Genomic DNA, 1,097,218 nt, shown 5'->3' with positions numbered 1-1,097,218 from the left:
CACACACACACACTCATCACAAACACACGCACAATCTAATCTCATACACATACACTCTAATCATGCACACACACTCTAATCACACATACACTCTAATCTCACACACACAAGTACTGTGATCACACATACACACTCAACACATTCTCTCATCTCACACACTCTCTAATCACACACACTCTCTAATCACACAACACTCTATTCACTCTCTCTCACACACACACACTCTAGGCACACACAGACACTCTAATCACATGCATACTAATCCCTTACACAGATACATACACTCTAATCACACACACACTCTAATCACACACACACACTCTAATCACACGCGCACACACACACATATTCTAATCACACAGACATATTCTAATCACACACACAGACACTTTAATCACTTACACACACACATATATACTAATCACATACACACACAGACACTCTAATCACACACCCGTATGCACTAACCACCCACACACTCTAATTTCACACACACTGTAAATTCACACACTCTCTAATTTCTCACACACCAATCACACACAGGCGCACACTAATCATGGACACACTTTAATCACACACACACTCTCTTATTACACACATTCTAATCCCACACGCTCTAATCACACACACATACTACATAGAACATAGAACATTACAGCGCAGTACAGGCCCTTCGGCCCTCGATGTTGCACCGACCAGTGGAACCAATCTAATGACCCCCTAACCTAAACTATTCCAATATTATCCATATGCCTATCCACTGACCATTTGAACGCCCTTAAAGTTGGCAAGTCTACTATTGCTGCAGGCAGGGCATTCCACACCCTTACTACCCTCTGAGTAAAGAACCTACCTCTGACATCCGTCCTATATTTATCACCCCTCAATTTAAAGCTATGTTCCCTCAGTTAGCCATCACCATCCGGGGTAAAAGGCTCTCACTGTCCATCCTATCTAACACTCTGATCATTTTGTATCCCTCAATTAAGTCACCTCTTAACCTTCTTCTTTCTAACGAAAACAACTAGAAGCCCCTCAGCCTTTCCTCATGAGACTTTCCCACCATACCAGGCAACATCCTGGTAAACCTCCTCTGCACCCTTTCCAATGCCTCCACATCTTTCTTATAATGCGGCGACCAGAACTGTACACAATACTCCAAGTGCGGCTGCACCAGAGTTTTGTACGGTTGCAACATGACCTCATGGCTCCGAAATTCAATCCCTCTACAATAAAAACTAACACACCGTACGCCTTCTTAACAACCTTATCAACCTGGGTGCCAACTTTCAGGGATGTATGCACATGTGCCCCGAGATCTCTCTGCTCATCCACACTACCAAGAGTCTTCCCATTAGCCCCATACTCTGTAATCCTATTACTCCTTCCAAAGTGAATCACCTCACACTTTTCCACATTAAACCCCATTTGCCACCTCTCAGCCCAGTTCTGCAGCTTATCTATGTCCCTCTGCAAACTGTAACATCCATCCTCACTGTCTACAACTCCTCCGACTTCGGTGTCGTCAGCAAATTTACGAACCCATCCTTCTACATCCTCATCTAGGTCATTTATAAAAATGACAAACAGCAGTGGCCCCAAACAGATCCCTGCGGTACACCACTTGTAACTGAACTCCAGGTTGAATATTTCCCATCAACCACCACCCTTTGTCTTGTATCAGCTAGCCAATTCCTGATCCAAACTACTAAATCACCCTCAATCCCATGCATCCATATTTTCTGCTGTAGCTTACCATGGGGAACCTTATCAAACGCTTTACTGAAATCCATATACACCACGTCAACTGCTTTACCCTTATCCACCTCTTTGGTCACCTTCTCAAAGAACTCAATAAGGTTTGTGAGGCACGACCTATCCTTCACAAAACTAATCGCACACATACATGCATACTCTAATCTCATACGCAGACACACTCATCACACAGACATTCCAATCACACATACTCTAATCACACACACACTCTAATCATACACATTCTAATCTCACACACTCTCTAATCTCACACAAACACACTAATAACGCACATTCTCTAATCACACACTCTCTAATCACACGCACAGACACTCTCATCACACAGACATTCCAATCACACACACACTCTAGTCACACACACAATCTAGGCACATGCACACAATCTAATCACGTATACACCCACACACACTAATCTCACACCACTCTAGGTACACACACACACACACACATTCTAATCACACACGCCCTCTAATCACGCACACTAATCACACACAAACTTTATTCACACACACACTAATCACACACACTCTCTAGCCACACAAACACACACACTAATCACACACACACACTCTATTCACACACATACTGACACTCTATCACACATACATACACACCCACACACTCTAATCACACACGCACATACACACTCACACACTAATCACACACACTCTCAGCACATTCTAATCTCACACTCTCTAATCTCACACACACACTCTAATCACACAAACTCTAATCACACACACACACTCTAATCACACACACACACTCTAATCACGCACACTAATCACGCACACACTCTAATCACGCACACTAATCATGCACACTAATCACTCACACACTCTAATCACGCAGACTCTCAAATCACACACACACACTCTCTAATCACACACACACACTCTAATCACACACATTCTCTCGTCACACACACACTCTAATCACACACATTCTCTAACCACACACATGCCCTAATCACACACACTCTCGAATCACACACACACTCTAATCACACACACTCAAATCACACACACACTCGCTAATGACACACACACATGCTCTAATCACACACACTCTTGAATCACACACGCACTCTAATCACACACACTCAAATCATACACACACTCTCTAATCACACACACACACTCTAATCTCACACACTCTCGAATCACACACACACACACATTCTCTAATCACACACACTCTAATCTCACACACTCTCTAATCAAGTACACTAATCACACACAAACTTTAGTCACAAGCACACTAATCACACACACTCTCTGGGCACACAATCACACACTTGAATCACACAGTCTCTCTAATCACACACTCTGATCACACACACAAATTCTCTAACCTCACACACTGTAATCACACAATCTCTCTAATCACACACTCTGATCTCACACACTCTGTAATCTCACACACATACACTCTAATCACACAGATACACTAGTCACACACACTAATCACACACGCTCAAATCACTCACACATATTTTCTAATCACACACACACACAATACAGAGTAATCACACATATGCACACACTGTAATCACACACACACTAGTTACATACACACACTAATCACACACACTCTCTAGCCACACAAACACACATTCTAATCACACACACACACACATTCTATTCACACACATACTGACACTATATCACACACACATACACACACACACACACTAATCACACACATGCAAACACTCTAATCATGCAGACTGTCTAATCACACACACAGTCTCTAAGCACACACACACACTCTCTAATCACACACATTCTCTAATCACACACACTCTCTAATCACGCGCACACTCTAATCACACACACTCTAATCACGCATACACTCTAATCACACACTCTCTAATCATACACTCTCTAATCATACACACTCTAATCACGCGCACACTCTAATCACACACACTCTAACCACACGCACACTCTAACCACGTGCACACTTTAACCACGTGCACACTTTAACCACGTGCACACTCTAATCATGCGCACGCTCTAATCACGCGCACACTGTAATCACACACGCTCTCTAATCACACACACTCTAATCACGCGCACACTCTAATCACACATACACTCTAATCATGCACACTCTCAAATCACACGCACACTCTCAAATCACACACACATACACTCTCAAATCACACACACACACTCTCTAATCACACACACACACTCTCTAATCACGCACACACACACACACACACACACACACTAATCTCACACACTCTAATCACACACACACATACACACACACACTCTAATCTCACACACTCTAATCTCACACACTCTGTAATCTCACACACTCTAATCTCACACACTCTAATCTCACACATACACTCTAATCACACAGATACACTAGTCACACACACACTCCCTAATCTCACATACCCTCGAATCTCACACACACATACACTCTAATCACACAGATACACTAGTCACACACACACACTCTAATCACACACACACTGTAATCACACACACACTCTAATCACACACACACTCTAATCACACACACTCTAATCACACACACACTGTAATCACACACACACTCTAATCACACACACACTCTAATCACACGCACTCTAATCACACACACACTGTAATCACACACACACTCTAATCACACACACACTCTAATCACACGCACTCTAATCACACACACACTGTAATCACACACACTCTCTAATCACACACACTCTAATCACGTGCACAATCAAACCATGCACACACTCTAATCACGCATACACTCTAATCATGCACACTCTCAAATCACACACACACTCTCTAATCACGCACACACACACACACTAATCTCACACACTCTAATCACACACACACATATACTCTGTAATCTCACACATGCACTCTAATCACACAGATACACTAGTCACACACACACTCTCTAATCACACACACACTCTCTAATCTCACACGCTCTTGAATCACACACACACATACACTCAAATCTCACACATTCTGTAATCACACACACGCTCTATTCACACTGATACACTAGTTGCACACACACACACTAATCGCACACACACTCTAATCTCACATACTCTCTAATCACACACACTCTCTGATCTCACACACTCTCTAATCACACACACTCTAGTCTCACACACTCTCTAATCACACACACTGTCATCACACACACACACACTCTAATCACACACACACTCTAATCACACACACACTCCAATCTCACACACTCAAATCACACACACACTCTAATCTCACACACTCTCTAATCACACACAATCTAATCTCACACACTGCCTAATCACACACACACTCAAATCACACACACACTCTAATCTCACACACTCTTTAATCACACACACACTAATCGCACACATGCACACACTCTAATCACACACGCACACTAATTACACACACTCTCTAGCCACACAAACACACACTCTAATCACACACACATACACTTACACACTCTATTCACACACACAGATACTCTATCACACACACACATACACACACTCAAACACTCTAATCACACACACACACACACACACACACTGTAATCACACACATGCACACACTCCAATCACACACACGCTAGTCACACACATACACTAATCACACAGACTCTCTAGCCACACAAACACACACTCTAATCACACACACACTCTAATCACACACACACTCTAATCACACACACACTCTAATCACGCACACACTCTAATCACACACTTTCTAATCACGCGCACACTGTAATAACGTGCACACTCTAACCATGCACACACTCTAATCATGCACACTCTCAAATCACACACACACACACACACTCAAATCACACACACTCTCTAATCACACACACACATACACACACCCACACACTCTAATCTCACACACTCTGTAATCTCACACACTCTGTAATCTCACACACTCTGTAATCTCACACATGCACTCTAATCACAGTCACACACACATACTCAAATGACACGCACACTCTAATCACACACACTCTAATCACACACTCTCTAATCACACACACACACACACGCTCTAATCTCAAACACTCTGTAATCTCACACACGCACTCTAATCACTCAGATACACTAGTCACACACACACACATACTCTAATCTCACACACACACACACACAAACACACTAATCACCCGCACTCTCTAGGCACACAATCACACAGTTTAATCACACAGTTTCTCTAATCACACACTCTGATTTCACACTCTTTAATCACACACACAAATTCTCTAATCTCACACACTCTCAAATCACACACACACACACACACACACACACTCACATACACTATTCACATACACTCTCTTGGCACACAAACACATTCTAATTTCTCGTACCTTCTAATCACACACCCAGACACCCTAATCACATACATTCAAATCACACACACTCTCTCTAATCACACACACATTCTCTAATCACACGCCATCTAATCAAACACACTCTAATCAAACACACTCTAATCACACACACTCTAATCACACACACTCTAATCTCTTACACAGGCACTCTAATCACACACAACTCAAACCACACACACTAATCACACATGCACTCTAATCACAAACACACTATAATCACACGCACACACTCTCTAATCTCACACACACTAACATTCTAATCAATCATACACACACAAACACACACTCTGATCTCTGTCACACACACATATACATATACACACACACTTTAATCATACAGCCTCTCTAATCACACTTTAATCTCACACACTCTCTAATCTCACACACACACACACACAATCTAATCACACAAGCACACACACACACTCTAATCACACACGCGCACACACACATGCACAAATCACACACATGCGCTCTAATCGTGCATGTGCTCTAATCACGCATACACTCTAACCTCACACACATTAATTACACAAGAGATGGGAACTGGGGCACAGAGGAGATGGAGACGCCAGCAGTTCAGTGCATGCACCCCTTAAAGAGCTGTAGATGCTGTGTGTTACCTCAGGCTCTGGCTCAGCAAGGAAAGGATGTGGCACCTGTGCCAGGTACTCACAGAACTGGCACCTCTGACTAGGAGACGTGGGGTCTGTTAGCTCCAACTCCAACCCCAGGAACCCATCTCCTCTCCTGCCCCGGTCCCACTGGTGGTGAAGGTCACGGCAGACCTCAACCTTTATGGCACTGGGTTGTTCCGGGCTGCCAGCAGAGACCTAGGTGGGATTGGCCAGTCCTTGGGTGTGCCCCCGAGGTGACAGGTGTCCTGTTCCCCCAAACAGACCAGCCCATTCATTTTGACCTGGCCCAGGCTGAGCAGGAAGCCCTGGCTGCTGGATTTGCCATCATTGCTAGCATGCAGGGGGCAGTCGGTTGTATACATATTGACGCTGTGGTTCCCAAACCGGCAGGCTCAACGCTTCATAAACAGGAAGAGGTTCCACTTCCTGAACATTCAGGTGGCCTGTGATCACAAGATGCACATCATGCACGTGTGTTCACGCCATCCAGGAAGTGTGTACAATAGCTACACCCTGAGGAGCTCAGACATCCCTGGGCTCTTCGTGAACCAGCCCAGGTTGCCGGGATGGTTCCTGGGGTCAAGGGCTACCCCACGAAAGGCTTGGCTGATGATTCCGTTGTGGAGGCCTGAAATCGATATGGAGTGCTGATACAATAAGGCCCACACTGCCACCCGACCTATCACTGAACTGTGCACAGGGTTCCTGATGATGCAGTTCCACTGCCTGTACTGCTCTGGTACAGCGTCTGAGGGTCTTCTGCATTGTCGTAGCCTGCTGTGCAATCTGGCAGCTGGGAGACATCCTCAAGGAGGAGGAGGGTGCCGCTGAAGAGAAGTCGGCTCAGAAGGATATGGAGGAAGGGGCCAAGGAGGATGGAGAAGAGCCGGCGGCAAGGATTTGGCGGGGCAGGATAGCGAGGGAGACCCTCATTGCCCGCAAGGTTCTCTGACTAGGAGGTGTGGGGTGCACTAGCTCCAACTCCAACCCCAGGAACCCATCTCCTCTCCTGTCCTTGTCCACTACCGCTAGCCATGGATTGCTTGACATTACACCAGGGCGGTAGGCTTGTGTTGGCCGTGTTAGTGAGTTACTGGTCCAAACGGGCGATGACGACTTGCTGTGCGATGCACAGTGATGCTGCCCTGGTGCAAAACTAATCTGTCTCTTACCCATTCGTTACATGCACAGTGGTGCCTGGGCGCACATTTGGGTGGGACTTGGGGAACCACTGTCCCTTGAAATTCCTGGAAGATTCGGGGGCCGTCCCAGGACCTGTTGGTGCTGGGAATGATGTAGAGACGCTGGCATTGGACTGGGGTAAACACAGTAAGAAGTCTGACAACACCAGGTTAAAGTCCAACCGGTTTATTTGATAGTAATCCCACAAGCTTTCGGAAATGCTGTTCCTTCGTCAGGTGCGTGGAAGGTTCTGATCAGAGAAGGGCATATAAAGGCACACACAGTTTACAGAATACTGATTAGAATGTGAGTCTTTACAGCTAACCTGCTATTCAAGTCTTAAGGATGCAGACAATGTGAGTGGAGATAACACTAGCATAGGTTAAAGAGATGTGTATTGTCTCCAGACAGGACAGCAAGTGAGATTTTACAAGCCCAGGCAAGTCATGGGGGTTACAGATAGTGCGACATGAACGCAGGTCCATTTAACCTGCACACCTGGAGGAAACCAGAAGAAACCCCAAGCAGATATGCGGAGAATGTGCAAATTCCACATAAACAATCTCCCAAGGCAGGATGGATAGATGAGAGTGGAGAGAGAAAGGGTGATGACCGTGGGGAGGCAGGGAGAGCAACAGAGAGAGAGAGAGATAGGTATGATCACGGTGGGGGCGGAATCATGTTGCTCCTTTGAGGAAACGGGTCAGTGATTCTGCAGTAGGATGATCTGCCCTGAGAGGGCAGTTATCAATTATAAGGTGGAGTGACTAAGCTGGCAATAAATATCTGTGTTCCCTGATGCCTGTCTGTGAAGTGAGTTCTTGAGGATATTTCTCATTGGTAAGGAATTTAAGTTGGAGTGTTGACGGCTTGTAAGCATCAGAACCTTCAACATGGACCATCTGTGGATTGGCATTGCAGAGCGCAAAGGAACTCTTCCGAGGATGGGTCTGACCACTAGGGAAGAGGGCTTCGTGGGACACAGTGAGTTGGACAGACTCGAGTGATGTCAATGGTTGCAAATCTGTCTCCACGTCGCTGGCATCAGTTATTGCAGGCGATCGGAGGAAGACTTGGTCATCAGGTGGTTACAATACTGAGTGCTCAAGGAGAAGCGAGGTAGTGCGGAAGACAGGCTTTGGGCCTAGTTCAGGAGCAGAAAACCTCTGCCATCAGCAAACAGAAATGGTAGGAAATCTTGGTACGATAGGAACGTTCAATGAAGAGGCCAAGTCATGGGTGGCCTAGATCAATATTTTTGTAACAACGAACTGGGTGGCAGACAATTTCATTGTGCCGGTCTTAACACAGTTGTAAACAAAAATTCTGAGTCTTCCAGGATTTTATAGACTCTGAAACAGTCCCTGCAGATTGGAGTGTAGCGAATGTTACTTCAATATTCAAAAACGAAGATAGAGAGAAAACAGGGGGGAATTATAGATCAGCAAGCTTCACATCGGTAGTGGGGAGAATTCTTGAATCCATTATCAAAGATTTTATAGCAGAGCATTTAGAAAGCAGTGGCAGGACCAGATAGTGTCAACATGGATTTATGAAGTGGAAATCATGCTTGACAAATCTGTTGGAATTCTTTGAAGATGTAACTAGTAGAGTTGACAAGGGGAGCCAGTAGGCATGGTATATTTGGACTTTCAGAGCATTTGTCAAAGTCCCGCACAAGAGATTACTGTGCAAGATTAAAGTGGAATTGGGGGAAGTGTATTGCGATGGATAGAAAACTGGTTGGCAGAGTAGGAATTACTTGGTGCTTTTAAGTTGGCAGGCAGTAACTAGCGGGGTGCCATGGGGATCGGTGCTGGGACCGCAGCTATTCACAATCTATATTAGTGATTTGGATGAGGGAGCAGAATGTAACATCTCAAAGTTTGCAGATGATACCAAGTTGGTTGGGAGGGTGAGCTGTGACGAGGATGCAGAGATCCTTCAGAATGATCTGGACAGGTTGGGTGCATGGCTAATCAGTGGCAGATGCAGTTTAATTTTGATAAATGTGAGGTTATTCACACTAAGATGGCCATAATACCTATGTTCCCTTATGTCTGTCTGTGAAGTGAGTTCTTGAGGGCATTTCTCATTACTAAAGAATTTAAGTTGGAGTGTTGACGGCTTGTAAGAAGAAGGATTAGAACCTTCCACACAGCATTGCAGAGCGCAGCGGAACCCTTCCAAGGATCAGTCGGACCATTGGGGAAGAGGGCTTCATGGGAAAGAAGGCAGATTACCACCTGAAAGGCGGTAAATTTGGAAGAGGGGAATGTGCAGCAGGACCTGGGTGTCCTTGTGCACTAATCACTGAAGATAAGCATTCAGATGTAGCAGGTGGTAAAGTAGGCAAATAGCAAGTTGGCTTTCATTGCAAGAGGTTTCGAGTACAGGAGCAGGAATGTGTTGTTACAATTATACAGGACCTTGGTGAGGCCACACCTAAAGTATTGTGAGCAGTTTTGGTCTCCTTTTCTGAGGAAAGATGCTCTTGCTCTTGAGGGAGTGCAGTGAAGTTTACCAGGCTGATTCCGTGGATGGTGGGACTGATGGATGAGGAGAGATTGACAAGATTAGGATTGTTTTCGCTGAGTTCAGACGAATGAGAGGGGATCTCATAGAGGCTTCTAAAATTCTAACAGGATTAGACAGGGTAAATGCAGGGAGGATATTCCCGATGGTGGGGGAGTTCAGAACTAGGGGTCGCAGTCTGAGGATTCAGGGTAGACCATTTAGACGGAGGTGAGGAGACATTTCTTCACCCAAAGAGTGGTGAACAGGAAATATTTGATGCTAAATCATTGAATTTATTCAAGAAGTGGTTGGATATAGCACTTGGGATGAATGGGATCAAAGATTATGAGATAAAAGCAGGATTAGCCTGTTGAATTGGATGATCAGCCATGATCGTAATGAATGGCGGAGCAGGTTCAAAGGGCCAAATGGCCTGCTCCTGCTCCTATCTTCTATGATTCTATGAGTCCTGAGGAGCTTACTGCAGCCAGAGAAACTGGCCGAGAAGCTCTTGCAGGAGCTGTGTACAGTATAGGAGGGGCATTTCACACCAAAGCCACTGATAATCGTGGAGTGTTTCCATTTTTACAAGTGAGACTAGTTGGAGGGTGAGGCCATCACCAACTTTATGATTACCCCCAAAAGCCTCACAGAGCACTGTGAGTTCAAGGTTTTCTTGCAGGATGCGATACCAGGACCGGTTTGTGTGTGGCCTCCAACAGGAAGCAGTTCAGTGGAGACTACTGGCCGATCTGCAGCCGGAGTTTAAGAAGGCATTGGAGATTGCAGTCTCCATAGAGCGGGCTGCCAAGGAGGAAGCACACTGAGGCGCTAGTGTGAGGGTGCACAAAGTGGCAGAGACGCTGAAGAGTCAATCACGGCCCGAGGAATGCTGCCAGTGTGGTCAAGAGGATCTCACGGAGTCCAGTTGCTGAACGCAGTGAGTTCAGTACTGGAACTGTCGGAAGATGGGCCACATTGCCCGGAACTGCAGAACACCACTGCCCCAGGAGAGTGAGAAGCTAAAATAGCCAGTTTCCAAATCCAGGAAGAAGTGGCAAGTGGCAGTATAGATGAGGACAAGGAGTCCATAGGGTCTACAGATGGAACAGAGCAGGCCAAGAAGAGACTGTTTAAATTAAACATTCTGTTGATGTGCGGTGAAGCAGACCAGTTCTGGACAATGCCCAAAGTCGAAGGGAAACTAACGAAGGTGGTAATAGATAGAGAGGTGACAGTGTTGTTGATCCCAGAGTCAATATATAAGGAAAAGTTGGAACATCTTCCCCTGAAGCCTATGAACATCAATCTGAGGACATACATGGAATCTCTTAAGGGCTACGACTTGGCCAAGATACAGCTGAGGAACCGGCGTGCATTTGTACGTCAAAAAGGGTGACTATCCCACATTGTTCAGAAAATCTTGGCTGAAACAATTGAAATTGAACTGGGAAATAGTGAACAGATTAATGGAGTCTTGTTCGAGTCAGAATGATATTTTAGAGTCCAAGGGAGTATTGAATGGAACCCTTTGTGAGATGAAAGGAGTGAAATTATTAAGAAATCCCAAGGTGATTTTTGAAGTTTGCCTAGACACTAAGTTCTACATTTGGTTTGACATTAGGGTGAGCATAGGGTGTTTCATTCCAATTATGATTCAAATGACTCACGAGGAAGCTTTTTATCAAACACAGTTTATTTAAGAACACAGTTAAATATAACAAAAATGCAACACTTTTACCAATTACAAGATTTAAACATAACACGGTATAAACCTTAACAGCTAGCTATCATAGTCATAGAATAGAAAGCCAACAGTACAGAAGGAGGCTATTCTGCCCATTGAGTCTGTACCAACCACAATCCCACCTAGGACCTAGTCCCATAACCCTGTTACTACCGTTGCAAACCCTGCCACCTAGTGGAATATTCTCTGTAAATATATTTCTTCTCGAATATTCCCTGCTAATCCCCCGGATGCAAAGGACAATTTAGCCTGGCCAATCAACCTAATCTGCACATCTTTGGACTGTGGGAAAAAACTGGAGCACCCAGATGAAACTCACACAGACATGGGGAGAATGTGCAAACTTGCCACAAACACCACTTTGCCATTTACTGGTAATATTTTGCTTAGTGACTATTAGTTTAACTCCCTTAATCAGTTTGCATGAAGGCCCCATCAGGGGATCCAAGTTATTGACTCTAAGCTAAGCATAGTATCCCGACAGAGATAACTTTGCTGGTAAATAGCAATGTATTCAAAATGGAAATTGATACAAGGGTGGCGGTTACAGTAATAGAGGAACTGGCATTTTCAAAAGGGATTCCAATATTGTCTACATATACCAGGGAGACATTGTAGACTTTAGATGCAGCAACATTAATAGAGGTGAATCAGAACTTAACAGCGAAGCTGTTCTCAGTAATCAAGGGTCTCAGACCTTGTGTAACAGGCTGTGATTGATTAAAGCAAATACGTCTAAACTGGCTAGAAATATAAACCTGAAGGATGGAGATTTTCAGGAGCTCCTAAATAAATATTCTGAGGTCTTTCAAGATAAGTAGGATATATATGGGGAGCTAAACATGAAAGCTATCTGGATCAGGAAGCAATGCCCTATTTTAATAGAGGGATACAGATGGTCTAATTAGGAACATATGATCAACGCAGGCTTGGAGGGCCAAAGGGCCTGTTCCTGTGCTTTATTGTTCTTTGTTCTTATAAGGCACTTGCCTGATGTCTTATGTCCTTCATCAGAAGGTGGAAATATAGCTCAAGAGGCTGGAAGATTTGGCATTATAAAGCCCATCCAACTCCGAATGGTCTGCACACATTGTCCCCATTCTGAAACCAGATCAGACTGTAAGAATTTGCGAGGATTACAAATGAACTATCAATAGAGGAGCACAGATAGACAAATTTGAATCCAGAGGTTTGAAATATACTAAATTAGACCTCAGCTATGCCTGTCAGCAGCTGGAGTTGGATGAGTTGCAACAGCTGGTGACAACATTCACAAAGATCTGCACCAGTATGCAAGGTTGCTTTTTGGAGTCTCATCAGCCTGAGCCATTTTCCATGTACAATGGAGAGTCTCTTGCAAACCATCCTCAACACATTGGTTTACCTGGACAACATACTGATCACTGGTATGTCACCTGAGGAACACAGATCCAATTTAGAAGAAGTATTGAGACAGTTAGGAAAAGTGTACTTTTCAAATGAAGAAGTTCCCTATTTAGGATTCAGGGTTGATTTAGTCTTTTGGAAGAAAAGGTAAAAGCCTTAAGAAGATTCTACAGCCAAAAGACGAATCTGAGCTGAAATCATTTCTGGGGATGGTAAACTATTATGGCAGATTTTTAAAAAATGTTTCAACCATTTTAGCCTTACTTCACCGACTGTTAAAAAAAAGATGGAAATGGGGAGAACAACAAAAGGAAGCTTTCACAAAAGTTAAACAGGTTCTGTAGTCATCCACCTTGCTGGTGCATTTAGAGCCAAATAAACCCTTAATAGTGACCTGCGATGTTTCACCGTACGGAGTAGGAGCATTTTTGTCCAGTCGGATGCCTGATGGAGCAGAAAGGCCCATTGCCTTCGCTTCAAAAACATCGTCTAACAGGGAGAGGAAATACTCCAAAGAGATAAGGAAAACTTGGCTGTCATCTACAGTTTAAAAATGTTCTGTCAGTATGTTTATTGCCGACATTTTACAATAGTCTCAGACCACAAGCCATTGTTAGGTCTATTCAGAGAAAATAAGTTTGTGCTGCCAATTTTTTCCACCAGGGTGCAGAGATGGGTTCTTTGGTTAATAGTATACAGTTGTGTGTTTCAGTATTATCCTGGAACATCGATATCACATGCAGACGTTCTTAACCAGTTGCCTTTGCCACAAACGGTAGCATTACCATTGGCTCTTCAAGAGATTATATTGGCATTATATCTGGTAGAGACCTTGCCAGTCTTGGCTAAACACATAAAATTATGAACGTTAAAAAGATGGTTATGCAAGGGTGGCGATATGAGAAGCCAGAATTGTTAAAACTCGACCAAAATATAAGGTCAAAAATAAACTGTGAAGATTGATGTTACTGTGGGTGGCCTAGACTTCTAGTCCCACCCCAGGAGAGACACCCCTGGTACAAGAATTGCATGGCTCTCATCCAGGTCACCCTAGAATGAAGGCCTGAAGCCAGGAGGTATGTGTGGTGGCCAGGCATTGACAAGGAAATAGAAAAGATGTTTAGTCAATGCACTAGTTGCACTAGTTGACTTTACTATCACTGGTGAATTTACATCCATGGGAGTGGCCTGGGTGAGGCTACGCATAGATTTTGCTGGGTCATTTATGGGTCATATGTTACTTACGCTAATAGGCACACACTTTAAGTGATTATATGTACAGTTGATGAAGTCTATAACAGCCACAGTTAAGGGAGATTTCTGCAAACGTGGAATTCCAGAAGTAATGGTGTCAGACAATATCAGATCATTCATGGCGGAAGAATTTCAAATATTTCTCAACTCCGTTCGCATTCACCATGTGAGGTCAGCACCTTACCGTCTGGTATCAAATGGAATGGCAAAACGGGTGGTAGAAACATAGAATAGAATAGAATCCCTACAGCACAGAAAGAGGCCATTCAGCCCATCGAGTCTGCATTGACCACAATCCCAACCAGGCCCTGTCCCCTATACCCCTACATATTTATCCACTAATCCCGCTAACCTACACATCTCAGTACACTAAGAGCAATTTTAGCATGGCCAATCAATCTAACCGGCACATCTTTGGACTGTGGGAGGAAACCAGAGCACCCGGAGGAAACCCACGCAGACACGAGGAGAATGTGCAATATCCACACAGACAGTGACCCAAGCTGGGAATTGAACCCAGGTCCCTGGAGCTGTGAAGCAGCAGTGCTAACCACTGTGTTACCATGCCACCCTTTTAAATGTTGGCCCGTGCTGACATTTAAGTTGTCAATGAGAAAACAGATGAACAGAGAGATAGCTGACAACTGCAAGAAACACAAAGTTGTGATAGTAGGGGGTCCCACATACAGATTGGGACTCGCATACTGTTAAAGGTTTAGATGGGGTAGAATTTGTAAAATGTGTACAGGAGAATTTTCTACATCAGTATATAGAGGTGCCAGCTGAAGAAGATGCAATGTTGGATCTTCCATTGGGAAATGAGTTAGGGCAGGTAACGGATGTGAGTGTGAGGGAACACTTTGGATCCAGTGATCATAATGCCATTAGTTTCAACCTGATCATAGACAAGGGTAGATCTGGTCCTCAGGTTGAAGTTCTGAACTGGAAAAAGGCCGAATTTGATGAAATGAGAAGGGATCTGGGAAGTGTGGATTGGCACAGGCTGTTCTCTGGTAAGGATGTAAATGGAAAGTGAGAGGCCTTCAAAGGAGAAATTTTGAGAGTGCAGAGTTTGTATGTTCCCATCAGGATTAAAGGCAAAGTAAATAGGAATAAGGAACCTTGGTTCTCAAGGGAGATTGTAACACTGATTAAGAGGAAGAGAGAGTTGTATGAAATGTACAGGCAGCAAGGAACAGATCAGGTGCTCGAGGAGTATAAAAAGTGCAAGAAGCTACTTAAGAGGGAAATCAGGAGAGCTAAAAGAAGACATGAGGTTGCTTTTGCAGACGGAGTGAAAGAAAATCCAAAGAACTTCTGTAGGTATGTAAGGAGCAAAAGGATAGTGAGGGATAAAATTGGTCCTTTTGAAGACCAGAGTGGTAGACTGTGTATGGAACCAAAAGAGATGGGGGAGATACTAAATGGGTTTTTTGTATCCATGTTCACTGAGGAAATGGACATGGAGCCTACAGAGATAGGGCAAATAGGTAGGGAGGTCATGGAACCTTTACAGATCACAGCGGAGGAGGTGCTGGCTTGAAGCAAATCAGAATGGATAAATCCCCAGGACCGGACATGGTATTCCCATGGACCTTGAGGGAGGCTAGTGTTGAACTTGTAGGGGCCCTGGCAGACATATTTAAAATGTCAGTATTCACGGGGGAGGTGCTGGATGATTGGAGGGTGGCTCATGTTTAAAAAAGGTTCAAAATAAATCCAGGAAATTATAGTTTGACGTCGGTGGTTGACAAGTTATTGGAAGGTGTGATAAGGGATAGGATCTACAAATATTTGGATAGACAGGGACTTATTAGGGAGAGTCAACATGGCTTTGTGCATGGTAGGTCATGATTGACCAATCTATTAGAGTTTTTCGAGGAGGTTACCAGGAAAGTGGATTTCAGCAAGGCCTTTGATAAGGTCCCTCATGGGAGGTTAGTTAGGAAGGTTCAGTCGCGAGGTATTCATGGAGAAGTAAATTTGATTAGACACTGGCTCAATGGAAGAAGCCAGAGAGTGGTTGTGGAGGATTGCTTCTCTGAGTGGAGGCCTGTGACGAGTGGTGTGCCGCAGGGATCGGTGTTGAGTCCATTGTTGTTTGTCATCTATATCAATGATTTGGATGATAATATGGTAAACTGGATCAGCAAATTTGCTGATGATACAAAGATTGGAGGTGTAGTGGACAGTGGGGAAGTTTTCCAAAACTTGCAGAGGGATTTGGACCAACTAGAAAAATGGGCTGAAAAATGACAAATGGAATTTAACACAGACAAGTGTGAGGTATTGCACTTTGGAAGGACAAACCAAAGTAAAACATACAGGGTAAATGGTAAGACTCTTAAGAGTGCAGTTGAACAGAGGGATCTGGAAATACAGGTACAGAATTCCCTAAAAGTGGCGTCACAGGTGGATAGGGTCATGGGGAGTGCTTTTGGTACATGGGCCTTTATAAATCAGAGTATTGAGTATAAAAGTTAGAGTATTATGGTAAGTTTGTATAAGGCATTGGTGAGGCCGAATTTAGAGTATTGTGTACAGTTTTGGTCACCTAGTTACAGGAAGGATGTAAATAAGGTTGAAAGAGTGCAGAGAAGGTTCACAAGGATGTTGCCGGGACTTGAGAAGCTGAGTTACAGAGAGAGATTGAATAGGTTAGGACTTTATTCCCTGGAGCGTAGAAGAATGAGGGGAGATTTGATAGAGGTGTATAAAATTTTGATGGGTATAGATAGAGTGAATGCAAGCAGGCTTTTTCCACTGAGGGCTAGGGGAGAAAAAAAACAGAGGGTATGGGTTAAGGGTGAAAGGAGAAAAGTTTAAAGGGAATATTAGGGGGATATTCTTCAAGCAGAGAGTGGTGGGACTGTTGAATGAGCTGCCAGCTAAAGTGGTAAGACCCTTGTCAGACCCCACTTGGAGTACTGTGTGCAGTTCTGGTTGCCTCACTACAGGAAGGACGTGGAAGCTATTGAGAGGGTGCAGAGGAGATTTACAAGGATGTTGCCTGGATTGGGAGCCATGCCTTATGAAGATAGCTTGAAGGAGCTAGGTCTCTTCTCCCCGGAGAGACGAAGGTTGAGAGGCAATGTGATAGAGGTTTATAAAATGTTGAGAGGAATAGATAGGGTGGATTCTCGGAGGCTATTTCCCAGGGTTGAAATGGTCGCTATGAGAGGACACAGGTTAAGGTGCTGGGAAGCAAGTACAGAGGAGATGTTAGGGGTAAGTTTTTCACTCAGAGGGTGGTGAGTGAATGGAATCGGCTGCCGTCGGTGGTGGTAGAGGCGAACTCGCTGGGGTCTTTTAAAAGATTTCTGAATGAGTATATGGGATTTAATGGGATTGGGAGTTACAGATAGTTCTATGGCTTTGTGGGTATGGGTGTGATTGGCACAACTTGTGGGCCGAAGGGCCTGTTTGTGCTGTAGTGCTGTAGTCTCTTTTAACATTTCAGAAAAGCTTGGACGGTTCATGTATGAGAGGGATGTGGAGGGATATGGTCCAAGTACAGGTCAGTGGGACGAGGCAAAAAATGGTTCAGCACAGTCAAGAAGGGCCAAAAGGCCTGTTTCTGAGCTGTAATTTTCTATGGTTTCTATGGTTTTAACAAGCCCCTTTACACAAAGCCAGATTTCCATTATCATATAACACCACCCCAAACGTGACCCCAGCTGAATTACTGATGGGACGCCATTTAAGAACACAATTGGACATGATACTCTCAAATTTGGCAGGCAAGCCTCTCAGAAGGGAAATCATAATTCAGAAAGAAAAAATAGTGTGTTTAAAGTGGAGGATGCAATCATGATCAGAAACTTTACAGCAGGCTTAACATGGAGGCTGGTAAATAGTGGAACAAACAGTTCCTCGTCATGGAGGTACAAGGCTGTCGGTTCAGGAAATATCTGCAGAGGAGAGCAATAATGGACATGGGATTCACAGGCGATCCCTCCAGATGGTTTGAAGATGCTAAGTCTGGTTACTGGGATTTCAGTGGAGAATGGGGGACTGGAACAACTGATGGCTGTGGACAGTGAGAAACCAGAAGCTGCCAAAGAGCCACTAGATTCTGGATTAATGAGTCTGCCTTTCTTGTCTGTCCATTCTGGCCCTTTAAATGGAGAAGAGCTTGCCACCAAACTTGAGGTGCTATACCAGAACACGGAGGTTTCCGGAGTTTTCCAATGGTTCTTTCTGGTACCCTTTTTATCCAGAGCCTGTTGTGTGCCTTACTGATCCTGTTCTCCGTTCCTCCATAAGTTTACTTTGGATTTTAGGGGGAAGGAGTGTAGTTGTGTTGCCCTTGAAGAGAGAGTGTTTCCCAAGGGCCACATGATTGGTCTGGAACCTATGGATCATCTGGGATGCCAACTGAAAGCTGAACCAATCGGCAGGAGAGTGTGGACCATGGGCTGAGGCGGGACTCACAGTTGGAGCCAGGGACTCGAGTGGAGCAGTCACATTGTGGTGTGATCAGCAAGTTTGCGGATGACACCAAGATGGCAGGATTGGCGGATAGCGAGGAGGACTGTCAGGTGACACAGCAGGATATAGATAGGCTGGAATATTGGGCAGATAGATGGCAGATGGACTTTAATCCTGACAAATGCGAGGTGACGTATTTTGGAAGGAATAATGCAGGGAGGAGTTACATGATAAAAGGTAGACTAATTAAGAGTATAGAAATGCAGAGGGACCTGGGAGTGCAAGTGCACAAGTCTCTGAAGGTGGCAACCCAGGTGGATAATGTTGCGAAGAAAGGTTATGGAATGCTAGCCTTTATAGGAAGGGGCATAGAGTACAAGGGCTGGCGTCTAATGCTTCAGTTGTACAGAACGTTGGTTAGACCGCATTTGGAGTACTGTGCCCAGTTCTGGTCACCTTACTACCGGAAGGACATGGAGACCCTGGAGAGAGTGCAGAGGAGGTTTACCAGGATGCTGCCTGGTATGGAAGGACTGGGTTATGAGGAAAGATTGGGTGAACTGGGGCTTTTCTCCTTAGAAAGACAGAGATTAGGGGGAGACCTGGTAGAGGTGTATAAAATAATGAAGGGTATAGACAGAGTCAACAGTGGCAGGCTTTTTCCTAGATTGGAGACAAATATCACAAGGGGTCACGAGCTAAGGGTGAGGGGGGAGAAGTATAATTTGGATACTAGAGGGAGGTTTTTCACACAGAGGGTCGTGGGGGTATGGAATGCACTACCAAGTAAAGTGGTGGAGGCAGGCACGCTGGACTTGTTTAAGGTTTACTTAGATAGGCACATGAACGAAACAGGGATGGCGGGTTATAGGAGACGGTTTTAAAAAGGGTCAGAGCCTTGGGACGATACTGGAAATCTAGTGCTACATGTTAATGTCTTGTCTCTTTTAATCCGCAGATGTGTCGATCCACCTTGTTGTCTAACGAGGGGCATGCACACGGTGGGTCGTGCGTGGGCTGCTCTTGGAGGTTTCGAGAATGGCCTAGTACTTCGCGTCGTTGTGTGTGCTTAAAACTGGACTAGCAGATGGGCACCACAACAGCTCAGTGACTATCACTGCTAGCTGTGCAGATACATGGATTTGGGCCGGTGTCTGTGGGAGTTTGCGCATTCTCCCTGTGGTTGCATGGGTTTTCTCCGGGTGCTCCGGTTTCCTCCCACACCCCAAAGATGTGCTCTTAGGCTGATTGGTGTTACAAATTGTCCCTAAACTATTCTCCCTTGAATCTGGTTACAATAGAGGTACCATACGCATACACACGGGCCAAGGTAGGTATAGGAAAATGCTTTGTTAAGATGGCGGCGCGGGCTCGTTGGGCCGAAGGGCCTGTTTCACGTGCTGGGTTGTTCTTTGTCCTTTGTTCTTTGTATTGTAGGTTAGTCTGACCTTGTCATATATGTATCATGAAGTCTTTGTTGATTCAAGCCATTCTGAGTCAAACTCAATATATTACACCCACCTACTCCAAGAGTTTAATGTTCCACTGAGGTGATTCCTTGTGTTCCATTAGAAGGAATTTAATAGGACTGAGAGTTATAGATAGGCCTAGTAGGTAGGGATATGATCAGTGCAACTTGTGGGCCAAAGGGCCTGTTTGTGCTTCAGTTTTCTATATTCTATGTTCTAAGCAAGTATTTCACAATGGAAACCAAACTGACCTCACTCATCTGCTTCCCACTATCTGCACTGCTTCTTTCCACTACATCTTACTGTCTTATTTCCAGAATGTGCTGTAGGCAGCATAGAAACATGCCTCAATGCCCCTGCCTCTCACTCGCTAACACCTGGTGTGAATGTAGGAACTTAAAACTGAAACAAGCTCCCATAATAGAAAAGGCAGATTGAGAATAGTTCACCCTGCATGGTTCAGCTAATCCAGCAATCAGTTAGAACACCGATATTTGGGAGGGTTGTGCAGAGCCCCTGTGGGTAACAGGTGCTGCTCAATAATGTCTCCAGAGATTTTACACAGTATCAACACAAGAGTTAAGATCTCAACTCCACCCAGAAAACAGACGAATGCTACTGGGACATTCAAACTTCTAAACTATCTTCCTGATGCAGAAAATAATATGTCCTCTGCAAGCAGATAAGAGCAATCCCTCAAGACTGTCCATTAGTGAGATCATGGTTCATCTAGACCTCATCTGTCCCTCCTCCAATAATGTTAGCATGACTTTTAAGATCATGCCCCTTCATTCCAGATGAGGTTGAACTAGAAGCTGTAGCAAAATAGAATCGTAGAAACATAGAATCCCTACAGAGGCCATCCAGCTCATTGAGACCGCACCAACTCTCCGAAATAACCCTCGCTTCCACCCTATCCCTATAATACACACATTTACCATGACTAATCCACCTAACCTGTGCATCTATGGACACTAAGGGTCATTTTAGCATGGCCAATCCACTTAACTTGCACGCCTTTCAGGTTGTGGGAGGAAACCAGAGCACCTGGAGGAAACCCACACAGACTTGGGGAGAACGTGCAAACTCCACACAGACAGGAACCCAAAGCTGGAATCAAGCCCGGGTCCCTGATGCTGTGAGGCAACAATGCTAATCATTGTGCAACTATGCTACCCGTTCATCTTCCAGCACTGGAGCTAAAGGCCATTCTATTTGCTCTTTCTTGTGATATGCTCTGCTGGGATTTAGTGTTGCAATTGAGCGAAGTGACTATTCTGTACTAACTCATCTAAGTGTGGAGTGACCCTGTCTCTAACTGCAGTTTTAACAGTGTGGGGGTGGAGGTGTCTGTGGGGATATGGGTGAGACGGGTGGGGAGGTGAGTGGATTTGGCAAAAGGGGTGGCATGGAAGTGGTGGGTGCGGGGGGGGGTGTGGTGGTGTGTGTGCGTGTGTGTGTGTGTGTGTGTGTGTGTGTGTCTGTGTGTCTGTGTGTGTGTGTGTGGTGGAGGGTATTGGTGAAGCTAGTGTAAAGATTGTGACATGTGCGAAATATCTGGTTTGAGCAGAGAAGCCTCATTTTCCTATTTCAGTCTCTTTCCCATTGGGCAGTGGGTCTCAGGGACATGTGGGCAGAGTGGACCCAATTTGACCCTAACTGCTTAAAGATGAATTTGTGCAGAGGGAAATGAGAGTTAACTTTCCAGAATATGACTACAACAGTCCAGCTCACCAATCCAATTATTAACTCTCTCGCTCTCTCCACACATCCTGAGCTGCTGGGCTTTCCCAACTGTTTCTGTTTTCAGCCCAGCTCTGTGTTGCTTTGGCATTTGAGGCAGACATGGAAGAGGAGGTTGGGACTGTGTGGAGGACGAGAACACCCCTAGATGGACTGAGGTCCAAGGCTATGCCCAGGTTTAATGATGTCAATAGCCAGCTGGGTACAGTGTTTAAGAGGATATAGAACATGCCGCCAGTTGCTGCAAAAGAGGCATTCTCGGAAAGGGTACATCAACTCGCAGCTGAAGAATCAAAATGAGGGCTTAGATCCAGGCAGGAAATGGTTTAATGATCTAACCAGGTCAGAGAAAATCAGCAAAGCTGCAGATTCACCTACATCCTGCAGAATGCTGCCCTGCCCCCACTGTCTCAGTCTCATGCTCTTCACACCCACTTCACTTTCAACAGCAACTTCCTCTCTCTGTGCACCACTGATACTCACTCACTCAATCTGATTCCCCCTCAGTTAACTCAGCCTATTCTCAATGTATTTTCTCAAATTGCGCTGTCACCAGAGTGCGATGGCTGCTGGGACAGCGAGTAAATTTATGGAGGAGTTCGACAGGTTTTTAATTGGTAATGGATTGAATGGATACGGGAGAGGGCAGGGAAATGGGGACGAGTATACCAACCATAATTGAATGGCGGAGCAGACTCGATGGGCCAAATGGCCTAATTCTCCTGCTATATCTTATGAACTTATGAACCATTTTCTTCAAATGCTACTGAGACTCTTTTTTATTCTTTTATGGCATGTGGGAGTCACCGGGACATGATTTGTTCCCTGTCCTTAATTGCCTTTGACTGAGTGTCTCACTTAGCCATTTTAGAGGACAGTTAAGAGTTAAACCCACTGCAGTGAATCTAGAGTCACACGTAGGCCAGACCAAGTGCTGTGTACAGGAACATAGAATGCCAGAAACGATCTGCCACAGATAGTGAAACTCATTATAGTGGAAGAACAGGTATTGGGATGAGTAACACCAGTGCCTCGCCCAGAAGTGATAGAGAGATTGGCACCATGAATTACCTCTGACACAGATCTCACACAAAACTAAACATGCTGAATCAAATATGATTACTGCAATCACACTGAATCTCAACATCTATACATTAGCATCATTCAATAACCTCGGTCTCCAATCCTCTAGGATTAACAGTAGCCCTTGTTGACCGCTGATGAAAATGTCTTTCTGATGGTGCCCCCTTGAATGACACATTCCTCTCAAGCCCAATACAAGATTTTAGTAGATCATGTTAGACTCTCAGTTCACCAAGTAAGACCCTGGTTGCAGGGAGAGAAATAAGAGCATAAGAAGATAAGACCTAGGGGCCATCTGCCATTCAATAAGATCATGGCTGATCTTTTTGTGAACTCAACTCCACTTAACCACCCACTCACCATAACCCTTAATTCTGTTACTGTTCAAAAATGTATCTACCCTTGCCTTCTCAGTTCCTCCTCAACTCAGTCCTAAATCTGCTTCATCTTATTTTGAGGCCATGCCCCCTAGTTCTAGTTTCACTTGCCAGTGGAAACATGATGTGTTTCCACATGAAGTGGAGAATTTGTGTCAGAGGTCATTGGATTACTCCAAGCTCTGCTCAGCTGGCCATATATACTGAACTGTAATGACTGGAGAATGCTCAGAGCTCAGTGAAAATGGTACAAGGTGTTGACAATCATGCCAGGCACAATCACTGCAGTGGTACAGTGGATTGAGCAGTACAGCTCCGATATTTGTGAGTGATCATGAGAAAATGTTGTAATCAGGGCCGACCCAGTCACTACAGCCCAGGCCATGGCCTCACAAACTCCGAGAGGTAACATGTCTACAAAGGCTGGGGGGAGGTTAGATATGGATATCTAAAAGTATCTCCCATTGAAATTCTGCAATGATGTGATATCAGTCAAAAAGAGGTGAAAGGGAATATTACAGTTCTTGTTGGGAAACAGTAAACCAAATTAACCAAATCTACCAAACAAACTCAAAACGAAGAAATAACCAACAAAATTTCACTTCTTGTAACTTGTACTTTAACACAAATCAGAATCAAAAGGAAATCAAGCGTGTGGGATACATGGTTACTATTGTAACCATGAGAGACTGGAGTAGAGTGTTTGTGGATGGGGTACCAATCAATCAGGCTGCTTTATCCTGGATGGTGTCAAGCTTCTTGAGTGTTGTTGGATCAGCACTCATCCAGGCAAGTGGAGAGTGTTCCACCACACTATGACTTGTGCTTGTAATCAGGCTTTAGGGAGTCAGGAGGTGAGTAACTCACAGCAGAGTTCCACTTTGCTCCAGTATCTATCTTTATTTTTAGTTTAAAGAACATAAGAAGTAGAGCACTAGGCGCAGCATCTCAAGTCTGCCCCACCATTCAGTAAGATCATGGCTGATCAAGTTTTGGCCTTACCTGCGCCTTCCTGCCCATTCCCCACAACGCCTGAACACATTATTAATTAAAAACCAATCTAGCTTCTCTTTAATTTTTTTGTCCCGGCATTCACTACCCTCTGGGGTAGAGAATTCCACAGATTCACCACCCTTTGAGCGAAGTAATTGCGCCTAATTTATGTTTTATATTTGCCATCCCTTAGCCTCTCATTCTAGAGTGTCCAACAAAGGAAAACATCCACCTTACATCAATCCTGTCAATCCCCTTCCGCATCTTATATACCTCAATTAGATCCCCTTTCATTCTTCTAAACTCCAGTGAGTACAGATCTAAGCTATCTCTTCATAAGACAAACTACTCATCTCTGGAGTTAGTCTTGTGAACTTTGTCTGAACTGCCTCTAATGCACTTACAATCTTCCTCAAGTTGTGGGAGAAAACCTATGTGCAGTATTCCAGATGCGATCTCACCAATGCCCTATAAAGTTGCAACAGCACTTCCCTGCTTTTGTACTCTATTCTATGAGCAATAAATGCCAGAATTCCATTTGCCTTCCTTAATACCTGCTGCAGTTGCATACTAACTTTCTGAGATCCAGGCACAAGGACACCCAGGTCCCTCTGCACTGCAGCACTTTGAAGTTTCTCTCCATTTAATAATAAGTTGCCTTTTTATTCCTTTCAATCAAAATGGATAACCTCACACTTCTCCACATTAAGTTCCATCTGCCCACTCACCTAACCTATCTATATCCATTTCTAAATTTCTTATTTCCTCATTGCAACTTGCTTTCCAGCCTATTTGAGTGTCATCTGCAAATTTGGCTATAGTACCTACCATCCTGGGTGAATAATATATTGCCCAAGTCAATAATATAGATTGTAAGTAGTTGGGGCCGAAGGACAGAACCCTGTGGCACTCAGTTGCATAGAACATAAAACATAGAACATAGAACATTACAGCGCAGAACAGGCCCTTCGGCCCTCGATGTTGCGCCGACCAGGAGAATAAATCTAATGACCCTCTAACCTAAACTATTCCAATATTATCCATATGCCTATCCAATGACCATTTGAACGCCCTTAAAGTTGGCGAATCCACAACTGCTGCAGGCAGGGCATTCCACGCCCTTGCTACCCTCTGAGTAAAGAACTTACCTTTGACATCCGTCCTATAATTATCACCCCTCAATTTAAAGCTATGTCCCCTCGTGTTAGCCATCCGAGGGAAAAAGCTCTCACTGTCCACCCTATCTAACCCTCTGATCATCTTGTACGCCTCAATTAAGTCACCTCTTAACCTTCTTCTCTCTAACGAAAACAACCTCAAGTCCCTCAGCCTTTCCTCATAAGACCTTCCCACCATACCAGGCAACGTCCTGGTAAATTTCCTCCGCACCCTTTCCAATGCTTCCACATCTTTCTTATAATGCAGCGACCAGAACTGTACGCAATACTCCAAGTGCGGCCGCACCAGAGTTTTGTACAGTTGCAACATGACCTCACGGCTCCAAAATTCAATCCCTCTACCCATAAAAGCTAACACACCGTGCACTTTCTTAACAACCTTATCAACCTGGGTGTCAACTTTCAGGGATCTATGCACATGTACACCAAGATCTCTCTGCTCGTCGACACTACCAAGAGTCCTTCCATTAGCCCTATATTCTGTACTCCTGTTACTCTTACCAAAGTGAATCACCTCACACTTCTCCGCCCAGCTCTGCCCAGCTCTGCAGCTTATCTATGTCCCTCTGCAAACTGTAACATCCATCTTCACTGTCTACAACTCCTCCAACTTTGGTGTCGTCCGTAAATTTACTAATCCATCCTTCTACACCCTCATTTAAGTCATTTATAAAAATGACAAACAGCAGTGGCCCCAAAACAGATCCCTGCAGTATACCACTTGTAACTGAACTCCAGGTTGAATATTTCCCATCAACCACCACCCTCTGTCTTCTATCAGCTAGCCAATTCCTGATCCAAACTGCTAAATCACCCTTAATCCCATACCTCCGTATTTTCTGCAGTAGCTTACCATGGGGAACCTTATCAAATGCTTTGCTAAAATCCATATACACCACGTCAACTGCCTTACCCTTATCAATCTCTTTGGTCACCTTCTTAAAGAACTCAGTAAGGTTTGTGAGGCACGACCTACCCTTCACAAAACTGTGTTGACTATCCCTAATCAATTTATTTCTCTCTAGATGATTATAAATCCTATCTCTTATAATCCTTTCCAAAACTTTGCCCACAACAGAAATAAGGCTCACCGGTCTATAATTCCCAGGATGGTCTCTACTCTCCTTCTTAAACAAGGGGACAACATTTGCTATCCTCCAGTCTTCCAGCACTACACCTGTAGCCAATGACGACATAAAGATCAAAGCCAAAGGCTCTGCAATCTCCTCCCTAGCCTCCCAGAGAAGCCTAAGATAAATCCAATCCGGCCCAGGGGACTTATCTATTTTCATACTCTCAAGAATTGCTAACACCTCCTCCTTAAGTACCTCAATCCTGTCTAGTCTAAAAGTCTGTATCTCAGTATTCTCGACTACATTGACTTTTTCCTGCGTGAATACTGACGAAAAATATTCATTTAGTGCCTCTCCTATCTCTTCAGGCTCTATGCATAACTTCCCACTGCTGTCCCTGACTGGCCCTAATCTTGCCCTAACCAATCTTTTATTCTTGACATACCTATAGAAAGCTTTAGGGTTTTCCTTGATCCTACCCGCCAAAGTCTTCTCATGTCCTCTTCTAGCTCTTCTTAAATCTCTCTTTAGTTCCTTCCTAGCTAATTTATAACTCTCCAGTGCCCTAACTGAGCCTTCATGTCTCATCTTTACATAAGCCTCCTTCTTCCTCTTCACCAAGGATTCAACTTCCTTAGTACACCATGGCTCCCTCGCTCGACCACTTCCTCCCTGCCTGACAGGTACATATTTATCAAGGACTTGCAGTAGTTGCTCCATGAACAAGCTCCACATTTCAGTTGTTCCCAGCCCCTGTCGTTTCCTACCCCAACCTATGCATCCTAAATCTCACCTAATCATCTCATAATTTCCTTTCCCCCAGCTATAACTTCTGCCCTTCTGTATATACCTATCCCTTTCCATCACTAAGGTAAACGTAACCGAATTGTTGTCACTATTACCAAAGTGCTCACCTACCTCCAAGTCTAACACCTGGTCTGGTTCATAACCCAGTACCAAATCCAATGTGGCCTCACTTCTTGTTGACCTATCTACATACTGTGTCAGGAAACCTTCCTGCACACATTGGACAAAAACTGACCCCTCTAACGTGCTCGAACTATAGCTTTTCCAATCGATATTTGTAAAGTTAAAGTCCCCCATAACAACTACCCTGTTACTTTCGCTCCTATCCAGCTTCATCTCTGCAATCCTTTCCTCTACATCTCTGGAACTTTTTGGAGGCCTATAAAAAACTCCCAACAGTGTGATCTCTCCTTTCCTGTTTCTAATCTCAGCCCATACTACCTCAATAGACAAGTCCACATCAAACGTCCTTTCTGTCACCGTAATACTGTCATTGACTAACAATGCCACACCTCCCCCTCTTCTACCACCTCTCTGCTCTGACTGAAACATCTGAACCCCGGAACCTGCAACAACCATTCCTGTCCCTGCTCTATCCATGTCTCTGAAATGGCCACAACATCGAAGTCTCAGGCACCAATCCAGGCTGCAAGTTCATCTACCTTATTGCGTATGCTCCTCACATTAAAGTATACACGCTTCAACCCACCCTCCCGCCTGCCAATACTCTGCTGCGACCTAGAAACCTTATCCATGACCTCCCTATTCTCAACCTCCTGTACATTGGAGCTACAATTCTGGTTCCCATCCTCCTTCTGAATCAGTTTAAACCTCCCTGAATAGCATTGGCAAATTTTCCCCTCAGGATATTAGTATCCCTCTGATTCAGGTGTAGACCATCCCTTTTGTAGAGGTCCCACCTATCCCAGAATGAGCCCCAATTGTCCAGGTATCTGAAACCCTCCCTCCTGCACCATCCCTTTAGCCACGAGTTCAAATGTTCTCTCTCTCTATTCTTTTCCTCGTTATCCCATGGAATGGGTAACAAACCAGAGATAACAACTCTGTTTGTTTTAGCCCTAAGCTTCGACCCTAACTCCCTGAATTTCTGTCTTACATCCCCATCCCTTTTTCTACCTATGTCATGGGTGCCTACGTGAACCACGACTTGGGGCTTGTTCCTCTCCCCCTTAAGGATCTCGAACACTCGATCAGAGACATCATGGACCCTGGCACCTGGGAGGCAACATACCAATTGCGAGTCTCGCTCATTCCCATAGAATTTCCTATCTGTCCCCTTAACTATGGAGTCCTCAGTAACTATAACTTCTTCCCCCTTCCCACCTGAACATCAAGGACAGGCTCTACTCCTGAGACCTGTACCCCATGGCTTACCCCCGTTGAGCCGTCCTCCCCAAAAGCATCCAAAACAGAGTACTTGTTTTGTAGAGGAACAGCCATGCAGGTTCGCTGCACTGACTGCTTCTTACTCTTTCTAACAGTCACCCACGTATCACTTTTAGGAGTAACTATCTCCCTGTAGCTTTTAACAGTAGCTGCCTCTGCTTCCTGAATGATCCTGAGTCCCTCCAGTTCCAGCTCCAGGTCCCTAACACGGTCCTCAAGGAGCTGGAATTGGATGCACTTCCTTCTTCCGAGTTACATCTTGCCACCAGAAAAAGATCCATTTCTCCTCACTCTCTGCCTCCTGTCAGTTATGATGCGGAGATGCCAGCTTTGGACTGGGGCAAACACAGTAAGAAGTCTCACAACACCAGGTTAAAGTCCAACAGGTTTATCTGGCGTTTGCTTTAAGAGCCTAGTATGTCGGCATTAGGCCCTAGGAACTTGTCTGCCTTTAATCCAAATAGTTTGCTCAGTACTTTTTCCCAAGTAATTGTGAGTGTTTTATGTTCCTTCTTTTCAACAACCTCTGTATTTCCTGTTACTATTGGGATGGTACAAGTGTCCTGTCCTGCGAAAACTGAGCCAAGGTATTGCTAGTTCAGTGTTTCCCACTATTAACTCCCTGATCTAACTCCAAGCGACAAACATTTATATACTTTTATATACTTAAACAGCTTTTGCTCTCCTTTTTTATACTTTGTGCTAACTTTATTTCATAATTTATCTTTGTTCTTTTCATAGTAATGCCCTTCCTTCCTTATTTCTTTAGTAATCCTTTGTTGATCTTTAAAAGTTTCCCAATTGTCCAGCCTGCCAGATGGAATGCCTTAGTTTTTGTCTATATGCTGTCTTTAGCTTCCGTGCTTAGCTATGGATAATTTTTCCCCCTCTTACAATCTTTCTTCCTTTCTGGAATAGCGAGAGGGATTGAATATAAAAGTAGGGAGGTCTTGCTGCAGCTGTAGAGGGCATTGGTGAGGCCGCAGCTGGAGTACTGTGTGCAGTTTTGGGCGCCGCACCTGCGCAAGGATATTTTGGCCCTGGAGGGAGTGCAGAGGAGGTTTACTAGGCTGATACCGGAGTTGAGGGGATTGAGCTATGAGGAGAGGCTGAATAAACTAGGCTTGTACTCGTTAGAGTTTAGAAGAATGAGGGGAGATCTCATTGAGACGTATAAGGTGATGAATGGGATGGATAGGATAGAGGTGGAGAGACTCTTCCCGCTCAAAAAAGACAGTAGGACTAGGGGGCACAGCCTCAAGATAAAGGGGAGGCGGTTTAGAACGGAGTTGAGGAGGAACTTCTTCACTCAAAGGGTGGTGAATCTCTGGAATTCTCTGCCCGTTGAAGTGGTGGAGGCTGCCTCGCTAAATATTTTTAAGAAGCGGGTTGATGGGTTCTTGATAAGAGAGGGGATTAAGGGTTATGGGGAGAGGGCGGGAAAGTGGAACTGAGCCACAACAGATCAGCCATGATCTTATTGAATGGCGGGGCAGGCTCGAAGGGCTAGATGGCCTACTCCTGCTCCTATTTCTTATGTTCTTATGTTCTTATGGAATATATTTTATTTGGGAGGAATTCAATATCTCCTTAAGTGTCTGCCACTGCTCATCAACTGTCCTACCACTTAGTCTTTCTGCCTAGTCCACGAGGACCAAGTCTGCCATCATGCCTACCTTATTATTTTGATTTAAAACCAGAATACTAGTGTGGGACTCAAGTTTATTGCCCTCAAACTGAATTTTTAATTAAAGCATGCAATAACCAATCTTCCCCAGAGGATCCTTAACTATAAGGTCATTAATTAACCTCTGCACATTACTCAGTACAAAATCCAGATCAGTCTGCTTTCTGGTTGGCTCAATAACACATTGCTCCAAGAAACAGTCTTTAAAACACTCTGTGAACCCTCCCGTGATGGTGCACTTGCCAATTTAATTATGTGAGTATCTGTGTATATTAAAATAACCCACGATTATTGCAGTACCTTTCTTATAAGGTCCCAGTAGTTCCTGGTTAAAACTGTGCTCCACTGCGGATCTACTGATGAGGATCAATAGATTATTCCCACCAGGGACTGCTTTCCTTTTACTTATTTCTACCCAAACTGATTCCACATCTTGATCTCCAGTGCTTATATTATTTTGCACAACAGCACTGATCCCTTCCTTCACTAGCAAAAGCTACAGCACCTCAATTTCCTCTTTGTTTATCCCTCTGAAATGTTAAGTACCATTGGATATTCAATTCCCAGACTTGGTCTCCTTGTAACCATGTCTGAGTAATCACCACCAAATCGTGCCCCTTTGTCTCTATTTGCACTGTTAATAGAACATAAAATATAGAACATAACAGCACAGTACAGGCCCTTCGGCCCTCAATGTTGTGCCGAGTTCTGCCCAATCCCAAGATCAAGCTATCCCACTCCCTATAACTCATTAATTTTATTCTGAAAGCTGCACACATTCATATACAAAACCTTTAAGTTTGTCCTATTATTAATTTTCCTCACTCTTGTATGATTCCCTGGTATAAAATGATGTTCACATGCTCTGTCCCTTCCTTTTGTTTCCTGGTGGCAACCTGCCTAATCACTAACCTGCACTCCTACTTTCTCCTTTAACTTTCAATTTTTAATTTTCCATGCAACTGAACCCCCCCACTTAGTTTAAAGCCCAATCTACAGCCCTAGTTGTTTGATTCATCAGGTCTCTAATCTCAGTATCATTCAGGTGGAAGTATAGACAGAATCAATGGATGGGAGGCTGGTTTGCATGATTTCAATTGGAACAGCTCTCTCCTTCACCAGTACTGGTTCCAATGTCCCATGAATTAGAACCCATTTCTCCCACACCAACATTTGAGTCGTACATTTACCTCTTTAAATCTTATTGACCCTGTTCTAATCAGCTCGTGACTCAGGTAGTAATCCATGGATTATTACCTTTGTGGTTCTGCTTTTTAATTTAGCCTGGCTTTGTGTTACTGCAAATCATGTTCATGATGGTGAAGATGCTACTCATCTCTGTGACAATGTCAACACTCTGGCAGAAGAATGTTATTGGAGGTTCTGTAGTTTGGTTGCTCTGACTGAGCTCTAGTTTGTTTAGCGGGGGGGGGTGGGGCGGGGTGCTAGCAGAGTGGTGTTAGTAATCCAGAGACCCAAGGTAATCCTCTGAGAATCCAAGTTTGAATCCCACCTTGGCAGATGGTGATATTTAAACACAATAGGACATAAGAACATAAGAAATAGGAGCAGGAATAGGCCAACTAGCCCTTCGAGCCTGCCCCGCCATTCAATAAGATCGTGGCTGATCTGTCGCTGCTCAGTTCCACTTTCCCGCCCTCTCCCCATAACCCTTAATCCCCTCTCTTATCAAAAACCCATCAATCCGCGTCTTAAAAATATTTAGCGAGGCAGCCTCCACCACTTCAACGGGCAGAGAATTCCAGAGATTCACCACCCTTTGAGTGAAGAAGTTCCTCCTCAACTCCATTCTAAACCGCCCCCCCTTTATCTTGAGGCTGTGCCCCCTAGTCCTACTATCCTTTCTGAGCGGGAAGAGTCTCTCCACCTCTATCCTATCCATCCCATTCATCATCTTATACGTCTCAATGAGATCCCCCCTCATTCTTCTAAACTCTAACGAGTACAAGCCTAATTTATTAAGCCTCTCCTCATAGCTCAACCCCCTCAACTCTGGCATCAGCCTAGTAAACCTCCTCTGCACTCCCTCCAAGGCCAAAATATCCTTGCGTAAGTGCGGCGCCCAAAACTGCACACAGTACTCCAGCTGCGGCCTCACCAATGCCCTATACAGCTGCAGCAAGGCCTCCTTACTTTTCTATTCAATCCCCCTCGCTATGAAGGCCAGCATCCCATTCGCCTTCCTGACCACCTGCTGCACCTGCACGCTGGTTTTTTGCGACTCATGCACAAGGACCCCGAGGTCCCTCTGCACCGTCGCCTGCTGCAGTTTTTCGCCACGTAAGTAATAATCCTTCCTACCATTATTCCTACCAAAGTGGACCACCTCGCACTTGCCAACATTAAATTCCATTTGCCATTTCCTGGCCCATTTGCCCAGCCTATCTAGATCCTTCTGCAGACTCTCCACACCCTCCGCACAATTTGCCGTTCCACCAATCTTGGTGTCATCAGCAAATTTCGACACCATACACTCGGTTCCCTCCTCCAGATCATCTATATAAATGGTAAATAGCTGAGGCCCCAGCACCGACCGCTGGGGCACTCCACTAGTCACCATCCGCCAATCCGAATAGCAACCACTGACCCCCACTCTCTGCCTCCTATTTGACAACCAATCCTCTATCCACGCTAACACCCTACCACCAACACCATGCCCCCTGACCTTCTGCAATAACCTCTTGTGAGGTACCTTGTCAAACGCCTTCTGAAAATCAAGAAAGACCACATCCACCTGCTCTCCTCTATCCACCGCCCTAGACACATCCTCATAGAACTCCAGTAAATTTGTCAGACACGACTTCCCTTTAACGAAACCGTGCTGCATTTGCTCTATCAAGCAGTTCCCCTCAAGATGCCTCGCTATTTCCTCCTTGATGACGGATTCATCTGGAATTAAAAGTCTAATGATGAATGAAGCTATTCCTCTGTGACTGGATCCTGTAACTCACAGACCACAGTCAGTACAGATAGGCAACAACACCTCCTCCACGATCATCCTCAACACTGGTGCCCCAAAAGGGGCCTGTTCTGCGCTGTAATGTTCTATGTTCTATTATACACCTATGACTGTATGGCCAAATTCGCCTCCAATTCGATTTTCAAGTTTGCTGATGACACCACCGTCGTGGGTCAGATCTCAAACAATGATGAGACAGAGTATAGGAATGAAATAGAGAATCTGATGAACTGGTGCGGCAACAATAATCTCTCCCTCAATGTCAACAAAATGAAGGAGATTGTCATCAACTCCAGGAAGCATACAGAAGAACATGCCCCTGTCTACATCAGTGGGGATAAAGTAGAAAGGGTCGCGAGCTTCAAGCTTTTAGGTGTCCACGTCACAACGACCTCTTCTGGTCACCCCATGCCGACACTATAGCTAAGAAAGTCCACCAATGCCTTTACTTTTTCAGAAGGCTAAGGAAATTTGGCATGTCAGCTATGACTCTCAGCAACTTCTACAGATGCACCATAGAAAGCATTCTTTTTGGTTGTATCACAGTTGGTATGGCTCCTGCTCTGCCCAAGACCTCAAAGGAACTACAAAAGTTCATGAATGTAGCCCAATCCATCATGCAAACTAATCTCCCATCTATTGACTCTATCTACACTTCCCACTGCCTTGGCAAAGCAGCCAGCATAATTAGGGACACCCGGCACTCTGGACATTCTCTCTTCTTCCTTCAGGAAAAAGATACAAAGGCCTGAGGTCACATATCAACCGGCTCGAGAGCAGCTTCTTCCCTGCTGCTGTCAGACTTTTGAAGGCACTAACCTTGCGTTAAGTTGATCTTTCTCTACACACTAGCTATGACTATAACACTACATTCTGTACTCTCTCGTTTCCTTCTCTATGAACGGAATGTTTTGCCTGTATAGCATGCAAGAAACAATACTTTCAATTGTATGTTAATACATGTGACAATAATAAATCAAATCAAATCAAAACCTAACATTTATTGTTGTAAAAACAAATCCGGCTCACTTATATCCTTTAGGGAAACAAATCTGCTGTCCTCACCTGGCCTGGCCTACATGTGACTCTAGACCCACAGCAATGTGGTTGACTCTTATCTATCCTCTGAAATGGCTGAGCAAGTTGTATATTCAACCACTGTGAAGAAAACACCTTGTAAACCTTGGCAGAATGATTAAGAGCAATGTGGTTGGTGGCATAGGAAGCTGCTGTAGATTTTTGCAAAATGGTTCAATTTGCCATATTTATTGCAATATTTACCAAATGCCAAATGTAATATGATATTCTGAGGGTGATGGTCGCTTCAGTCATGGCACAAAAACTCCTGTTTCGTGCCTAAAAGCATTTTTGCTTTTTTCAGACTGTTAGTTTAACACTGATGGCAATGTTATCAAATATTATCCAAATTTTTTAATAGTATCTCAGGATCTCCTTCTCCACCTCCATTTGGAAAACAAAAGATTCAAATTTCTCTACAGCCTAGGGGCCCAATAAGTTATGTAAAATTTCTTCCTGGACCTTCTTGGATTTGTCTGATAGACCAGCGCCACGGTGGATGTGCCACTCTTTTACAAACTTTGCCCAGTTCTCCACAATGTTTTCGTTGAACACAAGGGGGTCGATGCAGTGGAATCCTGCGCCACATTGTCAACTCCTGATGCCATGTAGAATTGTTGGGCCCCAGTGACTGACAAAATCGGAATTAGAATAACGATACTCTATGAAGTGTCCTGAGCAGCTCTTACATGCTGTAATTCTACCTGCATTTGCAACATATGACCTTTTACGTGGCCGGATCATCACCACTCTATATCAATGTTGCAGGATAGCCCTCCACTGTACCCACAATCTACCAGGCACCATTCTTTTCAATCTCAGCATTGAAAATCTGTTTCAGTTCCTCTTCAGGTTTCCGGCTCCCCACCCCTCCCCACATGTTCTGGAAGGAGTAGTGGACTGTGACGCCCTCTGGGGAGACTATTTTTAAAAATGCCACACCCTGAGTAAGTGACATTACAGTGCCCTTTTGTCTGAACTGCCATAACATTGGGATTTAACAGGTTTTAAAAGGCAGCAAATGCGCTGGGGGTGGGGTTGGGAGGGTTTCTAAATACAAGGCAGGTTAAATGGACAATGATACAAGACAAAAATTGATGGTAGAGAACACATGCAGATATATAAGATGTGTCTCAAGCTCATTTAATGGGAAAAAAACAGAAATATTACCAAAATCCACTGTGGAAACCAGAGGAACAGAGGTTCAGCTCTGAAACCTTTGAACTCAGTGCTGAGTCTAGAATGCCATACAGTATCTCATCAAAAGAACAAATGTTGCTCCCCAAGCTCACACTGAGGTTCAGTGTAACAATGTCAGAAACCGAGGTTGAAAGGTCTGAGTGAGTGTGGGCTGAGAATTAGTGCCAAGTAAGTGGTTGCTCATTCTGAGTAAGAGGTCAAGGGAAATCTCTCACTGTTCTGGGAGGAAGAGCAAAGGGAAAAGTGGGATGGGCAAGGTGGGGGACCTTGTCAATGATGATGGATGGAAATCTTTGACAGGATGAAAAGGAAGACATATCGGCAGTGCTGGCCTGGAAAATGGCAGTGGAGATGGAGAAACTGGGAATTGGAATGGAATTCCTACAGAATTTGATTTGATTTGATTTATTATTGTCACATGAATTTACAGTGAAAAGTATTGTTTCTTGCACGCTGTACAGACAAAACTTACAGTTCGTAGAGAAGGAAATGAGAGAGTGCAGAATGTCGTGTTACAGTCATAGCTAGGGTGTAGAGAAGGATCAATCTAATGCAAGGTAAGTCCATTCAACAGTCTGACAGCAGCAGAGAAGAAGCTGTTCTTGAGTCGGTTGGTATGTGATCTCAGGCTTTTGTATCTTTTTCCAGAAGGAAGAAGGTGGAAGGGAGAATGTCCGGGGTGCACTGGGGTCCTTAATTATGCTGGCTGCTTTGTTGAGGCAGCAGGAAGTGTAGACAGAGTCAATGGATGGGAGACTAGTTTGCGTGATGGATTGGGCTACATTCACAACCTTTTTTAGTTCCTTGCAGTCTTGGGCAGAGCAGGAGCCATACCAAGCTGTGTTATAACCAGAAAGAATGCTTTCTATGGTCCATCTGTAGAAGTTGCTGAGAGTCATAACTAACATGTCAAATCTCCTTACTCTTCTGAGAAAGTAGAGGCATTGGTGGGCTTTCTTAACTATACTTTTGGCATGGGAGTGACCAGAACAGATTGTTAGTGATCTGGACACCAAAAAACTTGAAGCCCTCGACCCTTTTTACTTCATCCCCATTGATGCCGACAGGAGTAGGTTCTCTTTTATGCTTCCTAAAGTTGATGACAATCTTCTTCATTTTGTTGACATTGTGGGAGAGATTATTGTTGCCGCACCAGTTCACAAGACTCTCTATCTCATTCCTGTACTCTGTCTTGTCATTGTTTGAAATCTGAACCACTACGATGGTTGTCAGCAAACTTGAAAATCGAATTAAAGGGGAATTTGGCCATACAGCCATAGGTGTACAAGGAGTATAGCAGGGGGCTGAGAACATAGGTTTGTGGGGCACTGGTGTTGAGGATGATCGTGGAGGAGGCATTGTTGCCCATTCTTACTGATTGTGGTCTGTGAGTTAGGAAGTTCAGGATCCAGTCGCAGAGGGAGGCCCAAGGACCAGGCCACGGAGATTGGAGATGAGTTTTGTGGGAATAATGGTGTTAAAGCTGAGCTGTAGTCAATAAATAGGAGTCTGACATTGGTGTCCTTGTTATCTAAGTATTCCAGGATTGAGTGCTGGGCCAGGGAAATGGCATGTGATGCGGACCTGTTGCGGCAGTAGGCAAACTGTAGTGGATCCAGGTAGTCCAGGGGACTGGAATTGATTTGTACCATGGCTAACCTTTCAAAGCACTTCACAATGATGGATGTCAGAGCCCCAGCCAACAGTCATTAAGGCACATTGCTTGGTTTTTCTTAGGTACTGGGATGATGGTCATCTTCTTGAAGCAGATAGGGACCTCAGATTGTTGTAAAGAGAAACTGAAGATGTCTGTGAATACCTCCACCAGCTGATTGGCACAGGATCTGAGTGCACATCCAGGTACCCCATCCGGGGCAGTTGCTTTCTGTAGGTTGACCTTCAAGAAAGCTGCTCTGACATCTGGAATGGTGACCCCAGATACAGGTTCATTCAGGCCTTCCAGGAAGCAAGGTCCGAACAAGTCGAGGTAACTGTGGGGAGCCAATGTGTTTTAATGGATATCAGTAGCCTGTACAGCCCCAGAAATGGAGAGAGATGTCAAGGAAGTCTCAGAGATGGACCAGGTGAAAGTGGGATGGTATAGAAATCAGAAATAAAATGTTTCAGTTTACGGTGACGTCAGGAAATGACACAGTTATCATCAGTCATCGAGATGATATAAAAAGAAATGAGGTAGGGGCCCAGGTAGGACTAGAATAAAGAATGTCCCACATATCCAGTGCTCTAACAGGCAGCATGTGGCTAGTTCTGTCCCGCAACAATCTGCGTTTGCATTTCAACTCATGTAATAAATCAAGGGCAGCTGGATTTGTCTCAAAGTAAAAAAGGAGTTATTGCCAATGATAAATAGTTATTTACAATGAAAGGTTTGACAGAATAAACTATACCACTGTATAACACTCCTCCCTGGCTCCAACTGAGGATCCTTCCCGAACCAGGATACACCTTATTGTACCTATTTGGCTCAGCTTTCTGCCTCAATTCTCCATAGGTTCTGGCCCAATCACATCACCCTCAGGGAAAACCCCCTTAAAAGGGCCATGCTACCACATCCCATGTATTAATAACAAGTTAATGGGACAGAAAACCACGTGTCCAAATTTGCAGATGACACAAAGATTGTCAGCAAAATTTTTTGCTTTTTTAGCCAAGTGTCAGCTCCAGCGGGAAAAAGGTGCGTTGCCCAATGACTCCACTGCTGGCTTATCCGGCCATATTTGTTGGAGCCAGGTCCCACATTGGTAGGGTGGATTCTGAATGATCCCGTCCCACAAACAACCTCAGTCTTCAAGGGGCGCCCTTCTGATCTAACAAAAATAGAAAGAAGGATCTCCCACAGACACAGGGACCCACCCAGGACCCGCCCACTCACAGATCTCCCCAGCAGAAGAAACCCTCTGACATTGCCCCCTGGCAACGCCCCTGTCATGGTGGGAACCCCATTGTGTCAATGACAGGAAGGACAGGGAAAATCGAGCGAGGAAATCCCTTACGTGAAAGCTGTTTTGGGACTCCTTCTCAATGTTCCGCCCTCACTATTCCCGCACGCTGAAAATGGGGGTGAAAACTCCCCCCACCATACCCATACTGTTTTGTAAACATTGTAAATGGAAGCAGAATATGACAGGAAAAGACTGATTTCCGACAACCATGCCAAATGGATTTCTGTGTCGAATGGAAGAAGATAATGAAAGCAGAAATAGCCATTCAGCCTCTTGATCAGCTCTTCTATTCAATCAGATTGTTTCTGACCTGACTATGCGCGGACTCTGCTTTCCAACCGTACCACTGTAGGCAAATATGAGGTCATCCTCTTTGGAGCTAAAAAAACAGAACAGAGTACTTTCAAAATGGTAAAAAGTTACAAACGGTGGAGACTCAAAGAGATTTAGGTGCGTGTATGTCCAGGAAGATAGATTATTAACATACCACAAGCAACTTAACCCGCACATCTTTGGACTGATCAGTGAGACTTCGGACTGATAAATGATAAGGAGAGATTCGGCAAACTGGGGTTGAATCCGTAGGAATTGAACAGGTTAAATTTAGCTGAACAGTTTAACGAGCTCTATCAACTGGACAGTAGATTGGTTTGTGGAGAACTTAAGCGGTGCTGTGATCCCCATATTTCTACATCCCCTAATGTAACTGTGAGGAGGAGTGTAGACAACTCCTACCAGCAGTCATCACTGTAACCAGGACAAGCTATTACTGGTTAATCCTTTTCTGTACCTTGCGAGTATCTATATTAATCTTCATCATTCTGACCTTTGCTCTCATCCCCTCAAAAAGTCATTAGTTTTCCTGCCCTCTCCTTCTCTCCTGCCTATTTTTGGATTCAGAAATTTCTACAGTTCTACTTATCTTTCCAGCAGGACCCTGCTCCCAGCTTGGTCCAGCTCGAGCCTGTCCCAATATTACAATTCCTTACTGCCCTGGAGCTAGTGTTCCATGAAATGGAATCCCTTAATCCACATCACACCCTCAGCCACATGTTCACCTCCTGAATCTATTATATCGCTGTGCCAGTTAGCATGTGGAACAGCTGTGATCGGCTCCCATGAGCCCTTTCTTTAACTCGAGTCCTAGCACCTTTTTTTATTATTTTACAGAATGCATGTGTCACTGACTAGACCAGCATTTATTGCTTATCCCTAATCACACTTGAGAAGGCAGTGGTGAGGTGCCATCTTGACCGCTGCAGTCCATGAGGTGTAGGTACACCCACAGTGCTGTTAGGGAGTGAGTTCAATATTTTGACTTGGCAATAATGAAGAAACAGCGTTTTGTTTCCAAGTCAGGATGGTGAGTAACAATGCTGGATGCGTTGAGCTTTCTCGAGCATTGTAGGAGCTGCACCCATCCTGTCCGATATTCCATCATTCGGACCTTTACTATATTCACTTCTATTTGATTGGTCTCAAGATGGATCACACTAACTGGATTTAATATGTATGCTCCTATGGACTAAGGGTGCATAAAAAAATCACGGAGTAGGTTTAATAACTTGATCACTGGGAGCTCTTTACTTCAGGTGCGCACTGATTCACGGTCAGGTGTAAGATTATCCAACAGGACAGGATCTAATAGCCAAAGTCACCTGATCAACACTTTAAAGTGCAGTTTGCATCCCAAACCTCAACATGCAATTTATACACATATCTCCTTTCCCAAACTCCTTTCTAACACAATGAAATCTTCCTTATTTTGGGATCTGGTAAATTGCACACCCTTCAGTATTCTCACTGGTGACTACAGAGGATAGCATCTGTCCCCCCAATTTGAGGACTACCTATAGTGCTGTCCCCCTCTTACCTTAGAGAGTGACTCAGGTGTCTGAACACTTGTGAACTTGTATTGATGTCAGGTAGCCAGCTCCAGACCTGTGAGGTGTGGCACCTGATTTGATTGATGAAAATGAGCACAGTTGGAGTTTCTGGCTCACAGCCCATCGCAATGAGTCACAAAGGGACTCTGTGAGTAACAGGGGATTTCCTGTACTTACCCAGAGGGAGAGAGAGAGATCACTCATAGGAAACTTCATGAAAACTACAAAGGTGACAAGAACAGCTGCTGGAAGATATGAGGCGTTCTGAAAGATAAATGCGAAACCATTGCAAATTGAATCAGAGAAATGTTTAATATCATTACAGTCAGTTATTAGGATATGGAATATTCAGACAGAAATGGTGAAATATGGATTTTCAAAATAACTTTAAGGAAAATGTGAATTAATATCTAAAGATTAAATAGTGAAATACAGGAGAATGAAACAACTAGCATCTGAAAAGTCTGTAACATCCCAAAGTGTTTGACAGGAACTTAAATCAGACAATGTTTGACACTGAGACACATCAGGAAGTTAGGCCAGGTGTGAAAAGCGAACAGCATAGGGGGTGGGTTCCAGAGACATCTGAAAGATTAAAAGCGAGGGTGTGAATTCCAGAACTACAGACTCAGCAGCTGAAGCAGAAATGGCAGATGATGAAAATCTGGCAGCTGAAGATGCCAGAGTTGTCTCAGAGTGGAGTTGTGTCTCGAAGCGTGCGTAGGGGTTTGAGTGGGAGACTGATTGTGAGAGAGACAAAGGGATTTGTATTGGCTTGTGGCCTGAGGGTGTGGGAGAATTCTCTCTTTTCAAACAGGCTGCAGAATGAGGGAGGGGTTTGGGAATAGAATCGCCCTGTCATTAATTTCTGTGCCTTTCAATATTTGTAGAATTTGTTCAGTGCTTTTCTCGGATCTGAAACGTTGCCGTGGTTTGCCAAAACAAATAATCTGTATGAGTGGTTAAACAAGTCTGGGCTCTCTCAATGATGTCTGCAAACTCTCCAATCACAGCTCATTCAGAGAAATAGCAAGAAATTCTCTCAAACAGAATATTTTTCTACAGCTAACTGGTGCAAGGAAGAGACCAGATGCAACATAGCCAGAGAGGAGACATATAGAAAGAGGGAGAGTGAGGACAGAGAGAAAGAGAAGTGGATAGAGAGATGGACAAAGAACAGAGGAAAGTCCATGTTAGATGCTTAATGAAATTAGCTATCAGTAAGTCTAAGTTCTTTCATTTATCTATGGTCACTCTGCTGTTCCTCTCTCATTTCTCTCTTTCACACAATCAAAGAATCAGACAGTGCAGAAGAGGCCCTTCTGCCCATCAGGTATGCCCTGACATACAAAAAACACCTGAACTCCCACCTAACCCCATTTATCAGCACTTGTTCCATTACTTGAATGTTATGATGTGCCAGGTGCTTATCCAGGTACATTTTAAAGGATGTGAGGCAACTCGCCTCTACCACCCTCCCAGGCAGTACATTCCAGACCGTTACCACCCTCAGCATAAAAAGGTTTTTCTTCATATCCCCATAAACCTTCTGCCTCTCACTTTGAACCACTAGTGACTGACTCATCAACTAAGGGAATAGTTACTCCTTATCCACTCTGTCCATGTCTCTCATGATCTTGTACATCTCGATGAGGTCACCCCTCAGTTTTCTCTGCTTCAACAAAAACAACCCAAGCCTGCCCAACTTCTTCCTATAATGTGGCAACCAGAACTGCACACAGTACTCAAGCTGTGGCCTCAACAAAGTCCGGCCATTCATTTTGTCAATTACTCCTTCCAAAGTGTATCACCTCACACTTTTCAGGGTTAAATTCTGTCTGCCACTTAACTGCCCATTTGACTGTTCCATCTGTATCTTCTTGCAGTCCATGATACTCAGCCTCACGGTTAATCACCCATCCAATCTTGTGTCATCCGCAAACTTGCTAATCCTAGTGCTCATATAGTCACCTATGATGAATAAAAGGGGACCCAACACAGCTCCCTGTGTACTCCACTGGACACTGGCTTCCAATCACTAAAGCGGCCTGCTGTCAATAACTTCTAACCCCTACAATTGAGCCAATTTTGAATCCACCTTATCAAATTACCCTGTATCCCATGTGCATTTACCTTCTTGACAAATCTTCCATGTGGGACCTTGTCAAAGGCTTTGCTGAAGTCCATGTAAACTACATTAACTGCACTACCCTCATCTGCACACCTGGTCACCTCAAAAGATTTAATTAAATTTATTAGGCATGACCTCCCTCTGACGAAGCCATGCTGACTATCCCTGATTAAGCCTTGCTCCTCCAAGTGAAGATAGAGACGCTCTCCTTCAGAAGTTTCTCCAATAGTTTCCCTACCACTGACATGAGACTCACTGGTCTGTAGTTCCCTGGTTTATCTCTACAACCCTTTTTAAATAGCAGAACCACATAGCTGTTCTCCAGTCACTTGGATCCTCCCCTGTGAGAAGTCTCACAACACCAGGTTAAAGTCCAACAAGTTTATTTGGTAGCACCTTCTTCAGGTGAGTGAGGAGTTGTGTTCACAAACAAGGCATATATAATCACAAACTCAATTTACAAGATAATGGTTGGAATTCGAGTCTTTACAGGTAATCAAGTCTTAAAGGTACAGACAATGTGAGAGAGGGTTAAGCACAGGTTAAAGAGGTGTGTATTGTCTCCAGACAGGACAGTTAATGAGATTTTGCAAACCCAGGCAAGTTGTGAGGGTTCTGGATAGTGTGATATGAATCCAAGATCCCGGTTGAGATATGTACAGAACTTGGCTATCAGTCTCTGCTCAATGACTCTGGGTTGTCAAGTCACCTGGATCCTCCACCATTCTATGCAACTCCAACAGTCCAAAGTATGTGGATTGACTCTGCTCAATTGTCCCTTAGAATTAGGGGGACCAGTTAGTGTAAATGCATGGGGTATGGGGATAGGGCTGGGTGGGATTGTGGTCAGTGCAGACTTGATGGGCCGAATGGCCTCCTTCTGCACTGTAGGATTCTATGATTCTATGGAGATAGGATTTGGGTGGGATTGTGGTTGGAGCAGACTCAATAGGCTGAATGGCCTCATTCTGCATTGTAGGATTCTATGACTTCCCTGCTTTTGTAATCTTTGCCTCAATTGATAAAGTCCCATTTGCAGTACGTAACTAGCCCGACTAGGGAGGGGGCTGTACTGGATTTAGTATTGGGTAATGAGCCGGGGCAGGTGGTTGAGTATGCGGTAGGTGAACATGTGGCTAACAGTGACCACAAGTCTGTCTACTTTAGGATAAAAATGGAAAGGGATGAGTGCCGGCCGAAGGGGAGGGTGCTGAACTGGGGGAAGGCGAGCTATAGCCGGAATAGGAAGGAGCTGAAGGACACTGATTGAGAGAGGTTGTTAGCGGGCAAGTCCACATTTGGCAAGTGGGAGGCTTTCAAGGGCAAACTGAAAATGTTGCAGGAAAGACATGTGCCGGTAAAGAGGAAGGATGGGAAAGGCAGGATTAGAGAGCCGTGGATTACAAGATATATTGAGGACTTGGTCAGGAAGAAGAGAGAGGCATATGTTAGGTCTAAACAACTGGGAACGGAGAGAGCGCTGGAGGAATATACAGAGAGCAGGAGGGAGCTCAAAAGGGGAGTTAGAAGGGCAAAAAGGGGGCATGAAATGGCTTTGGCTGATAGGATTAAGGAAAATCCAAAGGCATTTTACTCTTATATTAGGAACAAGAGGGTGGTTAGAGGGAAAATAGGCCCTCTTAGAGACAAAGGAGGGGAACTATGCATTGAGTCTGAGGGAATGGGGGAGATCCTGAATGAATACTTTGCGTCGGTATTCACGAAGGAGAGGGGCTTGGTGTCTTGTAATGTCTTGGATGGAGCTGTAGACCAGTTGAAGGAAATATCCCTTACAAGGGAGGAAGTGTTAGGGTTTTTAGGCAGCTTAAAAACTGATAAAGCTCTGGGGCTGCTTAGGGAGGTGAAAGATGAAATTGCTGGGCCTCTGATGCAAATCTTTGTCTCTTCTTTGGACGCAGGTGATCCCAGAGGACTGGAGGATAGCGAATGTGGTACCGCTGTTTAAAAAGGGCAGTAGGGATAACCCTGGTAATTATAGACCAGTGAGTTTGACGTCGGTGGTAGGAAAATTGTTGGTAAAAATTCTTAGGGATAGGATGTATAAGCATTTGGAGCATTGCGATCTGATTAAGGATACGCAACATGGCTTTGTTCAGGGGAGGTCTTGCCTTACGAATCTGGTAGAATTTTTTGAGGAGGTGACAAAAACGGTTGATGATGGACGAGCCGTTGATGTCATCTATATGGATTTCAGTAAGGCGTTTGACAAAGTCCCTCACGGTAGGCTGGTAGAAAAGGTTAAGGCTCATGGGATACAGGGACAGGTAGCTAGATGGATTGAAAACTGGCTGGGCAACAGGAGACAGAGAGTAGTAGTGGAAGGGTCCTTTTCTAGCTGGAGGTCTGTCACCAGTGGTGTGCCGCAGGGCTCAGTACTGGGACCTCTTCTCTTCGTAATATATATAAACGACTTGGAAGAGGGCGTACGTGGTGTGATCAGCAAGTTTGCAGACGACACCAAGATGGCAGGATTGGCGAATAGCGAGGAGGATTGTCAGGTGACACAGCAGGATATAGATAGGCTGGAATATTGGGCAGATAGATGGCAGATGGAATTTAATCCTGACAAATGCGAGGTGATGCATTTTGGAAGGAATAACGCAGGGAGGAGTTACATGATAAAAGGTAGACTAATTAAGAGTATAGAAATGCAGAGGGACCTGGGAGTGCAAGTGCACAAGTCTCTGAAGGTGGCAACCCCAGTGGAGAAGGTTGCGAAGAAAGGTTATGGAATGCTAGCCTTTATAGGAAGGGGTATAGAGTATAAGAGCTGGTGTCTAATGCTTCAGTTGTACAGAACGTTGGTGAGATCGCATTTGGAGTACTGTGCCCAGTTCTGGTCACCTTACTACCGGAAGGACATGGAGACCCTGGAGAGAGTGCAGAGGAGGTTTACCAGGATGCTGCCTGGTATGGAAAGACTGCATTATGAGGAAAGATCGGGATTAGAAAGACGGAGATTAAGGGGGGATCTAATAGAGGTATATAAAATAATGAAAGGTATAGATAGAGTCAACAGTGGCAGGCTTTTCCCTAGATTGGAAACAAATATCATGAGGGGTCACGAGCTAAGGGTGAGGGGGGAGAAGTATAATTTGGATACTAGAGGGAGGTTTTTCACACAGAGGGTCGTGGGGGTATGGAATGCGCTACCAAGTAAGGTGGTGGAGGCAGGCACGCTGGACTTGTTTAAGGTTTACTTAGATAGGCACATGAGTGACACAGGGATGGCGGGTTATAGGAGACGGTTTTAAAAAGGGTCAGAGCCTTGGGACGATACTGGAAATGTAATGCTACATGTTAATGTCTTGTCTCTATTAATCCGCAGGTGTGTCGATCCACCTTGTTGTCTAACGAGGGGCATGCACACGGTGGGTTGTGCGTGGGCTGCTCTTGGATGTTTCGAGAGTGGCCTAGTACTTCGTGTTGATGTGTGTGCTTAAACCCGGACCAGCAGACGGGCACCACAACAGCTCAGTGACTATCACTGCTAGCTGTGCAGATACATGGATTTGGGCCTGTGTCTGTGGGAGTTTGTGCATTCTCCCTGTGGTTGCGTGGGTTTCCTCCGGGTGCTCCGGTCTCCTCCCACAACCCAAAGATGTGCTCTTGGGCTGATTGGTGTACCAAATTGTCCCTAAACTATTCTCCCCTGAACCTGGTTACAATAGAACATAGAACATAGAACATAGAACATAGAACATTACAGCGCAGAACAGGCCCTTCGGCCCACGATGTTGCGCCGACCAGTTACAAAACAATGACCCACTAACCTAAACCAATCCCTTCTCGTCCATAAACCTATCCACGGATTTCTTAAACGCCCCCAAACTAGGCGCATTTACAACTGCAGCAGGCAGGGCATTCCAATCCCTCACCACCCTCTGGGTAAAGAAACTACCCCTGACATCCGTCCTATAACTACCACCCCTTAATTTAAAGCCATGCCCCCTCGTGCTAGATTTCTCCATCAGAGGAAAAAGGCTATTACTATCCACCCTATCTAAACCTCTAATCATCTTATATGTTTCAATAAGATCCCCTCTTAGCCGCCTTCTTTCCAGCGAAAACAACCCCAAATCCCTCAGCCTCTCCTCATAGGACCTCCCCTCCATACCAGGCAACATCCTGGTAAACCTCCTCTGCACCCTCTCCAAAGCCTCCACATCCTTCCTATAATGTGGGGACCAGAACTGCACACAGTACTCCAAGTGCGGCCGCACCAGAGTTGTGTACAGTTGCAACATGACGCTGCGACTCCTAAATTCAATCCCCCTACCAATAAACGCCAAGACACCGTATGCCTTCTTAACAACCTTATCTACTTGACTCCCAGGGGTACCATACGCATACACACGGGTCAAGGTAGGTGTAGGAAAATGCTTTGTTAAGATGGCAGCGCGGGCTCGTTGGGCCAAAGGGCCTGTTTCCCGTGCTGGGTTGTTCTTTGTTCTTTTCTCACCACCCCACTAACATACCCTTCTGCCTTCAGAAAGCAACAGACAAACACATCAAGGTCCCCTTGTTCTACAAAACTCCCAAGTGCCATGCCATCCATTAAATACTTTCTTGTCAATCACTCCTTCCCAAGTGTATCACCTCACACTTTCCAGGATTAAATTTCATCTGCCAGTTATCTGTCCGTTTGACCATTCCATCCATCTCTTCTTGAAGTCCAAGGCACTCAGCCTCACTGTTAACCACCCATCCATTCTTTGTGTCATCTGCAAATCTACCCTCCACATAGTCATCAATGTCATTTATATAAGTTATGAATAATGGGGGGCCCAACACAGATCCTTGTGGTACGCCACTGGACACTGGCTTCCAGTCACTAAAGCAGCCTTCTGTCATCATGCTCTGTCTTGAACAACTGAGCCAATTTTCATAGAAATCATGTATCAACAGTGCAGAAGAAGCTGTTCAGCCCATCAAGCCTGCACCGACAACAATCCCAGCTAGGCCCTACCCCATAACCCCACCCTATTAAATCTCCTGACACTAAGGTCAATTTAGCATGGCCAATCAACATAATCTGTATATCTTTAGAATGTATAGGGAGTAAACTGAAGCACCCAGAGGAAACCCATGCAGACATGAGGAGAGGATTTTTTCAGTAACTTCATTGTAGTGTTAATGTAAGCCTACTTGTGACTAATAAATAATTTTTATTAAAATTCCACACAGACAGTGACCCGAGGCCAGAATTGAACCTGGGTTCCGGGAGCTGTGAGGCAGCAGTGCTAACCACTGTGCCACCATGCCACCCTCTGATCCAACAAGCCTGTACCAGCACCATGATGCCTTTTCCCTGCCTATTCTTGTATCTGTCACGATGCCTCTTAAACATTGCTATTGTACCTGCTTCTACAACCTCGTCTGACAGTGCATTCCAAGCCCTTATCGTTCTCTGTGTAAAAAAAACTTCCCTCCCACATCACCATTTAACTTCTCTAGATTCTCTGCTATTCCTTGCCAGACTCTTTTTTCTTTGTTCTGGTTATCCTTCCCTTTCTCTGCCGGAAATTTCTACCTGGCTCTCCCCATCTCTTCCTCCTTCTCCCTGATATCCATCCCTCTTTCTCCTTCTAGGCTTGCTCTCTCTCACCCTCTACTGTCTTTCTCCCCTTCTGTTCACTCCCTCTCTTCTCTCTCTCTCTCTCACTCTTTGCTATCTTTCCTCTCTGTACCCTCTACGTTTCTGATTTCAAACTATTTCTTCTCTGTGTCCTTCTCTCTCTCTCTCCCTCTCTCTCCTTCTCCCTCTTTCCATCTTTGCTGTCTCTTCCTCTTCATTGCTTCTGTCTCTGCTGTTTCTGGCTGGTTGTCTCTTTCTCTTGGTCACTTTCTCCTCCTTCCTGTTTTATCTTTGAGGTCTTTCCAGCTTTGCTCCTCCCTTTCTGTGCATCCTCCTCCTCCCTGAGCTCACACCTCCACTGTAAAGAGGCTGTGAAAGAGGGGGATTGTTCCAATTGCTTGGCTGATTGGTCGCATATTGAACATGCCTGTGCTACTCAATCAGAACCTTAGACTTGCACACAGACCCTGCCAAGATCCAAATTCCATAACAGTGCGGTCAGCACTGTTCTGCTTTCTGTTAAGCATAATGAATGTCTCTTGAGATTGCATTATGAGCTAAGTTCAGATCGCATGGAATCTAAAGTTAGCACAGGACAGCTAAATATAGCTCTGATAGCCAGAAATTACAACCAAATGAGATTTGCTTTCTCACTGCCCCGAGGAAGAAGACAATTTTGTTTTGCTGAGAACAGGCCTCAGTTCGGTGTGTAATTGGTGAAATAAACAGGAAGTTTTAGTCAGTATGTGAGCCTTGACGTCAGTTGTTAAAGCATCAAACTTATTGACCACAGGCTGCTTGAGCAGGAGCGCGCAGTGAGATCCGACACACACACACAGCAAGAAGCGGAGAGACAGGGAGAGCTGTCAACTTCCCTCCCACAGCTACTACTCAATGACACCACCTATGTGGTCCTAGCTAACCGGCTGAGTAGTGAGAGGGCTGAGCAAACAGCAAGCTTTGAAAAGTATCGTCAGGCTGTCTCCAAAGCTGAACGAGTGAGGTGAGTCGCTGTTAAGCAGCAAAAAGTTTGTGCTGAGTATTACAACATGTTGAGACTGTGGCCTGCTCAGGTGGGTGCAGCCTGTTCAGTAAGGGTGTGGTGACAGAATAGTGATCAGGATCACTTTCTCTGGAAGTTAACTCAATACCTGACACATTTATCATAAAGGCATACACACCTTTAGGCGGCACGGGAGCACAGTGGTTAGCACTGCTGTTTCACAGCTCCAGGGACCTGGGTTCGATTCCCGGCTTGGGTCACTGTCTGTCTGGAATTTGCACGATCTTCCTGTGTCTGCATGGGTTTCCTCCGGGTGCTCTGGTTTCCTCTCACCATCCAAAGATGTGCGGGTTAGGTTGATTGGCCTAAATTTGCTAAAATTGCCCCTTAGTATTCTGAGTAGGTTAGAGAGATTAGTGCGTAAATATGTAGAGATATGAGGGTAGGGCCTGAGTGGGATTGTGGTCGGTACAGACTTGATGGGCTGAATAGCCTCTTTCTGCACTGTAGGGTTTCTATGATTCTATTTCTTTGATTTCTAACCTATGTGTTTCACATTTCACCACTTATTTCTCACCCTGCGTATTGGATGAAATGATGCAACCCACATCTACTATACAATCCCTGGATACGCTCAGCGTCAACCCATGTACCGATACTGAACACAGTGGATAAAAGGGAATAATTCACACTCATCTGGTACTCAGTGTGTCTCAGAGTTTGTGAGAAGGTGAGGTTGAGGAATAAGAATATTAGGAACATATTAGGAACGGTGTCTTGGCGTTTATTGGTAGGGGGATTGAATTTAGGAGCTGCAGCGTCATGTTGCAACTGTACAAAACTCTGGTGCGGCCGCACTTGGAGTACTGTGTGCAGTTCTGGTCCCCACATTATAGGAAGGATGTGGAGGCATTGGAGAGGGTGCAGAGGAGGTTTACCAGGATGTTGCCTGGTATGGAGGGGAGGTCCTATGAGGAGAGACTGAGGGATTTGACGTTGTTTTCGTTAGAAGGTGGCTAAGAGGGGACCTTATTGAAACATATAAGATGATTAGAGGTTTAGATAGGGTGGACAGTGATAGCCTTTTTCCTCGGATGGAGAAAGCTAGCACGAGGGGGCATGGCTTTAAATTAAGGGGTGGTAGTTATAGGATGGATGTCAGGGGTAGGTTCTTTACCCAGAGGGTGGTGAGGGATTGGAATGCCCTGCCTGCTGCAGTTGTAAATGTGCCTAGTTTGGGGGCGTTTAAGAGGTCCGTGGATAGGTTTATGGATGGAAAGGGATTGGTTTAGGTTAGAGGGTCATTGCTTTTTAATTGGTCGGCGCAACATCGTGGGCCGAAGGGCCTGTTCTGCGCTGTAATGTTCTATGTTCTATGTTCATAAGGAGGCCTTAAGCCCTTTGAACCTGTTCTGCCATTCAATGACTGACTTGCATCTTAACTCCAACCGGCCGCCATATTTCCATTTACAATCTGTCGGCGTACAATTATTGATTGATAGCATTTACTGCTTTTTATGGGAGATGTTTCACATTTCTGCTACCCTTCTTTGTGTTTTCTAGTTTCCCTCCTCAATGACTTACATCTGATTTTCAATTTGTCCTCTCCTATCAGCTCTAAAGTTCTCTATCAAGTTTTTGCAAAATCCTTAAAAGCTCTATCAAATCATCTAAATAATCCTGAGAACAAAAGCCTGGTTTATGTAAACTTCATTCATAAACTAATTCTCTGAGTCCAGGTACAATGCAGTGATCTACAGGTTGTACATTATATTTCTCATTCTGAAGGTTTAGTGTACAGAACTTCTCGCAGTAATCCAGAAGTGCTCTGATTCGGGTTTATTACAGATCCTCGCGCAGTAATCCAGATGTGCTCTGTTTAAGGTTTATTACAGACCTCTCGCAGTAATCCAGATGTGGTCCGAGGGGGGGGGTTTGTATAGACCCTCTCACAGTATTCCAGATGTGGTCTGAATGGAGTTTTTGTACAGAACCTCTTGAGATACTCCAGATTTGATTTGATTTATTATTGTCATATGTAATATTACAGTGAAAAGTAGTTTCTTGCATGCTATACAAAGCATACCCTACATAGAGAAGGAAAGGAGAAGGTGCAGAATGTAGTGTTTCAGTCATAGCTAGGATATAGAGAAATAATATAGGCTAGATCCATTCAAAAGTCTGATGACAGCAGAAAAGAAGTTGTTCTTATGTTGGTTGGGACATGACCTCAGACTTCTGTATCTTTTTCCTCACAGAAGAAGGTGGAAGAGAGTATGTCAGGGGGTGTGTGAAGTCCTTGACTATGCTGGCTGCTTTTGCGAGGCAATGGGAAGTGTAGACAGAATCAATGGATGGAAGCCTGATCTGCATGATGGATTGGGCTTCTTTGTAGCCTTTTGCAGTCTTAGGCAGAGTAGGAGCCATATCAACCTGTGGCACAACCAGAAAAAATGCTTTCTATATGCATCTGGAGAAGTTGGTGAGAGTCAGAATGGACATGTTAAATTTCCTCAGCCTCCTGATAAAGTAGAGGCATTGGTGGGCTTTCTTAACTGTAGCATTGGCATGCAGGGATCAGGATAGGTAGTTGGTATTCTGGACATCTAAAAACTTGAAGCTCTTGACCATTTCTATTTTATCCCCATAGATGTAGACAGGGGCATGTCCTCCGTTATGCTTCCTGAAGTCAATGACTATCTCCTTTGTTTGGTTGACATTAAGGGAGAGATTATTGTCATCACACCAGCTCACCAGATTCTCTATCTCTTTTGTACTCCATCTCATCATTATTTGAGCTCTGATCCACTATGGTGGCATCATCAGCAAACCTGAAAATTGAATTGGAAGGGAATTTGGCCACACAGTCATAGGCGCTTAAGGAGTGTATTAAGGAGCTGAGGACAAGCTTTGTGGGGCACCAGTGTTGAGGATATAATCATAGAATCCCTACAATGCAAAAGGAACCATTTGGCCCATTGAGTCTGCACTGACAACAATCCCACCCAGGCCCTTTCCCTGTAACTCACTATATTTACCCCGCTAATTCCTCCACCTTCGCATCTCCAGACACTAAGAATCAATTCAGCACGGCCAATCAACCTAACCTGCACATTTTTGGACTGTGGGAGGAAATCAGAACACCTGGAGGAAACCCATGCAGATACGGGGAGAATTTGCAAACTCCACACAAGCAGTGATGCAAGCTGGGAATTGAACCCCGATTCCTGGAGCTGTGAGGCAGCAGTGCTAACCAATATGCCACCACGGAGGAGGTGTTGTTGCCAATCCTTACTGATTGCGGTCTATGGGTTAGGAAGTCTGGGACCCAGCTGCAGAGGGAAGAGCCAAGCCTAGACCACGGAGTATGGAGATGAGTTTCGTAGGCGTAATGGTGTTGCTCTGACCACAGTTTTGTATAGAACTCCAGATGTGCTCTGACTAGACTTTGTATATTTTGTTTTAGTAAGGCGTTTGGTAAGGTCCCCCATGATAAGCTCATGAAGAAAATATGGAGGTGTGGGATAAAAGGAAATTTGGCCAATTGGATAAGTAACTGGCTGTCTCATAGAATAAGAAGTCTCACAACACCAGGTTTAAGTCCAACCAGTTTATTTGATAGTAATCTCACAAGCTTTCGGAAACGGTGTTCCTTCATCAGGTGTGTGGAAGGTTCTGATCAGAGAAAGGAATATAAAGACACACACATAGATAGTGCAACATAGATAGTCGCACTATCTGTAACCCCCATGACTTGCCTGAGCTTGTAAAATCTCACTCACTGTCCTGTCTGGAGACAATACACGTCTCTTTAGCCTATGCTAATGCTATCTCCACTCACATTGTCTGCATCTTTAAGACTTGAATAGCGGGTTAGCTGTAAAGACTTGCATTCTAATCAGTATTCTGTAAACTGTGTGTGACTTTATATGCCCTTCTCTGATCAGAACCTTCCACACACCTGACGAAGGAACACCATTTCTGAAAGCTTGTGAGATTACTATCAAATAAACTGGTTGGACTCTAACCTGGTGTTGCGAGACTTCTTACTGTGTTTACCCCAGTCCAATGCCAACATCTCTACATCATGTCTCATAGAAGACAGAGGGTGGTGGTGGAGGGAAAATTTTCAGAGTGGAGGCCAGTTACCAGTGGTGTGCCACAGGGATCAGTGCTGGGTCCTCTGCAATTTGTGATTTTTATCAATGACTTGGAAGAGGGGGCTGAAGGGTGGGTTAGTAAATTTGCTGATGACACCAAGACCAGTGGAGTAGTGGATGAAGTGGAGGGCTCTTATAGGCTGCAAAGAGACATTGATAGGATGCAGAGCTGGGCAAAATGTGGCAGGTGGAGTTTAATGCTGATAAGTGTGAGGTGATTCATTTTGGTAGGACAATCTTGAATGCGGATTACAGGGTCAACGGCAGGGTTCTGAGGAATGTGGAGAAACAGAGAGATCTTGGGGTTCATGTTCCACAGATCTCTGAGGGTTCCCACTCAAGTGGATAGAGCCGTGAAGAAGGCTTATAGTGTGTTAGCGTTTATTAACAGGGGGCTTTGAGGTTAAGAGTTATGCAGGGAGTTATGCTGCAACTATACAGGATGTTGGTGAGACCACATTTGGAATATTGTGCGCTGTTCTGGTCACCTCACTATAAGAAGGATGTGGAAGCATTGGAGAGAGTGCAGAGGACATTTACCAGGATGCTGCCTGACTTGGAGGGTAGGTCTTATGAGGAAAGGTCGAGGGAGCTGGGACTTTTCTTTTTAGAGCAGAGGAGGACGAGAGGCGACTTAATAGAGGTTTATAAGATGATGAGGAGAATAGATAGAGTGGACATGCAGAGACTATTTCCTCGGGTGGATGTAGCTGTTACTACAGGGCATTACTATAAGGTTCATGGTGAGAGATATAGGAGGGATGTCCAAGGTAGATTCTTTACTGAGAGAGTGGTTGGAATGTGGAGTGCACTGCCTGCTGTGATAGTGGAGTCGGACATTATAGGAACTTTCAAGCAGTTATTGGATAGGCACATGGAACACTAGAATGATAGGGAGTGGGATAGCTTGATCTTGGGTTCGGACATAGCTCGGCACAACATTGAGGGTCGAAGCTGTACTGTGCTGTACTGTTCTACGTTCTATGTATAGAAACCCTTGCAGTACTCTAGATGAGGTCTGAATGGAACTTTTATACAGAACCCCTCACAGTACTCCGGATGTGCTCTGACTAGAGTTTGAATAGAAACTGTTGTAGTACTCCAGCTGTGGTTTGAATGGGGTTTGTACAGAACCTGTCGCAGTACCCCTGATGTGTTCTGAATGGGGTTTTGTACAAAACCTCTTGCAGTACTCCAGATGTGGTCAGAGTGGGGTTTCTGTATAGCTGAAGCAAATACTCTCTTTTATGTTTGAACCCAGCAATTCCAAAGGGAAAACTCACATTTGATTAATTCTTTTTCTCAACAATTAAATTTTAATTGTTATTGTATATGAATCACTAACTCTCTTGGGCTTGCATGGTTGCCCATTCATGATTTCAGAATCAGAGAATTACTGAATTGTTATGGCACAGAAGGAGACCATTTGGCCCATTGTGTCTGTACTGGATCTCCAAAACAGCAACATGACTTGGTGCCTTTTCCCCGTACATTGCTTCTATTCAAATAATCATCTAATGCCTTCTTGAATAGCACAATTGAAGCTCCTTCCACCTCACTTCCAGGCAGTGCCATTCCAACCAGCCGTTGTGTGAAAAAATTCTTTATAACATCACATTTGCTTCTTTTACAAATCACTTTAAATCTGTGCCCTCTTGTTTTTGATCGTTTTACGAGCAGGAACAGTTTCTCCTATCTGAGAAAATAGATAGGGACCCCCATCATGATTTTGAACATTTCTATCAAATCTCCTCTTAGCCTTCTTCTCTCCAAGGAGAACAGTCCCAACCTCTCTAATCTATCCTCAAAACTGCAGTTTCTCATCCCTGGAACCATTCTTGTAACACACTCTCTCCAATTTGTTCACATTTTTCCTATAGTGCGGCCTCAGAATGACATACATTTACTCCAGCTGAGATCTAACTAGTCTTTTGTATACATTCAGCATAACCTCCTTGTTCTTATACCCTATTCCCCTATTGAAAAGCCTGTATACTTGTTAATTGCTGTCTCCAACAAGGGTGACACCATGATTAGCACAGCTGCCTCACAGTGTCAGGGACCTGGGTTCGATTCCGAGCTTGGGTCACTGTTTCCTTTGGGTTTCCTTTGGGTTTCCTTTGGGTTTCCTCCGGATGCTCCAGTTTACTCCCACAATCCAAAAAAAGACGTGCTGGTTGGGTGCATTGGCCATGCTAAATTCTCCACCAGTGAACCCGAACAGGTGCCAGAGTGTGGCAACTAGGGGATTTTCACAATGACTTCATTGCAGTGTTAATAAATTTTAATAAATAAATAAATTTTAACCTGTCCTGTCACCTTCAATGATTTATGTACAGATACACCCAGATCCTTCACACCCACCATAGAAATTTACTGCTTATTTTATGTTGTCTCTCCACGCTCTTCCAACCAAAATGCATCACTTCAATTTCACCACATTGAACTTCATCGGTCCCCAATCTGCCCACTCCACCAATTTGTCAATGACATTTTGAAATTCTACACTGTTGTCCTCACTGTTTACAATATTTCCAAGTTTTATATCAGTTTTGTACCATTCACAATGTCCCCTACACACCAAGGTCTAGATCTTTAACATATATCAGGAAATAAAGTCTCAATATCCATCCCTGGGGAACCTGAGCACAACCCTAACTCCAGCCTGAAAAATATCCATTCACTATTACTCTTTGTTTCTATTACTCAGCCTATTTTGTATCCATGTTGTTACTGTTTATTTTATTCCATGAGATATAACTTTTCTCGCAAGACTGTTGTGTGGCTCTGTATCAAATGTCTTCTGAAAGTCCATGTATACTACATCAACAGTATTACCATCATTGACCCTTCTGTTACTTCATCAAAAAATTCCAGCAAGTTAGTTAAACATAACTTCCCCTTTAGAAATCCATGGTGGCTCTTCTTAATTAAGCCAGTTTTTCCACATGACTACTAATTCTATCCTGAATTCTATCCTGAATAATTATTTCCAGAAGCTTCCTCATCACTGAAGTTAAACTGACAGTAACTGTTCAGTAATTGTTGGGGCTATCCTTACAACTTTTTCGAACAAGGGTGCGACATTTCCAATCTCCAGTCCCCTGGCGCCTTCTCTGAGTCTAGATAAGACTAAAGGATTATTTATAGAACATAGAACATAGAAAAACTACAGCACAAACAGGTCCTTGGGCCCACAAGTTGCGCCGAACATATCCCTACCTTCTAGGCTAACCTATAACCCTCTATCTTACTAAGTCGCATGTACTCATCCAAAAGTCTCTTAAAAGACCCTATTGAATCCGCCTCCACCACCATCACAGGCAGCCGATTCCACGCACCCACCACCCTCTCAGTGAAAAACTTATCCCTGACATCTCCTCTGTACCTACCATGGGCGGCACGGTAGCACAGTCGTCAGCACTGCTGCTTTACAGCTCCAGGGTCTTGGGTTTGGTTCCCGGCTCGGGTCACTGTCTGTGTGGAGTTTGCACATTCTCCTCGTGTCTGCATGGGCTTCCTTCGGGTGCTCTGGTTTCCTCCCACAGTCCAAAGATGTGGGGGTTATGTTGATTGGCCATGCTAAGAAATTGCCCCTTCGTGTCTAGGGATGCGTAGGTTAGAGGGATTAGTGGGTATGTATGTCAGGATACGGGGATAGGTCCTGGGTGGGATTGTGTTTGGTGCAGACTTGATGGGCCAGAGGGCCTCTTTCTGCACTGTGGGGTTCTATGATTTCTTTTTACTCCCCAGCACCCTAAACCTGTGTCCTCTTGTGGCAGCTATTTCAGCCCTGGGAAAAAGCCTCTGAGAATCCACTCAATCAATACCTCTCAACATCTTATACACCTCAATCAGGTCTCCTTTCATCCTTCGTCTCTCGAAGGAGAAAAGACTGAGCTCTCTCAATCTATCCTCATAAGGATGCCACCCAATCCTTGTAAATCGCCTCTGCACCCTTTCAATGGCTTCCACATCCTTCCTGTAATGAGGCGACCAGAACTGGGCACAGTACTCCAGGTGGGATCTGACCAGGGCCTTATACAGCATGATCTCCCAACTCCTAAACTCAATTCCTCGGTTGATGAAGGCCAGTACACCATATGCCTTCTTAACCACATCCTCTACCTGCAAAGCCAATTTGAGAGTCCTATGAGCCTGGACCCCAAGATCCTTCTGATCTTCCACACTGCTAAGAGTCTTACCTTTAATGCTATATTCCGTCATCCCATTTGACCAGCCAAAATGAACCACCACACACCTATCTGGGTTGAAGTCCATCTGCCACTTCTCTGCCTAGTCTAGCATCCTATCTATGTCTTGTTGCAATTTCTGACATCCCTCCAAACTATCCGCAGCACCTCCAACCTTTGTGTCATCGGCAAACTTACCAACTCCTCCCTTCACTTCCTCATCCAGGTCATTTATAAAAATCACAAAGAGCAAGGGTCCCAGAACAGATCCCTGGGGCACTCCACTGGTGACCAACCTCCTTGCAGAAAAAGACCCATCTACAACCACTCTTTGCCTTCTGTGGGCAAGCCAGTTCTGGATCCACAAAGCAATGTCCCCTTGGATCCCACTTTCTCAATAAGTCGTGCATGGGGGACCTTATCGAACACCTTGTTGAAGTCTATATAAACCACATCTACTGCTCTTCCTTCGTCAATGTGTTCAGTCACATCTTCAAAAAACTCAACCAGTCTCATAAGGCACGATCTGCCTTTGACAAAGACTTGCTGACTATTTTTGATCATACTATACCTCTCCAAATGTTCATAAATCCTACCTCTCAGGATCTTCTCCATCAACTTACCAACTACTGAGGTTAGGCTCACCGGTCAATAATTTTCTGGGCTATCTCTACTCCCTTTCTTGAATAGAGGAACCACATCCAAATCCTCCAATCTTCTGGAACCTCTTCCATCTCCATTGATAATGCAAAGATTATTGCCAGAGGCTCTGCAAACTCTTCCCTTGCCCCCTACAGTAACCTGGGGTACATCCCATCCAGTCCTGGCGACTTATCTAACTTGATTCTTTTCAAAAGCTCCAACAATGAACAAAGAACATCCCAGCACGGGAAACAGGCCCTTTGGCCCAACGAGCCAGCGCCGCCATCTTAACAAAGCATTTTCCTACATCTAACCTGCCCCGTGTGTATGCGAATGGTACCCCTATTGTAACCAGATTCAGGGGAGAATAGTGTAGGGTCAATTTGGTACACCAATCAGCCTAAGAGCACATCTTTGGGGTGTGGGAGGAAACCGGAGCACCCAGAGGAAACCCACGCAACCACTGGGAGAATGCGCAAACTCCCACAGACACTGGCCCAAATCCATGTACCTGCACAGCTAGCAGTGATAGTCACTGAGCTGTTGTGGTGCCCATCTGCTGGTCCAGTTTTAAGCACACACAACGACGCGAAGTACTAGGCCACTCTCAAAACATCCAAGAGCAGCCCACACACGACCCACCATGTGCATGCCCCTCGTTAGACAACGAGGTGGACCGACACACCTGCGGATTAAAAGAGACAAAACATTAACATGTACTATTACATTTCCAGTTTTGTCCCGAGGGTCTGACCCTTTTTAAAACCGTCTCCTATAACCCTCCATCCCTGTGTCACTCATGTGCCTATCTAAGTAAACCTTAAACAAGTCCAGCATGCCTGCTTCCACCACCTTACTTGGTAGCGCATTCCATACCCCCACGACCCTTTGTGTGAAAAACCTCCCTCTAGTATCCAAATTATACTTTTCCCCCCTCACCCTTAGCTCGTGACCCCTCGTGATATTTGTCTCCAATCTAGGAAAAAGCCTGCCACTGTTGACTCTATCTATACCCTTCATCATTTTATACACCTCTATCAGATCCCCCCTTAATCTCTGTCTTTCTGAGGAGAAGAGCCCCAGTTTACCCAATCTTTCCTCATAACCCAGTCCTTCCATACCAGGCAGCATCCTGGTAAACCTCCTCTGCACTGTCTCCAGGGTCTCCACGTCCTTCCGATAGTAAGGTGACCAGAACTGGATGCAGTACTCCAACACATCCTCTTTCTTAATGTCAACATACTCAACCTCAACATACTCAATGTACTACAACCACAAGGATCCTTTTCCACTGTGAAAACTGAAGTAAAGTATTCATTGAGTACCTCTGCTATTTCTACCACTTCTATACAAACTTTCCCACCATCACAATTGATAGGTCCTATTCCTTCACATCTCATCCTTTTGCTCTTCACATATTTGTAGAATGCTTTGGGGTTTTCCTTAATCTTACCTGCCAAGGCCTTTTCATGATCCCTTCTGGCTCTCCAAATTTCCTTCTTAAGTTCCTTCCTACAAGTCGTATACTCCTCTAGATCCCTACCATCACCTAGTTCCCTGAACCTTTTGTATGCTTTTCTTTTTTACTAGATTCATTGCAACTTTCATGCACCACGGTTCCTGTAACCGACCAAAACTTCCCAGTCTTATTGGAACGTTGTCGTGCAGAACTCCAGAAAAATATTTCTTGAAAATCTGCCACATTACTTCTGTACATTTCCCCGAGAAAACCTCCTTCCAATTTACATCTCTAACTTCCTGCCTGATGGCTTCATATTTCCCCTTACTCCAGATAAACACTTTCCTAGCTTGTCAGATCCTTTCTCTCTCCAAAGCTGGTGTAAAGGAGATAGAGTTATATCACTATCCCCAAAATGCTCTCCTGCTGAGAGATCTGACACCTGTCCAGCTTCATTATCCAGTACCCAATCAAGTACAGCCTCTCCTCTCGTAGGCTTATCCACATACTGTGTCAAGAAACCCTCCTGAATACATCTAACAAACTCCTCCCCATCTAAACACCTTATCCTAGGGAGATTCCAATCGATACTTGGGAAATTAAAGTCTCCCATCACAACAACTCTGTTATTATTACACCTTTCCAGGATCTGTTTCCCTATCTGCTCCTCAACATCCCTGTTACTATTGGGCGGCCTATAGAAAACACCCAGCAAAGTTATTGACCCCTTCCTGTTCCGAACTTCCACCCACAGAGACTCCGTAGACAATCCCTCCATGACGTGCATCTTTTCTACAGCTGTGACACTATCGCTGATCAACAGTGCCACTCCCCCACCTCTTTTGCCTCCCTCCCTGTCCCTCCTGAAACATCTGAAACCCGGCACTTGAAGTATCCAGTCCTGTCCCTGAGTCATCCAAGTGTCTATAATGGCCATCACATCACATTTCCAAGCAGTGATCCACGATCTAAGCTCATCCACTTTGTTCACAATACTCCTAGCGTTAAAATAGACACTTCTCAAACCTTTGGGCTGAGCGCTCCCCTTCTCCATCACCTGCCTATCCTCCCTCTCACACTGTCGACAATCTTTCTCTATTTGTGAGCTAACCTCCTCTCTCCCAGTCATTTCATTTTGATTCCCTCTCCCCAACCATTCTAGTTTAAAGTCTCCCCAGTAACCTTAGCAAACCTTCCTGTCAGGATATTGGTCCCCCTGGGATTCATGTGCAACCTATTCTTTTTGTACAGGTCACACCTACCCCTAAAGAGGTCCCAGTGATCCAGGAACCTGAATCCCTGCCCCGTGCTCTAATCCCTCAGCCACGCATTATGTCCAATGTCTCTGCAATTTCCATTCTCACTTCCTTCAGTATCATTGGATGTATTTAATCCAGTCCTATTGCCGTGTCAACTTTCAGCACTGACAGTCTATTCAATACTTCTCCTAAACAATTTGATGATTGAATATGTTTTATTTACAGCCCTCTACACTTACCAATAGTCATTAATATGTGTAGTGTAATATTGAGCTCCAAGCACAAATCCTCGTAGGACAACATTTCCTTCTAGATTGAGTAGAATCCCATTATCCCTGTTCTCGCCTCACAGCCACCTAACGAAGCTCCGAACCCAACATTAATTTGCAATTCTATTATCTCTCATTTTCGTGAACAGTCTTCTATATGGAACCTTACTAAATGCCATTTGAAAGTACATATAATCTACATCCGTACATTATTTTGTCTTCTGTCATCAATAGCCTGCACCACAATCCAATCAGTTCCTTCCCCCCACCCAGCCTATCTCCATATCTCTAAGCTTATTTCCCTCTAGATCGATCCAATTTCCTTTTGAAATCATTCATCGTCTCCACTTCCACCCCTTCATGGGCAGCAAGTTACAGCTCATCACCACTCACTGTGTAAAAATATTCTTCCTCACATTACCCCTAACCTTTCCCGAAACCTTCAATCTGTGTCCCCCAGTCAGTCCACCAGTCAATGGGAAAAGTTTTTCCTTGTTGACCTGTCATCATTTCCTACTTATCTATCACATCTTCCTTCAATCTCCTTTACTCCAAGTAGAACAAACCCAGCTTCTCCAACCCTAATCTCAGAGCTAAAATCTCTCTACCCTGGACCCATTCTAGTAAAACTCCACATCCTCTCAAGGACCCTCACATCCTTCCAAACTGTGGCAACCAGAAAACTGGACACAATCCTCTCCACTTAGGGTCTAAACAAAGTTTAACCTCCCTGTTTTTGTACTCATTATCTCTGTTTATGAAACCCAAGATATCATATACTTTGCTTTTGTCTCTCTGTCCTGTCAGCTCCAAAAACAACTACTTTTGTTGCTTTACTGATTTGAGGTCAGTACAATGAATCCTTCCAGCTGAAACTTCTTAAGTTCAGTTATTATGGGTGGAATTTTCTGTTTTATTTCCAAGTGCTGGCTCAGCTGTGGAAAACTGTGTGCACAAAGAACATAGCAACAGGCCCTTCAGCCCTTCAAGCCTGCACCAACCCTACTGCCTGTGTGAACTAAAACCCACCACCCTTCCGGGGACCATAACCCTGTACTCTCATCCTATTCATGTATTTGTCCAGACACCCCTTAAAAGTCACTATCGTATCTGCTTCCACCACCTCCCCCGGCAACAAGTTCCAGGCACCCACTACCCTCTGTAAAAAAAACTTGCCTCGTACATCTCCTTTAAATCTTGCCCTTCGCACCTTAAACTTATGCTGCCTAGTAATTGATTTTCCCACCTTGGGAAAAAGCTTCTGACTATCCCCTCTGTCCATTCCCCACATAATCTTGTGGACCTCTATCAGGTTACCCCTCAACTTCCGTCATTGTAGTGAGAACAAACCAATTTTCTCCAACCTCTCTTCATAGTTCTTGCCCTCCATACCAGGCAACACCCTCGTAAATCTTTTCTGTACCCTCTCCAAAGCCTCCACATCTTTTGGTAGTGTGGTGACCAGAACTGAACACTATATTCCAATACAGCCTAACTAAGGTTCTATAAAGCTGCAACATGATTTGCCAATTTCTAAACTCAATGCCCCGGCCAATGAAGGCAAGCATATCATTATGCCTCTTTGACTACCTTCTCCACCTGTGTTGCCAATTTCAATGACCTGTGTACCTGTACTCCCAGATCCCTCTGCCTATCAATACTCTTAAGGGTTCTGCCATTTACTGTATATTTCCAAAATGCATTACCTTACATTTGTCTGGATTAAACTCCATCTGCCATTTCTCCGTCCAAGTCTCCAACCGATCCATATCCTGCTGTATCCTTTGACGGTCCTCATCCTGTCCGTAATTCCATCAACCTTTGTGTCGTCCACAAACTTGCTAATTAAACCAGTTACATTTTCCTCCAAATCACTTACAGCTGACTTTCTCATCACGCTGGTGAAGCAAACTCTGACATCATTAGATTTCCAGAAAAATACCCTCCCAATCTCCAGCACTAATAATTAAAACACAGAACGCCCATTCCCTCCCCTCGCCACAGACATGGGAAATTCTCCCATGGATACAGGGAAACCCCCCCCTCCCCACAGACACAGGAAACCGCTTCCTAATGGACACAAGAAACCCCTTCCCCCAGTGACATAGGGACCCCTTCCCCCATGGACATAGGGACCCCCTCTCCCCTTGAATTGTACAGAGGAAGCCAGGTGCACTGCCAGAGCACTGTCAAATTACAGTCCTCTCCCTCTGGGAGCTGTACATATCTGTGCATCCCCAGCATGTCCTCTTTACAGGTTCACATTACTCCAGAGCTGTTGTAAATATGTGGTGGCACAGTGGTTAGCATTACTACCTCATAGCGCCAGGGACCTGGGTTCAATTCCTGGCTTGGGTCACTGTCTGTGCAGAGTCCTCTCCGTACCTGTGTGGGTTTCCTTTGGGTGCTCTGGTTTCCTCCCACAATCCGAAAGACGTGCTGGTTAGGTGCATTGGCTGTGCTAAATTCTCCCTCGGTGTACCTGAGCAGGCCAGGCACGTGTCAACTAGGGGATTTTCACAGTAACTTCATTGTTAATGCAAGCCTACCTGTGGCACTAATAAATAAACTTTAAACCTTGCCGACAAAATGCCATTTTTGTGGGGAGGGGGGTATCCGAAGGTGAGTGTGAGGAGTTGAGGGGTTGATATAGCATAGAAGCCCATTAATAAGACTTAAATGTATTTAAATGAACTTCCTAAGGGGGGATCTCATTACGTCAATGGCAGTGAGATTTTTGTTTGTGGCCTCTGGCAGGAGTTTGCACTGTCAAAACTCCCGGTCTATCGATCTAATTACAGATTCTAACAACCTCCCCACAGCAGATTTTCAACTATTCACTGGAGTTGCACTAGGAATTTTCCAATAAAAAGGGACAATTCCTGAATCAGGAATGCTTTGAAAGGTTACAGCTAAGCTATCTGTAGTTTTTTCATTTATTTCCTTAAAAAGCCTGGGATAGAATCATTCAGCTCCGGGGGATTTTCCAGTTCTTTGGAGCTGGTATGTTTCTAATACACTTTTCTTGTATGAATTTATTTAGAATGCCAGGCACATTATCCTCTTCCTTCACTGTGCACAATTAACACAATGTCTATTCCACAAATCTGCCATTCCTTTCTATTAATTTCTAGTGATACCAAGCTGCTTTACAATTGTCCACATTATCCTTACCAGCCCCTGGTAGGTTTGTAAAACTATTTTGTGTTAATCAAAACATTATTCAAGTATCTATTGGAATTTTCCTTTCACAGCTCTGACTAACTTAGTTTATTGCTATTTTCAATGTCACTCGTGCACCTCTGGATCTACAAGATTCTTCAAATTTGATTTGCTCTTTAGGTAACTTTACATTATACCTCACTGTTTGCCAACAATCATTATTTTATTTATTTACACAAAGAGCAAGGAACAGCACAGTAGCAGGCCCTTTAACCTACCAAGCCTGCACCAATCACTTTGTCCTATCTAGACTTTGGTAGAAATAATAGTAGGATGGAATATTATTTAAAGGGTGAAAAGCTGCAGCATGCTACCGTGCAGAGGGACTGGGGGTCCTTGTGCACGAATCACAAAAACCCAGTCTGCAGGTGCAGCCGGTAATCAAGAAGGCGAATGGAATATTGGCCTTTATAGCGAGGGGGATAGAATATAAAAGCAGGGAGGTCTTGCTGCTACTGTACAGAGCACTGGTGAGGCCGCAACTGGAGTACTGTGTGCAGTTTTGGTCCCCTTGTTTGCGAAAGGATTTATTGGCCTTGGAGGGAGTACAGAGAAGGTTCACCAGCGTGATACTGGAGATGAGGGGGTTAGCTTATGAGGAGAGATTGAGTAGATTGGGCCTGTACTCGTTGGAATAAGGCTGAGGGAGGATCTTATAGAGACTTACAAGATAATGAAGGGGCTAGATAAGATAGAGGTAGAGAGATTCTTTCCACTTAGAAAGGAAACCAGAACTAGAGGGCATAGCCTCAAAGTAAAGAGGGGGGGGGGCAGTTTAGAACAGAGTTAAGGAGGAACTTCTTCTCTCAGAGGGTGGTGAATCTCTGGAATTCTCTGCCCATTGAAGTGGTGGAAGCTACCCCATTGAATATATTTAAGTCATGGGTAGATAGATTTCTGATTGACAAGGGAATTAAGGGTTATGGGGAGCAGGTGGGTAAGTGGAACTGATCCACTTCAGATCAGCCAGGATCTTATTGAAAGGCGAGGCAGGCTCGAAGGGCTAGATGGCCTACTCCTGCTCCTATATCTTATGTTCTTATGTTATAGACCAACCGCTTATATCTCTTTATTCCCCATGTCTCTATCCAGATAAATCTTAAATGTGGCTAACATATCTGCCTCAATTACCTCATTTGGCATTCTAGGCCCCCACTATCCTCTGTATAAAAAAACTTCCCCTGCACATCTCTACTGAACCCTATCCCCCTTACTTGAACTTGTGCCACTTTGTAATTGTCATTTCTGCCTTGGACAGCTTCCAACTGTTCACCTTATCTATGCCTCTCATAATTTTATAAACCTCTATTCGGTCAACCCTCTGTCTTTCCAGGGAGAACAATCTCAGTTTATTCAATCTCTTCTCATAGCTAATACCCTCCATAGCAGCCAACATGCTGGTAAACCTTTTCTGTACTCCCTCCAAAGCCACCACATCGTTTTGGTAGTGTGGCAACCAGAATTGGACCCAGTATTCCAAATGTGGCCCAACCAATGTTTTATATAACTGTAATATAGGGTGCAATTCTCCTATCCTGACCCACAACTTTTCCGGTGGGTGGGGGTAGGAGATGTGCGTCACCAGTTTTGTCCCGGGATTTGCACGTGCGCATCTCCCAGAACCGGCAAACAGTCGCTGGTCAGACCATGCTGGAAACTGACGGGAAGGCAGGTAAGTAATTTGAATTTGTTTTTACTGTATTTTAAATATCTTTTAAATGTAATTATTGGGAACTTACTGGTTCTGATTGAATCTCCCACCCCGCCGGGAGTACTTCATTCCAGTGGGGCAATCGGAGGGGGTGGGGCGCCCTGTTGCCACTCTGCATGGGGATCAGTCTTGGATGGAAGGAGAACAGCAAATGGGTGGTCTGCTGGTGGGTGTCTGACCCTGGGGAGGGAGGGGGGAGGGTCAGCGGAGTGGGGGGTCTTCCTGGGTGAGGAGGGGTGGGGGGGGTCACCACTGCTGGGCATGTGGGGGGAGTGGGCTGGACATCAGGGTTGTGCGGGGGGAGTCAGGGCTGGCCCGGGTATTGTGGTAGGGCTGCGAGGGGGGTGGGATCTGACAGATCGGGACCACTGCGCCTGTCAGATTCTGTTGTGAATAAACCTTGCGCCTGCTGGGTTTTTAATGAGATTCATGATTGGGACCTCTGCAGTGCGTAGAGTGGGGTGATTCGCGTGAGAAGATGAACTGACAAAACAGTCAGGATCTAGAACAGTTTTCTTGCCAATCCAGTGCTTTGGGGAGTATCGTGGCCATAATTTGCCAACTTTTATACTTCACGCCCTGGTTGATGAAGGCAAGTATGTTATATGCTTTCTTCACCAGCTTTGCGACCTGTGCTTAAGGATATAGTCTTGTATCAGGCTAGGAGGAGAGGTAGGATTGAGATATATATGAAATACTGTGTGTGTGGGATTGAGGGATATGGGAGATGGTGTATTGAGGATTGGGAATATGGGAGATGGTGTGTTGGGGATTGGGGATATGGGAGATGGTGTGTGTGGAATTGAGGGATATATGAGATGGTGTGTGGGATTGAGGGACATGGGAGATGGTGTGTTGGGGATTGGGGATATGGGAGATGGTGTGTGTGGGATTGAAGGATATGGGAGATGGTGTGTGCATGGAATTGAGGGAGATGGGAGATGGTATGTGTGGGATTGAGAGATATGGGCGATGGTGTGTGCGAGGGATTGAGTGTTCTGGGAGGATGCTAGGATTGTCTGCAGTGAGTTAGGATTGTTCTGGAGTGACCACACCCTTTCACACTGTGGCCAGTTCAGTATGGCCTCCAACGATTTTCTGCTTTCTTCCTGCAGAAGCCACATTGGACAAGTTTCAAGGTGACTCAGGGACATTTTACTCTTCCAGTTAAGGCTCCTGAAGATCTCTCTGCAGCCTTGGGATCAATCAGATAACTCACTGTTTGCACCTTGTGAGCTGAACGTGGGTGCTGCCTGAGTGAGAGTCTGAGCACTCTCTCCGCCTATATCCTATCTGAGTGTCCAAGCATTCTCTTCGCCTGCATCCTATCTGTGTGGGAGTGTGAGCATTCTCTCTGCTTATTCTATGTACCTGTATATGTGAGTGTATGATCATTCTCTTTGCCTGTACTGTTGCAAGAGCAAGTACTGTGTAACAATGCTTGAATATGTGAGATCATTCATTACAGCAACATGGGACTTGATTGTACTGAAGCATAATGAGGGGGTGTATAACTCTGTCTGCCTGGCTGTTCTCTTGATTCTGCCCCTGTTGCTCCTGATTCTTGCTGTGTACCTCTGCTGTCATGGGTGTTGCTGTGGTCGGGGCTCTTGCTGCAAGTGCTGTCATAAGCAACAGGAGACAAGCAAGAATAAAAAATTAGATGACCTTTGGATTCCAAGCCAGCCACAGCCTATCATGATGGAGACTCTCTCAGTGCCGGTGTAAACCTACGTGCAGGATCTGGGTGTTACCTAGCAGTTCATGCATGGCCCCTTCCTTCCCCATTGGAAAACCAGACTTCAGACCAACATGGAGTTTGACAACACTGTGACTACTGGAGAGACCACCCCATAGCTTGGTTGCTGACCCCTTGGAGACATTTATAAGTTTCCCACTTCTGTTTTACTGACTGTTGTGCGATTTATTCACTGGGTTTCAGATGTTGCTACGTCACTCCTCATTATTCAGTCACAGCAGCAGCCAAGTGAGACACTTTCCAAAAGAATCCACATTCTGCACTATACTCACAACTGCTCTGGATCCCACATCAATCACATTGGTAAACTTTCTGCTGTCCTTGTCTGAACATGGCCCCTCATGTCAAATATTGCCGCTGTGACTCAGTCTTCCCTCCTTTATGACTTAAAATGTAAGGTTTTGCATCAATGTAAACTGTTTACAGCTGCACTGGGATGTCAGTTAGACTGTGACTGTTGTTTCTGCATCTATATATGTATATACATTGTTTTGTATACAATGTGACTAGTACTTCTTGAGTGTATGACAAGTGCACAGCACGACTGTAATGTACACTGTGACAGCAGTCTACACTGTGACTAGAGTGCTGTAGGACTGGTTTACTTTGTAACAAGTGCGTACAAAGCATCTGTATTATACAATATGACTTGTCTGCGGCGTGATCAGTGTCACTAGCATGTACAATGTTCCATATCGTACAGTGTGACTCATGTACAGCGTGACCAGTGTACAATGTGGCTAGTATGTACAATGAAACTGTACATATACAATGTGACTGTATTGTACAATGTAACCAGTATGATGGAATTGTTTTGAAGTATGGAATTTGAAATTATGTAGTATTTCATGGTGCCAGTGCTGAAGGTAGTGAAGGGCCATTCAAACTTATCACAATTTCCCTGATGTTTTTAGACAAAGTATCTTAGGTCATTTGCTAACTCCTAGAAACAATCAATGTTCTTCCAGAATTTGCCAGCTCCTTAATTCAATTCTTGGCTGAGTTTGTAAATGTTCATCTGGATATTGCACTGAATTAGAGCAAAGTGACTGACAAGCTAACAACAAAGAACCAGCACTTTGACCACAGGATTGGAGGTTTTAGAGCTTTACCCCGATAATATATCTTTTTCTTCAAAGGTTCTCTATTTGAATAGAACATAGAACATAGAACATAGAACATTACAGCGCAGAACAGGCCCTTCGGCCCACGATGTTGCGCCGACCAGTTACAAAAACAATGACCCACTAGCCTATACCAATCCCTTTTCGTCCATAAACCTATCCAGAGATCTCTTAAACGCCCCCAAATGTTTAGATTCATGGAAGGATTAATGGTTCTACTTGAAGCTGATCATCGAATACCTACATTAAAGTTTACGGGGAGATGGTGGTGTAATCCCAAAACTGAACTGGACTAGCCATATAAATATTGTGCTACCAGAGCTACCAGTCAATGTCTGGGAATCCTGTGATGAGTAAGTCACCTCCTGGGCCCCAAAGCCCAGGACAATCTACAAGGCATAAGTCAGGAGTGTGATGGAATACTGTCCACTTGCCTGGATGGGTGCAGCTTCAACAACACTCAAGAAGCTTGGTACCATCCAGGACAAAGCAGCCCCGTTTGATAAGCGACCCATCCACAAACATTAAATCCTTCCACCATTGTCACACAATGGCGTGTGTGCCATTACAAGATGCACTGCAGAAACTCACCAAGGTTCCTTAGGCAGCACTCCCAAACACACAACCAATGCCAGCTAGAAGGACAAGGGCAGCAGACATATGGAGACACCACCACCTGGAAGTTTCCCTCCAAGCCACTCACCATTCTGACTTGGAAATACATCAGCGTTCTTTCACTGTCACTGGGTCAAAGTCATGGAATTTCTTCCCTTGCAGAAGTGTGGGTGTACCTACACCTCAAGGACTGCAGCGGTTCAAGAAAGCAGCTCACCACCACCACCTCAAGGGGTAATTAGGGATGGGCAATAAATGCTGGCCTAGTTCAGGCTGCCCGCATCCAGTAAAATTAATAATAAAAAAAAGTGGGAATGTCACTTCACTTATAATCCAGCAGCCCAGGCTCATGCTTAGGGGACAAGGATTCAAATTCCTCTATGACAGTGGAATTTAAATTCCTTCAATAATCTGGAATATAGAGCTATACGGTGACCATGAAACTATCATTGACTGTTGTAAAGATCCATCTGGTTCACCATTCCCTTTTGAGGAGGAAATCTGCCCTCCTTATCTGGTCTGACCTATATGTGATTCCAGACCCACAGCAATGTGGTGACTCTAACTGCCCCCTCAAGTGTAACAAATGCCAGCCTTGCCAGCAATATCTACACCTCAGAATAAATGAGTAGACCATTTGACATAGTCCTGATACCGGAAAGGTTGATGCAGCCACTGCACAATATCCATCAGGCACAAAGCTTTCATTAGCAGTCAGACTGTACCAGATTGCCCACCTCTTGTCTTTAACATACAGTCAGTGCTAACACAGTGCAGGCCAGTGTGAGTGAGAATAAACTATCAAAAACTTCCTGAGAGATGAATTTTAAGCTCAATCATAAATCAGTCCTTCATCTACATAAGCTCCATATGTCTGCAGCTAACATTAGCAGCTATTGCAAACAGGTATTGGCAGTTTTCTCTGCATTTAGATTTTATATAGAGTATCTTCTATTTTCTTGAGATCAATACTGATATAAATAAATATATTGAAGAAAAATATTAAAAGTTGCGTCTATTAAGTTGTAGTTGAGCTTGTGAAAGACCATTTCTATGAAATATACATTGAATAAATTACAAATGGACCAGTCTTGTATCCAATGATGGATCTGTCACATCTCAGTCTGTCACACATCAAAATGAAGAATGGAATACAACAAGCTGTCTTAAATTGCAGTGGAGATATGTTTAATACATTGTGGATTATAAAGAATTACATATAGCTACAGGATAAATTACATCAGCAAGGTTCTGAATATTCAGCATCCAAAGTCCTGGGCAAACAAGTTTCTGGGCACACAGAATCTCTCTCTATTCAGGGTCTGAGTTCTTTCTGTCTCGATTCAGAATCCGGGCTCTCTCTCTCTCACTCTATCCAGGGTCCAGGGTCTCTCTCTATTCAAAGTCAGGGGTCTTTCTCTCTCTATTCGGATCTCTGTCTCTTGATTCCGGTTTATTTATCTATTTTGTCTCTCCCTCTCATAAAAACTAGGAGCAGGAGTAGGCCAGCTGGCCCCTTGAGCCTGGTCCGCCATTCAATAAGGTCATGGTTGATTATTTTTTTAAAACCCCACAGTGCAGAAGTAGGCTATTCAGCCCATCGAGTCTTCACCGAGCACAATCCCACCCCAGGCCCTAATCTCCCATCCTTACACATTTAGAACATAGAACATAGAACATAGAACATTACAGCGCAGAACAGGCCCTTCGGCCCACGATGTTGCGCCGACCAGTTACAAAAACAATGACCCACTAGCCTATACCAATCCCTTTTCGTCCATAAACCTATCCAGAGATCTCTTAAACGCCCCCAAACTAGACGCATTTACAACTGCAGCAGGCAGGGCATTCCAATCCCTCACCACCCGCTGGGTAAAGAACCTACCCCTGACATCCGTCCTGTAGCTACCCCCCCTTAATTTAAAGCCATGCCCCCTCGTGCTAGCTTTCTCCATCCGAGGAAAAAGGCTATCACTATCCACCCTATCTAAACCTCTAATCATCTTATATGTTTCAATAAGATCCCCTCTTAGCCGCCTTCTTTCCAACGAAAACAACCCTAGATCCCTCAGTCTCTCCTCATAGGACCTCCCCACCATACCAGGCAACATCCTAGTAAACCTCCTCTGCACCCTCTCCAACGCCTCCACATCCTTCTTGTAATGCGGGGACCAGAACTGCACACAGTACTCCAAGTGCGGCCGCACTAGAGTAGTGTACAGTTGCAACATTACACTGCGACTCCTAAATTCAATCCCCCTACCAATAAACGCCAATACACCGTACGCCTTCTTGACAACCTTATCTACTTGATTCCCAACTTTCAGGGATCTATGTACACACACACCTAGATCCCTCTGTTCATCCACACTATTCAAAGTCCTCCCGTTAGCCCTATACTCGACACATCTGTTGCTCCTACCAAAGTGAATTACCTCACACTTCTCCGCATTAAATTCCATCCGCCACCTCTCAGCCCAGCTCTGCAACCTATCTAAGTCTCCCTGCAGACTATGACACCCTTCCTCACAATCTACCACACCTCCAACTTTGGTGTCATCAGCAAATTTACTAATCCACCCAACTATACCCTCATCCAGATCATTAATAAAAATTACAAACAACAGTGGCCCCAAAACAGATCCCTGAGGCACACCACTCGTAACTGCACTCCATGATGAATATTTACCATCCACCACCACCCTCTGTCTCCTATCTGATAGCCAATTCCTGATCCAACTTCCTAGATTACCCACAATCCCATACATCTGCATTTTCTGCAGAAGCCTACCATGGTGAACCTTATCGAACGCCTTACTAAAATCCATGTATACCACGTCAACTGCCTTACCCCCATCCACCTCTTTGGTCACCTTCTCAAAAAACTCAATAAGGTTAGTAAGGCACGACCTACCTGCTACAAAACCATGCTGACTATTTCTAATCAATTCATTACACTCCAAATAACTATAAATCCTATCCCTAATAATTTTTTCTAAAACCTTGCCCACAACAGAAGTAAGACTCACCGGTCTATAATTCCCGGCAAAGTCTCTGTTCCCCTTCTTAAACAATGGGACAACATTCGCTATCCTCCAATCCTCCGGGACTACACCAGAGACCAATGACGACCTGAAGATCTGAGCCAGAGGCTCTGCAATCACCTCTCTAGCCTCCCAGAGAATCCTAGGGTAGATCCCATCCGGACCAGGGGACTTATCTATTTTCAGCCCCTCAAGAATTTCCAGCACATCCTCTTTATCAACCGTAATACTGTCTATTTTACACCCCTGCAACCCAATGTCCTCCTCAGCTATATTCATGTCCCCCTGCGTGAACACCGAAGAGAAATATTGGTTCAATACTTCTCCAATCTCCTCCGGTTCCACACACAACTTCCCCCTGCTGTCTGTAACTGGCCCTAATCTTGCCCTGACCAACCCTCTACTCCCTCTAACCTATACCCCTCAGGACACTAAGGGGCAATTTAGCATGACCAATCAAATTAACCTGCACGTCTTTGGACTGTGGGAGGAAACCGGAGCACCCAGAGGAAACACACGCAGGCACGAGGAAAATAGAATATAGAAAAACTACAGCACAAACAGGTCCTTCAGCCCACAAGATGTACCGATCACATCGCTACCTACTAGACTTACCTATAACCCTCAATCCTATTAAGTCCCATGTACTCATCCAGAAATCTCTTAAAAGACCCTATCGAACTTGCCTCCACCACCTCCGATGGCAGCCGATTCCACTTACCCACCACACTCTGAGTGAAAAACTTACCCCTGACATCTCCTTTGTACCTACTCCCCAGCACCTTAAACCTGTGTCCTCTCGTAGCAACCATTTCAGCCCTGGGAAAAAGCCTCTGGGAATCCACCCAATCTATACCTCTCAGCATCTTATACACCTCTATCAGGTCACCTCTCATCCTTCGTCTCTCCAAGGAGAAAAGACCTGGCTCCCTCAACCTATCTTCACAAGGCATGCCACCCAATCCAGACAACATCCTTGTAAATCTCCTCTGCACCCTTTCAATAGCTTCCACATCCCTCTTGTAATGAGGTGACTGAGTTGAGGAGGAACTTCTTCACCCATAGGGTTGTGAATCTGTGGAATTCCCTGCCCAGTTGAGGCTACCTCATTGAATGTTTTTAAGACAAGGATAGATACATTTTTGAACAGTAAAGGAGTTAAGGGTTATGGTGAACAGGCGGTAAGTGGAGCTGAGTCCACAAAAAGATCATGGACTCAGATGGGTGGCACAGTAGCACAGTGGTTAGCACTGCTGCTTCACATCTCCAGGGACCTGGGTTCGATTCCTAGCTCGGGCCACTGTCTGTGTGGAGTTTGCACATTTGTAATTTATCCACAGAAGGCAGAGAGTGGGGTCCGACTAGGGTCTTATAAAGCTGCAACTCCTGAACTCCCAACTCCTGAACTCAATCCCTTGATTGATGAAGGCCAGTACATCACACGCCTTCTTGACCACACCCTCTACCTGTGAAGCCGATGTAAGAGTCCTGTGGACCCCAAGGTCCTTCTGATCCTCTACACTACTAAGAGTCTTACCCTTGATATTATACTCCTTCATCCCATTTGACCTGCCAAAATGGACCACTACACATTTATCTGGGTTGAAGTCCATCCGCCACTTCTCCACCCAGTCTTGCATCCTATCTATGTCCCGCTGCAACTTCTGACATCCCTCCATGCTATCCACAACACCACCAACCTTCGTGACGTTGGCAAACTTACCAACCCATCCCTCCACTTCCTCGTCAAGGTCATTTATGAAAATTACAAACAGCAAGGGTCCCAGAACAGATCCCTGGGGCACTCCACTGGTGGCCAACCTCCATGCAGGAAAAGACCCATCCACAATAACTCTCTGCCTTCTGTGGATAAATTACAAATGTGCAAACTCCACACAGACAGTGGCCCGAGTTAGGAATTGAACCCAGGTCCCTGGAGGTGTGAAGCAGCAGTGCTAACCACTGCACTACTTTGCCGCCCATCTGAGTCCATGATCTTTTTGTGGACTCAGCTCCACTTACCGCCTGTTCACCATAACCCTTTACTCCTTTACTGTTCAAAAATGTATCTATCCTTGTCTTAAAAACATTCAAGAGGTAGCCTCAACTGGGCAGGGAATTCCACAGATTCACAACCCTCTGGGTGAAGAAGTTCCTCCTCAACTCTGTCCTAAATCTGCTCCCCTTTATTTTGAGGTATGCCCCCTAATTCTGGTTTCATCCACCACTGGAGACACCTTTCTGCTTCTGTCTTATCTATTCCTTTGATAATCTTATATGTTTCTATAAGATTCCCCCCTTCCCCGCAATCATCAAAAATCCAATGAGTATAGTTCCGGTCTACTCAGGATCTGGCGTCTCTCCCTCCTTTTTTAGGGTCTGGGGTCTCAATCTCTCTCTTATATACACAGGATATGGGATCTCTCTGTCCTATTTAGGTTCCAGGATCTCTCTCTCTCTATACACATATATTCAGGGTACGGTGCCTCTCTTATCACACTCTCTCTCTCTCTCTCTCTCTATATATATTCAGGTTCTGGAGTCTCTCTCTATATTCAAGGTCCAGGGTTTCAATCTGTCTTGCCCAATCCATCACACAAACCAGCCTCCCATCTATTGACTCTGTCTACACTTTCCACTGCCTTGGCAAAGCAGCCAACATAATTAAGGACCCCACCCACCCCAGGCATTCTCTCTTCCACCTTCTTCCTTTGGGAAAAAAAGATACAAAAGTCTGAGATCAGGGGCTGACGGAGAGGGAGGCTGTGGAGGCCGGGGTGACCAGGATCGGGGACATGCTGGATGGCGGAGGAGCGGGCTGGATGAACCCTCGCGTGCTGGCTGAGTGCGCCGGGGTGTCCGTCTGGCGCGCAGCCAAAGCCATCCGAGACCTTAGGACGGTCGTGCTTGGCCCCGAGTGCACACGCCAGCTCGAGGTGGCTCGGGCGTGCGGTGGGATCCCGTCCGAGCGTTCCCCTGTTCGGACGGAATTTCACATTGGCCCGAAGCCGAGACCCCCCTCCCCGAGTCAGGTGCCCCACAGCGCGAGCCGCCTCGCGGGAATGTCCTCCGTGCCTTTTTCCAGAGTGCGGAGGCGTTTCCTGTGCGGGCTGCTGCTGCACACCTTCCACTACCGCGTCCTTGCCCATCGCCCGGACACGCCTTGGCGGGCCTTGTTGCTGCCGGGCGGCGGAGATCCCTGATGGAGGTCAGAATTAAAAAGTAGAACCGACAAGGTGGTTATCTCTGGGCTACTGCCTGAACCGAGTGCAGACGGGCGTAGGGTTGATAGGATTAAGGAAATGAATGGGTGGCTCAGGGATTGGTGTGGGAGGAATGGGTTTGAATTTATGGGGCATTGGCATCAGTATTGGGGTAGGTGGGACCTGTTCAGGCGGGATGGGGTTGGCCTGAACCGTGCTGGGACCAGAGTGCTGGCGAATCGAGTAAAGAGGACTGTAGACAGGGCTTTAAACTAATTAGTGGGGGGGAGGGTGAGAGGGTAGGTGACATTACGAGGCCTAAAGTTAAGGAGAGGGTACAGGTAAGGGAAGAGGCCGAGGATGTCCCAATAATAAAGGGAGTAGGGGGCGTGAGTATGGTTGGTGGCGTTCCGGCAAATAGGGTCCAGGTGAAGGCTGGGATGAAGGCACTGTATCTGAATGCACAAAGCATTCGGAATAAAGTGGATGAGCTGGCGGCGCAGATCAGCACAAATGGATATGATCTGGTGGCCATTACAGAGACGTGGCTGCAAGGTGACAGGGACTGGGAGCTGAATGTCCAGGGATATCAAGTGTTTAGGAAGGATAGGCGGGAGGAAAAAGTGGGGGGCATAGCTCTGCTGATTAAGGATAGCATCAGGGTGGTAGCAAGGGATGATATTGGAGCCAAGGAGCAGAAAGTGGAATCGTTGTGGGTAGAGATTAGGAACAGCAAAGGGAGGAAGACGCTGGTGGGTGTCGTCTATAGGCCCCCGAATAATGATCTGGAGGTGGGGCGGGCTGTTAATGCGCAAAAAAGTGGGGCGTGCAGGAATGGGACAGCTGTTATTACGGGGGATTTCAATCTGCATATTGATTGGTCGACCCATGTTGGACACGGTGGGCTCGAGGAGGAGATCTTGGAATGCTGCCGGGATAGTTTCCTTGAACAGTGTGTGTTGGAGCCGACGAGGGAGCGAGCTATCTTGGATCTGGTGTTATGTAATGAGGCGGGTAGAACTAGGGACATGGCGGTGAAGGATCCTCTTGGGGAGAGTGATCATTGTATGGTGGAGTTTCTGGTGCAGATGGAGGAGGACAAAGTGGGTTCCCGGACATGCGTCCTTTGTTTGAACAGAGGGGAGTACGGAAGGATGAGAGAAGAATTGGCGAATGTTGACTGGGGGAGCGCGCTGGAAGGTAGGTCTGCTGAGGAGCAGTGGAGGATCTTTAAGGAGATCTTTCTTGGTGCTCAGCAGAAATTTATTCCGATGGTCAAAAAGGACAGTAGGAGGAGAGGTAATAAGCCGTGGATAACGAAGGAGGTGAAGGAAAGTGTTAAATTAAAAGCGGAGGCGTTTAGAGTAGCTAAGAGTAGTGGGCGAGAAGAGGATTGGGAGAGGTTTAAATGTCAACAAAGATTGACAAAGAAGTTGATAAAGAAGGGTAGGAGAAACTATGAAGCTGGGCTAGCGCTTAATATAAAAAAGGATAGCAAGAGTTTTTATAAATATATAAAAAGGAAGAGGCTGGCTAGGGCGAACATTGGACCCTTAGAGGATGAGAAGGGGGACTTAGTGGTAGGGGATGGGGAAATGGCTGAGGTCTTGAATAACGTTTTTGTTTCGGTCTTCACGGAGGAGGCCGTGAATAACTTGCCGGGTGTTAGAGATGGAAAGGTGGTAGGACTGGAGGGTCTCAATGACATTATTGTTACTAGAGAGGCGGTGCTCGACAGACTGGAGGGGCTGATTGTGGACAAGTCCCCAGGACCGGATGGAATGCATCCGAGGGTTCTGAAAGAAATGGCAGAGGTGATAGTGGATGCCTTGGTGGTTATTTTCCAGACGTCGCTGGATTCCGGGGAAGTGCCGGAAGATTGGAAAGCGGCTAATGTTACGCCGTTGTTTAAGAAGGGTGCCAGGCAAAAGGCAGGGAATTATAGGCCGGTTAGTTTAACGTCTGTTGTAGGTAAAGTGTTAGAATCCGTCATCAAGGAGGAAATAGCGAGGCATCTTGTGGGGAATTGCTTGATAGAGCAGACGCAGCACGGTTTCGTTAAGGGGAAGTCGTGTCTGACAAATTTACTGGAGTTCTAAGAGGATGTGTTTAGGGCGGTGGATAGAGGAGAGCCGGTGGATGTGGTCTTTCTTGATTTTCAGAAGGTGCTTGACAAGGTACCTCACAAGAGGTTATTGCAGAAGGTTAGGGGACATGGAGTTGGGGGTAGGGTGTTAGCGCGGATAGAGGATTGGTTGTCAAATAGGAGGCAGAGAGTGGGGGTCAATGGGTGCTATTCGGATTGGCGGTTGGTGACTAGTGGAGTGCCCCAGGGATCAGTGCTGGGGCCTCAGCTATTTACCATTTATATAGATGATCTGGAGGAGGGAACCGAGTGTATGGTGTCGAAATTTGCTGATGACACCAAGATTGGTGGAACGGCAAATTGCGCGGAGGGTGTGGAGAGTCTGCAGAAGGATCTAGATAGGCTGGGCGAATGGGCCAGGAACTGGCAAATGGAATTTAATGTTGGCAAGTGCGAGGTGGTCCACTTTGATAGGAATAATAGTAGGAAGGATTATTACTTACTTGGCGAAAAATTGCAGCAGGCGACGGTGCAGAGGGACCTCGGGGTCCTTGTGCATGAGTCACAAAAACCCAGCTTGCAGGTGCGGCAGGTAGTCAGGAAGGCGAATGGGATGCTGGCCTTCATAGCGAGGGGGATTGAATATAAAAGTAGGGAGGTCTTGCTGCGGCTATATAGGGCATTGGTGAGGCCGCAGCTGGAGTACTGTGTGCAGTTTTGGGCGTCGTACTTACGCAAGGATATTTTGGCCTTGGAGGGAGTGCAGAGGAGGTTTACTAGGCTGATGCTGGAGTTGAGGGGGTTGAGCTATGAGGAGAGGCTGAATAAACTAGGCTTGTACTCGTTACAGTTTAGAAGAATGAGGGGAGATCTCATTGAGACATATAAGATGATGAATGGGCTGGATAGGATAGAGGTGGAGAGACTCTTCCCGCTCAAAAAGGACAGTAGGACTAGGGGGCACAGCCTCAAGATAAAGGGGGGGTGGTTTAGAACGGAGTTGAGGAAGAACTTCTTCACTCAAAGGGTGGTGAATCTCTGGAATTCTCTGCCCGTTGAAGTGGTGGAGGCTGCCTCGCTAAATATTTTTAAGACGCGGGTTGATGGGTTTTTGATAAGAGAGGGGATTAAGGGTTATGGGGAGAGGGCAGGAATGTGGAACTGAGCCACGACAGATCAGCCATGATCTTATTGAATGGCGGGGCAGGCTCGAAGGGCTAGATGACCTACTCCTGCTCCTATTTCTTATGTTCTTATGTAGGTCCATCTATGGAGGGATCTCCCCCAGCTACCTCGGGGACCTGGGGTGGAGGGTGCTGCACGCGGCAGTTCCGCACAACAGTAGGATTCACTGGTTCGCGGGCTCCCGAGACTGCTCTTTCTGTGGCCTTGTGGAATCCGTGGGCCACGTCTACATTTTGTGTTATAGATTGCACTCCCTTTTTGATTTTCTGAAGAACCTTTTATTGATGTTCTGTTTGCATTTCAGTCCCACGCTCCTGATTTACGGACACCCGGTGCGGAGAGGGGAAGGTAAAAAACTGGAGAGGGAGCACGCAGTGTCCGCGGGCACTGTCGAGGCCTTCCGTGCCCGTTGGGCACCGCAGGGGCTGAGGTGCCCTATCGACCCCGATAATCACATTTTGATTTGACGTGTCTTAAGTTTCCTTTGTACTTTTTGTTTCTGTTCAGGCCGTTCCCCCTCCTTTTGGGGAGCTGCCCCCTTTTTCTTTGTCCGAACGTAATTTAAGTTTGTTTACTTGTTTGGCCCACCCAAAAGACCGACCCAAAAGACTGACCTGCAAGATCAAAAATATAAAAAAAAAGAAAAAAAAAGAAAAAAAGAAGAAAAAAGAAAACAAAAGGGGGTGTGGCTGTGTAATTGGTTCAATTGCTGATCTGGAAGAATTGCTGTCAGCTGACTGTGGTCTGTGTGTATAAAAGGTGTTACTTGGTGCCTGAAGGGATGGTTCAGTTGTTTGCTATCATGGGGGATTTTGGAGTGAGGGGTTTCTTCCCAGTGCTGGTGTTAGTTGGAGCTGTTTGTTGCTCTGATATGTGGCAACAGTTTCCATGGGGAATAGTGAAAGTCACCCCTAGGCCTCAGACACTCCCTCCTCCTGGGCCTCCCTTTGATTCCCATTTGTGTGTGTCTGAGGGTCAAAGTGTGTCTCCAGTGCAGGGTGTGAGGGTGCAGTGTGGAGAGGACAAGCTGCTGGTCAGGGTCCAGCTGGACTTATTTGGAACCAGGTGCCTGGTTAAAGCTGCTGATCTGACCCTGGGGACAGCAAGTTGTTGGCCAACCAGGATCTACTCTCAGAACCACACTGTCCTCTTTGACTATGGGCTCCATGAGTGTGGCAGCAGATTGCCGGTAATGTGAATCCTCAAACTCCCCCTCTGTGCTGGGGCTGGAGGTTGTTCCCCACTCTTCAGTCCAACACTTGGTCAGATGTCATTGATATTGAGGAGACAGCTGTCTCCTGTTTTATAAAGCCCAAACTAGCTTTCTATTCAGGATTTTACTTTCACTGGTCTGAGTCTCTCTCTAACCCCATTGTTCTAGAAGCTTCTCTTTGCTTCCTCCCAGCTTTTCCTATTTTGAGGACTTTTCAGTTTGATTTTCCCCCTCATTCAGATCAACTCAACTGAGGGTTGAGTTTCAGTCCAGTTTAACATAAATAGGTTGAATCTGAATGAAATGGGAGTTGAGATGGATTGGACTAAAGAGGAACTCCACACTTCCCACTTTCCCAGTCATTGGAATAAAAGGGTCCCTGATTACAAACTGTGCTATTTCCCTGCTCCAAATTCCTGATAACTTGTAGCTCCTTCCTGTTAACTGAAGCTTTTATTGAATCACTTCCCTGTTAATTCTGGTCTTGTGCTAATGATCTCTCCTTGCAGCAAGGGCTGAGGTTGCATAGCAACACTAACCAGATGAGGCCCTTCAGCCTGTTCCCCAGTCATTATGATCAGGACCGGGCTTCCCACAGCCACCATGTTCCTGTCTTTACAACATGATTCACTCAATGGCCAGAAAGAAATGCCTCTGTCCTGAATATCCTCAGTGAGTGACCATTCCCAGCTCTCTGGGGCTGGAGAGAATTCCAAAGATCCATCAGCTGCTGAATGAAGAATTTGTCATCACATTAATCCTAAATGACTGACCCCTGACCGGAGATGAACCCTGCCCCCCCAAACAGCTTCTCCAGCTTGGGAAGCAGCTTTTCACACTGACCCTGTCAATTCCCCTGAAGAATTGTTTTAATGGGATGAGCTCATTGTTAATGCTGGTGTAGAACATGATCATTTCAGATCAGTTCCTCATTCCTTAAGCTGCTGTCTTTCAGATGACTGGAGATTTCCTGATCTACAGCACCCACCTGAGCCACAGTATCATGGATCTGTTATTGTGAGAACCAATGGGGCTTTCATTCCCATTGAGTGTCATTACTTCAGAAAAGGCAATGTGAGCAGTAACCCCATCAAGCCCACTTGGATCCCATTCAGCTCCACCAGGTCTGGGGAAGGGCATCTGTCATTCTCACTGCGCCTAATGAATGGTGACTGGCTTACAGAGCGCACTGTGACTGTCTACTACCTGGGTGAGCTCATTCACATTGAGTCCTCTGTTTCAATGAGCAACCACATGGCCCTGAAGCTCTACATTGACAGCTGTGTAGCTACATTGAGGCCAGGCCAGGACTCCAGCCCAAGATACAGCATCATTGACTCCAATGGTTGCCTCCTAGACAGCAAAGCTGAGGACTCCTTTTCAACCTTTGTGTTGCCAGGAAACGAGCGGGAGCCGGACAAGCTCCGCTTTGACCTGGATGCCTTCCGTTTCTTTGGAGATGAGCATTCCTTGATTTTTTTCATCACCTGTCACCTGAAAGTAGTTCCAGAGGATCAGAGAGATTCCAGGAACAAGGCTTGTACTTGGCAGAAGATGCAGAATGTCTGGACCCCATTGGAGGAATCGCACTTTGATATTTGTGCCTGTTGCCATGTGGGGAACTGTGGGGCCACAAGGGATTTGGGAATTGGATCCAGAGGAAGGAGAGATCTTGCAGCTGAAGCTGGATTGAAGTGGGAGGCTGAGGCCTCACTTGGACCCCTGCTCATTCTGGATACTGATGCGACCACCCTGGCAGCAATCTCCCTGAATGAGGCTGAGGGAAGGATACAGGAGAGGTCTCCAGGGGGTGTGGAGTCTGAGGTGGTTCTGATTGTGACCCTGACTGTGTCAGCTGTCTCTCTGATCGCTAATTCATTGAGCACCTTGTTCCTGTGCAGGAAACGCAAACAAACTGTTTAACCAGTCATCAAATGATCAATAAAGCACTGACCCCTTAAAAAAAAGATACAAAAGTCTGAGATCAGGTAGCAACTGACTCAAGAACAGGTTCTTTCCTGCTGCTGTCAGATTTTTGAATGGACTGACCTTGCAATAAGTTGATCTTTCCCTACCCCCCAGCTGTGACTGTAACACTACACTCTGCATTGTCTCGATTCCTTCTCTATGAACGGTGTGTTTTGTCTGCAAAATGTGCAAGAAACAAAACTTTTCACTGTGTTATACATGTGACAATAATAAATCAAATTTCCCTCCCTCTATTCAGGGTCTGGGGTCTCGGTCTTTCTCTTATCACACATATATATTTATTCACATTGCGGGATCTCTCTCTCTCTCTATTCGGGTCCAGGGTCTCCGTCTCGCTCTCTTTACATATGAAGAGTCCGAGATCTCTCTTCACACACACATATATATATTCAGATTGCGGGGTCTTGATTTCTCCCACTCTCTATCTATTCAGGGTCCAGGGTCTCTCTCTCTTTATCTACACGTGTGTGTACACTCCGCGTATTCAGGGTTTGGGGTTTCTCTCTCACACACACACAGAGCAGGTCTTGGCCTCTATTTATTTATTCAGGTTCCGGGGTCTCTCCCTATATATATTCAGATTGCGGGGCCGCGGTGTCTCGCTAATGGCGGCTGGAGATCGTTTCTGTGACGGTGTTTTCGAGGCCCCGGCGGCCGGGCAGGAGTTGGCCTCTCCCCGGGGGGATGAGGCCCCGGTGGCCGGGCAGGAGTCGGCCTCTCCCCGGGGGGATGAGGCCCCGGTGGCCGGGCAGGAGTCGGCCTCTCCCCGGGGGGATGAGGCCCCGGCGGCCGGGCAGGAGTCGGCCTCTCCCCGGGGGGATGAGGCCCCGGTGGCCGGGCAGGACTCGGCCTCTCCTAAAGCCCGGGTCCCCGTCCCCGGGATTCTGTATCTCGGTTTCGTTCCCCCGGCGCTGAGTCCCAGCCAACTCCGGAGTATGTTGAGTGTTTACGGGGAGGTGGGCAGAGTTTACATCCAGGAGATTAACCAGCAGCACGGTGAGAGAGGGAGCAACAGATCGGCCGTGCGGCCCTTCAGGACCCTGCTAGCCCCCATCGAGTCTCCCATTTGTAGCATTGACACTCATCTCCCTCCCACTAGTCTCTCTGTCTAGACATCTGTCCCTCCCCCCTCCCCGCTCCCTTCTCTGTTTTCCCCCCTCCCCGCTCCCTTCTCTGTTTTCCCCCCTCCCCGCTCCCTTCTCTGTTTTCCCCCCTCCCCGCTCCCTTCTCTGTTTTCCCCCCTCCCCGCTCCCTTCTCTGTTTTCCCCCCTCCCCGCTCCCTTCTCTGTTTTCCCCCCTCCCCGCTCCCTTCTCTGTTTTCCCCCCTCCCCGCTCCCTTCTCTGTTTTCCCCCCTCCCCGCTCCCTTCTCTGTTTTCCCCCCTCCCCGCTCCCTTCTCTGTTTTCCCCCCTCCCCGCTCCCTTCTCTGTTTTCCCCCCTCCCCGCTCCCTTCTCTGTTTTCCCCCCTCCCCGCTCCCTTCTCTGTTTTCCCCCCTCCCCGCTCCCTTCTCTGTTTTCCCCCCTCCCCGCTCCCTTCTCTGTTTTCCCCCCTCCCCGCTCCCTTCTCTGTTTTCCCCCCTCCCCGCTCCCTTCTCTGTTTTCCCCCCTCCCCGCTCCCTTCTCTGTTTTCCCCCCTCCCCGCTCCCTTCTCTGTTTTCCCCCCTCCCCGCTCCCTTCTCTGTTTTCCCCCCTCCCCGCTCCCTTCTCTGTTTTCCCCCCTCCCCGCTCCCTTCTCTGTTTTCCCCCCTCCCCGCTCCCTTCTCTGTTTTCCCCCCTCCCCGCTCCCTTCTCTGTTTTCCCCCCTCCCCGCTCCCTTCTCTGTTTTCCCCCCTCCCCGCTCCCTTCTCTGTTTTCCCCCCTCCCCGCTCCCTTCTCTGTTTTCCCCCCCCAAAAAAACCACTGTTTATCAAGGGGATGGGCACAAGCTGAATACCCGGGACAGGGCTTTGTATGGGTGCAGTTTGCAGTGACAGGATCGTTACCTTGTCTTTTTCAGGTAAACGGAGATCCCAGCTCAAAAAGAACAAGCGATGGAGGACAAAGAAGTCCTGCGAGGGTTGGGTAGAGTTCCAGGACAAAGCCATAGCCAAAAGGGTGGCCGTAAGTCTCCACAATACTCGAATGGGAACACGCAAGCGTAGCCGCTTCCGCGACGACTTGTGGAACATGAAGGTGAGCAAGAGTACACTCGAAGTGGCAGTAAGATAAAGAGTAGTTACTTTACTGGATTTTAATGCAGGTGTGCAGCAAAATGACTGTGGAATTTACATACAATTAATTAAACAAATCAATCATAAGATAGTCTCAGTTATGGTGACCCACCAAAAGGCTGAATTGTTGTAAAATCCCTTCTTGGCTCACTAATAACTTTGAGTGACAAGAAACTTCGTATCCTTACCTGGCCTGGCCTCCATGCAATTCCAGCCACACACCAATTCAGAGGTTTACAGCATGGAAACAAAGAACAAAATCAGCCCGGGAAACAGGCCCTTCGGCCCAACGAGCCTGCGCCACTGTCTCAACACCACCAGTCCCCCTCTCCCCCCACGACCCCTGTCTAATGTTTTATGGCCATCCAGATTGAGGGAAACTGATTTAGGGACAATTTATTCCTGCCAATCAGCCTAACAGCACATCTTTGGGGTGTGGGAGGAAACCGGAGCACCCGGAGAAAACCCACGCAAGCACGGAGAGAATGTGCAAACTCCCTCAGACACCGGCCCAAATCCATGTGTCTGCACAGCAATCGGCGATAGTCACTGAGCTGTCGTCTTGCCCAGTATCTTGTCCAGTTTAGGCACACACTAACGACATGAAGCACTAGGCCAATCCTGAACAACCAAGAGCAGTTTCAGTACGACCCATCGCGTGTATGCCCCTCGTTGGACACGGGTGGACCAACTTAAAACCTGTGAATGAAAAGAGAAAAACATTATTATCATACCATACCCATTTACATTACCAGGGATGCCCCAATGCTAATGACCCTTATTTAAAACAATCTCCTATATCCACCCATCTCCAACCCAGTCATGTGCCTGTCTAAGTTACTCTTAAACAGTCCATGCCACTCTTTTTTTTAACCCCAAAGCTAGTTCCAATTGTCTGCAATTTGGCCCATATCCCTCTATACCATCTTACCCACATAATCGTCTAAATAGATAATAGATAAGTCCCCTGGTCCGGATGGGATTTACCCCAGGATTCTCTGGGAGGCAAGAGAAGTGATTGCAGAGCCTCTGGCTCTGATCTTCAGGTCGTCGTTGGCCTCTGGTATAGTACCGGAAGATTGGAGGTCAGCGAATGTTGTCCCGTTGTTTAAGAAGGGGAACAGAGACTTCCCCGGGAATTATAGACCGGTGAGTCTCACTTCTGCTGTGGGCAAGGTTTTAGAAAAAATTATTCGGGATAGGATTTATAGTTATTTGGAGAGTAAAGAATTGATTGGAGGTAGTCAGCATGGTTTTGTGGCGGGTAGGTCGTGCCTTACTAACCTTATTGAATTTTTTGAGAAAGTGACCAAAGAGGTGGATGGGGGTAAGGCAGTGGACGTGGTGTATATGGATTTTAGTAAGGCGTTTGATAAGGTTCACCATGGTAGGCTTCTGCAGAAAATGCACATGTATGGGATTGGGGGTGATCTAGGGAATTGGATCAGGACTTGGCTAGCGGATAGGAGACAGAGGGTGGTGGTTGATGGTAAATATTCATCATGGAGTTCGGTTTCGAGTGGTGTGCCTCAGGGATCTGTTTTGGGGCCACTGCTGTTTGTAATTTTTATTAATGATCTGGATGAGGGTATAGTTGGGTGGATTAGTAAGTTTGCTGATGACACCAAAGTCGGAGGTGTGGTAGATAGTGATGAAGGGTGTCATAGTTTGCAGGAAGACTTAGACAGGTTGCAGAGCTGGGCCAAGAGGTGGCGGATGGAGTTTAATGCGGAGAAGTGTGAGGTAATTCACTTTGGTAGGAATAACAGATGTGTCGAGTATAGGGCTAACGGGAGGACTTTGAATAGTGTGGATGAACAGAGGGATCTAGGTGTATGTGTACATAGATCCCTGAAAGTTGGGAGTCAAGTAGATAAGGTAGTTAGGAAGGCATACGGTGTCTTGGCGTTTATTGGTAGGGGGATTGAATTTAGGAGTCGCAGCGTCATGTTGCAACTGTACACAACTCTGGTGCGGCCGCACTTGGAGTACTGTGTGCAGTTCTGGTCCCCACATTACAGGAAGGATGTGGAGGCATTGGAGAGGGTGCAGAGGAGGTTTACCAGGATGTTGCCTGGTATGGAGGGGAGGTCCTATGAGGAGAGGCTGAGGGATTTGGGGTTGTTTTCGCTGGAAAGAAGGCGGCTAAGAGGGGATCTTATTGAAACATATAAGATGATTAGAGGTTTAGATAGGGTGGATAGTAATAGCCTTTTTCCTCTGATGGAGAAATCTAGCACGAGGGGGCATGGCTTTAAATTAAGGGGGGGTAGTTATAGGACGGATGTCAGGGGTAGGTTCTTTACCCAGAGGGTGGTGAGGGATTGGAATGCCCTGCCTGCTGCAGTTGTAAATGCGCCTAGTTTGGGGGCGTTTAAGAGATCTGTGGATAGGTTTATGGACGAGAAGGGATTGGCTTAGGTTAGTGGGTCATTGTTTTGTAACTGGTCGGCGCAACATCGTGGGCCGAAGGGCCTGTTCTGTGCTGTAATGTTCTATGTTCTATGTTCTAAATGCTTTTTAAAATACAAAATTATACACAGCTCGACTACTATCTGTGGCAGCTTGTTCCAGACACTCATTGTGCAAAAATTGCCCCCTGGACACTTTGTACGTCTCCCCTCTCACCTTAAACCTATGCCCGCTAGGTTTAGACTCCCCCACTTTTGGGAAAAGGTATTGACTATCTAGCTATCTATGCCCCTCATTATTTTATAGACCTCTATAATATCACCCTTGAGCTTCTATGCTCCAGAGAAAAATGTCCCAGTCTATCCAGCCTCTCCTTATAATTCAATCCATCAAGTCCCAGTATCATCCTAGTAAATCTCTTCTGCTCTTTATAGTTTAATAATATCCTTTCTATAATAAGGGACCAGAATTGTACATGGTATTCCAAGTGTGGCCTTATCATTGTCTTGTACAACTTCAACAAAACATCCCAACTACTGTATTCAATGTTCTGACCAATGAAACCAAGCATGCTGAATGTCTTCTTCACCACTCTGTCCACCTGTGACTTCACTTTCAAGGAGCTATGAACATGTACTCCTAGGTTTCTTTATTCTGTAACTCTCCCCAGCATCCTGCCATTAACTGAGTAAATCCTGCCCTGGTTCAGTCTACCAATATGCATCACCTCGCATTTATCTTAAATTAAATTCCATCCGCTATTCGTCAGCCCACTGGCTCAATTGTTCAAGATCCCATTGCAATCTGAGATAGCTCTCTTCACTGTTGTCCACTATGCCACCAATCTTGATGTCATTTGCAAACTTAATAACCATGCTCCCCGTATTCTCATCCAAATCGTTAATATGAATGACAAATAAAAGTAGACCAAGCACTGATCCCACAGGCATACTGCTGGTCACAGGCCTCCAATTTGAAGAACAACCCTCTACAACCTCTGGTTTCTGCCATCAAGCCAATTTGTATCCATTTAGCTGCTTCACCCTGGCATCCTATGAGATTTAACCTTATGCAACAACCATGGATTAGGAGAGGTTTAAATGTCAACAAAGATTGACAAAGAGGTTGATAAAGAAGGGTAGGAGAAATTACGAAGCTGGGCTAGCGCTTAATATAAAAAAGGATAGCAAGAGTTTTTATAAATATATAAAAAGGAAGAGGCTGGCTAGGGTGAACGTTGGACCCTTAGAGGATGAGAGAGGGGACTTAGTGGTAGGGGATGGGGAAATGGCTGAGGCCTTGAATAACTTTTTTGTTTTGGTCTTCATGGAGGAGGACGTGAATAATTTGCCAGGTGTTAGCGATGGAAAGGTGGTAGGACTGGAGGGTCTTTGAGATGAATCACATGGAGTGAGAAGACAACAGACTATTCTAACCTCTGGATTTGTTCTGGATGATAATTCCCTAAACTGCAAAACGAATATTAAAATTACCGGAGAAGGGAGGAATGGATATGAAGATGAAGGGAAATATTGTGTTATAATGACTGAAGTCAGGATGATGGTAAGGATGACAATGTTCTATCACACAAATATTGTTTTGTATAACCCCAAGGGAGAAAACATAATGATAGAAGAAAACATTCTTGTTAGAGATGGAAATGTGGTAGGACTGGAGGGTCTTAATGACATTACTGTTACTAGAGAGGCGGTGCTCGACAGACTGGAGGGGCTGATTGTGGACAAGTCGCCAGGACCAGATGGAATGCATCCGAGGGTTCTGAAAGAAATGGCGGAGGTGATAGTGGATGCCTTGGTGGTTATTTTCCAGACGTTGCTGGATTCCGGGGAAGTGCCGGAAGATTGGAAAACGGCTAATGTTACGCCGTTGTTTAAGAAGGGTGCCAGGCAAAAGGCAGGGAATTATAGGCCGGTTAGTTTAACGTCTGTTGTAGGTAAAATGTTAGAATCCTTCATCAAGGAGGAAATAGCAAGGCATCTTGAGAGGAATTGCTTGATAGAGCAGACGCAGCACAGTTTCGTTAAAGGGAAGTCGTGTCTGACAAATTTACTGGAGTTCTATGAGGATGTGTCTAGGGCGGTGGATAGAGGAGAGCCGGTGGATGTGGTCTGTCTTGATTTTCAGAAGGCGTTTGACAAGGTACCTCACGAGGTTATTGCAGAAGGTCAGGGGACATGGAGTTGGGGATAGGGTGTTAGCGTGGATAGAAGATTGGTTGTCAAATAGGAGGCAGAGAGTGGGGGTCAATGGGTGCTATTCGGATTGGCGGTTGGTGACTAGTGGAGTGCCCCAGGGGTCGGTGCTGGGGCCTCAGCTATTTACCATTTATATAGATGATCTGGAGGAGGGAACCGAGTGTAGGGTGTCGAAATTTGCTGATGACACCAAGATTGGTGGAATGGCAAATTGTGCGGAGGGTGTGGAGAGTCTGCAGAAGGATCTAGATAGGCTGGGCGAATGGGCCAGGAAATGGCAAATGGAATTTAATGTTGGCAAGTGTGAGGTGGTCCACTTTGGTAGGAATAATGGTAGGAAGGGTTATTACTTACGTGGCGAAAAACTGCAGCAGGTGACGGTGCAGAGGGACCTCGGGGTCCTTGTGCATGAGTCGCAAAAACCCAGCTTGCAGGTGCAGCAGGTGTTCAGGAAGGCAAATGGGATGCTGGCCTTCATAGCGAGGGGGATTGAATATAAAAGTAGGGAGGTCTTGCTGCGGCTATATAGGGCATTGGTGAGGCCGCAGCTGGAGTACTGTGTGCAGTTTTGGGCGCCGTACTTACGCAAGGATATTTTGGCCTTGGAGGGAGTGCAGAGGAGGTTTACTAGGCTAATGCTGTAGTTGAGGGGGTTGAGCTATGAGGAGAGGCTGAATAAATTAGGCTTGTACTTGTTAGAGTTTAGAAGAATGAGGGGAGATCTCATTGAGACGTATAAGATGATGAATGGGATGGATAGGATAGAGGTGGAGAGACTCTTCCTGCTCAGAAAGGACAGTAGGATTAGGGGGCACAGCCTCAAGATAAAGGGGGGGGGGGGTGCGGTTTAGAACGGAGTTGAGGAGGAACTTCTTCACTCAAAGGGTGGTGAATCTCTGGAATTCTCTGCCCGTTGAAGTGGTGGAGGCTACCTCGCTAAATATTTTTAAGACGTGGGTTGATGGGTTTTTGATAAGAGAGGGGATTAAGGGTTATGGGGAGAGGGCGGGAATGTGGAACTGAGCCACGACAGATCAGCCATGATCTTATTGAATGGCGGGGCAGGCTCGAAGGGCTAGATGGCCTACTCCTGCTCCTATTTCTTATGTTCTTATGTGTCATACACCACCATAATTTAACCAAGGTGCTGGTAAAATTAATATTGGAGGATGAAGCCATGAGGGCAATACCTCATTGTGAATACCCATTACAAACAATCCCTATTGTTTAGCTTGAAATCAATAAATCACAGTACTCAGACATCATTGATGTATATTATATAGCTGCTCCAGGAAATTAAAAGGGTGGAGGGATGCATTTAAACTGTAAGAAATCGTGAATTTTGGAAGGTGGCTGCCAATGTAGAATTATATCCAAGGATTAGACTCTTTCAGATGGAATTAGTGATATCACAAATTATAGTACTTGTAATTCTGAACATTATGCTATATCCTGTGAAGGAATCAAAAACAGGTATAGAAAATATAAGAAATGAAAGAGATAGCAATGGCATTGACAGAAAGTTAGCATTCTTTTTTAAAGAGAGGTATAAAATACTCTAAAGGTAAGTGATCAACAAAAAAATGAAACTTAATAAATAAATCATGACAGCTATTCTAATGTAGTAACAATTAATGAGAGAGAGTGTAACAGACCAGTCTTGCAAAAGGTAAACGTGTTTTGTTTTAAGATTCAGCTTTGAAGACAGGACTTGAAGACTTGCCAATGAACTCGTCAAAACAATGAGATAACAAGGGCACTTAGATTCTTCTGACAATGTTCAAAGGCCATTTTGTACATAAATTGCAAAGTAATTGACTCTTCCTTTTGAAATGGTCCAGCGAGTCAGAGGTCCAAGGCAGCTCACTGAACTAACTCCCACAAGACTGGTGTCCCTTCACCAAATCCAGATTTATTTACAATAGTTAGTAATACTTGACAGCTACTTCCCAGTACAGAGTATACGTAGAGTGCCTGTAACCCGGACACTCATGATGCAGTTACATCTACAATGTCCATTTGAGACTCTGAGATTTCAATGACCGGAGGCAGAAAGCAGGAGCCATCAGGTTGTGGAATTTCTTCTGAGACTTTTGATGTGTTGTGTATAGATCATTCCAGCTTTTAAGTGGTCAATGTGTTTTTGTAGAATGGTATCTCCTGTGCAGACTTCGTACAAAACTGATCCTGCCCTTGAGTTGACTGTGCTTTGTAATCACTCAGTGCCATTCTAATTAAATTATCTCTTGCCTTTAGGTGTCTCTATTGGCTGGTGGTGGTGTGGTGTGGGGGATGGTAGGATCCTTTGGGTAGAAAATAGGCGCAAAGTTTCTCAACTATCGTTCTTGTGTTTGATTGAATTCACCCTGTGTATGTCCATCCAGTTTGAATGGGCATCTACCATTGAACACATGGATAGTCCGCATAGTCGATATGTAGGTCAGGTTCGTATATGTAGGTCGATATATTCGTCAGGTGAGTGGAAAGTTCTCACCTGATGAAGAAACAGCATTCTGAAAGCTTGTGGGTTTACTATCAAATAAACTTGTTGGACTTTAACCTGGTGTTGTGAAGCTTCTTACTGTGTTTACCCCAGTCCAACGCTGGCATCTCCACATCATGAATAGCCAAGCATGCAGGGGAACTGCTGGTGATGCTTCTGCCCTTACTGACACTGATCCATGAATGCGGCTATGTCCATGTCCATGCTTGGCCACCATTTTTGTCATTCCTGGGTGGCCATGATGGGATGGTGGCCCTGACTCGGGATAACAACTCAGGAGCCCCATGGGAGTATGCCATCTTCCACAATCAGCTGCTCTCACCGGCTCCAGTATGGAGGGAGTATGGGCTGTAATAGCCTTTTTGTTTCCTCAGTCTGTACTAGCTGTTTCAATTTCACAAGTCTTTTAAAGTTCACAGCCAACTATTATTTGCTGCCATTAGTAGAGTTACCAAAACATTCATTGTCATCATTGCCTCCCCCATTGGGGGTACCACCAGTGAGTTGTCTGCTAACAGTAGCCGACTTGAGGCATCTGCGTTGCCTGCTTGGCTCCTGGATGGTGTTCTAATCATTAATTGTAAGTTGCCAGTAATAAAGCCTGCTGCTGGATTTGGGCCATAGCTTTGGTTGGCACTGTCTTGTCCTCCCTAAGCAGTCCCAGTAGTGGCTTGTGGTCTGTGATAAATGAATTTTTACCTATGTGAGTACTAATGGAATTTTTGAATTCCAAATATTACCACCACCCTTTTTTAATGTGGGAGTATTTGCGTTCCACAAATGGCAAGGTTCTGGAAGCATACTCAATTGGGCATTCCTCTTAGTTGGGCCACCTATATGCCAATATCAGGTGCCATATGGGGAGATGCTGCAGATCAGTATAATTCTTTCCTGAGATCATAACATGTCAGAATGTTAGACAGGATAAGTTGTTTTACTTTACTGAAAACCAAGGATTGCCTGGAAGCCCACTCCCAAAGCTGAACCTTTTTTAGTAGTTGGTGTAATGAGACCAGGATGGAGGCAAGGTTGTGTATAAATTTCCCATAACAAGGTACTAACTCCAGAAATGATTTTAGCTCTTGGATAGACATGGGTGCCTTTGATCACTTGCATTTTGCTTTTGGAAGGTTTAGATCAGACTTGTCTACTCTGTAGCTGAGGGTATCTCTGGGGGACCTGAAATACACATTTTTTCAAATCGTAAAATCACTATAGCACAGAAGAAGGCCATCCAGCCCATTAAGTCTATACTGACCACAATCCCACTCGGGCCCTATTCCTGTAACCCCACACACTTACCCTGCTAATTTCCTGACATCAGGGTCAATTTACCATGGCCAATTAACTTAACCTGCACATCTTTGGACTGTAGGAGGAAACTGGAGCACCTGGAGAAAAACCATGCAAACATGGGAAGAATGTGTGGCGTTTGCACAGACAGTGACCTAAATTGGGAATTGAACCCAGGTCCCTGGAGTTGTGAAGCAGCAGTGCTAACCGCTACCACCATGCTGCCCACAGGTGCATGCATGCCTTGGAAAAATCAGTTTAGACCTTCAAGGTTCCCCACATTCCTATTCATTTTTCTTGCTACGAGGACACCATCCAGATAAATAGCTACTTGAGGTAAACCTTGTAAGATGTTCTCCATCATTTGTTAGAAAATTGCACAGGATAATGATATCCCAAATGGCAATCTAGTGTTTTGATAAAGGCCTTTGAGTGAATTGTTGAATACCTCTAATTGTACGTACATGAGACTTGTACCAAGTTTTGAAAACAAAAGTGCTGCTGCCAACTTTGCATAGAAAGTTAAAATTTATTTATTCGTGTCATGTGTAGGCTTATATTGACACTGCAATGAAGTTACTGTGAAAATCCCCTAATTGCCACATTTGTTCGGGTACACTGAGAGAAAATTTAGCATGCATACACCTAACCTGCATGTCTTTCAGACTGAAAGGAAACTCGAGCTCCCAGAGGACACCCATGCAGATATGGGGAAAATGTGCAGACTCTGCACAGACAGCGACTTAAATCAGGAAATGAACCTGGCTCCCTGGTGCTGTGAGGCAGCAGTGCTCAGCACTCTGCCACGAAGCCGCTCACAAGCTCTTGATCCAAGGGATTGGTTTTTAAACAGCTGCGAAGGAACAGTTTGCGTTTGTTTAAAATCCCCGGACTGATCCATCCAACTTCAAAACTGGTACGACCTGTGCAGCCCATTCCGCAGATTGGACTGGTTTGATGATCCCTTCGTGTTCCAAACTCTAGATTTCAGTTTCAACTTTTTCCCATAAGGGCCTTGCAAAAACGTGGAATTGCTTCCTATTCAACATGTCAGGTCGCCTTGGCTCCTTTGATAGACCTTCCTAGAAAACCTCCAGGATATTTTAGCAGGACTTAACTAAAATGGCCAATTGCTAGCTAAAAGATTTAGAGCCAATCTAGGTGGATCTCTTGCAACCAGTTTTGCCCTATTAGGCTTGGCCCTGAGCCCTCCACTACAATCACTGGTAACTGAACCAGTTGCATTTCATAGGAGACAGTGACAGGTTGTACCCACAATTTGCAAAGGTTTCCCTGCATTGGACCTCCATCTTGCTGAGGTCTTGATTGAAGTTGAGGGTTGGAATCCAGAATGAATTTCTGGAACACTGATTCTCTGACCAATCAATACAGCCGCCACACCAGTATTGACCTCAATTAATACCAAATGCTATTTAACCACAAATTTATCTTGATTGCATTTCGATGTCCAAATCGGAAGCAATTTAATTGTCCTAAGTCAAATGTAAGTGGACCTTCCAGGGTGTGAATTCTCCTGGAGACCGTCCTATGGTTTTTCTGAACGTAGGTCTTGTAGGGCTCCTTTGCTGTTTTGACTCTGCATACTGGCAACAATTACAATGCACTACCAAATGGAATTCTGAAGGGACTTGGACTGCAGTTTGGCTTTGCTTTGGGACTGTGCTTTGGGCAAAACGTGTAGTTACATGTATCTGGATGCTTCGTGAATGTGACTGTAAATGCCCGCACTCGAGCGGTGGTCCCTGAACTCAGTCGAACAGGTGTGGGTGTTCACTTCCATTGGAATGGCTTGCAACTCACATGCTCCCCTTTAGCATTATCCGATGATAAGGTCAGCCGTAGCGCCGGTTTGAAATCCATTTGAGTTTCGGCTAATAGGTGTTTTTGAATAGTTACACTATTAATCCCACATACCAGATGGTCTCTAAACATCTTGTTAAGAGTTAAGCTAAATTCACATGCTTCAAATAGTCATCTTAACATAGTTAAGAAACCTATAACCAATTGCTCTGGCTCTTGGGATGCCAGTAACACAGATATTATCTCAGAATCAGGTGACTTGGGGTCATGGTATTAACTTGTTTAGTCAATTCTTGAAAGATTTTAGTATCTGGTGCCTCAGGGAAAGTTTAACTCTGATAGCAAATGTTGAAGCCCTGCAGGCAGTTAGAAGAACTGCTTGTTGTTTTTCATCTGCCATAATATTGTTTGCCTGAAAAAAAACACAACTCATGCATTCCACTTGTTGGGCCCAGTCTTTGATGATGAGGATGTGCCAGCGTTGGACTGGGGTAAACAGTAAAAAGTCTGACAACACCAGGTTTTAGTCCGACCGATTTATTTGATAGTAAACTCAGAAGCTTTCGAGGGGACTCCCTCTTCGTCAGGTGAATGGAGAGTTCTGGCCTCGGACAGAGCATATAAAGCACAGACAGTTTAGAGATTACTGATTAGAACGTGAATCTTTACACCTAACCTGTTCAAGTCCTAAAGTGGCCGACAATGTGTGTGGAAGGAGCACTGATCACAGGTTAAAGAGATGTGTATTATCTCCAGACAGCACAGGTGAGTGAGGTTTTGCAAACCCAGACAAGTCACGGGGGTTACAGATAGTGTGACGTGAACCCAAGATCCCTGTTGAGACCGTCCTCATGTGTGTGGAACTTGGCTATCAGTCTCTGCTCAGCGACTCTGCGCTGAGCAGAGACTGATAGCCAAGTTCCACACACATGAGGACGGTCTCAACAGGGATCTTGGGTTCACGTCACACTATCTGTAACCCCCGTGACTTGCCTGGGTTTGCAAAACCTCACTCACCTGTGCTGTCTGGAGACAATACACATCTCTTTAACCTGTGATCAGTGCTCCTTCCACACACATTGTCGGCCACTTTAGGACTTGAACAGCAGGTTAGGTGTAAAGATTCGCATTCTAATCAGTAATCTCTAAACTGTCTGTGCTTTATATGCTCTGTCCGAGGCCAGATCTCTCCATTCACCTGACGAAGAGGGAGTCCCCTCGAAAGCTTCTGAGTTTACTATCAAATAAATCGGTTGGACTAAAACCTGGTGTTGTCAGACTTTTTACCCAGTCTTTGGCAGGGTTGAAACGGGTCTTGTCTTCCAAATAAAGGCACGATGCATAGGAATGGCTTACCCCTACTTACACCACCTGTTGCAAATGAGTTTCTTCAAGAATCATGCTTTACCTCGCCCCCACAAGCCGATGTCCCTTCACCAAATCCAGATTTATTTACAAGTTACTAATACTCAGAGTAGAATGGGATGGCATGGTTAGCACTGCTGCTTCAGGGACCCAGGTTCAATTCCAGCCTCAGATCACTGCCTGTGCGAAGTTTGCACTTTCTCCCCACGTCTGCGTGAGTTTCCTCTGGGTGCTCCGGTTCTCTCTCCTCTGTCTCTGTCTCTGTCTCTCTCTCTCTCTTTCCCCCCCCCCCCCCGTCCAAAGATGTGCAGGTTAAGTTGATTGGCCATGTTAAATTGACTCTAGTGTCAGGGGATTACCAGGGTAAATGAGGGTTATGGGAATAGGACCTGGTTGGGATTGTGGTCAGTATGGACTCAATGGCCTCCTTCTGTACTGCAGGGTTTCTATGATACTTCTGAGTGCAGAGTTCACACCCTGAACGAATAACAAAAAACTATGGTTTAGAACATAGAACATTACAGCGCAGAACAGGCCCTTCGGCCCACGATGTTGCGCCGACCAGTTAAAAAACAATGACCCACTAATCTAAACCAATCCCTTTTCGTCCATAAACCTATCCACGGATCTCTTAAATGCCCCCAAACTAGGCGCATTTACAACTGCAGCAGGCAGGGCATTCCAATCCCTCACCACCCTCTGGGTAAAGAACCTACCCCTGACATCTGTCCTATAACTACCCCCCCTTAATTTAAAGCCATGCCCCCTTGTGCTAGCTTTCTCCATCTGAGGAAAAAGGCTATCACTATCCACCCTATCTAAACCTCTAATCATCTTATATGTTTCAATAAGATCCCCTCTTAGCTGCCTTCTTTCTAGCGAAAACAACCCCAAATCCCTCAGTCTCTCCTCATAGGACCTCCCCTCCATACCAGGCAACATCCTGGTAAACCTCCTCTGTACCCTCTCCAAAGCCTCCACATCCTTCCTGTAATGTGGGGACCAGAACTGCACACAGTACTCCAAGTGCGGCCGCACCAGAGTTGTGTACAGTTGCAACATGACGCTGCGACTCCTAAATTCAGTACCCCTACCAATAAGCGCCAAGACACCGTATGCCGCCTTAACAACCTTATCTACTTGATTCCCAACTTTCAGGGATCTATGTACACGTACACCTAGATCCCTCTGTTCATCCACACTATTCAGAGTCCTCCCGTTAGCCCTATACTCGACACATCTGTTATTCCTACCAAAGTGAATTACCTCACACTTCTCCGCATTAAACTCTATCCGCCACCTCTCGGCCCAGCTCTGCAACCTGTCTAAGTCTCCCTGCAAACTATGACACCCTTCCTCACAATCTACCACACCTCCGACTTTGGTGTCATCAGCAAATTTACTAATCCACCCTCATCCAGATCATTAATAAAAATTACAAACAGCAGTGGCCCCAAAACAGATCCCTGAGGCACACCACTCGTAACCGAACTCCATGACGAATATTTACCATCAACCACCACCCTCTGTCTCCTATCTGCTAGCCAATTCCTGATCCAATTTCCTAGACTACCCTCAATCCCATACATCTGCATTTTCTGCAGAAGCCTACCATGGTGAACCTTATCAAACGCCTTACTAAAATCCATATATACCACGTCAACTGCCTTACCCCTATCCACCTCTTTGGTCACTTTCTCAAAAAAGTCAATAAGGTTCGTAAGGCACGACCTACCCGCTACAAAACCATGCTGACTGTCTCCAATCAATTCATTACTCTCCAAATAACTATAAATCCTATCCCTAATAATTTTTTCTAAAACCTTGCCCACAACAGAAGTGAGACTCACCGGTCTATAATTCCTGGGGAAGTCTCTGTTCCCCTTCTTAAACAATGGGACAACATTCGCTATCCTCCAATCCTCCGGTTTTGAGAATGATTTTGGGATCCAAGCAGAGAGAACATTATAACCAGCGAGCAAGTACAAAAACTAATTTAAAAGACCTAATGGACGGTTTTATCTAAGTATGGAAATTATGTTACCACTGTAGAGAGTATTGGACAGATCCATCTCAGCCCTTAGAATGGCCTTGGAGGTGTGCAGTGCAAGTTCGTAATAGGTCTAAAGTGAAATTATGAGAGCAAGCTGCTTAGAGTAGGCTTATTTTTCATTACGTATAGAAGATTAAGATCTGACTGAGGAAATTTATGAAATGAGTTGGTAGATCGTTAGAGAGAAATGATTTCATTTGTGGACAAATCCAGATCAAAATTAGGGCTAAGCCAATGAAGGATGATGTCAAGAAATGCATCTTCACGCAGCACAGTAAAAATTTGGAAACAAAGTGCTGGAACACAAAATTTTAAATCAAAATTGAAAACAAGATGGGGAAATGGTGGCATAATTGTATTGTCACTAGTACAAAATTGAGGGACATGGGGTAGGTAGGAAGGACATAATGGCACTGCCACTGGACTAGTACAAAATTATGATGGACATAGGGTTGGAGAAGAAGGGGTTAATAACCAGGAAGCACTGATTTTAAGGTAAGGAATAAGAGATTTAGAGGGGGTTTTTCACACAGAGGATGGTGGGAATCTGGAACTCAGCACGTGAAAGGGTGGCAAAGGTGGGAATCCTGGAATTTTAAGAAACATTTAGATGAGTACTTGAAACACTGCAGCATATAAGGCTATGGAAAGTGGAATTAAAGTAGATCGGCTTGATGGTTAGCACAAGTGCAGGGCCTCTTTCTGTGCTGTAAACCTGACTTTATTTCTAATCAGAGGCCCAAATTAATGCTGTGGGGACAAAGCCCATCACAGCAGCTGATGGAATTTAAATTCATTTAAATGAGTCTAGAACAAAAAGCTCTTCTCAATAATGATGACCATGAAACGGTCATCAATTGTTGAAAAAATCCACCTGGTTCCCCTATGTCCTTTAGGGAAGGAAATCTGCTATCCTTATCTGATCTGACCTCCGCGTGACTCCAGACCCACAGCAGTGTGGTTGACTCTCAACTGCCTCTGAAGTGGCCACTCAGTTCAGGGCAATTAGGGATGGCAACAAATATTAGCCTTGCTAGCAACGCCCAAATCCCATGAAAGAATAAAGAAAACTGAATAGATTTTTGTTCAGGTAAGAATCGAAATGGAGCTAAGATCCAGACTATCTAATTGAGAGGCGAACAAAAAGCTGAAAGAAGCACTTTTTGGGATATTTTACTAAGTTAAAGGTATAATATAAATATTTTAAAATGTTCACCTTGTCCAGGTGAAAGAGGAAAAAAGCACTAATGGTTACACAACAAGCAGGCTTGAAGGGCTGAATGGCCTCCTCCTTCTATCTTCTATGTTTCTATTGCAGCCTTAGTTGGTGTTTTGAGGTGAAAATAATTTTGAAACTGTATTATACTTTGAAAGGTAAGAACATGCAGTGAATCAGTGATCCTAATGTGAAGCAAACATGTTTGAATCATAGAATCCTGCAGTGCAGAAAGAGGCCCTTCGGCCCATTGAGTCTGCACTGATCACAATCCCACCCAGGCCCTACCCCCATATCCCTAATATTTACCCACTAATCCCTCTAAACTAAGTATCCTAGTACACTAAAGGACAATTTAGCATGGCCAGTCTACCTAACCAGCACATCTTTGGACTGTGGGAGGAAACCGGAGCACCTGGAGGAAACCCATTCAGACACGAGGAGAATGTGCAAACTCCACGCAGTCAGTGACCCAAGCTGGCAATCGAATCCAGGTGCCTAGAGCTGTGAAGCAGCAGTGCTAACTACTGTGCCATGTTTGTGATAAGTACACAGAATTCTTCAAATGCCTGACAGTTCTTCAAGAAACTGCACTTTAAACCCAATATAAAAACCAAACCCAAGACAGAATTTGATGTTTGTGCTCAGGCATTTTGAAAGAGTTCCGAGAGATATAGCAGGGGCATTGCTCCACATAGAACCATAGAATCCTTGCATTACCAAAGAGGACCATTTGGTCCTTTAGGTCTGCGCTGACTCTTTTAAAAAAGCATCTTATCCAGACCCGTGCTCCCAAGCATTTACCATGGCTAATCCGCCTAACCTACACATTTTATATAATCAAAGGATAATTTAGTATGGCCAATCCACCTAACCTGCACTATTTGGACTGTGGGAGGAAACTGGAGCACCTAGAGGAAACCCACGCAGACATGGGGAGAAAGTGCAACCTCCACATAGTCACCCAAGGCTTGAATCCCTAGTGCTATGGAGCAGGAGTGTTAGCCACACCACCACCCCACAATTTGCTCAAGAAAGGACTCATCCCAGAAAGAATACTGGTAATCTAATGTACATTTATATTACATCTGTGTAATTCTGATATTTTAGAGGGACAGAACTTGTCTGGGGAATTATAAACCAGTCTGGTTAACGTTAGTGGTGGGAAATATAATGGCATCCTTACTGATGCAGAGAATAAATCATTTAGAAATGGCATATAATAATGAGCAGTCAGCATGGATATCAAAAGGGAAAATCTTACTTGGTCAATATTATTGAATATTTTGAGGAGCTAACCCTGGTAATGTAGTAGATGTAACATGTCTGGATTTTCAAAAGGCCTTTGATAAAAGTGCCTAGAACAGACTGATGAGTAACGGGAGAGAATGTGGAGTCAGGGGACAAGTGACAGAATGGATTGCCAGCTGACTTCATGACAGGAAGCTGAGTGGGAGTAAAGGGTGATTGTTCGGAGTGGCAGAAAGTGAGAAATGGTGTACCACAAGAATTAGTGCTAGGATCACTGCTGTCCACAATTTACATTTCACCTTTTGGACTTTGGAATCATAAACACAATTTCTTTATTGACTATTCTCCAATTTGACAACATCCGCAAATTGTGAGGAGGACCGCAACACATTACAGAAGGACATTGGATGTGATGATGAATTTCATTATTTATGTCTGCCTTTGCCCAAACAAGATCTGGTAAATAGAAACAGAAAAACTACACAAACAGGCCCTTCGGCCCACAAGTTGCACCGATCATATCGCTACCTACTAGACTTACCTATAACCCTCAATCGTATTAAGTCTCATGTACTCATCCAGAAGTCTCTTAAAAGACCCTATTGAATTTGCCTCCTCCACCACCGACAGCAGCCGATTCCACTCGCCCACCACCCTCTGAGTGAATGGTCCACATTTTCCAGGATCTCGGCTTTGATCTTAATGGAGGGTGAGGTGTTTTGCTCTTCTCGTTGGAAGAGGACCTTGGTTTTCCAGGTGAATGATGAAAAGTCCGAGCGTCTCACTTGGCCATTTCAGAGAGTAGTTAAGATTCATAGAACATAGAACAGTACAGCAGAGGAATAGGCTTTTCAACCACAGTGCTGTGGGTCTGGAGTCACGTTGTAGGCCGGACCAAGTAATGACAGCAGATTTCCTTCCCAGCTGGGTTTTTACAAAGGTCAGCTACAGTTTCTTGGTGATCATTACTGAGATTAGCTTTATATTGAAAATATTATTAATTGAATTTGTATTCTGCCCAACTACATGCATTATCCTAGGCCTTTGGAATATTAGTCTGCTATGCTACTGCCTCCCCATTGATGTGTCATAAATCCTGCACAATCTTCATTTCACACACATTTGTTACCTCTGGGATTTGACTATTCCAGTCTTTCCTGACCATCCTCCCACCTGGCACCCACCATCAACTTGAATGCATCCAAAATTCTTCTGCCAAATCCAAAGTTCTGTTCACTCATCAGCCTATACATTCCGACTTACCTTTTGCTGGTTTGGAAGTGTCTCCATAAAATGATTACTATGCAGATTACTATGCAAATGATTACTATGGGGTAGAGCGATTCTTCCCGCTCAGAAAGGACAGCAGGACTAGAGGGCACAGCCTCAAGATGGGGGGTGGGGGGGGGGGGTGCAGTTTAGAATGGAGTTGAGGAGGAACTTCTTCACTCAAAGGGTGGTGAATCTCTGGAATTCTCTGCCCGTTGATGTGGTGGAGGCTACCTCACTAAACATATTTAAGACATGGGTAGATAGGTTTTTGGTAGGCAAGGGAATTAAGGGTTATGGGGAGAAAGCGAGAAAGTGGAACTGAGCCACTTCAGATCAGCCATGATCTTATTGAATGGCGGGTCAGGCTTGAAGGGCTAGATGGCCTACTCCTGCTCCTACTTCTTATGTTCTTATGTAGAAGGAAGCCATTCAGCCAGCATATCTGCACCAGCTCTCCGATTTGAGCAATTTTCTTTGCACCACCTATTACCCTCCCAACTGTGCGTCTAACAGTGTAATTCCCAATTCCTTGATTTTAAAATCTGTCCCTTTGTATTCAGCTGCTTCCTTGACCTCCCTGTTACATAAGAACATAAGAAATAGGAGCAGGAGTAGGCCATCTGGCCCTTCGAGCCTGCCCCGCCATTCAATAAGATCATGGCTGATCTGTCGTGGCTCAGTTCCACATTCCCGCCCTCTCCCCATAACCCTTAATCCCCTCTCTTATCAAAAACTCATCAACCCGCGTCTTAAAAATATTTAGCGAGGTAGCCTCCACCACTTCAACGGGCAGAGAATTCCAGAGATTCACCACCCTTTGAGTGAAGAAGTTCTTCCTCAACTCCGTTCTAAACCGCCCCCCGCTTTATCTTGAGGCTGTGCCCCCTAGTCCTACTGTCCTTTCTGAGCAGGAAGAGTCTCTCCACCTCTATCCTATCCATCCCATTCATCATCTTATACGTCTCAATGAGATCTCCCCTCATTCTTCTAAACTGTAACGAGTACAAGCCTAGTTTATTCAGCCTCTCCTCATAGCTCAACCCCCTCAACTCCATTATCAGCCTAGTAAACCTCCTCTGCACTCCCTCCAAGGCCAAAATATCCTTGAGTAAGTATGACGCCCAAAACTGCACACAGTACTCTAGCTGTGGCCTCACCAATGCCCTATACAGCCGCAGCAAGACCTCCCTACTTTTATATTCAATCCCCCTCGCTATGAAGGCCAGCATCCCATTTGCCTTCCTGACCACCTGCTGCACCTGCAAGCTGGGTTTTTGTGACTCATGCACAAGGACCCCGAGGTCCCTCTGCACCGTCGCCTGCTACAGTTTTTCTCCACGTAAGTAATAGTCCTTCCTACCATTATTCCTACCAAAGTGGACCACCTCGCACTTGCCAACATTAAATTCCATTTGCCAGTTCATGGCCCATTCGCCCAGCCTATCTAGATCCTATCTAGATCCTGTTGCCTGTCTGTAATCTTTCTAATTGCCACATGGACAAATTCTCAATGCCTCTTCATCACATTTCAAATCCAACTCTTTGACAAAGATTTTGGTCAGTTGATGTGGCTCAGTGTCAGTTCTTTTAGGATGAGCTAAAGATGATGTGTACCGAGGATTTGTTCTGTGGAGTGGTGAGCTGGCCAACTCCTGATCTGAGGACAAGACCCTCTATGTAAAGCAAACACCAGAGTGGCATGAATCAACCAGCATATTCTGGAGATTTGTAGCTCCCAGTATATCGCTCCTTCCCCTGAACTCACTGATCTGCACCGTAGTAAAAGCCTGTTTCTATTAATGCTGTTATCTATCTAACTAAATTCATCTAATGTTTGTAATCTTCGTAACAGTTCCAATAGGGAGAGTTTCTCTGTGCTCTTGAGCTTGTTTTTGGGTTTGAATGTCACAGTTTAGCTTCCACTATTGCTGAATATGTGTGTGTCTCTGTTCCTGACAGTACCTGCACCGCTTCAGGTGGACTCACCTGAATGAGCGCCTGGCTTATGAGAGTCTGGTTCGTCGACAGAAGTTACGGGTAGAAGTTTCCCAGGCTAAGCGTGAGACCAACTTCTTCCTTCAGAATGTGGAGAAGGGTAAAGGCCTGGAGAAGCTGCAAGAATTGAAGAGGAAGAAGGGGCAAGAGTGGCAAGAAAAGAACTGGCATTTCCATCAGCGGGCAACTGAGGCGGAGATCCAAGCCAGCAAAGCACTGGAACCTGAGAAGGCAGTTGAACGCCACAGGAAATCCCAGTCCAATGTTTCACTTCTTGGCAAGATCTTCAACTCTACAATGGCACAGAAGTAGGCCCTTTCTAGGGGTAATGGACTCCAGCTCAAGGTGGAGGCAAACCCTGCTCTCTCTCTAGGCAGCGTTCATTGCCAATAAGGCATCCACTTCACATCCACACTGCAGATCCTCCTCTACAGTCCATTGTATGTGATACCAAACATTTGCCCACAAACACTGTGAGCCAAACTGGGCACGATGGCAGGTCTGAGGGCATTGGGGTCTTGAGGAACTGTCACGTTCGGGCATCTGGAACTAGGTTCCGTGATGTGTGTGTGAAAATACACAGCACTCCAGTCATGGATTGATGTCTGCAAAGCATTGATATATTTAAGTTTGAATAAACCCATGCCTGTTGTGAACACAGTAATCTGTTCTGATTCTGTTACAGACATAGCCCAAAGGTTGTCACAAAATGATAGTGATTCAGTAGGTTTTCCAAGACCTTTAGACCATGAAATAACTTCCTTTGTTAACTGACTGTGTCCACTAACCTCCAACGGTGCTTGTTACCATTACATCTGTAGCCTCAAGTTTCACAGTCAGTTAACAAAGAAAGTTATTCCTCCAGAGCCGATGTTGGCCGCATCCACCGGCTGCTGTATGAACAAAGAATATTTTTACAGCACAGAAATAGACCCCTCGGCCCTCCAAGGCTGCACTGACTGTGCTGCCCAACTGAACTAAAACCCCCTACCCATTATGAACTGTATTTCCTTTTATTCCCATCTTATGCATTTGTCAAGACACCCCTTTAAAAGTCACTATCGTAACTGCTTCCACCATCTCCCCGGCAGTGGGTTCCAGGTACCTACCACCCTCTGTGTAAGAAATGGCCTCGCACATCCCCTTTAAACCTTGCCCCTCGCACTTTTCAAACTTATCATAGAATCCTACAGTGCTGAAAGAGACCATTTGGCCCATCGAGTCTGCACCAACCACAATCCCACCCAGGCCCTATCCCCATATCCTACACAATTACCCACTAATCCCTCTAACCTATGCATCCCAGGACACTAAGGGGCAATTTAGAATGGCTAAACAACCTAGCCCACACATCTTTGGACTTTGGGAGGAAACCAAAACACCTGGAGGAAACCCATGCAGACACAGGGAGAATGTGTAGACTCCACAGTGACCTGAGCCTGGATTTGAACCCAGGTCTTGAGCTGTGAAGCAGCAGTGCTAACCATTGTGCTACCGTGCCGCCCCATAGTATGTCCCCTAGTAATTGACTCTTCCGCTCTGTCCTTGCCCCTCATCCTGTAGACTTCTATCAGGTTGACCCTCAACCTATGTCGTTCCAGTGAGAACAAACCAACTTTTTCCAACTTCTTGCTCGTGCCCTCCATACCAGGCAACATCCTGGTAAATCTTTTCTGTACCTTCTCCAAAGCCTCCACATGCTTCTGGTAGTATGGTGGCCAGAATTGAACACTATATTCAAAGTACGACTTAACTATGGTTCTATATTTCCTAGGGCTGAAAAGGTGCTGGGGAGCAGGTACAGAGGAGATGTCAGGTTTAAGTATTCCACTCACAGGGTGGTGAGTGAAATTGGCTGCCGTCGGTGGTGGTAGAGGCGAACTCACTGGGGTCTTTTTTAAAAGACTTCTGGATGAGTACATGGGATTTAATGGGATAGTTCCATGGCCTGGTAGGTATGGATATGATCGGTGCAACTTGTGGGCCGAAGGGCCTGTTTGTGCTGTAGTGTTCTATGTTCTATAAAGCTGCAACATGACTTGCCAATTTTTAAACTCGATGTCCCGACCGATGAAGGCAAGTATGTTGTTATGCCTCTTTGACTACCTTCTCCACTTGCATTGCCACTTTAAATGACTTGTATATGCAGATCCCTCTGCCTATCGCTACACCTAAGGGTTCTGCCATTTACTGTATATTTCCAATCTTTTATAGACTTTCCAAAATGCATTACAAGAACCATTATGCCAAGTGGGTGGGCACTGGTCTACTAGGCTGCCATGCTGGAGACTAGGCGAGATGCTCAAACTGGTAGGCAACATGGCCCTGGACAAGACTCCCATTATCCCCTGCCACCTGCAGCTCACCATTCACAATGATCTACTGGAAAGAGTCACCATCACCCAGGGTGGCGTCATGCTCAACATCCAGGCAATGCTGCTGTCCAAGGACACCAGCCACCCCAGCAAGGTTTATGCCTGAAATGAAAGAAATTCAGTTATTTAAAAGGTCTTGTTTGTTGGTACCTCGGTCCCACACTGCTGATCTACAGGAGGACAGGGAAGTGGGATTAGTTTGGGATTGATGCAGGGCTAAGTGGAGACAGCGGAGCAGTGAGATTAGTTTGGGCTTGATACGCGGCTATGGGAAGAGAACAGGAAAGTGGGATTAATTGGGATTGTTTCAATGCTGATCTAGCTTTGTGCTGAACAGGTATATACAGTGGGATGAATACTAGAGGAAAGTCTGACAACGATCACTGTGCTAATGGAACGCTGGCTGCAAATAGCAATGGGCAGCACTGTTGGATCAAGTTTATTACTGAAAACAATCAATATACAAAATAAAACTTTTGTAAAATAAGTCAGTTGAATAAAACCCTTCCTGCAGTGAACACAGTGGTTTTACTGCGACCCAACATCACATCTGGAATACTCTGCAGTTTTGGTCTCCGTATTTAAAAAATGATATACATCCAGTGGAGGCAGTACAGCCAAGGTTCATTAGATCAGTCTGTGTGATGAAGGCATTATCCTTTGCTGAGTAAATTGAGTTTATATTCTCTGGATAAAAGCAAAATACTGCTGGAATCTGAAACAAAAACAGAAAATGCTGGAAAATCTCAGTAGGTCTGAAAGCATCTGTGGGGAGAGAATACCACCAACATTTCAAGTCTAGAGTAGTGAATGTCTGGAACATGCTGCCTGGGGAGGTGGCAGGAGCCCGTACAATAATAGCATCTACACAAATACATGAAGAGGATGGGAATGGATGGATACAGACTCCATAAGTGCATATGGTTTTAGGCAGGCATCATGATTGGCACAGGTTTGGAGAGCCTAACGGCTGTTCCTGTGCTGGATTGTTCTTTGTTCTAGATGGCCTGAGTTCTAATGAAGGGTCAGCTAGATTTGAAATGTTGGCCCCTTTTACTCTCTGGAGTTTAGAAGAATGAGAGGCAATCTCATTGAAACTAACAAAATTCTGAAAGGGTTCAATAGAGTGGATTAGTTTATTATTAGTGTCACAAGTAGGCTTACATTATCATCGCAATGAAGTTACTGTGAAAATCCCTAAGTCGTCACACTGTGGCACGTGTTTGGATACACTGAGGGAAAATTTAACATGGCTCATGTCCTCAACCAGCTAGTCTTTTGGACTGTGGGAGGAAACTAGAGCACACAGAGTAAACCCATGCAGATACTGGGGGAGAACATAGAACATTACAGTGCAGAACAGGCCCTTTGGCCCACGATGTTGCGCTGACCAATTAAAAAAGCAATGACCCTCTAAAACCAATCCCTTTCTATCCATAAACCTATCCACGGATCTCTTAAACGCCCCCAAACTAGGTGCATCTACAACTGCAACAGGCAGGGCATTCCAATCCCTCACCACCCTCTGGGTAAAGAACCTACCTCTGACATTCGTCCTATATCTACCACCCCTTAATTTAAAGCTATGCCCCCTCATGCTAGCTTTCTCCATCAGAGGAAAAAGGCTATCACTGTCCACCCTATCTAAACCTCTAATCATCTTATATGTTTCGATAAGGTCCCCTCTTAGCTGCCTTCTTTCTAACGAAAACAACCCCAAATCCCTCAGTCTCTCCTCATAGGACCTTCCCTCCATACCAGGCAACATCCTGGTAAACCTCCTCTGCACCCTCTCCAAAGCCTCCACATCCTTCCTATAATGTGGGGACCAGAATTGCACACAATACTCCAAGTGCGGCCGCACCAGAGTTTTGTACAGTTGCAACATGACGTTGTGGCTCCTAAATTCAATCCCCCTACCAATAAACGCCAAGACACCGTATGCCTTCCTAACTACCTTATCTACTTGATTCCCAACTTTCAGGGATCTATGTACACATACACCTAGATCCCTCTGTTCATCAACACTATTCAGAGTCCTACCGTTAGCCCTATACTCTACACATCTGTTATTCCTGCCGAAGTGAATTACCTCACACTTTTCCGCATTAAACTCCATCTGCCACCTCTCGGCCCAGCTCTGCAACTTGTCCAAGTCTCTCTGTAAACTATGACACCCCTCTTCACTATCTACCACTCCTCCGACTTTGGTGTCATCAGCAAATTTACTGATCCACCCAACTATACCCTCATCCAGGTCATTTATAAAAATTACAAACAGCAGTGGCCCCAAAACAGATCCCTGAGGCACACCACTTGTAACCGAACTCCATGACGAATACTTTCCATCAACCACCACCCTCTGTCTCCTATCTGCTAGCCAATTCCTGATCCAATTAACTAAATCACCCCCCAATCCCATACGTCTGCATTTTCTGCAGAAGCCTTCCATGGTGAACCTTATCAAACGCCTTACTAAAATCCATATATACCACGTCAACTGCCTTACCCCCATCCACCTCTTTGGTCACTTTCTCAAAAAACTCAATAAGGTTAGTAAGGCACGACCTACTCTTCACAAAACCGTGCTGACTATCTCCAATCAATACATTACTCTCTAAATGACTATAAATCCTATCCCTAATAATTTTTTCTAAAACTTTACCCACAACAGAAGTAAGACTCACCAGTCTATAATTCCCGGGGAAGTCTCTGTTCCCCTTCTTAAACAATGAGAACGTGCAGGTTCTGCACAGATAGTGACCCAAGCTGGGAATCAAACCCAGGTCCCTGGCATTGTGAGGCAGCAATGCCACTTATCGAGAGATTATTTCCGCTGGTCATGGAATCTTAAACATGGGGGCACAGTCCCAGAATTAGGGGCTGATCATTTAGGTCAAAGATGAGAAATTTCTTCATTCAGAGGGTTCTGAATCTTTGGAATTTTCTATCATAGAGGGTCTTTTTTATTCATTCGTGGGGTGTGGGCCTTGCCAGCTGGCCAGCATTTATTGCTGATTCCTGGATGCCCTTGAGAAGGTGGTGGTGAGCTGCCTTCTTGAATTATTGCAGTCCACGTGCTGTGGGTTGACCAACAATTCCACGAGGGAGAGAATTCCAGTATTTTGACCAAGTGACTGCAAAGGAATGGTGATATATTTCCAAGTCAGGATGGTAAATGGCTTGGAGGGGAACTTGTGGAGGCAGTGGCCTAGTGGTATTATCACAAGACTATTAATCCAGAAGCTCCGCTAATGTCCTGAGTACTCTGCTACGGCAGATGGTGGAACTTAAATTTAATTTATAAGAATCTGTAATTAAGAATCTACTTATAACTATGAAACCATTGTCGAATGTCAGAAAACCCCATCTGGTTCACTAATGTCCTTTAGGAAGGAAACCTGCCATCTTTACCTGGTCTAATCTACATGTGACTCCAGAGCCACAGCAATGTGGTTGACTCTCAACTGCCCTCTGAAATGTGGGGCTGTCAGCGACAGCATGGTTATTTTGCAGTCCAGACGTGAGCACCGGTCATTCCTACGCTTACTTTGAGGCAATTTCTTGGGAGCACGAGTTTCAGGTGCAAGGGGCAAGGTGTAAAGGAGATGTAGGGGCGTGTCTATTTGTATTAGAGGGGATAGTGGGTGCCTGGAACTCACTGCCAGAGGAGGTCGTGGATGCAGCAACGATAGGGACGTTTAAGGGGCATCTTTACAGCTATCTGAACGGGATGGGAACAGAGGCATATGGCCCCTGGAAGGATAAGGGCAAAGAAATCAGATGGACAGCCTGATCGCTACAGAGTTGGAGGGATGAAGGGCCTGTTCCTGTGATGTAATTGTCTGGGTTCAGTGTTCTATGTTTAAGGGAGCCATGTGATTCATGTGTTTGGCATCCCGGATTCCTCTCCCTTCCTTGCACTTACCCTTGTGTCCTGTGTTTCGGACAGACCCTGATACCCTTGGGCCTTCTGGACTGCAGTCCCCGGTTACAGCTCTCACCCATCCTGGGAACGATAGCTCAGACAAGTCCCCGGAGGATATGGGTGAATGGACCGCGAGGTTGGCATCATTTACCTGTCAGTTTGTACCTCACAACTCACCATCGCAGGAACTAACATGAGGGTGGGTCCAGTTAGTGTTGAGGCTTCTGGGTCACAATCTGGTGAGCACGACACATCTGCTGATGTGCATCAGATGGAGGAGGGAACGTCTGAGGCCTCTGACATGCGGGGTCCTGCTGGAGGTGAGGACTCAGCTGGCTCCAGGCTACGTGCTGGGCCTCTGAGATCACTTCTCCCTCAGTTGCTGGAGATGCAGCAGCAGAGCCAGGAAATGCAGGAGGGGCTGACAGCCATATTGGACCAACTGCAAGGCTGCTGGGAGGAGTCCCAAAGCATTCAGGCGGACCAGCTATTGCCTGTCTTGTGTGCTTCCCAGGTCAACACTGCAAGGGTGGTGTCTGCAGTGGAAAGCCTGGGGCAGGGGATACTCACCATGGGTGGCAGGCTCCAAGCAATGGCCGAGTCACAGCAGACCACGGGAGGGACTGAGCAGGCTTCTTGAGATTCTACAGCCTATGGCTGAGAGGCTCGAGAGATTGCAGGAGACCCAGAGGGACAGCACTGAGACACAGCAGGCACTGGCAGCAACTCTTGAGAAGGTGGCCCAGTCTCAGAGAGCCACAGCTGAGGGCTTGCAGAATGTAGGCCTCTACCAAAGGGCACTTGCTGCAGCCATCGAGAGATGGCCCACAACTCAAGTGACCATAGCGGAGGGGTTGACCACCATGTGTAGGATGCATGTGGTCCTCCAGGACTGGCAGTGCCAGGTGACACCGGAGCTTCTGGACCTCATTGCAGAAGCACCAGTGTCCTATGAAGTGACCCAGAGGCCAAAAAAGAGACCCCAAGGGAGGAGGAAGGGCATGAACTCAGGCTGGGGCCTTCCAGCCAAGAGACTGTGGCTATGACAACACTGAAATGCCCCAGTGTCAGGAAAGGGGGCAGTTAGAACACCTTCTAACTCCCCCCCTTTCCTGATACTGGGGCATTTCAGGGGTAGTGGGACGAAGAGGGTGTCATGGAAACATCCCAGACACCTGGAAGCAGGCCAGGGCCCTCAAGGTCCAGGGTCTCCAGAGGACGCCCGCCATGTGCATCACAGACCACAGGGTGAGATAGGCAGCTAGTCCATTCTACCTCCAATGTACTTCCTGGGGAGTCACTGAGGCATAGTGCGAGGCAGCGTAAGGTCAGGAGGTTGTAGTTGCGCTGAGATGGCATGGGTGACGGGTTGCAGCAGTTAGAAAGAAATGTAAGCACCTTAACGTTTTCTTTTCACACGTTTTTATGTTTCACCAGCTTATCTGAATGCCTTTGTTGTAAATAAATGTTTTTTCCCAACAGCCACCTGTGACCAGCTTGTCTCGAATAGGGTTCCTGCCCCATTGACGACCGCCCGATGGATGCCTCATGGTGATATTAGTTGGGGTGGCCCCTCGATGTGGTGTCACTGAGAAAAGGAAGTCAGTGGTCTCTCATACTCCATGAGAGATTACCTCCCGTTCCCCCAATCCATCCGCTCCAGGGCCCTGTATGGGGGTTTCGGATCCTTTATCCATTAGACAGGCGTGGGCCCAGGTGCCAGCGTGCATGTGGATCTTAGGCAGGAATCAGACTATTTTGCACCAGAGCATCATCAGAATGGTGCTTAGCGAGTCATCATCATCATCATCATCCTGCCTGGGAAAAAACCACTATGATGTCACAATGTGTATGATAAATGGAAGAATTTTGTGGGGGGGGGGACGGAACCCACAATTGCCATCCCCCAGTGACTGAACTGCCTGGTTATCAGAGCCTCCCTTGCATGTCTCAGCTGAGATGTCAGCCCTCCACTGCCTGGCTGGAGTTCCAAGGTCATCTCCTCCTCTTCCTCGTCCTCCTCCTCCTGCTGGTCATCCTCCCCAGTGACGGCCGGCTGGTCATCCTGCACATCCTTTTCCTCCTCCAAGAGGTCACCTCACTGCAGAGTTGATTGTGCAAGCCCCAGCACACCACCACTATGTGGGAGGAGATCAGGGGGCTATACTGGAGGGCCCTCCCAGATCGATCCAGACACCTGAATCGCATTTGAGGAGCCCAATGCACCTCTCCACTGTTGCGCAGATGGCTGCATGGGCCTCATTACAGCGGGTTTCCGCCTGAGTCACAGGCCTCTGCACAGGCATTATCAGCCATGTCCGAAGCGGGTAATCCATATCACCCAGGAGCCACCCCTGCAGCCTGGACTCCTCCTCAAATGCTTCCAGGGTGTCCAAACTCCTGAGAATGAAGCTGTCAGGAATGCTGCCTGGATGTCTGGCACGGACGTGCATGATGGTCATGTTGTGGTCACACACGATTTGTACATTCAGGGTGTGGAGCTTCTTCCTATTAACAAATTGTTGTGGATTCTGTAGGGAGGTCCTGAGGGTGACGTGGGTACAGTTGATCATCCCCTGCACATTCGGCATCCCTGAAATTGCAGCGAACCCGCAGCCCGGGCTTCCTGATGGGCCTGGTCCAGGTTAAATTTGATGTTCTGCCCAGCCCGGGCATACAGGGCTTCAGTGACCTGCTTGACACAGGTGTGGACTATACACTGGGAGATGCCACAGACATCTCCGCTTGGGCTCTGGAAGGAGCCAGTCACATAGAAGACCAGAATGGCCATCAATCTGACAGCCACCGAGTGTGGGTGCCCCCCCCTGCGCCTAGGTGCCAGGTCCTGCAACAGGTCGCACAGATGTTGCACGGTATCCTTTTGGAGTTGGAGACATCGGCAGCATATGGTGTCCGACATTTCTTTGAAAGAAATTCGTGCACGGAACTGCCAGGTTCTTTGCTCCCTCCTTTTCCTACGTCCCCGCTCTGGATGAATGGCAGCCACCTCCTACGTCTGGTGGTCGTCTCCCTCCAGCCCTGCAAGTGGTGAGGCCCGGGCCTCCTGGGCCTGCAATTCTTTCTCCAGTGCTTCCTCTTCAGCTCCAGCAGCAACCAGAAGAACAACAAGATTGATTGGTTGCATTGCAAAAGCCCATCTCACCACTCTGAAAGAGGGGGGGGAGGAGGTGCAGATGAACAAATGTGTAAGTCACACAACGCTGTTTGCCCCTAGCACATCAACAATCACTGCCTCCCCAAGCCCCCCCAATACCCCCAGCCACATGCTCCCCACAATCACAAGCCCCCCCATGCCCACCAATCCCTCCAACCACATGCCCCCCCCAATCACAGCCCCCCACCATGACCCCCAATTCCCCCAGCCACATGCTCCCCACAGTCATAGCTCCTGGTAAAGTTGAGAGGCTGCAGTAGTGCTATCTGCAAGCCTGAAGTGAGCTGAGTGTGCTAGGAGCCAGCATCACTGCAAGACCTGAGATCAGTGCTGAGACCCTGGTCCGTGCTGCAAGACAAACACCGGACACCATGCAGAGCCACAGCCCCCCACCCGCCACACACTCACGGAGCCACCACCGACCCGAGACAGAATATGGCCGCAACAACAGGACACCCGTGAGTAGCAGAGAGCCGTTGGATGCCATGCACTTACCTTCTCGCCAACTCTCACTGATGCAGACTTTTATTTAGCATGCCCATTTTGGCTCGATTCTGGATTGGCGAATCTGGTGGTGAAGGGGGAAATGCTGATAAAGTTGGGCGGGCAGTTCATTAATTCAATTGAAATGCAAATGCATTTAAATTGCCGTTGCACCCGTTTCGGGCACAAAGTGGATCACAACCATTCCCGGGCCTCAGTAAAGTGGCCACCTGCTCAGATGTGTGCGCGGATCGTGTTAATGGCCTCACACCCAACTTTACCACTTTTTTGCGCCTGAAAATAGGTGCGATACAATGGTAAAATTGGGCCCTATGTATTAAACTGGCTTTCATGAGAGGAGACCCCTTCTTAATTATGGTTCAGTTAACACAAAGACTCATGGAGACAAGCACTCTGGTAAAAGACATTTCTTTACTTCCCAAGCTTGGTCAACATTCGAGGGAGAGAGATTTGGGGTAGTTCCAAATCTACTCTGCAATTATGTCACTGTCAGTATTACAATTATATAATTTTCAAAAGTAATTTGATCACTCCTTGCTTACCCCAGCTGGGTATGAATCAATCATTATTAGTATATATTACTTACCTTGGCCGACAATTTTTACCCTCTGATAGCATGGGACTACGTGAAGTGTTTGTGGACTTTGAAAGTCTTTCTTACAGTCACCTGATACTCTCCAGGCCTCCTTATCTGATGCAGTATATATCCTATTCAGTAAAACTGTCTGGGACCTTAGTATGTCCTTGGTTAATGAATATCCAATTCATGAGAACTATCTAGAGACACCTTCGTTCAGTGGCTGCATTGTTCCAAGAAATGTGGTTCCTTTTACTTAACTACATTCCGTCATGCCTTAGGGCATTGTGTCATTAACCAAGGTATATGCTTTTATTACAGATTATGTTTTCACAAATATATGTCTAAATTCTGTAACAGTGGTTATAGGTGCCCCTATGCAAACGGTATTTTTCGGTCACTTTGTAACTTCTCTATACTCTATTCATTCTGATCTAATCTAGCCTGATCTATTTGTCTTTTAATCCCAAGTTATTCTAAATTCCCCCTTATAGGCAGGAAAATGGAGTTGAAGCCCAAAATCAGCCATGATTGTATTGAATGGCACAGCAGGCTTGACGGGCTGAGTGGTCTCCTGTTTCTATTTCTTGGGCTAAGAGACTGGTTTAATGTCAAACTGTTACCAGGGAGATGGATGGAGTCGCTCATTAAAGAACAGAATTTGGAGTGCAGACTGAAAACAATGGTTTTTGTCTTCCCAAAATTTAATGGGAGGAAATTTCTGCTCACGGAATACTGGATGTGGGATTAGTAGTGGGGTAAATTAACAGTGGAGAAGTTGGGGTGAGGTTCAGCTGGGGGTCTTTAGTGTGGATGATGTTAGCAAGGGGTAGTGTATGGATGAGAAATAGGAGGGTACGATGATTGGTGCTGGTGGGGGAGGTAACTGCAGAGGAGTAGAAGATCCAGTATCTAATTTGAAAATGTGCATGTACAAATGTCACACTGGAACATGTAACCTATGACAAAACTGCACTTTGATTTTGGCATGCTGCATTGTTAGGTGTGGTAAACCATGGTTCCCTATGAAACCAGGTCTCTGTGAAGGTGGAATTGCTGTCCGGTTTTCTGTCTGTTCTCCTTTTCTGTGCCAAGTTGTTTGTCCAAAAACATTGTCAGTCGTTTTTCTCTCTATAGAGTATAAAAAAGGTAACAACACTTCCAAAACTTTTTGGCACTTTTGGAAGTTCTCAGAAAGCAATAGATGCCAAAGAAATGCACATTGCTTCTAAACTATGATGGACCTGGCTAATTTGCAGAAATATTAATCCATTCTGTGGTTCTTCATAGTCATCATGAGCCTTGGGAGAGTGAAACATGTTTCTTCTGAACCTGCTATTTACACTGTCCTGCAAATCAATAGCTGTATTTGGAGATGATAGCTTGGCTGTTGTATTTAATTGCGTAGATAGCTGAGTGGATAATTGAATGCTTATGTCGTTTGATAATTCAACAATTAATTCTGTGGACAATTTGGTGATTATGCTTTGTTTATTTCAATATTTAATTGGCTAGATAGTTAAGTGGAAAATTGAGTTAGGAATACAATGCATAATCCAACATTTAATTTAGTGGATATTGCAGCAAATCATTATTTTGATAATTTTGTTCATAGCCTTTGCATCTTTGAATATCTAACTTGGTTGTTGCTTGAGTGTATCTTTTTCAGGATAATTCTTTGGATATTTCAACTTCTGTCATTAATTTTGTCAATTTAAAGGTTTATTGTTATTTCTTGCTCACATTTGGATAATGGAAATGTGAAATGAAAACAGAAAGTATTTTTCCTCTGTATTAAGTATCCTGCACTACTGCCTCTCCCACCCTACCCCCACCCTGTTACCTATTCCAATCTCCACAATCACCTAATGCCGGAATTGAACCAGGGTCTCTGGTGCTGTGAGACAGCAGTGCTAACAACTGTGTCACTGTGCCGTCCATCAGTTCAAAAGATAAGGCTGAGTCATTTGTAACTATCCTCATCCAGAAGTGCCAAACAGATAACTCCTTCTGAGGTGCCCAACATCATAAATAATAGTGCTCAGCCAATTCGAGTCACTCCACTCACTTATCAAAAAACAGCTAAAGGTACTGGTTACTGAAAGAACTATGGGCCCTGACAATATTCCGAAAATAATACTTGTGCTCCAGAACTTGGAGCGGCACGGTAGCACAGTGGTTAGCACTGCTGCTTCATAGCTCCTGGGTTCGATTCCCGGCTTGGGTGACTGTCTGTATGGAGTTTGCACATTCTCCTCGTGTCTGCATGGGCTTCCTTCGAGTAGTCCAGTTTCCTCCCACAGTCCAAAGATGTGTGGGTTAGGTTGATTGGCCATGCTAAGAAATTGCCCCTTTGTGTCCAGGGATGTGTAGGCTAGAGGGATTAGTGGGTGTAATATGTAGGGATATGAGGGAAGAGGCTGGGTGGGATTGTGTTCAGTGCAGGCTCGATGGGCCGATTGGCCTCTTTCTGCACTGTAGGGATCTATAATGATTTCTATGATTTACTTGGCACACCCCTAGCTAAGGCGTTCCATAACAACTACAACATGAGGAAATATGCAAACTCCAAATGCACAGACACCCAAAGCCAGAATTGAACCTGGGTCCCTAGAGCTGTGAGGTAGCAGTGTTAACTACTGTGCCATCATGCCACCAAGTGTTTATTGGTCAGTGCTCCAGAGAAAAATAAAACTAAAGAACAAGTGACAAATGACATTGGGACAAAAAATGTTTGGGATAATATGGGGTCAAGATGGAAGAGAAAGGTCACAATCTCAACAAAGAACAAAGACCAACCCAGCACGGGAAACAGGCCCTTCAGTCCAACGAGCCCGCACCGCCATCTCAACAAAGCATTTTCCTACACCTCCCTTGCCCCGTGTGTATGCGAATGGTACCCCTATTGTAACCAGATTCAGGGGAGAATAGTGTAGGGTCAATTTGGTACACCAATCAGCCTAAGAGCACATCTTTGGGGTGTGGGAGGAAACCGGAGCACCCGGAGGAAACCCACGCAACCACAGGGAGAATGCGCAAACTCCCACAGACACCGGCCCAAATCCATGTATCTGCACAGCTAGCAGTGATAGTCACTGAGTCTACCAAGTTGTTGAGCTCAGTGTTGAGTCCTGAGGGTTGTAATGTACCTAATTCGATGAGATGCTGCTCCTCCACCTTTCATCGGGCTTCAATGGAGCATTGCAGCATGCTGAGGACAGAAATGTGAGCATGAGAGCAAAGCGCTGAGTTAAAATGGCTGCAACAGGAAGGTTGGGGTCACGCTTGTGGGCAGAGTGAAGGTGTTCAACAAAGCAGTCATCTAGTCTGCCTTTAATCTCTCCAATGTAGAGGAAATTGGGAGCAGTGAATGCAATAGCCCAAATTGAAGGTAATGCATGTGAAGTTCTCCTTCATGTGAAAGCAGTATTTGGAGCCTAGAACCGTGAGAAGGGAGGAGGTAAAGTGGCGAGTGTTACACCTTCTGTAATTGCATGGGAAGGTGCCTTGGGAAGGGGATGTGGAATTGGGCATGATAGAAGAGTGGACTAGGGTGTTACTGAGGGAATGGTCCCTGTGGACTTGGGGGGTGGGGGTGGGGGTGAGGGGGTAGGGCCCTGGGATGTGATAATATTGTGCTGGAGTTGGCAGAAATGTGCAGGGTTAGGTTGCTTGGCTATGCTAAATTATCCTTTAGTCTCAGGGGATTAGTAGGGTAAATACATGGGATTGAAGGGATAGGGCCTGGGTCGGATTGTTGTAGGTGCAGGTTCAATGGGTTGAATGGCCTCCTTCTGCACTCTATGGATTTTATGATTCTATGATTACATTACAGGAAGGATGTGGAGGCTTTGGAGAGGGTGCAGAGGAGGTTTACCAGGATGTTGCCTGGTATGGAGGGGAGGTCCTATGAGGAGAGACTGAGGGATTTGGGGTTGTTTTCGCTGGAAAGAAGGCGGCTAAGAGGGGATCTTATTGAAACATATAAGATGATTAGAGGTTTAGATGGGGTGGATAGTGATAGCCTTTTTCCTCGGATGGAGAAAGCTAGCACGAGGGGGCATGGCTTTAAATTAAGGGGGGTAGTTATAGGACGGATGTCAGGGGTTGGATCTTTACCCAGAGGGTGGTGAGGGACTGGAATGCCCTGCCTGCTGCAGTTGTAAATGCGCCTAGTTTGGGGGCGTTTAAGAGATCCGTGGATAGGTTTATGGATGGAAAGGGATTGGTTTAGGTTAGTGGGTCATTGTTTTTTTTGTTCTGCGCTGTAATGTTCTATGTTCTATGTTCTATGATCCTTTGCATGTGGAGGCTGGTCAGATGACAAGTGAGGACAAAAGAGACTGTTGTGATTGTGGTGGAGAGAGCTAGGGGCACAGGTATAGAAGATGGGTTGGACCTGGTTGTGCCTGTTAACCACAGGGTGGGGGAAACTTCGGTTAAGGAAAAAGTAAACATGTCAAAAGCTCCATTTCTGAAGGTGACATCATCAGAACAGATGCAGCAAAGATGGATAAACTGGGAAAATGGATGGAGCCCTTCCAGGGAGTGGGGTATCAGAAGCTGTAGTTGAGGTAATTGTGCAAATTGGTGGGTTTATAATAAATATTGTTGGTCAGTCTGTCATCTTAAATGGAGACACTGAGGTCAAGTTCGAGAAGTGAAGTGTCAGAGATGAACCTTGTGAAGCTGAGAGAGGGGTGGAAATCGGAAGCAAAATCAACAAATCTTTCCAGAGCATGAAGCTATCAGGCAGGACAATGGCCAACTTCTGCACTGTAGGGATACTAAACTGCACTGATACAGTCATTGATGCAATGGAAAAAGAGTTGTGGGAGAAGGCCTGAGTAGGACTGGAACAAGCAATGTTCCACATAATCCACAAAAACGCTGGGGAAACTGGGATCCAAGGGGGAAAGCACAGTAAGGAGCCTCACAACACCAGGTTAAAGTCCAACAGCTTTATTTGGTAGCACAAGCTTTTGGAATATTGCTCCTTCTTCAGGTGAGTGAAGAGTTGTGCTCACAAACAGAGCATACATAGACCCAGACTCAATTTACAAGATAATAGTTGGAATGCAAGTCTTTACAGGTAATCAAGTCTTAAAGTTACAGACAATGTGAGTGAGAAAAGGTTAAGCACAGGTTAAAGAGGTGAGAATTGTCTCCAGCCAGGACAGTTAGTGAGATTTTGCAAGCCCAGGCATATGTGGGGGTTACAGATAGTGTGACATGAACCCAAGACCCTGGTTGAGACTGTGTGGAACTTGGCCATCAGTTTTTGCTCACAATTCTGCATTGTCACGTGGCTGCTTTAAAGAACGCTTACACGAAGATCAGAGGCAGAATGCCCATGATTGCTGTAGTGTTCCCCGACAGGAAGGGAACACTTCTGCCTGGTGATTGTCGAGCGATGTTCATTCATCTGTTGTTGTAGCATCTGCATGATCTCCCCAATGTACCATGCCTCAGGACATCCTTTCCTGCAGTGTATCAGGTAGACAACATTGGCCAAGTTACAAGAGTATATACCATGTACCTGGTGGATGGTGTTCTCATGTGAGATGATGGCATCTGAATAGATGGGTACCTATAGGGGTACCCATAGCAGCACCATTTATTTGCAGGACGTGAGACAAGCTAATGGAGAAATTATTTGGTGAAAGAACAAGTTCAACCAGGCAGGGAAGAGTGGCAGTGGATTGGGATTCTTCAGGCTCTATATTAATGAATGTGTTCTGAAACCAAAAATGGTGAATGGATGACACTGGATCAGCTTCACTTGGCCAAGGAAAAGAAAGTAACAGCCGTAATCCCCAAGGATCATCCAGTAAATCTAAATCCTGCCATTCAGATTTCCTGTCTCTCTCTTTCAACACAGTGGGATGTCTGTGTTGAAAGGAAAGACAATCTGAATGAATGATTGAGGTTGTCAGATTTACATTCAGACTTATGCTTTCAATACTGATTGCCAACCTTTATGTAGATGATAGGTGTTTACATCTATAATTTATGCTGAAATCAAAACTATAATAAGACCATTAGATAGATATAGGAGCAGAATTAGGCCATTTGGTCCATCGAGTCTGCTCTGCCATTGAATCATGGCTAATAAGTTTCTGAACCCCATTTTTTCCCTTTTCATAGAAACATAGAAGACAGGAGCAGGAGGAGGCCTGCTCCACTATTCATTACAATCATGGCTGATTGTCCAACTCAATAGTCTAATCCTGCTTTTTCCCCATAACCTCTGATCTCACTCATTTCAATTAGAAATTTATCTTTGTTTCAATACCATTTCATGCCAATCTCCTGCTGCTATGATTAAAATGAATATTATCTAGATAGTTCATTTTGTTAAATGTACAGTTCTTGCTGCCTGTGTTGTCAAATGGGGTTAGTTCAGTTGGCTGGATAGCTAGTTAAGATGCAGAGCTGACACAACAGCAGGGGTTCAATTCCTGTACCGGCTGAGGTTATTAATAAAGGCCTGCTTTGTCAACCTTGCCTCACGTTTGATGACCATCAGGTTATATCACCACCAGTCAGTAGCTCCCTTTATGGGGGAGAGCAGCTTATGGTCATCTGGGATTATGGCAATTTTAAATTTTATCAACTAAAGTTTGGTGGAGTATACGAGACTGTGCATTGGCATCTCATTTAATCTGACTAAATTAATTATTGCTTTAAGGTCAATCTCACTTCAACAATTCATTGCTTATTGAGATATCTAAGTTAATTTACGTTTCCCTAATTAACAGGCAGAAGCTAAAGGTTACTTTCTCGACAATATGAAGAGAAATCTCTCATGATCTAATATTCACCGACTGCATTAGGATTTCCCTCTCATTAGAAACAGTTTTGAGAAAACTTTGGGAACCTGTGATCAGAGAAGTCACAGTAAAATCTTCTCCAGATTGTCTGGCTGAGACATAAGAACATAAGAACATAAGAACATAAGAAATAGGAGCAGGAGTAGGCCATCTAGCCCTTCGAGCCTGCCCCGCCATTCAATAAGATCATGGCTGATCTGTCGTGGCTCAGTTCCACTTTCCCGCCCTCTCCCCATAACCCTTAATCCCCTCTCTTATCAAGAACCCATCAACCCGCTTTTTAAAAATATTTAGCGAGGCAGCCTCCACCACTTCAACGGGCAGAGAATTCCAGAGATTCACCACCCTTTGAGTGAAGAAGTTCCTCCTCAACTCCGTTCTAAACCGCCTCCCCTTTATCTTGAGGCTGTGCCCTTGCTGTAAAGGTTCAAAACCCGCCATGATAGCACAGTGAATTTGCCAACAGTTTTAAATGCTTCTCCTGGGAGCCTAAATCCTTGTAAAGCTTCATATGAAATTGACTAACATATTTCACTGTAATCTTACAACATGATGTCAGATATGGGAACCATCCAAATTGTGTTGACCCATTGAAAAAATATATTTCACAATCCAACAAAGAAAATCATTCACACAGAGAGATGGTGACATTGTGGTAATGTCACTGGATCAGTAATCTAATCGAATCTGGGGGCACAGGTTGAAATCCCACTGTGGCAATTAGCCTCAGTTATGGTGACTATGACAAGTATAATTGCAGTTCATCAGGTTCACTAATGTCCTTTTGCTGTCTGAACAACATTTCAAAACGACAGTGTAGTTAGCTTCTCAAGGAAATGTTCCTATTAGTATTTGTTTAGTATCTTTAATGCTCTGAATCTTGCAGAAGGGGGCCATTCAGCCCATTGAGTCTGTGCAAACTCCAACAAAACATCTTACTCAGGACTGCATCCTGCTTCCGTAACCCCGTATACTAAACCATGGCTAATCCACGTAACCTGCGCATCTGTGGACTGTGGGAAGAAACCAGGGCACCCGGAAGAAACCCACACAGACATGAGGAGAAAATGCAGACTCCTCACAGTCACTCAAATTGAACCCTGCCAACCACTGTGCCATGATGCCACCCTGCTTGACCTCTGCCTTTTCATGAACCTGTCATACCAAGATGTCCCGACAAACCAGTAATGCTACTCACTCACTCTCTTGCTTCCCATTCAATCATTCTGGTGGATGTAACTGCTTTAGAAGCAGCTTAGAGGAGATGTCACTCAAACTCACTCTTGGGCTGAACGGCTTAATAGAACATAGAACATAGAACATTACAGCGCAGAACAGGCCCTTCGGCCCACGATGTTGCGCCGACCAGTTAAAAAGCAATGACCCTCTAACCTAAACCAAACCCTTTCCATCCATAAACCTATCCACGGATCTCTTAAACGCCCCCAAACTGGGCGCATTTACAACTGCAGCAGGCAGGGCATTCCAATCCCTCACCACCCTCTGGGTAAAGAACCTACCCCTGACATCCGTCCTATAACTACCACCCCTTAATTTAAAGTTATGCCCCCTCGTGCTAGCTTTCTCCATCCGAGGAAAAAGGCTATCACTGTCCACCCTATCTAAACCTCTAATCATCTTATATGTTTCAATAAGGTCCCCTCGTAGCCGCCTTCTTTCTAACGAAAACAACCTCAAATCTCTCAGTCTCACCTCATAGGACCTCCCCTCCATACCAGGCAACATCCTGGTAAACCTCCTCTGCACCTTCTCCAAAGCCTCCACATCCTTCCTATAATGTGGGGACCAGAACTGCACACAATACTCCAAGTGCGGCCGCACCAGAGCTTCTCCTATGATAACCATTGAAGCTTAGTAGAATGAGAATCTGATTGAAACATATCAGATGCTGAGACAACTTGACAGTGTGAATACCTGGAGGATGTTTCCCCCACAATAGAAACAAATGACAAAGTTTAATAAAGTTGTCTATATTTTAAGGCAGATGGGAAGAATTATTTTCTCTCAGAGGGTTGGCAGCCTATAGAATTCTCTTCCTCAGGAAACAATGGGGGCTGGCTCTTTAAGTTTATTGAAGGCCAAGTTGGATAGATTATTGATAAACAAGGGTACACAGGTTATAAGGGGTCAGACAGGAAAGACTGGATGAGGAACCCAGCTGTATTTCTTTTTTCAACAGTCCTTGGCAGCCTGGAACACTTCCAGTTTGAAACCAATGTGATGAAGAAGTCATTTTGCCTTGTAGCCATTGGATTTGCAGCAACAACCAGTACATGAGCCTAATTCCGAAACACATGCAACGAGGTGATGTTCAGATTAAAAGATGCACAGTGGCTTCAGGCAAATTTTCTAGAATGAAAGTCTGTCCCGTGGTCCATGGAGTAGGATAAAGAACAAGGTGGAACCTGGGACAGGTGGAAGAATAGATAACAAACTGTCTGCAAGACAGAAAGCAGAGACTGTCTTATCACAGAATCATAATGGTGCACAAGGAGGTCATTCGGCCCATCAAGTCTACATTGACAACAATTTCACCCAGACCATATCCCCGTAATCCCACATATTAGAACAAAGAATAAAGAACAAAGAACAATACAGCGTAGGAAACAGGCCCTTCGACCCTCCAAGCCTGCGCTGCTCATTGGTCCAACCAGACCATTCATTTGAATCCTTCCATTCCCAGTTTGTTCATGTGGCTATCCAGATAAGTCTTAAACGATCCCAGCATGTCCGCCTCCACCACTCTGCTTGGCAGTGCATTCCAGGCCCCCATCACCCTCTGTGTGAAATAAGTCCCTCTGACATCTGAGTGAAACCTTGCCCCCCTCACCTTGAGCCTGTGGCCCCTCGTGTTCGTCACCTCTGACCTGGGAAAAAGCTTCCCACTGTTCACCCTACCTATGCCCTTCATAATTTTATACACCTCTATTAGGTCTCCCCTCATTCTCTGTCTTTCCAGGGAGAACAACCCCAGTTTACCCAATCTCTCCTCATAGCTAAGACCCTCCATACCAGGAAACTGCCTGATAAACTTTTCTGTACTCTCTCCAAAGCATCCACGTCCTTCTGGTAGCGTGGCGACCAGAACTAGATGCAGTACTCCAAATGTGGCCTAACCAACGTTCTATACAGCTGTAACATCAGACACCAATTTTTATACTCTATGCCCCGTCCAATAAAGGCAAGTATGCCTTATGCCTTCTTCACCACCTTCTCTACCTGTGATGCCACCTTCAACGATCTGTGGACCTACACACCCAGGTCCCTCTGTGTGTCTATACTCCTGAAGGTTCTGCCATTTATTGTATAGCTCCCCTCTACATTAGTTCTACCAAAATGCATCACTTTGCATTTATCTGGTTTAAATTCCATCTGCCATTTCTCTGCCCAATTTTCCAGCCTATCTATATCCTGCTGTATTCTCTGACAATGTAATCACTATCAGCAAGTCCAGCCATCTTTGTGTCGTCCGCAAACTTACTGATCACACCTGTTACACCTTCTTCTAAATCATTTATATATATATCGCAAACAGCAGAGGTCCCAGTACAGAGCCCAGCAGAACACCACTAGTCACAGACCTCCAACCGGAAAAAGACCCTTCCACTGCTACCCTCTGTCTTCTGTGGCCAAGCCAGTTCTCCACCCATCTAGCCACCTTTCCTTTTATCCCATGACATTTAACCTTTTGCACCAACCTGCCATGAGGGACTTTGTCAAATGCTTTACTAAAATCCATAAAGACAACATTCACGGCCCTTCCCTCGTCAACCGTTTTTGTCACCTCCTCAAAAAAGTCCACCAAATTTGAGAGGCATGACCTCCCTCTTACAAAACCATGCTGTCTATCACTAATGAGATTATTCTGTTTAAATGTGCATACATCCTATCTCTAAGAATCTTCTCCAACAATTTCCCTACCACGGACGTCATGCTCACCGGCCTATAATTACCCAGGTTATCCTTGCTACCTTTCTTAAATAATGGTACCGCATTCGCTATCCTCCAATCCTCTGGGACCTCACCTGTGTCCAATGAAGAGACGAAGATTTCCATCAGAGGCCCAGCAGCAATTTCATCTCTTGTCTCTCTGAGCAGTCTAGGATAGATGCCATCAGGTCCTGGGGATTTGTCAGTCTTAATGTTCCTTAAAAAACCTAACACTTGCCTGGCAATGCAACAGGACATAGACAGGCTGGTAGATTGGGCAGATAGATGGCAAATGGAATTTAATCCGGAGAAATGCGAGGTGATGCACTTTGGCCGGAATAATGTGGAGGGGAGTTATACGATAAAAGGTAGAACTATCCGGAGTATAGATACGCAGAGAGACCTGGGGGTGCAAGTGCACAAGTCCCTGAAGGTGTCGGTGCAGGTGCAGAATGTGATGAGGAAAGCGTATGGTATGTTAGCCTTCATAGGAAGGGGTATAGAATATAAGAGTAGGAGTCTGATGTTGCAGTTGTATAGAACGTTGGTTAGGCCTCACTTGGAGTACTGCGTCCAGTTCTGGTCGCCGTACTACCGGAAGGATGTAGAGATCCTGGAGAGAGTGCAGAGGAGATTTACCAGGATGCTGCCTGGTATGGAAGGGCTGTCTTACGAGGAAAGATTGAACGAACTTGGGCTGTTTTCCCTTGAGAGACGTCGGCTGAGGGGGGATCTAATAGAGGTTTATAAGATTATGAAGGGGATAGATAGAGTAAATGGTGGTAAGCTTTTTCCGCTATTAGAAATGGATAGAACGAGGGGTCACGGGCTTAGGGTGAGGGGGGCTAGGTATAAGACAAATATTAGAGGGCAGTTTTTCACGCAAAGGGTAGTGGGGGTGTGGAATGCACTGCTGAGTAAGGTGGTGGAAGCAGGCACGCTAGGGTTGTTTAAGAGTCACTTAGACAGCCACATGAGCGGGCTACATATAGGGGGATATAGCAGGCCTTACTAAACATTGTAGGCTTGGGATTATGTTTTTGCCTCAGGGATGTTACAGTCTTTGCCTGTTTAATAATGAATTTTTTTGTCTCCACAGGCATTTAAGTCCAGCAAGGGGCATGCATGTGGCAGGTTGTAGTGGGCTGCTCTTGGACGTTGCTTCGGGAGTTGCCTATTGCTTCATGTCGTTAGTGTGCTTAAACTGGACCATCTCGAGGGCAACATGACAGCTCAGAGACTATCTCTGTTGCTGTGCGGACACATGGATTTGGGCCTGTGTCTGTGGGAGTTTGCGCGTTCTCCCCGTGGTTGCGTGGGTTTCCTCCGGGTACTCCGGTTTCCTCCCACATCCCAAAGATGTGCTTTTAGGCTGATTGATTGGGTACTAAATTGTCCCTATATTGAACCTCCCTGATCCTCGCACATTAGGCGTAGACTAAAATCATGAATAGGTCACTGAGACAGTGGGACGGCGGCGTGGGCTCGTTGGGCCGAAGGGCCTGTTTCCCGTGCTGTGTTGTTCTTTGTTCTTTGTTCTTTGTACTTCCTCCCTTGTAATCCATGGTTCTCGAATCCTACCTTTCCTATCCTTCCTTTTTACAGGCACATGCCTGTCCTGCAGTCCCATCAACTGCTCCTAAAAAGATTCCTACATGCCAGATGTGGATTTACCCTCGAACAGCCTCTCCCAATCAATGGCCACCAAGTCCTGCCTAATCCAGCTATAGTTAGCCTTCCCCCAATTCAGCACCCTACCCGTAGGACAGCACTCACCCTTTTCCATTACTACCCTAAAGTTTACAGAATTGTGGTCACTATTTGCCACATGTTCCCCTACTGCAACTTTGATGACCTGACCGGGCTCATTCCCCAGTACTAGGTCCAGTATAGCCCCCTCTCTAGTTGGGCTATCTACATATTGTTCCAAAGAACCTTCCCGTATGTATTTTACAAATTCCTCCCTATCCAGACCCCCAGCCCTAAGCACTTTCCAGTCTGTACAAGGGAAATAACTCTATAAGAGTGATGGTCTACACCTGAATCAGAGGGGAACAAATATCCTGGGGGGTAAATTTGTAAAGGCTATGCAGGGAGGTTTAAACTGATTCGGAGGGGGGGTGGGATCCTGAGTAGAGGGGGTGAAAGTGAGGGGGGCATAGATGGGGACTGCAATGCACGGCATCGTGGGGGTGGGGCGGAGCAGGGTTTGAAATGCGTATACTTTAATGCGATTTAATCTGCAGTTGTAAATGCGCCTAGTTTGGGGGCGTTTAAGAGATCCGTGGATAGGTTTATGGACGAAAAGGGATTGGTTTAGATTAGTGGGTCATTGTTTTTTAACTGGTCGGCGCAACATCGTGGGCCGAAGGGCCTGTTCTGCGCTGTAATGTTCTATGTTCTATGAAATTAAGGTCTCCCACAGCAACAACCCTATTTTTATGCACCTATCCAGAATCTCCTTACATATCCATTCCTCCACTTCCCGGGGCTGTTGGGAGGCCTGTAGTATACCCCACTAATCCCCCTGACACTAGGATCAATTTAGCTTGGCCAATCAACTTAACCCGCACATCTTTGGACTGTGGGAGAAACCAAAGCACTCAGAGGAAACCCACACAGACACGGGGAGAATGTGCAAACTCCATACGTACAGTGACCTGAGGCTGGAATTGAACCAGGGTCCCTGACACTGTGAGGCAGCACTGCTAACCACTGTGCCACCATGCTGTCTCAAAATGGAGGGTGGAAATTGGGTTCCACAAGGCTTAACTGCTGTTCACAATTCATATTAATGATTTAGACTTTAGAATATAAATTACAACTTCTAAATTTATGCAAATAGCAGTGTGTGTGGTTGGGGTAGGAAGAAGTGTGGATGTAATACAACCTGTCATCAATGCTCAGGAGAACTCCAATAAATGACAATCTTTCTCCCCACAAGAGCTATACAAAATAAACCATCAGTAAGGGAAAAACAACTTATACTGCATGAGATTGGTTTGGAATTGAATTCTGACTGGTGGAGGCATTGCCATGGAAAATGCAATAGAAAATAGTTAACTGCCAAACTCAAATCCAAACCGAGCAGGTCAACTCCTGATTGGTGAAGGCACCGCTGTGGAAAATGAACCGGGGAATGGTTGTCTCCCTGGGCTTTTGTTTAGTTGGAAAAGGTGCCATTTGCTTTAGAGTAACTGCACCTTTAAAAGGGAATGCTGCGTGGAGCATGTAGCTTTCTCCACAACATTACTTGGTACCCTACACTTTGCAGACAGTATAGGCAGCACAATGGAGACAGGACCATCCGTAACAAAGAACAAAGAAAATTATAGCACAGGAACAGGCCCTTCCGCCCTCCAAGCATGCACCGACCATGTTGCCTGGCTTAATTAAAACCCCCTACACTTCCGGGGACCATATCCCTCTATTCCCATCTCATTCATGTACTTGTCAAGACGCCCCTTAAAAGTCACTACCAGATCTGCTTCCATTACCTCCCCCATCAACGAGTTCCAGGCACCCACCACTCTGTGTGTGAAAAATCTGCCTCGTACATCTCTTTTAAAGGTGCCCCTTGCACCTTGAATCTATACCCCCTTTTAATTGACTCTTCCACCCTGGGAAAAAGCTTCTGACTATCCACTCGATCCATGCCTCTCATAATCTTGTAGACTTCTATCAGGTCTCCCTGCAACCTCCACCGCTCTAGTGAGAACAAACCAAGTAGACAGATTTCTGATTGATAAGGAAATTAAGGGTTATGGGGAGCAAGCAAGTAAGTGGAACTGATCCACTTCAGATCAGCCATGATCTTATTGAATGGTGGGGTAGGCTCGAGGGTCTAGATGGCTTACTCCTGCTCCTATTTCTTATGTTCTTCAATCTCTCCTCATAGCTAATGCCCTCCATACCAGGCAACATTCTGGTAAATCTTTTCTGTACCCTCTCCAAATCCTCCACATCCTTCTGGTAGTGTGGCGACCAGAATTGAATACTATATTCCAAGTGCAGCCTTACTAAAGTTCTATAAAGCGTCAACATGACTTGCCAATTTTTAAACTTAATACCCTGGCTGATGAAGGCAAGCATGCCGTACGCCTTCTTGACTACCTTCTCCACCTGCATTGCCACTTTCAGTGACCTGCGTACCCAGATCCCTTTGCCTATCAATAGTCCTCAGGTTTCTGCCATTTACTGTATATTTCCGTTCTGTATTAGGCCTTCCAAAATAGTAATAGAGATGTGGAGGAGGAAATGGCAAAGCAGATTATGGATAAGTGTGGAGATCACAAGGTAATTATCATGGGTGACTTTAACTTTCCAAATATTGATTGGAACCTTTATTGGCCGAATAGTTCGGATGGGGCACTCTTTGTACAGTGTGTGCAGGAGGGTTTCCTGACACAATATGTGGATAAGCCGACAAGAGGTGGGGCCACATTGGACTTGGTACCGGGTAATAGAACTTCTAGCTGGCTGTGTGAATCTGCAGCAAAACCTTTCCGAATTTTTTTACAGAATTGTGCTAGCTCTGTCTTTGAGAGAAAAGAGACCCCAACTGTTCCCCTTTACCAATAGGTATAACATCATAGATCTGCTCTCACCCTTGATTATCTTTTCTGTACTCTCTCCAGTGACTTAATATCCCTTTTATAGTTGCAATGCCGATTCAAGCTATTGTCTTGCAGATTCAGGCTGTTGCCACACAGATTCAGGCTGTTGCCATGCAGATTTAGGATAGCAACAGCTTGAATATGCATGGCAACACCCTGAAATTGCATGGCAACATCCTGAATGTGCAAGGCATGAGTCTGAATTTGCATGGCAACACCCTGAATCTTCATGGCAACACCTAAACTGCATGGCATCAGCCTGAACCTGCATGGCAACTGTCTGAATCTGCATGCCAATGCCATGAATCTGCATGGCAACATCTTAAATCTGCATGACAACATCCTGAATCTCCATGGCAACAGCCTGAATCTACATGGCGGCACCCTGATACTGCATGGCAACACCCTGAATCTGCGAGCCAACAAGCTGAATCCGCATGGCAACCACCTGAACCTGCATGGCAACAATGTGAATGTTCATGTCAACTGCCTGAATCTGCATGGCAACCACCTGAACCTGCATGGCAACAATGTGAATGTTCATGTCAACTGCCTGAATCTGCATGGCAACCACCTGTATCTACATGGCAGCACCCTGAATCTGCATGACAACCACCTGTATCTACATGGCAGCACCCTGAATCTGCATGGCAACAAGCTGAATCTGCATGAGAACACGTTGAATCCGTGTGCCTACACTGTGTATCTGCATGGCAACATCTTGGATCTGAAAGGCACCATCCTGAATCTGCATGGCAACTGCCAGAATTTGCATGGCAATATCTTGAATCTGGAAGGCAACAACTGAATCTGCCTGGCAACACCCTGAATCTGGATGGCAACAGCCTGAATCTGCGTGGCAATACCCTGAATCTGCATGGCAGCACGCTGAGCCTGCATAGCAATAGCTGGAATCTGCATCACAGCAGCCTGAATCTGCATGGCAACATTCTGAATGTGCATGCCAAAAACTGAATCTGTGTGGCAACACATTGAATCTGCATAGCCAATGCCCTGAATCTACGTGGCAACACCCTGAATCTATATGGCAACACCCGGAATTTGCATGGCAGCACCCTGAGTCGGCATGGCAACAGCCTGAATCTGCATGGCAGCACCCTGAATCGGCATGGCAACAGTCTGAATCTGCGTGGCAACAGCCTGAATCCGCATGGCAATCAACTGAATCTGCATGGCATCAGCCAGAATCGCTATGGCATCAGGGTGTTGCCATGCAGATTCAGGGTGTGGCCATGCCAATTTTGGCTGATGCCATGCATATTCAATTGGTCGCTGTGCAGATTCAGGGTGTCACCATGCAGATTCAGGTTGTTGCTATTAGGTTGCAGGCCATTCTCATGCAGAATCAGGGTGTGCCCATGCATTTTAAGTGTGCTATCATGGCAACCTCCTGAATCTGCATGGTAATACCCTGAATTTGAATGGCAACACCCTGTATCTACATGGCATGGTGTCAGCCAGAATTGGAATGGCATCAACCTAAATCAGAATGGCAGCAAGCTGAATCTAACAGCCTAAATCTGCATGGCAACAGCCTGAATCTGCATGGCAACAGCCTGAATCTGCATGGCAACACCCTGACACCATGGTGATTCTGGCTGATGCCATGCAGATTCAGGTGGTTGCCATGCAGATTCAGGGTGTCACCATATGGAATCTGGCTGTTGTCATTAGGTTGCAGGCTGTTTTGAAGAATCAGGGTGTGGCCATGCAGATTCAGCATGTTATCATGGCAACCTCGTGAATGTACACGGCAACAGTCAGAATCTGCATTGCAATATCTTGACTCTACGTGGCACCAGCCTGAATCTGTTTAGCATCAGCCAGGATCAGCATGGCAACAGCCTGAATTTGAATGGTAACACCTAGAATCTGAATGGCAACACGCTGAATCTCCATGGCAATCAACTGAATCTGCATGGCATCAGCCAAAATCGGCATGGCTTCATCCTGAATCTGCATGGCATCATCCTGAATCTGCGTGGAAACTGCCTGAATCTGCATGGCAACAGCCTGTTTCTGCATGGCAACAGCCTGAATTTACATGGCAACAGCCTGACACCATGGCGATTCTGGATGATGCCATGCAGAATCAGTTGGTTGCCATGTAGAGTCAGGATGTCACCATGCGGAATCAGGCTGTCGCCATTAGGTTGCTGGCTGTTATTATGCAGAATCAGGGTGTGGCCATGCAGATTCAGCGTGCTACCATGGCAACCTCGTGAAGGTACATGGCAACAGTCTGAATCTGCATACAAAACTTCCTGAAATGGCAGGGCAACACCCCAAATCTGCATGGCAACAGCCTGAATCTGCATAGCAACATCCTGAATCTACATGGCAACAACCTGAATCTGCATGGCAGCACCCTGAACCTGCATGGCACCAGCCTGAATCGGCATAGCAACAGCCTGTATCTGCATGACAACACCCTCAATCTGCATGGCTGCAGCCTGAATCTGCATGGCCACACCCTGAATCTGCATGGCAACCAGCTGACTCTGCATGGCAACAGCCTGAATCAGCATAGCAATAAACCGAATCTGCATAGCAACCACCTGTATCTGCATGGCATCATTCAGAATCTGCATGGCAACACCCTGATTCTGCATGGCAACAGCCTGAATCCGTATGGCAAGATCCTGATTCTGCACGGTAGCAGACTGAAACGGCATGGCAATACCAAGAACCTGCAAGGGAATACCCTAGTACCGTGGCAATTTTGGCTGATGCCATGCAGATTCAGTTGGTTGCAATGCAGAGTCAGGGTGTCACCACGTAGAATCTGGCTGCTGTCATTAGGTTTGAGGCTGTTATCATGCAGAATCAGATGTGGCCATGCAGATTCAGCATGTTATCATGGCAACCCTATGAATATACATGGCATCAACCTGAATCTGCATGGCAACAGCCTGAATCTGCATGGCAATAGCCTGAATCTGCTTGGCAACAAGCTGAATCTGCATGGCAACAGCCTGAATCTGCATGGCAATAGCCTGAATCTGCATGGCATCAGCTTGATCCTGCATGGCATCACCCTGAAACTGCATGGCATATCCTGAAACAATGGCGATTCTGGCTGATGCTGTGCAGATTCAGCTGGTTGCTGTGCAGAGTTAGGTTGTCACCATGCAGATTCAGGATGTCACCATGCGGAATCAGGCTGTTGCCATTAGGCTGCAGGTTATTATCATGCAGAATCAAGGTGTGGCCATGCAGATTCAGTATGTTATCATAGCAACCTCATGAAGGTACATGGCAACAGTCTGAATCTGCATGAAAACTTCCTGAATCGGCAGGGCAACGCCCTAAATCCGCATGGCAACACCCTGAACCTGTATAGCCTCAGCCAGAATCAGCATGGCACCAGCCTGAATCGGCATGGCAACCACCTGAATTTGAATGGCAACACCCAGAATCTGAATAGCAACACCCTGAATCTCCATGGCAACCAACTGAATCTGCATGGCATCAGCCAGAATCGGCATGGCATCAGCCTGAATCTGCATGGCAACCCCCTGAATATGCAAGGCACCAGCCTGAATCTGTGTGGCAACAACCTCAATCTGCATGGCAACAACCTGAATCTGTGTTGCAACAAGCTGAATCTGCATGGCAACAAGCTGAACCTGCATGTCAACAGTCTGAATCTGCATAGCAACACCCTAATACTGCATGGCATCACTCTGAATCTGCATGGCAACAAGCTGAATGTGCATTGCAACCACCTGTATCCGCATGGCAACACCCTGAATCTGCATGGCAACAAGCTGAATCTGCATGGCAATCACCCATTTCTGCATAGCATCCTCCTAATCTGTGTGGCAACCACCTGTATCTGCATGGCAACATCCTAAATCTGCATGGGATCAATCTGAATCGGCAAGGCAACAGCCTGAATCTGCATGGCAACAGCCTGAATCTGCATGGCAACACCCTGAATCTGCATGGCAGCCACCCTGAATCTACGTGGCAACACTCTGAATCTACATGGCAACAGCCTGAATCTGCATGGCAACAAGCTGAATTTGCATGGCAACAGACTGAATCTGCATGGCAATATCTTGAACCTGCATGGCGACACCATGAAACTGCATGGCAACACCCTGCTGCCATGGCGATTCTGGCTGATGCCATGCAGATTCAGGGTGTCACAATGCAGAATCAGGCTGTTGCCATTAGGTTGCAGGCTGTTATCATGCAGAATCAGTGTGTGGCCATGCAGATTCAGCGTGTTATCATGGCAACCCCATGAATGTGCATGGCAACAGTCTGAATCTGCATGACAATAGCCTGAATCTGCACGGAAACTTCCTGAATTGGCAGGGCAACACCCTGAATCTGCATAGCAACAGCCTAAATTTGCATGGCAAGATCCTGAATCTGCATGGCAACAAATTGAATCCACATGGCAATACCATGAACCTGCATTGCAACAGCCTGAATCTGCATGGCAACAGCCTGAATCTGCATGGTGACAGCCTGAATCTGCATGGCAACACCCTGATACCGTGGCAATTCTGGCTGACGCTGTGCAGATTCAGTTGGTTGCCATGCAGAGGCAAGATTCAGGGTGTTACCATGCAGAATCAGACTGTTGTCATTTGGTTGCAGGCTGTTACCACACAGAATCAGGCATCTCCACATCATATTTGATGGGGACAATGTAGAGGAAGCTTTACTCTCTATCTTAACCCTGTGTTGTACCTGTCCTGGGAGTGTTTGATGAGGACAGTGTACTGGAAGCTTCACACTGTATCTAACCCCATGCTGTTCCTGTTCTGGGAGTGTTTGATGGGGACAGCGTAGAGGGAGATTTACTCTGTATCTAACTCTGTGCTCTACCTGTCCTGAGTGTGGTTGATTGGGACAGTGTAGAGGGATCTTTACTCTGTATCTAACTCTGTGCTCTACCTATCCTGAGAGTGTTTGATGGGGACACTGTAGAGGGATCTTTACTTTGTATCTAACCCCGTGCTGTACCTGTCCTGAGAGTGTTTGATGAGAACACGTGAGAACACCATCCACCTGCTACACGGTACATACTCTTGCAATTCAGCCAATATCGTGTATCTGATACGTTGCAGGAAAGGATGTCCCGAGGCATGGTACACTGGGAAGACCATGCAGATGGTACGACAATGGATGAATAAATACCGCTCGGCAAATCGCCAGGCAAAACTGTTCTCTTCCTGTTGGGGAACACTTTAGCGGTCATGGACATTTGGCCTCTGATCTTCAGGCAAGTGTCTGGAACAAGCTGCCAGAGGCAGTAGTAGAGGCAGGTACAATTTTGTCTTTTAAAAAGCATTTAGACAGTTACATGGGTAAGATGGGTATAGAGGGACATGGGCCAAATGCAGGCAATTGGGGCTAGCTCAATAGTAAAAACTGGGCAGCATGGACAAAGTGGGCCGAAGAGCCTGGTTCCATTTTGTAAACCTCTATGGCTTTATGACCTTGAGAATTACCACTAAAGTTGCCCTAATCCCATTTTCCACTTGTCCCATATCCTTGAATGTTACAATGCTTCAAGCGCTTACCTAAATACTTTTTGGAAAATATAAGGTTTCCAACCTCCACTATCTTCCAGGCAGTGGATTCCAGATTCTAACCATGCTGGGTAAAAATGTTTTTTTCTCAGATCCTGTCTGAATCTCTTGCCCCTTACCCGAAGGCTATATGCTCCCTTGTGATTGGCTCCTCAACCAAGAGGAACAGCTGCTACTCACTCTGTCCATACCCCTCTCAATCTTAAAGACCTCAATCATGTCCCCCCTCAGCTTTCTCTGCTTTAAAGAAAACAATCCAAATCTATTTTGTTTGTCTATATAGCACAAATATTCCATTCCAGACAGCACCCTAATGGACCTCCTCTGTACCCCCTATAGTACATCACACCCTTCCTATAGTGAGGTGATCACACCCATACAAAGTACTCCAGCTGTGGCCTAACTGTTGCAAAGTTGAGTTTCTAAAAATGTAAAGAATGTAAAGAAGATGCTAGAAGGAACAAAACATTGCGTGGTCCCTTTAAAAGCTTGCCAGCTTTTGTTTTAATACCTGGAGGTTTAAAATGCAAAATATATCCAAAGTCCCAGACTGAAACATTTTTATCCAAGGCCAGACAACAGGCTTGACTTGGTAACAGGCTTCAGGTATTTGAATGTTTGAATTTTGCCCGATCAATTTAAAGGAGGCTCTCAGCTACCAAGAACATATAAGATTTGAATTTGATGTTGTTGACAATAGCAGACCAATCCTATTGTAGGAAAATGGATGGGTCATCACAAGTACAAAAGAGAGAAAATGGGAAAAACTGGGAGATAGCAACTACCATCTTTCAAGTTGAGAGGGAGGGAGCAGCTCCATCTCTTAAGAGAATACATCATCTAACTAGCGAAAGGTACCAAATCAATAAGAACTCACTGATAGAAGGGATTCACAGAAGAACTCCAAATGTTTCCAAAAGCCACAAAACCTAATTGTATTTTTTGAGAGTGATGGAATTCTATTAGAGTATAAGAGCTGTCGTCTATTGCTTCAGTTGTACAGAACGTTGGTTAGACTGCATTTGGAGTACTGCGACCAGTTCTGGTCACCTTACTACCGGAAGGACGTGGAAACCCTGGAGAGAGTACAGAGGAGGTTTACCAGGATGCTGCCTGGTATGGAAGGACTGGGTTATGAGGAAAGATTGGGAAAACTGGGGCTCTTCTCCTTAGAAAGACGGAGATTAAGGGGGGATCTGATGGAGGGGTATAAAATAATGAAAGGTATAGATAGAGTCAACAGGCTTTTCCCTAGATTGGGGACAACTATCACAAGAGGTCATGATCTAAGGGTGAGGGGGGAGAAGTATAATTTGGATACTAGAGGAAGGTTTTTCACACAGAGGGTCGTGGGAGTATGGAATGAGCTACCAAGTAAGGTGGTGGAGGCAGGCACGCTGGACTTGTTTAAGGTTTACTTAGATAGGCACATGAATGAAACAGGGATGGAGGGTTATAGAAGACACGTTGGGACGATACTGGAAATGTAATAGTACATGTTAATGTTTTGTCTCTTTTAATCCACAGGTGTCGGTCCACCTTGTTGTCAAATGAGGGGCATGCACACGGTGGGTCATGCGTGGGCTGAACTTGGATGTTTCGAGAGTGGCCTAGTACTTCGTGTCGTTGTGTGTGCTTAAACCTGGACCAGCAGACAGGCACCACAACAGCTCAGGGACTATCACTGCTAGCTGTGCAGATACATGGATTTGGGCCAGTGTCTGTGGGAGTTTGCGCATTCTCCCTGTGGTTGCGTGGGTTTCCTCTGGGTGCTCCGGTTTCCTCCCACACCTCAAAGATGTGATGTTAGGCTGATTGGTGTAACAAATTGTCCCTACACTATTCTCCCCTGAATCTGGCTACATTAGGGGTACCATTCGCATACACACGGGGCAGGTTAGGTGTAGGAAAATGCTTTGTTAAGATGGCGGCGCGGGCTCGTTGGACCGAAGGGCCTGTTTCCCGTGCTGGGTTGTTCTTTGTTCTATTTTATTTATGGTTATGAATGTATATTGTATTTATTTGAACAGTGTTCCATTAAAATCTTATATTTGTTAAGTTACTTGTTTAGTTAAAGTTCCCTGTTACATAAATAAATTGTTAAGTGTTCATTTTAGAATGAGTGTCAGGTATTTTTGTCAGTTATCCACTAAACGTTACTAAAGGACAGTTCACCTTCCCTCTTTGGCGGATTCGGCGTTATGCCTTAAAGGAGAATAACCTCCGCGTCGTAACATAACCAATGCTCTGTACAGCTCAACATTATCTCCTTGCTCTTATACTCTTATATCACAACTGATAAAAGCATACGCCCTCTTAGCTACCCTATTCACATTCTCTACTGACTCCAGGGATCTGTGAACAACTACACCAAAATCCATCTGTTCCTCTGAGCTTCTCATTGTCCTGCCGTTCATTAAATGTTCCCTTGTCTTGCTTCTTCTTCCAAAGTATATCACCTCGCACTTATCAGAGTTAAACACCATCAGCCACTGCTCTGCCCATCTGACCAACCCATCTACATCTTCCTATAAACTACAACGATCTTCTTTACTATTAACCACCGTAACAATCTTGGTGCCATCTGCAAACACGCTTATCGTTGCCCCCACATTATCATCTATATCATTTATGTTTATAAAAATAATAAGGCTTCCCCTGCTGAATCTTGTTGTCCCAGAACTGCTTTGAAAACATCTACGGAGAGAAGGTAGATAGAATCCCTACAGACAGAAGGAGGCCATTTGGCCCATCGAGTACTGACAACAATCTCCCCTCCCCCTCCCCCTGGCCCTATCCCTGTAACCCCACGCATCACCCTGCTAATCCCTCTGAGTTAAGGGTTAATTTATCATGGCCAATCAACCGAACCCACACTTGTTTGTAAGTGTGCAAGGAGAGTGGGTCAGGGGTAGGGCGGCAGATGGGTGAAATTGATAGTGTGAGTATAGGGTTTAGGAGCAGGAGTCGGCATTTCAGCTCTTCAAGCTTGTTCCATCATTTGATCCTGGCTGATCTCAACTTCTCTTTCTTATCTGACTCCATAGCTCTCGACTCCCTTCTCTATCAAAGAAAGCTAAGAAAAAAACTATAAAGAAAACTAAGTTGGATTTTGGGAGTAAATTAGCTCAGAATGTAAAAACAGATAACAAAAGTTTCTATAAATGTATAAAACGGTAAAGAGTGGCTAAAGTAAACATTGATCCTTTAGAGGGTGAGAAGGGGAACGTAACAACTGGAAATGAGAAAATGGCTGAGGCATTGAACAGGTATTTTGTGTCGGTCTTCACAGTGGAAAACACAAATAACATGCCAAAAATTGATGACAGGAAGACAATGGCAGGTGAGAACCTAGAAACAATCATTGTCACGAAAGAGATAGTGTTGGGCAAGTTAATGGGGCTAAAGGTGGATAAGTCTCTTGGTCCTACTGGAATGCATCCAGGGAACTAAAAGAGGTGGCAGGAGATAATGCACTTGTGATAATTTACTAAAATTCGCTGGGCTCTCGGGTGGTTCCTGAAAATTGGAAAACAGCAAATGTGATGCTACTGTTTAAAAAAGGAGGTAGACAAAAGGCAGGTAACTATAGGTCGGTTAGCTTAACTTCTGTAGTAGGGAAAATGCTTGAATCTATCATCAAGGAAGAGGTAGTGAGACATTGGAACATAAATTGTCCCATTGATAAGATGCAGCATGGGTTCATGAAGAGGAGTTCATGTTTGACTAATTTGGTGGAATTCTTCAACAACATTTTATATGCAGTGGACAATGGGGAACCTGTGGATGTGGTGTATCTGGATTTGCAGAAGACATTTGACAAAGTGATGCGCCAAAGACTGTTGCATAAGATAAAAGTGCACGGTGTTACGGGTAATGTATTAGCATGGATATAGGATTGGTTAACTAACAGAAAGCAAAGAATGGTGGTAAATGGGTGTTTTTCTGGTTGGCGATCAGTGACTAGTGGTGTGCCTCAGGAATCAGTGTTGGGACTGCAATTGTTTACAATTTACATAGATGATTTGGAGTTGGGGACCAAGTGTACTGTTGTCAAAATTCACAGATGACATTAAGGTGGATAGCAGAGCAAAATGTGCAGAGGATGCTAAAAGTCTGCAAAGGGATATAGATAGTCTAAGTGAGTGGGCAAGGGTCTGGCAGATGGAGTACAATGTTGGCAAATGTAAGGTCATCCATTTTGGTAGGAATAACAGCAAAATGGACTATTAATTAAGTGGTAGGAAATTACAGCAGACTGCTGTACAGAGAGACCTGGGTGTCCTTGTGCAGGAATCTCAAGCAGTTGGTTTGCAGGTATAGCAGGTAATTAAGAAGGCAAATGGAATTTTGTCCTTCATTGCTAGTGGGCTTAAAAACCACCCTGTGGTTTAAAAACAGTGAGGTTATGTTGCAGCTGTATAGGGTGCTAATGAGGCCACATCTGGAGTACTGTGTAGTTTTGGTCTCCTTAATTGAGAAAAGATATACTGGCCCTGGAGGGGGTGCAGAGGAGATTCACTAGGTTGATTCCCGAGTTGAGAAGGTTAGCTTATGAGGAGAGACTGAGTAGATTGGGGCTATACTCATTGGAATTCAGAAGAATGAGGAGAGATCTTATAGAAACATAAAAGATTATGAAGGGAATAGATAAGATAAAAGCAGGGGAGTTGTTTCCACTCGTGGGTGAAACTAGAACTAGGGGGCATAGCCTCAAAGTAAGGGGAATTTAGGACTGAATTGAGGAGGAACTTCTTCACACAAAGGATTGTGAACCTGTGGAATTCCCTGCCCAGTGAAGCAGTTGAGGTTACCTCATTGAATGTTTTTAAGGCGAGGATAGATAAATTTTTGAACAGTGAAAGAATTAAGGGTTATGGTGAGTGGGTGGTTAAGTGGAGCTGAGTCCACAAAAAGATCAGCCATGATCTTATTGAATGGCAGAACAGGCTCAAGGGGCCAGATGGCCTACTCCTGCTCCTAGTTCTTACGTTCTTATCTGTCTATCTCTCCCTTGAATAAATTCTATGACACAGCTCTCTGTGGAAGAGAATTCCACAGACTAACAACCCCTTGAGAGAAAACAATTCCTCCTCAATCCTGTCTTGAACTATATCTCCTTGTTCCAGCCTCTCCCACAAGTGGACACCACAAACCCCACCTCCCCAACTCGAGTAGTATCTACTCAGGACTTTATATGTTTCAATAAGATCACCCCTCATTCTTCCAAACTCAAGTGGGTACAGGTCCAACCTGTTGAACCTTTCATTATAGGCTAAGCCCCTCATCCCAGCTGGTGAGCGAATAGCGGGGGGTTAGGGCGGGAATCAGGGGGTCAGGAACAAATATATATTTCAGTTAAAATGAATCCAGGGTTCAGTTGGAGGAGGTCAGACAGGTGGCCAAGAGGGTAGTTGGGGGAGTCATGGGGTATTCGGGTCTTTGTGAATGATAGGCAGGTAGGAGGTAAATTGTTTGATAACCCAGGTATTCGACCAAATTTGTTGAAGGTTTCCTGGGTAACTACCCAGGTAAGTAAGTTGGAATTGTCCAAAGACTCCAACAGTGACTCAGAATTGGGGATCAGTTGGAGGGTTCTGGAGAGAAGAGGGATTGTGCACTGAAAGTTCAGACTTCCTAGGCAATTCTCAGAATGTCCATTTAACCATGTGCTGCTTTTCATTACAGAGTCCTTGTGTTGGGACTGTTTTTTTTATTCATTTGTGGGACACGGGCGTCAATGGCTGGACCACCTAGCTGTCCAAGGACAGTTCAGAGTCAACCACATTGCTGTGGTTCTGGAGTCAGTGTAGGTCAGACCAGATAAGAATGGCAGGTTTCCTCCCCTAAAGGACATTAGTCAACAATTGACAATGGTTCCATAGTTATCAGTAGAGTCTTAATTTGTTATTTTTTATTGAATTCAAATTTCACCATCTGATTCGAACTGGGGTCCCCAGAATATTAGCTGAATTTCTGGATTAATAGTCTAGCAATAATACCACTAGGCTAGTGCCTCCTCTAAAAACAGGATATAATTAATCAATCTATGATTTAGTTAGTAATGACAAATTAATTGGTTAGGCACATCACTGGCTGAATATAATAGCCTCTGGTCCGACTGTCTGACCTTCTTCCCAGGCTATTGTCACAGCCAGGTGTCCTTGGAGAGAGAGAGAGAGAGCAAGCAGTGTGTCAGCACGCTTTGACCATTGGGTAGCATGGAGGCTGGGGTATGTCATCACATCTAGAATCACATTTTACTTTGACTTGATAAGTCTCCTTTCAAATCTTTGTTCAGTAACAATGACTGTTCCCTATATTGAATTTGTATTAATTTGGTTAGGATTTGTTTTTTTCTGAATACTCAAAACATAAACAGGGGAGAAAATGCAAACTCCATGGGCAGCCACCTAAGACAAGAATTGAAACAAGGTCCCTGGAGCCATGAGGCAGCAGTGTTAACCATGGTGCCACCATGAAGGTAAGAAGTTAAGAAGGCGTACGGTGTCTTGGCGTTTATTGGTAGGGGGATTGAATTTAGGAGTCGCAGTGTAATGTTGCAACTGTACACTACTCTAGTGCGGCCGCACTTGGAGTACTGTGTGCAGTTCTGGTCCCCGCATTACAAGAAGGATGTGGAGGCGTTGGAGAGGGTGCAGAGGAGGTTTACTAGGATGGTGCCTGGTATGGTGGGGAGGTCCTATGAGGAGAGACTGAGGGATTTAGGGTTGTTTTCGTTGGAAAGAAGGCGGCTAAGAGGGGATCTTATTGAAACATATAAGATGATTAGAGGTTTAGATAGGGTGGATAGTGATAGCCTTTTTCCTCGGATGGAGAAAGCTAGCACGAGGGGGCATGGCTTTAAATTAAGGGGGGGTAGCTACAGGATGGATGTCAGGGGTAGGTTCTTTACCCAGCGGGTGGTGAAGGATTGGAATGCCCTGCCTGCTGCAGTTGTAAATGCGTCTAGTTTGGGGGCGTTTAAGAGATCTCTGGATAGGTTTATGGACGAAAAGGGATTGGTATAGGCTAGTGGGTCATTGTTTTTGTAACTGGTCGGCGCAACATCGTGGGCCGAAGGGCCTGTTCTGCGCTGTAATGTTCTATGTTCTATGTTCTATGTTCTATATGCTACGTTTCAGATTCCAGCATCCATAGTAGCTTGCATTTACAAAATTGTATCGAATGGTCCCCTGGACAGAAAGTTTGTTTGAATGTTCGAATTTCCCACCCCTCGTCTCGCTGGTGGAACATTGGGAACTCCTGATCTTGATTATTAGTATTAAGATGCCTATTGTCTCCTTGATCACATCAGACTGGTGGGTGTCATTGTCTCCCCAGCCAATTTGGAGCCGGTGATTAGGTGATCACAGTCCACTGGGTGGGGTTGGTTTTGGTTTAACTTTTGAAAAGTTTTGTCCTGTCTGGTCTTGGGATCAGCAGCCTGTGTTTTAAACAGGGTCCCTTTTCCCCAAACTGGGATAGTTCCTGATGAGAAACTTAGATTAAAAGTGATGACCCTTCAGCGACAGTATTGCAGTATTCACAAAGCACTGTCTGGAATGGAAAAATGGTTTCATTCAATTTTTGGGTGTGGGAGGTATGATTTACTCTCTCTCCCTGCCCATTCCTGTTGAGTCAAACCTGGTACAGCCTCCTCATTGGTATTTATGTGGTATTCAACTGTGCATGACTCATGCTAGATCCTGTTGGCTGGCTCAATGTTCAGCAGGAGCGGAGGGGGTGGTGGGGGGAGGAGAGATTTGAACAGCTTGTGTGACTAACACATGTTCCAGTTCACCTCTCAAAGACAGTCTGCACCATGAGAAGGAAGATGCTGCTGATTGCAGCTAGGAGCTGTACAAACAGAGACAGCCCCTGGGAACATGGGTGCAGCTTTAAAGGTCTTAGTGATGGGGTCAACAAGAATAAAGAAGCCACAATTCTGCAGGAGATCATGAGATCCTCAAAGTATGCCCTCAACAGGATGCAGGGGCAACTCTCAGATCCCTCACACTCACCTCTTGCTGCCTTCAGATACCACTGGCTATTCAGCTATGGCAGACATGGTGCAATATTCTGCCCACAGCCAAACAGAACAAGGTCACCCATACCTGAAGGGAGCAGAGCAGAACTAGTGGGGGTCAGGCACATCTGCAGAGGATCTGCATGGGCCATTTGTGACAGTGTGTAGCTTCCTTTATGGCAAAAAACGCTGAGGATGAAGGACATTCCTGCCTTATATCACCACTCAACTCCTATCTTACTCTTTAATATGGCATGGCATGCAAATTGGAGATACTGCGCTCATGAACCTCTTTCTTTACACCCTATTTCCCTCTACCCTCATCCCTCTCTGCCTGATTTTCTAAATTGCTGTCATTGGTCCAGGAGAGAGAGAAAGATGAAGAATGTCTGTACTAATCAATCACAGCTTAACAGGCTCTGATGAAGAAGCACCATCACTTAAACTGATACTTGCAGTCATCAACTCAAATACCAGCAGCACCAGGCATAGGTCAGGAGCGTGATGGAATTCTCTCCGCTTGCCCGGATGAATGCAGCTCTAACAACACTCAAGAAACTCAACGCCATCAGTAGGTGGTGTGATCAGCAAATTTGCTGATGACACCAAGATGGCTGGATTGGCAGGCAGTGTCTGGCAATACAACGGGATATTGATAGGCTAGTTGATTGGGCAGATACATGGCAAATGGAGTTTAACCCGGATAAATGTGAGGTGATGCATTTTGGCCGGAATAATGTAGGGGGGAGTTATATGGTAAAGGGTAAGCCCATAAGGAGTATAGAATCGCAGCGAGACCTGGGGGTGCAAGTGCACAAGTCTTTGAAGGTGGCAGTGCAAGTGAAGAGCGTGGTGAAGAAAGCCTATGGTATGTTAGTCTTTATAGGAAGGGGTATAGAATATAAGAGCTGGAGTCTAATGTTGCAGTTGTACAGAACATTGGTTAGGCCGCATTTGGAGTACTGCATCCAGTTCTGGTCGCCTTACTACCGGAAGGACGTGGAGACTCTGGAGAGAGTGCAGAGGAGGTTTACCAGGATGTTGCCTGGTATGGAAGGACTGGGGTATGAGGAAAGATTGAAGAAATTGGGGCTCTTTTCCCTTGAAGGACGGCGACTGAGGGGGGGATCTAATAGAGGTATATAAGATTATGAACAGAGGTAAGCTATTTCCTATGATAGAGACACATAGGACAAGGGGCCACGGACTTAAGGTGAGGGGGGAGAGGTATAACACAGATATTAGAGGGAGGTTTTTCACACAGAGGGTAGTGGGGGTATGGAATGCTCTGCCAAGTAAGGTGGTGGAGGCAAACACGCTAGAGTCATTTAAGAGTAACTTAGACAGGCACATGAGTGGGTTGGAGATGGGTGGATATAGGAGATTGTTTTAAATAAGGGTCATTAGCATTGGGGCGTCCCTGGTAAGGTAAATGGATATGGTACAATAATAATGTTTTTTTTTCCTCTTTTTCATTCACAGGTTTTAAGTCGGTCCGCTTTGTGTCCAACGAGGGGCATACACGCGATGGGTCGTACTTGGGCTGCTCTTGGTTGTTCGAGATTGGCCTAGTGCTTCATGTCGTTAGTGTGTGCCTAAACAGGACCAGATACTGGGCAAGACGACAGCTCAGTGACTATCGCTGATTGCTGTGCAGACACATGGATTTGGGCCGGTGTCTGTGGGAGTTTGCACATTCTCCCCGTGCTTGCGTGGGTTTTCTCTGGGTGCTCCGGTTTCCTCCCACACCCCAAAGATGTGCTGTTAGGCTGATTGGCAGTAATAAATTGCCTCTAAATCAGTTTCCCTCAATCTGGATGGCCATAAAACATTAGACGAGGGTCATGGGTGGAGGGGGGGACTGGTGGTGTTGAGATGGCGGCGCGGGCTCGTTGGGCCGAAGGGCCTGTTTCCGGGCGTTTTTGTTCTTTTGTTCTTAGAACAAAGCAGCCCGCTTGATTGGCAGCCCATTCACAAACATTAACACCCTCCATCACCAACTCAGTACACACGGCTGCCACTATCTACAAGATGCACCAAGGTTCCTTAGGCGCCAAATCTACAACCACTACCTTCTAGAAGGAGAGGAGCAGCAAATACCTGGAATGCCACCGCCTGGAGATTCCCCTAAGTTACTCACCATCCTGACTTGGAAATATGTTGGCTGTTCCTTCACAGTGGCTGTGTCAAAATCCTTAAGCCCCATCCCTATCAGCACTGTGGATGTACCTACACTCCAAGGACTGCAATAGTTCATGAAGGCAGTTCACCACCATCTCCTTAAAGATCTAACCAGCAATGCTTACATCCCAAGTGTGAATAAAATTAATTGCAAATTAGTATAGAGTCAGGATGAGAATGTGGTGAGTCATTGGACAGGAGTGGGCTGCAGTCAGGTAGTGTGGGGAGGGAGAAGGTTAATTTACTTGCAGCAGAGAGTGAGATCACTGAGGGGTTTTGCTGCAGGGTACGCAGATGAAGCCCTTGTGGGGCCACCAACAGGAGAACACTGTTTGCACTGTATGCACAGTAAGATGTACTGAGAGACCTTTTAGTGTGTCTTTGACTAGAACTGGACATTACCCTCATCGGTACCAGCTCCTTGTTCTGTTCAGTCACTCCCTCCTTGTTGGTTCTGAATAGTCTCAGTCTTTGCTTCTCCAGCTGATGATAGGAGATTGTTTTTAAATAAGGTTCATTAGCATTGGGGCGTCCCTGGTAAGGTAAATGGATATGGCATGATAATAATGTTTTTTCTCTTTTTCATTCACAGGTTTTAAGTCGGTCTGCCTCGAGTCCAACGAGGGGCATACACATGATGGGTCGTACTTGGGCTGCTCTTGGTTGTTCGAGATTGGCCTAGTGCTTCATGTCGTTAGTGTGTGCCTAAACTGGACCAGATACTGGGCAAGACGACAGCTCAGTGACTATCACTGTTTGCTGTGCAGACACATGGATTTGGGCCGGTGTCTGTGGGAGTTTGTGCATTCTCCCCGTGCTTGCGTGGGTTTTCTCCAGGTGCTCCAGTTTCCTCCCACACCCGAAAGATGTGCTATTAGGCTGATTGGCGGGAATAAATTGTCCCTAAATTAGTTTCCCTCAATGTGGGTGGCCATAAAACAATAGATAAGGATCATAGGTGGAGGGGGGGCACTGGTGGTGTTAAAATGGTGGCGCGGGCTCGTTGGGCCGAAGGGCCTGTTTCCTGGGCTGTTTTGTTCTTTGTATTCCCTGAACACCCATGACAGGCTGGGTCTTGTTCAGAGGGTCCTTATCTTCTCCCCTTTGAGTATAGCTTCCCCTCTCCTACAATTGTTGATCATATGTGGACCCAGAAGCCCTGAACCCAAAGCCCCGAGCCCATTCTCACACCTATTCTCGTCCAAATCCTCCTCCCTTCTTGTGAAGATGTGGCAGTGCTCCCTCTGAACTCAAAGTGACCCTCCCAAAACACTCCACTATATTTGCACAAACTCTTCAACTAATAAACTAAGTTAAAAGCAGCTCAGCCTCCAGTTTGTCGTGTTTGTGTGGAAGGTTTGGGAGGATTCAGGGTTTCTTGTGCCCCTGATGGCCTGTTAAGCTGTGATTGATTAGTACAGATATTCAGTGCCTGCACTGAAACCTGAGGTCCGTATCTGCTTCAATAAGACGATCATTTCCCGGTACCAAAGAAAAATGGAGTCGGACACTTTAGGAACTTTCAAGCGGCTATTGGATCGGCGCATGGAGCACACCTGAATGATAGGCAGTGGGACAGCTTGATCTTGGTTTCAGACAAAGCTTGACATAACCTCGAAGACTGAAGGGCCTGTACTGTGCTGTACTGTTCTATGTTCTATGTTTGATCTCAGTAAGAGGCGTCACACACCAGGTTAAAGTCCAACAGATTCATTTGGTAGCACAATCCAGCCGGCATCTCCACATCCTGTTTGATCTCAGCAAACTGACGTTCCAATGTGTACAGAATCACCCTCCTCAGTGCACGCCGCAGTTAAGTGACCAGAAGCAAGCTCAGATTTTCTGTAGAAGCAGTGTTATCTCTGAATATGCACACTTCCTCCTCAACTGTAACTTCTGTTGTACCCTGAAGTAAAGGCTTGTGAAACAAACTCACTGTGCTGGCATTTTGCAACAATACTGAGATCGGTGACATAACTGCCAAGAACACAGAGTCATAGAATCCCTACAGAACAGAAGGAGGCATTTGGCCCATTGAGTCTGAACCGACCACATCCTATCCAGGCTCTGTTCCTGTAACCCCACACATTTACCTTGCTAATTCCCCTGATACTAGGATCAATTTAGCATGGCCAATCAACTTAACCTGCATATCTTTGGACTGTGGGAGGAAACCAGAGCACCCAGAGGAAACCACGCAGACACAAGGAGAACGTACAAACTCCACATAGTATAGTCCAATCATTCACTGTATTCCCTATTAGAATATGTTACAGTGAGCGTGGTGGAAAATCTGAAGTAACAAGTAAAATAATTTTCTTGCTATTCAATGAATTCTCAGAATCATAGAACCCTACAGTGCAGAAAGAGGCCCTTCGGCCCGTCGAGTCTGCACCGAACACCATCCCACCCAGGCCCTACCCCCATATCCCTACATATTATATCCACTAATCCCTCTAACCTCTGCTATCCTGGACACTAAGGGGCAATTTCTTAGCATGGCCAATCAACCTAACCCGCACATCTTTGGACTGTGGGAGGAAACCAGAGTACCCGAAGGAAACCCACGCAGATACGAGGAGAACGTGCAAACTCCACACAAACAGTGACCCGAGCCGAGAATCGAACCCAGGACCCTGGAACTGTGAAGTGCTAACCACTGTGCTACCGTGCCACCCACTGTGTTTAATCTTTTTGGAGCCAGGGATTTTCAGCTAGAATACTATTGAGAGACCAGTGAGTCTCACATCATGGTAGGGAAACTATTAGAGAAACTTCTGAAGGAGAGCATCTGTCTCCACTCGGAGACGCAAAGCTTGATCAAGGGTAGTCAGCATGGCTTTGTTAGAGGGAGGTCATGCCAAACAAATTTGATTGAATTTTGTGAGGAGGTGATGAGGTGTGCAGATGAGGGTAAAGCAGTCAATGTAGACATTTGACAAGGCGCCATATGGAGACTTGTAAAGAAGGTAAATGCACATGGGATACAGGGTAATTTAATAAAGTGGATTTAAAGTTGGCTCAGTTGTAGGAGAGAGGATGATGACAGAAGGCTACTTTAGTGACTGGAAGCAAATGTCCAGTGGTGTACCACAGGGATCTGTGTTGGGCCACCTATTATTTGTCATTTATATAAATGACATTGATGACTATGTGGGGATTTGGATTAGCAAGATGGCAGGTGTCACAAAAACTGCACCGGTGGTTAACAGTGAGATGGGATGTCTTGGGCTACGAGAAAATATAGACAGAATGGACAAATGGGCAGATAAAATGGCAGGTGGAATTTAACCCTGAAAAGTGTGAGGTGATACACTTTGGAAAGAATAATTTGACAACAAAGTATTCAATGAATGGCATGACACTAGGAAGATCTGTGGAACTGTGTTTGTCCACAGATCTCTGAAAGCAGAAGGACATATTAGGTAGAGTGGTGAAAAAGGCACACGGTACACTTTATCAATCGAGGCACAGATTACAAAAGCTGGGAAATCCTGTTGGAATTGTATAGAATTTTGGTGAGGCCACAGCTAGAGTACTGTGTGCAGTTCTGGTCGCCACATTATCGGTAAGATATGATTATACTGAAGAGGATGCAGAGAAGTTTCACCAGATTTCTGCCTGGGATGGAACATTTAATTTATGGAAAGAGGTTGGTTGGGCTTGGGTTGTTTTTGTTAGAACAGAGAAGTCTCAGGGGTGACCTGATTGAGGTGTACAAGGGACATGGAATAAGGAGCAGCTATTCTCCTCAGTTGAAGGGTCAGTCACGAGGGGACATAGGTTCAAGGTGAGGGACAGGAGGTTTGAGGGGGGCATATGAGGAAAACGTTTTTTATCAAGAATTTGGTGACAGCCTGGAATGTGCTTCCTGGGAGGGTGGTGGAGGTGGGTTGCCTCACAGTTTTTATAAAGCATCTGGATGAGCACTTGGCACATCATAACATTCAGGGCTATGGGCCAAGTGCTGGCAGATGGGATTAGGTGTGAATTCAGGTGTTTCTAATGTGTTGGTGCAGACTCAATGGGCCAAAGGACCTCTTCTGCACTGTACAATTCTATGATGATATGATCTTTCAGATCATCTTCACCATCATAATTAATGGTCACAAGTAGTTCAAAACATGCTGGGTCTATGGATTAATTCCATGCTTTTACAATGTTTAGCAGAATGAAACAGGTTTATTCAGACAAAAAGATCTTTGCAGCTGATATTTCACTATTCTTCACTTCTCTGCCCACAATGCCATAACGACAGATAAGGCAAGCAGTCAGTTCGCAAACTCAGTCCAACCAGAATGGGGATCAAACCAAGTCTTGTTGGTGCCAATCTGATCCACATCAGCCAACCCCCAAGAAGTCCAGACTGCTGTGGCAACATACACCTTTACACTGTTGTAGCCTGGAGTTAAGGATGGTGATGATAATGGCTCCATTTTCTTTTCATCACGTAGCTGTGTATTGGGAAGATTTGTAAGTTGTTTCCCAACCTGTTCTGGCCACACCTAACTTGGCCATCAAGTCCTGGAGTGAGACTTGAACACTGAGCCCTTAGCTCAGAGGTAGGACACTATCCACTGTTCCCCAAGACTATCAGGTAAACAATAAAATACTCTAAGCCTTAGATCTAAGAATGCAGACTCAGTGACTAAAGAATCCTTAAATTCAGGACTTTGGGATTGTTCAAGCAGTTTTTGCATCAATGTCAGTCTGGTTTCTTTGTGAGATTGTTTTGGCTGCCAGATCCAAAGATGCGCAGGCTAGGTTGATTGGCCATTCTAAATTGCCCCTTAGTGTCCCGGGATGCATAGGTTAGAGGGATTAGTGGGTAAATATGGAGGGATATGGGGATAGGGCTTGGGTGGGATTGTGGTCGGTGCAGACCCGATGGCCGAATGGCTTCTTTCTGCACTAAAAAAAATCAATCAAATTGCACTCTTCAATAAGTGTTTCAAATAAACCTGGCATTTTCAAGCTGGAAAAAATGCCTTTAAAAATGAATCATTAGCAAAATATTTTTCTTGACTCAACAACGATGCAAACTATCTTTGATTTGCTTTTGTCTTTAATTTAGTCTCATTTCCTTTAAACTGGATTTCATTTAGTGGAATCACACAATCTATTTAAAGTCAGACAAATCAGCCACTCTGAGGGTAATAGCATTCTACAATGATGGCTTCACCATGTGCTAAACTGTAATGCGTCATTCCAATATGCCAGGAATTTTAGCCTCAAAACACTGGTTTATTGTGTGCTGACCTCAAGAGGCTAGAAGAAAGCACTGCATCAGAGTTCACAGACCACCTTCAACTGATAGAAACTCTGACTGAGAAACTCTGGCGTCTGAGAAAATCAGCAGATTTGGTGCAAAACATGAGCCTCCAGACTGGTTGCACGTGTTTCACACACTTGTCACTCACGATTACTGTTGAAGCCATTTCAGTATTACAGACATCCATCTGATTATTATCATTCTTCCCCCATTATCATAGCTGGAAGATTCTCTACCACCCATTGCTCTGACAGGACAAGGGCCAGTTATACATTTTAAGTCTAACTGTTGTAATTTTGTGGCTTCACAGATAACAAGACCACACAAACAGCTATTGGTTTTCATAAAATATACTAATTCTCAGGACATGGACATGGATATCAGTGAACATCCCTAAAACATTGTTAATTTTTTAGAGCACCCAGCAATAGAGCACAGAACAAGGCTATTCAGACCATCATTACCATACAGAATGAGACTACTTGGCCCATCATTATAGCACACAATGAGGCTAATTCAGGCCATCATTACAACACAAAATGCGATTATTCAGCCCATCATTACAACACAGCCTAAGACTAATCAGCCCACGTATAGATGCACACAAACTCATATATGCAGAAACAGACACAAATATACACTTACATGTGCACACATACAAATGCACACAAACACACACACACATGCACACACACCACAAACACACACACATACGCAGCAACACACACACATATATGCGCACACACAAATGCACAGACACACAACTGTGCAAATGCACTTCGTGCACACACAACAATCCTATGCATGCGCATACAGGAAAAACACATGCACACACACCATACACTGGCTGCTTACTGTGGGGCTACACATACACACACACACACACACACATACCCTCTTCTTGGGCCAGTAGAGTACAAAACTCCAGACTGAGAGACAATCTGCTTTCATCCTTCATTTTTGTATGAATTTCACTGAAGCCAGCTCAGATCTTGCAGCTCCTGTGGCAAACCTGTGGTCGGGGTTAGTTAACCCCAACTCCTGTGCTCGACTCTAATCTCCCTTCTTTTCCCTGGTGACCAGGAATTGAGGCCTAGTCTTTCTCCCTATAGCTCTGCTTCTTAAGTGAAAAGTCCAAAAGATTTTCTTAGTTAACTCTGCTGCTCAGTATTTTCTAATGATCATTTTTGTTAATGACTCACTTTTAAAATGTTCACTTTTTTGTTTTGATACTGATGTCATTTATGTTTTATTCATACCTCAAGTATTTGTATGAAATTCATGTTTCATGTTATGCCAAATTAGATCTAAGGCAGCTGTTGCAGTTTCTTGCTGACGGGAATGTGAGGCTGTCTGGAATCTGATTGCTTTTTGGATAAGCTGGCAAAAGGGGTTATTTTTGCTCCACTTGAAAATGAAAGTGTTGGAAATGCTCAGCATGTCTGGCATTATCTGTGCAGAAGGAAACCAAATTCACTGACCTTTTATCATGGGGATTTTTAGTGTTTCACATCTATTTCACTCGAACTATATAACACAGTATACAGTGAAAAGTATTGTTTCTTGCATGCTATATTGCATACCGTTCATAGGGAAGGAAAGGAGAGAGTGCAGAATGTACTCTTACAGTCATTGCTAGGGTGTAGAGAAAGATCAACTTAGTGCAAGGTAGGTCCATTCAAAAGTCTGATGGCAGCTTGGAAGAAGCTGTCCTTGAGTTGGCTTTTATGGGACCATAGACTTTTGTATCTTTTCCCTGAAGGAACAAGGTGAGAGTATGTCCGAGGCGTGCGGCATCCTTAATTATGCAGGCTGCTTTTCTGAAGCAGCAGCAAGTGTTGATAGAGTCAATGGATGGGAGGCTGGTTTATGTGATGGATTGAGCTATATTCAAGACCTTCTGTAGTTTCTTGCCGTCTTGGGTAGAGCAGGAGCCATTACCAAGCTGTGATATAACCAGAAGGTGCACCTATAAAAGTTGGTGAGAGTCGTAGCTGACATGCCAAATGTTCTTTGTCTTCTGAGAAAGTAAGGGCGTTGGTGGGCTTTTTTAGTTATAATGTCAGCATGGGGGAACCAGGACAGATTGTTGGTAATCTGGACACCTAAAAACTTAAAGCTCTCAACCATGTCTACTTCATCCCCATTGATGTAGACAGGTGCATGTTCTCCTTTATGCTTCCTGAAGTCGATGACAGTCTTTTTCATCTTGTTGACGTTGAGGGAGAGATTATTGTCATCGCACCAGTTCACCAGACTCTCTATGTCATTCCTGTACTCTGTCTCGTCATTGTTTGAAATCCAACCCACTGCAGAGCTGTCATCAGCAAACTTAAAAATGGCCACACAGTCGTAGGTATATAAAAACTATAGTTTAAGAAGAGCACAGCCTTGTGGGCACTGGTGTTGAGGATGATCATGGGGGAGGTGTTGTTGTCTATTCTTACTGATTGTCGTCTGTGGATTAGGAAGTTCAGGATCCAGCCGCAGAGGGAGCAGCCAGGACACTGCACATATACCAATCAAGGTATAGGAGTTATCTCCATCTACTCACAACTATTTGTTAGGGTTACATCATACATAAGATACAAATATTGAAACCAATCACAACTGTTGCGTGCCTGCTTAATTATATTATCCAACCTGCATGAAGCTTTCATCTTGTTAACTCATCTAATTCATTATTGTTACAAGTTGTTCTTAACATCCTAGCTTGAGCCTGGATTTGTGGATATTAAACACCTCTCCCATGTCCAGGTGTCTGATTTAATGAAGTCTTTCAGACTAGGTCCTTTGTTAGATAAACTGACTTATATTTCGGGATTCCGTCCCTTATAACTAGGCCCTGATGCTGATCTGGGTCAGATTTAACAATGTGGTTTCTCTCATAGTAGCTTATATGATTGTAAACTTGTGTGATTATTAATCCTTTCACCCTGTGAACTTGCACAGATCCTGGACCTGAAGTGTTGACTCTCTCTCCACAGATGCTGCTGGGCCTGCTTAGTAGTCCCAGAAATTTCTCTTTATATTTCAGATTTCCAGCATCTGCAATATTTTGCTCCATGCTGAGCAGTTGTAAATGTCATTAATAAAAATTTTTATCACTGAATGCAAACTGTATTTTTTCTGTTAACAAAGCCCACTTGTGTAGACAGAATTAGTGTATTATTATAGTGTATTATTAGTATATTAGTAGGTCAATTAGTTGGTGCTAGTTTTCCTGGAAGGGTTTGTCATTTTTAAATGTGGATTCAGGAGTCATGCACCAATAGAGTGTGAGACTGTTAGTTCAAAATATTCTCATTTATATACAGGAGCTTTCTTTGCAGTGCTTGTAAGGTTCAAACCTACTGTGTGTTGCTGTCTGGATATGACATAAGGTCAGGTTTAAAGATACAGAGATGCTTGCATAATATGAATGAGCATGTTATGTGTAACTGACAAAACTGTTCTATCATACTGAAACCTGAGGTTTTAAGAGTCTTTATAAATAGGATACCTTATAAATGGGTGCAAACATCAAGGAATTTTACTAATCCTACATGAAACAGTTCAACACATTCTGACTATGGTTCCCAATTCTGGGCACTTGAATGATGTGAAGGAAATTATATCTGGCTCAGAAACAGGAGAAGCCCCAAGGCCCATAATTTCTCTCCTTGTTCTTGGGTGGGTGAGTGGGAGGTGGGTGAGTGAGAATATGGGTGAGTGGGTAGCTAGGTGAGGTGTTTAGGTGGATGAGAGTGCACTATGAGTGAGTGGGTGGGGAGGGTGATTATTATCATTCTCGTCCTTGGATTTTCCTTTGCTGCTTTGAAGTTAAGGCACAAGTTTTCTGTTTTCACAGTCTATGACGCATCTCAAGACCTTAACGGGAGAAAACATTCTACTATAAAGCAATCCAAACTGAGACCACACTCACTTTATTGATTTTAATAAGAGAGAAATCCAACTGAATGCTACCAACTTAATATTAAACCAGAGGCAAGTGAACCGTGTTCTGCACCAAACAAAATCAAATTAGGTTTTATTTTATTTCAACGGATATCAAAAATTTTCAGCACATTCCTATGGAGAAAAGAGATAATACCAGGCACTCTATCCTTTCCCTCTCTTTTAATAATAACAATTGGTTTTAGTACGAGACTGAGAAAGCCATTGCTTTTACAGAAGTCATTTCTAACAAAAAGCCAAGTTTCATTTAACTCTTGAAGTTCCAAATCGTTTTGAGTATTCTCAGAATCCCATACTCTTGCAGTCTGCATCTGGGACTGACTCCAATTCCTCATTCAACCTGATTTCTTATTGTTTTGCAGACAGCCACAAAGTATTAGCTCACTGATTAATTACACCGATTACCGAAAAGATAATCGCAGCTTATTTTAGAGAGGACTACAGATTACCATTTAATCAATGAAAAATTGGTGGACATAAACCATTCTCCAGCTCCTCAGTTACCCAGTCACATCTTATGGTTAATTCTTGGTATATTTCTCCCTAATCTTCGAATGTTCCAATTCACATTCTGCATTCCTTAACTTTTGTTCCTCTGACAGGTACAAGTTTGTTCAGCCTTCTCCAAATTGTTGCAAAAATGTTTAATTTCACAAATGGAGGAAGTTTTATTTAGTTTGAGGATTGAAAATTTGTGAAGTAAGTTCATGGAGGCACCTGAGTCTGAGAGACTGTGAAACACCCTCCAAAATAATTACCATTCACACAATGGCTTACTTTAGGATTTAGGGTGTGTAAACATAAATTATCAGTGGCCATCCCTTAGAGTTTTGTCCAGCTGACCTGCCTTGCCATTCTCACGCGTCAAGCACTGATTTCACAATAGCCTTCAACTATGACACCTCTTAAGGGCTGTTAGTTCTTCCAACATCAGGCACAATCCACTGGGCTAATCTTGTTGAAGCCAATTGCCGAGATTCTCCCAGCTATGTGCCACCTCCCAGCTATGTGCTTCCTGCTGGCGGGAGGCAGCACATTGTTTGTTGGCGGCGGGATTCTCTGGTCCTGCTCCTGTCAATGGGAATTCCTATCCCCACCACACCACACCGGCAGGATATCTGCTGCTGGTGGGACCAGAGAATCACACCAGTGTGAACAGCCGGAGAGTTCTGGCTAATATCTAAAGAGGTGAATCCCACTTTTATTCCAATTACTTCTTGTTCCTGGTATCTTTCTGTCATTCACTGCCTCCCCCAGTTATCATCCAGCACCCCCCACCCCTGCCGATTGCAACAAGCATACTCCCCCTCACCCCCGCCCCCCTCTCAGCATGGTCCGTCCGATCCACGCACCCCAGCATAAGCTGATCCCACACGTGATCCTTGCTGGTGAGCCTGGACAATAGTGTCCCATGTTCACTTGTAATATTTAAATTCTAATTTGAAAAGAATTTAAAAATTCAATCAGTCTTGCGCCAGTTATCCAGTGCTGGTAAGATTGTGAGAGGTGAGAAATCGGATGCGAATCTGATTTCTCAGCTTTCTCACAATTTTACCACCTCTCTCATCGGCCAGAGCGGTGAAGTGGTAAGATCTCGATCATTGTATGTTTTCAAGAAGGAGTTAGATATAGCTCTTCGGGCTAAAGGGATCAAAGGATATGGGGGATGGTGGGATTATCAGCCATGATCATACTGAATGGTGGAGCAGGCTCGAAGGGCCGAATGGTCTATCTCTGCTCCTAGTTGCTATGTTGATCCACTCATGGTGAGTTCATTGAAGTTCTTGTGGTAACAGAGTCTTGTAGTGGAGAATTTCTTGTTTCCCGAGCTGTGATAGTAAAACTTGACAAAGTTTGCTTTTTTTTAAAAAATCAACTAGTTTTTATTATCACAAGATTGCAAGCAGTATATGGCCAAATCCTGGACACAGACAGCAGTCCGCAATAATTGCTGATTCTATCCCAAGGCTGCCCCCACTACAAGGATCAATTCAATAATTATACATTTTTCTTATCAGCTTACATGACTTTAGTAGTACATGCAGTGGTACATCGAACAAAACAAATTCTATGACCTTGGTTCTGTGACTCCTTCATGCCTTGTTTTCTGTAATAAACAACTCTGTGACTGGTGCAAGTGCACAAGTCCTTGAAGGTGGCAGTGCAGGTGGAGAAGGTGGCGAAGAAGGCTTATGGTATGCTTGTCTTTATAGGAAGGGGTATAGAGTATAAAAGCTGGCGCCTGATGTTGCAGTTGTATAGAACGTTGGTTCGCCCGCATTTGGAATATTGCGTCCAGTTCTGGTCACCTTACTACCGGAAGGACGTGGAGACCCTGGAGACAGCGCAGAGGAGGTTTACCAGGATGCTGCCTGGTATGGAAGGACGGAGCTACGAGGAGAGAATGGGCAAATTGGGGCTGTTCTCCTTAGAAACACGGAGAATGAGGGGAGATCTAATAGAGGTGTATAAGATTATGAAGGATATAGATAGAGTGAACAGTGGTAAGCTTTTTCCCAGGTTGGATACAAAAATTACGAGGGGCCATGGGCTTAGGGTGAGAGGGGCGAGGTATAATTCAGATGTTAGAGGGAGGTTTTTCATGCAGAGGGTTGTGGGGGCCTGGAATGCACTGCCAAGTAGGGTAGTGGAGGCAGGCACACTAGGGTTGTTTAAGGCTTACTGAGATAGGCACATGAGTGGACTAGAGATGGAGGGATACAGGAGACTGTTCTAAATAAAGATCAAGAGCCTTAGGACATTTCTGGGAATCAATTGATTCCTATGGACCATTCAACATATTTTATAGCTCCCTTGTCTTACTTCTGAGCTTCTGGGGATTCCATGAATGTCTGTATAAGTTTTGCATGTTTATTGGTGTCTTTTCTTTTACTTCACAGGTAATTCGGTCTGCCTCGTTGACCAACAAGGGGCATACACGTGGTGGGTCGTGCGAAGGCTGCTCTTGGATGTTGCTTCGAGAGTTGCCTAGTACTTTGCGTTGTTAGTGTACGCTTAAACTGGACCAACTGACGGGCAACATGACAGCTCAGTGACTATCACTGTTTAATGTCCAGATACATGGATTTGGGCCAGTGTCTGTGGGAGTTTGCACATTCTCCCCGTGATTGCGTGGGTTTTCTCCGGGTGCTCCGGTTTCCTCCCACACCCCAAAAACGTGCTCTTAGGCTGATTGGTGTTAACAAATTGTCCCTAAATTAGGCGTTCCTCATTCTGGTTATAATTCCTTTATTGTGGAGTCCAAAAGATGTAGACAAAGGTCATAGGTAGAAGAGGGCACTCACAATGTTAAAATGGCGGTGTGGGCTTGTTGGGCCGAAGGGCCTGTATCCTGTGCTGTTCTGTTCTTTGTTCTTTGTGACTCCTTCATCCCTGACCTTATCTAATGTCTCGTATGTTATCTCATGGTGAATGGAGCCAACCTTGTTAAGACAGGCTTTCCTGGTGTTAATCATGTCTCACTCAGGCTGTGCGAAGTCAACCTTATCAAGACGGACTGAGGCCAAGCATTTGGCCTTCTCTGGTTGTAGTCATTTCTTTGTTCAGAGTCAGTTTTACAGGAGTCTGGCATTTTGAAATGGCTTGTTCTGCTTTCCTTATTTCATACTAAATACTTGACCATTTTTCCCATCATGCCACTGCTTCATTCGTACACTATCACAAGAGAACCTCTCTCTCTCTTCTCCAGTTCCCAAAGCAGGGTGTATCGGAGAACCAGACTGCACACTCTTTACCCTGATCCAGCACTCTTCATGTTCAGTCAAATCCAGTTCCTGCTCCAGCCAGGATATACCTCCTGTCTCCACTCTGCATGCACACCTATCATGGGAATGAACTGGCAGCATGACCACTATGATGCCTATCTCTTTTTTCAGGGGGCTATTGAAATTTGCCCCTTTGGTCAGCTGGTGTCAATAGAATCATAGAACCCTACAGTGCAGAAAGAGGCCCTGCGGCCCATTGAGTCTGCATTGACCACAAACCCACCCAGGCCCTACCCGATATCCCTATATATTTTACCCACTAATCCCTCTAACCTACACATCTCAGGACACTAAGGGGCAATTTTTAGCATGGCCAGTCAACCTAACCCGCCCATCTTTGGACTGTGGGAGGAAACCGGAGCACCCGGAGGAAACCCACGCAGAAAATGTGCAAACTCCACATAGACAGTGACCCGAGCCGGGAATCGAACCCAGGTCCCTGGAGCTGTGAAGCAGCAGTGCCAACCTCTGTGCTACTGTGCCGCCCGCCCACTGCTATTTGAGAATGATTGTGAATCACTCCAGGAGATTCAGATTCGTAAATACAACCTTGTGTTCAATTTGTTTGGAATTAACTTTGGGAAAATAGTTCCAGCAAATTGTGGCCTGGCTGATGCAATGAAATAATTCACTCCTGTCTCATTGAAACTTACAACATTCTTACAGAACATGACACCATAAGAACAAAAAGAATAAAGAACAGTACAGCACAGAAAGAGGCCCTTCGGCCCTCCAAGCCTTGCCGATCATGATGCTTGCCCAAACTAAACCCATATGTACTTATGGAGTTTGTAAAATTCCATTCTCATTTTATTCCTGTGTTCCTCTAGATGCCATCGCAGGGTGGGATCCAATTATAACACTGCTGCCCTGGCTTGCCCGCATGTTAACATGAGTTTACTCATGCAGGCAAAGGAGGGATGATCAGGATAGTTGATGATCAGCAGTTGTGGTTCACACCAGGACTTTCCATCTTGGCAGGAAAAGTTGCTGCTTGATGCCTATTCTGTCATTTCTATAACCCTGGAAAGAACACAGAACATAGAACACTACAGCACAAACAGGCCCTTCGGCCCACAAGTTGTGCCGATCATATCCATACCTACCAGGCCATAGAACTATCTGTAACTCCCAATCCCATTAAATCCCATATACTCATCCAGAAGTCTTTTAAAAGACCCCAGTGAGTTTGCCTCTACCACCACTGATGGCAGCCGATTCCACTCACTCACCACCCTCTGAGTGAAAAACTTACCCCTGACATCTCCTCTGTACTTGCCTCCCCGCACCTTAAATCTGTGTCCTCTCGTAGCGACCATTTCAGCCCTGGGAAATAGCCTCCGAGAATCACCCTATCTATACCTCTCAACATTTTATAAACCTCTATCAGGTCGCCTCTCAACCTTCATCTCTCCAGGGAGAAGAGTCCCAGCTCCCTCAACCTATCTTCATAAGGCATGCCTCCCAATCCAGGCAACATCCTTGTAAATTGAAAGGTGGCACCAGTGGCTGCAGCAGCAGGCCTATAAATTTGAGGCCTTTTTGTGCAGCTACAAATGGACTTTATACACATGCCCAAATGTATGGGGTATAGCTTTGTACTTGTTATTGTATGTTTATTTTCACAATGGTTAGAAGCATATCCAACTAGAAAGAATGATGCTGTTTCTGTAGCTAAGTTGCTATTACATGAATATGATCCTTGATTTGGATTCCCGAGATGCTATCTAGTGACACTTTATAGGGGAAGTGTTACAGGAACTATTAAAAGCATTACAATGCAGACACCGCCTTTCCTGCACCTACCATCCTCAATCTGCAGGTGCAGTTGAGAGGCAAAATGGTAAAGAAGAAGCTGGCCAAATTGTGTGAGGAAACAGGCTTGAAACCCTACCCCTGGTCCTCGTGGTCATGCGTTCCCATCCCAATTGTACTACCTCTTTTTCACTTTAGAGATTGTAAAGGGACGTCCCATGCACTTACCTATCTCCCCCCCCACCTTACTATTAAACAGATGAATATCCATTCCATGGACGAAGGAATGATGGGCTATTGTATAGCTCTACTCAACTCTCTTAAAAATTTGCATTCCAGGTCATCAAAGCTCAGAAGCAAGTCACCACTGAGGCTGCCGTACGTACCAACCAGGAGACTTAGCCTTTGTAAGACCTTCCAAAGAAAACATTGCCTGGAACCTCGGTGGGAGAGACCTTACTGCATCTTGCTGACAATTCACACAGCCATGAAGGCAGAAGTGGATACACGCAACCCATGTCAAGTGGGCTTCCTCAGAAGAAGAAACGTGAGGCGTGGATTAGCAATTCCGTGATGAGGCACGGATTAACAGTTCCTGCGATTCGAAGAATGCAGGCTGGCACTTCACAGGGCAACCAGACCCAATGTTGGATCTGTACTCACCTCCCTGCCACCCTCTCCTCATCAGATATGCATTTTTGCTCTCCCTTCAAACCTTGAGTGGTCTGCGGAAGTCACGATGATCTTCATCCAATGGGCAGCTACCTGGAGGCAACAGCCTCTCCCTGTGGCCATTAAGGCACCAGTGTGCCTGTGTGTTAGGAGGAATTTAAAAATTGGCAAGTCATGTTGAAGTTTTATAGAATCTTAGTGAGGCCGCACTTGGAATAGAGTGTTCAATACTGGTCGCCACACTACCAGAAGGATGTGGAGGCTTTGGAGAGGGTACAGAAAAGATTTACCAGTTTGGAGGGAATTAATTATGAGGAAAGGTTTAAGAAACTTGGCTTGTTCTCACGAGAACGACGAAGGTCAAGGGGTGACCTGATTGGAGTCTACAAGATTGTGAGAGGCATGGACAGAGTGGATAGTCAGGAGCTTTTTCCCAGGGTAGAAGAATCAATTACTAGGGGCTTAAGGTACGAGGGGCAAGATTTAAAGGAAATGCACAAGGCAAGTTTTTTTACACAGACTGTGGTGGGTGCCTGGAATTCGCTGCCGGGGGAGATTGTGGAAGCAGATATGATAGTGAGTTTTAGGGGGTGTCTGGACGAATAGGATGGGAATAGAGGATTATGGACCCCGAAAGAGTTGTGGGTTTTAGTTCAGTTGGGCAGCATGGTCAGTGCAGGCTCGGAGGGCCAAAGGGCCTGTTCCTGTGCTGTAATTTTCTTTGTTATTTGTTGATTGGGCCAGCACCTGCCCCATAGATCGCATGGTCCCTGAGCTCTTGGGGTCAAGCCCCTATTCATCCATTCCCTTCACAACCATCGAGAGATTTGTGAAGTGTCAGGAACGATCAGTTCCAAACCTACTAGTCGTTCGTAACACTGGCTTTCACCAGTTTGTCTGGGCCTTCCTTCCAGGTCTTGGGATCTCAGAATATTTTCGCTCCTATGGAAATAATTGAAAGCAGCACTGTAAGTGCCATTCAGGACCTACACCCGGAAGTTCAGTCCCTTTCTAAGGTAGTGCTACAGAACCACATGGCCTTAAACCTCCTGTCAGCAGTGCAGGGGGGAGTGCTGTTTTTATATTAATGAGGATCGTATGATTGAGACAGATGTACATGCCAATCAGGAGCAGATAAGTCTTTTATACTCAATTGCTCAGGACAAACCTTTTGACTGGTGGGGCTGGCACCCTAACCTTGGCAGGTGGGTTGGGGACTTTTTTAAGGCCCTTCTCAAAGATCTTATTATAGGCTGGTCTTGATTATCGTTTTATACATAGTTATTCAGCTTATCTTTTGCTGTCTCTGTTCTATTTGCTGTCCTCATTCTTTTGTTCACAACCCAGTCCACCATCTCCTTCCAGTCTGGGAAATTAGGGACTGACTGAGGAAGAATTTAGAAAGCTGATGCACATAGATGTTGAAGTCACGGAGGACCCATACGGTTGTCCTTAGAGGACAAAAAGAGGGTGGGGGAACTGTGGAAGATAAAGTCTCTTTTTTGATTTTATTCCAATTCATTCAAATCAAGTCCAATTCAGAGTCCCAACAAGTTGAGACATTCTTGATCCAAGCTGACAAGACAGGGCTCTCACCTCCTGTCTTGGGCTTGATCTACATAGAACATAGAACATAGAACACTACAGCACAAACAGGCCCTTCGGCCCACAAGTTGCGCTGATCACATCACCTACCAACCTACAGACCTATCTATAACCCTCAATCTCATTAAACCCCATATACTCATCCAGAAGTCTTTTAAAAGACCCCAGCGAGTTCGCCTCCACCACCACTGACGGCAGCCGATTCCATTCACTCACCACCCTCTGAGTGAAAAACTTACCCCTAACATCACTTCTGAACCTCCCTCCCCGCACCTTAAATCTGTGTCCTCTCGTAGCGACCATTTCAAACCGGGGAAATAGCCTCTGAGAGTCCACCCTATCTATTCCTCTCAACATTTTGTAAACTTCTATCAGGTCGCCTCTCAACCTTCGTCTCTCCAGGGAAAAGAGTCCCAGCTCCCTCAACCTAACTTCATAAGGCATGCCTCCCAGTCCAGGCAACATCCTTGTAAATCTCCTCTGCACCCTTTCAATAGCTTCTACATCTTTCCTATAGTGAGGCGACCAGAACTGCGCACAATACTCCAAATGAGGCCTGACAAGGGTCTTATAAAGTTCCAGCATTACCTCCCGACTCCTAAACTCAATCCCTCGATTTGAAGGCCAGTACACCATACGCCTTCTTGACCACCTCCTCCACCTGCGAGGCCGATTTAAGAGTCCTGTGGACCCGGACCCCAAGATCCTTCTGCTCCTCAACACTACTCAGACTTCTGCCCTTGATAGTGTACTCGTTCATCCCGTTGGTTCATGATCCAAGCTGATTGGAGTAGGCATAGCTCCTCCTCCAAGGCTTGATCTCATTTGCATCCTAGCCGAAAAGCCGAGATGCCGCTTTTAAAAATTGCTTCAAATGAAGTTAAAATGTAGCTGAATGACTTCAACCAAGTACAGCATGTCAATACTACACTTGATCTTACCCAAAAGGCCGAGCAGTGATAGCTAAAATGGTCAGATTTTTTAAAAAACCATGCCTTCTCTGTAACAGCTTGTGAGAATGTTATTGGAATCGGATCTTCAAGGGAGCCTGTCAGCTTCAGACTAGGCCCATAACATTCTGCTTTTTGACCTTCACTAAAACATAGACCATTACAGTGCAGTACAGGCCCTCGATGTTGTGCCGACTGAGAGAGAGAGAGATGGAAAGAATGGGCCAGAGAGGAGAGAGAGACAAGATATGTCTCTCTGGTATGTTTTTTCCAGAACAAATACCAAAGGTGAGATATGGGAATATGCTATGCAAATGAAGGATTACCAGAAGTCAGTTTTTCATTGAATGAAAAAGGGCAAAAAGCAGGATTTAATTGGTAAATATGTCAATGAAGGATGTGTTTCTGATTTGCTGTAATGGACTATACCTGCTGAGTTGCTTCTCCGTAACGTCAGAACTACTCCAGCCATTTCAATGGTGGGACGGGAGTTATCTTCGACGGAGGGAGGGGAGTTCTCCTTGGGCACAAGTAATTAGCGACCTTGCATTGTATTAAAAGTTGACTCAGTGTGCCTAAGGTTGCTGGTACCCAAGGATCTCTGACATTCCCACTACCTCCCCGGACAGCATATTCCAGACATTCACCACCCTCTGTGTAAAAAAGTTGCTTCGCACATCTCCTCTCAAGTTCCCCCCATGCACCCAAACCTATGTCCCCTAGTACTTGATTTTTCTGGAAAGAGCATCTGACTATCCACTCTATCCATGCCACTCATAATCTTGTAAACCTCTATCAGGTTGCCCCTCAACCTCTGTCACTCTGGTGAGAACAAGCCGAGTTTATCCAACCTCTCCTCACAGATAATACCCCCCAGACCAGGCAACATCCTGGTAGAATGTGGTAGGTGTGTTTAACTTGGCTGGGAGAGTTTTGAACATGGGGACACAGTCTCAGGGTAAGGGACAGGCCAGTCAAGACTGATATGAGGATGAATTTCTTCACTCAGAGGCTGGTGAATCTTTGACTCAGAAGAAGTTCAGATATCAAGACTGTTCAACACAGGAACCGATAGATATCTGGATGTGAATGACATCAAGGGTATAGGGAAGGTGAGAAAAATGGAGGGAGAGTTAGGTGATCAGGTACAAATGTAAAAGCAAATGACGGTGGATGCTGGAATCTGAAGCAAAAACAGAAAGTGCTAGAAAATCCCAGCAGGTCTGATAGCATCCGTGGAGAGAGAATAGAGCCAATGTTTCCAGTCTGGATGACTTTTCGTCAGAGCTGCTAGGCATGATCAGTTTGAATGGGAGAGCAAACTCAATGGGCCAAATGGCCTGCCATTTCCTATCCCCCTACATCCATCATTACCTGAGATTTTCTCATCTGTCGAAGTTGTACTTCATTTCAGCTATTGAAAGGGTACAGAGGAGATTTACAAGGATGTTGCCTGGACTGGGAGGCATGCCTTATGAAGTTAGGTTGAGGGAGCTGGGTCTCTTTTCCCTGGAGAGACGAAGGTTGAGAGGCGACCTGATAGAGGTTTATAAAATGTTGAGAGGAATAGATAGGGTGGATTCTCAGAGGCTATTTCCCTGGGTTGAAATGGTCGCTACGAGAGGACACAGATTTAAGGTGCGGGGAGGAAAGTACAGAAGTGATGTTAGGGGTAAGTTTTTCACTCAGAGGGCGGTGAGTGAATGGAATCGGCTGCCATCAGTGGTGGTGGAGGCGAACTCGCTGGGGTCTTTTAAAAGACTTCTGGATGAGTATATGGGGTTTTATGGGATTGGGGGTTATAGATAGGTCTATAGATTGGTAGGTGTTGATGTGATCGGCGCAACTCGTGGGCCGAAGGGCCTGTTTGTGCTGTAGTGTTCTATGTTCTATGTTCTAATTAGCTCTGACATCTTTCAAATCTTGGATTTAAAATGAAAAGCTTTCCCAATAATTTCCAGAGATGGAAATTGGGTTGTGCATTATCAAGGGAAATTCTCTCTAGAATTAGCAATTTATTCATTACAAAATGAGAGCTTGTTGCTGCTGTCTTGCTCTCTGAGACTAGGAGCATTGCAGTAAGCTCTGCAATAATGAGTGATAGTTTTCAACAACCTCTCAACACTTAGTGCTGTGTAGACAGGCACAAAGTATCTTTAAAAAAGTCTCCTCATCACAACAAGCTGAGAACCTACAAACTGCGACAAGAAAACTGTCTCCAAACCTCACTGTAGATTTGGTGAATGGACAATTTACAAATTGGCTAATTGAATGAAAAAACCATGATGTGGAGATGCCGGTGTTGGACTGGGGTGGGCAACGCCAGGTTAAAGTTCAACAGGTTTATTTGGAATCATGAGCTTTCAAAGAACTGCGCTCACTCACCTGATGATGGAGTAGCGCTCCAAAAGCTCTTGATGCTAAATAAACTTGTTGGACTTTAATCTGGTATGGCAAGACTTCCTACTGAATGAAAAATGAACTGCTTTATGACACTGAGGGGAAGAGACACTGCTGCCTCATTGCCAGTAGAGGGAGGTGTTGGTTCTCAAATCACCAAAACTTCATTTACCAGGAAAAACATGTCAACAGATGAGAAATGTCACATCATGAGACCTTAATAGGGAGTGTTGCACTGTCAAGAGGGCCAGTATTGAGGGAGTGATGCACTGTCTGATGTTCAATACTGAGGGAGCACTGCACTTTCAGAAGGTCAGCACAGAGGGAGTGCTGTACTCTCGAAGGATCAGTGCTGAGGAAGTGCTGCACTGCATGGGAGTTAGTCCTAATAGAGTGCTGCATTGTCAGAGGGTCAGTACTGAGGGAGTGCAACACAGTCAGAGGGCCACTAATGAGGGAGTGCTGCCCTGTCAGAGGGTCAGTACTGATGGCTTGCTGCACTATCAGAAGGTCAGTTCTGAGAGAACATTGCACCATCATAGGATCAGTACTGAGGGTGTATTGCACTGTCAGAGGGTCAGTATTGAAGGAGTGCTACATATCAGAAGGTCAGTACTGAGTGAGTATTGTCACATCCAGGAGCCAATAATGAGGGAGTGCTGCACTATCAGGGGGCCAGTAATGAGGGAGTGCTGTGCTCTCAGAGAGGTCCATGCAGAGGGAGTGCTGTACTGACAGATGGTCAGTACTGAGAGAACACTGCACTGTCAGAGAGTCAGCAGTGAGGGAATGCAGAATTGTTAGCGGGTCAGCACTGAGTGAGTGTTTCACTGCCAGCAGGCCAGTACTAAGGGAATGCTGCACTATCAGGGTGTCAGTACAGAGGGAGGCCTGCACTGACAGAGGGTCAGTAGTGAGGGAGAGTAGAGCTGTTAGAGGGTCAGTACTGAGGGAGTGTTTCACGGCTAGGCGATCAGTAGTGAGGGAGTGCTACATTGTCATAGGGTCAATACAGAGGGAGTGCTGCACTGTCAGAGGGTCAGTACTGAGGGAGTGCTGCACTGTCAGAGGGTCAGTACTGAGGGAGTGCTGCACTGTCAGAGGGTCAGTACTGAGGGAGTGCTGCACTGTCAGGGGGTCGGTACTGAGGGAGTGCTGCACTGTCAGAGGGTCAGTATTGAGGGAGTGCTGCACTGTCAGAGGGTCAGTGCTGAGGGAGTGCTGCTCTGTCAGAGAGAGGATTCTTTATCCTTTAAACCATTTTGTTTGCTACTTTTGGCATCTTGCTTTGTTCATGTGAACAGCATTGTTTTCTGACATTGAATATCACCCCATTAAGGGTCAAATACTTTGTAATTGTTTGGCCCTTAGTAACATATGGACAGGAGTAGGCCATTCAGCCTATTGAGCCGACTGCGCTTTCAATACAATCATGGCTGATTAGACATTTCAATGCCTTTTACACCCACTGTCCCATAACCATTTATGTTATTGTTAATCAGAAATCAATCAATCCCTACTTTAAACATACTCAATGACTGAACTTCCAGCTCTCTGGAGTAAGAGTTCCAAAGATTCACTGTGTAAAGAAAATTCCTTCATCTTGGTCATAGACTCATAGAGTCGTAGAGGTTTACAGCATGGAAACAGGCCCTTCGGCCCAACTTGTCCATGCAGCTGTTATTTTTTTTAAAACCCCCTAAGCTAATCCGAATTGTCTGCATTTGGCCCATATCCCTCTATACCATCATATCCATGTAACTATCTAAATGCTTTTTAAAAGACAAAATTGTACCCGCCTCTACCACTACCTCTGGCAGCTTTTTCCAGACACCGACCACCTTCTGGACACTTTTGTATTTCTCCCCTCTCACCTTAAACCTATGCCCTCTAGTTTTATGCTCCCCTACCTTTGGGAAAAGATATTGGCTATCTACCTTGTCTATGCCCCTCATTATTTTATAGACCTCTATAAGGTCACCTCTCAGCCTCCTACACTCCAGAGGAGGAAGTCCCAGTCTGTTCAGCCTTTCCTTATAACTCAATCCATCAAGTCCCGGTAGTATCCTAGTAAATCTTTTCTGCATTCTTTCTAGTTTAATAATATCATTTCATAGGATAATATCATAGGATGGCCAGAATTGCACACAGTATTCCAAGTGTGGCCTTACCAATGTCTTGTACAACTTCAACAAGACTTCCCAACTCCTGTATTCAATGTTCTAACTGATGAAACCAAGCATGCTGAATGCCGTCTTCACCACTCTGTCCACCTGTGACTCCACTTTCAAGGAGCTATGAACATGTACCCCAAGATCTCTTTGTTCTGTAGCTCTCCCCAATGTCCTAACATGAACTCGTCCGAAGTCCTTATTTTGAATTTGTGCCCCCTTTTCTCAACTCCCCAACCAGAGGAAACTTCTTACCTGTATCTACCCTGTCTACTCCTTTAAGTATTTTGGAGGTTTCATTGACATCACCTTTCAGTCTTCGAAACCAGTTTGCCTAATCTGTCTTCATAAGACAGTCCTACCATCTCCGGAACAAGTCTGGTGAACCTTCATTGCGTTTCTTCTATAGCAATGATATCCTTTCTGAGATTATGGTCCCATCACAACTCACAATACTCCAGGTGTGGTCTAACCAAAATCCTATACAATTGTAACAAGACTCTTGTACTCAAATCCACTTGTGATAAAAGCTAACATTCCATTTGTCTTCCTAATAGTTTGCTGCAGCAGCATGCTGGTCTTCAGTGATTTGTAGACAAGGACACCCAGGTCCCTTTATATACCTATACTTTCTAATCTCTTACCATTTAAGAACTACTCTGCACATCCAATCCAAGTGGATAACCTCACATTTTTCACATTATATTCCATCAGTCATGTTCTTGTCTGTTCAAATCCTATTGAAGCATCTTTGCACCCTCCTCAGAACACACTGTCACAATGATGGAGGAAAGATAACACAGAATTAAGCGCAAAATATATAATTTCAAATAAAACCTGAGTTTTGTTTGACTCAAATCTACTGGAGCCTTGAATCGTAATGGCTGCAACACTTAATCTAGTCAAGAAGTGTTCCATGTACCTTTCTTTGTATGCACTTACTTTGGACTCAATTTTTACTTCTACTCTATGCATGTCTCTTATCATTTTTCTTTGTCTTATAGTAGTTAATAAACTCACTTTAGTTTTGCCTCAAGAAAGCCTGGTTAAATTGCTCCATTTAAAACATAACAGTCGGGTCTGGGAAAAAATACCCAAGAATAGGGAATCTTCATAGATTAAATCTTGTTGTGACCAGCAGAGGGGGTGGGGGAAGGGCTTGAATAAAAACAGTTCATCCCTCTTCACCCGGGTTTGTAACAACTTGGGGGTACTCCAGCTGCACAGTGATAAATCAAGAAGTTTCACCCAGACCAAGCAATTTGGAGAACCTTACCTGGCAGTGGTGATAACAGCACAGTCCCACCTGGCTTTGTGTGCCACCTGTTAACTTGGAAATATTATGTTTACTCCCCATTTTCAAATCATTGATATATATTGTGAACAGCCAAGGCTCAAGTACTGATCCTTGCAGTATCCCACTAGTCACAGCCTGCCAATGCAAGAATGACTCATTTATTTCAACTCTGTTTTCTGCTTGTTAACCAATGAATTACCCATGCCAGTAAAGTCCCAGATGCTCATAGGCTGCTCTTCCTTTGGTGATTTAAACCAAGGGATCACTACGCCTCAGGCAAGAGGCAAGAGGCAAGGTTGAGAAGGCCGGAACTTCACAAATAAACTCAGCCATTATGGGAATTGTAACCATGCTGTTGGTATTGCTCTGAAACACTAACCAGGCAACTAAGCTACATAAATCCCCAAAACCTGCTATCCCATGTGCTTTAATTTTGCTAATCAACCTCCTGTATCAATTTTATCAAAAACCTTCTGAAAATCCAAGTGTACAACATCCATTAACTTCCATTTATCCATTCTCTTCATGAGATTTTCAGAAATCTCCAACAGGTTCGTTCAACATGACTTCCCATTCATTATTCCATGTTGACTATACCCAATCAGATGATGGTTGTCTAAGTGTCCATTTATCACATCTTATAGATCATAGAACCCTACAGTGCAGAAATAGGCCCTTCGGCCCATCGAGTCTACACGGACCACAATCCCACCCAGGCCCTACCCTCATATCCCTACATATGTTACCCACTAATCCCTCTAATCTAAGGACACTAAGGATCAATTTTTAGCATGGTCAATCAACCTAACCCGCACATCTTTGGACTGTGGGAGGAAACCGGAGCATCCAGAGGAAACCCACTCAGACATGAGGAGAATGTGCAAACTCCACACAGAGAGTGACCCAAGCCGGGAATCGAACCCAGGTCCCTGAAGCCTGTGAAGCAGCAGTGCTAACCACTGTGTTACCGTGCTGCCCTAATTCTTTAGAATAATTCTAAATATTCTAAAATTCTTTTAGGATAGTTTCTAACATTTTCCCTACCATTGATATAGGACTAACTACATTAACAGGTTTAATGGTACAATGGCAATGGACAGTCTTCAAAGAATCATTACATGGTTCAAAGCACAAAATCCCCAAAATAGTCAATCTTACACAATTCCTTTGTTAGCCATGGTCGGCCAACTAGGTTTTGGTTTGAAGGAATGTCTAGTTGCTGTACACCATGTAAAAGTTCTTTGAAAACTATTCATTGTCAATGCACAGTCATTCCTTTTAATGTATTTTCCCAATCCACTTCAGACAATTTGTCTCTCATGCCTTCATCACTTCCTTTATTCAACTTTAATATCCTGGCTTCAGATTGAACTGCCTCAGTTTCAAGCACAATATCATATTATGGTCACTCATACAAAGAACAAAGAAAATTACGGCACAGTAACAGTCCCTTCGGCCCTCCAAGCTTGTACCGACCATGCTGCCAAACTGAACTAAAACGCTATACCCCTGCATGGACCATATCCCTCCATTCCTATCCTGTTCATGTATTTGTCAAGATGTCCCTTAAAAGTTACTATCATATCTGCTTCCACTATCTTCCCCGGCAGTGAGTTTTGGGTACCCACCGCCCTGTGTACAAAAACTTGCCTTGTATATTGCCGTTAAACCTTGCCCCTTGTACCTTAAACCTATGCCCCCTAGTATTTGACTCTCTCACCCTGGGAAAAAGCTTCTGATTATTAATTCTGTCCATGCCCCTCATGATCTTGTAGACTTCTATCAGCACACCCCTCGACCTCCATCGCTCCAGTGAGAACAAATCAAGTTTCTCCAACTTCTCCTCATAGCTAATGCCTTCAATAACAGGCAACACCTTAAGATTCTTTTACAATAAGATTATCAATTAGCCCTTTTTCATTACATTGTACTAGATCTAGAATAACCTGTCCTTTAGTTAGCTCTTCAACATACTGCTCCAGAAACTCTGTCCTAACATAACTCCTCTCCCTCAGCATGAGTGCTCACTTAGTTCAACCAGTCTATGTGCAGATTGAAGTCATCCATGATCACAATATTGTCCTTGTTACTTGCTTTTCTCATCTGATTACTAACATACGCCACATTACCATTATTATTAAGCGGCCTATAAACAATTACTAATGTCCGCTGCCCCTTGCTGTTTCTTAGCTCCAACCAAACCAATCAATAATAAGTCAAAGCAAATAAAATTTCTGAACCTTGATTATTCTCAACACTACAGTTCCCAGACTTAGTCACCACGCAGGCATGTTTCCATAATGACATTTAGAACTTACCCATTTACTTCGATTTGTACTTTTAAATTATCTAGCTTGCTGTGACTACACTGTGCACTCACGCAGCGTGCCCTAACTTTGTCTTTTTGACATCATTTCTCATTCAAAGCTGTTTACCTGTGTCCATTTTACCCGCTTTCTAATTTCACTTGCCAGTTTCCCACTTTCCTTCCTGTTTGAGCTACCCCTCCGTTCCCACCCTGACAAGCTACTTTTCAACTCTCCCTTAACAAATCTTCCTGCTGAAAGAACTGACAAAATTACATAAGGCCTCTGAAATGATCGGAGTGTACTTTGAGAAGTTAACAGCAGGTTGTACTGCGTCTGTGTTGTGTTGCAGCTTGTGTGAGCTTGCCCCTGTTGCTGAGCAGACTGGACTGCCTGTATCTGTGCTGGTTAAATAGTTGCTGCTCATTCCTGAATCCTTTGGAAATGTTGCTAAACACTTTGAGAAGGTGCCTGGCAGCCAGCTGTAAGCTCATAAGTGAAATCATGTTTGCATTTCGCACAGGCCTTTATCACATCCACACACCTCACACTATTGCAGCTGGTAAGAGCACAACCCCATTGCCATGGAAACAGTGTGTTCTGGCTGTTTCTCACTATATTGGCCCAGATTTTTCTGAAGTGAAGAATCTCCTGGCTCTGTCAGTCAGCGTGATTAAAGCTGGATTAAAGTTCAGGAATGGCTGGCAGTGTGACCTGTTAAAGTTACAGTGATGGTAATGTGGGATCCAGGAGCTCAGGGCTCACTGGAACCACCTATCTAATCCAGTAAACTGGGAATAAAACACAAATGCACAGCAGACAGGGAAGGAGTGGGAAAGGGAAGCATGCAGTTTTTGGAGAGGGAGGGTTTGAGGTTGGGAGGAAAAGGATCGCACACCCTGTTCACTCACTGGGCACAACACTGTTCCCGGAACAGGACTGGATCCCAGCCAGGATACGGCTGGATCCTGCGTAGAATGTGACTGGATCCTGACTGGAACACGACTGGATTAGGACTCGATACCATTTGGAAGCTGAGGTGATCCTGGTCAGGTCACAGTTCAATCCGGGTCGGAATAAAGATCAGAATATGGTTAGATCCCAGTCAGGGCTTGACTCGTTGCTAGCCGGAACGCAGCTCATTCCCATTCAGAGCAGGACTTTCTCTTATGTTGTGTGTCACTGGCTCGACCTAGTTGCCCCTTGGTGGTGGTGAGCTGCCTTCTTAAGCCATTGAAGTCCCTGAAGGTGTAAGTACATCCACAATGCTGTTGGGGACGGAGCTCCAGTATTTTAATACAGCGATAGTGAAGGAACATTGATACATTTCCAAGTCAGGATGATGAGTGACTTAAGGGAACTTCCAGATGGTGGTGTTCTGGGTATCCACTGCCCTTAGCCTTCTAAATGGTAGAAGTTGTGGATTTGAAAAGTGCTGCCTAAGGAACCTTGGTGAGTTGCTGCAATGCATCTTACATACATGCATATATACTTACATACATACATACATACACCTGCTACTGTTTGGTGGTAGTGGAGGGAGTGAATATTTGTGCAAGGGGCAACAATCAAGTGGGCTGCTTTGACCTGGATGGTGAGGGCTTCTTGAGTGTTGCTGGAGCTGTACATATCCAAACAAGTGGAGAGTATTCCATCACACTCCTGACTCGTGTCTTGTAGATGGTGGATAGGCTTTGGTGGATCAGGAGGTGAGTTACTCACCGCAAAACTCCCAGCATCTGACCTGTTGTGGTAACCATCATATTAATATGGCTAATCCAATTCAGTTTCTGACCATTTGATACTAGTTGGATCATGACTAGAACCTGGTTCGAACTTGATCCTCAAAACATAACTAGATCCCAGTTGGAGAGTGTCCCAGTTCCAGGCATTAGAGAAGTCGATCCTAGTTGAATCATTGGCTAGGGTAGGACTGTATGTGTGTGAGTGATGTTGGAGGTGAAGGAGTGAGGGTGCAACTTGAGTTGGGGCAGAGACTGGAGTTGGGGCAGAGACTGGAGTTGGGGCAGAGACTGGGGTAGGGACTGTAGGGTCAGGGGTTGTGGGACTGGTTGGGAATGGGTGAGGGGGATAGAGTTCATTGGGGGGGTAGAGTTCATGGGGGGGTAGAGTTCATTACGGGGGGTAGAGTTCATTGGGGGAGTAGAGTTCATTGGGGGGGTAGAGTTCATTGGGGGGTAGAGTTCATGGGGGGGGAGAGTTCATTGGGGGGGTAGAGTTCATTATGGGAGGTAGAGTTCATTATGGGAGGTAGAGTTCATTGGAGGGGTAGAGTTCATTGGGGGGGTAGGGTTCATTGGGGGGTAGAGTTCATTGGGGGGGTAGAGTTCATTGGGGGGGTAGAGTTCATTATGGGAGGTAGAGTTCATTATGGGAGGTAGAGTTCATTATGGGAGGTAGAGTTCATTGGAGGGGTAGAGTTCATTGGGGGGTAGAGTTCATGGGGGGGTAGAGTTCATTGGGGGGGTAGAGTTCATTGGGGAGGTAGAGTTCATTGGGGGGTAGAGTTCATTTGGGGGGTAGAGTTCACTGGGGAGGTAGAGTTCATTAGGGGGAGTAGAGTTCATTACGGGGGGTAGAGTTCATTATGGGAGGTTGAGTTCATTGGAGGGGTAGAGTTCATTGGGGGGGTAGAGTTCATTGGGGGGGGTAGAGTTCATTATGGGAGGTAGAGTTCATTATGGGAGGTAGAGTTCATTGGGGGGGTAGGGTTCATTGGGGGGGTAGAGTTCATTGGGGGGGTAGAGTTCATTATGGGAGGTAGAGTTCATTATGGGAGGTAGAGTTCATTGGAGGGGTAGAGTTCATTGGGGGGGTAGAGTTCATTGGGGGGGTAGAGTTCATTGGGGGGTAGAGTTCATTGGGGAGGTAGAGTTCATTGGGGGAGTAGAGTTCATTGGGGGGGTAGAGTTTATTGGGGGGGTAGAGTTCACTGGGGAGGTAGAGTTCATTGGGGGGGTAGAGTTTATTGGGGGGGTAGAGTTCATTGGGGAGGTAGAGTTCATTGGGGGAGTAGAGTTCATTGGGGGGGTAGAGTTCATTGGGGGGGTAGAGTTCACTGGGGAGGTAGAGTTCATTGGGGGAGTAGAGTTCATTGGAGGGGTAGAGTTCATTGGGGGGGTAGAGTTCATTAGGGGGGTAGAGTTCATGGGGGGGTAGAGTTCATTGGGGAGGTAGAGTTCATTGGAGGGGTAGAGTTCATTAGGGGGGTAGAGTTCATGGGGGGGGTAGAGTTCATTGTGGGGAATGTTGAGTTCATTGGGGGAGGTGCTCCAGTAAACCTGAGGAAGAATTGCCATGACAACAGTAACCAGCAATCCCTGGATAATCTAATTTCTCAGTTGAGTTTGATGATGTATTTGCTGAGCTTTTTACTATCACCACTGTCTAGACTGGAGATTTCACATCGAGGTTCCACCTGATAGTGGCGATATTAAAGATGTTGGGATTTTAAGTTTCGATGAATTAAAACTATTGCTGCTAAATAACCAAATGCCTGTGACTCTGGTCAAAATGTTCCTTTTGTCATCCACAAGCTGGCTGGGAATTCAGCTGAAACATTAAATCTGCGTGTGGGACAGGGGAATCATCTCTGTTAACTCAAAGGCTCCAGCAAACAAGACAGCAACACTACACAAATCTATTGTTAATGACGTCAGCATTGGTCAGTTGAACTCTGACATGTGTCCACTCCTGTGGTACAATGAATTGTAAAGATAGACAGTCTCTACCCTCCCCGCCGTTGCTCACAGGTCTTGTTGCACTATCGCCAGATCAAATTGTTACTGATGGCAAAGTTGGTCCAGGAGAATTCAATCAACCAGTTGAAGAATGTTTCTTTCCCAGCAAACCTGATCCTCTGTCTAACACTGCCAAAGATCCTGAGGTTGAGTATCATCTGATTGAGAGGGGATTTTACAATTCATTTGATGCTAATGGCTTTAAACATGAGGGTACTTCACCTCGACAGGGTTAACAGTGTTTTCTATTATATACATGTTGGTCCAGGCCTTCCCATCAGCACAGTGCTGATCATGTTCAAAACTGAACCTGAACATTTTTAATTTTTACTCCACTCTTAAAATTATGAAGCCAATACATAGAGTGGACTTGGTAAACCTGAATCCATCTTCTTGTTTCCTCCAAAATTTCAAACTCAGTCCAATTCATGATCCCCCCAAGAAAGACAAAGATAATCCAAGCTGACAAGAAAGGGCATTGCACCTCGGCTTTTTAGCTCAGTTCAAATGTCAGATCAAGCACAAGATCAATGACCTGATTACACAGCACCATTGGTCCTTTTCCTCTGTGAAGTGGGTCAGCAGAGAACACCAGCAACACAGAGAGAAAACACATTGTCTCAAAATAATCCTCACTTCACTCAGCATCACCATAATAAACATTTCAAAAAATGTTCCACCCAGGATCCTGCATCTCACTTCTGACAATACAGTCGCCAGAAGTGCTTACCCCTCCTCCCCCCATATTGCTCTATACTGCTAACACTGCTCACCCAGACCACGCAATACTGCTTACCTTCCCCCCATGATACTGATCAGCCCCCCACAACACTGCTCAGCCCCACCCCAATCACCCTCCTCACCCCCCCCGCGCCACTGCTCACCCCCCTGTGCCACTGCTCACCCCCCATGTCACCGCTCACTCCCCCCCAAACCACCGCTCACCCCCCCCGTGCCACCGTTCACCCCCCCGTGCCACCGCTCACCCCCACCCCCACACCCACCCCACTGCTCAGCCCCCCGTGACACTACTCACCTCCAGCCCCCTGCTCAGCCCCCACTCCACCCCCCCTCCGCCCCCCCGCACCCCCCCTCCATCTCCCCGCTCAACCCCCCAACCCCCCTGCTCACCCCCCCACCACCCTGCTCACCCCCTATCCCCCTGCTCAGCCCCCCAGCCCCCCGCTCATCCTCCCACCCTGCCCTGCTCACCTTCCCACCCCCCTGCTCACCCCCCCCACTGTGACACTGTTCACCCCCCCCCGCTCACCCCCCATCCCCCCTCATCCCCCACCCCCCTGCTCACCCCCCTACCCTCTCAACTCCCGCTCACCACCCCACCACCCCCGCTCATCCCCGCTGCGACACTGCTCACCCTCCCCCCCCCCCCGCGACACTGCTTACCCCCACTGCAACACTGCTCATCCCCCCACGACACTGCTCACCTCCTGCGACAGTGCTCACCCACCCCGGCGACACTGCTCATCCCGCCCCCTGTGACACCGCTCCCCACCAGCCCCACCACTCAGCTCACCCCTCCAACCCTTATGTTGAGAAAAGCATGGATGTGACGGAACTTGGGGAAATAAATAGTGATGTCCTGAGGAGTGAACATATATCAAAGAAGGAGGTGTTGGAAATCTTAAAGCACATCAAGGTATCTAAGTCCCTGGGACTTGATGAAGTGTAACCTAGGATACTGTGGGAGGCTAGGGAGGAAATTGCAGGTCCCCTAGCAGAGATATTTGAATCATCGATCATCACGGTTGAGATGCCTGAAGATTGGGGAGTGGCAAATGTTGTGCCTTTGTTTAAGAAGGGCAGCAGGGAAAAGCCTGGGAACTACAGGCCAGTGAGCCTCACATCTGTGGTGGGTAAATTATTGGAAGGTATTTTGAGAGACAGGGTCTACAGGCGTTTAGAGATACAAGGACTGATTAGGGATAGTCAGCATGGCTTTGTGAGTGGAAAATCATGTCTTATTAATTTAACTGAGTTTCTTGAAGGGATAACCAAGAAGGTAAATGAGGGTGGTGCAGTTGATGTTATCCACATGGATAATATCAGCTGCACCATCAAGGCCTTTGACAAGGTGCCTCATGGTAGGTCATTGCATACGGATAAATCTCACAGGATCCAGGATGAGGAAACTAAATGGATACAAAATTGGCTTGATGACAGAAGACAGAGGGTGGTTCTAGAGGGTTGTTTTTCAAACTGGAGGCCTGTGACCAGTGGTGTGCCTCAGGGATTGATGCTGGGTCCACTGTTATTTGTCGTTTATATTAATGATTTGGATGAGAATAACAGAGGCAAGGTTCGTAAGTTGCTGATTCACATAGTGGACAGTGAAGAAGGTTATCTTGGATTGCAAAGGGATCTTGATCAATTGGGCCAGTGGGCTGATGAATGGCAGATGGAGTTTAATATATATAAATGTGACATGATGTATTTTGGTAGCTTGAACCAGGGCAGGACTTACCCAATGGTAGGGCATTGGGGAGCGTTACAGAACAAAGAGATGTAGGGGTACAGGTTGATAGCTCCTTGACAGTGGAGTCACAGGTGGACAGAGTGGTGAAGAAGACATTCGGCATGCTTGGTTTCATTGTTCAGAACATTGAATACAGGAGCTGGGAGGTCTTGTTGAAGTTGTACAAGACATTGCTAAGACCATGTTTGGTATACTGTGTAAGTTCTGGTCACCCTATTATAGAAAAGACATTATTAAAATAGAAAGGGTGCAGAAAAAATTAACCTCAATGCTACCATGACTTGATATTTGAGTTATAAGGAGAGGCTGGATAGATTGGGACTTTTTTCTCTGGAGCGTAGGAGGCTGAGGGGCGATCTTATAGAGGCCTATAAAATAATGAGGGGCATAGATCAGCTAGATAGTCAATATGTTTTCCCAAAGGTAGTGGAGTCTAAAACTACGGGGCATAGTTTTAAGGTGAGAGGGGAGAGATATAAAAGGGTCCAGGAGGGGCAATTTTTTCACATAGAGGGTGATGAGTGTCTGGAACAAGCTGCCAGAGGTAGTAGCAGAGGTGAGTACAATTTTGTCTTTTAAAAAGCATTTAGATAGTTACATGGATAAGATGGGTATAGAGGGATATAGACCTAATGTGGGCAATTGGGACTAGTTTAGGGGCTTAAAAAAAGTGTGGCATAGACAAGTTGTGCCGAAGGGCCTGTTTCCATACTGTAAACCTCTATGACTCTACTCACCCTTCTCCTCCCCTTTTGGCCAATTGGAATTCCACTATAAATCCTGTCCCTGGAATTGCTAATTTCAGTCTGATCCTCATTAACTAGCAGCATTTTGTATATCACCCCAGTGACAATGTGAATAATGGCTTCTTCATTCTCTGATCGTCCATGGTTTATTTTTTCTCTTTGAGATAGTGCCTGTTTCTCTCTCATATCATTTGTCAGTCCCAACGTTTTATGAATTAAGAGATTTACTCTGGACTTTATCTGTCTCATTGCATTGATGTCGGCCTAAGCTCCAATCTACAATTATAATAACTTTGATGTTTTTCCTTTATAAGATTACTCATTCCATTCTGATTACTGTAAGTTAGATATTCACACAATGTTAAACTGTTGACTAATTCTGCCTCATAATGCATTGTTAAACCTAATGTCGTTTGTCATTGATGGTTTTAAGAAATTTTCCTATAAAACTGCTCTACGTGCATCAAATTCAATTTCTAAATATATATGTCTATTCCGATCTAAATGAAGAGTAAAATTCTCCATTAAACCCACACTGCCTTTACTACATGCTTGTCAAATCTCTACATTTATACAGTCTACCACTTCACAGCAGCAACCAGGGGCCCTGTACTCAACTCCCACTACTGACTGAAATCCTTTTCTATTAATTTTATCCAGAAAATCCCCACGGCCTGCTTACCTCATTATATCCTCACTTATCATTGAGGTGATTTCATCCTTAATCTCTAAGGCCGTTACTCTTACTCAGCCATTTCCCAATCTTTCCTGGAGATTTTATAAATGTTGGGGATTTATTTCCCAGTCCTGACCGTTGTCAGGAATGGTGAACACATGTGATTCAGATTGAGTTCTGCAGTCATAGATCCCCAAGATTGGGATTCAAAGTCATGTTTGAAAGTAGTTAATTTATATTAGATGTATGGGATTGTGGGTAATCTAGGAAGGTGGATCAGGAATTGGCTATCAGATAGGAGACAGAGGGTGGTGGTGGATGGTAAATATTCATCATGGAGTACAGTTACGAGTGGTGTGCCTCAGGGATCTGTTTTGGGGCCACTGTTGTTTGTAATTTTTATTAATGATCTGGATGAGGGTATAGTTGGGTGGATTAGTAAATTTGCTGATGACACCAAAATTGGAGGTGTGGTAGATTGTGAGGAAGGGTGTCATAGTCTGCAGGGAGACTTAGATAGGTTGCAGAGATGGGCCGAGAGGTGGCGGATGGAATTTAATGCGGAGAAGTGTGAGGTAATTCACTTTGGTAGGAGCAACAGATGTGTCGAGTATAGGGCTAACGGGAGGACTTTGAATAGTGTGGATGAACAGAAGGATCTAGGTGTATGTGTACATAGATCCCTGAAAGTTGGGAATCAAGTAGATAAGGTTGTTAAGAAGGCGTACGGTGTCTTGGCGTTTATTGGTAGGGGGATTGAATTTAGGAGTCGCAGTGTAATGTTGCAACTGTACACTACTCTAGTGCGGCCGCACTTGGAGTACTGTGTGCAGTTCTGGTCCCCGCATTATAAGAAGGATGTGGAGGCGTTGGAGAGGGTGCAGAGGAGGTTTACTAGGATGTTGCCTGGTATGGTGGGGAGGTCCTATGAGGAGAGACTGAGGGATTTAGGGTTGTTTTCGTTGGAAAGAAGGCGGCTAAGAGGGGATCTTATTGAAACATATAAGATGATTAGAGGTTTAGATAGGGTGGATAGTGATAGCCTTTTTCCTCGGATGGAGAAAGCTAGCACGAGGGGGCATGGCTTTAAATTAAGGGGGGGTAGCTACAGGACGGATGTCAGGGGTAGGTTCTTTACCCAGCGGGTGGTGAGGGATTGGAATGCCCTGCCTGCTGCGGTTGTAAATGCGTCTAGTTTGGGGGCGTTTAAGAGATCTCTGGATAGGTTTATGGACGAAAAGGGATTGGTATAGGCTAGTGGGTCATTGTTTTTGTAACTGGTCGGCGCAACATCGTGGGCTGAAGGGCCTGTTCTGCGCTGTAATGTTCTATGTTCTATGTTCTATATTGAGAAAGTACAGTACAATACAAAGTACAGCTCCCACCAAAAGTGAGGAAACAAGCAAACACCCCCATGCAAAAAAAACTAAATTAACAGTCAAAAGTAATTAACTGATTAAAGAACACGGCAGAAGCCTGTAATCCATGATACAATTTCTCAGTAGATCGTTTAAACTTTATTTATTAGTGTTACAAGTAGGCTTATGTTAACATTGCAATGAAAACACAGTGAAAATCCCCTAGTCGCCACACTCCGGTGCCTGTCAGGTACATTGAGGAAGAATTTAGCACAGCCAATGCACCTAACCAACACGTCTTTCGGACTGGGAGGAAACCAGAACACCCGGACGAAACCCACGCAGACACATGGAGAACATGCAGACTCCACACAGACAGTGATCCAAACCAGGAATCAACGCAGGTCCCTGGAGCTATGAGGTAGCAGTGCTAACCATTGTGCCACTATGCCACCCCGAATGGTAAATTTAAGTTTATCCAAAAGAAGGAAGTAGGTGGGATTTTACCAGCTGGCAAACCAGTGCACGATGCCAAAAATCCATATGGCATCCAGCATAAACAGTTTGCAATGTTCCCAGTCCATTTCCAATGGCGCAAATCACTTCAAGCCCAGAAAGGGCATGAAGCTGTTTAGCTTCTTTTCAAGTAGCAATTAAATATTAATGGCCCATTCAGAACCCAGAGCATGGAGTCCTCCGGTCTTTGGGTGTGGCACCACAACGGTGAGAATCAATACATGTCTCCAGTAGCACAGATCTGGCGGGATGGTCAAACTGGGGCTTACTGAGAAACAAGAAGGAGCAGACCATTCAGCCCTTTGAGCCTGCTCTGCCATTCAGCTTGATCATGGCTGATCATCAAATTCAATATCCTGATCCCTCCTTCCTCCCATATCCCTTGATCTCTTTGGCCCCAAAACTATATCTAATTTCTTCTTCAAATTAGATAATGTTTTGGCCTCAACTACATTCGGTGGCAGTGAATTCCACATTCACCGCTCTCTGGGTGAAGAAATTTCTCCTCACCTCAGTTTTAAAAAGCTTACCCCTAATCCTCAAAAAATGACCCATAGTCCTGGAGTCCCCCACCATTGGGAACATTCTTTGTGATTCTACCTGTTAGAATTTTATAAGTTTCTATGAGATCCCCTCTCATGTTTCTAAACTCCAGTGACTATAATCCTAACCTGACTTAATCTCTCCTCATATGGCTGACCTGCCATCCCAGGAATCAGCCTGGTAAACCTTCACTGTACTCTCTCTCTCTCTCTAGCAAGGAGATCCTTCCCCACATAAGGACACCAAAACTGCACAAAATACTCCAGATGTGGCCTCACCAGTGCACCCATAATTACAGCAAAACATACCTATCCCTATACCCAAATTCTCTTGCTCTGAAGGCCAATATGTCCTTTGCCTTCTTTACTGCCTTGGAGGCCATTGAAGCCCTTGGTGGTCAGGGGTGTGACTGTGCAGTGCCCATCTGGCGGTGTCCAATGGACTCCTTGGCTATGCCCACCATGCACCACTGCAGTGACTACCAGGCACCTAGAAGTGGCCATCAGGTGTCCCAGTGGCACCAGTTGGGCAATGTGCCATTTGGATGCTGCCATTTTGTCAGGAGCAGTGGTGGGGGAGGCGGGGGGGTGGTGGGGGGCTGTTGGTGAGACCTGGGCCAAGAAGGGGGGGTGCTATGACAGTCTCTGCATGAAACCATCACCTATAATAAAAACCCATCTGGCTCACTAATATGCTTTAGGGAAGGAAATCTGCCATCTTTACCCCGTCTGTCCCACGTGATTCCAGATCCATAACAATGTGGTGACTCTTAACTGTCCTCTGAAATGGCTGAGTGAGACACTCAGTTCAAGGGCAATAACTGCTGGCCTTGCCAGCGATACCCACATCCCGTGGACGAATAAAAAAAACAAATCCTTGGTTGTTATCTTTGTTTTCCCCTCATCCCCTGACAGCTCGGGACTGTTCGTTTTTTTCAGCAAGAATAGGAAACCAGCCTCCTGCCAGATGGCCTCATTTGAGAAGAACTCTCAAATATTCCAAGAACGCCCAGGATTGATCTCTTTGGTGAGGTGTTTGTGACCAGCGACAAGGCAGTGTTACTGAGAGCAAGGAAGAAATGGAGAATTCCATGGATAACGTAACCACAATGCTGGAGGAGGCTGTGAAAGTCAGTCCAAAAACAACAGCTGATCATTGTAATTCATTGTTTGTTCCTTTACTTTGTCTGCTTGTATAATGAACATTTGTTTGGGCCCCACTCCCTAACCTTTCCTTCTTTTACCCACTTAATTCTTATTTCTCACAACCTGGTTTAACCTCTTCACCAGTTCTGGTTTATCCTTTGTATTTTTGGAAATACAATTTCTGATTGCTCTTCTACTCTCCATCCTTCTGAGCCTTTCCATATTACTAATGGTCCTAACTTTTCCGTTGGACAGCTTCCCCTGTTGACTAGTTTAAAGTCAGTAAGTGGCCTATTTAATCCTTTTTGTTGGGACCTACCCACTTCAGCCTGCTCCAGGTGAAACCCCAATAGTCTGGTTTACATAGAAGCAAGAAGCAGGAGTAGGCCATTCGGTGCTTTGAGCCTGCTCCGCCATTCATTTTGATTATGGCTGACCATTGAATTCAATACTCTGACCATCCTTCTCCCTATACTCTTTGATCCCTTTTGCCCTGAGAACTATATGTAATTTCATCTTGAAATCAGATGATGTTTTGGTTCAGCTACTTTCTCTAGTAGTGAATTCTACAGATTTACCACCCTCTAGGTAAAAGGTTAAAAGGTTTATCCCTTATCCTCAAACTAAGACCTTTAATTCCGGACTTCCCCACCATTGGGAACATTCTTTCTGAATCTACCCTGTCTAACCCTGTTAGAACTTTATAAGTTTCTATGAGAACCCCCTCACTCTTCTAAACTCTATTGAATATAATCCTAAACGACTTAGTCTGTCCTCATTTTGACAGACCTGCCATCCCAAGAATCAACCTGGTAAATCTTTGCTGCACTCCCTCTATAGAAAGGACTTCCTTCCTGGGATAAGGACACCAAAACTGAACACAATACTCCAGGTATGGCCTCACCAATGCCCTTAGAATTGCAGCAAAATTTCTCAGTCCCAATGTTAGTGCTGGTGCATTACAGGATAGGGAGCCTATTTTCCAGACTGCTTCAGTCATATTTTCACCGCCTGAATCTGTTTATCTCTTTTCCAATTTGCATGTGGCTCAGATGATAATTGTGAGGGTATCAGATCAGATTCCCCAAGGTAGATTATGAAGCGAAATTAGACTCCAACAATTTGCTACTTTGACATCAGTGTGAGGATAAGATGGTTCAAATCGAGCATGATCCTGGAGAGCTTTTAGCAAAACAATTTTTATTTAACAATAGTTTAATTATAGCAAATGAATTAGTTTGAGTTCTAACAATTGAATAGTACATAAACACAGCAAGGTACAATTCTTAGCTGCTAATCTATTGCTATGAGTTCCAATTCAAGAAACATTCCTCTTACAGACTTAAACCCCCTCCTTAGAATTAGTTAGCAAAACAGGCATAATTGCAGTGATTTAGGTTACCAGACTTGGAGCTTGCAGAAAGCCTTTGGAGAAAGAAACAGATACACCTGTTTCTTCTGGCAGCTCAGCCAGCAACTGCTTGTACTTGAAAACGAAATAAACACTGGGGGCGATTCTCCCATCCCGACGCACACGTTTTTTGGCGGGTCAGGAGGGGAGAATCACGTGTTGACCATTTTGCGGGAATGCATGTGCGTCTCCCATAGCGGGAGAACAGGCGCATTCGGGACCACGCTGGAAAGCAACAGGAAGATAGGCAAGTCATTTAAATCTTTTAAAAATGTATTTAAAATATATTTAAAATGTGATTATCCGGCCCAGCATGGAATTCTCTGGGCTCAATAGCATCTCCCACCCTTGGAGTGTGTCACTCTGGTGGGGTTTAGAGTAGGCTCCCACTTGCGGGGGAGCCAGTGGGACACCCCGCCAGAGTGAAGGGAGGGCAATTGGGGTCCCCTCAGAGGGTTGGACAGCATGGGGGGTAGTGCCCCCTAGGCATGAGCACTCTGGCAGTGCCAGTCTGTGCCCCTGGCACTGCCCAAGGGGCAACATGCCCATGCCCAGGGGGCACCTTGGCACTGCCCATCAGGCATCAGGCAGTGCCAAGAGGGTGGGGGTCCAGCTGCCACTCGGCATTGGGATTGGTCAAGGTTTGATCAGGACAGGCTGGAGGTATGATCTGCCAGGTGATCTGCCTCCAGGAGGGAGAATGGGGGGTAGGGGATGAGCAAGGCAGAGGGGTCTGCCAGGCTGGGGGGAAAATCAGCACTGCTGGGGGGCAAGGGGGCTGGAGGTGGAGTGCTCTGTGTCGGGGCTTGGGGGGTTGGTGGTGTTGGGGCTGGCCCGTGAATGCTTGTGGGGACTGTGATTGGCCCGTGTGGTGGGGGCTGCTGAAGGGGCAGCACTGTGGGAGACCAGTAAACAGGCGGACTGACGGATCGGGGCCACTGCGCATGCACAAAGTTCGCGAACAATCAGACTCTGGTGTGTTTAGGCCCTGCCCCCTGGCTCTTTACTGAGATTCATGATTGTGGCCCCTGCATTGCTGAACTGAAAAAAAGTCATGAGTTAGGCCAGTTTTCAAGCCAATTCAGCACTTTTGGGAGAATCGCCCCCATTAATTCTTCCCTGCAAGCTTCACCCCTTGTATTAAGCACAGGTCTCTGTCAACCAAGTCTGAAGTCCCAGAAGAACCTAAATGAATAAAAGATCCATTAACTCTAGAAAGTAACAAATTCCGAGCTAAAGTCAATTATCCTGCATTCTTAGCATCTACTGCATGTTTACCAGACAAATTGTCTTGTAACAAAATACCAGCGGCCCCACCTTACAATAAAATATATCAAAATATCACAGTGTCATCACTTAATTCAAAGTTATAATCCTTATGGTGTGTTTGGTAATTTATATACCTCCCAATTCCTGGCAGTCTGTCAATACAACCTCTGGTCTACTCATCCCACTGCTGTTAGCCCCACGTACATCACAATAACTAAATCTCTCTTATATCTTCTTAAATCAGCGGAAGATGCCTCTCGCCCTGGCTCATGTGCAGCCCATAGCATAGCATGTGGGACTCTAGATCCTGATTCTAATGGATGCCATCTACTCCCTAATGATTAAATCCAATGCAACTACCAGATTACATTTCCGCTTCATCTCCTACTGCAAATTTGCAGATGAAACAAAGTTGGGTGGGAGAATGAGCTATGAATAAGTTGCAAAGTTTAGATGGATTGGCCATTCTAAATTGTCCCTTTGCACCCCAAGATTAGCAGGTTAGATGGATTAGCAATGGTAAAAGTATAGGGGATGTGTTGGGGGCCAGAGTGAGATGCTCTGTGAGAGATAGGGCATGAGGGTTATTAGCATAAATTTGACTGGATTTTCATCATCTTTAGGGAGTTTTGCATGTACGTTTCCCCCCTCCTGGATGCTTCCATCCTTTCTGGCAAAACGTCATTCTGGTGTGAATCACTGCTGGCTTGCATTCAAGCTGGTCACACCGGGGAGCTCAGAGTCCATCAAAACCTTTGGGTGGTCAGGGGCATGGCAGACATTTCTCATTGGGCACTGCCCACCAGACAACCCAGCAGCAGACATCAGGCACTGCTGGTCTGCCAGGGGCAGTGCCAGGGGCAATGGGGCCTGGGTGGGGAGAACTATAAGAGGGGCTATGCAGAGGGATTATTCAGGAGAGTCATGCATGGTTGGATCGTGAAGGGAGTCATGATGGGAGGGGACATATCAGGGGTCATGACAGGGCAAGCAAGTCAGGAGGCAGTCAGAGGGCCCATCATGAGCACCCTGATGCCCCAAAGTGGGCGGGCTGTGTCGGGTGGGGGAGAATGTACTGCCGGTGGGTGGGATGATGTCCAAGTGGGATAAGGGCAAGTTTCTCAGTGCACCGTGAAGTTGGGGCTCCCTTGTGCTGTGGCGGACATCTCCCCACCCACAACGCGGACTGAAGTTTCTTCTGTGTGCTCCGGTTTCCTCCCATAGTCCAAAGATATGCAGGTTAGGCCATGCTAAATTGCCCCTTAGTGTCAAAGATGTTTTGATTGGAGGGATTAGAAGGGTTAATATATGGGATTATGGGGATGGGGTCTGCTCTACTGGAGACTTGATGGGCCAAATGACCTCCTTCTACAGTGTAGCTGTTTTAAAATGTTCAATCTGTGTCCTCCAGTCATTGTACCATTAGCGAATGGAAAAGGTTTGTTCTTGTCAACCTTATCTAAATCTATCATCACCTCTACACCTTTATTAAATCTGTATCCATTGAAGGTGGATTCCTGTGGAATTCCAAATTCTCCTGAAATCATTGTCATTAATCCTGTTGGAACATTTCACAGTGAGATCTGAACTCACAACTCTATTCCAGGATCATTGCCATACAATCAATGCTCCTGTGAAGCTAAAGTTTATTTATTATTAGCCACAAGCAGACCTACACTAACAACGCAATGAAGCCACTGTGAAAACCCTCAGCTGCCACAGCCACTTCATGGAAGACTAGAAATCATAGAATCCCTACAGTACAGAAGGAGGCCATCAGCCCATTGAGTCTCTATTGACAACAATCCCAATCAGGCCCTATTCCATCACCCCACACATTTAACCTGCTAAATCCCTGACACTAGGGTCAATTTAGCATGGCCAATCTACCTAACCGACATATCTTTGGACTGTGGGAAGAAATTGGAGCACCCGGAGGAAACCCATGCCGATACAGGGAGAAAGTGCAAAATCCTCACAGACAGTGGACCGGAATTGACAGGGTCCCTAGCGCTGTGGGGCAGCAGTGCTAGCCACTGAAGTCTGTTATCCCTAAAAGTACACACTCTACACTCTGTGTTGGTGTTTGAAACTAGTGCCAAAAATCATGCTGGTTATTATTTCCAATGAAGTGTTACAGGTAGCAAGAGATGGGAAGCATTGATGTGTATTGTTGTTTTACCAAGGGGTGTCAGTAGCTCAATCAGTAAGACAGATTTTCTGAGGTAAATGTTGCAGTTACATCCTGGAAAAGTCTTTCAATGAAACAGCATTCAGTCAATCCCATTTTCCCATTAGATTAATATAGAAACTGGAGTTTGATTCTGTGGAAGCTATCCTGTCAGCAAGAAACATTTAAACATTACACACTGTAAATTAAATCCTGCACATTGCTGTGCAAACCTATTACTGTCTTTGTAAATCAAATCACTTTGCAAATAAAATCAATTTACAAATAAAAATAGATGCTAAACTCTTTCTATCACCTCCTCCTCCCCTCCAGACTATCTTCCTTCCCCTCCCTGTCCCTTTCCCATTTCATCTCTCCCCATTCTCGACCGTCCCCTGCCTAGACACTCTGTCTCCAACTGCCATTCAGTCTGTTGTCAGTCTGCTGCCGGCCATTCTGATGCCGGTCAGTCAGTTGTCTGTCAGTCAATCGATTGTTGGTCAGTCTTTTGTCGATTACTCGATTGTCAGTCACTTTGTTGTTGTCAGTCTGTTTGAAAACAAATAGTGTTGAAATAATAGGGTTGATGAGGGTAGCCTGGTTGATGTTGCATAATGATTTTGAAATGGTTTTTGATGAAGTGTCACGTCATCAATATTGTAGCAAAAGGAGACATTAACTAATAAATGGGGAGAGGGTAAAACTACAAGTAGTATGGTGGTTAGTGGGAACCAAAGTATCAGCTCATAATGTGCGAGAAGGTCAAGGTTAATAAGGTGAACAGGCAGAGCCAGTCTAATGACTATGGAAGGGAAAGGAAGCGTAAACAAGAAAAATGTAAGGTGACTGTGGGAATGACAATGACGATGAGGCTGAGTGTTATCAGAGATTAATAAAGAAGGTTAAAATATGTGTTAAATGCAGTGCACAAGAAAATCCTGCAAATCAGTAGGATATGTTTAAAAAGCCTGTATCTAAATGCATTCAGAATAAGGTCAATGAGCTGAATTACGGAAACATGGTTACAAGGGGACCAGGATTGGAAGTTGAATGTCCAAGGGTACTCAGTATTCTGAAAGGATAGACAAGATCCCACAACAATGACTACACTTAAAAAAAAACAGTATTTTAGTGGCTGATAAGTACCCTGGGACATTCTAACAGATGCTGCAGAAATGTGTGGTGTTCCTTTAACAGCAGCGAGCACAGCCCAATAGTGGGGGAACTGAGACTGTCCCTGAGGGAACCCGGCCGTATAACTTTCCACAGGTACCCCAGATTCCACTGTAGTCCTAAGGAAGAGCCGGGAGATCTTTCTTCCTGTCATCTGAAACATGGATAATCTGACTACAGTCCTGATGGTAACTTAAATGCTGGACTTAAGGAAAGCCAGGATCATGAGGTGGAATTGCTTTAATGGTTAAAGATGACTTCAAGTCTATATTAAGAAATGATATTGGCACTAAGGACCAAAACATTGAATCAATTTGGGTGGACGTAAAATAACAAAGGGAAAAGCTCCTTGGAAGGAATAATTTACAGGCCCCCAAGCAATACTTCTGAAGTGGGGCATAATGAGAAATAATGAGGGCTTTTGACAAGGGCACAATGGTAATCATAGGTGATTTTAACAGGAATATTGACTGGATTAATCAAATTGGCCAGTGTGGCCTCAAGGGAGTTTTACAGAGTGTATGAGGGATTGTTTCTGAAAAATAGGTTATGGAACCAACCAAGGGGCAGACTATTTTAGCTTTAGTATTATGTAATGAAGAAGGGTTGATGCACAGTCTTGTTGTCAAAGGTGAAAGAGTGATCACAGCATGCCAGAATTTCAGATTCAGGTTGAGCGAGAGAAGACAGAATGTTGGGCAGGGGTAATTAAAACAGGCCTGAGGAAAGAGTTGGCCCAAGTAAACTTGGCACAATTATTTGAGGACAGGACAGTTAAGGAACAATGGCAGATGCTCAGGGAGATATTGAATATCTCTCAATTAAAGTATATCCCTAAGAAGAAGAGGAATTGTGAAAGGAAGAAAAACATTCCATGGCTAAACAAGGAAGTCAAAAGGGACATAAAGGCAAAAACTAGGGCATACCAAATTGCAAATCTAATGCAAAGCTGGAAGGTTGGGAGAACTTTAAGGTTCAGCAAAAGGCTACTAAAAATAAAATCAGAAGAGCTATAATTTTCTGCTTGTTTTGAAACACTGAAAGCTTCTACAAGTATATAAAGAGGAAGAGAATAGCTAAAGTAAATGTTGGCCCTTTAGAGGACAATATTGGTGAGGTAGTAATGGAGAAGACAGAGATGGAAGAGGTAGTCAACAGACATTTTGACTCTGTCTTCATGGTAGCGATTAATGAAAATTTCCCAAAAACCGCCATTAATGCGGGAGAACTTGGTGCAATAACCATCACGAGGGAGAAGGTATTGAATAAACTAATGGGATGAAAGGCAGCTAAGTCTCTGGGACCTGATGGCCTGCACCCTAGAATATTAAAAGAAGGTGACAGCAGAGATAGTGGATGCATTGGTTGTGATATTTCAAAGTCATTGGATTCAGGAAAGATCCCGGTGGATTGGAAACACGCTAATCTAATGCCCCTATTCAAGAAGGGAGAGAGACAAAAAACAGGAAACCATAGGTCAGTTAGTTTGACTTCAGTGGTGGGGAAGTTGCTGGAATCAAGCGAAGAAGAGATGATTGAGCATTTGGAAAAACAAAACTCCATCTACCATTGTCAGCATGGTTTTATGAAGGGAAGGTCATGCTTGACAAACTTGCTTTAGTTCTTTGAGGATGTAACCAGCAAGGTAGATAGCGAGGAGTCTATGGATATGGTATATCTAGACTTCCAGAAGGTGTTTGACAAGGCGCCTGCATAAAAGACTGATCCAGAAGGTGAGACTGCAGAGGATTGTGATTCGTATACTAAATTGGATTGAAGATTGGCCGACTGATAGAAAGCAGAGAGTCTGGGTAAATGGGTCCTTCTTTGGCTGGTGAACTGTAACTAGTTGGATGCCATTGGGGTCAGTCCTTGGACCTCAATCTATATAAATGATCTGCAAGCAGGGACAGTGTAACATAGCAAAAATTGCAGATGATATTAAAATTGATGGGAAAGCAGGCAGTGAAGAAGAGATGAAGATTTTACAGACGGATATAGATAGGCTGAGGAGAATGGGCCAAACTTTGGCAGGTGGAGTTTAACGTGGATAAGTGTGAGGTTATCCATTTTGGCAGGAAAATTAGAAAGACAAATTATCTAAATGGAAAGCAGATTCAAAATGCATCAGGGCATGTTCATGAAATTGCAGAAAATCGGTTTGCAAGTGCAGCACATAATAAAAAAGGCAAATGGAATGTTAGTATTCATCGCAAAAGGACTGGAGTATAAAGAACAAAGAACAAAAACAGCCCGGGAAACAGGCCCTTCGGCCCAACGAGCCCGTGCCGCCATTTTAACATTACGAGTCCCCCCTCCACCCATGACCCTTATCTATTTTTTATAGCATTCCACACTGAGGGAAAACTAATTTAGGGACAATTTATTACCTCCAATCAGCGTAAATAGCACATCTTTGGGGTGTGGGAGGAATCCGGAGCACCCGGAGAAAACCCACGCAAGCACGGGGAGAATGCGCAAACTCCCACAGACACTGGCCCAAATCCATGTATCTGCACAGCAAACAGTCACTGAGCTGTTGTGTTGCCCAGCATCTGGTCCAGTTTAAGCACACACTAACGACTTGAAGCACGAGGCTACTCTTGAACATCCAAGAGAAGCCCCAGTACGACCCATCGCGTGTATGCCCCTGGTTGGACAACAAGGCGGACTGACTTAAAACCTGTGAATTAAAAGAGAAAAACATTAGTATCATACCACATCCTTTTACGTTACCAGGGACGTCCCAATGCTAATGAGCCTTAATTAACACAATCTCCTATATCGTAGGGCTAGATGGTCTACTCCTGCTCCTATTTCTTATGTTCTTATGTTCTTATGTCCCATCTCCAACCCACTCATGTGCCTGTCTAAGTTACTCTTAAACAACTCCAGTGAGCCTGCCTCCACCACCTTACTTGGCAGAGCATTCCATACCCCCACTACCCTCTGTGTGAAAAATCTCCCTTTAATATCCGTGTTATACCTCTCCCCCTCACCCTAAGGCCATGGGCCCTCGTACTGTGTGTCTCTAATATAGGAAATAGCTTACCTCTGTTTACTCTATCTATACCCCTCATAATCTTACATACCTCTATTAGATCTCCCCTCAGTTGCTGTCTTTCAAGGGAAAACAGCCCCAATTTGCTCAATCTTTCCTTCTAACCCAGTCCTTCCATACCAGGCAACATCCTGGTAAACCTCCTCTGCACTCTCTCCAGAGTCTCCACGTCCTTCCGGTAGTAAGGCGACCAGAACTGGACGCAATACTCCAAATGCAGCCTAACCAACGTTCTATACAACTGCAACATTAGACTCCAACTCTTATACTCTATACCCCTTCCTATAAAGGCTAACAGTTTAAGAGATCTCTGGATAGGTTTATGGACGAAAAGGGATTGGTATAGGCTAGTGGGTCATTGTTTTTGTAACTGGTCGGCGCAACATCGTGGGCCGAAGGGCCTGTTCTGCGCTGTAATGTTCTATGTTCTATGTTCTATGTTCTAACATACCATAGGCTTTCTTCACAACCTTCTCCACTTGTACTGCCACCTTCAAAGACTTGTGCACTTGCACCCCCAGGTCCCGCTGCATTTCTATACTCTATATAGGCTTACCCTTTATCATATAACTCCCCCCTACATTGTTCCAGCCAAAATGCATCACCTCACATTTATCCGGATTAAACTACATTTGCCATATATCTGCCTATCAATGTCCCGTTGTATTGCTAGACACTGCTCCTCACTGCCCGCCAATCCAGCCGTCTTAGTGTCATCTGCAAATTTGCTGATCACACCACTTACTCCCTCTTCCAAGTCATTTATATATACTACAACGAGAAGAGGTCCTAGTACTGAGCCCTGCAGCACACCACTAGTGACAGACCTCCAGCGAGAAAAGGACCCTTCCACTACTACTCTGTCTCCTCTTACCAAGCCAGTTCTCTACCCATCTAGATACCTGGCCACGTATCCCATGAGCCTTAATCTTTTCTACCAACCTACCATGAGGGACGTTGTCAAACACCTTACTGAAATCCATATAGACGACATCAACGGCTTCTCCTTCGTTAACCGTTTTTGTCACCTCCTCAAAAAATCCTACCAGATTCGTAAGGCAAGACTTCCCCTTTACAAAGCCAAGCTGCGTATCCCTAAACAGATTGCAACGCTCTAAGTGCTCATACATCCTATCCCTAAGAATCCTCTCCATCAACTTGCCTACCACTGACATCAAACTCACCGGCCTATAGTTACCCGGGTTATCCCTCCTACCCTTTTTAAACAACGGTACCACGTTCGCTATCCTCCAGTCCTTTGGGACCTCACCTGTGTCCAATGAAGAGACAAAGATTTGCGTCAGAGGCCCAGCAATCTCATCTCTCGTCTCCCTAAGCAGCCTAGGATAAACGCCATCAGGCCCCGGAGATTTACCAGTTTTAATGCTACCTAAAAGCCCTAACACTTCTTCCCTCATAATCGATAGTTCCTTCAATTGGTCTACAGCTCCCTCGAAGACTGTACCAGACATCAAGCCCCTCTCCTTCGTGAATACCGACGCAAAGTATTCATTCAGGATCTCCCCCATTCCCTTGGACTCCAAGCACAATTCCCCTCCTCTGTCCCTGAGGGGACTGATTTTTCCCCTAGCCACCCTTTTGTTCCTAACATAGGAGTAAAACGCCTTTGGATTTTCCTTAATCCTACCTGCCAAAGCCATTTCATGCCCCCTTTTTGCCCTCCTAACCCCCCTTTTGAGATCCCTCCTAGTCTCTCTGTATTCCTCCAACTCTCTCTGTTCCCAGTTGCTTAGACCTAATATACACCTCTCGTTTCTTCCTGACCAGGTCCTCAATATCTCTAGTAATCCACGGCTCTCTAATCCTACTTTTCCCATCCTTCCTTCTAACCGGCATATGCCTTTCCTGCACCCATTTCAGTTTTCCCTTGAAAGACTCAAGTAAAGCAGCAAAGTGTTGTTGCAATTGTATAGGGTGTTGGTGAAACCACATGGAGTATCATGTCCAGTTTTGGTCTCCTCATTTGAAGACAGATAGAACATAGAACATTACAGCGCAGAACAGGCCCTTCGGCCCACGATGTTGCGCCGACCAGTTACAAAAACAATGACCCACTAGCCTATACCAATCCCTTTTCGTCCATAAACCTATCCAGAGATCTCTTAAACGCCCCCAAACTAGACGCATTTACAACTGCAGCAGGCAGGGCATTCCAATCCCTCACCACCCGCTGGGTAAAGAACCTACCCCTGACATCCGTCCTGTAGCTACCCCCCCTTAATTTAAAGTCATGCCCCCTCGTGCTAGCTTTCTCCATCCGAGGAAAAAGGCTATCACTATCCACCCTATCTAAACCTCTAATCATCTTATATGTTTCAATAAGATCCCCTCTTAGCCGCCTTCTTTCCAACGAAAACAACCCTAAATCCCTCAGTCTCTCCTCATAGGACCTCCCCACCATACCAGGCAACATCCTAGTAAACCTCCTCTGCACCCTCTCCAACGCCTCCACATCCTTCTTGTAATGCGGGGACCAGAACTGCACACAGTACTCCAAGTGCGGCCGCACTAGAGTAGTGTACAGTTGCAACATGACGCTGCGACTCCTAAATTCAATCCCCCTACCAATAAACGCCAAGACACCGTACGCCTTCTTAACAACCTTATCTACTTGATTCCCAACTTTCAGGGATCTATGTACACATACACCTAGATCCCTCTGTTCATCCACACTATTCAAAGTCCTCCCGTTAGCCCTATACTCGACACATCTGTGTCGAGTATAGAGATGTGGTGGCATTGAAGGTATTTCAGAGGATGTTTACTGGCTTAATTCTGGGGATGAAGAGGTTGATGTATGAGGAGAGGTTAAACAGTTTGGGCTTATATTTGCTGGAATTTAGAAGGATGAAATGGGATCAATGAAGTAAATGTAGACCAAATGTTTCTCCTTGAGAGTCAATCTAACACAAGAGGTCATAGGTATCAATTGCGAGGTGGTAGATTTAAAACTGAGATGAGGAGGAACTACAGAAGATCTTGAATTTGTGGAACTTGCTATCCTATAGCACGATGGAGTCCGTATTATTCAATGATTTCAAGAAAGAGGTAGATATATTTCTGATAAAAAGAATTGGTTAAAGGGATATGGAGAACAGGTAGGGAGGTGAATTTGAGACGAGGAAGAGATCAGCCATGATCTGATTGAATGGCAGTGCAGGCTCAAAGGGTTGAATTAACTGATTCTGCTCCTAATTCCTGTGTTTCTATGTTCAGGCTTCAAGTAACAATGAAAAACACTAATACAATATTGGCTGAGGATCAGGAAACAGAGAATGTTATGAAATAGTGCAGTTTGCTGCCACTCTATGTTATATTATAGGTTTTTAAAAAATCTTTCTTTGACATAAACCCTTTATTGTAAATTTTAACTATTCACAGCTCCAAGGTATGTCACATCGTGCTGTCTCCATGCAGCAAGGCTACTAGCTTAGAATGTTCTCTCTGGCTTGTTTACCCAGAGCCTCTTACCAATGTGACTACATGCACCATACAAGGGTAGTAGTATTCTCCAGTCCCATTATAACTCCTACTCTGCTGGGCATCCTTACATTAAATGGCATGCTGGCACATATCACAGCATCCCACTTTATTCTCTAAAAAAAAGTTCCTCCCTTCTAACAGAGTATTACTGTACACTTGTTTATATGTTTAAATGGTTACATGATTGCTTTAAGAGCTGGTCACATGATTTGATGGTGACATCATTGGGGTGTTTCACAGGCTCCTGTTTGGTTTCATTTTTGTACTCTGTACAAACAACAGCTCCTCAATAAACATTGTTGCTGTTATTTTGAATCGACAAGTGCAAAGCATATCTTTTTCTTTTATGTTCAGATCCTACAACCCCTAACATAGTTAGGACATTACAAAAAGAACATTGGCGATGAGTCAGGATTATGTTTCATTGAGAACATCAAGAAAAGATTCTACGTTTAAATAAAAATTGTCCTCATACTTCAAATATTAGAAGGCTAAGGAAAATCAGCAACAGGATTAAAGATTGAAGTGCCAGTTAAGGAAAAAAGTAAGAACAAAATGCAAAATATTGTGTTTCTTACTAGGAAAAAAAAGTCGATTAGCCTCCTTTAATCTGCTGGGTCCTTGCATGTGTTCTGGTGTGTAACAGCGACTGGGGGATTTATTACACTGTTGAAAAAGGGTGGAAGCCCTCTGTGTGGTTTTAAAAGAGGGGGTGTTTCCAATCAGTGAGGGCTGAAATTCCAGGAAATATTTGCTTATAAAAGGAGGGATACCCTGCTGTATAGATAGGGACATTTGAAAAAAAAAACACAAAGTCAATGGTCTACAAGATAAAATGGGAATACTGGGAAGACAATAAAATTTTTAAAAGTACTGAACAGTCTTGAGTTGCTCGTACTTGTAAGAAAAATTAGTATCCATGGGGCCTTTCAATAAAGAAAATGAATCATAGAGTTCCTGTGCTGATCATTTTTAGTACTTTGTACAAGTGAATAAAATTGCAAACGTGTTGCTCGTACCAGTTTTTCTCAGTACAATAGGAAGTAAAACCTTCAGTTTGTTCTGGTGCTTGGTTTATCCAGCAAAGTAAGAAGTCTCAGAACACCAGGTTAAAGTCCAACCAGTTTATTTGATAGTAATCTCACAAGCTTTCAGAAACGCCGTTCCTTTGTCAGGTGTGTGGAAGGTTCTGATCAGAGAAGGGCATATAAAGACACACACAGTTTAGAATACTGATTAGAATGCAAGTCTTTACAGCTAACCTGCTATTCAAGTCTTAAAGATGCAGACAATGTGAGTGGAGATAGCATTAGCATGGGTTAAAGAGATGTGTGTTATCTCCAGACAGGACAGCAAGTGAGATTTTGCAAGCCCAGGCAAGTCTTGGGGGTTACAGATAGTGCAACGTGATCCCAAGATCCCGGTTGAGGCCATCCTCACGTGTGCGGAACTTGGCTATCGGTCTCTGCTCAGCGACTCTGCACTGTCGTGTGTCGTGAAGGCTGCCTTGGAGAATGCTTACCCAACGATCAGAGGCCGAATGCCCGTGATCGCTGAAGTGTTCGCCTACAGGAAGAGAACAGTCTTGCTTGGTGATTGTCGAGCGGTGTTCATTTATCGGTTGTCATAGCGTCTGCACGGTCTCCCCAGTGTACCATTCTTTGGGACATCCTTCCCTGCAGCGTATTAGGTAGACAATGTTGGCCAAGTTGCAAGAGTATGTACCGTGTACCTGGTGGATGGTGTTCTCTCATCAGAATCCTCAGAAAGCTCCTCTGATTGTGACGCAAACGCCTCACTAGTTCCACCTACTAATTTTGTTTGAACCAATAAAACTCGCATGGTCAGCAGCCATTTCAATTGTTTAACTACTTTTTCAAATGAAATGGAAAAGGCTTCTACATCCTTCTTGTCAAACCTTGGCCGTGCTTGAATATATCCCCACTGGGGAAACATATCACCACAAGCCCTTTGACTAAGATGGGTTATGTCTTCCTCCCAACTTTCCTTAATTTCTGACTTTGCCCCACAATTATAAGTTGATATTCTCTTCATAGTTCAAGTTTCCGAAGTTTAAAGTTTCTCTGTTTTCTTTCCTTTTGCTTTCATTCTTTTTTCACTCTCTCTCCCTCTTTTGCTTCTAATTCAAGCTGTCTCATTTCTTCAGGCTGTTGCAGCCATTTTCATTTTTGATTGAATTCTAGCCAACTACTTCAAACTGCGTCTCTAGCAAACTTAAACGTGAGTTGTCACTGAAATTATCACTGCCTTCCCTTCCCCTTCAGCTACAGTCAATTACTGCTTGGTTGCCACCTCCAAAACCTTTGTTGTAGCCACCCTTTGTAAACCAGTCTACGTGAAAACTTTAGCTATTGAAAGAGCCATTTTTACAAATCACTCACTATTTAAACAAACCAAATTCAACACCTGAAAGAAAGCACCACTTACTCAACACTCGCTGTCTTTGAAATCAATAATCATAAGCCAAACAAGGAATTATACTTTTTAATCTTGGCAAGAATCCCCAGTTTTTGTTATGGTCTTGGACCAGAACCCCAAGATATGTTATGAGGCCAGACCAGACCCCAACCATCTTCCTATTTTGAAATAGGACAATAGAGAAATGAATGTTTTGCTCCAGAAGAGACTCCACTGACAAATTAGGGACCTTTTATCAAAATAAACTTTATTCATAACACAATGCAAGTATAACAAAATGAAGCAACTTAACCCTTGACAATTCAACAATCCTTAAAAGGAAAAAAACTCTAATTTCTAACTTATTGCAATTTCAGTTCGAAATAAGCAACATTCTTCTTAGAGACTTAAAAATCACTTTAAATCTAGTTAGCAGTCACAAATATTCTTGTTGTATTAAGTGTAAGCAGCACTGGAGCTTTTGGAGACATATAGAACTTTCAAAAGCCTTCACAATTGTCCTAACCTCAATCAGCACAACTGAACTCTAACTCCTTTCTGAAAAAGCCCATTTCTTTTTTTCTTACAGATCTAGGACTGCACATAAACCACAAAATCACATGACCCTGTCAAGCACTGTAGTCAGAAATTAGAGTGCATGACCACAAAATAAGGGAGAACAGATTTAGGACTGAGTTGAGGAGGAACTTCTTCACACAAAGGGTTGTGAATGTGTGGAATTCCCTGCCCAGTGAAGTAGTTGAGGCTACCTCATTGAATGTTTTTAAGACAAGGATAGATAAATTTTTGAACAATAAAGGAACTAAGGGTTATGGTGAGTGGGCAGGTAAGTATAACTGAGTCCACGAAGAGATCAGCCATGATCTGATTGAATGGCAGAGTGGGCCCGAGGGGCCAGATGGCCTACTCCTGCTCCTAGTTCTTAGGTTCCCCTGTGATTTAAGAACATAAGTAATCAAAAGTACATTAATCCTACTTAAGATAACCACTTGCAAGGTTGAAATGTTTAATTATTCTGCTCTCCCAGCATCTGAGTTGTACTGCTATAAAAAAAAACTGAACTCTGAAACATTGTACTGAAACATAAAAAATTCGCAAGACATACATAGAACATTACAGTGCAGAACAGGCCCTTCGGCCCATGAAGTTGCGCCGACATGTCAGGTGTGATTCCACATCCCCCCCCTCAAAAAAAACTAAGTGCCCAATGAGTGCGAATATGAGGAGTTTTTCCCACTTCTTTTGGGTGAGCTTAGTGGAATGAATTTATGGCACTTTGTGCATCACTGAGGCCATCACATGATTTATGCCAGTGGTGGGGGAGTAGGGGGGTGGTGGGAGCGGGGGGAGTGGAGCCAAACCTGTCCAAGAGGCTGGCATCAGACTACAGAGGGGGCTAGTGCACATGCACCGATCTACCTGTAATACTAGGTGATTGGTTGAAAAGCGCTTCCCTCCCCCCCGCCCCACCCCCACCATTGCCGGCCTCCCAAATGCTAGTCCTGACGCCCCACCCCCACAATGGGCAGCCTCCTGATGGCCAGACCCGGCCTCCCGATTGCTGTCGCCAACCTCTATTGGCTTCCAAATAACTGGCATCCGATCCACAACCCCACCCCATCCTGATCCCCGATGGCTAGCCTAAAATCCACCTCTGCATCCCCAATGGCCAGCCTCCGAGCGCCAGCCCCATCAACAACCCCCCCATACCCCCCACCATGTCCCCTTTATAGAGGGCCTCCCATTCCCTCCCTTCCCCCAACCCAGGCCTGGCTACGCCCCTGTCTGGCCCCATGCCTCAGGCTCCATCCATTTTTTTTCCATTCTTAGTACTTCTGCTGTGTCTTGTCTTATTTTCTGACTGATAACAGCTTTATTATTTATTTGTACTGCCCGTTACGCAACTGGCACCTCCCTGTCCCTGACCTCCCAGGGTGCCTCAACGGCTTCTGGTCCCACCAGCAAGGCCACATGCTGGTCCCCATTGGTGGGGGCTATGTGATGCCCACTGGTGTGGACCTCCACTAGCAAAGGCGGAAACTTTACCAGACAATTGAGTCCCACACTTACTAAATAGCTGCTAATAAGCATTAGCATAGTGTAATCAGCCTCCTGCTGTTCTGCGATGCAAGCTGATTACATCCAAAAAAATAGATGTGACAAGACACTGGCTGCGAATCCCATTTTCCCTCCTTCCCCGCTTAAATTTCCCAGCTTGTTGCACCACCCGAGCAGCGCAGTGGACCAGAAAAATCACACCCATCATTTGCCTGCTTTCATCACAGCAGTAAAAGTTTTCTAATATGGGGGTACTGAAATACCCAGGTGGACGACAAAAGATCCGAAGAGGGCACCAAGACACACCAGGAAAGCAATGAAAGACCTCAGGAGGGTAATAATGAGCCCAAAAGATGCCTGAAGGAAACAAAATACCCCAAATGCCTAAATGAAGAGCTGAAAGCAAGGGAGACCCAATTGCATACCACGTACCATTGTGTATTATAATGAGAAGGTCCGTGAATGTTTTACCAAAAAGTAATCAGTCAGAAAATAATGAAGAAAATTACAGCACAGGAAAAGGCCCTTTGGCCCTCCATGTTGCTCAACTGAACTAAAACCCTTGACCCTTCCAGAGATCATATCCCTCCATTCCTACCTTATTCATGTATTTGTCAAAATGCCCCTTAAAAGTCACTATCCTATCTGCTTCCACTCCCTATCCCAGCAGCGCGTTCCAGGCACCCACCACTTTCTGTGTAAAAAAACTTGCCTTGTACATCTCCTTTAAACCTTGTCCATTGCACAATAAACTTATGCCTCCCAGTAATTGACTCTTCTGCCCTGGGAAAAAGTTTCTGACTATCCACTCTGTCCACACCCCTCACAATCTTGTAGACATTTATCAGGTTGCTCCTCAAGCTCCGTTATTCCAGTGAGAACAAACCAAGGTTTCTCCAGCCTTTCCTCATAGCTAATGCACTTCATGCCAGGCAACATCCTGGTAAATCTTTTCTGTACTCTCTCCAATTCCTCCATATCCTTCTGGTAGTGTGGTGACCAGAATTGAACAGTATATTCCGAGTGCAGCCTAACTAAGGTTCTATAAAGCTGCAACATGACTTGCCAATTTTTAAATTCATTGCCCCAGCCAATGAAGACAAGCATGCCAAATGCCTTCTTGACTACCTTCTCCACCTGTGTTGCCACTTTCAGTGACCAGTGTACCTGTACTCCCAGTTCCCTCTGCCTATCAATACTCTTAAGGGTTCTGCCATTTACTGTATATTTCCTAACTTTATTAGGCCTTCTAAAATACATTACCTCACATTTGTCCGGATTAAACTCCATCCGCCGCCTCTCCACCCAAGTCTCCAACTGATCTATATCCTGCCGTATTATCCTGTTCTGATGGTGCTTGTCGCTGTCCGCAAATCCACCACATACTTAATAATCAATCCAGTTACATTTTCTTCCAATTTGTTTATATAGATTACAAACAGCAAAGGTCCCAGCACTGATCCCTGAGGAACACCACTTGTCACAGCCCTCCATTCAGAAATACACCCTTCCACTGCTATCCGCTGTCTTCTATGACCAGTTCTGTATCCACCTTGCTAGCTCACATCTGATCACGTGTGACTTCACCTTCTGCATCAGTCTGCCATGTGGGACCTTGTCAAAGGCTTTACTGAAGTCCATGTATACAACATCGACTGTCCTACCCTCAGTAATCTTTGTTACTTCCTCGAAAAACTCGATCAGGTTACTGAGACACGACCTCCCCTTCACGAAACCATATTGCCTCTCGCTAATACTTATTTCCAAGTAGGAGTAAATCCTGTCTTGAAGAATCCTCTCTAATAATTTCTCTACCACTGACGTAAGGCTCACCTGCCTGTCTTATCTGGATAAAACAAGGCACAGCAGAAGAACTAAGAGTGAAGAGAGCTGGATGAAACTTCACCAAGAACTATAGCAATAGAAAATGAGGTGAATGTTTGTGACCCACAATCTAAATGAGAAGCAGCTCAGTGATATCAAAGGTAAGAAAAAAAATCAAACATGAAAAAAATGTAGAAATAGCTAGCTGGCCCGTGAGAAGTAGTATAACATTCACTGGGACATGATGAAGATTGTGGTAGATTGATGGTGGATTGTGAGGAAGGGTGTCATAGTTTGGAGGGTGACTTAGAAAGGTTGCAGAGCTGGGCCGCGAGGTGGCGGATGGAGTTTAATGCGGAGAAGTGTGAGGTAATTCATTTCGGTAGGAGTAACAGATGTGTTGAGTATAGGGCTAACGGGAGGACTTTGAATAGTGTGGAGGAGCAGAGGGATCTAGGTGTATGTGTACATAGGTCCCTGAAAGTTGGGAATCAAGTAGATAAGGTTGTTAAGAAGGCATACAGTGTCTTGGCGTTTATTGGTAGGGGGATTGAATTTAGGAGTCGCAGCGTCATGTTGCAACTGTACACAACTCTGGTGCGGCTGCACTTGGAGTACTGTGTGCAGTTCTGGTCCCCACATTACAGGAAGGACGTGGAGGCTTTGGAGAGGGTGCAGAGGAGGTTTACCAGGATGTTGCCTGGTATGGAGGGGAGGTCCTATGAGGAGAGACTGAGGGATTTGGGGTTGTTTTCGCTGGAAAGAAGGCGGCTAAGAGGGGATCTTATTGAAACATATAAGATGATTAGAGGTTTAGATAGGGTGGATAGTGATAGCCTTTTTCCTCGGATGGAGAATGCTAGCACGAGGGGGCATGGCTTTAAGTTAAGGGGTGGTAGTTATAGGATGGATGTCAGGGGTAGGTTCTTTACCCAGAGGGTGGTGAGGGATTGGAATGCCCTGCCTGCTGCGGTTGTAAATGCGCCTAGTTTGGGGGCGTTTAAGAGATATGTGGATAGGTTTATGGACGAAAAGGGATTGGTTTAGATTAGTGGGTCAGTGCTTTTTTTTTAAAAAAAAACTGGTCAGCGCAACATCGTGGGCCGAAGGGCCTGTTCTGCGCTGTAATGTTCTATGTTCTATGATGAAGGAATTGGAATTGAAGCATGAAGATGTGAAAAAGATAAAAAAGCATTGAGAGATAAAGCACAAGTGGGGCTCAGCAACAGGGCCCATAGATTCATGTACTGACTCTCTGACACAGGATCTTATACAGGCCCTCTCCCCAGCACTGTTCTCATAACCCCACACATTCCCCATGGCTAACCCACCTAATTTACACATCTTTGGAGTGTGGGAGGAAACTGGAACATCCGGAGACCCACACAGACACAGGGAGAATGTGCAAACTCCACACAGTAACCCAAAGCCGGAATTGAACTCAGGTCCCTGAGCTGTGAGGCAGCAGTGCTAATCACTGTGCCACCGTGCCACCCTTTTTAAAATTTCAGCTTTAACTCCACTTTCCCACCTTCTTTTCATTCCTGTGATTCACAGAATCCCTAAAGTGCAGAAGAGATCATTGCATGGAATTTGAGAAGTGCCAAAAAAATCCCATATAGCGATGGGTGAGAAAACAGAGGGATCTAGGTGTATGTGTATCAAGTAGATAAGGTTGTTAAGAAGGCATACGGTGTCTTGGCGTTTATTGGTAGGGGGATTGAATTTAGGAGTCGCAGCGTCATATTGCAACTGTACACAACTCTGGTGCGGCCGCACTTGGAGTATTGTGTGCAGTTCTGGTCCCCACATTATAGGAAGGATGTGGAGGCTTTGGAGAGGGTGCAGAGGAGGTTCACCAGGATGTTGCCTGGTATGGAGGGGAGGTCCTATGAGGAGAGACTGAGGGATTTGGGGTTGTTTTCGCTAGAAAGAAGGCGGCTAAGAGGGGATCTTATTGAAACATATAAGATGATTAGAGGTTTAGATAGGGTGGACAGTGATAGCCTTTTTCCTCGGATGGAGAAAGCTAGCACGAGGGGGCATGGCTTTAAATTAAGGGGGGGTAGTTATAGGACGGATGTCAGGGATAGGTTCTTTACCCAGAGGGTGGTGAGGGATTGGAATGCCCTGCCTGCTGCAGTTGTAAACGTGCCTAGTTTGGGGGCGTTTAAGAGATCCATGGATAGGTTTATGGATGGAAAGGGATTGGTTTAGGTTAGAGGGTCATTGTTTTTTAACTGGTTGGCGCAACATCGTGGGCTGAAGGGCCTGTTCTGCGCTGTAATGTTCTATGTTCTATGTTCTAAAACTGCTCAAAGTGAAGCACCTCAAGGATTTGATCCATGGCGCTCATGTAGGACATCCTGTATCATCTACTGCAATGTACTGTTGAAGCAAAAGTTAATATAGGGCTATCACTCATCAGCACCATATTGGGAATCCTTTAGATATCCAGTTGAATGATCAAACTACTAGCAGTGTGGAAAACACAAATAAACTGGAAAAATTGGCAACTGCGGAGAGACAGAAATTGTTTGTGTTCAAGGATGGTGAAGAGCCTAGCAATGGATAAACACAAAGAGAGAACATGACTGTTGAACAAGTAAGCAGTTCAGGAGAATTATCTAACAAATATCACAAGAAGAAATGCTTGTGTAGAAGTAGAGCTTGTTGCAATTACAACAAAAGAAATGTCGCAGTTCTCTAAAAACAAGCAAGAGAAGGGAGAGATTGTTGCCAAATGTTGTTTGAAGAGAATGATGGAATCACGTTGTAAGAAACTCAAAAATTGATAAACTGAATGGATTGCAAAAACAGATGCATTCATAGAATCCTTACAGTGCAGAGGGAGGCTATCCAGCCTATCAAGTCTGCACCGACCACAATCCCACCCAGGGCCAATCCCCAGAACACCTTGCATTTGCCCTAGCTAGTCCCCCCAACAATAAAGGGGAATTTAGCATGGCCAATCCACCTAACACAGTCTTTGGACTGTGGAAGGAAACCGGAGCACCCGGAGGAAACCCGCGCAAACATGGCGAGAACGTGCAAATTCCACATAGAGTGACCCAAGCCGAGAATCGAACCCCGGGCCTCTGGCACTGTGAGGGGGGAACGCTAACCACTGTGCCGCCTCCTGAAATATAGAATGACTCAGGACCAGACAGAAGATTGGTTGATACAGAAGACAAAAGGAAGAGAATTGAAAATGAAGCCATCCAGTTGTAGAAGTTGTGCCAGAAAGAACTAGGCAAAGCAGCAATTCGGGCAGAGGAGGAACTCGAAATTATATACCAGATCAAGATTGCTGAAATGGTCTCACTAATAGAAATGCACAAGAACCAACAAGATAACACAGTCAATGAATAGAAAGGCTAGGAAGAGAAGAAACTTTATCACATGACCTGAGTACCAGAAAGAGAGAACCATGGCCATTTCCTTCACAAGTGACAAACCAAAATTGTGTATGAGCTATCAAGATATGAAGGCTGTGTTGTATTCCATTGATGGTACCTACATGCATCATTTAGGTACCATCTACATGACGGCGGTGGATGATAGTGTACCATCTACACCATCATGTAGATGGTACCAACATGATGCATGTAGGTACCATCAATGGAATACAACACAGTCCTCGATCATGTTCTCACTGTACATATCTGCTTGGCAAATGGAAACTTTATTTCTACTTGTTTCACAGTCTGTCAAATGTCGGTTTACTGTTTAATTTTCAATTCTTTTTGCCAGCTGATGAATCTTACCATTCAGTTCAATGATTCTTGGCATGTTTGAGACACCCAGTGCTTTTCCTTCTACCATTGAGCTTCAGTCTCAGATTCATATTTTCCCATCTTATTTCTGTCTGTTGTTTCTCTGTCTGCATCAGAATTTTCTCCTTGTCCTTAATTTTAGATCTGTTGTTGATCAGGTCTGTTAATAGCAAAGTTTGCACTTGTTTCAATTTTCTATTCGCCATTTCATTATCCATAGAATCCCTACAGTGAGAGAGTAACAAGAGATCCCAGACAGAAGGTAATAACACCAAGGGCAACAAGAGAATATACAGTTGAAAGAACAGTTGATTGTCCTCAAGATTGAATACAAAAAGAATGTGTGACCATTCAGTTACATGAAGATGGTCTTAAACAGCAGAATGGAAACACAACCCAGGACACTCAAGGTGACTCGACCGAATTACAGGAAAGCTCAAGATGAAGTGAATGAGATTCTCAAAGGAGAAGGAGGCCATTCAGCCCATCAAACCTACACTGATGAAAATCCCGTCAAGGCCCGGCAGCTATAACCTCATGTATTTATCCTGCTAATTCCTCTGACACTAAGGGTCAATTTAGCAGGACCAATCAACCTAACCCGCACATTTTTGGAGCGTGGGAGGAAACCAGAGCACCTGGTGGAAACCCATGCAGACAAGGGGAGAACGTGCAAACTCCACAATCACCCAAGGTCAGAATTGAACCTGGGTCCCGGAGGTGTGAGGCAGCAGTGCTAGCCATTGTGTCGACATGCCATCCACTCACAGCTTGGAGAGTTCTATAACTTTTCCTGTAACTGCCTCATCTTTTAACTGTTTTTCAGCTCTTCAATCTGTCTCTTGTAGACTGGAATATGGAATATTATTGAAACATCTTTGTCAACTGGTTCTTCAGTTGGTTCAGACTGACCTTAAGTTGATTTAGCTTCTCTTTCTAATCTTCCAGAGTAATAAATTATTTCATGAGGGATTCTTGTAACATGCGGAGGTCTTTCAACAGATTTTTCTTTCCTTTGAGAATCTCATTCACTTCATCTTGAGCTTTCCTGTAATTCGGTCGAGTCATCTTGAGTGTCTTGGGTTGTGTTTCCATTCTGCTGTTTAAGACCAGCTTCATGTAACTGAATGGTCACACATGCTTTTTGCATTCGATCTTGAGGACAATCAACTGTTCTTTCAACTGTATATTCTGTTGTTGCCCTCGGTGTAATTACCTCCTGTTTGGGATCTCTTGTTACTCTCTCACTCTCTGGGGTGTCTCCTTCTTGCCCTTGGTGTTTTATTGGGAATGTTCCAGACTTCCCTCTCGAATCCTGTGTTTTCACAGAATGTGAGTTTAAAATATCTGGTCAAAGCCTCTTAGTTTTCAACCATGCGGTCAAATATTGATCTGTATGTTGTCTGGAATACATCACCACAAAATGAAATAAACATGGATAGAAACCTATTAGCTTGTCCTTTTTCTGATTCTTTATTAATCCTGTACATCTACTGTACAGAATTGTTTTGTTTAAGTCTTACGACAGCACAACTGGATCTGCCTCCCCTAATTTCTGTGCATGGCTGTTTTTTTTTCTTGGATTTACCACTTTAAAATGTGTTGCTTTAAGACAGTAGCTGTTTTTATTTTCCACTGTCAGTTGTGTCTCTTTCCTTGCGTTTTTAGGTCTCCTGGGAACATGGCTGCCCCATTCCCCAAAATTCTTAAAACTTTCAAGATAAGGACACTGGGTTTCAGGGGGATTCTTCCTTTCTTAATCTGCAATGTATTTTGAATTTCCTGAGCTTTGGGAGTTTCAGCAGTTGTAGCACTGCCCATTAAAGCTATGAGCAAGTGGTTTCTTTTGTCTTTGATTTATCCAGCCTTTTTTTTGGGTTTTGTCAGGCTCTTTTTCTTCAAGCTTCTAAACTTTTAAAACGTTCCCCTTTCAAAAGGAAAGCCAGCGCAGTGATCTCTTCTTTCAAACTCTGCAGATTTTCTTGTTTTTCAGCTTTGCTGTTTTTATTCTTTTTTTCACTTTGAACTCTAGGGGTGTATTTTCCCATCCTGCCCACTGTGGGAATTGTAGCAGATCGGGGGTAGACCATGCAAAGATCCATTAATCTTGAGCGGGATTTTTCGGTTTTGAGGTGAACCGGAAAATCTTGCTCTATGGCCGGAACTCTCCCACCTCGCCTGCCACGGAATTGGAATGGACAAGGCCTTTGACAAGGTGGGTTGTTGCATAAGGTTAAATCTCATGGGATCCAGGGTGAGGTATCTAAATGGAAAGAAAATTGGCTTCTTGATAGAAACCAAAGGATGGTTGTAGAGAATTGTTTTTCAATCTGGAGGCCTGTGACCAGTGGTGTGTCTCAGGGATCAGTGCTGGGTCCACTATTATTTGTCATTTATACTAATGATTTGGACGAGAATATAGGTTAGTATGTTTGCAGATGACACTAAGATTGGTGGCATAGTGAACAGTGAAGAAAGTTATCTCCAATTTCAACGGGATCTTGATCAATTGGTCCAGTTGGCTGATGAATGGCAGATGGAGATTAATTCAGACAAATGCGAGATGATGCATTTTGGTCGATTCAACCCAGGGGCAGGACTTACTCAGTTAATGATAGGGCACTAGAGAGAGTTACAGAACAATGAGGTCTAGGGGTACATATTCATAGCTCCTTGAAAGTGGACTCACAGATGGACAGAGTGGAGAAGAAGGCATTCAGCATGCTTGGTTTCATTAGTCAGAACATTGAATACAGGAGATGGAATGTCTTGAAGTTATACAAGACATTGGTAAGGCCACACTTGGAACACTGCGTGCAATTCTGGTCACCCTATTGTAGAAAGGATATTATTAAATTAGATAGAATGCAGAAAAGATTTACTAGGATGCTACTGGGACTTGATGGATTGAGTTATAAAGGAGGGGCTGGATAGACTGGGACATTTTTCCTCTGGAGCGTAAGAGGGTGATCTTGTAGAGGTCTACAAAATAATGAGGGGCACAGATCAGTTGGATAGTCAATATCTTTTCCCAAAGGTAGGGGAGTCTAAAAGTAGAGAGCATAGGTTTAAGGCGACAGGGGAGAGGTACAAAAGTGTCCAGAGGGCAAATTTTGTTCACACAGAGGGTGATAAGTGTCTGGAACAAGCTGCCAGAGGGAGTAGTAGAGGCGGGTACAATTTTGTCTTTTAACAAGCATTTAAATAGTTACATGGGTATAGGCGGAGATTAGCTTAGGGATTTTTAATAAAATGGATAAAGGCATGGACAAGTTGGGCCAAAGGGCCTGTTTCCATGCTGTAAACCTCTATGAACCTCTAAGAGTCCAACAATGGAAATTTTGTAGATATCGGACAGGAATTTCTGGTCTCACTTAAGCGAGGCCATAACATCCCGCCCTATCTATTTGTATTGAACTCTGCCAGCCTTTTTTACCTGCAAGTTTTTTTTTAAACCTATGTTCTTATTTGCAACTCTCTTTCAGCTTTCCCCTGGAAGCTGAGATTTTGTACTGCCACCTATTGTAAAATGTAAGCACTGTATAGTTTTTCTTACCTGTCTTGCGGTCTCTCACTCAGAGGTCATGCACTCACTCTGGTGCATTCTTCATAGAGTCCCTATAGTGCAGAAGGAGGCCATTCAGCCCATTGAGTCTGCACTAACCACAATCTCACCCAGCCCCTACCCCAATGGCTTCACGTATTTAACCTGCTAGTCCCCCTGACGTCAAGTGGCAATTCAGCATGGCCAATCCACCTGACCCACACATCTTTGGAACTGTGGGAAGAAACCGGAGCACCCAGAGGAAATCCACGCAGACACGGAGAGAATGTGCAAACTCCATGGGACAGTGACCCAAACTGGGAATCAAACCCAGTCCCTGGTGCCGTGAGGCAGCAGTGGCGAGCATTGTGTCACCCCTCAACTTCAAAGCTGCTTCAACTTTCTTCTTCATTTTAAATGCACATCTCCTAGTTAGGCTTCAGCTCCTTATTTTTCATATTTTGTTCATTGTTTAAGATGCTACCTCTCATGGGAAGGGGAAGACCACCTCCAGTGATAAACAGGAGTTATAGCATTCAGTGGAAGTGGCTGAGGAACTTCCCTGGTGCATTGTGGGAGAAGGCAGACCAGCAATATCTATCAAAAAAGTGAGAAGCAGAAGATCAGGTGTCAAGGAGCAGTAATGAGGTCCTGCAGCAGCACTTTAGGGAGTTAAGGAGAAAGTTAAAAAGCAAGACCTCTAGAGTTGTAATCTCAGGATTACTCCCTGTGTCACGTGCAAGTGAGGCTAGGAATAGGAGGATAGTACAGCTTAAGACGTGGCTAAACAGCTGGTGTCGAGGGAGGGTTTCATATCTGGGCCATTGAGGTATCTTCCAAGGCAGGTGAGACCTGTACAAGGACGGGTTGCATCTGAACTGGAAGGGCACAAATATCCCGACCGGGAAGTTTGCTGGTGTCACACGGGAGGATTTAAACTTATTTGACAGGGGGCTGGGAAATAAAGCAAAGGTGAATTGGCTGAAAGGGAACCAGAGAGTAGGGCCAGTAAGACTTAGAGAAACAGCAGGCAGGGTGGGATTGCTAATCAAAGAGGGTCTGGTGGACTGAAGGCCCTTTGTTTCAATGTGAGAAGAGTAACACATAAGGCAGGTGAACTTAGAGCTTGGATTAATACTATGATGTTACTGCCATTGCAGAGACTTAGTTAAGGGAAGGACAGGATTGGCAGTTTAACATTCCAGGATACAGATGTTTCAGGCAGGATGGAGGGGGATATTAAAGGGGTGGGGGAGTTGCACTACTGGTTAAGGAGAATATCACAGCTGTTCTCTGGGAGGACACCTCGAAGGGCTCATACAGCGAGGTAATATGGGTAGAGCTCAGGAATAGGAAGGGTGTAGTCACAATGTTGGGGTTTACTTTAGGCCATCCAACTGCCGGAGGGAGACAGAGGAACAAATACATGGGCAGATTTTGGGAAAGTGTAAAAGTTACAGGGTTGTTATGGGTGATTTTAACCTCCCCTATATTGACTGCTACTCACTTAGTGCGGGGGGGTGTGGAAGGGGCAGAGTTTGTACGGAGCATCCAGGAGGGCTTCTTGAAACAGTATGCAGATAACCCAACTAGGGAAGGGGCCACACTGGACTTGGTATTGAGGAATGAGCCCAGCCAGGTGATCGATGTTTCAGTAGGGGAGCAGTTCGGGCACAGTGACAAGTCAGTAAGATTTAAGGTACTGATGGATAAAGAAAAGTGTTGTCAAGTTAAGGTGCTAAATTGGGGGAAGACTAATTACAACAATATCATACAGGGCCTGAATAATGTAGATTGGGGGCAGATGATCGAGGGCAAATCAACATCTGGGCATCTGGGAGGCTTTCAAGTGTCCAGGACTGGCACATTCCTCTAAGGATGAAGGGTAAGCATGGCAAGTTTTGGGAACCTTGGACTACGAGAGATATTGTGAGCCTAGTCAAAGAGAAAAAGGAAGCATTTGTCAAAGCTAGGAGACTGAGAACATACAAAGCAAGTGTGGAATACAAGGAAAGTAGAAAGAAACTTAAGCAAGGAATAAGGAAGGCTAAAAGGGGTCACGACAAAGCATTGGCCAGCAGGACTAAGGAAAACCCCGGGGCTTTTTATACATACATAAAGAGCAAAAGGGTCACCAGGGAGAGGTTGGCCCACTCAAGGACAAGGAAGGGAATCTGTGGAGCCAGAGGAAATGGGTGAGGTATTAAATGAATACTGTGTGCCAGTATTCACCAAAGGGAAGGACTTGACAGATGATGAGTCTGAGAAAAAGTGTGTAGATAATTTGAGTCATGTTGCGATCAAAAAGGAGGAATTGGGGTTCTTGAGAAACTTTAAGGTAGTCAAGTCCCCAGGGCCTGATGGGGTATACCCCAGAGTACTGAGAGTGGCAAGAGAGGAAATTGCTGGGGCCTTGAGAGAAATCTTTGTATCCTCACTGGCTACAGGGGAGGTCCCAGAGGATTGGAGAATAGCCAATGTTGTTCCTTTATTTAAGAAGGGTAGCAAGAATAATCCAGGTAATTACAGGCCAGTGGGCCTTACATCAGTGGTAGGGAAATTATTGGACAGGATTCTTCGAGGCAGGATTTATTCCCACATGGAAATGAGTAGACTTATTAGTGAGAGGCAACATGGTTTTGTGAAGGGAAGGTTGTGTCTCATGAACAAGGTTCCTCATGGCAGATTGGTACTGATAAAGTCGCATGGCATCAGAGGTGAGCTGGCAGGGTGGATACAAAACTGGCTCAGTCGAAGAAGACAGAGGGTGGCAGTTTCTGAATGGACAGCAGTGACAACTGATGTTCCTCATGGGTAAGTGCTGGGATCTTCACTGTTTGTAATATATACTATAAATAAAAATAAATGATTTGGAGAAAAATGTAACTGGTTTAATTAGTAAGTTTGCAGACAACACAAAGGTTAGTGGATTTGCGGATAGCGATGAGGATACAGATTGGTTGGAGACTTGGATGGAGTTAATCCAGACAAATGTGAAGTAATGCATTTTGGGAGGTCTAATACAAATAAAGGTTCTGCCATTTGCTGTATATTCCCTAAGAATATTGATAGGCAAAGGGATCTGGTGTACAGGTCACTGAAAGTGGCAATGCAGGTGGAGAAAGTAGCCAAGAAGGCATACAGCATGCCAGAAGGACATGGAGGCTTTGGAGAAAGTGCAGAAAAGGTTTACCAGGATGGTCTTAGCTATGAGGGGAGATTGGGTAAACTGGGGTTGTTCTCCCTGGAATGACGCAGGATGAGGGGCTACCTAATAGAGGTGTATAAAATCATGAAGGGCATAGATAGGGTGAACAGTGGGAAGCTTTTTCCTAGGTCGGAGGGGATGAACACAAGGGTCACAGGCTCAAGGTGAGGGGGGCAAGGTTCAACACAGATGTGAGGGGGATGTATTTTACACAGAGGGTGGTGGGGGCCTGGAATGCACTACCAAGCAAGGTGGTTGAGGCAGACATGCTGGGATTGTTTAAGACTTATCTAGATAGCCACATGAACAGACTGGGAATAGAGGGATACAAATAAATGGTCTAGTTGGGCACATGAGTGGCGCAGGCTTAGAGGGCCGAAGAGCCTGTTCCTGCGCTGTATTGTTCATGTTCTTTTGTTCTTTCTTTTATGCTTGCCTTCATCGGCCGGGGCACCGAGTTTAAAAATTGGCAAGTCATGCTGATGCTTTATAGAACCTTAGTTAGGCCGCACTTGGAATATAGTGTTCAATTCTGGTTGCCACACTACCAGAAGGACGTGGAGGCTTTGGAGAGGGTACAGAAAAGACTTAGCAGGATGTTGTCTGGAATGGAGGTCATTAACTATCGGTGAAGTTGGAGAAACTTGGTTTGTTCTCATTGGAACAATGGAGGTTGAAGGGCAACCTGATCCAAGTCGCGAAGTCTACAAACTTAAGAGGGGCACGGACAGAATGGATAGTCAGAAGCTTTTTCCAAGGTGGGGGGAAAGAGTCAATTACTAGGGGGTATAGGTTTAAAGGAGATGTACGAAGCAGATTTTTTTTTTTTTACACAGAGAGTGGTGGGTGCTTGGAATTCGTTGATGGAGGAGGTAATGGAAGCAGATATGGCAGTAACTTTTAAGGGTCGTCTTGACAAATACATGAATAAGATTGGAATGGGGGATACAGTCCCTAGAAGGGTAGGGAGTTTTAGTTCAGTTGGGCAGTATGGTCAGTGCAGGCTTGGAGGGCCGAAGATCCTGTTCCTGTGCTATAGTTTTCTTTGTTCTTTTTCTTTGTTCTCTTTTACTGTCAGCCCCTTGTTATGATACGGATCTGTTTGCATTCAATGTAAATTGTATTGTGGGTTCCTAAAATATGCACAGTAAGAAGACTCACAACACCATGTTAAAGTCCAACAGGTTCATTTGGCAGCACAAGCTTTTGGAATCTCACTCCTTCTTCAGGTGAGGAGTTCACAAACAGGGCATATACAGACACAAACTCAATTTACAAAATAATGGTTGGAATGTGAGTCTTTACAGGTAATCAAGTCTTAAAAGGTACAGACAATGTGAGTGGAGAGAGGGTTAAGCACAGGTTAAAGAGATGTGTATTGTCTCCAGCCAGGACAATAAGTGAGATTTTTCAAGCCCCGGCAAATCGTGGGGGTTAGAGACAGTGTGACATGAACCCAAGGTCCCGATTGAGGCCGTCCTCACGTGCGGAACTTGGCCATCAGTTTCTGCTCGGTGATTCTGCGTTGTGTGTCGCAAAGACCGCCTTGGAGAGAACACTTACCCGAAGATCAGGGGCTGAATGTCTATGACTGCTGACTGAAAGGGAACACTCCTTCTTGGTGATTGTCGAGTGGTGGTCATTCATCCATTGTCGTAGCGTCCGCATGGTCCCCCCAGTGTACCATGCCTCGGGACATCCTTTCCTGCAGCGTATCAGGTAGACAACATTGGCCGAGTTGCAAGAGTATGTACCGTGTACTTGGTGGATGGTATTCTCACATGAGATGATGGCATCCGTGTTGATGAGCTGGCATGTCTTGCAGAGATTGCTGTGGCAGGGTTGTGTGGTGTCGTGGTAACTATTCTCCTGAAGGCTGGGTAGTTTGCTGCAGACAATGGTCTGTTTGAGGTTGTGCGGTTGTTTGAAGGCAGAAAGTGGGGGTGTGGGAATGGCCTTGGCGAGATGTTCATCTGCATCAATGATACGTTGAAGGCTCTGGAGATGATGTTGTCGCTTCTCCGCTCCAAGGAAGTACTGGACGATGAAGGATACTCTATCCACCATGCCCCGTCTTTGTCTTCTGAAGAGGTCTGTGCGGTTTTTTGCAGTGGCACATCAGAACTGCCGATCGATGAGTCGAGTGCCATATCTTGTTCTTTCAGATGCTCTTTCAGCATCTGTTGCGATCCTCATCTGAGCAGATCCTGTGTAAATGGAGGGCTTGTCCGTAGGGGAAGTCCGTAGTGTCGTGACAGAAGCTGGGGGTTGTTTGTACAATGGGTTTCCGCTTGCCTTCAACATAGTCAGAGAGGTTCTCACACAGGGTCCCATTGCCTGATACGATAAGACAGCCAGGTGTGCTAGCCTTGTGCATCTTTGGGAGACAGAAGAGCTCTCCAATGCAGGGAGTACGTAGGATGAGAGCACGGAGGGTGCTCTGAAGGTCTGGATCAAAGGTCTTAATCAGTCTGTTGAGTTGACCGGCGTGTTCTTTGGTAGGATCTGCGGGTAAGTGTCTGTAGCGTTGTTCAGTTCCCAGTACACTTCTTTGCAGTAATCCATTCTGTTCAGTATGACAGTGGCTCCTATTTTGTCTGCTGGAATGATCACATTGTTGTGGTTGGAAGACAATCATGGGACACAGTGGACAGAGTACCCTTCATCGTCCAGTACTTCCTTGGAGTGGGAAAATACAACATCTTCTTCAGAGCCTTCAATGTGTCATTGATGAAGACAAACATCTTGCCAAGGCCACCCCCACACCCCCACTTCTTGCCTTCAAACAGAACATTGTCCACAGCAAACCACCCAGCCTTCAGGAGAATAGTGACCACGATACCACACAATCCTGCCACAGCAACCTCTCAAGGCTTGCCGCATCATCGACATAGATGCCATCATCTCATATGGATCACAGAATAGAATCATAGAATCCCTACAGTACAGAAAGAGGCCATTCGGCCCATCATGTCTGCACTGACTACAATCCCACCCAGGCCCTACCTCCATATCCTTACATATTTACTCATTAATCCCTCTAACCTATGCATCTCAGGACACTAAGGGGCAATTTTAGCATGGCCAATCAACCTAACCCACACATCTTTGGACTGTAGGAGGAAACCGGAGCACCTGGAGGACACCCACGCAGACATGAGGAGTATATGCAAACTCCACACAGACAGTGACCCAAACCGGGAATTGAACCCACGTCCCTGGAGTTGTGCTAACCATTACGCTACCGCGCCACCCATGAGAACATCATGCACCAGGTACACAGTACATACTATTGCAACTTGGCCAACATTGTCTACCTGATACGCTGCAGGAAAGGATGTCCCAAGGCAGGGTACATTGGGGAGACCATGCAGACATTACAACACTAGATGAAGGAACACCACTTGACAATCACCAGGCAGGAGTTTTCCCTTCCAGTCAGGGAACACTTCAGTAGTCACGAGCATTCAGCTTCTGATCTTTGCATAAGCGTTCTCCGAGACGGTCTTCATGACACACAACAATGCAGAGTCACTGAGCAGAAACTGATAGCCAAGTTCTGCACATGAGGATGGCTTCAAGTCACACTATCTGTAACCCCCACGACTTGCCTGGGCTTGCAAAATCTCACTAACTGTCCTGTCTGGAGATAATACACATCTCTGTAACCTGTGCTTGTCCCTCTCTCCACTCACGTTCTTTACTCAGAGGGTAGTAAGGTCGTGGAATGCCCTGCCTGCAGCAGTTGTGGACTCGTCAACTTTAAGGGCGTTCAAATGGTCAGTGGATAGGCATATGGATAATATTGGAATAGTTCAGGTTAGAGGGTCATTAGATTGGTTCCACTGGTCGGCACAACATCGAGGGCCGAAGGGCCTGTACTGCGCAGTAATGTTCTATGTTCTATGTTCTACATTGTCTGTACCTTTAAGATTTGATTACTTGTAAAGACGTGCATTCCAACCATTATCTTGTAAATTGAGTTTGTGGCTGTATATGCCCTGTTTGTGAACTGAAATCCCACTTACCTGAAGAAGGATCGACACTCCGAAAGCTTGTGCTGTCAGATAAAGCTTTTGGACTTTAACCTGGTCTTGAGACTTCTTATTGTGTTTACCCCTAGTCCAACGCTGGCATTGCCACTTCCTGAGATATCACAGTGATGAGACTGACATTTGTATGTTTAAATATCAACCATTTATTGCTGCTCTTTAACTATTCACAGATCCAAGGTATGATCATAAGTGGTGCTGTCTCCACCCAGGCAAGCTACTAACTTTCAGAATGTTGTCTCCAGACTGTAATCTTCCAGAATGTTTTCTTTTTAAAACTCATTCCTGGATGTCACTGGCTGGTCCAGCAATTATTGCCCATCCCTAATTTCCCTTGAACTGAATGCCACACTCAGTCATTTCAGAGAGCAGTTAAGAGTCAGCCACATTGTTGTGGGTTGGAGTTAAATGCAAGCCAGACTAGATAGTTTTTGATGGTAATCAACAATGGTTTCATGGTCATTATTTGACTTTTAATTCCAGATTTTTACTGAGTTCAAATTTAATCATCTGCTGTGGTGGGATTTAACATAGAACATAGAACATAGAACACTACAGCACAAACAGACCCTTCGGCCCACGAGTTGCGCCGATCACATCAACACCTACCAACCTACAGACCTATCTATAACCCTCAATCTCATTAAACCCCATATACTCATCCAGAAGTCTTTTAAAAGACCCCAGCGAGTTCGCCTCCACCACCACTGACGGCAGCCGATTCCATTCACTCACCACCCTCCGAGTGAAAAACTTACCCCTAACATCACTTCTGAACTTCCCTCCCTGCACCTTAAATCTGTGTCCTCTCGTAGCAACCATTTCAACCCGGGGAAATAGCCTCTGAGAGTCCACCCTATCTATTCCTCTCAACATTTTGTAAACTTCTATCAGGTCGCCTCTCAACCTTTGTCTCTCCAGGGAAAAGAGTCCCAGCTCCCTCAACCTAACTTCATAAGGCATGCCTCCCAGTCCAGGCAACATCCTTGTAAATGTCCTCTGTACCCTCTCAATAGCTTCTACGTCTTTCCTATAGTGAGGCGACCAGAACTGCGCACAATACTCTAAATGAGGCCTGACAAGGGTCTTATAAAGTTGCAGCATTACCTCCCGACTCCTAAACTCAATCCCTCGATTAATGAAGGCCAGTACACCATACGCCTTCTTGACCGCCTCCTCCACCTGCAAGGCCGATTTAAGAGTCCTGTGGGCCCGGACCCCAAGATCCTTCTGCTCTTCAACATTACTCAGACTTCTGCCCTTGATAGTGTACTCGTTCATCCCGTTGGTTCTGCCAAAATGGACGACTACACATTTATCCGCGTTGAAGTCCATCTGCCACTTCTCCGCCCAGTCCTGCATCCTATCTATGTCCTGCTGCAACTTTTGCCATCCTTCCAGACCATCCACAACACCACCGACCTTAGTGTCATCAGCGAACTTACTTACCCATCCCTCCACTTCCTCATCCAGGTCATTTATGAAAATGACAAACAGCAAGGGTCCCAGAACAGATCCTTGAGGCACTCCGCTGATGACTGACCTCCATTCAGAAAAAGCCCCATCCACAACCACTCTCTGCCTTCTGCAGGCAAGCCAATTCTGGATCCACAAGGCCAAAGGCCCTTGGATCCCATGCCCTCTCACCTTCTCAAGAAGTCTTGCATGGGGGACCTTATCAAACGCCTTGCTGAAGTCCATGTACACTACGTCCACGGCACTTCCTTCGTCAATGTGTTCAGTCACATTATCGAAGAACTCAACTAGGCTTGTAAGGCACGACCTGCCCTTGACAAATCCATGCTGACTATTCCTGATCATGTCAAACCTCTCCAAATGTTCGTAAATCTTGTCCCTCAGAAGCCTCTCCATCAGCTTACCAACTACTGAGGTCAGACTCACCGGTCGGTAATTTCCCGGGCTATCTCTGTTCCCTTTCTTGAAAATAGGAACTACATCCGCAATCCTCCAATTCTCCGGAACCTCTCCCGTCTCCATTGACGACGCAAAGATCATCGCCAGGGGCTCTGCAATCTCTTCCCTCGCCTCCCACAGTATCCTGGGGTACATCCCATCTGGTCCAGGCGACTGATCTACCTTGATAGAATTCAAAAGTTCCAACACATCCTCCTCCTTAATATTCACGTAGTCAATCTTTTCCATCTGCTGCAAATCCATAACAAAATCTCCCAGATCAGCTTCCACTGTGAATACTGAGGCGAAGTACTTGTTAAGCACCTCTGCCATTTTTTCTGGTTCCACACAAACCTTTCCCCCCTCACCTTTTATAGGTCCTATCCCTTCTCTTCTTATCCTTTTACCTTTCACATATTTATAGACGGCCTTGGGATTCTCCTTAATCTTACCCGCCAAGGTCTTCTCATGACCCCTTCTGGCTCTCCTAATTTCCCTTTTAAGTTCCTTCCTACAGTCCTTATAGTCCTCAAGATCTTTAACCTCTAATTCCCTGAACCTCTTATACACCTTCCCTTTCCTCCTGACTAGGTTCAACACAGCCTTTGTGCACCACGGTCTCTGGATTACTAGTCCAGTAACCATACCACAACACCACTACCTCCCTATGGCTATGCTATTGCCTCACCATGTGACTCTTAGGTGGTATGATTCTCCAGTTCCACTTTAATCCTTGCTGTGCTGAGCACCTTGACATTACAGCAGAATTCTGGCACTTAACACAGAGAGCAGTGGTAAATAATTGTTTTTCAGACAGGAGAAAGTGGAGGCTGGTGTTCCCCACAGGTCAACGTTTAGGACCATTACTTTATTGATCAATAGTAATGACCCTATCTTCGGTACACAAGATATTACTTCAAAAATTTGCTGATGACAAATTAATGGGGAAGATCTCATGGAGATCTATAAAATAATGAGGGGCCTAGATAAAGTCAACATCTTTTCCCAACGATAGGGTATAGGTTTAAGGTGAGATGGGAGAAATACAAAAGGTCCGGAGGGACAATTTTTTCACACAGAGGGTAGTGAGTGTCTGGAACAAGTTGCCAGAGGTAATAGTAGAGGCGGGTACAATTTTGTCTTTTAAAAAGCATTTAAGCAGTTACATGGGCACGATGGGTATAGAGGGATATTGGACAAATGTGGGCAATTGGCACTAGCTTAAATGGTAAGAATTGGACAGTATAGACAAGTTGGGCTAAAGGGCCTGCTTCCTGCTGTAAACTTCTATGACTCTAAGACAGCCATTGTTTCAGGAGACAGGAGACAATGAAATTGGATGGACACATGACAACTAAAATTCAATGCAGAGAAGTGTGAAGTGAGATAAACAAGGAGAGGCAACATGTAATGAATAGTACAGTTTTAAAGAGAATGCAGGGACAGAGAGACCTGAAGTTATGTATAAAACTGTAAATGTGGTAGGACAAGCTGAGAAAGCTGTTAAAAAACAGATGGGATCCTTAGTTTTTTTAATTCAACATAAAGTCCAAAAGCAAGAAAGTTATGATAATGTCTATAAAAGTCTGGTGAGGCCTAGCAGGATATTGTGTTCAGTGTTGGGATTCAGACTGTCATGGCCGCAGAGAGGGTGGCGAAGAGGCTTATCAGCATGATTCCGGGGATGAGGCGCTTCTATGAGATGGATAGATGGGAACAGCTCCTTCACAAAGGAACCTTATTCTCAATCATGTAAACTTTGATCGAGTAAATAAGTAAAGAAACTTAATGTTTCCGCTACTAGAATCAATTAGCAAAGGACAGGTTTCCAGTGAAGGATGGACATCTTAGAGCATGGGGAGAAAGTTTTTACACTGTCAGTATGATCTGGAATGTGTTGTATGAAAGGGAAGGTTCAATATAAACTCACAAAATGGAATTGGGTAGAAACTAAACACCAGTGTAGGACCATGGGAGGAGAGAGCAGGGGGAGTTTAATTAATAGGATAACCCCACTAAAGAGCTAGCACAGGCGTCACAAGCTGAATGGCCTCCTTCTGTGCTGAATGATTCTCATTCTCTGACTTGTGCTGCAGCTCCATTGACAAGCAATGGAGGATTGATGGGTGAAACCGAATCAGCTCAACAAACAGGCTGATAATATCAGTGCAGTTTGCTCAGTGACCTTGTTTATCACTGTGATATATATTTTGGACTGTGTGCTGAAAATCACAATCGCTAAGTTAACACAGAGGTGGCTGTATGATGAACTATGCATGGCCCTGGTTCACGTCTGCAATGGCAATCTTGGCCTCACTAGCATTTTAATAAAAGTCACCATCTGAGTCGCATATAGACCAGTGTGGGTGTCTAACTGCACAACTCCTATAACTTTCATCAAAAATGGATTCTCTCCATTTATTCTAGTGATCCAGGACCACCCCCACATTATTCAATCAGCTGCTTCAGCCTGGTATAAAGCGATTCTCAAAGTAAGGGTGAAATCTCAATGATCTGAAAGATAATTAAGAGATTTTTCACAGTAACTTCGTTGCAGTGTTAATGTAACCTACTTGTGACACTAGTAAATAAACTTATTCTTAAGCAAATTAATCGGGGTCTGCGGTCCATTCTGTCCAATGTACAATACCGGTGCGAATGCAGCACTTAAGCAACCTCTTCAACTCACTCTATCAGCACCTCTCGAGTTAGAGAGATCTGCATCAAATATGGTTCTTATTGAAGGGAAGCTGTAACTCACTGCAGCTAATTAATGCCCAGATATTTGTCTCAAAGATACCAATCACACCAATCCCTCTCCTGCCAAACACCCAGATTCCCTCCATTGCTTCCCAGAGGGACATTGTCTTCCCAGTGCAGTCCAGGATTCCATGTACAGTGCAATGGGATGATGCATCAGGCCACCTCTGTGCCCACATAAGCCCTCCTACATTACAATCGATGGGGTGGGGCAGAATGGCACAGCAGGACAGGTGGCATTCATTCACTGCAAACAGACACAAGTGAGCAGCTCGAATATAATGAGGGCATGTGAAATGCCACTGTCAGGCAACTGATTTGTCATTATCATAGATCATAGAATCATAGAACTCTACAGTGCAGAAAAAGCCATTCGGCCCATCGGGTCTTCACTGACCATGATCCCACCCAGGCCCTACCCCCATATTCCTACATATTTTACCCACTAACCCCTCTAACCTATGCATCTCAGGACACTAAAGGGCAATTTTAGCATGGCCAACCAATCCAACCCGCATATCTTTGACTGGTGCAGCTGGTGTTGGTGGCATGTCTCATCTGTGGTGTCTCCTTTCCCAATGATAATGTCATGTTCCCAGTCCAACTGTGAGTCTGCATTACTCTCAAAGGAATCCATGGGTACACTGCGCTTGCTCATGATTCAGTCAATGACCCTGACCTGCTGGCACATCTCCATGAACTGGTCCTACTCACTGGGTTGTTGGAAGTTTTATTTATTAGTGTCACAAGTAGGCTTACATTAACACTGCAATGAAATTACTGTGAAAGTCCCCTAGTTATCACCCGGGCGCTGTTCTGCATGGCCAATGCACCTAACCAGCATATGGGAGGAAACTGGAGCACGCAGAAGAAACCTATGGAGCCACAGGGAGAACATGTAAACTCCACACAGTGATCCAAGCCAGGAATCAAACCTGTGTTCCTGGAATTGAGAGGCAGCAGTGCTAACTACTTGGTGCCATGCCAGGCGCAGTTAGGATTTTGCCCCTTTAAAACCCATCTGGCTCACATACAAATCATCTCTTTTCTTTTTTGACATTATAGAACTACAAGGAAGGTTATGTGTTCTTGAACATAAATTAAAACTTCAAAATAACAAGGCAATTGCTCATAGAGTCATAGAATAATACAGCACAAAAACAGGCCCTTCAGCCCAACAAGTCCAGGCCAACCATTAGTTTTGACGAGAGGTTGGAGAAACTTGGTTTGTTTTCACTGGAACAACAGGAGTTGAGGGGGTGACCTGATAGAAGTCTACAAGATTACGAGGGTCATGGACAGAGTGGATAATCAGAAGTTTTTCCCAGGATAGAAGAGTCAATTAGAACATAGAACATAGAACACTACAACACAAACAGGCCCTTCGGCCCACAAGTTGTGCCGATCACATCTATGCCTACCAAGCCATAGAACTATCTGAAACTCCCAATGCTATTAGATCCCATATACTCATCCAGAAGTCTTTTAAAAGACCCCAGCGAGTTTGCCTCTACCACCACCGACGATTCCACTCACTCACCACCCTCTGAGTGAAAAACTTTCCCCTAACATCTCCTCTGTACTTGCTTCCCAGCACCTTAAACCTGTGTCCTCTCGTAATGACCATTTTAGCCCTGGGAAATAGCCTCCAAGAATCCACCCTATCTATTCCTCTCAACATCTTATAAACCTCTATCAGGTCGCCTCTCAACCTTCGTCTCTCCAGGGAGAAGAGAACTAGTTCCCTCAACCTATCTTCATAAGGCATGCCTCCCAATCCAGGCAACATCCTTGTAAATCTCCTCTGTACCCTCTCAATAGCTTCCACATCCTTCCTGTAGTGAGGCGACCAGAACTGCGCACAGTACTCCAAGTGGGGTCTGACAAGGGTCTTATAAAGTTGCAGCATTACCTCCTGACTCCTAAACTCAATCCCTCGATTAATGAAGGCCAGTACACCATACGCCTTCTTGACCACATCCTCCACCTGCGAGGCCGATTTAAGAGTCCTATGGACCCGGACCCCAAGATCCTTCTGCTCTTCAACACTGCTAAGACTCCTACCCATGATATTGTACTCCTGTATCCCATTGGTCCTGCCAAAATGGACCACTACACATTTATCTGCGTTGAAGTCCATCTGCCACTTCTCCGCCCAGTCTTGCATCCTATCTATGTCCCGCTGCAACTTCTGACATCCCTCCAGACCATCCACAAAACCACCAACTTCGTATTGTCGGCAAACTTACTAACCCACCCCTCCACTTCCTCATTCAGATCATTTATGAAAATGACAAACAGCAAGGGTCCTAGAACAGATCCCTGGGGCACTCCACTGGTGACCAACCTCCATGCAGAAAAAGACCCATCCACAACCACGCTCTGCCTTCTGCAGGCAAGCCAGTTCTGGATCCACAAGGCCAAAGCCCCTTGGATCCCATGCCCTCTCACCTTCTCAAGAAGTCTTGCATGGGGGACCTTATCAAACGCCTTGCTGAAGTCCATGTAAACCACGTCCACTGCTCTTCCTTCGTCAATGTGTTCAGTCACATTCTCAAAGAACTTGACTAGGCTCGTAAGGCGTGACCTGTCCTTGACAAAGCCATGCTGACTATTCCTGATCATTCTAAACTTCTCTAAATGCTCATAAATCTTGTCCCTCAGAATCCTCTCCAACAACTTACCAACCACTGAGGTCAGACCCACCGGTCGGTAATTTCCCGGACTATCCCTGTTCCCTTTCTTGAAAATAGGAACCACATCCGCAATCCTCCAATCCCCCGGAACCTCTCCTGTCTCCATCGACGATGGAAAGATCATCGCCAGGGGCTCTGCAATCACTTCCCTCACCTCCCACAGAAACCTGGGGTACATCCCATCCGGTCCCGGCGACTTATCTATCTTGATAGAATTTAAAAGTTCCAACACATCCTCTTTCTTAATATCCACATACTTAATTTTTTCAGTCTGCCGCAAACCTGTGCTACAACCTCCCAGATCACTTTCCACCGTGAATACCGAGGCAAAGTACTCATTAAGCACCTCTTCCATTTCTTCCGGTTCCACACAGACTTTCCCCCCTTTACCTTTTATAGGCCCTATCCTTTCTTTTCTCATCCTTTTACTTTTCACATATTTGTAGAATGCCTTGGGACACTCCTTAATTTTACCCACCAAGGCCTTCTCATGACCCCTTCTGGCTCTCCTAATTTCCTTTTTAAGCTCCTTTCTACAAGCCTTATACTCCTGTAGATCCTCAACATCTCTTAGCTCTCTGAACCTTTTATATGCCTTTCTTTTCTTCCTGCCCAGGTTCACCACAACCTTCGTGCACCATGGCTCCCGCGACCTACCAAAACCTCATTGTCTCATCGGAACGTTGTCGTGCAGAGCTCCAGTCAAACATTCCTTGAAAATCCGCCACCTTCCTTCAGTACTTTCCCTCCAGAACGCCTCCTTCCAGTTTACTCATCCAATTGTCTGCCTGATGTCATCATATTTCCCCTCACTCCAGACAAACACCTTCCTAGCCTGCCTGATCCTATCTCTTTCCAATGCTATCATGAAGGAGATAGAATTATGATCTCCATCCCCGAGATGCTCTCCCACCGAGACATCCGTCACCTGTCCTGGTTCATTAGCCAGCACCAGGTCAAGTACAGCCTCTCCTCTCGTAGGCTAATTACTAGGAGACATAAGTTTAAGATGCAAGGGACAAGGTTTAAAGAAAATGTACAAGGCAAGTTTTTTTTTTAAAGAGAGTGATGGGTGCCTGGAACTCACTACCAGGAGAGGTAGTGGAAGCAGATACGATAGTGACTTTTAAGGGCCATCTTAACAAATAGATGAATAGGATGGGAATAGAGGGCCATGGTCCCTGATAGATAGAGGGTTTTAGTTCAGTCTGGCAGCATGGTCAGTGCAGGCTTGGAGGGCTGAAGGGCCTGTTCCTGTGCTGTGATTTTCTTTGTTCTTTGAGCATGCTGCCCTCCCAGCCAGTCCCAATTTCCCACATTTGGCCCACATCCCTCTAATCCTTTCCCATCTATCTATCCAAATACTTTTTAAATGTTGCTATCATACCTGCTGCAAACCTCCATGCTGAACCTATAGCTACGAAAACTCACCAATGCCTCTACTTTCTCAGAACACTAAGGAAATTTGGCATGTCTGTTATGACTCAAACCAACTTTTACGTATGCACCACAGAAAACATTTTTGCTTGTTGTTTCACATCTTGGTATGACCCCTGTTCTGTCCAAGACCACAAGAAACTACAAAGGGTCACGAATGAAGCCCAGTTCATCAAACTAACCTCCCACCCATTGACATTGTCTACATGTAAGAGTCATAGAGGTTTACATCATTGAAACAGGCCCCTAACCCCAGCTTGCCCATGCCATCTAGCTTTTAACCGCTAAGCTAGTCCCAATTGCCCACATTTGGACCATATCCCTCTATACCCACCTTACCCATGCAACTGTCTAAACGCTTTTTAAAAGACAAAATTGAACCCGTCTCTAAGACTGCCTCTGGCAGCTCGTTCCAGATACTCACTAACCTCTGAGTGAATAAAAAACACCCCTCTGGTCCTTTTTGGTCCTTTCTGGTCCCTTCTCAGCTTAAACCTATGCCCTCTAGTTTTAGACTCCCCTACAATTGGGAAAAGATGTTAACTGTCTATCTTATCTATGACCTTCACCATTTCATAGACCTCTTATAAGATCACCCCTAAGCCTCTTGCACTCCAGGGAAAAAAGTCCTAGTCTATCCAGCCTCTCCTTCCTGCTGCCTTGGAAAAGCAGCCAGCATAATCAAGGACCCCATGCACCCAGGACATACTGTCTTTAACCTTCTTCTATCAGGAAAAAGATACAAAAGTCTGAGGATAAGTACCAACCAACTCAAGAACAGCTTCTTCCCTTCTGCCATCAGACTTTTAGAACATAGAAGAAAAACTACAGCACAAACAGGCTCTTCGGCCCACAAGTTGCACTGATCATATCCCCACCTACTAGGCCTACCTATAGATCTCAATCCCATTAAATCCCATGTACTCATCCAGAAGTCTCTTAAAAGACCCCAACGAGTTTGCCTCCACCACCATCGTCGGCAGCCGATTCCACTCACTCACCACCCTCTGAGTGAAAAACTTAACCCTGACATCTCCTCTGTACCTACTCCCCAGCACCTTAAACCTGTGTCCTCTCGTAACGACCATTTCAGCCCTAGGAAATAGCCTCTGAGAATCCATCGTATCTATACCTCTCAACATCTTATAAACCTCTATCAGATCGCCTCTCACCCTTCGTCTCTCCAGGGAGAAAAGACCGATCTCCCTCAACCTATCTTCATAAGGCATGCCTCCCAATCCAGGCAACATCCTTCTAAATCTCCTCTGCACCCTTTCAATAGCTTCCACATCCTCCCTGTAATGAGGCAACCAGAACTGCGCACAGTACTCCAAGTGGGGTCTGACTAGGGTCTTATAAAGCTGCAGCATATCTCTTGACTCCTAAACCCAATCCCTCGATTGATGAGGGCTAGTACACCATACGCCTTCTTGACCACATCCTCCACCTGAGAGGCCGATTTAAGCGTCTTATGGACCCGGACCCCAAGGTCCTTCTGATCCTCTACACTGCTAAGAGTCTTACCCTTGATATTATACTCCTTCATCCCATTGGACCTGCCAAAGTGGACCACTACACATTTATCCGGGTTGAAGTCCATCTATCACTTCTCCGCTCAGTCTTGCATCCTATCTATGTCACACTGCAACTTCTGACATCCCTCCAGACTATCCACAACACCACCAACCTTCGTGTTGTCAGCAAACTTACCACCCCAACCTTCATCCAGATCATTTATGAAAATGACAAGCAGCACAACCACTGTCTGCCTTCTGCAGGCAAGCCAGTTCTGGATCCACAAGGCAACAGCCCCTTGGATCCCTTACCCTCTCAATTTCTCAAGAAGTCTTGCACAGGAGACCTTATCGAATGCCTTGCTGAAGTCCATACAAATCACATCCACTGCTCTTCATCAATGCGTTTAGTAACATTTTCAAAGAACTCAACCAAGCTCGTAAGCACGACTTTCCCTTGACAAAGCCGTGCTGACTAGTTTTGATCATACTAAACTTCTGTAAATGTTTATAAATCCTGTCCCTCAGGATCCTCTCCATCAACTTACCAACCACTGAGGTTAGACTCACCGGTCGGTCATTCCCTGGGCTATCCTTGTTTCCTTTCTTGAATATAGGAACCACATGTGCAATCCTCCAATCCTCCGAAACCTCTCCCATCTCCATTGACGATGCAAAGAATGGGCTTAGCTCGCATTAAGTTGATCTTTCTCTGCACTCTAGCTATGACTGTAACACTACATTTTGCATTCTCTTCTTTCCTCCTTTATGTATGGCATGCTTTGTCTGCATAGTGCACAAGAAACAATAGTTTTCAGTGTATACTAATACATGTGACAATATCAAAATATACACACCATTTATTTAAATAATTTGTCCAAATATATTACAAACCAAATACATTATAATTTCACAATGATATATTATTAAAGCAACAGTCAACAGCAAATATACTTCCCTTAATATAACAGCAAACAACCTTCCGATGAAAATGGAATCAAATGTAAGTTATCTATCACCTTCACAGGTTTCATCTAGCAGGGTTACACCTTCCAGAATTTCGCTATCCAGGATTTCAGCTTCTAGGGCACAGCTGGAACAGCAGTTCTCATACAGGTCTCATCTGGGACAAAGCCTCTCAATGCCTCTCAGTCACAGCTGCAGATCTGGTTAAGGAGCGTGTCAGCTGAGGAGAGTTATCTGAACGATCACATCAGCAAGTGTCAGCTGAATCTGTGTTCTGTCGGTCAGTTACGTGACATAGAGGATTTGCTTGTTGAATCAATCACTCAAGGCCCATGAAGGAAGTGCTGACGGCAGGCAGGAAATGCTGCTGGTTGGTAAGATCGGGACCATGATGACCGGGGTCTTTGGAGCAGCCTTCATTGGTTATTGTATGTACAGAGGAAGAAGCGCTCCCCCCTGCATTCAGACAAAGTTGCGTGAAAGAAGAAGGAAGCAGAAGAAACAAGATAAAGAAAATGATAATATTTGCAAGTTGCCTAATCTGAAAAAATGTTGAAGCTGCACAGGAATGTTTTCTCCAAGAAGTCCAGTTGGGAGAGGACTTGCTGAATATGGGAAAGGAGTTTATCATTTCAGCAATACTTGTACCAGTGTGTGGTCAGTCCCAGCAACTGTTACAGGTTCTCCAGCAAACATTATCATACCCAGTGTTCCAATTGCTTATCCAAGGATTGCCTGTTGTTAGACAGAGTAGGTGCACAGTAGCACAGTGGTTAGCATTGCTGCTTCACACTGCCAGGAACCCAGGTTCGAATCCTGGCTTGGGTCACTGTTTGTGTGGAGTTTGCGTGTTCTCCCCATGTCTGCATGGGTTTCCTCCAGGTGCTCCGGTTTCTTCTCACATTCTGAAAGACATGCTGGTTAGTTGCATTGACCTGAACAGGCACCAGACTGTGCGACTTTGGGGAATTTCACAGTAACTTCACTGCAGAGTTAATGTAAGACTTACTTGTGACTAATAAATAAACTTTATTTTAGACTTTCTTTTCAGGTATGAATGCACAGAATTTGATAGAAGATGACATTGATTAAAAGGTTTACAGCATCTTCAGCTCCAATAAAGTTTATGCCATCATCATTGGGAACTTTAACCTCAGTGATTAATTCACTTTCAAAATAAACCTGAAGCATTGGCCCATCAGACATGATGAAAAAAAAGGATCTGACTCCTCTGTCTCAGCCTCACAGCTGCTCAATGCAGCCCATTGACAGGGCAGTGGTTAAGATTTCTAAGCCCAAAGAACCCTGCCACCCCCTTCCCCCAGATCTGAGGTGCTGCATAACAACTTGTTATACAGCAGTGTCTTCAAATCCTCAGTGCACAAGTTTGTGACACAGCTCATTCATGTCCCAGGATCCCTCTATGAGGCATACTCCACTGCACTCCCCAGGAAACACAGACGCGCCATCAGTAGGTCCAGGCAGCAGGTGATCGGGGCGGGGGGGGGGGGCGTCCGTCCTGACTGTCCGCCCTTCTACCGCGTCTATGTTCGCGGCCAGGTGTCCCTGGGGAGGGAGCATACGGTGTCCGCGGGCACAGTCGAGGCCTTCTGTGCCTGTTGGGCACTGCAGGGGCTGAGGTGCGTTATAGACCCTGACAATCACATTTTGATTTGACGTGTCTTAAGTTTGCTTTGTACTTTTGTTTTTGTTCGGGCCGTTCCCCTTCCTTTTGGGGAGCTGCCCCTTTTATTTTGTCCTAATGTAATTTGAGTTTGCCTACTTGGTTTGACCCGAAAGGACCGCCCCCCCCCCCCCTCCAGGAAACACAGGAGGATTTCAACAGAGTTCATTGCTGTTGTGGACACAGGTTCTCCATGTGGATGGGAGTATGACTGATGTCTGAGACTTTGAGCACCAAGGAGAGGCTGCCATGTCACCCGGTGGGGAGTGGGTTGTCAGGTGAGATGGAGCGCTGGAATGGCCTGCGTTTCTTGGGGAAGACAGGTGCATATCAGCCAGTCATGAGTGGAAAAGTTGCCTGTTCCTTGTGTGGACACATCGCAGTTTTGGAGTTTGATGACGGCCAGTGATGTGAAGGATCACCAGAACCAGAGGCCATGGGGCGGGTCTGAGTGAACAGGTGCCAGTGTCTGTGACCCTGCCATCGCATTCTTGGAGGAAGCAACTCATATAAGCTACTTTGGTCAGCTGCAATGGCGAGGGTGAGTCACTCTCCAAAGGCTACATGACTCAGGGATAAGGGAGGACAACCGGGTGTTTGACAATGCTGAGTGTGTCTTTCTTTCTCTCTCTCTCTATCTGTCTCTCCCCCCTCTTCTTCCCCTTCTTCATCCTCTCCATAGCGAGATGAAGAATTTTGGTTTGCCGCCAGGCTAGCTAGCCTTAATGATCTTGTCAGCTGCCAAGGCAGATAGGAGTTGGTGGCAGCGCCAGGGCCATCCCATGCCTGATCCAGCTCCACAAAAACCAGACCTCAAACATCCGGCAGCCACCACAGAGACTCAGGTGCCGGCCAACCATCAGGCCAAGAAGTGGGAATAAAGATATCCCTTCTGTTGGCCAAGGCTGTACATTCAATAAACTATTGGACAACATGTGCTGAAAACTGAACATTAGAAAAGAATCATAGAATCTCTACAGTACAGAGGGAGGCCAATTGGCCCATCAAGTCTGTATCAACTACAATTCTACCCCAGGCCCAATTTCCCTAACCCTTATTTACCCTGCTAATCCCCTGACACTAGGGTCAATTTAGTGGCCAATCAACCTAACCTGCACACCTTTGGACTGTGGGAGGAAGCTGGAGCACCCGGACGAAACCCACACAGACACAGGAAGAAAGTGCAAACACCACAGGGAGTGACCCAAGCAGGAAACCGAACCTGAGTCCTTTCTGCTGTGAGGCAGCAGTGCTAACCACTTTGCCAACATGCCATCCTGAAACCCTGAGCTCCTCTGGGATTTGAATCCGGGGCCTCTCGCATGCTAATTGCCGCCCTAAGTGAGAATCATACCCCTAGAGGTGCAAGGCAATCTCCCTGTACGCTAAATGGAACCCTGCTAAGGTCATGGCTGATGACGCCTGTGCAGAGGCCCCAGACTGAGGAGGAGACCTGTTACAACCACTCTGCCATCAGGAGCATCGTCAAGGTAGAGGCCTCCTCAAGATGCACTTCCGTTGCTTGGATCGCTCTGGCAGGGTGCTGCGATATAGCACTCAGGGGTTGGAACATAGTCGCTTGCAGCACGCTGCACAACTTCACACATCAGTGGGCTGACATGGTTGAGGAGGATGCTGAGGGTACTGAGCACTCAGTGGGCCAGGGTCTGACAGGTAGGTCCTCATTACCTCCAGATCCTCTGGCAGATCAGACCCCGCTCTTCCCACCGATCCTCATAACCAGCTTTGGCTGAGCCCTTGATTCCCCTTTCCCTCATCCTGAGCTCCTTCCCACTCTACCTCCCCCAGACCCTTGACTCCATCTCCCCCCTCCCCTACATAGAGTCATAGATGTTTATAACATGGAAACAGGCCCTTCAGCCCAACTTGTCCATGCATTTTTTTTAAACCCCAAAGCTAATCCTAATTGTCTGCATTTGGCCCATATCCCTCTGTACCCATCTTATCCATGTAACTGTCTAAATGCTTTTTAAAAGACAAAATTGTACCCACCTCTACTACTACCTCTGGCAGCTTGTTCCAGACACTTGAGAGGGTGGGGGAGAGGGTGGGAGAGAGGGAGGGAGAGAGGGAGGGGGAGGGAAAGAGAGGGAAGGGTTGGGAAGGGGAGGGAAGAGGAGGGAGGGGGTGGGAGGGGCAGGGAGGGGGAGGGAGGGGGAGGGTGGGGGAGGGAAGGAGACGGGGGAGAGAAGGGGTTGGAGGGGGAGGGAAAGAAGTGAAGAAACTGAGACAGCAGGTGAGAGGCAGAGTGAGGGAGAGACGGGGTGAGACCAGGGACAAGGGAGAGCTGGTGAGAGGTGGAGAGACGGAGAGAGTGGGTGAGAGAAGGAAAGAGTAGGTGTGTGTGAGAGAGAGAGAGTGGGTGAGAGAGAGTGTATGAGAGGTGGAGAGAGGGAGAGAGAGAGATGGAGAGCACGGGTGAGAGGTGGAGAAAGGGAGGGAGCGGGAAAGAAGTGAAGAGAGGAGAGTGTGAGTAAGAGGTGGAGAGAGGGAGAGCATCGTTAAGAGGTGGAGAGGGAGAGATAGCAGGTGAGAAGCAGAGAGAGGGAGAGTAAGGGTGAGAGGAAGTGCGCAGGTGAAAGGTAGGGAGCAGGAAAGAAGTGAAGAGAGGTAGAGAGCAGGTGAGAGATAGAGAGGGATGAGAATGGGTGAGAGGTGAAAAGAGGAAGAGAGTGGGTGAGAGGTGGAGAGAAAGAGAGAGCAAATGAGAGGCAGAGAGAGGGAGAGGGCAGATTAGAGAGGGAGAGAGTGGGTGAGAGATGTGAGAATGAGAGAGTAGGCGAGAGGTGGAAAGAGAGAGAGGTGGAGAGAGAGAGAGAGAGAGAGTGGGTACGAGGTGGAGAGACAGAGAGAGCAAGTGTGAGGTGGAGAGAAAGGATATGAGGTGGAGAGACATAACAGGAATGAGGTGGAGAGAGGGGGAGAGCAGGTGAGAGGTAGTGAGAGAGAGGGTGAAAGGTGAAGAGAGGGAGAGCAGGGGTGGGAGGCAGAGAAGGAAGCGAGCAGGTGAGATGTCAAGAGAGGGAGAGTGCGGGGGAGAGGTGGAGAGAGGGAGAGCCCGAGAGAGGGAGAGCCCAGGTGAGAGGCAGGGAGAGAATGAGAATTGAAGAGAGAGGGGAGAGCAGTTGAGAGGTGAAGAGTGGGAGACTGTGGGTGAGAGGCAGGCAGGGAGAGAACACGGGTAAGAGGCAGGGAGATGGAGAGTGCGGGTGAAAGGTGAAGAGAGGGAGAGTGCGGGTAACAGGTGGTGAAGGGGAAGGGGACAGAATAGGTGAGAGGTGGAGAGAAAGTGGGTGAGACATGGCAAGAGGGAGCGAATGGGTAACAGGCAGAGTGAGGGGGAGAGACGGAGAGAAGGGTGCGAGTTGGAAAGAGATGGGGAGGGTGAGAGAAAGAGTGAGAGGTTGACAGGCATAACAGGAGGGAGGTGGAGAGAGGGAATTAAGAACCCTACAGGGCAGAAAGAGGCCCTTCGGCCCATCGAGTCTGCACCGAACACGATCCCACCCAGGCCCTACCCCCACATCCCTACATATTATACCCACTAATCCCTCTAACCTACACATCCCTGGACACTAAGGGGCAATTTCTTAGCATGGCCAATCAACCTAACCCACACATCTTTGGACTGTGGGAGGAAACCAGAGCATCTGGAGGAAACCCACGCAGACATGAGGAGAACGTGCAAACTCCACACAGACAGTGATCCAAGCTGGGAATTGAACCCAGGACCCTGTGCTACCGTCCTGCCGTGGTGAGAGGTGAAGAGAGGGAGAGAGTGGGTGGGAAGTGAAAAGGGGGAGAGGAGGTGAGAGATGGCGAGAGGGAGATCGTGCTTGAAAGATGTAGAGAGGAAGTGAGTCGGTCAGAAGTGGAGAGTGGGTGAGACGTGGGAGAGGGCGAGTTTGGGTGAACGGTGAAGAGAGGGAGAGCAAGAGTGAGAGGCGGAGAGAGGGAGCAAGTGGGTGAGAGGCAGAGACAGTGGGTGAACGGTAGAGAGAGGTAGAGAGTGGGTGAGAAGCAGAAAGAGGGAGAGAGTGGCTGCGAGGTGGAGAGAGAGTGAGTGAGCCATGGGAAGAAGGGTTGAGAGGTGGAGAGAAAAGTTAAGAGGTGGAGAGACATTATAGGAGAGAGAGCGAGAGGGAGCGAGTGGGTGAGAGGTGAGGAGAAGGAGACCATGGGTGGGGAGCAGGGAGAGAGAGAGAGTGGGTGAGAGGCAGACAGAGGGAGAGAGTGGGTGAGAGGTGAAGAGAGGGAGAGCGTGGGTGAGGAGCAGGGAGAGGGAGAGTGGGTGAGAGGTGAAGAGAGGGAAAGTGCGGGTGACCAGTTGGGAGGGGGAGAGACGGGTGGGAGGTGAAGAGAGGGAGAGAGTTTGTGAGAGATGGAGAAAAAGTGGGTGAGACATGGAAAGAGAGGGAGAATGGGTTTCAGGCGGAGTGCGGGAGAGAGACAGAGAGAATTGGTGAGAGGTGGAGGGAGAGTGGGTGAGATGTGGGAAGAGAGAGAGTGAGTGAGAGGTGGAGAGAAACAGTAAGAGACGGAAAGATATAAAAGGAGGGAGGTGGAGAGAGGGAAAGAGCGGGTGAGAGGCAAGGAGAGGGAGACAGTGGGAGAGAGGCAGAGATAGAGAGAGAGAGAGTGGCTGAGAAGCGGAGAGAGAGGGGGTGGGTGTGGGGAGGGTGAGAGGTGAAGGGAAAGGGTAAGAGAACACAGGTGACAGGCGGAGTGAGAGAGAGTGACGGTGAGAGGCGGAGAGAGAAAGGATGAGATGTGAGAAGAGAGGGAGAGGGTGAGAGAGGTGGAGAGAAAGCGTAAGAGGTGGAGAGACATAACGGGAGAGTGGTGGAGGGAGGGAGAGAGAGGGTGAAAGTTGAAGAGAGATGGAGTAGGTGAGAGGCAGAGAGAGAGAGACAGCAGGGGTGAAAGGTAGAGAGAGGAAGAGAGCGGGTGAGACGCAGAGAGAGGGAGAATGCGGATGAGAAGTGAAGAGAGAGGGAGAACGCAGGTGAGAGCTGGTAAAAGGGAGGGCACAGGTGAGAGGGCAGAGAACAGGAGAGCAGGAGTGCATGGTGGAGAGAGGGAGAGTGGGTGAGAGGCTGAGAGAGGTGCCAGATGGAGAGAGGGAGAATGAGTGAGAGGCACAGAGGGAGACAGTGGGTGAGAGGCGGAGACAGGGAAAGGGTGGGTGAGAGATTGAGACAGGGAGAGAACGGGTGAGAGGTGGAGAGGAGCAGCGAATGGGTGTGAGATAGTGAGTGGGAGAGCACGGGTGAGAGGTGGAGACAGAGGGTGTGAGGTGTGGGAAGGAGAGGGGTTAGAGGTGGAGAGTAAGAGTGGATAAGAGATGTAAGGAAAGGATGAGAGGTGCAGAGACATACCAGGAATAAGGTGAAGGAAGGGAGATAGCAGGTCAGAGGTGCAGAGAGCGGGTGAGAGACAGAGAGAGAGTGGGTAAGACATGAGACAAGGGAGGGAGGGGATGAGAGCTGCAGAGAGAGAACGTCTGGGTGAGAAGCAGAGAGAGGGAGAGCGGGAGGTGAGGTGGCGAGAGAGAGAGTGGATGAGAGGCTGAGGGAGGGAGAGCGCGGGTGAGAGGTGGAGAGAGGGAGGGAGTGGGTGAGAATGGAGAGAGGGAGTGGGTCAGAGGCAGAGGGGGGGTAAGTGTGGGTGAGATACGGAGAAAGGGAGACAACAGGTGAGAGGCTGCGAGAGGGGCGGAGGAAGGGAGAGGATGGGTGCCAGGTAAGGAGAGAAAGTGGCTGAGAGTCAGAGAGAGGGTGAGATATGGAAAGAGAGTGGGGGAGAGAACTGATGAAAGGGAGAGAGTGGGCCAGAGCTGGAGAGATTGAGTTCCAGAGCTCAGGGCCTAGGCTGCTGAATACTACCACGAGTAGTAAAATTTATAATTTCAGGAATAAGAAGGGGATCTGAATTAAAGAATATAGATATACCACATGAGATTTCAGATTTGAAATGAAGAAAGAGAATTTTAAAATGAAGACATTTCTTGAACAGGAACCAGTGAGCACAGGAGGTGACAGGCAAACAGGATGTGGTGTGAGTTCAGACTGAGACAACTGTAGTCTTGAGTGTGTTGAGGTTAGAGTATGGGAATATTTGAGTGTCAAGGTAAGGAGTGGAAGGTTTGAGCAGATAGTGTGTGGGATGAATGGCAATCGGCCTGCTGACTCAGTGTACCCACGCAGAATCCCACCTTTAACCAATGGGAGGTCAGCACTCGGGCCAGTTTCTAATGAGCTGCAAAGCATTGCACTGTCACTCACAGACTGGCAGCTGGTTGCTTGGATTCTGCAGCTTTGAAAAGAAGATTAGCGTGGGATAAATTATGTATTTCACACTCTCATCTTGCGCACAGAGAGCCCATTCCTTTGTTGATATGGATTCCAGTCTCCAACAGGAACAGCTGCAGGTCACTCAGTCTCTGTAATGAGCTTGTATTTGACTTTGCTGCTGTTGTTACACTCTGACTGACTGTTATTCCACACACACACTGAGCACTCACTCTGTGTGGGCTAGAAGATGCTGGGGCAAAATTTCACATTGTGCAGAGGTGGCTCTCTTGCCCAGTCCCGCCTGAGATCAATTAAAAATTGCAAAGGGGGCTGTGGAGGCAGCACCAAAGAACATAAGAACATAAGAAATAGGAGCAGGAGTAGGCCATCCAGCCCCTCGAGCCTGCCCCGCCATTCAATAAGATCGTGGCTGATCTGTCGTGTCTCAGTTCCACATTCCCGCCCTCTCCCCATAACTCTTAATCCCCTCGCCTATCAAAAACCTATCAACCCGCATCTTATAGAACATAGAACATTACAGACTTATCTATTTTCAAACCCTCAAGAATATCTAGCACATCCTCCTTATCAACTGCAATACTATCCAGTTTACAACCCTGTAACCCAGTGTTCTCCACAGCTACATTTATGTCTCCCTGCGTGAATACCGAAGAGAAATATTGGTTCAATGCCTTTCCAATCTCTTCTAGTTCCACACATAACTTCCCACTGCTGTCTCTAACTGGCCCTAATCTTGCCCTAACCAATCTTCTGTTCTTAACATATCTATAGAACGCCTTAGGATTCTCCTTAATCCTATCAGCCAAAGTCTTCTCATGTCCTCTTTTAGCTCTTCTTAACTCACTCTTTAACTCCCTCCTAGCCAATCTAAAGCTTTCTAGTGCACTACCTGAGCCCTCAAGTCTCATCCTGACATAAGCCTCCTTCTTCCTTTTAACCAGCGAATCAACTTTTTTAGTGCACCACGGTTCCCTTGCTCGACCATTTCCTCCTTGTCTGACAGGGACATACATATCAAGGACTCGCAGTAGCTGCTCCTTGAATAAACTCCACATTTCGGACGTTCCCAGCCCCTGTAGTCTCCTAGTTCAACCTATGCTTCCTAATTCTCTCCTAATAGCCTCATAATTACCCTTGCCCCAGCTAAAACTACTGTCCCGAGGTTCATGCCTATCCCTTTCCATCACTAAGGTGAACGTAACCGAATTGTGGTCACTATCACCAAAATACACACCAACTTCCAAGTCTAACACCTGGTCTGGCTCATTTCTTAAAAATATTTAGCGAGGCAGCCTCCACCACTTCAACGGGCAGAGAATTCCAGAGATTCACGACCCTTTGAGTGAAGAAGTTCCTCCTCAACTCCGTTCTAAACCGCCCCCCCTTTATCTTGAGGCTGTGCCCCCTAGTCCTACTGTCCTTTCTGAGCAGGAAGAGCCTCTCCACCTCTATCCTATCCATCCCATTCATCATCTTATATATCTCAATGAGATCTCCCCTCATTCTTCTAATCTCTAACGAGTACAAGCCTAGTTTATTCAGCCTCTCCTCATAGCTCAACCCCCTCAACTCCGGCATCAGCCTAGTAAACCTCCTCTGCACTCCCTCCAAGGCCAAAATATCCTTGCATAAGTGCGGCGACCAAAACTGCACACAGTACTCCAGCTGCGGCCTCACCAATGCCCTATACAGCTGCAGCAAGACCTCCCTACTTTTATATTCAATCCCCCTCGCCATGAAGGCCAGCATCCCATTAGCCTTCCTGACTACCTGCTGCACCTGCAGGCTGGGTTTTTGCGACTCATGCACAAGGACCCTGAGGTCCCTCTGCACCGTCGCCTGCTGCAGTTTTTCGCCACGTAAGTAATAGTCCTTCCTACCATTATTCCTACCAAAGTGGACCACCTCACATTTGCCAACATTAAATTCCATTTGCCAGTTCCTGGCCCATTCGTCCAGCCTATCTAGATCCTTCTGCAGACTCTCCACACCCTCCGCGCAATTTGCCATTCCACCAATCCTGGTGTCATCAGCAAATTTCGACACCATACACTCGGTTCCCTCCTCCAGATCATCTATATAAATGGTAAATAGCTGAGGCCCCAGCACCGACCCCTGGGACACTCCACTAGTCACCAACCGCCAATCTGAATAGCACCCATTGACCCCCACTCTCTGCCTCCTATTTGACAGCCAATCCTCTATCCATGCTAACACCCTACCCCCAACTCCATGCCCCCTAACCTTCTGCAATAACCTCTTGTGAGGCACCTTGTCAAACACCTTCTGAAAATCAAGAAAGACCACATCCACCGGCTCTCCTCTATCCACCGCCCTAGACACATCCTCATAGAACTCCAATAAATTTGTCAGACACGACTTCCCTTTAACGAAACCGTGCTGCGTCTGCTCTATCAAGCAATTCCCCTCAAGATGCCTTGCTATTTCCTTCTTGATGACGGATTCTAACATTTTACCTACAACAGACGTTAAACTAACCGGCCTTTTGCCTGCTACCCTTCTTAAACAACGGCGTAACATTACCTGTTTTCCAATCTTCCGGCACTTCCCCAGAATCCAGCGACGTTTGGAAAATAATCACCAAGGCATCCGCTATCACCTCCGCCATTTCTTTCAGAACCTGACGTGAAGTTTAAGGATGGCAGGCACCCAGAGATGACCAGAAACTGTGGAGGAGGCAGAGGGAGGTAATGGTAATTGCAGGAAGACACCCCAGGCAGGAGGCACTTCAGGTGGGCAGTAGGTCCCCAGATTCTCGGATGACTGCTTCCCTGCTCTTGAGGAGACAGTGACAGCCAGGAGGAACATCCTCATGTCACGGGCTGGCACGAGGAGGACAATCCCACCTCACCAAGAAGGCTTGGGCAGGGGAGGCAGTCAAGATCAGTCGGCACAACCTGTTCCAGCGCATGTAGATCCAGTGCTGAAAAAGTTTCAATGATCTTCTGCGTGGGCAAGGGAGAATTCTAAGTTGGCATGGTCCAGTGTAGGTGACTGAGAGAAGGTGCCTGTCTTTAGTTGTACTCCTGGGTGTACGAATCTCAGAACACACTTCTGCTTGTGTGTGTTAAAGTGGAGAGAAGATCTGGGTTCATCAAAGGGTCAGGTGTGCACATGCGTGTGGTGCCTCACGGGGTGAAGTGGGGATTACATTGGTTTAGTTCTGGAGCTGGAGGGTTGAGTGTTCACTGGAGATCTACACTGACTTACGCAGTCACAATAACACTGAGAGATCTGCCACCAGCTACTGAATGTGAGTGCAGATGGAGGTCCTCAGGTCACGAAGAGACTGGTGTCTCTGAGGAACACAAGAGCGAGTGGGCAGGAGCGAAACAGGTGGAAAGTGAAAAGTGTCTGGCTTTCTCAGCCTTCATAAGAACTTCTGACAAAGTGATTCAGCAATATCATTGATATCACTCACACCAAGCCCCATAACCATGTATTATCAGTCAGTCCAATCTGACGGAGGCAGTGGGAACATGATGACCCTCCATTGATAGTGGAGCAGATGAAACCATGTCACACTCTGTCTCTGTGTACCAAACACCAGCACAGTTATTGACAACCCGGTGGGCAATAGCACATTGGCTCAGTTGGTAGCGCACAGCAGTGAGGGCACTTGAGCAGTTGGTGGAGGCAAGGAATGCCCAGGCTACTGGCAATCAGAGGACTGCTGGAGACCAGACCCATGCTGACTCCCAGGCAGATAATGAGTCTCTGGAGTTGTCAATCAGGCGGCAATCAGGGAGAGCTGGTGGAGAGCCCTGAGGGTCTGTGTGCCATGGTCTCTGTGCTGGAGGAGGCCATGTGGAGCATGAGCACAGTGTTGATCCTTATCCCAAAGCACACAACCTCATCAACTGACAGAGTGGCGACTCTCAGGGAGCGGCAGAATGAGACATACCTGAGTTTACACTCAGATCTGTAAAACCATACCCCCCACCCCACACACACACACCCACATGCATGCATGCATGCGCACACACACACACACCGCTCCCCACTCCCACACACCCACCCCCCCACATGCACAAACACACACACCCATCCCCTACACACGTACAGAGACACTTATCTCCCTATACACACAGACACACACATACATACATACATACATACATACACAGACACAAACACAGACACACACCCACCACCACCCCACACACACACAGACACCCCCCACACACATAGACACAGTTCTCCGGTCATCAATGCCAGTGTGGGAGAAGGATGCAGCACCCAGTTTAGGTTAGGTGCCCATTCATCAATGGTGAGCAGGAAGGTACAAACACAATCGTGCCCAGCTGGCTAGCTAGCACCTTGATGACCACGTGGGTACAATCAATGACACCCTGGATTCAGGGGAACCCTGCAATTGCCACAATGTGGCCGCTCAGCCTGGCCAACTTGATCCGTCCTGATTTTGGGCGAATGTCCTCATCTGTCTGAACAGAGCATCGCTCACCAGTGTGGCATGGCTGAGTGCAGCTGATTGGGAGGCTCCTCAAAAATCAACCACTGAGCCCTGGAAAGATCTGGATAAATGTTAAGTGCCACAGTGACCTTGACAGCCCCAGGCATTGGGTGCTCACCCACACAATGGGAGACTACCTCCGGCTTATTCACCTAGCAAATGTTCGTTTCAGACACATTATTGATTGTGACAGATAATACTTATTGTGATAGACACATTACTGATTGTGAGACACATTACTGAAACTAGAAGCAGGAGTAAGCTGTTTGGCTTTTCGAGTCTGCTCTGCCATTCATTTTGATCATGGCTGATTATCGAATTCCACAATAATCAGTGCTGGGGCTGGTGCTGTCCACAATTTAAATTAATCATTTGGAACCAAAAACACAATTTCTTATTTTGCGGAGAACATTAATTTGAGTAACAGTAAATAGCGAGGAGGACTGCAATACACTACAGGAGGACATTATTGCAGAATAGACAAATAATTGTCAAATGAAGCTGAATGAAGGTAAATGTGGGGCACTGTAATACAATTTGGAAGGTGAAAGTCTCTGTGAGGCAGAGGAACAAAGGAATCTTAGAATACAAATAAAACAATCATTAAAAGTTGCGGTCATAGATTGACAAGATCGTACAGAAACTAAACCAAAGGGTGAAGGTTTATTTTTATAGAAATAGCATTGAATAATAGGGAGGATATGCTAATCATGTACTGAACCTTGGTGAGATCACACTTAAGTATGGCTCACCCTTTGCTGAAATTTTCTGGTTCCAGTGCTGTGACTGGAGATTTGGCCGAGTGCCAAATTCTCCATTCTTGCTGGCAGCAGAGGCAAGGTGAACAAGATCAGAGAATTATGGCCATTGTCTGCAGTCCTGGTCACCATGTTATAAGAATGAAAAGAGATACTGGGGAAGGTGCAGTGAGATTTATAAGGGTGATAGCAGAAATGTGAGGGGATGGCTGAGGAGTGATGTAATCGAGTACCTTAAAATTCTGAAATATTTTGATAGAATGGACACAGAGAAAATGTTTCCTCTTGAGGGGAAGGTCATAACTACAGGTCATCAATAAGATAATCCCCATAATATTCAATAAGGAAAATCTCTTTTACCCAGAGAATGTGGAATTCACTCACGTTGAGTGATTGAGGTGACTGGTATAGATACATATAAGAGGAAACTAGGCAAGTGTATGAGGGAGAAGGGAATAGAAGGTTATGATGACAGATTTAGATGAGGAAAAGATTTAATCTCGTTAGTCATATATTGAGGAAAGGATGAATTTAAGACTGGACTGTATTAAGTTTTAAGGTTTATCTCAAAGACTAAAGAGTAATGGCCTAGATTCTTCATGTTAGGCTAAAGGTCCCCTCCAACTTGATTTTTAAATTTGCTGATGCCACCACTGTAATGGGTCAGATCTCAAACAATGGTGAGACAGAGTACAGGAAAGAGATAGAGAATCTGGTGAACTAGTGTGATGACAACAATCTCTCCCTCAGTGTCAACAAAATGAAGGAGATAGTCATCGATTTCAGGAAGTGTAGTGGAGGGCATGCCCCTTCTACATCAATGGGACAAAGTGAAAATGGTTGCGAGCTTCAAGTTTCTAGGTGTCCGGATCACCAACAACTTGTCCTGGTCCCTCTATGCAGACACTGTAATTAAGAAAGTCCACCAATGCCTCTACATTCTCAGGAGACTAAGGGAATTTGGCATGTCCACTATGGCTATAGTGGGAGATTTTAATCTCCCTGGGGTGGATTAGAAGGTGCCTAGAGCTGGGGGTTCGGACGGGGAGGAATTCGTAAGATGTGTACTGGAAGGGTCCTTGGAGCAGTATGTAGATAGCCCAACTAGAGAGGAGGCTATACTGGATTTAGTTCTGGATAATGAGCCGGGTCAGGTGGTTGAGGTTGCAGTAGGTGAACATGTGGCTAACAGTGACCACAACTCCGTCTACTTTAGGATATTAATGGAGAAGGATGAGTGCTGTCCTAAGGAGAGGGTGCTGAATTGGGGGAAGGCTAGCTACAGCCGGATTAGGCAGGAACTTAGGGATACAGACTGGGAAAGGCTGTTTGAGGGCAAGTCCACGTTCAGCATGTGGGAGTCTTTCAAGGGAAAACTGAAATGGTTGCAGGAAAGACATGCGCCGGTTAAGAAGAAGGATGGGAAAGGTAGGATTAGAGAGCCGTGGATTACTAGGGATATTGAGGACTTGGTCAGGAAGAAACGAGAGGCGTATGTCAGGTCGAAGCAATTGGGAACGGAGAGAGCATTGGAGGAATACAGAGAGAGTAGGAGAGAGCTCAAATGGGGAGTTAGAAGGGCAAAAAGGGGGCATGAAATGGCTTTGGCTGATAGGATTAAGGAAAATCCAAAGGCGTTTTACTCCTATGTAGGAACAAAAGGGTCGTTAGAGGAAAAATCGGTCCTCTCAGGGACAGAGGAGGGGAACTGTGCTTAGAGTCCGAGGGAATGGGGGAGATCCTGAATGAATACTTTGCGTCGGTATTCACGAAGGATAGGGGCTTGATGTCTGGTACTGTCTTGGAGGGAGCTGTAGATCAGTTGAAGGAACTATCCATTACGAGGGGAGAAGTGTTAGGGCTTTTAGGTAGCATTAAAACTGATAAATCTCCAGGGCCTGATGGCATTTATCCTAGGCTGCTTAGGGAGACGAGAGATGAAATTGCTGGGCCTCTGACGCAAATCTTTGTCTCTTCTTTGGACACAGGTGAGGTCCCAGAGGGCTGGAGGATAGCGAACGTGGTACCGTTGTTTAAAAAGGGCAGTAGGGATAACCCTGGTAACTATAGGCTGGTGAGTTTGACATCAGTGGTAGGCAAGTTGATGGAGAGGATTCTTAGGGATAGGATGTATGCGCATTTAGAGTGTTGTGATCTAATTAGGGATACGCAGCATGGCTTTGTTAAGGGGAAGTCTTGCCTTACGAATCCGGTAGAATTTTTTCAGGAGATGACAAAAACAGTCGACGAAGGGCGAGCCGTTGATGTCGTCTATATGGATTTCAGTAAGGCGTTTGACAAAGTCCCTCATAGTAGGCTGGTAGAGAAGATTAAGGCTCATGGAATACAAGGCCAGGTATCTAGATGGATTGATAACTGGCTTGGTAAGAGGAGACAGAGAGTAGTAGTGGAAGGGTCCTTTTCTAGCTGGAGGTCTGTCACTAGTGGTGTCCCTCAGGGCTTGGTACTGGGACCTCTTCTTTTTGTAATATACATAAATGACTTGGAAGAGGGCGTACGTGGTGTGATCAGCAAATTTACAGATTACACCAAGATGGTTGGATTGGCGGGCAGTGAGGAGCAGTGTCAGGCAATACAACGGGATATAGATAGGCTGCTATATTGGGCAGGTACATGGCAAATGGAGTTTAATCCTGATAAATGTGAGGTGATGCATTTTGGGAGAAATAATGTAGGGGAGAGTTATATGATAAAGGGTAGACCTATTATGAGTATAGAAACGCAGAAGGACCTGGGGGTGCAAGTGCACAAGTCTTCAAAGGTAGCAGTAAAGTGGAGAAGGTTGTGAAGAAAGCTTATGGTATGTTAGCCTTTATAGGAAGGGGTATAGAGTACAAGAGCTGGAGTCTAATGTTGCAGTTGTATAGAACGTTGGTTAGGCAGAATTTGGAGTACTGTGTCTAGTTCTAGTCGCCTTACTACCGGAAAGATGTGGACACCCTGGAGAGAGTGCAGAGGAGGTTTACTAGGATGCTGCCTGGTATGGGTTATGAGGAAAGATTGGGCAAATTGGGGCTGTTTTCCCTTGAAAAACAGTGACTGAGGGGAGATGTAATAGAGGTATATACGATTATGAAGGGTATAGATAGAGTAAACAGTGGTAAGCTTTTTCCTATGTTGGAAACGTACATTACAAGGGGCCTCGGGCTTAGGGTGAGGGGGGGCGAGGTATAATTCAGATGTTAGAGGGAGGTTTTTCACACAGTGGGTAGCGGGGGTATGGAATGCTCTGCCAAGTAAGGTGATGGAGGCAGGCACACTGGAGTTGTTTAAGAGTTACTTAGATAGGCACATGAGCGGGATGGAGATGGAAGGATATAGGATACTGTTTTAAATAAGGTTCAGGAGCTTTGGGACGTCCCTGGGAATCAATTGATCCCTACGGACTTTCCAATATATTTTCTGGCTCACTTGTTTCACTTGGGGATTCCCTTGAATGTGAGTATAAGGATGTGGATGATACTGATGTTTTTCTCTTTTAATCCACAGGTGCTTCGGTCTGCCTTGTTGTCCAACAAGGGGCGTCCACGCGATGGGTCGTTTGAGGGCTGCTCTTGGTTGTTTCGAGAATAGCCTAGTACTTCACGTCGTTAGTGTGCGCTTAAACTGGATCAGATGCTGGGCAACATGACAGCTCAGTGACTATCACTGTTTGCTGTGCAGACACATGGATTTGGGCCAGTGTCTGTGGGAGTTTGCGCATTCTCCCCGTGCTTGCGTGGGTTTTCTCCGGGTGCTCCGGTTTCCTCCCACACCCCAAAGATGTGCTCTTAGGCTGATTGGTGTAACAAATTGTCCCTAAGTTAGTCTTCCCTCAATGTGGAATGCCATAAGAATAGACAAGGGTCATGGGTGGACAGGGGAAAATGGCGGCGTGGGCTTGTTGGGCCGTAGGGTCTGTTTCCCGTGCTGTGTTGTTCTTTGTTCTTTATTCTTTGACTGTCACCAACTTTTACACATGATCCATAGAAATAATTCTTTCTGGTTGTATCACAGCTTGGTTTGACTATGCTCTATCCAAGACAGTAAAAAAACCACAAAGGGTCATGAACGAAGCCCAATCCATCATGCAAACCAGCCTCCCTTCCATTGACTCTGTCTACACTTCCTGCCATCTCAGAAAAGTATTAAGCATAATCAGGAACCCCGTGCATCCTGTACATACTCTGTTCCACTTTTTTCCATCGGGAAAATGATACAAAAGTCTGAGGACATGTAACAACAGACTCAAGAACAGCTTCTTTCCTGCTGCCATCAGACTACTGAATGGACTGGCCTGCATTACACTGATCTTTCTCTACACGCTAGCTATGTGTGTAACACCACATTCTGCACTCTCTCCTTTCCTTCTCTAAGTATGGTATGCTTTGTCTATATAGCACGTAAGAAACAATACTTCTCACTTTATACCAATACACATGACAATAATAAGTCAAATCAAAGGTACTCCACACGTGGGTTGAAATTTTCCCACAAAAGTTTCTAAGGGCGAAATCTTACAGCCTTGTCCCGCCCATCATTTGCCGAGGCAAGGTGGTGTTGGCATGCAAAGTGATATTTCAGAAATTCGGCCATTTTCATGCCGATTCCCATCTTTGCAGGTACTTTCTCCAGGAGTGAACAGCTTTGTGCCCAAAATGGGTCAGATGCACATCAGCGTGCATTTGAATGCATTTCAATATAATTAGCAAGTATGGCACGCAGTCGTTCCCCCTCACTTATGTTAACCATCTCATTGGTGAGAAGTCATGCCGGTGAGAATTGCAGCTGCTCCATCTGAGTGAGGTTCAGGCGCAGCAGTGAGGAAAGTTAGTAAGGAGGTGAGTACCACTGAGCACCAATCCCTGGGGTGTAGTGGGGAGGGAGGTCTCAATCTCAGTGTGGGGCAGGATGGGGGGTCTTTCATGGGTGCAGGTGTTGGGGGGGGCGGAATTCATGCCGGCGTGGGGGTCCTGCGGTTGGGGATCACCATTGGCTTGGGGCTCATGTGTTGCAAAATCCCCCTGCTCACTGAATGATCCCCCACCCCCCTGCCCCCCACCCCAAGAGGTTGCTTAAGAGATCAACTCCAACCCCACTGACATCGCCACCCTGCCTCTAGTGGACAGGCTCTGTGGTTTATTGCTGACATCCCATCCCAGGCCCCACTAACAGAAATACGCTGCAGTTCTGGCAGCTGACACTCTCTAATGCTAATGACACTCAAACCCATTCCTGGAAGCCACTGCACCAGACATCCAGGTGGGTGCACCCATGTCTGTGCTCCAAGGGTTTCCAATGCCGATCTTCTCACAGCCACCCATATGCTCTCCATCCCACCCATGGCGAGGCTTTAATGACTGTCACCAACCCATCAAGGTGGCACCAAAGATTGTGTTTGATTGCCACCATTCACACTCATGGGACAAAAGTTGCTGGGAGGGTGGTGCGGATCATGGGATGGATAACATTATGATCTCATGGACTCTCCTTCTCCCGCCACCCCCCTTCCCCACCCCCTCCCTCCCCCATGCCCAAACAGAGTAAAGATGGATGCTTGTGGAGAAGGAAGAGGGAGATGTTCACCTACTGCAAGGCCAACCCAGGTACAGGCTGCAGCAGGAGGGTGCTGGGTGGGCCACCGGTCATGGGCAGGAGGCTGGCGTCCATCAGCCTGGGGTGGGGGTGGGTGCAGAGCACAGAGACGGAAACCCAGCACTTCAGAACATGCAAGTCCTTCAATTTGCTTTCAGATGTCGGGTGCCACTGCAGGCTCCAGCTCAGCAAAGACAAGGTCCGGCAGCTGTGTCAGGCCCTTGCAGACCTGGCACTTTGAAGGACAGGAGACACCCGCTCCTGGTGATAGTGAAGGAACCGTCAACCCTAAACCTTTACGTCACTGGGTCTTTCCAGGCCCCCCGGCAGGAACCTTTGTGGATATCTAAGTCCTCCGACCTGGCTGTTGCTTACAGTTCCATCCTCCTCCATTCTGGTGAGAATTGCATCGAGGTTCTATTGTTGCACTAAGTGCCGTAAGATTGCAATTCTCAGCTCGACGGAGAAACCAGCGCCATTCACTTCCATTTTCTCGCTCGTCCGGCACTTAGAATCTTTATTGTAAGATCGTGCCCATAATGTCGTAATGGTGAGGAAAAAGGGTTAGTCCATGTTGGTCTCTCAGGCGTGCTCCGGTTCACAATCTATTGACAATCAGTCACTTTTTTGATGGGTGATGAGTTGGGTGCCAACTCTGAGGAGGGGCAGGGTCTACACACACCAGTGAACCGGCTGCATAGAGCTCAGCACCCTTTTACAAGGGTGCCCCAATCTCACAGATATCAGAACCCTCTCCCTACCCCACAGGTGACATGTCCCCCCCCCACTTAACATGTTACCCGTACCGGATGCCCCATCATGAGTCCCTCCATGATCCACTCCTGCACAACCTCCTCACATAGCCCCCTGCCATGATCCTCACCCAGGACCCACTCCCCAGCACTGCTCCTGGCACACAAGGTGCCACTGGGGCCCCTTGTGGCCACTGATGAGGCGCCTGATGGACACTGCGGGAGTGCATAGTGGGCACCACCAGGCTGTCTGTTGGGTACTACCAGGGTACTGCACAGACATGCTCCCAACCACCTGGGGGGCTTCAATGGCCTCCAAGCCCCCCAGCTGGACCATTCCATCAGATGTGTACGAGTGGAGACCTGTACTGATTCTCACCGTTAGGGTGCCGCACTCAAAGACCAGAAGATTCCGTGTGCTGAGTGTCAAATGGGCCATTCATATTTAATTACTACTTTAAATATGCTAAACGGCTTCATATCCTTTCTGAGCATGAAGCAACCTGCACCATTAGACAGAGGCTGGGAATATGGCAAACTGCTTTCGCTAGGAGCCAATTGGACTTTTTGCATCGCCTCCTAGTTTCCTGGCTCGCCACGCTCTTCGCCAAGTGCGGCAAGGTGGTAAAATGGCACTTGTGATTCTTGTCCATTCCCACTCCCCTCAGTCCACCATTGGCAGCTGTGTCTTCAGTAACTCTGGAATTCCCTCCCTAAATATCTCCATCTCTCCTGAAAACCCATCTCTAAGACCAAGTTTTGGTCATTTGTCCTAATATGTATGAAATTCTCTGTCAGTCCAAGAGCAGGACATTTTGAGACTCTAAGAATGCTGCAGAAATACAGATTATTAATGTAAGTAGAGTAAAAATGAAAAGCACTGAGAAAGGAAATTGCTCATACAGTGCTGTGGGAGTAGCTTCTGACTGTTAGTCCGTCAGGTTCAGGGACACCTTCAGGAAGAGTTATTTTAATTCAGACAGTCTGTTATTGTGTTTATTACCAGGAGAAGCAAATATGCACATCCCGCTGCTTCTGTCGTTCATCCTGTTAGACGAGCAGAGACAATAAATATATCAGCTGCTGAGCATCGTGTTCACTGAATCCTCCAGAACTGTGTGTGCTGCAATATCATGAAGAAGGTGAAGGGAAGTTTCAGCAGAACGGAGGGTTTCCAAACCCATTCGAGAAAGACCGAACAGCTGTGTCTCTATTCTCTTGTGAAGGTGATGAGTGTCTGGACAGGAGATTACAAATAATGAAAAGGTCTTAAAGTGGCCTCCACAGGGATCAGTTCTTTTGTTGTTCGTAGTATATATAAATGATTTGGAGGAAAACGTAGTTGGTCTGACTAGTAAGTTCGCAGATGACACAAAAATTGGTGGGTAGTGAAGAGGATTGTCAGGGGATACAGCAAGATATAGACTGGTTGTAGACTTAGGCAAAAAAATGGCAGATGAAGTTTAATCCGGACATAATGTATTTTGGAAGGTCCAACGCATGTAGGAATTACACAGTAAATGGTAGAACCCTTATGAGTATTGACAGGCAGAGGGATCTGGGCGTACATGTCCACTGATCACAAAGTGCCAAGCAGGTAGATAAGGTGGTCAAGAAAGCATACAGCATGCTCGCCTTCATCGGTCAGGGCGTTGAGTATAAAAATTGGCAGGTCATGCTGCAGCTGGACAGAATCTTAGTTAGGCCTCATTTCGAATATTGTGCACAATTCTGTTGTCAGAAGGATGTGGATGCTTTGGAGACAGTACAGAAGAGGTTTAACAGGATGTTGCCTGGTCTGGAGGCTATCAGCAATGAGGAGAGGTTGGACAAACTCGGTTTGTTCTCACTGGAACAATAGAGGTTAAGGGGTGCTGATAGAGGTCTATAAGATTATGAGTGGCATGGACAGAGTGGATAATCAGTTGCTCTTTCCTAGGGTAGAAAAGTCAAGTACCAAGGTTTATAAGGTGTGTGAGGAAACGTTTAGACGAAACGTGCGAGGCAGGTTTTTACACAAAGGGTGGTGGGAGCAGGTATGATTGGGGCATTTAAGGGGCAACTAGACAAATACACGAATAGGATGGGAATGGAAGGATATGGACTCTGTAAGTGTACACAGTATAAGTTTGGTTAGGGCATCATGATTGGTGCAGGCTTGGAGGGCCAAAGGGCCTGTTCCTGTGCTGTACTTATCTTTGTTCTTTTGAAAGGCAGAGAATGTTTCCAAGTGCTGGTCAAACAAGAGCTAGGGACATTAAAGGAAAGATGCTAATAATAAATCCAATGATGAATTCAGGAAAAACTTTTTTTTTAACCAGTGAGAGTTTAGAATGTAGATCTGGTGACCACAAGGAGTGATTGATGTGAGTAACAGGGATTCATTCAAGAGGACATCAAGATAATAAATGTCAGAGAGGGGAAAAGTGAAGGACGTGTTAATAGGGTAAGAGGAGAAGAATCATAGAATCCTTATAATGTAGAAGGAGGTACCTTTCAAGCCTGCACTGACAACAATCCCACCCAGCAATCCTATCCCCGTAACACCGTTCATTTACCCTGCTAATCCCCCTGACCTACACATCTTGGGACACTAAGGGGCAAATTAGCAGGGCCAATCCAACTAATCCGCACATCTTTGGACAGTGGGAGGAAATCAGAGCACTCGGAGGAAACCCGCACAGACATAGGAGAATGTGCAAACTGAGACAGTCACCCGAGGCTGGAATTGAACCCAGGTCCCTGGAGCTGTGAGGCAGCAGTGCTAACCACTGTGCCACCGTGCCACCCAGGCAGAAAACGTGATTTTACTGAAATTGATTAGTTGGGCCAGACAGGGCAAAATCTTACCAAAAAATGGTAGAGCGTTTGTTCCAGCATGAAAAATGGAGCATTTCCCTCAACAGCCCCGGTGTGTTTTCGGGTTGAATCTTATGCCTCATTCATGATCATTTTTATGTCCACAAAGTGCAGCATGTTTCCCTCTGATTTGCCCACCCAGCAAGAATGTGAAGAGATGTAGCAGGGAGCTGAAGTGCGAGGAGCATTGAAAGGTTTGGAGGTATGAGGGGTGTGGGAAAGGGTCCAGTGGGAGACTGGGGGTGGTTCACTTACCCTGGCTGAGCGAAGAAGATCATTCATTTTCTTCCTACAATGTATCCCCTTCCTCTTCTGGAGTGCAGTGGATTTTGCTACCAAATAAACCTGTTGGACTTTAACATGGTGTTGTGAGACTTCTTACTGTGTTTGCTCCAGTCAACATCGGCATCTCCACATCATTCTCCAATGGAGGCAGTGGCCTACCCCGTTCCTATTTCTCATGTTCTTATGTTCTTATGTAGAGGGGGCTTTACTCTGTATCCAACCTTGTGCTGCACCTGTCCTGGGAGTGTTTGATGGAGACATTGTCGAGGAGGCTTTAATTGGTATGTAACTTTGTACTGTACTTTTCCTGGGAGTATCTCATGTGGTCAGTACAGAAGGAGCTTTACTCTGTATCTAACCCCATGCTGTAGCTATCCTGGGGGTATTTGATGGAGGCAGCGTAGAGGAATCTAACCTGTACGGCCTCAACCGGGATCTTGGGTTCATCTCACACTATCTGTAACCCCCACGACTTGCCTGGGCTTGCAAAATCTCACTAACTATCCTGTCTGGAGACAATACATGTCTTTAACCTATACTTAACACTCCCTCCACTCACATTATCTGTACCTTTAAGACATGATCTCCTATGAAGATTCACATTCACATTCCAACCATTATTTTGTAATTTGAGTCTGTGACTTTATATGCCCTGTTTGTGAAGAGAACGCTCACTTACCTGATGAAGGGTCTCTGAAAGCTAGTGGCTTTTGCTATCAAATAAACCTGTTGAATTTTAACCTGGTGTTGTGAGACTTCTTACTGTATTTACCCCATTAGAGACTCCCAGAAAAAGTGCAGCACAAGGTTAGATACAGAGTAAAGCTCCCTTTACGCTGTCCTCATTGAACACTCTCAGGACAGGTACAACATGGAGTTAGATAAAGGGTAAAGCCTTCTCGACATTATCCCCACCAAACACTTCCAGGACAATTACAGCACGGGGTTAGACACAGAGTAAAGCTCCGTCTACACTGCCCCGATCAAATACCCCCAGGGCAGGTACAGTGCAGGGTTAGATACAGAGTAAAGCCTCCTCGATACTGTCCCTGTTAAACGCATCCAAGATAGGTACAGCACTGGGTTAGAAACAGAATAAAGCTCAATGCATATTTCTACAGAGTTTGCAATGAGCTATGTAACGTATCAGGAGGAACCCCCCCACCCCACCCCCGCCAATGTGCCTCAGTGTCACTGTATTCGGGTGATCAGGGCTTTGTGGATTGAGTTAAATGGAGGGTTGAAGCTGTCACTGCAACATAATATATGCCATGAAGAACACAAAGACAGCGGGAGCCTGAGCAATCCGGGCACGTGCAGAAGAATGACATTTAGTTGCCGGGGAAACATGATGCTGTCACAGCTGTATTGCGAAAGGCACACACAGCGTGCAAGGAAACCTAGTATTATCACGGTGAACTTTCACCTTCTGTATTTGTGCTGCTGTTTGCTGGAAAACTTCACTGATTGAATCAAAGACAGGACAGCAAAAGCATGGAATGAAAGCAGGTAGGAAAATCCACTCAGCTTGCAGAGATTGCCCGTGGTGGTTACCAAGGATACTGTTGCCAGGCACGGAAATGGAGAATGATTGAAAACGTAAAGCGTCACAGATTCCATATGACACCATGGCATATAAAAAACAAAATGGCATTTGTCAAAGCAGCACTGAGGGTGTACTGCACTATCAGAGGGTCAGTACTGTTTAAAGTTTAAACTTCAAACTTTTAGTACACTGACAAACAGTACTGAGGGAGTATACACTGTCAGAGGGTCAGTACTGAGGGAGTATACACTGTCAGAGGGTCAGTACTGAGGGAGTGCTGCACTGTCAGAGGGTCAGTACTGAGGGAGTGCTGCACTGTCAGAGGGTCAGTACTGAAGGAGTGCTGCACTGTCAGAGGGTCAGTACTGAGGGAGTATACACTGTCAGAGGGTCAGTACTGAGGGAGTGCTGCACTGTCAGAGGGTCAGTACTGAAGGAGTGCTGCACTGTCAGAGGGTCAGTACTGAAGGAGTGCTGCACTGTCAGAGGGTCAGTACTGAGGGAGTATACACTGTCAGAGGGTCAGTACTGAGGGAGTGCTGCACTGTCAGAGGGTCAGTACTGAAGGAGTGCTGCACTGTCAGACGGTCAGTACTGAGGGAATCTACACTGTCAGAGGGTCAGTATTGAGGGAGTGCTGCACTGTCAGAGGGTCAGTACTGAGGGAGTGCTGCACTGTCAGAGGGTCAGTACTGAGGGAGTGCTGCACTGTCAGAGGGTCAGTACTGAGGGAGTGCTGCACTGTCAGAGGGTCAGTACTGAGGGAGTGCTGCACTGTCAGAGGGTCAGTACTGAGGGAGTGCTGCACTGTCAGAGGGTCAGTACTGAGGGAGTGCTGCACTGTCAGAGGGTCAGTACTGAAGGAGTGCTGCACTGTCAGAGGGTCAGTACTGAGGGAGTGCTGCACTGTCAGAGGGTCAGTACTGAAGGAGTGCTGCACAGTCAGAGGGTCAGTACTGAGTGAGGGCTGCACAGTCAGAAGGTCAGTACTGAGGGAGTGCTGCACTGTCAGAGGGTCAGTACTGAAAGAGTGCTGCACTGTCAGAGGCTCAGTACTGAAGGAGTGCTGCACTGTCAGAGGGTCAGTACTGAGGGAGTGCTGCACTGTCAGAGGGTCAGTACTGAGTGAGGGCTGCACAGTCAGAGGGTCAGTACTGAGGGAGTGCTGCACTGTCAGAGGGTCAGTGCTGAGGGAGTGCTGCACTGTCAGAGGGTCAGTACTGAGGGAGTGCTGCACTGTCAGAGGGTCAGTACTGAGGGAGTGCTGCACTGTCAGAGGGTCAGTACTGAGGGAGTGCTGCACTGTCAGAGGGTCAGTACTGAGGGAGTGCTGCACAGTTAGAGGGTCAGTACTGAGGGAGTGCTGCACTGTCAGAGGGTCAGTACTGAGGGAGTGCTGCACTGTCAGAGGGTCAGTACTGAGGGTGTGCTGCACTGTCAGAGGGTCAGTGCTGAGGGAGTGCTGCACTGTCAGAGGGTCAGTACTGAGGGAGTGCTGCACTGTCAGAGGGTCAGTACTGAGGGAGTGCTGCACTGTCAGAGGGTCAGTACTGAGGGAGTGCTGCACTGTCAGAGGGTCAGTACTGAGGGAGTGCTGCACTGTCAGAGGGTCAGTACTGAGGGAGTGCTGTACTCTCAGAGGGTCACTACTGAGGGAGTGCTGCACTGTCAGAGGGTCAGTACTGAGTGAGTGCTGCACAGTCAGAGGGTCAGTACGGAGGGAGTGCTGCACTGTCAGAGGGTCAGTACTGAGGGAGTGCTGCACTGTCAGAGGGTCAGTACTGAGGGAGTGCTGCACTGTCAGAGGGTCAGTACTGAAGGGGTGCTGCACTGTCAGAGGGTCAGTACTGAGGGAGTGCTGCACTGTCAGAGGGTCAGTACTGAGTGAGTGCTGCACAGTCAGAGGGTCAGTATGGAGGGAGTGCTGCACTGTCAGAGGGTCAGTACTGAAGGGGTGCTGCACTGTCAGAGGGTCAGTACTGAGGGAGTGCTGTTATGTCAGAGGGTCAGTACTGAGGGAGTGCTGCACTGTCAGAGGGTCAGTACTGAGGGAGTGCTGCACTGTCAGAGGGTCAGTACTGAGTGAGGGCTGCACTGTCAGAATCTGCGTGAAGAAATTTCGCTTCACCTCAGTACTAAAATAGATAAGTCCCCTGGTCCGGATGGGATCTACCCTAGGATTCTCTGGGAGGCTAGAGAGGTGATTGCAGAGCCTCTGGCTCAGATCTTCAGGTCGTCATTGGTCTCTGGTGTAGTCCCGGAGGATTGGAGGATAGCGAATGTTGTCCCATTGTTTAAGAAGGGGAACAGAGACTTTGCCGGGAATTATAGACCGGTGAGTCTTACTTCTGTTGTGGGCAAGGTTTTAGAAAAAATTATTAGGGATAGGATTTATAGTTATTTGGAGTGTAACGAATTGATTAGAAATAGTCAGCATGGTTTTGTAGCGGGTAGGTCGAAAAGGGATTGGTATAGGCTAGTGGGTCATTGTTTTTGTAACTGGTCGGCGCAACATCGTGGGCCGAAGGGCCTGTTCTGCGCTGTAATGTTCTATGTTCTATGTTCTATGTTCTAAAAGGTTTATCTCTTATCCCCAAATTATAACCCTCGTTAGGACTCCCTCACCATTGGGAACATTGTTTCTGAATCTACCCTGTCTAATCCTATTAGAATTTTATAAGTTTCTATGAGATCCCCTCTCACTCTTCTAAATTCCAGTAAATAGAATCCTAACCAATTTAGTGTCTCCCCCTATGACAGACCTGCCATCCCTAGAATCGGCCTGGTAAACCTTCACTCTATTCCCTCTAGAGCAAGGACATCAAAACTGCATACGATACTCCAGGTGTGGTCTCACCAACACCCTATACAATTACAGTAAAATGTCCCTTTCCCTATACTTAAACCTTCCTGCTACAAAGGCCAACATACCATTTCCCTTCTTTACCGCCTGCTTTAACTGCACACTTACTTTCAGCAACTAATGCATGAGGAAACCAAGGTCTTGTCGAGTATCCACCTCTCTCAATTTACACCCATTCAAGTAATCTGATTCAATAATCTGTCTTCCTATTATTGTTACCAAAGTGGATAACCTCACATTCATCCATATTAAACTGCCATGCATATATCCACACACTCAGCCTGTCCAAATCATGCTGAAGCATCTCTGCATCCTCCTCACAGCTTATCCTCTCACCCAACTTTGTATCATCTGCAAATTTGGAGATGATACATTTAATTTCCTCTTCCAGATCATTAATATATAATGTGAACAGTTGAGGTCGAAGCACAGATCTCTGCAGAACCCCACTAGTCACTGACTGCCAATCAGAAAAAGGCCCACTTCTGCCAACTCTTTGTTTCCTGTCTGCTAGAGTAGTGGAGTCATAGAGGTGATGTATTTTGTTAGATCGAAACAGAACAGGACTGACTCAGTTAATGGTGGGGCACTGGGGAGAGTTATAGAACAAAGAGATCTAAAGGTAGAGGTTCAGAAATCCTTGAAAGTGGAGCCACAGGTGGCCAAAGTGGTTTCATTGGTCAGACCATTGAATACAGGAATTGGGGCATCTTGTTGAAGTTGTACAAGACATTGGTAAGGCCATACTTGGAATACTGTGTACAGTTCTGATCACCCTATTATACAAAGGATATTATTAAACTAGAAAGAGTGCAGAATAGATTTACTAAAATGCTATCGGCCCAATATGTCCATGCTGCCCCTTTTTTTAACCCCTAAGCTAGTCCCAATTGCCTGCATTTTGTCCATATCCTTCTATACTCATTTTACCCACGTAACTGTCTAAACACTTTTTAAAAGACAAAATTGTACCCATCTCAACGACAACCTCTGGCAGCTTGTTTCAGTTGCTCACCACCCTTTGGGTGAAAAATTGCCCCTCTGGACCCTTTTGTATCTTTCCCCTCTTACCTTAAACCTATGTTCTCTAGATTTAGATTCCCCTACCTTTGGGAAAAGATATTCACTCTCTAGCTGATCTATGCCCTTCATTATTTTATAGATCACTATAAGATCACGCCAAAGTCTCCTATGCTCCAGAGAAAAAAAATCCCAGTCTATCCAGCCTCTCCTTATAACTCAAACCATCAAGTCCTGGTAGCATCCTAGTAAATCTTTTCTGCACTCTTTCTAGTTTAATAATATCCTTTCTATAATAGGTGATCAGAACTGTACACAGTATTCCAAGTGTGGCCTTACCAACGTCTTATACAACTTCAACAAGACATCCCAACTGTTCAATGTCCTGATCAATGAAACCACTCTGTCCACCTGTGACGACACTTTCAAGGAGCTAGATCTCTGTGTTCTATAACCATCCCCAATGCCCTACCATTAACTGAGTAAGTCCTGCCCTGTTTCGATCTACCAAAATGCATCATCTCGCATTTATCTAAATTAAACTCCATCTGCCATTCGTCAGCCCACTGGCCCAATTGACCAAGATCATATTGCAATCCTAGATAACCTTCTTCACTGTCCACTATGCCACCAATCTTGGTGTCATCTGCAAACTTTCTAGCATGTCTACTAAATTCTTATCCGAATCATTTATATAAATGGCAAACAACAGTGGATCCAGCACCGATCCCTGAGGCACACCATTGGTCACAGGCCTCCAGTTTGAAAAACAACCCTCTGTCATCAAGCCAGTTTGTACCCATTTGACTACCTCACCCTGGATCCTGTGAGATTTAACCTTATGCAACAACCTACTATGTGGTACCTTGTCAAAGGCCATGCTAAAGTCCACATAGGCATCATAAACTGCACTGCCCTCATCTATGTTCTTCGTTGCCCCTTCAAAAACTCAATTAAATTTGTAACATGATCTTCCACTCACGAAGCCATGCTGACTGTCCCTAATCAGTCCTTGCATCTCTAAATGCCTGTCAATCCTGTCTCTCAAAGTACCTTCCAACAACTCACCCACTAGAGGTACAAAGAACAAAGAACAACACAGCACGGGAAACAGGCCCTACAGCCCAACGAGCCCGCCCTGCCATTTCAACATTGTGAGTCCCCTCTTCCACCCATGACCCTTGTCAACGCTTATGGCATTCCACATTGGAAATCAGATTGAGGGGAGACTAATTTAGGGACAATTTGTTACACCAATCAGCCTAACAGCACATCTTTGGGATGTGGGAGGAAACCGGAGCACCCGGAGAAAACCCACGCAAGCACGGGGAGGATGAACAAACTCCCACAGACACCGGCCCAAATCCATGTATCTGCACAGCAAACAGTGATAGTCACTGAGGTGTCGTGTTGCCCATCAGCTGGTCCAGTTTAAGTTACACTAATGACGTGAAGCACTAGGCTACTCTCGAAACGTCCAAGAGCAGCCCTCGCACGACCCATCGCGTGTATGCCCCTTGTTGGACAACAAGATGGACTGAAGCACCTCTGGATTAAAAGAGAAAAACATCAATAACATGTACATCCTTACACAAACATTCAAGGGAATCCCCAGAAACTCAAAAGTAAAACAAGTGAGCCAGAAAATATGTTGGAAGGTCCATAGGAATCAATTGATTCCCAGGGAAATCCCAAGGCTCTTGATCCTTACTTAAAACAGTCTCCTATATCCCTCCATCTCCATCCCACTCATGTGCCTGTCTAAGTATCTCTTAAACAACTCCAGTGTGCCTGCCTCCACCACCTTACTTGGTAGAGCATTCCATACCCCCACAACCCTCTGTGTGAAAAACCTCCCTCTAACATCCGAATCATACCTTGCCCCCCTCACCCTAAGCCCGTGGCCCCTCGTAATATTTGTTTCCACTCTCGGAAAAAGCTTACCACTGTTTATTCTATCTATACACTTCATAATCTTATACACCTCTATTATATTTCCCCTCATTCACCGTCTTTCTAAGGAAAACAGCCCCAATTTGCCCAATCTTTCCTCATACTCCAGTCCTTCCATGCCAGGCAGCATCCTGGTAAACCTCCTCTGCAATCTCTCCAGGGTCTTCACGTCTTTCCGGTAGTAAGGCGACCAGAACTAGACACAGTACTCCAAATGTGGCCTAACCAACGTCTATACAACTGCAACATTAGACTCCAGCTCTTGTACTCTACACCCCTTCCTATAAAGGCTAACATAAGAACATAAGAACATAAGAAATAGGAGCAGGAGTAGGCCATCCAGCCCTTCGAGCCTGCCCCGCCATTCAATAAGATCATGGCTGATCTGTCGCTGCTCAGTTCCACTTTCCCGCCCTCTCCCCGTAACCCTTAATCCCCTCTCCTATCAAAAACCCATCAACCCGCGTCTTAAAAATATTTAGCGAGGCAGCCTCCACCACTTCAACGGGCAGAGAATTCCAGAGATTCACCACCCTTTGAGTGAAGAAGTTCCTCCTCAACTCCGTTCTAAACCGCCCCCCTTTTATCTTGAGGCTGTGCCCCCTAGTCCTATTGTCTTTTTTGAGCGGGAAGAGTCTTTCCACCTCTATCCTATCCATCCCATTCATCATCTTATACGTCTCAATGAGATCTCCTCTCATTCTTCTAAACTCTAACGAGTACAAGCCCAGTTTATTCAGCCTCTCCTCATAGCTCAACCCCCTCAACTCCGGTATCAACATACCATAAGCTTTCTTTACAACCTTCTCCGCCTGTACTGCCACCTTCAAAGACTTGTGCACTTGCACCCCCAGGTCCTTCTGTGTTTCTATACTCTTAATAGGTCTACCCTTTATCATATAACTCCCCCCTACATTATGTCTTCCAATATGTGAGGCTCACCAGCTTGCAATTCCCAGGCTTATCCCTGCAGCCCTTCTTAAAGACACAACATTTGTCACTCTCCAATCTTCAGGCACCTCACCTGTGACTATCAATGATTCAAATATCTCTGCTAGGGGATGTGCAATTTCCTCCCTAGCCTCCCACAATGTCTTGGGATACATTTCATCAGGTCCTGGGGACTTATCTACCTCAATGTGCTTTAAGGCTTCCAGGACCTCCTTCTCAGTTATATGTACAGTCCTCAAGGCATTACTATTTATTTCCCCAAGTTCCCTAACATTCATGCTTTTCTCAACAGTAAATATAATGAGAAATAATCATTTAGGATCTTTCCCACCTCCTGTGGATCTGCATACAGATGACCTTGTTGATGCTTACTCTCCCCCAGCTACTCTTTTACTTTTATGTATTTAGAACATAGAACATAGAACACTACAGCACAAACAGGCCCTTCGGTCCACGAGTTGCGCCAATCACATCAACACCTACCAATCTATAGACCTATCTATAACCCCCAATCCCATTAAATCCCATATACTCATCCAGAAGTCTTTTAAAAGACCCCAGCGAGTTCGCCTCCACCACCACTGACGGCAGCCGATTCCATTCACTCACCACCCTCTGAGTGAAAAACTTACCCCTAACATCACTTCTGTACTTGCCTCCCCGCACCTTCAATCTGTGTCCTCTCGTAGCGACCATTTCAACCCGGGGAAATAGCCTCTGAGAATCCACCCTATCTATTCCTCTCAACATTTTATAAACTTCTATCAGGTCGCCTCTCAACCTTCGTCTCTCCAGGGAAAAGAGTCCCAGCTCCCTCAACCTAACTTCATAAGGCATGCCTCCCAGTCCAGGCAACATCCTTGTAAATCTCCTCTGTACCCTTTCAATAGCTTCTACGTCCTTCCTATAGTGAGGCGACCAGAACTGCACACAGTACTCCAAATGAGGCCTGACAAGGGTCTTATAAAGTTGCAGCATTACCTCCCGATTCCTAAACTCAATCCCTCGATTAATGAAGGCCAGTACACCTTCTTGACCACATCCTCCACCTGCGAGGCCGATTTAAGAGTCCTGTGGACCCAGACCCCAAGATCCTTCTGCTCTTCAACACTACTAAGGCTCCTGCCCTTGATAGTGTACTCGTTCATCCCATTGGTTCTGCCAAAATGGACGACTACACATTTATCCGCGTTGAAGTCCACCTGCCACTTCTCCGCCCAGTCCTGCATCCTATCTATGTCCTGCTGCAACTTTTGACATCCTTCCAGACCATCCACAACACCACCGACCTTCGTGTCATCAGCGAACTTACTTACCCATCCCTCCACTTCCTCATCTAGGTCATTTATGAAAATGACAAACAGCAAGGGTCCTAGAACAGATCCCTGGGGCACTCCACTGGTGACTGACCTCCATGCCGAAAAAGACCCATCCACAACCACTCTCTGCCTTCTGCAGGCAAGCCAGTTCTGGATCCACAAGGCCAAAGGCCCTTGGATCCCATGCCCTCTCACCTTCTCAAGAAGTCTTGCATGGGGGATCTTATCAAACGCCTTGCTGGAGTATTTGTAGAAGACTTTTGGATTCTCCTTTGCTATATCTACCAAAATAATTTTGTGTCCCCTTTTTGCCCTCCTAATTTATTTCTTAATTCTACTCCTACATCCTCTATACTCTTCAAGGGATCCACTTGATCCCAACTGCCTATGCATGTCACGTGCCTTTTTCTTCTTCTTGACCAGGGCCTCAATATTCCGAGTCATTCCGAGTTCCCTACTTCGACCAGCCTTACCCTTCACTCTAAGCGGAATGTGCTTGCCCTGAACCCTGGTAAACACACAGATATCCCTTTGCCTCCCCACTGACTCCCCCAAATAACTGTTGAAAGTTCCTGCCTGATATCATCCAAATTGGTCGTGCTCCAACTTAGAATTTTAACTTTTGGGCCAGACCTATCATGCTTATAATCTCGTGACATTACCCAAAATTCAATGTGCTTTAACATTCCATAGTAGTCTGTAATGTTAGATCTTGTCGAAAGCATTCTGAATAAACTACTGGTTCTCCTCGGCCAGCTCCAGTGGTTATATCCTCAAAGAATTCTAATAGATTTGTCAAGCATGATTTCACCTCTGTAAATTTATGCTGACTTTGTCTGATTATATCACTGTCTTCCAAATGCCAAGTTATGAAATCTTTGGTAATGGATTTACCAGTACCGACTTTAGGCTCATTGGTCTATAGTTCCTTGTTTTCTCTCTACCTCTCTTTTTAAAGGGACTTATATTAACTACCAATCTGTAGGAACTAGTACAGAGTCCAAAGAATTTCAGAAAATAACCACCAATGGATCTATTATTTCCAGGACCACTTCTGCGATGAAGATTACTAAATTTATCCACCTTTAATCTCATCAATTTCCCTAAAACCATTTCTCTACTAATGTTGGTTTCATTCAGATCTTCACTGAAACTTGTTTCTCTCAGAACCATAGGCTTGTGGTTATTGTTTAATTTAATTTTGAGCAATAAAAGCACAGTTCCTTCACTGCCAACTTCTGGAGTTATTATAGATCAGTGTTGAGACAATGCTGCTCTGTCAGAGGGTCAGTACTGAGGGAGTGCTGCTCTGTCAGAGGGTCAGTACTGAGGGAGTGTTGCTCTGTCAGAGGGTCAGTACTGAGGGAGTGCTGCACTGTCAGAGGGTCAGTACTTAGGGAGTGTTCCACTGTCAGATGGTCAGTACTGAGGGGGTGCTGCACTGTCAGAGGGTCAATACAGAGGGAGTGCTGCACTGTCAGATGGTCAGTACTGAGGGAGTGCTGCAGTGTCAGAGGGTCAGTACTGAGGGAGCGCTGCACTGTCAGAGGGTCAGTACTGAGGGAGTGCTGCACTGTCAGATGGTCAGTACTGAGGGGGTGCTGCACTGTCAGAGGGTCAATACAGAGGGAGTGCTGCACTGTCAGATGGTCAGTACTGAGGGAGTGCTGCAGTGTCAGAGGGTCAGTACTGAGGGAGCGCTGCACTGTCAGAGGGTCAGTACTGAGGGAGTGCTGCACTGTCAGAGGGTCAATACAGAGGGAGTGCTGCACTGTCAGAGGGTCAGTACTGAGGGAGTGCTGCTCTGTCAGAGGGTCAATACAGAGGGAGTGCTGCACTGTCAGAGGGTCAGTACTGAGGGAGTGCTGCACTGTCAGGGGGTCAGTACTGAGGGAGTGCTGCACTGTCAGGGGTTCAGTACTGAGGGATTGCCACACTGTCAGAGGATCAGTACTAAAGGAGTGCCACTCTGTCAGAGAGTCAGTACTGAGGGAATGCCACTCTGTCAGAGGGTCAGTACTGAGGGAGTGCCGCAGTGTCAAAGGGTCAGTATGTTGGAATTTATCTACTGCTTCACTTTTTTTTCACCACATTTGCTTTCTGTCTGGATGATCTTTTTGATCCTAGTCTGTCTAATTCTGTTGATCTATTTCCTTGCTGTCCTCTATTATCTCCAATATTTCATCTGTCATCCACTTTTCTTTCTTCTTTTCTTTAATTGGAATGTTGCTTTCCAATCTTTCAAACAGTGTAGCTTCAAACATTCTTCACGTTGAATGGTTTCATTGATCATTCAGCTGTTCAGATTTTGAATTCTCGGCTGAAATGTTTTTAATCATAGAATCACTACTGTGCAGAAGGAGGCCATTCGGTCCATCAAGTCTACACTGACCGCAATCCTATCTGCAGGACCCTACTTATTTACCTTACTAATCCCCCTGACACTAATGGGCAATTTAGCATGGCCAATCAACCTAACCCGCACACCTTTGAACAGTGGGAGGAAACAAGAACACCCGGAGGAAATCTACGCAGATACGGGGAGAATGTGCAAACTCCACGCAAGCCAGGAATTGAACCCAGGTCCCTGGCGCTGTGAGGCACCAGTACTAATCACTGTGCCACCATGCAGCCTCTTTCTCTAATTGAGTTGTCTGTATAGAGTAGTTCACAACCCAGTCTCTAATGTCACAGCATTTATCTTTCACTTGCTCAGCTTGATTTTCAAGGTGCAAACTGCAGCTCATGTTCACTTTTGCAGTCAGTGCAAAAACTCTCCAAAACAACAGCAGTCCCACTGCTTCTGATTTATCCATGTAACCCCGGCATTTAGCCAAGTTCAAGCACCTCTAACCTGTATGTCTTTGGACACCGTGGGGTAAGTTAGCATGGCCAATCCACCTAATCTGTACATCTTTGTATTGTAGGAGGAAACTGGAACACTTGGACGAAACCCATGCGGATATAGAGAGAATGTGCAACTTTACACAGTCATCCAAGGCTGGATTTGAACTCGGGTTCCTGGCATAACGTGTGCCACCTTGCCGTACTGTCAGATGTTGGTGTGTCAGAAGATGGTGAGATTGAATAGTTGGGCTTGGATTTCTATTTCTGAAATAGACTAACCCAGCACACATTCTGAAATGTTTTCATCTCGTGGATTCCTCATGTTTTTGACCTCCTGAGAAGATGAGCTGATGCCATCTGGTGCAAAATTACCCATGCTTTTCAAGCATTTTTCTCTCAAAGTAAAACCATTGACTTTCAAATGCCTCACGCGTGACAGTCATTAATTTTTCAGCTGGGATTTTCACATTCCGTGTTTGGATGCTGGGATGTAATGAAGAGGTAGAATCGAGTTGTGCGGACTTAGGAGACTGAGGGAGTGTTGCATTGTTGGAGGTCTGTCAGCGCTTTCCTCAGCCTTCTTCATCTTCATTTATACTTCCTTGGTCCTAGTACAGCTCCCCATCCCTCCCCCGCCAACCTTACATTATAAATTTTTCGGATTTTCTTTGCACTTAGCTCTGACGAAGGGTCATCCAGACTCAAAACTTTGGCTCTATTCTCTCTCCACAGATGCTGTCAGACCTGCTGAGATTTTCCAGCATTTTCTGTTTTTGTTTCAGATTCCAGCATCCACAGTATTTTGCTTTTATCTGCACATCTTTGGACTGTGGGAGGAAACTTGAGCACCCGGAGGAAACTCATGCGGACATGGGGAGAATGTGCAAACGCCATACAGGCAGTCACCCAGACCCAGAATCGAACCGAGGTCCAAGCACTGTGAGGCAGCGCTGCTAATCACTATGCCATCTGCTGGTTGCAGCGCTCAACTAACACTAGATTGAATCTTCTGTTCGTACACCAGAACCAGCATTCCACCAGTCAAGAGAATCCACCACCCTTTTTCCCCAGTGGCTTCACCCTAATTCTGGCACAGGACCCATCACAGACTATCAGCTGAACTTAGAGCTCACAAAAAGGACAGGATTGACCCAACCCTGGAGGAACTCCAGAGATCCCTGCTATCCTGCTTTCTCCTGTATCCTTTCTTTAAACTCTGGCCAGAGCATCAGCAACTATATGGCCATCTTTGAGATAAAAACAAATTCAAACTCCAGCAAAGCAGGCCATAGAAATGTCAGCCCATCTTGTTCATGCCAGCCCAAGAACACCCAGGTGCCCTTTCTAAACCCACCTTCCTGCTCCCAGCCCACAACCCTGAAGCTTACAACACTTAAGGTGCAGATCCAGGTAATTTTTTTAAGAAGAGTTCAGGGTCTTTCCCTCCACCACCAACATGGGCAACAAATTCCAGACACCCACTATCCTCTGCATAAAAAAGTTCTTTATCATTTCTCCTCTACATCTACTGCCATTTATCTTGAATCTATGTCCCCTGGTTCTGGAATTCTCCACCAAGAGAAAGAATTTTATCCTCTCATAATTTTGTACATCTTTATCAAGTGGGCACGGTAGCACAGTGGTTAGCGCTGCTGCTTCACAGCTCCAGGGTCCTGGGTTTGAGTCGCGGTTCGGGTCACTGTCTGTGTGGAGTTTACACATTCTCCTCGTGCCTGTGTGGGTTTCCTCCAGGTACTCCGGTTTCCTCCCACAGTCCAAAGATGTGCGGGTTAGGTTATTGGCCATGCTAAGAAAGTGCCCCTTAGTGTCCAGGGATGTGTAGGTTAGAGGGATGAGTGGGTATAATATGTAGGGATATGGGGGGGTAGGGCCTGGGTGGGATTGTGCTCAGTGCAGACTCGATGGGCTGAAGGGCCTCTTTCTGCACTCTATGATTACTTCTCAGCCTTCTTTGTCCAAGGAGAATCACTCCAACCTATCCAGCCTCTCCTCATAGCTACACTTTTCTGGCCCTGGCGACATTCTTGTAAACCTCCTCTGCACTCTCTCCTCAGCAATTGTATCCTTCCTGTAATATGGTGACCAGAACTGCACACAATACACCAGTTGTAGCCTCATTTGAGAGTTATAAAATTCCAACATTAGTCATGATTTAATAGAATCCCTACTGTGCAGAAAAGGGCTATTTGGCTCATTGAATCTGGACCAACACTCTGGCAGAACCTCTTACCACCCTGCTCTACGCTATATTTACCCTGCTAATTCCCCTAACCTGCACATCTTTGGACATTAAGGGACAATTTACCATGGCCAATTCACCTAACCTGCACATCTTTCAATTATGGGAGGAAATCAGAGCACCCGGAGGAAACCCACGTAGATACAGGAAGAATGTGCAAACTCCACACAGCCAGTCACCTAAGGCTGGAGTTGCACTTGGGTCCCTATCACTGTGAGGCAGCAGAGTAAACCACTGTGCTAGCTGTGACACTCCCTACGTGTGTTCTATATATCTTTAGACTACCTTCTGTCTAAGAGAGGAGTTCACAACCTGGGTTGGGTAATTACCCACTCTCAGTCCCAATTGAGCCCTCAAACCAGGTGACTCTCTTTTGTTGTGTTGCCTTTAAAGGGACAACCACAAACACCCAAGACAAGATTTAACATTTCAAAGAACAAAGGACAGTACAGCACAGACACAGGCCCACCAAGTCTGTGCTGACACAAATGCCCCTCTAATATTTCTTGCCTCTATGTGGCCCATATCCCTCTATTCCCTTCCTATTCATGTATTGATCCAGATACCTTGTGGAAGTTGTTATAGAATCTGTTTGTACCACCTCCTCCGGCAGTGTGTTCCAGGCATTCACAACCCTCTGTGTGCCCTTACAAACTTGCTCCCTCTCACTTTCAACCTATGCCCTCAAGTAATTGACCCTTCCACCCTGGGAAAAAGACTCTGACTATCCACTCACCCAGGGCTGTCATAATCTTGTAAGCCTCTATCAGGTCCCCCCTCATCCTCTGATGTTCCAATGAAAACAATCCAAGTTTGCTCAACCTTTCTTCATAGTCCACATCCTCCAATCCACGCAACATACTGGTAAATCTCTGCTGCACCTTTTCTAATGCATCAACCTCCTTCTGATAGTGTGGCAGCCAGATTTGTACACCATACTCCAAATGGGACCTAACCAAAGTCTTATACAGCTGCAATGTGATTTTCCAATTCCTTTATTCAACACCTTGACTGATGAAGGCCACATGCCATACGCCTTTTTCACTACCTTGTCCACCTGAGTTGCCACCTTCAGGGAACTCTATCCCTTTAACTATGGATCTGCATGCCTAAATCCCTCTGTAGGCTAATATTTCTAAGGGTTCAACCATTTACTGTATACTTTGCTTCTGCAGTCAACCTCCCAAGTTGCATCACTTCATATTTGTCTGAGTTAAATTTCATCTGCCATCTTCCGGCCCAGGTTACCAGCTGATTTATATTCTGCTATGTCCTTTAACAATCCTCCTCACTATCTGCTACTCCCTTAATTTCTGTATCATCTGCAAATTTACTCATGTACCACCTACATTTTCCTCCAAATCATTTACATATATGACAAACAACATACTCCAGCACTCATCCTTGTGGAACACTTCCTGTCACAGACTTCTAGTTAGAAAAATACCCTTCCACTGCTACTGTCTGCTTTCAATGCCCAAGCCAGTTTTATATCCATCTTATCAGCTCACCTTGGATCCCATATGACTTCACTTTCTGTATCAGCCTGCCATGAGGAACCTTATCGAAGGCTTTAAGTCTATATATATAACATCCACCGTTCTTCCCTGGTCAATTTTTTTGTCACTTCCTCAAAGAAGTTTGTGAGACACAATCTCTACTTCACAAAACCATGCTGCCTATCGCTAATAAGCCTATTCTCTTCCAAATGTGAGTACATCCTTTCCCTAAGAATCTTCTCCAATAATTTCCCCACTGCTGATGTAAGGCTTATAGGCCTGTAATTTCCCAGATTGTCTCTTCTGCCCTTCTTAAACAGAGGAAAAGTCTTAGCTACTCTCCAATCCTCTGGTGCTTTGCCCGTGGCTAAAGAGGATACAATGATTTTAGCTAAGGCCTCTGCAATTTCTTCCCTTGCCTCTCTCAGTATTCTGGGATAGACCCTATCTGGCCCTGGGGACATGCCCACCTTAATGTTTTTCAAAACCTCCAATACCTCCTCATTTTTATCTCAACACGTCCTAGAATGTCAGCAGCCTCTTTTCTACACCCATCCAGCACATCCTTCTCCCTTGCGAACATGATGCAAAGTACTCATTAAGGACCTCATTTGGCCCCACGCACAAATTCCTTTGATTGTTCTTGATTTTCAATTGTGGATTATTTTCATTGATATGTATTCAGTTTTCCTGAGGAATAGCTGACAGAGTGCTCTACAACCAGTATAACTATTTTGAATTCTTTGTTGAAACTCGGACAAGAAAGCACTGGTTAAATTCTTAAGACGGCCTTTAAGCTATCAGAGATGACTTTTGCTCAGTTAACTTTCATATTCTTCTTCAATAATGGAAAGATGACCGCACTGAAATCCGGGACAGTAGAAGCCACTCTGAAGAATGGCAGTATATCCTATTTTGTTTTAGAAACAGCAGGGTCTGTCACTGTTTGAACTTTACCTTCTCTGGCCAGCACTTTGCTCCATGACATGTCTCAAATTAATGACTTTGGTCTTGGCAAATACACTTATTCCAGAGTTATCACAAAACCCACTTTTTGTAGTTTATACATTAAATATTGCATTTACATGTCTCACAATTTTCCTAAGTGTTGTTCATAGATCATCAATATACATAATTCAGCTATGTATTCCAGCATTTACTTGGTTTGTCAATCTTTGAAAGACATTCTTCACTCCAAGTGGCATAACCTTACAGATCGTCTGGGGTTATGGAAGTAGAGACGTCTTTGCAAACTGATATTGCTAACAAAATCTGAATTTCCAACTCCAGTAATGCAATCCTCAAGTCGGGAAATTGGATAAGGATCGATTTTTGTGACAGCACTAACTTTGTTACAATCAGTGCAGAACCTCAGTGATCCAGTGGAGAAGTGCAGTTACTTTAATTTGGTCCAATCTGACCACTGTCCAGCATAAATTTCATTTCCACTGAGCCAATTTCCCAGGATTGTCTCAGTAGTGCTTTGTTTGATGCATGAAGCATTTCCCACCTCAACATCATGCATAGCTAAAGAAGTTCACCCTGGTATATCTATACACAGTGACTCATTTGTTAAGCAGCTTGCCTCTGCAACCCTGAAACTTTGCTGGAAGGGAGTGTCATAGTCTATCCAAATGTTTTTGTACATCTCTGGTGGCTAAGTTTTTTTAATGGGTGTTCGATCTGAGAACTTTCAATCTCTGACTCATTCTTTGAGCCCTCAAGCGTTCAAAGTCACCATTTTCCTTCTTTACTACCTGGAATACATGCACTGGTTGATTAGATGCCCTGTCACAATATCATTTCAGCATATTTATATGACACATTTGTCGAGGTTTCCTGTTGTCTTTGCTACTTAATGATATAGTTTACCTCATTGACTCTCTTTTTAATATACATAGACTCATTAATCCTAACATGTAGTGAGTGATTCCGCCAGAAAGACAATGGAATCCACAGATTTAAAAGTTTGAATTTCAGCTGTCTTATTCACTTGCTTTTTCATTGCTTGTTAGGAAACATTAGGAAATTCTTGGGCTTTCTCAAAACTTGGTCATAAAGTTTTAGAGAATAATTCCTTCTTTCTGAGCCATAAATTTACATGGTCCCCTTACTTCACATTCATAGATTAACTCAAAGGCATTGAAGCCAGTTGACTCAATAGGTGCATTTCCTATGGCAAATAATAAAACTCCCTTATCCCTGTCCTCAAGGTATTCAAGGCAATAAGGTTTGATCATCATTTTTAGATGCGATGGCTTTTTTCCAATTCCCCCTGAGACAGTGGGCGGTACACAGATGCTTTATTGCGAAGCTACACAATGCCTCATCGAACACTCATCAGATGAAATGTGACCCCTGATTTGGCTGAATCTCTCTGGGTAACCCAGTCCTGGTGAAAAACTGAAGTACCACCTTTTCAGTAATTCTTTTTAAGGTGCAAGATGGTTAAAAGGTATTGAATTCCCATTTTGGTTTAGGGTGGAGGTCTCACAGAATCCATAGAACCACAGAATCCCTACAGTGCAGAAGGAGGCCATTTGGCCCATTGAGTCTGCAATGATTCTCCGAAAGAGCATCTTACCCAGGTAACCCCACCCCCTGGACCTATCCCTGTAACCCCACTTATTTACCCCACCAATCCACCTAACCTACACATCTTTGGACACTAAGGGGTAACTTAAGAATGGCATGGGAGCACAGTGGTTAACACTGCTGCCTCACAGCATCAGGGACTTAGTTTCGATTCCCAGCTTGGGTCACTGTCTGTGTGGAGTCTGCACATTCTCCCTGTGTCTCCCTGTGCATTGGACATGCTAGGTTCTCCCTCAGTGAACCCAAACAGGCACCAGAGTGTGGCAAGTAGGGGATTTTCACAGTAACTTCATTGCAGTGCTAATGTAAGCCTACTTGTGACACTAATAAATAAACTTTAAAACTTTAAAATAATCCACCTAATCCACACATCTTTGCACACTGAGGGGCAATTTAGCAGGGTCATTTCACCTAACCTGCACATCTTTGTACTATGGAGGAAACCAGAGCACCCAGAGGAAACTCACACAGTTGCCCAAGGCTGGGATTGAATCTGGGTCCCTGGGGCTGTGAGGCAGCAGTGCTAATCACTGCGCCACTGAGTTGCCCAACTAGTCAGGTTTTCAGCTGTGATTAAATATATTAATTACCTGATTTTCTCCCACACTCCAGCCATTAGTCAGTTAAATATCTGTCCTTGCATCTTTCTACACCATTTGGAATGCAATTGGATGATGCAGGACTGTCAGCCAATTAGTCTGTTATCCCATTTTCAATTTTTTTTATTATCTGGCAAAGGTATCTGTTCAAAGGAAATGATAAAGGAACATTTTTCTTAATGTTCTGATGATTTTTCTCCAGCGTTGTCCTGGAGATTGATCTTCAATTCCTGGAGATTCCAGGCTGATCCTAGGGGGTTGGCAACCTTATCAAATGGTTCATTAAAAGTGGGTATTAGGAACAATGCAGATAGTATAATCAATGGCTGCGGCTTTCATAGAATCGCTACAGTGCAGAAGGAGTCCATTTGATCCATCAAGTCTGCACTGACTCTCCAAATGAGCATCTTACCCAGGCTCACAGCACCCCACTCATCCTCCACAAGCCCGTTTACCATGGCTAATCCACGTAACCTACACAATTTGGGACATTAAGGGGCAATAAAGCATGGCCAATCCACCTTAACTGTTCATCTTTGGACTGTGAGAGGACACCACACACACACACACACACACACACACACACACACACACACACACCCCTCAAAAGATTAAAAGTCAATGGTTCAGAGGGAAAGGGATAGATGGTGGTATCCATGAAATGGTTTCCATGTTATTCATGGAAATGCATGTTTCTCAGCACTGGTCAAAGAAACAATCATAGAATCTTTTGCACGGAGACAGGCCCTTTGACCCAAACAAGTCCATGCTGATCAAAATGCCCATCGAAGCTAACCCTATTTGCCTGCATTTGGCCCATATCCCTCCATGTATCTCTCCAAATGCCGTTTAAATGTTTTCAATATCCCTACTTCAATCACTTCCTCCAGCAGCTCATTCCACATATGTATCATGCACTGTGTAAAAAAGTAGCTCCTCAGGTTCCCATTAATTCTTTCCCCTCTTAACTTAAACCTATGCCCCCTCGTTCTCAATTCCCCAATGCTGGGAGAAAGATTGAGTGCATTCACCCTATTCATGCCTTCCATGATCTTATACACCTCTATAAGATCATCCCGCAGTCTTCTAAGCTCTGAAGAAAGAAGTCCTAGCCTATCCAATCTCTCCTTATAACTAAGTCCCTTGAGTCCTGACAACATCCTCGTAAATCTCTCCTGCATTCTTTCCAGGTTTTCCTATAGCAAGGCAACCAAAACTGAATACAATATTCCAGGTGTGACCTCACCAACGTCCTGTACAACTGCAACATAACTTCCCAACTTCTACATTTAATCGATGTCCCTTTCACTATTTTTCAGTAGGAATTTGAGGAAAATTTGGAGTCTGTCAATTTCTGAGCATAGAGCAAATCCAGACCAACTTCCATTCACTCTCTGCTTTGGGACTGGCTCTGGAATGTCAGGAGCTGGGGTTCTTTATCCAGGTGGTTGATTTTTCTTTTTCCTCGTCCTCAGCTTTTAAACGCAGGTTTTCCAATTATGGTTACCTTTTTTCCCAAATCATAAACCACCGTGCGACCCTTTTGTAAACAGTCGGCCAGTGATTCAGGGGCTTCCATCTTCTTTAAAACCGTTTAATTACCTTTTCATGTAAAATGCTGTCTTCCAGCAAGCTCAGTTTCCATATTAACTCTTTGAAGGACAATGTCTTTAAAATCCAATTCTTCCAGAATGTTCTTAATCTTTGAAGATGAACAATTTTCTGTGATCAAAGTATTTATGACACCTCAAGAGAGTTTGAATAAATTCATCCAACACAATTCCCTTTCTTAAAACATGTTGATTCTGCTTGACTGAATTTCAAAAACATCCTGCAACTACCTAATAATACATTCCGCATTTCCCATTACAGACGGTAGGCTAATTGGCTTATAGTTAGGAGATTACAGAGAGATTTCAGAATTATAGAATAGTTTTAATGAGGTCTTTAATTATCCAAATATTGACTGAACAATCTGTGGTGTAAAGGGTAAGAGCCAAGGGTTCCTAATGTGTGCTCAGGAGAATTATCTATAGCCGTATGTTTCCAATCTAATGAGAAGGGAGACACTGCTGGACATGATTCTGGGAAATGAGATGGGCCAATTGGAACTGCATCAGTAGGAGAACATTTAGGGAAGAGTGATCATTGCATCATAAGGGTTAGGCTGGTTATGGAAAAGGACAAAGAACAATCCAAAACAAGATTAATTAACTTGAGGAAAGCTAACCTCAGTGGGGTAAGAACAGATATAGGCTAAATAAAATGGAGTCAAAGGTTAGCAGAAAAGGCAGTAGCCGAATTAGGATTAGGGTTAGGTGACCATTAAGGAAGAGAGAGTTCGGGCAAGATTAAGGGAAATTCCTTCTAAAAGATAGAGCAAATAAATCCAGTGCTCTTGGGATAACAAAACAGATAGAAATTAAAATAAATACGTAAAATTGACTTCATGAAAGACGTCAAGTCAAAAGTGCAATTGAGAACTAGGCTGAATGTAGACAGTGCAGTGGGGAAGTCTATCATCCTTCAGTTTCAAATAAAAGTAAATATTTACATCTACAGAATCCCTCCTGTGCAGAAGGAGGCCATTTGGCCTATCAAGTCTGCACCAACTCTCTGACAGAGTATCTTACCCAGGCTCACACCCCCTGCCCTATCCCCATAACCCAGAGCATTTACCATTGCTAATTCACCTAACCTACACAACTTTGGACTATGGGAGGAAACCAGAGCACCTGGAGGAAACCCACACAGACATGTGAAAACTCCACACAGTCACTCAAGGCTGGAATTGAACCCAGGTCCCTGGCACTACTAGGCAGCAGTGCTAACCATTGTGCCACCCCCAACTTGTCAAATATTTCTGGAAATCCAGATAGACGACAACTACCATATTCCCTTCATTAACCCTCTCTGTTACCTCATCAAATTATTTCCTGTCTTCACTGGTTTCTCATTCCTTTCAGCAGGAGGTGGAGAATCCTGACAAAATCCCACACAAGTGATTAGAGTGTTAAATTAAAGCACCCGTGATTTGGGATAGTATATTGAGATGGATAGAAAACTGATGGGCAGACAGGACACAAAAAGTAGAAATAAACAAATGGCAGGCAGTGACTAGTGGGTTACTGCAAGGATCAGTGCCCAACTATTCACTATATATATATATTAATGATTTAAGTGAGGGAACTAAATGTAATATCTCCAAATTTGAAGATGACACAAAGCTGGGTGGGAGGGTAAGGTGTGAGGAGGATACAGGAATCTTTCAAAAGGGTCACATGGTGGTTTATGATTTGGGAAAAAAAAAACAGGAGAATACAAGAATTCCCTATCCAAATAAATCCTGTTTGATTTGGACAAACTAAGTGAGTAAGCAAATGAATAGCAGATGCAATATAAGCAGCGAGAACCTGGATGTCTTTGTGCATCATTCACTGAAGGGCAGCAGGCAGTGGAAAAGACAAGTGGTATGTTGGCCTTCATAGTGACAGAATTTGAGTGCGGGAGCAGGGAAGACTTGCTGTAATTATACAAGGTCTTCATGAGACCACATCTGGAGTATTGTGCGCAGTTTGATCTCCTTATTTGAGGAAGGACATCCTTGTTATAAAGGGCATGTAGAGAAAGTTTACACGGCTGATTCCTGAGATGACCGGACAGATGTATCTCCTTTGCACCCCCTCCAGTGCAATCACATTCTCCCTATAATGTGACGACAAGAGCTGCACACAGTGCTTCAGTTGTGGCCTCATCAAAGTTCTATTCAACTCCAAGATGACTTTCCTGTTTTTGTAATCTATGCCTCAATTGATAATGTAAGTGCCCCATTTGCCAGTTTCACATCGCAACCGACATGCCCTTCCATCTTCAGAGATCAATGGACAAACACGTCAAGGTCCCTTTGTCCCACAGAACTTTCTAGTATCCTGTAGTTCATTGAATTACTCCTTCCAAAGTGTATCACCCCACAGTTTTCAGGGTTAAATTCCATCTGCCACTTATCTGCCCATTTGACCATCTGTCTATATCTCCCTGCAGTGCAAGACAATCTCATTTTTAACTACCTGGCCAATATTTGTTACATTTGCAAACTTACGAATCCTAACCTCCATGTAGTTATCTATATTGTTTATATAAATGATGTGGAGTTGCCAGCGTTGGACTGGGGTAGGCACAAAAAGTAGTCTCACAACACCCGGTTAAAGTCCAACAGGTTTATTTGGTAGCACGAGCTTTCGGAGCGTTGCTCCTTCATCAAGTGAGTGAAGAATTTGGTTCACAAATGAGGCATATATGGACACAAACTCAATTACAAGATATAGATAGGCTGGAAAATTGGGCAGAGAAATGACAGATGGAATTTAATCCAGATAAATGTGAAGTGATGTATTTTGGGAGATCTAATGTAGGGAGGAGCTATACGCTAAATGGAAGAACCATCAGGAGTATAGACACACAGAGGGATCTGGGTGTGCAAGTCCACAGATCCTTAAAGGTAGCAACACAGGTGGAAAAGGTGGTGAAGAAGGCATATGGCATGCTTGCCTTTATTGGGTGGGGCATAGAGTATAAAAGTTGGTATGTGATGTTGCAGCTATATAGAACGTTGGTTAGGCCACATCTGGAATACTGCGTAAAGTTCTGGTTGCCACATTACCAGAAGGATGTGAGGCTTTGGAGAGAGTGCAGAAAAGGTTTACTAGGGTGTTGCCTGGTATGAAGCTATGAGGTGAGATTCAGTAAACTAGATTGTTCTCCCTGGAAAGACGGAGATTGAGGGGCGACCTAATAGAAGTTTATAAAATTATAAAGGGCATAGATAGGGTGAGCTGTTGGAAGCTTTTTCCCAGGTCAGAGGTGACAAACACAAGGGGTCACAAGTTCAAGTTAAGGGGGGCAATGTTCAATACTGATATGCGGGGATTTATATTACGCAGAGGATACAGGGGCCTGGAATGCACTATCAATTAAGGTACTTGAGGCAGACATGCTAGGATAATTTAAGACTTATTTAGACAGCCACATGAAGAGACTGGGAATAGAGGGACGATCTATTGGCCGCATGTCATATGCCTTTTTGACTACCTTGTCCACCTGAGTTGCCATCTTGAGGGAACTCTATCCCTGAAGTAATGACTTGATGACATTTATATAGGCACAATAAGTAGTCTCACAACACCAGGTTAAAGTCCAACAGGTTTATTTGGTAGCACGAGCTTTGAGAGTGCAGTCCCTTCATCAGGTTCACAAACAGGGCTTATATAATAGACACAAACTCAATTACAAGATAATGGTTGGAATGTGAGTTTTAACAGGTGCAGACAATGTGAGCAGAGAAAGGGTTAAGCATAGGTTAAAGAAGTGTGAATTATCTCCAGCCTGGACAGTTAGTAGGATTTTGTAAGACCAAGCAAGTCATGGGGGTTACAGATAGTGTGACATGAACCCAAGATCCCGGTTGAGGTCTTCCTCATGTGTGCGGAACTTGGCTATCAGTCTCTGCTCAGTGCTCAGTGACCCTGCAATGTTGTGTGTCATTAAGGCCGCCTTGGAGAACGCTTACCCAAAGATCAGAGGCCGAATGCCTGTGACTGCTGAAGTGTTCCCAACAGGAAGAACATAAGAACATAAGAAATACGAGCAGGAGTAGGCCATCTAGCCCTTTGAGCCTGCCCCACCATTCAATAAGATCATGGCTGATCTGAAGTGGATCAGTTCCACTTTCCTGCCTTCTCCCCATAACCCTTAATTCCCTTGTCTATCAGAAACCTATCTACCCGTGACTTAAATACATTCAGCGAGGTAGCCTCCACCACTTCAATGGGCAGAGAATTCCAGAGACTCACCACTCTTTGAGTGAAGAAGTTCCTCCTCAACTCCGATCTAAACTGCCCCCCCCCCTTATTTTGAGGCTGTGCCCTCTTGTTCTGCTATCCTTCCTAAGCGGGAAGAATCTCTCTGCCTCTACTCTGTCTATTCCTTTCATTATCTTATACGTCTCTATAAGATCCCCCCTCAGCCTTCTAAACTCCAACGAGTACAGACCCAGTCTATTCCACCTTTCCTCATAGGCTAACCCCCTCATCTCCAGTATCAGCCTAGTGAATCTCTCCAAGGCGGCCTTCATTACATATGACAGTGCAGAGTTGCTGAGCAGAGACTGATAGCCAAGTTCTGCACACATGAGGACGGCCTCAATCGAGATCTTGGGTTCATGTCACACTAGCTGTACCCCCAGGACTTGCTTGAACTTGCAAAATCTCACTAACTGTCCTATCTAGAGACAATACACATCTCTTTAACCTGTGCTTAATGCTCTGTCTACTCATATTGTCTGTACTTTTAAGACTTGATTAGCTGTAAAGACTTGCACTTCAATCATTATTTTGTAAATTGAGTTTGTTTCTTTATATGCCCTATTTGTGAAGAGATCTCCCACTCACCTGATGAAGGGGCAGCGCTCCAAAAGCTAGAGGCACTTGCTATCAAATAAACCTGTTGGACTTTAACCTGGTGTTATGAGACTTCTTACATGTGTACCTCCCCTATGGCCAGAGAAGAATTAAAAATTTGGTTCAATGCCCTTACAATCTTTTCTCTTGTCTCCCAGAGCAGCCTGGGACACAATTCACCTCGACCTGGAAATTTGGCCGCTTTTAAGCCAACAATACCTTGTCCTTCCTGATTTCAATTTGCTCAAGAACCTCGCAGTCTCTCTTCCTGAATTCCATACCTTCTTCCTCATTCCCTTGAGTGAAGACAGATGTGAAGTATTCATTCAACACTCTGCCAATGTCCTCTGCCTCCAACCATATATTGCCCCCTTGTTCCTACTCTTTCCCTGATTATCCTCTTCTCATTGATATACATAGAATATCTCGAGATTTTATCAGTCAGAGCTTTCTCATATCCCCTCTTTGCTCTTTTAATTGTTTTCTTAAGCTCCACTCTGCACTTTCTGTACCTCACTAATGCCTCTGTTGATATGTTCCCCTTGTACCTGCTAAAACCTTTCTTTTCCTTCTCATTTATCCTGAATGTAACTGATCACCTCACTCCATGCTCTGTCAATGAACTCTGATAAACATTGACTTCAGGGAGTGTAGTGGAAGATATGACCTGTCTACATCAAAGATGTGGGTATGCCGGCGTTGGACTGGTGTAAACACAGTAAAAAGTCTGACAACACCAGGTTTTAGTCCAACCTATTTATTTGATAATATACTCGCAAGCTTTCGGGTTAGCCCCTTCGTCAGGTGAATGGAGAGTTCTGGCCTCAGACAGAGCATATAAAGCACCTATGCTCTATTTATTATCAAATAAATAGGTTGGACTAAAACCTGGTGTTGTCAGACTTTTTACTGTGTTTACATCAAAGATGACATGACATGATCGAGAGCTTCAAGGTTCTATGTGTTCAGGTCATTGACAATCTCTCCTAGTCCCTCCATTGCCAATGCCAGAGTTAAGAAAGCTCACAAGCACTTGTACTTTTTCAGGAGGCTAAGAAAATTCAACATGTCCACTACAACTCTCACCAGTTTTTACAGATGCCTCACAGAAAGCATTGTTTCCGTATGCATCACAGCTTGGTATGGCTCATGCTGTGACCACAACCACAAGAAACTACGAAGAGTTGTGAATGAAGCCCAATCCATTACGCAAACCAGCCTTCCATCCATTGACTCTGTCTACACTTCCTGCTGCCTTGGAAAAGCAGCCAGCCTAATCAAGGACCCCACGTATCCCAGACATCTCTTCCACCTTCTTCCGTCAGGAAAAAGACACACAAGTCTGAGAACATGTACCAGCCAACTCAAGAACAGCTTCTTTCCTACTAACATGAGACGAGTGAATGGACCTACCATATATGAAGCTAATCTTTCTCTACACCCTAGCTATGACAATAACACTATATTCTGCACCTTCTCATTTCCTTCTCCCATATGTACTCTATGAACAGTATGTTTTGCCTGTACAGTGAATAAGAAACAATGCCTTTCACTATATACCAATATAATAATAAATTAATCAATCAAAAAGGAGACTCTGTCAATAAATCCTGATGGCTAACCCCATACTAGCTAGCATCATGGAGATTCCCTTGGTCAGCGCAATTCAGCACAACGAGCAACATTCTCCCCAATAATCAGTCTGGACACAATCTGCAGTTTGGTTTTTGATCTTCTCGATAGAATAAAAGGGAGAGAATGGCTAAAGAGAAAAGGTAGAAGAGAGTTTGAAGACAGCGAGAGGGATAATGTGGGACAGGAAAAGAGATATGAAAATGAGGATAAGAGTGTTAGTAGAGACAGACTACAGTGAGAAGAGAGTGGAGGAAAGGGGTGAGCAGAGAGAGAAAACAATACAAAGAAGGAAAATTAGGTGAGAGAGTAAAGGGGAGGTGGAGGAAAAGGCAAGAGAGCAGAGAGGGAGAGAGACATGCCTGAGTAGAGACAGGGGGAGGGGGTGAGGAATGAACATGAGGAGAGGTGCGAATGAGATTGAAAGAGTGTGAGATAGGGAGGGGCATGAGGGGAGTGGGTGGGTGGCATAGAGAGGACAGATAGTGATGGGAGGGGAGCATTTGAGGGAGAGGGGAAGGTGAGCAGATAGCAAGGTGTGGGAGAGACAGAGAAGGCAAGAGGGTGAGAAGAGAAGAGAGACAGATTAAGAGGCTGAGACAAGATAAATTAGGAGAGAGAAGAGCGAGGAGATAGTAAGGAGTCGGGGGCGTGAGATGAAAGAGAGAGAGTGGAGAGGTGTGATTAGAGAGAGAGGGGGAACAGAGAGAGGAGAGAGAGTGAAGACTGGAGAGAGAGAGAAGATGAAGAGTGAGGAGGAGAGAGGGAGAGAGAGCAGAGTGTGTCAGTCACTGAACTTCTGGAAGGTTCTATTGTCAGGAGCTTTGTGTTGTTCATCAGTAATTGCAGGGCTATTTATTTCAAACCATTGCATCTTTTTTTAAATTCAACTTTTATTATAAATAGGGTCAGCTTGAGTTTACCTCACACCATTTACATATCTTTTGTTTCTGGAGGGAGTTGGCAGCAGCTAAAAAGCATTGATCTCCATTTGTATTGCAAATGATTCAGTGTGCAATCAGCCCAGATCTGACTTCTCTATGTACATAGGTACTTAGAGTAAGGACATCAATTAATAACCTTTAGCAATCAGAAAGTGCACAGAATAGGGCATACGATGAATCATCACAGTGTCTTTCATGTGAAGGTATCTAACAAACTGAGAACAGACTGGAATCTAATCAAGGAGTTTCAGCGTTTACCTATATACATACATTTATACACACATTTATACATACATATATACAGGATAACAGATACCATTTGAGCTATAAGGAGAGACTGGATAGGCTTGGATTGTTTTCTTTTGAGCAGAGAAGGCTGAGGGGGTGGACTTGATTGAGGTGTACAAGATTATGTGGGGTATGGACAGAGTGAACAAGGAGCAGCTGTTCCCCTTGGCTGACAGGTCAGTCATGAGGGGACATCATTTTAGGGTAAGAGGCAGAAGATTCAGAGAGGATTCGAGAAAGAAAATTCACTCAGAGAGTGGTGGGAATCTGGAGTACGCTGTCTGGGAAGGTAGTGGAGGCTGGAAACTGACAATCAGTGGTAGTTATTGTTGGTGCAGACTTGATGGACTGAGTCTGTGCTGTACAACTTTGTGACTATGATTCTATGACCCCGGAGTGAGTCACAGACTGGAATCTAATTGATGATTTTGGGCTGTTTATATATTGAATCTGGGATCTGGGAGTGAGTTACAGATTGGAATTTAATCAAGGAGTTTGGGGTGGTTTTATATAGAATAACAGGTGTAAGTTACTGAATGGAATCTAATTGAGGAGTTCTGGGTGATTAATATCTAGAATAACTGATACCCGGGAGTGTCATAAGTAGGCTTACATTAATGCTGCAATGAAGTTACTGTGAAAATCCCCTAGTGCCCACACTCAGATGCATGTTCAGGTACACTGAGGGAGAATTTCACATGGCCAATGCATCTAACCAGCACGTCTTTTGGACTGTGGGAGAAAACCGGAGCACCCAGATGAAACCCATGCAGACAAGGGGAGAACATACAAACTCCGCACAGACAGTTATTAGAATGTAACCAGTGACAACTTTGTATTGGATGTAATGTGACCAATGGGAACAAAATGTAAGGGTCAGCTGACCTAGTAAACCATGGAACCAATTACAGAGTGATGTCATAGTCAGCTGACCAGCTGATTCACTATAAATAAGGAACTATGTGGAAGTGTGGGGAGCTTAGAGTGGCCCAGGGCAAGGCCTCAAGTTTGGAGTAATGATGTTTCTTTATTTAAACTCTTTCTTTGATTTATAAGTTGGATTAAGTTTTGTTATATTTTCATTAGCTGCATTTTGAAGAGTTCCTTCTGAAGAAGCAACAGCGATCCTAGGCGGGAATTGAAGTTGGGTCCCTGGCACTATTCCACCTATTATTATAATAAGCAAAATAGTCACTTATCATCTTCTTTGTTCTGAAAAAGATTCATATTGGACTCAAAGTGTTAACTGTTTCTCTCTTCTGTTACAACCAGAATGTGTGGATTATCCAGTTCACAGGTCATTTCATTAATTTGAAAATTCAATTTACTCACCAAAATGACCAACTATTTACCTCATCTACTGGTATCCAGGATTAAAAAGAATTTAATTTCAGTAAACTCAGAATGATTGTCAATTAGAAAATAAAACTTTTTTGTAATAAGTTGTAAGGACTGATTAACATACAATTATATTCTGTATCTATAACCAATTATCTCTTCTTAAAATTTCCCCAGGTTATATATATATAAACAAACAAAAGACAAGCTGATAGGATCCTTTAGCAGAGATGGACTTTAGATAAGGTGTTATAAAATTAAGGATAAAGTGTGCAGGGTGTCAATGCTGTCGATGTGGATTTCTTCTGGGTGAAGATGAGCCAATAGTTCCAATGGAAGTCTGGTGTCTTCACCAATGGAATTTGGAGCAGAAGAGAATATAGAGTTGGATCAAATCCTCTTTGGTAGGAATAATGGTAGGAAGGATTATTACTTACGTGGCGAAAAACTGCAGCAGGCGACGGTGCAGAGGGACCTCGGTGTCCTTGTGCATGAGTTGCAAAAACCCAGCTTGCAGGTGCAGCAGGTAGTCAGGAAGGCGAATGGGATGCTGGCCTTCATAGCGAGGGGGATTGAATATAAAAGTAGGGAGGTCTTGCTGCGGCTGTATAGGGCATTGGTGAGGCCGCAGCTGGAGTACTGTGTGCAGTTTTGGGCGCCGTACTTACGCAAGGATATTTTGGCCTTGGAGGGAGTGCAGAGGAGGTTTACTAGGCTGATGCCGGAGTTGAGGGGGTTGAGCTATGAGGAGAGGCTGAATAAACTAGGCTTGTACTCGTTAGAGTTTAGAAGAATGAGGGGAGATCTCATTGAGACGTATAAGATGATGAATGGGATGGATAGGATAGAGGTGGAGAGACTCCTCCCGCTCAGAAAGGATAGTAGGACTAGGGGGCACAGCCTCAAGATAAAGGGGGGGTGGTTTAGAACGGAGTTGAGGAGGAACTTCTTCACTCAAAGGGTGGTGAATCTGTGGAATTCTCTGCCCGTTGAAGTGGTGGAGGCTGCCTCGCTAAATATTTTTAAGACGTGGGTTGATGGGTTTTTGATAAGCAAGGGGATTAAGGGTTATGGGGAGAGGGCGGGAATGTGGAACTGAGCCAAGACAGATCAGCCATGATCTTATTGAATGGCGGGGCAGGCTCGAAGGGCTAGATGGCCTACTCCTGCTCCTATTTCTTATGTTCTTATGTTCTCCTGTCTAAGCTTTGCAGATCCAAAAGGCAGATAGCTTGCACTCCCATGAGAATTCTCAGGCAGCAGGTTGAGAACCACACACCATTTCAGGCAAGGCAGAAAGAGAGAGAGACACTGGTAGGGAAGCTTTCTTTTCTCAATTTATTCCCAACAAGGCTAACTTCAAATCTAGTAGGTTTAAAAGTTAGAGCCTGTGTCTGCCTATGATTACCAGTAAGTCACTAGCCTTTAACTTTCAAGACTTTTTCCCCAACAACTAAAGTGACAGCAGTTCAAAACAGACATGCATCTTCCTCAGGTACCATGCTTATCAGGTGATTTCTTGGAAGAAGTCAGGCTTGCTCCGAGGCCAAGGTGAACTTATGAGCTGTCTTTAAAAAAACTTCAGTTCACCATCCCAGAGCCCAGACAACCACCTATCCCTCTACATCTAAAAAATTGTTTGAAAAGATGATTTTTCCACCACTCCACAGATGCTGCCAGACTGACTGAGTATTTCCAGCACATTCTGTCTTTATTTCAGATTTCCAGCTTCTGTAGTATTTTATTATTTATTTACAGCTCTCTGTATGTCCTGAAAATGCTCAATGTTGGACTTCTCCTCCCTCCAGATCCCTATTACTTGGCCATGTGTCATTACATCACCATCATGTGCTTCTGATGTTAACTCTGATGTTAACTACGTCTCCCCTGAGTCTTTATCCTAACTATATACATCCCCCCTACATCTCTCCTTAAAGTCTCAAACTTCAAAAGATCCTTTGACCAATCGCCCTGACCTTGATCTGACCTCTTTGGAGGTTGAGGATATTCAGTACTAAGAACAAAGAACAAAACAGCACAGGAACCTTTGACCCACCAAGTCTGTGCCGACACAGATGCCTCTCTAATATTTTCTTGCCTCTACGTGGTTCATATCCCTCTATTCCCTGCCTATTCATGTATCCATCCAGATGCCTCTTAATCCTCCTCACTGTCTGTTACTCTTCTTTGTTTGATATGAATGTCCTTCTCCTGGGAAGCTGTAGATCTTTGTCTTGCTCCTCTCTGTCAAGATGTGAGAAGATATTATTGGCCTTCTGTCGGAGGATATTTCTCCTTCTAATTCCCTGGTCCATCTCACTCTTGAAAAATCTTGGTTCTGGAGCTCTTTCTACCTTATTTCAATTGGTCTACTATCCAGCCTTTCTCCCCAGAATGCAGCACTCTGTGCCTGAAGTGATGAGCCTGTTTGTGTCTCTGTTTGTCCTCACACTTCTGAACTGTGTTGTGGTCATTTGAGGCAATATTTGGTTCTGGTTTCTGTTACAGAGCTGAAAATTTGTTGTCATCCATCTTCCCATTAGCAACTCCGATGATGAGAATTTTTTGTAACAGTAGGGTCGATAACAATGATGGGCAGCACGGTAGCACAGTGATTAGCACTGCTGCTTCATAGCTCCAGGGTCCTGGGTTTGATTCCTGGCTCGGGTCACTGTCTGTGTGGAATTTGCATGTTCTCCTCGTGTCTGCGTGGGTTTCCTTTGGGTGCTCCGGTTTCCTCCCACAGTCCAAAGATGTGCAGGTTAGGTTGATTGGCCATACTAAGAAATTTCCCTTTAGTATCCAGGGATGCGTAGGTCAGAGGGATTAGTGGGTATAATATGTTGGGATATGGGGGTTGGGCCTGGGTGGGATTGTGTTCAGTGCAGACTCGATGGGCCGAAGGGCCTCTTTCTGCACTGTAGTGTTCTATGATTCTATGATGGGCTAAATTGGGATTTAGTTTTCTTCATCATCAAGTCTTTGATGTTTGAACATGCCTCTCAGCATTTCCATTCACTTGAGAATACTGAGGTGTGCAAGTCATGTGATGTCACAGGATTACTACCAGTGCCATGTGCTAGTCAGAGTGGAAACAGCAGGATGTATAGGATGAAATTGTTTATTCCTATTTGGCACAAGAGTGGTCAGGGAACTGTGGATAGAGCATAGCTTGGGGAGTGAGAGTGGAAGGAGGATGGGGTAGGGAGGGGGAGGGGAGAGTGGGGAGGGGAGGAACGGGAAGGCGGAGGGGAGAGAGGGGGGAGGAGGGAGGGAGGCAGAAGGGAGAAGGAGGGGGTGCTGGGAGGGGGACGTGGGGGAGGGAGGGAGCGGGGAAGGAGTGGGGAAGGGGAGGTGGAGAAGGGAGGAGGAGGGGCAAGCAGGAGGGGAAGTGGGGAGGGGGAAGGGACGGGAGGGGGAGGGGGAGGGAAGGGATGGGGAGGGAGGAGGGTAGGGGAGGGGAGAGGGGAGATGGAGGGTAGGGGGAGGGGAGAGGGGAGATGGAGGGTAGGGAGAGGGGGAGGGGAGAGGGAGGGGAGAGGGAGGAGAGGAAGAGGAGGGAGGGGGAGGGGAAGGGGAGAGGAGGACAGTGAGGGGAAGGGGAGGGGGAGGGGCGGTAGGATGGGGACAGCGAGGGGAAGGGGGGAGGGAGGAGGAGTGGGGAGGGAGTGGGAGGAGATTGAGGGAGGGGAAGGGAGTGTAAGGAGGGGGGAGGTAAGGGGAGGGGGAGGGGAGGGAGGGGGAGTGGGAATGACGGGATTGACATATGATGAGAGATTAAAGAGTTTGAGCTTATACTCATTGGAGTTTAGAAGGATGAAATGGGGTCTTGTTGAGGTATATAAAATTTTAAAAGAGATTGGTAAAGTAAATGCAGACCAAATGTGTCCTCTAATGAACATCCTCGGGGACCTGCAGCCTAGCCTGCAGGGAGCAGTCGGAGGGCAGAGCTCAGCCTAACTGTGAGTCTGAAACTAACTTACCAGCGAAGCTGATTGGCAGTTGCAAGTCCCGTTTGCATTAGCGTAGACACTGTGACCAGAAGGTGGCTTGTGGAGGAGCTGCTGTGAAGGGACAGGCATTTATTTCAATGCAAGAGGCCTGACGGGCAAGGCAGATGAACTCAGGGCATGGATGAGTGCGTGGGATTGAGATTTTATAGCAATTACTGAAACATGGCTAAGGGAGAGACAGGACTGGCAGCTTAATGTTCCAGGGAACAGATGCTATTGGAAAGATTGAACATGAGGTAAGAGAGGAGGGAGAGCTACACTTTTGATTAGGGAAAGCATCACCACAGTACTGAGAGGGGATATATCTGAGGGTTTGGCCACTGAGTCTATATGGATGGAACTGAGAAATACGAAGGGGGAAGTCACTTTGACAGGGTTGTACTATAGGCCCCCAAATAGTCAGCTGGAGATTGAGGAGCAAATATGTAAGGAGATTACAGATAGCTCCAAGAAAAATAGGGTGGTAATAGTCAGCGATTTTAACTTTCCCAACATTGACTGGAACAGCATAGTATTAGAGGGTTGGATGGAGAGAAATTTGTTGAGTGTATTCAGGAGGAATTTCTCATTCAGTATGTGGATAGCCCCACATAGAAAGGGGGCAAAACTTGACCTCCTGATGGGAAATAAGGAAGGGTACGTGATAGAAATGTTAGTGAGGGGTCACTTTGGGACCAGTGCCATAATTCTATTAGTTTTAAGATAGCTGTGGAGCATGATAGATCTGTCCCAAAAGTTAATATTCTAAATTGGGGCAAGACCAATTTTGATGGTATCAGGCAGGAACTTTCAAAAGTTAATTGACGAAGTCTGTGGAGAGGAAAAGAGACATCTGGTAAGTGGGAGGCTTTCAAAAGTGTGTTAATCAGGGTTCAGGGTAAACACATTCCTCTTACAGTGAAGGGCAAAGCTGGCAGAAGTCAGGAACCCTGGATGACTCGGGATATTGAGGCCCTGGTCAAGAAGAAGAAAGAGGAACATAATGTGCATATGCAGCTGAGATCAAGTGAATCTCTTGAAGGGTATAGGGGGTGTAGGGGTAGAGTTAAGAGAGAAATCAGGAGGGCAAAAAGGGGACACGAAATTGTTTTGGCAGATAAGGCAAAGGAGAGTCCAAAAAGCTTCTACAAATACATGAAAGGCAAAAGAGTAACAAGGGAGAGAGTCGGGCCTCTTAAGGATCAACAAGGTCATCTATGTATGGATCCACAAAAGATGGGTGAGATCCTAAATAAATATTTCTCATCAGTATTTACTGTTGAGGAAAGCATGGATGTTTGGGAGCTTGGGGAATTAAATATTGATGCCTTGAGGAGTGTAAATATTACAGAGGAGGAGATGCTGGAAGTCTTAAATCGCATCAAGGAAGATAAATCTGCTGGACCTGATGAGGTGTATCCCAGGACGTTATGGGATGCTAGGAAGAAAATTGTGAGTCCCCTAGCTGAGATATTTGAATCATCAATAGTCACGGTGAGGTGTCTGAAGATTGGAGGGTGGCAAATGTTGTGCCTTTGTTTAAGAAGGGCTGCAGGGAAAAGCCTGGGAACTACAGGCCAGTGAGCCTCACACCCGTGGTGGGTAAATTGTTGGAAGGTATTTTGAGAAACAGAATCTACAGGCATTTAGAGACACAAGGGCTGATTAGGGACAGTCAGTATGGCTTTGTGAGTGGAAAATCATGTCTCACAAATTTAATTGAGTTTTTTGAAGGGGTAACCAAGAAGTTGATGAAGGCAGTGCACTTGATGTTGTCTACATGGACTTTAGCAAGGCCTTTGACAAGGTACCGCATGGTAGGTTATTGCATAAAGTTAAATCTCACAGGATCCAGGGTGAGGTGTCTAAATGGATACAAAATTGGCTTCTTGACAGAAGTTAGAGGGTGTTTGTAGAGAGTTGATTTTCAAAGTGGAGGCCTGTGACCAGCGGTGTGCCTCAGGGATCAGTGCTGAGTCCACTGTTATTTGTCATTTATATTAATGATTGGGATGAGATTATAGGGGGTATGGTTAGTAAGTTTGCAGATGACACCAAGATTGGTGGCGTGGTAGACAGTGAGGAAGGTTATCTCCAATTGCAACGGGATCTTGATCAATTGGGCCAGTGGGCTGACGAATGGCAGATGGAGTTTAATTTAGACAAATGTGAGGTGATGCATTTTGGTAGATTGAACCAGGGCAGGATTTACTCAGTTAATGATAGGGCGTTGGGGAGAGTTACAAAGAAATCTAGGGGTATAGGTTCATAGCTCCTTGAAAGTGGAGTCACAGGTGGACAGGGTGATGGAGAAGGCATTCGGCATGCTTGGTTTCATCAGTCAGAACACTGAATACAGGAGTTGGGACATCTTGTTAAAGTCGTACAAGACATTGTGTGCAATTCTGGTTACCCCATTATAGAAAGGATATTATGAAAGTAGAATGAGTGCAGAAAAGATTTACTAGGATGCTTCTGGGACTTGATGGATTGACTTATAAAGAGAGGTTGAATAGACTGGGACATTTTTCTCTAGAGTGTAGGAAGTTAAGTGGTGATCTTATAGAGGTCTATAAAGAAATGAGGGACATAGACAAGGTAGATAGTCAACATCATTTCCCAAAGGTAGGGGAGTCTAAAACTAGAGGGCATAGGTTTAAGGTGAGAGGGGAGAGATACAGAAGTGTTCAGAGCAGCAGCATTTTTTTCACAGAGGGTGGTGAGTGTCTGGAACAAGCTGCCAGAGGTAGTAGTAGAAGCAGATACAATTTTATCTTTTAAAAAACATTTAGACAGTAACATGGGTACAATGGGTATACTGGGATATGGGCCAAATGCGGGCAACTGGGATTAGCTTAGGGATTTTAAAAAAAGGGCGGCATGGACAAGTTGGGCCAAAGGGCCTGTTTCCACAGTGTAAACCTCTATGACGCTATAAGAGGTGACAGGTTTAGAGAAGTGCTAGTTTAAAATTGAGATGAGGAGGGACTACTTCTCGCAGAGGGTGGAAAATTTGTGGAACTGGAGTTTAAATCGTTGAATGATTTCAAGAAGGAAATAGATTTATTTCCAATAAAAATTGGGATAAAGAGATATGGAGAATAGGTAGGGAGGTGGATTTGAGACTAGCCATGGTCTGATTGAATGGCTGACCAGTCTCAAAGGGCTGAATTAGCCTACTTCTACTGCTAATTCCTATGAGGTGGGGTGGGGGGGGGAGCTGCTGAGGGGGTGATGGAATGGATGCAACGTGTCAGCCACTTTCTTATTTTTCTCGGTAACATTATTTGTTTTCCAGGGCCAGGTTACTGCAGGACCTTATATTCCCTTCAGGACTCGAATGTCACTTCAGGTGTTGGCAACAGCAATCAATGCTGACGCTGTATGAGGGAATGCTGCACTCCTGCTGTTCAACCGACTTACTGTTTGCTTTCACAAGTGAAGGTGTATTATCCCACAGTACTAGAAATATATAGAAACCCTACAATGCAGAAAGAGGCCATTCGGCCCTTCGAGTCTGCACCAACAACAATGCCACCCAAGCCTTATCCCCATACCCCTACATATTTACCCGCTAATCCTTCTAACCTACACATCCCGGGATACTAAGACGCAATTTAGCTTGGCCTCTCAACCTTACCTGCACATCTTTGGACTGTGGGAGGAAATCTGAGCACCCAGAGGAAATGATGTAGAGATGCCAGCGCTAGACTGGGGTAAACACAGCAAGAAGTCTCACAACACCAGGTTTAAGTCCAACCAGTTTATTTGATAGTAATCTCACAAGCTTTCGGAAACAATGTTCCTTCGTCAGGTGTGTGGAAGGTTCCGGAGGAAACCCACACAGACACGGGGAGAATGTGCAAACTTCGCACAGACAGTGTCCCGAGACGGGAATCGAGCCCAGGTCCCTGGAGCTATGAAGCAGCAGTGTTAACCACTGTGCTACCGTGCCGCTCATGGTGTCAGGGGGACTAGATACTGAAATGATCTGGGACATTATCACATTGCTATTCTGAAGGAGAGCACGGAAGCACCCTACATTGTCCTGTCAACATTCATTCCTCAATTATACCAAAACAGATGATCATAGAATCACACATCGCAGACTCGATGGGCCAAATGGCCCATCAAGTCTGCACTGACCACAATCCCACCCAGACCCTATCCCCATAACCCTATGTATTACCGTATCTAGTCCTCCTGACACTAAGGGCCAATTTAGAATGGCCAATCAACCTGACTCACACATTTTTGGAGAGTGGGAGGAAACTGGAGCACCTGGAGGAAACTCATATGGATAACGCACAAACTTCACACAGACAGTGATCCAAGCTGGTAATCGAACCTGGGTCCCTGGCACTATCAGGCAGCAATGCTAACCACTGTGCCACCCTCAAATGATCTGGGACATTATCACACTGCTGCTTGTGGGGTTAATTTGATTGATTTATTATTGTCACATGTATTAGTTTACAGTGAAAAGTATTGTTTCCTGTGTGCTATACAGACAAAGCATATTGTACATAGGGAAGGAAAGGAGAATGTAGTGTTACAATCATAGCTAGGGGGTGGAGAAAGATCAACTTAATGCGAGGTAAATCCTTTCAAAAGCCTGATGGCAGTAGGGAAGAAGTTGTTTTTGAGTCAGTTGGTACATGTCCTCAGACTTTTGTATCTTTTTTGCGATGGAAGAAAGTAGGTGAGAGCATGTTAGGGGTGTGTGAGGTCCTTGACTATGCTGGCTGCTTTCTCAAGGTAGCGAGAAGTGTAGACAGAGTCAATGGATGGGAGACTGGTTTGAGTGGCGGACTGGGCTCCAGTCACGATCTTGTGGTCTTGGACAGAGGAGGAGCCATACCAAGCTGTGATACAACCAGAAAGAATGCTTTCTATGATGTATCTGTATTGGAGTTGGTGAGAATTGTAACGGACATGCCAAATTTTCTGAGTCTCCTGAGAAAGTAACGCATTGGTGGACTTTCTTAACAATGGCATGGCATGGACACCCGCCTCCCCCCGCACCCCCCCCCCCTCCCCCCACCAAATCAAACCCACGTTACCTTTACCACATGCTTTGGAGAGGGTGCAGAGGAGGTTTACCAGGATGTTGCCTGGTATGGAGGGGAGGTCCTATGAGGAGAGACTGAGGGATTTGGGGTTGTTTTCGCTGGAAAGAAGGCGGCTAAGAGGGGATCTTATTGAAACATATAAGATGATTAGAGGTTTAGATAGGGTGGACAGTGATAGCCTTTTTCCTCTGATGGAGAAAGCTAGCACGAGGGGGCATGGCTTTAAATTAAGGGGGGGTAGTTATAGGACGGATGTCAGGGGTAGGTTCTTTACCCAGAGGTTGGTGAGGGATTGGAATGCCCTGCCTGCTGCGGTTGTAAATGCGCCTAGTTTGGGGGCGTTTAAGAGATCCGTGGATAGGTTTATGGACGAAAAGGGATTGGTTTAGGTTAGTGGGTCATTGTTTTTTAACTGGTCGGCGCAACATCGTGGGCCGAAGGGCCTGTTCTGCGCTGTAGTGTTCTATGTTCTATGTTCTATGCTTGTCAAATCTCTGCATTTATACAATCTACCACTTCACAGCTGCTACCAGGGGCCCTGTACACAGCTCCCACTACTGACTGAAATCCTTTTCTATTCCTTAAATTTATCCAAAAAGTTCCCATTGTCTGCTTACCTCATTATACCCTCACTTATTACTGAAGTGAATTCATCCTTAATCTCTAAGGCCATTCCTTTCACTTAGCCATATCCCAATCTTCCTTGGAGATATCATAAATGTTGGGATTCCGTTCCCAGTGCTAACCATTTCTCAGGAAAGGCTAACATATCATACCTTCCAAATTAAATTTTAATTTATTTCTTATACACTGTAGTAATATCAGAAATGATGCTTTGGGATACATACATTAATTTTTCCACTCAGTGTAATGTTCATGTTTAATGACTTTATGGGTGGAATTTTCCCAAAAGATCATAACAGTGTGAAAACAGGAATCTTCTGCACTGGTCTTTTCAGTGCGCTACACACTGCGGTCTTTTGACACTGAGTACAATGACAGAGCCTCCATGTGAATCTTGCCAATATGGAGGCTCTGGGTGCCTGACTCCCCAGAGTGGCTGCAGCTGTGCGCTGCTAACAAGGGACAGCTGTATTTAAATACTAACCATGTACACGTGGTCAGTCACTCCAGGAAGCTGGCAGCTCCAAGGTTTATAGAGGGAGAGCTGGACCATCTGCTGGAAGCTGTCGAGGAGAGGAGGTCCTGGAATGGCCAACAAGCCAGGGGTCAGGCCGGCAATGCAGCTTGGGAAATGGTGACAACAGCAGTGTCAATGGCAGTGCCTATGTAAAGGCACAAAGGACCAGTGGCAAAAGAAACTGAACGACCTCCTTCATCAGGAAGGGTGAGTGTCCATCCCGTCCTGGCATCAGTCCCATCCATCGTGCCTGGAATATCCATGTCGATTCACTCCCTGACAAAGAAGAACAACACAGCACGGGAAACAGGCCCTTTGGCCCAACGAGCCCGCGCCACCATCTTAACAATGAGTTTTTCCTCCTCCACCCTTGACCCATGTCTGTGTGGTCTTCCAGCACCTAGTCCCAGCACCTGCTTCCAACCCCTCTTGCACCCTCCCTTGTCAAATCCCTGCCTGCCGAGGCTTGGCCCCAACATATGTCCCCACTTGGCCCCATCCCTGACACCTCGGTCGTTTCCCCGCACCGCTTCCCCTCCCACCCCCGCTGCGGCCCTGGAAGACAGCTCAGAGAAAATCTCCGAGGAAAGCACAGTGCAGTCGACAAAGGCACCACATGCATCATCCACCAGCGCAGATATAGTCACCTAGGTTAGTGGTGAGTAAGGCCTCTAAGAACATAAGAACATAAGAAATAGGAGCAGGAGTAGGCCATATAGCCCTTCGAGCCTGCCCCGCCATTCAATAAGATCATGGCTGATCTGAAGTGGCTCAGTTCAAACTTTCCCGCCTTCTCCCCATAACCCTTAATCCCCTTGCCTATCAAAAACCTATCAACCCGCGTCTTAAATATATTTAGTGAGGCAGCCTTCACCACTTCAACGGGCAGAGAATTCCAGAGATTCACCACCCTTTGAGTGAAGAAGTTCCTCCACAACTCCGTTCTAAACCGCCCACCCTTTATCTTGAGGCTGTGCCCCCCTAGTCCTACTGTCCTTTCTGAGCGGGAAAAGCCTCTCCACCTCTATCCTATCCATCCCATTCATCATCTTATATGTCTCAATGAGATCTCCCCTCGTTCTTCTAAACTCTAACGAGTACAAGCCTAGTTTATTCAGCCTCTCCTCATAGCTCAACCCCCTCAACTCCGGTATCAGCCTAGTGAACCTCCTCTGCACTCCCTCCAAGGCCAAAATATCCCTGCGTAAGTGCGGCGACCAAAACTGCACACAGTACTCCAGCTGCGGCCTCACCAGTGCCTCTAGGTCACATTCTGATGATCACAACACTGTCGCAGAGGTACATTATATGGAAGCAGGAATGTCCGAGGGCTGAGAGCATGTGGGCTGGTCCTCAAAGACCCTGGGGATGGCTGAGCCAAGCAGAATGTAGCTATCATGCGCGCTCCACATGTGCACAATATCCATCCTGTGGTCACACACAGTCTCAATGTGGGACCCTTTCTTGGTAATGATCGTATGGAGACGGCAGGGTGACTTGCAAAACATTTAGAACCCTCTGCACATGGGACAATAGTGGTGATGCCTGCAACCCAAGTTTTCTGTTCGGTCAGGCCTACGCCAAATTGGATGTAATTGCCTGCCAGGGCAGCTGTCATCTCATGGATGCACTTGTGCGCGGAGGACTGCGAGATGCACATTTTCTTGGTATGATGAATTATATTACCAAGTTCATCCTGTGTTAGTGAGGTCACTGGACCTCACCATCAGCTCCTCATCAGAACATTGAATGTTGCTGGCAAGAGTACCACACAGCGGTCTTCAACAGACTCAAAGGGGTGCTCACAGCCCCACTGGTTTGAGCGCCCGTACTGATTTCAGGATCCCCGTTGGCACTGAGACTTATAAAACACAGATCGCAAAGAAATTCCTCATTCTAGTCTTTACCAGTCAGAAATTTCATGGCTGCATAGATGGTCATCCTCCAACTGTTGTGTCACAGTCAAAATGTAAAAGGTAAAAAATATTCATCAGCTAGAACCACAGAATCCCTACAGCGCAGAAAGAGGCCATTCGGCCCACTGCAGCAGCAACAATCCACCTAGGTCCTATCCCGATAACCTCATGTATTTACACCATTAGCCTCCTTGACACTAAGGAGCAATTTAGTATACTCAATCAACCTAACCCCCACATCTTTGGACTGTGGGAGGAAACCAGAGCACCCTCATAGACATGGAGAGAATGCGCAAACTCCACACAGACAGTGACCCAAGGCTGGAACTGAACTTGGGTCCCTAGCGCTGTGAGGCAACAGTGCTAACCACTGTGCCACTGTGTCGCCCTGCTAACTGGACAATAGCTGGAGTATTCAAAGTCTTTCTTTTTGTGCTGTTAAAAATGTAAAATTGCTAAGCTAACAATATGTCTCCAGCTGGTCACTCGATGATTTACAGTAGTTCCAAATTAACAATGGCCAAAGGGACACTGAGTCTGCTCCAGCTAACTGCAAACAAAGGAAAGCCTTCACAGGTTGTAATCTCCCAAAATAGAATTGCTAACACATGGATTTTGACAATGTGACCACCAATTAGTTAACCTGAAACCAGCCTCTTCTAAAACACAAGGAATCCTGACTCCATTAAACCTCAAAATTCCAGCCATCCTGCGCCTAATATTGAGAAGGCACGTCACATGACCTTACCCAAGCTGCAATTGATATTGTCTGTTGGAACTGAATTCCAACAGTTACGGTTTTTGACCTCCAATGTGATCAGGACTCCAGGCAACTGCTTGTGCTGTCTATCATCAAACTCAAGGCAACACAAGGACCCCGAATCTTAGCAAACCTGCCCATCTGCTGGAACCTTGAAACTCATGCCTCCAGACTAACACACTCCCTATGCCTCCTCATGACATTGCAATCTCACGCTGAAGGAACGTTCCAGTTAACATCTGATTCTGGACACGTGTAAAATCCATACTTGTATTTTTATTGTGGTTATGCGCTAAAATACCTTCCTTTTTCCTTATCCCCCATTTATTGTTTGAGTGTAAAAATAGATGCTAAACCTCTTACTCACATAAATGTGTGTGTGTGTGTGTGTATGTGTATTTGTATGTGTATGTAAAATTAAACCAACCCTTTTATCTAAATTTTACTTCAAGCTTGCTTTGTGAGAGATTAATAAAGGATTGGAACATTTCCAAATTTTAGTGTTGGAGGAAACTTATCACCATTGATAAAGGGGGAATCAAAATTTTGAAAAACACTTTTCTGTTTATGGATGGGTAGAAAGTAGGGAAATCAGGGCAGTTTAAATTAATCCCCCCCCCTTCCCAATCTGTGACAGAAATTGGGAGCTCATTTCTGGGATTAAACGAATTTGAATTTGACCAGAGTCCAAATTAAGTGAAGAGCCAAACTAAAGAGATAAGAATCAATTGAACCAAATAGAGGGAGAATCAGTGGCTGGAACTGATTTTAAGAAAAGGAAAATACTGAAGCTAATTCTTTGAGAGCAACGTGATAAATTATGTTGCAAAGATGGGTGTGAAAGCACTAACCAGTGAATGGCTAGCCTCCCTAAATCAGTGAAAATTAAGTCAGGGTACAGAGAAGGACTTATAATGAAATACACTGTGCTGGGGCAAGTGTGTTTCACTTGCAACACTGAGAAACAGATGTGAAGGTGTGGATGTTGCAACCTCCCAGTACGATTTCGGATGGGCAATTCCAGCAACCCAGATGGCAAAAAGGTGCGAACCATCCATTGCCAATGTTGCCCTTTTTTGCCATGCCCCTGTCCGGATGGCTCTAGATGGACATCCCCGAGATGGGATGTCTGTGAATGTCCGACTTCAGCCAAGCCCCAACTTCCATCCAGCTTGGCTGAGTGAGATGACAAGAGCCTGAATGGTTTTTTTCACCAAAAGAGACAAGAAGAGTATCAGAACCCCCAACAGGAGCAGGTCAGGGAAGATGAAAAGTAGAAGGAGTTTGACTTGTGCAAAAGGAAGTTGACCTGGATCGTTCATCAAACAGGGAGTCGGGGCTGGGCTGAAGCCAGACACTCATGGACATTCTGACTCGGGGAGACAGGGTGGTGCAGCAGAGACCAGACATGGCCAGAGCTGCCCAGAAAGTAATTACAATGGCTTAGGAATCCATGCTTATACTGATGAAAGATAGGAAGAAGATGATGAGATGAATTAAAAAAGATCCGCTGAAGTCTGTGGAGAATATCTTGTATAGCAAAGGAGACAACACAGTTGGGTCCTGGAATAAAACTCCAGCACCAGCACTTATCATTGTGGTTGTAGAGACCCCAGAATAAAAGTCAATCGCCATTTATCCTGCAGCCTGATTGAGGAATGTGAGAAGAACATAATGACAAGGGTCTCTGAGAAATGCAGAGGAACACAATCATAAGGAGCACCAGATATTTGCAGTGATGCATAGTTTCCAGCCCTACGAGCTTCTGCAACACATGTAGAAGCCAGAAAAGATAAAGAAATGGAAATGATCTTTGAGATGGTGAAATACAAAAACAGCCTGAGAGCGTGGTTCTAAAGTCAGTCAGTTCTGCTAAAACTTGGCAACTGGTTTGTTCTTGGGGAGCAGTAAATGTTGGTGCCTATTTTACAGACCGGTATTCTGTATTCCATCCCAGATAACTAATCTACATGGAACCCATCTGTCTTCACCCCACAGTGTCAGGAAGATTTTGATCTGGTGTAGACTTCTGCGGACAAATGAGGGACCTGCACGACATCATGGGAATTTAGAGCTTGAAGCACAATGACTGATGTCATATATTATGGACTGGAACTGATAAAGGGTTTGAATGAAATATCAGTCATTCATGGAGTGACAGTTTTTTGGATAAAGATTAAAAATGCAGCCATTAAGTGGTCGATATGTTTTTGGTCCTACTTCCTATTTGAACATAGAGCCTTTCTGTTTAGACAGGTAGAGAGGTGAAATCAGGGCAGTTTAAATTGACAGCCGTCGCTACCCACCCCTACCCCCCCATTTGCTCACCCCATCACAGTTCAAACAGATCATTAACAACTCATAAAAGTCTCTTCACACTGCATCTGCACGACCGCAACACGTGATATTAAAGCTGCAATGTTACATTGCCAGCATCATCTACAAACGTGTTAAGGAGTTATACCTGGCTGATACCCTTTCCAGAGCCTTCTTGCCCACTATAGACAAAGTAACCATGGGGAAGACATAGGCATCATAACAATAGAGGTTTCAACTTCACAATATTTTCATGAGTGGCTGGCCAAAGTCCTCAAGACAGCTTCCCCATGAGCTCCACACATTCTTCATCAGAAATAAACTAACTGTACAGGATGGACTGACACTGAGTGGCCAGCAATTTGTCACCCCTACTGCCTCCAAAGACTTCATCAGGGCATCCTGGGTTGGAGGCAACTAGTCATAGGGTCAATTAATCACTGTCTTGGCTCTCCATGCACATGGAGATGGAAGTCTCCAGATGTGCACCAAGCAATGCAGTCAAGTCACATCAAGCAAATGAACTGCTGCATTAACATGAGGTCTTGGGCCTCCCAAGGTCATTCACATCTTCAAATACAAAGAACATAAGAACATACGAAATAGGAGCAGGAGTAGGCCATCTAGCCCTTCAAGCCTGCCCCGCCATTCAATAAGATCATGGCTGATCTGAACAGATCAGTTCCACTTTCCCGCTTTTTCCCCATAACCCTTAATTCCCCTGTCTGTCAGAAACCTATCTACCCGTGACTTAAATATATTCAGTGAGGCAGCCTCCACCACTTTGAGTTTTTTGAAAAGGTGACCAAAGAGGTGGATAAGGGTAAGGCAGTTGACGTGGTGTATATGGATTTTAGCAAAGAGTTTGATAAGGTTGCCAATGGTAGGCTATTGCAGAAAATGCAGATGCATGGGATTGAGGGTGATTTAGCGGTTTGGATCAGGAATTGGCTAGCTGATAGAAGACAGAGGGTGGTGGTTGATGGGAAATATTCAACCTGGAGTTCAGTTACAAGCGATGTACCTCAAGGATCTGTTTGGGGCCACTGCTGCTTGTCATTTTTATAAATGACCTAGATGAGGGTGTAGAAGGATGGGTTAGTAAATTTGCTGACGACACCAAAGTCGGAGGAGTTGTAGACAGTGAGGATGGATGTTACAATTTGCAGAGGGACATAGATAAGCTGCAGAGCTGGGCTGAGAGGTGGCAGATGGAGTTTAATACGGAAAAGTGTGAGGTGATTCACTTCGGTAAGAGTAACAGGAGTACAGAATATAGGGCTAATGGAAGAACTCTTGGTAGTGTCGACGAGCAGAAAGATCTCGGTATACATGTGCATAGATCCCTGAAAGTTGGTACCCAGGTTGATAAGGTTGTTAAGAAGGCATACAGTGTGTTAGCTTTTATGGGTAAAGGGATTGAATTTCGGAGCCGTGAGGTCATGTTACAACTGTACAAAACTCTGGTGCGGCCGCACTTGGAGTATTGCGTACAGTTCTGGTCGCCGCATTATAAGAAAGACGTGGAGGCATTGGAGAGGGTGCAGAGGAGGTTTACCAGGATGTTGCCTGGTATGGTGGGAAGGTCTTATGAGGAAAGGCTGAGGGACTTGAGGTTATTTTTATTAGAGAGAAGAAGGTTACAAGGTGACCTGATTGAGGCATACAAGATGATCAAAGGATTGGATAGGGTGGACAGTGAGAGCCTTTTACCTCGGATGGTGATGGCTAACACAAGGGGACATAGCTTTAAATTAAGGGGTGGTAGTTATAGGACGGATGTCAGAGGTAGGTTCTTTACTCAGAGGGTAGTAAGGTCATGGAATGCCCTGCCTGCAGCAGTTGTGGACTCGCCAACTTTAAGGGCGTTCAAATGGTCAGTGGATAGGCATATGGATAACATTGGAATTGTTTAGGTTGGAAGGTCATTAGATTGGTTTCACTGGTCGGCGCAACATCGAGGGCCGAAGGGCCTGTACTGTGCTGTAATGTTCTATGTTCTACTTCAATGGGCAGAGAATTCCAGGGACTCACCACCCTTTGAGTGAAGAAGTTCCTCCTCAACTCCGATCTAAACTGTCTCCCCCTTATTTTGAGGCTGTGCCCTCTAGTCCTGCTATCCTTTCTAAGCGGGAAGAGTCTCTCTACATCTACCCTATCTATCCCCTTCATTATCTCATACGTCTCTATAAAATCCCCCTCAGCCTTCTAAACTCCAACGAGTACAGACCCAGTCTATTCAATCTCTCCTCATAGGCTAACCCCCTCATCTCCGGTATCAGCCTAGTGAACCTTCTCTGCACTCCCTCCAAGGCCAATATAAGATAAATACAAGATAAACAACATTTAGTCTTAGTCAATTTGTATTCCAATTGTTTGAATTTGACTACTTGCCAAACATGATGTGTAACACATTCATCATCAAGCTCAAGAGACACTTGCCGCACATGACATTCCTCAGAGATTTGACACAGCCAACGCTCGCCAATTCACCTCCACAGAACTTCAGAACTTTGCACACACATGGGACTTTGATCATATCATAGAACATAGAACATATCATGGGCAGCACCTGATTGGCACAGTCCGATGGACTGGAGGAACAGGCAGTTCACTCAGCCAAGGATCCTCTAGGGAAATGTGCATGGAATCACACATGTTTCTCTGCTCTCCTCCTCAGCCTGAGTAATCTACCACGACAGGGCCTGTCCTCGTCATCACAATGACTCTTTTCAAGATGCAACAGGACCACAATTATTACTGCCAAGGCTCTGCTGCAGCCAAACTTGAAACCAATGTAAATGATGGCCTCATGGAACACTGATTAAAAAACGACAAGCACTGTGATCAAAATGCCCACAAACCTGGCTCTCTAACACCTGGTCAGGTGGTCAGGATCCAGACCACATGGCCATGATCTTTTGTAGGTGATTCACAGCCATGCCGTGTAGCCAAACAGTTACCCGGTAACCTCAGGCGGTGCCCAATATGTACAAAACCGCCACCAACCACTACAGATGTTGAAACCAGACCAACAGATAATACAGTACATCCAGCATCTGGCCTAGGGTACAGCCCCCTACACCAGTGGACATGCAAACTCCTCCAGAGGCCAACTTACAGAACACACTGATGAAATATTCCGGGTTGCTCAACTTAAGTTTTAGTAAGGCGTTCGATAAGGTTCACCATGGTAGGCTTCTGCAGAAAATGCAGATGTAAGGCGTTCGATAAGGTTCACCATGGTAGGCTTCTGCAGAAAATGCAGATGTATGGGATTGTGGGTAATCTAGGAAGTTGGATCAGGAATTGGCTATCAGATAGGAGACAGAGGGTGGTGGTGGATGGTAAATATTCATCATGGAGTGCAGTTACGAGTGGTGTGCCTCAGGGATCTGTTTTGGGGCCACTGTTGTTTGTAATTTTTATTAATGATCTGGATGAGGGTATAGTTGGGTGGATTAGTAAATTTGCTGATGACACCAAAGTTGGAGGTGTGGTAGATTGTGAGGAAGGGTGTCATAGTCTGCAGGGAGACTTAGATAGGTTGCAGAGCTGGGCCGAGAGGTGGCGGATGGAATTTAATGCGGAGAAGTGTGAGGTAATTCACTTTGGTAGGAGCAACAGATGTGTCGAGTATAGGGCTAACGGGAGGACTTTGAATAGTGTGGATGAACAGAGGGATCTAGGTGTGTGTGTACATAGATCCCTGAAAGTTGGGAATCAAGTAGATAAGGTTGTCAAGAAGGCGTACGGTGTCTTGGCGTTTATTGGTAGGGGGATTGAATTTAGGAGTCGCAGTGTAATGTTGCAACTGTACACTACTCTAGTGCGGCCGCACTTGGAGTACTGTGTGCAGTTCTGGTCCCCGCATTACAAGAAGGATGTGGAGGCGTTGGAGAGGGTGCAGAGGAGGTTTACTAGGATGTTGCCTGGTATGGTGGGGAGGACCTATGAGGAGAGACTGAGGGATCTAGGGTTGTTTTCGTTGGGAAGAAGGCGGCTAAGAGGGGATCTTATTGAAACATATAAGATGATTAGGGGTTTAGATAGGGTGGATAGTGATAGCCTTTTTCCTCGGATGGAGAAAGCTAGCACGAGGGGGCATGACTTTAAATTAAGGGGGGGTAGCTACAGGACGGATGTCAGGGGTAGGTTCTTTACCCAGCGGGTGGTGAGGGATTGGAATGCCCTGCCTGCTGCAGTTGTAGATGCGTCTAGTTTGGGGGCGTTTAAGAGATCTCTGGATAGGTTTATGGACGAAAAGGGATTGGTATAGGCTAGTGGGTCATTGTTTTTGTAACTGGTCGGCGCAACATCGTGGGCCGAAGGGCCTGTTCTGCGCTGTAATGTTCTATGTTCTATGTTTAACGACACCAGTCAGAGAAAGACTACAACACCAACAACCAGTGTAACCACATGCGCAGGGCTCCCAAGCAAATCAAACATGAGGTTCCAGGGCTTTATTATCACTTAGCCTAGAACTAGTTGTCGAATCTTATCTTTCTCCAACAAAAAAGGTGGGTGGGTTGTGGGGATTTGGGGTTGGTGGGGTGAGGGGGAGACATGATGGGCTATGCACCAGTTGCAACAGCTCAATCTGTGCCTCACTGTATATGTAATAGTTCTGCATTGTTAGCTCATTTATCTTATATGTAACACAATGGCCTGTATATTTCCCATTGCACACACTGTCACATCTCATGCCACCAGGTTTTCCAACTAAATGGGAATTATATGGACTGAATGGTCAGAAAATGTGAAAATGTGATGGCACACTTACAGAAGAGGTCACATGGCAGGAGTGCCAGAACTATCCCCATGTGTGCATGCAGAGCACACGTATTGCAACAATTGCTAATCTAGTGAATAAACTACTCTCTGTTAGAAGTCTTCACTGTCAGTGATTCAGGAACCACAATATCTATCTTAAATAACCATGCCTTAAAAGAGATATCTAACCTAATCTCGCTTACACGTTCTTGGGGTCTATGACAATTATAAGTGCATGTTTTAGTCTTTTTCAAATGTTATGAGGGCCTTAGCCTCAACCAATCTTTCAGGCACTAAGTTTCAGGTCCCCACCATCTTCTGGGTGAAAAAATGTACGCCTCAAATCCCTTTGAATTCTTCTACTAATTATTTTAAATCTATGATCCTGGTTACTATCCCTCTGCTTAGAATCCTTCCTACCCACTCTATTCTGTTCCTCATAATTTTATACATCCCAATTAAATCTCCCCTCAGCCTCCTCTGTTCCATAGGTAAACAACCCCAGCTTATTCAATCATTCATCATATTAAAAATTCTCCATTCCTGGAAATAAATCTCTTCTGTACCCGCTCGACTGATCAAAGACCCCCAGTTATATGGTGAGCAGAACTGTTTGCAGAGATCTAGCTGTGGTTTGGCTAGTGTGTTACAGAGGGCAGGTTCAGGAGTGATCAAAAACTCTTGTATCCTTCCCCTTATCATCCACACAAGCAGTGTGGTTTTTGGAGAGGAAGATGTGTGTGTTTATATTTTTTGTGGGTTTCAATAAAGAGGATTATTAATTCATGCATTCACCCCAAAAGTCTAAACACTATGTCAATCATGAAGGCCACACTGTCATGAAATGATAAGATGCAATCAGAATGAATGTTTTGTTTTTGCACAAGTAAAATCAAACTGCCATATATTTTGTAAACTATATTTTGGCAGCCACTAAGGAAAAGGAAAGAATAGGGAACAGGGTGTTCTTTGCAATCAATACAATTAGTAGTCAGAGCGCTGTGAGCCAGGAAGCAGGTTAAACGCAGATGAGGTGTGGAAGAAACAGCAGCAAGAGAGAGAGAGAGGAGCTACCAATGTCAGGAACCAGTTCAACTGGGGCTGGAAGCAGCAGAAGAGGAGGAGAGAGAGGTAGCCATCCCCAGGAAACAGCTCAGCTAGAGATGAAATTCAGAAGGCAAAAGCCAGTTTGTGCAAAAGATCATTTGCTTCTCTGAACCAAAGACCATTCCCAAGTCTTGGTCATTTAAGCTTTATGGTGTGGTAATCAATGGCTAGATTTGATCAGTAGGTTTATGACTGTTGTTTGGGAAACAGGGTATCTGCAGAGTTGAGATACATGTGTCACAGATACTTTTCTGCTTTCAGTCTTTGATGGACTTTGTGTTAATTTTCTAAGAAAATATTTTTTGTTGTATTTTATTATTATCCTTCTGCTTTAATTTGCTGTGCAATGAAAGAGTTCTCAGTTCTCACTGTTTCCGCAGATGTTTCTCATTAATATATGAAAGAACAACTTACCAATGTTTCAGGTTGGAAGACTCTTGTATGTAACATCAGCGGGCATTTATAACACACATATACTTCAGAAAAATACAGTTTGAGAGAAAAGCGTACTCTTACAAGTTGTAAACGAGAGAATAGTTCATGTTTCTGGCTCACTGTAATTGGATAGCCTTTGTAGGATCAATAAAGAAAGGAGTTTCTCCAATCCTATAGCCAATCTTTCTACAAGCTGCTATTTCCAATGTTTTGACTGATCTCTGATATTAACAAAAACACTGTTTATGATAAACTTTGATGAAACTTGATTCATTTTTCTTTGTAACTTATTCATTGCTCTTGTCTGTCTGTCTCTCTGGATCTCTCTGATTGTCTGACTCTCTCTCTTTGTCTGTCCGCCTCTGTCTGCCTCTGTCTCTCGCCAACTAACTCTCTCTCTCTGTCCCTTCCTCTATCTCTCTGTCTCTCTCTCTCTGTCTCATTCCCACTGTCTCTCTTTCTCTCTCTCTGTCCTTCTGCCTGCCTGATTGTTTGTCTCTTCCTCCCACTTACTCTCCGTCTCCCTCTCTCTTTTGTCTGTCCCCAACTGTGTGTCTCTCTCTCTCAATCTCTCTCTGTCACTCTCACTGTCTCTCTGTCTCTCTCCCTGTCTCTCTTCCTCTCTCTGTCTCTCTCCCTATTGCTGTCTCTCTGACTCTCTCCCTCCCTCTGTTTATTTCCCTCTCCCTCTCCACCTCCTAAGAGTTTTTGGCAGTGCCCATTTTAACAACACTGAAATGTTTGATGGTTTGAACAGTGGGCTGTGAATATCTGGTTGTGATGATCGACCCCTGTGATTGTGCCTGCTTACATCATCCCTGGCAGCTTTAATAACATGGTCTTCAATGGTTGCCCTGTGGAACCCACCCACTGTGGAGCTGAATGACATTGTGATTAGCTCCAAGTTCATGGAGATTACACTTAGCAGTGCAGAAGCATTGCTGAGAACCCAGGCTGCCTTGAACACTCAATTTTGTTCTGAACACAGGGGCAGGATAATGAGGGCCTTGTTAAAAATGACTCCTTTCACCCCGCTTATGGTCACCTGATTACACTCCAGGGAAAATGTCTTGAGTTTTTTTTCCCAAATTTAGGGTGCTATATTGATTCAAATTGACACTATTGCTACAAGAATTTTGAGCCCCTCACATCATCTTTCCACATGCCAATTAATTTAGATACAGTGAGGAATCAAATAATCCCAGAAATAGCTACAGAGAATGCTGGAGATACTCAGCAGGTCAGGTCAGGTGAGTTAATAGGGATGGTTGATGAACTCAGGTCAGAGCTGGAGAAGATGAATAATTTTTAATGGAATACTAAGTCTGGAGAAAGGGGTATTAGGAATAGAAATGTATTTATCAAAGATGAGGAAATTACTTGTTGTTTGACCTAAGCAAAAAGGAAGCGACACTTTGTGAAACTCTGTCTGATTGACTTCATAGAAATCATAGAACCTTACAGTGCAGAAAGAGGCCCTTCGGCCCATTGAGTCTGCACCAACCACAATCCCACCCAGGCCCTACCCCTACATCCCTACATATTTTGCCTGCTAATCCCACTAACCTAAGCAGCCTAGTACACTAAGGGGCAATTTTAGCATGGCCAATCAACCTATACTTGCACATCTTTGGACTGTGGGAGGAAACCGGAGTACCCGGAGGAAACCCACGCAGACACGAGGAGAATGTGCAAACTCCACACAGGCAGTGACCTGAGCCAGGAATCGAACTCAGGTCCCTGGAGCTGTGAAGAAACAGTGTTAACCACTGTGCTGCCGTGCCGCCGGTGCCAAGTTAGGAGGTGTATGCTTGTAATATTCACTCTGTCAGTGAATGTAACAATGAGTAAAGATTGGGTTCAGTGTCATCCTTCACCAAATGATTGTAATCCTACTCCTCTCCTCTCCTGAAGGTGCTGACTCTTACTGGGGTACAGTTCCATGGAACCCACTCCCCTCCTCTGTTAAAGGTGCTGCCTCTCACTGGGGTACAGTCTCACTAGCAGCTTCCAACTGGCCAGGTCATGTGTGAGCTGAGAGTGAGCATCAGTGTGGGAAAGAGTAAAAAAACCCTTGCCTGTTTTACTTTATAGCATGCACATTGTGGCTGGATCAGGAATAAACTCTTGATCTAAATCATTCACACAAAGACTTTGATGATTCAACATTCGTCCGGAAGCTGATCCAGGCCCTGGAGCAAAACTGAGTCCAACAGTTGTTGCAATGCATTTCAGGCATCCCTCTTGAAGCAGGAATTAAGATCGCCTGGTCATTTTTAGCACATTCCTCTTTACTTAAAGAAGGATATCCTTCAAGTCAAAGAGAGAGAGAGGTCCAAAGCTCAAAAGAGGCCCTGTACCTCAGTGGGTAAAATAAAGGTCTGCTACATTAATTCCTGAGAAGGTTGATTGAGTGGAACGGGAATGGGCACATATTCTGTGGTAGTTTAGAAGAAGGAGATGCGACTCCATTGAAATGTGTACAATGTTTAAAATTGGTTTGACATGGCAATGCTGGGAGATAATTTCCCCCTTGACCAGGATATGTAGAACCAGGGGACACAGTCAACCATTTTGGACTGTGATGAGGAGGATTGTTTTCACTCAGGTGATTGACCACAGAGTGGAATATATTGAAGGTTGAGCTTGATAGACACTTGGACATTAAAGGAAAAAGGGAGAGTTCAGGGGAGTGAAGTTAATGTCAGAGATCAGTTATGATTTTATTGAAGAGGGATCATGTGACCTACTGCTGCTTCCATTCCATGTATTTTTAACTATCAACTAGTCAATGTTTGCTTATCCATTGGATCAAACAGTGATCCATTCTGTGGAAGACTCCTCAAAGCTGAAGAATACTGCTTCAGTCACCATGAAGTAGGCTTCATAGTGTTAAATATATTAATAGCAAGTCTTTATTCACAAACCCAAACTACAGAATACATACAGGAAAGGGAAGAGCAATCTCCACTCTCCATTTTTACCCACCTCTGGACTGATCCTGACTCTGGGTCATGTACCTGCTTACATCATTGTGTGGGAGGTACTGTGCTCAGTCCCACCTTAACCCTGGAGCTACCAGACTTCACTAACTAATAAAGCAAATTGAATTTACATTATCGGAGAGATCCAATTTGTCTGATGTGGCCTATCTGGGAAAGACATCAGTTCAAACTCACTGTCTGGCTCTCTCACGTAAGCCCTGCCATTTCCTTCCTTGTAAAATATCCGTCCCATTTCCATTTCTTTAGTAATTTTAAACAGAGGAATAGTCAAAAAGTGGGTGGGAGAGGGAGTGAATAGGGAAAGAGTTGGGGAGGAAGGGGAGATGGGGCAAGGGTGGATGGGGAAGGGGATGGGGAGGAATGGGTAGGTAGGTAGGGGGTTGGGGAGGAAGGGGAGATGGGCAGGGGTGGATGGGGAAAGGGATGAGGAGGAATGGGTAGGTGGGTAGGGGGTTGGGGAGGAAGGGGAGATGGGACAGGGGTGGATGGGGAAGGGGATGGGGAGGAACGGGTAGGTGCGTAGGGGAATGGGGAGGAAGGGGACATGGCATTGAGACTTTCTGGCCATTGCCTGACTGTTCATTCTGTTTTCTCAGTGGGATGTCTGAAAGGTTTTTTTTAATGCAGGACTAGTGGCTGTGGTTTTACTTTATTTTTATTCATTCAAGGGATGCGGGGATTTATTGTCCAATCCTAATTGCCCTTGAGGATGTGGCAATGAGCTACGTTCTTGAACTGCTGCAGTCCACGTGGTGTAGGTACACCCACAGTGCTGTTAGGGAGGGAGTTCAGGATTGGATCTAGTGAGAGTGAAGGAATGGTGATATATTCCCCAATCAGGATGGTGAGTGACTTAGAGGGGAACTTCCAGGTGGTGGTGTTCCAGGGTATCTGCTGCCCTTGTCCTTCTAGGTGGCAGTGCTCATGGGTTTGGAAGGTGCTGTTGCTGCAGTGCACCTTGTAAATTGTACACACAGCTGCCACGGTGTTTCGGCGGTGGAGGGAGTGAATGTTTGTGGTATCAATCAAGCAGGCTGCTTTGCCTGGATGGTATTGAGCTAATTGAGTGTTGTTGGAGCTGCACTCATCCAGGTAATTGGAAAGTATTCCACCACACTCCTGATTTGTGCTTGACAGACATGCTTTCGTGAGTCAGCAGATGAATTACTTGCTGCAGACTTCCTAGCCTCTAACCTGCTCCTGTAGCTACAGTATTTATATGGTTGGTCCAGATCGGTTTCTGGTAAATGGTACCCACCAGGATATTGATAATGGAGATCTGCAATTGTAATGCCATTGAATGTCAAGGAGTGATGGTTAGTATAAACAATCAGGTGTCGTCCACATTTTGAGTTTCTTCAATGCAACCTGGAACTTAGAATCATAGAATCCCAACAGTGCAGAAAGAGGCCATTCAGCACCGACCACAATCCCACCCAGGTCCTAGTCCTATAGCCCCAAAAATTTACCCTGAAACTCCCCCTGCACTAAAGGTTCATTTAGCATGGCTAGTCAACTTAACCTGCTCATTTTTGGAACGTGGGAGGAAACTGAAGCACCCAGAGGAAACCCACACAGACACAGGAAGAATGTGCAAACTCCACACAGACAGACTAGAATTGAACCTGAGTCCCTGGCGCTGAGAGGCAGCAGTGCTAACCACTTCGCCACTGCGCCACGCCGATGATTTTCCAGTCTGAATCAGGACTTCCAAGAATGTCTGAAAATTTTCTTTTGTGCTTGATAGTTTCAAATGTGAGCAATGTGTACCCTGACATTCTATCTCACACGTTCAATTTGACCTTCCTTCAGTTTACATAACACTGGGTAGTGTCAGCCATGTGTCATTCTTGTCTCTGAGCCAGAGGTTTACAGGTCCATCTCCCAGTGCAGAGGTCTGGGAGATGTGGTGGCACCTTTATTATTCTCACTAGATGAGGACCCCAGAGTAATGGGTTCGAATCCCACCAAAGCACATAGTGAAATTTGAATTCAATTAAAATCTGGAATTAAAAGTCTAATGATGACTATGGAACCATTATTGACTACTGTAAAAATTCACCTGGTTCACTAATATTCCTTAGGAAAGTAAATCTACTGTCCTTACTTGGTCTAGCCTATATGTGACTGTAAAATGATTGACTCTGAATAGCTACATAGTGTGTGGGCAATCCAGGATGAACAATAAATCCCATTTTAACCAGCGGGACCCACATCCCCTGAAAGAATTTAAAAAATATGCTTCAGATTGAAGACTCTGGTGCAGTACTGAAGGAGTGCTGCACTGTCTTTTTAGTAGCATATTAGCTTTGGTACAAAAGTTCTACACTTTAAAAATAGTTAATTGATTATAAAACTATTTGGAATGGTCTAAGGTTATGACACGAGCTATTTAAATGCAATATTTACTTTTCCTATTTAATCATATTGTGACAGGGCACAGAAGAAGGCTATTCAGCCCATCTTGCCCATGATGGCCCTTTGAGAGAACTATCTGATTAGTCTCATTCCCATAGCCCTGCTGTGATATCTTGGAAAGAGCAGTGATTACCAAGTGAAGTAGCTAAAGAATTATTTATCAACAGAATAACTATATACAGAGAGTGAGAAAGATGCTACCAATTACTTCCCGATTGGCCTGATGGGTCACATGACCCTCCAAACCCTTACTTCTTAAAAAGGTTTGCGACTACATCCCTCCCCCTTTTAGTCCCTTTTAATACACATCAAGGAATGTTAAACTATTTACAATATAACACCATAAATGAATTCTTTATCACAGTCCATTATAAAGTCAGTACATCAGGGGATTTCGTCTCACTCTGGGAGTGGTGCAGCTTAATATGTGATGCCTTAACAGCAGGAGTAGATTTGGTTTGACTTTTGGAAAATGGACTTCCAATTTGTAAAAGTACATCAGAGCAAATCAGTTCTCCAGTTCTTACTGGAATACTGCTCAACCCTTGCTTTGGCTGATTTGTTTCCTTACTGCACGAAGTTGTTATTGGAGGAATTACACAGTTCTCACTCAAGTGTGTCCAAGATGAAAATATTGGCTTTGGAGTCCCATCACGCCTTTATTTACACTCCCCATGTTAGACTTATTTCTGCTTCTATCAATAGTTCTTCTTTATGGCAGTATTTCTCACCCAACACACTAGCCGGTCTCTCAACAGGTCATTAAAGGCAGAATCAAATTCACAATTTTCAGCTGTTTGCCTCAACCTCATCATGAAAGTTGCTATCACCTCCCTGGAGGCTCTTTCTACTGAATTAAACTTATATCTTTGCATAGTCACTGAGGGCTTTGAGTGAAACTGACTGTAACACTCTCTTTTCCTTTTCTATGTACAGTATGCTTTGTCCGTATAGAGGACCAAGAAACAATACCTTTCACTGTATATGTGACAATAATAAATCAAATAATGAGCTTTTACTATTTTTATGAATTCTTGAAAGGTTTTAGGGTCATCCAGAGGACTCAGGCTCCTAATCAACACCACTGACTCTCCTCCCCCCTCCCAGTTTTGTTTGATTTCACAGATGTTTGACATATTGAACCTGATCCTCCAAATTTGGGTTGAATGGCTCAAGCTTTCTGATTCAAGGCATTTGGATAACTCACTGATACTGAATAGATGTTCCTCCAAAACCTTATACATTAGGTCTGCTCCTCCAGTTACTAAACCTCTTCTTAACTTTCTCAGCTCTAGGAGAACAATCCCCACTTCTCCACATAACTGAAGTCTCTCATCCCTTCCTCAGCCTCCAAAACTCTGACATCCTTCTTAAGAGCATAAGAACATAAGAACATAAGAAATAGGAGCAGGAGTAGGCCATCTAGCCCTTCGAGCCTGCCCCGCCATTCAATAAGATCATGGCTGATCTGTCGTGGCTCAGTTCCACATTCCTGCCCTCTCCCCATAACCCTTAATCCCCTCTCTTATCAAAAACCCATCAACCCTCTTCTTAAAAATATTTAGCGAGGTAGCCTCCACCACTTCAACGGGCAGAGAATTCCAGAGATTCACCACCCTTTGAGTGAAGAAGTTCTTCCTCAACTCCGTTCTAAACCGCCCCCCCTTTATCTTGAGGCTGTGTCCCCTAGTCCTACTGTCTTTTCTGAGCGGGAAGAGTCTCTCCAGAGGCAGCACGGTGGTTAGCACTGCTGCCTCACAGTGCCAGGAACCCAACTTTGATTCCCAATTTGGGTCACTGTCTGTGTGAAGTTTATACATTCTCCCCGTGTCTGTGTGGATTTCTTCTGGGTGCTCCAGTTTCCTCCTACAGTCCAAAAGACATGCTGGTTCGGTGCATTGGGCATGCGAAATTCTCCCTCAGTGTACCTGAACAGGTGCCAGAGTGTGGTGACTAGGGGATTTTCACAGTAACTTCATTGTAGTGTTAATGTAAGCCTAGTAGTGACACTAATAAATAAACTTTAAACCCAGAATTGAACACAGTAATATTCCAGATGAAACTTAAAGAGTTATTTCTAAAGGTTTAACGTTAATTCCTTCTTTTGAAATCTCTGAAATTCCCTATGCTTTTTTTTAAATTGTTTGGGATATGGGGAAAAAGCAGGAGAGAGGGACTCAAAGAGTTCCTTTTATTGAGAGCCAGTATGGGCAAATGGGGCTGAATGGCTCCTTTCTATGCTGTAACCATTCTAAGAAAAGCTTTCTCCTGTATCCTTTTCAGATTTGTGCACTCTCCACTCTTTCTGTTCTTCCACCCCTATCAAAACTGCACCTTTTAATCAATGTTGCCTCATTTCATTTTACCATTACTGATTCCAATCCTTCCCGATAGCTGTCAATTGCTCTGTCCTAACTTGTTAATGTGTTTTGTTCTCCACCACAGACTGGCTGTCATGTTTCATTTGATAAGCTCCTGTGAAGCCATTAGGCATGTTCGCTGCATTCATGGTGACACATCAATGCAAATTGTTGTTGTTGCTGTGGTTTGAATCATTCCACTCTGTCTCATCTAAAACAACAACTCTGGGCTTGTTTCATTTCCTCTCTGTCACCTACATGTCACTTTGGTTGAGGGAAAATTAAAATATGCTGATCACTGAAGCCAGCAGCAAGAACAATTATTTTCAATTTAATTATCCTCCGCTGATTAAAGCAAAGTTCATAAAATACCGGGTGTCAAACGCCTGGTGTTTAATATTAAATTACTATTATTCGGATAATCCAAACACACAGCATTTGTTTAAAAGCAAAATCATGCACATATTGGGCATGTGAAATAAAAACAAAATGTTGGGGATGCTCAGTAGGTCTACCTATCTATCTGCCTACTTATTACCTGTCTATCCATGCCCTCCAACTATCTGTCTCTATCAATTGTCAGTCCATTCTCTATCTATTCTCTATCTTCCTATACTCTTTCTCTACATTCTCCATCTCTATCAATTACCTATCTTATGCCGCTCCAGTTATCCCTCTCTGTATCTATCTACTGATACCTCTATCCTCTCATTTTTGGTCTTCTATTTTTCTTCTATATCTAAACTATACCTCACTACACATCCTGTATCTATCCTCCAGCCCTCTATCATCTAACCATCTCTCTATCCTTTATCAATCTATCTCTCTCTCATCTCTCGTGGTTAACTACCTCTCCTTGTTCTTCTTAAGCTGCATGCACCTTTTTAGGATGGCACAGGGATTAGCGCTGCTGCCTTACAGTACTAGGGACAAGAGTCGATTCCAACCTTGGGTAACTGTCTGTGCACATTCTCTCCCCTTCTGCGTAGGTTTCCTCCTGGTGCTCTAGTTTCTTCCCATCGTCCAAAGAGGTGGATTGGCCATATTTAATTGACCCTTAGAGTCCAAAGGTGTGTAAAATAAGGTGGATTAACCATGGTAAATGTGTGGGGTTATGGGATAGGGCAGACGGGTGTGACTGTAGCTGAGGCAGGTAGGGGGATCCAGAGAGCAGGAGTGTCAGCTTCTGCAATCACCCAATAGGTTTGAGTTTCTTTCGCCTTGCTTGGATGAGAGTGTGGACTGCAGGTTAGATGAGCTGACTGGTGATGTCACTGGGAAGCCACTCAAGTGGGGGCAACACAGATGAATGTAATGGCAATTGGGGACAGTACAGTGAGGGGAATTGATATTGTTCTCTGTAGAAAACAGCAAGACTCCACAGAGCCGTGTTGACTGCTGGTGCCAGGGTTCAGGACACCCGCTTTGGGCTGCAGAGGAACTAACAGTGAGATGGGGAAGGTCTCATGGTCATGGTCCTTGTAGGTATCAACAACATAGGCAGTAAGAACATGGAAGGAGGTTCTGCACAGTCAGTATGAGGAGTTAGGCACCTAATTAAGAAGAGGAATCTCAAAGGTCATAATTTCTGGATTATTACCTGAGTTACATGCAAATTATCATAGAACAAATAAGATTAGAAAAATGATTGAAAGGCTGAAGGATTGGTGTGAGAGAAGTTAGTTCCAGTTCATGAGGAGCTGGTACCAGTACTGGGGAAAGTGGGAGCTGTACTGATGGGAAGGTTTACATCTGCACTAGGCTGGGGCCTGTAGTGAGCTGCATAACTGGGGAAGTAGGGAGAGTTTTAAACTGAATAATGGAATCAAAGGATCAAATATGGAAAGATGTTGTATACCAAAGAGTAGGGATAATATGTATGTGACATTTGGGAAGGACAGGAAGTGAGGAAAAGTTGGAGAGGTGGCTCTGTTAATTAATTATGGTATTAGCACATTGGAGAGGGAGTCCTAAATTCAGGAAACCAGGATGAAGAAGCAGTTTGAGTTGAGATGAGGATTGATAAAAGCAAGAAAGTCACTTGTGGGAGTGGTTTATAGGCCCCCTAATTATAACACCATGGTAGGAGAGAATATAAAGAAAGATAATGGGAACTTGTCAGAAATGTACAGCAACAATCATAGGGTTTAATCTACATATAGACTGGAAAATCAGGTGGGCAAAGGTAACGTAAATGAAGAGTTCACGGAATGTTTTTGGGACAGTGTCTTTGGGACAATTCCGGGACTAACCAGGGAGCAGGCCATGCTCAACCCGGTAAGGGTGGAAAGGGTGCAGAAGAGATTTACCAGGATGTTGCCTGGGCTGGAGAGTTTTAGTTCTGAAGAGAGATTGGATAGACAGGGGTTGTTTTCCTTGGAGCAGAGGAGACTGAGCGGGGACATGATTGAGATGAATAAAATTATAAGGGACATAGATGGAGTAGATAGGGAGAAACTTTTCCCCTTGGTGGAGGGATCAATGACCAGGGCACAGAGATCTAAGGGAAGGGCAGAAGGTTTAGAGGAAAGACCTTTTCAGCCAAAGAATGGTGGGAGTCTGGAACTCACTGCCTGAAAAGATGGTGGAGGAAGAAACCCTCATAAGTATTGAGATGTGCACATGCCATACCAAGGCATAAGGGGCTATGTATCAAGTTGTGAAAATGGGATAGAGTGGTTGAATGGTTTGTCTTTTATCAGTGCAGGTGAAATGGCTTGAAGGGCTTTTTCTGTGCGGTAGACCTCTATTACTCAAAAATTTTCCAAAATTCCCCAGATTCAGGGAAGTTCCATTATATAGAAGGGTTGAGGCTCCAGGCATGAAGGAAGGATCTAACAGGGAAGGTCCTTCTCACTAACCACCAAACTACATATTGGCCTTATTTGAAAGTTCAGGCAATGCCAAGTGATTTTGACAGCCTTCAGGGAACCATCTGACAAGGTCCACCATTCTCCTCCAGAAGAGTCACTTCACCATTGGCAGCTATGCTTACAACTGCCAAGCCTTAAACCCTCTCACTTCTCAATCTTTCCCTATCAACATGCTTCTTCACCAAGCTTTAATTTGCCTGACCTAACATCCTCTCCCATGGCTCAGGTCTAATCATTCTCTCTCTCATGTTTAATAACGCTCTGGTGAGCATTGTTTTATTATTTTAAAGTTATCCTTCAATCTATTTAGTGTTGGTTGTCTGTGTGTGCCGTGAAGCACACACACAATCCTTCCAGCACAATGGTTCTGCACGCTCCTAAGTGCTATTTTCAGTTTATTTGGTGTACCTAGATAGATTATCCCAGTCCACAATTTATGAGTAAGCATTTCAGTACATTTATAAGAAGTGGAATGTCAATTGCACTACATCTCCTGATTACCTTAGATCTAATGGCCCAACCGAACAAATGATTCCCGTAGTGAAATCCCTAATTCTCAAATGTAAATGGAACAAGCAAGATCGACACATTTAGTCCTGAAGAAGAGTCAAATGGACTTAAAATGTCAACTCTGTGTCTCAATCCTCAGATGCTGCCAGACCTACTGTCCAGCATTTTCTGATTTTATTTAAGATCTACACGTCATAATTTTTGATTCAAGAGCTACATGTTCAATTATTCCATCCCTGGCTCAGCTCATGCTTGGCAGACCAGTGTGTACCAATTTACCTACTGTTACCCATTCTACTCTCTCAGAAACTAGACAGCAACTGTTAAAATGACAAGGGAAGATGCCCTAGTGCACAATAAAAATACAAATACAAAATTTCCAGATTCCCACAGAACGACCATGGCAACTAGTTGAGATTAGGAGAATTTGTTCAAAATTCCTTACTCTGAGATTACGTCCTCTCATCTCAGACTCTTCTACAGGGTGAAATAACCTCTCAGCATAAGACAAGAACATAAGAACTAGGAGCAAGAGTAGGCCATCTGCCCCGTGGAGCCTGCTCCACCATTCAATAAGATCATGGCTGATCTTTTCTTGGACTCAGCTCCACATACCTGCCCATTCACCATAACCCTTAATTTCTTTCCTGTTCAAAAATTTATGTATCCCTACTTGACCCTATCCCTATTCAATGAGGTAGCCTTAACTGCTTCATTAGGCAAAGAATTTCACAGATTCACAACCCTTTGCATGAAGAATTTCCTCTTCAACCTAGTCCTGAATCTATTTTGAGGCCATGCACCCTAGTTCTAGTTTTACCTGGCAGTGGAAGCAACTTCCCTGCTTCTATCTTATCTATTCCCTTCATAATCTTATATGTTTCTATCAGATCTCTCCTCATTCTTCTGAATTCCAATGAGTATAGCCCAGTCTACTCAGTCGCTCCTCATAAGCCAACCCTCTCAACTCTGGAATCAACTTAGTGAATCTCCTCTGCACCCTCTCCAGTGTCAGTATATTCCTTCCCAAGTAAGGAGACCAAAACTGTACATAGTACGCCAGGTTTGGCTTCACTACCACCTTATACAGCTGCAACATAACCTCACTGTTTTTAAACTCCATCCTTCCAGCAATGAAGGATAAAATTCCATTTGCCTTCTTAATTACCTACTGCACCAGCAAATCAACTTTTATGATTCAAGCACAAGGACACCCAGATCCCTCTGCACAGCAGCATGCTGCAATTTTTTACTATTTAATAATAGTCCATTTTTGCTGTTCATAGAATCATAGAAACCCTACAGTGCAGAAAGAGTCCATCTAGCCCATCAAGTCTGCACTGACCACAGTCCCACCCAGGCCCTACCCCCATATCCCTACACATTTACCCACTAATCCCTCTAATTTATGCACCTCAGGACACTAGGGGGCAATTTTAGCATAGCCAATCAACCTAACCCGCATATCTTTGGATTATGGGTGGAAACCGGAGCACCCAGAGGAAACCCACGCAGACACAAGGAGAATGTGCAAACTCCACACAGACAGTACCCAAGCCTGGAATCGAACCCAGGTCCCTGGAGCTGTGAAGCAGCAGCGTTACCGTGCCGCCCTATTTTCCTACCAAAATTGATGTCCTCACATTTATCAACATTGAACTCACTTAGATTATCTATATCCCTTTGCATACTTTCAGCATCCTCTGCACGCTTTGCTCAGTCACTCTTTTAGTGTCATCTGCAAATTTTGACACACTACACTTGGTTCCCAACTCCAAATCACCTATGTAAATCATAAAACAACACTGATCCTTGAGGCACACCATTAGTCACTGATCACCAACCAGAAGAGCACCCATTTACCCTCACTCTTTGCTTTCTGTTAGTTAACCAATCTTCTATTCATGCTAATACATTACCGTAACACCGTTCGCCTTTATCTTGTGCAGCAACCTTTGTTGCGACACCTTGTCAAATGCTTTCTGGAAATCCAGATACACCAGGTCCACAGTTTCTGCATTGTCCACTGCACATATAATTTTCTCAAAGAATTCCACCAAATTAGCCAAACATAACCTGCCCTCCATGAACCCCTGCTGCATCTTCCCAACGGCACAAGTTATATCCAGATGCCTTGCTATTTCTTCCTTGATGATAGATTCAAGCATTTCCCTACTACAGAAGTTAAGCAAACCAGCCGATAGTTACCCACCTTTTTAAAACATTTTCTGTTTTCCAATCTGCGGGAACCACCCCAGAGGTCAGCGAATTTTGGTAAATTACCAGTAGTGCATTTGCTATTTACCCCGCCATCTCTTTTAGTACCCTGGGATGCATTCCATCAGGACCAGGAGACTTGTCTACCTTTAGCCCCCATTAGCTTGCCCAACACTACCACTTTCGTGATAATGATCATTTCTAGATCCTCACCTGCATTAGGCTTCTTGTCATCAATTTTTGGCATGTTATTTGTGTCTTCCACTGTGAAGACTGACACAAAATACCTGTTCAATGTCTCAACCATTTCCTCATTTCCCCTTCTCATCCTCTAAAGAACCAATATTTACTTTAGCCACTCTTTTTCATTTTATATATTTATAGAACCTTTTGTTATCTATGTTTATATTCTGAGCTAGTTTACTCTCATAACCCATCTTACTTTTCTTTGTAGTTTTTTTTGTGACTCTTTGTTGACCTTTAAAGATTTCCCAGTCCTCTAGTTTCCCACTAATCTTGCCACCTTGTATGCATTTTCTTTCAATTTGATACCCTCCTTTATTTCCTTAGATATCCATGGCTGAATATCTCTTTTTTAACAGTCCTTCCTTATCACTGGTATATTGCTGAGTACTGTGAAAAATCACTTTGAAATCCTCCACTGTGTCTCAATTGTTCCATCATAAAGCTTTTTCTCCCATTCTACCTTAGCCAACTATTCCCTCATCCCACTGTAGTCTCCTTTGTTTAAGCAAATGACACAGGTATTAGATTTTACCTTCTCACACTGAATCTGTATTTTAAATTCAACCCATGCTGTGATCACTTCTTCCGAGAGGATCCCTAACTGTAAGATCATTAATTCAAAGAGTCATCTGGACTCGAAACGTCAGCTCTTTTCTCTCCTTTCAGATGCTGCAAGACCTGCTGAGATTTTCCAGTGTTTTCTCTTTAGGTTTCAGACTCTAGCATCTGCAGTAATTTGCTTTTATTTAGATAATTAATTATTCCTGTTTCATTACACAGGACCAGATCTTTGCACCCTCATAGGTTCCATTACATACTGTGCGAGGAAGCTATCGTGGATATATTCTATGAACTCGTTCTCAAGGCTGACTTGACCAACCTGGTTTGACCAATTGATATGTAGATTTAAATTCACCAATGATAATTGCTGTACCATGCTTCAGTTATTTCTTTGTTTATTTTTCACCCCACCGTGATGTTATTATTTGGTGGCATTTAGACTAAGCCTATCAGTGACTTTTTCTCCTTACTATTTCTAATTTCCACCCAAATGGATTCAACTTTTTTCCGTAGAACCTATATCATCTCTCACTACTGCCCTTAAATATCAGGGCTATACTGCCTCCCTTACCTTCCTATCTGTCCCTCCAAACAGTCTGATGTTTAATTCCCAATCATGACCATGCGGCAGCCATGTCTCTGTAATGGCCACCAAATCATACTCATTCACGATGATTTGTGCTGTCAACTCAATTACCTTGTTTCGAATGCTGCGAGCATTCAGATAAAGTGCCTTTATGCTAATTTTTGTACCTTCTTTTTGAATTTTAACACCTCCATTAATAACTTCCATTAACTCATTCCATTTGCCTTCCCTGTTAGCCGCTGAACTTAATTCCAGCTTTTCATGGTTTATGCATAAGGATTCGTTCTGTGATACAGCTTTTTGCAGTATTTCTTTCAAATCTTTTATTCTTCCTAGTGCATATCTTCACATTTTCCTGCATTAGATTCAGAGAATATAGAACAGTACAGCACAGCAACAAATCTTTCGGCCCATTATGTTGTGCCGACCATGATGTCAAATTAAACTAATCCCTTCTGCCTGTCCCTGGTGCATATCTTTCTAGTCCTTGCATATTCATGTGCTTACCTAAAAGCCCCTTAAGTGCCCCCATCGTATCTGCCTGCATCACCACCCCGGCAGTTGTTTCCAGACATCTCTCTGCATACAAAGCTTGTCCCTCACGTCTGCTTTGAACTTTCCCCCTCTCACCTTAAGTGCATGCCCCCTAGTATTAGGCATTTCAACTCTGAGAGAAAGGTTCTGACGGTCAACCCTATCTATGCCTTTCATCACTTTGTAGAGTTCTACCAGGTCTCCCCTCCATCTGCCAAGTTTTTCCTATTCACTTCATCCAATTATGTGGCTCTGTAGATTCTGTGTCATGCTCAGCATTTGCCTTCCCACCTATTTATGTGTCATCCACAAACTTGGCAATATTATATTCACTTCCCTTGTCTAACTCATTAACATATATTGTAAATAATTTGGGCCCCAGCACTCCACTAATTACAGTTGCCATTTTGAAAATGCCTCTCTTATTCCAACTCTATTCGTTAGCCAATCCTCTATCCATGCTAGTATACTACTGGCAACACCATGGACTCAACTAATTAAGTAGCCTTTTGTGCAGTACCTTATCAAACAACTGTTGGAAATCCAAGTATATTACATCTACTTGCTCTCCTTTATCTATCCTGTTCATTACCATCTCAAAGAATCTAATAAGTTTGTCAGGCATGATTTCTCCTTCATGAAGCCATGCTGACTCTGCTTGATTACATTATGTATTTCTAAATGTGCTGCATAATGGACTCTAACATTTTCCCCAGTGACAGAAGTTAAACTAACTGTCCTATAGTTACCTCTTTTTTGGTCTCCCTCCCTTTTGAATAAGGCAGTTGGCAGTCTTCCAATCTCCTGGGACCTTTCCAGAATTTAAGAATTCTTGTGAGATTATTATCCATGCATCCACTGCCTCTGTAGCTATTTCCTTTAAGAACCTAGGATGCAAACCATCAGGTCCAGGGGACTTATCGGCCTTTTGTCCCATTAGTTTCTCTGGTACTTTTTCTCTCATGATAGTGAATATACATACTTCCTCCTCCCCAAAGTTCTGTCCCTTAATTATTATTTTTGGAATGCTATTGGTATCTTCCACCATGAAGACTGACACAAAATATTTATTTAACTCCCCTGCTATTTGCTGGTTCCCATTATTATTTATCCAGTCTCATTCTCTAAGGAACTTATGTTCACTTTGCCTTCTCTGTTCCTTTTAATATGTCAAAAGAAGTTCTTATTGACTGTTTTATATTACTTGCTAGCTTACCCTCATAGTTTATCTCATCCTTTTGTTGATTTTTAAAAATATTCCCAGTCCTCAGGCTTACCACTAATCTTTGCCACGTTGTGAGCTTTGTCTTTCAGTGGATGAAATGGAGGAGGGAATTCATGGTCTGAAGTTATTGCACTCAGTGTTGAGTCCTGAGGGCTGTACCATCCTAACTAGAAAATGAGCTACTCCTCCTCCAGCTTGCAATGGGCTTCATTGGAGCATTGCAGCAGGTCGAGGACAGAAATGTTAGCATAGGAGCAAGATGGCAAGTTAAAATGGCAAGCAACAGGAAGGTTGGGGGTTATACTTGCAGACTGAATGAAGGTGTTCCACAAAGTGATCACTCAGTCTGCTTTTAGTCTTCTCAATATAGAGGAAACTACATTGGGAGCAGTGAATACAGCAGACCAGATTGAAGGATGTGCAAGTGAAATGTTGATTCACCTAAAATTGTTTGTGGTCTTGGACTGAGAGGAAGGGCAGGTAAAGGGGCAGATATTACACATTCTGTAAATGCAAGGGAAGATGCTATGTGAAGGGGATGCAATGTTGAGGGTAATGGAGGAATGGGCCAAGGTAACCTGAAGGGAAAGGTTCCTTCAAAATTCTGACAGGGGAGATGAGAGATAGATGTGCACAGTGAGTGCTGCCTGACTGTCAGGAGTGCTTTTGGAGTTGGGTGAAAACAGGGAGTTAGGTGAAACAGGCAGCAGAGGCCACGAGGGAGAGTGCTGATTGGTAAGTCCCACAAATCAGCAATCTCTCTTGTGGCCTCTGCTGCCTGTTTCACCTAACTCCCTGTTTTTACCCAACTCCAAAAGCACACCTCACAGTCAGGCAGCACTCACTGTGCAATCAGAGCACTGTGAGGCCTTGTTTTATAGGCACAACTTACAAAGCCCTAGAACTGGTTTGAACTAGTTGTACAAAGTATCTGAACATTGTATTCCAGGAGACAGTCACACCTGTTAGATTAAATACCTTGAATTCCGTCAGTGGACAGGGACAGGAGGGTGAGCCGGGTAGAGGAGTCCAGGAAGTAGAGTTGCAGGAGCCTCAGTCCCTGAATTTGCCCAACAGGTTGAAGATTCTTTCTTGCTTCCTGTGTGAATGGGAGCGGGTACTGCAGGGAGGATGAGCAAACTGACCACGGCACTGTGATACGGGGAGTCGTTTAAGTGGGGGGAGATAAAAGAAATGTTGGGGATAGTATAGCTTGGGTCATTGACACTGTTTTCTGTGACAGGATTGAGAATCCCAAAGATTGTATTGCCTGCTTGGTGCTCAGGTTTGGGATATCTCACCTGGTTGCAGAGAAGCTTGAAGTGGGAGGGTAAAGATTCAGTTGCTACATGTGTACGTGTCATTGGTACATGTAGGTACCAATGACATAGATAGGACGGGGACAAAGGTTCTGCTAAGGGAGTATGAACAGCTAGGAGCTAAATTAGAAAGCAGAACCAAAAAGATAATAATCTCTGGATTACCACCTGAGCCACGAGCTAATTGGCACAGGGTCAATAAGATTAAGGAGGTAAATGCGTGACACAAAGATTGGTGTGGGCAGAATGGGTATGAATTCATGGGACATTGGCACCAGTATTGAGAAAGAAGGGACCTGTTCTGATGGGACAGGCTTCACCTGGATTGTACTGGTACCGGAGTCCTGGTGAATCGTGTAACTAGGGCTGGAGGTAGGGCTTTAAACTAATTTGTTGGGGGATGGGTTCAGTTGCTTGGAGAATTAGAAAATCAAGGTTAAAGAACAGGATAAAGGGCAGGTAAATGGAGCTGAGGGCTCAAGAGAGGTTAGTAAAGTTTTCAGACCACATAATAGAACAGAGAATCTAACCTCAGGCAGGAGCAAAAAAGGTGACAAGTATAAGAAGGTGGTCATTGCAGAACTGAGGGTGTTGTACCAAAATATGCGCAGTATACGGAACAAGGTACATGAGCTTATTGCGCACATTGAAATTGGCTGGTACGATATTGTGGGCATCACAGAGATGTGGCTGCAAGGGGATCAGGGCTGGGATCCAAATGTCCAAGGACATACATCCTATTGGTGGGGCAAGCGGATTGGCAAAGGGGGCGGCGTTACATTGTTAGCAAGGAATTACGTTAAATTGATAGCAAGAAGTGATATAGGATCAGAGGCATAGAATCTCTGTGGGCGGAGTTCAGAAATCGCAAAGGTAAAAACTTCCTGATGGGAGTTATGTACAGGCCCCCTAGCAGTAGTCAGGATGTGGGGCAGAAAATAAATCAGGAGATAGAAAAGGCATATAAAAAAGGCAATATTACAATAGGGAAATCAGGTAGGTAGTGGATCCCAAGACAAGGAATTTGTGGAAAGTCTAAGAGATGATTTTTTGGAGCAGTTTGTGACAAAGCCTGCTAGAAAACAAGCAATTCTGGATTTGGTGATGTGTAACGAGGCAGACTTGATTAGGGAACTTAAGGTGAAGGAACCTTTAGGGAGCAGTGATCACAATATGATAGAATTTACCCTGCAGTTTGAGAGGGAGAAGGTGGAATCAAATATAACGGTATTACAATTAAATAAAGATAACTGTAAAGACATAGGGAGGAGCTGGCCAGAGTTAATTGGAAAGGGAGCATAGCAGGGAAGACAGCAGAACAGCGATGGCCGGGGTTTTTAGGAGTTATTCAGGAGGCACAATAGAAATTCATCTCAAGGAGGAGGAAACATGCTCAGGGGAGGATGAGGCATCCATGGCTGACAAGGGAACTCAAGGACAACATAAAAGAAAAAGTATACAAAGTGGTGAGAATTAATGGGAAGCCTGAGAGGATTGGGAAGCCTTTAAAAGCGAGTAAAGGACAACTAACTAAAGAAACTAAATAAGGGGGAGAAGTTAAATAATAAGTTAAGGGACCATGGTGTTAAGGGTTAGATCCTGGCATGGATAGAGGATTGGCTGACTGGCAGAGGCAGAGAGGGGCGATAAAGGGGTCTTTTTCAGGATGGCAGCCGATGACTACTGGTGTGCCTTGGGGGTCAGTGCTAGGGCCACAACTTTTCACAATATCCATTATCAATTTGAAAAAAGGAACTGAGTCTACAGATGATACAAGATATGTAGAGGGACAGATAGTATTGAGGAAGTGGGGGGCTGCTGAAGGACTTGACAGGCTAGGAAAGTGGGCAAATGGAATACAATGTGGAAAAGTGCGGGGTTATACATTTTGGAAGGAGGAATGGAGGCATAGACTATTTTCTAAATGTGAAAGTGCTTAGGAAATTGAAAACACAAAGGGACTTGGGAGTTCTTGTTCAAGATTCTCTTAAGGTTAACATGTTGGTTCAGTTGGCAATTAGGGAGGCAATGCAATGTTAACATTCATGTCCAGAGGGCTAGAATACAAGAGCAGGGATGTACTTCTGAGGTTGTATAAGGCTGTGGTCAGACCCCATTTGGTGTATTGTGTGCAGTTTTGGGCCCTGTATCTAAGGAAGGATATACTGGCTTTGGAAAGGGTCCAGAGGAGGTTCACAAAAATGATTGCTGGAATGAAGAGCTAGTCATTTGAGGAATGGTTGAGGATTCTGGGTCTGTGCTTGTTGGAGTTTAGAAGGATGAAGGGGGATCTTATTGAAACTTACAGGATATTGCGAGGCCTGGATAGAAACTAGAACCAGAGGGCACAGACTAAAGGAATGATCCTTTAAAACAGAGATGAGGAGGAATTTCTTCAGCCAGTGAGTGGTGAATCTGTGGACCTCTTTGCCGCAGAGGTTCTGGAGGCCAGATCATTGAATGTCTTTAAGACAGAGATAAATTGGTTCTTGATTAATAAGGAGATTAAATAGTCTAACTCGATGGGTTTAATTCGATGGGTCAAGTGGTGTAATTCTGCTCCTATGTCTTACGGTGTAGTGGTGGCATCATGATGGAGTTGATAAAAATGGTATTGTAATGTAACCTTCTTCCGAAAGTGGAAAAGTATGTTTAAAAAGGGGGATGTTGTAATATGCCTTTAAGGGATTGCAGTATGATGTTACTTGAAGGAAAGTGTGTCATTTGATCACAATTTTAGTTTCACTCTGCCTATGAGCAAAACACTGATGAAGGCAAGCTTCCTAACTTTATGTAAATGTTCCTATCTGCCTAGTCTCAATGAATGATCCCACAACATGTTTTCACATTCCATATATAATTATAGCGACATGACAGTAATGCCATTAAATGTCAAGGGGTGATGTTTAAATTCTCTCTTGTAGGAGATGGTTATTGCCTGGCGTTTGTGTGGCGTGAATGTTATTTGCCACTTGTCAGCCCAAGCCTGGATATTGTCAGGTCTTGTTGCATTTGAACACGGACTGTTTCAGTATCTTAGGTATAGCTAACATTTTGCAGTTTTCAGTGAACATCCTCACTTCTGACCTTATAATGGAAGGAGGGTCATTAATGAAGCAGCTGAAGATGGTTGGGTCTAGGACACTACCCTGAGGAACTCCTGCATGATGTCCTGGGGCTAAGATGATTGACCTCCTTGATGTCATCCTTGGTGAAACGCTGCCTTGATGTCAAAGGCCTCATCTCAAGGGTTCAGCTCTTTTATCCATGTTTGAACCAAAGTTGTAATGAGGTCAGAAGCTGAACTACCTTGGCGCAAATGAAACTGTGCATCAGTGTGCAGGTTATTGCTGAGGAAATGTCACTTGATAACCCTGTTGATGACCCCTTCCATTACTTTAGAGTAGATTGATGGGGCGGTAATGGGCCAGAATAGATTTATCCTGTTTTTGTGCACAGAACACAACTGGACAATTTTCCACCTTGTTGGATAGATGTCACTGTTGTAGCTATATAGGAACAGCTTAACTAGGGAAGCAGCAATTTCTGGAGCACAAGTCATCAGGGCTATCAGTTTTATCTGTGTGTGTGTGTGTGTGTGTGTGTGTGCGTATAAGTGTGCATGTGCATGCATACATGTGTAAATACAAGCATGTGTATAAATATTTGCGTGCCCTTGACTGTAAATGTTTGCATGTGTAAATATTTGTGTGTGGAAATGTTTGTGTGTGTAAATGTTGCTGTACTTCTGTGTGTGTGTGTATGTGTGTGTGTGTCTGTGTAAAGATGTGCGCGCGTCTGAAAGGGAAAGAGAGTCAGGGATAACGAGACACTGATCACCATGTGAGATGTGAGTGGATATGTTTAAGTTGTTGTTCACTGCCCCCTCTGGTGCTTCTCTGTTCTGTCAGTGACTGAGCGCAAGTCCCTTACTCTTTCTCTCTCTCTCTCTCTCTAGAAGAAATCTCACTTTAGAGTGCACCCAGAGCTGACACCAGAAGCTCAGGTAAGTGTCAATTGTATCTGATGTGCGACAGTGAGTGTGTGTGTGTTTTTGAACAGTTTGCTGTAGGATTTAAGCTCTGTTGTGTGAGAGCTGGGTCCCTTGAGGACCAAGAGAGAAGGATTTACACAAAGACGATCTGTGTGAGATTGTTAAGCAGCCGACAGCCTGTTTCTGCCTCAGTCTGTTCGTAGCTGACGAACACTTCAGGAGCAACATTCAGTTGGAAAAAAGATGCTTCAATCTGCCGATCATTCTTTGTAAAAGAATGAACAGGTTCAGGTTCTTTGAAAAGATGATTTGACAAAAACGGATAGAAATTTATTGTTTCAAAGTGTCGAACTGCCAGACTAATCTTCTTTAAGTAGAAGTTGCATCGGCTCTGACTTCTGCTTGATTCTGGTTTAAGCTTCAGGTAATAGGCGAGGCCAGAGAACAGACTAAAGAATACCAGCAGCTTAGTTTAAGCCAGCACAGTGTATGTTTCCAGTTCCCATACAGTAGAAGGGGATATGGAGGGTGGGAGCTCAGCAGATTCATTGCTCCTGCTCCAACATTGTCAGCAGCTTGACAGGTGAATAGCACTGTGGCAATAAACTGGTCAGCACAATAGCAAGGAACCATCATCGAAGATTCACATCTACTCACACAAAGTGGCTCCTGGTAAATCTCTAACTGATGCCTTGAAGCAAACTGAAAAGGTATTTCCCCATCTAACTCGCCTATAGGTGACTGTGTAACAGTTGTGTGAAAGAATTCCCCATAAACAGAAACCTGGCACCAAGTACCTTCATTTACAAATATTCTCTCTTTACGCACACTGCCTCTAAATGGAGTATGAGTTCCACACACATTGATTCTCAGTGGGTAGGGATTCCACATATGCTGATGCTCACCGGGGTACGGGTTCCACACACTGACTGTCATTAGGGGACAATTCCACACACACTGACTCTCACAGGAATATAGTAACACACACACTGAGTCTCACTGGGATACAGTAACACTCACTGGGGCACTACTTCCATACACATTGACTCTCACGGGGGGTGTGAGTTCCACACACACTGATACTCACTTGGGTGCGGTTTCCACATACACTGACTCTCACTGGGGTATAGGTTCCAACGCACTGACTCTCATTAGGATAAGGGCTCCATACGTACTGACTCTCACTTGAGTACGGAGTTCCACACACAGTGACTCACTGAAGTACAGGTTCCATATACACTGTTTCTCACTGGGGTATGGATTCCACGCGCACTGACTCTCATTGGGGTACGGGTTCCACATACACTGACTCTCACTGGGATACACACTGACTCTCACTAGGGTACAGGTTCCACACACGCTGACTCTCACTGGGGTACGGGTTCCACATACACTGACTCTCACTGGGATACAGTTCCAAAAACACTGACTCTCACTAGGGTATGAATTCCACACACACACTGACTGTCATTGGGGTACGGGTTCCGCATGCATTGACACTCACTGGGGTACAGTTTCACACACACTGATTCTCATTGGGATATGGGTTCCACACACACAGACTCTCACTGGGGTAAGGGTTTCACACACACTGACTCTCACTGGGGTACAGTTTCACACACACTGGCTTTCACTGGGGTACAGTTACACACACACTGACTCTCACTGGGGTACAGTTTCACACACACTGACACTTACTAGGGTACAGTTTCACACATACTGGCTCTCACTGGGGTAAGGGTTTCAAACACACTGGCTCTCACTGGGGTACAGTTTCACACACACTGACTCTCACTGGGGTACAGTTTCACACACACTGTCTCTCACTGGGGTACAGTTTCACATACACTGGCTCTCACTGGGGTACAGTTTCACACACACTGGCTCACACTGGGGTACAGTTTCACACACACTGGCTCACACTGGGGTACAGTTTCACACACACTGGCTCACACTGGGGTACAGTTTCACACACACTGACTCTCACTGGCGTACAGTTTCACACACACTGGCTCACACTGGGGTACAGTTTCACACACACTGGCTCACACTGGGGTACAGTTTCACACACACTGGCTCACACTGGGGTACAGTTTCACACACACTGGCTCACACTGGGGTACAGTTTCACACACACTGGCTCACACTGGGGTACAGTTTCACACACACTGGCTCACACTGGGGTACAGTTACACACACACTGGCTCACACTGGGGTACAGTTACACACACACTGACTCTCACTGGGGTACAGTTTCACACACACTGACTCTTACTAGGGTACAGTTTCACACATACTGGCTCTCACTGGGGAAAGGGTTTCAAACACACTGGCTCTCACTGGGGTACAGTTTCACACACACTGGCTCACACTGGGGTACAGTTTCACACACACTGGCTCACACTGGGGTACAGTTTCACACACACTGGCTCACACTGGGGTACAGTTTCACACACACTGGCTCACACTGGGGTACAGTTTCACACACACTGGCTCACACTGGGGTACAGTTACACACACACTGACTCTCACTGGGGTACAGTTTCACACACACTGGCTCACACTGGGGTACAGTTTCACACACACTGGCTCACACTGGGGTACAGTTTCACACACACTGGCTCACACTGGGGTACAGTTTCACACACACTGGCTCACACTGGGGTACAGTTACACACACACTGACTCTCACTGGGGTACAGTTTCACACACACTGACTCTTACTAGGGTACAGTTTCACACATACTGGCTCTCACTGGGGAAAGGGTTTCAAACACACTGGCTCTCACTGGCGTACAGTTTCACACACACTGGCTCACACTGGGGTACAGTTTCACACACACTGGCTCACACTGGGGTACAGTTACACACACACTGGCTCACACTGGGGTACAGTTTCACACACACTGGCTCACACTGGGGTACAGTTTCACACACACTGGCTCACACTGGGGTACAGTTACACACACACTGACTCTCACTGGGGTACAGTTTCACACACACTGACTCTTACTAGGGTACAGTTTCACACACACTGGCTCACACTGGGGTACAGTTTCACACACACTGGCTCACACTGGGGTACAGTTTCACACACACTGGCTCACACTGGGGTACAGTTTCACACACAGACTCTCACTGGCGTACAGTTTCACACACACTGGCTCACACTGGGGTACAGTTTCACACACACTGGCTCACACTGGGGTACAGTTTCACACACACTGGCTCACACTGGGGTACAGTTTCACACACACTGGCTCACACTGGGGTACAGTTTCACACACACTGGCTCACACTGGGGTACAGTTTCACACACACTGGCTCACACTGGGGTACAGTTTCACACACACTGGCTCACACTGGGGTACAGTTTCACACACACTGGCTCACACTGGGGTACAGTTTCACACACACTGGCTCACACTGGGGTACAGTTTCACACACACTGGCTCACACTGGGGTACAGTTTCACACACACTGGCTCACACTGGGGTACAGTTTCACACACACTGACTCTCACTGGGGTACAGTTTCACACACGCTGGCTCACACTGGGGTACAGTTTCACACACACTGACTCTCACTGGGGTACAGTTTCACACACGCTGGCTCACACTGGGGTACAGTTTCACACACACTGACTCTCACTGGGGTACAGTTTCACACACACTGGCTCACACTGGGGTACGAGTTCCACTCAGTGGGTGTGACTTTTCCACCCGGTTATGCTGGTCGAGTGGAATAGCGGGGCAGGAACTATAAGCGGGTGACTACAAATTGAATTCCCGCCCAGGGTCTGTCAGGTCCTGATTTTGGGGAATTGCGGGTGGCTGATTTTAACATTCATGCCCAAATTTAAATGTCTTTTAGGTGTCTTCTCCCTGGAGAGATGAAGGTTGAGAGGCGACCTGATAGAAGTGTATAAGATGTTGAGAGGTATAGATCGGGTGGATTCTCAGAGGCTATTTCCCAGGGCTGAAATGGTCACTACGAGAGGACACAGCTTTAAGGTGCTGGGGAGTAGGTACAGAGGAGATGTCAGGGGGAAGTTTTTCACTCAGAGGGTGGTGAGTGAGTGGAATCGGTTGCTGTCGGTGGTGGTAGAGGCGAACTCGCTGGGGTCTTTGAAGAAACTTCTGGATGAGTACATGGGATTTAATGGGATTGAGAGTTATAGATAGGCCTAGTAGTAGGGATATAATCGGCGCAACTTGTGGGCCAAAGGGCCTGTTTGTGCTGTAGTGTTCTATGTTTTGCAAGCCCCGGATACTATTGTCTGGGTTCACTTGGATTTCCGACTTTGCCGGTGAAGGTTCCCACCAGCTGGGATCACAGCTGGTTCCGTACAACAGGGACCAGAAATCTTGGACTTGCCAGTGCAACCAGGAGGCATCGAGGCCCCCCGGGAAGTCGGGGCAAGGGGAGCAGTGCCCCTTGGGCAATGCCAGCCTGACACTGCCAGCCTGATATCCACCAGGCACCCTGGCACTGCCCACTGGGCACACTGACTCTCACCAAGGTACTGGCTCCACAGACACTAACTTTCACTAGGGTACAGGTTCCACGCACTGGCCAGAATTTTCCAGCCATTCATGCAGTCAGGGTTCTCCGGTCCTGCTGGCAGTGCAACCCAGCCTGCGGGTTTCCCAGCGTGTGGGATGATGTCAATGGAAATTTCGAGCGGCGAGGCCAGAGAATCCTGCCAAAATCAAACAATGTGCCAGCTCCCATTGGAAGGGAACATGCAGCAGGGATATCAGAGTATTTCACCCATTGAGTCTCGCTGGGGTATGGGTTCCACATACACTGACTCTTGTTGGGTTACAGGTTCCACAGACACTGACTCTCACTGGCGTACGGGCTCCATACACACTGGTCAAAATTCTCTGTAAAGAAGTTAAATCTTCTTCTATAACAATCAAAACCTCTGTATATATGAGAAAAATCCGGTGTAGTGTTCAAATGTCTCTGTAGAGCAGTCAAAAACTCTTATATATAGGTCAACACTCCTTGTATAAAGGTCAAAACTCCCTGCATAAAAGTCAAACTCCCAGTATAAAGGTCAGAACTCCTGTACGAAGGTCAAAATCGCTTTATAAAGGTCAAAACATGCCTGTACAATGGTTAGATTTCATGTATAATGGTCAGTACAGCTGTATAAATGTCGGAAATTTATACCTAAATGGCAATCTCTCTTGCACAAAGGTCAGGATTCCATGAATAAAGGTCAAATTGCCTGTCTGAAAGTCAATATTTGCGTAAAGGTCAAACTCCCTGTATAAAGGTCATTCTCCCTGCATAAAGGTCATTCTCTCTGCATAGAGGTCGATCTCCCTGCATAAAGGTCATTCTCCCTGTATAAAGGTCAATCTCCCTGTATAAAGGTCATTCTCCCTGCATAACAGGCAGGATCCCCTTGCACATAGGGCAGGATTCATTGCATAACGATCAAAGCTCCTCTACAAAGATCAGTGCCGGAATTCTCCAACCTCGCTCATGGCTGGGATTGTCCGGTCCCGCTGCAGAGAGTGGACAAACAAAGAACAAAGAACAACACAGCACGGGAAACAGGCCCTTCGGCCCAACGAGCCCGCGCCGCCATCCCACTTGGCTGAGTTTTGGCTGAGTGCCAAATTCTCCATTCTAACTGGCGGTGAATTGTGATAAATGAAATTTGGAGAATCCCAATCCAAAACTCCCTGTATATCGATCAACACCCCCACCCCCACGCTAATATGGTGGTCAAAACAACCTGCAGCCAGAGTGTGCCAGTGGCACCATAATCATTGCAGACTGTTAAGGTTAGGTGACCAACCTCACTCATGGTCATGAGTGGCATTTATGTGACATGAATGTTGCCCATCACTGCTCAGGCCTGATCGCGATGGTATTGTTGGACTACTGAAGTTGGTCTGGGCTGTGTTGAGCATGTTTTTGAGGATATAACCAGGTTTGTAGTTGAGAGCAATCTAGAAGACATTGTCTGTGTGGATCCTCAAAAAGTTTTTGACAAAATACCGTAACTACAGGGTGATTTACAAGATAGAACCTGGTATAATGAGTGATATTGGCTATGATGAATTGAAAGATTGAAAACTCTGAATCAGATTGTGGTTCTAGGTGACTGAGCTGACCTGTTCAGGGGCAGGTCACCAGAGTTGTTTCACAGGGTTTGGAGTTGGGACATGTTTTGCTAGATTGCAGATAGTACGAAGATTTGTGCCGATGTCAGGCCTGTACAGAAGGTTGCAAACTTTGATTGGAGCTAGCTTATAGATTCACAGAATCTTCCGGAATCTTCCGCAGAAAGAGGCTACTCGATCCCTTTGTACTCTTACTGGCTTTTTAAGAGAGGGATCCAATTAGTCCCACTCTTCTGCTCTGCAAATGTTTCCTTTGAGGTAATTTATCCAAATGTCTTTCAAAACTTATGATTGACTCTGGTTTTGCCACACTTTCAGTTTATTCATAGCAATTGCTCGGTCCAAGATCTTTCCCTATTACCATAGAACATAGAACATTACAGCACAGTACAGGCCCTTCAGCCCTCGATGTTGCGCTGACCAGTGGAACCAATCTCATGACCCTCTAACCTAAACTATTCCAATGTTATCCATATGCCTATCCACTGACCATTTGAACACCCTTAAAGTTGGCGAGTCCACAACCGCTGCAGGCAGGGCATTCCACGCCCTTACTACCCTCTGAGTAAAGAACCTACCTCTGACATCTGTCCTATAATTACCACCCCTTAATTTAAAGTTATGTCCCCTCATGTTAGCCATCACCATCTGAGGTAAAAGGCTCTCACTGTCCACCCTATCCAATCCTCTGATCATCTTGTATGCCTCAATTAGGTCACCTCGTAACCTTCTTCTCTCTAATGAAAATAACCTCAAGTCCCTCAGCCTTTCCTCATAAGACCTTCCCACCATACCAGGCAACATCCTGGTAAACCTCCTCTGCACCCTTTCCAATGCCTCCACATCCTTCTTATAATGCGGCGACGAGAACTGTACGCAGTACTCCAAGTGCGGCCGCACCAGAGTTTTGTACAGTTGTAACATGACCTCATGGCTCCGAAATTCAATTCCTCTACCAATAAAAGCTAACACACCGTACGCCTTCTGAACAACCTTATCAACCTGGGTGCCAACTTTCAGGGAGCTATGCACATGTACTCTCCTTAATCTCTCCTTAATCTTCTCTGTTCTCAACATGTCCCACTTTCTTCAGTCTTTCCATGTCACTGGAGTCTCTCTCTCTCCAGTGTGTTGTACAGTTTTGATTGCAGTTCACTATGTCTGAAGAAGTCCTCATCGTCACTTGTATATTAACTGAATCTTTTTGAAGGTGATGATTTTGAAAGGTGTCTAAGGAACCTTGGTGAGTTTCTGCAGTGTATCTTGTAGATGGTATGCATAGCTTCTACTGTGTGCGAAGGAAGTGAATGTTTACAGATACTAGCCTGGGCAGAATTGAAACTGGGAGTGTTTCAGATTTGACTTTTAGACCTGTTCTCAGGCAGCCCCGTACATGCTCTTCCTGCAAAAATATCTGCAATTCTGAACCGTGCTGCATAAGCCTTTGGGTGGGGCTTAATGCGCCCAAAACCCTGCAGCTCCAATTGATGCCTCCAACTGCATACGCGTAGGAAAATAAGATAGTCTGCTGCTTCCCTGCCAGATGCCTCCCCCTGATCCCCCACATACATTGTCCCACCCCACAACATTACTGACGTCCTTACCCTGCCACCCAAACCGATCACGGAATCTTCCCCCCACCGATCTCAGGCAGGCTGGCAGCGGCCCCCACCCCTTCCCCCCTAACTGGAATGCCTGAATCAGATTTTTGTAGAGCCTGTCTGTTTCACGCTGACGCTGGATGGGCAAATGCGGTGGTAAAAGGGAAAGTGCCAGCGAGGTCAGACATGAAGCCCGTTAAATCAATTTAAATACATACAAATACATTTAAATGGCTGTCAAGCCCATTTCAGGTGCAGTCCCAACTGTGGCCATTTTCGGACCTTGGTAAAGGTGGAACCAGTGCAGAAGCGGGCACAGATCCTGCTACTCGCCTCACACCTGACTAACACGATAGTTAGCACTGCTGCCTCACAGTGCCAGGGCCTCGGGTGACTGTGGAGTTTGCACGCTCCCCAATCTATATGGCTTTCCTTTGGGTGCTCCAATTTCCTCCCATAGTCCAAAGGTGTGCAGATTAGGTGTATTAGCCGCGCTAAATTATCCCTTAGTGCCTTAGTGTCCCAAGATGTCTAGGTAATTTCATAGGGTTATGGGGATTGGGGAGCGGGGGCCTGGGTGGGTTGCTCTTTTGGAGGGTCAGTGCAGATTCAATGAGCTGACTGGCTTCCTTCTGCACTGTAAGGATTCTATGGTCCCTGTCTGCCAGCCACGAATACTTTGTGCTTCCAACCATTTGAGAACGCCACCAACTGTAAATTCTCCATTTGACTTGGAAATATATCGCTATTCCTTCACGGATACTGGGTCAAAATCCTGGAACTCCCTAACACCACTGTAGATGTACCAGCACTACATGGGCTGCAGTGGTTCAAGAAGGTAACTCACCACCATCTTCTCAAGGGCAACTAGGGTTTGGGAATCGTGGGCAGCCTGTCAGAGATACCCACATCCCCAGAATGAAAGGGGGAAAAGGATTTGATCCCTGGAAAGGGGGGTGATGGGGAAGGACTAAGACCATGACCAAGTCAAGTTGAATGCTTGTGAAAATTCTTTAGAAAACCTCAGAGACGGACCAATGGCCAACCTTGGTTTGAACTTCCTTTCCAAATTAGGAGGGAAAGAGAGCAAAGTGGGAGTCAGAGGAAGGGGAGGAGAGGAGCATCATAAAGTCATAATGACACAGAATGGGGCCACACAGCCCATCCAGCTCCATGCTAGCTCTCTGTAGACCAATCCAGTGTGTCCTATTGCCCTGCTCTATCTCCGTAGCCTGGAAAGTTTATTTCCCCCTCATGGCCATTTCATTTCTTTTTTAAATTGTTGATGGTCTCTGTTCCCACTACCGTGACAGGCAGTGGGTTTGTTCGACTCTGAGCTTCAATGGCTGTAGGCTGAAGTATAGCATTCACTAGTGACTGCTGCTGGTGTTAAACCAGCATGTCACATTGACTGGCACCGTCGTCTGCCTACTCAGCATGCAACAGTGGTCAATCACACGTGTGTGCATAGAAATTGGACAAAAATGTTGTGTGCTCCTGTTGTGTGTTAAGGAGCAATGATCTCTTGAAACCTTTGTCATGTGGGCCTACTTATTCCTATACATGGTATCTTAGATTGGAGGCTGCAAAAGGAGGAGGGGGGAGGGTGAGGCCAAGAGGAGATGGTGGAGGGGAGGCAGGGGGTGGAGGAGGACAGGGGAAGGGAGGAGAAAAGTATGAAAGGAAGGGAGGGAGTGAAGGAGTTGGGGGGGGGCGGCAGTGAGAGGAAGAGAGCGGTGCGTGGGAGAGGGGATGGGGGGGCGTGGGAGAGGGGATGGGGGGCCGTGGGAGAGGGGACGGGGGAAGGGAGGTGTGGGAAGGGGATGGCGAGTGTGGGGGGGAAGTGTGGGTAGGGGGGGCTACAAAGGGTGTGTGGTGGGGATGATGGGGTGGTGGAATGTGGGAGGGGAGCGGTGGAATGTAGAGAGGGGTTGGGGAGAATGGGACGGGACAAGGGTTGGGTGATGCCAGAAATCCCAGTAACTTTCTGTCACATCTCTCACCTGTGAAAGAGAGAAATAATTTGAACATTGAGGACATTGTCAGCAATGGGCCTACACATGGCAGAAGGAAGTTAAACGGAGAGACGTGAAATGCAGCATTCTGGAAGGAAAAAGGAAATACAATGTAAATGAAATTTTAAACTGGTTCCAGAGGGCTTGAGGGTTCCTATGTATAAACCCTCAAGGGTGGCAGTTTAAACTGAGAAGCTTGTTTTTTAAAAAAAATCAGGCTTTTTCAATAGGGGCATCAAAGTAGAGACAGAAAGGAAATGATGTAAACCTTCATAAAAGTGTGGGTGGGATTGTGGTCGGTGCAGACTCGATGGGCCAAATGGCCTCTTTCTGCACTGTAGGGTTTCTATGATTCTATAAAACACTGATTGGGTCTCATCTGGAATATTATGGCCAATTCTGGGAGCTGCACTTTAAGAAGGATGTGATAATATTGGAGATGGTGCAGAGATTACCAAGCTGGTAGGAGGGATGGACGACCTCAGTTACATGGAGAGATGAGAAGTAAGAAGACTGTACAGGTGTTATTGTTGAATAGCCACCCTCACAGATTTAAGGTTATGATTTGTTTTTTATTTAAAATTCTGCAAATAAGATTTAAAGCAAGTGCAAATTGTGAGAGAAAGGCCGTCCTGGTGGCACATTTCTGAGAGGTTTCTGCCTCATTGGAACATTCTGGAAGATTTCTGTGAAAGAAACTGAATGTACTTTGCATTCAAGCCTCTGCCACACTTTTAATTACATCAAATTGTCACAGAATCAAAAGTAACCTTTGGGTTTAGTCAAGCTAACACAATGGAGAACTTTATAAATGGTTCTCACCCACCCAACCTTCATGATTCATTTTTACGTCACTCTGAAGGCTAGAAATAACCATTGCTGCATTGACAACACAAGAATATCCTGACATTCATTCAGTTTTACAATCGACTGCAGCCCAAAAAAACCCCCTTCCCGCCATTGTCCTGCGCTCACCTCCTCACCTATATTTCTATATATTTAGCATCAGATCAGCATTGTACCACACTCCAATCCAAGCATGCAACCCAACTCATTCCTTCTCAGGCCTAGTTCAGGTCTGCCGATCACAGTTACAAGAAAGCAGGGATAAAGAGAATGCACTGAGCTTTGGTGAGATGTAGAAAGGTGAGATGTAGGACTTAACCTCTCAATTTAAACAGATCACGTTTCATCTTTGCCTCAACTCTATTTACCCATTTTTTGTCCACAGCCCTTCATAGAATCCTACAGTACACAAGGAGGCCATTCTCACCCAAGCCCTAACCCCATAGCTCCTAGTTAATCCCCCCTGACACAAGGGACAATCACCTCACCCACACATCTTTGGACTGTGGGAGGAAACCCACACAGATACAGGGAGAATGTGCAAATTCCACACAGACAGTGACCCAAGCCGGGAATCGAACCCAGGTCCTAGCGCTGTGAGGCAGCAATGTTAACTACTGATACCTTTATTCGTGACTAGCAGTGTTTCTCAGGGCAAAAACAGAAAATGCTGGAAAATCTCAGCGGGTCTGACAGCATCTGTGAGGAGAGAACAGAGCTAATGTTTCGAGTCCATTCATCAGAGCTGAGGACCTCTAGGACTTCATCATCCAAAGGATCACACAACATTACAATGGTTTTTTGCTCATAAGCTTCTTTAGGGAAAAAACAACAACCCAGGGTTGAAAGCTCTTCTTGTGGACGGCCCCCACCCGATAGTGCCTTCTGCATCTTCATCGTCCGGCCTAGCTTCAAAATGAACCAAGAGATCCACATTCTCAATCTCTGTCTGAGCTCTAGAGGATGGTATCTCTGTGACAGAGACTTAAGTAACAGTCAATCAGTAAACCTACCACATGATTTTGGAAATTTCTGCATGAAAGACAACCCATTGTCCTGTTGTAGGTCCTCACCTGCTTTTCCCAGAATTCCACTTCATTGACAGACATCTCTGTATATGAAGGGCAGTACGGTGGAACAGTGATTGGTAGGTGCTAAATGAATATTTTTCGTCAGTATTCACACAGGAAAAAGACAATGTTGTCAAAGGGAAGCTGAGATACAGATTATTAGGCTAGAAGGAATTGAGGATCATAAGGAGGAGGTGTTAGCAATTCTGGAAAGTGTGAAAATAGATAAGTCCCCTGGGCTGGATGGGATTTATCCTAGGATTCTCTGGGAAGCTAGGGAGGAGATTGCAGAACCTTTGGCTTTGATCTTTATGTCATCATTGTCCACAGGAATAGTGCCAGAAGACTGGAGAGTAGCAAATGTTGTCCCCTTGTTCAAGAAGAGGAGCAGAGCCCATCCTGGGAATTATAGACCAGTGAGCCTTACTTCTGTTGTGGGCAAAGTTTTGGAAAGAATTATAAGCGATAAGATTTATAATCATCTAGAAAAGAACAGTTTGACTAGGGATAGTCAATACAGTTTTGTGAAGGGTAGGCGTGCCTCACAAACCTTATTGAGTTCTTTGAGAAGGTGACCAAAGAGATGGATGAGGGTAAAGCAGCTGATTTCAGTAAAGCGTTTGATAAGGTTCCCCATGGTAGGCTATTGCAGAAAATACAGAGGCATGGAATTGCGTGTGATTTTGCAGTTTGTATCAGAAATTGGTTAACTGTAAGAAGACAGAGGGTGGTGTTTGATGGGAAATGTTCATCCTGGAGTTCAGTTACTAGTGGTGTACCTCAAGGATCTGTTTTGGGGCCACTGCTGTTTGTCATTTTCATAAATGACCTGGATGAGGGCATAGAAGGATGGATTAGCAAATTTGCAGATGACACAAAAGTCAATGGAGTTGTGGACAGTGTGGAAGGATGTTGCTGGTTACAGAGGGACATAGATAAGCTGCAGAGCTGGGCTGAGAGGTGACAAATGGAGTTTAATGCGGAAAAGTGTGAGGTGATTCAGAAAACAGAGTTCTACGCTAATGGTAAGATACTTGGTAGTGTAGATGAACAGAGAGATCTCGGTGTCCATGTGCATAGATCCCCGAAAGTTGGCATCCAGGTTGATAGGGTTGTTAAGAAGGTGTACAGCATATTAGCTTTTATTGGTAGAGGGATTGAATTTCGGAGACATGATATCATGTTGCAACTGTACACAACTCTGGTGCAGCCACACTTAGAGTATTGTGTACAGTTCTGGTTGCCACATTATAGGAAGGATATGGAAGCATTGGAAAGGGTGCAGAGGAGGTTTACCAGAATGTTGCCTGGTATGGTGGGAGGGTCTTATGAGGAAAGGCTGAGGGACTTGAGGCTGTTTTCGTTAGAGAGAAGAAGGTTAAGAAGTGACTTAATAGACACATACAAGATGATCAGAGGATTCGATAGGGTGGACAGTGTGAATCTTTTCCCTCGGATGGTGATGGCTAGTATGAGGGGCATAGCTTTAAATTGAGCGGTGATAGATATAGGACAGATGTCAGAGGTAGGTTCTTTACTCAGAGAGTAGCAAGGGCGTGGAATGTCCTGCCTGCAATAGTTACGGACTCGTCAACATTAAGGGCATTTAAAGGGTCATTGGATAAGCATGTGGATGATATTGGAATAGTGGGCTTTAGATTGGTTTCACAGGTCAGTGCAACATTGAGGGCCGAAGAGGCTGTACTGCGCTGTAATGTTCTATGTTTTATGTTCTATCAGCCCCTTAAAAATGTTTCAATGAGATCACCTGTCATTCTTCTAAATTCTACTGTGTAGAGTCCCAACCTGTTTAGCCTTTCTTCATGAGACAATCCCTCCATGTGAATCTTCTCTGAACTGTCTATTGTGAAATAATGTCTAACCCTAATTAAACAGATCAAAACTACTCACAGTATTCCAGACCTGGTTTCACCAGTACCTTGTACAGTTGCAGCAAGACTTCCTCTTATACTCCAACCCCTTGAAATAAGGGCCAACATCCCATTAGCCTTCCTGCTGTACCTGTGTGCAAGCTTTCTGTAAGTTCATTATTTCCAGTTTCTTGGACAGAATGCATTTCAATCTTCTCAATTAAAATTGTTGGAGCAGCACACTGGCTAGCACTGTTGCCTCACAGCACCAGGGGCCTGAGTTCAATTCCAGCCTTGAGTCACTGTTTATGTAGAGTTTGCACATTCTTCCCGTGTCTGTGAGAGTTTCTCCGGTTTCCTCCCACAGTCCAAAGATGTGTGGGTTAGGTTGAATGGCCATGCTAAATAGTCCCTAGTATTATTGGATTAGTTGGTTAAATATGAGGGGTTACAGGAATGGGGTCTGGGTGAGATTGTGTACTGCAGGGATTCTACGGCCTACAGAAGTGCTTAAAATGTCCAGTCTTTCCACACTGGAAACACTCTGATGGACAATCTTGGTACCTGTGTCACAAGTAAGCATCTCAAAACGGCTGCTGCAGTGTTTCCTGCTCTTGCACCCATTTTCTTAGGAGTTAGAGTGGGTAGGGCCTCTGCTGTTGGGACTACCCAGCTAACAAAATCCTGAATGTCACAATAGAACTGGTTTCTGTGTGGGGCCTACTTCACGTACTAAACTGTTCAATCCAGAGTAAGGCTATCTTTGTTCGGTAAATAAAGCTGAATTTTTCTTCAGGGTCTCTCTATTAATTCGAGGAGACTTGATGTGGCAAACTACTAACTAAGGATTTATTGATTGAGAAGAATTATTTACCTTTAAAGGGGCTTTGCTACCACAATCCCCAATGATAACGAGGTCACAAATAAGTTCATCTTTCAATGTACCATATCCACAACAACTAACTGGACAATATAGGTCAGTAAAATATAGATGGATTCTACTGATGTTTGGGATCTTTTATTAAATCACACTTCAGTTTTGGTTCAGACTGAAGTACATGTAGAAGACTTTTAAGACAGTTTCAGAGTCTGTAGAGGTCTCTTCTACCTCCTTATTCAGAAAGAGCTCATTGTGCTATCTTACGGCCCTGAAAGACCAGGAAAAAGGGGAATAATTGGAACAGTTAATGGAATACAAAGAAAATTACAGTACAGGAACAGGCCTTTCGGCCCTCCAAACCTACACCGACCATGCCACCCAACTTAATTGAAACCTAGTTCCGGGGACTATATCCCTCTAATCCCACCCTAATCATATAATTGTCAAGATGCCCCTTAAAACTCACTACCACTTCCACTACCTCCCCCAGCAACGAGTTCCAGGCACCCACTACTCTCTGTCTAAAAAATCTGCTTTGTACATCTCCTTTAAACCTTGCCCCTCGCACCTTAAACCTATACCCCCTAGTAATTGACTCTTCCATCTGAATGTTGACTATATTCAGGGATGAAAGTTATGTCAGATTGTACAGAGCTCTGGGCGTCTAGAGAGCATAGCTCAGGATTGAAATACTAGTTTTCAGAAGTAGAGCAGTGCAACGCTAGGGATAAAAGATTTAAATTATAAGGAAAGGTCACACAGACTGGATTCATAGAATCCCCACAGTGCAGAAGGAGTCCATTTGGCTCTTTGAGTCTGCACCGACCACAATCTCACCCAGGCCCTACTCCCATAACCCCACACATTTACCCTGCTAATGCCCTGACACTAGGTTCAATTTAGCATGGCCTGCACTTAACCTGCACATCTTTGCACTGTGGGAGGAAAAACCCATGCAGACATGGGGGAAAACATGCAAACTCCACACAGACAGTGCCCAAGGAATTGAACCTGGGTCTTTGGCACTGTGAGGCAGCAGTGCTAACTACTGTGCACCAAGTATTTGCATTTCCAAGTACAAAAGATTAAGGAGTGATCAGTTGTCAAGTTGAGCGATGAGTTGCTAGAGAGAAACTATTCTGGCACCAGAGGGCGCAACCTTCAAATTAGAGGCAGTGAGAATCTGGAACTCTCTCCCCAAACTAACGGAGCTGCCTAAGGGGCTCAGTTGGGTGTTCTACAATGAAGATGGTGAGATTTTGGTTGGGTGTCTTGAGCAGAGTGGGTGAAAGCTTGAAGGGTTCAGGGGTTGAGCAGCCATCTGCTTAGTGCCCAGTCTCAGCCCTACTGTTGTAGCCATGGCAACGATAAGGCTGGTCCAATTAAGGCTCTGATGATAGGGACTCCGAGATGTTGATGGGTGAGACCTCCTGATGGTGATGTCAGTGATGTTCAAGGTGAGTAAAGGAAAGTTTATAAAGTAAAATTTATTTCTTTATTAGTCACAAGTAGGTTTACATTCATGTAGTAATGACGTAACTATGTTACTGAGGGACCGACTTCACTGTTGGTCATGAGGTGGCATTTATGTGACATGAATGTTGCCCGTCACTGCTCAGGCCTGATTGCGATGGTATCGGTGGGCTACTGCAGTTGGCCTGAGTTACGTGTTGAAAGTGTTTTTGAGGATGTGACCAGGTTTGTATTCAAGAGCATTCGAGTAATTATTGTCCATGTGGATCCTCAAAAAGTTTTGGATAAAATGCTGTAACTACCGGGTGACGTACAAGATAGAATCTGGTATGATGACTGCCACAACAGATGCAGGAGATTGGGGTAGATCAGGGGAGAACAGGGCATTGGCGGGGGAAAGCAGTTTTGTCAGAAATCTTGTTTGAAGACAGTAAGCGAATGAAATAGAAATGTTTGGGCAGAAAATGGACTGCAAATTGCTGCAGCTTCAATCCCGCAGTCTTGTGTGGACTTAACAAGCACTTTGAACCTCTCAGAGCTCAGCTTGGTCTCAGGCCATTCTTTAATAAAAATGCCTGGCCTTTGAGATGTCAATCACTCTGTCGAATGGAGCTGAATTCAGTGAGCTGTTCTGATTCAGAATCATTTAATCAGCGACACATAATGTGCCACACTTCAGGAAGCTGTGGAGACAGAAAACATTCTTGTCTTGTTTCTCATACCTGTGTCAATTGACACTAATCAATTTAATTCAATTGAATTAAATTGAACAAATACACCACAAAGGTGCCCAACATTTGCTCCAAATGCTGGTGTTTATGAACCTCCTCCTACTCCCCTTGACCTCTCATCAGCAAATCCTTCCATTGCCTTCTCCCTTGTCTGATTATCCAGCTTCCCCTTAAAACTATCAACACAATTCATCTCAACAACACCCCGTGGGAGCAAGTCCCACATTCTCCCCACTCCTCATTGGAGCAAGTCCCACATTCTCCCCTCTCCCCGTTGGAGCAAGTCCCACATTCTCCCTGCTCCCCATGGGAGCAAGTCCCACATTCTCCCTGCTCCCCATGGGAGCAAGTCCCACATTCTCCCTGCTCCCCATGGGAGCGACTCCCACATTCTCCCCTCTCCCCGTTGGAGCAAGTCCCACATTCTCCCCTCTCCCCATGGGAGCAAGTCCCACATTCTCCCTGCTCCCCATGGGAGCAAGTCCCACATTCTCCCCGCTCCCCATGGGAGCAAGTCCCACATTCTCCCCGCTCCCCATGGGAGCAAGTCCCACATTCTCCCCGCTCCCCATGGGAGCAAGTCCCACATTCTCCCTGCTCCCAGTGGGAGTGCTTCCCAGGGGGAAGACTAATTACGATAATATCAGGCATGAACTGAAGGATGTAGATTGGGGGTGGGTGTTTGAGAGCTAATCAACATCGAGCGTGTGGGAAGCATTCAAGTGTAAGTTAATAAAAATTCAGGACTGGCACGTTCCTGTAAGAATGAAAGATATGGCAAATTTTGGGAACCTTGGATAACAAGAAATATTGTGAGGCTAGTCAAAAAGAAAAAGCAAGCATTTGTCAAGGCTAGGAGACTGGGAACACATGAAGCAAATGTGGAATATAAGAAATGTACAAAGAAACTTAAGCAAGGAATCGGGAGAGCTAAGAGGGGTCACAAAAAAGTCATTGGTGAGCAGGATTAAGGAAAATTCCAAGGCTTTTTATACATATATAAAGAGCAAGAGGGTGGTCAGGGAGAGGGTTGGCCCACTCAAGGACAGGAGAGGGAATCTAAGCATGGAACCGGAGGAAATGTGTGAGATAATAAATGAGTTCTTTGAGTCAGTATTCACCAAAGAGAAGGATTTGTCATGGGTCATGTTGACATCAAAGAGGAGGAGATATTGGAATCTTGAAAAACGTTAAGGTAGACAAGTCCCCATGGCCTGATGGGATATAGCCCAGAATACTGAAAGGCAAGTGAGGAAATTGCTGAGGCCTTGAGAAAAATCTTTACATCCCCACTGGTTACAGGGGAGGCCCCAGAAGAAAAGCCAGTGTTGTTCCTTTGTTCAAGAAGGGTAGCAAGAAAAATCCAGGTAATTACAGGCCAGTGAGCCTTATGTCAGTGGTAGGGAAATTATTGAAGAGGACTCTTCAAGACAGGATTCACTCCCAATTGGAAATAAGTCAACTATTTGCGAGAGGCAACATGGTTTTGTGAAGGGGTGGTCATGTCTGACTAACTCGGTCGAGTTTTTTGAGGAAGTAACAAAGATGATTGATGAGGGTAGGGCAGTGGATGTCATCTACATGGACTTCAGTAAGGCCTTTGACAAGGTCCCTCATGACAGACTGGTACAGAAGCTGAAGTCGCACAGAATTAGAGGTAGGCTAGCAAGATAGGTACAGAACTGGCTAAAATTTGGAGTGTAGCAGCGAAAGGGTGCATTTCTGAATGGAGGATTGTGACTAGTGGTATTCTTCAGGGATTAGTGCTGAACCTTTGCTGTTTGTAATCTTTACAAATGATTTGGAGGAAAATATAATTGGTTTGATTCGTAAATTTGCGGACAACACAAAGGTATGTGGAATTGTGGGTAACGATGAGAACCGTCAGTGGATACAGCAGGATACAGATCAGTTGGAGACTTGGGTAGAAGGATGGCAGATGGAGATTAATCTCAGCATATAAGAGGTAATGCATTTTGGAATGTCAAATACAGATGGGAATTGGTAGAATCCTTAAGAGTATTGATAGGCAGAGGGATCTGGGTGTACAGGTACACAGGTCACTGAAAGTGGCAATGCAGTGGAGAACATAGAACATAGAACATAGAACATTACAGCGCAGAACAGGCCCTTCGGCCCACGATGTTGCGCCGACCAGTTAAAAAAAAACAACAATGACCCACTAACCTAAACCAATCCCTTTTCGTCCATAAACCTGTCCACAGACCTCTTAAACGCCCCCAAACTAGGCGCATTTACAACTGCAGCAGGCAGGGCATTCCAATCCCTCACCACCCTCTGGGTAAAGAACCTACCCCTGACATCTGTCCTATAACTACCCCCCCTTAGTTTAAAGCCATGCCCCCTCGTGCTAGCTTTCTCCATCCGAGGAAAAAGGCTATCACTGTTCACCCTATCTAAACCTCTAATCATCTTATATGTTTCAATAAGATCCCCTCTTAGCCGCCTTCTTTCCAGCGAAAACAACTCCAAATCCCTCAGCCTCTCCTCATAGGATCTCCCCTCCATACCAGGCAACATCCTAGTAAACCTCCTTTGCACCCTCTCCAAAGCCTCCACATCCTTCCTGTAATGTGGGGACCAGAACTGCACACAATACTCCAAGTGCGGCCGCACCAGAGTTGTGTACAGTTGCAACATAACGCTACGACTCCTAAATTCAATCCCCCTACCAATAAACGCCAAGACACTGTATGCCTTCTTAACAACCTTATCTACTTGATTCCCAACTTTCAGGGATCTATGTACACATACACCTAGATCCCTCTGCTCCTCCACACTATTCAAAGTCTTCCCGTTAGCCCTATACTCAACACATCTGTTATTCCTACCAAAGTGAATTACCTCACATTTCTCTGCATTAAACTCCATCCGCCACCTCTCGGCCCAGCTCTGCAACCTGTCTAAGTCTTCCTGCAAACTATGACACCCTTCCTCACTATCTACCACACCTCCGACTTTGGTGTCATCAGCAAATTTACTGATCCACCCAACTATACCCTCATCCAGATCATTAATAAAAATCACAAACAGCAGTGGCCCCAACACAGATCCCTGAGGCACACCACTTGTAACCGAACTCCATGATGAATATTTACCGTCAACCACTACCCTCTGTCTCCTATCCGCTAGCCAATTCCTAATCCAATTCCCTAGATCACCCCCAATCCCATACATCTGCATTTTGTGCAGAAGCCTACCATGGTGAACCTTATCAAACGCCTTACTAAAATCCATATACACCACGTCCACTGCCTTACCCCCATCCACCTCTTTGGTCACTTTCTCAAAAAACTCAATAAGGTTAGTAAGGCACGACCTACCCGCCACAAAACCATGCTGACTATCTCCAATCAACTCATTACTCTCCAAATAACTATAAATCCTATCCCTAATAATTTTTTCCAAAACCTTGCCCACAACAGAAGTGAGACTCACTGGTCTATAATTCCCGGGGAAGTCTCTGTTCCCCTTCTTAAACAATGGGACAACATTCGCTAACCTCCAATCATCTGGTACTATACCAGAGGCCAACGACGACCTGAAGATCAGAGCCAGAGGCTCTGCAATCACTTCTCTTGCCTCCCAGAGAATCCTGGGGTAAATCCCATCCGGACCAGGGGACTTATCTATTTTCAGACCCTCCAGAATATCCAGCACATCCTCCTTATCAACTGTAACACTGTCAATTCTACTCCCCTGCAACCCAGTGTCCTCCTCAGCTATATCCATGTCCCCCTGCGTGAACACCGAAGAGAAATATTGGTTCAATGCTTCACCAATCTCCTCTGGTTCCACACATAACTTCCCTCTGCCGTCTATAACTGGCCCTAACCTTGCCCTAACCAACCTTCTGTTCTTGACATACCTATAGAACGCCTTAGGATTCTCCTTAACCCTATCAGCCAAAGTCTTCTCATGTCCTCTTTTAGCCCTTCTTAGCTCGCTCTTCAACTCCCTCCTAGCCAATCTAAAGCTCTCCAGTGCACTATCCGAGTGCTCACGTCTCATCCGAACATAAGCCTCCTTTTTCTTTTTAACCAACGAATCAACTTTTTTGGTGCACCACGGTTCCCTAGCCTTACCAATTCCACCTTGCCTGACAGGGACATACCTATCACAGACTCGCAGTAGCTGCTCCTTGAAAAAACTCCACATTTCGGACGTTCCCAATCCCTGTAATCTCCTAGTCCACCCTATGTTTCCTAATTCTCTCCTAATAGCCTCATAATTACCCTTCCCCCAGCTAAAACCACTGGCCCGAGGTTCATGCCTATCCCTTTCCATCACTAAGGTGAACGTAACCGAATTGTGGTCACTATCACCGAAATGCACACCAACTTCCAAATCCAACACCTGATCTGGCTCATTTCCCAGCACCAAATCCAATATAGCCTCACCTCTAGTTGGCCTATCTACATACTGAGTCAAAAAACCTTCCTGCACACTTTGCACAAAAACTGACCCCTCTAACGAGCTAGAGCTATAACAATTCCAATCAATATTAGTAAAGTTAAAATCCCCCATGACAATTACCCTATTACTTTCACTCCTAACCAGGATCGTCTCCGCAATCCTTTCCTCAACCTCTCTAGAACTTTTAGGAGGTCTATAAAAGACTCCCAACAGGGTGACCTCTCCTCTCCTATTTCTAATCTCCGCCCATACTACCTCAACAGACAAGTCCTCATCAAACCTCCTCTCTGACACTGTGATACAATCCCTGACCAATAATGCTACCCCTCCCCCCCTTCTACCTCCTTCTCTACTTCGACTAAAACATTTAAACCCCGGGACCTGCAGCATCCATTCCTGCCCCTGCTCTATCCATGTCTCTGAAATGGCCACAACATCGAAGTCCCAGGTACTGATCCACGCTGCAAGTTCACCCACTTTATTGCGAATACTCCTCGCATTGAAGTATACACATTTCAAACCCTGCTCCACCCCACCCCTGCGATGCCATGCATTGCAGTCCCCATCCATGCACCCCTCACTTTCAACCCCTCTACTCAGGATCCCTCCCCCCCTCCGAATCAGTTTAAACTTCCCTGCATAGCCCTAGCAAACTTACCCCCCAGGATATTGGTCCCCTTCTGATTCAGGTGTAGACCATCCCTCTTATAGAGGTCCCACCTTCCCCAGAACGAGCCCCAATTGCTTAAGTACCTGAACCCCTCCCTCCTGCACCATCCTCTCAGCCACAAGTTCAAACTTTCCCTTTCTCTATTCCTCTCTAAACTATCTCGTGGCACAGGCAAGAGTCCGGAGATAACCACTCTATCAGTCTTGGCCATTAGTTTCCACCCCAACTCCATAAATCTCTGCTTAATATCCCCTTCCCTTAACCTCCCTATGTCATGTGTCCCCACATGAACAATAACTTGGGGTTGATCTCCCTCTCCTCTAAGAGTCCTGAATACCTTTTCAGATACGTCCCGGACCCCAGCCCCTGGTAGGCAACACACCAGCCCTGAGTCCCTACCTTTACTTCCGACCCTCCTATCTGTCCCCTTAACCGTGGAGTCCCCAATCACAAGGCCCAATCGTTTACAGCCCCTAACCACCTGAGCTTTCACACTAGGCTCACCCCCAGTGACCTGGTCCCTTTGACTATCCCCAGTTGTTTCCTCCTCAACTGTAGCCTCCAGGACCGAAAACCTATTTTGGAGGGGAACCGCCCCAGGGGATTGTCCCCCCGATTGCTTCTTTCCCCTCTTCCTGGCAGTGACCCAAGACTCATTTTTAGGAGTGACTATTTCCTTATAACTCCTATCGATTTCCACCTCTGCCTCCCGAATTATGCGGAGTTCCTCTAACTCCACCTCCAGCTCCTTTACACGCTCCTCCAGAAGCTGCAATCTAACACACTTCCTACAAGTAAACTCCCCTGAAACACTACTAGATTCCCTCACCACATACATCCCACAGGAGATGCAGCACACTGCCTGAACTGCCATCCCTGAAACAATTACCAGCAGAAAAATAAATTAAAAAAAACAAACAAACTTCCCCCACGCTTATAATTAGGTTAGAGGAGGTGGGAGGGTGGGATTCTCTACTAGTGTAGAGGATCGGGTGTCCACGGCATGCTTGCCTTCATTGGCCGGGGCATCGAGTTTAAAAATTGGCAAGTCTTGTTGAAGCTTTATAGAACCTTGGTTAGGCCACACTTGGAATAAAGTGTTCAATTCTGGTCACCACACTACCAGAAGGATGTGGAGGCTTTGGAGAGGGTACAGAAAAGATTTACCAGGGTGTTGCATCCCAGGCTGCAGTGGTAGGCGAGGCAGGACATTGCAGGGGCTGTGACAAATTTTTAATTCCTCTCTGGGCACAGGGGAAGTACCAGAGGACTGGAGGATGGCTAATGTGGTTTTACTTTTCAAGAGGAGTGACAGAGATGAACCAGGAAATTACAGACTGGTGAGCTTCATGTCAGTGGGGAAATTATTGCAGAAAATTCAGAAAGCAAGAATTAATCTCCATTTGGAAAGGCATGGGTTAATTAAGGATAGTCAGCATGGCTTTGCAGAAGGAGGTCATGACTAACAAATTTGATAGAATTTTTCAAAAATGTGAATAAATGTGAATAAATGAGGGATGTGCAGTTGAGGTGGTTTATTTGGATTTTAGCAAGGTTCCACATGGGTGACTGATTAAGAAGGTTAAAACACATGGCATTCAGGGACACTTGGACACAAATGGTGGTGGTAGAAGGCTGTTTGAGGGATTGAAGGCCGGTATTCAATGTCATACCACAAGGTTCAGTTCTGGGACTCTCATTGTTTGTTATATACAAAAATTATACAGATGAAAATATGGCAGGAATGTTAAGTAAATTTGCTGATGAAACCAAAATTGGTAGGGCAGTTAACCGTGAAGAAGGGCGGCATAGTGGCAAACACTGCTGCCTCACTGCTCCAAGAACCTGAGTTCAATTCCAGCCTCGGGTGACTGTCTGTCTGGAGTTTGCCCATTCTTCTGTGTCTGCATGGGTTTCCACTGAGTGCTCCAGTTTCCTCCCACATTCCAAAGGTGTGCAGGTTCGGTGGATTGGCCATGATAAATTGCTTCTTAGTGTCCCAAGATATGTAGGTTAGGGAGATTAGCCATGAAAAATGTGTGGGGTTACAGCAAGAGGGTACGGGAGAGGGCTTGTGTAAGGTGCTCTGTTGGAGGGTCAGTGCAGGGTTGGCTTAAGAGGAGAGGCTATACTTATTAGAATTCAGAAGAATGAGGGGAGATCTTATAGAAACATGTAAAATTATGAAAGGAATAGAAGCAGGGAAGTTGTTTTCATTGGCGGGTGTAAGTAGAACTAGGAGGCATGGCCTCAAAATAAGGGGGAACAGATTTAGGACTGAGTTGAGGAGGAACTTCTTACACAAAGGGTTGTGAATCTGTGGAATTCCCTGCCCAGTGAAGCAGTTGAGGCTACCTCATTGAATGTTTTTAAGGCAAGGATAGATACATTTTTGAACAGTGAAGGAACTAAGGGTTATGGTAAGCAGGTGGGTAAGTGGAGCTGAGTCCACGAAAAGATCAGCCATGATCTTATTGAATGGCGGAGCAGGCTCAAGGGGCCAGATGGCCTACTTCTGCTCTTAGTTCTTATTCTCCTTGGCCCAACTTGTTCATGCCACCATTTTTTTTAAGCCACTAAGCTAATCCCAATTACCTGCATTTGGCCCATATCCTTCTATACCCATCTTACACACGTAACTGTCTAAATGCTTTTTAAAAGACAAAATTGTACTTGTTTCTACTATTACCTCTGGTAGTTTGTTCCAGACAGTTGCCACCTTCTGCATTGAAAAAGTGCCTGCCTGGACCTTTTGTATCTCTCCCCTCTCGTCTTAAACCTATGCCCTCTATGACTCTCCTACCCTTGGGAAAAGATATTGACTATCCAGCCGATCTATGTCCCCCATTATTTTATAGAGCTCTATAAGATCTTCCTTAAGTCTCCTACACTCCAGGGAAACATGTCCCAGTCTCTCCTTATAATTCAAACCATCAAGTCCTTGTAGCAATCTCATTAATCTTTTCTGCACACTTTCTAGTTTAAAAATATCTTTCTATAATAAGGTGACCAGAACTGTTTTGTTTGTTTGGCATGACCTCCCTCTGATAAAGCCATGCTGACTATTCCTACTTGACCCATGCCTTTCCAAATGAAGATTAATTCTCCCTTTCTGAATTTTCTGCAGTGGTGTTCCAAATGTGGTCTTACCAATGTCTTATACAACTTCAACAAGGTGTCCCAACTCCTATATTCAATGTTCTGACCAATGAAACCAAGCATGCTGATGTCTTCTTCACCACCCTGTACACTTGTGATTCCACTTTCAAGAAGTTATGAACCTGTACCCCGAGATCTCTTTGTTCTATAACTCTCCCCAACACACAGAAACACAGAACATAGGAGCAGGAGGAGGCCATTTGGTCCTTCAAGCCTGCTCCACCATACATTATGATCATGGCTGATCATCCAACTCAGTAGCCTAATCCTGCTTTCTCCCCATAACCTTTGATCCCATTTGCCCCAAGTGCTACATCTAGCCATCTTTCGAATACATTTAAGTTTTGGCATCAACTACTCTCTGTGGTAATGAATTCCAGAGGTTCACCAATCTTTGGGTAAAGAGGTGTCTCCTCACTTCCATCCTAAATGGTCCACCCCAAATCCTCAGACTGCGACCCCTGGTTCTGGACTCCCCCACCATCGGGAACATCCTTTCTGCATCTACCCTTTCTAGTCCTGTTAGAATTTTATAATTCTCTATGAGATTTTCCCCCCCCCCACCCCTGGCCCCCCCATTCATCTGAAATCCGGTGAAAACAATCCTAACTGTGTCAATCTCTCCTTATACATCAGTCCCACGTACCCGGAATCAGTTTGGTAAACCTTCACTGCACTCCCTTGAGAGCAAGAACATCCTTCCTCAGAAAAGGAGACCAAAACTGCGCACAATACTGTAGATGTGGCCTCACCAAGGCTCGGTATAATTGTGACAACTAATTCCTGCTCCTGAACTCGAAACCTCTTGCAATAAAGGCCAACATACTATTTGCCTTCTTCACTGCCCTGCTGCACTTGCGTGCTTACTTTTAGTGACTGGTGCACAAGGACACCCAGGTCCCACTGCACACTCCCCTCTCCCAATTTATAGCCATTCAGGTGATAATCTGCCTCCTTGTTTTTGCTTCCAAAGAGAATAACCTCACATTTATCCATATTATACTGCATCTGCCAGTGATTTGCCCATTCACCCAACCTGTCCAGATCATTCTGAAAGATCTCTGCATCCTTTTCACAGTTCACCCTCCCACTCAATTTGGTATCACCTGCAAACTTTGAGATGTTATATTTTGTTTCCTCATCTAAACCATTAATATATATTGTGAGTAGCTGGGGTGCCAGCATCAATCCCCACTAGTTACTGCACCCCACTAGTTACTGTCTGCTAATTTGAAAAGCACCCATTAATTCCTACTCTTTGTTTCTTCTCTGTCAACCAGTTTTCTAGATGTGGGAATGCCGGCGTTGGACTGGCGTAAACACAGTAAAAAGTCTGACAACACCAGGTTTTAGTCCAACCGATTTATTTGATAATACTCACAAGCTTTCGAGGGGACTCTATTTAGTTTTCTATCCATCTCAATACACTTCCTCCAATCCCACGCGCTTTAATTTTGCACAATATTCTCTTGTGTGGGACTTTGTCAAATACTTTCTGAAATCCAAATATTCCACATCGACTGGCTCCCCCTTGTACTAGTTACATCTTCAAAGTATTCCAACAGATTTATCAAGCATGATTTCCCCTTCGTAAATCCATGCCGACTCTGTCTAATCCTGCTACTGCTTTCTAAATGCTGTGCTATAAAGTCCTTGATAATGGATTCAAGAATTTTCCCCACTACTGATGTTCAGCTAACTGGTCTAAAATTCCCTATTTTCTCTCTACCTCCCTTTTTGAATATTGGAGTGACATTAGCCACCCTCCAATCCGCAGAGACTGTTCCAGAGTCTATAGGATCCTGGAAGATGACCACCAATGCATTCATTATTTCTACAGCCACTTCCTTAAGTACTCTGGGATGTAGATTTCAGACCCTGGAGATTTATCTGCCTTCAATCTCATCAATTTTCCCAGCATGATTTCTCTGTTAATATTGATCTCACTCAGTTCTTCCCTCTCATTAAATCTTGCATTGTCCAACATTTCTGGCATCTGATTTATGTCCTCTTTTGTGAAGACAGAACCAAAGTATGTATTCAGTTGCTCTGCCATTTCTTTGTCCCCTATTATTCATTCCCCCTTCTCTGTATGTAGAGGACCTACATTTGTCATCACCAACCTCTTTCTCTTCACGTATCTGTAGAACCTCTTAATGTCAGTCTTTACATTCCCTGCAAGCTTACTTTTGTATTGTATTTTCCCCTTCTCAATCAATCCCTTGGTCCTTCTTTACTGAATTCTAAATTGCTTCTAATCCTCAGACCTATGATTTTCCTTGGCCAATCTTTATGCTTCTTCCTTGGATTGGATACTATCTCTAATTTCCTTTGTAAGTCATGGATTGGCCCTCTAATCAGTTTTGTTTTATGCCAGACAGCAATAAACAGTTGCTGCAGTTCCCCCATGCACTCCTTGAATGTTTACCATTTCCTATCTACTGTCATCCCCTTAAGTAACTCTCCCCAGTCTGTCATGGCCAACTCACACCTCATATCTTCATAGTTTCCTTTATTAAGATTCAGCACTCTGGTCTCTGAGTCAGCTACTTCACTCTCCATCTTGATAAAAAAATTCCAACATGTTAAAGTCGCTCATCTCCAAGGAGTCTCGTACAGCTAGATTAGCAATGATTCCTTTCTCGTTACACAATACCCAGTCTACGATGGCCTGCTCTCTAGTTGGTTCCTCCACATATTGGTCAAGAAAACCATCCCATATACACTCCAAGAATTCCTCCTCTATGGCATTGTGGCTAATTTGATTTGCCCAGTGTGCAGATTAAAATCACCTATATTCACCGATATTTCCTTATCACATATATCTCTAATTCTGTGTTTAATGCCATTCCCAACATCACCGTTGCAGTTTGGGGGTCTATATATGACATCCATTCATGGTTTTTGCCCCTTGATATTTCTCAACTCCACCCATACAGACCCATTGTTAGATCTAACCCACCCATTGTTAGATCTAATATCCTTTCTCCTCCTTAACCAGCAATGCCACTCCACCACGTTTTCCTTTATACCTGTCCTTTCTAAATACTGGGACATTCAGTTCCCATCCCTGGTCACTCTGCAGCCATGTCTCCATAATTCCAATTATATCATACCCGTTTACATCTATCTGCGTGATTAGTTCATCCACTTTATTGCAAATGTTCCACGCATTGAAGCACAGCGTCTTTAAGCTTGTCTTTTTAACATTGATTGTCTCACTCCCAATATTTTTCTCTGTTGTCCTGTTTGAATTTTGCCCTTGGTTTCTCTGCCTACTGCTTGTCTTAGTCCCTTTTCTACCTCTTGTTTTTGTCCTTGCTCTCTCCTTCTCTGACTCCTTGCATAAGTTCCCATCCCCCTGGCATATTAGTTTAAACCCTCCCCAACCTTTCTAGCCTCCACCCTCCCATTAACTGAGTAAGTCCTGCCCCCTGGTTCAATGTACAAAAGTGCATCACTTCACATTTATCAAAATTAAACTCCCATCAACATGGGACTCTCGCTTTCACCAGTTGTGGTATAGAGCATAAGAACAAGGAGGTAATGTGGGAGTTGCACAGCTGGAGTACTGTGAGCAGCTCTGCTCACCTCACTGTAGGAAGGACGTGATTGCACTAGGTGGGGAACAGAGCAGATTCACGAGGATGTTGAATGGGATGGAGCATTTGAGTATAAGGAGAGACTGAGATAGGCTTAGAGTAGAGAAGGCTAAAGGGGAACATGATTGAGGTGCATCAGGATATGCAGGGTATGGACAGGGTGAATAGGAAGCAGCTGTTCCCTTTGGTTGAGGGGTCAATCACAAGGGAGTATAGTTTTAGGGAGAGGGGCAGGAGATTCATAGGGGATTTGAGAAAAATATTTTTCACTCTGTGGGTGGTGGGAATCTGGAACACACTGCCTGGGAAGATTGTGGAAGCCGGAAACATTACAACCTTTAAAAAGAATTTGGATGAGCACTTGAAACACCATAGCACTTAAGGATATGGAACAAGTGCAGAAAAATGGGGTTAGTGCGACTTTAGTGGTAGTTATTGTTGGTGCAAACTCAATGGGCCAAAGGGCCTTTTCTGCACTCTATGACAATGATTCTATGCAGTGTAGGAATTGACATACTGGATTACATTAATTTCCTCTTTAACCAGCAATGCCACTCCACCACAGGGTTACATTATGAGGACAGGCCTCAAGGGCTAAGTTTGTATTTCATTGCATCTAGAAGCTAATTGGATGATCTGATTGTAATGTTTAAGATGGGGGAGCTGAACGATCCCAGCAGGGAACCTTGTGCTACGCCACTGGACATCAGCATCTAGTCTTCTACCATCACTGTTTCTCTGTTCACTGTCCGAAACTCTGACAGAGGTGCTACGTTCCAATCAATGGGAACATAGATTAGAAAGAGCAACATTAGTCTGAATGGCCTGAAATGATCCTTCAGCCTATTTACTCTGTGTTAGGGGTCACAAAGAACAAAGAACAACACAGCACTGGAAACAGGCCCTTCAGCCCAATGAGCCCGCGCCGCCATCTTAACAATGTGTTTTTCCTCCTCCACCCTTGACCCATGTCTATGCTTATGGTACCCCCATTGGAAACCAGATTAAGGGGAGAAAAATTTAGGGACAATTTGTCACACCAATCAGCCTAAGAGCACATCTTTGGGGGTGGGAGGAAACCAGAGCACCCGGAGGAAACCCACGCAACCACAGGGAGAATGCGCAAACTCCCACAGACACTGGCCCAAATCCATGTATCTGCACAGCAAACAGTGATAGTCACTGAGCTGTCGTGGTGCCCATCTGCTGGTCCAGTTTAAGCGTACACAAACAACTCGAAGGACTAGGCTACTCTCGAAACGTCCAAGAGCAGCCCTCGCACAACCCACTGTGTGTATGCCCTTCGTTAGACAACAAGGTGGACCAACGCACCTGTGGAGTAGAAGAGAAAAAGATCAACACATGTAACAATTGATTTCCAGGAACGTCCCGAGGTTCTGATCCTTATTTAAAACCGTCTCCTATAACCCTCCATCCCTATTTCGCTCATGTGCCTATCTAAGTAAACCTTAAACAAGTCCAGCGTGCCAGCCTCCACCACCTTACTTGGCAGTGCATTCCATACCCCCACGACCCTCTGTGTGAAAAACCTCCCTCTAGCATCCAAATTATACCTCTCCCCCCTCACCTTAAACTCGTGGCCCCTCGTGATATTGGTCTCCAATCTACGAGAAAGCCTGCCACTGTTTACTCTATCTATACCCTTCATAATCTTATACACCTCTATTAGATGCCCCCTCAATCTCTGTCTTTCTAAGGAAAACAGCCCCAATTTACCCAATCTTTCCTAATAACCCAGTCCTTCATCACATTACAGGGAGTAGGGTGAAGCTACAGCAACATACACTTACAGCATGCTGTAGCCTGGAAAGTGATGGCAGGGTCTCCAATTGCTGTCCAACACATTCCCGACCAGAAATTTCTCATTGCTGTAGTTTAGAAGCATTTGCAGATTGACAATCAAGTTTTGTCAATTTATAATACTACTTTGGCCATCAAATCCTGGAGTATGGAGTCTCTGGGGAGAATTTTCCCTTGCACCTGCCACAGCAATCAGTGCGAGCGGCGGGGGGGAGTGGGATGTGGACCATGCAAAGATCCATTGACGTTGGGTAGGATTTTCTGGTTTTGGAGTGAGAGCAGCCAGAAAATCCCACCCTCTAACAATGAGACAGGCACACTACGCACTCCATCACAAGGTCTCCCTCTCTTTTCCCATACTATTCCTCTTATGTTTTTCCCCCTCAGACACTGTCACAGAGACATCGGATGGGATTTTTTTGGCCGTGCTTGCCCAATGTCCGAAAATCCCACCTGAGATCAATGGATCTTTGCATGGTCCATGTCTTGCCTGCTATGATTCCTGTAGCAGGCAGCATGGGAAAATTCCATCCACAGCTTTACAGCGAAGAAAGAGGCCCTTTGGCCCTTCATATCAGGCATTATGCACCTACATATTCGAATCCCACTTTGTAGCACTTGGCTCATAGCCTTGTAAGCTGTGACATTTCACACGCTCATCTGTTAAAGGTTGTGAGGGTTCCTACCTTTACCACGCTTTCAGGCAGTGAGTTCCAGGTACCTATCACCCTCTGGATGAAATTTTTTTCCCTCAAATCCCTTCTAATTCCCCTCACCTTAAATCTCTGCCCCCCCGGCTCTCTACCCCCTCCCTCCCACCAAGGATCTATGTTAGTAGATAGTTGCTATCTACTAACATAATTCTGTACACATCAGTCAGGTACCCTTCAGCCTTCCATGCTCTAAGGAAAACAGCCCCAGCTTAACCAGCCTTTCTTCATAGCTGAAACACGCCAGCCCAGGCAACATCCTGGTGAATCTCCTCTGCACCCTCTCTAGTGTAATCACATCTTTCTTATAGGGTGGCAACTTGAACTGCACACAGTACTCTAGCTACAGCCTAACAAGCATTTTATACAGCTCCACCATAAACCCCCGTGCTGTTATACTCTGGGCCAAGAAAGGCAAATATCACATATATCATTTATTGTGCATTCTTTGTCTTGTTAGTCCTCCCAAAATGCATCACCTCTCCCTTTTCAGGGTTAAATTCTACTTGCCGTGTTCTGGATATCAGACCAACCCATCTATATCATCCTGTAACTCAGGTTTTCCTCCTCGCCATTTACCACACCATTAATTTTTTTGCGTCCTCTGCAAACTTACTGATCTAATCTCTCATATTCACATTTAAACAATTAATGTACACTACAAACAGCAAGGGATCCAGCACCAATCCTTTTTTGCACACCACTGGATACAAGTTTCTCATCACAAAAACAACCTTGATCATCATCCTCTACCTCCTGCCACTAAGCCAATTTTGGATCCAATTTGCCAAATTGCCCTAGATCCCATGGCCTCTTATCTTCTTGACAAATCTCTGTTGTGAAAATTCTTACTGAAGTCCATTTAGGCTACATCAATTATATTACCCTCATCTACACCTCCTCGAAAAATTCAGTGAAACGTGTTACACATTATCTCCCCCGACTAAGCCATGCTGACTATTCTTGATTAATCCTTGCCAAGTGGAAATTAATTCTGTCCCTCAGAATTGTTTCCAATTATTTTCCTCTCATTGATGTTAGATTCACTGGCCTGCAATTACCTGTTTTTTCTCCGCTTCCCTTCTTGAATAATGATATCACTTTAGCTGTCCCCAAGTCCTCTGGCACCTCTCCTGTGATGAGAGAGGATTTGAAACTTAACATCAAATTTTCCTCAAATGTTGACACATTATCAACTTCATTGAAGCCCAATTTGGCTAAAGCACCAATTTCCCCCACAATTTCAATGAAGATCTTCTGAAGTATATCAGAGGGAGGGGCAGTGTCCAGATGAACAGATGGGTGGGGGGGGTATTAGATGACTAGAATCAAGGGGGCGTGTGGGACATTAACAGGGTCCCGAGGATGACATCAGTTGTTCCAACCTGCTGATGGTCATCCATCCCTCTGGGATTAGCGGTTGTCAAATTTAATTGCAGACATTACTGGAAATTGAAACCAGCTGCACCTCTGCATTAAGATAGTAGAAGATACCAAGTTGCTTCACAGGAAAGTTAGTCAGACAAGCTTTGACTCTGAAGCATATCTTGGAGCTGATGCCCAAAAAAGGTGGCCAAAGGAGTAGTGATTCAGGAGTGTCTTACAGGATCAGTGAGAGACAGTGAGGTGTTAAGGTTTAGGGAAGGAATCGCATCTCAGAAACAAGGGAACTGAAGGCATAGCACGGCCACTAATGGTGAAGAGATTAAACTGGGGATCACCCACAAAAGTGGGGAATTATAAAATACTGGAATGCTGCGTAACAGCACAGAGGGAGGGACCAGATACACAGGCATCGGAAATGTGGATGACAATTTTAAAATGGCATCATTATTTAACTGGAAGCCAACAGAGGATTTGAAACTTAACGTCAAATTTTCCTCAAATGTTGACACATTTATCAACTTCATTGAAGCCCAATTTGCCTGAAGAACTAATTTCCCTCTGAAATTTCTATGAAGATCTTCTGAAGTATATTGGGGGGAGGGGCATTGTCCAGATGAGCTTGGTGGTGGGGGTGGGGGTGGGGGTGGGGTGAGGTGGGGGAGGGGGTGGGGTGAGGTGGGGGGGGGTTTGCGGGTGTGGGGTGGGGGGATGGGGGTGGGGTGACGTAGTGGGCTGGGACGGGGGGAGTCTGGGTGGGATGGGAAGTGTGGGGGGATGAGGTGGGGTGGGGTGGGGAGTGTGGGGGGTGTGGGGTGGGGTGGGGTGGGGTGGGGAGGGGAGTGCTGGGGTGGGGGAGTGGGATGGGGAGTGAGGGTGGGGGAGGTAGGAGGGTGGGGTGGGGAGTGTGGGAGGGGAGGTGAGGTGGGGTGGGGGGAGTGTGGGGGGGGGTGGTGTGGGGGTGGTAGAGTGTGGAGGGGTGGGGATTGTGGGGGGGTGGGGAGTGGGGGGAGTGTGAGGGGGGTGGGGTGGGGAATGTGGGGGCTTGGGCTGGTGAGTGTGGGGGTTTGGGGCGGGGTGGGGAATGTGGGGGGGAGTGTGCAGGGGTTAGATGACTAGAGTCAAGGGGGCGTGTGGTGGGGTGTGGGACATTAATAGGGTCCCACACCTCCAGTGTGAGAGGTCAATGAGCTCAGAGGATGATAGGGACCTGTGAGTTCAGACTGGCAGAGTATCTGGTCAAGGGTGATACCGTATGTACACGCTGAACCAGAGCGAGAGCAAGACCATAGGCTATGTGGGGCTAATAGACTGTGAGAGTGAGTGTTACAGCGCAGAATTTGTCGGGTTAATACACAGTGAGAGTTACAGCAGATAGTGTGTGGAGTTAATAGACAGAGTGTTACAGCACGGAGTGTATGGGGTTAATAGACTGAGTTACAACACGGTGTGTGAGGTTAATAGACTGAGAGTAAAGAGTTTACAGCACGGAGTGCGTGGGGTTAATAGACTGTGAGAGTAAGAATGACAGATGACTTGGTTGCCCTCTGGAAACATCATTATTAAAGTCTGATCTTGGAGTGATTGGGTATGTTTCTCCTTCTTTCTGGTTCTGAATGTTTAGGTATCTTGGCTACAATGTGTCTCCCCTGCTTCTCCCTGGTCTCTATACATAAAGTGACATTCCCAGCATCTTTATATATAGAGGCAGCAGTGTCACACCTCATCCTTCTCCCGATTACTCACTCATCAGATGCTTCCTCCCTCGCTCCTTGCTAATTGTTCAATACAAGTCTCTCACCACGGGTGTTCAGCATGACACCCTCGAACCTCCCGTCCCCCGCACACTTGCCCTAACGATCCAAGATTCATGCCAAGTGTGGGCAGAGTTATTCAACTGCTCTATCCATCACTGTGACATGCGTTTTTCCTGCAGTGAGATCTGGAGCAAAGAAGCCAAGCTGTTCTTTCCTCTATCTCATGTCCAAGGGTGCAGACAGCCCAGAGTTGCTGGGAAAAAACCCAGAGACAGAGTGAGAGTCTGGGCATTCAGAATCATGGAGGAGAAGAGAGTGAGTCAGAGGAAAGGTGAAGAAAGCAGATGAAGGTCGAGGCATAGGGAAAAAAAGGGAAAACAATGTAGAGGACCCGGGGAAAAGGGAAGGAGAGTGGGTATCATAAATTCCAAGACCACTTAAACTTATAAAGGGTTTATTACAAGGTTTTGACAGAACTGATTACATGTCTGCTCTCCACCCCTCCCTGATCCAACTGAGCTTACGATCTGAGCCAGGACACAATACTCCTGCATATACAACGTACCTTATATTGCTGTGTATAACACACCAGTTTGTATAACACACCATATTACTGTATATAATACTGAAGTATATATAACTCACCCTATATTACTGAATATAACTCCAGTATATAACACACCCTATATTACAGTGTATATCACTCTATAGAACATATCCCACGTTAAAGTTTATAACACTCTTGGATAGAGAACACACCCTATATTACTGAGTATAACATTCTAGTTTGTATACAAACACTCTATATTAATTTGTATAATGCTCCAGTACACAAAATATACCCTTTACTAATGTGGGAATCATTCCAGTATATACGACACATATAATGTCACAGCCTATATAACACACCCTATGTAACTGAATATAACACTCCAGTGTATATACCACACCTTATATTAAAGTGTTTCACACCCCATGTATATAAAACACACTCTATGTTACTGTGTTTAGCACTCCAGTATATATAACATACACTATATTATAACGTATAACACTCCAATACATATAACACATCCCATGTTGCAATGCATAACATTGTAGTATATATAACACATCCTATATTAAAGTATATAACTCTCCAGTGAATATAAGCACCCTACGTTACAGTGTGTAACATTCCAGCATTTATAATACATCCTATATTAATATAACTTACTTCTCATCTGGTTCGATGGGTTCTGAGATGGCACATCTAGACTCTCCAGCCCTGTTAAGCTTCCACACACTTCAATTAATTCTCCTCACATCCTTCTGAACTCTAGTGAATACAGGCCCAGTGGAACCAATCTATCCTCATAAATCAGTCCTACCAATCCCAGTATCAACCTACTGAACCTTCCCTGCACTCGCTCTATGGCAAATCCCTAATTGCCCTTGACTTCAGTAGTTTGTTAGGCCATTTAAAAGTCAACCAAATTGCTGTGGGTCTGGGGACACATATAGGCCAGATCAGGTAACAGCAGAAGATTTCCTTCCCTAAAGGATATTAATGAACCAGATGGATTTTTAACATCAATCAACAACTGTTTCATAGCAAACTTTTAATTCCAGATTTTGATTGGAATTTGAATTTCACTATGGTGGGATTCGAACCTGAATCTCTGCATTGTGTGGACAGCGACAATATCACAAGGTCATCACCTCCCCAAGTGCTGGCTTTTTTTACCGTGGATGTTGCCATGACATTCAGCCCATTGTGTCTACATCAACTCTCTGGCAGAGTCACGGTCATGAGATAATAAACTAGTCCTTTTGTAAAGAGGAGGACGTTGTTGGAGTTTGCTTTTCCTAATCACACTCTTCCAGAGATTCATCTTACCACACTCTGGCTTTCAAATCTCCGAACAAGATCAGTTCATTGCCTGCTGGGACCTGGGATCGCTCAAGGTCAGTGGAGTCTGTCCCTGGTCTTGTCTGTTGTCTCATGTATAGGAGCACATACCCTGATGACAGTGGCATGCTGATTGCTGGTTAGCATGACCCGGACTTACCCCCCTGCGGGATATCCCTGGGGCACCAGACAAACTCATTTAGATGTTGAAACCCACCCTGTGGAAGTTTTCTGATCACCTTGCCTCCTTTCGTGTGTCTCAATTGGCACCAGTTGTGGGGGAGCTGGAACCTGCACAGACCAGACAGGCTGCACCTGAACAGAGTCAGTACTGGTGCTGGTCCGACAATTGGGGAGGGTTTAAATAAACTTGGGAGGGGAATGGGAAGCAAGATGCATCATTAGAACAGTGGCAGACTAACAATTTGGGGACCTGTGCTAACCTTCATTTCTGGGACTCAAATGCCCCATCATCCATGATATCACACCCTCCCTCCTCCCTCCCCCCATCACTCCACCTCCACCCCTCCACATCACCCACTCCCCATCACTCCACCTCCACCCGTCCCCCTCCCCCTTCCTCACTCTCCCCCTCCCCCTCCCCCACTCTCCCGTTCCCTCCTCCCTCCCTCCCCTTCCACCCTCCCCTCTGCCCTACCCCCTCCCTTCCCCTCACCCCCTCATGCCCCCCTCCCCTTCCCTCACTCCCCACTCTCCTCCCTCCCCTTCCTCTCCCCACTCCCTCTCCGCCACTCCCCATCCCTCCCTCCTTTTCCCTCCTTCCCCCAGCTTCCCCCTCCTTCCTCCTCCTCTCCCTCCCTCCCTCCCCAACCCTCCCCCTTTCTCCCCACCCCTCTCCCTCCCCATCCCACCCCTCCCTCCCCCTCCCATCCCCTCGCTCCCCCTCCCAACCCCTCCATCCCCCTCCCACCCCTTCCTCTCTCCTGCTCCCACCCCTCCCTCCATCCCTCCCTCCCTCCCCTTTCCCCTCACTCCCTCTCCCTCACTTCCTACCCCTCCCCTCCCTCCCTCCTCCTTCCCTGCTCCCTCCCCTCCCCTCCCTCCCTCCCCAACCCCTCCCTACCCCCCATCCCCCCTCTACCCCTCCACCTCCCACCATCCCCCTCCCCCTTGCACTCAATTCCTCTCCCTCCCTATCCCCCTTAATTTTCCCCCCTCCCATCCCCCCTCCCCCTTCCATCCCCCCTCCCCCTCCCCTCCCCGTCTTCTCCCTCCTTCCCCCTCCCTCCCTGCCCTCCCTCCCCCTCCCTCCCTCCCCCTCTCCCTCCGTGCATCTCCCTCCCTACCCCTCCACCTCCCACTCCCTCCCTCCTTGTCCCCATCCCTCTCTCCCCATCCCCCTCCCTCTCTCCCCCTCCTCCTCCCACCCTCCCCCTCCCACTCCCACTCCTTCTCTCCCCCTCCCACTCCCACACCTTCCCTCCTCCTCTGCATCCCCCTTCCTCATCCTCCACCTCCCTCCCTCTCTCCCTCCCTCTCTCCCCATCCCCCTCCCTCTCTCCCTGTCCCCCTCTCTCCCTCCCCCTCCCCTCCACCTCCCCCTCCCCTCTCTCCCCCTCCCTCCCCCTTCACCTCCCTCCCTTCCCCTCCCTCTCCTCCCCTCCTGCCCCTCCACTCCCTCCCCTCCCCCCTCCCCCCATCCCCCTATGTCCCCCTCCCCCTTCCCCCTCCCCCTCCCTCTCTCCATCCCCTCCCTCTCTCCCTCCCTCCCTCCTCCCCTCCCTCCTTCAATCCCTCCCTCCCCCTTCCTCAATCCCACCCTTCCCCTCCCCTCCCTCCCTGCCTCTCCCCCTTCCTTTCCCCCTCACCCTCCCCCTTCCCCTTCCCTTCCCCCTCCTTCCCCCATTGCAAGAATGTTAAATTGCTTACACAATAGATATTAGTATTGTGGAATAATTTAATAAGATCACCTCTCATTCTTCTAAATTACTATGAGTATAAACCCCAATTTGCTTAACCTTTCCTTATAAGGCAACCCTGTGAAACTTCTCTGAACTGCTTGCAATGTAACGATATCCCTCCCTAAATTAGGCAGCCAAAACTATTCGCAGTACTCCAGGTGCGCTCTCACCAATACAGTTGTGGCAAATCTTCCCTTATTTTAAACGTTATCGCTTATAATAAAAGCCAACATTCTGTTTGCCTTCCTAATCACTTGCTGTACCTGCATGATAAATTCCTGTGATTCATACACAAGGACACCCAGATCCCTTTGTACCGCAGCATTCCGCAGTTTCTCCCTATTTCAATAATATTCTGCTTTACTAATTTTTTTAAAGTTTATTTATTAGTCACAAGTAAAGCTTGCATTCACAATGCAATGAAGTTACTGTGAAATTCTCCTTGTCACCACACTACAGTACCTGTTTCAGTAAATGCATTTAACTAGCACGTTTTCAGACTGTGGGAGGAAACCGAAGCACCCAGAGGAAATCCACACAGACACGGAGAGAACATACAAACTCCACACAGACAGGTACCCAAGCTGAGAATTGAACCCAGGTCCCTGTGAGGCAGCATTGCTAACCACTGTGCTGCCCTGCTAAATCTTCCTGCTAAAGTGAACAACTTTGTATTTTCCCAATTATATTCCATTTGTTAATCATTTAACCTCTATATCTCTTTGTAGACAAAATGTGCCCTCGTCATGACTTGCTTTCTTAAATATGCTTGTGCCATCAGCAGAATATAGATTGTGAATAGTTCAGGTCCCAGCACTGATCTCCGTGGCACTCCACTGGTTTGCCAAACTGAAAATGACCCATTTATCCTGACTCCTGTTAGTGAGCTATCTATCTATGCTAATATATCACCCCAACATCACAAGCTGTTATCTTGTGTAGCAGCCTTTTATATGGCATTCCAGTTGGTGTCGTAGCTGGACAGGAGAATCCCAGAATTGAACACTGGCTCATACAATCATTACAATTATTTTTGTTTTTTTGTTTTTAACAAATATGGAGGAAAAGGAATGACAGGATTGCTAATTATTTTTAACACCAAAAGAAGACATTTATTAAACATTAACAGAATTGGATTCTAAAAGAAATCCTCCACACCCCCTTTAGTTTAATACTTACGTACAGGTTTAAGGTTACTACAGATGACAAAATACATTTGAAGTTACAATATTCTCACCAGCACTGTAGGTCAATATTTGTACATTTTTCCTTAGAATCCCTCCTGATGATTGCCATGTAAACGGGTCTAAACTGGACTCCCAGAAATAGTCTTCAAAACTTTCCCTTAGAAATCCACATTCTAAAGTCTTGTTCAGATTTTCCAAAGAAAATATAGGAAGGACTATAGGAAGGATGTGGAAGCTATTGAGAGGGTGCAGAGGAGATTTACAAGGATGTTACCTGGATTGGGAGGCATGCCTTATGAAGATAGGTTGAGGGAGCTGGGACTCTTCTCCCTGGAGAGACGAAGGTTGAGAGGCGACCTGATAGAGGTTTATAAGATGTTGAGAGAAATAGATAGGGTGGATTCTCAGAGGCTATTTCCCAGGGCTGAAATGGTCACTATGAGAGGACACAGATTTAAGGTGCAGGGAAGCAAGTACAGAGGAGATGTTAGGGGTAAGTTTTTCACTGAGAGGGTGGTAAGTGAATGGAATCGGCTGCCATCGGTGGTGGTGGAGGCAAACTCGCTGGGGTCTTCTAAAAGACTTCTGGATGAGTATATGGGATCTAATGGGATTGGAGGTTATAGATAGGTCTATGGCTTAGTAGGTATAGAAGTGATCGGCGCAACTAGTGGGCCAAAGGGCATGTTTGTGCTGTAGTGTTCTATGTTCTATGTTTTACGTCAGCTCCACTTTTAACAGTGAAACTGTACCAGGATTTTAAACCAGCTCTTTGTCCCTTCTGCACTCTTAACAAGAAACAATCTTTTAGATCTCAGCCATAACTTTACAATTTTTCCATAAATAGTAATAAAACAATTAGTGAAGTTACTTGAAGAAAGTCTTTTCTCATTGTTCTCACCAATCGATCGGTCCCAACTATTCCTGCCTCTCTGAACAGATGTCTGTTCCCAAAAGTCTTTGATCACTTAGTTTCAGATGTTCTACAATCTTCTTATGGAATCTCTACTGTGCAGAAGGAGGCCATTGGGCCCATCAAGTCTGCACTGACAACATTCCCACCCAGGCCCTATCCCCACATATTTACCCGCTAATCCCACTAACCTACGTATCCTGGGACACTAAGGGGCAATTTAGCATGGCCAATGCACCTAACCCGCACATCTTTGGACTATGGGAAAAACCTGGAGCATCCGGAGGAAATCCGCACCAACACAGGAAAAACATGTAAACTCCATGCAAACAGTGACCCAAGCCAGGAATTGAACCCTGCTCCCTGGAGCTGTGAGGCAGCAGTGCTAACCACAATGCCACCATGCTGCCTGTTGTTATTGCTCTCAGGACCTTCCACTAGTTTCTAGCGTTCTGTATCAAACTCACCCTGGCTATCTGAAACTCTTTCTCCATTATAAGGTTCGAATTTCAAGCAGACCTGAGAAATGCATCCTATCTCTCTTCCAGCCTCCAACTCAACAGCAACTGACCTATCGAGCTTTTTGCTACAGATTTTGAGACAAAAGAAACTGTTGGCTCCAGCCACAAGTTGCTAGGCAATTCTCGGGAATCTACATTCTGAAGCTCTAAAACACAGTAGAATCTCAGCAGGATATTGAAATTAAACTCTCTGTTGTTTGGAGCCAGACCTGGCACAAAGGAAGATGGTTGTGGTTATTGCATGTCAAGTTTCAGCCCCAAGATATTATTGCAGGAGTTCCTCAGAGTAGTGTCCTAGGCCTAACCATCTTCAGCTGCTCCATCAATGACCTTCCCTCCATTATAAGGTTGGTGTTGGGGCTGTTCGCTGATGACTGCACAATGTTCAGCACCATTTGTGACTCCTCAGATACTGAAGTAGTCCATGTCCAAATGCAACAAGACCTGGACAAGTAGCAAGTAACATTCACGTCACACAAGTACCAGGCAATGACCATCACCAACAAGACGGATCCTAACTCTTTCACTTGATATCCAACAGCATAACGTTGCTTAATCCCCCATATCATAATCCTGAGGATTACCCTTGACCAGAAACTGAACTGGACTAGCCATATAAATACTGTGGCTACAAGAACAGGTCAGAGGCTAGGAATTCTGAGGTGAGTAACTCACCCCCTGACTCCCCAAAGTCTGTCCACAAGGCACAAGTCAGAGGTGTGGTAGAATACACTCCACTAACTTGGTGAGTGCAGCTGCAACAACACTCAAGAAGCTCAACATCATCCAGGACAAAATCCAGGCCCACTTGTTTCACATCCCATCCACCACTTTCAAGGTCAGCTCACTCCACAGTAATGCACAGTGGCAGCCATGTGTACCATCTACTTGACGCACTGCAGCAATTTACCAAAGTTCTTTAGGCAGCATCTTCCAAACCCATGACCACAACCATCCAGAAGGACAAGGTCAGCAGATCCTTGGGAACACCACCACCTGCATTCCCTCCAAGTTACTCACCATCCTGACTTAGGAATATATTGCTATTCCTACACTGTGGCTGGGTCAGAATCCTGGAACTCCCTCCCTAATAGCACTGTGGGTGTACCTACACCACATGGACTGCAGCAGTTCAAGAAGGAAGCTTACCACCATCTTTTCAAGGGAACTTTGGATGATCAATAAATGCAGGCATAGCTAGTGAGGCAAATATTATTGAATTAATGTAAAAAGATATTCCATTTTAGTAAAATACATTGACACCAGTATAACCTCCAGTATGAAAAATACATCATATATTACTGGACATAACTGTATGAATAACACAATGTATGATATTGTACATTAGACTCCTGTTTCTATAACACAATGGATATGACTGATATAAAAGTGTTCAGTGTTACATTGTGTAACTGCAAAGGTTAAGGGCCCTGGCAACATTCCAGCAATAGTGCTGAAGATTTGTTCCAGAACTTGTCGTGCTCCTAGCCAAGCTGTTCCAGTACAGTGACAACACTGGCATCTACCAGGCAATGTGAAAATTGTCTAGCTATGTCCTGCCTTTTACAGTATATTTCACTCCTGTGTAGAAAACATACTACATAAGATGGGGTCTAACACTCCTGTCTATAAGCTTTCTATAGGTATGTCAGGAATAAAAGAATATCTAGGGTAATATTAGGGCCAGTCAAGGACAGTAGTGGGAAGTTGTGCATAGAATCCAAAGAAATAGGAGAGGCATTAAATGAGTATTTTTTGTCAATACTCACATAGGAAAGAGACAATGTTGTTGAGGGGAATACTGAGATACAGGCTATTAGACGAGATCGGATTGAGGTTCATAAGGAGGAAGTGTTAGCAATTCTGGAAAGTGTGAAAATAGGTAAGTCCCCTGGGCTGGATGGGATTTATCCTAGGATTCTCTGGGAAGCTGAGGAGATTACAGAGCCTTTGGCTTTGATCTTGAGGTCAATATTGTCTACAGAAGGCTGGAGGATAGCAAATGTTGTCCCCTTGTTCAAGTAGAGACAACGCTGGTAATTATAGACCAGAGAATCTTCCTTCTGTTATGGGCAAAGTTTTGGAAAGGATTATAAGAGATCGGATTTATAATCATCTAGAAAGGAATAATTTGGTTAGGGATAGTCAACACGGTTTTGTGAAGGATAGGTCGTGCCTCACAAACCTTATTGGGTTCTTCGAGAAGGTGACCAAAGAGGTGGATGAGGGTAAAGCAGTTGATGTGATGTATATGGATTTCAGATATGGATTGCAGAAGATATGGAGGCATGGGATTGAGGGTAATATTGTGGTTTGGATCAAAAATTGGCTAGCTGAAAAGAAGACAGAGGGTGGTGGTTGATGGGAAATGTTCATCCTGGAGCTCAGTTACTAGTGATGTACCACAAGGATCTGTTTTGTGCATAGATCCCTGAAAGTTGGCATCCAGCTTGATAGGGTTGTTAAGAAGGCGTACAGTGTGTTAGCTTTTACTGGTAGATGGATTGAATTTCAGGGCCACGAGGTCATGTTGCAGCTGTACAAAACCCTGGTGTGGTCGCTGCATTATAGGAAGGATAGAACCATAGAATACTACAGCACAGAAACAGGCCTTATAGCCCTTCTTGGCTGTGCCAAACCATTTTAATGTGGATGTAGAAGCATTGGAAAAGGTGCAGAGGAGGTTTACCAGGATGTTGCCTGGTATGGTGGGAAGGTCTTATGAGGAAAGGCTGAGGGACTTGAGGCTGTTTTTGTTAGAGAGAAAATGGTTAAGAGGTGACTTAATAGAGGCATACAAGATGATCAGAGGATTAGATAGGATGGACAGTGAGAGCCTTTTTCCTCAGATGGTGGTGGCTAGCACAAGGGGACATAGCTTTAAATTGAGGGGTGATAGATATAGAACAGATATCAGAGGTAGGTTCTTTACCCAGAGAGTAGGAAGGGCGTGGAATGCCCTGCCTGCAACAGTAGTTGACTCACCAACATTAAGGGCATTTAAATCGTCATTCTATAAACATATGGATGATATTGGAATAGTGTAGGTTAGATGGGCTTTAGATTGGTTTCACGGGTCGACGCAACATTTGTCAAGAGCAGGTCATGCCTTACGAGCCTGGTTAAGTTCTTTGAAAATGTGACTAAACACATTGACGAAGGGATACCGGTGGAAGTGGTTTATATGGACTTCAGCAAGGTGTTCGATAAGGTCCCCCATGCAAGACTTCTTGAGAAAGTGAGAGGACATGGGATCCAAGGGGCTGTTGCCTTATGGGTCCAGAACTGGCTTGCCTGCAGAAGGCAGACAGTGGTTGTGGGTGGGTCTTTTTCTGCATGGAGGTCGGTCACCTGTGGAGTGCCCAGAGATCTGTTCTGAGACCCTTGCTGTTTGTAATTTGCATAAATGACCTGGATGAGGAAGTGGAGGGTTGGGTTGGTAAGTTTGCTGACGACATGAAGGTTGGTGGTGTTGTGGATAGTCTGGAGGGGATGTCAGAAGTTGCAGCGTGACATAGATAGGGTGCAGACTGGGCGGAGAAGTGACAGATGGACTTCAACCCGGATAAATGTGTAGTGGTCCATTTTGGCAGGTCCAATGAGATGAAGGAGTATAATAGCAGTGTAGAGGATCAGAAGGACCTTGGGGTCCGGGTCCAAAGGACTCTTAAATCGGCCTCGCAGGTGGGGGATGTGGTCAAGAAGGCGTATGGTGTGCTAGCCTTCATTAATCGAGGGATTGAGTTTAGGAGTCGGGAGAAAATGCTGCAGCTTTATAAGACCCTAGTCAGACCCCATTTGGAGGACTGTGCGCAGTTCTGGTCACCTCATTACAAGAAAGATGTGGAAGCTATTGAAAGGGTCCAGAGGAGATTTACAAGGATGTTGCCTGGATTGGGAGGCATGCCTTATGAGGATAGGTTGAGGGAGCTAGGTCTTTTTTCCCTGGAGAGACGAAGGATGAGAGGTGACCTGATAGAGGTTTATAAGATGTTGAGAGGTATAAATCGGGTGGATTCTCGGAGGCTATTTCCCAGGGCTGAAATGGTCGCTACGAGAGGACACAGGTTTAAGGTGCTAGGGAGTAGGTACAGAGAAGATGTCAGGGGTAAGCTTTTCACTCAGAGGGTGGTGAGTGAGTAGAATCAGCTGCTGTCGGTGGTGGCGAAGGCAAACTCTGGATGAGTACATGGGATTTAATGGGATTCAAGGTTATAGATAGGCCTAGTAGGTATGGATATGATCAGCGCAACTTGTGGGCCGAAGGGCCTGTTTGTGCTGTAGTTTTCTATGTTCTATGTAACATTGAGGGCCGAAGGGCCTGTATTGCGCTGTAATGTTCTACGTTCTATATAGACCACCTGAGATTACTGTCTAAAACACTCCTGCATATACAACACATTCCATTTTACTACCTGTAACACTCTTGTATATATAACACGCCTTATATTACCATGTGTAACACTCTTGTATATATAATCCACCCTATATTACTATCATTAATACTCCTGTATATATAACACTCCCTATATAATAGTGCATAACACTCCTGTATATTTAACACACTTCATTTTACTGGCTATAACACTCCTGCATACATAACCCACTTTGTATTACAGTGGATAACACTCCTGTATATATAATACACCCTGTATTACAGTGTAAAACACTCTTGTATAGACAACATACCCTATATTGCTGTGTATACACTGCTCTATATGTAATGGACTTTATATTTCATTGTATACAGTCTTTTTATTTAATCAAAAATAACTGTTCCTACAATTGATAAAAAGATATAAGCAGCAAGAACCTAGCCAGCCTGGCTGCTTCAACACTGATCCATTTTTGAAGAATAGTTACTGATCAGATTGCCTGACTGTTGGGATTGAGGGTTTCTGGGACAGTTGTGTCAGTGTTGGATGCTGCTGCCTTCATCTGGCAGCCAGGGGAAGCTGTGATCCAGGCATTGATCCAGGCTGTTCATGCAGTTGGATATTCGAAGATTCTTACTTCCTCTTTGTCACCTGACTGTGTCATTCTTTTGTTCCACCCTTTGTGTTTAGGAAACTGTTGTGGGATTCCTTTTTGAGCTGGGGCGATCAGACGAGAGATTGTTTCATATCACTCCCCTTATCCATCTTGAAATGATTTCAATCTCCCAAAGTTTTTGCACTGGACCTAATGAAGGCACATCACTCCCAATCTGCTCCGTTCACTTAGCCTGGCGATCTGAGAGCAAAATAGAATCTGGAACATGTCCTTTTGGAATTTGATCATTGGAATATAGATCATCCATTTCTATTTGATTTCCCTGAACAAAACTCAGTGCTGTGCACCATGTACACAGGGCAGCCCATCCTATCACAACAGATTCAACTTCAGATCATAGTTGATTCACTCTTTTCAATAGATCTAGGACATCCAAGCTCTGATATCAGCATTGCCCCCATTTTAATAAGCCCCTGATTTAAAAAAATCATTCCTGTTTTCAAATCCCTCACTCCTCTCTATCTCTGTAATCCCCTCTAGACCTACAACCCTCTGAGGTCTCTTGGCTCTTCCAGTTCTGGCCTCTTGAGTCTCCCTGATCATAATAGTGGCTGTGCCCTCAGCTGCCTGGGCCCCAAGCTCCGGAATTCCCTACCCAAAACTCTCCACCTCTATGTTTCCTTTTCCTACTCAAAAAACACTCCTTAAATTCCACGGGGCTTGTCTTGGTATCAAACTTTGCTTGATATTCATTTTAGCGAAGGTCCTCAGGAGGATTGACAATGTTAAACATAAGTATGAATTTTTGTTTGAATTTGATCGATTAATTTCTCTCTCTCTTTCTAAGGTGTTGAAAATGTTAGGATTTGCATCAGGAAGCACTCATTCTGTCCTGGACCAGACATTCGGAGTCGGAAAGGAGTCCAGCACAAAGGATTTACTTCTTCCTGTCCAAGATGCAGGAAGCCTGGGCCCACAGCACACAAGCCTGGGCGAGAGGAGCCAGGCGGAGATGGAGAGACATTCCTGTGCGCTGCTACCGCCTCAGTCATTGGCAGAGGGCCTGATGTCCAAGACAGTGAGCTATGATACAGTCTATGATGTTCGAGTCCAGGATCTTGATGCACATTTCACCTTTGAAAGCAGCAGTTTCTTTGATATTCCAATGATGGGGCTCAACCCCTTCCCCATTGATGACCCTGACTTTCCCCTCAGCCCCCACGTCATTAAGCGGAGAAGAGGAGGAATTGTGGAACAGCGGGACATCATCAAAGCTCATCAGGCACATAAGATGCAGAGTACCCCTCAAGCCCAGCGTAAAGAATGGGAGTAAGTCTCGCTTGGTGTCGTCTGGAGGTGGCTATTGCTGACCTCTCATTGGCTGTCCTTGGTTCTGGGTGTCGGTGCGATGCGACACGATTTAAATACAAGTGAATCTCAACAGCAGATTGAATGCAAATCTTTCATTTTAAAAGCCTTGAGAACAAGTCAGTGGCTGGAAACCGTGGGAGTGAGAGAGCAGCAGAGGCAAGAACAAGCAGCAAGTAATATCAAACTGAGCTCAAAAACTGGAGGAGGCAGGAGAGAGGGAGGCACAAATGAGGGGAAAGAGAGGGGGAGGGAGGTGCATGTGGGGGAAGTGAGTGAGAGGAGACTGAGGGAGGGGAGAGGGGTGACTGAGAGAGGGTGACTGAGAGAGAGGTGGCTGAGGGAGGTTTGACTGAGGGAGGGGAGAGGCAGGGTTCAGAGATTGAGGAAGGGAAGATTGAGGGAGGGGTGACAGAGAGTGAGCCTAAGGCAGGGGAGATTGAGGGAGGGGTGACTGAGGAAGGAGAAAGGGAGGGAGGAAGGGGTGAGGGTAGGAGTTGAGTGTGAGGGGGAAGGGAGTTATGCACTAGCATGCTATTTGAAAAATCAGTACGAGAGTTCTCTGTTGTGAAGCTGGATCAATATTTATTGTTCAGTTGGACTCAGTAGAAAACCAATAATCTGCTCATCACTCTTTATGGGATCTTGCTATGTACTGTCACATTTCTTTCCTGAGTGTGACTTGGGGCAGTGGTGCAGCCTGAAGCCTGGCTTGGAGTGAAGTGTATGGGTGGGACAGAGGCTGGGTAACAGTAGGGAACAGGAAGGTATCCAGATAAGGCAAGTGGCTGGATTCGGTGTGGTGATGGATTATTGACCCTTTGACATCCAGGGCTCAAATGTTTCTTTCTTTGGGAGTCCAAATTGTACTCAGGATTACTCAGCAGCCCCAGCCCAAGGGGGGATTGTGAGCTCTGGGCTTCCTGAAGAGTCTTAGCCGCTGGGTCAGTACTGAGAGGAAAGTCATGTTGGTGAAAAGACTGTAAGTCGTAACTGCTTTCCCAAAGCCAGTCTCCAACAATATCTGCCCTAAACATTCAACAACATTATCATCACTCAACCATCCTTCACCACTAACATCCTGAGATCAGAACTGACCAGAAACTGAACGGGACCAGCCATGTAAACACTATGACTACAAGAGCAGGTCTCATTTTCAGTTTCATTTTAAGTTTATGTTCTCTGGACTCCCCCCACCAGAATAAATAGTTCCTCTGTATTTGTATTCATTTACAGGACGTGGGTGTCGCTAGTTAGTCCAGCATTGACTGCCCATCCCTAACTGCCCTTGAGGAGTGGTGGTGAGCTTCTGGCTCTGGTGAGACCACATTTGGAGTATTGTGAGCAATTTTGGGCCTTGTATCTGAGAAAGGATATGCTGGCCCTGGAGAAGATCCGAAGGAGGTTCACGAGAGTGATCCCGTGAATGAAAAGCTTGACGTATATGGAGCATCTGAGACTCTGGGTCTGTACTCAGTGGTGTTTAGTAGGATGAGGGGCAATCTCATTGAAACTTACAGAATACTGAAAGGCCTGGGTAGAGTGGATGTGGGGAAGATGTTTCCATTAGTAGGAGAGACTAGGATCTGAGGGCACAACCTTGGAGTAAAGGGGCGAACTGAGGGGAGGAGAAATTTCTTCAGCCAGAGGATGGTGAATCTGTGGAATTCATCACCACAGAAGGCTGTGGAGGCATTGAGTGTATTTAAGACAGGGATAGAGAGGTTCTTGATTGGTAAGGGATTTAAAAGTTAGGGGAAAAAGGAGAATAGGGTTGAAAAGCTTATCAGCTATAATTGACCTGCGGAGCAGACTCGATGGGCTGAATGGCCTAATTCTGCTCCTATATCTTATGGTCTTATGGCGTTCTTGAACCACTGCAGTCCATGTGGTGTAGGTACACCCACAATGCTGGTAGAGAGGAAGATTCAGGATTTTTGATCCAGGGACAGTGAAGGAAGGGTGATATATTTCCAAGTCAGGTTTTAAACACTATGGAGCATAAAGACAGCTAAGTGCCATTGAGCTGAAGAGCCTTTTTCTCTCAGTTGATTAAAAATAGTCTACACTGCAGCCATGGTGGAGGGAGTGGGTTTGGGGGGAGTGCTATCAGACTAATCTTAGTGAGTTACTGCAGTGCTTCCCAAGACAGCACACACAAAGCAGCCACAGGTGATGAATGGATAATTGTTTGAATTGTCTCCAAGCAGCCATGATCAGCTGCACTCTGAAACGTCTGTGGAACAGCAGATGTCCTTCAGTAGTGTAACTATTCACAATGTGTGAAGTGCACAGTATCCTGTCACGTGACACATTCCATGGTGAGATCCAGTTTGCTCCCAGTGTTACATACACAGTCTGTACTGCCTCTGAGTCACACAGCAGCTGACAACATGATTCTTCATTCAACCACTTGACACACTTCCTCAAAACAAGCAATTAAAAGACAGCCTTAATAAATTTTTAATGCAGCTTTTAGCCATTTGCCTTCGGATTGTTTGTTGGGACAAGTAGAGGCAGCATTATTCTGTCTCTAACCCCGTGCTGCACCTATCCTGGGAGTGTTTGATGGGGACAGTGTATAGGGAGCTTTACTCCATTTCTAACCAGTGTTGTAGCTGTCCTGGGAATGATTGATGGGGACAGCACAGAAGGAGATTCACTCCATATTTAACAACATTCTAAACCTGCCCTCTCTCTCTTTGGGACAGGATAGAGTGAACTTTACTTTGTATCTCGCCTCATGCTGTACCTGCCCTGGGACTATTGGATGGAGACAGTAGAGAGTGAGCTTTACACCACATCCACAGGTTCTCCAATGTCCACTGAACATGTAATGTTCTCAAAGAATTCCACCAAATTAGTCAAACATGACCTGCCCTTCATGAACCCATGCTATGTCTTACCAATGGGACAATTTATATCCAGGTGTCTTGCTATTTCTTCCTTGATAATAGATTCAAGCATTTTCCCTACTATAGAAGTTAAGCTAACCAGGATCTAGATAGGCTGGGCGAATGGGCCAGGAAATGGCAAATGGAATTTAATGTTGGCAAGTGCGAGGTGGTCCACTTTGGTAGGAATAATGGTAGGAACGATTATTACTTACGTGGCGAAAAACTGCAGCAGGCGACGGTGCAGAGGGACCTAGGGGTCCTTGTGCATGAGTCGCAAAAACCCAGCTTGCAGGTGCAGCAGGTGGTCAGGAAGGCGAATGGGGTGCTGGCCTTCATAGCGAGGGGGATTGAATATAAAAGTAGGGAGGTCTTGCTGTGGCTGTATAGAGCATTGGTGAGGCCGCAGCTGGAGTACTGTGTGCAGTTTTGGGCGCCGCACCTGCGCAAAGATATTTTGGCCTTGGAGGGAGTGCAGAGGAGGTTTACTAGGCTGATACCGGAGTTGAGGGGGTTGAGCTATGAGGAGAGGCTGAATAAACTAGGCTTGTACTCGTTAGAGTTTAGAAGAATGAGGGGAGATCTCATTGAGATGTATAAGATGATGAATGGGATGGATAGGATAGAGGTGGAGAGACTCTTCCTGCTCAGAAAGGACAGTAGGACTAGGGGGCACAGCCTCAAGATAAAGGGGGGGCAGTTTAGAACGGAGTTGAGGAGGAACTTCTTCACTCAAAGGGTGGTGAATCTCTGGAATTCTCTGCCCGTTGAAGTGGTGGAGGCTGCCTCGCTAAATATTTTTAAGACGCGGGTTGATGGGTTTTTGATAAGAGAGGGGATTAAGGGTTATGGGGAGAGGGCGGGAAAGTGGAACTGAGCCACGACAGATCAGCCATGATCTTATTGAATGGCGGGGCAGGCTCGAAGGGCTAGATGGCCTACTCCTGCTCCTATTTCTTATGTTCTTATGTTCTTATAGTTACCTGTCTTTTATCTACCTTCTTTTTTAAACAGTGGCGTCACATTTGCTGTTTTCCAATCTGCAGGAAGCACCCCAGAGTCCAGCGAATTTTGGTAAATTACCACTATTTCTCCCACCATTTCTTTTAGTACCCTGGGATGCATTCTAGGAGACTTGTCTACCTTTAGCCCCTTTAACTTGCCCAACACTACCTCTTTCGTAATAATGATAGTTTCTAGGTTCACACCTGCCACAGCCTTCCTGTCATCAATTTTTGGCATGTTATTTGTGTCTTCCACTGTGAAGACCGACACAAAATACCTGTTCAATGCCTCAGCCATTTTCTCATTTCCAGTTATTACATCCCCCTTTTCGTCCTCTAAAGGACCAATGTTTACCTTCCCACTCTTTTTTGTTTTATATATTTGTAGAAACTTTTGCTATCTATTTTTATATTCTGAGCTAGTTTGCTCTCATAATCCATCTTACTTTTCTATCCATCATAGAAACCTACAGTGCAGAAAGAGGCCCTTCAGCCCATCGAATCTGCACCAACCACAATCCCATCCAGGCCCTACCCCCACATCCCTACATATTTTACCTGCTAATCTCTCTAACCTAAGCATCCTAGTACAATTTTAGCATGGCCAATCAACCTAACCCGCACATCTTTGGACTGTGGGAGGAAACCAGACTACCCGGAGGAAACCCACGCAAACACAAAGAGAATGTGCAACCTCCACACAGACAGTGATCTGAGCCGGGAATCGAACCCAGGTCCCTGGAGCTGTGAAGCAGCAGTGCTAACCACTGTGCTACCATGCCGCTCTATTTCCCAATCCTCTAGGTTCCCATTAATCTTTGCCACTTTGTATGCATTTTCTTTCAATTTGATACCCTCCTTTATTTATAGATATCCATGGCTGATTACCTCTTTTTCTACAGTCCTTCCTTCTCACTGGTATATACTTTGCTGAGCACTGTGAAAAATCACTTTAAAAATCCTCCACTGTTTCTCAATTGTCCCACCATAAAGTTTTTGCTCTCAGCCTACCTTAGCCAACTCCGCCCTCATCCCTTTATAGTCTCCTTTGTTTAAGCACAAGACGCTGGTGTTGGATTTTACCTTCTCACGCTCCATCTGTATTTTATATTCAACCATACTGTGATTGCTTCTTCCAAGAGGATCCCTAACTGCAAGATCATTAATTATTCCCGTCTTGTTACACAGGATCAGATCTAGGATAGTTTGCTCCCTTGTCGGCTCCATTACATACTGTTCAAGGAAGCTATCGCAGATACATTCTATGAACTCCTTCTCAAGGCTGCCTTGACCAACCTGGCTTGACCAATTGATTTGTAGCTTAAAATCCCCAATGATAATTGCTGTATCATTTTTACATGCAAGTGTTATTTCTTTGTTTATTTCTCGTCCCACCGTGATGTCATTATTTGGTGGCCTATAGACTACGCCTATCAGTGACTTTTTCTCCTTACTATTTCTCATTTCCATCCAAATGGATTCAACCTTTTTTTCCATAGAATCTATATCATCTCTCACTACCGACCTGATATCATCTTTAAATATCAGAGCTACACCACCTCCCTTACCTGCCTTTAACCTGTACCTGTGCTGTAATTATCATGGGAGTGTTTGATTGGGGCAGTATAGAGTGAGCTTTACTCTCCATTTAATCCCATGCTGTATCTGTCCAGAAAACTTTTGATATGGACAGCGTAGAGTGGGCTTTACTCTGTATCTGACCCCATGATGTACCTGTCTTGGGAGTGTTTAATGGGGACATTGTATGGGGAGTTTTACTCTGTATCTAACACAGCGCTGTGCTAGTCTTGGGAGTGTTTGATTGGATCAGTGTATATTATACTTTACTCCATATTTAATCCCATGTTGTATGTATCCTGGGGGTGTATATGGGGGGAGACAGTGTCGAAGGAGCTTTACTCTATTTTCAAGCCTGTGCTGTACTTGTCTGGAAGTGTTTGATGGGGACAGTGTACAGGGAGCTTTACATTTAACCCCATGCGAAAATTTCCTGTGAGTCTTTGATGGGGATAGTGTAGATGGAGTTTTACTCTGTGTCCAACCCTTACTGTACCTTTCTTGAGAGTGCTTGATGGGACAGTGTAGAGGGAGCTTTACTCTGTACTAATTCCATGTTGCACATTTCCTGGGAGTGTTTGATGGGGATGGTGTAGAGTAATCTTCGTCCAACTATTCCCATGCTGATCTTGTCCCGGAACTGTTTGATGGAACATTGTAGTGGGAAATCTATTCTGCGCCTAACCTTTCGCTGATTTTTTTTGTCATGACATTAGTCAACATTTTCTTCACTTTTTCAAATGCTTTTTGACATTCTAATCTATTGCATCAGTGAGCCATTGATAGTGAAGTGAATGTATCAGTTATATCATCGATGAACTTTGGACTTTACACAACAGTCACTGTGAATGTTTTAAGTGCTTCGCCGTGTTCCCTCTGCTGTGTTGGGTGGATATCTACTGTAATGTATATACGTAATGACTTATTATGTATATACAGTACAGTATATACATTATGACTTATGTATATATTTAATGACCTAAAGAACCATGAGGTAGGCTTGGTAACTTGAACCCTGGGAGCTCTTTATTGTAGATATGCAGTGTCCACAGTCAGATCTAAGGCTGCATAACCAGATCCCACACTGGAATGAACTAATCCCCCAGGAGCCACTTGACCCACACTCTTAAAGGGGTACTGCGCACCCAAACCCAACATATATTACATACATATATTACATCTTACCAATTCATTTCATGACCCAGGTATGATGCTTTTAACTTTGGTGCTGTACTCCTGAAGTGTTAAACTTAAATGTGCTCTTTCTCTGCCTTGCTGCTTTTTATTCAAGAAACAGCACTCTCCAATCATCCCATTTAACATCTAACCCATGACACACTGGAATACTTGGGGACCATTAGACAGAACAAATTGTTTCCTTTCTGACGCAAACCTTTGTGTGCCTGAATGGAAAAACAGCTTTCTTCTGGTCATCCAATTCTAATCACAAATATGCATTCGACAGATCTATCTCCTGGAACATCTTCCCACTTGCTATATTAGGAAACAAATCTTCACTAGTAGGTACTAACAAAGAACAAAGAACAACCCAGCACGGGAAACAGGTCCTTCGGCCCAACAAGCCCGCACCGCCGCATCACCCTACACCTATTCTACCCTGCGTATCTACAATTAGAACCGCTGACTTAGCCAGATTCAGGGGAGAATAGTGTCAATTTGGTAAAACCAATCAGCCTAAGAGCACATCTTTGGGGTGTGGGAGGAAACCGGAGCGCCTGGAGGAAACCCACGCAACCACAGGGAGAATGCACAAACTCCCACAGACACAGGCCCAAATCCATGTATCTGCACAGCTAGCAGTGCTAGTCAGCGAGCTGTTGCGGCGCCCGTCTACCGGTCCAGGATCAAGCACACACACCGACACGAAGTACTAGGCCACTCCCGGAACCTCCAGGAGCAGCCCATGCACGACCCACCGTGTGCATGCCCCTCGTTTGACAACGAGGTGGACCTCCGCCTGCGGAGTGAAGAGACAAAAACGTTAATCACAAGCCTGCCTTTCCAGTGTCTCCCGAGGTTCTAACCCTTATTCAATAACCCCTACCATAACCCTCCATCCTCGTTTCACTCATGTGCCTATCTAACTGAACCTTAAACGAGTCCAACGTTCCCGCCTCCACCACTCCACTCGGTAGCACGTTCCATACCCCCACTACTCTCTGCGTAAAGAACCTTCCTCTCATATCCAAATTATACCTCTCCCCCCTCACCCTTAAATCATGTCCTCTTGTATTCGTAACCAATCTAGGGAGCAGTCTCTCACTATTGACCCTGTCTATTCCCTTCAGTATCTTATATACCTCTATCATGTCCCCCCTCAATCTCCGTCATTCCAAAGAGAACAGTCCCAGTTTCTCCAACCTTTCCTCGTAACCCAACCCCTCCTTGCCAGGCAACATCCTGGTAAACCTCCTCTGCACCCTTTCCAGAGCCTCCACGTCCTTTCGGTAGTAAGGTGACCAGAACTGGACGCAGTACTCCAAATGCGGTCTAACCAACGTTCTATACAACTGAAGCATTAGACGGCAGCTTTTAAACTCTATACCTCTTCCTATAAAGGCTAGCATTCCATAAGCCTTCCTGACAACATTCTCCACTTGTGTCACAACCTTCATGGATTTGTGAACCTGCACTCCCAGGTCCCTCTGTGTTTCTATACTCCTAATTTGCCTACCTTTAATCACATAGCTCCTCTCTACATTATTCCTTCCAAAATGCATCACCTCGCATTTGTCAGGATTAAATTCCATCTGCCACCTATCTGCCCAATGCACCAACCTATCTATATCCTGTTGTATCACCTGACAATCCACTTCAGTACCCGCCAACCCTGCCATCTTGGTGTCATCAGCAAACTTGCTGATCACACCACCTACGCTCTCTTCCAAGTCATTTATGTAGACTACAAAGAGGAAAGGTCCCAGTACTGAGCCCTGCGGCACACCACTGGTCACTGGCCTCCAGCTGGACAAAGTCCCCTCCACAACTACCCTCTGTCTCCTATTGCCCAGATGTGGGTATGCCGGCGTTGGACTGGCGTAAACACAGTAAAAAGACTTTTTCCTATTGCCCAGCCAGTTCTCAATCCACCTAGCTACCTGACCCCGTATCCCATGCGCCTTAACCTTTTCTACCAGCCTACCACGAGGGACTTTGTCAAACGCCTTACTGAAATCCATATAGGTACTGGGTAAGTATCATCCTCAACCATCTTATTTACTCTTTATTTGTAATTGCCATGAATCTAAATACGCCTGCCTGCTTTGTGAAGAACCACAATTGTTACCCATTCACTGCTCATCACTTTCTCAATTGCCCCAGTTATACCATAAAACATAGGATGAGAAGTTGGCCATTCAACTCATCAAATTTGCTGTGCCATTCAATGTGATCATGACTGATTTGATATGATAATCCTCAATTCCATAGATCCACTACCATCTGAGAGAAGAACCCCCCCCCACCAACCCCCACCATCTCTGTCTTAAATGGGTGACCTTTACTCTGAGGTAATGTCCTCTGGACCTAGACTCTCCCACAAGGAGAAATAATCTCTCAGCATCAGCCCTGTCAAGCCTCCTGAGAATCCTATTTATCTCATTAAACTGCCTTTCATTTTTTTAAGCTCCAATGAGTACAGTCCCAACTTACTCAACCTCTCATCAGAAGAAAATCCCTCTAAGGGGGATGAACCTAATGAACCTTCTCTGGACTGCCTCCAATGCCAGTATATCTTTCCTTAGATAAGAGGACCAACAGTGTTCACATATTCCAGGTGTAGTCTAACTAGTACATAGAACATAGAACATAGAACATAGAACATTACAGCGCAGAACAGGCCCTTCGGCCCACGATGTTGCGCCGACCAGTTACAAAAACAATGACCCACTAGCCTATACCAATCCCTTTTCGTCCATAAACCTATCCAGAGATCTCTTAAACGCCCCCAAACTAGACGCATTTACAACTGCAGCAGGCAGGGCATTCCAATCCCTCACCACCCGCTGGGTAAAGAACCTACCCCTGACATCCGTCCTGTAGCTACCCCCCCTTAATTTAAAGCCATGCCCCCTCGTGCTAGCTTTCTCCATCCGAGGAAAAAGGCTATCACTCTATCACTATCCACCCTATCTAAACCTCTAATCATCTTATATGTTTCAATAAGATCCCCTCTTAGCCGCCTTCTTTCCAACGAAAACAACCCTAAATCCCTCAGTCTCTCCTCATAGGACCTCCCCACCATACCAGGCAACATCCTGGTAAACCTCCTCTGCACCCTCTCCAACGCCTCCACATCCTTCTTGTAATGCGGGGACCAGAACTGCACACAGTACTCCAAGTGCGGCCGCACTAGAGTAGTGTACAGTTGCAACATTACACTGCGACTCCTAAATTCAATCCCCCTACCAATAAACGCCAAGACACCGTACGCCTTCTTAACAACCTTATCTACTTGATTCCCAACTTTCAGGGATCTATGTACACACACACCTAGATCCCTCTGTTCATCCACACTATTCAAAGTCCTCCCGTTAGCCCTATACTCGACACATCTGTTGCTCCTACCAAAGTGAATTACCTCACACTTCTCCGCATTAAATTCCATCCGCCACCTCTCGGCCCAGCTCTGCAACCTATCTAAGTCTCCCTGCAGACTATGACACCCTTCCTCACAATCTACCACACCTCCAATTTTGGTGTCATCAGCAAATTTACTAATCCACCCAACTATACCCTCATCCAGATCATTAATAAAAATTACAAACAACAGTGGCCCCAAAACAGATCCCTGAGGCACACCACTCGTAACTGTACTCCATGATGAATATTTACCATCCACCACCACCCTCTGTCTCCTATCTGATAGCCAATTCCTGATCCAACTTCCTAGATTACCCACAATCCCATACATCTGCATTTTCTGCAGAAGCCTACCATGGTGAACCTTATCGAACGCCTTACTAAAATCCATGTATACCACGTCAACTGCCTTACCCCCATCCACCTCTTTGGTCACCTTCTCAAAAAACTCAATAAGGTTAGTAAGGCACGACCTACCCGCTACAAAACCATGTTGACTATTTCTAATCAATTCATTACACTCCAAATAACTATAAATCCTATCCCTAATAATTTTTTCTAAAACCTTGCCCACAACAGAAGTAAGACTCACCGGTCTATAATTCCCGGCAAAGTCTCTGTTCCCCTTCTTAAACAATGGGACAACATTCGCTATCCTCCAATCCTCCGGGACTACACCAGAGACCAATGACGACCTGAAGATCTGAGCCAGAGGCTCTGCAATCACCTCTCTAGCCTCCCAGAGAATCCTAGGGTAGATCCCATCCGGACCAGGGGACTTATCTATTTTCAGCCCCTCAAGAATTTCCAGCACATCCCCTTTATCAACCGTAATACTGTCTATTTTACACCCCTGCAACCCAATGTCCTCCTCAGCTATATTCATGTCCCCCTGCGTGAACACCGAAGAGAAATATTGGTTCAATACTTCTCCAATCTCCTCCGGTTCCACACACAACTTCCCCCTGCTGTCTGTAACTGGCCCTAATCTTGCCCTGACCAACCTTCTGTTCTTGACATACCTATAGAACGCCTTAGGATTCTCCTTAATCCTATCAGCCAAAGTCTTCTCATGTCCTCTTTTAGCCCTTCTCAACTCACTCTTCAACTCCCTCCTAGCCAATCTAAAGCTTTCTAGTGCACTATCTGAGCCCTCCAATCTCATCCTAACATAAGCCTCCTTTTTCTTTTTAACCATCGACTCAACTCTTTTAGTGCACCACGGTTCCCTAGATCTACCAAATCCACCATGCCTGACAGGGACATACCTATCAAGGACTCGCAGTAGCTGCTCCTTGAAAAAACTCCACATTTCAAACGTTCCCAGTCCCTGTAATCCCCTAATCCAATCCATGCTTCCTAATTCACTCCTGATAGCCTCATAATCGCCCTTACCCCAGCTAAAATTGCTGACCCGAGGTTCATGCCTATCTCTTCCCATCACTAAGGTGAACGTAACCGAATTGTGGTCACTATCACCAAAATGCAATATAAATGCAATATAAATACCTTATATAGTTTTCCCTATTTTGATACTCCATTGCCTTTGAAATGAAGGCCAACATTTCATATGCTTTCTCTATTACCTGCTGAACTTGAAGGCTAGTTTTTTGTGATTTATGCACAAGGACTCCCAAATCCCTCTGTGCTGCACTTTCTGCAGCCTTTTTCCATTGCAATAATGTTCACTCTTTCTACTAAACTGCATAAACATTTTCCTGCATTATATTCCAAATTCTTGCTCACTCGCTGAATCTATTTCCCTCTTTGTTTCATCCTCACCTCTTGTCTTCCCACCTATTTATGTGTCATCCACAAACTTGGAAATAGTACATTCACTTCCCTTGTCCAAGTCATTTATATATTTTGTAAATAATTGTGGACCTTGCACCGATCCCTGCGGCACACCACTAGTTACAGATTGCCATCCTGAAAGTGTCCTTCTAACTCTCTGTCTTCTATTAGTTAGCCAATCTTCTGTCCATGCCAACACCATAGGCTCTTATCTTATTAAAGAGTCTTTTGTGTAGTACTTCACCAAATGTTTTTTGGAAATCCAAGTATATCCATGTATAAATCCAAGCATTCTGAAGGGAGAGGGTGAACAGCCAGATGTTGTGGTACATATTGGTACTGACGACATAGGTAAGAAGAGTGATGAGGTTCAGCAACAGCAGTTAGGCAGAAAATTAAAAAGCAGGACCTCTAGGGTTGTAATCTCAGGGTTACTCTTTGTACAAGGGAGTATTTAAACTATTTTGGCAGGTGGGTGGGAACCAAAGCAAAGGTGGATTAGCTGAAGGGGAACCAGAGAGTTGGGTCAATAAGACTCACCCGAGGGAAAAGTAGGCAGGGTGAGGTTGCTAATCAAAGAGGGACTGGTGGCCTGAAGTGCATTTGTTTCAATGCTAGAAGTGTAACAGGTAAGGCAGATGAACTTAGAACTTGGATCAGTACTAGGAACTATGATTTTGTTGCTATTACAGAGACTTGGTTAAGGGAAGGACAGGATTGGCAGCTTAATATTCCAGGATACTGATGTTTCAGGTGGGGTAGAGGGGAATGTAAAAGGGATGGGGGAGTTGTACTACTGTTCAATGAGAATGTCACAGCTGTACTGCGGGATGACACCTCAAAGGGCTCATACAGTGAGGCTGTATGGGTAGAGCTCAAGAAGAGGGAGGGTGTAGTCACAGTGTTGGGGGTTTATTGTAGGCGAACCAACTATCAGCAGGAGATAGAGGAACAGATATGTAGGCAGATTTTGGTGAGGTGTAAAAGTAATAAGGTTGTTGTGGTGGGAGATTTTAACTTCCCCTATATTGGCTGGGACTCACTTAGTGCTAGGGGCGTGGATGGGGCAGAGTTTGTAAGGAGCACCCAGGAGGGCTTCTTGAAACAGTATGTAGATAACCCAACTAGGAAAGGGGCCAAACTGGACCTGGTATTGGGGAATGAGCCTGGCCAGGTGGTCGATGTTTTAGTCGGGGAGCAGTTCGGGAACAGTGACCACAATTCAGTAAGCTTTAAGGTGCTGATGGATAAAGAAATGCGTAGTCCTCAAATTAAGGTGATAACTGGGGGAAGGCTAATTACAACAATATTAGGAAGAATGTAAATTTGGGGCAGATGTTTGAGGGAAATCAACATCTGGCATGTGGGAGTTAGAACATAAGAACATAAGAAATAGGAACAGGAGTAGGCCATCTAGCCCTTCGAGCCTGCCCCGCCATTCAATAAGATCATGGCTGATCTGAAGTGGATCAGTTCCACTTTCCCGCTTTCTCCCCTGTCTTAATTCCCCTGAAACCTATCAGAAACCTATATACCTGTGACTTAAATATATTCAGCGAGGTAGCCTCCACCACTTCAATGGGCAGAGAATTCCAGAGATTCACCATCCTTTGAGTGAAGAAGTTCCTCCTCAACTCTGATCTAAACTGCACCCCCCCTTATCATGAGGCTGTGCCCTCGATTCCTGCTATCCTTTCTAAGTGGGAAGAATCTCTCTACCTCTACCCTATCCATCCCCTTCATTATCTCTATAAGATCCCCCCTCATCCTTCTAAACTCCAACGAGTACAGACCCAGTCTATTTAGTCTCTCTTCATAGGCCAACACCCTCATCTCTGGTATCAGCCTAGTGAACCTCCTCTGCACTCCCTCCAAGGCCAATATATCCTTGCGCAAGTGTGGCAACCAAAACTGCACACAGTACTCCAGCTGCGACCTCACCAGTGCCCTGTACAGTTGCAGCAAGACCTCCCTGCTTTTATATTCTATCCCCCTCGCTATAAAGGCAAACATTCCATTCGCCTTCCTGATCACCTGCTGCACCTGCAGACTGGGTTTTTGCAACTCGTGCACAAGGACCCCCAGGTCCCTCTGCACCGTAGCATGCTGCAGCTTTTTGCCTTTTAAATAATAATCCCTCCTACTATTATTTCTGCCAAAGTAGATAACCTCATACTTGCTAACATTATACTCCATCTGCCAGGTCCTCGCCCACTCGCTTAGCCTATCCAGATCTCTTTGCAGACTTTCCACACCCTCCACGCAATTTGCTTTTCCACTCATCTTTGTGTCATCAGCAAATTTCGTCACCCTACCCTCCTCCAGATCATCTATATAAATGGTAAATAGTTGAGGCCCCAGCACCGATCCCTGAGGCACCAACTGCCAACCAGAGTAGCACCTATTGATACCAACTCTCTGCTTCCTATTAGACAGCCAATCCTCTATCCACGCTAACACCTTACCCCCCACTCTGTGCACCCTAACCTTCTGTAGCAACCTTTTATGAGGCACCTTATCAAACGCCTTTTGGAAATCTAAAAACACCACATCCACCGGTTCCCCTCTGTCTACTGCACTAGTCACATCCTCATAGAAATCCAATAAGTTAATCAAACACGACTTCCCCTTAACGAATCCGTGCTGTGTCTGCTCTATCAAACCATTCTTTTCTAGGTGCCTCTCTATTTCCTCTTTGATGACGGATTCTAGCATTTTTCCAACTACAGATGTTAAACCATCCGGCCTATAATTCCCTGCATTTTGTCTGCTTTCAAGTGTAAGTTGATAGGGATTCAGGACCGGCACATTCCAGTAAGAATGAAGGGTAAGTATGGCAAGTTTTGGAAACCTTGGAGAATGAGAGATATCATGAGACTGGTCAAAGAGGAAAAGGAAGCAAGACTAGGAGGTTGGGAACACATGAAGCAAGTGTGGAATACAAGGAGAGTAGAAAAAACTTAAGAAAGGAATAAGGAGGGCTAAAAGGAGTCATGAAAAAGCATTGGCCAGCAGGATTAAGGAAAATCCAAAGACTTTTTATACATATATAAACAGAAAGAGGGTAGCCAGGGGGAGGGTTGGCCCACTCAAGGACAGGGGAGGGAATCTATGCGTGGAGCCAGCGGAAACAAGGGAGGTATTAAATGAATACTTCGCGTCAGTATTCACCAAAGAGAAAGACTTGGTGGATGCTGAGTCTGGGAAAGGATGTATAGATAGTTTGAGACACGTTGAGATCAAAAAGGAGGAGGTATTGGGTTTCTTGAGAAACATCAAGGTAGACAAGTCGCCAGAGCCTGATGGGATATATCCCAGAATACTGAGAGAGGCAAGAGAGGAAATTGCTGGGGCCTTGAGAGAAATCTTTGTATCCTCATTGGCTATTCTCCAATCCTCTGTAGCCAATGTTGTTTCTTTTGTTTAAAAAGGGTAGCAAGAATAATCCAGGTAATGACAGGCCGGCAAGCCTTACGTCAGTGATAGAGAAAATTATTGAAGAAGATTCTTCGAGACAGCATTTACTCCCTAAGTGGAAGTATTAGCAAGAGGCAACATGGTTTTGTGAAGGGGAGATTGTTTCTCACTAACTTTTAGCGGCTGGCATGATAGCACAGTGGTTAGCACTGCTGCTCCACAGCTCTGAGGACCTGGGTTCGATTCCAGACTTGGGTCACTGTCTATGTGCAGTTTGCACATTCTCCTTGTGTCTGTGTGGGTTTCCTCCGGGTGCTCCAGTTTCCTCCCACAGTCCAAAGATGTGCGGGTTAGGTTGATTGGCCTTAGTGTCCTGAGATGTATAGGTTAGAGGGATTAGTGGGTAAAGTTGTAGGGATATGGGGGTAGGGCTTGGGTGGGATTGTGGTCAGTGCAGACTCGATGGGCCAAATGGCCTTTTTCTGCACTGTAGGGTTTCTATGATTTTAACTTGATTGAGTTTTTCGAAGAAGTAATGAAGATGATTGATGAGCGTAGGGCAGTGGATGTTGTCTACATGGACTTCTGTAAGGCCTTTGACACAGTCCCTCATGGCAGACTGGTGCAGAAGGTGAAGTTGCATGGGATCAGAGATGAGCTGGCAAGGTGGATACAGAACTGGCTCAGTCATAGAAAGCAGAGAGTAGCAGTGGAAGGATGCATTTCTGAATTGAGGGCTGAGACAAGTGGCATTCCTCAGGGATCAATGCTAGGACTTTGCTGTTTGTAATATACATAAATGATTTGGTGAAAAATATAACTGGTTTGATTAGTAAGTTTGCGGACGACACAAAGGTTGGTGGATTTGCGGATAGTGATGAGGACCATCAGAGGATACAGCAGGATACAGATTGGTTGGAGGCTTGGGCGGGGAGATGGCAGATGGAGTTTAATCTGGACAATTGTGAGGAAATGCATTTTGGAAGGTTTAATGCAGGTAGAAAATATACAGTAAATGGCAGAACCCTGAAGAGTATTGAAAGGCAGAGGAATCTGGGTGTGCAGGTACACAGGTCACTAAAAATGGCAACGCAGGTGGAGAAGGTAGTCAAGAAGGCATACGGCATGCTTGCCTTCATTGGTTGGGGCAGTCAGTTTAAAAACTGGCAAGTCATGTTGCAGCTTTATTAGAACCTTAGTGAGGCCGCACTTGGAATATAATGTTCAATTCTGGTCACCACACTCCCAGAAGGATATGGAGACTTTGGATGGGTACAGAAATGATTTACCAGACTGTTGCCTGGTATGGAGGGCATTAGCTGTGAGGAGAGCTTGGAGAAACTTGGTTTGTTCTCACTGGAATGACGGAGATTGAGGAGTGACCTGATAGAAGTCTACAAGATTATGAGAGGCATGGACAGACTGGATAGTCAGAAGCTTTACTCCAGAGTGGAAAAGTCAATTACTAGGGGGCATAGGTTTAAGATGCAAGGGGCAAGGTTTAAAGGAGATTACAAGGCAGATTTTGTACACAGAATTCATTGCTGGGGGAGGTAGTGGAAGCTGATACGGTAGTGACTTTTAAAGGGCATCTTGACAAATACATGAATAGGATGGGAATAGAGGGATATGGTCCCCAGAAGGGTAGGGGGTTTTAGTTAAATCGGGCAGCATGGTCGGTGCAGGTTTGGAGGGCCGAAGGGCCTGTTCCTGTGCTGTAATTTTCTTTGCTTTTTGTTCTACTGGGAGCTTGTGGCCAACCCTCCCCTCAGGTGCCAGATTTGCGAGCAACTCACATAGGTGCCAACTGTGTCCTTGGATAGGCGGAGCCAGCGATGGCAATTCACCTTCAACAGCTCCTGGAATGATGTTCTGGTCCAGTACTGCCTTGGCCTCCACATCCTCCTCCTCCTGGCCTCCGTTTGTGAGACTGCTCTCCCACCTCATGGCCATCAGTCACAGCCCTCTGCCCTCATTCCTGAGGGCCTGCCACTGGCTGCTCCTGTGGTGGCCTCTCCACACCCTCTACCTCCTGAGACACATCATCATCGTGGCGTGGAGAGCCTGTCTGCCTTAACTCGAGTTTGTTGTGCAAGTAATTCATAAAGGACTGGGACATTTCAAATGTAGGGGTTAGAGAAAAACTGCCACCATTTATAAAGCAGAAAATCATGATTAAGAAACAACTTTCTGTTTATAGACAGGCGAGGGGAGATCAGGGCAGTTTAAATTGATCTCCCACTCCTGTCGGTGACAGCAGCCAAACTCACTGTCAGCGAATCAGTATTGTTGATGTTGCCATTGCCATGGTAGCCACCAACCATCTAAATGCCCCTGTTTTCCAGTCAATGTGCCATTTCCTGTGGGCCAGTCAGCCATACCCAGGTGGCATACAGGACTAGTGGGAACAGTAATAGAACATAGAACATAGAACATAGAACATTACAGCACAGAACAGGCCCTTCGGCCCACGATGTTGCGCCGACCAGTTAAAAAACAATGACCCTCTAACCTAAACCAATCCCTTTTCGTCCATAAACCTATCCACGGATCTCTTAAACGCCCCCAAACTAGGCGCATTTACAACCGCAGCAGGCAGGGCATTCCAATCCCTCACCACCTTCTTTCTTTCTTTCTTTCTTTCCAGCGAAAACAACCCCAAATCCCTCAGTCTCTCCTCATAGGACCTCCCCTCCATACCAGGCAACATCCTGGTAAACCTCCTCTGCACCCTCTCCAAAGCCTCCACATCCTTCCTGTAATGCGGGGACCAGAACTGCACACAGTACTCCAAGTGCGGCCGTACCAGAGTTGTGTACAGTTGCAACATGACGCTGCGACTCCTAAATTCAATCCCCCTACCAATAAACGCCAAGACACCGTATGCCTTCTTAACAACTCTATCTACTTGATTCCCAACTTTCAGGGATCTATGTACACATACACCTAGATCCCTCTGTTCATCCACACTATTCAAAGTCCTCCCGTTAGCCCTATACTCAACACATCTGTTATTCCTACCAAAGTGAATTACCTCACACTTCTCCACATTAAACTCCATCCGCCACCTCTCGGCCCAGCTCTGCAACCTGTCCAAGTCCTCCTGCAAACTATGACACCCTTCCTCACAATCTACCACACCTCCGGCTTTGGTGTCATCAGCAAATTTACTAATCCACCCAACATACACAAAATGTCACAACATGCACCAGATCGAGGCTGTGGTAGGTCCAAAGCTAGTTCAGGAATCTGGAAAACATGTGTGATAGATATGGTAACAGAAGGCGATGTTATCAAGATGGGTGATTGAGAGTTGCACTCAGTCAGAGAACAAGAAAAGGAACAAATGGAAGATGAGAGTGATAAGGCTCTGGTGCACACAATAGAAATCAAAGATTCACAATTTACTTTCATTGTTATCTTGGAGAGTAAGGAGAATGAAAGGGGATCTCATAGAAACTTAAAATTCCAACAGGGCCAGACAGGAAGGATGTTCCTGATAGTGAGGGAGTCCAGAGCCAGGGATCGTAATCTAATGATACAGGATAAATCTTTTAGAACTCGCATGAGGAGAAATGAGGAGTGGTAATGGATCTTGGTCTCACTAATTTACAGCTGGCCATCATGGTGGCAGCTGACGAGGGCAACTCTGCTATGGCCTGGTCTCACTGAAATCTGGTGGACCTCCATTATCCGCTCAGGAAATGAACTCTCTGGCAGTTTGTAACTATCTCTTTCTGTCATTTCTGTGGCTATGGCTTCATCGCAGCCTCCTTCCACATCAAATTATTGTCTTTGTTCAAATCTTTGACCCTATCTTTATTGTTCTTTATACCTTATGTCTTTAAGGTCAACTTCTAAATTTGCACCAAACCCACAATGACGAGAGAGTTTCTTTAATTCGAGAATGTTATCTGTAACAATATCATTCTGCAACTGTTCCATTTCACAGAATGCAACCCCAGGTACAATCTCATTGGATGTGCCATAATGGGCGTCCAGAATTTCATTAATTTTGGGATAGTCCATAGTACTGCCTGCAGTTCTGCAGTCAATAACGGTTAAACACTACCCCAAGAACATCTGGTCCACCAAGGTGTGGAAAAATATTTACTTTGTCCTCAGCTCCTGTTGTATTCACTGTACTCAAATGCGCAACTTTGTCCATAATTACACTTGTCCTCTGTCCCCATTATCCCCAAATCTGTCATCAGTGTCATTTTATTTCCAATTACGTACTGTGCTGACTCATTGTATAAACTGACCACCATGTGCACACACAAAGACCAATCTTTCAAATTGCTCAACCTTTCTCAAAACCAACTTTAAAAGCTTCAAACTGTGTCACAATGTTCTCCCATCCTCAGTTTCTCAAATGAATTGTAAAAAAGCCTTCCACCCTAGCCTCATTGTTATCTTTCTGCTATGCATTAAACTGAATGAGTTAACATGTACTCAACTAGAGAGAGCCACTACCAAACAACTATACTTACACCTCCAACTCAGGGCAGTGGAACAAAATGCTTGACTATTTCAGTAAATTATATCTCTCTCTGTCTCTCACCATCCCTGTTTCATCCTCCTCTTTCAGTATTCACCTTGCTCATTCCTCTCTATCCTTTCATTGCTTATCTCTCTTTCTTTCTCATTCCTCAGTGTTTATCACTTAGTGTTTATTTCTTTCTTTCTCTAATCTCTCTGTTTATCTTTCTTTCTGTCTCTCTCCCTTCAGTATTTATCTCTCTTTCTCTCTCTTTCCACTTACGTGGTATTTATCCCTTTCTCTCTCTGTTTAACTCTCGCTCACACTCCACTCTCAGAATTTATCTCCCTCACTCACTCTCTGCATGTTTAAGTATCTCCTCTCTCTGCTTTCTCTCTCCCACACTTTGTTGCAGCATTTGCTGTCCCAGATATGTGATAATGAATTGTTAAACTGTTTGGAACGATTTGTACTTTCTCAGCAGTCTGCAGCTGTTTTTAGACCTGACCCTGTGTGAGGGATTGATAGGAGGATTTTAAGTTGTTTTCAGTCCCATTCACATTCTCACCAATTCGGTGTTGGTATGAGATTTTGGACTCAGTTCCTCTCCAGTCTGCGCGGGGTATGAAGAATTAATATTGGCCCAACTACACTGGGACAAACATCTGTCCATGCATTCAAAATAGTGCCACAACAATCCAAAAAATACACGAGAGGGAAGGCAATGCAGTACTGACCCTATTACAGTGCAGCACTCCCTCAGGACTAACCCTCTGCTGATTCAGTACGATTTGCAGTATCTGCAGCTTTGGTATGAGTTGCAGTATCTTCTGCAGTACCTGCTCCTTTGGTGTGAGTTGCTGTATCTGCGCCTTTGCTGAGTGTTGCAGTATCTGATGCCTTGCTGTGTGTAGCGGTGTCTGCTGCATCGGAATGTGTCGATGCTGACTTTGACTTGAACGGCAGATGTGTCAGTATGCCTGCTGACTCAGAATGTGGTTAGGTGCGCTTTGTTTGCTTAGTACACTGTTAAATTGAAGTCTTTCTGCTTCTTTAATGGTTTTCTGCCCTATTCCTCAATCACTGGAATGCGATCTCTGCATGAATAACAGCCCTCTCTATGTTGAATGGGTAATTTATTTTGCCTCTCTCTGCCTCCACACCTTCTGTGAAGCTTCTTTTGCATTTCTGCAACTGTCTTTCCAAATTCTGCAATTTTAGTGCCCAATTTTCAGAACAGGCTTGCAAACTTCTCAGGCTGATTTTGGAGATTTCTGGGTCCTCCACAGCTGCCAACAGGTTTACTGTTGCTTGTGGCTGATGAAGGATTGCTGCGATATATCTGAACCATCATGTCTCTAAAAAGTGAAAGAGATGACAAACTGTTTAATTTAAACCTTGTGTTTTTCTTACTTAAAAGGGGGACTTTGCTGAGCCAAAAGATGGCTGTTACAGGTCACCTGATTTAGAAGTTGGCTAGAGCTCCTGGAAATATCCAACACCATGTACTGGACTAATGATATCCGTGATGCATTGGATTCTGAACTGCAGTTCAGGGTTTAAACACTGCACTGGAGCCTCTGTCCTGGAATCTGGGGATTTAAACACTGCGCTGGGGCTACTGTCGTGGGATCTTGAATTTACAAACTGCACTGTAGCCTCTGTCCTGAGTTCTGAGATTTACACGCTTCACTGGGGCCTCTCAAAATCATAGGATCTGTAGAGGATTTTTTCAGAGGCTAAATATTGAGCTCAGCTTTAGCTAATACAAAGACTCATGACCACAGTATCCTGAGGAAAGACTCTTTATTGACAAATGTACGCTTGGAGAGAAAGGTTTGGATGACTCAACACTTCTCTGAAGTTATATCACACTGGCAATACAATTATATATCTTCCAAAAGACTTTTACCTGCCTTCTGGTTCATCCCAGTCAGAAAGGAATCAATCATCTTGAGTACAAGTCAATTATTGCTAGTAAATGTCATGTACTTTGGCCAATTACAGATATTCTCTGGCAGCACGGGAACAATAAGTTCCAGTACTTTTCTGCCTGACTTTCCCGTGGCCACCTGTTGCCAGTTTCACACTCTCTTATCTGGTTGATATGGAATCATAGAATCCTATAGTGCAGAAGGAGGCCATTTGGCCCAGCGAGTTTGCACCAACTACAATCCCACTCAGGTCCCATCCCCATAAACCCATGCATTTACCCTAGCTGGTCTCCCTGACACTAAGGGGCAATTTAGTGTGGCCAATCCATCTAACCTGCACATCTTTGGACTGCGGGAGGAAACCAGATCACCCAGAGGAAACCCACACAGACATGGGGAGAATGTGCAGTCTCCACACAGTGACCCCAGCTGGAAGTGAACCCAGGTTCCTGGCGCTGAGAGGCAGCAATGCCGCCTTGAAAGCAAATTCTAAAGCACTCCAATTTCCACAGTTATGGAACACTCCAGAGATGCAAGACCAAATTTCGTACTCCTATGACCAGAGTGGGGAACTCATGTTGAGAGGCTATTGAATCAGGGAGCCAATGGTTTTGTGACAATTCCTGCTCTACTTCCTTCAAGCAGAATTCCCTACTAGGAACATGGTATTGCAATATTAACCCTTTGGCGTCTTCAAAACGATTGATGAAAAGACAATTGTGAGAAGCGAAAGGTACCCTGGTACCTTTATCAATTCTTTATCAATGTAAATACAGCAGCTTTACTATCATTTTATGGTTGAAGGCTTTGTCTATTCATTAGGCCATCTGAGTTCCCTAGCTTGGCACTTCACTTATAAATAAGGACATGCTGATAAAAGCTAAACTTCAGAAGTTTTTTTCCCAGGGTGGAAGAGTCAATTACTAGGGGGCACAGGTTTAAGGTTGGACAAGGTTTAGAGGAGATATACGAGGCAGGTTTTTTACACAGAGGGTGGTGGGTGTCTGGAACTCGCTCCTGGGTGAGGTAGTGGAAGTAGATACACTAATGTGTTTGAAGGGACGTCTGGACAAATACATGAATAGGATGGGAATAGAGGGTCCCCAGAAAGGGAGGGGGTTCTATCAGTGTGTTGTTATAAAGAATGTGGTTCAATTTACTGGCCTATTTCCCATCATGTCTCAGAACCCTGTGCCTCTGGCTAAGATATATGCCTGCTCAATAATACACTTTCAAAAATAAACGTTTAAATTTTATAACTGTTGTTATATGTTTCTATGCAGACAGTGCCTGTGTAAAATATACATAAGGCAATCTCTGATTCTTAAGTTAATCCACTCTGTTTCTATAGTCTTTTTTAGTGTTTTAACCCAGAGCATTTCAAATTCCTCTAACAGGACCATACAGAGACAACATGGTTTTGTGAAAGGGAGATCATGTCTCACTAACTTGATTGAGTTTTTCAAGGAAGTGATGAAGATGGATGATGGGATTGGGCAGTGGATGTTGTCTATATGGACTTCAGTGAGGCCTTTGACAAGACCCCTCACGGCAGACTGGTGAAGGTGAAGTCGCATGGGATTAGAGGTGAGTTGGCAAGGTGGATACAGAACTGGCTCAGTCATAGAAGACAGAAGGTATCAGTGGAAGGATGCGTTTCTGAATGGAGGGCTGTGATGAGTGGCATTCCTCAGGGATCAATGCTGGGACTTTTGCTGTTTGTAGTATATATAAATGATTTGGAGGAAAATGTAACTGGATCGATTAATAAGTTTGTGGACGACACAAAGGTGGTGGATAGCGATGAGGACCATCAGAGGATACAGCAGGATATCGATCAGTTGAAGACTTGGGCGGTGGGATGGCAGATGGAGTTTAATCCGGACAAATGTGAGGTAATGCATTTTGGGAGATCTAATACAGATAAGAAATATACAGTAAATGGCAGAATCCTTAAAGAGTATTGGTAGACAGAAGGATCTGAGTGTACAGGTACACAGGTCACTGAAAGTGGCAATGCAGGTGGAGAAGGTAGTCAAGAAGGCATACGGCATGCTTGCCTTCATTGGTGGGGCATTGAGTTTAAAAATTGGCAAGTCATCTTGCAGATTTATAGAACCTTAGTTAGGCCGCACTTGGAATATAATGTTCAATTCTGGTCATCACACTAACAGGAGGATGTGGAGGCTTTGGAGAGGGTACAGAAAAGATCTATTAGGATGTTGCCTGGTATGGAGGGCATTAGTTATGAAGAGAGGTTGGAGAAACTTGATTTGTTCTCACTGGAATGACAAAGGTTGAGGGGCGACCTGATAGAAGTCTACAAGATTATGAGGGGCATGGACAGAGTGGATAGTCAGAAGCTTTTTCCCATGGTGGAAGAATCAATTACTAGGGGGCACGGGTTTAAGGTGCAAGGTGCAAGGTTTAAAGGCGATATATGAGGCAAGTTTTTATACAGAGGGTGGTGGGTGTCTGGAACCCGCTGCTGGGGGACGTGGTGGAAGCAGATACAATAGTGAGTTTTAAGGGGTGTCTGGACAAATCCAAGAATACGATGGGAATAGAGCAATATGGTCCCCGGAAGGATAGGGTGTTTTAGTTAAGTCGGGCAGCATGGTCGGTGTAGGCTTGGAGGGCCGAAGGGCCTGTTCCTGTGCTGTAATTTTCTTTGATCTTTGTTCTACTGTGTAGATGAGGCCCTTGAGCCCATTGAGTCTGCACTGACACATGGGAAATATCTGATCTATCTATTGTCATGAAGCGAGTCCCTTCTGAGAACTAACACCTAACCACTCAAAGAGGAGTATTTCGCCTTATAATCTGTAAAAGTGAGTGGTACAATCTGTTCTTCAGCAACTTTTAGTGGTTAAATCAAAATAACTCCCTGACACTCTCTCTAAAGTCATCAAGGAATAATTTATTTATCTAACTAACAGTGAGTAAATTAATTAAACTATTAACAACCCAAATAAAATATGATTCTAATAGAATGTGATTCAGATAAATACAATTCCCACTTATGAACAAAAAATATATAATTTTAGTCGCTTTCTAAATTACAATCAGGTTTTGTATCTTCCGGAATATTCTGGGCCTTCTCTGTTGATCCTTTCTTGTTTCTTCCTTGCTATCTAGATGAGGCTTTGAGCTAAAAGCTATGAGCTGTGACAGTTGCTCTCCTCCTCTGTCACACTGATCCCTTTCTTTTATACCTGTGATGACATTTCAATATCCCCCACAGCAGGATTGGTTCTAGGTTGCCAAGACCTTCAGATTTAAATTCAATAAGTTCTTGGTATCTAAACGCCTAATTCACACTGAAGGGCTAACTTCAAACAATTCAAACGCCTGAAAGCCTTTTGCCTTGGTAACCCTTGGTAACCCTTGCCTTGGCCTTCCAATACAAATGTTTAACTTTGGGCACTCTATCCATACTTGCATATCTTTAAACTTTCTAAGCACAGAAAAACGCACCACCTTTTTAAAGGGACTATGCAATGCTTTTCCCCGAGCATTTCACAATTTTACGATCACTAATCTGTATTTATTCTACTCAATTTCACAACACTATCTAATCCTATTAATTCCATTTACTAGCATGTGGTCCATTGTCTTGAATGTTATGTTGTGCCAAATGCTCATTCAGGTACTTTTTAAAGGATATGAGACAACTTGCCATTACCACCCTCCCAGGCAGCACATTCTAGAGTGTCACCACCCGGGTAAAATGTTTTTTCCTCACATCCCCACTAAGTCTCCTGCCCCTCACCCTCAACCTGTCCCCATGTGTCTGACTCTTCAACAAAGGGGAACCGTTGCTCCCTATCCACTCTGTCCGTGCCCCTTATAATATTGGACACCCCAATTAGGTCACCCTGCGGTCATCCCTGCTCCAACAAATACAACTCAAGTCCATCCAAACTCTCTTCATAACTTAAATGTTCCATCCCAGGCAGCATCCTGGCGAATCTCCTCTACACAATCAGTGCAATCACATCCTCCCTATAATGTGGCGATCAGAACTGCACACAGTACTCTAGCTGTGGCCCCACCAAAGTTCTGTACAACTCCAACATGACTTCCCTGCTTTTGGGATTGATGTCTTGATTGATGAAGATAAATGTCTCATATGCCTTTTTTTACCACCTTACTGACATGCCTTTCCATCTTCAGAGATCTATGGGAAAACACACCAAGGTCCCTTTATTCCCCAGAATTTCCTAGTATTGAGCCATTCATTGAATACTTCCTTGTCAAAATTACTCCTTCCAAAGTGCATCATCTCAGACTTTTCAGGTTAAATTCCATTTTCCACTTATTTGCCCATTTGGCTATTCCATCCGTGTCTGCCTGTACCCTAAGGCATTCCCCCTCACTGTTAACCACCAGCCGATCTGGGATTTACACACTGCACTAGGGTGTCTGTTCATAGAATCATAGAATTCCTACAATGCAGAAGGTGGCCATTAGGTCCATCGAGCCTGGACAGACTCTCTGACAGGGCATCTTACCCAGGCCCTTTCCCGTTACCCCACATATTTCTCCTGTAAATCCACCTAACATGCACACCTTTGGAACGTGGGAGGAAACCTACGCAGTCAGGGGAAGAATACACAAACTCCACAAAGACAGTGACCCAAGGCTGGAATCGAACCCAGGTCCCTGGTGCTGTGAGGCAGCAGAGCTACCTACTCTGGGATCTGGAATTCATACACTGCACTGGGATCTTGTCCTGAGATCTGGGATTTACAAACTGCACTGGCTTATCGGTCCTGGGATCCAGGATTACACTACATTGGCATCTCTATCTTGGGATCTGGGATTTATAAAGTGCACTGCAGCCTCTGTCCTAGGATCTGAGATTCTCACACTCTCAAGGCCTCTAAAACGAAATCTTGAACTCAATTCTCCGCCAAATGCTGAACTATCTGCATACCCCCAGCCTCTGAGTACATCCTGAGCCACAGTCTGTCAGGTAACTATCCCCTGTTAGTCCCTCGCCCAGCTGTGAGCGTACACTGAACATCTGCCACACTAAATGTAAACAAAGGGAGATGTAAATGTGGGAGTGAGTGAGGCAGAGAACGATGGAAAAAGTCATTGTAACAAAGAAATGGAGGGAGACATTGAGATATGATGGGGAACGGAGGAAGGAACCAATGGTTTGGAATTGTCGAGATGAAGAGGATCAAATGAAAAAGAGAGACAGAGAATCTGACAATGAGAAAGTCTCAGATGGAGCTGGTTTGTGACGGCCAGTTTTGTCCCTGGTTGTAATATTTAGAGCCCTCACTAGATGTCAGTCAGGTGCTGCAGTGCTGAAGTCTGTGCCTCCTGACTGTACAGAGGAGATTATGCGGGAGTGTTGTTTCAGGGAGGGTGTGCAGGGACTGGGATTGCCCGAGTTTGGGGCAGCAATAGTAGAGAGAAGCTGGGAGAGAACCGATAAGGAGGGCCTCTTCCTAGTTGCAGAAGTGTCTGTAACCAGAGCACACAGGTATGAGAGGAATTTTTCACAGCAATAGGATGCTTAGACCTAGAAGGGGCAGTGAAACAGAATCGATAATAAATTTAAAAATGGAAAGAGGCTGAATTAATGAAGTGAAAACATTTACAGAACCAAAGGGAAAAGGAGGGTGTGGTGCCTGTGATTGGACAGCTGTCTCTCAAAGAGGCACCATTAGCCAAATGGCCACCTGCTATGCTTCAGGGAATCTAAAAAGGAGGGATTATTTCACCTGATCTCTCCAACTTTGAATTGAGAGACTTTCCAGAGCAGAAGGAGATCTAGCAGCTCCTCCACAGCAGCAGGAGATAGTGATAGCAAGCAGATATTCCACACAAAGCCCTCACAAACTATTAACAACGGACATTGTCATACAGCATCTATAGCCCATCCCAAAAAAAGGATTAACTGTCTGCAAGAAACAACAACAAGTTACTGAAATCTTCAAACATGTAAGGGAACGTTTCAGACAGGATCCTGGGTGCCTAGAGTATATCAAATAATACTGTTGATGGAGCTGTATGTAATCCTGTGGGAGTGTTTGATGAGGACCGTGTAGAGGGTTAGATACTCTGTATCTAATCCTGTGCTGCACCAGTCCTGGGAATGTTTGCTTGGGACAGCGTAGAGGGAGCTTTACTCTGTATTTAACCATGTGTTGTACCTTTCCTGTGAGTGTCTGATGGGGTCAGTGTAAAGGGAGCTCTACTCTGTATCTAAGAGGTGATGGCCTAGAGGTATTATTACTAGATTATTAATCCAGAAACTCAGCTAATGTTCCGGGGACCCAGATTTGAATCTCGCCACGGCAGCTGGTGGAGTTTCAATTCACTAAAAAATAGCAGTAATTAAGAATCTACTGATGACCATTGTTGAAAAACTCACCTGGTTTACTAGGTCCTTTAAGGAAGGAAATTGGCCGTCCTTACCTAGTCTGGCCTACATGTGATGCCAGAGCCACAGCAATGTGGTTGATTTTCAACTGCCGTTGGGCAACTAAGGATGGGTTGCTGGCCAGCCAGCGACGCTCATGTCCCATGAATGAATTTTTAAAAATCTAACACTTGTACTGTCCCTATCTTGGGAGAGTTTGATGAGGACAATGTCGAGGGAGCTTGTCTCATACAATCATACAATCACTACAGTACAGAAGGAGGCCATTTGGTCCATCGAGTCTGCACTGACCACAATCCCACTCAAGTCCTATTCTCGTTACTCCACATATTGACCCTGCTAATCCCTTGACACTAGGGTCAATTTAGCATGGCCAAGCAACCTAACCCGCACATCTTTGTCTCTGTATCCCTGTGTTGTGCATTTCTTGGAAGTATTTGATGGGGACAGTTTTTTGAGTAGGATTTACAGTGTATCTAACCCCATGCTCTACCTGTCCTGGGAGTGTTTGATGGGACAGTGTAGAGGGAGATTTACCCTGTATGTAACCCCATGCTGTACCTTTATTGAGAGTGTTTGATGGGGGCATTTTAGAAGAAGCTTTACTCTTTATTTAATCCCGTGCTGTACTTGTCCTGGGAGTGTTTGATGGGGGACAGTGTAGAGTGAATTCTACCCCGTCCTGAAAAGCATTTGAAGAGAAATGTATAGAGAGAGCTTTACTCTGCATCTTGTCCTGTTCTGTATGTGACTGATGGGAACACTGTGGTGGGAGCTTTACTCTGAAAACAACCTTATGCTTTTCCTGTCTTGGGGACAGTTCAAAGGGAGCATCCTTGTAACCTTCATGGGATGGATTCCCATCGAGGGCAGCACTCTGAAGTTCCTGCAGTGTTAAAACCCACGATTGGAGCTGCAGCATGCTTCTTAGTGGGGCCTGGGATGGGATGTCAGCAACAAATTACTGAGTGTGGATGAACAGAGGGATCTAGGTGTGTGTGTACATAGATCCCTGAAAGTTGGGAATCAAGTAGATAAGGTTGTTAAGAAGGCGTACGGTGTCTTGGCGTTTATTGGTAGGGGGATTGAATTTAGGAGTCGCAGTGTAATGTTGCAACTGTACACTACTCTAGTGCGGCCGCACTTGGAGTACTGTGTGCAGTTCTGGTCCCCGCATTACAGGAAGGATGTGGAGGCGTTGGAGAGGGTGCAGAGGAGGTTTACTAGGATGTTGCCTGGTATGGTGGGGAGGTCCTATGAGGAGAGACTGAGGGATTTAGGGTTGTTTTCGTTGGAAAGAAGGCGGCTAAGAGGGGATCTTATTGAAACATATAAGATGATTAGAGGTTTAGATAGGGTGGATAGTGATAGCCTTTTTCCTCGGATGGAGAAAGCTAGCACGAGGGGGCATGGCTTTAAATTAAGGGGGGGTAGCTACAGGACGGATGTCAGGGGTAGGTTCTTTACCCAGCGGGTGGTGAGGGATTGGAATGCCCTGCCTGCTGCGGTTGTAAATGCGTCTAGTTTGGGGGCGTTTAAGAGATCTCTGGATAGGTTTATGGACGAAAAGGGATTGGTATAGGCTAGTGGGTCATTGTTTTTGTAACTGGTCGGCGCAACATCGTGGGCCGAAGGGCCTGTTCTGCGCTGTAATGTTCTATGTTCTATGTTCTATGAGTCTGTCCAGTAGACAGTGTGTGGAGATGCTGGTGTTGGACTGGGGTAAACACAGTAAGAAGTCTCTCAACACCAGGTTAAAATCCAACAGGTTTATTTTGTAGCAAAAGCCACTAGCTTTTAGATACAGAGTAGAGCTCCCTTTACACTGACCCCATCAGACACTCACAGGAAAGGTACAGCACACAGTTAAATACAGAGTGAAGCTCCCTCTACGCTGTCCCTATCAAATATTGCCAGGACAGCGCTACAAAAGCTGGTTGTTTTTGCTGCCAAATAAACCTGTTGGACTTTAACCTGGTGTTCTGAGACTTCTTACTGAATAGATAGAGGGCAGGGTAACCACAGCGGTGTCAGTGGGGCTGGGGGTCGACCTCATGTGAAACCTCTCGGGGTCTTTCAGTGAGCAGGAGGAATGCGCAAAGCATAAGACCCAAGCTGGCAGTGATCCCCGAACAAGCCCTCCTGAAACAGCTGCACCCATGCAAGCCCCCCCATCCCACCTCACCCTGCACCGTGGCCAAGAGCCATCTCCCCATCCCCACTCAGTGCTACTCACCACCTCGCTCCGATTCATTACTGCAGAGCCTGAACTAGACCTTTATAGTGATTCGCACCAGCGTGACATCATGCCAGCGAGGTGGGAAACATTTAGGAGTGGAGACGATTGCGTGTTGAACTCACTAACGATATTAAAATCTAATCAAATTCATGCTGATAAGTTGCACACCCATTTTGGACACAAAGCAGTTCTCACAATTAAAGGGGAAGCTAAGAAGAAAGCAAACCACTTCGCACTGGGAGTGATTTGGATTTTTGACCTCACGTGCTATTTTCTTGGCTTGCCACACTGTCAAGGTGGTAAGATTGCACCCATTAGCTCTGTTCTCTCTCCACAGGTACTGTCAGACCTGCTGAGATTTTCCAGCATTTTCTGTTTTTGTTGGCACAGTTACCCGTCTAGGTAATTAAAGGTCATTGATCTTGTTTAATGGGTTGCAACTCGCTCAAATAGATAAAATTAAATTGGTTGGAATAATTAAACCTGCAGGATGAAAGTTTTCTGGAGCTGCTGTGTAAATATTCTGAGGTCTTCCAAAATGAACTAGGACATACAGTGGGAGCTGAAGTTAAAATATATCTGAATCCAGATGAAACGCCTGAATTTTTTTCAGGCTCGCCCAATGCACTTCACCATACTGCGTGGTGGCACTGTGGTCAGCGCTGCTGCCTCACAGCACCAGGGATCTGGGTTCAATTCCAGCATTGAGTAACTGTGTGGAGTCTGCACGTTCTCCCTGTTTCTGCGTGGATTGCTTCCAGATGCTTTGGTTTCCTCCCACAGTCCAAAGTTGTGTAGCTTAGGTGGACTGGCCATGCTAAATTGCCCCTTAGTGTCCAAACAGATGTAGGTTAGGTGGCTTAGCCCTGGAGTTGCAGGGATAGGGTGGGGAGGAGCCCTGGGAAAGATACTCTGTCAGAGTTGGTGCAGACTCATTGGACCTAGCGATGACTGTAACACTACATTCTGCACTCCTTTCCTTCTCTACGCACGGTATATTTGTCTGTGTAGCGCACTAGAAGCAATACTCTTTACTGTATACTAACACATGTAATAAATCAAATCAAATCAAATCAAAAATTACAGGAGCCTCACCTGAAGATCAAATTTGGAGTAAGTTTTGAGACTATTTAAAGAAGTGGATATCAGGTTGAAACAGGAAAAATGCAAATAAAGTTACATATTTGGTGTTTAGAGTCAACACAAAAGATTTATATCTTTTGAAAAATAAAGTTAAAGTTCTTAAAGAGGTTCCACAGCTAAAAAACGTATCAGAGTCATTCCTTGGAGTGGTGAATTATGGTGGATTTTTACAAAATGTGTCTACAACCTTAGCCCCACTCCACTAGTTGTTAAAGAAGCATTAGCATTGGAGGTGGGGAGAAGAACAAAAAGTAGCAATCATAAAGATTAAGCAGGCTCGTCAGTCATCAACAGTGTTGGTGCACTTTGATACAACCAAGCTATTGGCTGACCGAGTGGAGTGGGAACAGCTTTGTCCCACTGGATGTCCGAATGGAGCAGAAACACCCATTGCCTTTGCCTCATGGATTCCGTCAGTTGCAGAAAAAGCGTATTCCCTGATAGATAGAGAAAGCTTGGCGGTCATTTATGCAGGCAAAAAGTTCCACCAATACACAATACACAAAGAGTTGTGAATCTGTGGAATTCCAATGAAGCAGTTGAGGCTACCTCATTGAACGTTTTTAAGGCAAGGATAGATAAATTTTTGAACAGCAAAGGAATTAAGGGTTATGGTGAGCAGGCGGATAAGGGGAGCTAAGTCCACAAGAAGATCAGCCATGATCTTATTAAATGGCAGATCAGGCTCGAAGGGCCAGATGGACTAATCCTGCTCCTAGTTCTTATGTTTTTATGTTCATGTTTGCATTTTGCAATAGTTTTGGACCTAGTTCATTTTGGAAGACTTTGGAATATTTATATAGCAGTGACTGAAAACCTCCATTCCTCAGATTTAATATCTCTAACCAATTCAGTTTAATCCAATCACGTTCTAATAAGCAAGGTAACTATCCCTTGATTACCTAGGCAGGTACGTGTGCTGTTTAATTTTTGGAGGAAATGCCGACTGTTGCTCCCCTAAAGTCTGCAATGTTTCTCCGGATAATTAGATAATATAACTCCTGATTTGTTCAATCTCAATGATTGGAGACCTTTTTGAAATGCCTGCTCCCCTATTTAGCTGCAGTTCCAGTTGAATGGATCTGCCATTTACCATTAAGGCTATCTTCACAGGGATCAGTTCACCTACTTGGACTTGGTTAAGGGTAACCGATTCGGGTCCCTTGTTGGGCTCCTCAGCCAGTTTCCTCACAGGAGCTAAACTAACTATTATGGGTTTTTTTTTTGCATGTTCTGTCCTGACAGCTTCACTCTGCACCACGCTTGTCTATGAAATTTCTACATTGGAAAGCTTCTTGGGATTGTTCTTCCCTGGGCCGATGACAAGCTGCTGCCCTCGATTCTGTCTCCCTTTTATTGGACTCTTCAGTACCTGCATGGCCTTCACAACAGCTGTTTCCCGCTACAAGCAGTTTACCTTGTTTGGCATGGCTTGCAACTTGCTTACACCTTTTGCACGTTCAGTCTCCTCGGGCAACTCCACAGCTTTTTCTAGAAAAGTTTGCTGTCAGCCAAGAATTTCTTTTGTGTCATTAGACTGTAATGCAGTCTGTTAACATTTCTCTTAAAGCTGGGCTGAATTTGCAGTGCTCTCCCTCTCAGCCTGGCCATGAAGTCTGAGACTTCAACATTATCTCAACGTAATGACTGAGTGTAAGAGATTGAAATGATCTTTAACCCGCTCAACGATCTGGTCAAAAAATTTGGTGTGTGGAGCACCAGGCGATGTTAAACTCATGATAAAAGTCTCTGGGCTACAAGGTGTGAGCAGAAGATTTTTTGTCTATTTTTCAGTTAATAGAACATAGAACATAGAACATTACAGCGCAGAACAGGCCCTTCGGCCCACGATGTTGCGCCGACCAGTTACAAAAACAATGACCCACTAGCCTATACCAATCCCTTTTCGTCCATAAACCTATCCAGAGATCTCTTAAACGCCCCCAAACTAGACGCATTTACAACTGCAGCAGGCAGGGCATTCCAATCCCTCACCACCCTCTGGGTAAAGAACCTACTCCTGACATCCGTTATTATCTTATTTGTTATTATTATTATTATTATTATTATTAGTTGTTATCTCATTTGCTGCAAAAGAGTAGCACAGCCTTTCAATATACTACTTCAGGGTTGAACTGTTCTAATTTCCTGATCAAAGGCATTTTAACATGCGCCTGAACCTTGCTTCTTCTTAATTTTGTGGTCCAGTCTCTTCCCGCTCTAGCTGTGCTCTGTGATTCCCAAGGACGTGGAAAGTTTTTCCTCATTGCCAGTATAAGTAAATTGAAGATGGCTCGATGAAGCTAAAGAACAAATGGCTTTCATAGAATCAGAGAACCCTACAGTGCAGAAAGAGGCCCTTCGGCCCATCGAGTCTGCACTGAACACAATCCCACCCAGGCCCTACCCCCATATCCCTACATATTATACCCACTAATCCCTCTAACCTAAGCATCCGTGGACACTAAGGGACAATTTCTTAGCATGGCCAATCAACCTAACCCGCACGTCTTTGGACTGTGGAAGAAAACCAGAACACCCGGACAAATTTGAATCCTGGCTCAGGTCACTGTCTGTGTGGAGTTTGCACATTCTCCTCGTGTCCAAAGATGTGCAGGTTAGATTGATTGGCCATGCTAAAATTGCTCCTTAGTGTCCAAAGGTGCTTAGGTTAGAGGGATTAGCAGGTAATAGAATGTAGGGATGGGGGATAGGGCCTTGGTGGGATTGTAGTTGGTGCATACTTGATGGGCCGAAGGGCCTCTTTCTGCTCTGTAGGGTTCTATGATATGAAACCCACGCAGACACGAGGAAAATGTGCAAACTCCACACAGACAGTGACCTGAGCCAGGAATTGAACCCAGGACCCTGGAGCTGTGAAGCAGCAGTGCTAACCACCGTGCTACCGTGCCGCCCCTCTTTGGACTATAGGAGGAAACCGGAGTACCCGGAGGAAACCCATGTAGACACAAGGAGAATGTGCAAACTCCACACAGACAGTGACCTGAGCCGGGAATCGAACCCAGGACCCTGGAGCTGTGAAGCAGCGGTGCTAACCACTGTACTACCATGCCCCAGTGAACAAATAACTATATTTACAGCAGGGTCAGACAGAATAACTATGTGACTGTACACTAATCCATCTTGGCCAAATGCTGGCCCATCCCCCAGCCTGGAATACACACCGTCATATTCAATCGGCTCAGTTTTCTGTCTCGACGCTCCATAGGATCCGGCCCAAGCTCATGGCCCTCAGGGAACACTCCATTAAAGAGGCCACGCTACCTAATTCTGTCTAACACTTTTATTATAAATACTTATCATTGCAATAAAGCTTTTGTTACTTTGAGCCTCATTAAGTCATCCTTGATTAATTGCAGAGGTTTACTCAGTAACTAACCCCATGCTGAACTTGTCCCGGGAGTGTTTGATGGGGACAATGTAGAGGGGGCTTTACTCTGTATTTAATACCTTGCTGTACCTGACCTGGTAGTGTTTGATGGAGACGGTGTAGAGGGAGCTTTACTCTGTATCTGAATCATGATGTACCCGCCCTGGGAATGTTTGATGGGTCAGTTTTGGGGTAACTTAATTCTATATCTAAACCATGGTGACAGCCCCTGAGAGTGATCCTGTGGGATTATGTTTACCCTGATCAGATCACCTCTTACTGTATATCGTGGTGAAACGTAAATGGATCTAAGATTGCCACTTTCAGCCCTGATAAGTGCCCAATCATCTCAGATTACTTGAACAGTTAAAATATCTCAAACATTTGACCAACAGGTGAAGCCAGCTGTTTTAGAACATAAGAACATAAGAAATAGGAGCAGGAGTAGGCCATCTAGCCCTTCGAGCCTGCCCCGCCATTCAATAAGGTCATGGCTGATCTGTTGTGGCTCAGTTCCACTTTCCCGCCCTCTCCCCATAACCTGCTACACTCTGCTACAATGCAGTAGCAACACAAGTGGTGTTTTCCATTAACAGAATGCTGCCATCAAGCCAAAAAAAATTCTGCCTATCACACAAATCAGTAATGTGGTGTATGTGGCCCATACGTCCCAGTAGTAGGTGGATGGTACCAAACATCATGTCCCTTTGGCTGTTACCAATTAGCAGAGTATTGACTGTACCCAACCAACTCGTGCTTGCAAAACTCAATACAGTGTCTAATAGTAGATCCAATTCCACAATTGGACAACATTTGTTAATAATCCTCAATGTGCTAAAAATTACATTGAACCAGTTTAATATTGTCAGTCAGGCTAGCAGTGTGGTACACCTATATGTATGGAAGCACAGTAAGAAGTCTCACAACACCAGATTAAAGTCCAAATAAACCTGTTGGACTTTAACCTGGTGTTGTGAGACTTCTTACTATGTTTAACCCAGTCCAAAGCCGGCATCTCCACATCATGTACAGGAAGCTATATTCATTCATACACAGGGCCTGGTTCTTTTCAGATAGAAAAGACATATACGTACATTGAGCCTTTTTCAGCTAAATAAAATACATGACAGCTATAGGCTCATTCATTTCTCAGGACAATGCCTTCACCAATCAGAGTCAAGTTGCCTGGTTTAAATTTCAAGCAATGCCTGGTAGTTAACTGTCAATCACCATCAACTGGTTCATTTTCCGTGGCAGCAACTCGACCATTCAGAGTCCACCTGTCAACAAATCTGCACTCTTTTCTGAAGTTGTTTCCCCTGACATTGGTATTCTTGTGATGGTCCTGATGAGTGTAAGATGAAAAGCTTTGACAAGATGTCTTTTTTCAGTGATACTCAATTAGAAACAGTATACAGCCTTGTGATATTCCTGTTCACTAGAAACATATCTGATTCTCCATCTTCTACACTAATGTCTGTAATTTGGTCCCAATATAGGTTCTGGATAAATCTCACATCTTCACTGTCAATGTCACATTTCAGCAACACGCCTTTAGCTTTGGGTGATAAACACAATCAAATTACTTTTCAGTCTAAGAAGCATAGATATTTACAGCTAAGCCTTCAACACCATTATTCCTACAAAACTCATCTCCACATTCCACTGCCTGGGCCTCAGCTCCTTTCTCTGCGAATGAATCCTGAACTTCTAACCCACTGACCACAATCAGTAAGGAGATAGGCAACAACACCTCCTCCACGATCATCCTCAACACCAGTGCCCCTGTGTTCTCAGCCCTCTACTATACTCCTTATATACCTATGACTGTGTGGCCAAATTCCCCTCCAAATCAATTTGACAATGATAATAATCTCTCTCTCAATGTCATGAAGGAGATTGTCATCGACTTCACGAAGAGTAGAACAAAGAATATTACAGCACAGGAACAGGCCCTTCAGCCTTCCGAGCCTGCACTGACCATGCTGCCTGACTTAACTAAGACCCTCTGAGGACCATATCCCTCTATTCCCATCCTATTCATGTATTTGTCAAGACGCCTCTTAAAAGTCATTACCGTATCCGCTTCCACTACCTCCCCTGGCAACGAATTCCAGATACCCACTATCTCTGTGTAAAAAATCTGCCTCGTACATCTCCTTTAAATCTTGCCCCTTGCATCTTGAACCTGTGCCTCCCAGTAATTGACTCTTCCACCCTGGGAAAAAGCTTCTGACTATCCACTCTGTTCATGCCTCTCATAATCTTTTAGACTTCTATCAGATCGCCCCTCAACCTCTGTCATTCCAGTGAGAACAAACCCAATTTCACCAACCTCTCCTGATAGCTAATGCCCTCCAAACCAGGCAACATCCTGGTAAATCTGTACTCTCTCCAAAGCATCCACATCCTTCTGGTAGTGTGGCGACCAGAATTGAACACTATATTCCAAGTGCGGCCTAACTAATGTTCTATAAAGCTGCAACATGACTTGTCAATCTTTAAACTCAGTGCCCCAACTGATAAAGGCCAGCATGCCATATGCCTTCTTGACTACTTTCTCCAACTAGAGGTGAGGCTATATTGGATTTGGTGCTGGGAAATGAGCCAGATCAGGTGTTGGATTTGGAAGTTGGTGTGCATTTTGGTGATAGTGACCACAATTCGGTTACGTTCACCTTAGTGATGGAAAGGGATAGGCATGAACCTCGGGCCAGTGGTTTTAGCTGGGGGAAGGGTAATTATGAGGCTATTAGGAGAGAATTAGGAAACATAGGTTGGACTAGGAGATTACAGGGATTGGGAACGTCCGAAATGTGGAGTTTTTTCAAGGAGCAGCTACTGCGAGTCTGTGATAGGTATGTCCCTGTCAGGCAAGTTGGAATTGGTAACGCTAGGGAACCATGGTGCACCAAAAAAGTTGATTCGTTGGTTAAAAAGAAAAAGGAGGCTTATGTTCGGATGAGACGTGAGCACTCGGATAGTGCACTAGAGAGCTTCAGATTGGCTAGGAGGGAGTTGAAGAGCGAGCCAAGAAGGGCTAAAAGAGGACATGAGAAGACTTTGGCTGATAGGGTTAAGGAGAATCCTAAGGCGTTCTATAGGTATGTCAAGAACAGAAGGTTGGTTAGGGCAAGGTTAGGGCCAGTTATAGACGGCAGAGGGAAGTTATGTGTGGAACCGGAGGAGATTGGAGAGGCATTGAACCAATATTTCTCTTCGGTGTTCACGCAGGGGGACATGGATATAGCTGAGGAGGACACTGGGTTGCAGGGGAGTAGAATTGACAGTGTTACAGTTGATAAGGGGGATGTGCTGGATATTCTGGAGGGTCTGAAAATAGATAAGTCCCCTGGTCCGGATGGGATTTACCCCAGGATTCTCTGGGAGGAAAGAGAAGTGATTGCAGAGCCTCTGGCTCTGATCTTCAGGTCGTCGTTGGCCTCTGGTATAGTACCAGATGATTGGAGGTTAGCGAATGTTGTCCCATTGTTTAAGAAGGGGAACAGAGACTTCCCCAGGAATTATAGACCGGTGAGTCTCACTTCTGTTGTGGGCAAGGTTTTGGAAAAAATTATTAGGGATAGGATTTATAGTTATTTGGAGAGTAATGAGTTGACTGGAGATAGTCAGCATGGTTTTGTGGCGGGTAGGTCGTGCCTTACTAACCTTATTGAGTTTTTTGAGAAAGTGACCAAAGAGGTGGATGGGGGTAAGGCAGTGGACGTGGTGTATATGGATTTTAGTAAGGCGTTTGATAAGGTTCACCATGGTAGGCTTCTGCACAAAATGCAGATGTATGGGATTGGGGGTGATCTAGAGAACTGGATTAGGAATTGGCTAGCGGATAGGAGACAGAGGGTAGTGGTTGACGGTAAATATTCATCATGGAGTTCGGTTACAAGTGGTGTGCCTCAGGGATCTGTGTTGGGGCCACTGCTGTTTGTGATTTTTATTAATGATCTGGATGAGGGTATAGTTGGGTGGATCAGTAAATTTGCTGATGACACCAAAGTCGGAGGTGTGGTAGATAGTGAGGAAGGGTGTCATAGTTTGCAGGAAGACTTAGACAGGTTGCAGAGCTGGGCCGAGAGGTGGCGGATGGAGTTTAATGCAGAGAAATGTGAGGTAATTCACTTTGGTAGGAATAACAGATGTGTTGAGTATAGGGCTAACGGGAAGACTTTGAAATAGTGTGGAGGAGCAGAGGGATCTAGGTGTATGTGTACATAGATCCCTGAAAGTTGGGAATCAAGTAGATAAGGTTGTTAAGAAGGCATACAGTGTCTTGGCGTTTATTGGTAGGGGGATTGAATTTAGGAGTCGTAGCGTTATGTTGCAACTGTACACAACTCTGGTGCGGCCGCACTTGGAGTATTGTGTGCAGTTCTGGTCCCCACATTACAGGAAGGATGTGGAGGCTTTGGAGAGGGTGCAGAGGAGGTTTACCAGGATGTTGCCTGGTATGGAGGGGAGATCCTATGAGGAGAGGCTGAGAGATTTGGGGTTGTTTTTGCTGGAAAGAAGGCGGCTAAGAGTGGATCTTATTGAAACATATAAGATGATTAGAGGTTTAGATAGGGTGGATAGTGATAGCCTTTTTCCTCTGATGGTAAAATCTGGCACGAGGGGGCATGGCTTTAAACTAAGGGGGGGTAGTTATAGGACAGATGTCAGGGGTAGGTTCTTTACCCAGAGGGTGGTGAGGGATTGGAATGCCCTGCCTGCTGCAGTTGTAAATGCGCCTAGTTTGGGGGCGTTTAAGAGGTCTGTGGATAGGTTTATGGACGAAAAGGGATTGGTTTAGGTTAGTGGGTCATTGTTGTTGTTTTTTTTTAACTGGTCGTGGGCCGAAGGGCCTGTTCTGCGCTGTAATGTTCTATGTTCTATGTTCTAACTGTGTTGCCACTTTCAGTGACCTGTGTACCTTTACACCCAGATTTCTTTGCCTACAATACTCTTAAGGGTTCTGCCATTTACTGTATATTTCCTATTTGTATTAGACCTACCAAAATGCATTACCTCACATTTGTCCGGATTAAACTCCATCTGCCATCTCTCCACCAAAGTCTCCAACTGATCGATATCCTGCTGTATCCTCTGATGGTCCTCATCACTATCTGCAAATCCACCAACATCTGTGTCGTCCACAAACTTGCTAATCAAACCAAATACATTTTCCTCCAAATCATTTCTAAATATTACAAACAGCAAATGTCCCAGCACTGATCCTTGAGGAACACCACTTGTCACAGCCCTCCATCCAGCAACACATCCTTCCACACCCTTCCACTGCTACCCTCTGTCTTCTTTGATGAGCCAGTTTTGTATCCACCTTGCCAGCTCACCTCTGATCCCATGTGACTTCACCTTCTGCACCAATCTGCCATGAGGGACCTTGTCAAAGGCCTTTCTGAAGTCCACGTAGACAACATCCACTGCCCTACTCTCATCAAGCATCTTCATCATTTCCTCAAAAATTCGATCAAGTTTGTGAGACACAATTCCCTTTCACAAAACCATGTTCTTCTCACTAATACCTCCACTTATTTCCAAGTGGGAATAAATCCAGTCTCAAAGAATCTTCTCCAATAATTTCCCAATCACCGGCCTGTAATTACCTGGATTATTCTTGCTACCCTTCTTAAACAAAGAAACAACATTGGCTATTCTCCAATCCTCTGGGACCTCCCCTGTAGCCAGTTGAGGATACAAAGATTTCTCTCAAGGCCCCAGCAATTTCCACCCTTGTGTCTCTCAGTATGCTGGTGTATATCCCAGCAGGCTCTGGGGATTTGTCCACCTTAATGTTTCTCAAGAACCCCAATACCACCTCATTTTTGACCTCAACATGACTCAAACTATCTATACATCCTTTCCCAGACTCATCATCCACCAAGTCCTTCTCTTCGGTGAATACTAACACAAAGTACTCATTTAATACCTTGCCCATTTCCTCTGGCTCCATGAGGAAAAGTGTGAGGTGATTCACTTTGGTAAGAGTAACAGGAGTACAGAATAAAGGGCTAATGGAAGGACTCTAAGTAGTGTTGACGAGCAGAGAGATCTCGGTGTACATGTGCATAGATCCCTGGAAGTTGGTACCCAGGTTGATAAGGTTGTTAAGAAGGCGTACGGTGTGTTAGCTTTTATTGGTAGAGGGATTGAATTTCGGAGCCGTGAGGTCATGTTGCAACTGTACAAAACTCTGGTGCGGCCGCACTTGGAGTATTGCGTACAGTTCTGGTCGCCGCATTATAAGAAGGATGTGGAGGCATTGGAAAGGGTGCAGAGGAGGTTTACCAGGATGTTGCCTGGTATGGTGGGAAGGTCTTATGAGGAAAGGCTGAGGGACTTGAGGTTATTTTCGTTAGAAAGAAGAAGGTTAAGTGGTGACCTAATTGAGGCATACAAGATGATCAGAGAATTGGATCGGGTGGACAATGAGAGCCTTTTTCTTCGGATGGTGATGGCTAACATGAGGGGACATAGCTTTAAATTAAGGGGTGGTAGTTATAGGATGGATGTCAGAGGTAGATTCTTTACTCAGAGGGTAGTAAGGGCATGGAATGCCCTGTCTGCAGCAGTTGTGGACTCGCCAACTTTAAGGGTGTTCAAATGGTCAGTGGATGGGCATATGGATAATATTGAAATAGTTTAGGTTAGAGGATCATTAAATTGATTCCACTGGTCAGCGCAACATCGAGGGCCGGAGGGCCTGTACTGCGCTGTAATGTTCTATGTTCTATGCATAGATTCCCTCCCTTGTCCTTGATTAGGCAACTCTCTTCCTGGCTACCCTCTTGCTCTTTATATATGTATAAAAAGCCTTGAGATTTTCCTTAATCCTGCTGGTCAATGCTTTTTCATGACCCTTTCAGCCCTCCTTACTCCTTGCTTATATTCCACATTTGCTTTGTGTGTTCCCAGCCTCCTATTTTTGACAAATGCTTCCTTTTTCTCTTTGACTGGGCTCACAATATCTCTTGTTATCCAAGGTTCCCAAAACTTGCCTTACTTATCCTTCATCCTCACAGGAGTGTACCGGTCCTGAATCCCTATCAATTTACTCATGAAAGCCTCCAACATGCCAGATGTTGATTTGTCCTCAAACATCTGCCCCCAATCTACATTCTTCAGTTCCTGTCTAATATTGTTGTAATTAGCCTTTCCCCAATTTAGCACCTTAACTTGAGGACTGCATTTATCTTTATCCATCAGTATCTTAAAGCTTACTGAATTGAGGTCACTGTTCCTGAACTGCTCCCCTACTGAAACATTGACCACCTGGCCAGGCTCATTCCCCAATACCAGGTCCAGTATGGCCCCTTCCCTAGTTGGACTATCTATATACTGTTTTAAGAAGCTCTCCTGAATGCTTCTTACAAACTCTGCCCCATCCATGCCCCTAGCACTAAGTGAGTCCCAGTCAATATAAGGAAAGTTAAAATCTCCCACCACAATAACCTTGTTACTTTTACAGCTTACCAAAATCTGCCTACATATCTGTTCCTCTATCTCCCACTGGCAGTTGGGTGGCCTATAGTAAACCCCCATCATTGTAACTATACCTTTTCTATTCATGAGCTCCACCTATATTGCCTCGCTGTATGAACTCTCCAAGGTGTCCTCCCGAAATACAGCTGTGATATTCTCCTTAACCAGTAGTGCAACTCCCCCAACACTTTTACATCCTCCTCATCCCACCTGAAACATCTGTATCCTGGAATGTTAAGCTACCAATTCTGTCCTTCCCTTAACCAAGTCTCTGTAATGGCAACAACATCTTAGTTCCTAGTACTAATCCAAGCTCTAAGTTCATCTGCTACACTTCATCTGTTACACTTCTCTCATTGAAACAAATGCACGTCAGTCCACTAGACCCTCTTTGACTGGCAACCTCACCCTGCCTGCTCTTTCTCGGGTGAGTCTTACTGGCCCTACTCCCTGGTTCCCCTTCAGCTAATTCACTTTTGCTTTGGTTCCCACCCACCCTGCCAAACTAGTTTAAATCCTCCGCTGTGACACTAGCAAATCTCCCAGCCAGAATATTTATGCCCTTCCAGTTTAGATGCAACCCGTCCTTCTTGTTCAGTTCCCATCTGCTCTGGAAGAGATCCCAATGGTCCAGATATCTGAAGAGGAGAACATACCCCTGTCTATATCAATGGGGATGAAGTAGGAAGGTTGAGAGCTTCAAGTTTTAGGTGTCCAGATCCCCAACAACCTGTCCTGGTTTCCCCATGCCGACACTATAGTTAAGAAAGCCCACCAACTACTTTCTCAGAAGACTAAGGAAATATGGCATGTCAGCTACGACTCACCAACTTTTACAGATGCACTACAGAAAACATTCTTTCTGGTTGTAACAGAGCTTGGTATGGTCCTGCTCTGTTCAAGACCATAAGAAACTACAAAAGGTCTTGAATGTAGCCCAATCCATCACGCAAACCAGCCTCCCATCCACTGACCCTGTCTACTCCTCCCGCTGCCTCGGCAGAGCAGCCAGCATAATTAAGGACCCCATGCACCCCAGACATTCTCTCTCCCATCTTCTTCCATCAGGAAAAAGATACAAAAGTGTGAGGTCACGTACCAACCAACACAAGAATAGCTTCTGCCATCAGACTTTTGAATGGACCAATCTTGTATTAAGTTGATCTTTCTCTACGTCCTAGCTATGACTGTAACATTACATCTGCACTCTCTCGTTTCCTTCTCTGTGAAAGGTATGCTTTTCTGTATAGCATGCAAGAAACAACCTTTTTCACTATATGCTAATACAAGTGACAATAGTAAATCAAGTCAAATAGTTATCAAAGATTGTTCAAAGGATATCTGGGGAGGCCAGATGTGGAGTTGAGAACCACAATCAGACCAGTCATATGTTATTGAATGGCGAAGCAGACTCAAGGAACTGAGTGGCCTATCTCTGTGTCTAATTTGTATGTTGCTTCTCTTGTCTAAATCCTGTGTTTCACCAATCTCTGCTTCAGATATGTTATTATTTTTTTTCTATTGTGATTTGCAGGATTATTTTAATGAGATGGCTTGTTATGCTTGGTATTCCAAATTGATTGCATTCTGTTTTGCTTTAGGTTTCTTAGGTAACAGAGAATAATGAATGTCTTGAGTCATTTGGAATATATACTTTTGGATCAGAAATTTCTGTTATCATTTCGTCCAAGGACTTTTAAATGTTCTGTTGTCAGTACTTCATCAATGCCTGGAGGTTTTACAATTGCAAAGCATTTTTTTTTACTATGGATATAATAGTGTTTGGTCCATCATTTGCCTCTGTATCTTGAGGATTCTCCCAGTTTAGGTCGTTGAACAATTCATTTCCATATTCTGTCCATCCTTTTTGCTACTGCAACCTTTTCAAACAATATTTTACCATTTCTGGCTTTTATACTCCCACTATCTGTTGTTATTCCTGTGGGTGTGCAGGGCACATTTTCAAAATTTGTGGATGACACAAAAAACTTGGAAGCACTGCGAACATTGAGGAGGAGAGGAGGATAGAGGATCAAAGGGACACGGACAGGTTGGCAGAATGGGCAGTCAGGTGGTAGATAATATTTAATGCAAAAAAGTGTGAAATAATTCATTTTGGTAGGAAAGACATGGAGAGAATATATAAACTAAAGGACACAATTCTACAGGGGTGCAGAGTCAGAGGGAGTCGGGTGAATATTTACATTAGTCATCGAACATGGTGGAACAGGTTGAGAAAGTGATTTATTGCAACCAGTCCCCCAAAGGAGGTGTCTCTCTTGTCTTTCCTTAAACAAGGGGACCAAAACTGTTCCAGATATGATCTCACCAGTACCTTGTACAGTTGCAGCAAGGCTTCCCTACTCTTATACTCCAACCCCCTTGAAATAAGGGCCAACACTCCATTAGTCTTCCTGATTATCTGCTGCACTTGTGTGCTAGCCTTCTGTGTTCCATGCCCAAATACCCCTCAAGTCCCTCTGTGTTGCAGCTTTCTGCAGTTTTTCTCCAGTTGAATAATACTCTGTTCTTTTGTTCTCCTTTCCAAAACAAACAATTTCACATTATACTCTATTGCCAACCTTTTGCCCACATAACCTATCAATATCCTTTTGTAAACTTTTTGTATCCCTTTCACAACTTGCTTTTCCACCTATTTTTGTGTCATCTGAAAATTTGGCCACAGCATATTTGCTTCTTTACTCCAAAAGAGGGTGAATGTAAAGGTAAGTAAAAAATACAATTCTGTCTTTCACTTGTCCTTGAAGGATTCTTGATCTTAATCTAACCCTGTACTGTACCTGCGCTTGGGAGTGTTTGATAAGGACAGTGTAGAGGGAGCTTTCCTCTGTGTCTAACCCCATGCTGTACCTGTTCTGGAAGTGTTTAAAGGAGATAGTGTAGAGGGAGCTTTACTCTGTATCAAAACCCGTTGTAGGAGGTTTTGATGGGGACAGTGAAGAGGGAGCTTTGTTCTGCACCTAACCCTGTGCTGTAACTCTTTCTGGGAGTGTCTGATGGGGACAGTGTCGAGGAAGCTTTACTTTATATCTAATCCTTGTCTGTGAAGGATCCTTGATCTTAACCTAACCCTGTGCTGTACCTGTTCTGGGAGTGTTTGATGGGACAAATGAGTCAGAGCTCCAGTAAAAACAGGTCTGGACATTAATTAATGTTATGCTTTGTTTGAACAGTCCTTATAATGAAGAACTGTGGGAGAATACTCTTTAGTGTCCCGGTCCAAAATTCTAAATCGAACAACATCACAAAGAATGTCATCAAAATGCAGGTCCTTCTTTTTCCCTCATGCCATGAAAATCAGGATTTGTGTCCCCAAATCTTTCCCAATTTAGGACTCTCTTCATCTCATGTCTGGATTAGTTCTGGACTCATTAATAGAAACTTATAGAACAAAGGAAATTACAGCGCAGGAACAGGTTCTTTGGTCCTCCAAGCCTGCACCGATCATGTTGCCCGACTGAACGAAAATCCCCTACCCTTCTGGGGACCATATCCCTCTATTCCCATCCTACTCATGTATTTGTCAAGACGCCCTTTAAAAGTTATTGTGATTCATTAATAAATCCATTTGCCGGAATCTACCCCCAACTCCCTATGTAATTGGAGCGGACAAGTGATGGACAATGGTGATCTACATTGACCTCAGGTGGGATTTTCTGCCTTGGATCGAGTGAGGCCATATATCCTGCCCATTGTCTTTGTATTTTGAGACTGTCAGAATGGATCAAATGCAACTAGACGGTCTTTGGTCATTTTGCACTTACAGTTTCCATGTTCCTGAATTCTACCTTTGGATTCTGTTATCGTCATTAAGATTTACAGCACAGCAACATAGCATTCAACTAATTTGTACTCCCACGTCCTTTCATCTAGCCCCACTGTCTTATCCCTCAAATCTTTTCCTCATTTTGATCACCATCCTGTCCTTAAAATTTATCAATGCATCCACCTCAACCACTCATTGTGATAACAACCATTTTTTGGTTAGACATTTCTCCTGAATTCTCTATTAGATTTATTGGTGACTATCTTATATTGATGGCCTCTCCACAATTGGAATCATCTTCTCAACACCTTCATCAATTTGAAAACCTCTATCAGGTCATCCATCATCAATTATAATACACAATGGAGGCTCCAACCTTTGCTGATATTACTTATGTTATCATCCTTGCAAATATTTGTGTACCTTCTCCAGGACCTCTATATCCTTTTTTTGTCACATACAGGCCATAATTATGCAGAATGGCTGAATGAAAGTTGCATAAAAGTTTAGCATACATTCTTTGCTATTCAATTCAGTGGGACAGAAATTAAAACATGCATCACAGGCTCAAAGTGGACAGCAGGTCACTCATTGCCTGTGAAGGGAAAGACGTGTTAGTACTGGGAGATTGGGAAGGGGGTAAAATCCTTACCAGGTATCTTGGCTGCCCTCTAAATATTAATAGTAATTGTCGTCTCTGTAAATAGTTTTCCTGTATCTAATGGATCAATGCATATCCACTTCAATATGCAATAGGCTTGAGTTAATTAAACTTGAGCTTTTCCTCACATAGAATCATAGAACCCTACAGTGCAGAAAGAGGCCATTCAGCCCATCGAGTCTGTACCGAACACAATCCCACCCAGGCCCTAACCCCATATCCCCACATATTATACCTACTAATCCCTCTAACCTCCACTACCCTGGACACTGAGGGGAAATTTCTTAGCATGGCCAATCAACCTAACCCACACATCTTTGGACTGTGGGAGGAAACCAGAGTACCCGGAGGAAACCCACGCAGACACAAGGAGAATGTGCAAACTCCACACAGACAGTGACCCAAGTTGGGAATCAAACCCAGGACCCTGGAGCTGTGAAGCAGCAGTGCTAAGCACTGTGCCACCGTGCCTCACCTGCTCAGTCTGTTTATCATCAGTTTAAAGATGGACGTACATATTTGTGACCATTTTTTTTAAAACAGTATAATTTCATTTGTTAGTGCGCCCTTGGGGGAACAGCTCTGTAAATCATAGAGAAACTCGTAGAGAGCATTACTGTGACCACTTTTCATAAACAAATGATGGATTGTATTTTCTGTGTCAGATGATCCAAGTTGTAACAGTAATAACTGACCTCAAGTCAGCCTCAGTACCTCTCTGTCTCGGGACATGGAGGGTGGCCAGTTAAGTCAATCAGGGTCCTGATCCTGAGTAATATCCAGTGACACCTGTGTGGATGATGTGTGAGGACAGAATTCAGTACAGCTATGAAGCTTATTGATGGCAGGTTCTAGCCTCAGTTTCTCCTTGACTTTGTTGCTCTAGACTATCCTTCATAAACTGAAAGCTGTCCTATATCCTAACTCATTCCCAGAGCAGCAACAACTCGTTTTAAAATTCTCACCCTGGTTTCCAAATTCCTCCATGGCCTTGTTTCCTTCAATCCTTCAAGATTTGTACTTTTATCAGTCCATCACTGCTGGCAGTGTAGTCAGCTGCCAAAGCCCTAAACTCTGGAAATTCCACACTTAACTTTTCTAACTCTCATCCGCCTCTGCTTCCTCCTACATTGCCCCTAACATCTCCTTCTCAATTGTCCTCATTCCCACTCTCACAATCTCTCTTTCTTTTAGACGTACCTTAAGCAAACAATAAACAAAGAACAAAGAAAAGTACTGCACAGGAACAGGCCCTACAGCCTGTGCCAATCATGATGCCCGCCTAAACTAAAAAAAACCTGCCTTCAGTCAGTCTATATCCCTCTATTTCCTCCCAATTCATGTACCCATCCGGATGTCTCTTAAATGTTGTTAATGTACCTGCTTCCACCACATCCTCTGGCAGCGCATTCCAGGCATCCACCACTTTCTGCATGAAAATCTTCCCCCGCACATCTCCCTTAAACTTTCCTCCTCTCACCTTGAACCTGTGCCCCCTTGTAATTAACATTTCCACTCTTTGAAAAAGGGGTTAGCAGGTTGTATAAGTAGGATTATGGGAATAGGGCTTGGGTGGGATTGTGGTTGGTATAGATTGATGGGCCAAATGGCCTCCTTCTGCACTGTAGGGATTCAATGATCTCTATCTTAAATCAGAGACTTCTTATTTTAAACTGTAACCACTAGTTCCAGATTCCCCCATTTGGAGGATTATCCTTTCAGCATCCACTTTGTCAACGCCCCTCAAAATCTTGTACGTTTCAATAAGATCACCACTCATTCTTCCCAACTCCAATGAAGACAGGCCCAGCCTGTTCAACCCATCCTCATCAGCTATACCTTTCATCTTCAGAATCTGCTGTGTTAACCTTCTCTGAACTGTTTTCTATCTTTGTAAAGAGACCAAAACTGTACAGTTGTCTAATCGTGGTCTCACCAATGCCCTGTACAGTTGTATCAAACTTCTCTGACTCCATTTGTTAGTAATAAAGTACAATATTCCATTTGTCTTTCTAATCACCTGCTCTATCTGCTTGTTAAAATTCTTTCATTCGTACGCTAGGGCACCCGGATCCCTCTGTACTGCAACATTCTGCAATCTCTCTCTATTTTTAATAATATTCTGCATTACTAATCTTCCTGCCAAAGTGGAAACATAATACATTTCCCACATTATATATAATCCATCTGACAATTTTTTGCCCAACTCTCTGAACCTATCTATATCCCTTTGTAGACTCTGTATTCTCGTGGCAACTTGTTTTGTTACCTATTGTTGTGTCATCAGCAAATATGGCTGCAATACACTCTGTCCTTTTGTAAAAGTCACTAATATAGATCGCAAACACTTGAGACCCCTGTGGCACTCCATCCGTTACGGATTGTCAATCTGAAAATGACTATAGCTTGAATAGGTGACTGGCTGATAGAAGATAGAGAGCCGGGGTAAATGTTTTTTTTTCCTGGATGGCAGGAAGTAACTAGTGTTGTGCCACAGGGTTAGGTCCTTGGACCTCAGCTATTTACAATCTATACTAATGACTTGAATACAGGGATTTTTCATATGAAGAGAGATTGAAGAATACTGTCTGGAATTTAGAAGAATGAGGGGAAATCAAATTGAGGTACACAAGATGATAAAAGTATGGATAAGGTAGACATGGAGCCGATGCTTCCTCTTGTGGGGCATTCTAGGATGAGAGGTCATAGTCATAGGATAAGGAGTAGCAAATTTAAAACAGTTGAGGAGAAACTACTTCTCCCAAAGAGTTTTGATTCTGTAGAATTCTCTACACCAAAGTGCAGTGGGTGCTGGTACAGTGAGTATATTTAAGGAAGAGTTAAATAGATTTTTAATTGGTAATGGATTGAAGGGTTATGGGGAGAAGGCAGGTAAATGGGGATGAGGACCATATCAGCCATGATTGAATGGCAGAGCAGACTTGATGGGCCAAATGTCCTAATTCTGCTCCTATGAACTTACAAACTTATGACTCTTTATTTACTATTAATCAACTTTCTGTTCATGTTAATATTAACATTCATCAGTAATCTTTTACATGGCACTTTTTTGAATGGCATTTAGAAATCCAAACATACTACATCTACTGGTAACCCTTTACCCACCTGGCTTGTTACATTCTCAAAAAAACTCTAATTAGTTTGTCAAAAACTATTTTTCTTTCACAAAACTATGTTAACTCTGCTTGATTGTATTATAATGTTCCAAATATCCTGCTATTACTACCTAAATAATAGATTTTAGCATTTTCCCAATGAAAGATGTTAGGCTAATTCCTTGTTTTCTGTTTCCTTTTGTTATATATTTAAATAGTTGCATGATTGCATAATGAGCCAGTCACATGATTTGATAATAATGTCATTGGGATATTTCAAGGGTTCTGTTTTAGTTTTATTTTCTACTCTATACTGGCAAAAGCTTTTCAATAAACTGTTTTTGATATTTTGAATCTACGTGTGCAAACCGCATCCTTTTATTTTTGTTTAAAACCCGCAACTCCTTGCACATTTAGGACATTACAGCTGAAATTCTGTTGCCTGCTGCCTCACAGCATCAGGGCCCCAGGTTCAATTCTCAGCTTGAGTCATCGTATGTGCAGATTCTGCATATTTTCCCTGTGTTTACGTGTTTCCTCAGGCTGCTCCGGTTTCCTCCTATAATCCAAAAGACATGCTGATTAGATGGATTGGACATGCTAAATTCTCCCTCGGTGTACCCAAACAGGCGCCGGAGTGTGGCAACTAGGGGATTTTCATAGTAACTTCATTGCAGTGTTAATGTAAGTCTACTTGTGACTAATAAATAAACTTTACGCAGCTGGGATTTTCCAGTCCCACAGCAATGAATGGAGATTTGACTGAGATTCTGTGTTCTCACTGGCAGTAGTAGCTGGGTGTACAAGACCAGAGAATTCCTGCCTGTATCTTTCTTGAATTGGAGTGTTAGATTTGAAGTTTTCTAATATGCTGGAACCTTTCCAGAATTAGGGGAATTGTAAAGATACATCCATTATCTCTGCAGATACTTTTGATATTGTACTGTATTCCCCTTGCTTTGTTATCCTTTCAAATGCCTTACATTACCTCACGCTTCTCCAGACTGAATTCTATTTGCCACTTTCTGTCCACCTGACCAGTTCATTGATATCTTTCTGAAGTCTACAGCTTTCTTCTTCATTATCAAACACATGGTCAATTTTTGTATCATTTACTAACTTACTAACTGTGCCTAAATTCAAATCCAAATCATTGACGCAAACAACAGATCAGTAAAGTGCGTGGTGTTTTGGAACCCCACTGGAAACAGCCTTCCAATCACAAATACACCCATTGACTATTGTTCCTCTTTGCTTCCTGCCAATGAGCAGATTTTGGATTCAATTTGACATTTTGCCTTGAATCCCATGGGATTTTAATTTACTAACCAGTCTGCCATGCAGGACCTTATCAAAAGCCATATTAAAATCCACATAGACCACACCTAACACACTACCCTGATCGACCATCCTCATTACCTCTTCAAAAAATTCCTTCATGTTAGCCTTCACATGTATCTGCTGACTCTCTGATTAATTCATGTCTTTCTACATGAAGGGTTATCCTGTCCAACAACATCCTGTCTGGTGTGTAATTACTCAGTCTATCACTTTGGACCTTTTTAAACAATTGTACAAGGATGTCAAACCCCTTAATACTTCCTCATTCACTGTGTTAATTTCATTTGATATTTCACAATCTTCCTCCTAATTGAAATGTCTGTATTGTCCATCATTTGTGAAAACAGTTGTAAAGTATCCTCATTAGGAACTATACCAACATCCCCTATCTCCACATATAGATTACGCTTATGGTAGTTTGTCAAAGGCTGATCTTGTGCCTCTGACCAGGTGCTGCATCTCTTTATCAAAATTGGCCTCTTGTTATGAAGGGGGAGGTTGACCTCCTGTCTGAGAATTAACACTCAACCACTCAAAGAGAAGTACCTCCCTTCATAATCTGTTAAAGTGTGTGTGAGAAGGGATCATACCTGCACTAAAGCAACTTTTAGTGGCTAAATCAAAATAACTACCTAAGTTTTTTTCTGTGGAAAAAAAAGTAACACTTTATTTATCTAATTAACAGTGAACAGATTAACTAAATTATTAACAAATGCCAAAGGCATAGTGAAAGAGGAGGTTAAGACACTGGATGGGCTAAAAGCTGATAAAGAGGAGGTGTTAGAAAGGTTGCCTGTACTTAAAGTTGATAAGTAAACAGAGTTGGATGAGATGCAACCAAGGTTACTGAGGGAATTAAAATGGAAATTGCAGAGGCACTGGTCATGATATCTCAATCCTCCTTAGACAAAGAGGTGGTGCCAGAGCACTGAAGAATTGCAAATGTTACACCCTTGTTCAAAAATGGACATAAAGACAAATCCACAAAAAAAACACAACTACAGGCCAGTCAGTTTAACCTCCAAGGTAGGAAAACTTCTGGAACAATAATTTGGGACAAAATAAAGAGTTGGGATGGAATTGTTAAAAGAAAATTAGGTATAATAAATTTAATTGAGATTTTAATTGGGATAACAAAAAGGACTGATCGGCGCAATGTAGTTGAATTATTTTTTATCCTTTTGTGGGACATGGACTTGTCTGTCTGACCAGCATTTATTGCCCACCCCTAGTTGCCCAAAAGCAGTTGAGAGTCAACCACATTGCTGTGGCTCTGGAGTAACATGTAGGCCAGACCAAGTAAGTATGGCAGATTTCCTTCCCTAAAGGAAGGAAGTAGTATACTTCCAAAAGGTATTTAATGCAGTGAAGGCTAAGAGACTTGTCAGCAAAGTTGGAGCACATGTCAGTGGGGAGCATTTTAGCGATAGCGACCACAACGTGGCACAATTCAAATTTGTTTTGGATAAGGAAAAAGGTAGCCTGCAAAAGGTGACTTTTTGATTGGAGGAAGGCAGATTTTATTAAAATAAGGCAGGATCTGGCTAAAGTTGACTGGGAACAGCTCCTTGTGGGTAGGTTTACAGTGGAGCAGTGGGAGGCATTCAGAAAGGAACTGGGGAGAGTACAGGTCCAACATCTTTCCTATAGGAGCAATAAATTCAGGGAACCCCAGATATCTAGAACTACTTAAAACTGGGACTAGAACTTGGATAAGGAACAAGAGAAAGACTTCTAGCAATTCAGCTGTGGTTTTAGTGGAATATAGAAAGTGCAAAAGGGAACTTAAGAAAACAATTAGAAAGCAATTAGAGCAAAGAGGAGTTGCACACAGGGTTAGGGAGAATCCTAAGATATTTTGTAACTATGTAAAGGGGAAGAGGTTAACCAGGAAAAGAATAGGGCCAATTAGAGACCAAGGGGGCAATCTGTGTGTGAAGCTGTAGGATATTGGAAGATGTTAAATGAATACCTCTCTTCAATCCTCACTGAGGAAAAGGAGAACATAGATACGTAACTTAGGAAAAGGGTCTGTGAGGAACTTGCAGTTTGACATAGGAAATGGGGAGGTATTGGAGGCTATGATGGATTTAAAAATGGATAAGTCCTCTGGCCTGGATGAATTGTGTCTCAAGCTGCTGTGGTGGCGAGGCAGGAAATTGCAGGGGCTCTGACACAAATTTTTAATTTTGGCTATGGGGAAGTGCCAGAGGACTAGAGGATGGCTAATATGATTCCACTTTTCAAGAAGGGTGGTAGACATGAACCAGGAAATTACAGAACGGTCAGTCTCACGTAGGTGGTAGGGAAATTATTGGAGAAAATGCTGAAGGAGAGAATTAATACCCACTTGGAAAGGATTGGGTTAATTTGGGATAGTCAGCATGGCTTTGTCAGAGGGAGGCCATGCCTAACAAATTTGTTGGAACTTTTTAAAATGTGATCAAGTGTGTGGATGAGAGAAGTTCAGTTGATGTAGTTTATATGGAGTTCAGCAAAGCTTCTAACAAGGTCCCACATAGGAGACTGATTGAGAAGGTTAAAGCACATGGAATTCAGGGAAACTTGGTGAGATGGATCAGAAACTTGCTTAGTAATAGGGCACAAAGGGTAGTGGTATCAGAGTATAGAGCTATAGAATCCCTACATTATAGGAGGAGGCCACAATATTATCCAGGCCCTATTCTCGTAACCTTCATTTACCCTGCTAATCCCCTGACATTAGGGTCAATTGAGCATGGCCAATCAACCTCACCCGTACATCTTTGGACTGTGGGAGGAAACTGGAGCACCCAGAGGAAACCCACTCAGACACGGGGAGAATGTGCAAACTCCACACAGATAGTGACCCAGGGCTGGAATCAAACCCAGGTCCCTGGCGCTGTGCGGCAGCAGTGTTAACCACTGTGCCGCCCATGGTAGAAGGCTGTTTGACTGATTGGAGGCCAGTGTCCAGCAATGTACCACAAGGATCAGTATTGGGACCCTTACTGTTTCTTATATACATAAATGATGTAGACGAAAATGTGGGGGGAATGTTAAAGCAAGCTTGCAGACAACACCAAGATTGGTAGGGTGATTAATAGTGAAGAAGATGGTTGTAGGGTCCAAGGGGATATAGGTGGGTTGGTCAGATGGACAGAGCGATAAGTGCGAGATGATACACTTTGGAAGAAGAGACAAGATGAGGGAATATTTAATGAAGGGCAGGACAGAGGGAAGCTCAGAGGAAGAAAAGGGTCTTGGGGTAATTATTCACAGATCCCTGAAATTGACAGAGCGCATGAATAGGATAGTTAAGGCATATGGGGCACTTGCTTTCATCATATATAAAGGGAAAATGCTGTGGATGCTAGAATCTGAAATAAAAAATAGATAATGCTGGAAAATCTCGGCAGGTCTGGCAGCCTCTGTGGAGCGAGAATAAAGCTAATGTTTTGAGTCATTGTCAATCCCTATTTGCACTTGATAGGGTGGTGATAAGCTTCTTTCTTGAACCATGCAGTCCAAATGGTGTAAATACATCCAAAGTGCTGTTAAGGAGGGAGTTCCAGGTTTCTGACCCAACGACAGAGAAGAAATTTCCAAGGTGGTGAGTGACTGGGAGGGGAAACTCCAAGGTGGTGGTGTTCCCATGTGCTCTTGTCCTTCTAGATGGTAGAGTCACAGGTTTGAAACGTGCATTCGAAGCAGCCTTGGTGATTTCCCGCAATACATCTTGCAGATTGTACACATGGCTGCCACTGTACATCGATGGTGGAGGGATTGAATGTTGAAGGTGACAAATGGGCTGTCAATTTAGTGGGCTGCTTTGTCCTGAAAGGTGTCAGTCTGAGTCCTGGAGCTGCACTCATCCAAGGAAGTGGAGAGCATTCCACCGCATTCCTGACTTGTGCCGTGGGAACAAGCATTGGGTAGTCAGAAGGTCCGTTACACATTAGCAGAGTTCCCAGCCTGTGACCAGGACATGGAGGCTTTGGAGAGAGTACAGAAAAGATTTACTAGAATGTTGCCTGGTATGGAGAGTATTAGCTATGAGGTGAGATTGAGTAAACTGAGGTTGTCCTCCCTGGAAAGGCAGAGGTTGAGGGGCAACCTAATAAGAGTTTTATAAAATTATGAAGGCAGAGATAGGGTGAACAGTTGGAAGCTTTCTCCCAGGTCAGAAATGACTAACACAAGGGGTCACAAGTTCAGGGTAAGCGAGGGCAAGGTTCAATACCTATATGCGGGGGACGTATTTTACACAGAGGGTGGTGGGGGCCTGGAATGCACTGCCAAGCAAGGTGGTTGAGCAGACATGCTAGGATCATTTAAGACTTATCTAGTTAGCCACATGAACAGACTGGGAATAGAGGGGTACAAATGGATGGTCTAGTTAGGAACGCATGATCAGTGCAGGCTTGGAGGGCCGAAGGGCCTGTTCCTGTGCTGTATTGTTCTTTGTTTCTTTGTTTCTTGTAGCCACAGCATTTATGTGGCTGGTCCAGTTTAATTTTTGGTCCCAGAATGTTGATAATGGGGGACTCAGCAATGGTGATGCCAATGAATGGCTAGATTCTCTCTTGATGTAGATGGTCATTGCCTGGTACTTGTACTATCTTGCCTTTCTGAAATGTCTGACTGTTGCTCTACTCCCTTGTGATCTGTTTGTTTTCACATTATTAGCAAGACCACTTTATCCTCTTTTTCAAATTGAAGAATCTTCTCAGTGATGGTGACCTTGACAACCACCAATGATTTCTCATCTGGTGCCCTTACCTGGTCTAGCCGACATGGGGCTCCAGGCCCACAGTAATATGGTTCACTTAAATGGCTGAGTCTCTCAGGTCAAGGAATGGGTAACAACTTCTATCTGGCCTTGCCACTGATACCCACAAAATATTTTTTAAAAAGCAGAATAGAGGGAGTTAACCTAGAGGATTATGGCTCAGACTCAATAGTCCACTCCTGTTGTCATTTTCCTGTGCAGGGTGACTGCAATAATGAATCCAAATGATAATCTTGATGCTGAAACACTCTGTCTCATCAGAAATGATGGTAAGTTAAATTCAGCTTGTGGTGTGTGGGTGTAGATCATACAAATACACTTCAGTCAATACAGTGCTGATCTATGTGGACAGAAGAGTAGACTAGCTAACAGGAATCATCGTCATCTAGTTGTACACAGCTCTGGTCAAGCTGTACTGAGCAGTGTTCTTGTCACTAAGAAACAAGCAACATGTTCCTGTACTGGAGCCATGGCACCAAACAACAACAGGCCTAATACCTACTAACATATATTAGAGAAACAGGGCTATCTTAATACAGGCAGGAGGGACTGAGAGGGAATCTTATTGAGGCATATTGCAAGGGATTAAGGAGTCCTTATAAAAATATAAAAAGAGAGGCTGAGGTGAGTCCCTATTGAAATATGTAATTGGGACTGAGAAGAGACACACAGGTATATGTGGTGGGATTCATGTAGACTTTACATAGGCTTATAAAGGAGCAATTGTGTGTGTGTATGAGAGTATGTTTAGGGGTTGAAAGTGTTTTGCTGGTGTACGAGGGGGTTTGGGGTGTTGTGTGGTGAGGGTGGGAGAATTTGGGAGTGTAGGGTGTATGTGTGTGTGTATTGAATGAGGTGGGGCATGTGTGGGTATTGGGGTGAGTGTTTGTGTGGGTATTGGGGTGTCTGTGTGTGTGGGTATTGGGGTGGGGTGTATGTGTGTGTGGGTATTGGGGTGGAGGTGTGTTTGGGTTTTGGGATGGGGGGGTGTGTGGGTATTGGGATGGGGTTGTGTGTGGGTTTTTGGGGTGGAGGTGTGTGTGGGTATTGGGGTGGCGGTGTGTGTGTGGGTATTGGTGTGTGTATGTGTGTGTGGGTATTGGGGTGTGTGTGTGGGTATTGGGGTAGGGGTGTGTATGTGGGTATTGGGGTGGGGGATGTGTGTGTATTGGGGTGGGTGAATATGTGGGTATTGGTGTGTGTGTGTGGGTATTGGGTGTGGGGGATGGGTGAGTATTGGGGTGGTGTGTGTGGGTATTGGGGTGTGGGAGATGTGTGGGTATTAGTGTGTGTGTGTGGGTATTGGGGTGGGTTGTGTGGGTATTGGGATGAGTGTGTGAGGAAAATGGGGTGGGGGTGGGGGCTGTGGGTATTGGGGTGTGTGTGACAGTATTGGGGTAGGTCATGGTGTATTAGGGTAGGCATTGGAGTAGGGTGTGTGTGTGGGTATTTGGGTAGGGTGTGGGTATTGGGGTGGGACGTGGATATTGGGATGGGGGTGTTGGAATGGGAGGGGGTGTGTGTCCGATTTGTGTTGTGTGTGGGTATTTTTGTGTTGGTGCGTAGTTAATAAGTGCGGGCCAGGCTGGGTAAACTCACCAGGTCTGACAGCAGTTGTGGAGAGAGAATTGGAGTGAATAGGTGAGATTCTCCGGGCTCCAGTGGTGAAAATTGACATGCTGTTGGCTAGTGTCGAGATTCTCTGATCCCTCACTGTCCATGAGATTTCCCTTTGATGTCACGACATGCGGCAGCGAAATGTGCGGAGTGAAGTAAGCTGCTGGCAGGACCTGGGAATCCCGCTGGCATGGATACACCGGAGAATTCCAGCCAATCTTTCAAGTCCGATATAATCCATCTACTGTAGCGAAAAGTGACGGAAATGTTGAATTATATATTTGGAGACGGCTTGGGAGAGTAGAAAGTCAGTGATAAGAGCTGAGGAGAGATTGAGAAAGATGTCATGGACATGAAGCAAATGGGCTGTTAATGGCACAATTAAGGACTGAAGGGTGTTGGTTAATAGTGGCAAAGATAGGAGAGTAGAATGTGTTAGTGGGAGAGCAGATGTCAGTACTCACTGGAGAAAAGACTGAAGGAGGGACAGTGACCATGTGGGGGAGGGATAGGGTTGTGTTGGGACAAATCAGGAGAACCGAATAACAGAACAAAAAGGGGGAAGTGAAGATCAAGGGGAAAGTTCGTTGTATAAAGCTGTTGAACTCAATGTTGAGTCCAGAAGTCTCTGGGAGTCAGTGGGTTGTTAATGAACATACCCTGAGCTCCACACCCCATGCTCTGTTAGGACTCCATCCCAATCTCCCGGTTTCTCCCATCTCCGCCGCATCTGCTCGAATGATGCCACCTTGCAAAACAGAGCTTTTGACATGCCTGCCTTTTCCTCACTCAACATTTCCTCGGAACTTCTGAGTTTATTGAGCATTTTCTGTTTATATTTCAGATTTTTAGCATCCACACTATTTTGATTTTATTTAGGTTTGTGGGTACAGGGGTGGAGATGGGTCTGTCAGTGTAGGTACTGGAATGGAGTATGTTTTGGGGTTGGATTGTGTGTGGATATTGGGGTGGGGTTTGTGTTGTGGGTGATATGGGATGTTGCAGGGTGATTTGGCTGGTGATTTGGAGGGGTGTTGTGGGGATTTGGTGTGTTGGGGGTTAATTTGAGGTGTTGGGTTAATTCAGCACGTTGGGGATTAATTTGGGGTATTGGGGAGTGATTTGGGGTATTGTGCGGTGTGTTGCGGGGGTGTTTGTGGAGGGGTGGAGGTGATGTGGGGTGTTCTGGAATGTGGGGGGTGATTTGGGTGTTAGGGGGGTGAGTTGGGGGATGATTTGGGGTGGTGTGTTGTAGAGGGTGTTGTCTAGGGGGTGAGGGTGATTTGGGGTGTGGGGGGTGATTTGGGGTGTTAGGGGGTTGTGGAGGGGAGTGAGTTGGGGGATGAGTTGGGGTGGTGTGTTGTAGGGGGTGTTGTCTAGGGGGTGAGGGTGATTTGTGGTGTGGGGGGTGATTTGGGGTGTTAGGGGGTTGTGGAGGGGAGTGAGTTGGGGGATGAGTTGGGGTGGTGTGTTGTAGAGGGTGTTGTCTAGGGGGTGAGGGTGATTTGGGGTGTGGGGGGTGATTTGGGGTGTTAGGGGGTTGTGGAGGGGAGTGAGTTGGGGGATGAGTTGGGGTGGTGTGTTGTAGGGGGTGTTGTCTAGGGGGTGAGGGTGATTTGGGGTGTGGGGGGTTGTGGAGGGGAGTGAGTTGGGGGATGATTTGGGGTGGTGTGTTGTAGGGGGTGTTGTCTAGGGGGTGAGGGTGATTTGGGGTTATTGGAGGTGTAGTGTGGGGATGATTTGGGAGTGGGGGATGTAGTGTAGGGGGGATTTGGGGTGTGATCCGAGAGACTGTTAGCTGCTGCTGAACTCTGCTATCCTGCACCTTGCTCTGATAGAAGCAGTGCGAGTGAATAAACCCTTTCCCCAGGGGAGGCTGCTGACTTTAACCTCATTCAGTGTCACTCCAGCCAGTGTCACTCCACCCTACTCCAGCCGCCCAGCTCCCTCATCTTTCTCCCATTCTTTAGTTCAGGGAAGGGGAGAAGGCGCCGAGGAATATTTTTCAATGGCTGTTTGTGTTTTGTTTTTTTTTGAAGTGGGGGTGAATTGCTTTCCCTGATTGGCTCCGACTTTCTGGCGGAGGAGAGAGCACTTCGGGTGCTAGAGGCGGATGTCAAAGCAGCTCTACCCCCACCCACTCTTCAGCAGCTGGCCGAGGGTCTGGGGGCACTGGGGAGGCTTTTCTACAAAGAGTCCAGTTTCCTTCGGGGGCTCTGCCCTCTCCCTGGTGCCGGCAGCTTGGGAGCATCAGTATTGAGGGCAATAAAATCGGGGCAAATTTCGGGAATAATGAAGAGGCGATGTCTCTGGTTGAGGCGGGGCTGAGGGTGAGAATGGGATTTGATCATTGCTGCTGCCTTCGGTATCTGGGTCAACACATAACTCGAATGTCCTGCCCCACATTGGGACAAGCGGTGACCTGAAACCTGAGCTGGGGTCCAAGTGAGCAGCGGTGAAAATAGGAGCATCCCTCCCTCTGTCTATGCCCCCTCCTGTGTGTATCTTTCCCTCCCTATCCGTGTGTCTCTCATTCTCTGTGTGTGTGTGTGTGTGTGTGTGTGTCTCTCTCTCTCACCCTCTCTTTGTGTCCTTTTAGGCCGGGTTGGGGTAGGCATTATGTTTAAGAATGAATTAAACATCATTAAGCACTTTGCAATGACGAGGATGGTTCCCCAGCAGAAGGAAGGCAGTTTGTGAGGGTTTAATCTCTCTGCTGCTGCCCAGTGGGTTACAGTCGAGTGTGCGTGAGGGAGGGAGGGAGAAAGAGCTGCTGATTTGTAATTGCCCCCTCCCTTGTCTATCTCCTCCCACCCTCTCTGGATTGGGACCTGAGGAATAAGGTGCTCCTTCTGTATCTGGGAGAGACTGTGAGTGAGGCAGACCCTGCCTCTCGCCAGCAGCAGCAGCAGCAGCTTGCTCCTCGCAGTTTGATTCTTTCCCCCCTCCCTTGTCTCATTCCCACCTTCTCTCCCTCCCTGCAGGATGGCTCGGTTCGGGGATGCCATGAGTGGGATGTCGGTGGATGCGGGCTCGGAGCAGGGAAGGAGCCGGCATGAGGTTCCGGGGCCGGGCGGCACGGCGGCAGCGGCGGCGGGAGCGGCAGCGGCGGCGGGAGCGGTGGCAGCGGCTCAGGCTTCGGGAGGATTCAAACAGTCCCGGGCTCAGCGAGCTCGCACCATGGCTCTCTACAACCCCATCCCAGTCCGACACAACTGCCTGACCGCCAACAGATCGCTATTCCTCTTCGGAGAGGACAACATCGTCAGGAAATCTGCCCGCAAAGTCGTCGAGTGGCCATATCCTTCCATTGCAACCCAGCACTCAGTGTGGCTGCACAGCTCTGAGACCCCCACCCCATAACCCCCAAACCCCCCCTCTATACCCCCAAACCCCCCCACCCACTCTATACCCCCAAACCCCCCACTCTATACCCCCAACCCCCCCACTCTATACCCCCAAACCCCCCACTCTATACCCCCAAACCCCCCCCCACTCTATACCCCCAAACCCCCCCTCTATACCCCCAAACCCCCCCTCTATACCCCCAAACCCCCCCACTCTATACCCCCAATCCCCCCCCACTCTATACCCCCAATCCCCCCCCACTCTATACCCCCAATCCCCCCCCACTCTATACCCCCAAACCCCCCCACTCTATACCCCCAAACCCCCCCTCTATACCCCCAACCCCCCCACTCTATACCCCCAAACCCCCCCTCTATACCCCCAAACCCCCCCACTCTATACCCCCAAACCCCCCCACTCTACACCCCCAATCCCCCCCCACTCTATACCTCCAATCCCCCCCACTCTATACCCCCACCCTTAAACCCACTTCCCATCCCCAACCTAACTCTCATTCCCCACCCCATCCCCATCACCCCATCCCCATCACCCCATCCCCATCACCCCATCTCCAAACCCAATCCCCAAACTCAACTCCCATTCTCCCAAAACATACCTCCCTTTCCCCCTCCTCCCCCACCCCCTCCTTCTCCCCCCAACCCCTCCCCCTCTCTTCCACCCTCTCCCCCTCCACAACCCTCCCCTACTCCCCACGCTTCCCCCTCCCACCCTTCCCCCCTCCCCTCCACTCCTCTCCCTTCCACTCCACTCCTCTCCCTTCCACTCCCTCCCTCCTCCCCCACCGCTCCCCACACCCCCCCCTCTGGCACTCCCCCTCCCACAGCCCACACCCCCCCCACCCTCCTCCCACCCACACCCCCACCAGACCCCCTCCCATCTCTCCATGCTCCCTCCCCCTCTCCGCACATTCCCCCGTCCCCACACCCCTTCCCCTCTCCCCACACATGCTCCCTCCATCTCCCCATTCCCTCCTCCTCCATCTATCCATTCGTCTTTTATCATCTGCACCCATTGACATTCCCTCTCCATTCATCTCACATTCAATTAATCCCATTTCTTTCAAATGATGATTGGGATACCTTTTCTGTTTTTTCCTTCTTGATCCTTTGGATATATGATGTCAGGGTCTGGGGAAGAAGAGTGGGGGTTGGTGGTATTGGTCTGCTTGATGGGTAAAATGGACTGCCACTGCTTATTGATGTTTCCTTCTTGGTTGTTGCAGGGAGAGGACGAAAAAGAGGGAATGGATCCAATGGAATTTTAGTGCCCCTTATGAGCATTAACAGCTAACTGAACCCATAAGTCATTGTTAATCATGAGTGGAGTTGTAGAAACACAATCAGCAATGGGAATGATTCTGAGACCATTGTGTATTGCTGAAACAAAATGCTGTCAAAGCTTTTCCTCCTGCACTCTTCAAGACAGAAGAATGTCAAATTTCAAAGGGAACAACAACTTATACTGCATGTGAAAAAGGTGCTGGTTGGTTAACAAATGGGATGGGATTTTCCAGCCACATTCACCCCAAAAATGGAAAATAGTGCCAGAGGTCAATGGACCTTTACATGGTCAGTCCCCTGCCCACAACCATTCCTGTGGTGGGCGGTATGGAAAAATTCTCCATGTGGACTCTGGTTGAATCATTACCATGGTAAATGCATCAGAGAGATATTCTTCCCCTTTTGTTTATTCAACATTTGGTCAGTCCTTTTGCTTGCAGAGGGTAAGTCCCTGCATATATGCAGTTTACAGCAAGTATAAATGAGCTCCATTGTGAACCCAATTAATAACCTTCAGTGGGTAGCTAGTGTAAATTCTTAGCTCATTTGGGATTCCTCACTGTCATGGGTGGTATAGTGCTGCCTCACGGCACCAGGGACCTGGGTTCAATTCCAGCCTTGGGTGACTGCCTGTGTGGAGTCTGTACTTACTCCTTGTGTTCGCTTGGTTTTCCTCCAGGTGCTCCATTTTCCTTCCACAGTCCAACAATGTGGAGGTTAGGTGGATTAGCCATGGTAAATTGCCCTAAATGTCCCAAGATGTGTGGTTAGAAGGATTAACCATAGTAAATACACAGGCATATGGGATAGTGCAGAGGGACTGACCTGGGATGTTCTTTTGGAGAGTTGGTGCAGACTTGATGGCCTGAATGGCCTCCTTCTGCACTGTAGGAGTTCTATGGTTCTGTGATTCTAAAGTCCAATGGGTTGGCTAGATACAATCAGTACTCCACTGATTATGAACAGCCAAAGAGATGAGGTGTTTGATACCTTCCACCAGTCATTGGGATGTACGGACCATATAACTGGTGTCACATTGTCATTGAAATTCACATATCACTTTATTCATTTCTGTGATAGGCAGAATTTTTTTTAGCTTTACGGAAGCATTCTGTTAGTGGAAAACAACAAGTAGTGTGTTACTACTGCATTGTAAGAGAATGAAACAGCTGGCTTTAACTGTTGTTCAAATGTTTGAGATACTTAACCTCAGGATAATCTGAAATGGCTTGGGCACTCATCAGGACTGAAAGTCTTAGACCCATTTATGTGTATGTATGATGCACAGCAAGCAAGGAGCTGATTGGGGTGGTCATTATCCAGCAGAATAGCTTTGAGGCAAAATGTGATGTATGATACCTAACATCAGGTGTCATTCCATGATTGGACAGCACTTGCTGTCCAATCCTGAATGTGCTAAGAGGTACACTATCAACCAATTTAAGATTCTTAGTCGGATTCACACATAGCTCACTTAATACTTGCTGGAATCTATGGAGATTGGTATTCAGGGATCAGTCCTCTGCAGGCAAAAGGAATATGACAAGGCATTGCAGCTTTTCTAAATAAACATGGGATAAGAGCACGCTGGAGCATGCACCATGGCAATGTTTTGACCAATCTGTCTTGCCAACCATTCAGCAGCTTTTCACATGCAGTATATGTTGTTAGAACATAGAACATAGAACATAGAACACTACAGCACAAACAGGCCCTTCGGCCCACAAGTTGCGCCGACCACATCACCTACCAACCTACAGACCTATCTATAACCCTCAATCTCATTAAACCCCATATACTCATCCAGAAGTCTTTTAAAAGACCCCAGCGAGTTCGCCTCCACCACCACTGACGGCAGCCGATTCCATTCACTCACCACCCTCTGAGTGAAAAACTTACCCCTAACATCACTTCTGAACCTCCCTCCCCGCACCTTAAATCTGTGTCCTCTCGTAGCGACCATTTCAAACCGGGGAAATAGCCTCTGAGAGTCCACCCTATCTATTCCTCTCAACATTTTGTAAACTTCTATCAGGTCGTTTACAAAATGTTTCCTTGAAATTTGATACTTTTGCAACTGTCCTGATGGGTGCAAGAGGAAAAGTTTTGATAGCATATCTCTTTTTTTAGCAATGCTATACTATCAAGTGACTGAGATCTTTGTCTTATTAAATGGGGATGGATGAAGAGAAGGTTTGCAAAGAAAGTCTTTGCTGAGAAAGCTCATGCCTTTTTTATAAGAGATTTGGGCAAGATTGAATAGCAGCCTGTACTGAACCACCCCCACCTGAGAATGACTGTGACAAAACCTTGGAATTGACAACTGCGGTGTATTGTTGAACTCTGAATACTCATTGGAACATTGCAACCACTGGGATGAACAATTCAATAGCCAGATCTGTGTTTTCTTAGCAGAATAACCCCTGAACTCTTGATATTTAACAATGGTAATCCTGCCTGTGACAAAGGACAAAGGGTGCATAGGTAGTAATAGAAGATGGCTTGTAACTCAAGTTAGCCCTGATGACAGCTCTCCATCTGCCACATGTCAGCTGTCCAGAAATGACAACTGACTTGACCCAGTCCAAAGATGTGTGGGTTAGGTTGATTGGCCATGCTAAGAAATTGCCCCTTAGTGTCCAGGGATGCGCAGGTTAGAGGGATTAGTGGGTATAATATGTAGGGATATGGGGGTAGGGCCTGGGTGGGATTGTGTTCGGTGTAAACTCGATGGGCTGAAGGGCCTCTTTCTGCACTGTAGTGTTCTATGATCTATGAAGGCACCTGGAGTGACCTTTGGAAAATTTCCTTTGACTCTCATGACTAGAACCCGAGGGGTGAATGCCCTGCCTCAAGGAAGCCTGTGTGTGCCTGGCTTAGAGCAAATGAAGTGTCCTGGCCTCAATAACTTTGATTGTTGCCCCCATCCCCTTTGCTGTTACATAAAGTGTTTAACTTCAAGCTCTGTGTTCTGTATCCTGACCTTCTCCAGAAACCATTCCATTTATATTGTGGATCCAATTAAGTTACTAGTCAATATTGACTCCCCCTCCCCACAGTATGGATGATGGAGTTCACTGTGGGTAATGTTGATAAATGATAAGGGAGAGTGGTTCAATTCTTGTTGGAAGTTATTTAATGGTGTGAATATTATCTCTTTAAAAATGTATTAGTGGCTTAGGCATTGCTGGCATCTATAGCTCAGCCCTACAGATTTTTGGATGTCTGCATGGGGATGATAAAGGGGGCAGAAGAGCTGAGGAAACAGTTCTACAGCTCCAAATGCTCACCCGAAAGTCTGATCCCTACCAGAAGTGTGCTTCAGATCTCAACCTTGCTATTGGGGAAAGAGGGAGTCACTAAATGAGAGATAGTGGGGTTGCCTTGAGATTGGGAGAGGTGAGTAGAGGGGGAGCGAGTGAGCTACTTGTCTCCACTGTGGCTGATATCCATTCAACATAAAAACATAGGAGCTAGGTGCAGCCACAGTCAATTCAGCCTCTCGAACCTGCTCCACCATTCAATATGATCATATCTGATCTCATCTCAGTCTCAACTCTACTTTCCTGCTCACTCCGCATAACCCTTCTGTTAATTAAAAACCTATCTCATCCTTAAGTTTGTTTAGTATTCTGGCAATCACCACACTGTGGGTTGTGTATTCCGCAGATTCACCACCCTTTGAATAAAGTAATTCCTCCTCATTTCTATTTTAAATCTGCTACCCCTTAGCCTAAAATTACAGCCTCATTCTAGAATGTTCACCAAGGGGAAGCATCTGTTCTATGTCAATCCTGTCAATCCCTTTTAGCATCTTATATACCTCAATTAGATTTCCTCCCATTCTTCTAAACTTCAGTTAGTATTGTGCGGAGGGTGTGGAGAGTCTACAGAAGGATCTAGATAGGCCGGGCGAATGGGCCAGGAAATGGCAAATGGAATTGAATGTTGGCAAGTGTGAGGTGGTCCACTTTGGTAGGAATAATGGTAGGAAGGATTATTACTTACGTGGCGAAAGACTGCAGCAGGCGACGGTGCAGAGGGACCTCGGGGTCCTTGTGCATAAGTCGCAAAAACCCAGCCTGCAGGTGCAGCAGGTGATCAGGAAGGCGAATGGGATGCTGGCCTTCATAGCGAGGGGGATTGAATATAAAAGTAGGGAGGTCTTGCTGCGGCTGTATAGGGCATTGGTGAGGCCGCAGCTGGAGTACTGTGTGCAGTTTTGGGCGCCGTACTTACGCAAGGATATTTTGGCCTTGGAGGGAGTGCAGAGGAGGTTTACTAGACTGATGCCGGAGTTGAGGGGGTTGAGCTATGAGGAGAGGCTGAATAAACTAGGCTTGTACTCGTTAGAGTTTAGAAGAATGAGGGGAGATCTCATTGAGACATATAAGATGATGAATGGGATGGATAGGATAGAGGTGGAGAGACTCTTCCCGCTCAGAAAGGATAGTAGGACGAGGGGGCACAGCCTCAAGATAAAGGGGGACAGGTTAAGAACGGAGTTGAGGAGGAACTTCTTCACTCAAAGGGTGGTGAATCTCTGGAATTCTCTGCCCGTTGAAGTGGTGGAGGCTCCCTCGCTAAATATTTTTAAGACGCGGGTTGATGGGTTTTTGATAAGAGAGGGGATTAAGGGTTATGGGGAGAGGGCGGGAATGTGGAACTGAGCCACGACAGATCAGCCATGATCTTATTGAATGGCAGGGCAGGCTCTAAGGGCCAGATGGCCTACTCCTGCTCCTATTTCTTATGTTCTTAAACTGCTTCTCTCTTCATAAGACAAATCCCTCATCTCTGGAACCAATCTAGTGAACCTTCTCTGATGTGTTTATGTCCTTCCTGAAATAAGGGGACCAAAACAGTGTGGAGTATTCCAGATGCAGACTCACTAATGCCCTAACTAAAGGGAGTGGCATTGGGAGAGTCCAGGAGACGCCTGGCAGGGCTGCAATTCAGGCCAGGTCAAGATCCAGTTTACAGTCACTAAATCACCAAGTATATGCACTGTTTTCCTTACAATGCCCCATTCACTAACTTCATTTTGCACATTTGAGATAACCCTTTAACCCTAGAATCCCTATGCTGCAGAAAGAGGCCACTCGGCCCATTGAGTCTGCACCTACTGTCTGAAAGAGCATCCCACCCAGGCCTTCCCCTCTGCCCTATCCCCGTAACCCTGGGTATTTACCATGATTAATCCACCTAACCTACATTTATTTGGGCACTAAGTGGCAATTTAGCACAGCCAATTCAGCTAACCTGCACATCTTTGGACTGTGGGAGGAAACTGGAGCATCTGAAGGAAACCCACGCAGGCAGGGAAGAACATGCAAATTCCACACACTTGTCCAAGGCCGGAGTCAAACCCTGGGTGAGATAGTAGTGCAAACCACTGTGCCCTTCCCCTTCATCTACTGCTCCACCCCCACCTCAATCTGGCTTTGGGTGAGTGACTCAAAAGACACAAGTTGCTTACTCTTTGAGCTGTGTGACTCCAAAGAGGAGACACAGAATACCAGAAAAATAATACTGATGCATACTGGCTCTGTCTCTCAATGTTATCAGAGAACTTATGTTGTCTGTAAATTCTCAGATATTTTTCCACCCTTTATCCGTCAATTTTTTTTTACCTTTGTATCTCACCCTATCTCAGAAGAATCTCTTAATTTCATTTGAATAAAAATTTATACAATTGGAAATTTCTCAAATTGAATTGTTTCTTGCAGCAGTAGGATATGAAGGCAGGGTTCAGTGTTCAAAGGGAATATACAATCAGCCAGAAATACAGCTTCTTTATAAATTCATGAGATGTGGGCGTTGTTGGCAAGTCCAGCATTTGTTGCCCATCCCTAATTACCCTTGAGGAGGTGGTTGTGAGCGGCCTTTTGAACCGCTGCTGTGCTTGTGTGTAGGTACACCTGCTATGTTGTTAGGGAGGATTTTGACCCAGAGACAGTGAAGGAACAGTGATATATTTCCAATTTAGGATGGGGTGTGACTCAGACGGGAACTTGCAGGTGGTGGTGGTGTTCCCAGGTATCTATTGCCCTTGTCCTTCTAGATGGTAGTTGTTGTGGGTTTGGAAGGTGCTGCTGAAGGAACCTTGGTGAGTTGCTGCAGTGCATCTTGTGGATGATGCATGCTGCTGTCACTGTTTGTCATTAGGAGAGGAAGTGAACGTTTAAGATGGTGGGTGGAGTACTGATCAAGTGGACTGTTTTGTCCAGAATGTGATTGAACCTTATATGAGTTGGTCTGTGATTAAAGTCACATATGGGCCTGAATGGTGAGATAGCAAATTTCCTTCAAAATATTAATAACCCAATTGGGATGTTATGACAATCTTAACACCTTCATGGTTATTTTTGTTGATACCATCTTTTTTCGAAGCTTATTTTATACGTTTTTCTGAAATGTCAGTTTGCTGAGTAGCTATGGTGTTATTTGAATTCCCATTCACTGGTAGTCACATTGTCACATTATCCCCATGTCTTACCTAGGATGGAAAATTGTCAGACTGGAGAATGGTGGACAGTGGTGATTCACTGCTTTTTTTCCTTGTATATAAATGATTTGGATATTGGAAAACGGTGATGATAGCAAACTTGGAGGTGTGGCAAAGAGCAAGGATTATGCCAATTAACTGCAATAGGATAGGCTCGTACAATGAATGGGTAGATGGAATTTCACACGCAGAATTGAGGTGATGCATTTTGCCAGAAGGGATAGGGAGAGGCAACATAGACTAACTGGTGAAATTTTAAAGATTGTATGGGAAAAGAGGAACCTAGGATTTCATGTGCATCGATCTTTGATGCTGACAGGCCACACGTTTAAAAAAAAGTTTCTTAGTCACAGAAAGGCTTACATTATTAGCACTGTAATGAAGTTACTGTGACATTCCCCAAGTCGCCATAGTCCGGTGCCTGTTCAGGTCAATGCACTGAACCAGCGTGTCTTTCAGAATGTGCCAGGAAACTGGAGCACCCGGAGGAAACCCACGCAGACACGGGGAGAATGTGCAAACTCCACACAGACAGTGACCCAAGCCGGGAATCGAGCCCAGGTCCCTGGCACTGTGAAACAGCAGTGTTAACTACTGTGCCACCCTCCAATTTAATGTTTAGCCATTTAGCGTTCAGTATAATTACTCCATATGTTCATGAAGAGTTATTACATAAATAGGAATCAGGCAGAAACAGGTGACTGACCAAATAGTGAACCTTAGTTCAGTTTCAATTCAAGAATAAATCATTAATAATCAGCAGTTAATGAGAAGTCACTTTAGGATATTTCTGTATTTCTCCATCAGCTTTTCTTATGAGGACATTAGGGTGGTGTAAGAGCTGGGAAAGAAATGGGACTGATTCTCCTGCAGCCTTGGAGACTCTCTCTATCAGGACACACACACTGTCCGTGACTGTTAAATTTTTCTGAATGAATGGGACATTTCTAAAGACATCAAGATAACAGAAGTAGAGTGACTAGCAAAGTATATGACATGTTGGGCTTCATTAATAGAGGTACTGGGCGGGATTTTACAGACTCATTCATCCCGAAACCATAAAATCGCGCCTGAGGTCAACAGACCTTTCTATCATCTACCCCTCGCCCGCTCCAATTCCCGTTGCAGGTGGGACAGTAAAATTCTGGCCATTGAGTACAAAAGCAGGAAATTATGCTGAACCTTAATAAATCCCTGGTTAGACCACAATTCGAGAGAGAAATGTATCCAGGTCCAGTCACCACACTTCAGGAAGGATGTGAGGGCCCTTGAGAGGATGCGGAGGATAATGGGTCCAAGTGCGAGAGATTTGGTGTCAGAGGGTGGTGGGTGCAGGGAACTGGCTGCCGGCGGTGGTGGTGGAGGTGGATTCGATGGGGTCTAAAAGACTTCTGGATGAGTACATGGGACTTAGTAAGATAGAGGGTTATAGGTAAGCCTAGGACGTAGAGATATGTTGGGCGTAACTTGTGGGCTGAAGAGCCTGTTTGTGCTGTAGTTTTTCTATGTTTTATGTTCTACGTTCTATTTTAGCTCCAAGGTTAGGGTTGGAGAAGCTGGGGCTGTTCTACTTGGAGTAAAGGAGATTGAGGGGAGATTTGATAGATATGTAGGAGATGATAACAGGTTTCGATAAAGTAGTTAAGGAAAAACCTTTCCAATTGGCAGTTGGTACAATGACTGGGGGACACAGATTGAAGGTTTTGGGAAAGAGTTGCGGGGGGTGGGAAGGAAATGTGAGAAAGAATATTTTTGCACAGCGAGTGGTGATGAGGTGGAACTTGCTGCCCACGAGGGGGTGGAAGTGAAGACAATGAATGATTTCAAGAGAAAATTGGATGGGAAGTGGAGGGAAATAAATTTAGAGATATGGAGATAGAGTGGGGAAAATGGGACTGATTGGATTGCTCTACAGGGAACCAGTACAGACTAAATGGGCTGAATGACTTTCTGTGTTGTAATGACTATGATTCAATGATAAAACAGCTGAAAATGGTTGAATTTACTACTTCACCCTGAGGAACTCCTGCAGTGATGTCCCGGAGCTGAGATGATTGGCCTCTAACCATCACAACCATCAGCCTTTGTGCCAGGTATGACTCCATCCAACAGAGGATTTTCTCCCCTCGATTCCCATTGATTTCGGTTTTATATGAGCCACTTGATGCCACACTCGGTCAAATGCTGCCTTAGGTCATAGAATCCCTGCAGTGCAGAAGGGGGCCATTCAGCCTACTGAGTCTGCACTGACTACAATCCCAGCCAGGCCCTATCCCCACAAGCCCATTGTTTACCCTAGCTCGTCCCCTGACAGTATGGGGCAATTTAGCATGGCTAATCCATCTAACCCGCAGATCTTTGGACTGTGGGAGGAAACCGGAGTAACTGGAGGAAGCCCACGCAGACTCGGGGAGAATGTGCGAACTGCACACAGACAGTGACCCGAGGCCAGAATTGAACCCGGGTCCCTGGCATTGTGAGGCAGCAGTGCTAACCACTGTGCCACCGTGCCGCCCCAGTAACTTGATGTCAAGGGCAGTCATTCTTACCTCACCTTTGGATTTTCATTCTTTTTATCTGTGTTTGGACCAAAGTCAGGAGCTGAGTGACTCTGGCAGAACCCAAACTGATCATCAGTGACTGAGTTATTGATAGCATTGTCCATGATCTTTTCCATTATTTTACTGATGAATGAGAACAAATATACACTCCACTATCTCAGTATATTGATTCAGTATACTGATTTTAGCTGGTCAGTAATGAGTACTGGATGCAGACCAGGAATTGCAAAATCCTTAACATGCTGAGTTAGTGCATTTTAGATTATTGACAGTGCTTTTCCATTTCACAGATTCAGAATAGATGTTACAACATGGAAAGATGTGGAGTTGCCAGCGTTGGACTGGGGTAGGCACAGTAAGTAGTCTCACAACACCAATTCAAAGTCTAACAGGTTTATTGGTAGCATGAGCTTTCAGAGTGTTGCTCCTTCATCAGATGAGTGAAGAGTTCAGTTCACAAACAGGGCATATACAGACACAAACTCAATAATGGTTGGAGTGCGAGTCTTAACAGGTAATCAGGTCTTTACAGATGCAGACAGTGTGAGTGGAGAGTGGGTTAAGCACAGGTTAAAGAGGTATGAATTGTCTACAGTTAGTGAGACAGGGAAAGAGGCCATTCAGCCCTTCTTTCTCTACCACTCCAATGCCAAATCATCCCTAGCTAATCCCTTTGCTTCAGTTTCCCTCCCCATTTCTCTGTGTCAGTCAGAATCGGAAACCACTGCCCACTCTCTCTCTCTCTCTCTCCATAGCCCTGTATGAATCCCAAACTAATCCCATTCCCTCATTTTCTCTCCCTAGCCCTGTATCAATCCCAGATGAATACAAATATCTCCTCTTTCCCAAAAATTCTGTGTCAAGGACTTTGGGTGGCTTCTGTATAGATGAACAGATATCTGAGAGCGAATTACAAACTGGAATCTCATCGAAGGGCTTGGGGGTTTTATATATAGGAAAGCAGATACCTGAGAGTGAGTTACAAACTAGAATCTAATCGAGGGGTTTGGTTGGTTTAATAATAGAATAACTGATATCCGGGAGTGAGTTACAGACAGAATCTAATTGAAGGGTTTGGTGTGGTTTATAGATAGAAATACAGATACCTGGGAGTGAAAGCTAGTGGCTTGCTTCGGTGTTTTTTTGTGTGTGGAGGGGGTCTGGTTATTCTCACTCTGCAATATCTGTAAGTGTGATTACTGCACTCATCGTGATGTGTGATTTTCACCAGCTCAAAAGTGTAAATGTAGGACCTGCTTAGAACATTAGGTGATGAGAGAGGCAGATTCAGCAATGGATTATTGCTTTTTCTTAGATCAGTGCAAATCAAATCCAAATCATTGGGTTGGGGGGCACACTCATAACAGTGTGTGGAGCAGACAGTTGGTGCCCAGTATTCAGTGCCTTGAGGGGCTCCACACTCCTTATCCTTATTGTCCAACAACTCAGCGTTTGTCATTTGCATTGTGCAGATAATCAGATGGCACATGAAAAACCCTGCAGGGCACTTGCATTGCCCTTGGGCAGTGGATATTAAAATGCTGATTTATATTCCGTCAGGCACACACACCTCACTGAATGATAAACACAGCTTAATATTTAATGTAGTGACACTGAGGACTGATTCTCCTGCAGCTATTTCTCAACCTTTTTGAATGAAGGCTACAGTGGCTAGCTGCACACATGTGAAAGACAATATCAAACACTCCCAGAACAAGGACAGCATGGGGTTAGATACAGAGTAAAGCCCCCTCTACACTGTCCACATCTGAAACCCGAGGACAAATACAATCCAGAGGTAAATACAATACAAATCAGCTACCCAAGAAACAGGGATGAGAAGGGTAATAAAGAGTGAATATTATAAGCCTTCCATACTGTTCCCCAGATCACTGTTTGCGTGAAGTATTACTGTTTAACATGAAGTTAAACAGTAATACTTTATGAATTTAATTGCTGCAGAATCCAATCCTACCTTGACCCACCCTCTGTCAGGGGAGATTTCAGTGTGATGGGGTGAGAGCAGAATTGCCCCCTCCCTTCCCCACCCACTCGTCCCTCTCCCCCAACCCCTCCCAATCTGCCCCCTCCCCCTTTTCCCTTCCCCTTCCTCTCTCCCCTTCCCCTTTCCCCCCCTTCCCCTTCTCCCTTTTCCCCCTTCCCCTTCTCCCTTTTCCCCCCTCCCCTTCCCCTTCTCTCCCCTTCCCCCCTCCCTTCCCCCTTCTCTCCCCTTCCCCCCTCCCTTCCCCCTTCTCCCTCCTTCCCCCCTCCCTTCCCCCTTCTCCCTCTCCCCCTTCCCCCCTCTCCCCCTCCCCTTTCTCCCCACCCCACCCACTTCTCCCCACCCCCTTCCCCTCCTCCCCCTTCCCTATTCCCCCTCCCCACCTCCCTACCTCCCACTACCCCCTTCCCCTCCCTACCTCCCACTACCCGCTTCCCCACCTCCCCTTCCCCTCCTCCCTCCCTTGCCCCCTCCCACCCCACACATGCCTCTCTCCCCCCACTACTCTCCCCCCCGATTCTTCTTCCCCCTCCCCACCTCCCCCTCCCCCTTCGCACCTCTTCCCCCTCCCCACCTCTCCCCTCTTCCCCCTCCCCACCTCTCCCCTCTTCCCCCTCCCCACCTCTCCCCTCTTCCCCCTCTCCACCTCTCCCCTCTTCCCCCTCTCCACCTCTCCCCTCTTCCTACCTCTCCCCTCTTCCCCCTCTCCACCTCTCCCCTCTTCCTCCTCTCCACCTCTCCCCTCTTCCTACCTCTCCCCTCTTCCCCCTCTCCACCTCTCCCCTCTTCCTACCTCTCCCCTCTTCCCCCTCTCCACCTCTCCCCTCTTCCTCCTCTCCACCTCTCCCCATCTCCTCCCTTCCCCACCTCTCCCTCCCCCTCCCTGCCTCCTTCCCACCTCCCACCTCCTTCCCCCCACCACTCTCCCCCCTCATTCTTCTCCCCCCAGCCCCCCTCCCCTCCACCCCCCCACCCCTCCACCCCCACCAACACTCCCCCTCCACCCCTTACCCCCACCCCACTCTCCCCCACCCCCCTCTCCACCCCTTCACACCAACCCCCAACCCCTTCCCCACCTCTTACCCCACCCCTCCCCTCCCCCCCAACCTCGCCCCCACCCCCACAATCCCCACCCTCCACCCCTCTCCTCATCTCCCCCTCCCCTCCCCCCGACCCCTCTCGCCCCCCCTCCCCTCCCCGACCCCTCTCGCCCCCCTCCCTCCCCCCCCCGACCCCCTCCCTCCTCCCCCCCGACCCCTCTCGCCCCCCGACCCCCTCCCTCCCCCCCCGCCCCCCTCTCTCGCCCCCCTCCCTCCCCCCCCGCCCCCCTCTCTCGCCCCCCGACCCCTCTCGCCCCCCTCCCCTCCCCCCGACCCCTCTCGCCCCTCCCGACCCACCCCAACCCCAACCCCAACCCCATCCGGGACCCCCGGCACTGACTCTCTCCCACATCTTGTGCTCTCAGTCCTGCCCCAGGGTGAGGTTCTGACAGGCAGTAAATCAGCATTACTCCCCAGCTGAGGTGGGAGGAGGCTGTTCAGCTCCTCACGGCTGTTGCATCATCCAATTCGATCACAGCCGACCCGTATCTTAGCTCCATCTCTCCGCGAACCAAGACAAAGCTGTCAGTCTCGATGTGAGATGTTTCTGTTCCATTACCACCCATAGCTTTGCTGCAGGAGACGTGTCCAGACTTTCACTCCACTTAGTGTGAAGAAAGGTTCTAATTTTTCAGATTGTACCCCCTTGTTTTGGACCCCCTCATCCAAACAGGCAATCGTTTCTCTCTATCCACCGTATCAACTTTTTAAAATTCTTGCAAGTTCTACATTCAGGGAACGACAAGTGTATTCATCAGTTCAGTGACTAAACCATTTCTCTCCGTGTTTTGTGTCGCCTTTCACCTGCAGAGAAGGTGAAATTACGAAAGTGTTTTTGTTACAAAAACGAATCCTTTAAACATATGCGGCAATTGAATTACATCACGTGGTGTAATTGCAAGCCAGTTGCGGAGGGTGTGAAGTGTTGTGTTTGCAACAATTTACTACAGATCCAGGAGTCTCTGTGAACCAATTAGTACTGAGCAGCAGTGTCAGTGTCAGCACGCTTTAACTGAGTGACTCACCTCCAGGAGGTTTCAAGTGGCCTGCAGTGGACAGTCAGTCTGCTGTCGTCCTTGCCCCTGAGTCCATTCTCAGCTGGTGTGGGAGAGTCACAGCAGAGGCAAACAGAAAGAAAGATGAAAAAGATAAATGCAGAATAGAAAGGAAGTTGCACTCATCTTTACACATTCAGGGACATCCCAAATCACCTTCTGGTCAATGAAACATATTGAAAAAACAGCCGCTCTTGTGACGTAGGAAATGCAACAGCCAACCTGTGCACAGTAAGATCCCACAAACAGCATGATGAAAATGACGAGATAATCTGCTTTTGAATGGTTTCAGGAGTTAATAATATTGGCTGTGACTCCCCCTGCTGTTCCTTGAAACGGAATCCTTGATGTTCACACCTCTATGTAATGTCTCACTCAAAGGACAGTGCAGCATTCCCTCAGTACTGCCCCAAGTGGGCCAGCCCAGACCATGTGCTCACAGTCCTGGACTGGGACTTCACCTTTCCGTCTCAAAGGTCAGAGTGCCATCTCCTGAACCATGGCAGAATACGCCCAAAAATCCCTTCAGGAGGGCAGAAATAACAGGAACTTCAGATATTACAGCAATAGCTTTAACCTATTCTGCTGGAGAGTGGGTGATGGAGTGACAGTCTGTTACATTTGCTCTCTGTTACTTTATGTTGATGTCACTTGAGAGTAAAGAGACAGCATCCGATCCCAGCTCACCAGCTCCTAGCCAATTAGATTGAAGTTACCAGCAACACTTCAGCATTTCATCAAAGTGGCTATCAACTTGAAGTCTAGGGAATGGCCAGTGTAACAGCTATTTTTCAAAGGCAGACAGAACTAATTTGAATAATTACAGACCATCTAACATCCACAGTAGCAGAAGGTTTTTGAGCCTTTGGTTACCAAGGAAATGACCAACTATCTAGTGGGAGATTGAAATTACATGGAATTGCATCGAGTCAACATCACAACAATAGATCATTCCATGCAAGATCCACACTGCTGTTTGTACTCGCTTCAAGCGTCCTCTAATCTTTTACAGTGAATCAAATCACATCCTATTCCTTTCTCCCTCATGCGTTTATCTCGTTTTCCCTCAAATATGTCTATTCTCTTCACCTCAACAGCTCCCTATGTAAGCGAGTTCCACCTTACCACTCTCTAGATAGAAAAGTTTCCTTTGAGCCTAATAATGTGTGGGTGCATGACCTTTCTTTCTTTCTTTCCTTTGTATGTCTTTCATATACAACTCTGTTCAGTGAGAAACCACATCTAATACCGCCAATTTGGCAAACAACATTGAACCATGATCTCCTGGTCTTCAGTCTAACTGCACCATTCACTTTTTTCAGTGCCAAGTAACAAGCCAGCTAAGTCTGCAAACAAGCCAAGTTCCACATTGAGGGATTTCCCTGGTTTCAAAGTGTGAGTATTACAAAAATATATCGAAGATGCACAACATTGATGTCCTTGTGCTTCAAGTAATTTGCTTGTCCAATAACCAACAGGCCATGGATACAACCTTACAGCTAGTCATGGCCATCTTGAAGGGTCCTCGAGGGCATCAATTTACGGTGATTGACCAAAGAACCACATGCAACATGAGGAAAACCTTTTCCAAGCAGCAAGTGATTAGGATCTGGAGTGTGCTTCTTGAGAGTGTGGTGGAGGCAGATTCAGTCGAGGATTTCAAAAAGGAATTGGACAATTATCTGAAGAGTAATGATTTGCAGAGCAATGAGGGAAAGGTAGGAGAATGGGACAGAATTAGCTTGATGGACTGAACAGCCCTCTTCTGTGAAATATGTTCTGGCCATACATGTGAGGCATGCCATCACGGATTTTGACGTCCTTGAAGAGGAAGCCCACCTTCACCACTATCAACAAATACCATCATCAAAATAAGCAATATCAATCTGAACAAAGCCCCAAATGTGCAACGGTCAATGTCAGAACTCCTTAAGTGCACCAATCCCAATTCTGAATGTTGGTGATGTTAACAGTGATGATACAGTGAAGCTGTAGACGAAAACCTCACGGACTGAATGTCCACAGGAGTTTTGCAACATTTCCTCAATGCAGCTTCCCATTCTGCTGGCAAGCAGTGTGATACAAACCCAAACCTCAAGATCAAAGTGAAAATTGGCTTCTCACAACCTTGTCGCTAAAAAAGGCTCAATTTCCCCATTGGCCAGCATAGGCCCATCTTCACCCAAGTTGTCATATACATACCTGTGACTCTGTCAGAGTGAATCCCACTGAGCAACGTGACCAAAACCAACTGGGACTGTTACAGCAAAGCTGCTGCAGCTGGTGATCTGGATCCGCACGATACCAGTATGTTAGCACCTATTAATTGGCCTCCTTACCACCAACAACACAAAGAGCATCCCCTCCCCCAATCCCCCTTACTGGATACAAGAGACATGGGAACTCCTTTGGCAATATAGCCATTCAGGCAACTCAAAGATTTGTAAAGGCTCTGTTGAAGTCTGGAATCATTGGTTTAAGTGAGATGCCAGCAGTGGATTACATTTTGTGGACTTCGAGCACATGGTCATCAGTACCTGAGACATACTACAACGCTTTGGAGACACTTTTGTACAACTGTTATTGGCTTTCAATTAAAGGATTAAAAGGTTGATGCTGGAACTCGCAAGAATCAGCACTGCTTCAAGGGTAAGTGTATCTTTTTGATTACATTGGTGCATATCACTGCATGAGTCCATAATGCAGGTGTATATATGTCTTTGGAGGGAGTTTTACATTACAGGTGAATGTGTCTGCGGTAGGTGTGATATATCACAAATGTACATGTCTCTGGAGGATGTGATATATTACAAAGGTACATGTTTCTAGATGTCAGTGTATGTATATGTAGAGAAATAGTATATCACAAGTATATATGTATCTGGAGGGAGTGAATATTATAAGGGTACATATCCCTGAAGAGTGGTATATTACAAGGGTATATGTCTGTGGAGGGCTCGGTATGTCACAGTGTGTGTCCCTGGAGTGAGTTGTACATTACAAGGGCACATGTCTCTGGAAGGAGTGTTTCTTTCATGGGCATTTATCTTAGAGAGAGTGGTATATCACAAGTGTAAATGTCTCTGGAGGGTGTAGAGTATAACAAAGATTCATGTCTCTGATTGGCATTGTATGATACAAGTGTATGTGTCTCTGGAGGGACTAGTATATTTCAAGTGTATTTTTCTTTGGAGGAAGTTGTATATTACAAGTGTGTCTAAGAACGTATGATATATTACAAATGTATCTGGCTCTGGAAGGAATGACATATTACTAGTGTATGTGTCTCTGGAGGGGGTGGTATATTACAATGGTATGTGTCTCTGTAGGGAGTGGTATTGTACAATGATACGTATCTCATCGGTGTTGTATGTTACGAGTATATGTGCCTCTGGAGGGAGTGGTACATTACAAATGTATGTGTCACTGGAGGGAGGTCTACAATATAAGGGCACACATCCCTTCAGGGTGTGTATATTGCAAGGACATCTGAAAAGAGAGCTATAAGAAAATACACACATAGGAATCAGGAGCAGGCTATTCAGCCCCTTGAACTTGCTTGGCATTCAGTGTGGTCTTAGTTAAGCTGATGTTCACCTCAACTCCACTTCCCTATCTGGCCCCATAGCCTTTGACTTCCTTATCGATGAAAAATCTGTCTAACTCAGCCTTGGCTATATTAAATATTCCAGCCCCCACTGCTCCAAAGAAAACGGATTTCAAAGACTCACCACCCTTTGAGAGAAAAAAAATTCTTCATTTCCATCTTAAATGGGTAACTCCTTATTCTCCATCTGAGTGCCTTATGTCATAGATGAGGGGAACATTCTCTAGTATCTGACTACAAAACACTCACTTTCTATCTAGATCAGTTAATATAGATGGTAAATAGTTGGGACCCCAGTACAGATTCCGTTATATCACACAGGTTACAGTTGGCCAACCTGAAAATGACCCATTTATCACAACTCTGGCAAACTAACAAAAATCAATGTTCTGTACAGAGTAAGATAATCTCTTGTCTTTTGTATTGGACCACATCATATTTTAAAATGATTATTATTTTATGAGATGTGACATCTGTTAATTCATTGCCCATCCCTAGAGGGAAGTTAAGAATCAACCACATTACTGTGGGCCTGGAGTCACATGTCGGCCAGACCAGGTAAGGACAGCAGATTTCATACTCAAAAGGGACAATAGTGAACCAGATGGGGTTTCACAACAATCAATGATAGTTTCATGGTGACCATTATTGAGCCCAGCTCTACATTCCAGATTTATTTATTGATTTATTAACCAGCTGCTGTAGTGGGATTTGAACCCATGTATCCAGAGCATTAGCTTGGCCCTGTGGATTATTAGTCTAGTGATATTCCCACTACACCATCATCTTGCCATATAGAAATCCAAAAGTACTAAACTTTATCCACCCTAGAATGAGTCTGGTTTAGATTGAAGTATACAAGTTAGAAATTCCATTCGGCTACACTGCATAATAATTTTGTGCCAATTCTGTACAGGACATGACTTATCATTATTCTAAGAGCATAACATATTTTACAGTGCTGCAAATGTTAGGATATTATCTAATCCTTTTCTCATTGGCCTCAATTATCCATTTATCTGGAAGCCCCAAAATCAAAAACACAGGGTTCATTTCCAAGGTCACATCAAATAATTTTCCAGCTCTTGATTTTCATTTTTGACTCAAGACGAGACATAGTGAGTATAGTCCGCTATTACCAATTTACACTTTGGCACAGTGTGGATATTGTCAGGGTCTATCTTCCATTAAATTTGGTGTGATATGCAAATTGTCTGGAATTTTTTTGTTGAGTCTCCTTCATTCCATTACAAACTGAGATTTTATTTAACACCCCAGATCTCTTCATCAATATTAACCACGAGGTCCTTTCCCCAAGTCTGCAGAACCCCTTGTGTGTTTGGTTTGGATCAGGAGCACAACGTGTCATAAAACTTACTAATTAATCACTTTGCTTCTGTGGGCAGAAAGATTGTTTCCACTAGGGAAACACTGGCATTAAGAAGCGGCGATGTTTTATTAAGAATAAAGTCTGAGTTGTAAGCACCTAGAAAAGGAATGTTTGGGGATATCACGTTGTTGACACGGTTGTTTAAAGGATAATAAGGAGATCCTCGAAACAGGTCTCCTAGTCTTGAGTCCCCTATCCCTCCAAACGTCAAAATCATAGTCCAGAAGAACATAGAACATAGAACATTACAGCGCGGAACAGGCCCTTCGGCCCACAATGTTGCGCCGACCAGTCTTATTTTTAAAAAAAAAACATTGACCCACTAATCTAAACCAATCCCTTTTCGACCATAAACCTATCCACCAATCTCTTAAACGCCCCCAAACTAGGTGCATTTACAACTGCAGCAGGCAGGGCATTCCAGTCCCTCACCACCCTCTGGGTAAAGAACCTGCCCCTGACATCCGTCCTATAACTACCCCCCCTTAATTTAAAGCCATGCCCCCTCGTGCTAGCTTTCTCCATCCGAGGAAACAGGCTATCACTATCCACCCTATCTAAACCTCTAATCATCTTATATGTTTCTATAAGATCCCCTCTTAGCCGCCTTCTTTCCAGTGAAAACAACCCCAAATCCCTCAGTCTCTCCTCATAGGACCTCCCCTGCATACCAGGCAACATCCTGGTAAACCTCCTCTGCACCCTCTCCAAAGCCTCCACATCCTTCCTGTAATGTGGGGACCAGAACTGCACACAGTACTCCAAGTGCGGCCGCACCAGAGTTGTGTACAGTTGCAACATGACGCTGCGACTCCTAAATTCAATCCCCCTACCAATAAACGCCAAGACACCGTATGCCTTCTTAACAACCTTATCTACTTGATTCCCAACTTTCAGGGATCTATGTACACATACACCTAGATCCCTCTGCTCCTCCACTCTATTCAAAGTCCTCCCGTTAGCCTTATACTCAACACATCTGTTATTCCTACCGAAATGGATTACCTCACACTTCTCCGCATTAAACTCCATCCGCCACCTCGCGGCCCAGCTCTGCAACCTGTCCAAGTCACCCTGCAAACTATGACACCCTTCATCACTATCTAGAAGACCTGGAGGAAAGTCTGGGTACCCTGTTTGGGAGCAGAAGTCAACATAGATCTTCCCTCCAAATCAGGGACCATATTCCATGCTCTGAGTATTAGTGATTATTGGAATCTCATACTTGTTTGGTACAGTCTTAAAGGCTGGAATGCTCCCAAAAGATTTCTAAGTGTTGAATTCGCATGAAAACTGGAGTTCAGAGAAGAATCTCCCAACTCTGTGGACTGCAGAGGTTGCTGGAGTGTATATTATTATGAATCCGTGGGTGGAGCCTATTCCCGCCGGAGATGCCTGCAGCATTAGTTCTGAGCAGGCCACTGCGCATGTGCCAATCTGTCAGTGCCGAGATTGACGCATGCAGAGTGGGCCCTTGTCTATCAGCCTCCCACTTGCTGGTCAGCTGCATGATCCCGCAACACCAGCTGTGCGACCCCCAACCTTTCCCCCCCCCCAACCAAAGTCCAATTGCTGGCCTCCCAAACACCCTCATCGCAGCCCCCAACCCCCTGATATCCACCACCATCGTCTGATTTCCCCCCTTGGCTGTTACGCACACCACCCCCTCCCTGCTGTCCCAAGCGCCCTCCCCCCACAGTACTGCCTGAACCTCTGGAGGGCCCCGATTGCTCCCCCCCCCCCGCCCCCGTTTATCCAGTGGGGTTCAGCTGCTAGTTTGCTGTTAGTGGGGAGCGACTCCAAACCCTGCTGGAGTGAACCACTGTGGTGGGGGCTGCGGGGGGGAGATGCTAGTGCAGCTGGAGACTTCATCCTGGGACCCACTAATCACATTTAAATTACATTAAAACATGTATTTACACTGTTTGTTTGACGCTATCTCGCCAGTTTCCAGCGTGGAACTGTTGCAGCCGGAAATCGGGCGCTGGGAGGTGCTATCGGGCCGGGAACGCATGCAGGAATGTGGCACATTGGTGCAGCAGGATGGGCAAATCGCCCCCAAATCTCAAAGAAACAGCAGAGTTTGGAAAGAGTATTCAGACTGACCAGCTTCAATATCGAGGCAAATAGAAGTGGGGTCTCCTTTTATCCAATCTTGTATAAATCTAAGATCATAGAAACCATGCAGTGCAGAAAGAGTCCATCTGGCCCATCGATCCTGCCCAGGCCCCCCCCCCCACCCCTACACATTTAATTCCCCGCATCTCAGGACACTAACGGACAATTTTTAACACAGCCAGTTTATTTGCTGGAGCAGACGAGCGAAGGAGCAGAGAGACAGATAAGAAATTACCTGTTGAAAACCTGTTTAAATAAGTTTAAAGCACTTTCGTAGTAAGAACTTACCTTGTAGAACTGTTTAAATCATTTAAAAGCATTTTTGCGGGCTTTTTGTATCTACCGCTTTAAGAATTCTAAGGGAGTGGATCGCAGGGAGTTGTGGGGGAGCAGGCTTTAAAACAGTGCCAGGTTTAAAAGGAGGCCTGGTGTAGACAGCGGGCAGCGTCGGAGCGGGCAGTGGAGTGAGAGGGAAGCAGAGTGAGCTATTAGGGTTTAGGAGCAAAAGGGCTGGGGAGAAAAAGGGCCAGGTGAGTTCGTGTGGAAATTTTCAATATTACTACAGTGAATAATGGAGGGGCATGTGATGTGTGGTTTCTGTATGATGTGGGAGCTGGTGGACCCCAGGGTCCTTCCCAGTGACCATGTCTGCAGTAAGTGCAGGTTGCTGGAGGAGCTCCAGCTCAAGGTAGATGAGCTGGCCTCTGAGCTACAGACACTGAGGCTCATCAGGGGGAGAGAGGGTGCCATTGTCAATGGGGTGCAGGAGACATCCACCCCCCCCTAGACTGGCTAACTCTAAGGGTCAGGAACAAGAGGGGGCTGCTGAGAGGAGGAAGGAGGGTGGGGAGCGGAGGAAGGAGGGTGAGGAGCGGAGGAAGGAGGGTGGGGAGCGGATGCCTCAGCCTCTCAATCTGCATAACAGGTTTGAGGTTCTTGCTTCCAGTGTGGATGAGAACGAGGGAGGTGAGGTCGGTGAGCAAACTGCACACGGTACAGCGATGCAGACGCAGGACATAGGCAAAGAGAAGGTGAAAAGGAATGTAGTAGTGATTGGGGATAGTGTGGTTAAGGGTATTGACACTGTCCTTTGTCACAATGACAAAGTGCACAGAAGGGTGTGTTGTCTGCCTAATGCTCGGGTCCGGGATGTCACATCCGGGCTGCAGAGGAACCTGAAGTGGGAGGGTGAGAATCCGGTCGTTGTGGTACATGTGGGTGCCAACGACATAGGCAAAATGCGAACTGAGGATCTGGGGAGGGAGTATGAAAAGCTGGGAATGGAATTAAAAAGTAGAACCAACAAGGTGGTTATCTCTGGGCTACTGCCTGAACCGAGTGCAGACGGGCGTAGGGTTGATAGGATTAAGGAAGTGAATGGGTGGCTCAGGGATTGGTGTGGGAGGAATGGGTTTGAATTTATGGGGCATTGGCATCAGTGTTGGGGTAGGTGGGACCTGTTCGGGTGGGATGGGGTTGGTCTGAACCGTGCTGGGACCAGAGTGCTGGCGAATCGAGTAAATAGGACTGTAGACAGGGCTTTAAACTAATTGGGGGGGGGGGGGGGGGGGAGGGTGTGAGGGTAGGTGACATTACGGGGTCTAAAGTTAAGGAGAGGGTAAGGGAAGAGGCCGAGGATGTCCCAATAATGAAGGGAGTAGGGGGCATGAGTATGGTTGGTGGCGTTCTGGCAAATAGGGTCCAGGTGAAGGCTGGGATGAAGGCGCTTTATCTGAATGCACGAAGCATTCGGAATAAAGTGGATGAGCTGGTGGCGCAGATCAGCACAAATGGATATGATCTGGTGGCCATTACAGAGACGTGGCTGCAAGGTGACAGGGGCTGGGAGCTGAATGTCCAGGGGTATCAAGTGTTTAGGAAGGATAGGCGGGAGGAAAAAGGGGGGGGCATAGCTCTGCTGATTAAGGATAGCATCAGGGTGGTAGCAAGGGATGATATTGGAGCCAAGGAGCAGAAAGTGGAATCGTTGTGGGTAGAGATTAGGAACAGCAAAGGGAGGAAGACGCTGGTGGGTGTCGTCTATAGGCCCCCGAATAATGATCTGGAGGTGGGGCGGGCTGTTAACGCGCAAATAAGTGCTGCGTGCAGGAAGGGGACGGCCGTAGTTATGGGGGATTTCAATCTACATATTGATTGGTCGACCCATGTTGGACGCGGTGGGCTCGAAGAGGAGTTCTTGGAATGCTGCCGGGATAGTTTCCTGGAACAGTGTGTGTTGGAGCCGACGAGGGAGCGAGCTATCTTGGATCTGGTGTTATGTAATGAGGCAGGTAGAATTAGGGACCTTGTGGTGAAGGATCCTCTTGGGGAGAGTGATCATTGTATGGTGGAGTTTCTGGTACAGATGGAGGAGGAGAAAGTGGGTTCCCGGACGCGCGTCCTTTGTTTGAACAGAGGGGAGTACGGTAGGATGAGAGAAGAATTGGCGAATGTTGACTGGGGGAGCGCGTTGGAAGGTAGGTCTGCTGAGGAGCAGTGGAGGATCTTTAAGGAGATCTTTCTTGGTGCTCAGCAGAAATTTATTCCGACGGTTAAAAAGGACCGTAGGAGGAGAGGTAATAAGCCGTGGATAACGAAGGAGGTGAAGGAAAGCGTTAAATTAAAAGCGGAGGTGTTTAGAGTAGCTAAGAGTAGTGGGCGAGAAGAGGATTGGGAGAGGTTTAAACGTCAACAAAGATTGACAAAGAAGTTGATAAAGAAGGGTAGGAGAAACTATGAAGCTGGGCTAGCGCTTAATATAAAAAAGGATAGCAAGAGTTTTTATAAATATATAAAAAGGAAGAGGCTGGCTAGGGTGAACGTTGGACCCTTAGAGGATGAGACGAGGGACTTAGTGGTAGGGGATGGGGAAATGGCTGAGGTCTTGAATAACTTTTTTGTTTCGGTCTTCACAGAGGAGGACGTGAATAATTTGCCGGGTGTTAGCGATGGAAAGGTGGTAGGACTGGAGGGTCTCAATGACACTATTGTTACTAGAGAGGCGGTGCTCAACAGACTGGAGGGACTGATTGTGGACAAGTCCCCAGGACCGGATGGAATGCATCCGAGGGTTCTGAAAGAAATGGTGGAGGTGATAGTGGATGCCTTGGTGGTTATTTTCCAGACGTCGCTGGATTCCGGGGAAGTGCCAGAAGATTGGAAAACGGCTAATGTTACGTCGTTGTTTAAGAAGGGTGCCTGGCAAAAGGCAGGGAATTATAGTTTAACGTCTGTTGTAGGTAAAATGTTAGAATCCGTCATCAAGGAGGAAATAGCGAGGCATCTTGAGGGGAATTGCTTGATAGAGCAGACGCAGCACGGTGTCGTTAAGGGGAAGTCGTGTCTGACAAATTTACTGGAGTTCTATGAGGATGTGTCTAGGGCAGTGGATAGAAGAGAGCCGGTGGATGTGGTCTTTCTTGATTTTCAGAAGGCGTTTGACAAGGTACCTCACAAAAGGTTATTGCAGAAGGTAAGGGGGCATGGAGTTGGGGTTAGGGTGTTAGCGTGGATAGAGGATTGGTTGTCAAATAGGAGGCAGAGTGTGGGGGTTAATGGGTGCTATTCGGATTGGCGGTTGGTGACTAGTGGAGTGCCCCAGGGGTCGGTGCTGGGGCCTCAGCTATTTACCATTTATATAGATGATCTGGAGGAGGGAACCGAGTGTATGGTGTCGAAATTTGCTGATGACACCAAGATTGGTGGAACGGCAAATTGCGCGGAGGGTGTGGAGAGTCTGCAGAAGGATCTAGATAGGCTGGGCGAATGGGCCAGGAACTGGCAAATGGAATTTAATGTTGGCAAGTGCGAGGTGGTCCACTTTGGTCGGAAGGACTATTACTTACGTGGCGAAAAACTGCAGCAGGCGACGGTGCAGAGGGACCTCGGGGTCCTTGTGCATGAGTCGCAAAAACCCAGCCTGCAGGTGCAGCAGGTGATCACGAAGGCTAATGGGATGCTGGCCTTCATAGCGAGGGGGATTGAATATAAAAGTAGGGAGGTCTTGCTGCAGCTGTATAGGGCACTGGTGAGGCCGCAGCTGGAGTACTGTGTGCAGTTTTGGTCGCCGCACTTACGCAAGGATATTTTGGCCTTGGAGGGAGTGCAGAGGAGGTTTACTGGGCTGATGCCGGAGTTGAGGGGGTTGAGCTATGAGGAGAGGCTGAATAAACTAGGCTTGTACTCGTTAGAGTTTAGAAGAATGAGGGGAGATCTCATTGAGACATATAAGATGATGAATGGGATGGATAGGATCGAGGTAGAGAGACTCTTCCCACTCAGAAAGGACAGTAGGACTAGGGGGCACAGCCTCAAGATAAAGGGGGTGCGGTTTAGAACGGAGTTGAGGAGGAACTTCTTCACTCAAAGGGTGGTGAATCTCTGGAATTCTCTGCCCGTTGAAGTGGTGGAGGCTGCCTCGCTAAATATTTTTAAGACGCGGGTTGATGGGTTTTTGATAAGCGAGGGGATTAAGGGTTATGGGGAGAGGGCGGGAATGTGGAACTGAGCCACGACAGATCAGCCATGATCTTATTGAATGGCGGGGCAGGCTCGAAGGACTAGATGGCCTACTCCTGCTCCTATTTCTTATGTTCTTATGTTCAGTCAACCTAACGCACACGTCTTTGGACTGTGGGATGAAACCGGAGCACCTGGAGGAAGCCCACGCAGACACGAGGAGAATGTGCAAACTCCACACAGACGAGATGCTAATTGATACAATTTTAATATCAGCACACCAAAACCCCTCTATGAACTTGGAGGTTGTAATTTAGCCACTTTTAAGCAAGGTCTGTGTTCCATATGAAGGAGCTAAATCCCCCTACTGATTTCCTTCAGGATCTTGGCAGAAAGTAAAACTGGACACACCTATGGAGGATATAACAAGTTAGGTAATATATTTATCTTGATCACTGCTATCCTGCGCAGCCATGATGGAGGTAAAGAGGTCCAATGATGTAGATCCCACTTTGTAGATGCAAAGAAGGAGATAAAGTTTGCCTTATACCACTGATAGAATGGGGGGGACTAGCAGGATAAATACATGGAGTCACTGGGATAGGATGTTGTCAGTGAAGGCTTGATGGGCCAGATGGCCACCCCTGCACTATTGGGATTCTGTGATTCTTCTACAATGCATGTTAGGCTAACAGCCTCTCGTTAGCCACCTGACTTCTGTCTCCCGTTTGTGGTCTTCTAATCTGATCGGGCCTTTCAAGAGTTTGGGAGATTACAATCAATGCACTCCCTTCTTTTAACACCCTATCATGCAAGCCATCAGATCCAGGGATCAGCCTTCATCTCATTTATTTCTCAGTGCTTCCTCACTTGTGATCGTGCTTGTTTTAAGTGCCTGCATCCATTTTTTCCCTCAATTATCCATTATTAATGAGATGTTTGTTGTGTTCTTGATTGTAAAGACAAATACGAATTATTTATTCAAAATTTGTCATCTTCTTGTTTTCCATTGTCAAATCCTCAGCTGCTTTTTCTCAGGGATCAATATTTATTTTAGCTTGTCTCTTTTTTATATAGTTGTAGAAGCTCTTATTGTCTGGTTTTATGATTCTTGCTATTTAATTCTCATAATTCATTTCTCTCTGGCAATTTTTTTTATGATGGAGGGGATCATCGTATCATAGAACCCCCACAGTGCAGAAAGAGGCCATTTGGCCCATCGAGTCTGCACTGACCACAATCCCACCCAGGCCCTATCCTTGTACCACTACCTGTATACCCACTAATCCCTCTAACCTACGCATCTCAGGCCACTAATGGTCAATTTTAGCATGGCCAATCAACCTAACCCGCCCATTTTTGAACTGTGGGAAGAAACCAAAGCACCCAGAAGAAACCCATGCAGACATTGTGCAAATTCCACACAGACAGTGACCCAAGCCAGGAATCGAACCCTCTTTCCTGGAGCTGTGAAGCAGCAGTGCTAACCACTGTGCTACTGTGCTGCCCAGAAAGAGACGCAGACAGATGCCTTGAAGATGTCTCGTAGGAAGTTCTGAAATATAAAAGTTACTGGACTTTGGAGGGAGTGTAATAACATAAGTGTACATCTCTCTTAATGGCATGATATATTAGACAAGTGAGTAGATTGTTGCTGATTTTGACCCTTGAAGCTGTTTTTTTCAAATGTTCCCAGAGAGTTCTATCAGAACCATTCCCAAGTATGTTGGGTTGGGATCATGCTTTAGTCTCTAGACACCTGTATAGATATGTAATTCTTTTTTGGTATTCACATTGTGGAGCTGGAATACACAGTTTTTTGGAGGGAATTGAAGGTGAAACACCTTATTACACTCTATTGGACGGGCATGATTGCACTGGGGAGGGTGCAGAGGAGATTCATCAGGATGTTGCCTGGAATGGAAAGTTTCAGTTGTGAAGAGAGACTGCATTGGCTGGGTTTGTTTTCTCCTGGAGTAGAGGAGGTTGAGGGTGGGGATCTGATAGAGGTTTACAAAATTATGAACGGCATAGACAGGGTAGATGTAAGAATCTTTTCCCTATGGCACGGGTGTCTAAGACCAGAAGGTTTAAGGTAAGGAGTAAATGGTTTAGAGGGGATCTGAGGAAAATGGTTTCACCCAGGGGTTGGTGGAAATATTGGTGGTGGAACTCACTGCCTGAGAGGGTGGGGGAGGCAGGAATTCTTGCAACTTTTAAGAAGAATCTGAATAAGCCAAGGACCAAGTGCTGGTAAATGGGATTCGTATAGATTGGTATTTGATGGTTGGCATAGACATGGTGGGCCGAAGAGCCTGTTTCTGTTCTGTATGACTCTATGACTCTGGTAGTCTGCAGGTACTGCAGTGGTTACCAGCTTTGTAATGTCTTTGTTAAGGATCCAGTCCAGAGGTCGGAAGACTGGTGCTTGAGTGGCACAACAAAAGTCATCAGCTAGATGGGCTGCGATTGTTAGCAGGTCATTTGTAAATGCATTGAACAGATTGGGCCAACATTGAGTCATGTGCTAGCTCTTTGGACAGTCTTTTCCGTGCACATGTTCCTTGCTCACATTCCTTGTCTGTTGTGAAGAAGTGTTTCAACAATTACCCCTACCAGTTTGGAAGCATTCGGGACAGCAGACTAGTGTGCCATGCTGTATCATAGGTAGCTATGAGGTCCAGTAGCACTGTGTGCCTTCAGGTTCTTTGGAAAAAGTTTTTGATGCTCGCAGTTAGTGCCAGAACTTGATCACATCCCCAGATGAAGCCAGCTTGGTTGACGTTAAGGATGGTCACTACGTGCGCATGCATTTCAGGATAAGATGGTTAATGATCTTAAAGCACACAGAAAATAATGAAATCAGTCCATAGCTGGCCACCAATGTGAGATCCCTTCAGGATGGCAATGTTATATGCCACAATAGAACCACTACAATACTGGGTGTACATTATCGGCCTCCAACTATTATGAAATATATAGAGCAACAAATTTGCAAAAAAATTACAGAGCTACAAAAATTATAGCTTAATTATGATGGGGGAGCATTATCCCAATACACATTGGGATAGTAATAATGTAAAGGGCGGAGAGGGGAAAGAGCTCCTAGATTGTATTCAACATTAGTATGTTTCATTTCCAATGAGAAAGGACTTGGTTGTGAAGAATGAGGTGGATCAAATGTCAGTTGGGAAACATTTAGGCAAGAATAATCATTGTATTGTAAGTTTTAGGATGGCTATGGGAAAGGCGAGGGACAATCTAGGGTAAAATTAATTAATTAGACTTTTGCCAATTTCAGTGGGGAAATCAGATCTGCCTGGGTAAATTGGAATCAAAAGATTGGCAAGCAAAGCTAACAGAACAATTGGTTTCCTTTGAAGAGGAGATGGGCTGGGCGAGGTACATGCCTTCAAGGGGGAAGGTAGGACAGACAAATCCAGAGCTCCTTTGATGACAAAAGAGATAGAAAAGCAATGAAATAAATGAAGCAATACAAAGGTGCAGATGATAGTTATCAGCTTGATAATACCAATGAGACTGCAAAGTCAGAGGCAAAATGAAAGAAGAGGTAAGAGAAGTAAAGAGAGAGTATGAGAAAAGACTAGTAGCTAGTATAAGAGAAAATCCAGAAATTTTGATAAGCTTATGAATATAAAATAGTAGTAAAAGGAGAAGGGCCAGCTACAATGCAATAAAGTTTATGAGAATGATATCAAGATGAGGGACCATAGTTATGAGGGTAGTTTGGGAAAACTGGGGCTGCTTTAGTTAAGGAAGAGGAAATTGAATGGAGTTTTAATAGAGATGTTCAAAATCATGAAGAGCCTAGATAGAGTAGGTGGGGAGAAATTGCTCATGTAGGATGGCACAGTGGTTAGCACTGCTGCCTCACAGCGCCAGGGACCCGGATTCGATTCGGGCCTTGAGTGATAGTCTGTGTGGAGTTTGCATGTTTGCCCTGTGTCTGCGTGGGTTTCCTCTGGGTACTCTGGTTTCCTCCCACAGTCCAAAGATGTGTAGGTTATGTGGTTTGGCCATGGTAAATGTGTGGGATAGGGCGAGGGTGCTCTTTTGGAGAGTTAGTGCAGGTCTGATGGATTGAGCGGCCTCCTTCTGCACTGTAGGTTTCTATGGCTCTATGCTGGGATCATGAACCAGAGGGTTTAATGTAATTGGCAAAAAAAGCAATGGTTGGTGACATGAGGTAAAATTGGAGCGTGGAGCTTGTTATTATTGAAGGGAATGGTATAACACATTAATACTTGTTACTGGAGGGAGTGCTATGTTACAAATGTCCAGGTCTATGCAGCAGTGATAATACAACAGTAAGTATATCTCAAGTGTTACAGTTCAATTATCTGTTCCTATTAGAGTAAGTGAATTATACATTTGTAGATTTCTGCAGGGAATGCTTTAATATAAGCTTTTGTTTCCAGGCAGAGTGAATGCTGTAGTAGAAAATTACTTCCCTCTGGAAGAGGTTCTATATAATGTAAAGGTATCTGCCACTGGAAGCAGTGCTATATCACGGGGTTATGTGTGCCAGTAGTAGTGCTATATTACAACGAAACGTGTTACTGGAGGCAGTGCTATCTTACAAGGTTACCTGTTCCTGGAAGCAGTGGTGCTATATTATAAAAAAATGTGTCCCTGGCAGCAGTGTTGTTTTACAGGGTTACATGTCACAGGAAGCAGTACTCGATTATAAGGTTGTGTCTCTGGTAGCAGTGCTATTTTACAAGGTTAGATGTTTCTGGTGGCAGTGCTATATTACAAGATAGTTGTCTGGAAGCAGTGCTGTATTACAAGGTTGTGTCTCTGGAAGTAGGGCTATATCACAAGGTTATGTGTGTCTAGAAGCAGTGTTTTATTACAAGATTATGTATCTCTGGAAGCAGTGGAAAGGGAGGCTGGATAGACTGGGACTTTTTTCCTTGGAGCATAGGAGGCTTAAGGCTGATCTGCTGGAGTTGTATAAAATAATGAGGGGCATAGATCAGCTAGACAGTCAACATCTTTTCCCAAAGGTAGGGGAGTCTAAAACTAGGGGGCATAGGTTTAAGGTGAGAGATATAAAAGGGTCCAGAGGCGCAATTTTTTCACTCAGAGGGTTGTACTTGTCTGGAACAAGCTGCCAGAGGTATAGTAGAGGCAGATACAATTTTGCCTCTTAAAAACGGGTAAAATGGGTATAGAAGGGAAAAGACCAATTGTGGGCAATTGGGACTAGCTTGGGGATTTAAAAAAAGGTGGCATGGACAAGTTGTGCTGGAGGGCCTGCTTCCCTGCTGTAAACCTCTATGACTCTCTGCTCTATTATAAGGATACATGTCCCTGGAAGCAGTGCTGTATTACAAGGCTACATATCCATGGAAGCAGTGTTCTATTACAAGGTTACATGTGTTTGGAAGCAGTGCTATATTACAGGGTTACGTGTGTCTGGAAGCAGTCCTATATTGCAAGGTTATGTGTCCCTGGAAGCAGTGCTATATTACAAAGTTCGATGTCTCTAGTCTATTCTGTGTAGGACACTTCAGGAAAGCCAAAGCAAAGTTGAATGTGGAATCATTTATGGGGGCCATATTCAGCAAGTAACTAAAAAGGCATAGTATTATTGGGAAGGGATAGTAAGGTAGTGGAACTGACTGAATTTCCTTTGCAGACAACCAGGACAGTTCAACAGGCCAAATGGCCACCTTCGTAAAATTCTAAAAGCAATAAAGTGAACTTGTCTGAAAAATTGGTTTGGTTTGGCTTGACTGGAATATTTGTCCAACTTTGGAAAAGATGTGAGGATGTACTGAAAAGATTTTTGAGATTGACCCCAGGTATGAAGGACTTTAGTTGCGTGGATAACTTGGTGGTTGATTTCCTTCATACAGAATTAGATAAGCAAATGAATTTAAGAGAAGGTATGCAGGGGAGGGGAATTAGCGGAACTGTTGTAGCAGAGAGCCGACCGAGTTTGACAGGCTGCATGGCCTCCTTCTATGCTGTGTCCATTCGATAATTCTGTTATATATTTAAAAGGGTTGCAGGTTGCTTTAGGAGCTAGCCGATCTCATGATATGATGGTGATGTCACTCGGGCGTTTGCGCAGGCTGCTGTTTTACTTTCAGTTTGTATTCTGCAGTGTTAGTTTGAACCTACGTGTGCAAACCACAATCTTTTCCTTTTGTTAAAACCCACAACCCCTAACAGAGTTCGGACGTTGCAGATACTGAGGTACATTTCAGACTCCTTCAAACAGGGAATGCTATGCGGTGATCGAATAGACATTTCCAAGATGCTGAGAAGTTTTGATGAAACAATAATTCCCTCTGATGAGTGGGCCAATAATTCTAGATCATAGATTCAAAATCTGGAGGCGCGGTTATTAAATATTGCTGGATCACGTGCCCGGGGAAGATGAGGAAGGAAAGAAATGTGGCAGTATTGACTAAGGAGAATATTACAGCCCTAAAGAGAGAGTGTACCCTTGAAGAGTCAAGGATGGATTCTATATGGTTCAGGCTAAAAAGCAGTAGAGCCATCATTACACTACTGGCTACATTCTACACACCAACTAGCAGGAAAGATATAGAGCAACAAATCTGCAAGAAAATTACAGAAAGGTACTAGAATAACAGTTGGTTGGGAAGTGGTGTTTGATGAGGTGGCTGGGTGGAACACTCTGGATTCTATGCTTTCTTTCCTCTGTTTATGCTGAGCCTCCGGCTGTTCCTCCTGATGATGCTCGAGGTGATTGCTGCCTTCACAGATGCTTCTTCTCCAATTTGTGTGTTCTAAGTGATTCCCATGTGTCGCTGGAGATTTAGGGAGGTTTTCAGAGTATCCTTGTAGAGTTTCCTCTGCCCTCCTAGAGATCGCCTGCTATCGCAGAGATTGGGGCACTTAGGACAGCACAGTGGCACAGAGACCTGGGTACAATTCCTGGCTTGTGTGGAGTCTGCACGTTCTTCACGTGTCTGCATGGGTTTCCTCCGGGTGCTCCGGTTTCCTCCCACAGTCCAAAGTGCAGGTTAGGTTGATTGGCCATGCTAATTTGCCCCTTAGTGTCCAAGGATGTGTATGCTAGAGGGATTAGCAGGGTAAACATATGGAGTGACGGAGATGGGACCTGGGTGGGATTGCTGTCGGTCCAGCCTTTGAAGGGCTGAATGGCCTCCTTCTGTACTGTAGTGTTTTTACGATTCACTTGTTTCAGGAGTCTTGTGTCGCAGCTGGCCGAGCATGACCAGTATCTCGATACTGGGGATATCAGACTGGGAAAGGACACTCACATTGGTATGCCTATCCTGCCAATGGATTTGCGGGAATATGGTGAACCTATGCTAATATATGTAATAGTGTAAAGGACAAAGAGGCAGAAGAGTTTGTGAAGTGTGCCGAGGAGAATTTTCTAGGTCAGTTTGTTTCTGACCCAGTCAGGTGAGAGGGATTGCAGGATCTGATAGTGAGGAATTAAGTGTGTGAGTGTCCAGAGGGGACACAGTGGAGAACAGTGATCATTGAATTGTAACATTTAGGTTAACAATGGAAAAAGTATAAGAAAAATACTTAATTTGGCAGAGCAAATTTCAATGGGGTGAGAAGTGTTCTCTGGCCCAAGTGAAGTGGAATCAAAGATTGGCAGCTGAAACTATAGTGGATTAATGGACTGTTCTTAAATGTGGATGGTTCATTTACAGTCGATGGATTGTTGGAGACTGACAGGTGGCTGCCCAGTGAGTTCTGGGAGGCGGAGGGCATTGCTGAGGTATTAAGTAAATATTTTGCATCTGACTTTACCTAGAAAGAAGTTGCTGCCAAATTCATAGTGAAAGGTGACATAGTGCTGAACATTTGGCTCTGTTTGCAGAGTTGGGAATTTTCCTGACTCTCTGCTCCCGATGCAGGGGTAAGTGTCTTGACTTTTGTTCCGGGAAGGGCAAAATCAAACTGGGGTCAGTCCCCCACCCCCGCCCAACCCCCCCCCTCCTCCTGCCCCCCCAAAATCTGAAAACAGTTCAGAAGCGGCCTGCCCTGTTCTATGTTCTATACAGACAAAGCATACTGTATATAGAGAAGGAAAGACGTCATAGTTAGGGTGTAGAGAAAGATCAACTTAGGAACATTTGAAAGTCTGATGGCAGCCAGGAAGAAGCTGTTTTTGAGTCAGTTAGTGTCCTCAGACTTTTGTGTCTTTTTCCCGATGGAAGAAGTTGGAAGAGAGTATGTTGGGTGGCACAATGGTTAGCACTGCTGCTTCACAGCTCCAGGGACCTGGGTTCGATTCCCGGCTTGGGTCACTGTCTGTGCGGAGTCTGCACATTCTCCCCATGCCTGCATGGGTTTCCTGTGGGTGCTCTGGTTTCCTCCCACAGTCCAAAGATGTGCGGGTTAGGTTGATTGGCCATGCTAAAATTGCCCCTTAGTGTCCTGACATGCGTAGGTTAGAGGAATTTAGGGATATGAGGTAGGGCCTGGGTGGGAATATGGTCGGTCAGACTCGATGGGCCAAGTGGCTCTTCTCTGCATTGTAGGATTTCTTCTATGAATGTCCAGGGTCCTTGATTATGCTGGCTGCTTTTTCGAGGCAGCAGGCAGTATAGGCAGTATCAGTGGATGGGAGGCTGCTTTGAGTGGTGGACCAGGCTTCGTTCATGACCCTTTGTTGCAGTCTTGGACAGAGCAGGAACTATACTAAGCTATGATAAAACTGGAAAGAATGCTTTCTGTGGTGCATCTGTAAAAGTTGGTGAGAGTTGTAGTAGACATGCCAAATTTCCTCAGTCTCCTGAGAAAGTAGAGGCATTGGTGGACTTTCTTAACTATAGCGAGCACATGGAGGGCCAGGACAGATTGTTGGTGATCTGGGCATCTAAAAACTTGAAGCTCTCGACCATTTCTACTTCGTCCCCATTGATGTATATAGTGGCATGTTCTCCACTACGCTTCCTGAAGTCAATAACTGTCTCCTTTATTTTGTTGACATCGGGGGACAGATGCACCAGTTCATCAGATTCTCTATCTCTTTGTACTCCTGTACTGTGTCTCACCATTGATTGAGATCTGACCATAAAGATGGTATCATCAGCAAATTGATAATCGAGTTGGAGGGGAATTTGGCCACACAGTCAAGGTGTATAAGGAGTATAGTAAGGGGCTGAGGAGCACCTGTGTTGAGGATGATCGTGGAGGAAGTGTTGTTGTCTATCCTAATATAAAAGCAAATTACTGCGGATGCTGGAATCTGAAAGCAAAAGAGAAAACGCTGGAAAATCTCACATGTCTGTCAGCATCTGTACATAGAGAAAAGAGCTCTCGTTTCGAGTCCAGATGACCCTTTGTCCAAGCTAAAAGGCGTAGAAAGTGAGAGATATTTATACTGTAGGGTGAGGGAATGAAAGATGAGTCATAGCTGCAGAAACCAGGCGAAAAGACTGAAATAGCTGTCCACAGAGAGAATAAATGGTGTGAATGGCCAAACAGCAGAGAAGCTATAAGCTGTGACAGATGAAGATGTTGGGGGAGGGAGAGAAGATGGGACAGAAGTAGAATGTAGAGAAGGGGAAGCGGGAGCGAGGGGGGCGCGGTGGAAGGTAAGGGAACAGGGATGAAGGAGAGGGAAAGAGTGGCGGGGGGGGAAGAAAAATAAAGACAATAAAGAAATAAAAGATAGAGAACAAAAAATTAAATAAAATGAATGAAAACAAAGGGGGCCAAGGAGCAAATCATCTGAAGATAACATTGTTGCCTGTCTTTACTGACTGCAGTCTGTGGGTTAGGAAGTCTAGGATCCAGTTGCAGAGGGAGGAGCCGAACCACAGGCTACAAAATTTGGAGATGAGTCTCGTAGGAATAATGTTGTTAAAGGCTGAGCTGTAGTCAATAAGTAAGAGTCTGACATAGGTTTCTTTGTTATCTAGATGTTACCGGGTTGAGTGTCGGGCCAGGGAGATGGCATCTGCTGTGGACCAATTGCAGCGACCGACGAACTGTAGTAGACCCAGGCAGCCTGGAAGGCTGGAATTGATCTGTGCCATGACTAACCTTTCAAATCATTTAATAGTGATGGATGAGAGACCACCGGATAATAGCCATTAAGGCACATTGCCTGGCCTGGTTTTGGCACTGGGATAATGGTTGTCTTCTTGAAGCAGGTAGAGACCTCAGATTGGTGTAAAGAGAGACTGAAGATGTCTGCGAATACCCCCACCCACGCAGGACCTGAGTACTGAGTACCAGACGGTACCCCATCTGGGCCAGTTGCTTTCCATAGATTGACTTTTGAAAAGGCTGCTCTGACGTCTGCAGTAGTGACCTCGGATACATGTTCGTCTGAGGCTCACGGGACGGAGGGCATGCTCTCGCTGACCTCTTGCTCAAAATGGGTGTAGAATGTATTGAGCTCATCAGAGAAGGGTGCATTGGAGTCAGCAATTTTACCTACCTTCATCCTGCAGCCTGTTGTGTCTTGCAGACCTTGCCATAGTCGGCAGGGGTCCATGTGGCCAGCCTGGGATTCTAGCTTGGTCCGTAACTGTCTTTTGGCATCTTTGATGGAGCTCCATAGATCATAACTGGCTTTCTTGTATAGGTCAGGGTCGCCTGACTGAATGCCTCAGACCTGGACTTCAGCAGGCAGTGGATGTCCCTATTCATCCATGGTCTTTGATTGAGAAACACATGGATTTGCTCCTTTGGGCATGGACATATTCCAGGAACCATGGTGGGATGAAATTAAAGAAAGTTTTAATTATCTATTTGCAGACTTCTCTACATGAAAAATAAACTAATTAATAAAAGGCCATTCAATATATTTAAAGGGAAGACGATGGCGATCGCTAGACTATTAATCCAGAAATTCAGCTAATATTCTGGGGGACTTGGGTTCAAATCCCACCTTTGCACATGATAGAATTTGAATTCAATAAAAAAAATCTGGAATTAATAATCTATTGATGACTATGAAACCATTGTTGATTGTTCGAAAAACCGACCTGGTCCTGTAATGTCCCTTAAGGAAGGAAATCTGCTGCCTTACATGATCTGGCCTACATGTGACTCCAGAGCCACAGCAATATGGTTGACTCTCAGCTACCCTCTGAAATGGCCAAGCAAAACACTCAGTTCAAGGGCAACTAGAGATGGGCAATAAATGCTGGCCCAGCCAGCGATGTTGATGCCATAGAGTTGTAGAGGTTTACAGCATGGAAACAGGCCCTTTGGCCCAACTTGTCCATGCCACCCTTTTTATTAAACCCCTAAGCTAATCCCAATTGCCTGCATTTGGCCCATATCCCTCTATACCCATCTCACCCATGTAACTGTCGAAACACTTCTTAAAAGACAAAATTATATCTGCTTCTACTACTATGTCTGGCAGCTGGTTCCAGACACTGTGTGAAAAAATTGCCTCTCTGGACCCTTGTATCTCTCCACTCTCACCTTAAACCTACGTCCTCTAGTTTTAGACTCCCCTACCTTTGGAAAAAGATATTGACTATCTAGCTAATCTATGCCCCTGAGTATTTTATAGACCTCTATGAGGTCACCCCTCAGCGTCCTACACTCCAGGGAAAAAAGCTCCAGTTTATCCAGCTGCTCCTTATAACTGAAACCATCAAATCCTGGTAGCATCCTAGTAAATCTTTTCTACATTTTTTCTAGTTTAATAAATCCTTTCTATAATAGAGTGACCTGAACTTTACACAATACTCCAAGTGTGGCCTTACCAATGTCTTGTACAATGTCCCAAGGATGAATTAAAAATCCCTTCAAGTACTTAATCGCTTATAAAAATTGAAATGTTAAAACATTCAAGGCCAAAGTGTAGGTACTGGAAAGTGGGATTAGTATAGATTTAGTGTAGTTTTGTTAGTGCAGACTCAATGTGCTGAAAGGCTTCTTTTGTACTGTATAACTCCACTATCTGAATTTTACTGGCCTGCTCGCCATGGGAATCGGAGCAGATAATGGGCAGAGCATGGGGTGGTATGTTGACATCAGGAGGGCTTTTACGGCTTCGGAACGAGTGAGTCATAAAATTCCACCCCTCGCCTCTAAAAACACATTTATATTCATAGCCCCATGTCAAAGACAAGTAATGCCTTCATTACTTGTCTTAGCAGTCGATCAAACTGTGTTTTCACAGCCTATCATCAGACAAGTAGTGCTAATCCTATAATAATACTCCTTAGACTTGTGTCAACAACCAACAAGTGGAATTGCAAGTACTGATTTTTTTCAACTGCAGGCTGGCTGTGTTTTTCTTTCAAATTTAATGAAGAAGAGATTTGAATTACTTGACAGCTTGGCAGTTTTACACACCTTACCCTCTTTTTATGCACTTTTAAGCGTACAGCTGCCTCAGTGATCCGCGGGTGTGTGAACACCTCGCACTCTATTCCCCTCTCCTGGCAAAAATGGTGAGTGTTGAGTTAAAGGGTTGGACTTCCAGATTCTGGGCTCTGGCACCATTTTGGCTCAGGTGTGAAGTCATAGAATCCGACAGTGCAGAAGGAGGCCATTCAGCTCATCGACTCTGCACCGATCACAATCCTACTCGGGCTCCATCTCCATAGCTTCACGTATTTACCCTAGCTAGTCCCCCTGACAATAACTGGTAATTTAACATGGCCAATCCATCTGACCCACACATTTTTGGACTGAGAGGAAATCGGAGCACCCGGACGAAACTCACCCAGACACGTGGAGAACACGCAAACTCCGCACAATCACCCAAGCCGGGAATCGAATCTGGGCCCCTGGTGCTGTGAGGCAGCAGTGCTTAACGACTGTGCCACCTTGCTGGAATTGAGAAAGGTTTATAATGGGGTGTCCCAGGGATTGGTTTTCTTGATCTACACTAGTAATGCAGACTTGGGTATACAGAACACGATTTCAACATGAGAGGGAAAATGACACAAAATCTGGAAGTAGCGTGAGTTGCGAGCCAAATAATGTTGGACTTCGAGAGGACACAGGTTAGAGAATGGGCAGATATGTGAAAGATGAGATTTAATGCAGAGGTATGCAAAATGATTCATTTTGTTAGGAAGAAAGCAAGGAGATAATACAAAACAAAAAGTACAATTCTGAAGATGGTGCAGGATCAGAGGCACTATATACATAAAGCATTGAAGGTGGAAGTGCAGGTTGAGGAAGCTTGTAGCATTCTGAGCTTTATAAATGGGGATCTTGTGTACAAGAACAAGGAGGTTATTGTGAACCTGTGAAAAAACACTGTTTGAGTCTCAATTGGAGTATTAATGTGTTCAATTCTGGACACCAGGGATTGGTGGTTTCACATGATTGGTTTCTGAGATGAGGAGCTTTACTTGCGTTGATAGATTGGAGAAGGTTAGACTATTGTCCCTGGAGAAGAAAAGGTTGAGAAGCGATTTGATAGAGATGAGGGGTGTGGACAGAATAGATAGGGAGAAACTTTGACACTGTGGTGTTTGGCCCTTTAAGAGATAATCTTTGGATAAAGTCACATGACCTGGGCTGACTAATCGGGGACCAAGTTGGGATATCATTTCAACTTGTCTGGCTTGTCCCAGCAGTCAGATCGGAGAGTCATGCCTGGAAGCATTGAATCTGCATCACCCTGTAAATAAATGTTTATAGTTTGTTCTTAACTGGTGGAGCCAAGTTATTACAGATACTTCCTCCTTTGAGCTCACCCTGTTCTATCTATCATCTCACTTAAAACCTTCTTCCTCTTTCACCCAGAGACCATGCCAAGTTTCTTACTGAGATATGTTCAGTGTTTTAGTAAAAGCAAAATACTGCAGATGCTGGAAATCAGGAAATAATAAATGCTGGATCAGCTCAGCAGGCCAGGCAGCATTTGCAAAGAGGGAAACACAGATAACATTTTAATTTGATTTGTTATTGTCACATGTATTAATATACAATGAAAAGTATTGTTTCTGGTGCACTATACCGACAAAGCATACCATTCATAGAGAAGGAGAAGGTAACGAGAGTACAGAATATAGTGTTACAGTCACAGCTAGGATGTAGAGAAAGATCAACTTAATGCAAGTTAGGTCCATTCAAAAGTCTGATGGCAGCAGAGAAGAAGCTGTTCTTAAGTCGGTCGGGACACGACCTCAGATTTTTTCCCAATGGAAGAAGGTGGAATAGGATATGTCTGGGGTCCTTAATTATGCTGGCTGCTTTGCTAAGATAGCTGGAAGAGATGGTGTCAAAGGATGAGAGGCTGGTTTGCATGATGGATTGGGCTACATTCATGAGTTTTTGTAGTTTCTTGCAGTCTTGGGGAGAGCAGGAGCCATATCAAGCTGTGATACAACGAGAAAGAATGTTTTCTGTGGTGCATCAGTGAGAATCATAGCTAACATGCCAAATCTCCTTAGTCTTCTGAGAAGTTAGAGGGCTTTCTTAGCTATAGTGTAGGCATGGGGGGACCAGGACAGGTTGTTAGTGATCTGGACATCTAAAAACCTGAAACTTTCGACCATTTCTGTTCCATCCCTTTGAGGTAGACAGGGGCATGTTTTCCACTCGACTTCCTGAAGTCAATGGCAATCTCCTTCATTTTGTTGACACTGAGGGAGAGATTATTGTCGTCGCACTAGTTCACCAGATTCCCTATCTCATTCCTGTACTCTGTCTCATCATTGTTCGAGATCCTACCCACTATGGTGGTGTCATCAACAAACTTGAGAATCGAATTGGAGGAGGAATTTGGCCACACAGTCATAGGTGTATAAGGAATATAGCAGGGGGCTGAGAACACAACATTGTGGGGCACCGGTGTTGAGGATGATCTTGGAGGAGGTGTAGTTGCCTATCATTACTGATTTTGGTCCGTGGGTTAGGAAGTTCAGGATACAATCACAGAGCGAGGAGCCGAGGCCCAGGCCACAAAGATTGGCAATGAGTTTCGTAGGAATAATGGTGTTGAAGGCTGAGCTGTAGTCAAATAAATAGGAGTCTGACTTTGGTGTCTTTGTTATCTACGTGTCCCAGGGTTGAGTGCAGAGATAGGAAGATAGCACCTGCTGTAGACCTGCTGTGGCAGTAGACAACTGTAATGGATCCAAGCAGTCCAGGAGGCTGGAATTGATTCGTGCCATGACTAACTTTTCGAAACACTTCACAATGATGGATGTCAGAGCCCCCAGATGATAATCATTAAGACACGCTGTTTGGCTTTCCTTTGGTACTGGGCTGGTACTTGTCTCCTTGAAGCAGATAGGGGCCTCAGATTGTTGTAAAGAGAGGTTGAAGATGTCTGCGAACACCGCTGCCAGCTGCTTCATGCCAGATCTCAATGCTTGTTCAAGTACCCCATCCAGGCCAATCATTTTCTGTGGGTTTACCTTTGAGAAAGCTGCTCTGACATCTGCAGTGGTGACCTCAGATACAGGCTCTTCTGAGACTTTCAGGATAGAACATAGAACATAGAACATTACAGCGCAGAACAGGCCCTTCGGCCCACGATGTTGCGCCGACCAGTTAAAAAAACAATGACCCTCTAACCTAAACCAATCCCTTTCTATCCATAAACCTATCCACGGATCTCTTAAACGCCCCCAAACTAGGCGCATTTACAACTGCAGCAGGCAGGGCATTCCAATCCCTCACCACTCTCTGGGTAAAGAACCTACCCCTGACATCCGTCCTATAACTACCCCCCCTTAATTTAAAGCCATGCCCCCTCGTGCTAGCTTTCTCCATCCGAGGAAAAAGGCTATCACTGTTCACCCTATCTAAACCTCTAATCATCTTATATGTTTCAATAAGATCCCCTCTTAGCTGCCTTCTTTCTAACGAAAACAACCCCAAATCCCTCAGTCTCTCCTCATAGGACCTCCCCTCCATACCAGGCAACATCCTGGTAAACCTCCTCTGCACCCTCTCCAAAGCCTCCACATCCTTCCTATAATGTGGGGACCAGAACTGCACACAATACTCCAAGTGCAGCCGCACCAGAGTTGTGTACAGTTGCAACATGACGCTGCGACTCCTAAATTCAATCCCCCTACCAATAAACGCCAAGACACCGTATGCCTTCTTAACAACCTTATCTACTTGATTCCCAACTTTCAGGGATCTATGTACACATACACCTAGATCCCTCTGTTCATCCACACTATTCAGAGTCCTCCCGTTAGCCCTATACTCGACACATCTGTTATTCCTACCAAAGTGAATTACCTCACACTTCTCCGCATTAAACTCCATCCGCCACCTGTCGGCCCAGCTCTGCAACCTGTCCAAGTCTCCCTGCAAACTATGACACCCTTCCTCACAATCTACCACACCTCCGACTTTGGTGTCATCAGCAAATTTACTAATCCACCCAACTATACCCTCATCCAGATCATTAATAAAAATTACAAACAGCAGTGGCCCCAAAACAGATCCCTGAGGCACACCACTCGTAACTGAACTCCATGACGAATACTTGCCATCAACCACCACCCTCTGTCTCCTATCTGCTAGCCAATTCCTGATCCAATTACCTAGATTACCCCCAATCCCATATATCTGCATTTTCTGCAGAAGCCTTCCATGGTGAACCTTATCAAACGCCTTACTAAAATCCATATATACCACGTCAACTGCCTTACCCCCATCCACCTCTTTGGTCACTTTCTCAAAAAACTCAATAAGGTTAGTAAGGCACGACCTACCCGCTACAAAACCATGCTGACTATCTCCAATCAATTCATTACTCTCCAAATAACTATAAATCCTATCCCTAATAATTTTTTCTAAAACCTTGCCCACAACAGAAGTAAGACTCACCGGTCTATAATTCCCGGGGAAGTCTCTGTTCCCCTTCTTAAACAATGGGACAACATTCACTATCCTCCAATCTTCCGGCACTATACCTGAGACCAACGACGACCTGAAGATCAGAGCCAGAGGCTCTGCAATCGCCTCTCTTGCCTCCCAGAGAATCCTAGGGTAAATCCCGTCCGGCCCAGGGGACTTATCTATTTTCAAACCCTCAAGAATATCCAGCACATCCCCCTTATCAACTGCAATACTGTCTAGTTTACACCCCTGTAACCCAGTGTTCTCCTCAGCTACATTTATGTCCCCCTGCGTGAACACCGAAGAGAAATATTGGTTCAATGCCTCTCCAATCTCTTCCGGTTCCACACACAACTTCCCTCTGCTGTCTGTAACTGGAGGAGGGCATGCTCTCGCTGACTCTGTTGCTCAAAACGGGCATAGAATGCATGGAGCTCATCAGTGAGGGGTGCATTAGAGCTGGTGATTTTACATCTTGTAGCCTGTTATGCCCTGCAGACCTTGCAGGTGTCCGTGTGACTAGCCTGGGCCTCTAGCTTGGTCCAGTATTGTCTTTTGGTGTCGTTGATGGATCTCCTTTGAAGATATCTGGCTTTCTGTATAGATCAGGGCCATCTGCCTTGAACACCACCTAGACTTCAACATGTAGTGAATATCCCTGTTTATCCATGATTTCCGGTTGGGAAATGCACAGATTGACTTCTTCGGTACACAATCTTCTAACTAACAAAGTCAGTTTCTGTATTGGCATATGAGTTCAGGCTGGTTGCAGAGTATTTAAATACTGACTCTAAGCAGTCCTGTAGGAGATCATCTGATTTCTCAGTCTGTGTGACCCTTACTCGATCTGCAAATCTAACTCCACGTGACTAATTCAGAACTATTTTTATGTTCACTGCTTTCATCCATAACCTTTACACAGAAAAAACTTTTCAATTCTTGGTGTTTTCAGTCTGCATCTCATAAAACTCCTACAGTGCAGAAGGAGCCATTCAGCGCATGAGTCTGTGACAACAACAATCCCACCCTGGCCCTATCCCCTAACCTCACATATTTACTTGGTTAATCCCCCTGACACTAAGAGGCAGTTTTATCATGGCCATCTCCCCCATGAACCCTTTCCCCATCCACAACTACAATCTCTGTATCCATCCCTGAAAAAGTCTCCATCCACAATTTGTTTACAACTGCACTTTCAAAGTCCTAACTTTCTAGCCTCTGGCCCTCTGTTCACTGAATGCAACTACCAATCTGCATAACCGTACCCTTACCTCCACCTTCATAGCCTTGGTGCCCAGTAAGACTCACTCACCTGGATCGTTCTGCCGATAAGGCCTTCATCTCTATTCCTTCAAGTATGCAATCTTGAACATTTATGATGAATGATATCTGCGATGGTATGTACCTCTTAAATTAGGCTCCAGTTCCCCCATGTGAATCTCTTTGCCATCCACTTGTTGATTCATATCGTGCAGCCTCCTTACAACAAGTGCATTGTCCTACTCTCTCTGCAACCTTCTGGCCCAGCACGGAGGTTGAACCATCCCAATCTCATCAAATTCCACTGCTAAGTCCCAACGTTGATCCTGTTTGTGGATCAACTCTCACTGCTCCTCTGTCACATCTCTGTTCCTCTATCATAACTCGCACCGAATCTCATTCACCCATCACCCCATGTTTGTCAGTTTACATTGGCTCCCCATTAAATAGTGTTTTTGTAATAATTCTTGATCACCAGCTCTCCTGAGAAGGTTCTGGAACAGAAGCCTGAGCTGATTAGCATGATTCCCCCAAGCTGCTCCCCGAGCAAGCCTTATCCTGTAGATTGATCCTTAAAGGGACAATCGCCACATCCCTCCTCCTCTCAGTCCTTTGATACACAGTCCAAGTTAATTAAGCGTTTGTACCTGATTTTGTCAATTATAAACGAAGTCTTTCAGAGGGTTTCTGAATCCTTATGAAGCGGTTTCATTCCTCCATCTGGGGTGTTTCGACTGGATTGCTTTCAACCGAAACCACAATGACAGTGCCTCCTCAGGCACAGGCAGTTCAGTTTTGTCCGTTTCCAAAGAGATCTCAGTTGTGCCTGCCACAGGAAAACCAGGTACTCCAGTGCTTGGATAGTCACCAATATTTCCTGGTGGCAGTATCAATCCTGGTGGTCATACTGACTGATGGGGCGACTCTCAAATGGTCTGTGTGTTTTTGGATGATCCTTCCATCTACCTCTATATGATAAAACAGAGATTCAGTTTTACACACAATGATTTCAGGGACCCAACTTAACCCACTTCCAAAATTACTCACACGTATGGCTTCATTCAGTGGCAATGACCATGTTGACTGACATGAATCTTGACTTGTCTTCTGACTGCTTTGAACATAAGAACATAAGAACATAAGAAATAGGAGCAGGAGTAGGCCATCTAGCCCTTCGAGCCTGCCCCGCCATTCAGTAAGATCATGGCTGATCTGTCGTGGCTCAGTTCCACATTCCCGCCCTCTCCCCATAACCCTTAATCCCCTCTCTTATCAAAAACCCATCAACCCGCTTCTTAAAAATATTTAGCGAGGTAGCCTCCACCACTTCAATGGGCAGAGAATTCCAGAGATTCACCACCCTTTGAGTGAAGAAGTTCTTCCTCAACTCCGTTCTAAACTTCCCCCCCTTTATCTTGAGGCTGTGCCCCCTAGTCCTACTGTCCTTTCTGAGCAGGAAGAGTCGCTCCACCTCTATCCTATCCATCCCATTCATCATCTTATATGTCTCAATGAGATCTCCCCTCATTCTTCTAAACTCTAACGAGTACAAGCCTAGTTTATTCAGCCTCTCCTCATAGCTCAACCCCCTCAACTCCGGAATCAGCCTAGTAAACCTCCTCTGCACTCCCTCCAAGGCCAAAATATCCTTGCGTAAGTGCAGTGACCAAAACTGCACACAGTACTCCAGCTGCGGCCTCACCAATGCCCTATACAGCTGCAGCAAGACCTCCCTACTTTTATATTCAATCCCCCTCGCTATGAAGGCCAGCATCCCATTTGCCTTCCTGACCACCTGCTGCACCTGCAAGCTGGGTTTTTGCGACTCATGCACAAGGACCCCTAGGTCCCTCTGCACCGTTGCCTGCTGCAGTTTTTCGCCACGTAAGTAATAATCCTTCCTACCATTATTCCTACCAAAGTGGACCACCTCGCACTTGCCAACATTAAATTCCATTTGCCATTTCCTGGCCCATTCGCCCAGCCTATCTGTAGACTCTCCACACCCTCCGCGCAATTTGCCGTTCCACCAATCTTGGTGTCATCAGCAAATTTCGACACCCTGCACTCGGTTCCCTCCTCCAGATCATCTATATAAATGGTAAATAGCTGAGGCCCCAGCACCGACCCCGGGGCACTCCAGTAGTCACCAACCGCCAATCCGAATAGCACCCATTGACCCCCACTCTCTGCCTCCTATTTGACAACCAATCCTCTATCCACGCTAACACCCTACCCCCAACCCCATGTCCCCTGACCTTCTGCAATAACCTCCTGTGAGGTACCTTGTCAAACGCCTTCTGAAAATCTAGAAAGACCACATCCACCGGCTCTCCTCTATCCACCGCCCTAGACACATCCTCATAGAACTCCAGTAAATTTGTCAGACACGACTTCCCTTTAACGAAACCGTGCTGCGTCTGCTCTATCAAGCAATTCCTCTCAAGATGCCTCGCTATTTCCTTCTTGATGACGGATTCTAACATTTTACCTACAACAGACGTTAAACTAACCGGCCTATAATTCCCTGCCTTTTGCCTGGCACCCTTCTTAAACAACGGCGTAACATTAGCCGTTTTCCAATCTTCCGGCACTTCCCCGGAATTCAGCGACGTCTGGAAAATAACCACCAAGGCATCCACTATCACCTCCGCCATTTCTTTCAGAACCCTCGGATGCATTCCATCCGTCCTGGGGACTTGTCCACAATCAGTCCCTCCAGTCTGTCGAGCACCTCCTCTCTAGTAACAGTAATGTCATTGAGACCCTCCAGTCCTACCACCTTTCCATCTCTAACACCCGGCAAATTATTCACGTCCTCCTCCATGAAGACCGAAACAAAAAGTTATTCAAGACCTCAGCCATATCCCCATCCCCTACAACTAAGTCCCCCTTCTCATCCTCTAAGGGTCCAACATTCACCCTAGCCAGCCTCTTCCTTTTTATATATTTATTAAAAACTCTTGCTATCCTTTTTTATATTAAGCGCTAGCCCAGCTTCATAGTTTCTCCTACCCTTCTTTATCAACTTCTTTGTCAATCTTTGTTGACATTTAAACCTCTCCCAATCCTCTTCTCGCCCACTACTCTTAGCTACTCTAAACGCCTCCGCTTTTAATTTAACACTTTCCTTCACCTCCTTCGTTATCCACGGCTTATTACCTCTCCTCCTACGGTCCTTTTTGACCATCGGAATAAATTTCTGCTGAGCACCAAGAAAGATCTCCTTAAAGATCCTCCACTGCTCCTCAGCAGACCCTCCCTCCAACGCGCTCCCCCAGTCAACATTCGCCAATTCTTCTCTCGTCCTACCGTACTACCCTCTGTTCAAACAAAGGACGTGTGTCCGGGAACCCACTTTCTCCTCCTCCATCTGCACCAGAAACTCCACCATACAATGATCACTCTCCCCAAGAGGATCCTTCACCGCAAGGTCCCTAATTCCACCCGCCTCATTACGGCTGGCCTCCACCCTCCCCACCAAATTTGGAAACACGAGGCTCATTCTTGCTTTGAGACAACAGATTATTAATAACCCTGTTAGTGGGACTCCTGTTGTTGCATGTGGAGTGGTTCGATAAGCCAAGATGGAAATATGAGATTCAGGTGTCCAGGATTTGTCCTGACTTTTTCTTTAGGTCACACATAAAGGTTTGAATGTTTCATTCAGCTCACCTGTTGAATGCTGGGTGTTAAGGCACAGTCTTACCACAGTGCTTGTGGTGAAGTTCTGAAACTTAGCACTCATTATCAGACACTATGAATTCAGATATTCCGGGGATGGTAAAAACATTGGTGTAATTTCTCAACTGTAGTCTGCGATGTCAGAGACTCCACCTCAGACATTACCATCCGCTTTGTACAGCATCAATATTGTACAGTAAGAAGTCTTGCAACACCAGGTTAAAGTTCAACAGATTTATTAGGCTGCCAAATAAACCTGTTGGACTTTAACCTGGTGTTGTAAGACTTCTTCCTGTGCTTACCCCAGTCCAATGCTGGCATCTCCACATCATCGACATTGTACCCATGAATGGACCAACATAATCAATATGGACTCGTACCCGTGGGTGACTCAGCCACTCCCAAGGGTGCAGTGGGGCTGCAGTAGGCAACTTTTGGTGCAATTGAAATTGTTCACATTGCTTGACTAGGCTCTCAATGTCAACATCAATGCCAGACCACCAGACATAACTCATGGCGAACACTTCAGCTTCAACATACCTGGATGGGCACTGTGTTATTCAGCTAGGAGTAACTCTCATCCTGGTACAGGGACAGCTACTCTGGCTCCCCAAAGTATGGTATCATCTATGCAACTTATCTTTTTGGATAAAATATAGTTTCATCGCTTCAAAAACTCTTTTTTTGTTTACTTCATTCCAATCCAATCAAGTCAAATTAAAGCCAATTCAGAGTCCCAACAAGTTGGGACGCTCCCGATCCAAGCCGACAAGAGAGGGCCCGCACCAGCCGTCCTGGGCCCGATCCAAGCCGATCGGAGCAGGCGCAGCCCCCCACCACCAAGGCTTGATCCAATCCGCATCTCAGCCAAAAGGCCGAGATGCCGCCCCAAAAAATTGCTTCACATGAAGCCAAATTGCAACCCAATGACTTCAACCGAGCGCAGCATGTCGACACTACACTTGATCCCAGCCAAAAGGCTGAGTCAAAAACTGGCTTATTAGCCCAATCCGCTAGTACCCTGAGTCCCACTTTAGATAGCAGTGGGACCCAACTGATCCAGTACTTGACCTGTTTTTCTGAGACTGGCAATAAGTCTACAAATTTTGAACAATTTCTGTGGCACGGGGGGAGGTGCAACAGTTTCTTGCAAGGTGACTAAGTGCATCTGTATTCACTAAGTGTGTTCCAGGCTGATGTTTGAAGGTTTATTTATAGGCAGAGAGGATGAACAGCCAATTCTTGTAGACGCATTTGGTGGAAGAGCCATTTCTTCTTTAAAAAGACCGAAGAGCGGTTTGTGGTCAGAAACAATGGTAAAGTGCCTACCGTATAAATACTGATGGAATTTCTTGACATCAAAAGCTATTATAATCCTTTTTTCTCAATTTGTGATCAGTGTTTCTGGCCTCAGAGAGGGTTCTCGAGACATAGTCTATTGGCCTTTCAGATCTGTCATCCACCTCATGGGACAACACAGCACCAGTGCCATATGGAAAGGCACTGCAAGTCAACACCAATTTCTTAGACTGGTTGAAATGCAGTAACAAGTTCAAAGAATTGCTTTCTTTATTAACAGTTTCTTTTAAAACGAACGCAGGTGCTTCTTTAGCAGCATATGCTAAAGCTGGATAAAATGTGCCCATAGTAATTCACCATTCATAAAAATGATGAGCTGAGATGTTTTTTGGGGGCCAGTGCTGCCTTTATGGCTCTTACCTTGTGTTCCATGGGGTGTAATCCTTATGCATTTATGAGACAGCCCAGATAGGCTAACTTGGTGGCTTGAAAAGTACAATTATCCTGCCAGAGACAAATTCCAGCCTTTTGAAATCACTTTCTCTAAGTTATCTAGGTGCTCAGCTTCTGTTGAGCCAATTATAAGAACATCGTTAAGGTACACCACAACTCGTGGCAACCCTTGCAGCAGACTTTCTATTGTTTTCTGGAAAAGCTGATGACACACCAAAGGGCAGGCGCATACACTGGTGTGTTTATTGCAACTTTGGAAAGTGTTGTCTAATTCAAGTTGCTGATATGTCCAGTTTTGTTTAAGATTGACTCCAGCCAGCTTTGCATGCAGATCTTCAATCTTCAGGATTTGATACTTATCCAACTTGGCATCCTGATTAACTGTTAACTTATAGTCTTCATAAATGTGGACAGTTTAGTTTAGCTTCAACATGAAGGATATGGATGCTGCCCATTCAGAGAACTGAACTGGCTGGATAATGCCCAGTTCTACCAATCTCTTTAATTCAGTGCCCATCTTTTCTCATAAGGTATACAGTATTGGTCTTGCCCTAAAAATCGAGGAGTCACCTCTGGATTCACATAGATCTTCACCTGCAAGCTTTTTATTTTTCCAAACTTGTCACTGAAGATGCTGTCATTTTTTCATTAGTTCGAGCAGAGCTCCTTCCTGCACTTGGAAAACTTTCATCCAATTTAACTTGATTTTGTGAAGCCAATTATGATGCAGAAGGCTTTGTCCTTCACCTGACACTATTATTATTGGGAGCTGGGCAGACTGTTGCCCGTAGCTTACAGCTACTGTTGTTATGCCCATTATTTTTGTGATTTCTCCTGTTTAAGTTTTTACCTTTGCTGCAATACACTTTAAATTCAGTGGCTGGGCTCTTTCTCTTAAGTACTGAAATGTATGTTGATCTGTCACAGTATCAGATGCCCTGTGTCTACGTCCATCTTTAAAACCTTTCCATCTACTGGAGCATTACAGTAATAGAACCCTTAGAGTTCTGAAGAAGGCCATTTAGCTCATTGAGCCTGCACTATCCCCATAACCTGACGTATTTACCCTGCCAATCCCCTGACACTAATGGGCAATTTAACATGGCCAATCCACCTAACCTGCGCATCTTTGGAGTGTAGGGGGAGACCGGATCACCCAGAGGAAACCCATGCAGACACGGGGAGAACATGCAAACTCCACACAGGTAGTGACCAAGGCCGGATGTGAACCTGGGAGCTGTGAGGCAGCAATGCTAATCGCTGTGCCACCGTGCCTAGTAATGTGGCTATCTTGCCTGCTTTCATATTATACAGGGAGTGAACATTTAAATAGTTGGTGCTAGCTTCTCCCATGCTATTATACTTGTGACATCTATGTAATCCGGTATTGGGTAGACTTGTCTTGCTTTTGCAGCGATGCCTTAAAAATAATTCAACCTCTTTATAGCTGCAGGATTCAGGGGAGTGGTTACCCCCACAATGGTAACATTCTGCTTCAGTATTTGCTGATTGATTTCTTCTTCTAAACCTCCTCCTTTCATTTGTGGCTGAATTCGCTTCCTGCTTCCTTGCTACAGTTCAACAATCTCACTGAATGACTTGGAATCAGATATGCTTGTGGTTGTGAGCCTGTGAATCATATTGTAAGCCTGGGTCCCACATGCACCCAGGAGGATTGCCATTCTCTTGTTCTCCTCCTCCATTTCACTGGCCCGAAAGCAATAGCCCAAATGCTCTGTGTATTGTATTCTGTCCTCCATGGAGGCTTCAGAAGGGTCTATCATCCAAGTAGGGACATTGTTGTCTCAGGAACTATATAAGAACATAAGAAGATAAGAAATAGGAGCAGGAGTAGGCCATCTAGCCCTTCGAGCCTGACCCGCCATTCAATAAGATCATGGCTGATCTGAAGTGGATCAGTTCCACTTTCCCGCTTTCTCCCCATAACCCTTAACTACCTTGTCTATCAGAAACCTACCTACCCGTGACTTAAATATATTTAGCGAGGTAGCTTTTACCACTTCATCGGGCAGAGAATTCAAGAGATTCACCACCCTTTGAGTGAAGAAGTTCCTCCTCAACTCTGATCTAAACTGACCCCCCCCCTTATCTTGAGGCTGTACCCTCTAGCCCTGTTATCCTTTCTAAGCGGGAAGAATCTCTCTACCTCTACCCTATCCATCCCCTTCATTATCTTATACGTCTCTATAAGATCCCCCCCTCATCCTTCTAAACTCCAACGAGTACAGACCCAGTCTATTTAGTCTCTCTTCATAGTCCAACCCCCTCATCTCCGGTATCAGCCTAATGAACCTCCTCTGCACTCCCTCCAAGGCCAATATATTGTTCCGCAAGTGCGGCGACCAAAACTGCACACAGTACTCCAGCTGCGGCCTCACCAATATCCTGTACAGTTGCAGCAAGACCTCCCTGCTTTTATATTCTATCCCCCTCGGTATAAAGGCTGCCTTCTTGATCACCTGCTGCACCTGCAGACTGGGTTTTTGCGACTCATGCACAAGGACCCCCAGGTCCCTCTGCACTGTAGCATGCTGCAGCTTTTCACCCTTTAAATAATGATCCCTCCTACTATTATTCCTGCCAAAGTGGATAACCTCACACTAGCTAACATTGTACTCCATCTGCCAGGTCCTCGCCCACTCGCTCTGCCTATCCAGATCTCTCTGCAGACTTTCCGCGCCTTCCACGCAATTTGCTTTTCCACTCATCTTCGTGTCATCAGCAAATTTCGTCACCCTACACTCAGCCCCCTCCTCCAGATCATGTACTGTGATATACTCACAGTTTAAGGCTTGCTTTTACCCTTGTTGTGAATGTAATAATTGTTGTTCACCAGTTAAGGGAAAGACAACAACATGTTTATTTACATGTGAAGGCTTTACAGAGACTTGCCGCCTCATAGTTGCAGTTAGATTATGAGAAGATTCTGGAACAGAAACTCAAACTCAACAAAGTGATTCGTCGCCATTGTTCATCAAGAGGATTTGAGTAAAGGGATAGGGATATTTTGCTTCAATTGTACAAGATGTTGGTGAGGCTGCACCTGGAGTATTGTGTATAGTTTTGGTGTCCTTATCTGAGGAAGGATGTGCTTGCTAAAGAGGGAGTACAGTGAAGCTTTACGAGGCTGATTTCTGGGATGGCAGACCTGTCATATGAGAAGAGACTAAGTTGGTCAGGATTGTAATCACTGGAGTTTAGAAGAGTGAGAGGGCATATCATAGAAACTTATAAAATTCTAACAGAGTTAGACAAGTGTTATGACAGAGGTTAATCCCTCTTGCCTCGTATCGGAATCTGCTTAATTATTTGGGAAGGTGTTATCTATTCTTGGTTAATATTTAGAAATTCTTTAACATAAAGGTCTAACACTCGTTTTAATTGAAGAATTAACAAGGTATTTTATTTAAATAGTCAGGAACTTTAACTAAACAAGCAACACATTAACTAAGATATAGTTCAGCTGAAATTCTGTTCAGATAATACAAGGAATATTCATGACTCAAAGCAGAAATAACAGAATTCTAGTAACTCTCAAAGAAATAATACATCAAACTTGATGGAATTCTGAAGCTTTTTGGATTTCTATAGTTGTCCACTGTCTGTAAAGCGTTGCTGGAATTTTTGTCTTTCGCTGGTACAAGGGTGAAATATTTTACGACCTATCTGAAACAGGCAGAGTTAAGAATTAACTCCTGTTAATCTAACTGCACTTTATCTGTCCATCTACAACTCCATTTTCAAGGGGCTATAAACCTGTACCCCTAGATCTCTTTGTTCTATAACTCTCCTCAACGCCCTACCGTTAACTGAGTAAGTCCTGTCCCGGTTCAATCTACCCAAATGCATCACCTCACATTTATCTAAATGAAACTCCATTTGCCATTCGTCAGCCCACTGGACTAATTGATCAAGATCCCATTGCAATCCTATATAACCTTCTTCACTGTCCACTATTCCACCAAGCTTGGTGTCATCTGCAAACTTGCTAACCATGCCCCCTAAATTCTCATTCAAATATTAATATAAATGACAAATAACTATGAACCCAACACCGATCCCTCAGGCACACTGCTGATCAGAGGCCTTCAGTTTGAAAAACAACCCTCTACAATTAGCCTCTGTTTTCTGTCATCAAGCCAATTTTATATCCAATTCTCTACCTCACCCTGGATCCATTGAGATTTAACGTTATGCAACAACCTACCATGCAGTACCTTGTCAAAGGCCTTGCTGAAGTCCATGTAGACAACATCAAATGCACTGCCCTCAACTACCTTCTTGGTTATCCCTTCAAAAACTTAATCATGATTTTCGTCTCACAAAGCCATGCTGACTGCCCCTAGTCAGTCCTTGCATCTCTAAATGTCTGTAGATCCTGTCTCTCAGAATATCTTCTGACAACTTAACCACTACAGATAAGGGGTAAACCTTTTAGGAGTGAGGTGAGGAGAAATTTCTGGTGAATCTGTAGAATTCATTACCACACAAAATAGCTGAGGCCAAAATGTTGTCTGGATTTCAAGACGAATTTAGCTATAGTTTTTGGAGCTAAAAGGATCCAGGGATATGGGGAAAATTGAACTTGATGATCAGCCGTGATCGTAACAAATGGTGGAGCAGGCTCAAAGGGCTGAATGGCCTACTCCTGCTTCTATTTTCTATTTATGTTTCTGTGTATATTTGAGTGTGTCTTTGAAGCAACAACTATTATTTGTTTAGCTGTCATGGAGTGGGTGCTGAATACAAGTTTACATTTCATTACAAAGATACATATCTCCACAGATGTGCAGGTTAAGTTGATTGGTCATGTTAAATTGCGTCTTAGTGTCAGGGGGCCTAGCAAGGCAAATAAGTAAGGGTTACAGGAATAGGGCCTAAGTGGGATTATTGTTGGTGCAGACTCAATGGGCTGAGTGGCCTTCTTCTGCACTGTCGGAATTCTATGATATGTCTGCAAGGATTGCTGTAATACAGTGTGTTTGTGAAGTGAATCCTGTGCCCCTTCTGGGGAGGGCACCATATAAAAATCTATATCTCTTTGTCTGTCGTGAGTGCTATTATATATGTGTGTGTGCCTCCAGGAGGAGTGCCAGTAACCCTTACTGAGACTTGGCTGCATTGTGGCCAAGTTTGAGAACCAAACATTTCAGGGTAATTAACTTTGAGAACCGAGGTGCAAAATGGAGAAGGAGTTGGGGTAGCTGTGATAATGTAAAATGAGATTAAGGCAGCAGGGACAAAAGATCTTAGTCCAGAAAAATCAGGATGGAGAATCATTGCGGCTGATGGAATTAAGCTGGGGCTACTTGTCAGCTGGCACAGATATGATGGTCTGAATAGCCTCCTTCTCTGCTGTAACTTTCTTCGACTCAATGATTCCCTGGAACTAAAAAATAAAGAAATAACAGAAATCATAGTTTTAGGCACAGTATGAATGAGGAAATTAGAGGAGCATCAAACATGGATAATGCTGTAGCTATGGGAACTTCATATTGACTGGGCAAATCAAATCTTTAAATGTAGCTTGAAGAACAGTATATGCTTGAGAAAGTGTTTAATAATGTGTCACAATATGTCAAGGAACCAACTTGAGAGCACACTATTTTAGATTTATATTGTGTGATGAGATAGAATTGATTAGTAATCTTAAAGTAAATGGTAATCTAGAAAAAGTGATCCTAATAATAATACAATTTTCTCTTGAGTTTGAATATGGTGAGTTAATTGTGAAACTAGATTTACCAGAATTTCCAGATGTCCTTTGGCACAGGGAATAAATATCAGGGGATGCATGAATGGGTCAAAAAGGCCACAGGTATTCTCAAAGAAAACGGTTCCACTGTAAACAAAGGAGGTCATTAGTGACTGCAGTAAGCAGTTGGAGAGGTGGTGGAACCCTGAAGTTACCAAGGAAACTGGAGTCGCAATAGAAATCCGGAGACCATTCAGCCCACTGAGTTTGCATCGACTCGCTGAAAGAGCATCTTAGCTAAACACCCCCACCCGCCCCCTCCTTTTCCACCACTACAGGCCATCTTGGGCCAGGCATTTCCAGGTGTCAGTCTGGATATTGCACTTTTTCAAGAAGGTTTTGTCCTTGAAGCTTTTGCTCTGCCCTCTTGAGATTCACTTACCATGTCAAAGCTCCAAGTAGAGAGCTTTTATCGGGAGACTCGCGACAGATATGTGGATGATGTGGCCCACCAAGTGGAGCTGATCAAGCAAACATCTCTGACTCTGCTGAGTGTTTGATGTCTGCGCGCACGTGTGTGTGTGTGTGTGTGTGTGTGTGTGTGTGTGTGTGTGTGTGTGTGTGTGTGTGTGTGTCTGTGTCTGCCAGCCTCTCTCTCTGTGTGATGTAAATGTTGTGACTCTGTACAAGAATAAGGGCAATTGCACCAACAATTGAGGCATCTCCCTGCTGAGCATTATTGGTATTTTCCTATGTTGAGAGAAAGTTGGCGTGTTTTCTTCATTAATGTGTCGGTCTGGAGGGACCAGACAGGTTGTTGGTGATCTGGGCACCTGGAAATCTTAAGCTCTCGGCCATTTCCACTTCATCCCCATTGATGTAGACAGTTGGTTTGTCCAGGTAAGAGTAAGAGAATGTGGAACTGCAACAAACTGACTGACAGTCTACCAAGCCTGTGTCCTTAACTTACTCCTCTACAGTGGTGAGACATGGGCAACATATGCTTGGCAGGAGAAGAGCCTGAGCAGTTACCACCTTTGCTGGCTTGGATGTATCATTGGCACGTTTTTGGACAAGGTCACTGACAGAGGTCTTGGAGCATGCTAATTCCATCAGCATGCACGTCTGCTAAGCCAAGGCCATCTGCTCTGGCTTGGCCATATTTATTGGATGGATGAAGGCCATATATCTCAAGATCTTCTGTATGGTGAAATGATCACTGGGTCATGACCTCTTGCGGGCATCCTTACCTCCACGACAGGCAAGATTATGAAGCTGGCGGATGTTGGCACTGACAGCTGGGCTATAGGCATTGATGGTTGTGATCTCTGGAGGCTGACTATGTGGAAGGGCATTGAAAGAGGTGAGCAGAAATGAAAAACTCAGCTGACTGAGAAGAGGGCCCAGAAAAAAATGGGCCAGCAAATCGTGCACCTTCTCAGGCTACTGTTTTCCTCTGTAGCAAATACTTCAGAGACTGCCAAGATCATGTGTGGCTCCTGAGAGGCACCAGGCAATGCTTAACATGGAGCTGACCAACACACAGCAAATTGTCATCTCACAAAGAAGGTAGACACAATTAAAAAAAAACTCAAAATAAAATACAACTTCAGAGCCATGAGGAGTGAGTTTGTAAAGGTAGATTGGGAAATTAGATTAAAATATCTAATGATAAATGAGCAATAGCAAACATTGAAAGAAATAATTCATAATTCTCAACTCATATATATATTTCCTTGAGGATTACATACTCTGTTGGAAAAGGGGAAATAAATAGTGCTGTCTTGAGGACTGTAAATATTACAGAGGAAGGAAATGATGTTGAAAGTCTTAAAGCGCATCAAGATAGATAAATCCCCCGGAACTGATGAAGTGTATCCCAAGTCATTGTGGGAGGCTAGGGAGGAAATTGCAGGTCCCCTAGCAGAGATATTTGGATCATCGATAGTCACAGGTGAGGTGCCTGAAGATTGGGGAGTGGCAAATGTTGTGCCTTTGTTTAAAAAGGGCTGCAGGGAAAAGCCTGGCAACTGCAGACCAGTGAGCCTCACATCTGTGGTGGGTAAGTTGTTGGAAGGTATTTTGAGAGACAGGATTGACAGGCATTTAGAGCTGTGAGGACTGATTAGGGACAGTCAGTGTGGCTTTGTGAGTGGGGAATCATGGCCGTGACTCTCCCGTCTGCGCCTGCCGCTTTCTAGCAGGTCTGGTCGGGAGCTGCACGTCTGCGGCCTTGAACAGGGATTTACGCATGCGTGGGGGATGCACACGCATCTCCCAGAGCTGGTGAGCAGTTGCCGGACAGACCACACTGGACACCAGCGGGAAGGCAGGTAAGTAATTTAAATCTTTTTAAAATCTAATTTAAATATGTAGATTTGCTAATTATCAGGACATTTCAAGTTCCGATTGAATCTCCCAACCCGCCAGGAGTACTCATTCAGGCAGGATTCAGACTAGATCCCCATGTTCAGGGAGCTAGTGGGACCATGTTGGAATGAAGAGGGGCAATTGGGAACCTCTCCCCTCCCCGGGGTCGGGTGGCGGGGAGATGATGTACCCTGGATATGGGGACCCTGCCAGTGTCAGCCTGCGGGGCACCTTGGCACTGCCCATTGGGGAGTGGTCTGCCAGGCCGGTGGGGGAGATCTGCTTCCGGGGATGTGTTGGGATCGCCACTGCTGGGGGTTGGGGCCTGAGCATTGGGCGCTCCAGGACAAGAGGGGTGGGGGGGTGTCAGGGCTGGCCTGGGAATTGTTGTGGGGGGCCGCGACCGGGCCATGGAGGGGTAGCACTATGGGTGGTCCCGGGCTGGCCAGCGATTGGGCTTAGGGGTTGGGAGATCATGCTTCAGCTTTATAAGACCCTGGTCAGACCCCACTTGGAGTACTGTGCTCAGTCCTGGTCGCCTCATTACAGGAAGGATGTGGAAGCCATTGAAAGGGTGCAGAGGAGATTTACAAGGATGTTGCCTGGATTGGATATCCTTATGAGGATAGGTTGAGAGAGCTCGGTCTTTTCTCCTTGGAGAGACAAAGGATGAGAAGGGGACCTGATAGAGGTGTGTAAGATGTTGAGAGGTATTGATCGAGTGGATTCTCAGAGGCTTTTTCCCAGGGCTGAAATGGCTGCCACGAGAGGACGCAGGTTTAAGGTGCTGGGGAGTAGGTACAGAGGAGATATCAGGAGTAAGTTTTTCACTCAGAGGGTGGTGAGTGAGTGGAATCGGCTGCCATCAATGGTGGTGGAGGCAAAATCGATCGGGTCTTTTAAGAGACTTCTGGATGAGTACATGGGACTTAATAGGATTGACGGTGATAGGTAAGCCTAGTAGGTAGAGATATGATCGGCGCAACTTGTGGGCCGAATGGCCTGTTTGTGCTGTAGTTTTTCTATGTTTCTATGATTCTAAAACCTGATAGAAAACTCAAAGTATATAATGTGCTCCTTGACGTGCACCAGTTGTGTTCAAGGTGCCTTTAACTTACACCCAGCAGATGTTGCACCCGGCAGGGGCACTGGAGGCAGCTGCTGTCATGGTGGCCATAATGACCTTGGCAGTTTCCCTCTGACTCCTGAAGCCTGAGTTGTCTCTCGCTGAGAAGGAACATCTACCTCCATGGAGGACACTCCTCACTCACCATTGGCATAGACAGTTGCAGTGGCCACTGGCAGAGGGGTGAAGGAGCTGCTACTCTTATCCAGAATGCCTTGAGAATAGTCTACAGAGACAACCGATAGCTCGTCCACCAGCATTAGGTGCGCATGCTCACCATTGATGGATGGGCACTTGGCAGAAAGATGCAGTGGCTTGTCCATCTCTCCCACTGGCAGTGACCTACAGAAGTTATGGCTGGTGCCCTGGTTTGTGGGTCTGAGCATGACCTCTGGAAGGTCCCAGAAGCTGCCCCCCCACAAGAATCACCACTTCTTCAGTGGAGGAGGATGTGCGCTCAGTACTCAATGTCAATGTAGTGCTCATTGTTCTGCATGGACCCCTCAATGCCATGGCAAACAGACTTTCAGGAATCTCTGCCTGATCTCCCTGTGCATTCTGCTGAGTGTACAACATTTGCCACCTGACGGACGTCACTAGAGGAGCATCATCCGCCTCTGATTGGGTCTGGCCTCCAGCAGTGCTCCCGCTGCCCTGGGACCTTCCCGTCTCTGCCACCTCCTCATACAAGTGCCATCACTACTGTGCACTACCCAGGGAAAAGATGACTGAATACTTCTTGTGCTGGTGTCCAGTAACAAAAGATGTAACAGGTGCAGGTGTGATGTCCTCTGCCTGGTGTGGCTGGCACATTTGTGGAAGGAAGACAACATCAGTGAATTCAATAGTGAAATCCTAAAAGCTTAATATAGGGAGTTAGGAGGCAAGTTGAAAAGTTGGACCTCAAAGGCAGTGACGTCAGGATTACTACCAGTCCCACATGCTAGTCAGAGCAGAAATACCAGGATATATATGATAAATACATGGCTGGAAAGGTGGTGGAAGGGGAAGGGTTTTAGATTCCTGTGACATTGGGACTGGTATGGGGGAGGTGGGACCAATACAAACTGGATGGGTTACCCTAGGCTGGACCAGGAGAGAGTCAAAGAACAAAAATTACAGCATAGGAACAGGACCTTTGCCCCTCGAAGTCTGCACCCACCATGCTGCCTGACTGAACTAAACCCCTCTCCCCTTCTGGGGACTGTATCCCTCTATTTCCATCCTATTCAAGTATTTGCCTACACACTCCTTAAAAATCTGCTCCTACTACGTCTCCCGCAGCGAGTTCCAGGCTTTGGAATAAAATTAATGATTTAACAGTGCAAATAGTGGCAAAAGGTTATGATTTGGTAGCAGTTGCTGAGACCTAAGACCTGGTCACATGGAGAGCAGATCTAGGAATTGAATATCCAAGTCTATTCAGTATTTCAAGTCTATTCAATAGAAAGAAAAAAGGGGGTGCTGTAGCTTTGGTGAAGGAAGGGATCAGTGCTGTAGTGAGGAATTATATAAGCATTGGAATCTATAGAATCCCTACAGTGCAGAAGGAAGTCATTTGGATATCAGGTCTGCTCTGACTCTTCAAAGAGCATCTTACCCAGGTCCAACCTCCTGCCCTATCTTTTTACCAAGAATAATCCATCTAATGTACGCATCGTTGGATTGTGGGACGAAACCAGAGCACCTGGCAAAAACCCATGCAGACACAAGGTGAACATGCAAATTCCACATAGACAATTACCCAAGTGCAGGATCAAACCTGGGGTCTCTGGCGTTGTGAGGCAGCTGTGCGAACCACTGTACCATCATGCCACCAAGATGTGAATCAGTGGATAGAAGAAAGAAATAGCAAAGGAAGGAATTCCATGGGAGGAGTAATCTATATGTCCCCAAGCAGTATTTCTGCAGTGGGGCACAGTATAAACAGGAAATACTAGGGGCATGTAAGAAAGATATAGCAATAATCATTTTAATATGAATGGACTGGACTATTCAAATTGGCAAGGGTAACCCTGAGGAAGTGTCCAACGTATTAGAGATTTTTTCTTGGAGTAACATGTTGTGCAATCAACCAAGGAGCGAACTATTCTGGATTTGGTATTGTATAATGAGCAGGAATTAATTAATGAGTTCATAGTTAAGGATCCTGTTGGGAAGAGTGATCATAGCATGATGGAGTTCAGAAGTCAATTTAAAGGCAAGAAACTGGAGCACACTCACATTCTGGACTTAATCAATGGTAATTATTTAGGCACAAGGACAGATTTGGCCCTGATAGACTAGGTAGGAAGGCCAAAATGTCAGACAGTTGATGAGCAGTGGCAGTTTTATAAGGAGATATTTAATTCCTCCCAACTAAAATAGATCCCAGAGAGGAGGAAAGATTGTCAGGGGGGAAAAATATCCATGGTGAACATAAAGACAAAAACTAAAGCATACCATCTGATAGATTGGAAGATTGGGAAACTTTTAAATATCAACAAAGGGTTATGAAAGAAAGTAATGAAAAGAGCAAAGGTAAATTATGAAATAGGACTAGCATAAAATATAAAAAAAAAGCAAAAGCTTCCATTAATATATAAAGGGAAGAGATTAGCTAAAGTGAGTGTTGGGCCCTTGGAGGATGAGACTAGGGAGTTAATAGTGTGGAACGCAGGATTGAAAGAGATGGTAAATCAACATTCTGCCTCACTTTTCACAGTGGAGGACCCTAAGCACTATCCCAATAGTAACAGGAAATGTAGAGGTGATAGAACAGGGCGAACTTCGAACAATCAACATCAATAGGGAAATAGTGCTCAACAAACTATTGGGGTTGAAGGTAGAAAAGTCCCCAGGGCCTGATGGCCTTTAAGAGAAGTGAGAACGGAGATAATGGATCAATTGATTATAATATTCCAAAATTCCCTGGATCGGAAAATTGTTAATATAACGCCCTTATTCAAAAAGGGAGGGAGGCAGAAAGTAGAAGACCAAAGAAAATTACAGCATAGGAACTGGCCCTTCGGCCCACCAAGCCTCCACCGAGCATGCTGCCCGATTGAACGAAAACCCCCTATTCTCCAGTGGTCATATCCATCCATTCCTATCCTATTCATGTATTTGTCAAGATGCCCCTTAGAAGTCACTATTGTATCTGCTTACACTACCTCCCCTTGGCAGCGAATTCCAGGCACCCACCACCCTCTGTAAAAAAAAAACTTGTACATCTCCTTTAAACTTTGCCCCTCGCAGCTTAAAGCTATGGCCCTAATTATTGACTCTTCCACCCTGGGAAAAAGCTTCTGACTGTTCACTGTCAATGCCCCTGATAATCTTGTAGACTTCTATCAACTCCATCGTTCCAGTGAGAACAAACCAAGTTTCTCCAACTTCTCCTCATAACTAATGCCCTCCGTACTAGACAACATCCTGGTAAATCTTTTTGTATTCTCTGCAAAGCCTCCTTCTGGTAGTGTGGCGACCAGAATTGAACACTATATTCCAAGTGTGACCTAACTAAGGTTCTATAAAGCTGCAACATGACTTGCCAATTTTTAAACTCAATGTCCTAGTCGATGAAGGCAAGAATGTCATATGCCTTCTTGACTACCCTTTCCACCCCCGTTGCCGCTTTGTGACCTGTGTGCGTGTACACCCAGATCCCTCTGCCTCTCAAGACTCTTAAGGTTTCTGCCATTTACTGTGTATTTCCCATCTGTATTAGTCCTTCCAAAATGTATTACATCACATTTGTCGTGATTAAACTCCATCTGCCATTTCTCTGCCCAAGACTCCAACTGATCTATATCCTCTGATTGTCCTCATCACTATTTGTAATTCCAACAAGCAAACTTATTAATCAAACGAGTTGCATTTTCCTCAATCATTTATATATAATATAAACAGCAAAGGACCGTGAGGAACGCCAATTGTCACAGGCCTCCAATCAGAAAGGTACCCTTCCATTGCTACCCTCAGTCTTCTATAACTGACTCAGTTCTGTATCCATCTTGCCAGCTCACCTCTGATCCCATACGACTTCACCTTCTGTACCAGACTTTGTCAAAGGCCTTACTGAAGTCCATGTAAACAACATCCACTGCCTACACTCAGCAATCATCTTTGTCACTTCCTCAAAAATCTCAATCAAGTTAGTGAGACGCGATCTTTCCTTGACAAAACCATGTTGCCTCTCGCTAATACATCAACTTATTTCCAAGTGGGGCTAAATTCTGTCTTGAAGAATCCTCTCCAATAATTTCCCTACCACTGACATAAGGTCCACCAGTCTGTAATTACCTGGATTATCCTTGCTACCTTTTTAAACAAACGACCAACATTGGCTATTCTCTAATCTGTTGGGACCTCCCCTGCAACTAGGATTTCTCTCAAAGCCCCAATAATTTCCTCCCTTGTCTCTCTCAGTATTCTGGGGTATACCCCATCAGGACCTGAGGACTTGTTTACATAAAACATAGAAAAACTACAGCACAAACAGGCCCTTCGGCCCACAAGTTGCGCCGATCATATCTCTACCTACTAGGCTTATGTATAACCCTCAATCCTATTAAGTCCCATGTACTCATCCAGAAGTCTTTCAAAAGACCCCAACGAATTTGCCTCCACCACTACCGACGGCAGCTGATTCCACTCACCCACCACCCACTGAGTGAAAAACTTACCCCTGATATCTCCTCTGTACCTACTCCCCGTCACCTTAAACCTGTGTCTTCTCATAGCTTACGTTAATGTTTCTCAAGAACTCCAATATCTTCTCCTTTCTGATCTCATCATGACTCAAACTATCTGCACATCCTTTCCCGGATTCATCATCCACCAAGCCCTTCTCTTTGGTGAATACTGATGCAAAGTACTCATTTAATACCTCCCTCATTTCCTCTTGCCCCACGCATAGATTCCCTCCCCTGTCCTTGAGTAGGCCAACTCTCTCCCTGCCTACCTCTTGCTCTTTATATGTATAAAAAGCTTTGGGACTTTCCTTAATCCTGCTGGCCAATGATTTCTTGTGACCCCTTTCAGCCCTCCTTACTCCTTGCTTAAGTTTCTTTTTACCTTCCTTATATTCCACATTTCCTTTGTGTGTTCCCAGTCTCCTAGCCTTGACAAATGCTTCTTTTTCCTCTCTTACTAGGCTCACAATATCTCTCGTTATCCAAGGTTCCCGAAACTTGTCATACTTATCTTCATCCTTACAGGAATGTGCCAGACTTGAATCTCTGTCAACTTATACTTGAAAGCCAGATGTTGATTTGTCCTCAAACATCTGCCACCAACCTACATTCTTCAGTTCCTGCCTAATATTATTGTAATTAGCCTCCCCCCAATTTAGCATCTTGAGGTCTGTACTTATCTTTATCCATTAGTATCTTAATGCTAACTAAATTGTGGTCACTGTTCCTGAATGGCTCCCCTACTACACATGGACCACGTGGCCGGGCTTATTTCCCGATACCAGGTCCAGTGTGGCCTCTTCCCTAGTTGGACTATCTACATACTGTTTCAAGAAGCCTTCTAGAATGCCCCTTACAAACTCTGCCCGATCAAAGCTCCTAGCACTGAGTGCCAATCAACATAGGGAAGTTAAAAATCCTCCACCACCACAACCCTGTTACTTCTACGCCTTGCCAAAATCTGTCTATATACCTGTTCCTCTATCTCTGTCTGGCTGTTGGGAAGCCTATAGTAAATCCCCAACGTTGTGAGTACACCCTTCCTATTCCTGAGCTCGACTCGTATTGCCTCATTGTATGAGACTTCTGAGAGGTCCTCCCACACTACGGCTGTGATATTCTCCTAAACCAGTAGTGCAACCCCCCCCCATCCCTTTTACATCCCCCTCCATCCCACTTGAAACATCTGTATCCTGGAACATTAAGCTGTTAATCCTGTCCTTCCCTTAACCATGTCTCTGAAGGTCAAAGGTCCAAGTACTAATCCAAGCTCTAAGATCATCTGCCTTACCTGTTACACTTTGAAACCAATGCACATCAATCCACCAAACCCTCTTTGATTAGTAACCACACCTTGCCTGCTCTTCCTTGGAGTCTTAGTGGCCCTGGCTATACTCTCCAGTTCCCCTTCAGTTAATTCACCTTTGCTTTGGCTCCCACCCACTTGCCAAATCTTCACGTGTGACACTAGCCAGAACATTTATGCCCCTCCAGTTTAGTTGCAACCCATCCTTTGTGTATAGGTCCCACCTGCCACGGAAGAGACCCCAATGGTCCAGATATCTGAAACCTTCCCTCCTGCACAAGCTGTTGAGCTATACTGTCTTCCTATTTATAGCCTCACTGGCACATGGCAGAGGGAGTAATCCTGAGATTACAACCCTGGAGTCCTGCCTTTTAACTTTCTACCTAACTCCCGAAACTTCCTAAACTGCTGCTGCAGGACCTTGTCACTCTTCTTACCTACATTATTAGTACCAATATGTGCCATGACCTCTGGCTGTTCACCCTTCAGAATGCTTTCTGCCCATTCAGAGACATCCTGGACCCTGGCATCAGGGAGGTAACATACCATCCTGGAATCTCTTTCACGTCCATAGAAATGCCTATCTGTACCCCTAACTAGAGTCACCTACAACTATTGCACAAGTGCTCTTTGTCCCTCCCTGCTTAACAACAGAGCCAGTCATGATGCCAAGCTCTGGCTGCTGTTATCCCCTGATAGGCCATTCCCCCCCGCAACAATATCCAAAACGGTGTACTCGTTAGAGAGGGGGACGACCACAGGGGATTCTTGCACAGACTGCCTGCCCCTTCTCGCGATCACTCATCTATCTACCTTGGGTGTTACCGCATCACTGAAACTCCAGTCTATGATGCTTTCTGCTGCCTTCATGCCCCCAAGTACATCCAGCTGCTGCTCCAACCTATCCATGTGGTCTGGAAGGAGCTGCAATTGGGTGCGCTTCCTGCAAATGTTGTCATCCAAGATGCTGGAAGCATCACTAAATTGATTCCAGGAATAGGGGGTTTGTCTTATGAAGAGAGATTGAAAGGTTCAGGCCTATATTCATAGAATCATAGAACCCTACAGTGCAAAAAGAGTCCCTTCGGCCCAACGAGTCTGCACTGACCACAATCCCACCCAGGCCCTACCCCTACACCCCTACATATTTTACCCACTAATCTAAGCATCCCAGAACACTAAGCAGCAATTTTGACATGGCCAATCAACCTAACCTGCACAACTTTGGACTGTGGGAGGAAACCGGAGCACCTGGAGGAAACTGATGCAGACACATGCAAACTCCACACCAACAGTGACTCAAGCCAGGAATTGAACCTAGGTCTCTGGAGCTGTGAAGCAGCAGTGCTAACCACTGTGCTACTGTGCCGCCAGTATATCCTCTAGAATATTCTCTATAGAACGCAGAACATAGAACACTACAGCACAATATTCGCTAGATTTATATTCTCTAGAATTCAGAAGAATGAGAGGAGGTTTGATTGAGGTATATAAAACGATAAAAGGTATTGACAGGGTAGATGATGTTTCCTCTTTTGGGGTAATCTAGAACAAGAAGTTATTGTTTTAGGATAAAGAGTAGCCGATTTAAGATAGAGGTGAGGAAAAATTACTTCTCTCAAAAAGTCGAGAGTCTGTGGAATTTGCTACCACAGAACTGTATGGTGCGATATTGAGTAAGTACCAGGTGGAGGCAGACATTTTAAATTAATAATGGGTTGAAGGGTTATGAGTAGCAGACAGGAAAATAGAATTGAGGCTCAGACAAAGAGCAAAGAACAAAGTGCAGCACAGGAACAGGCCTTTTAGCCCTCCAAGCTGTGCTGGTCATGTTGCCCTAACAAACAAAAAATTCTGCTCTCACTTGGTCCGTATCCGTCTATTCCCTCCCTATCCACGTACCCATCCAGATGCGTCTTAAATGTTGTTAATGTATCTGCTTCCACCATCACCTCTGGCAGCACATTCCAGGCACCCACCACTCTCCGTGTGAAAAACTTCCCCCACACGTCTCCCTTAAACTTTCCCCCTATCACCTTGAACCTGTGCTCCCTTGTAATTGACACTTCCATCCAAGGTAAAAGTTTCTGATTATCCACTCTGTCTACGCCTGTCTACATTTTGTAGACCTCTATCAGGTCTCCCCTCAGCCTTTGTCTTTCCGGTGAAAGCAATCCTAGTTTATTCAACCTCTCCTCAAAGCCAACACCCTCGAGACCAGGTAACTTCCTGGTGAACCTTCCGTGTCTTTCTCCAAAGCTTCCACGGCCTTCTGATAGTGAGGTGACCAGAACTGCATGCAATACTCCAAACGCTGCCTAAACTTGGTTTTATGTAACTGCAACATAATTTCCCAACTCCTGTACTCAGTGCTTCAGCTGATGAAGGCAAGCATGCCTCATGCTTTCTTAATCACCTTGGTGATCTGTATTACCACTTTTAGGGAACTGTGGACCTGCATGCCCAGATCTCTTGGTACGTTAATGTTCCGAAGGGCTCTGTCATTTACAGTATAATTCGTACATAAATTTGATCCTCCAAAATGCACAAGCTCACATTTATTCGGATTAAACTCCATCTGCCATTTCTGTGCCCAAGTCTCCAATCTATGTCTTGTTGTATCCCCAACACTATCAGCAACTCCACCAATTTTCATTTCATCCATAAAATTAATAATCAGACCACCCACATTTTCCTCCAATTCATTTATATATAGTACAAACAACAGAAGTCCCAGCACTGATCCCAGCAGAACACCACTAGTTACAGATCTCCATTCTGAAAAACACTCTTCCACCGCTACTCTGTGGGTGATTCTCCCATCCCGCTGCACTAATTTTTTGGCGCAGCGGGTCAGCAGAATCGCGCGTGAGGGGAGGGGGGGTGGAGGGAGGGTGCGATTTGCAGGGTTCCCGTGAGCATTCACATCCTGTGCCAGATTTCCAGCACTGTTTACTCCAGACTGGAAATCGGTGGCAAAATGGGGTAGCATTTAAATGATAATTTTAAATCGGAATGAATTCTCCGGGCCCTCTAGCCTCCCCCACCCTGCCAGAGCGTTTCACTCCGGCAGGGTTCGGACTAGCTCTCGACTTTCCTGGAGCTAGTGGCCTGACCCCATTGGAATGGGGTCATGATTGTAAATTAATCTTGATGATGTCCTCAGAGAGCTGGGCGTGACCCAGAGGATAAAACTTTATATTGCATGCAAACTGCCGCAAACCACTTTAGATTGTCTTTTTAATTTCCTGTCTCTGTAACCATGTATCTCCTATTCTCTGTAACCCTGTAACTTCCTTTCTGGCTGATGCCCTTGTATTGGAGTTGCCTGTTTCTCTGTAACTCTGTCACGCTGTTTCCCTGCAATTCTCTAACTCTGTTCCTCTGTAATTGTGTAATTCCATCGCTCTGTCACTCCACAACTGCATTTAGAAACATAGAAACCAGAAGCAGAGTAGGCCAGTTGGCCCTTCATTCCTGCTCTGCCATTCATTTTGATCATATTCAATATCCTAATCCCCCATTCCCCCCATGTCCTTTGATCCCTTTAGCCCGAAGAGCTATATTTAATTTCTTCTTGAAATCAGACAACGTTTTGGCCTCAACTCCATTAGTGAGTTCCACACATTCACCACCTGCTGGGTGAGGACATTTCTCCTCACCTTAGTTCAAAAAGGTTTACCCCTTATCCTCAACTATGACCCCAAGTCTATCCAGATAATGTTCTAGAGATCTGGGTTTTAAATCTCACCACGGAAGTTGAATTCAATTAAAAATATCTGGAATTAAGAGTCTACTGATAATCATGAGACCATTGTTGATGTTTGGAAAAACCCATCTGGTTCACTAATGTCCTTTAGGGAAGGAAATCTGCCATCCTTACCCGGTTTGGCCTACATGTGACTCCAGCAATGTGTTGACTCTCAACTGCCCTCTGAAATGGCCTAGCAAGCCTATTAATCACTACAAATCGTCAAAGAAAAGAAACCAGGCAGACTACCTGGCATTGACCTAGGCACCGGAAAAGACAACGGCAAAACAAGCAGCCCTGTCGACACTGCAAAGTCCTCCTTACTAACATCTGGGGGACTAGTGCCAAAATTGGGAGAGCTGTCTCACAAACTAGCCAAAAAACAGCCTGACAGTCATTCTCACAGAATCAGACCTAATAGACAACACCCCAGACACCATCATTACCATCCCTGGATACATCCTATCCCAAAGTGTGTGTCTTTATATGCCTTTCTCTGATCAGAACCTTGCACACACCTGACGAAGGAACACAGTTTCCAAAAGCTTGTGGGATTACTATCAAATAAACTGGTTAGACTTAAACCTGGTGTTGTGAGACTTCTTACATCCTATCTCACCGGTGGGACAGACCCAGCAGAGGTGGCACAGCACAGTGGTTTATAATTGTTGCCCTGAGAGTCCTTAACATCGACTCCAGACCCCATGAAGTCTCATGGCTTCAGGTTAAACATGGGCAGGGAAACCTCTTACTGCTTACCACATACCTTCCTCCTCCAGCTGATGAATCATGTTGAATAAAACTTGGAGGAAGCACTGAGGGTGGCAAGGGCACAAAATACTCTAGGTGGGGGATTTCAATGTCCACAACTAAGAATGGCTGGGCAGCAATTCTACTGATTGAGCTGGTCAGGTCTGAAGGGATATAACTGCTAGATTGGGTTTGCAGCAGGTGGCGAAAGAACCAGTAAGAGGAAATAACATACTTGACCTCATCCTTATCAATCTGCCGGCTGCAGATGCATCTGTCCGTTATAGTATCAGTAAGAGTGACCACCGCACAGTCCTTATGGAGACAAAGTCCTGCCTTCACATTGAGAATGACCTCCATTGTGTTGTGTGGCACTATCAACCATGCAATGGGATAGACTTTGAACTGATCTCGCAACTCAAGACTGGACATTCATGAGGTGCTGTGGGCCATCAACAGCTGCGGAACTGTACTCCAGCACAATTTGCAATCTCATGGCCTAGCATATCCCCCAAAAACCATTACCATCAAGCCAGGGGATCAGCTCTGGTTCAGTGGAGAGTGCAGGAGGGCATGCCAGGAGTAGCACCAGGTATACCTAAAACTGAGGTGTCAACCTTGTGAAGCTACCAAATAGGACGACTTACATATCGAATGGGAAAAAAACAGCAAGTGATAGACAGTGCTAAGCAATCCCTCGAGCAACGGGTCAGATCTTAGCTCTGCAGTCTTTCCACGTCCAGCTGTGAATGGTGGTGGACAATTAAACAATTTACTGGAGGAGGAGGAAGAGGCTCCACAAATAACTTGATCCTCAATGATGGAGGAGCCCAGCACATCAGTGCAAAGACAAGGCTGAAGCATTTGCAGCAATCTTCAGCCAGAAGTGCCAAGTGGATGATCCCTCTCAGCCTCCTTCAGTGGTCACCAGCATGTCTATAAGACTTCTGGATGAGTATATGGGATTTAACGGGATTGGGAGTTATAGATAGTTCTATGGCCTGGTAGGTATGGATATGATTGGTGCAACTTGTGGGCCGAAGGGCCTGTTTGTGCTGTGGTGTTCTATGTTCTATGTCAGATGCTAGTCTTCAGCCAATTTGACTCACTCCACATGATGTCAAGAACTGATTGGAGGCACTGGATACTGCCAAGGCAATGGACCCTGATAACATCCTAGCTATAGTACTGAAGACTTGTACTCCAGAACTTGCTGCTCCCCTAGCCGAGCTGTTCCAATACAGTTACAACACTGGCATCCACCTAATAATATGGAAAATTGCCCAGGTACGTCCTGCCAAAAAGCAGGACAAATCCAACCCAGCCAATTACTGCCCAGTCCACTCTCAGTCATCAGCAAGATGATGGAAAGGGTCATCATCAGTGGTATCAAGCAGCACCTGCTCAGCAATAACCTGCTCAGTGACACCCAGTTTGGGTTTCTCCAGGGTCACTCAGCTCCTGACCTCGTTACAGCCTTGGCTCAAATATGGATGAAAGAGCCGTACACCAGAGGTGAGGTGAGAGTGACAGCCCTTGACAGCAAGGCTGCATTCAACCGTGTGTGGCATCAAGGGGCCCGAGCAAAACTGGAATCATTCTGTTGGTTGGAGATACATAGATTCATAGATGTTTATAGTATTGAAACAGCCCTTTGACCCAACTTGTCCATGCTGCCCTGTTTTTTAAAACCCAAAGCAAGTTCCAATTGCCCGCATTTGGCCCATTTCACCCTGTACCCATCTTACCCATGTAACTGTCTAGACGCTTTTTAAAAGACTAAATTGTACCCACCTCTACTACTACATCTGGCAGTTTGTTCCAGACACTCACCACCCTCTGCGTGGATCCTTTTGTATCTCTCCCCTCTCACCTTAAACCAATGCTCTTGAGTTTTAGCCTCCCCTACCTTTGGGAAAAGATATTAACTATCTAGCTGATCAATGCCCGTCCTTATTTTGTAGACCTCTAAGATCACCCCTCATCCTTCAACGCACCAGAGAAAAAAGCCCCAGTCTATCCAGCCTCTCCTTAGAACTGAAACCATCAAGTCTCAGTAGCATCCTAGTAAATCTCTTCTATATTCTTTCTAGTTTAATAATATCCTTTCTAGAATAGGGTGACCAGAACTGTACACAGTATTCCAAGTGTGGCCTTACCAATGTCTTGTACAACTTCAGCAAGACGTCCCGGCTCCTGTATTCAATGTTCTGACCAATGAAACCAAGTACGCTGAATGCCTTCTTCACCACTCTGTCCACTGATTCCACTTTCAAGAAGCTACGAACCTGTACCTCTAGATCCCTTTGTGTGTAACTCTCCCCAATGCCCTACCATTAACTGAGTAAGTCCTGCCCTGGTTCAATCTATCAAAATGTATCACCTCTCATTTATCTAAATTAAATTCCATCTGCCATTTGTCAGCCCACTGGCCCAATTAATTAAGATCCCATTGCAATCTAAGATAATCTTTTTCACTGGCCACTATGCTATCAATCTTGGTGTCAACTGCAAACTTACTAACCATGCCCCCTAAATTCTCATCCAAATCATTAATATAAATGACAAATGACAGTGGACTCAGCACTGATCCCTGAGGCTCACTGCTGGTCACAGATCTCCAGTTTGAAAAACAATCCTGTGCAACCACCCTCTGGCTTCTGTCATCAAATAAGAAGCCTCACAATGCCAGGTTAAAGTCCAACAGGTTTATTTGGTAGCAAAAGCCACTAGCTTTTGGAGCGCTGCTCCTTTGTCAGGTAAATGGGAATTCTGTTCACAAACAGGGAAAAAAAACCCGCAAACTCAATTTACAATATAATTGTTGGAATGCAAGTCTTTACAGGTCATCAAGTCTTAAAGGTACAACAGTATGAGTGGAGAGAGGGTTAAGTACAGGTTAAAGAGATGTGTATTGTCTCCAGCCAGGTCAGTTAGTGAGATTTTGCAAGATCTTCACTGCACTATACACTGACGCTATACACTAGATACATCGATGACATTTTCTTCCTTTGGACTCATGGTGAACAATCACTGAAACAATGATATGATGACATCAACAAGTTCCATCCCACCATCAGACTCACCATGGACTATTCTCCAGAATCGGTTGCATTCTTGGACACATGCAACTCCATCAAGGATGGTCACTTTAGCACTTCACTGTACCGCAAGTCCACAGATAACCTCACCATGCTCCATTTCTCCAGCTTCCACCCTAAACACGTTAAAGAAGCATCCCTTATGGACAGGCCCTCCGTATACACAGGATCTGCTCAGATGAGGTGGTTCGCAATAGACACCTCCAGAAGCTGAAAGATGCCCTCATAAGAACAGGATATGGTGCTCGACTCATCGATCAACAGTTCCGACATGCCACAGCGAAAAACTGCACACATCTCCTCAGAAGATAAACCCTTCGTCATCCAACACTTCCCCGGAGCAGAGAAGCTACGACATCTTCTCCAGAGCCTTCAACATGTCATTGAAGACGAACATCTCGCCAAGGCCATCCTCACACCCCCACTTCTTGCCTTCAAACAACCGCATAATCTCAAACAGACTGTTGTCCGCAGCAAACTACCCAGCCTTCAGGAGAACAGTGACCACGACACCACACAATCCTGCCACAGCAACCTCTGCAAGACGTGCCAGATCATTGACTCATTGCCATCATCTCACGGTAAGAACACCATCCACCAGATACACGGTACATACTCTTTCAACTCGGCCAATACACTGCAGGAAAGGATGTCCTGAGGCATGGCATATTGGGGAGACCAACAGACGTGATGACAATGGATGAATGAACGCTGCTCGACAATCACCAGGCAAGAGTGTTCTCTTCCTATTGGGGAACACTTCAGCAGTCACGGGCATTTGGCCTCTGATCTTCAGGTAAGCATTTTCCAAGGCGGTCTTCATGACACACGACAACACAGCCGCTGAGCAGAGACTGATAGCCAAGTTCCGCACACATGAGGACGGCCTCAACCGGGGTCTTGGGTTCATGTCACACTATCTGTAAGCCCCATGACTTGCCTGGGCTTGTAAAAGCTCACTAACTGTCCTGGCTGGAGACAATACACACCTAACCTGTGCTTAACTCTCTCATTGTCTGTACCTTTAAGACTTGATTACCTGTAAGACTCGCATTCCAACTTTTATTTTGTAAATTGAGTCTGTGTCTGGATATGCCCTGTTTGTGAATAGAACTCCATCTTACCTGATGAAGGAGCAGCGCTTCGAAAGTTAATGGCTTTTGCTAGCAAATAAACCTGTTGGACTTTAACCTGGTGTTGTGAGACTTCTTACTGTGTTTACCCCGTCCAACGCCGGCATCTCCACATTCTGTCATCAAGCCAAATGGATACAAAATTAGCTACCTCATCCTGGATCCCATGAGATTTAACCTTATGCAATAACCTACCATGCTCTACCTCGTCAAAGGCCTTGCTGAAGTCCATGTAGACAACATCAACTGCATTGTCCTCATCTACCTTCTTGGTTACCCCTTCAAAAAACTCAATCAAATTTATGAGACATGAGTTTCCATCGCAAAGCCACGCTGACTGTTCCTAATCAGTCCTTGCGTCTCTAAATGCCTGTCAATCCTGTCTCTCAAAATACTTTTCAACAGCTTACCCACCATTAATGTGAGGTTCACTGGCCTGTAGATCCCAGGCTTTTCCTTGCAGCCATTTTTAAACAAGAGCACAATATTTGCCAAATTCCAATCTTCAGGTACCTCACCTGTGACTATCGATGATTCAAATATCTCTGTTAGGGGACCCGCAATTTCCTCCCCAGCCTCCCACAATGTCTTGGGATACATTTCATCAGGTCCTGGGGATTTGTCTACCTTGATGCGCTTTAAGACTTCCAACACTTCCTCCATAATATGTACACTCCACAAGACATCACTGTTTATTTCCCCAAGTTCCCAAACATCCATGCTTTTCTCAACAGTAAATACCAATGTGGAATATTCATTTCGGATCTCACCCAGCTCTTGTGTAAGAAGATGGTTGTGGTTGTGGAAAATCAATCATCCCAATTTGAGGACATCTGTGCAAGAGATCCTCAGGATAGTGTCCTAGGCCCAACAATCTTCAGCTGCTTCATCAATGACCTTCCCTTCGTCATAGGGTCAGAAGTGGGGATGTTCACCGATGATTGCACAATGTTCAACACCATTCACGATTCCTCAGATACTGAAGCAGTCCATATTCAAATGCAACAAGACCTGGACAATATCCAGGCTTGGGCTGACAAGTGGCAGGTAACATTTGCGCCACACAAATGCCAGGCAATGACCATCACCAATAAGAGACACTCTAACCACCACCCCTTGGCATTCAATGGTGTTACCATCACTGAATTCCCCAACGTCCTTGGGGTTACCATTGACCAGAAACTCAACTCAACTCACCACACAAACACACTGGCTACAAGAGCAGGTCAGAGGATAGGGATACTGTGGCGAGTAACTCACCTCCTGACTCCCCAGAACCTATCCACCATCTATAAGGCACAAGTCAGGAGTGTGATGGAATAGTCCCCACTTGCCTGGATGGGTGCAGCTCCAACAACACAAGACGCTTGACACCATCCAGGACAAAGCAGCCCGCTTGATTGGCACCATATCTATGAACATTCAATCTCAGGTTCAGTAGCAGCAGTGTGTACAATACAAGATGCACTGCAGCAATCTAGAAGGACAACGGCAGCAGATACATGGGAATACCACCACCTGCAAGTTCCCCTCCAAGCCACTCATCACCCTGACTTGGAAATATATAGCCATTTCTTCAGTCACTAGGTCAAAATCCTGGAATTCCTCCCTAAATCCTGGAATTCCTCCCTAATGGCATCAACCCACAGAATATGGACTGCAGCAGTTCGAGAAGGCTGCTCACCACCAGCTTCTCAAGGGCAATTAGGGATGGGCAATAAATGCTGGCCAGCCAGCGATGCCCATATCTCACAAATGAAAAAAAAAGCTCTGGATTCCTTCACCATTGGGAATATTCTTTCTGAATGTTTCTGAATGGGATACATGCTAGGACACTTTGGGAGGCAAGGGATGCGATTGTGGAGCCTTTAGCTTTGACCTTTGGGTCCTCACTGTCCACGGGGATAGTGCCAGAGGACTGGAGAGTGGCGAATGTTGTTCCTGTCTTCAAGAAAGGAAATGACCCAGGTAATTATAGGCCAGTTAGTCTTACTTCGGTGGTCAGTAAATTAATGGAAAGGGTCCTGAGAGATGGGATTTATGATCATTTGGAAAGATGCAGCTTAATCCGGGACAGTCAGCACGGTTTCCTGACGGGGAAATCCTGCCTCACAAATTTGATTGCACTCTTTGGGGAGGTAACTAAGTCTGTAGACAAAGGTAGAACAGTTGATGTCGTGTACGTGGATTTTAGTAAGGCGTATGATAAGGTTCCCCGTAGTAGGCTCGTGAAGAAAGTAAGGAGGTGTGGGATAAAAGGAAATTTGGCCGATCAGATAAGTAACTGGCTGTCTCATAGAAGACAGAGGGTGGTGGTGAGAGAGAAAATTTTCAAACTGGAGGCCAGTTACCAGCGGTGTACCACAGGGGTCAGTGCTGAGTCCTCTGCTATTTGTGATTTTTATCAATGACTTGGAAAAGGGGGCTGAAGAGTGGGTTAGTAAATTTGCTGATGACACCAAGATTGGTGGAGTAGTGGATGAGGTGAAGGGCTCTTGTAGGCTGTAAAGAGACATTGATAGGATACAGAGCTCGACCGAAAAGTGGCAGATGGAGTTTAACCCTGACAAGAGTGAAGTGATTCATTTTGGTAGGACAAACTTGAATGTGGATTACAGGGTCAATGGCAGGGTTTTGAGGAACGTGGAGAAACAGAGAGATCTTGGGGTTCATATCCATGGATCTCTGAAAGTTGCCACTCGAGTGGACAGAGCCGTGAAGACGGCTTATAGTGTGTTAGCATTTATTAACAGGGGGTTTGAGTTTAAGAGTCGTGGGGTTATGCTGCAACTATACAGGACCTTGGTGAGACCACATTTGGAATATTGTGTTCAGTTCTGTTCACCTCACTATAAGAAGGATGTGGAAGCATTGGAGAGAGTGCAGAGGAGATTTACCAGGATGCTGCCTGGTTTGGAGGGTAGGTCTTATGAGGGAAGGTTGAGGGAGCTGGAGCTTTTCTCTTTAGAGCGGCGGAGGATGAGAAGCGACTTAATAGAGGTTTATAAGATGATGAGGGGGATAGGTAGAGTAGACATTCAGAGATTATTTTCTCGGGTGGATGTAACTGTTACTAGGGGCATAACTATAAGTTTCATGGCAGCAGATAGGAGGGATGTCCAAGGTAGATTCTTCACTCAGAGAGTGGTTGGGGTGTGGAATACACTGCTTGCTGTGATAATGAAGTCGGACACTTTAGGAACTTTCAAGCGGTTATTGGATCAGCACATGGAGCACACCAGAATTATAAGGAGTGGAGTAGCTTGATCTTGGGTTTGGACATAGCTCAGCACAACATTGAGGGCCGAAGGGCCTGTACTGTGCTGTACTGTTCTATGCCTATGTTCTATGAATCTACCCTATCTAACCCTGTTAGAAATTTGTAAGTTTCTATGAGATCACCTCTGACTCAATCTCCAGTGAATATAGTTCTAACTGATTTAGTCTCTCCTCATATGTCAGACCTGCCATAGCAGGAATCAGCGTGGTAAACCTTTGCTGTATTCCCTTTATAGCAAGGACATCCTGCCTCAGCTAAGGACACCAAAATGGAACACAATACTCCAGATGTGGCCTCACCAACGCCCTATACAATTGCAGCAAAACATCAGTATCCTTATACTCAAATCCTCGCACTCTGAAAGGCCAACACACCATTTACCTTCTTTAATGCCTGTTGTACCTGCGCACTTACTTTCAGCGACTGATGCACAAGGACTCTCATTTACAGGGTAAATGGTAGGACTCTGAAGAGTGCAGATGAACAGAGGAATCTGGGAATACAGGTACAGAATTCCCTAAAAGTGATGTCACAGGTGGATAGGGTCGTAAAGAATGCTTTTGGTACATTGGCCTTTATAAATCAAAGTATCGAGTATAAAAGTTGGAACATTATGGTAAGGTTATATAAGACATTGGTGAGGCCGAATTTAAGCATTGTGTACAGTTTTGGTCACCTAGTTACAGGAAGGATGGAAATAAGATTGAAAGAGTGCAGAGAAGGTTCATGAGGATGTTGCCGGGACTTGAGAAGCTGAGTTACAGAGAGAGATTGAATAGGTTAGGACTTTATTCCCTGGAGCGTAGAAGAATGAGGGGAGATTTGATAGGATTTTTCCACTGAGGCTAGGGGAGAAAAAAACCAGAGGGCATGGGTTAGGGGTGAAAGGGGAGAAGTTTAAAGGAAATATTAGGGGGGCTTCTTCATGCAGAGTGTGGTGGGAATGTGGAATGAGCTGCCGGGTAAAGTGGTAAATACGGGGTCACTTTTAACTTTAAGAAAAGCTTGGACGGGTTCATGGATGAGAGGGGTGTGGAGGGATACGGTCCAAATGCAGGTCAGTGGGACTAGGCAAAAAATGGTTTGGCTCAGACAAGAAGGGCCAAAAGGCCTGTTTCTGAGCTGTAAATTTTCTATGGTTCTATGGACTCCAAGGATCTACCTCTCTCAATTTACATCCCATTTAAGTTCTAATCTGTGTCCCTATTATTGCTGCAAAAGCGGATAACCTCACATTTATCCACATTATACTGCATCTGCCATGCATACGCCCATACACAGAAGCATCTCTGCATCCTCCTCACAGCTCACCCTCCCACCCAACTTTGTATCATCTGGAAATTTGGTGATAATACATTCAGTTCCCTGTTCTAAATCATTAATATATAATGTGAACAGTTGGGGTCTACGCACTGATCGCTGCAGAATCCCACTAGTCACTGATTGCCAATCAGAAAAAGACCTATCTATGCCAACTCTTTGCTTTCTATTTGCTAACCTGCTTCTATCCATCTCAAGACATTACCTGCAATCCTATACACTTTAACTTTACATAGTAGCCTGTTATGTGAGACTTTGTCAAAAGCCTTCCAAAAGTCGAAATAAACCATATCCACTGGTTCTCCTCGGTCAATTCTACTCATTACATTCTAAAACAAAATTCCAATAGATTCTTCAAGCATGATTTCCCTTTTGTAAATCCATGTCTGATAATGCCTTCCAAATGCCAAGTTATGAAATCTTTGACAATAGACTTGAGCAACTTCCCCAGCACTGATATTAGGATCACTGGTTGATAGTTTCCCATCTTCTCTCTGCCTCCTTTTTTGAACAGCAGGCCAGCAATAGCTACTCTCTAATCTGTAAGACTATTCCACAGTCCAAATAATTTTAGAAAATTATCATGAATGGATCTACTATTTCAAGGCCACTTCCTTAAGTACTCTGGGATGAAGATTATCTGGACCTGGAGATTTATCCAACTTCAATTCCCATCAATGTTCCCAAAAGTAATGATCGGTTTAAGGTTAATGATCTACTAATGCTGATTTCCTCCTTTCTCTCAGCACTACACATTATTCATGTCTTCCTTTCTGAAGACTGAAGCTAAGTACAAATTTAGTTCCTCAGCCATTTCTTTATTCACTGCTATGAATTCTCCAATTTCTGACTGTAAAAGGCCTACATTCATTTTTGTCAATTTTTTTTTCTCTACATAGCTACAGAAACTTTTAGTCAGTTTTTAATGTTTCCAGCTAGTTTACTTTCATAGTCTATTTTTCCCTTAATCAATCATTCGGTCCTCTTTTGTTGAATTTTAAACTGTTCTCAATCCTCAGGCTTATTGCTTTCCCTTGTCAATTTGTATGCTTCTTGCTTGAATCTGATACTATCTCTAATTTTCCTTGTAAGCCACAATTTCCTTTCCACTCTTGTGCCAAAACAGGAATAAACAACTTCTGGAGTTCACCTATTCACTCCTTAAATACCTGCCATTGTCTGCCTACTGTCTTTCCTTTCAGTAATGTTTCCCAGCCTGTCATGGCCAATTCATGCTTTATACCATCATAGTTTTCTTTACTGAGATTTAGGACCCTGGTCTCATAATCAACAACATCATTATCTACCTTGACAAAGAGTTCTACCATACTATTTATGGTCACCCATATCCGAGGCTTCTTTCGCAACTAGATTGCCAACTAATCCTTTCTCATTGCACAATACCCAATCCAAGATGGCATGCTGTCTTGTTGGTTACTCAACATATTGCTCCAGAAAACCATCCTGTACGCATTCCAGGAATTCCTCATCTACTGTGGCTATTTTGATTCTCCCAATCCAAATGCAGATTAAAGTCACTCACGGCGGCTAGGTAGCACAGTGGTTAGCACTGCTGCTTCACAGCTCCAGGGACTTGGGTTCGATTCCCGGCTCGGGTCACTGTCTGTGTGGAGTTTGTACATTCTCCTCGTGTCTGTGTGGGTTTCTTCCGGGTGCTCCGGTTTCCTCCCACAGTCCAAAGATGTGCGGGTTAAGTTGATTGGCCATGCTAAAGTTGCCCCTTAGTGTCCTGAGATGCGTAGGTTAGAGGGATTAGCAGGTAAGTATGTAGGGATATGGGGGTAGGCCTGGGTGGGATTGTGTTCGGTGCAGACTCAATGGGCTGAATGGCCTCTTTCTGTACTGTAGGGTTCTATGATTATATGATAATCACAGATTATGTGTTCCTTTAACACATGGATCTTTGATTTCCTATCTAATGCTTTTTCTAACATTACACTACAGTTTGTTCATATGTAGACCACCCCCACCAATGTTTATTGCCCTTTGTTGTTTCCTAACACGATCCATACATATTCCACATCATCCATGTTAATATCTTTCCTCAATGTCGCAAATCAACAATGCAACTCCACCATCTTTTCCTTTTCATCTGTCCTTCCTAAACACTGAATAGCCCTCAATGTGTAGTTCCTATCCTTCCTCAACTTGGAGGCTTCCCCCCTAATGGCAAATATTACATACCCCTTTATGTCTATCTGTGCAACTAATTCACCCATTTCGTTTCAAACGCTCCAGGCATTCAGGTACAAAACCTTAAGGTGATCACTTTTAACATCTCTTTTCCCTTTCCTCCTTTTTTTTAAAACTTGGTCCTTATCTGATTTTGGCCCTTGATTTCTCTGCCTATCACTTTCCTGATTCTTTTTGCTGTCTTTTCCTCTTGTTCTCAGTTCCCCCTGCTCTGTACTCTTGCAAAGGTTCCCATTTCCCTACCATCGTGGGAATGTACATCAGGGGACAAGGAAATGGCCGAGCAACTGAATACATACTTTGGTTCTGTCTTCACACAAGAGGACACAAATCAAGTGCCAGAAACATTGAAGAATGTAAGATTTAGTGAGAGGGAAGAACTAAGGGCAATTGATATTGGTAGAGAAATGATGCTGGGAAAATTAATGGCATTGAAGTTGGATATATTCCCTGGGTTTGATAATCTACATCTTTACTCAGAGGGTAGTCTTTACTCAGAGGGTAGTAAGGGCGTGGAATGCCCGCCTGCAGCAGTTGTGGACTCGCCAACTTTAAGAGCGTTCAAATGGTCAGTGGATAGGCATATGGATAACATTGGAATAGTTTAGGTTAGAGGGTCATTAGATTGGTTCCACTGGTCGGCGCAACATCGAGGGCCGAAAGGCCTGTACTGCGCTGGAATGTTCTATGTTCTGGAGTGCTTAAGGAAGTGGTTGTAGAAACAGTGGATGAATTGGTGATCATCTTTCAGGATTCTGTAGACTCTGGAACAGTCTCTGCAAATTGGAGGGTAGGTGGTGTTACTTCAGTATTCAAAAAGGGACGCAGAGAGGAAACAGGGAATAATAGATCAGTGAGCTTAACATTGGTAGTGGGGAAAATTCTTAAATCGCTTACCAAGGACTTTATGGCAGAGCATTTAGAATGCAGTCGCAGGATTAGACAGAGTCAGCACGGATTTATGAAGGGGAAATCATGCTTGATAAATCTGTTGCAATTCTTTGAAAATGTAACTAGTAGAGTTGACAAGGGGAACCAGTAGATGTGGTAAATTTGGACTTTCAGAAAGCATTTGATAATGTCCCACACAAGTGATGATTATGCAAGATTAAAGCACGTGGGATTTGGGGGAGTGTTTTGAGATGGATAGAAAACTAGTTGGCAGAGAGGAAACAGAGGAAACAAAGAGTAGGAATTAATGGGCGTTTTTCAAATTGGCAGGCAGTAATTAGTGGTGTAACACAGGGATCATGCTGGGACCCCAGCTATTCGCAATTTATATTAATGATTTAGATGAAGGAACAAAACGTAACATCTCAAAGTTTGCAGATGATATCAAGTTGGGTGAAAGAGTGAACAGTGAAGAGTATGTGGAGACCCTTCAGAATGTCTGGATTGTCTGGTTGGGTGAGTGGACAGATGCAGTTTAATTTGGATAAATGTAAGGTATTCACTTTGGAAGCAAAAGCAAGGCGGCAGATTAGTACCTGAACTCTGTAACTGCATTTCTCTGCAACTCAGTAACTGCGTTTCTCTGCAACTCTAACCACGTTTCTCTGCATTCTGTAACCGCGCTTCTCTGTAACTGTGTTTCTCTGCAAAACTGTAACCGCATTTTTCTGCAAACTTGTAACCATGTTACTCTGCAACTCAGTAACTGTGTTTCTCTGTAATGCAGTAACCGTGTTTCTCTGTAACTCTGTAACCATGTTTGTCTGCCACTTGGTAGCTGTGTTTCTCTGAAACTTAATAACCGCGTTTCGCTGCAACTCCGTAACTGCGTTTCTCTGCAACTCCGTAACCACATTTCTCTGCAACTCCGTAACCGCGTTTCTCTGCAACTCCGTAACCGCGTTTCTCTGCAACTCCGTAACTGCGTTTCTCTGCAACTCCGTAACCACATTTCTCTGCAACTCCGTAACCGTGTTTCTCTGCAACTCCGTAACCACATTTCTCTGCAACTCCATAACTGCGTTTCTCTGCAACTCCGTAACCGCGTTTCTCTGCAACTCCGTAACTGCGTTTCTCTGCAACTCCGTAACCACATTTCTCTGCAACTCCGTAACCGTGTTTCTCTGCAACTCCGTAACCACATTTCTCTGCAACTCCATAACTGCGTTTCTCTGCAACTCCGTAACTGCGTTTCTCTGCAACTCTGTAACCGTGTTTCTCTGCAACTCTCTAACCTCGTTTCTCTGCAGCTCTGTAACCTTGTTTCTCTGCAACTCTGTAACCTCGTTTCTCTGCAGCTCCGTAACCTTGTTTCTCTGCAACTCCGTAACCTCGTTTCTCTGCAACTCTGTAACCTTGTTTCTCTGCAATTCTGTAACCGCATTTCTCTGCAACTCTGTAACTGCCTTTCCCTGGAGCTCTGTAACCTCATTGCTTTGCAACTCTGTAACCACGTTTTTCTGCAACTCTAACCATGTTTCTCTGCAACTCTGTAACCACGTTTCTCTGCAACTTGTGTTTTTCTGCAACTCAGTAACTGTGTTTCTCTGCAAATCTGTAACTGTGTTTCTCTGCAATTCTGTAACCATGTTTCTGCAACTCAACAACCGCATTTTTCTGCAACTCAATAACCATGTTTCTCTGCAATTCAGCAACCGTGTTTCTCTGCAATTCAATAACTGCATTTGTCTGCAACTCTGTAACCACGTTTATCTGAAATTCTGTAACCATGTTTCTCTGCAACTCTGTAACTGTGTTTCTCTGCAACTCAATAACCATGTTTCTCTGCAACTCTGTAACTGTGTTTCTCTGCAACTCAATAACCATGTTTCTCTGCAACTCTGTAACTGTGTTTCTCTGCAACTCAATAACCATGTTTCTCTGTAACTCAGCAACCGTGTTTCTCTGCAATTCAATAACTGCATTCGTCTGCAACTCAATAACAGCGTTTATCTGAAATTCTGTAACCGTGTTTCTCTGCAACTCAGTGACTGTGTTTCTCTGCAATTCTGTAACCGCGTTTCTCTGCAATTCTGTAACCGTGTTTCTGCAACTCAACAACCACATTTTTCTGCAACTCTGTAATCTGTTTCTCTGCAACTCAATAACCATGTTTCTCTGTAACTCAGCAGCCGTGTTTCTCTGCAATTCAATAACTGCATTCGTCTGCAACTCTGTAACCACGTTTATCTGAAATTCTGTAACTGTGTTTCTCTGCAACTCTGTAACCGTGTTTCTCTGCAACTCTGTAACCGTGATTCTCTGCAACTCTGTAACCGTGTTTCTATGCAACTCTATAACCGTGTTTCTCTGCAACTCTGTAACTGTGTTTCTCTGCAACTATGTAACTGCGTTTCTCTGCAACTCTGTAACCACGTTTCTCTGCAACTCTGTAACTGCCTTTCCTTGGAGCTCTGTAACCCCATTGCTTTGCAACCCTGTAACTGCGTTTTTCTACAACTCTGTAATTGTGTTTCTCAGCAACTTTGTTACCACGTTTCTCTGCAACTCTGTAACTGTGTTTCTCTGCAACCCTGTAACTGCATTTCTGTGCATCTCTGTAACTGCATTTCTCTGGACCTCTGTAATCTCATTGCTTTGCAACTCTGTAACTGCATTTTTCTGCAACTCTGTAATTGTGTTTCTCCGCAAGTCTGAAACTGTGTTTCTCTGCAAGTCTGAAACTGTGTTTCTCTGCAACTCTGAAACTGCGTTTTGTCTGCAACTCTAACTGAGTTTCTCTGCTACTCTGTAACTGCATTTCTCTGCAACGCAGTAACCATATTTCTCTACACTCTGTAACCGTGCTTCTCTGTAGCCCTGTAACCATGTTTCTGTGCAACTCTAAGTGTGTTTCCCTGCAACTCTTTAACTGTGTTTCTCTGGAACTCAGTAACTGTGTTTCTCTGCAAATCTGTAACCGTGTTTCTCTGCAACTCAACAACCGCATTTTTCTGCAGCTCTGTAATCGTGTTTCTCTGCAACTCTGTAACCATGTTTCTCTGTAACTCAGCAGCCTTGTTTCTCTGCAATTCAATAACTGCATTCGTCTGCAACTCAATAACAGCATTTATCTGAAATTCTGTAACCATGTTTCTCTGCAACTCTGTAACCGCGTTTCTCTGCAACTCTGTAACCGCGTTTCTCTGCAACTCTGTAATCGCGTTTCTCTGCAACTCTGTAATCGCGTTTCTCTGCAACTCTGTAATCGCGTTTCTCTGCAACTCTGTAATCGCGTTTCTCTGCAACTCTGTAACCGCGTTTCTCTGCAACTCTGTAATCGCGTTTCTCTGCAACTCTGTAACCGTGTTTCTCTGCAACTCTGTAACTGTGTTTCTCTTCAACTCAGCAACCGTGGTTCTCGGCACCTCTGTAACTGCCTTTCCCTGGAGCTCTGTAACTTCATTGCTTTGCAACTCTGTAACTGTGTTTCTATGCAACTCTGTAATTGTGTTTCTCTGCAACTCTGTAACCGTGTTTCTATGCAACTCTGTAACTGCATGTATCTGCAACTCTGTAACTGCATTTTTCTGCAACTCGAACTGCGTGTCTCTGCAACTCTGTAACCATGTTTCTCTGCAACTCAGCAAATGTGTTTCTCTGTACTCTGTAACTGCATATCTGTGCAACTCTGCAATTGCATTTCTCTGCAACTCAGTAAATATGTTTCTCTGTAACTCTGTAACTGCATTTCTCTGTAAATCTGCAACCGTGTTTTTCTGCAACTCCGTAACTGTGTTTCTCCACAACTCTAAACACATTTCTCTGCAACTCTGTTACCGTGTTTCTCTGCAACTCTGCAACTGCTTTTCTCTGTAACCGCGTTTCTCTGCAAGTCTGTAGCTGCATTTCTCTGCAACTCTGTTACCGTGTTTCTCTGCAACTCTGTACTGTGTTTCTCTGCAACTCTGTAACCACATTTCTCTGCGACTCTATAACTGCATTCCTCTACAGCTCTGTAACCACGTTTCTCTGCAGCTTTGTAACCACGTTTCTCTGCAACTCTGTAACTGCCTTTCCCTGGATCTCTGTAACTTGATTGCTTTGCAACTCTGTAACCACATTTCTCTGCACTCTGTAACTGCACTTCACTGCAGGTCTCTTTCTGCATTTTTCTGCAACTCTGTAACTACATATCTCTACAACTCTGTAACTGCGTTTCTCTGCAACGATGTAACAACAGGTCCCTGCAACTTTGTAACAGCATTTCTCTGCAAGTTAGTAGACATGTGTCTCTGCAACTCAGTAACCGTGTTTCTTTACATGATGTAGCCGCGTTACCCTGCAGCTCCATAACCACATTTCTCTGCAACTCTGTAACTGTGTTCCTCTGCAACTCTGTAACTGTGTTCCCCTGCAACTCTGTAACTGCCTTTCCCTGGAGCTCTGTAACCTCATTTATCTATAACTCTGTAACCGCATGTTGCTACAGCTCAGTAACTGTATTTCCCTGGAACTCTGTAGCCTCATTGCTTTGCAACTCTGTAACTCTGTTTCTCTGCAACTCGGTAACTGCGTTTCTCTGCAACGCCATAACTGTGTTTCTCTGCAACTTTGTTGCAAAGAAACACAGCACGGTAAAGAAACACAGCACAGCACGGGCAGCACAGTAGCATAGTGGTTAGCACTGCTGCTTCACAGCTCCAGGGACCTGGGTTCAAGTCCCAGCTTGGGTCACTGTCTGTGTGGAGTTTGCACATTCTCCTTGTGTCAGTGTGGATTTCCTCCAGGTGCTCCGGTTTCCTCCCTCAGTCCAAAATGTGCAGGTTAGGTTGATTGACCATGCTAAATTGCTTCTTAGTGTCCTGAGTTTGTAGGTTAGAAGAATTAGTGGGTAACATATGTAGGGATATGGGGGTAGGATAGGATTATGGTCAGTGCAGACTCGATGGGCTGAATGGCCTCTTTCTGTACTGTAGGGTTTCTATGATTTCTATGATTTGTAACCGCGTTTCTCTGCAACTCAATAACTGCATTTCTCTGCAACTCTGTAACCGCGTTTCTCTGCAACTGCATTTTTCTGCAACTCAGTAAGAATGTTTCTCTGCACTCTGTAACTTCACTTCTCTGCAGCTCTCGTCACATTTCTCTGCAACTCTGTAACCATGTCTCTCTGCTACTCAATAACTGCAGTTCTCTGCAACTCAATAGCCACATTTCTCTGCAACTCTGTAACCGTGTTTCTCTGTAACTCTGTAACCGTGTTTCTCTGCAACTCTGTAACCGTGTTTCTTTGCAACTCTGGAACTGCGTTTCTCTGCAACTCTGGAACTGCATTTCTCTGCAACTCCGTGACCGTGTTTCTCTGCAACCCTGGAACTGCGTTTCTCTGCAACTCTGTGACTGCGTTTCTCTGCAACTGCGTTTCTCTGCAACTCTGTGACCGTGTTTCTCTGCAACTCTGGAACTGCATTTCTCTGCAACTCTGGAACTGCATTTCTCTGCAACTCTGGAACTGCATTTCTCTGCAACTCCGTGACCGTGTTTCTCTGCAACCCTGGAACTGCGTTTCTCTGCAACTCTGTGACTGTGTTTCTCTGCAACTGCGTTCCTCTGCAACTCTGTAACCATGTTTCTCTGCATCTCTGGAACTGCGTTTCTCTGCAACTCTGTGACCATGTTTCTCTGCATCTCTGGAACTGCGTTTCTCTGCAACTCTGTGACCATGTTTCTCTGCATCTCTGGAACTGCGTTTCTCTGCAACTCTGTAACCACGTTTCCCTGCAAGTCTGGAACTGCATTTCTCTGCAACTCTGTAACCCTGTTTCTCTGCAACCCTGTAACCGGGTTTCCATGCAACTCTATACTTGCATTTTCCTGCAAGTCTAAACGTGTTTCTCTGCAACTGTGTAGCCACATTTCTCTGCACCTCTGTCACTGCATTTCACTGGACATCTGTAACCTCATTGCTTTGCAACTCTGTAACCGTGTTTCTCCGCAACTCTGTAACCGCATATTTCTGCATCTCTGTAACTGCATTTCTCTGAGTCTAGAGGAGAAAAAAACAGAGGGCATGGGTTAAGGGTGAAAGGAGAAAAGTTTAAAGGGAATGTTCGGGGGGATTCTTCACGCAGAGAGTGGTGGGAGTGTGGAATGAGCTGCTGGATAAAGTGGTAAATACAGGGTCACTTTTAACATTGAAGAAAAACTTGGACGGGTTCATGGATGAGAGGGATTTGGAAGGATATGGTCCATGTACAGATCAGCGAGACTAGGCAAAAAATAGCTCGGCACAAACAAGAAGGGCCAAAAGGCCTGTTTCTGACCTGTAATATTCTATGGTTCTGTAGTTCTAAATCTGTAACTGTGTTTCTCTGCAACTCTGTAACTGCATTTCTCTGCAACTCTGTAGTTGCATTTCTCTGCAACTCAGTACCCATGTTTCTCGGCACTCTGTGACCGCCTTTCTCTGCAACTCTAACCATGTTTCTCGGCATCTCTGTAACTGCGTTTCTCTGCAAATCTGTAACTGTGTTACTCTGCAACTCTGTGTCCGCATTTCTCTTTAACACTGTAACCATGCTTCTCTGTAACTCTGCAATTGCGTTTCTCTTCAACTTCGTTACTGCACTTCTCTGCAGCTCTGTAATGACATGTCTCTGTAACTCTATAACCGTGTTACTCTGCAACTCAGTCAACATGTTTCTCTGCAACTCTGTAACTGTATTTGTCTGCAACTCTGTAACTGTATTTGTCTGCAACTCAGTAACCGTGTTTCTTTGCAACTCAGTAATCACATTTCTCTGCGACTCAGTAACTGTGTTTTTCTGCAACTCAATAACCACATTTTTCTGCAACTCTGTAACCGTGTTTCTCTGCAACTCTGTAACTGTGTTTCTCTGCAACCATGTAACTGTGTTTCACTGCAACTCAGTAACCACATTTCTCTGCAACTCAGTAACCGTGTTTCTCTGTACTCTATTACCGAGCTTCCCTGCAGCTCTTTCACTGTGTTTCTCTGCAACTCTAAAACTGTGTTTCTCTGCAACTCTGTAACCGTGTTTTTCTGCAATTCTGTAACTGCCTTTCTCTGCAACTCTAACCATGTTTCTCTGCATCTCTGTAACCATGTTTCTCTGCATCTCTGTAACCGTGTTTCTCTGCAACTTTGTAACTGTTTCTCTGCAAATCTGTAACTGCATTTCTCTGCAACTCTGTAACCGCATTTCTCTGCAACTCTGTAACTATTTCTCTTCAACTCTCTAATCATGTTTCTCTGCAACTCTGTAACTGTGATTCCATGCAACTGTGGAACTGCATTTTCCCATAACTCTAACTATGTTTCTCTGTAACTCTGTAAACATATTTCTCTGCATTCTGTAACTGCGCTTCCCTGCCGCTCTATTTCTGCATTTTTCTGCAACTCTGTAATCGTGTTTCTCTGCAACTCAGTAACTGTGTTTCTCTGCAACTCTGCAACTATGTTTCTCTGCAACTCTGTAACTGTGTTTCTCTGCAACTCTGTAACTGCGTTCCTCTGCAACTCAGTAACAGTGTTTCTCTGCAACTCTTGTAACTGTGTTCCTCTGCAACTCTGTAACTGTGTTTCTCTGCATCTCTGTAACTGTGTTTCTCTGCAACTCTGTAACAGCGTTTCTCTGCAACTCTGTAGCTGCGTTTCTCTGCAACTCTGTAACTGCGTTTCTCTGCAACTCTGTAACTGCGTTTCTCTGCAACTCTGTAACTGCGTTTCTCTGCAACTCTGTAACTGCGTTTCTCTGCAACTCTGTAACTGCGTTTCTCTGCAACTCTGTAACTGCGTTTCTCTGCAACTCTAACTGCGTTTTTCTGCAACTCTGTAACTGCGTTTTTCTGCAACTCTGTAACTGCGTTTCTCTGCAACTCTGTAACTGCGTTTCTCTGCAAATCTGTAACTATGTTTTTCTGCAACTCTGTAACTGCGTTCCTCTGCAACTCTGTAACTGTGTTTCTCTGCAACTCTGTAACTGTGTTTCTCTGCAACTCTGTAACTGTGTTTCTCTGCAACTCAGTAACTGCGTTTCTCTGCAACTCTGTAACTGTGTTTCTCTGCAACTCTGTAACTGTGTTTCTCTGCAACTCTGTAACTGTGTTTCTCTGCAACTCAATAACCACGTTTCTCTGCAACTCTGTAACTGTGTTTCTCTGCAACTCAGTAACTAAGTTTCTCTGCAACTCTGTAACTGCGTTCCTCTGCAACTCTGTAACTGCTTTCCTCTGCAACTCTGTAACTGTGTTTCTCTGCAACTCAGTAACTACGTTTCTCTGCAACTCTGTAACTGTGTTTCTCTGCAACTCAATAACCATGTTTCTCTGCAACTCTGTAACTGTGTTTCTCTGCAACTCAGTAACTATGTTTCTCTGCAACTCTGTAACTGCGTTCCTCTGCAACTCTGTAATCGTGCTTCTTGTTATGAACCAGTGGTGGACCCCCCCGTCTGAGAACAAACACCTAACCACTCAAAGAGGAGTAACTTGCCCCATAAACTGTAAAAAGTGTGTGTAAACTCGCATGATCTGCTCTTCAGGAATTTTTAGTGATCAAATTGGTCAGACTGTGTCTCCATCTCGCTATAAATCCATTTGCGGTAACTCTGCTTCTCTGTAACTCCGTTTCTCTGTAATTGTGTCTCGCTGTAACCATGTCCCTCTGTAACTGTGTCTCGCTGTAACTGCATGTCACTGTAACCGTGTCTCACTGTGAGCATATCTCGCTGTAACCATGTCTCACTGTAACTGCGTCTCGCTGTAACTGCATATCGCTGTTACCATGTCTCACTGTAACCATATCTCGTTGTAACCATGTCTCACTGTAACCGCGTCTCGCTATAACTGCATATCATTGTCACCATCTCTTATCGTAATTGTGTCTCACTATGAGCATATCTCGCTGTAACCATGTCTCGCTGTAACCGCATCTCGCTATAACTGCATATCGCTGTCACCATGTCTCACTGTGATCGTGTCTCGCTGTAACCGTTTCTCGCTGTAACCATGTCTCACTGTGACTGCGTCTTGCTGTGATCACGTTTCACTGTAACCGGGTCTTGCTGTGACCGCGTCTCACTATAACTGCGTCTCATTGGAACGATGTTGCACTGTAACTGCACCGTGCTGAGAATGCATCTAGCTGTGACTGCATCTCGCTGTAACCATGTCTTGCGATGATGATGTCTTGCTGTAACCGCGTATCGTAACTATGTCTTGTAACCATGTCTCGCTGTAATCGGATGTCACGAGAACCATCGTCTTGCCGTATCTCTGTCTTGCTGTAACTCCATTCCCCTGAAACTCCATATCTCTGTCGCTCTGTAACTTGGATTCTCTGTACCTCCGCCCGACTGCATCGCCGTCTCGCTGTATCTGTGTCTCTGTAACTGCGTCTGGCTGTTACTGCATCTTGCTATAATTTCATCACATTGTAACTCCGTCTCACTGTAGCCCTGTCTCGCTGTAACTCCATCTCACCATTACCGTGTCTCCCTGTTGCTCTGGTCTCTCTGTGTCTTTGTTATCTTTGTTATTCTCTGTATCTTTGTTATCCTCGCTTGCTGTAACTCCATCTCATTGTAATTTTTGCTGTAAATTTGTCACCCCGCCTCACCATCGCCCCCGCCCCATTCACACGCCCCCACACACCCCATTGCCCCGCCTCCCCATAACCCCGCCTCCCTGTCTCCCCCCACGCCTTGTCGCCCTGCCCCGTCACCCTGGTTCTGCATCGTCCCGCCTCCAATTGTCCCACCTCCCTGTCGCTCCGCCCACCCTGTTGCCCCGCTTCCCTGCCCTCCTATCTTTCCGCCATTACCGTCGCCCCACTGTATCTCTCCTCACCCCATCTCTCCATCGCTCACTGTCCCTGTGGCTTGGTTTCTCTGTAGGTCTGATTTTCTGTGAGCTCTGTTTCGCTGGAGCTCGGTTCCCTTGTGGCTTGGTTCCCCGTCACACGGTTTCCCTGTTACTCGGTTTCCCTGTAGCTCTGTTTTTCTGTCACCCTCGTTCTCCATTTTTCTATAGCCCGCTTTCCCTGGAGCTCAGTTTCTCTGTGGCTCAGTCCCTCAGTACGACTGAAACTGGTCTTGCTTTAACTCCATCTCACTGTTACTTTTGTAGCAAATCTGTTCCCTGTCGCTCGGTTTCTCTGTCGCTCTGTTTCCCTGTCGCTCGGTTTCTCTGTCGCTCGGTTTCTGTGTCACTCGGTTTCTCTGTCGCTCGGTTTCTGTGTCGCACGGTTTCTGTGTCGCTCGATTTCTCTGTCGCTCGGTTTCTCTGTCGCTCGGTTTCTGTGTCGCTCGGTTTCTGTGTCGCACGGTTTCTCTGTCGCTAGATTTCTGTGTCGCTCGGTTTCTCTGTCGCTCTGTTTCTGTGTCGCTCGGTTTCTGTGTCGCTCGGTTTCTCTGTCGCTCGGTTTCTCTGTCGCTCTGTTTCTGTGTCACTCGGTTTCTGTGTCGCTCGGTTTATGTGTCGCTCGGTTTCTGCGTCGCTCGGTTTCTGCGTCGCTCGGTTTCTCTGTCGCTCTGTTTCTCTGTCGCTCTGTTTCTGTGTCGCTCGGTTTCTCTGTCGCTCGGTTTCTCTGTCGCTCTGTTTCTGTGTCGCTCGGTTTCTCTGTCGCTCGGTTTCTCTGTCGCTCGGTTTCTGCGTCGCTCGGTTTCTCTGTTGCTCGGTTTCTGCGTCGCTCGGTTTCTCTGTCGCTCTGTTTCTGTGTCGCTCGGTTTCTCTGTCGCTCGGTTTCTGTGTCGCTCGGTTTCTGTGTCGCTCGGTTTATGTTTCGCTCTGTTTCTGTGTCGCTCGGTTTCTCTGTCGCTCGGTTTATGTTTCGCTCGGTTTCTGTGTCGGTCGGTTTATGTTTCGCTCTGTTTCTGTGTCGCTCGGTTTCTGTGTCGCTCGGTTTCTCTGTCGCTCGGTTTCTGTGTCGCTCTGTTTCTGTGTCGCTCAGTTTCTCTGTCACTCTGTTTCTGTGTCGCTCGGTTTCTGTGTCGCTCTGTTTCTGTGTCGCTCGGTTTCTGTGTCGCTCGGTTTCTGTGTCGCTCGGTTTCTCTGTCGCTCGGTTTCTCTGTCGCTCGGTTTCTGTGTCGCTCGGTTTCTCTGTCGCTCGGTTTCTGTGTCGCTCGGTTTCTCTGTCGCTCGGTTTCTCTGTCGCTCGGTTTCTGTGTCGCTCGGTTTCTGCGTCGCTCGGTTTCTCTGTCGCTCTGTTTCTGTGTCGCTCGGTTTCTCTGTTGCTCTGTTTCTGTGCCACTCGGTTTCTCTGTCGCTCTGCTTCTGTGTCGCTCGGTTTCTGTGTCGCTCGGTTTCTGTGTCGCTCGGTTTCTGTGTCGCTCGGTTTCTGTGTCGCTCGGTTTCTCTGTCCCTCTGTTTCTGTGTCGCTCGGTTTCTCTGTCGCTCAGTTTCTGTGTCGCTCGGTTTCTGTGTCGCTCGGTTTCTGTGTCGCTCGGTTTCTGTGTCGCTCGGTTTCTGTGTCGCTCGGTTTCTGTGTCGCTCTGTTTCTGTGTCGCTCTGTTTCTGTGTCGCTCTGTTTCTGTGTCGCTCGGTTTCTCTGTCGCTCGGTTTCTGTGTCGCTCGGTTTCTCTGTCGCTCTGTTTCTGTGTCGCTCGGTTTCTGTGTCGCTCGGTTTCTGTGTCGCTCGGTTTCTCTGTCCCTCTGTTTCTGTGTCGCTCGGTTTCTCTGTCGCTCTGTTTCTGTGTCGCTCAGTTTCTTTGCCGCTCGGTTTCTGTGTCGCTCGGTTTCTGTGTCGCTCGGTTTCTGTTTCGCTCTGTTTCTCTGTCGCTCTGTTTATGTGTCGCTTGGTATCTGTGTCGCTCGGTTTCTGTGTCGCTCGGTCTCTGTGTCGCTCGGTTTCTGTTTCGCTCGGTTTCTCTGTCGCTCTTTCTGTGTCGCTCGGTTTCTGTGTCGCTCTGTTTCTCTGTCGCTCGGTTTCTCTGTCGCTCGCTTTCTGTGTCACTCGGTATCTGTGTCGCTCTGTTTCTGTGTCGCTCGGTTTCTTTGTCGCTCTGTTTCTGTGTCGCTCGGTTTCTGTGTCGCTCTGTTTCTGTGTCGCTCACTTTCTGTGTCGCTCGGTGTCTGTGTCGCTCGGTTTCTGTGTCGCTCGGTTTCTGTGTCGCTCTGTTTCTGTGTCGCTCACTTTCTGTGTCGCTCGGTGTCTGTGTCGCTCGGTTTCTGTGTCGCTCGGTTTCTGTGTCGCTCGGTTTATGTTTCGCTCTGTTTCTGTGTCGCTCGGTTTCTGTGTCGCTCGGTTCCTCTGTCGCTCGGTTTCTGTGTCGCTCGGTTTCTCTGTCGCTCGGTTTCTGTGTCGCTCGGTTTCTGTGTCGCTCGGTTTCTGTGTCGCTCGGTTTCTGTGTCGCTCTGTTTCTCTGTCGCTCTGTTTCTCTGTCGCTCGGTTTCTGTGTCGCTCGGTTTCTGTGTCGCTCTGTTTCTCTGTCGCTCGGTTTCTCTGTCGCTCGCTTTCTCTGTCGCTCGGTTTCTATGTCGCTCGGTTTCTCTGTTTCTCTGTTGCTTTATTTATCTGTGATTCAGTTTCCTTGTAACTCGGTTTCCCTGTAACTCGGTTTCCCTTTAACCCACTTCGTCTCTAATTCAGTTTCTCTGTAGCTCGCTTTCTCAGTAACTCGGTTTCACTGTTGCTCAGTTTATCTGTCACTCGGTTTCTCTGTCGCTCGGTTTCTCGGTCGCTCGGTTTCTCTGTCGCTCGGTTTCTCTGTTTCTCTGTTGCTTTGTTCATCTGTGATTCAGTTACCTTGTAACTCGGTTTCCCTGTAACTCGGTTTCCCTTTAACCCACTTCCTCTGTAATTCAGTTTCTCTGTAGCTCGCTTTCTCGGTAACTCGGTTTCACTGTTGCTCAGTTTATCTGTCACTCGGTTTCTCTGTAGCTCATTTCTCTGAAAGTATTTCTCTGTGACTCAGTTTCTCTGTGACTCAGTTTCTCTGTGACTCGGTTTGGCTGTTACTCGGTTTGGCTGTTACTCGGTTTGGCTGTTACTCGGTTTGGCTGCCACTGGGTTTCGCTGTAACTGGGTTCTCATGTCACTCGCTTTCCCTGTCACTCACTTTCCCTGTCACTCGCTTTCCCTGTCACTCGCTTCCCCTGTCACTCACTTTCCCTGTCACTCGCTTTCCCTGTCACTCACTTTCCCTGTCACTCGCTTTCCCTGTCACTCGCTTTCCCTGTCACTCACTTTCCCTGTCACTCACTTTCCCTGTCACTCGCTTTCCCTGTCACTCGCTTCCCCTGTCACTCACTTTCCCTGTCACTCGCTTTCCCTGTCACTCACTTTCCCTGTCACTCACTTTCCCTGTCACTCGCTTTCCCTGTCACTCGCTTCCCCTGTCACTCACTTTCCCTGTCACTCGCTTTCCCTGTCACTCGCTTCCCCTGTCACTCACTTTCCCTGTCACTCGCTTCCCCTGTCACTCGGTTCCCCTGTCACTCGGTTCCCCTGTCACTCAGTTTATCCCTCACTCGGTTTCACTCTAACTTGGTTTCTCTGTCACTCGGTTTCTCTGTAGCTCGTTTCTCTGTCAGTATTTCTCTGTGACTCGGTTTCGCTGCCACTCGGTTTCACTGTAACTCGGTTCCACTGTACCTCGGTTTCCCTGTCACACATTTTCCCTGTCACTTACTTTTCGTGTCAATCGGTTCCCCTTTTACTCGGTTTCTCCTTTGCTTTGTTTCACTTTGTTTCTCTGTCGCTCATATTCTCTGTCTCTCGGTTTCTCTGTCGCTCGGTTTCTGTGTCGCTCGGTTTCTCTGTCGCTCGGTTTCTCTGTCGCTCGGTTTCTGTGTCGCTCGGTTTCTGTGTCGCTCGGTTTCTCTGTCGCTCGGTTTCTCTGTCGCTCGGTTTCTCTGTTTCTCTGTCACTTTATTTATCTGTGATTCAGTTTCCCTGTAACTCGGTTTCCCTTTAACCCACTTCGTCTCTAATTCAGTTTCTCTGTAGCTCGCTTTCTCAGTAACTCGGTTTCACTGTTGCTCAGTTTATCTGTCACTCGGTTTCTCTGTCGCTCTGTTTCTCTGTCGCTCGGTTTCTCTGTCGCTCGGTTTCTCTGTTTCTCTGTTGCTTTGTTTATCTGTGATTCAGTTACCTTGTAACTCGGTTTCCCTGTAACTCGGTTTCCCTTTAACCCACTTCCTCTGTAATTCAGTTTCTCTGTAGCTCGCTTTCTCGGTAACTCGGTTTCACTGTTGCTCAGTTTATCTGTCACTCGGTTTCTCTGTAGCTCATTTCTCTGAAAGTATTTCTCTGTGACTCAGTTTCTCTGTGACTCAGTTTCGCTGTTACTCGGTTTGGCTGTTACTCGGTTTGGCTGTTACTCGGTTTGGCTGCCACTGGGTTTCGCTGTAACTTGGTTCTCATGTCACTCGCTTTCCCTGTCACTCACTTTCCCTGTCACTCGCTTTCCCTGTCACTCGCTTCCCCTGTCACTCGCTTCCCCTGTCACTCACTTTCCCTGTCACTCGCTTTCCCTGTCACTCGCTTCCCCTGTCACTCGGTTCCCCTGTCACTCGCTTCCCCTGTCACTCGGTTCCCCTGTCACTCGGTTCCCCTGTCACTCAGTTTATCCCTCACTCGGTTTCACTCTAACTTGGTTTCTCTGTCACTCGGTTTCTCTGTAGCTCGTTTCTCTGTCAGTATTTCTCTGTGACTCGGTTTCGCTGCCACTCGGTTTCACTGTAACTCGGTTCCACTGTACCTCGGTTTCCCTGTCACACATTTTCCCTGTCACTTACTTTTCGTGTCAATCGGTTCCCCTTTTACTCGGTTTCTCCTTTGCTTTGTTTCACTTTGTTTCTGTGTCGCTCTGTTTCTCTGTCGCTCATATTCTCTGTCTCTCGGTTTCTCTGTCGCTCGGTTTCTGTGTCGCTCGGTTTCTCTGTCGCTCGGTTTCTCTGTCGCTCGGTTTCTGTGTCGCTCGGTTTCTGTGTCGCTCGGTTTCTGCGTCGCTCGGTTTCTGTGTCGCTTAGTTTCTGTGTCGCTCGGTTTCTCTGTCGCTCGGTTTCTCTGTCGCTCGGTTTCTGTGTCGCTCGGTTTCTCTGTCGCTCTGTTTCTGTGTCGCTCGGTTTCTCTGTCGTTCTGTTTCTCTGTCGTTCTGTTTCTCTGTTGCTTGGTTTCTGTGTCGCTCGGTTTCTCTGTTGCTCGGTTTCTGTGTCACTCGGTTTCTCTTGGTTTCTCCGTCGCTCGGTTTCTCTGTCGCTCGGTTTCTGTGTCGCTCGGTTTCTGTGTCGCTCGGTTTCTCTGTCGCTCGGTTTCTGTGTCGCTCGGTTTCTGTGTCGCTCGGTTTCTGTGTCGCTCGGTTTCTCTGTCGCTCTGTTTCTGTGTCGCTCTGTTTCTGTGTCGCTCGGTTTCTCTGTCGCTCGGTTTCTCTGTCGCTCGGTTTCTGTGTCGCTCGGTTTCTGTGTCGCTCTGTTTCTGTGTCGCTCGGTTTCTGTGTCGCTCTGTTTCTGTGTCGCTCGGTTTCTGTGTCGCTGGGTTTCTGTGTCGCTCGGTTTCTGTGTCGCTCGGTTTCTGTGTCGCTAGGTTTCTGTGTCGCTCGGTTTCTCTGTCGCTAGGTTTCTGTGTCGCTGGGTTTCTGTGTCGCTGGGTTTCTGTGTCGCTCGGTTTCTCTGTCGCTAGGTTTCTGTGTCGCTCGGTTTCTCTGTCGCTCTGTTTCTGTGTCGCTCGGTTTCTCTGTCGCTCTGTTTCTGTGTCGCTAGGTTTCTGTGTCGCTCAGTTTCTGTGTCGCTCGGTTTCTGTGTCGCTCGGTTTCTCTGTCGCTCTGTTTCTGTGTCGCTCGGTTTCTCTGTCGCTCTGTTTCTGTGTCGCTCGGTTTCTCTGTCGCTCGGTTTCTCTGTCGCTCTGTTTCTGTGTCGCTCGGTTTATGTGTCGCTCGGTTTCTGTGTCGCTCTGTTTCTGTGTCGCTCTGTTTCTGTGTCGCTCGGTTTATCTGTCGCTCGGTTTCTCTGTCGCTCTGTTTCTGTGTCGCTCGGTTTCTCTGTCGCTCTGTTTCTGTGTCGCTCGGTTTATCTGTCGCTCGGTTTCTCTGTCGCTCTGTTTCTGTGTCGCTCGGTTTCTCTGTCGCTCTGTTTCTGTGTCGCTCGGTTTCTCTGTCGCTCTGTTTCTGTGTCGCTCGGTTTCTGTGTCGCTCGCTTCCTTTGTCGCTCTGGTTCTGTGTCGCTCGGTTTCTCTGTCGCTCTGTTTCTGTGTCGCTCGGTTTCTGTGTCGCTCGGTTTCTCTGTCGCTCTGTTTCTGTGTCGCTCGGTTTCTGCGTCGCTCGGTTTCTCTGTCGCTCTGTTTCTGTGTCGCTCTGTTTCTGTGTCGCTCTGTTTCTGTGTCGCTCGGTTTCTCTGTCGCTCTGTTTCTGTGTAGCTCGGTTTCTGTGTCGCTCGGTTTCTGTGTCGCTCTGTTTCTGTGTCGCTCGGTTTCTCTGTCGCTCTGTTTCTGTGTCGCTCGGTTTCTGTGTCGCTCGGTTTCTGTGTCGCTCTGTTTCTGTGTCGCTCTGTTTCTGTGTCGCTCGGTTTCTGTGTTGCTCGTTTTCTCTGTCGCTCGGTTTCTCTGACGCTCGGTTTCTGTGTCGCTCGGTTTCTGTGTCGCTCGGTTTCTGTGTCGCTCGGTTTATGCGTCGCTCGGTTTCTGCGTCGCTCGGTTTCTGCGTCGCTCGGTTTCTCTGTCGCTCTGTTTCTGTGTCGCTCGGTTTCTCTGTCGCTCTGTTTCTGTGTCGCTCGGTTTCTGTGTCGCTCGGTTTCTGTGTCGCTCGGTTTCTGTGTCGCTCGGTTTCTGCGTCGCTCGGTTTCTGTGTCGCTCGGTTTCTGTGTCGCTCGGTTTCTCTGTCGCTCTGTTTCTGTGTCGCTCGGTTTCTGCGTCGCTCGGTTTCTCTGTCGCTCGGTTTCTGTGTCGCTCGGTTTCTGCGTCGCTCTGTTTCTGCGTCGCTCTGTTTCTGCGTCGCTCTGTTTCTCTGTCGCTCGGTTTCTGTGTCGCTCTGTTTCTGTGTCGCTCGGTTTCTGTGTCGCTCGGTTTCTCTGTCGCTCTGTTTCTCTGTCGCTCGGTTTCTGTGTCGCTCGGTTTCTCTGTCGCTCTGTTTCTCTGTCACTCTGTTTCTGTGTCGCTCGGTTCCTCTGTCGCTCGGTTTCTCTGTCGCTCGGTTTCTGTGTCGCTCGGTTTCTCTGTCGCTCGGTTTCTGTGTCGCTCGGTTTCTCTGTCGCTCGGTTTATGTGTCGCTCGGTTTCTGCGTCGCTCGGTTTCTGCGTCGCTCTGTTTCTCTGTCGCTCTGTTTCTCTGTCGCTCGGTTTCTCTGTCGCTCGGTTTCTGTGTCGCTCGGTTTCTGTGTCGCTCGGTTTCTCTGTCGCTCTGTTTCTGTGTCGCTCGGTTTCTGCGTCGCTCGGTTTCTGTGTCGCTCAGTTTCTGTGTCGCTCGGTTTCTCTGTCGCTCGGTTTCTCTGTCGCTCGGTTTCTGTGTCGCTCGGTTTCTCTGTCGCTCTGTTTCTGTGTCGCTCGGTTTCTCTGTCGTTCTGTTTCTCTGTCGTTCTGTTTCTCTGTTGCTCGGTTTCTGTGTCGTTCTGTTTCTCTGTTGCTCGGTTTCTGTGTCGCTCGGTTTCTCTGTTGCTCGGTTTCTGTGTCACTCGGTTTCTCTTGGTTTCTCTGTCGCTCGGTTTCTCCGTCGCTCGGTTTCTCTGTCGCTCGGTTTCTGTGTCACTCGGTTTCTGTGTCACTCGGTTTCTTTGTCGCTCGGTTTCTGTGTCGCTCGGTTTCTGTGTCGCTCGGTTTCTCTGTCGCTCTGTTTCTGTGTCGCTCTGTTTCTGTGTCGCTCGGTTTCTCTGTCGCTCGGTTTCTCTGTCGCTCTGTTTCTGTGCCGCTCGGTTTCTGCGTCGCTCGGTTTCTGCGTCGCTCGGTTTCTGCGTCGCTCGGTTTCTGTGTCGCTCGGTTTCTGTGTCGCTCGGTTTCTCTGTCGCTCGGTTTCTGTGTCGCTCTGTTTCTGTGTCGCTCGGTTTCTGTGTCGCTCGGTTTCTGTTTCGCTCTGTTTCTCTGTCGCTCTGTTTCTGTGTCGCTCGGTTTCTCTGTCGCTCTGTTTCTGTGTCGCTCTGTTTCTGTGTCTCTCGGTTTCTCTGTCGCTCTGTTTCTCTGTCGCTCTGTTTCTGTGTCTCTCGGTTTCTCTGTCGCTCTGTTTCTCTGTCGCTCGGTTTCTGTGTCGCTCGGTTTCTCTGTCGCTCTGTTTCTGTGTCGCTCTGTTTCTGTGTCTCTCGGTTTCTCTGTCGCTCTGTTTCTCTGTCGCTCGGTTTCTGTGTCGCTCTGTTTCTGTGTCTCTCGGTTTCTCTGTCGCTGTGTTTCTCTGTCGCTCTGTTTCTGTGTCGCTCGGTTTCTGTGTCGCTCGGTTTCTGTGTCGCTCGGTTTCTGTGTCGCTCGGTTTCTGCGTCGCTCGGTTTCTGTGTCGCTCGGTTTCTGTGTCGCTCGGTTTCTCTGTCGCTCTGTTTCTCTGTCGCTCTGTTTCTGTGTCGCTCGGTTTCTGTGTCGCTCGGTTTCTGTGTCGCTCGGTTTCTCTGTCGCTCGGTTTCTCTGTCGCTCGGTTTCTCTGTCGCTCGGTTTCTCTGTCGCTCGGTTTCTGTGTCGCTCTGTTTCTCTGTCGCTCGGTTTCTGTGTCGCTCGGTTTCTGCGTCGCTCGGTTTCTGCGTCGCTCGGTTTCCCTGTCGCTCTGTTTCTCTGTCGCTCGGTTCCTCTGTCGCTCGGTTCCTCTGTCGCTCGGTTTCTGTGTCGCTCAGTTTCTGTGTCGCTCTGTTTCTCTGTCGCTCGGTTTCTCTGTCGCTCGGTTTCTGTGTCGCTCGGTTTCTCTGTCGCTCTGTTTCTCTGTCGTTCTGTTTCTCTGTTGCTCGGTTTCTGTGTCGCTCGGTTTCTCTGTTGCTCGGTTTCTGTGTCACTCAGTTTCTCTTGGTTTCTCTGTCGCTCGGTTTCTCCGTTGCTCGGTTTCTGTGTCGCTCGGTTTCTGTGTCGCTCGGTTTCTGTGTCGCTCGGTTTCTGTGTCGCTCGGTTTCTCCGTCGCTCGGTTTCTCTGTCGCTCGGTTTCTCTGTCGTTCTGTTTCTCTGTCGTTCTGTTTGTTGCTCGGTTTCTGTGTCGCTCGGTTTCTCTGTTGCTCGGTTTCTGTGTCACTCGGTTTCTCTCGGTTTCTCTGTCGCTCGGTTTCTCCGTCGCTCGGTTTCTCTGTCGCTCGGTTTCTGTGTCACTCAGTTTCTGTGTCGCTCGGTTTCTCCGTCGCTCGGTTTCTCTGTCGCTCGGTTTCTGTGTCGCTCGGTTTCTGTGTCGCTCGGTTTCTGTGTCGCTCGGTTTCTGTGTCGCTCGGTTTCTCTGTCGCTCTGTTTCTGTGTCGCTCTGTTTCTGTGTCGCTCGGTTTCTCTGTCGCTCGGTTTCTCTGTCGCTCTGTTTCTGTGCCGCTCGGTTTCTGCGTCGCTCGGTTTCTGCGTCGCTCGATTTCTCTGTCGCTCTGTTTCTGTGTCGCTCGGTTTCTCTGTCGCTCGGTTTCTCTGTCGCTCTGTTTCTGTGTCGCTCGGTTTCTGCGTCGCTCGGTTTCTCTGTCGCTCGGTTTCTCTGTCGCTCAGTTTCTGTGTCGCTCGGTTTCTCTGTCGCTCGGTTTCTCTGTTTCTCTGTTGCTTTGTTTATCTGTGATTCAGTTACCTTGTAACTCGGTTTCCCTGTAACTCGGTTTCCCTTTAACCCACTTCCTCTGTAATTCAGTTTCTCTGTAGCTCGCTTTCTCAGTAACTCGGTTTCACTGTTGCTCAGTTTATCTGTCACTCGGTTTTTCTGTAGCTCATTTCTCTGTGACTCAGTTTCTCTGTGACTCGGTTTCGCTGTTACTCGGTTTGGCTGTTACTCGTTTTGGCTGTTACTCGGTTTGGCTGCCACTCGGTTTCACTGTAACTTGGTTCTCATGTCACTCGCTTTCCCTGTCACTCGCTTTCCCTGTCACTCGCTTCCCCTGTCACTCGGTTCCCCTGTCACTCGCTTCCCCTGTCACTCGCTTCCCCTGTCACTCGCTTCCCCGTCACTCGGTTCCCCTGTCACTCGGTTCCCCTGTCACTCGGTTCCCCTGTCACTCAGTTTATCCCTCACTCGGTTTCACTCTAACTTGGTTTCTCTGTCACTCGGTTTCTCTGTAGCTCGTTTCTCTGTCAGTATTTCTCTGTGACTCGGTTTCGCTGCCACTCGGTTTCACTGTAACTCGGTTCCACTGTACCTCGGTTTCCCTGTCACACATTTTCCCTGTCACTCACTTTCCGTGTCACTCACTTTTCGTGTCAATCGGTTCCCCTTTTACTCGGTTTCTCCTTTGCTTTGTTTCACTTTGTTTCTCTGTCGCTCATATTCTCTGTCGCTCGGTTTCTCTGTCTCTCGGTTTCTCTGTCTCTCGGTTTCTCTGTCGCTCGGTTTCTCTGTCGCTCGGTTTCTCTGTCGCTCGGTTTCTGTGTCGCTCATATTCTCTGTCTCTCGGTTTCTCTGTCCCTCGGTTTCTCTGTCTCTCGGTTTCTCTGTCTCTCGGTTTCTCTGTCGCTCGGTTTCTCTGTCGCTCGGTTTCTCTGTCGCTCGGTTTCCCTGTCGCTCTGTTTCCCTGTCGCTCGGTTTCTGTGTCGCTCTGTTTCCCTGTCGCTCTGTTTCTGTGTCGCTCGGTTTATGTGTCGCTCTGTTTCTGTGTCGCTCGGTTTATGTGTCGCTCGGTTTCTGTGTCGCTCGGTTTCTGTGTCGCTCTGTTTCTCTGTCGCTCGGTTTCTCTGTCGCTCGGTTTCTGTGTCGCTCGGTTTCTGTGTCGCTCGGTTTCCCTGTCGCTCGGTTTCTGTGTCGCTCGGTTTCCCTGTCGTTCTGTTTCCCTGTCGCTCTGTTTCCCTGTCGCTCTGTTACCCTGTCGCTCTTTTTCCCTGTCGCTCATTTTCCCTGTCGCTCTGTTTCTGTGTCGCTCTGTTTCTGTGTCGCTCTGTTTATGTGTCGCTCTGTTTCTCTGTCGCTCGGTTTCTGTGTCGCTCGGTTTCTGTGTCGCTCGGTTTCTGTGTCGCTCTGTTTCTCTGTCGCTCTGTTTCTCTGTCGCTCTGTTTCTCTGTCGCTCTGTTTCTCTGTCGCTCGGTTTCTCTGTCGCTCGGTTTTTCTGTCGCTCGGTTTCTCTGTTTCTCTGTTGCTTTGTTTATCTGTGATTCAGTTACCTTGTAACTCGGTTTCCCTGTAACTCGGTTTCCCTTTAACCCACTTCCTCTGTAATTCAGTTTCTCTGTAGCTCGCTTTCTCGGTAACTCGGTTTCACTGTTGCTCAGTTTATCTGTCACTCGGTTTCTCTGTAGCTCATTTCTCTGAAAGTATTTCTCTGTGACTCGGTTTGGCTGTTACTCGGTTTGGCTGTTACTCGGTTTGGCTGTTACTCGGTTTGGCTGCCACTCAGTTTCGCTGTAACTTGGTTCTCATGTCACTCGCTTTCCCTGTCACTCGCTTCCCCTGTCACTCGCTTCCCCGTCACTCGGTTCCCCTGTCACTCGCTTCCCCTGTCACTCGGTTCCCCTGTCACTTGGTTTATCCCTCACTCGGCTTCACTGTAACTTGGTTTCTCTGTCACTCGGTTTCTCTGTAGCTCGTTTCTCTGTCAGTATTTCTCTGTGACTCGGTTTCGCTGCCACTCGGTTTCACTGTAACTCGGTTCCACTGTACCTCGGTTTCCCTGTCACACATTTTCCCGTCACTCACTTTCCGTGTCAATCGGTTCCCCTTTTACTCGGTTTCTCCTTTGCTTTGTTTCACTTTGTTTCTCTGTCGCTCGGTTTCTCTGTCGCTCGGTTTCTCTGTCGCTCTGTTTCTGTGTCGCTCGGTTTCTGTGTCACTCGGTTTCTCTTGGTTTCTCTGTCGCTCGGTTTCTCCGTCGCTCGGTTTCTGTGTCGCTCGGTTTCTGTGTCGCTCGGTTTCTGTGTCACTCGGTTTCTCTATCGCTCGGTTTCTCTGTCGCTCGGTTTCTCTGTCGCTCTGTTTCTCTGTCGTTCTGTTTCTCTGTTGCTCGGTTTCTGTGTCGCTCGGTTTCTCTGTCGCTCGGTTTCTGTGTCGCTCGGTTTCTCTGTCGCTCTGTTTCTGTGTCGCTCGGTTTCTCTGTCGTTCTGTTTCTCTGTCGTTCTGTTTCTCTGTTGCTCGGTTTCTGTGTCGCTCGGTTTCTCTGTTGCTCGGTTTCTGTGTCACTCGGTTTCTCTTGGTTTCTCTGTCGCTCGGTTTCTCCGTCGCTCGGTTTCTGTGTCGCTCGGTTTCTGTGTCACTCGGTTTCTGTGTCACTCGGTTTCTCTATCGCTCGGTTTCTCTGTCGCTCGGTTTCTCTGTCGCTCTGTTTCTCTGTTGCTCGGTTTCTGTGTCGCTCGGTTTCTCTGTTGCTCGGTTTCTCTGTTGCTCGGTTTCTCTGTCGCTCGCTTTCTCTGTCGCTCGCTTTCTCTGTCGCTCGCTTTCTCTGTCGCTCGCTTTCTCTGTCGCTCGCTTTCTCTGTCGCTCGGTTTCTCTGTCGCTCGGTTTCTGTGTCGCTCTGTCTCTCTGTCGCTCGGTTTCTCTGTCGCTCGGTTTCTCTGTCGCTCGCTTTCTCTGTCGCTCGCTTTCTCTGTCGCTCGCTTTCTCTGTCGCTCGGTTTCTGTGTCGCTCTGTTTCTCTGTCGCTCTGTTTCTCTGTCGCTCGGTTTCTGTGTCGCTCGGTTTCTGTGTCGCTCTGTTTCTCTGTCGCTCGGTTTCTCTCTCGCTCGGTTTCTGTGTCGCTCTGTTTCTCTGTCGCTCTGTTTCTCTGTCGCTCGGTTTCTGTGTCGCTCGGTTTCTGTGTCGCTCTGTTTCTCTGTCGCTCGGTTTCTCTGTCGCTCGGTTTCTCTGTCGCTCGGTTTCTCTGTCGCTCGGTTTCTCTGTCGCTCGGTTTCTCTGTCGCTCGGTTTCTCTGTTGCTTTATTTATCTGTGATTCAGTTTCCTTGTAACTCGGTTTCCCTGTAACTCGGTTTCCCTTTAACCCACTTCGTCTCTAATTCAGTTTCTCTGTCGCTCGCTTTCTCAGTAACTCAGTTTCACTGTTGCTCAGTTTATCTGTCGCTCGGTTTCTCTGTCGCTCGGTTTCTCTGTCGCTCGGTTTCTCTGTCGCTCTGTTTCTCTGTCGCTCGGTTTCTGTGTCGCTCGGTTTCTCTGTCGCTCTGTTTCTGTGTCGCTCTGTTTCTGTGTCTCTCGGTTTCTCTGTCGCTCTGTTTCTTTGTCGCTCGGTTTCTGTGTCGCTCTGTTTCTGTGTCTCTCGGTTTCTCTGTCGCTCTGTTTCTCTGTCGCTCTGTTTCTGTGTCGCTCGGTTTCTGTGTCGCTCGGTTTCTGTGTCGCTCGGTTTCTGTGTCGCTCGGTTTCTGTGTCGCTCGGTTTCTGCGTCGCTCGGTTTCTGCGTCGCTCGGTTTCTGTGTCGCTCGGTTTCTCTGTCGCTCTGTTTCTCTGTCGCTCTGTTTCTGTGTCGCTCGGTTTCTGTGTCGCTCGGTTTCTGTGTCGCTCGGTTTCTGTGTCGCTCGGTTTCTCTGTCGCTCGGTTTCTCTGTCGCTCGGTTTCTGTGTCGCTCTGTTTCTCTGTCGCTCGGTTTCTGTGTCGCTCGGTTTCTGCGTCGCTCGGTTTCTGCGTCGCTCGGTTTCCCTGTCGCTCTGTTTCTCTGTCGCTCGGTTCCTCTGTCGCTCGGTTCCTCTGTCGCTCGGTTTCTGTGTCGCTCAGTTTCTGTGTCGCTCTGTTTCTCTGTCGCTCGGTTTCTCTGTCGCTCGGTTTCTGTGTCGCTCGGTTTCTCTGTCGCTCTGTTTCTCTGTCGTTCTGTTTCTCTGTTGCTCGGTTTCTGTGTCGCTCGGTTTCTCTGTTGCTCGGTTTCTGTGTCACTCAGTTTCTCTTGGTTTCTCTGTCGCTCGGTTTCTCCGTTGCTCGGTTTCTGTGTCGCTCGGTTTCTGTGTCGCTCGGTTTCTCCGTCGCTCGGTTTCTCTGTCGCTCGGTTTCTCTGTCGTTCTGTTTCTCTGTCGTTCTGTTTGTTGCTCGGTTTCTGTGTCGCTCGGTTTCTCTGTTGCTCGGTTTCTGTGTCACTCGGTTTCTCTTGGTTTCTCTGTCGCTCGGTTTCTCCGTCGCTCGGTTTCTCTGTCGCTCGGTTTCTGTGTCACTCAGTTTCTGTGTCGCTCGGTTTCTCCGTCGCTCGGTTTCTCTGTCGCTCGGTTTCTGTGTCGCTCGGTTTCTGTGTCGCTCGGTTTCTGTGTCGCTCGGTTTCTGTGTCGCTCGGTTTCTCTGTCGCTCTGTTTCTGTGTCGCTCTGTTTCTGTGTCGCTCGGTTTCTCTGTCGCTCGGTTTCTCTGTCGCTCTGTTTCTGTGCCGCTCGGTTTCTGCGTCGCTCGGTTTCTGCGTCGCTCGATTTCTCTGTCGCTCTGTTTCTGTGTCGCTCGGTTTCTCTGTCGCTCGGTTTCTCTGTCGCTCTGTTTCTGTGTCGCTCGGTTTCTGCGTCGCTCGGTTTCTGCGTCGCTCGGTTTCTCTGTCGCTCGGTTTCTCTGTCGCTCGGTTTCTGCGTCGCTCGGTTTCTCTGTCGCTCGGTTTCTCTGTCGCTCAGTTTCTGTGTCGCTCGGTTTCTCTGTCGCTCGGTTTTTCTGTCGCTCGGTTTCTCTGTTTCTCTGTTGCTTTGTTTATCTGTGATTCAGTTACCTTGTAACTCGGTTTCCCTGTAACTCGGTTTCCCTTTAACCCACTTCCTCTGTAATTCAGTTTCTCTGTAGCTCGCTTTCTCAGTAACTCGGTTTCACTGTTGCTCAGTTTATCTGTCACTCGGTTTTTCTGTAGCTCATTTCTCTGTGACTCAGTTTCTCTGTGACTCGGTTTCGCTGTTACTCGGTTTGGCTGTTACTCGTTTTGGCTGTTACTCGGTTGGCTGCCACTCGGTTTCACTGTAACTTGGTTCTCATGTCACTCGCTTTCCCTGTCACTCGCTTTCCCTGTCACTCGCTTCCCCTGTCACTCGGTTCCCCTGTCACTCGCTTCCCCTGTCACTCGCTTCCCCTGTCACTCGCTTCCCCGTCACTCGGTTCCCCTGTCACTCGGTTCCCCTGTCACTCGGTTCCCCTGTCACTCAGTTTATCCCTCACTCGGTTTCACTCTAACTTGGTTTCTCTGTCACTCGGTTTCTCTGTAGCTCGTTTCTCTGTCAGTATTTCTCTGTGACTCGGTTTCGCTGCCACTCGGTTTCACTGTAACTCGGTTCCACTGTACCTCGGTTTCCCTGTCACACATTTTCCCTGTCACTCACTTTCCGTGTCACTCACTTTTCGTGTCAATCGGTTCCCCTTTTACTCGGTTTCTCCTTTGCTTTGTTTCACTTTGTTTCTCTGTCGCTCATATTCTCTGTCGCTCGGTTTCTCTGTCTCTCGGTTTCTCTGTCGCTCGGTTTCTCTGTCGCTCGGTTTCTCTGTCGCTCGGTTTCTGTGTCGCTCATATTCTCTGTCTCTCGGTTTCTCTGTCCCTCGGTTTCTCTGTCTCTCGGTTTCTCTGTCTCTCGGTTTCTCTGTCGCTCGGTTTCTCTGTCGCTCGGTTTCTCTGTCGCTCGGTTTCCCTGTCGCTCTGTTTCCCTGTCGCTCGGTTTCTGTGTCGCTCTGTTTCCCTGTCGCTCTGTTTCTGTGTCGCTCGGTTTATGTGTCGCTCTGTTTCTGTGTCGCTCGGTTTATGTGTCGCTCGGTTTCTGTGTCGCTCGGTTTCTGTGTCGCTCTGTTTCTCTGTCGCTCGGTTTCTCTGTCGCTCGGTTTCTGTGTCGCTCGGTTTCTGTGTCGCTCGGTTTCTGTGTCGCTCGGTTTCCCTGTCGCTCGGTTTCTGTGTCGCTCGGTTTCCCTGTCGTTCTGTTTCCCTGTCGCTCTGTTTCCCTGTCGCTCTGTTACCCTGTCGCTCTTTTTCCCTGTCGCTCATTTTCCCTGTCGCTCTGTTTCTGTGTCGCTCTGTTTCTGTGTCGCTCTGTTTATGTGTCGCTCTGTTTCTCTGTCGCTCGGTTTCTGTGTCGCTCGGTTTCTGTGTCGCTCGGTTTCTGTGTCGCTCTGTTTCTCTGTCGCTCTGTTTCTCTGTCGCTCTGTTTCTCTGTCGCTCTGTTTCTCTGTCGCTCGGTTTCTCTGTCGCTCGGTTTTTCTGTCGCTCGGTTTCTCTGTTTCTCTGTTGCTTTGTTTATCTGTGATTCAGTTACCTTGTAACTCGGTTTCCCTGTAACTCGGTTTCCCTTTAACCCACTTCCTCTGTAATTCAGTTTCTCTGTAGCTCGCTTTCTCGGTAACTCGGTTTCACTGTTGCTCAGTTTATCTGTCACTCGGTTTCTCTGTAGCTCATTTCTCTGAAAGTATTTCTCTGTGACTCGGTTTGGCTGTTACTCGGTTTGGCTGTTACTCGGTTTGGCTGTTACTCGGTTTGGCTGTTACTCGGTTTGGCTGCCACTCAGTTTCGCTGTAACTTGGTTCTCATGTCACTCGCTTTCCCTGTCACTCGCTTCCCCTGTCACTCGCTTCCCCGTCACTCGGTTCCCCTGTCACTCGCTTCCCCTGTCACTCGGTTCCCCTGTCACTTGGTTTATCCCTCACTCGGCTTCACTGTAACTTGGTTTCTCTGTCACTCGGTTTCTCTGTAGCTCGTTTCTCTGTCAGTATTTCTCTGTGACTCGGTTTCGCTGCCACTCGGTTTCACTGTAACTCGGTTCCACTGTACCTCGGTTTCCCTGTCACACATTTTCCCGTCACTCACTTTCCGTGTCAATCGGTTCCCCTTTTACTCGGTTTCTCCTTTGCTTTGTTTCACTTTGTTTCTCTGTCGCTCGGTTTCTCTGTCGCTCGGTTTCTCTGTCGCTCTGTTTCTGTGTCGCTCGGTTTCTGTGTCACTCGGTTTCTCTTGGTTTCTCTGTCGCTCGGTTTCTCCGTCGCTCGGTTTCTGTGTCGCTCGGTTTCTGTGTCACTCGGTTTCTGTGTCACTCGGTTTCTCTATCGCTCGGTTTCTCTGTCGCTCGGTTTCTCTGTCGCTCTGTTTCTCTGTCGTTCTGTTTCTCTGTTGCTCGGTTTCTGTGTCGCTCGGTTTCTCTGTCGCTCGGTTTCTGTGTCGCTCGGTTTCTCTGTCGCTCTGTTTCTGTGTCGCTCGGTTTCTCTGTCGTTCTGTTTCTCTGTCGTTCTGTTTCTCTGTTGCTCGGTTTCTGTGTCGCTCGGTTTCTCTGTTGCTCGGTTTCTGTGTCACTCGGTTTCTCTTGGTTTCTCTGTCGCTCGGTTTCTCCGTCGCTCGGTTTCTGTGTCGCTCGGTTTCTGTGTCACTCGGTTTCTGTGTCACTCGGTTTCTCTATCGCTCGGTTTCTCTGTCGCTCGGTTTCTCTGTCGCTCTGTTTCTCTGTTGCTCGGTTTCTGTGTCGCTCGGTTTCTCTGTTGCTCGGTTTCTCTGTTGCTCGGTTTCTCTGTCGCTCGCTTTCTCTGTCGCTCGCTTTCTCTGTCGCTCGCTTTCTCTGTCGCTCGCTTTCTCTGTCGCTCGCTTTCTCTGTCGCTCGGTTTCTCTGTCGCTCGGTTTCTGTGTCGCTCTGTCTCTCTGTCGCTCGGTTTCTCTGTCGCTCGGTTTCTCTGTCGCTCGCTTTCTCTGTCGCTCGCTTTCTCTGTCGCTCGCTTTCTCTGTCGCTCGGTTTCTGTGTCGCTCTGTTTCTCTGTCGCTCTGTTTCTCTGTCGCTCGGTTTCTGTGTCGCTCGGTTTCTGTGTCGCTCTGTTTCTCTGTCGCTCGGTTTCTCTCTCGCTCGGTTTCTGTGTCGCTCTGTTTCTCTGTCGCTCTGTTTCTCTGTCGCTCGGTTTCTGTGTCGCTCGGTTTCTGTGTCGCTCTGTTTCTCTGTCGCTCGGTTTCTCTGTTGCTCGGTTTCTCTGTCGCTCGGTTTCTCTGTCGCTCGGTTTCTCTGTCGCTCGGTTTCTCTGTTGCTTTATTTATCTGTGATTCAGTTTCCTTGTAACTCGGTTTCCCTGTAACTCGGTTTCCCTTTAACCCACTTCGTCTCTAATTCAGTTTCTCTGTCGCTCGCTTTCTCAGTAACTCAGTTTCACTGTTGCTCAGTTTATCTGTCGCTCGGTTTCTCTGTCGCTCGGTTTCTCTGTCGCTCGGTTTCTCTGTCGCTCGGTTTCTCTGTCGCTCGGTTTCTCTGTCGCTCGGTTTCTCTGTTTCTCTGTTGCTTTGTTTATCTGTGATTCAGTTACCTTGTAACTCGGTTTCCCTGTAACTCGGTTTCCCTTTAACCCACTTCCTCTGTAATTCAGTTTCTCTGTAGCTCGCTTTCTCAGTAACTCGGTTTCACTGTTGCTCAGTTTATCTGTCACTCGGTTTCTCTGTAGCTCATTTCTCTGAAAGTATTTCTCTGTGACTCAGTTTCTCTGTGACTCAGTTTCGCTGTTACTCGGTTTGGCTGTTACTCGGTTTGGCTGCCACTCGGTTTCGCTGTAACTTGGTTCTCATGTCACTCGCTTTCCCTGTCACTCGCTTTCCCTGTCACTCGCTTCCCCTGTCACTCGCTTTCCCTGTCACTCGCTTCCCCTGTCACTCGGTTCCCCTGTCACTCGGTTCCCCTGTCACTCGGTTTCCCTGTCACTCGGTTTATCCCTCACTCGGCTTCACTCTAACTTGGTTTCTCTGTCACTCGGTTTCTCTGTAGCTCGTTTCTCTTTCAGTATTTCTCTGTGACTCGGTTTCGCTGCCACTCGGTTTCACTGTAACTCGGTTCCACTGTACCTCGGTTTCCCTGTCACACATTTTCCCGTCACTCACGTTCCGTGTCAATCGGTTCCCCTTTTACTCGGTTTCTCCTTTGCTTTGTTTCACTTTGTTTCTCTGTCTCTCGGTTTCTCTGTCTCTCGGTTTCTCTGTCACTCTGTTTCTGTGTCGCTCGGTTTCTGTGTCGCTCGGTTTCTGTGTCGCTCGGTTTCTGTGTCGCTCGGTTTGTGTGTCGCTGGGTTTCCCTGTCGCTCTGTTTCCCTGTCGCTCTGTTACCCTGTCGCTCTGTTTCCCTGTCGCTCGGTTTCCCTGTCGCTAGGTTTCCGTGTCGCTCGGTTTCCATGTCACTCGGTTTCTGTGTCGCTCGGTTTCTGTGTCGCTCTGTTTCTCTGTCGCTCGGTTTCTGTGTCGCTCTGTTTCTGTGTCGCTCGGTTTCTCTGTCGCTCGGTTTCTGTGTCGCTCGGTTTCTCTGTCGCTCGGTTTCTGTGTCGCTCGGTTTCTCTGTCGCTCTGTTTCCCTGTCGCTCGGTTTCTGTGTCGCTCGGTTTCTCTGTCGCTCTGTTTCCGTATCGCTCGGTTTCCGTGTCGCTCGGTTTCTGTGTCGCTCGGTTTGTGTGTCGCTGGGTTTCTCTGTCGCTGGGTTTCCCTGTCGCTCGGTTTCTCTGTCGCTCGGTTTCCCTGTCATTCTGTTTCCCTGTCGCTCTGTTTCCCTGTCGCTCTGTTACCCTGTCGCTCTGTTTCCCTGTCGCTCGGTTTCCCTGTCGCTCGGTTTCCGTGTCGCTCTGTTTCTCTGTCGCTCTGTTTCTCTGTCGCTCTGTTTCTGTGTCGCTCGGTTTCTGTGTCGCTCGGTTTCTGTGTCGCTCGGTTTCTGTGTCGCTCTGTTTCTCTGTCGCTCTGTTTCCCTGTCGCTCTGTTACCCTGTCGCTCTGTTTCTCTGTCGCTCTGTTTCTCTGTCGCTCTGTTTCTCTGTCGCTCTGTTTCTCTGTCGCTCTGTTTCTCTGTCGCTCTGTTTCTCTGTCGCTCTGTTTCTGTGTCGCTCGGTTTCTGTGTCGCTCGGTTTCTGTGTCGCTCGGTTTCTGTGTCGCTCTGTTTCTCTGTCGCTCTGTTTCCCTGTCGCTCTGTTACCCTGTCGCTCTGTTTCTCTGTCGCTCTGTTTCTCTGTCGCTCTGTTTCTCTGTCGCTCTGTTTCTCTGTCGCTCTGTTTCTCTGTCGCTCGGTTTCTGTGTCGCTCGGTTTCTCTGTCGCTCTGTTTCCCTGTCGCTCTGTTACCCTGTCGCTCTGTTTCTCTGTCGCTCTGTTTCTCTGTCGCTCTGTTTCTCTGTCGCTCTGTTTCTCTGTCGCTCGGTTTCTGTGTCGCTCGGCTTCTGTGTCGCTCGGTTTCTGTGTCGCTCTGTTTCTGTGTCGCTCGGTTTCTGTGTCGCTCTGTTTCTCTGTCGCTCTGTTTCCCTGTCGCTCTGTTTCACTGTCGCTCGGTTTCTGTGTCGCTCGGTTTCTCTGTCGCTCTGTTTCTCTGTCGCTCGGTTTCTGTGTCGCTCGGTTTCTGTGTCGCTCTGTTTCTCTGTCGCTCTGTTTCCCTGTCGCTCTGTTTCACTGTCGCTCGGTTTCTGTGTCGCTCGGTTTCTCTGTCGCTCTGTTTCCCTGTCGCTCTGTTTCCCTGTCACTCGGTTTCTCTTTCGTTCTGTTTCTCTGTCGCTCGGTTTCTCTGTCGCTCGGTTTCTCTGTCGCTCGGTTTCTCTGTCGCTCGGTTTTTCTGTCGCTCGGTTTCTCTGCTTCTCTGTTGCTTTGTTTATCTGTGATTCAGTTACCTTGTAACTCGGTTTCCCTGTAACTCGGTTTCCCTTTAACCCACTTCCTCTGTAATTCAGTTTCTCTGTAGCTCGCTTTCTCGGTAACTCGGTTTCACTGTTGCTCAGTTTATCTGTCACTCGGTTTCTCTGTAGCTCATTTCTCTGAAAGTATTTCTCTGTGACTCAGTTTCTCTGTGACTCGGTTTCGCTGTTACTCGGTTTGGCTGTTACTCGGTTTGGCTGTTACTCGGTTTGGCTGTTACTCGGTTTGGCTGCCACTCAGTTTCGCTGTAACTGGGTTCTCATGTCACTCGCTTTCCCTGTCACTCGCTTTCCCTGTCACTCGCTTCCCCTGTCACTCGGTTCCCCTGTCACTCGGTTCCCCTGTCACTCGGTTCCCCTGTCACTCGGTTCCCCGTCACTCGGTTCCCCTGTCACTCGGTTTATCCCTCACTCGGCTTCACTCTAACTTGGTTTCTCTGTCACTCGGTTTCTCTGTAGCTCGTTTCTCTGTCAGTATTTCTCTGTGATTCGGTTTCGCTTCCACTCGGTTTCACTGTAACTCGGTTCCACTGTACCTCGGTTTCCCTGTCACACATTTTCCCGTCACTCACTTTCCGTGTCAATCGGTTGCCCTTTTACTCGGTTTCTCCTTTGCTTTGTTTCACTTTGTTTCTCTGTCTCTCGGTTTCTCTGTCTCTCGGTTTCTCTGTCGCTCTGTTTCTGTGTCGCTCTGTTTCTGTGTCGCTCGGTTTCTGTGTCGCTCGGTTTCTGTGTCGCTCGGTTTCTGTGTCGCTCGGTTTGTGTGTCGCTGGGTTTCTCTCGGTTTCTCTGTCGCTCTGTTTCTGTGTCGCTCGGTTTCTCTGTCGCTCTGTTTCTGTGTCGCTCGGTTTCTGTGTCGCTCGGTTTCTGTGTCGCTCGGTTTCTGTGTCGCTCGGTTTCTGTGTCGCTCGGTTTCTCTTTCGCTCTGTTTCTCTGTCGCTCGGTTTCTCTGTCGCTCTGTTTCTCTGTCGCTCGGTTTCTGTGTCGCTCGGTTTCTGTGTCGCTCGGTTTCTGTGTCGCTCTGTTTCTGTGTCGCTCGGTTTCTGTGTCGCTCGGTTTCTCTTTCGCTCTGTTTCTCTGTCGCTCGGTTTCTCTGTCGCTCTGTTTCTCTGTCGCTCGGTTTCTGTGTCGCTCGGTTCCTCTGTGACTCGGTTCCTCTGTGACTCGGTTCCTCTGTGACTCGGTTCCTCTGTCACTCGGTTTCTCTGTGACTCGGTTTCTCTGTCGCTCGGTTCCTTTGTCACTCGGTTCCTCTGTTAGCATTTCTCTCGGGCTCAGTTTCTCTGAATCTAGGTTTTTAACTAACTTGTTTTCTCTGTATCTCCATGATGCCCTCTAGCTCGGTTTCTCTGTATCTCTGATGATCTGTAGCTCTATTTATCTGAAGGTCTGTTTCTCTGTGACTGGGTTTCTCTGTATCAGTTTCTCTGTGACTCAGTTTCTTTGGAACTCGGTTTTTCTGTGACTGGGTTTCTCCATGACTCTCTTTCTCCGTCACTCTGTTTTTCCGTTGCTCTGTTGCTCCATCTCTCTGTTTCTCTTTCGCTTTATTGCTCCGTCGCCCTGTTTCTCCGTCGCTCTGTTTCTCCGTCGCCCTGTTTCTCCGTCGCTCTGTTTCTCCATCGCCCTGTTTCTCCGTCGCCCTGTTTCTCCATCGCCCTGTTTCTCCGTCCCTCTGTTTCTCTGTCTCCCTGACGCTTTGACTCTCTAACGGTCTGTCTCCCTGACACTCTGTCTCCCTGACGCTCTGTCTCCCTGACACTCTGTCTCTCTGACGCTCTGTCTCCCTGACACTCTGTCTCTCTGTCGCTCTGTCTCCTGAAGCTCTGTCTCTCTGTCACTCGGTTTCTGTGTCGCTCGGTTTCTGTGTCGCTCGGTTTCTGTGTCGCTCGGTTTCTCTGTCGCTCGGTTTCTCTGTCGCTCGGTTTCTCTGTCGCTCGGTTTCTGTGTCGCTCGGTTTCTGTGTCGCTCTGTTTCTCTGTCGCTCTGTTTTTCTTTCCGTCTGTTTCTCTGTCGTTCTGTTTCTCTGTCGCTCTCTTTCTCTGATGCTCTGTTTCTCTGTCGCTCGGTTTTTCTTTCCATCCGTTTCTCTGTCGTTCTCTGTTTCTTTGTCGCTCTGTTTCTCTGTCACTCTGTTACTCTGTCGCTCTGTTTCTCTGTCACTCTGTTTCTCTGTCTCTGTTTCTCTGTCGCTCTGTTTCTCTGTCGCTCTGTTTCTCTGTCGCTCTGTTTCCCTGTCGCTCTGTTTCTCTGTCGCTCTGTTTCTCTGACGCTCTGTTTCTCTGTCGCTCTGTTTCTCTGTCGCTCTGTTCTCTGTCGCCCTGTTTCTCTGTCGCTCTGTTTCCCTGTCGCTCTGTTTCTCTGTCGCTCTGTTCTCTGTCGCCCTGTTTCTCTGTCGCCCTGTTTCTCTGTCGCTCTGTTTCCCTGTCGCTCTGTTTCTCTGACGCTCTGTTTCTCTGTCGCTCTGTTTCTCTGTCGCTCTGTTTCTCTGTCGCTCTGTTTCTCTGTCGCTCTGTTTCCCTGTCGCTCTGTTTCTCTGTCGCTCTGTTTCTCTGTCGCTCTGTTTCTCTGTCGCTCTGTTCTCTGTCGCCCTGTTTCTCTGTCGCTCTGTTTCCCTGTCGCTCTGTTTCTCTGACGCTCTGTTTCTCTGTCGCTCTGTTTCTCTGACGCTCTGTTTCTCTGTCTCTGTTTCTCTGCCGCTCTGTTTCTCTGTCGCTCTGTTTCTCTGTCGCTCTGTTTCTCTGTCGCTCTGTTTCCCTGTCGCTCTGTTTCTCTGTCGCTCTGTTTCTCTGTCGCTCTGTTTCTCTGTCGCTCTGTTCTCTGTCGCCCTGTTTCTCTGTCGCTCTGTTTCTCTGTCGCTCTGCTTCTCTGTCGCTCTGTTCTCTGTCGCCCTGTTTCTCTGTCGCTCTGTTTCCCTGTCGCTCTGTTTCTCTGACGCTCTGTTTCTCTGTCGCTCTGTTTCTCTGACGCTCTGTTTCTCTGTCGCTCTGTTTCTCTGTCGCTCTGTTCTCTGTCGCCCTGTTTCTCTGTCGCTCTGTTTCCCTGTCGCTCTGTTTCTCTGACGCTCTGTTTCTCTGTCGCTCTGTTTCTCTGACGCTCTGTTTCTCTGTCGCTCTGTTTCTCTGACGCTCTGTTTCTCTGTCGCCCTGTTTCTCTGTCGCTCTGTTTCCCTGTCGCTCTGTTTCTCTGACGCTCTGTTTCTCTGTCGCTCTGTTTCTCTGACGCTCTGTTTCTCTGTCTCTGTTTCTCTGCCGCTCTGTTTCTCTGTCGCTCTGTTTCTCTGTCGCTCTGTTTCTCTGCCGCTCTGTTTCTCTGTCTCTGTTTCTCTGTCGCTCTGTTTCTCTGTCGTTCTCCTTCTCTGTCGCTCTCTTTCTCTGTGCAACTAAAACTGTGTCTTGCTTTAACTCCATCTCACTGTAACTTTTGTTGCAAATCCTTTTCTTGGTAACTCCGTTAATCAGTTTCTCTCTCTTGCTATAACTCCACTGGATCCGGCGCTGCTACTTTTTAACTTGGTTTCTCTGTCTCTCGATTTCTCCGTAACTCTGTTTCCCCTCAACTCGGTTTCTCAGTACCTGTTTCTCTCTAGCTCTGTTTCTCTCTTGCTCTATTCGCCACTTGCTCTGTCTGTCTGTGCGCTGCTCCATCGCCCTGTAGCTGTTTCCCTGCCTCTTTGTTTCTTTGTAGCCCTGTTTTCCTGTAACTCGGTTTCTCTGGGCGGTATCGTGGCACACTGGTTAGCACTGCTGTCTCACAGCCCCAGGGGCCCAGGCTCAATTGTTGGCTTGGGTCACTGTGTCTGCACATTGTCCCCTTGTCTACGTGGGTTTTCTCTGGGCATTCTCGTTTGCTCCCACAGTCTGAAAGACATGCCGGTTAGGTGCATTGGCCACACTAAATTCCCCCTCCATATACCAGAGTGTGGTGATGAGGGGATTTTCACAGTGACTTCATTGCACTGTTAATGTAAGCTGACTTGTGACTAATAAATAAACTTTATACTTTGCCTCTGCAGTTCCATTTTCCCGTAACTTGGTTTCTCTGTAGCTTTCTTTCCTTTGTGTCTCACTCGGATGCGCCGTCGCTCTGTTTTTCACCGCTCTACTTTTCCATCGTTCTATTTCTCCGTCTGTCTGTAGCTCGTTTCCTCTGTAGCTCAGTAACTTGGTTGCTCTGTACAACTGAAACTGCGTCTTGCTTTAACTCCATCTCGCAGTAACTTTTGTTGCAAATCCTTTTCTCTGTAATTCCGTTAATCTGTTTCTCTCTGCACTCCATCTTTCTGTTTCTCCATCTTACTATAACTCCATTGGATCCCACTCTGCTACTTTTTAACTTGGTTTCTCTGTAACTCGGTGTTGCTGTAACTCAGTCTCTCCGTAACTCTGTTTCCCCACAATTCAGTTTTTCAGTACCTGTTTCTCTCTAGCTCTGTTTGCCTGTTGCTCTGTTTGCCTGTTGGTCTGTTTGCCTGCTGCTCTGTTTGCCCGTGACTCTGCTTGCTCCGTCGCCCCACTGCTCTGTAGAAACAGAGCTACAGAGAAACCGAGTTACGGGATAATTTTTTTCTGTGACTCCGTTTCATTATATCTCCATCTCACTGTTGCTCCGTCTCGATGCTGCTCCGTCTCATTGTAGCTTCACCTCACTATAACTGCCTCACACTGCAAGAGACCTGGGTTCAATTCCAGCCTTGGGTCACTGTCTGTGTGGAGTTTGCACATTCTCCCCCTGTCTGTGTGGGTTTCCTCTGGGTGCTCTGATTTCCTCCCACAATCCAAAGTTGTGCGGGTTAGGTTGATTGTCTAAATTGTCCCTTGGTGTCAAAGGGATTAACAGGGTAAATACATGGGCTAACAGGGACAGGGCCTGGATGAGACTGTTGTCGGTGCAGGCTTGATGGGCCTTTTGCACTGTGGAGATCCTATGACATGTTGCAATCTGCGCTATCACCTTATATCTCTTGCTCAAATGTGTTGTGCATTCAGATAAAGTACATTTTGCTCCGATTTTTTTTCACAGTTGTTTACAACTCTGGAGTTGCTCTGTGTTACATGTTTTTGTTTACACTTCCTGTCCTGCCCTTGATGTGGAGATGCCAGCATTGGGCTGGGGTGGGCACAGTAAGAAGTCTCACAATACTAGGTTAAAGTCCAACAGGTTTATTTGGAATCCAAGCTTTTGGAACACTGTTCCTTTCCATCAGGTGAATGGCCAGTCACCTGATGAGAGACCAGCGCTCTGAAAACTCATAATTCCAAATAAACCTGTTGGACTTTAACCTGGTGTTGTGAGACTTCTTACTGTAGAACATAGAACATTACAGCACAGTACAGGCCCTTCGGCCCTCAATGTTGCGCTGACCAGTGGAACCAATCTAATGACCCTCTAACCTAAACTATTCCAATGTTATCCATATGCCTATCCACTGACCATTTGAACACCCTTAAAGTTGGCGAGTCCACAACTGCTGCAGGCAGGGCATTCCACGCCCTTACTACCCTCTGAGTAAAGAACCTACCTCTGACATCTGTCTTATAATTACCACCCCTTAATTTGAAGCTATGTCCCCTCGTGTTAGCCATCACCATCCGAGGAAAAAGGCTCTCACTGTCCACCCTATCTAATTCTCTGATCATTTTGTATGCCTCAATTAGGTCACCTTGTAACCTTCTTCTCTCTAATGAAAACAATCTCAAGTCCCTCAGCCTTTCCTCATAAGACCTTCCCACCATACCAGGCAACATCCTGGTAAACCTCCTCTGCACCCTTTCCAATGCCTCCACATCTTTCTTATAATGCAGCAACCAGAACTGCACGCAATACTCCAAGTGCGGCCGCACCAGAGTTTTGTACAGTTGCAACAGTCTCACAGGCTTGTTGTTTGCCCAGTGCCATCTGCTCTGAGCTGGAGATGAACTTGCAGTGGGAGGGGGAGGATTGAGTGGTTGTAGTCCATGTCGACACCAATTACATAGAACAAGGAAGGAGGTTCTGTGCAGGCAGTTTGAGGAGTTAGGCATTAAAAAACAGAACCTCCAAGGTTATAATCTCTGGATTATTACCTAAGGCACATACAAATTGTGAAGAGTACGTAAAAATTAGAGAGATGAATCCACAGTTCAAAGACTGGATTCAATTCCAGCCTTGGGTCACTGTCTGTGTGGAGTTTGCACATTCTGAGAACCGAGTGTCCGTTTGTGAGACATTGACATCAGTACTGGGGAAAGTGGGAACTGTACCACTGGGACGGCCTACATCTGAACCATGCTGGGAGCAGTAGTCTTGCGGACTGCGTAACGAGGGAGGTGGAGAGGGATTTAAATTAAAGAATGGGGTGGGAATTCAGTTGCTTGGAAAATTGGGAAATCAAAGTTAAAGGTAGTGCAGGTTAGTGATCGGTCTGAGTGTCAACAGGAAAGTACCGTTAGGGACAGATCATACGAACATTATGTTACACCAAGAACTCATACAAGAGCCCTAAGTACGGGGTGGGGGGGGGGAAATTCCAAGAACGGAAGGTTTAAAAACAATCAGGAGTATATGAGGGAACAGGATAAAGAGGGGAGCTTGACTATCAAGGGCAAAACCACAGTGCCATGGATCAGGAATTGGCTAGCTGATAGAAGACAGAGGGTGGTGGTTGATGGGAAATATTCAACCTGGAGTTCAGTTACAAGTGGTGTACCTCAGGGATCTGTTTTGGGGCCACTGCTGTTTGTCGTTTTTATAAATGACCTGGATGAGTGCGTAGAAGGATGGATTAGTAAATTTGTTGATGAGACCAAAGTCGGAGGAGTTGTAGACAGTGAGGATGGATGTTACAGTTTGCAGAGGGACATAGATAAGCTGCAGAGCTGGGCTGAGAGGTGGCAAATGGAGTTTAATGCGGAAAAGTGTGAGGTGATTCACTTTGGTAAGAGTAACAGGAGTACAGAACGTAGGGCTAATGGAAGGAGTCTTGGTAGTGTGGATGAGCAGAGAGATCTCAGTGTACATGTGCATAGATCCCTGAAAGTTGGCACCCAGGTTGATAAGGTCGTTAAGAAGGCATACGGTGTGTTAACTTTTATTGGTAGAGGGATTGAATTTCGGAGCCGCGAGGTCATGTTGCATCTGTGCAAAACTCTGGTGCGGCCGCACTTGGAGTATTGCGTACAGTTCTGGTCGCCGCATTATAAGAAGGATGTGGAGGCATTGGAAAGGGTGTAGAGGAGGTTTACCAGGATGTTGCCTGGTATGGTGGGAAGGTCTTATGAGGAAAGGCTGAGGGACTTGAGGTTATTTTCATTAGAGAGAAGAAGGTTAAGAGGTGACATAATTGAGGCATACAAGGTGATCAGAGGATTAGATAGGGTAGACAGTGAGAGCCTTTTTCCTCGGATGGTGATGGCTAACACGAGAGGACATAGCTTTAAACTGAGGGGTAGTAATTGTAGGACGGATGTCAGAGGTAGGTTCTTTACTCAGAGGGTAGTAAGGGCGTGGAATGCCCTGCCTGCAGCAGTTGTGGACTCGCCAACTTTAAGGGTGTTCAAATGGTCAGTGGATAGGCATATGGATAACATTGGAATAGTTTAGGTTAGAGGGTCATTAGATTGGTTCCACTGGTTGGCTCAACATCGAGGGCCGAAGGGCCTGTACTGCGCTGTAATGTTCTATGTTCTGTGTTCATCTGTCTCCCCATGTTCTGTGTTGAAGTCTCATCAGCCCCCCCCCATGTTCTATCTAGATGTCTCATCTGTCTCCCCGTGTATTGCCTTGACACCTTGTCTGTCTCCCCATGTTGTGTGTAGGAGTGTTGTCTGTCTCGCCGCTTTATGTATGGATATCTTGTCTCCCTCCCCATGTTGTGTCTAGATGTCTCATCTGTGTCCCGCTTATTATTGAAGTCTAATCTCTCCCTCTGTGCTGTTTACTGAATCCCATCTCTCTCCCCACTGTTTATTAAAGTCTCTCCTCTCCGCACTCTTTATTTAGAAGCATAGAAACATAGAAAAACTGCGGCACGATACAGGCCCTTCAGCCCACAAAGTTGTGCCAAACATGTCCCTACCTTCGAGATTACTAGGCTTACCTATAACCCTCTATCTTACTAAGTTCCATGTCCTTATCTAAAAGTCTATTAAAAAACCCTATCAAATCCACCTCCACCACCGTTGCCGGCAGCCCATTCCACGCGCCAACCACTCTCTGAGTGAAAAACTTACCCCTGACATCTCCTCTGTACCTACTCCCCAGCACCTTAAAGCTGTGTCCTCTTGTGGCAACCATTTCAGCCCTGGAAAAGTCCTCTCACTATCCACTCGATCAATACCTCTCAACATCTTATACACCTCTATCAGGTCACCCCTCATCCTTCGTCTCTCCAAGGAGAAAAGGCCGAGCTCCCTCAACCTATCCTCATAAGGCATGCTTCCCAATCCAGGCAACATCCTTGTAAGTCTACTCTGCACCCTTTCTGTAGCTTCCACATCCTTCCTGTAATGAGTGACCAGAACTGAGGACAGTACTCCAAGTGGGGTCTGACCAGGGTCCTATACAGCTGCAACATCATCTCTCGACTCCTAAACTCAATTCCTCGACTGATGAAGGCCAGTACACCATACGTCTTCTTAACCACAGCTTCAACCTGCGCAGCTGCTTTGAGCGCCCTATGAATTCGGACCCCAAGATCCCTCTGATCTTCCACACTGCCAAGAGACCTACCATTAATATTATATTCTGCCATCCTGTTTGACCTGACAAAGTGAACCACTTCACACTTATCTGGGTTGAACTCCATCTGCCACTTCTCCACCCAGTCTTGCATCCTATCAATGTCTTACTGCAACTTCTGACATCCCTCCACACTATCCATAACACCTCCAAGCTTTGTGTCATCAGTAAACTTACCAACCCATCCCTCCACTTCCTCATCCAGGTCATTTATAAAAATGCTTGAGTCTTTTCTCTCTCCATGCTCTTTATTAAAGTCTCTCATCTTTTCCTGCGCTCTTTATTGAAGTTTCACCTCTCTCTCTGCACTCTTTATTGAAATCCCAGCACTCTTCTGACACCCTTTATTGAAGTCTTGCCCCCTCTGTCCCTAAGTTCTTGATTGAAGACTTGCCTTTCTGCACTCTTCCTTGCCGTCTCACCTCTCACCCTGTGCTCTTTATTGAAGTCTTGTTTCTCCCACTCTGCGCTCTTTACTGAAGTCTTGCCTCTCTCACCCTGTGCTCTTTATTGAAGTCTTCCCTCTCTCACCCTGTGCTCTTTATTGAAGTCTTTCCTCTCTCACCCTGTGCTCTTTATTGAAGTCTTGCCTCTCTCACCCTGTGCTCTTTATTGAAGTCTTCCCTCTCTCACCCTGTGCTCTTTATTGAAGTCTTCCCTCTCTCACCCTGTGCTCTTTATTGAAGTCTTGCCTCTCTCACCCTGTGCTCTTTACTGAAGTCTTTCCTCTCTCACCCTGCACTCTTTACTGAAGTCTTTCCTCTCTCACCCTGTGCTCTTTATTGAAGCCTTGTTTCTCCCACTCTGCATTCTCTTTTGAAGTCTTTCCTCTCTCACCCTGTGCTCTTTATTGAAGCCTTGTTTCTCCCACTCTGCATTCTCTTTTGAAGTCTTTCCTCTCTCACTCTGCGTTCTTTATTGAAGTCTTGCCTCTCTCACCCTGTGCTCTTTATTGAAGCCTTGTTTCTCCCACTCTGCGCTCTTTATTGAAGTCTTGCCTCTCTCACTCTGCGTTCTTCATTGAAGTCTTGCCTCTCTCACCTTGCATCCTTTGTTGAAGTTGCACCTCTCCTTCTGGACTTGATGGAAGTTTCATCTCTCTTTCCCCACGCTCTTTACTGTAACGATACAATGTCTTCGAGGGATTATTTTAATCATGTTTCTCTGCAATATATTTGAGCTGTTGTTGGGATTTTGTCGGTTCTGTGTTGTTTATAGTCAATGTCCTTTATTGTTACTAACGCAGTGTTCTGTTATTTCAGTGTTCCCCTGGGATGGCAGATTAGAGCTTGATTGCGCATGATTGACAAGTCAGGTCATGTTGCTTGGGACAGCAACTTTCATAGAAAATTCTAGTTTTAGTTTTGTTTTTCAGAAGCTGCTTGAAGCTGAGAGAGACAGCAGTGATCTCTGCACTTGGAGATCCAGTTGTCTGGTTGGCTGGTTTTGGAAGCTGCCAGAGACTGTGTTTACCTCTCTGAAGTTTTGCTGCTTTGAGGATATATCTGTCTCTGAAAACTGCTGGCTTGGGTTTCTGTCCATAGGTGCTACAAAGCTAAAGATCCAGCATCATGTGAGTATATTTGTTTTTGCGCAACCTAAGTCTGAGAAGGATGTATATCTGTGGGATGTTGCTTTACCTTGGAACAACAGAGATAGCTAGCTTTTAGGAGATAAACTATGTCATATTTAAATATTGCTAATTCTTTTTGTTATACCCTAACTGTGTTCTTCAATAAGCTTTGTTTGATAAAAGCTTCCTAATGGATCACTTGAATCGTACCTGGAGTGAAACAGTTTATGCTTATCAATGCCAAAATCAAATGTAAAACTTAGTATCTAGACTAACAACTCTTCGCAGGATTAAAATCTTTGTTCTGTGTATGCTTTGGGATTATTGAACCCAAAGAAGTAAGTGGTGAGTATATTTGTGTTTTTACATCAGGATGATATGCCATCAATTTAAATGGGGCGTGCCTCATGGAATAATGGCTCCTTCAGTAGCTGCAAGTTTCCCGGGTGTGGAAGAAGTCTCTCAGGGTGGTTTACAAAAGGGTATTAAAACAAAGCTTTCGGGATTGGTAAAAATGCTGCAGTTGATATTACCTGAAAGGGCGAGGAAGGCAGAGATAATTGCAGCAATAGCATTTAACATTGCCAGAAACACAGTCGGAGTCATTGGAAATGTCTAGAATTCAATTACAAACAAAACAGCTTGAACATGAAAAGGAAATGAAACAGTTTGAATTGTGATTAAAAGCAGAGGAGAGAGAGAAACAGTAGCAAAAGCGAAAGGAGGGGAGACAATTGCAGCAGAAAAAGCAAAAGAATTGAAACTATTTGAATTACAGGCAAGGGAAAAACTAAGGACAAGAATAACCCTGGCAGGTAAAAAAAGAGAAAATGTGAATTTGGAAAACTAGCACTAAAAGTGAACGCAACTTAAAAGGCAGAGGTAAAGGGAAAAGTTGAGAGTGGTGATGAGGGCAGTGAAGAAGAATTAAAGGGGTGGGGGAGTTGCACTACTGGTTAAGGAGAATATCACAGCTGTACTCCGGGAGGACACCTCGGAGGGCTCATACAGCGAGGCAATATGGGTAGAGCTCAGGAATAGGACAGGTATAGTCACAATGTCGGGGGTTTACTATAGGGCACCCAACTGCCAGCGGGAGATTGAGGAACAGATATGTAGGCAGATTTTGGCAAGGTGTAAAAGTAACAGGGTTGCTGTGGTGGGAGATTTTAACTTCCCCTATATTGACTGGGACTCACTTAGTGCTAGGGGCGTGGATGGGGCAGAGTTTGTAAGGAGCATCCAGGAGGGCTTCCTGAAACAGTATGTAGATAGTCCAACTAGGGAAGGGGCCAAACTGGACCTGGTATGGGGGAATGAGCCTGGCCAGGTGGTCGATGTTTCAGTAGGGGAGCAGTTTGTGAACAGTGGCCACAATTCAGTAAGCTTTAAGGTACAGATGGATAAAGGTATGTATCATCCTAAAGTTAAGGTGATAAATTGGGGGAAGGCTAATGACAACAACATTAGACAGGAACTGAAGAATGTAGATTGGGGGCAAATGCTTGAGGGCAAATCAACATCTGGGCATGTGGGAGGCTTTCAAGTGTAAGTTGATAGGGATTCAGGACCGACACATTCCTGTAAGGATGAAGGATAAGTATGGCAAGCTTTGGGAACCTTGGATAACAAGAGATATTGTGAACCTAGTCAAAGAGAAAAAGGAGGCATTTGTCAAAGGTAGGAGCCTGGGAACACACAAAGCAAGTGTGGAATACAAGGAAAATAGAAAGAAACTCAAGCAAGGAGTAAGAAGAGCTAAAAAGAGTCATGAAAAAGCATTGGCCGGCAGGATTAAGGAAAATCCCAAGGCTTTTTACACATATATAAAGAGCAAGAGGGTAGCCAGGAAGACAGTTGGCCCACTCAAGTACAAGGGAGGGAATCTGTCTATGGAGCCAGAGAAAATGGGTGAGGGATTAGATGAGTACTTTGCGTCAGTATTCACCAAAGAGAAGGGCTTGGTGGATGATGAGTCTGGGAAAGGATGTATAGATAGTTTGAGTCATGTTGAGATTAAAAAGGAGGTATTAGGGTTCTTGAAAAATATTATGGTGGACAAGTCCCCAGGGCCTGATGGGATATACACCAGAATACTGAGAGGGGGCAAGAGAGGAAATTGCTGGGGCCTTGAGAGAAATCTTTGCATCCTCACTGGCCACAGGGGAGGTCCCAGAGGACTGGAGAATAGTCAACGTTGTTCCTTTGTTTAAGAATGGTAGCAAGAATAATCCAGGTGATTACAGGCTGGTGAGCCTTACATCAGTGACAGGGAAATTATTGGAGAGGATTCTTTGAGATGGGATTTATTCCCACTTGGAAATAAGTGGACATATTAGTGAGAGGCAACATGGTTTTGTGAAGGGGAGGTCGTGCCTCACCAAAGTGATTGAGTTTTTTGAGGAAGTGACGAAAATGATTGATGAGGATAGGGCATGTTGTCCACATGGACTTCAGTAAGGCCTTTGACAAGGTTCCTCATGGCAGATTGGTGCAGAAGGTGAAGTCACATGGAATCAGAGGTGAGCTGGCAAGGTGGGTACAGAACTGGCTCAGTCGAAGAAGACAGAGGGTAGTAGTAGAAGGGTGTGTTTCTGAAGTGAGGGCTGTGACAAGTGGTGTTCCTCAGGGATCAGTGCTGTTTGTAATATGTATATAAATGATTTGGAGGAAAATGTAACTGGATTGGTTAGTAAATTTGTGGATGACACAAAGATTGGTGGATTTGCGGATAGCGATGAGGACCACCAGAGGATACAGCAGGATATAGGTCAGTTGGAGACTCAGGGTGGCTTGACTTCTGCCCTGTGGCGGAAGCTGTAATGTCATAAGCCGGTCGTTCACGCCCTTGGGTAGACTATCAAGTTCCCAAAGAAGGTGACTCCTGATGGCGAATCCAACTCCAGCATCACGACGTTCATCACTGCTGCAACCGCTCCAGACAAAGCGTATCCACCTCAGTCTCAGTTTCAGTCAATTGACCTACGTTGGCAAGACGAGTTTCACTCAGGGCTGCAATGTCAATGTTCTATCTTGCAAGCTCTCTGGCAACTAAGGCTGTTCTTCTCTCTGGTCTGTCTGCTGTAGGGTTGCCCAAAAGCGTGCGCACATTCCAAGTGCCAATGGTGAGTGGTGTCACCTTGTGTTTTATTTTGTTTGTTCGACCACAAGATGGGATTCCCACTAGCCACAGTAAACTGGCCAGGGTGTAGTGAAGCAGGCAATGTTTAGGGCACCTTTTCTAGCCTTTTCCTCATTCTACGGAGGTGAGCAGTGCGTTCCTGAAGAGGACTGCTCAGTCGCCCAGGTAGATGCCGAGTTCCACTGCTGCTTCGGTCAGTGGAAAACGACCATGAGACCTGAGCTGCCTGTGTGCAGGTCTGTGACTACAGCTCCCAGTGTATCCACACCTGCTGCTTCATTGCTCGCCCATCGCCACAGGACTTCAAGGGTTGAACAGGACACATGATGATGATGACGACGCGTCGAAACTAGCGCTTGATTTGGATTAAAGTGAGGGAGAGTTGTGCGGCGTCAGCCTCACTCTCTCTTCCCAATTCCCATCTAGATCCAGTGGCAAGACAAGAGTCACGGTGGCTGGAGATGGGACTAGGCGCAGTGGATGACCAGGACATCTTCTGTGTCTTGTCCTGCTCTTCACGTTCCACAACGCTTGCAGAGACCAACTTCTTGACCATTGGACCTTCCATTGATCTCGTCTGCTCAATCTGCCGGAGTCTGCCTTCACATACTGGGATAGACACCTCCCTATCTCACCGAGGGTTGAGACCCGTCGGCTACCCTCGCCTGGCCGGCTTGTGAAAGCCGTTGCCCGGGGTGTGGCCGCTGTCACATGCAAACAGCTACGGGGAGCCACAGCTGAGAGTGAGTGCCAGGTGGGGACAAAAGATGGACAAACTGCCCTGAAAGGACACGACATGTTCCCCCACCCAAGGTACTACCCCCTCCCTGACACACCAGACACTCTATCTCATGGTAGATTGGTACAAAAGGTGAAGTCTGAAAGGATCAGAGGAGACCTGGCAAAATGGATACAGAACTGGCTTGGCCATAGAAGACAGAGTGTAGCAGTAGGGGGGTACTTCTCTGAATGGAAGGCTGTGGCTAGCGGTGTTCCACAGGGATCAGTTCTGGGACCTTTGTTGTTCATCGTATATATAAATGATTTGGAGGAAAATGTAGCTGGTCTGATTAATAAATTCGCAGATTACAAAAATTGGTGGAGTTGCAGATAGTGAAGAGGATTGTGAAGAGGGCAGCACGGTAGCACAGTGGTTAGCACTGCTGCTTCACAGCTCCAAGGACCTGGGTTCAATTCCCAGCTTGGGTCACTGTGTGGAGTTTGCACATTCTCCTCATGTCTGCATGGGTTTCCTCCGGGTGCTCCGGTTTCCTCCCACAGTCCAAAGATGTGCAGGTTAGGTTGATTGGCCATGCTAAAAATTGCCCCTTAGAGTTGTGAGATGTGTAGGTTAGAGGGATTAGTGGGTAAATATGTGAGATATGGGGGTAGGGCCTGGGTGGGATTGTGGTTGGTGCAGATTTGATGGGCTGAATGGCCTCCTTCTGCACTATAGGATTTCTATGGATTGTCAGAGAATGCAGCAAGACATAGACCAGTTGGAGACTTGGGTGGAGAAATGGCAGATGAAGTTTAATCCGGACATGTGTGAATTAATACATTTTGGAAGGTCCAATGCATGTAGGAATTGTACAGTAAATGGTAGAACCCTTCGTAGTATTGACAGGCAGAGAGATCTGGGCGTACATGTCCACTGATCACTGGAAGCGGCAATGCAGGTGAATAAGGTAGTCAAGAAAGCATGCTTGCTTTCTTCAGTCAGGGCATTGAGTGTAAAGGTTGGCAGGTCATGCTGCAGCTGTACTGAACCTTAGTTCATCCTTATTTAGAATATTGTGCACAATTCTGGTCGCTACACTACCAGAAGGATGTGAAGGCTTTGGAGAGGGTGTAGAAGAGGTTTACCAGGATGTTGCCTGGTCTGAAGGGTAGAGTGAGGAGAGGTTGGAGTTTGTTCTCACTGGGACGACAAAGGTTGAGGGGTGACCTGATAGAGGTCTATAAGATTATGAGTGGCAGGGACAGAGTGGATAGTCAGGTGCCCTTTCCCAGACAAAAGCCAAGTACTAGGGGACATAGGTTTCAGGTGTGTGGGGAAAAGTTTAGAGAAGATGTGTGAGACAAATTTTTACATAAAAGGTGGCGAATGTCTGGAACCTGCTGTGCAGGGAGGAGGTGGGAGCAGGTAAGATAGCTGCATTTAAGGGGCAACTGGACGGATACACGAATAGGATGGGAACGGAAAGATACGGATTCCGTTAGTGCATACGGTTTTAGTTTAGGCAGGCATCATGATCGGCCCGGACTTGGAGGGCCGAAGGGCCTGTTCCTGTGCTGTACTTTTCTTTGTTCTCTCGTTGTCCTTTGTCCTCGTTGTGGTGAGGGACTGGACTGAGTGCTGGGGTTTTAGGCAGGAAAGGGTGGGAGTGTACCGTGTGTTGTTTGAGGGCAAATCAATTCCAACAGCTGGTGCTCCAAGCAGGGGTGTTCACATTAGCATAGACGCTCGTACTGCAAGTACTCTGCAGTCAATGGGGACCCATTTTGTGTTTACAGTCTGTCCCTGCCCCATGTCCCTGACCTGCAACACATGCCTGGAAGGGAATGGCTCAAGGGGGACACAATGGTCAAGTTGCCTGCCAGCTGTGATGTCGATGAACATGACAAGCAAACTAATCGTCTGGCACCACAGAATGTGTTGTGTTGCCAGCATCCACAAGAGGGAGTAGTAGTCCCAGTGAGGGATAAGGGGAGTCGGCGGGGGGGGATGGGCAATGACACGTGGGCTATCAATCTCCTTTTCTCTAACCCCATGGTGCAGAATGGATCTTGGTCTCAATGATCTAGAGTTGGCCATCATGGTGGCGGCTGAGGAGGAGGAGGAGGCTCAGGAGATGGAGAAAGTGGGGAGGCCACCCCAGGAGCAGCCTAGAAGGAGGGCAGGGGGCTGCCGCTGGTCACCATATGGTGGGAGAGCAATCTGCTGGAAGAGTGACCAGGACAAAGGTGCAGAGGCCTAGGCACTAAAAAACACAGAAAATTACAGCACAGGAACAGGCCCTTCAGTCCTCCAAACCTGCACTGACCATGCTGCCCAACTGAACTAAAACCCCCTACCCTTCCGGGGATCATATCCCTCCATTCCCGTCCTATTCATGTATTTGTCCGGATGCCCCTTAGAAGTCACTCTGATAAGACCATAAGTCATAAATCATTCAGTTGACTTCAGGAGGTGGGATTGGTGGTAACCGTGGCTAAGAGTGAGTTTGGAAAAGCCCACGTCATGTTCTGCAGCTATACAATTGAACGTGGACAAATGGCCCCACGGGATGTGAAAACAAATTATTGGGGAGTTCCCAATAACATCGACAAGAAGGGAGATTTCTGGGCTGGAGTGGTTTTTACAGGAAATTCATGCTGAATTTTAGCAGTGTGCTTGCTCCACTGACTGACCCACTGAAAAACCATAGCAAATTTCAGTGAACGGCGGAGTGTCAGCAGGCATTTGACACCCTGAAGGCTGTGTTAACTACAACTCCTGTGTTGGCCCCATCAGATTACGCAAAACCACTCAAGGTGGCCATTGTTGCGAGTGATGTGAATGTCTATTATGAAAAGATGATGAAAGAATAGAACAGTCTATTGGGTATTTTTCTAAAAAGCAAAGTGGTCATCAGAAGAAATATTCAATCAGTGAGAAAGAGACTCTGAGTTTGGTGCTGGCGTTGGAACATTCCGCATTATCAGTATTTCATCTGAGATGATTGCGTATACTGATCAGAATGTATTGACACTTTTGGAGAAATTTAAGAATAAAAATGCAAGGCTGTTAATGGAATTTGATTTGAAAATTATACATGCGGCAGGAAGAGAAAATGTGTTGACCGATGCTTTATCATGCACTTGATGGAAGAAGAAGGAATGTTTGATGGTGGAAGGCAAGAACTGAAAATTGTTGTGTTTGCATGGTTTGATTTTGTAAAATGTGTGTATATCGTGGAGTACCAGTTGTGTGAAACTAACAGATTTTGAAAAATGAAGTCATCTTTGAATATTGTTGGTCCATTTGTTCTTAAGGGGGTAGGTATGACAATACTGTGCCTTTAAAAAATCTATTTTAATCATGTTTGTCTGCAAGATGTTTTAGCGATCGCTGGGATTTTGTTGGTACACTGTTGTCTGTAGCCAGTGTCCCTTATTGGTACCAATGCAGTGTTCTGTAATTTCAGTCTTCCCTTGGGCTGGCAGATTAGAACTTGGGGGTGACTGACAAGTCAGGTCATGTTGCCCGGGACAGCTATTTTCATAGAGATTTCTAATTTTAGTTTTGTTTTTCAGAAGCTTCTTGAAGCCAAGAGAGATAGCAGTGATTTTACCTATCACTGCAGTTGGAGATCCTTTTGTGTGATTGGCTGCTTTTGGAAGCTGCCAGAGACCTGTCTGTTTAGCTCTCTGAAGTTTTGCTGTTTTGAGGATTATCGTCTCTGAAAACTGCTGGTTTGGATTTCTGTCCTTAGGTGTTACAAAGCTGAAGATCCAGCATCATGTGAGTATACTTGTTTTTGCGCAATTTAAGTCTGAAGAAAGGTGTATGTCTTGGAACAACAGAGATAGTTAGCTGTTAGGATGTATATTGTGTCCTGTTTAAATTTTGCCAGTTCTTTTTGTTATATTCAAACTGTGCTGTTCAATAAACTTGATTTGATAAAAGCTTCCTAGTGGGCCACTTGAATCATACCTGGAGTGAAATGCCTTTTGCTCACCAGTTAAATGTAAAACTTAGCGTCTAGAATAACTTCACAAAAATCCTTAAAGTTTCTGGCCTGGATGTTATCATTACTGAAGTGTCCTGCACTCTTTATTAAAATCTCGCCTTTCTCTGTGCTGTATGTATCGAAGTCACCTGTCTTGCACCATGCTCTTTTTGAAGTCTCACTTCTCTTCAGACACTCTTTATTGAAGCCTCCCCTCTCCCTGTGTGCTCTTTATTGATATCTTGCCATTCTGTGCACACTTCATTGCAGTCTTGCCTCACCTCTCTCTCTGAGCTCTGTATTGACATCTCGCCTCCTCTCTCTGTGTGCTCTTTATTGACGTCTCGCCTCTCTCTGTGCTCTTTATTGAAGTCTTACCTCTCTCTTTCTGTGCTCTTGTTTGCAGTCTCACCTCTCCCTATGCTCTTTATTTAAGTCTAGCCTCTCTGTCTTTCTCCGTGCTCTTCATTGAAGTCTTGCTTCTCTCTCTCTCCGTGCTCTTTATTGCAGTCTCACCTCTCTCTGTGCTCTTTATGGAACGCCCGCCTCTTTCTCTCTGTGCTCTTTATTGAAGTCTCACTTCTATCTCTCCGCTCTTTATGGAAGACTTGCCTCTCCCCGTGCACTTTATTGCAGTCTCACCTCTCTCTCTGCACTCTTTATTGAAGTCTTGCCTCTTTCTCTGTGTTCTTTTTATTGCAGTCTCACTTCTATCTCTGCGCTCTTTGTGAAAGTCTTGGCTCTTTCTGTGCTCTTTATTGAAGTCTCACCTCTTTCTCCGTGCTCTTTATTGATGTATCGCTTCTTTCTCTGCGCTCTTTATTGAAGTCTTGTCTCTCTCTCTTCATGCTCTTTATTAAAGTCTCACCTCTCTCTCTGCGCTCTTTATTGAAGTCTCGCCTCTCTCTCTCTGTGCTCTGTATTGAAGTCTTGTCTCTCTCTCTCTCTCTCTCTCTCCACTCCTTACTGCTATCTCCCTTCTCTCTGTGCTGTTTATTGAAGCCTTGCCTCCCCCCATGCACTTGATTGCAGTCTCGCCTCTGTCTCTCCACGCCCTTTATTGAAATCTGGCCTCTCTTTCTCTCTGCTCTTTATTGCAGCCTCACCTCTCTCCATGATCTTTATTGAAATCTCGCCTCTCTTTTTCTGTGGTCTTTATTGAAGTCTTCCCCCTCTCTATCCCCATGCTCTTTATTGCAGTCTCACCTCTCCCTCTCTGTGCGCATTTATTCTAGTCGCTCCTCTCTTTCTATGCTCATTATTGCCGTCTCTCTCTCTCCACACTCATTTATTGAAGTCGCTCCTTTCTGTCCCCGCTCTTTATAGAAGTCTTGCCTCTCTCCGTATATTTTATTGCACTCTTGCCTCGCTCTCTCTCTGTGCTCTTTATTGAAGTCTCTCCTCTCTCTCTGTGCTCTTTATTGAAGTTTTGCCGCACTCTCTCTGCGCTCTTTATTGAGGTCTCCCCTCTCTCTATGTGTGCTCTTTACTGAAGTGTCGCCTCTCTCTCTGAGCTCTTTATTGTAGCCTCGCCTTTCTCTCTCTGTGCTCTTTATTGTAGTCTAGTCTCTGTGTCTCTGTGCTCTTTGTTGAAGCCTCGCCACTTTCTGTCTGCGCTCATTTATTTAAGTTGCCCCTTTCTCTCTGCGCTCTTTCTAGAAGTCTTGCCTCTCTCCATGCATTTTGTTGCAGTCTCGCCTCTCTGTGTTCTTTATTGAAGACCTGCCTTACTCTCTGTGCTCTTTATTGCAGTCTCATCTCTCTCTCTGAGCTCTTTATTGCAGTCTTACCTCCCTCTTTCTGCTCTCTTGTTTACAGTCTAGCCTCTCCCTACACTCTTTATTGAAGTCTTGCCTCTCTCTCTTTCTGTGCTCTCTATTACAGTCTCGCCTCTCTCTCTCCGCACTCATTTATTGAAGTTGCTCCTCTCTTTCTACACTCTTTATTGAAGCCTCGTCTCTCTCAGTGCTCTTTATTGCAGTCTCGCCTCTCTCTCTGTCTGTGCTGTTTATTGCAGTTTCACCTCTCTCTGTGCTCTGTATTGCAGCCTTGCCTCTTTCTCTGTCTCTCTCTTTGTTCTTTATTGAAGCCTGGCCTTTCTCTTTCTGTGCTCTTTATTGCGGTCTTGCCCTGCTCCATGCTCTTTATTGCAATCTTGTCTCTTTTTCTCTGTGCTATTTATTGAAGTCTCGCCTTTCATTCTCCGAGCTCTTTTTTGCAGTCTCGCCTCTCTCTCTGTGCTCTTTATTGAAGTCTTGCCTCTCTCTCTGAGCCCTTTATTGAAGTCTCACCTCTCCCTCTGCTGTTTCTTGAAGTCTGGCCTCCCTTTCTCTGTGCTCTTTTTTTGCCGTCTTTGTCTCTCTCCCCATGCTGTTTATTGAAATCTCAGCACTCTCTGCATTCTTTATTGAAGTGTCGCCTCTCTCTGTGCTCTTGATTGAAGTCTCCTCTCTCTCTTTCTGTGTTCTTTATCAGTAGAGTGTAACAAACATTGATGGGCGATTGATGGTCAGGCCCAGACATGTTTGTGTTTTTCGACAGTTGGCCTGCCCCGGGTTTGACTGTGCTTGATTTTAATATGCCCAATTTTTAAAGTTTAGGATATCCAATTTTATCAGCCTTAAATCCCAGCCCTGTTTATATTACCACACTCCCTCCTCTTGATCCAGTGAGTGTCAGCGAACCAGATAACACAATTCTTACCAAACCATCTCAACAAGCAAGTACTCCGAATCTGGGGTTGATAGAATCATCCCTAACCCACAATAGTACCAACAAATTTAAATGAAGTAAAATAATTTTAAAAAAAGAAATAATACATTAATCGGGTATGTGCAAAACAAAGCAATAAACAGTACAAAATGACAAGTGACAATACATATTAAATATAGATGGGAGAGTATCCAGGCTCTTGATTGTAGAGCCTCTCCCGATGTTGGATGGCCCTTGCCCAGTCCAAGTTTTACAGAAATTCCTTCTTCCATCAGGTGAATTTAGATGTGAGGATGGTTACGTACACTGCCATATCTAGGATTCCTATTACGGCCAGGTGTGACGGAATGTGGACCCATGGGTAGATTTGGACATTTGAACCCCAATCCCAGAGGTCCTCCCACCATGTAATGACTCTAATTTCTCTAATGTTCTTTTCTATTTCCCTTGTTTGTTGCACCATTTTGACAAAGGTCTTGTGTGCTGCGATCAATTGTGTCCGAATTTGTTAAAGTTTCTCGGGAAGAATTGTTATCCCAGTATCAAATTTTTCAAAATAGTCTCCCAAGCTTTGTCTCAATTTCTCGCGAGCATTTATTAGTGTTTTCTCTCTTCTGTGTATGTCTACCATCTCAATTAATCCTATCCTAGCGGGAATCTGTGGTTTAATGCAAAAGGTAGTGTTGTGGATGTTACAAATGGCTGCCCCATTCTGGTAATTTTCCAGCGAGGTTGTAATAAAATATTCTCTCTCTCCCTGTAAGCCACTCAGGTGACATCCCTTTCCAAATTTCAAATTTCCAGTGTACAATTTAGGTGAGTGGTTGTTCTGAATCCACACAGGGCATGTTCATTTTCATACACTGGATATGGACACACAACCATTTTATCTGTGTGTTCACATTTCTCCAGACTGGTGCCTATGAGCTTCTCTCCTTTCTCAACCACATACGATAGAGTCCCCTGGTATCCCATCCACATCCCTCCTTTAATCATCCCTATATTTTCAGCTTCAAAAAGTCTCAGCCCAACCTTATCTTTTAAAATTTTTCCCAACACCATTCCTAGTGCAGTCCCTGGGGTTCCTCTACAACTATCGTTAGACCAGACCTTGGTCAGTTGCCGTAATTGGCAGTTAGTGACATTGGGGTGTCTTTTTCCCCGGTACAGGTGTTCAATCTGTTCATCATTGATCCAGGACGGAACTTCTCTCCTGCTAACATGGTCGAGATTCGCTCTTAACTGCTTGACTATCCATTGCTCATAGATGCTACATAGAGCTCGGTTCTGTTGCCTGGCATCATCTTCCACCCTCTCTCGGGCGATCTGATTAATAGTTTGGGCATGTTCTTCTAGTACAGTAACCATAAGGATACTAGCCCTGTTCTCAGCTAAGTCTCCCTCAGCATCTTGTCGAGCATTTTCATTTAAGCTGTCCAAGGCCTGTTTAACTTGTCGGGTTAGGACTCTGAGATTATTACCCAAATCAGCCAGATCCAGTGCATTAATGGTGGATAACCCAGCTCCGTACACAGTCACCAGATCATTCAGGATTTCCCTCCACTTGTGTCCCTTTGACCTGGGCATCTCTTCCCCCACGTGTGTCCCAGTCTTTCGGCTTAGCAGCTTCTGGGTCAAGTGGAGGGACAATTTTCTAAAGGACACCAGTCTGGTAATTGTGTTCCAGCTAAATCTACCACTACTGGTACCAATTTGTAATGTGTGTTGTCGAATAATATTTTCCCTGTATGTTTTAGTATCAACCCATTTTGGGGCCCTGGGGTGGATTTGGAACAAGTGGGGATGGTTGTGCTAACAGTTGGTCTTAACCCATTCTTAATTTCGGAGTATATATACTCGTTCTGAATAACCTTACCAGGGCACTTCTTCCCTAATTCCAGCCCTTTTTCTGGGCCATGGGCGAGACAGACTAACTCCACGTACCCATGGTTAGTGTACGCCCACCAATCACTAATGAGGGTCACCCTTAGGGAGCAGTAATCAGAGCTCCCATTATCTTTCCTATTCATCACTCTTCGGTGATTACACCCACAGGTGATATCCTTATTGGCGTGTACCAATAGGAAGCCATCCTCACATTTGCCTGCATCTGGTGGGGTGAACCACATATACCCGGGGTATCGGAGGCTGATATTCTGGTCTTTGGTTGATGCGGTGTCTGTAGTTCGGTCTGAGATGAGGAGTCCCAGACAGCAGAGAAGTATGTAGTTCATTCTGGGGGAGATCAAGGTAGCACCTGTTAATGCTTATTAATACCGATTCTCTTTTTCATTTCATTACAAGAATGTCATATGACTCTCCTCTTTTTAAAAAAACAAAAACAAGGAAATAAGTAAATGAATAATAAAAGCCCAATAGAATCATACGAAGGGTTGGTCGGCAATCATTGTTTAATGGGGTTGAGTGGGGTAAGGAGTTTGCAGAGCGTGAAAATAAAATGTTGGGTATGTGGCAGGTGTTCTTGTTGTTGGAGGACTATGGCACAGAATAACATTAGATTCCTCATCCCACAACCAAACTGTGGTGTGTGGGAGGATTATGACGCAGTGTAATGTGGGCAGATGATAAGCCCTTTTGGATTGGATGATGTGTAGAGTGGATGGATACAGCTATTTACAACCTGGACTGTGATATCCTGATTCTTTCTTAGTGGAGGGAACCTATATGGGTGGGCTTTGGCTGCCAGGTACCCACTGCATTACCACCTCTGGTAGTGAGCACCGGGTCAAACGGTTCTGGGAGTCCCAGTACCAGGGCGCCATAGCGGGTAAGGTTTGTAGGTTTCCCATCCTTTTCGTCGGGGTCCCCTGGGACAGGGTTTTATTCCTGAAACCCTGTAAAGTGGGGCGGGAACCGAGGGTGCGTGTGCTGGTCCTGGGGATACAGGGTGGGGGTTATAGCTGCTTGTCAGGCTGGTCCTTCGAGGGGCATGGGTCAGGGTCCATCATCAGGGAACCGCTGAGATGGTCATCTGGGGTAGTTGGGTGGCGCCCTACAGTTCTGGGCAAAATGGTTGGGTTGCCTACAGGTATAACACTCTGCTTGTGGGCGTGGGCCTCTGGGCTCAGCTCTATATCATTCTCGGTATCGGGGATTGGACCTATGTCCTGTGCGGTCTTGTGGTTCCCTGTGTTGGCGATCAGCAGGGGTGTATGGGCGTGTGAGGTTTGCTGGTCCCCTAAAATTTGGTGGTGCCCTACAGTCCCAGGCAAAATGGTTGGGTTGCCCACAGTTATAACACTGTGCTTGTGAGGATGTATATCTGGGATTGGTTTTATCTTGTTCCCTGTACCTGGGGTTGGGAATATATCGGGGTTCTGTGCGGGGCTGCAATCTTCTGAATCGATGATTGATGGGGGTATACGGGGGTGAGTTTCCCTGTCCTCTGTTTCCACCTCCCCCCTTCGTTACACCAAACCAGGGTCTGTGTGGATCGAGTTCCTCATTCCGTGTTCTGTGGGCTTGGGGGGGTGTCTGTTTGTCTGACTTCCTGTTCCCACACACGATGCATTTTGCGGATGGCCCAGGCTTCTGTGTGTGTATTATCATCAGGGTCAAAATTCTCACAGGCTTTCCGACTCCCCTCAGTGGCGTGTGCTATCAGGGTCCGGATCCATGTGGACCGGTGGTGTGCATTTAATTAGACTCGTTTCATCGGCCGAAAACTGCAACAAATTAGTTCCATGTTTGGCCAGCACAGGCTGTCAGATGTTCCCCTCTCTTTTGTTGGTAACTGTTGAAGCCTTGTACCGGGTCATCCCTATTGTAGCCGATGGCAGCCAGAACGGCTGCCTTCATTTCTGGTAGGGTTCCCCCGGTCACGTTCTGGGGTTTGGGTAGGGCGGAACGGATGGCAGGACTTAAACATAACGGAATAAGGTTAACCTCTTCTGCCTCGTCTAGGCCGTTTAAAACACGATATTGGGTGACCTGGTCAAAGAGAGCATGTGGATCCCCAGAGGGTTCAAATACTCCAATCACTTTGGCTATATCAGGGAACTGGGTCATGGTGTATGGAGTTACATAAGTCACATTGTGGTTCTGTCCATCCTGTTGTCGGGTGGTGAACGGATTCATCGGCACAGGAACCGGATTAGTGACTCGGCTTCTTGGGATGGGAATAGGACGAGGAGCTGAGACTGAGTTTTCCGAGTTGGGGGCTGGATTAGTTGATTTCATTACCAGGAAGGGAGGTGGGGACCCCCCCACTCTATGACTGAGTTATTTCAATCATATAGTGGGAACAAATTGGAAAATTCCGAAGTAATTGGACATGATGTAAATAACATGGGAGCTAAAGGGATGTAAGGATATGGGGGAAAAGGGGAAATCAGGATATTGGATTCAGGAATCAGCCATGATCAACATGAATGGTGGACAGACTCAAAGGCCGTAAGGGCTACTCCTGTTTCTTGTTTCTATGTTTTTATGTAGCAAATGTTGTTCTAATTAAGCAACATCCATGTAGACTAAATCCACTAAAGTTAGCACAGATTAAAAGGGAAATTGGAAACAGGCTTTAGAATTATATCATTTCGGTGAGTTACAATCATTGGAGCTCCACTGTAGTGATTGTCCCAAAACCAGATGGTTCACAACGATTATATGTGCGACGATTATAATCGCTCCCTCAGTGTCAACAAAATGAAGGAGATAGCCAACGCCTTTACTTTCTCAAAAGACTAAGGAAATTTGGCATGTCAGCTTTGACTCTCACTACCCTTTACAGAGGCACCATAGAAAGCATCCTTTTTGGTGTGGTCCCTGTTCTGCCCAAGACTACAAGAAACTACAAAGGGTCATAAATGTAGCCCATCCGTTGACTCTGTCCACACTTCCCACTGCCTCAGAAAAGCATCTAGCATAATTAAGACCTTGACATATTCTCTTCCACATTCTTCCATTGGGAAGAAGATACAAAAGTCTGAGGTCACGTACCAACCGACTCAAGAACAGCTTATTCCCTGCTGCCATTCAGACTTTTGAATGGACTTATCTGGCACCAAATTAATCTTTCTCTACACCTTAGCTACAACTGTAACTCTACTTTCTGCACTCTCTCATTTCTCTCTCTATGAATAGGATGTTTTGTCTGTATAGCATGCAAGAAACGGTATCATTCACTGTAAATACATGTGACAATAGTAAAGCAATCAAGTCAAATCAAATATAGGCTATAGAAAAGACAGTGCAGCTACAAAATCAGATTTTTATCCTATTCCTCAATTGGAAAACTGAATTGAAAAGGTGGAACAAGCAAATTTCATTCCCACATTTGACTTACTTAGGGAACACTGGCAAGTACCCAAGTTTCAGCTTTTGCGATAATGATGTTTAATGTTAAAGTCATTCCATTCGGAATGAAGAATGCACCAGCAATATTCCAAAGAATACTGACAAGATTATTTCTGGACTAAATAATTGTGCAGTGTAGATGAACAGTCCGATGGTTTTCAGTCAAATGTGGAAGGAGCATTTGGAACATTTAAATGTAATGTTTGTTCAACCACAGGAGGTGGGCTTGGTGATAAACCTGGCTAAAAGTCAATTTGTGAAAGCCTGATTCACTTTCTTAAGACTACACAATAGGACATGAACAGATGGCCGCAGGAAATACTATCAACGAGAGAGAAATGATGAGATTCCTGGATATGAATTTCTCCTGGAAATTTGAGCCAAATGTAAGCAATGTGGTTTGTCCATTGACTGAACTGCTGAAAAAACACCGAAAATATCAGGAGGCATTTGACAGTCTGAATACCGTGTTAACTGCTGTACTAGTTTTGGTGACACCTTGCTATACAAAGCAATTCAAGGTGGCCATTGATATGAATGATTTGGGCATTGGTGGTGTATTGTAACAAGAAAATGATGAAAGGATAGTAGGACCTGTTGTTTCTTTTTCCAAAACAACTAAATGTTCATCAAAATAAATACTCAACCATTGAGGAGGAGACATTGTGTGTTTGGTATTGACATTGCAGCATTTCAATATTTATGTTGACAGCAATTCATCAGAGTCAATTATTTACACTGACCAAGGGCGGCACGGTAGCATGGCGGTTAGCGCTGCTGCTTCACAGCTCCAGGGTCCTGGGTTCAATTCCTGGCTTGGGTCACTGTCTGTGTGGAGTTTGCACATTCTCCTCGTGTCTGCATGGATTTCCTCCGGGTGCTCCGGTTTCCTCCCACAGTCCAAAGATGTGCGGGTTAGGTTGATTGGCCATGCTAAGAAATTGCCCCTTAGTGTCCAGGGATGTGTAGGTTAGAGGGATTAGTGGGTATAATATGTAGGGATATGGGGATAGGGCCTGGATGGGATTGTGTTCGGTGCAGACTCAATGGGCCAAAGGGCCTCTTTCTGCACTGTAGGGTTCTATGTTTCTATAATCCATTGAAGTTCCTGGAGAAGTTCAAAGATAAAAGTTCAAGACTGTTTAAAAGGAGCTGATTGTTACAGCCATTTAATTTGAAGCTTATGCACGTAGCAGGAAAAGAAAACATGATTGCAGGTACTTGATCACGATTATGATATGTAAACAGATCAATTTTACTCTTTAAATTTGCATGTTTAGACACAATAACATACATCTCATATAGAGCACTAATAGTGTGAAAAAAGACTAGAAGCTTCAGAAAAATGAACCCATCTTTTCATATTGTTGGTTTATTTTTTGGAGTGAGGTGTGATGACAGTGTAATTGATATATCTTTTTCATTTCTATAGGGAATTGTTAAAATTTAGCTTTATGCAACAGGCAGTTTCTATGCCTGGTGCAAATGCACTCAGATGCTGAGAGAACAGGATTATTACTTATTTTAGTCTTGCAAATGGTTATGTAAAGGAGAGTTAATTGACTTTTGTTCACTCAAGTTCCCCCAGGATTTCTGACCAAAGTGATTGACAAGTGATGTGATGATGTGGTTTATGTGCAGTATTAGGTCTGTGATAGAAAAAAAAGTTTTATAGAAAGCAGGTAATTCACAGCTCAAACCTGGCTGAAGTTAGAGGATTTTGCAGGCTTCCAGGACTCTATGTCTCTCTGGAAGCTTCAAGATTGTCTACACTTATTATAGCATCTTATTGGTTGTTAATTGTAGTAAAAGTCTAGAGATGTGCAGGTTAGGTTAATTGCCCACGCCAAATTGTCCTTTAGCATCGGGGGTAAATGCGTGGGGTTGTGAAGATGTGGTTTGGTGGGATTGTTGTCAGTGCCGGCTCAATGGGCCGAACGGCCTTCTTCTGCACTCCAGGGATTCTGTGTTAAAGTGGCATTTAAGTCTGTAAGAGGATTGTTGCTTATTTGGAATTTAAACAACGAATGAGAAATTGAGGCAGATCCTTTTCATTTTAAATGTTGTTTAACTCTTAATAGTTCAATAGTTTCATTCATCAGAGTTCTATTTACACTTCTTACGTTTGTTTTACATTTACAGGTGCCGACTTTGTCAGTGGAATCATTACGGGTAGGAAGCATCCTTTCTTCATTTTAACATCAAAATAGAAGTAATTATTAGTATTTAGGCTGTCTTTGAAATGTAACTTAGGTGTCCGGGATCCTAAATGCATCCATCTCCTGTAACTTTATTTCTCTGTCACTATGAAAGTCAGTTTTTCTGTAACTCTGTGTATCTTTAGCCCCATTTCTCTGTAAATCCATTTCTCTGAAACTCTTGTTCTTTGTAACTCTGTTACTCTCCACTGTTTATCTGTACTATTTTCCTCTAAATCAGTCTTCAGTTTCCCTGTGGCTCTCTACTTGTAACTCTACCTCCCTGAAGCTGTCTCCCTTAAAAATAGAACATGCTGGAAAATCTCAGCAGGTCTGACAGCACCTGTGGAGAGTGAATAGAGCCAACATTTTGAGTCTGGATGACCATTTATCAGAGCCATGCTGATCCCCTGCCGCTCTGTCCCTCTGTTACACCATCACCCTGTTGCTCCGTCGCTCTTGTTTCTCGGCCGCTCTGTTTCTCGGTCACTCTGTTTCTCCGTCGCCCTGTTGCTCCTTCACCCTGTTGCTCCGTCGCCCTGTTGCTCCTTCGCCCTGTTGCTCCACCTCGCTGTTGATTCGTCACGCCCTGTTGCTCCAAGGCCCTTTTGCTCCATTGCTGTGTTGCTACTTCGCCTTGTTGCTGTGTCTCCCTGTTGCTGTGTCTCCCTGTTGCTGCGTCGCCCTTTTGCTCCATCGCTCTATTGCTACTTTGCCGTGTTTCTCCGTCTCGCTGTTGCTCTATCTCGCTGTTGCTTTGTATAGCTGTTGTTACATCTCGGCATTGCACCATCTTGCTGTTGCAGCTTCTTGCCATCTCTCTCTTCTTGCTGTTGCTCTGTCTCGCTGTTGCTCTGTCTCACTATTGCAGCATCTCGCTGTTCCTCCATCGCCCTGTTCCTTTGTCACCCTGTTCCTCCGTCGCCCTGTTCCTCCATCGCCCTGTTCTCCATTGACCTGTTCCTCCGACGCCCTGTTGTTCTTTTGCCCTGTTGTTCTTTTGCCCTGTTGTTCAGTTGCCCTGTTGCTCTGACGCCCTGTTTTTCCGTTACCCTGTTGCTCCGAAACCCTGTTGCTCCGTCGTCCTGTTGCTCCGTTGCCTCTTCCTCCAACGCCCTGTATTTCTTTTGCCCTGATGCTCCGTCACCCTGTTACTATTAATCGCTGTATTGCTCAGTCGCTGTGTTGCTCTGTCACTCTGTTGCTCCGCAGCTCTGTTGCCCCGTCACCATTTTTCTCCATCGCTCTGTTCCTCCGTTGTTCTGTCTCTTCGTGGCTCTGTTCCTCCGTCGCTCTGTTTCTCCGTCGCTCTGTTTCTCCATCACTTTGTTGCTCTGTCGCTCCAACATTCTGTTTCCCCGTCATTTTATTTCCCCGTCGCTCTGTTGCTCCATCACCCTGTTGCACTGTCACTCTGTTCTCCGTCACTCTGTTCTCCGTCACTCTGTTTCTCCGTCACTCTGTTTCTCCGTCACTCTGTTCTCCGTCACTCTGTTCTCCGTCACTCTGTTTCTCCGTCACTCTGTTCTCCGTCACTCTGTTTCTCCGTCACTCTGTTTCTCCGTCGCTCTGTTCTCCATCACTCTGTTTCCCTGTCGCTCTGTTCTCTGTCACTCTGTTTCTCCGTCACTCTGTTCTCCATCACTCTGTTTCTCCGTCACTCTGTTTCTCCGTCACTCTGTTCTCCGTCACTCTGTTTCTCCGTCGCTCTGTTCTCCGTCACTCTGTTTCTCCGTCGCTCTGTTCTCCGTCACTCTGTTCTCCGTCACTCTGTTTCTCCGTCACTCTGTTTCTCCGTCACTCTGTTCTCCGTCACTCTGTTTCTCCATCACTCTGTTCTCTGTCGCTCTGTGGCTCCGTCGGTCTGTTGCTCCAGCTCTCTGTTGCTCCGTCGCGCTGTTTCTGTGTTGAACTGTTGCTCCGTGTCTCTGTTGCTCCGTGTCTCTGTTGCGCCGTCTTGCTGTTGCTCCGTCTCGCTGTAGCCCCGTCTCGCTGTTGCCCCGTCTCGCTGTTGCCCCGTCTCGCTGTTGCCCCGTCTCGCTGTTGCCCCGTCTCACTGTTGCTCCGTCTCGCTGTTGCTCAGTTTCGCTGTTGCTCCGTCTCGCTGTTGCTCCGCCTCGCTGTTGCTCAGTTTCGCTGTTGCTCCGCCTCGCTGTTGCTCAGTCTCGCTGTTGCTCCACCTCGCTGTTGCTCCGTCTCGCTGTTGCTCCGTCTCGCTGTTGCTCCGTCACGCTGTTGCTCCGTCTCGCTGTTGCTCCGTCACGCTGTTGCTCCACCTCGCTGTTGCTCTGTCTCGCTGTTGCGCCGTCACGCTGTTGCTCCACCTCGCTGTTGCTCCGTCACGCTGTTGCTCCGTCTCGCTGTTGCTCCGTCTCGCTGTTGCGCCGTCTCGCTGTTGCTCCACCTCGCTGTTGCTCCGTCTCGCTGTTGCGCCGTCACGCTGTTGCTCCACCTCGCTGTTGCTCCGTCTCGCTGTTGCGCCGTCACGCTGTTGCTCCGTCACGCTGTTGCTCCGTCTCGCTGTTGCGCCGTCACGCTGTTGCTCCACCTCGCTGTTGCTCCGTCTCGCTGTTGCTCCGTCTCGCTGTTGCGCCGTCACGCTGTTGCTCCACCTCGCTGTTGCTCAGTCTCGCTGTTGCTCCGTCTCGCTGTCGCTCCGTCACGCTGTCGCTCCGCCTCACTGTTGCTCAGCCTCGCTGTTGCTCCGTCTCGCTGTTGCTCCATCTCGCTGTTGCTACGTCTCGCTGTTGCTACGTCTCGCTGTTGCTCCGTCTCTCTGTTGCCCCGTCTCTCTGTTGCTCCGTCGCCCTTTTGCTCCGTCGCCCTGTTGCTCCATCACCCTGTTGCTCTGTTGCCCCGTCGCCCTGTTGCTCCGTCTCTCAGTTGCTCCGCCGTCCCACTCCTCCTCCGTCCCGTTCCTCCCCCGTCCCGTTCCTCCGCTGTCCTGTTCCGCTGCCGTCCTGTTGCTCAGTCACCCTGTTGTACCGTCTCTCTGTTGCTCAGTTGCTTTGATGCTCCTTCGCTCGTTGTTCTCGCTGTTTCTCCGTCTCTCTGTTGCTCCGTCTCTCTGTTGCTCCGTCTCTCTGTTGCTTCTCTCTGTTGCTCCGTCTCGCTGTTGCTCCGTCTCTCTGTTGCTCCGTCGCTCTGTTGCTCCTTCTCTCTGTTTCTCCGTCTCGCTGTTGCTCCGTCTCGCTGTTGCTCCGTCTCTCTGTTGCTCCATCGCTCTGTTGCTCTGTTTCTCCGTCACCCCGTTCCTCCATCGTTCTTGCTCCGTCGCCCTGTTGCCCCGTCTCGCTGTTGCTCTGCTTCACTGTTGCTCCGTCTCGCTGTTGCCCTGTCTCGCTGTTGCTCCTTCTCGCTATTGTTCTGCTTCACTGTTGCCCCATCTCGCTGTTGCCCCGTCTCGCTGTTGCCCCGTCTCGCTGTTGCTCTGCTTCACTGTTGCCCCGTCTCGCTGTTGCTCTGCTTCACTGTTGCTCCGTCTCGCTGTTGCCCTGTCTCGCTGTTGCTCCTTCTCGCTATTGTTCTGCTTCACTGTTGCTCCGTCTCGCTGTTGCTCCGTCTCGCTGTTGCTCCGTCTCGCTGTTGCTCCGTCGCCCTGTTGCTCCGTCTCGCTGTTGCTCCTTCTCGCTATTGTTCTGCTTCACTGTTGCTCCGTCTCGCTGTTGCCCCGTCTCGCTGTTGCCCCGTCTCGCTGTTGCCCCGTCTCGCTGTTGCCCCGTCTCGCTGTTGCTCTGCTTCACTGTTGCTCCGTCTCGCTGTTGTCCTGTCTCGCTGTTGCTCCTTCTCGCTATTGTTCTGCTTCACTGTTGCTCCGTCTCGCTGTTTCTCCGTCTCGCTGTTGCTCCGTCTCGCTGTTGCTCCGTCGCCCTGTTGCTCCGTCTCGCTGTTGCTCCTTCTCGCTATTGTTCTGCTTCACTGTTGCTCCGTCTCGCTGTTGCCCCGTCTCGCTGTTGCCCCGTCTCGCTGTTGCCCCGTCTCGCTGTTGCTCTGCTTCACTGTTGCTCCGTCTCGCTGTTGCTCCGCCTCGCTGTTGCCCTGTCTCGCTGTTGCCCTGTCTCGCTGTTGCCCTGTCTCGCTGTTGCTCCTTCTCGCTATTGTTCTGCTTCACTGTTGCCCCATCTCGCTGTTGCCCCGTCTCGCTGTTGCCCCGTCTCGCTGTTGCTCTGCTTCACTGTTGCCCCGTCTCGCTGTTGCTCTGCTTCACTGTTGCTCCGTCTCGCTGTTGCTCCTTCTCGCTATTGTTCTGCTTCACTGTTGCTCCGTCTCGCTGTTGCTCCGTCTCGCTGTTGCTCCGTCGCCCTGTTGCTCCGTCTTGCTGTTGCTCCTTCTCGCTATTGTTCTGCTTCACTGTTGCTCCGTCTCGCTGTTGCCCCGTCTCGCTGTTGCCCCGTCTCGCTGTTGCCCCGTCTCGCTGTTGCCCCGTCTCGCTGTTGCTCTGCTTCACTGTTGCTCCGTCTCGCTGTTGCCCTGTCTCGCTGTTGCTCCTTCTCGCTATTGTTCTGCTTCACTGTTGCTCCGTCTCGCTGTTGCTCCGTCTCGCTGTTGCTCCGTCTCGCTGTTGCTCCGTCGCCCTGTTGCTCCGTCTCGCTGTTGCCCCGTCTCGCTGTTGCCCCGTCTCGCTGTTGCCCCGTCTCGCTGTTGCCCCGTCTCGCTGTTGCCCCGTCTCGCTGTTGCCCCGTCTCGCTGTTGCTCTGCTTCACTGTTGCCCCGTCTCGCTGTTGCTCTGCTTCACTGTTGCTCCGTCTCGCTGTTGCTCCGCCTCGCTGTTGCCCTGTCTCGCTGTTGCCCTGTCTCGCTGTTGCCCTGTCTCGCTGTTGCTCCTTCTCGCTATTGTTCTGCTTCACTGTTGCCCCATCTCGCTGTTGCCCCGTCTCGCTGTTGCCCCGTCTCGCTGTTGCTCTGCTTCACTGTTGCCCCGTCTCGCTGTTGCTCTGCTTCACTGTTGCTCCGTCTCGCTGTTGCTCCTTCTCGCTATTGTTCTGCTTCACTGTTGCTCCGTCTCGCTGTTGCTCCGTCTCGCTGTTGCTCCGTCTCGCTGTTGCTCCGTCTCGCTGTTGCTCCGTCGCCCTGTTGCTCCGTCTCGCTGTTGCTCCTTCTCGCTATTGTTCTGCTTCACTGTTGCTCCGTCTCGCTGTTGCCCCGTCTCGCTGTTGCCCCGTCTCGCTGTTGCCCCGTCTCGCTGTTGCTCCTTCTTGCTATTGTTCTGCTTCACTGTTGCTCCGTCTCGCTGTTGCTCCGTCTCGCTGTTGCTCCGTCTCGCTGTTGCTCCTTCTCGCTATTGTTCTGCTTCACTGTTGCTCCGTCTCGCTGTTGCCCCGTCTCGCTGTTGCTCCGTCTCGCTGTTGCTCCTTCTCGCTATTGTTCTGCTTCACTGTTGCTCCGTCTCGCTGTTGCCCCGTCTCGCTGTTGCCCCGTCTTGCTGTTGCCCCGTCTCGCTGTTGCTCTGCCTAGCTGTTGCTCCTTCTCGCTATTGTTCTGCTTCTCTGTTGCTCCGTCTCTCTGTTGCTCCGTCGCTCCGTTGCTCCGTCTCTCTGTTGCTCCGTCTCTCTGTTGCTCCGTCTCTCTGTTGCTCCGTCTCGCTGTTGCTCCGTCTCGCTGTTGCTCCGTCGCCCTGTTGCTCCGTCTCGCTGTTGCTCCTTCTCGCTATTGTTCTGCTTCACTGTTGCTCCGTCTCGCTGTTGCCCCGTCTCGCTGTTGCTCTGCTTCACTGTTGCTCTGTCTCGCTGTTGCCCCGTCTCGCTGTTGCCCCGTCTCGCTGTTGCTCTGCTTCACTGTTGCCCCGTCTCGCTGTTGCTCTGCTTCACTGTTGCTCCGCCTCGCTGTTGCCCCGCCTCGCTGTTGCCCTGTCTCGCTGTTGCCCTGTCTCGCTGTTGCCCTGTCTCGCTGTTGCCCTGTCTCGCTGTTGCTCCGTCTCGCTGTTGCTCCTTCTCGCTATTGTTCTGCTTCACTGTTGCTCCGTCTCGCTGTTGCCCCGTCTCGCTGTTGCTCTGCTTCACTGTTGCTCCGTCTCGCTGTTGCTCTGCTTCACTGTTGCCCTGTCTCGCTGTTGCTCCGTCTCGCTGTTGCTCCTTCTCGCTATTATTCTGCTTCACTGTTGCTCCGTCTCGCTGTTGCCCCGTCGCCCTGTTGCTCCATCGCTCTGTTGCTCTGTTTCTCCGTCACCCCGTTCCTCCATCGTTCTTGCTTCGTCGCCCTGTTGCTCCGTCTCGCTGTTGCTCCGTCTCGCTGTTGCTCCGTCTTGCTGTTGCTCCATCTCGCTGTTGCCCCGTCTCGCTGTTGCTCCTTCTCGCTGTTGCCCTGTTTCGCTGTTGCTCCTTCTCGCTGTTGTTCTGCTTCACTGTTGCTCCGTCTCGCTGTTGCCCCGTCTCGCTGTTGCTCTGCTTCACTTTTGCTGCATTTCGCTGTTGCTCTGTCTCGCTGTTGCCCCGTCTCGCTGTTGCCCCGTCTCGCTGTTGCCCCGTCTCGCTGTTGCTCTGCTTCACTGTTGCCCCGTCTCGCTGTTGCTCTGCTTCACTGTTGCTCCGTCTCGCTGTTGCCCCGTCTCGCTGTTGCCCTGTCTCGCTGTTGCTCCGTCTCGCTGTTGCTTCTTCTCGCTATTGTTCTGCTTCACTGTTGCTCCGTCTCGCTGTTGCCCCGTCGCCCTGTTGCTCCATCGCTCTGTTGCTCTGTTTCTCCGTCACCCCGTTCCTCCATCGTTCTTGCTCCGTCTCGCTGTTGCTCCGTCTCGCTGTTGCTCCATCTTGCTGTTGCCCCGTCTCCCTGTTGCTCCGTCTCGCAGTTGCTCTGTCTCTCTGTTTTTCTGCTTCACTGTTGCTCCGTCTCACTGTTGCTCCGTCTCTCTGTTGCTCCGTCTCTCTGTTGCTCCGTCTCGCTGTTGCTCCGTCTCGCTGTTGCTCCGTCTCGCTGTTGCTCCGTCTCGCTGTTGCTCAATCTCGCTGTTGCTCCGTCTCGCTGTTGCTCCGTCTCTCTGTTGCTCCGTCTCGCTGTTGCTCAAACTCGCTGTTGCTCCGCCTCGCTGTTGCCCTGTCTCGCTGTTGCCCTCTCTCGCTGTTGCTCCTTCTCGCTATTGTTCTGCTTCACTGTTGCCCCGTCTCGCTGTTGCCCCGTCTCGCTGTTACACCGTCTCGCTGTTGCCCCGTCTCGCTGTTGCCCCGTCTCGCTGTTGCCCCGTCTCGCTGTTGCCCCGTCTCGCTGTTGCTCTGCTTCACTGTTGCTCCGTCTCGCTGTTGCTCCGTCTCGCTGTTGCTCAATCTCGCTGTTGCTCCGTCTCGCTGTTGCTCCGTCTCGCTGTTACTCCTTCTCGCTATTGTTCTGCTTCACTGTTGCTCCGTCTCGCTGTTGCCCCGTCTCGCTGTTGCCCCGTCTCGCTGTTGCTCTGCTTCACTGTTGCCCCGTCTCGCTGTTGCTCTGCTTCACTGTTGCTCCGTCTCGCTGTTGCCCTGTCTCGCTGTTGCTCCTTCTCGCTATTGTTCTGCTTCACTGTTGCTCCGTCTCGCTGTTGCTCCGTCTCGCTGTTGCTCCGTCTCGCTGTTGCTCTGTCGCCCTGTTGCTCCGTCTCGCTGTTGCTCCTTCTCGCTATTGTTCTGCTTCACTGTTGCTCCGTCTCGCTGTTGCCCCGTCTCGCTGTTGCCCCGTCTCGCTGTTGCCCCGTCTCGCTGTTGCCCTGTCTCGCTGTTGCTCCTTCTCGCTATTGTTCTGCTTCACTGTTGCTCCGTCTCGCTGTTGCTCCGTCTCGCTGTTGCTCCGTCTCGCTGTTGCTCTGTCGCCCTGTTGCTCCGTCTCGCTGTTGCTCCTTCTCGCTATTGTTCTGCTTCACTGTTGCTCCGTCTCGCTGTTGCCCCGTCTCGCTGTTGCCCCGTCTCGCTGTTGCCCCGTCTCGCTGTTGCTCCGCTTCACTGTTGCTCCGTCTCGCTGTTGCCCTGTCTCGCTGTTGCTCCTTCTCGCTATTGTTCTGCTTCACTGTTGCTCCGTCTCGCTTTTGCTCCGTCTCGCTGTTGCTCCGTCTCGCTGTTGCTCCGTCTCGCTGTTGCTCCTTCTCGCTATTGTTCTGCTTCACTGTTGCTCCGTCTCGCTGTTGCTCCGCCTCGCTGTTGCCCTGTCTCGCTGTTGCTCCTTCTCGCTGTTGTTCTGCTTCACTGTTGCTCCGTCTCGCTGTTGCCCCGTCTCGCTGTTGCCCCGTCTCGCTGTTGCTCTGCTTCACTGTTGCCCCGTCTCGCTGTTGCTCTGCTTCACTGTTGCTCCGTCTCGCTGTTGCCCTGTCTCGCTGTTGCCCTGTCTCGCTGTTGCTCCTTCTCGCTATTGTTCTGCTTCACTGTTGCTCCGTCTCGCTGTTGCTCCGTCTCGCTGTTGCTCCGTCTCGCTGTTGCTCCGTCTCGCTGTTGCTCCTTCTCGCTATTGTTCTGCTTCACTGTTGCCCCGTCTCGCTGTTGCCCCGTCTCGCTGTTGCCCCGTCTCGCTGTTGCTCTGCCTAGCTGTTGCTCCTTCTTGCTATTGTTCTGCTTCACTGTTGCTCCGTCTCGCTGTTGCTCCGTCTCGCTGTTGCCCCGTCTCGCTGTTGCCCCGTCTCGCTGTTGCTCTGCCTAGCTGTTGCTCCTTCTCGCTATTGTTCTGCTTCACTGTTGCTCCGTCTCGCTGTTGCCCCGTCTCGCTGTTGCCCCGTCTCGCTGTTGCTCTGCCTAGCTGTTGCTCCTTCTTGCTATTGTTCTGCTTCACTGTTGCTCCGTCTCGCTGTTGCCCCGTCTCGCTGTTGCCCCGTCTCGCTGTTGCCTCGTCTCGCTGTTGCTCCTTCTCTCAGTTGCTCCGTCTCTCTGTTGCTCCGTCTCTCTGTTGCTCCATCTCTCTGTTGCTCCGTCGCTCCGTTGCTCCGTCTCTCTGTTGCTCCGTCTCTCTGTTGCTCCGTCTCGCTGTTGCCCCGTCTCGCTGTTGCTCCTTCTCGCTATCGTTTTGCTTCACTGTTGCTCCGTCTCGCTGTTGCCCCGTCTCGCTGTTGCTCTGTCGCCCTGTTGCTCCGTCTCGCTGTTGCTCCTTCTCGCTATTGTTCTGCTTCACTGTTGCTCCGTCTCGCTGTTGCCCCGTCTCGCTGTTGCCCCGTCTCGCTGTTGCCCCGTCTCGCTGTTGCCCTGTCTCGCTGTTGCTCCTTCTCGCTATTGTTCTGCTTCACTGTTGCTCCGTCTCGCTGTTGCTCCGTCTCGCTGTTGCTCCGTCTCGCTGTTGCTCTGTCGCCCTGTTGCTCCGTCTCGCTGTTGCTCCTTCTCGCTATTGTTCTGCTTCACTGTTGCTCCGTCTCGCTGTTGCCCCGTCTCGCTGTTGCCCCGTCTCGCTGTTGCCCCGTCTCGCTGTTGCCCTGTCTCGCTGTTGCTCCTTCTCGCTATTGTTCTGCTTCACTGTTGCTCCGTCTCGCTGTTGCTCCGTCTCGCTGTTGCTCCGTCTCGCTGTTGCTCTGTCGCCCTGTTGCTCCGTCTCGCTGTTGCTCCTTCTCGCTATTGTTCTGCTTCACTGTTGCTCCGTCTCGCTGTTGCCCCGTCTCGCTGTTGCCCCGTCTCGCTGTTGCCCCGTCTCGCTGTTGCTCCGCTTCACTGTTGCTCCGTCTCGCTGTTGCCCTGTCTCGCTGTTGCTCCTTCTCGCTATTGTTCTGCTTCACTGTTGCTCCGTCTCGCTTTTGCTCCGTCTCGCTGTTGCTCCGTCTCGCTGTTGCTCCGTCTCGCTGTTGCTCCTTCTCGCTATTGTTCTGCTTCACTGTTGCTCCGTCTCGCTGTTGCTCCGCCTCGCTGTTGCCCTGTCTCGCTGTTGCTCCTTCTCGCTGTTGTTCTGCTTCACTGTTGCTCCGTCTCGCTGTTGCCCCGTCTCGCTGTTGCCCCGTCTCGCTGTTGCTCTGCTTCACTGTTGCCCCGTCTCGCTGTTGCTCTGCTTCACTGTTGCTCCGTCTCGCTGTTGCCCTGTCTCGCTGTTGCCCTGTCTCGCTGTTGCTCCTTCTCGCTATTGTTCTGCTTCACTGTTGCTCCGTCTCGCTGTTGCTCCGTCTCGCTGTTGCTCCGTCTCGCTGTTGCTCCGTCTCGCTGTTGCTCCTTCTCGCTATTGTTCTGCTTCACTGTTGCCCCGTCTCGCTGTTGCCCCGTCTCGCTGTTGCCCCGTCTCGCTGTTGCTCTGCCTAGCTGTTGCTCCTTCTTGCTATTGTTCTGCTTCACTGTTGCTCCGTCTCGCTGTTGCTCCGTCTCGCTGTTGCCCCGTCTCGCTGTTGCCCCGTCTCGCTGTTGCTCTGCCTAGCTGTTGCTCCTTCTCGCTATTGTTCTGCTTCACTGTTGCTCCGTCTCGCTGTTGCCCCGTCTCGCTGTTGCCCCGTCTCGCTGTTGCCCCGTCTCGCTGTTGCTCTGCCTAGCTGTTGCTCCTTCTTGCTATTGTTCTGCTTCACTGTTGCTCCGTCTCGCTGTTGCCCCGTCTCGCTGTTGCCCCGTCTCGCTGTTGCCTCGTCTCGCTGTTGCTCCTTCTCTCAGTTGCTCCGTCTCTCTGTTGCTCCGTCTCTCTGTTGCTCCATCTCTCTGTTGCTCCGTCGCTCCGTTGCTCCGTCTCTCTGTTGCTCCGTCTCTCTGTTGCTCCGTCTCGCTGTTGCCCCGTCTCGCTGTTGCTCCTTCTCGCTATCGTTTTGCTTCACTGTTGCTCCGTCTCGCTGTTGCCCCGTCTCGCTGTTGCTCCGTCTCGCTGTTGCCCCGTCTCGCTGTTGCCCCGTCTCGCTGTTGCTCTGCTTCACTGTTGCTCCGTCTTGCTGTTGCTCCGCCTCGCTGTTGCCCCGTCTCGCTGTTGCCCCGTCTCGCTGTTGCTCTGCTTCACTGTTGCTCCGTCTCGCTGTTGCCCCGTCTCGCTGTTGCTCTGCTTCACTGTTGCTCCGTCTCGCTGTTGCTCCGCCTCGCTGTTGCCCCGTCTCGCTGTTGCCCCGTCTCGCTGTTGCCCCGTCTCGCTGTTGCTCTGCTTCACTGTTGCCCCGTCTCGCGGTTGCTCTGCTTCACTGTTGCTCCGTCTCGCTGTTGCCCTGTCTCGCTGTTGCCCTGTCTCGCTGTTGCTCCGTCTCGCTGTTGCTTCTTCTCGCTATTGTTCTGCTTCACTGTTGCTCCGTCTCGCTGTTGCCCCGTCGCCCTGTTGCTCCATCGCTCTGTTGCTCTGTTTCTCCGTCACCCCGTTCCTCCATCGTTCTTGCTCCGTCTCGCTGTTGCTCCGTCTCGCTGTTGCTCCGTCTCGCTGTTGCTCCGTCTCGCTGTTGCTCCATCTTGCTGTTGCCCCGTCTCCCTGTTGCTCCGTCGCCCTGTTGCTCCGTCTCGCTGTTGCTCCTTCTCGCTATTGTTCTGCTTCACTGTTGCTCCGTCTCGCTGTTGCTCCGTCTCGCTGTTGCTCCTTCTCGCTATTGTTCTGCTTCACTGTTGCTCCGTCTCGCTGTTGCCCCGTCTCGCTGTTGCCCCGTCTCGCTGTTGCCCCGTCTCTCTGTTGCTCTGCTTCACTTTTGCTGCATTTCGCTGTTGCTCTGTCTCGCTGTTGCCCCGTCTCGCTGTTGCTCCTTCTCGCTATTGTTCTGCTTCACTGTTGCTCCGTCTCGCTGTTGCCCTGTCTCGCTGTTGCCCCGTCTCGCTGTTGCTCCTTCTCGCTATTGTTCTGCTTCACTGTTGCTCCGTCTCGCTGTTGCTCCGTCTCGCTGTTGCTCCGTCTCACTGTTGCTCCGTCGCCCTGTTGCCCCGTCTCCCTGTTGCTCCGTCGCCCTGTTGCTCCGTCTCGCTGTTGCTCCTTCTCGCTATTGTTCTGCTTCACTGTTGCCCCGTCTCGCTGTTGCCCCGTCTCGCTGTTGCCCCGTCTCGCTGTTGCTCCTTCTCGCTATTGTTCTGCTTCACTGTTGCTCCGTCTCTCTGTTGCTCCGTCTCTCTGTTGCTCCGTCTCTCTGTTCCCCTGTCTTGCTGTTGCTCCTTCTCGCTATTGTTCTGCTTCACTGTTGCTCCGTCTCGCTGTTGCTCCGTCTCGCTGTTGCTCTGCTTCACTGTTGCTCCGTCTCGCTGTTGCTCCGCCTCGCTGTTGCCCCGTCTCCCTGTTGCTCCGTCTCTCTGTTGCTCCGTCGCTCTGTTGCTCCGTCGCTCTGTTGCTCCGTCTCTCTGTTGCTCCGTCTCTCTGTTGCTCCGTCGCTCTGTTGCTCCGTCGCTCTGTTGCTCCGTCGCTCTGTTGCTCCGTCGCTCTGTTGCTCCGTCTCTCTGTTGCTCCGTCGCTCTGTTGCTCCGTCTCTCTGTTGCTCCGTCTCTCTGTTGCTCCGTCTCGTTGTTGCTCCGTCTCGTTGTTGCTCCGTCTCCCTGTTGCTCCGTCTCTCTGGTGCTCCGTCTCTCTGTTGCTCCGTCTCGTTGTTGCTCCGTCTCTCTGTTGCTCCGTTTCTCTGTTGCTCCGTCTCCCTGTTGCTCCGTCTCCCTGTTGCTCCGTCTCTCTGTTGCTCCGTCTCTCTGTTGCTCCGTCTCTCTGTTGCTCCGTCTCTCTGTTGCTCCGTCGCTCTGTTGCTCCGTCTCTCTGTTGCTCCGTCTCTCTGTTGCTCCGTCGCTCTGTTGCTCCGTCTCTCTGTTGCTCCGTCTCTCTGTTGCTCCGTCTCTCTGTTGCTCCGTCTCGTTGTTGCTCCGTCTCTCTGTTGCTCCGTCTCTCTGTTTCTCCGTCTCTCTGTTGCTCCGTCTCTCTGTTGCTCCGTCTCTCTGTTGCTCCGTCTCGTTGTTGCTCCGTTTCTCTGTTGCTCCGTCTCCCTGTTGCTCCGTCTCTCTGTTGCTCCGTCTCTCTGTTGCTCCGTCTCTCTGTTGCTCCGTCTCTCTGTTGCTCCGTCGCTCTGTTGCTCCGTCTCTCTGTTGCTCCGTCTCGTTGTTGCTCCGTCTCTCTGTTGCTCCATCTCTCTGTTTCTCCGTCTCTCTGTTGCTCCGTCTCTCTGTTGCTCCGTCTCTCTGTTGCTCCGTCTCTCTGTTGCTCCGTCTCTCTGTTGCTCCGTCTCTCTGTTGCTCCGTCTCGTTGTTGCTCCGTTTCTCTGTTGCTCCGTCTCCCTGTTGCTCCGTGTCTCTGTTGCTCCGTGTCTCTGTTGCTCCGTCTCTCTGTTGCTCCGTCTCTCTGTTGCTCCGTCTCTCTGTTGCTCTGTCACTGTGTTGCTCCATCGCTCTGTTGTGCCATCGTTGTGTGTCTGCGTCGCTCTGTTGCTCCATCGCTCTCTTGCTCGGTCTCTCAGTTGCTCCGCCGTCTGGTTCCTCCCCCGTCCCGTTCCTCCTCCGTCCTGTTCCGCTGTCGTCCAGTTGCTCAGTCACCCTGTTGTACCGTCTCTCTGTTGCTCAGTTGCTTTGATGTTCCTTCGCTCGCTCTTCTCGTTGTTGTTCCGTCTCGCAGTTGCTCTGTCTCTCTGTTTTTCTGCTTCACTGTTGCTCCGTCTCACTGTTGCTCCGTCTCTCTGTTGCTCCGTCTCTCTGTTGCTCCGTCTCGCTGTTGCTCCGTCTCTCTGTTGCTCCGTCTCTCTGTTGCTCCGTCTCGCTGTTGCTCCGTCTCGCTGTTGCTCCGTCTCGCTGTTGCTCCGACTCGCTGTTGCTCAATCTCGCTGTTGCTCCGTCTCGCTGTTGCTCCGTCTCTCTGTTGCTCCGTCTCGCTGTTGCTCAATCTCGATGTTGCTCCGCCTCGCTGTTGCCCTGTCTCGCTGTTGCCCTCTCTCGCTGTTGCTCCTTCTCGCTATTGTTCTGCTTCACTGTTGCTCCGTCTCGCTGTTGCCCCGTCTCGCTGTTGCCCCGTCTCGCTGTTGCCCCGTCTCGCTGTTGCCCCCTCTCGCTGTTGCCCCGTCTCGCTGTTGCTCTGCTTCACTGTTGCTCCGTCTCGCTGTTGCCCTGTCTCGCTGTTGCTCCTTCTCGCTATTGTTCTGCTTCACTGTTGCTCCGTCTCGCTGTTGCTCCGTCTCGCTGTTGCTCAATCTCGCTGTTGCTCCGTCTCGCTGTTGCTCCGTCTCGCTGTTGCTCCGTCTCGCTGTTGCTCAATCTCGCTGTTGCTCCGCCTCGCTGTTGCCCTGTCTCGCTGTTGCCCTATCTCGCTGTTGCCCTGTCTCGCTGTTACTCCTTCTCGCTATTGTTCTGCTTCACTGTTGCTCCGTCTCGCTGTTGCCCCGTCTCGCTGTTGCTCTGCTTCACTGTTGCCCCGTCTCGCTGTTGCTCTGCTTCACTGTTGCTCCGTCTCGCTGTTGCCCTGTCTCGCTGTTGCTCCTTCTCGCTATTGTTCTGCTTCACTGTTGCTCCGTCTCGCTGTTGCTCCGTCTCGCTGTTGCCCCGTCTCGCTGTTGCCCCGTCTCGCTGTTGCCCCATCTCGCTGTTGCCCCGTCTCGCTGTTGCTCTGCTTCACTGTTGCTCCGTCTCGCTGTTGCCCTGTCTCGCTGTTGCTCCTTCTCGCTATTGTTCTGCTTCACTGTTGCTCCGTCTCGCTTTTGCTCCGTCTCGCTGTTGCTCCGTCTCGCTGTTGCTCCGTCGCCCTGTTGCTCCGTCTCGCTGTTGCTCCTTCTCGCTATTGTTCTGCTTCACTGTTGCTCCGTCTCGCTGTTGCTCCGCCTCGCTGTTGCTCCGTCGCCCTGTTGCTCCGTCTCGCTGTTGCTCCTTCTTGCTATTGTTCTGCTTCACTGTTGCCCCGTCTCGCTGTTGCCCTGTCTCGCTGTTGCTCCTTCTCGCTGTTGTTCTGCTTCACTGTTGCTCCGTCTCGCTGTTGCCCCGTCTCGCTGTTGCTCTGCTTCACTGTTGCCCCGTCTCGCTGTTGCTCTGCTTCACTGTTGCTCCGTCTCGCTGTTGCCCTGTCTCGCTGTTGCCCTGTCTCGCTGTTGCTCCTTCTCGCTATTGTTCTGCTTCACTGTTGCTCCGTCTCGCTGTTGCTCCGTCTCGCTGTTGCTCCGTCTCGCTGTTGCTCCTTCTCGCTATTGTTCTGCTTCACTGTTGCTCCGTCTCGCTGTTGCCCCGTCTCGCTGTTGCCCCGTCTCGCTGTTGCCCCGTCTCGCTGTTGCTCTGCCTAGCTGTTGCTCCTTCTTGCTATTGTTCTGCTTCACTGTTGCTCCGTCTCGCTGTTGCTCCGTCTCGCTGTTGCTCCTTCTCGCTATTGTTCTGCTTCACTGTTGCTCCGTCTCGCTGTTGCCCCGTCTCGCTGTTGCCCCGTCTCGCTGTTGCCCCGTCTCGCTGTTGCTCTGCCTAGCTGTTGCTCCTTCTTGCTATTGTTCTGCTTCACTGTTGCCCCGTCTCGCTGTTGCCCCGTCTCGCTGTTGCCCCGTCTCGCTGTTGCCCCGTCTCGCTGTTGCCCCGTCTCGCTGTTGCCCCGTCTCGCTGTTGCCCCGTCTCGCTGTTGCTCCTTCTCTCTGTTGCTCCGTCTCTCTGTTGCTCCGTCTCTCTGTTGCTCCGTCGCTCCGTTGCTCCGTCTCTCTGTTGCTCCGTCTCTCTGTTGCTCCGTCTCGCTGTTGCTCCGTCGCTCCGTTGCTCCGTCTCTCTGTTGCTCCGTCGCTCCGTTGCTCCGTCTCTCTGTTGCTCCGTCTCTCTGTTGCTCCGTCTCTCTGTTGCTCCGTCTCGCTGTTGCTCCTTCTCGCTATCGTTCTGCTTCACTGTTGCTCCGTCTCGCTGTTGCCCCGTCTCGCTGTTGCTCCTTCTCGCTATCGTTCTGCTTCACTGTTGCTCCGTCTCGCTGTTGCCCCGTCTCGCTGTTGCTCTGCTTCACTGTTGCTCCGTCTCGCTGTTGCTCCGCCTCGCTGTTGCCCCGTCTCGCTGTTGCCCCGTCTCGCTGTTGCCCCGTCTCGCTGTTGCCCCGTCTCGCTGTTGCTCTGCTTCACTGTTGCTCCGTCTTGCTGTTGCTCCGCCTCGCTGTTGCCCCGTCTCGCTGTTGCCCCGTCTCGCTGTTGCTCTGCTTCACTGTTGCTCCGTCTCGCTGTTGCCCCGTCTCGCTGTTGCTCTGCTTCACTGTTGCTCCGTCTCGCTGTTGCTCCGCCTCGCTGTTGCCCCGTCTCGCTGTTGCCCCGTCTCGCTGTTGCCCCGTCTCGCTGTTGCTCTGCTTCACTGTTGCCCCGTCTCGCTGTTGCTCTGCTTCACTGTTGCTCCGTCTCGCTGTTGCCCCGTCTCGCTGTTGCCCTGTCTCGCTGTTGCTCCGTCTCGCTGTTGCTTCTTCTCGCTATTGTTCTGCTTCACTGTTGCTCCGTCTCGCTGTTGCCCCGTCGCCCTGTTGCTCCATCGCTCTGTTGCTCTGTTTCTCCGTCACCCCGTTCCTCCATCGTTCTTGCTCCGTCTCGCTGTTGCTCCGTCTCGCTGTTGCTCCGTCTCGCTGTTGCTCCGTCTTGCTGTTGCTCCATCTTGCTGTTGCCCCGTCTCCCTGTTGCTCCGTCGCCCTGTTGCTCCGTCTCGCTGTTGCTCCTTCTCGCTATTGTTCTGCTTCACTGTTGCTCCGTCTCGCTGTTGCCCCGTCTCGCTGTTGCCCCGTCGCCCTGTTGCTCCGTCTCGCTGTTGCTCCTTCTCGCTGTTGCCCTGTCTCGCTGTTGCTCCGTCTCGCTGTTGCTCTGCTTCACTTTTGCTCCATTTCGCTATTGTTCTGCTTCACTGTTCCCCCGTCTCGCTGTTGCTCTGTCTCGCTGTTGCTCCGTCTCGCTGTTGCTCCTTCTCGCTATTGTTCTGCTTCACTGTTGCTCCGTCTCGCTGTTGCTCCGTCTCGCTATTGTTCTGCTTCACTGTTGCTCCGTCTCGCTGTTGCTCCGTCGCCCTGTTGCTCCGTCTCGCTGTTGCTCTGCTTCACTTTTGCTCCATTTCGCTATTGTTCTGCTTCACTGTTCCCCCGTCTCGCTGTTGCTCTGTCTCGCTGTTGCTCCTTCTCGCTATTGTTCTGCTTCACTGTTGCTCTGTCTCGCTGTTGCCCCGTCTCACTGTTGCTCCGTCGCCCTGTTGCTCCGTCTCGCTGTTGCTCCTTCTCGCTCTTGTTCTGCTTCACTGTTGCCCCGTCTCGCTGTTGCCCCGTCTCGCTGTTGCCCCGTCTCGCTGTTGCTCCGTCTCGCTGTTGCCCTGTTTCGCTGTTGCTCCTTCTCGCTATTGTTCTGCCTCGCTGTTGCCCCGTCTCGCTGTTGCCCCGTCTCGCTGTTGCCCCGTCTCGCTGTTGCTCTGCCTAGGTGTTGCCCCGTCTCGCTGTTGCTCTGCTTCACTGTTGCTCCGCCTCGCTGTTGCTCCGTCTCGCTGTTGCTCCGTCTCGCTGTTGCTCCGTCTCGCTGTTGCTCTGTCGCCCTGTTGCTCCGTCTCGCTGTTGCTCCGTCTCGCTGTTGCTCCTTCTCGCTATTGTTCTGCTTCACTGTTGCTCCGTCTCGCTGTTGCCCCGTCTCGCTGTTGCTCTGCCTAGCTGTTGCCCTGTCTCGCTGTTGCCCTGTCTCGCTATTGTTCTGCTTCACTGTTGCTCCGTCTCGCTGTTGCTCCGTCTTGCTGTTGCTCCGTCTCTCTGTTCCCCCGTCTCGCTGTTGCTCCTTCTCGCTATTGTTCTGCTTCACTGTTGCTCCGTCTCGCTGTTGCCCCGTCTCGCTGTTGCTCCTTCTCGCTATTGTTCTGCTTCACTGTTGCTCCGTCTCGCTGTTGCCCCGTCTCGCTGTTGCTCTGCTTCACTGTTGCCCCGTCTCGCTGTTGCTCTGCTTCACTGTTGCTCCGTCTCGCTGTTGCCCCGTCTCGCTATTGTTCTGCTTCACTGTTGCTCCGTCGCTCTGTTGCTCCATCTCTCTGTTGCTCCGTCTCTCTGTTTCTCCGTCTCTCTGTTTCTCCGTCTCTCTGTTGCTCCGTCTCTCTGTTGCTCCGTCTCTCTGTTGCTCCGTCGCTCTGTTGCTCCGTCTCTCTGTTGCTCCGTCTCTCTGTTGCTCCGTCTCTCTGTTCCCCTGTCTTGCTGTTGCTCCTTCTCGCTATTGTTCTGCTTCACTGTTGCTCCGTCTCGCTGTTGCTCCGTCTCGCTGTTGCTCTGCTTCACTGTTGCTCCGTCTCGCTGTTGCTCCGCCTCGCTGTTGCCCCGTCTCCCTGTTGCTCCGTCTCTCTGTTGCTCCGTCGCTCTGTTGCTCCGTCGCTCTGTTGCTCCGTCTCTCTGTTGCTCCGTCTCTCTGTTGCTCCGTCGCTCTGTTGCTCCGTCGCTCTGTTGCTCCGTCGCTCTGTTGCTCCGTCGCTCTGTTGCTCCGTCTCTCTGTTGCTCCGTCGCTCTGTTGCTCCGTCTCTCTGTTGCTCCGTCTCTCTGTTGCTCCGTCTCGTTGTTGCTCCGTCTCCCTGTTGCTCCGTCTCTCTGGTGCTCCGTCTCTCTGTTGCTCCGTCTCGTTGTTGCTCCGTCTCTCTGTTGCTCCGTCTCTCTGTTGCTCCGTCTCCCTGTTGCTCCGTCTCCCTGTTGCTCCGTCTCTCTGTTGCTCCGTCTCTCTGTTGCTCCGTCTCTCTGTTGCTCCGTCGCTCTGTTGCTCCGTCTCTCTGTTGCTCCGTCTCTCTGTTGCTCCGTCTCTCTGTTGCTCCGTCTCGTTGTTGCTCCGTCTCTCTGTTGCTCCGTCTCGTTGTTGCTCCGTCTCTCTGTTGCTCCGTTTCTCTGTTGCTCCGTCTCTCTGTTGCTCCGTCGCTCTGTTGCTCCGTCTCTCTGTTGCTCCGTCTCTCTGTTGCTCCGTCTCTCTGTTGCTCCGTCGCTCTGTTGCTCCGTCTCTCTGTTGCTCCGTCTCTCTGTTGCTCCGTCTCTCTGTTGCTCCGTCTCGTTGTTGCTCCGTCTCTCTGTTGCTCCGTCTCTCTGTTTCTCCGTCTCTCTGTTGCTCCGTCTCTCTGTTGCTCCGTCTCTCTGTTGCTCCGTCTCTCTGTTGCTCCGTCTCGTTGTTGCTCCGTTTCTCTGTTGCTCCGTCTCCCTGTTGCTCCGTCTCCCTGTTGCTCCGTCTCTCTGTTGCTCCGTCTCTCTGTTGCTCCGTCTCTCTGTTGCTCCGTCTCTCTGTTGCTCCGTCGCTCTGTTTCTCCGTCTCTCTGTTGCTCCGTCTCGTTGTTGCTCCGTCTCTCTGTTGCTCCGTCTCTCTGTTTCTCCGTCTCTCTGTTGCTCCGTCTCTCTGTTGCTCCGTCTCTCTGTTGCTCCGTCTCTCTGTTGCTCCGTCTCTCTGTTGCTCCGTCTCTCTGTTGCTCCGTCTCGTTGTTGCTCCGTTTCTCTGTTGCTCCGTCTCCCTGTTGCTCCGTGTCTCTGTTGCTCCGTGTCTCTGTTGCTCCGTGTCTCTGTTGCTCCGTCTCTCTGTTGCTCCGTCTCTCTGTTGCTCCGTCTCTCTGTTGCTCTGTCACTGTGTTGCTCCATCGCTCTGTTGTGCCATCGTTGTGTGTCTGCGTCGCTCTGTTGCTCCATCGCTCTCTTGCTCGGTCTCTCAGTTGCTCCGCCGTCTGGTTCCTCCCCCGTCCCGTTCCTCCTCCGTCCTGTTCCGCTGTCGTCCAGTTGCTCAGTCACCCTGTTGTACCGTCTCTCTGTTGCTCAGTTGCTTTGATGTTCCTTCGCTCGCTCTTCTCGTTGTTGTTCCGTCTCGCAGTTGCTCTGTCTCTCTGTTTTTCTGCTTCACTGTTGCTCCGTCTCACTGTTGCTCCGTCTCTCTGTTGCTCCGTCTCTCTGTTGCTCCGTCTCGCTGTTGCTCCGTCTCTCTGTTGCTCCGTCGCTCTGTTGCTCCGTCTCGCTGTTGCTCCGTCTCGCTGTTGCTCCGTCTCGCTGTTGCTCCGTCTCGCTGTTGCTCCGACTCGCTGTTGCTCAGTCTCGCTGTTGCTCCGTCTCGCTGTTGCTCCGTCTCTCTGTTGCTCCGTCTCGCTGTTGCTCAATCTCGCTGTTGCTCCGCCTCGCTGTTGCCCTGTCTCGCTGTTGCCCTCTCTCGCTGTTGCTCCTTCTCGCTATTGTTCTGCTTCACTGTTGCTCCGTCTCGCTGTTGCCCCGTCTCGCTGTTGCCCCGTCTCGCTGTTGCCCCGTCTCGCTGTTGCCCCGTCTCGCTGTTGCCCCGTCTCGCTGTTGCTCTGCTTCACTGTTGCTCCGTCTCGCTGTTGCCCTGTCTCGCTGTTGCTCCTTCTCGCTATTGTTCTGCTTCACTGTTGCTCCGTCTCGCTGTTGCTCCGTCTCGCTGTTGCTCAATCTCGCTGTTGCTCCGCCTCGCTGTTGCTCCGTCTCGCTGTTGCTCCGTCTCGCTGTTGCTCAATCTCGCTGTTGCTCCGCCTCGCTGTTGCCCTGTCTCGCTGTTGCCCTGTCTCGCTGTTACTCCTTCTCGCTATTGTTCTGCTTCACTGTTGCTCCGTCTCGCTGTTGCCCCGTCTCGCTGTTGCTCTGCTTCACTGTTGCCCCGTCTCGCTGTTGCTCTGCTTCACTGTTGCTCCGTCTCGCTGTTGCCCTGTCTCGCTGTTGCTCCTTCTCGCTATTGTTCTGCTTCACTGTTGCTCCGTCTCGCTGTTGCTCCGTCTCGCTGTTGCTCCGTCTCGCTGTTGCTCTGTCGCCCTGTTGCTCCGTCTCGCTGTTGCTCCTTCTCGCTATTGTTCTGCTTCACTGTTGCTCCGTCTCGCTGTTGCCCCGTCTCGCTGATGCCCCGTCTCGCTGTTGCCCCATCTCGCTGTTGCCCCGTCTCGCTGTTGCTCTGCTTCACTGTTGCTCCGTCTCGCTGTTGCCCTGTCTCGCTGTTGCTCCTTCTCGCTATTGTTCTGCTTCACTGTTGCTCCGTCTCGCTTTTGCTCCGTCTCGCTGTTGCTCCGTCTCTCTGTTGCTCCGTCGCCCTGTTGCTCCGTCTCGCTGTTGCTCCTTCTCGCTATTGTTCTGCTTCACTGTTGCTCCGTCTCGCTGTTGCTCCGCCTCGCTGTTGCTCCGTCGCCCTGTTGCTCCGTCTCGCTGTTGCTCCTTCTCGCTATTGTTCTGCTTCACTGTTGCCCCGTCTCGCTGTTGCCCTGTCTCGCTGTTGCTCCTTCTCGCTGTTGTTCTGCTTCACTGTTGCTCCGTCTCGCTGTTGCCCCGTCTCGCTGTTGCTCTGCTTCACTGTTGCCCCGTCTCGCTGTTGCTCTGCTTCACTGTTGCTCCGTCTCGCTGTTGCCCTGTCTCGCTGTTGCCCTGTCTCGCTGTTGCTCCTTCTCGCTATTGTTCTGCTTCACTGTTGCTCCGTCTCGCTGTTGCTCCGTCTCGCTGTTGCTCCGTCTCGCTGTTGCTCCTTCTCGCTATTGTTCTGCTTCACTGTTGCTCCGTCTCGCTGTTGCCCCGTCTCGCTGTTGCCCCGTCTCGCTGTTGCCCCGTCTCGCTGTTGCTCTGCCTAGCTGTTGCTCCTTCTTGCTATTGTTCTGCTTCACTGTTGCTCCGTCTCGCTGTTGCTCCGTCTCGCTGTTGCTCCTTCTCGCTATTGTTCTGCTTCACTGTTGCTCCGTCTCGCTGTTGCCCCGTCTCGCTGTTGCCCCGTCTCGCTGTTGCCCCGTCTCGCTGTTGCTCTGCCTAGCTGTTGCTCCTTCTTGCTATTGTTCTGCTTCACTGTTGCCCCGTCTCGCTGTTGCCCCGTCTCGCTGTTGCCCCGTCTCGCTGTTGCCCCGTCTCGCTGTTGCCTCTTCTCTCTGTTGCTCCGTCTCTCTGTTGCTCCGTCTCTCTGTTGCTCCGTCGCTCCGTTGCTCCGTCTCTCTGTTGCTCCGTCTCTCTGTTGCTCCGTCTCGCTGTTGCTCCGTCGCTCCGTTGCTCCGTCTCTCTGTTGCTCCGTCGCTCCGTTGCTCCGTCTCTCTGTTGCTCCGTCTCGCTGTTGCTCCGTCGCCCTGTTGCTCCGTCTCGCTGTTGCTCTGCTTCACTTTTGCTCCATTTCGCTATTGTTCTGCTTCACTGTTCCCCCGTCTCGCTGTTGCTCCGTCTCGCTGTTGCCCCGTCTCGCTGTTGCTCCATCTCGCTGTTGCTCCTTCTCGCTATTGTTCTGCTTCACTGTTGCTCTGTCTCGCTGTTGCCCCGTCTCGCTGTTGCTCCGTCGCCCTGTTGCTCCGTCTCGCTGTTGCTCCTTCTCGCTCTTGTTCTGCTTCACTGTTGCCCCGTCTCGCTGTTGCCCCGTCTCGCTGTTGCCCCGTCTCGCTGTTGCCCCGTCTCGCTGTTGCTCCGTCTCGCTGTTGCCCTGTTTCGCTGTTGCTCCTTCTCGCTATTGTTCTGCCTCGCTGTTGCCCCGTCTCGCTGTTGCCCCGTCTCGCTGTTGCCCCGTCTCGCTGTTGCTCTGCCTAGCTGTTGCCCCGTCTCGCTGTTGCTCTGCTTCACTGTTGCTCCGCCTCGCTGTTGCTCCGTCTCGCTGTTGCTCCGTCTCGCTGTTGCTCCGTCTCGCTGTTGTTCTGCTTCACTGTTGCTCCGTCTCGCTGTTGCCCCGTCTCGCTGTTGCCCCGTCTCGCTGTTGCTCTGCCTAGCTGTTGCCCTGTCTCGCTGTTGCCCTGTCTCGCTATTGTTCTGCTTCACTGTTGCTCCGTCTCGCTGTTGCTCCGTCTTGCTGTTGCTCCGTCTCTCTGTTCCCCCGTCTCGCTGTTGCTCCTTCTCGCTATTGTTCTGCTTCACTGTTGCTCCGTCTCGCTGTTGCCCCGTCTCGCTGTTGCTCCTTCTCGCTATTGTTCTGCTTCACTGTTGCTCCGTCTCGCTGTTGCCCCGTCTCGCTGTTGCCCCGTCTCGCTGTTGCTCCGTCTCGCTGTTGCTCTGCTTCACTGTTGCCCCGTCTCGCTGTTGCCCCGTCTCGCTGTTGCTCTGCTTCACTGTTGCCCCGTCTCGCTGTTGCTCTGCTTCACTGTTGCTCCGTCTCGCTGTTGCCCCGTCTCGCTATTGTTCTGCTTCACTGTTGCTCCGTCGCTCTGTTGCTCCATCTCTCTGTTGCTCCGTCTCTCTGTTTCTCCGTCTCTCTGTTGCTCCGTCTCTCTGTTGCTCCGTCTCTCTGTTGCTCCGTCGCTCTGTTGCTCCGTCTCTCTGTTGCTCCGTCTCTCTGTTTCTCCGTCTCTCTGTTGCTCCGTCTCTCTGTTGCTCCGTCTCTCTGTTGCTCCGTCTCTCTGTTGCTCCGTCTCTCTGTTGCTCCGTCTCTCTGTTCCCCCGTCTCGCTGTTGCTCCTTCTCGCTGTTGCTCTGCTTCACTGTTGCTCCGTCTCGCTGTTGCTCCATCTCTCTGTTGCTCCGTCTCTCTGTTGCTCCGTCGTTCTGTTGCTCCGTCTCTCTGTTGCTCCGTCTCTGTTTTGCTCCGTCGCTCTGTTGCTCCGTCTCTCTGTTGCTCCGTCTCTCTGTTGCTCCGTCTCTCTGTTGCTCCTTGTCTCTGTTGCTCCGTCTCTCTGTTCCTCCTTCTCTCTGTTCCTCCGTCTCTCTGTTGCTCCGTCTCTCTGTTGCTCTGTCTCTCTGTTGCTCCGTCGCTCTGTTGCTCCGTCTCTCTGTTGCTCCGTTTCTCTGTTGCTCCGTCTCTCTGTTCCTCCGTCTCTCTGTTGCTCCGTCGCTCTGTTGCTCCGTCTCTCTGTTGCTCTGCTTCACTGTTGCTCCGTCTCCCTGTTGCTCTGCTTCACTGTTGCTCCGTCTCCCTGTTGCTCCGTCTCTCTGTTCCTCCGTCTCTCTGTTGCTCCGTCTCTCTGTTCCCCCGTCTCGCTGTTGCTCCTTCTCGCTGTTGCTCTGCTTCACTGTTGCTCCGTCTCCCTGTTGCTCTGCTTCGCTGTTGCTCTGTCTCTCTGTTGCTCCGTCTCTCTGTTGCTCCGTCTCTCTGTTGGTCCGTGTCTCTGTTTCTCAGTCGCCCTGTTGCTCCGTCTCTCTGTTGCTCCGTCTCTCTGTTGCTCCGTCTCTCTGTTGCTCCGTCTCTCTGTTGCTCCGTCGCTCTGTTGCTCCGTCTCTCTGTTGCTCCGTCGCTCTGTTGCTCCGTCGCTCTGTTGCTCCGTCTCTCTGTTGCTCCGCCGTCCGGTTCCTCCCCCGTCCCGTTCCTCCTCCGTCCTGTTCCGCTGTCGTCCAGTTGCTCAGTCACCCTGTTGTACCGTCTCTCTGTTGCTCAGTTGCTTTGATGTTCCTTCGCTCGCTCTTCTCGTTGTTGTTCCGTCTCGCAGTTGCTCTGTCTCTCTGTTTTTCTGCTTCACGGTTGCTCCGTCTCTCTGTTGCTCCGTCTCACTGTTGCTCCGTCTCACTGTTGCTCCGTCTCTCTGTTGCTCCGTCTCTCTGTTGCTCCGTCTCGCTGTTGCTCCGTCTCGCTGTTGCTCCGTCTCGCTGTTGCTCCGTCTCGCTGTTGCTCAATCTCGCTGTTGCTCCGTCTCGCTGTTGCTCCGTCTCGCTGTTGCTCCGTCTCGCTGTTGCTCCGTCTCGCTGTTGCTCAATCTCGCTGTTGCTCCGTCTCGCTGTTGCTCAGTCTCGCTGTTGCTCCGTCTCACTGTTGTTCCGTCTCGCTGTTTCTCCGCCTCGCTGTTGCTCCGTCTCACTGTTGTTCCGTCTCGCTGTTTCTCCGTCTCTCTGTTTCTCCGTCTCTCTGTTGCTCCGTCTCTCTGTTGCTCTGTCTCTCTGTTGCTCCATCGCTCTGTTCCTTCATCGCTCTGTTGCTCTGTTTCTCTGTTTCTCCGTCACCCCGTTCCTCTGTCGTTCTTGCTCCGTCTCTCTGTTGCTCCGTCACCCTGTTTCTCCGCCTCGCTGTTGCTCCGTCTTGCTGTTGCTCCGTCTCGCTGTTCTCCACCATTCAGTTGCTCCATTTCTCTGTTGCTCCATCGCCCTGTTGTTCCGTCGCCCTCTTGCTCCGTCGCCCTGTTGTTCCGTCGCCCTGTTGTTCCGTCGCCCTGTTGTTCCGTCGCCCTGTTGTTCCGTCGCCCTGTTGTTCCGTCGTCCCGTTGCTCCGTCGCCCTGTTGTTCCGTCTCTCTGTTGCTCTATCGCTCTCCGTGTCTCAGTTCCTCCCCCGTCCCGTTCCTCCCCCGTCCCGTTCCTCCGCTGTCCTGTTCCGCTGCCGTCCTGTTGCTCAGTCACCCTGTTGTACCATCACTCTGTTGCTCAGTTGCTTTGATGTTCCTTCGCTCGCTGTTCTCGCTGTTGCTCCGTCTCTCTGTTGCTCCGTCTCTCTGTTGCTCCGTCTCTGTTGCTCCGTCGCCCTGTTGCTCCGTCGCCCTGTTGCTCCGTCGCCCTGTTGCTCCGTCGCCCTGTTGCTCCGTCTCTCTGTTGCTCAGCCTCTCTGTCACTCCGTCACTCTTCTCCACCGTTCAGTCGCTCCATCGCCCCGTTGTTCCGTCGTCCTGTTGCTCCGTCTCTCTGTTGCTCCGTCTCCCTGTTGCTCCGACTCTCTGTTGCTCCGTCTCTCTGTTGCTCCGTCTCTCTGTTGCTCCGTTTCTCTGTTGCTCCGTCTCCCTGTTGCTCCGACTCTCTGTTGCTCCGTCTCTCTGTTGCTCCGTCTCTCTGTTGCTCCGTCTCTCTGTTGCTCCGTCTCTCTGTTGCTCCGTCTCTCTGTTGCTCCGTCTCTCTGTTGCTCCGTCTCTCTGTTGCTCCGTCGCTGTGTTGCTCCGTCTCTCTGTTGCTCCGTCTCTCTGTTGCTCCGTCTCCCTGTTGCTCCGACTCTCTGTTGCTCCGTTTCTCTGTTGCTCCGTCTCTCTGTTGCTCCGTCTCTCTGTTGCTCCGTCGCTCTGTTGCTCCGTCTCTCTGTTGCTCCGTCTCTCTGTTGCTCCGTCTCTCTGTTGCTCCGTCTCTCTGTTGCTCCGTCTCTCTGTTGCTCCGTCGCTCTGTTGCTCCGTCTCTCTGTTGCTCCGTCGCTCTGTTGCTCCGTCTCTCTGTTGCTCCGTCTCTCTGTTGCTCCGTCTCTCTGTTGCTCCGTCTCTCTGTTGCTCCGTCTCTCTGTTGCTCCGTCTCTCTGTTGCTCCGTCTCTCTGTTGCTCCGTCGCTCTGTTGCTCCGTCTCTCTGTTGCTCCGTCGCTCTGTTGCTCCGTCTCTCTGTTGCTCCGTCTCTCTGTGGCTCCGTCTCTCTGTTGCTCCGTCTCTCTGTTGCTCCGTCTCTCTGTTGCTCCGTCTCTCTGTTGCTCCGTCTCTCTGTTGCTCCGTCTCTCTGTTGCTCCGTCTCTCTGTTGCTCCGTCTCTCTGTTGCTCCGTCTCTCTGTTGCTCCGTCTCTCTGTTGCTCCGTCGCTCTGTTGCTCCGTCGCCTGTTGCTCCGTCTCTCTGTTGCTCCGTCTCTCTGTGGCTCCGTCTCTCTGTTGCTCCGTCTCTCTGTTGCTCCGTCTCTCTGTTGCTCCGTCTCTCTGTTGCTCCGTCTCTCTGTTGCTCCGTCTCTCTGTTGCTCCATCTCTCTGTTGCTCCGTCGCTCTGTTGCTCCGTCGCTCTGTTGCTCCGTCGCCTGTTGCTCCATCTCTCTGTTGCTCCGTCGCCCTGTTGCTCCGCCTCTCTGTCGCTCCGTCACTCCTCCACCATTCAGTCGCTCCATCGCCCCGTTGTTCCGTCGCTCTGTTGCTCCGTCGCTCTGTTGCTCCGTCGCTCTGTTGCTCCGTCTCCCTGTTGCTCCGTCGCTCTGTTGCTCAGTCTCCCTGTTGCTCCGTCGCTCTGTTGCTCCGTCGCTCTGTTGCTCCGTCGCTCTGTTGCTCAGTCTCCCTGTTGCTCTGTCGCTCCGTCTCTCTGTCGTTCCGTCGCCCTGTCGTTCCGCCGCCCTGTCGTTCCGTCGCCCTGTCATTCCGTCTGTCTGTTGCTCCATCTCTCTGTTGCTCTGTTGCCCCATTCCTCCTTTGCCCTGTTCCTCTGTTGCCCCGTTGCTCAGTTGCCCAATTGCTCTGTCTCTGTTCTACCGTCTGTCTGTTGTACCGTCTGTCTGTTGTACCGTCTGTCTGTTGCTCCATCGCTCTGTTGCTCCGTCACTCTGTTGCTCCGTCACACTGTTGCTCTCCTGCTCCGTTCCTCTGTTGCCCCCCTGCTCCATTCCTCTGTTGCCCCATTCCTCCATTGCCCTGTTCCTCCGTTGCCTTGTTCCTCCGTCGCTCAGTTCCTACGTCGCTCGGTCGCACTGTGGCTCGGTCATGCTGTTCCTCAGTCGCGCTGTTCCTCGGTCGCGCTATTGCTCGGTTGCGCTGTCACTCCATCACTTAGTTGCTCATTTGAGCCGTGCTCCATCAGTCATCTCTGCATCTCTCTGCCTCTACATTTTTCTGTCTGTCTTTATCTTTCTCACCATCGCTGTTAAGCCATTGCTCCATCGCTCTGTTGCTCCATTCCCTGTTACTCTGTCGTCCTGTTGCTCCGTCTTACTGTGGCTCTGCGTCGCTGTTGCTCTGTCTCGCTGTAGCTCTCTCACTGTTGCTCTGTCTCGCTGTAGCTCTGTCTCGCTGTAGCTCTGTCTCACTGTAACTCTCTCGCTGTTGCTCTGTCTCGCTGTTGCTCTGTCTCGCTGTTGCTCTGTCTCGCTGTTGCTCTGTCTCGCTGTTTCTATTTATCGCTGTTGCTCTGTCTCGCTGTTGCTCTGTCTCGCTGTTGCTCTGTCTCGCTGTTTCTATTTATCGCTGTTGCTCTGTCTCGCTGTTGCTCTGTCTCGCTGTTGCTCTGTCTCGCTGTTTCTATTTATCGCTGTTGCTCTGTCTCGCTGTTGCTCTGTCTCGCTGTTGCTCTGTCTTGCTGTTTCTATGTCGCAATGCTTCGGCTTTGTGCTTTTGTTCCATATCGCCGTCGCCCCGTCTCGCTGTTGCACGATCGCCCCATTGCTCCCTCGCCCTGTTGCTCCCTCTCTCTGTTGCTCCGTCTCCCTGTTGCTGCGTCTCTCTGTTTCCCCGTCTCCCTGTTGCTCCGTCTCCCTGTTGCTCCGTCTCCCTGTTGCTCCGTCTCCCTGTTGCTGCGTCTCTCTGTTTCCCCGTCTCCCTGTTGCTGCGTCTCTCTGTTTCCCCGTCTCCCTGTTGCTCCGTCTCCCTGTTGCTCCGTCTCCCTGTTGCTCCGTCTCCCTGTTGTTCCGTTGCCCTGTTTCCTCATCACCCGGTTGCTCCGTTGCCCTGTAGCTCCGTTGGTCTGTTCCTCCATCACCCTGTTGCTTTGTCGCCCTGTTTCTCCGTCACCTGGTTGCTCCGTCACGCTGTTGTTCAGTCACGCTGTTACTCAGTCGCCCTGTCGCTCCGTCACTCTATTGCTGCATCACCCCGTTGCTCTGTTGCCCTGCTCCTCCGTTGTCTTGTCCCTCCGTCACTCTGTTGCACCGTGGCTCTGTTGCTCTGTTGCTCCGACTCTCTGTTGCTCCGACTCTCTGTTTCTCCGTCTCTCTGTTTCTCCGTCGCCCTGTTTCTCCGTCGCCCTGTTTCTCCATCGCTCTGTTGCTGCATCACCCTGTTGCTCTCTTGCCCCATTCCTCCTTTGCCCCATTCCTCCGTTGCCCCGTTGCTCAGTCGCCCAATTGCTCTGTCTCTGTTGTACTGTCTGTCTGTTGCTCCGTCACACTGTTGCTTTCCTGCTCCGTTCCTCTGTCGCCCTATTCCTCCGTTGCCTTGTTCCTCCGTTGCTCAGTTCCTCTGTCGCTCGGTCGCACTGTCGCTCGTCGCGCTGTTCCTCAGTTGCGCTGTTGCTCGGTTGTGCTCTCACTCCATCAGTTTGTTGCTCATTTGAGCTGTGCTCCGTCAGTCATCTCTGCATCTCTCTGCCTCTACATTTTTCTGTCTGTCTTTGTCTTTCTCACCATCTCTGTCAAGCCATTGCTCCGTCGCTCTGTTGCTCCATCCCCCGTTACTCTGTCATCCTGTTGCTCCATCGCGCTGTTGCTCTGTCTCGCCGTTTCTCTGTCTCGCCGTTTCTCTGTCTCGCCGTTTCTCTGTCTCGTCGTTTCTCTGTCCCGCCGTAGCTCTGTCCCGCCGTAGCTCTGTCCCGCCGTAGCTCTGTCCCGCCGTAGCTCTGTCCCGCCGTTGCTCTGTATCGCCGTTTCTCTGTCTCGCCGTTTCTCTGTCCCGCCGTAGCTCTGTCCCGCCGTTGCTCTGTCTCGCCGTTTCTCTGTCTCGCTGTGGCTCTGTCCTGCTGTAGCACTGTCCCGCCGTAGCTCTGTCCTGCTGTAGCTCTGTCCCGCTGTAGCTCTGTCCCGCTGTAGCTCTGTCCCACCGTAGCTCTGTCCTGCTGTAGCTCTGTCCTGTTGTAGCTCTGTCCCGCTGTAGCTCTGTCCCGCTGTAGCTCTGTCCCGCTGTAGCTCTGTCTCGCTGTAGCTCTGTCTCGCTGTTGCTCTGTCCCGCTGTTGCTCTGTCCCGCTGTTGCTCTGTCCCGCTGTTGCTCTGTCTCGCTGTTTCTATGTCTCACTGTTTCTATGTCTCACTGCTGCTCTGTCTTGCTGTTTCTACGTTGCGATGCTTCGCCTTTGAGCTTTTGTTCCATATCGCCGTTGCTCCGTCTCGCTGTTGCACAATCGCCCCATTGCTCCATCTCGCTGTTGCTCCCTCACCCTGCTGCTCCCTCACCCTGTTGCTCCGTCTCCCTGTTGCTCCGTCTCCCTGTTGCTCCGTCTCTCTGTTGCTCCGTCTCTCTGTTGCTCCGTCTCTCTGTTGCTCCGTCTCTCTGTTGCTCCGTCTCTTTGTTGCTCCGTCTCTCTGTTGCTCCGTCTCTTTGTTGCTCCGTCTCTCTGTTGCTCCGTCTCTCTGTTGCTCCGTCGCTCTGTTGCTCCGTCTCTCTGTTGCTCCGTCTCTCTGTTGCTCCGTCGCCCTGTTGCTCCGTCGCCCTGTTGCTCCGTCGCCCTGTTGCTCCGTCACCTTGTTGCTCCGTCTCTCTGTTGCTCCGTCTCCCTGTTGCTCCGTCTCTCTGTTGCTCCGTCTCTCTGTTGCTCCGTCTCTCTGTTGCTCCGTCTCTCTGTTGCTCCGTCGCCCTGTTTCTCCGTCGCCGTTTCTCCGTCGCCCTGTTTCTCCGTCGCCCTGTTTCTCCGTCGCCGTTTCTCCGTCGCCCTGTTTCTCCGTCGCCCTGTTTCTCCGTCGCCGTTTCTCCGTCGCCCTGTTTCTCCGTCGCCCTGTTTCTCCGTCGCCCTGTTTCTCCGTCGCCCTGTTGCTCCGTCTCTCTGTTGCTCCGTCGCTGTGTTGCTCCGTCTCTCTGTTGCTCCGTCGCTCTGTTCCTCCGTCGCTCTGTTGCTCCGTCTCTCTGTTGCTCCGTCGCCCTGTTGCTCCGTCGCTCTGTTGCTCCGTCGCCCTGTTGCTCCGTCTCACTGTTGCTCCGTCGCCCTGTTGCTCCGTCGCCCTGTTGCTCCGTCGCCCTGTTTCTCCGTCGCCTGTTTCTCCGTCGCCCTGTTTCTCCGTCGCCCTGTTGCTCCGTCGCCTATTGCTCCATCTCTCTGTTGCTCCGTCGCTCTGTTGCTCCGTCGCTCTGTTGCTCCGTCTCTCTGTTTCTCCGTCTCTCTGTTGCTCCGTCTCTCTGTTGCTCCGTCTCTCTGTTGCTCCGTCTCTCTGTTGCTCCCTCGCTCTGTTTCTCTGTTGCTCCGTCGCTGTGTTGCTCCGTCTCTCTGTTGCTCCGTCGCTCTGTTGCTCCGTCTCTCTGTTGCTCCGTCGCCCTGTTGCTCCGTCGCCCTGTTGCTCCGTCGCCCTGTTGCTCCGTCTCACTGTTGCTCCGTCGCCCTGTTGCTCCGTCGCCCTGTTGCTCCGTCGCCCTGTTTCTCCGTCGCCCTGTTGCTCCGTCGCCTATTGCTCCGTCTCTCTGTTGCTCCGTCGCTCTGTTGCTCCGTCGCTCTGTTGCTCCGTCGCTCTGTTGCTCCGTCTCTCTGTTGCTCCGTCGCTCTGTTTCTCCGTCTCTCTGTTGCTCCGTCTCTCTGTTGCTCCGTCTCTCTGTTGCTCCGTCTCTCTGTTGCTCCGTCTCTCTGTTGCTCCCTCGCTCTGTTTCTCTGTTGCTCCGTCGCTCTGTTGCTCCGTCTCTCTGTTGCTCCGTCGCTCTGTTGCTCCGTCTCTCTGTTGCTCCGTCTCTCTGTTGCTCCGTCTCTCTGTTGCTCCGTCTCTCTGTTGCTCCGTCTCTCTGTTGCTCCGTCTCTCTGTTGCTCCCTCGCTCTGTTTCTCTGTTGCTCCGTCTCTCTGTTGCTCCATCTCTCTGTTGCTCCGTGTCTCTGTTGCTCCGTTTCTCTGTTGCTCCGTCTCTCTGTTTCTCCGTCTCTCTGTTGCTCCGTCGCTCTGTTGCTCCGTCTCTCTGTTGCTCCGTCTCTCTGTTGCTCCGTCTCTCTGTTGCTCCGTGTCTCTGTTGCTCCGTGTCTCTGTTGCTCCGTCTCTCTGTTGCTCCGTCTCTCTGTTGCTCCGTCTCTCTGTTGCTCCGTCTCTCTGTTGCTCCGTCTCTCTGTTGCTCCGTCTCTCTGTTGCTCCGTGTCTCTGTTGCTCCGTGTCTCTGTTGCTCCGTCTCTCTGTTGCTCCGTCTCTCTGTTGCTCCGTGTCTCTGTTGCTCCGTTTCTCTGTTGCTCCGTCGCTCTGTTGCTCCGTGTCTCTGTTGCTCCGTCTCTCTGTTGCTCCGTCTCTCTGTTGCTCCGTGTCTCTGTTGCTCCGTGTCTCTGTTGCTCCGTCTCTCTGTTGCTCCGTCTCTCTGTTGCTCCGTCTCTCTGTTGCTCCGTCTCTCTGTTGCTCCGTCTCTCTGTTGCTCCGTCTCCCTGTTGCTCCGTCTCTCTGTTGCTCCGTCTCTCTGTTGCTCCGTCTCTCTGTTGCTCCGTCTCTCTGTTTCTCCGTCTCTCTGTTTCTCCGTCTCTCTGTTGCTCCGTCTCTCTGTTGCTCCGTCTCTCTGTGGCTCCGTCTCTCTGTTGCTCCGTCTCTCTGTTGCTCCGTCTCTCTGTTTCTCCGTCTCTCTGTTGCTCCGTCTCTCTGTTGCTCCGTCTCTCTGTTGCTCCGTCTCTCTGTTTCTCCGTCTCTCTGTTGCTCCGTCTCTCTGTTGCTCCGTCTCTCTGTTGCTCCGTCTCTCTGTGGCTCCGTCTCTCTGTTTCTCCGTCTCTCTGTTGCTCCGTCTCTCTGTTGCTCCGTCTCTCTGTTGCTCCGTCTCTCTGTTGCTCCGTCTCTCTGTTGCTCCGTCACCCTGTTGCTCTCTCTCTCTGTTGCTCCGTCACCCTGTTGCTCCGTCTCTCTGTTGCTCCCTCTCTCTGTTTCTCCGTCACCCTGTTGCTCTGTCTCCCTGTTGCGCCGTCTCCCTGTTGCGCCGTCTCCCTGTTGCGCCGTCTCCCTGTTGCGCCGTCTCCCTGTTGCGCCGTCTCCCTGTTGCGCCGTCTCCCTGTTGCGCCGTCTCCCTGTTGCGCCGTCTCCCTGTTGCTCCGTCTCCCTGTTGCGCCGTCTCCCTGTTGTTCCGTTACTCTGTTGCTCTGTTACTCTGTTGCTCCATTTCTTGTTGCTCCGTCTCTCTGTTGCTCCCTCTCTCTGTTGCTCCGTCACCCTGTTGCTCCGTCTCTCTGTTGCTCCGTCTCTCTGTTGCTCCGTCGCCCTGTTGCTCCGTCTCCCTGTTGCTCCGTCTCCCTGTTGCTCCGTCTCCCTGTTGCTCCGTCTCTCTGTTGCTCCGTCTCTCTGTTGCTCCGTCTCTCTGTTGCTCCGTCTCTCTGTTTCTCCGTCTCCCTGTTGCTCCGTCACCCTGTTGCGCCGTCTCCCTGTTGCGCCGTCTCCCTGTTGCTCCGTCACCCTGTTGCTCCGTCACCCTGTTGCTCCGTCACCCTGTTGCTCCGTCTCCCTGTTGCTCCGTCACCCTGTTGCTCCGTCACCCCGTTTCTCCGTCACCCTGTTGCTCCGTCTCCCTGTTGCTCCGTCTCCCTGTTGTTCCGTTACTCTGTTGCTCCATCTCTTGTTGCTCCGTCACGCTGTTGCTCCGTTGCCCTGTTTCTTCATTGCCCGGTTGCTGTGTTGCCCTGTTGCTCTGTTGCCCTGTAGCTCCGTTGGTCTGTTCCTCCATCACCCTGTTTCTCCGTTGCCCTGTTTCTCCATCACCTGGTTGCTCCGACATGCTGTTGTTCAGTCGCTCTGTTGCTGCATCGCTCTGTTGCTCCATCACTCTATTGCTGCATCACCCTGTTGCTCATTTGCCCTGTTCCTCCGTTGTCTTGTCCCTCCGTCACTCCTGCTCCTATTTGTTCTTTTTCTTGTCTCTCTGTTGCTTTGTATCGCTGTTGCTCCATCTTTCTGCTGTTCTGTCACGGTGTTGTTCTGTCACACCGTTGCGCTGTCTCACCGTTGCTCTGTCTCGCTGTTGCTCTGTCTCGCTGTTGCTCCGTCTCGCTATTGCTCCGTCTCGCTGTTGCTCCATCTCTCTGTTGCTCCGTCTCGCTGTTGCTCCGTCTCTCTGTTGCACCGTCTCGCTATTGCTCCGTCTCGCTGTTGCTCCGTCTCTCTGTTGCACCGTCTCGCTATTGCTCCGTCTCGCTGTTGCTCCGTCTCGCTGTTGCTCCGTCTCGCTGTTGCTCGGACTCGCTGTTGCTCGGACTCGCTGTTGCTCGGTCTCTCTGTTGCTCGGTCTCTCTGTTGCTCGGTCTCCTTGTTGCTCGGTCTCGTTGTTGGTCATTCACTCTGTTGCTCCGTCTCGTTGTTGCTCCGTTTCACTGTTGCTCCGTCGCTTTCTCGCTCCGTCGCTCAGTCGTGCTGTCGCTCTATCGCTTTGTTGCTCATTCGAGCCGTTGCTCCGTCAGTCATCTCTCCATCTCTCTGTCTCCATATTTTTCTGCCTCTCTGTCTCTCTCACCATCCCTGTCGAGCCTTTGCTCCATCGCACTGTTACCCCGTCGTCCTGTTGCTCCGTCTCGCTGTTGTTCCTTCTCGCTGTTGCTCCGTCACTCTCTCATTCCGTCGCTCGGTCGCACTGTCGTTCGCGCTCTTGCGCGGTCGCACTGTCGCCCCTTCACTTTGTTGCTCATTCGAGCCGTTGCTCCGTCAGTCATCTCTCCATCTCACTGTCTCTACAATTTTCTGTCTCTTTCTGTCTCTCTCTCACCATCTCTATCAAGCCATTGCTCCATCGCCCTGTTACCCTGTTGTCCCGTTGCTCCGTCTCACTGTTGCTCCATATCGCTGTCGCTCCATCTCACCATTGCACGATCACCCATTCCTCTGTCTCACGGTTGCTCCGTCGCCCCATTGCTCCGTTGCTCTGTCGCTCTGTTGCTCCGTCTCGTGGTTGCTCCATCTCTCTGTTGCTCCGTCGCACCATTTCTCCGTTGCTCCGTCTCTCTGTTGCTCCGTCTCTCTGTTGCTCCGTCGCTCTGTTTCTCTGTCGCTCTGTTTCTCCGTCGCTCTGTTTCTCCGTCGCTCTGTTTCTCCGTCGCTCTGTTTCTCCGTCGCTCTGTTTCTCCGTCGCTCTGTTTCTCCGTCGCTCTGTTTCTCCGTCGCTCTGTTTCTCCGTCGCTCTGTTTCTCTGTCGCTCTGTTTCTCTGTCGCTCTGTTTCTCCGTCGCTCTGTTTCTCCGTCGCTCTGTTTCTCCTTCGCTCTGTTTCTCCGTCGCTCTGTTTCTCCGTCGCTCTGTTTCTCCGTCGCTCTGTTTCTCCGTCGCTCTGTTTCTCCGTCTCTCTGTTGCTCCGTCGCTCTGTTTCTCCGTCGCTCTGTTTCTCCGTCGCTCTGTTGCTCCGTCTCTCTGTTGCTCCGTCGCTCTGTTTCTCCGTCGCTCTGTTTCTCCGTCGCTCTGTTTCTCCGTCGCTCTGTTTCTCCGTCGCTCTGTTTCTCCGTCGCTCTGTTTCTCCGTCGCTCTGTTTCTCCGTCCCTCTGTTGCTCCGTCGCTCTGTTTCTCCGTCGCTCTGTTGCTCCGTCTCTCTGTCGCTCCGTCACCTGTTGCTCCATCGCTCTGTTGCTCCGTCGCCTTGTTGCTCCGCCATGCTGTTGCTCCATTGCTCTGTTGCTCTGTCGCTCTGTTGCTCCGTCGCTCTGTTGCTCCGTTGCTCTGTTGGTCCATCGCCTGTTGCTCTGTTGCTCTGTTTGTCCGTCGCTCTGTTGCTCCGTCGCTCTGTTGCTCCGTCGCTCTGTTGCTCCGTCGCTCTGTTGCTCCGTCGCTCTGTTGCTCCGTCGCTCTGTTGCTCCGTCGCTCTGTTGCTCCGTCGCCTGTTGCCCTGTTGCTCTATTGCTCCATCGCTCTGTTTCTCCGTCGCCCTGTTTCTCCGTCGCCCATTGCTCTGTCGCTCTGTTGCTCCGTCTCGCAGTTTCTCCGTCTCGCAGTTTCTCCGTCTCGCTGTTTCTCCGTCTCGCTGTTTCTCCGTCTCGCTGTTTCTCTGTCTCGCTGTTGCTTTGTTTCGCTGTTACTCTGTCTCACTGTTGCTTCGTCTCGCTGTTGCTCCATCCCGCTGTTGCTCTGTCTTGCTGTTTCTACATCGCAATGCTTCAGCTTTGCACTTTTGCTCCATATCGCTGTCGCTCCATCTCACCGTTGCACGATCGCCCCATTCCTCTGTCTCACGGTTGCTCCATCTCGTGGTTGCTCCATCGCTCTGTGGCTCCGTCGCCCTGTTGCTCCGCCATGCTATTGCTCCGTTGCTTTGTCACTCTGTCGCCCCATTGCTCTGTTGCTCCGTCTCTCTGTTGCTCTATTGCTCTGTTGTTCCGTCGCTCTGTTGCTCTGTCGCTCTGTTGCTCCTTCGCCTGTTGCTCAGTTGCTCTGTTTCTCCGTCTCTCTGTTGCTCCATCGCCCGTTGCTCTGTCGCTCTGTTGCTCCGTCTCGCTGTTGCTCCGACTCGCTGTTTCTCCATCGCTCTGTTTCTCCGTCACCTGTTGCTCTGTCACTCTGTTTCTCCATCGCTCTGTTTCTCTGTTGCTCCATCGCTCTGTTGCTCTGTCACTCTGTTTCTCCATCGCTCTGTTTCTCTGTTTCTCCGTCGCTCTGTTGCTCCGTCGCTCTGTTTCTCTGTTGCTCTGTCGCCTGTTGCTCTGTCATTCTGTTGCTCCGTTGCTCTGTTTCTCCATCACTCTGTTGCTCCGTCGCCTGTTGCTCTGTTGCTCCGTCGCTCTGTTTCTCCGTCGTTCTGTTGCTCCGTCGCCTGTCGCTCTGTTGCTCCATTGCTCTGTTTCTCCATCACTCTGTTGCTCCGTTGCCTGTTGGTCTGTCGCTCTGTTGCCCCGTCACTCTGTTGCTCCGTCGCTCTGTTTCTCCGTCGCTCTGTTGCTCCGTCGCCTGTTGCTCTGTTGCTCCGTCGCTCTGTTGCTCCGTCGCCTGTTGCTCTGTTGCTCTGTTGCCCCGTCGCTCTGTTGCCCCGTCGCTCTGTTGCCCCGTCACTCTGTTGCCCCGTCGCTCTGTTGCCCCGTCGCTCTGTTGCTCTGTCGCTCTGTTGCCCCGTCTCGCTGTTTCTCCGTCACTCTGTTTCTCCGTCACTCTGTTTCTCCGTCGCCTGTTGCTCTGTGGTTCTGTTACTCTGTTGCTCCGTCTCTCTGTTGCTCCGTCTCTCTGTTGCTCCGCCGCCTGTTGCTCTGTTGCTCCATCGCTCTGTTGCTCCGTCACTCCGTCTGCCCATTGCTCCATAATTGATTTGGTTTGATTTATTATTGTAACATGTATGTAAGTGAAAATTGTTGTTCCTTCTCTCTCTACAGACAAAGCATACCATACACGGAGATGGAAGGGAGAGAGTGCAAAATGTAGTGTTACAGTCATAGCTAGAGTGTAGAGAAAGATCAACTTAATGCGAGGTATCTCCATTCAAAAGTCTGATGGCAGCAGATGCTGTTCTTGAGTTGGTTGGTATGTGTCCTCAGAATTTTGTGTCTTATTCCCGATGTAGGAAGCCAGAAAAAAAATGTCTTGGATGCATGGGGTCATCGATTATGCTGGCTGCTACTCCGAGGCAGTAGAAAGTGTAGACAGAATCAGTGGAAGGCTGGTTTGAGTAATGGACTGGGCTGCGTTCACGACCCTCTGTAGTTTCTTGCTGCCTTGGGCAGAGCAGGAGCTATACCAAGCTGTGATATAACCAGGAAGAATTCTTTCTATGGTGCATCTGTAAAAGTTGGTGAGAGCGATTATTATCAAATTTCCTTCATTTCTTGAGAAAAGTTGAGACATTGCTGGGCTTTTGTAACTATCATGGAGGAACCAGGACCTGAAGCTCTCGACCACTTCCTCCCTATTGATGTAAACCAGAGCATTTCCTCCACTCCGCTTCCTGAAGTCGATGACTATCACCTTCATTTTTTTGACATTGTGGGAGAGATTTTTGTCATCGCACCTATTCACCAGATTCTCTATCTCTTTCCAGCACTCCACCTCATCCTTGTTTGAGATCCAACCCACTAGGGTGGTGTCACCCATTGGAAATTGAGTTAGGGGAAAATTTGGCTACACAGTCAAAGGTATATAAGGAATACAGTCGGGGGCTGAGAACGCAGCCTCGTGGGGCACCAGTGTTGGGGATGATTGTGGAGGAAGTGTTGTCTGATTGCGGTCTTTTGGGTTCGGAAGTTCAGGATCCAGTCACAGGGGGAGGAGCAGAGTCGCAGGAGTCTGACCTCAGTGTCTTTGTTATGTAGGCGTTCCAGAGTTAAGTGCAGGGACAGGGAGATGGTATGCGCTGTGGACACATTGAAGCGAAAGGTAAACTTGAGTGGATTCAGGCAATCCAGGAGGCTGGAATTGATTCATGCCAGAGCAACGGACCAACAGAGCAACGGATCTACGGAGCGGCGGAACAACAGAGCGACGGACCAACAGAGCAACGGATCTACGGAGTGGCGGAACAACAGAGCGACGGAACAACAGAGCGACGGAACAACAGAGCAACGGAACAACAGAGCGACGGAACAACAGAGCGACGGAACAACAGAGCGACGGAACAACAGAGCGACGGAACAACAGAGCGACGGATCTACAGAGCGACGGATCTACAGAGTGACAGATCTACAGAGCGACGGATCTACAGAGCGACAGAACAACAGAGCGACGGAACAACAGAGCGACGGAACAACAGAGCGACGGATCTACAGAGTGGCAGAACAACAGAGCGGCGGAACAACAGAGCGACGGAACAACAGAGCGACGGAACAACAGAGCGACGGAACAACAGAGCGACGGAACAACAGAGCGGCGGAACAACAGAGCGACGGAACAACAGAGCGACGGAACAACAGAGCGACGGAACAACAGAGCGACGGAACAACAGAGCGATGGAACAACAGAGCGACGGATCTACAGAGCGACGGAACAACAGAGCGATGGATCTACAGAGCGACGGATCTACAGAGCGACGGATCTACAGAGTGGCGGAACAACAGAGCGACGGAACAACACAGCGACGGAACAACAGAGCGACGGAAGAACAGAGCGACGGATCTACAGAGCGACGGATCTACAGAGCGACGGATCTACAGAGTGGCGGAACAACAGAGCGACGGAACAACAGAGCGATGGAACAACAGAGCGACGGATCTACAGAGCGACGGACCAACAGAGCGACGGAACAACAGAGCGACGGATCTACAGAGCGACGGATCTACAGAGCGACGGAACAACAGAGCGACGGAACAACAGAGCGATGGAACAACAGAGCGACGGAACAACAGAGCGACGGATCTACGGAGCGACGGACCAACAGAGCGACGGAACAACAGAGAGACGGAACAACAGAGCGACGGATCTACGGAGCGACGGACCAACAGAGCGACGGAACAACAGAGAGACGGAACAACAGAGCGACGGAACAACAGAGCGATGGAACAACAGAGCGACGGATCTACAGAGCGACGGACCAACAGAGCGACGGAACAACAGAGCGACGGAACAACAGAGCGATGGAACAACAGAGCGACGGATCTACAGAGCGACGGACCAACAGAGCGACGGAACAACAGAGCGACGGAACAACAGAGCGACGGAACAACAGAGCGACGGAACAACAGAGCGACGGATCTACAGAGTGGCAGAACAACAGAGCGACGGAACAACAGAGCGACGGATCTACAGAGCGACGGACCAACAGAGCGACGGAACAACAGAGCGACGGAACAACAGAGCGACGGATCTACAGAGTGGCAGAACAACAGAGCGACGGAACAACAGAGCGACGGATCTACAGAGCGACGGACCAACAGAGCGACGGAACAACAGAGCGACGGAACAACAGAGCGACGGATCTACAGAGCGACGGACCAACAGAGCGACGGAACAACAGAGCGACGGATCTACAGAGTGGCAGAACAACAGAGCGACGGATCTACAGAGTGGCGGAATAACAGAGCGACGGAACAACAGAGCGACGGAACAACAGAGCGACGGAACAACAGAGCGACGGAACAACAGAGCGACGGAACAACAGAGCGACGGAACAACAGAGCGACGGAATAACAGAGCGATGGAACAACAGAGCGACGGAACAACAGAGCGATGGAACAACAGAGCGACGGAACAACAGAGCGACGGAACAACAGAGCGACGGATCTACAGAGTGACGGAACAACAGAGCGACAGAATAACAGAGCGATGGAACAACAGAGCGACGGAACAACAGAGCGACGGATCTACAGAGCGACAGAACAACAGAGCGACAGAATAACAGAGCGACGGAACAACAGAGCGACGGAACAACAGAGCGACGGAACAACAGAGCGACGGAACAACAGAGTGGCGGAACAACAGAGCGATGGATCTACAGAGCGACGGAACAACAGAGCGACGGATCTACAGAGCGACGGACCAACAGAGCGACGGAACAACAGAGCAACGGATCTACGGAGCGGCGGAACAACAGAGCGACGGAACAACAGAGCGATGGATCTACAGAGCGACGGATCTACAGAGCGACGGATCTACAGAGTGGCGGAACAACAGAGCGACGGAACAACAGAGCGACGGATCTACAGAGTGGCGGAACAACAGAGCGACGGATCTACAGAGCGACGGATCTACAGAGCGACGGAACAACAGAGTGGCGGAACAACAGAGCGACGGAACAACAGAGCGACGGATCTACAGAGTGGCGGAACAACAGAGCGACGGATCTACAGAGCGACGGATCTACAGAGCGACGGAACAACAGAGCGACGGAACAACAGAGCGACGGAACAACAGAGTGGCGGAACAACAGAGCGACGGATCTACAGAGTGGCGGAACAACAGAGCGACGGATCTACAGAGTGGCAGAACAACAGAGCGATGGAACAACAGAGCGACGGATCTACAGAGCGACGGATCTACAGAGTGGCGGAACAACAGAGCGATGGATCTACAGAGCGACGGAACAACAGAGCGACGGAACAACAGAGCGACGGAACAACAGAGCGACGGATCTACAGAGTGGCAGAACAACAGAGCGATGGAACAACAGAGCGACGGAACAACAGAGCGACGGAACAACAGAGCGACGGAACAACAGAGCGACGGATCTACAGAGCGACGGATCTACAGAGTGGCGGAACAACAGAGCGATGGATCTACAGAGTGGCAGAACAACAGAGCGATGGAACAACAGAGCGACGGATCTACAGAGTGGCGGAACAACAGAGCGATGGATCTACAGAGTGGCAGAACAACAGAGCGATGGAACAACAGAGCGACGGATCTACAGAGCGACGGATCTACAGAGTGGCGGAACAACAGAGCGACGGAACAACAGAGCGACGGAACAACAGAGCGACGGATCTACAGAGCGACGGATCTACAGAGTGGCGGAACAACAGAGCGACGGATCTACAGAGTGGCGGAACAACAGAGCGACGGAACAACAGAGCGACGGATCTACAGAGCGACGGAACAACAGAGCGACGGAACAACAGAGCGACAGATCTACAGAGTGGCGGAACAACAGAGCGACGGATCTACAGAGTGACGGAACAACAGAGCGACGGAACAACAGAGCGACAGATCTACAGAGCGACGGATCTACAGAGCGACGGAACAACAGAGCGACGGAACAACAGAGCGACGGAACAACAGAGCGACGGAACAACAGAGCGACGGATCTACAGAGTGGCGGAACAACAGAGCGACGGAACAACAGAGCGACGGAACAACAGAGCGACGGAACAACAGAGCGACGGAACAACAGAGCGACGGAACAACAGAGCGACGGAACAACAGAGCGGCGGAACAACAGAGCGATGGATCTACAGAGCGACGGAACAACAGAGCGACGGAACAACAGAGCGATGGACCTACAGAGCGACGGAACAACAGAGCGACGGATCTACAGAGCGACGGATCTACAGAGCGACGGAACAACAGAGCAACGGATCTACGGAGTGGCGGAACAACAGAGCGACGGAACAACAGAGTGGCGGAACAACAGAGCGACGGAACAACAGAGCGACGGAACAACAGAGCGACGGAACAACAGAGTGGCGGAACAACAGAGCGACGGATCTACAGAGCGACGGAACAACAGAGCGACGGATCTACAGAGTGGCGGAACAACAGAGCGACGGATCTACAGAGCGACGGAACAACAGAGCGACGGAACAACAGAGCGACGGAACAACAGAGCGACGGAACAACAGAGCGACAGATCTACAGAGTGGCGGAACAACAGAGCGACGGATCTACAGAGCGACGGAACAACAGAGCGACGGAACAACAGAGCGACGGAACAACAGAGTGACGGATCTACGGAGCGGCGGAACAACAGAGCGACGGAACAACAGAGCGACGGATCTACAGAGCGACGGAACAACAGAGCGACGGATCTACAGAGCGACGGAACAACAGAGCGACGGAACAACAGAGCGACGGAACAACAGAGCGACGGAACAACAGAGCGACGGAACAACAGAGCGACGGAACAACAGAGCGATGGATCTACAGAGCGACGGATCTACAGAGTGGCGGAACAACAGAGCGACGGATCTACAGAGCGACGGAACAACAGAGCGACGGAACAACAGAGCGACGGAACAACAGAGCGACGGAACAACAGAGCGATGGAACAACAGAGCGACGGAACAACAGAGTGACGGATCTACGGAGCGGCGGAACAACAGAGCGACGGAACAACAGAGCGACGGAACAACAGAGCGGCGGAACAACAGAGCGACGGATCTACAGAGCGACGGAACAACAGAGCGACGGAACAACAGAGCGACAGATCTACAGAGTGGCGGAACAACAGAGCGACGGATCTACAGAGCGACGGAACAACAGAGCGACGGAACAACAGAGCGACGGATCTACAGAGTGGCGGAACAACAGAGCGACGGATCTACAGAGCGACGGAACAACAGAGCGATGGAACAACAGAGCGACGGATCTACAGAGCGACGGAACAACAGAGCGACGGATCTACAGAGCGACGGAACAACAGAGCGACGGAACAACAGAGCGACGGAACAACAGAGCGACGGAACAACAGAGCGACGGAACAACAGAGCGACGGATCTACAGAGCGGCGGAACAACAGAGCGACAGATCTACAGAGCGGCGGAACAACAGAGCGACAGATCTACAGAGTGGCGGAACAACAGAGCGACAGATCTACAGAGCGACGGAACAACAGAGCGACGGATCTACAGAGCGATCGATCTACAGAGCGACGGATCTACAGAGCGATCGATCTACAGAGCGACAGATCTACAGAGCGACGGAACAACAGAGCGACGGATCTACAGAGTGGCGGAACAACAGAGCGACGGAACAACAGAGCGACGGATCTACAGAGCGACGGAACAACAGAGCGACGGAACAACAGAGCGACGGATCTACAGAGCGACGGAACAACAGAGCGACGGATCTACAGAGCGACGGAACAACAGAGCGACAGATCTACAGAGCGACGGAACAACAGAGCGACAGATCTACAGAGTGGCGGAACAACAGAGCGACAGATCTACAGAGCGACGGAACAACAGAGCGACGGATCTACAGAGCGATCGATCTACAGAGCGACGGATCTACAGAGCGATCGATCTACAGAGCGACAGATCTACAGAGCGACGGAACAACAGAGTGACGGATCTACAGAGCGACGGAACAACAGAGCGACGGATCTACAGAGCGATCGATCTACAGAGCGACAGATCTACAGAGCGACGGAACAACAGAGTGACGGATCTACAGAGCGACGGAACAACAGAGCGGCGGAACAACAGAGCGGCGGAACAACAGAGCGACGGAACAACAGAGCGACGGAACAACAGAGCGACGGATCTACAGAGCGACGGATCTACAGAGCGACGGAACAACAGAGCGACGGATCTACAGAGTGATGGATCTACAGAGCGACGGAACAACAGAGCGGCGGATCTACAGAGCGACGGATCTACAGAGCGACGGAACAACAGAGCGACGGATCTACAGAGTGATGGATCTACAGAGCGACGGAACAACAGAGTGACGGATCTACAGAGCGACGGAACAACAGAGCGACGGATCTACAGAGCGACGGAACAACAGAGTGACGGATCTACAGAGCGACGGAACAACAGAGCGACGGATCTACAGAGTGGCGGAACAACAGAGCGACGGAACAACAGAGCGACGGATCTACAGAGCGACGGAACAACAGAGCGATGGACCTACAGAGCGACGGAACAACAGAGCGACGGAACAACAGAGCGACGGAACAACAGAGCGACGGAACAACAGAGCGACGGAACAACAGAGCGACGGAACAACAGAGCGACGGATCTACAGAGCGACGGAACAACAGAGCGACGGAACAACAGAGCGACGGATCTACAGAGCGACGGATCTACAGAGCGACGGAACAACAGAGCGACGGAACAACAGAGCGACGGAACAACAGAGCGACGGATCTACAGAGCGACGGATCTACAGAGTGGCGGAACAACAGAGCGACGGAACAACAGAGCGACGGAACAACAGAGCGACGGATCTACAGAGCGACGGAACAACAGAGTGACGGATCTACAGAGCGACGGAACAACAGAGCGACGGATCTACAGAGCGGCGGATCTACAGAGCGACGGAATAACAGAGCAACGGAACAACAGAGCGACGGAACAACAGAGCGACGGAACAACAGAGCGACAGAATAACAGAGCGACGGAACAACAGAGCGACGGAACAACAGAGCGACGGACCTACAGAGCGACGGAACAACAGAGTGACGGATCTACAGAGTGGCGGAACAACAGAGCGACGGATCTACAGAGTGGCGGAACAACAGAGCGACGGATCTACAGAGCGACGGAACAACAGAGCGACGGAACAACAGAGCGACGGAACAACAGAGCGACGGAACAACAGAGCGACAGAATAACAGAGCGACGGAACAACAGAGCGACGGAACAACAGAGCGATGGATCTACAGAGCGACGGAACAACAGAGTGGCGGAACAACAGAGCGACGGAACAACAGAGCGACGGAACAACAGAGCGACGGAACAACAGAGCGACGGATCTACAGAGCGACGGAACAACAGAGTGGCGGAACAACAGAGCGACGGAACAACAGAGCGACGGAACAACAGAGCGACGGAACAACAGAGCGACGGATCTACAGAGCGACGGAACAACAGAGCGACGGATCTACAGAGCGACGGAACAACAGAGCGACGGAACAACAGAGCGACGGAACAACAGAGCGACGGAACAACAGAGTGACGGATCTACAGAGTGACGGATCTACAGAGCGACGGATCTACAGAGCGACGGAACAACAGAGCGGCGGAACAACAGAGCGACGGAACAACAGAGCGACGGATCTACAGAGCGACGGAACAACAGAGCGACGGAACAACAGAGCGACGGATCTACAGAGTGACGGAACAACAGAGCGACGGAACAACAGAGCGACGGAACAACAGAGCGACGGAACAACAGAGCGACGGAACAACAGAGCGACGGAACAACAGAGCGACGGATCTACAGAGTGACGGATCTACAGAGCGACGGATCTACAGAGTGGCGGAACAACAGAGCGACGGATCTACAGAGCGACGGAACAACAGAGCGACGGAACAACAGAGCGACGGAACAACAGAGCGACGGAACAACAGAGCGACGGATCTACAGAGTGACGGATCTACAGAGCGACGGATCTACAGAGCGATCGATCTACAGAGCGACGGAACAACACAGCGACGGATCTACAGAGTGGCGGAACAACAGAGCGACGGATCTACAGAGCGACGGAACAACAGAGCGACAGATCTACAGAGCGATCGATCTACAGAGCGACGGAACAACAGAGCGACGGAACAACAGAGCGACGGAACAACAGAGCGACGGATCTACAGAGCGACGGAACAACAGAGCGACGGATCTACAGAGTGGCGGAACAACAGAGCGGCGGAACAACAGAGCGACGGATCTACAGAGTGACGGATCTACAGAGCGACGGATCTACAGAGCGATCGATCTACAGAGCGACGGAACAACAGAGCGATGGATCTACAGAGCGGCGGATCTACAGAGCGACGGATCTACAGAGCGACGGAACAACAGAGCGACGGATCTACAGAGCGATCGATCTACAGAGCGACGGAATAACAGAGCGATGGATCTACAGAGCGACGGAACAACAGAGCGACGGAACAACAGAGCGACGGAACAACAGAGCGACGGATCTACAGAGCGATCGATCTACAGAGCGACGGAATAACAGAGCGATGGATCTACAGAGCGACGGAACAACAGAGCGACGGAACAACAGAGCGACGGATCTACAGAGCGATCGATCTACAGAGCGACGGAATAACAGAGCGATGGATCTACAGAGCGACGGAACAACAGAGCGTTGGACCTACAGAGCGACGGAACAACAGAGCGACGGAACAACAGAGCGACGGAACAACAGAGCGACAGAACAACAGAGCGACGGAACAACAGAGCGACGGAACAACAGAGCGACGGAACAACAGAGCGACAGATCTACAGAGCGACGGAACAACAGAGCAACGGAACAACAGAGCGACGGAACAACAGAGCGACGGATCTACAGAGCGACGGAACAACAGAGCGACGGAACAACAGAGCGACGGAACAACAGAGCGACGGATCTACAGAGCGACGGAACAACAGAGCGACGGAACAACAGAGCGACGGAACAACAGAGCGACGGAACAACAGAGCGACGGACCTACAGAGCGACGGAACAACAGAGCGACGGAACAACAGAGCGACGGAACAACAGAGCGACGGAACAACAGAGCGACGGACCTACAGAGCGACGGAACAACAGAGCGATGGACCTACAGAGCGACGGAACAACAGAGCGACGGAACAACAGAGCGACGGAACAACAGAGCGACGGATCTACAGAGCGACGGAACAACAGAGCGACGGATCTACAGTGCAATGGATCTACAGAGCGACTGACCTACAGAGCGACGGAACAACAGAGCGATGGATCTACAGAGTGATGGAACAACAGAGCGACGGAGCTTTGGGAAAGGATATGTAGATAGTCTGAGTCAGGTTGAGATCAAAAAGGAGGAGGTATTGGGGTTCTTGAGAAACATTAAGGTAGACCAGTCTCCAGGGCCTGATGGGATATACCCCAGAATACTGAGAGAGACAAGAGAGGAAATTGCTGGGGCCTTGAGAGAAATATTTGTATCCTCACTGGCTACAGAGAAGGTCATGATGTGGAGATGTCGGCGTTGGACTGGGGTAAAACAGAAAGAAATCCCACAACACCAGCTTAAAGTCCAACAAGTTTATTTGTAGCAAACACCCCACGCTTTCGGAACACGTTGTTCCGTCGTCGAACTCCCAGGCACCTGAGGAAGGAACAACGTGTTCCGAAAGCGTGGGGTGTTTGCTACAAATAAACTTGTTGGACTTTAAGCTGGTGTTGTGGGATTTCTTTCTGTTTTACAGAGAAGGTCCCAGAGGATTGGAGAATATCCAAAGTTGTTCCTTTGTTTAAGAAGGGCAGCAAGAATAATGCAGTATTCCAGGCCAGTGAGCCTTACATCAGTAGTAGGGACATTATTGGAGAGAATTCTTTGAGACAGCATTTATTCCTACTTGGAAATAAGTAGACATATTAGTGAGAGGCAACACGGTTTTGTGAAGGGGCAGTCATATCTCACGAACTTGATCGAGTTTTTTGAGGAAGTGACGAAGATGATTGATGAGGGTAGGGCAGTGGATGTTGTCTACGTGGACTTCAATAAGGCCTTTGACAAGGTCCCTCATGGCAGACTGGTGCAGAAGGTGAAGTCGCATGGCTTCAGAGGTGAGCTGGCAAGGTGGGTACAGAACTGGCTCGTTCAACGACAGAGGGTAGCAATGGAAGGGTGAGTTTCTGAATGGAGTGCTGTGACAAGTGGTGTTCCTCAGTGATCAGTGCTGGGACCTTTGCTGTTTGTAATATATATATAGATATAAATGATTTGGAGGAAAATGTAACTGGATTAATTAGTAAGTTTACAGACGACTCAAAGGTTGGTGGATTTGCGAATAGCGAAGAGGACCATCAGAGGATACAGCAGGATATAGATCAGTTGGATACTTGGGCGGAGAGATGGCAGATGGAGTTTAATCTGGACAAATGCGAGGTAATGCATTTTGGAAGGTTTAACACAAATAGGAAATATACAGTGAGTGGCAGAACCCTTAAAGAGTATTGAAAGGCAGAGGGATCTGGGTGTACAGGTACACAGGTCACTGAAAGTGACAATGCGGGTGGAGAAGGTAGTCAAGAAGGCATAAGGCATACTGGCCTTCATCGGCCTGTGCATTGAGTTTAAAAATTGGCAAGTCATGTTGCAACTTTATAGAACCTTAGTTAGGCTGCACTTGGAATATAGTGTTCAATTCTGGTCACCACACTACCAGAAGGATGTGGAGGCTTTGGAGAGGGTACAGAAGAGATTTACCAGGATGCTGCCTGGCATTAGCTATGAGGAGAGGTTGGAGAAACTTGGTTTGTTCTCATTGGAGTGAGGGAGGTTGAGGGGCGACCTGATAGAAGTCAACATGATTATGAGAGGTGTAGACAGTCAGAAGCTTTTTCCCAGGGTGGAAGAGTCAATTACTTAGGGGGTACAGGTTTAAAGTGCGAGGGACAAAGTTGAAAGGAGATGTACGAGGCAGATCTTTTACACCTAGAATAGTGGGTGCGTGGAACTCTTTGCTGGGGGAGTTAGTGGAAGTGGATACGGTAGTGACTTTTAAGGGGCATCTTGACATACACATGAATAGGATGGGAATAACGGGATATGGTCCCCAGAAGGGTAGGGGGTTTTAGTTCAATGGGGCAGCATAGTTGGTGCAGGCTTGGAGGGCCGAAGGGCCTGTTCCTGTGCTGTAATTTTCTTTGCTCTTTATTCTTTGTATGACTAATCTTTCGAAGCATTTCATAATGTTGGATGTCAGAAACACCAGACAATAGTCATTAAGGCACGCTGCTTGGGTTTTCTTTGGTACCAAATGATGGTCGATGATAATAGTCTTTTTGCAACAGATAGGGACCTCAGATTGGTGTAAAGAGAGGTTGAAGATGTCTGTGACAATCCCTGCCAGCTGGTTGGTGCAGGATCTGAGTGCTTGTCCGGGTACCCCATCTGGACCAGTCGCTTTCCATGGGTTGACCTTTGAGAAAGCTGATCTGACCTGATCTGTGATGGTGATCGCAGATATAGGTTCCTCCGAGGCTTCTGGTCTGGAGGGCATGCTCTCGCTGACCTCTTCCTCAAAATGGGCATCGAATGTATTGAGCTCATTGGGGAGAGATGCATTGATGCCAGCGATTTCACCTGCCTTCGTCTTGTAGCCTGTTATGTTTTGCACATCTTGCCACAGTTGGCAAGATGTGCAAAACGTCTTCATCTTTGATGGATCTCTGTAGATCATATCTGGTTTTCTTGTACAGGTCAAGGTCGACTGATATGAATGCCACAGACCGGGACTTCTGCCAGCAGTGGAGATCCCTGTTCACCCATGCTTTCCAGTTGTAAAACATTTGGATTTACTTCTTTGGCTCATGGTGTTCTACACACTTACAAATGAAGTAACACAGTTACCAAGCATTGCTCTGTAACTACACTTTTCTATGTATCTCTTTCTCTGTTTCACTGCTTCTCTACATTTCTGTTTCTCTGTCACTCAGTTTCTGTCTAACACCTTAGCTCTGTAACTCTGTTTCTCAGTTCCTCTGTCGCTCTGTCGCCCTCTACCTCTGTCGCTCTGTTTCTCCGTCGCTCTGTTTCTCCTTCGCTTTGTTGCTCCGTCGCTCTGTTTCTCCGTCGCTCTGTTTCTCTGTCGCTGTGTCACTTTGTCGCTCCGTTTGGCTGTTTCTCCGTCAGGCTGTTTCTCCATCGCTCCATCACTCCATCTCTCCGTTGCTCCGTCCCTCCCTCACTCCATCCCTCCCTCGCTCTGTCCCTCCCTCACTCTTCGTCTCCCTTACCCAGACTCTCCCTTGCCCAGTCTCTCCCTCATCCAGTCTCTCCTCGCCCCCGTCTCTCCTCGCCCTGCCCTCGCTCCATCCTGCCCTCGCTCCGTCCCTCCCTCGTTCCGTCCTGCCCTCGCTCCGTCCCTCCCTCGTTCCGTCCTGCCCTCGCTCCGACCCGCCCTCGCTCCGTCCCTCCCTCGCTCCGACCCGCCCTCGCTCCGACCCGCCCTCGCTCCGTCCCTCCCTCGCTCCGTCCCTCCCTCGCTCCGTCCCTCCCTCGTTCCGTCCTGCCCTCGCTCCGACCTGCCCTCGCTCCGTCCCTCCCTCACTCCGTCCCTCCCTCGCTCCGTCCCTCCCTTGCTCCGACCCGCCCTCACTCCGTTTCTCAGTCGCTGTGTTTCTCGTTCACCCCATTTCTTGGTCGCCCCGCGGCTTGGTCGCTCTCCGCTCTGTCGCTCCGTTGTTCCTCACTCTGTCATTCCTCACTCTGTCATTCCTCACTCTGTCATTCTTACACTCCATCACTCTGTCATTGCATCACTGTGTCTCTCTGTCATTCGTCACTCCGGTGCTCTTCCGCTCCGTCACTTTGTCACCCTGTTGCTCTATCACTCTCTTGCTCCTTCACTCTGTTTCTCTATTACTCAATTGCTCTGTCGCTCTGCTTCTCCATCAATGTCATTCCATCACTTTGTTGCTCCGTCCCTCCTTCACTGTATCACTCTGTTGTTCCATCCCTCCATTCCTCTCGTCGTTCTGGTTCTCTGTTTCTAGTCACTCCGTTGCTCTCTCTCGCTCTGTCACTCCATCCCATCGATGATTTCTTGCTCCATCGCTCTGTTTCTTCATCAATCTCTAGCTCCGTCGCTCTGTTTCTCTGTCGCTCTCCCACTCATTCACTCTGTTTCACCGTTGCTCCGTCTATCTATTGACCTGTTAGTCTGGCACTCTGTCTCTCTGTCAGTTTGTTTCTTTGTCACTCTGCCTCTCTTCCACTCCGTCACAATGTCTCCCTGTTGCTCCGTTGTTCTATCTGTTGCTCTGTTTCACCATGTCTGTGTTGCTCCATCAACTCTGTTGTTCTGCCACTCCATCGCTGTGATTCTCCCTGACCCTCTCTCCCCCTCAGTCTGTCTCTCCCCCTCGCTCTGTCTCTCCCTCTCGCTCTGTCTCTCCCCTCATTCTGTCTCTCCCCTTATTCTGTCTCACCCTCACTCTGTCTCACCCTCGCTCTGTCTCACCCTCACTCTGTGTCTCCCTCACCTTGTCCCTCCCTCACTCTGGCACTCCCTCACTCTGTCACTGCCTCGCTGTCACTCCCTCGCTCTGTCACTCCCTGGCTCCCATCACTCCCTTGCTCCCACCTCACCCTCGCTCCTATATGGCCCTCGCTCCAGTCTGGCCCTCACTCCCGTCCCTCTCTCACTCCCGTACTTCTCTCGCTCCTGTCTCTCCCTCGCTCCCGCCAACCCTCGCTCCCACCTCACCCTCGATCTCGTCTCACCCTCGCTCCCGCCTCTCCTTCGCTCTGTCCCTCCGTCCCTCTGTCACCCCATCCCTCTGTCGCTCCGTCCCTCTGTTGCAAACCCAGGCATTATTGTTTTCTGAGAGAGAGAGATAGCATTCCAGAATCCTGCAAAATCCTTGAAACTTCAGCCAGGCTTCAGCTGAAACTAAATTTAAAAAACCCAGCTACAGACTGAGTTCCTCCCCTTATCAGATCATCACATGATCCTTTCGTTCAACCCCATCAAAACCGCTCGGAGAAATCTCCATCTTTAAATAAAATTCCATCAGCTCTATCCTAAATAAATGCCGTGTGGCTAGAGTGAGGAATTATCCTGCTTTCCCAACATCGGATCTGCATGCCCACCAGGGATACTGACTGCCTGTAGAATGAAGCTGAATATTTAAACATTCCCCTTCAACATAAAACTATATATCTATTGTATATATCAATTCACTATCATTACCTCTCCCCTCTTTAAATAAAGATGGCTTCATTTTTGTAAACCCTCAAGTTTTTTCACACTGTTAGTACTCTAAAAGGTATATATCTTACATCTAAGCATGTAAATTTAACAGTTGTAGGGTGTAATTCAGTCTCTTTTTTCAATTTTGAACATTTCACATATCATAGTCATGATAAAGCATCTGCAATCACATTCTGTCTTCCTGCCACATGTATAATCTTCAAATTAAACAGCAATAAGCTCCATCTAAACAGTCTAACATTTTTATCTTTAAACTTCTCGTGAAATTTCAATAGATTATGGTCAGTATAAACAATTGTCTCTGATGTAAATGTGGAACTGTTGCCAATGCCAACACTCAATGTCTCCTTCTCGATGGTTGAATATTTCTTTTGATGAACATTTAGCGCTTTGTGGAAAAATAACCAATGGGCCTTTCTATCCTTTTGTTGTTGCCTGTAACAATACAGCACCAATACCACACATCGCTCACATCAACGGCCATCTGCAATTGCTTTGCATAATTCGGTATTGCCGAAACTGGTGTGGTGGGTGACACAGTTTTCAGATTGTCAAGTGCCTCCTGACTTTCAGACACCCACTGACATTTCCTGTGATTTTCCGGCAGTTCAGTCAGTGGTGAAGGCACACTGCTAAAATATGGCATGAATCCCTGAAGAAACTACTGGTGCCCAAGAATCACAGCATGTCTCTTCTCGTTGATGGTATTGGGAACTCCCCAAAAACTTCCATTTTCACATTCTATGGGCCCATCTGTCCATGTCCAATCGTACAGCCTAAGAACATGACTTGGTCTTTTGTAAACTGACTTTTAGCCAGATTTACCACCAAGTCCACTTCTTGCAGTCAAACAAATAATTCATTTAAGTGTTCCAAATGCGCCTTCCACATCTGACTGAAAACCACCAGATTGCCTGTGCAGACTGCACAGTTATTTACTCCAGAAATGACCTTGTTGTTTTGTCTTCGGAATGTTGCTGGCGCATTCTTAGTTGCAAACGCATGCTTTTAAACTGATACAGGTCATTTGGCATCACAAAAGCTGAAACTTCCTTCACCCTTTCTGATAATGGTACCTGCCAGTATCCTTTAATTAAATCAAGTTTGGTAATGAAATTTGCTTGTTCCACCTTTTTCAATACAGTCTTTCAATGGAGGACTGGGAAACAAATCTGACTTCATAACCACATTGACTCCTATAGTCTCCACATAATCACTGTACACCATCTGGTTTTGGTTCCATCACAATAAGTGAGCTCCACTCACTGCAACACACTTCGGTGATATCACTCATCTCCCTTTGAAACTGTGCCAACTTTATTGGATTGAGTCTACATGGATGTTGCTTACTTAGAACAACATTTCATCTATAATGTGATATAGTTTTGTACTTCCTAATTTATTTCCCAGATAGCTCTGTGATTGTAATAACTCTTTCAAGTTATTTTGATTTGTCTCTGGACAGTAACTAGAAAATTTAACCCAATTTCTGATTATTTCATCACTGGACAATTTAATTTGACGAACGTCAAATTCAGAATCATCTGAATTTGTTTCTTTACCCTGAGTTGCAACATCCTACTTTCTACTTTCTCTTTCCCCAGTTTCTATCCTTCACAGATTGAGATTCAGGTCAAAAAATAGGCACTGACTTATGAACTAATTCAAAATCATCTGCCATTTCTGCTTCTAGCCTTGCAGTTGTAACCCTTTACTCTTCCACTTTACTCTTCCACTTGAGTTTTTCACTACTGGGGGAAATGAATTTTTAAATTTCTCCAAAATAACAGCTTGCCTCAGCATCAGACATCTGTTCCATTCTTAATGCTCATATCCACCTATCAAAATTACTTGGTTTGATTCTTTCAAATTCTATATACATCTGACCTGGTTCTTTCCTTAGATTTCTAAATCATTGTCAATGGGCTTCTAGAACTCCTTCATTTGCACTGAAGATGGCTTTTCTCACTTCATCAGAATCCCTAGGTTCAGTGACGGTGACACAAACACCTCACCAGCCCCACCCACCAACTTTGTTCGAACCGACAATACCCACACGGTCAGTGGCCATTTCAATTGTTTAGCTACTTTCTCGAATTACATTAAAAAAAAGGCTTCCACATCCTTCTCATCAAACCATGATAGTGCTTGAATATATTTAAACATATCCCCAGTAGACCTTTGACCATCTTCCCCATAACTTTCCTTATCACTTCTCTCAACTTATCCTTTGTCTACACCAAATTCCATCCGAACTCCATCATTTTAAGTTGATGTTCTCTTTGCAGTTCCAGTTTCTGAAGTTCAAAGTCTCTCCCTTTCTCTTCTGCCATTGCCACTCTCTCTCTTTCCTTTGCTTCTCATTCAAACTGTCTCATTTATTTGCTCTGTTGTAAGTTTTCAATTTGTAATTGGATTTTAGCCAATTCTAATGATTCAGACTCTGCCTCTGGCAAACTTAAATGTTGTGCTGTCACTAAAATGATCTCATCCTTCCTCACCCCTTACAGGTAAAGACAAACAGCTACTTGTTCACCCAAAAGCCTTGTTTGAACCACTATCCCCTTTGTAAACGCCTCCCTCACCCAGGAAACCTGTAGCCACAAAGAATCATTTTCACAAGGCACCCCCATTTAACTAACCGAATGCAAAACCTGAAAGCAGCCGTTCCACAATCTCACTGTCCTAAAGTTCAATAATCTCAAACCAATTTTTGTTAGGGTGCTAGATCCAACCAGGACTCCAAGTTACATTTGGAAGTCAGAATAGACCCCAACAATTTATTGGCATAAATATGAGGATAAATAAAATAAATGAATGCTCAAGTAGTGCAGCAGGCCGCGAAATATAAGCGGGAGACCAAAAACGGGATTTGCGCTGGGAATCCGGCCCTCCGTGCTTTTCCCAGACTATGTTTCCCAGCGGGTTCGGATTCCCGTCCAAAATGGGTGCGGTGTCAATTTAAATCAAAGGATCACAGAATCCCTACAGTGCAAAAGGAGGCATTTGGCCCATCAGGCCTGCACCGACCACAATCCCACCCAGGCCTTTTGCCCCAACTCCACATAGTTACCCTACTAATCCCTCCTGACACTAGGGTCAATTTGGCACGGCCAGTCAACCTAACCTGCACATTTTTGAACTATGGGAGGAAACCGGAGCGCCTGGAGAAACGCATGCAGACACAAGGAGAATGAGCAAACTCACATAGACTGTGACCCGAAGCCAGAATTGAAGTCTCTGGCGCTGTGAGGCAGCAATGCTAATCACTGTGCCACCATGCCACCCCAATCCAAAATGTTTTTGAAACCCTTACCATAGTGAGTTTGCAGTGGCACTTTCTCCCTTCTCTTATGTTTCCCCTCTCCGGCGTGATACCATCATTTACAGCTGCTCCATAACAGGTCAATGATGCACTCAAGGACTCCACAGCTCGGGGACGGGTTGCTGTCCCCAGGTCTAGGTATGTTTCAAGTTTATTTTGAAGTTTATTTTGTTACTCTCACAAGTAGACTTACGTTAACACAGCAGTGAAGTTACTGTGATGTTCCACTGTCCTGAGGTGGCACAGCGATTAATACTGCTGCCTTACACCACCAGGGACTCAGGTTCCATTCCGGCGCTGGGTCACTCGGGTGTGGAGTTTGCATGTTCTCCTCGTGTCTGCGTGGGTTTCCTCCAGGTGCTCCGGTTTCCTCTCATAGTCCAAGGATGTGCGGGTTAGTTGGACTGGCCATGCTAAATTGTGGGGTTACGGGAATAGGGCCTGGGTGAACTGTGATTGATGTGGACTCGATGGGCCAAATGGCCTCCTTGTGCACTGTAGGATTCTATGGCTCTGGGGTCAGATGGGGGAGTCCATTGAGTACTGGGGTTTTGGGAGGGGGTTGGCGGGGGCAACTATCGAGCGCTCAGCAGGTCAGGCAGCTGCTGTCCCAAGTGAGGGAGCTCACCAGCTGTTAACACAACCCCTCACCCTGCATACACTCTGCAAAGCGCTACTTTGAGTGGGAATCCATCTTGTGATAGAGAGGAGGCTGCCCCTGCCCCGAGTGGCTGAACTGCAACACTTACCTGGAATGGCAATGCAGTGGTAGCACCCATGGCAATGGCTCAAGGGTGCACAGTACCACATTGGCACACCCTGCTCTCCCTGCCTGCTATGGCCAGGATGTCAATGGTAGGCAACCCATTCTGGTGATGCATGGCACCTGGGATGTGTCAGGTTGCCAGAGTCTACTTGTGAGGAGTCTTTTGATTTTGATTTGATTTATTATTGCCACCTGCATTAACAGAGTGAAAAGTTTCTTGCGCGCTATACAGACAGAGCATACTGTTCGTAGAGAAGGAAACGAGAGAGTGCAGAATGTAGTGTTATAGTCATAGGACGTAGAGAAAAATCAACCTAATCTGAAGTAGGTCCATTGAAAAGTCTTGACAGTAGCAGGGAAGGAGCTGTTCTTGAGTCAGTTGGTACGTGTCCTCAAATTTTGTATCTTTTTTTCCCAATGGAAGAGAGAATGTCTGGGTGCGTGGGGTCCTTAATTACGCTGGCTGCTTTGCCGAGTCAGAGGGAAGTGTAGACAGAGTCAGTGGATGGGAGGCTGGATTGTGTGATGGATTGGGCTACATTCACAATCTTCTGTAGTTTTTTGTGGTCTTGGGTAGAGTAGGAACCATACCAAGCTGTGATACAACCAGAAAGAATGCTTTCTATGGTGCATCTGTAAAAGTTGGTGAGATGTCAAATTTCCTTAGTCTTCTGAGAAAAGTAGATGCACCGGTGGGCTTTCTTAACTATAGTCTCGGCATAGGGGGACCAGGACAGATTGTTGGTGATCTGGACACCTAAAAACTTAAAACTCTCGACCCTTTCTATTTCATCCCCATTGATGTAGACAGGGGCATGTTCTCCTTTACACTTCCTGAAGTTGATGACAATCTCCTTTGTTTTGTTGATATTGAGAGAGAGATTATTGTTGCTGCACTGGTTCACCAGATTCTCTATCTCATTCCTGTACTCTGTCTCGTCGTTCTTTGATATCGATCCACTACGGTGATGCTGTCAGCAAACTTCAAAATCGAATTGGAGGAGAATTTAGCCACACAGTCACAGGTGTATAAGGCGTTTAGTAGGGGGCTGAGAACACAGCCTTGTGGGGCACCAGTGTTGAGGATGATCATGGAGAGAGGTTGTTGCCCGTCCTTACTGATTGTGGTCTGTGAGTTTGGAAGTTCAGGATCTAGTTGCAAAGGGAGGTGCTGAGGCCCAGGCCACAGAGTTTAGAGATGAGCCTGGTCACAGGGAGACCGCGGGGGTCCCGAATGGAGAAAGGATAGGAATATTGTGTTTCTCTCTTTTTTTCTCTCTCTCTCTAACCCCACTGTGCAGATGGATTCCGGACAGCTCAATGTTGAGAGGGCCATCATTGTGGCAGCTGCTGAGGAGGAGGAGGAAGGAGTTGCCCAGCCACTGCAAGACCAGCCAGCGCCACAGAACGAGGGCAGGAGGCTGCCAGTCAGGCCCAGAGAGTGGCAGCCGAGGGGGAGGAGAAGATGGAGACCCAGGGTCTACAGGACAAAGAGGCCTTTTGAGTGCACGTCGGACACCATGTGTTAGTGTCGGCTCTGGGTAAGCAAGGAGACAATGTATCAGGTCCTCATAGACCTGACACCATTGCTGTTTGTCCATCATCATCGATGAGGACCGTGACACCATTAGTCATTTTGGTTGTGGTGTGTCCGAAGATGATTGATCAGGTCAGTTCGGGCACAGAATGTCCTGGCACATATTGGACAGACATGTATAGACGCTGTAGTTGTTGCACTGGTGGTTCTGGACTTACACAGCTCGTGCTTAAGTTGTGCTTTAGCAATACACCTTGCTTTGTAAGCTTGACAGTCTTTGTGGATGAGGCAGCGCCAGGTAGGGCGGTTTTGTGCCAGCGTTTCCCAGATGGTCGTGCCTATGTCAACCAACTTCAGGGAGGCCTTGAGTGCGTCTTTGAAACGTTTCTTCTGCCCTCCACACGAGCGTCTTCCAGCAGAGAGTTCCCCAAAAAGGGGCTGCTTGTGTATGCACTCATCTGATATACGGATGACATGACCTGCCCATCGGGTCTGCGCTCTCATCAGCAGTGTGTGGACTGATGGTAAACTTGCTCTAGAGAGAACTTCAGTGTCTGGTACTTTGTCTTGCCATCTGATGCATAATATTCTGCAAAGACAAGTCATGTGGAAATGATTGGGCTGTCTCGTATGCCTTCGATACACAGTCCATGTTTCACAGGCATACAAGAGGATAGTGAGTACCACAGCGCTGTAGACCTTCAGTTTTATTGCTGGGCTGATTCCGCGATGTTCCCATACAGTGGAGCGCAGTCTACTGAAAGCAGAACTTGCCTTTGCTATTCTGCAGTTAACTTCTGTATCAATAGTCACTGCTTGGGAGAGGGTGCTGCCAAGATAAGTGAACTGGTCCACTGCCTGTAGTTTTTGCACTTAGACTGTGATTATGGGTTCTGTGTACGGTGCATGAGGAGCAGGCTGGTGCATGACTTCGGTCTTTTTAATGTTGATAGTGAGTCCAAAGTTATCACAAGCCATGGAAAATTTGTCCATACTGACTTGCACCTCTGGCTCTGAGCCAGGATATGGGACGCAGTTATCAGCAAAGAGGAAGTCTCTCAGAACAGTCTCCTTCACTTTGGCAATAGCTTGAAGTCTCCTCAGGTTGAAGAGCTTCCCATCCACTCTGTACTTGAGGCTGATTCCAGCAACACTGTCCTGGAAGGCATCATTCAGCATGGCAGTAAACATCATGCTGAACAGTGTGGGTGTGAGCACACAGCCCTGTTTGATGCCATTGGTGAGTGGGAATGTCTCAGAGGATTCTCTGCCATCCAGTACTCTGGCCATCATGGAACTGGCGTACCATCTGAATGTATTTGGGGGGGGCAGCCGAACTTTAACATGATCCTCCACAGGCCTTGTTGGTTTACAGTGTCAAAGGTTTTTGCGAGGTCAACAGAGGTTGTGTAGAGCTCGCAATTGTGCTCCTGACACTTCTCCTGAAGTTGGCGCACAGCAAAAATCATGTCAATGGTCCCGCGGCCTTTGCAGAAGCCACACTGTGACTCTGAAAGCAGGCCCAGCTCCAGATGAGTGACCAGATATTTTAGCAGAACTCTTGCGAGGGTTTTTCCTGTGTTGGAGAGCAGCGAGATTCCTCAATGGTTGTCGCATGATTGCCGATTACCCTTCCTCTTATAGAGGAAAGATGTGCAAAAGATGTGCGTTCCTCTTGTAGAGGAAAGATGTCCAATCCAAAGATGTGCGGGTTAGGTTGATTGGCCATGCTAAGAAATTGCCCCTTAGTGTCCAGGGGTGCGTAGCTTAGAGGGATTAATGGGTAAAATATGTAGGGATATGGGGGTAGGGCCTGGGTGGGTTTGTGTTTGGTGCAGACTTGATGGGCTGAAGGGCCTCTTTCTGCATTGTAGGGTTTCTATGATTCTAGGTGTACGATGGAAGCATCTTTAGGTTCCTGTGAAATGGATCCTTGCTTCCAAAAGGACTGGAACAACTCAGTGAGCTTCTCGATAAGTACAGGACCAGCAGCTTTGTAAATCTCTTCGGGTATGGCATCTGTCCCTGGGGCTTTGCCACTGGATAGCTGGCTGACAGCTTTCGTGACTTCGGCTACTACCGGTGGGTCATCCATGGCACTGTTGATATCAACCTGGGGAATCCTGTCTATTGCCTCATCATTAATAGATGACGGTCGGTTGAGGGCAGGTTCAAAGTGTTCAGCCCATCTCTGCAGGAACTGAGCCTTCTCTGTAATGAGAGTTGTACCATCTGTACTCAGGAGGGGGGGAACTCCCAAGACATTGAGGTCCATAGAGAGTGTTGAGGGCTTCACTGAACTGATTCAAGTTGTTTCTGTCAGCGTATCCCTGTATTTCATCTGCCTTGGTGCTCAGCCAGGCAACCTGCATTTTACGCAGTTTGTTCTGGATTGTCCTGCAAGCACTGGTAAAAGCATTTTTCTTGGCAGCTGATGATAGGTCATTCTGAAAGGCCCGATGAAGATGGTGCTTCTCAACAAGTAGAGCCTGTATCTCCTCATCATTCTCATCAAAGCGGTCATGCTGCTTGCAGTAGAGAGCCCGATAAATGGGCAGCATCCCTGAAGCATTCCCAGTCATCCTCAGCGCTGCCTGCGAGGTGTAAGTCAGCAAGCTTGACTTCTAAGTCTTCAGCCAGTGCTGAAGCTATGCTGGGGTTCTTTAGCTAGGCCGCATTGATTCTTTTCAATGCTTCCTTGTAGTCACCTCTTGGATCTGATGCGGAGCCTCATTTTGGAGACTATGAGCTTGTGATATGTCCATCAGTCAGCACCACACATGGCCTTGGTCACTCTGATATCCTACCTGTCTTTTCTCCTGACAATGACATAGTCCACAAGATGCCAATGCTTAGAGCGGGGGTACATCCAAGAGGCCTTGTTACGGGTCAGCAGATGGAAGGTTGTGTTGGTGATGAGAAGGTTGTGTGCTGCACAGGTCTTCATTAAGAGTAGGCCATTACTGTTACACTTGCCCACTCCATGCCTCTCAATGACTCCCTGCCAGATTGCAGTCACACTCTACTCTTGCATTGAAATTGCCAAGCAAGATCAGCTTGTCAGTACTGCTCACTGCTGATAGTAGGGCGCCTAGTTCTTTGTAGAACTTGTCTTTCATCTCGTCCGGGTTGTTCATTGTGGGGGCATATGTGCTGATCGGGTTGGCTTGATGCAGCAGAAGCTGTCATGTCATAAGCTGGTCGTTCACGCCCTTGGGTAGACTATCAAGTTTCCAAACAAGGTGACTCCTGACAGTGAATCCAACTCCAGCATCACGACGCTCATCGCTGCTGCGACCTCTCCAGAAAAAAGTGTATCCACCTCCAGTTTCAGTCAACTGACCTACGTTGGCAAGACGAGTTTCACTCAGGGCTGCAATGTCAATGTTGTATCTTGTAAGCTCTCTGGCAACTAAGGCTGTTCTACTCTCTGGTCTGTCTGTTGTAGGATTGTCCAAAAGCGTGTGCATGTTCCAAGTGTCAATGGTGAGCGGTGTCACCTTGTATTTTGTTTTGTTAGTTTGACCGCAAGATGGGATTCCCGCCAGCCGCGGTAAACTGGCGAGGGTGTAGTGAAGCAGGCAATGTTTAGGGCACCTTTTCTAGCCCATTCCTCATTCTACGGAGGTGAGCAGTGCGTTCCTGAAGAGGACTGCTCAGTTGCCCAGGTAGATGCCGAGTTCCACTGCTGCTTCGGTCAGTGGAAAACGACCATGAGACCTGAGCTGCCTGTGTGCAGGTCCGTGACTACAGCTCCCAGTGTATCCACACCTGCTGCTTCATCGCTCGCCCATCGCCACAGGACTTCAAGGGTTGAACAGGACACTGATAATGATGATGATGGTGTCGAAACTAGCACTTGATTTGGATTAAAGTGAGGGAGAGTTACGCAGCGTCAGCTTCACTCTCTCTTCCCAACTCCCATCTAGATCCAGTGGCAAGACAAGAGTCAAGATGGCTGGGGATGGGACTAGGCGCAGTGGATGACCAGGACATCTTCTGTGTCTTGTCCTGCTCTTCACGTTCCACAACGCTTGCAGAGACCAACTTCTTGACCGTTGGACCTTCCATTGATGTCGTCCGCTCAATCCGCCGGCCTCTGTCTTCACATGCTGGGACTCCCTATCTCACCGAGGGTTGAGACCCGTCTGTTGTACTGGAGAATTTCTCGTTTCCTGAGTTGTGATAATCAAATTTAACGAAGTTTACTTTTCTAAAAAACAATGAGTTTTTATTATCACAAGACTGCATGCAGTATTTGGCCAAATCCTAGACACAGAGAGCAGTCCGCACTCACTGCTGATGCTATCCCAAGACCACCCCAACTACAAGGATCAATTCAATAATTATACATTTTTTTATCAGCTTACATGATGTTAGTAATACAAGCAGTGGTACATTGAACAAAACAAATTCTGTGACTCCCTCATCCCCGACCTTGGTTCTATAACTCCTTTATGCCTTATTTTCTGCAATAAACAAATTCTGTGACTCCCTCCTTCCCGACCTTGGTTCTGTAACTCCTTTATGCCTTATTTTCTGCAATAAACAAATTCTGTGACTCCCTCCTTCCCGACCTTATCTAATGTTATCTCACGGTATATGGAGTCAACCTCATCAAAACAGACTGAGGCCAATCATTTGGCCTTCTCTGGTTGTGGTCATTTCTTTGTTCAGAGTCAGTCAGTTTTACAGGGGTCTGGCATTCTGAAATGGCTTGGTCTGCTGTCTTTATACTAAATACTTGACCATTTTTCCCATCAGGCCACTGCTTCATTCGTACACTATCACACAGCGGCTACCCTCACTGGGTTTAGCCGGCTTGTCAAAGCCGTTGCCGGGGGTGTGGCCGCTGTCGTGTGCAAACAGCTACGGGGAGCCCCGGGTGAGAGCTGAGTGCCAGGTGGGGTCAAAGGGTGGACAAACCGCCCTGAAAGGACGCGACATGTTCCCCCACCAGACGCACTTCCCCCCCCTGACACCCCATGCACACCCACCTGGCACCACAGGGGACAGGAGACACTCATCCCCAGTGGAAGTTAAGGTGGCCCTGAACTTCAATCCCATGGGCTACTTCCAGGCACCCAATGAGGACATATGTAACATTTCTCAGGTATCTGTGCGCAAGCGTGTCCATCAGGTCATGGATGCCCTGGTATGCCTGGGCAGACCAGTACATACACTTTGGCATTGCCTCGGCCCAACAGGAAGGCCGGCATGCCCCATGTGCAGGGGATTATGGGTGGGATGCACCCTGCAATCCCCACTGCTTAATTATCAGGAAGGGGTTCTACTCCCTCAATGTTCAGACAGTCTGCGACTACAGGTTCTTCATCATGCAAGTGAGTGCACCGCACCCAGGGACCGTGCATGACACTTACATCTGACAGAGTTTGGACAGTCCTGGGCTCTTTGAGGACCAGCCCAGGCTGTTGGGATGGCTCGTAGGGGACAAGTGCTACCTGCTAAGGTCTGTTACAATGAGGCCCATGCTGCCACCCAGCCCATCGTGGAGCGTTTGCTGAGGATGTAGTTCCAATGCCTGGATCACTCTGGGGTGCCCTCCAATACAGCCCCATGTGTGCTGTATGCTCCAGGGGAGACCAGAGGAAGAGCACCAACCGCAGGATGTGGAGGAGGGAGGCTGATGAGGAGCCAGAGGATGGAGGACAGGTGGCGATGGCAAGGGTCCGGCAGGACAGGGCAGCAAGGGAGGCACTCACCGCAGCCAGGTTTACTTACCGGCTGTTGCACAGTCCACTGCTACCACTACCGGCCCATCACACTCAGGGAAACATTGCTGGCCTACCCCCATGCATCAACCAACACCCTCAAACCACACCCCCCCCCCCCCCCCCCCCATCACCCATCTTCACACCCCACCCCCCACAAATGGATTCGGCTCGCACCACACCAGGGTGAGGTGCCTGGCAGTGAGGCCGCGCTCATGAGTCTTTGATCAAGGCTGAGGGTGATGGCAGCTGGCTGTGTGGCACTGGGATGCTGCCCTGGTGCCATACCAGTCTGAATTCTACTTGTTCTCCGACTGCACACTGGCACCTGGGCCCACATATAAACCATGGACAATGGGCCGGGGGGCAGGGGGGAGTGCAGATGCCAGGGGAGTGGAGCTTGACGCAGGGTCCGGTGGATGCTGGGGAAACCAGGCAGGCAGGCGATCATTTTTGGCCGAGGAATCATTATCATGCAGCACAGTGCTCTGCGTCTCTGCGTGGGAGTTGGGTAATCGGAGAGAATTATAAACAGATTAGTCATAGCTGTGGGATGCAATAAACATTTAATTGTGATTTTAATGTGTACAAGTAACTTAACCTTGACTAGTACTGATCTTCACCCATGCCCTCTTGGTGACCCTACAACTTTCTTGTCTTACAAGACCTTCTGCTATTCCAAGGTGATCCCCCAGGATAGTTGGAGGTGGAGACACCCTCTGTGTCCTGTGATACCCTTGGCATGCATCCCGGGGGGCGGGGGGGGCCAGATCTGGAGGGCCCCAGCTGACTTGCAGGTGACATTGATGTTTCCCTCTTCGTCCCACTGCTGTGAGATTCCCCGGTGTGAGGAAGAGGAGGGGAGGGGACTTTGAAGCTGTGGGGACATCCGGAGTCTCCTGGGTGGAGCATGTGCTCCAGCTCTTTCTCCTCCCTCGGGGTATGCCCAGGGACACTCCATGTGACGTCAGGATAGAGCTGGACTGAGCTCCAGAAGCCCCGGCGTCACCTGGCTCTTCCATGCCAGGAGGCCCAGGTGCATCTGCCCCATTGTGTGTGACCCCTCAGCCCTGGCCCTCAGGGACTATGGACCAATGTGCCTCCACAATAGCGGCAACACCCTGGGCCATGACCCTCTGTGTTTCCGCACTGGCCCACTGTGTTTTCAGATGACCTGCAACCTGTCACCCCTGGGAACTGATTCCATTGCGGACACGACCCTTGCAGTGTTGGCCTGGGTACCACACCATGCCGGCTGTATCTGTCCAGCCATTTGTGTGTTCGTCCGTTTGTGTGACCATCAATTTGCATGTGCATCATTTGCAGGTGCATCCATTTGTCTGTATATCTGGGGTTCTGTGGATCCTTTGCCAATTCTGTTTTTCTGTAAATGTCTTCCTCTGTAACCCTGTTTTTCTGTAGCTCCTTTTTATGATGGTCTCTGTTTCTGTAACTCTGTTGCTCCGTCGCTCTGTTTCCCCGTCGCCCTGTTTCCCCGTCGCCCTGTTCCTCTGTCACTCTATTTCTCCGTCGCTCTGTTTCTCTGTCGCTCCGTCGCTCTGTCTCTCCGTCGCTCTGTCTCTCCGTCGCTCTGTCTCTCCGTCGCTCTGTCCCTCCGTCACTGTCCCTCTGTCGCTCTGTTTCTCCGTCGCCCTGTCTCTCCGTCGCCCTGTCTCTCCGTCGCCCTGTCCCTCCGTCGCCCTGTCTCTCCGTCGCCCTGTCCCTCCGTCGCCCTGTCTCTCCGTCGCCCTGTCTCTCCGTCGCCCTGTTTCTCCGTCGCCCTGTCCCTCCGTCGCCCTGTCTCTCCGTCGCCCTGTCTCTCCGTCGCCCTGTCTCTTCGTCGCCCTGTCCCTCCGTCGCCCTGTTTCTCCGTCGCCCTGTCCCTCCGTCGCCCTGTTTCTCCGTCGCCCTGTCCCTCCGTCGCCCTGTCTCTTCGTCGCCCTGTCCCTCCGTCGCCCTGTCTCTCCGTCGCTCTGTCTCTCCGTCGCTCTGTCGCTCCGTCTCTCCGTCGCTCCGTCCCTCCGTTGCTCCGTCCCTCCGTCGCTCCGTCTCTCCGTCGCTCCGTCTCTCCGTCGCTCTGTCTCTCCGTCGCTCTGTCCCTCCGTCACTGTCCCTCTGTCGCTCTGTCTCTCCGTCGCTCTGTCGCTCCGTCCCTCCGTCGCTCCGTCCCTCCGTTGCTCCGTCCCTCCGTTGCTCCGTCCCTCCGTCGCTCCGTCCCTCCGTCTCTCCGTCGCTCCGTCTCTCCGTCGCTCCGTCTCTCCGTCGCTCTGTCCCTCCGTCACTGTCCCTCTGTCGCTCTGTTTCTCCGTCGCCCTGTCTCTCCGTCGCCCTGTTTCTCCGTCGCCCTGTCTCTTCGTCGCCCTGTCTCTCCGTCGCCCTGTTTCTCCGTCGCCCTGTCCCTCCGTCGCCCTGTCTCTTCGTCGCCCTGTCCCTCCGTCGCCCTGTCTCTCCGTCGCTCTGTCTCTCCGTCGCTCTGTCGCTCCGTCTCTCCGTCGCTCCGTCCCTCCGTTGCTCCGTCCCTCCGTCGCTCCGTCGCTCCGTCTCTCCATCGCTCTGTCTCTCCGTCGCTCTGTCCCTCCGTCACTGTCCCTCTGTCGCTCTGTTTCTCCGTCGCTCCGTCTCTCCGTCGCTCCGTCTCTCCGTCGCTCCGTCTCTCCGTCGCTCAGTCTCTCCGTCGCTCCGTCTCTCCGTCGCTCTGTCTCTCCTTCTCTCCGTTTCTCTGTCTCTCTGTCTCTCTGTCTCTCCGACGCTCTGTCTCCGTCGCTCCGTCGCTCTGTCTCTCCGTCTCTCTGTTGCTCCGTTGCTCTGTTTCTCTGTCACTCTGTTGCTTGGTCACTCTGTTGCTCAGTCGCTCTCGCTCAACAGGCAGTTCTGTTTTATGTGTTGAAGGCCTTGGTTCTAACTTCAAATGTTATTGTCAAACCACTAGCTCCATGTTATTGACATTGTCATTCTCCTGACCTGCAGGGAGATTGAGCCAAGGCCACACAGATAGGGTAATGATATCCTCTGAGGGTAGAGGCAAATTTCTCAACCTCATTTGATTTGATTTGATTTATTATTGTCACATATTTTGGGATACAGTGAAAAGTATTGTTTCTTGCGCACTATACAAATAAAGCATACTATACCTCAAGAAGGAAAGGAGAGAGTGCAGAACGTAGTGTTACAGTCACAGCTAGAGTGTAGAGAATGCTCAACTTTGTGTGAGGTAAGTCCATTCAGAAGTCTGATGGCAGCAGGGAAGAAGCTGTTCTTGAGTCAGTTAGTACATGAGTTCAGACTTTTGTACCTTTTCCACGACGGAAGAAGGAGGAAGAGAGAATGTCCGGGATGTGTGAAGTATTTGATTATGCTGACTGCTTTTCCAAGATGGCAGGAAGTGTAGACAGAGTCAGTGGATGGGAAGCTGGTTTGCGGAATGGATTGGGCTATGTTCCCCTTAGGTGAGAGTCGAATTTCCTTAGTATCCTGAGAAAGTAGAGACGCAGTGTGTGTGTGTGTGTGAAGTACCTCTGAAACACAAAGGAGATGTTTATTGAAATCTGCTGCCTGTGACAGTCAGAACAGCAAGTGACTGTGAAGGTCACTGGCCAGAAATGGCTTGTCTGTGAATCATTCCAGGTTGGAACAGGCAGCGTTTCCCAGTTTGTTATTCCGCTGTTGGAAGGCAGGTGACCAGATTTCTGTCTGCTCAGGAAGAGAAAGCAGTGGGCAGAGTTCGCATGGTGATTTTCCAGGGTAGAGGGCATCTCCATTGGCACGAATTGGCACCAACTCGAGATCACCTTCTTCCCTGCTGCCATTGAACTTTGGAATGTACTTACCTCGCACTAAGTTCAACATTCTCTACATCCTAGCTGTGACTGTAACACTACATTCTGCACTTCTTTCCTTCTCTATGTATGGTATGCTTTGTTTATATAGCACGCAAGAAATAATACTTTTCACTGAGTGTAAATATATATGACAATCGTAAATCAAATCAAAATCAAAATCACTATGAAGACACAGCTCTGGTCATCATATTCACTCACATACTTCCTTTATCCCTCACACTGTCTTCCTCACTCACACACTCTTTCGCTGTCTCTCTCTCTCTCACTCACTCATACCCTCTTTCACACTCACACCCTCTCACACACAATCTCCCTCGCACACACTCTCTCTCTTCCTCTCACTCATACCTTCTCTCTCATTCACATCCTTTCACTCATTCACACACTTATTCACACACTTTCTCTTTCATTCTCTTTTATACACACTCTTTCACACACTCTCTTTCATTCACACTCTCATACACTCTGTTTCATTCAGACTCTTTCTCATTCACACATTCTCTCTCATTCACATACTCTCTCATTTACACACATTCTTTTTCATATACTCTCACTCATACCCTCAGATTCATTCACACCCTCATTCCCTCTCACACTCGCATTCACACAGACTCTCATTCACACACACTCATTCACACTTACTCATTCACACACTCTTTCATTCACATACTCACTCATTCATACACACTCTCATTCACACACATTCTTTCATTCACACACACTCTCATTCACACTCTTTCATTCACACACACTCTTTCATTCAAACTTACTCATTCACACACTCTTTCATTCACATACTCACTCATTCACACACACTCTCATTCACACTCTCATTCACACACACTGTTTCATTCACACACTCTGTTTCATTCACACACACTGTTTCATTCACACACTCTTTCATTCACATATTCATTCACACTCTCTCATTCACACCCTTTTTCATTCACACACTCTCATTCACACACTGTCATTCACAAATTTTCTCATTCACACACTCTTTCATTCACACACTTTCTCATTGACATACTCTTTCATTCACACACTCTCTCTCATTCACACATACTCTTTCATTCACACATTCTCATTCACACATTCTCTCTCATTCACACATTCTCTCTCATTCACACATTCTCATTCACACACACTGATTCACACACTCTCTCATTCACACATTCTCTCATTCACAAATTCTCTCTCATTCACACATTCTCTCTCATTCACACATTCTTTCTCTCTCTCATTCACACACTCTCAAAGAACGAAGGAAATTATAGCACTGGAACAGGACCTTCAGCCCTACAAGCCTGCACCAACCATGCTCTCCAACTGAACTAAAAACCCCTACCAATATCCCTCTATTCCCGTCCTATTCATGTATTTGTCAAGAGGCCCCTTAAAAGTCACTACCGTATCAGCTTCCACTATCTCCCCCAGCAACGAGTTCCAGGCACCCACTACTCTCTGTGTAAAAAGTCTGCCTCGTACATCTCCTTTAAACCTTGCCCTTTGCCCCCTAGGAATGGACTCTTTTACCCTGTGAAAAAGCTTTTGACTATCCACTCTACCCATGTCTCTCATAATCTTGTAGACTTCTATCAGGTCGCCCCTCAACCTTTGTCGTTCCACTGTGGAACAAACCAAGTTTCTCCAATCTCTCCTCATAGCTAATGCCCTCCATACCAGGCAACATCCTGGTAAATCTTTTCTGTACCCTCTCCAAAGCCTCCACATCCTTCTGGTAATGTGGCGATCAGAATTGAACACTATATTCCAAGTGCGACCTTACTAAGGTTCTATAATGAGGTTCTGTCATTCACACACTCTCACTCTTTCACACTCTCCCTCTTTCACACACTCTCCCTCATTCACAAACTCTCTCTTATTCACATACTCTCTCAAACACTCTCATTCAGACATCCTCACTTATTCACGTTTTCTCTCTCTCATTCACACATTTTCTCACTCGCACTCTCTCATTCACACTTTCTTGTTCTTATCTTCATTCTCATTCACACACTCCCTCTTTTTCACACTCTCCCTCTTTCACAAACTCTCTTATTCACATTATCTCTCAAACACTGTCTCATTCAGACACCCTCACTTATTCACACTCTGTCTCTCTTATTCACACACACTCATTCACATCCTCAGTCTCATTCACACCCTCACACTTTCACACACCCTTATTCACATTCTCTCTCATTCACACACACTCTCATTCACACCCTCTCTGATTCACACACTCTCATTCACACTCTCTCATTCACACCCTCTCTCATTCACACCCTCTCTCATTCACACACACTCCCATTCACCCTCTCTCATTCACACACTCTCATTCACACACTCTCATTCACACACTCTCATTCACACTCTCTCATTCACACTCTCTCATTCACCCTCTCTCATTCACACTCTCTCATTCACACTCTCTCATTCACGCCCTCTCTCATTCACGCACTCTCTCATTCACACCCTCTCTCATTCACACCCTCTCTCATTCATGCACTCTCTCATTCATGCACTCTCTCATTCACGCACTCTCTCATTCACACCCTCTCTCATTCACGCCCTCTCTCATTCACACCTTCTCTTATTCACACTCTCTCTGATTACTCACACTCTCTGTCTCTCACTCTTATTTATGCACTCCCTCTCTCTCACTCTCACATTCTCTGTGATAAATCGAAGGTTCAAAGTAACAAAGGAGTTATTGCCAACGATAAATGGTTATTTATGATAAAAGGGTTTGAATAAACTATGCGACTGTACAACGCTTCTCCCTGGTTCCAGAGGATCCTGACCACTGATATGCGGCCTTGTTCCCAATTGGCTCAGCCTCCTGTTTTGACACTCAATAAGGTCCAACAGGATCATGTAGAGAGGTGGACTGGTGATGTTGAGATGGTGGCGCGGGCTCGTTTCCCGGGCTGATTTTGTTCTTTATGTCGCCCTCAGAGAATGCCCCTTAAAAGAGCCACACTAACACACTCTCCCCATCCACACATAGACACACACGTACACACAGACACATCACCCGTCCCCCCACCCCCACCCATCCAATTGCTGAATTTGCTTACGGAGGAAACAGAAAGCAACATTATTGACACAGACAACAATTCACAAAAGACACCTGGACCTACCCCAGAGAAACTTGTCACAATGTTAGTTTGCCTTTTGATCCTACCCTTCATTCCCAGAACAGCCTAGCAAAGAATTGAGACATTCTACTCGGAACCGGAAGTCTCCGGACTGTCTAAAGTTACAACAAGTTTCCCTGGGATATTCCTTTGTCTTTTGCAAAGTTTCTGACTATGACTAAATTCTCAACTTGGAAAATTCTGTCTTTTTTTTACCTTCTTTCTGGGAGGTTTGCCTCTCCTCCACTCTCCCTGCCAAATCTGGGAATATCATAACCAACCATGTCTGTAAGTGACATCCCATTAATAGCTCAACTAGCATGACTCCTGTGGTTGCATTTGGAGTGGTGTTGTAAGACAACAAAAAACTGGCTGTAGCTAGGGGTAGAGGCCTATTCACCTGTTTCTTTATTGATGATTTGAACGTTTGTACAGCTTATTCCACTAACCTATTTGAGGCTGGGTGACCGAACAAATTGAATACCTTTTGATTTGACAAATTCTGAAGCCCCTCCTCTGTGAAGGATATGCCACTGTCTGACACTAACCTCTGGGATACCATGGGTGGCAAAACTTTTCCTCAATTTGCCAGTGGTGGCATTAGTTGTTGTGGACTTCATCAACTGGACTTCCAACCACTTTGAGTGTGTGTCCACTAATACAAGAAACATGTGTCCCATAAGTGGACCTTCAAAGCCAATACTTATTTTTGCCCAGGGTCTACCTGGTCACTCCCAAGGATAATGTTCACTGGCAGAGGCAAGGCCTGTTGAGCTTCACAGCTGGAGTATAGACTGACCATCCTCTCATTTTCTTTATTGACCCGGCCAGCAATCGTAACTTCTCACTAGTGCTGTCATCCTGCTTTGAATGTATATCATACAATTCCTGTAATAGAAGTTGTCTCCCTTGGGGGTGGGACTATACCTACACCCCTACAAAAACACATCATCTTCACAGGTTGTCTCCATCCTTCTGTTTTGGTAGGGTTTAAGCACTTATAATATCGCCCCCCCCCACCCCCCCCCCCCCTTGCATCACCATCTTGTTAACTTTCAATAGCACTGGGTCTTTTTCTGTACTCAGATTTGTGTTCAGCTGAGGCTGGCAAAATCTCTGTCAGATGCAATGCCAAGCACTATCTCTTGTGGGACCGGGTGATGATGCCACTGTCTGTGGCAAGGGAACCAGCTGAACACATCCTAATTTGATGTTCCTGGGCGATGCTGAAAGAAGGTCTCATAACACCAGGTTAAAATCCAACAGGTTTATTTGGTAGACAACCGTAGGCTGCTACCAAGAGAGCTCATCTCTGCACCGTTGGCAATTGGTGCCATTGGCATATCTTCTCTGAATAAGCCCAGCAGCAGCTTTTGGTCAGAAACTATTGTGAAATGCTGTCTATAAATTTATTGATGGACGTTTTTGCCTGCATAAATGACCGCCAAGCCTTCTTTATCTATTGGGTAATTCTCTTTTTCCGCAACAGACAACGTCCATGGCAATGGTGTTTCTGCTCCATCGGGCATCCTGTGGGACAAAGCTACTCCTACTCTACACGGTGATACCTCACAGGATACTACCAAGGGCTTGGTTGGATAAAATTGCACCACAGTGCCGACGATTGCAGAACCTGCTTAATCTTTATGATTGCTCCTTTTTGTTCTTCTTCCCACCTCCAACAGTCATTTTTTTTTAACAACTAGTGGAGTGGGCTAAGGTGATAGATACATTTTTTAAAAATCTACCATGATTCACCACATCCTGAGATATGATCTTAACTCTGATAGTTCTTTGGCTGTGGAATCTCTTTAACAGATGTGAACATATTACACCTATGCTGTACCTGTCCTGGGAGTGTTTGACGGTCATGATGTGGGGATGCCAGCGTTGGACTGGGGTAAACATAGTAAGAAGTCTCATAACACCAGGTTAAAGTGCAGCAGTTTTATTTGGTAGCAAAAGCCACTAGCTTTTGGAACGCTGCCCCTTCATCAGGTGAGTGGGAGTTCTGTTCACAAACAGGGCATATAAAGACACAAACTCAATTTATAAAATAATGGTTGGAATGCGAGTCTTTACAGATAATCAAATCTTAAAGGTACAGACAATGTGAGTGGAGAGAGGGTTAAGCACAGGTTAAAGAGATGTGAATTATCTCCAGCCTGCACAGTTAGTGAGATTTTGCAAGCCCAGGAAAGTCATGGATGTTACAGATAATGTGACATGAACCCAAGATCCCGGTTGAGGCCTTCCTCATGTGTGCGGAACTTGGCCATCAGTCTCTGCTCAGCGATTCTGCGCTGTCGTGTGTCGTGAAGGTCGCCTTGGAGAACGCTTACCCGAAGATCAGAGGCCGAATGCCCGTGACCGCTGAAGTGTTCCCCAATAGGAAGAGAACACTCTTGCCTGGTGATTGTTGAGTGGTGTTCATTCATCCATTGTTGTAGTGTCTGCATGGTCTCCCCAGCATACCATGCCTTGGGACAACAAGCATGGCTTAATCCTCTCCACTCACATTGTCTGTACCTTTAAGACTTGATTACCTGTAAGGACTCACATTCCAATCACTATTTTGTAAATTGAGCTTGTGTCTTTATATGCCCTGTTTATGAACAGCACTCCCACTGACCTGACGAACAGCACTCCGAAAGCTAGTGGCTTTTGCTACCAAATAAATCTGTTGGATTTTAACCTGGTGTTGTGAGACTTCTTACAGTGTTTGATGGGACAGTGTAAAGGGAGCTTTACTCTGTATTTAACCCCGTGCTGTACCTGTCCTGCGAGTGTTTGATGGGACAATGTAGATGAAGTTTTACCCTTTTATCTAACCCAGTGTTGCATCTGTCCTTGTACAGTTTGATAGCAAGTGTCAAGGGAGGTACACTCTGTATCAAAACTCATGCTGTACCTCCGTTTGTGACAGTGTAAAGGGAGGTATATTCTGTACCTAAACCCGTGCTGTGCCTGTCCAGGGAGAGTTTGATGGGGACAGTGTAAATGGGAACTTTATTCTGTGCCTAAAGCCATGCTGTATTTGCCATAGGAATGTTTGAGACAGTGTAGAGGGAGCTTTACTTTGTATCGAACTGCATGCCGTATCTCTTCTGGGAGTGTTTGACAGGACAGTGTAAAGGGTGCTTTTCTCTGTATCTAACCTTGTGCTGTACCTGTCCTGGGTGGGTTTGATAGGCACTATAGAGGGAGCTTTACTCTATGTCTAACCCTATGATGTTCCTGCCCTGGGTGTGCTTGATGTTACAATGGAGGGATCATATCTTTGTACTTAACCCCATGCTGTACTTTCTCTGGAACAGTGATAGGACGTGTTGAGGGAGTTTTACTTTGTATTTAATCCTGTACTGTACCTGCCCAAACAATATTTGCTGTGGATGCTGAAAGAAATTAAAAGAGTGAGAGGTGATCTCTTTGAAACATGTCAGATTCTTAAGAGGCTCGATAGGGTAAATGCTGAGAGGATGTTTCTCCTCGTGGGACAGTTTAGGACCAGAGGTATAGTCTCAGAATAAAGAGGCACCAATTTAAGTCTGAGACGAGGAGAAGTTACTTCTCTCTGAGGGTTGTGAACTTTTGGAACTCCTTGCCACAGAGAGCTGTGGGGGCAGAGTCATTGTGTGTGTGTAAAGCTGAGATGGATTGATTTTTGATCAGTAAGTGAATCAAGAGTTATGGGGAAAGAATAGGAAGTGATACGAGGAATGCCGGATCAGTCCTTATTCTATTGAATGACAGAGTAGGCTCAATGGGCTGAATGCCTTTCTCCAATTCCTATTTCTTGCAGTTTTATTAACAAACCTTTACAGTATCATTAACGAGATATTAACACACTCTCCCAGCAGATATGTCACCTTCTGAATTCAATCACACATTTCCCCAGGCTTTTCAGTATGTTCTCTCCTCCCTGTCGCATCAGGATATCATCCATTGAAAGTCAGTCTTCTGCATATCTCCCAAACCAGCTGCCAGCAAAAAGGAAACCACAGTGAATCCTCTGCAACTCTTTCTTCCTTCAATTGCCACATGTCCTGTCTCTTTGCACAGACAGCCATTTCTCACCAGCATCCTGCTTGGTGAGAAACGCACAATAATCTTTCCATTGATTTTCACAGCTGGAAGTAGCATAGGATTGCGCTTGAGAAATATTTTTCTGTCCCTCTCTCCACCTCTGAGTTTGTCTTCAAGAAAACCTGCTGCTCCTTCCTTGAGTCAAGGTGTGAAAACAAACACTTGATTTTTGATACATTTTGTCCCTTTCTCCATGATGACCAAATCACATAGATCTGACTCCAGGCAAAGTTCAGTATGATCTCACATTCTCCCTGTTTATAGGCTGCCTGTGGCACAGGGTTACAACAAAATAGTATGTTTCTCTGGTGGGAGTAGAAAATTTCAAAGGTTTGTGTATCTGAAGAGAGTAGTATATGAAAAAGGATTTTGTCTCTGATAGGAGAGGTGTATGGTGTTAACCTGGTGTTGTGAGACTTCTTACTGTGTTTAGGGGTGGTGTATCACAGGGGGTGCATGTCGTTGGAAGGATTGATATGTTACAAATGTACGTTTGCAATAGAATGTGTGCTAGAATATGAGATTTCCTGTATCTGGAGATTGTAGTATTTCATGAGGATATGTGATTCTGAAGGAGCTGGGGTAATACCTCTGGATTGAGTAGTGTATTATATGGATTTATGTCTCTCATCAGATTGTTATATTACAAGGATATGCGTCTTTTGGGGAAGGGCTAGAATGCAAGGATACATTTTTCTGATTAGAGTCATATAATATTGACCTCTGGAGGAACTGTTGCAATACCGGGGTACATGCTTCAGGAAGTAGTGGTATTCAAGGGTATGTGTTTGTAGACCGAGTGCCAGAATACTAGCTCACATGCCTCTGAAGAGAGTGGCAAAGTCGTAGTATGTGTGTGTGTGTGTGTGTGTGTGTGTGTCTGTATCTGGGTGGAATTCTATAATACAAGGGGATGCTTCTCTACACTGAGCATATTATAAGAATAACTGTTTCTTGTTTGTTACAAGATTTTTATAGTTAGTGGGGTTATTACTGTTTAAAAATGATATATAATGCTGACAGATTTACGAGTTTGAGACAGAAAGGTAGAGGACAAATGAATTTTAAAAACTGCTTTGTTACTGTTTGCCTGCAATTAGAATAAGTGCTCAATTAAGAAAAGTATGTGTTAGAGCACTGTTAATGAGTTAAAGGAACAATTACACCAGGATGTGACTCAGTTTGGCTGTAGTTAATTGTAGGTGTTCAATAGTCTGTAGTAGGTTGGAAGTCGCATAGGAATGCGCTTGAGGAATATTTTTTGAGAACATCCTTACCAAATTGATAGTAAATAATGCAAATAGATCTGATTTTCTTAAAAATTGTATTAAGTTTGACTATAACAGTCAGCATCTGCCTGAAACAGTTAGCAAAGCTGAAAGGGACATTAACTGATCTGAAACAACCATTACAGCAATTGAGATATAACACCATCAAAACCACCACTGATGGTGGTTTCAACAATATCTGGCATTTGAATGCTCACATATGTTTCCAATAAGTTTCTTCAAAGTGAAATGGCCAGTTCCTGTTGCTTTTTGCCTTCTGAAACTTGGTCAGGTTTCTCCTTCACAGCTGCAATACTGATCTCTGACAACAGCTAGAAGGATGTCCCCCCATTTATATCCCTGAATAGTGAATGGAACTTTGGTTCCCATACTGACAGCCAATTCTTTTTTCATACCTTTATAGTGGATCATAGAATCCCTACAGTGGAGAAGAAAGCTATTCAGCCCATTGAGTCTGCACTGACTCTCCAACAGAGCATTTCACGCAGGCTCGATGCTTATAACCCCATGTATTTACCCCATTAACCCCCTAACTTCCACCTCTTGGGACACTAAGAGACAATTCAGCATGGCCACTGCACTTAACCTTTGCATTTTTGGATTGTGGGAGGAAAACGGAGCACCTGGAAGAAATCGACACAGATACAGAGAGAATGCACAAAATATGACTTTACTTAAGTTTAAAACACTGGTTCCAGACTCATTTCTCACTCTCAAACTGAATGTAAAATTCCCGTATGGTATGATCACTCTTTCCTAGAGGACCCTATATACAGTCTATTCCTTGGTTGGTTCCACAGTGTGTTCCATGGGCTAATCCTCCAGGCCAGCTAATTTGATTTGTTCAGACAGTATGAAGATTAAAATTGCCCCAGCTATTGGAGTAACTTCCATTTCAAGTTTTGTTTTTGTCAAGAAACTAATTCATCATGCACTTCTGCAAGAAAGTTGTTTTACACACAAAAAAATTGCATCTCCATACCCACACTGAAATCCCAATGTCATTTTGCATGTTTCATCCAATACGAACCATACCTATCAAATGATTTTCTGTTTAAAGATCTTTGTTTATTCCCCTTGCATTGTTCTAATGTTTTGGGTAGTCAAGGATACAAACACCTTTAAGAGAAAGCTTTCAATATATTAGTCTCATCTATACTTTGCTGACTTCCATTTAGCACATTTTGAATATCTTGGAATTCTGTACTATATTAATATAAAGTATGAACTCCGACAATGTTTGCTGCCTGTTTCCCCAAATGTCTTTATTTATTCTCTCATGAGCCAGATTGTGCATGGATGACAGAAAGACTGGACGGGTGGTTAGCAGTGAGTTGAGCTGTAAGAAGATACGGATGAAAAGGTCAAATCGGCAGATAAGTCGCAGATGGAATTTAACTCTGAAAAGCGTGATATACTTTGGAAGGAGTAATTTGACAAGAAAGTATTCAATTAATGGTAGGATACTATGAATTTCTGTGGAACAAAGGGACATTGGCATGTTTGTCCCACAGATCTCTGAAGGCAGAAGCGCATATTAGTAGGATGGTGAAAAAGGCATATGGGACACTTACCTTTATCAATTGAGGCATAGATTACAAAAGCAGGGAAATCATGGTGGGTCATGTAGAATTTTGGTGAGGCCACAGCTAGAGTAAGGATGTGATTGCACTGGAGGGGTGCAGAGGAGATTTACCAGGATGCTGCCCAAGATAGAACTTTTGAGTTATGAAGAGAGATTGGATAAGCTTGGGTGGTTTTCATTGGAGCAGAGAAGACTGAGGGGCGACCTGATCGAGGTGTATGACATTATGAGAGACATGGACAAAGTGGATAAGGAGCAACCACTCCCCTTAGTTGAAGGGTCAGTCATGAGGAAACATAGGGGCAGGAGGTTAGGGGGATGTTAGGAAAAACTTTTTTACCCAGAGGGTGGTGACTGTCTGGAATGTGCTGCCTGACAGGGTGGTGGAAGCAGGTTGCCTCACATCCTTTAAAAGGTACCTTAAAGCACATCATTATGAGCACATCATAACATTCAGGGCTATGGGCTTAGTGCTGGCAGATGGAATTAGGTGGGAGTTCAGGCGTTTCTCATGTGTCAATGGAGACTTGATAGGCCGAAGGGACTCATCTGTGCTGTATGATTCTATGACTTAATATTAATGTACCATCTGTCATCAAGGTACAATACAGTCCCAGCCTGAAAGTATCTATTGAACTTTCTGTGGTAGCTGAACTGTGTACCTCATAGGACTGAACTTATCCACAGTGAAACAGAGCCCAACTCAGAATGCTTCACACGGGGATGGAGAGATTTTTGGTGCAGCGAGGGAAGTGAGAAGAGATGTTGTCTGGTTATTTTCATAACAAAGAGTGTAGGAGTGGGAGACAGTGAAGCCTGAGTGCTCAAGTCTGGACACATCAATTAGGTGAACTGTAAGATGTTTATCTGTATTTCAGAGACTCACTGACAGCAAATGGAGACTGAGAGCTGTGATCAAAGAGTTATTGCGGGCAGGGAGAACATCCAGTGAAATCTCTGACAACAAATATAGCATCTACAAAACAACTAAAATGACATTCCAGCCAGGAAAGAAGACAATTGGTGAGCATTATGTATTTTGACTGGCTGGCATCTACAGTTATTAAGAGAGACTTTAGATCTTATTGGAACAAGGAAGGCACGCAGGCTAACCTGGGGCAGAATCCCAGTTCTACATGCTTACTTCATGCTTCCAGAAGGATCTGCTGAGAGAGGACTCCAACCTCTGGTGCCATTGGTTTCCATTGGTCCCTCAAGTCAGGTGACCCTCTATTGCTGTGCTGTCTTAAAGTGACAGACACCACATACACAACAGTGAGTAACTGGTAAAGTGTTCCTTGGTAATAGTTTAGAAAGTGAAGATATGGCAGGGCATCACAGTGCCACGTAACATACACCCTGTGCTATGTTGAAAATCCTGATCTCATGGCCAGAACAACTACATTAAATCACAGAACCCCTACAGAGGGGAAGGAGGCCATTGAGTCTGCACTGGCTCTCTGTCAGAGTATCTTACCCAGGCCTTCTCACCACCATATCCCTATAACCCTATACATTAACCATGGATAATCCATCTAACCAGTACATCTTTGGACTGTGGGGGAATCCGGAGCATCCACAGGAAACCCACACAGACACTGGGAGAATGTGCAAACTCCACACAGACAGTGACCCAAGGCCGGAATTGAACCTGGGACTCTGGTACTGTGAGGCAGCAGTGCTAACCATTATGCCACCGTAGAACACTACAGCACAGAAACAGACTTGTTGGCCCTTCTTGGCTGTGCTGAACCATTTTTGTGCCTAGTCCCACTGACCTGCACCTGGACCATATCCCTCCACACCCCTCTCATCCATGTACTTGTCCAAGGTTTTCTTAAATGATAAAAGTGAGCCCGCATTCACCACTTCATCTGCAGCTCACTCCACACTCCCACCACTCTCTGTGTGAAGAACTCCCCCCTGCCAATATTCCCTTTAAACTTATCCCCCTTCACCCTTAACCCATGTCCTCTAGTTTTTTTCTCCCCTAGCCTCAGTGGAAAAAGCCTGCTTGCATTCACTCTATCTATACCCATCATAATTTTATACACCCCTATCAAATCTCCCCTCATTCTTCTACGCTCCAGGGAATAAAGCCTGAACCTGTTCAACCTTTGTTGGTAACTCAGTTTCTCAAGTACCGTTAACATACTTGTAAACCTTCTCTGCACTCTTTCAACCTTATTAATATCCTTCCTGTAATTAGGTGACTAAAGCTGCACACAATACTCTAAATTCAGCCTTACCAATGTCTTATACAACCTCATCATAACATTCCAACTCTTATACTCAGTACTTTGATTTATAAAGGCCAATGTTCCAAAAGCACTCTTTACAACCCTATCTACCTGTGACACCACTTTTAGGGAATTACGTATCTGTATTCCCAGATCCCTCTATTCTACTGCACTCTTCAGTGTCCTACCATTTACCTTGTATGTTCTACCTTGGTTTGTCCTTCCCAAGTGCAATACCTCACACTTGTCTGCATTAAACTCCAGCTGCCATTTTTCAGCCCATTTTTCTAGCTGGCCCAAATCCCTCTGCAAACTATGAAAACCTTCCTCACTGTCCACTACACCTCCAATCTTTGTATCATCAGCAAATTTGCTGATCCAATTTACCACATTATCATCCAGATCATTGATATAGATGACAAACAACAATGGACCCAGCACTGATCCCTGCCGCCCAAATTTATTCCAGATTTTGGAAAACCATTTATTTTTCAAAACTAATTTGCTCAACTGTCCCTGACACTTGTTTTTGCATTTCAAGATGATGACAAACTCAAATAGTGTTTTCTCTTTCCTTTTCTTTGATATTGAGAAATCATCAAGATTACTATCTTTTCATTCGATTTTCAGAAATGACAATTTGATCAGCTCCATAAACATCAGGTTAGTTTTCCTTTTGAGCGCTGGAAATAGAAACTTTTATCAGTTCCAATCATGAAAGCAATGTTGTCTAGGCTGGCTGGTTTCACATGGTGTTGTAAATTAAAGACAGAAGTTTGAAGAATTTTTTAATTCATTTATGGGACATGGGCGTTGCTGGCTGGCCAGCCTTTATTACCCATCCCTCGTTGCCCAAGAGCAGTTGACAGTCAACCACATCGCTGTGGCTCTGGCGTCACATGTAGGCCAGACCCGGAAGAACAATAGATTTCCTTCCGTAAAGGGCATTAGTGAGCGAGATGGGCTTTTCCAACAATCGGCAATGGTTTCACGGTCATCATTTTGGCCTTTATAGCGAGGGGGATAGAATATAAAAGCAGGGAGGTCTTGCTGCAACTGTACAGGGCACTGGTGAGACCACAACTGGAGTACTGTGTGCAGTTTTGGTCCCCGTATTTGCGAAAGGATATATTGGCCTTGGAGGGAGTGCAGAGAAGGTTCACCAGGCTGATAGCAGAGATGAGGGGGTTAGCTTATGAAGAGAGATTGAGTAGACCGGGCCTGTACTCTTGGAGTTTAGAAGGCTGAGGGGGGATCTTATAGAGACTTACAAGATAATGAAGGGGCTGGATAGGGTACAGGTAGAGAGATTCTTCCCACTTAGTAAAGATAGCAGAACTAGAAGGCACAGCCACAAAATAAGGGCGGGAGGGGGCAGTTTAGAACAGAGTTGAGAAGGAATTTCTTCACTCAAAGGGTGGTGAATCTTTGGAATTCTCTGCCCATTGAAGTGGTGGAGGCTGCCTCGTTGAATATATTTAAGTCATGGGTAGATAGATTTTTGATAGACAAGGGAATTAAGGGTTATGGGGAGAAAGTGGGAAAGTGGAACTGATTCACTTCAGATCAGCCATGATCTTATTGAATGGCGGGGCAGGCTCGAAGGGCTAGATGGCCTACTCCTGCTCCTATTTCTTACGTTCTTATGTTCTATTCTTAATTCTTAATTAATAAAAGCAAATTACTGCGGATGCAGGAATCTGAAACCAAAAGAGAAAATGCTGGAAGATCTCAGCAGGCCTGGCCGCATCTGTAAGGAGAGAAAAGAGCTCATGTTTCGAATCCAGGGGACCCTTTGTCAAAGCTTTGAATTGCCTATCCACCATTATCCCTTTAAGTAACATTTCCCAATCTATGTTTCATATCATCATAGTCTTCTTAATTAAGATTCAGGACCCTAATCTCAGGATTAACTACGTCACACTCCAACTTGATGAAAAATCTGTCATATTATAGTCACTTATCCCCAGGGGTCTCGCGCAACTAGACCACCAATTATTCCTTTCTCATTACACAATACCCAGTCTTGTTGGCTAACCTATCATCAATTGTCTCTCGATCTGTTGCCATTTCTTTTGTGAGACATTTCCAACCCCAAGATGATTTGATAACCAGAATCTATGACGTATCCCAAATTCTAATTCGTGTGATTAAATATTGGAGAAATTATAAAACGTTGAAGTTGTTTGTGAACGTCTTAGGTCCAGATTGTTAAAAATGTATCCTTGCAATGTGAGCTGTTGTAACTCAGGCCAAGTGCCAGTTTCCCACCATCAAGCACCCTTTACTGTGCATCAAAGAGAAGGATATAGAAACATAGAAAATAGGTGCAGGACGAGGCCATTTGGCCCCTCGAGCCTGCTATGCCATTCATTAAGATCATGGCTGATCATCCAACTCAATAGCCTAATCCTGCTTTTTCCCAGTAACCTTTGATCCCATTCACCCCAAGTGCTGTATCCAGTCACCTCTTGAATTCATTCAATGTTTTGGTATCAACTACTTCCTGTGGTAATGAATTTCATAGGCTCACTACTCTTTGGGTGAAGAAATGTCTCCTCACCTCCATCCTAAATGGTCTGCTCTGAATCCTCAGAGTGTGACCCCTGGCTCTGGACTCTCCCACATCAGGAACATCCTCCCTGCATCTGTCCTGTCTAGACCTGTCAGAATTTCATAAGTCTCTATGAGATCCCCCCTCATTCGTGTGAATTCCAGTGAGAACAATCCTAACCTAGTCAATCTCTCCTCGTACATAAGTCCCGCCATCCCCAGAATCAGCCTGGTAAACCTTTGCTGCACTCCCTCAAGGGCAAGGACATCCTTCTTCAAAAAAGGAGACCAAAACTGCACACAGTTCTCTGGGTGTGGCCTCATCAAGACCCTGTATAATTGCAACAACACATCCCTGCTCCTATACTTGAAAATTCTTGCAATGAAAGCCAACATACCATTTGCCTTGTTTACTGCCTGCATGCCTACCTTCAGCTTCTGGTGCACAAGGACACCCAGATCCCACTGTACACTCCCCTCTCCCAATGTACAGCCATTCAAATAGTAATCTGCCTTCTTGTTTTTGCTTTCCAAAGTGAATAGTCTCACACTTCCCCAAATTATACTGCATCTGCCATTAATTAGTCCACTTACCCAACCTGTCCAGAATGGATAACTGTGAGGTTATAAGGACAGTGGCTTGCAGCTAGATAGTCTACATCTTGGGTCCTATAAGATTGATCCAGTAATCCCCTGTGGACATCATAGCCTAATCCTGCTTTTTCCCAATAACCTTTGATCCCATTCACCCCAAGTGCTGTATCCAGTCACCTCTTGAATTCATTCAATGTTTTGGTATCAACTACTTCCTGTGGTAATGAATTTCATAGGCTCACTACTCTTTGGGTGAAAAACATGAGGCAACGTTTGTTTTCCATCTTTTACTGCCCTTGAGAAGGAGGTGGTGGTGAGCCACCTCCTCAAGTTGCTACAGTTCGCAGGTAGGTGCACCCACAGTGCTGTTTGACTTTCTGAGTGGCTTGCTAGATGATTTCAGAGGACAGTTATGAATCCAGCACACCGTGGATCTGGAGTAATACATAGGTCAGATTTCCTTCCCTGAAAGGTTTGAGTGAATTAGATAGATTGTTATAGTAATCCGGTTGTTTCATGATCATTACTGAGACTAGCATTTTATTTCAGATACTTTAATCAACTAAAATTAAATTCCCTGTGCTATCGTGGTGGGATTTGAACTCATCGTCAGATTAATATTCCAGAAGCATCAACGTGATTCTACCAACCCTGAATCAAAAGATTGCCACATCTTCTGTCACACTAACCAAAATTTCATTGTCACCCATGAAATTTGTGCTTTCATAACGTAATGGGTTAGTTATCTTTAATACTTCCCATTTATTTTATGCTAATACTTATTAACCAAAAAACAACATATTAGTCTCTGCTTTGAGAAAAGGTAAGTCATTTTCCCTGCTTTTTCTTCGAGGGCCAAATTATCACAACAAACTCAAGAAAAACATAAAACTACAGTTAAGTTTCATAGCTCAATAAACCCTCCAAATTATAACACACAGGCAGTTGGTGAGGGTGGAGCTTCCCAAAAGTTGAGGAGTCTAAATAATTGAGGCCAGAGTTTCAAAGAGATAGCACTGCAAATTTGGTGGCCTTTTAATAGTGGAAAAAGAAACTGAATCTTTCCCAAATCTCCTTTAATTATCCTTTTTTTAACCTTAAACCAACATTTAATCCCTGATGTTTGCAACTTAACCTCATTTAGAGAAGCAGTGAGACATATCTTTAATTGAAACAGCAACATATACACTAGCTATTTCTGTTTTTAATTTTCTGCTCCAATTAAAACAGTGTTTTGAAAAGTTCAAATTGGATTTCTGACAGGCATCTTCGATGGTTTCATGACTGAAGCTAATGTTTCTCTCAGTTGCAAAACAAAATTTTAGGTTAAAATAAAACCCACGCAAACATCTTTGATTTAAAATTTAATTCCTAATTCTGGGTGCACAATATATAATTAAAATGAACAGACATTCACAGTTTCGTACTTCTAGGCAACTTGGAATATTGATTATTTTATTGAGTTATGAGTTCAAATTGCTAATTAACTGTGTTATATTTCCAGGTCTCGAGCCCAGGAAACACAGTTTCAATCAATGCACAGGTACAGCCTGATTCTATCTAACCCATAAACCTGGATGGAGCTGATTTGTATTCTGAGGCTGGAGGTCCCAGCGGCTGCAGTGGAAGCGAGTGTCGCATGACCAGATCAGTGCAATCATGCAGTAGCCAGCAACCAACTCAAGGGACGGGAGGGTTCTATCCAGTTAAAGAGCAATGGTGGGCAATGAGCTGTCAGCTTACTGAAAGGTAGTTCCAGCTCACATCATACAGAGTTGCCAACCCAAAGTATTGCTTTGTTTAAAACGCTTGCCTGAACAACAATGCTGATGACCCCACTTTCTGATGACAATGAAGATTCCTTCTGTTGACGACAGTGAAGACCCCTCCTGTTGATGACAGTGAAGACCCCTCCTGTTGATGACAGTGAAGACCCCTCCTGTTGATGACAGTGAAGATCCCTCCTGTTGATGACAGTGAAGATCCCTCCTGTTGAAGACAGTGAAGACCCCTCCTGTTGATGACAGTGAAGACCCCTCCTGTTGATGACAGTGAAGATCCCTCTTGTTGATGACAGTGAAGACCCCTCCTGTTGATGACAGTGAAGACCCCTCCTGTTGATGACAGTGAAGATCCCTCCTGTTGAAGACAGTGAAGACCCCTCCTGTTGATGACAGTGAAGACCCCTCCTGTTGATGACAGTGAAGATCCCTCTTGTTGATGACAGTGAAGACCCCTCCTGTTGACGACAGTGAAGACCCCTCCTGTTGAAGACAGTGAAGACCCCTCCTGTTGAAGACAGTGAAGACCCCTCCTGTTGACGACAGTGAAGACCCCTCCTGTTGACGACAGTGAAGACCCCTCCTGTTGACGACCCCTTCTTGCTAATGACAGTGAATGACACCATGGACCATGATCAGTATTGTGCCAGTCCTTGTGGAGAAACTAAGAGTGTTCCTCATTCTGCTGGCTGGAGAATCAGGTTCACAACCTGAAAGGGAAAGCCAAGAGCGGTGCACCCTGACCCCAGTGGAGGAGGCGGCTTTGGATCTGGCTGGGCCTCAAGGCTGCTCATGGATTGCTGATTCTGAAACAGCAATGTCATCACAGGAGAGGGCCGACAAGTGCAGATACACAAGACTGTATGGGAGCTCAGGGTTTACTGTGACCACCACTGGACACATGGAGCTCAACGTGATGCATAGTTAGGGTGAAGAGATGGAAAGCCTCAATTGTTCTCCCATGCAGTACTGAGTAATCCCGTAGCTGGAGAGACTGGGTCCAATCTCTGTGGAACAGGAAGAACAGTCCTCAGGCAACATAATATAATATAATTTCCTCAAACTCTCTATCAGCACACATATTCTCACACTGGCTTTTTGCTCACTATAAGATACAGGTTCACAAGCTAATGACCACTTCACAGACATGCCTGAATGGCCAGGGAACTGGAGGCCACTGACAGTGGAGGATTGTAGGAGGCCAGGTCCAAGCTGAGGCCCAGGCTGAAGATGGGCCTCTGGAGTAGTCAGCAACACAACATCTGCCAGAGGCTATACTCATCCATGTGCAGTAGATGGAGGACACCATAAGTGCTGCCTAATCTCAGCCTATACATGCATGATTTCCTCCATGGAGTGGCTGGCGACCACCCCCGAAAGAGTCGGATCCGCAACCAGTCAGTGGCTGAGGGGATGCATTCAGACCTAGAAATTGTCGCCTTAACCATGAATCTAGTGGAGCCCATGGAGAGGGAAACTAGGTAATTAAAGTCTCCACCAGGCCCTTGTGCTTCTCAGGCCGACCTCTACACCTGGGGGCTGCTCCCAGAGTGCTGCTGTGCCTGATCCCTCTCAGCCCCTCTGTCAGCGATGCCAAGGTGCTATGATGATAGAGGAGGGTGCTGGGGGAGCCACTCTGCATGCTAGATCCTGCCAGCCCTCAGGCAACCAGAAGACAGCTGCTAAGGTCATCCCAGGTCAGCACTTTTCCTCCCACACAGCTTCATGAGCAGGAGTGGGAGGGGCACCTTATAGAAGAACCCGTGTGGAAATTGAGAATGGCACCTTAATCACTTGAGCTTTCCAAATTTATATTTTTAAGGGTTTATTGTGTTGTGCCGTACAATGAATATTAGATTTACCACTGTCAGTAAATACTTGCTGCCTTGTTAGACCCTATGCCAGCGTCACAGACAGTCACCCAAGGCTGGAATTGAACCGGGATCCCTGGCACTGTGAGGCAGCAGTGCTAACTACTGTGCCACCATGCCACCCATATTGTACCATTCCTCTCCTGCACTGTGAGGTTTACTCACAGGTCTGAGCAGTCACAACTTCAATGTCTCTATTTTCAGAGAATCAATCGAGGGGACAGTGGGGGGAGGGGGTGGGGATGATTGGGTGGTGGGGTTGCAGGAAGTGTGCGAGAAGAAAACTTGCACCTTGGGCTGCCTGAGGATGTCGAAATGGAGGCTGTTTTCCCCAGGAGCGGAAATCATGTCTGAGGGAGCTGCTTTCAGTGGTCACGTACCAGTTGGTGGAAGGAATCTCTTTCTATTGATGCAGCTCATTGGGCCATCGGATCGTGATGGCCACAATCCATGGCATCCTGTTTCAGGAGGGATCCAGTGATGGCCTCGAAGCCGAGGAGTCTCTCTGCCTGACTGTCCTGTTCAGGTCAGTCGTGCACATAGTCACCAACCCCCTTGCACACGACATCGGTCAGCCACATGGGCTGCAGCCTGCGAAATCCCACACATGGCCCCAGTGGATCCCTGCAAAAAGTTATATATGTGAAAGTTGAGAACCATGGTGATCTTCAAGGCCACCAGCCTTGTGTAATTACTAACCCTAATGGGCCTCAGCTTGACACCCAGTATGACACAGAGATGAGTGACAACTTTGGAGAACAGCAGTCTTCCCTGACATTGTCATTTGGTCATTTGAAGATAGTTGAGCTGTGAACGATGCACTCTCGCTTGGGGCTAGGCTCCCCTGCACACAGGTGCTGTTGACATCTCCCTCTGTGCCCTTCTCCATTGCGCCCACCTGGAGGCTGGCGCTCATGATGCTCCTCAGCTTCCTGATGCACTCAGGCAGGAATTGTACTTCCCTTCCCCTCTCTGGGAGGGGAACACAAAGACAGGATTGATGAGGCCCATGGCAATGAATTCTTTTCTCGTCCTGTGTGTCCTTTGCAAGACACCTCCTGCCTACACCACTCCCAGACTATCCCTTGGGAGCAAGTGCCACCTCCCTTTTGTGGTCATTGAAAAGTGCCCCACTGCCAATACTGGGCCCTTTAGATGCTCCTTTGTTTGTGCTGCCCTTCACTTGCCCCCTCTGTTAGTACTTCCTCCTTTACTTACTTCCTGTGTTAGTATTGCCCCTTTCACTTGCTCCCTCTGTTAATGCTGCTCTCTTCATTTGCCCCCTCTATTCATTCTGCCTCCTCCTGCTATTGTCTGGCAATGACCTCTGTTCCACTTCACCACAAGTTGGATCTCTGTATTGCTGACTCCAGAGGCAGCACGGAAAATCTCTTCTTCATACTCTTTCCTTGACCGTGTGGAACTCTGAAATTCATTCATAAAGTCTTCAAAGTACTGTTAAGTTTGGATTAATTGCTGTTTCCATGACAATGACTGAAGACCCACCATGTGGCAGTGAGGTCCACCCACCATGGTTGCCACTGAGTGTAACATTAGGAAGTGACATCAAGGATGTCAGACCTGTGGTAAACCACCACTCCAGCCCACCCACCCCCACCCCCCACGCCCGCCACATTCACCACCAATTACTGACCCTGCTCGGAATGACCCAGTAAAAATCTGGTCCAGAAAGAAGTAATGAAGCTTTGTTTCTAACGTGAAAGGGTTAATTATCGGGAAGAGAATAGGCAAACAGACATGAACAAACATTTATGGCAAAGTTTCCACCACTTACGGACACAGGTATTGGCAACAAAATCTACTGTAAATTTCACTTCAAAACAGAACATGGAACCCATTTGTTTATTACAACGGGTTTAAATGTTTCCCTTTCTTTCTGAAGCCAGGATTTTCTTTTATGTCACTTCATGACAATGTTTGAAAGCAATAAGTCCACCTTCTCCTGGACAATCTCTTTCTTTCTTATCATGTTTCACGAGGGCATCAAAATGAACAAATATGTTTCTGGTGAAGTAAAAATGGAAATTAGAAAAGCAAAGAGAGGATATGAAACATATTGGCAGGTAAAATCAGCAAAAACCCAAAGATGTTTTACCAATACGTTAAGAGAAAGAGGTAAGTGTAGGGCTTATCAGAGATGTACATGGTTACTTGTGGGTTGATTCTGAAGATGTGGGCAGGGCTTTCAATGTCTCTGTCTTCACTAAGCAGAGGGCTGAATCAGGCATCCAAGTCAAAGAGGAGGATGTGAAATATCAGGTACAATAAACAAAGTGAGAGAGGAGGTACTGGAGGGACTGGCATCCTTAAAGGTAGATAAATTACCAGGGCCGGATGGATTGTATCCCAGGTAGTTGAAGGAAACAAGGGAGGAAATAGTGGATGCTCTGAGGATCATTTTGCAATCATGACTGGAAACAGGTGAAGTCCCTAAGGACTGGAGGCCTACTAATGTTGTATCATTATTTAAAGAGGGTGCAAGGGATAAGCAAGATCAGTCTGATTTCAGTGATGGGCAAGATATTCTGAGACTCAGGATAAGTTGTGATCAGGGCTGGCATGATTTTGTTAAGGGAATACTATGGGGTATATTTTCGGGTCCTGCCTGCCACAGGAATTGTAACAGGTGGGACAGAAAATTTGGCGGACTTTTTAAAGGTCTGTTGACCTTGGACAGGAATTTCCAGTCTTGGGGCGTAAGTGGCCAGAAAATCTTGCCCCAGGTCTTACTAACTGAATAGAATTTTTACAGGAAGTAACGATCAGGATAGTGCAATGGGTGTTGTCCACATGGGTTCCAAAGTATTTGACAGTGTCCCACATGGCAGACTAGTCAGGAAGTAAGATCTCAGGGATACAGAGGAAGAAAGGAAGCTAGACCTAAAATTGGCTCAGTGATGGGAAACAAAGGCTGATGGATGTTGTTGTAAAAGGTAAGTGGTTTTCAATGGTGCTCCACAGGGATCAGTGTTGGGATCCTTGCTGCCTGTTTGTGTATACTAATGACTTTGACTGAAATTTGGGAGCATGATTGGGAAATTTGCATTTGACAGAAAAATTGTCCAAGTAGTCGATAGTGAAGAGAAAAGCTGTCAACTCCAAAATGATATTGAAGGTTTGGTTGAGTGAGCAGAGAAGTGGCAAATGGAATTCAATCTGGAAAAGTGAAAGGTAATGCATTGGGTGGGGGGGGGGGGGGGGGGGGGGGGGGCAAACAAAATTAGAGAATATTCAATAAATGGGAAGATATCGAGAGAGGATGAGGAAGTGAGAGACCCTGGAATACATGTCCACAGGTCCCTAATGGTGACAGGATGGGCGGACAGCGGTCAAGAAAGCATATGAATTGTTTTTCTTTATTGGCCGAGGTATTCAATACAAAAACAGGGATTTTTTTCACCCAGAGTATGATGGGCATCTGGAATTCATTGACTGAGGTTGAGGCAACTCATATGAAAAGTACATGGATTTGCATCTGAAGAGCCGTAACCTGCAAAGCTATGAGCCAGTTGCTGGAAAATTGGATAAAAATGAACAGCTTAATTTCTTTTCCCTCTTTTTGGCGAGCACAGACATGATAGGCTGAATGGTCTCTTTCTTCACCGTCACCTTTCTATGGTTCTCAGTCATACAGACACTTGAAGTGACCAGCTCCCATTGATCACAATCTCCAATTGGCTCCATTGGGTTTCTATGTCATGATGTCAATGTTGGTCGCTTGTGAATGCAGCAAATGTTTTTGATGTGTTCAACCGTTTGGATCTAGGTTACTGTATTGACAAACCATACTGCCTTATGAAGCTTCTCCTAAGCTCTCCAAACCCAGTTACATTCTGAGCTCTGTGTTTACACTGTAGGGTTTGAAACCGTCCAGAAAATTGATAGAATCCCTACAGTGCAGAAGGAGGCCATTCAGCCCATTGAGTCTGCACTGACAACAATCCCATCCAGGTCCTATCCCCGTAACCCCATGTGGTTAGCCTGTTAATCCCCCTGACACTAAGGGGCAATTTAGCATGCCTAATCCACCTAACCTGCACATCTTTGGACTGCGGGAGGAAATCAGAGCACTCGGAGGAAACCCACACAGAAATGGGGAGAATGTGCAAACTCCACACAGATAATGACCCGAGGCCGGAATTGAACCCAGGTCCATGGCGCTGTGAGGCAACAGTGCTAATCACTGTGCCACCATGCTATCCACAAAGGAAGGAGAAGAAGATGAAATATGAGGGTCAACTACCCAGTAGTATAAAAGAAGATTGCAAGAGAGGGGTGAATATAGCGGCCATTACTAAGAGAAGGTGCTTGGGAAGCTGGAAGGTTTGAGGTGGATAAATCATCTGAACTAGATGGACTACCCAAGAGTCCTGAAGGATATAGCTGAAGAAATAATGGAGGCATTGGTGGCAATCTTTCAGGAATCACTGGACTCAGGGAGGTTCTGGAAAATCACTATTTTAACATCCCTGTTTAAGAAGGGAGAGAGGCAAAACACCAAAAATTACAGACAGGTTAGCCTGACCTCGATTGTTGATAAGATTTTAGAGTCCATTATTAAGGTTGTAATTTCAGAATTCTTGGTGCATGGTAACATAGGGCGAAGTCAGCATGGTTTCATCAAGGGGAGGTAATGCCTGACAACTCTGATAGAATTCTTTGAGGAGGTAATGGGCAGATTAGATGAAGGAGAGCCAGTGGATGTTATCTACTTGGATTTTCAGAAGGCCTTTGACAAGCTGCCGCACAGGAGGCTGCTCAGTCAGATAAGAGCCCGTGGTGTTAGAGGCAAGGTAATAGCATCGATAGAAGATTGGCTGACTGGTAGAACACAATGTGTGGGGATAAAGGAGTCCTTTTCAGGGTGGCAAACTGGTGACTAATGGAGTTTTACAAGGGCCAGTGTTGAGAGCACAACTTTTCACTCCATACATTAGTGATCTAGATGAAGGAACTGAGGGCATTGTGGCTAAGTTTGCAGATTATACAAAGATAAGTGGAGGGACAGGTACAGCGAGGTTGCAAAAAGACTTAAACAGGTTAGGAGAGAGGGCAAAGAACTGGCAGATGGAATACAATGTGGCAAAGTGTGAGGTTATGCACTTGGTAGGAAGAATAGAGGCGTGAACTATTTTCTAAATGAGGAGAACATTCAGAAATTGGAAGTGCAAAGGGTCTTGGGAGTCCTAGTTCAGGATTCTCTTCGGGTTAACTTTCAGGTTGCGTTGTAGTTAGGAAGACAAATACAATTTAGCATTCCTTTTGAGAGGACTAGAATACAAAAGCAGGGATGTAGTGCTGAGGCTTTATAAGTCTCTGATCAGACCACATTTGGAGTATTGTGAGCAATTTTAGGCCCTGTATCTAAGGAAGCTGTGCTGGCCCTGGAGAGGGTCCAGAGGAGGTTCACAAAAATCCCAGGAATGAAAGGCTTGTAGAGTGTTTGAGGACTCTGTGCCTGTGTTTAGAAGGATGAGGGGGGTATCATTGAAACTTACAGAATACTAAAAGGCCTGGATAGAGTGGATGAGGAAAAGATGTTTCCATTAGTAGGCAAGACCAGGATCCAAGGATCCCTTCAGAATCAAGATGAGGAGGAATTTCTTCAGCTCAGCTAGAGAGTGGTGAATCTATGGAATTCATTGCCACAGCAGGCAGTGGACATCAGGTCATTGAGTATATTTAAGACAGAGATAGATAGGGTGATAGATAGGGTCTCGATTGGCAAGGGGATCAAAGGTTACGGGAAAAAAAAGCAGGATAACGAGGTTGAGAATTTTACCAGCCATGATTGAATAGAGAAGCTGGACTGATGGGCCACATGGCCTAATTCTGCACCTGTATCTTATGAAGGGTCCTTCAGGAGATCTGTGGATGGGTCCAAAGTACAAGTCACCTACGTGCAACTTTATGGCAAAGGGTATGTGAGAGAGCGCGACAGAATCCTCATCCACCAGTTGTGTAATATCACATAAATAGTCCAGCGCTCTTGTGTATGGCGCAAGTCATCTTAAACATGAGCAACAACAGTGCAGTTTTACAAGGAAGATTTGTGTTAATGTTTAATTCTTGTGATGACATAGATTAATGATTAGTGTTGATTTAATATTTGTACTATTACCTGAGGAGATTATTGTGATAATTTTAGAACAATGTTTGCAATAACTGTGTTCTCTTGTGGTATTAATATAAACTTATTCTATTTAGTCGTGAAATAGTAACATAATTATATCTTTATCTGTATACTTGCTGTAGTCATTCCTCCCATTCATGATTCTTTTTTCCAGTGACGAGCGAAAGCAATGGTTTATAACTACTGGGCAATCTGTGGGTTCTTTGGCCACTTCTTAAGGGAGGGCAGCACTGCTGGAGGTATGGTCTTTTTGGAGGAAATAATAAAATGTTGCCCCACCTGCCCTCTCAGGCAGACAATACTATCTCCAGCAAGAACAAGGCTGCCCTTTCTGGTGTCCAAACCAATATTTACACCTTGATCAACAACACCAAAACAGATTGTTACCATGTTGGTGTATGTGGGAGCTTGCTGTGCGCAAATTGGCTGCACTGTTTCCTCCACTCCACCAGTAACTACACTTCAGAAGTTCTTCGTTGGCTACAAAGCATTTTGGATTTTCCAGTGAAAGGCACCAATAAAAAGGCAAGTCAATTTTTTTTAACTTTCCTCTGTAGCAGTTGTTATAGTATCTCTCTCAAGGGTTTGGTACATTACAAATGTAAATGTCTGTGAAAGAAATGGTATATTACAAGGATACATGTCTCTAGTGGGAGTGGTATATTACAAGGGTATGTGTCTCTGGTGGGAATGGTATATTTCAATGATGCGTGTCTCTGGTGAGAATGGTATATTACGAGAATACATGTCTGGATGGAGTGTATGTATTGTAACAAGAGAGAGCCTCGAGAGTAGACGTGGAACTGATTTCTGCAATTGTGTTTCATTGGAAGTCTCTGTATGTCTTTGCAATGGCATGTCCAGTTTTCCTTAACCTTTTCACTCCATTCGAATATATGATTTTGGCAACCATTATTGCCAACTGCATCGTACTGGCCCTGGAACAACACCTTCCACAAGGAGACAAGACTCCCATGGCCAAAAATCTGGTGAGTTTGGAGCTGCAGGGGGGTGAGTGAGGAAGTGTGAATGGGTGAGAACCTTAGGAGTGTTTGAAGAACTGGGTGCATAGAATCAGGGGGGTTAGCAGTATTGGGGCAAGATCAGTGAGAGTGAGGAGGGGAATTAGAGTCTGCTTGTGTAGTTGAGGGGAGGCGGTGAGGAGATGGAGGGGGTGGTGAGGGGAAGGAGATGGAGTGAGTGAGATCTGATGTTTTGGTGTCAAAGCTAAGGGGCAAAGGCAGAGCGAGGGTATGAGGGGAGGAGCTGAGGAGGGAGAGGAACTGTGATGGGAATTGGGAATGGGAGGTCTGATTGGGGCAATATTTGTTATTGTTGGATGGGATTCTTTGCGAGAAAAAGACTTTTTCAGATATCATAAATGCTTAAAAAAATGTTTTTCTCTTAAACTCTCGACAAGAGACCGATCCCATTGCCTCCCTTTTCATTTGCCCCACCCTTCTCCTCCTCCAGGAACAAACTGAGCCTTATTTTATTGGAATCTTCTGTTTTGAGGCTGGGATTAAAATTGTGGCTCTGGGATTTGTGTTCCATAAAGGATCATATCTTCGGAACGGCTGGAACGTAATGGATTTCATTGTGGTTCTCAGTGGGTAAGTGACTCCAGACACCTTTCCTACATAAAATGTACAGTACAAGTGGAGCAACTGGTCTAAGCAATGTTTATATTCCACATGAATCGCCTTGCTGTATCCATTCCTCATCTCAACTCTTTGGCATATTCCTTTGTCCCTTAAACGATTTCATATTTGCTTCAACGACTTTCTGTGTCAGCAAGTTCCATATTAGCACCATGCTTTGGGTAAAGAGGTTTCTCCTGAAGTCTTTGTGGAATTTGGTAGTGACTGTGGTGTGGCATGGTGGCACAGTGGTTGTCACAGCTGCCTCACAGTGCCAGGGATCCAGGTTCAATTCCAGTCTTGGGTGACTGTGTGGAGTTTGCATGTGCTTCCTGTGTCTAAGTGGGTTTCCTCTGGGTGCTCCAGTTTCCTCCAACAGTCCAAAGACGTGCAGATTAGGTGCATTGGCCACACTAAATTCTTCTTCAGCCTACCTGGACAGGAGCCGGAGTGTGGCGACTAGGTTATTTTCACAGTAACTTCATTGCAGTTTGAATATAAGCCTACTTGTGACACTAATAAATTAAACTTTATCCGAATGAAACCTCTTTATATTTTCAAGGACCACTTTTAGGTAACCCCAATATGTAGAAAAGTTGCAGGGGATCACTAGATGATGAGACCAGACTATTGCTGAAATAGGAATAATAATGAGAGGCTTTTGGATTATCCAGGTGGGTGACAAAATTAGAATGTTGCCTGAAGAGTCTTAGGCCACACGCCTATAGACATTACAAAGGCTTTCAAAGGTCGCAGGGCAGGAACCATATGGGGACACAGCCTGTTCGCGTCAGGAGTGGGAGTTCTGGGACAGAGATGCAATTTCTAGGCATACCTTATTAAATAGACATACAGTACTGTTTAGTTGTGAAGGATGTCGGTACTGTCTGGAGACAATACACATCTCTTTAACCTGTGATCAGTGCTCCTTCCACTCACATTGTCGGCCACTTTAAGACTTGAATAGCAGGTTAGGTGTAAAGATTTGCATTCTAATCAGTAATCTGTAAACTGTCCGTGCTTCATCTGCTCTGTCTGAGACCAGAACTCTTCATTCACCTGACGAAGAAGGAAACCTCGAAACCTTGTGAGTTTACTATCAAATAAATTGGTTGGACTTAAACCTCCAGTTGTCAGACTTCTTACTGGGTTTACCCCAGTCCAATGCTGGCATCTCCACATCATATTTGTCAGTTCACCAGAGGGAATAATGTCTGTTGAAACCTCTCATCATTTTGAAACCTTCAATTTGATCACCTCTTTACCTTTCCTGTTCCAAAAAGAACAATCAAAACTTTTCCAACCTCGCCTCATAACTGAAACCACTTTGTAAAATGTAGGAACAGAAATAGGCCTTTTGGCCCATTGAGTCTGATATGATAACCCTCAACTTCATTTTCCTGCCTTATCCCCATAACTCTCAGAAAATCCCAGTCTACCTAGACTTGTGTAGAACTTTGTTCAATGTTTCAAAAGTACATTTCAACAATATCTACCACGTCCTCAAGGAGCCAAATGCCCTCCTTCTGTGTTATAATGACTCTAAGGGCTGGTTCACAGCTGAGTTTTCAAAAAGTGAGTGGGTCGGTGAACAATAAGACCCCCCCCCCATTCAGCCCCTGGCCCCCAGTAAATTCACCCCATGACTATCTTGATCAACAAGCCCTGCTTTCTCATCTAAGAATTCAATCAGGCAAGTCAGAGATGATTTGCTTTTGATGAATCAAGGCTTGCTCGCCTTCCTTCATCCTATCTCTTTATTAGCTGATTGTTCCCTGGTTTATTCCAAATGAGTGGGTACAAATTGAGCATCCCTCAGTCCTCCAGCCCTACTCATGAGTAATGAGGATTGAAAGATTGCGACTGCTATCATCACCTTTGCCCCTTTCAGCCTTTGATTCATTCCACCTGGTCCAGGCGGCCTACCAGCACGCAGTAATTCCCATCTTTATTATCCAATCTATATTTCCCCCTCGTCTCATAGTAACAAAGAACAAAGAAAATTACAGCGCAAGAACAAGCCCTTTTGCCCTCCAAACCTGCACCGACCATGTTGCCTGACTAAACTAAAACCCCCTACCTTCCAGGGACCATATCCCTCTATTCCCATCCTATTCATGTATTTAATCTTCACATCATCCACTTCCTTTCACATCTATCTTTACAAAGAAATCAATCAATATTTCAGTCATAGCTTCTGCTCTTTCATAATGATTTGCCTTTGTATTGAAATCATAGAACCTCTACAGTGCAGAAGGATGCCATTCAGCCCATCAAATCTGTACCGGCTCTCTGAAAGAGCATCTTACTCAGGCCCACCCCCCTACTCTATCGTCAAAACCTCATATATTTGCCATGGCTAATCGCCCTAATCTGCACATCTTTGGAGTGTGGGAGGAAATTGGAGTACCCAGAGGAAACTCACACAGACACAGGTAGAATGTGTAAACTCCATATGGACACTCACCCAAGGCCATCATTGAACGTGTGTTCCCAGCACTGTGAGGCAGCAGTCTTAGCCACTGTGCCATCCTCAGCAGCACATAAAAATTGCTAATTTAACACTTAATTTCTCAAAAGGTTGAGGAATGGAGTGTGCTGTAACAGATGTGATAAAAATTGGAGTAAACATGTAAGCACATGAGACCACATTATTATTCAAAAGGAAAGTGCGAGGTGAACCTGGGACATGTCTAACCTGGATTGGGAGCAGCATTTCAAAATATAATATAGCTCACAATCCTCCTTCTGTAGACACTCACGGACTAAAAGAAGAAAAGGACCCTGGGAGGGGTGGAGGCACAGTTAGTGGGAGGAGAGCAGAAAGCAGCATGGACACCAGTGTAATGGAAACAGAGACAAGGAAGGGAAAAGACCTGAGAAGGGCTGGAATAAAGAATATTCCAGATGTTCTGCAGAATGGTAGGTGTAGCTCATGTTCCCAAAGGCCCCCGGCTGGATTTTCCGTGAGAATCTTTTGTGGGAGTTGAAAAAAACGATTGGAGTGTGTTGAGCAAAGAGATGATGGAAGCAAATACTTGGCACAATCCCAGCACTAGGCAGCAGTGGCCCACACTAACACTGGACAAGAGAACTCTGCAGTTAATGCTGCTGCTGTCAAAAGCTTATGACCAGGTCCCTCCATAGGCACTGACATGATGGGTGATTCTCAGAGCTGTGGCAGTTGCCCTTTCGCTCCACCACCTGTGACAGGGCACATCACATCTCATTCCATCTCTCCACAAGAGGCTGTCAGCAATTGTTTCTATCATTGCACAATGCATTGAACATGGTGAAATGGCCCTGGGCCTTTCACAGGAGCTTTGTCATTGAATCACGTAAGAGTTGTGACCAAAGGTTTGGTGAAAGGAGAAATACTGTGTACAGGAAGAGTGCAGAAATTAGATCTAGCTCTTGGGGCTAAACGGATCAATGATGTGGAGATGCCGGCATTGGACTAGGGTAGGCACAGTAAGAAGTCTCATAACACCAGGTTAAAGTCCAACAGGTTTATTTGATAGCACAAGTTTTCGGAGCGCTACTCCTTCATCAAGTGAAGGAAGAGTTGGGTTCACAAACAGGGCATATATAGGCATAGACTCAATTTACAAGATGATGTTTGGAATGCGAATCTTAATAGGTAATCAGGTCTTTACAGGTGCAGACAATGCGAGCGGAGAGAGGGTTAAGTCATGGGAGTTACAGGTAGTGTGACATGACACACTTTCTGTAACCCCCCATAACTTGCCTGGGCTTGCAAAATCTCACTAACTGTCTTGGCTTGGGACAATTTACACCTCTTTAACCAGTGCTTAATCTCTCTCCAGTCGCATTGTCTGTACCTGTAAAGACCTGATTAACTGTTAAGATTCACATTCCAACCATCATCTTGTTAGTAGAGACTGTGCCTATAGATGCCCTGGTTGTGAATCCAGCTCTTCACTCACTGATGAAGGAGCAGCACTCTGAAAGCTCGTGCTACCAAATAAACCTATTGGACTTTAACCTGGTGTTGATGAGATTTTTTACTAAATGGACTAAGGGATATGGGAGAAAGGGTTATTAGGGTATTGAATTTGATGATCAGCCATGATCAAGATGAATGACAGAACAAGCTTAAAAGGCTGAATGGCCTATCCTGCTTCCAGTTTCACTGCCTCTAAAAGATTTACTAGGATGCTACCAGGCCTTGATGCTTTGACTTAGAAGGAGAGCAGGGATCAGTTCTGGAACCTTTGTTGTTTGTAGTATATGTAAATGATTTGGAGGAAATTGTAGCTGGTCTGATTAGTAAGTTTGCAGACAACACAAAAATTGATGGAGTTGTGGATAGTGAAGAGGATTTGTCAGAGGATGCAGCAAGATATAGATCATATCAAGATATAGATCAAGATTGGGGGAAAGGCAAATTGTGCGGAGGGTGTGGAGAGTCTGCAGAAGGATCTAGATAGGCTGGGCGAATGGGCCAGGAAATGGCAAATGGAATTTAATGTTGGCAAGTGTGAGGTGGTCCACTTTGGTAGGAAGAATGGTAGGAAGGACTATTACTTACGTGGCGAAAAACTGCAGCAGGCGACGGTGCAGAGGGACCTCGGGGTCCTTGTGCATGAGTCGCAAAAACCCAGCTTGCAGGTGCAGCAGGTGGTCAGGAAGGCGAATGGGATGCTGGCCTTCATAGCGAGGGGGATTGAATATAAAAGTAGGGAGGTCTTGCTGCAGCTGTATAGGGCATTGGTGAGGCCACAGCTGGAGTACTGTGTGCAGTTTTGGGCGCCGCACCTGCGCAAGGATATTTTGGCCCTGGAGGGAGTGCAGAGGAGGTTTACTAGGCTGATACCGGAGTTGAGGGGATTGAGCTATGAGGAGAGGCTGAATAAACTAGGCTTGTACTCGTTAGAGTTTAGAAGAATGAGGGGAGATCTCATTGAGACGTATAAGATGATGAATGGGATGGATAGGATAGAGGTGGAGAGACTCTTCCCGCTCAAAAAAGACAGTAGGACTAGGGGGCACAGCCTCAAGATAAAGGGGAGGCGGTTTAGAACGGAGTTGAGGAGGAACTTCTTCACTCAAAGGGTGGTGAATCTCTGGAATTCTCTGCCCGTTGAAGTGGTGGAGGCTGCCTCGCTAAATATTTTTAAGAAGCAGGTTGATGGGTTCTTGATAAGAGAGGGGATTAAGGGTTATGGGGAGAGGGCGGGAAAGTGGAACTGAGCCACAACAGATCAGCCATGATCTTATTGAATGGCGGGGCAGGCTCGAAGGGCTAGATGGCCTACTCTTGCTCCTATTTCTTATGTATGTTCTTATGTTCTTATATAGTCTTGGGCAGGGAAATGTCACTTGAAGTTCAATCCAGACAAGTGTGAGGTAATGCATTTTGGAAGGTCCAGTGCATGTCGGAATTGTACAGTAAATGGTAGAGAGCCCTTAGGAATACTGACAGGCAGAGACATGTCCACATGTGGATCAAAGTGTCCACCAATCACTGAAAATGGCGATGCGGGTGGATAAGGTAGTCAAGAAGGCATACAGCATGCTTGCCTTCATCATTGGGGCATTGAGTGTAAAAATTGGCAGGACATGCTGCAGCTGTACAGAACCTCATTCTATTCTGGTTGCCACACTACCAGCAGTATGTGGATGTTTTGGAGAGGGTACAGAAGAGCTTTATTAGGATGTTGCGTGGTCTGGAGGGTACTAGCTATGAGGACAGGTTGGATAAACTTGGTTTGTTCTCACTGGAACGACAGGGGTTGAGGGGTGACCTGATAGAAATTTATAAAATTATGAGTGGCATGGACAGAGTGGATAGTCAGATGCTCTTTCTTGGGTAGAAAAGTCCTAGGTTTAAGGTGCATGGGGAAAAGTTTAGAGGAGATGTACGAGGCAAGTTTTCTACATGCAGGGTGGTGAATGTCTGGAACGCACTGTCCAGTGAGGTGTTGGGAGCAAGTACAATAGCGGCATTTAAGGGGCAACTAGACAAAGACATGAATAGGATGGGAATGCAAAGATATGGACTCTGGGACTGCATACAGTTTAAGTTTAGGCAGACATCATGATCGGTGCAGGCTTGGAGGGCCAAAGGGCCTGTTCCTGTGCTGTACTGTTCTTTGTTTTTTGTTCTTTGAGAGACTTGATAGACTGGGACTTTCTTCCCTGGAGTGTAGGAGACTTAGAGGTGATGTTATAGAGGTCCATAAAATAATAAGGGGCATCGATGAGGTAGAAAGTCAACATCTTTTCTCAAAGGTAGGGGAGTCTAAAACTAGAGAGCATAGGTCTAAGGTGAGAGGGGAGAGATACAAAAGGATCCAGGGGGCATTTTTTCACACAGAGGATGGTGAGTGTCTGGAACAAGCTGCCAGAGGTAGTAGTAGAGGCGGGTACAATTTTGTCTTTTAAAAAGCATTTGGACAGTTACATGGGTAAGATTGGTATCAAAGGATATTGGCCAAATGCAGACAATTGGAACAAGCATAGAGTTATAGAGGTTTACAGTATAGAAACAGGCCCTTCGGCCCAACTTGTCCATGCTGCCTTTTATTAAAACCCCTAAGCTAATCCCAATTGCCTGCATTTGGTCAGTGCAGTCTTGATGAGCCGAATGGTTTCCTTCTGTACTGTAGGGATTCTATGAACCACCCTTTGGCTTCTGTCAAGGAGCCAATTTTGTATCCGTTTAGATACCTCACCCCGGATCCTGTGAGATTTAATCTTATGCAACAACCTATCATGCAGTACCTTGTCAAAGGCCTTGCTAAAGTCCATGTAGACAACATCAACTGCACTGCCCTCATCAATTTCTTAGTTACCCCCTCAAAAATCTCAATCAAATTTGTGAGACATGATTTTCTTCTCACAAAACCATGCTGACTGTCCCTAATCAGTCCTTGTGTCTCTAAATGCCTGTAGATCCCGTCTCTCAAAATACCTTCCAACAACTTACCCACCACAGATGTGAGGCTCACTGGCCTGTAGTTCCCAAGCTTTTCCCTGCTGCCCTTTTTAAAGAAAGGCACAACATTTGCCACTCTCCAATATTCAGGCACCTCACCTGTGACTATCGATGATTCAAATATCTCTGCTAGGGGACCTGCAATTTCCTCCCTAGCCTTCCATAATGTCCTGGGATATATTCCATCAGGTCCCAGGGATTTCTCTACCTTAATGCGCTTTAAGACTTCCTGCACCTCTTTCTCTGTAATATGTACACTCCTCAGGACATCACAGTTTATTTCCCCAAGTTCCCTAACATCCATGCTTTTCTCAACAGTAAATACTATTGAGAAATATTCATTTCAGATTCATTCCATCTCTTGTGGATCCACACATAGATGACCTTGTTGATCCTTAAGAGGCCCTAGTCTCTCCTTGTTACTCTTTTGCCCTTATGTATTTGTAGAAGCTCTTTGGATTCTCCTTTGACTTATCTGCCAAAATAATCTCGTGTTTCCTTTTTGCTCTCCTGATTTCTCTTTTAACTCTACTGCTACGCTCCCTATACTCTTCAAGGGACCCTTTTGATCCCAGCTGTTTATGCATGTCATGTGCCTCCTTCTTCATGCTGACCAGGGCCTCAATATCCTGAGTCATCCATTGTTCCCTACTTCTACCAGCCTTGCCCTTCACTTTAAGAGGCATATGTTTATCCTGAACCCTGGTTAACATACTTCTGAAAGCCTCCCACTTACCAGACGTTCGTTTGCCTTCCCACAGACTTCCCCTATTAACTTTTGAAAGTTCCTGCCTGATACCATCAAAATAGATCTTGCCCCAATTTAGAATTTTAACTTTTGGGCCAGACCTATCATTCTCCATGGTTATCTTAAAACTAATAGAATTATGGTCACTGGCCCCAGAGTGATACCTTACTAACACTTCTGTCACCTGCCCTTCCTTCTTTCCCAAGAGGAAGCCAAGTTTTGCCCCCTCTCTAGTTGGGCCACCCACATACTAAATGAGAAATTCCTCCTGAATACATTCAACGAATTTCTCTCCATCCAATCCTATGCTGTCCCAGTCAATGTTGGGAAAGTTAAAATCCCCGACAATTACCACCTTATTTTTCTTGGAGCTATGTGTAATCTGCTTACATATTTGCCCCTCAATTTCCCACTGTCTATTATAGTACAACCCTATCAGAGTGATTTCCCCCTTATTTCTCAGTTCTATCCATATAGATTCAGTGGCCAAACCCTCTCAGTATCCCTTCTCAGTAAAGTTGTGATGTTTTCCCTAATCAAAAGTGCATTTCCCCATCCTCTCTTCCTGTTCTATCTTTCTTATAGCATCTGTTCCCTGGAACATTGAGCTGCCAGTCCTGTCCCTCCCTTAGCCATGTTTCAGTCATTGCTTTAATATCCCAGCCCCACGCATCCATTCATGCCGTGAGTTCATCTGCCTTGCCCATTGGGCCTCTTGCACTGAAATAAATGCAGTTTGACCTGGACTTCCCTTGCCCTGTCTTGTTTTTGCCTGATCTGTCTGGTACTAGGATTATTAATACTGCCTTTACTACTAAATATGCTCTCTTTAACTTCTGTGTTGTCCTCAACCTTCTCTCTGTCTCCCTACTGCTTTGGATCCCACCCCCTAACAAACTAATTTAAATCCTCCCAAATGACTCCAGCAAATTTCCCCACCAGGATGTTAGTCCTCCTCCAGTTCAGGTGCAAACCGTCCCTCTTGAACAAGTCACCTCTTCCCCAGAAAAGATCCCAATGATCCAAAAATCTAAATCCCTGCCCCCTGCTCTCAAGCCATGCATTCATCTGCCTAATCTTCCTATTCCTACTCTCACTAGCAGGTGACTCCAGTAGTAGTCCAGAACTTAATGGTAAAAACTGGGCAGCATGGACAAGTTGAGCCAAATGGTCTTTTCCATGCTGAAAATCTCATGACTCCAAGAGCGCAGGAGTAACTTGCATAATTTTTAGGCTCTAGGCAGCTTAAGGCATAGCCACCAGTGGAAAAAGAAATGAAGGGGAAAGTGCAAGTACTCAATTGCAGTTTAGAGATGGAGGACAGTTAGGAGGTGCTGATCTACAGGGTACACACACCTGCGCATGCATGCACACTCATACACTCACACTTGTGCACACAAATTCTCACACACGCTCATGTGCACAGATACACAAACTCTCTGACAAACTCTTTCACAATATTTGCATGCATGTGCACACACACAAACGCACATATGCACACATACTCAAACTCTCACACTCGCACACAAATTTTCACACTCTTGCACAGACACACAAACTCTCTCACAACATGCACTGACACACATTCACAAACTGTCTCTCACACACACACACACACACAAACAAACATGTACTCAAACTCACACATTCACACTAATTCTCATACACACTCATGGACACACACACATTCACAAACTCACTCCCACTGAAAAAAACCAAAAGCTTAACACCTTTTGTTCCATTTTAATAATCTTTACCCTCAGACCTTCTCCTTGTTTTGCTTGAGAGTGTTTTTTTCCCCAGCACTTGGTGCCTGAATGGCAATGATTTTCCTGTGAAAGTTGTTTGTTTTACAGTATGTTCGGTTAACGGAAGCAATGAATAAAAGCTGTGTGGTCTCAATAACTGTAAAGGATGACGTATTTTCACAGCCCTTTTCATAACTTCAATCCTAAGGTGCTTCACAGCCACTGAAGTTTTTCTGAAGTGTAGTTGCTGTTGTAATATAGGAAATGTAGCAGCCAATGCAGACACAGCAAGATCCCACTAACAGTTGTGTGGCAATGACCAGAAAATCAGTTTTTGCAGTGTTGATTGAGGTAAATATTAGCCGGGTTACCAAGGGAACTCCCCTGAACTTCTTCCAGTAGTGCCTTGGGATGTAATCACAGAATCCTATACTGCAGAAGAGACCCTTCGGCCTATCGCGTCTGCACTGACACATGAAAGGCCTGAACCTGCCTTCTTAATCCCACTTGCCAGTACTTGGCCCGTAGTCTTGCATGTTATGGCATACCAAGTACTCATCCAGGTACTTTTTAAAAGGTGTGAGGCATTCCGTCTCCACCACCCTCCCAGGCAGTGCATTCCACCCTCTGACTAAAAACATTTTCCCTCAAATCCCCCCTAAATCTTCCATCCCCCACCTTTAACTTGTGCCGTCTCATAACTGACTCTTCAACTAAGGGGAAATAACTGCTCTGTCCACTCTGTCCATGCCCCTCAGAATCTTGAACACCTCAGTCAGGTCATGCCTCAGCCTCTGCTCCAGAGAAAACAACCCAAACCTATCCAACCTGTCTTTGTAACGTTATTGTTCCATCCCGGGCAACATCCTGGTGAATCTCCTCTGCTCCACCTCCAGGGCATTCACATCCTTCCTATAATGTGGCGACCAGAACTGCACACAATACTCCAGCTGTGGCCTCACCAAAGTTCCATACAACTCCATCATGACCTCTCTGCATTTGTAATCTATACCCCGATTGATAAAGGTGAGCGTACCTTAGGCCTTTTTCACCATCCGATTAACCTGCCTTTCCGCCTTCAGAGGTCTATGGACAAACACTCCAAGGTCTCTGTTATTCGGAACTTCCCAATGTTAGGCCTTTCAAGTCAAACCTTCCTTGTCAAATTACACCTTCCAAAGTACATCACCTCACACTTTACAGGGTTAAATTCCATCTAACACTTATCTGCCCATTTGACCTTCTCATCTATGTCTTCTTGTAATCCGAGACACTCGACCTCACTGTTAACCACAGAGGCCAATCTTTGTGTCATCTGCAAACTTACTGATCCCATCCTCCCGTATAGTAATCTATGTCATTTATATAAATGACAAACGATAGGGGGCCCAGCATGGATCCCTGTGGTATGCCACTGGTCACCGGCCTCCAGTCACTAAAGCAGCTGTCTGTTACCACCCTCTGTCTCCTACCACAAAACCAGTTATGAATAAAAGCAAATTACTGTGGGTGTTGGAATCTGAAACCAAAAGAGAAAATGCTGGAAAATCTCAACAGGTCTGGCAGCATCCGTCAGGAGAGAAAAGAGCTGACGTTTCAAGATCCTTTGTCAAAGCTTTGACAAATCCACCTTATCAGATCACCCTGTATCCCATGTGCCTTCTTAATAACTCTCCCCTGTGCAACTTTGTCAAAGGCTTTGCTGAAACCCATGTAAACTACATCAACCGCATTACCCTCATTCACACATATGTTCAAAACATTTTTTCAAGTTTGTTAGGTATGACCGTCCTCTGACAAAATCATGCTGACTATTCCTGATCGAACATTGCCTGTCCAAATGGAGATAGATTCTCTCCTTCAGAATCTTCTCCAATAGTTTCCCAACCACAAACGTGAGACTGACTGGTCTGTAGTTTCCTGGCTTGTCTCTACAGCCTTTCTTGAATTGTGGAACAACATCAGCTGTTCTTCAGTCCCTGGCACCTCCCTGGTGGCCAGGGAGGAATTAAATATTTGCCCCTGCCATTTCCTCCCTTCACTCCCACAACAGCCTGGGACACAATTCATCCACACCTGGAGGTTTGTCCACTTTCAAACCCACCAGTGGCTCTAATACCTTATCGTTCCTTATGATAATTTTCTCTAGAGCCCCACAGTCTCTGTCCCTGAGTTCCATAACTACCTCCTCATTCCCATGGATGAAGACAGATGTGAAATATTTGTTTAATACCCTACCAATGTCCTCTACCTCCCTCCACAGATTTCCCCTGGGTCCCGAATGGGCTCTATTCTTTCTCCCATTCTATAGAATATAGAATAGCGCCATATCCTCACACTAATGTCAACATAGAAAAACTATTCGGGTCTAGTCAGGCTTCGATTATCATAGAATTTTCCTTACTTTTACCAGCCAGAGCTTTCTCATATCCCCTCTTTGCTCTCCTAATTGATTTCTTAAGCTCCATCATGCACTTTCTGTACTCCACTAATGCCTCCGCTTACTCCCCTTATGCTTGTTAAAAGCCTCTCTTTTCCTTCTCATTGTATCCTGAATGTCTTTGGTCATCCATGGTACTCTGGGCTAGTTACATGCTCCTATTATCCTAGAGGGGACATGTTGGGCATGTATCCTCCCCATTTCATCTTTGAACACCCTCCACTGCTCCTCTGCCAATTTCCCCACAAGTAGCTTGTTCCAGTCTATCTAGATCCTGCTTAATTTTGTTAAAATCTACTCTCCCCCAATACAAAACCTTTTTCTGCAACTTGTCAATTTCTTTGTCCATAAAAGAATTGAATTCATAGAACCCTACAGTGCAGAAAGAGGCCCTTCGGCCCATCGAGTCTGCACCGAACACAATCCCACCCAGGCCCTACCCCCATATCCCTACATATTTTACCCACTAATCCCTCTAACCTAAACATCCTAGTATACTAAAGGGCAATTTAAGCATGGCCAATCAACCTAACCCGCACATCTTTGGACTGTGGGAGGGAACCGGAGCATCCGGAGGAAACCCACGCAGACACGAGGAGAATGTGCAAACTCCACACAGACAGTGACCCGAGCCGTGATTGAACCCAGGTCCCTGGAGCTGTGAAGCAGCAGTGCTAACCACTGTGCTACCGTGCCGCCGAATTGAACCATGTTATGGTCACTATCACTATGTTTCTCCACTAATACATCAACCACCTGACCTTTCACATCCACCTGATTTGGCATGTGTTGAACAGTACAGCACTCCCTCAGGTGATGAAGGGCCAGCGCTCTGAAAGCTCGTACTTCCAAATAAACCTGTTGGACTATAACCTGGTGTTGTGAGACTACTTATTGTACCTACCCTAATCCAACACCGGCATCTCCACATCGTGGCTAACAAAGGTCAGAATGAGTCGTAAACGAAAGGGCCAGAAAGTACACAGTGAGCTTCCAGGTCAGGACTCTGAGCTTCGATATAGTCTAGCAGTAGATATGAAGCGTCTTTAACCTCTCCCTAAACTTGCAATACTTGACATGGACAGACTGGGAATAGAGGGATACAAATGAATGGTCTAGTTGGACGCGTGAGTAGTGCAGGCTTGGAGGGCCGAAGGGCCTGTTCCTGTCCTGTACTGTTCTTTGTTTGTTTGTACTTCACAGGAGATTGTCCTTTGATGATCTTAACGGTGAGGGAGGCACCTCTGGTGTTTGCCTCTCCCACTCTTTCCTGAGCTCTGAAAAGAGGCCATGGGTTCCTCAGTGAACCATTGGCTTCTTGGTTTCCCCAGTTCTCCTCAATGTGCGCGCATACATACAAATGCACACGTGTGTACATACACACGCATGTACACACACACACACACACACACACACACACACACACACACACACACACACACACACACACACACACACACACACACACACACACATATATATATACCTGGAGTTAGTATTACAATGGCAGAGTCTCTGAAGAATTTCAAAGCCCCAGTGTCATCAAATTGAGAGGCTGAATAATATTCATGTCCCCATCATGTACAATTATCCTAAATTAGCTTTGAATATAGAACAGAACTACCAGATATCAGCCATCTCATTAGGGCTGAAACAGCTGCTTACAGAATATAGGGAATAAATCTCAGTTACAATTAACATCATGCTACGAGTGGCAGTTACATCAGCTCAAGCAATGAGATCATGGGCTGTTCTGTGCCAGTCGCGTCGGAGGTGAGGAAAGGCCACCCGCTGAGAGATCTTTAGCCTAACATTCAGCTTCTTCCCATTGACGGAAGAGACTCAAACACAAACCAGAATATAACTGTGTCACAAAAAAAATGCGTAATTGTCTCTATCTATCTCTTTATCTATCTACGTCTCTCTGTCTCACTATCTCTCTCTCTGAGTTTTGCTTTGTCTCTGACTCTTACTCTGTCAATCCCTCGTTGCCTCTCACTTTTGCAGTCTCTCTCGATCTTTCTTTATCCCAATTCTTCTCTGTCGATCTCCACTTCTTTGCCTCTCCAATTCTCCCTCTGACTGCATGTCCCTCTCTGCCATGTCTCTGTTCGTTCCTTTCACTTTAGTGACACTGCCATAGCTTCAGAGAGAGGGGATTTCCAGTGGATCAGTCTGGGCCTGATTGAGGCCCAGTTGAGAGGTCTGTTGGCCAGCTTCCCTTCCTCCCCATTGACACTTTCTCACAATGTTGAGGGTCGGAGACACTCAAACAAAACTTGTCCACAATCTTCACACTCTGGAGGATACAGCACGACTTAGTTACAGAGTAAAGCTCCCTCTACACTGTCTTCATCAATACTCCCAGGAGAGGTACATTTGTGAATGGTTTGTGGAGGGATTGGTGAAGCAGATAAAGGAATGGGTAGAAGAATCATATAGTTGCTGAGAGGTTGCAACATGGACATTCTCACCATCACTGTGAGAGGGCTAGAATACAAGAGCAGGGAGGTACTTCTGAGGCTGTATAAGGCTCTGGTCAGACCCCATTTGGAGTATTGTGAGCAGCTTTGGGCCCCATATCTAAGGAAGGATGTGCTGGTCTTGGAAAGGGAGCAGAGGAGGTTCACAAGAATGATCCCTGGAATTAAGAGCTTGTCGTATAAGGAATGAACGCTCTGGCTCGTTGGAATTTAGCAGGATGAGGGGGGGTTCTTAGTGAAACTTACAGAATACTGTGAGGCCTGGATAGAATGGACAGGAAGAGGATGTTTCCACTGGTAGGAAAAACTAGAACCAGAGGGCACAATGTCTGGCTAAAGGGACTATCCTTTAAAACAGAGATGAGGAGGAGTTTCTTCAGCCAGAGAGTGGTGAACCTGTGGAACTCTTCGCCGCAGAAGGCTGTAGAGGCCAGGTCATTGAGTGTCTTTAAGACAGAGATAGATAGGTTCTTGATTAATAAGGGGGTCAGGGGTTATGGGGAAAAGGCAGGAGAATGGGGATGAGAAAAATAATCAGCCATGATTGAATGGTGGAGCAGGCTCGATGGGCTGAGTGGCTTAATTCTGCTCCTACGTCTTATGATCTTATGAGTCCAGTTAACTTTCACATTAATGGTCTAAGAAAGCCAGAAATGGTCGTTGTGCAGCATGACACAATGTTTCCGCAATGTTGTCCAAATTTCAGCAAGTACTTCACATGTAGTGTAACATTATGGTACAATTGCCACTGTATCTAAACAACAGATAAAAGCAGACAATGAAGGTACAGGATGTTCCCAAACTTGATATATTATGACCACTTCAAAAATACAAAATATTTGACATCAAACAAAGCCTCTCAATTGAGTGTTTCATTGAGTGCAGTAAAACAAAATAAGTCAAAAGCAATCAATTTGGGGATTGGAATTCTATTTACCACTGCGAATATCTGAAAACAATTAACACCACACCCACCTCTCAGAGAGACATCATTACCCCCACACCCTTCACTGAGAGGGATATCATTACCCCACACCCTTCACTGTGGGATATCATTACCCCACACCCTTCACTGTGGGATATCATTACCCCACACCCTTCACTGAGAGAAATATCATTACCCCACACCCTTCACTGAGAGAAATATCATTACCCCACACCCTTCACTGTGGGATATCATTACCCCACACCCTTCACTGTGAGATATCATTACCCCACACCCTTCACTGTGAGATATCATTACCCCACACCCTTCACTGTGGGATATCATTACCCCACACCCTTCACTGAGAGGGATATCATTACCCCACACCCTTCACTGTGAGATATCATTACCCCACACCCTTCACTGTGAGATATCATTACCCCACACCCTTCACTGTGGGATATCATTACCCCACACCCTTCACTGAGAGGGATATCATTACCCCACACCCTTCACTGAGAGGGATATCATTACCCCACACCCTTCACTGTGGGATATCATTACCCCACACCCTTCACTGTGAGATATCATTACCCCCACATCCTTCACTGAGAGGGATATCATTACCCCACACCCTTCACTGTGGGATATCATTACCCCACACCCTTCACTGTGAGATATCATTACCCCCACACCCTTCACTGAGAGGGATATCATTACCCCACACCCTTCACTGTGAGATATCATTACCCCACACCCTTCACTGAGAGATATCATTACCCCACACCCTTCACTGAGAGGGATATCATTACCCCCACACCCTTCACTGTGGGATATCATTACCCCACACCCTTCACTGAGAGATATCATTACCCCACACCCTTCACTGTGAGATATCATTACCCCACACCCTTCTCTGAGAGGGATATCATTACCCCACATCCTTCACTGAGAGGGATATCATTACCCCACATCCTTCACTGTGGGGTATCATTACCCCACACCCTTCACTGAGAGATATCATTACCACACACCCTTCACTGTGGGATATCATTACCCCCACATCCTTCATTGTGAGATATCATTACCCCACACCCTTCACTGTGGGATATCATTACCCCACACCCTTCACTGAGAGATATCATTACCCCACATCCTTCACTGAGAGAGATATCATTACCCAACATCCTTCACTGAGAGGGATATCATTACCCCACATCCTTCACTGTGGGGTATCATTACCCCACACCCTTCACTGTGGGATATCATTACCCCACACCCTTCACTGTGAGATATCATTACCCCACACCTTTCACTGAGAGGGATATCATTACCCCACATCCTTCACTGAGAGGGATATCATTACCCCACATCCTTCACTGAGAGGGATATCATTACCCCGCACCCTTCACTGTGAGATATCATTACCCCCACACCCTTCACTGAGAGATATCATTACCCCACACCCTTCACTGAGAGGGACATCATTACCCCCACACCCTTCACTGTGGGATTTCATTACCCCACACCCTTCACTGAGAGATATCATTACCTCCACATCCTTCACTGAGAGGGATGTCATTACCCCCACACCCTTCACTGTGGGATATCATTACCCCCACACCCTTCACTGTGAGATATCATTACCCCACACCCTTCACTGAGAGGGATATCATTACCCCACACCCTTCACTGTGAGATATCATTACCCCACATCATTCACTGAGAGAGATATCATTACCCCACATCATTCACTGTGAGATATTACCCCACATCCTTCACTGTGGGATATCATTACCCCACATCCTTCACTGAGAGATATATCATTACCCCACACCCTTTACTGTGGGATATCATTACCCCACACCCTTCACTGAGAGATATCATTACCCCACATCCTTCACTGTGAGCTATCATTACTCCACACCCTTCACTGTGGGATTTCATTACCCCACACCCTTCACTGTGAGATATCATTACCCCACACCCTTCACTGTGGGATTTCATTACCCCACACCCTTCACTGTGAGATATCATTACCCCACACCCTTCACTATAAGATATCATTACCCCCACATCCTTCACTGTGGGATATCATTATCCCACATCCTTCACTGTAAGATATCGTTACCCCACACCCTTCACTATCTCAAAGATATCATTACCCCCACATCCTTCACTGTGGGATATCATTATCCCACATCCTTCACTGTGAGATATCATTATCCCCACATCCTTCACTGTGAGATATCGTTACCCCACACCCTTCACTGTAAGATATCATTACCCCACATCCTTCACTGAGAGACATCATTAGTGAGAGAGATCATTACCCCCACATCCTTTATTGAAAGAGATAACATTGTCCCCATACTCATCACTGAGAGATATTACGCCCACAACATCACTGAGAGAGATATCATTGCCCCCACACCTTTCATTGAGAGAGATATCACTGCCCCCACACCCATCACTGAGAGAGAAAGCATTACCCCCACACCCATCACTGAGAGATATCATTAGCCCTACACCCTTCACTGAGATATCATTACCCCCACACCCATCACTGAGAGATATCATTACCCCCAACCCATCACTGAGAGAGATATCATTACCCCCACACCCATCACTGAGAGATATCATTACCCCCACACCCATCACTGAGATATCATTACCCCCACACCCATCACTGAGAGATATCATTACCCCCACACCCATCACTGAGAGATATCATTACCCCCACACCCTTCACTGAGAGATATCATTACCCCCACACCCATCACTGAGAGATATCATTACCCCCAACCCATCGCTGAGAGATATCATTACCCCAGGCCCATCACTGAGAGATATCATTACCCCCACACCCATTACTGAGAGACATCATTACCCCCACACCCATCACTGAGAGATATCATTACCCCCACACCCATCACTGAGAGATATCATTACCCCACACCCATCACTGAGAGATATCGTTACCCCCACACCCATCACTGAGAGATATCATTACCCCAGGCCCATCACTGAGAGATATCATTACCCCCACACCCATCACTGAGAGATATCATTACCCCCACACCCATCACTGAGAGATATCATTACCCCCACACCCATCACTGAGAGATATCATTACCCCCACACCCATCACTGAGATATCATTACCCCCACACCCATCACTGAGAGATATCATTACCCCCACACCCATCACTGAGAGATATCATTGCCCCCACACCCATCACTGAGAGATATCATTACCCTCACACCCATCACTGAGAGATATCATAACCCCCACACCCATCACTGAGAGATCTCATTACCCCCACACCCATCACTGAGAGATATCATTACCCTCACACCCATCACTGAGAGATATCATTACTCCCACACCCATCACTGAGAGATATCATTACTCCCACACCCATCACTGAGAGATATCATTACCCTCACACCCATCACTGAGAGATATCATAACCCCCACACCCATCACTGAGAGATCTCATTACCCCCACACCCATCACTGAGAGATATCATTACTCCCACACCCATCACTGAGAGATATCATTACCCCCACACCCATCACTGAGAGATATCATTACCCCCACACCCATCACTGAGAGATATCATTACCCTCACACCCATCACTGAGAGATATCATTACCCCACACCCATCACTGAGAGAGATATCATTACCCCCACACCCATCACTGAGAGATATCATTACCCCCACACCCATCACTGAGAGATATCATTACCCCCAACCCATCGCTGAGAGATATCATTACCCCCACACCCATCACTGAGAGATATCATTACCCCAGGCCCATCACTGAGAGATATCATTACCCCCACACCCATCACTGAGAGATATCATTGCCCCCACACCCATCACTGAGAGATATCATTACCCCCACACCCATCACTGAGAGATATCATTACCCCCACACCCATCACTGAGAGATATCATTGCCCCCACACCCATCACTGAGAGATATCATTACCCCCACACCCATCACTGAGAGATATCATTACCCCCACACCCATCACTGAGAGATATCATTGCCCCCACACCCATCACTGAGAGATATCATTATTCTCACACCCATCACTGAGAGATATCATTACCCCCACACCCATCACTGAGAGATATCATTACTCCCACACCCATCACTGAGAGATATCATTACCCCCACACCCATCACTGAGAGATATCATTACCCCCACACCCATCACTGAGAGATATCATTACCCCCACACCCATCACTGAGAGATATCATTACCCCCACACCCATCACTGAGAGATATCATTACCCCCACACCCATCACTGAGAGATATCATTACCCCCACACCCATCACTGAGAGATATCATTACCCCCACACCCATCACTGAGAGATATCATTACCCTCACACCCATCACTGAGAGATATCATTACCCTCACACCCATCACTGAGAGATATCATTACCCTCACACCCATCACTGAGAGATATCATTACCCTCACACCCATCACTGAGAGATATCATTACCCCCACACCCATCACTGAGAGATATCATTACTCCCACACCCATTACTGAGAGATATCATTACCCCCACACCCATCACTGAGAGATTGGTTATTACCATCAATCTTTCACTGGGAATGATTAATTTATTATGTGTCATGGAGGAGGATACTCTCAACTTAATATATTGGAAGAATCATTTCTCTAACGCAATCAATATCGTGGATGATATTAGTCTCTTAGCCACCCCCACATTGGGAAATTCCATTAACATCAAGTGAGAAGTACCTTTAACATATTACACATCACTCTGGGAGATATAATTAAGCTTATTTGCATCACTCTCCTCCCACACCATTAATTTCACTTTGAGAGCAACATTTAATCTAATAATGTGCACCATTGCTGTTTCGGAGCCATACAACCATTTCAAAGTTACCGCACAGAAAGTTACCCTTCAGCCCATCATGTCTCCACCGGCCACAAGCTAAAATATGAAAAACTAACCATCTATCCTAATGCCACCTTCAAGTACATGGTCATGGGCCTTGCAGGTTACCTTTCAACTGAGCTGAGGGTTTCTGACGCTCTTCCAGACCCGACAGGGAATTCCAGACCCTCACATCCCTCCCGGTGAAGATACTTGGCTCTTGTACCCTCTTGCCCTTCTACCAATCACCTTATATCTCTGATCCCTGCTAATTGACCCCTCAGCAAGGGGAGACAAGTCTTTCTTGTCCACCCTGTCTCGGCCCATCATAGATTTGTACACCTCGACCAGGTCATCCCTTAGCCTCTGAGGAAAACAATTCAAGACTATCCAATCTCTCCTCATAGCTGCAATTTTCCAGCCTTGGCAACATTTTTGTATATCTCTTCTGCACTCTCTCCAGATTAATTATGTCCTTGCAGTATTGTGGTGACAACTGTGTGCAAAACTCCAGCAAAGGCCTATCCAGTGTTTTATACAGTTCCAGCATAACATCCCTGTTTTTGTATGCTCGCCCAATAAAGAAAATCTTTCTTGAACGCTTCATCCATCTCCAAGGACCAATGGCCTTCCCTTTAATTAAGTATTCCCTAACCTTGTTTGAGCTCACGTTTCCAGATTGAATTCTATTTTGTCACTTCTCTGCCCACTCAACCAAACCATTGATATCATTCTGGAGTCGACAGCTTTCCTCTTCACAATCAACTACTTGGACAATTTTTGTGTCAAATGCAAATTTCCCCATCATGGATCCCACATTTCAGTCAAAATCATTAACATGCACAACAGACAGCAAGGATGCTAATACTGATCCCTGTGGAGCACTATTGAAAACCTTCACAACAATATCCATCAACCATTAATTACCATTTACTTCTAGTCACTGATCCAATTTTAGATCCAACTCACCACCTCTATCCCATTATATTTCACTTTTCTGATTAGTCTTCCAGGTGAGACCTTGTCAAATGCCTTACTGAAATCCATGTGAACAATATCCACTGCACTATCCTAATCAAGCCTCCGAGAACCGTAGAATACGATAGCACAGAAACAGGCCCTTTGGCCCTTCTTGGCTGTGCCAAACCATTTTTCTGCCTAGTCCCACTGACCTGCACTTGGATTATATCCCTCCACACCCCTTTCATCCATGAACCCGTCCAAGTTTTTCTTAAATGTTAAGAGTGAACCCGCATTCACCACTTCATCTGGCAGCTCATTCCACACTCCCACAACTCTCTGTGTGAAGAACCCTCCCCTAATATTCCCTTTAAACTTTTCCCCCTTAACCCATGCCCTCTGTTTTTTTCTTCCCTAGCTTCATTGGAAAAAGCCTGCTTGCATTCACTCTATCTATACCCATCAAAATCTTATACACCTCTAACAAATCTCCCCTCATTCTCCTATGCTGCAGTGAATGAGGTCCTAACCTATTCAACCTTTCTCTGTAACTCAGTTTCTCAAGTCCTGGCAACATCTTTGTAAACCTTCTCTGCACTCTTTCAACCTTGTGTGGTTGGGTCAATGATAGAGGGTTTGGGACAAAACTGTACAAAAGACCTGAACTACCCTTGACTACCTCAATCCTAGAACAAAGAAACCAGAAGAGACTGCATTAATGGCCAGAAATTGCATTTTCGGGCCTACAGGTAATAGCAGAAACTAAAAATGTAAAGAAATAAGTAAAGAGAATGTGAGGGAAAAGTACTTTAAAAGAGAAAGACTGTTTTGTGTATGTTGCCCAAACGCATGGAATACAAGGTACAAATTTAGTGAATTACAAATTAAATTTGGGTGGTCTGACTCAGTAACCTTTGCTGAGTCTTTACTGCAAGATTGTCAGGACTGAGAACTAAATACCCCAGGTTATGACTTTGTCAGGAAGGATAGGGAAACAGGTAGAGGGACTTAACAGCCTTAGTAATTAACAATTCTGTCACTTCAGGTTTCCCCAGGGTGTATACTGAGTCATAAGGAGGTTTGGAGACTTTGAGTTGAATAATGAGTCTAGGCCCCTCCCATAGCAGCTTAGCTGAAGTGGCAGAATGTATTAATGCAGAAATTAAACCATCGTATCAGAAAGGAAGATCAGTTTTTAAATATAAGATTTTAGCTGTCATGTCGATTGGAATAAAGGAAGACACAGTAGTTAGCACTGCTACCTCATAGTACCAGGGACCAGAGTTAGATTCTGGCATTGTATGACTGTCTATGTGGAGTTTGCACGTTCTCCCCATGCCTGCATGGGTTTGTTCTGGTTTCCTCCCACAGTCCAAAGATTAGGTTAGGTGGATTGGCCATGTTAAATTGCCCGTACGTTTGTGTGTGTGTGTGTGTGTGTGTGTGTGTGTGTGTGTGTGTGTGTGTGTGTGTGTGTGTGTGTGTGTGTGTGTGTGTGTGTGGTATAAAGCCCTTTAAGCAAGAAACCCTGGTTGGAGTGTGACCTATAGAGGCGACACAGTAGCACAGTGGTTGGCACTGCTGCTTCACAGCTCCAGGGTCTTGGGTTCAATTGCCAGCTCGGGTCACTGTCTGTGTGGAGATCGCACATTCTCCTCGTGTCTGCGTGGGTTTCCTCCGGGTACTCCGGTTTCCTCCCACGTGTGTGCGGGTTAGGTTGATTGGCCATGCTAAGAAATTGCCCCTTAGTGCCCAGGGATGCGTAGGTTCGAGGGGTTAGTGGGTATAATATGTGGGGGTATGGGGGTAGGGCCTGGGTGGGATTGTGTTCGGTGCAGACTCGATGGGCTGAAGGGCCTCTTTCTGCACTGTAGGGTTCTATGATTCTGTAGCTTCAAAACAGAAAAAAGTCTGGCCTATTTGCCATCAGGGTGTAGAAATGTTGAGTGAGAGAGTGGAATGAGAATATTAGCTCATGTCAAAAGGATTGCAGATCCCTTGAGTTTTTTTATTTGTTTACAGGATATAGGCATTGCTGGCTAGGCCAGCATATATTGTTCATCCCTGCTTGGCCTTGAGAGATGGGGGTGAGCTGGCTTTTTGTAGGTGTAGGTAAATTGACAGTGTTGTTCGGGAAGGAATTCCGGGATTTTAACCCAACGACTGTGAAGGAACTGTGGTACATTTCTGAATCAGAATGAAAAGTGACTTGGAGGGGAATCTCCTAGTGGTGTTCCCAGCTTTCTGCTGTTTGTCCTCAGTAATATCTTGTGACAACCTGGTGGCATAGTGGTTAGCACTGCTGCCTCACTGTGCCAGTGATCTGGGTTCAATTCCGATCTCGGGTCACAGTCTATGTAGAGTTTGCATGTTCTTCTCACAATTAAGAGTCGATAGTAATATCTATTTTTGGTGTCAATTTAGCTTTTTGGAAAACTATTGCAGTGACCTTTCCCTGTCCTATTCACCTTGTAACAGGACTGCACCCACCCCCAGCTTATTAGCATCAATTGCTACCACTGCACGCACACACATGCTCACACACGCATACATAGCCAAAGGAATAAAGGTTCAAGGAATAAGGATAGATGGTATCTGAGTTACATGGTTGTTTTCTCAGCACTGCTCTGTGAAACGATCAATGACTATTGGACTGCTTTTCAAGCAAACTTCAGGAACTCTTGCAGATTTTCTGTTTCAGCCTGTCGAACAACCTAAAAGCAGCCTACACTCATTTCTGCCAATGGACTGACTCTGAGCCACACAGAGGCTGCTGCCCTCTTTACACAAACAGTTGGTCCTCCTCTCCTCAAAGAAAAAGCAAACCATTTATTAAATACAGGACAGTGTGTAGGGATGTAGGGAAAAGGCAAGTACGTGGAGCTAAGTCACATGGTCTTATTGAATGACTGAACAAGTCTGAGTGGTTGTGTCCTTATGTCCCTAGCCCTGTGGGGGATTCCATTATTGTTTTTCTGGGAAGTATATCCTACAGTCACCTTCACAGTGAAGCAGTCTGGGAAGCATGTTCTGCAATTGTCATTGCGGTGACGTAGTCAGGAAAGAGTGTCCTACAGTAAGCAGCAGAGTGAAGCAGGCTGGGAACAGTGTTCTGCCGTCAGCATCGCAGTGAAGCAGTCTGGGAACAGTGTCCTGCAGTCAGCATCGCAGTGAAGCAGGCTGGGAACAGTGTCCTGCAGTCAGCATCGCAGTGAAGCAGGCTGGGAACAGTGTCCTGCAGTCAGCATCGCAGTGAAGCAGGCTGGGAACAGTGTCCTGCAGTCAGCATCGCAGTGAAGCAGTCTGGGAACAGTGTCCTGCAGTCAGCATCGCAGTGAAGCAGGCTGGGAACAGTGTTCTGCCGTCAGCATCGCAGTGAAGCAGGCTGGGAACAGTGTTCTGCCGTCAGCATCGCAGTGAAGCAGGCTGGGAACAGTGTTCTGCCGTCAGCATCGCAGTGAAGCAGGCTGGGAACAGTGTTCTGCCGTCAGCATCGCAGTGAAGCAGTCTGGGAACAGTGTTCTGCCGTCAGCATCGCAGTGAAGCAGGCTGGGAACAGTGTCCTGCTGTGTTGCCTGATGGCATTAAGCTCACAACCTAATTGTGGAATTTCTGAAGGAGTCATCTTGTGCTCACCAGGACACTTTGCAAGATTATCGATACAAAAGGAAAATAACAATTTATACTGTATGAGAACAAAGTGTTGAATACACATTAGATATGATTTTCTGATATGCTAAATAATCCTCAGTGTGTTAAGAATTATGCTGACAACCAATTTGAATGTACTGAAAGTTATATACATTAATAGATAGGGCCTTGTATGACCCACCTTAACTCCAAGAAATCACTGCAGGAGTTCCTCAGGATAATGCCCAAGGTCCAACCATCTTTAGTTGCTTCACAAATGACCATCCTTTCATCATAAGGGCAGATATGGTGATGTTCACAGACAATGTTCAGCACCATTTGCAACTCTTTAGATTCTGAAGCAGTCCATATCCTCAACATCATCTAGGACAAAGCAGCCCACTTAAATGGCACCCCCTCCACCACCTTAAAAATGCATTCCCCCCACCAGCAAATAGAAAGAACATGTACACACACTGCTTATTTCAGCTAAACTACAGAAATGATTGCCATTTGCTGACTCATTCCTCAGGTTAATGCCTTGACCAATCAGGGTTAAACTTTCTTGTTTAAATTTCAAACAATGCTTGGCAGTTAACTGTCAGGTACCATCAACTGGTACATTTTCCATAGCAAAATCTCTCCTTGCCACCAATCAACACTCTTTTCTCAGACAGTATAAATTGTTGTTCTCCCTTGTTTTGTATTTTTACACTGTGCAAGACAAAAGAGTCTCTTTGTTTCAGCATTACCTATGGTGTGTACTGCCAAACAATTATAAATAATTTCTATCTAAAATACCATTGAGTTATCAGAACGGATTTTAAAAGGAGACATATGAATTGATTGCAGCGACAGCAACAACCACTGAACACAAGAAACAGAAGCAGGAGCAAGCAACCAGGCCCTTTGATATAATTATGCTGACCTATGCTGGCATCAACTCCTTTCTCTGTGCCATTTCTTTATAGCCCTTTATTCCTCAATCTATCAAATTATTATCTACCTCCAATTTAAATATTTGTAATAATCCAGCCTTGAATACCCTTTGGGTCAGAGAATTTCAGAGATTCGCCACTCTCTGCAAGGAGAATTTTTTATCCAGCTGTTTTAAATGACTGCTTCTTTACCTTGAAATGATGTCCTGTTGTTCGAGATTCTCCCACTAGTGAAAACATCTCAACATTGATCCTGTCAAGCCCCCTTGGGATCTTATATGTGATCTAAACTCCATGGAAAACAGGCCCAGACTAATTAGCCTCTCTTGAAAAATAACCCTTTCATCCCAGGGAATTAGCCTGGTGAATCTCTTTTGGACTGCCTCCAATGTTACTATATCCTTTTTAAGGTAAGGGGGCCAAAACTGTACACAGGATTCCAGGTGGGGGCCTCACCAACACACAATATAATTGCAAAAAACACTCTCTATTTTTAAACTCCAGCCCCTTGCAATAGAGGCCAAAATGTCTTTTTGCCCTTAACTACTTGTTGGACTTGCTTGCTAGCTTTTTGTAATCCATGCACTAGAACACGTAGGTCCACTTCACATCTTACTTTCTGACCTATATTTGTATCATTAGCAAACTTGGCAATCATCCCATCCACCCATCCCTTCATCCAAGTCATTTGTATAAATTGTAAATAATGGAGGTCCCAACACTAATCCCAGTGGCACACCACTTGCCAACTTGAAAAAGACCCACTTATGCCTACTCTCTGCTTCCTGTTAGCCAGCCAATCTTCTATTCATGCCAATATGTTACCCTCTGTAACATGAAGTTTTACTTTCCTCAATATCCTTTGATGTGGTACTTTATCAAATGCCTTCTGGTCATCTAGGTACAGTACATCCACATGTTTCTTTTTATCTACAGTACAGGTTACTTCCTCAAATACCTCCAATAAGTTGATAAACATAATTTCTCTTGGGCGTGCCCTTACCACCAGTTTGCTGCGCTACAGTGAGTTTGGTTAATTTGGTGGCCAGCCAAATCTCGGTTCACTGTGGCATGATGGGAGAATCTCACCATTGTGAACAGTGGTAAGATTCCAGTCATTGACTCTACCTGATTAGTTTGAGCTTATCCAAGTTACCTGTTATAACATAAAGTCATAATCATAGAAGGTTACAGCATGGAAACAGGCCTTTCAGCCCAACTTGTCCATGCCGCTCAGTTTTTAACCAGTATGTTATTCCCAATTGCCCACATTTGACCCATATATCTCTATATCCATCTTACACATGCAGCTGTGTAAATGCTTTTTAAAAGACAAAATTGTACCTGCCTCTACTACTACCTCTAGCAGCTCGTTGTAGACACTCACCAGTCTCTGTGAAAAAATTGCCCCTCTGGACTCTTTTGCATCTCTCCCCCGTCACCTTAAACCTATGCCCTCTAGTTTTAGACGCCGCTACCTTTGAGAAAAGATATTGACTTTCTAGCTGATCTATTCCCCTCATTATTTTATAGATCTCTGTAATATCATCCCTCAGCCTCCTACACTCCAGGGAAAGAAGCGCCAGTCTATCCAGCCTCTCTGTATAAGTCCCGGTAGCAGCTTAGTAGATTTTTTCTGTACTCTTTCCATATCCTTTCCATAATAGGGTGACCAGGACTGTACACAGTATTCCAAGTGTGGTCTTACCAACATCTTGCACAACTTCAACAAGACATCCCAACTCCTATATTCAATGTTGTGACCAATGAAACCAAGCACACCGAATATTTTCTTCACCTATGACTCCACTTTCAAGGACCTATGAACCTGTATCCCTACTTTTCTTTGTTCTAAAACTCTCCCCAGTGCCCCACCATTAACTGAGTAAGTCCTGCCCTGGTTCAGTCTACCAAAATGCATCATCTCGCATTTATTAAATTAAACTCCATCTGCCATTCATCAGCCCACTGGCCCAATTGATCAAGATCCCGTTGCAATCCTAGATCCCCTTTTTTTATTGTCCACTATGCCACCAATTTTGGTGTAATCCACAAACTTATTAACCATGGCTGTGATTCTCCTAAAAGCACTGAATTGGTGAAAAAACTGCTCTACATCCTGACTGTTTTCTCAGTTCAGCTTCTCACCTGAATCTCCACACTCTGTGCACTGCAGAAGTCCCCAGTCGCTGCCCTCCCTCCACCCAAACCAACCCTGTCTGCAGAGAGTGCCAGCAGGACCCCCCACATCCAGCGATCACCCCCTAGGCCCTGGCCACAATAGGCTCTACCTCCTTGGCACTGCCCAATGCCCAATGGGCAGTGCTAAGGTGCCCCCTTGGGCATGGGCACTTTGCCCCTTGAGCCCAAGGAGTTTTATTTTTCTAACTAGTTTTCTCTCGTATTCTAATTTCCCTCTTTATTAGTCTTTTAGTCATTATTTACTATTCCTTCGATTCTATTCAGTCTTCTGACCCACCCCCTGTCTTTGCACAATTATATTCTTTACATATGAACACTTGAACGTGCGAATTAGGAGCAGGGGTAGGTCACTTGGCCCCTCCAATCTGCCCTTCCTTTCAGGAAACTGATCTTGATTTGATTTGATTTTGATTTATTATTGTCACATGCATTAGTATACAGAGAAAAGTATTGCTTCTTGCATGCTATACGGACAAAGCATACTGTACATAGTGAAGGAAAAGAGAGAGTACAGAATGTAGTGTTACAGTCATAGCTAAGGTCTGGAAAAAGATCAACTTAATACAAGGTAGATCCATTCAATAGTCTGATGGCAGCAGGAGAAAAACTGTTATTGAGTTGGTTTATACATGTCCTCAGACTTTTGTATCTTTTTCCTGACAGAACAAGGTGTAAGAGAGTATGTCCAGGGTGTATAGTGTCCTTCATTGTGCTGGCTGCTTTTCCGAGGCAGCGGGAAGTATAGACAGAATCAATCGATGGGAGGATAGTTTGCGTGATGGACTGGGCTTCATTCACAACCCTTTGTAGTTTTTTTGTGGTCTTGGGCAGAGCAGGAGCCATGCCAAGCTGTGATACAACCAGAAAGAATGCTTTCTATGGTGCATTTATAAACGTTGGTGAGAGTCATAGCAGGCATGCCAAATTTCCTTAGCCTTCTGAGAAAGTAGAGGCATCAGTCGGCTTTCTTAATTATAGCATCGGCTGGAGGGATCAGGACAGGTGGTTGGTGATCTGGACACCCAGAAACATGAAGCTCTCAGCTATTTCTACTTCATCCCCGTTGATGTAGACAGGGGCATGTCCTCCTGAAGTTGATAACTATCTGCTTCGTTTTATTGACATTGAAGGAGAATTATTGTCGTCGTACCAGTTCACTAGATTCTCTAACAATTTCCTGTACCCCGTCTCATCATTGTTTGAGATCTGGCCCACTACAGGCATATCATCAGCAAACTTGAAAATTGAGTTGGAGGGGAGGGATCTGATTGTAACCTCAATCCTAAATTCCTGCCTCCTCTTTCACCACGCACCACCTCCGCCCCCTCGCCCCCAACCTTGTTGAACAAGGGTGTCTATCTACAGATTGTGTTTTCACTGCCTTTTGAGGAAAAGAGTTCTCAATACTCATTTCTGAGATAAAAATATTCTCCTCATCTCCATCTTAAATAAGTGACCACTTATTTTTCATCAGTGACCCCTAGTTCTAGATCCTCTGACAAGAGGAAACATCCTCTCCACATTTACCCTGTCAAGAGCTTTCAGAAGGTTTCAGTCAAGTTAACCACAGGTGTCTGTCCCTTGGACTTTTTCTTACTTGTTGAGAAGTATCCTGTGTATCCTGAAATATCCCTTTAAATGTTTGCTACTGTATCTCTCATCTACCCCTTAACCTCATCTGCTAATTAACTTTAGCCAGCTTCGCTTTTATGCCCTTATAATTATTTAAGTTTAAAGACACAGTCTCCTTGCCCCCTCAAACTGAATGTAAAATTCAATCGTAAAAATGAGCACTCCAACCTCAGGCTGCCTTCACTATGAGATCATTAATTACTCCCAACTTGTTGCACAATACCAGGTTTAAACCAACAAGTTTTATTCTTGGACCTCTTGCCTGTACAGAATAGAAATTGAAACAGCAGCTTGTGCAACATTCAAATGACATCATTGTCTAATCATGCGACGGGCTCTTAGAGCAATCGTGCCACTACTTAAATATGTAACAGACGGAGACTGAGAACACAGTCTTTGATCTTCCCAAGATTAGCCAGAAGAAATATTTATTAATTCAGCACTGGATCATACGATGAGCAGTCTAACAGGTTGAAGATAGTGGAATGGGTTGAGAGAGGTGATGGTGAGGGAGCTGGGTGCTGTCAGGTTACATGTGATAACTGACACTGTTTTCGCACTGCAGTGTGAGCTATTGTAAACCTCACGCCCATCACTCTGGGAGATGTCAATAAGCTAATTACAGTTACTGGAACGGTAAATGCTCAACATTAAATGATGTTTGTTGTTTGTCTAACCAAAAGTCGCTGGCAGAAATGTCTCGGGAAGCTGTGAGGAATGCCTTATTTGGGGATCGGGGTCATTACTGAGCACAGATGTATTCTCTGTCACCTGTTCTGGGCTCTTGGCATCCCAGTCGTTCAAATGTCACCTCACCCTGGCAGCCTGCAATTCTTACAGCTGATCGCCATGGAGATTCTGCGGCTGCCAGGTAACCATCCAATTATTTTGTTCACATTTTCTGTGTAAAATCTCTGCTAAAGCTTTATGTCAAAGCAGCGAGGAAGAGAATCATCAAAACCATGCAGCACACAGGGAGGTTGTGCAGCTCATCAGGTCTGTGCCTGCTCTTTAGAAGTGCTGTCCAATTAGCTCCAGTTCCTGCTACTCTCGAACCTGCACATTTCACCTCCCCCCCGCGCCCCCCCCACCTTCCTATATATGTGTACAAGCAAAGAGGCAAATCGGAAAAAGAAAACCTCACAAGGAGCAGGAGAGAAGAAGAGAGAGAAAAAAGAACGAGAGACAGAGAGAGAGAGAGAGGCAACAGGGAAAGGAGAGAGAGTGAGACACATCAGAAAGATTAAAGTAAAGGGAAGAGTTAAAGAGATTGTGAAGGAACTAGCTGTTAAACAGTGATTGGCAATGATTTAGTGGGATTTTTCAAGCTTTGTGTGTTAAATGCTGCGAGTTACAGCTTGTCCCAGATTTCTGACAATTCATGTGTCTCTTTGACAGAATCCTCAGAAACAGCAGAAATAAATTGCCCAAACAAGCCCGAGTGAAATATTCTTTCTAATCATTGAACAAAGAGGAAGCGGGAAGGGTGGAGAGGAAATGAGGTGGGGAGGGGGGAAGCATCACTGTTATTCGTTTCTTACAAAAAAGGTTAATACGCCTGTGAATCCTGATCTGGCTGCTACTGATTGAAGTAAATCACCCTGCCCCCTCCCTTATCCCTACCCCTCCCTCATCTTTCCCTCTCTCTCATCCCTTGCTCTCCCTCACCTTTCCTTCTTCCCCATCCCTCTCTATCTCTCATCTTTCCTTCGCCCTCAGCTTTCCCTCTCTTTCATCCCTTCCTCTCCCTCATCTTTCCCCCTCCCTCATCCCTCCTTCTTCCCCATCTTTCTCTTTCCTCTTTATCCCTCATCTTTCCTTCACCCTCATCCTTTCCTCACCCTCATCACTCCCTCGCCCTCAGCACTCCCCTCATAGATGCAGAGTACTGTCTGTGAGGCCTGATCCTAGGCCATGTCAGTTTGCCTCACTGGACCCAAACATTTTGGCTGCAGCTCCATACTGGAGATGTTAATCCCCGAGTCAGGCTGACACTCGAAGGCTGTCTGTCGCAGGAGACATTAAACACAGGCCCCAGATTTCCTCCTCCTCTTAACTTCCCTTCATCCCATCTACCAAGATTTTGAGTAGAGCTCCCCTTCACCTTAGAAGATGAAAGGAATGGTTGTTTAAAGGAAGTACAGCCTCTTCTCTGCAATAAATATACATTGGGACTGGTGGCCTCGATTTTGGTGTCCAGTTGCTAGCGTGAGCTTTGAACCCACGACTTCCTGACTCAGTGGGAGAAGTTGCTACCACTCATAAAATACATCAAATTAAGAGGTCAGTTCAAGCAGGGACACCGTTTGGTTTGGGCTTACAATAAAGAATCCTGTTTGATAAATTTACGAGCAGAGATGGTGGACATCATCCTCCGGCCTCCCAGCCGTGTGCCTCCCGTTAGTGGGACATTGTTTGCCCACAGCGGGATTCCCTGGTCCTGCAGCTGTCAGTGGGAATTCCTATCCCATGCCGGAGGGAAACCTACAGGCCGGGGTGCGCTGGGGACCAGAGAATCCCGCTGGTGTGAATGGACGGCAAATTCCAGCTGGTGACTCTGTCAAAGAGAAAAATATAAATTCTGACCCTGGTGAACAATTTGTTCGTCTTTAAACTGGATCATAAAGTTCACAGATTGAACAAACAGGAGGGGGAGAGAGAGAGACAGAGGGAGGGAGGGAGGGAGACAGAGGGAGGGAGAGAGATAGAGGGAAGGAGAGGGAGATAGAGGGAGAGAGAGAGAGAGATAGAGGGAGGGAGAGAGAGAGACAGAGGGAGGGAGAGAGAGAGACAGAGGGAGGGAGAGAAAGAGACAGAGGGAGGGAGAGAGATAGAGAGGGAGAGAGAGACAGAGGGAGGGAGAGAGACAGAGGGAAGGAGAGGGAGATAGAGGGAGGGAGAGAGAGAGATAGAGGGAGGGAGAGAGAGAGACAGAGGGAGAGAGATCGAGGGAGGGAGAGAGGGAGACAAAGGGAGAGAGACAGAGGGAGGGAGAGAGACAGAGGGAGAGGAAGAGAGATAGAGGGAGGGAGAGAGAGAGATAGAGGGAGGGAGAGGGAGAGAGATAGAGGGAGGGAGAGGGAGAGAGATAGAGGGAGGGAGAGGGAGAGAGATAGAGGGAGGGAGAGGGAGAGAGATAGAGGGAGGGAGAGAGAGAGAGAGATAGAGGGAGGGAGAGAGAGAGAGACAGAGGGAGGGAGAGAGACAGAAGGAGGGAGGGGGAGAGAGACAGAGGGAGGGAGAGACAGAGGGAGGAAGAGAGACAGAGGGAGGGAGAGGGAGACAGAGGGAGGGAGATGGAGACAGAGGGAGGGAGAGGGAGACAGAGGGAGGGAGAGAGACAGAGGGAGGGAGAGGGAGAGAGATAGAGGGAGGGAGAGGGAGAGAGATAGAGGGAGGGAGAGAGAGAGAGATAGAGGGAGGGAGAGAGAGAGACAGAGGGAGGGAGGGAGAGAGAGAGACAGAGGGAGGGAGAGAGAGAGACAGAGGGAGGGAGGGAGAGAGAGAGACAGAGGGAGGGAGGGAGAGAGAGAGACAGAGGGAGGGAGAGAGAGAGAGAGAGACAGAGGGAGGGAGAGAGAGAGACAGAGGGAGGGAGAGAGAGAGAAAGAGAGAGAGAGACAGAAGGAGGGAGGGGGAGAGAGACAGAGGGAGAGAGATAGAGGGAGGGAGAGGGAGAGAGATAGAGGGAGGGAGAAGGAGAGAGATGGAGGGAGAGAGAGAGGGATAGAGGGAGAGGGAGAGAGATAGAGGGAGAGGGAGAGAGATAGAGGGAGGGAGAGGGAGAGAGATAGAGGGAGGGAGAGGGAGAGAGATAGAGGGAGGGAGAGGGAGAGAGATAGAGGGAGGGAGAGGGAGAGAGATAGAGGGAGGGAGAGGGAGAGAGATAGAGGGAGGGAGAGAGAGAGAGATAGAGGGAGGGAGAGAGAGAGAGATAGAGGGAGGGAGAGAGAGAGAGAGACAGAGGGAGGGAGAGAGAGAGAGACAGAGGGAGGGAGAGAGAGAGAAACAGAGGAAGGGTGAGGGAGAGAGACGGAGGGAGAGGGAGAGAGACAGAAGGAGGGAGAGGGAGAGACAGAGGGAGGGAGAGAGAGAGACAGAGGGAGGGAGATGGAGACAGAGGGAGGGAGAGGGAGACAGAGGGAGGGAGAGAGACAGAGGGAGGGAGAGGGAGAGAGATAGAGGGAGGGAGAGGGAGAGAGATAGAGGGAGGGAGAGAGAGAGAGATAGAGGGAGGGAGAGAGAGAGACAGAGGGAGGGAGGGAGAGAGAGAGACAGAGGGAGGGAGGGAGAGAGAGAGACAGAGGGAGGGAGGGAGAGAGAGAGACAGAGGGAGGGAGGGAGAGAGAGAGACAGAGGGAGGGAGAGAGAGAGAGAGAGACAGAGGGAGGGAGAGAGAGAGACAGGGAGGGAGAGAGAGAGAAAGAGAGAGAGAGACAGAAGGAGGGAGGGGGAGAGAGACAGAGGGAGAGAGATAGAGGGAGGGAGAGGGAGAGAGATAGAGGGAGGGAGAGGGAGAGAGATAGAGGGAGGGAGAAGGAGAGAGATGGAGGGAGAGAGAGAGGGATAGAGGGAGAGGGAGAGAGATAGAGGGAGAGGGAGAGAGATAGAGGGAGGGAGAGGGAGAGAGATAGAGGGAGGGGGAGGGAGAGGGAGAGAGATAGAGGGAGGGAGAGGGAGAGAGATAGAGGGAGGGAGAGGGAGAGAGATAGAGGGAGGGAGAGGGAGAGAGATAGAGGGAGGGAGAGAGAGAGAGATAGAGGGAGGGAGAGAGAGAGAGAGACAGAGGGAGGGAGAGAGAGAGAGACAGAGGGAGGGAGAGAGAGAGAAACAGAGGAAGGGTGAGGGAGAGAGACGGAGGGAGAGGGAGAGAGACAGAAGGAGGGAGAGGGAGAGACAGAGGGAGACAGAGACAGAGGGAGGGAGAGAGAGAGACAGAGGGAGGGAGAGGCAGAAACAGAGGGAGGGAGAGAGAGAGAGGAGGGAGGGAAGGAGAGACAGAGGGAGAGAGAGAGGCAGAGGGAGGGAGAAAGAGAGGGAGACAGAGCAAGTGAGAGAGACAGAGGGAGGGAGAGAGAGAGAGGGAGGGAGAGGGAGGGTGGGAAACAGAGGGAGAGTGGGAGACACAGGGAGGGAGAGACAGAGAGAGGAAGAGGGACAAAGATACAGTCGCCTGGAGCCACACTGTGATGAATGGCAAATATAATCACTGTAAGGAGCATCAAACTGAACAAGCCCAGGGGAAGCTAACGAGTGGCCTTTCAAAAAGCTCATCAATATTTAACATCCAGCAATCAGAGAAGCCTGAGGAGGATGACCAGGTTAGGATATATATATATAAAATAAAATGCTCAAAGAATCCCTCAAACTGACAGATATCCCTCAGGGCAAGAGAAGATAAAATTAAACAACAGAAGATGTTTTTCTGCTTTACTTATGGTGTTTGTGGGAGGCCAAGAGGGAGATAAAATGAAAGGAATTGTCTCTCGCAGGGAAAACAGGATGTTAAATAATGCAGTTAGTGTTTAGTAATAGTCGCTTCCCACGGGAGCAGTTATTTTAGCTACCTTCAGTTTTCCATCCACCGCAAAGTGCCTTCAATATTCTCCAGTCTCAGGAGAACTGCTTCAACTTCCTTTCCATTCACAGTCAGCACCACCACCAATCCATGTCCCCACTCAGATTAGCAAACCCCACCCACACACCAAATCCTCACCCACCCACTCAGTCTGCCAGCCCTCAATCCCCAATGACACACCTTCTCCCCATAGCCATCAATCCCCAATGACACACCTTCTCCCCATAGCCCTCAATCCCCAATGACACACCTTGTCCCCATAGCCCTCAATCCCCAATGACACACCTTCTCCCCATAGCCATCAATCCCCAATGACACACCTTCTCCCCATAGCCCTCAGTCCCCAATGACACACCTTCTCCCCATAGCCCCCAATCCCCAATGACACACCTTCTCCCCATAGCCCCCAATCCCCAATGACACACCTTCTCCCCATAGTCCTCAATCCCCAATGACACACCTTCTCCCCATAGTCCTCAATCCCCAGTGACACACCTTCTCCCCATAGCCCCCAATCCCCAGCTACACACCTTCTCCCCATAGTCCTCAATCCCCAGTGACACACCTTCTCCCCATAGCCTTCAATCCCCAGCCACCCACTATTTCCCAAAGACCCAATCCCCAGATACCCACCATCTCACCATATCCTCAATCATACCTATTAGCCCTTATCCTTCGATCACTATTTCCCCACAGCCCTCAATCTGCAACTACTCACTTTCTCCCTCCAGCTCTCAATCCCCAGCCACACACTTTCTCCCCTTTGCCCTCAATCCCCAGTAACACATCTTCTTCCCTCCAACCCTCAATCATACCTATCCACTATCTCTCCCTCTGTCACTATCTTTGTATTCCTTCAATCATACCTACCCACTGATTTCCCTGAGCCCTAATCCCATTTTCTCCCCATATCCCCAAGTACCCACCTTCTCCACATATCACTTAATCCCACCATCTCCCTTTATCTCTCAATCGTACGTATCCAATATATCCCCATATCCCTCAAAATGACGTTTTCTCCAGATCCCACTTTCTTCTCAGATCCCTCAATCCCACCTTCTCCCTAGATGCCTCAATCTCTCTTTTTCCTCAGATCTCCAATGTCTCCACCTTCCCAAATCCAGCACGGAAACAGACCCTGCCTCATCCATGCTGACCAGACTTCCTAAACTGAACAATTTTCCTGTGTTTGGCCCATATCCCTCTAAGTGTTCCTATCCATGGCTGATTTGTTATGGTCTCAACCCACTTTGCCATCTGCGCTCCCATCACTCTTATCTACAGGTTGCAAAGCATCCATATCCTGTTACCCTTGCAAATAGATTTAATTAATGAGGACACAGTACATAGATCAGGTTTGTATTTCTGTGCATTTGGGGACAATGAATGATTCAATTGTGATGATAAAAATAGTTCATTAATCTGTTAGAGTTGAGACTGAGAAGCTATTTCTTGTCGCAGACTAAATCCGGAATCAGAGGACAAATTTTCAAACTTCGAGTCAGTCTCTTTTGGGGGTGGTGTTCGGAAGCATTTCATAGAATCATAGAATCCGTACAGCACAAAAGGAAGCCATTCGGCCCATGAAGTCTGCACCATCCAAAATCCCACCCAGGCCCCATTCCCACATATTTACCCGACTAATTCCCTGACAGTAGGGTCAATTCAGGATGGCTTATCAACCTAACCCACACATCTTTGGATTTCTTCACACAAGACGCAAGTTAAAGTCTTGGGGAACATGGGTTCAAATCCCGCCGTATCAGTTGGTGGATTTTAAACTCAAATAATAAATCTGGAAATGAAATTTGGACTTAGTAACAGTGACCTTGAAACTATCAGTGATTGTTGTAAAAAGCCATCTGGTTCACTAATGTCATTCAGGGTAGGAAATTTGCCGTCCTCACCTGGTCTAGCCCACATCTGACTCCAGACCCACAGAAATGTGGTTGACTCTGAACTGCCCTCTGTAGTGGCTGAATGAGACACTCAGCCTGAGGACAGGTAGGGGGTGGACAACAAATGCTGACCTTTCCAGTGACACCCACATCCTAAATAAAACATTGGGGGCGATCTTACTGGCTCATCACACCAGTCAGTAATCAGTTTCATGGCTGGTTTCTCACCTCTCGCAATATTACCAGCTTGTATAAGGTCATTTTAACATTATTAGTGAGATTGGGACACAATTGTTTGGCTCACTTGCCTTAACAGCCTCACAGGTGGAGCTCCTCACTGACAATGATCACCTATGGTGCCGCACCAACAGGGACCTAATGTGAGGCTCACTAGTGGGCCCGAAGGCCATTGAGACCCCCCTGGAGGTCAGGGGTAGGGGCAGGAAGTGTTCTTTGCCAGCCCTAGTACTGTCAGCCTGGGACCCTGACAATGCCTGCTGGGCATTCTGGCATTGACAGCCTGGTGCCCTGGCAGTGCCCACCAGGCACCCTGGCACTGACAGTTGGCACTACCTAAAGGAGAGTGCGGGGCCTGATGGGTTGGGGCCTGAAGGGGGAGGGTATGAAGGGACAGAGCATGAAGGGAAGGCAGGGCATGGGGAGCTCCATAGGGCAGCATTCTCTGCATTGGAGATCAACGGGGTAGCAATTGGAGGGTTGGTGGTACAGTACCGGAGGAGGTGTGGAGTGTAACAATCTCCAAATGCTCTGTATACTCTTGTACATTGTACACTGGGAGATCAGGGCACACATGCAATAGCGCCATCTAGCAGTCTGCAACTGGCTTCCTCGCATGTCCACTCTGTCCACTCCCCCTACTGGCAAGAATCTCATTTTTTTCCTAAGTGCCATAAGACAGCATCTGAGAACTTGTCCAAAAAATGGATGTGAGTCTCTTTCATTTTCACACTGATTTGATACTTAGATTTTTTTTTGATAAGATCACCCCCAAATAGAGTAGTGAAAATTTGCAACCCTCTCCCCAAAAGCTGTTAATGCTGAGGGTCAGTCAGAGCTTTCAATACTGAGATTGTTAAGACTTCTGATGGGAAAGGGTATCAAGGGATGTGGAACAAAAGTGGGGAAATTGAGTTAGAATACACATCAGAAATGGCAGAATAAATTGAAGGGGCTAAATGGCCTCCTCCAGTCCCTATGTCCAGGTGTTTGGAGGTTGGAGTCAGGAATAAATTAAGACATGAGTCACTGGGATGAGTCTGGACACTTGTACTGGTGTGGTTGCAGAGATCAGGAGGGGTATGAGGGAAAGGGTGACTCGGAGGGGAGGAGAAGGAATAGACAAACATAAAGACCGCTGACATTGAGTTTGGAGCCAAGCTTACCAGAGAATGTCAGCACAATCGCTTGGAGAGCTGTGTTTGGGGAAGGTGTTGCACTGAGGGGTGCAGGGGCTAATGGTTATCTCACCGCAAGTGATTAACACCCCTCATTTCATGCGCTCTCAAACTCCATCATCACTATTTAAAGGTTGAACTCAGCAGCTTCACTCAGTGCTGGTCTTTTAATAAATCATTTGATGACGATAAAGAACAATTTTAATCAAACCAGCAGCACTGACACGACTGTAGTGAAGGGACTCCCAAGGGATGCTCCTCAGACTGAGCCGAGCTGGCGAGAGGAGTTGGGCAGGATAAGGAGATTATTGAAGCTTGCCACTGAGATGCCATCCTGTAACTCAGTCCCGGATATCAGCTATTTTAGTTTATCTACAAGTCTCTCTATCTCGAGTATAGGAAGGAAACTTTACAGAATGGCCTGCTGATTCACCCAGTTGGTGTTTTAACCCCTGTGGGTCTCACTACAAGACAATGAAACGGGAGAAAGGCCCAGCACTTGGCGGTTTAATTTCCAGTGATGTACATGGCAATTTTATATCATTTAACTATTTACAGAAGCAGAAATGTCTTTACTGTTATCTAAAAGTGGTTGAACTGCCACTGGAGAGCGATGAGTTCTCCATCTCTGGTGGTCGGAGTCATGGTGTCAACCTTCAACTCTTTCCTTTCTGTTACAGGCTCCTGGCGACGGCTGCAACACACTTCAACCTGCGCACCCTGAGGGCAGTCCGTGTGCTGAGACCACTAAAGCTGGTGTCAGGAATTCCCAGTGAGTTCACGTTAGCAGGGTGGCAAAAGTCTGTATATAACTCGCTCATCTCTGGGTAGCGGGATTACCTGACAGGCCTAGGCATTGACACAGACTGAGGATTTTCTACACTGTCCCTATTAAACACCCCCAGGACAGGTACAGCACAGGGTTAGATACAGAGACAATCTCCCTCTAGTAGCCATCAAACACTCCCAGGACAGGTACAGCACAAGGTTAGATACAGAGTAAAGTTCCCTCTACACTGTCCCATCAAACACTCCCAGGACAGGTACAGCACAGGGTTAGATACAGAGACAAACTCCCTCCAGTTCCCATCAAACACTCCCAGGACAGGTACAGCACAAGGTTACATACAGAACAAAGTTCCCTCTACACTGTCCCCATCAAACACTCCCAGGACAAGGTACAGCACAGGGCTAGATACAGAGTAAATGTCCCTCTACACTGTCCTGATCAAACACTCCCAGGACAGGTACAGCATGGGGTTAGATACAGAGTAAAGCTCTCTCTACACTGTCCCCCATCAAACACTCCCAGGACAGGTACAGCACGGGGTTAGATACAGAGTAAAGCTCCCTCTACACAATCACCATCAAACACTCCCAGGACAGGTACAGCACAGGCATACAGGCATCTTGACCAACAGAATATGGCTGCCACTCTTAGTCTTATTCCTGTCCAAATAACAGTGGAAAGAGGATAGCAGACTGCCTCAGAAATTGGGACTTTGATGTATCCTCAGGGATGCCCAGGAAAGCTGAAGCTAATTTCTCATCCAAAAGATGGTAGTTTCATCAGTGCTGCATTCTCTCAGTATGGCAGAGAGGGACAGCCTGCAATACATGCTCACGCCCGTGGAGTGGGACTTGATTCATCGGCGACCCAGATAGCCATGCTAACAACCATTGAAATGGAAGGAGACCATTCAGTCACTCACACCTGTTCCTACATTTTGTCAGAGTAGGTTGATCCATGGCCTAACTCCATACACTCAACCTTGTCTCATACCCCTTAATAACTTTGCATAGCAACAATCTATCAATCGCAGAATTAAAATTACCAGTGGAGTACTATTAATTGCATTCACAGAAAAGAATTCCAAATTTGTACAACCATTCGTGTGTAGAAGTGTTTCCTAATGTAATTCCTCAAAGATCTTGCTCCAAATTTTTGACTAAAGCTCCTAGCCCTCAACTCCGTAGGGGTAGAAATAGTTTCCTTCTACTTACCTAATCTGTCACATACATAAGAACATCAGAGATAGGAACAGGAATAGACCCGTTGAAACCCTCCACCAATCAGTAAGATCATGGCTGAACTGATTGTGATATTAACTCCACTTTCCTGTCTACTCCCAACTCTCCTATCGATCAAAACTATGTTTAATTCAGCCTTGAATAAATTTAATGACTGCTCCCTGAAGAATAGAATTTCAAAAATTAATGACTTTTTGAGTGACGAAATTCCTCCTCCTCTGTTTTAAATTGAATCCCCTTAATTTGAAATTCGCTCCCCCCACCCCCCCGTTCTATTTTCTCTCAGTGTCTACACTGAACACAATCTGATATGTTTCTAAAAAGAATGTCTAATTTTTCTAAATTCTAATGACAGTGGGCCCAATGTTTCCTCATAAGACAAATCCCTTCATCCCAGGGATCAGCCTAGTGAGCCTATTCTGAACCTTTTTGCAAACATATAAGGAGACCAAAATTTTACGCATTACTCAGGGTGCAGACTCACAAATGCCCTGCACAGTTGTAGCAAGACTTCTGTACTTTTATACTCCATTTACCTTGTAATAATTTTATTTAATTACTTACTGTCCCTGTTATTCTGTTATTCATGTACAAGGACACCCATTCCCTCTGTACTTTTGCATTCTGCGGTATTTCTCCATTTAAGTATTATCCTGCTTTTCTATTCTTCCTGCCAAAATGGACAACTCACATTTTTCCCACACACTCCATTTTGCCCATTAACCTATCTGTAACCCTTTGCAGACTCTTGGTCACAACTTGCTTTCCTACCTATTTTTGTCCCATCAACAAATTTGACTGTAACAGATTTATTGGGTGGGGTTTTTCTCTCTCTCTCTGCAGGGTGTCTTGTAGTGACAGGCGGAGTGCCACTTGCTGGCGATGAGATCTTATGGTCCACTGTTGTCAAATGTGTTTCCCATTGAAAGCTCCCCTTGAGGTCAGGAAACCTTGGTGATTGTGCATGAATGGCAGTAAAATTTCAGCAAACAATACAGATTGTAAATAGATGAGGGCTCAGCATGATCCCTGCAGAACTAGATAGAGCTTGTTAACCCGAAAATGATCCTTTTCCTCCAGCTCTCTGTCTCCTGTTAATTAGCCAATCCTCTAACCATGCTAATACATCACCTCCAACACCACAAGCTCTTATTTTATATGGCACATTACCAAATGCCTTTTGGAAATCCAAATACTGGATCCACCCTACTTGTTACAACCTCAAAGAACTTTAATAAACTTGTCAAACACGATTTCCCATTCGCAAACCATGTTTACTTTTCCTGATTGTATGATGATGTTTTAAATTTCCTGCTACTATCCCTTTAATGATGGATTGGAATTTTCCTAATGGCAGATGAAAAGTCAGCATGCCTATAGTTTCCTTCTTTTTGTCTGGAGGCATCTTGAGGGGAATCGCTTGATAGAGCAGACGCAGCACGGTTTCGTTAAGGGGAAGTCGTGTCTGACAAATTTATTGGAGTTCTATGAGGATGTGTCTAGGGCGGTGGATAGAGGAGAGCCGGTAGACGTGGTCTTTCTTGATTTTCAGAAGGCGTTTGACAAGGTGTCTCACAAGAGGCTATTGCAGAAGGTAAGGGGGCATGGAGTTGGGGGTAGGGTGTTAGCGTGGATAGAGGATTGGCTGTCTAATAGGAGGCAGAGAGTGGGGGTCAATGGGTGCTATTCGGATTGGCGGTTGGTGACCAATGGAGTGCCCCAGGGGTCGGTGCTGGGGCCTCAGCTATTTACCATTTATATAGATGATCTGGAGGAGGGAACCAAGTGTATGGTGTCGAAATTTGCTGATGACACCAAGATTGGTGGAACGGCAAATTGCGCGGAGGGTGTGGAGAGTCTGCAGAAGGATCTAGATAGGCTGGGCAAATGGGCCAGGAACTGGCAAATGGAATTTAATGTTGGCAAGTGCGAGGTGGTCCACTTTGGTAGGAATAATGGTAGGAAGAACTATTACTTACGTGGCGAAAAACTGCAGCAGGCGACGGTGCAGAGGGACCTCGGGGTCCTTGTGCATGAGTCGCAAAAACCCAGCCTGCAGGTGCAGCAGGTGGTCAGGAAGGCGAATGGGATGCTGGCCTTCATAGCGAGGGGGATTGAATATAAAAGTAGGGAGGTCTTGCTGCAGCTGTATAGGGCACTGGTGAGGCCGCAGCTGGAGTACTGTGTGCAGTTTTCGTCGCCGCACTTACGCAAGGATATTTTGGCCTTGGAGGGAGTGCAGAGGAGGTTTACTAGGCTGATACCGGAGTTGAGGGGGTTGAGCTATGAGGAGAGGCTGAATAAACTAGGCTTGTACTCGTTAGAGTTTAGAAGAATGCGGGGAGATCTCATTGAGACATATAAGATGTTGAATGGGATGGATAGGATAGAGGTGGAGAGACTCTTCCCGCTCAGAAAGGACAGTAGGACTAGGGGGCATAGCCTCAAGATAAAGGGGGGTGCGGTTTAGAACGGAGTTGAAGAGGAACTTCTTCACTCAAAGGGTGGTGAATCTCTGGAATTCTCTGCCCGTTGAAGTGGTGGAGGCTACCTCGCTAAATATTTTTAAGACGCGGGTTGATGGGTTTTTGATAAGAGAGGGGATTAAGGGTTATGGGGAGAGGGCAGGAATGTGGAACTGAGCCACAACAGATGAGCCATGATCTTATTGAATGGCAGGGCAGGCTCGAAGGGCTAGATGGCCTACATTAGATGGCTCCTATTTCTTATGTTCTTATGTCTTGCTCATCTTTTGAATAGTTGTGTTATGTTTGCAAATTTCCACTTTGCTGAAAACTTTTCAGAATCTAGGGAATTTTGGAAGGTTATTGCTAATGCGTCTGCTATCCTTGCCATCACTTATTTTAATTGCCTAGGATGCAGCCCATCAGGTCCAGGGGATTGGCCAGCCTTTAGTATCATTAGTTTTCCCATTTGCCGATTTCTTTCCCAATCTTCTAACTGACCATTAACCACCTCAGCTTTATACGCATATTATTTCATTTTGATACCATTCTTTAAGTCTTTTGTTAACTAATGTGCACCCTCCCCATAAAGTCTTTCTCAATGGGATACATACTAGAAAAGAGTTATAAATTATCTATTTCAGTGTCTGTCATTGCTTCTCTATTATACTATTTTAGCCAATTTTCCCATTCCACTTTAGCCTTCCTACTGAAGTAATTGTCCTTATTTTAATTTAATACACGAGTTTTAGACCCACATTTCTCACCCTCAAAGAGAATGTGGAATTTCATCATCATATGATCATTCTTGCCTCGATCCTTTACTATAAGGTCATTAATTAACCCTGTCTTGTTACACATTATCACCTATAATATAATCTGCTCCTTGGATGTTTATTGATGTACTATTCTAAGAAATGGTCCCAAATATATTCTATCCTTTTCCAAGTTGATCTATCCAAGCTATAAGATTGCCCATAATTATTGCAGTACCTTTCTTACAAACCTCTTGATTTATATTTCATCTGTAGTGTAGCTACTGTCATGGGGCATATAAGCTACTCCCAGTACTGACTGATTTCCTTTGCTTTCTCTTATCACTGTTCAAATTTAGCCCAAAGGTAGGGGAGTCTAAAACTAGAGTGCATAGGTTTAAGGTGAGAGGGGGAGAGATACAGAAGAGTCCAGAGGGTGTGAGTGTCTGGAACAAGCTGGAACAAGATAGTAAGTAGAGGCAGGTACAATTTTATCTCTTAAAAAGCATTTAGACAGTTACATAGGTAACATAGATATAGAGGGATATGGACCAAATGGGGGCAATTGGGACTTGCTTTATGGTTTAAGAAAAAGGGCAAAATGAACAAGTTGGGCCAAAGGGCCTGTTTCCATGCTGTAAACCTCTATGACACGAAATTGATTTGAATTATTGATCCTCCAAAGCAAAATCATTCTCGGTGTTGTAATGTTTTCATACACTATTAACAGGGTTACCCCACCTCCTTTTCCTTTCTTCCTGTTCTTCTGAAATTTCAAAAGCTCTTGAATGTTCAGGTCCCAGCCTTCATCATTTTGCAACCATGTTTCTGTAGTGACTATCATATCATACTCATTTATTTCTATCTGTGGTATAAGTTTATTCATCTTGTTACAAATGATGTGTGCATTCAGCAAATGGTCTTTAACCCTATCCTTGCACAATTTTCCCTATTCTGATGCCCTCCTGTGTTTATACATTCCATGCTTTTCTGTCATGCTCTAGTTGTCACTATCCCGATCATTAGGATACAATTTCCTGTTTCTCTAATGCTGGTGCCAGTTGTCCATGAATCAAACCCCATTTCTCCCACACCAATCTTTGAACCATACATTCAACATTCTAATCTGATTAACCCTATGGGAATTTGCTTGATGGGTCAGATAATAATCTATGGATTACTATCTTTTTGCTTGATGGGTCAGATAATAATCTATGGATTACTACCTTTGTGGCTCTCTTTTTTTAATTTAGCCCCACCTAATCATATACCCTTCACAGGAATTCTTTCCGAGTTCTTCCACGTTATCCATACCCATGTGGTCCACGACAACTGTATTCTTCCCTCCAATTCAAAATTCCTGTCTAGCCATTCCTGTCTGGCCTTAACTTTGTCCTGAAATATCTTGAAAATGTCAATCCGATCATCCCTTAACCTTCTAAATTCTGGAGAATATAATCATTGCAGTTCAGATACCATTCTGGTAAATCTGCACTGCACTGCCTCAAGGCCAGTAAATCCTTCCGCAGGTGTGGTGCACAGAACTGTTCACAATAACTCCAGCTATAATCCGATCTGGGCTTTGTGTAATTGAAACATAATTTTGACCCCCTTATATTTCAGTTCTCTGGATATAAAGGCCAACTGTGCATTAGTCTATTGGATCGAAATGTCAGTGAACAGGTGAAAGATTTCAATCACTTTATCCTGAATTTATCTGTGTAGACAAAAGGCATTAGTCTAACTGGTCTTCAATTCCCTGAGGAAGGCAAATTATTGTAGATGCTGGACTCTAAAACAAAAACAGAAAATGCTGGAAAACCTCAGCAGCTCTGTTAGCATCTGTGGAGAGAGAATAGAGACAAAGTTTTGTATCTGGATGACACTTAGAGGATTCTCTCTCCACAGGTGCTGTCAGACCTGCTCAGATTTTCCAGCATTTTCTGTTTTTGTTTTAGTTCCTTGACCTCTCTCTTTCACCTTTCTTAAACAATGGAGTGACATAAATAAACACGTCCCAATCTGAGAGAACTCTAGAAGATTATACTTTGGGCATCTACAATGTTCTCACTAACAAGAGCAGCATGGTGGCACGATGGTTATCACTGCTGCCTCACAGCGCCAGGGACCTGAGTTCAATTCCCGGCTTGGGTCACTATCAGTGTGGAGTTTGCACATTCTCCCCATGTCTGCGTGTGTTTCTGCTGGGTGCTCTGGTTTCCTCCTACAGTCCAAAGATGTGTAGGTTAGGTTGATTGGCCATGGTAAATTACCCATATTATCAGAGGGATTAGCAGGGTAAATATATGGGCTTATGGGGATTGGGCCTGGGTTGCTTGTGGGCAGTGCAGACTCGACGGGCTGAATAGCCTTCTTCTGCATTGTAGGGATTCTTTGAACTCTCTCTGAAACTCTGGGTATACAGTTGGTCCTGAGGATTTGTTACTGTTTAGGGTTATTATTTTCTCCATCACTGTCATTTGTGTTCATTTTGTTGAGTTCCTGCCCCTGATTCTACACTAGTTTTCTAGTAATGTTGGGTTTGCTGACCTCTTCCTCTGCTGTAAGTACTGATGCAGAGCAAATAAATATTTAATATATTCACCACTTTATCACTGTGATCAGTTTTAAGTAGCCCACACTGTTCCTGACCACCCTCTTTTCCGAATGTAATCAGGATGCTTTTTAATTCCCTTGCAAGTTTTCTCATACTCTTTTTCTGTAGCTCTTACCATCTGTTTCGTTACCCATTGTTTGTCTTTGTATCTTCCTCATTCACCAGGGTCTGTGCTATTTTTTGTAATTTTGTCTGATGATTCTTTTAGTTTTATGTTGTCTTTTACCTCCTTAGTTTTCCATGGCTGTCTTTATGGGTAAGTAGAGTTCTTGTCCCTTAGGGGTATAAATTGGTTCTGTATCACGTTAAAAAAATTTTTGATCACCTCTCACTGATCTTCTGTCATTTGACATATTATCAGATTTGTTCCATTTGCTGTGGACTGTCTCTGTCTCAATCAATTGAAATCAGCCTTACCTAAATATAGAATCTTAATAGCTGTTCCACATTTCTCCCTTTCAAACATTGTTTTGAATCGATCATATTATGATATAAATATATAAACGTTCATGCATCATTAGGTGATAAGTTAAATTTGGCTCATTACTCATTATTCAATCTAATATGAGCTGCCCTCTGCTGTTTCTAGAACATATCATTGCAGAAAACTACCTCAACACGTTCGAGATTCACTCCGTTTCTGATGTGTGTTAGTCTGCTTTCTCCAATCTGTATAGAAACAATAATCTCCAGAGCTGTACACAACTAAGTGAAATTCTTAATTTTATCCAGAAAGTCTGCGCAGCCTGCTCACCTCTCATTATACCCTCACTGATTATTAAAGTGATTTCATCTTTAATCTCTAAGGCATTCCTCTTATTTAGCCATTTCCCAATCTTTCCTGGAGACATTATAAATCCAGGAGTTTAATTTAGACAAACGCGAGGTGATGCATTTTGGTAGATTGAACCAGGGCAGGACATACTCAGTTCATGGTAGGGCACTGGGGAGAGGTACAGAACAAAGAGATCTAGGGGTAAATGTTCATAGCTCTTTGAAAGTGGAATCACAGGTGGACAGAGTGGTGAAGAAGGCATTCGGCATGCTTGGTTTCATTGGTCAGAACATTGAATACAGGTGTTAGGATGTCCTGTTGAAGTTGTACAAGACATTGGTAAGGTTATAGTTGGAATGCTGTGTACAGTTCTGGTCACCCTATTATAGAAAGGATATTATTAAACTAGAAAAAGTGCTGAAGACACTTAATAAGATGCCACCAGGACTTGATGGTTTGAATTATAAAGAGAGGCCGGATAGACTGGGAATTTTTTCTCTGGAGCGCAGAAAGCTGAAGGGTGATCTTTTTGAGGTCTATAAAATAACGAGGGACATAGATAAGCTAGATAATCAATATCTTTTCCCAGAGGTAGGGGAGTCTAAAACTAAAGGGCAGAGGTTTAAGGTGAGAGGGCAGAGATACAAAAGGGTCCTGAGGGACAATTTTTTCATACAGAGTGTAGAGTGTCTGGAACAAGCTGCTGAGGTAGCAGTAGACCCGGGAACAATTTTGTCTTTTAAAAAGCATTTAGACAGTCATATGGGTAAGATGGATATGGAAGGATATGGGCCAAATGCAGGCAATTGGAACTTGATTAGGGGTTTAAAAAAAAGTATGGCATAGACAAGTTGGGCCAAAGGACCTGTTTCCACGCTGTAAATCTCTATGACTCTCTGATTCTCTCTGCCTCTCATCGACTCTCTCTGACTCTCTGACTCTCTCCACCTCTCTCTGACTCTCCACCTCTCTCTGACGCTCCGCCTCTCTCTGACTCTCTCTGCGCCTCTACACCTCTCTCTGACTCTCTCCGCCTCTCATCGACTCTCTCTGACTCTCTCCGCCTCTCATCGACTCTCTCTGACTCTCCCTGACTCTCTGACTCCCTCTGTCCCTCTCCAAATTTCTCCGACTCTCTCCGCCTCTCTCTGACTCTCCACCTCTCTCTGACTCTCTCTGTCCCTCTCTGTCTCTCTCGCACTCTTCTGACTCTCCGACTCTCTCTGACCCTCTCTGTGCCTCTACACCTCTCTCCGCCTCTCATCAACTCTCTCTGACTCTCCACCTCTCTCTCTGATTCTTTCTGCCTCTCTTCACCTCTCTCCACCTCTCTCTGACTCTCCACCTCTCTGACTCTCCGACTCTCTACCTCTCTCTGAATCTCCGCCTCTCTGCCCCTCTCCACCTCTCTCTGACTTTCCACCGCTCTCTGACTCTGTCTGATTCTCTCTGCCTCTCTAGTCTTCCTGCTGTTTTTATATGTTGCTTTCTACACTGTCCCCCTCAGGTTCAATCTCTCTGACTTGCCATGGTTACTTGTGTGATGAATAGTTGGGGAGAGGTGACCTGAGTGGTTGGCAGAGCATTATTGGATTCTGACATGTGGCTACTCTGAATGAGTCATTCTGATTCCTATTTTATCTTCCTCCCTATAGGTTTGCAGATTGTACTGAAGTCTATTATAAAGGCAATGGTGCCCCTTCTCCAGATTGGCCTCCTCCTCTTCTTTGCTATCCTCATGTTTGCCATCATCGGGCTGGAGTTCTACTATGGCAAGCTGCACCTAACTTGCTACGCCAAGAATACTGGTGAGTGCCCTTAACCAATCACGAACCAGGAGAGCCCTTCACCAGCCACAATCCAGGAGAGCCCTTGACCAATCACAATCCAGGACAGCCCTTGACCAATCACAGTCCAGGAGAACTCTTGACCAGTCACAAACCAGGAGAATCCTTGACCAATCACAAATCAGGAGAGCCCTTGACCAATCACAAATCAGGAGAGCTCTTGACCAATCACAAATCAGGAGAGCTCTTGACCAATCACAAATCAGGAGAGCCTTTGACCAATCACAAATCAGGAGAGCTCTTGACCAGTCACAAACTGGGAAAGCCGTTGTCCAATCACAAACTAGAAAAGATCTTGACCAGTCACAAACAGGGCGAGTACTTGACCAATCGCAAACTAAGAGAACCCTTGATCAATTACTAACCACAAGGGACCATAACCAATCACAGACCATGAGGGCCCACAACCAATCACAGATCAGGAAAGTACTTGACCAATCACGAATCAGAATAGATCTTGATTAAATCCCAGATTAGAAGTGTTGAGTGTGTGATTCGAATGAAGATGTACCATAAGCCATAAGAACAAGGAGTAGGCCACCTGGCCCCTCGAGCGTGCTCCACCATTCAGTAAGATCATGGCTGATCTTTTTGTGGACTCAGCTTTACTTACCTGTCCACTGACCATAACCCTTAGTTCCTTTACTGTTCAAAAATTCATCTATCTTTTAAAAACATTCAATGAGATAGCCTCAGCTGCTTCACTGGGTGGGGAATTCCACAGATTCACAATCCTTTGCGTGAAGAAGTTCCTCCTCAACTCAGTCCTAAATCTGCTTCCCCTTATTTTGAAGCTATGCTCCTAGTTCTGGTTTCACCCACCAGTGGAAACAACTTCCCTGCTTCTATCTTACCTGTTCCCTTCACAATCTTATATGTTTCTATCAGATCTCTCCTCATTCTTCTGAATTCCAATGAGTATAGCTCCAGTCTACTCAGTTTCTCCTCATAAGCCAACCCCCTCAACTCCAGAATCAACCTAATGAATCTCCTCTGCACCCTGCTAGTTGTAAACAGACACAACTGATTCCTGGGAAGTTAACAGTCACATTCTCTTTATTTCTTCTTCGCTCCTGATTTGACATTGAATCCATCCCTTTTAATTACCCACCTTCTCATTCCTGCTGCAATTACTTTCACATTCCTGAAATGTCATTGGTTGAGGGGTTAGCATGTTGGTTGTCCTATTCATCAGGTTCTCAGCTCCCCTGTATTTCCTTGCTGTTGTTTACAGATTGTGAAACGTGCTGTGAGCTGAACTGTGCAGGGAGATGTCTAATTAACTGGGCATCCTGTGAAATGTGTCTCTCCGGCCAATTCCAGCTCTCTCAAAAGAACATAAATAGATTTAAATGGAGCAATTTGTTTGCCTCTTCTCCCATAAACCCATTCACTGGTAGCAGTCTTGCCTCAGAGTCAGTAGACTTTGTGTTCTGGTCATTCCAACATATAATAACATTAAGTCGGTCCACCTCGTGTGCTCCAACGAGGGGCATACACACGATGGGTCGTACTGGGGCTGCTCTTGGTTGTTCGAGATTGGCCTAGTGCTTCATGTCGTTAGTGTGTGCCTAAACTGGACAAGATACTGGGCAAGACGACAACTCAGTGACTATCACTGATTGCTGTGCAGACACATGGATTTGGGCCGGTGTCTGTGGGAGTTTGCGCATTCTCCCCGTGCTTGCGTGGGTTTTCTCCGGGTGCTCCTGTTTCCTCCCACACCCCAAAGATGTGCCGTTAGGCTGATTGGCAGGAATAAATTGTCCCTAAATCAGTTTCCCTCAATCTGGATGGCCATAAAACATTAGACAGGGGTCGTGGGTGGAGAGGTGGACTGGTGATGTTGAGATGGCGGCGCGGGCTTGTTGGGTCGAAGGGCCTGTTTCCCGGGCTGATTTTGTTCTTTGTTCTTTGTATAATGCAAGCTGATTCTCCTAAAGCAGTGCTGAGAGAGTACTGCACTGTCATAGAATCCCTACAGTGCAGAAGGGGACTTCTGTCATGGGTGGCATGGTGACACAGTGGTTAGCACTGCTGCCTCACAATCCAGGGACCCAGGTTCGATTCCTGGCTTGGGTCACTTTCAATGCAGAGTCTGTGTGTTCTCCCCGTGTCTGTGCGGGTTTCCTCTGGGGGCTCCCGTTTCCTCCCACAGTCTGAAAGACGTGCGGATTAGGTGCATTGATTATGCTAAATTCTCCCTCAATGTACCCAAACAGGTGCTGAAGTATGGCGACTGGGGTATTTTCACAGTAACATCATTGCAGTGTTAATGTAAGTCTAATGAAAGCTAGAACTTCTTATCTTTGCGATTCACCCTGACATAATAAATAAACTTTAAACTTCAGCCCATCAGGTCTGCAACAACTTTTCATCAGAGCATCTTACCCAGGACCTTTCACCCCATTCCTGTAAACCCATGCATGATTAATCCTCCCAGCCTTCACATCTTGGGACACTAAGGAGCAATTTATCGTGGCCAATCCATCTAACCTGAACATCTTTGGAGTGTGGGAGGAAACCAGAACACCCAGAGTAAACCCATGCAGGCACGGGGAGAACATGCAGACTCCACACAGACAGTCACCCAAGGCTGGAATTGAACCCAGGTCCCTGGCACTGTGAGGCAGCAGTGCTAACCACTGTGCCACTGTTCCACCTTACCGCCACCTATTGGAGGTGTTGTCTTTAAGTTTAGATGTTCAGTTGAGGTTCTGCCTGCACTCTCAAGTGGATGGAGAGGCTCCCATCTCAATATTGTGCAGAAGGGGAGGACTATTTTCCAGAATGTCCTGGTAGATCTGTGCCCCTCATTTAACATCAGAACAGAGGATTGTGTTGTTATCAGAGATTTGTTTGTGGGATTTGGCTGTGCTCCCATTGGGCTGCCTCCTTTGCATCATTTCAAAGGAATTGTTTGGTTGGCTGTAAAACCCTTTGAGACATCCTAAGATTATGAAAGGTGGGCTAGAAATGTAAGTTGTGAAAAATGTTAATTCTGAACTCTTGCCTGACAGATGCAGAAGACATGGAGTTGCAATTCCCCTGCGGCACTCAGGAACCGGCTCGCCTCTGTCCAAACGGCACCGTGTGTCAGTACTGGATTGGACCCAATGCTGGCATCACCCAGTTTGACAACATCCTGTTTGCTCTTCTCACAGTCTTCCAGTGCATTACCATGGAGGGATGGACCACCATCCTCTACCATGTAAGTTACCGACAAACTAAGGAGAAGGATTAATGAAGCTGTTCGAAACCAACAAAGGTCTGAGAGAATAAATAAGGAGGAGCTCTTTCCAGAGCCAGGAGGGTCAGTAAGCAAAGGGACACAGATTGAAGATATCAGAAGGAAATAGTTGTGATTTGGAATGTACTGGCTGAAGCAGATTTAGTTGTAACTTTCAGAAGAGGCAAATGCAAAGGGGAAAATCAAAACAGGGCTAAGGGGAAAGAGTAGACTTAGCTCTCTCTCTCAGCACTAGTAGAGATACAATTTTCTAATTGACCTCTCCCTATGCTCTGTCTATGGTCTATATCTCACTAACATGACCAATTACTTAAGGTCGTTGACTAACTTTCCCTGCCAACCCTGCCCTTTAAGTCCAGGTGCCATCCTGGTACCTTGGAATATTGGCACCTCATTTTCTCAATTGCTTTGTCGGTTTCACACCAAGCAGCTGTGGGACTTCCAACCTGCTCAGCTTGACAGGCAAGAATCCCTATGAAATACCCTGCACTCCAATTGCATCAAAATTCCTAAACTTCACTCCCTTGCCATGGCTGAGGGGTGCTGCACTGTTAGAGGTGTCACGTTTTCGATCACATCTTAATGTGCTGCCAAGGTGCAAGTTCAAAGAACAGCGAGGCAAGTTCTGCTCAGTGTCCTGGCCAATAATGTTCCCTCAACCAACATCACCTGAACAGATTATCTGATCATTATCACATTATGGAATCTTACTGTGTGCGAGTTAATATTACAACAGTGGCTGCAGATTTTGTGTATTCTGGCTGCGATACTCTTTGGGAAGATGTAAGATTGTGAAAGATAACAAATAAATGCAACTTAAGTCCTTTTTGTGAAGAATATAAGACAGACAGTAAATTATAGAGCAGTAGGTTGTTAGTCATAGAGGTTTACAGCATGGAAACAGGCCTTTCGGCCCAACTTGTCCATTGCTACCTTTTTTTTAAACCCCTAAGCTAATCCCAATTGCCCGCAATTGGTCCATTTCCCTTTATACCCATCTTACCCGTATAACTGTTTAAACGCTTTTTAAAACACAAAATTGTACCTGCTTCTTCTGGTACTTCTGGTAGCTTGTTTCAGACACTCACCACCCTCTGTGTGAAAAAATTGCTCCTCTGGATACTTTTGTATCTCTCCCCTCTCACCTTAAACCTATGCCCTCTAGTTTTAGACTTCCCTACCTTTGGAAAATGGTCAGGGTAATCTGAAATTGGTATGTGGGACCTAATAAAGAACAAAGAACAAAGAACAACCCAGCACGGGAAACAGGCCCTTCGGCCCAACAAGCCCGCGCCGCCGCATCACCCTACACCTATTCTACCCTGCGTATCTACAAATAGAACCCCTGACTTAGCCAGATTCAGGGGAGAATAGTGTCAATTTGGTAAAACCAATCAGCCTAAGAGCACATCTTTGGGGTGTGGGAGGAAATCAGAGCGCCCGGAGGAAACCCACGCAACCACAGGGAGAATGCACAAACTCCCACAGACACAGGCCCAAATCCATGTATCTGCACAGCTAGCAGTGCTAGTCAGCGAGCTGTTGCGGCGCCCGTCTACCGGTCCAGGATCAAGCACACACACCGACACGAAGTACTAGGCCCCTCCCGGAACCTCCAAGAGCAGCCCACGCACGACCCACCGTGTGCATGCCCCTCGTTTGACAACGAGGTGGGCCTCCACCTGCAGAATAAAAAGACAAAAACGTTAATCACAAGCCTGCCTTTCCAGTCTCTCCCGAGGTTCTAACCCTTATTTAATAACCCCTACCATAACCCTCCATCCTCGTTTCACTCATGTGCCTATCTAACTGAACCTTAAACGAGTCCAACGTTCCCGCCTCCACCACCCTACTCGGTAGCACGTTCCATACCCCCACAACTCTCTGCGTAAAGAACCTTCCTCTCATATCCAAATTATACCTCTCCCCCCTCACCCTTAAATCATGTCCTCTTGTATTTGTAACCAATCTAGGGAGCAGTCTCTCACTATTGACTCTGTCTATTCCCTTCAGTATCTTATATACCTCTATCATGTCCCCCCTCAATCTCCATCTTTCCAAGGAGAACAGTCCCAGTTTCTCCAGCCTTTCCTCATAACCCAGCCCCTCCATGCCAGGCAACATCCTGGTAAACCTCCTCTGCACCCTTTCCAGAGCCTCCACGTCCTTCCGGTAGTAAGGTGACCAGAACTGGGCGCAGTACTCCAAATGCGGTCTAACCAATGTTCTATACAACTGAAGCATTAGACGGCAGCTTTTAAACTCTATACCCCTTCCTATAAAGGCTAGCATTCCATAAGCCTTCCTGACAACATTCTCCACTTGTGTCGCAACCTTCATGGATTTGTGAACCTGCACTCCCAGGTCCCTCTGTGTTTCTATACTCCTAATTTGTCTACCTTTAATCACATAGCTCCTCTCTACATTATTCCTTCCAAAATGCATCACCTCGCATTTGTCAGGATTAAATTCCATCTGCCACCTATCTGCCCAATGCACCAACCTATCTATATCCTGTTGTATCACCTCACAATCCACTTCGGTACCCGCCAACCCTGCCATCTTGGTGTCATCAGCAAACTTGCTGATCACACCACCTACGCTCTCTTCCAAGTCATTTATGTAGACTACAAAGAGGAGAGGTCCCAGTACTGAGCCCTGCGGCACACCACTGGTCACTGGCCTCCAGCCCGACAAGGTCCCCTCCACAACTACCCTCTGTCTCCTATTACCCAGCCAGTTCTCAATCCACCTAGCTACCTGACCTCGTATCCCATGCGCCTTAACCTTTTCTACCAGCCTACCATGAGGGACTTTGTCAAACGCCTTACTGAAATCCATATAGATGACATCAACGGCTCTCCCATCGTCAACCGTTCTTGTCACCAATGTTTGACATGTATAGCGCAAATATCTTGCAGAACATTCAAGGTTGTAGCTGCTGTATTAATATAATGATCTTGTTTAATGGGGCACTTCTCATTCTCCAAGTTGTAGCCATTGATTAATGGTTGTTATATGTGATGATTGTTGCACTTGCTATTGGCATTAAGCATTGAAAGAACCAACTATGTGTGATTCCAGTCAGACTAAGTGGGTACCATGATGATAGCCTTCACCAATCTTAAAGTGCAGGGCAGGAGCAATCATTGAAAAACAGTCCAACTATACATAGAAAATCACTGACCCATCTCACTGCTGGCAAAACTGATACAGAATGAGTCACACCTGCTCCAGTGCAGAGTGAAGACCAAATAAACTGCCTAACACCACATCTCATTGATCAGTTACTGACCCCGCTCTCTGAACCCACTTGCTGACATCGGTCTCTGACCCCACTCTCCGACCCCGCTCTGCAAACCCGCTCTCCGATCCCGCTCTCCGATCCTGCTCTCTGACACTGCTTTCTGATCACGCTCTCTGATCCCGCTCTCTGACACTGCTTTCTGATCCCGCTCTCTGATCCCGCTCTCCGACACTGCTTTCTGATCCCGCTCTCTGATCCCGCTCTCCGACACTGCTTTCTGATCCCGCTCTCCGATCCCGCTCTCCGACACTGCTTTCTGATCACGCTCTCTGATCCCGCTCTCCGACACTGCTTTCTGATCACGCTCTCTGATCCCGCTCTCCGACACTGCTTTCTGATCCCGCTCTCCAATCCCGCTCTCCGACGCTGCTTTCTGATCCCGCTCTCCAATCCCGCTCTCCGACGCTGCTTTCTGATCCCGCTCTCTGATCCCGCTCTCCGACGCTGCTTTCTGATCCCGCTCTCCAATCCCGCTCTCCGACGCTGCTTTCTGGTCCCGCTCTCTGATCCCGCTCTCCGACGCTGCTTTCTGATCCTGCTCTCCGATCCCGCTCTCCGACGCTGCTTTCTGACCCCGCTCTCCGATCCTGCTCTCCGATCCCGCTCTCCGACCCCGCTCTCCGATCCCGCTCTCCGACACTGCTCTCCGATCCCGCTCTCCGACACTGCTTTCTGATCCTGCTCTCCGATCCCACTCTCCGACACTGCTTTCTGATCCCGCTCTCCAATCCCGCTCTCCGACGCTGCTTTCTGATCCCGCTCTCCGATCCCGCTCTCCGACGCTGCTTTCTGATCCCGCTCTCCGATCCCGCTCTCCGACACTGCTTTCTGATCCCGCTCTCCGATCCCGCTCTCCGACGCTGCTTTCTGATCCCGCTCTCCGATCCCGCTCTCCGACGCTGCTTTCTGATCCCGCTCTCCGATCCCGCTCTCCGACGCTGCTTTCTGATCCCGCTCTCCGATCCCGCTCTCCGACACTGCTTTCTGATCCCGCTCTCCGATCCCGCTCTCCGACGCTGCTTTCTGATCCCGCTCTCCGATCCCGCTCTCCGACGCTGCTTTCTGATCCCGCTCTCCGATCCCGCTCTCCGATCCCGCTCTCCGATCCCGCTCTCCGACCCCGCTCTCCGACGCTGCTTTCTGATCCCGCTCTCTGATCCCGCTCTCCGACGCTGCTTTCTGATCCCGCTCTCCGATCCCGCTCTCCGACACTGCTTTCTGATCCCACTCTCCGACACTGCTTTCTGATCCCACTCTCCGACACTGCTTTCTGATCCCGCTCTCCGATCCCGCTCTCCGACACTGCTTTCTGATCCCGCTCTCCGATCCTGCTCTCCGATCCCGCTCTCCGACGCTGCTTTCTGATCCCGCTCTCCGATCCCGCTCTCCGACACTGCTTTCTGATCCCGCTCTCCGATCCCGCTCTCCGACACTGCTTTCTGATCCCGCTCTCCGACACTGCTTTCTGATCCCGCTCTCCGATCCCGCTCTCCGACACTGCTTTCTGATCCCGCTCTCCGATCCCGCTCTCCGACACTGCTTTCTGATCCTGCTCTCCGATCCTGCTCTCCGACACTGCTTTCTGATCCCGCTCTCCGATCCCGCTCTCCGACACTGCTTTCTGATCCTGCTCTCCGATCCCGCTCTCCGACACTGCTTTCTGATCCCGCTCTCCGACACTGCTTTCTGATCCCGCTCTCCGATCCCGCTCTCCGACACTGCTTTCTGATCCCGCTCTCCGACACTGCTTTCTGATCCCGCTCTCCGATCCCGCTCTCCGACACTGCTTTCTGATCCTGCTCTCCGATCCCGCTCTCCGACACTGCTTTCTGATCCCGCTCTCCGACACTGCTTTCTGATCCTGCTCTCCGACACTGCTTTCTGATCCCGCTCTCCGACACTGCTTTCTGATCCCGCTCTCCGACCCCGCTCTCCGATCCTGCTCTCCGATCCCGCTCTCCGACACTGCTTTCTGATCCTGCTCTCCGATCCCGCTCTCCGACACTGCTTTCTGATCCCGCTCTCCGACACTGCTTTCTGATCCCGCTGTCCGATCCCGCTCTCCGACACTGCTTTCCGATCCCGCTCTCCGATCCCGCTCTCCGACACTGCTCTCCGATCCCGCTCTCCAACACTGCTTTCCGATCCCGCTCTCCGACACTGCTTTCTGATCCGGCTCGTCTTCCCCAATTGCAGACCCTGATCACTGACCTCTGACCCTCCTTACTATCCTCTGACCTTCCTTACTGACCTCACCGACACTTGACCCCGCTGGCTGACACCTGACCCCTGACCACACTTGCTGATCACACTTGTTGACCCCCTTACTGACCTCCAACCCCACTCACTGACCCCCGGCCGCAATCACAGACCACCCTTGCTGACTCCACTTACTGACCTCTGACCCAGCTCACTGACTCTAACTACACTCGCTGACATCCAATCGCATTCATTGACCCCGACCACACTCGCTGACCACACATGTTGACCCCACCCTCTAATCCCACCTTCTAGCTCCGCTCAGTGACTCCCGACCCCAGTCCTGACCCTGTTTTCTGACCCCATTCTCTGACATGGTTCCTTGTCCCCACTCACTGTCCCCACACGCTGACCCCATCCCTTGACCCCACTCTCTGACACCCCTGACTGAACCTGCTGACTGTCCCCATCCCATAACCCCCCCAATCTCTGAGCCCTCTTGGCGACTCCACTGATCCCACTTCTCGAAATTGACCATTTAGCAAATGTTGCCAGAATGTACAACTGAAACTATCAACTACAGAAATGCGGTTAATTTATCTAATTGGTAACTCTTGTCTTTTTAATTCTGGCTAAATCTTTCATCCAAGTTATATTTACCCATCTGCAGCTAACCCGGGTAGCTGATACTGCCCCCCTGGGGATGGCAATCTGTCGGGTCTTGGAATGTCTGTAAAATCTGCCAGCCTATCAATGGAGCATTTAACACCAGTGTTGTGACTGCTCATCACTTCAACATTTAATCCCTCACGTCAGAATTCGATCCATCTTTCCTCATTCTTTTTCCCTTTTAGCCAATTTAACCTCTGCACTAGATGGGGTACGGAGGAGGTTCACTAGGATATTGCCTGGGGTGGTGTATTTGAGCTATAAGGAGGGACTGTATAGGCTTGGCTTGTTTTCTTTAGAGCAGAGAAGGCTGAGGGGAGACACGATTGAGGTGTATAAAATTATGAGGGGTATGGACAAAGTAGGGAACAGCTGTTCTCCTTGGTTGAGGGGTCAATCATAAAGGGCATAGTTTTAGGGTAAGGGGCAGAGATTCAGAAGGGATTTGAGGAAGAAAATCTTTAAGGGCAATGGCAATCTCGAATGCACAGCCTGGGAAGGTAGTTGAGATTGGAAACTTTACAACCTTTAAAAAATATTTGGATTGAAACATCATAACATTCAAGGATATGGAACAAGTGATGGAAAATGGAATTGGCATGACTTTAGCGGTAGGTATTGTTGGTGCAGACCTGATGGGTCAAAGGACCGTGTGCTGTACAACTCTGTGATTATGACTCTATGAGGTAAAATCTACTTGTACACAAGAAACAAACCACAACATTTTGTCTGCCTCACGATTAGTGTTTGTAATCAGGTTTTTCAGCATTTCATTCCTCTTCGGTTGGCTAACTCCAATTTTCTCATCCCACGGAATATCACTGAACTCCCACAAACAATTAGCTCTCTCTCCTAATGTGTGAGGAGAATGTTTTCAAGTGCCGACTGCTGCTCTCTTAGTAATTCATTCCAAGCAGATTGAATTATGGTCTAAACCTGCATGAAGCACTAAAGGATTTGCTTTTTGTCTCTGAGTGTCTTTAGCAACCTGCAGCCAATGAAACAGGGTAAGAAGTGTTGTCTCTAGATAGTGCAAGGAACCCGCAGCACATGGACTAAGAGGATTGAGAGGCTGTTGCCAGGTAGCCATGGCAACTTGCAGCCAATAAGCCAACAGAGCTGAGAGCTTTGCCTAGGCATCATCTGTTGTGTGGGGTTGACAATATCTCTCCAAATAGTCTTTCACCCAGTGGAACCGTACTCTGGGAGAGATTCCCTACGGCTATTCAATTAGTTTCTGGTTAATCGCTATCTTAACTCCATGATTTCCACTGCTCATGGGAAGAACTGCTTTTTGATATTAATCCTGAACAGCCTAACTCTAATTTTAATATATACCCCCTTGTTCTGGATTGCCCATTGGAAATAATTTCTCTCTATTAACTCTATCTATTCCTTTAATAGTCTTGACCCCCTCAATTTGATCAGCTTTTCATATTGTCTACTGCAAAGTTAGCTGATTCAAGTTATGTCTATATATATATCTGATTGACTAGTAAGACGTTAATAAAGATGTATGGGAGGAATCGAACAACAGTGAATATCTTGTTGAAGTTGTACAAGACATTGGTAAGGCCACACTTGGAATACTCTGTGCAATTCTGGTCACCCTATTATAGAAAGGATATTATTGAACTAGAAAGAGCGCAGAAAAGATTACTAGGATGCTACTGGGACTTGATGGATTGACTTATAAGGATAGGCTGGATAGACTGGGACTTTTTTCTCTAGAGCATAGGAGGCTGAGGGTGATCTTACAGAGGTCTACAAAATAATGAGGGGCACAGATCAGCTAGATATCTTTTCCCAAAAGTAGGGGAGTCTAAAACTAGAGGGCAGAGGTTTAAGGGGAGAGATCTAAAAGTGTCCAGAAGGGCAATTTTTTCACACAGAAGGTGGTGAGTGTCTGGAACAAGTTGCCAGAGGTAGTAATAGAGGCGGATACAATTTTGTCTTTTAAAAAGCATTTAGATAGTTACATGGGTACGATGGGTATGGAAGGATATGGGCCAAATGCAAGCAATTAGGATTACCTTCGGGGTTTTTTAAAAAAGGGCCTTTTTCCATGCTGTAAACCTCTATGACTCTATGACCACTTATAACTGGCAGTCGGAAAGCCACCATTGGTGAAAGTAAAAGGAACGGAGACAAAATGGAATCAGTTTAGATCCTTCTTTCGAAGTTCTTACGCTGCCATTTTAGTTGGGCGACCAGAGAATAGAAACATAGAAACGAGGGTTCGGAGTAAACCATTCCGCCCTTTTAGCCTACTCCATCATTCAATATGGTCTCAATAGGTGGCATGGTGGCATTGTGGTTAGCATTGCTGCCTCACAGCACTAGGGATCGGGTTCAATTTCAGCTTTGAGTAACTGTGTGGAGTTTGCGCATTGTCCCAATGTCTGTGTGGGTTTACTCTGGGTGCTCCAATTTCCTCCCACAGTCCAAAGGTGTGCAGGTTAGGTGGATTGGCCATGCTAATTTATCCATTAGTATCCCAAGATGTGTAGGTTCAGTGAATTAGAAGGGTAAATGCGTGGGGTTACAGGGATAAGATGTAGGGTGCGCCTGGGTGGGACGCTGTGTTGGAGACTCAGTGCGTACTCAATAGGTCAAATGGCCTCCTTCTGTTTTGTAGAGATTTTATGATCCTATGAATCTGTGATCATGGCTGACCCTCTAACTCAACACCATACTCCCGCACTCTCCCCATGTCCCTTGAAATCTTTAGAAATCTGTCTGTTTCGTGGCCTCCACAGCTTTCTGTGGTAGAGCGCCTTCTGAGTGAAGAAATTCCTCCTGAACTCTATTCTGAATGGCCAATCCTGTATCCTTGTACTAGATCACCAGCACCATCCCCTGCCCCCCACCCCACAGTGAATACTGGCCCAGTCAACCCAATCTCTCCTCATATGACAAATCTGTCATCCCAGGAATCAGTCTGGTGAACCTTCAATGTACTCCCTCCATAGAAAGTATATTCTTGCTTTGGTAAGGAGACTAAAGCTCCACACAATATTCTGGATGTAACATCACCAAGGCCCTGTATAGCTGCACTAAAACATCCTTGCTTTTGTACTCAAATCCTCTTGCAATGAAGGCCAAACGTATCATTTGCCTTCCTAACTGCTTGTTGTACCTGCAGAAAAGCAAAATACTGTCAATGCTGGAAATGCTGGATGCATGTCTGATGATAGAGAATAGAGCCAACATTTCAAGTCTGGATGACCTTCATCAGAATTCTGACAAAGGGTCATCTAGACTCGAAACATTGGCTCTGTTCTATCACACAGACAGTATCAGATCTGCTGAGATTTTCCAGCATTTTCTGTTTTGCTTTACTTGCACGCTTGCTTTCAAGTGACTGGTGTATAAAGATACCCAAGTCCTTTTGTACATCAATATTTTCAAAGCCATCACCACTTAAACAATACTCTGCCATTCTGTTTCTCCGTCCAAAGTAGATAATGTCACACTTATCTACACTATATTGCATCCGCCATGTGTTTGTCCACTCACTCAACTTGTCTAAATCATCTTAAAGCCTCTTAACATCCTCCTCAGCACACATATTCCCATAAGTTTCACATTGAGAGTGGTTTAGAAATATAGCACAGGGACTAGACCTTCAGCCTTGTTTGTGTTTATCCTTTGCCAGAGCATATTGGTTCTACTCTCATTTGATTCTTCTTTTGTCTAATCAATCTATTCCCAAATATTGACATGGTTTCTGCTCAATCAGTAACACTGGAGGTGAATTCCACAGTTTCACAGCTCCACTTGGTGTCAAGCGGTTTCTCCTGCACTCTGTCCTAACCTCATATTGAATGTTTAATTCTTGTCTTCTCACTTCAGAAACTCTTCAATTATTGCAAATAGTTTATTACAATTCCATGACTTTTATTTAAAAAGGTTTTGTACCTCAGAGCCCCTAATACTTGCACCATCTCTTCAATATTTGAAACACCTTTTCAAACCATTATGTAATTTACTCTGTTCTACTGAAAGCAGGCCCAATTTTCAGAGTATTTCTTTTTACTTGTATTTCTTTATGGTGCAGCATACCCTCTCCAAAATCTCAATTTATGCACCTGTCAAATGTGAATAATCTATATACTCTCCATTCCTATTGCAGCTATTATAAATTCCTATGCTCATATTTGCAAAAACAACAACTTATATTTAGGTCACACCTATGTAATAAAAGACTCCAAAGGACTTCACAGGAGTGTTATAAAATAAAATCGGACATTGAGACATTTGTTTAAGAAGGGCAGCAGGGATAATCTAGGAAATTATATGCCGGTGAGCTTTATGTCAATGGTAGGGAGATTACTGGAAAAGATTCTTAGGGACAGGATTTAGTCACATTTGGAAACAAATGGGCTTATTAATGGTAAACGGCTTGGTGCCTCACTAACTTGAGTGAGTTTTTCGAGGAAGTGACAAAGTTGACAGAAGAGGAAAAGGCAGTGGATGTTGTATACATGGAGTTCAGTAAAGCCTTTGACAAGGTACCTCATGGTACAAAAGGTGAAGTCACACTGGATCAGAGGAGAGCAGGCAAGATGAATACAGAACAGGCTTGGCCATAGAAGACAGAGGGTAGCAGTGCAGGGGTGCTTTTCGGAATGGAAGGCTGGGACTGGCAAGTTCCACAGTGATCAGTTCAGGGATCTTTGTTGTTCATAATATATAAATGATTTCGAGAAAAATATTGTTCATCTGATTAGTAAGTTTGCAGACCACACAAAAATTGGTGAAGTTGCAGATAGTGAAGAGGAATGTCAGAGGATACAGCAAGATATAGACCGGTTGGAGACTTGGGTGGAGAAATGGCAAATGGAGTTTAATCTGGACAAGTGTGAGATAATGTATTTTGGAAGGTTCAATGCACGTAGGAATTATAAATACATAGTAGAACCCTCAGGAGTATTGACAGGCAGAGAGATCTGGGGGTACATGTCCACTGATCACTGAAAGTGGCAATGCAGTGAACAAGGTAGTCAAGAAAGCATATGGCATGCTTGCCTTCATCGGTCGGGGCATTGGCAGGTCATGCTGCAACTGTACAGAATCTTAGTTAGTCCTCATTTAGAATATTGTGTACAATTCTAGTTGCCACACTACCAGAAGGGTTTGGTGCTTTAGAGAGGGTAAGAAGAGGTTTATCAGGGTGTTGCCTGGTCTGGAGGGTATTAATGGGGTAAGTCCATGGGGTTAGCAGGATAGGGCTTGGGTAAGATGCTCTTTCAGAGAGTTGGTGCAGATTCAATGGACCGAATCGCTTCCTTCTACACTGTGGGAATTCTATGGAGTCTATGAATCTGCAGTGCTGGGAACAGTGGTGAGGAGAAGGAGGAAGTCTGTGCATGGAGAGCTCAGAATAGGATTGAATAATGGAGATGCGAGGGAGAATATGGGTGACATGGTGGTACAGTAGTTAGCACTGGTGCCTCAAAGTGCCAGGGACTCGGATTCGATTCCGGCCGTGGGTGATCGTCTATGTGGAGTTTGCACATTCTCCCTGTGTTTGTGTAGGTTTTCTCCCACAGTCCAAAGATGTGTCAGTTAAGTGGATTCATCATGGTAAGTTGCTCTAATGTCCAAAGGTATAGGTTAAGTGGATTGGCCATGGTAAACGTGCCAGGTTATGGGGATGAAAATGTGGGTGTGGATGGGTTGGTCTTTTGGAGAGTCAGTACAGACACAATGGGCTGGATAGCCTCCTGCACTGTAGAGATTTGAGAGTTGTCTGTTTCCAGGAAGCTGAGCCTGTGAAACTCTGCCCAAAACTGACCTGGTCCCTTTAGGTTTGTGTCACACCTATCCATGAGACATGGGTGTCATGTGACTCAGTCGGGGTCAGATGTAAAGGGAGACTTTCTTCTCTCATTCTGCAGACCAATGATGCCTTAGGAGCAACATGGAACTGGCTGTACTTCATCCCCCTCATTATCATTGGCTCGTTCTTCGTGTTGAACCTGGTGCTAGGAGTCCTGTCTGGGTAAGTGCAAGAAATCTCCACACCTCTGAGGGCAGGTAAGCCACATATCATCCAGTCCAGAGGAACACTGTCCAACTACACAGTACACACTGCCCTCTAGCTGCACATTAATGAGGATGGAGCAGTGAAAAGCTTCTTCATATATTTCGTTGCACAGGTTGAAGGTGATGGAGCTTATGCTAGACTAAACCCAGTTTCTGTCAATGAGGATTCAAAGGACAAAACCCACCCTAAACGGTTCCTTCACTTCTACACCACAGACTGACAGATGGGAAAAAAGTAACAGAAATATGTCATACTTAGTATGTTTCTTTAGTCCATGACTATTTGATGGATAGTGCAGAGGGAACTTTACTCTGTATCTAACCCCGTACTGTACCTGTACTGCAAGTCTTTGATGGACAGTGTAGATAGAAGGAGCCTTACTTGGTACCTAACCCTGTTCTGTACCTGTCCTAGGAGCATTTGATGGGGACAGTGTAGAGGGAGCTTTATTCTGTACCTAACCCCGTTCTGTACCTGGGAATGTTTGATCGAGACAGTGTACAGGGAACCTCACTCTATATCTAACCTGATTTTGAGGTTTGACATCGAGTATCTGAAATATTGCAATCTCAGTAATCTTATTCTTCGCGCTGATGAGTGGTTAAGATGTGCTAAGTTTTCACAGCCTTTTTTAAATTCAGTACACTTTCCTGAGCTGGTCAGTCTGTGTTCACTGTTAAACTGGCCGACATTTTGCGCACCAGTTTGCCACGGACATAAATGGTGAACCAAATTATCATAAAAATCAAGATACGAGATTTTCATCGAGATGTTCCAGCACAATTGTTTCTGCCAGTGGGATAATGGGGTCCTATGGAGCTTTTCAGAGACCTATGTATTATGCCGGATTTCGTGTGAGATATTTCTCTTTATTAATTACAGGTCAGCAAATATAAAGAACTCCCGGAGGCAAAATTTCTGGCTGAAGATATATTTTATTGCCCAGGCTTGGTCTATGCGCATAGGAGAATGATTTGGGGGCAGTCCAAATTGCATTGTTACCAGTGTTACAATTTTCAGAAATCATTTGCCGACCTATTTTGCTTATCATAGCCGGATGTGAGCCAATCATTTTAGTACAAATCATTGACCTTGGCCAATAAACATTCTACTCTCTGGCAGCATGAGAATATATAAGACTGTAGAGTCCGAAAGCCTTTGCCCACTGTCTCCTAACAACCCCAATATGTTAGTCCGCAGGGCTCAGAAGTTGTTTTCCCATTGTCTACATAGCAGCCCCTTATTAGGAAAATTATAATATTGTATTCATTTTACTGTCTAGGAAGCTTATACTTTCTAAAGCCCACACTGATAAGAGAGTTGTTTTTGCTTCACTCAGTAGCTGTATTGTTTTCAAGAAATGTGGTTATTCTTGCTCAACTGTATCCCATCATGCCTTAGAGTGTCATTAGCCAAGGCTTATGCTTTTAGTACAGAATATAAAATGCTTTCAAAAAATACATGCTTAAGTTCTCTAACATTGGCTGTGTGTTTCCATGTGAACTATACATTGTAAGTCCAGGTACTTTGTACTTTTTCTGTATTATATTCACTCTAAATTATCTTGATTCATTAGTGTTTTTAGTCCCAGGTTATCCTAACCCCTCTAACATGGGCTTCTGTGTGATGTTGGGAAACCCTTTCATATACATCAGCATATCATGTGCAGACCTCTTTACAGCAATTGCCACCAACATTCAAAAGTCTGACTCCGGCATAAGTCCGGCATTGGTGCACTTCCCCACAGGTTTTTCCCTGGTGAGCTCACTCCCACGGTCTGCCATAGGCCAGCAATGAGTCCAGGAGGGAGTCAGCCAAGGGGCTTGTGTTGGGAGGTGTACTGGGAGCGGAGATTGTGTCATGTTTTCGGGGGGGGGGGTGCAGGCGTGGGGGAGCAGGGGAGAGCAGGCGGGCAGCTGGGGGTAGGAGGGGTCAGGAGGTCTTGCAAGCCAGTAGCTATTTGGGGCACTGGGGCAGGTTTTTGATTTGTTTTTATTATTGTCACATGTATTAATGTACAGTGAAAAGTATTGTTTCTTGCATGCTATACAGACAAAGTATATCTTTCATAGAGAAGGAAAGAGGGTGTAGAATGTAATATTACAGTCATAGCTAGGCTGTAGAGAAAGGCCAACTTAATGCAAGGTAGGTTCACTTAAAAGTCTGACAGCAGCAGGGAAGAAGTTATCTTGAGTCGGCTGGTACGTGACCTCGGCCTATTGTATCTTTTTACCAATAGGATCACTATAGTGCAGGAGGGGGCCATTCACCCATTGACTCTGCACTGACCATAGAATCATAGAAACCCTACAGTGAAGAAAGAGGTCATCTGGCCCATTGAGTCTGCACTGACCACAATCCCACCCAGGCTCTACCCCCATATTCCTACACATTTACCCGCTAATCCCTCTAACCTACCCATCTCAGCACACTAAGGGGCAATTTTAGCATGGCCGATCAACCTAACCCGCACATCTTTGGACTGTGGGAGGAAACCAGAGCACCCGGAGGAAACACACGCAGACACGAGGAGAATGTGATGTGATCGGCGCAACTTGTGGGCCGAAGGGCCTGTTTGTGCTGTAGTGTTCTATGTTCTAATGTGCAAACTCCACACAGATAGTAACCCAAGCCGGGAATCAAACCCAGGTCCCTGGAGTTGTGAAGCAGCAGTGCTAACCACTGTGCTACCGTGCCGCAATGGAAGAAGGTGGAAGAGAGTCTGCCCAGGGTGCGGGGGTTCCGTGGTTCTGCTAGCTGCTTTTCTGAGGCAGCAGGAAGTGTAGACAGTGTCAGTGGATGAGAGGCTGATTTGAGTGCTGGATTGGGCTACATTCATGACCTTTTGTAGTTTCTTGCAGTCTTGAACAGAGCAGGAGCCGTATTAGGCTGTGATACAACCAGAAAAAATGTTTTCTATGGTGCAACTGTATAAGTTGGTGAGAGTCGAGGTGGACATGCCAAATTTCCTCAGCCTCCTGTGGAGGTAGAGGCGTTGGTGGGCTTTATTAACTTAGGATCGGCATGGGAGAGTCCAGGACAGATTGTTGGTGATCTGAACACATAGAAGCGTGAAGCCCTCGACCATTCCCACTTCATTCTCATTGATGTACAGGGGCATGTCCTTCACTATGCTTCCTGAGGTTAATGACTATGTCCCTCATTTTGCCGTCATTGGGTGAGAGATTATTGTTGTCGTATCAATTCTTTCTTGTACCACGATGGTATCATCAGCAAACTTGACGATCGAGTTGGAGGGGAATTTGACCACAAAGTCATAGGTGTATAAGGAGTATAGTAAGGGGCTAAGGACACAGTCTTGTTGGGCACCAGTGTTGAGGACAATCGTAGAAGAGATACTGTTGTCTATCCTGACTGATTGTGGTCCGTGGGTTAGGAAGTCTCGGGTCCAGTTACAGAAGGAGGAGTCAAGCTCTAGGCCACTGAGCTTGGAGATGAGCTTCATAGGAATAATGGTGTTGAAGACTGAGCTGAAGTCAATAAATAGGAGTCTGACATAGGCATCTTTGTTATCTAGGTGTTCCAGTGTAGAGTGTAGGGCCAGGGAGATGGCGTCTGCTGTGGACCTATTGCGGTGGTAGGTGAACTGTAGCGGATCCAGGCAATCCAGGAGGCTGGAATTGATTTGTGCTGTGACTAACCTTTCAACGCACTTTATAATGATGGATGCCAGAGCCACCAAATGATAGTCATTAAGGCATGCTACCCGGCTTTTCTTTGGTACTGGGATGATGGCCGTCTTCTTGGCCACTCTCAGATACCCAACGTCTTTGAGGGAGCTCAACAGCTACAGAATTGGTCCTCGGGGACAAGGGGGTATCTCCTGAGGGTTGGCTGTAGATGCCCGTGTGGAGGCCACAGAGTGCAGTAGAGACCCGATATAATGAGGCTGGTGCTCATTGATGAAATATGCAACCAAGTTGCTGAAGATGTGGACCAGACAGGTAGAGCCTGGTAATATAGTCACCAGAGGCTGTTACACATTGTGGTTGCATGCTGAGCCCTCCACAAGCCGGTGCTTCAACAGGGTGAGGAGCTGCCCGAGAAAGAGACGGATGAACGACATGTCCCTTCTGATGAAGAGGATGTTGAAGTGGATGAAGGAGATCCTGGAGGACGAGGCAGCAACGGTGATGATTAGAAGGGACAAGCGAGCTTGGGACACTCTCATACCCTCCCATTTCATGGATGATCAGGATTAAGGCCAGTGATAACTTCGCTTCGAGCTGTTGTCCTTTCCTGTCTGACTCTGGTTGCACCAACCCTCACTGATAGGGCTTATATCATGGGGAGGGAGTGGTTGCCCACAGTCCCAGTGTTGCATGAGGAGACAGTGGAGGCAGTACATTGATCTTCAAAGAACGTCTGTAAATGGCTGACTCCTCTCTGGCTCACAAACTGACCAGGGTGATATGAGGGAAATGTTGCAGGGAGAGTGTCTTCTCTTGCGAACTAGATTTTTCCTAAGTTAGGAGTGTCCTTGTCATCTGAGGCAGATTCACTATTTTCATAAGGGTCTAGCCACTGAGGTCTGTGCTGAGGTCAGACATTCACAATGACTAGGTTGAGTGGTGACCCTGACCATTGTGGGATTGGGGGGTCCTCATTACCAGGGAGACACTGGCATGATTTTGTTCAGTCACTGTGCCTTGCAGAGAAGAGATGGGGGAGGCTGTGTGTGAGTATCCAGCCTTTCAGTGGAAGATGGACACTGGTTGTCTCAATAACACTTACCGAAGAAATGAGAACAGGGAACCACAGAGTGGCTTCAATGAGTGAGATTTATTTCATTGATAGAGGTGACTTACATAGGTGCTCTACACCTGCCTAATGCTTGTGCCCATGCTGTGAAACTAGACTTCCTTAACCTTTCTAACACTGTTGTTACATCTTGGTGTATCTCCAGGATCCACAGCAGAGGTGGAGGCAGCGTGCTCTCTGCCACGTCCTGTTGTCCTTGATAGGCATACTCTGGGTGGCTCTGGCCTGCATTCAGTGCCATCCTCAGCCTATGGGTCTGGAGCGGTTTCAGTAACAGGAAGAGGGGAGTTGGATGAGCTGGACTCATCCCTTCCTGACTTTGCCTTTGGGACTGCACCAAGTAAGGCATGACCATATCCAGGGGCACATCATCTGGCCTCCAGCAATCCCTTGGGTGTATCGGTGAAAGCTATGACTCCTCTTCTATTTCAACATTCAGGAATTTATCCTCACTGATGTCTGGGAGGGCTTCTGGCGGGTGGAGACTCTGGGCTGCTCCCCCATGCGTCTACACAAGACTGGAAATGATATTAAAACATAGCAGGGGCATAGGATATAAAGACTAACGTTAGCTTGGTGTGATGGTGTTATGACTCCTCACCTGATGTTTTGGTGCCCATTTCTCCATCGGCACAGGAGTGGCCCTCTTCCTCCCCGGCCAGCCTGAGGGCTTTTTCCTCGAACGCTGAGAGGATTTCTAACTCAGGCATTCCTCCTCCGCCCATGTCTTGCCAATTGTGAGAAAGCTTGTTGTGCAAGAAAACAGATGGGCACAATGAGGCAGGCCAGGGCAGATGGCAAGGAGGCCTGTCGCATGTGGTTGGTGAGTCGGAGCAGGGAGGTGGAGGAGACTAGCTGCAAGGGAGATAAGGGATCATAGAATCCCTACAGTGAGAAGGAGGCAATTCAGCCCGTTGAGCCTACAATGACTTTCTGATAGAGCATCTTAGCCAGGCCCTATCCCATCACCCCACTTATTAATGATACTAATCCCCCAAATTTACACATTTTGGGACACATCTGGGCAATTTAACATCCACCTAACCTGGATTATGGGAGGAAACCCACACAGACATGGGGAGAACGTGCAAATTCCACATAGACACATACCCGAGGCCAAAATTGAACCAGGGTCCTTGCCACTGTGAAGCACCAGTGCTAACCGCTGTGCCACCCCAAAATGTATGAGAAGGCAAGTGGTGACAAACAAGAAGAACATGCCTGACACTAACTCCTTTCTGCTTCCCCAGTGAATTTGCCAAAGAGCGGGAGAGGGTGGAGAACAGGAGGTCATTCCTGAAACTCCGGAGGCAGCAGCAGATTGAGCGGGAACTCAATGGTTACCGAGCCTGGATCGACAAAGCAGGTGAACATCCAAGAGGTGAAGGCCATAAGATGCAGGAGCCAAAGTAGACCATTCAGCCCATCGACTCTGCATTTCCATTCAATGAGATCATGACTGATCTGACACATTCCCGTCTTATCCCCATAACGCTCAATTCTTTTACTGATTAAAAATCTGTCTTTCTTAGCCTTGAACATATTTAATGACCCTGTCTCTACAGGATGTCTGATACATATCTTCCTCACCATGTCCCACTACAGTATGTATACAAACATGTGAATTAAGAACAGGAATAGGCCATTAGGCACCTCCCAGTAACCCTTTGACTCCCTTGTTAGTCAAGATTCTATCTTCAAAATAATCAATGACCCTGCATCTACTGAACTCTGGGGTAAAGAGTTCCACAAACTAATGATTCTTTAAAAAAAATCTCCTCGTACTTTAATAGGAGCTCTCTTATTTTTAAACTGTGCCCTCAAGTTTGCATCTCTTTCGCAACGAGAAACATTGTCTCAGCAACAACTCTGTCCAGCCGCCTCAGGATCTTATGTTTCACCTCTTATCCTAATAATCTTGAATGGACACAGGCCAGATCTGTCCTTTGCTCATTAGGTAATGCCTCCCATCCCAAGACTCAGACAAGAGAACCTTCTCTCAGCCAAGGTAGTAGTACAGGTAGGTACAATTTTATCTTTTAAAAAGCTTTTGGATAGTTACATGGGTACAATGGATTTAGAGGGATATTGGTCAAATGCTGGCAACTGGGATTAGCTTAGGGGTTTAAAAAAAAAGGGCGGCATGGACAAGTTGGGCCGAAGGGCCTGTTTCCATGCTGTAAAATTCTATGACACTGTGAACTGTTTTTAATGCAATTATGTCCTGATTCAAAACTGTGCACAGCATTTCAGATGTGGCCTCACCAACGCCCTGCAGAACTCCAGCAAAACACCCCGACTTTCATATTCCATTCTCAAGATAAACACCAACATTGTATTTGTCTTCCTAATCACATGCTCTGGCTGCAGACTAACTTGTAATTTATGTCCCAGGACAGCCAGATTTCTCTTTGGTACCAAGTTGTGCAATCTCTCTCTCTCCATTCTCATTCTTTCTGCCAAATTTAAAGTTGGAGACAAGTTCCTATTTTCTCAATTTGCATTCCACCTGCCAATTTTTCTGCCCACTCGCTGAACCTATCGATATTCTTTTGCAGACACCTTCTTCACAGCTTTCTCTCCTACCTGTCTAGTAACTGCAAAGTGAGCAGACTGTTCAGTGCACTGAACAAATGTCAGTCGCTCAATCTTTCTTTATATCTCAAATGTTTTATTATTAACTTACTGAACAAGAGCATTCAGAGAATTGTTTTTAAGAACTCTTGACATTTCTCCAGAGGAGATTTGAAATGTTAATAACATCAGGTAGAGTGACTGGTACCTGCTCAGAGGCTTCCATATGGAACCATTTGTTGCTGGCTGTGCAGTAGAGGTTGCAAGGGGAGAGGAGAGGAACTTGTTTATAGACAGACATATTAGACAATATCTAATAAGACTCGTGCACTCCAGAGAGGAAGCTCCAATGCGACTACTCCCCAACTCAAACCCAAACACGAACTCCATTGTCACCCTAATCCTAATGATTCAAACATCACCTGAATGGTAACGACTCATATTCACTCTATCCCTATCCACAACTCCAATGACACAGCAGAAGTCCTAATGATCTCACCCAATCCCAATGACTGAACCCTAATATTAACAATCCAACCTTAACCCAAATGCCTCAATTCTAAACCTGACCCTGAAGATGTCCAGCATAACTAACCCAATCCCAACTTTAATGCTAACATCTGAAAGCTAAAAGGCAAACTCTAACACTCAATTCGTGAGGCCCACTCCATCATATCCTCAAACCCCAACACATCTCACATCCATAAGATTCTGACACTCACTAACCTTAAACAGGAACTGAGTTTTTCAATAACTCAAGGTCACATTATCAATAGTTGTGTTGTAATAAATTACTAACTGATTTTGTGACATGGGATGATGGGATCTGCTGTGCAAGTTTTGAGTAATAGTAACTTCTTTCTGTGTCTTTTTCTCGCGCTCTCTGTCTCTCACTTTCTCCCTCCCTGTATCTCCCTCTCTGCCCGTCTGTCTGTCTCTTTCTCTCTGCCGCTCTCTGTCTCTCCATGTCTCCCTATCTGTCTGCCTCTCTGTCTCTCCAACAGAGGAAGTGATGTTATTGGAAGAAAATAAAAATGCTGGGGAGAAATCCGCACTGGATGGTAAGTCTCTCTCTATCCTCATCCTGCCACTGGACAATCCAGCCCTCCAGGAAGGCTACATTTACATGACAACCCCCTCAAAACTCTGCCAAAGCAGGACCCTTGGCACATGGCAACTATTTATCCAACCAACTGTTCATCCAGCATTAGGGATACTTCAGTTGCTAGTAATAGAAGAACAAACTTCAGACAGTAAATTGAAGAAAAAAGTTGAATAAAGAAACTTCATTACTCCAATACTTGGGGCCACGCCCTGGGCCATACAGGCTCCCCACAATTCTCATCTGCTTTTTAAGTGCTGACCACCACATCATTTTGCCATTGGTTACATTGTCTACCTGGTCAGCTGACCCTCACGGCATGTTATTATTGGTTACGTCATAACAGATCCAATGTTATCATTGGTTACATGATAGCATCAACTGTTCTGATTACACTTTACTCTGGATAGCTTAAGAGAACGATAGAGCTTGCATTTATATGATTGGATGTTATGTTTCCACTTAAGAAGAGTTCACCAGCTCCATTTTTATGGGTTTGAGACATCATATTAGTGCAAAAACTTATTTTTTTGTGTGTAAGTAGGGATTTTGTGCCTTGTGTTGTGCTTCCCTGGAACTAATACTGTTAGAATTATGAATGTTAATAAGACTTATGTTTTCAAGCTATGTCATGTGACCTGTTTTGAAATCTGCCTGACAGCAAGCCTGGGTGGCTAAAAGGCGGCCCACGTTATTTCATTGGGAAGCAGCTGCAAGATTTAACACAAGATGATGCTAGGGAACTTGGGGAAATAAGTAGTGACGTCTTGAGGAGTGTACATATTGCAGGGAAAGAGGTGCTGGAAGTCTTAAAGCGCATCAAGCTAGACAAATCCCTGGGACCTGATGAAGTGTATTCCAGGACATTGTGGGAGGCTTGGGAGGAAATTGCGGGTCCCCTAGCAGAGACATATTTGAATCATCAATAGTCACGGATGAGGTGCCTGAAGATTGGAGGGTAGCAAATATTGTGCCTTTGTTTAAAAAGGGCTGCAGGGAAAAGCCTGGGAACTACAGGCCAGTGAACCTCACATCTGTGGTGGGTAAGTTGTTGGAAGGTATTTTGAGAGACAGGATTGACGTCATTTTGAGACGCAAGGACTGATTAGGGACAGTCAGCATGGCTTTGTGAGTGGAAAGTCATGTCTCATAAGTTTGATTGGTTTTTTTTTGAAGGAGTAACCAAGAAGGTAGATGAGAACACTGCAGTTGATGTTGTCTACATGCTGTTTAACAAGGACTTTGACAAGGTACTACATGGTAGGTTGTTGCATAAAGTTAAATCTCACAGGATCCAGGGTGAAGTATCCAAATGGATGCAAAATTGGCTTCTTGACAGAAGTCAGATGGTGGTTGTAGAGAGTTGTTTTTCAAACTGGAGGCCTGTGACCAGCGGTGTGCCTCAGGGATCAGTGCTGGTTCCGCTGTTATTTGTCATTTATATTCATGATTTGGATGAGAATATAGGGGGCATGGTTAGTAAGTTTGCAGATGACGAACAGCAGATGGAGTTTAATTTAGACAAATGTGAGGTAGATTGAACCAGGGCATGACTTATTCAGTTAATGGTAGGGCATAGGGGAGAGTTACAGAACAAAGAGATCTAGGGGTACATATTCATAGCTCCTTGAAAGTGGAGTCACAGGTGGACAGAGTGGTGAGGAAGGCATTCAGCATGTTTGGTTTCACTGGTCAGAATGAATAGAGGAATTGGGACGTCTTGTTGAAGTTGTCGAAGACATTGCTAATACTGCGTGTAATCCTGGTCACCCTATTTTAGAAAGGATATTATTAAACTGGAAGGAGTACAGAAAAGATTTACTAGGATGCTACCGGGATTTGATGGTTTGAGTTATAAGGAGAGGCTGGATAAACTAGGACTTTTTTCTCTGGAGGGTAGAAGGCTGAGGGATGATCTTATAGCAGTCTATAAAATAATGAGATACATAGAACTAGCTAGATAGTCAATATATTTTCCCAAAGCTAGGGGAGTCTAAAACTAGACTGGGGAGGGCAGCAATTTTACGAGGGTAGAACATTGAATACGGGAGTTGGGTCTTGTTGAAGTTGTACAAGACATTGATAAGGCCACGTTTGGAATACTGTGTACAGTTTTGGTTACCCTATTATGGAAATAATATTATTAAACTAGAAAGAGTGCAGAAAAGATTTACTAGGATGTTACCAGGACTTCAAGTTTGAGTTATAAGGAGAGGCTGGATAGACTGGGATTTGTTCCCTAGAGCATAGGACTTGGGAGTGATTTAGAACATAGAACATAGAACATTACACTGCAGTACAGGCCCTTCGGCCCTCGATGTTGTGCCGACCAGTGGAACCAATCTAATGACCCTCTAACCTAAACTATTCCAATGTTATCCATATGCCTATCCACTGACCATTTGAACGCCCTTAAAGTTGGCGAGTCCACAACTGCTACAGGCAGGGCATTCCACGCCCTTACTACCCTCTGAGTAAAGACCTACCTCTGACATCCGTCCTATAATTACCACCCCTTAATTTAAAGCTATGTCGCCTCATGTTAGCCATCACCATCCGAGGAAAAAGGCTCTCACTGTCCACCCTGTCTAATCCTCTGATCATCTTGTATGCCTCAATTAGGTCACCTCTTAACCTTCTTCTCTCTAACAAAAATAACCTCAAGTCCCTCAGCCTTTCCTCATAAGACCTTCCCACCATACCAGGCAACATCCTGGTAAACCTCCTCTGCACCCTTCCTAATGCCTCCACACCTTTCTTATAATGCGGCGACCAGAACTGTACACAATACTCCAAGTGCAGCCGCACCAGAGTTTTGTACAGTTGTAACATGACTTCACGGCTCCGAAATTCAATCCCTCTACCAATAAAAGCTGACCTTATAGAGGTCTGTAAAATAATGAAAGGCATAGATAAGGTAGATAGTCAACATCTTTTCCCAAAGGTAGGGGAGTCTAAAACTAGATGGCATAGGTTTAAGATGAGAGGGGAGAGATTCAAAGGGATTCAGAGGGGCAATTTCTTCATGCAGAGGGTGGTGTCTGGAACAAGCTGCCAGAGGTAGTAGTAGAGGCGGGTACAATTTTGTCTTTTAAAAAGCATTTAAACAGTTATATGGCTAAGATGGGTATAGAGGGATATGGGCCAAATGTGGGCAATTGAGATTTAGGGGTTTAAAAAAAGGGCAGCATGGACAAGTTGGGCCGAAGGGCCTGTTTCCATGCTGAAAACCTCTATGACTCTAAGCTAATGGCAGAAGTATGTGTGCTAATAGTGGATAGTCTGTGAATATCTAAAGTCTCAATGTGTTGAGAATGTTGGTTTGTAAACAGTTGTGCTTTAAAATATAAAGTAAAAGAGAGCTAGGGTGTCAAAGATAGCCAATTGGCATTTCCACCTGGCTGCAAGGCCCATGTGATTCATGGTGCCACTTAGATAGCGTTTGAAAGGGGGAGGGTCTAAGATATCCCGGAAAACTCACAGACACAACCAGACTGCCAGGATCCAGGACAGGGAGAGCAGAGAAGGAAAGAAACCTTGTGTGACAGGTTCTCATTCTGGAGCTTAATTCAGCCTTGCTGTGTGGGGACAGTGCACACTGACCATCTTTCAGTTCCATTCTCATAATGTTCATCTTGTGTTAATGTGGAGTGCACAACAGCCCCACATGTCAGAGTCAACCATCACCATAACGTAACTGGGATTCCCAAGGAAATGCTTTCTTTTAAATCAATTAACCCTTTTTTTCAGTCCTTAGAAGAGCAACAATCAAAAAAGGGCGAATGGAGATGATCCACACAGAGTCAAGTGATGACCACTACACTGAAATATCTTCTGTGGGTGAGTCTTGGCCTCCTCGGGTGAGACTTACCTCATTTCAATTCACAGAATCACAGAACTTTTACAGCACAAAAGAAGGCCATTTGGCCCATCGTGTCTCTCCAATCGAGCATCATGACTTAGTACCATTCCTCTGCCTTTTCTTCCTACCCCTGCACATTGTTTCTATTCAAATAATCATCTAATGTCCTCCTGAATGCCTCAATTGAAGCTGCCTCCATCACACCTACAGGCAGAACAATCCAGACCCAAATCACCCGCTTGTGTGAAAAATGTTCTTTTCAAACCATATTTCATTCTTTTGGAAATCACTTTAGATCTGCACCCTCTCATTCTTGATCCTTTTACGAGTGGGAACATTTTCTCCCCATCTCTTTTGTGCAACCCGCTCATGATTTTGAACATCTCAGTCAAATCTCCTCTTAGCCTTCCTCTCTCCAAGGAGAACAGTCCCAGCCTCTCCAATCTATCTGGAATTCTCTGCCCGTTGAAGTGGTGGAGGCTACCTCGCTAAATATATTTAAGACTCAGGTGGATAGGTTTTTGGTAGGCAAGGGAATGAAGGGTTATGGGGAGAAAGTGGGAAAGTGGAACTGAGCCACTTCACATCAGCCATGATCTTGTTGAATGGCGGGGCAGGCTCGAAGGGCTAGATGGCCTATTCCTGCTCCTATTTCTTATGTTCTTATGTTCTATCCTCATGACTGAAGTTTCTCATCCCTAGAACCATTTTTGTAAACTTCTTTCTTCTGTACTCTCTCCAGTGCATTCACATCCTTTCTATAGTATGGTACACAGAACTGTTGACAATAATCCAGCTGAGGTCTGATTAATGTCTTGTATAAATTCAACATAATTTCCTTGCTCGTGTACTCTATATATCTATCAATAAAGTCCAGATTATTATATACTTTATTAACTGCTTTCTCCACCTGTCTTGCCACCTGCATTGATTTATGTACAGATACACCCAGGTAGAAATTTAGAAATTGACTGCTTATTTCATGTTGTCTCTTCATGTTCTTCCAATAAAATGCATTATCTCATATTTCACCATATTGAACTTTATCTGCCCCCTATCTGCCCACTCTACCAAGTTGTTAATGTCCTTTTGAAGTTCTACACTGTTGTCCTCGCGGTTTATGATATTTCCAACTTTTGTACCATCTGCAAACTTTGTGGTTGTCCCCTGCACACCGGATTGAACAGTAACATAGATCAAAAAAAGGCAAGGGTCCCTAGCCAACACCTGGGGAACTCCACTACAAATCTACCTGCAACTCATTCATCATTATTCTTTGCTTTTTTTATTCAGCTAATTTTGCATCCATGTTGTTACAGTTTCTTTTATTCCATGAGCTATAACTTTTCTTGCAAGTCTGTTGTGTGGCATTGAAAGTCATTGTACACAACATCAACAGTATTACCCTCATCAAAAAACTCCAAGTTAATTAAATGCAATTTCCCCTTTAGAAATCCATGCTGGCTCTTCCTAATCAACCCAGGTGCCTAGTAATGCTATCCCCAGTATTTGTTTCTGGAAGCTTGCCCACTATCCATGTTAAACTGACTGGTCAGTAATTACTGGGCTTTTTTTCACAACCTTTTTTAAACAAGGGCATAACATTTGATATTCTCCAGACCTCTGGCACCTCCCCTGAGTCTAGAGAAGACTGGAAGCTTATGGCCAACACTCCTGCAATTTCCACTCTCACTTCCCTCAATATCATTTGGATGAATTTCATCCAGTCCCGTTTCCTTGTCAACTTTCAGCACCGACAGTCTATTCAACACTTCCTCCTTAACAATCCTGAACCCTTCTCCAGACAGAGTTTCCTCATCTGTCAGGAATGGTACAGTGGTTAGCGCTACTGCCTCACAGCACCAGGTTCAATTCCAGTTTTGGGTGTCTATCTGTGTGGAGTTTGCAGGTTCTTCCTGTGTTGTGGGTGGGTTTCTTCCAGGTGTTCCTGTTTCCTCCCAGACTCCGATGATGTGCAGGTTAGGTGGATTGGCCATGGTAAATTGTCACTTAGTGTCCCAAGATGTGTACATGAGGAGAAATTAACAGGGTAAATATGTGGGGTTACAGAGATAGGGCCTGGCTAAAACGCTCTGTCAGAGAATCGGTGCAGACTCAATGGGCCAAATGACCTTCTTCTGCACTGCAGGAATGCTATGATTCAACTCCTTGAATTTGTCATCGCCTCTCAAATATATGTCCTGTCTGGAATTCCATGTTTCAATCCCTCCAATCGGGTTTCTGACCCTGTCACGTTTCTAAAACAGCTTTTATCAAATTTACAAATGACATCCTGTGTGACTGTGACAAAGGGAAAGTTTCACATTGTTTCACCCATGCTGGCATAGCCAGTGAAGCCCACATCCTATGAATGAATTAAAATTTTAAAGGTCCACCGGTGCTGTCCTCTTGGTATCACCGATTCCTTCGTGGTAAGCTCTGGAATTACCCCTCCAAACCTTGTTGCCTCTCTGCTTTGCCTCTCTCTCCCTCTCTTTCCTCCTGTACGCCATTCCTTGGAATCTACTTTTGATGAAGCTTTTAGCCAGCACTCCTAACGTCTCCTTCTGTGGGTCTGTGTGAAATTTTGTTTAAGTATGCTCCTTTGATGTGCCCTGGGATACTTTGCTACATTAAAGTTGTTGTTGTTGATGATGACAAGTTTATCACCAGATCTCTCCATTACGCTGAACACCAAGATCACAGCTGTATGTTAGCCCCCACCTCAGTAAACTGGAGTCTAACTTAATAGCCACAATTCCTGGCGATGTTATGCCTGTGGGAAGTGAACAGAAACCCTTGTTACTGTGACAGAAGCAAAGGAATAGGATGAGGCCCTTCAGTCCATCAATCTGACTACCTCCTTTGTTCCATCATAATTTTGTGAAACAAAAATCTATCCATTTCATGTTTTGAATTTTTCAGTAAACATTGAGTCTCAGCAGCTTTTTGGGTGAGAGTTCCAGATTTCCACTGCACTCTGCGTGAAGAAATGCTTCCGAACATCACCTCAGAATTGTCGAGTTTTAATTTTAAAGTTTGTGCCCTGTTGTTCTGGATCCCATATGAGAGGATATAGTTTTTCTGTGTCAACACTGTCTAATCGTAGAATGTTTCCAGCACTGAAGAAGGCCATTCAGCCAACCATTTCTGTGCTGATCCTCTGCAAGTGGAACTCAGCTAGTCCCACACCCTTTCACTTTCCCAATAGCTCCACAAACCCTGGTGATTATCCAATTCCCGTTTAAAAGCCATGATTGAATGCGGCAAGGTAGCACAGTGGTTAGCATTGCTTCCTCACAGCACCAGGGACCCGAGTTCAGTTCTGGCTTCGTGTGACTGTCTGTGTGGAGTTTGCATGTTCTCCCTAGTGTCTGCATGGGTTTCCTCCAGGAACTCTAATTTTCTGCCACAGTCCAAAGATTTACAGGTCAGGTGGATTGGCCATGCTAAATTGCCTCTTAGCGCCTCACGATGTTCAGTTTAGGTGGATTGGTCATAGTAAGTGCATGGGGTTATGGGAGTAGGGCAGAGGAGAAGACCAAGTGGGATTCTCTTTCAGAGGGCTGGTGCAGACTCGATGGGCCAAATGGCCACTTTCTGTACTGTAGGGATTCTGTGGTTTTTGTCTTCTGCGATGAGACCTAAGATGGTCTCCCTCTTGCTCTGTCCAGGTTCCCCACTAGCGAGGGCTAGCATCAAGAGCACCAAGCTGCTGGAGGGTTCATCTTACTTCCGTCGCAAGGAGCGCATGTTGCGTATCTCCATACGTCACATGGTGAAGTCCCATGCCTTCTACTGGATTATTCTGGGCCTAGTGGCCCTCAACACGGTCTGCGTCGCTGTCGTCCACTATGACCAGCCTTTGTGGCTCACCAACTTCCTCTGTGAGTATGAAACATCTGTTCCAGGCCTCAATGCCCCCAGGGGGCCTGGACAACCTCAACACTAATAGCGAAAACGAGTCCTCCGATACCCCGTGACATCTGCTGACTGTCTGCTTCAGACTGACAAATGAATGTGTCAAATTGGTGGGCAGCAAAAGGCCCGCAACATCCTGAATGGCAAATCCCTTAATACCATTCCCGAATAATGCTGGAAATCTGAAATAAAAGCAGAAAATGCTGGAAAAGCTCAGCAGGACTGATAGCATCTGTGAAGAGAGAAAAAAATAGAATTAAAGTTTCCAGTTCACTATGATTCTTCCGAACCCAGTCTTCAGAACTCAGTCTTCACAATTTTAGGACAATCCCTAAAAACTTTACAGGCAATTTAGTGCTTTTGAAATGTGATTGTTAAATTACTGAAGAGGGGACTGAAGTATTGGACTGAGGGAATGTCTGTAGGAGCAATTTATGTGCCAAAAAGCATTTTATAAACTCCCATGCTTCAGTTAAAACTCATGGAATTGAAGACAAATTATTGACCTGACTGGGAAAGTGGCTGAGAGACAGGAGACAGAGAGGAGGAATAGTGGACAGGTACCCTAATTGGTGGAATGTGACCAATGATGTCCCTCAAGAATCCATGTGGGAGATCCTCAACTATTTATATTGTTCATATTTATTAGTGCTCTTGAGGACAATTAGGGATGGGCAATAAATGCTGAGCTAGCCAGCAATTCTGTGAAATTAAAAAAATGCTGAGAAAAAAAAGCCAATATCCCAGTTTTCCCATGACAAACACTAGGCGACATTGTAAACCAAGGCAGATTTAAGCCAATCTGTGGGAAATAGATTTGAGCATAATCAAATGCAAGGTCATTCACTCCCGATGTGGAAAGGATAGAACTGAGTACTTTCCAAATAGTGAAAAGCTAGAAGCGTTAGGAAGTAAAAGAAATTGCTGAGTCTCTGTACAGAGATCGATAAAATGCCCTGTACAGGTGCAGAAAATAATTAAATGGAACAGTGGCCTTTATTGTTGGAGGATTAGAGTACAATGGGGTAAAAGTCATGCTTCAGCTACACAAGGCCCTGGTTAGACTTGGAGATAGTGTGAACAGTTCTGGGCATCACACCTTCAGAAGGATACATTGACCTTGGAGGGAGTGCAATGTAGATTGGTCAGAATGAATGCTAGGCTCCACAAGGAGAGATTAAACAAGCTAGGGTTGTATCCGCTGGAATTGTTCAGGCTGAGGGAGATTTAATTGAAGTTCACGATGCTAGGGAGAATTGATTTGGTAGATAGAGGTAAACTATATTGATTGATTAGGGAATCTATGAACAGGGCATGTGACCTACATATTAGAGTCATACGTTTCAGGAGTGAATTCAGGAACAATTTCCTTAAGTACAGCACTCCCTCAGTGTTGCACTGGAGTATAAATCTGAATATTTAACTTATTTTCCACTCCAGTCTCTTGAGCGCAGTTATCAGGTTGACATTCCTAGTGCAGTTCTGAGGGAGTGCTGTGCTGTCAGTGGCGGAGTCTATTGGATAAGGTATGAAATAGGTCGGCCCTCTCAAAGGGACATTGAAGAGCCTGTGGTAGCATTTTTAAGAAGAGCAGGACAGTCTGCTACTCGGTCCTGACTTAAAACTACATCTCACCCAACATTACTAACAAGCAACTATCTGGTCTCTTCCTCTCTGCTGTTTGTGGGATCTTGTTGTGCACAAATTGGTTGACAGGCTTTTAACATTGCAGTAATTCCACTTCAGAAGTACGTAATTGACTGTAAAGTGACATGTCCTGAGATCTTTATGTACGGACCTAGGAGCTAATAGAACACGACCCAATTCATGTGGCCCAATGTGCATGACCCAGGATCCAGTTCACATGACCCAGGACCCAATACGCATGAACTCGAATACAATTCACATGACCCTGGCCCCAATACCATGCCCAGCACCAAATGTGCATGACCCAGGATACAATTGACATGACCCATGACCCTATGTGCATGACCCATGATCCAATTCACTCAGGTTCTACCTCTTGTGGGCAGCAGGGTGTCACTCTTTCATGGCTTGTCAGCAAACAGCAGCAAGCTGGCCTCAGATGGGAAACTATTATTCCTTTTCTATGATTGTAACCTAATGTTTCCAGAGTCCAGAGGGTGAAAAAGCACAGAAGATAATCCTTTTCCAACCCCACCCCCGCCAACCTCCACACCATCACTCCAACCTGACACAAAGCATTTGGGCACCCAGGGAAGCAGGTGCAGGTGCTGGTGGTGAGGAAATGTTAGCTTTGGTGAGGACTGGGGGAATGAGGTTTTGTGACCTGACACATACTTTGATGATATTAGGATTGGAAATGGCAATGAGGCAGACTTGAGCTCTGAATGGGATCATGCTGCCACTCTCATGAAGTCAATCCTAATAGCCCTTTTTCATTTTCACAGACTATGCTGAGTTCACCTTTCTGGGCCTCTTCCTGTCCGAGATGTTCCTAAAGATGTATGGCTGTGGTCTGCGACTTTATTTTCACTCATCATTCAATTGTTTTGACTGTGGGGTGAGTACAGCATTATGTATCTCGTCAAACAAGCCTTCCTGATAGATTGTGCCTGATACTGGACCCCTGCAATACAGTGTGACTGTCTATGGTTCAGACTCTTGCAGTACAGTGTGACTGTCTATGGTTCAGATTCTTGCAGTGCAGTGTGACTGTCTATGGTTCAGTCTCTTGCAGTGCAGTGTGACTGTCTATGGTTCAGTCTCTTGCAGTACAGCGTGACTGTCTATGGTTCAGACTCATGCAGTACAGTGTGACTGTCTATGGTTCAGTCTCTTGCAGTACAGTGTGACTGTCTATGGTTCAGTCTCTTGCAGTATAGTGTGACTGTCTATGGTTCAGTCTCTTGCAGTACAGTGTGACTGTCTATGGTTCAGTCTCTTGCAGTACAGTGTGACTGTCTATGGTTCAGACTCTTGCAGTACAGTGTGACTGTCTATGGTTCAGTCTCTTGCAGTATAGTGTGACTGTCTATGGTTCAAACTCTTGCAGTACAGTGTGACTGTCTATGGTTCAGTCTCTTGCAGTACAGTGTGACTGTCTATGGTTCAGTCTCTTGCAGTACAGTGTGACTGTCTATGGTTCAGTCTCTTGCAGTATAGTGTGACTGTCTATGGTTCAGACTCGTGCAGTACAGTGTGACTGTCTATGGTTCAGTCTCTTGCAGTACAGTGTGACTGTCTATGGTTCAAACTCTTGCAGTACAGTGTGACTGTCTATGGTTCAGTCTCTTGCAGTACAGTGTGACTGTCTGTGGTTCAGACTCTTGCAGTATAATGTGACTGTCTATGGTTGAGACTCTTGCAGTGCAGTGTGACTGTCTATGGTTCAGTCTCTTGCAGTATAGTGTGACTGTCTATGGTTCAAACTCTTGCAGTACAGTGTGACTGTCTATGGTTCAGTCTCTTGCAGTATAGTGTGACTGTCTATGGTTCAGACTCTTACAGTATAGTGTGACTGTCTATGGTTCAGACTCTTACAGTATAGTGTGACTGTCTATGGTTCAGTCTCTTGCTGTACAGTGTGACTGTCTATGGTTCAGTCTCTTGCAGTACAGTGTGACTGTCTATGGTTCAGACTCTTGCAGTACAGTGTGACTGTCTATGGTTCAGTCTCTTGCAGTATAGTGTGACTGTCTATGGTTCAAACTCTTGCAGTACAGTGTGACTGTCTATGGTTCAGTCTCTTGCAGTACAGTGTGACTGTCTATGGTTCAGTCTCTTGCAGTACAGTGTGACTGTCTATGGTTCAGTCTCTTGCAGTATAGTGTGACTGTCTATGGTTCAGACTCGTGCAGTATAGTGTGACTGTCTATGGTTCAGTCTTTTGCAGTACAGTGTGACTGTCTATGGTTCAGTCTCTTGCAGTATAGTGTGACTGTCTATGGTTCAGACTCTTACAGTATAGTGTGACTGTCTATGGTTCAGACTCTTACAGTATAGTGTGACTGTCTATGGTTCAGTCTCTTGCAGTACAGTGTGACTGTCTATGGTTCAGTCTCTTGCAGTACAGTGTGACTGTCTATGGTTCAGTCTCTTGCAGTATAGTGTGACTGTCTATGGTTCAAACTCTTGCAGTACAGTGTGACTGTCTATGGTTCAGACTCTTGCAGTACAGTGTGATTGTCTATGGTTCAGACTCTTGCAGTGCAGTGTGACTGTCTATGGTTCAGACTCTTGCAGTACAGTGTGACTGTCTATGGTTCAGACTCTTGCAGTGCAGTGTGACTGTCTATGGTTCAGACTCCTGTATTATTTTGTGACTGTATCTGGTATTTGGCTTTGCATTACTCTGTGACTGGTATCAGTCTGTAATGCAGTGTGACTGTCTTGGGTATCAGAGCCTGTAATACAGTGTGACTGTCTCTAGTAACAGAGCCTGTAATGCAGTGTGATTGTCTCTGGTAACAGAGCCTGTAATGCAGGTCTCTAGCATCACTCCCCTGCCACCCAACCCCTGAGAGACCCCAATTGCCCCCCACTTCACTCCAGCGGGGTCTGGCCACTGGTTCCCGAAAGTGGGGCACTAGTCTGTATTGGAGTGGTGGGAGATGCTAGCAGATCCAGTGAATTTAATCCTGCTAAATACATTTAAATTGCATTTAAAATAGAATTTCCATATCAGCCCCACCTCCCAGCCGATTTCCAGTGCCACGTAGACGTTGCCAGAGATCCTGGTATAGGGAGTGCAATAGTGGTGCGAACGCCCGTAGGAATCCCGTGAATTGGCCAACACGCAATTCCCCTGGCTTACCACACTGTGGGAGAATTGCCCCCACTGTCTCTGGTATGACAGCTATAATGCACTGTGTCTGTCTCTGATATCAGAACCTGTAATGCACTGGGACTGTCTCTGATAAGAAGTCTCACAACACCAGGTTAAAGTACAACAGGTATATTTGGTAGCACAAGCCTCTAGCTTTCAGAGCACTGCTCCTTCATCCCACTCACCTGATGAACAAAAAACAATTCAGCATAGGAACAGGCCCTTCGGCCCTCCAAGCCTGCACTGATCATGTGTTCCTAACTGGACCATCCGTTTGTATCCCTCTATTCCCAGTCTGTTCATGTGGCTAACTAGATAAGTTTTAAATAATCCTAGTGTGTCTGCCTCAACCACCTTGCTTGGCAGCACATTCCAGGCCCCCACCACCCTCTGTATAAAATACATTGCCCGCATATCTGTATTGAACCTTGCCCACCTTACCGTGAACTTGTGACCCCTTGTGTTTGTCATTTCTGACCTGGGAAAAAGCTTCCAACTGTTCACACTATCTATACCCTTCATAATTTTATACACTTCTATCAGGTCTCCCCTCAACCTCCGTCTTTCCAGGGAGAACATCCCTAATTTACTTAATCTCACCTCATAGCTCAGATCCTCTATACCAGGCAACATCCTGGTAAACCATTTCTGCGCTCTCTCCAAAGCCTCACGTCCTTCTGATAGTGTGGTGACTTGAACTGGACGCAGTATTCTAAGTGTGCCCTAACTAACGTTCTATATAACTGCAACATCACATGCCAACTTTTATACTCTATGTCCCGTCCAGTAAAGGCAAGCATGCCATACGCATTCTTGACCACCTTTTCCACCTGTGCTGCCACCTTTAAGGATCTGTGGACTTGCACACCCAGATCCCTCTGTGTGTCTGTACTCCTGATGGTTCTGCCATTTATTGTATAGCTCCTCCCTGAATTAGATCCACCAAAATGCTTCACTTCGCATTTATCTGGATTAAATTCCATCTGCCGTTTCTTCACCCAATTTTCCAGCCTATCTATATCCTGCTGTATTCTCTGACAATGTTCATCACTATCGGCAACTCCAGCAATCTTTGTGTCATCCGCAAACTTACTAATCAGACCAGCCACATCTTCTTCCAAATCACTTATATATATCACAAACAGCAGGGGTCCCAGTACAGAGCCCTGCAGAACACCAGTAGTCACAGACCTCCAATCAGAAAAAGACCCCTCCGCTGCCATTCTCCGTCTTCTATGGCCAAACCAGATCTGTCACCATCTTGCTAGTTCACCCTTAATCCCGATGAAGGAGTAGCACTCCAAAGGCTAGTGGCTTATGCTACCAAATAAACCTGTTGGACTTTAACCTGGTGTTATGAGACTTCTTACTGTATTTACCCCAGTCCAATGCAGGCATCTCCACATCATGACTGTCTCTGGTAACAGAGTTTGTAATGCAATGTGCCTGTTTCTAGTATCAGAGCCTGTAATGCACTGTGACTGTGTCTGGGCATCAGAGCCTGTAATGCACTGTGACTGTCTCTGGCATCAGAGCCCGTAATGCAATGTGACTGTTTCTAGTAACAGAACCTGTAATGCACTGTGTCTGTCTCTGGCATCAGAGCCTGTAATACACTATGACTGTCTCTGGCATTAGAGCCTGCAATGCAGTGTGACTGTTTCTAGTATCATAGCCTGTAATACACTGTGACTGTCTCTGGTAACAGAGCCTGTAATGCAATGTGACTGTTTCTAGTATCAGAGCCTGTAATGCACTGTGACTGTCTCTGGCATCAGAGCCTGTAATGCCCTGTGACTGTTTCTAGTAACAGAGCCTGTAATGCACTGTGACTGTCTCTGGCATCAGAGCTTGCAATGCAGTGTAACTGTCTCTAATATGAGAGTCTGTAATGCAGAGTGACTGTCTCCACCCAGACCCACACTTTGTGACTGATATCAGATCCTGGTGTACTGTGAGACCATGTTTTGTATCACGCTGCTGCAGTAATACAGGTCTGGTTGGTATCAGACTGGAGCGTAGGAGACTGAGGGGTGATCTTACAGAGGTCTATAAAATAATGAGGGGCACAGATCAGCTAGATAGTCAATATCTTTTCCCAAAAGTAGGGGAGTCTAAAACTAGAGGGCATAGGTTTAAGATGAGAGGGGAGAGATACAAAAAGGTCCAGAGGAGCTATTTTTTCACACAGAGGGTGGTGAGTGTCTGGAACAAGCTGCCAGAGGCAGTAGTAGAGGTGGGTACAATTTTTTTTAAAGTGTTTGGACAGTTATATGGGTAAGATGGGTATAGAGGGATAGGGGCTAAATGCGGGCAATTGGGACTAGCTTAGAGGTTTAACAAAAAAGGGTGGCATGGACAAGTTGGGCCTAAGGGCCAGTTTCTATGCTGTAAACCTCTATGACTGACAATGGAGCATTAATTGTATCAGACTCCTATATTCCTACGGCAAGTCTATTCTATTATAAGACCTCAATAGCAATTTGTGATCATTCAAGTCTATTGTAATCTGTGTCACGCTCTGTACCCCAGATTCCCATTCTAAATTGCAGTCTTTGTTGCAGTCTATATCTGTCTTTACAGCAACACATATCTTAATCTGTATTCCCAATCAATATCCCCAGTCTATATTCCAGCCCTTATCCCAATCTAAAATCCAATCTATATGGAGTTTAATGTGGGAAAGTGTGAGGTAATTCACTTTGGCAGGAATAACGGATGTGTAGAGTATAGGGCTAACGGTAGGACTCTGAATAGTGTGGATGAACAGAGGGATCTAGGTGTATGTGTACATGGATCCCTGAAGGTTGGGAATCAAGTGGATAAGGTTGTTAAGAAGGCATACGGTGTCTTGGCGTTTATTGGTAGGGGGATTGAATTTAGGAGCCGCAGCGTCATGTTGCAACTGTACAAAACTCTGGTGCGGCCGCACTTGGAGTATTGTGTGCAGTTCTGGTCCCCACATTATAGGAAGGATGTGGAGGCTTTGGAGAGGGTGCAGAGGAGGTTTACCAGGATATTGCCTGGTATGGAGGGGAGGTCCTATGAGGAGAGACTGAGGGATTTGAGGTTGTTTTCGTTAGAAAGAAGGCGGCTACGAGGGGACCTTATTGAAACATATAAGATGATTAGAGGTTTAGATAGGGTGGACAGTGATAGCCTTTTACCTCGGATGGAGAAAGCTAGCACGAGGGGCCATAGCTTTAAATTAAGGGGTGGTAGTTATAGGATGGATGTCAGGGGTAGGTTCTTTACCCAGAGGGTGGTGAGGGATTAGAATGCCCTGCCTGCTGCAGTTGTAAATGTGCCTAGTTTGGGGGCGTTTAAGAGATCCGTGGATAGGTTTATGGATGGAAAGGGTTTGGTTTAGGTTAGAGGGTCATTGTTTTTTAACTGGTCGGCGCAACATCGTGGGCCGAAGGGCCTGTACTGCGCTGTAATGTTCTATGTTCTATATATCACCTGTACCCAGTTAATATCCTAGTCTATCTGTGTCTCAAATCCAGACTTTATCCCAGTCTATAACCCAAATTGTAGCTGAACCTGTCTCCCAGTTTATAGCTCTCTCTCCCTTCCCTTTGCTTGGCAGGTTATCATCGGCAGTATATTCGATGTGGTTTGGACAATGATTCGCCCAGAGACTTCGTTTGGTATCAGCGTGCTTCGAGCACTGCGACTGCTCAGGATCTTTAAAGTCACAAAGTAAGTATGGTTTAGGGTGCTGGCTGGAATCAGACCCACAAGCGTTGGTGTTGATGGCTCCTTGCCTTCCTCTTCATTGGTTCCCAATACACTGGAACCACCTGCTTAGTGTTTCCTCACACAATAGTGCTAACTCCGCCAACACTCACCCACTGGCACCAGGGTACAACATAGATCATAGAACCTAGATCATAGAGCCCTACAGTGCAGAAAGAGGCCCTTCAGCCCATCGAGTCTGCACCGAACACAATCCCACCCAGGCCCTACCCCCATATCCCTACATATTATACCCGCTAATCCCTCTAACCTACGCATCCCTGGACACTAAGGGGCAATTTCTTAGCATAGCCAATCAACCTAACCCGCACATCTTTGGACTGTGGGAGGAAACCGGAGCACCCGGAGGAAACCCATACAGACATGAGGAGAATGTGCAAACTCCACACAGACAGTGACCTGAGCTGGGAATCGAACCCAGGACATGATAGCCAATGTTGAGGCATGGCTGCCAAGTGGCCACCGCAGATTTAAAATTTCTCCAGGAAAGATTGAGAAATGGCTGAGTAAGAGGAATGGCCTCTACTAATCATCCTTGGTAATTAGGGATGAAATCACTTCAGTGATAAGTGAGGGTATTATGAGGTGGACAGGCAGTGGGGACTCTCTGGATAAGATTAATAGAAAAGGATTTCAGTCAATAGTGAGAGCTGTGAATGAGGTAGCCACTGTGAAGTGGTGGATTGTATAAATGCAGAGTTGAGACAAGTGTGTAGTAAAGGCAGTGTGGGTTTAATGGGAGATTTTAACTTCCATAGAGTTTGAAGTAAATAAGAAAGAGAGTGAAAAAACAAGTTTATTCCCCTAAAGGACAGGAGCTGTACTTACCCATAAAGACAGCCATGGAGAACTAAGGACGTAAAAGACAACATAAAACCATCAGACAAAATTACAAAATATAGCACAGACCCGGTGAATGAGAAAGATACAAAGACAAAATAGATTGTAAGAGCTACAAAAAGAGAGGCACCAGCTCCTCACTGACTCTCCACACACACTGGCACTGGCTCCTCACTGACTCTCACAGTTTAGTATGTCTCCTGCTGTGTCCAAGACAACAAAAAATTGCAAAGGATTGTGAACAAAGACCAGTCCATCACTCAAACCAGCCTCCCATCCATTGACTCTGTCTACTTTTCTCATTGGCTCAGAAAAGCAACCAGCATAATCTAAGACCCCATGCACCCAAATGTGTTCTCTTCCACCTTCTTCCGTCGGACAAAAGATACCAAAGCCTGAGGCCACGTACCAACCAACTCAAGAACAGCTTCTTCCCTGCTGCCATCAGACGTAGCACATATTAAGATGATGTTTCTCTATACCCTGTGACTGTAACACTGCATTCTGCAGCCTCTCCTTTCCATCTCCTCTATGTACTCCATAAACGGTATGTTTTGTATAGCGAGCAAGAAACAATACTTTACAATATATGCCAATACGAGTGGCAGTAATGAATCAAATTACATCAGCTCTTCACTGCCCCAATGCCTCACTGGTTCCTGATTTACGCACATACACTGCTACAGGTTTGAATTTTTATACCCATATTGTATTAATGTCTTCACTTATTCTTCCCCAGATACTGGGCCTCTCTACGGAACCTGGTCGTTTCCTTAATGAGCTCAATGAAATCCATCATCAGCCTCCTCTTCCTTCTCTTCCTCTTCATTGTTGTGTTTGCTCTGCTGGGAATGCAGTTGTTTGGTGGTCGGTGAGTATCCCACACCCAGTTTCTTCATTAACACATCTGGCCAGCATCATCCACTCTCTTTGTTATTTTACGTTTATAATGTTGAAATTAAAGATGTGATTGTTTTGTCACAAGGTCCCAGCAGACCATTTCACCTCTTCATTTCCACGGCAGATTTAACTTTCCAAAAGGGACTCCACCAGCCAACTTCGACACCTTTCCCGCTGCGATCATCACAGTCTTTCAGGTATAGCCACGCTAAATCAAGATCATAACCATGTGTCAATCGGTTAGGACGAGGACATGAGAGGGAATTAGAGAAGGAGACAAATTTACAATAGGGCTTACGATGCTCAATAACAAAATGTCTCTCTCTTTGTGAGTAAAACAAGTGGAAGTATGTAACACTCATCAATGAGTGGTGAAGATGTTTAACTAGTCAGTGAGTTGTGAAGATAACTAAATGCTTGTCAGTCAGTGGTGAAGACGATTAACATGAGTCAGTGAGGCTGAAGATGATTAGTACCCTCTAAACCCTCTGTGTCTTTTCCTCAAGGCCCTGGAACAATAGACTTCTGTTCCATTTATTACTTCTATCTTTAATTTCTCCTTGGTTGGAATTTTCTCAGAGTCTGAGTAACATGAAATCTTTTTCCTTTAGATTTTAACCGGTGAGGATTGGAATGAGGTGATGTACAATGGGATAAAATCGCAGGGAGGTGTGAACACGGGAATGTGGTCATCAGTGTATTTTATTGTCCTGACGCTCTTTGGAAACTGTATCCTTTCACTGGGTTAGATGTCCTCCTCTCTCTGGTCTTTATTGGCATGCTTGACTATATCTATATTTCACTCACTTGCTTGGTGCTCTTTTTAAAATATAGACAGGCTCTGTTTGGATATAAGACAGGCTTGTTAGTGTGAGAGAAGTTTCTAGAATTGTCTTCAACTCTTTCACAGTCCTCAGTCGCCAGATTCAGGGATGCTGTTGATAGAGGCAGCACCAAACAGGTAGGCTATGTAGCCATGGTAACCATACCATTGAAGGCACCAGCCCATATACTATTGCCCCAAGATTAGTTAATGGGAGAATGCATGGATCTTAAGATCAGCTAGTGTTTTGTGTCACCAGTTGCCAGAGGGGTGAGCTGATAATGGACAAGGAATATCCGTGACCTCAGTGACTGAGGCGATTAACTGTCTGCCCCCTCGATGAAGGAGATTTTCATATCCAGAACCAAAGGGAGGAACAACAGAGAAAGAAAGGAGATGAATTCGAGCCAAGGCAGGCCAAGAAAGTAAATAGAAAGATCAGATTATCTCGGGTGTCAAGTCACTCAGTAGTGACTAGTGCTGGGAAAAGAAATATGCTGGAGGCAACGTTCCGACCTCGCTGTGCCTGGCACACATCATGGTGATCCTAGAAGATGGGGGTGTGGGCAGGGTGACCCATGTTGGGGAGGATGTGGGGAAACGCGCCGCTGATGAGGGGGGAGTCCTGATGTCTGTGGGGGTCGGGGGATGGGATCTCCCAGTGCACTGAGAACCTTAGGAAATGTTGCCTGAGCACTCTGCAACCGGGCTCACCGGCATGCTAAGGCCCTGCCCCACTGTCAGAGCACTTCTTGCCACTCTCCCAAAAAGTGAGTGGGTGTGGAACAATTGCAGTGCACAGCGCGCCCGACAATCTGGCACAGCTCGCTCCAGTTTTCTCACAGTTGTCACACTTCACTTTTCTGGGGGGGCGTTTCCACTTGCTATCAATGTTTTTTTTCATCTTGCATGCGTCAGGACAGATGCAGGAATACCAAATTTCAAAGTTAAAACTGCTGTGATAAGTTTTAATGAAGTTAAATAATTTAATTGATGAATTTGGCCCATTCCAGTAATCAGTTGGTTTTTGTTTCACCTTTTTCATGCTCTGTATAGGAACACAGTTTGATTTTTCATAGAATCATGGAACCCCACAGTGCAGAAAGAGGCCCTTCGGCCCATCGAGTCTGCACCGAACACAATCCCACCCAGACCCTACCCCCACATCCCTACATATTATACCCACTAACCCCTCTAACCTACGCATCTCTGGACACTAAGGGGCAATTTCTTAGCATGGCCAATCAACCTAACCCACACATCTTTGGACTGTGGGAGGAAACTGGAGCACCCGGAGGAAACCCACGCAGACATGAAGAGAATGTGCAAACTCCACACAGACAGCGACCTGAGCTGAGAATTGAACCCAGGTCCCTGGAGCTGTGAAGCAGCAGTGCTAAGCACTGTGTTACCGTGCCGCATTTATTCATAAGGGGTGGGCATCACTGGCTGGGCCAATTTATTGCCCACAGCTAAGTATCCTTGAACTGAGTGTCTCACTCGGCCGTTTCAGAGTCAACCCCTTCGCTGTGGGTCTGGGGTCACATGCTGGCTGGATCATATGGACAACAGATTTCCATCCCTAAAGTGAACCGGGTGGGTTTTAACAATAATCAACAGTGATTTCATAGTTGTCATTAGATTTTAATTTCAGATTTTTTTACGAATTCAAATTTCACCAACTGCCATGGTGGGATTCAAACCTGGGTCCCCAGAGCATTCTGCTGGATCTCTGGATTACGAGTTCAGTGACAATACTCTATGCCACCGCCCCTGCCTCCCCCAAAGAGTTGAGGACAGGGCCTTTGGAAGCTGACTGGAGAAATCAAGTTCCATTCTTACCGTGTGGGATTCCAGGGTTTTCAGAATCATGAGCAGACAGATCGTTCAGGTGAGTCCTTGAAAGTGAAACAAGTGCTACGTTACCATCGCCTGCAGTAATGAAAAATCTTTCCAGTAAGACCTGACATTGTCTCTTTGTGTGGATAGAGTGTGAAATGAAACAGTTTCTCTTCCTTAACCCTAATGACAAGATACCTTACTGAATGTCTTCTTGGCTATTGCTGTTGATAATCTCGCCAATGCCCAGGAGTTGACAAAGGTAAAGTGAACTATCAGCTTTCTATCAACCAGAACAAACTGGGGAGCAGAGACCCTATTATACAGAATGCATGTGGTACATAACCCATACTGCACAGAATGCATGCGGTACAAAATGCATACTGCACGGAATCCATTCAGTACAGAATCCATACTGCACAGAATCCATACTGCATGGAATACAGTCAGTACAGAATCCATACTGCATGGAATACAGTCAGTACACAATCCATACTGCACGGAATACAGTCAGTACAGAACCCATACTGCACGGAATACAGTCAGTACAGAATCCATACTGCACGGAATACAGTCAGTACAGAATCCATACTGCACGGAATACAGTCAGTACAGAATTCATACTGCACGGAATACAGTCAGTACAGAATCCATACTGCACGGAATACAGTCAGTACAGAATCCATACTGTGCGGAATACAGTCAGTACAGAATCCATACTGCACGGAATACAGTCAGTACAGAATCCATACTGCACAGAATACAGTCAGTACAGAATACGTACTGCACGGAATTCAGTCAGTACAGAATACGTACTGCACGGAATACAGTCAGTACAGAATACATACTGCACGGAATACAGTCAGTACAGAATACATACTGCGCGGAATACAGTCAGTACAGAATCCATACTGCGCGGAATACAGTCAGTACAGAATCCATACTGCACGGAATACAGTCAGTACAGAATACATACTGCACGGAATACAGTCAGTACAGAATACATACTGCGCGGAATACAGTCAGTACAGAATCCATACTGCGCGGAATACAGTCAGTACAGAATCCATACTGCTCAGAATTCAGTCAGTACGGAATCCATACTGCATGGAATACAGTCAGTACAGAATCTATACTGCACGGAATCCATACTACACGGAATCCATACTGCACGGAACCCGTACTGCCCGAAATCCATACTACACGGAAACCATACTGCACAGAACCCATACTGCACGGAACCCATACTACAAGTAATCCATACTGCATGGAATCCATACTACAAGGAATCCATACTACACGGAATCCATACTGCACGGAACCCATACTGCACGGAACCCATACTACAAGGAATCCATACTGCACGAAATCCATACTACAAGGAATCCATACTGCACGAAATCCATACTACAAGGAATCCATACTGCACGGAATCCATACTACACGGAATCCATACTGCACGGAATCCATACTGCACGGAATCCATACTACACGGAATCCATACTACAAGGAATCCATACTGCACGAAATCCATACTACAAGGAATCCATACTGCACGAAATCCATACTACAAGGAATCCATACTGCACGGAATCCATACTGCACGGAATCCATACTGCACGGAATCCATACTGCACGGAATCCATACTACACGGAATCCATACTGCACGGAATCCATACTGCACGAAATCCATACTACAAGGAATCCATACTGCACGAAATCCATACTACAAGGAATCCATACTGCACGGAATCCATACTACACGGAATCCATACTGCACAAAATCCATACTACAAGGAATCCATACTACACGGAATCCACACTGCACAGAATCCATACTACACGGAATCCACACTGCACAGAATCCATACGGCACGGAATTCAGTCAGTACAGAATCCATACTGCACGGAATACAGTCAGTACAGAATCCATACTGCACGGAATTCAGTCAGTACAGAATCCATACTGCACGGAATTCAGTCAGTACAGAATCCATACTGCACGGAATACAGTCAGTACAGAATCCATACTGCACGGAATTCAGTCAGTACAGAATCCATACTGCACGGAATACAGTCAGTACAGAATCCATACTGCGCGGAATACAGTCAGTACAGAATCCATACTGCACGGAATTCAGTCAGTTCAGAATCCATACTGCGCGGAATACAGTCAGTACAGAATCCATACTGCACGGAATACAGTCAGTACAGAATCCATACTGCATGGAATTCAGTCAGTTCAGACTCCATACTGCACGGAATCCATACTACATGGAATTCAGTCAGTACAGAATCCATACTGCACGGAATTCAGTCAGTACAGAATACATACTGCGCGGAATACAGTCAGTACAGAATCCATACTGCATGGAATACAGTCAGTACAGAATCCATACTGCACGGAATACAGTCAGTACAGAATCCATACTGCACGGAATACAGTCAGTACAGAATCCATACTGCGCGGGATTCAGTCAGTACAGAATCCATACTGCGCGGGATTCAGTCAGTACAGAAAACGTACTGCACGGAATACAGTCAGTACAGAAAACGTACTGCACAGAATTCAGTCAGTACAGAATCCATACTGCACGGAATACAGTCAGTACAGAATCCATACTGCACGGAATACAGTCAGTACAGAATCCATACTGCACGGAATACAGTCAGTACAGAATCCATACTGCACGGAATTCAGTCAGTACAGAATCCATACTGCACGGAATACAGTCAGTACAGAATCCATACTGCACGGAATACAGTCAGTACAGAATACGTACTGCACGGAATACAGTCAGTACAGAATCCATACTGCATGGAATACAGTCAGTACAGAGTACATACTGCACGGAATACCGTCAGTACAGAATCCATACTGCACGGAATACAGTCAGTACAGAATCCACACTGCACGGAATACAGTCAGTACAGAATCCATACTGCACGGAATACAGTCAGTACAGAATCCATACTGCGCGGAATACAGTCAGTACAGAATCCATATTGCACGGAATACAGTCAGTACAGAATCCATACTGCACAGAATACAGTCAGTACAGAATACGTACTGCATGGAATACAGTCAGTACAGAATACGTACTGCATGGAATACAGTCAGTACAGAATCCGTACTGCACGGAATTCAGTCAGTACAGAATCCGTACTGCACGGAATTCAGTCAGTACAGAATCCATACTGCACGGAATACAGTCAGTACAGAATCCATACTGCACGGAATACAGTCAGTACAGAATCCATACTGCACGGAATTCAGTCAGTACAGAATCCATACTGCACGGAATTCAGTCAGTACAGAATCCATACTGCACGGAATTCAGTCAGTACAGAATCCATACTGCACGGAATACAGTCAGTACAGAATCCATACTGCACGGAATACAGTCAGTACAGAATCCATACTGCACGGAATACAGTCAGTACAGAATCCATACTGCACGGAATACAGTCAGTACAGAATCCGTACTGCACGGAATTCAGTCAGTACAGAATCCGTACTGCACGGAATACAGTCAGTACAGAATACGTACTGCACGGAATTCAGTCAGTACAGAATCCATACTGCACGGAATACAGTCAGTACAGAATCCATACTGCACGGAATTCAGTCAGTACAGAATCCATACTGCACGGAATTCAGTCAGTACAGAATCCATACTGCACGGAATTCAGTCAGTACAGAATCCATACTGCACGGAATACAGTCAGTACAGAATACGTACTGCACGGAATACAGTCAGTACAGAATACGTACTGCATGGAATACAGTCAGTACAGAATACGTACTGCATGGAATACAGTCAGTACAGAATCCATACTGCATGGAATACAGTCAGTACAGAATCCATACTGCATGGAATACAGTCAGTACAGAGTACATACTGCACGGAATACCGTCAGTACAGAATCCATACTGCACGGAATACAGTCAGTACAGAATCCATACTGCACGGAATACAGTCAGTACAGAATCCATACTGCGCAGAATACAGTCAGTACAGAATCCATACTGCACGGAATACAGTCAGTACAGAATCCATACTGCACGGAATACAGTCAGTACAGAATACGTACTGCATGGAATACAGTCAGTACAGAATCCATACTGCATGGAATACAGTCAGTACAGAATCCATACTGCATGGAATACAGTCAGTACAGAATCCATACTGCATGGAATACAGTCAGTACAGAATCCATACTGCACGGAATACAGTCAGTACAGAATCCATACTGCACGGAATACAGTCAGTACAGAATACGTACTGCATGGAATACAGTCAGTACAGAATCCATACTGCATGGAATACAGTCAGTACAGAATCCATACTGCATGGAATACAGTCAGTACAGAGTACATACTGCACGGAATACCGTCAGTACAGAATCCATACTGCACGGAATACAGTCAGTACAGAATCCATACTGCACGGAATACAGTCAGTACAGAATCCATACTGCGCGGAATACAGTCAGTACAGAATCCATACTGCACGGAATACAGTCAGTACAGAATCCATACTGCACGGAATACAGTCAGTACAGAATCCATACTGCACGGAATTCAGTCAGTACAGAATCCATACTGCACGGAATACAGTCAGTACAGAATACGTACTGCACGGAATTCAGTCAGTACAGAATCCATACTGCACGGAATACAGTCAGTACAGAATCCATACTGCACGGAATTCAGTCAGTACAGAATCCATACTGCACGGAATTCAGTCAGTACAGAATCCATACTGCACGGAATTCAGTCAGTACAGAATCCATACTGCACGGAATACAGTCAGTACAGAATCCATACTGCACGGAATACAGTCAGTACAGATTACGTACTGCACGGAATACAGTCAGTACAGAATACGTACTGCATGGAATACAGTCAGTACAGAATACGTACTGCACGGAATACAGTCAGTACAGAATACGTACTGCATGGAATACAGTCAGTACAGAATCCATACTGCATGGAATACAGTCAGTACAGAATCCATACTGCATGGAATACAGTCAGTACAGAGTACATACAGCACGGAATACCGTCAGTACAGAATCCATACTGCACGGAATACAGTCAGTACAGAATCCATACTGCACGGAATACAGTCAGTACAGAATCCATACTGCGCGGAATACAGTCAGTACAGAATCCATACTGCACAGAATACAGTCAGTACAGAATACGTACTGCATGGAATACAGTCAGTACAGAATCCATACTGCACGGAATACAGTCAGTACAGAGTACATACTGCACGGAATACCGTCAGTACAGAATCCATACTGCACGGAATACAGTCAGTACAGAATCCATACTGCACGGAATACAGTCAGTACAGAATCCATACTGCGCGGAATACAGTCAGTACAGAATCCATACTGCACGGAATACAGTCAGTACAGAATCCATACTGCACAGAATACAGTCAGTACAGAATAAGTACTGCACGGAATTCAGTCAGTACAGAATACGTACTGCACGGAATACAGTCAGTGCAGAATACGTACTGCACGGAATACAGTCAGTACAGAATCCATACTGCACGGAATTCAGTCAGTACAGAGTACATACTGCACGGAATACCGTCAGTACAGAATCCATACTGCACGGAATACAGTCAGTACAGAATCCATACTGCACGGAATACAGTCAGTACAAAATCCATACTGCGCGGAATACAGTCAGTACAGAATCCATACTGCACGGAATACAGTCAGTACAGAATCCATACTGCACAGAATACAGTCAGTACAGAATAAGTACTGCACGGAATTCAGTCAGTACAGAATCCATACTGCACGGAATACAGTCAGTACAGAATACGTACTGCACGGAATTCAGTCAGTACAGAATACGTACTGCACGGAATACAGTCAGTACAGAATACGTACTGCACGGAATACAGTCAGTACAGAATACATACTGCACGGAATACAGTCAGTACAGAATACATACTACGCGGAATACAGTCAGTACAGAATCCATACTGCACGGAATTCAGTCAGTACAGAATCCATACTGCACAGAATACAGTCAGTACAGAATCCATACTGCACGGAATACCGTCAGTACAGAATCCATACTGCACGGAATTCAGTCAGTACAGAATCCATACTGCACGGAATTCAGTCAGTACAGAATCCATACTGCACGGAATACAGTCAGTACAGAATACGTACTGCACGGAATACAGTCAGTACAGAATCCATACTGCACGGAATTCAGTCAGTACAGAATCCATACTGCACGGAATCCATACTGCTCAGAATTCAGTCAGTACAGAATCCATACTGCACGGAATCCATACTACACGGAATCCATACTGCACGGAACCCGTACTGCACGAAATCCATACTACACGGAAACCATACTGCACAGAACCCATACTGCACGGAACCCATACTACAAGGAATCCATACTGCACGGAATCCATACTACAAGGAATCCATACTACACGGAATCCATACTGCACGGAACCCATACTGCACGGAACCCATACTACAAGGAATCCATACTGCACGAAATCCATACTACAAGGAATCCATACTGCACGAAATCCATACTACAAGGAATCCATACTGCACGGAATCCATACTGCACGGAATCCATACTGCACGGAATCCATACTACACGGAATCCATACTGCACGGAATCCATACTACAAGGAATCCATACTGCACGAAATCCATACTACAAGGAATCCATACTACACGGAATCCATACTGCACGGAACCCATACTGCACGGAACCCATACTACAAGGAATCCATACTGCACGAAATCCATACTGCACGGAACCCATACTACAAGGAATCCATACTGCACGAAATCCATACTACAAGGAATCCATACTGCACGGAATCCATACTACAAGGAATCCATACTGCACGAAATCCATACTACAAGGAATCCATACTACACGGAATCCACACTGCACAGAATCCATACTACACGGAATCCACACTGCACAGAATCCATACGGCACGGAATTCAGTCAGTTCAGAAGCCATACTGCATGGAATTCAGTCAGTACAGAATCCATACTGCACGGAATACAGTCAGTACAGAATCCATACTGCACGGAATTCAGTCAGTACAGAATCCATACTGCACGGAATTCAGTCAGTACAGAATCCATACTGCACGGAATACAGTCAGTACAGAATCCATACTGCACGGAATTCAGTCAGTACAGAATCCATACTGCACGGAATACAGTCAGTACAGAATCCATACTGCGCGGAATACAGTCAGTACAGAATCCATACTGCATGGAATTCAGTCAGTTCAGAATCCATACTGCGCGGAATACAGTCAGTACAGAATCCATACTGCGCGGAATACAGTCAGTACAGAATCCATACTGCATGGAATTCAGTCAGTTCAGAATCCATACTGCACGGAATCCATACTACATGGAATTCAGTCAGTACAGAATCCATACTGCACGGAATTCAGTCAGTACAGAATCCATACTGCGCGGAATACAGTCAGTACAGAATACATACTGCGCGGAATACAGTCAGTACAGAATACGTACTGCACGGAATACAGTCAGTACTGAATCCATACTGCACGGAATACAGTCAGTACAGAATCCATACTGCGCGGAATACAGTCAGTACAGAATACATACTGCACGGAATACAGTCAGTACAGAATCCATACTGCACGGAATACAGTCAGTACAGAATCCATACTGCACGGAATACAGTCAGTACAGAATACATACTGCACGGAATTCAGTCAGTACAGAATCCATACTGCACGGAATACAGTCAGTACAGAATCCATACTGCGCGGAATACAGTCAGTACAGAATACATACTGCACGGAATTCAGTCAGTACAGAATCCATACTGCACGGAATTCAGTCAGTACAGAATCCATACTGCACGGAATTCAGTCAGTACAGAATCCATACTGCGCGGAATACAGTCAGTACAGAATACATACTGCACGGAATACAGTCAGTACAGAATCCATACTGCACAGAATACAGTCAGTACAGAATCCATACTGCACGGAATACAGTCAGTACAGAATCCATACTGCACGGAATACAGTCAGTACAGAATCCATACTGCACGGAATTCAGTCAGTACAGAATCCATACTGCACGGAATACAGTCAGTACAGAATCCATACTGCACGGAATTCAGTCAGTACAGAATACATACTGCACGGAATTCAGTCAGTACAGAATCCATACTGCACGGAATTCAGTCAGTACAGAATCCATACTGCACGGAATTCAGTCAGTACAGAATCCATACTGCACGGAATTCAGTCAGTACAGAATCCGTACTGCACGGAATTCAGTCAGTACTGAATACATACTGCACGGAATACAGTCAGTACAGAATCCATACTGCACGGAATACAGTCAGTACAGAATCTATACTGCACGGAATACAGTCAGTACAGAATCCATACTGCACGGAATACAGTCAGTACAGAATCCATACTGCACGGAATTCAGTCAGTACAGAATCCATACTGCACGGAATTCAGTCAGTACAGAATCCATACTGCACGGAATCCACACTGCACGGAATTCAGTCAGTACAGAATCCATACTGCACAGAATCCATACTGCCTCAGCATTGACCCTCTTTCAGTGCAGCACTCCTTCAGTATTGACCTTATGACAGTGCAGCATTCCCTCATATTGCACAGAATCGACTCTGCACAGAATCCATTCAGTAGAGAATCCATACTGCACGGAATCCATACTGCACAGAATCCATGCAATACAGATTACAGTCTGTACAGAATAAACTGCAGAGAATCCATACAGTAAAGATTACATAAATTACAGATTGCATATATTATTATTACAGATTATGAACTGTACACATGACAGACAATACAGATTACAAACTGTACAGATTACCAACTGTAGTTTACAGACTCTTAAAGAATCCATGCTGTACAGAATCCATAGAATTCATAATCCATAGAGTGCAGATTGCATACTGTACAGAACCATACTGTACAGATTGCATACAGTACAGAATCTATACAGTATGGAATCCACGCAGTACAAAATCTATACAGTACAGAATCTATACAGTGCAAATTACAATCTGTACAGAATACAAACTGTATACAAAATCCACACTATAAAGATTACATATAGATTACATACAGTACAGATTACACAATGTACAAATTACAAACTGTACAGATTACGTATAGATTGCATCCAGTACAGACTCCACACAGCAGGCAGAATGTGAGGCACTGTGCAAATTCTAAACCATGCAGTAGTAATGGAATATTGTACAGATCCCATGTAATGTGTAAGCAAAGGGCTCTGTTTCCTGAAAGTGGCCTTTTATTGTGGAGTTTGCTGAGCTATTTTGTTGATTGATGATTTTGAAAGTTTTGTATCCCATTTTGCCAATTGTATTGAACACCCAACAGGTTGCAGTACTAGTGGGAAATAAATGCCTGGTGGGAATGATCGGGACCCTGGTCCATGTGTAGCTTTATGTGTCCGCTGCACATACACTGCACCAGCTTATCCTCCATGGGACTGCTTCCAGGTGCTTCCTGTGGGAATTGCTAAGGTTCCCCTTGTTCACTGTCAGCCAACTCAGCTCAGTGCTCCCCCTAGTAGTCAGGATGCAAGAATGAGGCTGGCAGGAGAAGACTATAACATTCAGCAGCAAATATTTATTTTTTCTCGGATTAGAATCTGTTCTTATTGATACAAATCTGCCTTATTCAAGAATTCATCATTAGTTGCTGCTTCTGAGTGGCGCTCCAGAAACCTTAGGAAGTAACTTGCTAACAAGCTGCAGAATGAAACTGACAGACCGACACTGTGACAGGGTCAGTGCTGAGGGAGTGCTGCACTGTCAGAGGGTCAGTACTGAGGGAGTGCTGCGCTGTCAGAGGGTCAGTGCTGAGGGAGTGCTGCACTGTCAGAGGGTCAGTACTGAGGGAGTGCTGCGCTGTCAGAGGGTCAGTACTGAGGGAGTGCTGCGCTGTCAGAGGGTCAGTACTGAGGGAGTGCTGCACTGTCAGAGGGTCAGTGCTGAGGGAGTGCTGCACTGTGAGAGAGTCAGTACTGAGGGAGTGCTGCACTGTCAGAGGGTCAGTACTGAGGGAGTGCTGCACTGTCAGAGGGTCAGTACTGAGGGAGTGCTGCGCTGTCAGAGGGTCAGTGCTGAGGGATGCTGCACTGTGAGAGAGTCAGTACTGAGGGAGTGCTGCACTGTCAGAGGGTCAGTACTGAGGGAGTGCTGCACTGTCAGAGGGTCAGTGCTGAGGGAGTGCTGCACTGTCAGAGGGTCAGTGCTGAGGGAGTGCTGCACTGTGAGAGAGTCAGTACTGAGGGAGTGCTGCACTGTCAGAGGGTCAGTACTGAGGGAGTGCTGCACTGTCAGAGGGTCAGTACTGAGGGAGTGCTGCACTGTCAGAGGGTCAGTACTGAGGGAGTGCTGCACTGTCAGAGGGTCAGTACTGAGGGAGTGCTGCACTGTCAGAGGGTCAGTGCTGAGGGAGTGCTGCACTGTCAGAGGGTCAGTGCTGAGGGATGCTGTACTGTGAGAGAGTCAGTACTGAGGGAGTGCTGCAGTGTCAGAGGGTCAGTACTGAGGGAGTGCTGCACTGTCAGAGGGTCAGTGCTGAGGGATGCTGTACTGTGAGAGAGTCAGTACTGAGGGAGTGCTGCAGTGTCAGAGGATCAGTACTGAGGCAGTGATGCACTGTCAGACAGTCAGTACTGAGGGAGTGCTGCACTGTCAGAGGGTCAGTACTGAGGGAGTGCTGCACTGTCAGAGGGTCACTACTGAGGGAGTGCTGCACTGTCAGAGGGTCAGTACTGAGGGAGTGCTGCACTGTCAGAGGGTCAGTACTGAGACAGTGATGCACTGTCAGAGGGTCAGTACTGAGGGAGTGCTGCACTGTCAAAGAGTCAGTATCGAGGGAGTGCTGCTTTGTTAGAAATGCCGTCTGTCAGATGAGATATTAAATGGAGGTCCTGCCCACCATTTTCAGGTAGATTAAAATAATCCCATGGCAGTATTGAGAATAAGAAATTCCAAATGTGGAAATATTTCCCCCTGAAGCTGAATATTGATTTTAATTACTAAAACAGATGATTTGGCCATTATCACAATTCTGTTAGTGGGATCTTGCTGTGCCAGACATGGCTGCCACATTTCCTACTGCCCGTTTACTGCAGTAATCTGAAGTAATTACACTTCAGAGACATGTTGTTGGCTGTAAAGTTCATTTGTACCTTCTGAGGATTTAAGAGGAATATCAGTTCTGTCTGAACGAACAAGCATCACTCTCTCGGCCGTGAGCGTTGAGAATCCTGGAGATTGAAGGTGTCTCGAAGTTTTGTACACGTATTGGAATGACTGGGTGTTTTCAATCTCTCCCCAAGGAGGAGCAGGAAGAGGAGGAAGCCATAAACCAGAAGCACGCATTGCAGAAAGCGAAGGAGGTCAGCCCCATGTCAGCCCCAGGCTTCCCCTCCACAGAGTAAGTGGATATAACACTTCTACCATCAAAGCTGGAGTCTAGTTTAATTGGACACGTGGATTCAGAGAGGGTTGGCGAGAGGATTTCTAACATTCCTCTAAACGCTGACCAACGTTCCAGTCTCAAACCTCACCAACTCGCAATTGGTCAAGGCGATGGGACATTGTGAACTGATGGCACACTGGGTTCTCCAAAACCTTCCAATTGGAAGAGGGCAGCCAACTGAGAGAAATCAAGCAATCCCACAGATTGGAGGCAGAGGGAATGAATATATTGTGGAAAAAAACAATTTCATTCATCCCAACTTAATCAAATGTAGGAACAAATTGTAGATTGTCAATGCTTAGAGCCAAGTAAGTGATGGGAGAGAACATAAAAGGAACTGAAGAAAAATATGTGCATGTGTGAGAGAGAGAGAGTGTGCATGTGTGAGAGAGTGTGACTGTGGGCAGGTGTGAAAGAGAGTATTCATGTGTGAGAGAGTGTGCATGTGTGAGAAAGAGAGTGCATGTGTGAGAAAGAGAGGGAATGTGGGCATGTGTGAAAGAGAGAGAGTATTCATGTGTGAGAGAGAGAGTGCATGTGAGAAGAGAGAGTGCACGTGAGAGAGACAAAGTGCATGTAAAAGAGAGAGATTGTGCATGTGTGAGAGAGAAAGTGCATGTCTGAGATGGAGTGAGCATGTGTGAGAGGAAAAGAGTGTATTTGGGTGAGAGTGTGTGTGCATGAGTGAGAGAGAGTGTGTGTGCATGAATGAGAGAGTGTGTGTGCATGAGTGAGAGAGACACAGTTTGCATGTGTGAAAGAGAGTGTGCATGTGAGAGAGAAAGTGTGCATGTGAGAGAGAAAGTGTGCATGTGAGAGAGTGTGCATGTGAGAGCGAGAGAGAGTGCATGTGTGAGAGAGAGTGTCCATGAGAGAGTACGCAAGAGAAAGAGAGTGTGCATGTGAGAGCGAGCGTGTGCATGTGTGAGAGAGCGTGTGCATTGAGAGAGTGTGTGCATGTGAGAGACTGTGTACATGTGAGAGAGTGTGTGCACGTGAGGGAGAGAATGTGCATGTGAGAGAGAGAGAACATGCATGCGATAGAGAAAGCGCACATGCGAGAGAGCACGCATGCAAGGGAGATCAAATGTATGTGTGAGAGTGTGCATGTGTGGGAGAGAGAGTCATGTGAGGAAGACTGTGTGCATGTGTGTGAGAGAGAGAGTGCATGTGAGGGAGAGAGCATGCATGTGAGAGGGAGAGTCTGTATGTGAAAGAGAGTGTGCATGTGAGAGAGAGAATGTGCACGTGAGAGAGAGTGCACATGAGACAGTGTGCACGTGAGAGTGTGCACTTGAGAGACAGAATGTGCATGTGAGAGAGAGAATGAGCACATGAGAGAGAGAATGTGCACGAGAGAATGTGCACGTGAGAGAGAGAGTTTGCACGTGAGAGAGAGACTGTGTATGTGCATGTGAGAGAGAGAGAGAGTGTGCATGTGAGAGAGAGAGTATATGTGAGAGCGAGTGTGCATGTGAGAGAGAGCATGTGCATGTGAGGGAGAGAGCCTGCATGTGAGAGAGTGTGCATCTGAGAGAGAGGCCGTGTATGTGAGAGAGTGTGCATCTGAGAGAGAAGCCGTGCATGTGAGAGCGAGTGTTCATGTGAGAGAGAGAGTGTGCATGTGAGAGAGAGTGTGCATTTGGGAGAGAGTGTGTGTCAGCATGTGAGGAGGAGACAGTGTGTGCATATGAGAGTGAGAGAGAGAAAATGTGCATTTGAGAGAGTGTGCTTGTGAGAGACAGAGCGTGTGTATGTGTGAGAGAAAGAGTGTACATGAGACAGAGAGTGCGTGCAGTGAGAGAGAGAGATATTGCATGAGAGTGTGTGCATGTGAGAGAGAGAGTCTGCATGTGAGAGAGTGAGAGTGTTCATTTGAGAGGGAGTGTGCACGTGAGAGAGTGTGCACATGTGCGAGAGAGACTGTGTATGTGAGAAAGAGACTGTGCATGTGAGAGAGAGAGAGGGAGTGTGCATGTGAGAGAGAGAGTGTGCATGTGAGAGAGAGACTGTGCATGTGAGAGAGGGAGTGTGCATGTGAAACAGAGAGTGTGCATGTGAGAGAGAGTGCTTGTGTGAGAGAGAGAGTGTGCATCTTTGAGAGAGAGTGTGTATCTTTGTGAGAGAGAATGTACATGTGAGAGAGAGAGTGCGCATGTGAGAGACAGTATGCACGTGAGAGAGAGTTTGTGTGCATGTGAGAGAAAGTGAGAATGTGTCATGTGCGAGAGAGAGAAATTGTGTGCATGTGAAAGAGAGTGTGCTTGAGACAGTGTGCATGTGAGAGAGTATGCATCTTTGACAGAATGTTTATCTTTGAGAGAGAGTGTGCTCGTGAGTATATGTGCATGTAAGAGAGAGTGTGTGCACGTGAGAGAGTGTATACATGAGAGAGAGTATATGCATGTGAGGGAGCGAGTGTGTGTGCATATGAAAGAGAAAGTGTGCATGTGACAGAGAGAGGGAACATCTGCATGTCAGAGAGATGTGAGTGCATGTGTGAGAGAGAGTGTGTGTCTGCATGTGTGAGAGAGAGTGTGTGTCTGCATGTGTGTGAGAGAGTGTGTCTGCATGTATGAGGGAGTGTGTCTGCATGTGTGAGAGAGAGTGTGTCTGCATGTGTGAGAGAGAGTGTGTGTCTGCATGTGTGAGAGAGTGTGTCTGCATGTGTGAGCGAGTGTGTGTCTGCATGTGTGAGAGAGTGTGTGTGTCTGCATGTGTGAGAGAGAGTGTGTGTCTGCATGTGTGAGAGAGAGTGTGTGTCTGCATGTGTGAGAGAGTGTGTCTGCATGTGTGAGCGAGTGTGTGTCTGCATGTGTGAGAGAGAGTGTGTGTCTGCATGTGTGAGAGAGAGTGTGTGTCTGCATGTGTGAGAGAGAGTGTGTGTCTGCATGTGTGAGAGAGAGAGTGTGTCTGCATGTGTGAGAGAGAGTGTGTCTGCATGTGTGAGAGAGTGTGTCTGCATGTGTGAGAGAGAGTGTGTGTCTGCATGTGTGAGAGAGAGTGTGTCTGCATGTGTGAGAGAGAGTGTGTCTGCATGTGTGAGAGAGAGTGTGTGTCTGCATGTGTGTGAGAGAGTGTGTCTGCATGTATGAGAGAGTGTGTGTCTGCATGTGTGAGAGAGAGTGTGTGCCTGCATGTGTGAGAGAGAGCATGTGTCTGCATGTGTGAGAGAGAGTGTGTGCCTGCATGTGTGAGAGAGAGCATGTGTCTGCATGTGTGAGAGAGAGTGTGTGTCTGCATGTGTGAGAGAGAGTGTGTCTGCATGTGTGAGAGAGTGTGTGTCTGCATGTGTGAGAGAGAGTGGGTCTGCATGTGTGAGAGAGTGTGTGTGTCTGCATGTGTGAGAGAGAGTGTGTCTGCATGTGTGAGAGAGAGTGTGTCTGCATGTGTGAGAGAGAGTGTGTGTCTGCATGTGTGTGAGAGAGTGTGTCTGCATGTATGAGAGAGTGTGTGTCTGCATGTGTGAGAGAGAGTGTGTGCCTGCATGTGTGAGAGAGAGCATGTGTCTGCATGTGTGAGAGAGAGTGTGTGCCTGCATGTGTGAGAGAGAGCATGTGTCTGCATGTGTGAGAGAGAGTGTGTGTCTGCATGTGTGAGAGAGAGTGTGTCTGCATGTGTGAGAGAGTGTGTGTCTGCATGTGTGAGAGAGAGTGGGTCTGCATGTGTGAGAGAGTGTGTGTCTGCATGTGTGAGAGAGAGTGTGTCTGCATGTGTGAGAGAGTGTGTCTGCATGTGTGAGAGAGTGTGTGTCTGCATGTGTGAGAGAGAGTGTGTCTGCATGTGTGAGAGAGTGTGTTTCTGCATGTGTGAGAGAGAGTGTGTCTGCATGTGTGAGAGAGTGTGTCTGCATGTGTGAGAGAGAGTGTGTGTCTGCATGTGTGAGAGAGTGTGTGTGCATGTGTGAGAGAGTGTGTGTCTGCATGTGTGAGAGAGAGTGTGTGTCTGCATGTGTGAGAGAGAGTGTGTGTGTCTGAGACAGTGTGTGTGCATGTGATAGAATGTGCGCGCTCAAGAGAGTGCGCACACGGGAGAGAGTGCATGTGAAAGAGAATGTGTGCATGTGAGAAAGTGAGAGTGTGCATGTGAGAGAGAGAACGCATGTGTGCATGTAAGAAAAAGAGTGTGTGCATGTGAGAGAGAGATAGCGTGTGCATGTGAGAGAGAGTGTGCATGTGAGAGAGAGTCTGTGAATGTGAGAGTCTGTGAATGTGAGAGAGGGAGTGTGTGCATGTGACAGAGAGCATTCATGCGAGGGAAAGAGTGTGTTTGTGAGAGAGAATGTGCATGTGAGAGAGGGAGTGCATGTGAGAGAGAGTGTATGTGTCTGCATATGAGAGGGAGCAAGAGAAATACTGTGTTGTGAGAGAGACAGAGACTGCAGTGTGTGTCAGAGAGAGAGACTCTGTTGTGAGGGAGACTGCATTGAGAGAGAGAGAGACACTGCATTGTTAGAAAGAGAGTGAGAGACTTTGTTGTGAGAGGGAAGGGAAGACTGTTGTGAGAGAATGAGAGACTGCATTGTGAAAGTGAGAGAGAAAGAGGGACTGCATTCTGTGAGAGAGGAAGTCTGCGTTGTGAGAGAGAGAAGACTGCGTTGTGAGAAAGAGAGGGACTGAGAAACTGCATTGTGAGAGAGAGATTGCGTTGTGAGAAAGAATGATAAAGACTTGTGAGAGTGCAAGAGAGACAGTTGAGAAGGTGAGAGATTGCATTGTGAGAGAGGGAGACTGCATTGTGAAAGAGAGAGCGAAAGAATGTGTTGTGAGAGATAAAGACTGTGTTGAGAGAGAGAAAAGGATTGCGTTGTGAGAGAAAGTCTGCATTGTGAGAGAGACAGAGAGAGACTGCGTTGTGAGAAAGAATGGTAGAGACTTGTGAGAGTTCGAGAGACTGCACTGTGAGGGAGAGAGAGACTGTGTTATGTGAGAGAGAGAGATTAAGAGAGACATACTGCGTTGAGAGAAAGATAATGAAAGAGACTTGAGAGTGAAAGAGAGACTATTGTGAGAGGAGGAGACTGCATTATGTGTGTGAGAGAGAAAGACGGCATTGGGAGACAGAGAGAGAGAATGTGTTGTGAGAAAGAGAATGAGCGAGACTTGTGTGAGTGACAGTGTGAAAGAGGGAGAGACTGCGTTGTGAGAGAGGGAGACTGCATTATGAGAGAGATTGAAAGACTACATTGTGAGAGAGAGAGAGAGAAAGAGAGACTATTGTGAGAGAGGGAGACTACGTTGTGTGAGAGATTGCATTATGAGAGAGACACACTGCACTGAGAGAAACATTGTGAGAGAGACTTGAAAGTGAAAGAGAGACTGTTGTGAGAGAGGAGGAGACTGCATTGCGTGAGGGAAAAAGAGAGACTGCGTTATAGAGTATATGTGCATGTAAGAGAAAGTGTGTGCACTTGAGAGAGTGTATACATGAGAGAGAGTATATGCATGTGAGGGAGCGAGTGTGTGTGCATATGAGAGAGAAAGTGTGCATGTGACAGAGAGAGGGAACATCTGCATGTCAAAGAGATGTGTGTGCATGTGTGAGAGAGAGTGTGTGTGTGTATGTCCCATATCCCTCTAAAACTATCATACCCATGTAACTATCTAAATGCTTTTTAAAAGATAAAATTGTATCCCTCTCTACTACTACCTCTGCCAGCTTGTTCCAGACACTCACCACCCTCTGTGAAACAATTGCCCCTCTGGACCTTTTTGTATCTCTCCCCTCTCATCTTAAACCTATGCCCTCTAGTTTTAGACTCCCCTACCTTTGGGAAAAGATATTGACTATCTACCTGGTCTATGCCCCTCATTATTTTATAGACCTCTATAAGGTTCCCCTTAGCCTCTTACGCTCCAGAGAAAAAAGTCCCATTCTATTTATGGGCGGCACGGTGGCACAGTGGTTAGCACTGCTGCTTCACAGCTCCAGGGTCCTGAGTTCGAGTCCTGGCTCGGGTCACTGCCTGTGTGGAGTTTGCACATTCTCCTCGTGTCTGCATGGGTTTCCTCCGGGTACTCCAGTTTCCTCCCACAGTCCAAAGATGTGCGGGTTAGGTTGATTGGCCATGCTAAGAAATTGCTTCTTAGTATCCAGGGATGTGTAGGTTAGAGGGTAAGTGGGTATAATGTGTAGGGATATGGGGTTAGGGCCTGGGTGGGATTATGTTCGGTGCAGACTCGATGGGCCGAAGGGCCTCTTTCTGCACTGTAGGGTTCTATGATTCTATGATATTCAGTCTCTCCTTATAACTCAATCCATCAAGTCCTGGTAGCATCCTAGAAAATCTTTTCTGTATTCTTTCTAGTTTAATAATATCCTTTTTATAATAGGGTGACCAGAATTGCACACAGTATTCCAAATGTGGCCTTACTAATGTCTTGTACAACTTCAACAAAACGTCCCAACTTCTGTATTCAATGTTCTGACTGATGAAACCAAGCATGCCAAATGCCTTCTTCACCACTCTGTCCACCTTGACTCCATTTTCAAGGAGCTATGAACATGTCCCCTAGATCCCTTTGTTCTGTAACCCTCCCCAGCGCCCTACCATTAACTAAGTAATTCCTGCCCTGGTTCAAGCTACCAAAATACATAACCTTGCATTTTCTAAATTAAACTCCAACTACCATTCATCAGCCCACTGGCCCAATTGATCAAGATTCTGTTGCAATTGGAGATAACTTTCTTCACTGTCTACCATGCCACCAAATTGGTGACATCTGCAAACTTACTAACCATGCCCCCTATATTCCCATCCAAATCATTAATATAAATGACAAATAACAGTGGGCTCAGCACTGATCCCTGAGGCACACCGCTGGTCACAGGCCTCCAGTATGAAAAACAACTCTCTACAACCACCCTCTGGCTTCTGTCACAAAGCCAATTTTGTATCCATTTAGATACTTCACCCTGGATCCCGTGAGATTTAACTTTAGGCAACAACCTACCATGCAGTACCTTGTCAAAGATCTTGCTAAAGTCCATGTAGAGAACATGAGCTGCACTGCCCTCATCTACCTTCTTGGTTACCCCTTCAAAAAACATTGTGGGAGGCTAAGGAGGAAAGTGCGGATCCCCAAGCCAAGATATTTGAATCATTGATAGTCACAGGTGAGGTGCCTGAAGATTGGAGAGTGGCAAATGTTGTGCCTTTGTTTAAAAAGGGCTGCAGGGAAAAGCCTGGGAACTACAGGCCAGTTAGCCTTACATCTGGGGTGGGTAAATTGTTGGAAGGTATTTTGAGAGACAGGATCTACAGGCATTTAGAGATGCAAGGACTGATTAGGGACAGTCAGCATGGCTTTGTGAGTGGGAAATCATGTCAGAGTGTGAGAGAGAGGGACAGTGTTGTTAGAGAGGAAAAGAGAATGTGTTGTGAGAAGGACAGACTGCATTGAGAGAGACTGAGAGAGACTGCATTGCGAGAGAGAGAGAGCGAGACTGCGTTCTGAGAAGGAGACAGCGATTGTGCTGCAAGCGAGAGAGAGAGAAAAAGACTGCATTGAGAGAGAGAGAGACGGAGATTGTGTTGTTAGAAAGAGAGTGAGAGAGACTTTTGTGAGATTGGAAGAGAGACTATGTTGTGAGAGAGGGGAGATTGCACTGTGAAAGAGAAAGGGAGACTGCGTTGTGAAAGAGAGAGACTGCATTGTCTGAGACAGAAAGAGAGACTGTTGTGACAGAGAGAGATAGCAAGAGAGAGAGAAGAGACTTGTGAGAGAGTGAGAGACTGTGTTACGAGAGAGGGAGACTGCGTTGTGAAAGTGACTGCATTATGAGAGAGGGTGACTGCGTTGCAAGAGAGACTGCAATGTGTGACAGAGAGTGAGAATAACTTTGTTGTGAGAGTGAAAGAAACTGTATTGTGAGAGAGGAGGGACTGCGTTGTGAGAGAATAAGATACTGCATTCTGTGAGAGACTGCGTTGTGAGCGAGAGAGAAAGAGAGAGAGACTGCATTGTGAGAAAGAGAGGAGACTGCATTCTGAGAGGATGAGAGACTGTGTTGTGAGAGAGAGAGTGACTGCATTGTGTCAGACAAAGAGATAGAGAGATAGCATTGCGAGGAAGAGAGAGAGAAAGAGACTGCATTGTGAGAGTGAGAGAAACTGCATTGTGAGAGAGAAAGAGCGTGCATTGTGAGAGAGAGAGAGAGGGAGAGAGAGGCTTCATTGTGAGGGAGAGAAACTTTGTTGTGAGAGGGAAAGAGAGACTGTGTTGTGAGAGGGGGACACTGAATTCTGAGAGAGAGAGAGACTGCATTGTGAGAGAGAGCGAAAGATTGTATTGTGAGAGAGAGAAAAGGACTGCATTGGGAGAGAGAAAAGGACTGCGTGTGAGAGAGACTGTGTTGTGAGAAAGAGAGGAGACTGTGTTGTGTCAGAGAACGATAGAGAGATGGCATTGCAGGGAAGAGAGAGAGAAAGAGACTGCATTGTGAGAAAGAGAGAGACTGTATTATTAGAGAAAGACAGCGAGAGAGAGAGAAATTGCATGGTGAGGGAGACTGCGTTGTGAGTGACAGAGCAAGAAAAAGACCGTGTTGAGCAAGAGATTGCGTTGTTAGAAAGAGAGTGAGAGAGACTTCTGTGAGAGTGAAGGAGAGTATATTGTGAGACAGGGGAGACTGCGTTATGAAAGAGACAGGGACACTGCGTTGTGAGACTGAGAGAGATTGAAAGACTGCATTGTGAGAGAGAGGAAGAAACTGCATTGTAAGAGAGAGAGAGAGACTGCATTGTGTGTGAGAGAGAGAGAGAGACTGCGTTGTGAGAGAGAAAGAGCGAGAGAGACTGCGTTGTGAGAGAGAGAGACTGCATTGTGTGTGAGAGAGAGACTGTTGTGAGAGAGAGAGAGACTGCGTTGTGTGAGAGAGAAAGAGAGAGAGACTGCGTTGTGAGAGAGAGAGAGAGAGAGAGAAACAGTGTTGTGAGAAAGATTGGGTTGAGTGAGAGACTACATTGTAAAAGAGAGTGAGTGCCTTGAAAGAGTGTGTGTGTGTCTGGAAGAGTGAAAGTGTGTGTGTGGAAGGATGAGTGTGTGGGTGTGTTTGCTTGAATATTCATATACCTTGCCAAAAACAGGATCTCATGAGAATACCTGAGAAACAGGAGAGTGAGAGAGAGAGAGAGCAGCACATTCCAGATACAGGAGAGTGAGAGAGGGATTAGAGTGTTCCAGATACAGGAGAGTGAGAGAGGGATTAGAGTGTTCCAGATACAGGAGAGTGAGAGAGAGAGAGAGCAGCACATTCCAGATACAGGAGAGTGAGAGGGGGATTAGAGTGTTCCAGATACAGGAGTGTGAGAGAGGGATTAGAGTGTTCCAGATACAGGAGAGTGAGAGAGGGATTAGAGTGTTCCAGATACAGGAGAGTGAGAGAGGGATTAGAGTGTTCCAGATACAGGAGAGTGAGAGAGGGATTAGAGTGTTCCAGATACAGGAGAGTGAGAGAGGAATTAGAGTGTTCCAGGTACAGGGGAGTGAGAGAGGGATTAGAGTGTTCCAGATACAGGAGAGTGAGAGAGGGATTAGAGTGTTCCAGATACAGGAGAGTGAGAGAGGGATTAGAGTGTTCCAGATACAGGAGAGTGAGAGAGGGATTAGAGTGTTCCAGATACAGGAGAGTGAGAGAGGGATTAGAGTGTTCCAGATACAGGAGAGTGAGAGATGGATTAGAGTGTTCCAGATACAGGAGAGTGAGAGAGGGATTAGAGTGTTCCAGATACAGGAGAGTGAGAGAGGGATTACAGTGTACCAAGTACAAGAGTGCAGGAGATGGATTAGAGTGTCCCAGGCACAGGAGAGTGAGAGAAGGATCAGAGTAGTCTTGGTACAGATGAAAGAGAGAGGCAGTAGAGTTTTCCAGGTACGAGGTTGTAAAGAGAGAGACTAAAGTGTTCCAGGCACGGGCGATTGGGAGAATGATCTTTTGCAAAGTGAGATTACTACTGGCGGACTGGTTATATGGCAGGTCAATGTTAGGCACCTGTTCATTTGTTAAATCAGCTCAATGCTGTACGCAGTTCAGAGTCAGGCTGTCTCTGCGCTGGGCTCAGTGAGTATGTGAAGTCTCCCGGCCGTTTTTGTTGGTAAGTGTCCTTTCTAATGATTACAATATTAATACTGTGGAACTCTTACACCCCAGTCTCTGCGCTGTGTAGTCCAATGCAATGTGAAAATGGGATCACAGGAAAACAAAGTGATTCGACGGAGGATTAATAATGATGAACTGAATGGACTGACGCTGGCTTTAGAGAAAAGAGCTGTCGTGAAAGTCATTAGCGAAACAAGAAATGTTTCCTGAGACGTGTTGCTGAATCTCAGATTTGCTCAGTCTCAGATGTAACAGTAATTGTCTCTGACTGCCAGTGATCCTTGTAATCTGTTCCTGTCATGTCACTCTGGTCTGTTATGTTGTGCCTTGTTCTATTTCTGTATTCTTGTGTTCTGGTCTCCATTTGAATCCAGGAGGGAGTTCAGGCGGCACAAACACATGTCAATCTGGGAGGCCAGGACCAGCCAGCTGAGGAGGCGCATGCAGATGAGCAGCCGTGAGGCCTTATTCGCTGAGGCTTTGCAAGGGCTGGAGGGCAGCAGGTATCGGAGGCACCGCTCCCGGATCTTTGAAGGTGAGAGTCTCCGGCGGCTGAGGGAGCAGGCTCAGGAAGCTGGAGAGGGAGAAGGCAGCAAACGAGAAGGGTTCAAGACTCAGTCACTCCGGAACAATTGGCAGCCCACGGTTGAGAACAAGGAAGGCTCCTCGCCCAAAGTCAATGGGGATCAGGACTGCAGGCCCAGCCGGACTTATGGCCGGAATGCCCAGGCTGGGGAAAGTTTGAGGCTGGATGAACCCTTGCGGGTCAAAAGGAGGTACAGGTCTCTCTACAAGGAGGCAAGGTTGGGGCTGGAGGAGCGGGATGAGACCAACCTCAGCCACGGGGCAGGGGAGAGCAAAGAGGTGCTGCCCAAGGAGCAGGTGAAGGGCCTCCCAAGCTCCGAGGAGAAGGACACCCGGGAACAGACAAAGGCACTCTCGTGGAGAAGCAGGCCACACACAAGGTCAGTAGCTCTTGATGTTGCTTGCTTTGCTTGGACCATACTTAAGGAGTCCTTCATGTCCAAATGTTATGCTTCAGCATGGGTCAATAGACAATAAGGGCAGTGAAACTACCCGCATATTGTATTTTAGAAGCCACTCTACCCAGAGTGTGGTCTTGATGGAACCAGTCTATCTGGGTGCATTGAACCCTCAGGTTGTTCCTTTTCCTTCCAGGTTCCCTGGCAGAGTGTCAGGAGGTTAATTCTGGGAGACTCCAGTACAAGCGTGGCAGGGCTGGCAAACATATTTTAAAAGTTTGTATCATAGTGGGCCTTTCCTCATTGAATTTTAACAGCCTCACCTCCCACTAGTGGAGTTTGAACAGCTTCTTATGTGTAAACATCAGACTTGTCAATTCCCCAGAATTGTCTTTGGTGTCACTTTGAATTAATGAAAAATCTCCAGGACTCTGCTGTGTGGGAAAACCAGGAGAAAACTCATAGCGATATTCAAAAGTTGTAGAAATTTGGAGAGGTGCAGCGACACAGTGGTTAGCACTGCTGCTTCACAGTGCCAGGGACCCACGTTTGATTCCTGGCTTGGGTCACTGTCTGTGTGGAGTTTGCATGTTCTCTCCATGTCTGCATGTCACAGTCCAGAGATAGAACATAGAACATAGAACATAGAACACTACAGCACAAACAGGCCCTTCGGCCCACAAGTTGCACCGATCACATCATCACCTACCAACCTACAGACCTATCTATAACCCTCAATCTCATTAAACCCCATATACTCATCCAGAAGTCTTTTAAAAGACCCCAGCGAGTTCGCCTCCACCACCACTGACGGCAGCCGATTCCATTCACTCACCACCCTCTGAGTGAAAAACTTACCCCTAACATCACTTCTGAACCTGCCTCCCCGCACCTTAAATCTGTGTCCTCTCGTAGCGACCATTTCAAACCGGGGAAATAGCCTCTGAGAGTCCACCCTATCTATTCCTCTCAACATTTTGTAAACTTCTATCAGGTCGCCTCTCAACCTTCGTCTCTCCAGGGAAAAGAGTCCCAGCTCCCTCAACCTAACTTCATAAGGCATGCCTCCCAGTCCAGGCAACATCCTTGTAAATCTCCTCTGCACCCTTTCAATAGCTTCTACATCCTTCCTATAGTGAGGCGACCAGAACTGCGCACAATACTCCAAATGAGGCCTGACAAGGGTCTTATAAAGTTCCAGCATTATCTCCCGACTCCTAAACTCAATCCCTCGATTAATGAAGGCCAGTACACCATACGCCTTCTTGACCACCTCCTCCACCTGCGAGGCCGATTTAAGAGTCCTGTGGACCCGGACCCCAAGATCCTTCTGCTCCTCAACACTACTCAGACTTCTGCCCTTGATAGTGTACTCGTTCATCCCGTTGGTTCTGCCAGAATGGACGACTACACATTTATCCGCGTTGAAGTCCATCTGCCACTTCTCTGCCCAGTCCTGCATCCTATCTATGTCCTGCTGCAACTTTTGCCATCCTTCCAGATCATCCACAACACCACCGACCTTCGTGTCATCAGCGAACTTACTTACCCATCCCTCCACTTCCTCATCCAGGTCATTTATGAAAATGACAAACAACAAGGGTCCCAGAACAGATCCTTGAGGCACTCCGCTGGTGACTGACCTCCATTCAGAAAAAGCCCCATCCACAACCACTCTCTGCCTTCTGCAGGCAAGCCAGTTCTGGATCCACAAGGCCAAAGGCCCTTGGATCCCATGCCCTCTCACCTTCTCAAGAAGTCTTGCATGGGGGACCTTATCAAACGCCTTGCTGAAGTCCATGTACACTACGTCCACGGCACTTCCTTCGTCAATGTGTTCAGTCACATTGTCGAAGAACTCAACTAGGCTTGTAAGGCACGACCTACCCTTGACAAATCCATGCTGACTATTCCTGATCATGTCAAACCTCTCCAAATGTTCGTAAATCTTGTCCCTCAGAAGCCTCTCCATCAGCTTACCAACCACTGAGGTCAGACTCACCGGTCGGTAATTTCCCGGGCTATCTCTGTTCCCTTTCTTAAAAATAGGAACTACATCCGCAATCCTCCAATCCTCTGGAACCTCTCCCGTCTCCATTGACGACGCAAAGATCATCGCCAGGGGCTCTGCAATCTCTTCCCTCGCCTCCCACAGTATCCTGGGGTACATCCCATCTGGTCCCGGCGACTTATCTACCTTGATAGAATTCAAAAGTTCCAACACATCCTCCTCCTTAATATTCACGTACTCAATCCTTTCCATCTGCTGCAAATCCATAACAAAATCTCCCAGATCGGCTTCCACCGTGAATACTGAGGCGAAGTACTCGTTAAGCACCTCCGCCATTTCTTCTGGTTCCACACAAACCTTTCCCCCCTCACCTTTTATAGGTCCTATCCCTTCTCTTCTTATCCTTTTACCTTTCACATATTTATAGAAGGCCTTGGGATTCTCCTTAATCTTACCCGCCAAGGTCTTCTCATGACCCCTTCTGGCTCTCCTAATTTCCCTTTTAAGTTCCCTCCTACAGTCCTTATACTCCTCAAGATCTTTAACATCTCCTAATTCCCTGAACCTCTTGTACACCTTCCTTTTCTTCCTGACTAGGTTCAACACATCCTTTGTGCACCACGGTTCCCTCGACCCACCAAAACCCCCTCGTCTCATCGGAACGTTGTCATTCAGAGCTCCAGACACACATTCCTTGAATATCTGCCACCTTCCTTCGGTACTTTTCCCTAAGAACGCCTCCTTCCAGTTTATTTGTCCAAGTAACTTCCTGACTTCTTCGATGTACAGGTTAGGTGGATTGGCTATGCTAAATTGTCCCTTAGTGTCCAAAGATGTGTAGATTGAGCATTAGTGAGATAAATATGTGGTATTATGTGAATAGGGCCTGGGTAAGATGATCTGTCAGTCAGTGTAGACTTGATGGACCAAATGGTCTTCTTCTGCAGTGAAGGGATTCTGTAATTCGATAAAATAAAGTCTGTTTAATAGTCCAGAATTATTCACTTGAGCGAATTAATGGGAGTTGCAGGGTAATGGCAATGAAGGACATGTCAGGCAACTAATGGTGGTAGGGTAGAGGCCAGGTGGCCAGAGGCAGGCCGACAGGTGACAACACCTCCAGGAATATATCCAATCAGAGTTTGCGATCTTTGATAACCTGGCTGGGTAAAACTCCAGAGAAATATTGGCTTGTGACAGCCAAGCCTAGTTTGCAACAGCTCCTACTCCCAGTAACTGTGATGAGGTTGTCTAAAGTCACTCATATCTCAATGCTCCCTGTTCAATTCCTGATGGAGAAGAGACATGGATACCTGTGAACTCTCAGAGATGGATCAAACTGCTACCACTACTCATTCCCAGGGTTCCTTCAATTCTGACTTCTTACATGTCTCTACCATTTCCTCCACCTCCCATTGGTGGCTGTGCCTTCGACAACCAAGGTGCAAAGCTCTAGAGATCACTCTCTGAATCTCTTCGCCTCTTTTCCTTTAAGGCACTTCTTAGAACATAGAAAAACTACAGCAGAAACAGACCTTTCGGCCCACAAGTTGCACTGATCATATCCCTACCTACTAGGCTTACCTATATCCCTCAATCCCATTAAATCCCATGTACTCATCCAGAAGTCTCTTAAAAGACCCCAAAGAGTTCGACTCTACCACCTCCGACGGCAGCCGATTCCACTCACTCACCACCCTCTGAGTGAAAAACTTATCCCTGACGTCTCCTCTGTACCTGCTCCCCAGCACCTTAAACCTGCGTCCTCTCGTAGCGACCATTTCAGCCCTGGGAAATAGCCTCTGAGAATCCACCCGATCTATACCTCTCAACATTTTATAAACCTCTATCAGGTCACCTCTCATCCTTCATCTCTCCAGGGAGAAAAGACCGAGTTCCCTCAATCTATCCTCACAAGGCATGCCACCCAATCCAGGCAACATCCTTGTAAATCTCTCTGCACCCTTTCAATAGCTGCCACATCTTTCTTGTAATGAGGCAACCAGAACTGCGCACAGCACTCCAAATGGGGTCTGACTAGGGTCTTATAAAGCTGCAGCATTACCTCCCGACTCCTAAACTCAATCCCTCGATTAATGAGGGCTAGCACACCATACGCCTTCTTGACCACATCCTCTACCTGCGAGGCTGATTTAGGAGTCCTAAGCACCCGGACCCCAAGGTCCTTCTGATCCTCTACACTGCTAACAGTCTTACCCTTGATATTATATCCTTCATCCCATTATCTGTGCTGAAGTCCATCTGCCGTTTCTCCGCCCAGTCTTGCATCCTATTTATGTCATGCTGCAACTTCTGACATCCCTCCAGACTATCCGCAACACCACCACCATGCTGTCAGCGAACTTGACATTTTGACCATGCTTTTGGTCATCTCACCTAATATCTCCTACTTTGAACTTGGTCTCAGTTTTTCTCTGATAATGCTCCTGTGAACAGCGCTGGGATATTTTACAATGTTAAAGTCTCTGTGTTGTTCCCTCTGTAGCTGGCCAGTTAGGGCTGAGTACTGAGAGAGGGTGCATTTCCCAGCAGAAGGATTGTTCACAATGAACAAGTGGGTGCATGCTCAGCCAGAAGATGTGACCTTTTGGGTTTTCCTGACCTTGACCATCACACCAAGCAGAAAGATTGGGGTGGGGGTGTACAGGCAAATGGATGAATCTGCAATTCACCCTGTTTAACAATTCCCTACAAATCTCAGGGTCAGAGTTGGGTGGAGATTGACCAACCCCCACACTGGGCCACCTGGAGATATGCTAGCAATCATAGAACCCTACAGTGCAGAAAGAGGCCCTTCAGCCCATTGAGTCTGCACTGAACACAATCCCACCCAGGCCCTACCCCCATATCTCTACATATTACACCCACTAATCCCTCAAACCTACGCATCCCTAGACACTAAGGGGTAATTTCTTAGCATGGCCAATCAACCTAACCCGCACATCTTTGGACTGTGGGAGGAAACCAGAGCATCTGGAGGAAACCCACGCAGACACAAGGAGAATGTGCAAACTCCACACAGACAGTGATCTGAGCCGGGAATCGAACCCAGGACACTGGAGCTGTGAAGCAGCAGTGCTAATCACTGTGCTACTGTGCCGCCCCATAGTAAGGGGGAGGGGTGGTGATGTTCCACCTCCTAGTCCTAACATTGCTCGGCACCCAAGGCCAGGCACCCCATGAGAAGGTGGCCATGAGGGCTGAATTGGGATTCAGTCAGTAACCAGAAGATGCCAGCATCTCCAGGCTTCTGAGTAAACTTCTTCTCTGCACGTGCTTGATGCTCCCTTTGACGTCCAGTGTTGTCAGACTGGGAATCAATGTAGGTCAAAGATCAGGGGTGATAGGTGATGGTTTCAGGAGATGGGAGGGGAAGGGGGATAGCGACAAAGAATGGGGGCTGGCAAAACTCAGCTTGGCTTATGCTTCTCAAATGTCTCATACAGCAGCTTGAATCAAAAGGTGGGCACCGACATGACCCTTCCCAACATGCAAGTGGGGACAGAATGCCCCAAGGTTACAGAGAATGAAAATGTGGACGCTGCGAAAAACAGCAAGCTTGACAAGCAACAGATTAATGAGCAAACCAGCCTGTTAAACCTGCAGCTGGATCTAAAAAACACACCAGCTTCACCAGAGCTGGCTGAGCTGGCAAGTTCCAGGAATTCGGAGCAGGACAAGTGTCGGGACCACACTGAGATCGATATGGATTGCGAGAACACCGAGACCCCCATGGATTCTCTTGTCGCACCAGGTAGGAGAAACCTTTCTGTTTTCACAGGTGGGGTTGGAAAGACAACAGCATATTGGACTTGGCACACTCCCCACTCTCTCCCATGAAGCTCACTAGGGCTCAGCAGTCAAAGTGAAAGATTCTTGGTGCAGTGAGAGTGATCTGAGGCCAGCTTTCATCTCACTGGACAAAGAGTGAGAGTTATCAGAGCCTGAATTCTAACTAGTACCTCAAAACACTGGCTCCTCAGTGACTGTTACCCAAATGTAGTAGGGGGCCTTTTAATGTAGATTAGGTTTATATCTCGGCTTGTGGTTGGAAACTTCCTCTACCTGCATCCATACGGAACCTCAGTTGGGACCTTCTCCATTTAGTCAGCAACGGGGGAAGTCCACATCACCAGGTTGCCCATAATTGGTACCAATTGGCAGTGGCACCAGCGTGGCATGGGCAAAGTAGCATTGGTGTGGGTGTTCTGGTTGGCTTCTTAGGGAAAGGGTAGCCTCTGCTGGATATAGAAACACAACTTGTATGTGCATTGCAAAAGAATACTATGACAATTTTGTACCTTGTAGTAACAAAGCCATGAGGGACAATGTAAAGGAGGTCTCAGACTGCACCTGACCCATGTTCTAACTGAAATAAATATAGAAAATGCTGGAAATAATCAATAGTTGCTAGGTTTTGATAAAGGATCACTGTGGTTAACTTGGTTTCTCTCTCCATAGATGCTGCCAGGCATGTGCATTTATTCAGCATTTTCTGTTTTTATTTCAAATTATTTTGCTTTTGTATCTGTGCTATACCTGTCCTGGGAGTGTTTGATGGTAAAAAGTCTGACAAGTCTGTCAGGTGACGAAGGGGCTAACCCCGAAAGCTTGTGAGTCTATTATCAAATAAATCGGTTGGACTAAAACCTGGTGTTGTCAGACTTTTTACTGTGTTTACGCCAGTCCAACGCCGGCATACCCACATCATGAGTGTTTGATGGGACAGTGTAGAGGGAACTTTACTCTGTATCTAACCCTTTGCTATACCTGTCCTGGGAGTGTTTGATGGGACAGTGTAGAGTGAGCTTTACTCTCTATCTAACCTCAGCCTGTACCTGTCCTGGGAGTGTTTGATGGGACAGTGTAGAGGGAACTTTACTCTGTATCTAACCCCGTGCTGAACCTGTCCTGGGAGTGTTTGATGGGACAGTGTAGAGTGAGCTTTACTCTCTATCTAACCTCAGCCTGTACCTGTCCTGGGAGTGTTTGATGGGACAGTGTAGAGTGAGCTTTACTCTCTATCTAACCTCAGCCTGTACCTGTCCTGGGAGTGTTTGATGGGATAGTGTAGTGTGAGCTTTACTCTGTATCTAACTCCATGTGCTATGTGTCCTGGGAATGTTTGATAGTAGCCATGATGTGGAGATGCCGGCATTGGACTGGGGTAAGCAAGTCTCACAACATCAGTTACCTGATGAAGGGGCAGTGCTCCGAAAACTTGTGGCTTGTGCTACCAAATAAACCTGTTGGACTTTAACCTGATATTGTGAGACTTCTTATAATTGTTTGATGGTGACAATGTAGACGAAGCTTTACTCTGTATCTAACCCCGTACTGTACATGTCCTGGGAACTCTCCATTCACCTGACGAAGAGGCAGTCCCCTCGAAAGCTTGTGAGTATATTATCAAATAAATAGGTTGGACTAAAACCTGGTGTTGTCAGACTTTTTACTGTGTTTACGCCAGTCCAACGCCGGCATACCCACATCAATGTTTGATGGAACAGTGTCGAGGGAATTTTACTCTCTATTTAACCTCGTGCTGAGCCTGTTCTGGGAGTGTCTGATGGAAAGAGCATAGAGGGAGCTTTACTCTGTGTCTAACTAGCCCTGTGCTGCTCCTGTCCCGGGAATGTTTGATGGGTGCAGTGTAGAGGGTGTTTTACTCTGTATCTAACCCCATGCTGTACCTGTCCTGGGAATGTTTGATGGGAATAATGTAGAATGGTTAACTTGCATCTTGCATTATTAATGATACAGAACATTTTTGAGTTGAAACCGATTTGCACTGAGCAGACAATTTGGCTGCAGTGATATCATAAGCTCGAAGACGAGTGTTGTTAATGATTTTCGTCATCATAAATGGCATCTATTATTTAATTTTGAAAAATGAGATTGAGAGCAAAATACTGTGGATGCTAGAAATCTGAACTAAAAACAGAAAATGCTGGATGATCTCAGCAGACTTGGCAGTATCTATGGAGAGAGAGAAGCAGAGTTAATGTTTCAGGCTGGTTACTTCTCGTCAGAATGTTTGATCCAATATAATTCTGTGAGGCAGAAGTATCAGGCACTTTAAAAGTACGCTGGGTAATCCCTCTCGTAAATAACAAATTATTTACAACAATTATGGGGCAATTCGGTAGGGATATGATCAGCACAACTTGTGGGCCGAAGGGCCTGTTTGTGCTGTAGTTTTTCTATGTTCTATCCCGAATGCTCCAGCACCCACACCCTGTGCGGTCTGGCACCCCAACCCCAGCCCAACCCCTATCCCCCATCCACTTCAACCCGTCCCTAACTCCCACAATGACCTACTACTGCTGTCCAACTAAGCCACGATAACCACAATGTTTGATTCCCCTGCCAATGTGCATTCCCTTACACAGCCCTGCTGATGTACAACACCAGCCATGCCCAAATCCCATCCACCTACCCTAGACACTCACCTTCTCCTTTGCCTGTTATTTTCAATGGGATCTTTAAACTCACCTGCTTTACAGCAACGAGTGGTGTAAGGTGAGTGCCGTTCTTTGCTCCACTCCATTTGGACAATGACACTGGGATTGAGGGACCCACCGCATTTCCTGGACCCTGTTCAGCCCCTGAGTGAGCAATATTACATGAGACCGGCACCTCAGAAATTTAGCGCAAGTAGGAACGGAGTGACAATCTGGTGAAGATCCCCATTGTGAGGAAGTTATGGCCCTTTAACTTGATTTTTGTCTCAACGGATGGGATGTTTTAATGGTCTCACTGAAGTTTTCAGTGCCTTGCTGCATGATTCTAAGTATCTCACTGTGTGATTTTCAGTGTCTCACTGTGTAATTTTCAGTGTCTCACTGTGTGATTTTCAGCGTCTCACTGCGTAGTTCTCATTCTGTCACTGCATGGTTCTCAGTGTCACACTATGTGGTTCTCAGTATCACACTGCATGGTTCTCAGTGTCTCATTGCGTGGTTCTCAGTGTCTCACTGTGTAGTTCTCAGTGTCTCACTGCGAAGTTATCAGTGTCTACTGTGTAGTTTTCATTCACGCTGAATGGTTCTCATTCTCTCACTGAAGTGTTTCACAGTGTCTCACTGCTTGGTTCTCAGCATTTCACTGTGTGGCTCTCAGTGTCTCACTGCACAGTTCTCACTCACTGCATGGTTCTCAGTGTCTCACTTTCTCAGTGTCTCACTGCATGGTTCTCAGTATCTCTCTGCGTGGTTCTCAGTGTTTAAAGCATGTTTTTGGGTGTCCCACTGTGTGTTTTTCAGTGTCCCACCGCGTGTTTCTCAGTGTTCCACTGCATGTTTCTCAGTATCCCATCGCGTGTTCCTCAGTGTCCCACTGCGTGTTCCTCAGTGTCTCACTGCAAGATTCTCAGTGTCTCACTGTGTGACCCTTAGTGTTTCACTGAAAAGTTCTCAGTTTCTCACTGTGTGGTTTTCAGTATCTTAAACCATAGAAACCATAGAAAATTACAGCACAGAAACAGGCCTTTTGGCCCTTCCTGTCTGTGCTGAACCATTTTTTGACTAGTCCCACTGACCTGCACTTGGACCATATCCCTCCACACCCCTGTCATCCATGCACCTGTCCAAATTTTTCTTAAATGTTAAAAGTGACCCCACATTTACCACTTTATCCGGCAGCTCATTCCACACTCCCACCACTCTCTGCGTGAAGAAGCCCCCCTAATATTCCCTTTAAACTTTTTCTCCTTCACCCTTAATCCATACCCTCTAGTTCTTTCCTCCCCTAGCCTCAGTGGAAAAAGCCTGCTTGCATTCACTCTATCTATACCCATCAAAATCTTATACACTTCTATCAAATCTCCCCTCATTCTTCTACATTCCAGGGAATAAAGTCCTAACCTATTCAATCTCTGTGTGGTCTTGCTGTGTGGTTCTCAGAATCTTACCATATGGTTCTCAGTGTCTGATTGTGCACTTCTCGTTCTCTCGCTGCATGGTTCTCAGTGGCTCACTGCGTGTTTCTCAGTGTCTCACTGTGTGGTTCTGAGTCTCCCTGAGTAGTACTCATTCTCTCTCTGCGAGGTTCTCATTCTCTCACTGCGTGTTTCTCAGTGTCTCACTGTGTGGTTCTGAGTCTCCCTGAGTAGTACTCATTCTCTCTCTGCGAGGTTCTCATTCTCTCACTGTGTGGTTCTCAGTGTCTCACTGTGTGGTTCTCAGGGTCTCACTGCTTGGTTCTCAGTGTCTCACTCCGTGGTTCTCAGTGACTCACTATGTGGTTCTCAGTGTCTAACTCAGTGGTTCTCAGTGACTCACTATATGGTTCTCAATGTCTCACTCCGTGGTTCTCAGTGTCTCACTGCATGGTTCTCATCCCCTCACTGTGTGGCTCTCAATGTCTCACTGCATGGTTCTCAGTGTCTCACTGCGTGGTTCTCAGTGTCTCACTGCGTGGTTCTCAGTGTCTCGCTGAATGGTTCTCAGTGTCTAACTGTGTGGTTCTCAGTGTCTCGCTGCGTGGTTCTCATTTTCTCACTTAGTTCGCAATCTCTTGCTGAATAGTTCTCATTCTCTCACTGATTGGTTCTCAGTGTGTCACTGCACAGTTCTTATTCTCTCTTCGCGTGGTTCTCATCCTCTCACTGTGTGATTCTCAGTGTCTCACTGCATGTTTCTCAGTATCTCACTGTGTGGTTCTCAGTGGCTCCTTGTGTGTTTCTCATTCGCTGCGTTGTTCTCAGTGTCTCACTGCGTAGTGCTCATTCACTGCATAGTTCTGATTCTCTTACTGTGTGGTTTTCAGTGTCTCACTGCGTGGCTCTCTGTGTTTCACTGCATGGTTCTCAGTGTCTCACTCTGTAGTTCTCATTCTCTCTCTGCATGGTTTTCATTCTTCTCTGCGTGGTTCTCATTCTCTCACTGGGAGGTTCTCAGTGTCTCACTGCATGGTTCTCACTGTTTCATTGTGTGGTTCTCAGCGTCTCACTGTGTGGCTCTCAGTGTCTCGCTATGTAGCTCCCAGTGTCTCACTGCGTAGTTCTCATTCTCTCTCTGCCCGGTTCTCAGTATCTTGCTGCCTGTAGTTCTCAGTGTCCTCAGTGTAGGCCTGTGCCTCACTGTGTAGTTTTCTCTCCTGAAGGTGCTGATACTCACTAGGGTACATTTCCATGGACCCTACTCCTGTTCCACAGGGAATCCTGACCATCTTCCCCTCTCGATCCCAAATGAGTTCCATGGAGAGCAGGGATGGGAGCTATTTCCGGAGCCAAGCCCAATTGTTCCTTAATAATTTGTTTCTTTTTTTTCCCAGGAAACAATGTCAGCAAGGGCAGCAGCAACAGCTCAGTAAAGGATGAGGAGAAAAAGTCCAGGGCGATTATACCCTACAGCTCCATGTTCCTTTTCAGTACCACCAATCCGTAAGTCTTGTCAGTTGCTGTTAAGTTGCCCCTGCTCCTGAACGGCCTTTAGCGTCCTACCTTTTTTCAAGGAGCAGCTACTGCGAGTCTGTGATAGGTATGTCCCTGTCAGGCAAGGTGGAATTGGTAGGGCTAGGGAACCGTGGTGCACCAAAAAAGTTGATTCGTTGGTTAAAAAGAAAAAGGAGGCTTATGTTCGGATGAGACGTGAGCACTCGGATAGTGCACTAGAGAGCTTTAGATTGGCTAGGAGGGAGTTGAAGAGCGAGCTAAGAAGGGCTAAAAGAGGACATGAGAAGACTTTGGCTGATAGGGTTAAGGAGAATCCTAAGGCGTTCTATAGGTATGTCAAGAACAGAAGGTTGGTTAGGGCAAGGTTAGGGCCAGTTATAGACGGCAGAGGGAAGTTATGTGTGGAACCGGAGGAGATTGGTGAAGCATTGAACCAATATTTCTCTTCGGTGTTCACGCAGGGGGACATGGATATAGCTGAGGAGGACACTGGATTGCAGGGGAGTAGAATTGACAGTGTTACAGTTGATAAGGAGGATGTGCTGGATATTCTGGAGGGTCTGAAAATAGATAAGTCCCCTGGTCCGGATGGGATTTACCCCAGGATTCTCTGGGAGGCAAGAGAAGTGATTGCAGAGCCTCTGGCTCTGATCTTCAGGTCGTCGTTGGCCTCTGGTATAGTACCAGATGATTGGAGGTTAGCGAATGTTGTCCCATTGTTTAAGAAGGGGAACAGAGACTTCCCCGGGAATTATAGACCGGTGAGTCTCACTTCTGTTGTGGGCAAGGTTTTGGAAAAAATTATTAGGGATAGGATTTATAGTTATTTGGAGAGTAATGAGTTGATTAGAGATAGTCAGCATGGTTTTGTGACGGGTAGGTCGTGCCTTACTAACCTTATTGAGTTTTTTGAGAAAGTGACCAAAGAGGTGGATGGGGGTAAGGCAGTGGACGTGGTGTATATGGATTTTAGTAAGGCGTTTGATAAGGTTCACCATGGTAGGCTTCTGCACAAAATGCAGATGTATGGGATTGGGGGTGATCTAGGGAACTGGATTAGGAATTGGCTAGCGGATAGGAGACAGAGGGTAGTGGTTGACGGAAAATATTCATCATGGAGTTCGGTTACAAGTGGTGTGCCTCAGGGATCTGTGTTGGGGCCACTGCTGTTTGTGATTTTTATTAATGATCTGGATGAGGGTATAGTTGGGTGGATCAGTAAATTTGCTGATGACACCAAAGTCGGAGGTGTGGTAGATAGTGAGGAAGGGTGTCATAGTTTGCAGGAAGACTTAGACAGGTTGCAGAGCTGGGCCGAGAGGTGGCGGATGGAGTTTAATGCAGAGAAATGTGAGGTAATTCACTTTGGTAGGAATAACAGATGTGTTGAGTATAGGGCTAACGGGAAGACTTTGAATAGTGTGGATGAGCAGAGGGATCTAGGTGTATGTGTACATAGATCCCTGAAAGTTGGGAATCAAGTAGATAAGGTTGTTAAGAAGGCATACAGTGTCTTGGCGTTTATTGGTAGGGGGATTGAATTTAGGAGTCGTAGTGTTATGTTGCAACTGTACACAACTCTGGTGCGGCCGCACTTGGAGTATTGTGTGCAGTTCTGGTCCCCACATTACAGGAAGGATGTGGAGGCTTTGGAGAGGGTGCAGAGGAGGTTTACCAGGATGTTGCCTGGTATGGAGGGGAAATCCTATGAGGAGAGGCTGAGGGATCTGGGGTTGTTTTCGCTGGAAAGAAGGCGGCTAAGAGGGGATCTTATTGAAACATATAAGATGATTAGAGGTTTAGATAGGGTGGATAGTGATAGCCTTTTTCCTCTAATGGAAAAATCTAGCATGAGGGGGCATGGCTTTAAACTAAGGGGGGGTAGTTATAGGACAGATGTCGGGGGTAGGTTCTTTACCCAGAGGGTGGTGAGGGATTGGAATGCCCTGCCTGCTGCAGTTGTAAATGCGCCTAGTTTGGGGGCGTTTAAGAGGTCTGTGGACAGGTTTATGGACGAAAAGGGATTGGTTTAGGTTAGTGGGTCGTTGTTGTTGTATTTTTTTAACTGGTCAGCGCAACATCGTGGGCCGAAGGGCCTGTTCTGCGCTGTAATGTTCTATGTTCTATGTTCTATGTACCTTCTATCCCTCTAAATTATTAACATAGATGGCAAATAGGGCACCCTGCAGACAATTTTCAACAAACATGAATCAGGAAGGGGAGGCTGGATCCACCCACTGAATTTAAATCCCAAAGACCAGCCTGGTGGCTTTCAGTTGGGCTTATAATGGGGTGAGCGGACCAGGGCACCAGCTGTGGGACGGAAGCTATTTCAATCTGTGGGATTTCAGCAGTAACTGTTCCTTCCTGTTTGATCTGGCAGGCTGCGCAGGGCATGTCACTTCATCGTCAACCTACGTTACTTTGAGATGTGCATTCTACTGGTGATCGCAGCCAGCAGTGTCGCTCTGGCGGCAGAGGACCCCATCAACAAAGACTCCGAGAGGAATCAGGTGAGGCTGAGCAGCAAGGCAGGCTTAGCAGGCTAAGTATGAGGGGTTATGGGAATAAGGCCTGGGTGGGATTGTGGTCGATGTAGACTCGATGGTCCAAATGGAGGCCTCCAGCACTGTAGGGATTCTATGACTCATAGTGCCATCTCCACTAGCCATCACCTCTGGGACTGTCCAGAATTGGCCTGGAGTCCCTTCAGGAGTTAATGACAAATCTCCAGGATACTGCTTCTATGACTATCTATGCAGCAAACATATACTGTACTGAAGAAAGACTGCTAGCACAGAATGTGTATTAATGCAACTGAATATATTCCTGGGATTGAACATAGAAACCCTACAGTGCAGAAAGAGGCCATTCGGCCCATCGGGTCTGCACAGACCACAATCCCACCCAGACCCTACCACCATATCCCCACACATAACCTACACATCCCAGGACACTAAGGGGCAATTTTAGCGTGGCCAATCAGCCTAACCCACACATCTTTGGACTGTGAGAAAAAACCGGAGCACCTGGAGGAAACCCACGCATCCACGAGGAGAACGTGCAGACTCCACACAGACAGTGACCCGAGCTGGGAATTGAACCCAGGTCCCTGGAGCTGTGAAGCAGCAGTGCTAACAACTGTGCTACCGTGCCACCCAGATTGGGTGCTGGTGTGTCAGCTGCAGAATAATTCAGGCTCAGGTACCTGGCTCCTTTAAGAACCTCCCCCTAAATGACACATGTATCAAGTTTCAATCAAAGTCTGAGAAAAAGAAAATAAATACCAGAATGCCATTCTTTGGATGAATAGACCCATTTGAGATATTGCCAGACCCTGAGCAATGGACAATTACAAAATGAAGGAGTAATGGAAAGAGCACAACAAGATCCCCGGGTCAAAATCCACAAGAATTGGGAGCAAAATAAGAGAAAAGTACCTGTTCTTGTATTGTAGACCGAATGGCATCGAGCAGGGTCAGTGCATTAAAGAAATTGAAAGACAGACATAAAAAACACCTGTAAAAATTGGCCAAGAGACAATTGGTTTAAAAAAGAAATTTACAGAGAACGTGAGCCACAGAGCAAAAGATGTGGCTTCAATTCTTTTAATAAAAGGAATTTGGATAAAAGGCAAAAAAATTGCCACAGTTAAAGAAATTTCAAAAGCTTAAAAAGCAGCTGCCATTATTGGAAAGCAGTGCTGCAGCTTTAAGAGTTAACAAGCAGCTCAAAACGCTCTGTACCCTGCATTGATACAAAACACATCTGCAAAAGGAAGTCGGCTATATCCCAGCAACTGTGTGGCGGGAAAAAAAGTTTACTACAGAGTCTTCAAGTGGCAAGCACAAGAGGACAAATAGTTACAATCAAGGAAATTAGAGAAAGACCTCAGATAGAGGGCAACTCTCAAAAAAGACTTTAAAGAGGAGGCAATAAAAGCTTCAATAGAATGGCAACGTAGAGCTTAGAAAGGGAGTAATCGAAGACCCCAGAAAGAAGGCAAAAGGCCCTCAGATTGGAGACAAAAGAAGACCCCCACAGGAGGGCAATAAAATCCACCAAATGACAGGGAACAAATGACCCACAGGAGAAAAATGCCCAATGACCAAATGAATGGAAATGAGACAACATTTCATCGAAGACAGACCTGACCAACAGTGAAGTTAAGACAAGTGGAAGTGAAGGTTCCATTATGAAATGTATTCATCCAGTAAGAGCATGAAGAATTCCTCTAGGAAGAGATGTAGAAATTAAATAAGAACATAAGAAATAGGAGCAGGAGTAGGCCATCTAGCCTTCGAGCCTGCCCCGCCATTCAATAAGATCATGGCTGATCTGAAGTGGATCAGTTCCACTTTCCCGCCTTCTCCCCATAACCCTTAATTCCCCTGTCTATCAAAAACCTATCTACCCGTGACTTAAATATATTCAGCGAACTTAAATATGTTCAGCGATACTGCAAAAGAATCTAGAAACTACTTAACGTAAAGAGGAATCAGCAAAAAGAATTAAAGTTCTAGAGAAGACATTAAGACAAAAAGATGAAATGAGTGGGAGCAAACTTGGAGAAAAAAATAAGTTGCAGAACTTGGCAAAATGAAGTTAAGAAGTTAATGAGGCAATGGAGAGTAAGCTGAACTGTGTGATAAAGAAACTAGAAAATAAGAACAAGTCAAGTGAAGAATTGAATTAGAGGAATAAGAACTTGAAGGAGAAAGCTTAACAATGAGAAATTAACAAAAGAGGTAGAAGCATTAAAATTGACAGCAGAAGTGTAATTCAGACACTGACAGAAACTGCAATGACATGCCAAAACAAGATTGGTGAAATGGTAAAGCTAATGGAAAAGGACAAGAATCAATATGATAAAATGTCAATGAAAAAGAACTGGAATGCTGGATAGAAAAGAAACTATATATATGATCTAAGTACCAGAAAGAAATCCCACAACACCAGTTTAAAGCCCAAACAGGTCTATTTGTAGCAAAAGCCGCAAGCTTTCGGGACAACCTGTTCCTTCATCAGGTGGCTCAAAGACACAATGTGTAATTATCCAACTCATTTATAAAATGATTAGTTTCGAATTTAGGACTAAATAAATTAGTTATTGAAGATTGTGACAGCGAAGTTGAAGTGCAAATAGGGAAACAGATTCTGGAGAGATGTTTTAATAACAGAGTTGTCGTGATGGGAGACTTCAATTTCCCAAACATCGACTGGAATATCCCTAGGGTAAGGGGTATAGATGGGGAGGAGTTTGTTAGGTGTGTTCAGGAAGGTTTCCTGACGCAGTATGTGGACAAGCCTACGAGGGGAGAGGCTGTACTTGACCTGGTACTGGCAAATGAACCAGGGCAGGTGATGGATCTTTCGGTAGGAGAGCATCTTGGATATGGTGACCATAATTCTATCTCCTTCACAATTGCGTTGGAACGAGATAGGATCAGGCAGGCTAGGAAGGTGTTTGTCTGGGGTAAGGGGAGATACGAAGAAGTCAGGAAGTTACTTGGACAAATAAACTGGAAGGAGGCGTTCTTAGGGAAAAGTACCGAAGGAAGGTGGCAGATATTCAAGGAATGTGTGTCTGGAGCTCTGAATGACAACGTTCCGATGAGACGAGGGGGTTTTGGTGGGTCGAGGGAACCGTGGTGCACAAAGGATGTGTTGAACCTAGTCAGGAAGAAAAGGAAGGTGTACAAGAGGTTCAGGGAATTAGGAGATGTTAAAGATCTTGAGGAGTATAAGGACTGTAGGAGGGAACTTAAAAGGGAAATTAGGAGAGCCAGAAGGGGTCATGAGAAGACCTTGGCGGGTAAGATTAAGGAGAATCCCAAGGCCTTCTATAAATATGTGAAAGGTAAAAGGATAAGAAGAGAAGGGATAGGACCTATAAAAGGTGAGGGGGGAAAGGTTTGTGTGGAACCAGAAGAAATGGCGGAGGTGCTTAACGAGTACTCCGCCTCAGTATTCACGGTGGAAGCCGATCTGGGAGATTTTGTTATGGATTTGCAGCAGATGGAAAGGATTGAGTACGTGAATATTAAGGAGGAGGATGTGTTGGAACTTTTGAATTCTATCAAGGTAGATAAGTCACCGGGACCAGATGGGATGTACCCCAGGATACTGTGGGAGGCGAGGGAAGAGATTGCAGAGCCCCTGGCGATGATCTTTGCGTCGTCAATGGAGACGGGAGAGGTTCCAGAGGATTGGAGGATTGCGGATGTAGTTCCTATTTTCAAGAAAGGGAACAGAGATAGCCCGGGAAATTACCGACCGGTGAGTCTGACCTCAGTGGTTGGTAAGCTGATGGAGAGGCTTCTGAGGGACAAGATTTACAAACATTTGGAGAGGTTTGACATGATCAGGAATAGTCAGCATGGATTTGTCAAGGGCAGGTCGTGCCTTACAAGCCTAGTTGAGTTCTTCAATAATGTGACTGAACACATTGACGAAGGAAGTGCCGTGGACGTAGTGTACATGGACTTCAGCAAGGCGTTTGATAAGGTCCCCCATGCAAGACTTCTTGAGAAGGTGAGAGGGCATGGGATCCAAGGGCCTTTGGCCTTGTGGATCCAGAACTGGCTCGCCTGCAGAAGGCAGAGAGTGGTTGTGGATGGGGCTTTTTCTGAATGGAGGTCAGTCACCAGCGGAGTGCCTCAAGGATCTGTTCTGGGACCCTTGTTGTTTGTCGTTTTCATAAATGACCTGGATGAGGAAGTGGAGGGATGGGTAAGTAAGTTCGCTGATGACACGAAGGTCGGTGGTGTTGTGGATGATCTGGAAGGATGGCAAAAGTTGCAGCAGGACATAGATAGGATGCAGGACTGGGCGGAGAAGTGGCAGATGGACTTCAACGCGGATAAATGTGTAGTCGTCCATTTTGGCAGAACCAACGGGATGAACGAGTACACTATCAAGGGCAGGAGTCTTAGTAGTGTTGAGGAGCAGAAGGATCTTGGGGTCCGGGTCCACAGGACTCTTAAATCGGCCTCGCAGGTGGAGGAGGTGGTCAAGAAGGCGTATGGTGTACTGGCCTTCATTAATCGAGGGATTGAGTTTAGGAGTCGGGAGGTAATGCTGGAACTTTATAAGACCCTTGTCAGGCCTCATTTGGAGTATTGTGCGCAGTTCTGGTCGCCTCACTATAGGAAGGATGTAGAAGCTATTGAAAGGGTGCAGAGGAGATTTACAAGGATGTTGCCTGGACTGGGAGGCATGCCTTATGAAGTTAGGTTGAGGGAGCTGGGACTCTTTTCCCTGGAGAGACGAAGGTTGAGAGGTGACCTGATAGAAGTTTACAAAATGTTGAGAGGAATAGATAGGGTGGACTCTCAGAGGCTATTTCCCCGGTTTGAAATGGTCGCTACGAGAGGACACAGATTTAAGGTGCGGGGAGGCAGGTTCAGAAGTGATGTTAGGGGTAAGTTTTTCACTCAGAGGGTGGTGAGTGAATGGAATCGGCTGCCGTCAGTGGTGGTGGAGGCGAACTCGCTGGGGTCTTTTAAAAGACTTCTGGATGAGTATATGGGGTTTAATGAGATTGAGGGTTATAGATAGGTCTGTAGGTTGGTAGGTGATGATGTGATCGGCGCAACTTGTGGGCCGAAGGGCCTGTTTGTGCTGTAGTGTTCTATGTTCTATGTTCTATTGTATCAAGGAGAAGGAATGTGGTGTTTGTCCCTGTAAGGGCAACAGGGCAGAGTAAGGGTCACTGGGGCTCAGAGAGGAAATCACCCCGGGGGAAGGGTTCTCTTAAACAGGAGGCATTCTAGAACTAGGAACATAGAAACCCTACAGTACAGAAGGATACCATTCAGCCCATTGAGTCTGCACCAACAAAAACCCCATCTATGCCCTATCCCCATAACCTCACATATTTATGCTAACCGACATATCCTGGGACACTAAGGACAATTTAGCATGGCCAATGCACCTAACCCGCACATCTTTGGACTGTGGGAGGAAACCAGAGCACCCGGTGGAAACCTATGCAGACATGGGGAGAATGTGCAAATTCCACACAGACAATGACCCAAGTCGGGAATCGAACCCAGGTCCCTGGAGCTGTGAGGCAGCAGTGCGAACCACTGTGCCACCGTGCCACACATAAAATTCCACCATCTCAAGTGGCGGGATTTGAACCCAAGTCCCTAGAATGTGAGCTGAGTTTCTGGATTAACAGTCTAGTGATAATACCACTAAGGCCATCGCCTCCCTAGCTGCAGACATGATGCTGCTCCTGCAGGTCCTTGTAAATAAATGCTTTGTTGTTCAAGAATGAAGCCTCTGAAAGCACATCATTACAGACACTCAAATATAATAATAAAAATACAAATATAATACTGGAAATCGAGCAACTGATGTCTTGATCGAAGCAGTTGGAGGGAGGATTGACAGTGATCTGATGAAGGTTGTGGTTCGATTGATCTAGTTTAACTTGGTGTCATGTTCAGTGCAGCATTGTGGGCCGAGGGGCCTGTTCCTGTGTTGTACTGTTCTATGTTCAAGACTAAACAAGGGAAGCATTCCTTACATAACAGCTGGAAGAAATCAAAACACAACATTATCTATAACAAGGGTAAGAGAAAACCTCAAATCTCATACACTGAGACTGCAGTGAGAAGCAAGATTTGGTTGTAGACATTAAGGCATTGAAAAAGATATTTCACAAATTGATAGTCAATGGGGAACAGCTTTTCCAACTACTGACTGATTATTATGTTACATTTAATTAAAGACTACCATTTTTAAAAACAGGAGGGGCCCAGTCAGCAAAGTCAATCTGTAGCAAAATGCAGCGAGTGGTGGATCGTCACATATAACAAACCCCAGTCACTTACAGCAGCTGTGTGTGTGTTTGTGTGAGTGGTGCATGTGCCCCCGTTTCAATTATTCTCTGCCTGATGTCCTCCATATTGAGTGGCCTTTTTGAGCTGAATGTTGGGATGATGTGAGCGAGAATCCCCTTGCAGATAGGAGAGGAATTGAGAAGGTACAGGTATCTGCAGGTGTCTGTGGGGTATGGTCCAGAAGCAGCAAGGGTCAGGTTGACCACTTGTTCTCTTGGCCAGCAGTTTGGGAAGCGGAGGAAGAACAGAGAATATAAACAGGGAAAGTGCCTCTGGAAAAAGTAATGTCATTTGAAACGATGAGTCCTGTTCAGTGACTGTTCCCTCTCGTTCTCTCCCAGGTGCTCAGGTACTTTGACTATGTGTTCACTGGAGTCTTCACATTTGAGATGGTGATAAAGGTAAAATATTTCATGATGGAATTCTTATCTTAATTCTCCTTTGTCTAACTGTTTTATCTACCTACCACAAAACTTATGGATCAATGCAGAAATTTAACATACCCAATACTTCTGACACTCATTGCCTTTTCTCTCACCATAGCGTCCAGTTGCTCTATCCTCTCTATTCACCACAGTGTCTAGTCCCCCAATACACTCATCCCCCACCACAGTGTCCAGTCTCTCTATCCTCTCCATCCCTCACCACAGTGTCCAATCTCTCTAAACCCTCTCCCCTCACTGCAGTGTCCAGCCTCTCTATCCACTCCATCCTTCACTGCTGTGCCCAGTCGCTCTGTTCTCTCCATCATTCAGCAGAGTGTCCAATCTCTCTATCCTCTCCATTCCCACAGAACAGTGTCCAATCTCTCTAAACCCTTATCCCTCAGAACAGCCTCCAGTCTCTCTATACCTCCCCATCCTTCCCCAGATTGTCCAGTCTCTCTATACCCTCATCCTACAATATAGTGTCCAGTCTCTCTATTCTCTCCATCCCTCACCACAGTATTCAGTCTCTCTATATCCTCATCCCTCACCAACGTGTCCAGTCCCTCCAGAATCTCATCTCACCACAGAGTCCAGTCTCTCTATTCTCTCCATCCCTCATCACATTATCCAGTCCCTCTATACTTTCTGTCATTCACCAGTGTCCAGTCCCTCTATACCCTCATCCTTCACCACACTGTCCAGTCTTTCTATACCCTCCATTCCTCACCACAGTGTCCAGTCTCTATCCTCTGCATCCTTCACTGCAGTGTCCAGTCTTTCTATCCTTCCCATACCTCACCACAATGTCCAGTCTGTCAAGCCACTCCATCCCTCACCATACTGTCCAGTGCCACAATACCCCCATTCATCACCATATTATCCAGTCTCACTTACCCTCACCGCCCCCCCCCCCCACAGTATTCAGTCTCTCTTTTCACTCATATCTCACCACAGTGTCCAGACCCCTATACCCTCATCCCTCACCATAGCATCCAGTCTCTCTACACCCCCAATCCCTCACCATAGTCTCCAGTATCTCTATAACCTCTTTCCTCGCTACTGTGTCCAATCCCTCTATCCCCTTCATTCCTCACCAGTGTCCACTCTCTGTATATCTTCATCCTTCACCACAATGTCCAGTCTCTCAATACCTTCATCCCTAACCACAGTGTCCAGCCTCTTTATACCCTCAGTTGTTCACCACAGTGTCCACTCTCTCTAGACCTTCAGCCCTCACCACAGTGCCCAGTCTCTCTATACCCATATCCCTCACCACAGTGTCCAATCTGTCTATACCCTCAGCCATCACGACAAAGTCCAATCTCTCGATCCTCTCCATCCCTTACCAGTGTCCAGTCCCTCTGTGCGCTCATCCCTCACCATAGTGTCCAGTCTCTCTATCCTCCCCATCCCTCAATATAGTATCTAGTCTCTCTCCCCTCATTCCTCATCACAGTGTCCAATCTCTCTATATCCTCACCCCTCACCAGAAGGTCCATTCTCTCTATATCTATCCCTCACCACCCTGTCCAGTATTTCTATCCTCTCCATCCCTCATCACAGTGTCCAGTCTCTCTATCCTCTCCATCCCTTATCACAGTGTCCAGCCTCTTTATCCTTTCCATCCCTTTGCAAAGTATCTACACTCTCTATACTTTCATCCCTCACCACAGTGTCCAGTCTCTCTATTCTCTCCATCCCTCACCATGGTGTCCAGTCTCTCTATACCTTCATCCCTCACCACAGTGTCCAGTCTCTCTGTACTCTCCATCCCTCACCACAATGCCTTATCTCTATACTCTTCATCCCTCCGGAGGTCTCTTTGCAACTTTCATTTCTTCCTTGAAAGGCTACCCAACCAATTCCTCCACATGTCCAGCTGGCTCAGAGGCACTGTTGCCTCAGAATGAGAAAGCTATTGGATAATAACCTGGGTTGATATTTCCAGTGTAGCACTGAGGGCATGCTGCACAGTCATGGGTGTCACCTTTCAAATGTTAAAATCTGCTGTTTCTGGAATTGTGAAAGCTTCCATAGCAATGTTCAAAGATCTCTCTGCCCTGGTAAATATTTATCCATCACTAAGTACTGAAATAGATGGTCTGAGCATTATTGTGTTGCATCTTGTTGGATTGTGATTTCCCTGTTTCCTTCAGTGACTTCCTCTTGAAACAAGTTCATTTCCCATGAAGTGTTCTCGGATGTTCTGAATTTGTGATGGATAATGTATGATCTTTCTTTCAGTGTTACCCTCTGCTCAGTGGTATTCTGTGCCAAATATCTGAATGAAATACTTTTTAACATCCATCTGCTTCACAAACACGGTTCAGGAGAAATCTGCCACTTTGAACTGTGGGATCAAGGTGTGATTTGAGACTCTCAGAATGTTCAATCTCCACAGGCACAACATTAAACTTTAGAAACAGTCACTACCATGCCCAACGGAAAAAAAACTACAGGCCACACCAAGTATAGGTTTAATGCTTAATGAAATTGGTCAATTAATTAGTGAAAAGGCAGGTAATAATCGCAAATAAAGGCAGGGCGGTACGGTAGCACAGTGGTTAGCACTGCTGCTTCGCAGCTCCAGGGTCCTGGGTTCGATTCCCGGCTCGGGTCACTGTCTGTGTGGAGTTTGCACATTCTCCTTGTGTCTGCGTGGGTTTCCTCCGGGTACTCCAGTTTTCTCCCACAGTCCAAAGATGTGTGGGTTGGGTTGATTGGCCATGCTAAGAAATTGCCCCTAGTGTCCACAGATGTGTCAGTTAGAGAGATTAGTGGGTATAATACATGGGGGTAGGGCCTGGGTGGGATTGTGTTCGGTGCAGACTCGATGGGCCGAAGGGCCTCTTTCTGCACTGTAGGGTTCTATGGTTCTAATCTGCTGAATGGGAAGCAGGCACCATGGCTTTACACAGGACATGTTCAACCTTATTCATTATTTCAAGGTAACATCACATTTTGACAATGAGGGAGCCGCGTGATACTGAGCACCTTCAGTTCACAAGGCCTTGGAGGCACCTCCCCAAAATGAAGGGCAGCAGTACCTAGGGTAAATGCACACAGACATATATCTGTGTCGCATTCTTCATGTAGCAAAAATATACTTCACAGCAGGAAAAGGGAAATAAGAGACAAGGTGATCAGAAAAGAGATGGCGATAAAGTAAGATCTTAAAGTCAGAAAGTAGGATCAGAAAGAGTTTCATCAATGATACACGTGAGCGGGAGAGGTTGGTAATTATAAAAGTGAAGATGATCACAGTGGATATGAAGGGGTTTAAACCTGAAGATGTGAATTGCAAATTGGTGGTGTTGCTCGCCTGGGAAGCAGTGAAGTTCCATGAGCTCAGTAGGAATGGTTCACGGGCTTCCTGCAGATTAGAAACTTGCCCACTCCTGTTTTCCACTGCTCCATCATTTTCAGCCACAGCTAAAGGTGCTCAGGGTCCAAACGCCTTACTTCTTCCCTTATCCCCTCATCTTCTCTCTGCAAACTATTCCCAAAAATCTGCCTTCTGGCTCAGCTATCCTGATATATCCTGAAATGGCTTGCTATTACATGTTCTGCCATGATACCCCTATAAAGGCTGATCTGTGTGTTTAGCGCTATAAAAGATGTAGTTTCAGTATAAGTTCAGAAAAAATTAAGAAGTGACAGAGCTGAAGTGTGAACTATACCTGATTGCTAATTTTAGTGCGATCCTTTCTCCAGATGATAGATATTGGTTTGATATTCCACGAAGGCTCGTACTTCCGGGACATTTGGAACATTCTGGATTTTATTGTAGTGAGTGGGGCCCTGGTCGCATTTGCGTTCACGTAAGTGACCAATAGTAATCAGAATGCTGGGTCAGGTTACGCTGCATGTTTTGATTTGATTTGATTTATTATTGTCACATGTATTGGTATATAATGAAAAGTACTGTTTCTTGTACACTATATAGACAGACAAAGCACACCGTTCATAGAGAAGGAAATGAGAGAGTACAGAATGTAGTGTTACAGTCATAGCTAGGGTGTAGAGAAAGATCAACTTAATGCAAGGTCCATTCAAAAGTCTGATGCAGCAGGGAAGAAGCTGCTCTTGAGTTGGTTGGTATGTGGCCCCAGACTTTTGTATCTTTTTTCCGATGGAAAAGGTTGTTAAGTACCGAGTACGACCAGACATGTAAAAGTGGGGGAATGGTTAGATACAAAGTAAAGCTCCCTCTACACTGCTCCACCAAACAATCCCGGGACAGGTGCAGCAGAGGGTTAGGTGTAGAGTAAAGCTCCCTCTACACTGTCCCACTCCCAGGGTAGCTACAGCACGGGGTTAGATACAGACTGAAGCTCCCTCTACATTGTCCCCATCAAACACTCCCAGGACAGGTGAAATTTTAGGGAAATGCACCTGAGCGTTCCCATCCTGGGAGTGTTTGATGGGACTGTGTAGAAGGAGTTTTACTCTATATCAAACCCTTTGCTGTGCCTGTTCTGGAAGTGTTCGGTGGTGTGGAGATGCCAGCTTTGGACTGGGATAAACAGTGAGAAGTCTTATAACACCAGGTTAAAGTCCAACAGGTTTATTTAGTAGCAAAAGCCACTAGCTTTTGGAGCACTGCTCCTTTGTCAGGTAAGTGGGAGTTCTGTTCACAAACAGGGCATATACAGACACAACTCAATTTACAAAATAATGATTGGAATGCGACTCTTTACAGGTAATCAAGTCTTAAAGGTACAGACAACATGAGTGGAGAGAGGCTTAAGCACAGGTTAAAGAGATGTGTATTGTCTCCAGACAGGACAGTTAGTGAAATTTTGCAAGCCCACGCAAGTCATGGGGGTTACAGATAGTGTGACATGAACCCAAGATCCCGGTTGAGACCATCCTCATGTGTGCGGAACTTGGCTATCAGTTTCTACTCAGCTACTCTGTTTTGTCGTGTGTCGTGAAGGCTGCCTTGGAGAATCCTTACTTGAAGATCAGACACCGAATGCCCATGACCACTGAAATGTTCGCCAACAGGAAGGGAACAGTCTTGTCTGGTGATTGTGAGTGGAGTCACTCATCCGTTGTCGTAGCGACTACATGGTCTCCCCAGTGCACCATGCCTTGGGATATCCTTAACTGCAGCATATCAGGTAGACAACATTGGCCGAGTTGCAAGACTTTGTACCGTGTACCTGGTGGATGGTGTTCTCACGTGAGATGATGGCATCCGTGCCGATGATCTGGCATGTTTTGCCGAGGTTGCTGTGGCAGGGTTGTGTGGTGTCGTGGTCACTGTTCTCCTGAAGGCTGGGTAGTTTGCTGCAAACAATGGTTTGTTTGAGGTTGTGCGGTTGTTTGAAGGCAGGAAGTGGAGGTGTGGGGATGGCCTTGCCGAGATGTTCGTCTTCATCACTGATATGTTGAAGACTCCGGAGAAGAGGTCATATCTTCTCCGCTCCAGAGAAGTACTGGATGACAAAGGGTACTCTGTCCACCGTGTTCTGTGTTTGTCTTCTGAAGAGGTCGGTGCGGTTTTTCGCTGTGGTGTGTCGGAACTGTCGATGAGTCGAGCACAGCATTCTGTTCTTATGAGGGCATCTTTCAGCACCTGAAGGTGTGTGTTGCGATCCTCCTCATCCGAGCAGATCCAGTGTATACGGAGGGCTTGTCCGTAGGGAGTGGCTTCTTTAACATGTTTCGGGTGAAAGCTGGAGAAGTGGAGCATCGTGAGGTTATCTGTGGGCCTTGCAGTATAGTGAGGTGCTGAGGTGTCCATCCTTGATGGAGATGCATGTGTCCAAGAATGCAACCGATTCTGGGGAATAGTCCATGGTGAGTCTGATGGTGGGATGGAACTTGTTGATGTCATCTTAAAGTTGTTTCAGTGATTGTTCACCATGAGTCCAAAGGAAGAAAATGTCATTGATGTATCTAGTGTATAGCGTTGATTGAAGGTCCTATGCAGTGAAGACGCCTTATTCGAACATGTGCATGAAGATGTTGGTATATTGAGGTGCAAATTTGGTCCCCATGGCTGTTCCGTGTCTCAGGATGAGGAACTGGTTGTTGAAGGTGAAGACATTGTGGTCCAGGATGAAGCAGATGAGTTGAAAAATTGCATTTGGAAACTGGCAGTTGTCGGCGTTGAGTACTGAGGCAGTTTCAGCAATCCATCGTCGTGGGGGATGTTGGTGTAGAGTGCTGAGACATCCATTGTGACAAGGAGTGCTCCTGGTTCAACTGCTCCATGCGTGCTGAATTTCTGTAGGAAGTCCGTAGTGTCGCAACAAAAGCTGGGGGTTCTTTGTACAATGGGTTTCAGGATACCTCCGACATAGCCAGAGAGGTTCTCGCACAGGGTGCCATTGCCTGATACAACTGGACGGCTGGGTGTGTTTGCCTTATGTATCAACGTGGGATGAGAGCACAGAGGGTGCTCTGAAGGTCTTGATCAATCAAAGGTCTGGATCAAAGGTTTTGATTAGTCTGCTGAGTTGACGGGTGTGTTCTGTGATTGGATCTGCGGGTAACTGTCTGCAGTGTTCCTCGTTGTTCAGTTGTCGGTACACTTCTTTGCAGTAATCCGTTCAGTTCAGTAATCCGTTATGACGATGGCCCCTCCTTTGTCTGCTGGTTTGATGACAATGTTGCGGTTGGTCTTGAGAGCGCGGATGGCGTCGCGTTGTGCTTGGGTGATGTTCGGGGCTGTCTTGTGAGTGCAGCTGATGAATCTGGTGTTGACGTACCTCCTGATGGCTTGAGCATACATGTCAAGACGAGGGCAGCAGTCTTCCGGAATAGTCCAATACAACTTTTCCCTCTTCGTTTGCTGCATGCGGATCTTTCTGTCGGCTGTTCTGGTTCATTGGCTATCTCATTGTGTTCGCTGTTGGCCTCTTGGGGTTTGTGGAAGAACTTTCGCAGCCTCATTTGCCTGATGAATTCTTCTGTGTCCGCTGCGAGACTGTTGGGGTCTATTTTGGTGGTGGGGCTGAAATTGAGCCCTTGGCTGAGAACTTCGATTTCATCTGGTTGAAGTGTGTAGTCCGACAAGTTGACAATAAACTTCCCTGCGGTGGTACTGTTTTCTAATGTGGTGCCGGGGGAGGCTTGGTTGCTGCTGGTGGTGATGCTGAGTTTCTCAAGTTTCCTGTTCTTGGTGTACATGTAGATGGTGTAGTTTCTTTGTCTTACCTGCTTGGCAGAGTTTCGCAGCTGGTCTGTGTCCTGAGCGCAAGTTGAGAATATGAATTCTATCTTGGTTTCCAGGATGCGGCATTTGCTATAGAGCTAGTTTATGAGGTGGTTGAAAGTCCTGTGCGGCGAAGAGGTCTTGTTCGAACCTGTGCATGAAGATGTTGGCATATTGAGGTATGAATTTGGTCCCCATGGCTGTTCCTGAGACCATCCCCACACCTCCACTTCTTGCCTTCAAACAACTGCACAACCTCAACCAGACCATTGTCTGCAGCAAACTACCCAGTTTTCAGGAGAGCAGTGACCACAACACCACACAACCCTGCCACAGCAACCTCTTCAAGACATGCCGGATCATGGACATGGATGCCATCATCTCACGTGAGAACACCATCCACCAGGTACACGGTACATACTCTTGCAACTCGGCCAACGTTGTCTACCTGATACGCTGCAGGAAAGGATGTCCCAAGGCATGGTACATCAAGGAGACCATGCAAACGCTATGACAACAGATGAATGAACACCGCTCGACAATCTCCAGACAAGACTCTTCCTGTTGGGGAACACTTCAGCGGTCACAGGCATTCAGCCTCTTATCTCCGGGTAAGTATTCTCCAAGGCAGCCTTCACGACACACGACAATGCAGAGTCGCTGAGCAGAGACTGATAGCCAAGTTCCACACATATGAGGACGACCTCAACTGGGATCTTGGGTTCATGTCGCACTGTCTGTACCCTCCACGACTTGCCTGAGCTTGCAAAATCTCATTAATTGTCCTGTCTGGAGACAATACACATCTCTTTAACCTGTGCTTAAGCCTCTCTCCACTCACATTTTCTGTATCTTTAAGACTTGATTACCTGTAAAGACTCACATTCCAGTCATTATTTTGTAAATTGAGTTTGTATCTTTAAAATGCCCTGTTTGTGAACAGAAGTCCCACTCACCTGATGAAGGATCAGCGCTCCGAAAGCTAGTGGCTTTTGCTACCAAATAAACCTGTTGGACTTTAATCTGGTGTTGTGAGACATCTTACAGAGTTTGATGGGACAGTGTAGAGGGAGCTTTATTCTATATCTAACCCTGTGCTGTACCTGTCCTGGGAGTGTTTGATTGGGACAGTGTAGCAGGAGGTTATGAAGGACAATGCTCCGAAAGCTTGTGGCTTGTGCTACCAAGTAAACTTGTTGGACTTTAACCTGGAGTTGTGAGACTTCTTACTGTGTTTACCCCAGTCCAACACTGGCATCTCCACACCATCAAACACTCCCAGGACAATACAGCACAGAGTTAGATACAGAGTGAAGCTCCCACTACACTGTCCCCATCAAACACTCCCAGGACAGGTACAGCATGGGGTTAGCTACAGAGTAAAGCTCCCACGACACTGTCCCCATTTAGCGTTCCCAGGACAGGTACAGCATGGGGTTAGATACAGAGTAAAGCTCCCTCTACACTGTCCCCCATCATTCACTCCCAGGACAGGTACAGCACAGGATTAGATATAGAGTAAAGCTCCCTCTACACTGTCCCATCAAACACTTCAGGATGGGTATGTTCAGTAATGAGGCAGGTAGAATTAGGGACCTTGTGGTGAAGGATCCTCTTGGGAAGAGTGATCATTGTATGGTGGAGTTTCTGATGCAGATGGAGGAGGAGAAAGTGGGTTCCCGGACCTGTGTCCTTTGTTTGAACAGAGGGGAGTACGATAGGATGTGAGAGGAATTGGTGAATGTTGATTGGGGGAGCACATTGGAAGGTAGGTCTGCTGAGGAACAGTGGAGGATCTTTAAGGAGATCTTTCTTGGTGCTCAGCAGAAATTTATTCCTATGGTTAAAAAGGATCATAGGAGGAGAGATAATCAGCCGTGGATAACGAAGGAGGTAAAGGAGAGTATTAACTTAAAAGGGGATGCGTTTAGAGTAGCTAAGAGTAGTGGGCGAGAAGAGGATTGGGAGAGGTTTAAATATCAACAAAGAATGACGAAGAAGTTGATAAAGAAAGGTAGGATAAACTATGAAGCTGGGCTAGCGCTAAATATAAAAAAGGATAGTAAGAGTTTTTATAAATATATAAAAAGGAAGAGGCTGACTGGGGTGAACGTTGGACCCTTAGAGGATGAGAGGGGGGACTTAGTGGTAGGGGATGGGGAAATGGCTGAGGCCTTGAATAACTTTTTTGCTTCAGTCTTCACGGAGGAGGACATGAATAGTTTGCCGGGTGTTAGCAATGGAAAGATGGTAGGAGTGGAGGGCCTGAATGACATTGTTGTTACTAGAGAGGCAGTGCTTAACAGACTGGAGGGACTGACTGTGGACAAGTCCCCAGGACCGGATGGAATGCATCCAAGGGTTCTGAAAGAAATGGCGGAGGTGATAGTGGATGCCTTGATGATTATTTTCCAAACCTCGCTGGATTCCGGGGAAGTGCCGGAAGATTGGAAAACGGCTAATGTTACGCCGTTGTTTAAGAAGGGTAGCAGGCAAAAGGCAGGGAATTATAGGCCGGTTAGTTTAACGCCTGTTGTAGGTAAAATGCTTGAATCCGTAATCAAGGAGAAAATAGTGAGGCATCTTGAGGAGAATTGTTTGATAGAGCAAGCGCAGCACGGTTTCATTAAGGGGAAGTCGTGTCTGACGAATTTATTAGAGTTCTATGATGATGTGGTTGTGGATGGGTCTTTTTCGGCATGGAGGTCAGTCACCAGTGGAGTGCCCCAGGGATCTGTTCTAGGACCCTTGCTGTTTGTCATTTTCATAAATGACCTGGATGAGGAAGTGGAGGGATGGGTAAGTAAGTTCGCTGATGACACGAAGGTCGGTGGTGTTGTGGATGGTCTGGAAGGATGTCAAAAGTTGCAGCAGGACATAAATAGGATGCAGGACTGGGCGGAGAAGTGGCAGATGGACTTCAACGCGGATAAATGTGTAGTTGTCCATTTTGGCAGAACCAACGGGATGAACAAGTACACTATCAAGGGCAGGAGTCTTAGTAGTGTTGAAGAGCAGAAGGATCTTGGGGTCCGGGTCCACAGGACTCTGAAATCGGCCTCGCAGGTGGAGGATGTGGTCAAGAAGGCGTATGGTGTACTGGCCTTCATTAATCGAGGGATTGAGTTTAGGAATCGGGAGGTAATGCTGCAACTTTATCAGGCCTCATTTGGAGTACTGTGCGCAGTTCTGGTCGCCTCACGATAGGAAAGACGTAGAAGCTATTGAAAGGGTACAGAGGAGATTTACAAGGATGTTGCCTGGACTGGGAGGCATGCCTTATGAAGTTAGGTTGAGGGAGCTGGGACTCTTTTCCCTGGAGAGACGAAGGTTGAGAGGCGACCTGATAGAGGTTTATAAAATGTTGAGAGGAATAGATAGGGTGGATTCTCAGAGGCTATTTCCCCAGGTTGAAATGGTCGCTACGAGAGGACACAGATTTAAGGTGCGGGGAGGAAAGTACAGAAGTGATGTTAGGGGTAAGTTTTTCACTCAGAGGGTGGCGAGTGAATGGAATCGGCTGCCGTCAGTGGTGGTGGAGGCGAACTCGCTGGGGTCTTTTAAAAGACTTCTGGATGAGTATATGGGGTTTAATGGGATTGGGAGTTATAGATAGGTCTATAGATTGGTAGGTGTTGATGTGATCGGCGCAACTCGTGGGCCGAAGGCCCTGTTTGTGCTGTAGTGTTCTATGTTCTATGTGTCTAGGGCGATGGATAGAGGAGAACCGGTGGATGTGGTGTTTCTCGATTTTCAGAAGGCGTTTGATAAGGTGCCGCACAAGAGGTTGTTACAGAAGGTTAGGGAGCATGGAGTTGGGGGTAGGGTGTTAGCGTGGTTAGGGGATTGACTGTCAAATAGGAGGCAGAGAGTGGGGGTCAATGGGTGCTATTCGGATTGGCGGTTGGTGACTAGTGGAGTGCCCCAGGGATTGGTGCTGGGGCCTCAGCTATTTACCATTTATATAGATGATCTGGAGGAGGGAACCGAGTGTATGGTGTCGAAATTTGCTGATGACACCAAGATTGGTGGAACGGCAAATTGTGCGGAGGGTGTGGAAAGTCTGCAGAGGGATCTAGATAGGCTGGGCGAATGGGCCAGGAACTGGCAAATGGAATTTAATGTTGGCAAGTGTGAAGTTGTCCACTTTGGTAGGAATAATGGTAGGAAGGACTACTACTTACAGGGTGAAAAACTGCAGCATGCGACGGTGCAGAGGGACCTCGGGGTCCTTGTGCATGAATCGCAAAAACCCAGCCTGCAGGTGCAGCAGGTGGTCAGGAAGGCGAATGGGATGCTGGCCTTCATAGCGAGGGGGATTGAATATAAAAGTAAGGAGGTCTTGCTGCAGCTGTATAGAACATAGAACATAGAACATAGAACATTACAGCGCAGAACAGGCCCTTCGGCCCACGATGTTGCGCCGACCAGTTACAAAAACAATGACCCACTAGCCTATACCAATCCCTTTTCGTCCATAAACCTATCCAGAGATCTCTTAAACGCCCCCAAACTAGACGCATTTACAACTGCAGCAGGCAGGGCATTCCAATCCCTCACCACCCGCTGGGTAAAGAACCTACCCCTGACATCCGTCCTGTAGCTACCCCCCCTTAATTTAAAGCCATGCCCCCTCGTGCTAGCTTTCTCCATCCGACGAAAAAGGCTATCACTATCCACCCTATCTAAACCTCTAATCATCTTATATGTTTCAATAAGATCCCCTCTTAGCCGCCTTCTTTCCAACGAAAACAACCCTAGATCCCTCAGTCTCTCCTCATAGGACCTCCCCACCATACCAGGCAACATCCTAGTAAACCTCCTCTGCACCCTCTCCAACGCCTCCACATCCTTCTTGTAATGCGGGGACCAGAACTGCACACAGTACTCCAAGTGCGGCCGCACTAGAGTAGTGTACAGTTGCAACATTACACTGCGACTCCTAAATTCAATCCCCCTACCAATAAACGCCAAGACACCGTACGCCTTCTTGACAACCTTATCTACTTGATTCCCAACTTTCAGGGATCTATGTACACACACACTTAGATCCCTCTGTTCATCCACACTATTCAAAGTCCTCCCGTTAGCCCTATACTCGACACATCTGTTGCTCCTACCAAAGTGAATTACCTCACACTTCTCCGCATTAAATTCCATCCGCCACCTCTCGGCCCAGCCCTGCAACCTATCTAAGTCTCCCTGCAGACTATGACACCCTTCCTCACAATCTACCACACCTCCAACTTTATATAGGGCATTGGTGAGGCCACAGCTGGAGTACTGTGTGCAGTTTTGGTCGCTGCACTTACGCAAGGATATTTTGGCCTTGGAGGGAGTGCAGAGGAGGTTTACTAGGCTGATACCGGAATTGAGAGGGTTGAGCTATGAGGAGAGGCTGAATAAACTAGGCTTGTACTCGTTAGAGTTTAGAAGAATGAAGGGAGATCTCACTGAGACATATAAGATGATGAATGGGATGGATAGGATAGAGGTGGAGAGGCTCTTCACGCTCAGAAAGGACAGTAGGACTAGAGGGCACAGCCTCAAGATAAAGGGGGGAGCGGTTTAGAACGGAGTTGAGGAGGAACTTCTTCACTCAAAGGGTGGTGAATCTCTGGAATTCTCTGCCCGTTGAAGTGGTGGAGGCTACCTCGCTAAATATTTTTAAGACACGGGTTGATAGGTTTTTGACAGACAAGGGAATTAAGGGTTATGGGGAGAAAGCGGGAAAGTGGAACTGATCCACGACAGATCAGCCATGATCTTATTGAATGGTGGGGCAGGCTCGAAGGGCTAGATGGCCTACTCCTGCTCCTATTTCTTATGTTCTTATGTTCAGGTGCATGTCAGTAAAATTTCTATTCTTCTATTGATTAATGGTTTAATTATTGAAGGATATAAAATGGCTGCTGGGCTGATGAATCAGGTAATGAGAAGTGTTTTCACTTCTAGGAAGACCGTGTCCACTGAGAATGGATGTGTCGCCCGTCCATTTGGCAGAGGGTGTTGTTGGAGTGGTTGGATGCTGTTGGTCATGTCATGGTGCAGCCAGGAATCTGTCCAGCCGGTGCTGGCAACTGTTCAGAGGGAACTGCATTGGCACTGTTTTTGCTGCTCACACTGCCACTTGTCCCCATAAATGTGCTGTGATCTCTGTGGTAATGCTTACCTGGCTCGAGTTAGAATGGCCTTACTAACTCTGCACTTTCTCTTTCTTCCTTTCTTCAACAACTCCTGCTTCATCTTCTAAAGGAATCTTATCGGGTAATTATAATCCAGATCTGTCTGTGTCTCAGCCTGAGGGGTCCTCAGAGACTGACCATGTTCATTGCTGGATTGGGATCCCATGGTGCGGTGGTTGGCTATTACTGTTGGGTTGGGGTGTCTCATGGCTGTTTGGGGACAATCGCTGGGATTTATGTAGGGCCATGTGTTGAGAAGGAAGCTCCATGAGATTCATCTCTGAAAAAGGCACAAGCCTCATTGGGCTGATCGCCCTTCTCTTCTTAAATGTTCTTTAGAGCTAACATTGTCTGAAGAAAAATGGTCAGATATCTTCACACTAACCAGGCTACGGGGAAATTAACAATAATAGTCTGTTATACATCTCTGAAGTGTTTAATTCCAGTTGGTGGGTATACGTTTCTGTGCATTTCATGTCCCTGTGTTATAAGTCTATGTTTAATGCTTGGATGTTATATTTGTCTGTTTATTATCACTGCCTTATACATGCTGATGCCACTCTGTTAATATCCTTATTATACATATTTGTGTTTAATACCCATATTGTTTATTTTTCTGTTTAATATCTCTATTATACAACTATGTTTAATATGTACGTGTTGTACATCGCTGTGTTTAATACCCCTATGTTTAATAATACCCCTTTCTAATAATATATCTGTTTAATATACCCCTATTTAATAATACTCCTGTGTTTAATAATATCCGTGTTGAGTACACACGTTATACTTCTTTTTATTCAATAATACCCCTGTGTTCAATCATACCAGTGTTTAACACCCATGCTTGTACATCTGTGTTTAATAATATCGCTTTTTTTTACTATCCATGTGATATACATCTGTATTTATTACCCATGTGATACACATCTGTGATTATCACCCACATGATATACATCTGTGTTTATTACCCGTGTGAATATACATGTGTGTTTATTACCCAGGTGATACATATACATGTGTGTCTATTACCTGTAAATATACATCTGTGTTTATTACCCATGTGATACATATACATTTGTATTTATTACCCCTGTGAATATATGTTTATTACCTATGTGATTTACATCTGTGTTTATTACCCATGTGATACACATCTGTGTTTATTACCCATGTGATACACATCTGTGTTTATTACCCATGTGATACACGTCTGTGTTTATTACCCATGTGATACACGTCTGTGTTTATTACCCATGTGATGTACATCTGTGTTTATTACCCATGTGATACACATCTGTTTATTACGCATGCGATACACATCTGTGTTTATTACCCATGTGATACACATCTGTGTTTATTACCCATGTGATACACGTCTGTGTTTATTACCCATGTGATGTACATCTGTGTTTATTACCCATGTGATGTACATCTGTGTTTATTACCCATGTGATACACATCTGTTTATTACGCATGCGATACACATCTGTGTTTATTACCCATGCGATACACATCTGTGTTTATTACCCATGTGATACACATCTGTGTTTATTACCCATGTGATGTACATCTGTGTTTATTACCCATGTGATGTACATCTGTGTTTATTACCCATGTGATGTACATCTGTGTTTATTACCCATGTGATACACATCTGTGTTTATTACCCATGTGATGTACATCTGTGTTTATTACCCATGTGATGTACATCTGTGTTTATTACCCATGTGATACACATCTGTTTATTACGCATGCGATACACATCTGTGTTTATTACCCATGCGATACACATCTGTGTTTATTACCCATGTGATACACATCTGTGTTTATTACCCATGTGATGTACATCTGTGTTTATTACCCATGTGATGTACATCTGTGTTTATTACCCATGTGATGTACATCTGTGTTTATTACCCATGTGATACACATCTGTGTTTATTACCCATGTGATGTACATCTGTGTTTATTACCCATGTGATGTACATCTGTGTTTATTACCCATGTGATACACATTTGTGTTTATTACCCATGTGATACACATCTGTGTTTATTACCCATGTGATACACGTCTGTGTTTATTACCCATGTGATGTACATCTGTGTTTATTACCCATGTGATACACATCTGTTTATTACGCATGCGATACACATCTGTGTTTATTACCCATGTGATACACATCTGTGTTTATTACCCATGTGATGTACATCTGTGTTTATTACCCATGTGATACACGTCTGTGTTTATTACCCATGTGATACACATCTGTGTTTATTACCCATGTGATGTACATCTGTGTTTATTACCCATGTGATGTACATCTGTGTTTATTACCCATGTGATACACATCTGTGTTTATTACCCATGTGATGTACATCTGTGTTTATTACCCATGTGATACACATCTGTGTTTATTACCCATGTGATACACATCTGTGTTTACTACCCATGTGATACACATCTGTGTTTATTACCCATGTGATACACATCCGTGTTTATTACCTATGTGATTCACATCTGTGTTTATTACCCATGTGATGTATATCTGCATTTATTACCCATGTGATACACATCTGTGTTTATTACCCATGTGATACACATCTGTGTTTATTGCCCATGTGGTACACATCTGTGTTTATTACTCAAGTGATATACATCTGTGTTCATGTACCCCGTGTATTATACATTATTGTGCTAAATACCTTTATAGTATACACCATTGTTTAATGGCTCTGTGTTCTATGTTTGTGTTTAAGCCTTCTGTATTATTCAGTGATGTTTAACGTCTGAGTATTATTTGTCAGTGTTTTATGTTGGTATGTTATGCATCTCTGTTTAATGTCTGTGTGTTATCTGGCTGTGTTTAATGCCTATGCATTATGTGTCTGTGTTTAATGCCTCTGTGTTATATACCCATGTTTAACATCCGTGCATTATAATGCATGGACATTAAACACGGTTGTATATGTCTGTGTTTAATGCCTATACATTATACGTCTGTGTTTAATGCCTGTGCATTATGTGCCTGTGTTTAATGCCTGTACATTGTGTGCCTGTGTTTAATGTCTATACATTATTTGCCTGTGTTTAATGCCTCTGCATTATGTGTCTGTGTTTAATGCCTCTGCGTTATATGCCTGTGTTTAATGCCTGTGTGTTATATGCCTGTGTTTAATGCCTGTACATTATGTGCCTGTGTTTAATGCCTGTACATTATATGCCTGTGTTTAACATCTGTGTTATCTTCTCTATAGGGGCTCCAGTGGGAAGGACATAAACACTATTAAATCTCTACGTGTTCTGCGAGTTCTCAGGCCTCTTAAGACTATCAAGCGACTCCCCAAACTGAAGGTATGGACTTTTGCTGCTGAGCATTTTTGACTGTACCATGTCCGGTATCCGCTCCATAATGTGGACGTAGCCAGTGTACTTACCTCTGTCATTCTTGCTGATCTCCAGATCACTGATCCATGCACATCTTCACATTTCCCCCTCATTTAAATTAATTTCAAAATTCTCACACCACTTTCGATGCCAAGAAATATTTATGGTACCTCACTGTCAGGAAAGACCCAGCAGAAGTGGAGGCACAGCGGTACACAGTCGGGAAGTCCTCAACATCGAACCCAGACCCAGTCTCATGGCATCAGGTCAAACACAGACAAGGAGACCTCCTGCTGATTAACACGTACTGACCATGGTGGCACAGTGGTTAGTGCTGCTGCCTTCCTCTTTGGTTCACTGCCTGTGCGAAGTCTGCATGTTCTGTCTGTGTCTGCATGGGTTTCCTTCCACAGTCCGAAAGACATGCTGGTTAGGTGCATTGACCATGCTAAGTTCTCCCTCAGTGTACCCAAACAGGCACCAAAGTGTGGCGATTACCAAAACGTGTGGCGACTAAGGGATTTCCACAGTAACTTCATTGCAGTGATAATGTAAGCCTATTTGTGACACTAATAAATAAATTTTGAACTTAGCTGATGAATCAGTTCTCCTCCATGTTGAACACCACTTGGAGGAAGCACTGAGGGTGGTAAGGACACAGAATGTACTCTGGGTGGGGAATTCAATGTCCATCACCAAGAGTTACTCAGTAGCACCACCACACACCGAGCTGGCTGGGTCCTAAAGGACATCGCTGCTAGACTGGGACTGCGGCAGGTGGGGAGGGAACCAACAAGAGGGAGAAACATACTTGACCTCATCCTCACCAACCTGCCTGTTACAGATGGATCTGTCCATGGCAGTATCAGTGGGAGTGACCACCACACAGTCCTTGTGGAGATAAAATCCCATCTTCACATTGAGGATACTCTGCATCACAGCTACACTGTGCTAAATGGGATAGACTTTGAACAAACGTATTAAGTCAAAACTCGGCATCTATGAGGCGTTGTGAGCCATCAATAGAAGCAGAATTGTACTCAACCACAATCTGTAATCACATAGCCCACATCACCCATTGTACCATTACCATGAAGAATGCAGGAGGGCATGGCAGGAGCAACAGCACACACACCAAAAAATGAGATGTCAATTTGGTGAAGAATACTTGTGTTCCAAACAGCATAAGCAGCAAGTAAAAGACAGATCCGACTGATTCCAAACCAACAGATCAGATCTAAGCTCTGCAGTCATATGAACAAGGAGCAGGAGTAGGCCATTCAGCCCCTCAAGCCTGCTCCACTCTTTAATAAAATCATGGCTGATCTGATAGTGACCTCAAATCTGCCTAGCCCCAATAACCCATCATTCCTTACTTATATCAATCTTCTCACTTTTTGCTCTGTTTCAAAAATATTCAAAGACTGTGCTTCCATTGTCTTTTCAGGAAGAGAATTCCAAAAATTCACATTTCTTGTGAGAGAAAATATTTCACATTTTCTCCATTTTAAGATGAGTGACCCTTAATTTTAAGAAGTTCTAGGATCTCCCACAAAAGAAACATCCTCTCAACATCCGTTCTGTCATGACCCATCAGGATCTTATATGTTTTCATCAAAATCAAGTTGCCTCTGACTCTTCTAAATTCCAGTGAATGCATGTATAGCCTGTCCAACCTTCCCTCATAAAGCCACCCATTCTAGGTATTCCAGGTGTCTAGTAAGCCTTCTCTGAACAGCTTTCAATGCATTTACACCCTCTCTTAAATAAAGTGACCAATAGCGTACACGTACTCCAAATGTGGTCTCACTTGTGTCCTGTGCAACTAAAGTCTCCCTACTTCTGTAATCAATTCCCTCGCAATAAATGATGGCATTCTATTAGATTTCCTAATTACTTGCTGTACCTGCATATTACACTTTTGCAATTCATGCACTAAGACACCCAGGTTAGATGGCTGCTTGACTAGCATGAGACTCTTAGGGTCATGGGTTCCAGCCCTACATTGGACATCATTGTATTAGGTGGCACAGTAACACAATGGTTAGCACTGCTGCCTCAGCACCAGGGACCTGGGTTCAATTCCAGCCTTGGGTGACTGTGTGGAGTTTGCAAGTTCTCCCCATGTCAGCATTGGTTTCCTCCAGGTGCTCCGGCTTCCTCCCACACTCCAAAGATGTGCAAGTTAGATGGATTGACTATGGTAAATTGTCCTTTGAGAGGGTGAAAAGTATGAGTCTCTTCAGTGTTATCAGCCCCTGATGAGTTTTGGACAAAGCTTCATTGGAACTGTTAAAGCGCTAACTTCTGACTATCCTATGTCCCAGGATATGTAGGTTAGGGGGATTTGTGGGATGAATTTGTGGGGTCATGGGGATAGAGCCTGGGTAGGATGCTAGCTTGGAGAGTCGGTGCAAACTTGATGGGCCAAATGACCTCCTTCTGCACTATAGGGATTCTATCATTTTATGATTTCTCTGAACATCAGAGCTCTGCGATCTCTCACCATTTACATAATAAGCTTTTCTTTTATTCTTCCTGTCAAAAGGGACAATTTCACATTTTCCCACATTATTCCATTTGCCAGATCTTTTCCCAGTCACTTAACCTATCAATATCTTTTTGTATCCTCCTTACGTCCTCTTCACAACTTATTTTTCTGCCTATCTGCGTGGGTTTCCTTTGGGTACTCCTGTTTCCTCCCATAGTCCAAAGATGCCCCGGGGATCTGTTCTAGGACCCTTGCTGTTTGTCATTTTCATAAATGACCTGGATGAGGAAGTGGAGGGATGGTAAGTTCGCCGACGACACAAAGGTTGGTGGTGTTGTGGATAGTCTAGAGGGATGTCAGAAGTTGCAGCGAGACATAGATAGGATGCAAGACAAGGCAGAGAAGTGGCAGATGGACTTCAACGCGGATAAATGTGTAGTGGTCCATTTTGGCAGGTCCAATGGGATGAAGGAGTACAATATCAAGGGTAGGACTCCTAGCAGTGTTGAGGAGCAGAAGGACTTTGGGGTCTGGGTCCATAGGACTCTTAAATCGGCCTCGCAGGTGGAGGATGTGGTCAAGAAGGTGAATGGTGTGCTAGCCTTCATTAATCGAGGGATTGAGTTTAGGAGTTGGGAGGTAATGCTGCACCTTTATAAGACCCTTGTCAGACCCCACTTGGAGTACTGTGCGTAGTTCTGGTTGCCTCACTACAGGAAGGATGTGGAAGCTATTGAGAGGGTGCAGAGGAGATTCACAAGGATGTTGCCTGGATTGCGAGGCATGCCTTATGAGGATAGGTTGAGGGAGCTAGTTCTTCTCCCTGGAGAGACGAAGATTGAGGGGCGACTTGATAGAGGTTTATAAAATGTTAAGAGGTATAGATAGGGTGGATTCTCGGAGGCTATTTCCCAGGGCTGAAATGGTTGCTACGAGAGGACACAGGCTTAAGGTGCTGGGGAGCAAGTACAGAGGAGATGTCAGGGGTAAGTTTTTCACTCAGAGGGCGGTGAGTGAGTGGAATCGGCTGCCATCGGTGTGGTAGAGGCGAACTCGCTGGGGTTTTTTAACAGACTTCTGGATGAGTACATGGGATTTAATGGGATTGAGAGTTATAGATAGGCCTAGTAGGTATGGATATGATTGGCACAACTTGCAGGCTGAAGGGCCTGTTTGTGCTGTAGGGTTCTATGTTCTATGTGCAGGTTAGGTGAATTAGCCATGGTAAATTGCCCCTTAGTGTCCCAATATATGTAGGTTAGCTGGATTGGCTGTGGGAAATTGTCCCTTAGTGTCCCAACATGTGTACATTAGGGGGATTAGCCATGGTAAATTGCCCCTTAGAACATGGAGCATTACAGCGCACTACTGGCCCTTCGGCCCTCGATGTTGCGCCGCCCTGTGAAACCGATCTAAAGCCCATCTAACCTAAACTATTCCAATATCATCCAAATGCTTATCCAATGACCCTTTAAATGCCCTTAACGTTGATAAATCCACAACTATTGCAGGCAGGGCATTCCACACCCTTACTACTCTCTGAGTAAAGAACCTACCTCTGACATCTGTCCTATATCTATCACCCCTCAATTTAAAGCTCCGTCCCCTCATACTAGCCATCACCATCTGAGGAAAAAAATCCTCTGATCATCTTGAATGCCTCTATTAAGTCACCTCCTAACCTTCTTCTCTCTAATGACATCAACGTCAAGTCACTCAGCCTTTCCTCATAAGCCCTTCCCACCATGCCAGGCAATATCCTGGTAAATCTCCTCTGCACCCTTTCCAATGCTTCCACATTCTTCTTACAATGCGGCGACCAGAACTGTATGTAATACTCCAAGTGCGGCCGCACCAGAATTTTATACAGCTGCAACATGACATCATGGCTCCGAAACTCAATCCCTCTACCAATAAAAGCTAACACACTGTGCGCCTTCTTAACAATCCTATCAACCTGGGTGCCGACTTTCAGGGATCTATGCACATGGACACCAAGATCTCTCTGCTCATCCACACTACCAAGCAGCTTACCATTAGCCCAGTACTCTGTAATCCTGTTACTCCTTGCAAAGTGAATCACCTCACACTTTTCCGCATTAAACTCCATTTGCCACCTCTCTTAGTGTCCCAACATGTGTAGGTTAGGGGGATTAGCCTTGGTAAATTGCCCCTTAGCTTCCCAACATGTGTAGGTTAGCAGGGGATTGGCTGATGGGAAATTGTTTTTACAGAGCATAAACCTTACCAAAAATGGATTCCCTTGAGTAAAAGCTCTATGGGAAAAGAAGTAAAGATTATTAATAAATTAAAAGAAAAGGCACAATAGTGTTACAACAAAGATTATCCAACCTGCGGATAGGGAGACATTTAAAAATTAGCAAAAGGGGGTCAAGAAATTGTTGGAAGGAGAAATTAGACTGATGGCCACAGAGGTAAAAAAAAACGTCAGATTGCAAGAACTTCTACATTTCAAAAAATAAATTCTTCTAAGTAAATGTGGTTCCCTTGGGAGCTGCCCAGGAGAAATTAAAATGAGAAATAAGTAAATGACAGAGACATTAGACAAATGTTTTAGGTGCGATCCTACAAAAAAATTCAAAGAGCTGAACGAGAGAAAGGAAGGGAGACAATAGCGTTGGTTTTTTCAGTGAGCCGCGAGTTACAATCTTAAGCTTAAGCTGATCACCACCCCACTCCAGTCCCCTTCCCCCTTTTTGAATCGTGAAACAGGTTCAACAGGCTGTCTGGCCTGCTTCTGCTCCTATTTCCTAACTCCTTAAGCCCCGACTCAGCTTCACATCATCCACCACTTCTGGGGAATGGGTGGGGACATGAGTAATGAAAGCAAAAGGTGCCAGTGGGCTTAGGGCTTTGTCCTGATGTTACGATGCCTGTGGTGTTCTGGTTTCAGGCGGTGTTCGACTGCGTGGTGACATCACTGAAGAACGTGTTTAACATCCTGATAGTCTACAAACTCTTCATGTTCATCTTTGCAGTGATCGCCGTACAGCTCTTCAAGGGCAAGTTTTTCTACTGCACAGACAGCAGCAAGCTGACTAAAAAGGAATGCAGGTGATGGAGGTCTCTCGTAACCCCGAGTGTATTGCATGTGGCCACACAGCACACACACAGTGACACACACTTAGCGACACACACACACAGCCACACACACACACTCGGTCTGTCTGTCTAAGTACAACCATGTAGTCTGCTCCATTACAGCAGGCATCACATTCAAAAATAGTTCACTGGCTGTAGAGCACTTTGAAACTTCTAGAATTCATGTGCGTGTATGAGTGACTGTTTACATGTCTATTTATTTAATGTATTTGATGAAGGATGAAGTGACAATAGAGGCAGTTCAGACAAAGTTCACTAGATTGATTCCAGGGATGAAGCATTTGTCTCAAGAAGATAGATTGAGCAGTTTAGGCCTATACTCTAGAGTTTAGAAGAATGAGAGGAGATTTAATTGAGGTATATAAGTTGATAAAAGTGGTAAATACTGCTGCCTCACAGTGCCAAGGACCCGGGTTCAATTCCCGGCTTGGGTCACTGTGTGGAGTTTGCACGTTCTCCTTGAGTCTGCTTGGGTTTCCTCCAGGTACTCCGGTTTTCTCCCATGTGCAGGTTAGGTGGATTGACAATGCTAAATTGTCCCTTAGTGTCTGCAGGGCTAGCTAGGGTAAATACAGGAGGTTATGGGGATAGGGCCTTGGTGGAGTTGTGGTTGGCGCAGACTCAGTGGGCCTCCTTCTGCACTGTAGGATTCTATGAAAAGGTATTGACAAGGTAGATGTAGAGAGGATATTTCCACTTTTGGGGCAACATAGAACAACGGGTTATAGTTTTAGGACAAAGGGTCGCAGATTTGAAACAGAGATGAGGAGAAATTACTTCTCTCAAAAGGTCGAGAATCTGTGGAATTTATTATCCCAAAGTGCAGTGGGTGCCAGGACTTTGAGTAAATTTAAGGAGATAGACATTTTTAATTAAGAATGGGTTAAAGGGTTATGGAGAACGGGCAGGAAAGTGGAGTTGAGACCGTGATGAGATCAGACCTGATTGTATTGAATGGCAGAACAGCCTCGAGAAGTTTAAAATAGGAGGTAGACAAAAGACGGTAACTACAGGTTGGTTAGCTTAACTTCCACATTAGGGAAAATGCTTGAATCTATCAACAAGGAAGAAATACCGAGGCATCTGGATATAAATTGTCTCATTGGTAAGACGCAGCATAGGTTCATGAAGGGCATGTTTGACTAATTTGGTGGAATTCTTTGAGAACATTTCATGTGCAGTGGAGAATGGCGAGCCTGTGGATGTGGTGTACCTGGATTTCCAGAAGGCATTTGACATGGTGCTGCACCAAAGACATAAGATAAAAGTGCACGGTGTTACGGGTAATGTGTTAGCATGGATAGAGGATTGGTTAACCAACAGAAAGCAAAGAGTGGGGATAAATGGGTGTTTTTCTGGTTGGTGATCAGTGACTAGTGGTGTGCCTCAGGAATCAGTGTTGGGACTGCAATTGTTTATGATTTACATAGGTGATTTGGCATTGGGGACCAAGTGTAGTGTGTCAAAATTCACAGATAACACTAAGATGGGTGGAAGACCAAAGTGTGCAGAGGATGCTGAAAGTCTGCAAAGGGATATAGATAATAAGTGAGTGGGTGAGGGTCTGGCAGATGGAGTACAATGTTGGTAAATGTGAGGTCATCCATTTTGGTAGGAATAACAGCAAAATGGACTTTTACTTAAATGGTAAAAAAATTACAGCATGCTGCTGTGCAGAGGGACCTGGGCGTCCTTGTGCAGGAATCTCAAGGAGTTGGTTTGTAGATGCAGCAGATAATTAAGAAGGCAAATGGAATTTTGTCCTTCATTGCTAGAGGGATGGAGTTTAAAAACAGCAAGATTATGTTGTAGCTGTATAAGGTGCTGGTGAGGCCACACCTGGAGTACTGTGTACAGTTTTGGTCTCCTTATTTGAGAAAGGATATACTGGCATTGGAAAGGGGTGCAGAGGAGATTCACTAGATTGATTCCAGAGCTGAGAGGCTTTGCTTATGAGGAGAGATTGAGTAGATTAGGGTTATACTCATTGGAATTCAGAAGAATGAGCGGAGATCTTATAGAAACATGTAAGATTATGAAGGGAATAGATAAGATAGAAGCAGGGAAGTTGTTTCCACTGATGGGTGAAACTAGAACTAGGGGGCATAGCCTCAAAATAAGGGGAAGCGGATTTAGGACTGAGTTGAAGAGGAACTTCTTCACACAAAGGATTGCGAATCTGTAGAATTCCCTGCCCAGTGAAACAGTTGAGGCTACCTCATTGAATGTTTTTAAGGCAAGGATAGATAAATTTTTGAACAGTAAAGGAATTAAGGGTTATGGTGAGCGGGTGGGTAAGTGGAGCTGAATCCACTAAAAGATCAGCCATGATCTTATTGAATGGTAGGGCAGGCTCGAGGGGCCAGATGGCCTACTCCTGCTCCTAGTTCTTATGAATTGCCTACTCCTGCTCCTAGTTCCAATGTTTTTGTTACCTTATGTTGTATTTGTGCTCATGTGTTTCTGTACTCATGTGCATGAACTTTGATACATGGTTCTACGATCATGGAGCCTTCTTTCTTTTGTAATCTGTAATCCTTGACAACCCCTATTCCAGACACCTTTTCAAGTGGAACACACAGTACATCTTTCAGTTCTACAAATCTCAGCCTCTTTCAGCTCCATTTTTTCTGAACCTTTCTTTCCCTTTGTGTTCACTTGGCTGGGGAAAGTCTCCTCCCACTTTATTTTTTAGAGAGAAGCTCCGAAAGGTAGCCTTGCTATGTCAACAGAACCCTCAATTATCCTCCTACAGCATGTGTGGATGTGCATGTATATTGCTGTGTGTCACGTATGTATAGGTATGTGTGCACAAGGGTGTGTGTGAATTTATGGAAGTGACTTTATGGTGTGAGTCCAGGTGTAAGCGTGTGAGGTACGTGCATGTTCCTGCATGGCATGTGTGTATGGGTGTGTGTGTGTATGGGCATGCACATGTGTGAATGTCTGTGCATTTGTGGTGTGTGTGTGTGAGAGAATTTCCTACATGTTAAATGCCTGTGGGTGTGGGTGCATTTGGGAGTGCACATCTGTATGTGTGTGGGTGAGTGTGTTTTCTGTGAATGGGTCTACATGTGTGTGCATATATATATATGTGGATGTGGGTTTGGGTGTATGGTGTGCACATCAAGGTGTGTATGGATTTGTGCATATATTGTGCATGTCTGGGTGTGTGTGACTGTCTGTGGCTGTGTATATGTGAGCGTGTAACTGAGTGTGTGTCCCTTTATTTGTGCACATTTTTATATGTCTGTCACCTTATGGGATTCTTCTTTTCTGACCCATTCAGAGGCCAGTATGTGTATCACGGGACAGAAAAGAAAGTTGTTGATCGTGAGTGGAAACGTTACGACTTTCACTATGACAATGTCATCTGGGCCCTGCTGACATTATTCACTGTCTCCACTGGAGAGGGTTGGCCGCAGTAAGTACCTGTTAACCAGGAGGCAGTATAACTACCATCACTGGAATATCAGAAAGCAATAAAAAGGAATCTTTGTCATCAGCTAATTTGAACCAGGCTCCTTCAGCCATGTGAAAAAGGTCATGTGGTCTGAACAAGGCTTGGCCTTCAGTTCAAATCATCAAGAGTATACAGGATAGGATCGATAGGGACAAATTGTTCCCTCTGCTGGGGAATCTAAAACAAGGGGGGTAACCTTCAAACTGGGATTGGGACACTCAATATGCTGTCTGAAAACAGACTGAAGGCTTGTGGAAACCTGGCACACTCTCCCCCAAAAAGCTGTCCAAGTGACAACTGGAGCTTTGAAGACTGAGACCTTAAGTTGGATAATAGTATCATGAAGGACAGACTCAAGTGTCTGAATGGTCTTTTCCTATTACAAAATTGCTTCCTTATTTCCTGTTCAGAAAGGAAGTGAGAGACACCAGTCAGTGTACAGATATCTCCCTGAGACAGACTGAGAGGCACCAATCAATGTACAGATATCTCCCTGAGAGAGAGGGGAGGGTCTGAGACACCAATCAATGTACAGATATCTATCTGAGAGGGAGGTAACTGAGAGACACCAGTCAGTGTACAGATACCTCCCTGAGAGTAAAGGAATTGAGAGACACCAATTTATTCACACTACAGAGAGACAATAATCTATTTACAATATGTATTAGCGATTTGGATGAGGGAACAAAATATAGTATCTCAAATATTGCAGATGAGACCAAGTTGGGTGGGAGGGTGAACTATGATGTGGATGCAAAGATCCTTCGGAAAGATCTGGACAGGTTGGGTGAGTGGGTAAATCAGTATAGTTTGGATAAATGTGAGGTTATTCACTTTGGAAGCAAAAACATCGTGGTAGATTTCTACCTGAATGGCTGAAAATTGGGAGAGGGGAGTGTGCAGAGGGACTTGGGTGTTCTTCTGCACCAGTCACTGAAGGTAAGCATGCAGGTGCAGCAGGCGGTAAAGAAGGCAAGTGGCATGTTGGCTTTCATTGTGAGAGGTTTCAAGTACAGGAGCTGGGATGTGTTGCAATTATACAGGACCTTGGTGAGGCCACACCTAGAGTATTGTGTGCAGTTTTGGTCTTTTCTAAGGAAGGATGTTCTTGCCCTCGAGGGAGTGCAGTGAAGGTTTACCAGGCTGATTCTGGGAATGGCGGGACTGGTGTGTGAGGAGAGATTGACAAGGTTAGGATTGTTTTCACTGGAGTTCAGACGAATGAGGGGGGAATCTCATAGAGACTTATAAAATTCTAACAGAACTGGACAAGGTAAATGCAGGGAGGATATTCCCGATGGTGGGGGTCACAGTCTGAGGATTCAAGGTAGACCATTTAGGACGGAGGTGAGGAGACATTTCTTCACCCTAAAAGTGGTAAGCCTGTGGAATTCATTACCACAGGAAGTAGTTGATGCCAAAACATTGAATGTATTCAAGAGGTGGCTGGACATACCACTAGGGGTGAATGGAATCAAAGGTTATGGGGAGAAAGCAGGATTAGGCTATTGAATCAGCTGTGGTCATAACAAATTGCAGAGACCAAATGGCCTCCTTGTGCTCCTATCTTCTATGTTTCTATGTTTCAATCAATGTACAGATATCTCCCACAGAGAGAGAGGGGGGGAACTGAGAGACACCAGTCAATGTACAGATATCCTCCTGAGCGAGAGAGAGAAAGGGAACTGAGAGACACCAGTCAGTGTTTAGTATCTCCCTGAGGTTCTGAGACACTAGTCAGTATAAAGATAGCTCCCTGAGAGGGAGAGAGTGGGGCGGGTGGTTACTGAGAGACAGCAGTAGGGTTGGATAGTGCATGCAGTACTCTGTTTTTTGAGTTATTAAAATGTTGAACTCTATGTTTTAATAGGGTGCTGCAGCATTCAGTGGATGTGACAGAGGCAGATCAAGGACCCATTCCGGGGAACAGGATGGAAATGTCCATTTTCTACGTTGTATATTTTGTTGTCTTCCCCTTCTTCTTTGTGAATATCTTCGTGGCGTTGATCATCATCACTTTCCAGGAACAGGGTGACAAGATGCTGGAGGAGAGCAGCCTGGAGAAAAATGAGGTCCTTATTATCTTCATTCTCACTCTTTCTCCTTCACAATGATCCACTCTCCGCTAACTCTCTCCACTTAATCTCTCCCTCTATTACACAAACTCTTCTAGTCCAGCTCGTTCTCCCTCCGCTACACACGCTCTCCTTCCTTGTCAATTCACACACATTTGTCACCCTGATTTTAAAGTATTAAATAAATGAAGCAGAAGATTTCATAGAATCATAGAGTCCCTATTGCATAGAAGGAGGCCATTTGACCCACCGAGTCTGTACCAACCAGGTCCCATCCAGGCCCTATTCCCATTTACCCTACTAATCCTTCTGATACTAGAGTCAATTTAGCATGATCAATCAACCTAACCCGCACATTTTTGGACTGTAGGAGGAAACCGGAGCACCCGGAGGAAACCCACGCAGACACAAGGAGAGTGTGCAAACTCCACACAGAGGCTGGAATTGAACCTGGGCCCCTGGCGCTGTGAGGCAGTAGTGCTAACCACAATGCCAACGTGCCACCAACTCCCAGTTATTTGATTGCATCTGGAGCAGTTTCTTGCTCCCTCCTTGGTTTAGGTGTTTACAGGTGTTTTAGGTGTGACAGAGGAGGGTTGAAGAGAGGTGGAGGGGTGGCACTGTTAGTAAAGGAAAGCATCACAGTAGTGCAGAGGGAGGACAATATAGAAGAGATAGGGATTGAGTCACTGTGGGTGGAGTTGAGGAATAAAAAGGGAGAGATTACGTTGCTAGGGGTGTATTATAGGCCACCCAACAGCCCGAGGTCAGTGGAGGAAGGCATTTGCAGGGGCATTTTGGATAGGTGCAGGAAGAATAGGATGGTTGTAGTGGGTGACTTTAATCTTCCTGGAGTGAATTGGAGGGGGCCTAGAGCTGGGGGTACAGAGGGAGAGGAGTTTGTGAAATGTGTTTTGGAAGGGTCTGTAGAGCAGTATGTAACTAGTCCGACTAGGGGAGGGGCTATACTGGATTCAGTGTTGAGTAATGAGCCGGGGCAGGTGGGAGAGGTAGAGGTAGGCGAACATGTGGCTAACAGTGACCACAAGTCCGTCTACTTTAGGATAAAAATGGAAAGGGACGAGTGCCGGCCGAACGGGAGTGTGCTGAACTGGGGAAAGGCGAGCTATGGCAGGATTAGGAGGGAGCTGCAGGACACTGATTGGGAGGGACTGTTAGCTGGCAAGTCCACGGTTGGCAAGTGGGAGGCTTTTAAGGGCAAAATGAAATGGTTGCAGGGAAGGTATGTTCCGGTGAAGCGGAAGGATGGGAAAGGTAGGATTAGAGAGCCGTGGATTACAGGGGGTATTGAAGACTTGGTCAGGAAGAAGAGGGAGGCGTATGTTAGGTCAAAACGACTGGGTACGGAGAGTGCGCTGGAGGAATATAGAGAGAGTAGGAGGGAGCTTAAAAGGGGAATTAGAAGGGCGAAGAGAGGGCATGAAATGGCTTTGGCTGGTAGGATTAAGGAAAATCCGAAGGCATTTTATTCCTATATTAGGAGCAAGAGAGTAGTTAGAGGGAAAATTGGTCCTCTTAGGGACAAGAGTGGAGAGTTGTGTATTGAGTCGGAGGGAATGGGGGAGCTCCTGAATGAATACTTTGCGTCGGTATTCACGAAGGAGAGGGGTTCGGAATCGTGCGGTCTGTTAGAGGGAGCTGAGGATCAGCCGCAGGAAATGTCTATTACGAGGGAGGAAGTGCTAGGGCTTTTAGGTAGCGTAAGGATGGATAAAGCTCCGGGGCCTGATGGTATTTATCCCAGGCTGCTTAGGGAGGTGAAAGATGAAATTGCTGGGCCTCTGGCGCAAATCTTTGTCTCTTCTTTGGACACAGGTGAGGTCCCAGAAGACTGGAGGGTAGCAAATGTGGTACCGCTGTTCAAAAAAGGTAGTAGGGATAACCCTGGAAATTATAGGCCGGTGAGTTTGACATCGGTGGTAGGGAAATTAATGGAGAAAGTACTTAGGGGTAGGATGTATGAGCATTTGGAGCGTTGCGGTCTGATTGGGGATACGCAACATGGCTTTGTTAGAGGGAGGTCTTGCCTTACGAATCTGGTGGAATTCTTTGAGGAGGTGACAAAAACGGTTGACGATGGGAGAGCCATTGATGTCATCTATATGGATTTCAGTAAGGCGTTTGACAAAGTCCCTCATGGTAGGCTGGTAGAAAAGGTTAAGGCGCATGGGATACGAGGTCAGGTAGCTAGGTGGATTGAGAACTGGCTGGGTAATAGGAAACAGAGGGTAGTTGTGGAGGGGACTTTGTCCGGCTGGAGGCCAGTGACCAGTGGTGTGCCGCAGGGCTCAGTACTGGGACTTCTCCTCTTTGTAGTCTACATAAATGACTTGGAAGAGAGCGTAGGTGGTGTGATCAGCAAGTTTGCTGATGACACCAAGATGGCAGGGTTGGCGGGTACCGAAGTGGATTGTGAGGTGATACAACAGGATATAGATAGGTTGGTGCATTGGGCAGATAGGTGGCAGATGGAATTTAATCCTGCCAAATGCGAGGTGATGCATTTTGGAAGGAATAATGTAGAGAGGAGCTATGTGATTAAAGGTAGACAAATTAGGAGTATAGAAACACAGAGGGACCTGGGAGTGCAGGTTCACAAATCCATGAAGGTTGCGACACAAGTGGAGAATGTTGTCAGGAAGGCTTATGGAATGCTAGCCTTTATAGGAAGGGGTATAGAGTTTAAAAGCTGCCGTCTAATGCTTCAGTTGTATAGAACATTGGTTAGACCGCATTTGGAGTACTGCGCCCAGTTCTGGTCACCTTACTACTGGAAGGACGTGGAGTCCCTGGAAAGGGTGCAGAGGAGGTTTACCAGGATGTTGCCTGGCATGGAGGGGCTGGGTTACGAGGAAAGGTTGGAGAAACTGGGACTGTTCTCCTTGGAAAGACGGAGATTGAGGGGGGACATGATAGAGGTATATAAGATACTGAAGGGAATAGACAGAGTCAATAGTGAGAGACTGCTCCCTAGATTGGTTACAAATACAAGAGGACATGATTTAAGGGTGAGGGGAGAGAGGTATAATTTGGATGTGAGAGGAAGGTTCTTTACGCAGGGAGTTGTGGGGGTATGGAACGCGCTACCGAGTAGGGTGGTGGAGGCGGGAACGTTGGACTCGTTTAAGGTTCAGTTAGATAGGCACATGAGTGAAACGAGGATGGAGGGTTATGGTAGGGGTTATTAAATAAGGGTTAGAACCTCGGGAGACACCGGAAAGGCAGGCTTGTGATTAACGTTTTTTGTCTTTTTATTCCGCAGGTGGAGGTCCACCTCGTTGTCAAACGAGGGGCATGCACACGGTGGGTCGTGCGTGGGCTGCTCTTGGAGGTTCCGGGAGTGGCCTAGTACTTCGTGTCGGTGTGTGTGCTTGATCCTGGACCGGTAGACAGGCGCCGCAACAGCTCGGTGACTAGCACTGCTAGCTGTGCAGATACATGGATTTGGGCCTGTGTCTGTGGGAGTTTGTGCATTCTCCCTGTGGATGCGTGGGTTTCCTCCGGGCGCTCCGGTTTCCTCCCACACCCCAAAGATGTGCTCTTAGGCTGATTGGTTTTACCAAATTGACACTATTCTCCCCTGAATCTGGCTAAGTCAGGGGTTCTATCTGTAGATACGCAGGGTAGAATAGGTGTAGGGTGATGCGGCGGCGCGGGCTCGTTGGGCCGAAGGGCCTGTTTCCCGTGCTCGGTTGCTCTTTGTTCCTATTTCCTTCCATGCTGCAGATTCTCCCTGGAGGATATGTGGGGGCCTCTCAGATTTTTTTTTTCCCATATCCACCCATTGTATCCTGTGTTTACTGCACCCTCTGATCTTTCGCCTTGGTCTGATCTCCAGACTGCATTCCCAATCTGATCTTGGGCTCTCTTTGATGTCCTCATTCCAGCTCAACCTAATCTCTTGTCCCTCTTCTTTGACCACCCCACCTCTGCCACCATTCCCACCTCTGCCACCATTCCCACCTCTCCCTCTTTGTTCCCAGATGACAGCTGTTCCCCAGTTGACAATTTCAACTCAACTCCCTGCCCCCATCTTTCACCTTAGACGTCAGTTCCCCCAGCAGACTTGTTCCCTAATTCTCTGCCTGCCCTGAGATTTTGCACAACCCACACCATCAGTTTTATCATCTGTTTTGGCCACCTCAGTGGCCTGCACCCTCATCAGATTGTATGCCTGACTGTCTGTCAATGAATGAGGCTCACTGCTCTAATGCTTGGAGTGGCTCAGACCCAGTAGCTGACTTTCATCCAGATCTGCATCTAACTGAAGAATTTAGGACAAAGGTGTGAAGAAAATTATGCTGTGGTAGTTACTGTATGTTCTTTCTCCCCAGAGAGCCTGTATAGAGTTTGCCATCAGTGCTAAACCTTTAACAAGGTACATGCCACAGAACAGACAGACATTCCAATACAGAGTCTGGCACTTTGTAGTGTCACCATCCTTCGAATACACCATCCTGACCATGATCGCACTCAACACCGTTGTCCTCATGATGAAGGTAGGTTCCTGAATGTTACAGTCTTGCTCACACCAGCTCCTGTCCCATCATCCCAGGAATACAGAGTGATTCTAGGTAACACGGAATAACATTGGGTTACTGTTTTATAATGTCTCCTTTAACATGAACTAAACCAGAAATTTTTGAAAAGCAAATGGTGAAGTCACATTAAATATGTCCACTGGGAGACAGGCCCATGTGATCTGGTTGCCATTTAGAAGAAACTCAAACAGAAACTTATTGAAATCAAGTGAAATTTTCACAAGTAGTAAATAACTCACAGAAAGGGATGAACTGCTTTTTGAGACACAAGCGGTGGTGGGGGGAGAGCAGATGCTACTACATTGAAAAGCTACTGCTATGGTGAAGCAAAATGCTTGTGAGAGGGGAGGTTGAGGGGAGACCTGATAGAAGTCTACAAGATTATGAGAGTCATGGACAGTAGGGGGCATAGAATTAAGGTGCGAGGGGCAAGTTTTAAAGGAGATGTACAAGACAGATTTTTTACACAGAGGTGGGTGCCTGGAACTTGTACTGGGGGAGGTAGTGGAAGTGGATACGGTACTGACTTTTAAGGGACGTCTTAACAAGTACATGAATGAGATGGGAATAAAGAGATATGGTCCCCGGAAGCGTAGGGGGTTTTAGTTAAGTCAGGCATCATGGTCGGTGCAGGCTTGGAGGGCCGAAGGGCCTGTTCCTGTGCCGTAATTTTCTTTGTTCTTTGCTCTAATACCATCTAACCCTAGATTACACTGCTCTGCTGCTTCACAACGCCAGGGACCCAGGTTCAATTCCCGGCTTGGGTCACTGTTTGTGTGGAGCTTGCATGTTCTCCCTGTGTCTGCATGGGTTTCCTCCGGATGCTCCGGTTTCCTCCCACATTCTGAAAGATGTGCTGGTTAGGTGTATTGACCCGAACAGGCGCCAGACTGTGGCGACTAGAGGAATTTCACAGTAAATTCATTGCAGTGTCAACGTAAGCCATACTTGTGACTAATAAATAAATAAACTTTATAAACACTGTATCACTGGAAAATGCTGAGTGAAGCTGGATTACACTGAGTAGTACTGAATAACACTGAGTTATACTTTGACACTGAGAAAATTGAGTGACACTGGTTACACTGAGATACTGAGTAACATTGAGAAGCACTGTGCAGCACAATTTATATCACATAACAATTTGCAATATTGGCTGTCAGTATGGCTGGAAATTTATTGCCCTGCCCGCCATGGGAATCAGAGCGGGCAAGGGGCAGACAGTGGAAAGGTCTGTTTACCACTGGTGGATTTGAATCATATGGTGCAGAAGGAGGCCATTCGGCCCACCGAGATTGCACCAACCATACTCTCACCCAGGCCCTATTCCCACAACCCCAGCTTGTCCTGACACTAAGGGGCAATTTAGCATGACTAATCCACCTATTCTGCAAATTTTTGGACTGTGGGAGGAAGCCGGAGCACCTCGAGGAAATCCACGCAGACATGGACAGAATGTGCAAACTCCACACAGTCAGTGACCCAAGCCAGGAATTGAACCCGGGTCCCTGGCGCTGTGAGGCAGCAGTGCTAACCACTGTGCCACCGTGCCGCCCTTTTACAGTTTTGGCATCAATGAGGCTGTAAAAAGACCTTATGTTTTTCCCAACTCATGTATTGGCTACGATTGGGTCATCCTTAATGTAACAAGCACAACAGGAATCTCTCACACTGGATAATGCTAGTTTATACTGGAATTTTGTTGGGTCGGGATATTGATTGATATGGAGTTGAGGTGGGCAAATGGAATTGAGGTATTAGCATGATCTGATTAAAATGCAAATCCGGCTCCGAGAACTGAATGACATGATTGCTATTCCAATGTGGGACCCTGAGCCACAAGAAACAGCACTGGGTAATAATAGTTAAAACTGGCTAATGCTCCTTAGCTCTGTGTAACAAGTTTAAATTTATTTATTAGTCACAAGTAGGCTTACATTAACACTGCAATGAAGTTTCTGCGAAAATCCCCTAGTTGCCACATTCAGGCATCTGTTTGGGTACACTGAGGAAGAATTTAGCATAGCTAGTGCACCTAACCTACACATCCTTTGGACTATAGGAGGAACCCAGAGCACCAGGAGGAAACCCATGCAGACATGGGTAGAACATGGAGACCAAGCATAGATAAATCACCCAACCTGGGAGTTGAACCTTGGTCCCTGGCGCTGTGAGGAACCCGTGCTAACCACTGTGCTGCCACCAGTTGGTAGTCACGGTTATACCTGGGTACCGTAGGTTTCAGTGAGTGATGCTAAAGGGAAATACTGCAGATGCTGGAAATCTGAAATAAGGAAGGAAAATGCTGGAAACACTCAGCAAGTCTGGCAATATCTGCGCAAACAGGAAATCAAGATTGGCAGAAGGTCACAGACCCAAAACATTCATCTGTTTCTCGCTCCACAGACACTTCCAGAGCGCACTGCCACATTTTAGGAAGAATGTGAGGGCCCTTCGGAGGTTGCAGAGCAAATTTTACCAGAATGGGTCCGGAGATAGGAGATTTTAGCTCCAAGGTTAGGGCTGGAGAAGCTGGGAGTAAAGGAGATTGAGGGGAGATATGATCGAGATGTAGAAGATGATGACTTCTTTAGATGAGATAGTCAAGGAAACACTTTTCCCATTGGCTGATGGTACATCAACACTGTACTACATTAAATCGAAGGTGACTCAGTATGGCTCGAATTAACAAAGGCTTTATTTGCCAATAATAAATAATTATATACACAAAAGGTCAGACTGAATTAACTACATGACTGGACCCAGCTCCCACTGCAGGACTTCCTTGACCCAGGATATGCACCCTCGCTCCTGGTTGGATGTCAAGGCAGGAAGCTGAGCCAAAGAGTCTGTCCCAATCACATGACTACCCCAGGAAATGCCTTCTTAAAGGGTCACACTATTAAAGGGAGATAGATATGAGGTTTTGCGCAAAAGATGCAGATTTCATAGAATCCGTACAGTGCAGAAGGAAGCCATTTGGCCTATCGAATCTGTACTGACCCTCTGACAGAGTGCCCCACCCAGGCCTTATCCCTGTAACCCCCCTATTTAGTCCACTAATCCCCATAACCTACACCTCGTGTAGGGGCAATTTACCATGGCCAATCCACCTAACCTATACATCGTTGGAGTGTGGGAGGAAATCGGAGTACCCAGAGGAAACCCATGCAGACACAGGGAGAACTTGCAAACTCCACACACACATAGTCACCCAAGGCTGGAGTTGAACCCAGATTCCCATCGCTGTGAGTCAACAGTGTAGGCGGAGATTTTTTTGTGCAGCAAAATTGAAACTCGCTGCCCATGACAGGGGGGGCCGAAAGCAGAAACAGTGAATAATTCCAAAAGAAAATTGGATAGGAACTTGAAGGAAGCTTGGGGTGGCACGGTAGCACAGTGGTTAGCGCTGCTGCTTCAGAGCTCCAGGGACTTGGGTTTGATTCCCGGTTTGGGTCACTGTCTATATGGAGTTTTGCACATTCTCCTCATGTCTGAGAACGTTTCCTCCCATAGTCCAAAGATATGTAGGTTAGGATGTTTGATCATGCAACAAAAAAAATTGTCCCTTAGTATCCTGTAGGTTAGAGGGATTAGTGGGTAAATATGTAGGGATATGGGAGTAGGGCCTGAGTGGGATTGTGGTCAGTGCAGATTTGATGGGCCGAGTGGCCTCTTTCTGTACTGTAGGGTTTCTATGATTTCTATGAAATAAAGAGGGTTATGGGAATCAAGGAGAGAATAGGATTGACTGGATTATTCCATGGAGATCTAGCATGGACACAATGTGATGTAAATGAGTTGATGATCTGCCGAGCATTTCCAGCACTTCTATTTTTGGATCAGTCACTAATAACTGAGTATCATCTGAGAACATTAATGAGTAACACTGGTTATATTTGGCAACCTGGATTTCAGTAAGCCACACTGAGTATTGCCGGGTTACACTGGGCTATCTCTGAGGGACACTGGCCCTGTTGTGCATCGTAAAAAGTCTGACAACACCAGGTTTTAGTCCAACCTATTTATTTGATAATATACTGATAATAAATAGGTTGGACTAAAACCTGGTGTTGTCAGACTTTTTACTGCGTTTACGCCAGTCCAACGCCGGCATACCCACATCATGCCTGTTGTGCATTACAGCCTATTACTGCCCAGTTCTGCGTGTCACAGCCCAATTAATCACACAATGATTCTGCACCTTTGCAAACACTCTATCCCTCCATCATTCCCTTTCAATAGACAAACTCAACTTGATCCTAATCTGCCCAGTTGGAATAGAGTGAGTAATGTTTGGATCCATTATCTCCTTTGACTCGTGTTGCTGGGTGGGTTAAATTAATGTTGGTGTTATTTCTTTGTTAGTGCTGGGGCCTGGAGACACTGGTGTAAGTTGGCTTGTCAGACCAGTCCCACGCTTATTGAGGCTGTGTGTGTGTTTTATTGCAGCATCATTCTCCCCCACCAGGCTTTGTGAGTGTCCTGAAGTTCATGAACATCGCCTTTACCATCAGCTTCACCCTCGAATGCATCCTCAAAATCATTGCCTTTGGATTTCTGGTGAGCAAAGAGACAAAAAGAATGCCTTGGGGAAATGTTGCAATTTACACTTTACAAATCAGAATGGGTGGAATCATGAATCACTTCTCTTGATCTCTCAGCAACTTAGTTTGCAACAAGCAGGGAGATTAAGTGAAATCTCGCAGCCGTGTTCAGCAATGGGCAAAACTAAAAACTCAGTCAGGGGATTGAGGGGAGCTTTACTCTGTATCTAACCCTGTGCTGTACCTGCCCTGGGAGTGTTTGATGGGGACAGTGTGGAGGGAGCTTTACTCTCTATCTAACCCCGTGCTGTACCTGCCCTGGGAGTGTTTGATGGGCATGATGTGGGTATGCCGGCGTTGGACTGGCGTAAACACAGTAAAAAGTCTGACAACACCAGGTTTTAGTCCAACCTATTTATTTGATAATATACTCGCAAGCTTTCGGGTTAGCCCCTTCGTCAGGTGAATGGAGAGTTCTGGCCTCAGACAGAGCATATAAAGCACAGACAGTTTAGAGATTACTGATTAGAATGCGAATCCTTACACCTAACCTGCTGTTCAAGACCTGAAGTGGCTGATAATGTGAGTGGAAGGAGCACTGATCACAGTTTAAAGAGATGTGTATTGTCTCCAGACAGTACAGTAAGTGAGGTTTTGCAAACCCAGGCAAGTCACGGGGGTTACAGATAGTGCGACATGAACCCAAGATCCCTGTTGAGACCGTCCTCATGTGTGCGGAACTTGGCTATCAGTCTCTGTTCAGCGACTCTGCGCTGTCGTGTGTCGTGAAGGCCGCCTTGGAGAATGCTTACCCGAAGGTCAGAGGCTGAATGCCCGTGACCACTGAAGTGTTCGCCAACAGGAAGGGAACAGTCTTGCCTGGTGACTGTCGAGCGATGTTCATTCATCCGTTGTCGTAGCGTCTGCTTGGTCTCCCCAATGTACCATGCTTCGGGACATCCTTTCTTGCAACGTATCAGGTAGACAATGTTGGCCGAGTTGCAAGAGTATTTACCATGTACCTGGTGGACGGTATTCTCACGTGTGATGATGGTATCCATGTCGATGATCCGGCATGTCTTGCAGAGGTTGCTGTGGCAGGGTTGTGTGGTATTGTGGTCACTGTTCTCCTGAAGGCTGGGTAGTTTGCTGCGAACAATGGTCTGTTTGAGGTTGTGTGGTTGTCTGAAAGCAAGAAGTGGGGGTGTGGGGATAGCCCTGGTGAGATGTTCGTCTTCATCAATGATATGTTGAAGACTCCGGAGAAGATGTCGTAGCTTCTCCGCTCCGGGGAAGTACTGGACGACGAAGGGTACTCTGTCCACTGTGTCCTGTGTTTGCCTTCTGAGGAGATCGGTGCGGTTTTTCGCTGTGGCACATCGGAACTGCCGATCTATGAGTCGAGCACCATATCCTGTTCTTATGAGGGCATCTTTCAGGGTCTGGAGGTGTCTGTCACGATCCTCCTCATCTGAGCAAATCCTGTGTATACGGAGGGCTTGTCCATAGGGAATGGCTTCTTTAACATGTTTAGGGTGGAAACTGGAGAAGTGGAGCATTGTGAGATTGTCTGTGGGCTTGCGGTACAGTGAGGTGCTGAGGTGACCGTCCTTAATGGAGATGCGTGTGTCCAAGAATGCAACTGATTCTGGGGAATAGTCCATGGTGAGTCTGATGGTGGGGTGGAATTTGTTGATATCATCATATAGTTGTTTCAGTGATTGTTCACCATGAGGCCAAAGGAAGAAAATGTCATCAATGTATCTAGTGTACAGCATCGGTTGAAGATTCTGTGCAGTGAAGAAGTCTTGTTCGAACCTGTGCATGAAGATGTTGGCATATTGAGGTGCAAATTTGGTCCCCATGGCTGTTCCAAGGCGGCCTTCACGACACACGACAGCGCAGAGTCGCTGAACAGAGACTGATAGCCAAGTTCCGCATACATGAGGACGGTCTCAACAGGGATCTTGGGTTCATGTCGCACTATCTGTAACCCCCGTGACTTGCCTGGGTTTGCAAAACCTCACTTACTGTACTGTCTGGAGACAATACACATCTCTTTAAACTGTGATCAGTGCTCCTTCCACTCACATTATCAGCCACTTCAGGTCTTGAACAGCAGGTTAGGTGTAAGGATTCGCATTCTAATCAGTAATCTCTAAACTGTCTGTGCTTTATATGCTCTGTCTGAGGCCAGAACTCTCCATTCACCTGACGAAGGGGCTAACCCGAAAGCTTGCGAGTATATTATCAAATAAATAGGTTGGACTAAAACCTGGTGTTGTCAGACTTTTTACAGTGTTTGATGGGGACAGTATAGAGGGAGCTTTGCTCTGTATCTAACTCTGTGCTGTACCTGCCCTGGGAGTGTTTGATGGGGACAGTGTGGAGGGAGCTTTACTCTCTATCTAACCCCATTCTGTACCTGCCCTGGGAGTGTTTGATGGGGACAGTGTAGAGGGGGCTTTACTCTGTATTTAACTCCGTGCTGTACCTGCCCTGGGAGTGCTTGATGGGGACAGTGTAGAGGGGGCTTTACTCTGTATTTAACTCCATGCTGTACCTGCCCTGGGAGTGTTTGATGGGGACAGTGTAGAGGGGGCTTTACTCTGTATTTAACTCCGTGCTGTACCTGCCCTGGGAGTGTTTGATGGGGACAGTGTAGAGGGGGCTTTACTCTGTATTTGACCCCGTGCTGTACCTGTCCTGGGAGTGTTTGATACAACATCTGGAAAAGTGCAATTTATCTATGCATAAAGATGAAGAAATATACTAAAAAATGTGAAGGAGATGGGTATTGTGATTTTGGGAAGCGCTATGAGTTCAGTGATGTCCGATCATCTGAACCATGTGTTTGGACCATCCCAATCATCTCCTGCTCAAACCCTGACCAAGGTGTCTAATAAGCTGATATGAGGTGGAAATTTTCATTCTGTTTGCTAAGGAGAGTGTCAGTAGATGCTTTTCAATTTGCTACTCTGACAATTCATACTTATTTCCTCCTCCCAGAATTATTTCCGCGACTCTTGGAACGTATTTGACTTTGTGACGGTGGTGGGAAGCATCAGTGAGATCATCGTTAACGAGTGCAACGTATGGAAATTCAACCTAATACGTATGCATGTGTGTGTGAGAGAGAGCCCTGCTGGGAGTGTGTGTGTGTGTAATAGAGAGCCCTGCTGGGAGTGTGTGTGTGTGTAATAGAGAGCCCTGCTGGGAGTGTGTGTGTGTGTAATAGAGAGCCCTGCTGGGAGTGTGTGTGTGTGTAATAGAGAGCCCTGCTGGGAGTGTGTGTGTAATAGAGAGCACTGCTGGGAGTGTGTGTGTGTGTGTATAACAGAGAGCACTGCTGGGTGTGTGTGTGTATAACAGAGAGCACTGCTGGGAGTGTGTGTGTGTGTGTATAACAGAGAGCACTGCTGGGTGTGTGTGTGTATAACAGAGAGCACTGCTGGGTGTGTGTGTGTATAACAGAGAGCACTGCTGGGTGTGTGTGATAGAGAGCACTGCTGGGTGTGTATGTGTGTGTGTGCATGTGATACTGGGCATTGCTGGGAGTTTGTGTGTGATAGGGAGCACTGCTGGGCGTGCATGCATATGCGCACACACACACTCTACTGTGTGTGTGTGTGTGTGTGTGTGTGTGTGTGTGTGTGTGTGTGTGTGTGTGTGTGTGTGTGTGTGTGTGTGTGTGTGTGTGTGTGTGTGTGTGTGTGTGTGCACTGTTGGGAGTATGTGTGTGAGAGAGAGAGATAGAGATAGAGCACTATTGGGAGTGTGCGTGAGAGCGAGAAAGAAAAATAGTACCACAGAGTGAATGTGTGTGTGTGTCATAGGGAGTGGGTGGGTGTGTTTGAGGGAGAGAGCACTACTCTATGGGTGGGAGTGTGTGTGAGCACTATTGGGAGAGTGTATATGTGTGCATGTGTGTGTGATGATAGGGAGAGAGCACGAGAGGGCATAATTGAGAGTGAAAGAGTGCAAGATTGGGAAAGAGAGAGAGGAGGCACAATTTGAGTAAGGGAGTGTGAAAGAGAGAAAGAGAGGATAGGATTATGAAAGAGAGAGAGAAATGAAGTGAGAGGACAGGATTTGAGTAAGGAAATGTGTGAGAGAGAGGATTGACAGGATTGGGGGAGAGAGAGGACAGGGTTGAGAAAGAGAGGGGAAATTTTTGGGACAGAGAGGGCAGAGTTTCTAGAAACATGGAAAATAGAAGCAGGGGTAGGCCATTCGGCCCTTTGAGCTTGCTGTGCCATTCATTTAGGTCATGGCTGATCATCAAATTCAAAATTCTTACTTCCACCACCACCCCCCCCCCCCCCCCCCACACCACCGAATCACATCTCTTTAGAATCATAGAATTCCTACAGTGCAGAAAGAGGCCATTTGGCCCATCGAGCCCACACCGACAACAATCCCACTCAGGCCCTATCCCCATAACTCCAAGTATTTACCCTGCTAATCCCCCTAACACTGAGGGACAATTTAGTATTGGCAATCAACATATTTTTTGGACTGTGGAAGGAAACCGGAGCACCTGGAGGAAACCCACGCAGACACCAGGAGAAAGTGCAAACTCCACACACACACTTACCCGAGGCCAACAAGGTCCTTGGCACTGTGAGGCAGCAGTGCTAACCACTATGCCACCATGCTGCCCTAGAGTCCTTTCGTCCCTTGAGCTATACCTAATTTCTTCTTGAAATCAGGCAACGTTTTGTGGTAGTGAATTCCACACATTCACCACTCTCTGGATGAAGTAATTTCTCCTCACCTCAGTCCTAAACAATTTACCCCTTACCCTCAAACTGTGACCCCCAGTTCGAGACTCCCCCAACATTGGGAACATAATCTCTGAATCTAAGTTGTGAGTGAGACTTAGAGCACAATTGGGAATGAGGGAGAAGACAGGATTTGACTGTGGGATTGTCCGAAAAGGCAGGATTGGAGTGAGGGCGCGAATGGGTGCAACAGAAAGAAACTGATATGGTAATGGGAGACTTTGGGGCTAATGTGAGAACTGATGGAATAAAGAGTCACTTAGAGGAAATATTCAGACGTACAAGTTTGTCTAACAGGGTTGAGGGAGGTTGTTGGGATACAGGGAACAGTGGCACTGATGGTATTGGGATATTTCCGTGGTACTGGAGCATTGATAATAATGTATCAGGGCACTGATGGATGCTGTTTCAAGTGATTCTGAGGAGTGTCTTGTGTGCTGTTAGTGGCACTGCCAGAATGTGAGAAGGTATTGCAGGGAGTAACCAGATAAAAATGTCCCTCAATATACAATGAAGGAGCAAATTGATGATAAACGGTAATTTTTACGGTGACACAGATGGGGATCTAACATTCGAATCTCTCTGCAGTTAAAATTTGTGAATCTGAACTTCCTGAAGCTGTTCCGTGCGGCCAGGCTAATCAAGCTCCTGCGTCAAGGCTACACCATTCGAATTCTCCTCTGGACCTTTGTGCAGTCCTTTAAGGTACAAGAAAGATCCAAACATTTGCACTCAATGAGAAGACATAAGGATTCAGCGATAAGGTCCTGAGATCGATACAGGAGAAAAGCCCATTCTACACATCCAGTTCTTGGCTCAGTCTTAATTCAACATGTCTTGGAAGCCTGGTCTACTCCCAGAAGTGGAAATGCTGGCACTGGACTGGGGTAAACACAGTAAGAAGCCTCACAACACCAGGTTAAAGTCCAACCAGTTTATTTGAAAGTAAACCCACAAGCTTTCGGGGTTTGCCCCTTCGTCAGGTGAGTGGAGAGTTCTGGTCTCAAACAGAGCATATAAAAGGCACACACAGTTTACAGAATACTGATTAGAATGCGAGTCTTTACAGCTAACCTGCTATTCAAATCTTAAAGGTGCAGACAATGTGAGTGGAGATAGCATTAGCATAGATTAAAGAGATGTGTATTGTCTCCAGACAGGACAGTAAGTGAGATGTTGCAAGTTCAGGCAAGTCATGGGGGTTACAGATAGTGTGACATGAACCCAAGATCCCGGTTGAGGCCGTCCTCATGCATGCGGAACTTGGCTATCAGTCTCTGCTCAGCGACTCTGCGCTGTCGTGTGTCGTGAAGGCCGCCTTAGAGAACGTTTACCCAAAGATCAGAGGCCGAATGCCTGTGACTGCTGAAGTGTTTGCCAACAGGAAGGGAACAGTCTTGCCTAGTGATTGTCGAGCGATGTTCATTCATCAGTTGTCGTAGCATCACAAACACGGGACACAGTGGACAGAGCACCTTCGTTGTCCAGTACTTCCCCAGAGCAAAGAAGCTACGACATCTTCTCCAGAGCCTCCAACATGTCATTGATGAAGACGAACATCTCACCAAGGCCATCCCCATACCCCCACTTCTTGCCTTCAAACAACCGCACAACCTCAAACAGACCATTGTCCACAGCAAACTACCCAGCCTTCAGGAGAACAGTGACCACAGCACCACACAACCCTGCCACAGCAACCTCTGCAAGATGTGCTGGATCATCAACACGGATACCATCATCACATGTGAGAATACCATCCACCAGGTACACAGTACATACTCTTGCAACTCAGCCAACGTTGTCTACCTGATACGCTGCAGGAAAGGATGTCCCAAGGCATGGTACATTGGGGAGACCATGCAGACGCTACGACAACGGATGAATGAACACCACTCGACGATCACCAGGCAAGACTGTTCCCTTCCTGTTGGCGAACACGTCAGCAGTCACGAGCATTCGGCCTCTGATCTTCGGGTATCTGTTCTCCAAGGCGGCCTTCACGACACACGACAGCGCAGAGTGACTGAGCAGAGACTGATAGCCAAGTTCCGCACACATGAGGACGGCCTCAACCGGGATCTTGGGTTCATGTCACACTATCTGTAACCCCCACAACTTACCTGGGCTTGCAAAATCTCACTAACTGCCCTATCTGGAAACAATACACATCTCTTTAACCTGTGCTTAAAGCTCTCTCCACTCACATTGTCTGTACCTTTAAGACTTGATTAGCTGCAAAGACTTGCATTCTAATCAGTATTCTGTAAATTGAGTTTGTGCCTTCATATGCTCTGTTTGTGAACAGAACTCCCACTCACCTGACAAAGGACCAGCGCTCCAAAAGTAAGTGGATTTTGCTACAAATAAACTGGTGGGACTTTAACCTGGTGTTGTGAGACTTCTTACTGTGTTTTGCATTGACCAGGATAGCTCGCAAGAAATTCCCAAGTGGTAACAGGGGGATCATAGTTTATACTGCAGGGGAAGACAGTGCTGATTGGTGGGCTAGTGGACTCTGATTGGTGGAGGTGTTGCCATGGAGAATGCAGCAGGGAACAGTTAGTTGCCCGGTTTTGTTCAAATTCAAACCAATTTGACTCTGATTGTTCACGGCATTGCCTTCAGGAATGAACCACGGAATGGCTGTTCCCTAAACTTTAGACTGGATGAAAAAGGCATAGTGTAGACATCCGCCTCCTGTCTGCAAAGGGCAGAGCCCTGTGGTTGTGAATATATGTGTCTTTGCATGTGTAAGTGAATCACATTGAACCCAACTGATAATCTTAAATTGGCTTCACTGTAATTTTCAGGATTGTTTAACAGAATCCCATTTAATGTTGGACTCTATGAGGTGAATTTTTCTGTTCTGCCCACCATGGGAATTGTAGTGGGCAGCGGGGTGGACCACGCAAACGTCCGCTGACCGTGGGCAGGGTTTTCCCGTTTTGGAGCGAGTGCGTGAGTTTTACAAGATATACAGCAAGTGACGATCTGATCAGGATGGCTTTGATGCACCTATTACAGCATCAAGCTTGCATGACTGATGGATGGTATCAAACACCACGTCCTTCAGCTACTTATAACAGGCAAGTATTGACTGTACCAACCAGGCTGTGTTTGCAAATTCAAAACATACACCGTGATTTTCCCAAAAATGACTAAGTGTCGTAACTTCACTAAAACTGGAGCGAACCCACACCAAGTTATTTATTGGGAATTTTACTCCAGTTCTGGGAGCGGCGGAGCCTAAATATGTGGGTAAGCCCAGCTGCAAAGCAGTCGGGAACTCTTTTGGAAGGGCGATCCAATCTTACTGTGCACTGGGAGACCACCCATCACTCCTCCCAAAAACTTCAATACCCTCACCTCCTCCCATCGGCAGCATGTTTCCCCACCCCAACCCCAATACAGATCGCTGGCACCAGGGCATTGGGACCCTCCCAAAGGATCTTCCTTCATGAGCTCTGACATGCCCCCTCTTTATATCCCACCCCTTCATGATTTCCCCGCGCTCCATGACCCCCTCCGCAATACCTGTCCACAACCCCTCCACCACGACCCCCCCACTCCACGGCCCTGCCCTTCCGCAGTCCCGCCTCTCTATTGCCCCACCACACCACGACCCCTCTGTGATCCCACCCCACCCTTTCACGACCCTGGCCCTGCAGGGCCCCGCCCCTCTACAGCCCCCCCCCCCCCGTTCACTGCCCCCCCAACCCCCATTCACTGCCTCCCCCCCATACATTACCCCCCATAACCCTGGTCAGGTCCCACCCCTTTGGCTGTCTCCCTGATACACTGGCAGTGCCCAACTTGCCCTGCCAGAGTGCCAGGTGGGCTCTGCCCAGCCAAGCATTGCCCCTCCATGTCTTTGACCGTCCAGGGGCTTCAATAGCCTCCAAGCCTCCCAGTGTGGCCACCACTCCTGGTCTCTGCTGTTGGAGAACAGTCATGATTCTCGCCGGGCCCAAAGTTCAGAAGGTCCCGGGAGCTGGGAGAATCCAGGGCTGAATGGGCTAAGCATATTTAAATACTACCTTAAATATGCTAATCAGTCGTGCGCTCTTTCTGAGAATGATCCAGTTTGCACGAGTAGAAGTGACTGAGATGATTGCAAACCATTTGGCCCTGGGTCCGGAACCCAATTTTTTGGCCCCGCATGCTATTTTCCGGGTTTGGGCCGATCAGTATCAGGTGCAGAGAGTCTGGAAAATCACCCCCACAGCAATTCAACAACATTTATTAAACAATCCCAAACATTACACTGAAAACTAATTTAAGATTATCAATTGGGCTCACAGAGAGACTCACCTCACAAGTTAGGAGCCACACAGAACCCTGCCCTTTGCAAATGGAAAGAGGATGTTCACACATTGCCTCTTTTTCATTGCCCCTTTTTGCCCCTTTTTCAACTAAGCAAAGTTTAGTGAACTGCCTGGTTCATTCCTCTGACCAATTGGAGTCAAATTGTTTTGAATTGAACAAAGCTGGGCAGCTAATTGTCCTACGCTGCATTCTCCATGGCAACGCCTCCACCAATCAGAGTCCACTTGCAAGTTATCCTGACGAGTTCAAGACAGCAGATCTGTTTTGCAGCAATAGCAGAGGTGTGTAGAAACAAACAACAATTTGCCTGAAATATTAATGCACGGGGTAAGAAGTCATTAATGAACAAAGGTTTGGGCTTTCCTCAGTTTATTTTATCTTCTGATGAATGTTTTATGGCATTTGTGATCAGCAAATGTTCTGCTCCCCAGGCTCTTCCCTACGTCTGCCTCTTGATCGCGATGTTATTCTTCATATACGCCATCATTGGGATGCAGGTGGGTTTTCGAGTTTCCACTGAGCAAAATAAAGTGAATACATTGAGCCAGTATTCTGAGCGCTGACTAACCAAATGATGGCAATCTCTTGCGGATTCTCACAGCTCTTTGGAAACATTGGCTTGGACGATAGTACCCCTATCAACCGACACAACAACTTTCACACCTTCTTCAATGCCTTGACGCTGCTGTTCAGGTGAGTCACACCCAATGTCCTGTGGTCACACATGGCCAAGCAGCGCCTGTTAGATTCTCCAAATCTGAGGGTTACGTTGCTCTAAAAGGTTTGCCTGTAGCTTCGACTCTGCGATGGGATGATCCTTCACTAGATGTTCCTCTATCACTCTTATCTGATAGCAGCAAATCACCCATTATTAATTTGGTATTTCATTCACCTGGTATTAAAAATAATTAAAAGTTTTTAATATTTGGAAACGCTAATACACAAATATTTATGTCAACCGTGGCTCAGCTGGAAGCTTGCTTGCCTCCGAGTCACAAGATTTCAAGTTGATGTCCCAGTGCAGGATTTGAGCATAAGAATTAAAGCTGCCATTCCAGTGCAGTACTAAAGGAATGCTGCACTGTTAAAGGTGCCATCTCTTGGATAAGATGTTAAACTGAGGCCCCATATTATTTGTTTAGGTGGATGTAAATGATTCTGTTGTACTATCTTGAAGAAGAGCAGGGGAGCTCTCCACAGTGTTATTTATCCCTAATCAACATCTCGAAAGCACATTATCTCCTGTCTGTGAGACATTACTTTGCAGAAATTAGCAGTGGTTTTTCCTGCATTGCAATATGTGACTATTTAGTATTAATTTGTGGGAGTCACTTGGAGACTGGTAACGTAAAACCATACACTGCGAGTCTTTTTATTTCATTGTAGCAGCCTTAGATTTTCATTCAGCATTCAAAAGCTGCAGAGGTAAAGAGCTGGTCTGAGTAACAGTTCCCCAACATTCAGTACATGTGGCCCCCTGCACACCCCCAATACCCGGTGGATCTATTTTCCAGCTCTGTTTGCTGCTGAAGCAAATTCCATTTTTCTCTCGCCAGAGGATTTGGGGATATCTCTGAATGAGATCATTCCTGCCAATGATGTCATCAGGTTCTTGCATAGTGAGAGCATGAACCTGACTACTATATTAGCATAGTTAAATGTTCTACACCATTGCTTCCAGGTCTACCGCATGCTCTCTTTCTGGCAAGAATCACTACTTGTTTCTGAAATAACTCCTCAGAGGCTCATGTCCCTTCATCAGATTCACTTTATTTACAAACTCTATTTCATTCATAAAGTGCTTCTGGTACCCAACCAGAATCCGGAGTGCCAGTAGAACCCAAAACTCCAAGTTTTATATACAGGAGAGGCTCCCTGATTGGGTAAGCATTTATGATCTCAATCAGGGAGTTCATACTCCAAGAGGCCAGCCTCATGAACCTCGTTGAAGTCATTACAGTTTCCAAAAACAGAAACCAGTTATAATGAACGTGCTGGGGGCCACAAAGGCTAGTGTTATCCCCAGGTGGCCAGGATCATGGCAGGGCCTATGGAAGGTCGGGACTAAAGAGGGCAGGTCCTAAAGTGGCAGGGGCCCATCAGCAACCCCATAATTTCAACCCCATTTTTTCACATGGGAGGGGTGTGATGGGTGGATGCACCAATGATCTGATGCCAGCGGACAGGTGCTTGGGGGGGGGGGGGGGAGGTTCTTTAATATTATTCTGATATCAGGGTGCCCATTAGCCAGTCTTTTTCTACATTGCCCAATATTTCTCACCATACTGATGGAGTCTGTGTGTTTAACGCAGGAGTGCGACGGGGGAGTCCTGGCAAGAGATCATGCTGGCATGCCTGAGTGAGAAGAGATGTGAGGGCAGCTCGGAGAAACGCTGTGGCACCGACTTTGCTTACTTCTACTTCGTCTCCTTTATATTCCTCTGTTCGTTTCTTGTAAGTAGCAACCTTGGAGAGTCAGATTGAATTTTTTGTTATTGTGGTGAAACTTTTGATACAAGAATTCAATGGTTTTTAATCATTAGACTCATTCTATAATCAACCAAATCCCTTTCCCAAAACATTCCTGACTTGTAACCCTCAGTCGGACCTCTCTTTCCATGCTGTGAAGAGTGCCATCTTCCTCCATGTTAGCTGCCCCAGTCAGGAACACTCTCGTCTTTGCTCTGAATGCTGGAGGTTCAAGTCCAATCTCTTTAGCACAAAATCCAGGCTGATACTCCCAGTGTAGTGCTGAGCGAGAAATAGAATATAGAACATTACAACGCAGTACAGGCCCTTCGGCCCTCAATGTTGCACCAACCTGTGAAGCGAATCTAAAGCCCATCTAACCTACACTATTCCAAGATCATCCATATGCTTATCCAATAACCCTTTAAATGCAGTTACTGTTGACAAGTCCACTACTATTGCAGGAAGGGCATTCCATGCCCTTACTACTCTCTGAGTAAAGAACCTACCTCTGACATCTGTCCTATATCTATCACCCCTCAATTTAAAGCTATGCCCCCTCGTACTAGCCATCACTATCCGAGGAAAAAGGTTCACACTGTCCACCCTTTCGAATCCTCTGATCGTCTTGTATGCCTTTGTTAAGTCACATCTTAACCTTCTTCTCTCTAATGAAAACAGCCTCAAGTCACTCAGCCTTTCCTCATAAGACCTTCCTACCATACCTGGCAACATTCTAGTAAATCTCCTCTACACCCTTTCCAATGCTTACACATCCTTCTTATAATGCGATGACCAGAACTGTACACAGTATTCCCAAGTGCGGCCACACCAGAGTTTTATACAGCTGCAACATGACATCATGGCTCCGAAACTCAATCCCTCTACCAATAAAAGCTAACACACCGTACGCCTTCTTAACAACCCTATCAATCTGGGTGCCAACTTTCTGGGATCTATGCACATGGACACCGAGATCTCTCTGCTCATCCACTCTACTAAGTATCTTACGATTAGCCCAGTACTTTGTATTCTTGTTAGTCCTTCCAAAGTGAATCACCTCACACTTTTCCGCATTACACTCCATTTGCCACCTCTCAGTGCAGCTCTGCAGCTTATCTATGTCCCCCTGTAACCTGCAACATCCTTCCACACTGTCCACAACCCCACCGACTTTAGTGTCATCCGCAAATTTACTAACCCATCCTTCTACGCCCTCATCCAGGTCATTTATAAAAATGACAAACAGCAGTGGCCCCAAAACAGATTGTTGCGGTACACCACTAGTAACTGAACTCCAGGATGAACATTTTCCATCAACCACCACCCTCTTTCATCTTACAGCTAACCAATTCCTGATCCAAACCGCAAAATCACCCTCAATCCCATACCTCCATATTTTCTGCAATAGCCTACCGTGGGGAACTTTATCAAATGCTTTACTGAAATCCATATACACCACATCAACTGCTTTACCCTCATCCACCTCTTTGGTCACCTTCTCAAAGAACCCAATAAGGTTTGTGAGGCACGATGCTGATAATAAGATATTATTATATTTACTATTATGTATGTTATGATATAATATATATTATTATACAATAAGGTGCTGCCCTATTGACATCATGTTGAACGAAAGCCACTTTATACCCCCTCCGGTGTGTGTGAAATAATCTCACGTGGCATGGGGCGATCTCCTCAGTCTCCTGACCAATATTTAGCCCTCATCCAACGCGTTCCTCATTCCTTCCCTCTCGCCTGGGCCCAGCTCAATCTGGGGCACCTTTCAAAGGCTCTGAGAGTCCTCGCCCATCTGGGTCCACAGCAGGGTGGAGGTCATGTCAGATGTTCTATTCCACCATTGTACCAGACCTGGATGTGTTTCCTTGCTCTCTATTTGCTGTGTTGGTCCTGAGGTGTGTCCATGTTCTGAAAGTGGGTTTCCCTTTCCCTTTCAGATGCTGAACCTGTTTGTAGCTGTCATTATGGATAACTTTGAGTACCTGACGCGGGATTCTTCCATCCTGGGGCCTCATCACTTGGATGAGTTTGTGCGAGTGTGGGCTGAGTATGACAGGGCTGCCTGGTAGGTGTTCATAGAATCAATAGGCTGAATGGCCTCGTGCATTGTATGGATTTTATGGAGGTGATCCAGCTTCAAACTGTTTGCTAATCATTCCCTCAACTAAAGTTCATTGCTGTGATATTATGTAATGTGGTGCTTCACAATGATGAGCTGAGGAGACAAGCTGCTCTTGGGAGGCAGGGAACGGTGAGAGGATGAGCTGATTACAGTCCCCATTCCCTAACACTTAGCCTCTGCAACATACCAGAGGGTGGTAATTCAGGCTGAATTCTAGCAGCAAAGTGGAAATCAAGCATCCTGATTTGGGACAAAAAGAAATGTCTGGATGCTCTCCCTCAGTGCCATCTCTCTCTCATAGAGATTTGTACACTGACTGGTGTCTCTCATCTCCCCCACCCCCTCTCGCTTTCTCTCTCTCTCTCTCTCTCTCTCAGGGAGGTACTGTACACTGACTTGTGTCTCAGTCCCTCAGTGAGATATCAGTACACAGACTGCTGTCTCTTTCTGTCTCAGGGAGATATCTGTACACTTGTATGACTCAGTTCCCTCTCTCTCTCAGGGGGATATCTGTACACTGACTGGTGTCTCTCTCTCTCTCTCCCTCTCTCCCTCTCTGGTGAATATCTGTACGCTGACTGGTGTCTCTGTCTCTCTTTCAGGGAGATATTGATATACTGACTGGTGTCTTTCTCTCTCGGGGAGATAACTGTGCACTGACCGGTGTCACTCAGCCCGCTGTCAGGGAAATAGTTGTACAGAGATTGGTTTCTCTCAGTTACATTACTAAAGAAATGAGTTAGCCCCCATCCATCTAATGTTCCTCTTGGATGTCTGGTACAGTACAGTGGAAGTGGATACTGTGTTGAAGCTACTTGAAGGGTGTATTTTTTGAGTTTAAAAAGTGATCTGTCGGCAGCTCTGACCCATCACTGCCAATTCCATGCCCAATTGGACAGCATAGCCCTTATTGTGAACCTGATCCTCCCGTGTGCAGGAGCTGAGACCAAGTTGGACACACATCAGACACTCAGCACTGGAGGCGAGTGACTATTTTACCCAGTGATAGACATTGAGATCCAGATAACTTATCAGATATTCTCCTTTGTGAAAACTGAGGACCGCAAACAGTTTGGTAAACAGGAAGCCCCAAGTTGATGGATGCTTCTTTCCCCAGCAGCCATTGCAGGATTGAATGTCCTGTATTGAAGCCTACAACTTCACTGAGGATTTTCACAGACATTGGGCACGGTAGCACAGCAGTTAGCAATGTTGCTTCACAGCTCCAGGGACCTGGTTTCGATTCCTGGCTCGGGTCACTGTGTGGAATTTGCACATTCTCCTCATGTCTGCGTGGGTTTCCTCCGGATGCTCCGGTTTCTTCCCACAGTCCAAAGATGTGCGGGTTAGGTTGATTGGCCATGCTAAGAAATTGCCCGTTAGTGTCCTGAGATGCGTAGGTTAGAGGGATTAGCGGGTAAATATGTAAGAATATGGGGGTAGGGCCTGGGTGGGATTGTGGTTGGTGCAGACTCGATGGGCCAAATGGCCTCTTTCTGCACTGTAGGGTTCTACATTGTGATTGCTGGAAACAGTCAACCTTCAGAGCTCTCCAGGGAGTTAATGTTTTTAGATCTTGCAGTCAAGAGAGCTGTGGTAAAGCACTGATGGAAAAGACGAGAGACTATAACCTCTTGGTTACCTCTGTGACAGATGTTTGTCTTTCTATTTAATCACATTTGTCAGGCATTTGCTGCCAGTCGATGCCTCAGGTTCCACCTGAAGCAGAAGAGGACAATGTCTCCACCCATGGAATTAGCACTGAGTTGTCTTCTCGGTGATAGAAACTGTCTCCTGTTTGATTGTTGTTGTTGTCTAACCAAATGTGCTTTCTTTGTAGCGGAAGGATTCACTATAAGGACATGTACGCAATAGTGTGTACGATCGCGCCCCCTTTAGGACTGGGGAGGAAGTGCCCTTGTAGGGTGGCCTGCAAGGTTTGCTTCATATTGACTTAGCACCCAGTGGTTGCCCCTCTCTAACTGAGGAATGATAGGCTTCCTTTAAAGAGACAGTCTCTCAGATACACTGCTACAGTCCTCTCTTTACACTACAATGCGCTTTCTGTAAGATCCAATCCACAGATTGAGAAAGTCTTCAAATTCTCAGGAGTCAGCTACTTTCTGCCATGGTTGGGTGGGTATTTGCCCTGGCGTCAGTGCCTGGCTTCAGTGCTGGGGTCACCGTGCCGTGCCGACACTGGTCACAGAGTGTGCCCTCCTCCTAGACACCAGCCTGCATCACCTGGATGCTGCTGTTTGAAGGCAGCTCATAATCTCACACTTACATATGTACTTATTCTCTCTCTCACACACACACACACACACACATATACACTCACATACACACACACACACAAACACACACACATATACACTCACATACACACACACACATATACATTCACATACACACACACACATATACATTCACACACACACACATACACTCACATACACACACACACACATATACACTCACATACACACACATATATGCACACAAACACACACACACATATACACTCACATACACACACACACACACACACACACACACACACAGACCCATTCCATTGCTTAAGAAGGGTAGCAAAGGAAAAACAGGAAATTACAGGCCAGTGAGCCTGACATCGGTGGTGGGTAAGTTACTGGAGGGGATTCTGCGGGACAAGATCTACCAACATTTGGGTAGCCAAGGTCTGATTAGGGATAGTCAGCACGCGTTTGTGCATGGGAATCATGTTTGACAAACATTTTAAAGTTTTTCAACAAGGTAACCAAGAGGATGGATGGGGGTAGGGCAGAGATGTTGTCTGTATGGACTTTAGCAAGGCCTTTGACAAGGTCCGGCATGGCAGGCTAGCCTGGAAGGTTGGGTCGCATGGATTCCAGGAAGAGCTAGCTAATTGGATTCAAAAGGAGGCAGAGAATGATGGTCGAAGGTTGTTTCTCGGACTGAAGGCCTGTGACTAATAGTGGGCCTCAGGGGTCGGTGTTGGGACACATGTTATTCGTTATTTTATAAATGATTTGGATGTGAATGTACAAGGCATGATTAGTGAGCTTGAAGATGATACCAAAATTGGGAGTTATTGATGATAGCGAAGAAGGCTATCAAAAATTACAAGGGGATATTGATCAGTTAGGGAAGTGGGCCGAGATTTGGCAAATAGATTTCAGTACAGATAAGTGTGAGGCGTTACGTTTTGGAAAATCAAATCAATGTAGGACTTGTACAGTAAATGGTAGGGCCCTGGGGGGTTTTAAGGACCTAGGAGTACAAGTACATCGTTTATTGAAAGTAGTATCACAGGTAGGCAGGGTGGTGAAGAAGGCATTTCGCACACTGGCCTTCATTAGTCAGGGCACTGAGTATAGGAGTTGGGACATTATGTTAGAGTTGTATAAGTCGTTGGTGAGGCCATACTTGGAGTATTGTGCACAGTTTTGGTCACCTTGCAATAAGAAAGACATTGATAAACTGGAACGAGCACAAAGATCTATAAAATCATAAAGGACACAGATAGGATGAACACAAGCAGTCTTTTTTCCAGAATAGGGGAATTGAAAACTAGAGGGCATAGGTTTAAGGTGGGAGGGGAAAGATTTAAGAGGGACCTGAAGGGCAATGTCTTCACACAGAGGGTAGTTATATACGGAAATGAGCTGCCAAAGAAAGTGGTCGAGGCAGGTTCAATAGCAACATTTCAAAAGCATTTGGATAAGTAGATGGATGGGAAACGATTAGAGGGACATGGGCCAAATGCGAGCAACTGGAACAAGCTGGGTCAGCGTGGACCAGTTGGTCTGAAGGGTTTGTTTCCATGCTGTGTTGCCTAATGACACACGCACACACGCACTCAATCACATACACACTCGCAAGCATATGTGCGCGCTCACTCACTTGGTTGTGCACGCTCACTCACTCGCTTGTGCATGCTCCTTACTCGCTTGCGCACACACTCACTTGCGCGAATTCACTCGCTCGCACATTCACTTGCGTGCGCATGCTCACTCACTTGCGCTCGCTCACTCACTTGCGCTCGCTCACTCACTTGCGCTCGCTCACTCACCCACACTTGCGCGCGCTCACTCACGCACAGGCACTTATACATTCACTCACACACAAATACACACCTACTTGCTTGCACCTAAAGCACATTAGTGAACCAGACAACAATCAATTTCATATTCGCCCTTAGACCTTTAATTCCAGATTTTTTAAATTGACTTTAAATTTTACTATCTATCATGATGAATTCCCCAGAACATTACCCTGGTTCTCTGGGTTACGAATTCAATTACATTACCAATACGTGATCGCCTACCCACATATCTAAGGGACATTTTGGGCTGGAGGATATTACAGAGAAAGAAGGAAGCAAAGACAGGAGGAATTAGAAACAAAGATGCGATTTTTAAAATCAAGGCATTGTTTGGCCAGACACCATTGTAGGTCAGTGAATCAGTAGATCGGATTGATGGGTGAGTTATCCAGGCAGCAGAGTTTTAGATCTGCTCAAGTGGATGGAAAGTAGCTTGTTGGAGTGTGTTGGGATAGTCAAGTTAAGAAGTAACAAAGACATTTTTAAGCCATGCACACAAACTCTCAAACATGTGCACAAACATACATATGCACACCTATACTGACACACTCTCTTGAACATAGTACCCTGCCTATAGTCTCCAGGCCTATGGTTCTAGCACTACCCAGAGCCTACAGTGGAGACTTTCCGAACATCAGCACTTCCCAACATATCACTGATAACTCCAGCAGGCCGGGAAGCTGTTGCACACAGACTTGCAGGATTCCATTGCAAACTGTCAATGGTTGGAGCCAATGTGAGTCCAATGTTTGGATGGGGCTAAGATGTTAAATTGGAGGCGTGAATTTGTGTAAAGAGAAGTGATCTAAGAGAAACTGTTTCTTTACTGAGGGCAAAATGCATAGTCCAGATGCATGGAGTGCATGTCTCCCTCCCTCCCTCTGACTCATGCTTGCTCAGCTGGATACTATTCACATCGTGGGAAGTTAACCAGCACCTCCTCATCCCATGGAATTTCACTGAACCCAATCGCATTTTACCCACCGCATTTATGCAACAGCTGAACTTGGCACAGAGAAAATCAATAAGCAGTTACAATAATTGGCAAAAGCAAAAGGATGGCAGAAGATGAAGAGAATTGTTCTTACAGTGAGTCAGATGACACTGGCTAAAAATTTTGTTGGAAGCAGCTTCAAGAGCAACTCTCAGGAGATAGTCTTCAAAAGTAAAATAAAAATCAGGCCAACGGGGAAAGAGCAGGGGAGTGGGACTAATTGGATAGCTCTTTCAAAGAGCCAGTACAGATATTTCTGTGCTGTTTGATTCTATGATTCTATGAAGAAAGTGTGTTCTGCTGATTGAGATAGATGTGATTAACTCTTTCCTGTTCTGTTTCTCCCGGACGTGTTTATCATCCATTCCCTCCACACAAAGTGGCCGAATCCATTACACTGACATGTATCAAATGCTGACCCTCATGTCTCCTCCGCTGGGTCTGGGGAAGAAATGTCCTTCGAAAGTTGCCTACAAGGTAGAAAAACCAAAACTCACGTTGTGTCTGCCTGAGACTGAAAGGATATTTATCAGTGTTTGTGTTCTGGGTTAAGGAGAATTCTCAATCAAATAGACAACATTTTAAAAAAATTACGTACCACGGTTGTATCCGACAATTCAATTCTGTCGATCATATTTCACTCTTGTTAAAGTTACAGAATTGCCAATGGATCGTTCTCATTTCACCCAGTTTTTTTTTCTTGTCAATTTCATGTTTCTCAGAGTGAGTTATTTTAATGTTGGGACTAGAACACTGCACTTTCAGCACGAGAACTCAGCTGTAATATCATCACAGCAAAATGTTTGATCAGATAGTGTAAAAGGAGATTTACTCTGTATCGAACCCCATGCTGTACCTGTCTGAGAGTGTTTGATGGGACAGCTTAGAGGGAGCTTTACTCGACATCTAACCCTATGCTGTACCTGTCCTGGGAGTGTTTGATGGGGACAATGTAGAGGGAGCTTTACTCTGTATCTAATCCCTGCAGCACCTGTCCTGGGAGTGTTTGATGAGGACAATGTAGACAGAGCTTTACTCTCTATTTAACCCTGTGCTATACCTGTCCTGGGAGTGTTTGATGGGATAATGTAGAGTGCGATTTACTCCGTATCCAACCCTGTGCTGAAGGGAAAGTCCTCTATTCCACAGCATTAACATTCCTCTTTTTAAAAAATGGAATAAATGTGAGTCTTGCAACCACTGAATGCTGCCCCAGGCCATTTCGTGTTGTCACCTGCATGAGTAGGAAGATTTATGTCCACTTCTTCACCTCCATGTCTTGCAAGAGCACATCTGCTTTGTCTAAAATCTGCGTGAGCAGTGCATGCTTTGATCACTAATTTAAACGCGAATCTGTCCCATCCCAATATTCATTGTCACACTCTGTGCCTGTATATTGTTTGAGCACTCCCTGCCATTCAGTGCTGCAAAGGCCGATGGTGTCCTCATGCATTGCAGGGCATTGTTTGGTAATGTCTGTCCGATGAATATATGATGTTGATTTAGTTGCTTACAGATTGTAGTGCTACCAGAAGTGAAAGATCAAGACGTGGGACATGTACAGGTAATCCCAAACCACATGATCTGAATGATCCATTTTTATCAGTGTAGACGAAACCTGAATTTTCCAATTGTGCCTCATCTCAAGCCAGAGGAAACATCGCGAAATTGGAAAATTCACTCAACTCCACTTGAGGTTTTCTGGGGTGGAGGTGCCACACATTGAGTGAATCCCCAAGTCTTTGCTCTGCTCTGAACAGTTGACCTCGACCACAGCATCCCGTAAGGTTCACCATTTGCCTTGAGCCACAGTTCCATGGCATCTTGTGCAAGGCCTGGATGGATTTAGCTGATTCGCTGCCACATGAAATACTACTTGAGAAATGGTCCTGGAGGAGGGAGCAGGGAAGTTTTGTCACTGTGAGGGGTGATCCTTACAGGAGAGGAGGAGAAAAAAATTGAGATGAGGTTGTGGTCCTGGTACTGTTGACTGGGCACTGCCAAGGGTCTGGATCTGTCCCTTTCCCTGCATTCAGTTTCCCCCTCCCTTTCTCTCTTCATGTCCATCACACCTTTTCTCCCGCCCTCTCTCCCCTATTTTACATTCACCTTGTCTAAATATCTCTCTTTGCAATGTCTTTCTCTCTCTATTTCTCTCTTTGTTACTCTCTGTTTTGCTCCAACTCTCATACCGTCATTCTAGGTCTCTCTTACAATCTTTCCCTGTTTATCGCGACCTGTCACTTTCTCTCTCTGTCTGTGTATCTCCCACTTTAGCAACATTTAACCCCGTGCTGTGTGTGTCCTGGAAGTATTTGATGAGGACAGTGTAGAGGGAGTTTTACTTTGTATCTAATCCCGTGCTGTATGTGTTCTGGAAGTATTTGATGGGGACAGTGTAGAGGGAGTTTTACTTTGTATCTAACCCTGTGCTGTACCTGTCCTGAGAGTGTTTGATGGGGACAGTGTAGAGAGCGCTTTACTTTGCAGTTAGCTAAAGGGACAGCTGGGAGGCTTTCAAAAGTGTGTTAACCAGGGTTCATGGTAAGCACATTCCTCCTAGAGTGAAGGATTAGGCTGGTAAAAATAGAGAACCCTGGATGACTTGGGATATCAAGGCCCTGATCAAAAATAAGAAGGAGGCAGATGACATCATAGGCAGCTGAGATCAAGTGGATCCCTTGAAGAGTAAATAGCGTGTCAGATTAGAGCTTGGAGAGACATCAGGAGGGCAAAAAGGGGACACAAGATTGCTTCGGCAGATAAGGCAAAGGAGAATCCAAAGAGCTTCCACAAATACATAAAGGGCAAAAGAATAACGAGGGATAGAATAGGGCCTCTTAAGAATCAACAAGGTCATCTGTATTTACTGTTGAGAAAAGAATGGATGTTATGGAAGTTTGGGAAATAAATAGTGATGTCTTGAGTATATATATTTACAGAGAAGGCGGTGCTGGAAGTCTTAGAAAGACTTAGAAGAAGGCGGCTAAGAGGGGACCTTATTGAAACATGTAAGATGATTAGAGGTTTAGATAGGGTGGACAGTGATAGCCTTTTTCCTCGGATGGAGAAAGTTAGCACGAGGGGGCATAGCTTTAAATTAAGGGGTGGTAGATATAGGACAGATGTCAGAGGTAGGTTCTTTACCCAGAGGGTGGTGAGGGATTGGAATGCCCTGCCTGCTGCAGTTGTAGATGCGCCTAGTTTGGGGGCGTTTAAGAGATCCGTGGATAGGTTTATGGATGGAAAGGGATTGGTTTAGGTTAGAGGGTCATTGCTTTTTTAATTGGTCGGCGCAACATCGTGGGCTGAAGGGCCTGTTCTGCGCTGTAATGTTCTATGTTCTATGTCTTAAAGTGCATCAAGGTAGATAAATTCCTGGGACTTGATGCAGTGTATCCCAGAATGTTGTGGGAGGTTAGGGAGGAAATTGCGGGTCCCCTAGCAGAGATATTTGAATCATCAACAGCCACAGATAAGGTGCCTGAAGATTGGAGGGTGGCAAATGTTGTGCCTTTGTTTAAGAAGGACTGCAGAGAAAAGCCTGGGAACTACAGGCCAGTGAACTTAGCATCTGTAATGGGCAAGTTGTTAGGAGATATTTTGAGAGATAAGATCTACAGGAACTTAGAGAGGAAGGACTGATCAGGGACAGTCAGCATGGCTTTGTGAGTCGAAAATCATGTCTCACGAATTTGATTGAGTTTTTTGAGGGGGTAACCCAAGAAGCAGATGAGGGCAGTGCAGTCAACGTTATCTACATGGATTTTAACAAGGCCTTTGACAAGTACTCATGGTAGGTTGTTGCATAACGTCAAGGGATCCAGGGTGAGGTAGTCAACTGATACAAAATTGGCTTGATGAACAAAATAAGAAGTCTCACAACACCAGGTTAAAGTCCAATTAACTAAAGGGACATCTGGTAAAAATAGGGAACCCTGGATGACACTGAGGCCCTGCTCAAAAATGAGGAGGAGGCATATGACATGCATAGGCAGCTGGGATCACTGACCTGACGAAGGAGCAGCGCTTGAAAGTTATTGGCTTTTGCTACCTAATAAACCTGTTGAACTTTAACCTGGTGGTGTGGAGATGCCGGCGTTTACCCCAGTCCAACGTCAGATCTCCATATCTTGATGACAGAAGACAGAGGGTGGTTGTAGAGGGTTGTTTTTCAAACTGGAGGCCTGTGACCAGCGGTGTGCCTCAGGGATCAGTGCTGGGTCCACTGTTATTTGTCACTTATATTAATGATTCGGATGAGAATTTAGGAGGCATCATTTGTAAGTTTGCAGATGACACCAAGATTGGTGGCATAGTGGACAGTGAAGAATGTTATCTAGGATTGCAATGAGATTTTGATCAATTGGGCCAGTTGGCTGATGAATGGCAGATGGAGTTTAATTTAGATAAATGCGAGGTGATGCATTTTAGTAGATCAAACCAAGGCAGGACTTAATCAATTAATGGTGGGTGTTGGAGAGAGTTAGAGAACAAAAAGATCTAGGGATACAGGTTGATCGATCCTTGAAAGTGGAGTGTTGGATAGGGTGGTGAAGAAGGCATTCGCCGTGCTTGGTTTCATTGGTCAGAACACTGAATACAAGAGTTAGGTCACCTTCAAAACAAAGAAAATTACAGCACAGGATCCACGGCTCTCCAAGCCTCCATCGACTATGCTGCCCGACTTAACTTCCAGGCACCATATCCCTCTATTCCCATCCCATTCATGTATTTGTCAAGGCGCCCCTTAAAAGCCAATACCGTATCCGTTTCCACTACCTCCCCCGGCAACGAGTTCCAGGCATCCGCTAGTCTCTGTGTAAAAAATCTGCTTCATACATCTCCTAAAGAACAATGCCTCATACATCTCCTAAAGAACTTGTTGAAGTTGTGCAAGATATTAGTAAGGCCACACTTGGAATACTGTATACAGTTATGGTCACCCTATTATAGAAAGATATTAGTAAACTAGAAAGAATGCAGAAAAGATTTGCTGGGGATGCTTGATGGTTTGAGGCTGGATAGACTGGAACTTTCATCCCTGAAGCGTAGGAGGCTTAAAGGTTATCTTAAAGAGGTCTATAAAATAATGAGGGTCATAGATAAGGTAGATAGTCAACATCTTTTCCTAAATGTAGGGGAATCTAAAATTAGAGGGTATAGGTTTAAGCGGAAGGGGGAGAGATACAAAAAGATCCAGAGGGGCAGTGTTTTCACGCAGAGGGTGGTTGAGTGTCTGGAATGAGTTACCCAGAGGCAGTGGTCAAGGCAGATACAATTTTGTCTTTAAAAACTTTAGACAGTTATGTGGGTAAGATGGGTGTAGAGGGATATGGACCAAATGGGGACAATTGGCACTAAATGGTAAAATCTGGGCGGCATGGACAAATTGGGCCAAAGGGCCTGTTTTCATGCTGTAAACCTCTATGACCCAGTTTACTCAGATCCTCGCCCCTAGGACCAAGCTTTGCAGTAGCGTTTCCAACACATTAGATCTTTCCTTGGATAAGGAGACCAAAACTGCACGTGGTACTCCGACTATAGCCTCACCAATATCCCAGATAGTTATAGAAAGATTTTTTTCCTCAATTTCACCCACCTTTGAAAGGCAACATGTCATTTGGCTTCCTAATTGCTTGTGGTACCTGCTGGCTAACTTTCTACACTCAACGCTTCAACACTTACACATTTCACAATTTTTAAAACATGTTCTGTTTTCAATCCTTGCAATCATACTTTCCCACTTCATACTCATCTGCCATCACTAAACACATCTAAATTTCCTTGCAGTATTTTGTGCCCTTAAAACTTGCACTTCCACTTAGCTTTCTCTCAGCAAACTTAGATACATTATTTGCTATCTCTTATATAAGTCATTCATTTGGATTGTAAGTAGTTGAGGCCCCCAACAACGATCTTGTAGCACTCCACTGGTCATGGCCTGCCACCTTGAAAATGCTGCATTTATACCCACACTTTGTTTCATGTCTGTTAGCCAATCCTCTAACTATATTCATCTGTCAGCTCCAACTCCCTCCCTAACAGCACTGTGGGTGTACCTACACAGTAAGAAGTCTCACAACACCAGGTCAAAGTCCAACAAGTTTATTTGATAGTAAAACCACAAGCTTCTGGAATGCTTTTCCTTCGTCAGGTTCCCATCAGAAACAGGGCCTATAAAGGCACACACAGTTTACAGAATACTGATTAGAATGCGAGTCTTTACAGCTAACCTGCTATTCAAGTCTTAAAGGTGCCTACACCACAGGGACTGCAGCAGTTCAAGTGGCAATTGGAATGGGCAAAAAATACTGGCCTAGTTAATAACATTCATACCCTGTGAAAGAAGACAAAAGCCCTTACCTTGTGTATGAACCTTTGGTGTGTCATCTTATCAAATGTCTTTTCAAAATCCAGGTTTCCCAGATCTATTTGTCTCTCTTTATCCACCCTACTGGTGACATCATCAAATCATTGCAATAGAATTGTCAAACAGGATTTCCCTCTCATTAAAACCATGCTGGCTCTGTCTAATCTTGCTATGATTTTCTCAGTGCATTATTCTGACTTTCTTAATAATGGGGAACGGAGGCCAGGAATAATGCTGGAGTAACTCACCTCTTGACTCTTCAAAACCTGTCCACCATCTACAAGGCAATAATCAGGAATGTGATGGAATATTCTCCACTTGTCTGGGTGGGTGCAGCTCCAACAACACTCAAGAAGCCTGACACCATCCAGGACAAACCCAGCCTGCTTGCCTGGCACCACATTTACAAACATCCACTCCCTCCACCACTGATGCTCAGTAGCAGCAGTGTGTACTATCTACAGGATGCGCTGCAGCAATTCACCAAAGATCCTTAGACAGCACCTTCCAAATCCATGACCACTTCCATTTAGAAGGACAAGGGCAGCAGATGCATGGGGAACACCATCACCTGCAAGTTTCCCTCCAAGTTACTCACCATCCTGACTTGGAAATATATCGCCGTTCCCCCCACAGTCACTGGGTCAAAGTCCTGGAATTCCCAACCCACAGCAAGCGAACTGCAGCAATTCCACAAGGCAGCTCGCCACCATCTGCTGAAGGGCAACTAGGGATAGGCAATGAATGATGGCCAGCCAGTGATGCCCATGTCCCATGAGTAAATAAGAAAAAACTTCCATTATAGCTTCATCTTCAATAGGGGAGATCTCACGATTACAGATTCTCCTGTGTAGACTGGAGGTGTCTCCTTTTCACATTTTGTTTTTGGCTTGAGTGGCGCACTGGGAAGTCAACTGATAAAAATGAATCATTTGTCATTCTGTGTGGAGAGATAATGAGCTGCATGTCACCCAGCAGCAGCTTCTGGTTAAGAAGACAGTGACTGTAGTGTGAGTTGTCATTATCGGAGCGTTATATAGAAAGTTCACATTCACTGCAGACTTGACTGTTCAGCTGCCAAATTGCACAAATTATTGAGTAGGTCATCACGAGGGGAGTTGGCTCATATCACTGCAGAATGTGGGTGACATTGCCTGTTGCTGTTTGTTTGATACACTCTAGGTTTGCCAACTGTCCTGCTTCTCCCTGGAGTCCAGAAGAATTGCAAATTACCCACCCAGCCACTGGCAGCAAACTGAAAAGCAAATGAAAAATCATTGTTAAATAAACATGTTTGTCTCAGTTACCAAAGTATTGGAGGTGGAAACACAGCTGGTTTGGCTGTCAGTCAACAATCATCCAATCAGGTCGTGAAGAATTTGATCTCTTTCCAATCAGCATCTGAAGGCAGAGCGATGCAGAGATGGACACGCCAATGGCAGGGTGTTTGTGGCAATTGGAAGTTATTTGATGAAACCGGAGTTGGCCACCTTAGCGGGTATCTTAAACAATTTGCTTTCTGTCCTCAGTGAGAGGAAGGTCCAGTGAATGGAGGATCCTGGGAAGGAGGTTGAGGTATAGGGGTTGGGGAACATGGCGGGGACAATGTTAAATTGCAGCACACACAAACTGTCACTATCACTTGAGCTGAGAAGCGTACCTAGGTTTCAGTTCTCCAGTCCCCGGACAGGGAACTAAGCTGGTTATGACTTGTTGTCCTCTCCTTTATAGAGGCTGGTACTGATGAACATGCCGGTGAGCGAGGAGAAAACTGTCCACTTCACCTCTACCCTCATGGGCCTTATCCGGACTGCACTTCATATCAAGCTTGCGAAAGGTAAGGGGAATGTTAGGGTGACCGGCGTGCTAAATTGCCCCATGGTGTCACTGGGACCAGCAGAGTAAATAAGAGGTGTTACAGGGATAGGGCCGAGGTGGAATTGTTGCCAGTGTAGGCTCAGTAGGCCTTCTTCCGCATTATAGCGGTTCTATGAATATTCAGTCCTGATACCACATCAGGCAGTGCAAAAACTTTCTCTACTGGCATTGCCACAACAACAGTAGTTTTCATTTACATAGCATGGGTGGCACAGTGGTCAGCAATGTTGCCGCACAGCTCCAGGGGCCTGGGTTCAATTCCTACCTTGGGTGGCTATTTGTGTGGAGTTTGCACATTCTCCCTGTGTCTTACAAGGGTTTCCTCCGAGTGCTCCGGTTTCCTCCCACCATCCAAAGATGTGCAGGGTTGGTTGAGTGGTCATGCTAAATTGCCCTTTAGTGTCCCAAGGTGTATAGGTCAGGGGGATTAGCAGGATAAAATACGTGGGGTTACGTGATAGGTGGGATGCTCTGTTGAAAAGTCAGTGCATACTCGATGGGCTGAATGGCCTCCTTCCACGCTGTCGGGTTTCTATGATTCTTTCATGTAATAAAACGTCCTTAGCTGAAACAAAATGTTAAGCTATATCAGGACAAGTGATCGAAAACTCAGTCAAAGTGGTAACTTTTAAAGAGACGGTGAGGTTTAGGGAGGGAATTCTTTGGGGCCTAGCAGCTGAAGGCACAGCCACCAATGTGGAGCCATTATGATCAGGAATGTACAAGAGGCCAGAATATGAGGAGTGTGGTTATCTCAGAGGGACGTGGGGCTTGAGGAGACTGGCAGAGGTAAGACCATGGAGAGATTTGAAAACATGTTGAAATCTGAATCATATTTAAAATTAAGGTGATGCCTGACCATGAGTGGGTGTGGGTCAGTGAGCACAATGCTGGGTGACCAGAATTTAGTGTAAATTAGGGTACATCAGAGTTCTGGCTGACCTTGAGGAACTGCATTGTTACTGGAATAATCACATTTGGAGGTGAAAAGGGCAGAGATGAGGATTTCAGCAACGCAGGACAGAACTGCGTGACATGTAAAGGTGGAATTTATTTACTCTCAGTTACAACCAGTTTAATGACTACAGTCTTGTAGGGGTGATATGCTGGCCAATCCAGAGCCCTGATGTGTGTGGCTTCAGCTGATGCTTAACTGGCCTCTGAACTGTTAATGAGATGCAAAGATTTCCACACATCCAAAGAATGGCATTCCTCAACTTTCTAACAATAGCTCAAGATTTAATCTGCAGTTTGTGTGAAAGCAGCAGGTTTGAAAAGCTGGAAACATAGGAACAGATGTCAACTATTCAGCTTCTCAAACCCATTCCATATTTAATTCTATTATGACCCATCAGAATCTTAACTCCAACAACCCACCTTAGTTCCACATGACTAATATCTTTTCCCCATTTCATAATATTTTCAATGTCCTCACTATTTGGCAGGTTCAAGAGGGAACAATCTATATATTATCTTGCTGTCAAGGAGACATCTGTCCACTGACCAGTTCCCTGTCTCTCACAAAGACTTCTGTATAGTGATTGTGTCTCTCAGTCTCCTCTCTCTGTCTCAGGAATATATCTGTACCTGAGTGATATCTCAATTCCCCTCTCTGTCAGAGAGAGATACCTATACATTGACTGGTACATCTCAGTCCCCTCCCTCTGAGGGAGATCTCTGTACACTGACTGGTATCTCTCAATTCCCTCTCTCAGTGAGATATCTATATATTGACTGGTGTGGCTCAGTCCCCTCTCTCCAGTGTACAGGAGATACCTGTACACTGAATGGTGTCTCACAGTGTCCTCTCTCTCAGGGAGATATCTGTGCACTGACTAGTGGTCTCTCAGTCCCCTCTCTCTCTACCTCAGGGTGTGTCCTATGTTGAGATGTCATTCTAGGATAAACTGTCTTTCAGGTGGAGCGGACAAGCAGCAGTTAGATGCTGAGCTTCGAAAGGAAATCATGACTATTTGGCCTCACCTCTCACAGAAGACACTGGACCTCCTGGTTCCCATACACATGCGTAAGTGAAGCATATCCTGCATGAATATCCTTTGCCAAGGTACAATTTCCTTTTGCATCTCGGTCAGGCGTCGGCAACCTGTCAGAAGTGGCGTGCGGAGTCTTTGTTTATTCACTCTAATTTAAGATTTTGCATCTCTGTGATGCATTTCGATTACATTTCTATGTATAAATACCCTCATCTTATCAGTTCCTCTCCCAATCCTGTGTTCTTCAATCCCAGGAATTCCTCTCCCAATTCCAAGTCCCTCAATCCCAGGGAGCTCCTCTCCCAATCCCAAGTTCCTCAATCCCAGTGTCCCCTCTCCCAATCCCGAGTCCCTCAATCCCAGGAACCCCTCTCCAATCCCGAGTTCCTCAATCCCAGTGTCCCCTCTCCCAACCCCGAGTTCCTCAATCCCTTCACCCTCCTCATGCAATCTCCAGTTCCTCAATCCCGGGGAACTCCTCCCCAATCCTGAATCTCTCAATGCCACCCCCCCCGCCCCCGCCACCGCCTCCCCCTATGCTCTGTCAATTCTGAGCTCTATAGACTGAATGGGCTTCCTGATTTTAATCTAATTTTACACTTATTCAGGCCCTTTCACCTCTGTAGGGCCATGGCTGAGTTTGAAAAATTCTACATTTACTAAGAACCAGGAATCTGCCTAATGTGTGGTACTGCTTAACGTGCACACTCACTGAGCTACGTAATGTACAGTTTATCTCTGATTCTGTGTACGTGGCCTCAGCAAAAATGAACATCTCCTGTTCTTTAGCCACAGATCTTACAATTGGAAAAATCTACGCTGCTATGATGATCATGGATTACTACAAACAGAGTAAAACAAAAAAATACCAACAACTACAGGAGGAGCAGGTACGGACCCTGGGGGGAATACAGACTGCAGCAAACTACACCAGCAAGCAGCAACGTATAGAGACTGCAGAGAGTCAAAGACAATGATGGAATTGGGATGGATTGGGGATTGAGATGGGGATTTGGATGAAAGGGGATTGGGAAACAGATTTGGATGGGAATTAGTTTAGAATGGGATTGGGAAGGGGAAGGGGATTGCTATGCGGATTGGGAATGTGCATGGAATGGGATTGGGAAGGAGATTGAGATTTCGATGGAATGGGATTGGGATCGGTATTTGGATTGAAGACATGGCTTGTGGCCATTCTGTTGATCGTGAATAGCAATTGCTACACTTTGGTCAGACTCTGAGCAATTCTTCCCCTGCCCGTTTGCGAACAGCAGAGTTTGGATGCACAATGTGCGGCATTTAATCACATGATGCTGGAGCTTTTACCCCTTTGTTTACCCCACTGACAAATCACTGAACACATAGAGACACGGGCAGATTGTAACTTTAACTGGCATAACTGAGACCAGCGTCTACAATGTCATATACACAAGGCAGAAGGTTGAATGGGGTTCATGTGGGGTATAAACAGCAAGCAGTTTGAGAAAAGGTTGTTCCTGTGCTGTGAACTCTGCTTTTTAGGGAATAAGACAGTGTGAGAATGACAGCAATTTCTTTCTCTGCAGAGTCGAACCCCGATGTTCCAGCGAATGGAAGCATCCTCTCTGCCTCCACAGATTATTTCCAGTGGCAAGGCAATGTCTTTCCTACAGCCACACATGGGGCCTGACATGTAAGTTTCACATCATTGCTGAGTTCCAAAGCATCAAGGCTGTAAATATTGACACCCCCCCCAACCCCGCCACTGCACCTCCACACACAACTCCACTCGCTCACTCATTCACAACCCTCCCTCACTCAGTCCTGACCCTCCCAACCCTCACTCACTCCTGACCTTCCCCCCTCACTCATTCCTGACCTTGTTCTGATCTTCACTCACTCCTGACCCTCCCCCTCCCTCACACACTCTTGACCCTCCCCGCCATCACTCACTCCTGACCCTCCCCCTCCCTCACTCACTCCTGACCCTCCCCCTCCCTCACTCACTCCTGACCTTCCCCCTCCCTCACTCATTCCTCACCTTGTTCCATCCCTCTCTCACTCCTGACCCTCCCCCTCCCTCACTCATTCCTGACCCTCTGCCTCCCTCACTCACTCCTGACTTTCCCTCTCCCTCACTCACTCCTGAACTTCCCCCTCCCTCACTCATTCCTGACCTTGTTCCGTCCCTACCTGCTGCTCCTATCTGTTGGGTCTTTTCTTGGTCTGTTGGGTGTATTCAGTGTTGCTGGAGTCCTGGTTTGAAGTCTTCTCTTTAAGAGATCTCTCTTATGAATGCTGACACCCTTCGTCAGAATAAAAAAAGTTACACATAGTGTACCATCCACCTAAACCCTATAATAATGCCAACCGCTGTATTGCCAGCATACCTTTCTGGCTAGCACTCTGAGTCACAAAGTTGTGTCTTCAAATCCCACTCCCAAGACTTAAGCACATCGTCCAGGCTGAGACTCCAGTGCAGTATTGAGGGAGTGCTGCACTGTTAGAAGTGCTGTCTCGTGGCTGAAACATCAAACAGAGGCCCATCTGTCCTCCTAAGTAAATGTAAAAGATCCTGTGACGTTTCTCAAAGAACAACAAGTGTCTGCTCCTTGGGGAGTCCAGCAGTGTCTCCCAACAGGTCAGCTGGTCATTACCACGTTGTTGTTTGTGGGATCTTGCTGCGCATAAATTGGCTGTTGTATTTCCTGGAACAGTGAGTACACTTTTAAAGAGGTCTTTCACTGGCTGTGAAGTGATTTGGGACTGTGAAAGATATTAAATAAATGTATGTTCTTTCTTTCATTCTAATACCCTCACAGGGATAATAGGAGTGAGTTTGCCCCCTTGGTGTCCTTACCCTCATCAACCATGTTCCAGAACAGCAGGACATCAGCAAGTCAAGCACATGAATTCCGTAGCCGACGACTAAAGGTATGGAGCCAGCTTCCAGTTGAGTCCTAGGTCAAAGCAGATAAAGTTTTGCAAAGTCCAGGAAATGTTTTGGAGCCACACAATTTATATTATTCCATATGACCTTAAGAATACAACATTGTGATAGTGAGGGTGTTGGGGTGAAGATCCTGAACAAAATAGGAAGACGGTTGAAACATTGGCAAGGACGAGCAGAGATTCCCAGGGCGTGCGCAGATTCCCAGGATCTACGCAGATAAACAGAACATGGGACAGATACAAATTACCGGTGTGTGTAAAATGATTAAACATTAATGTAAATAAACTAAATCTAATCTTTAGTTCCAGTTCCATGGTCGCAGCTCGGGCCTTGCACGCTTGCTTCGACTGGCATGTGCGTGGTTCAGATTTTTTACCTTGGTCATGCATATGTAAATTAAAACATTGTGAATTTGTTGTGAAATATGTACATATTCTGATTTTGTATAGAATCTGATTTTATGCACAGAAATATTAGTTATTGAGAAAAAGAGAGGTTGGCTGTGGTGATCAACAAGGGTAGTTTCCAACTTTACACAGGGTTTTCCCATTATAAATATTTACATAAAGATTTTCAATGATAACTTGACTAGAAATGATAGTCAGGAAGCGTAATACATATACAAGACCTATAAATATAATATCTAGTTATCTTATTAATGAGTTCTATTTTGCACTAATTAGACTGTAGGTCTTTTTGATTTGTTATACATAGGAACTAGAAAAAGGCAAGCTGGAGTATCCTCACAACAGTCATTACCTCCCCATTGAAACCCAAGGACGGGCAGTGTCCATGCCCCGACTGGAGATTGAGTCTGAGGTAAATCTTGTTTGCTCTGTCTTTATCTAAGCCAATGTCTGTGTGTCCTGTTCCAGTTTCTACAGATACGTAAAGGGATTTTTCCAAACCTCTTGCCTCAACCCCTATACTATGAAATTCATCAACTGCTTTGTCTCTGGGGATACCATCTCTCCCTATACGGGAACCTAGGAATTAGACACAGAAGAAGGCAAATTCAGCCATTTGAGCCTGCTCCGCCATCCAGTCAAATCATGGCTGACCTCTCTGCCTGGTCTCATCCACCTCCCCACTTGTTCCCTACGTACCTTTGATCGGCACAGTAGCACAGTGAGGCATTTCTGCCTCACAGCACGAGGCGCCTGGATTCGATTCTTGGGTTGGGTCACTGTCTGTGCATTCTCCCCATATCTGCAAGGGTTTCCTCCAGCTATTCCGGTTTCCTCCCCACAGTCCAAAGATGTGTGGGTTGGTTGACTGGCCATGCTAAATTGACCCTAGTGTCAGCGGGACTAGCAGGGTAAATATGAGGGGTTACAGGAATAGGGCCTGAGTGGGATTATGGTCAGTGCAGACTTGATGGGCTGAATGGCCTCCTTCTGCACAATAGGGATTCCATGATTCTTTACCCCTTCTTTTATTAGAAATATATTTGTCTCTTTCTTGAAACCGTTCAACCATTTAGACTCCACCGCACTATGAGCCAGTGAGTTTCAGATTCACCTCACTCTTCGAGAAGTAATTCCTCTTCATCTCATTTTTAAATCTACCGCCTCTCAACCTACACCTGTGACCCCTTGTTCTAGATTGCCCCATAAGAGGAAATATTTGGCCTACATTTACTCTATCAATCCCTTTTAAAATTTTATATACCTCAATCAGATCCCCTTGCATCCTTCTAAACTCCATCGAGCCCAAACTGTTTAATCTCTCCTCATACGTCAACCCCTTCATCCCCAGAATCAATCTGGTTAACCTCCTCTGAACTGCCTCCAATGCCATCACATCCTTCCACAAATAAGGAGACCATAACTGCGCACAATACTCCAGATGTATACTCCAACACCCTATCCAATTGCAGCAACTCCTCTCTATTTTCATACTCCAGTCCTTTTGCAGTAAATGCCATTTGCCATTTTATTACAGTTTTCCCTACTCTCTCTTCATAATTCTAACTATTATAATTTTACCAAATACTATCTACATTCTCCTTTGCCTTATCCACTCCAGTGGAAAAAAATCCCAGTGTCCCTTAGCTTCCCTTCCCAGTCCAGGGATTGCCCTGGTTAATCTGTGCTCTCAGTGCTTTTATTGCCCGTTTTACGTTTACTCAAAACCAATATTTGCTGTTGACCAGTCATTATTTCTCCACTCTTGCACTCTGTGCTCCTGTGTGTAAAACCCAGAACTTCAATGACCATTTGTAATGGCATTCTGACTGAATCCCTTCCCCTCTCTCTCATCACCCTCATAACACAGTTAGGATACAGGGGAAGTGGCGGAAGGAGTTGGGGGGGCGGTGGATCCCGGTCAGAATCAAAAGGTACTGTGCACCCAAATTATAAACATACTGGTTATTAAAATGCCTTGTGTTAGCACTGAAATGATAGATGTACAGCTATGAAGTAGCATCTGTTACTCACTCACCCGACTCAAGGATTGTATATTTCTTCCTCCCATGACCTGACAGTCAACCGAAGACACAAGTTCAATGAAACGCTCGTTCTCCACGTACGCAGGGCACCATTCCAGTGGCAGCTGGCTCAATGAGTACTCTCTAGAGAGAGCTGGCCCAGAGGACTTCTACCAAAGACAGGGCCGCAGACCCGGCAGGTCATCCACCAGGTCTTCAGCTACAGGTAACCACTGAGGCTGTGTGGGGGCAGTAATGTTGCTGGGTCTGGAGATGTTAAATTGCAACACTGATACTCCCTCAGCTGGTACGGCAGGGAAATGGCTGAATTGCAGTCAGGGCTCACCTTCCTGTGCTGATAGTTATTGAGACCTGTTTCCAGTCCCTGGGCTGCCCATGTCAGTCTCACTCATTTAGCTGCTTTGGGATTACACAATGAACCACTGAAGTTGCAAGTGGATGATACAACGATGGACAATAGGTTCAATGGGGATTGAGTTTTTCTTTGGTCAATAATTTCACTTGAGGCCTTCCTAAATAACAGGAAAGGAACGCAAGCTAACAATGACCATGATTAGGTTCGAAAGGGAGATGGATGAACCATGAACTAAAACTTTAAATGTGGATAAGGCTGCCATTGGACAGATGAGGCTCAAACTGATCACAATAGACCGAGCAGCCCTATTGATGGATAAAATTACAAATGAACAGGAGGTATTTAAACTAAAGCTTGATCGAGTAAAGAACCTATACATACCTTGAAAAGGCAAGAACTCTAATTAAACAACTTTGGTCAATAATGGCAATGAAATATTAATAAAGCCAGAAATAAGACTTGGATGAAGGAAAAGACAGAAGAGATACAAAGATATGAAAAGGGAGCAAGAATGGTGAAAATGGAATACAAGAAAAAACTTGCAAGGAAAAATATCCAGGATAAGACTGTAGATTAGCAAGTATACTAAAGCAGAGGATTGATAAGGACAATGAGGATTGTTGAACTACAGGTGCAAGTGAAATTGTTCCAAAAATCCCTACAAAACAACACCTTCTGGCCACTGTTAGTCAGACTTGCCCTTGTCTGTTTACTATCACCCATACTATGCACTGCAAATGCTGTGTGTGGGATATGGAAACGGCACTGCGTACTCTCCAGCACATCTGAGACCTGAGAGAAGAGGACAAGCAACTCTTTGCATTTCACCAATCAGTTTGAAGGTTTGTGAAATGATCGATGCAAGGACTGAGAAGGTGGATAAATTAGAATCAGTGAGTTCAATGTCAGATCAGGTACAGAAAGAAAAAGAAAGGGAAGTACGATTTGATTATGAGAGAGAAAAATTGAAATAGAAAAAGTTTAAAATTATTTATTGAATGGTTAATATCCCAAACCACAATTAGGAATGAGATTATGCAATTATAATAATTTTCAGGGCCAGATTGGCAATAATTAGCAAGTATTATGCTGTTATAAAGGTACTTGGGTCTGAAGTGATTGAACTTTCTGTGTGTGTTTAGTCCATATTTTTCATTGTGCATATACTGCAATTTCCGCTCTTCACAACACGCACTGAGGATAAAGTACGAGAGATCCGTTTTAAGGTTACGTGTTGTCTCGTGAAAAGATCTCGAGTCTTTGATGGTTGAACAATAACTTTTTATGAATAACACATACATGTAAAGAATACAGTCCTGTCTAGGTGTGAGCTGATGCTGGCTTCTACCAGATGAACTACCACAAGCTACATGTGACTCTGTGCATCATAATATGAGCAGTATGTTAACCCTTACTGTGCTAAACATCATAATACTACGCCTCCCCAAGTGTTTACCCAACAGCATTTGCAGTAATATTTACATGCAACCCCTTCTCCCCTTCCCAAGTCTCTGACTTTACAGTTTTAGGTAGTCTTGGAGCTTTACAATTAGAACATAGAACACTACAGCACAAACAGGCCCTTCGGCCCACAAGTTGCGCCGATCACATCTATACCTACCAAGCCATAGAACTATCTGTAACTTCCAATGCCATTAGATCCCATATACTCATCCAGAAGTCTTTTAAAAGACCCCAGCGAGTTCGCCTCTACCACCACTGACGGCAGCTGATTCCACTCACTCACCACCCTCTGAATGAAAAACTTACCCCTAACATCTCCTCTGTACTTGCTTCCCAGCACCTTAAACCTGTATCCTCTCGTAGCGACCATTTCAGCCCTGGGAAATAGCCTCCGAGGATCCACCCTATCTATTCCTCTCAACATTTTATAAACCTCTATGAGGTCGCCTCTCAACCTTCATCTCTCCAGGGAGAAGAGACCTAGCTCCCTCAATCTATCAATTCTTCCAGATTTCATTCTTTTCGAGTTTGAAGAGTGGTGGTCTTGGCTATTTTGGACGAACTTTGTTGACCTGGAGTTGAAGTTGTAGCACTTGGTATTTCAAACACCTAGGTGTCAACATTGGGTTCATTTCTTGCACTCCTTCGTATTCTATTTTTCTTTCTTAATAACCTGTCTCATGGGCTTATCCCTCTCCTTCTGGAGGGAATGTTTGCCTCACTAATTCATAGAATAGGATCTGGTTTTCTTTTTTGATATAGTTCCTGGAAATTAAGTTTGTGTGTTCCTCATCCTTGAGCTCAGCCTGCAGTTTGGCTGCCAGTGCTACACTTTGTTTCTTCATGGGCACTTGTGCCTCCCTATGTTTTGTCTTGGTGAGTTGGTGGTTACTCCTCTCCTACTCCAAGATTGACTTCACGTTGTATGTGTGATCTTGAAGGTACAGGATCGTTACTGTAGTTTTTCTTGATTTTGTGACAGCAACTGTTTGACTCTGAAGTTCAAGATATATAGGATTCAGTCCTGACCAGATGCTACTTCATGCCAACTTCTGCCAGACTCACTACTATACTCTACTACTCCCATGTCATTCTCTAATGTGGACGGCACAGTTTTCCTCATCCCAACCTCAATCTCTGCCGTCCCAAAAACCCAAATACTACACAACACCCATGGGCCTGGTCTGGCCTTCCATTTGTCTTAATTAGCCTGGCAGTATGGATTTACCACCCATCAGCTATTTTCAATAGAGGGGAATACAGATTTCTTTTTTAAATAGTGCTTCAACGACTGTTTCGTTTTGTTTCCACGCCTGTCAGGATTTGCCACCTGCTGCGGTTATGGAGCTGTTGTAAACCCTCAGCCAAAAATCCTTTGGATGATTTGCTTTGGCCAGCTGCTTGGAGAATTGAACTGAAGCTTTGACTTCTCTCCAGATTTTTCTTTTCATTCTCACATTGTCACCACACTCCGGATTTGGGTCACAGATTTCTTCAAAGCGTGCACAGTTAAATGGTTTGTCTGAAAATAGTGCTTATTATTTTGTTAAATTTCAAAGCTTTTTTCGGCCTTTTTTTGGAGTTGGCTCATCATTTTGTGATCTGGCCAGGCCTTTGACTCTGCTTTTGACCGGGTCTCACAACAGATCTCCAAATGTTCTGCTCGAATTCTCTTGCGCTGCACAATGGATCTGTCTTCTGTCCCTCAGGCTCCCCATCTCAAATGGAGTTTTTTAGTTGATTTCCAGCTGTGTGTACAAAATCTTCAGGTTGTGTGCACTTTCCCCAGGTCAGACCGTAGTTTCTTTACTCATTTATTGTTAGGAATTTTGGAGTCCTTCACCTGCTGTCGCCATTTGGAAGGTTGCATGTTGTCTCATGAAAAAGTCTTGAGGCTTGTATGACTGATTATTTATGACACATTATACATACAGGATCCTGCAGACACCTACCAGACTCACCCACTGCACTCTTCTACACCCACGTGGAATAGGCGGGAATGTCTTATCGGGAAAGGTTGGGGAGTATACAGCCACTGGAATTTAGAAGCATAAGAGGTGACTTGCTTGAAACCCTTAAGATCCTGAGGGGTATTGACAGGGTGGATGTGGAGTGGACGTTTCTTCTTGTTGGACTATCTAGAACAAGAGATCACCATTTAAAAATAAGGGGACCATAATTTAAGACAGATTTTTTTCTCTCAGTGGATAGTGAGTCTCGAGAACCCTGTTCCTCAAAAGACAATGGAAGCAGAGTCTTTGATTATTTTTAAGGCAGAGGTGGATAGATTCTTGATTAACAAGGAGGTGAAAGGTTATGGGGAGTCAGCAGGAATGTGGGGTTGAAGTTGCAATCAGATCAGCGGTGGATCAGGCTCAAGGGGCCCAGTGGTCTACTCTTGCTCCTAATTCGTTTGTTCCTATGCATACTCATATGGACCCTCTACACCATCCACAGGCATTCCTCTATCCACCACATTAATGACCTCTTTTTAAAAATGTAAACATGTTATTTAAACATCTCTGACCCTTTTGAAATTCATGATGACTCTTCAGTGGCCCAGGGCTGGACTAGTAATCCAGAGGCCCAGGCTAAATTTCTAGGGTCATGGTTTCAAATCCCAACATGACAGCTGTTCAACTTAAATTCAATGAATAAAATCTTGAGTTGGAAGCCAATCTCAGTGATGGCGACCATGAAACCATTTATTGGACGGCACAGGAGCACAGTGTTAGCACTGCTGCTTCACAGCCCCAGACACCGGCATGGGTCACTGTCTGTGTGGAGTTTGCACATTCTCCTTGTGTCTGCATGGGTTTCCTCCAGGTGCTCCGGTTTCCTCCCACAGTCCAAAGATGTGCGGGTTAGGTTGATTGGCCATCCTAAAATTTCCCTTAGTGTCCTGAGATGCATAGGTTAGAGGGAGTAGTGGGTAAATATGTAGGGATATGGAGATAGGGCCTAGGTGGGATTGTGGTCGGTGCAGACTCGATGGGCCGAATGGCCTCTTTCTGTAATGTAGGGTTTCTATGATTTCTATTCTATGAAACTATCATTGATTGTGACCCAAACCCACCTGGTTCCCTAATGTCCTTTAGGGAAGGAAATCTACTGTCGTTATCTGATCTGGCCTACATGTGACTCCAGACCCACAGCAATGGGGTCAGCCGTCAATTGCTCTCTGAAATGGCCAAGCAAGACATCCAGTTCAAAAACAAGTAGGGATTTGCAACAAATGCTGACCTTATCAGTGGCATCCACACCCCGTGAAAGAATTTAAAAATCCTCCCCTTGTGTTTTCCATCTATCTATAAGATGTGTTAGATTTCGAGCCCACACCAGTTTTTATTTAATTGCGCAGGGTGCAGTAATGCTGTGCGATCTTCTGCTTTGGCAGTTCTTGCACGTCTTTGATATAGACAGCCCGAAAGCATGCGTTGCTGAAATAAGTGAATTTATCCACAGCTGAGAGGTACAGATTATGGACTGAAAGCTTATGATCGAGCTTGGGCTTTCTGTGAATAGACTGGTACATTACTTCAAGTTCTCTTCATAGTGTCATAAGGCCCAGATTGTCGCATGGAGAATAGGTCCATGCTACATTGCATGTCCAGCTATGAATCAAAAATACACTCTGGTACACTATCACCTGAATATAGGAAATCACAAAGTATGCCCTTGGAGACTTTGGTTTTTGCCAGGAGTTGTGTCTGATTGAGCAACTTCCCATCCATGTTAGATTTAGTTTCTATGCCAAGATCATTATCACAGAAGGCAGCAGAGAGTATGGTGGAGAGAGTTGGCGCTAGCACGTAGCCCTGTTTAACTCCTTTAGTAACTGGGAATGGGTCAGAAGACTCACCATCATCCAGGCGGCATGTCATCTTGGAGTGCGAGGTCATGCACTTTGGATCGAAGAAAGAGAAAGCAGAATAATTTCTATGTGCTGAGATGCTAGGAACTGGGAAGAAACAAAGAGATTTTAGGCTCCAAGTATTGAAAGTTAATGGACAGGTACAAAACAGATTGAATAAGGCCAATGAATGTTGGTCTGGATATCAAGAGGAATGGAATACGAAGGAATTCTGTTCCGGTTGTAGAAAGCTCGGCTTTGTCTGGACGTGGAACATTTCTTCAATTCAGGACGCCATACTTCAGGAAGGACATATTGACAATGGAGAGAGTGTAGCACAGGTTCTCCACAATGATACCAGCATTGAAAGGGTTAAATTATCAAGACCTGTTTTATTACGTAAGGTTGCATTCCCTTGTCTTTAGATAGTTCAATGGTGATCTAATTGCTCAGATAATAAAATAGATAGAAAGAAACAGTTTCCTCTTCTGGGGAATCCAAAACAAGGTGGGGGTGGGGTGTACATAACCTTAATAAAAGAGCTTGGCTATTCCAAGGTAAAACCAGGAAGCACTTCTACATACATACCTTGTGGAAATGGGAAACTCCCTCCCCCCCAAAAATTGTGGTCATTTGAAAATGTCATGACTGAGAAGACTTGAGTTTTATTAGTAAGATTATCAAAGGATATGGGACAAATGTGGGCATAGGAGACTGAGACACAGATCAGCCATAATTAACATCTACTGGAAGAATTCTATGGACAAAGGCATAGGGAGCTTTATGCTTAATGCATCTACAGTTTCTGTATCTGTTTCTTTTTTCTTACCAGGAGAGTTGTCTATCTAAAGTCCCATTATTTTCTCCATTAACATCATCTTTCGTGCATTGAAACCATTACATTCCACATCACTTTATTTTAAGCTCCCAAACACCCCCAATGTTTTGTTTTCTCACTTGACTGTGAAAATAGATGAAGTACTAATCTAACAATTTATCACTTCCTTGTTGTCCAATTGTTCCGCCTTACTCTTAAACTGTTACATTTAGCTTTGGTATTCTTGCATTTTTTTAGTTTATTCAGTTTTTCCAGCATGTCAGATTTCAATTTCACCTTACATTTCTTTTGTTTGTTACTATCTCTTAACTGATTTGTTGATCATAACTGCACAATTAAAGCTCTTGCATTTCAGTGTTACGTACTGTTATATCCCAAATACTGCTTCGAAAATTTTATACTATTGTGCATGATGTATCCATTAATCCAATCCGATGTAGTTATTTTATATTGCTTCAAATCATATCACGTTACATTTATTATCTTGGTTTGTAACTCTCTCTCCCTCTCAAACCAAGCTTCTAAATTCAGTCAGGCAACACAACAGCTCAGTGACTATCACTGTTTGCTGTGCAGATACATGGATTTGGGCCAGTGTCTGTGGAAGTTTGCGCGTTCTCCCTGTGCTTGCGTGGGTTTTCTCCGGGTGCTCCGGTTTTCTCCCACACCCCAAAGATGCGCTCTTAGGCTAGTTGGTGTAACAAATTGTCCCTAAACCTGGTTTCCAATGTGGAGTGCCATTAGGGTAGACAAGAGTCATGGGTGGAAGAGGGGATTCACAATGTTGAAATGGCGGCGCGGGCTCGTTGGGCCGAAGGGCCTGTTTCCCGTGCTGTGTTGTTCTTTGTTCTTTGTGATCACTATTTGCAAGATGTTCCCACACAGTTAAATTGATAACGAGCCACAGTTTGTTACTCAGCATTAAACCTTTTATGGTTTGTTAGCATGCCAGTCCCAAAAACTACCTGCAATATTTTTGACAAATTGTTGCCTTTACCAGGCTAGATGGAAATTAGTGGGATTATTGCTGTCCTTTATCTCCTATTTTGACCTGGCTGGGTTTAATGTACTAATTCGGTTTGATTGAGCTAGCTTTGTCCTGTGTGTTTATTACCATCACTATCACAACTTTGGTGAAATGAAATATGTTTATGAAGTATTCTCAGGGATGTGTTTTGCCCTCTCGCAGGAATGCGTGACATCCCATATGCAGACAGTCTGGAGAGAGGGCGTTCCAGGGAAAGGAAGCATTTGCTGTCACCTGACAGATCTCTGTGCAACTCAGCAGAGTGTCCGCAGCAGCAGTCCCGGGATGAGAGACTATCTCGGTCCCCAAGTTTGGGTCATTCGCACAACCACCGGGGACAGGTAGGCCCCAAGCTTGTCCTCTTATCTGGCAGTTTCTGTGGGGAGCAGAAAGCTGGATTCTTTGATTCAAGGGTGGTGGAACTGATGTTTGCTGTGCATCAGATCTAAATCCAACTAGCAGCGAGTCAGACATGGACTAGTCAAGAGTTAAACATTGCATTTTTCCAGTCTAGGTCTGGGTGATAGTGACAGAGTGGAATCTTCTCTGGCTACGTGAGATATGGGGTAAATTAGACAGCACAGACCTCGCTTCAACTTTGAGGTATGCTCAGTTCAAGTCTGAACTGAGGGGCGACTCTCCCAGCCCACTGCACGGGGATACTTAAGCAGAGGCTGTGTAATGGCTTTCCCAAGGCCTTCGCTCATCTCTGGCCACCGGAATTCCAGTGTCGGAAATCGGCACAGAGCTGACAACACCAGGATTCTAACGCTCACTTAAATCTGATTAGCAGGCCCAGGACTGAAGCCTGCAGACCCACTAGCCTCTCCCCTGCCCCCCCACATCCCCATCCCCATCCCCATCCACTCCCTTCCCCACCAGGAGTGTTGCACTCCAAGGCTTACAATAGCTACCCACTAGCAGGAAGCTAGCGGCACAACCATCTGGACTGAAGGGCGGGGGGGTGGGGGGGTGCCATGGAGGGTGGGTGTAAGGTGGGGGAGGGTGCCCCTTGGGCTTTGCCAGTCTAGCAATACCAGCCTGGCCCCCTGGCATCAGGCAATGCTAAGGGGGGTAGGGCCAGATGGGGCAGGGCCTCTGGGGAGGAGATCGGTGGAATTTGGGGGTCCTGCTGCCACTCTGCATTCGGCAGTGATAGAGGGAGGGAGCCCAGTGATAAGGGCTAGCCATCGGGGAGCGGGTGATCGGCCTATAGGAACGGCCATGGCTGCAGTGGGGAGGGTGGGGATCAAGGTGGTCTGGGTTGGGGGGGGAGTGGTGTCGGGGCTGGCCTATAGATTGGGGGCACGGGAGGATCAGAGGGACAGTGATGCAGGTTGCAGGAGGCTGGTCAATGATCGAGCTGGCCAGTGATTGGGAGGCCAGCAATGCGGGCCTACTGCGAATTCACCAATCTCAGTGCTGACAGATGCACAGCGGCCTGCTCAGTGCTGTGCTGCTGGTCTCTCCAGAGGGGATAGGCATCCCCCACAGATCTGAAAAATCCGGTGGGAGTTACTCCAGTTTTTACACGAATTCAACACCTTTGGGAAACACCCAAAGGTGTTGAATTTATAGCAGGTTTATAGCAGGAGGACTTTCGAACCATTGTGTTTGTGCTGATCGAAAAAGAGCAATCGTAAATCTGTCTTCCCTGATTGGGATTGTGATGGACAAGCCCTGACTGACGTTCCCAGATTGACATTCCCTGACTGACATTCCCTGACTGACACTCCCTGACTGACATTCCCAGATTGACATTCCCTGACTGACATTCCCTGACTGACATTCCCTGACAGACACTCCCTGACAGACATTCCCAGATTGACATTCCCTGACTGACATTCCCTGACAGACACTCCCTGACAGACATTCCCAGATTGACATTCCCTGACTGACATTCCCAGATTGACATTCCCAGATTGACATTCCCTGACTGACATTCCCTGACTGACATTCCCAGATTGACATTCCCAGATTGACATTCCCTGACTGACATTCCCAGATTGACATTCCCTGACAGACACTCCCTGACAGACATTCCCAGATTGACATTCCCTGACTGACATTCCCAGATTGATATTCCCAGATTGACATTCCCTGACTGACATTCCCTGACTGACATTCCCAGATTGACATTCCCAGATTGACATTCCCTGACTGACATTCCCAGATTGACATTCCCTGACAGACACTCCCTGACAGACATTCCCAGATTGTGGGCAGTTTGTCCAGGGGGCCCTTGAGAAGATCTTTGGAGGCTGGAAATCTTTGCAGTACAGAAAGAGTCTGTTCAACCCACAGAATTCATGCTGGCTGCCCATAGAATAATCCATTCAGTTCCACACCCTCCACTCAACCTCTGCAAATTATTTTCTGCAAAGTGCCCTCTCATTTTCCGCTTCTACCCACTTGAGTTCCAGCTCATCGCCACTCAGTGTGAAAAAACTTTTTCCTTCACATTCTCCCTGTGTCTCTGACCCAGAATCTGTGTCCCCTAGTCATTGTACCATCAACCAATGGGAAGGGATTTTCCCTTGGCTACTTTATGTAAACTTGTTATCATCATCTAGACCTCTATCAAATCTCAAACCTGAATCTCCTTTACTCCAATATCCAAATCATTTATATACAGCAAAAAGCACAGTGGCCCTCGCATGGACCCTTGGGAACATCACTGTCCAACACCTTCTGAAAAATAACCATTTATCACAACTCATTGCTTTTGTCCTTGAGCCAAGTATTTATCCAGTTGGACACTGAACCTCCTATTCTAGCCTTCAGTAACCTTCTGTTACTTCATCAAAATATGTTGAGTCAAGCACAGTCTGCCATTCCTTAAATAACTTAAACCTCTCCAAGTGCCTGGTGGATCACAGTGTCTAGAACCTTACCCACTACTGATGTTAAACTAAATAATCTGTAGTTGATGGGATTGCCCTTGCATTTCACCTTTCTTGAATACAGGTGTCATTTTTGCCACTTTCCAATCCCCTGGCATCTCTCCCGTATCTTCAGAAGACTGGAAGATTATATGACAGGTCCTCTCACTTTCTTCACTCTCTATTTATAAACCTGGGTTGCAAGCCACCTAAATCAGTTGACTTATCCACTGTAAGCATAGCCAGCCTTTCCAATTCATCCTGTATCTCATTGTCATGCTTTTGTAACAATATAAAAACACGAATCACTTGTCAGAAATTGTGTAAACATGGTGTGGGTCCGTTTATTTAGACTCGTGACAACAGTTATACAAAGGTAGAAAACTTGAAGACACCAGCAGCAGAGGTATCTGAGTGTGTTCTGCTCAAAAGCAACAGGGAAACTAAAACTGGCTTACATGACCTACTAGTGATGTCATTCTGCAATCATTTAAACACATATTATAACATCCACCATCTGCTTCAAACTTTATTTTATCAGATTCTATTTCCTTGGTAAACACCGGTTACAAGGAACTCATTAAATATTCTTTCCAATAAAGTTGAAAGAGCAGGAATGTTCCCACTTGCCTGCCAAAATTCCAATGCACCTTCAAATAGGCACCTACATCTGGCCTGAACACTTTTGATGAGGTATAAGGGAGAATGTAATTAATTCTTCTGGCTTATCCATTCACTACATGCTGCTGGGATCTTGGCAGGTTTGGGATGCCAACGAATTTAGATCCTGTGGTTAAATCACCTATCCACATGGACAATTCCCCAGTAGAGGGAGAAAGGTGATCATAAATGGGGAATGGGATCAGGATGTTCTCAGTCAGTCCACAATAAAGTAATGTGGGCCTGAGGGGGGAATTATATAAACACCAACATTTCTGTAGCACCTTTTACAGTCATTGAACTTCCCAAAGTGTGTACAGCCAATTGAATATGTTTTTGAGATATAGTCACTGTTGTATATAAAATCTTGCAACCAATTTGCACACAGCAAGCTCCTAAAAATATGACCAGATAATCTGTTTCTAGTGATGTTGATTGAGAGTTAACTGTTGCCCAGCGCTCCAGGACAAACTCAACTGCTGTTCTTCAAATAGTCCACCTGACAGGGTAGGGATGGGCGGTTTAACAGTTCATCTGAAATATGGCACCTCCCACAGTGCTGCAATCCATCAGCTTTGGATTGTGTGCACACATCTGTGGAGTGGGACCTGAAGCCACACATAAAAACAGGAGCGATGTCCCCTACACCAAGGCTTAACCTACTGCTGTTTAGTGTTGGACGAGGAGCTGGGTTCACTGAGATTAGTGAACCCTTCCAATTAAAGAAGTTCAATGACCCTCTTCAGTATCCTATTTTGTGGTGAGGACAGGCAGTAACCATCTTGTTTTCCTGTCCTGTAGGTGAACAGTTCTGTGAGTGAAAGCCCAATCCCTTCTACATCTGGGACCAGTACACCCAAACAAGGGCGGCGCCAACTCCCACAGACTCCTTCCAAGCCCCGGCCACACATTTCATATTCTCCTGTAGCACAGCGTCCAGATACCTTGTCGCCTCCGTTGGACCAGGCCACCCCGAGGAGCAGAGATGCCCGCTACCAGTCCCTGAGAGTTCAGCCAAGCAAGACACTGTGGACCGAGTCTCCTGGTCTGAGCAAGAAGAGCGAGAGCCAGCATTCAACGCCTCTGCGCTACATCTCGGAGCCGTCCTTGACCCTGCACGATGACCTGGGCAGCCTAGACCAGGCCCTGGGCGAGGAGACGCTCACCTTCGAGGCTGCAGTGGCCACGAGCCTCGGAAGGTCCCACACCATCTCCTCCGCCCCTCCTCTCAGGCACTCCTGGCAACTGCCCAATGGGAGTTACCGCACGCGGGTGGTGCGTTGCGGCGCAACAGCTGTTCCCGACCCCTTCACTGACACCGAAGAGGATGACAGGTGCTAAACCTGGCGAGAAGGCCAGGAGGCCAGGGTGGATGGGGGAGCAGAAGAATGGAAGAGGAAATCAAATCCACAAGTTCAGTGGAACAGAAGAGCCATCGTTGGAAAAATAGATAAATCTAAGAAACCCTCGCCAGATACATACTGCTCAAGAGACCAGACATTTTTATTGGGTGGGCAGTTTGTATTGTAATTTATGATGATTTTGCTCCCTTCCCCACCTCCCCCACCCACCCAGTAGCTCATGTGTGGATGCGCCAAGGTTCAAGTTAACATTTGCCCGACTACAATTGGACAATGGCGTCACATTGGAAGGTTCAATGAGAGGAGCCTGCACTACTTCTGCAAATAGTTTGGGATGGCTCTCCCGTTTTTCCCACGTGATTGATGCAATGGACAAGAGATGGGGGGAGCTAAGCTCTCTCACTCCTGGTTTCCCCAGTAGTGTGCCTGTGCTCGATCGTGCACGGTTTCCAAACCTGATGAGAACCAATTGCCAAACCCATCCTGTCCAACACTAGAAAAGAAGAAGCCCCCCCCCCATCCTTTACTGATCATCCGTTGCTTCTGTGCATTTGAAAATTGTTTATTTCTCTCTGAAAATGCAAGCCAAAAGCAAAGCCTGAAGCTGGACAATATGGAGAAGGAATATATAAGAAGGTGCAGTTGTGTTGAGAGAACCAGCCATGTGCCATGACTAGAATGGGACCAGACGGTTCCTTTAGGTTGGCTGCACAGAATGACGCAGCCATCCTGAAACGTGCCAAGTTGCAGCAAATCATTTTTGAAATGCTTTTAAATGCAGTAAAAAAAAGCCAACATTTTATTTGTAAATAATTAATTTTCATCTTCCCTACTCCCCTCAACTAAATATCTACTCCTCCGACAACCACCCCCCCCCAACCCCCTTCCCCACCCAGCCCACCCCTGCCTGAAAGATTGGCCAGTGTGTGTGTTTCTAGTATGATGCATGCAGTTTGGAAAATTACGTCAATCTAGTGAGTTCAGTGACTAAACTTACTGGCATGTGATTGAGATTTTAAGAAGTGTCTTTTCTTTTTCCCGGTCTATGAAACTTGTTTAAATGAAAGGCTTGATTTATATTGCGAGATGACCAGAGCAGTCAATGGGCTACACCGCGGTCAGTACGACTGAAACAGCCCCTGTGTCTTGTGTTCCAATACTGTATATTTGACGCTGCGATTGCCCTATATGAAGTGTATTGTGAAGTATTGACAATCGGAATGCTAAAAAAATCCTTTGCTTTGTTCTGGAGCTCTACCTTTTATGTCCAAATAAATGAAAATCCTTGACTATTTAAGGTTGGTTTGATTTGAAAGTGAGCCTGATCAGCTCCCTGCCTGAAAGGGTTTTGAATCTAGCTGGCAGTGTTATCACAACTTGCTGTGTAGGTGAGCAGGGCCATCCCCCATTGACTCAGTGAGGGCAGGATACTTTACATAATTAGTTTCACCACCCTCTCAGTGTACCAGTCTGCATGGTGAAACCCAGTGTCCCGGCCTCACAGAGTCAAGGTATCAACAACAAAAGGATGACGCCTGTATATAGAAATCACTTGGTTGTATAGAACTTGAATACTTGCTGGAACAAGGGGAGGTGTTGCTCAAGCCTTTTGTCTCGTATTCATCAGGACAAATGCAAAAATGTAAGATTTCAAATAATCATAACAGTTTATATTATAGGAGAAAGGGTGCCAGTTGGTTGGCTGGTCAACTGCGGCTGAGGTGTGTCCGTATCAAAAAAAAGGAAAACCATTGGCTTCCGAGTAATTCAAAAAAATGCTCAAGGCTTGAACATAGGCCTTTTGTTTGCAGAAGATAGGTCCCTATGTATGAATGTGTGTGGTATCTAGTAGGTATAAATGTGCTGTGTTACAAGCTTGACTGAATACCTTAAATTGGTAGTTAGTGTAGTTAGCAGCACACTCAGGATTGTTCCACACCCTTTTGGCCTGTAGTATAAATTGTGATTGTTTGAAATTTGTTATTCTTGTGGTTGTCCTAATGAGTGCAGAATGAAAATCTTCAACAATATGTCGACATGTCTCAGCAATGTTCAGAAATTGACCCTGTTATTAATTTGGGGACACACAGAGATTGGGCCAGGATATTCATTATTGCATGCTAAATGCCGAATTAATTTCAAAATGTCTGCCTCTGGCTTTTTAACACAGCCAGCTCATTATCATTTATTTCTGACCTTGTTGCTGCTGCTTTGGATGCCAGAGTAGGGTCAATCCAAAGATAACATTTGGAGGAGTTTAGAGTTGTAAATAGGGAAAGAGGAAGTTCACAATTGAACTGTTGACAAAGGCTGCATTATGGCATAACAACAACTTCCTTGATGTTCAGCTGAGGACTGTGAGGAACCTGAGAGAGATACATACACCCCAGGAATGGTAGGCGGGGTCCTACTGCTGACACTAAGAAAGCTTGGCTGGAGATGGCAGAGGATATCAGCATTGTATCACACTTATGGGTTCAGTGCAGGAAAAACTTTAATGATCTAATCAGTCCAGCATAGGTGAGTACAGTTGCACATCCACACATTTCAGTCCCCAACTGTTTGTCTTCTCAAGCCACCTCTTCAAAGCCACTTACTTTGCGTTCTTCTCTTACTATGCACTTTGTCACCTCCTCAATCTATCTGTCCACCATTGTCACTCACCCTGAACTGTTTGCAAGTTGATGTCTCTCTATGACAGTTGTCCTCACCAAATGTAAAGCATTCACCAGATGAACATATGCCATTGCACTCTCACAGAGCAGGAGAAGAGAGCACAGATTACCAGAGAGAGGGAAAGAGTTACCCAGGCCCCCTCACAGCTCACAACTATGAAGGGGGAGGTCGCTCTGGTGATTTGGGATGTTCTGACATTGGAAGATGGGGAGACACGTAGCTGATGGCACAAAGTAACCCACATGTCATACAACACTCAGCCATGTTAACTTGAGGTCTAGAGCAAGTGAAATATGAACATCCACATAATGACAAACTGTAATGTGCTTCATTTTGCCAGTACTAATTCATATCCTTCTCTCTGCCAGGGTTTTCAGTTATAAAGCAGCGGTGGCAGGACCCTGCAGGCGATCAATCCTCCAAGGGACTGATACCTTCTCAGGATTCATGTTCACCATTCACCAATTCAGACGTTCACACTTTGATGAGCAGTCAAGTAGAGAGTTGAAGTTTCACCTGGTGATTCTTGATGTCTATGGCAGGAACAGGAGCAGAGCCATGATAGCTTTCTGCAAACTCTACGCAACAGTGCAATCAGCTGCGGTAGCCAGAGTCCATCCGTGAAAAGGAGAATCACTAAACAGCAGTAGTGAATGTGTCATATGCTATCACACCTTCCAAGCACACTGACCACAATGCCTGAATGGAGGGATCCATGCCTCATATATGAATGGGATGATATGATCCCTTCTGTGTTTGCAAGTGGTTGCACTATTTCTTCACTGGAGAATGGTGTACGATGTTGGAAGGATTTGCAAGCTGAACTACATCAGGAAAAATCCCTTCCTTAGCCATCAAGCCTAGGAATGGGATTTGAACCCAGGGTCATCCAGCTTAGAGATGGGAATACTAACAACTGAACCACAAAGCCTCCTACTGGAAGGGTTATATTGCAAGGCATTGTGATGATGTTCTTCCCATGGACAAAATGAATAACTCTGTAGAACTTCAAACACTACAATCAAATGAACCCAATTTTAATCGGTTGAGGAGGTGTAAACTGACTTACTTTTATTCAGCTCCCTCAGTCACAACAAAAATTTATAAATGCCTTTTCAACTCCAAAAGTATTTACCTGTTAATCAAGAGCCAATCAAACCAGGATTTCTTGAGTCAAAGAAAATGTTTTTTAATTAATAAGCCAGAGGAAAAATAATAAAGACATGATGACACATACACACATACACACACACATATATCAAAAGTAAGAAAAGTTCGAGTCTAGATAAAAGTTAAAAGAATGTATGATTAAGTTCTTTCCTTGTCCTTGAGGTATAGATTGTTGAAATTTGTGGCCGTTTGAAGTTAGTCAGTTTCCTTTAAAATCCTGGAGTTGAATTGAAGTCAGGGTAACTTCACTTTAGCGCAGTCAATCTTGGCTTCAGAGAGAAAGAGAGAGAGACAGATTCCTTATTACTTCTTTCAGTAGATTTTCCAGATGATTTTGATGACTTCTCTCTGTTTCTGGTTTGGCAAAACCAGTCCTTAAACCTCCTATGTGTATATTCCGAGAAGGAATTTGGTCAACAAGTCTTGCGGTCATTGTTGTAGAACACTTTTATCTCTCATTTCCAAAACACTTGATGCATTTCAAGATAATAGAGGCCAACAGGAGATATTTCATCCTCCACGGGGTGGGTGCTGGTTTGAATGTTGAGATGTGTGTTAGCAATTCCTGTTGCCTTGACAACTTAAAGTTGATTAAAGTTCAGCACTCCAATTTTTTAATGCCTTCTTTCCAAGAGTCTCTTTTTTGAAGTGGACCTTGACACCCTGCGAGTGGAGTTCCATGAACAACATGTTTTAAGTGAAATATAAATAGTAACTTTGCAGAAAAGGTCAATTTTCAATTCCAGACATCAATTGATTCAATTTTTAGTCAATGTCTTTTGTTGTATGTTTTTTAAACAGGTCTCTTTAAACAGTTCAACATGGTTTTGGTTAGCTAGTGAAATTATAGGTAAATCTCACTCAGTGACAATTTTCCATCATCACGACAGCCCATGCCGATCTCCAGCCTTACAGAGCAGACTCTGGGTGCTGACATATCTGCTACCCTAAATAGCTTAACAAATACCTTCGTCTTAGCCTTACAGGATCTCACTGAGTCTTCACTGAAGTGAAATACAGTTGGGTGAAAGGAAGAATGATTTTTTAAAAATAAATCTGAAATTAAAATAGGTCTCAATAATAATGACACTGATTGTCAGAAAAATCCAACTGGTTCACTAAGGTCCTTCAGAGAAGGAAATCTGCCACCTTACCCTAGTCTGTCCTACGCGTGACTACAGACTAAAAACAATGTGTATGACTCAGAACCACTCTCGGAAGTGGCCCAACAAGCCACAACAAGCATGGACAAACTAGATGAGCTGAATGGCCCCCTTCAGCACTGGAGGGCTCCTATAGTTTTATCTGAAAGATGGTGGGAATGCAGGCTCAGAATTTTGTTACGCTCATTTGAGATCATCTACACTTTGGCGGTCGAACAAGCAGATTCTGGAAAGATGTAGTGTGTCACAGTTGCCACACATGAAGTTACCGCATAGGGTAATCTCTATTGATGCCTTGTTAGCAGGGCTGGCTCCTGCTTTGGAGCTTCTGAAACTACATAGCTTGGTGGTGGCAATTTCCAGCCCACAGCTGGTGTCACCATTCATATTGCCACATCTTCAGGCACTTAACACAGAAAATATTTACATAGCAGTTAGGAATGGAGAATTAATTTTCCAATATTTTTAATAAGTTTCCTCTGTGGTGTCCTCAGAGTGAGTCATTGGATATAGAATTTGATAACAGTGCAAATAGTGAGATGCCGGGACTAAGATCAAGGTTACTGATTTAAAGCAAATTAATTAACCAAATTATATTCACAATAAAATGCAGCCTGCAGTTTATTCTGCGGCTTTGTGAATTGAATATCACAACTGTGCTTGTACTCTATGGAAATTAAAGTAAGAGCTCCTTAGTTTTATTGATACATATATGTCGAGTTCAATGAGAAAGTTAGCAGTGCTGAATATGGTTCTTGGGAATTAGATTGTCCAGATGGATCAAGGAAAATATTTGGGAAACAATGATCATTGTATCATAAGATTTAGGCTGGTTATGGAAAAGGACAAATAGCAATTAGGGTAAAAATAATCAACTGTGAAAAAGCCAACGTCAATGAGATAAGATTACAATTGAGAATCAGGCTGAATTTAGAAGGATATTTGATTTTATTTATTATTGTCACAAGTATTAGTATACAGTGAAAAGAATTGTTTCTTTCATGCTATATAGACAAAGCATAAGAGGGGAGGTGAAGAAAATAAAAGAAGCAAAGAGGGAGTATGAAAAGAGATCAGCAGCAAACATAAAAGGGAATCCCAAAGTCTTCTACAGATACATAAAAAGTAAAAAGGTGTAAGAGGAGGAGTAGGGATGATGAAGGACCAGGATAAGAATTCATACATGGAGAATGAGGACACAGCCATATGAACATAAAACTAAGAGTATAATTCCAAAGAAGGTTCAGGAACAGAAAGACCTGGAGTTATACTCTGTTGAGTAAACTAAACTATATTAACCAATGTGGCCGATCAGAAATAGCTGTCCAGCTATTTTCAGACTTTGTCCCCTTTGAGTGACCAGATGGAGGTTTTCAGAATTTTTAAATGGCCTTCATTACAAGCGATAGCGAAGGATATAGTGCTCCAGTTGGTGGTGCACCAGAGAGCCTGGAATAAAGCATTACACAGACAGTTATACTTTCAGATTCAATTACAAAGAATTAGCATATGCCAGTCAAAGGTGTGCAATTATCTATGTCCACTTACAACTAATAGTTAGGATTACATAACATTTACCATACGAGTATAGTTGTCCAATTATGATTTGTGCACGTCTACTTAATTATATCATCAAACACGTATTTTTCTCGACTTATCGACTAACTTCTAAACATGAGTAGGATATGCCTGACCAGTGGTGTATCAACTCCTTTACCCATTGTTCCTTGTTTTTCGCGGGCGTACACAAGTCTCAGCTGCATAGTAGTCAATAAGATTTTTGTATGCACACTGTGTGACTAGAGCCCCTCTTATAATTAACAGTTTCATGGTTCTGACTATAGTCTGGTGGCCACCTGGTGCAAAGGCATTTGATTTCTCAGAGGTTTTCTGTCTTTGAGAATTTAGCAGCAAGCAGCTTATGTGATTTTTAAACTTGTACTTTTAACCCTTTCACGTAATTAACTTATGAATTACCATTTTGTAACAATGACAAGATTTTAAAGGAAACTTTAAAAAAAGTAAATTACATTAATATTTAATGGGAGAAATTTTTAAAAGCCAAAGATCTCACTGGTGTGAATGGTTAGAATGTTTCAGCCAATGTCTGTGCTGCCTTTAAATTATTTTCATTATCTTGATTATATTCCAACTTTCACATCCATAAAGTGATTTTTCATTTTAACCACCTCATTCTGATGAATGTAGAGGTTTCTTAGGTCTGACATTTACATGAAGGTTAATTTTGCAAGTGTTATCGCTTCATGATCACTTTCCCAATCAGATGTTATTCGGTTACCCAGATAAGAAAATGATTTGACTTATTTAATTTGATTCCCATGCTATTTTGCACCTGGTGGTTTATACCATATGTGTTGTTGTGATACAGTTTAATGATAATCTATATCTGGCACCACTTGTTACAATCATGTCTCCGATTCTTTGTAGATTTTCCGACTGTAATTACTGTGTTATTCGCATTAAGTCATTGCCAATGGAAAATCTGATGCTGCTGATATGATGCAAAGCCATCAGGCCGAAACATTAACTCTGTTCCTACTTCCACTGATGATGCCTGTATCTTAAATGTCACTAATGTGTTTGCCTCAACTACCTCACTTGGCAGTGCATTCCAGGCCCCCACCACCTTCTATGTAAAAAAACTTCCCCCCCCACACATCTCTACTGAATCTTTCTCCTCTTATCTTGGACTGGTGCCCCCTTGTAATTGTCATTTCTGCCCTGGGAAAAAGAACATAAGAACATAAGAAATAGGAGCAGGAGTAGGCCATCTAGCCCTTCGAGCCTGCCCCACCATTCAATAAGATCATGGCTGATCTGTTGTGGCTCAGTTCCACATTCCCGCCCTCTCCCCATAACCCTTAATCCCCTCTCTTATCAAGAACCCATCAACCCGCTTCTTAAAAATATTTAGCGAGGCAGCCTCCACCACTTCAACGGGCAGAGAATTCCAGAGATTCACCACCCTTTGAGTGAAGAAGTTCCTCCTCAACTCCGTTCTAAACCGCCTCCCCTTTATCTTGAGGCTGTGCCCCCTAGTCCTACTGTCTTTTTTGAGCGGGAAGAGTCTCTCCACCTCTATCCTATCCATCCCATTCATCATCTTATACGTCTCAATGAGATCTCCCCTCATTCTTCTAAACTCTAACGAGTACAAGCCTAGTTTATTCAGCCTCTCCTCATAGCTCAATCCCCTCAACTCCGGTATCAGCCTAGTAAACCTCCTCTGCACTCCCTCCAGGGCCAAAATATCCTTGCGCAGGTGCGGCGCCCAAAACTGCACACAGTACTCCAGCTGCGGCCTCACCAATGCCCTATACAGCTGCAGCAAGACCTCCCTACTTTTATATTCAATCCCCCTCGCTATGAAGGCCAGCATCCCATTCGCCTTCCTGACCACCTGCAACTGTTCACCTTATCTATGCCCCTCATAATTTTATAAATTTCTACCAGGTCGCCCCTCAGCCTTCATCTTTCCAGGGAGAACAATCCCAGTTTATTCAATCACTCTTCATAACTAATGCCCTCCATATCAGGCAACATCCTGGTAAACATTTTCTGTACCCACGCCCCCCCCAAAACCTCCACATCCTTCTGGTAGTGTGGTGACCAGAATTGGGAACAGTATTCCAAATGTAGCCTAACCCATGTTTTATATAACTGTAACATATTTTGCCAACTTTTATATACTCGTTGCCCCAGCCAATGAAGGTAAGCATGCTTTCTTCACCCCCTTTACCACCTGTGCTGCCACTTTTAAGGACCTGCACTGCCAATCTCTCTGTGTGTCTATGTTCCTGATGGTTCTGCCATTTATTTTGTAGCTCCCACCTGAATTGGATCTACCAAAATGCACATCTCACATTTAGAAAGAATCCTTACAGTGCAGAAGGAGGCCATTCAGCCCATTGAACCTGCATCAACCACAATCCCATCCAATCCCCATCCATGCATTTGCCCTTGCTAGTCCCTCTGACATTAAGGGGCAATTTATCATAGCTAATCCACCTAACCTGCGCATCTTTAGACTGTGGAAAGAAACCGGAACACCTAGAGGAAACCCAAACAAACCGGGAGAATATGCAAACTCCACACAGATAGTGACCCAAGCAGGAATTGAACCCAGGTCCCTAATGCTGTGAGGCAGCAGTGCTAACCACTGTGCCACTATGCCTCCTGTGGAATACATCTGATCAGTGGTGTATCAACTCCTTTATCCATTGTTCCTTATTTTTATCTAGTATACATAAGTTTCAGATGCATAGTAATCAGTAAGAATTCTGTATGCACACTGTGTGACTAGAGCTTTCCTTGTAATTAATAATCCAGATTAATCCGGATTTGTTTGGATTCAATTCCATCTGCCATTTCTCTGCCCAATTTTCCAGCCCACATATATCCTGCTGTATTCTCAGACAATCTTTATCACTATCTGCAACTCCAGCAATCTTAGTTTCATCTTATGAATCAGATCAGCTACACTTTCTTCCAAGCCATTTGTATATATTACAAATAATAAGAAGTCTCACAACACCAGGTTAAAGTCCAACAGGTTTATTTGGAAACACAAGCCACAAGCTTTCAGAGCACTGCCCCCTCATCAGGTGAGTGGGAGTTCTGTGGGAGTTTAAGACTTGATTACCTGTAAAGAGTTGCATTCCAATCATTATCTTGTAAATTGAGTTTGTATCTATATACGCCCTGTTTGTGAACAGAACTGCCACTCACCTGATGAAGGGTCAGTGCTCCGAAAGCTTGTGGCTAGTGGTTTGTGCTACCAAATAAACCTGTTGGACTTTAACCTGGTGTTGTGAGACTTCTCACTGTGCTTATCCTAGTCCAACGCCTGCATCATCACATTGTATATTACAAACAACAGAGATCCAAGCACTGAGACTTGCAGGACGCCACTAGTTCCACAAGGATCTAGTTTTTACATCTACATGAGAGGACAGACAGGGCCACAATACAACCTCTCCTCCAAAAGGTAGCACTTGCGGCATTCTGCACTCCCTGAGTTCTGCACTAACGTGTCAGTCAAAGTTTCTGTGCTAAACTGCTGGAGTGTGAATTGAAGCTTGTCTCAAAGGTGAGAATGCTTCTAACCAAGCCATAGGAAAAGTGGTGCTGGAATTTGGGGAATAGGTTATGGATTTGGGAAATAATATAAGGATTTTGGGGAATGGTCTTAGGATTTGATGGCACTGGGGAAAAAACAGAATGATAATCAGGAGGAATGATTAGGGGATACTTTCTTCAAAATTCATGTCTTCTGTTAGCGCTTATTTCAGCAACTTAAATTTGTATAACATCTTGAACATAAAATATCTGAAGATGCATCACAGAAGTTTTATCAAATAACCCAAAACTCTCATCTACATCGGACAATATTAGACCAATCAGGAGGTGTAGAGAAGGATTTATAAAGCTTTTGCCCAGGCAATTGGAGACATGGCCCTTAGTGATGGAGCAATTAAAATTACAGATGCTCAGATAGAGAAGTTTATTCACTTTTGAAGTAAAAGTAAAAAAGCTGTTTTTATTTTTAAACAGAGGAGTTTCGGTGTGCTCATACAAAGAACACGGAAAGTTAGCACATTGGTACAGCAAGCATTAAAGAAGGCAAATGGCATGTTAGCCTTCTTTGCATGGGAATTGGAGAACGGGAAGAAGCAAGTTTTTCTGGCACACACCCATCACAATTAAAATTAGTGGGCAACTAGAAGATTGGGAAAGCTTTAAAAAACAACAAAGAGTGACTGAGAAAGCAATAAAGAAAGGTATCAGACAATTCGGAAGGATAGACCGGAAGGAAAAGGTGGTGGGGTCGTTCTGTTAATTAAGGAAAACATCAGGGTGGTTGTGAGAGACGATATAGACTGTAAGGAGCAAAATGTGGAATCAAGGTGTGTGGAGATAAGGAATAGTAAAGGGAAAAAGCCACTGGTGAGCATAGTCTATAGGCCCCCAAATTATAATTTCGAGGTGGGGCAGGCTATAAACAAAAAAAAACAAATGCATGTAAAAATGGAACAGCAATAATCATGGGGGATTTTAACCTTCACATTGATTGGTCAACTCAATGTGAACTTGAGGAAGAGGTAGACTTGAGGAAGAGTTCTTAGAATGCTGTCGAGATAGGTTTCTTGAAACATACCCTACGAGGGTGCGAGCTATTTTGGATCTGGTCCTGTGTTATGAGACAGGTAAAATTAATGATTTCCTTGTGAGGGATCCTCTTGGAATGAGTGATCACAATATGGTTGAACTTTTAATACAGATGGAGGGTGAGAAAGTAGGGTCCCAAATCAGTGTCCTCTGCTTGAACAAGGGGGATTACAATAGGATGAGGGGGGAGTTGGCTAACGTAGACTGGGAACACAGACTAGTTGGTGGGACAGTTGAGGAACAGTGGAGGATTTTTAAGGAGATTTTTCTCAGTACTCAGCAAAAATACATTCCAGTGAAAAAGAAGCAATGTAAGAAAAGGGATAACCAGCCATGGATAACTAAGGAAATAAAGGAGAGCATCAAATTAAAAACCAATGCATACAGAGTGGCCAAAATTAGTGGGGAGCTAGAAGATTGGGAAAGCTTTAAAAAAAACAAAGAACTACTAAAAAGCAATAAAGAAAGGAAAGATAGATTATGAAAGTAAACTAGCACAAAATATAAAAACTGATAGAACATAGAACATAGAACATAGAACATTACAGCGCAGAACAGGCCCTTCGGCCCACGATGTTGCGCCGACCAGTTACAAAAACAATGACCCACTAGCCTATACCAATCCCTTTTCGTCCATAAACCTATCCAGAGATCTCTTAAACGCCCCCAAACTAGACGCATTTACAACTGCAGCAGGCAGGGCATTCCAATCCCTCACCACCCGCTGGGTAAAGAACCTACCCCTGACTTCCGTCCTATAACTAACCCCCCTTAATTTAAAGCCATGCCCACTCGTGCTAGCTTTCTCCATCTGAGGAAAAAGGCTATCACTATCCACCCTATCTAAACCTCTAATCATCTTATATGTTTCAATAAGATCCCCCCTTAGCCACCTTCTTTCCAACGAAAACAACCCCAAATCTCCTAAAAAAAAGTTTTTACAAATATATAAAACAGATAAGAGTGGCTAAAGTAAATGTTTGTCCCTTAGAAGATGAGAAGGGGGATTTAATAATGGGAAATGATGAAATGGCCGAGGCCTTAAACAAGCTTTTTGTATCAGTCTTCACAGTGGAGGACACAAATAGCATACCAATAATTGACGGTCATGGGACTGTAGGGGGTGAGGACCTTAAAATTATCACTATTACTAAAGAGGTAGTGCTGGGTAGGCTAATGGGACTAAAGGTAGACAAGTCCCTGGGTCCAGATGGAATGCATCCCAGGATACTAAAAGAAACAGCAGAAATAATAGCAGATGCATGAGTTGTAATTTATCAAAATTCGCTGGACTCTGGGGAGGTGCCAGTTGATTGGAAAACAGCTAATGTAATGCTGTAATGAAATGTTTAAAAAAGAAGGTAGACAAAAGGCAGGTAACTACAGGCCGGACAGCTTAACATCCGTAGTTACGAAAGCGCTGGAATCTATCATTAAGGAAGAAATAGCAGGACGCCTAGAAAAAAATGGTTCAATCAAGCAGATGCAGCATGGATTCATGAAGGGAAAGTCACGTTTGACAAATTTACTGGATCTTATGAAGATATAATGAGTGTGGTTGACTGAGGGGAACTGGTGGATGTGGTGTTTTTAGGTTTCCAGAAAGCATTTAATAAGGTGCCTCACAAAAGGTTGCTGCATAAGATAAAGTTACACGGAGTTGGGGGTAAAGTATTAGCGTGGATTAAGGATTGGCTATCGAACAGAAAGCAGAGAGTCAGAATAAATGGGTGCTTTTCTGGTTGGCAATCAGTGACTAGCGGTGTGCCGCAGGGATCAGTGCTGGGGCCTCAACTGTTTACCATATACATAGATGATCTGGAGGAGGGGACCGAGTGTAGGGTAACAAAGTTTGCGGATGACACAAAGATGAGTGGGAAAGCAAATTGCGTGGAGAACACAGAAAGTGTGCAGAGAGATTTGGATAAGCTGAGTGAGTGGGCGAGGATCTGGCAGATGGAGTATAACATTGGTAAGTGTGAGGTTATCCACTTTGGAAGGAATAACAGTAAAATGGACTATTATTTAAATGGTGATAAAATACAACATGCTACAGTGCAGAGGGACCTGGGGGTCCTTGTGCACGAATCACAAAAACTCAGTTTGCAGGTGCAGTAGGTGATCAAGACGGCAAATGGAATGTTGGCCTTTACCGCGAGGGGGATGGAGTATAAAAGCAGGGGGGTCTTGCTGCAACTGTACAGGGCACTGGTGAGGCTGCACCTAGAGTACTGTGTACAATTTTGGTCCCCTTATTTGCAAAGGGATATATTGGTTTTGGAGGGAGTACAGAGATCCACCAGGTTGATTCCAGAGATGAGAGGGGTTAGCTTATGAGGACAGATTGAGTAGACTGGACCTGTACTCGTTGGAGTTTAGAAGGTTGAGGGGAGATCTTATAGAGACATATAAGATAATGAAGGGGCTAGACAGGGTAGAAGCAGCGAGGTTATTTCCACTTAGAATGGAAACAAGAACTAGAGGCCATAGCCTCAAAATACATAAGAACATAAGAAATAGGAGCAGGAGTAGGCCATCCAGCCCTTCGAGCCTGCCCCACCATTCAGTAAGATCATGGCTGATCTGTCGTGGCTCAGTTCCACTTTCCCGCCCTCTCCCCATAACCCTTAATCCCCTCTCTTATCAAAAACCCATCAACCCGCGTCTTAAAAATATTTAGCGAGGCAGCCTCCACCACTTCAACGGGCAGAGAATTCCAGAGATTCACCACCCTTTGAGTGAAGAAGTTCCTCCTCAACTCCGTTCTAAACCGCCTCCCCTTTATCTTGAGGCTGTGCCCCCTAGTCCTACTGTCTTTTTTGAGCGGGAAGAGTCTCTCCACCTCTATCCTATCCATCCCATTCATCAATTTAAAACAGAGTTGAGGAGGAACTTTTCTCACAGAGGGGAGTGAATCTCTGGAATTCTCTGTCCGTTGAAGCAGTACAGGCTACCTTGTTAAATGTATTTAAGTCACAGATAGATAGATTTTTAACCAATAAGAGAATTAAGGGTTATGAGGAGCAGGCGGGTAAGTGGAACTGAACCACTATCAGATCAGCCAGGATCTTATTGAATGGCGGAGCAGGCTCGAGGGGCTAGATGGCCTACTCCTGCTCCTATTTCTTATGTACAAATGCCATCAGAGCTCCATGCAAACTCAACCACAGAATGGGGAGTCAAACATGGGAGGACATTTTGTGAACCATGAACATGGGTGTGGTTTGCCCAACCCAGAAGGAAATTCCATCCTTGGTCTCCATGTTTACGAAAGGATGAATTGCATTGGAGGCGGTATGGTGAAGATTCACTATATTGGTTCATGGGAAGGAAGGGCTGAGTAATTTGGGCCAATCAACATCCTAGGAGTTACCATCAACCACAAACTGAACTGGACTAGCCATATAAATACTGTGGCTACAGCAGCAGGTCAAAAGCTAGGAATCATGTGGTGAGTAACTCACCTCCTGACTTGCCAAAGCTGTCACCATCTACAAGGCAGAAGTCAGCAGTGTGATGAATATTCTCTACTTGTCTGGATGAGTGCACCTCCAACAACACTCAATTAGCTCAACAGCATCCGGAACAAAACAACCCTTTTGATTCCTACATCTTCCACAAACATTCAATCCCTTCACCACCAATGAACAGTGGCAGTAGTGTGTACCATGTATAAGATGCACTGCAGGAACTCACTACTCCTTAGGCACCAGTTTCCAAATCCGTGACCTCTACCATCTAGAAGGAGAAGGACTGCAGATATCCAGGAACATCACCACCTGGGCATTCCCCTGTAAAACACTCACCATCTTGTCTTGCAAATATATCATCATTCCTTCACTCTCATTGTGTCAAAATTCTGGATTTCCCTCCCTAACAGCACTGTAGGTGTACCTACACTTCAAGGACTACAGTGGTTCAAGAAGGCAGCTCACCACCACCTTCTCAAGGGCAACAAAGGATGGGCAATGGATGCTGGTCTGGCCAGCGGCACTCACATTCTGTAAAACAAATAAACAAAATAAAAATTCTCTGGAATTTACAAGATGATCGCATTGAAACATTTCAGATTCTGAAGGAGCTTGACAGGATAGATTAAGAGTGATGGATGTGCAGTGATAAGGTCACTGGACTAGTAATCCAGGACCCAGGTTAATACTTTGAGGATCAAATCCCAACATGACAGAGTAGAATTTAAATTAAATTCATAAATCTGAAATTACATAGAAAGCAGGAGTAGACCATTCCGCCCTTTCAGCCTGCTCCACCATTCAGTGTCCTCAGCATTTAGAAATAGGGTCAGAGACAGGTTGGACAATGTTAGCTCAGTAGAAATAGACCATCCCAGTGATCATGTAAACATGGAAGCTCACCTTTGGGTCAAGTGTGACACCATGGTTGTGCATGAATGAGAAATAGGAGGGGCCGACGGTTGATCCTGAGGGTGGGGGTGGAACAGAGATAATGGTGCAAGAACATGAAGGTTCTCTGACTACGCTTAGATGGGTAAGAATGGAGGCATGTGAGAGCAGTCCCACTCAGCAAGATAACAGCGGAGAAGGATGGTGTGTAGACAATTCAAGAAGGATGAGGAAGGAAGTTTCCCCTTGTCACAGTCGCACAGGATGTGACTTTGATAAGAGCTGTTTTGGGAATGTGGCCGGGAAAATGATTTTGAGCTGGAGATGAAGCTCTGTTCGCTGGAGCTGCTTCATACTCTCTCCCGATCCGATAATGATATGCTGTGTCTGGCGCTTGCACTCCTGTTCTGATGCACCCTGAAAACAATTATTTGATCTTTGTGAGGAAGGCAAATGAAACAAATAGACAAATACTGCCTGAAGGTAGTTGTTAGGTTTAAGGCGAGACAGAATTCTTCTATTCATAGAGATAATTGTATTCTAAATCCAGCCAGCTCCAGTTTAAAAATGCAAATAAAAGGATGATACTTGTTTGAGGCCCCCTCCTTTGCCACATTACAACACTTATTTTCTGTCTACTTTTCAGACAGTCTGCACCACAGGTCCCCTCTACCCCACAACACTGGCTACCAATCCCCACCCAGCAAACTGTTCCCCCACCACCCCCCCTTCCCCACCCAGCTCCCAATTCCCCATCACTATTCATCCTCTTTCCGATTCCATGCCCCAGTTACCCGCTGCCCACCTTTCCCTAGCCAACTGACTTACCACACCGCGCCCCACCCCCCACCCCGGAACTCCCCCCACAATCCTGGCTACTGATTCCACCTGCACCAAGCTTCCCCTGAACATACAATTGACCCCATTCCTAAAGGCCAAAGGTAATCACGTGCTTCCCCCCCCCACTCAGCCCCCAACCCTGACTGTCTATTCCTTTCCCCATCCACTGAAGACTCATACCAGCTATCAATCCACCCACACGCACCAATCCCCACCCCCAACAATTCCCCTGCCCCATTCAGCAATTCCAACACACACGCACACGCGCATACACCTCCCACTTCCCCCAACTTAGAAGTTTGAAGGTCGCAAAATGGCAGAAATTGGATTCCAATGTAGGCAAGTGAGAGGTCATCCACTTTAAATCCAAGAAAGGCAATTTAATGTTTTCTGAATGGCTGGAGACTAGTATCTGTGAAAGAACAGATGGGATTGTGTGCCCATGAACGCAAATTAAAAGCAAGTGAAGAGGTATAAAAAATTGTCATGAAGGTTAATGCATCAAGAGGGCTGGAATGCAATGGGGATGGTCAGGCCTCATGAGGTGCTGTATGTAGTTTTAGAGTCAGAGCCATCAAGGTATACGGCGCAGGAAAAGGCCTTTCAGCCCATTGCATCTGTACCAATCGAAGAAAAACTGCCCAATTATTCTCACCCCATTTTGCAGCACATGGCCTACAGTCTTTTATGACTTGGCATCGCAAGTGCACATCTATTTTTGGGTACTATATCTCGGGTAAACTAATCAAATTCACCAGAATGACACCAAGCAGTAAAGGAGTAAGGAATAAGAGCATGAGTAAGCTGTTCAGCCTTTTGAACCTAGTCTGTCAATCAATTAAATGACTGAAGTCCACTCTGTTTCACTGTCTTATCTCATTATTCCTGGATTTCCTTGGTGCCAAACTCTAACAACCATCATTTAGAAAAACTTAATGATTGAACATGCATAACCTTCTGAGGCCAAGAATTCCAAAAGGCTACAAGCCTTTTAATGAAGAAATTCCTTCTCATCTCAGTCTGAAATGGTCTCATGCTAAGACTGTGACCCCCCCCAGATTAAATCATGAGGACACATTTGTGTAACCTTGTCTTCCCACACATTTAAACACTTGAGGGGTGGGTGATCACATTGAGGTGGCTAAATGCTGAGTGGATTCTGTCAGTTAGATATAGAGAAACTGCATCCTCTGGTGGTGGGAATCAGAACAAGGAGATAGCTAGGCCATCAGACAGGTCATATCCGAAAACTCATCTTCAGACAAAAAGTAGTACACTTTGGTAGGAAGAATGGTAGGAAGGACTATTACTTACGTGGCGAAAAACTGCAGCAGGCGACGGTGCAGAGGGACCTCGGGGTCCTTGTGCATGAGTCGCAAAAACCCAGCTTGCAGGTGCAGCAGGTGGTCAGGAAGGCGAATGGGATGCTGGCCTTCATAGCGAGGGGGATTGAATATACAAGTAGGGAGGTCTTGCTGCAGCTGTATAGGGCATTGGTGAGGCTGCAGCTGGAGTACTGTGTGCAGTTTTGGGCGCCGCACCTGCGCAAGGATATTTTGGCCCTGGAGGGAGTGCAGAGGAGGTTTACTAGGCTGATACCGGAGTTGAGGGGATTGAGCTATGAGGAGAGGCTGAATAAACTAGGCTTGTACTCGTTAGAGTTTAGAAGAATGAGGGGAGATCTCATTGAGACGTATAAGATGATGAATGGGATGGATAGGATAGAGGTGGAGAGACTCTTCCCGCTCAAAAAAGACAGTAGGACTAGGGGGCACAGCCTCAAGATAAAGAGGGGGGTGCGGTTTAGAACGGAGTTGAGGAGGAACTTCTTCACTCAAAGGGTGGTGAATCTCTGGAATTCTCTGCCCGTTGAAGTGGTGGAGGCTGCCTCGCTAGATATTTTTAAGACGCGGGTTGATGGGTTCTTGATAAGAGAGGGGATTAAGGGTTATGGGGAGAGGGCGGGAAAGTGGAACTGAGCCACAACAGATCAGCCATGATCTTATTGAATGGCGGGGCAGGCTCGAAGGGCTAGATGGCCTACTCCTGCTCCTATTTCTTATGTTCTTATGTTCTTATGTTCTTATGTAGTAGAAATCAGGAACTCCCCCCAATAAGCTGCTGAGGGCAGGGTTTAACTGAAACTTTCAAATGATTAATGAGGTAAGAGTATCCAGAGAGGGCAGCTGTGCTCGCCCAGAACATCCTGGGGCCAGTGTTGATGGTCACAACATCTGGAACATCAGGTAAGCCATTGAGACAACCCTGAAGGCTAAAGGTAAACAACAGTTATCCCAGGTGGCTGAACAGCTGAGTGAGTCATTCTCCAATTGGCCGAGCGAGTCCCCAACTCAGCTCCTGATTGAACATAAGAACATAAGAAATAGGAGCAGGAGTAGGCCATCTAGCCCTTCAAGCCTGCCCCGCCATTCAATAAGATCATGGCTGATCTGTTGTGGCTCAGTTCCACATTCCCGCTTTCTCCCCATAACCCTTAATCCCCTCGCTTATCAAAAACCTATCAACCCGCGTCTTAAAAATATTTAGCGAGGCAGCCTCCACCACTTCAACGGGCAGAGAATTCCAGAGATTCACCACCCTTTGAGTGAAGAAGTTCCTCCTCAACTCCGTTCTAAACCGCCCCCCCTTTATCTTGAGGCTGTGCCCCCTAGTCCTACTGTCCTTTCTGAGCAGGAAGAGTCTCTCCACCTCTATCCTATCCATCCCATTCATCATCTTATACATCTCAATGAGATCTCCCCTCATTCTTCTAAACTCTAACGAGTACAAGCCTAGTTTATTCAGCCTCTCCTCATAGCTCAAACCCCTCAACTCCAGTATCAGCCTAGTAAACCTCCTCTGCACTCCCTCCAAGGCCAAAATATCCTTGCGTAAGTATGGCGACCAAAACTGCTCCAGCTGTGGCCTCACCAATGCCCTATACAGCCGCAGCAAGACTTCCCTACTTTTATATTCAATCCCCCTCGCTATGAAGGCCAGCATCCCATTCGCCTTCCTGACCACCTGCTGCACCTGCAGGCTGGGTTTTTACGACTCATGCACAAGGACCCCGAGGTCCCTCTGCACCGTCGCCTGCTGCAGTTTTTCGCCACGTAAGTAATAGTCCTTCCTACCATTATTCCGACCAAAGTGGACCACCTCGCACTTGCCAACATTAAATTCCATTTGCCAGTTCCTGGCCCATTTGCCCAGCCTATCTAGATCCTTCCGTAGACTCTCCACACCCTCCGCGCAATTTGCTGTTCCACCAATTTTGGTGTCATCTGCAAATTTCAACACCATACACTCGGTTCCCTCCTCCAGATCATCTATATAAATGGTAAATAGCTGAGGCCCCAGCACCGACCCCTGGGGCACTCCACTAGTCACCAACCGCCAATCCAAATAGCACCCATTGACCCCCACTGATTGGACCAGTGGAACACAGAGCTTTTCAGGGAACGCCTCTTAAAGGGCTACTACACCACAAAGATGGACCAAACAGATGTTCAAAAAATGGGATCAGTGCTGGGTAAGAAGGTACTGTTGCTAAATTTGCTAATGGCGCAAAGATAGGTAGGGTGAAGAGGACAAAAGGAGGCAACAAATGGATGTAAGAGCTTTGAAGTTGAGTTGTGCACACTTGAAATGTTAACTCTGTTTTTCTCTCCACAAATGCTGCCAGACCTGCAGTATTTTTGTTTTATTACAAACAGGTATAGATAAGTTAAATGAGTGGGCAAAGATCTGGCAAATGGAATATAATGTTGGGTAAGTGTGAAATTGTCCATTTTGGCCAGAAAAAATGCTTATTATCTAAATAGAGAGAGATTGCAGAGCTATGAAATGCAGAGGGATCTGGGTGTCATAGTACATGAAATGCAAAAAGCTCAAATACAGGCAGTATGTAATTAGGAATGTTAGTATTTATTGCAAAGGGATTTGAATACAAAAATAGAGAGGTTGTACAGATCACTGGTGAAACTATCTGCAGTGCTTTTTGTTATGATCCAGTAGATGGTAATGGTGGCCAAACCAAATCTCAAAGGGAAACTTAGCCTTCATATCTCTGCTCTTTAGTTGTTGTATTCTGATGATGAGACAATACGTTTACTGAATTCAGAAGCCACAAATTCCAGTAAGAATTCTGGGATTTTAAACATTAAATTGAAAATTTATTAGCAAAAGAAAAAGCAACTTAACTTAAACATACAAGATTGCATTTACATAGTTAAAATGACTGTAATAGAACATTGCCCCAAATAGACTTTCTACTTCATTAGACTCATATAACAAACCACTTGTTAGGCAACAATCCATTATGAGGAGGCAGTCACATAATGATATTGTCATGAGACGACACTCTCAAGACCCAGGATAATGCTCTGTTGACCTAGTTCAAATCCCACCATGGCAGATGATGGAATTTGAATTCAATAAAAATCTGGAATTAAAAGTCTAACAATGACCATGAAACCTTTGTTGATTGTCTTAAAAACCCATCTAGTTTATTAATGTACTTTAGGTAAGGAAATCTGTCATCTTTGTCTGGCTCACCTGTGCCTCCACGCCCACAGCAATATGGCTGACTATTAATTGTCCCCTCAGCAGCAATTCCCTGTGGAACAAAGGGACCTTGGTGTGTTTGTCTACAGATCTCTGAAGGCAGAAAGATATATTAGTAGAGTGGCGAAAAAGGCAAATAGGACATTTGCCTTTATCAATCGAGGCATAGGTTATAAAAGCAGGGAAATCACGTTGGTGTTGTGCAGAACTTTGATGAGGCCACAGCAAGAGTTTTGTGTGCAGTTCAGGTCACCACATTATAGGAAGAGTGTGATTGCACTGGAAGGGGTGCAGAGGAGATTCACCAGGATGCTGCCTGAGATGAGACATTTAAGTTATGAGGAGAGGTCGGGTAGTTTTCGTTGGAGCAGGGAAGACTGAGGGGGCAACCTAATCGAGGTGTCCATGATTATGAGGGACAGGGACAGTGGAGATAGGGCGCAGCTGTTCCCTCAGTTGAAGGGTCAGTCATGAGGGGACATAGGTTCAAGATGAGGGGCAGGAGGTTTAGGGGGAATGTGAGGAAAAGCTTTTTTATTCAGAGGGGTAGTGGTGGTCTGAATGCATTTCCTAGGAGGGTGGTAGAAGCGAGTTGCTTCACACCCTTTCAAAAGTACCTGGACGAGGAGTTGGCATGTCGTAACACTCAGGCCTCTGGGCCAAGTGCTTGCAAATGGGATTAGGTGGGAGTTCAGGTATTTCTAATGTGTCGGTGCAGACTCGATAGGCCTCAGGGCCTCTTCTGCTCTGCATGATTCTATGAGGGGGTGACTGCTTAAAAATAAGGAGTCGCCCATTTAAAACAGGAATTGAGATAATTTTTTTCACTGAGGATAGTGAGTTTAGGGAACGCTGTTCCTCAAAAGGCAGAGCCTTTGACTTTCTTTAAGTCAGAGCGAGATAAATTCTTGATTAACAAGGGAGCGAAAGGTTGTCAGACGTAGGCAGAAATATCGAGGTTACGATCAGATCAGTCATTGTCTTGTTGAATGGCACAGCAGGCTCAGAGGGCCGAGTGGCCTACTCGTGCTCCTATGACAGAGACAGAGGACCTGGTAATGAGGAAACAGGTAATGTAGCACATGCATCCTGCCATCTCTCTTCATCACTGATCAGCATGGCCCTTCTCTCTGTCCTCAATTGATATATTTTAATAGGGAGCCTCTGTTCAGCAATCAGGAACAGGAATGTTCCATTCTCTGCTGTCTGCTGATCTACTCACAGAAATAGCAATGCAATGAGCAGCCACTGAGTGTCACTGTCATTCTGCTTTAATCAGACTCCACTATCCGAAGCCGATAAACAAACACAAGCTGAAGACCGGTTAGCCCTGACGAAGGGCACACTCTGAGCTCACCCACCCACTCCTTCGCATGTGTAAGCAGCAGTTCTGATTGTTTGCACCCTTGTGACGCCACCCATGATTTCCTGACCCAGAGAATATGTACCCAAACCCCAGCTGGTCCATGTTGGCAGCCACACGGTGTGGCAGCAAAGTTAAAATGAGAGGTTCCAGCAAATCATTCCCAGGTCAGGGTCATTTCTGTAAAGGGGGGAGAAGCAATGATTCATTACGGTGCAGAATGAGGCCATTCAGCCTATCGAATCCATGCCAATTCTGAGAGCAATCCAATCAGTCCTATCCCCACACTCTATCTCCACATTTCTCATTGAATTTCCCATTGAAATCATTCATCACTTCCACTCCCTCATGGGCAGTGAGTTCCAGCTTATCACCTTCACAGTGTAAAAATATTCTTCCTCACATTCCCCCCTCTTTCTGAAAACCTTCGATCTGTGTCCCCCAGTCCTCGTACCGTCAGCCAATGGGAAAGGTTTTTCCCTGTCTACCTTATCTAAACTTGTCATCATCTCCTACACCGCTATCAAATCTCCCCTCAATCTCCTTTAGTCCAAGCAGAACAACCCCAGTTTCTCCAACTCTAACCTCGGAGCTAACCTTTGGGGCGGCACGGTAGCACAGTGGTTAGCACTGCAGCTTCACAGCTCCAGGGACCTGGGTTCAACTCCCGGCTCAGGTCACTGTACGTGTGGAGTTTGCACATTCTCCTTGTGTCTGCGTGGGTTTCCTCCGGGTGCTCCGTAATCCTCCCACAGTCCAAAGATGTGTGGGTTAGGTTGATTGGCCATGCTAAATTGACCGTAGAGGTTAGAGGATTAGGGTTAACGTAAGTAGGGATATGGGGGTAGGGCCTGTGTGGGATTGTGGTCAGTGCAGACACGATGGGCCGAATGGCCTCTTTCTGAACTGTAGGGTTTCTATGATTTGTAAAACCTCTCACTCCTAGACCTATTATCCTCTGCAGCCTCTCAAGGGCCCACACATCCTTCCTACAGTGTGGAGACCAGAAGTGTACACAGCTGTGACCTAACCCGATCTTGAACAGTGCAGTCCTATCTGTGGGAACATTTGCAGTGTTTGATCAACTGGAACAGTACCTGACCTGGTGTGAGAAATTGAAATCAGCTTGGAATTGTCCTGAATCCTCAGTGACTTGTTCCAGTTGGATCACAAAGAAAGATAAAAAAAAATGACTGAAACAGATCCAGAGTTGCTTGGCTCTGGGTGGACAACTGAGAAATCAAATTGCGAAACAGGAAACATTCTTTTCTTTGTGAAGATTGAGCAAAACTTGCCTTCACATGCGACAACACGGGGAACAAAATATCCCTGATTAGATAACAAAGAACACAAAGTACTTCAGCTCGGTATTTACAAAGGAGGGCAGAGGAAGGGGTGGAGGAGATCCTGAGGAACAACTATTGGAGATAAATACAGAAAGGGGGGCCACGCAGTTAAACATTGAAGTAACTCAGCGCAGATGGTCAATAACTTTTATTGATGAGATAATAATTGTTCCATAATTTTCAGAAAATGATCATTTTGAGGGGGCAGTTCTCTGACCTCGCCACACCTATAGCAGTTTGTGGCTGTCCTGTGTGTGACTTAAAAATCTGTTTTGTGCCCGGTGCCAAACAGTTAGCAATTCTCCCAGCCCCTTCCTTATGGTGTGAACTGGATTAGGTTTAAAATTGCATATAAATATGCATAGCCCATTCAAATCCTACTACGTGGAACTCACCAGCCTTTGGGCACCTCGCAATAATGGCGAGAGTCTCCAATAGCGGACACCAGTTGCGATGGTCATGCCAAGGGGGTTGGAGGCCACTGAAGCCCCTGGATGGTCGGGCCATGGCTGGGTGGTGGTGTCCGTTGAGCGGTGCCCACTGGCAGGGCCCATCTGACACATGGTCAGGCGTGACCATGTCAGGGGCAGCACAGATGGCACAGTGGTTAGCACTGCTGTCTCACAGCTCCAGGGACCCGGGTTTGATCCCAGCCTCGGGGTCAATCTCTGTGGAGTTTGCACGTTCTCCCTGTATCTGCGTGGATTTCCTCCAGGTGCTCAGTTTCCTTCCATAGTCCAAAGATGTGCAGGTTAGGTTGATTGGCCATGGGAAATTGCCCCTTAGTGTCCCGGGACACATAGGTTAGAGGGATTAGTGGAGTAAATATGTGGGGTGACTGGGATAGGGCCTGGGTGGGATTGTTGTCGGCGCAGAGGTGATGGGCCGAATGGACTGCACTGTAAGGATTCTATGGTTCCCTGCCAATACCTAACTGACACACTGGTGGTGCCTACCAGTGACCAACAGACAGCCCAGCGGTGCCGATTGGTGACCACCAGCATGCTAGGGGTAGCATCGAGGAGGTGGTTCTAAATGAGGACCATGACAGCGGGGGGTGGAGGGGGGAGTGGTATATGGTGGAGGATGAGGGGTTGTGAGGGGTGGATTGAGAAGATGATCTTGATGGAAGGGCAAGTCAAGCAGGGGAACCCATCAGAGGGGTCCTGGTGCCCCGAAGCTGGTAACCTGTGTTGGGAAGCCAGGCAGAGGAACTTGCCACCCAAGAGGAGAATGGATCCCGATATCTGCGAGGGAAGGGAGGAGTCTCCTAATACACTCTGAGATCGGGGTGCGCTTGCAAAACAGCACCTGAAGCCTGGTTCACCGGCGCGTTTAGGCCCCATCCCATCCCCTGGTACTGACGCACAACTCCCAACTTTCCAAAAAAGTGACTGAGTGTGGGAGGATTACGGTGCGGAGTGAGTCGACGCCAATCATTCCATTATTCTCACTGTTATGACACTTAGAAATATTTTGGGAGAATTCCACCCATAGTCTCGCTATTAGCCCCATGAGTAGGGCAGGAGAGGATTAAATCCTCAACGATGAAGATCATGTCCCCAATCTACCGCATGTGTCCCCCTCATTTGGAGGTGTCAGGGGTGAGTTTTTCACTCAGAGGGTGGTGGGTGCGTGGAACCGGCTGCCGGCAGCGGTGGTGGAGGCGGATTTGATAGGGTCTTTTAAGAGACTTTTGGATAAGTACATGGGACTTAGCAAGACAGAGGGTTATGGGTAAACCTAGTGGGTATGGACATGTTCGACACAACTTGTGGGCCGAAGGGCCTGTTTGTGCTGTAGTTTTTCTGTGTTCTATATTCCATTATGTGGTGAGTCACGTTGTGAGCGTCCTGTGGGACAATCAGTAACATCAGGCCCTCAAAGTGCAATTGAAAACCTGATTTATCTTCAATACTTGCTGAATGGGCTGTCAGGGCTTTATAGAAGGAAGGAAGAAAGATGGATTAATTAAAACATTACATGTGGGCAGCAGAGAACCTGGAGAATTTGGGACAGAGTCGATACTGTAAGATTGTTTCCTTTTTGTGATTCAGACACAGGGACCGCGATTCTCCCATCCCGCTGCACTCAACAGGCTGAGAGATTGACGCTTGGGGGGGTGGGGGTGGGGTGGGGGTGGGGGCGGGGGGGGGGATGCGGTGAGTGGCGATGTGTGGGATTTGCATGAGAATTCACGCCCCGCTAACATCTCCCGGTACTGCGTCAAGCGGAAATCGGTGGGGAGACGGGGTAGCATTTCAATCATATTTTAAACGTCGTTTAAATGCTATTAGCGGGCCTGGGACTGAAGTCTCCAGGTCCGCTAGTCTCTCCCACCCCGCCAGACTGTTTCACTCCAGCGGGGAATACACGAGTGGCCCGACCCCACTTGAGGGAAAGGGGGGGCTGGTATTTGGAACCCCCAGGGTGTCAGGGTGGTGGGGGGATAATGCCCCTGGGCATGGGCTCTCTAGCACTGCCTAGGGGGCACCTGGACAATGCTCTTTGGGCATTAGTCAGTACTAGGGTGCGTAGCCTGTTGGAGCGGAGCCTAGAGGATGATTGGTGGGTTTCCCGTTGCCACTCTGCCATTGGATTCGATGGGGACAGGAGGGAGGCTAGCAATCGGGGCGAGCTGGTGGGGGGTGGTGGGTATCAGCCTCCAGAGGGGTCTGCCAGAGGATGTGGGGGATTGGCACTGCGGAGGGGTGAGGTACTGGAGATCTGGGTGGTCCGGGGCAGGGGTGGGGGGGTTGGTGGCTGGCCCGGGAATGTTCGGGGAGCCACAATCAGGACATAAGGGAGTTCGGGGGCAGCACTGCGGGGGTGCCGAGCTGGCCAACGATTAAACTGACCAGCAATCAGGAGGCTGGCAGTTCAGGGCCACTGCTGGTTTCAGCCTCCTGGGTGGGAATAGGCTCCACCCACTGAAACCTAATGATATTCACACTGGTGGTCTCTGTAATGAGCAGTGTGGGAGATTCTAGTGCGCACTCCCACTGAAAAAAAACAGCATAAATTACTCTAGTTTTCCCACAAATTCAATACTTCGAATGTTTTTTTTAGGAAAATCCTGCTCAGTGTCGGAAATTGCAAAACAGTGAGTCTATTTTTGTCAAATGAATAAAATCTGATAGTTCTAGTTTCTAGCATTTATCTGTTTTGTTGATTGATTTGTAAGTAATCCGAGCTCAATTCTTAATCCTGATTAATCCCTGAAGAGGAATTTCCATTTTGATATATTCAAGGTGGTTAAGGTCTCTCCTTCTCAACACATGGTAAGATAAACATTGTCAACCTTGTCCTGCAATCAAACTTGGAAAACAGACTCGTCCTATAAAACGGAACCCATAAAGTCACCTGACAACATACACAAACATTTCAATTTTCTTGCCAGAGTACAGATTTGGTCCCTGATTACTGTCCCCAGATTATATTGTTTAAAACCTTTCAGCTCACACAGTTGATAACAACAGATGCCAAAGAGATAAGTTTAGAACATTTAGTCTGTCTCTTAATGTATTACTTCTAAATACAGTAGCAATCTATAGCCTCAATATATCGCAGAGCCAGCCAGCAATTTGAAGAGGGTATTTAGCCTCTGACTGGAAAGTTTCAGCAAGGTTAACATGCTTAGATTCAGCCGAATGGATCAGATGATGCAAGGGAAGCAAGATGAGTACATGGGGAGAATGGAATAGGGAAGTATATATTGATGGGAGAAAGACATTGGGAATAAACTCATGCAGGACGTAAACACCAGCACAGATCTGTTGGGCCAACGGGCCTGTTTCTGAACTGCACATACTGTCTATCAGGTATCCAAATATGGTTTAAAAGATAATTAGATGCAGCCTCCACACCCAATCTGTAACTGTCCCGACACTGTGCTATCTGTAGCACAGTGGTTAGCACTGCTGCTTCACAGCGCCAGGGTCATAGAACATAGAACATAGAACATTACAGCGCAGAACAGGCCCTTCGGCCCACGATGTTGCGCCGACCAGTTAAAAAACAATGACCCTCTAACCTAAACCAATCCCTTTCCATCCATAAACCTATCCACGGATTCCCGGCTCGGGTCACTGTCTGTGTGGAGTTTGCATATTCTCCTCGTATCTGTGTGGGTTTCCTCCAGGTACTCTGGTTTCCTCCCACAGTCCAAAGATGTGCGGGTTAGGTTGATTGGCCATGCTAAGAAATTGCCCCTTAATATCCAGGGATGCGTAGGTTAGAGGGATTAGTGGGTATAATATGGGGGTGGGGCCTGGGTGGGATTGTGCTCAGTGCAGACTCGATGGGCCAAAGGGCCTCTTTCTACACTGTAGGGTTCTATGATTCTATAATCCCAGTTTCCCAGGATCATCCTTTAGGTTCCTAGCTGCACAGTAGAAAAAGATGATCACAGATCCTGTTGCTCCATTCACCAGGACCACCAGAACACCTGTTTTGATGGGTTTTCCACATTATTGTATATTCCTCACCTCCCTGTATTATTAGCATCTGTATCAATGAACTGAAGATTGATAAGCATTGATCCTGGTCACAAAAAAGAGAAAAAAGCAAGTCAGTTTACTGTACAGTGGTTAACCTGACATGAATAACTTGCTTTTATTTTTTTCAAGGAATACGGACGTAGCTGCCTGGCCAGCATTTATTGCCCATCCCTAGTTGTCCTTGAGAAGATGGTGGTGAGCTGTCTTCTTGAAGCCGCTGCAGTCCATGTGGTGTAGGTACGCCCATGGTGCTGTTAGGGAAGAAAGTCCAGGATTTCGACCCGGCGACAGTAAAGGAACGGATGATATATTTCCAAGTCAGGATGGTGAGTGACTTGGAAGGAAACTTGGTGGTGATCCCTGGGCATTGTTGCTGTTGCCCTTCCAGGTGGTCAAGGCTATAGGTTTGGAAGGTACTTTCGAAGGCGTTTGGTGAGTTGCTGCAGTGCATCTTTGTAGATGATGCACATTGCTGACACCGTGTGCTGGTAATGGAGGGATAGAGTGTTTGTGGAAGGGGTGCCAATCACATAGAACATTACAGCGCAGAACAGGCCCTTCGGCCCACGATGTTGCGCCGACCAGTTAAAAAGCAATGACCCTCTAACCTAAACCAAACCCTTTCCATCCATAAACCTATCCACGGATCTCTTAAACGCCCCCAAACTAGGCACATTTACAACTGCAGCAGGCAGGGCATTCCAATCCCTCACCACCCTCTGGGTAAAGAACCTACCTCTGACATCCGTCCTATAACTACCCCCCCTTAATTTAAAGCCATGCCCCCACGTGCTAGCTTTCTCCATCCGAGGAAAAAGGCTATCACTGTCCACCCTATCTAAACCTCTAATCATCTTATATGTTTCTATAAGATCCCCTCTTAGCCGCCTTCTTTCCAGCGAAAACAACCCCAAATCCCTCAGTCTCTCCTCATAGGACCTCCCCTCCATACCAGGCAACATCCTGGTAAACCTCCTCTGCACCCTCTCCAAAGCCTCCACATCCTTCCTATAATGTGGGGACCAGAACTGTGCATAATACTCCAAGTGCGGCCGCACCAGAGTCTTGTACAGTTGCAACATGACGCTGCGGCTCCTAAATTCAATCCCCCTACCAATAAACGCCAAGACACTGTATGCCTTCCTAACAACCCTATCTACTTGATTCCCAACTTCATGGGCTGCTTTGTTCTGGAATTGTGTTGAATGTATAGACAGCCTTGGAATACCAGGCACAGGGCAGCATAATGATTCAAACTACTGCCTCACAGCTCCAGGGACCCAGGTTCGATTCCGGCCTCGAGTGTGGGTTTCCTCCGGGTGTTCCATTTTCGTCCCACAGTCCAAAGATGTGCAGGTTGGATGGATTGGCCATGATAAATGCACGGCTCATGGGGATGGGGTGAGGGGATGGGCCTTGGTGGAATGCTCTTTCAGAGGTTTTAGGGAGTCAGGAGGTGGGTTACTTGCCACAGGATTACCTAGCTCTGACCTGCTCTTGTAGCCACAGTATTTCTATGGCTAGTCCAGTTCAGTTTCTCGTCAATGGTAACCTGCAAGATGTTGACTGTGGGCGATTCAGTGATGATAATGCCACTGAATGTCAAAGGGAGTTAGCTGGATTTGCTGCCATTGGCGATGGTCATTATGTGGCACGTGGATGACTTGGATGTCACTTGTCACTTTGCAGCCTAGGCCTGGATATTGTCCTCGTCAGAACCAACAGCAAAAAAAAGTGAAGTTGGCCAAGCATTATTTGACCTTTACAAATCAGCATTGACAGTCCCAGATTAGCCATCTATATTAATACTATCTCTTATTCATCATCAAGTGGATCCAACGGGTGTAGTCACAGCTGGTTGCAGTTGTTGTAAGCCAAATAGTATCTGAGGAGTTGTGAATGGTGCAGAACATTGTGCAGTCATCAGTGAACTCATTACTGACCTTATGGTGGAAGGAAGGTCATTGATGAAGCAACTGAAGATGTTTGGGCCTAAAGACCCTGAGGAACTCCTGCAGTGATCTCCTGGGGCTGACCTCCAACCAACACAAACATCTCGCTTTGTGCTATTGATCTTGGCTGAGTCAGCCTTTTTCTCTGTATCAGAGACTAGATTAAAAGCTCCACCCCAGAGACTTGGGTGCATGGTTCAGGCTGAGGGGAGCATTGTACTGTTGAAGCATCAGTACTGAAAGAGTACTGCACTGTTAGAGGGTCAATACTGAAGGAGTGATGCACTGTTAGAGGGTCAATACTGAAGGAGTGCTGCACTGTCAGAGGGTCAATACTGAGGGAGTGGTGCACTGTCAGAGGGTCAGTACTGAGGGAGTGCTGCACTGTTAGAGGGTCAATACTGAAGGAGTGCTGCACTGTCAGAGGGTCAGTACTGAGGGAGTGCTGTACTGTCAGAGGGTCAGTACAGAGGGAGTGCTGCACTGTTAGAGGGTCAATACTGAAGGAGTGCTGCACTGTCAGAGGGTCAATACTGAGGGAGTGGTGCACTGTCAGAGGGTCAGTACTGAGGGAGTGCTGCACTGTCAGAGGGTCAGTACTGAGGGAGTGTTGCACTGTCAGAGGGTCAGTACTGAGGGAGTGCTGCACTGTCAGAGGGTCAGTACTGAGGGAGTGCTGCACTGTCAGAGGGTCAGTACTGAGGGAGTGCTGCACTGTCAGAGGGTCAGTACAGAGGGAGTGCTGCACTGTTAGAGGGTCAGTACTGAAAGAGTGCTGCACTGTCAGAGGGTCAGTACTGAGGGAGTGCTGTACTGTCAGAGGGTCAGTACAGAGGGAGTGCTGCACTGTTAGAGGGTCAATACTGAAGGAGTGCTGCACTGTCAGAGGGTCAGTACAGAGGGAGTGCTGCACTGTTAGAGGGTCAATACTGAAGGAGTGCTGCACTGTCAGAGGGTCAGTACTGAAAGAGTGCTGCACTGTCAGAGGGTCAGTACTGAGGGAGTGCTGCACTGTCAGAGGGTCAGTACTGAGGGAGTGTTGCACTGTCAGAGGGTCAGTACTGAGGGAGTGCTGCACTGTCAGAGGGTCAGTACTGAGGGAGTGCTGCACTGTCAGAGGGTCAGTACTGAGGGAGTGCTGCACTGTCAGAGGGTCAGTACTGAGGGAGTGCTGCACTGTCAGAGGGTCAGTACTGAGGGAGTGCTGCACAGTCAGAGGGTCACCAGAATGCCTCAAATAAATTCCAGCCTGTAATTTACTCCCAGGTATCTGTAGTTCTACATTTAAAACACTGAGCTGCTTAGAATCATACAATTCCCACAGTGCAGAAAGAGGTCATTCAGTCCATCGAGTCTGCACCAACCACAATCCCACCACAATCCTATTCCCATAACTCTGCTAATCTCCCAACACTCGGGTAAATTTAGCATGGCCAATCAACCTAACTTGCGCATTTTTGGAATGTGGTAGGAAACCGGAGCAGCCGGAGGAAACCCACATAGACACGGAGAGAACATGCAAATTCCACACTGACGGTGACCTGAGGCCGGAATTGAACCCAGGTCCCCGATGTTGTGAAGCCGCAGTACTAAATACTGTGCCACCACGCCTCCCTCACAAATGCTTGATTAATTTCAATCTGTAACTCATTCCCGGATAGCTGATATTTTATACATAAACCACCTAAACCCCTGCATCAGAATCCCACTCTTTGAGTCAGTGTTTGCATCAGGTACATTCTTGCTTTTTTGTCGCATTAACCATCTCATCTGGGTGACCCTGTGCCCATGTGAGACCAGGATTCTTTTCCGGAATGGCATTCAGTTACCCCCACCTCCCCACCCACCCTCCAACACACAAGCCCCCCCACGCCTCTGCTGGAAATCACACGTATAGTCATTCGGTGAGGTAGGAATTGGAGGATAATTGTGAAGCCTTCCACAGGGGAATGACCTGATGACTGTCTAGCTTTAGGAGCAGACTCCACACAGATGCCGGAATTGAACCCGGAGCCCTGGTACTGTTAAGCAGCAGTGCTAACCACTGTGCCACGCCTAAGATATAAGGGGACAAAAATGCAATAGTCTGGAAATTTACTGATGCTGCCATCAATTTTACAAGCCAAAAATCAGGTGCTAAGTCCCAAGATGGTGGTGACAGGTTAGGTGTATAGCGAGGGGGATTGAATATAAAAGTAGGGAGGTCTTGCTGCAGCTGTATAGGGCATTGGTGAGGCCGCAGCTGGAGTACTGTGTGCAGTTTTGGTCGCCGCACTTATGCAAGGATATTTTGGCCTTGGAGGGAGTGCAGAGGAGGTTTACTAGGCTGATACCGGAGTTGAGGGGGTTGAGCTATGAGGAGAGGCTGAATAAACTAGGCTTGTACTCGTTAGAGTTTAGAAGAATGAGGGGAGATCTCATTGAGACGTATAAAATGACGAATGGGATGGATAGGATAGAGATGGAGAGACTCTTCCCGCTCAGAAAAGACAGTAGGACTAGGGGGCACAGCCTCAAGATAAAGGGGGGGCGGTTTAGAACAGAGTTGAGGAGGAACTTCTTCACTCAAAGGGTGGTGAATCTCTGGAATTCTCTGCCCGTTGAAGTGGTGGAGGCTGCCTCGCTAAATATTTTTAAGACGCGGGTTGATGGGTTTTTGATAAGAGAGGGGATTAAGGGTTATGGGGAGAGGGCGGGAAAGTGGAACTGAGCCACAACAGATCAGCCATGATCTTATTGAATGGCGGGGCAGGCTCGAAGGGCTAGATGGCCTACTCCTGCTCCTATTTCTTATGTTCTTATTATGTTCTTATGTAGTTTGGAGGGAATGTGTCACCAGATATACGGTTAAAATTCCAGTTTCGGCAATTAGGGCCTGGAATCGGTGTTAGACCCTCTACCTATGGAAGCAGGTGGCCTCTCCATTGCCTGAAAGACTGGAAGAAGCAGATTCAGCAGTAACTTTCAAAAGGGAATTGAATTAATACTTGGAAAAGGGAAATGTTGCAGGCACTGCGAAAGCGCAGGAGAACAGGACAAAGCGGAGTGTTCATTCAAAAAGCTAGCACAGACACAATGGGCCTAATAGCCTCCTCTGTGGTTCAATTATTTATCTCATCTGATTAAACAACAGAGTCATTGTCAGTGGGAATTCTGACACCGATGATAAGACTCAAAGACATCAGGCTAAAACTTTAACTCTGTTCCTCATTCCGTTGATGATGGCTGCCCTGCTGAGTGTTTCCAGCAATTTTCTATTTATATTTTTGTTACCTCATTGCTGTTATGCGTAAATGGTCTGACTCACTTGCCTATGAAACAAGAAAAATAAATCATTTAGTGCCAACACTTTGAGACATCCTGTGGAGGAAAAGGGCACTACACCAGTTCAAGTTCTTCCAGTCATTCAAAGGACAAAAAACAAAGCATAGTAACAGGCCCTTCGGCCCACCAAGCCTGCGCTGATCACGTTGTCCTATCTAGACCAACCGCTTATATCCCCCCATTCCCTGCCTATTCATATGTCTATCCAGATAAATCTTAAATGTCACTAACGTATCTACCTCAACCACCCCATTTGGCAGTGCATTCCAAGCCCCCACCACCCTCTGTGTAAAAAAACTTCTCCCACATATCTCCACTGAACCTTTCCCTCCCTTACCTTGAACTTGTGCCCCCTTGTAATTGTCATTTCTGCCCTGGGAAAAAGCTTCCAACTCTTCACCTTATCTATACCCCTCATTATTTTATAAATTTCTATCAGGTTGCCCTCAGCCTCTGTCTTTCCCGGGAGAACAGTCCCAGTTTATTCACAGCTAATGCCCTCCATTCCAGGCAACATTCTGGTAAATGGTTTCTTTATTCCCTCCAAAAGCCTCCACATTCTTCTGGTAGTGTGGTAACCAGAATTGGACACAGTATTCCAAATGTGGCCTAACTACGTTTTGTCTAACTGGAACATAATTTGCCAACTTTTATACTCGATGCCCCAGCAGAGGAAGGCAAGCACCTCACCAGCTTTCCTCACCAACTTTTCCACCTGTGCTGCCACTTTTAAGGATTTGTGGACCTGTACTCCCAGATCTCTCTGTGTGTCTATGCTCCTGATGGCTCTGCCATTTATTTTATAGCTCTCACCTGAATTGGATCTACCAAAATGCATCATCTCGCATTTATCTGGATTAAATTCTACCTGCCATTTCTCCACCCAATTTTCCAGCCTATCTGTATCCTGCTGTATTCTCTGATAATCTTCATCACTATCCACAACTCCAGCAATCTTAGTATCATCTGCAAACTTACTAATCAGGCAAGCTACATTACAGAGTTCCCAGCTCTGATCCCTGTGGAACACTACTAGTTACAGATCTCAATTCAGAAAAACAGCCATCTATCGCTACCTTCTGTCTTCTATGGCCCAGTCAGTTCTGAAACTATCTAGCTAATTCATCTTTGATCCCATGTGATTTAACCTTTTGTACCAGCATGCCATGACGGACCTTGTCAAATGCTTTACTAAAGTCCATATAGACAACTTTCACAGCCTTTCCCTCGTCAATCATTTTTGTCATCTCCTCAAAAAATTCAATCAAATTAGTGAGACATGACCTCCCTCATACAAAACCATGCAGTCTGCTGCTATTTAGATCATCCAGTTCCAAATGTACTTACATCCTAGTCCTAAGAATCTTCTCCAACAATTTCACTATCACTGACATTAAGTTCACTGGCCTACAATTACCCAGTTATCCTTGCTACCCTTCTTAAATAACAAGACATTGGCTATCCTCCAATACTCTGGGTCCTCACCTGTAGCCAACGACGAAAGAAAGATTTCCGTTAGAGACCCAACGATTTCCTCTCTTGTCTCGCTCAGTAACGTAGGAAAGATGCCATCTTGTCCTGGGGGTTTGTCTACCTTAAAGCATTTTAATACACTTAACACTTCCTCTCTCATAATGATGACTTGCTGTAGCAGGTTTACATATACCTCTGTCCCCTTCATTCTCCCTGGATAGAATCTGGTTGAATAAGGAATGTCAGGACCTGAAGGAACAAGGACACCAGGGGAAAATCAGTGGAGACTGTTGAAGCATTGAAGAAAGTAACTGAGAAATTGTATGATCACTTCTTGAGAAGAGAGAGAGAGACAGAAAGAGGTCATGCAGTAAGCCATACTGAGTTACAGAGATGATCTGGCAGGAAGAAGAATAGAAAGACCTAAGACCAGATAGAAGTAAGTGGTGTAAGAGACAAACACAATGAGATTGGAAGAAGAATGGGTGACTGACAGGAGGAGATGGAAAAGGTTGATTAACCTTGGAGGAAGCACTGAGAGTGGTAAGGACACAGAATGTACTCTGGGTGGGGAATTCAATGTCCATCACCAAGAGTTACTCAGTAGCACCACCACACACCGAGCTGGCTGGGTCCTAAAGGACATCGCTGCTAGACTGGGACTGCGGCAGGTGGGGCGGGAACCAACAAGAAGGAGAAACATACTTGACCTCACCCTCACCAACCTGCCTGTTACAGATGGATCTGTCCATGACAGTATCAGTGGGAGTGACCACTGCACAGTCCTTGTGGAGATAAAATCCCATCTTCACATTGAGGATACCCTCCATCATGTTGTGTGGTACTACCACCGTGTTAAATGGGATAGATTTCAAACAGATCAAGCAACTCAAAACTGGGCATCCATGAGGCACTGTGGGCCATCAGCAGCAGCAGAATTGTACTCAACCACAATCTGTAACCTCATGGCCCAGCATATCCCCCACTCTACCATTACCACCAAGCCAGGGGATCAACCCTGGTTCAATGAAGAGGATATGATGGGGCAACAGCAGTGATATCTAAAAATGAGGTAAAGTTACAACACAGGACTTTGTGCCAAACAGCAGAAGCAGCAAGTGATAGACAGAGTTAAACCATCCCACACCCAATGGATCAGATCTAAGCTCTGCAGTCCTGTCACATCCAGCCGTGAATGGTGGTGGACAATTAAACAACTCACTGGAGGAGGAGGTTCACAAATATCCCCCTCCTCAATGATGGAGGAGCCCAGTATATCGGGTGATGATCCATCTCAGCCTCCTCCAGAGGTCCCCAGCGTCACAGATGTCAGTATTCAACTAATTTGAATTACTCCACGTGATATCAAGAAATGGCTGAAGGCAATGGATACTGACCTGAGAACATTCCGGCAATTGAACTCCAGAACTTGCTGTGCCTCTAATCAGGCTGTTCCTGGCAACATTGGCATCTACACAGCAATGAGGAAAATTGCCCAAAAAGCAGGACAAATCAATTAGATCATAGAATCCTACAGTGCAGAAAGAGGCCCTTTGGCCCATCGAGTCTGCACCGAACACAATCCCACCCAGGCCCTATCCCCATATCCCTACATATTATACCCACTAATCCCTCTAACCTACACATCCTCGGACGCTAAGGGGCAATTTCTTAGCATGGCCAATCAACCTAACCCACACATCTGTGGGAGGAACCTGGAGTACCCGGAGGAAACCCGCACAGACATGAGGAGAACATGCAAACTCCACACAGACTGTGACCCGAGCTGGGAATCGAACCCAGGACCCTGGAGCTGTGAAGCAGCAGTGCTAACCACTGTGCTACCATGCCACCCAATTCTGGCTAATTATCAGTCTACTCTTGGTCATCAGTAAAGTGATGGAAGGAGTCATCTAAAGTGCAATCAAGCTGCACTTAGTCAGCAGTAACTTGCTCACTGAAACTCAGTCTGGGTTCCACCAGGATCACTCAGCTCCTGATCTCATTGCAGCCTTCGTTCAAACATGGACAAAAGAGCTGAACCCCAGAGGTGAGGTGAGAGTGATTGCCCTTGACATCGAGGCTGCATCTGACCAAGTGTGGTATCAGGGAGTTCTAGCAAAATTGGAGTCAATGGGAATCAGGGGAAAACTCTCACTGGCTGGAGTCATACCCGGTACAAAGGAAGAAGGTTGTGGTGGTTGGAGGTCAATCATCAGCTCCAGGACATCACTGCAGGGGTTCCTCAGGGTAGTGTCATAGGCCCAACAATCTTCAGCTGCTTCATCAATGACCTTCCCTCCATCATAAGGTCAGAAGTAGGGATGTTCACCAATGATTGCATAATATTCAGCATTGTTTGCTAGTCCTCAGATACTGAAGCAGTCCATATCCAGACACAGCCAGACCTGGACAATATACAGGCTTGGGCTAACACAAGTGCCAGGCAATGACCATCTTCAACAATGATGTGGAGATGCCAACATTGGATTAGGGTAGGCACATTAAATAGTCTCACAACACCAGGTTAAAGTCCAACAGGTCTACTTGGTAGCACGAGCTTTTGGAGCACTTCATCAGGTGAGTTCTCCAAAAAGAGAGAATCTACCCTTCTTTGCTTGACATTCAACACCATTGCCATCAAGAAATCCCCCACTACCAACAGCCTGTGGGCTACCAATGATCTGAAACTGAACTGAACTAGCCACATAAATACTGTGGCTACAAAAGTAAGGCAAAGAATTATCATTCCCAGAATTCCCAGTGTCAGCCTATCATCACTCCTGGGATCAAAGGGACAGCTTAATTCTGATTGGTCACGGCATTGCCCTGAGGAATGAACCAGGGAATGGCTGTTCCCTAAATTTTATTTTGAATGAAAAAGGTGCAAAGTGTAGACATCCTCCTTCTGCCTATGAAGGTATATGTGAATATATGAGTCACACTGTGAGTGTCCAACTGATAATCTTAAATTGGTTTCAGTGTAATTTTCAGGATGTTGTCCAATTGCAGAATCCCATTTAACATCTCACTTCTCAACATTTTGGTTAAGTCGAGCGTCAGATAAAGTCCAATACCCTTTCTTGTGGGCTTTAACCTTGTTTGTCTCTCACGTGGGGAGCATAAGTTGGATTCAATTTAAATTTGAATTGCTTTTTGGAGCAAGAAAGGAGATTGGGTTAAGGGCTTGCCTGGTCTACTCCATTTTGTAACTTTGAGAATGGAGTAATGGACACTGTGGGGGAAAGTTTAGGATCTCATTGCGTCTGTTTTGCAGCAACATGAGATGGTAAAATCGGGAGTGAGCCAAGAATGGTGCCAATTTTGGTGTCCGTTCCCATTTTACCAAAAAAAAACAGCCGCAATCTGGAAGTCACCCAAAATAGGCAGAATGTCAATTAGCATTTCAATATAATTAGCACGGTTCACTCACAATCGTTCCACCTCACTTACCTTAACCACTCATTTGTGGCAGCTGTAACTGGCGACTGAAACACCTGCTCTATAAAGTCTGCGTGCGGGCACAGCAGCACTGAGGCTGTGAGAAGGTTGGTCGCTATGTGTATTGCTGCAGGGACAGGAGGGAAAACAGAAGCGGCCACGTTGCATTCTGATTGGGGGGTGGGGGGTGGGGGGGGGTGGGGGGTGGTGGGGGGGTTGGGGGGGTTGGGGGGGGTGGGGGGTGGTGGGCGGGATGGGGGGTGGTGGGGGGGGTGGGGGTGGGGGGGTGGTGGGGGGGTGGTGGGGGGGGGGCGGGGGGGGTTGGGGGGGGTGGTGGGCTGCGTGTGTGTGTGTGTGTGTGCTGGTGGGCTAGGGGGAGCAAGCTGCTGCTGATGATAATGCCCAAACTCAGGTCTTAAGTGCTGACCTTAGGTCTTAGTGCTGCCAGCAGCAAGCAATAGTGGGGCTGAGGTCATGTAGATGCTGGGCGGGATGGGGGAGTTTGGGGAAGCAGCAATACTGTGACAGCGCTGCTTTCCCTTAGCCCAGTGAGGCAGCGCTGACTGAGGGGAGTCATGCTGAGGCTGTGGGGTGTGGGAGGACGTGGTGGTTTGGGGGGATGAGAGGAGCTGGTTGGAGACCCTATCCACCATCTCAACGTCTCCCACCTTCCCCCTAACAAACCCGCACCTCCCCTTTCCAGATTTGAGAATGGCGTTCCACGTGGAGCCATTAGATGTTGCTGTGATGCTTGTGTGTGCTGGTACTGTTGAGGCAGAGGAGGAGGAATTGTGGGCACGGAGAGGGCAGCCCAGACAACAGGCAGGAGGAGAGAGAAATGGCTGCCAATCGGCCCGAGGTGGGTGGGGAGGCAGGTGGTGCGGCAGGAGAATGAGGGTGCGGAGACCCCGACAGTTCTGCACACAGATGTCATTTAAGCAGTGTGCCAGTGTAAGCCCCAGCTCTGCAAGGAGACAGTGTGGCACCTGTGCCATCTGCTACAGAACTTGGCACCTTTGGCAACGGGGGACACCCACTCCCTGTGGCAATGAATGTCACGGTGGCCTTCAACTTTTATGCCATCAGGTACTTTGTGGCGTCTCGCAGTCCTCCATCCACAAGTGTGTGAGGGAGGTGATGGATGCCCTGTTTGCCTGGGCTGGGCAATACATCTCACTCCTCCAAATTGGGTAGAACTGTCCGCGCGGGCACAGCACCGCCTGTCTTCTGCCGCTACCAAATATTATGGGCATTCTTCTCCTGTGAGGACAGAAGGAGGCATGTAAAGATTGATAGCTGGAAGCATGCAGAGGGTGGCCCACCGAGGGCAAGGGTTGTGTGTGACCCAGAGGTGGAGGGGCGTGGGAGGTGGAGTTAGGTGCTAGGGGCTCAGGGGCTGGAAACATGCAGGATGTGCAGAGTGGGGGTGGGGGTAGGTCGGGGGGATGAACACAGCATTGGGGGGGGGTCAATGCCAGAACAAGATGTGGACTCGCCCTTGCTGCCCTTATGAGGTTATTAGTATCTTTTCGGCGCAGGTGGCCTGTTCACCGTGCCAGAGACCGTGCACTGACTGCCTCTGCCTCTATCTCCCAGGATGCTGTGCCTCGCACCCCTCTGGCTCGACACCCATCCAGGGAGAAAAAGATGTCTCTCCTCTCCTCTCCTGCACCGTATGCAAGTTATGCTATGCTAAATTAACCCTAGTGTTAGGGAATTAGCAGAGTAAATGTGTGGGGTTACAGGAATAGGGCCTGGATAGGGTTGTGGTTGGTGCAGACTTAATGGGCCGAATGGCCACCTTCTGCACTGTAGGGATTCTATGATTCTGAGTGTGTGAGGGTGGGGTGCCAGGGGGTGGGGTTGAGACCAAGGGGCAGGGTCTCCAATGATCATGGAAAGCAAGGGGTGGATGTTTCCGCAGCGAGGGGAGGGGGGTTTTTCCGGGAGATGAGTTGTCATTTTGAGTTTTTTGTGCATTTCGTGCTTCTGATCTGAGCTGCCGGCTCTCAGGCAATTTAGACCCTGCCACCCTCTCCCCTGATGTGGAGATGTGGGCGTTGGACTGGGGTAAACACAGTAAGAAGTCTGACAACACCAGGTTTAAGTCCAACCGACTTGAACCTGGTGTTGTCAGACTTCTTACTGTGTTTACCCTCTCCCCCCACAGGCGAGTTTCAGTTTCTGCTTTTTTTTTGTCTAAGTGCATAAGAACATAAATTTGAACTTGCCCAAAAAATGGGTGAGAAACTCTCCCGTTTTTCCCACCCGTCCTGGACTTTGAATTCTTCTGGTAAGAAATTTTGAGTTAGTTTGTTTGTTTTGAGTTTGCAGGCAGTTTGGGGACAGCCAGTACTTTGCTGATTGTGAACCAGTTGAAAGAATGTGGTGTTTGGTATGATCCACCAGTCTTTGGGGACATAGGGGCTGGAATCACACCAGCATTAAAATTCATTTAGCACATTACTCATCATAGGCAGAATGTTTTTACTTTTTCTTGACAGCAGCATCCTGTTAGACACATTCTATCGAAGCTTTATGTCTTGAACTTATCAGGAGCTGTGTGATGAGAAGCTAACGTAAAGAGGAATCCAAAAGTCTTCTGTATATGTACAAATAATAAAAAGGGCAGCAATAGGAGGCTTGGGGCCAATTCGGGACCAAAAGGGGGATTTATACACACAGGCAGGATTCTTCGAGAGTGTGTAACCCCTAACAACCAAAACAGCAAGTCCTGCTGTCAGACAGGCCTCTGAACAGCTCACATCAGCCCCCTTCTTTCATTTCATTGTCCGAAAGTATAACAATGTGATAAACCTCACAATTGGAGCAATAGGTCAACAATGCTCACATTCCCAGAATAGTTAGTATTCTAGTAATAGTTAGTTCTTGCTTCCAAGGATGCACTCCATGTAACCTTATAACTGCTGGCAGGAATGTCCCAATCCCCTTTCTCCCCATTGAGTCACAGGAGAGTGATCGCAGGAAGTGGGTGGTATCCTGTTGATAATGTTACAATCCTTGTGAACAAGCAGCCTGAGGTGATTCTGTACACGTTGCTGGCACAGAGTTAAGTGACTGGATAACTTATCATTAACTGCCTAAGGAGGTTCATGCCGCTGATCCTGTTGCACGTGGAACGCCCTCAATCTGTAGATGGCAGCAGCAGACCAGAGCTGCTCTGATTCCTTCTCAACCAGGGGAGGTTTGGCAGTTAAGCTCTTCCCTTTTTGTCTTCCCTTTCTCACAACTCTCTGCCTGTATCTCCTTGCTGGAATGTTATTTTAGAAACTGCAGTGTCAAACCAGGTGAGGCTTTGCCAAATAGAGTCAAGATAGAGTGCGTTTCAATTCTGACCCAAGTAGCATGGGAATCTGAGCAGGACATGTGATGGCCGGTCAAACTGTCCTTTACCCTTCACAGATACATCATCGTCCATGACATCAGCAGGCTATTGGACCATATGAGGCATCACAGCCAAAACTGTTTTGCCCTTGTTTGGATGTGTGGAATCAGCAGGCACTTTGATTTGATAATCGTTTGTTTCATCCAATGTTATTGTCACCTTCAGCATGTGTCCTGCAATCAGAATCAATATGCCACTCCACGGCACAGAGACACAGTGATTAGCACTGCTGCCTCACAGCGCCAGGGATTTGGGTTCAATTACTGGCCTAGGGTGCCTGATGTGTGGAGTTTTGCACGTTCCTCTCGTGTCTGCAAGGGTTTCCTCCGGGTGCTCCAGTTTCCTCCCATACTCTAGAGATATGCAGGTTAGCAGGATTGGCCATGGTAAATGCCTGGGGTTACAGAGATAGGGCAGAGAGGGGGAATATAGTTTTATTTTTTAAAATATTTTGTTTATTAGTGTGACAAGTAGGCTTACATTAACACTGCAATGAAGTTACTGTGAAAATCCCCTAGCCGCCACACTCCAGCGCCCGTTCGGGTAAACTGAAGGAGAATTTAACGTGGCCAATGTGCCTAACCAACACGTCTTTCAGACTATGGGACAAAATCGGAGCACCCGGAGAAAACCCACGCAGACACAGGGAAACGATGCAGACTTCACACAGACAGTGACCCAAGCCCAGAATTGAATCAAGGTCACTGGTGCTGTTCTTCTGGAGAGCCAGTACAAATCCAATGGGCTGAATGGCCTCTCTGCACTGTGGGAATTCTATGGATTTTATGGAAAGTGAGTGAGGTCCATGGAACTGTAGAGAGAATGAGCACCTTTAGGAGAGGAGGGAGTGGAGCCCATGGAAGAAACTGGCCTTTGATGTCAGAAAGGAGTTTTGTTTTCCTCATTTAGCGAAGTGTTAAGACTTTTCTCAGTGAAAGATCTCCTGCTTGTTATGGGACATCAACAAATCCTTAAAGCTTGTCACAAGACTAAGCAGCGGATTTTGTGTGGCAGATTTTCATGCCATGTGTTTTTCTCTTTGCGTGCTCAGCAGGTGGAGATTGAAGATTTTTCGACTTTCCGTATTATTCTGTAACCACAAAATTTCCACTGTGTGAAATTGGCCTGACTTTAGCACATTTATGGCTTTTGTCAATTCACTCTCAGCAACAAAACAGCACTGTGCAATTCCTGAAGATGAGTAATTATAGACACGGGAACTAAACTTGTCATGCTTTCAAATGCCTTTCATAGTGAAGATTGTCAGAGCTCAGGAATACCTGAACACCAAACATGGATTTCCAGAGTGACTTTGTCAGTAGCAGCTGGGCACATGGTAATCAGTCATTGCAGGGGGAGAGTGTGAGTAAACAGAGTAATGTCACTGTGCAGGGGGAGAGTGTGAGTAAACAGAGTAATGTCACTGTGCAGGGGGAGAGTGTGAGTAAACAGAGTAATGTCACTGTGCAGGGGGAGAGTGTGAGTAAACAGAGTAATGTCACTGTGCAGGGGAGAGTGTGAGCGAACAGGGTAATGTTACTGTGCAGGGGGAGAGTGTGAGTAAACAGGGTAATGTCACTGTGCAGGGGGAGAGTGTGAGTAAACAGAGTAATGTCACTGTGCAGGGGGAGAGTGTGAGTAAACAGAGTAATGTCACTGTGCAGGGGGAGAGTGTGAGTAAACAGGGTAATGTCACTGTGCAGGGGGAGAGTGTGAGCGAACAGGGTAATGTTACTGTGCAGGGGGAGAGTGTGAGTGAACAGGGTAATGTCACTGTGCAGGAGGAGAGTGTGGATAAACTGAGTAATGTCACTGTGCAGGGGGAGAGTGTGAGTAAACAGAGTAATGTCACTGTGCAGGGGGAGAGTGTGAGTAAACAGGGTAATGTCACTGTGCAGGAGGAGAGTGTGAGTAAACAGAGTAATGTCATAGAGTCATAGAGGTTTACAGCATGGAAACAGGCCCTTCTACCCAATGTGTCCAGGCCGCCCCTTTTTTTAAATCCTAAACTATTCCCAATTGCCTACATCTTCTATACCCATCTCACTCATATAACTGTCTAAATGCTTTCTAAAAAACAAAATTGTACCTGCCTCTACTATTACCTCTGGCAGCTTGTTCCAGACTCTCACCACCCTCTGTGAAAAAATTGCCCTTCTGGACCCTTTTGTATCTCTCCCTCTTCACCTTAAATCTATGCCCTCTAGTTTTAGACTCCCTTACTTTTGGGAAAAGATATTGACTATCTAACTGATCTGTGCTCTTCATTATTTTACAGACCTCTATAAGGTCACCCCTAAGCCTCCTATGCTCCAAAGGAAAAAGTCCCAGTCTATCCAACCTCTCTTTATAACTCAAACCATCAAGTCCTGGTAGCATCCTAGTAAATCTTTTCTGCACTCTTTCTAGTTTAATAATACCCTTTCTACAATAGGGTGACCAGAACTATACACAATATCCCAAGTGTGGCCTTACCAATGTCTTGTACAACTTCAACAAAACGTCCCAACTCCTGTATTCAATGTTCTGACCAATGAAACCAAGCATGCTGAATGCCTTTTTCCAACTCTGTCCACCCATGACTCAATTTTCAAGGAGCTATGAACCTGTATCTCTAGATTTCTTTGTTCTGTAACTCTCCCCAATGTCCTACCATTAACCGAATAACCATTAAATGCATCACTTCGCATTTATCTAAATTAAACTCCATCTCCATTCATCAGCTCACTGGCTTAATTGACCAAGATCTCATTGCAATCCTAAATAACCTTCTTCACTGTCCACTATGCCACCAACCCTGAATCCCGTGAGATTCAACTTTATGCAATAACCTACCATGAGGTATTTTGTCAAAGGCCTTGCTAAAGTCCATGTAGACAACATCAACTGCAATGTCCTCATCTCCCTTCTTGGTTACCCCTTCAAAAAACTCAATCAAATTTGTGAGACATGATTTTCCACTCACAAAGTCATGCTGATTGTCCCTAGTCAAGTCCTTGTGTCCCTAAATGCCTGTAGATCCTGTCTCTCAAAATATCTTCTGACAGCTTACCCACAACAGGTGTGAGGCTCACTGGCCTGTAGTTCCTAGGCTTCTCTCTGCAGCTTTTCTTAAACAAAGACACAACATTTGCTACCCTCCAATATTTAGGTACCTCACCTGTGACTATTGATGAATCAAATATCTTTGCTAGGAGACCCGCAATTTCCTCCCTAGTTTCCCACAGTGTCCTGGGATACCCTTCATCAGGTCCCAAGGATTTAGCTATCTTGATACTCTTTAAGACTTCCAGCACCTCCTCCTCTGTAGTATGTACACTCCTCAAGACATTACTATTTATATCCCAAAGTTCTCTAACATCCATGCCTTTCTCAGGGTTTTTTCTTCTCTTCAGTCTGTATCTCTGGCTGCCAATTCAATGGGTGATTACGGTACATTGGCCACGGTGGGAGGGTTAGCAAGCATGAAATGACAAAACCAGCCAGAACAATGTAAACAGTCCATCCAAACTGCTCAATTATGTAACCAGAAATGAAGCCAATAATAGCGGATGCAACAATTACACGTTGAAAAGTTTGCTCTGCTAATTGTTGTCCCTGTAGTCCATAAGGGTCGGGAATGACTTCAAGTAGGACAGCATTTTGGGAGCCGGAATGCGCCGTTCCTTTCCGGCTCGCTTCCTCCCAGCCGCGCTGCTCTTTAAAATAGAGTAACATCATTGAGAGGGCGGAGAGTGTGAGTAAACAGGGTGTCACTGTGCAGGGGGAGAGTGTGAGTAAACAGAATAATGTCACTGCGCAGGGGGAGAGTGTGAGTAAACAGAATAATGTCACTGTGCAGGGGGAGAGTGTGAGTAAACAGGGTAATGTCACTGTGCAGGGGGAGAGTGTGAGTAAACAGGGTGTCACTGTGCAGGGGGAGAGTGTGAGTAAACAGGGTAATGTCACTGTGTAGGGGGAGAGTGTGAGTAAACAGAATAATGTCACTGTGCAGGGGGAGAGTGTGAGTAAACAGGGTAATGTCACTGTGCAGGGGGAGAGTGTGAGTAAACAGGGTAATGTCACTGCGCAGGGGGAGAGTGTGAGTAAACAGAATAATGTCACTGTGCAGGGGGAGAGTGTGAGTAAACAGAGTAATGTCACTGTGCAGGGGGAGAGTGTGAGTAAACAGAGTAATGTCACTGTGCAGGGGGAGAGTGTGAGTAAACAGAATAATGTCACTGTGCAGGGGGAGAGTGTGAGTAAACAGGGTAATGTCACTGTGCAGGGGGAGAGTGTGAGTAAACAGGGTGTCACTGTGCAGGGGGAGAGTGTGAGTAAACAGAGTAATGTCACTGTGCAGGGGGAGAGTGTGAGTAAACAGAGTAATGTCACTGTGCAGGGGGAGAGTGTGAGTAAACAGAGTAATGTCACTGTGCAGGGGGAGAGTGTGAGTAAACAGAGTAATGTCACTGTGCAGGGGGAGAGTGTGAGTAAACAGAGTAATGTCACTGTGCAGGGGGAGAGTGTGAGTAAACAGAGTAATGTCACTGTGCAGGGGGAGAGTGTGAGTAAACAGAATAATGTCACTGTGCAGGGGGAGAGTGTGAGTAAACAGGGTAATGTCACTGTGCAGGGGGAGAGTGTGAGTGAATAGGGAAATGTCACTGTGCAGGGGGAGAGTGTGAGTAAACAGGGTAATGTCACTGTGCAGGGGGAGAGTGTGAGTAAACAGGGTAATGTCACTGTGCAGGGGGAGAGTGTGAGTAAACAGGGTAATGTCACTGTGCAGGGGGAGAGTGTGAGTAAACAGGGTAATGTCACTGTGCAGGGGGAGTGTGAGTAAACAGGGTAATGTCACTGTGCAGGGGGAGAGTGTGAGTAAACAGAGTAATGTTACTGTGCAGGGGAGAGTGTGGATAAACAGAGTAATGTTACTGTGCAGGGGAGAGTGTGAGTAAACAGGGTAATGTTACTGTGCAGGGGGAGAGTGTGAGTAAACAGAGTAATGTCACTGTGCAGGGGGAGAGTGTGAGTAAACAGGGTAATGTCACTGTGCAGGGGGAGAGTGTGAGTAAACAGGGTAATGTCACTGTGCAGGGGGAGAGTGTGAGTAAACAGGGTAATGTCACTGTGCAGGGGGAGAGTGTGAGTAAACAGGGTAATGTCACTGTGCAGGGGGAGAGTGTGAGTAAACAGAGTAATGTCACTGTGCAGGGGGAGAGTGTGAGTGAATAGGGAAATGTCACTGTGCAGGGGGAGAGTGTGAGTAAACAGGGTAATGTCACTGTGCAGGGGGAGAGTGTGAGTAAACAGGGTGTCACCGTGCAGGGGAGAGTGTGAGTAAACAGGGTAATGTCACTGTGCAGGGGGAGAGTGTGAGTAAACAGGGAAATGTTATTGTGCAGGGGGAGAGTGTGAGTAAACAGGATAATGTCACTGTGCAGGGAGACGGTGTGAGGAAACATAAGAACATAAGAAATAGGAGCAGGAGTAGGCCATCTAGCCCTTCGAGCCTGCCCCGCCATTCAATAAGATCATGGCTGATCTGTCGTGGCTCATTTCCACTTTCCCGCCCTCTCCCCATAACCCTTAATCCCCTTGCCTATCAAAAACCCATCTACCCGTGTCTTAAATATATTTAGCGAGGCAGCCTCCACCACTACAATGGGCAGAGAATTCCAGAGATTCACCACCCTTTGAGTGAAGAAGTTCCTCCTCAACTCCTCAACAGGATAATGTTACTGTGCAGGGGGAGAGTGTGAGTAAACAGGGTAATGTCACTGTGTAGGGGGAGAGTGTGAGTAAACAGGGTAATGTCACTGTGCAGGGGGAGAGTGTGAGTAAACAGAGTAATGTCACTGTGCAGGGGAGAGTGTGAGTGAACAGGGTAATGTCACTGTGCAGGGGAGAGTGTGAGTAAACAGAGTAATGTCACTGTGCAGGGGGAGAGTGTGAGTAAACAGAGTAATGTCACTGTGCAGGGGGAGAGTGTGAGTAAACAGGCTAATGTCACTGTGCAGGGGGAGAGTGTGAGTAAACAGAGTAATGTCACTGTGCAGGGGGAGAGTGTGAGTAAACAGGGTAATGTCACTGTGCAGGGGGAGAGTGTGAGTAAACAGGGTATTGTCTCTGTGCAGGGGGAGAGTGTGAGTGAATAGGGAAATGTCACTGTGCAGGGGGAGAATTTGAGACAGCAGCCTCACATGTTCATTGTATCTATTTTAAGCAACCAATGATAAATTGCAACGCTGGAAAAAAATCAGCCAATGCCATACTCAAACCAGTAAGTAGCAGTGGAAGTTCTCCCTCTGCATATTTCCAGTTTGAGAAGAGTTCCAGATTAATTTTTGTTAGATTTACAAAACCTGATCTTCACCTATTCATTGGAAAGCTGGATGTCTGCATGTTATGGGAACCATATATACTTCATTACACTACACACTGCATAGTGACTAACAGTACAGATCAATTTATTATTGCTCTCTTTATCTCATTTATTGTACACAACACATGATTATTTTCTACAATTATTTCCCCAATTATCATTCTGCATATCCATAGCTAGACTTTTCCTCAGAAGTAAAATTGGTGCGATCTTAGACACCGTGTTTGAAATCAATAGGGAAATCTAAATGACAACTGGAGCTGTACCCCAGTGAGAGTCAACACCTTCAGGAGAGGAAAGGAGTGGGGTCCACGAAAATGTATTCCAATGAGAGTCCACATCTTCAGGAGAAGAGGGAGTGGGGTCCGTGAAACTGTACCCCAGTGAGAGTCCACATCTTCAGGAGAGGAGGGGAGTGGGATCCATGGATCTGTATCCTAGTGAGAATCAGCACCGTTGGGAGAGGAGGGGAGTGGGATCCATGGATCTGTACCCTAGAGAGAATCAGCACCGTCGGGAGAGGAGGGGAGTGGGATCCATGGATCTGTATCCTAGAGAGAATCAGCACCGTCGGGAGAGGAGGGGAGTGGGATCCATGGATCTGTATCCTAGAGACAATCAGCACCATTGGGAGAGGAGGGAGTGGGGTCCATGGATCTGTATCCTAGTGAGAATCAGCACTGTCCGGAGAGGAGGGGAGTGGGATCCACGGATCTGTATCCTAGAGAGAATCAGCACCGTTGGGAGAGGAGGGGAGTGGGATCCACGGATCTGTATCCTAGAGAGAATCAGCACCGTTGGGAGAGGAGGGAGTGGGGTCCATGGATCTGTATCCTAGTGAGAATCAGCACTGTCGGGAGAGGAGGGAGTGGGATCCATGGATCTGTATCCTAGAGAGAATCAGCACCTTCAGCAAGGGGAGAACACTGAATTTTTTTTGAAAGGGATTTGGAGTGGGAATTGTTACCATCTCCATTTAGTCAAATAGGAAACTGATTAGTATGGCAGCAGGCTGTTTGTCAGATGGCAGAGTGTCTTATTGGCAAATGCTGCAGCCAGTGTCATTATAGCGATAGGTGATGATTACGAGGTAATCAGTAAAAGCATTGGGCAGATGAAGAAGTAGATATCCTTCTATCATCCTGAGAGGACAGGCTGGACCTCAGTGATCACCCTCCGACAGTGCAGCACTCCTTCAGTACCGACTCCCTGACATTGTGCATTCCCTTAATACTCACCCTCTGACAGTGTAGCACTCCCTCAATACTCACCCTCTAACTACAGAACTCCCTCAGTACTGACCCTCTGACAGTGCAGCACTCCTTCAGTACTGACCCTCTGACAGTGCAGCACTCCCTCAATACTGACCCTCTGACAGTGCAGCACTCCCTCAGTACCGACCCCCTGACGGTGCAGCACTCCCTCAGTACTGACCCTCTGACAGTGCAGCACTCCTTCAGTACTGACCCTCTGACAGTGCAGCATTCCCTCAGTACTGATCCCCTGACAGTGCAGCACTCCCTCAGTACTGACCCTCTGGCAGTGCAGCACTCCCTCAGTACTGACCCTCTGACAGTGCAGCACTCCTTCAGTACTGACCCCCTGACAGTGCAGCACTCCCTCAGTACTGATCCTCTGGCAGTGCAGCATTCCCTCAGTACTGATCCCCTGACAGTGCAGCACTCCTTCAGTACTGACCCTCTGACAGTGCAGCACTCCCTCAGTACTGACCCTCTGACAGTGCAGCACTCCCTCAGTACTGACCCCCTGACAGTGCAGCACTCCCTCAGTACTGACCCCCTGACAGTGCAGCACTCCCTCAGCACCGACCCTCTGACGGTGCATGACTCCCTCAATACTGACCCTCTGACGGTGCATGACTCCCTCAGTACCGACCGTCTGACAGTGCAGCACTCCCTCAGCACTGACAGTGCAGCACTCCCTCAGCACTGACCCTCTGACAGTGCAGCACTCCCTCAGCACTGACCCTCTGACGCTGCAGCACTCCCTCAGTACTGACCCTCTGACACTACTGTTGTGAACTGCCAGCCTGAAATATGTGCTCAAATCATTGGAATGAGCCTTGAACCCATGTCCCTGACTAAGGGACAACATTGCTATCAATGAGTATAAATTGACAGAAAGCTCTGCAGGTTGTGGGTTCAGTCCTCACTGAGCTTATGTTGAAACTGTGATCTCAGGCAAGTAATTCTGGTTTGATTGGAATTGTATCTCTTCCAATTTTATTTGATATCAGACAGTGTTTTAAACTGTCGAATAAAACTTCAGACTTTTTAACCCACATTTCTCTTTCTGTTAATGTGATCAGATGCGATTGAAACTTGATCCAGTTCAACATTCTGTATGGAATAGATAAGTACTTTGGCGGTTAACGTTTGCTTCTGTAGGCTCTGGAAATTTTGGCAGATTTAATATTACTCTAAATTCAATGTGTGTGTGTAGTGGCGGGTGAGTGAATATTATGTAAATTCAAATTATGTATGTGAACATTACTGTAAAGTCCGTTTGTGTGTTTGTAAATATTACTGCAAACTGTGTGAATGTTACTGTAACATCTGTATGTGTGTGAACGCTAATGTAAACTCTGTGAATATTACTGTGAAGTCTGTATGTGAGCGAATATTACTGTGAAGGCTGTATGTGTTTTTGTGAACATTATTGTAAACTGCGAATATTACTGCAAAGTATGAATGTTTGTGAATATTACTGTGAAGCCTGTATGTGTGTGAATGTTACTGTAAACTGTGACTATAACAGTAAAGTCTATGTGTGTTTTTGAATATGACTGTAAACAGTGTGAATATTAGTGTAAATTCTGTATGTGAGTTTGTGAATATTACTGTAAATTGTGTGTGAATATAACTGTAAACTGTTTGTGAATATTAGAACCACAGAACCATAGAACATTACAGCACAGAAACAAGCCTTTTGGCCCTTCTTGGCTGTGCTGAACCATTTTTCTGCCTAGTCCCACTGCCCTGCATCTGGATCATGTCCCTCCACACCCCTTTCATCCATGTACTTGTCCAAGTTTTTCTTAAATGATAAAAGTGAGCCCGCATTTACCACTTCATCTGGCAGCTCATTCCACACTCCTACCACTCTCTGTGTGAAGAAGCTCCCCCCCCCTCTAATATTCCCTTTAAACATTTTCCCCCTTCACCCTTAACCCATGTCCTCTAGTTTTTTTCTCCCCTAGCCTCAGTGGAAAAAGTCTGCTTGCATTCACTCTATCTATGCCCATCGTAATTTTATACACCTCTATCAAATCTACCCTCATTCTTCTACACTCCAGGGAATAAAGTCCTAACCTATTCAACCTTTCTCTGTAACTCAGTTTCTCAAGTACCAGCAACATCCTTGTAAACCTTCTCTGCACTCTTTCAACCTTATTAATATCCTTCCTGTAATTAGGTGACTAAAACTGCACACAATACTCTAAATTTGGCCTTACCGATGTCTTATACAACCTCATCATAACATTCCAACTCTTGTACTCAGTATTTTGATTTATAAAGGCCAATGTTCCAAAAGCAGTCTTTACGACCCTATCTACCCGTGATGCTACTTTCAGGGAATTATGTATCTGTATTCCCAGATCCCTCTGTTCTACTGCACTCTTCAGTGTCCTACCATTTACCTTGTATGTTCTACCTTGGTTTGTCCTTTCAAAGTGCAATACCTCACAATTGTCTGCGTTAAACTCCATCTGCCATTTTTCAGCCCATTTTTCTAGCTGGTCCAAATCCCTCTGCAAGCTTTGAAAACCTTCCTCACTGTCCACTACGTGTCTAATCTTTGTATCATCAGCAAATTTGCTGATCCAATTTACTACATTATCATCCAGATCATTGATATGGATGACAAATAACAGTGGACCCAACAGTGATCCCTGTGGCACACCACTAGTTTTACCCCAGTCCAACGCCGGCATCTCCATAACACCACTAGTCACAGGCTTCCACTCAGCGAAGCAATCCTCCACTACCACTCTCTGGCTTCTTCCATTGAGCCAATGTCTAATCCAATTTACTACCTCGCCATGTATACCTAGCATACTGTAAACTGTGTGTGAATATTAGTGTAAAGTATGTATGTGTAAATGTTACAGTAAAGACAGCGTGTGTGAATATTACTGTAAGATCTGTATGTGTGAATATTATTGTAAAGAGGCAGTGTGTGATTATTGTAAAATCCGTATGCACTTGTGTACAATCTGTTACAATCTCTGTGTGTGACAGCTATTTTAACATGTGTGAATATTAGTGCAAAAGTCTGCATGTATAAATATTGCTGCAGTGTCTGTGAATATTACTATAAAGTATGCGTGTATGAATATTACTGTGAAATATGCATACGTGTGTGTGAATATTACTGAAATCTGTACTTGTATTACTGAAAAGTCTGTGTGAATACTACTGTAGAATACGCATGCGTGAATATTACTGTAAAGTCTGTGTGTGAATATTAGTGTAAAATGTGAGTACATTACTGTAAAATATGCATTGGTGTGAATATTAGTGTAAGGTCTGCATGTGTGTGAATATTACTGTGAAATATGCATATGTGTGTGAATATTAGTGTAAGGTCTGTATGTGTGTGTGTGAATAGTAGTGTAGTGCGTGTGTCAATATTAGTGTAAAGGCATGCAATCAACGCCTGTCAGTTGATTTACTATCAGCCGGAATTTAAAATCAATGAGGGACTTTGAAGAAGCAGCCTAAAGGATGGAGCAATCAATATTTAGGGTTTAAATAAAAAGAATCCGAAAAGTGAGCCAGCAAGGTCTGGAGGTTGAAAGGGATCCAGTGAGAAGTGGAAAAGGCAGACGAGTGGACTCGGTGATCCCTTTAGCAGCATGTCTTTGCCAGCTGCTGATGTACAGATTTTATTTCTGATTCTTATGCAATGTACTTTCGCCTTGTTTTCGTACAAGTTCCAGGCATCTCAAGGGCTAGAGAGAGAGTGGAAGGGGAGGGGGGGGAGAAGCGAGGGAGGAGGAATGGAAATTTCCTCCAGTCTTGTGTCCAATGGCAGTAACTGCATGAGGCGGATCACGGAGAAATCACGTTTCGCTGGCACCAATGAGCGCCCTGAGAGGGGGACAGGCTTCACATTATAAATGTCTCCCCTTTCCCAACCCCCTCTCCCCAAAGTACAGCTGAATGAAAAGAATCCGAGCTGGGTAAAACGCAGCAGCGGCAAGAGACAGAAGAGGAGAGCAAAGCCCCTAAGAGTTATTGCCGTGCAAGGTACTGTATTCAGACAGAGAGAGGCAGAGAGCATAAGGACAGAGTGCTGCTGACTAAACCCTGTTCACTGCAATTCTTCACCTTGCATTCCAGCCTGGAGTTTGCAGCTTTTTGTGTTTAGTCTCAGTGTGTTGTTGATGTTGTTGCTTTTCTGTCTCACTCACTCACTCACACTCTCTCCCTCTTGTTATTTTCACACACACACTCTCTCTCTCTCTCCTCGGTCACTAGTTCCCGGCGATGAAGCAGAAATGTGTTTGTAACAATTGGGCATTTTGTTTTTTGTAGTCTTGTTTTTGGTGGAGGATGCGGATCTCTCGCTGTTTCCTGTTTCTGGTAAAAAAATGCGGCAATATCAAGCCGGCGAATTGGCGGAATCAACATGTAGGTTAACGAGCAAAGAATTTGTTAGGGTTAGGAATTGTTGAGGATGGACGGATCGCTGGGGAGAGGGGGAGGGAGCGGAAATTGATATTTTGTTTTTTTTTTGCATGGTGCTGATTTGCATGTCAGGGTTGATCGTTTGGGGGGGGGGGTGGAGGTGGTGGTGGTTTGCATGTTTGGGGATGCTGCAGTTTGATCAGTGTGTACCCAGGGGCTGCTGGTGTGCGTGTTGTGTGTATGGTGCCGGGGAGAAAGGAGGTTGGGGGGGGGGGGTGCTCTGAATCTATGTGAGCAGCAGCAGGAGGAGGAGGAGAAGGAGGATGATTTTCAGGGGCAGTCTGTGTATGTTTGTGGCTGAGGGCAGCTGCCGGGCTCTGCGTCCCCAGGGCTGCTTCACCCCCTGCTCTCCAGCCTCCCTCTCCACACTGCTGAGGGCTGGGGGCTGCCGCTTGCTCCCACCGCCTCTCAGTGCACACCTCTGGACATCTGTAAGTCTGCACGGTGGAGGGGAGATCCACCAGACAGTGACTGTTCCCCCCAGTATACACACACACACAAACGCTGCCTCTCTGAATTTAACCCACTCGATGTATCAAATTAGCACCAGGTTGGACTCCATTGGGAAAAACATTTTTTTTAAATCTAATTTGCTGTTAACAATGAACATTTCATTCGGATTTTGTGTTGAAATTCCACAGAATTGTGAAACTGCAGCCATTCATAAAATATGTCCATGTTTTTATTTATTCTGCCAATGGACATTTTTATTGTCGCATTGTCTTTTATTTTTTAAAAGAAATTCTCCCCCCCCCCCAACTCAAAGTTCGGTTCTTCTTTATTATTATTTTTTTTAAAAACAAAAAGTGAGAGTGACCCAATAGAGAGTGGGATGTTGGTGTGTGTTATCAGTCCCTGGAGCTCGCACGGTGTCAGCCTGCTCTCGGTTGTGGGTGTTTTGTGAGCGCTTTCTGCATTCTGCGACCCTGCCATGTGGCAACTGCGGTTAACGTCCTCCATTTCTCGCTTATTCCTCTCTCTGCCTCCCCCCCTCACCCTCCTCCTCTTCCTCCTCCTCCTCTACCTCTCAGACTTACAAGATGGCCACTTCAGCCAGCGCCAATCTCAGCAAAATCGTCAAGAAGAATTACATGGAGCTGCCCCAAGATGGCAAGGTGCAGGCCATGTACATCTGGATCGATGGCACAGGAGAAGCAGTCCGCTGCAAGACCAAGACGTTGGACAAGGAGCCCAAGACCGTCTCTGGTACAGTACAGCCTTCTCGCATCCACCTTGTCTCTGGGAGTGTGTTACCAGCCTCACTGATGTGGGGAAATATTAAAATTTTTTAAAAAAAATGAACACCATCTCACCAACCCTTCGTTAATAATAAAAATAATAGGAACAACTTCATTGGTGCCAAGTGGACAGGCTCTTTGGGACTTGGTTTAAAGTTTAGAAATCCTGGGATGCAAATGCCAAAAAGAGAAAACAAGTGAAAATCCCATGAAATGAGAATTAACTCCAACCATGGCCATGGTTGTGTAGATTTTTTTAATAGAAAGAACTTTCTCGCTCCAAACTCCATTTGTCCAATGATTTGACTTTTTTGGAAAAAAAATTTTGACTGATGCATTTGAGTTCCCTCGAGTTTGTTTCCTTCCTCTGCTTTTTTTTCACCAATTTTCACTCCTCGTTTTTCTATTTTTTTGCCCAATTTTCACTCCTCACCCAAGTGGTCATCTCCATACGTGAGTGTTGGCAGGCAGTTTAACCCCAAGGAGCATCACCACTGCCAAGCACTCCTCTCTCCCTGATCTTCATTCAGGTGCACTTTGTCTAGTAAGTTACTGGGTAAGTGATCAAGAACAGGAACTTTGTATGACAAGTATTTTTTTCCCCTCCTTCCCAAGCTCCCTGGTGCTGAAGCCAGTAGAAGCATTGTTCTGCAAAAGTTCCTGGACGCCTGGCTGTTGTGCATGGCTTAATAAGTGAGCTGTTCCTGCGTAAATATCAGGGAAACAGTTTGGAGCCAGATCAAGTATAAACTAATTTAAACATGTATATAGTCCAATGTATCAAAGTCTTTGAGGCAAAGTGAGAGAAGCTTAACAGCTTTAGTAACATATTGTGCGGTACAATCACTGAGTGTATCACTGACATTTAACTCTTGGCTGTTGTCCACAATCTAGTCTAGGAACAGTATCGCCTCCTATCCATGTAACTGCTGCTGTTGTCATGGTGACTAATATCACGAGTTGTTTTAGTCCCATGTAATTTGGTAATGCGCTGTTGCACTGTAAGGTGTAGCACTTCAATTAATTTCCTTACAACATAATGTTGTGAATTGAAATTATTTCCACTGCCTTACTGTAAGATGTGGCTGGCTGTCTGTACTCCTGGAAGGGCAGTGTGATTTTTGGTGTTGGGCTGCTTTTAAAGGCCCACTGATGTGGGGAGGCAGAGCTGTCTGCATGAAGCATGAACAAGGGTACTGGGGAAGATTGCTGATTTTCCAGTGGTATTGGGTGAGTTTCAAAGCTGGAATAGTTTTGTTTGTTCCTGATTTCTCTGCATGACCGGCTGAAGCAACACTAGCTAGCTTCTTGCAGATTAACTTCCGTGCTTGCGTGATCCTTTCTATTGAGTTGGGAGGACTTCTCCATTCTTGCTTTCTCGTTTAGTTACCATGAAGCTTTGTTTATCCCCCACCTTGCAGAACTCCCAGAATGGAATTTTGATGGCTCGAGTACCTATCAGTCGGAGGGCTCCAACAGTGACATGTACCTCATCCCGTCTGCCATGTTTCGAGATCCTTTCCGTAAGGATCCCAACAAACTTGTCCTCTGTGAAGTCCTGAAGTATAACAGGAGGCCAGCAGGTACACAGAGTAATGTCTTCACTTGGAAACTGAAGTAACATTGAAGAGAAATCCATAGAATTATACAGTTCAGGACAATGGCTGGGATCGACATAGTGCCTTTGATGCAACACAGAATGTTACAAAGTAAAACTTACCACGTAGGGAGTTATTGGGGCAATGGCCAAAATCTGGTTGAACTGTTGGGGTCTAATGAGTGCCTTAAAGGAACTGATGTTGAGGGAGGAATTTCCAGAGCTTGGGACATAGGTACAGCCATCAATAGTGGTACACTTAAAATTCAGAGTGTTTTCTGGCTAGAATGACAGAATCTCTCAGATTGTACCAACATGCCAGTTCTTTTTGGTTAATCCTACAACCTCCCTGTAGCTTTGCAGATTTTTTCCTTTTGAGTAGATATTCACTTCCCTTCTGGACATTAGTATAAAATCTGCTTCCACTGCCATTTCAGACAGTATGTTTCACTGAGTGAGGGCAGATGGGGCCTTCCCCTTCTCTCCCCCTTCCTAGCTTCTTCATAGAGATCCTCTTCAATGGTGTCATTCCAGGTGAATCTCTGCATTCTCCCCAGCTTCTTGTAGAAACTTGTCAACCCAAGCTGCTCAGTTGCATTGTCATGCCTGCAAGGTAAAGTGCAGATTCTTTCAAGACATCCTTGTCCATCTTTAAGTGAAATCACTAGCCAAGACAGTTCTGTGCAGTTGGTACATACATCCCAGAAGGCTGTTGCAACCTGTGAAGGTACCACCTGTTTGTCTCCCACCTAGCTCCTTATAGTGAGTGTTCAAAATGCAAACCTGATGCATTATCCTGTCCAAGGAACCAAATTGTCCAAAGGATATTCAACACTAATGGTTGAAAAGTTTTGTTATTAAATTTTGTAGCTCTTAGTTTCTGAGATACACAATACATTAAAACTGCTATATATCTGTGTGAGTGGTCTGTGTCTCCTATAGACTGGAATCTGGTAGATATCTTACAAACTGTTCTGTTTCTGCAGAAAGTAATCTAAGAAACTCGTGTCAGAAAATAATGTCCATGGTAGCAGATGAACATCCCTGGTTTGGAATGGAACAGGAGTACACGTTGCTGGGAACAGATGGACATCCCTTTGGGTGGCCTTCGAATGGCTTTCCTGGACCACAGGGTGCAGTATCTCTTCCACATTCACATTTCCTTTCAATGTTAGCAATAAGAGCTCTAAGTGCAACATGTTGAGCTTTTAAATCGACTGAGTGCGGGAGCAAAGTTCAAACAGCAAAGGGAGTAAATGATAACTTTATCAAATAACTGTTGTGAATGATTGAGTGCTTGAAAGTCAATATGAATGCATCCTTGGTGAAGCAATCCTTAGAGTGCAAAATTGTTCAGAAGTTGACATTTGAAGATATTTTGGTGTAGGGTGATCTTAATGGAAGTCTACTTTACCTCCATTCATATTTTTGGGTGTACCTAATTTTCTGGTGAAACCTATAACTGATGAAGTTATTGTTTTCCCCTAGGACCCTATTACTGTGGGGTTGGTGCAGACAAGGCTTACGGTCGTGATATTGTGGAGGCTCACTACCGAGCCTGCCTGTATGCTGGGATTCATCTGTCTGGTACCAATGCTGAGGTGATGGCTTCTCAGGTAAGAGTGGGGCTGCAGTTTGGAATTCTGTTGTAAAATTTGTGATTGAGTGATTCTATTGGAGTTTAAGTAACAGTATAATCTTGGGTACAGTGGCAGTGCCAGGGGACTAGAGAATGGCTAATCCTTACAGACCAATGTGTTTAACCTTGGTGGAGCTTGAAGAAAAAAGAGACAATTAATAACCACTTTGAGAAGAAAGGACTATTAAAGCAGAACCGACATGGATTGTGTTTAATTTGGCTTGGCTTTTGAGGTAACAAAATGGATAGGAACAGTGATCTGGATGATGGCTGTTACCCACAAGATAAAAGGGAGAGTAGCAGCAGGGGTGCAAAACTGGCTAACAGATTGAAAATTTGAAATATTTGAAAATGCTGGAAAAACTCAGCAAGTCGGGCAGCATCTATGGAGAGAGGAAAACAAAAGTTAACACTGAGTCTGTATTGTTCAGAGACAGGAAACAATGTGTGTGGCAACAAAAGCAGAAGATCTCAATAGGCCTGACAGCATCTTTGGAGAGAGAATAGAGCCAACGTTTCAAGTCTGGATGACCCTTTGAGCCCATTGGTGTATGTGGTTCAGTGTTAAGACCATTGCTGTTTTTGTTAAATGTTAATGACTTGGAGGTACAGGGCATAGCTTCATCATTGGCAGGTAACGCAACATTTTAAATGTAGTAAATTGCGAGGAAGGCAGGACTTTGAGAGGTCATAGGCTGGTGGAATGGGTGGGCAGATAGTGTGCAAAATTCAACGTGGAAAAGTGAGGTGATGTATTTTGGCAGGAAGAACAATGTCAAATGGGACGATTCCTTTGGGAGGTGTGTGTGAAGAACAAGATCAGGTGTTTGTGTAAAAAAAAAAGCCTTTGAAGATGCTTAACAGAAAAGTTTAATAAAGCATCTGGCTTCCTGAGCTTTTGAAATGGAAGCCCAGGACGTAACTAGAGAACTTGGCTTATTGTGTCCAGCATCACACTTTCAGACTGACATGAAAACTTTGGAGAGGTACATAAGAGATTTATTAAAATTTACTCAGTGTAATGGAATACAGTTATATAAACTTAGAGTGGCAAAGATTGAAAGGAGATTTAATCAAGGTGTTTAGATAAAGTGAAACTGCTTCTAATGGCTGAAGGGGCTGTTAACCTGAGTTAAAGTGATTAACTTGAGAAAAATCTTTGTGCAATGAGGTTGGGGTTTAGAATGCACAAGCTGAAAGGGTAGATACAGATTCAACAGCCTCACATATCGAGGTAAATGCATAAGAGTTAAAATTAGGGATATGATGATTAGTGGGACTAACTAGACTGTATTAAGAGTTGGTGCAAATTTGATGGCCAAGTGATTTATTTTTCAATAATTCTATTGCTCGAAAGTGAAGTGTTAAAGGAGTTGAAGTGGCCATGATCTGCTTTCAGGTTAGAGGGATAAAAATCAGAATGCACTTTCTGATCATTGTGACAATCAGTAGCATGGCTGACTTTTTGTTGACTATCGCTAATTGCCCTTGACAGAATGTTTGCGCTTGGATGTCAAAAAGCACTAGGTGGATAAGGTGTAGTTTAAACTGTAGTCATTGGGAGGCCTGGTCAACTCAGTCAGACTCACTTACTCTCAGTAAACATGAGGCAAATGAGGGAGGTGGAGTTGAGGTAGTTGAATGGTAGAAGGGACTCAAGAAACTGAATGGCCTGCTCCAATTTTTTTTGTAACTGACATTAAATACAGTGGTAGATGTAATGGTGTCCAGACCTTGACGACATGACTCCCAAAGACCAGTGAGATAGCTGCCTGTTTCTGTTGTGAGGTCTGACGACTGGGAAGCTGGTGGCTGGGTGACCCATGGCTGCCTAACTGTCGATCCTCCCTGCTGCTTTGATCTGATGTTGCTCTGTTGTCTGTCAGAACTGTTAACTTTAACTCTAAGTTGACTGGTTAACTTTTGTGATTGGGCAGTAGGCACTCACATCTCCATACAGTAATCCCATTTTAGGTTTCATACATAGCCAATCATATCAGAGGCAAGGCAGGTTTTCTCTATAGACCTTGTTATGATTTTTACATGACAGTTAGCATAAAAATAATTATCTGTGCTCTTTGAGCCTCTACTGAGGCCCTGTTTGCTTTTTAAACTGATCACTGGTTTCACCTCCACAGTGGGAGTACCAGGTTGGACCTTGCGAAGGTATCAATATGGGTGACCACTTATGGATGTCAAGGTTCATTCTGCACCGGGTGTGTGAGGACTTTGGTATCATCGCTAGCTTTGACCCGAAGCCCATTCCTGGCAACTGGAATGGTGCTGGGTGCCACACCAACTTTAGCACCAAATCCATGCGGGAAGAGGGTGGCTTGAAGTGAGTATCAATTATTAAATTTGGTGGTTAATTTGAAAAAGAGCTGACATTTGAGAAATCATTTGGCACCTTGATCTGTGCCAATAGAATTGGGGAAAGGAGTGCTTTTTATGAATGAAAAGACAGTACTTAAGGAGCAGTCCCCTGGAATGTGAGTTGTCATATCTCGAGTTACTTTGTGATTTGCTCCAGTGTTGAGCAAGGGTGACATAATTAATTGAGGATAATAAATTCTACTTGATGCGCTGATGCCACCCAGTTAATGGCCCCAATTTTGGGGGGCTGGAATTGCAAAAGTATTAAAACTATCTTTTTTTCTTTTAGATTCATTGAAGAGTGTATTGAAAAACTGGGCAAGAGGCACCAGTACCACATTCGCGCCTACGACCCTAAAGGAGGCTTGGACAATGCTAGACGTTTGACAGGCCACCATGAAACCTCCAATATCAATGAGTTCTCGGCAGGTGTAGCTAACAGAGGAGCCAGCATCCGAATCCCTCGGTCTGTCGGCCAGGACAAGAAAGGCTACTTTGAAGACCGCCGTCCATCTGCTAACTGTGACCCTTATGCAGTCACAGAAGCATTGGTCCGCACATGCCTATTGAGTGAGACTGGGGACAAGCCTATTGAGTACAACAAAAACTAAATTAAGCGCACTAATGGACTGAGCATTTGTAGTAGTGATACCTTTTTTGAAATGTGGGACCTTAAGGTCTCTACTCCTACACTCTACAGGTGCTAAAGGTGGGGATGGCAAGTTGTGGGATGGGTTGGAGGAAAGGGGGAAGTGGTGAAGGAAGGTGGTACAGGAAGAGTTTGATTATATTTCAGAGCATAACCTTTTTCTGTTTTTATCTGAAAAGTGAGGAATGACGCTTGGGATAGGACAACAGGCTGTTCTCTTATTTAGAACAGTTAACATTAACTCTTTAAGTTGACTGGTCAACTTCTGATGGACAATAACCTGTAATTTAATACAGTCAACATTGATATTAAAGCGGGGCTTTTTTATTAAAATGCAGCATTAATATTTCATGGTCAGGTGACACTTTTTTGTTTTACTAACTGTTTGGATCTGTACAGATCCACAAATATTTACTAATTCTGTAAACTACAAAGTTTCACTAACTCACTGGTAATTTGCATTCTTTCCTGAGTCTTTGGGCAGTTGTTGAGAGTTGTTCTGTGAATGGTTGGCCTAGCATCAGGAAAGAACTTTTTGTGACCCCTTGTTGGGATTCCCCAAGTCCTGGTTGCTACTGTGTTGAGACTCCACCTTCAAAAATAGGAAGTAGAGAGACTCCAGATCCCAAAATTTGATTTCTAATTAATGTACTGTATTCTTGTACAATTAACCTTCACTTGGTTTAGGCTGGCCAGCTAATTTACAGTGTTCTTGTCATTGTTATAGGGTCCAAGGGCAACTTAAATGTGATGCCTTTGTTTATTGTACATTAGTTTAATGACTAAACCTCTCAAGAAATGTGCCCGTAAAGATCAAAAGTTTTTCTGGGAGTTTTGCAAATGTTTGTAAAATCGAAGTTGTATGACACTAGCTGACTCTATTCTAATACTGCAGGGGTGGGACAGAAGAGGTTTGCAGATAATTAATTTGTGACTGACCCTTCCTGCAATTAGTTACTGTTCACTGTCACTTGACCTTTTCTTATACATTATTTTAAGGCATTTCAGGGAAAAGTTCAGTTGTAAAAAATTTCTCAAGTTTTATTTCTGTAGTCCCTGCCTAGGTACATACACTAACTGTGGGATTGGCCCCTCCCAGTACATTTTTGTGCAACAATTTCTGAAGCATGCTGTAAGCATTGATGTATTTTTTACCCTATTTTGGTGGTACAGATTTGTTTCAGGGTTCAAGTTTGCTGTAGACTTTTTTAACAAAGAAAAACAAATAGAAGCTTTTTAAATTGTTGTCTTACTCTCTGTCTTGTATTTGGAATTGTCATTGCTAAAATTTGAGTAAAGTGGTTTTTAACCGATTCCTTTCGTATGAAACAGACTCTGCAATACACATCGGTTGAGTGTTTCAGGATGTTGGGAAATGTGTGGGAGACTGAGAAAGATAGATGTGTGTGTGTGTGTGAGAGATGGTGTATGTGAGAGCAAGTGTCTGATGGAATGCCTCTCCACTTAAGAAGTAACTTGTCTCTGTGACTTCTTTCACTGAAATAAACCTGATCCACAGTATTTGATTTCAACAGCCACAAGTTCAGGTGGCCTTGACTTGTAACTGCTCTGTCCTTGGTGAAATGGCTTCAAAAGGGGGTTTATGCCAAAGGCATTGCAAGTACCAGTGCCTTGTCTTACAGAGCTGCTGCACATTTAGTTAAAGTGGGCTGATCAACTATAAGTGATTTGTTGGAAGTAGTGTTTCCATGCTGAGGTGTTCACTTTCATACCTGCTACCTGACCTCCATCTGTCAAGAATATTTCTCCCTTAATGACCTCCTGTTGGGTTTGTCCTTTCTTTGTCTCAAAGTAAGCAAGAGCCAATTAATTGGCTCAGTGTTTAATATTCAGCCTAATTTTCCCATCATTTTGATTATCATCTGTTGCATTGTTCAGCACCACATATAGTATGGTTGTGACCCTATACTGCTTTGACAAATTGGTTCCAGTGTGTGTTTAATTCCATGCTGGTGTACTGTTGAGTTGGCATTGTCTCTGCTACTGTGAGCGAGTGGCCATTCTAAACTTACACTGCAGCCAGCACCCCCTGCCTGCACCCCCCCCCCCCCCCCCCCAAAAAATCAACTAGTCAGATGCAGTATTCACTGGCTTGGAGTTGGTTGTTCAGCATTATGCAGTAACTATTAAATAGCTCTCAACATCCAAGCCAGTTAGTGGAGGAGCGGAAGGTGAATGTGATGTCGGAGTAGAGGCCCAATGTGCAGAATGGAAGGCTATCTAGAATGCAACTTCTCACACAATAGTGAGTTGTTGATCTGAGCTTAAGTATCAGCCTGAAGGTTGAACATGAAAATAACTGCAGACAATCATAAATAGATTGACAGGATGTGATATGAGGTCCCTGAACTGCCATTCGTGGATGAGTTTTGCAGATAATAGTTACAAACAAATAGTTGTCATGGACCAACACAACAAAACATTAAGCAATAAGCATGCAGTGCTAAATACCAGACTTCATGTAGGGATGTGGAAGGAAGCTGAAAGACTTAACCAAGTATGTTTGAAGCACAATGTGTCAAAAGTGCAACTGGTGAAATTCTACAAATTAAGCTACCAATGATGACTTCATTCTCAACACTCACCAAACATTCAACAGAGGCTATGTACACTGCAATTAATATTTCTGGAGGAGGCAAGGGGCAGACATTACCCCATGCAGTGACTAGAGTGAGCTTTGGAAGGGAAACGTGGCTGTTTGGCCAAGATCAAGTGCAACGCCCTATCAGCTTGGATCTTGTTTGTCTCTCGTGGGGACCATGAATTGGATTCAGTTTGAATTTGGCTTTTGGAGTGAGCAAGGGGATGGGTTTGTGTCTGCCTGGTTCTACTCTGAGAATTGGCTTTGTAACTTTAAGAACAATAAAAATGTCAAAGACAGGGCAAATCTGGTGGATGTAAACAATGTCTTTGCATTAATTGTATCTATAAACCCTATCAAATTTACCTGAATGCAATTCACATCACGGAGGAAGAAATGATGACTTTTTTGGGATTGCATTACATTCTCCATGCAACACTAACGAAGAGAAAGTGATGGTTGGCTGCACTGGGCACTGATTATCCTGCAGGAAATGCCTACTCATGATGTGCCATTTCTTTTACAGGAATGATATAATTCCAGCACTGATGAACTCCAACCCACTGTAGAGCCCAAGACAGTACCATATCCAACATCAGGTTTCTTTTTGATCAACAGAAACCATCTTGTTCAACAAACCAACGCAGGAATCCACAAAGATGTCGTTTCTGCTTCCCGGACAGTGGAATTCACTTACTCAGAAAATGGGCTTGCTGTCAGTCTGGAATGATTAGATACTGATTGACCATGATCATCACCAGTATCCTCACACACTAAAGTGCAGACAGTCATAATACTGGAGTTAAGCAGATACAATGACACACAGTTCATGCCATTCACTTGATCATCCAGCACCAGTCCACCTACTAAAGAGTGTTGGCTTACAGAGAGGTTAGTTATCCTGTCTCAACATGAAGCAAGGATGAACCCAAGGATGTTACCAGCGAGGCTGAGGAACTGCTGCACAAAACAGAAATAAGGCATTATTAACAGTGGAGGAAGTGGAACAAGATGATTGACCCTCTTGCGTTGTTTCTAGATGGTAATTTCACAAGGCCAGCTTTCCATCTGGATAATGTTATGAATGTGAAGCTGGACTCTGCTGGAAAGTAGCCTGGGTCATGTAGAAGAACTCACCATCAAGACCTGGCTTTACTTTCTCCAACCTGATCGATGCCACGAAGAAGCAAGTGTCTGTGTTCTGCCTTGAGCACATAGTAACGTCAGGGGTAAGTCTTATGAATGTTTTCATAGCCACTGAGGAGGTTAAAACTTACGTAAGTGTGAAGGATAGGCACAAAAGCCTCAGACTAGGTTAGGTGGATTGGCCATGCTAAATTAGCCCTTAGTGTCAGGGGCATGAGCAGGGTAAATATACAGGGATAAGGCCTGGGTGGGATTGTTGTCAGTGCAGGCTCAATGGGCCAAATGGCCACCTTCTGCCCTGTAGGGATTCTATAATTCTAATTGCTAGCTATTAGCCATAATTATCTTCATTATGATGCAAGCAGCAACCATTAGTTCAATACAATGTCTTCTGAACATTTTCATAATCTCTAAATGCATGGTACCCCCCCAGTCTCTGAGTATTTCTTCCCAAGAAAAACAAATGTAGACTGCTGCAGCATTGTTTTAAGATGACTCCTTCCTAAAGAACTATTCTCTTTATTATTTCTTCTCTATCTGCCGACACCCATGGCTCCTCTCCTGTTCTTTGATGATCTCCTGTCCATCATTGACATAAAGGAAACTTAAAATGTTAAATCAAATTTGATTAAAGGGGTCGATAGTACACCCAAGTCTCTGCGGTATCCAACGAGCATGGAAGGTCTCGATGGTGCCTGTGGACTCTGCATGCTCCCTCTCCAGGAACACCCGCCCGCGAATGTAGCCACGATAGAGGGACAGTCGGGTTGGACGATCCCCTCGATAGCTCGCTGCCTAGACCTGTTTATAGTGCGTTTGGCTAGTCCCAGGAGCAGGTTCACAAGGCGATCCTCCGCCTTCCCCACCCCCGTCCACACCTGGTGCTTGCAATGTGTCCATCTTTATGTATGGATTGTGAAGCAGGTCAGGTAGCACCTGCGGAGAAAGGAACAGAGTTAGCGTTTCAGATTGGAGATTACAACTGGAAGCAGTTAGAGACAATACAGATTTTTATCAAGTGCAGAGACAGGGAGGTGAAGAGAGAGAACAAAAGGAAATGTCTAACAGAGTGGAAGGTAGGTGAGAGTAAATAAGGAGAGGGTTGGCAGTGCAAATCAAGAGCTGGTGACACTAGAACAAGTAAAAACTTCCATTGAGTTCCATCAGAGAATGTAAGAAGGCGAGAGGTTGGTGTAGGAATGGACAATGAGACAACTGAAAGCTCAGGGTGAAGTTTGAAGGTTAAAAGAGGTGTACAGAGCGGTCACACAAACTGCATTTGATCTTTCCAACCGAGTGAACAGACTATATGAAACAAAGGAAATACAAGTAAATTCTAACAAAAGATTCCAGAGATGGGAAGAGGGGATTGATGTGCGTGGTGTATTTGTTACTTTATATCGGTGTGCTTACAGACAACCCAGAATAATTTTACTGTAAAGGGGCATTTTGCAGCATCTATTGTTAGACTTGCCTTGGCAATCTTCAACTCCAAAATATTTTGTCAATGAAGTTACTGGAAGTGTGAGATAAGAGCAGCACAGTGGGGACAACGAACATTCCTGAATGGGTCAGCCAAAGATCTATAGAATCCCTGCTGTGCAGAAGGAGGGCATTCAGCCCATAAAGTCTGCACTGACTCACCAAAAGAGCATCTTACCCAGGCCCACCCCCTATCCCCTTAATCCTGCGCATTTGCCATGGCCAATCCACCGAACTTAATCGTTGGACTGTGGGAGGAAACCCAAGCAATCATGGGGAGAATGTGCAAACTCCACAGTCACCCAAGACCAGATTCGAATCTGGGTCCTTAGCAGTGTGAGACAGCAGAGCTAATCATTTTGCCACTGTGACACCAACACCCACTGCTGCATTCTTATCCTAAAGCCCCACAAATCTTTTCCCTTCAAAAATTATCCAATTCCAGTTTTGCAAGTTACTATTGAATCTGCTTTCACTGTGCCTTTGGGCAGTGCGTTCCAGGTCATAACAACTCAGAGTACAAATGGTTTTCCTTATAGCTCAAAGGTTTAAAAAGTGTAGCTTCTAGTCTGTATTATCATTTTACGTTGTGAGAAATAGGATCAATTAATATGTTGTGGATTAGTTTTGCTTTGCAGACGACCCAACTCAGAACATTTTACCCTCTTATATCTGTAATTGATGCATCATTCAAAGTGTCAATCTGGACACGATAGTAGCACTCTCATATTGGAATCAGTCAAACTCCAGACTTGAGCGTATAAACCTCAGCTGATATGCCAGTTCATTACTGAGAGAATAATGCTCTCTCAGAGACTACGCCTTTCAGGTGAAACCTTAAACTGACTACCGTCAAGAAGCAATATGAACAATCCCATTGCACCTTCCAAAAGACAGTGGGGGAGTTCTCCTCAGTTTCCCCGGCCAATTTTTAACCCACGTCACAAACAACCCGATAATCTATCTGGTTATTATCTCATTTCTGTTTGAGGGACCTTGTAACATATTGCTGTTTGTCCACATTGCAACAATGACCACATTTCCAAAGTATTATCGAGGTATTGGAAACCATTTCATATTGACTTTATCTGGAGCCTTCATGACATTAAATCCTTGGCTCAAATCTCCTCTTAGCCTTCTCTACATGAAAGATAGATTCGCAGCTACGTGCAGAAACAATATGCTAAATCTCAAAGACTCACATCTTTGTTCCAGTGTGATGCTCAGGTTTCTTCACAATACATCAGTTGAAGCTTAACCAGTGATTTAGACAGGTTAAAGATTGATATAACCTCCTGATATTCTGTGCCTCGATTTATAAAGCAGGGGATGATTTATTTGGCTCTTCTGTTATTTCAAAGGTTTTTCACTTGCTTTCCTTGCATTCTTTTTATAATCATCTCATTTGGTTTTCACTGTCCCTCTCCATGCTTCCTGCCTCGTATTTTTCTGTCTTAAATGTTTTCTGTCAGATTTACATTGCACAAGTCCATTTCGCAGTCCATCACCCTCCTGTTTGCAGTCTATCCTGTCCTCCTCGCAATCTATCCCTCTCCTCCTCGCAGTCTATCCCCCTCCTGTTTGCAGTCTATCCCTCTCCTCTTCGCAGTCTATCTCTCTCCCCCTCACAGTGTATCCCTCCTCCTCGCAGTGTATCCCTCTCTTCCTCGCAGGCTATCTCTCTCCTCCTCGCAGTCTATCCCTCTCCTCCTCGCAGTCTATCCCTCTCCTCCTCGCAGTCTATCCCTCTCGTCCTCGCAGTCTATCCCTCTCCTCCTCACAGTCTATCCCTCTCGTCCTCGCAGTCTATCCCTCTCCTCCTCGCAGTCTATCCCTCTCCTCCTCGCAGTCTATCCCTCTCCTCCTCGCAGTCTATCCCTCTCCCCCTCGCAGTCTATCCCTCTCCTCCTCGCAGTCTATCCCTCTCGTCCTCGCAGTCTATCCCTACTCCTCGCAGTCTATCCCTCTCGTCCTCGCAGTCTATCCCTCTCCTCCTCGCAGTCTATCCCTCTCGTCCTCGCAGTCTATCCCTCTCCTCCTCGCAGTCTATCCCTCTCGTCCTCGCAGTCTATCCCTCTCCTCCTCGCAGTCTATCCCTCTCGTCCTCGCAGTCTATCTCTCTCCTCCTCACAGTCTTTCACTCTCCTCTTCACTCTTTGCCCCCAGGTTTGTGAAGGCTGCTAATTTTGAAATTGTGTCCTATTCCCACAGATCTAATTTAGCGTAACAGCAGTGTCCCTGATAGTGAACCTTGGTAATCTCCAGTGACTGGCTCCTCGAGTCCAAAAACCAGTCTTTCACCTCAATTCTATTCTCTAACTTTAGCCAATTTTGTGTTCCTGTTGCTCCTCACTCTCTCCAATTGTGCTACCAAGCCTAATGTCTGATACCTAATCAAGTAACTTTCGAAAGTCTATCACTGCCCCAATCAACTTTGTTACTTCGTCAGACACTTAACTAAGTTAGTCAGACACAATTGGTCATACCTCCTGCTATTCTCTGCTGCTTACTTACTGCCTGACTCAAATTTCTCCAACTGCTCACTTAGCAACATTTAAATTTCATCTTCTCCCTACAAGTCCTCCCCTTCTCCAAAATTATAGCCAGGTTCATAGAAACCCTACAGTACAGAAAGGGGCCATTTGGCCCATCGAGTCTGCACCCACCACAATCCCACCCAGGCCCTACCCCCATATCTACCCACTAATCGACGCATCTCAGGACACTAAGGGTTCATTTAGCATGGCAAATCAATCTAACCCGCACATCTTTGGACTGTGGGAGGAAACCAGAGCACCCGGAGGAAACCCTTGCAGACACGAGGAGAATGTGCAAACTCCACGCAGACAGTGACCCAAGCCGGGAATCGAACCCAGGTCCCTGGAGCTGTGAAACTGCAGTGCTGACCACTGTGCTACCGTGCTGAGGTTACCCATAAAATTCAGTTTTCTTATCCTGAACAATTTTGCTGATTTATTTGCATAGCCTTTCAATACTAAGGAATCCTCTTCATCCCATGGCAAATATAAAGCCATTCTCAATTATGACAGTGGCAGAGTGGTTAGCACAGCCGCCACACAGCACCAGGGACCCAGGTTCAATCCCAGCCTTGGGTCACTGCTAAGTGAGCAGATGGAGAAATTTGAGTCAGGCAGTAAGTAAGCAGCAGAGAATAGCGGGAGGTATGACCAATTGTGTCTGACTAACTTAGTTAAGTGTCTGACAAAGTAACAAAGTTGATTGGGGCAATGATAGACTTTCGAAAGTTACTTGATTAGGTATCAGACATTAGGCTTGGTAGCACAATTGGAGAGAGTGAGGAGCAACAGGAACACAAAATTGGCTAAAGGTAGAGAATAGAATTGAGGTGAAAGACTGGTTTTTGGACTCGAGGAGCTAGTCACTGGAGATTACCAAGGTTCACTATCAGGGACACTGCTGTTACGCTGAATCAGATTTGTGGGAATAGGACACAATTTCAAGATTAGCAGCCTTTGCAAACTTGGGGGCAAAGAACAAGGAGGAGAGGGATGGACCGCAAGGTGGAGAGGGGTGGACCGCGAGGTGGAGAGGGGTGGACCGCGAGGTGGAGAGGGATAGACCGCGAGGAGGAGAGGGATGGACCGCGAGGAGGAGAGGGATGGACCGTGAGGAGGAGAGGGATAGACTACGAAGAGGAGAGGGATAGACTACGAAGAGGAGAGGGACGGACTGTGAGGAGGAGAGGGACGGACTGTGAGGAGGAGAGGAATGGACCGCGAGGGGGAGAGGGATAGACTGCGAGGAGGGGAAGGATAGACTGCGAGGAGGAGAGGGATGGACTGCGAGGAGGAGAGGGATGGACTGCAAGGTGGAGAGGGACGGACTGCGAGGAGGGGAGGGACAGACTGCGAGGAGAGGAGGGATAGACTGCGAGGAGGGGAGAGATAGACTGAGTGGAGTTTGTGGGCAGAATCCATCCAATAAATTAAAGATATTGAATTCATGTGAAAACTGGAGAAATTCACGCTGGGTTTTTGAGCGAGATTTGGTATGGCCAACCACCCAATCCTTTGGAGTGTGAGAGGAAATCGGAGCACCCAGAGGAAACCCAGGCAGATACGGGGAGAATGTGTAAACTGCACACAGACAATAACCAAGCCGGGAATCGAACCTGGGTCCCTGGCGCTGTGAAACAACAGTGTTAACCATTGTGCCAAAGGTATGTGGATTAGATTGATTGTCCATGCTAAATTGACTCTTAGTGTCAGGCAGAACTAGCAGGGTAAATACATGAGGTTACAGGGAAAGAGTCTGCGTGGGATTTTGGTTTGTGCAGACTTAATGGGCCAAATGGCCCCCTTCTACATTGTAGAGATTCTATGATTCTATTCTAACAGCAAAGGGTAGTTCTCTCTGAACTGTCCTGTCAAATTGTCCTGGTTTCAACTTGGGAAGATCACCACTACCTTGTTTTTCAAATTCTTTCTTGTCAAATACTTATCTAATTACCTTTTAAGTTATGCTTTATTCACCCTCCTTAGTGGCCTCTTATGGTTGAAGAAATTTGCAGTACCACAGGAAGCTATTCAGCCCAACATGTCAGTGCCAGCAGGAATTAGCCATCCATCCTTTTCTTGACGGTTTGGGCACCTGAAGCACAAATGATCAGGGTTTCTCCCTCTAGCTTTGAGGCAGTGAGCTCCAGTACAGTTTGTTTTGAAGAAAATTGAGGGGAATTTCTTCCACCCAGGGTGTGGTGGAGATCTGGAACTCACTGCCTCAAAGGTAGAGGCAGAAACCTTCACCACGTTGAAAAATAGTACTTGGTTATGTACTTAAGGTGAAAGAGGTGATAAGTCCATCAGCCTACAAACTACAGTGACCTTCACAACATTGGCTGTAGCAAGTAAAGGCACTGTTCCCTATGTACATCATTACCTGAATGATCTCTAGAAATAATAATCAACCATGTTAACTCCAAAGCTTTAAGAGAGAGCTTATATTGTCTGTCACAAGGGCTTTTACTGAGTGTATAATTGCCATATCATTGTGATAAGGATTGTTTGAATGTACACAATACCGGCTGATTAGAATTGCCCTTGCCAGTCACAGTAGTCTGAGTTCTTTCATTTCAAAGGACAAATACAGCTTGTAAATAAGGTCCAAGTACAGTTCCTGAAGGAGAGGAAACAACCTTGAAAACATAGGCCCAAATTTCTCTACACGTTCTCCAGTGGTAACGTGTGAGGGACATTAGAGGAATGCTGGAGAGACACAAGAGGCTGTTTGTCTGGAAGATTTGTAAATTTCCTGCTAAAATTATCAATCAAGAATGAATCAAACACTGTGGAAATTCAAAGAACGATACAGCACAGGAAACAGGCCCCTCGGTCCTCCAAAGTGCCACTGAAGAGGAGATATGGCAACTAGTGAAAGAAGCAGCAGAAAAGGCTGCTGGAGACAGGAAAAGTAGAATGCAAGGTTGGTACGGAAAGGAGAGGTCAGATTGTTTTAGCTCGATGTGGATTGTCTGCCTACAGCAGTAGCCTCACACTTAGCTGCTCCTATTCTGAGGAGCCTTGCCAGCATTACACAATTAATCAAGTTTCTGCATTTTCAACATCTTGGAGGAGGTTAGCAGTGGTTAGCACTGCGCTCTCACTGTGCCAGGGACCCGGGTTCAATTCCGGCCTTGGGTGACCATGTGTGGAGTTTGCATGTTCTCCCCACGTCTGCATGGGCTTCCTTAGGGTGCTCCGGTTTCCAACCACAGGCCAAAGATCTGCATGTTAAGTGGATTGGCCATGGTAAATTGCACCTCAGTTTGTTTGAGTGTGTGTGCGCGCTTTGGTGGACTGGCATTCCATCCTGGGTGAACCTTGTCTAGCACTCAGTGTCTGCCGGGATAGGCTCCAACTCCCTGGATTGGAATAAGCAGTGAAGTGAAGATGTGGATTGGACGAAGAGGCCATCTATTTAGATAAAGGAGTAAGTAAAAGACTAACCTCCTCCTCAGCACTATCACGGAACCTTACCTGCCCAAGCATCAGCCTAGATATACCCACTTGGGAGAGTTAGGGGATTCCTGTGGGAAACATAGGGGGAGATTCTCCCATCCTGCTGCACTAATTTTCTAGTGTAGCAAGGCGGGAGAATCCCGCGGGGGGCAATTCACAGGGTTTCCGTGAGCGTTCGCACCAGCTAGCATCCCCCAGCATTGGACAGACCACACAAGAAATTGGCAGGGAGGCAGGGTTTGTATTTAAGTGTAATTTACATTTTATTTAAATGCTATTAGCAGGCCTGGGACTCAACCGAGAAATCGCAAAGTTTCCACAGGCTGCAGTCAGGAGATGGCCTTTACCGTGTGGTACCCTCCTCATGGGAGCTGGTACAGACTTACACAGTGGAGCAGAGCTTCAGGTGAATAGGCCAGAAGACTGGATGGATGCAACTGAGGTGGTCAACTGTACTGTACCATATTCACTAGTTTAATCATCTCAGCATTGCCTGTAACTGAGAACTCCAGTTCTGTCGAAGAGTCAAGCAGGTTCAAAACCTTGGCTCTCTTCTCCCTCCACAGACCTGTTGAGATTTTCCAGCATTTTCTGTTTTTGTCATTCTCAGCAGTTTGGTGTTGTGAGCTTATATCCTTTCAAGTTACTATTTCGATGGATTTGACGTGTTTCATATTGAATCAATGTCAACATTTATCCCATTGGCTCTGGGTCTTGGGTTCCTCATCTAACACATCGCCCGGACCCCTGCAAGAAAGTTTTTTAAAACAACTCGAGCATACTTTCCATCTCAAAAGAGCCGGGTAGAAATATTCAGAATATTGCTTCTGGAAGGCTGTGCATTTCCCAGATTTTTCTCTTTACAGGCTGGTGTAGTTTTAGGAAGTGGCTGAATTTCTGTAAACAAGTGAATAGTTGGGGCTTGGATCAGTGGAGGAATCCTAAGCGGCTCCCTGATGCTATGGCAACATTAGTCTGACTCAGCAACCATTCCTCTTAACTGTTATACATTAACCAGGCAGCTGTGTGAATAGTGTACAGCATCAATCGGTGAAACACAGAGTACAGAGAGTGGCAGCAAGCCATCAGAGAGGTGTGGACTAACTCAACAATCACACACACACACATATACAATCATAGAATGATTACTGCACCGGGCGAGGCAGTACACCACATGTTGCCTACGCTGCTTCTCTGTAAGCGTCACTCTCCTGATTACATAATCCTGCATATTCTTCCTAATCTGATAATATGATATGAAATGGCTGAAGGCACTGAATACTGTAAAGACAGTGGGCCTTGAAGATATTCTGGCAATAGTACTGAATACAACATCCCATGCCCCTAACCAAGCTGTTCCAGTACAGCTACAACACAAACACCTATCCAGCAATGTGAAAAATTGCCCAAGTATGTCCTGTACATGGAAACCAGGACAAACCCAACTTGGCTAATTACTGCCCCACCAGCCTGCTCTCGATCATCAGTGAGCAGGAGTCACGTGAAGCAGCACTTACCCAGGAATAACCCATTCATCGACACTTAGTCTGGGTTCCGCCAGGTTATTCAGCTTCTGACCTCATTACACCATGGTTCAAACGTGGACAAAAGAGTTGAACTCCAGAAGTGAGGATGTGAGTGACTGCCCTTTGACGTCAAGGCAGCATTTGACCAAGTGTGGCAAGGAGTCCCAGCAATACGGGAGTCAATGGGAATCAGGCGGAAACTCTCCACTGGTTGGAGTCACACTCAGCACGAAGGAGGATGGTTGTGGTGGTTGGAGGTCAATCATCTCAGCTCCAGAGCGTCACTGCAGGAGTTCCTCAGGGTAGTGCCCTAGACCATCTTCAGCTGCTTCATCAATGACCTTCCCTCCATCACAAGGTCAAAAGTGGGGATGTTCACTGATGATTGTGCATGTATAATATTCTTGGAATTATTTGGCTATTGTTAAATTATATAGACACCACTAAGGTTGGTAAAATGAACTTTATGAGAGAACAGCTCCATGTGACGTTGTATCACTTCCTGTGATGATGTTACACTGGAATTACCGTATAACACAGCCCAAATTAGAATTGGATGTCATCATTTTTCTTCAGCAGTGACTTCACTAAACACTCACCTCTTTCAGCTTTGTCATTGGCTTGAATGTATCTTGCTGAGCTGGTATAATGCTGTGAACTCTTCAAATATCCACTTCACTTTCACTTCTCCAGTTCAGAGTATTCATTGGCAAACTGGTCCACTGTTTGAGGTCAGGGACTCCACATGTTGTAAATATCTCCTTCAGCACAGTTATTACTGCTTTAGATTCAACTTCTATCCCTCTGGAGTAGGAATTTAGTGATCAAAACACATTTACCTCTAAGTTCATAGAGGCCCAACCCAACATGTTCCCATGGTTTTGATGAAAAGGAAGATAGCATTAATGGTTCCCTTGTCTCCTGACAACAAGTAATTTGTCTGTTTGGCATCATCTGTGCCAATGAATGTAAGAGTTATAGTCACCTGACAGAATATCTTACTCTGACTCAATGTTTGCTGATGCCCAAATACCTTTGGAGTAAGCATTGCGATATAGCAAATCTCAGAACTCTCAGAGTGACCAATCTCCTGTCATCGGATGAGTAAATCATCAACTACACTGAGGTATCTTCTCCAATCATGGTGGTGTCTGAGAATGGGATTGTGGGACATGTATGCTTTGATGCCATATTCTCTGACTCAACACATTCTCCATCCGGTTTCTGTATATCTCTGATTTCATTCAGTCACTAGGTTGTTGCTGATAAGAATTTGGATAAATGGGATAAAGCATCTGCTGTTTTCCCAGAACATGATCTGTCATCACATCACCCTCAGTCTGAATCACTGCACTCATGGAGGCATTTTTGCTAACTCCTTCGAACAATGATTCCAATCTTTTATATACCATTGGCACACCTTATAGAAAGTTGTGCTGACAGGAGCTTTGCCAATACTATTTTAGAAACCCTACAGTGCAGAAGGAGGCCATTTGGCCCATCAAGTCTGCACCAACCACAATCCCACCCAGGCCCAACCCCCATATCCCTACATATTTACCCGCTAATCCCTCTAACCTACGCATTTCAGGACACTAAGGGGCATAGCCAATCAACGTAGCCCGCACATCTTTGGACTGTGGAAGGAAACTGGAGTACCCAGGGGAAACCCACGCAGACACGAGGAGAATGTGCAAACTCCACGCAGACAGGTCCCTGGCGCTGTGAAGCAGCAGCGCTAACCACTGTGCTACTGTATTGCCCCAAACCTCTATACAATAAAAAAAATTAAGGCACACTGTCTAATTCTCTTACAGGGAACTTTGTTTTTAATTTCACTCTGCCTGTTTTGTTTTCACCTTTCCCTGCATCTCTCACTTCTCCCAGAGTTTTTCTGCCCTTTTTGAGTTTTCAGCTCCAAGTCCCGTTGGTCAAGTGCATGGACCTGACCAACATAAATCTAAACCATACATGTAGGCTCTTTCCCAGGCGGCGCTTGCGCAGGAGGTCTGAGATTCGTTGGGTCTTGGAGGTCCCAATCATGGAACTGAAGACAAAGGTTAGCTTTAGTTTAATTACATGAATTTTGAATCATTTTGGATCTGTTTTTGTGACAGACTTAGGGGGTCTTCACGGCAGCACACTAGTTGGGAACAATTACCTTACATTTTCAAAGTAGCACAAAGGGTTTGTGGTCAATCTCTATCTTGAAGTGGAGACCAAGAACATAATCTGCAGACTTTTAATAAACTGATAGAGCAGCTAAAGCTTCTTTCCATATCACTGATATCTGTGTTCACTCTGTCAGTGAACACGATAAGTAGTAAACTGGCTGGCATTTTCCATCCATCTGTATCTGTACAACTCTGTCCTGTAGAAGACATTTCTGTAATGATGGTGGGTAGCCCTGGGTTATAGTGAGTGCAAATATCAGGTGATATCAGCTTCTGTTTGATTTTCTCAGAAGGGGTCTGTTGTATTTCCTTCCAGCACTATGTTCTGTGCTGTAACGGCTGACAGAGTGACTTATTGGCAGCAGCGTGGTTTCCTCCAGATGCTCTGGTTTCCTCCCACACTCTGGAGATGTGCAGAGTAAGTGGATTAGCTATGCCAAATTGGCCCCTTTGTGTCCCAGATATATTGGTTTGGAGGGTTAATGGGGTAAATACTTGAGGTTACAGGGAACAGGTCTGGGTGGGATTGCCTCTCAGTGTCAGGGGGAATTACATGGGGTTACAAGGAGAGGGCCTGGGTGGGATTGTTGTTGATGCAGACTTGATGAGCCAAATGGCCTCCCCCTGCACTGTAGGGATTCTATGATTGTAGGTTGGGCAGACGGACTCTATTTACCATTCCCACAAATCTCTAGAGCTGAGTCATGTTCCAAAGAACTAGAAAATCCTTGATTGCTCTTATCAACTGAATGAACTCTGACAGTGCATGCATTCACAATATGCTCCACAATCTCAACAGTCGGCTGGGAGAATTTGCACCTGATATTGATGTAAGTCTCGCTTCCAGTAGATATTTCAGCACAGCTCGCTCTGTATAGTTCATCTGAGTGGATCTATGGATCAGGACACCAGCCATGTAGCATCCAACTCATCCAGTCCCACTAGGATACTTGACATTGTCTCCAGAGATGAAGAGAAAAGGGATAGTTGCCAAAACCCACTATTTGAATTTAGCTTTGTGAAGATTGAACTCTCCCACGCTAGCTAAGCTCTCGTCCACAGACGACATGGAATGAACTCTCTGTTCGACTGCTTTGTTCAGCTGGGTAACACAAATCTACCCAAATTCTGACCAATCCGCTTGGTTTCAATACCCCACACACCAGGTTGTTGCCTCCGCCACGGGTGAAATGACCCTCTGCTTCAACTTCGAGTCAATTTTCTTCTTTGCCTTTGGTAAGAATGGTTGAGAAACTTCTCTGAGTGTGAACAGACACACTGACCTTGTTTCAGGATGAAAGGTTATGTGGTTTGCTGTCTTCAGCTTTCCCGTGTTGTGAGCAGCTGTGGAGATTCAGACTGATCTCAGGTTTCCAGTTCCTCAGCTTTGCCAGTCAGACATAAGTCAGTGCAGGGTTCCCTGCTTGAATGTGAACTCTGATTGTGTATCAGGCGTAATGATTCTGGGATGTCTTTCTCCACATGATATATTTCGCTTTCCTACGACCTTGAGTCTGTACCTCCTGGGCAGTGTAGTTTTTTTGCATGGTGGCTGAAGAGGATTTTTCTCCAACCACAATTCAGGATTAGAAAGAACAAAAATTGCGTCTCATTCAAAATGTTCCTCAACCAAGATATCAACATTCCAGTGGCTTCCACTTGGTCCCTGTATCTCTGCAGGGAAAGGCATCTGAATATCATTGCTATCGTCTACTTCATGGATCTTGCCATCTTTTAAAGGCTTCCCTTTTAATGTATTTCTTGGTGTAAGCCCACAGCCTGCAAGTGAGCCTTCCTCCCACAGAAATGTCATTCAGACTATCTGGTAAGACAATGTTTGCACCTCTGTTTGTCTCCCACATGATGATTACAGATAGTTGAGCCTGCTGCTTGCTCTTCTTGACTCTGCTGCTTTTTTTTTTAACAACTGTTTCTCTGTTTTTCATTTAACATGCTCAACTGCTTATGAAATACAACTCCCCAATCACCTTGAATCATCCATTGATTTTGCTGCCTGACCTCTGCTTGTCCGCTCGAATGAATTCCCTTTGTTACGGTTAAATCATTTCTTCACTAATAGTCAGACAATGATTCGTCCAAGACTCTGACAACAGTTCTGTCCCTGATTAGTTCATCTTTTAAGCTACCAAATTTACAGTTCTTTGCAAGCCCACCCAGATCATTGATAAATGGAACAATAGCTGACCCTGTCACTGGGTATGTTTGTCAAATTTAGCCTGCTTGACAGTAGTACTCTTTTTCAGATTCGAGCCTGCTCCGCCACTCATCATGATCGTCCAACTCAATAGCCTAATCCTGCTTTCTCCCCATAACCTATGGAAAATAGATATCGAGTGTTTTGATTACCTCCTCATCGATCCCTGTCTGACTCGGATATTATCTGCACAGTCACCCGTCACATAAAACAGTGTATTGAATTGTTCACTGCTCGCCTTCACAGTGTGGCCTGACAGTGCCAATTCAGCAACAATACTGCTTGTTTGAGGCTTGTGACCTGTTCGAAACTTTCCAGTACTGGTAGCGAATTCTCCATGCTTATTCTTTCACTCACTCCCATCATATGGGTGGCATGGTAGCACAGTGGTTAGCACTGCTGCTTCACAGCTCCAGGGTCCTGGGTTCGATTCCCAGCTCGGGTCACTGTCTGTGTGGAGTTTGCACATTCTCCTCGTGTCTGCGTGGGTTTCCTCCGGGTACTGTGGTTTCCTCCCACAGTCCAAAGATGTGCAGGTTAGGTTGATTGGCCATGCTAACAAATTGCCCCTCAGTGTCCAGGGATGCATAGGTTAGTGGGGTATAGCATATGGGGATAGGGCCTGGGTGGGATTGTGTTTGGTGCAGACTCGATGGGCCGAAGGGCCTCTTTCTGCACTGTAGGGTCTATGATTCTATAATATTTGTGGCATTGCTTAAATAATATGGGACATTAACCGAGATCGATGAGGTAGGTCAGGTACTCACAGTATTGGAAAATTACCTAATTGTGAGCATCATCTTACCACAAGGTTGTATGAGAGAGCAAGGTTAGGTGACATTGCATCACTTCCTGTGATTATGTACACTATATCATACAATTAGAATTAACACCTTATTACTACATTCAGTGCAATTCATGACTCCTCAGATACTGAAACAATCCTTGTCCAAATGCAGCAAGACCTGGAAAACATTCAGGCTTTGGCTGATTAGTGTTAAGTAACATTCGCGCTGTACAAGTGCCAGGGAATGACCATCTTCAACAACAGAGAATCAAATCATTGTCCTTTGACATTCAATGACATTACCATCACTGAACGCCACAATCAACATCCTGGGGCTTATCATTGACCTGAAACTGAACTGGACTAGCCATATTGGGCTAGAGGGTGATACGGTGGTTTGCACTGCTACCCACAGCGCTGGAGACCCGGGCTTGATTCCTGGCTTGGGTCACTGCCTGTGTGGAACTTGCACATTCTCCCTGTGTCTGCATGGGTTTCCTCTGGATACTCCAGTTTCCTTCCACAGTCCAAAGATGTGCAGGTTAGGTTGATTGGCCATGCTAAATAGTTTCAGGAGGATTAGCAGAGTAAATATGTGGGGTTACTGGGATAGGGTGAGATTGTTGTTGGTGCAAGATTGATGGGCTGAATGGCCTCCTTCTGTACCATAGGGCTTCTACGATATAAATATTGTGGGTACAACAGCAGATTAGAGGGTAGGAATACTGCGGTGAGTAACTCACCTCCTTATCCCACCCCCCATCCCCCCAAAAGCCTGTCCACTATCTACAAGACACAAGTCAGGAGTGTGTTGGGATGCTCCCCACTTGCCTGGATGAGTGCAGCTCCAACAACACTCAAGAAGCTCAACACCATCCACGATAAAGCAGCAGCTTGATTGGCTCCCCACCAACAAACATTCATTCCCCCCGCCACCAACGAACAGTGGCATCTACAAGATGCACTGCAGGAACTTGCCAAGGCTCCTTCCAAACACAGAACCACTACCATCTATTCTTGGAGAGAAGAAGGCTAAGAGGAGGCAAGGGCAGCTGACTCATGGGAATACCACCACCTGGAGCTTCCCCTCCAAGTCATTCTGACTTGGAAATATATTGGCATTCCTTCACTGTCACTGGGTCAAAATCCTGGAACACCCTCTCTAACAGCACTGTGGCTGGACCTACACCTTAGGGACTGCAGAGGTTCATGAGGTCAGCTCACCACTACTTTCTCTGTGGCAATTAGGGATGGGCAATAATTGTTGGCCTTTCCTCAGAAAGAATAAGAATAAGGATCCAATTCCGTTTTAAAAGCCTCGATTGAACCTGCCCCCCCTCATTCTCAGGCAGAATATTTCAGATCCTAATCACTCGCTGTGAAATACAACATGTTGTCTGTGGTTTTCTTGCTAATCATCTTAAACTGGTGAACTCTAGTTTTCAATCTTTCCTGTCAATGAGAAAGTTGTTTATTAAAGTGGTCAGCTCACTTAACAGCAAAGATAAAAGTTTGAAAAGGTTGCCACATGACAGGTTATTTAACCAATTGTTGCAGCTTTATCAGATAGAATCATAGAATCCCACACTGAAGAAGGAGGCCATTCAGCCCAATCACAATCACACCTATCCCCATAACCCCACACATTCATCCTCCTAGTCCCCCTGACACTAAGTGGCAATTTAGCATGACCAATCTACCTAACTCACATATCTTTGGACTGTGGGAGGAAGGTGGGGCACCTGGACAAAACCCAAGCAGACAATGGGGAGAATGTACAAACCCCACACAGTCACCCAGGCCAGGAATTGAACCCGGATCCCTGGCGCTTTGAGGCAGCAATGCTAACCGCTGTGCTATCTTGATAGATGTGTCTTGCTTACACACGGGCATACACGCGATGGGTCGTGCTTGGGCTGCTCTTGGTTGTTCAAGATTGGCCTAGTACTTCATGTCGTTAGTGTGTGCTTAAACTGGACCAGATGCTGGGCAACACGACAGCTCAGTGACTATCACTGTTTGCTGTGCAGATACATGGATTTGGGCCAGTGTCTGTGGGAGTTTGTGCATTCTCCCCGTGCTTGCATGGTTTTCCTCCGGGTGCTCCGGTTTCCTCCCACACCCCAAAGATGTGCTATTAGGCTGATTGGAAATAATAAATTGTCCCTAAATTAGTTTCCCTCAATGTGGATGGCCATAAAACATTAGACAGGGGTCATGGGTGGAGGGGGGACTGGTAATGTTAAAATGGTGGCGTGGGCTCGTTGGGCCGAAGGGCCTGTTCCCTGGGCTGTTTTTGTTCTTTGTTATTTGCTTACACTGCAGGATGGAAGAGAGGGAAAATCTCCCAAATGCCTCTGAATGTCACCACATTATCATGACGCAGAGATGTATTGGTTTACAATATATAACACAGAGCAGTTCCCCCCTGTTGACTCTGTCCATCCCTCTCGTGATTTTGAACGTTTAATCAAATCTCCGGTCAACCTTCTCTTCTCCAAGGAGAACAGTCCCAGCTTTTCCAATCTCCTCTTCCCTGGAACTACTTCCAATGTCTTTTCTGGTGCCCAGAATGGTACTCAATTAACTTTTCCTCATGTGGCACAATGATAAATTGCAAGGTTTTTTTTCAGGAGAAATTAGTCTTGGATCCAAGTGACTCTTTCAGACAATGAATCTTTTTCCATCTGAGGCTGGGGAGAACTGAACTGGACGGGAAAGGTTACAGCTTGGAGTGTCAATCCTGGCTCAATAATAGCACACCAGGTTCTTGGACCAGGCCCAATGCCATGTCCCCAAAGACCACATAACCCGCTTGTGTCATGGTCAACATTAGACTTTTAATTCCACTGTCTGCCATGGCAGGTTTTGAACCGAGGACCCCTGGGTCTCTGGATTACTGGTCCAGTGATAATACCACAATGCCACTGCCTCCCCTATTAAATTGAGCTGGGGGCACTCTCATATAGGGGTTTCTCCCTCCTTCTTGCTGCCTCCTCCAGAAGGACTTGGGATTCTTCATTAGAAAGTGGGCCTCCCTCCACCATTTGCCCTTCTTACCCTCTCTCTGCACATTGTCCTGTCCCCGACATCATTTGTTTAAAGTATGAGTGAGTGATTGCTGACAGAGGAGGGGAAGCTGTCTGAGGATGAAGTGACTGGGAACATAGTTCCTCGGTTGCCTGGTTGTTACACAGCCTCGTGCTGAAGTCCACGGACTGAGCGGAGGTTCAATCTCCCCCCTGCAGTTCCTGCTACACCTTTCAGCTAGCTACACCCAGTTTACACAGGATTTAAACCAATACCTGCAAATAAACCTGCAAATCAATGTTGGTATGCAAATAAACTCCCTGGAAACTCTTGTGTAGATCAAAATGAGAAATAAACTGGACTGCGGAGAGGTCAGGAAAAGGGATTGATAGAAAGATTAAAGGGGACAGGAGGAATGTTGCTTCCAGGGAGGGATCTGTTCCTCACTGCCTGGAAGGTTGTAGAGGCAGAAACCCTCAACTCCTGTTAAAGGTTCTGGATGTGCACCTCAGTGACATGGATTGACTGGAGAAGCTGAGGGTGGAATTTTCCTGTCCCATCCACCATGGGAAGCATAGCAGGGAGGGGTGGACCATGCCAAGGTCCAATGATCTTGGATAGGAAGTTCTGACCTTGGGATGAGCGTGGCAGGAGAATCCCACCCGGGGTCTGTTCCCCTGGGTGAAGAGAAGATTGAGAAGGGATTTGATCGAGATGTTCAAAATCACGAGGGGTCGGGACAGAGTAGGATAGGGGAAAACTGTTCCCATTGGTGGGAAGGGTTGAAAACCCAGAGGACATCAGTTTAAAAGATCAGCCATGATCTTTTTGAATGGCGGAGCAGACTCGAGGGGCCAGATGGCCTACTCCTGCTCCTAGTTCTTATGTTCTTATGTTAAATTAGTAGTCCCTCAATCTGGTTATAATTCCTTTATTGTGGAGTCCAATAGGCGTAGACAAAGGTCATAGGTAGAAGAGGGCACTCACAATGTTAAAATGGCGGTGTGGGCTCGTTGGGCCGAAGGGCCTGTTTCCTGTGCTGTGTTGTTCTTTGTTCCTATGTTCTTAAGGTGATTAGCAAAAAGAAAACACACGTTTTGTATCGTGATCCAGAACGCACTGCCTGAGAGTGTGGGGGAGGCAAGTTCAATCGAGGCTTGCAAAAGAGAATTGGATATTTATTTGTATTCTTTCAGAGGGAAAGCCATTCCTAATTGCCTGAGTGGTTTGCTCAGCTACTTAAGAGTCATCCACATCGCTGTGGGTCTGGAATCACATGTAGGCCAGGCCAGACAAGGATGGCAGATTTCCTTCCCTAAAGGACATTAGTGAACCAGATGGGTTTTTATAACAATCGACAATGATTTCATGGTCACTGTTTGATTTTTAATTCCAGATTTTTATGGAATTCAAATTTCACCATCTGCTTTGATGAGATTCAAGCTTGAAGAATCCGGTCGGTGGGATTTTATGGCCTCGCTCATCCTGAAACCGTAAAACCGCCCAAGGTCAGCGGGCCTTCCCATTGTCTGCCCCTCACCCATTCTGATTCCCGTGGTGCTAAAATTCCAGCCTATGTCTCTGGATTACTAGCCCAGTGAGAATACCACCGCATCACTGAATCCGCCTCCATAAAGTCCTGAGCTCCGGGATTTTGACCCAGCAGCAGTGTAGGAACAGTGATATTATGCCAAGACAGAATGAGGGGTGCTTTGAGGGGAAGTTGGTGGAGTTCCAATGTATCTGCTGCCCTTGCAGGGTGATGGACCAAATGCAGGAAAGTGGGATTAGGCTGGGTGGTTTGTTTTTCAACCATCGCAGCCACAAAGGACCAAGTGGCCCCTCTCTGTGCTGTAATCTTTGTCTGATTCTCTAAATCTCTCTCCAGGCCACTGACAGATCTTTTTTTCAATTGCAGAACACTGGCATAACTCCGCATGTGGAAATGTATCCTTGAAATATTCGTCAATCTGTGGGCCAAAATTAAAAAAAAAATTAGAAATGGAACAATTTCCTTTGAAGTGCATTTAAGAGAGCGGGCCCTCCCTGCCGTCCCTCTGACAGTCTTATCTTATCACCCAGCTCTGTTCCTTCTCGGAAAATCTCTCCACCTGTATATCTCCTGCCAGTACTGAACAGCAGCCATGGTAATGACACCATGGCAACAAGCATCTGGGAAACAAGTACACTTATATAATCGTGTGATATAAATACATCACAAGTCTCTGTGGATTGGATTTGGTGTTTGAGGAAGCTGGTGAGAATGGTATGACAGGATTGTGACTGAGATTGAAAACAGCGTGCAACTGTTTGCAACCAGAATCACAGAGTAACTGGCGCTGGATGCTGATGCACAGTATTCCCAGAATTATTCACACGAGATGATCAGGGATGCCAACTTGGATTTGGGAAAAACTGGCCTGGATATTCCTCAGGGTTTTGGAAGCCGGATATTGTTCTCAGATGGGCTGCTCAATGTTGCAGCCTGACCACCTCAGCCATATTCCCTGAAGCGGATTGCTAATTGGCTGCCTTCGTGCTTCATGTGGGCGGGCTCTTCTCCTGTGGACCAATCCAGTCTGGCTGTTCTGACCTTGGGCAGCCCCGCTGAGAGAGACGTATAAGATAATGAAGGGGATGGATAGGGTAGAGGTTGAGAGGTTCTTCCCGCTCAGAAAGGACAGCAGGACTACAGGGCACAGCCTCAAGATAAGTGGGGGGGGGGTGCAGTTTAGAACGGAGTTGAGGAGGAACTTCTTCACTCAAAGGGTGGTGAATCTCTGGAATTCTCTGCCCGTTGAAGTGGTGGAGGCTGCCTCGCTAAATATTTTTAAGAAGCGGGTTGATGGGTTTTTGATAAGAGAGGGGATTAAGGGTTATGGGGAGAGGGCGGGAATGTGGAACTGATCCACTTCAGATCAGCCATGATCTTATTGAATGGCGGGGCAGGCTCGAAGGGCTAGATGGCCTACTCCTGCTCCTATTTCTTATGTTCTTATGTTCTTGGTGGTGCTGAAGCAGGTAGGGGAACCTTGAGGGCACACAGCCATCTGCCGAGGGGATAAAAGTAAATGCATCATGCAGAGGGAGGAGCATGGAGGTCATCGTAAGGGCCACAGGGGGAGACTTTTCTTCTTGTCAGTCGGACATGGATCCTCCAGATCTGATGGCCCCTGGTCTCCCACATTCATTGTGATGTTGACTCCCCCAGGGAACACAAAAACTGCTCAACTGTGGCAAAATCCAAAAAATGTGCTGAATTGGGATCTTAAATATTTAAATTGATTGGCCGACTCCATCCAGCATCTGCATCCCAACCAGCCCCTGGTAATCTTCCCGACAGTGAGAATATGTTAAAGCTGTGTTTCCCAACCAATGTACTGCTGTGCCATGAAGAGCCCCCAAGTAAGTGTGTCGCGAAAAAAGATTCAAAATGATTCAAAATTGACATAATTAAACTTTTACAGATGCCCCATAGAAAGTATTCTTTCTGGTTGTATCACAGCTTGGTATGGCTCCTGCTCTCATCAATACTACATAAAACTACAAAGAATGTAGCCCAATCCATCACTCAAACCAGCCTCCCGTCCACTGACTTGGTCTATACTTCCTTACAAAAGCAGCCAGCATAATCAAGGACCCCGCGCACCCCGGACATTCTCTTTTCCACCATCTTCTATCAGGAAACACATGCAAAAGTCTGAGGACATGTACCAATCAAATCAAGAACAACTTCTTCCCTGCTGCCATCTGACTTTTAATTGGACCTACTTCACATTAAGTTGATCTTTCTCTACACCCAAGCTATAACTGTAACACTACATTCTGCACTCTGTCCTTTCCTTCACTATAAACAATATAAGAACATAAGAACATAAGAAATAGGAGCAGGAGTAGGCCATCTAGCCCTTCGAGCCTGCCCCGCCATTCAATAAGATCATGGCTGATCTGTCGTGGCTCAGTTCCACATTCCCGCCCTCTCCCCATAACCCTTAATCCCCTCACTTATCAAAAACCCATCAACCCGCGTCTTAAAAATATTTAGCGAGGCAGCCTCCACCACTTCAACAGGCAGAGAATTCCAGAGATTCACCACCCTTTGAGTGAAGAAGTTCCTCCTCAACTCCGTTCTAAACCGCGCCCCCCCCCCCTTTATCTTGAGGCTGTGCCCCCTAGTCCTACTGTCCTTTCTGAGCGGGAAGAGTCTCTCCACCTCGATCCTATCCATCCCATTCATCATCTTATACGTCTCAATGAGATCTCCCCTCATTCTTCTAAACTCTAACGAGTACAAGCCTAATTTATTCAGCCTCTCCTCATAGCTCAACCCCCTCAACTCCGGTATCAGCCTAATAAACCTCCTCTGCACTCCCTCCAAGGCCAAAATATCCTTGTGTAAGTACGGCGACCAAAACTGCACACAGTACTCCAGCTGCGGCCTCACCAATGCCCTATACAGCTGCAGCAAGACCTCCCTACTTTTATATTCAATCCCCCTCGCGATGAAGGCCAGCATCCCATTCGCCTTCCTGACCACCTGCTGCACCTGCAGGCTGGGTTTTTGCGACTCATGCACAAGGACCCCGAGGTCCCTCTGCACCGTCGCCTGCTGCAGTTTTTCGCCACGTAAGTAATAGTCCTTCCTACCATTATTCCAACCAAAGTGGACCACCTCGCACTTGCCAACATTAAATTCCATTTGCCAGTTCCTGGCCCATTTGCCCAGCCTATCTAGATCCTTCTGCAGACTCTCCACACCCTCCGCACAATTTGCCATTCCACCAATCTTGGTGTCATCAGCAAATTTCAACACCATACACTCGGTTCCCTCCTCCAGATCATCTATATAAATGGTAAATAGCTGAGGCCCCAGCACCGACCCCTGGGGCACTCCACTAGTCTCCAACCGCCAATCCGAATAGCACCCATTAACCCCCACTCTCTGTCTCCTATTTGACAACCAATCCTCTATCCACGCTAACACCCTACCCACAACTCCATGCCCCCTTACCTTCTGCAATAACCTCTTGTGAGGTACCTTGTCAAACGCCTTCTGAAAATCAAGAAAGACCACATCGACCGGCTCTCCTCTATCCACCACCCTAGACACATCCTCATAGAACTCCAATAAATTTGTCAGACACGACTTCCCCTTAACGAAACCGTGCTGCGTCTGCTCTATCAAGCAATTCCCCTCAAGGTGCCTCGCTATTTCCTCCTTGATGACGGATTCTAACATTTTACCTACAACAGACGTTAAACTAACCGGCCTATAATTCCCTGCCTTTTGCCTGCCACCCTTCTTAAACAACGGCGTAACATTAGCCGCTTTCCAATCTTCCGGCACTTCCCCAGAATCCAGCGACGTTTGGAAAATAACCACCAAGGCATCCACTATCACCTCCGCCATTTCTTTCAGAACCCTCGGATGCATTCCAACCGGTCCTGGGGACTTGTCCACAATCAGTCCCTCCAGTCTGTCAAGCACTGCCTCTCTAGTAACAATAATGTCATTAAGACCCTCCAGTCCTACCACCTTTCCATCTCTAACACCCGGCAAATTATTCATGTCCTCCTCCGTGAAGACAGAAACAAAAAAGTTATTCAAGACCTCAGCCATTTCCCCATCCCCTACCACTAAGTCCCTCCTCTCATCCTCTAAGGGTCCAACGTTCACCCTAGCCAGCCTCTTCCTTTTTATATATTTATAAAAACTCTTGCTATCCTTTTTTATATTAAGCGCTAGCCCAGCTTCATAGTTTCTCCTACCCTTTTTTATCAACTTCTTTGTCAATCTTTGTTGACATTTAAACCTCTCCCAATCCTCTTCTCGCCCACTACTCTTAGCTACTCTAAATTCCTCCGCTTTTAGTTTAACACTTTCCTTCACCTCCTTCGTTATCCACGGCTTATTACCTCTCCTCCTACGGTCCTTTTTAACCATCAGAATAAATTTCTGCTGAGCACCAAGAAAGATCTCCTTAAAGATCCTCCACTGCTCCTCAGCAGACCTACCTTCCAACGCGCTCCCCCAGTCCACATTCGCCAATTCTTCTCTCATCCTACCGTACTCCCCTCTGTTCAAACAAAGGACGCGTGTCCGGGAACCCACTTTCTCCTCCTCCATCTGCACCAGAAACTCCACCATACAATGATCACTCTCCCCAGAGGATCCTTCACCGCAAGGTCCCTAATTCTACCAGCCTCATTACATAACATCAGATCCAAGATAGCTCGCTCCCTTGTCGGCTCCAACACACACTATTCAAGGAAACTATCCCGGCAGCATTCCAAGAACTCCTCCTCGAGCCCACCGCGTCCAACATGTAGACAATATGCTTTGTCTACATAGCACGCAAGAAACAACACTTATCACTTTACTGTATCCCAGTACATGTGACAATAATAAACCAAATAAAATCAAATAAAGCTAACCTTTGTCTTCAGCTCTGTGATTGGCACCTCCAAGACCCAGTAAATCTCGGATCTCCTGCGTGTGCGCCAGCTGGGAAAGAGCCGTATGTGTGGTTTAGATTTATGTTGGTCAGGTCCAAGCACATGACTGACAGGACTTGGAGTTGAAGATAAAGGACACATGTACTGGCACACAAAGTGAAAACTCAAAAAGGGCACAAAAATCCTGGGAAAAGCAAGAGAGACAAGGAGGTTAAAAAAAAACAGGCTAGAGGACAGGGAGAAATTAAAAACAAAGTGCCCAGCAAGGGAAGAAGACAGAGCAAATAGGTGTGCCTCAAAATTGTGTAGCAATGTGCCATGACATACAGAAGGTTGGGAAACACTACGTTTTGGATCTGTCCCAGCATAGCCCTGCTTATAGTCCCTCCATCTCGAACCCACTGCCAGCAGGGTCAGAAGAACTCTCGCCGCTGTGTCTGGCATAACTAAAACCTTTAAGGTCAGCATCAGTTGTACAGGAGAATATCTATGGACATCATCAAGATGACGTCCTGAAGGTGTTTGATAAAGTCCTACATCAGAGAATCCCAACAACACTGAAAGTAATGTTGGCACCCACTTAGAAAGATAGGAAACAGCCAGTTAGAATAATGGGAATGTATTTTGAAACAAAAACAGAAAATGCTGGAGAAACTCAGCGGCTCTGACAGTCTCTATGGAGAGATAACAGAGCCAACGTTTCAAGTCTAGCTGACTCTTTGTCAGAAGGAATATATTCTGATTGACTGAATGTGACAAGTTGTGTTCCCAAGGAACCTTACAGGGACTTTTCACCATTTGTATGAAGGGTAAAGAATTATATATCCAAGTTTGGTATTGGCACTAAGGAGGAGGCACAGTGTAATGATGCACTTTCCCACTTTATTAATTTGATTTGATTTAAATATTGTTTCTTGCACATTATACAGACAAAACATACCGTTCTTAGAGAAGGAAACAAGAGAGTGCAGCATAGCTAGGATGTAGAAAAAGATCAACTTAATGCAAGATAAATCCATCCAAAAGTCTGACAGCAGCAGGGAAGAAGCTGTTCTTGAGTCACTGGTACGTGACCTGAGACTTTTGTATCTTTTTCCCGAAGGAAGGAGATGGAAGAGAGAATGTCCGGGGTGTGTGGGGTCCTTAATTATGCTGGCTGTTTTGCCGAGGCAACGGGAAATGTCGACAGACAGTGGATGGGAAGCTGGTTTGCGTGATGGATTGGGCTACATTCACGACCTTTTGTAGTTCCTTGTGGTCTTGGGCAAAGCAGGAGCCTTACCAAGCTGTGATACAACCAGAAAGAATGCTTTCTATGGTGCACCTGTAAAAGTTGGTGAGAGTCGTAGCTGACATGCCAAATTTCCTTAGTCTCCTGAAGCAGTAGAGGTGTTCGTGAGCTTTTGTAACTATAGTGTCAGCATGGGGGTATCAAGACAAGTTGTTGGTGATCTGACACCTAAAAACTTGAAGCTCACAATCCTTTCTACTTCATTCCCATTGATGTAGACAGGGGCATATTCTCTTTTATGCTTCCTGAAGTCGATAACAATCTCCTTCGTTTTGTTGACATTGAGGGAGAGATAATTGTTGCCGCACCAGATTCTCTATCTTATTCTTGTCTCATCATTGTTTGAGATCTGACCCACTACAGCGGAATCATCAGCAAACTTGAAAATCAAATTGGAGGGGAATTTGGCCACACAGTCATAGGTGTACAAGGAGTATAGCAGGGGACTAAAAACGCCGGTGTTGAGGATTATCTTGGAGGCATTTATTAATAAGAGAAATAGCCCACTCAGCTGCTCCAGTTCCTTATATATCTTCTGCCTGAGTGTGGACTCAACCCCTGGGGACTGTTCCCTGAAACCAGGTGACCCTTACTCTGCTGTATTGCCCTTAAAGGGATAACCACCACAAACCGCTACACATAGTAATTGTCTGAGATACAAGTTATACAAGGAGGCATTGATAACTGATGTGGGTGTGTATTTCAGCAGATAGAATACTGCTCTCTCGCTCTCTGCTCTGACCTCCACTAGTTCCAGCCTCTCCCACTTCACTTTAGCAGTCTGCACTACTGGAACCCACATTCCTCACAGCCAATACACAACTGACAAGCTATTTCACCGTGACAGGTTTGCTACCTGAACATCTCACAAGACTACTTTTGTTGCAGTGAGAGCAGATTGGTCACATCTGGCAGTAGGCTAAATCCCTCTCTACCTCCAGATCCCTGGATAAGAGAACATGGTGGCTATCCAGGGCACAGAGTCATGATCATTGTAATCTTGCAGGAGATATCACGTAGGATGATCCCCCATTTCCACAGTCACAGTCCATGAGGCAGATGGCTCCAACTCAAAGTAGTCTCCTCCTCCCATTCTCCTCTCACGGACAGAAAGCTAATCCATGTCCCGCACTTTCAGTTCAGGAATGTCAACGTACCTCTGCCAAATCAGGAAAAGAATGTCAAAATTCCTGAAGAATCTTTAATTGGACTTGGTCTTAGATATCACCACGTCAGGGCCAGGGGACTACATGTAGCTTGGAGGAGAGGTTAGAGGGAGAGACACTGATACAGAGAATCACCACTCAGAAATGTGAAGCACCAAGAGCAAGGGGATTAACACAGAATCCGCAGCTTGCTGGAGAGGAGAATACCACACTGCAAAGGACCTAGGTTATTGACCCAGGGCCTAGGTAATAGACCCAAGGCCCAGGTTATGGACCCAGGGCCCAGCTTGTTGACACAGGGCCCAGGTTATTGACACAGGGACCAGGTTATTGATCCAGCACCCAGGTTACTGATCCAAGTTCCAGGTAATACATCCAGTACCCAGATAATTGATCCGGGGTCCAGGTTATTGATCCAGGGCCCAGCTTATTGATCTGAGGTTCAGGTTATTGATCCAGGGCCCAGGTTTTGATCTAGGGACCAGGTTATTGATCCAGCACCCAGGTTATCAAAATTCTTGGACTCCAGGGAATTGCCGGAAGATTGGAAAACGGCTAACGTTACGCCGCTGTTTAAAAAAGGTAGCAGACAAAAGGCAGGGAATTATAGGCCGGTTAGTTTAACATCTGTAGTTGGAAAAATGCTAGAATCCGTCATCAAAGAAGAAATAGAGAGGCACCTAGAAAAGAATGGTTTGATAGAGCAGACGCAGCATGGATTCATTAAGGGGAAATCGTGTTTGACGAATTTATTGGATTTCTGTGAGGATGTGACGAGTGTGGTAGACAGAGGGGAACCGGTGGATGTGGTGTTTTTAGATTTCCAAAAGGTGCTTCGTAAAAGGTTGCTACGGAAGGTTAGGGTGCACGGAGTTGGGGGTAAGGTGTTAGCGTGGATAGAGGATTGGTTGTCTAATAGGAGGCAGAGAGTTGGTATCAATGGGTGCTATTCTGGTTGGCGGTTGGTGACTGGTGGAGTGCTGCAGGGATCGGTGCTGGGGCCTCAACTGTTTACCATTTATATAGATGATCTGGAAGAGGGGGCTGAGTGTAGGGTGACGAAATTTGCTGATTACATGAAGATGAGTGGAAAAGCAAATTGCGTGGAGGGTGTGGAAAGTCTGCAGAGAGATCTGGATAGGCTGAGCGAGTGGGCGAGGACCTGGCAGATGGAGTATAATGTTAGCAAGTGTGAGGTTATCCACTTTGGCAGAAATAATAGTAGGAGGGATTATTATTTAAAAGGCGAAAAGCTGCAGCAGGCTACGGTGCAGAGGGACCTGGGGGTCCTTGTGCACGAATCGCAAAAACCCAGTCTGCAGGTGCAGCAGGTGATCAAGAAGGCGAATGAAATGTTGGCCTTTATAGCGAGGGGGATAGAATATAAAAGCAGGGAGGTCTTGCTGCAACTGTACAGGGCACTGGTGAGGCCGCAGCTGGAGTACTGCGTGCAGCTTTGGTTGTCGCACTTGCGGAACGATATATTGGCCTTGGAGGGAGTGCAGAGGAAGTTCACTAGGCTGATACCGGAGATGAGAGGGTTGGACTATGAAGAGAGACTAAATAGACTGGGTCTGTACTCGTTGGAGTTTAGAAGGATGAGGAGGGATCTTATAGAGACGTATAAGATAATGAAAGGATAGCAGGACTAGAGGGCACAGCCTCAAGGTAAAGGGGTGGCAGTTTAGATCAGAGCTGAGGAGGAACTTCTTCACTCAAAGGGTGGTGAATCTTTGGAATTCTCTGCACGTTGAAGTGGTGGAGGCTACCTCGCTAAATATATTTAAGTCACGGGTAGATAGGTTTTTGATAGACAGGGAAATTAAGGGTTATGGGGAGAAAGCAGGAAAGTGGAACTGATCCACTTCAGATCAGCCATGATCTTATTGAATGGCGGGGCAGGCTTGAAGGGCTAGATGGCCTACTCCTGCTCCTATTTCTTATGTTCTTATGTTATTGAACCAAGGTCCAGGAAAAACACCTAGGGCCCAGGTTATTGTTCCAGTACCCAGGTTATTGATTCACAGTCTAGGTTATTGAACTAGAACCCACATTATACAACGAACAAAGAACAAAGAACAAAACAGCCCAGGAAACAGGCCCTTCGGCCCAACAAGCCTGCGCCACCATTTTAACATTATGAGTCCCCCCCCTCCACCCATGACCCTTATCTATGCTTATGGCATTCCACATTGAGGGAAGACTAATTTAGGGACAATTTGTTACACCAATCAGCCTAAGAGCACATCTTTGGGGTGTGGGAGGAAACCGGAGCACCCGGAGAAAACCCACGCAAGCACGGGGAGAATGCGCAAACTCCCGCAGACGCTGGCCCAAATCCATGTATCTGCACAGCAAACAGTGATAGTCACTGAGCTGTCATGTTGCCTAGCATCTGGTCCAGTTTAAGTGTACACTAACGACGTGAAGTACTAGGTTACTCTCAAAACAACCAAGAGCAGCCCTCGTACGACCCATCGCGTGTCTGCCCCTTGTTGGGCAACAAGGTGGACCGAAGCACCTGTAGATTAAAAGAGAAAAACATCAGTATCATCCACATCCTTATACTCACATTCAAGGGAATCCCCAAGTGAAACAAGTGAGCCAGAAAATATGTTGGAAAGTCCATAGGGATCAATTCATTCCCAGGGACGTCCCAAAGCTCCTGAACCTTATTTAAAACAGTCTCCTATATCCCTCCATCTCCATCCCGCTCATGTGCCTGCCTAAGTAACTCTTAAACAACTCCAGTGTGCCTGTCTCCACCACCTTACTTGGCAGAGCATTCCATACGCCCACTACCCTCTGTGTGAAAAACCTCCCTCTAACATCCGTGTTATACCTCTCCCCCTTCACCCTAAGCCCGTGGCCTCTCGTAATGTGCATTTCCAATCTAGGAAAAAGCTTACCACTGTTTACTCTATCTATACCCTTCATAATCTTATATACCTCTATTAGATCTCCCCTCAGTCGCCGTCTTTCAAGGGAAAACAGCCCCAGTTTGCTCAATCTTTCCTCATAACCCAGTCCTTCCATACCAGGCAGCATCCTGGTAAACCTCCTCTGCACTCTCTCCAGGGTCTTCACGTCTTTCCGGTAGTAAGGCGACCAGAACTGGACGCAGTACTCTAAATGCAGTAATGTTCTATACAACTGCTTATGCTTAGACTTATGAGACTTATGCTCTGTAACCCTTCCTATAAAGGCTAACATACCATAAGCTTTCTTCACAATCTTCTCCACTTGTACTGCCACCTTCAAAGACTTGTGCACTTGCACCTCCAGGTCCCTCTGAGTTTCTATACTCTTTATAGGTCTACCCTTTATCATATAACTCCCCCCTACATTATTTCTGCCAAAATGTATCACCTCACATTTATCCGGATTAAACTCCTCTTGCCATTTATCTGCCCAATATACCAGCCTATCTATATCCCATTGTATTGCCAGACACTGCTCCTCACTGCCCGCCAATCCAGCCATCCTAGTGTCATCTGCAAATTTGCTGATCACACCACTTACACCCTCTTCCAAGTCACTTATGTATATTACAAATAGAAGAGGTCCCAGTGCTGAGCTCTGCGGCACACCACTAGTGACAGACCTCCAGCTAGAAAAGGACCCTTCCACTACTACTCTCTGTCTCCTCTTACCAAGCCAGTTATCAATCCATCTAGATACCTGGCCTTGTATTCCATGAGCCTTAACCTTTTCAACCAACCTACCATGAGGGACTTTGTCAAACGCCTTACTGAAATCCATATAGACAACATCAATGGCTCTATATGGATTTTAGTAAGGCGGTTGACAAAGTCCCTCATGGTAGGTTATTGATCCAGGGTTCAGGTTATTGATTCAGGACCCAGATTATTGACATACCCCAGGGTGTGCTGACACACAGGGAGCTACATACAATCTCAGAGAATGGAGCAGTGTGGCTTGTGTTAAAACTGCACACAGAGTGTGGAGACTTTTCTGACCAAACTCACTGATAAGTGTGAAAGAGTCAACAACCACAACAGAGCCTCTGGGTTCTGACACCCGCTGTGATAGCTGACATTGTTGTTGATCGAAGCTCAGACGGCTGGCAGCTCAGACCTGTGAGCCAGTGTCAACAGGAGCTTTCTGCCTGTCAGGGCCAATGATGGTATAGTGGGAATGTCACTGGGCTAGTAATTCAGAGGCCCAGGCTAATGCCCTGGGGTCACAGGTTCAAATCCCACCATGGCAGCTGGTGGAATTGAAATTCAATTCATGAATCTGCAACTAAAAGCTCATCTCAGTCATGTGACCATGAAACCATTGTGACTAGTTGTTAAAACCCAATATCCTTCAGAGAAGGAAATATGCCTGGTCTGGTCTGGCCTACACTTGACTTCAGACCCATAGCAAATGGGGTTGACGTTTAATGACACAATGAGGGATGTGCATGTTAGATGTGGAGATACTGGTGTTGGACTAGGGTAAACACATTAAGAAGTCTCACTACACCAGGTTAAAGTCCAACCAGTTTATATGATAGTAAACCCACAAGCTTTCAGAAACGCTGTTCCTTCATCAGGTGTGTGGAAACTTACTGAGGCCAGTCCACTGTCACCAATCACCCTTTATTTACACTGTGTTTGAAATGCCATGTAGCAGCTACAGGGTGTAGGTCAGCCCCGAGCCTTTCAAACTGACCTCCATGGTTTTAAACCCCTCACGTCCCCTTCCCTCTGGGAGGGCCTCCACTCACCTGACAGGGGATCTTGTATTTTATGAGGCCCATGAGATCTACTGACAACCCCGTGTGACCACGATATTAGGCGGGAACCCTCACAACCTTTAAGAGGCATTTAGGTGAGCACTTGAAATGCTATAGCATAGAAGGCTATGAACCAAGTGCTGGAAATTGGGAGTAGAATAGATAGGTGTTTGATAGCTGGCACAGACATGATGGGCCAAAGGGCCTTTTGCTGTGCTGTAAAGCTCTATGACTCTATTTAATACCCGGGCCAAGTTCTCTCAGCTGCTCAGGAGAGCAAAGACACAATCAGAACGTCCAGAAAGAAAACACGACTTAGCAGGTAAGTCTCTCAGGCAAATTTAATCATCCACCCAACTGTAACCAGCCAGTTTAACCTAGCCCTGAGGATTCCTGACCCAAAAGATCACAAAGAACCTGTGAGGTGAACATTACAATAGCAGCAAACAAACAAACTGTAAACATCAGTCTCAAAGTGCCTAATAACTGACTGTGGGCAGAATAGGATTGGGATGCTTCCATTGGCAGCCAAGGTAAAAAAAGTCATATGTGGCACATGGGGTGCCATTACAGACAATGCCTACTGTAGCAGGAATTTGGGAAAAACCAGGACATTTTCCTCATCCAGCAACAAACAAGTGCTGACTGCCAACACCCAGATCAAGACAGAGAACAAGAGGAAGGCAGATTGTGTGTTGTGAGCCGGTGACTAACAGAGCTCTACAGAGTTACAGAGCTGTCCACTAGGTCTCCCCTGAAAACTCTGTCTTCAACAGGTGCAGCTTTCCCCAACGTTCCCCACCCTGCCCAGCTCCTCGCTCCCAAAGCTTTCTGAAGGGCAGCATGGTGGCACAGCGGTTAGCACTGCTGCCTCACAGCATCAGGGGCCGGGGTTCAATTCCCGGCTTGGGTCACTGTCTGCCTGGAGTTTGCACGTTCTCCCCGTGTCTGTGCTCCGGTTTTCTCCCACAGTCCAAAGATATGCGAGTTATGTGGATTGGCCATGATAAATTGCCTCTTAGTGTCAGGGGGATTAGCAGGGTAAATATATGGAGTTACACGGTTAGGGCCTGGGTGGGATCATTGTCAGTGCAGACTCGATGGGCCGAATAGCCTTCTTCTGCACTGTAGGGATTCTATGAAGTCAAGGCTATCTGATATTCTCTGTTCATTTCCTTATGCAGCTGATATTCATTCAGCCTTAATGACCTTAATGCAAGGGATAGTTTTCTGTGCAGTTAGAATCAGCAACAATGCGTAATTAATTAACTTAAATTAAATTTAAATTCCATAGCTGCCTTCGTAAGATTTGAACCCTTGTCTTCAGGGGCCAGGGTTAATGTTTCAGTCATGAGTTAATTAATTAAATAACTTGCAATTAAAAGCTAGTCTCAGGAATGTTGACCATGAGACTATTGGTTTTCTGTAAAAACTCAACTGATTCACTAATGTCCTTTAGCAAAGGAAATCTGTCTTCCCTACTTGGTCTGGTCTACATGTGATCCAGATTCACATGTAGCTGAGACAAGAGATGAGCAATAAATGCTGGTCCAGCCAGTGATACTCACATCCCATTTCAGAACAAAAAAAACCCTTCCTCTACCACTTAGAACGACAAGAGCAGCAGATACTTGGGACCGCCACTTGGAAGTTCTTCTCTACTCACCATCCTGACTTGAAAATATATGTTCCTTCACTGTCTCTGGGTCAAAATCCTGGAACTCCCTTCCTAATGGCACAGTGCGTGTATCTACACCCTCATGGGCTGCAAAGATTCACCACCTTCTCAAGGGTAATTAGGAATGGCCAAATTCTGGTCTTGCCAGCAACGCTCACATGAATAAATAAAACTTTTAATAAAATAATTTTAAAACTACTTTTGATTCTTTCCAGCATATTTTTTGGATCAGTCATTTTTAAAAATTCATTCATGGGATGTGGAAGCCACTGGCAGGGTCAGTATTCTTTGTCCATTCTCCACCTGCCCTTGAACTGAGTGTCACACTCGGCCATTTCACAGGCAGCTCAGGGTCAGCCTCATAGCTGTGGGTCTGAGTCACACGTGAGCCAGACCGGGTAAGGACAGCAGATTTCCTTCCCTAAAGGACATTCATTAACAAAAAAATTTGGAATTAAGAATCTAATGATTACCATGAAACTATTGTCAATTGTTGGAAAAACACATCTGGTTCACTGATATCCTGGTCTGGCCTACATGTGACTCCAGAACCACAGGAATTTGGTTGACTCTCAACTACCCTCAGACAATTAGGGATGGACCTTAAATGCTGGCCAACCAGTGATGCCCATGTCTCAAAATGAATAAAGATAAAGTGGGATTTTACAATCCACGATGTTTTCATGATCACCATTAATGAATGGTAATGAACCAGACCAGGTGTTAGACTTGGAGGTGGGTGAGCACTTTGGTGATAGTGACAACAATTCGGTTATGTTTACCTTAGTGATGGAAAGGGATAGGTATATACCGAAGGGCAGAAGTTATAGCAGGGGGAAAGGTAATTATGAGGCTTTTAGGCAAGATTTAGGATACGTAGGTTGGAGTAGGAAACTGCAGGGGCTGGGAGCAACTGAAATGTGGAGCTTGTTCAAGGAGCAGCTACTATGAGTCCTGTCAGGCAGGGAGGAAGTGGTCGAGCGAGGGAACTGTGGTGTACTAAGGAAGTTGAATCTCTGGTGAAGAGGAAGAAGGAGGCTTATGTAAAGATGAGACATGAAGGCTCAATTGGGGCACTGGAGAGTTACAAATTACCCAGGAAGGAGCTAAAGAGAGTGTTAAGAAGAGCTAGAAGAGGACTTGAGAAGGCTTTGGCGGGTAGGATCAAGGAGAACCCTAAAGCTTTCTATAGGTATGTCAAGAATAAAAGATTGGTTAGGGCAAGGTTAGGGCCAGTCAGAGATAGTAGTGGGAAGTTGTGCGTGGAGTCTGAAGAGATAGCAGAGGCACTAAATGAATATTTTTCGTCAGTATTCATGCAGGAAAAAGTCAATGTAGTCAAGGAGAATACTGAGATACAGGCTTTTAGACTAGACAGGATTGAGGTACATAAGGAGGAGGTGTTAGCAATTCTTGAGAGTATGAAAATAGGTAAGTCCCCTGGGCCGGATTGGATTTATCCTAGGATTCTCTGGGAGGCTAGGGAGGAGATTGCAGAGCCTTTGGCTTTGATCTTCATGTCGTCATTGGCTACAGGTATAGTGCCAGAAGACTGGAGGATAGCAAATGTTGTCCCCTTGTTCAAGAAGGAGAGTAGAGACCATCCTGGGAATTATAGACCGGTGAGCCTTACTTCTGTTGTGGGCAAAGTTTTGGAAAGAATTATAAGGGATAGGATTTATAATCATCTAGAGAGAAATAAATTGATTAGGGATAGTCAACACGGTTTTGTGAAGGGTAGGTCATGCCTCACAAACCTTATTGAGTTTTTTGAGAAGGTGACCAAAGAGGTAGATAAGGGTAAGGCAGTTGACGTGGTGTATATGGATTTTAGCAAAGCATTTGATAAGGTTCCCCATGGTAGGCTACTGCAGAAAATGCAGTTGCATGGGATTGAGGGTGATTTAGCAGTTTGGATCAGGAATTGGCTAGCTGATAGAAGACAGAGGGTGGTGGTTGATGGGAAATATTCAACCTGGAGTTCAGTTACAAGTGGTGTGCCTCAGGGATCTGTTTTAGGGCTACTGCTGTTTGTTATTTTTATAAATGACCTAGATGAGGGTGTAGAAGGATGGGTTAGTAAATTTGCTGACGACACCAAAGTCGGAGGAGTTGTAGACAGTGAGGATGGATGTTACAGTTTGCAGAGGGATATAGATAAGCTGCAGAACTGGGCTGAGAGGTGGCAAATGGAGTTTAATGCGGAAAAGTGTGAGGTGATTCACTTTGGTAAGAGTAACAGGAGTACGGAATATAGGGCTAATGGAAGGACTCTTGGTAGTGTCGACGAGCAGAGAGATCTCGGTGTACATGTGCATAGATCCCTGAAAGTTGGCACCCAGGTTGATAAGGTTGTTAAGAAGGCGTACGGTGTGTTAGCTTTTATTGGTAGAGGGATTGAATTTCGGAGCCGTGAGGTCATGTTGCAACTGTACAAAACTCTGGTGCGGCCGCACTTGGAGTATTGCGTACAGTTCTGGTCGCCGCATTATAAGAAGGATGTGGTGGCATTGGAAAGGGTGCGGAGGAGGTTTACCAGGATGTTGCCTGGTATAGTGGGAAGGTCTTATGAGGAAAGGCTGAGGGACTTGAGGTTATTTTCGTTAGAGAGAAGAAGGTTAAGAGGTGACCTAATTGAGGCATACAAGATGATCAGAGGGTCAGATAGGGTGGATAGTGAGAGCCTTTTTCCTCAGATGGTGATGGCTAACACGAGGGGACATAGCTTTAAATTAAGGGGTGGTAATTATAGGATGGATGTCAGAGGTTGGTTCTTTACTCAGAGGGTAGTAAGGGTGTGGAAAGCCCTGCCTGCAGCAGTTGTAGACTCACCAACTTTAAGGGCATTCAAATGGTCAGTGGATAGGCATATGGATAACATTGGAATAGTTTAGGTTAGAGGGTCATTAGATTGGTTCCACTGGTCAGCGCAACATCGAGGGCCGAAGGGCCTGTACTGCACTGTAATGTTCTATGTTCTATTACTGAGATTGGCTTTACATTCCAGATTTATTACTCGATCATAGAATCTTACAATGCAGAAGGAGACCATTCGGTCCATTGAGTCTGCCCCGCCCACAATCCTAACCTCACCCTATTCCTGCAACCCCTCATATTTACTCTGCTAATCTCCCCAACACCAGAGTCAATTTAGCACGGCTAATCAAACTAACCCACACATCTTAGGAGGGAAGAAACTGGAGCACCCGGAGGAAACCCACGCAGACATGGGGAGAATGTGCAAATAGACAGTGACCCGAAGCCTGAATTGAACCCGGATCCCTACCACTCTGAGGCAGCAGTGCTAACCACTGCGCCACCATGCCGTCCAAAATTTTATTTAAATTCCAGCAGCTTCTATGTGGAGGTGGAGGGAGGAGGATTTGAACACACATCCCCAGAGCATTAGCTGGACCATTAAATTTCTAATCCAGTGACAATCCTACTACACCATTGTTTCCCCCTCCCCCAGCCCCCACCCCACCTTTTCTTCCCATTCAACAGTTTGTTTGTTGTTCACAAGAGAACAGAAATGAAAGTGGTCTCCATCGAAATCATTCTGTTTTGTCAATGAGTTAAGGATGAAATGTAACACAGGCCTAGAGCACAGATGATGAAACAGGTCCAGTACCCTTTCTTATTAGATTCATCATTGTAAATTACTCTGATGGTAAATATCACAGAATCTTGCGAAAGATGGAACATTTCAGTCCCTGTCCTGTTGGCATAGGTGGAATGCCAAACGTGGAAATTGGCCAGTAATGGCTTAATAATAGAAATTATGATGTGATTAACAGGATTACAAAAGGTCCTCAGGCTCATGAAGAGTACAGCCAATGCGCACAATTGACCACACATTGATGCTTTCAGTTGGCCTGAAAGTGAACATCCCATCTTAATCCGTTTATAACGGCAGCAAGATCTTAATATTTTAGATTACAGTTTCGATGATGGAAAGCAGCTGACTTGAATTGGAGATGGTTCTGGCTCAATCGTTTATCTGGATCTGTTCTTCCCGTTCTTGTAATTGTGCCTCCGTCACATCACCCGGAGATGCAGAACTCTGCTCCTGGCTTTTAAAATTCCGAAACCCCTTCCCCTTTCCCCATCAATCTTTCCCCATTCGCAAAAACCCAGCTTGCAGGTGCAGCAGGTGGTCAGGAAGGCGAATGGGATGCTGGCCTTCATCGCGAGGGGGATTGAATATAAAAGTAGGGAGGTCTTGCTGCAGCTGTACAGGGCATTGGTGAGGCCGCAGCTGGAGTACTGTGTGCAGTTTTGGGCACCGTACTTACGCAAGGATATTTTAACCTTGGAGGGAGTGCAGAGGAGGTTTACTAGGCTGATACCAGAGTTGAGGGGGTTGAGCTAATGAGGAGAGGCTGAATAGATTAGGCTTGTACTCGTTAGAGTTTAGAAGAATGAGGGGAGATCTCATTGAGACGTATAAGATGATGAATGGGATGGATAGGATAGAGGTGGAGAGACTCTTCCCGCTCAGAAAGGATAGTAGGACTAGGGGGCATAGCCTCAAGATAAAGGGGGGGCGGTTTAGAACAGAGTTGAGGAGGAACTTCTTCACTCAAAGGGTGGTGAATCTCTGGAATTCTCTGCCCGTTGAAGTGGTGGAGGCTGCCTCGCTAAATATTTTTAAGACGCGGGTTGATGGGTTTTTGATGAGAGAGGGGATTAAGGGTTATGGGGAGAGGGCAGGAATGTGGAACTGAGCCACGACAGATCAACCATGATCTTATTGAATGGCGGGGCAGGCTCGAAGGGCTAGTTGGCCTACTCCTGCTCCTATTTCTTATTATGTTCTTATTCACACATTGGCACAAGTTTAATGGCCTGTGCTGGATGTGATCTCAAATACAGCAATTATGTCATTCCAGTTATTAATCTGTGCATTTCATATTTAGGTGTGGACCTATCCTGTCCAAAATCTAACTGCACAATAGTTACGTTATAACAATGGAATCATTTATTATCTGGAGCAGATATTCACGCCTCTCCCTCACATAATTTTGCAATCTTCTGAGAATAGCCAAAAGAGAAAATTGGTATTCGATTACAGCAAGTGAACACGCAGAGCATAGGTTGTGTTTGGACTTGTTTAAATCAGTCGTACAACTGGTCTTCAACTTAGCACGATATGAACACACCATACTCACTAAGGAGTGGACGATCTTGCTTGACAAAAAATTAAATAGTTTCTGATTGTCCTCCTACATTCTTCTTGCGAGCTTGGGCAAGGTTTGCCTTTGGGGTGACTATTTTAAAATTTGCCTCTGTCTTCATCTCCTAATGCATTTTGTATTCACAGAAGAAATCTCTGCAAATCTTTACGATTGCAGATTTTCCAACACAAAATGTGTGACATGTTTACTGATAAAGTTTACTTCCCTTTGACTCTAGCCAGCTTCTAGTTACCTTAAGTTATCTTTCTCCTAGATTCTGTGCTTACACTATGCATTAAAACAACAATCATTTTTTCCCCTGAAATTCTTCCTGTGGAATGGATGGTCAAACACCTCCCTCCAGTGCTGAAGGCAGTGACACACTCTAAACCTAGTGTAGGCCTCACTGACATCTGCTTGGTTCTTGGGTCAACTTGGTGTTATTCCTTACGCATTTTGTCAGTTGACCAAAGTTGGTAACTCCTTTCCCTGCCCGTACATCAGGTTCAGCATGGAGGGCCAGATTGCCTGTCACTCCGGGCCCCAAGGTAACAGTGTTTGCTAATCACTTGCAGCAAGGCATTATTTAGAGTGGTCAAGGATGGTGATGTGACAACCTGTCCCATAACCGCAGTTTTCTTGATGCTTGGAGAGGTAGCATTCTAAAGAAAGAGAGAATTCCAGAGCTTAGGAGCAGGCAGCTGGAGATATCGACACCTCTTTAGGAGCAAAGATCATGTCCCACTTTACAGCCAAGTGTAGTAAATGTTGTAATTTTTTAAAACTTCTTTCACAGGATGTGGGCATTGCTGGTTCAGCCAACAATTGTACTGCCCTTGCCCAATTGCCCTTGAGCAAGTAATGGTGATCCATTGCAGTGTAGAAAACACAGCAGCCAACTTATGCTAATGTTTTCCCACATAGCAATGTGATAATGACCAGCTAGCATGTTTTATTGATAATGGTTCAGAGATAAATTTTGGCCAGGATGCCAGGAGAGTGCTCCTGCTCTTCTTCCAAATGTGGCCTTGGGATCTTTTACATACGCACCTGAGAGGTCAGATTCATTTTGGTAGGGCGAACTTGAATGCGGATTACAGGGTCAACGGCAAGGTTCTGAGGAATGTGGAGGAACAGAGAGATCTTGGGGTTCATATCCATAGATCTCTGAAGGTTGCCACTCAAGTGGATAGAACCGTGAAGAAGACTTATAATGTGTTGGTGTTTATTAACAGGGGGTTTGAGTTTAAGAGCTGTGGGTTTATGCCGCAACCATACAGGATCTTGGTGAGACCACATTTGGAATATTGTGTTCAGTTCTGGTAACCCCACTATAGGAAGGATGTGGAAGCATTGGAGAGAGTGCAGAGGAGATTTACCAGGATGCTGCCTGGTTTGGAGGGTAGGTCTTGTGAGGAAAGGTTGAGGGAGCTGGGGCTTTTCTCTTTAGAGAGGAGGAAGATGAGAGATTTATAAGATGATGAGGGGGATTGATAGAGTGGACGTGCAGAGACTATTTCCTCGGGTGGATGTGGCTATTACTAGGAGGCATAACTATAAGGTTAAAGGAGGGATGTCCGAGGTAGATTCTTCACTCAGAGAGTGGTTGGGGTGTGGAATAGACTGCCTGCTGTGATGGTGGAGTCGGACACTTTAGGAACTTTCAAGCGGTTATTGGATAGACACATGGAGCACACCAGAGTGATAGGGATAGTTTGGTCTTGGGTTTGGACATAGCTCGGCACAACATGGAGAACCAAAGGGCCTGTACTGTGCTGTACTGTTCTATGTTCTATGTTCTATTGATTAAATGCTTCACCCTCAAGGCCATTACAACCGGTACCCGGTAAAGTACCCCAGCAGATAAAACACCCTCAAACTGTTAAGCTCTCAAGTGAGGAATGATGAACTGGCTCCCTTTCTTTAGTCAACCCCCTTCTTTGGTTGCAACAAGGTTGATTTTAAAAGGATCCCTTTCCTCAGGGATACCTTTTCCCAGTCCAAATGTATTTATGTTTTAAAATGAGCCAATGTAACCAGGTTTTCTCGAGTTAAAAGAGTAAGTTTACTAGTTAATAAAACATGAGAAAAATATAATTCGAAAAGCACATACACAGAAATGAGAAGTGAGTCCAAAAATGAAAGTTAAAAAAGATAATCAGCATGAGGCTTGACCCTGAGGAGTAGATGGTGAAAAGTTGTGGCTGTTAAGCTGGATGATTCCATTAGCGCTGATTTTGTCAGTAACCTAGAAACTAGAAGTAGGAGTGGGCCTTTCGACCCTTCAAGCCTGTTCTGCCATTCATTTTGATCATGGCTGATCATCAAATTCAATATCCTGATTCCCCCTTCCTCCCATATCCCTTGATCCCGAAGCCCCAGGAGCTCTCATTTCTTCTTGAAATCAGACATTTTGGCCTCAATTACGTTGTGGTACTGAATTCCACAGACTCAGTACCCACTGGTTGAAGAAATTTCTCCTCACCTCAGTTATCCTCAAACTATTGGGAACTTTCTTTCTGAATCAATGTTGTCTAGCTCTGTTAGAATTTTATAAGTTTCTGTGCAATCCCCTCTTCTAAACTCCAGTGAATATAATCCTAACCGACTTAGTCTCTCCTTATATGACAGGTCTGCCATCCCAGGAATCAGCCTGGTAAACCTTTGCTGCATTCCCTTTTTAGGAAGGACATCCTTCCTCAGATAATGACACCAAAATTGCACACAATTCTTCAGGTGTGGCCTCACCAATGCCCTATACTATTGCAGCAAAACATATACTCAAATCCTCTTGCTATGAAGGCCAACATACCATTTGCCTTCTTTACTGCCTGCTGTACCTGCATGCTTACTTTCAGCGACTGATGCACGAGGAAACCAAAGTCTCGCTGGGTATCCACTTCTCTCAATTTACACCAGTACAAATAATAATCTGTCTTCCTATTATTGCTACCAAAGTGGATAACCGCACATTTATTTACATTGCATATGCCCACACACTCAGCCTGTCCAAATCACACATCTCTGCATCCTCCTCAGAGCTCAGTTGAGCAGTTGGTTTGGAGATTCTTGCTTCTGCAGTTTAGCTGAAAGGAGTTGCCTTGTTTTCTTTTCCACTGTGCGATAGCTGACTTGAGAGTCACTTCCAGTAATCCAGAGAGACTTGACAGGCGCAGGTATGCCTAATGGATGTTCTTCAGCTGTGACAGTCACTTACCCGACAAAGCAGCAGCGCTCCAAAAACTAGTGGCTTTTGCTACCAAATAAACCTGTTGTACTTTAACCTGGTATTGTGAGACTTCTTACTACATCCACAGCACACACTGGCACAGTAGAACCAGAGCACCAAGATAGTAAGTAGAGACCAGGGCTGCAGTTGGCTTTTAGCTCCTTTTCTGGTGTATTCCTGGGAGGAAAACAAAAACACATCTTTTGCCCAGAAATTGCTTCCTTTCAAATTACATCATCTCCACCATCTGGGATATAATTCACAGGAGATGGTTTCTGTTGAGATGGTAATCAGCCCTCAATATCTCCACAGGAGATTGCAGTTCATTTTTGCACTGTATCTCTCCCTTTAAAATGTCTCTGTCTGAAGGTCCTTGACACCCTCCAGGTGAGACATTCCATGGTCTTTCTCGGGACTGAGTATAATGCACACAGGAACATTGCAGATAGTCACTGAATTACATTCTCACAATGCACATTCTCAGCCATCTTGGTATATTAATGTATGTTAAAAACACAAGCATTACTTGTGGGTGGCACAGTAGCACAGTGGTTAGCACTGCTTCACAGCTCCAGGGTCCTGGGTTCGATTCCTGGCTCCGGTCACTGTCTGTGTGGAGTTTGCACATTCTCCTCGTGTCTGTGGGGGTTTCCTCCGAGTACTCTGGTTTCCTCCCACAGTCCAAAGATGTCCAGGTTAGGTTGATTGGCCATGCTAAGAAATTGCCCCTTAGTGTCCATGGATGCGCAGGTTAAAGGGATTAGTGGGTATGATATGGGGGTAGAGCCTGGGTGGGATGGTGTTCAGTGCGGACTCAATGCGCTGAAGGGCCTCTTTCTGCACTGTAGGATTCTATGAAAGTTCAATATATCCATTAGGAACTCAGGACCTTATCCAATGTTGTGAAAGTGCAGCACTCCCTCGGTACAGTCCATGAACTCTCACTCAGGTTACTGAAATTAGTGTGTGTTAAATTGATTGTGAAAGTGTTGCACTGAGTTTTGAGAAGGGTAAGAAATAGTAAACTACTTTTTCCATTTACATATGTTTATCCAAAAAAAAAAGCAACATTTGAAGATTACTTCCAAATTTTATTCAAGTGAATTAAATGCAACAAAACAGATTCTGGTGAACACGACTGGAGTGGGAGTTGTGGGTGGAAAAAAAGCCCTTGATAAAATGATTAAATATACTCTGTTGCATTCTGAGAGCTAAAGAACTCTCTCATAACCACGTTACCATGGTTACCATTCCGACTTTTGCAATTATGATATAAATGTGACAATAAGACAGTCTTTCATTCAGATTTAAACTCAGTGTAATTGGCTGTAAACCATGCTGTTAGATTAGCTTCACATTACAAATTGCTGCATCAGATTCTAAATTACAATCAATCTTAAAATTCACTCCATAAGCTATGTATCTTCTGTAAGTCTGCAGTGAAGTATCTATAATCCTGTTAAATTTAATTCAGCACATCCCGTTTGATTTAATGCAATTAGATTAGCATATTTTAGCCTAGGAAGTTTGAAGTATGTTGAAAATAAAGTACCCTGATGGCTGAATGAGTCACAGTGCTGCACAGAGTGATGGCAATGAATTATCTGAACCCTCAGTTCACACAGAATCAGTTGATCACCAACTGTAGTTAAGCTGCCACAGCTGACCTCAGTGCCCCAAGGCTAAGACCACCGAATTCCTACAGTGCAGGAAGGGGCCATTTGGCCCATCGTGCACCTGCACTGACTCTGCAAAAGAGCATCTTATCGAGGTTGACCCCTTGTGTATTTACCATGGCTCATCCATCTCACCTGCACGTCTTTAGACACTAAGGGACATTTACCATGGCCAATCCACCTAACCTGCACACCTTTGAATACTATGGGGCAATTTAGCAGCGCCAGACCACCTAACCTGCACATCTTTGAAGCAAGAAGTCTCACAGTATCAGGTTAAAGTCCAACAGGTTTATTTGGTAACACGAGCTTTTGGAGCATTGCTTCTTCATCAGGTGAATGGCCATTTTATTTGGTGTTGTGAGACTTCTTACTGTGCCCACCCCAGTCCAATGCCTCCATCTCCACATCATCTTTGAAGTATATGTTGAAACTGGAGCACCTGGAAAAAACCCACTCAGATGCAGGGAAAATGTGTAAACTCCACACAGACAATGACCCAAGGCCGGAATTGAACCCAGGTCCCTGGCACTGTGAGGCAGCAGTGCTAACCACTGTGCCACCATGCCATTCGTCTGTGTGTAGCAAGAGGCAAAGGTAACAAATAGAAACATGGAACATAGAAAAACTACAGCACAATACAGGCCCTTCGGCCCACAAAGTTGTGCTGAACATGTCCCTACCTTAGAGATTACTAGGCTTACCTATAACCCTCTATCTTACTAAGTTCCATGTACTTATCTAAAAGTCTCTTAAAAAGACTCGATTGAATCCGCCTCCATCATCGTTGCCGGCAGCCCATTCCACGCACCCACCACTCTCTGAGTGAAAAACTTACCCCTGACATCTCCTCTGTACCTACTCCCCAGCATCTTAAACCTGTGTCCTCTTGTGGCAGCCATTTCAGCCCTGGGAAATAGCCTTTGACTGTCCACTCGATCAATACCTCTCAACATCTTATACACCTCTATCAGGTCACCCCTCATCCTTCATCTCTCCAAGGAGAAAAGGCTGACCTCCCTCAACCTATCCTCATAAGGCATGCCACCCGATCCAGGCAACATCCTTGTAAATCTCCTCTGCACTCTTTCTATGGCTTCCACATCCTTCCTGTAATGAGGCGACCAGAACTGAGCACAGTACTCCAAGTGGGGTCTGACCAGGGTCTTATACAATCGCAACATTATCTCCCAACTCCTAAACTCAATTCCTCGATTGATGAAGGCCAGTACACCATACGCCTTCTTAACCACAGCTTCAACCAGCGCAGCTGCTTTGAGCGTCCTATGAACTTGGACCCCAAGATCCCTCTGATCTTCCACACTGCCAAGAGACCTACCATTAATATTATATTCTGCCATCTTATTTGACCTGCCAAAATGAACCACTTCACACTTATCTGGGTTGAACTCCATCTGCCACTTCTCCGCCCAGTCTTGCATCTTATCAATGTCTCGCTGCAACTTCTGACATCCCTCCACACTATCCATAACACCTCCAAGCTTTGTGTCATCAGCAAACTTACCAACCCATTCCTCCACTTCCTCATCCAGATCATTTATAAAAATCACAAAGAGTAAGGGTCCCAGAACAGATCCCTGGGGCACTCCACTGGTGACTGACCTCCATGCAGAATATGACCCATCTATAACCACTCTTTGCCTTCTGTGGGCAAGCCAGTTCTGGATCCACAAAGCAATGTCCCCTTGGATCCCATGCCCCCTCACTTTCTCAATAAGCCTTGCATGGGGCACCTTATCAAATGCCTTGCTGAAGTCCATATATACTATATCTCCTGCTCTTCCTTCATCAATGTGTTTAGTCACATCTTCAAAAAATTCAAACAGTCTTGTAAGGCATGATCTGCCTTTAACAAAACCATGCTGACTATTCTTAATCATATTATACCTCTCCAAATGTTCATAAATCCTGCCTCCTAGGATCTTCTCCATCAACTTACCAACCACTGAGGTTAGACTCACTGGTCTATAATTTCCAGCGCTATCGCTACTCCCTTTCTTGAATAAAGGAACAACATCCTCAATCCTCCAATCCTCTGGAACCTCTCCTGTCTCCATTGATGATGCAAAGATCATTGCCAGAAGCTCAGCAATCTCCTCCTTCGCCTCCCACAGTAGCCTGGGGTACATCCCATCAGGTCCTGGCGACTTATCTAACTTGATGCTTTTCAAAAGCTCCAACACATCCTCTTTCTTAATATCTACATGCTCAAGCTTTTCAGTCCGCTGCAAGTCTGCACTACAACCACAAAGATCCTTTTCCATAGTGAATACTGAAGTAACGTGTTCATTAAGTACCTCTGCTATTTCTTCCGGTTCCATACAAACTTTCCCACCGTCACACTTGATAGGTCCTATTCTTTCACATAGAACAAAGAATAACACAGCATGGGAAACAGGCCCTTTGGCCCAACGAGCCCGCGCCGCCATCCCACTGTCTCAGTGTCCTATTCATGATTTTAGTCTACGCCTAATGTGCGAGGATCAGGGAGGTCCAATTTAGGGACAATTTAGTACCCAATCAATCAGCCTAAAAGCACATCTTTGGGGATGTGGGAGGAAACCGGAGCACCCGGAGGAAACCCACGCAACCACGGGGAGAACGTGCAAACTCCCACAGACACAGGCCCAAATCCATGTGTCCGCACAGCAACAGAGATAGTCTCTGAGCTGTCATGTTGCCCTCGAGATGGTCCAGTTTAAGCACACTAACGACATGAAGCAATAGGCAACTCCCGAAGCAACGTCCAAGAGCAGCCCACTACAACCTGCCGCATGCATGCCCCTTGCTGGACTTAAATGCCTGTAGAGACAAAAAAATTCATTATTAAACAGGCAAAGACTGTAACATCCCTGAGGCAAAACGTATTCCCAAGCCTACAATGTTTAGTAAGGCCTACTATATCCCCCTATATGTAGCCCGCTCATGTGGCTGTCTAAGTGACTCTTAAACAACCCTAGCGTGCCTGCTTCCACCACCTTACTCGGCAGTGCATTCCACACCCCCACTACCCTTTGCGTGAAAAACTGCCCTCTAATATTTGTCTTATACCTAGCCCCCCTCACCCTAAGCCCGTGACCCTTCGTTCTATCCATTTCTAATAGCGGAAAAAGCTTACCACCATTCACTCTATCTATCCCCTTCATAATCTTATAAACCTCTATCAGATCCCCCCTCAGCCGACGTCTCTCAAGGGAAAACAGCCCAAGTTCGTTCAATCTTTCCTCGTAAGACAGCCCTTCCATACCAGGCAGCATCCTGGTAAATCTCCTCTGCACTCTCTCCAGGATCTCTACATCCTTCCGGTAGTACGGCGACCAGAACTGGACGCAGTACTCCAAGTGAGGCCTAACCAACGTTCTATACAACTGCAACATCAGACTCCTACTCTTATATTCTATACCCCTTCCTATGAAGGCTAACATACCATACGCTTTCCTCATCACATTCTGCACCTGCACCGACACCTTCAGGGACTTGTGCACTTGCACCCCCAGGTCTCTCTGCGTATCTATACTCCGGATAGTTCTACCTTTTATCGTATAACTCCCCTCCACATTATTCCGGCCAAAGTGCATCACCTCGCATTTCTCCGGATTAAATTCCATTTGCCATCTATCTGCCCAATCTACCAGCCTGTCTATGTCCTGTTGCATTGCCAGGCACTGCTCCTCAGTACCCGCCAATCCAACCATCTTAGTGTCATCAGCAAATTTGCTGATCACACCACCTACCCCCTCTTCCAAGTCATTAATATATACCACAAATAGAAGAGGTCCTAGTACCGAGCCCTGCGGCACACCACTGGTGACAGACCTCCAATTGGAAAAGGAGCCTTCCATTACTACTCGCTGTCTCCTCCTCCCAAGCCAGTTCTCCACCCATCTACATACCTGGCCTTGTATCCCATGAGCCTTCACCTTATCCTCTTGCTCTTCACGTACTTGTAGAATGCCTTAGGATTTTCCTTAATCCTGCCTGCCAAGGTCTTCTCATGACCCCTTCTGGCTCTCCTAATTTCCTTCTTAAGATCCTTAAAAATTTTGGAGGATCTTTCTTCATAAAGTGCAGGTTAAGACAGCGGCTTGATCGTGTTGCATGCTGGAACCCAAAACTAACATCCAGACTGTGGTGATTGCTCCTTTGAGGGAAACACAGCAGAGTAAGAGTCACCCAGTCTGGGTGGTCAAGCAAAACTCAGTGTGGATCACCTCATGGTAAGATAGGCTGAGACAATTTGGGAGCTGGCTACCTCCATGAGGCTGCTTCACAATTCCTATTAATAAATACCTCGCTGTATTCACTAATGAAGCCTGTGAAAGTGCATCATTACATAGAGAAACAAAAGATGTGTCTGGAACCCTTGTGATGTATAACTTACCTCTGGATCTTGGATACAACTTTCAGTTCTCTCATATCTCTCATTACTGCTTCTTTCTATCGCACCATTATCACGTCTGTCATTTAATCACCTCCAAGGTACTCCACCTAATCACAGACAACTCATTTATTTTTCTCCCTGACCTATTTTTCCCTGACTCTGTGGCTCCTTACCTTCCCGATTGAAGATCAGATTTCAATAAATGTTTACCCTCTCTCTGCAGACTTTTTTCTGACTGGCCATTATTCACTTTTGTTCAGTTGTTGAAGTATTACAATCAACAGAAAAACATCTCAAAACTTTTGAAATGTTGAAGAATTTTCTCACCCTGATTTAGCCAAAAGGCATGCTGCAGTCAGACATTTTGTTACTACTATTCCAAGCCACAGGGGACTGGAGAAAGCTGTTAGTTTAGACCCAATTGCTCTGAGGATATTTTGTTCAATTTTATTAGAGTCACAAGTAGGCTTACGTTAACACTGCAATGAAGTTACTGTGAAAATCCTCTGGTTGCCACACTCTGGCGCCTGTCTGGGTACACTGAGGGAGAATTTAACATAGTCAGTGCATCTAACCAGCTTTCAGACTGTGGGAGAAAACTGGAATACCTGGAGGAAACCCACATGGACGCAGGGAGAACATGCAGACTCTGCACAGTGACCCAAGCTAGGAATTGAACCTGGGTCCCTGGCATTGTGAGGCAGCCACCATGGATATTGGTGTGTTTATTCTGGCCTTGTGACGTGGGATAATAGGAGAGAAAACATTGCTGGATAGATTTGTGGGTGTTTCAAAAGTGAACACATTCACAATGGGCCATAATTTCCAACTGGGCAGAAAGTGATGGCCTGCTGGCATTACAAGAGTTTAAAATGCAGTTACCCGCTCTGAAAAATCTCTGCTTGCGACCCCCAGCGGCAGAGTCCCTGCTCACCCAGCGCAGTCCAGCTCTGACAAGCTCAGGGAAGCAACACCCCCTCTTTTAGTGCAATGGCTGCCAGAGAGCAGGGAGGTTTAAAGAGCCCAAGTGAAACTGACAGGCCAGGGAGAAGCTACATGTCCGAGATGGGATGGGATTTGGTGGTCGGAGTTGGAGGGGGAAGGTGGAGGAACCAGATTGGAGAGGAAAGGGGGAGGGGTATCTTATCAAATCAGGTCAGAGGGTGAAGGGGTTTTAGAGTTAGGCTTGCACATTGGGAAGGGCAGCAAGTCCCATGTGGCAGGGTTCGGGGTGGAGGGAGTCCCACAGGTGAAGGTAGGTGTTGAGAATACTCTGTGTGGGGGGGGGTGGGGGGGCATGGGGTTGGTGGTGGTGGTGAGTGGGCGGAGGTGAGTATGTGGCTAGTGTCCCATTGCGGACTTCATTCTGGGTGTTAAAATTAGTTATGCTTAAGTTAGAAGCGGTTTTGTTCCTTCTAACTCTTCCAGCGTGACAGTTGGTGTAAAGTTGGCTAACCACCCGAATTAGCAATTTAAATCACTTTGTTATCTATAGAAGTTTGTTTCTGTATAATTGCAGGGTAAACCCTTATCTGACAATCTCCAAGAGGGATTCCCCAGCATATCTTTGCGGTGTCCCCCAAGTCCATGCTGGGGAGCCAGGAGGTTACGGGCAAGTTACTGACATTGCCGAACAGCATTGTGGTGGAGCGTGGCTGGAGAGAAGGCAGAGTTAACCAGTGCTGGTCATCCGTGAAGTCAATAAAGCTACAGTTGGGTAACCCGAGGGCCCCAATGAAAGCCGTTAAGTAATGGCAGTGGTACTACAAAGTCCTGTTACTGGTGTTGAGGACAGCTCTGAGCAGAGAATTATCCATCTGCGAGGACAGAGTGCTACATCTTGTCTGTCACCTTGCCAAGGCCTGTGGAAAGAAGGTAAATGATGAGAACACTGGGTGGACAAGATGACTGTCATTGCTCAAGGCTGTTGAAGAGCACCAGGCTGATGAGGGATTGGTTGAGCCCACACAATCCGAAACACAGAAATGACCAGTGGAAAAACTCACAGGGCTTGATAATCCAATACCCACTGGATGTAGCTCTCATAAACATGGTGGCTGCCTCGGCTGCATCAGTTAGTGAGATTTCTGTAACTTAAAAAGCAGAGTGAGCATTAGCTGGAGAAATCACGCATGGAATTATAGAATTACAGAGGAAGAGAAAATGTCAGCTCCAATCACAAAGGAACATAAGAACTAGGAGCAGGATTGGGTAATTCAGCCCCTCGAGCCTGCTCCACCATTCAACGCAATCATGGCTAACCTCAGCCTCATCGCCACCTTTCTGTCTGTTCTCCATAACCCTTCATTCTCCTATTAATTAAAACCCAATATATCACCTTCTTAAACTTGTTTAGTGTTCCGGCATCCACTGCACTCTGGGGTAGAAAATTCCACAGATCTACCACCTTTTGAGTGAAGATATCTACCTCATTTACATTTTAAACCTGTCACCCATTAGCCTAAAATTATGGCCTCTCATAATGTCTAACAAAGGGAAACATCCGCTCTATACCTATCGGGTCAATCCTCTTCCCCATCTTACATACTTCAGTTAGATAGAGCCCATATAGTGCAGAAAGATGACATTTGGTCCATCCAGTCTGCACCGACAACAACCCCACCCAGGCCCTATCCCCATATCCCTACGTAGTTACCCGCTAATCCCTCTAACCTACACATCCCGGTGCACTAAGGGGCAACTTAGCTTGGCCAATCAATCTAATCTTTGAATTGTGGGAGGAAATCGGAGCACCCGGAGGAAACCCACGCAGACACTGGGAAAATGAGAAAACTCTGCACAGACAGTGACCCGAGCCAGGAATCGAACCCAGGTCCCTGGAGCGGTGAAGCAGCAGTGCTGAGCACTGTGCTACTGTGCCACCCGATCGCTTCTCATTCTTCTAAACTCCAACCTGGTTTTCCCAGTGCTCTCAAGGTGGTCAGTATGCTGACTGGAATTCGCTTTTTTTACCACTGCTGAGGTCCACCAGCTTTTTTTTTTCCCTCCCAATTGCACAGAAATTTCGCCAACCCCCACCCCTCCCCTCCTCTCTCCCCAACCCCTTGCCCTGTATGAAACAACAGAACAATGTGTGTCTAACAAGCAATTATGAAGTTTCCACAGGTGAACATTTGGTGAAGTTCAGAGTTATTAGAGTTATTTCTGATCATGCTTCGCCCCAGGAGTTGAAGCCATCGGCCTAGCTAATGACACTCTCCCCTATCGTGAAGAGGAGGAAAAGTAAAATCAATGTGGAAAATTGTGAGAATTTCGACAGGCCAGGCTCCATAAGACCATAAGAAATATGAACTTGAATTGGCCATTCAGCCTCTTAAACCGATAGTATCACAGCTGATTGGACATTCCTCACATCCACTTTACTGCCATTCCTTACTGATCAAAAATCTGCCCATCTTGGATAAGCTATCTATCTATCTATCTCTCCAGTCAATGCTCACTCCATCATCAGCCAACTCAGGCTGGATTTTGTCACATCTGCCTCAGAGGGTCACTCTTCCTGCAGGAGGTCATGGCAAAGTTGTGCTATTGGTTTGCCGAGGGCCAGGCACTAACGTTGAGTGTAACACATTTGTAAAGGCAGTGAAAACTGCAATGGTATTCAGGTATCCCTTTTGTCACATCATGACATGTCACACCAATCAATTGGCATCAGATTGTGGAGAGAATGTCTTAGCTCTTTCCTGATGGACCAGTCACAGAAGCTAGAAAGGGCAATTGGGTTTTTACAGATGGTTGGATTGCCTCAAGTCCATGAGACATTGGCGGGTCACACATTACTCACTGCACCACATTGCAAACACCAGACACGATGCCAACTGCAACCTGCTCAACTCTCCAAATGTTTAGCTGACGTATGATGTCATTCATGTAAATAGCTGCTCTCCAGGATTGCTGTCACCACTCCTCTATATCACAAAGCTCCTACACAGGTACTCAACAATAGTGAAGCATGGTGGCACAGTGATTAGCACTGCTGCCTCACAGCTCCAGGAACCCGGGATCAATTCCCAGCTTGGGTCACTGTCTATGCGGAGTCTGCACATTCTCCTCATGTCTGCATGGGTTTCCTCCAGGTGCTCCTGTTTCCCCTCACAGTCTGGAAGACATCTGGTTAGGTGCATTGGCCATACTAAATTCTCCCTCAGTGTATCCCGACATGCGCCGGAGTGGGGGGACTGGGAGATTTTCACAGTAACTTCATTGCAGTGTTAATGTAAGCTTACTTGTGACAATAAATAAACTTTACAGTGGTTTTATTACCACGTGAGGAAGGATAAAATGACTTCCCTATTTTTCGGCTTTGACTGCTTTTAATTTAGAGAGGATGTGCTTTGTCAATACAGCGGGGTTCTCACTATTTACTATTGAAATCTGCTTTTCATGGATAGCAACACGTCGTCAAACGAACTGATCTGTGTCATTGATCCAGTCTCAGTCTCATTTTGATCTGTGAGCAGAACACAGCACAGACAGCTCTGCTGTTGATACCTTCAAACTTTCCATCCATGTAGATCTACTCTGTGTAGGTTTCTTCTGAGTACTCTGGTTTCCTCCCGCAGTACAAAGATGTGCAGATTAGGTGGATTAGCCATGCTAAATTGCCCCTTAGTGTCCTAAGATATGTAGGTTAGATGGATTAGCCATGGCAAATGTGTGGGGTTACAGGGATAGAGTGGGGGAGAGGGTCTGGGTAAGGCATTCGGTCAGAGAGTGAGTGCAGACTCAATGGGCTGAATGAACTCTTTCTGCATTGTAGGGATTCTGTGATGATCTCAGTGAATGAACTATGAATCAGCTACATGTTTACCCAATCCCTTATGAGTGATTGGTGCCTTTATATCATTATAAAAACACAACATGGTGATGGACACGAATTAGTTGCTTCAAAATAATATATGCCTAAATTTGTACCAATGTCAAGTAATGCACAGACTCAATGAGAGAATCTAACGATTGTCCTTTGACTTTCAATGGTATTACCAACGCCGAATCCCCAATACCCACATCCTGTGGGTTACCATTGACCAGAAATTGGAATGGACTAGCCATATAAATACAGACTCAATGAGAGAATCTAACGATTGTCCTTTGACTTTCAATGGTATTACCAACGCCGAATCTCCAATACCCACATCCTGTGGGTTACCATTGACCAGAAATTGGAATGGACTAGCCATATAAATACTGTGCTACAATAGCCGGTCAGAGGCTGGGAATACTGTGATTCACCTCCTGACCTCCCAAAGCCTTTCCACCATCTACAAAGCACAAGTCAGGAACGCTTTCCACTTGTCTGGATGAGTGCAGCTCCAACAACACTCAAGAAGAGAAATACCATCTAGGCAAAGCAGCTACTTGATTGGCACCCCATGCATGATCGTCAACATTCAATTGCTTCACCATCGACACAGTGGTGGCAGTGTGTACCGTCTACAAGATGCACTGCAGCAACTCAACAAGACACGTTAGACAGCACCTTCCAATACCATGATCCCTACCATCTAGAAGGACAAAGGCACCTGGGAACTCCACCACCTGGGGGTTGCCCTCCAAGTAACCCCAAGCCTCTCCATGTCACTCAAGCAGTCCTGTGGATTGTAAATTCTCAACTTTCCTTCTTTAGTTTGATCGTAGCCTCTTTATTTATCTCACACCTTGCAAACTGAATAGTTTCTTTTGGAAAGTGAACATTCATGTTGTACCTCTGCAGTCACTGTTGAAAATAAAGGATATCTTACTGATCTATAGCCCTGGCAAACAATTTGCCTTCTGATTCCATCTCAGTTCATTCCCTCATTAGGGCAATTTTTAACTTTTGTAACATGGTAAAAACAGATGATAGGGAGCTGGCTGTCTATTTGATATGATTCCTGTGGAATTGCTGACTCACTACAATCCTGATGTACAAAGTCCATGATTAATTCCCAATTATCTGTAAGACTGGCTCTATTCCAATCTCGCTTTAGTGCTAACTCTCCCTTTCTAATCTTTGCCTTGTGGCTGCAATTCCTGGTGGCACATACCCACATTTTCCTGACTGCTGGATCCATTTTGTGACTCACAACGAGCATCAGTTATTCCATTGTAGACACACATGATTTCTCCCAAATCCCTGACTCACTTCAGTGGACGATCAAAAGGAAGCCTGGGGAAGCTGCGTAAATATAAGATGAAGTTAAATTTTGCTGGTTGGCTTCAAGATATTGCTTTAGCAACATTCACTGCAGTGGGAAGATAACTATGACCAGGATTTCTAGGCTGGCAGAATTTCACTCCTTGCTATTAGTGGAGAATGCATCCCCTCTGATACTGCCTGCCCCACAACCATTTAACACCACACTAAACTTTCGTTGGCTGGAGAAGGTCATTCCGCTCCCTCAGTCGGCAGGAAGTACCATCTCAGAGACCTGCCAGCCAATCTGATTGGCTGCCAGCTTTCTACTCCTTGCAGCCCTAGAAGCCCAAGACAAGATAAGTTTGGCGGTGTCTGAGAGGGAAGATGTGGCGAGTCCATGGGGTGTGACCAGTGGGTGTTGGGGGCGGGGGGAGGTGGCCAGTGGGTTGAAGGTGCCGGTAGAGAGACCGTGGAAGTGGTGGTGAGGGAGATCCCACAGGAACCTGTCAGTTAGAAGGGGTGCATCTCTGCATAGGAACGCTGGGTCCAAAATGCCAATCTGTGTTTGCTCAGTCTGGAAATGCACAAAAGCTCTGAGGGCTGTCAGGAGTTGCCGTTCTCGACTTTCACTGTCAACAAGGTGAGCATTGTTCTCACAACACCACCAAACTCACTTCCTTCACGCTGCTAATCTGATCTTACTTACATTGGGCTATCAGCGCTGCTTGTTCAGCAGTCTCACAGAGAAGACTAGATCATTATCCCTACACTGAAGCTTTTAGGCATAAGGTTATTCCTGATTCACTCGGAGTGCTTTAGGAAATCTTTACACTTTTTCTGATGCGTTTACAGGAGACAGGATTTACTCTCATTAATGAGTTTAAGGGTTTATTCCCTCACTAATTGTTTTCAAAGCAGGCGCAACTTCATTACTGATCGATCTCAGAAGTCATTACTCTGTTACTAATCAGCTTTAGGGAGGTAATTCTGTCACTTATTTTACATGGACATTACCATTACTCGTAACTGGGTTTTGGGGACTATGACCTTTTTGATGCTCCTTTCCCCATCAATCTGACAGCCAGAGCAACAACCTTCCTTCCTATAGCACCATCAATCTCAAAATATGCCTCATCATTCTACATCGGTTTGTTATGAAGTTAATCCAGATGCCAAACAACAAGCTCTGATCAAAGAAATAGATTTTTTGGGGCTCAATAGAGGAGAGGGAGATGGAAAAACAGAGGTTGAATATTTCACAATCCTTAATTGAAATTTTAGTCCAGATACCTCCTGGAAGTGAGATTAAACAACGCTTGCTCACTTAGTCAATCACTATCAATGAGGAGGAACTCCTGACTTCTGAGCTGCAATTTTATGAGGCATTTTTGACATGCCCCAACAATATAGAAGGAAATTATTATCCTTAAGGAGAATTTGTTCTCTGCCTTTCATTTTCCACAGCCTCCCACAGCCTTACCAGTGTGAGGTAATCCCAATCTTCAGAACACTGAACTCTTTTTATTCTCTGCATCATTCCTTCATTAAAACAGTTCTCTATCTAACCTTTTGCCTTCTTGCCAATCCTCCTTCCCCGAGTTTGCTCTGTTTAACTCTGACTTGTAATTGAGTCATTTCCATTCCCAGCTCCCATCTCAACTCTACCTTTCTCTTGCTATTTGTGTCAAACTTCACCCCCCCAACTTTTCCTGATAAGATTTTAGTTCTTTACTCATCCCTGGGATGATGGGGTTGTCCAGTAAGGGAAGATTCAGGAGACTGGGCCTGTATCCTCTAGAGTTTAGAAGACCGAGATGTGATCTCGACATATAGAAAATTCTTACAGTGCTTAGTTTTCCAGAAAGCATTTGATAAAGTGTCACATCAAAGGTTATTGCAGAAAACAAAAGCTCATGTTTCAAGGGTTAACATATTGGCATGGATAGAAGATTGTCTGGTGAATAGGAAGTAGAGAGTAGGCATAAATGGGTCTTTTTCAGATTGGTAAGATATAACGAGTGGTGTGACACAGGGATTGGTGTTGGGACCTTAACTATTTACAATTTATATAAATGACTTGGATGAAGGGATGGATGGGATGGTTGCCAAATTTGCTGATGACACAAAGATAGGTCATAAATTGTAATGAAGATGTAAGGAGGCTATAGAAAGATATAGATAGGTTCAGTGAGTGGGCAAAGATCTGGCAAATGGAGTATAATATGGGAACATATGAGATAAACCATTTTGGCAGGAAGAATAAGAAAAGCTTATTGTCTAAATGGTGAGAGATTGCAGAACTCTGAGATGCAGAGGGATCTGGGTGTCCCTCATAAGAATCACAAGAGTTCACAGCTTTGGCAAGAAATTAGGAAAACTAATAGAACGTTATAGTTTATTGTGAGGGGAATTGAATACAAAAGTTTCAGTTATACACCACATCTGGAGTATTGTGCAGTATTGGTCTCCTTATGCAAGCAAAGATGTAAGTATGTTGGGAGCAATTCAGTGAAGGTTTGCTGGTCTAACACCTGGAATGCGCAGGTTGTCTTATGAGGGAAGGTTGGACGGGCTAGCCTTGTATTCACTGGAGTTTAGAAGAGTAAGAGGCAATTTGATTAAAACTTTTAAGGTCCTAAGAGGTATTATTGACAAGGTGAATGTGGATGTTTCCTGTTGTGGAACAATCTAGAACTAGGAGTCAAGGGTTCACTTATTTAAGAGAGATGAGGAGATTTTTTTCCTCTCAGAGGGTGTCGTGTCTCGGGAACGCTCCTCAGCAAAAGGCAGTAGAAGCAGAGTCTTTGAATATTTTTAAGGCAGAGATGGATAGATTCTTGATGACCAATAGATGAAAGGTTATCGAAGTAGGTAAGAATGAGGGGTTGAGGTTACAATCAGATCAGCCATGGTCTTATTGAATGGCACAGCAGGCTTGAGGGGCCAAGTGGCCTACTCTTGCTCCTAATCTGTATATGTGTGCGACAGGCTGGATACAGGAAGGATGGTTCCCCTAGTTGCTGAGTCGGGAATCAGGGATACAGAGGTTAGGATTGGGATGAGGAAGAATTTCTGCAGTCAGAGAGTGATAAATCTTTGGAATTCTCTCCCTCAGGGGGAGCTGTAGAGGCTCATTCACTGAGTATGTTCAACACAGAGTTGGATAGATTTCTAGATACCAATAACATTAAGGGATATGTGGTTAGTGCAGGAAGATGGTTTTAGGGGAGAAGATCAGCCATGATCTAATTGAATGGCAAAGCATGGTCAAAGGGCTGAATGGTCTCCTCCCATTTCTATATTCCTGTGCTTAGGGTACTTTTCTAGCTCATTCCCACATTGAGGCATCTTGGTATGTCTGTCCTCCTCGTGGGATTACTATTCCCTCCTGGCCTATGAGTACAGAACCAGCAACTGCTGGCAGATGTGAGGTTTGCCATCCAATGGGGAAGATCAGAAAACCCTTCCCATGTGTTCCCATGTGTCTGCTGCTCTTGTCCTTTTGATAGTAGTGGTTGAGAGTTTGGAAGGTGCTGTCAGAGGAGCCTTGGTGAGTTGCTGTAGATGGTACACACAGCTGGAGGGAGTGCATGGTTAAGGTGGTGGAAGGGTACCAATCAAGTGGGGCTACTTTGTTCTGCATGGTGTTGAGCTTCTCGAGTGTTATTGGAGCTGCACTCAATCAGGCAAGGAGAGAGTCCTCCATTACATTCCTGACTTGCGTCTTCTGAACAGGCTTTATGGAGGTGAGTTACTCACCACAGGATTCCTAGTCTCTGACCTATTCTTATAGCCACAGTATTTATATGGCTAGTCCAGTTCAATTTCTGGTCAATGGCAACACCCAGGACATTGATCATGCCCTAATGGTAGTTGGGCTCAAACATGGCACCTTTGGACTTCCAGCTTTCCTGTCTCCAACATTTAAGTCTCTTTCACACCTTCTGTAAATGCCTTCCCATGTCCCTCCTTCCTCTACGTGGACCAGTCTCACCCATCCAGCCATCATCACCAACTGAGCGCACTAACCAATACACCTCCTGCCTTCGACACAGGGAGAGTGCCATCCTCCTTATCTTTTTTATTCCAGCACTGGTGGAGCTCCCAATCCAGCCTCTCCTTTTCCAGTTCTTTGGCTAGCCCACTCTGCAGCCACACTGATGGGCAGCACACCCAGGAGGTTCCAGATATATCTCAGTAACATCAGTCGTCTCTCCCTCGCAATGTCACATGAACAAAAATGTTTCGTCCCTGTGGCCTGGTTCTCTTACACACTCCACCAACATTTGACCTTTCACACCTGGAATCAGTTTTGTGCATGCAATTAGCGATCCATTTATTGAAGCCCGGCTGTGAAAGCTGTAGGATTCTAAATCCTAAAATGTAGGGCCTAGAATTATCTGGAAAACTACACCGATGACTGTGTCAACTCCAATGCCAACTTTGCAAATTGATACTGTTGCCAAGTTTTTTGTCATTCTTGTTGGCATCAAACAGCATGTATCAACACAGCCACCTGGACTATTATTCCATTGGGTGTGTGTAAGACAAGAGCATTAACAGGAGCCCCGAGGCCCAGCCAAAGGCTCAGGTGCCAAGTTACAACTGGTCGGTGAGCAACGTCTTAATCTGCCCACTCTGCTTCCTGCTCACTCAGCACACTCACATTGTCAGAAAAACTAGGAGCAGAAGTAGGCCGTTTGGTGCTTTGAGCCAGCTTCCCCATTCATATGGCTGAACCTGGATCTCAATGCCATATTCTTGCTTTCTCTCCATACTCCTTGATGCCATTAAAATCTGTTAAAAAAAATCTCTTTCTTGAATACATTCAGTGGCGTGGCCTTCACAGCCTTGGTGGTAGAGAATTCCATAGGTTCACCACCCACCACCCACCTTTCCTCATTGGAATTTGGATACAAAACTGGTTTGATGACAGAATAAGGACACCTGGTTAAAGAGCAACAGGTTTATTTGGTAGCAAAAGCCACTAGCTTTCGGAGCGCTGCCCCTTTGTCAGGGAAGTGGGAGTTCTGTTCACAAATAGGGTCTTTAAAGATAGAAACTCAATTTACAAAATAATGGTTGGAATGCGAGTCTTTACAGGTAATCAAATCTTAAAGGTACAGACAATGTGAGTGGAGAGAGGGCTAAGCACAGGTTAAAGAGATGTGTATTGTCTCCAGACAGGGCAGTTAGTGAGATTTTGCAAGCCTAGGCAAGTCGCGGAGGTTACAAATAGTGTGGCATGAGCCCAAGACCCTGGTTGAGGTCGTCCTCATGTGTGCAGAGCTTGGCTCTCAGTCTCTGCTCAGTGACTCTACGTTCTCGTGTGTCGTGAAGGCTGTCTTGGAGAATGCTTACCCGAAGATCAGAGGCCAAATGTCCATGACCGCTGAAGTGTTCCCCAACAGGAAGACAACACTCTTGCCTGGTGATTGTCGAGCAGTGTTCATTCATCCATTGTTATAGCGTCGGCATGGTCTCCCCAACATACCATGCCTTGGGACATCCTTTCCTGCAGCGTATCAGGTAGACAACATTGGTCGAGTTGCAAGACTATGTATCGTGTACCTGGTCGATGGTGTTCTCACATGAGATGATGGCATCCATGTCAATGATCTGACATGTCTTGCAGAGGTTGCTGTGGCAGGGTTGTATGGTGTCATGGTCACTGTTCCCCTGAAGGCTGGGTAGTTTGCTGTGGACAATGGTCTGTTTGAGGTTGTGCAGTTGTTTGAAGGCAAGAACTGGGGGTGTGGGGATGGCCTTGGTGAGATGTTTGTCTTCATCAATGACATGTTGAAGGTTCCGGAAAAGATGTCATAGCTTCTCCGCTCCAGGGAAGTACTGGATAACGAAGGTTACTTTATCCACCGTGTCCTGTGTTAGTCTTTTGAGGAGGTTGGTGCTGTTTTTCACTGTGGCGCATCGGAACTGTTGATCAATGAGTCGAGCGCCATAGTCTGTTCATATGAGGGCATCTTTCAGCGTCTGGAAGAGTCTGTTGTGGTCCTCCTCATCAGAGCAGATTCTGTGTATACGAAGGGCTTGTCCATAGGGGATGGCGTCTTTAACATGTTTAGGGTGAAGCTAGACAAGTGAAGCATCATGAGGTTATCCGTGGGCTTGCGGTACAGTGAGGTGCTGAGGTGACTGTCCTTGATGAAGCTGCGTGTGTCCAAGAATGCAACTGATTCTGGAGAGTAGTACATGGTGAGTCTGATGGTGGGATGGAACTTGTTGATGTCATCATATAGTTGTTACAGTGATTGTTCACCATGAGTCCAACGGAAGAAAATGTCATCGATGTATCTCGTGTATAGCATCAGTTGAAGATCCTGTGCAGTGACCGGTCACCAAGCAAGACTATTCTCTTCCTGTTGGGGAACACTTTAGTAGTCACGAGCATTTGGCCTCTGATCTTTGGGTAAGCATTCTCCAAGGCAGCCTTCACAACACACGACAGCGCAGAGTCGCTGAGCAGAGACTGATAGCCAAGTTCTGCATACATGAGGATGGTCTCAACCAGGATCTTGGGTTCATGTCACACTATTTGTAACCTCCATGACTTGCCTGGGCTTGCAAAACCTCACTAACCATCGTGGCTGGAGACAATACACATCTCTTTAACCTGTGCTTAATGCTCTCTCGCTGGATTCCGGGGAAGTGCCGGAAGATTAGAAAACGGCTAATGTTAGGCCGCTGTTTAAAAAAGGTAGCAGTCAAAAGGCAGGGAATTATAGGCCGGTTAGTTTAACGTCTGTAGTTGGAAAAATGCTTGAATCCGTCATCAAAGAAGAAATAGCAAGGCATCTAGAAAAGAATGGTTTGATCGAGCAGACGCAGCACGGATTCGTTAAGGGGAAGTCGTGTTTGATGAACTTATTGGATTTCTATGAGGATGTGACTAGTGCAGTAGACAGAGGGGAACCGGTGGATGTGGTGTTTTTAGATTTCCAAAAGGCGTTTGATAAGGTACCTCATAAAAGGTTGCTACAGAAGGTTAGGGTGCACGGAGTGGGGGGTAAGGTGTTAGCGTGGATAGAGGATTGGCTGTCTAATAGGAAGCAGAGAGTTGGTATCAATGGGTGCTATTCTGGTTGGTGCCGCAGGGATCGGTGCTGGGGCCTCAGCTATTTACCATTTATATAGATGATCTGGAGGAGGGGGCTGAGTGTAGGGCGACGAAATTTGCTGATGACACGAAGATGAGTGGAAAAGTAAATTGTGTGGAGGGTGTGGAAAGCCTGCAGAGGGATCTGGGTAGGCTAAGCAAGTGGGCGAGGGCCTGGCAGATGGAGTACAATGTTGGCAAGTGTGAGGTTATCCACTTTGGCAGAAATAATAGTAGGGGGGATTATTATTTAAAGGGCGAAAAACTGCAGCAGAAGGACCTGGGGGTCCTTGTGCATGAGTCGCAAAAACCCAGTCTGCAGGTGCAGCAGGTGATCAAGAAGGCAAATGGAATATTGGCCTTTATAGCGAGGGGGATAGAATATAAAAGCAGGGAGGTCTTGCTGCAGCTGTCAGGGTACTGGTGAGGCCGCAGCTGGAGTACTGTGTGCAGTTTTGGTCGCCGCACTTGCGGAAGGATATATTGGCCTTGGAGGGAGTGCAGAGGAGGTTCACTTGGCTGATACCGGAGATGAGGGGGTTGGACTATGAAGAGAGACTAAATAGACTAGGTCTGTACTCGTTGGAGTTTAGAAGGATGAGGGGGGATCTTATAGGGACGTATAACATAATAAAGGGGATGGATAGGGTACAAGTAGAGAGATTCTTCCCGCTCAGAAAGGATAGCAGGACTTGAGGGCACAGCCTCAAAATAAAGGGGGGGGGGTGCAGTTTAGATCAGAGTTGAGGAGGAACTTCGTCACTCAAAGGGTGGTGAATCTCTTGAATTCTCTGCCCGTTGAAGTGGTGGAGGCTGCCTCGCTAAATATATTTAAGTCACGGGTAGATAGATTTTTGATAGACAAGGTAGTTAAGGGTTATGGGGAGAAAGCAGGAAAGTGGAACTGAGCCACGACAGATCAGCCATGATCTTATTGAATGGCGGGGCAGGCTCGAAGGGCTAGATGGCCTACTCCTGCTCCTATTTCTTATGTTCTTACGTTCTTATGTTCTCTCCACTCATATTGTCTGTATCTTTAAGACTTGATTACCTATAAGGACTCACATTCCAACCATTATTTTGTGAATTGAGTTTGTGTCTTTATATGCCCTGTTTGTGAACAGAACTCCCAAATATCTGACAAAGGGTCAGCGCTCCGAAAACTAGTGGCTTTTGCTGCCAAATAAACCTGTTGCACTTTAAGCTGGTGTTGTGAGACTGCTTACTGTGTTTATCTCAGTCCAATGCCAGCATTTCCACATCTTGATGACAGAAGCCATCAACCTGTCACTTGATGACAGGTGGTTGTAGAAGGTTGTTTTTCAAACTGGAGGCCTGTGACCAGTGGTGTGCCTCAGGGATCAGTGCTGGATCCACTGTTATTTGTCATTTATATTAATAATTTGGATGAGAATGTAAGAGGTATGCTTAGTAATTTTGCAGATAGAATCATAGAACACTACAGTGCAGAAAGAGGCCCTTCAGCCCATCGAGTCTGCACCAACCACAATCCCACCCAGGCCCCTACCCCTATATCCCGACATATTTTACCCACTAATCCCTCTAACCTACGCATCTCAGGACACTAAGGGCCAATTTTATCATGGCCAATCAACCTAACCCGCACATCTTTGGACTGCGGGAGGAAACCGGAGCACCCGGAAGAAACTCACGTAGACACGAGGAGAATGTGCAAATTCCACACATACAGTGACCCGAGCCGGGAATCGAACCCAAGTCCCTGGAGCTGTGAAGCAGCAGTGCTAACCACTGTGCTACCGTGTCGCCCAGACACGAGGAGAATGTGCAAACTCCACACATACAGTGTGTGGATGACACCAAGATTGGTGGCATAGTGGACAGTGAAGAAGGTTATTTCCGATTGCCATGGGATCTTGATCAATTGGGCCAGTGGGCTGACGAATGGCAGATGGAGTTCAATTTAGATAAATGCAAGGTGAGGCATTTGGTAGATTAAACCAGGGCAGGACTTACTCAGTTAATGGTAGGGCATTGGGGGAGTTACAGAACAAAGAGGTCTAGGGGTACAGGTTCATAGCTCCTTGAAAGTGGAGTCATGGGTGGACAGAGTGGTGAAGAAGGCATTCAATGTACTTGGTTTCATTGGTCAGAACATTGAATACGGGAATTAGGACGTCTTGTTGAAGTTGTACAAGACATTGGTAAGGCCACATTTGGAATACTGAGCAGTTCTGGTCACCCTATTATAGAAAGGATATTATTAAACTAGAAAGAATGCAGAAGAGATTTACTAGGTTGCTACCGGACTTGATGGTTTGATTATAAGGAGAGGCCGGATAGATTGGGATTTTTTTTTCCAGAGCGTAGAAGGATGAGGAGCGATCTTATAGAGGTCTTTAAAATAATGAGGGTCATAGATCAGCTAGTCAATATCTTTTCCCAAAGGTAGTGGAATTTAAAACTAGAGGTCATAAATTTAAGGTGAGAGATACAAAAGTGTCCAGAGGGGGAATTCTTTCACACGGAGAGTGGTGAGTGTCTGAAACAAGCTGCCAAGGTAGGAGTAGAGGCAAATACAATTTTGTCTTTTAAAAAGCATTTAGACAGTTAGATGGGTAAGATGGGTATAGAGGGATATGGGCCAAATGCAGGCAATTGGGACCAGCTTAGGGTTTTAAAAAAAAGGCGGCATGGACAAGTTGGGCCAAAGAGCATGTTTCCACGCTGTAAACTCTATGACTCTGTCTCAGTCCTAAATGGTCTACCCCGTATCCTGAGACTGTGTCCCCAGTTCTAGATTCTCCAACCAGGGAAAACATCCTCACTGCATCTAGTCTGTCCAGTCCTGTTAGAATTTTATACATTTCAATCAGATCTCCTCTCATCCTTCTGAACTCGAGTGAATATAGGCCCAGTCAAACTGATCTCTCCTCATAGGACAGCCCCATCAATCCCAATATCAACCTAGTGAACCTCTGCTGCACTCCCTCTACGGCAAGTATATCCTTTCTTAGGTAATGAGATCAGAGCTGCACATAGTACTCCTTTTATGGTCTCATCAAGGCCCTGTAGCAAGACATCCATAGTTCTGAACTAAATTCCCACAGTAATGAAGGTCAACATCATATTTGCCTTCCTGATTGCTTGCTATATCTGCCTCTCCATTTTCATTGACTAGTGTACAAGGACACCCAGGTCGTTTGGTACATCCAGACTTCCCAATAAATCACCATTTAAATAATACTCTTTCTGTTTTTCACATTGAAGTGTATAACTTCACATTCAGCCGCATTGTACTACATCTGCCATATGTTTGTCCATTCACTCAACTTGAAGTCTCCTTGCATCCTCCCCACAATGCCACCCCATTTTGTATAGTCAGCCAACTTGAAAATGTAAATTTTGGTTTCCTTATCCAGGTCATTTATATATATTGTGAATAACTGAGGCCCTGAGCCCTGATCCCTGCAATACCCCACTAATCACTGCATGTCATTCGGGGAAAAAAAATTATTCCCTCTCTTTGTTTCCTGTCTATCAACCAATTCTCAATCCATGCCAATATATTACCTCCCGTCTCATGTGCTTTAATTTTGTCACTAACCTTGAATGAGGGACCTTATCAAAAGCCTTTTGAAAGTCCAAATACACCACAAGCACTGGTTGTCCCTTATCTATTCCACTGGTTACATCCTCAAAAAACTTCAGTAGATTTTTTAAGCATGATTTACCTCTCATAAACCCATGCTGACTTTGTCCAATCCCATAAATGCTTTCCAAATGTTCTGCTGTCACATCTTTTACAATAGATTCTCCCACTACAATAGCATCTTCCCCACTACTGTCACCCTTCCAAGCATGATTATCAATGTGGGCCACATCAGACCTGGTCAGAAACAAGTGGTGGCACAGTGGCACAATGGCACAGTGGTTAGCACTGCTGCCTCACAGCACCAGCGTCCTGGTTCAATTCTGGCCTAGAGTCACTGTCTACACTTGCATGTTCTCCCTGTGTCTGCATGGGTTTTCTCCCACAGTCCAAAGATGTTTAGACCATGCTAAATTGCCCCTTAGTGTCCAAAGATGCGCAGATTAGGTGGACTAGCCATGGTAAATGCATGGGGCTATGGGAATAGGGTGGGGGACTGAGCTCTTTTGGAGAGTCGGGGCAGACCCGATGGGGCGAATGGCCTCCTTCTGTACTGTAGGGGTTCTAAGATTCTATGAAACAGAGCAGCTGCCATTGCTAGACCTTCACTTCCACCATGGTGGTGACACTAATGGTATTATAGAGTTCTGCTTTGCAACTCATGCCCTGCGCAATGTCCCACAGGTGATCAGCTAGTTTCTAACAAATTAAGACAGAGTGTGCCCGTGGGAAAATCTGAGTGGAACACAAGACTTAACTTGCTAAATGATTCATTCTACCCCCCCACTGCATTAGCAAGTTCAACTGCTGTTTCTGGCCTGGTTTCAACACAGTGTAGCACTGGAGGGGGAGTAGGAAGGACAGGCTACTTGTTTTGGAACCTTTCACCTAGTTTGGAGAGTTATTACTGTAACAAACACTTGGCGAAAGAACAGCTTCCCTGTTAGAATTAATGGCTGGAAGAAAGCCTGCCAATAAAAAAGGCACTTCTCCTTCGGAAAGAATGCTGAGCTATGTTTATAAGTAACAATCAGGGGGCACTCAGTGGACTAGCTCCAGTGAACGGGACCTGTGGCATTGAAAGCCCAGTCCAAAACCAAACAAAAGTTTTGAAACAAAAACTGGGTCCTTACAAAAACGTGTGCACAAAAATGTTGCCCCCCCACCCCCCTCCCCATCCCTGCAGCTACCGGTTTCTTCCGCACATTCCTCAAACACTATGGGTCAGAGTTCTCCGGCTTTTCCCGCTCCGCCGCCACTACCAGGGAAACCGGAGAATTTGGCACTCAGCCAAATCTCCGTTCATTGCAGCGGGACCGGAGAAACCCCGGTCTCGGGCGAGGTTGGAGCATTCCGGTCCTACCTTTTGCATATTTGGAATCAGTCTCGTGCGTGTGTTTTGAAAAATCTGGTTTGAAAAGTCATTTTTTTTGAGGAAGAATTAAAATAACCTGGAGAGGTGAGAGTGTGGACCTTGCTACCCGAGGGCGAGTGGCTGAGGTGAATCGTGTGGACATGTTTAATTGATAGCTGGATAAATTTGGATAAGCAGGGTGAAAGAATGGAGGGTACGTTCAGAGTATTTACATGAAGAGAAGGCTTGTGCTGAGGGACTGACCTGTTGGAAGGGATGGACCTGTAAATAATAAACAGCTGAAACCTAATACCCTGTTGAGCACTGGATGTATCTGTTATACAAGCAAGGCTATACATGATTGCACATGTTGACAGCACCCGCTTCAGTTTGGAGTTTTAAACTGGCCACACCGACATTCAGGAATATCCAGAGAGGTTCCAATCACAGCCGCATTTTCAAACACGCTTTTGAACTACATTCAGTGAGGTTACCCAAGTACAGGAAGATTACCATTCATAACCTCCTCCTCAACCCACTCTTTCTCACCATTTCAATCTTCCAAAGGGGAAATAAATGAATACCTGGCATGTCAGGTATAAAAAAACTTTTCCAACACTCGGGGACAATCTAACCACCACAAGTAAGTGCTGGAATTGTTTCAATAATCATCACACCCACTCATAATCTGCCAATTTCTGAGAAATAAACAACAACTTATGTGTTGCTGTCGCCAACTAATGCTTCCTTTTTTTTTGCTGAGTAATCGTTGTATGGTTTTTGAGATGTTACTGAGGCCAATGAGGCAATGAAGCTGAATAAATAAACAATTCTGATTTTGTGATTCCTGGAATTAAACATTCCATTATTTTAATTAAAGCATTACAAAAATTGATGGGACTACAAAGGAAAACAACACAATTTTTAAATGGTTCTTTGCCAGTCATTTTTTTTTCTTCATATATTATTTAATCAGATTTCTCTCCTCTCCTGACAGCTTTTATCCTGCTGCTGAGGTAGTTTATGTAATAAGGATTCTACATTTGCCTATTGTTTAGTAAATGTGGTTATTATTGCCCATGACTAGAAATTCTGATAAAATTCAATCTTGTAAAGTTACTTCAGAGAGCAATTAAGAGTTGCATTGCTGTGGGTCTGGAATAACATGTAGGCCAGACCATGTAAGGACGGCAGATTTCCTTCCCTAAAGGACATTAGTGAACCAGATGGATTTTTCGGATAATCTGAATGATTCACAGTCATTGTTACCCAGGCAACTAACACCCCAGTTGATATTCTAGCGTGTGTGTGGTAATACATGGTAATGCTTTGGGAATCTGGATTCAAATTCCACTGCGGTAGATAGTGAAATTTGAATTCAAAAGAATCTTCAATTAAAAGAAATGGTAACCGTGAGACTATTGTGGATTGTTGTAAAAACCTATCCGGTTCACTAATGTCCTTTAGGGAAGGAAATCTGCCATCCTTACCTGATCTGGCCTACATGTGACTCCAGACCCACAGCAATGTAATTGACTCTGAAATGGTCAAGCAAACCATTCAATTCAAGGGCAATTAAGGATGGGCAATAAATGCTGGTCCAGCAGGTAACACCCACATCTTGTAAATGATTTTCTTTTTTAAATATAGGTATGTAATTAACATAGAATTAAGATAACCTTTCTCTTGCAAATTCTTTTCAATGCATTACTGATGAGTGCACATTCTTATTTTTGATCCTGTCAGGGACCACACTACTTCCCCACCCTCAACAGCAGGCTTCACAACCATCCTCCAGCCCTCTACCATTCCACACCAGCTGAAAGATAAACAGACTTGCCTTTACATCAAAAAGAGGCCATTCGGCCCAGTCAAACAACGCTCACGTTTAGCCTCCACTCCAGCCTCCTCCAATCTTTCCTCATCTCAATCCATCATCGTAGCTCGCTGATTGAAACTGAAAATGCCGGAAATACTCAGCAGCTCTGGCAGCACCTGTGGACAGGGAGACAGAGTTAAAATTTCCTTTCTAAAGATAAAGAATCATATGGACTCATTAACGCTCCACGGACGCTGCCAAACCTGCTGGCTCTTTCCAGCACTTACTGTTTTTATTTCAGATTTCCAGCATCCACGCCATTTGACTTTGAGCTTAATTTTCGATTCTCTTCACCCTTAAACACAATGAATCTATTTGTCTCACCCACACATGGTAATGAGCTCCATATTCAATAATGCTTAATGATAAATAAAGCAACCTTCATTCCTTATCCTTCATATTTTTATAACAAAAACTATTAACAAAAGGGTTCAAACAAAATGAAAAACATGACAAAATGGTTAATGCCCCAAACCTGTTTCTCCAGTGTTGTTGGAAAAAATACCCTTGGAGTGAGAGTGGTTAATCACCTCAGGAGATGGAGTCCTATGTGTGGCAGGGGAGGATGTGGGGATGGTTCCTAATGAATATCATGCATCGGTCTTCACAAAAGAGGAGGACAACGCAGGTAGCGGAGTCAAGGAGGAGAACTGTGAAATATTGGATATGACACACAGAGGGAGAGAGGAAGTATTAGGGGATTAACCTCCTTGAAGGTGGATAAATCACCAGGGTCAGATGGAATATACTCCATGTTGTTCAAAGAAGCCAGAGAGGAAATAGTGGAGGGTCTGTCCACCATTTTCCAATCCCCTCAGCGGACACAGGTGAGATGCCAGAGGGTTGAAAGTCTGCTAAGATTGTACCTTTGTGTGAAAGGCACACGGTGACACAGTGGTTGGCACTGCTACGTCAACGCCCCGGACCAAGGATCAATTCTGGCCTTGGGTCACTGTCTGTGTGGAATTTACACATTCTCTCCACATCTGCGTGGGTTTCCTCTGGATGCTCCAGTTTCCCCCTACAGTCTAAAGATGTGCAGGTCAGGTAGACTGGCCATGTTAAATTGCCTCTTGGTATGAGTTAAGGAGATTAGTAGAGTAAATAGGTGGGATTACAGGGATAGGGCCTGGGTCAGATGCTGTTTTGGAGAGTCAGTGAAGACTCGTTGGGCCAAATGGCCTCCTGCATTGTAGGGATTCTATGAAAAAGGGAATGAAGGATTTATGTATAAACCTAATAATTACAGCCCAGTTGGTCTAACCTAGTTGGGCAAATTATTGGAATTAATCCTGAGGGACCATAGAAACCCTATAGTTCAGAAGAAGACCATTCCAGCCCATCGAGTCTACACCGACAACAATCCCACTCCAGGCCCTATCCCCACAACCCCACACATTTACCCCGCTTATCCCTCTAATCTACACATCCCTGGACAGTAAGGAGCTCTGAGGCCAGCAGTGCTAACCACTGTGCCACCTGAACAGGATAGACAGACACTTACAAAGAACGGATTAAACAAGTACAGTCAGTATGGCTTTGTTAAGGGGAGATTGCATCCGACTAATTTGATTGGATTTTCTGAGGAAGGGACAAGGAGGATTGATGAGGAAAGTGCAGTGGACGTGGTCTACATGGTCTGCAAGGCATTTGACAAAGTCTCACAGGGGAGACTGGTTACAAAAATAAAGGCCTATGGGATCTAGGGGAATGTGGCAAGTTGGATACAAAATTAGTTCACTGGAAGGAAAGAAAGGGTAATTGTTGATTGTATTTTTGTGAATGGAAGGCTGTTTCTCATGGTGTTCCACACAGCTCAGTATCAGGTCCCCTGTCTTTTGTAGTACATGTTAATGATTTGGATGTAAATGTAGGAAAAATGATCAAGAAGTTTACAAATGGCACAAAGCATCTTGAGCAGTTTGACATATGGAAGGACAAGCAATTGGAGGTGTTGACAGGCTTAAAGATGGACGCGGATGCCCTACAAGGCTGTGTTCTCGGCCCCCTACTACACCCCTTATACACTTATGACAGTGGCCAAATTCCCCTCCAATTCGATTTTCAAATTTGCTGGTGACACTATTGTAGTGGGTCGGATCTCAAACAATGACAAGACAGAGTGCAGGAATGAGATAGAGAATCTGATGAACTGGCGTGCTGACAATAATCTCTTCCTCAATGTCAACAAAACAAAGGAGATTGTCACTGACTTCAGAAAGCATAGTGAAGAACATGACCTGTCTACATCAATAGGGAAAAAGTAGAAATGTGAAAAAGCTTCAAGTTTTTAGGTGTCCAGATCACCAACAACTTGTCCTCGTTCCCTCCCCCCATGCTGACACTATAATTAAAAAATCCCAGCAATGCCTCTACTTCCTCAGAAAACTAGGGAAGTTTGGCATGTCAGCTATCACTCTCACCAACTTTTACAGACGCACCATAGAAAACATTCTTTCTGGCAGCCTTGGTATGGCTCTTGTTCTGCCTGAGACTGCCAGAAACTACAAAAGGTCATGAATGTAGCCCAGTCCATCACATAAACCAGCCTCGTATCCATTGACTCTGTCTACCCTTCCCGTTGCCTCAGCAAAGCAGCCAGCATAATTAAGGACCCCAGGCACCCAGGACATTCTCTCTTCCACCTTCTTCCTTCAGGGAAAAGATACAAAATCTGAGGTCACACACCAACAAACTCAAGAAACAGGGGCGACAAGGTAGCACAGTGGTTAGCACAGCTGCTTCACAGCTCCAGGATCCTGGGCTCGATTTCCAGCTCGGGTCGCTGTTTGTGTGGGTTTCCTCCAGGTACACTGGTTTCCTCCCACAGTCCAAAAATATGCGGGTTAGGTTGATTGGCCGTGCTAAGAAATTGCCCCTTAGTGTCTAGGGATGCATAGGTTAGAGGAATTAGTGGGTATCCTATGTAGAGGTATGGGGGTAGGGCCTGGTTGGGACTGTGTTCGGTGCAGACTCGATGGGCCAAAAGGCCTCTTTTTGCGCTGTAAGGTTGTATGATTCTGTGTATGATAAGAACAGCTTCTTCCCTGCTGCCATCAGTCTTTTGAATGGACCTACCTTGCATTAAGTTGATTGTTCTCTATACCTTAACTATGACAGTAACACTACATTCTGCACTGTCTCATTTCCTTCTCTATGAATGTTATACTTTGTCTGTATAGCACGCAAGAAACAATACTTTTCACTCTATAGTAATACATGTGAAAATAAAACAAATCCAAAATCAAACGAAATCAAAGTCAGTGGTACAGAAACTATTGGAGAAAATTCTGATGAGGAGAATTAATCTCTACTTGGAGAGGCAAGCTTTGATCAGGAATAGTCAGCTTCATCAGTGGGAGGTCATGGCTAACAAATTTGAGCGGATTTTTTTGAGATGACCAGGGGTGTAGGTGAGGATCATGCAAGCGATGTAGTTTATATGGATTGCAGTAGAGCCTTGATGATGCCCACGTGGGAAACCAATAAAGAAGGTTAAAGCACATGCGAGTGAGGGTAAGTGGCAAGATGGGCCCAAAATTGCTTGGTGGTAGAAGGTGGTTTGTGTGACTGGAAGCCAGTGTCCAGTGGCGTACCACAAGGATCAGTGCAAGGTCTCTTATTGTTCGTAAAAAGTAGGAAGGGATTGATAAGTAAGTTTGAGGATGACAAAAAGATTACTAGGTTAATAGTGAGGGAGGATATCTTAGGTTACACAAAGATATAGATGAGCAGATCACTGGCAGATGGAATTTAACCCTGATAAGTGTGAAGTGATACACTTTGGAGGTACACTTGGGGTCCTTATGCAAAGATCTCTGAAGGTGGCAGGACAGGTTAAGAGAGTAGTTAAGAAAGCATACAAGACACTTGCCCTTATTAGTCATGGCACAGATTATAAGAGGAGAGAGGTTATGTTGGAACTGTACAAAATTTTGGTTGGGGCACAACTGGAGTACTGTGTGTGGTTCTGATTGCATCACTACCAGAAAGATGTGATTGCACTAGAGGGGGTACAGAGCAGATTCACCAGGATGTTGCCTGGAATGGAATATCTGTGCTATAAGGAGAAACTGGATAGCCTTGGATTGTTTTCTTTTGAGCAGAGAAAGCTAGGGGGGATCTGATTGAGGTATATAAGATTAGGAGGAGTACGGACAGGGTGGATAGGAAGCAGCTGTTCCCCTTGGTCGAAGTGTCAATAACAAGGAGGCATTGTTTAAGGTGAGGGGCAGGAGGTGTAGAGGGGACCTGAAGAAAATGATTTCACCCAGAGGAGGGTGGGGGCCTGGAATGTGCTGTCATGGAGAGTAGGAGATATTCTCTTTGGAACAGAGGCAACCGGGGAGAGATGATTGAGAACTGCAAAAATTATGAGGGGCCTGGATAGAGAGGATGAGAATAGCCTACTTCCTTCAGCAAAGTTACAGCTGAGTTACAGAGAGAGATTGAATAGGTTAGGACTTTATTCCCTGGAGCGTAGAAGAATGAAGATAGAGATTTGATAGAGGTGTATAAGATTTTGATGGGTACAGATAGAGTGAATGCAAGCAGACTTTTTCCACTGAGGCTAGGGGAGAAAAAAACCAGAGGGTATGGGTTAAGGGTGAAAGGAGAAAAGTTTAAAGGGAATATTAGGGGGGGGGGCTTCTTCACGCAGGGAGCAGTGGGAGTGTGGAACGAGCTGCCGGATAAAGCGGTAAATGCGGGGGTCACTTTTAACATTTAAGAAAATCTTGGATGGGTGCATGTATGAGAGGGGTGTGGAGGGATATGGTCCAAGTGCAGGTCAGTGGGACTAGGCAAAAAATGGTTCGGCACAGACAAGAAGGGCCAAAAGGCCTGTTTCTGAGCTGTAATTTTCTCTGGTTCTATGGTTCAAAGAGGTCAGTGAGTAGGGAGTTTAGTTTTAATTGGTAGAAAAATTTGAGGGGAGAAAATTTGAAGGAAGGATGTTCACCCAGATTGGGTTGTTAAGGTAGATACCCTCAATTCATTTAAAAGGTGTCTGGATAGGCACCCGAAGTGCTGTCCCCTGCAAAGATAAAGACCAAATACTGGAAAGTGGGATTAAGCTGGATGGCTTGGCTAGGTAAAAAGTCTGACAACACCAGGTTTTAGTCCAACCTATTTATTTGATAATATACTCACAAGCTTTCGAGGGACACCCTCTTCGTCAGGTGAAGAGGGTGTCCCTCGAAAGCTTGTGAGTATGTTATCAAATAAATAGGTTGGACTAAAACCTGGTGTTGTCAGACTTTTTACTGTGTTTATGCCAGTCCAACGCCGGCATACCCACATCATGGCTTGGCTAGCACAGACACAAAGGGCCAAGTGGCCTCTTTCTGTAATTCTGTCCATCATCTTTCATGGTTTCAGGACGCCTCAACATGCTTTGCAACCTGTGCAGTGCTTCCGAAGTACAGTCACCCTTGTTAAACGGGAAATGCACACAATTTGCACACAGCAAGATCCCAGCAACAACAATGTGACAATGAGCAGATATTTTGTTTCAGTGAGTTGGGGTTGACGGTTGAGGGATACATGTGCGCCCCATACTAGGAAAAGAAAATATATTTTTATTTACTCCACCTGAGTTCCTTGTGATTTTTCAACATTGCAATTTCCTCTTAGCTTGCTCTATTGTAAGATCAACCCCAGGTTCTCCAGTCTGTCCGTGCAGCCCTTCCTCAAGCCTTCCCAAAAGTATAGCTGATTAATTTAGTGTGTTCTAGGAACTTCAGTCAGAGGCGCCTCTCACAGATGGAAATGAGTGCAGATTGTATCACCAGGGGCTAAAACATTCTTTCAGCACATGTTCCACATATGAAGTGGAATTCCAAACCACGTACGTGCAGGCTTCTATTGATAAGGTTAAGCAGTACGCCCTTCCCCTCCCCAACCTAACTCTTGAGTCTGCATTTTTTACCCCTGCTGCTGTGACCTTTCACCTGCATCTGTTATCTCTGGGAAGCAGCAGGTTAATTATTTAGTTGTGAACTTCTTGTCACCTTCCAAAACAGCAGCGTCCTCACAAACCTATCACGATCGCAGTTTTATCACTTCAGTTTTAGTTTTGGAACGTGCATTTTGCATTAAACCCTCTGTCGCAAGCAAGTTAGTGGGGGGGGGGTGATAAACTGTGTCGGACTTTTCCTGTCCCTGGTCCATAACTTTCCACACCCTTGAGTCAGCTTGTTTTCTTTGAGAGCAAAAAGCCAAGTTCGAAGGTCAAGGCAGCACTGGAAAGGGAAGGAGCAAAGGCAAGGTCATTAAACCACTTCATAGGAATCGGGTTCGGAAAGAAAATGGAGAATTAAGGAAGGTTGAAAGTTCTGAGGAGGGCTGGGTTGGGTTCCGCAAAAGGGCCTTGATTGCAATAAACAGCGGGGACATGCCTGGAGTTTAAAAGGGAACAATAAATCAAAGTGCAGATGCAGCAATGTGAATATTGGAACCAATGAGATGAGAAAGGCTTTTTAAAATTCCATTTACAGGATGTGGGTATCTGTGGCTCGATCATTCATTACTTATTCCTAGTTGCCCTTGAGAAGATGGTGATAAACTGCCTCCTTGAATTGTTGCAGCCCCAAGGTGCAGCTAGGAAGGGACTTTGAAGATTTTGACCCAGTGACAGCGAAGGTCTGGTCGACGCTGGATGGTCCGATTGGTTTCATTCCTTTTTGTTTTCTAACGGTTGGGTGGAACTGAGTGGCCTGCTCGGCCATTTCAGAGGACAGTGGGTATGGAGTAACGTGTAGGCCAGACTAGGTAAGGATGGCAGGTTTCCTTCCCTAAAGGACATTAGTGAACCACGTGGGTATTTTTTTAATTTTTATTGGTACCTTTCGGTACAAAAAAGCCAATTCAAATTTAAGTCCAATCAGGTCCACACATGAGGGACAAACCAGATCCACGCTGACAAGATGTAATGATGCGTTCCACCTTAGGCTTGATCAAACAAGATCTAAGCTGACAGGCTGAGGCATTGACCCATCCCAAGCTTGATCTAACACTTTATCTCAGCCAAAAGGCCGAGATGGCTTTGAAAAATTGCATCAGGTAAAGCCTTGGTTTAGCTTCATTAGCTACCCTGATCCTTTACTCTACCCTAGCTTCGGCAATCCACCATCGTGGGCGCCAGCACACCCCGAGTGCAATGGGCTAGCTTCATCCCTGATCATGATCTCTCCCTGATGGGCTTTTATGACAATGGTTTCATGGTCATCGTTAGACTATACTGGGTGTTGACTGTGATTCAGTTTGCATCGTTCTCATCGCTCAGTCAGAAGGTCGAAGTCTCACTCCAGATATTTGAGCACAGAATTCAAACATTTTTTATTTTATTTATGTCACAAGTAGGCTTACATTAATACTCCAGTGAACTTACTGTGAAAATCCCCTAGTCACAACACTCCGATGCCTGTTTGGGTACAATTAGGGAGAATTTAGCGTGGCCAATGCATCCAACCAGCATGTCTTTCAGACTGAGGGAGGAAACTGGAGCACCCGGAGGAAACCCAACCAGGAATCGAACCAGGGTCCCTGTTAAAGGTGAGTCCTCAGCTGGATATAAAAGACTCAATGGCACTTTTTGAAGAAGGACAGGAGAGTTCTCCCTGGTGCCCTGGCTAACATATTTCTCTCAATAAACGACGCTGAAACAGACTTATCATCTTTAGCTCATTGCTGTTGTTGGAACACTCATGCACAAATTAGCTGTCACATTTCCAACATTGCAACAAGTACCTATACTTCAAAGTTACTTCATTGTCTGTGAAGCCTTTTGGAGTGTCCCATGGATGTGAAAGGTGTTACGTAAATGCAATCTCTTTCTTTGAAGTATTTGATCTTGTCAAATTGGGATAATGAATCTGGTGAACTGGTGCAGCAAAAATAATCTCTCCCTCAATGTCAACAAAACTAAGTAGATTGTCATCAACTTCAAGAAGTGTAAAAAAGAACATACCCCTGTCTACCTCAATGGGGATGTAGAAAAAAGGGTTGAGGGCTTCAGGTTTTTAGGTGTCCAGATCAACAACCTGTCCTGATCCCCCCCGTGCCAACACTACAGTTAAGAAAGCCTGCCAACGCCTCTACTTTCTCAGAAAACTAAGGAAATTTGGCATGTCAGCTACGACTCTCACCAACTTTTACAGATGCACCATGGAAAGCATTCTTTCTGGTTGTATCACAGCTTGGTATGGTTCCTACTCTGCTCAAGACTGCAAGGAACTACAAAACATTGTGAATGTAGCCCAATCCATCACACAAACCAGCCTCCCAGCCATTAACCCTGTCTACACTTCCCGGTGCCTCAGCAATGCAGCCAGCGTAATTAAAGATCCCATGCACCCCGAACATTCTTCCACCTTCTTCTGTCGGGAAAAAAATACAAATTCTGAGGTCACGTACCAACCGACTCAAGAACAGCTTCTTCCCTGCTGCTGTCAGACACCTTCCCCTTTGCCCTATCCCCTAAACACCACATACTTAACCCACTAATTCCACAAACCTATACATCGCGGGATACTAATGGGCAATTTAGCATGGCCAACCACCCACACCTGCACATCTTTGGACCATGGAAAGGAACTGGAGCATCTGGAGGAAATCCACACAGACACAGGGAGGAACACGCAAACGCCAAACAGAGAATTGAAGTATCGTGCTGGCACTGTGAGGCAGCAGTGCTAACCACTGTGCCACCGTGCCGGCCTTGTCGCTCTGGTGAAGAGCAGTCCCTCTGGTGAAATCCCAGAGAGCAGTTATAAAATCCTGAGTAAACAAACATTAATCTTTCTCGACTTTGCCCCTGTGATTGCAGGGTTAATGGTCACCCTGCACCAACAGATTACGAGAATAGACAAAGTAATCAATAAATGATTGTTTCAATCGACTTCAAAAATTTTGGCATCATCTTGTCGTTATGATGGCTTCATGCTGAGTTGCGATTTCATTTGCAATGGTGCAGGGGGAGGAGGGTGCCTCTGACGGACTATAATCTCATTAATGTACAACACCAATCTTCCTCTCACCATTCTGCACCAATAGGAGACCTGAAGGTACTCAGCTCATCCTATCTGCTTTGGAACATTGGCTGCTTGCTGCTTCAAGAAACAGCTCTTCAGTGAAACATTGTGGGGGGGGTGGGGGGGGGGGGGGGGGTGCAGGGGGTGTTTAATTTTCAAGCCTCCCACTTCCCCATTCCATTGCCCCAGCCTCACCACCCCTACCTCCCCCGCTCCCACAGGCATGGTGCATAGACAACAGTGAGCAGAAATCTCAGAGCTGCCACAGGACACAAAGGTTGAACACTCTCAACAGTCAGGTTTTCAAACCTGACATGATTGGAGCTGGTTGCTAATGTTTAAACACACAATGAAGCCAGTCAGTCAAGATATCCTGTCCTGGGGATGGGAGGTAGGGGGTGGAATCTTCCCTCCTTCTCCCACCTCTCTCTCAGGTCACCCCTTCCCTCCAGGTTGACCCCTTCCCCCATCCCCTTCAACACAGATCGGTTTAAGACAGGCCACTCACCTTTTGCTCCCCCTTGGAAGCCATGACACCAGGGCCCTGCTTTTTAAGAGCAACACTAAATCACGCCTGCATGTCTCCTGTCTGGGGCGGTGGATTTATGGCGGGTGGCCACTGAATGGGCCGTCCAGCCCACTAATGATATTACAATGAGATAAAACAATAATTATCTGGTTGCTGCCTGCTGTGGGGACCTCAATCGGGCCAGCGGGATGGGCTAGGTAAATGGGAAATGCTTTGATGCAGCAATCCCGTTTTAGCTCCGACACCATATTCAGTAGGCCATCAGGATTCCCGCTAGTAGGCAGACGGGACTGATGAACTCCCCTCAGGGAGCAGGAACAAATGGGTCTTTTTCCAAACGGCATGAAGTGACTAGTGAGGTGCCCCAAGGATCAGTGCTGGGACTCCAGCTATTCACGATACATATTAATGATTTAGATGAGGAAACTAAGGTGATTGTCCCTTTAAGGATCCAACTACAAAGTAAGGGTCACATGACCCAGACAAACAATCAGGGACCAGGGTGGCGGATCACCCTGATAAGGTAAATTTCTGTTCCAGAATCTTCACCATAGAACCAGAGAAAATTACAGCTCAGAAACAGGCCTTTTGGCCGTTCCTGTCTGAGCCAAACCATTTTTTGCCTAGTCCCACTGACCTGCACTTGGACCATCTCCCTCCACATCCCTCTCATCCATGAACCCATCCAAGTTTTTCTTAAATGTTAAAAGTGACCCCGCATTTACCACTTTACCCGGCAGCTCATTCCACATTCCCATCATTCTCTGCGTGAAGAAGCCCCCCCCTAATATTCCCTTTAACCTTTTCTCCTTTCACCCTTAACCCCTGCCCTCTGGTTTTTTTTCTCCCCTAGCCCTCAGTGGAAAAAGCCTGCTTGCATTCACTCTATCTGTACCCATCAAAATCTTGTATACCTCTATCAACTCTCCCCTCATTCTTCTACACTCCAGGGAATAAAGTCCTAACCTATTCAATCTCTCTCTGTAACTCAGCTTCTCAAGTCCTGGCAACATCCTTGTGAACCTTCTCTGCACTCTTTCAACCTTATTTACATCCTTCCTGTAACTAGGTGACCAAAACTGTACACAATACTCTAAATTCAGCCTCACCAAATCCTTATATAAGCTTACAATAACACTCCAACTTTTATACACGATAATCTTCTTGGAAATCTCTGTATTATAGTTATATGTAAATAAACATTGCAGTTGTTCTTAACCCAATTGGTAAATGGGAATTATCACGGGAACTAAAGTGCATGTGCCGGGATGGGTAGGTTAGAGGGATTAGCAGGGTAAATATGTGGGGTTATGGGGATAAGGCCTACGTTAGATTGTTGTCAGTGCAGACTCAATGGGCCAAATAGCCTCCTCTGCACTCTAGGATTTCTATGATTTCTGATAAATGTATTACCTCCAAATTTGCATATGACACTAACCTGGTTAAGAGGTTGAGCTGTGAGGAGGATGCAGAGATCCTTCAGTCTGCTTTGGACAGACTGAGTGAGTGGGCAAATGTTTTGCAGATATAGTATAATGTTGATTATTAATGTGAGATTATTCATTTCCTTTGCAAAAACAGGAAAACAGATTATTATCTGAATGGCTATAAATTTAGATAGGGGAACGTGCAACAGGACCTGGGTGTTTTTGTACAAAGATGTGTGGGTTAGGTTGATTAGCCATGCTAAGAAATTGCCCCTTAGTGTCCAGGGATGCATAGGTTAGAGGGATTAGTGGGTTTAATGTGTCGAGATATGGGGGTAGGGGCCGGGTGGGATTGTGGTCGGTGCAGACTCGATGGGCCGAAGGGCCTCTTTCTGCACTGTAGGGTTCTATGATTCTATGATACAATTGTTGAAGGTAAGCATGCAGGTGCAGCAGGCAGTGAAGGCGGCAAATATGTGTTGGCCTTCATTGAGTGAGGATTCAAGTACAGGAGCAGGGATGTCTTGCTGGAGTCATACAGGGCCTTGGTGAGGCCACACCTGGAATGTTCATAGATCATAGTTCATAGATCATAGAACCCTACAGTGCAGAAAGAGACCCTTCAGCCCATCGAGTCTACGCCGAACACAATCCCACCCAGGCCCTACCCCCATATCCCTATACATTATACCCAGTAATCCCTCTAACCTACGCATCACTGGACACTAAGGGACAATTTCTTAGCATGGCCAATCAACCTAACCCGCACATCTTTGGTCTGTGGGAGGAAACCAGAGTACTCGGAGGAAACCCACGCAAACACGAGGAGAATGTGCAAACTCCACACAGACGGTGACCCAAGCCGGGAATTGAACCCAGCACCCTGGAGCTGTGAAGCAGCAGTGCTAACCACTGTGCTGCCGTGCAGCTTTGATCTCCCTACTTGAGGATGTTCTTGTTCCAGAGGGAGTGAAGCAAAGTATATCAGACTGATTCCTGGGATGGCGGGACTGACATATAAGGAGAGATTGAGTTGGTTAGAATTGTATTTGCTGGAGTTTAGAAGAATGAGTCGGGGGGAAAATCGCATAGAGACCTATAAAATTCTAGCAGGTCTATACAGGGTACAAGAAAGATAGTGGGGTCTCCAAAAACAGGGGTCGTGGGGGTGTTGGGGTATAATGAATAGTGAGCAGGCTCAAAGGGCGGAATGACTTCCTTCTTTCTAAGTAAGACATTTGACATCTTTCTTGAGAATATGGTGGTGGTAATGTCACAGCATTAATAATGTGCAGGCCCAGGTTAATCCTCTGGGAACATGGATTCAATTCCCACCATGGCAGCTAGTGGAATTTTAAAAATTCAATCAGTAACATAAATCTGGAATATAGTAAAGGTCACCATGAAACTATCATAAATTGTTGTAAAAATCCTAATGTCCTTTAAGGAAGGAAATCTGATGTCCTTAGCTAGTCTGGCCTACATGTGTCTCCAGATCTGCAACAATGGAATTGATGCTGAACTGTCCTCTGAAATGGACAGGTTGTTGTGGGGGAGGGAGGGTAACAAACGTTGGCTTTGTCACATCCAATGAAAAAATAAAGTGTACGGGATTATACAGCATTCTCTGATTGATCTTGTAAGGTTCAGCAACCTCTTTACCTAGGGAGTGGTGAGAATGTGGAACTCGTTATCACAATGAACAACTGAGGTGGATAGAAATACAATTGTGACTTGATGGAGAAGGGTATGTTGATTGGACAAGATCAATTAGATGGAAGGAGGATGCTCAGGATCATAAACATTGACATATACAAGTTGGACCCAATAGCCTATTTCAGTGCTGTAAAGTTCTCTGTAAACACAACTGTCTTGTTTTTTTCAGGAATATCAGTCACTCCCATAAATTTTTTAAAAGTATAGAATTACAAAAACAAACTAGGCTCCACATGCTGAATTGAGTTTGCTCTAGGCTAAAGTCTCTTGAATTCATTACTGATACTGCTCTGACTTCTGTACAGCCTGAAGGCTTTGAATATAATGTCCTGCAAGCAGAACAAAGCTCTTTTGTTAACAGGTCTTTTGTCACAAGCATGTGGTTTGAGAAAGCATCAACTTAATTCAAAACACAGAAAATCTTCTACAATACTGCCAGCTGTGTAAGACCTTTGAAAAATATATAGGAATTAATTATAATTTGTGGAATATGATAACCCTTGCGCAACTTATTTAACTTTCCATTTTGGTCCAGAATAAAATGCAACTTGTGCCATTCTTATGAAGCAGCTGGGTTTGCTTAGGGTTTCTGTCAAAACAGAACATTGTATTAGTTCTTGAAATGTGCCCAAGAACGAGTTCATGACCAGACCAGTTTCACCCATAAAAGGTTTTCAAATGCCTGAGACTGGTTGACGTTCTGACTTCTCTCATTTCCCTATCTCTCTGTGGTGACTGCCAAATAAAAACCCATTTCCTTTTCATTAGTTTGGGTAGCAGAATTTGGGTAGATCAAAGCTGGGCACACTGCCGGATGCTCAATGGTGCACGTCCACATCTGTTTTAAAGGCAAAATTATCCCTTCTCCAGAGCAAAGCGACTGAAAGATAAAACGTAAGGAGTTGAATACTGATCGAAACTGTTTATTTCCTTCTGGGATGTGTGGAGTGTGCTTCAATTGAAGTCTGGCATAGCAAGTACAACAAAATATATTTTAAACATCTACAACAGAATTAAACAAAAGAGGGGACATTCAGCGATGGAAGAGGTACTGGGATTAATTACCCGTGATTCAGTCTCAACAATTCCAGGGTGTAGAAGCTCAAACCTGCGTACTCCTGTCGGCACCTTTTGACTGCCTCTGCTCACAACTCCGTCTGAATAAGGCCTGATCTGTGTCATGTGCATCACATCAAGGGAACCTGACTGCTCCCACCTCACTTACTTTTCCCAATATCCAATCAAACACATTTAAGTAAATAGTCCAGTGTCTAAGTGTCAGTAGGGGCTGGTTACAATTTTGAGGTTTATAAGATTATTTTATTTGGGGACTGTAGCTTTGAATATAGCGTAAATGAGACAACTGCCCAGACTCTGAATTCACCATGGATGAAGTCTCACTAAAAAATTATAGAGGGTAGGATTTTCCACGCTCGCCCTGGAACCAGAAAATCCTGCCCCAGCTCAATGAACCCTTACATGGTCCACCTCCCATCCACTACAATTTCCGTGGTAGGTGGGATGGGAAAATTCCCCCCAGAGTGTTGGTTCCAGCATGAAAACAAGAGGGCAGAGTCTTACAATCATTCATTGGGGCGGTATGGTGGCACAGTGGTTAGCACTGCTGCCTCACAGTGCCAGGGACCCTAGTTCGATTCCCGATTTGGGTCACTGTCTGTGTGGAATTGCACATTCTCCCCATCTGTGCATGAAATTTCGTCCAGGTGCTCTGGTTTCCTCCCATAGTCCAAAGATGTGCGGCTTAGGCCATACTAAATTGCCCCTTAGTGTCTGGGGGACTAGCTAGAGTAAATGCATGGAGCTGTGTGGATAGGGCCTGGGTGGGATTGTGGTTGGTGTAGACTTGACGGGCCAAATGGCCTCCTTCTATACGTAGGATTCTATGCTTCTATGCCAGTGGGATTTCCTAATCCCCTTACAGTGAACAGAGATTTGGCTGCAATGGCGGCAGGACATGAACATCCAGTAAGATTCCACCCAGATTGCTCCCGCCAATGATGCTGGCATGTTTTTGGGTTGAACCTTATGCCTCATTAGCAATAACTTTTATGCCCACGAGAATCACACCACTCCTGCAGCATGTTTCCCTCTGATTCACATGCCCTGCAACAATGGTAAGGCATTGGGGAGAGTTATGGAACAAAGAGAGTTAGGGGTACAGGTTTATAGCTCCTTGAAAATGGAATCACAGGTGGACAGGGTGGTGAAGAAGGCATTCGGCATGCTTGGTTTCATTGGTCAGAACATTGAATACAGGAATTGGGACGTCTTGTTGAAGTTATATAAGACATTGGTAAGGCCACATTTGGAATACTGTGTACAGTTCTGGTCACCCTATTATAGAAAGGATATTATTAAACTAGAAAGAGTGCAGAAAGGACTTACTAGTGTATCTACTAATGACATGTATCTACTTCAATGCAAGAAGCATCAGGAATAAGGTAGGTGAACTTGGAGCGTGGATTGGTATTTGGGACAATGATGTTGTGGGCATTACGGAGACATGGTTAGAACAGGGAAAGGAATGGTTGTTGGCAGTTCCGGGGGATAGATGTTTCAGTCAGAGTAGGGCAGGCAGTAAAAGAGGTGGAGGAGTAGCATTGTTAATCAAGGATTAACAAAGGCATTTCAAGGGGGATCTGCCTACTGAGGTAATATGGGCTGAAGTTAGAATTGGGAAAGGATCGGTCATGTTGTTAGGAGTTTTCTATAGGCCCCCAAATAGTAATAGAGATGTGGAGGAGGAAATGGCAAAGCAGATTATGGATAGGTGTGGAGGTCACAGGGTAATTATCATGGGTGACTTTAACTTTCCGAATTTGATTGGAACCTTTATAGGTCGAATAGTTTGGATGGGACACTTTTTGTACAGTGTGTGCAGGAGGGTTTCCTGACACAATTTGTGGATAAACCAGGTAGGGTCACATTGGACTTGGTACTGGGTAATGAACTGGGCCAAGTGTTAATTTGTTTGTGGGAGAGCACTTTGGAGATAGTGATTACAATTTGGTGTCCTTCATTATTGCAATGGGGAGGGATAGGGTCACACGACAGGGCAAGGTTTATAATTGGGGCAGGGGTAATTATGATGCAATTAGGCAAGAACTAGGGGGCACAGGATGGGAACAGAAACTGTCAGGTATGGACACAAATGAAAAGTGGAGCTTTTTCAAGGAACAAATACTGCGTGTCCTTGATAGGTATGTCCCTGGCAGGCAGACAGGAAATAGCCGAGTGAGGGAACCATGGTTCACAAAGGAGGTTGAATGTCTTGTTAAGAGGAAAAAGGAAGCGTATGTAAGGATGAAAAAACAAGGTTCAGTTGGGTCGCTTGGGTGTTACTAGATAGCTAGGAATAAGTTAAAGAAAGGGCTTAGAAGAACTAGGAGGGGGCATGAGAAGTTCTTGGCGGGTCCGGTAAAAGAAAACCCCAAGGCTTTTTACTCTTATGTGAGAAATAAAAGAATGACCAGGGTGAGGTTAGGGCCAGTCAAGGGTAGTAGTGGGAACTTGTACATGGAGTCAGAAGAGATAGGTGAGGCATGAAATGAATACTTTTCTTCAGTATTCACTAAGGGGAGGGGCCATGTTTTTGAGGATGAGTGTGTGATACAGGCTGATAGGATGGAGGATGTAGATGTTATGAGGGAAGATGTATTAGCAATTTTGAAAAACCTGAGGATGGATAAGTCCCCTGGGCCAGATGGGATACATCCTAGGATAGTTTAGGCGGCAAGGGATGAGATTGTGGAGCCTTTAGCTTTGATTTTTGGGTCCTCACTGTCCACAGGGATAGTGCCAGAGGACTAGAGAGTGGCAAATGTTGTTCCTCTCTTCGGCATGACAAATTATCTATCAACATTCATTCCCTGTTACAGTGAGGTAACAGGACTTCTCCGTCAACCTCTCCACCAGGATGTAGAATGGTGTTGGCAGGAGCATCACACTGCTGCATTCTACAAACTCCAGGATCCGCTATCAGTCCCTCCCATGTTACAATTCTTCAACGTCCCAACACCTTATTCTTATCAGCCGATGCCTCTCAGCAATGGACTCACAGCAGTGTGTATTCAGAATGACAGACCAGAGGCTTTTACATCAAGGACTTGCGCTGACACGGAAATTCACTACGCCTATATCAAGGAGGAACCCCTTGCCCATGTATTTGCATGTCGGAAATTCCATGATTTCAACTATGGCACCTCCACCAAGGACACTCAGGGATGGAAGCAATGAAGTGTAGAACAAGAGGAACAATGCACTGGCCCTCAACACATGGTGACATAGAGAGGGGAAGTGTCCAGATGTAATACGCACAAGCCTCATCAAACCAAAGAACCACTGCACCTTGATGAAATCCCAGACCTTCCATGGTCACTCACCACAGCAGATACATTTGAATGGAATGGGAGACAACATGTGGCCCTAGTTGATACATTCTCAGGGTGCTATGAAGTTGATTACTTGCCCGATATTAAGAGAACCACAGTAATTGGAAAGCTGAAGAGACACTTTGCTGCACATGGCATTCTCCAAAAGCTATGAACAGACAACACCAAGCAGTTTGTCTCCAGGGTTCAAGAACCATTCATACATTCAAAATAATGGGCTCGGCCTTCAAAATGATGGCTGTCTCCTTGATACCCGAATGGGAGGAGGACTTTACCAGTTTCCCGCGTACAGGTCAAGATTGACTGTTTCCGGGGGAAGAGAGAGAAATTGGAGGTGTTGGGATGGGTTTTCAATTTGCTAGGCATATCTTGGCTTCCATCACTATATCCCACAATCAATCATGTTAGGTTTATTCAGGGATGGTAGATTAAAAACCCAGGCTGTTCATGCCCTGGAAGGTTTAAATGTTCCATGACATAGAATAATGGGTCCCTCTTGTTTCAGGGAAGGGACAATAACGTTGATCAACATTTCTTTCGAAACACACCGGCAACAAGGTCATTCCGCAAACATTCAGTAAAGGGCAAGTCTTGTCAACATGATTATTTTGTGTGTTTTGTTGTCAGCTTGCATAGCAGCTAACATGGAGACCAATGCAGACATCAACAGATAGTCAATCTAAATCGCACAGGCCTGGAATTGGCTGGATGCTAGACTAATTACTATTTGACTTTCAGAAGAATACAAAATGGTGCTCTTCATATCTTCAGCTTTCCTTTTCCTCTGCCAGAAGAACATAATCATTCAACTCTCAGGGAAAGGGGTTAAAAGTCAGCGAGTAGGAACAGTATTCCATCAGAGAGTTGCTATGATTGAATATAAAAGTAGGGAGGTCTTGCTGCAGCTGTACAGGGCACTGGTGAGGCCGCAGCTGGAGTACTGTGTGCAGTTTTGGTCGCCGCACTTACGCAAGGATATTTTGGCCTTGGAGGGAGTGCAGAGGAGGTTTACTAGGCTGATACCGGAGTTGAGGGGGTTGAGCTATGAGGAGAGGCTGAATAAACTAGGCTTGTACTCATTAGAGTTTAGAAGAATGAGGGGAGATCTCATTGAGACATATAAGATGATGAATGGGATGGATAGGATAGAGGTGGAGAGGCTCTTCCTGGTCAGAAAGGACAGCAGGACTAGGGGGCACAGCCTCAAGATAAAGGGGGTGCGGTTTAGAACGGAGTTGAGGAGGAACTTCTTCACTCAAAGGGTGGTGAATCTCTGGAATTCTCTGCCCGTTGAAGTGGTGGAGGCTACCTCGCTAAATATTTTTAAGACGCGGGTTGATAGGTTTTTGATAGGCAAGGGGATTAAGGGTTATGGGGAGAGGGAGGGAATGTGGAACTGAGACACGACAGATCAGCCATGATCTTATTGAATGGCGGGGCAGGCTCGAGGGGCTACTCCTGCTCCTATTTCTTATGTTCTTATGTTAACAAGGTGTGTCACAATACTGCATGTTCCCCCAAAAAATAAGGTACTGGGAACCCACACACTGCTTTGGGGAACACCCAACTTGTAGGGGGGTACATATCCTGCTGCTGGGCCAGGTCGAACACCCCCATTCCAATGGTTCCCGATGGCCTTACATAAGAGCCCAGCAGTAACGGATTGTGACGGTCCCTCTGAAAGGAAACTACCAACTAATGTCCTAGTCATCACTCAGTCATGCCCTCTCTAAACAAATGCAAAGTCCCACAGAGACTTTGCATTTGTCAGTGCAGGTGGCTGGTGCATTGGTGAGGTGTAACACTGCTTCTTTACTTTATTACTTTGGGACACTGGTGGAGGGGGAAGGGGACACCCTGGATGGATAAGAACCAAAGAACCAGGAGCAGAAATGTGGCCCCTTGAGCCTGCTCCACCATTCAATAAGATCATGGCTGATCTTTTTGTGGACTCAGTTCCACTTACCCACCCGTTCAGCATAACCCTTAATTCCTTTACTGTTCAAAAATTTATCTGTTCTTGCCTTAAAAACATTCAATGAGGTAGACTCAACCACTTCACTGGGTAGGGAATTCCATAGATTCACAACCCTTTGGGTGAAGAAATTCCTCCCCAACTCAGTCCTAAATCTGCTCCCCCTTATTTTGAGGCCATTTGCTGCTTTCCAATCTGTGGGAACCACCCCAGAATCCAGCGAATTTTGGTAAATTACCACAAGTTCATTTCCTATTTCCTCCGCCATCTCTTTTAGTACCCTGAGATGCATCCCATCAGGGCCAGGAGAGTTGTCTACCTTTAGCCCCATTAGTTTACCTAACACTACATTTTTACTGATAATGATAGTTTCTAGGTCTTCACCTGCCATAGCCTTCTTGTCATCAATTTTTGGCAAGTCTTCCACTGTGAAGACCGACACAAAATATCTGTTCAATGTCTCAGCCATTTCCTCATTTCCTGTTACTAACTCCCCTTCTCATCCTCTAAAGGACCAATGTTTACTTTCCCACTCTTTTTCATTTTATATATTTGTAGAAACTTTTACTATCTGTCTTTATATTCTGAGCTAGTTTACTGCTTAATCTTTCAATTGAGATTTGACTGAGCTTCCATAGTTTCTGTGTTAGAGAATTCCAAAGATTCGCAACCCTCCTTGTAAAGAAATTTCTCCTCATCTCAGTCCTAAATGGAATCCCTCTTAATTGAATTTGTGCCCCCTTTTCTTGACTGCCCAGCCCACCCTGGGTTCCAGGCCTGCCTGCTGTATCTAAGTGGCAAAGTATGGCAGGTGGAGTATAAATGGAAACATTTGAGGTTGTTCACTTTAACAGGCAAATTAGAAAAGCAGAATAATATTAAATGGAGAGAGACTGCAGATTGCTGTGGTACAGAGGGATCTGGCTGTCCTTGTGTATGAATCACAGAAAGTTAATATGTAGGTTTGGAAAGTGATTAGAAAGGAAACTAGAATGATGTCCTCTATTACAAAGCAGATGGAGTATAAAAGCCTGGATCTTGCTTCTGCTATACAGCACATTGGTGAGACAGTATTGCAAGTATTGCATACAGTTTTGGACTCTTTACTTGAGGAAGGATAGAGTTACATTGGAGGCAGTTCAGAGAAAGTTCACCAGGCTAATTCCTAGGATGAAGGGGTTTGTCTCATGAGGACACAGAAACACACACACACATGCATATTTTCTCACACACACAAGCACATTCATTCTCTCCCTCTCTCTCACTCAGGGTGGAACTTTTCACCCTCTTTGCGCCTGTTTTGCAGCACGAATATGCCGAAAAAGCGAGCGTAAGGTGACTAGCAGGAATGGTGCCCATTTTCATGCCTCATGATTTTACAGCACCCACATTTCTAGCACCATCAGCCTCGCACCAGAAATGGGTGAGAGGCTGATTAATTTATGTAAATACATGCAAATGCTGTTTTTGCATCTGCTTAGCAAGCCTGGTGCTCAATCACCTGGGCTCACTTGCCCCTATGGCCTTGCTGGGAGAGGTTCTCTCTGGTGAGGAAAACACCAGCTCCCCATGAATGGGGGACAGTTGTGTTGGTCTCGCCAGTGAAAGGCTGAGTGTTAGATGGGATGCCCCTTAGGCAGTGCCAGACTAACAGTGTCATGCTGGCACTTTAGTAATACAGCCTGGCACCTTGGCAACCTTCACTGGGCTGTGTCAGGGGATGAGGTAGTGGAGGAAATGACAGGGGAATGGGCCAATAAGAGATGACAGGGGTGGGGCCGATGGGATGGGGGAGGCTCGCTGCCACTCTGTTTGTGATCGGTGAAGCAGAGAGTGGGGGCTGTGTTCGGTCTGGGCAGCTGGGGGGTGCGGGGGGTAGCAGAGACTGTGGGCCCCTGCAATGGCAGGGAGAGAGTGGAGGAGTTGCTGTTTGAGGTTGCCTGCAGTAGCAGGGGCCTGACAGGTCTCAGTTTGTCCGTCAGATCCCTGCTACTGCTAATGCACGTGTGCAGCATCAGAGGTCTGCACACGTGCAATACCTCCCTCTACAGGCTGACTGGCAAGTTAAGCCCCACCCACAGCCTCTCTGGCTAGAAACTGATTAGCCTATCTTTTCAGAGACCAAGTGCATAAGATTAAGCGTGAAAATTCATCCGAAAAATGGATCTGGAACAGTCCCATTTTCATGCTACCTGGACACTTAGAAAAGAGTCTTGTAAAATTCCATGCATAATCTTTCTCACACACTCACACATACAGATGCACTCACAAACACTCTCAGACACATTCACTCCCTCTCACACACACACACAAACATGTCAAAGGAGTGAGCAAGGATAGGTTATATTGATTAATAGGGTCCAACATAGATCATTCCTGGATGTCTCTGTCTTTTATCTCTGAAGTCAGCGGCTTTATGTTGACAATGTTCCTGAGACATTTTGAGACTATATACAGACAGGGCATCTGCTTGCAGGTAGGCTGGAGGGAGAGAGAGCGAGAGAGTGCATTGGTTCTTTCCTCACTGTTACCCACGCACGCACACACTGTGACTGACTCACTCTGAAAAAACAGGTTTCCTTTCAATACAAAGTGTTAGCTTGCTGCCATATGACCTCTATTCACAATCTAGCCAGATACTAAATATCGTCACAGAAAACTGGGACACCCTCATTCCAGGTCCAATATTTATATGTTTGTTCCTTACTGTAATGAGTTGTCTGACTGATTCAGAGTGAAGACCCTCTTTGGGTGAGGTCCTTGCCCAAAGTGATGAGATAATCTGATTCACACCCACTTGAATAAACAGATTGTGTAGTTTCTCAAAACTGTAGGTGATAGGCTGAGGACTTCAGCTGCATTATTTCAAGTTTACTCATGATATTTTGAAAACGATGGAACATAAAATTCACGCCCTGATCTGGCTGGATCTTAGTAAGAAGTCTCACAACACCAATTAAACTCCAACAGGTTCATTTGGAGTCACAAGCTTTCAGAGCGCTGCTCCTTCATCAGGTGAGTCTCTCTCACTGTTTTCACAACACTCTGAAAGCTCGTGATTCCAAATAAACCTTTTGGACTTTAACCTGGTGTTGTGAGACTTCTTACTATGCTCACCCCAGTCCAACGCCGTCATATCCACATCATCATTGGATCTGGGTGGACATCCTATATCGGGTAAAGAATTGAATTAGACACTATTTCAGCCGAGATTATTCTGCGATATTGGTAACCCCTCTTTTTGGTTTCAACAGGGGTCCCACATAATCCCCAGGAGCTAGCATGGGGATCAGCACAGCAGCTTTTATTGCAGTTTGGTGTTTCTCCACAACCTGACACACATGGCAAGCTTTGCAAAATCCACCACAACCTCACGGGGGTGCAGAGGATAGCAATGCTGGATTTTCAAACATTGACGCGCCCAGCTACTGGAATTTCACTAGCAACCATCAATATTTACCCATGGTAACTTGGAGGAAATAGTACCTGGTGGGTAACTGGCCATTCTTCACAGGTCAACAAGGAGGTTGCCACTTCCTTCACAGAACTCTGTTCTTAAAGCAGTAGCATTCCAGAATTCTCCCACTTCCAATTTCAGTCTGGGTGGTCTGAGCTAACTCTTTAACACTGGGTATTAAAGAGATGGAGGAGGAGGAGGAGGAGGTGGAGGAGGAGGAATTCCCTCCCTTGCTGCAAGAGCGTCCTTGGCGCTGGCCCCTTCATAGAAATAGAGACCCTACAGTACAGAAAGAGGCCATTTGGCCCATCAAGTCTGCACCTACCACAATCCCAGCCAGGCCCTACCCCCATATCTCTACATATTTTACCCACTAATCCAGGCATCTCAGGACACTAAGGGACAATTTAGCATGGCCAATCATCCTAACCCGCACATCTTTGGACTATGGGAGGAAACTGGAGCACCAGGAGGAAACCCACGCAGACACGAGGAGAATGTGCAAACAGACAGTGACCCAAGCCGGGAATAAAACCCAGGTCCCTGGAGCTGTGAAGCAGCAGTGCTAACCACTGTGCTACCGTGCCTCCGATTGTTGAAGCAGGACGTGAAACCAGAACCTTGTGATTCCGAGGTCAGTGTGCTCTCAGTTGAGCCACACAGCTGTCACAGGGGAAGTTGGAACAGAAAGTGAACAATCAAGCAGTTCAGATAGCCTTCTCCTGAATACACTGTTCAGATTCAGATAGCAAAGAACAAAGAACAACCCAGCACGGGAAACAGGCCCTTCGGCCCAATGAGCCCATGCCGCCGCATCACCCTACACCTACCCTGCCCTGTGTGTATGTGAGTGGAACGCCTAATTTAGCCTTCAGCTATTACACCAGAACACTTTCTCCTGACAATTAAAAGCTAGATATTCCTGTAGATTGATTGTGCTTCCATGTGTTCTGCTTAAGTCCTTTGTTCTCCCTTCTTGGCTTCCTTTTGCTGAATGCTCGTACTTGGTACCGCCCGTTCAGTAAATCCATTGACCAGTGTACAAATGGGTGGTAGAGTGCCTTTAAGGGGCATACGCTTAGAGGGTCATGTGGCCTATTCAGCCAATCATGCTGGAGCGCTCGTACCCTAGAGTTGAGTACGGGTTTTCCTGGCAGTTAGGAGTCATGGAGTACATATTGTCATTCTATACATTGCTTACCTTAACAAACTGTTCATTTGTTAACCTAAAGACAAATTACTGTGGGCGCTGGAATCTGAAACAAAAACAGAAAATGCTGGAAAATCTCAGCAGGTTTGACAGTATTTGTGGAGAGAGACTAGAGCCAACGTTTCGTTGACACATTCCGAATATTCTTATTTCTATTTTTCCACTTCTGAAATCTCACTTTCCATCTTGTTTTCAATGCCCACTGCCCCCACCCCCAACTGAAGAAACACAACCCAACCAGGGCTTTTCAAACTAGAGGCCTGTGACGAGCAGTGTGCCTCAGGGATCAGTGCTGGGCCCACTGTTATTTATCATTTATATTAATGATTTGGATGAGAGTATAGGGGGCATGGTTGGTAAGTTTGCAGATGACACCAAGATTAGTAGCATAATGGACAGTGAGGAAAGTTATCTCCGATTGCAACGGGATCTTGATCAATTGGGCCAGTGGGCTGACGAATGGCAGATGGAGTTTAATTTAGACAAATGCGAGGTAATGCATTTTGGTAGATTGAACAAGGGCAGGAATTACTCAGTTAATGATAGGGCATTGGGGAGAGTTATGGAACAAAGAGATCTAGGGGACATGTTCATAGCTCCTTGAAAGTGGAGTCACAGATGGGCAGAGTGGTGAAGAAGGCATTCGGCATGCTTGGTTTCATCGGTCAGAATATTGAATACAGGAGTTGGGACGTCTTGTTGAAGTTGTACAAGACATTGGGAAGGCCACACTTGGAATACTGTGTGCAGTTCTGGTCACCCTATTATAGAAAGGATACTATTAAACTAGAAAGAGTACAGAAATGATTTACCAGGATGCCACTGTGACTTGATCATTTGAGTTATAACGAGAGGCTGGATAGACTGGGACTTCTTTCTCTGGAGCGTAGGAAACTTTGAGATGATCATTTAGAGGTCTGTAAAATAATGAGGGGCACAGATCAGCTAGATTGTCAATATCATTTTCTAAAAGTAGGGGAGTTTAAAACTAGAGGGCATAAGTTTAAGGTGAGAGGAGAGAGATACACAAGTGTCCCGAGGGGCAATTTTTTCACACAGAGGGTGGTGAGTGTCTGGAACAAGCTGCCAGAGTAGAAGTGGGTACAATTTTGACTCAATATGTAGATAGGCCAACTAGAGGTGAGGCTATATTGGACTTGGTGCTGGGAAATGAGCCAGACCAGGTGCTAGACTTGGAAGTTGGTGTGCTTTTTTGGTGATAGTGACCACAATTCGGTTACGTTCACCTTAGTGATGGAAAGGGATAGGCATGAACCTCGGGTCAGTAGTTTTAGCTGGGGGAAGGGTAATTATGAGGCCATTAGGAGAGAATTAGGAAGCATTGGTTGGACTAGGAGATTACAGGGACTAGGAACGTCTGAAATGTGGAGTTTTTTCAAGGAGCAGCTACTGTGGGTCTGTGATAGGTATGTCCCTGTCAGGCAAGGAGGAATTGGTAGGGCTAGGGAACCGTGGTGCACAAAAAAAGTTGATTTGTTGGTGAGGAAGAAGAAGGAGGCTTATGTTTGGATGAGGCTTGAGGGCTCGGGTAGTGCAGTAGAAAGCTTTAGATTGGCGAGGAGGGAGTTGAAGAGGGAGTTAAGAAGGGCTAGAAGAGGGCATGAGATGACTTTGGCTGATAGGATTAAGGAGAATCCTAAGGCGTTCTATAGGTATGTCAAGAACAGAAGGTTGGTTAGGGCAAGATTAGGGCCAGTTACAGACAGTAGGGGGAAGTTGTGTGTGGAACCGGAAGAGATTGGAGAGGCATTGAACCATTATTTCTCTTCGGTGTTCACGCAGGACGATATGAATGTAGCTGAGGAGGTCACTGGGGTGAAGGGGTGTAAAATAGAAAGTATTGTAGTTGATACAGAGGATGTGTTGGATATTCTAGATGGGTTGAAAATAGATAAGTCCCCTGGTCCAGACGGGATTTACCCTAGGATTCTATGGGAGGCAAGAGAGGTGATTGCAGAGCCACTGGCTCTGATCTTCAGGTCGTCGTTGGTCTCTGGTATAGTACCGGAAGATTGGAGGACAGCGAATGTTGTCCCATTGTTTAAGAAGGGGAGCAGAGACTTCCCTGGGAATTATAGACCAGTGAGTCTTACTTCTGTAGTGGGCAAGGTTTTAGAAAGAATTATTAGGGATAGGATTTATAGTTATTTGGAGAGTAATGAATTGATTAGAGATAGTCAGCATGGTTTTGTAGCGGGAAGGTCGTGCCTTACTAACCTTATTGAGTTCTTTGAGAAGGTGACCAAAGAGGTGGATAGGGGTAAGGCAGTGGATGTGGTATATATGGATTTTAGTAAGGCGTTTGATAAGGTTCACCATGGTATGCTTCTGCAGAAAATGCAGATGTATGGGATTGGTGGTAATTTAGGTACTTGGATCAGGAATTGGTTAGCAGATAGGAGACAGAGGGTGGTGGTTGATGGTAATTATTCATCATGGAGTTCGGTTACGAGTGGTGTGCCTCAGGGATCTGTTTTGGGGCCACTGCTGTTTGTAATCTTTATTAATGATCTGGATGAGGGTATAGTTGGGTGGATTAGTAAGTTTGCTGATTACACCAAAGTTGGAGGTGTGGTAGATTGTGAGGAAGGGTGTCGAAGTTTGCAGGGTGACTTGGACAGGTTGCAGAGCTGGGCCGCGAGGTGGCGGATGGAGTTTAATGCGGAGAAGTGTGAGGTAATCCATTTCGGTAGGAATAACAGATGTGTTGAGTATAGGGCTAACGGGAGGACTTTGAATAGAGTGGAGGAGCAGAGGGATCTAGGTGTATGTGTACATAGATCCCTGAAAGTTGGGAATCAAGTAGATAAGGTTGTTAAGAAGGCGTACGGTGTCTTGGCGTTTATTGGTAGGGGGATTGAATTTAGGAGTCGCAGCGTCATGTTGCAACTGTACACAACTCTGGTGCGGCCGCACTTGGAGTACTGTGTGCAGTTCTGGTCCCCACATTACAGGAAGGATGTGGAGGCTTTGGAGACGGTGCAGAGGAGGTTTACCAGGATGTTGCCTGGTATGCAGGGGAGGTCCTATGAGGAGAGACTGAGGGATTTGGGGTTGTTTTCACTGGAAAGAAGGCAGCTAAGAGGGGATCTTATAGAAACATATAAGATGATTAGAGGTTTAGATAGGGTGGATGGTGATAGCCTGTTTCCTCGGATGGAGAAATCTAGCACGAGGGGGCATGGCTTTAAATTAAGGGGGGGTAGTTATAGGACGGATGTCAGGGGCAGGTTCTTTACCCAGAGGGTGGTGAGGGACTGGAATGCCCTGCCTGCTGCAGTTGTAAATGCGCCTAGTTTGGGGGCGTTTAAGAGATTGGTGGATAGGTTTATGGACGAAAAGGGATTGGTTTAGATTAGTGGGTCAATGTTTTTTTTTAAAATAAGACTGGTCGGCGCAACATTGTGGGCCGAAGGGCCTGTTCCACGCTGTAATGTTCTATGTTCTATGTTCTATGTTCTATGTTCTAATTCTGTCTTTTAAAAAGCATTTAGATAATTACATGGATAAGATGGGTATAGAAGGATATAGACCAAATGTGGGCAATTGGGATTAGCTTAGGGGTTTATAAAAAAAGGGCAGCGTAGACAAGTTGGGCCGAAGGGCCTGTTTCCATGCTGTAAACCTTTATAACTCTATGAGGTCTAACTGCCACATTACTCAAGTTGTTCTTTGACACTCTGCAGCTTTGTTCTGCCGTTTATACATTCTGACCTCTTAATGGATGCTCTTAGCACCATTCTCATCCTTTATCATCACCATTTACATTCCCTTTGTCTTTTTGACTATGTCATTACTATCAATAACAGCCCCCCAACTGGGACCCTTACCCTCATTGTAAAAATCTTGTCCAATTTTCCTTGTCTTCAGCTCTGACTCGAAGCGTTGGCTCTATTTCTCTCCACAGATGCTGTCAGACCTGCTGAGATTTTCCAGCATTTCCTGTTTTTGTTCTCATTCGTTAATCTACTTGGTGGTTGCTCCTTGTAACATGCTACAGAATGACATTCTGTCTTTGTACCACAATTTAAACCAAGCAACTGTTTCTAGCCCATATACACATTTAGCGAACTCTCTCTCTTTCTCTCCCTCTCTCTCTAACTACTGTTTCAACAAACATTCCAAACCATTTTGCAGGCAATGAAGCCTTTTTTGGAAGTGTAGCCACTGTGGTAATGGAGTCATTGGAGTGGCCAATTCATGCACAGCAAGATCCCACACTCCACAAAGAGATACGAGACAGACAATCTGTTTTAGTGATGTTGGTCGAGCAATACCTCTTGGCCAAGGTAGCAGTGAAAGCTCCCCTGCTGTTTGTAATGGTGATGTGGAGGTGCCAACATCGGACTGGGGTAGACACAGTAAGAAGTCTCAGCACACCAGGTTAAAGTCCAACAGGTTTATTTGGTAGCAAACGCCACTAGCTTTCGGGGCTTTGCACCTTCGTCAGGTAAGTGGGGAGCTCTGATCACAAACAGAGCATATAAAGGCGCACACTCAGTTTACAGAATACTGATTAGAATGTGAGTCTTTACAGTTAATCAAGTCTTAAAGGTGCTAACAATGTAAGTGGAAATAGCATTAAGCGCAGGTTAAAGAGTTGTGTATTGTCTCCAGACAGGACTGTAAGTGAGATGTTGCAAGCTCAGGTAAGTCATGGGGGTTACAGATAGCATGACATGAACCCAAGATCCTGGTTGAGGCCGTCCTCATGTGTGCGGAACTTGGCTATCAGTCTCTGCTCAGCGACTCTGCGCTGTCGTGTGTCATGAAGGCCGCCTTGGAGTACGCTTTCCCCAAGATCAGAGGCCAAATGCCTGTGACCGCTGAAATGTTCGCCACCAGGAAGAGAACAATCTTGCCTGGTGATTGTCAAGCGATGTTCATTCATCTGTTATCATAATGTCTGCATGGTCATCCCAATGTACATGCCTCTGGACATTCCTTCCTGCAGTGTATCAGGTAGACAATGTTGGCCGAGTTGCAAGAGTATGTTCTGTGCACCTGGTGGATGGTGTTCTCACATGAGATGATGGCAACCGTGTCGGCGATCTGGCATGTCTTGCAGAAGAGAACTTGGGCCACAGTGGACTTTGTCGTCCAGTACTTCCCTGGTGTGGAGAAGCTACGACATCTTCTCTGGAGTTTTCAACATGTCATTGATGAAGACGAACATCCCACCAAAGCCATCCCCACACCCCCACTTCTTGCCTTCAAACAACCACACAACCTCAAACAGACCATTGTCCGCAGCAGACTACCCAGCCTTCAGAAGAACAGTGATGCCACGACACCACACAACCCTGCCACAGTGACCTCTGCAAGACATGCCAGATCATCGACACAGATGCCATCATCTCATGTGAGAACACCCTCCACCAAGTACACGGTACATACTCTTGCAACTTGGCCAACATTGGCTACCTGATATGCTGCAAAAAAGGATGTCCCGAAGCATGGCACACTGGGGGGACCATGCAGACGCTACGACAACGGATGAATGATCACCACTCCACAATCACCAGGCCAGACTGTTCCCTTCCTGTTGGCGAACACTTCAGTGGTCATGGGCATTCAGCCTCTGATCTTCGGGTATCCGTTCTCCAAGGCGGCCTTCACGACACACGACAGCGTAGAGTCGCTGAGCAGAGACTGATAGCCAAGTTCCGAACACATGAGGACGGTCTCAACAGGGATCTTGGGTTCATGTCACACTATTTGTAACCCCCATGACTTGCCTGGGCTCGCAACATCTCACTTACTGCCCTGTCTGGAGACAATACACATCTCTTTAATTAAATGCTTAATGCTAACTCCACTCACATTGTCTGCACCTTTAAGACTTGATTAGCTGTAAAGACTCGCATTCTAATCAGTATTCTGTAAACTGAGTGTGTGCCTTTATATGCTCTGTTCGTGATCAGAACTCCCCACTCACCTGACGAAGGGGCAGAGCTCAGAAAGCGAGTGACATTTACTACCAAATAAATCTGTTAGACTTTAACCTGGTGTTGTGAGACTTCTTACTTTGTAATGATGTCATATGGATCTGTAACACCAACCTGAAGGGGCAGATGTCAGTTTAACCCCTCACCAAGAGCAAATACGCTCTTTAATGCATTACACTGTTCTCTCTGGAAACGGAGGAGATTACTCACTTAAAATAGATGGGAACTGACCACATCAAATTAGCAAAGAAGAGAACACAATACCAGCCCCATAAGGTTCTGACAGATTTGACAGCGGGACAAGATACAAGTTCATCTCTGCTTCGTAGTTTATCATTCACTCATCCATGGGATGTGGACATTGCTGGCTGTGCCAGCATTTATTGCCCAGCCCTAATTGTCCATTGAGGGGGCAATCTGGAGTTACACGTAGGCCAGACCAGGTAAGGGTAGCAGATTTCCTCCCCTTAAGACATAAGTGAACCAGATGGGTTTTTACACCATTACTTTTAACCACAGATTTTTATTAAATTCAAATTTCACCAACTGCCCTGGGTGCCCAGAGCGTTACCTTGGGTTTCTGGATTACTAGTCCAGCGACACTACCACAACACCACTGCTGCCCCTAGTTCTGGGAGATCTGCTCCAGAACTCACCATGAGCCTACTTCAGAACCTGTTTAGCTGCACATTGTGGCTGGCCTGTCTACCACTGAGGCACGTCATCAATAGCTAACTCAGGAGTCTTATAAATGCTGACCTATCACTGCATCTAGGAGGAAAGGGGAAGGGGAAACTCTGGCTGAAGTGGGAGTCAACAACAGCTGAGAACCTGAAGATCCACAGTCAGGGTGTGGGGTGAAGGGGTTAGAGAAACAGAGAACAGAGAATAGTATAGCACAGGAACAGGCCCTTCGGCCCTCCCATCCCGTGCCAATCATAATGTCCCAACTAAACTAAAATAAACCTTCTGCCCTTACTCAGTCCGTCCCTACTCATATACCCAACTAGATGCCTCTTCAATGTTGCTAATGTGCCTGCTTCCACCACCTCCTCTGGCAGCACGTTCCAGGCACCCACCACTCTCCGTATGCAAAATTTCCCCTATACATCTCCCTTAAAATTCCCCCCTCTTAACTTGAACCTGTGCCCCCTTGCAGCTGGCATTTCCACCCTTGGAAAGAGCCTCTGACTATCCACCCTGTCTATGCCTCAAATTATGGAACTTTCTCCTTCCCTTGGTCAACACAATTGCCTGGAACTCTGCATTCACTGCTCAGATACCTTGACATTGACATTCAGCTTGGTGCTAAATGTGGGGATGGGAGTAATAGACAGGTTTTGGGAGGGGGATGAACAGTGAAAAGGGGATCGAGAAAACAAGTCAACGTAGGTTGCATTTTAGCCGATTTTTTACACTATTGGAAGGACTGAACTGAGCTTGCCCAAGATCTGGATATAATCCAACCCTCAAAACCAAAAACTCAAATGAGAGCATGCTTTAAGAATGACAACCAATAACAGGCTGGAAGAGTTTGCACATAGAATTTTCAAAGGCCCCGCACCAGTAGTGCGTGAATTATGAAAAATTGTGGGTGTGCAGTGCTAACAGATACAAGAATGGAAAATAGCATGTAATGGGGCCAGTGATTTTCCAATAATCTGCCTACTTCAAATCAGCAAATTCTACCATGCGTCAACAAGTTGCATATAGAGATCATTGCTCTGAACACCACAGTTGAAAGATGTGTAGATTAAGTGGATTGGCCACGCTAAATTGCCCCTTAATGTTAAAGATGTGTAGGTTAAGTGGATTGACCGTGCTAAATTGCCCCTTAGCGTCCAAAGATATGCAATTTAGGTGGATTGGCCGTGCTAAATTGCCTCTTAACTTCCAAAGATGTACAGGTTAGGTGGATTGGCAGGGCAAATGCACACGGTTACAAGGATAGGACAGGGAGGAACCTGGGTAAGAAGCACTGTGGGAGCACCAGTGCAGACTCAATGGGCTGAATGGCCTCCTTTGAAACTGTAAGGATGCTGCAAAATATCCTCTGAGGAGAAAATAGCATCACAATCTTGCTGATTAACAACGTAGCAGTGCAAGCACTCTCAGAAGTATTGCACAGGGTTGGGGATGAAGAGGGGACATGGGCCTTCCCTTGATGCTTCTGGTAATGCAGGGTGGGGGAAGGGAGGAAGAAGATGCAGCAAGACCAAACAGATGCTTGTTGCAGCATTGTGCACTTCATCATCGTAAAGTGAAAATGAAAGACCCAACTGCATTGCTATAGCACCTTTCAGAACCTCAGGAGCCCAAAGAGCTTCACAAGCACAGTAATAGTTCCTCAAGTGTACTCACTGTTGTGATGTAGGAAACACAGCAGTTAATTTTCACACAGCAAGATCCCACAAACTGCAGTGTGCGAAAGACTCAGATAGTTTTCTGATGTTGACTGAGAGACTAATGTTGCTGCCAGGGACTACCCTCAGTACTGATCCTCTGACAGTGCAGCACTGCCTCAATACTTACCCTCTGACAGTGCAACACTCCTGCAGTTATGACTGTCTGACGGTGTAGCACTCCCGCAGTACTGACCCTCTGACTGTGTAGCACTCCCGCAGTACTGACCCTCTGACTGTGTAGCACTCCCGCAGTACTGACTCTCTGACTGTGTAGCACTCCCGCAGTACTGACCCTCTGACTGTGTAGCACTCCCGCAGTACTGACTCTCTGACTGTGTAGCACTCCCGCAGTACTGACCCTCTGACTGTATAGCACTCCCTCAGTGCTGACCCTCTGACTGTGTAGCACTCCCTCAGTACTGACCCTCTGACTGTGTAGCACTCCCGCAGTACTGACCCTCTGACTGTGTAGCACTCCCGCAGTACTGACCCTCTGACTGTGTAGCACTCCCGCAGTACTGCACTGGAGTGTTAGCCTGATCTTTCGATTGAGTTTTGACTGAGCTTCCACTGCCTCTATGGTAGAGAATTCCAAAGATTCACAACCCTCCGTGTAAAGAAATTTCTCCTCATCTCAATTCTAAATGGAATCCCTCTTATTTGAATTTGTGCCCCCTTTTCTTGACTGCCCGGCCAAGGGAAACATCTTACCTTTATCTACCCTGTCTCCTCTTTTAAGTATTTTTAGGTTTCAATGAGATTTGGGCGATAGGATCTACAGACATTTAGAGTGGCAAAACTGATTAGGGACAGTCAGCATGGCTTCGTGAGTGGAAAATCATATCTCACAAATTTGATTGAGATTTTTGAAGGGGTAATCAAGAAGGTAGATGAGGGCAGTGTAGTCGACATTATCTACATGGACTTTAGCAAGGCCTTTGACAAGGTACCACATGGTAGGTTGTTGCATAACGTTAAATCTCACAGGATCCAGGGTGAGGCCAATTGGTTACAAATTGGGTGGCACAGTAGCACAGTGGTTAGCACTGCTGCTTCACAGCTCCAAATACCGGGGTTCAGTTCCTAGCTTGGGTCACTGTCTGTGTGGAGTTTGCACATTCTCCTCATGTCTGCATGGCTTTCCTCCAGGTGCTCTGGTTTCCTCCCACCGTCCAAAGATGTGCGGGTTAGGTTGACTGACCATGCTAAAAATTATCCCTGAGATGCATAGGTTAGAGGGATTAGTGGGTAAATATGTAGGGATATGGGGGGAGGGCCTGGGTGGGATTGTGGTCGGTGCAGACTCAATGGGCTGAATGTTCTCCTTCTGTACTGTAGGATTTCTATGATTCTATGAAAATTGGCTGGACGACAGAAGACAGAGGCTGGTTGTAGAGGGTTGTTTTTCGAATTGGAGGCCTGTGACTAACAGCGTATCTCAGGGATTGGCGCTGGGTCCACTATTATTCGTCATTTATATTAATGATTTGGATGAGAATTTAGGAGGCATGGTTACTAAGTTTGCAGAATACACCACGATTGGTGGCATAGAGGACGGTGGAGAAGGTTATCTCGGATTGCAATGGGATCTTGATCAATTGGGCCAGTGGGCTGATGAAAGCTGGTGGAGTTTAATTTAGATAAATGTGAGCTGTTGCACTTTGGTAGATTGAACCAGGGCAGGACTTATTCAGTTAATGGTAGGGCATTCAGGAGAGTTATAAAACAAAGAGATCTAGGGGTGCGGGTTCATAGCTCCTTGAAAGTGGAGTCACAGGTGGGCAAGGTGGTGAAGGCATACTTGGTTTCATTGGTCAGAACATTTAATACAAAAGTTGGGACATCTTGTTGAACTTGTACAAGGCATGTATACAAGAACTGTGTATGGTTCTGGTTACCTTATTCTAGAAAGGATATTATTAAACTAGAAAGAGTGCAGAAAAGATTTATTGGGATGCTATCGAGACGTGATGGTTTGAGTAATAAGGAGAGGCTGGATAGACTGAGACTTTTTCCCTGGAGCATGGGAGGCTTAGGGGTGATCTTATGGATGTCGCTCAAGTGGCACAGATCAGCTACTTAGTCAACATCTTTTCCCAAAGGGAGGGGAGTCTAAAACTAGAGGGCAGTGGTTTAAGATGAGAGGGGAGAGATATAAAAGGGTCCAGAGGGGAATTTTTTCACACAAAGGATGGTGAGTGTCTGGGATGAGATGCCAGAGGTAGTAGTAGAAATGGGTACAACTTTGCCTTTTAAAAAGCATTTAAACAGTTACATGGATAAGGTTGGTGGAGAGGGATATGGGTCAAACATGGGCAACTGGGAATAGCATAATGGTAAAAACTGGGTGGACAAGTTGGGCCAAAGGGCCTGTTTCCATGCTGAATACCTCTATGACTCTATGGGGTCACCTCTCATTCTTTGAAACTTTGGGGATTACAAGTCCACCTCCAAATTTTCAAAATCAAATGAAATACAACCCTCACTTGGACAATTGCTCCTTACAATTTAACCTTTGCAGTCCAAGTATTATTCTGATATATCTATGGTGCACTACCTGTCAACCCCAATACTAAGCTCATTGAGGAACCAGGGTAATGTTGATGATGAGAGTGCCCAAGTGTGATAATTTCATAACATAACAGATAGGAGCAGTCATTCAGCCCCTCGAGTCTGGTCCAAAATTCAGTAAATCATGACCTGCTTGTGGCCTTTACCCCACTTTCCAGCCGATCCCCTAAAGCCCTCCACTCGGTCATCAATCAGAACTTTATCTGATTCAGCCTGGGATACATTCAGTGACCCAGTCTCCACTGCGCCCTGGGGGGAGAATTCCCAACACTAACGATTCTCTGAGAGAAGAAATTTCTCTTCATTTCCATCTTAAATGGGAGATCCCTTATTCTGAATCTGTGTCCCCTCATCTTAGACTCCCCCACGATGGAAAACATTCTCTCAGCATCTACCCTGTCAAGACTCCCTCAAGATTTTTGATTTGATCTGATTTATTATTGTCATACATATTACCATACGGTGAAAAGCATTGTTTCTTGCGCGCTACACAGACAGAGCATACTGTTCATACAGAAGGAAACAAGAGAGTGCAGAATGTAGTGTTACAGTCACAGCTAGGATGTGGGAAAAGATCAACTTAATTCAAGGTCTCACAGCAGCAGGGAAGAATCTGTTCTTGAGTCAGTTGGTATGTGACCTCAAACTTTTGTATCTTTTTCCCTACGGAAGAAGGTGGAAGAGAAAATGTCTGGGGTGTGTGAGGTCCTTAAGTATGCTGGCTGCTTTGCCGAGACAGCGGGAAGTGTAGACAGAGTCAATGGAGGCTGGTTTGTGCAATGGCTTGGGCTACATTCACGACCTTTCGTAGTTCCTTGCGGTCTCAGGCAGAGCAAGGGCCTTACCAAGCTGTGATACAACCAGAAAGAATGCTTTCTATGGTGTTTCTGTAGAAGTTGGTGAGAGTCGTAGCTGACATGCCAAATTTCCTTGTACGTTTCAATAAAATCACCTTTTGATCTTCTAACCAGAGCTGAAGTGTCCCACCTCTGGATGAATGGAATTGGGCCTTGTCTAGTGAAGCAACCTGAAGGCCTAAGGAATGAGGTGGTGGGTGGAGCAACAGGGGTGGGGATCACCACTGGATGATACTGGTTACACAACTCCAATGTGACTTCTGGGCTTGCACTCCACAAACTGTCATCAATTAAACATGGGATGGATCATTCAAATATGATTTTAAGGAGAAGCAATCAAAGCAAAGATGATCTAACCAAAGATGAAAATGTTTTCCCTGGCTGGGGAATCTACAGTAAGAAGTCTCACAACACCAGATTAAAATCCAACAGGTTTATTTCATAGCAAAAGCTACCAAATCTAGAATCTAGAACCAGGGGACACCGTCTCAGGATATGGGGTAGGACTGAAATGGGGAAAAGTTTCTTCGGTGGCGGTCAAGTCACTGAATGTATTCAAGAAAGAGACAGATACTTTTGTAGATTTTAATTAGTCTCACAACACCAGGTTAAAGTCCAGCAGGTTTATTTGGTAGCACAAGCTTTTGGAGTGTTGCCCTTTCATCAGGTGAGTGATCAGCTCACCTGATGGAGGGGCAATGGTCCGAAAGCTCGTGCTACCAAATAAACCTTGTTGGACTTTAACCTGGTGTTGTGAGACTGCTTACTGTGCCCACCCCAATCCAATGCTGGCAACTCCATGTCGTAGGTTTTAATGGTGCCAAGTATGGGGAGATTTGGGGAATTTGTGCTGGAATCCTCCGGCTGTTCATGCCAGCAGGATACCCTGCTGTAGGATGATGTCAGTGGGAATTCCCACTGACAACAGCGGGACCACGGAATCCCCGCCGCTAGCAAACAATATGTCACCTCCGAACGGTGGATAACACATGGCTGGGAGGCTGGAGAATCTCGCCCATGATGTTGGGATCGAGGATCAGCCATGATCATGTTGAAAGGTGACGGATCAGGCTCACAGGGGCAAATAGCTTACTCCTGCTATTAGTTTCTGTGCCCTTGTGTTTCAAATGATGCTGTGAAGAGGGTGACATTTTCTGTACATGTAGTTCATCTGTGTCGTAGTCACAAATCTCACCTGTCACACCTTCTCTCTCTCTCTCTCTGTTGTGTGATGTAAACCTGTGGGGTGCAACGCTGCCCCTACAATTCATGCACGTTCAACAAGTTATTGTTCATGAAGACTTGCTGAAATGCATTTGGCTTGGACTGCTCTCCAAATAGCATAGCGGTTATTTAAAACAACCTTCACTTCTGGTGGATGTACATAATCGACAGATAAAAAGTTTATTTAGTTATTTTGTTCGTGTCACAAGTAGGTTTACAATAACAGCGCAATGAAGTTGCCATGGGTATCCCCTAGTTGCCACGCTCCGGCGCCTGTTCGGATCCACTGAGGGAGAATTTAGCATAGCCAATGTACCCACCCAGCACACCTTTCAGGCTGTGAGAGGAGCACTGGAGGAAACCCACACAGACACGGGGGGAACATGCAAACTCCACACAGACAGTGATTCGAGGCTGGAATTGAACCCAGGTCCTTGGAGCTGTGAGGCACAGTAAGAAGTCTCACAACACCAGGTTTATTTGGCAGCACTAGCTTTGGTTACCATGTCGCCCTTAGTTACTTAACAACACAATCATGTTCGTGGTGGATTTAAGATCCTACTCCCACTTCAGAAACAAACTCTATGATTTGTTATATAGCAGTAAACATGTTGGCACAATGTGAGGGCAGTGCAGAACTCCTCCTGGCACAGCAGAACTAAGCAACAGGGTAGCACCAGTGGTTTCCCCAAAATGCTGGAATTCAGTAATGGACCTGAGTTTCAGAACAGAACTTTGTACTGATGTTGGGAAAATGCACAGCAAGTGGAAAAAGTAACCATGACGGAAGAGTATCACTCAGACAAAGACAGTCAGAACAACAGATGATGAAGCAAGGACAGAAAGGGTCTTGGTCAGCAATGAGGTCAGTGATACTAGTTAGCATGCGTCACAGTGTTAAACCTGAGTCAGGCAACTGCCTCAGAATGCAAATCGACACTCTTTCATAACAAAGTTCCCCTTTCCACTAAAAAGCATTGTGAGGTTTTAGCTATAGAAGAACTACTTACAGTGTTCAGCTGTTCAAAACTCCCTGAACCAGCATAAATCCCAGATCAAGCACCAGTTTAAACTGGACTCTAAGTTGGTCATTGATACAACACTGCAGATTCTGCTGGGTCGAAGATACTCGCTTGAGTTATAGGGAGAGATTGGCCACCCTGCAGTCCTTGGAACATAGGAGAATGAGAGGTGACCTTATTGAGGTGTAGAAAAGCTTCAGGGGCATAGTTTGGAGGAACGCACATAGTCTTTTTTCCAGGGAAGGGGAATTGAAAACTAGAGGGTATAGGTTTAAGATGAGAGGGGAAAGATTTGAAAGGGATCTGAGGGGCAACTTCTTCACGCAGAGGGTGATGTGTTCATGGAATCAGATGCCAGAGAAAGTGGCTGAGGCAGATATAATAGCAACATTTAAAAAGCGTTTGGATGAGTGCATGGATGGGAAAGGATTAGAGGGATATTGGCCAAACCCAGGCAATTGGAGCTTGCTGGAAGAGCAGCATGATCAGTTGGGCCAAGAAGGCCTGTTTGCGTGCTGTATTGCTCTATGACTCTGGACAAGAACAACATTAAGTAGACAGATAACAATGAAAAGAATGGAACACACTTTATTGATGCACTAGTCATCTCACTCATATCAGTTATTGTTCCTGTCTGACACTAGACAGGAATGGGTGCCATGGTACGGTACTGTAGCACAGTGGTTAGCACTGCCACTTCACAGCTCCGGGGTCCTGGGTTCGATTCTCGGCTCGGGCCACCGTCCGTGTGGAGTTTGCACGTTCTCCTCATGTCTGCGTGGGTTTCCTCTGGGTACTCTGGTTTCCTCCCACAGTCCAAAGATGTGCGGGTTAGTTTGATTGGCCATGCTAAGAAATTGCCCCTTAGTGTCCAGGGTAGTGGAGGTTAGAGGGATTAGTGAGCATAATATGTAGGGATACGGGGTTAGGGCCTGGGTGGGATTGTGTTTGGTGCAGACTCGATGGGCCGAAGGGCCTCTTTCTGCACTGTAAGGTTCTATGATCTATGAGTAGGCTATTTGGACCCCCAAGCCTGCCGCGCCATTCAATAAGCTCAGGGCTGATCTGCTTGTGTTTCGAATTCTATATTCCCATCTATCCCCGATAACCCATGATCCCCTTACCTAACAAGAATCTATCTACCTCCACCTTCAAAATATTCAGTGACCCCCCTCCAGCCCTCCACTGCCTTCTGAAGCAAAGAGTTCCAAAGACACACAACCTTCTGAGAGAAAGCAATTCTCTGCCTCCTCATCCTAAAAGGACAATCCCTAATTTTAAAACAGTGCCCGCATGTTCTGGACTCACCCACAACAGGAAACATCCTTTCCATAGCCATCTTGTCAGTACCGTGAAGAGTCTTCAATCAAGTCACCCCCTCACTGTTCAAACCTCCAATAGAAACAAATTCAGCCTGTCTAATCTTTTCTTATAAAACAAGCTGGTCACTGGAGCTATCAATCTAATAAACTTCCTCTAAACTGTGTCCAGCATATTTACATCCTTCCTCAAATAAGGAGGCCAAAGCTGCACACAGTATTGGAGAGGTGGGGCAGGATTTTTTGGCTGCGCTTGCCCCAAGTGCGGGAACTTCCCACTTGAGGCCAACAGTCTGTGTTCCACCTGCTACAATTCCTGTGGCAGGTGGGACAGGAAATTCCACCCATGGTCTCAACTGATGTCATGTATAACTAAACTAAAACAGTCCCACCCCATCGAAAATCAGCAATTTGATGGACCATTGAAAGATCCGCTGATCTCCCGCGGGAATTTCTGGTCTCAGGATGGGCCTGGACTGGATAATCAATTCCCCTCTCCCCCCTCACCCAGGTTTTGTGGTGTGGAGGGTGCAGATTCCATCAACTTCACACCTCCGTCCAAATGAAGCCTGGTCCTGTCACAACACAGCCAATTAATGCCCACTTAAGGAACCCATCCCTCTGCCACTGCTGTTAACCTGGCAGAGATGGTTGGAAAGGGGGAGAGAGAGAGAGTGTGTGTGTGTGTGTGTGTGTGTGTGGGGTGGGGGATGTTGTGAGGGGATGTGGGGGATGTGTAGTCATGATGCAGGGAACGCGACAACCTTTGTGGGCTTCTGGGCAGGTGGAAGGTGTTCCTACATTGCACTCTGTGCCTGATCGAGGCATCAGGAAGTGGGGGATCTGGCAGAGGGCCGCTTAGAGCCAATGACCCCTCCTCATTGCTGATCCTGAAGCTGCAACTTCGCAACTGTGTCAGTCTAGAACATAGAACATAGAACATTACAGCGCAGTACAGGCTCTTCGGCCCTCGATGTTGCGCTGACCAGTGGAACCAATCTAATGACCCTCTAACCTAAACTATTCCAATATTATCCATATGCCTATCCACTGACCATTTGAACGCCCTTAAAGTTGGCGAGTCCACAACTGCTGCAGGCAGGGCATTCCACGCCCTTACTACCCTCTGAGTAAAGAACCTACCTCTGACATCCGTCCTATAATTACCACCCCTCAATTTAAAGCTATGTCCCCTCTAGGGTCTAGGGCCAATTCTGGGCCTTGGGCAGATATACTAAGTATCTCCGCAGTTGCACTGCCAATCAGTGAAAAGCTGCCAGAGTCCGATTGGTCGTCAGCCCTTGGTAGGTGGAACCTCTGCCCAGGGTCAGGGGGGAGGGGGGGGGAGTGGGGGTCCTTGATCCTGCGGGAGCGGGGTTATTTGTAATTCAAATGTAACGATAGTGCGATTCTATCCTGGAACCCCACAGCGACCTATACCACTGTCCGTGTGGAGTTTACAATTCTCCCTGTGTTTGAGTGGGTTCCTCCCACAGTAAAAAGGTGTGTGGGTTCGGTTGATTGGCCATGGTAAGTTGTCCCTTCATATCAGGGGGATTATCAGGATAAATATATGGAGTTACGGGGATAGGGCTTGGGTGTGATTGTTGTGGATGCAGACTCGATGGGCTTAATGGCCTTCTTCTGTATTGTAGGAATTCTATGATTCTATGCCCCCTCATGATTGACCCCCCCCCCCCATTCTACTCTTTACTCACCCTGTCGTTTCCCCTCTTAATCTTATATACTTCAGTTATGTCCCCCCTCAGCCTTCTCTGCTCTAAAGAGAACAACACCAGGTTTTAGTCCAACCTATTTATTTGATAATATACTCGCAAGCTTTCGGGTTAGCCCGAAAGCTTGCGAGTATATTATCAAATAAATAGGTTGGACTAAAACCTGGTGTTGTCAGACTTTTTACTGTGTTTACGCCAGTCCAACGCCGGCGTACCCACATCATGACTAAAGAGAACAATCCAAGCCTATCCATATAGCTCAAATGCTCCATCCCAGAACATCCTGGTGAACCTCATTTGCACCTTCCCTAGTGCTATCACGTCTTTCCAATAATGAGGCGACCGGAACTGCACACAAGCTGTGGCCTAATCACACTCCGTACAACTCCAATATTATCTGCTTGCTTTTATAGTCTGTGCTGTGACTGATAGAAGCAAGCGTACCATCTATCCTATTTGAGTGCTCTGCCACCTTCAGGGATCAGTGAATAATTACCCCAAGATCTATCTGTTCCTCTGAGCTTCCTAATGTCCTTCCATTCATTAAATACTCCCTTGTCTTGTTATTTCTTCCAAAATTTGTCACATCGTAATTATCAGGGTTAAATACCATCTGCTCCTGCTCTGCCCATCTGACCAACCCAACTATATCTTCCTGTAACATAAGCCTTCTTCACATTAACCACTCTACCAATCTCGCTGTCACCTGCAAACTTGCTTATCGTTCCCTCCTATATTGTATTATCCATATCATTTACGTATATAACAAACAATAAGGGTCCCAGAGCTGATCCTTGACTCAAACAGCCTTCTACCACCAGCCTTGTGCCCTATCACTGAGCCAGTTTCTGGTCCATCTCATCAAGTTTCTCCGAATTTCATATGTTTTAACCATCACAATCAGTCTCCCATGTGAGACCTTGTCAAAGGCTTTGCTAAAGTCCACACAAACCACATCAACTGTACATCCCTCATCCAGACACTCAATTATATTTGTGAAAATTTCTACCAAATTTGTTAGGCATGACCTCCATCTGACAAAGCCATGCTGTTGATCCTTAATTAACCCATGCCTTTCCAAGTGGATATTAATTCTCTCCTTCAGTATTTTCTCCCTACTACTGACACGAGGCTCACCAGTCTGTAATTTCCTGGTTCATCTCTACCACCCGTCTTGAAAAGTGAAACCACATTAGCCATCTTCCAGTCCTCTGGCACTTCTCCAGAGGTTAGAGAGGAATTAAAAATTTGTGTCAGAGCCCTTGCAATTTCCTGTCTCGCCATCCACAGCAGCCTAGGACGCAATTTATCCGGACCAGAGGATTTGTCCATTTTTAAGCCCGCCAGATCTCCAATACCTCCCCATTTCCTATGTCAAACTGTGCAAGTTCCTCACATTCCCTTTTCCTGAATTCCATACCTACGTTCTCCTTTTCCTCAGTGAGGACTGAAGAGAGGTATTCATGTAACACCCTTTCAATATCCTGCAGCTTCACACGCAGATTATTGTCTTGCTCTCTAATGGCTCCTATTCTTTCCCTGATTAACTTTTCCTTTTAATGTATTTATAAAATATCTTGGGATTCTCCCTGACCTTGTTTGCAAGTCCTTTCTCATGACCCCTTTTTGTTCTTCTAATTGCTTAATAAGTTCCTTCTTGCACTTCCTGCATTCATCCAGGGCACAGCTGAATTGCTGCTTTTGGGCCTTCTAAAAGTCTCTCTCTTCTTCATACAGTCCTGAATTGTTCAAGACATGCAGGATTCCCTGAACTTATTGCTCTTACATTTCCCCCTATAGGAAGCATGTTGGACCTGTACTTTTCCCAACTCCTTTTTTGAATACTCCGCTGTAGACTTTCCTGGCAGGGAGCTGTTCCCAGTCAACTTTGGTCAGAACCTACCTTATCTTAATAAAATCTGCCTTGCTCCAATCCAAAGCCATCTTTTGCAGGCTACCTTTCTCCTTAACCGTAATAAATTTGAACCGGACTGGATCGATCATTATTGCTAAAATGCTATCACATTGAACATTTGTCTGGCTTTGTTTCCCAGGGCCAGATCCAACACTGCTCCATCCCTTGTTGTGCCTTCTAAATATTGATACAAAAACTCCCCTGGAAACATTTCAAGAAATCCACCCCCTCTAAACTCTTAACACTATGACTATCCCAATTTATGTTGGAAAAGTTAATATCCGTTAGTATAATTGACCAATTACTACTCTTACACACTTCTGTGAACTGTCTATATATTTGCTCCTCTATTTCCAGCTGGCTCTTTGAGGCCTATAATACACTCCCAGTAATGTGGCTGCCCTCTTTATGTTCCTAAATTCTAACCACAAAGTCTTGTTTGAAGATCCTTCCAAGATATCATCTATCCTTATCTCAGTATTTGACTCCTTAACTAATAGTGCTGCACCAGTGTCTCGCCTAAACATCTTAAACTCTGGAATGTTGAGTTGCCAGTCCTGCCCTTCCTTCAGTCATGTTTCTGTGATGGCAAAAATATCACACTTCCATCTGTCAATCCTTACCTGATTTCACAAGAAAGGTTTAATTCCTTCACTCAGCAGTTTGGGACTCTTGGAATTTGCAGTTGTTATGGTTCAGTTCAATGCAAACTGGCTGAGTTCACACCAAATGTCAGCATCAGTCACCACTTTTCACCAGCATTAATCACTCGTTAACAGAAAAGAAAATGTCTGCGCTAGAGACAGAGGAGAGGAAGACGTGTCATAACTTTAGTTAACCAAACATCAACACATTTCCCAATGAGCTGGAGGCGAAGGGTCTCCAGGTTCTCAGTAATGAGAAGTGTAGAGAAGCTCACTCTTATCTATTAATTCTAGCATTAATGTTAAGGCCATCCAGTCTTGCCTTACTCTCCTGACTCAACATTGCTGAATCTGCCTTGACTTGCATAATGCGTCTCTATTTTACAAATTTCTGTGTCCCCTCTCCCTGTCAGGCTAATTTAAACTCTTCCGCCCAACACTAGCGAACCTACCCACAAGGATGTTGGCCCCAATGTGGTTCAGGTGCTGACCATCCCACTTGTATACGTCCCACCTTCCCCAGTAACAGTCTCACTGATCCAGGAATCTACAACCCTCCATCCTGCACCAAGCAGAAATCCAAAAAAGTAATCGGGTGAGCCTCGTCTGCTACAGATTTATTTTAGAATTCAAATTTAACTATCTGCAGCAGTGGGATTCCCACCTTGAATCCTTGAACATTACTCAAGGAATTTGTTTTGTGGTTTACCCAGTTCAGTGACCTCTATCACTAGGCCGCAGGAAGAACCTGCTCCTGGGGGAGGCCTTCCATTGCCCACTTAAGTACCTGGTTGGCACTTAATGCAGAGGACCTTTTGGAAAAGAGGTGAAGTATGACGGACAAGCTCCCGGTCACTGTAGAAAGCAAAGTGAAGGCAATGTCGGGAAATAGGTAGCTGCTACTGTGTTAAGGGATACAATGAATCCACTATTAAAACCAAGGGGAAAGTGGAGATTGGGGGAGGAAGGACAGAGGAGACCATGAATAGAGGTGCACAGTAAGCAGTTCCATTGAGAATTACCAACTCAGAAGACAGCTTGGGACTCAAGCAAACCCCTTGAAGTTTCCTCCTTTGATTCCGTAATGATGGTTATGTGTCAAAAATGAACATAACTGAAACAACAGTTACTGGACAGCTTGCTACAGGAAGAGAGCTTCGCTTTGATCCAGTCAATTGAAGGGATTTTTTTTATTTGTTCAGGGGATGTGGGATGTTGGTGGTTCAGCCAATATTCATTGCCCATCCCTAATTGTCTTTGAACTGAGTTTCTCGCTCCACCATTTCAGGGAGTCATTGCTGTGGGTCTGGAATCATGTGTAGGCCACACCAGGAGAGGTCGGCAGACTTCCTTCCCTGAAGGATATTGGTGAATCAGATGGGGCTTTCTGACAGTCAACAATGTCATTTGTAGATGTTTAATTCCAGATTTTTACTGAATTCAATTTTCACCATTTGCCTTGGTGCGATTCGAACCCGGGTCCCCAGAACATTACCCTAGGTCCCTGTCTGGATCAGAATTCCCACCTACCTGACGAAGGAACAGCCAGTTCCGAAAGCTAGTGGTGTTTGCTACAAATAAACCTGTTGGACTTTAACCTGGTGTTGTGAGACTTCTTACTGTGTCTCTGTCTGGATTACCAGTCCAGCGACAATACCCCTGGTTTCAAAGATGCTGCCGCTGAATGACACAGCCATAGTAGCCTTGATTCACTCAATATCTGAGTAAGTTTCACATAAAGGACTAGTTTTGGGGTGAATCACAAGAATTGGGATTGAGATTACTGAAAGCAGCAATCCCTGTTAATTGTATCTCCATGAAGAATTCGCTCAATAATATTATCTGCTGGAGAAAGTCACGCGACAACACGATGCACCTTAATCTGGGCTCAGACGGGCAAAGTTGTGGTACCAAGGCCAGCAGAGACAGCAATGGCACAGATCGAGGAGAGATTTTCTAGTGATTGTGATCAATTTGCAATTTACAAAAACAGCCAAAATGTGACGACTATTGGAACAAATCACCATTCATCAGAATCAATAGTTCTCAAGCCACTAAACTGCAAGTCTAAAAGAATACGATGAAAATTCCAAAAGACACCAAAGAAAAGGTGCCAGGAAAACTATTAGACCTGAAGATTGACAAATCCCCAGAACCTGATGATCTGCATGCTCGGGGTGTAAAAAAGGGGCTGCAGAGAGAGTAGAGGTATAATCTGCCAAACTTCAAGAGACTGAAAGCAAGGAACTACAGCCCAGTTAGCTGAACATCAATTGTAGGAAGTTGCTAGAATCCATTATTAAGGCAGTTAGAGCAGGAAATTTAGAAAATCATAATAAAACCAAGCAAAGTCAACATGGCTTTGTGAAAGGAAAATGGAATTCAGCTAATTTATTAGAGTTCTTTGAGGAAGGAACAAGCAAAGTGGATAAAGAGGAGCCTTTAGATGTGGTATACTTGGATTTTCAGAAGGCATTTGATAAAGTGCCACATCAAAGTGCCACATGGTGTAGTGAGTTACATCTGAGTAGGGATACAGAACTGGTTAGCTAACAAGAAGAGAGAAGGCTAAAATGGATCATTTTTGGATTAACTAGCTGTAACTAGTAGAGTGTTACAGGAATGTGCTTGGGCTTGAAATGTTTACAATCAATATCAATGACTTGGATGAAGGGACCAAATAAATTATAGCTAAATTTGCCATAACACAAAGCTAAGTGGGAAAGTAAGTTAACAAGGAGACATAGAGAGTCTGCAAAGGGACAGAGACAGGGAAGTGAGTGACTAAACAGTAAATGTGAAGGTGTCCGCTCTGGCTGGAAGAATAGAAAAGCAGTAAACTATTGAAATGGAGAGAGATTGTACAACTCGGTGCTGCAGAGGGATCTGGCTGTCCTGGGACATGAATCACAACAAGTTAGTCTGCAGCTCCAGCAAGTGATTAGGAAAACAAATGGAATGTTGGTGTTTATTACAAGGAGAATGGAATATAAAAATAGAGAAGTTTTACTGTAGCTGCACAGGGTCTCGGTGAAATCACATCTCCAGCCTCAGTGATCCACTTACCCTCATTAATAGGACCCCTGGCAGTGTCTGCTTCATTATCTGCATATAGATAAATCGAGCCTATATCCTTATTCAAACACCTTCCAGCACCCAGTTCAGGACTAAGACCCTGTCAGTAATGTGACCCATTATGTAACATCTAGTCCTTTGTCTCCCCTTTTTCATCTCTGTACTATAAGCTATGATGCAAACGTTGGATATTTATTGTAGCACAGGATTCTTAGTTAGTTGATTGTGCTGAATCATAATTGTAATTCCCTCCACCTGACTCTGTAGTTAAGTGACGTAGATAAAGTATCCACAACAGCGCTGTAACTTTTTATAAGTTAATTCTTGCAGATTGGGTGTCACTGTGAAGGTCTCAGTTATTTGGTTCAAAGGCAGAATGGTTTCCCCCTGTCCCTATGTTTAGATTTAAGGGGCTAAGTAGCCTCCTCCTGTTTCTATGTTTAGATTCATGGGACCGAATGGCTTCCTTCTGTTTTCAATGTTTAGATTTAGGGAGCTAAATGGCCTCCTCCTATTAGTATGCTTAAATTCAAGGGGCTGAATGGCCTCCTCCGGTTCCTGTGTTTAGAGTCAAGGGGCTGAATGGCTTCCTCCTGTTCCTATATTTAGATTCAAGGGGCAGAATGGCCTCTTCAAAGAACAGAGAAAAGTACAGCACAGAAGCAGGCCCTTTGGCCCTCCAAGCTGGACCAATCATGATGCCTGCCTGAACTAAAACGGAATCCGTATCCTTCCATTCCCATCCTATTCATGTATTTGTCCAGTTGCCGCTTAAATGCTGCTATCGTACCTGCTTCCACCACCTCTCCAAGCAGTGCATTTTCATAGAATGCTACAGTGCAGAAAGAGGCCCTTCGGCCCATCGCGTCTGCACCGAACACAATCCCACCCAGGCCCTACCCCCACATCCCTACATACTATACCACTAATCCCTCTAACCTACGCATCCCTGGACACTAAGGGGCAATTTCTTAGCATGGCCAATCAACCTAACCCGCACGTCTTTGGACTGGGGGAGGAAACCGGAGTACCCGGAGGAAACCCATGCAGACACGAGGAGAATGTGCAAACTCCACACAGATAGTGACCCAAGCCAGGAATCGAACCCAGGACCCTGGAACTGTGAAGCAGCAGTGCTAACCACCGTGCTACCGTGCCATGTTTTCCAGACATTCACCACCTCATCTCTGTGAAAAACCTGTCTCACTCATCTTCTCTAAACTTTTCCCCTCACACCTTAAACCTACGTCCCCTAATACTTGACTTTTCTACCCTAGGAAAGAGTGTCTGATTCTCCACTCTGTCCATGCCCCTCGTAATCTTATAGACCTCTATCAGGTCACCCCCTCAACCTCGGTCATTCCAGTGAGAACAAACCAAGTTTGCCCAAGCTCTCCTCATAGCTAATAGCCTCCAGACCAGGCAACATCCTAGTAAACCCTCTCCAAAGCATTCACATCCTTCTGGTAGTGTGGCGACCAGAGTTGTACACAATACTCTAAGTGAGGTCTAACTAAGGTTTTGTACAAATGCAGCATGACCTGCCGATTTTTACACTCAATGCCTTCGGTTCTATGTTTAGAGTCAAGGGGATGAATGGCCTCCTCCTGTTTCTGTGCCTAGATTCGAGGGGCTGTGACGTCTGATATAGCTGACACAAATCAGAAAGCCAGTTCAAAGGTCAGTGCAGAGTCAGCGGTGTTCCAAACCTCGCTCCTCTAGTCTGCTGGTTCAGAGTGCACTGAGCTGAGACAGCGAACTTCACCTTTATCAAGTGTAAATCAGCAGAACTGCAGCCTTTAATCAATTTACAGGCAGCTCCTTGAATATAATCATTGTTAGGTGAACCAATTCACTGATAATTTACAGTCTAATTATTACACCAGCTCATTCACTATTAGTTGCTAGCACAGCATCTTTCTCTTCTGCACCTTTTCTTCATACTCCGCGGAACACTATCAAGGAATGATGCAAAGTCTGAGACGGAGAACAAACAGTTACAGGCCTGTGCCTGGTCAATCCCAAGTGTCCAATTCCTTAACAAAAATTTCACCACGAAAACACACAGAAGAGCGCAATCATTAAGGTAGAGAAGGAAACCGGGAAGATTGTTTTGGAAGCAGTTCAGGACAGGTTCAATCGATTAATACTTGGAATGATAGGAATGTAGGGGAAGGGCTATCTTTGAGGAAAAGTTGAATAGGTTGGGCCTGTACCTATTGGAGTTACAAAGATTGAGAGGTGATCTTATTGAAAAATGTAAGATCCTGAGGGGACTGGATAGGGTGGATGCTGAAAGGGTGTTTCCCCTTTGTGGGAGAGACCAGAACTCAGGAACACAGTTTAAAAATATGGGGATTCCCATTAGAGATAGAAATGAGAATTTTTTTCTCATAGAATTGTAAATGAATATCCTTAAGGCAGAGGTAGGCGGACTCCTAACTAATAAGGGAAACAAAGGTTATTGGGGGTTAGCAGAATGTGCAGTTTAGGCCACAATCCAATCAGCTATGATCTAATCAAATGTCAGATCAGGCTTGAGGGGCTGAATGGCCTTCTCTACTCATATTTTATACGTTCTTATGCATGTATGCATTCAGCCCAACTTTGAAAGAATTACCCAATTAATTGCACTCTTCTTATTCCTAGATCCTTGTAAAATCTTTCCTTTCGATCCAACATGTTTTCTGAAAAGTAAGTTAACGTGCTGTTGACAATGTGATGAGCGGGTTGGAATTAACCGCGCACCCTGATTCCCTTCACTGTTTCCTAGAGGCAACTCGTTCAGCTCCCTCGTGTCTATTTAAAAAGCTCAGGATCCCTAAGCTCAATCTGAAACCGTTTTGCCCGATGATTCCCCACGGGCAAATTGCCCATCCTTGAGCAATGCCAGTCTGTACCCAGAACGGGGCTGGGAGTTATACTACCAGATTGCTACCTCCCTCTAACAGCCTGAGCTGATGACAAAGTGGCATGATGCTACCTCAGTCTAGTAGTTACCTTTATGATCCTATAAATAACATCAAAGTTGGAACAAATGAAGGATTAATAGGTTCTTAATGACTCCTTTTTATGAGTCCAATTAATTATTAATCTATTGTTATGCAATATGCTTTTAAGGAACAGTTGACTAAGTAAATGAGGGAGAAAAGAATGGAAGGGTTTGCTTAACAGGGTTGGATGAAGTGGGATGGGAAGAGGGTGGTGTGGTGAATAAGACAAGAGAGAGAGAGAGAGCATTAGGCTGTCAGACCGAATGGCCTGTGTCTATGCTGTAAGTTCCATTTAACTCTTTATAATCCTGCCCCCTCTGGGTCAGTGTCTACTTGCATAGACTAAAAACATAGCAGTTAAATTGCACACAGTAAAATTCATTGAACAGCAATATGAAGGTAACCAGATTACTGTCTCAGTAATATTGATTATGGGATGAATATTGATCAGGATACTGGGGAGAACTCCTCTGCTCTTCTTCTAATAGGGCGTCATTTTTTTAATGTATTAATGTATGATACGTGGGTATCACTGGCTGGGCCAGCATTTATTGCCCGTTCCAAGTTGCCTTTGAATTGAATGCTTTGCTAGACCATTGCTCATCATTAGACTTTTACTGAAGTTAAATTTCACCATCTCCCATGGTGGGATTCAAACTTGGTTCTCCAGGCCTTGCCCCGGGTCTCTGCATTATTAGTCCAGTGAGAATACTACTATGCCAACGCCTCCCTGTAACATCACACCTGAGTATTGGTGCCTCTGACAGCGCAGCATTCCTGCACCAAGAATGTCAGCGAAACCCATCGGCTTCAATCCTATCTGTGAAGCAATGGGTTTATGTATCTTCCAGCTACGTCAATGGTCTTCATATTTTGTTAAGTTACACAGGCTTGGATGGTTGTCACATTATGTGGTGTTAGTGTTTGAATGTTAGCATATGGATATGAAGATGACGGATCACTGTTTGTGTGGAGTTTGCACGTTCTCATCATGTCTGCGTGGGTTTCCTCCGGGTACTCCGGTTTCCTCCCACAGTCCGAAGATGTGCGGATTAGGTTGATTGGCCATGCTAAGAAATTGCCCCTTAGTGTCTAGGGATGCGTAGGTTAGAGGGATTAGTGGGTATAATATGTAGGGATATGGGGGAAGGGCCTGGGTGGGATTGTGTTCGGTGCAGACTCAATGGGCCGAAGGGCCTCTTTCTGCACTGTAGGGTTCTACGATCTATAATCTTGTCCACTCAGTAACATAGGTGTTAATCCATTGGTTTGAAATAACAGCTCCTTCGAAATAAATAATAATGAATTTCCTCCCAAGAAGTTTGGGGCTTGTTTAATATGCACAGTTTAATCCTGAGGCTGCCACGATGTCTAGGAACTAACAAAATGTCCAGGAAATATCATTTCATGGTGTACATTGATTAGCTAAATTATTCTGAGTAAATTTCAAAATCTTGGCTACAGAAACTGATCAATACACACGTCATTGCAACGTCATTGCCTCCTTGATGGGCCACTGTTTAATCTCTCAAATTCAACATTCATCCGTCTGCTTTGTATGTCAAGTCTGTGTGTCCACAAAGCGATCATTGCTTCACATTGTTGGCATTGACACATTCCAAGGTTGGAAAAATACTGCGATCTGAAGTCTGGAGCCTTCCCCTGTTTGTGGGAAAGTGCTTCCAAGTCAGAGGCCAGGCAGCATTCAGAGTTTTACTACCCCAGTCCTAATCAATCAACAGCACCTCCAGCTTTAAGAAGGAAAGAAAAAATTAACCCCTGAACACAGAGGTCTGGTGGTATAGTGGTTAGCACTGCTGCCTCACAGTGTCAGGGATCCGGGTTCAATTCCAGCGTGACAGTCTGTGTGGCGTTTGCAAGTTCTTCCCATGTCTGTGTGGGTTTCCTCCCACAGTTGAAACATGTGAAGGTTAGATGGATTGATCATGTTCAATTGCCCCTTAGTGTCCAAAGATGTGCAGGTTAGGTGGGATTGGCCATGGTAAATGCGGAGGGTAGGGCCTAGGTAAGATGCTCTTTGGGAGAATCAGTGCAGACCTAATGGGCCAAAGGGCCTCCTTCTGCATTGTAGGGATTCTATGGATTATACAGTCATTGAGTTTACAGCATGGAAACAGGCCCTTTGGCCCAACTTGTCCATGCCACCCTTTTTTTTAAACCCTTAAGCTAATCCCAATTGTCTGCATTTGGCCCATATCCCTCTATACCCATCTCTCCCAGGTAACTGTCTGAATGCTTGTTAAAAGACAAAATTGTACCCACCTCTACTACTACCTCTGGCAGCTTGTTCCAGACATTCACCATCCTCTCTGTGAAAAAATTGCCCCTCTGGACACTTTTATATCTCTCCCCTCTCACTTTAAATCTATGCCTTCTAGTTTTAGACTTGCCTAACTTTGGGAAAAGATATTGACTCTCTAGCTGATCTGTGCCCCTATTATTTTATAGACCTCTATAAGATCGCCCTCAGCCTTCTATGCTCCAGAGAAAAAGTCCCAGTCTATCCAGCCTCTCATAATTCAAACCATCAAGTCCCTACAGCATCCTAGTAAATTTTTTCTGCACTCTTTCTAGTTTAATAATATCCTTTCTATAATACATGACCAGAACTGTACACAGTATTCCAAGTGTGGCTTTACCAACATCTTGTACAATTTCAACAAGACATCCCAACTCCTCTATTCAATGCTCTGACCAATGAAACCAAACATGCTGAATGCTTTCTTCACCACTCTGTCCACCTGTAATTCCACTTTCAAGGATCTGTACCCCTAGATCTCCTTATTCTGTAATTCTCCACAATGACCTATCAAGACTTGCCCTGGTTCAATCTACCAAAATGCATCACTTCACAATTATCTAAATTAAACTCCATCTGCCATTTGTTAGTCCACTGGCCCAATTGATCAAGGTCCCGTTGCAATCCGAGATAATCTTCTTCACTGTCCACTATGCATCTGCAAACTTACTAATCATGCCCTTTCTATTCTCGTCCAAATCATCAATATAAATGACAAATAACAGTGGAAACAGCACTGATCCCTGAGGCACACCACTGGTCACAGACCCCCAGTTTGAAAAACACCTCTCTACAATACTCTCTGGCTTCTGTCATCATGCCAATTTTGTATCCATTTAGCTACCTCACCCTGTATCCCATGAGATTTAACCTTATGCAACAACCTACCATGTGGTACCTTGTCAAAGGCCTTGCTAAAGTTCATGTAGACAAATCAATTGCACTACCCTCATCTACCTTCTTGGTTACCCCTTCAGCTACCTTTCAGCTGCCTTCTCCTTTTCTAGATGTCGCAAAGTACTTTACAACTAGTAGTCACTGCTGTAATGCAGGCAATCAATTTGCACACAGCAAGATCCCACAAACAGCAATGTGGCAATCTGCATTTGGGATGTTGTCAGAGGGATATGTATGACTCAGAACACCTGGAGGTCTCAGATCTGCTGCATCCAGTTGGGGAGGCAGGCTGGGCCTCAGATTCATATTGCTCTAAAGGCTAGTGTGTACTTTATCAGGACCACCTGCCTGCATTGGTGTACTCAGGTCATTGGAAGAGGCTGGAGTCCATAATCTCATAGCTCCAGCAGCTTGAGCACTACCCACAGGGTCACTGTAGAGAAAATGATCATCTCAACCCATACCCACCATTTCCAACCTGACACTCATCTAATTCTCTGTCAAAGACACGCCATGAATTGCTTCACTAGGACTGTCTTCTATTTACTAAGTAATGGTGGAACATCCCTTGTTTCTGCTGGTTAAAACCAGAACAAAATACAAGTTTCATAGACATAAGGTCGGACATTATTAACCTGGAGTTCTCATGATGAGAGAGGCCTTTGGCAGAAGAGGGCAGGACAGTAACGAGATCGTGCACTCCAGATCTCACCACCCTGTACCGTTCCAAAGATCTGTGAGATGAGGATCAACCTGATCAGTCACATGAAGACTCAGGGCAAACGGCCATCACCCTGTGTGGACATCATCCTCAAATCAAAAGGCAGCCAACAATGATGACACGTTTATGAAGAAGAAGCATTCTGCAATTTGTTTAATGTATTGGCCACAGTTTGAGTGCTACACCCAGCGCGGTAGTGAGGGAGTGCTGCAGTGTTGGAGGGGCTGCTTTTTGGATGAGGCATTAAACCAAGATGCTCATCTATCTCTTCCAGGCAACATAAAGGTTAACCCCTCCCCTCCTGTAGAGGAGCAGGGGGAGTTCTATCCCAGTGAGTGGCCAATACTTAACTCCCAAACCCATATTGCTGAAAGTGATTCACTGGTTATTTATCTTACTGGCACCCATGGGATCTTACTGTGCACAAATTGGCTTGCACATTACAATGGTGACAGACAGCGGCACTTCAACAAAGTGCCTGCAAAGCTCTCGGAGGCCCTTTGAGGATATGAAAGGCAATGTCAAATTGTAAGTGTTTTTGCCAGTCACACCCTGGTGCTCTCTCTCTCTCTTCTCGTGCCATGTCCTACTTTACTTCACAATGTTTTCACACCGGCAGGTCTCTTGCCAATTCCTGCCTGTCCAACATCCCACCCCTTCCAGTGGTTCAATCTCCGTCCTTGCGTTTGTGCCTACCCCACCTTCCAGCCTTCCATCTCTCTCTGTAAAGTGGAGGTCATATCATTTGCACAGAAGGTCCACTCTGGGGAGTCTGACACAACTGTCAGGCTGACACTAACTCACAGTGAAAGGCTGTGTCTTTGCACAAAGTATCTGTTTTGGTAGAGTTTGTCCTGTGATCTATTTGTCCAGTGATATGCTCAATGAACTATTAAACAAACTCATGTACAACGACTTGAAAATTGACTCATTTTATCAGAAGTCCATACAAGTTGAATTTTAGTGAACCTGCAAACTTGTTTACAGGAATCTAACAGTACCAGGGAGCACTGTGTTGAATTATTGACCCTGTTCAGGAGTTCTTACACCCAAAGTGATATGTTCTCCAGTATCATTGCTTATCTTTAGCCTGTGATTAGACTAGGTGAAAATTTCCATCTATATTAGGGCTGCTTTGTGGCACAGTGGTTAGCACTGCTACCACACAGCTCCTCATCTCACTCTCCTTCAATCACCCTAACCCTCCTTAACCCAATTGCCCCTGAATTCCCCCACTCCTCTGCGATCCCCTATTCTCCCTCGATCCCTGACTCTCATTAGCTTTGGTAAGCGATGCCTCAATGCATTGTTGTGTTACACTGCAGCAGCAGCAGCAATGCAGCAGCACCATCACAGCCAGGACCCATAGTCTCTTCCTCCTCCCTCATTCTCTCATCGTTTTTCCCCCCCACTCACTCCCACATTCCTCCTGACCTCTCCCTATCTCTCTGAAGCTGTTGTTTAAATTCAGACTCCGTGTTCCTCTGACTGATAGGATTGGAAATTGGACTGATTCATGAAGAGGGCAGATTTTGGATTGAATTCTAAGCCTGTTTCCTGAAAGCACAGAAGCTCCTGGTCTATTCTGGGAACCAGCTGCTTTTCTCCATCTCGTCCAACATCTGGCAGGTGCTGAGTAACCAAAATTACTTCAGCGTTAAATCCGTTCTCTGACGTGCGGACGCTAATACCCCAGTAATACGCACGGCTCAATGATTAAAAGTCTCAAATCCCAAAACATGAGGTTGGTGTACGTGCCACCGACAGGATTAGCATGTCTCGGTCCCAGGGCCACACGGTATAAACAAAATGACTTGCATTTATATAGCACCTTTCACCATCCATGGGTGTCCCAGTGCACATTACAGCCAATGTAACTCTTTTAGAGGAAGCACAACAGCTAATTTGTGCACAGCAAGATCCCAAGATAGCAATGTGCTACTCATAGAGGTAATGTGCGTTTTGTTTTTGGGTGATGCTGGTTCGGCTGAGGAGGATTCCCCTTCCAGCAGTGTTGTTGAATCTGTTACGTCCACCTCAGGGGGCCTGACCTCAGACAGCTCCGCACTCTCTCCGTACTGCACTGGGAGGATCAGCCCGTGTTTGACCAAACTCCCTGTAGTGAGTCTTGAACACACACACACAGCCTCTGACTCAGTAAATACTTAGCACCAAAGCCAGGGCTGGTACTAAAAGTAGTGGGAACAAATATCGACTTATTTGGCTTTACATCACCCCTTGGCTGAGGAGAGTAAACACTGAATCAAACTGAATTCTGGCCCCTCACCGACCCTCACATGCACCCGGCAATGGCTGTAGGCCCATTGAGCCTGTCCTTGAACCTGCCCTGTGTCAGCCAGGGCTGTGACAGTGAGTCACACTCCTTCCTCCCGTGCTTTCAAACCCCTAGCCTGGAGGGCTGAGCACAAAATCCAGGTGCCACACCAGCTGCTTCAGACTTCTGGTCTACGTTCACCGGCACCACAACAGATCATCTGCTCGTTTATCACTCGCCATGCGTGGGATGTAGCCGCGTGCGGGATCTTGCTGTGCGTGGGATCTTGCCGTGCGTGGGATGTAGCCGTGTGCGGGATCTTGCTGTATGTTGGATCTTGCTGTGCGTGAGATCTTGCCATGGGCGGGATCTTGCTGTGCGTGGGATCTTGCTGTGCGTGAGATCTTGCCGTGGGCGGGATCTTGCTGGCTTGCTATTTGGCTGCTGTGTTCTTCACGTCGCACTTCACAAGTACTTCAGTGACTGCCTGTCACTTTGGAGCCTTGCAGACAAGCTGGATGAGGCTGTGAACGGTGTTACAGGAAGACAAGTCTTTCTTTGGTGCCCCTGTGCTTTCTCAGAGAGTCTCTCCGCTGTTCAGCAGCATATCATAGACACTATTCCCGACACCCTGGGACTGACTGAACGCCTCACCTCCCATTGACATTACCATAGCTAGCTCAAGTTTAACATAGGGAACATGTTTCTACTTCTGGCAGAGTCCAAAACAAGACGATAAATAAATAACTGCAGTAAGGGAGGACACGAGAAATGGATATACCGACGGGGTTAACTTGACAAAGGGGGCTGGGGTGGAACATAAACATTTAGTGCAGAGCTGGTGGACAGAACAGCCTGTGCTCGCACTCTCTGTTCTGTCTAATTCCTCGTAATGATCCGCCATTCTATTGTAGGCTATGGTGTAGTAGCCAATTCAGGTTCCTTGGAAAACCTTGTGGGGGCTGCAGGTCACTGAGTTTGATTTCCAGGAATACAGGATTCCCAGAATGAGTCAGCCCTGTTGGGTGAGGCCAGAGCTCCTCCTGGTGATGATCTGGCTCTCTGCAGGAGCAGCCCCCAGAGCTGACACAAGACCAGCACACTCCACATGTTCATCCCCAACACAGTAAGAAGCCTCACAACACCAGGTTCATCCCCAACACCCAGTCCACCCTCCCGGATTGCAAACTCACCCCCTTTGTGATCGCACCGGGGCTGGAGGGCATTACATAGGGCAGCCGACAAAACGTACGCAAACGCAGCGCAGCCCAATGAAATACGCCTTTGGAAGCCACAATTGTAACCTGGAAAAGTGGCAGCCAACCAGCGCACAGCAAGATCCCACAAACAGCACTGAGGTAACTTATCAGCTGAACTGGATTACTGATGACAGCTGAGGGATGAATGTTGCCCAGGGTACTGGGGAGAACACTTCTTCCAAATAATTCCCACCGGATCTTTACATTCACCCAAGAGCGCAAGTGGGGTTTCGACCTCACTGGTAGAGAAGACAGCACCTCTGTAGCAGTGCAAGACACAGCCTCAAGGTAAAGGGGGGGGCAGTTCAGATTGGAGTTGAGGAGGAACTTCTTCACTCAAAGGGTGGTGAATCTCTGGAATTCTCTGCCCATTGAAGTGGTGGAGGCTGCCTCGCTAAATATATTTAAGTCACGGGTAGATAGGTTTTTGACAGACAAGGGAATTAAGGGTTATGGGGAGAAAGCGGGAGAGTGGAACTGATCCACTTCAGATCAGCCATGATCTTATTGAATGGCGGGGCAGGCTCGAAGGGCTAGATGGCCTACACCTGCTCCTATTTCTTATGTTCTTATGCAACACTCCTTCAGTACTTGTGCCCAAGTCTCCAGGGTGGGAATTGAACGCACAAGAGTGCGACCCACTAACCCACCGAGTGGATGATAAGCATCTCCTGGCTGATCACAATGCAGATTCTGTCCATCAGGAAGCACAATGGATTTGATCTTCACAGCAGCTCCAGTTGTATGTATGTAGGGTGTACCCCTTTAAGAGGACGGGTCAGGTGAACCTGGATGAGTTGGGGGTGGGGGAGATGTTGAGGGGGTGACCTTCGTGAGAATCTGCCCCTACAGGCAGTTGAGGGCTGGAGTGCGAGTAGTTCATTCAATAAACCCTTGTTTGTTCCTGTGACTTATATCCCTGTGAGTTCTCTTAGAAATCATAGAAACCTTACATTGCAGAAAGAGGCCATTTGGCCCATCAAGTCTGCACTGACCACAACTTTGGAATTAAACCCTTTGTAGTGTTCGATTTAAGATCAAGAGAAAAGCAGAGAGCAGCAGCAACGCTTATTCACTATTCGCAATCTATTCCTTTGACCTCATAAAGGCATTCGACTCTATCACCCCAGGAGGGGTCATGGAGCACCCTCCTCACAAAGCGACCATCAGAAATTCATTACCATCCCTCCACATGCTGCACAATGATGTGCAAACCATGATCCTCACCAATAGCCCTGTCACAGACCCAATGAGCGCAAACTGGGGCCCAGCAAGCCTGCGGCATCAATCCCAGTCTCTTTTCCACCTTCATCACTCTGCTCCATCTCCGTACAGCTCCCCACTAGAGTGCAGCTATTCTACAGGACAACTACTCAACCTAGTCCAGAACCAAGATCACCTCAACTTCTGTCATTAAGCTGCTGTGGGCTGGTGACATTTGACTATAGCATAGGAAAATAATTTAAGCTAGCTTTTGAAAAATCTGCCTCACAGCGACAGGGATCCAGGTTCGATTCCCAGCTTGCATGACTGTGAGGAGTTTGCACATTCTTCCCGTGTCTGCATGGGTTTCCTCTGGGTGCTCCGGTTTCCTCCCACACTCCAAAAATGGACAGGTTAGGTGGATTGGCCAAGGTAAATTGCCTCTAAGTGTCTCAAGATGTGAAGGTTAGGGGGATTATCAGGGTAAATACATGGAATTACGGGGATAGGGTCTGGGTAAGATGCTCTATCAGAGAATCAGTGTAGACTCAGTGGGCCAAATGGCCTTCTCTACAGTAAAAAGTCTGACAACACCAGCTTTAGTTTACCCCAGTCCAACGCTGGCAAATCCACATCACTTCTTCTCTACGACAGTGATTCTATGAAAAAGCTAGAACTCTTACTTTTCCTTAATGTGGCATTAAATTGGAGAAAAACAACTTACCAGCTGCTTACTAGTCAGCTCTCTGCCTGGTACCCTCTATTCCTGCAGCCGGTCAAGACCACTCTCTGAAGATGAAAGAGTTAGAAAGCAAAAAGCACCCCTTATCTCTTTGCACCGAACTCCCACTTTGTTCCAAATTCCCACACTCGCTCTGGCTGTTCTCACTCGGGACGTGCTCCCTTCCAATTCTTGTGTGCAAATCTTAAGCACACACTCAGGGACGAGCTGCAATCTATCGTCAATGCATTAATGGAAACCTATAAAAGAATGGGTCTAAGCTGTTAGCCCCCCCACCACTCCTCCACTGTGATTATCAAGATCCACAATGAACCATTAAACAACGTGGATTATTTCTAGTGCCTTGGGAGCCTCGCCTCAGCAAGGACTGATATCAACAATGAAGATCTGAAACACAGCGACCAAACTCATGGCCACCATGTTATTGGCCCTCCTGTATGTGTCAGTGACTTGGACAACATACAGCACTCCTGGTGAGGAGAGTCCAGAACAACGGGCAGAACCTTATATACCAGGCCAGGCCACTCAAGTTGATGTCAGGAAGCATGTCCTCACACAGAGAAGAGAGAAAAGCTGGAACTTTCTCTCCACAATAGGCGCTGGATGCCAGGATGGGTTTAGAAATGAGATTGATGGATTTGGTTGGATGAAGTTTGTGAGTGTTCTTGAACCAAAGTAAAAGTATGACTAAGACACAGATCAGGACAAGTCTGAGGAGCTGAATGGCCTCCTCCTGTTCCTAATGTCCCTGTGGTCCTAACTCTGGAATTCTGGGACTGCTGGGAATGTGGCTATTCCCTGTGGGAAGGGTTGGAAGTTGACGGTGTCTAAAGGAGAGGCTGTGACCAGAGAGTGAAGGAGACACACGGGCTGAGGCAGAGGCTGTGATATGGGGCATGTAAAGTGGGTTGGTGGAAAATGAAAAAATGCAAGGAGCGCACACTCACACACACACTCACACACACACCCACACACAGGCCCACACACACACTCACCCTCACACATATGCACCTACCCACACACACACACACACACACACATGCTCACACACACACGCTCACACTAACACATGCTCACCCACCCACACATGCCCACACACACGCCCACAACATACGAACCCACACACACACACACACACCGACACACGCACCCTCGCATATGCCCATACATCCCTTTCAGGGCCATAAACAGCTGTCCTGGGATAGACACACCTACCTCACTCTCTCTCCTACACCAGCTGAAGGTATAGTCATGGTTAAGAACCTAGGATGTTTGGCTGGGAGGGGTGGGGGGGGACACAGTTCCCTGACCTCTGTCTCTGCCTTACATGGCTAAAAGGAAGAGGGAACTTGTATTTCTATGGCCTGTATTGCCACTGCCGACGAAGCGCTTTTAAAGATGGACGAATAGAAGAGGCAGACAAGGTGTGCATAGCAAGATCCCACAAACAGTAATGAGACACCAATCAGCTCGTCCTTCTCAGCGCACTACCAGTAAGTCACAGCTGACACCGCTGGTATTAAAGAGGCTCCCATTGGCTGGTGTCTCTTAAAAACCCACCTCGTAACATTCTCAACTATTCATTCAAAAAGCAAACAAAAGTGTTGGAGTTTGTCCTGAGTGGAGTAGAACTGAAAAGCAGCAAACTGATCTCAGACCTGTGTAGAACCCTTGTTCAGACCTGCCTCCTATCAGCAAGATATAGAGACACACGATAATAGCAGAACTGAGAGGTGAGAACGGTCAGTGAAATCGGAACATGCTGGGACACCCTGTTATTGAAAAGAGAAGACTGAAGCTGGTGTGTATTGATAACGAGTGAATAACTTTGGCCATATTTACAAGACACAAGGGGATTGGGTAAACAAGCTGTTGCTTCATTGATTAACACTAGCAACACGAGAGCAGTCATATATTGGTACAACGTTTCGAGATATCAGAGCTGTCTGCTTCTTTTCATTAACTAGACTGCATCAACAAGTTGTGGGATTCATTGAAACGCAGCCCCTTAAAGGGAAACTGCATCAAAGTAAATGGAACCCCAAACGCAACTTTAAACATCAATATCTGGAACTTTACCGCTTTACCCACCCAAGGCTTGTAAGATCCCGCCTGAGACTAATAGAAAATGCCATTCTGCAAGCCTCGCCCATTCCAATTCTGGGGCAGGTGTGCCAGTAAAATTCCGGGCAATGGCTAGTATTTTACTGGCCCACCTGCCATGGGAATCGGAGCGGGTGGAGGCAGAGCATGGGAAGGTCCATCACCTACAGACGGGAACTTACAGTTTCGGGATGAGTGAGGCTGTAAAATCGCACCCCAATGTGATTGAAGGGATTGGTGCAGCACCCCAATCCATCTGGTTCCTGCTGAGTATGGAAGGCATTGGTTACGTTGGTGGACACCATGTGCTCCTTCACCTGGGCACCCGGCTACAAATATAGCCACGGAAGAGGGGTAGACAGTCAGGACAGCAGACCCTCTCGATCTCCTGGACAGCCAGCTTAGGTAGACTTAATGACAGGTCCATGAGGGGATCCTTCTCCCTCTGCACCCCTCTCTGCACCAGGTGTCCCTGTGACAGGACTGGAGGGAAAACCACAAAGAAAATAACAAATTTTTCAGAAAACTAATAAGGGGATGCAGCCCAGGATAATGTGCATATGTGTGACCCACAGACTCTGTAAGGCCACAAAAGTGCTCCTTCCACACACATTGTCAGCCACTTTAGGACTTGAACAGCAGGTTAGGTGTAAGGATTCGCATTCTAATCAGTAATCTGTAAACTGCCTGTGCTTTATATGCTCTGTCCGAGGCCAGAACTCTCCATTCACCTGACGAAGAGGGAGTCCCCTCGAAAGCTTGTGCGTTTACTATCAAATAAATCGGTCGGACTAAAACCTGGTGTTGTCAGACTTTTTACTGAGGCCACAAAAGGCACAGGCATCTTGGGAGCCGGTGAACTGGGAAATATGTGGTTCTGCGGGACTGCTGCACGCAACACCCTCCACCCCACGACCCCAGTGTTAATCACTTGGGACCTCTGCCGCTGGACAGCAATAAGGCACATCCAGGCGACAGGCCAGGGTGAGAGAGGGAAAGGTATGCACCGTGCGAAAGGGCACAGAGGGCATTTACATGAGGTGGCTCAGACTGTGGGCTCGTGGGGGGAAGGGTTGTTGGATCTGGGCTTGAACCTGATGTGAAATTCGGTCCGAGCATGGATACACTCAGACTGGACTGCACCACACAACTGTGCCTCCTCGAGACACTATGTGTGATCGGGGCTGAGCATGACTGATTTCAGGCATTGGACAGTGTTGGCTGCTCAGTGATACCCGACATGCCGTTTTGAAAAGGTGTCATCAGGCCCACTCCTCTGCAACCCGTCACCCCCCTGACCCTGGTCACCCCGGCAGCCACAGCCCATCTCTCCACCAGCCACCAGAGATGGAGTTGGTGGAGGAGCAGATTCCTGAGCAGTGGCTCCCAAACGACAGACGCTCCTAGAGGGAAAGAGCTGCTCACAAGTCAACTGTGTCCCTGACTTTGAGGAGGTCCTGGTAGAAGGTAGGCAAGATCGGTAGCACAGTGGTTAACACTGTTGCTTCACAGCTCCAGGGTCCTGGGTTCGGTTCCCAGCTCGGGTCACTGTCGGTGTGGAGTTTGCACATTCTCCCCGTGTCTGCGTGAGTTTCCTCCGGGTGCTCCGGTTTCCTCCCACAGTCCAAAAATGTGTGGGTTAGTTTGATTGGCCATGCTAAAAAATTGCCCCTCAGTGTCCAGGGATGCATAGGTTAGAGGGATTAGTGGGTATAATATATGGGGGTAGGGCCTGGGTGGGATTGTGTTCGGTGCAGACTCGATGGGCCGAGGGGCCTCTTTCTGCCCTGTAGGGCTCTACGATTCTATGTGGAGATGCCAGCATTGGAGTGGAATAAACACTGTAAGCAGTCTCACAACACCAGGTTAAAGTCCAACAGGTTTATTTGGTAGCACAAGCCACTCGCTTTCGGAGCGCTGGCTGCCCCTTCACCTGACGAAGAGACAGGCAGCGCTCTGAAAGATAATGGCTTGTGCTACCAAATAAACCTGTTGGACTTTAACCTGGTGTTGTGAGACTTCTTACAGAAGATAGGCAATGCAGGGAGTTCCAATGACCTCCCCCCCCCAGGTTACGAACAGGAGCTGCATGTCATAACCGTCAGGTCATGGACCTGATGGAAGAAATATGTCAATAGAGCACCCCATTGAGGAGAAGGATCAATGTAAAAGTATCACCGCAGGGTCTGAAAGTGGAAGGTTGTGAAGTTATACCAGCGCCTGTCCGTCATCATTAAGCAGGAAATTCAGAAACTCAGCCGTGACTCAGTGCAGTCTACTGTTCCAGAAGATCTGTACGAGAGTTTGCTGGGTGTTTGTGACAAAGTAAAAAGTCTGACAACACCAGGTTTTAGTCCAACCTATTTATTTGATAATATTCTCACAAGCGTTCGAGGGGTTACCCTCTTCGTCAGGTGAATGGAGAGTTCTGGCCTCAGACAGAGCATATAAAGCACAGAAAATACTCTTGCAACTCGGCCAACATTGTCTACCTGATACGTTGCAAGAAAGGATGTCCCGAAGCATGGTACGTTGGGGAGACCATGCAGACGCTACGACAACGGATGAATGAACATCGCTCGACAGTCACCAGGCAAGACTGTTCCCTTCCTGTTGGCGAACACTTCAGTGGTCACGGGCATTCAGCCTCTGACCTTCGGGTAAGCATTCTCCAAGGCGGCCTTCACGACACACGACAGCGCAGAGTCGCTGAACAGAGACTGATAGCCAAGTTCCGCACACATGAGGACGGTCTCAACAGGGATCTTGGGTTCATGTCGCACTATCTGTAACCCCCGTGACTTGCCTGGGTTTGCAAAACCTCACTTACTGTACTGTCTGGAGACAATACACATCTCTTTAAACTGTGATCAGTGCTCCTTCCACTCACATTATCAGCCACTTCAGGTCTTGAACAGCAGGTTAGGTGTAAGGATTCACATTTTAATCAGTAATCTCTAAACTGTCTGTGCTTTATATGCTCTGTCTGAGGCCAGAACTCTCCATTCACCTGACGAAGAGGGAGTCCCCTCGAAAGCTTGTGAGAATATTATCAAATAAATAGGTTGGACTAAAACCTGGTGTTGTCAGACTTTTTACTGTGTTTACGCCAGTCCAACGCCGGCACATCCACATCATGTTTGTGACAAAGTCAGGGGGAGGGGGCGAAGTGACCAGCCTGTGTCACCGCATGGAGGCAATCGGCCACTTTATGATGAGAACTCGAGCCCTGTAAGACCGTACTCAGAACAATCCGTCCAGTGATTCAGGCGAGCGGCGACCTTGGCCTCCAATTCATCCCATCGGCCAGGATTCCTCAAAGGTGGGCTCCCGAGTAGGGGAGACCACTCCAGTTCCAGGTGAAAGGACTGAGCTGCTGTGGAAGGAAGTTCACCCGCCATGATCCAACCAGGAGCCCCGGAGCACTTGGCCCAGTTGATCCTGGCAAAGGACGCAGCACAGTACATGGCCTGGCACTCTTGCATCCTCTGCAGATCGGCCGGGGGCCGTGAACATGAGGAGCACGTCCTCGACACAAGCTGACAGGGCCACCCCAACGCCCGGCCCGCACAGAGTCAAACCCGACAACCTCCTCCACAAGAGGCGCAGGAATGGCTCCACTCGGATGGAACACCATTGGCCAGACAAGGGGCAGCCCTGCCGCACTCCTCTTCCAACAGGAAGGGGGCGCCGTCAGGGGCTCTTTAACTCGAACGAGACACTCTGCGGCAGCCTACAGTAACTGGATCCAGGCGACAAAGTGCTTCTTGAACCCGAAGTAGATACTCGTGTTGAACGTCTTCTCCTGGTCAAGAGACAGGAAAGCCCTCGACAGGCCAGCCCCCTGGGAATGGTGGATTAGGTCTCGTACCAGATAGAGATTATCATGGATGGAACATCCCGGGACTGAGTAGGACTGATCGGGATGGATGATGTGGTCCAGCACAGTGCCAAGGTGCGAAGATATGTCCCTGGAGAAAATGTTATTATCCGTGCTGAGGAGGGAGACCGGACGCCAGATTTTAAGGTCCCAGAATGCCCTGAAGAGCTCCACGGTCAGCCCGCCCAGCCTCGGGGCTTTCCCCTAAAGAGGCTGTCGAGGGCACCAGTCAGCCAGCCCGGGTGATAGAGGCATCAAGCTCTCCAGCACCTCCCAGGCTGACCTGCAGTAGGTCCTTCCACACAACTCTGCAGGCATTCTCACTGGGTGGATCTGGAAAGAAAGGGGCAGTGTAATAGTTTCAGGCGATGACCCTGATGCCCTCTGGATCCAAAACAAGGGATCAGTCGTCAAAGATCCCATGTCTCTTTTCCAGCAGGTAGAAGAAGGGGGATCCATTTTCCAGCCCTATGGATCCGGATCCACAACCTCACGTATGCGCCATGGGACCTGACAAGTTGCAGTGAGCCCCGTACGCCAGCCACAGGAATGGGTCCTCAACGGGTTGACCGAGACATGACTCCAGGTCAAACACCTCCTTCTCCAACTCCTTTGTCCTAGATTAAAGAAGCTGGTTTGCTGCGTGCCAGCCCAGGGAGTGTCCAGACTCACAAAGTGAAGTGTAGTTCTCCCTAAGGGGTCAGTGAGCTGCAGTAATCAGCCCAGCTCAGGATCTCTGACCCCCCCCAGAATTTCTGGCTGAAAATGTGGAGCCAACAAGATAGAATTGGAGGCCAGCTGACTCATGTAGGCTGTCCTTGTCACTTCAGGAGCCACGTGGCTTTGTCTCCAGGATCCTGGCTTTCCTGCAGGAAGCATGCCTATCTCTGAGGATTCAGAATTTCTGGAAGCTGTGAGTTGATTGTTGACGTTCGTATTCAGACTGGCTATGGTCATCCTCACCGTCAAAGGTAAGTACAAAGGGGCGGCACGGTAGCGCAGTGGTTAGCATTGCTGCTTCACAGCCCCAGGGTCCTGAGTTCGATTCCCAGTTTGGGTCACTGTCTGTGGAATTTGCACATTCTCCTCATGTCTGTGTGGGTTTCCTCCGAGTACTCCGGTTTCCTCCCACAGTCCAAAGATGTGCGGGTTAAGTTGATTGGCCATGCTAAGAAATTGTCCCTTAGTGTCCAGGGATGTGTAGGTTAGAGGGATTAGTGGGTATAATATGTAGAGATATGGGGGTGGGGCCTGAGTGGGATTGTGTTTGGTGCAGACTCGATGGGCTGAAGGGCCTCTTTCTGCACTGTAGGGTTCTATGATTCTACAATTCATCACCAGCACCCAATGTGGGGGGAGAGGATTTCTAATGTTCCCTCTCTCTCAGGAGCCCAGCGAGAAACATCTGGAGCTTCCACTGAGCATTCCGGTCCAGCCCAGAGTTGTTCCTAGTCACGCGGGCAGACCAGAACCTCAGTGGAAATGAATGTCCCCAACTCGGCGCTGATTAGGCTGTGTCTCAGGGACTGAGATTACTCAACAAGAAGTCCAGCACCTCACCAGACAATGACTCTCAGTTATCCCCAGTCCTCACCATCCAAACCCCATCATCCTCCTCCAGGAGGTTTCTCCCCCCTCACAGTTTTGAGGTGTGTTTCTCCCAGATTGTGGGGGGGGTGGGAAAGCAGGGACTCTGCGTCACCAGTCATCTCAACCTCTGTCATTGTCCTATCCCTAGGATCAATGGCAGAGCTGCATGCATGTGTTGTGCTCAAGGCAAAAGTGAAACCAAGACCGAAACACTTCCCTTTGAGTCTTAAAGATACATCACAACAGTGTGGTATCCTGAAGGAGGCCTTTGAGATCATGACAGAATTCAATTGAGTAAATGTAAAATTGTATGGGCTAAAAACATAATTAATTAATTCCATAGGAAATTTAGTAAGAGGGTGGGAGAGTATGGAACTCACTTCCACATGGGATGGCCTAGGTGAATGTTATAGATACATTTAAGAAGAATCTGGATAAAGAGAGTGGGGAAGAAGGAAAAGAAGGATACGTTGAAAGGGGACAAGAGGAAATAGAAAGCGAGGAGACCCTTGTGAAACATAAATACCAGTATAGTCCTGATGGACTGGATGGCCTAGATTCTATGCTCTACATTCTCTGTAACATTCTTTTAATCTCCTTTCATTTTACAATCTTTTGGCTGCGCATAGCGAAAGGACCGAGTTGCTATGACAACAGGGCTTATCTAGTGACTTAACAGCGAAACAATACATCACAGAGCACAGTGATTGTGTCTTTGCAACTCACATTTAGATAAGGGAACAGATTGTTCCAGAAAAGATTACAAAGGAACATTGAAAGGGGAGGCCTGAGGATGTGGGCAGCACACACTGATCCTGAGCCTGTGTAGCGGATGCCGATCTATTGCACGGTGGGCAGCTGGTCGAGTGCCAAAGGCTGCTGCATTTCCTACACTTTGTGACCAAATCATTTCAAAGGCCTCTCAATGGTTTCAGGGTGTCGGGGGTCTTGAACGGTGCTGAGGAAATACACTACTCTCTTTCCTTCTTTCCCAGCCAGTCTGTCAGGAAGGACCAAGCACCTCGCCGGGGTCCGCAAGTTACCCATCTCCTGCCAGGCTCCGCCTTCCCTTGACGGGATTTTCCTGCCTTCCATTAGGATATTAGCACCGCCCCCCCCCTCCCCATTTCCATAAATCCCAAAGCCAGCTGAATTTTTGTACCCCCGTTGCCGGACAGTCAGTGATTTTCCTCGTAGGCAGAGGCAGGAATTAGGATCGGACAGGATAAGGACACCGAGGGTGGCGCGATCAATGCCATAAAGGATTTTTTCCCCTTACGCGGGACCTGTCTGAAGGCCCGTGACCTCTGAACTCAGAGTGCTACCAGCTAAGTCAAAGAGGGGGATTGTAAAAAGCACCCATAGAGGTAAAGAGACACAAGCCAGTCGCTCAAAGGAAGCAGCTGTGCGCGGATGCTCATTCACTCACGCCCATAACCAGGGAACGCAGCCATCTTGGATTTCTCAGGGAAGGTTTCACACACAGTGGGGTGACTACAAACACGATCCTGAGAGAAAGGTTAGGCCCAAACAAGCTGAACCAAACTGCAGGTTTAGCTTCTACCTTTCCCATCAACAATATCATTAGAAACATGAGCTCGGCCTATTTTCCACCACATTAATCTGGATTCGGAATGTTGGGCTGCATTCAAGGCTGTTTCAAAGGATTTTATTCAGCCAGTCATTTAAGTGGAACTAATTTCGGAAAGCAGCTGCCTGCCAAATGCTGCCGTCCTGTCATTTCATGGTACAGAGAGTAAGAGACATTCTGTCCGGTATAGAATAGAAAATGAAAGAAAACAGCTTTTATTTCACTCTGGAACCTAATCTGTTTGGACTGTGAGATTCCTAACAGGAGGGCCTATCTAGGCCGAGGCCATGTAACCCCGCACGCTACCATTGTTGCCGTGGCAGCTCTCTGATTTGTTCAGGAGCGTCCTCTAGCTGCCCGAGGCTCCAGCTCTTCAAATGGTTCACAGAGAAACCCTTGTTCTCCTCTCCCACACCAACAACATTAACTCCTCAGGCACCAAACCCTTCCTTGTGCTTCCTGTCATTGTCTTTCAATTGGTTGACTTGCGAAGCTTCCTTGCCCTACTTGCTTCCTTTAACCCTATGTTGGAAGGAGTACTCACATTCCTACCTCCTACAGAGGTATAGGGGTCACTCCCGTTGCCAGGCTTCTAACTCCAAATTCTGGGATTACTGTTCCCGTGCCTGAGCCTCTCCCCACCCCACCACACCCCACGTTCCACCACCACCACCACCAGCCCACCCACTACCACACCCCCACCCCCCACCCCTGCATCATATGGATTATGTCCTAAAGAGGTGGGGGAGAGAGTGGTGTACTGGTAATAGAACATAGAACATTACAGCGCAGAACAGGCCCTTCGGCCCACGATGTTGCGCCGACCAGTTAAAAAACAATGACCCTCTAACCTAAACCAAACCCTTACCATCCATAAACCTATCCACGGATCTCTTAAACGCCCCCAAACTAGGCGCATTTACAACTGCAGCAGGCAGGGCATTCCAATCCCTCACCACCCTCTGGGTAAAGAACCTACCCCTGACATCCGTCCTATAACTACCCCCCCTTAATTTAAAGCCATGCCCCCTCATGCTAGCTTTCTCCATCCGAGGAAAAAGGCTATCACTATCCACCCTATCTAAACCTCTAATCATCTTATATGTTTCAATAAGGTCCCCTCTTAGCCACCTTCTTTCTAACGAAAACAACCTCAAATCCCTCAGTCTCTCCTCATAGGACCTCCCCTCCATACCAGGCAACATCCTGGTAAACCTCCTCTGCACCCTCTCCAAAGCCTCCACATCCTTCCTATAATGTGGGGACCAGAACTGCACACAGTACTCCAAGTGCGGCCGCACCAGAGTTTTGTACAGTTGTAACATGACGCTGCAGCTCCTAAATTCAATCCCCCTACCAATAAACGCCAAGCCACCGTATGCCTTCCTAACAACCCTATCCAGTAATGTCACTGGATCAGTAATCCAGAGGTCCAGGCTAACACGGGTTCAAATCCCACCATGGCAGCTGACGATGGAATTGAAATTCAATTCATAAATTAAAAATTTGGAATATAAAACTAGTCTCAGCCATGAAACTCTGAATGCTGGTCGTAAAAAATACATTCACAAATGTCCTTTAGGGAAGAAATTCTGCCGTCCTTACCCAGTCTGGCCTACATGTGACTCCAGAGCCACTGCAATGTGGTTGACTCTAACTGCCCTCTGAAATGGCTGAGCGAGACACTCAGTTCAAGGTCAGTTAGGGATGGGTAACAATGCTGGCCTTGTTAATGATGCCCATAGGTGACTGCGTGGCATGCTGCTCCTCCATTACACTACAGTACACACCAGAATTCTCACCTTCAAAGAAAAGCTATTAATGATTGGATTTAAAGAAAATACAGGCCAGAATTCTCCTATCATGCCCACCGCTGGAATTTTAGCAGGCGGGTTGCAGAGAATGTGAAATGGTCAGGTGGGAATTTCCAGCTTTTAGATCAGCGTGGCCAGAGAATTCCACCCCAATGAGTGGCTGCTCTGAAGCTTGTAGAGATAGTGACACAGAAGGGAAAAGTAGTTCAAAACTTTCAAATCCCAGTGAAAATCGGTAATAAAGACTCCAGTTTTGCACACTGCTATAAGCAGCTTAACCTTCAGATGCAAATATTAAATCGGAATCCACCCAAGTGAAGGATTGTGCAAATTGTTTCCAAGATCTCCAACTATCAGATGACATACCATTGCAGACTTTATGTCTTATTGTCCTTCAAGAAATCCTTAACTCAATAACTGCTGCACATCTCATTCTGACTGTCTGGTATTTCCACGTCTAAAATCTTATAACCACAGAATCCCTACAGTGGAGAAAAGAGGCCATTTGGCCCATCAAGTCTGCACCGACTCTCCGAAAGAGTATCTTAACCAGGCGCAAACCTCGTCCTTATGTCCTTAGCACGGCCAGTCCACCTAACCCACACATCTTTGGACAGAGGGAAGAAACCGGAGCACCCGGAGGAAGCCCACGCAGACACAGAGAGAAGGTGCAAACTCCACGTAGACAGTGACCCAAGGCCAGAGTCGAACCCGGGTCTCTGGCACTGTGAGTGCTAATCGCTGTGCCACTGTGTTTAAGTTTTCTGTCTATATGGGATGTATCTGCCTGACTGTGGTTGTGTATTTTTGTTTGTCTGTTTAGTGTATGTATAGCTGTGGTATTATGTTCACCATTACTGAGGTTAGGAATTATTTGAATTTATCAGTTGCCAAAGTGGAATTTGAACTCAATCCGCACAGCATTACCCTGGGCCGTTGGATTACTAACCTCGTGACATTACCACAATACCCCACCGTCTCCCCCACCTGGTGTATGTGAGTGTTTATTTGCTTGTGTACATGAGCTTGCGTGTTTGTGCCTTTATATATGTGTCAGCCTGAATTTGAGTCAATGTGTGCATCTGTGCGGGCAGTAGGTGCAGTATTCACAGAGTGCTGCACTGTCAGAGGTGCCGTCTTTCAGATGAGACAAACTGATATCTGCCCTCTCAGGGGGTGTAAAAGATCCCGTGACACTAACAGAAGAAGAGCAGGGGAGTTGTCCTTGGCGTCCTGGTCAATATTCATCCCTCAATCAACATCACTACAAATATCAGATTACCTGCTCATTGTGACAGCCCTGTTTGTGGGATCTTGTTGTGCACAATTAGCTATGGCCTTTCCTACTTTCCAACACTCCAGTGGCGGTGAAGCATATTGGAACACCTAGAGGTTGTGAAAGGTGCTATAGAAATTCTAGTTTATTCTTTCCTTCTCTGTTTGCCCCTCTTGACCCCCCCCGACCCTGCCAGCCAACACAACTCATTACCCCCCCCCCCCTCCAACCCTCTCCCCACACTCCATCCCCCACCCCTCTTGCCTCCTCAGGAAAAGCCCTGTTCCTTGTCACAAGACTCAGAGAGTTAATCACATTAGCAACTTGCCCGGAAACAATGTTTGCAAAGTTAAGAGCATAACAACAAATTCCAGGGCAATAAGGTGGCGGGGTGAGGGGAGGGGAGAGGTGGGGTGGGGGGGTGGGGGGGGAGCACACACAACTCGTGTTACAATCATTCTTCTGCGGAAGCGTTCTAACCCTTGGCAGGGTAGCACAGGGAGCTCACACCGTGCCTCCAGCATCTAAGCTCCAGGCACTGGGACGGACAATTATATCAGCTTTGGCACTTAGCTGAGGGCCACGTGCTGTGTGAGAGTGAAATGGGCTAACTGCAGCTTGGCGCACGCACACACACACACACACACACACACACACACACACACACACACACACACACACACACACACACACACACACAGCAGAACTGTTACATAACACTTGTTTTTGAGTCTCAGCGATGCTTTGGGGAGGGGATGGGAGAGGGGCTGGGGAAAAAAACAAAACAGCAGCTCCATTAATAATTTGTCCTTTGTCTTCCCGATGGGCAAAGCTTCCTTTTCCGGTGACTAATCAGCGCCGTGCCAATACCTCACGGACTCAGTGCACCCCACCGTCTCCCCACCCCCCACCCTGGCTTGACCAGGGAGGGTGCCAACAAGTGGACGGTCACGTTGCAGTCCTGTGTGACAGGAAGAACACAGGGAGGCTGGCTCGGCATAATGTACCAAGGAAACAGCCCAGGTACAGCTCTCTCTGTGAACCCTGCTCCCCACTGGGGGCAGTGCCCCCTCTGAGTTAGGCAACCTCACTCCCGTGCCCCCCCCCCCCCCCCCCGCCACTCATCCCCCATCCCTAATCTCCCAGCTGCTGAGCCCAACCTTCAGGATCCTAGTTACTGAAACAACAGTCTCTCTGCCAGAAGCTGACCACTCAGGGAATATCTCTAAATCACACACACCAACTGAAACTAAAGCTTCACATTTACAGAAAGCAGGAGGAGGTTATTCGGCCCTCTGAGCCTGCTCCACCATTCATTTTGATCATGGCGTGACCAACTCAGTAGCCAGACCCTGCCTTTCCCCCATATCCTTTCATCCCATTCACCTCGGGAGCTAACTCCTTCTTGAAATCGTGCAATATTTTGGCCTCAACTGCTTTCTGTTGCTGTGAATTCCACCATCTCTGGTTCCACTATAACCCCTGGTTCTGGACATCCCACCATTCGGAACATCCCTTTTGTCTGCGGAGAAGTGTGAGGTAATCCATTTCGGTAGGAATAACAGATGTGTTGAGTATAGGGCTAACGGGAGGACTTTGAATAGAGTGGAGGAGCAGAGGGATCTAGGTGTATGTGTACATAGATCCCTGAAAGTTGGGAATCAAGTAGATAAGGTTGTTAGGAAGGCATACGGTGTCTTGGCATTTATTGGTAGGGGGATTGAATTTAGGAGTCGCAGCGTCATGTTGCAACTGTACACAACTCTGGTGCGGCCGCACTTGGAGTATTGTGTGCAGTTCTGGTCCCCACATTACAGGAAGGATGTGGAGGCTTTGGAGATGGTGCAGAGGAGGTTTACCAGGATGTTGCCTGGTATGCAGGGGAGGTCCTATGAGGAGAGACTGAGGGATTTGGGGTTGTTTTCACTGGAAAGAAGGCGGCTAAGAGGGGATCTTATAGAAACATATAAGATGATTAGAGGTTTAGATAGGGTGGATGGTGATAGCCTGTTTCCTCGGATGGAGAAAGCTAGCACGAGGGGGCATGGCTTTAAATTAAGGGGGGGTAGTTATAGGACGGATGTCAGGGGCAGGTTCTTTACCCAGAGGGTGGTGAGGGACTGGAATGCCCTGCCTGCTGCAGTTGTAAATGCGCCTAGTTTGGGGGCGTTTAAGAGATCCGTGGATAGGTTTATGGACGAAAAGGGATTGGTTTAGATTAGTGGGTCAATGTTTTTTTAAAAATAAGACTGGTCGGCGCAACATTGTGGGCCGAAGGGCCTGTTCCGCGCTGTAATGTTCTATGTTCTATGTTCTATGTATCTACCCTGTATAGTCCTGTTAGAATCTTGTATGTTTCTATGAGATCCCCCTTTATTCCTCTGAACCCCATAGAATACAACGTTAACTGATTCAATCTTTCCTCATCTGTCAATCTCGACATCCCAGGAATCAGTCTGGTAAACCTTTTCTGCACTCCATAGCAAAAACATCCTTCTTCAGATAAGAAGACCAAAATTGCACACAACACTCAAGGTCCTGTATAATTGCAGCAAAACATCCTTGCTCCTGCACTCGAAACCTCTCACTATGAAGGCCAACATACCATCTGCCTTTTTCACCGCCTGCTGCACCTGCATGCTCACCATCAGTGACGTTACACATTCCCCTCTTTTAATTTATAGCCACTCAGATAATAAGCTGAGTTCCTGTTTTGCTATCAAAGTGGACAGACCCAGATTAATTCACATTATACTATATCTGCTATTCATTTGCCCACTCAATCAACCTGCCCAAATCATACTGAAGGATCTCTGCATCCTCCTCACAGCTCATCCACCCATCCGGCGTTGCGTCATTTGCACCTTTCACAACCTCTGGCCATCCCAAGGTGCTTTAGTCAATGGAATACCTTTTTGGAGGGTAGTCACTGTCCTAATGTTAGCCGATTATACACAGCAAATTCCAACAAGCAGCAATTTGATAATGATCAAATAATCTTTTTTGCTGATGTCATTTGAAGGGTGAATATTGCCCAATGCACAGGAAAATTGCCCCAGCTACCACTCCTCACAATAGTGCTGTGGTGTCTTTTCCAACCACACGTGAAAGCAGGCAGGGTCTTGGTTTGAAAGTGCCACCTCTAACAGTGTAGCACTTCCTCAGCACCCCACTGAATTGTCATCTGGGCTTCTGTGCTCAAGTTTCTGGGGTGGGACCTGAATCCATGACTTTCCGAATCAGAACCAAGAGATAGAGACAGAGAGAGAGAGCATTACCAACTGAGTCACAACTGATTCAAACCCAACACAAAAGAAATATTGATGTTTGGAGAGATTTGAGTGTACTTGTAAAACAAACAGAGACACGCAGAAACAATGAGCAATTAGCAAGGTAAATGGCATGTTGGCCTTTATTGCAAGAGGATTGTGGTACAGGAATGAAGATATCTTGCTGCAATTATACAGGGTTTTGGTGGAACACTCGGATGAAAGCAAAATACTGCGGATGCTGGAATCCGAAACAAAAACAGAAAACGCTGGAAAATCTCAACAGGTCTGACAGCATCCGTGGAGAGAAAATATTCTGCTTTTGTGCCTGGAATACTCTGTGCAATTTTGGTCTCTATATTTACTCGCATTGCAGGCGGTACGGTGAAGGTTCACTAAATTGGTCCCTGGGATGAGGGACCTATGATGAGAAGCTGAGTAAATTGAGCTTAGAAGAAGGAGAGACAATCTCATTGAAACTTACAAGATTCTGAAGGGGTTCGACAGGGTGGACACTGAGAGATTGTTTCCGCTGCTCGGGGAATCTAAAACACAGGACACAGTCTCAGGATAAGGGGCCGATCATTTAGGACTGAGATGAGGAGAAATTCCTTCACTGAATTTTTGGAATTCTCATCCTAGAGGGTTGTGGCTGATTCATCATTGAAAATATTTTAGGCTGGGATAGATAGATTTTTGCTCTCTTGGGGAATTAAGAGATATGAGGAGTGGGAGGGAAAATGGAGTTGAAGCCCAAGGTTGACCATTGAATGGTGGAGTAGACTTGATGGGCCAAATGGTCTATTCCTGCTCCTATTTCTTGTGTTCATAAAAATTAACTAGTGTAAGGAACGATCTACAAATATGTAAACACGGCGGATGCCATTTCCCTGGCCCTGCACTCAACCCTGGAATACCGAGACAACAAAGACACCTATGCCAGACTCCTATTTGTTGACTACAACTCAGCCTTCAACACCATTATTCCTACAAAACTCATCACCAAACTCTGTGGCCTGGAGTTCGGCTCCTCCCTCTGCGAATGGAGCCTGAACTTCCTAACCTGCAGACGGCAATCAGTAAGGATAGGCAACAACACCTCCTCCACGATTATCCTCAACACCGGTGACCCAAGGCTGTGTCCTCAGCCCCTTACTATACCCCTTATGCACCTATGACCGTGTGGCCAAATTCCCCTCCAACTTGATTTTCAGGTTTACTGATGACATCACCATAGTGGATCGGAGCTCAAATAATGATGAGACGGAATACAGGAAAGAGATAGAGAATCTGGTGAACTGGTGCAACAGCAATAATCTCTACCTCAATGTCAACAAAATAAAGGAAGTAGTTATCAAATTCAGGAAGCATAGTGGAGGACATGCCCATCCACATCAACAAGAATGAAGTGGAAATGGTCGAAAGCTTCAAGTTTCTAGGTGTCCAAATCACCAACAAACTGTTGTGGTCCCTCCATGCCACGCTATAATTAAGAAACCCCAAAAACGCCTCTACTTTCTCAGGAGATGAAGAAAATTTGGCATTTCCATTACACCTCTCACCAACTTTTACAGATGCACCATCGAAAGTATTCTTTCTGGTTATTCCGCAGCTTTATATGGCTCCTGCTCTGTCCAAGACCGCAAAAAACTACAAAGGGTCATGAATGGAGCCCAATCCCTCTTGCAAACTAGCCTCCCATCCATTGACTCTGTCTAAACTTCCCATTGCCTCAGAAAAGCAGCTAGCATAATCAAGGACTCCACGCATCCCAGACATACTCTCTTCCACCTTCTTCCATCGGAAAAAAGATACAAAAGTCTGAGGACATGGACTAACCAACTCAAGAGCAGCTTCTTCCCTGCTGCCATCAGGCTTTTGAATGGATCTACTTCACAGTAAGTTGATCTTTCCCTACACCCTGGCTATGACTGTAACACTAAATTCTGCACTGTCTCGTTTCCTTCTCTATGAACAGTATGCTTTGTCTGTATAGTACGTAAAACAATACTTTTCACTGTATACTAATACTTGTGACAATAATAAATCAAAATTTATAAATTTGTGTAACATGTAAAAAAAAGTGTAAAAATAAAAATTAAATATCTTCGGGAATAGAATTAATATTAATACCCATCACACCATCCTCTCCCCAACACACACACATTTTATTAATTATCAATCCATTTAGGAAGCTAGGAAGAGCTCATACTTAGAAGCCCCCTTAGGCCACCCCACTGCGTTCATTGTTGACATATGGATGACCAGAAAGTGTGCACAGGAAGATCCCAGAAAGAGTGCGGGAGATGAAGAACTTAACCGAAGAACGAAAGAGATGGGCCTAAACAGCGGGAAATTTCACTTCTCGTGATGGAGCACTGTAGATTTAAAGGAATATGATGTGGGGATGCCAGCATTGGACTGGGGTAAGCACCATAAGAAGTCTCACAACATCAGGTTAAAGTTCAACAGGTTTATTTGGCAGCACAAGCTTTTGGAGTCTCAAGCTCCTTCATCAGGTGAGTGAGGACTTCTATTCACAAATAGGGCATATAAAGACACAAACTCAATTTACAAGATAATGGTTGGAATGCGAGTCTTTACAGGTAATAAAGTCTTAAAGGTACAGACAATGTGAGTGGACAGGGGGTTAAGCACAGGTTAAAGAGATGTGTATTGTCTCCAGACAGGACAGTTAGTGAGATTTTGCGAGCCCAGGCAAGTCATGGGGATTACAGATAGTGCGACATGAACCCAAGATTCCGGTTGAGGCCGTCCTCATATGTGCGGAACTTGGCTATCAGTTTCTGCTCAGCGATTTTGCGTTGTGTGTTGTGAAGGCCGCCTTGGAGAACGTTTACCCAAAGATCAGAGGCTGAATGCCTGTGACTGCTGAAGTGTCCCCTGACTGGAAGGTAACACTCTTGCCTGGTGATTGTCAAGATGTGTTCATTCATTCATTGTATAGCATCAGTTGAAGGTCCTGCGCAGTGAAGAGGTCTTGTTCGAGCCTGTGCATAAAGATGTTGGCATATTGAGGTGCGAATTTGGTTGCCATGGCTGTTCCGTGTTTCTGGATGAAGAACTGGTTGTTGAAGGTGAAGACATTGTAGTCCAGGGTGAAGCTGATGAGTTGTAAAATTGCATCTGGAAACTGGCAGCTGTCGGCATTGAGTACTCAGGCAGTTGCAGCAATGCCATCGGCGTGGGGGATGCTAGTGTAGAGTGCTGTGATGAGGAGTGCTCCTGGTTCAACTACTCCTGTGTGCTGAGTTTGTGTAGGAAGTTCATAGTGTTACAACAGAAGCTGGGAGTTCTTTGTACAATGGCTTTCAGGTTGCCCTCGATGTAGGGAGGTTCTCACACAGGGTCCCATTGCCTAATATGATGGGAGAGCCGGGTCTGTTGGTTTGTGCATCTTCAGGAGGCAGTAGAGAT

The 1,097,218-nt window shown here is 46.0% G+C and overlaps 4 protein-coding genes and 2 pseudogenes across 5 annotated transcripts; all 6 read left to right on the top strand.

Moving 5' to 3' along the window:
• The first annotated feature begins 49,361 nt into the window (after positions 1–49,361).
• kiaa0040 (KIAA0040 ortholog) lies at positions 49,362–69,807 on the top strand. The gene is made up of 2 exons (XM_080196652.1): positions 49,362–49,985; positions 68,016–69,807. The coding sequence occupies exon 2, from the start codon at positions 68,338–68,340 to the stop codon at positions 68,626–68,628; it is 291 nt and encodes a 96-aa protein (XP_080052778.1). The 5' UTR covers positions 49,362–49,985; positions 68,016–68,337; the 3' UTR covers positions 68,629–69,807.
• Positions 69,808–76,264: 6,457 nt separating this feature from the next.
• LOC145348604 (zona pellucida sperm-binding protein 3-like) lies at positions 76,265–82,811 on the top strand (annotated as a pseudogene).
• Positions 82,812–83,700: 889 nt separating this feature from the next.
• abt1 (activator of basal transcription 1) lies at positions 83,701–105,380 on the top strand. Its single transcript, XM_080196051.1, has 3 exons — positions 83,701–84,114; positions 85,114–85,289; positions 104,689–105,380. Exons 1-3 carry the CDS (start codon positions 83,724–83,726, stop codon positions 105,034–105,036), a joined length of 915 nt encoding a protein of 304 aa, XP_080052177.1. The 5' UTR covers positions 83,701–83,723; the 3' UTR covers positions 105,037–105,380.
• A 123,632-nt stretch (positions 105,381–229,012) lies between these two features.
• LOC145348603 (mitochondrial import receptor subunit TOM20 homolog) lies at positions 229,013–229,743 on the top strand (annotated as a pseudogene).
• Positions 229,744–371,337: 141,594 nt separating this feature from the next.
• On the top strand, positions 371,338–887,913 carry cacna1ea (calcium channel, voltage-dependent, R type, alpha 1E subunit a). Its single transcript, XM_080196651.1, has 47 exons — positions 371,338–371,810; positions 432,506–432,820; positions 665,418–665,523; positions 666,008–666,147; positions 705,348–705,439; positions 714,966–715,118; positions 718,178–718,368; positions 730,486–730,589; positions 736,667–736,782; positions 738,995–739,051; positions 742,843–742,932; positions 746,629–746,841; positions 749,308–749,420; positions 755,275–755,387; positions 757,024–757,155; positions 757,309–757,381; positions 757,796–757,913; positions 760,041–760,108; positions 771,279–771,376; positions 781,897–782,487; positions 787,984–788,291; positions 793,814–793,922; positions 796,318–796,447; positions 803,128–803,187; positions 806,929–807,035; positions 819,826–819,922; positions 825,361–825,521; positions 828,859–828,993; positions 830,903–831,104; positions 835,463–835,627; positions 840,122–840,232; positions 843,226–843,309; positions 845,589–845,705; positions 849,758–849,823; positions 849,928–850,019; positions 851,639–851,780; positions 853,754–853,881; positions 859,421–859,517; positions 867,145–867,250; positions 869,210–869,317; positions 870,075–870,175; positions 870,851–870,957; positions 872,087–872,198; positions 872,932–873,036; positions 874,706–874,874; positions 882,369–882,547; positions 886,550–887,913. Exons 1-47 carry the CDS (start codon positions 371,338–371,340, stop codon positions 887,087–887,089), a joined length of 7,194 nt encoding a protein of 2,397 aa, XP_080052777.1. The 3' UTR covers positions 887,090–887,913.
• A 52,467-nt stretch (positions 887,914–940,380) lies between these two features.
• LOC145347983 (glutamine synthetase, mitochondrial) lies at positions 940,381–949,768 on the top strand. Of its 2 annotated transcripts, XM_080196049.1 has the most exons (8): positions 940,381–940,518; positions 940,807–940,902; positions 941,991–942,165; positions 943,619–943,780; positions 944,781–944,927; positions 945,283–945,410; positions 947,572–947,771; positions 948,096–949,768. In XM_080196049.1, exons 2-8 carry the CDS (start codon positions 940,825–940,827, stop codon positions 948,415–948,417), a joined length of 1,212 nt encoding a protein of 403 aa, XP_080052175.1. In that variant the 5' UTR covers positions 940,381–940,518; positions 940,807–940,824; the 3' UTR covers positions 948,418–949,768. The 2 variants fall into 2 exon arrangements, with proteins under 2 accessions (XP_080052175.1, XP_080052176.1); XM_080196050.1 differs by lacking the exon at positions 940,807–940,902 and having other exon boundaries at positions 940,382–940,518.
• Positions 949,769–1,097,218: the final 147,450 nt, after the last annotated feature.

The sequence above is a fragment of the Carcharhinus amblyrhynchos genome, chromosome 9 (genome assembly GCF_965287045.1).
Source record: "Carcharhinus amblyrhynchos chromosome 9, sCarAmb.v2.hapA, whole genome shotgun sequence".
NCBI lineage: Eukaryota > Metazoa > Chordata > Chondrichthyes > Carcharhiniformes > Carcharhinidae > Carcharhinus > Carcharhinus amblyrhynchos.
Note: the sequence above shows the minus strand (reverse complement) of the source record. Positions and strands in the feature narration are given on the sequence as shown.

Excerpts from the sequence above, each read along its gene's own strand:
- kiaa0040 (XM_080196652.1), top strand. The coding sequence starts at position 68,338 with ATGCTTGAATATGTGAGATCATTCATTACAGCAACATGGGACTTGATT.
- abt1 (XM_080196051.1), top strand. The coding sequence starts at position 83,724 with ATGGCGGCTGGAGATCGTTTCTGTGACGGTGTTTTCGAGGCCCCGGCG. Across the intron at positions 84,115-85,113 it reads GGAGATTAACCAGCAGCACG|GTAAACGGAGATCCCAGCTC; the intron begins GTGAGAGAGGGA and ends TGTCTTTTTCAG. Across the intron at positions 85,290-104,688 it reads ACGACTTGTGGAACATGAAG|TACCTGCACCGCTTCAGGTG; the intron begins GTGAGCAAGAGT and ends TGTTCCTGACAG.
- cacna1ea (XM_080196651.1), top strand. The coding sequence starts at position 371,338 with ATGTTAGGATTTGCATCAGGAAGCACTCATTCTGTCCTGGACCAGACA. Across the intron at positions 872,199-872,931 it reads TCCGTAGCCGACGACTAAAG|GAACTAGAAAAAGGCAAGCT; the intron begins GTATGGAGCCAG and ends TGTTATACATAG. Across the intron at positions 873,037-874,705 it reads GACTGGAGATTGAGTCTGAG|TCAACCGAAGACACAAGTTC; the intron begins GTAAATCTTGTT and ends ATGACCTGACAG.
- LOC145347983 (XM_080196049.1), top strand. The coding sequence starts at position 940,825 with ATGCGGATCTCTCGCTGTTTCCTGTTTCTGGTAAAAAAATGCGGCAAT. Across the intron at positions 943,781-944,780 it reads GTATAACAGGAGGCCAGCAG|AAAGTAATCTAAGAAACTCG; the intron begins GTACACAGAGTA and ends CTGTTTCTGCAG. Across the intron at positions 944,928-945,282 it reads TGGCTTTCCTGGACCACAGG|GACCCTATTACTGTGGGGTT; the intron begins GTGCAGTATCTC and ends GTTTTCCCCTAG.